The sequence below is a fragment of the Schistocerca americana genome, chromosome 6 (genome assembly GCF_021461395.2).
Source record: "Schistocerca americana isolate TAMUIC-IGC-003095 chromosome 6, iqSchAmer2.1, whole genome shotgun sequence".
Classification (NCBI taxonomy): domain Eukaryota; kingdom Metazoa; phylum Arthropoda; class Insecta; order Orthoptera; family Acrididae; genus Schistocerca; species Schistocerca americana.
The window spans coordinates 121,898,827-123,052,259 of NC_060124.1; the positions used below are offsets into that span (position 1 = coordinate 121,898,827).

Below are 1,153,433 nucleotides of genomic sequence, written 5' to 3' on the forward strand. Positions count from 1 at the left end.
CAACAAGAGCAGATCATTAACTTTCGAGACACGGGTGGAAGCATTTCCCAAAAGTTTAATGGTGAAATGGTTACATACACCATGCGTGGCTATCCAAAACCAGCGTCACAGTTGTGTGGTGCTCTCCGGGACTTAGATGACAGCAGTGAACGCTGGTTGCGGAAACGTGTACGGGTGAATAATTGTGCAATTACTGAGCAACTGGCCGCCCGGATGAACCAAGGGGCTGCCAAGCGTGTCTCCTCAACGACAGCTCAGCACACTTCGCTGTGTGTGGCCCTCCACAGTAGGTGCCTGATTCATGCATCCGTGCTGACTGCTGTTCATCGGCGACATAGATTCGAATTTGCACGCCAGTCTGGACGCCAAATGAGTGGCGACAGGTCGTCTTCTCGCATGAATCACGTTTTATTCTCCATCGGACAGATGGCTGCTGGCGTGTACTGCGTGAACCGACTCCGAGCAAGAGGGAGCGTTATAGTCTAATCTACATCTACATCCATACTCCGCTAGCCACCTGACTGTGTGTGGCGGAGGGTGCCTTGAGTACCTCTAACGGTTCTCCCTTCTATTCCAGTCACGTATTGTTCGTGGAAAGAAGGATTTTTGGTATGCCTCTGTGTGGGCTCTAATCTCTCTGATTTTATCCTCATGGTATCTTCGCGAGATATACGTAGGAGGCAGCAATATACTGCTTGAATTCTCGGTGAAGGTATGTTCTCGAAACTTCAACAAAATCCCGTACCCAGATACTGAGCGTCCCTCCTGCAGAGTCTTCCACTGGAGTTTATCTATCATCTCCGTAACGCTTTCGCGATTACTAAATAATTACTAAATGATCCGTTGGATCTTGTCTGTCTCCTCCATCAACCCTATCTCGTACGGATCCCACAGTGGTCAGCAGTATTCAAGCAGAGGGCGAACAAGTGTACTGTAACCTACTTCCTTTGTTTTCGGATTGCATTTCCTTAGGATTCTTCCAATGAATCTCAGTCTGGCATCTGCTGTACCGACGATCAACTCTATATGATCATTCCATTTTAAATCACTCCTAACGCGTACTCCCAGATAATTTATGGAATTAACTGCTTCCAGTTGTTGACCTGCTATATTGTAGCTACATGATAAGGGATCTTTCTTTCTGTGTATTCGCAGGACATTACACTTGCCTACATTGAGATTCAATTGACATTCCCTGCACAATGCGTCAATTCGCTGCAGATCCTCCTGCATTTCAGTACAATTTTCCACTGCTACAACATCTCGATATACCACAACATCATCCGCAAAAAGCCTCAGTGAACTCCCGATGTTATCCACAAGGTCATTTATGTATATTGTGAATAGCAACGGTCCTACGACACTCCCCTGCGGCACACCTGAAATCACTCTTACTTCGGAAGACTTCTCTCCATCGAGAATGACATGCTGCGTTCTGTTATCTAGGAACTCTTCAATCCAATCACACAATTGGTCTGAAAGTCCATATGCTCTTACTTTGTTCATTAAACGACTGTGGGGAACTGTATCGAACGCCTTACGGAAGACAAGAAACACGGCATCTACCTGGAAACCCGTGTCTATGGCCGTCTGTGTCTCGTGGACGAATATCGCGAGCTGGGTTTCACACGATCGTCTTTTTCGAAACCCATGCGGATTCCTACAAAGTAGATTTCTAGTCTCCAGAAAAGTCATTATACTGGAACATAATACGTGTTCCAAAATTCTACAACTGATCGACGTTAGAGATATAGATCTATAGTTTTGCACATCTGTTCGACATCCCTTATCGAAAACGGGGGTGACCTGTGCCCTTTTCAAATCCTTTGGTACGCTACGCTCTTCTAGAGATCTACGGTACACGGCTGCAAGAAGGGGGGCACGTCCCCTCGCGTACTCTGTGTAAAATCGAACTGGTATCCCATCAGGTCCAGCGGTCTTTCGTGACATTTACTGGAGGATTTCGTAATTATAGTACGCACGAAGTCAATGAAGTTAAGGAATTCTGCTACCTAGGCAGTAAAATAACCAATGACGGACGGAGCAAGGAGGACATCAAAGGCAGACTCGCTATGGCAAAAAAGGCATTTCTGGCCAGGAGAAGTCTACTAATATCAAACACCGGCCTTAATTTGAGGAAGAAATTTCTGGGGATGTACGTCTGGAGTACAGCATTGTATGGTAGTGAAACATGGACTGTGGGAAAACCGGAACAGAAGAGAATCGAAGCATTTGAGATGTGTTGCTATAGACGAATGTTGAAAATTAGGTGGACTGATAAGGTAAGGAATGAGGAGGTTCTACGCAGAATCGGAGAGGAAAGGAATATGTTGAAAACACTGATAAGGAGAAGGGACAGGATGATAGGACATCTGCTAAGACATGAGGGAATGACTTCCATGGTACTAGAGGGAGCTGTAGAGGGCAAAAACTGTAGAGGAAGACAGAGATTGGAATACGTCAAGCAAATAATTGAGGACGTAGGTTGCAAGTGCTACTCTGAGAAGAAGAGGTTAGCACAGGAAAGGAATTCGTGGCGGGCCGCATCAAACCAGTCAGTAGACTGATGACCAAAACAAACAACAAGTACGCACAATGTAACAACACAAGTATGCTTCCATCCTTGGGAACGATGTCCACCTCTACACGCAGTTTGTTTTTCCTCACCACGAAGGCATCTGCCAGCAGGACTATGAACATATCACACAACTTGCAGTGTGCCGGCCGCTGTGGCCGAGAGGTTCCAGGCGCTTCCGTCCGGAACCGCGCTGCTACTACGGTCGCAGGTTCGAATCCTACCTCGGGCATGGACGTGTGTGTTGTCTTTAGGTTAGTTAGGTTTTAGTAGTTCTAAGTCTAGGGGACTGATGACCTCATATGTTAAATCCCATAGTGCTTAGAGCCATTTGAGCCATTTTTTTGAACTCGCAGTGTACGTGGTTGTTCGAAGAGCGACATTATGGGTTTACCGTACACTCCTGGCCACCAACCTCCCGGATTTATACCTATTCCAGAATCTGTGGCACCACCTCCATCAGACCGTTTGCACAATGGCTCCTCAACCGAGAAACCGAGCGCATTTGGGCACGGTACTGTAGTTGCCATGGTTCCACATCCCTGTCGGTATCATCCACAATCTCACTGAGACTCTTCCTGCACGTCTCGCGCTCCAGAAGGTGTTGTATTGGGGCTTTTGACAGGTGTTCACACCAGTATGTTTAAGGGATAGCCAAAGTGAAAAAGAGACAAACGAAAAATAACTACGTACACTCCTTATTATTTCAAAAGTGTTCAACGTAGCTGTTAATACATTTATCCCACGGTGAGATGAGAAGGTCGATGCCATCATGGAAAAATGCTTGCAGTCGTCTAGTAAACTACTACAGTAGACGTGCACCTCTCGTCGAAAGCGAATCGACGGCCACGACCGTCTTTTCCTAGGGCTCCAAAAATATGGAAATCGTATGGTAAGAAATGAGTGCTGTTAGGAGGATGTGTAGTGACTTTCCAGTAACACTTTTCAGAACAACTGCTGTAGAACACGTGTTCGAAAAGGACTGAGTCCTGTACAATGCAGCCACATATGTAGTAAATATTTTTGCCTTTATTGACCGCGGTATGCATTAAAACCAGCTCCTTGCTGACATGATAGCACCAGTGATTACAACTATTAGTCATATTAACTTCAAATAGCGCAAATTCTTTTCTCCGTCGAACCCCAACCAGTTCGCATTTTCCACTGTCACGGAAAAACTACACGTTTCGCAGGGAAACTTCTGCAAAGTTTGGAAGGTCGGAGACGAGCTACTAGCGGAAGTAATGCTGTGAGGACGGATCGTGAGTCTTGTTTCGGTAGGTCAGTCGATAGAGCACTTGCTGGAGAGAGGCAAAGGTGCCGAGATGAAACTCGGTACATCACACAGTTTAATGTACCAGGCAGTTTCAACATTATACAGCTTTATTCTTCACGTCCACAAATGTATACCCTACATCGTCACCCTGAAGACTAACTCTTTGCTCTCAGTGAAAGACTAGTTTGTTAATACCGTCACTGCAAAATGTTTGACTTTGTTGTTGGAGACACACGTCAAACTGAAGCCCTCGAAGGTGTTATTTAACATATAAAAACCGGATGGGGCCAAGACGTTCGATGACAACTAAACCACGGTGTCGGATACTTTCAGATGTCGTCGAGCTCATCTGTTGTCTGGGATCATCATGATGCAGGAGAGGGTTCTGCATGTGTAGACGAACTCGGCATCGATATCAAAAATGTCGCACTTATAAAGAAGTAATACATTCTAAGTGCATACCGCGAGGCTTATCATCAACCGCAATTGAATCTGAAATTTAGAAAAGCACATTTTTTACTGGAATGTGACTCCTGAAAAAGGATGCTAGTCTAGCATGGTATGCAATGGGCCGTGAAATTCACTGTTCTACGTTATTCATGTCCTGACACGGCAAACAATTTTAAACTGGAAGATAAGTCCAATACTGAATTACCCATCCGTGCTTTCACTAATTGGCACATTGACAATGAACATCACTACGAAACAGGTTTTGACTTAAAGTGAAATGAACTTTAGAATTCAGCTATGTTGGCCCATCTTCTGTGATCTTCTTCCTCTCGTAAGGTGTATTGGAAATTATAGGCTTCACTGGAGATAAAACCCGGATGTTTGGATTTGCAGCTCGGATCTACTTAGTATGTCATCTAGATTCAGGAAGATGGTAATATTCTTATATGATTACTCAGGTCTGCTATACAAGTTTGATGAAAGGTAGCAGTCAATTTATGACCTCAAAAGGGAGAAAATGGTCTTTCGCTGTTTGCTGAGGGCGTTACTGCGTCGCTGCAAAGGGAGTACGATCGCGATCGAAGGAGATGACCGTGCAGTTCACTAAATGTTTGTCGTCAGTGGCGGATGAAGCGAAAGTTTGCGTCATAAGAAAGCAGAAGGAAAGATAAAGTACACAAGAAAAAGAGGCGGGGTAGTGATTTCCCCAGAGGAGCGAGCAATTCGGGTCGGCCGCCTCGGTAAGAACGCTGATTGCCCTCCGTCCAGAAATGATGGCTGTCCATTAGGGGCGCGCGGCCACCTGCCGTTCTGCGCCGTACCACCCGCCGTCATTGTTGCCGCTGCCTCCGCCAGTCCTTGTCCGTGAAATATAGGGCCTCATTGTTCATAACTACTGTAGCTCTGCAGCAGGGCGGCCGAGACGACTCGATAAGAAACCCGCTGCGCCTGCGGAGGGCCCCGTCGTCAGATTGAAAATTACTTGTTTTGTGGGAAAAAAGTGCGCGTAGCAGGAGTACCCTTGCAGTTACAGCCGTGAGGACATTTGGTAGGATTTGTAAATGAGAATTTTTCGAGAGAAAATGTTTGGGGAATGCGATTCTCTTCAGACACGACGTTGCGCTGTGGCGAATGCAATGTGCTAGGTTTTTGCTAAAGCAACTGGTCTTCGGTTTTATCGTTTTTTCCCACGCCAGTTTAAGTGTTAAAAACACTCAAAATAACCAGCTTCAGAAATAACTGATTTTCGATTTTTATCCCAATTACTTCGTGAACAAACATAGAAATAGAAATAAGTCTGAAAACTTTTCACTCTTTCAGTTCCAACACACATAAAATCAAGATATTAAATTAACTGAATCTAATTTCTTCAAACTATGCTCAAAAATATTGTTGTAATCGGGGATCTATTTGGGCATTATCAACAGTCAGTGCCAAAGAGTGAAAACTGAAGTTGAATAAAATCATAATTATATACTAATACTTTCAGCTGCTGATGAGGGTTGATATACATTAACGGGGACAGGTGAAAATGTGTGTCCCGAGCGGGACTCGAACCCGGGATCTCCTGTTTACATGGCAGACGCTCTATGCATCCGAGCCACCGAGGACACAGAGGATAGTGCGACTGCGGGGATTATCTCACGCACGCCTCCCGCGAGACCCACTTTCTCACCTTATATGTCCACACACTGTAATCATAGTGTCCCTACCCAGCACACTCATTACTCGTGGATTACATTCTTACCGAGTCCCGTAAGAGTTCGGGTAGTATGTGTGCAGAAGAAGGTCATGGCCGGTATTGCCAGAACTGTGTAATTGTAATGAAGTGGTGTCTGTTCCGAAAGAACAGACACCATATCCATATAAGCAGTTGAATAAACCTGTTTTTCTCGTTACTTGTCCGTTTTCAAGGGCTACAAGCTGAGAAAGGCATAATATTATGTAGACATAGGCAGCAGATCAGTTACCTTCTATTTCCAATTTATACCATGAAAGAACTGCTGTTAAGTTTTTGTTAATGGTATCATAATTTCTTTCCTGTTTTATTACTTCATAGGAATGACAGGCAAATGTTTAATCTTTTAAACCAAATGAAGCATTGTACTTCGTAAAAGTATATCCCGACTAGGGTTGATATCATTCTGCAAGACAGTGTATAACCTGCAACGACAGCGAGAAACTACCCATAGACCAGGTGGGTGCGAGTTTTGCACACTGCACGTAGACGCGTACCTTAAGCCACGATACACGCGTTGTCACGGTCCGTGCGGCTCCCTCCCGTCGGATGTTCGAGTCGTTCCTCGGGCATGGGCGTGTATGTGTTGTCCAGAGCGTAAGTTAGTTTACGTTAGATTATATAGTGTGTAGGCTTGGGGGCCGATGACGTCAGCAGTTTGGTGCCACAAGACCTTACCACAAATTTCCAACTTCCCTGTTTTTCCGTATAGTTTACCTAATATTTTTCAGAATTTGGAACATCTTATAACAATTTACATTGGCGAATGCCTTTACCAAGTGGACAAATCCTATGAATGTGTCTCAGTTTCTCTTCAATCTTACTTCCGTTGCCAACCGCAGCCTCAGAACTGCCTCTCTGGCGCCATTAGCTTTCCTAACGGCAAACTGGTCGTCATCTAACACATCCTCAGTTTTCTTTTCCATTCCTGTATGTACTATTTTTGTCAGCATCTCGGATGGATGAGTTGCTAAGCTGATTTTGCCATAATTCTCGCATTTGTCATCTCTTTCAGTCTTCGGAATTGTGTGGATTATACTTTTCCGTTAGTCAGATGGTATATCGTCAGATTCATACATTCTACTAACTAATGTGATTATGCGTTTTGTTGCCACATCGCCCAGTGATTTTAAAAATTCCGATGCAACACTCTCTACCCCTTCTGCCTTATTTGATCTTATGTCTTCCAAATCTCTTTCAAAGTCTGATTCTAATACGGGAACCCCTATGTCTTCCTTGTCGTCTCCTGTTGCTTGTTCTATCACGTCATCAGACATGCCTTCCCCGTCAGGAAGGCTTTCAGGCTTTCAGTCTTACAGTATAGTCTTTCCGCCTATCCACTCTCTCCTTAGAATTTGGCAGTGGCATTCCCAGCGATCTCTTAATGTTACGGTTTTTGATTTAATTTTACGGTAGGTTACTTAGACTTTCTTATATGCTGAATCAATCCATCCGACAATCATTTCTTTTTCGATTTCTTCATGTATGTAACGCAGAAATTTTGCATTGTCTTCCCAGCACTTCCTATTTATTTCCTTCCTAAGTGACTTCTATGGCTCTATTCCTGTATTGCCCTGAACATTTTTGTACTTCCTTCTTTGGTCGGTCAGCTGAAGTATTTCATGTGGTATCCATGGTTTCTTTGCAGTTTCCTTCTACGTAGCTGTGTTTTCCTTTCCAAATTCCGTGATCGCCCTATTTAGAGATGTCAGTTCTTCTTCAGATCTACTGTCCACTGAGCTATTCATTACCGCGGTGCCTATAACCTCAGAGAACTTCAAACGTATTTTTTAATTTCATAGTACCTCCGTATCCCACTTCTCTTAAAGTTCAGGCAAGTTCATCATTACCAAACTGTGATCTGAGTCTACATCTGCTCCTGGGTACGCCCTACAATCCAATATATGATTTCGGAATCTCTACCTAATCATGATGTAATCTAACTGAAATCCTTTAGTATCTCTAAACTAATTCCAGGTGTAATTTGTGATTCCTGAACACAGTATTCACTATTAATAACTGATATTTATTGCAAAAATCAACTAGCCTTTAGCTTCTCTCGTTTGTACCACCAAGCCTTCATTCTTCCCTGACCCTTTCTTTTACTCTCTCCCCAGAACCGCATCACAGTCCCTTTATGTAGAAGAACTACCCGTTTAATATCCTCATAACTTCCTCTATCTGTTCATTTCTCTGTTTGCGACTTTGGCATGTATATTTTTGTCGGTGTTGGTTTGCTGTCGATTTGGATGAGAATAGCCCTGTCACTGAACTGTTCCCACTAAATCATTCTCTGTCCCACTTTTCCATTCATAACAAATGCTACTTGCGTTATACCATTTCCTGCTGTTGTTGATATTATCCTATAACCATCTGACCAAAAGTCCTTGTGGTCTTTCCATTTCACTTCACTGACTACAGTTATGTCTAGATTGAGCATTAGCATTTCCTTTTTCAGACCTTCTAGCTTTCCTACCACTTTGAAACTTCTGAAATTCTACGCCCCCCTTGGTCGATCCGAATGGGGGACTCGTTCATGAACTTTTGCCATTGGAGAGATCATCGTGACACTTTTTCAGATACAAATTACATGATCTGTGGGTGCACATAGGGTCTTTAATTGCAGTGGCTTCCATCAGCTTCTACATTTTCATGTCGTTCATCATTGCTGACTCTTTCGCCTTCAGGGACAGTTTCCCACCTTCTTTGACAATGCGGTTGGCTGAATGAGGATGAGTTCTTACGTACTTCTGTGGTTCCTGATTTCATAGCTCTGTGCCAAAGAGAGCAGATGCAATCTCCTCACTGAATTCCAAGGAAGAAATGAGTAATTACAATGAAAACCTGTATTTACTATTGCAGATAGGCCTACACGTTGTGTAACTGTTGAACCATAACTGGAGTAACTCTACGGTGTTAACCGTTAAGGGTTAAGTAAATTTAAAGTTATTAAACCTTCTGATTGGAATTAAATTTTATGCATGTCTTGTATATACATCAGTAGTTAACCCAACTCATATCGTTGTAGAAAGGATTTTCGAATCAAGAAGTGTTGGGAACCACTGGGGTAAACACCATATTGGGCGCCCGTTCTGTTTCTGACTTTCCTCAAACAATTTTATAATATATTGTTCTACTTATTTCAGGTATTCAAACTCATACTTAATTCGGATTGGGTATTTCAACATTTTGTACCAAAATCATTCAAGTGAGTTTTCCTAGTGGCGGCGTCTTAACTTTCAATTTCTATTATTGCATTTTTTAAATAAACAAGGAGACGAATTTCAAAGTAAGAGATCATAACAAGATCAATGCTTTTCAGTTGTTTGTTATATAATGTCCAGATCGTTCAGCTCGCATTTTAAAACGTTTAAGTAAGTTTAATTACATAATATGGCTGCGCAGAACTTTTCTCTGTGTGATATAATTTACATACATTATCATTATAAATTTCTCACAGTACTCAATAGTCCGTTCGGTATTGTATCTATGCTTGCTGTGATTTGTGCAATGTATTAATTTTTTATAGTTATTTTTGATATGTTTGTGTATACTGTCTCAGTTGTTTATGAATGATGGGTATGTAACTATAAAAAAATTAAAAATCTAGTATAGAATTAAACAAAATAAGAAATTAACGTGTAGAACAAAATAATAAATACAAAAAATATCAGAAAAATAAAAAATAAAAATTGAAACAATAAACCTCCTGTGCGCATGTGGCCTTGACTAGGTGGTGAGGGCGGCGTGTGCTGAGGACACAGTAGTCTATAATGGACAGGTTCAACCAAACCTGGCAGGTAACTGTAGAGGAGCCGTACTAACGGTGACCAGCTCAAACATGGTGGTTCGAAAGGTAACAAGAAAACGTATACCGGATCTTTCGTCGGCCTAATCAGTAAATGACCATATCTGTTTCCAAGCTCTGGCAGCCTAATGTCAGAATTATGCTAGAGTAAATGTTGGGAATCAGAACGAATGATGCTCCTATCATAGCACAAAAAGGTGCATGTATCTTCGACAGACTTAGTTATGGAAAGAACTATTTTTCGACCTACCTGGCAGCTTTAAAGATACGAGAGATATGTCAGCCTCCTAATAAGTTTCGTTATGGATCAGATACTTGAATGGATAGAAAGCAAGACTCGCTGAAATTACACGACGGATTTTCGCCCGAATTTTCATAGCCGAACAGAGAGTGGGAAATGGTCAAACGGGGTATTACATTGAGCAGGGTGAGTTTTAGATTTGCGAAGGACATTTTAACTGACTGGAAGTAATCAGGGTAAATTAAAAAGTGACTAGTGGATTAAGAGAAAGGATTTTCTGAATTTTCATAGCCAAACGAAGAATGGGAACTAGACAAATGAGGTATGAAATTGACAAGTGCAAAGCCTAGTTTTGGAAAAAAAAAAAAAGATTTAAGTGCCTGAAAGTAACAAGGACAATCAAGAAAAACTCAGTTAGTGGTTTCAGGGAGAATAGAAATGTTTCACGAATTGCTGTTGCTACCTCAACAAGGCATAGTGTGTACAAAACTTTTGTGTACGTGTAACATTTGCTTTCTAAAATTGCTTCCTTGCTATCAAGGACGTTTGTAGAACCGGACTTCGGAACCACTACAACTATTATAAAACTATTGTTTGACAGTGAGCATGCAGGTCAACCATATCAAGATCTGAAAGAGTTTTCAGAATTCTACTTATCTACGATGTTGAAACAATAAAGTAAACATCAAATCACAGCTTGAACTTCCCGGCTTTCTCTTGATTTATATACGCTTAGTAATAACAAAATACCGCTCGTCATTTAAATATATTATACTTTATGCTTTCTGGAAAAACATGTAAAACAAGTAAAAAAGGATGAAATGTTTTGTGGAATGATTTATCTGAATGTTAGGAATAAAATAAATTGGAGAAACTTTTAAGGCGCCTTTGATGATGCTCGACATCATGTACGGCTAATGAGGTACTACTGGAAAACCGGCAGGGGTCGCCGAGCGGTTCTAGGCGCTACAATCTGGAACCGCGCGAACACTGCGGTCGCAGGTTCGAATCCTGCCTCGGGCATGGGTGTGTGTGATGTCCTTAGGTTAGTTAAGTCTAAGTAGTTCTAAGTTCTAGGGGACTGATGACCTCAGAAGTTAAGTCCCATAGTGCTCAGAGCCATTTGAACCATTTTACTACTGAAAATTTAAACTCTAATTTTTAACTTAGAATCATAAAAAGAGTGAAGAGTCCTAGAGTATATTTTAAAATAGAAGATATACTGCCAAGAGTCGGCAAAGACATTGCCGCAGTGTATACATCGGTTCCCGTAAGATCATCGAAGTTAAGCGCTATCAGGCTTGGCCGGCACTTGAATGGGTGACCATCCTGGCTGCCATGCACTGTTGCCATTTTTCGGGGTGCATTCGGCCTCGTGATGCCAGTTGAGGAGCTACTCGACCGAATAGTAGCGGCTTCGGTCAAGAGTATCATCGTAACGACCGGGAGAGTGCTGTGCTGCCCACACGCCCCGCCTCTCCACATCCTCATGTGAGGATGACATGGCAGTCGGATAGTCCCGGTAGGCCACTTGTGGCCTGAAGACGAAGTTCTTTTTTCTAATATTGCCAAGAGTGATGCCGCACCTGCATTAATTTTTAAAATAACTGCTACGACTAAATGCAACAGAGATGGGTACAAGAAATATTTTAAAAATAAAAGATATTTGACTGATGGATTACGTAGACCATCCTGTTTCCTGCTGTGGTCTTGATATATTTCAACTCATCTGTGGCAGAATGTGTGAAAGTATTGCGGTAGGTTCTCAGTTTAAATATTTTTTCAATAGAGAATCCTTGAAATATCGGAAAAGAGAACGCGTTTCGCCAAAAAAGTAATTTCTCTCTTGCGAGTGCTGTCGCCATCACTGTTTTTGCTCTGTAACCTCGCTAACGTACGAGCGTCCCACCTCCTACGGTTCTTTGTTTACAATTTTATATATTTAAATACTTGACTCTGTACAGAAATGTCATCCACATTTTCACTTCGTCGGACAGGGTGGCCGAGCGGTTCTATGCGCTACAGTCTGGAACCGCGCGAACACTGCGGTCGCAGGTTCGAATCCTGCCTCGGGCATGGATGTGTGTGATGTCCTTAGGTTAGTTAGGTTTAAGAAGTTCTAAGTTCTAGGGGAGTGATGACTTCAGAAGTTAAGTTCCATAGTGCTCAGAGCCATTTGAACCATTTCCTTTTTTAACTCCTATGTTTTACGTGAAATTTTCGGGGTACAGGGGTATAGGGACATATTTGTGAGGCTATGACGTATTCCTTTGACCTGCAGCAACAGCTCAACAGTACCCTAGTCTGAAAACTATTCACCAGTGAACCGTATAAATACAAGAAAAAGGCTTGCGTGTGGTTGTGGAAGAGGTAGTACGTCTTTTGTCATTGCTGTTGACAACATTGTTCTTATGAGCAGAAAAGATTATTCGGAAAATGGAATATAACTGGAATCTTCGATCACACAGCGGTTGGAAACGGTATCGAATTTTACTCAGTTTTGCCCTTACGTCATCTAAGTATGTGGATCTCAGATGTCACGGTTAATCATTTGCATAGCAACGGTAGCTTTGCCGGTAAAATATTTAAACGCTTGACTCCGTGCAGCAACAGTATCTCCAGACAAATATCTTCTTCTACTCTATAAAATTCTAAGCTGAACATTGAAGCCGGCCGCTGGTGGCCGAGCGGTTCTGGCGCTACAGTCTGGAACCGAACGACCGCTACGGTCGCAGGTTCGAATCCTGCCTCGGGCATGGATGTGTGTGTTGTCCTTAGGTTAGTTAGGTTTAAGTAGTTCTAAGTTCAAGGGGAGTTATGACCTCAGCAGTTGAGCCCCATAGTGCTCAGAGCCATTTTTTTGAACATTGAACTTTAAATTATCAATCAGCACCTCATATGCTATAAGTGATTTCGAGCATCATTCAAAGGCGCGTCGAATGTTTGTCTAACCTGGTTTCACAAAACATTTAACCATTTCTTTGAAATTATTATAGTGTACTTAAGATTAATGTACAGACATTTAATGTCTTTTGTTGAATAAAAACAGACGAGTCCTACGTCTTCGACATGTGGATGCGATGTCCTGTATACATATATGTAGTATATACACATATATAGAGCGCATGTATACACACATGCTGTGAAAGAAGAGACCTAGAGGTATCAGGTCTGTCGCCAGCTTTCAACAGCCTAGCAGTTGGTGTACCGAAGCTGCAAGAATGAACGCTACAATCTATACAGGTTGATTCCGTGATGATGTTACATTCAGGGATGGTGGACAAGGGTACATGTATCAATTTGAGGTAAGGCACCCTCGTCCGTAAATGAAAGAGTCGAAAGCTATAAGCGAAATATGTTTTGATATCTCTGATAGTGGAATATACGTATCGATTTATCAGATATATACTATCCACGTTCCTCGAACACATACCACTTGTATTCATCGACGGATGTGGTCATAAGAAGTTGGATTACCATCTCACAATGGAATGAGGTTTCGTAAACACCTGCATCAGAAATTCCATGAAATATGGGTTGAAGATCAGGTCCTTGTTCACGGCCAGCACATTTACCTGAAATAACCCCGTTGATTTCTTCTTGTGGAAGTGGAACCATGTGGAAAGTCTTGTTCACGAGAGGCCAGCAGAGACAGAATAGGATCTCCTGGCATGAATTCTCACTACATGCGACACTGTTCAAGCGATTATAGATTTATCAGAACGCGTATGACCAAACATTGTCTGACGATGCTATGCCTGTATTGACGCTGGAGGACACCATTCTGAACAATTCGTAGCAGTTTGTAAAACTTGTGTGGGTCAATAGAATTCATTATTACCATACTATAGACTTACGACCTTTATATGAATGCTTGGTTTCCGTTCTTCAGAACACGTCCAAAACAACAGACAGACTCTGAATCTATAGCTATGATACATACTATCCAAGGTGCAGGTGAAGAGGGGAGAAAGGAATGGAAAGGAACTGATGATATCTGCTGCATCATATGTAGAATCGGTGGTGATGGTTGAAATTGTGAGAGGGACCAGTACTTGAACCTGGGATCTCCTGTTCTACATCTACATCTACATCTACATTTATACTCCGCAAGCCACCCAACGGTGTGTGGCGGAGGGCACTTTACGTGCCACTGTCATTACCTCCCTTTCCTGTTCCAGTCGCGTATGGTTCGCGGGAAGAACGACTGTCTGAAAGCCTCCGTGCGCGCTCTAATCTCTCTAATTTTACATTCGTGATCTCCTCGGGAGGTATAAGTAGGGGGAAGCAATATATTCGATACCTCATCCAGAAACGCACCCACTCGAAACCTGGCGAGCAAGCTACACCGCGATGCAGAGCGCCTCTCTTGCAGAGTCTGCCACTTGAGTTTGTTAAACAACTCCGCAACGCTATCACGGTTACCAAATAACCCTGTGACGAAACGCGCCGCTCTTCTTTGGATCTTCTCTATCTCCTCCGTCAACCCGATCTGGTACGGATCCCACACTGATGAGCAATACTCAGGTATAGGTCGAACGAGTGTTTTGTAAGCCACCTCCTTTGTTGATGGACTACATTTTCTAAGCACTCTCCCAATGAATCTCAACATGGTACCCGCCTTACCAACAATTAATTTTATATGATCATTCCACTTCAAATCGTTCCGCACGCATACTCCCAGATTTACAGAAGTAACTGCTACCAGTGTTTGTTCGGCTATCATATAATCATACAATAAAGGATCCTTCTTTCTATGTATTCGCAATACATTACATTTGTCTATGTTAAGGGTCAGTTGCCACTCCCTGCACCAAGTACCTATCCGCTGCAGATCTTCCTGCATTTCGCTACAATTTTCTAATGCTGCAACTTCTCTGTATACTACAGTATCATCCGCGAAAAGCCGCATGGAACTTCCGACACGATCTACTAGGTCATTTATATATATTGTGAAAAGCAATGGTCCCATAACACTCCCCTGTGGCACGCCAGAGGTTACTTTAACGTCTGTAGACGTCTCTCCATTGATAACAACATGCTGTGTTCTGTTTGCTAAAGAATCTTCAATCCAGACACACAGCTGGTCTGATATTCCGTAGGCTCTTACTTTGTTTATCAGGCGACAGTGCGGAACTGTATCGAACGCCTTCCGGAAGTCAAGAAAAATGGCATCTACCTGGGAGCCTGTATCTAATATTTTCTGGGTCTCATGAACAAATAAAGCGAGTTGGGTCTCACACGATCGCTGTTTCAGGAATCCATGTTGATTCCTACATAGTAGATTCTGGGTTTCCAAAAACGACATGATATTCGAGCAAAAAACATGTTCTAAAATTCTACAACAGATCGACGTCAGAGATATAGGTCTATAGTTTTGCGCAACTGCTCGACGATCCTTCTTGAAGACTGGGACTACCTGTGCTTTTTTCCAATCATTTGGAACCCTCCGTTCCTCTAGAGACTTGCGGTACACGGCTGTTAGAAGAGGGGCAAGTTCTTTCGCGTACTCTGTGTAGAATCGAATTGGTATCCCGTAAGGTCCAGTGGACTTTCCTCTATTGAGTGATTCCAGTTCGCTGGTCAGTGCGTCACCAGGAGACACTGTTCATGGCAAATGCGCGGACTATCTCGTCATGCTTCTCAACAAACTGACACTCCCACATATCGCTGCCGATTATCCACAGTTCTCATCCGTGTCCTCCATGATTGTTAATTTTAGATTCCTGCTGGATGTCGGACCAAAATGTTTGTCTACACTTACGGCTGTGTATGTACAGCTCATCGACATATATCGGTTATATTAACGCGTGGTGTCTGTTCTTTTGGACAAACATCAGTGGGGCTACAAATTTACGTTCGACCTGCAGCGGGAATCTAAAATTAGCGATAACAGAGATTATGAATGGAGACTGATGGAAAGTGGTTGCGCTAGATGGGATTGCCGAGATAATCCGCGCATCTACTATTGACACTATGTCCAGGTGGGACTATGGTTAAGGAAACTTCCTAATAAGCAGGACGTCCCGCGTTCGAGACCCTGCTCGCCACACATTTTCAGTCATCGACGCTGATTCTGTGTTGAGTCTTGACGCACCTACCGATATCATCAGTTCTTTCCCTTTCTGTTCCTTCCACCTTCAGTTTATATAACATGTACCACAGCTGCAGATACCACATCGTGTCTGTTATTTTGGACATGTCCGCAAGAACAGATACCACAGATTCATGTACTTGGTACATTTCGATGGGCTACGAATCCCCAACCACCATAGGGGATACACACTAACGGTAGACCTCCAGTGGTACTCTAAAAGTAGCGAACTCTGAGGATATAGGTATGGACTGTGGATAAGTATGGAACTATGTGCGAGTGGAACTGGCCGCTCGTCGAGACAGTCCGCACCTTTGAGTTTAACTTCGTGTCCGGGTGGCGCACTGCCTAGTAAGCCAGAGATCACGGATTCGAGTCCCAGCCCGGCACAAATGTCTGTTGTGATTGTACATAAAGCCCCGATGCACTTGATGTTATGTTACTTCCTTTCCTTCTCCTTCCATTCCCTTTTCCTTCTCACCTTCACTTCACATAACATTAAGATGTTTAGTCTCTCTGACATCAAATTACGTGAGCCGTCACTAGTGCATCAACAGAGGAAGTTAGCTTACTGGGGTATTCAGCGGCACTTCTGTACATCAGGTTGCGTTTCATTGGCAGGACAATTAGAAGATGCAACAAGTCCACTAAAGAGACAGCTTACACTACGCTCGTTCGTCCTCTGTTAGAATATTGCTGCGCGGTGTGGGATCCTTACAAGGTGGGATTGACGGAGGACATCGAAAGGGTGCAAAAAAGGGCAGCTCGTTTTGTATTATCACGTAATAGGGGAGAGAGTGTGGCAGATATGATACGCGAATTGGGATGGAAGTCATTAAAGCAAAGACGTTGCTCGTCGCGGCGAGATCTATTCACGAAATTTCAGTCACCAACTTTCTCTTCCGAATGTGAAAATATTTTGTTGAGCCCAACCTACATTGGTAGGAATGATCATAAAAATAAAATAAGAGAAATTAGAGCTCGAACAGAAAGGTTTAGGTGTTCGTTTTTCCCGCGCGCTGTTCGGGAGTGGAATGGTAGAGAGATAGTATGATTGTGGTTCGATGAACCCTCTGCCAAGCACTTAAATGTGAATTGCAGAGTAATCATGAAGATGTAGATTAACGGGGGTTGGATATTGGTTCAAATGGTTCAAATGGCTCTAAGCACTATGGGACTTAACATCTGAGATCATTAGTCCCCTAGACTTGGAAATATATAAACCTAACTAACCCAAGGACATCACACACAAAGTAATTGTTTTTGAAGAATTTGAATGATCCAGGTGGCGTCAATATGCATCTGTTTTGAAGCGTATTGACGAAGGTCGACCAGTAACTGCAAACGTTAAGAATAAGCCTGGCATGGTTATTACACATCGTGGCTTGGATACATTTGTATCGAATTAATTTAGTATTGGAGACGAAGCTCTCATATCCAGACTTGAAGTCGCACATGCAGATTGTCACATTGTCCATTGTCGTTCATTTAAGGATGAGGTGGATGCGTCGGACGCGTCGGATATGGAAGCCCCGGAAGAGGTTGTCTGTATATCGTCGGATGAGGATGTACCGGAAGTTTCGTGCTGCACGCTCGAGGCAGGATTCGAACCTGCGGCCGCAGCAGCCGCGTGGTTCCGGACTGAAGCGCCTAGAACCGCTCGGCCATCGGATGTTGGGAGCCTTAGTTTGAGTGCTGGGCGAGCCGAAGGCGCTTTTGCCTTTCGACTTAGATGTTTCCCGACTGGGGTCCCTTACCTCAAGCTGATACATTTACACTCCTCCATCACCCCAGAAAGTTTGTGACATCATCGCAGAATCACCCTAGGTTCTGCGCAACAGATGTGTTGGCTGAGAACCGTATAAAAATTCTTGGGAGACGTGCGAAGCATCCACGCCAAGACTGCTCTGTCAGGACCGTTCTTTCACTGTGCTCGCTGCAGTATCTACATCTACATCCATACTCCACAAGCCACCTGACGATGTGTGGCGGAGGGTACTTTGAGTACCTCTATCGGTTCTCCCTTTTATCCCAGTCTCGTATTGTTCGTGGAAAGAAGGATTGTCGGTATGCCTCTGTGTGGGCTCTGATCTATCTGATTTTATCCCCATGGTCTCTTCGCGAGATATACGTACGAGAGAGCAATATACTGCTTGACTCCTCGGTGAAGGTATGTTCTCGAAACTTCAAGAAAAGCCCGTACCGAGCTACTGAGCTCTCTCCTGCAGAGTCTTCCACTGGAGTTTATCTATCATCTCCATAACACTTTCGCGATTACTAATGATCCTGTAACGAAGCGCGCCGCTCTCCGTTGGATCTTCTCTACTATCAACCCTATCTGCTACGGATCCCACACTGTTGAGCAGTATTCAAGCAGTGGGCGAATAAGCGTACTGCAACCTACTTCCTTTGTTTTCGGATTGCATTTCCTTAGGATTCTTCCAATGAATCTCAGTCTGGCATCTGCTTTACCAACAATCAGCTTTATATGATCATTCCCTTTTAAATTACTCCTAATGCGTACTCCCAGATAATTTATGGAATTAATTGCTTCCAGTTGTTGACCTGCTATATTGTAGCTAAATGATAAGGGATCTATCCGCACATTACACTTGTCTATATTGAGAATCAATTGCCATTCCCTGCACCATGCGTCAATTCGCTGCAGATTCTTCTGCATTTCAGTACAATTTTCCAATGTTACAACCTCTCGATATACCACAGCATCATCCGCGAAAAGCCTCAGTGAACTTCCGATGTCATCCACAAGGTCATATTAAGATGTTTAGTCTCTCTGACATCAAATTACGTGCGCCGTCACTAGTGCATCAACCGAGGAAATTATCTGAGCTTACTGGGGTATTCAGCGGCACTTCTGTACAACATTTACAGGAGTCGGATATTGGTTCAAATGGTTCAAATGGCTCTAAGCACTATGGGACTTAACATCTGAGATCATCAGTCCCCTACACTTAGAACTATTTAAACCTTACTAACCTAAGGACATCACGCACATCCATGCCCGAGGAAGGATTCGAACCTGCGACCGCAGCAGCCGCGTGGTTCCGGACTGAAGCGCCTAGAACCGTTCGGCCATGGGATGTTGGGAGCCTTAGTTTCAGTGCTAGGTGAGCCCGAAGGCGCTTTTGCCTTTCGACTTATATGTTTCCCGACTGGGGTCCCTTACCTCAAACTGATACATTTACCCTCCTCCATCGTCCCTTAAAGTTTGTGACATCATCACGGAATCACCCTAGGTGTTAACAGAGAACCGTATAAAAATTCGTAGGAGATGAGCGAAGCATCCACGTCGGGACCGTTCTTTCACTGCGCGCGCTAACAGTACAGGGAGAGTGCAGCCGGCCGGCTGGTGGTGCCTACTGCCTACCCGTGGCGGAGGACTCGCGCGTGCCCAGGACGGAGGCGAGCCGCGGCCGCTCCTCGTCGATGACGCGCAGCGCCTGCTGGCGGTAGAGGCCGAACAGCGCGCCGCGGCACGCCAGCCGCAGCTTGCCGCCGCGGAACGCGTCGCTGCCCACGTCCATCTCCAGGCCGATCACCGTCACGTAGCGCGTCTGCTGCTGCGGCGGCTGCTGCTGCTGCTGCTGCTGCTGGGGGGCGCCACCCGCCACGGACGCGGGCTGCAGGCCGCCCCCACCGCCGCCGGGTGCAGAGCCGGGGGCCGCCGCGGCGGAAGTCCGCACCTCGTGCCGCTCCAGGAACGTCTCGTTTATCTGCCGACACACAGACACCAACAGTCATCAGCGAGCGACCTCTCTCTACAGAATGTAGTACAGTTGCGCACTTCCGCTGTTGTCGCGCATTCGCCGCACAGATATACACTACTGGCCATTAAAATTGCTACACCAAGAAGATATGCAGATGATAAACAGGTATTCATTGGACAAATATATTATATTAGGGTTGACATGCGATTTCATTTTCACGCAATTTGCGTGCATAGATCCTGAGAAATCAGTACCCAGAACAACCACCTCTGGCCGTAATAACGGCCTTGATACGCGTGGGCATTGAGTCAGACAGAGCTTGGACGGTGTGTACAGGTACAGCTGCCCATGCAGATCAACACGATACCACAGTTCGTCAAGAGTAGTGACTGGCGTCTTGTGACGAGCCAGTTGCTCGGCCACCATTCACCAGACGTTTTCAATGGTGATATATCTGGAAAATGTGCTGGCCAGGGCAACAGTCGAACATTTTCTGTATCCAGAAAGGCCCGTACAGGACTTGCAACATGCGGTCGTGCATTATCCTGCTGAAGTGTAGGGTTTCGCAGGGATCGAATGACGGGTAGAGTCACGGGTCGTAACAAATCTAAATGTAACGTCCACTGTTCAAAGCGCCGTAATGCGAACAAAAGGTGACGGAGACGTGTAACCAATGACCCCATACCATCACGCCAGGTGATACGCCAGTATCTTGATGACGAATACACGCTTCCAACGTGCGTTCAGCGCGATGTCGCCAAACACGGATGCGACCATCATGACGCTGTAAACAGAACCTGATGCATCCGAAAAAATGACATTCGTGCACCCAGGTTCGTCGTTGAGTACACCATCGCAGGCGCTCCTGTCTGCGATGCAGCGTCAAGGGTAACCGCAGCCGTGGTCTCCGAGCTGATAATACATGCTGCTGCAAACGTCGTCGAACTGTTCGTGCAGATGGTTGTTGTCTTGTAGACGTCCCCATCTGCTGACTCAGGGATAGACGTGGCTGGACGATCCGTTACAGCCATGCGGATAAGATGCCTGTCATCTCGACTTCTAGTGATGCGAGGCCGTTGGGATCCAGCACGGTGTTCAGTATTAACCTCCTGAACCCACCGATTCCATATTTGCTAACAGTCATTGGATCTCGACCAACGCGAGCAGCAATGTCGCGATACGATAAACCGCAATCGCGATAGGCTACAATCCGACTTATATCAAAGTCGGATACGTGATGGTACGCACTTCTCCTCCTTACACGAGGCATCACAACAACGTTTCACCAGGCAACGCCCGTCAACTGCTGTTTGTGTATGAGGAATCGGATGGAAACTTTCCTCATGTCTGCACGTTGTAGGTGTCTCCACCGGCGCCAACCTTGTGTCAATGCTCTGAAAAGCTAATCATTTTCATATCACAGCATCTTCTTCCTGTCGGTTAAATTTCGCGTCTGTAGCACGTCATTTTCGGGGTGTAGCAATTTTAATAACCAGTAGTGTACGAGGTAGATTCAGATACGCTGATGTGCAGAACTTAGGAACCAAAACAACTTTCGTATGACATGTAATTCCAAGTAAAATAGCTCGATCAAACCTGGACCATCCATAGAAAGAACTGCTACAGTATAACAAAAAACATGACTGTAGAAATAAGGTGCGATAGGAGCTGAAATGATAGTTTCATGGCGATTCATAACGGTCCCCTGGACATTACAAAAAAGGGGTCTTGGTTCTTAAGGACTGGGTGATCACCACAGACGACACTGCACGCTTTGCGACACAGTCCCACGCAAGCCACGAGGTTAGTAAAGGAATCTCCTGGGAGGGCATTTCATTCCCCCTCATGTTAGGTTGGCAACTGATGAATGCTCGTTGGTGCATGTGGACATCCTGTAGTACGTCTCCCCGATGCAACGCACACATGCTAGGGGACAGTAATTACACTCAGCTCATGGGGATTCATGATTGACATTGAACGTTCCCAAATCTGGGATTCTTAGCAGAGTATTTGAACGCGGCGGAGGGGGAATGAATGCTCTGCAACGTGTTCCCTTTTTCGCCACAAACTTGGTAATTAGTTCTTATGTAGAGCGTTTCATTCCCCAACCAGCGTGGTTGAAAATGCTGGTCGTTTGTGCAATAAGTCTCCCCAACGCGTGTCAAACGTGTTCCATGGGGTAAGGTCGGAGGGAACTGGCAGGTCAACCCAATTGTCGACACCTACGCGGTTTGATGCGATCGCCCATTGTCCTACGCACACATGAGGTTATGGCGGAATCTACCCCCAAAGAGACCGACATGGGGAAGGACTATAGTGTCACAATCTACATCTACATCCATACTCCACAAGCCACCTGACGGTGTATGGCGGAGGGTACCCTGAGTGCATCTATCGGTTCTCCCTTCTACTCCAGTCTCGTACTGTTCGTGGAAAGAAGGATTGTCGGTATGCTTCTGTGTGGGCTCTAATCTCTCTGATTTTATCCTCATGGTCTCTTCGCGAGATATACGTAGGAGGGAGCAATATACTGCTTGACACTTCGGTGAAGGTATGTTCTCTAAACTTTAACAAAAGCCCGTACCGAGCTACTGAGCGTCTCTCCTGCAGAGTCTTCCACTGGAGTTTATCTATCATCTCCGTAACGCTTTTGCGATTACTAAATGATCCTGTAACGAAGCGCGCTGCTCTCCGTTGGATCTTCTCTATCTCTTCTTTCAACCCTATCTGGTACGGATCCCACACTGTTGAGCAGTATTCAAGCAGTGGGCAAACAAGCGTACTGCAACCTAATTCCTTTGTTTTCGGATTGCATTTCCTTAGGATTCTTCCAATGAATCTCAGTCTGGCATCTGCTTTACCGACGATCAGCTTTATATGATCATTCCATTTTAAATCACTCCTAATGCGTACTCCCAGATAATTTATGGAATTAACTGCTTCCAGTTGCTGACCTGCTATTTTGTAGCTAAATGATAAGGGAACTATCTTTCTAGGTATTCGTAGCACATTACACTTGTCTACATTGAGATTCAATTGCCATTCCCTGCACAATGCGTCAATTCGCTGCAGATCCTCCTGCATTTCAGTACAATTTTCCATTGTTACAACCTCTCGATACACCACAGTATCATCTGAAAAAAGCCTCAGTGAACTTCCGATTTCATCCACAAGGTCATTTACGTATATTGTGAATAGCAACGGTCCTATGACACTCCCCTGCGGCACACCTGAAATCGCTCTTACTTAGGAAGACTTCTCTCCATTGAGAATGACATGCTGCGTTCTGTTATCTAGGAACTCCTCAATCCAATCACACAATTGGTCTGATACTCCGTATGCTCTTACTTTGTTCATTAAACGACTGTATCGAACGCCTTGCGGAAGTCAAGAAACACGGCATCTACCTGTGAACCCGTGTCTATGGCTCTCTGAGTCTCGTGGACGAATAGCGCGATTTGGGTTTCACACAACCGTCTTTTTCGAAACCCATAACAATAACGTTGACTGGTGAATGCACAGTGTTCGAAGATCTGGAGGTCAGTCACCCATGCAGCCATACGTCACCCCCGCCCCCCCCCCCCCACCCCGCAATACCATAAAACCTGAACCACCAAACGACCATGTTCAACAAAGTCCTTTGGTGCTTTAATTACCATCATGTCGTGAGAGCTGTCGGAACACGTAATACACCCAGGAACATTGTCGCACATGATCGTTTTGGTGGACAAGGTGTTATAGTGCGGGAGGGCATAATGTTTCATGGGCGTAGTGACCTCTAAATCCTTAATTATAGTACACTCAAGTCACTAAGCAGACGCAAATGCAGTTAGCGATAATTGTCACAGCATGTTCCCTATAACTTTAGTTGCTGCATGTACTTTCACCTTTATAATTTACTGCTATAATTTTTTTACTGTTTTACATTCTCATCATTTTTTTTAAACTTCACAATATTATATTAGACTTCATGCAGTTCTAGGCCTTCCGCTTCTGTAATCTTAGGATCTTAACCTCTTTCACTATTCATACATCCACATTTTTGTACTTTTTTTATCCACTTTTACAGTTTTCACCCATCGATTCTGGCATTTTAATATAAGACATTTTACATAACTGACTTTTTGCAATTTTAGTATCAGATCTTCTGTCGTTAAACGCAAAACATCCCTGCCAATATCCTTCCTTCCCCCCCCCCCCCCTCCCCCTTTTTCTTGCCTTTTTTGCCCGCTCTCAATCCCTTCTCGCTCCATTTTACAATATCACTATGTTATGCCTTTTACATTTTACATATCCATTGTTCCACATTACTAGTATTTAACGAGAATTTTTGATAATTACACGTTGTAAAATTTTAGCAGTGCCGCCCTCGTTGAACTCACGATATCCCCACCACCCTCTCCCTGTATCTTTTCCCCTCCCTCATCAGCCTCACTATATTACCTCTTTACCTCCCCCCTACCCCCAACATATACCTATTGGACTCAGATGCATATAATAGTACTCTGGTACATGATCCTCAGTAGAAATGAAAGGTTTGTGATGGAGCTACGTAGGCAAGTTCTACATTTACGTACAACTCTTTTCTTTTCTATTTATTTTAAAATACTGGTAGGTACGTATATAGTGTTATTTTGTTTTACAACTCAAGATGATACTGAGTAATCGAGACATGTAATCTAATTAAAGATATGCAACTATAAGAAAAATAAATGAGAGTTATCTTAATTATCCTTATAGCTGCTGATTCTCACAAGACGAACATGTCGAATAAAGTGGCAGCAGAAAAAGTCTAAATTAGTCGTGTATTAGTATTCAACATCCGGCACATTTTGAACAGAATTAAGGTCGTCACCCGCTGGGTTTCTCGACTGCTGACAGCCACTCAAAAGGCTCGCCGAACCGAAGGGCCACCGGGAGTGTTGGTGTTGTGTCAAGCCAGTCAAGACAACCGCCTTAGCAGCCTAATCTCCTTGGACGAATGATAAAGATATCGCAACGAACCTGACAAAAACGAACCGAGCAAATAATGGAAACACATTGTTTCCGTTATTGTCAAAGCTATAGTTTGTATTATACAACAAAGATATTGGTTGAGTTTGTAAAACCAATAAATATATAGATAAATCTCACCAAAAATCATTAGTTCATAAAAATTAGACATTAAACAGTTGCATGTCTGAGTGGCCCACATCCGATAAGAATATCTAGGAATGAAAATGCTTTGTATGCACTAATCAAATACAACTACGGTTAAAATTCCAGCATAAGTACTCACTAAATTAAATAAAAATTTGTCTAAGAAAATATGTATAGCCTATTTTCACGTTGTTATTCCACCTTACTTTTACACACACAGCTCAGTACTCAATAGTGGCTGAAATCACATAAAATCGTTTTGGAAACCACAGTTCTTCCATACTAATAGACCCATCGCTAAAGTTCTAAAGTTGTAAATGAGTTTATTCGTTCGGAAGAACCTCTGGCTTAGCGATAAGCATCCACGAAAAGGAAGCGATGAAATTCGTCGTCTATGGCGATGATGTCATGTCGAACGTCTTCCCACGATGGGTGCCCGCCGTCTGTGGTATGTTGTGATCGCTGGCTGTCATTCAGAGCAGAGTAAGCTACATCATTTTTCAGTACTCAGATGGTAATTACTGCCTCAATTTGTCTGAATTAATTATTTTCGGTTGTCAGAAAGAATGAGAAGGTGCATAAGGCATGTAAGTGAAGCTCAGTCTCTAGATGTGCTGTAATTTAAGGAGCCGTGACAAACATGTTTTGTAACCCAGCTGCGACTCAAATGCATGGCATTGTGTGTGTGACATACAGTTTCCATTGTGAGGATAGTAGAAGCAAAACTTTTGTTTCAGTCCTTATGACAAGTACAGATCAGATTATTTTCCGATTTCCTTTCGGGAAATACTCATTTTTGTAATATATTTAGTCAAATTAGTAATTGAGACCATAAATAAGGAAATTACCGTTCTGTCTTCGAGGAACTGTGAAGAAGATTAGCTACAATATATTTTCCCCAATCAGAGAGAGAAGAGAAGAGAAGAGAAGAGAAGAGAAGAGAAGAGAAGAGAAGAGAAGAGAAAATACAAGCGCGTTCTAAAGGAAGGAGAAATACGCACGCGTCTGTATTGGGGAGTCGTCTCGAATTGTACTTCTAAAGATGGTGCACATTACTTTTATTAACAAGAAGAGTAGATCAGATTATAATAAGAATAAGAACCAACAGTCATCTTGGCAGATTAAAACGCTGTGCCGGACTGGGACCTTTGCCTTTCTTGGGTATGTGCGGTATTAAATGAGCTGTACAAACTCTAAGTTTCAGTCGAGACCCATTCTTACGGCAATGCTGCCTCCTATATATCTCTTACCTTCCATTTACAGAGGGTCCCCTGCTAACTTGTGGGACTACCGCTCCTGGAAGATAGGATACTAATCTTTTCCAGAAAGGTTAAGTCACATGTTCGATTTCCAGTCCAGCACACAGTTTCAACCTACCAGGAAGTTCCTTATTAGTGCACACCTCGTTGCGAGTGAAAATTCATTCTTAAAAATTCCCCCAATCTGTGGATAAGCCTTGTGTCGCAGCAACTTTTTTTCCGGGAGTGCTAATCCCGCAATGTATGCAGGAGAACTTCTGAGCGTAGGGTACAGGCTCTGGGGAAGTGAAACTGTCAGGGTGCGTCCCGAGTTGTTCTTAGATAGCTTAGTCAGTAGAACACTTGCCCGTGAAAGGCAAAGCTCTCAGGTTCGATTCCTGTCCATCACACAGTCTTCCACTCCGCTACAGAGTGTAAATTCTGTCTGGAAGAGTAACTTTCCTGGAATTTTTAAGAATTTTGTGACTTTTCTGCTATGAACTAAACAAAATTACACATAGCATGCCATACAGTTGTAATTCTCAACTTCAGAACCGTGAATATAAATAAACTGTGCAACTATGAGAGACCATAGAAAAACTGATAACATCACCGAACGTGCAAAACTTTTATTGGTTCTTAAAATAAGGGGGCCTTCAGATAGCAGGTAGCGAGGACTATACGTATGTCGACTAATATTCTGAGGCTGTGTTATCTGCGTGAACGTGATAATTGAGAATGTGAGAAAACTGTGTTTTAGGAAGGTCTTTCCAATGGTTTATATATTATTAAAGCTAGAATATACACTGAAGCACCAACGGAACTGGTATAGGCCTGCGTATCACATACAGTGGCTCAAATGGCTCTGAGCACTATGGGACTCAACATCTTAGGTCATAAGTCCCCTAGAATTTAGAACTACTTAAACCTAACTAACCTAAGGACATCACACACATCCATGCCCGAGGCACGATTCGAACCTGCGACCGTAGCGATCACGCGGTTCCAGACTGAAGCGCCTTTAACCGCACGGCCAATGCAGCTGTGGTAGTAAAGAAACTCAAGGAAGTTAGCGAGTAAATTCCAAAAGACGGACATAGCTTTTGTCATCGCAGGCTGATATAGAGTGCATTCCTTGAATAAAAGCTAGGACAAAAGTTTTCAAATTACGCATGTCAGTTTGGTCTTGGAGCATTCGTTTACGAGCTTTAACGGAAGCTACAATTTTGTTTCTTACATGCATGTCTGAAGGGACGGACACTAATGACGATCCACAGGTGTACAAAATACTTCGAAACTAATTCGGTGACTGCGAATTGCTTCACGCCAGCTGTATTAGTTATAGGTCCACTACTGAGCAGTGACATATGAAAATCTGGCTGGACCTGCGGTCGAATCCGGATTACCAGCTTACCACTACTGGTGCCTTCATCACTACTGGTATTCGTGCACACTCCCTGGATTTCTATATGTCACACTGTCTCCATCGATATATCGTAGTCCATTAAATTCATCATATAGTGTTCATGGAATACGATAAAAGGTTGTAGGCAGTGTGACATACAGAAGTTTGCGTCAGTCTGGTGGTCTGCACGGACAACTCAAGTTGTTAAAGCGACCGATCGTGATAAGCTGAAGCAGTAAATTTGTGTGTTATAAAGCTGATATCTAGCAGTCAACGAATTAATTTCTAAAGCTAAATTAATGTAAAAAAAACAAAAAACTTTCACTCCTGACGATATGTAGCACGTCTCTGCACGTTTCGCGTCAGCGAAAAATAAGAGCCAACGTATTAAGATGAGGTATACGGAAAAATCACCTCAGTTGCTATGAAGAAATGCTTTAAATTTCCTCTACGAGAATGCGCAGTGCATTGGTGGACCTCGAAACAGTATCAATACCATATAGTTTGCTACGCCTCATTATGGAATGCTAACAACTACTAAAGCACTCTACAAGGTATGGGTATGTCTTCTCTGGGGACGTTCAATTAAAATTAGCTATAGTGGGAATTAAGGTATTTCTCTAGAGGACCCGAGTTGGTGTTTTTACATCTAAATGAGCGTGTACATGCGCATCCATACTTCGTAAACTACTGTGAACTGCTTGTCGGACTTTTCATTGCGACAGTTGATAAGACTTTTACCTTCCTGGCAGATTAAAACTGTGTGCCCGACCGAGACTCGAACTCGGGACCTTTGCCTTCGCGGGCAAGTGCTCTACCAACTGAGCTACCGAAGCACGACTCACGCCCGGTACTCACAGCTTTACTTCTGCCAGCACCTCGTCTCCTACCTTGGTAGAGCACTTGCCCGCGAAAGGCAAAGGTCCCGAGTTCGAGTCTCGGTCGGGCACACAGTTTTAATCTGCCAGGAAGTTTCATATCAGCGCACACTCCGCTGCAGAGTGAAAATCTCATTCTGGAAACATCCCCCAGGCTGTGGCTAAGCCATGTCTCCGCAATATCCTTTCTTTCAGGAGTGCTAGTTCTGCAAGTTTCGCAGGAGAGCTTCTGTAAAGTTTGGAAGGTAGGAGACGAGGTACTGGCAGAAGTAAAGCTGTGAGTACCGGGCGTGAGTCGTGCTTCGGTAGCTCAGTTGGTTGCCGGCACGGTAGCTCAGCGTGTTCGGTCAGAGGGTTTAGCTACCCTCTGTAACAAAAAAACTGAGTGAACGAATCAACGATCAACCTGAACAGGTGTCATCGGACGTCCGCCACGAACAAATTCAATGAACAATCTAGAACAAAATGAGATCAACCAAAAAAAAAAAGTTGGTAGAGCACTTGCCCGCGAAAGGCAAAGGTCCCGAGTTCGAGTCTCGGTCGGGCACACAGTTTTAATCTGCCAGGAAGTTTCATATCAGCGCACACTCCGCTGCAGAGTGAAAATCTCATTCTGGAAGACTTTTACCGTTCCATCTACGTACGAACCATCGGGAGAATATCTACCTAAACACGTCTGTGCGCGTTGTAGTTCGTCTAATCTTACTTCCGCTGTCCCTACAGGAGTAATACGTAGAGTGGTGTAGTATATTCCTAGATTCAACACTTAAGGTCGGATCTTGATACTTACAAGGTAGGCTTTCAGTGAACAGTCTGTCTTCAAGCGTTCTGTACGGATTTCTCACACTTAAGCAGTATTTTACAATGAACCGTACCAGAGTTTTGCGCGTATTCTGCTTTGTATACTGACTGCATGTCCATGGTCTTCTTCTACATCTTCTTTTTCTTCTTCTTCTTGTTCTTCACTTCACGTATTAGGCAAACTGCCTGTTATGGTACTGCATCTCTTATATTGTTATCCTAGATTTCGTCTTACATTGCCTTTATCAGGAATCTCTTTCTGCCCATATGGTCTGTATGTTCCTTCGATTTTCTTCTGGTTTCCTTTATTTTTTTCATTTAGGTTATATATTTCTAAATGATTCCCTATACGAGGGCTATTCGGAAAGTAAGGTCCGATCGGTTGTGAAATGGAAACAACTATGAAAATCATAACTGTTTTATTTAAAATATTTAGGTACACCTTTCAGCTATTTCTCTACACAGTCGCTGCTCTGAATTAGACATTCATCGTACCCCTGTACCCTCGATTATAGAAGGCGGCCGGCTGTGCTTTCCGTCAAAACTCTCCGTGTTCTACAGCTCGTTGTCTGTGTTTTCATGGCCAGTGGTTTGTGTGGGCAGAGATGATTGTCAAGGGAAGCCTATTACGGGCTGTAGTGAGTGTGATCAAACACTTTCCTAGGAAAACGCCGCATGAGCATCCTCATTGCCCCTCAAAGTGCGGCCGAGAATCGTCATGAAGAAGGAAACGCATAGCAGCTATGTTATGTGGGCTGCATGACATCAGGCGAAATATCTCACCAGGTCCTCAAATTTGCTGGGATGCTCTACTATTCTAGTCGTCTTTACGTGCTCACTGTGCGTCAGAACTGAAAAGAGCGACGTGACCTGATCGACGGGAATACTACAGGCAGTGTCCTACACATCTGTGCAAAGCTTCATCGGATTTTCATTGTGGTTTACATGTCGCGGCCGATCGGACCTTACTTTCCAAATATCCCTCGTATCTTCATTAGTTTTACGATCTTATGTCCATAGTAATGTACCAAGTAACGTGTCTGCCACCTACTTTAACTGCGATTGAAGAATGCTTTAAACATAGTTCTGCCTTTGCTCAACATATAATCTAAGGTAAGTCGTAGGGTCAATATTGCCACACATGTTCCTACACTTCTCCAAAATCCAAACTAATCTTCCCTGAGGTCGGCTTCTACCAGTGCTTCCATTCTTCTGTAAAGAATTCATATTAGTATTTTGTAACCATTACTTATTACACTGATAATTCGGTAACTTCCACACCTGTCAATCCCCTTAAACACAAAGATAAAAATAAAATACTCAGAAGGATAAAATTATGCAAGATTAAAAGTCGGGAAGGAGAGGTTAATTAAACTGTTCGGCCTTCATTTGCAGCCATGGGCAAATTGAATGTAGACGAAGGACTAACAGTGTTACCAAACTTATAAGGCTTTAATCTTCGTTTAAGAAATTGATCAAAAACTAGTAAAAACTGAGAATAAACATGTAGTCCCAAAAGGTTAATTATCAGCCTAATTGACGTTGGATTATGTGAAAACGTACATTGGGGGCGTCTCGTGTCCTTGTCTATGTGGTACTAAAGCAAGTAGTTTTATTTGAAATTACCTTTTTCGGCTGTCCTCAATCAACTTTTTTAATATAGGTTACACGCATGCCTACTTTACTATTCCGAACAACATGAAGATGCTGTTAGAGAATGAAATTTTCATTCTAGAAACATGCCCCAGGCTGTGACTAAGCCATGTCTCCACAATATACTTTCTTCCAGGAGTGCTAGTTCTGCAAGGTTCGCAGGAGAGCTTATGTGAAGTTTGGAAGGTAGAAGACGAGGTACTGGCGGAATGAAGCCTGTGAGGACGGGGCGTGAGTCGTGTTTGGGTAGCTCAGTTGGCAGGCCACTTCCCTGCGAAAGGCAAAGGTCCCGAGTTCGAGTCTCGGTCCGGCACACAGTTTTAATCTGCCACGAAGTTTCGTGAAGATGCTGCTTCAATGCAGCGAAATCGGTTGTTAGTAAATCATCACATTGCAGCTGTTTGCGTTTTATTCAAGTTCACTTTACCATGAACATGAACGGCCATGGCTACACACATTATAGAGTCTCACGTGGTGTGTGTTACAGCTTGGAAGGTATTTGTTTAGAAGGGCGAAGTAGCAAGTTACTGTCTCTCAGAAGTGTGTCATGAAATGACCGCGAGTTGGGAGCAGGGAGAATCCTTAAATGGTGGTGGTACACGTCGTACCTACCACTGGAAACCGTAAGTTGATTTGCGAGGTGTAACCGCTGTTATTTAGTCTATCATGGAGTCTGTCCCGGTCTGGCATAAATTCCATCCGAGTCTGGGACTCTCTGCTCGTGTTTGTAGAGAACAGCGCGCCGCCGTGTTCGCAGGAAGCAGTGGAGAGGTCACAACGGAGCAAACACGCACGCATCCGCACCGCGGCACTGATCACACGACCCGCCCACCCAGCGGCAGGTGCTCGCGCGCGGATCAGCGCTAATTAATCTTGTACCGGTTTAATTATTGGTTGTTTCAAAAGCACTTATCCGCCTTGTCCGGCCAGAACAAACAGTGGGCCGCGGGAATTACTGGCCGAGTCTTGTTTAACAGGAACAAACGGTTGCCTCATTGACAAGAAACAGTGCTGCTTTTGTTTAATTAAACGGTAATGAAACGGGCTATGGTCAGAGCCAGAGCGAGGCGGGGGCGAGGAGAGTGGTGATGGCTGGGGATAGGGCTTTGCGAAGGTGGGGAGGGGTGGAGAGGGGTAGTGTGGGGGCGGGGGTAGCGTGCGAGGGCGATGGGCGCGCAGCACCAATCGCGACTGTGCTCCTTCATCACGCCGTGTGCCACGGGTAGCGGCCCGCGAGGCGCAATTATGCCGCCTGCCCGCCACGCCGGCATCGTCGCGCGCTCGCGCACATTGATGAAGAGATGCGCGTCGCATTTAGCGCGCGCGGCCGCGCATTCAGCCGTTTCAATGCGCCTAATGAAATGAGCGCCGCCAGCCATTAACGCCGCGTCCGCTCGCGACGGCCTTTTTCCGCCACCGCTGCTGTCGACTGTCACCAGACACCACCCCGCGTTCCACCTCCCCCCCTCCTCCCCACCCAAATCCTCCCATACACACACGTCCCTTCACCTAAAAGCGCACACACGCGCAAATACATTTCCTCTCTCCCCAGACGCATACACCAGTACGCTTACCCTGGATTCACCGCGAGCCGCACAGAGCGTTTTCGCGGACAATGCCTGTATACGGCGCCGTCCGGTGTTTTCGATCCGAATGGTTTTTGGCCGCCCCATTCTCGGCAGCAGACCAGAAGAATTAGGGGACTTGTTGACTGATATTTACTGCTCGGGGGCACCGTTCCATTATGTGCAGATCTTTATGGGAGCGTGACACCAAACATGAGCTGGTGGTGACGTCTGCTTTGACGGTCACGGTCCGACAGCGCGGTTGCTCGTCAGTTCAGTATTACAACACTCGTTTCCTGGGGTCAACCAACGTGGGGGCAAAGTTTCGCATTTGGTAGCTGTAGGTCAACATGTACTCAACAGAAATCACGTTCTCCACGTGTTGCTAACTCTGGTATTATTGATGTGCTGACACGTTAGGAGTGTGGGTGGGGAGTGGCACGTGCTGGCGATCTTACTTGACATAAATTTCACATCATCCTTTACTGGTGGACAGACAATCAGCATCAGCATGTTACATAATGGTTGATCATAATACAATTTAAAAGCTGTCTGTATTTCGTTGTGTTTGCAAATGTAACAGAAAATCTTTCTCTTGCAAGTCACAAAAATAAATTAATTCTTGACTTCTTTTAAAATCACTCCTAGAGACACAACTCTGAAAACAAAAATAACCAAAATATATACAGGATGTTAGCAAACTTCCGTTACAAACGTCTAGTAGTTGTAGAGGTGAGTGAGTACTAGCTAAAACTATTTGAAAGCATGTTCGTAACGAAATGACTTTTACTGGTAATAATTAAATGTGACACAGTATATTACTTGTCATACAATTCCGCTCATTAATAACCAGATAAACTGCTCGTGTAGTAGTTGACAGGTTCTCTTCCATTTAGCCTTCGTTATCTCCTTGGAGCAGCACAGTCACAACTGCTGACGGGTAAGGTATCTCTTTCTCGAAGCCGTTACGGAGATATGGCGGAAACGGCATGCGATGGATTCATACCTTGTGGATAACGATACTGATAAATTCTTTTTTATTTCTAACTTTATCTAACTTCAGTACAGTAGTCAAGCCATAGACGCAGTAAATTACAGAAAGTGCAAAAAACTTTACATTTGGTCGCCATGCCTAATTACAAAAAAAGATCTTGATAAAGGTGACGAGTAGCTCTTCCATTACTGTGAGAATGATCATGTCTGTGTATCCTGCAAATGCGCACACAACCATGATGCTGCAACACTCACAGACACGTAAATGCGGCTCGAACCAGGTCAGAGAGGTAGGACTGACGTCAACAGACTTCCGCCAATCCAACGTCGGCAGCCCCCATCATGACTAACTAACTAGAAAACCTGTTTTCAAATGGCTGTGGCCCGGAAGCAGTACGTTTCCGGACACTTCATTCCTAATGAAAATGTGGTCTACTCAGTCCACTCTTAGAAGATTGGCCGGCTTGGGGGGCCCAGCGGTTCGAGGCGCTACAGTCTGGAACCGCGCGACCGCTACGGTCGCAGGTTCGAATCCTGCCTCGGGCATGGATGTGTGTAATGTCCTTAGGTTGGTTAGGCTTAAGTAGTTCTAAGCTCTAGGGGACTGATGACCTCAGATGTTAAGTCCCATAGTGCTCAGAGCCATTTCAACAATTTTTTTTTGCTATGGGACATAACTGCTGAGGTCATCATTCCCCTAGAACTTAGAGCTACTTAAACCTAACTAACCTAAGGACGTCACACACATCCATGCCCAAGGCAGCATTCGAATCGGCGACCGTAGCGGTCGTGCAGTTTTGCTCTGTCTTGCTGAACGTTGACTATAGTACAGCAAACATTTATGGTCCACAGGTATCCTGATTTCAGTAGCAAGATAGAATTGTTATTTTGATGTTTGCCAGCCTGTCTGCATTATCGACTTCCGTCTGTCAGCTTTTCACCTTTGTTGTTTACGTCTTGGCGAAACAAGTGTAATGCTTTTGTGATAAGTTATAACAGATTGGGCAGAATAAGGAAGTTTAGACATAAGCCCAAGTTTCACGGGAATACACATGTAAAAATAAACTACGAAATTGCTAGTTATAAACAGAGGGGAGAAAATAAGATTGAAAGTATAGTCAGTGCGAGAGTCAATACTTCAGGAAAACGATTTCTAGCTGCTACACATTTTTCAAGTACTACTCTAATATGTGACAAAGAAATACATGTATGAAAAGTGTGTCTGCTTCTGCTGACATAAAAATTCTAATTTACACGAAGATTGCTACTTGAATTTACCGAGAAACGCACTTTTACAAGCTGTGACGGAAGCGCCACATTGCACGAAGATGAGGGAAAACCAAGGAAATTGTTTGTAATTTAGTTTTAAAATGTTTAGCATGTAAAAATACTGCCAATACAATGACATCTAAAAGAGCCGGAAGTAGACTTTATCAAAACAGTGCAAGATTAGTGTATGCAGTTAGATCTACCGGCAAAGGACGAAGTTCAGGGCCAGTTGTTTGTTCAGGGATGAACGTTCCCTCGCCTCACAGATAGTCTGTTATTTACAACAAGACTATTTGTACAGTAGTAGCTGGGATGAGTGGATATAATACTGAAAGCAGCAAAAGAAGTAGTTAAATGATACTATATCTCACTGATGGCATAGTGCTGCTGATTTTGATGGCACCTGGCAGAAATGTAGGCAAACATCCTAAATGTCATTGCGTCAGTCACTGCTTTTGATACGGAAAAGGTTCTGGTTACTGTAATAATTAGTGAGTTTTGTGACATCTATAGCAAAAATTCCACCACACGTGTCCGAAAGGGACTAGGGTGGTTATAATGGAGTCACGGAAGTGGCTCGTGTTACTAACATCAAACATTTTCAAAAGGTCTTTGCAGACAAGAGGTGTCCTGGACAAGGACTATCTTGGGGACAGGGACAGTAAGGCTTATTAGAAAGTGGTAGAAGGAAAACGTGATGGGCCTATATTCGAAATTAATGAACTGGAATGTATTGGCCATGTACAGAAAAGAATGGCATCTCGACTTCTGAAGAAATGTAAGGAAAAACAGTCTAGTTGTAAAGGTGGCCTGCCAAGTGCTGAAATAGACACAGTCCAGAACTCTAATGGTATGGCAATTAGAAATAACTGCAACAATATGAAAACAATGAGAAGAGCTATCTGGGCCATATTCTTTCACAAAATTTCAACATGTGAGGAACATCGACCTTGCCCACAGGGGCCTGACAGCTGATGCAAATTCAATAGTCCGGCTACGGTAGCTTCCAATGAGCATAAACATTCAATTCCAAAAAGTATCCATCTTGCTTTGAAACCCATTTTCAGATACCTTAGTCCACAAAATCTCTTAAAAAATTCTCTTCGCTGAAAAATTAAGAATCCGTGTCAAAATTCGAATTGTGTCATTTGGATAAGACTACCAAAACAGTTTTTGTTAGAAAAGAAACGCTAAAATTTTGTTTTCATACTGGGATGATGTGCTTCAGTGCTGGTGTGTCTAAGAAGACTGATGTGTTACGACACTTGGGAACACGGGATGGCATCAGTACTGCAAAGAGATAGAAAAGCCTCGAGGTTCACCGTATCTGTTACGCTGAATCTTCTGCAAGAAATGCTACCAAGTAAGACAGGACAGCCATAAAATCGAAGACAAAAAGATAAAGAGGACGAAGCTGAGCCACAGTGTAGTCATGCAATGTCTTAATAGTGTTCCTGTATGGTAAGGTACATTAGTCTATTCTATATGAAACTTTAACACAGTTTTCTCAGAACTACACTTTCTGATCTTCTGGTATGCTTTCCTCAAAAACTAAGGCTGATAAAGACATCGGACATTCAGTACCTCTTGTTAATAAAACGATGATTAATCAGATAAAAAATACGAACTGTAGTAATAAAAAGAACAAATCTAAAAGCTGGGTGTTTGTAAAAGTTACAACTTTTGTCCCTTAGAACAAAAAATCGTTACTCACAACATTTATAAACTACAGTAATAAATATTTATGTGGTTTTCGGATGTTGTTTCATCTGTATACTGTAAAAGTATCAGGTATTTATCCCCTTATTTTTCTCAGAAAGTGAAAACTGTCCCTTTTTCCGTTGATTCCTTATGGGAGTTCCTTTGCGACTGTGTCCCCTTAAGTCTACAACCTTGGTTGATACAGCAATGCTGCAGTAATACGTAGCACTGGGTTCATCAGCAGTAGGTTTCCCGAATTGAAATACGTTGCAAAGAGAACATCGTCTATACACTGAGGTGGGCGACAGAAGTCATGGGATAGCGATATGCACATATTCAGATGATGGTACTATCGCTTACACAACGAACGAAAGGGCAGTGCATTGGCGGAGCTATCGTTTTTACTCAGGTGATTTATGTGAAACTGATTCCGACGTGATTATGGCTGCACGGATGGAATTAACAGACTGAGTGAGGAATTATAGACCTAGGTGCATGGGACATTCCATTTCGGAAATCGCTAGGTAATCCAATATTCCGAGTACCACACTGTAAAGAATGTGACGAGAATATCAAATTTCTGGCATAACGCAGTGGCCGACGGCCTTCGCTTCACCGAGAGCAGTAGCGTTTCCATAGAGTTGTCATTACTGGCGGACAAGGAACACTACTCGAAATAATCGCAGAAACGAATGTGAGACATACAACGGACATACGTGTTAGCGGCGAAATTTGGCGCTAATGGATTATGGCAGCAGGCTACCGACGCGATTGCTTTTGCTAGTAGCGTGATGTCGGCTGCAGTGCCTCACCTGGGTTCGTGATCACATCTGTTGGACCCTACAAGACTGAAAGACAGTGGCCTGGTCAGATGAGTCACGATTTCGGTTGGTAAGAACTGACTGTAGAGTTCTACTGTGGCGCAGACCCTAAGAAGCCGTGGAGTCAAGTTGTCAATAAAGCACTGTGCAAGCTGGTGGTGGCTCCATTATGGTGTGGGCTATGTTTACGTGGAATGGATTGTTTCCTCTAGTCTAAGTGAAACCATCATTGACTGAAAATATGTTCGGCAACTTCGGGACTATTTTCAGCCATTCAAGGACTTCATGTTCCCAAACAACAATGGAATTTTTATGGAAGAGAATGCGCCATGTCATCGAGGCAGAATTATTCGCGACTGGTTTGAAGAACATTCCAAACAACTCTAGCGATTGATTTGGCCACCCAGACCGCCCGACATGAATCCGAACGACCATGTTACGGGACATAATCTAGCGGTCAAGTGGCTCTAAGCAGTATGGGACTAAACATCCGAGGTCATCAGTCCCGTAGACTTAGAACTACGCAAATCTAACTAACCTAAGGACATCACACACATCCATGCCCGAGGCACGATTCGAACCTAAGACCGTAACAGCCGCATGGTTCCGGACTGAAGCGCCTAGAGCCGCTCTGCCACAGCGGCCGGCTAATCGAGAGGTCAGTTCGAGAGCAAAAACCTGCACCAGCAACACTTTCGCAGCTACTGTCTTCTATAGAGGCAGCATGGTTCAGTATTTCTGCAGGGGATTTCCAACAATTTTTTGTGTCCATGCAACTTCGGGTGACGTTTGTCGCCTTGGTGCATAACAAAACTCGTGAACACACATGTCAGAAATACACTGCTAGAATAAGCGTAGTAGAAGTAGTAGTAGAGGGGTTTTGTGGGCGCACGACAACAAGGTCTTCAGCGCCCGTTCAGTATCATAGTGAGACGGGTGTAAAAAAAAAAAAAAAAAAAAGAGCTCAGAATATTTACATAAAACGGAACATAAAACACGGGAAACAATCATCGGAAAAGATGTGCTCACCCACACCGAAGCGTGGGATGAAGCAGGGCGTCAGCAGTAAAACATGGACAACACAGGAAGAAAACGAGAGAGGGGGCTAAAACAATGTAGCAGATGGAAGGGGCCGGCTGACCGCAAGGAAAAAAAGGGAGGTGTCAGCCACTCTGCAATACACTAAAACCTCCAGCCTAAAAGTTTAGGCCAGAGTCCAGACACATCACAAAACTTAAAAACCCTAGACACACACGTGTCATCATTAGCTAAAACACAGGGCAGATCACCATCAACTTGTGCTTCTGCCCTTGCATCACGGTATAAAATGCAGTCTGTTAAAATGTGGTGGACAGAGACGTGCACACCACAAGCATCACAAAACGGAGGATCCTCCCGCCGTAATAAATAGCTATGCGTCAGAGGACAGTGCCCGATCCGAAGACGTGTGAGGGCCACCTCTTCCCGTCTGAGCAACCGACAGGAGGAACTCCACGGCCGAGTGGTTGACTTTACCGACCGCAGTTTAGTGGCCGTCACCGCCAGCCATTCGTCCTCCCACAACTCCATGCACTTCCTGTGGAGTGCAGCGATGACTGACTGCAAGGGGATAGGACACTGGACCACATCCTGCTCTCTGCAGGCCTCCTTGGCAGCCCGATCAGCCTGTTCATTGCCCCAGATGCCGACATGACCAGGCACCCAGCAGAAGGATACCTCTTGACCCCGCTGTTGGAGCAAGTACAGTTGGCTATGTATCAGCTCTAGCGGGTTGGTATACAATGAACCTTACAGCACGTAACGATGAGCTTCAATGGTTAACAGTAAGTGGCTCGTTTCCATTTGACCACAGGATTTATACAGCGCAGGTAGTAGCTGTCGTGACCGCGTGACATGCTTGCGTCCCACGCTTGCGGCTCTGTCTCAGGGCCGAAGGAGTGTTGCATTAGTTCCATAGCAGGTTTGTATCCCTCTCGTGCCTCAGAAATAGACGTCTTTAGAAAGTTGCTCATCTCTTCTCCATCCAAAGTACTTTTATTTTAACAAAATCGACATAGTCTCATTGCAACATTATGTAGGTCTCTATATCGTGCCACTAGTTCAAATACCATAGTGATCAATTGTGGATTATTAGTCGACTTAAGAAATGAGGTCCTCCCTTATTCTTCACAATTGTGTATTGAATTTGGGTCAGCGTCTTAATGACTATCGTCTTATGTTTTGTATATGTTCTATTGCAAGTTTCCACTCTATGTACGCGTCGCAATGGATAATTCATTCTGTCTACACCCTAATAAAAACTCAGAAGGAAATAGTATTTTTTTAAAACTAATCACAGCGAAAGCCACGTTACACAGCTAAGACATTGCAAGACACTTTCTGAAAAAAAATGGCATACAATAAGCGTAAACATTTTTATTAATAACTGAAGATGAAACTAGAAATTCAAAACCTGTGTATCATCACGGTTGTGTCTCCTTGCTGCATTTGAAAGTTATGTGATCAAAATTTTTCTTATCCTGCTCATTGCATGTTTGTATGACTACTTCTCCAGTAGATATTCAGTTGCCTTCAAATTGTGAGCAAAGATTCCAACACTCCAAGCACTGAAAATTCTTACCTTTAGCGAAATAATTGTGCCTTATACACGTTAACTTGCGTTGCTGACAACATGAAGTCAGATATGAGGGAAGTATATCCCACTATCAGTGCTGATGTTTATAGTGAAGAAACCACAAAGCCATTACAAGAAGCAAGAGCAGAAGGGTACAGCAAATACGATTCGTTTCAAACTTCCTGGCAGATTAAAAAGGTGTGTCGGACCGAGACTCGAACTCGGGACCTTTGCCGTTCTGCAAGGTTCGCAGGAGAGCTTCTGTAAAGTTTGGAATGTAGGAGACGAGATACTGGCAGAAGTAAAGCTGTGAGGACGGGGCGTGAGTCGTGCTTGGGTAGCTTAGTTGGTAGAGCACTTGCACGCGAAAGACGATGGTCCCGAGATCGAGTCTCGGTCCGGTACACTGTTTTAATCTGCCAGGAAGTTTCATATCAGCTCACACTCCGCTGCAGAGTGAAAATCTCATTCTGGGAACGATTCGTTTGTTTACCGTGCATGAGCAAAGACGGCATGCGGGAAATTCTTTAGAGGCCTGGCACAAAGCTAATCTATTGTAGCAGACCCAGTGTCAATAAAACGTTGTTTATTTATGAGACACCGTACCCAGTCTAGATTAGTTTACACCGGAGAGACGAATCAACCAATTAGCACAAGGCTAAGACAGCATGAGGGTCACGTATTACACAGACAACGTAATTATTCGGAGATGGCGGATTACTAAAATGAAAGCGGTAAGCAAGCAGAATCGGAGAACTCTTCTTCGTTTCGCAGAAGGTACGCGAAGAGATGATAATAATTAGGGGAGGTGATGTTTACGGGCTTTCTTAGCCTTGACTACCAGAAGTAGCTAATTTTCCAACCGGGATCTTTGTTGAGGCTGCTTCGTCGTCAGCACGGACTCTACACATTATCCCAAGACGGCATAGAAAACATTTATCCATCGTCATCATCATCGTGGCAACTCCTGCACGTCACGAAAGCGCTTTACCCCCCCGTCTGACATGGTCACTGGGTAATGTAAAAAATATTACGATCAATAAAGGACCTCCGAACACATGATGGGTTTCATGACGCCCTTGTCAATGCACGATAGAATCGAGAGGTAAGTTTATTAGGCCTGAAGTGGCATTGATCCAGTACTGTATACCGTATCCGTTGAAATTGAAACGTTGGTTTGGTTTGCAAGATGACGCGTTCACCATATCTGACTCAACCGTGGACACTAACACACATAGGTGTACACAATAGGTGAGTCATAGACCAAATCAATACAACAATCTCTAAGTAAAACTATAAATAGGACACAGGTGACTTTTTCGCTCTTTATCGGATTTCGTCCTTTCTTAAGGGCCACTGTTAGAATTTTTGTGGGTACGGAAGGGTTTATTACATGTCACAACGTTCAGATTTCTGGAACAATGTACGAATGGCCAAGGTGACCGATACTTCTTACCGATATCAGACACAGTCGGTTCCACTTGTTTTTTTTCTGCACTAAAAGAAAAATCTATTATATAATTTTGTACTGTGATCATGTGCCAGAAATCTTAGCTGATGCTGACATGTGCTCGTTCATAGCTTTTGGGCGTTGGTGTCACGGTGTTTCCACCTAATCATCAGAGCTGCTTTATGGTTTGGCTGGGCGTGGCAGTGAAACGGGAGATTTTGAAACCTCCACCAGCGATACTAATTTATTCAATGCAATATAAGAGAAATACAACATGAATTTAAAATGCTTGCAATTTAAAGTGCTGATCACTTGAAAATTACATGACGTAGGTAGCCGCCATTTTCAAATCTTTTGCGGAAGTTAGACATCGCATGCATGACTGACACTGGAATTCGCTGACGTCCTCCCGAATTTGATCTTTCAATTCCTGTATGGTGCTTGGTTGGTCTCACCAGAAGATCTGAGATTGCAAATCATCCCAAAGGAAGAAATCACACGCTGAATGGTTAGCGGATCTTGAAGGGCAGGAAATGTCCCCTTTATTGGGGATGAGATAACAGGAAAGATAGTCTGTAGTGCGTTAATGGAATGCTAAGAGGTGTTGCAAGAGGTTCCGTCTTCTTCGAAGAAATTGTTTGAATTTAGATGAATATCAGCAAGCTGTCGCACTAGAATATGTTTCAACATTTGAACATAACTTTATGTATTCACATTAACACCATTGTCGTGATCGTCTCAAAAATTTAAGGTCCTGTTATTCCAAATGATGATACACGGCACCACACTACCATTTTATAACTGTGAAGTGACGTTTCATGAAGCATTTTAGAATTTTCACGTGACCAATGATTAAGGGTTTGCCTATTAACAAAGCCTGATGCATAAAAGTTTGTCTCATCGCTCAAGATCAGACCGTCACACGTACTAGCGTAACAAGCTACTTTCAAGGTTGATCAGTAGCCCGTTTCAATATTTATATGTTCCAAATATAACTTTTGTGATTTTTGAGGGATGTATCCGGTGCAGGAAGAGGAAGAAGTATTTAAGATTGAATTACACGTCAAAAATGTAATTTTCTCTTATAACAACACATTGATCACTGTAGCTTTTCTTCTATGGGAGCGAGCGATGTAGCGCCGTTTACAGTAATGCGTTTACCTTACTTTGATGACCTTTGCCAGTCGCTACGCCAGTGTAGACAATTTGAAAGGTGTTTTGTTGAACCAGTGTCTGCGGCGAGCACCTGGATTATATGGCGGTGCTTCATGTAACATGGCTGCCAAGTATAAAGAATATAATGTAATGGACAACTTTGCATCAGACCACTGGTAAGAGACAACACTGCAACTGAACAATCCGTAGACTACTTATTTGTTCTTGTGGACCAACACAGACAACAATAGTTCAGCTCTACACGACGACGTCGCAAGCAGAGGAAACTATATGAGGATACTGAACGGGGAAGGGAGATGAAAATTTAATAATCGTGGGGGACTGGAATGCGGCTGGAGGGGAGGGAGTAGAAGAAAGGGCTAAGGGAGAATACGGTAGTAGGAACGAGAGAGAAGGAGGACTAATTGAGGTCTGCAATAAGTATCATTATTACTGAATACTCTGTTAGAGAATCACAAGAGGAGGAGGTATATTTGCGAAACGGCGGGTAATATCGGAAGATTTCAGTTAGATTACATCATGGTCAGACAGAAATTCCGAAATGGGACGCCGGACTGTAAGTCATACCCAAGAGTAAATATAGCCTCAGATCACAATTTAGTTAAGATGAAGAGTAGGGTGACGTTGAAGGAATAGTCAGAAAGAATCAATGCACAAAGGAAACGTATACAAAAGTACTAAAAAATGAAGGGTACGCTTTAAGATCACTAAGGATATAGATACTGCGATAGGGAATTGCTCAATAGGCAATTGATTGGAAGAGGAATGGACATTTGTAAAAAGCGGAATGAGAGAAGCTGGACATAAAATCGTAGGCACAAGAAAGGTAGCTACAAAGAAACCATGGACAACAGGAGAAATACTTCAGCTGATCGACGAGAGAAGGAAGTGCAATAACATGCGGACTAAAAAAAAATACTAAAATAAAAGAATAATGTATGAACCTGTCTAAATGCGCGAATCAGCCTGCCCGAAACACCTCTGAACATTCTGGGTCTGTTTAACACGCTGGGTGGGACTACCTATACGGAAAACAGAAAAAAGATAAAGCGTGAGTTCCCAAAAAAGTATCTTCTTAACTCGTGTCGCCGGATTGACCAAGGTTACCTCAATATTTCACACAGTAGGGCAGCATGTGAGCAACGCAGCAATGATTATTGATTACATTACACCAGAAAGAAATTCTCTTCAGTATTTCAAAGTAATTACTTAAATAATTACTCCATTAATAAATTTAAATGCGTCATGAATATGTAAGCACCCAATTTCCATTTACATGATGCATTATCTATGCGAGGGCCTGCAGCTAACACGGCGTGGCTGCGTGTTGGCTACTCAGCTAGTTTCAAATATCACTGTTGACCGGCAACGTAGCAGCCGTCATTCTTGATGATAATGATCATTATTATGAATTTGATACGGTAATCGTGGTTATGAGCTCAGGTACAGGTAAACATCTTACCTACCGACTAACTATTGTATTGAGTCGCGACATTGAAATGCTCGCTTTCTTTCTAGTATACGTGACGTGGTAGTGGATTACCAGTATTCATCGCCCTTCTGGAACGGCAAAGTAGGTCTGTATATAGTAGAACAATAATTTCTGGGAAAGCTTTTCTTTTACAAATAACGCAGGCAGATGTAGTTGAAAATTAATAAACACAACGTTGAACATTATTCACACACTTTCTTTAAATGCTGACAAACAGACGAAGAAGTCGAATATCGATCTCACGAACATAATTAAGTTCCTGTGTTATAACTTTTCTGACACAAGGTCGTATAGAGGAGGGACAATTGTTTCTTGACATAATTATCGCACCACCACTGAAGGATTAGTTAACTGAGGGTGTTTAACAGTTCATGTTATACACTTCTGGAGGTTGCAGAGGGGAATTAGCAAACCAAGTCTTACCAACGAAGCTACGAAGCATCAAAGTTACAGGCGCCGATACAGGATGATTACGGGCTGATGCTGCAAAGTTTAAAGACGGATGAATGTATGTACCGGAAACGAATGAATCGAAATTAGCAAGCCAAACCGGTCTGATACCTCTGACAGTGGAATAATTGTACAGGTACTGTTATTGCGAAGACTGCAACTGTCAGAGGGGCAATACTGACTAAATCAATGACAAAATGTATAGTAAACATGAGCTCCGAATTGCATACCTGAGGAGCTATGAGTGGTTCATCTTCCCTACTGTGAAATATAGCCGACCGTGGTGGCCGAGCGGTTCTAGTCGCTTCAGTCTGGAACAACGCGACCGCTACGGTCGCTGGTTTGAATCCTGCCTCGGGCATGGATGTGTGTGATGTCCTTAGGTTCGTTAGGTTTAAGTAGTTCTAAGTTCTAGGGGACTGATGACCCCGGATGTTAAGTCGCATAGTGCTCAGAGCCATTTGAAACATTTTTTGTGAAATACATCTTCTCTAGTGAACAAATGCCCATAACTATTAAGATATACATTTTACTGCCCATGTTTACTAGACTTGGTTCAAATGGCTCTGAGCACTATGGGACTCAACATCTTAGGACATAAGTCCCCTAGAACTTAGAACTACTTAAACCTAACTAACCTAAGGACATCACACACACCCATGCCCGAGGCAGGATTCGAACCTGCGACCGTAGCAGTCCCGCGGTTCCGAACTGCAGCGCCAGAACCGCAAGACCACCGCGGCCGGCTTTACTAGACTATTTCTTTGTTTTGGTCCACACTACCACCTCTGAAAGTTGCCTACCTTACAGTCTAAGCAACAACAATATCAGTCAGTACACGTATTCCATTGTCAGAAGTATCAGAACGGTTTACAGTTATAACATTCGACTTATTGGCTTCCGGTACAGGGACCCTTACCTCAAACTGATACATTTATCCTTCTCAATTAGCCTACGAAGTTTGTAACAACGTCACAGAATCACCCTGAATTTACATGCATTTACAGGTACCGACGCCTGTAACTTTGACGCTCTGTGGCGTCGTTGGATGTGGACAGACACACTTGTAGGGATGTTGCAGTGCAGGGTGTACTGAGACATAAGTCTTAAGAAAGAAATTCGATACGTTGCGCCGTTTCCGAGTTATTTAGCATTGAAATTAGCCAACCAGAGCGTCACGCACTCACATTCCGGCCGCCTGCAAGGAGTGGTGTTGCCCAGCGAGTCTTTCTTTGGTTAGCTGAAACTTGAATTTGCGCGTGCGGTGACCTGATTGGCTAACTTCAACGATAAATGACTCAGAAACGGCACAACGTATCGAAATTATATGTCAGTACGACCTGTCCTGCACCATCCCTGCGTAAGGAAGGTACACACGAAACGAAATAACGAAAACACCAGCCATTGTGGTATAAGTTTATATGACAACTAGATCCCCAGAAGATGAAGACATTGAAGAAAGTGTGATGAAATAAACTATTCAAATGGTTAAGGGAGAGGAGTATTCAATAACGATAGAGGACCATAATTCTACAGAAGGAAGAAATAAAATAGTAGTAGAATATGGACTGGGGAGGGGGGAGTGGGGCCATGAATCAAAGAGGAATCCGACTGACTGAATATTGCTGACAGCAAAATCTAATCATCAGTAACCCTTGGTTTCCGAATCGTGGAAGAAGGTTGTAGTTTTTAAACTCTAATACGCTTCGAGGGGCAGATCTGGTTCGAGGGGCATACCTGTGTTTTGACCATAATTTATTTATTATCAAATGTAGATTAAATATGAGGTAATTACAAAAACGTAGGAAATGAAGGAGATGGGATCGGGATAAACTGAAAGAACCGGAGGTTGCTGACAGTTTCAAAAACAGCATTAGGCAACGAATAACTGTAACAGGAAGAAGGAATAGACGAATGGATAGCTTTGAGAGACGAAATAGTTAAGGCAGCAGACGATGAGATAGGTAGAAAGGTATGGCTTAGTAGAAGATCTTGGATACCACACAAGATCGATAAATGGAGAAAACATAATAATGAAGTAAATGAAGCAGATGAAATGGAATACAGGTGTCTAAAATATAAGACCGTCTGAAAGTGCAAAAAGGCTAAACAGAAATGGGTTAAGGACAAATGTAAGACTATGACTACAGGAACGATAGATACCACCTATGTGAAAATGAAAGAGGCCTTTCGAGAAAAAGAGAAGCGGTTGTATACATATGAAGAGCTTTTGACAGTGTTGAGTGGCATACACGCTTTGAAATTGTGAAAGGTACCAAGGGTAAAATACAAAGACCGAAGGGTTAATTACAACTTGTACAGATACCAGCGTAGAAGTATATGAATGGGAAGAAGTCTTCCTAGTGTGATTGAATCTGTACTACGAGAAAGGACCAAAGACAAACAAAGAAAAATTTGGCGATGGAATTAAACATATGGAGAAAAAATAAGCACGCTGAGGTTCCCTGGTGAAGTAACTCTCAATAAAGGACTTGGAAGAGAAGTTGAACAGAATTGACAGTGTCTTGAAAGGAAGAGATGATATGAACGTCAACAAAAGCAAACCATGGGTCATTTCATATAATCGAATTAAATCATCCTTTACAGAGGGAATTATATTAGGGAATGAGACGCTGAAAAGTAAAGGGATTTTGCTATTTGTGTATTAAGATAACTGGTGATTGCCGAAAGAGAAAGGATATAGATAGCAGACTGCAATGGCAAAGAAAAGAAACGTTCCTAGAAAAGAGGAATTTGTTAAAATCTAACCTCAGTTTAATTGGTAGCCTATTGTTTTTTTGGGATGTATTTTTCTGAACTGTAGCCTTGTACGGAAGTGAAACGTGAGTGATGAGCAGTTCAGAAAAGAACAGAAAAGAAGTTTTAGAAATGTGTTGCTGCGAAAGAATGCTGAAGGTTAGGAGTATACTGGAGGAAAGATATTTGTGGCATAAAGTAACTGAAAGAAGGAATCACCAATTTTGTATTGGAGGGAAGTTTGTGTGTGTGTGTGTGTGTGTGTGTGTGTGTGTGTGTATGAGGGGGTGGGGGGTGGGGGGGGGGGCAGGGGGCGTGCAAAATTTGAAATATTGTACAGGGACACCAAAACACGAATAATACAGTAGGCAGTTTCAAAAGGTTGTAGGCTGCGGTAGTTTTTCGGAGATGAAGGGGATTACACAGTACAGAGCAGCGTAGAGAGCTGCGTCAAATCAGACTTCGGACAGAAAACAGCAACAGTAACAACAACACCAACAACAAAATGTAGTATGACGTTCCAATCTCACAACTTTTCTGCAACGGAATGGTAACGCCTTTCTGTTTTTATTCTTTATAAAAATAAAAAGCGCTTTCTGCTGTTGGATTGCATAATTTGAGGCGGTTTCTTTGAAAGTGTCTCCATTCATCTAATTTAACTAAAACGTGCACTAGAAACCCTGTGGTGGACACACGTGGACAACAAACACGCTACTCTAATCAAAACTCTACTGCTCTCCCGGAATGTCACGTGATTGAAGCACTGCCAGACATTCGACAGCTTTTGGGTTTGGTTTCAGTATTTGCCTCCAGTAAACATATTTAAGGGAAAAAGCTTCTCAACATTCGTATATGTTTTCATTATCAGTAACAACCCAAGATTCATCTTTTCCCTTAATCATGCTTCACTGAATGTCCACTGGGGCAGGCGATCTGTTACGTTGATCAAGCACCATTATGTTGTTTGAGGCATACTGAAGCAATCAGAAGCCTATCTTTAAGGAACGACGGAAGTCAATATTCATTTGTCGAAGAGAACCGAAAAATAGATAGACACCTCATAGGCGAGCTGTAGAGTTTGTACCTAGAGAGTTACAAATAAAAGACTGTAGATTGTAAATCACAAGAAATTGAAATGAAGCATGATACATTTCATCTCAGCATATGTCTCAATAAGGTTCTAAGGGGGTAATTCCGATTTGTTTTATAATGTACTGGTATTAAGAACAGGAAAAACTTATGAGGCGGATAGAGATAACTGTCGCATAGGAACGTATCCAAACGAGGAGAAATGTCTCACTCCATTGACCACTAAACACAGGGAAGGGCCGTCAATATCCTCTGAGCTGGATGAGACTAAGCATTTGAGAGCAAGAAATGATCGCCGGCCGCTGTGGACGAGCGGTTCTAGGCGCTTCGGTCCGGAACTGCTACGGTCGCAGGTTCGAATCCTGCTTCGGGCATGGATGTGTGTGATGTCGTTAGGTTAGTTAGGTTAAGTAGTCCTAAGGTCTAGGGGACTGATGACCTCAGATGTTAAGTCCCATACTGCTCAGAGCCATCTGACCCATTTGAACCAAGGGAAGATAGAAGAATTTATGCCTAAATGGGTTACTTCGTATTAGCGTGTTCGAAAGGTAGTTGATATAGGGTGCCTGGAGTTTGCACTTTTCATTAGAGATATTTTGCATGACTTACATGTAACCACTTCTATTGGTACTGATGGTGTAACGTGACTTCGTACACCGTCTACAGGACTCGCATTCGAAAGAGCGACAGATATAACCCGCTTCCGGCCACCCAGATTTAGGTTTTCCGTGTTTTCCCTAAATCACTACCGGCAAATTTCGGGATGGTTCCTTTGAATGGGCACGGACGACTTCCTACCCCATCCTTGACACAATCAGACCTTGTACTCCGTCTCTAATGACACCGATGTCGATGGGACGTTAAAGCTGATCTTCCTACCTTCCGCCGATGTGAAAATGATAAGAGTTGCAATTCTCTGTGACAGAGTGTCCATCGGACTACATTAGTGTTGATCGCGTTTAGTGTTGTTACCAGGCCTGGTAGGTTATAGAAAGGTCGAGAACAGAAGCGGAGGTCAAAGGATCATTGTGAAGGATATGGTGATGGAGAGTACTCCTGTACGACAGAGTTTTCAGCGACTGGCAAAGGTTCGAAAGGGGCCTCATTGTGGGTCTCCATTTGGCCGGCTCTTCGAATCGTTCACTATCCGGATTTGTGAGGCAAACAGATGTGACCGAGGTCCGATGTTGGATAGCATGAGAATGGGTTCAATATGGTACAAATGGCTCTAAGCACTACGGTACTTAACACGTGAGCTCATCAGTTCCCTAGACACAGAACTACTTAAACCTAAGTAACCTAAGGACACACATCCATGCCAGAGACATGATTGCAACCTGCGACCGTAGAAGCAGCGCGGTTCCGGAATGAAGCGCCAAGAACCGCTCGTTCACAGAGGCCGGCTTGAGAATGGGAGAACAGGTATACTCGTCGTCGAGTTTCCGATCCAACTAACAGCATCTCCAACTAACGTCAGTCGGTCTATGGAATTACAGTCCCATGCCTGTAGGCTAGCGTTAACGCAGCAACACAAACGGCTGTGTTTTGGCGTGGTGTCGTGTTCGGGAAGCATGGACTGCTGATGAATGGCGTCGTGTTGTGTTCGGCCCCGAATCACGTTGATCCACTACTACACATGACTGTCCTGAGGAGTATAGTGGAGACGTGGGCAAGGTTCCGTCCCTTCAGTGTTTTAATGAGGCATAGCGGTGTTACACCTGTCGCCGTTGGGTTTTGCTAGAGGTGAAGGTTGACAGTGATTGAGAGAAGTCTGATGGTACATGTCAGGAACATCCTGCGTCATCATGTGGTACCTCATATGTGACAGTATCGTGGTGGCATTTTTCAACAGGGAATTGCTCGTCCATGCGTGGCGGGTTTCTATGAAGTGTCTGCGTAGTTCTGAAGTACTACTGTGGCAAGCAAGATCTCTAAATACTTCCTCGAGAGAACGTATGTGTGACCAGCTTGGACGTCAACTCCATCCTTGTTCGAAAGAACAGATATCATCTTCATATAGATAAGGCTTACCGGCCAATGATCTTCTCCAGTGTGGATGCACTCACATTGCTCAAACTCTTGAGGGAATCGGTAGGTTGAGTGCAGTGAGTAATGAGTACAGTGGGCAGAGGCACTACAAATGTAGTGTGTGGACAGTAAGTTGAAAATGTATCACGGGGAGTGTGCCGGGTATCAGTCCCTGCAATCGAAATATCCTCTGTGTCCTCGATGACAGCAGCTCTTGGTCCAGTGACTAGCGTTGCAGTTCCACTTCGAGAGTCGAGCGGGAAGGTTCTTTTTTATTTCACTTGCCGCAGCGTCGCTTGTGTGGAGTTTTCCTCGTTAATGTTGTTCTGTCCGCCGAAAGAGACGTAGCGCCTTTACTGTCTGTCTGTGTTCGTCTGCTTGCAGAGGCGTCGGCCGCTCCGCTATGGCTACCATGGTTTCCACGTGTGTTCCACGAAAAGCTACTGTGAGCTTTACTTTCGGTAAAACAACGCGACACGTGCAGCCCAGATCTCTAGAAATCCACGATTGGCTTGTCGATAAAATTCATGTAAACTCTGATCAGGTCCACACAGCCTATTTTGATGCAGACGAGTACGTCAAATTTATGGATCCATTTCACGATGAAAGATTACTGTTGCGACATGGTTCTCAAGTCCCGCTCAAGTATCACGAATATTCCGTTAGTATGGTGTCCCTCGCAGATGCTGAAATCGAATATACCAATGTTCGAGTGTTCAACCTCCCGCCAGAAGTTGATGACATCCCTCTGAAGGATATATTGACGTCATATAGTAACGTAAGAAACGTCCGTCGTGAACGCCGGTCTACTCAATACAGATTACGCCGGCCGGAGTGGCCGAGTGGTTCTAGGCGCTACAGTCTGGAACCGCGCGACCGCTACGGTCGCAGGTTCGAATCCTGCCTCGGGCATGGATGTGTGTGATGTCCTTAGGTTAGTTAAGTTTAAGTAGTTCTAAGTTCTAGGGGACTGATGACCTCAGAAGTGAAGTCCCATAGTGCTCAGAGCCATTTGAAATCATTACAGATTACAGTGTTATAGTGGAATTGGTTCCATGGAAATGCATGTCAAACGCAATATTCCATCACAGTTACAAGTGTGTGGTTACTGCGTGCGTGTCATGTACACTGGTCAAGAAGGAACCCGCTTCCTATGTAATGAAAGTGGACACGTTCGGTCTAATTGCCCGCGGAGGGTTTTTGTATTAATACCATCATTAGTGCAGCGTCGAAATTCACGGTTGCTGATCTTGTTCCTTCCACACCCGCCGTCGGGCCTACTTCTGCTTCTGATTATAATGAACAAACAGTCAGTTCTGATCATCGTGTCACTGAATTTCCGCCTCTACCTCCGCGTCAGGATCACAATCCTGTTGGCCCCAGGATAGAACCTATAACGGCGACCAACAAGCGACGTCGCACTCAGGATGGTGATGGTGAGGATTTGGCTGTGCCTCCTGCGTCAAGCTCCTCCGCATCGATCGTGTCCCGCGCTCCTCTTGATGCTACGGTACCTCCCGTCCGTGGTATGGTTAGTGGCGAAGAAGTTATCTCCAGCATCCCTCCTGCTGGCGTACTGGCTCCTTCTGAGCTGCCCGTGTATGGAGAGGGAGCGGAGTCCCTCCCCCCCCCCCCTCTTCGTCTTTGTGTCCTCCGTTACAGTCTGAGACGATGCAATGTCCTCCTGCTCCTTCGTCTATAGCCTCCTACGGTTTTTTGCATTTGCCGACTACAGGAGAATAAAATTAACGACCAAGCATCACCTTTTGCGTTGGCAGTTCCACAAAATCCTTCCGCCGACTGGAACTGCATTATATGATCCTGGTTCTGATGGGCAGGCCTATGACCCCTCCCACACGTCCGTCTGCAGAGGCCGCCATCCCACGTAGCCGACAGAAACAGCGCATGCAACCTGACCTTGCGGTAGCACGTAAGAAATGTAAGAAAAAGGGTTGCAATGACGGGGGTTCTGGATCTCCGATGTCTGATTCCTCTGTGGATTCCGCAATTGACCCTGAGTCCCAGCAGTCTACTAATTCTAACTGGAGGTTTCGTACATGTCCAGCTGTGATCAGTGACCCAAATCTTCACGTTTCTTTCCTTAAACGTTAATCGTGTGGGATCAGAATTGCGATTGGCTTCGCTACGTCAGTTCATTTATGATTCACGTGCGGACATAGTCCTCTTACAGGAGTTGTTAGTTTGTAATTTCTCATTACCTGGTTTTCGTACCTGGTTTTCGTATCACCTTTAATGTAGCACTCGAATATTCTACGGGGACCGCCTTATTCTTTCGCGAAGGCATTCCTATTACTGAGGTGGAAATGTCGGATTCTGGCAGGGGCATAGGTTGTCAACTTTTTAATCTTACCTTGGTTCTTTTATATGCCTCTTCTGGCACTGGTCGCGCAGTGGATGGTTCGCGTTTTTATAAGGAGGATATTGTTTATCGGTTGCGTAAGAGTCCTCCGGGTATTCTGTTTGGTGGTGATTTTAACTCTGTACTGCGTCCTGCAGATCAATCTCCTAATTTTAATTTCTGTCAAATAAATGAATTGGTCCGTTCCTTACGCCTAAAAGATATCTGGATATGTAAATACCCAACATTAGTTAAATTTACCCACTGTACAGCGACTTCTAGTAGCAGGTTAGATAGGTCTCACTTAGCAGACAGCCTGAGCGATAGTATTCTTAATGTTGAAGTCAGCCGCACGGGGTAGCGTCTTGCCACGGTCCGCGTGGCTTCCCCCGTCGCAGGTTCGAGCTCCCCCTCGGGCATGGGTATGTGTGTCATCGTTAGCGTGAGTTAGTTTAAGTTAGATTAAGTTCAAATGGTTCAAATGGCTCTGAGCATTATGGGACTTAACTTCTGAGATCATCAGTCCCCTAGAACTTAGCACTACTTAAACCTAACTAACCTAAGGACATCACACACATCGATGCCCGAGGCAGGATTCGAACCTGCGACCGTAGCGGTCGCTCGGTTCCAGACTGTAGCGCCTATAACTGCTCGGCCACAACGGCCGGCCTAGATTAAGTAGTGTGTAAGCTTAGGAACCGATGGCCTCAGCAGTTTGGCCCCATAAGACCATACCATAAATTTCAATATCGAAGTCATCCCATGCTGTGGCCACAACTCTCAATCTTGAATGACAACTAGTCAAATTGTTTCGTCCCCCGTGGATGTTAACCTTCGCTCATCTCGATGACCCCTCTGTCGATGACGTGATGCGAGTCGTGTGGGAGCGTACTCTACGGTCCACTGGGAAATGTTCTTCCACCCTTGACTGGTGGACACAGCTACCAAATCCGAGGCTCAGGCAAACTGTGCTGCCAAAGCGCGAAACTTTCGGAGAACTTAGGAATATTACTATTCCATCCAGAGTGAACTTTATGCTGCTTAGGATCACGCCCCTCTGCGAATTGCGGATGTTAGGCGTGTAAGACTAAAACTGTTGACCTTGAAGAGAATACAAATGGAAGGTTTGAAAATCCGATCGAAGCCGCATTCATTGGTGACGTAATAACTGTCCTTATATCATTTGCTTCGGCATCAGACCCGCCACCGACGTGCTTGTATTCATTGTCTCACGACAAATGATGGAAGTACCGTAATGGCGCAAGCTGATACAGTGCGTATCCTACACCAGTACTACGTAGAAATCTATGACGTCGTTCAGTCCAATGAAACCTTTCACGGCCCACTTGTCAGTATCTTGGATACGAATATTACACCTGAACATAATACAACGCTCTTAGCTGCCTTTCAGCCTTAGGAAGTTTACGAACGTGTTGTGGGATCGCCTTCTCAAAAGTCCCCGGGTCTGGATGGACTTCCCAAGGAATTTTAGGTGCGCTCTTGGCCGTTGTTGGGTGCTACCTTTACCTCTCTTTTGAATGAAGTGTTACAGGGTAGAGTAGTGCCGACCTCGTTCAAAGTGGGAAAATTTGTTTTAATCCCGAAACGCACAGGACCGGCTGCCCCTGACAGCTTTAGCCCACTTACTTTGTAAAAATTTGATTATAAGACTGGCGAGGGCAGTTAACAGTAGGATGTCGGAGCCGATGGAAAGCTGCGTACCTAGTCGTACCATTCTTGCTCACAGATGAGTGTCGTGGCGTGGTTTCCATTGCTGCTGTAAGGTCCGTTCCTTGTGCCCTTGATTTTCTAGACTTCTATAAGGCATTTGATCGTGTTCATCACGACTTTCTGCTTCGGATTCTGGGGGCAGTTGGATTCACTGTTGACACACAGCGAGTGCTCTCAAATCTGTTTACGGGTTCGGTGGTTGTCAATGGCCAACTGATGCCCCCAATAAATATCCGCAGGGTAGTGCCTCAGGGAAGCCCGCTGTCAATGACTTTGTGTTGTCTTTGGAGCCCCTACTTCGGATACTAGAATCCCAGCTGACTCGTTGGACGCTTTCCGGCGGGACTACAGCTGTAAGCTTCTTCCCTTGCAAGGTTTTCATGAGGCGGTTGTTCCATGGCTACTGCGATGCACCGGCATACGTCTCTCGCTATCATCATTGATCGTTGTCCACTCAAAATAGGGACGCTCAAGTGGAAATCCGTTATGGACAAAATTCAGGGAACGATACTAGAGCATGAAAAGCGTTCTCTTATTATGCTCCAGAAAGTCCGAATACTGGATACATGCATCTTATGCAAAGCTTATTACGTGGCCCAAGTTTATCCGCTTCCCTCAATGATGGCGAAGAAACTACAACAATTGTCTGGTCGTTTCTTGTGGAAGAAACATATATTTCGCTTACTGTATGAGGTGATAACAAAGCCTTATTCCTTTGGGGAGTTAGGCCTGACAGATATACAGAGGAAGACGCAGATGCTATGTGGGCGTCGTACTGTATTCACGATGAATCAATAAACTCCCACATTCACGTCTCATTTTTTCTCTGTCTCCGTCCTGCTAGTCTTGAACCCCCTATTGATGTCGGCCGCATAAATTATAAGTTAAAACACATTCGTGACTTCTATCTTTCGGTGAACTACTTAGGCGCTGACAGCTTGTGGAGACCTGTCCTCATCATGAAATTCTTTAAGACTCGATGGGAAGCAGTCCTTTGCCCGAACCCCGTTGAAAGAGAATCGGCGCATACAACCTGGACGACAGTTTGGTTCAGTATCAGTCTTCCGATTTTACCGATGCGCGTAGCGTCCTCGTGGTGTAAGGTAGTAAATAACTTGATTCCAACGAACGAGCGACTTTTTCGTATTGGTCTTATGGACACGGATTTATGTAGTCGTTGTAAGTCTCCAGATACGATACGACATCGCTTTACTTGTGGGGGTCATATGGCAAACTGGTCTTGGATCGGGACACAACTGGCCTTCCTTAATCGATCTTCTGAGACTGCACACACTACGGACATCATATTGCACCCAGATTCTTCTTTCTTTCCAGGGTCGAAAACCCATAACGTTATGTGGTAGCTGGGACACTTCGTACATCATGTTGTACAAGGCGAGGGGGAAGATGACATGAAATTCATGCAGTGCATTATCACTGGCTTTGGAACTCTAAAATAGTAGAGGGCGCATTATGGTTTTTGCTTGCAAAATTGTCTCATGTACAGTCCTGAAATCTTGCTCAAAGTTCTTTCACGATCTTTTGTCACCGCTTCCATTGGTTTGAGGGCGCAGCGTGGAATCGATCAACGAACATTTGCTGAATTTAGATGTATAAATACAACTTTCGTTTTATGTATAGTATTCTTTTCAAATTGGTAAAGTATAAAGCAGTACATACAATATTACAGCATGTCAACATGTGTGGTGTCGATAGCTACGATGCCACGGCACAGGTGCTAGTTCTTGAGTTGGCACTACGACAGACACCGACGACAGCAACCTCTAGCCTGTGCTGGGGAGCTCTCAGATTCAGCCCATTTGATCAAGAACAGACGTCCTGGAAACATCACTTCAACTTCTCAGGGTGTTGGCTTCCTATTGAGACTTTGTACTACTTACGACGGGAATATGGTTTCGCACCTACTTGCTCCTCAATAAGTTATGTATTCTTCTTGCTAGAGTAAAGGTGATTTAAGTTTATACTACAGTACCGACGTGTTTTACCTCACCTGCTCCTACTCGCTTCCTTCATTCGGCCAAACTTTCAGTTTTCAGGAGCAGACCCAAGCGCCGCCTTCCAGGTGGAATAAAAAAATATGTATTCCTAGCTACTGCAGCAAAGCTGAGAAACGGTGATGCAACTTGCCAAATATGTATTACTTATGCACTTTAAATATACGATTAAGGTTTACAATTGACAGAAATGTGAGCTGTAAACAGTTTTTGCTGCTTTGACACAAAAAAGTTCGTAGTCGGTGTTAAGTCCTGCACAATATCTGTCTATTTGGAGGAATGGATTGAATATTTGATCAAAATTTTCAGCCAAGAATATTAGTAAAGTATAGGTGACCATAATTATGTCGCCATCATCGAAGCCTTGAGACTGAGTTATTACTTCTGTACAAATTTTATGTGTAAACTGTAAAATTCTTGACGAATGGAAAGGTACTGGTTTAGTGGTTGAAACACATTCGTAAAATCGGTTGCAGCGAGCAGTATTACTACTTCTTGCTGGGTTGCAGTTAGAAACACAGGTCATTGTTTACAATCACTAGTAATAACTAAAGCTCAATCCAACGAATAAAACAAAACTTCAGCGTTATTTCCGATGGACTCCTATATAATTCCGCAGCTGTGTTTTTTCCAGTTATAGCAGCCATATTGTAGATGTTCAAAGCGAAATTTCTTTAGAACCGAACTGATATGTTCATCATTACCATCGCTTTCCAGGTACAGACCGTGCAACCACAGTGTACATATTTCTTGAATATTCGTCTGACATTTTTACTATATTATCAGTTATAAACTATTTAGTTTTATCGGCAGTCCGTAGCAGATATCCTTGGCAAGCTAAGCTGAAAAACAGTGCCATTGTGGGAAGATGTAAATACAGATGACACACTTTTGAATTTTAGCCGGAAGTAGTCTAACATATGTCAGAAATTTAAAAAAAATGAATGGTAGCAAGCAAAAATGTTCACTTTTGTTAGTAATATTATTTTACAATAGCAATTTCTCCCCCCGTATGCCAGTTATACTGAACTAAATCCTAACTAGCAACATTCAGGGACATCGGCTTCTTGGTTACAAAATCCAAGCCGATTACAACTTTCTACTATTGGTAGCGAAAATTTGGCATGTAGGTTCTCTGTGATAACTACAAGAGGACAGAAAAATTCCTATACGTTTTGACGCGGAAAATAGGACCATTTCCTTGTCAGACGTACGGACATGAAACTAGCGGAAGTTCATAATAACACTGATTCTTACTTGAGGCGGACCGATGTCCCACGAGTATTTTTCATTGTTTCACCCCGAATAAGATACTCATGAAAGCATGTTAGACAACAATAGGCTTTCCACACAGTGTGTAGTTCCATGATGATGATACTTCAGTCATTGCTGTCAGTGTTGCCTGCGTGACTGTACTACTTCCGCAAAATAAAAACAAATCGTATTCTTATTTCAATGCATGGCACATTTCGAGCTCGGGAGGCTTATCATCAGGTACTATATCAGTGGAAATCATTTTTCAATATTAGGTTAATACTGGCCCTATTAAGATTCCGTAATATAGGCTAATTACGAAATGGCACCTGGTGGATACAAGATTTTACAAACAAAGATGTCGAAAAATGGCCAACTGTTTCAAGTTATGATCACAAACGTTTGAAGTACTTATATTTATGAACACAGACACACCTTTTCTCTGATATTATGTTTGGGAACGCAATTCAAAAAGTCAGAGAATACCAACACGTAAAGATGCTACTTTTCTACTTAAACGTTTTGAATTGCGTTCACAAATGTACTGTAGTACGTACCGTGTATATATTACTCCTACTGTACTTCATAAGAATGAAACATGTGACCACTACTGGAAACAGTAACTGAGTTTACGATATCTCTCTTTAGTGAACACTTCTGCCGACAAGATGTCATTTAATAATTATAATTACGTAATCTTAACAAGACAAGTATTAACTTGAATTAGAAAAATTATGTAGACAGATCTTGCACCTAAAGATGGGCTTGAAATGCAGCTCGCATTGAGATAAGAATCACGATTTTATACTGAAGGCGGTTTGTTTTTATTGTGCGGGGCAAGTTCCATTGAATTCTGATTCGATAGAATCAAGCTTTTGGTCTATTCTATGAGTCTAACTATACATCATCTTTCGGAAAGGAAGGAAACTTAAACTTCAAAGCAAAGAAGACGTAAGAATCTATGCACCAACTCTTCATCATGATTCATGACGAATGAAAGAAAAAAAAAAAAAATCCGCCTTCACGGATTAAAACTACCAATGGGAACAAAGAACGCAGTTACGCTAACAAACGGTATCGCTGTGTCAGAGAGTCTCGTATTCGGCGTGTCCTGTTGTTGATACTCTGATAATTACATAATTATAACGAGTGAGTGAGATGGCGTCAGCTGATTCAGTGAAAGTGTAGTGTGGGAAACAATTGAAAACAATAAGAGCGTAAGAAAAACCCTAATTTTGCTGAAGGTTTCTGACACTCAATGACGATAGTGAATAATGCAGAACTGAACCAGGAGTTCAGTAAGGTTATGAGAACTTATCAATAATACTGTAACGTAAATTCCTTGGCAAGCAAGAAAGAAGAATAAATTAACGGGTCGTATCTAATTTACTTCCATTTTATTCAGGTCAGTGTACTGCCTGACTCTGGTGCATTTGAACTGATAAAGGGAACGGATCAACTCACTTGTGCAAAATAAGCCGAGAAATCAATTACAATAAGATATAAAAAAATGTACAATAAGACACGAAAACCGGGACTGTACTATCTGACAATTAAGTCATTGAATTAGTTGATGAATTTTTGTTTGTGGTTGTTGAAGATAACTACTGGACTAACAACAAAAGAGATGTAAAACGTCTTGGGGTGCATTAAGCAAACTAGAGTTTTCGGAACTAAGCCTGCAATATGTCTGAAAGGGAAAGAATACACTGAGTCACTACTAGCAGTTTAGACATACCACCGAGTGACTTTAATAAAGAAATCATTTAATAACTAAGAGTTTAACAGCATCAGTGTAATGGAGCATTCCGGCTATTACTAAGAAAGACGTGAAAAAATATAGTTCGGGGTACGGGCCACAGCGGAATATGCAGTTTCGTCGGTAACGAGAATAATATGTACAGGCATACATCCATGCAAATGGACGGGAGTTCTATGCTGGATTTAAAGGGATAAGAAAAGATCGTGAAGACAATCTACTAGCATATCGGTAGATGATACTGCAGTATATACGGAATGGATTTCAGTGAAGACTTTGGGGAGAAACAGACCTTTATTCAAAATTGAATGATGTAACTGGTAATGTCATAGTGGAATCAGTTTCTGAGCAATGTTCCCTGTAAGGGTGGTGAAATATAATGATTCATAAGCCTATCTGTAGGATCTGTGGATACACTTTATACAGTCTTGTGCAAAATGTAGCAGCTTTAATTGCTTAGCAGTTTTCATGATTGACCAATAAATCCGATCAAATAGCTACCATTAAAATTAAAATCAGCCTCTATTTTCCTTCGTTTGCCGCTTGAAGTTTCAGCTTACAGAGGAACAGCAAGGTGTTGTTAGCTTTGAGTATCATTGTAAATAAGAATTATCGACACTGAAACTACGATATAATCACATCAACAACGTTTGTAGTGTTGTTGGATGATCTGGTAATCCTTAATACCCAGCCGCTGATCCTAACAGCTTTTAGCAAGCTGATGTTATGTTTAAACTAGTACAGAAATATTGAATACATTGATGGGTCTATATCCTCGCATGAAGCGTTAGGATTCATATTGATTTCTTTTTCATTACGCAACTGTCTTCTTCCTATCTTTGAAACCAGCTGGGAGAGAATGTCATATTTATCCCATCACGAAATTCTGTTAACCAATTCCTTCGCAACACACCATTCGCCAAAGGTCTCATCATGAAATTGTAATAGCACATTTTTACCACAATGCAGCAGCGTGCAACTCGAACTCGAAATTCAGTTAGTAAACTGTTTTTCACACGTCCACCACCACCAGTTCTACTTTCGGATTTTTTTACCTCTAGTACAGTGATAAAGTGAATAAAACGATCCCACGTACGCACTTTAGTTTCTATGGACATTAATACTGCGCCCATAACGTTATACACTAATGCTAAGCTCGAAACGAACCAAACAGGAGTGCGAATTTACCTTCACCAGCAGCGATATTGCTCTCATGAGAAAGCAAGAAACAAAGGCACTTACTAATGCTACATTAGTAACAATCGAGAAAGACATGAAATGTTTTTGAACAACGGAGCAACAGCACTTACATGAAAGCACACTGACGAAGCGACAGTACAGTTCTGTTTTGCATGGTTATACGCAAGAGAGCACGGAAACAAGAATAACAGGAAAATATTAGGCTGCGTATAGTCGATTCTCATATAAATAACGGAACATTCGCTGAAGGTTGGAGTTTTTGGGAGGAGGTATAGAATATACAAAGTGACTATGGAAATAAATATCCTGTAAAAGCACAAGCACCATTACAAACTCATATTGACCTATAAATAGATTAAAGAATAAGATAAGGTACAAAAAATATTCCAAAAATAAGCACGATTATACAATATTACGGAAGAATTGTTGCAAGGTATCATAAATTTCGACGTAACACTGTTTCTACGCCCATTGTTTCCTTAACTACATCTAGGGGAAAAAATAGTCGGGGAGCGCAGATTCTCAAATAACCAATACTCAACACAGCTTAGGTTTCTCTCACTTAGTACCACTTTTATATGTGCGAGGTAACCTCCATTCAAGCGAAGTTATTGATAGAAAACGTTATTTATGGTAACAGGCAAACAAAGCACATCCTACAAAACACTAATCCCTTTTTCTAACGTCAGCTAAAAGATCTTCTACTATAGTTTTTCATTTGAAAAAGGTGCATATAACATGGATAACAAGTTACGCCGATTACAGACAGACAGTTTCTGAAAACTTGTTGTCGTGTGCTAGAAGAATAAATTGCTGCAGTAATATTGTCAAGCGAAAGCTCCATTCTGAAGACCTGCAGTGAGAATGAGGATACTGCTGAAATGTCAACAAAGATTTGTTGAGCAGCTGTGATATTCAGTACTGCAGTCCACATTGTTCTACGAGTCTTTGTGATCCAGCCTTTGAACACTGTTGAGCATTCATCTGCAGCGAAGTTTTCGCTACGTAACCATTGTCTTCGGCGTTTCATGCGAAACACATGAAAATTACCCCTCCTCTCATAACAAAAGCACTCTTTTTTCCGGAGGAAAGCAAAGCAATATAATTTGTCTACGGCAGCGAGTGCGTGTTACAAAACGCCAAAAACAGTAAACTTTTTAGTTCTCCAACGTGGTCTAAAAATAATTAGGAAGCGAATTATTAAAACCACGGAATTATTCAAAAATAACGAGGAAATTTATTGCTTTAGTTATGATCACAAGTTAAGACGAATAAGAATAGCTCTGGGAAAGTATCGCAGAGACTTCGGTGTGCTGTAAACTCCTAGTACTTCATGTTTTCTCCGTATGCATCAAAATGAAGATGCACTTCATGAAATACATAGAAAACGGATGTTAATTCTATAGAGGTTCCTAATCATGACTCTCGGAGAGACATCGCCGCATCCTTAGAAAAACAGCATGCCTTCCCATCTTCTGGCACCACAGTACTGCGAAATGGCAACATTAAAAAAAAATGAGTGACGTTGTAATGTTACGAAGTAGTGATCCACATTCTGGGCATTGCCTATCAGCTAGTACAGAAAAAAGAAATGGTCAGAAAAATAATATGGTCGTCTGGTTGCAATTTGGAGGATATAGTAACTAGTGATAACGTAGAGGAAGTGGCAGTACGAGTACATTAAAGACATGTAGTAGGAGCTGCGGTAGCAACAATTAACGACTGTGCAGTCAAATGTATATACAACAATGAGGGAATCATGGCACGTTCTGTCGCATCCATGTATCGCTGGCTTAAGGTCGTACTGGTTACGCCACACACATAAATTAAACTTATCAATTCATCAACCTCACCCAAGAGGGAGTAAGGATATTTATATTGCCCCAGAAATTAAAGTAGAAATCCGTTATAATTGACCACACTGAGGTGAAAACCTTAATATGGTGTCGGACCTCCTTTTGCCAGTCACAGTACAGCAACGCGACGTGGCATGGACTAACAAGTCCACTGCAGAAATAATGAGCCATGCTAACAAGGTGCTCTAACTTAATTTATTTTTTCTCGACGAGTTACGCCTTTTTCTTGCTCTGAGGCATCATCAGTGAGATCTATGACGATACACTTTTGTTATTTTTAGATCATCAAACAGTTCTCGTCGCGTTTTTTTATGTAAATAAGTAATTAATTACGGTTTGCTGTGATCTTAATTTTCTCTCATTTGGTCTGTAGGTCATAGTACCACTTTGTTACAGACACATCGTGCTAGTACGACCTCCAAACCAGACGAGAGGAAACGCAGATCACAGCAAACCATAAGTAATTACTTATTTACATAAAAAATCACGACGTGAAATGTTTTGATAGTCTAAACTGACAAAACTGTGTCGTTATAAATCCCACTGATGATGCCTTACAGCAATAAAAATGCTTAACGCGTCTGGGAAAATTAAATTAAGTTCCAGCCAGAAAAGGCGGTTTTATTTACAAAACAAATATTTCTGAGCCACTCTGCCTCTATAGCCATCCATAAATGCGAAAGTGTTACCTGTCCAGGATTCTGAATAGGACTGACATCTCAGTTATGTCGCATAAATGTCTGATTAGATTCATGTCAGTCGGTATGGGTGGCCACACAATCCTCTCGAATCTTCCAGAATTTTCTTCAAACTAACCGAGAGCTATTGTGGTCCGGTGACATGGAGCGTTGTCATCAATAAAAATGCCATCGCTGGTTGGGAACGGAGTCCTAGAACAGCTGCAGATGGTAGCCGAACATAACTATTTCCAGTATGATCGGTTCATTCTTGCCAGATAGCCCGCTACGTTCCACGTGAACACAGCCCGCACATTATGAAGGCACCACCAGATCGAACAGTGCGTTGTTGGCAACTTGAGTCCATGGCTTCGTGGAGTCTGTGCCACTATTAAATCCTACAATCAGCTCTTACTGAAATCGAGACTCATTTGACCACGCCACGATTTTCCAGTCGTCTAGGGTCCAACTGATATGGTCACTAGGCCAGGAAAAGCACTGCAGGCGATAACGTGCAGCAAGCAAATACACTTGCGTCAGTCATCTACCGGCATAGCCCACTAACGCCAGATTTCACCGCACTATATTAACGGATACGTTCGTCGTACGACCCACAATGACGTCTGCTGTTATTCCGCGCAGTGTTGCTTGTCTGCTAACACTGACAACTTCAAGAGAACGCCGCTACTCTCGGTCGTTAAGTGAAGGAAGTCGGCCACTGCGTTGTCCGTGGTGAGAGGTAACGCCTGAATTTTGGTATTCTCTGCACATCTTTGACACTGAGCTTCCCGGAATATTGAATTCCCTAACGAAATACGAAGTGAACTGTCCCTTGCGTCTAGCTCCAACCACCGATGCGCGTCCGAAGTCTGTTATTTGCGGTCGTGCGGCCACTGTCACGTCAGAACCCCACGTGAGTCATCTAAATGGAAGTGAGCGTATGGCCTCGTTGGCCCGGAGGCCCCATCAGGGGAAGTGCAAGTCGACGCCACATTGGGCGACTTGCGCGCCGGTGATGAGCATGAAATGATGGTGAGGACAATACAACACCCAGCCCCCGACGGGGAATCGAACCTGGGCCCGCTTGCATTGGAGGCGAGCACGTCACTACCGAGCTGAGCAGGCGGACACGTGTATCATCTGAATCCTTGTGACAGATCCGCCAATACACTGTCCTTTTATTCACAGACTTTTGTCACCTCAGCGCACTACGAGACATGAACGAAGTTGCAGAACGGAGAAATGTATATGAATGACAGAACTGATTCACTGATGCTTGATAAAACTTTAGACTCAGTTTGAAAAACGATCTGTGTAACTATTCTTCGTGCTACCGGTAGACGTTTTGAGATCCCTGAACTTTAACTATTCTGGGTTCGCATATAATAAATTTCCTTGAGACAGAAAAGCTTCCTTCCACGAATCAGCTCGTGCGAAGTTCAGCTAGACCTTTCCTCTCGCGATGTCTGACAAGCAATGGATTGACGGAAACAGACAGATTCCGTGTCCGTAGATATCCGAAAAGCATTTGAAATTTTGCCCAATTGCTAACTGTTGACATAGTGGCGAGCATACGGTTTAGGTTATCAGTGGCTATTAGACTTCTTTATGTAACAGATTCCAGTAGGCCGTCCTCGACGGCGAGTGTTCATCAGAGGCAAGGGTATCGTCAGGAGTGCTCCGGGCAAGTGGGATAGGACCGCTTTTATTCTTTACACACAAAAATGACCTGGTGAACAGGATGAGCAGCAATTTACGGCTATTTGCTGATGACACTGAGGTGTACGGGAAGGTGTCGTCGTTCAGTAATTGCAGTAGTGTTAAAGATAACTTAGATGAAATTCGTTGTTGGTGTGACGAATGGCACCTTGCTCTAAATGTAGAAAAATATAAGTTAGTGCGGATGAGTCGGAAAAACAATTCTGTAAAGATAGAATGCAGCATTTGCAGGATGCAGCTTAACACAGTGACTTCGATTTAGTTCCTAGGCCTATCGATATGAAACGGAATGAACATATCAAGCTGGGAGTAGGGAAGATGAATGCTCGACACAAAAGCGACGCCGTATAGAACGCAAGGGCGACCCATTGTGCTGCTCAGGAAGGACAAAAGAAAGACATTGAATCAATTCAGAGGCGTACTGGTAGATTTGTTTCCCGTAAGTTCGACCAGCAAACCGGAATTGTGGAGATTGTAGAAATTTTCGAGAATAGGCATTTGAGGCCGACAGCAGAACGATTCTACTGCTGCCAACGCACATATCGCGTGACAGCAATGAAGTTAAGATGCTAGAAATTAGGGCTCTTACGGAAGCTTTTAAACAGTCTGTTTGAGAATGGAATAGGAAAGGAAATGACTAGTAGTGGTACAAGATGCCCTTCGCCAGCCACTGCACGGTGGTTAGTGGAGTATGGATGCAGATTTAGCAAAACGGCGAAAGATAACTCGTTAAAGGAATATCCTTATACCGACTTTGTTTTTCTGGTCATATTGTACTCTTTGCCTTCAATACAGTATAACTCGGACAAAGTATTTAAGGCCTTGACACAAGGGTAAGGGTGACACCACGTTTCCTTTTCGTACATGAACTGTCACTGATCCAGCTCGGCCCGGCGGTGTGGCCAAGCGGTTCTAGGCGCTTCAGTCTAGAAGCGCACGACCGCTACGGTCGCAGATTCGACTCCTGCCTGGACATGGATGTGTGTGATGTCCTTGGGTTAGTTAGGTTTACGTAGTTCTAAGTCCTAGGGGACTGATGACCTAAGATGTCAAGTCCCATAGTGCTCAGAGGCATTTGAACCATTTTGATCCAGCTCAATAAGTTTGTGGGCAGCGACATTATGCCCTCTCCGGCAGAAGGTGTGATATCTGATGGTACTGAGAAGAGGAAGAGGAAAGTGAACAGCGATCCAGTCTGGTTCTGTGGAGGACAGCCGACTGTAGCAGCGTTTGCAGCTTGTTGAGGGTGGAATATGCTCGACCGCAGCAGAGTTACCGCACGGATTACACTCTGGTGGGGGGAGGGGGGGGGTCGAACTATTAGAACGTATAACTTGCCAAAGTAGGATTATAGCTGGAGCTTCGTTTTGGTAGCTTTACAATATGGTACGTTCAAGTGCAAGAATATGGTTAGTTGTGCTAATAAAGATGGACTGTAAGCTAACATTTTGCGAACAGTCACAGTAACTTTGTGATCCGTAACTGAATGCATTAATGTGAACGGAAGCAGTGAGTAATTAATTGAGTTTTGGTTGTAGACTTGATAACGGACCGAGATAATGTGACTGGCCAAAGAGAAAGATTAGTAAAATGACTAATCGTAGAGCATTATTCGCTATATTTATGTTATTAATGTAAATAAATGGTTACTGTGTTTTGTACCTAATATTGCCTGCTTCAGATAATTTATTGCATTGCTAATTTTCATGTACACTGAATGTGCGAATGTGCAGAGGTCGACAAATTGTCATCTGTGAAAGTGGATGTGCTCCTTTTAAAAAGGAAGCTATTGTTCAGAATTTTTATTTGTAAATCTTAAACTGCGTATCTTCAGTATTTAATGAAATTTTGAAATTTGAATTTTAACTTTCCTGTACGATTAGTCAGTGCATTTAACTGTGCTCTACTGCGCTGCTGATTTTATATATGGTATTTTAAGTGCTGTTAACTGATTTTTTAATTCATCTTCAACTGTTACGAATTTTGTGGCCAAGAAGCCGGTGATATATAAAACTTGGTTTGTGCAAGTTTTTCTAATTTGGGAGCTCTTTAAGTCATCTGTTTGAAAGCTCTTTCTTTTCTTGTGTTGCTTATCACAGAAACTGTTCTGTTAACTCAAACCTAATCAATCGATACCGTCCTTTACCCCTACTGGCAGGACAACGTTAACAGCCAAAACTTGAAAGTAGGTTTCAAAATTTGTTTCAGTAAGAGTAAAATACTGCGCAACCATCATATCGAAAAGAAAATAACACAGACGATGAATGAGCTACAGACGTAGTGGATGAGATTTGAATTTAGGCAGATGATTACTTTCTTGTGAACTCTTATTCTTCTTATTTTATTCCAATGGTCATTCTCTCTACGTAAGTGGAAGCGAATAAAATAATTTCTCATTCGGAGAAGAAAGTTGGTGATTGAAATTTAGTGAACAGATGTCACCACAGTGAGAAATATCTTTGTTATATTGGTTACTACCTTAACTCGATTATAATAACTGTGACTCTCTCACCTACTTCACGATAATTTTTTCAATGTCCTCCGTCAGTTCTGTCTCGTATGCATCCCATACTGCGTAGCTTTACTCCAGAAGAGAATGAACAGCCGGCCGAGCGGTTCTAGGCGCTACAGTCTGGAACCACGCGACCGCTACAGTCGCAGGTTCAAATCCTACCTCGGGCATGGATGTGTGTGATGTCTTTAGGTTAGTTAGGTTTAAGTAGTTCTAAGTTCTAGGGGACTGATGACCTCAGAAGTTAAGTCCCATAGTGCTCAGAGCCATTTGAACCATTTTTGAGAATGAAGAATAATAGTGAAGTCAGTCTCTGTAGTACATTCGTTAGATGTTTTAAGTTTTTTGCCATTAAAACGCAGTATTTGACTCCCCTTCTCCACAGCATTTCTGTGTGATGTTTCCTGTTTAAGTTATTGTTTATTTTAATCCATACGTGTTCAGTTCAATGGGTAAAGTTTAAATTTTGTGTTACCTATCCTGTAATGGAAATACAGATTACTAATTAACACTTTAATAACTTTAAAACTATACTACCTATTAACAAATGGCTTCCAACATGTGACAAGATAGCTATAAAGTGTTTTTTACTTTCCAGGTAATGCAATTTTAACGCAAAATTGAACTTGAAAACCTAATATAATGTGTACGGCACAGGAGAAATCTCAATATGCGTCTGCCACGATGCCCTGATCTGACACCACTAGAACTCTTCTTGTGTGATTTTGTACACGGTCTGGTGTACCGAACCGAGGCCAGAGAACCACAGCATTTGAAGGCATGCATTACGAACGCATTTGAAAATGTCATCATGGAGATCTTGAATTGTACATATAGAGAAATGGAATTCCGACTGGACGTTAAGCATGCCACTACATGGGTACACTTTGATGTACGAATGAGGAAACAAAACTGTATGAGTTACTTTAGTACATCTTGAAAACCATTTGTTAAAGCTTGTATATTTTTAAAAGCATTAAATTCTTCAGTTGTAAAGAAAGTTTAAGGGCATCTTGTACAACGGAATTTTTTAATACTCATCTAGAGAACTTCACAATTTTCATTCATTGGGGTCCACTACAGTTACATATAGCTCAGTCATTTTGAATTTGAATTTCATCTTCTGATGAGTTTATTAGACGGTGAACGACATCATCGTACGTAAACAATATGAGAGTTGCTCAAATTGTCTCCTAATCATGTCAGAGATCCTATAATACTTTTGTTTCACGAGATGATTTTCTATCAGTTGCTATGAACTGTAAATTCACTGACAGATAACCACAAATTAAGTAGTATAGCTTAACGGTAATCCATTGACACGCAATATAATAGGAAACCGCTCCAGTAGAACGGTGTGAAAACCGTTCTGGAAATCTAGAAATATGGAATCAGTTTGTGATCATCTATCGATAGCTTTCGGCAGTTCGTTTGCAGCCAGTGATTTCACAACAACGATATATTATTCGTGTATTTCATAATATCCCAAAACCTCTCATTTGGTCTGGAGGTCATAGTACCACTTTGTTACGGACACAACGTGGTAGTACGACCTCCAAACCAGATGAGAGGAAACGCAGATCACAGCAAACCGCAAGTAATTACTTATTTACATTAAATATACAGGGTGTTACAAAAAGATACGGCCAAACTTTCATTCCTCACACACAAAGAAAGAAAATATGTTATGTGAACATGTCCATCGATCACCGAATCTGTTGTTGAGAAGCGTACGAACACGTCGACTGAAATGTGCAGGAGCTCCATCGTGCATGAACCACATGTTGTGTCGTACTTGTAAAGGCACATGTTCTAGCAGCACAGGTAGAGTATCCCGTATGAAATCATGATAACGTGCTCCATTGAGAGTAGGTGGAAGAACATGGGGCCCAATCAAGACATCACCAACAATGCCTGCCCAAATGTTCACAGAAAATCTGTGTTGATGGCGTGATTGCACAATTGCGTGCGGATTCTCGTCAGCCCACACATGTTGATTGTGAAAATTTACAATTTGATCACATACTGACGAAACTAAAATGAGCCCTAACGTGGAAATTAAGCGTTTCCGGACACATGTCCACATAACATCTTTTCTTTATTTGTGTGTGAGGAATTTTTCTGAAAGTTTGGCCATACCTTTTTGTAACACCCTGTATAGGTCTCCTGTGTCAACCTATTCATCTCAGAGTAGCACCCGCAACCTACATCTTCAATTATTTGCTGGATGTATTCCAATCTCTGTCTTCGTCTACAGTTTTTGCCCTCTACCGCTCCCTCTTGCACCGTGGAAGTCTTTATTGATCTCTTAACAGTTGTCCTATCATCCCGTCGCTTTACCTTGTCACCGTTTTCCATATATTCCTTTCCTCTCTGATTCTGCGCAGAACCTCCTCATTCCTTACCTTAACACTCCACCTAATTTTCAACATCACTCTTGCACCACATCTCAAATGATCTGATTCTTGTTCCGGTTTACCATCAGTCCATGTTTCACTATCATAAAATTCTGTGCCCCAGACGTACATTCTTGAAAATTTCTTCCTCAAATTGTAGCCTATGTTTGATGCTAGTAGACTTCTCTTGGCCAGGAATGCCCTTTTGCATGTACTATTCTGCTTTTTATGCCCTCCTTCGTCCGTCCGTTATTGGTTATTCTGCTAACTAGACAGGAGAATCCCTTAACTTCATCTTCTTGGTGTCCATCAATCCTGATGTTAAGTTTGACGCTGTTCTCTTTTCTGCTACTGCTAATTAATTTCGTCTTTCTGCGATTTACTCTCAATCCATATCCTGTACTCATTAGACTGTTCATTTCATTCAAAGCATAATGTAATTCTACTTCACTTCTACTCAGGATAGCCATGTCATCAGCGAATCGCATCATTCATACCATATCACATTGAATTTTAATTCCAATCCTCAATCTTTCTTTTATTTCCATCATTCCTTCTTCGATGTACAGATTGAATAGTTGGGGCGAAAGACTAAATCCGTGTTTTACGCCCTTTTTAATCCGAGCACTTCGTTCTTGCTCGTTCACTCTTATAATTCCAACTTAGCTTTTGTACATATTGTATATTATCCGTCTCTCCCTATAGCTTAACCTATTTTTCTCAGAATTTCGAAGATCTGACACCATTTTACATTATCGAACGCTTTTCCGAGGTCAAAAAATCCTATGAACGTGTCTTCATTTTTCTTTAGTCTTGCTTCAATTATCAACCACAACGCCAGAATTGCCTGTCTGGTGCCTTTACCTTTCCAAAAGCCAAACTGATCGTCATTTAACACATGCTCAATTTCTTTTCCATTCTTCTGAATATTATTTCTATAAGAAACTTAGATGCATGAACAGTTAAGGTGATTCTCACATTTGTCAGCTCCTGCAATCTACTGAATCGTGTGGATGACATTTTTTCCAAAAGTCAGATGGTATGTCGCCAGACTCATAATTCTACACGCCAAAGTGAATAGTCATTTTGTTGCCACTTGCCCCAGTGGTTTTAGAAGTTATTATGGAATGTTATCTATCCCTTCTGCCTCATTTGATCTTAAATTTTCCATATCTCTCTTCAATTCTGATTCTAGTGATGGATCCTCTATCTCTTCTAAATTGCCACCTTTTACTTCTTGTATCACATCGGACAAATCTTCCCCGTCATAGAGGCTTTCAATGTACTCTTTCCATCCACCCGTTCTCCCCTCCACATTTAACAGTGAAATTGCCGTTGCACTCTTTAATGTTACCACTCTTGCTTTTAATTACGATGACGGTTTTTTTTTTTTTTTGACATTCCTATAAGCCGAGCCAGTCTTTCCAACAATCACTTCTTTTCCGATTTCATTACATTTTTCATGCAGCCATCTCGTTTTAGCGTTCCTGTACGTCATATTTAATTCGTTCCTCAGCGACTTGTATTTATGTATTCCTAAATGACATTGAACATTTTTGAACTGCCTTCTCTCATCGATCAGCTGAAGTATTTCTCTTGTTAACCATGGTTTTCTTCGCAGTTACCTTGTATGTACCAAAGTTTTTCTTCCCAAATTCTGTGACTGCCCTTTTCACAGATGTTCGTTTCTCTTCAACTGTGCTGCCTACTACGCTGTTCCTTATTGAAGTATCTATAGAGGTGGAGAACTTCAGGCGTATCTCCTCATTCTCTAGTACTCCTGTATTCCACTTCTTTGTGTATTGATCTTCCTGACTTATCTCTTAATCTTCAGCCTACTCTTAATCACTACTGCAGTGTGATCTGGGTATAGATCTGCTCCTGAGTACGCCTTACAATCCAGTATCTGATTACAGAATTTCTGTCTGAACATGATGAAATCTAACTGAAATATTCCCGTAACACCCGGCCTTTTCCAAGTACACCTCCTCCTCTTGTGATTCTTCAACAGAATATTCGCTATTACCAGTTGGAACTTATTACAGAACTCAGTTAGTCTTTCCCCCCTGACATTCCTTGTCCCAAGCCAATTTTCCACAGAAACCCCTTTTTCCCCTCCTTTCCCTACAACTGCATTCCAGTCCCACATGAGTATTAGATATTCATTTCCCTTGAAGGTATTATATTACCCTTTTGATATCCTCGTCTACTTGCTCTGTCTCTTCATCTTCAGCTTGCGACGTCGGCATGTATACCTGAACTATCGTTTTCTATGTTCGTTCGCTGTCTGTTCTGATAAAAACAACGCTGTCACTGTACTAATCTCAGTAACATGTCCTACCTTCCCATTCATAACGAATTCTACTCCCGCTACACCATTTTCTGCGGCAGCTGGTACTACCGTAGACTGATGTGAACATAAATGGCTGGCTCTGAGCACTATGGGACTTAACATCTGAAGTCATCAGTCCCGTAGAACTTAGAACTACTTAAACCTAACCAACCTAAGTACATCACACACATCCATGCCCGAGGGTGGATTCGAACCTGCGACCGTAGCGGTCGCGCGGTTCCAGACTGAAACGCCTAGAACCGCTCAGCCACACCGGCCGGCGATCTGAACATAAATCCTTGTCTTGTTTCCATTCTACTTCACTGACCCCTTCTGTACCTAGATTGTGGCTTTGCATTTTCCTTTTCAAATTTTCTAGCGTCCCTACCACGTTCAAACTTCTGACATCCCACTCCCCGACTCGTGGAACGTTATAATTTCGTTGATTATACAATCTTTTTCTCATGGTCTTCTCCACCGCGGCAGTCTTTCCTGAGATCCGAATGGGAGGCTACTCTGGAATCTTTTGCTGATGGAGAGATCATTTGACACTTTCTATTCCAGTGGTTTCCATTGCCTTCTGCATCATCATGCCGTTAACCATTGCTGATTCTTCCGCCTTTAGGGACAGTTTCCCACCCCTAGGACAAGAGAGTGCCCTGAACCTCTGTCCGCTCCTCCGCCCTCATTTCAGTGCTGATCTTATAGCCGGCTTTAAGCAGCTTTCAGTGCCTATAACGATTTGAGCATCAGTGCTTTATATTAGCGTTCGGAGCCATTGATATCCTTTCACTTTGAATTTTAATTCCACTCTTGAACCTTTATTTTATTTCCAACATTGCTTCCTGTAAGTACAGATTGAACTGTAGGGGCGAAGGGCTACATACTTCTCTTACACCCTTTTTAATACGAGCACTTCGTTCTTGGTGGTCCACTCTTATTATTCCCTCTTGACTGTTGTACATATTGTATATGAATCGTCTCTCCCTATAGCTTACCCGTACTTTTCTCAGAATTTCGAAGATCTTGCACCATTTTACATTTTCGAACGCGTTTTCCAGTTCGACCAATCCTATGAATGTGTCTTGACTTATTTAGTCTTGCTTCCGTTGTTAACTGCAACATCAGAATTGCCTCTCTGGTGCCTTTACGTTTCTAAAGTCAACCTGATCGTCAGCTAGCGCATCCTCAGTTTCTTTTCCATTCTTCTGTATATAATTCTTGTAAGCAACTTGGATGCATGAGCTGTTAAGCTGATTGTAGGGCAATTCTCGCACTTGTCAGCTCTTTCTGTCTTCGGAATTGTGTGGATGAGGCTTCCCCGAAAGTCAAATGGAATGTCGTCAGACTCATTCATTCTCTACACCAACGTGAATAGTCGTTTTGTTGCCACTTCCCCCAAAGATTTTAGAAATTCTGATGGAATGCCTTATTTGATCTTAAGTCCTCCAAAGTTCTTTTAAACGGTATTCCGAAAGGACAGGTTAAACACTGTTGGTGGTGGCATGTTTGTTGCTATTAGAAGTAGTTTAACTTGTCGCGAAATTGAAGTAGATACTTCCTGTGAGTTAGTATGGGCAGAGGTCATTGTTGGCAACCGCAATAAAATAATAATAGGATCCTTTTACCGACCTCCCAATTAAGATGATACAGTTGCTGAAAGGTTCAAACAAAACTTGAGTTTGATTTCAAACACGTACCCGGCTCATACGATAATAGTTGGTGGTGACTTTATTTTACCCTCGATAAGTTGGCGAAAATACATGTTTATTTCCGGATGTACGCATAAAATATCATCCGAAATTGTGCTAAATGCATTCTCTGAAAATTATTTTGAGTAGTTAGGTCATGAGCCCACGCGAATAGTAAAAGTTTGTGAAAACACACTCAACCTGTTAGCAACAAATAATCCTGAGTTAATAACGAGCATCAAAACTGATACAGGGATTAGTGAACACAGGGCTGTCGTAGCGAGATTGAATTTTGTAGTCCCCAAATCTCCCAAATAAAGCGAAAAGTATACCTACTCCAAAAAGATAAACATTCACTTGACGCCTTGCTGAGAGACAATCTCCACTCATTCCAAATTGATAATACAGGTATAGACCAAATGCGGATTGAATACAGAGAAATACGTAGTATCGGCATCAACTGAGAGATTTATGCCAAATAAATTAACAAACGACGGAGCTGATCCTCCTTGGTACACGAAACGGGTTGCAACACTGTTGCAGAAACAACGAAACAAACATGCCAAATTTAAACACACGCAAAATCCCCAAGATTGGAGATCTTTTACAGAAGCTCGAAATTTAGCGCGGACCCCAATGCGAGATGCCTGTAACAGTTTCCACAACGAAACTTTGTCTCGATACCTGTCAGAAAATCCAAGGTGATTCTGGTCATATGTGAAGTATGTTAGCGGCAAGAAACAATCAGTGGCTTTTCTGCGCGATAGCAATGGTGATACTATCGAAGACAGTGTTCCCAAAGCTGGGTTACTAAACACAGCCTTCAGAAATGCTTTCAAAAAAGAAGAGGAAATAAATATAGCAGAATTCGAATCGAGAACATCTGCGAACATGAGTAACGTAGAAGTAAATACCCTCTTAGTAGTGAAGCAATTTAAATCACTTAATAAAAGCAAGTCTTCTGGTCCAGACTGTATACCAGTTAGGTTCGTTTCGGAGTGTGCTGATGCATTAGCTCCTTACTTAGCAATCATTACAACCGTTCATTCGACGAAAGATTCGCACCCAAAGACTGGAAAGTTGCACAGGTCACACCAATATTCAAGAAAGGTAGTAGGAGTAATCCACTAAATTACAGGTCCATATCGTTAACGTCGATATGCAGCAAGATTTTGGAACATATATTGTTTTCAAACATTATGAATAATGTCGAAGAAAACTGTCTATGGAACCACTGTCAACTTGGGTGTAGAAAAAGTCGTCCCTATGAAACACAACTATCTCTATATTCACATGAAGTGTTGAGTGCTATTGACAATGGATTTCAGATCGATTCCGTATTTCTGGATTTTCGGAAGGCTTTTGGCACTGTATCACACAAGCGGCTTGTAGTGAAATTGCGTGCTTATGGAATATCGTCTCAGTAATGTGCCTGGATTTGTGATTTCCTGTCAGAGAGGTCACAGTTCGTAGTAACTGACGGAAAGTCATCGAGTAAAACAGAAGTGATTTCTGCCGTTCCCCAATGTAGTGTTATAGGCCCTTTGCTGTTCTTTATCCACATAAATGATTTGGGAGCCAATATGAGCAGCCGTCTTAGGTGGTTTGTAGATGACGCTGCCGTTTATCGACTAATAAAGTCATCAGAACATCAGAAGAAACTGCAAAACGATTTATAAAAGATATCTGAATGGAGCGAAAATTGGCAGTTGACCCTAAATAACGAAAAGTGTCAGGTCATCCACATGAGTGCTAAAATGAATTCGTTAAACTTCGGTTACACGATATCGGTCTAATCTAAAGGCCGTAAATTCAACTAAATACCCAGGTATTACAATTACGATGAACTTAAATTGGAAGGAACACGTAGAAAATGTTGTGGGGAAGGCTAACCAAAGACAGCGTTTTGTTGGTAGGACACTTGTAAAATGTAACAGATCCACTAAGTAGACTGCCTACATTACGCTTGTCCGTCCTATTTTAGAATACTGCTGCGCGGTGTAGGATCCTTACCAGATAGGACTGTCGGAGTACATCGAGAAAGTTGAAGGAAGGGCAGCAAGATTTGTATTATCGCGAAATATGGAAGAGTGTCACAGAAATGATATAGGATTTGGGCTGGACATCATTAAAAGAAAGGCGTTTTTCGTTGCGACTGGATCTTCTCACGAAATTCCAATCACCAGCTTTCTCCTCCGAATGCGATTTTTTTTTTTTTGACACCGGCCTACATAGGGAGAAACGATCACCACGATAAAATAAGGGAAATCAGAGCTCGCACGGAAAGATATAGGTGTTCGTTCTTTCCGCGTCCTATACGAGATTGGAATAATAGAGAATTGTGAATGTGGTTCGATGAACCCTCTGCCAGACACTTAAATGTGATTTCAGAGTATTCATATAGGTGTAGATGTAGATATGATTCGCTGATGACATTGCTATGCTGAGTGAAAGTGAAGAAAAATTATATGATCTGCTGAACGGAATGAAGAGTCTAATGAGTACAGAGTATGGATTGAGAGTAAATCGAAGAAAGATGAAGATAATGAGAAGTGGTGGAAATGAGAACAGCGAGAAACTAAACATCAGGATTGATGGTCACAAACCAGATGAAGTTAAGGAATTCTGCTGCCTAGGCAGTAAAGTAACCAATGACGGACGGAGTAAGGAGGACATCAAAAGAGCAGAGTAGCAATGGCAAAAAGGGCATTCCTGGCCCAGAGAAGTCTACTAATATAAAATATCGGTCTGGAGTACAGAATTGTATGGTAGTTAGACGTGGACTGTAGGAAAATCGGAACAGAAGAGACTCGAAGCATTTTAGATGCGGTGCTACAGACAAATATTGAAAATTAGGTGGACTGATAAGGTAAGGAATGAGGAGGTTATGCGCAGAATCGGAGAGGAAATGAACATGTGGAGAACACTGATGAGACTTGAGGGAATGACTTGCATGGTAAGCTGTAGGGGGCAAGGCTTTAGAGGAAGATAGAGATTGGAATACATCTAGCAAGTAATTCAGGACGTAGATTGCAGGTGCTACTCTAAAGATGAGTACTGTGATATAAATCTTTTTAATCCTGACAGTCAAAAGTTTTCGCCAATCAGTCAGAAAAACGGTATAATGAAACTGAGTGCCACGGCGACCTGGATCCGCTAACATGGTAGAAACATATCTTAACAGAAATCACTCTACATATGTTTCATTTACGGAAGAACAAAGACGCAACAGGCTAAAACATAAGTGGAACTATTACCTTTAAAACTCAAAGACTACCCCCCATCCTCGACAAACAGGATTTTTCTTTTTCAAGGAAAATTTTAATTTACATTTACCAAGTAAATGTTCGGATCTCTTTTAATTAATGAAAGAAACAGCAAAAGAGTGATATTTAATTTAATAACCATAAATTACGTCAATTTCCTTTTAATACCATTGGAAACATCTCTAAAATATTGATAACATGAAATTCCCTCTAAATTGTATATAAAGGCACAGAGTGATCAAAGATGTTCACCACCCTTTCTCGCCGAAGACAACAGCTCTGCAACGGAGGAATTGGGTCCGCAGTTTGAGAAAATAGAAATAATGGGGCTAATTATCTTAACCTCCAATTAGGAAAACTCTTTGTTGTATCAGCTGTAAGCTTAAGAGACGACGCAGCAATTGCTTTGTTAAAACGAGTTGTAGCACCTCTTGAATGGAGTGCGGGTAAAATTGTTTTCCATTAGACAAGACTAACTTTTTTGAGATGTACTCATACCTTTTTTTTTAATACTACGCACACGACAGTATGTATAGCCAAACACAAATTGACACTGGACAGGAATTTTAGCACACCTGGGTATGCAGTATAATTTTAGTTGTGTTTCATCCTTCAATTTTTTATTGCTTTTTGTCTGTTCTCTCTCTCTCTCTCTCTTCCTCTCTCCCCTCTCTCTCTCCCTCTCTCTCCGAGCGCGCGCACACACCCACAAACACACACACACACACACACACACACACACACACACACACAGAGAGAGAGAGAGAGAGAGAGAGAGAAACACGGAAACCAATTTTTTTTTGTATTCACCCTAAGTCTTCCTGATCGGTGGAGATAGTTGTGTGGCGTCTGGATTTTTTCATCAATCTTATTATGAATCACGTATCAAACCTTTTCAGAATGCTCCATTAAATCTCATGTGTGCAGCCGCATAAATTCCGTTTCATCTTCTTCTAATATTTTGGCTGTATATCGCCCAGTCATTTAAGCATGAGCCGAAAGACACGCTTCAGCAGTCGCTCCGTCCTTTTGCGCATGCAGCCACAGATACACAAGCGCCAATTACCTTCATTGGCGGTGAAGAAGTACAATATGCATGAATTATATCTTTCGCTGTTCGGTCATCGCACGTTGGGATGTCGGTGTACCAACGCAAGCTGAACTGTGGCGATGTCTTTGTACGATATGTGTGTTACCGCAAGCGCCCTATTCCTTGCCTAATCCAAGCTGAAACCTCCAGCTCTGTTAATTAAATTCGTCACCAAATGAATTTCATTTACCTGTTTCAGCAATGAGTCTCAAAAGGATGAAATAAATATAAATGCAAAAGTTTCGACGTTTTCGTACAATGTAGAGTGACCAGTATCAACAAAATGTTCTGTTACAGCCGTTGTTGGCTGTCAGAGCCGGTTGTACATAGGGTGTTCCGTACACCTTTCATGGACAACAAGAGTAGTCTCTCCGATGTAAGACCACATTCACAGGGGATCTTGGTAACCACAGCCTCCGGTAGAGTCAAATCATCTTTGACGCAACCAAAGAGTGCTGTTGTCTTTGGTGGAGGACGAAAAGTTCCTTTTATTTGTGACTGCTTTTAGGAGTGTTCTGAAGCAAAAATCAACTAACTTTCTAATTGCTGCAACTTCATGAAATATGTGGGGGAGTGATCCGAAGCAAATAAAAGCAGAGTGGAAAATATAAACGATCATCTCTTCAACATGAAGCCCACATGAACATTTGACTATTCCTAAGGACTGTTGAGGCTTCCAAGAGGTACCTAGCACCCAGATTTAACCTGTCCAAAAGAAACCAAATATAAAACATACTTGTCACAGAGGGTTACAGGAGATTGTTATTTGTAGACAAGGCACATATTTTTCGTCTCTCGATTAATCGTTTTACTATTGCACGCTGATCGGTTTCGAGCAGTTCCGCCCATCTTCAGTCTTAACGGAACCAGTAGTTAGTTACGTTTGGTCAATCTGTAACTACGACAAAGAATAAGAAGATGTCGACATCGCACGAATCCGTTTAAGCTGAAATAAAACAGCGATCGACACACGGAAAATATGTCTATTTCATGAACAATGAAAGTGTAAAAAAGCATCAGGAAACAATATGCTGGTCAAACTGCGACTATTCTCATTGCTTAGGAAGAGCGGTGGTGTCAGTGGCAAAGACTGAAGCACAAAGAAATTTTCGTGACTAATAATAGGTGACCTAAGATATTTATGTCTAAGTTACAAGCTCCGGAAAAGACGACTTTATATCTCCGTGCAGTTGGGGATAAACACCATTAATGACTATCTCATGGTGAATGATCGTACCTTAGGCGTCCTTCAGGCGTTGAGAACATAGTTCCATTGTGTTACATACAATAGTTAAATAATCGACTCGACTTCCAACCCAAGTGATAAGTATTGTACAGTTATTCACATGAAAACTCAGAAAAGTAGCGTTTAAAATGCTCAATAATCCTAGATCCGGCTTATTTTCAATACACATCCGCAAATTATAAATGTGAGAAGTCGATTTAATACAACTGGATATGCTTTTATGTACACTTTCGCTTAAAATACAGATTTTGGATTTGGTTAACATGAACCTACACTTAGATAGTACAGCGGCTCAGTCATCAAGAAATCTGTGGAACTAAGAGTGCCAGTGGTGTAAATAAGAGTGCCAGTGAACAATTTTCATAAGTATTTTGTCTCTGGACTTAACAGTGACTGGGTGTTGGCACCTGTAACCGAAAAACTGCACTTATTTAGGTCGTGATGGAACAAGATCCGACAAGTGACATTTCACAGTTGGCGACAAATGTAACCACCCATTGCAGTGAGCCTTCACTAGATAACTTATATCCGTGGAATAACTCCACTTCTGCAACAGTAAGCTAATTAACTGACGACGACAATGGGTGACATTGTTGAAAGCTCGCATTTTCTTCCACAATTAACACATTAACATTTAATAAGACAAATACTCTCAAATACCTTCGTCTTGAAACGGGGTTCTTCTGTGATGATGTTACAAGCTTTCAGGGATGATGGAGAACGGAAATGTATCAATTAGACTAAAGGGATCCTGGTCTGGAAAGAACGGAGTGGAAACATAAGAAACAATCTTTCTGATGTACAGCACCAGCACTAGAAATGTTGTTGCTAAGATTTTAGAATAGCTGTTACGTGGCAGTTTATTTTCGTATTGAATCTAAGCTCTTCTGGGTGGTTATGCCGAGTCATGTTGTTGTCGTTTTCAGTCCAGAGACTGGTTTGATGCAGCTCTCCATTCTACTCTATCCTGTGCAAGCTTCTTCACCTCCCAGTACCTACTGCAACCTACATCCTTCTGAATCTCTTTAGTGTATTCATCTCTTGGTCTCCCTCTACGATTTTTATCCTCCACGCTGCCCTCCAGTACTAAATTGGTGATCCCTTGATGCCTCAGAACATGTCCTACCAACCGGTCCCTTCTTCTTGTCAAGTTGTGCCGCAAACTTCTCCTCTCCCCAATTCTATTCAATACCTCCTCATTAGTTATGTGATCTACCCACCTAATCTTCAGCATTCTTCTGTAGCACTACATTTCGAAAGCTTCTATTCTCTTCTTGTCCAAACTATTTATCGTCCATGTTTCACTTCCATACATGGCTACACTCCATACATATACTTTCAGAAACGACTTCCAGACACTTAAATCAATACTCGATGTTAACAAATTTCTCTTCTTCAGAAACGCTTTCCTTTTCAATGCCAGTCTACATTTTATATCCTCTCTACTTCGACCATCCTCAGTTATTTTGCTACCCAGATAGCAAAACTCTTTTACTACTCTAAGCGTCTCACCCCTGGTCTAGGGGTAGCGTCTTTGATTCATAATCAAAACGTCTTCGGTCCCGGGTTCGATCCCAGCCACTGTCTAAATGTTGATAAATAATCAGCATTGGTGGCCGAAGACTTCCTGCATAAGAAGTCAGCCTCATTCTGCCAACGGCCTTGTCAAAGAGGACGGAGGAGCGGATAGAGGTTCAGGGCACTCTCTTGTCCTAGGGGTGGGAAATTGCCTAAAGGCGGAAGAATCAGCAATGATCTACCACATGAGGATGCAGAAGGCAATGGAAACCACTGGATTAAAGACACGTAACGTGTATCCACAGGACATGTGGCCTGTAATTGAAGAAGTGTCATGATGATCTCTCCATTGGCAAAAGATTCCGGAATAGTCCCCCATTCGGATCTCCGGGAGGGGACTGCCAAGGGGGTGGTTACCATGAGAAAAAGATTGAATACTCAACGAAAGGATAACGTTCTACGAATTGGGGCGTGGAATGTCAGAAGCTTGAACGTGGTAGGGAAACTAGAAAAACTGAAAGGGGAAATGCAAAGGCTCAATCTAGATACAGTAGGGGTCAGTGAAGTGAAGTGGAAGGAAGACAAGGATTTCTGGTAAGATGAGTATCGGGTAATATCAACAGCAGCAGAAAATAGTATAACAGGTGTAGGATTCGTTATGAACAGGAAGGTAGGGCAGAGGGTGTGTTACTGTGAACAGTTGAGTGGCCGGGTGACGGGGTTGTTCTAATCAGAATCGACAGCAGACCAGCACCGAGAACGATAGTTCAGGTATACGTGCCGACGTCGCAAGCTGCAGATCAACAGATAGAGAAAGCGTATGAGGATATTGAAAGGGTAATGCAGTATGCAAAGGGGGACGAAAATCTAATAGTCATGGGCGACTGGAATGCAGTTGTAGGGGAAGGAGTAGAAGAAAAGGTTACAGGAGAATATGGGCTTGGGACAAGGAATGAAAGAGGAGAAAGACTAATTGAGTTCTGTAACAAGTTCCAGCTAGTAATAGCGAATACCCTGTTCAAGAATCACAAGAGGAGGAGGTATACTTGGAAAAGGCCGGGAGATACGGGAAGATTTCAATTAGATTACATCATGGTCAGACAGAGGTTCCGAAATCAGATACTGGATCGTAAGGCTTACCCAGGAGCAGATATAGACTCAGATCACAATATAGTAGTGATGAAGAGTAGGCTGAAGTTCAAGACATTAGTCAGGAAGAATCAATACGCAAAGAAGTGGGATACGGAAGTACTAAGGAATTACGAGATACGTTTGAAGTTCTCCAACGCTATAGTTACGGCAATAAGGAATAGCGCAGTAGGCAGTACAGTTGAAGCGGAATGGACATCTCTAGAAAGGGCCATCACAGAAGTTGGGAAGGAAAACATAGGTGCAAAGAAGGTAGCTGCGAAGAAACCATGGGTAACAGAAGAAATACTTCAGTTGATTGATGAAAGGAGGAAGTACAAACATGTTCCAGGAAAATCAGGAATACAGAAATACAAGTCACTGAGGAATGAAATAAATAGGAAGTGCAGGGAAGCAAAGACGAAATGGCTGCAGGAAAAATGTGAAGGCATCGAAAAAGATATGATTGTCGGAAGGACAGACTCAGCATACAGGAAAGTCAAAACAATCTTTGGTGACATTAAAAGCAATGATGGTAACATTAAGAGTGCAACGGGAATTCCACTGTTAAATGAAGAGGAGAGAGCAGAGAGGCGGAAAGAATACATTGAAAGCCTCTATGAGGTTGAAGATTTGGCGGATGTGATAGAAGAAGAAACAGGAGTCGATTTAGAAGAGATAGGGAATCAGTATTGGAATCGGAATTTAAAAGAGCTTTGGAGGACTTACGGTCAAATAAGGCAGAAGGGATAGATAACATTCCATCAGAATTCCTAAAATCATTGGGGGAAGTGGCAACAAAACGACTATTCACGTTGGTGTGTAGAATATATGGGTCTGGGGACATACCATCTGACTTTCGGAAAAGCATCATCCGCACAATTCCGAAGACGGCAAGAGCTGACAAGTGCGAGAATTATCGCACAATCAGCTTAGCAGCTCATGCATCAAAGCTGCTTACAAGAATAATATACAGAAGAATGGAAAAGAAAATTGAGAATGCGCTAGGTGACGATCAGTTTGGCTTTAGGAAAAGTAAAGGGACGAGAGAGGCAATTCTGACATTACGGCTAATAATGGAAGCAAGGCTAAAGAATAATGAAGACACTTTCATAGGATATGTCGACCTGGAAAAAGCGTTCGACAATATAAAATGGTGCAAGCTGTTCGACATTCTGAAAAAAGTAGGGCTAAGCTATAGGGAGACACGGGTCATATACAATATGTACAACAACCAAGAGGGAATAATAAGAGTGGACGATCAAGAACGAAGTGCTCGTATTAAGAAGGGTGTCAGACAAGGCTGTAGCCTTTCGCCCCTACTCTTCAATCTGTAAATCGAGAAAGCAATGATGGAAGTAAAAGAAATTTTCAGGAGTGGAATAAAAATACAAGGTGAAAGGATATCAATGATACGATTCGCTGATGACATTGCTATCCTGAGTGAAAGTGAAGAAGAATTAAATGATCTGCTGAACGGAATGAACAGTCTAATGAGTACACAGTATGGTTTGAGAGTAAATCGGAGAAAGACGAAGGTAATGAGAAGTAGTAGAAATGAGAACAGCGAGAAACTTAACATCAGGATTGATGGTCACGAAGACAATGAAGTTAAGGAATTCTGCTACCTAGGCAGTAAAATAACCAATGACGGACGGAGCAAGGAGGACATCAAAAGCAGACTCGCTATGGAAAAAAAGGCATTTCTGGCCAAGAGAAGTCTACTAATATCAAATACCGGCCTTAATTTGAGGAAGAAATTTCTGAGGATGTACGTCTGGAGTACAGCATTGTATGGTAGTGAAACATGGACTGTGGGAAAACCGGAACAGAAGAGAATCGAGGCATTTCAGTTGTGGTGCTTTAGACGAATGTTGAAAATTAGGTGGACTGATAAGGTAAGGAATGAGGAGGTTCTACGCAGAATCGGAGAGGAAAGGAATATGCGGAAAACACTGATAAGGAGAAGGGACAGGATGATAGGACATCTGCTAAGACATGAGGGAATGACTTCCATGGTACTAGAGGGAGCTGTAGAGGGCAAAAACTGTAGAGGAAGACAGAGATTGGAATACGTCATGCAAATATTGAGGACGTAGGTTGCAAGTGCTACTCTGAGATGAAGAGGTTAGCACAGGAAAGGAATTCGTGGGGGGCCGCATCAAACCAGTCAGTAGAGTGATGACCAAAAGAAAAAAGCGTCTCATTTCCTAATCTAATTTCCGCAGCATCACCCGATTTAATTAGACCACATTCCATGATCCTCGTTTTGCTTTTATTGATGTTCATCTTATATCCTCCTTTCAAGACACTGTCCATTCCGTTCAGCTGCACTTCCCGGTCCTTTGCTGTCTCTGACAGAATTACAATGTCATCGGCGAACCTCAAAGTTTTTATCTCCGTGGATTTTAATTCCTACTCCGAAATTTTCTTTTGTTCCTTCACTGCTTGCTCAATATACAGATTGAATAACATCGGGGAGAGGCTACAACCCTGTCTCACTCCCTTCCTAGCCACTGCTTCCCTTTGAAGCCCCTCGACTCTTCTAACTGCAGTCTGGTTTCTGTAAAAATTGTAAATAGCCTTTCGCTCCCTGTATTTTACCCCTGCCACCTTCAGAATTTGAAAGAGAGTATTCCATTCAACATTGTCAAAAGCTTTCTCTAAGTCTACAAATGCTAGAAACGTAGGTTTGCCTTTCCTTAATCTTCCTTCTAAGATAAGTCGTAGGGTCAGTATTGCCTCACGTGTTCCAACATTTCTACGGAATCCAACTGATATTCCCCGAGGTGCCGAGTCATATTTCTTCCAAAAATCGACGTTTCTACCCTTATGTTAGGATTTTCTTCAGGATCTTGAGGAGTCCACTATAGAGTGCACAATCTACAGCGGATACCACAAGACACTGAAGAAGATCCCAGCAGAGGGGCTGAAACGCAGGTTATTTGAAGAAATATAATGCGGCTTGACAACTCAGAAGATGTTACCTTCAGTGACAACGGCCACGATAACCTGTAGGCTTATTTGCATAGTTATGTAACCTGTTTTAGTTTAATACGCAGATCGCAGTCAAGTCACATCACTAATCCTTCATGAGAACCACTGCCAATGATTCGTGGGTGCCGCAGGTGACACTCGTTGCAGAACTTGAGGCAGTACGCTGGATCTTACAGCTTCAGAGCGAGATGTCTTTGATTAGGGCGGACTATAGGGGCCGAGATCGGCTTTCACTTTTCAACTACCCCAGCACCCATTGTCTACCCTCGAGCATATTTCACGTGTCAGAGTAGGCAGAGTACTGTATGATGAATATTACAAGAAATTCAGTTATACCCCTACCTTCCACAGAAAGTACATTGTTCGACTCCTGCTGAATTCGGGCCTCTTGTTGTGTTCATCCAACGGTTCTTGGAGCGCCTTGCTTCCAATCATCATCTTCCTGCATATCTACTTTTCATAAACGAAGCCTGGTTTACCAGAGAGGATGTGCTAAACGGCGCAATTGTCGTGTTTGGGGATTTTGAGAATCCCCACACTGCAGTTGTGAAGAGGTATCAACACAGCTTATCAGTCAATATGCGTGCAGACGTACTCAGTGTTTACGTACTAGGCCTGTTTCTTCTTCCTCTCCACTTAAATACAGAAGGGTACATAGTGTTTATCAGAGTTTTACTGCCCACGTTCCTGGAACATATCCCACTTGTTACTCATCAACATTATAGAGCCCCATCTGGTATCGGACAGGGTTCATGAACACCTCGGTCAGACATTCCCTAAAAAGTGGACAGGCACAGGAGGTCCTGTTTCTTGCCAGCACGTTCACCTGACCTCACCCCAACGGATTTTTTCTTGTGGGACATCGTGAAAAGTCTTGTGTACAAGACATCTGACGAAACTGAACTGGGTCCCCCGGCAGTAATTATCACTCCTGTGACACTGTTGATACGACAGCGGGGATACTAGAACGGGTACAACAGAACATTGTTCGACGATACCAAGTCTGTACAGACGCTAGGGAACACCGTTTTGAACACCTGTTGTAAAATCAGCAGCTTGTGAAACTTTTGCAAGTAAATGGAATTCGTTGTTACTTTACCACAGAATTAAGATTTTTTATCGCTCTGACATTGATTTACGTGCCCCGTTACTAGTCCATCAGCATGGGAAATCATCTTCGGGTATTGTGGAGTATTCAGCGGAAATTCTGTACATCATTTACAGGGCTGGAGTGCTGCACCAGGCTACAGCGGAACTGGAGTCGACTTTCACTTATACTTTTAGACTCGATCCTTTCCGGACTAGTTTCAGTTACCTCAAGCTCATACATTTAGCCTCCTCCATCGACCTGAAAGTAAGTATAATCATCACGGAATCACCCTGCATAACAACGTAATCCACCTGTGTGCCTGAGTGCCAGAGAATGAGGAAGAAGTCAGTAGAGAGAAGGTAAAATTCCATTTGAGCTACTATGTATTTATATGATTGCGTGGTGTCTTGTTCTTTCAGACATGTCAGAAAGAAGAGAGACTCCGCAGTCCTATTATTGATTCGTCTCGATGGGCAACGATTACACCACTTTCAGCGCGAACGCACAATTACATTGAACCTCCTGCGTGTCTCAAAGCACCTAGCATGGATGACGTGGACAGGGGACTGCGGGTAGGTGGCGCTGGATGAGGATGTGGGTCGAGTTGGAAGCCTTCCGAGATAGACCGCGCAAGAGCGAAGAAGCCGGTATACGGATAGCGCAGTGGGTAACGGAATTGACTCAAAAGCAGAACAACTCGGGTTCGAATCTCGGTGTGACAGACAATTTCAATCATGATTTCACCAGAAGTGCGGATGCAGCATACATCAAAAGCCCTTACCATTCCCTTCCCTTCCTCCCTCCCTCCCTCCACCCCGCCCCCTCCACCCACGCCAACCTCAAGTTACATGGAACTACGTATTTCATATTTGTGAAAGTCATGTGAAGATCAGATGTCACGGAGAAACAGTAATTGTCGAGAACTACATGGAAATAAACTAAAAAGAAAGATAAGCTCGCAGAATGAATCCATGTACGTGATGTAATATTAGGATTTTGCCTCTATACCAACACCCTTTTTCCCACAAAAGATGACATTTTTAACTAACGAGAACGACGTACAAACGTTGTATATATAAAAGGTGTTTCCAGGTTAATTTTCTGTGGATGAACTCCTTTCATTCGATATATTTGACAGTAAATCTCTATTCAAATTTTTTTCGCAATAAACTATTTTTTGTGTGTCTAGTACCACCATCAGCCTGTCAAGAGGAATCGATTAACAGTTTCTAAACATGGCTTCCTTAAAGCAGCGGTATTATGTGAAGGTCTCCCTTTTATATAATAAATTACTGATTTACACAGTAATTGCCCTTTAACCTAAATTAACACAGAATACGTGGCATTACATGTTTCAGCAATTACGCCCTCTCTGTCATATAGAGCTTGCTTTTCGATGTATCAAAACAGTAACGCAACGAGATACAAGTTATGAGATGCTGTATCAGCTGTCGGGGTGTAGCGGGGAGGGAAATCGGCCGTGCCCCTTCAAAGGAACCATTCGGGCCTTTGCGTGAAGCGGCTTACGGAAATCACGGAAAACGTAATTCAGGATGTCCAGGTGCGAGCTTTAACACTCGTTCTCCCGAATGCGACTTTACATTTTAGAAGAGGAAGTTTGACCAGGAGAGTAAGGGGAAGTGTCTGGCCATTACAGTTACAGACATGATCTGTGGCTCATATATTAATTGATAGTGTGTATGGTAACTTTTATTATTGTCTTGGAAATATTGATTTCGGCAATGGTTAATTTTCAGCTAACGTCACTATTAACGTCTAATGTTATTGGAAACGATAAATGGGCAACCATATTACAGAAATTTTATCGTTTAATTTATTTGGCAGTATACTAATAAAAAATAATTTTTAAAGCCTGAAATTCTGACCCCACACCTTTAGGTCTGAAACGAAGCGACATTGTTAGAGGTATGTCTGTTATCCACGGAACTGTGCATTAATCATTCAAAAGAAGTACATTGATTTAATCCCGAAAACTTCCTTATAGACGATTAACCTTAAGCGATTTTGACAAAACTCACTCGGATACAAAGGTAAGAAAGACAGACACACCTATCACCTTGATTGATTAATTATTATTCGTGTATAATTAGCACTATAACCCCGTATTTGCTTGCCTACATGCTGGATTCAGATATATTCTGGGAACAGTTTCAGTCGGTACTCTTCAGGTTACAATTATGATTTGTCTTACCAATACACGACGACCTGAAATTACGTATACCAGCCTTTACAGAGTTTCTCCTCTGTTATATGTAAGCACGCACGCACATGCACACGCACACACACACACACACACACACACACACACACACACACAAACACACAAACTGAGTGAGCTGCACCAGAGCCGCTGACTACGGGAGGTTTGAGCGGGGATGCATGTGGCTAATTCCCGCTAAGGAGGGGATCCCACAGAGCTTACTCGGGCAGTCTGCCGCTAACACCGTAGAACTGTTACATTCATATAATATAACTTTACTATATTTGAACAGTGCAATGGACCTAGAGATTAATTAGGGAAATAATAATACTTCTCCTGAGAATACAGTACAGCCCGTTGCGGAAAAAACTAAAGCGCATCAACAACGAAATACAGTTTGATTATAGGAGTGACTCTCTAGAAAGAACTCCTTATTTTTTATCCCAGTACCAGGTCAAAAAAAGTCCCCACTCGTAAATTTCTGTCTGTGCCTTGTTTGTGTAATGACGAAAGCTACGACCGAGCGAGGTGGCGCAGTGGTTAGCACACTGGACTCGCATTCGGGAGGACGACGGTTCAATCCCGTCTCCGGCCATCCTGATTTAGGTTTTCCGTGATTTCCCTAAATCGTTTTAGGCAAATGCCGGGATGGTTCCTTTGAAAGGACACGGCCGAATCCTTCCCTAACCCGAGCTTGCGCTCCGTCTCTAATGACCTCGTTGTCGACGGGACGTTAAACTCTAACCACCACCACCACCACCACCACGAAAGCTACGCCATGAGTACCTTAACGGAACAGTACCAAACTGATACATCAGAATTTCCAAGCCTGTTGGACATGTTGATTAAAATTTCATTCTTATTACAGCTTATTTCCAGTATTGTTAGTACAGAAGTAAGCCATTCCTACTGCTTGAAAATGGTACGAATGTATTACTGCTGTTGGGTATGTTGAAAGCTATTGGAAAGATTCAGATGGAGATCTCAACGCATCCTGCGTATAGGACGTACATATGCAGCTCTGACGAGTAAACGGTTGACAAGAAGTGAAATCCACGCTGATGTTACAGGCAGATGGTCACCACGAACCGGCAGAAACTGATTACTGGAAGCTGGATTGAGAGCTCAAGATGCCTTTTGGTGGTCGTATGGCAGGCGCTTCCGTAATCAAGGTAGCCGAAATGTTTGGTGTTACAACAGATACCCTATTGAAGATTTGTAACACATACAAGAAAAGTGGAAGACTGTTTGCACTGGGTCACAACACTGACGAAAGCATATGTTGAGTGATCGTAACAGACAGTCATTGAAAAGGATTGTGAGGAAAAATAAGAACACGAAAGCTGCGGAAGTACCGTAGAACGGAATATCGCGCTCACGAACCTGGTCTGCATCAAAACAACACGAAGGAAGCTTCATAAGCCGGCAATTGCAGGTGAGCTGGAACTCCAAAACGACACATCAGTGATGCAAATGCCCGTAGACGGAGAACCTGATGCCGAAGCCATTAAATCTGGACTATGGAGAATGAGAGAGGTCATTCTGACCGAAGGTATTGTTGTATACTGTTTCCAACTTCCGCATGAATTTATATCCTAAGAATGAAACATGATAGGCCTCCGGTGACGATTTGGGGCAGCTATATGGTGGTATTCCATGTGTCCCACTATTACTCTGCAGGGTCGCTTTACTGTGAAGAATTATGTGACCACTTTGACTAGTTCATCCCATGGTACAGAAATTTTTCCCAAAAGGCGATACTGTGCTACAAGAGGACAGGGCCCCTGTTCACACAACTCCCATCGTCTAGGACTGAGCACGAGGATCACATCTCCCCTGTCCGCAGTAGTCAACGGATATCAGTATTATTGTTACATGAACTTGACACTATTTTTCAGAAAGAATCGTGTAAGATGAAAACCATAGAAGGCCTGTATTTATTAATTTCGAGACGATTGGAAGCTATATTCAGTACCAACAGGTTTCCCTACACCGTTTCAGGCATGGTGATGTGTTTTTGCTGTTTCCACATTTCTGTCCACCCCCTGTATATCACAAATAAGATAGGCTTACATGCTATAGAGCCAGAGTCAACAGGGACATTAAGTGGCATTTCATGGTGTACAGCGCTGTTTCGCGTTTATTTGTTGCGATCAGATAAACGCCAATGTGGCCGTAGGTGACAGAGTGAAAGATAAGAGGAAAAAGAGATTTCGAGTACCGGTCTGCTTCCTGGAGACAAGGCATGAATACTGTAAAAGGGTTCGGAAAGACGTAGGTTGTGGTAAGCACGCAGAGATAAGAGCCTTGCACAGGATAGAATAGTACGGAGACCTGCATCAAACTAGGTATCACACTGATGACGACAGCAACAACAACAACAACAATATAGGGCTAATCTATATTGATGAAATGAAGCTGAATTCCCTCCAGTATGCGCGAACAATGCTAACAGCCTTTTGTTATACACTTCATGACCAGTGTACCAAATGGGATATTTTAGTGGGATATTATAATATGTCACATTGCCTTTCACACAGGAATGTACGTAGCCGCGCGGGATTAGCCGAGCGGTCTAGGGCGCTGCAGTCAGGGACCGTGCGGTTGGTCCCGGTGGAGGTTCGAGTCCTCCTCCGGGCATGGGTGTGTATGTTTGTCCTTAGGATAATTTAGGTTCAGTAGTGTGTAAGCTTAGGGACTGATGACCTTAGCAGTTAAGTCCCACAGGATTTCACACACATTTGAACAGGAATGTACGTGTCCATGACTGTCTTACCCGCAACACTGATTTGTCCTTGATTTGATACAGCTTGCAAGGCCGGAAACATCTCAGGAAGCCATTAGTCGGATTTACTGGCGGGTGAGGAGGGGGCGGGGGGGGGGGGGGGTAGATGATAGTTTAAGCATTTAATACCTGTTGTATGAAGAATTACACACAAAATGAGATACATATTGGACCGGTGGTTTATGCTGTAACACAGTCCATATTTGACATTGTGAATTACGAAAAGCCACTTGATGATGTAAACACTTCGTTCTTGTTGATCAGTCAAGACGCAGACGGCTAGGCAGCAAGAACGTCAACATAATTAACTGACTGTGGTGAAATCAAACGGCCACATCAGCATGGGACCGTGTTACAGACAACTTGATAACACAAAATGTGTCAGATATGCAAGTAGGTCATCTCTGACAACCCAGAAGTTTCAAATTTATTTTTAAAAGCAATGGACAGCATAACGAAGATTGCGCTGTGATCCTCGCTGCTTAGTTACAAGACCTTTAGCTTCTTCTAAACAGAATTACAATAGTTATGATTCTCGCTGTTTAGGTAGAAGACTTTCAGCTTCTTCTAAACAGAATTACAATATTAATTATTAATGACAGCCACCTAATCTGTACGATTACAAATTTATTATGTTACGACCAGTTACAGTTCTTAGAACATCTTAAAGTTTCCGAATTGTGCTGAAATCATGTCATAAATGGTCTGGTTGTCGTATGTGATGTCAGTGTCTAAATCCGTGAACACTGACTGTAAACGTTTTACCAACCGCTTGGCCGAAGTACTGTGTACAGTAAACAGCCTAGTGTTCAGATAAACGAAACCAAACAATAAATGCGTAATCATACACCTGAAGTGGTTTTCATTAAACGTAAACTTTAATTTCAGATGTGGGATGAATATGATCTAGATTATTTCAAGAATTATAATAACTAATGAGGAGAAATAATATGAATATCGAAAGAATAAAAATTATGGACATTAGTAACTTCATACGAACATACCTGTGAGAGGAAAGTCAATACTAAGAATGCAGTCTACCCGAAAAACGGGATCTTTATGAAGACGTAAAAAGCAAGTTTGATATTGCACATTCATAATTTCAAAAACAAATCTGTCATGTAATGTAAATCTTAGAAACTACAGCTGATTGACGAAGTGAAGTACTATGAGCTAGTGGCACTACTACATGCAGTAGAATCTTGAACAGTAAAATCCTCGTCAATGTACAGGTTAAAGGCATCTGAACTGTGTACCCCGAAAGCCATGCTAAGGATTTCGTAAGCAGATTATGTGACAAATGATAAGGCAGTTTGCCTTGCTGCTAATAGTTTTGAGGTCATACTCACAGGCAATAAATGGAAAGTATCGAAGTTTGGATATATATACCGGCTGTCTGAAAATTTTCTACACTGATTTTATTTATGACTTACAAGCGTCATCATCGCAGTTACTACGGTGGCAACTTGAACTAACAACTACAAACAGTAGATGTGCCTTCGACCAGTTAGTTGTGAGCAGGCAGGTTTAAGTAGTGGACACTCGGCGATAGACTATCAACGTTAGTGCCTCACAAAAGAAAATGGAGCAACATCTCTAAATCAAGAGTTCAAGAATTTTATAGAAGAGAAAGGTGTGCACAAGGTTCGGCCTGGACACCTTGAACACCTAGCAAAAACAGCGACACATGGATCAATGCTGCGACTTGTTTCAACTGAAAGGCATGGACAGTTACTTACTGTAAAAAATCATAAGGGGTGCCGATAATTCGTATTGTAAATCCGAACCTACCACAAAACGACGAAGTGCAGAAATTCAAGTGAGGGGTCAACGGTTTGACGAAATAACCGACATGCTAACGGATGTGACGCGCAAGTTTAAGAACATCCCAAAATTAGGAATCCGAATGACATTCCTGACCGTTTCACATCGTTAAATCAGTATCGAAACAGTTTGGATTGACGAGGTATTACGAAACGAGTACACTTTCACGCGGATTTATCATTGAAATAAAGATGAAAGGAAACGCGGAGGACATTGCCGCATTAGAACATTTGAGAACAGAAAAGTACATCATGACGGTCGCCAAGAGTCTGTAAGAGGAGAGACAGGCCATGGTGATGTAAGATGCCGGTTAAGAAAGGCATTAAGCATTTCAAGTGTTCCTTGCGGACTGTAATTTCTATTGATAGGGGGCACTTAAGCTCATGAATCTTATAAAAACAGAAAAAAATATCTTGTCTTTGGCAGTGGCTTTGAGTTCAGTGAGTATGCAGAAAACTGTCACACTCTGTCAATCGTACAAAATATATAGCAGAAACTGCGATAAATCGAAGCAATACTTCAGCTGTTACTGTAAATAAAATTCATATTTTCGAAAATAGAGTTGCTTTCAATTGCATACAGTTTACGTGGAAAACATCCGACCCACTGTTGTTTATCGACAGCAGTCAAGCGAAAATGTGTGGGTGCAGTATAAAATGCTGAGCGTCTGTGTGATTGTGCACGAATCGTATCACATAAATCCAGGTCAGAGTGCTGCGAATGGACACATAGAACAGTTTGAGCATTAAACAATATTTCATGCTCCTGTCAGGTACTGTAGAGAGAATGTTGGAAATAAACGTGTGAAATTGTTTACAAACGATTGTCACATTTTTATTGCTCTACTCACAATAACGGTCATTTATCTTTCGGTTTATGTTTTTATCCTTTTATTGATCACATGGGACACACATTAACAAAAGAACTGTACGCTACACGTATCGAAAATTCATGAGCGGCATGCAGAGAACACAGGTGTGCTTCACAAAACATCGATCGACGCACACTCCAATGGGTGTAGAACCTCTTCATCTCAGAGAAACATCTAGACTCAATGTCCTCAACTATCTGTTGCATGTACTCCAATTTACGTCCTCCAATACAGTTTTTGCCTTCTGTGGCTCCCTCTACTCCGAAGGTCGGCATCTACCATGCTCTCCCTTCTTCTAGCCAGCGCAGCGCTTTCCACACATTTCGTTCCTTGACGATGCCACTTCTTATGTCCACATTGACTTCAGTATCCTTCTGTAACACAACATTTCAGACGACTCCATTGTTATCCTTCCTGGTTTTTCCACTGTCCATGAGCCACCTTCACTTAATGCAGCGTATTTCCAGAAACTTTTTCTCGAATTAACCTCCAAGCACGGTATTAATCAGCTTTTATACTTCAATCTCTCTTTTGTTTAATGTAAGTCCATATGCTGAGGTCAGCACGTAATTCTTTTCAACAGGTCCTGTAATTCGTCTTCACGTCCACTTGGAACAGTAATGTCAACATCGAAAGTTATATCTTTTCATCATGAATTTCAGTCATACTTCGAAGCGTCTGTATTATTTTCTTCGTTGCTTCTTCAACGGGAAGACAGCCTCTATGGCATGAGCATATATCTCGTAGTTCTCCATTTTTCCTCCTTCTTGTACACACTATATACTAAACGTCCTTCCCTCTAGCACGTACTTGTTTTCCTAAGATGTATTCCTTCTTGTAAACACTGTATACTAAGCGTGTTTTCCTATAGCGCCCAGCTGTTTTAGATTTTCAAACAACCTACACTACATTACGCTGTTGAATATCCTGAATACCTTTCCAGGTTGACATATCACATCAAATTACCTTAAATCTTGCTTTAGTCCTAAAAACTGCACATCCGGTAATTTCATATTTTCTGAAGTAAAACTAATATACATCTAACAGATTTACTTTCCCGCTCGTCTGTGGATTATTCTTGTCATCAATGTGACTGCATGAACTGTATAGTTGATTGCGTGATGGAGCTCGCATTTATCTACTCTTGCTGTTTTCGGGATTATATGTATCTTTTCTTCCGAAAGTCTTCTGACGTATATTTGATCTCATATTTTTACACACATACTTGAATAATCGTTTAGTTCCCATTCCCTCAAAGATTTTATAGATCTTCGGGATTCTTTTCTTTTCGTAGAGTCTTCTTTGATTTTAAGTTATGTCTCTGTGATTCTGTCACTGGATCCAAAATTCCCACCAAATCGTTATGAATTTCTTCTTCTACCAAGTTTTCTGAAAGTTCTTCCTTTCGTAGATCCTCATTATATACCCTTCCCGCCAGTTCGCTCTGTTCTGACGCTTTAAATTTCAACGAAGGATTTTCTTAAAAATGTTCTATAAGCCGAATCTATCCTTTCTATGAACATTTCCTACTGGATTTTTTCGCACTTCACTCTTTACGTTGGTTGCAATCCAACCGAATTTATTTCTAGGTGATTTATATAGCTGAAACCTTTCTTTTCCTGAACAATTTTCATGTTAATTTGTTGGAAATTAACCACACCAGAGTGCTAAAAGCTTTGTGTTTATGACAATGCAATTACTATCGACCTAGTGACCATCAAAATTTTTCGTGCGAATACCATACCTCTCTAATTTAAAAAAAGTCATCAATGGTTACTTACCACTAGGCGTTTGTGTGACCCTTTCGTATGGGATGATATCGTGAAACTTAACTACGTCCCTGTCTTACATCTTTCTAATACGGGAACTTCTCTTTCTTCTATACTTATTTTGGCTCTTGCTAGTAGTACATATTGTATATTTCTCTACACCTTTCATCTATCTGTCTAAGAATACGATTTTTCTAGCCCCAAAAATCATATGAACATCTCTCGATTTTCTGATGTCTTGCTTTCATTGTCCACCTTAACGTGGGAACTGCCTCTCTGCTGCCTTTAGCTTTCCTAAAGCTAAACTGATTGTCATCTAAATGTCCTCAGATTTCTATTCCATTGTTCGCGTATTATTCTTGCAAAAAGCTTTGAGACAGTTCTAGAACTTATGTTCTATTGTACCTATGGGGTTGTGTGTATGATATTTTAACCAAAGTATGATGATAGATTTTACCAACGAATGAAACAAGTTTACTATTACCAATCACTATCGGTAACCTTGTTGTTCAATTCGATGTTAACAACAGTCACGACAGAGCCTAACCTAAAATGTTCGCACGCAAGGATTTTATCAACTCTGAGAGTCCCTTGATTAACTCATCCACCAATGGTTTAAAAATTCTGAAGGATTGTTATCTACACCTGCCGCTTTATTTTTTCATAAGACTTCCGAAGTTATTTTAAACTCTGGCTTTAATACTTTATTCCCTATGTGTTCCCTATAGACTTGCATTTTCAATATCTTATTTCGGAATTTCTGATCGTGAGATAATCCAGCTGCAATCATCTTTTCCTCTCTCTTCCTTACTACCGAGTCCGTATTCTCCGCTGTGTCTTCCGTTCCTTTCACTAATATAGCCATCAAATCAGCCATGACTATTACATTTTCGTTTCCCTTTACATACTCAATTACATGTTCAATGTCATTATATACTTTATCTATCCCTTATTCTTTTGGTTGTGACTTAGATCCATATGCCCGCCAGCTGTCCTACCTTCATGTTCATAACTAATCCTATCCGTGTTACACCATTTCTGCTGATGTTGATATTACCCGATATTCGTCTAATATCTTCTTTCCAGTTCACTTCACTGAGCCCCAACATATATAGATTGAACTTTTGCATTTCCCTTTCCAGATTTTCTAACATTCATATCACGTTCTAACTTCTGAGATTCCACGCTCTGAGTCGTAGTGCGTTCACCTTTAGTTTTTGATATCGCTGAAGGTACAGGTGTCAAATATGGTAATGGATCTTGAACAATGCTGTTAACAGCAACTGTAAGTTTTCAAAGAATGAAGTACATAGCCAGTCAGTTGCCAAATTTTATTCATCCATAGACCTGACTCAGCTTTTGATAGCGCTAAGGGTAGCATCTTCAGAAAAACAAGTAGTTACATATTTTCTCTTATTTAACAACCAGAAATGATATCTTGCTCCCTGTTGTGAACATAAAATGGAAAATAAGAACTATTACTTACTAGGTCAACATTACGTAAAACAAGTCAGTTCATCATGAGCTGAGTGCTCAAGTCACATAAAGACAATATGATTAAAATATATTAAATCTGTAAGTTTAAAACAGTTACTGCTAATGAAGAGACAAACGTCAAACTAACTATTGCAGCGCTTAGGTAGACTAGCATAGAAAGCACCATATGTTGTAGGCTGATGCCGCAATTTAGGTTCAATATGTAACGGTGTGCCGTTGAAACATACCAAATGCTAATTTAAATTGCGATCAAAATACGAGGGATATCCGGAAAGTAAGTTCCGATCAGTCAAGAAATGGACACCACTGTGAAAATCTAATAAAGCTTTACACATAGGTGTTCAACAGTGTCTCTAGTATACCTGTCGGTTACATCACTTCGCTCTTTTCAGTTCTGAGCGCATGGTGATCACATAAAGATGTGTAGAAAATTGTGTCTCCTGCTAAGTATGAGGTCCAGTTGAGAGATTTTGCCTGATGCTATGCAGCCCACATCACAGAACTGTCGTACGGTCCCCACATTGTGACAATTTGGGGTCGCAATCAGCAGGGGCACTGAAAATGCTCATGCAGAGTTTTCGATGGGAAGTGTTTGATCACCCACACTACAGCCCATAATTGGTTCCCTGTGTTTCATCTCTCCTCACATTAACTATCGGCTATGAAGACAATATTTTCGCACAGACAACGAGCTATAGATGAGCGTAAAGAACTGACGGGAAGCACAGCCCTCTATGACGAGGCTATTGGAAAGTTGGTACAATTCTACGACAAACGTCTAAGTCAGAGTGGTGACTATGTAGAGCAGTGGCTGGAAGCTGTAGCTCACTGTTGCAGATAAAATATTTCTGATTTTTAAAGTAGTTTCCATTTCGCGATCAATTGGAACTTACTTTCCGAATAGCGATAGTAAAACTGTGTAAGATCAGTGGAGTGGAATCAGATAGAATTAAAAGGAGTATGAAGTACTTCGGAAACTGTAACTGGACAATGTCTCACATTTAATCACATTATTATGCAATAAGGGAAAAAATTGGGTTAACATAAAGGCATAACTATCCGTTCCTCTAGAGAAAAATGTTGAAAAATACAAAATTATGAATCATTGAAAACGACATTACAATAAATAGTAATCAAACAGACAGTGCCACATCGTGAAGATAAAGAAAGGTATTACGAGACGTATGTGAGGAAAATAGCCCTGCTAAAGAGGAAGTGATCTTGATAAAACGAGCTATTACATGATAGCGAGCCAAAACCGTTAAAGACTCCTTGACTGCAACTGTTCCTTTAAGAGGAGGCCATATTTTCTTATCACATGTCTAAAAGTCTCTAGTTCCTCCAATATACCCAACCTCTATCCTTTCTTCTCTTTATACAGAATCTCGATTTCCTCCACATTTCGAATTATGACCTCATTTTGATGTTTTCCAACGTAGAAATGTGGATGATGGTACCGTTTTTACCCCAAAGTTATTATATTTATCTAATACTGGATGCAATCCCTACGCAGTGCACGTAATTTTGTAGGCACATGAATTGCGTAATGAGTCATTTGTGGTTTTCATACTATGGCTTAAATTTCCTGCAGTAAGTTGACAGCAGAGGCTGCTACTCTGCAGCCATATTTATTATGTAGCACACGTCTAATCCTGTATGAGATCTGGCTTATGAAAGGTATTTAAATTTGCTTTTCACTTTCATTTTTCCCGTTTTTAAGGCCATGGCAGGTAATATTTTCCTAGTTTTCTCCTCAATTTTTTTCCGTGGATGGATCGTATCCGTTATCACAAGCTACAGTTTTGGTTATATTCATCTCTTTTTCTGTTGGTTATTAGACATAAAGGGTTTACTATTGCGCGATTTATGGCTGAGTGAAAAATGCTCATGCGGGACTGCGGTTGCGTTTAGTAAGATGGTTTAATTTGATCCCGCATTAGTTGGATTGTGGAAAATATTGAAACTTATCCTGTCACCTGTATCTGCGAGCTTGAGATTAAAAAATGTAGTCAGTACGGTTGAGAGAGGGAGAGGGGGGGGGGGGGCAGGGGAGAGATAGGCAGAGGGCTGAGTGGGGAAATGTTAGTGTTGGAATACGCGGCGTCCGCCAGCGAGACAGCTGCGGACTGACGCACGCCAGTGGCAGTGATAATATTGACGCGTGCCGCGCCGCCTGGCGCTGCGTGGCGCTGCGGTCGCGGGGCGCGCCTGAAGAGCGGCCGCAAACAGCGCGGCGCTGCGCCGCGGGCAGCCGAGCAGCCAGGCGCGACCTCATTACCGGCCCGGCCGTGGCGGGCGCGCGTAACCTCGTTACCGTCGGCGGGATCAGCCAACACTCTCCTCACAGGGGCTCATCATCACCGCCATTATCATCACCGGCGCACGCCTCCGGGGTCCAAAATGCCCCATCTGCTTCTCTCCTTTCATCTGCTTCCCCTGTTCATTATTAAACATATCTTGTCCTATATGTGTTATGACATGCTTTATCTGTTCCTTGCCAGGTACTCATTTCGGTCCTCCCGTCTATTTACCTCTCTTCTTCATTTCCGTTCATTGTCATCTTTAATGTGTCTATTACACGGCGTAATTGCTTCAAATCTCATTACTCGCGCTTCATTTCACACGACCGACAGGATGTGTTGTTATGTGGCCTGACGGATGGAAGGTATCTGCAGCACATGTAAGGAAATAGGTAACTGTGGCAGCAGATTTATTGTGTGGTGAATTAGCCATAACTATGGCGAAATACGTTCCACAAATTAGAATCACAATATACTATCTTTAATTTTATTCAGTAATTAACTTTTGGTAAAAATATGTCAGCTGCATGATGCTCATCAACGCCTTATCGATTTTGAAGGTTAACACATGAAATAAATTTGGAAATCACGTATATCCCTGTGGAGAAGAGTAATGAATCGCTACAACTATGGTTTTGTTGAGCAGTCATGCCTTATATGCTGTCTTACTCAGATAGTAGAAATTCCGATCTCTGCCGCATTCGGGCAATCGATGAATTCATTGGCGGAGAACGAAATTTTGTACAAAGGCCGAGTTTCAGACGTGGGGCTCTGGCTTACTAGGTCAATTTGTTAACCATCTATGTCACCCTGGCACAGTGCTTAGACACAGTTGCATGGACTACCGAAGCACACCTCCCCCCTCAATCCAAATTCCCTTCTGCACGCCACCAATATGGCGTTTCCTAGCCCTTTTTCTTCTTTTTGTACGTAAAATTACGTGATGTTCCGCACAACGTCGGGTGAAGACTGCTCTGAAGCCGGCCTGTGTGGCCGAGTGGTTCTAGGCGCTACAGTCTGGAACCGCACGACCGCTACGGTCGCAGGTTCGAATGCTGCCTTGGGTACGGATGTGTGTGATGTCCTTAGGTTAGTTAGGTTTCAGTAGTTCTAAGTTGTAGGGAACTGATGACCTCAGAAGTTAAGTCCCATAGTGCTCAGAGCCATTTGAATCATTTTGAAGTGCTTTGTACTCAATGATCATATTAGCGTTCAAGACGCTTATATATTTCGATGTGAGTGTTCTTACGGACATGTGTAAAAGAACAGACACCACTGACACAGATATTTGTTCTCTTATTAACTGACAGGATAAATCAGCTCTCTTTCGCAAATATTAAGGTATGGTTGCAACATTGCTAATAGTCTTCCAATATGACTGCGTAAGATTTCCACACAGAAGTTCTACATTGTACCCATTGTTCATATCTAAGTACAAAAGGCAATGCCATGAGTGACTCACTCTCTCACTGACTCGTCATCGCCTAGACCAAATCATATAGGGTATAAACATGAAATTTGTGGAGGATGTTGACCGCATGCTGTAGGCGTCGTTTAAGAAGGGATTTTTCGATGTTACATCCCTAAAGCGATGCAATATGGGATGAAAGGCTTGTGAAAATTTGTCGCTATTAAAGCAATTTTGAAAGTAGAACCACGAAAACTGGTATTTGGTTTATGAAACAGAAAAAATAAATACGTGTTTCACCACTTTTGAAAATTTAACCCCGAAGGGCTTCAGTAGCGCTTAGAAACTTTTGTACATATATCATTATAAACGAATTACTAAAGTATTTTTAAAACTACATCTATGAAAATTGGGATTTGTTCTCTCGGTTGCAAATAGAGAATACGTGTTCCAGGGCTTTATATCTTATGAAAATATTTCATTGTGAAAGCATTTTAAAACCTAAATCTGTGAAATTTTGAATAAGAAATTCAACCCCTAAGGGATAAAATAGGACCTGAATGATTCACTGCCTTATTATCGCCCACCCCAAGCCGCTAAGGGTAGAAACTTGAAATTCAGAGAGGGTGTTAATCATGTACTGTAGGCATCGTGTAGTAAAGAATTGTTAGAAATTTCATCCCTAGGGCGGTGAAGTAGGGCATGAAAAATTTTTTGAAAACATGGCGCCATTAAAGAATTTTGAAGCTAGAACTACGAAAATAGGTATATTTTCCTTTGTCAGTAAAAACTAAACACATGCTTCAGCATTTTTGGAAACTGAACTACTAAAATGGTTTTGAAAATAAATCACCATTATTGTACTACTAAAGCGTACACAGTGTGATCAGAAACCGCGTGAAAGACTCATAATAGTGTTGCAGGGGAGGTTGTGCTAAGAAATATTTGTCAAGAATAAAATTCGATACGTTGGGCCGTTTCCGAGATATTTAACATTGAAGTTAGTCAGTCAGATCGTCGCACGAGAGATTTTAAGCACTTACACGTGCTAATACGCTGTAATTTAGAGCTATCTGTGGATCAGTGAGTTAGCGTTCTTTCAGGTGATCGTTACCAGTTAAAACGTGCCTTTTCGTAGGATGAATTTAAGCTAGGTGAGCAAAAGCTACGAAGAACACACTTGGTGATAATTTCTCTAGGAGACTGCTTGAATTTGAATATGCAACGACTTGATTGGCTAACTTCAGACCTACATAATTCGGAAACGGCACAGCGTATTGACGTTTCTCTTAACACTTATTTCCCAGCAGAACCTCCCCTGCAACACACATACAAGTTCATTCAGATGTTTCTGACCACCCCGTATACCACTGAACTAAAGCATTACTATTGCCAACACGAGACTGAAGTCTGCTGGCGTTGCAGATAAGTGACGTGGTAAGTAAAGTATACGAACTGTGCAGGGGCGAATGAGGAAGCAGTCTAGTGACGATACGGCTTCAAAGTGGGGAAATCGACTGGCATAAGCAATTTTGACCAGCGATTCATTGTTATGGCTGGGCGCCTGGAAATGAGCACATTAGGCATAGGAGGGCAGTGCATTGGCGGAGCTGTCATTTGTGCTCAAGTGATTCATGTAAAAAGCTTCCGAAGTGATTAGGGCCACGCGACGGGAATTACCAGACTTGGAACGAGGAATGGTAGTTGGAGCTAGACGCATGGACATTCCATTTCGCAATCGTTAGGGACTCCAGGTTTCCGAGATCTACGGTATCAAGAGTAGTGCCGAGAATTCCACATTTCAGGCATTAAATCTCAGCACGGAAAAAGCAGTGCCCGACGGCCCACACTTAAGCTGCGAGACTAGCTGCGTCTGCGTAGAGCTGTCAGTGCTAACAGACAAGCAGCACTGAATAATCGATCTGGGACGTGCGACAAACGCCTCCGCTAGGGTAGCGTGGCGAAATTTGGTGTTATTGGGTCATGGCAGCAAACGACCGACGCGTCTGCCTTTGCTAACAGCACGACATCACCTGCAACGCCTCTCTTGGGTTCACGACAATATGTATTGGAACGTAGACGACTGAAAAATCATGGACTGGTCAGGTGAGTCCCGATTTCAGTTAGTAAGAGCTGGTGGCAGCGTTAGAGGGTGGCGGAAACCCCACTAAGTTATGAACAAAGCACTGTACAAGCTGATGATGGCTCCATAATGGTGTGGACTGTGTTTACATGGAATGGACAGCGTCATCTGAATGTTGGGCTACTTGGGGCCCATTCGCATCCATTCATGATCCCAAACAACGATGGAATGTTTATGGATGACAATGCGCCATGTCACCAGGTTTGAAGAGCATTCTGAACTGAATTACTTGTCCATACAGTCATCCGATATGAATCCCATAACGCGACTGATGACCTCAGCAGTTAAGTCGCATAGTGCTCAGAGCTATATGAATCCCATATAATATTTATGGGATATAATCGGGAGATCGGTTCGTGCACAAATTCGCAATTTTGGACTGCTGTAGAAGCAGAATGGTTCAGTATATCTGAACTACACCTGGCAAAAGGAGGTCCGACGTCATATTAGGAGATACCCCATGATTTGTGTTTCCTCAGTGTACACCTCAATTCACTGTCTCGATATAAGTCTGCGCGGGGGATCCCGTGACAGCCTGGTACCAGATGCAGACCGTATGCAGCGATCCAAAGCGACCATTGTGCCCTCTTATAATGTCCGTTGAGTTTATTGTGAAGCGCTTTGTAACTTATCAGCTGTGCACTGCCATCATTTAAACACTACTGGCCATTAAAATTGCTGCACCAAGAAGAAATGCAGATGATAAACGGGTATTCCTTGGAAAAATATATTATATTAGAACTGACATGTGATTCCATTTTCACGCAAATTGGGTGCATAGATCCTGAGAAATCAGTACCCAGAACAACCACCTCTGGCCGTAATAACGGCCTTGATACGCCTGGGCATTCAGTCAAACAGAGCTTGGATGGCGTGTACAGGTACAGCTGCCCATGCAGCTTCAACACCATACCACAGATCATCAAGAGTAGTGACCGGCGTATTGTGACGAGCCAGTTGGTCAGCCACCATTGACCAGACGTTTTCAATTGGTGAGAGATCTGGAGAATGTGTTGGCCAGGGCAGCAGTCGAACATTTTCTGTATCCAGAAAGGCCCGTACAGGACCTGCAACATGCGGTCGTGCATTATCCTGCTGAAATGTAGGGTTTCACAGGAATCGAATGAAGGGTAGAGCCACGGGTCATAACACATCTGAAATGTAACGTCCACTGTTCAAAGTGCCGTCCTTGCGAACAAGAGGTGACCGAGACGTGTAACAAATGGCACCCCATACCACACGACGGGTGATACGCCAGTATGGCGATGACGAATACTCGCTTCCAATGTGCGTTCAGCGCGATGTCGCCAAACGCGGATGCGACCATTATAATTCTGTAAACATAACTTGGATTCATCCGAAAAAATGACGTTTTACCACCCAAGTTCGTCGTTCACTACACCATCGCAGGCGCTCCTGTCTGTGATGCAGCGTCAAGGGTAACCGCAGCCATGGTCTCCGAGCTGATAGTCCATGCTGCTGCAAACGTCGTCGAACTGTTCGTGCAGATGGTTGTTGTCTTTCAAACGTCCCTATCTGTTGACTCAGCTATCGAGACGTGGCTGCCCGATCCGTTACAGCCATGCGAATAAGATGCCTGTCATCTCCACTGCTAGTGACACGACGCCGTTGAGATCCAGCACGGCTTTCCGTATTACCATCCTGAACCCACTGATTCCATATTTTGCTAACAGTCTTTGGATCACGACCAACGCGAGCAGCAATGTCGCGATACGGTAAACCGCAATCGCGCGAGGCTACGATCCGACCTTTATCAAAGTCGGAAACGTGATGGTACGCATTTCTCCTCCTTACACGAGGCATCACAACAACGTTTCACCAGGCAAAGCCGATCAACTGCTGTTTGTGTATCAGAAATCGGTTGGAAACTTTCCTCATGCCAGCACGTTGTAGGTGTCGCCACCGGCGCCAACTTTGTGTCAATGCTCTGAAAAGCTAATCATTTGCATATCACATCATCTTCTCCCTGTCGGTTAAATTTCGCGGTTGTAACATGTTACCTTCGTGGTGTAGCAATTTTAATGGCCAGTACTGTAGGAGAGAAAAAAGAGTCGCTTCATTAAAGCTGAGGACTAATGCATGGTACGACAATGAACTTTTTTCAAAATTTTCTGGGTACTCACTCCAAGCACGCTGTGTAAACTTCTAGGATTACAAAGTTCTGTGCAATATCAGACGGCGCACACCTGGTAAATGATTTAAGAATTGCCTCTGCTGTACTTGCGTTAGAGTGTACAGTGAACGTCTGCCTGTACGTCGCTTTTCTTTTGATTTTACCGCAAGCAGTTTCCTTTTAAAGAGTGGATTGGCGTATAATAATGAAACACAATGAGCATCTGAGACACACAGAACGAAGCAGCTGTCTCACGTGAACGCTCGTTCCAAAAATATACTATTACGAATGTAATAGTAATGTTAAGGTAAGCATTAAACGACCTCCGATTACCCGTGGCTAACATGTCCCACTGTTATCCTTAGTTAACTTCTCTAATCTTGTGATAAACCGCATTCGCGACTCTACATCAGGGAACCTTCGAGATCCATGAAAACATCGCAATATCGTAACGCAGCATGTGCCAAACTATGGAAACATATGGTAAACGTGGCACACCCTTAAGGAACCAAAACAAAAGTTCAAATGTGTGTGAAATCTTATGAGACCAGCCGCACAGTCCATGACGGCAGCGCCCTAGAACACTCGGCTAATCCCGCGCGGCCGTAAGGAACCGCTTAGCATATCCACAACAGTCCGATGATATTTTTAGCCGTACAAAAGTTACGTGGTTTGAGGTGCATTGCTGTGTAATTTGAGCTAGTTTCCTACGCGACTACTATACCTACGGGGGTACAACAATGTGAAAACGTCGCAAACACAACACGTTGTCGTGCCTAATACGAGGAAGGGAAACTACAGGCATTCAAAACAGATTCCAGTCATCTCAGAGTTGATAAACAAAAGTTCTGTAGTTTCTAAGGAAGCCTTATGCCATTGTTGCTGCAAAATGGGAGCAAGCTCAGGTAGTGATGATGGAGGTGGATAGCGATCACGCTCTCTTCTCTACGAAGTAGAAGACCTCGCAGGCTCAATAATGTTGAGATCAGGTGATGGTGCTGGCAGAGGAGATATGGAAAAACCAGTTCTCGATTATGTGAGTTGTGTCAACAGTGGCCCTGTTGTCTTGGAACACAGCATCACCATTGCAAAACAAACATTGTAAGCCTGACATGGGGTGATCCTGATAAGCCAGAAAGGCTACATAACCCTTGGCCACAAACAAACGTTGCAGACTACTGATGAGGACCATTGGATACCGCGATCTGGCAGCCAAAAGAATCATCGAAACCCCCACCACCATCAACAAGGATTTTCTCTCTCTCTGGACGTGATACTGTCCGGAAGTTGCGAGCAGCGTGAAACAAGACTCATCCTATCAAATTCCTTCATTACCTCTTAGTCAGTTTTCATAGCTTCTACACCATGGATTCCTGTTACAGGCGTCTGCATCACTGAGGAGTCGTTTTGGAATACCAGCTCGCGATGCCGTCCCCATCGTATTTTGGCGCAGACAGGGTACGTGAGCGCAACGTTCAGTTCCGCAGTGACTTTTGCAGTTGTCGTCCTCGTAGTTTTCGTTTCATTCTACTTCAGTGGCCGTCCATCACGATCACTCAGTGCTGACTTTCACCCACGTTGAGACATGGCGGATAATGTTCTTTCCGGTTTCCCTCTATTCAGTATAAATCGTCCTCTTGAAACAAAAACACTTTGGCTACATTCGTTACGGAAGCACGCAGCATACGAGCACCAGCAATTGGGCCAGGTTCGAATTCACTGTACTCCGACATAACGCAGTCACAACCAGACAGTAGACTGTTATGACCAGGACTGACGCCTGAATTGAGGACGTTGTGGAACTGCAGTTCGTGGCCAAATGCTACAGCGTAACCTGCAGGATTGGTTAGCATCTGAATTTACGTTTAAGCATGTATTTCTCTTGTTGTTTCTATATTTTCGTCCACCCGATTTCTCGATAAGTTGTAGGCTCCAAAAAGCACTTGAAAGCACTCGCGCGATGAAACCAGCTGCTAGTGTTAAATGAATTAAGGAATAAAACTGTATTAATGTTCCCAGAATGAGATTTTCACTCTGCAGCAGAGTGTGCGCTGATATGAAACTTCCTAGCAGAAAGGATATTGCGGAGACTTTCTTTCAGGAGTGCTAGTTCTGCAAGGTTCGCAGGAGGGCTTTTGTAAAGTTTGGAAGGTAGGACACGAGGTACTGGCAGAAGTAAAGCTGTGAGGACAGGGCGTGAGTCGTGCTTGGGTAGCTCAGTCGGTAGAGCACTTGCCCGCGAAAGGCAAAGGTCCCGAGTTCGAGTCTCGGTCCGACACACAGTTTTAATCTGTCAGGAAGTTTCACATCAGTGCACACTCCGTTGCAGAGTGAAAATCTCATTCTGGAAACATCCCCCAGGCTGTGGCTAAGCCATGTCTCCGTAATATCCTTTCTTTCAGGAGTGCTAGTTCTGCAAGGTTCGCAGGAGAGCTTCTGTTAAGTTTGGAAGGTAGGAGACGAGGTACTGCAGAAGTAAGGCTGTGAGGACGGGGAGTGGGTCGTACTTGGGTAGCCCAGTCGGTAGAGCACTTGCCCGCGAAAGGCAAAGGTCCCGAGTTCGAGTCTCGGTCCGGCACACAGTTTTAATCTGTATTAATGTTATTATTTATACACAGGAGCGGTTACTATATTCTGGGTTCATTATTACGTGAAACAATAAGGCAGGATAGGATAAGTTGAAATTTAGTGTTTCTGTACACTTTCACATTTAGCATATGTAGAGTACGGAAAATTTTATCGCAGATGTTCTGGGGAATGACAGTGTTCTCCAAGATGAGGCGAGAATTATGGTACGAGAGCAGGAGGCGGAAGTGGTACCATCCACATATGGCGTAACTGCTAACCCAAGCGCACGTTAAACAAATACACCAAACACAAACACGAGCAACGTAATTTCGTACCGCTGTGTGCGCCAGTACCAGATTCCAATTAATGTGCGCAATGCATTTGTTGCTGCCGCCGCCTGTTTGCCCTACAAATTCAGTTCTCTACTCACAGGCCGCGGGTCGTGGTAAACCAGACCACGGGGAGTGCGGCTGGCATCACAGTCCCTGTTCGCAGTAGCAGGCGACGAAACGGCGTCTGGGCTCATACGTACCAAAGAGGGTGTCGATGAATGCAGTATCATGGCTGGGAGGCATTACGTATTATTTGCTTTACCGTCTTAGTCACCTTTATATCAGCCGTATTCCTTAATTCCACAGGGACTTCCAGGTATATGGAATGAAATGAAGAATGCATTTTTTTCTTTAACCATTTAGCCCCTATTGACCTTGTCGGAGGACAGTAGGTTTTAGCATTATTATTGCAATGTATGCTATTTCAAATCAACAATAGAATTTTTATGTGGCAATGTAGGGTCCGCTAAAGCTGTCCGGTTCAAGACAGTTAGGAACAGTTGAGTGTTTTTTCAGAGTCTGCTGGTTATTTCTATTTTTATTAGTATAGTTGCGTCTGAGGTAAGACCACTGTCATTTTCTGGCTGCCGTGTAATGTAACGTTGTAAGTGTTTGGTATTAGTGAAGACCAAAATACGTTATCGCATTTTGTGTTCAAGTGCATGAAAACTTGGTGTGCTCATTCGAAGACATTGGGCACTTCCATATTAAATATTAAGATTTTCAGTCTTTTCGTATTTCTTTGTCAAGGGTCGAAAAATTTTAAAAACTGTTGAAGAGAATATCTATTTTCTGAAGGAACAGAGGCAGATATTATAGCTTTCCCTCCAGTTGTAGATGAATAGGAAGGTGAGGAAAATACTGAAGATCACTTGTCAGAAATATCCATGTAAGCGATACTGCAGTTACGACTGAATTTTACATGAAAGAGACAACTAAGACATTATTCGTCATGTTTCTTTTAAAAGAGCTCGTAAAGAGGAAATTAAATGGTGCGATCTTGTTTCGATATTTCCGTTTTCTGAGCAGTGAATAAAGGTTCTTGTCTGTCAGATAAACTAAAAGAAAGTTATATGGTCTCACCCCACACATGTTTTTGAAGAACTATTTTCAGAAGACATTGTATACATGAGTGTAGAGGAAACTGAAAGATACGCTAGGAAGCTGCAAAAATAAAAACAGTTTTCACGTGCACATTATGAATTCCTTGTTTTTGTTGGGTTCTTGATCTTTACTGGTTATCATAAACTGTCCAGTGAAAGACATTATTGGTCTTAGAATAAGGATCTTGGTGTTAAAATATCGAAAAATGTAATGAGTCGTAACAGATACCTTCAACTGAAATCTGTATTACATGTCAATGAACACAAAATGACCACTGAAAACAAAGTGACAAACCTTTCAAAATAAAACTTAGCAGATGCTGTGGCACGAAGTTATCAAAGATGATGAGTCTTTTAGGAAAATCTAGCAGTTGAAGAAATGGCTATGAGATGTATTCATCGGTGTATGTTAAATTGCAGAACGAGAGACTTTGGAGTTTTGAAAATAATCATACGTTACATCAGTAGCCTCCATGTCATTTGAAAATAAGGGTTGGCACGAATTTAACATAACACGAACTACTGGACCGATATTCTGATATGCAAACATCTTTCCTTTTTTAAAAAAATAAAAGTAAAAGAGCTAAGAACTAATGGAAAGACCTATTGCTATTTCATTCTCAATAATACCAGAGAATACTACATCAAAACTTCTAAGTCATTATTACAAGGTCTTTTGTATTATTATCCTGATCCTCCGCTCTGACGTGTTAATTGGCGAAACGATTTTCTAACTCCTCTAATGCGCCTGGAATAGATACCGCAGCTGAGTGAGTCCGAGGAACCGGTCGACGTGTATGCAGCGTCGCTTTGGAATCTTTAAAATCTTTTTTTTTTTCGGACACTGAAGCATCATTTTCCATTTTTTCAGTAATGGAACGATATACTTTTCTTAAAAACGCTAGAAACGTCTTGGAAAGACGAGAGCAGTGGTGTGGCGTTTGTTAAGGCTTGTACTGAAATGACCGCATAATAGCTGTGAAACTTTCTTAAAGCACGTACCAAGGCGGGCGGAAACACCCTTCCGTCATCCACAATACATCGTTTCCCTCAGCGATCTGAAGCCTGTCGTACGATGTTTACGCTTTCAGTGCGACTGCATAAAATAAAGCATTTCCGTAGCTCATTACTGAACAGTATTCTGCAGAATAAACTATTTTATTTGTTTATGAAGTACCTATCACGTCCATTCAAAATTTAGCTGATCTATGGTGTTTCAATAATTCCTGTGTGTAGATTTCCCAGTTAAGGTTGGACTCTACCTGCAATGCCAAAACGTAACGCTATCTATTTCTGGTATTTCTTTGTTTGTGTAGGCTATTTTTGTAGCTTGTGGAGGCCTGTGAAAAGCAGTAAGTTTTGTTTTGTCATTGTCTATCTGTGTACAAATATTCTTTATGACGATTTAACGGTGTGTATTTTTGAAAAGGTGTACTGCTTGCAACATAACAGCTCTCTTGCTGAAATTGACGAACTTATAATTCGTTTCCTTACAGGAGTAAGGACACCAGTCATGAAGAAATCTCATGAAATACTGAACAATTACGTTCTCAAATAATGCATAGCGCTTACTATCCTCCGACGCACTTATCTAGCGCATTTGCTTTCAGTTCCTCATTAAAGTGCGTACGGCAATTAACACTAATGAGAACGACGTGCACGCAATAAAATGACGTGAAACAACGAGAGTGAAGCAGTGATGACCACATTCGTGCCATCAGTGTTTCATTCATATTGCTTGGCGTCTTGTTTTATTGCGTGCACACCGTTGTAATTAATGTTGAACACTAGACTGTGCGTCAGCCCTTAATTCGATAACACACCAGTGTCGCTCGAGGTACGCAGCTCATTTGGTTGAGCTATAGTGTGTAACGTTGTTGATTATGATGAATGTCTTACGTTAATACCATGTTAGACTGACGGTAGAACGAGCAACTGCGTGGTGTAATACATCCCCATACAGTGCAATTCCGAATGCTGCTTGTGAAACGTAGCAAAATGTGTAATTCAACATGTTTGGCAAAGAGCCTCTTACTGCGTCATGAGAAATGTGTGTCAAGTCTTATTTAAATCCCAGAATGACGAACTGGACAAATGCGAAAGATAAAGCTCCGGTTTCGAATTCTGGTGTGACGCATAGTTTTAAACTGTACAGAAGTTTCTTACTTATACTTTTTTTCCATTCCGCCTTAGCTCTCATGCAGAATAATTCACTGGGTGATTGATTAATGAACCTACACGGTGTTTCAAAAAGTTTTGTCCAGTCTCACAAGGCTATTCATTCGAAAGGAATGTAGATAAAAATCTTGAAAATAGTAACTTGCGCATCGAACCTGAAAGATTAACTCGGCGCCATTTTTAAGATGCCTGTTCACGCAACCGCCAGTAGGGCACTGGTGATGCAACTGTTTCCCTCGCTCCCTCGTTCGTTATGCGATATGCGTCTATTCGAGATTGGGTTAACGCAGCAACTAAAGGTGTTCTGCGTTCTCCGTTTCACTAGGTACGGTTAAAGCTACAACTTTGCGGCATGTGAACTTCGACGAGAACATTGCTGTGCACCTCCTATAGTGTGGGGGGATACGGATCTCGCATTTCTCCATCCGCCTTCTACGTCGCCTGATGTCACCATGTGTGACTTTAATTTTACTACGGTTTTGTGGAAGACACCGAGACACTGTGTACCTCCCCTTCTGTCAACTTTGGATGAATTACATCGACGAATAACAACAGATGAGAATGCAGCAATTTTAGACATCATTTGGAGCTTTGCAGTGCATCTAGTGGAGTACACATCGAACATTTGCCTAACGTAAATGAAAACTTTGATCTTAAGCGCAATCGTAAAAAAAACCAAGGTTTTTTGGTACAAGATATAAGCTTGAAAAATAGAATGGTTTTTGAAAATGATCTCTTTCTTGTTTTATGCGTAAGTTAAATTCATCTTCAATTTTTTTTCTTCGTTCATTTAGAAGATAGAGTCTTGTGTAACGAATGCATCTTTTGAAACATCCTGTACTCACTTCAGCTTTTCTATACAGTCTGCATTGTGCTTGTATTATCTACGAGGATTAACCTATGTAATCGATTTGATTCTGTTGCTAGGGATTTACACATTATATCTTCTCAAGCATTTAAATTCCTCCATTCTTTACAGTATTTTTTATCTGTTGAGACAGTTTCGCAACTAGCAGTGCTCTACAGGTAATAAAATATGTAGTGGTATAGCGATAACTATTTTGATCGCTCCGTGACCTTGTGAAATATTCGCTACAACAATTTCAGGTCCAGTCAGCCCAAATCCGAACAAAGGGGCATCGAAACGCGAACGACACAATAATGCATGTGAGCGAACGTTTCCATATAGTACCATCAGAATGGGTGGTTCCTCAGCCAGCTGCTTAAAACAAACTATATCACGTGTTGCATGTTGTGACGGACTCAGCAGTAAACCTGTATTGTGTTTGACGTTATAGCAGGATTCATGTGCAAATTATTAAGTTCCGTCTAACATAATGTGCAGTTGTATCTAGGCAACTATACATTACTGCCCAATTACGAATTGTACAAATGTGTAATTCATAAGAGCGTTGTTTTTAAGGTTGTATCAACTTTGATGGGTAGCAGTAGCCATAAAGTGTACTATACCATACACGTCAGTTTTGTTAGGATATAAATTTGTCCCATTCATTATCGTTCTATCCCGTTATATTCACAGAAGAAGCATGGACGGAACGCGTGCTTCTAGGCCTCCGAGCGAGCAGTTATTTGCCTCATTTTACGTGCAAGCTGTCTACAGGTCAGATACGAAAGGGTCTCAAAAACTTACCTAGTTTCTGCCCTAAAAGATGGGTCCTAAGTTGATTGCGCAGTTTCTCTGGAGGGTAGACGGTGTATTTTTTCACGTTTATGCTGGTCAAGACTTTTCGAGATTTCTGTAGTTCTTTTACACGCTCTCGCCAGTTCAACAAGCCTACTACCATTCGTATCACACTTCTATATGTATATTCGATATCCCCTGTCAGTCCCATATGACAGAGGTTCCTCCCATTTTATCAGTTTTCAAATACGTATCATTCAAGTGTTTTTATGTTGAACCTCTTTTGTTGATAAAATACAATTTCCAGTATCGTATAAATGAACCATACCCTGCCAGCTGCTTTTCCTGTAACTGAGCCTATGTTGTCCTTTCCCTTCTAATCCCTACACACTGTCAGTATTCATTTATCCATTCTACTGGTTGTTGGATTCCGTGAATGAGGATTATATTACTTTCACAAAAACAGCAAGCAGCCACTTTTTTAAATTTATACTGGTAAACATTTGGGGCTTTCATTCATCTTCCGTTGATGACATACAAATTCAAATATTCAATTAGCAAATCGTTAAAAACATCGACAGTACATGAACTGTCAAAAACAACAATCCTGTTCATGTACCACACTTTGGGAGTTGTAAATTTACGCTTCATCATTGTTTAAAAGCTTATTCTTGCTCCGGAAAAAGGGAGCAACAAGAAGCACAAATTTTTGGAAACTTGTGGTAAGGTACTATGGGACCAAATTGCTGAGGTCATCGATCCCTAGGCCTACACACTACTTAATCAAACTTGAAGTAACCTTCGCTAAGGACAACACACATACTACCATGATCGAGGGAGGACACGAACCTACGTTCGGGGGAGCCGTGTGAAACGTGACAAGACCCCCTCAGACTGTGAGGGTACCCCGCGCAGCAACAGCAAGCACAACAGAAAGTAAACTGATGCAACAAATAATGCGTTGTAAATGTCCAACTGATGATATGTGGCACGTAAACAAAATAATTTTTTTTTGTACAAGGCAGCTGAAGCATTCAAATAACGGTCGCTGTTTCTAACAATATGCTGGCTGAAGATTTGAAAATATATTACAGCAAGTAAAGATGGGCGAAAGTGAGAAATGCATATTGAAATAAGTAAAAATACACAAAAAAACCGGCTAGCTTCCGAATTTCTACACAATGTTATTTTGAAATACTTGTTTCACATGATACAGTGTAGTTACGACTCATTGGACACAGTAAAGAGAAATGACATTTAAATTTCGTGAAGTGCACATATTTACATTTCTCTACATCAGTATCTAGTTGCCGATCTTAGCACCAGACCGAAATGTAATTGTATATTACTGTAGCTTTTGCTGAATGTCATTTCCTCATAGATAATTGTCTGGGATTTCATCTAACGCTGTTCGCTAGATCCATAGGTTTCGGGTTTGATCCCCGGTCAGTCTTAGGATTGTTATGTGACACTTAGACTTTCCAAATGATCAAGTGTGTGTGAATTTCTAAGTGACTAAACTGCTCAGCTCATCGGTCCCTGGACTTGCACACTACTTAGACTTAAACTAACTTATGCTAAGAACAACACAGACACACGCTTGCCCGAGGGAGGACTCGAACCTCCGGCGACACGGCCCACGCAGTCCGCGACATGGCGCCTTAAACCGCGCGGCCACTCCGCGTGGCAGCACTTTCCAGAATGAATATTTCACTGTGCAGCGGAGTGTACTCTGATATGAAACTTCCCGGCAGATTAATACTGTGTGTCTGCTTGATACCAGGAGTTGGGGTCTTTTCCTTTCACGGACAAGTGTTGTACCGATTTAACTACCCAATCACAACTCACGTCTCTTCCTCACAGCTTTACTTCCGTTAGTACCTGGTCTCCTACCTTCCAAACTTCACAGAAGCTCTCCCGTGAATCTTGCAAGACCACTACTCCTGGAAGAAAGGATACTACGGAGACATGCCTTAGCCCGCAGCCTGAAGGGTGATTCCATACTGAAATTTTCACTCTGCAGCGGAGTGTGCACATTATCTGATAGATGGTACTTCTTTCACCTCTGAGAATGTAGGTGGAGTAATTGTGATTTCCCGTGAAACTCTAGTTCTCCTGCCAGTGGCCCGGTAAACAATTTCGGTGGTCGCGGAGGCGTGACAGCGTACCACGTCTAACTGAACCACGGATTGTAAAGCACTGTTATCAAAGAATACCATGCTATTACGATTCACGAACCTCACCGCCGCGAACTACAGGCCTATTAGTTTACTGCCGGCCGTCTCCAAGGTATTTGAACGGATGTACGTCAGGCGACTGCAGCGCCTCCTGCCCGAAGAGCAGTTCGGATTTCTCCGGGGCCACTCCGCAGTTCACCAAATCTATCGGCTGGTGGAAGATGCAGCAGCGCGAGTTCTTCGGCGCGGTGTTTCTGGATGTGTCGCGTGCTTTCGACAGTGTGTGGCACCGTGGCCTCTTAGTCAAGCTTTTTTATCTTGGGGTACCGGCGTCGCACGTCCATCTCATCCGTTCCTATGTTGAAGATCGGACCTTCCATGTGCGGGCCGCGCACGGATTGTCCACCGTCCGCCGCATCAACGCCGGTGATCCACAGGGCTCGGTCTTGGGGCCACTCCTGTACTCGCTGTACACTTCTGATGCGCCCTGTACGCGGATGACACGGCTCTATATACGAGGAGCCTCAATGCTGCCGTCATGCGCCGCCGTCTGCAGCTCGCCGTTGACACCCTGGCAGCCTGGGCCGTCAAGTGGCGTCTACAATTCAATGGGGCCAAGACGCAGTTCCTGATAGTCACCAGGCGACTAGTTCCTGCGGGCCTGCAACCGCTCACCGTTGGTGGAAGCCCTGTCCCGTGGCATCCAACGGCGCAATAACTCGGCATCACCATCGACCGCCGACTCACGTGGCGTCCACACATCCATGAAGTGAAGAACAAAGTACGGAACAGGCTCCGCAGACTCTACCCGGTGCTGAACCCCGTTTCCCAACTACCACCGCAACTGGGCATCACTCTGTCCAAGGCGCTGCTCCGCCCTGTACTACAATACGCCGCCGTTGTCTGGGGGAACGCCGCCGACACCAACCTGAAGAAGCTGGAGAAACTGCAGAATGCCATACTTCGTCTGGCCTTACACCTGCCTTACGACTTCCCAAGCGCTCATCTTCACGACATCGCGGAAGTACCTATGCTCCGTGACCTCTTCAAGACGACCGGCCGCACCTTTTACGTACGTGCTGGCCTGTCAGACAACAACCAAATCCGATCGCTGGACCGCCAACTGCCGCGCAGCGTCACCACCCGATGGCCACACCTGCTAGCTGCCTAGCTAGCACTGCAGGGCTGTGCTGAGGAAACACCCCTGAAGACATGGGAGGCAAAGCAATAACTGCTGCGAACTCCATCACACATCGGAGGACAAGTTATCTCCGTGAAGATACACGCGAGGCTGGAGACAGTACTACCAAAATCTGAGACGTGGCCTACTCTTTAGTTCCGCAACATCTAAACAATATTCCAAGTCTCGTGTTTAGTAAATGCTGTACGGAAGGTTCCAAATGATTGGAAAAGAGCACAGGTAGTCCCAGTTTTCACGAAGGGTCGTCGATCAGATGCGCAAAACTGTAAACCTAAATCTCTGACGTCGATCTGTTGTAGAATTTTAGAACATGTTTTTTGCTCGCGTATCATGTCGTTTTTGGAAATCCAGAATCTACTCTGTAGGAATCAACATGGATTCCGGAAACAGCGATCGTGTGAGACCCAACTCGCTTTATTTGTTCATGAGACCCAGAAAATGTTAGATACAGGCTCCCAGGTAAATGCTATTTTCCTTGACTTCCGGAAGGCGTTCGATACAGTTCCGCACTGTCGGCTGATAAACAAAGTAAGAGCCTACGGAATATCAGACCAGCTGTGTGGCTGGATTGAACAGTTTTTAGCAAACAGAACACAGCATGTTGTTCTCAATGGAGAGACGTCTACAGACGTTAAAGTAACCTCTGGCGTACCACATGGGAGTGTTATGGGACCATTGCTTTTCACAATATATATAAATGACCTAGTAGATAGTGTCGGAAGTTCCATGCGCCTTTTCGTGGAAGATGCTTTAGTATACAGAGAAACTGCAGCATTAGAAAATTGTAGCGAATTGCAGGAAGATCTGCAGCCGATAGGCACTTGGTGCATGGAGTGGCAACTGACCCTTAACACAGACAAATATAATGTATTGCGAATACATAGAAAGAAGGATCCTTTATTGGATGATTATATGATAGCGGAACAAACACTGGTAGCAGTTACTCCTGTAAAATGTCTGGGAGTATGCGTGCGGAACGATTTGAAGTGGAATGATCATATAAAATTAATTGTTGGTAAGGCGGGTACCAGGTTGAGATTCATTGGGAGAGTCCTTAGAAAATGTAGTCCATCAACAAAGGAGGTGGCTTACAAAACACTCGTTCGACCTATACTTGAGTATTGCTCATCAGTGTGGGATCCATACTAGATCGGGTTGACGGAGGAGATAGAGAAGATCCAAAGAAGAGCGGCGCGTTTCGTCACAGGGTTATTTGGTAAGCGTGATAGCGTTACGGAGATGTTTAGCAAACTCAAGTGGCAGACTCTGCAAGAGAGGGGCTCTGCATCGCGGTGTAGCTTGCTCGCCAGGTTTCGAGAGGGTGCCTTTCTGGATGAGGTATCGAATATATTGCTTTCCCCTACTTATACCTCCCGAGGAGATCACGGATGTAAAATTAGAGAGATTCGAGCGCGCACGGAGGCTTTCAGACAGTCGTTCTTCCCACAAACCATACGCGACTGGAACAGAAAAGGGAAGTAATGACAGTGGCACGTAAAGTGCCCTCCGCCACACACCGTTGGGTGGCTTGGGGAGTATAAATGTAGATCTAGATGTAGATGTAGAATCTAGATGTAGAAAATTAGGGTTATGATATGCCGCTTACAAACTTTCGACAGAGAACGGAGCCCTGTGTGGAAAGAGGACAGTGCCAATCTACGAACTAGAGAACATCGTAAATTAATGATGTGGCACAGCAAGAGAGCATTTATTTCAACGTGTAGTATCGCTGTTGCAAGTTGGAGTGTGCTGCGGCGTTACAGCACGGCAGCTTTCGCGACAGCGAAGTGACTAGTGCCCGGTCGTGACGAAGAGCGCCACGCAATAGACGAGTCGAGTGCTGTAATAGGAAACCATATCACACACACACACACACACACACACACACACACACACACACACTCACACACATAGTCACACACACACGCACCACGTACGAGAATCCGCTGCAGTAATTCTCAGCACAGCGCTGTAACCGGCACCCCGTTATGTATATGTGTATGCGCGTGTGTGTGTGGGTGGCTGTGTGCGTATGTGCGTGCGTCGCAGTACTCGCGCAACAGTTTCCATAACTCGCATCAAGCGCGGGCGGCCGGCGCGGCGCCCGGCTTTAGCGAAATGATATATATTAGGCAGAGATTAAGCGGGGCGCTGTGCTTCATTCCGGCCGGCCGTGTCGGCCGCGGGCCGATATTGTCCGCGCTGAATGGGATCAAAGTTGTCCAGCCAGGGATAGCGCGGGCGCGCTCCAGCGGCGCTGTCATTGTTCGCTACTGGTTACCTTATGGACTGCACACAATGCCGACATGCTGGCTCGCTTCGCTTTTGCCTTTTTTTCCCCCTGTAGGTTCGGTGGACAAGCAGTGAAGCTGCGGGGGTCAATGCAGACAGCCACGTAGACACCGGAGCACTGTGCGCCGCGGGGGAATCCAGTCAGCTCTCCTGCTTGTAGAACCGCCTTTGTTCACAATGTGGCCAAATCGCGTGTATGCGTGTGTGTGTATCAAATGTAAGCTCTGTTTTCACTGCGAAGAAATTACTTCTCGGAACTGAAACGCGACGTGTACCACTGTTGAAATCGATAAACACTGTACTATTACCTTTTGTCCTGTCAGTATTTACACGTATGAACTGTTTAAATAATAACCATGAAATCGATCCACCTGCTCAGTTCCTCTGATTTCACTCACTTATTTTGCTGCAACGATCGTTAAAATCTCACTTCTAGAAGATAAATGTAAACGCTGGACTAATTTCGTTCGTCCGCTATTTTTGATGTTTCGAATAACCTTGTTAGAAACGTCTTTCATGTATTATCTTGGTAAGATACCGGAACCATTTTGTACGCTCTTTTAAAAATTCCCATGAATATCTTTTGTAAGTTTTCTTATTATAATAAATGTAAAAATTGTTCTGTCTTTCGGTTATATTTTAAACCTCTTCATTTCTCTGTATTTCCTTTTTTCTAAATTTGTGTGATATGTTCTCAGAGAGGCGCCACTGGAACAGAGGATTGACAGCACATCGTCAGTGGACGCTAATGACCAAACGCTCATTGTGAGAGGTTCCATACCCTCTTTTGCACGTCTCCTCTCATTGTTATCAATTTTATTAATGTTCTATGTCATTGCACGGTAGTAACAGACCGAATAAGGTTTTGTAATGAGTGTTTGTACTGAGAAGACCCGCCAGGGTAGCCGAGAGCGCTAACGCGCTGCTTCCTGGACTCGGGTAGACGAACCGGCCCCGGATCGAATCCGTCCGGCTGATTAACGACGAAGGCCGATGTGCCGGCCAGCTTGGATGTGTTTTTAGGCGGTTTTCCACATCCCGCTAGGTGAATACCGGGCTGGTCCCCATGTTCCGCCTCAGTTACACGGTTTGCAGACATCTGAACACTTTCGCACTATTCTATGGATTACACTCGATGCAGACAGTTGGGGTACACTAATGCCGTCCCGGAGGGGTATGGGGTTTGCGGCAGGAAGGGCATCCGGCCACCCCTTCAACATTAACATGCGAAATCCGATTAACGATGGCTGACCCTGCGTAACTGAAGGACAAGACTCAAGCGATGGAATAGTATTTGTACTGAGAGCTCCAAAAAATACTTTTCATTTGATCCCCATGCATGTTGGTTTAGTTCCATGTGTGGCCTGTGCGAGGAAAGCATCGGAGGACGCAGCACATGGCATTTCCGGTTGGGGGCTGCACTTCCCTGAATTCTGTGGGGTTCATACTATAGGCTTAAGTGCCTGGCGGAACGACTGACGTTGGTCGAGTTTCGCCTATTGTATGCAGGGCGAAACGACTTGCGAAACGTCTGAGTGTCGCCGCAGTTTGTGTGTTTACCATTCCGGCGCGTCGGGAATGAAGATTCCTGGCACCGACTGACTGCATTGTCCTCTTGATTCGGAGAAAACTTGTGGACTGTACCCTGCTGAGTGCGACTAGTTGGCACCGGATGGCCGGTGGTTTAGGCAGGTTGTTTTCGTAGCCGGTCAAAAAGCAAGTTGATTGCCCTCAGCTGAATAGCAGAGGCACGATTGGTCAACTTACACTGAGGCTAGTTGACGTCATAAAGCCCTGTTGGAAATTGGAGGGAATGGTCGCTATTGGCGCGAATGATGCTGGCTTCGTTCCTGCATCGCATCACAAAGGAGATTCGGGATCTGGTCTTCGTCGGAGTCGGACGGTCTTGCGACTTGGTCGCTCGTTTTCGGAAGAACTTAGAATTCTCGGCCAGCCTTCGCGGCCAGGGGTTGACACAGAGTTGCAGAACGGCTCAAGTCGGCGCCTACATCATCAGGACCTTGCCTACCGACGACTTGCTGAAGATTTTAGTACTGGTACAGTATTTTGCGGCTCCGGCATTGTAGGACCTTATCAATTTTATACTGAATCCCTCAGCAGCATGTGCGCGAGCCTTGCTACAAACCCACCTTGCTTGTTTCTCCATGGGATCCCATTTGAGCTCTCACTACTAATTGCGATACTGCTATATAGTCGGGAGACTAATATTTGATTCATTAGGACCTCCAGTCATTATCGTCAATCTATTGCATCACAGAGAGTAGGAGCCCCTTGTTCTCGAGCCAACTCTTATTCTCATGAGAATGAGATTTTTCACTCTGTAGGGGAGTGTGCGATGATATGAAACTTCCTGGCAGATTAAAACTGTGTGCCAGACCGAGACTCGAACATGGGACCTTTGCCTTTCACGAGCAAGTGCTCCACCATCTGAGCTACCCAAGCACGACTCCACGCCCCGTCCTCACAGCTTCACTTATGCCAGTACCTCGTCTCCTACCTTCCAAACTTTACACAAGCTCTCCTGCGAGTTCGAGTGTTGGTCCGGCACATAGTTTTAATCTGCCAGGAAGTTTCTTAATCTCATATTATTTCAGCGTACCCTATCCTGTAACCTACTGTGTGTGTCGACAGTCATGTGCATTTATGTTCTAATATCTAATAAATCTCATTGTGATATTCAATCCGCATATCATTTCGTAGATATAGGCAGAATCCCATATCCTGTTGTTTATTATGATAAAGTTCCCTTGTTGTGAGTAGATTACGATTTTTATTAAATTATTGAGAGTGTGCACTCATTATTTTACCAACTACCAGGGTCCACCATCATTTCCTTCCGTTACCGTTGTGCACATAATTAATTATCTGGTAGATAAGGAGGGCGTCGAGTGCATGTCTCCTTCTCATGCAAGATTCGTCAGAATGAAAGAGGTACAAACATTCTTCTCCACCGCAGCACCTCGCAGTCGTGTTCCGTCAGTGCTGAGCAATACGTCGCTGAGGTATCAGTAAATTATCTTCTGGAATTTTTGTTACAAGCCATGCATTCGGCGATTTGGTCATTCGTCCTCTAACAATGGTTTGTCGTACTGCTTACACTAGTCGGACAGAGGCCCTCACGATTGACTGAATTTGATGATGGTTTTTATTATGGACTGCGCTTCTCGCTGAACTCGGCAAGAAGTGCTGATTAATTTCTTTTTTCATTTTTTCGTTGTGGTCGACAATAGGAGCGCAACCACGATCTGGTGACATCAAACCCGGTTTCAAATAATTTTTCAATTTGTATCAAACCTCAGAGATTCCAGTTTCAAGATCTATTTACTGGCTAGTAACGTGTCAATATGACCATCCACAGTCGGAAGGGCTGTTCATTAATTTGGAGATTTACCACGCAGATCATTCCTTCAACAACAGGTATTTCCCATGAGACCTTGCGTCTTGAACTGGTGAAGTAATCGCACTTGCACAGTGTGAGAAATTGCTTCATTGTTGTCTCATGACGAAATTTTTTGATTATCGTTCCACTAATATCGCTTTAAACGCAAGTGTAAAGCATTCAGCATACTCTTCACTCAAACATCCATTAAGCAAATGAGACTGTGATGATGGAGCCCTCGTTCCAATATACCTATTGGTAATAAAAATCTGAGACCCAAAATTTAGAGAGTTGACTCAATTTTATTCACAAAATATGAATCTTTCACTGCCTCCGGTGGGTCGTGAAATTATTACCGATTCGTTACGATACTTACACTAATGAGCTCTCTCTATGTACAATACTCAAAATGGTTCTGAGGCCATCAGTCCCCTAGAACTTAGAACTACTTAAACCTAACTAACCTAAGGACATCACACATATCCATGCCCCAGGCAGGATTCGAACCTGCGACCGTAGCGGTTGCGCACTTCCGGACTGAAGCGCCTAGAACCGCTCGGCCACACCGGCCGGCTTTACAATACTATTTCTTTATATACTTTCTACCAGAGTTGGGCTGAAGCATTAGGCTGATGCATAAATTAGTTACGTTTTTATTTTGCATGTTGGTATTCCGTTTGTTATATATTTATTTATCGATTGTCATTTTCTTTATTTAGAATTCGCTGTTGCTATTTGTGTCTACATATTGTTATTTTTTCTTTTGGAATTAGTGAGTGGAGCTTTAGAACTTGAAAATGGAGTGTCAAGTGGAGAACTCGCAACATTTCAGACGTAATCACCTGTTTCAGTTAAACAGAGGAGTGACAGCAGCAGAGACAGCCAGAAACCTTTGCACCCTGTATCGGGATAACGCCTTTGGACAGAGCACGGGAAGAAAATGGTTTTCTAGTTTTAAGGAGGATCGATTTTCCACTAGTGACTCCTAAGATTCAGGAAGACCTTCGGAGTTTGACTAAGATCGTTTAAACGCCTTGGTCCACATGCTCCAAGCTAAAGTTACAAAGATCAACTGGTAGGCATATGTGCATCTCTGCTTGGTCGTCATCACGTTCAAAATGTTCAAATGTGTGTGAAATCTTATGGGACTTAACTGCTAAGGTCATCAGTCCCTAAGTTTACACACTACTTAACCTAAATTATCCTAAAGACAAACACACACACCCATGCCCGAGGGAGGACTCGAACCTCCGTCGGGACCAGCCGCATAGTCCATGCTGCAGCGCCCGAGACCGCTCGGCTAATCCCGCGCGGCGTCGTCATCAAGTGCCTGGCGAGAAACACCGACTATTCCTATACTGGTGACAGTAAATGGTGTCTTTATGATAACATAAAGAAAATAAATGAATAGTTGAGGCCCAAAAAAAAAAAAAGTAGCAACTCCCCATAGAAAGAGTTGCGCCGATCCACCAAAGATGATGATGATGATGTTTGGTTTGTGGGGAGCTCAACTGCGCGGTTATCAGCGCCCGTATAAATTCCCAAACTTTGATTGGTCCAAACTCGCCACTTTCAGGAATGATGATGAAATGATGAGGACAACATTTCGAGGCAGGTGAAAATCTCTGACCCCGTCGGGAATCCAACCCAAGGCCCCGCGCTCGGGAAGCGAGAACGCGAGACCACGAGCTTACCTTTTTATACAAAAAATAATTTTCCCATAATTTTGTACTTATGCCATAGGCCAGTTTGATTGTTTAATTTCTGATGAAGGCACTCATAGAAGTGCTGAAACCACGTCAAAAGGCTTAATTTTTGCTTTACCTTTAATTCCAACAGTGTATTAAACCCAGCTGTGCGCGGCCAGCTGAAACGAGGGAGATAGGACACGTCTGTGCGGCCTTGTTGCGATGATGACTGAGACCTAGCATAACGACTCAGCGTGCTTTTAATCACTGACGGCTCTCAGAAGACATGCAGCAAGCGCCTTTGAATATCTGCAATGCTCTGGTTTTCCGCCAAATGAACCTCAATGACAGCTCTCTGCTTGGAACGTTACAGACGCCATTTTGAAGCCACCATATATGTATTCATGAAATTATAGAGGCTGAAGCGAGAATATTCCGCGATATCCCGCAACCTATTCCACAGTTTTTCAACGTAAACTGGCCCATAGTAAGCGTATTGCATTATTTACTGAACGCCCCTTGCATACTCCGAGAGTCATCACAGAAAGCCGGAGCTTCAAATTTGGTAAGTAGGCTTTCTCGGGATAACTTGCTTCATCTTCGTGTATCTACCTATTCAGTTCTTTCAGTATCTCTGTGGCACTCTTTCGTGAGTTAAACAGACCTGTGACCAATTGTGTTGCCATTCTCAGTATCAGATTTCATGTTAGTTCAGTTTGGGAGGGGTACCACACACTTCGGCAATGCTCTATGGTCGGCCGGGGTGGCCGAGCTGTTTTAGGCGCAACAGTCTGGAACCGCGCGACCGCTACGGTCGCAGGTTCGAATCCTGCCTCGGGCATGGATGTGTGTAATGTCCTTAGGTTAGTTAGGTTTAAGTAGTTCTAAGTTCTAGGGGACTGATGACCTCAGAAGTTAAGCCCCATAGTGCTCAGAGCCATTTGAACCAATGCTTTAGGATGGATTGCACGAGTGGTTTCTAAGCATTCTTCCTTGTAGAGTTACTGCAATTACCTAGTATCCCACCAATAAACTGATTTTTGTCGCGTGCCTTACCAATGGCTAAGCTAATGTGATGGTTCCATTTCATATATAGAAAGTGTTGCACCTACGTATTTGTGTGACTTCACAGACTGAGAGGTTGCATGCCCTCTTTTGCATGTCACCGCTCATTTTCATCAAATTTATTAATTTTTTATGTCATTGCACGGGGGTAACAGGCCGAATGAGGTTACTGTGATGAGATTATTTATACTGGGAGATCAAAATACTTGTCACTTGATCCCTATACTTGTTGGGTTACTTCCCTGGGTGGCCTGTGCGAGGAAAGCATCAGAAGACGCGGCACACTGCCTTTCCGGTTATCAGCTGCTCTTCTGCGTATATTCAGAGAATGGGCTTTGGCGCCTGGCGGAATGACTGAAATCGGTCGAGTTTCGCCTATTGTATGCAGGGCGAAACGATCTGTGAGACGTCTGAGTTTCGCCGCAGTTTATGTGTTTACTGTTCCGGCGCATCCGGAACGAAGACTGCTGGCACCGACTGACTGCATTGTCCTCGTGATTCTCAGAATACTTGTGGACCGTGCCCTGCTAGGCGCTGCTGTCTGGCGCCGGATGGCCGGTGGTCTAGGCATGTTGTTTCCATAGCCAGTTAAAGGGCAGGTTCGGCACTCTCACCTGAATAGCAGAGGCATGACTGGTCAACTTAAACTGAGGCTAGTTGACATCATAAAACCCTGCTCGAAATTGGAGGGAATGGTTGCTATTGGCACTAATGATGTTCTGAGACACTGAATGCTGATTCGCGGTTTTCGTGGATGGTAGGGAGTTGAGCAATGTTGGATTCGCTCTAGCGTTGCGCGGGCGCAGGGCATTCGGGGTATGATCTTCGTCGGAGTCGGATGGTCTTGTGACTTAGTCGCACTATTTCGGCAGAACTTAGAATTCTCGTACAGCCTTCGAGGCCAGGCGTTGAAATAGAATTGTTGCAAAGCAGAAGTCGGCGCCTACATGATCAGGACACTGCATGCCGACGACGTACTGCAGATTTCAGGTCTGGTACTGTATTTTGCAGCTTCGGCATTATAGGACCTATCATTTTTGTACTGAATCCCTCAGCAGCACGCGCGCTCGCTTTGCTACAAGTCCACCTTTCTTGTTTCTGCATGTGATCCCATTTGAGCTCTCACTACTAATCGCGATACTGCAATATAATCGGGAGAGTAATATTAGATTCATTAGGACCTCCAGTCATTATCGTCAATCTATTGCATCACAGCCGCGCGGGATTAGCTGAGCGGTCTAGGGTGCTGCAGTCCTGGACTGTGCGACTGGTTCCGGCAGAGGTTCGAGTCCTCCCTCGGGCATGGGTGTATGTGTTTGTCCTTAGGATAATTTAGGTTAAGTAGTGTGTGAGCTTAGGGAGTGATGACCTTAGCAGTTAAGTCCCATAAGATTTCACACATATTTGAAAATTTTTTTATTGCATCACAAAGAGTAGGAGCCCCTTGTTCTCGAGCCAACTCTTGTTCTCATAATAGTTCAGTATCCCTACCCTTTAAGCTACTGTTTGTGTTGATAATCATGTGCCTTTATGTTCTGACGTATAATAAATCTCATTGTAATATTTAATCCGCATATCATTTCGTAGATATGTGCAGACTCCCATTTCCTCTTGTTTATTATGATAACATTCTCTTTTTTTTTTTCTCTGAGTAGATTATGATTTTTATTTAATTATTGTGAGTGTGCACTCCTTATTTTACCAATTAGCAGGGTTCACCATCATTTCCTTGTTGTGCGCATAATTAGTTAGGTGTTGGGTAAGGAGGGGTTGAGTGCATCTCTCGTTTTCATGCAAAATTCGTCAGAACTAAAGAGCTACAAACTCTTCTCCACCGTGGCACCTCGCAAGGTTCGAGCTGTGACTCATTGATACCGTGGGCACGTGATACTACTTTCTTTTTCGTTTAGTGAGGTGCACAATTCTACGTTTTGGAACAGTGAGAGGAAATTGCCAATCTTTGCTGCACTTTTAAATGTTATCATGATCTGACTGAATACTTCTACAGCTTTTTTCAGAGACTGCTTTACTTTAGATGACTGCAGTCTCTGCGAAATGTATGACATTACTATTAATATTTTTGTGTGCACCTTACATAAAAAGTATGTTGTTGTTGTTGTGGTCTTCAGTCCTGAGACTGGTTTGATGCAGCTCTCCATGCTGCTCTATCCTGTGCAAGCTCCTTCATCTCCCAGTACCTACTGCAACCTACATCCTTCTGAATCTGCTTAGTGTATTCATCTCTTGGTCTCCATCTACGATTTTTACCTTCCACGGTGCCATCCAATGCTAAATTTGTGATCCCTTGATGCCTCAAAACATGTCCTACCAACCGATCCCTTCTTCTAGTCAAGTTGTGCCACAAACTTCTCTTCTCCCCAATTCTATTCAATACCTCCCCATTAGTTACGTGATCTACCCACCTTATCTTCAGCATTCTTCTGTAGCACCACATTTCGAAAGCTTCTATTCTCTTTTTGTCCAAACTAGTTATCGTCCATGTTTCACTTCCATACATGGCTACACTCCATACAAATACTTTCAGAAACGACTTCCTGACGCTTAAATCTATGCTCGACGTTAACAAATTTCTCTTCTTCAGAAACGCTTTCCTTCCCATTGCCAGTCTACATTTTATATCCTCTCTACTTCGACCATCATCAGTTATTTTGCTCCCTAAATAGCTAAACTCCTTTACTACTTTAAGTGTCTCATTTCCTAATCTAATTCCCTCAGTATCACCTGATTTAATATGACTACATTCCATTATCCTCGTTTTGCTTTTGTTGATGTTCATCTTATATCCTCCTTTCAAGACACTGTCCATTCCCTTCAACTGCTCTTCCAAGTCCTTTGCTGTCTCTGACAGAATTACAATGTCATCGGCGAACCTCAAAGTTTTTACTTCTTCTCCATGAATTTTAATACCTACTCCGAATTTTTCTTTTGTTTCCTTTACCGCTTGCTCAATATACAGATTGAATAACATCGGGGAGCGGCTACAACCCTGTCTTACTCCCTTCCCAACCACTGCTTCCCTTTCATGTCCCTCGACTCTTATAACTGCCATCTGGTTTCTGTACAAATTGTAAATAGCCTTTCGCTCCCTGTATTTTACCCCTGCCACCTTCAGAATTTGAAAGAGAGTATTCCAGTTAACATTGTCAAAAGCTTTCTATACGTCTACAAATGCTAGAAACGTAGGTTTGCCTTTTCTTAATCTTTCTTCTAAGATAAGTCTTAAGGTTAGTATTGCCTCACGTGTTCCAACATTTCTACGGAATCCAAACTGATCTTCCCCGAGGTCCGCTTCTACCAGATTTTCCATTCGTCTGTAAAGAATTCGCGTTAGTATTTTGCAGCTGTGACTTATTAAACTGATAGTTCGGTAATTTTCACATCTGTCAACACCTGCTTTCTTTGGGATTGGAATTATTATATTCTTCTTGAAGTCTGAGGGTATTTCGCCTGTCTCATACATCTTGCTCACCAGATGGTAGAGTTTTGTCATGACTGGCTCTCCCAAGGCTATCAGTAGTTCTAATGGAATGTTGTCTACTCCCGGGGCCTTGTTTCGACTCAGGTCTTTCAGTGCTCTGTCAAACTCTTCACGCAGTATCTTATCTCCCATTTCGTCTTCATCTACATCCTCTTCCATTTCCATAATACTGTCCTCAAGTACTTCGCCCTTGTATAAACCCTCTATATACTCCTTCCACCTTTCTGCTTTCCCTTCTTTGCTTAGAACTGCCCATTCTTCTTCTACTTTATTTCTTTCCCCCATTCCTGTCAATTGTTCCCTTATGCTCTCCCTGAAACTCTCTACAACCTCTGGTTCTTTCAGTTTATCCAGGTCCCATCTCCTTAAATTCCCACCTTTTTGCAGTTTCTTCAGTTTCAATCTGCAGTTCATAACCAATAGATTGTGGTCAGAATCCACATCTGCCCCTGGAAATGTCTTACAGTTTAAAACCTGGTTCCTAAATCTCTGTCTTACCATTATATGATCTATCTGATACCTTTTAGTATCTCCAGGATTCTTCCAGGAATACAACCTTCTTTTATGATTCTTGAACCAAGTGTTAGCTATGATTATGTTTTGCTCTATGCAAAATTCTACAGGGCGGCTTCCTCTTTCATTTCTTCCCCCCTATCCATATTCACCTACTATGTTTCCCTCTCTCCCTTTTCCTACTGACGAATTCCAGTCACCCATGACTATTAAATTTTCGTCTCCCTTCACTACCTGAATAATTTCTTTTATCTCATCATACATTTCATCTATTTCTTCATCATCTGCAGAGCTAGTTGGCATATAAACTTGTACTACTGTAGTAGGCATGGGCTTTGTGTCTATCTTGGCCACAATAATGCGTTCACTATGCTGTTTGTAGTAGCTAACCCGCACTCCTATTTTTTATTCATTATTAAACCTACTCCTGCATTACCCCTATTTGATTTTGTATTTATAACCCTGTAATCACCTGACCAAAAGTCTTGTTCCTCCTGCCACCGAACTTCACTAATTCCCACTATATCTAACTTTAACCTATCCATTTCCTTTTTAAATTTTCTAACCTACCTGCCCGATTAAGGGATCTGACATTCCACGCTCCGATCCGTAGAACGCCAGTTTTCTTTCTCCTGATAACGACGTCCTCTTGAGTAGTCCCCGCCCGGAGATCCGAATGGGGGACTATTTTACCTCCGGAATATTTTACCCAAGAGGACGCCATCATCATTTAACCATACAGTTAAGCTGCATGCCCTCGGGAAAAATTACGGCTGTAGTTTCCCCTTGCTTTCAGCCGTTCGCAGTACCAGAACAGCAAGGCCGTTTTGGTTATTGTTACACGGCCGGATCAGTCAATCATCTAGACTGTTGCCCCTGCAACTACTGAAAAGGCTGCTGCCCCTCTTCAGGAACCACATGTTTGTCTGGCCTCTCAACAGATACCCCTCCGTTGTGGTTGCACCTACGGTACGGTCATCTCTATCGCTGAGTGGCAGTGGCACTGTGCAAACAACTGCAGATTGTGGCTCGACTTAGCACAAAAGATCCTTGTCGTGTGAGCTCCGAGGTCATACTTCTATCATTCCATTGACAGAGAAGGCTGAGAAGACCAATAAAAAGTATAGGGTTTTTTTAAAGTGGCCCTGGACTAGCAACGAAAATCCAGGTGGAAAGTTGGTAGTGTAACCGTAAAAGACGTGACGATCCTCACTTTCGCTGGAGGCATACAGCTATGCTTTGATAGGGCCACACTTACATTCTTGACATAAATATGAGTATTCAAATTGTGACCGTACGTGCGCACGCTATGTGGGACTGGAGGCAGGACGCTGCCAACGCAATGGACGGGAGCTCCGTTAGATGGCGTTTACATGTTTGAAAGTACGTTTAAACGGCGCCTAGTCAAGCTGTGCGCCCACTGCGTTGGCAGCGGTCCTGCCTGCCAGTCTCACGTGACATGCGGTCATTTGTTCACGGCCACTACATTTTGTATACCAATCTTTGTGTCAAGTCTGGAAATGTGGCCCTAAGCATAGCTGCATGCCTTCGCCGAAGATAAGGATCATCGCCTATCTCGCGATTCCACTTCCAACTTGCAGGTTGGCTTTTCTTTGCTAGTCTAGGGCAAGGTTTTGCAAAACTCTTTTACTTTTCCATTTTAGCTCCACACCAAAATCTTGACTGCTTAAAACTAAAGTGTTACCCGCATTTCTTATACGTAAGTCCCCCCCCCCCCCCCTATCTTACATATTTTATAGAACTTTAAAATCGGTTTTACCGCATTCTCATGCTAGGTAAGACTATACCCCCAACCTACTTGTATGTATTCTGCGATGTAGGAATTCTGAAGATGCCTCAAAAAGGCGAAACGCATCGATAAAACTTATGCTCTTTTTTGCAACCTAGAGTGATTCTGCGTACTGAAGACACAAAATCGTTACTATGCCAATTAAATGCCGGGTGATTAAAGCCTCCTCCAATGATGACAATAATACTAGCGTACTTACATCATAGTGAACTTAGGTTTTCTCTAAGGTTTTCCGCTACATCTGGAGCCTTGTGGCAGAAAGACGGATCAGATTGTAAGTTTATGTCCATTCTTCATACTGAGCCTTGCCAAACAGTCTCGAACGCAGTTTCAATCTGTCTCGGTAAATCTGAGTTTCTTGTCTACTGCGACAAATACTCCACCATCGTTTGCCATTAGCCTGTCCTTTCGATACACGCTTAAATTTTCCGCAAACATGTCGCTACTATCAGTTTCTGGTTTCAACAGTATTGTGTGCCTAGAGTGAACTCCTGTGAGCTCCACACACTTAGTCAGCTACTTGGATAGCAGCCTCTTATGTGCAGTTCACACCTGACTCATCAAAGTTAAACTCGCAGTTCTCAAAACTATGGCGCAACCTTCGAAGTTTCTCCTTCAGTGCTTCCACTCGCATCAGAATCGGAGCTACATTCAATTCTGGGTACAATCTCGCAAAATGTGAGCTTCGTCGAAACTCCGTCCGAATGGCTGGTCTTCTCAGCCTTCTCTGTCAATGGAATGATAGAAATATGACCTCGGAGCTCACACGACAAGGATCTTTTGTGCTAAGGCGAGCCACAATCTGCAGTTGTTTGCACAGTGGCACTGCCTGGATAGGCTCTTCAACATGTTGAATGAGACTTCAGGCATACGACTCTCGACACCTCTCCCAGCACACCCATTTGCACCAGCTCCAATCATCCGACAATATCCAAGGCTATTTCCAGCTGATTACGAACATCAGGTAATTCATCCCGTGCTCGAGAACAGCATCCGCACTGAGCTTCATTGGAGCTTGTGCAGTGTATTACAGAACAGAAAAGGGGACTTCAACGTAAGGCTACTGCTTCTCTTTCAATCTGTTACGCTGAAATTCCCTGGTAAAACACAACAGTGAATGTGTAAAATGATATTTCTGTTAAGCAAACAGGAAAATCTTAGGTGAAATTACAAGTTTCCTGAAATATTTCTGAGCTGACAGTCGCAAACAAAAGAACATTTCGGAAAATTTGTCGGAATTTACGTTTGTTCTGTGCACAAACTCTTTCGTAGTTAATCGGCGTTTGCGATTTAGTTAGTGTAGCACATATTACAACTAACGAATAGTTTTACATCTAGTTTTCCCTTTCAACAGCGCCGTGTATACATCCTGCACTTGATGCAAATTATGGTAGTTTCTCATTTTGATATACACTGAAATTCTGGACGAACTACTCATTGACAGTAACTACGAACCAAAAAACGCTGACTTGCTACGAATTGAGGTAACCGAAACGTTTCTAACTTTCGGAAATTCTGGAAAGTTGATGTTTAAAAGCGCCCGAAAATTCGTAAAAATGTACCAATTATAACGTAATTATAAAATAAAATTAAGGAATGATTTTTTTCGAACGAGTATACTGTTATCAAAAGTTCCTACAAAATTCAATTTAACCTTTAATCCAATACTAGACCACTAATACTGTTTTTTTGGTACTCGAAAATGTTCGAAACTGCGCAATACATCATGATACAGATTAGTACCTGCATCATCAATGAAAGACGACGCGCGGTAACGAGGCGAACAGTGAACTATTATAATCTAGAATTTTGAAATCGGAACACTAATATGGCAAACGTGGTCTCACACAAAGGAAAATCCCGAACTTGGCTTATATACGCACATAAAAAATGATTTTCTACTTAGTTGAATCTGTGACATCTTCTACACAGGCGTGAGAAATATCACTGCAGTGTAACTTTACTACAGTCAGAACTGCGAAAATTTTAAATCATCTACTAAGCACTTCTTTTGCTTGGGGCAGCTAACAATGAATCGTGCACGAATTCCTATAGCACTTTAGAGTCTAACTTTTTGTCATGCATCGTACCGCCTCATATGCGTTTCCTGCTTCTTCTTAAAATGTATTGGTCATCGTTCTGTATTTCTAAATTTTGGGATAAGCTTTCAGCGAATTGTGCGGCGACTCGTTCCACAGGCAAAGTGAAATTGATTCACAATGTGACACAAAAAAAAGATGAAATAATCTGAATTTCGGGGTGGATGAAGCTGTACGGGCTCTTACCACCAACTCGCATCCTTTCTTGAGAAGCTGTTGCTAGCTGTTGGGTGAACGTGGGATACAACGTATTATGCGATGCATTTCATTTACCTAATCGTAGTAACAGTAAATGTAATCAGCTCATTCTAGTGAGTAGTTCATAAGTACTGATCCTTACTAGGAAAGTTCTATAAGTTCGATCAGAGAAACGGTCACCCTTCCACAGCTTTGTGCGTCTGCAGTAATTACGGAATTATCTTAAAAACTTCTCGGAAAGTTTCGCTGATCACCACAGAACTCTTTTCCGAGCAAATCACTTAATTACATTAACCCCTTTTCCATTAGCGGGGATTCAGACGACAAGTCGGAGGAGGAAGGAGAGTCCTCAGCTAAGTTCCGACATAACTCTTCGGAATGGTTTAGGTAACAGCATCTTGACAGCTACGGCTGTAATTCATTCGAAAGCTACTAAACGTTCCTGCTAGCGAACGATAGTGATATTTCTTGTTTTTTACGACTTCACTGACGTTTGCCATATACCATAACTGAAATTATTAATTTGAACGTCACCACGTCAGTTATGATGCTCGTATCTCAGTCTTACAGATATTATTTCCTTTTGAGTTTTAGTTTTCATCCTTTTCTTCTGCATCCCTGTTTGTATCCTCTTAAAGGACGAAAAAGCGGTAGAACGTATAAAACATTTCCCTGTGTGGCCTACAACTTCAAGATAGCCATATAGTTAACTGCATTTGACCCGCTAGCATGTGAGGTTTCCGTCACCGGGTTTGTGTAGGTAACTATGATTATGCAGTGTGCAGTGTAGTGTAGCTCTGTCACTGTTGTTGATGACAATGATAGTAGGAAATGGGTGAAGCCCGCAACTACTGCTATCGAATACCACAAAGAGAGTCACCCAAGCTGGTTGCACCCACATGACAGGAGTGTCACATGGCCTCTCTCCCTGAAACACTGCAGGGAAGTTTAGAAATTAGTCGAGTACTCTGGCGTGAATTTCAGTAATCACGAATTTTTTGCTTTGGGTCCTCTGTTGTTTAAGGGCTACATACACAGGTGCGCAAAACAAAGTACCTTCAGCTTGATGTATCACTCCAAACTACGAGGGTTGGAACTTTAATGGTGGTTAACTGTTTATTTGCAGCTCGTACTAAATAGATACGTGTTTCAAACTTTTACTGACAGTTCAAAGTAGTCACCAGCATTATGTATAACCTGTTACCAGCGATGTGGAAGTCGTAGGATACTCTTGGCAGTGCCAGTTGTGTTAACAGTTGGAGCGACGTGGTCTATTCCCCGACGAATTTGTAGCAGTTCTGAAGCGAATGCCATGAAGTGTTTCTTTCAGTTTATAAATCGAGTTGAACTCACGAGGGCTTAAGTCAGGGTAGTGCTGTAGGTGGTATAGCACTTAGAAGCTCCATCAGTCAAACAAATCAGTAACAGTTTGCAATGTACGTGCTTGAGCATTGTGCTGCAAAATGATGGTCAGGTCCTGCAGAAAGTGTCATCACTCCTGTCTCTAAAGTGGCTGGCACCAATTTATATCTTCCAAAGGAGTCGTGAGAATAAGCGATTAGGTCACTTACACAGGGTTACAGGCACGTATTTTTCTCCCGCTAAATATGGCAATTGAGTAAGACAGAAATTCGATAATTCCCTCCGCCAAGAGCAGGTATCGTGGCTCGCGGAGTATATAGGGTGGCGCAGATGTAATGGTGCCATATGGTACCTGCCTCGTGGGCTGATGGATTGATAGGCCCGAAGACCGGTGAAAGCATATTGTTGTTGAAAGATGCCTGTTTATTCGGCGCTTTGATTTCTTCCCATTTTGCGTTTAGTAGATCGCAACATTTATCTTTGTAATACTTTACACGTATGCGCCACAACCTTTCTAGATTAATCGATGTAAGCACTGTCAGCAATCTCTCTGCATGGCCGCTGCAGCGGTTTCGCAACTTTGGGGAGACAGTATATTTCCCAATCAATAGGTTCAAATGGTTCAAATGGCTCTGAGCACTATGGGACTCAACTGCTGAGGTCATTAGTCCCCTAGAACTTAGAACTAGTTAAACCTAACTAACCTAAGGACATCACAAACATCCATGCCCGAGGCAGGATTCGAACCTGCGACCGTAGCGGTCTTGCGGTTCCAGACTGCAGCGCCTTTAACCGCACGGCCACTTCGGCCGGCCCCAATCAATAGGAAGGTTACGACTATAGGAAAGTCATGTAGCCGTGCTTGCATGAAAGAACATTGGCTGTTCTGCTCTATTCTAAGATCTAATGTGAAGGAGTCTCATCCGGTGGTCCGATTCGGAAACGTGCGAGGCGCAGCAGTGGTCATCACACTGAACTCGCGTTCATGAGGATGATGGTTCAGATCCCCGTCCGGCCATCCGCAATTAGGTTTCCCGTGATTTTCCCATCAATCCAGGCAAATGTCTAGATGGTTTCCTTCAAAAGGGAACGTCCGATTTCTTTCGCGCTTCTTTCGTAATCGGAGGTTCTGCTCCGTCTATAAAGACCTTGCTGTCAACGGGATGTTAAACTCTAATCTTCCTTCCTTCCAACCTCTGAGGAAGACAGCTTGTATCTGGTGACGTTCTGCATTGATGTAGTGATGCTACAATCTTGAAAGAATTAGGTGAGACCATTGCAATTACTAGCCGTCGTGAATATTATGAAAATGGTTAGGTTATTCTCGCATTGCCTACTCACAGTTACTGCGTGATCACGAATGTGGTACTGCGGTTGTGCATGGTAAAATGGAAACTGATAGGATACCCATACTTGACTGAAAACAAGCTCATTATAGCGTCGTGTGTTATGTTTTCATTTTGTCGTAATATAAACTAAAAGTCGTCACCTTCTTCTGAACTATGGAAAAGTTATTGCTTTGTTCGGAGTCGTGGACTGGGCACGTTATGTTCTGATTTTATATAGTCAAATTGTGCCTGTTGTTTTGAGGATTCATATGGACTTGCGAATTTCCTACTTATTTAGCAACAAAATATATAAGCTTATTAAATGTTTGTAGGCTGAAGCTGCGAGTGAAAATCTGTACCAAGATCGGGAATCTCTCCTGATTACTAGACAGGTGTGTTAGCCACTAAGCTACCATGACACAGCGTTCACACAACCGCATGGATTAGCGAGGCATGCCTCTCTCCTCGATCCAAATGCTCACTGCGGGCCCGGTCTAATTTAAGTTCCCCCTTATACACGTACAGAAGTGCCGAGGCTCTCCATGTTCTGGAAAAGCACCTAGGCATTGAACGTAAATGGGGGATGTAACCTGATTGGTTGGTTTGAGGGATAAAGGGACCAAATTACAGGGTCATCAGTCCCTTGTTCGAGACGCAAACAGGGTAAAACAACTCACTTAGTACTTTTGGGAAAGGAAAAGGGGGAAAATGAATGCGGAACCACACCTAAAAAGAAAACCAATGGTACAAACAAAAAATGGAGAAAACATAAGGAAAAGTAGAAGGTTGTATTAAAACCATAGAGCAGATGGTCTGGGCTGGCTGATCACAAGAATAAAAGAGGATGAGCCAGCCACTCTGCAACACATTAATGTGTCCACCCCAAAACGACAAGGCGAGATGAACGCATGTAGGGAAAAGAGGAACACCAAGACAAACAAATCCAAAGAAAGGATGACAGAGTTAAAATGGAGGGAAGGTGGAGGCCCCAGAGAGAAGGCCAAACGCCCACCCTTAGATGGTACAATAAAAACACCCTTCACGAATAAAACGTAAAATTAAATCTGCCATTGAGGCATCGTCGCCCAACACAGAAGGTAGGGTGCTGGGAAGGTTAAAAGTCCGCCGCAGAGCAGCTAAAATTGGGCAGTCAAGCAAGATGTGCATGACAATCTGAAGGGAGGCACAGCGACACTGAGGTGGGTCCTCACGACGGGTCCAGTTAGCCACGTATGGCCAATACGGAGCCAGCAAAGGACAACAGATTCCCTGCGAGTGGCTCGCATGGATGACCTCCACACATTCATCGTCTTCTTGATAGCACGGAGTTTATTTGGTGTACTCAGAGTGCGCCATTCAGTATCCCAGATCGCGAAAACTTTGCGGCGGAATACTGCTCGCAAATCGGTCTCCGCTAGGTCAGTCTCCAGAGATGGTTAACTGTTGACCTGTTAGGCCTGGTGGTCAACAAGCTCACTGTCTGGTTTCCCGACATGGCCTGGATTCCAAATGATGACCACTGAGCGTCCACTGGTGCAGAGGGCATAAAGAGGTTTCTGGATTAACAGTACCAAAGGAGGCCTAGGGAAGCACTGGTCGAGAGCCTGTAGGCTGCTTAAGGAGTCACAACAAATCTCGAAGGACTCACTAGAGCAGGAGCGGATGAGATCAAGAGCGCGATAGATGGCAACTAACTCTGCATTGAATATAATGCAGCCATTCAGCAAGGAGCGTTGTACAGCATGGCCAATGCGAGCAAAAGCGTAGCCAACAAGACCGTCAGCCAGTGATCCATCAGTGTAGATTATTTCTGAGCCCTCAATCTGGTGAAGAAGATAGATAAAATGCCGACAGAGGGCTTCAGGTGGAACTGAGCCAAAGCTGTGGCAGAAGTATGTTCCATGGAGGTTGCCTGTAGGAAAGGTGGTAATGGGGAAGTTCCGAGTTCATGAAGAAGTGACCATATATGGACGGCGAAGGGAAGCCCAGTTCTAGTCCGCCGTTGCAGGATATGGACCAGCATGTTGGGTAAAAGAAGACAGGTGGGCGTCGAAGAAAGCAACAAGTCTCCACTACATCTAGAAGTTGGTTATCGAGGTAAAGTTCTGGATGGGCGTGGACGGTACAACGACGACAAAAGTGCATCACGCAAGTTTCACTGAAAGCCATGAGCGAGGGCCCACGATTGCGCCTTCCATATAGTTACCTGCAGACGGAGTTCAGCCGCAACACTAGAAGAGGAGCAGAACGAAACACGAAAATCGTCACCGTATAGGAGAGCAGATACTGGCGATCCTACTGCTATTGCGAGGCCATTGATGGCAATTAAAAAGAGTGGGACACCCAGGACACATCTTGTCAGACCCCATTCTCTTGTATATGGTGTGCACTATGGGAAGCACCGACGCGAACTCTGAAAGTGTCGTGTGATAAATAGTACTGGAGAACCCACTCGTGAAGAGTAGCGAAAAAATCGTGTCGCCAAGTGGCATTATAAGCCTTTGTGAGCTCGAGCATTTCTTTGATACTGTCAGTTTGAGGATCAGACAAGGGACGTCGGTCAGTGATGTTTCGAAGAATACTGCTTGCTTAATATGACAGCAAGTGACATCGCACATTAGCATGCTATTACGAAAAAAATACACTCCTGGAAATGGAAAAAAGAACACATTGACACCAGTGTGTCAGACCCACCATACTTGCTCCGGACACTGCGAGAGGGCTGTACAAGCAATGATCACACGCACGGCACAGCGGACACACCAGGAACCGCGGTGTTGGCCGTCGAATGGCGCTAGCTGCGCAGCATTTGTGCACCGCCGCCGTCAGTGTCAGCCAGTTTGCCGTGGCATACGGAGCTCCATCGCAGTCTTGAACACTGGTAGCATGCCGCGACAGCGTGGACGTGAACCGTATGTGCAGTTGATGGACATTGAGCGAGGGCGTATAGTGGGCATGCGAGAGGCCAGGTGGACGTACCGCCGAATTGCTCAACACGTGGGGCGTGAGGTCTCCACAGTACATCGATGTTGTCGCCAGTGGTCGGCGGAAGGTGCACGTGCCCGTCGACCTGGGACCGGACCGCAGCGACGCACGGATGCACGCCAAGACCGTAGGATCCTACGCAGTGCCGTAGGGGACCGCACCGCCACTTCCCAGCAAATTAGGGACACTGTTGCTCCTGGGATATCGGCGAGGACCATTCGCAACCGTCTCCATGAAGCTGGGCTACGGTCCCGCACACCGTTAGGCCGTCTTCCGCTCACGCCCCAACATCGTGCAGCCCACCTCCAGTGGTGTCGCGACAGGCGTGAATGGAGGGACGAATGGAGACGTGTCGTCTTCAGCGATGAGAGTCGCTTCTGCCTTGGTGCCAATGAAGGTCTTATGCGTGTTTGGCGCCGTGCAGGTGAGCGCCACAATGAGGACTGCATACGACCGAGGCACACAGGGCCAACACCCGGCATCATGGTGTGGGGAGCGATCTCCTACACTGGCCGTACACCACTGGTGATCGTCGAGGGGACACTGAATAGTGCACGGTACATCCAAACCGTCATCGAACCCATCGTTCTACCATTCCTAGACCGGCAAGGGAACTTGCTGTTCCAACAGGACAATGCACGTCCGCATGTATCCCGTGCCACCCAACGTGCTCTAGAAGGTGTAAGTCAACTACCCTGGCCAGCAAGATCTCCGGATCTGTACCCCATTGAACATGTTTGGGACTGGATGAAGCGTCGTCTCACGCGGTCTGCACGTCCAGCACGAACGCTGGTCCAACTGAGGCGCCAGGTGGAAATGGCATGGCAAGCCGTTCCACAGGACTACATCCAGCATCTCTACGATCGTCTCCATGGGAGAATAGCAGCCTGCATTGCTGCGAAAGGTGGATATACAGTGTACTAGTGCCGACATTGTGCATGCTCTGTTGCCTGTGTCTATGTGCCTGTGGTTCTGTCAGTGTGATCATGTGGTGTATCTGACCCCAGGAATGTGTCAATAAAGTTTCCCTTTCCTGGGACAATGAATTCACGGTGTTCTTATTTCAATTTCCAGGAGTGTTTATTATCGAATTATGATCCGTTTGGAGCTTCCTATGAACTCGAGAGGGTGGTAAAATACGAGTAGGTAAGCAGCTACGTCATTTGCATCCTGTGAGGGCGGCGCCACCGCTCTCTATCGTTTACGACCGGTAACTGCAGGGCGGATATCCAAGGACAAGTCGTGTCAGTCACGTGGCGCAGGGCTGATGTGAGCACTTACCGAAACTGCGTGTGACTCTCTATTCCACCCACTTACATGCCCCAGAAGCATGTCGCTCCAATTCTTTGGAAGACGGCCTTTGGGCTTTTTCTGCAATTTGCGACTACAGAATTCATGGGAAGTATGGGAGAGCCATAGTCATCGACACTTGTTGGACTTGTTTCATGAGCACATTGTTGAGTAGACTGTATCAATAGTAATTCGAAGCTATCCTCCATGTCCTAATGTTCTTTAAACTACTGTTGAATTGTTTTATGTTTGATTTCACTCCGATTACCTAAATTACATTGCTAAAACTGGTGGTTTTCCTGTTACTCTTGGTGGGTTGTCTCGTTCAAGTCTGTCGGTTATAGCACTGTGGATAGTTTATGAATGTTATTCGTGCAGTTTATGTGTAATTTATTTGGTACTTAGGATTTATGTACGCTTAATTTTACTACCTGCTGTTTTAGTTAGACGATGTTGGCGTTGTTGTTTAAATTTTATTTTCACATTCTTTGGTAGAACTAGCACGAACTATCGCAACTTGAAATCAAACTACATGCTCTCTTGGGTGAGATTTGCATTGTGCAGCACCTAATTCCACGTTTGGCTATTTGTTCCTAATCTTAGGTTCTTTAAGGAGGCAAACGCTACTTGCTTGTGAGAGTTCAAATAGCCTTCCGCTAATTTATGTAAAAATTATATTTCACACTTTTTTGTTGCTGTTCACTTCCTGTTGTGAAATGGTGCGTTTGCAGGTGTTAACTGAGGCCTTAAAAATGCTTATTCAAGCCTGATGTATTGTTCTGGAATGTTTGTTAATTGACTTGCTTTCGAGCCCGTTCTAGTAGTGATTTCATACTGTGCTTTATTAATTTATTTTGGGGCCGGACCATCTGGGTGGGGACTACGCAAGGTTATGTTTGAAGTCTCGATTTAGTATTCATCGAATATGAAATTCTAAAGGTTTATTGTCATTTTGCCTGTATTGTTATAAATAACTTCAATCATTCAAGTTTGTCGAATTCCACGTTTTAGAAGAAATTAATAACGGTCTGTTGAAATTTGTTAAATAAAATTAATGTCCCTTTTCTTCTTCACGTGTTATATTTTTTGTGGCTTGGCACCTGATCACTCCCAAGCCCTCGCTTGGCAACATTTTCAAATTACGTGTTCCCGCGCTGGATTAGCCGAGCGGTCTAAGGCGCTGCAGTCATGGACTGTGCGGCTGGTCCCGGCGGAGGTTCGAGTCCTGCCTCGGGCATGGGTGTGTGTGTTTGTCCTTAGGATAATTTAGGTTAAGTAGTGTGCAAGCTCAGGGACTGATGACCTTGGCAGTTAAGTCCCATAAGATTTCAGACACATTTGAACATTTGAACAAATTACGTGTTGATTCTGATGGTTTAACTATTACTTGTACTTAAAATCAGTGATTAGAAATGTGAAGAATCATCCTCAGTTGCATTGCTGGATGTTATGAGCAGAAAGCTAACACTTGTTTAGTTTTCGATTACTGTCTTGATAAATCAATACAAGCATGTACGAAGAAACATTGCATCGTATTTATCCGCCTAGGCCCGGCAAACAGCTTTCAGTCAAAGTGTCTCCCGTGTATGGAAAAATATGTAACGAATGTACGGGTGCAGGTTGTAGACACAAGGGTGACGACATTTGGATATTTGAGTCTGGCCGCAAATCGTGCTTGAATAACTTAATGGTGAGGCGGCCGTTCGCGAGAAGCGGGAAATTCGCGGGGGCTGCCAGACCGACACCAATTTTCATTGTCGTCGTTATTCTGTTACACAGCTAATGGTTGTACATATTCGCAACTGCGAATAAAGTTCACGTAACACATTTATGTGCCTTGCAAAGGGCTCTTCGAGCCACCATAGGATTATTTCTCTACCGTTCCACTTGAACAGCTCACCGAAAAACGAAGACTTAACATCTTTCCGTGCCAGCTCTGATTTCTCTAATTTCTTTACGTTAATCATTGTCAACAAAACATTTTCGCATTCTGGAGATGAAGTTGGGGATTTAAATTTCGTGAAAAGCTCGCACCGCAACGAAAAACGTCTTTCTTTTAATGATTGTCACACCAACGCGCGTAACATTTCCGTGACACGCTGTCTCCTATTTCGCGATAACGCAAAACGAGCTGCCTTTCTTAAAACTTTTTCGATATCCTCTGTCAATCCTATATGGTACGGATCCCATATCGAGTACCAGTACTCCAGAAAAAGACGAAGAATAGTAATACATTCTCATGGTTGGGATTCACAGTCATATAGTATTTCTTAAACGACATCATAGTCGCCGTTGACTGTATGAAATATTTATTATTACGATTACAATATCGGCCTTAGGCCCATTTTCAAGTAACACTGGAAAAGTTACATTCTGTCAGAATATTTATTTTTGCGCCAACAGACTTATCTCCACATGTTGTCAGTGCACCTGAGCTTTTATTTGTGATAGATTATTAGAGCGATGGTAACATTGGCAATACAGCACATATTTAACAACATATTAGTATGTAATAAGTGTCGTACTCATCGGATCTTGTGGGACTCTCGCAGTCAAAAGGCTAAATTTTGACGACGACGTGTACTCATGTCAAATAGTCTTATATTCTGACAGAATGTAACTTTTGCAGTGTTACTTGAAAATGGCCCTAAGGCCGAAATTGCAATCGTAATAATAAATATTTCATACAGTCAACGGTGACTATGATCTCTTTTAAGAAATAGTAATACAGACAATCTCTTTAGTAGATTCGTTGAATCTCCTAAGCTTTCTGTCAGTGAAACGCAGAGTTTCGTTCACCTCCCCCACAACATTCTGTGTATGATGATTCCAGTGCAACTTGCTCGTAACTGTAATCCATAGGTTGACAGCCTTAACATTTTTGTGATTTATCGTGTGAACGAAGTTTGACGGATTACTTCAAGTGCTCATTTGGATGACTGCACACTTTTTATTATTGAGCGTCAGTTTCCAATTTTCTCTGTATACAGACGTCTGATTCGTTTCCGCACTTGGTTTTGATCTTCTGATGAGTTTAGTATAGACAGTAAAAGAGAGCTTCATCTACAGACAATCTGAGAAGTCTACTCAGATTGTCTCCTAAACAGTTTATATAAACTAGAAAGAGGGCCTAAAACACTTCCGTATCGACGTCAGATATAAATTCTATTGCACTCGATGATTTCCCGCCAAGTACTATGAACTGTTACCTTTCTGAGAAGAACTCAATCCAATCGCACAACTGATACGACACTCCCTTGGCACGTAATTTGAATAGAAAGAGCTTGTGAGAATCGGCGCCAAAAGCTTTCTGGAAATCTAGAAATGTGGAATCTATCTGAGATCTACTGTCGATAGTCCTAATTGCTTTGTGTGAATGAAAAGCTAGTTGTGTTTCGCAAAAATCATATTTTTAGAATCCGTGCTGGCTCTTTGTCAATAGATATTTGAAGCCATTTGATCTTAGCGGTAATTCATAATGTCTGAATACAGCGTATGTTCAAACTCCTATTGAAAATCGACGTAAGTGATATGGATATATAGACATGTTGAACAGTCTGCGTTGATAACTAATAATCGGGCAACGTCATTAAGGTGTGGTCAACGATACGTCCAAACACTCCTAACCGTTCTTCGTGTCATTGTGCCACAGCTCCATGACGACCCATCTTACCGTGCTTATTCCGTCTAGCTAGAGCTTCGGTTCGCATGACCTAGGCCACATTCGGTTTGCATCAGCTATACACTATCTACATCTCCATAAAGCGGCTGGTGGCCTCTTTTAAGGATTGTCTCTAAGGTTGTTCAATAAGTAATACAACACATTCTTTTGTCTCGGCCAGTTTCGGTTATCTGTCCGATGTCTGGAATGTTGGAACATGCGGATACTCCCATTCGAGGTGACCGACAGATCACAATCAACATCTTCGTTGCTAGACTGGGCGTCTGTGTTGGTAGTGCTGATATACACGTCTACAGCTGGGAAAATCAAAAGTGTGCGCCATGTGGGTTCCTCGCCCCCTAACCGAAGACCATAAAGAGCAACGAAGGACCATCTGCGCAGAATTGTTTGCGCGTTATGAGGCTGATCGCGACAATTTTTGTCGAATATCATCACAGGCAATGAAACGTTGGTTCATCACTCCGAACCAGCACGAAACGGCAGTCCATGGAGTGGAGCCACACGATCTCCCCTCCAAAGAAATAGTTCAGAGCCATACCCTCAGCAACATTCATGGTGACGGACTACTCTGAACGTGTTATTGTCATTGATGTCCTTCCTCACAGTACTACGATCATCTCTGATGTGCATTGAACTAAGCTCGGGAAATGAAAGAAACGACTTCAGCGTGTTCGTTGCCACAAAAATGTAACTAAGTTCTCTTTCTCCTTGACAACGGAAGCCTCACACAAGTCTGCACCGCCGGGAGGAGCTCAAAAAACTTCATTGGGATATTCTTTACATTTAGTGGATGACGGGGAGGTTATTGCTGCAGCAGATCGTTGGGTCCGACGTGGATCAGCGTAGTGGCACCATGAGGGCATAGCCCACCCCCGCTCCCCGTAATTCCGTCAAAATGATTGGAGATCAGTTGTATCCAAAACAGTGGGGAATGGTATATTTATTGCATTACTTACTAAATATCCCTCGTATGAGTCGTACGTTGGGCTATTTGATGAAGTACTGTAATGCCACTGCACAGTAGAATTGTATGTGGCGAACAGAAAACGTTCGTAAGAATCGTAAGTATGAAATATGAAAAAGGTGGGTGATCATTTTAGTTAAGCACATAAGAAGTTCGTCGTCTCGGTGAGAATGATTTTTTTTATTACTTTTATATGAAGCGCTTGGACTAAGCACAAATCGTCAGGTAACTGCTGAAAGGAACAGAATTCCCTCCAGCAAAATTCCTCTCTGAGCTCCGGATCCTGATTTTCAGTGTAGTTTGTTGCCTGATCAAAACGCGTCACAAGGAAGTAATAAGAATACAGTAATAAAAGCTTTATAACTCTTGTGTGCTTCGAAAACATGTTGCGTATACCTCAGATAACGTGTCAATGAGATACTTACTTTAAGAACCAAGGAAACAAACAGCACACAGTTAATTTTACAGTCCTGCTCTTTTTGCTGTTGTGGTTACGTCATAAACAAGAAAGATGCGTGAACTCGGATCTTTAGTGCGCTAAAAAGATCCTTTGTGAATGATGAAAATGGTGGCTTTCAAATTTCATCTACGGAATTAAACATGGAAACATACTTAGATCAACGTAATGCTAGATATGTGTCACATCCATACGCTTTGTTTACTTGTAAGGATATTTGTAGACCACTTCCTTTTATTTCAGCAGAGAAATAGCTCATCTATGCTGATATAATTCAAGCCAATCTGTTGTAAGTGTGCTAATTTCCTTCAGTACAGCTTGAAGCGATAGAGCGCTTGAAGACTTGATATAAAACTCTTCCATCCTTTAATTAACAGCTGAAGCAATTCAGAAGTTCAATTCGGTCACAACGAATGCTTCACGCATACATATCACAGGGAACTACAATAGTTGAAATACGGAGAATGGATGAAATTATGGAAACACCGCACGAAGTGAATGCTTGAACTTAAATGTAAATGCTAGACAATCTCGCAACTGGTGCTTTGTATTTGACCACGAACGGCATTTACGTAATGTCCTCAGTACGTCGCATGTCAGTCGTAGTCAGAACAGTGTTCTATGTAGTTGTGAGTGCGTTATGTGGGAGCTAAGTGAAATGAAACGTGGGAAAATAGATGGAGCTCGCGTGGTGGGTGCGTCTGTAATCAAGGGAGCTGTTTCGAGGACGTATCGAGTATTTATAACGCATACAGGGAAAGAGGAAAAACATCATTCACTGGGTCACAATGCAGACGAAAGAGTGTGTCAACTGAGAGTGACAGACTGTCTTTGATGAGGATTTGACAAAAAGAGGAGGGCAACAGCTGCACAAGTCACTGCCGAGCTGAATCTAGCGTTCGTGAATCATGTGAGTGGTCAGCGCGACAGACTGTCAATCCTAAGGGCCCGGGTTCGATTCCCGGCTGGGTCGGAGATTTTCTCCGCTCAGAGATTGGGTGTTGTGTTGTCCTAATCACCATCATTTCATCCCCATCGACGCGCAGGTCGCCGAAGTGGCGTCAAATCGAAAGACTTGCACCAGGCGAGCGGTCTACCCGCGGGAGGCCCTCGTCACACGACATTCCATTTCACCAAAACAGCACAAAGGAAGTTTCACAAGCAGAGAATTCCAAAACCACGCGGGGATGAAGCCAGACACCATGGACCAATGGAGAAATGTAAGGATGTCAGCTGTTGGGATGAGTCTTGATTCACGCTGTTCCTAACGTATGGTCCAGTTTGCTTCTGGCGTACGCCATCAAAAGCCCACGATGCAGCCTGCTTTCTGCCAAGAGTGAAATATGGTGCGGCTTCAGTGATGATCTGGGCAACCATAAAGTGGTATTCCATGGGCCCCATGGTTACTCTGCAAAGCTGCTTTACTGCCTAATATTCTGTGACTATTTTCGCTTCTTAGGCTCATCAAATAGCACTATGTTTATTTCCCAATGGTGATGCTGTGGTCCAAGACGACACGGCATCTGTTCATATTGCTCATATTGACAGGAATTTGTTTTGTGAACACGAGTTGCCACAGCTGCCACAGTCACCAGATCTCAAGACTACGGAGCTTTTGTGGTCTGTTTAGGAGAGAAGGGTACATGATCGCCAGTCAATTTCATCAAGATATAAGACACCTTTGAAAACCATTATTTATACAGTCCGAGATAACTGCAAGCTGTTTTGAATGCTAACTGCATTCCACGCATGGTAATATATTGTATTTTTGATGTTACAATATTTTTGTCCACTCCCTGTACAGAGAAACATCTTGGTCGTACAGAACGAAACAGATTGCTTTATTTTTTAGTAAGATTTTAATTTATAGATGAGATCTTTCGCTGTAGATGTGGCTGCATATTGTCAGAGTTGTGCAGAGATGTGTAAGGACTCCATATTCCACAATACTGCTACTGTATACTTTTATATTTCGGTTCTGTATGGAAGTAGCAGTACTTAATTTTCCGTGCAATAAATTCATATTTAAAATTTTGTTGTTCATACACAACTAGCGTAACTGATTTTCTGTGCCATTGTACCGAGGGTTGTAACGTTGCACGTATTTAGGTGAGCTACTCGGCCATCTAGGATTGGTATTGAGGAGAGGCGCATTTGCTTGCTTATCTGGATGCAACTCGATGGAGCGAGGATGCTGTGCGGCTATCCAGGCGAGCTCACGTATCCAGGCAGTCAGCCCTTGGCTGGAAATGGATAATCGCAGAGTAGTTGCTGGCAAGGCTACAGTGGGAAGATGCACCAGTAAAAGTGGCATTTAAAGCACTCTAAAATATGGCTACATACGGCACTTAGAAATTCAACAATAAACCACAGTTCCATAGTAGAGCAAATCTGAATACATCCGCAGCCTCAAAAACATAACTCGTAACAGATGACACTATAACATTTTCAATATCTCGAAAACTTCACAAGTTGATAATCTATAGTGATAATGGCATTCAGAACCGGCAGCTTCTTAACGCTTCATGCGACTGCAAAGAATAACTTCTGAGATGATAACATTGCACTACAAACATCAGCCCTAAAGGCTACACATCTGCATCCATATTATTCATTGACTTGTTGCGCTTTTGATGCAGTTTTTATTACGTGGATGTTTATCAACCTACACGTGACAAGTGGTGGAAGAGAGAAAATGTAAAAGTCCTACAGCATTTGTACATACAACCAGCGCAGTAACAATAAACACATAAGTGAATCCGCATTTGGAAGAAGGTAAAGCACCATGATACATACCCAGGATTGATAGTACAATATTATAATACACACAAATAGGACGAAAATAAAGTGGCCTACAACATGACTCAGCCGGCCGGTGTGGCCGAGCGGTTCTAGGCGCTTCACTCTGCAACCGCGCGACCGCTACGGTCGCAGGTTCGAATCCTGCCTCGGGCATGGCTGTATGTGATGTCTTTGGTTTGCTAGGTTTAAGTAGTACTAAGTTCTAGGAGACTGATGACCTCAGATGTTAAGTCCCATAGTGCTCAGAGCTATTTGAACCATTTTGAACAACATGGCTCGAACCACACAACTGACTGCTGATCACCTAATGGTACGTAAATAACTGTGAGTAAGACATTATAATGCCCTGCCGACACATGTAACTGAGTGTAGTGTCAATGCAACGACTGTGCTAATATCCACAACCACACTTTGCGCAGCCCTTCCTATGAACACGTGTTTATGTTATAAAGTATGCCTTTCCAGACCCATGTTTTTTGGACTAATTTTTCTTGTTTCGATGAGTACTACCACCGCTCAAAGTATTAGACATATTTTTGAACACCCTGTACAACTGACAGGTGTGTTGTACATACTCTGGGTTGGTTCACATTCGCTGTAAAAACGTTAAGTCGAAGGGCAGAGTTAAGAGTACTGTACTGATCTGACTGCAGCACTGAATGGTACTGTCTGATTGTTGGTACAGAACTGAGCATGTATCCACTGTTTGTCGTGTTTTGGTGCCTGTCAGTGGAAGGATGTGCAGTCCACCATTATTTCGGTATCACATATCAGTATCACCCAAACAGGCATTCCACAGTTGGTAACAGAATGGCAAGCTTCCGTCTGACGCCGGCAGCATTCTCAAGGAATCTGGCTGACCCAATGAAGCAAGCCCGGTGAGCCAAACCTTCAGTGGTTTTGCACCATGAGTGCCCTCTGCCGCCACAACATAGGTCAGCCGGCAGCAGTTGCTCAGTCCACTTAGAGCCACTATGCTATCACACCTCCGTTCATGTTTCATCCTTGTTGACATTGAGATAGCTGGGCAGTGTTTCTTGCTGCATTATGTGTAATGAGTCTTCGTACGCTTGGAGCAATACAAGTGAAGTAAATCTTCTGTTATTTGTCTTACCTTTGTGCGCCCGTCCAGATTTCCTACTGTAGTATCATTGCCACAGATACTACTACAACGCCGCGCCAACACAAGGTTAGCAGCTCGTCGTCCGCCGAGCACAGCGCACTCTAGCGGGCTGTGCAGCTCGATGGAACTGGAGTGTGCCTCGTTCACTTCTTAGCTAGATTTCAACCTAGGCAGACGCACTTTCATAATCGGCCCTCAGCCCTGTTATGTTTGCATTGATTCTCTGAGGAGGGCCCATCAGGCTTAGTCCCTCAGAATATGTTGTATTAGTTCACGGTATTCCATGTTACGAGATTGTCAGTTCATAGTCGCAGCTGCAGTCCTACAAACTACTGAAGATAAGTAATTTCATTGTACTATGTGTTTCTTGAATAATAATCCTTCTCTCTAACAGTGTGCCGTCCTGCATGTTATTGCAACCTGGACTCCTTCAGCTCCAACCAACTCGACCTCCTACTTATTTTCATTTAGTGGTGGTGGTGGTTAGTGTTTAACGTCCCGTCGATAACGAGGCCATTAGAGACGGAGCGCAAGCTCAGGTTAGGGAAGGAGTGGGAAGGAAATCGGCCGTGCCCTTTCAAAGGAGCCATCCCGGCATTTGCCTGAAACGATTTAGGGAAATCACGGAAAACCTAAATCAGGATGGTTGGAGACGGATTGAACCGTCGTCCTCCCGAATGCGAGTCCAGTGCGCTATTTGCATTTAGTAACGAGCTGAAAACACCCACGCATTTTGTGCCTCTAAACGGTGAGACACAATACCTACGACGAAAATTTCTGCACCACCCTGTAACCCACCTCTCCTTGCGTGTGCGGAACTGTACACAACTAATACCGGGCAGAAACGATGTAGTCGGTGGCTGACATCGCTCCTGGTGGCTGTCCACGTCATTGGCAGACATACATGACGGGCTGGAGCAAGTGGCGCCAAACCAAGAAGTCAATGTTTGTGAGCGCCATCTGGAGACTGGTGCATGGAGGTGAGAGCCAGCAGGCAAACGGTTGTGTCTATGTGGCAGTGGCCTCTCATAGTATTTGTTACGTTTCTCTTTGATGGTACACATCACTACATCATGCACGTCCCTGTTCATGTCTGATGTTTCTTACACGTGGTACACTTCTTATGCCTTGCTTCAGCAATACATCAACTTGCTGCTTACCGACGGAAGTCGAACGGAACCCCTGTGAGGAAAGTGACCCTTACTGCGATAGTACCGAGCGAGGTGGAATAGTGGTTAGCACACTGGACTCGCATTCGGGAGGACGACGGTTCAATCCCGCGTCCGGCTATCCTGATTTAAGTTTTCAGTGATTTCCGTAAATCGCTCCAGGCTAATGCCAGGATGGTTCCTTTGAAAGGGCACGGCCGACTTCCTTCCCCGTCCTTCCCTAATCCGATGAGACCGATTACCTCGCAGTTTGGTCTCTTCCCCCAAACAACCCAACCCAACTGCGGTAGTCGACGCAAACCACTTCTGCTGCAGAAAATCGTGTCAATCGCTGGGGTCCTAGCGATTAGAGATGATTCGGTTAGCGTTGACAAAGCACGGCTCTGCGATCGATTTGCCCGCATCTCGTGGTCGTGCGGTAGCGTTCTCGCTTCCCACGCCCGGGTTCCCGGGTTCGATTCCCGGCGGGGTCAGGGATTTTCTCTGCCTCGTGATGGCTGGGTGTTGTGTGCTGTCCTTAGGTTAGTTAGGTTTAAGTAGTTCTAAGTTCTAGGGGACTTATGACCACAGCAGTTGAGTCCCATAGTGCTCAGAGCCATTTGAACCATTTTTTGCGGTCGATTTGCTTGCCCTTATGCAACAACACCTGGTCCTCGGTGTGCATACTCGTGCTCTCGACGACCGAAATGCGCCTGGAAAACTATCCGACCGCAGCGGCACGGGGATCGGCTACGGCTGCCGTGGCGCATGCACAGTAGGAACGCTGGAATGCGGCAATGAGCGGAGCGCGCTCATAATTCACCGCTCCGCGGCGAAGTGCCGTTGTTGGGGCCCGACCGCGCCTCCGGCTGCGCAGAACGAGCGAGTGCTCGCAAATCACGCGTAATAGACACGGGGATATTTGTCAGGCGCGGCGGGGGCGGCGCGGGACGTGTCGCAATTGTTTGAGTGCATTATGCGGCCGTCGCGAGCGGCTGCGGGGGCGGGCGTGTTGCTAATGAGCTCGTTTCGCGCGATTTAGGCGCGTTTTGACGCTACTGTTATGGATGTTTCCTGCCAGCCGAGAGTCAATGATTCACTCCTGCACGGTCGCCGACTTTCAAGAGGGCCGAAATACTCGCAAAGTGGTGCATGTTAATGAGGCAGTTCTCCACTTGCGACTTGCTAGGTTACCTGACCCGCCTCAAGACACGGCCGTATGAACAATCAGAAGTCCTAAGAGAAATGTCTCGCCGTTCTTCGCAATGGCTCTCTAGTGCGTCCTAACAGGTTTCGGAATGCCCAACGGAGGCGACTGATAGCAGCGTCATCGTCAGCCGACAGGTGACTGCATGGGGACACAGAGGGGCGTGTGGTCTGCACACCGCTCTCCCGGCTGTTTTCAGATTTCCTGACTAAAGCTGCGGTGTCTCCATCAAGTAGCCTCTCAATTGGCCTGATAAGCGCTGCGTGCACCTCACTTGCCAACAGCGCTCGGAATACGAGGAGAGTCTCGCATCCAAGTGCAAGAAAACCATGACAGCGCCTAGTTTCGCTAATCTGGCGGGAAACGGTGCTATCATTGCGGCAAGTCAGTTGGCAAAATTACTCTATACTCTTGTATAACTAGTCAAGTATAGGGTTATCTTCCGAGATGGGTCGTAATAGAACAGGCAGTATTCGTGAGGCCAGTGACATCGATATATGGTACGTAAAAATAGTGAATATTTTAGCTAGTATGTTTTGTTGTTATATGATGTATTATATACTAGTGAAATACGAACGATGTTTCTCTTTTTTCGTCAGTAATCCAGAAAGAAGTGACAGTCAGTGGACACGTTCCCCTCATGCTCGACGGCCGCATGGGCAAAGAAGATAGCCGGGAGCATGAAATTCTGGCTGTACTGAAGTTTGAGAAGTACAAAAAAAAAAAAAAAAAAAAAAGAAAAAAAAAACAGAAAAAAACAAAAAAAAAATGAAATGATGAACTGTAAATTTGCTTGGGATAGAATCAGTCTGGATGAGACTATGCCGAACTGGAACAGAATGCAGTATTCATAAGCCATACAATATTACGTTTAAGGTACGTAATAGTCGTTTGTACCAGAAGATGCATGTAAAATGCTTTAAAATTTGGAACATCCTGGCAAATTAAAACTGTGTGCCGGACCGAGACTCGAACTCGGGACCTTTGCCTTTCGCGGGCAAGTGTTCTACCAACTTTCTTTTTTTTTTTTTTTTTAATAGACCGCTTTTTCCATTTTTTTTAAAAAAAGAACACCTACAACATGAGCAAAAGTTGCGGGTAAGGAGGAAACAAATAAAAACTGCTTGTTTCTGAAAATAAAAGACGACCTTCTCCATAAAATAACACAATATCCTTTGAAAACGTAAAACATGAAAGGTTTCCGCAACAGCTTTTTTTTATACATAAATGAGTATACAGTCTCATTATCAGCAGCAACCCAATTTTTTTTTATGTTATGTTGTTGGGGGAGTACAAGCGAAAGAAAACAAATAGGCTGCAGATAGAGAGCTATGCGTTTAAAGGATAAACATGTGTAAGGAAGAAAAAAAAAAAGTTGGTAGAGTACTTGCCCGCGAAAGGCAAAAGTCCCGAGTTCGAGTCTCAGTCCGGTACACAGTTTTAATCTGCCAGGAAGTTTCATATCAGCGTACACTGCGCTGCAGAGTGAAAATTTCATTCTGGCTTTAAAATTTATTTGAAGATTGCAAGTTTTTTTCAGAATTGTGTGGTAGTATACCTATCAGAATTTTCCATAAGAGTGTAGTTAACTAATTAACCTCAAACTGTGATATTTGAAGGAAGATTCAAGTGTGATCTCGAGTAGTTGGTAAAAAAATTTACCCTAGTCTAATTTCACGCAAGTTTCCAACGCAAGCCCTCTCTGGTTCCAGAAACTTCCATAAGGGAGACTAAATTTTTCAGAATTAACTTGGACAAGTAAGAAATGCCTACGCTTTAAATACTGTGGTAAACTAAGCTGGAATTGTGCACTTATTGAAGTATCTTGAGGTGAATAATTAAATTTTGGAACAAATTTTTATATATTGTATGAGGTCCTACATTCTGACTCAGAGATGCAACCATACTGAATTTCTTACAAACTGTAGGACCTCCGGTGGATTCCTGTTACGTGCACTTACTCGCAGTCCGAAGTTAAATTATGTATCTCAGAGTACAAACTCACATTAGTATCCAGAAGTTAAAAGAGGGAGTGAACTATTTCTTCGGTTGCATCTAGAGATAAAATGACGTTCATTCAAGATACAAAAAGGAATTAAGTTTTGTCGCGAATGCGGCATGCTAAGATACGGATGCTAAAAAGATTACAACAAGGATTAATAGTATTACTACGACAGCGAACTGGTTTGAAACTGAAGAATGATTTACCTTTCTGGTCGCAATATACTATTGTCTGCCGAAAGTTCATGTGCGGAAGCACCAGGAACCTCAATACGCTGATGAATAATTTTGGTTGCAGGTGGCATAGGATCTACGTAGGTTTATCGAACGTATATTACTATAAATAGTCACGCTCTATGAATCCCTGCCAATGACATCACAATACAGTTAACCTACGGTGTGAGATTGCAGCACTACAAGGCAGTGGAGATTTGTGTGGTTTTTGAATTAATCTCCACGCTTGTTTACATACCCTGTTGTTAATTAGAACCTACAAAGACCGAATTTCTCGACCAGTTCCACGAAGAAACTTTGATAAATCGAAAAATCCCAATGTGTTTTGGCCCACTCGATAGATTGAAGTAATGGTCATTACATACCATCCACAAACACCCAACAATTCTAATTTAGCGGCTGTCTATCATTGGATAATTCGAATGTTTCGTCAGTTGTCTTGGTGATTATTTAGACATTCCAATCTTGACAACAGTCGTTTGTTTGCTCAACACTAAATAACGTTCAACGCTATGTAAATCAGTGGTAAAAATAACTTCAAAGACCCACATGTTTGAATCTCGCAGGGTCTTCTTCTTGATTTTGGAGAAAAATATTTATTTCCGACACATAAGCACAACTTATGTGTCGGAAATGACGTGGTAGTGCGACCTCCAGGCCAGATGAGAGGAAACGTAGGTCACAACAAACTGTAAGTAATTATTTATTTACTCAAATAAACGCGACGGGAACTGTTTGATAATCTAAAAATAACAAAACTGTATCGTTTTAGATCTCACTGAAGCCACCTTACAACAAGAAAAAGGCGGAACGCTTCTGGAAAAAATAAATTAAGCTGCAGCAACAAAAGTGGTTTTCCTTTTCTTATATAAAACAAGTATTTTTCTACCTGCTGCGGAGGATGGCCACACAGACAAACTTGTTTGGGATAAAATATTTGCAAAATTTTCTGTAGAACGCCCTGTGCTGTTGAGGAAGAAATGTCATCCCCCTCAACAGGTCTTTCGGTTTCGCAACTGATAAATGCGGTTGGTTTTCCAGTTGAAGAACGGCTTGCCACACATCAGCCATGGTCTGTCCGCTTTACACTACACTGAAATTTTTTCTTCCTTCTGTTTGAAAGTAAAAAGTTTTAATAGTCATTTGAGACCGGTAAATAAGAGACACTTTGAACTGCCAACTATGTTTCAGCAGCTTCTTTAAAATCAACGAAGTAGTTGCCTGCATTGGAAGTATAAGGGTCTGTCAGATGAAAACCGAACACTCGTCACAACGGACCATTGAATGGTTCCATTCAAAAGTAATCACCACACGCGTTAAGACATTTATCCCTCTGGAAGACGAGATGATCTACTCCCGTTTCCCAGAAAGCGCTAGGCCGCTGACGGATCCGTAACCACGCCCACTCATCCACTTCTTTGTCAGACGTAAGCCGTCGTCCACGCATGTCTTTCCTTAGCGCCAAAGACGTGAAAATCTCCCAGTGAAAGAGCCGGGCTGGACAGCGGATGTTGCAGTGTTTCCCAACCAAATCGCTGAAGCTTATAGCCTTCGTCGGAATGGCAGTGCGTGGTCGCAAAAATATCGTGTAACACTTTTGTTACGTCTGAAATCATTCCGACAACCAGAGGGCAAACGGCAAAGCCAACAATGGAAACATCCCACATCTCTCCCGCCAAAGAAATCCGAAGCTGTTCATGCAAGTTTCGGGAAGCAAATACTGATCTTCTTCGACTGCACAGGCCTCTGGCCGTCGAGTTTCTCGAGCACCGAACCTCAATGTATGCGCAGCATTATGAAGACACTTTGCAGAAACTGAGTTGCGATAGAAAATCAAAAAGCTCGAGAATGCTGTCACATGGAGTCATTATTTTTTTCCAGTTTCAACAATTGTTAACACTGGACCAGCAACCACTCTAATATTTCATGAAGCGTTTATTAACAAATCTGTCACTGTGGAAGTAGATATCCTTCGAGAATAGTTTCAAACCAACTGGTTTTTTCTCAAGCATAACCTACTGAGGCTCTACCGGAAGTGCCTATTCACAATAACAAGATGGGGCAGTTTTAGTGTAGCGTTAGTAGGTCACGCTTGAGAACGAACGAGCTGCTTCGGAACTGATGTGCAAATATATATATCGCAACTGCGAAAGACTTGTTAACAAACGCTCCAACAAATAATCTGGTTGCATGACAATGGCCGCTGCCACACTCCCAGTCGGATGGAGGCTGTGCTTCAGCAATTTGGTAGGGAATCACCGCAACATCGTACGTACAGCTCGGATCCTTCACCGTAGGATTTTCTCATCTTTGGCGACTGGAAACAGATATGTCTCGACGTTGGGTTCGCAGCTCGTTGTCTAGTTGCTAGCGTTGCTACCTCTGGATCATGGGGTCCCGGGTTCGATTCCCGGCCGGGTTGGGGATTTTCTCTAACCGGGGACTGGGTGTTTGTGTTGTCCTCATCATTTCATCATGATCCTCATCATTCGTGACAGTGGCTAGAATGGACTGGGAAAAAAATCGGACTGTGAAGAAAACTGGGACTTAGTACGGGCGCTGATGACCGAGAAATTGAAGCGCCCAAAAAAACAAACATCATTATCATCAGCTGGACGTCGGTGTCAGTCGGACGAGGAACTGCAGGCATGGGTGCAGTTGTGGATCCGTCAGCGGCCGACGGCGTTCTACGAAGCCGGAAGTGATTGTCTTGTCTTCCAATGGGAAATTTCTTTTGATTGGAATCATTCAATGATATCTTTGTGGCGAGTGTTCGCTTTTAATTTAGCTGCGCCTCATACATGGATGGGTTGCAGATTCAGCTGACGCAAAAACCTTCTGGAAATCTTCTTCACTTGTCACAATTTTTCTTTTTTTTTCTTTACAAATTCAAATTATCTTCTGCCATAACAAAGAGGTCTCTTGATAAACAAAAAACGCTTACTTGTGTTCTGCTTGTAACACATACGAGGGGTGATTGAAATTTCCGTGCAAAAATAAAAACTATTTAAGTATTTGGGGTACACCTTTTTTATTTTTCGATATAGTCTCCTTTTAGACTTATACACTTCGTCCAACGCTGTTTTAATTTGTTGATCCCTTGCGAACAGTAGGAATTGTCCAAGTCTGCAAAATGGCTATTAGTTGCTGCAATCACCTCCTCGTTTGAATAAAATCTATGTCCCGCCAGCCATTTCTGCAAACTGGGGAACAAATAATAGTCAGAGGATGTGAAACGAGTTGGAATCCTATTTCCATTAAATTTGCGACCACAACTGCTGAGGTGTGTGCTGATGCATTGTGGTGATGGAAAAGGACTTCTTTGCTGTCCAATCGCGGGCGTTTTTGTTGCAGCTCGGTTTTCAAACGGTCCAAGACAGTCGCCATAACCTTTCCGGGCGAGTGATGACTGGGTGTTGTGTGATGTCCTTAGGTTAGTTAGGTTTAAGTAGTTCTAAGTTCTAGGGGCTGATGACCGTAGCTGTTAATTCCCATAGTGCTCAGAGCCATTTGAACCATTTTTTTCTGGGCGAAGGAATGGTCATCGCCTTTTTTGATGCAGATTCCCCCTTGGTAATCCATCGTTTATATTGTTGTTTGGTCTCAGGAGTATGGTGATGAAACTACGCTTAAACTCCTGCGAATTCTTCATGAACAGCTGCAAATCATCCTTGCAACACTTCACACGATTCCGTTTTTGGTCAAGCGTGACCAATCGTGGAACCCATCTTGCGGATAGCTTTCTCATGTACAAATGTTTGTGCAAAATATTATGTGCCTTCCATTCGAGATGTCCACAGCACTAGGAATCCTCACGCACCTTAACTCTTCTGTCATCCATCAACATATCATGGATTTTCTCAATGATTTATGGAGTCGTAACCTCTACAGGGCGTCCAGAAAGTACAGCTTTACTTGTGCCCACCGAAAATTTTGAAAGCACTTATAAAATGTTCTAATTGAAGGTGCGAAGTCACCGTATTGATTATCAAGCTTCTCTTTAGTCTCCTGAGACGTTCCAAGCGAGAGGAAAGATTCGAACCTGCGACCGCAGCGGTCGCTCGGCTCCAGACAGTAGCGCCTAGAACCGCTCGGCCACAACGGCCGGCTCCTGAGGCGCTTTGGCTTTCATAAAGGAATGTTTAATCACCATACGAAATTCTTTTTCGTCCATTTTTTGACAATCACTCGACTCACTTGATTCACATGAATGCCAAACACAAACAAATAGACCAATATGGCTGAAACTTGGTGTGAGTTCTTTCCAAAGACGCTACAACTAAACACGACCTCGATACGCACCGGTGGTGCCGTTACTCGGACTTCGCACGGGCTTTTCAAAGGCCCCTCGTACTGTGCATCAACTAACGGTAGATTTTGACGCACGCAACCTCGAATTCCAGAGGGAAACGTCGCTAGATACAAAGACCATGCTTCACACAGTAATTAATTTTTAAAAGGTTTTGTATACGATCTGTCACTTGGAGAAACGCTAGGCACGTGTAACAGATACCACAACAAAATAGCACAGTAACGTTTCGTGAAATCGTGGCACTTAGGACGTCTGACATGATCTTTCGTGTTAGGCTGATAGACTTCTTCCAGTTGACAACGGCCAGAGACTCGACAGGTACCTCTGCATTGTCGCGGCGTATCAGCCGGCGTGTGTACACGGGGCGCGCCTGCCGCACTGTGCCGGCCTCTCCCGGGCGTGTCGTTGACGGCCGTAATTAATTGACCCGCGGCCAGCGGCCGCTCGATCGACCCAGGCGGCTATCGAAAGACGGCGAGGTGGGCGGCGGAGGGCGGCGGAGCGCAGAGGTGGGCGGCGGTGGGCGGCGCGCGGCGTCTGCTCCTCGGCGATAACACGGCGGCCGCTGGCCGCCACGCGCCGCCCCGCATATAATCTGGGCGCGCGCCACGCATTATGCAAACGGCGCTGTCCATCGCGCGGGCAGTCAGGTACACGCCACGCCACGCCGCCCCACGCCTTGCTACTGTGTGCTGCCTCCTCTGGGAGAGCGCGCCACGTCCGACAGTCTGTAATACCCGCGATAGTGGACTTAATGTTCAGGTAAACCGCCACACGTCTTACACCAAGTCTAAACATCTCGCACTCATACTCATGTACCGGGTGATCAAAAAGTCAGTATAAATCTGAAAACTTAATAAACCACGGAATAATGTAGATAGTGAGGTATAAATTGACACACATGCTTGGAATGACATGGGGTTCTATTAGAACAAAAAAAAAAAAAAAAAAAAGTTCACAAAATGTCCGACAGATGGCGCTGGACAGCAAAACGTCAGTGACTGTGCATGACAATCGTGTATAAAAGGACCTGAAATTAGAGAGAGAATAAGATGCGCCACCAGTCGCCGCATGTTGACGTTACCTGAAAAGGCGCTTTTATTGAGGCTCTATTATTAGAATGGGGAATGTGCTAGTTCAGCGTTACGATCCTATCACCATAGAAAGGGGATTCGAACGGGTAAAGGTCCGTTGACAAATGTAGCTGTGGTGAGAATGATGTCGAAGTTCGAAGCCACGGGTTGTTTAGACGATAGACCCCATAGTGGCCGACCGAGCACAAGGAGTAATGTTGCTGAGACAGTTCAGGAAGAAATGGAGACTGTAGCGGGTTCGTCTATGCACGGGAAAGTCAGCGCTCGTGCAGTCGCACGTCGCACCGGCATTCCATACATTACTGTTTGGTTGGCTCTGAGGCGTACCCTCCGATGCTATCCGTACAAAATCTATCGGCATCATGAACTGTTACCTGGCGATTTAGTGAAGCGGAGGGCATGTGCGGTGTGGGCGTTTCAAAAGATGGCGGAAGATGACGACTGGTTGAGTAACGTGTTGTGGACCGATGAAGCTCATTTCACGCTCCGAGGGTCTGTCAACGCCCACAACTGCAGAATTTGGGCTACCGAAAATCCTAGAGCTGTCGTGGAAGCTCCATTGCACGACGAGAAAGTCACGGTATGGGTTGGATTTACTACATCTACCATTACCGGACCTTTTTTCTTCGAGGAAATGCGTGATTCTGGTTTTGTAACTGCTACCGTGACGGGTGAGAGGTACGCCGATATGTTACAGAATCGCATCATCCCCAGCCTGGCTGATAAACACCTGCTGGAAAGTACGATGTTTATGTAGGATGGCACTCCACCCCATACCGCTAGACGCGTGAAAGATCTCTTGCGCGCGTCGTTTGGTGATGATCGTGTGCTCAGCCGCCACATTCGTCATGCTTGGTCTTCCATGTCCCCAGACCTCAGTCCGTGCGATTATTGGCTTTGGGGTTACCTGAAGTCGCAAGTGTGTCGTGATCGACCGACATCTTTAGGGATGCTGAATGACAACATCCGACGCCAATGCCTCACCATAACTCCGGATATGCTTTACAGTGCTGTTCACAACATTATTCCTCGACTACAGATATTGCTGAGGAATTATGGTGGAAATATTGATCATTTTCTGCAAAGAATATCATCTTTGCTCTGTCTTACTTTGTTATGCTAATTATTGCTATTCTGATCAGATGAAGAGCCATCTGTCGGAAATTTTTTGAACTTTTGTATTTTTTTTGGGTTCCAATAGAACCCCATGTTATTCCAAGCATGAGTGTCAATTTGTACCTGTCTATCTACATTATTCCGTGATTTATTCAGTTTTCAAATTTATACTGACGTTTTGATCACTCGGTATATTATTAAACGGCTAACCTTGACCTCAGACCCAGTTGAACGATGCGTATCTGACAGTTTCCAAGAGCCACAGAAATTTGATTAAAAAGTTTAGAATACTGTCCTAATCTACTCACTACGTTTAAAACAGTAGGTCAAGTTTTACGGTTAGAAACTGCACTTGTCTTGAGGTAATGTAGTGCGTGTGCAGAAAGACATGGCTAGTAGATGGGCAGTCAGCAGTGCAAGTGTGGGGACACTACCTGTGATCGGGGTTTCGGGCAGGTGCTGTAGGGGAAATATGGGCGCTGGAGGGGAAATGCTGTTCTAAACTGAGCCGGCCGAAGTGGCCGTGCGGTTAAAGGCGCTGCAGTCTGGAACCGCAAGACCGCTACGGTCGCAGGTTCGAATCCTGCCTCGGGCATGGATGTTTGTGATGTCCTTAGGTTAGTTAGGTTTAACTAGTTCTAAGTTCTAGGGGACTAATGACCTCAGCAGTTGAGTCCCATAGTGCTCAGAGCCATTTTTTTTCTAAACTGAAGCCTATACAAATTTTTTAAAAATATTAAATGAAGCCCCTCCACGCCCACACTTGCATGATAACCATTCAAAAAGATCTCTGCTTTGGTTACCATCTAACAAGAAATCCGCTGAAAATGCTGCAAAGCAGCGATTTATTTTAGCCTGCCTTTCTGACCGTATGTAACATTCAGAGAAACGTCATGAGTCGCGAACTTTGAGTAAAGCCTACATTTCTCTTTCTACCATGTTAAAATTCGCTTCTTTTGGTGAAACACAGAGGCGTTTACACAATATCACCTTACAACGTGTTGCACAGATGCAATTGCGAGAGAATTCTGAAACAGAAAAGTAAGGTGAACAGCTAATGAAAATGCACAACCTCGGTACGAAAATATACGTGCAATGTTTTCACTTACGCTATTCCATAACACATAGCATTTCTCGTTTCACCAGCTATCGATGACCCACAAAAATTACATTCTTTCACGAAACGGCCTCTAGTTACTGGAATTCCATGGTAAATAAAGAAATTTATACATGGTATATGTCTGGTTCAAATGGCTCTGAGCACTATGGGACTCAACTGCTGAGGTCATTAGTCCCCTAGAACTTAGAACTAGTTAAACCTAACTAACCTAAGGACATCACAAACATCCATGCCCGAGGCAGGATTCGAACCTGCGACCGTAGCGGTCTTGCGGTTCCAGACTGCAGCGCCTTTAACCGCACGGCCACTTCGGCCGGCCATGGTATATATATATATGGTATATGGCTTATACCATATGGTATATTATGAAATATGACTGTGGTGGTATATAATGAAATTTCCCATTTTTTCCACTTCTCTAATTTTTGCCATATGGCAAAATACTCTCCTCTTTCTTTGCTATCGGTTGCCAAAAACTCTTATCCATATCTCGAACCGGTTATAAAATTTGGTGAGAGCTGCGGACAGTTCTTTCTGGCTTTAACCCTGAGGCGCACGATCGCAAATGAGTTTGCTACATTACATCAATTTTCTTGCGTTTGATGGCTGATGGAGACCTCTACTCAAGCCTAATTCACGATACTGCCGCTAGCAGACTAGTAAGCAGCAATGGCTGACAATGGAAGACTGACGACGCAGCAACGATCGGCAATTGTGTTACTTTTTCATAAAACGTAAAGCCTTGTTGTGACTCAGAGGCGTTTTCGGCAACAGTTTAACACACGATGGGTCCCTTGCAAGAAGACCATCCACAGGTTCTACGATAAATTTGTACAGGAAGGGACAGTATTGGAAGCGAAGTGACCTCGGCCTAAGCCTGTTTGTTCGCCGGAGAATATTGAAGCGGTACGAGTTGCTGTACAGAGAAGCCCCGGGATATCGTGTAGACAGGCAGCAGTTCAACTTGGAATATACAGACGCTCCGTTCAACGCATTCTTAAAAGTGACCTCCATATGTACCCATACAAGATGACCTGTGCACAGAAGCTCACTGAAGAAAACAAGCAGCAGAGACTACTGTTCGCTCAATGGGCGAAGGATAGGGTAAGAAACTCTCAACAACGTTTGGTTTGCAGACGAGGCGCATTTTCATTTAGACGGCGTGGTTAACAAACAAAATGTACGCTTTTGGGCCACTGAAAACCTACAAGTGCTTTATGAACGACAACATTATGCTCCGAGGATTACAGCGTGGGTAGTAATTTCCATTCACGGACATATTGGACCCTTTTTCTCTGAAGCGTTATCTGAGCATGCTTCGCAATAGCTTTATTCCACAGCTTCTTGCTGCTGCCTTGCCCTTCAAAACGCAGTGGTTCATGCAAGATGGAGCAAGGCCACATACTGCAAACACTGTTTTGGAGTTTTTGCACGAGCATTTCGACATGCGGATCATTTCCCTCAGGTTTCCAGGCCGCTTCAATGACGGACAAAACTGGCTCCCCAATACCCCAGACCTAAATCCGTGTGACTTCTTTCTTTGGGGGTACCTAAAGGAAAAAGTTTTCCTTAAACGTCCACGTGAGTGAATGGAGCTCAGAAGACTTATTCTTCAAGCTTGCAGTGAAATTACGGAAGACATGTGCCGTAGGGTAATCACTAACTTCAGTGTTCGTTTGAAGGACGTTAGGAAACGAAATGGTGGACATATTGAGCATGTGCTGAGTTAGAACAAATCTCCATGGACGGCTCTTCATTGTAGTACATTTTCCTTTCACATTGTATTGACAATAAAGTTTATATTCAAATACAAAATGGTAACACATTTAGTGCGCCACCCTGTAATTACCGTGAAATAATGACATTTCGGGAATACATTTGTCTAGGTAAGATATTGAAATGATTAACGCTGCCAGATCCGAGGTTAATGTAAGCGCGAAATAAGTGACTGCAAATGCGAAATGCTGGTATATTTATAACCGCTGTAATCGCCAGACCTGCAAACGTACATGAATTGTGTTATAGACGTGCCGGATGTCAGTTTGTGGAATGGAAGTCCATGCCTGTTCCGCTTGTTCGGCTAATACAAGAACAGTTGAAACTGGTTGTGAATGACGCTGGAGTTGTCGTCCACCGGCCGCTGTGTCCGAGCGGTCGTAGGCGCTTCAGTCCGCAACCGCACTGCTGCTACGGTCGCAGGTTCGAAAACAGCTTCGGGCATGGATGTGTGCGATGTCCTTAGGTTAGTTAGGTTTAAGTAGTTTTATGTCTAGGGGACTTACGACCCTTTGAACCATCTGAGTTGTCGTCTGATGTCCAAAACGTGGTCGATTGGACACAGATCTGGTGATCGGACAGGTGAAGGTAACAAGTCGACATCCCATGGAATGCTTTTCGTGAATGGCAGTACTACCGGTCGAATCACCAAACTGACGTACAGTCAGGGTGCGAGGGATAGCCATCTGAGTGCTCCAGTTGTCATAGGAAATCGCACCCCAGACCATCACCAGCAGTGGGTCAGTGTTCAAGCACCCATACAGGTTGGTAGCAGTCCCTCAACTGGCCATCTGCTGAGCAGTAGAATATAATTTCATTCAACAGATGCCAGGCCGATGCTTCACGGTAGACGTCAGCGGCTGCTTGCTGCAGGAACGTATTGGTAAGCGACAGGTAAAACTCTGGCGCTAAGAGCAACCCACGTACATTTCCTGAGAGTATAGCCAAATTTGACGTGTTAATAGAAAAGAAGTAAAAGCCTGATACTTCTGACCAGGATCCTCAGTATATTCCTAATGACTCAGAGGCATGGAAATTTGAAAATATGTTGCACTTAGTATGTTTCACAAACATAATGATAAGTACATATAAATAGAACTATGTTCCTGAAATCCATGAATTGTAATGTAGCTATTGAACGGCTGCTGTTGAAGACTTACTGGCTTGTATATGCATATTTCTCCATTTATATTCGTACAAGTAACAGCAGTAATGACATGATAATAGTAACGATGTTTGTTGCTATTCGAAGGATTTCAAACAGGCTTTAATACCTAGCAGTCTGTCACTGTCTCTGATACCTGCCATGAAGGGGTACAAGAGACGAGGAAATATTCTCGGAAATGGATGAGGGGTGCCTCACAACGGACACTATGCAAAAGAGTTGTAATAATGGCGAAGAATACCTCTGGAAAAACTGCCCATAAAAAGGGATGTAGGACCTGACTGCCATTGTACTCTTAACCGATTTGAGAAAACCGGTGAAAGCTAAGTGAGGCAAAAGTTCAAAACATTCTGGGAGATTGGTAACTTTGATGTCTAGAATGCATCTGGCTGTCAAGCTAAGGATTGTACGCGTGTGACAGGTGACTTCTGAGTACCAATTATCATTATTCATTTGTGAGGCATTATATCATGACATCTGGCGCAAAGCAAGTTTCAGGAAACGATCGAGGCGAAACCCAAGTCGTCGAATACAATTCTACGAACCCTGTCTCACTGAAAAGAAGAAAATTGCTGACGTTCTGTCCATCTAAGATTACATCCCTCCTGTTCTTCATGGATCTTTCTTGTCACTGGAATGAAGAAGACCTTTGGACAACGGACACATCTGTGATGAGAGTGACAACTGATTAAATACTTTCAAGCAACGAAATACACAGTTCAGTCTTCAACTCAGTGTAACTGCTCTCATAGGATTAGCTGTCATTATGTTTTGTTCTTAGCGTATGTGTTTTGCATAACATAATGGTACCCCTTGTTTGTATTTCTTATTATTGTTATGCCTGCACGGAAGAATGTAGATGTTAGAAGTCTTCCAGGACAAAATGGATGTTAGAAAAAAATTATTTAAATTTGTGGATCAACTGCAAAGACTAACCCTCTGTTTCTCCAAACTCCCATTATGGCTGCTGCCATTCTGTTCCCTCGAGCAGCGCAGCTGTAAGCTACCTAAAATGTCCAAACAACTTACGGGAATGCAGCCGGGTGACGTCTGCGACAACCATCGATCATCCAACAAGAGATCACTCCACGAATCGGATGGATGATAAAAATATTTAGGTGCAACCTAAGTCTACGGCCTTCTAGCATTCCGCAGTTAGCATTTTCAATAGAAATGGTCGTATTCAACACAAACACTAGGCTAAGTGTGTTTCTCGACCAGAACAGGCCCCTTTTTGGAGTTTGCGAAGGATGGCCTCGGTTCGTGTAACGCGTGTGTTTGCTAGACACCATTTAGTCGGAACGTGGCATCCAGGACCAAGGAGGAACGCTGAATACAGCATAAGCGTCACACAGAAACAAAACAGTCAAGCAAAACCGATACTGTAGACCATTGCCTTGATATCAGTCGTCCTATGGATAATAACAGCAGACGCGTTCCGATTTGCACTTTCACATATTGTCGTTATGATGGTTATTCGGGAAGCAGGTGAGATTAAATTTGAACTTATAACTCTCCCTCTCTCTACACCCCTCCGGTCAAACAAACGACAGATACAGCTAGCCCGTCTGCCCCAATCACAACATTCAGTAATGATTTTATTTCCGGTGGCTTAATCTGTACCCGAGCAGTGGACTAGGAAAGCATCCCTGCCTTTGACACGCTCAGTAGGAGTCTGTGAGGAACCCGTCTGGCGTGGCGACTACTACGAAACAGTCAGAAGGGAACACACATCGTGGTTTACTGGGAACCCTCAGCTTGAATACATACCGAGAATTCTAACTGGATGATTTCGATGGACATTGGTTGATGAAATAAGACGCTGCTTTAGTTGTGCACGATATTATGTAGAACTAAAGTCAGTTTCTGTTATTGATTCCCATATCACGTCATTTAAAAAAAAATGGTTCAAATGGCTCTGAGCACTATGGGACTTAACATCTATGGTCATCAGTCCCCTAGAACTTTGAAACCTAACTAACCTAAGGACATCACACAACACCCAGCCATCACGAGGCACAGAAAATCCCTGACCCCGCCGGGAATCGAACCCGGGAACCCGGGCGTGGGAAGCGAGAACGCTACCGCACGACCACGAGATGCGGGCGTCCTTTACATATTTGCCTATTTTCTGTTTCGTATTGTAAGGATATTGTGGTGATATTTACAGCATTTCCCAAACTTTAACGAACAGTTGACGTCGTTGAGGTGACACGTACGTTGTTTAGTGAGATAGATAATTTTCGAAGCACGGTACGGAATCACGTTTACATTGGTCCATCTGCATATTACGGCAGTGAAATGAATCGCATTCTAGCTTAGTAGGCTTTATCAGTGCTTAGTTAGGCGTATCGAATTTTTTTTAATATTTCACTTATTCCTCTTATATTTCTTGTATCTTATGTCCCGCATCGCCGCAGTGTCGGCATGGCTATTAACTGATCCGCGCGGTCATGGGCGCCTTGCCACGTTTCGCGCGGCTTACCCCGTCGGGCATGGGTGTGTGTTTTGTCCTTAGCATAAGTCAGTTTAATGTAGATAACATAGTGTGTAAGCCTAGAGACTGATGACCTCAACAGTTTGATCCCATAGGAACTTATCACAAATCTCAAAAATTTTCTATTAACTGAACTGGCACGGTTACTTGAAGAGGTCCCCGGAAGCCCTTCCTTTCTCCAACCCTCTTAAGCCAGCTTTACGTGGACCAATTCGCTCAAGTTTTATTGTTGCAAAAATGCACATGAAATGATTATATTTATAGATCATTTGCACGTGCTGACACACCTGACACACGCTATTAGTAGGTGATGTAGCCTCCACGGGCGGAAATTCAGGCACTGACTCCAGTCTATTGTGCAGATAGCGAATCTGTCCTGTGATATGTTATCCGACGCCTGCTCGAATTCTTCACGCACTTTAAGAGTTGTTGGTTGACGAGAACTCAACTGGAGATAAGTCCGGAGATCGTACTGGCCAGGGAAGTTGCTCCAGGTTATGCACAATACGTTGAGATTCAAGCGCAGTGTGTGGACGAGCGTTATCCTGTTGGAACAACTCATCACCTTCACAACCTTTCTAACAACATTCCCGTATGTACCGAGCACTGTTTAACCCCTCCCCCCCATACACAAACAGAGAGAGACCGGAGTTGAACAGTTGTTGTAGTTTATCGCATGCACCCCAGACCATAAGGTCTTGGCTGGAGCCAGTGTGTCTTGGACGAAAGCACTCTACGAGACAGTGCTCATCAGGCGTACGTCATTCGAGCAAAGGACCATCAGTTGCGTGCATGCCGACGCTGCTTTCATCACTAAAGACCACGGCGCGCCGTCCCATGTTCCAAGTGATCCTCCGACGGCAACAGTTGACTCGTGAACGTCGATGTTGCGGCGTTAGTTGTTCCATCTGCCACTGCTGCCCGTTCAATACGGCGATCCTGACAGGCGTCTATTGTGTAGAAATCCAGAACCTCTTCTACAGCTGTACGAATGTTCACGCGACCACTGATACCAGCGTTGTTGCATATCCGGCGCATTGCGTCCAACAAGTGTTGCATTTCTCCGAAATAACCGTCCCGCCCTTTCATACTCGCTCAGTTGGCCGCAGGAAGCACGAGTGCGTCTGCGTGGCATGGTTGCCTGCTTGCTTCGCACCACACTGAGCCTTCTGTGCTGGCAGGGTAGAAACAGATGGCGCTCTGGTAGCTGTACCACTACGCTATCTGTTGGTGAACGACCTTCAAACCGCTGTCCGTCGATCTACTGTCCCTCAGTTGGCATGCGCTACCACCAGATCAAAAACGAAATTCAAATGGTTCTAATGGCTCTGAGCACTATGGCACGTAACAGCTGAGGTCATCAGTCTCCTAGAACTTAGGACTACTTGAACCTAACCAACCTAAGGACATCATACACATCCATGCCCGTGGCAGGTTTCGAACCCGCGACTGTAGCGGTCGCGCGGTTCCAGACTGAAGTGCCTAGAACCTCTAAGCCATACCGGCCGGCAAATCAACAACGACATCCTTCCAGATGCGCTAATTTTTTCCGGCAGTGTGAAGTATTTGAACGATGTTGGTGGCGACATGTAAAAGAATTTTTATTACAAAAGTAAAGTCACGCTTTCTGGCGTTAGCGTTTGTCCGAATTGCAGGCTTCACCTGATGGCAAAGTATCACTGTAACGTTGACCGTTAACTGTTTCCCCATTTTCAATTTAATGTTCCAAATCTAGGCCCGTGTGCTCTCCAAAGAATTGTGAGACCATCTATCCTGGGGACGATTTCTTCTTGACTGGAGATCCTGAGATGCTTCCATTCCACAGCAAGCGTTTACTCACCGGTTGAAAGCCATGAACCCATGCTCTGCAGCGACGATTCATTTGAAAATTTTTTCGCAATAGTTATTACGATGATCCAGTGGTTATTGACAGAGTCTCACACTATTGCACTTGTGCTCTCGATGCAGTTGTTTTGGGATCCATCTAGCTCAGACTTCATGAAAGTGGAACTTGTTATGGTTAACACCATATGCAGAACTGTAACAAACGTTGATTTAGCTTGCCGTTTAATCAATAGCCACTAATCGGTTATCCAAAATCAAATCATGGGCTTCGCTAGTCTTAGCATCAGCTGTCAATGTCAGTGCACGTCCTGCTATTTGCTTGTTCCTCACGCTTGTTGAGCCGCTTTCAATTCGTGAGTCCACCCGGAATCACTTTGGCGAGGTAAAACATTGACTCCGTATTGCGTGGAAAGTCTTCTATGCATTCCAACTCCTGGCAATCTTCAGAGCACAAGAACCAGCTTACAAGATATTCTTCCCAGTTGGTGCTGACGATGAGTTTACTTTGTAAGAGTGCAAAGCGAACAAATGTAACAACGCTCAAACCTGCAACATGCAAAGAGAACGGTGCCATCTAGTGGTTGGTGAGTGCACTAAGTCGTATTGGCTAGTGTATTGCACATGTCTGCTGAGCAAAACTGGTAACGAACCAAGTAATAGACGATATGTACTCTTTTTATCTTCATATTAACGCCAACGTCACTGTGCGCCCTGCAGGTGAAACCTGTGTTACCTACGATATTGGATTTGGGCCGGAGAACTACGGAATGGCGAAAATATGTTGGCGATCAGGCGCTCTATTTCCTGTACTGGCATTCAGGAGCACGCATATACCGTCTGAAAATCTGTAGATGCGAAAACATAAATCAGTCTCTTTGAGCAGATAAGCACCAGAGAAAGTTTAAGAATGTGTGGCTATAAAACTGCATGTGTTACCAACATAAAAAAACCCAAAATTCTTACGTTACAGATCCTGACAAAAGAAAAGTTAGAAAGACCAAGTATACACGAGAGATAACTCTTGAAAATAGGTCCGAAAAATCTTCAATAGATGAGAAAACACATAAACAGAACGAGCATACAGAATAACTGAGATTACATACAAAGCACTGTGCAGTTCAGTATGTTCAAATGCTAAGAATTACGAGACGGTAGTTCAGTGTAAGTCCCTCCGCATATGCTAGACCCTAGCACTGATTATAAATTAGACAAATGAATAGTATTTAGAGAATGATTACTAGGAAGATTTAACTTCCAACAATGAAAAACATGACAACTGAGAAAAATAGGAAATTAATCAAAATAACAGTCTTGAAAACAGATCTTGAAATATCTCTATGGTGATAAACTAGCTACAAGTTGGGCACGAGGAAAGCAAAACGGAAATCACACAACATGTGGTAAAGAGAATCGACAGAAAGAAGTATGAATGTTTTGCGATGAAAAGACGTTAAAAATAAAAAATGAAATAAAATACTGTAAGAAATCAAAATTGGCTTTGTTTCTTACTGGTTGTAACGGAAAAAAGTGGAAATCAACAGAAGGAGTGTGAGGAATTTCCATTTTCTTCAAGGAGCACAATATTCATTCTTAACACAGTTCTGAAATTTGAGAACACGGAATTCACGACACTGTCTTTCCTCATAATTTGTTGTAAAATAGAATTTCTCGACATTCAGTTGTGACAGGCATTAATTTACGGCCATACGGTGTAACTAATAATGATTGTGTGTCAACGACCAATAAGAAAATCATCAAATCAGATATTATCTGTTTCATGTTCTTGATAGCAAAACTAGCGCCAAATTTGAGAATTCGTCGTCAACATGCATATCTTATTTTTGTATGATTTTAAGTATTGGTCAAAGATTCGGTTACGGAAAGAATGTACCGGTATAGCGATGTGCATCACAAGAAGGTAACAATTGTAATTATTTGCCAAACTCGACTACGATTCGTCCCATCATTATCTTAGTCACATAGAAAAAGGATATCCATTATATATTTACTTCGCATCTTTCCGATAGTGTGTGGATAGTACAATTAATAAAAAGGGATTGAATTTTTCTTTACTTCCTGCGTGCTTTGAAACTGCTACGTGTGGGGTCGTACCATCAGCTATTCAAATATCGTCCGGCTAAATATTCTTTTGTTTGGTTCCTAATAACTTTTCGAATTATTTTGACATGGATATATTACATTTACGATTCATTTGCTTAGACAGTTATCCAGCAAGAGTTTTTGTGGATTTGTGGATTTAGTGGAAAGTGTGTTTGCGAATTTCCCCAAACTGCTACTGTCAAATTTATTTATTCCTCGAGTGACTCTATTTGCGACTCATAAATCGCATAGTCGAAGGATACCGTACTTTTACGTTAAGTGACGTGAACAACTGTGCTTTTCTCCACATTAAAAGCTGATAGCCAAATTTAATTCAGGCTGGTATTTTGTTGAGGTCTAAATGGATATTCCAGCAGTTATCACTAGACAGAATTCGCTCATAGGTGATTTTGGTCCTTAGGGAAGACGAGAGCTGCCACAATGGCAAGGACTCTATGTAACCATGGAGAATATTTTGCGTAACTGTATAGAACGGAAAGTTTTTTGTGATGATCCAGAGCAGTCAGATGTGCTCCGTCCACGCAAGTATGTTCTTTTTATTTCCACTTTATTATGGAAAGCAGCGCATATTGCAAGGAATAAATCAGCACCAAGCACTCGCATTTCAGTTCCGTCAGTCGGATGTCTGGTGTCATGTGAGAACATAGGAAGATCTGCACATAACTTAAAAAATTCGAGTAAAGACTAACTTGAAATATGCCTCTACAAACAAAGTACCACGTTGCAATGCTTGCAACAGCCAATTAATTTTTCAGTTAATTTGCTCTTGTTGGCCCTATTCCATATCCCTACCGCAGCCCCAGTTCCTAGTATTCTTTATCTACTGTTATATTTGTTGGCCGTTTAATGTCTGGTTGTGTGGGTACCGGTTTGATTTCCAACCACAGTTATTACTGTTTTGGTCCTGTTTGGCTTTAGATTATGTCATTAGTATCTTTTATGGTGTCTTCTTGGCAGATTTCTTTCTGGTATTCATTATTGTATATATTTCAATTATCGACCCAGTGGCTCATTCAGAATTGTAAGCAGTTTTGTCGATATTTACAATTTTGATGCTTCTGTCCTGTACCCTTACTCTCACAATTGCTTTTGTGCTGTTATTGTATCAGTTTTATATTTGAATACCACAGCTTCTTGCATAGTGCGCTGGTTTGACAGTAGATTGATATGCGTAAGTCTTTGTGTTTGGTGATTTTATTGACTTTACCTCAGGTTTATTTACACCTTTCTGTAAAGGTTCTAGCGAGTGGAACGGCCAGGTTGAAGTGGGTGTGAAATATTCTTTTGAAACCATCCGTGCTGACTACGTGGGTACGCCGGGGCTTGAAAATCAATTTTTTTTGGTTTGATAAAAAGAAAATAAGATAAATATTTTCACTTACCTTTATCAAAAGTAATGAACTTTTAAAACAGGACGTCTTGTGCAAACGCAGCCAAGTAATACACTCTCGCGCTCCTTGCCTTCCTCTGGACAAGTCAAAGGCACTCCCCAGAATAAGAGTCGCACTATTCTGTGAATGGAATCCCATATTTTCAGCTCGCTTTGTTTCCTTACAAGTGACGTGCTACAATACGCTACACCATTCGTCAACAATTGTTCTAAAATATATGCTTGTCAATACTGAGCAATAATAAAGAATAATCCGAGATACGAGGAAGCCGATTATTACAGACTACCTTAATAGCCATTTTTTAAACATAACAGCGATGCGGCTTAGGGTTTCAGTGAAATTGTTTCACGTATTCTGGATAGTCATCGTTTTGTTTGTTTTGACAATGGTTGTAAAGGCTGCGGGAATTTTCATTGTAGACTGAAGGGGTATTACCGCATTAATAGCTAGTACAAAGTACATGTCTACTGATAGGATGCGTGGAACAAAAGCTCTTCGCCGGGCAAAAATGTTCGCAGTTTTCAAACGTTGCTCGATTACTGGACGCGTGTGGAAAGCTGAAACACACTGAGTATAGTTTTTATACATATCTCTTGTTTTAAATTACATAGGATTTTACAACACCTTCCCCTAAATTTCCATTTCCATCTGCTGTAATGAAAGTTATGTTAGTTAATGATATACACTTTTTTTTTCATTCTTGCAGGCGGTCCCGGGTTGCGCGCCTCACGTCTCCGAGTCTGTGAGTTCTTCCAAGTAGTATTTTGACTAAAGTTCAGTCTTGATCACATCATGGATGTTTTAATAATATAGGTAACCGGTTTCGGTTCTTTCTACAAAACCATCATCAGACCCATGGCTCCCTTAGGATGGTAGGCGGAGCTCTCCTCGCTGCTACGCAGTCAACTGATGTAGATTTGAACCCGAGCTTGATCTCATTTCAGTTGCTTTTAAGTCAACTGTGATACCGACTGATCTAGGGCAGTCTCAACGTATGGTTATAATGCCGGTATATTGTACTTTATCACAGCACAGATCTTTACGACACAGGCAGTGTTTATAAATGCTTGTAAATGAAAGGTAATCATTTTAAAAAATATCGAGACTCCCCAGAAAAAATATATTACATTCCACAATTGATATGAACCAACAGAAATTCTGGAAAGTCGGCGCTCTTGTTCGGAACACATAATTGCACTTCCAACATCCAACAGACACTTATTTAAAAATTAATACAACCCCGCCCGCAACACTTTCTTTACTACAAGATTTCGAATCGAAAAAATTAACAGTAATAAAAAACTACACTAATAGCTTCCCATACAGTTATAATAAAACAGAATACAACTGACTTCCCAATTACACTACTGGCCATTAAGATTGCTACAACACGAAGATGACGTGTTACAGAAGCGAAATTTAATCGCCAGGAAGAAGATGCTGTGGTATGCAAATGATTAGCTTTTCAGAGCATTCACACAACGTTGGTGCTGGTTGCGACACCTACAGCGTGCTGACATGAGGGAAGTTTCCAACCGATTTCTCACACACAAACAGCAGTTCACCGGCATTGCCTGGTGAAACGTTGTTGCGATGCCCCGTGTAAGGTGGAGAAATGTGTACCATCACGTTTCCGACTTTGATAAAGGTAGGATTGTAGCCTATCGTTTGCTGCCCGCGTTGGTCGATATCCAATGACTGTTAGCAGAATGTGGAATCTCTGGGTTCGGGAGGGTAATACAGAACGCCGTGCTGGATCCCAACGGCCTCGTATCACTAGCAGTCGATATGACAGGCATCTTATCCCTGAGTCAACAGATGGAGACGTTTGCAAGACGACAACCATCCGCACGAACAGTTCGACGACGTTTGCAGCAGCATGGACTATCAGCTCGGAGAACATGGCTGTGGTTACCTTTGACGCTGCATCACAGACAGGATCGCCTGCGATGGTGTACTCAACGACGAACCTGGGTGCACGAATGGCTAAACGTCATTTTTTCGGATGAATCCAAGTTCTGTTTACAGTATCATGATGGTCGCATCCGTGTTTGGCGACATCGCGGTGAACGCACATTGGAAGCGTGTATTCGTTATCGCCATACTAGCGTATCACCCGGCGTGATGGTATGGGGTGCCGTTGGTTACGCGTCTCGGTCAGCTCTTGTTCGCACTGACGGCACTTTGAACAGTGGACGTTACATTTCAGATGTGTTACGACCCGTGGCTCTACCCTTCATTCTATCCTTGCGAAGCCCTACATTTCAGCAGGATAATGCACGACCGCATGTTGCAGGTCCTGTACGAGCTTTTCTGGGTATAGAAAATGTTCGACTGCTGCTTCTCCAGATCTCTCACCAACTGAAAACGTCTGGTCAATGGTGGCCGAGCAACTGGCTGGTCACAGTACACCAGTCACTACTCTTGATGAACTATGGTATCGTGTTGAAACCGCATAGGCAGCTGTACCTGTACACGGCATCCAAGTTCTGATTGACTCAATGCCCAGGCGTATCAAGGCCGTTATTACGGCCAGAGGTGGTTGTTCTGGGTACTGGTTTCTCAGGATATATGCACCCAAATTGCGTGAAAATGTAATCACATGTCAGTTCTAGTATACTATATTTGTCCAATGAATATCCGTTTCTCAATTGCATTTCTTCTTGGTGCACCAATTCTAATGGCCAGTAGTGTACAATAAAACCAACGCAAATTTCTTAATTGCTATTAACAATCGCCAGTAATTTGATGACTTTCATCAAGGTAGAACTAACATCAGAAATCACAGAAATTCGCCCCTTTCAACCATTAAAGTTTTTGACTGAACTGTTTGTTGCAATATACTTAAACAACGAAAAACATGGTCTTACGTATGTCCATCAACTAGTTCAAATAGCTACACAGATCATTGCTTCTCTGTACAATGTAACTCAGCACTGTTCTAATTCTTCGAAATGGCTCACTGGAGATAAAACTCAGGCAATTACAATCCTGCCAATGCAGCTTGCACAATGATACCATGAACCGATATTCACGTGCAGTAGCCTGTCACAGCAGCCACACGAAAACGTCAGCAACCCATGCATTGAAGCCCACCAAAGTGGAAGTCCAGCGTGCATGCTTTCTCCATTATCGGATTCAAATAATACAGAAAATAACATTAATGTTCAACGGCAATTGCCGCTGTCGCCGATACAGACCATGTAACCAGTCTACAGCGTCCTGCATGGGAGTGAGCCCACTTGTTGGTACTTCCAGGCCGAAGGCTGAACGCAGAGGCACCACAGTCGCGTCGCAGCGAGAGGCAGGGGCGGGAATTGAAGTCGGCGCAGCTCGTGACGACTTGAGGTCACTTTTTCTCGTTAGGTTGAATTGTGTCCACTACGTTTTATTATGGGACGTTCCTCTCTCGTTCACGTGCCGAGACATTCAGCTGCTTAGTAAACAGTTTCGTCGCTTTGAACGTAATCTTCGCTTCTCTTTCGATCAAATGAGGCGCTTCTCACACCGTGTTTACTCACTCCCCGATCCTCTGGTTCACGGTTGACACCACCGTTCTCTGCAAGTAGTTTAAATGTGGCAGGCCTTTCGGTAGCGTCCTTCTTCTGTCATTTAGCTGCTTAGTTACGGATACTTAAACAGTGTTTATTTTGTCACAGTTATGGCAATTTGCACACCGCCTGTTAATGACAGCGCTGTGCAAATTTGGCTTGGGTCGTCCTTCCGAAAAAGCAGCTATTTGTGGCTTACTTTCAGCCGTACTTTACCGCTCATGACCTTTCGTATAGTCTCCGATATAGCACTATCTGGGTTTATTTAGACCCTAGGCACTTGCCAGCGATTGCAACATACGGTTGACTTACATAAGGCGCGTGGTCTCTATTCCGTACTCCCTCTGATGCTATGTACAGCAGACGTGCTGCAATTAACTTATCTTGGACATGTACACCTTTTACTGACTTGAGATATGTCCATTGTTGTCTATAAATTATTTTTCTTTGTTTGCTTTTGTACAACTGGTAGCCTTTCATGGGTCGCAATATTCTGAAATACGGCTTCATTTTTAATTTACAGTTGCACCTCAAAATGCTCGAAACCGCATTGTGTAAGGCTTCAGTAATGAAAATTTAGTATAACTGTAGCGGAAGTTTCAGTTAAGAACAGTATCTCGTATGCACTAATTGTACTCTAATAGCAGACGCTGCAAGGGAGGCACTGCATGTCACCCGAAGTTTACTGTTAAAATTCCCAGAGTAGCTATCCAAGACGACTCAAAAAAATATGGCTCAAATGGCTTTGGGAGTTGACATCTGAGGTCATCAGTCCCCTAGAACTTAGAACTACTTAAACCTAACTAACCTAAGGACATCACACACATCCATGCCCGAGGCAGGATTCGAACCTGCGACTGTAGCGGTCGCGCGGTTCCAGACTGAAGTGCCTAGAGCCGCTCGGTCACAACGGCCGGCAAGATGACTCAGATAATATATTATTTCCTCACACGTGGAATGATTATGCTGACAAAATCAGCGAAATTCAAGCTCATAGGAGATTTGTCGGCGACAGTAGTCCTCGCAGAACCTCATTCGTGACTGGTACACGTAAGTGGGTAAATCATATCGACGGCTTACACTATATTCCGAAAAGTTGCTATCGATGTGTTGACAACAGCCCACACCTAGCTCATCATGCTCACTCCGACTTGGAGGCCTGTGATCCAGATTAAAGAAGTAACGGTGTGTAAACTAAGAACAGTTGTTCTCTTCGATAGGCAAACGCTGACGATGACCATAAAACGAATACAGTGGCGTGAAGAAATCAGGAACCGATTAAAAGGAATATGACTTTGGTCTAGACGATGTTCTCGCCACTCAGTGACCGCACACTGCACAATCCGACGTAAAGAAATTACCTTTCATTGCAGGTTGTTAAGTATTCATTTTGTCAGGTTCTTTCGTACTATATGAGCCAATGTGATTGCTTTATGGAGTGAGAGTACAGAAATTTGGTTTTAAATTTTGTGAATCACCATTTGTAGTTACTGAATTGTTTTTCGGAATGAAAACATGGAGATTTTAATTTTTTCATCCAGGAACTTTTGGTTTAAATGGAAGAATGTGCACCCACAACATTATGAGGTGCTTGATGTCATGCACCTTCGATAACTCACCAGCCACCCATTGATGCTATAGTACAGGTCTACTTGTAAACGACAGGATGCAATCACAGCTAATCTGACTGATTCATTGCACAGTGGTTATCTTGTCGTGCTGCGATTGGTCTATCTAAGTGCATAATTTTTTTTAAAATAATAGTGGTCTGCCATTAAGGGAGATATCTCTACACTTGCAGAACTCGCTGATAAGCGTTTGAGTTAGAAACGTGAGCACAACGACCCCAGTGACCCTTGCTTTCTAAGCGGAAAGATGCACAAGGAGATGAGTTCCTGGCAAAACAACAATCATCACTGTTAATCATTGACAGAAACTTCCTCTGGTAACAGACATCATCCAGAGGGGAAAGAACACGGAATTCCGAATTTGAAAATATTTGTTACATGTAACAAATGGTTCAAATGGCTCTGAGCACTATGGGACTCAACTGCTGAGGTTATTAGTCCCCTAGAACTTAGAACTAGTTAAACCTAACTAACCTAAGGACATCACAAACATCCATGCCCGAGGCAGGATTCGAACCTGCGACCGTAGCGGTCTTGCGGTTCCAGACTGCAGCGCCTTTAACCGCACGGCCACTTCAGCCGGCTGTTACATGTAACAGCTAACATAAGATCGGGAGTATGTGCAGTTCCCCATGCAGTGAATATCAGTGTTTGGCAAGCAACGTACAGTCCATTCTCTACCATTTGAAGCTTTGAGATACGCTGATTTAGAACCAGGTTGACATTTCTCATTGTACTTGCTTCATCGATGTGATGCTGTACACACTTTTAAATAACTCTTGATATTCACTGATGAGTAATATCTCATAAGTGTGGGTGGAGCTTTTGGAGACCATCTTATTGGACCACACATCTTTCTAGATTGTTTCGATGGAGTACGATGTCTTAGCTTCGTTGATATTGTCCTGCTTAAATCTCTGGAGGAAATTCGCTTCCAAATGCGGATTAGCATACAACAGCGGTTCTTCAGCGCTCTTTAGTCACCTGCGCCGCGTATATCTCACAGATGTCTTTGTGCAGATAGTATTTGCGACGGGGTGCCTACTCTTGGTCTGTGCGGTCCCCTGACCTCAACGCTCCCGACTTTTTCCTATGGAAGTACGTGAAGGACTTTGTGCACTCAAGACTGGTAGGAGCAAATCAGCTCGTCCAGCGCTTCTCTACAGCGTACGGTGTCATAATTGGGAACCCTCTTCCCTCTGATTTGCAGAGTATCCATGTAGATGTAGATGTAGAAAGAAATTTCACAGGAAATAAGACAAACACTGTTCGACCTTGAACGCTCCGCGAATTTCAAATTGTTCAAATAGCTCTGAGCACTATGGGACTTAACATCTATGGTCATCAGTAGCCTAGAACTTAGAACTACTTAAACCTAACTAACCTAGGGACAACACACAACACCCAGTCATCACGAGGCAGAGAAAATCCCTGACCCCGCCGGGAATCGAAGCCGGGAACCCGGGCGTGGGAAGCGAGAATGCTACCGCACGACCACCGCGAATTTCTCCCTAAAATACAGGGTGGAAGTGAATCCTACTGACAGAATTTGCGTGGCTATTTACTGGCGTTTTCTGAGTATTTTGGAATAATGGACACGTGGACCCCCGTGGATCGCTATAAATAGTAAGCTTATTATAATCAGCTTTGTTTCTGTGAAGATATGTTCACAACAGTGGAAAACACTGTAACATTAATACGCAAACCTAAAAGGACAAAACAGATAATGAGACAAGCCTGAGATGCAAAAGCACTGCTGTGTGGTATCCGTCGCTTCAGGACAAGCTCGGCATAGCGTAGTTGTGCTGTGCTTCCGTTGCATCCAAAGAACCCATACCCGAGATGCGTATCAGCCAGCTCTTCCATCAGTAAACCTATTCGCTTTGTTAGTCATGCCTATTAACCAACATACTTGACCAAAGAAAATTAACGTGAGACAGAGCCGAGTAATCCGGTATTAAGGCTTGGGGGTGAAAGATGAAGTGGGCACTGTGATTCTCAACATCAAGTACCATGAGTGAATAGAATAAATTCGTTTCCAAACAATGCATAAAGCACAAACTGTCGATCTGTTGCACTGCAAATACAAAGATAAACAGGGATAAGGAAACAAAACAAAAAAATGTTTCAAATGGCTCTGTGCACTATGGGACTTAACATCTGTGGTCATCAGTGCCCTAGAACTTAGAACTACTTAAACCTAACCAACCTAAGGACATCACACACATCCATGCTCGAGGCAGGATTCGAACCTGCGACCGTAGCAGCCGCGCGGTTCCGGACTGCGCGCCTAGAACCGCTAGACCACCGCGGCCGGCGATAAGGAAACTAATGAGGCTGTTAGTAACAACCGAGTGTAAGAGACGAAATCGAATATTTAGAAATATTGGTACCAAATTGAAGTGGAAGAACCTTTGTACTTAATGGTGAAGAAATATAAGTGAATGAGGTAATTTCAACTGCTTTCTGGCGGTTGTTTGAAGAACTACTCAGCAAAGTGTGTTTTCCTCTTTAAATGCAAAGGGAGAAAGTATACACACATCTATTTATTTCATGTTGTGATCAGGTGATTTGGTGCATTAGAATTGGCCATATTATAAATTATGAACGGCAGAAGAAGATGGACGTTTTAAGAAGAATGGAAAAAATTTTCAAATGTGTGTGAATTCCTAAGGGACCAAACTGCCGAAGTCATCAGTCCCTATACTTACACACTACTTAAACTAACTCATGCCAAGAACAACACACACACACACACACACACACACACACACACACACACACACACACACATACCCATGCCCGAGAAAGGACTCGAACCTCCGGGTGGGGTCGCGCAATCCGTGACATGGAGCCTCTCTAATCGCGCGGCCCCTCCGAGTGGCAAGAGGAATGTAGACAATGCACAGACAGACAGTGAAAATGCTTACGGTGATGGTAAGATAATATCAATCTTCGACTGAAACAAAACCTTAGCCATGTGTGCGTAGTTACTTTTCCAGTTCCAACACGAAGTTCATGTATTACATTGTATTCATGTATTACTTTGTTCTGGTCCGCTACAAATGTGATATTAATGCCTGTAAAAGGAGTATGTAGCATTCTTGGAAGCAGCGGGAAGTAAGTGCTAGCTAGATTATGGGTAAAAACATTACTGTTTACATCGTTGTGGATTTAATTCGCTTACATTCTGCGTATAGTTTCATTAATAACTACTGCACATGACGGATATTGTAGATAATGTAATAAATGAGGATAGACTTTAAATTCGTAATAAACTTTGAAGCTTCTGTTCCTAGAAACATAATTTGGTACTTAGACCCCCTCGCTTTTAACAGCCTCAAATGAAATGCTTTTTTATGTGACGGTCACCGGAAAATACGGGTCACTTACACAAAAGTATTCAGAAATATTTCACTGAGAGTCCCCTGAAATTTTATTGGTGGAATTCGGGTTCATTCTGTTTGTCAGGTCGTTATGGGAAGTTAACTTGTTTCACATCCCTGAAAACATTCCTCCATGATTAGATATATATGGACTACGGTACGTGAGTCGCTGAATGAATTATCACTCATGTATTCCATTTCATTACTTAAAGTAAATAAAGAGTCGGAGGAAAATTTATATGAAGTGACTAGTGCGATTCACAGTACTTCATTTTCAGACGTGTCATTTCTCCTTTAGACCTACGGACTTTAGGTTACACACTGTATGATGTCTCTGAGTAGTTTCGGACATCAAGTTTCTTCTGTGACAAGTAGCAAGCAGTCCGTCTACAAAGCCTGTGATAATTTACGCGGAGCTGTGAGCATTGCTGCTACTGAAGACAGAACATGAAATGCACCGCTGTGTTCCACTACAAAAAGTGAGTTAAAAGAGGCAGAGCGACACTTGAACGCATTCTGCAGCTCCTTCCACGCCAGAGAGAACGAAGCGAAAAATCTTTTCAGCCGGGTCCTCACAACGGCCACGTCAAGAGCTGCACGAAAAGGAAGCTCCGCGCCGAGCAGTGCGAGTTTATGAATATTCAAGTGCGTCAGATGGCGCACGTTCTTAATAACAGCCTGCGTGTTTGTGTGTGTGTTTGTGTGCGTGTGTGTGTGTGTGAGTGAGTGCGAACGCATTGCGACGCTCTGTCGCAGTATCTCTAGCCGCTTCTTACTCGCGGTAGCTGCAAAATCCTTCGGACATTATTCTTGAAACATCGCTAATATTTTACCACAAATTTTTTCCTTGTTATTCCTAGATACGAATACTTAATTTTAGTGATAGTTTAAGTACAGGCTAAAGTTTTTGAATAGATGCCCGCCGCCGTTTTGTCGCAAAGTTAAGCGACCTCAAAATATCGTGGGACAGCCTGGTTGTCATACGCTGACAAGTGGACCATGCCTAGTCGTCGTCACCGATTTTGTCCAGATTCGTTGTATACGCAGGGCTTGGCCGGAAATGAAAAAGACGGAAGTGGGAGTTCTAGAGAGCCATGTGCTTAGAAAAAAATAACATTTCTGGCATCGGTCGAGGAGATATGAGCCTATTATGTTAGAATAGCTCCTAGGCATCCGTTGGCATATCGCAAAGAATACGAAATTCTTATATTCTTTTTATTTTTAGTTTTTACGTGACTTAAACAGAATGTAAGCCAAAATGAAGCTCAGCGTATTGTATTTACTTGCCGAGAGCACGGTGTATCCCTGTTATATATTTATTCCAATCTCCCATTAGCTCACTTTCCTCTTTCCCTTTCTCCGTCCATTTCCTCATCCAAACCTTCTCTCTGCATTTCCTCCATCCGCTTTCTCTGTCATATCTTCCACCTTTCTCTGTCATGTCTTCCACTCCCTTCCTCTGACCGTCTTCTCCTGCCCCCCTCTGTCTATCTCTTTCCCCAACCAATCTCTGTCGATCTGCTACTCTCCCTTTGTCCATATGCTCCTTACTCCTCTGTTCATCTCCTTATTCTCCTACTATTCCCCTTCCTCCTCCCTCCTTTCTTTGTCCATCTGCTCCTAGCCCTTCCTCTATCCATCTCTTCCTCCCCCTCTTTCTGTCCATATCCTCCTCACCCATCCCTGTTCATCTCCTGCTGTTTCCTTTCTTTGTCCGTCTCCTCCTAACCTCTCTCTCTGCCCATTGCCCTCCCCCCTTCAGCCGCGCGGGGTAGCCGCGAGGTTTGAGGAACCTTGTCACGGTCAGTGTGGATCCCCCCGTCGGAGGTTGAAGTCCTCCCTTGGATATGGGTGTGTGTGTGTGTGTTGTCCATAGCGTAAATTAGTTAGATTGAATAGTGTGTTGACTTAGGGACCGATGACGTCAGCAGTTTGGTCCCATAAGACCTTACCACAAATATCCGATTCCTCCCTCCCTCGTCTCTTCATCCTTTCTGCCCATCTCTTCCTTTCGTCTTGCTTTTTGCCCAATGCCTCCCCCCCCCCCTTCTCTCTTCTCACCCAACGTTATCACGCCCACTCCAACAGGAAGCTGATTAGATAAAGCAGCTAATATACCAGCACTGTAAGACTTTACATTTCGATAATAAATAACTAAACAATACGAAACCAACCCCAAACCATCTCAACCTGTTGTTACCCCCACACTACTTATTTCCAAATTTTAACTAATATGTGTACCAAATTTGGTTGAAATCGCTCTAGGGTGTTGGATGATTTGCCCGTTCACAGATATTTGTACACATATTTCAACTGTATGTCTAGCGAATTTCATTTTCATTTTCACACAGCTAAACTTCATGATCATCAAAATACATTTCGTGTCAATATTTGATGAAATGGTGCTTTTTACATGGTTTTCTGCTACACTGTGTGGTGAGATAGAACCTTTCACGAATGTAAACCAAATTCATTCTTCTACAGAAACTTAAAAGCCACCACGTAGCTGAAAATAGGAGCTTTTATAATGTGTGCAAGATGAAAAGCGATTTACTGCTTCCGCTATTTTTACAAAGCAGAACGTGTAAATTACCATGTGTTAAATAATGGTACATCTAATTTTACATATATATTTTCAGTTGCACCTACATAATCACTCTGCACTTGCCAATTAAGTACCTGGCAGAGGGTTCATCGAACCACCGTAAAGCTGTAGTCTCTACAGTTCCACTCTCAAACGGCACGCGAGAAAAACGAACACCTAAATCTTTCCCTGTGAGTTACTATTTCTCTTATTTTATGACGATTTTCATTCCTCCATACACCAACAAATTATTTTCACACTCTAGGGAGAAAGCTGATGTTCGAAATTTCATGAGAAGGTCCAGCTGCAACGAAAAATACCTTCCTTTTAATGACTGCTACTTCAGACCGTGTATCATATTCGTGGCACTCTCTTCCGTATTTCGCGATAGTACAAAACGATGTCCTCCGTCGATCCTATTTGATGCGGATTCCGCACCACATAGAAATATTCCGAAGAACGTAGATAATCGTAGCCTAAACCACTCCTTAGTAGCTCTGTTGCATTTTCTAAGCATTTGGCTAATAAATCGCAGTTGTTAGTTTGCTTTATCGACAATATTATTTATATGATCTTTCCAACTGAAGTTATTCGTAAGTGTAGTTCCGAACTATTTAATTGAATTTACAGTCTTTAGATTGTGTAACCGAATATGTTGATGCCTTTTAGTACCAATGTGGGTGCCGTCACACCTTTCACTATTTGGAGTCATTTGTCGCTATTTCGCACCATATCGATATCTCACCTAAATCGTCTTGCGTTTTTTTGCCATCTGGTGAATTATAAGTCGTCTTATAAGACCTTAAATTACAGCGTCATCTGCAAACAGTGCAACAAGGCTACTCAGATTGTCTCCTTAATCATTATGTTGACCGGGAATAGCAGAATGCGTTTAACACTTCGTTGGTTAATACCAAATTATACTTCCGTTTTACAATACACGATGTCCTTGCGTACGCTTTACAGTCCCTTTCCGTAAATTTATTCGCAATCCAGAATTTTCGTTAAAATTTCCTTGCTTTTTATAAAAATATTAATAAATACGATATATTGAGCATCATATTGAGCCGATGTGGTTAAGCAACCGTTAGTGGGAAGCGGAGAATCGAGGTTCGAGTCCCAGACTGGTCACAAATTTTCAAGTGTCGCTCTTGAATTATTTCAACACCCTAAGCAGCTAGGGCATACAACTTTCCTTTTAGCTACGAACAATAAATTGTTTGGCGTTTGCAGACGATGCCACAGTAGTAGATGGAACCTTAGCAAATGCAAAGAAAAGACCAAAACTTCTGGGGAGAACAGACACGAATGTAGGCCGAGAAATATCGGTTGGGAAGACAGAATATATGACCAAAGAAAGTAATTGAACTAGAATTAACAAAAAAAAAAACAAAAAAAAAAGAAAACAAATATGACAACATCACAACTAAAAGTGAAAAAGACGCAGTTAAAATAAGGACTGAAATATGGGAAGAGCGTACATGAAAATGAGAAATCTGTACAATAATTTTTTTTAATATGGTAAAGCAAGTTGTAATACCAGAAGTCATCTATGCGTCGGAAAGACAACTATTATCTGGATACAAAAGAACTTTACAAGATCTGGTAAAGACAGAAACAAGGATCCAACGAAAAACATTAGGTCCAATCAAGACCAAAGATGGGAGTTCGAGTTTGAGAAAAGGTAAGGAAATATTCTGCCCTAAAATAACAGGACGAGATAAGTAAGAGAGGTGCTACGCTCTGCAGACGTCTGGAACCGCACGACCGCTACGGTCGCAGGTTCGAATCCTGCCTCGGGCATGGATGTGTGTGATGTCCTTAGGTTAGTTAGGTTTAAGTAGTTCTAAGTTCTAGGGGGCTTATGACCACAGCAGTTGAGTCCCAGAGTGCTCAGAGCCATTTTTAGCTCTGCAGGCATCTAGAGAGAACGAAGGAAGACAAATTAAAAAAGAAGATCCACACATTCTTTCAAAATAGGAAAATGGGTATAGCAAATAAGCGGGGAGGCTAGATAGAAAAGGACCTGTAAGAAATGCACTTTGCACAGAACACCTCACTCAACAGAGACAAATTCAGACTAGAAGTCAATAAATTAAATGCAGAAGCTAAGACAAACAGAGAAACAACTGGTGACGAATGGTCAGGTGAGAGGACAAGAACACTCCCAGTCACCCTATAACGACACACAAAAAATCGAATTTTCAGTTTTGTTGGAGCAATTTTCCCACGGACGTAGAGTTTGCTGGAAGTCTTGCTCTTGTAACACATAATGATACGATTAACGTCAAGGTTCAAAGCTTTTGTGGGTCTTAAAATATTACTGCAACACAGCTCGAATAAGAGACGTTTGGCAGCCATTTAGTCGTATGTGTGACAGTTTACACATATCGTCGCCGCTATTTCTGTAGGTGTGTCTTCTACATCTACATGTACATACATACTCCGCAATCCACCAAACGGTGCGTGGCGGAGGGTACCTCGTACCATAACTAGCATCTTCTCTCCCTGTTCCACTCCCAAAGAGAACGAGGGGAAAATGACTGCCTATATGCCTCTGTACGAGCCCTAATCTCTCTTATCTTATCTTTGTGGACTTTCCGCGAAACGTAAGTTGGCGTCAGTAAAACTGTACTGCAGTCAGCCTCAAATGCTCGTTCTCTAAATTTCCTCAGTAGCGATTCACGAAAAGAACGCCTCCTTTCCTCTAGAGACTCTCAACCGAGTTCCTGAAGCATTTCCGTAACACTCGCGTGATGATCAAACCTACCAGTAGATAATCTAGCAGCCCGCCTCTGAATTGCTTCTATGTTCTCCCTCAATCCGACCTGATAGGGATCCCAAACGTTTGAGCGGTACTCAAGAATAGGTCGCACCAGCATTCTATAAGCGGTCTCCTTTACAGATGAACCACATCTTCCCAAAATTCTACCAATGAACCGAAGACGACTATCCGCCTTCCCCACAACTGCCATTACATGCTTGTCCCACTTCATATCGCTCTCCAATGTTACGCCCAAATATTTAATCGACGTGACTGTGTCCAGCGCTACACTACTAATGGAGTATTCAAACATTACAGGATCCTTTTTCCTATTCATCTGCATTAATTTACATTTATCTATATTTAGAGATAGCTGCCATTCTTGACACCAATCACAATTCCTGTCCAAGTCGTTTTGTATCCTCCTACAGTCACTCAACGACGGCACCTTCCCTTACACCACGGCATCATCAGCAAACAGCCGCACATTGCTATCCACCCTATCCAAAAGATCATTTATGTAGATAGAAAACAACAGCGGACCTACCACACTTTCCTGGGGCACTCCAGATGGTAACCTCACCCTCACCACCGATAACAACGCCGGGACTCGATTATGATTCAAATCGTTTTGTAGAACAATGCGTGTGAGAAAAATTGTTTGGAGTCCCGTGGGTATAGCTTCTGGAATGAGGAAGATGGACTCGGTCCACTGGGGAATCTGTGAAGTTGTCGAATAATGGAATCAGTGTCGGAAATGTGATCTGTATTTCTTGTCTTCTATTGAGAAGCCGTTGGGGAACACAGATCCTGTAGAGAGTGGTCCTAAGTCTAAATCGTATTTTCCTTGCAGCTCCCGCAGCCCCGCAGTACTTTCTGGGAGCAGGCGACTTGCTGCGGTGGAGCACTCGGCGACTGCCACGGCCGGTGAAGTATTTATCAAGCGCCGGAGTGCCGGCGGGCCGGTGACGTCGAAGGCGGGCGTAATCGCGTTGCGGTATCGACAAGTGGCGGTGCAGAACAGCGGAGGGCTATTTTGCGCGCAGAAGGGGCTGAGGACGGCGTGTCGCCGCTGCCGGAAGGCTGGGGCGCGGGAGGGGCGGAATTCTGGCGGATAGGGCGGCGGTTTCGTGGAAAGCGTCCAGAGTCGCGGGGGCGGACGGCCGAGCCGTGGGAGGCTGTTGACAGCGGAGGAGCCCCATGAATAGGTAATGGCGTCTCTTTGAGTGCGGGGCGCTGTAAAAGCACGTAGCGGTTTCATCTACACGCTGGGAAAAAGGGGTGAGCGCGGCAGGGGGAGTCTTTCAGCGCGCGGCCTCCCCCGCGATAACGCTCAAGAACCGCGTGCGTGCCCCTGCGCCCCTCCCCTACACGCACCGACGACGCACCAGTGTGTCTCTGCTGGCACCGAACACGTGGGCACCAACACAGAAATTCCCGAACCGAAGCAATGCCGCTATATCTGCTTCGGAGTTGTCTCTATTACTGAATGGCTAAACTAGATCACAGTTGTAGGTTGCCTCTCTAAAGGTTTCCATAGGGAAACAGATATTTGATTCTTAATACGTCACACAGTTATCGAGAGGACGTAAAAATCTAAAACGCTCTCATAATCTACGCATTACGAGCTAGCCACTAAAATTGCTGCACCACGAAGATGACGTGCTACAGAAGCGACATTTAACCGACAGGAAGAAGATGCTGTGATATGCTAAAGAGAAGCTTTTCAGAGCATTCACACAAGGTTGGCGCCGGAGGCGACACCTACATCGTGCTGACACGAGGAAAGTTTCCATCCGATTTCACATACACAAACAGCAGTTGACCGGCTTTGCCTGGTGAAACGTTGTTCAACAAATGGCTCTGAGCACTATGGGACTCAACTGCTGAGGTCATCCGTCCCCTAGAACTTAGAACTACGTAAACCTAACTAACCTAAGGACATCACACACATCCATGCCCGAGGCAGGACTTGAACCTGCGACCGTAGCGGTCGCACAGCTCCTGACTGTAGCGCTTAGAACCGCTCGGCCACTCTGGCCGGCAAACGTTGTTGTGATGCGTCGTGTAAGGAGGAGAATTGCGTACCATCACGTTTCCGACTTTGATAAAGGGCGGATTGTAGAATATCGCGATTGCGGTTTATACTATCGCGACATTGCTACTCAAGTTGGTCGAGATCCAATGACTGTTAGCAGAATATGGAATCGATGGATTCAGGAGGGTAATACGGAACGCCGTGCTGGATTCCAGCGGCCTCGTATCACTAGCACTCGAGATAACAGGCATCTTATCCGCATGGATGTAACGGATAGTGCAGCCACGTCTCGATCCCTGAGTCAACAGATGTGGACGTTTGCAAGACAACAACCATCTGCACGAACAGTTCTACGACTTTTGCAGCAGCATGAGCTATCAGCCCGGAGATCATGGATGCGGTTACCCTTGACGTTGCATCACAGACAGGAGCGCCTGCAATGGTGTGGTGTGCTCAACGACGAACCTGGGTGCACGAATGGCAAAACGTCATTTTTTCCGATGAATCCAGGTTCTGTTTACAGCATCATGATGTTCACATCCGTGTTTGGCGACATCGCGGTGAATGCACATTGGAAGCGTGTATTCGTCATCGCCATACTGTCGTGTCACCCGGTGTGATGGTATGGGGTGCCATTTGTTACACGTCTCGGTCACCTCTTGTTCGCATTGACGGCACTTTGAACAGTGGACGTTACATTTCAGATGTCTTACGACCCGTGGCTCTACCCTTCATTCGATCTCTGCGAAACCCGACATTTCAGCAGGACAATGCACGACCGCATGCTGCAGGTTCTGTACGGGCCTTTCTGGATACGGAAAATGTTCAACTGCTACCCTGGCCAGCACATTCTCCAGATCTCTCACCAACTGAAAACGTCTGGTCAATGGTGGCCGAGCAACTGTCTCGCCACAGCATGCCAGTCACTATTCTTCATGAACTGTGGTATGGTGTTGAAGCTGGATGGGCAGCTGTACCTGTACACGCCATCCAAGCTCTGTTAGACTCAATGCCGAGTTGTATCAACGCCGTTATGACGGCCAGAGGTGGTTGTTCTGGGTACTGATTTCTCAGGATATATGCACCCAAATTGCGTGAAAATGTAATCACATGTCAGTTCTAGTATAATATATTTTTACAATGAATACCCGTTTATCATCTGCATTTCTTGTTGGTGTAGCAATTTTAGTGGCCAGTAGTGTATAATCTCAGAAGTTTAACACAATAACTCAGGCATTGCAGTTCCAACTATGTATAAGTCTTGAGGCATCGCAATTCATTTATCGCGTGCAGATTACCCGGACTTCATTCATCGAGTATTTGAGAATGAGAGCACAGAGATTTCCAGAAAATTGCACACTTAATTTTGTTAAAGTTTTTGTCGCTGACGGCTTTCACAAAATAATGAAAGGAAAACAGTTTATCGCTTACTACATTTTAGCAGTTCATGTAGTAAAACTGCAGCATCAGGCATGACGTTTTAATTTACAACTTCCTCACTATTGACTCTGTTCCCTACACGGTTTTCGTATATACCACTGACTCTACCTACAAAATTATATCATTACCCGATACATTTTGTACACGGAATTTGTATTTTGTAAAGAACAGGGGTGAGAATTTACGAGGGGCAGTCAAATGTAAACCGATGTAAATAGATCAGCCACCACAACGGTACTATGAAATGGTTCCATTCAAAAGTAATCACCACACATATTACGACATTTATCAGATTTGTAGGCGAGAAAATCAATTGTTGTATCGTAGAACACGGTCGGCCACAACAGTTCCACAATCGCTTCCACTCTTGCTCTTCCTCGCCCGACTGAAACCCACTTCCACGCGTGTCTTACATTATCGCACCGAAGATGTGAAAATGACAGTGAACGATACGCGCTGCACTGAGGATGTAGCAATGTTTCTCAACCAAACTGCTGAAGGTAGGCTCCGTCCTATTGGCAGTGTCAGTATTCCTAGCGTTCTCAGTTTTTTCAAGGAGTGCTCACGTTGATGCACGTTGATTGTGGTTCCACGGTCGATGAACTCGAAGAGGGCCCCTGCTGTCAAACAAAATTGTAATTAGACTGTACCAGAACTAATGCGAGGAGCCCGGGTGATGTGGCATGCTTCCATTGTTGGCTACGCGGTTTGTCATCAGGTTCGAAATGGTTGTAACGTTTGTAGCACGCATGTTCATTATGACCATCTTGTTTGACTGCATGGGATCTCTGCTTGTCGGGTACTTCAAGTGTGGAGCCACAATCAGTGCGTAGTAGTCTGAAGATACTTTCTAGAAACCCTGAAGCGCCATAAAGTCAAAACGCCTATGAATCCTGCTGCACGATAACGGGCTCCCCCCCACCCCCCCCCCCACACCTACCCACACCACTGCACTGACAATCGGGTGAAGGCTACGGTTCAGTGATTTGGTTGGGAAGCACTGCAAAATCCCGGATCGTTCACCGAGTGATTTTCACATCTTTGGCAACCTGAAGAGAGACATACGTGACGTTGGTTTGAGTTGAATGAGGCAATGCAGTTGTCGGTGCGGTTTGGGGTAAATGTCTTAACATGTTTGGTGATTACTTTTGAACTGAATGATGCCATGGTCTCCTTGCGGCAAGTGTTCTGTTTTTATTTTACTAGTACTTTCCCGATTAACAGATAGTTACGATTACTATACACTGCTGTCCTGTTACACCAAGATGGACAGCAGTTAACGAAAATTTATTGGCTTTGCGTATACATTGTAGTAGGAAGAATACATGATTAAATTTTTAGGTGGCTTATGGATGTAATGGGTGGGAAATTTCGCACACAGATCTGTCTGGTATTGGCAATAGCTTTCACAGTGCTAGGTGCCGACTGGAACTTAACTACAATGACGGATACGGCTACGTCATCCCGTGCTGCTCCAACTCGATGCCTGCGTACATCAGTGGATGGCGAGTGTGGGTTGGCACCCTCTCAGCACGCCAAGAGCAGATGTCTTAAATGGGTGCGATATCTGGTGAACTTGGGGCTCGAAGTGAGGGAGTAATTTAAAACCTTCTACTTTTGTGAGCTCCGAGCCGAGGGGTTGACGGGATACGCCCCCCCCCCCCCTTCCCCGCCAAGGGCACTGGCATAAGGGGGCGCTAAAACTGATTGGAAAAACAGAAAAGAAAGTCCATTTCAACCTACGAGAAGAAACTTTCTCTCCATCCGCGACTGTAAACCAACGCTGTTGCCACAGTGTCATTTCTGAACTCATTTCGTCTAAGTAGCGTCACAAAAGAGGACGACTACGGAACAGACGTCTATCGCTAACATGGTTAGTGAGTCAGCAGTACGCTTGGTTCATAGAGCTAGGACCTACAAAAGTCGCACGTGTCTAACGCTGTTCGTGCTGCTTCTTCGCTACAGCGTTTTCGGACCTCAAACGGTGGGTAGCGAGCCCAGAAGCAAATAAGCTAGTTTGCGTCGTTCGAAGCAAGGAAATTTAAAGTGAAATTGCAATGAAAACACAATGAGATATTTTCTCTACTCTTAACTCAGCCCTTTCTTTTCTCAATTCTCATTAATAGTTTACACTTACGAGACTACACTGGACACGAGTTTGAAAGGCTACAGGCGACTATGAGTTTAAGCACTGACAATAACTACTTTAACTCGTGATCCTTCCACTTGACTACCTGATCCATGCGACTGCTAAACTGATTTTGCCCTTTCACAGTGTTTGTAATTGTTAGCCTGCATTAGAGATTATCACATTTATCAGAATTTAAATGAACTTCAATGCTGAGATAATTTAATGAAATGGTGGCCCTGTCATTATTGTAGTCAACTGTCGATGGATGATTAACATCAATAAGGGCCTGCTCTTTTTAAAAAAATTATGGCAAAAGTTTATTGATCATAAAGTAGGGAAAACAATACAAGTAAGCGTGATGACAAATAAATAATTATTCGTTGACAACACAAATATAAGCAATAAATAGTTAACACCACAATGGGTGGTGATTGGTTAGCAAAGCCTAGGGTTTTTCTGATTAAACTATTTACTACGACTCAAAATATGGATAACGTAATCTGAAATTAGCTAATGCTGAAAAGACTTTGATGGATTTATTCAACACAGAAGCTATAGTAGGTTGTTGCAGCAGAGGACAAGCGGTGAGACTGTGACTTTGCCCCAACAAGCCGAGGATCAGTACTATATCCCTTACTCGATGTGTGACGTTGTTTGAAGTGACGGTCGTGGTTTAAGCGTTTCCAGAGCAGCGATGTGCGGCAACTGTAATTCGTTATCACAGTCACGAAATACGCAAAGTCACGCCTGAAGATCTGTTAGACGTATAGCAATTACTCTCTAGTAGAGCGCTGAAGTCTCGTCAGATCCCAGCTTGTGACGCTCCCGTTCGCTGCTCACACCATCGACCAAAATCTGTTTTGTGCTACACATCATACTAAAGCGAGTGCATAGTTGCTGCCTTCAACAACAAGATATAGATTTTGTTTTACTTTCAATGCTTGAGAAAGTTTATAAATTGGTATTTTATGTATTGCTATGACGCTACATTGAGTGAAATGTTTTTCATCAGTATAATAATGTAAGTAATGTTATTCAATTATGCCTCGCTTCACTTACAAAATTATCCAATTTGCTAAACCTGCACAGAAAAAATTTCAGTTAGGAAGTCTCCGTGGTATGTATGGGGCAATTGGTTGGTTGTTTGGTTGGTTGGTTTGGGGAAGGAGACCAGACAGCGTGGTCATCGGTCTCATCGGATTATGGAAGGATTGGGAAGGAAGTCGGCCGTGCCCTTTCAGAGGAACCATCCCGGATTTGCCTGGAGTGATATAGGGCAATTCTTTGCTAGTTTAGCCACGAATACATGAGTACCTGGGTACGGTCGTGGTGTCCACTGTTCATTATGTGTGCGTATGTGTGTTGGGTTGATGTGCGCCGTGTATATACTACGATGGCCTAGAAAGTAACACACAATATATTTCTCATTAACTACTACCTATTCGCTATACTGAAAATCATGCACTTGAAAGACTGCTTTTTTATCCATACACTATATTTTCCACGTAATCTCTTTCTAATTATATGACCTTCCTCCAACGAAACACAAGGACACGCATGCCCTGTCAATGCGAGTCCCTGGTTTGGTCACGGAGCCATCATCCAGAAAAAGTCTTCCATGATCGCTGTTCTTCAATGACCCAAATAACTGAAAGTCCAAGGAAGCTAAGTCAGAGCAGCAGCCTCGAAGGGGTAACACTTTCCAACCACGTTTCGTGATTGCACTCATAAGCTCTCAAACCCCATGACATCGAGCATTATCATGCTGAATCAGAATATCAAATGGTTCAAATGGCTCTGAGCACTATGCGACTTAACTTCTGAGGTCATCAGTCGCCTAGAACTTAGAACTAATTAAACCTAACTAACCTAAGGACATCACACACGTCCATGCCCGAGCCAGGATTCGAACCTGCGACCGTAGTGGTCGGTCGGCTCCAGACTGGAGCGCCTAGAACCGCACGGACACTCCGGCCGGCTCAAAACATCACTTGGGTTGTTATGGAGCTGAAGTCATAACCCACAGATCCTCATGAATGAGAACATTAACACGCTACAGCATGTCACGTGTGACAGCTATGGATATTAACTTCCCACAGACATTTATGAGTGTTCCTCACACTTTCTTTGTGCGCAGTGACAAATTTAGTCACTACACGATGCTCATCACTTCCGGAAGACATTTTAAACATAGCTACTGCTGTCAGAGGAAACGGAAATTCTGAGAACGCACTCCGGAAACGTCAAAAAATTCTTGCCTAAAGAATCGCCTTAGAAACAATGTCATCTGGAAAATAATAGTAGAATCAAAATTTATGGTAGTGTGTGCAACATAGTAGCCTTAACTTTATATTAGGTAGCCGACTGTGCTCACAGAAGGATGTAGACTGTCGTATATTCTCGTCTGAATGAGAAAGTTCTGATCATATCTGTATGCTCACATTCATGTGGAAATATTAAAACATTACCACACAAAGTTTCGCAAAACGAAATGCCATATAACTGGGTTGTTGTTGTTGTGGTCTTCAGTCATGAGACTGGTTTGATGCAGCTCTCCATGCTATTCCATCCTGTGCAAGCTTCTTCGTCTCCCAGTACCTACTGCAATCTACATCCTTCTGAATCTGCTTAGTGTATTCATCTCTTGGTCTCCCTCTACGATTTTTACCCTCCACGCTGAACTCCAATACTAAATTGATGATCCCTTGATGCCTCAGAACATGTCCTACCAACCGATCCCGTCTTCTGGTCAAGTTGTGCCACAAACTTCTCTTCTCCCCAATCCTATTCAATACTTCCTCATTAGTTATGTGATCTACCCATCTAATCTTCAGCATTCTTCTGTAGCACCACATTTCGAATGCTTCTATTCTCTTCTTGTCCAAACTATTTATCGTCCATGTTTCACTTCCATACATGGCTACACTCCATACAAATACATTCAGAAATGACATCCTGACACTTAAATCTATACTCGATGTTAACAAATTTCTCTTCTTCAGTAACGCTTTCCTTGCCATTGCCAGTCTACATTTTATATCCTCTCTACTTCGACCATCATCAGATATTTTGCTCCACAAATAGCAAAACTCTGTCACTACTTTAAGTGTCTCATTTCATAATCTAATTCCCTCAACATCACCCGACGTAATTCGACTACATTCCTTTATCCTCGTTTTGCTTTTGTTTAAGTTCATCTTATAACCTCCTTTCATGACACTGTCTATTTCGTTCAACTGCTCTTCCAAGTCCTTTGCTGTCTCTGACAGAATTACAATGTCATCGGCGAACCTCAAAGTTTTTATTTCTTCTCCATGGATTTTAATGCCTACTCCGAACTTTTCTTTTGTTTCATTTACTGCTTGCTCAAGATACAGATTGAATAGCATCGGGGAGAGGCTACAACCCTGTCTCACTCCCTTCCCAACCACTGCTTCCCTTTCATGTCCCTCGACTCTTATAACTGCCATCTGTTTTCTATACAAATTGTAAATAGCCTTTCGCCCCCTTTATTTTAGCCCTGCCACCTTCAGAATTTGAAAGAGAGTATTCCAGTCAACATTGTCAAAAGCTTTCTCTAAGTCTACAAATGCTAGAAACGTAGGTTTGCCTTTTCTTCATATTTCTTCTAAGATAAGTCGTAGGGTCAGTATGCCTCACGTGTTCCAACATTTCTACGAAATCCAAACTGATCTTCCCAGAGGTCGGCTTCTACCAGTTTTTCCATTCGTCTGTAAAGAATCTGCTTTAGTATTTTGCAGCTGTGGCTTATTAATCTGATAGTTCGGTAATTTTCACATCTGTCAACACCTTCTTTCTTTGGGATTGGAGTTATTATATTCTTCTTGATGCCTGAGGGAATTTCTCCTGTCTCATACATCTTGCTCACCTGATGGTAGAGTATTGTCAGGAATGGCTCTCCCAAGGCCGTCAGTAGTTCTAATGGAATGTTGTCTTTTCCCGGGGTCTGGTTTCGACTCAGGTCTGGTTTCTCCCATTTCATCTTCATCTACATCCTCTTCCATTTCCATTATATTGTCCTCAAGTATATCGCCCTCGTATGCACCCTCTATATACTCCTTCCACCTTTCTGCTTTCCCCTCTTTGCTTAGAACTGGGTTTCCATCTGAGCTCTTGATATTCATGCAAGTGGTTCTCTTTTCTCCAAATGTCTCTTTAATTTTCCTGTAGGCAGTATCTATCTTACCCCTCGTGAGATAAGCCTCTACATCCTTAAATTTGTCCTCTAGCCATCCCTGCTTAGCCATTTTGCACTTCCTGTCGATCTCATTTTTGAGACGTTTGTATTCCTTTTTGCCTGCTTCGTTTACTGCATTTTTGTATTTTCTCCTTTCATCAATTAAATTCAGTATCTCTTCTGTTACCCAAGGATTTCTAGTAGCCCTCGTCTTTTTACCTACTTGATCCTCTGCTGCCATCACTATTTCATCCCTCAAAGCTACCCATTCTTCTTCTACCGTATTTCTTTCCCCCATTCCTGTCAATTGTTCCCTTACGCTCTCTCTGAAACTCTGTACAACCTCTGGTTTAGTCAGTTTATCCAGGTCCCATCTCCTTAAATTCCCACCTTTTTGCAGTTTCTTCAGTTTTAATCTACAGTTCATAACCAATAGATTGTGGTCAGAGTCCACATCTGCCCCTGGAAATGTCTTGCAATTTAATACCTGGTTCCTAAAATTCTGTCTTACCATTATACAATCTATCTGAAACCTTTTAGTGTCTCCAGGGTTCTTCCATGTATACAACCTTCTTTCATGATTCTTGAACAACTGGGTAAGTTGCGTAATGCTCTGTTAATCGACTTTGTTCTATGAGTATTTACTGTTGAAATAAGTATGTTTGACCCTCTTAATCAGTAGCGTCCGGTCACACACGTCTGGTGCGTGTCGCAGTATCGGCCGTCAGCCGGAAGACGTAGTACACCATTTAAATAAATGCGGAGCTCAAGACGTGACCGGGCCATGCTCGAGGAACGCCGGTGAGCCGAAAGCGTGCCGGGTGGAATGTGTTCTCTTTAACTTTTCACGTGATGGGCGACGCGACGGTATAATTGTTTTGTAGGCTGTGCAACAGTGCGAGACATCTTTGTGTACAAAAAGTGGATGTCCAAAGACTAATAGAAGAAGTTCGGAAGTTACCTGGGCTTTAAGACCAGACAAACGAAAACTACCGGAATGCTGAGTACGAAGATAGAGTCTGGAAGAAAACTGCAACAGATTTGGAAGCCAGAAGTGAAATAAAAAATATGAAAATTTTAATACCAGAAAAATATTTAATCACTTTTTATTTTTGAAACAAATTAAATTTTTTGATTTATGTCATAGCTGTATAGCCAATGCGACGTTTTCTTGACATTCCTCACTGACTTGTGGAGTATTAGGAGGTTTTTTAGTTGGTCTCGTACGGAAAATGCAGCGTCTGCTGATCTCTTACGAGTTCGAGGTAGGTTTCGATGGTTTGATGATCTTTCTGATCCTTCAGCATTTTCCTTTAGATTCGTTCTTCTATTTTTCGAACAAAGTTGTACAACACACACAGCGCTCTCAGAATCATTGTTAGGTTTTTAGGATCTCCATGACGCATTATTATAAATATCTGAAACATTTCTTGCAAGATACCGAAAGCGTTTTGGATATCCTTCTTACCGACTGAAACGAAACAAACGTTGACAGAGAATGTGCTGCGTCATCTTAAATTTTCGTAAAGTGTTGTCTCAAAATCCATGGGATGAGGAAACAGTGTTCGAAATTATCACTCTACTGGTCTTGTTTTACAGGCACTGTGGATCCACAAATTCCTTTTTTTGTCTTGCTTCTTTTCCTTTGTTTGTCTGAAGATGTGCTGTAAGTCCTAATTCACTATTACCAAAGTAACGAACATACTTACAACTTTCAGAAACAGAAACACGGACACCCACTTCAGCGTCAGTACAAGGAACGACAGAACTGAGGAAGGTCCTCGGTTATATGTGGTTCCTAGAAGAATGGGCTGAGGCTCGGGCGTCATTCGTCCGACTCTCGGTCCTGAAACGGCTCCGACAAGTCTACCTTTGAGGTAGGGTCACACATGCCTAGGTCGAGTCAGGATCGGGTGTCGGACGAGTGACGCCCGTGCTCCAGCCAGTTCCTATAAGAACCATGCATAATCAAGGCTCGTCCGCATTTCTGTTGTTCCTTGTAGTGGCTCGGAAGTGGGGGTCTGTTTTTCTCTTGTCAAAGTTGCAAATATGTTCGTTAGTTTACGTAATAGTGAATTAGGACTTACAGCACTTGCTTCACAGGAAGAAAAAAAAGAAGGAGTGCAAACAATGAAGAAATATGTGGATCCGCAGTGTCTGGGAGGGTTTCGAACATAACTTACTCATCTCTGGGATTAGGAGACAAACTTTTACAAACATTTTAACATGACGCACAGCACATTCTGTCGCCTTTTAAACAAACTAGAACCAAAACTGAGAAAAAGCGATACTTTCTGGAGACTGTCAATTTCACCCAAATAATGCCTGGCCGTTTTGTAAATTTTTAAAGTGGATTAAAAAAAGGGTAAACAGATGGTAAACAAAAACAAAGTTACGAAAAACCTCTTCTTTCCAAACCCATTTGTTGCACACAAATCAGACTTGCACAGCTGCACAATTCTATCGTCGCGTGGCCCATCACGTAAACAATTGAAGAGCACCTGGCAGGATCTCGGCTCATTGACCTTCCTCGAGCATGGCCCTGTCTTGTCTGGACCGTTACATTTATTTTAAAGGTGTATTTCGTTCCACGCGTTTCAGCCGATACTCGGACGTGTCACAGCAAGAGCATAGCCCGGACTTATGTGATCGGACCGTCATACAGAAATGAAATTTTATGCATTTTGACTATATATGTATGTACCTTGCGATCACGCAAATGCTTTTGCATCTCCCTGTACAATGATGTGCGTCGGCAACAGTGCTCCTTCGGCAATGAGCAATGAAAACACTTCCGTCGTACCGCCTCTCCTAATCCATCTGTCGAGAAATGTTGATGGAGAAACGAGCGGATTATGCTTATAAAGTGGGAGGGGGGGGGAGGAGGAGGTCGTGTTCTTGAAGAACTGTGGCCTGTGGTGACTGTGATGGGAGCAACTCTCAAACATATTCATGTCCGTAGCCTGAATACTCACGGTGGAAAAGTGAAGAGGAAATGTGTACGGCAACTGCCCACTGCCCACTGAAGACTGGAATAAATCGCCCACACTTTTTCCATGAAACTCATGTAACCACGACCACGCACCTGGCTAGGCTAGAGAGTTATTGCGGTCAACAATCGTCAACGGGCACCTTTTCCAAGGGGACAGCTCCGTCACCATCGTGTCAATATCATGACCGCCTTCCTCGATAAGACTTTTCCAGACAGCTGAAACGGTGGAGGCGGAACAACGCTATAGCCACCTTGGTCGAATTCTTTCTGTTTGGGATTATGAAAACGCAAGCATACGGCACTCGTATGGCTGATGTAAGATCCCCTTACAGAATATTACCGTCCCCGATCCCAAAAAGCACCATTGCAAGCATAATTTAATATCTTAGAATTCCGGTCCTCGACTTGACAACCGCCTGGATTCGGATTGGAACTGAATCCACAGGGTTGCGCAGGCATGTCGCATATGACACTCACCGAGGATTTGATTGCGCAGTTCTAGCAAACTGCATTTTACCGGCTAGTCCAACAGGTCTCACAGATTTCCTATGGGATTCAGTCGATTTTGCAGGCCAATCGAGATGTAAAAGGGTGGGGGAGTGTTCAGAAGATCAGTCACACATTCTTCCAACCTGATGAATGGCGCTGTTGACGTCTGGAATTATAGGGATATGAATAGCATGCGCGTCACGTAGATGTTGACGGAAAGGCAACACCTTAAGGGCCAAACTGCTGAGAGGTACATGCTGGTGAATGTTAGCGGTCACCTCAGTGACTGTGCCCAATTCATGATACGAAAAGCACCCCCAAAAGAGACTCACCTCCGACTAGAAACTGACGTTGCACACATTCAGGATGAATCGCTTACTTTGGCCTTTGGTGCTCTCGATGAGGTGCGTCATTTGAATACAGGCAAAAATGTGACTCATCAGACTATTTACGTTCTGCCAGTCGGATACTGTCCACGTTAGATGATTTCTAGACCATTGGAGACGCGCAGCTATATATGCCTCTTGCGAGAGATGACCAACTCAAACGTTCCTTGCACGCATTTCCTGTCACAATGTTCTATCGCTGAAAGGTAGGGCCGGACCTTCGGTTACCTACTGCAGCAATTGCTGTCGGATATGGAAACGATTTTGGTTCACGATCCGAGAACCCCGGTACCTTTCAGTCAGCATATTTTTCCTACCGTGATTGTGAAGTGGTGTTTCGTGGCCACTGATTGTAGACACGTGGAACAGTGCACCGCGAAACTACCAATAAATTCAGCAACTTCGCGCACCATATTGCCGTGGGCAAGGCCAAACACGACTGACCCTTTGGCCACTCTGACACGTTGTTGCATTCACCCATGTGAAACATAAGTGTCTCATTGATCACTACTGCCTTATGCTCGTTTGAGGCGGTGCACTCGTGGTTGAGCAAGTGTCTCGATCGCTGCGCCATCTGTGAAGACTTAACAGTTCATCTGTGCGTGCGCTTTCTGTCCAGTGAGCTTAGATCTGCGCTGACTGACCACAGCAAATGGTCACACCAGCTATACTTGAGACGTGCAGAAGGGAAAGAGCGTTGCCTAGATATTATCCAAGGCAACCAATGTCGCTCACTTCGAGAGCTACTAATACTCTGTCAGCTGTGTTTGCAAGATATGCATCTTTTGTCAAATCTTTCCTGGTCACCTCGGCTTCTCGCCGAAAAATTAACTATCGTATAAACAGAACTAAGCAGAACAGACCTTGCTTAAACAGTGCAGACCTTGCTTGAACGGCCAGACTGTGTGTGACGTACACATGAAGATTAAATTTCTATGTTATCACAGTAGATCATCTCCCTCCTCCATCGAATAGTAGTGCGTGATAACAGGAACGCTTCCGGAATAGGGAGATAGGCCGCCCCGGATCGAAAACGTCCGGATGATTAACGATGAAGGGTCGGCGAGCCGGCCCTCCTGGATGAGATTTTTTTCCTCGGTTTCCCAAATCTCACTTGGTGAATACCGGGTTCGTTCTCGTATTCTGCCTCAGATACAAGCTACGCAAACATCTAGAACATTTCCTTACATTGCACATAGAATATACTGTGTACGCAAACAAATTGTGCACACCTCTCCTGTCCTAGGGGATGAGTTGGAGACTGATGATCGTAGCTGTTAAGTCTCCTTAAAAACTTGCTCAACGTCAGCATCATGCGATAACCTGTAAATTGTACGTATTGGTAGTCGTACTGGCAGCCGCTAGTGACTTGCTTGACACGAAGACGATTCTGAAGTATTGCAGTTGACGCACAGATATGAGCTGCTATGTTGACCAGCAAGATATATACAATGTAAATTTAAGAGGTAACATAAGGAAGCGGCTAATGAAAATTGAGAATATTAGCTCTGTTTCACGGTAATGAATATCACTGAGTCTCTACCAAATTCGTTATCACACTCAAAAGACGTCGTACCTGTTTCTTCTGAGTATTGTTTACGAACCCTTGAAGAAAACCGGGCTAGAAAACTGTATTATCCATTTGTCAACTCAAAACACAATTGTACATATACTTTAATTTGTTCATCATTAAGAAAGAGCATCAAACAGACAGTGTGTAGGTCTTTCAGTTGTTGTTGTTGTTGTTGTTGTGGTCTTCAGTCCTGAGACTGGTTTGATGCAGCTCTCCATGCTACTCTATCCTGTGCTAGCTTCTTCATCTCCCAGTACCTACTGCAACCTACATCCTTCTGAATCTGCTTAGTGTATTCATCTCTTGGTCTCCCTCTACGATTTTTACACTCCACGCTGCCCTCCAGTGCTAAATTTGTGATCCCATGATGCTTCAGAACATGCCCTACCAACCGGACCCTTCTTCTTGTCAAGTTGTGCCACAAATTCCTCTTCTCCCCAATTCTATTCAATACTTCCTCATTAGTTACGTGATCTACCCATCTAATCTTCAGCATTCTTCTGTAGCACCACATTTCGAAAGCTTCTATTCTCTTCTTGTCTAAACTATTTATCGCCCATGTTTCACTTCCAAACATGGCTACACTCCATACAAATACTTTCAGAAACGACTTCCTGACACTTAAATCAATACTCGATGTTAACAAATTTCTCTTCTTCAGTAACGCTATCCTTGCCATTGCCAGTTTACATTTTATGTCCTCTCTACTTCGACCATCATCATTTATTTTGCTTCCCAAATAGCAAAACTCCTTCACTACTTTAAGTGTCTCATTTCATAATCTAATTCCCTCAACATCACTCGACATAATTCGACTACATTCCGTTAATTACAATGTCATCGGCGAACCTCAAAGTTTTTATTTCTTCTCCATGGATTTTAATGCCTATTCCGAACTTTTCTTTTGTTTCATTTACTGCTTGCTCAGTATACAGGTTGAATAGCATCGGGGAAAGGCTACAACCCTGTCTCACTCCCTTCCCAACCACTACTTCCCTTTCATGTCCCTCGACTCTTATAACTGCCATCTGGTTTCTGTACAAATTGTAAATAGGCTATCGCTCCCTGTATTTTACCCCTGCCACGTTCAGAATTTGAAAGAGACACTCCAGTCAACATTGTCAAAAGCTTTCTCTAAGTCTACAAATGCTAGAAACGTAGGTTTGCCTTTCCTTCATCTTTCTTCTAAGATAACTCGTAGGGTCAGTATTGCCTCACGTGTTCCAACATTTCTACGGAATCCAAACTGATCTTCCCAGAGGTCGGCTTCTACCAGTTTTTCCATTCGTCTGTAAAGAACCCGCGTTAGTATTTTGCAGCTGTGACTTATTAATCTGATAGTTCGGTAATTTTCACATCTGTCAACACCTGCTTTCTTTGGGATTGGAATTATTATATTCTTCTTGATGTCTGAGGGAATTTCGCCTGTCCCATACATCTTGCTCACCTGATGGTATTGTCAGGAATGGCTCTCTCAAGGCCGTCAGTACTTCTAATGGAATGGAATGGAATGTTGATGGAGAAACGAGCGCATTATGCTTATAAAGTGGTATGGCGGGGGGGGGGGGGGGGATAGGTAGTGTTCTTGAAGAACTGTGGCCTGTGGTGACTGTGATGGGAGCAACTCTCAAACATATTCATGTCCGTAGCCTGAATCCTCACGGTGGAAAAGTGAAGAGGAAATGTGTACGGCAACTGCTCACTGCCCACTGAAGACTGGAATAAATCGCCCACACTTTTTCCATGAAACACATGTAACCACGACCACGCACCTAACTAGGCTAGACAGTTATTGCGGTCAACAATCGTCAACGGGCACCTTTTCCAAGGGGACAGCTCCGTCACCATCGTGTCAATATCATGACCGCCTTCCTCGATAAGACTTTTCCAGACAGCTGAAACGGTGGAGGCGGAACAACGCTATAGCCACCTTGGTCGAATTCTTTTTGTTTGGGATAATGAAAGCGCGAGCGTACGGCACTCGTATGGCTGATGTAAGATCCCCCTACAAAATATTATCGTCCCCGCTCCCCAAAAGCATCATTGCAAGCATAATTTAATATCTTAGAATTCCGGTCCTCGACTTGACAACCGCCTGGATTCGGATTGGAATTGAATCCACAAGGTTGCGCAAGCATGTCGCATGTGACACTCACCGAGGATTTGATTGCGCAGTTCTACCAAACTGCATTTTACCGGCTAGTCCAACAGGTCTCACAGATTTCCTAGGATTCAGTCAATTTTGCAGGCCAATCGAGATGTAAAAGGGTAGGGGAGTGTTCAGAAGACCAGTCACATATTCTTCCAACCTGATGGACGGCGCTGTTGACGTCTGGAATAATAGGGATATGAATAGCATGCTCGTCACGTAGATGTTGACGGAAAGGCAACACCTTAAGTGCCAGATTGCTGAGAGGTACATGCTGGTGAATGTTAGCGGTCACCTCAGTGAGTGTGCCCAATTCGTGATACGAAAAGCAACCCCAAAAGAGACTCACCTCCGACTAGAAACTGACGTTGCACACATTCAGGATGAATCGCTGCCTTTGGCCTTTGGTGCTCTCGATGAGGTGCGTCATTTGAATACAGGCAAAAATGTGACTCATCAGACCATTTACGTTCTGCCAGTCGGATACTGTCCACGTTAGTTGATTTCTAGACCATTGGAGACGCGCAGCTATATATGCCTCTTGCGAAAGATGACCAACTCAAACGTTCCTTGCACGCATTTCCTGTCACAATGTTCTATCGCTGAAAGGTAGGACCGGACCTTCGGTTACCTACTGCAGCAATTGCTGTCGGATATGGAAACGATTTTGGTTCACGATCCGAGAACCCCGGTACCTTTCAGTCAGCATATTTTTCCTACCGTGATTGTGAAGTGGTGTTTCGTGGCCACTGATTGTAGGCACGTGGAACAGTGCACCGCGAAACTACCAATAAATTCAGCAACTTCGCGCACCATATTGCCGTGGGCAAGGCCAAACACGACTGCCCCTTTGGCCACTCTGACACGTTGTTTCATTCACCCATGTGAAACATAAGTGTCTCATTGATCACTACTGCCTCATGCTCGTTTGAGAAGGTGCACTCGTGTTTGAGTAAGTGTCTCGAACACTGCGCCATCTGTGAAGACTTAACAGTTCATCTGTGCGCGCGCATCTGTCCGGTGAGCTTGGATCTGCGCTGACTGACCACAGCGAATGGTCACACCAGCTATACTTGAGACGTGCAGAAGTGAAAGAGCATTGCCTCGACATTATCCAGGCAACCAATGTCGCTCACTTCGAGAGCTACTAAAAATCTGACAGCTGTGATTGCAAGATAGCCATCTTTTGTCAAATGTTTCCTGGTCACCTCGGCTTCTCGCCGAAAAATTAACTATCGTATAAACAGAACTAAACAGAACAGACCTTGCTTAAACAGTGCAGACCTTGCTTGAACGGCCAGACTGTGTGTGACGTACACATGAAGATTAATTTTCTATGTTATCACAGTAGATCATCTCCCTCCTCCATCGAATAGCAGCGCGTGATAACAGGAACGCTTCCGGAATAGGGAGATAGGCCGCCCCGGATCGAAAACGTCCGGATGATTAACGATGAAGGGTCGGCGAGCCGGCCCTCCTGGATGAGATTTTTTTCCTCGGTTTCCCAAATCTCACTTGGTGAATACCGGGTTCGTTCTCGTATTCTGCCTCAGATACAAGCTACGCAAACATCTAGAACATTTCCTTACATTGCACATAGAATATACTGTGTACGCAAACAAATTGTGCACACCTCTCCTGTCCTAGGGGATGAGTTGGAGACTGATGATCGTAGCTGTTAAGTCTCCTTAAAAACTTGCTCAACGTCAGCATCATGCGATAACCTGTAAAGTGTACGTATTGGTAGTCGTACTGGCAGCCGCTAGTGACTTGCTTGACACGAAGACGATTCTGAAGTATTGCAGTTGACGCACAGATATGAGCTGCTATATTGACCAGCAAGATATATACAATGTAAATTTAAGAGGTAACATAAGGAAGCGGCTACTGAAAATTGAGAATATTAGCTCTGTTTCACGGTAATGAATATCACAGAGTCTCTACCAAATTCGTTACCACACTCAAAAGACGTCGTACATGTTTCTTCTGAGTATTGTTTACGAAGCCTTGAAGAAAACCGGGCTAGAAAACTGTATTATCCATTTGTCAACTCAAAACACATTTGTACATATACTTTAATTTGTTCATCTTTAAGAAAGAGCATCAAACAGCCAATGTGTGGATCTTTCAGTTACATCTGGTAATTCTCTCTGGATTGGAGGACAAATTATAGACAAAGAATCTTAAGGCTTCAGGTTCATTAATCTTCAGCAACAGGGGTTTTTACGCCTCTTATTGCTTGTTTACCACTCTTAATGATTCGTGTACGTGAAAAATGGCCGTCCAGGGTGACCGAGCGGGTCTAGGCGCTACAGTCTGGAACCGCGCGACCGCTACGGTCGCAGGTTCGAGTCCTGCCTCGGGCATGGATGTGTGTGATGTCCTTGGGTTAGTTAGGTTTAAGTCGTTCTAAATTCTAGGGGACTAATGACCTCAGAAGTTAAGTCCCATTGTGCTGAGAGCCATTTGAACAATTTTTTTGTGAAAAATGTCAAGCTTTACAGTGATTCGGTGTCCACGTTAAACTGTCGGACCCTGAAATCTGGGGTTCGAACCTATCTTCAATTCAAGGCAGCCTTACCTAAGTTGTCCTTTGTTAGAATATGACCTTGAATTTACTGTAAGGCGGAGCAAGCACTTCTTAAAGTTTGTTAACCCTGCAAACCACAAGTTGTCTCTTCGAGCGAACGTCGTCATTTCCTGCTGTCATCGCGACTAACAGAGCTGCGTTAACAGCTCAGTAATCTTCAGATTCGCGTTTGGAAAGGAAACTCTCGTTTTGCAGTGAAGTTCAAACTCTGGAAAACTCTTGCGTTAGATAAAAAGTTAATTCTGTTCTTGGTTTCAGTGCAGAGAGCAGAGCTCGAGAATAGCCGAGGCAACCAGTTTTTTTCGGATAGGTTCGGTGTCCGGCAAATATTATAGGAATACTTCCGTAGCATTTTTCTACGCAATTAATCTCTGGGAAATGATATCTGAAATTTATTTGACTGTAACCTAGTACACATCTTCATTTAAACGTCATTTGTTCCCTACCAACACAGTGAGCCTTGAAAGCAATATTCTCGAGTTGACCGCGTACTTGAAATGAACGTAATTTTCCGCTCCTCAAAAGGTGTTAAAGATACAAATTAACTTTTTCTTTCTTGAACCTGAAGTTTCTTGGTATATAAAGATAAATGTGGCACTAGACTAAGGTGATGTCGCGAAAGGTCTCCACCACCTCATATTTGTAATGTTTACAGCAAATATGATAATTAGCATGGTACATTACACTAAACAAATAAAAATAACGTAAACATGCACTAAGCAAAGTAGTTACCGGCAACTGAGTGGCTGTGGAGTTTTTGTCCTTTTTACAACAGTTGCTGAATCAGCAGTATCTCTATTTACCATTATCCATTTTTGGAAGCCGTGTATTTACTTGTCTAGATGTCTTAAGTTCTACAGTTACTGTTACCTGACTTTGTTATAGTGTATGCCACCACAAGAGATTTGTTTCGTCTGCGTATTGACACGAGTGAACTTTGAATATCACATTTTAACACTACGCTGAAATTCATTGTAATTTGTGTTAGGTGTGATAATAAAGTGGACGTAACAAATTTTTCTTTTCTTGCTTTAAGCAGAACACTTTCATATCAATAAGAACAAATGGTGTTCATTCTTGGTGTAATCTGACATATACATAAACCTTGGTAACTGCAACGCCAGTGAGGATGGCAGATAACCTAATTTTCGAATTTTTATTAAGGCAACGGAAAACAGCATGAATGGTACTAGAGAGAGGTATTGACGGTAACAATTGAAGGGGAAGACAGAATTTTAAAAGTAAATCTATCCTGATAAATAAAGCTTCTCTTGTAACGTGTCTGTCACAGGATGTTGATGAAACTGACCGTAACACTCTCACGGTTATTGTACAAACCCTTGGGATAAGTTCCGCTCTTCTATGGATCTTTTTTCTCTGTCCTGTATTAACCTTATTTGATCAGAGTCCGGAGTGACGAGTATTAGGATGGACAGGTTTTCCAAACCACTTTTTCCGCAGATTTATTACATTTCTGTACAAGAGTTACGGTTTATCTCAGTTTGGGATCTACTTTTGTTAAAAATATGTTTATATCGACTTCCCACTTGATCTTATCACTGATGGATACTCCTAGACATTATAAGCTTGTTCATCAGCTTGTAACCTATTAGAATGGCAGACTTAATGATTCTTTCGGCTGTTTATACGCAATATATTATTTAGTTTCACCAGAACCTCCTTCTGCAGTTCACCTAAGTTTTCTGGCTTTGCTCATTTATACCGCCTTGACGACTTTCAGTGATGTGGTATTAGCGACATGATCACGAGGGCTTTGACTTCGGGGAAAAAAAAATGGTTCAAATGGCTCTGAGCACTATGAGACTTAACATCTGAGGTCATCAGGCCCCTAGAACTTAAAACTACTTCAACTAATTAACCTAAGGACAGCACACACATTAGAACCACTCTGACTTCGAAACTTCGGCGTTGCGTAAATTGATGGATATTTTGTAGTGTGATTGAACGCTACAAAAGTAACACCATCAACACGAAGCAAAATATGGTCTCTGCCTGAGGCTGACCAGCTGATTTTACTTCGAAAATGATTCGACATATATCAGACTACATCGATGACGGCTGTTGCTATCCTTTTATTCGGGTTGCTGCTTCCCGTTATTTACACTGACGCTATAATTGACTCATAAGATTGCTATTAAGGTATTTTTATGATTTTTCTATGTCTATTTCGCGACATTCACATGCTTGTTACACTGTAACTTTCTCGCTACTGTTGCTGTTTCCTTCCTTTTCATTCCACCTCATAACCAGAACAATGTTACTTAACGGATCAGAGTTTAGATTCCAGCCTTGCAAAGACTTAGATCTGACTGCTATAAGCGGAACTGATTTGATTCCAACCTACACGCACGCACACCCACCCATCCACACACACACACACACACACACACACACTACTAGTACTACTACTACTACTACTATTTCCTATGTCCTAATAGCAGTAACATGTATCAAAGAGCCACGTTGATAAAATGTACTTCCCGTATCTGCCAAACACCTGCATTCACACACAACAGGTGTTGTCGCAGAAATAACCTGATCGGATTCCAATCCTCGGTTTCTGTGTAGTTTCGCTTTGCCTGTACAACAGATGCCAAAACTCTTAATACGCTTCCAAAAATTAACATTTATATAAACCCCCCACCCCACAACCTATGCCCCACCTGCAGAGAGTTGGGATGTTTTTTAAAGGATCTGACCACTGTAATGGGCATAATTTCTAACGTGCCACCTTTTCCCAGTTTCGTAGCAGTAATCCAGCGTGGCATGGATTCTTCAAGTCCTTGGTACGACTCCGGAGGTGTGTACCACTAGGCGTTTACGCACAGGTCACGAAATTACCATAAATCAGGCATTAGAAGTATGTAGGCGCAGACCTGTCGCCCGATAGCGTCACAGTTGTGGTCTATTTGTGATCATGTGAATGTGATGGCGAAGTTTGCAACGTAAATTCAGTAGCATGCTCTTGAACCCACTGTTGCTTCGTTCTGTCATTTTGATACGGACACTTATCTTGCTGCAAGTATTGTTGGTGGGGAACATATCAAGTGCGAACTAATGCAGGTGGTCGCCAATAATGTTCACGTAGTCGACAGCTGTCACTGTGCTTTGCGTGACTAGCCCAGATGCCACGGAGGTCCAAGTGTGTGTCTCCCATAGGATAATACACTACTGGAAATTAAAACTGATACACAGCTGAGATGACGTGCTACAGACGCGAAATTTAACCGACAGGAAGAAGATGCTGTGATATGCAAATGATTAGCATTTCAGAGCATTCACACAAGGTTGGCGCCGGTGGCGACACCTACAACGTGCTGACATGAGGAAAGTTTCCAACCGATTTCTCATACACAAACAGCAGTTGACCGGCATTGCCTGGTGAAACGCTGTTGTGATGCCTCGTGTAAGGAGGAGAAATGCGTACCACCACGTTTCCGACTTTGATAAAGGTCGGATTGTAGCCTATCGTGATTGCGGTTTATTGTACCGCGACATGGCTGCTCGCGCTGGTCGAGATCTAATGCCTGTTACCAGAATATGGAACCGGTGAGTTCAGGAGGGTAATAGGGAGCGCCGTGCTGGATCCCAACGACCTCGTATCACTTGCAGTCGAGATGATAGGCAACTTATCCGCATGGCCGTAACGGATCATGAGCCATGTCTCGATCCCTAAGTCAACAGATGGGGACGTTTGCAAGGCAACAACCATTTGCACAAACAGTTCGACGACGTTTGTAGCAGCATGGACCATCCGCTCGGAGACCATGGCTGCGGCTACCCTTGACGCTGCATCACAGACAGGAGTGCCTGCGATGGTGTACTCAACGACGAACTTGGGTGCACGAATGGCAGTACATCATTTTTATCGGATGAATCCAGTTTCTGTTTACAGCATCATGATAGTCGCATCCGTGTTTGGCGACATCGCAGTGAACGCACGTTGGAAGCGTGTATTCGTCATCGCCATACTGGCGTATCACCCGGTGTGATGGTATCGGGTGCCATTGGTTTCACGTCTCGGTCACCTCTTGTTTGCATTGACGGCACTTTGAATAGTGGACGTTACATTTCAGATGTGTTAGACCCGTGGCTCTACCCTTCATTCGATCCCTGCGAAACCCTACATTTCAGCGGTATAATGCACGACCGCATGTTGTAGATCCTGTACGGGCCTTTCTGGCTACAGAAAATGTTCGACTGCTGCCCTGGCCAGCACATTCTCCTGATCTCTCACCAATTGAAAACGTCTGGTCAATGGCGACCGAGCAACTGGCTCGTCACAATACGTCAGTGACTACTCTTGATGAACTGTAGCATCGTGGTGAATCCGCATAGGCAGCTGTACCTGTACACGCCATCCAAGCTCTGTTTGACTCAATGCCCAGGCGTATCGAGGCCGTTATTACGGCGAGAGGTGGTTGTTCTGGGTACTGATTTCTCAGGATCTATGCACCCAAATTGCGTGAAAATGTAATCACATGTCAGTTCTAGTATAACATATTTGTCCAATGAATACCCGTTTACCATCTACACTTCTTCTTGGTGTAGCAATTTTAATGGCCAGTAGTGTACTAAACCCAGCATCGTGCGTCTGTGGTGCGTTGCATGCCTGCAGTACCTTTCGCCTTGAGGGCTGCGTACCTGGACACGAGCAACAACCTTATATAACGAGAAACGTGATTCATCCGACCAGGTGACACGCTTCCTCTGATCCATACAGTAATCTCTGTTAACGTGTACTCACTGCATTTGTAAATGACGATGTCGTTGCATCAACATGGGACATACATACAAGGTGAACATTAATATTACCGGCGAACGGCTGGAACGGATTCATGATCAGAAATAGAGGAGAAAAGGTGCTATGGAAATATCTCCGTAAATGGATGGTGTGCATGTAGCGACAAATAATCGTCCCGGAACACAGTGATTGTGTGTAAAACAAATAATCATGAGTAGTTTATAACACTGTCGCATTTCATCATTAACCTCTGAAATGAACATTCACTATACGATAATCTTACAGTCAAAATAATAGCAGATAAACTGAAAAAAATCGAGAATGACTGAGCAGGTGACTTTAAGTTATTACTGTTGTCACACGCAAACCATTGTGCTGCAAGTAAGTTTTGTCGCTTGTTTCGCTCCCTGCTCCTGATAGAACAATTGCAGAATAAATTTTCTTCTTTCCAGCCAAGTATCACAGCGGGGTCTCTGTTTTTGTTTGGGAATATTTGAGAGGGAGTTTCTAGTTAGGGCTTTCTTCTGATGTCATCTTTACAATCTGATAACTGTGTGAGTACGACTGTTACCGCAATTGATGCTGCGAGAGTAAGGACAAATAGGTAGTACAGATAAGTTCGTCGTACGGTGCCGACGTCGCTACGTTACCAGATGGACTGCTATGTATTAAGAAGCTGGAGCTAGGGCAAATTCTGCCAGAAGTGGCAACATGATGAAAGATGTTCGACCTTATGCTGTTCAAAGATTGGGACAATAATCTCTACCTACTTTTTGGCCAACATAACGTTCAGCTAAACGTGGTCAACCGCTATGATGCGTGTGGTTGGCAAATCTTTGCAGGAAAGAATAACCGCGGAACAACGTCGCATTTGCTTTCTGCCCTTTCGGTGTGGTGGCAACACTGAGTAATGGGCGCACTTATAAAACGTCACACCAACGGAAGACTGATCTGAGTCACAATTCCGCTTGTAAAATAACAGCGGTCATGTTTTTGATTGGAAAGAAGCTGGAAGCTGATGTAACCTATAAAACAACGGCTAAACGAATACCCTCAGTTCCTGTACAGAGCCTGGTATATTTTCAGATAAGTGCGTGGATCATTTCCTCCTTCCAGGTGGACAGTAAATGTGCAAGTCTAAAACGACATGCTTTAGTCTTCAGTACACCCTTACGTTTGTGTGCGAGGGCAGCCTCAAGCCCAGTCGAGGCTGGTAGAGTATCTCAGCCACAATTCCGTTCCAGGAGGGCGCCCAGATGCTATTGTCCGACAGGACGGAGCAGATGGGCACGCAGCGCGAGTTTCAGTACAATAGAAACGATCGAAGGGACCTGACTGTATGTAGGAGACTAGAGGATGCGGAGTTTAGCAGATTTTGGCAAACTGACCATTACTTGAGATTTCGAAAGTCTGCTATAACAGAGAATTTAGCATGGGAAAGGGGATCACTGAGTAATATCAATAAAAGTAGTTAAATAATTCGACTGCTGGGAGAAAGAACCTCACCTGGCCAACACGAAATTTTGCTTTTTGGATGACTATTACTTGTCTGGTGGCTCTTGCCAATGGAATTTAGGCTATACTGTACTTCACGTAACGGGTTCTGTTAACGCATGGACTTGACGCTGTCCCCTTCTTCTTTCGCATTTGCGTCATGTGTACTATTAGCATGACCAAAAATGTAGCTTTTTATAAACTGGAGCTGTTTGGATCCAAGTTCCTCCTTGCCGCATCACAACAAAGATTTGCGAATTAACTATTCTGCTTCGCATCGAAGATGGTTAAGCACGATGCTGTTTAAATAGTATTATGAAGAATCAGTACTGAAATATATTTAGCGCACCATTAGACACAAAGATTTTTCTCAGTAAATGCACTAATACTTAACAGTGACAGACGTCAGATGGCAGAGGTGTTCCGACGTGGCTGATATTCTCTCTCGACATCCTCCTTACCGTGCTACATCTCCAGCATTTTGAATGGTCTTGGCTCCATCGGACCATTTGAGCATCGGATACCTAATGACATTGTTCTAATCAGTGTCACACTCCATCCACCTGCATCTGTTGTACGAGTGATGAGGTTTGTTTTCATTTTGAAGAAAGGAGAGATTGTAATATTCTGCGCCCTTTCCCATCCGGTGACAATTCCCCAACAGCAAAATACACTCATGCAGGTCCGAAGGGACTTTGCATCGAACGCTACAGATATTGTCAAATACACACTTTGCACTAATGTACGGCAGTTATCAAGTGACTCGAAATTGTAAGAGAGCAGACAATTTATTGAGATTCTTTTTATTAACACATTTCTTAATAACTTATGCATTATCATGTAATTCAGACAAAGCATTTCATGGACCGTCGATACGCCAACAGTGTGAGCCTAGGATAGGGTTTCAGGTTGACTGTCATCAGAGTTTTCAGCTCACAGCTACATCGGCTGACAGTTCGGTGTAGCCATGCCACTTGTATTATACTTTAGTTATTCCCCGAATTTGTAAATATTAATGTACCATGACCCTGTATGCAAAGCGGAGCAGAATTTGTAAATGTTAACCATCTGAACTCTATTGCGTGTGACATTGTAGTCGAGCATTTATTGCAGCATTTGATAGCAATTTGTCACTCTATCTGCTATGTCATTTCGCTTATTAAAAAGTCACTGCGATCACAGAATTTGATTTGGACTTTTCATTCTACAGTTAGAGAGCCTTATTCCACTCACTAATAACTTTCATTACAGCTTCACATGACAGCCGATCTCCATGACCTAAGAGCTACATCTGCGCAAGTACATCAGTGGAAGATACCAGGGTGGTGGACAGTTACACCTTTGTGCTCCATCTTGAGAGAGTACAGCTATGGCCTCTCGCATACTCTGCATTCACAGTACAAATGTGAAAAAACAGGTGTAATCTATAGCAGTACACAGGAGGGAATACACAGGATGCCAGAACGATAGTTGCATTGAACATTGACACTTGTTTAAATCTGACTGCAAACGTTAGTTAGGTCTTAAATAAATAGTGTTTCCAATATAGCACCGCCTATCATATTGATTCCGTCGGTTAAGGAAAAATATTAAGTATTTTTCTGAATAAATGAGGCTGTGAACAGCGAGTGAGGACGTTGTGGGGCAGATCTGTCAGATCCCTCTGTACACCTTTTCACTTTTTTAAACTGTTCACTGGCTTTTGCCACTTGCTAAATGGCAATCAACATCTCAGAAAGAGGTGTTCCATTGTATCCTTTAGATCTGCATGTTCGAGAAGTGATAACACTGGTCCCCACTCCTAACTCCTTTCCTAATTCAACTACTAGGCAACGCCAATGTGACGATGTACGAAAAGGAGGTAGATTAATGTAGATTAATGAAAAGATCATGAAAAATTGCTCGTGTGTGTCTCACAGCTTGTACTTTGATTGATACATCGGCTTGCTGTTATTAAAAGTTGGTTCGGTTGATTTCCACCAGTAATTTGCGTGTGAGCATAAGCAAAGAAGAAGAATAGAATCTTGATAGGTAATTCGACACTCCCCTGAACAGGACAAGGAATAAGCAAATCAAATTTTCTTAATTTTTTTTATCTGATCTAATATCTTCACCTAAAGTAGTTCTAACTCCAGTTACATGCCTCTAAGGGCAGAGTGGCCATTTGTACCCCTCAGACAAAGCAGACCATCACATAACAGCTTCTCCATAGACGATCACTTATCAAACTCACCAGATATCCGTAACACCGTGATGTTAGAGGAATACACTGTACTGGACAGCTTTGTGATTAACGGTGGAGATACGCCTTCTGCAGACACGATGACTCCAGCAGCAAGGAAACAGCTCAGAAACTGACGATTTTTTTATGCCCACAAGTAACATGCTGGCGCCAGCCGGGGGTTGACAATCTGTTGAATAAGTAGGAAGTTACGGCCTTGCCAGACTCAGTGACGCCGAAGGTGTTTGCAAGAAACGTGAGAACTTTGATGGATCAATTAGATGCTTTCAGAAACAGTCTAAATGGTAGTGGAAGTACGAGCATTCTGAAGTGTAAAATGTGGGAGGACGAGAGTCACGTGGAAAATTCTCTCTGTCTCAACATGTCTACAGATATGGAAGAGCCCTAGTTGGCTCTGACAAGAGACTTTGGTGGAACTATTTTTAGTGAGACGCCCTTTTCGGAGAGCGGCTGAGAGAGCATTCGGCCGCGCGGGGTAGCCGCGCGGTCTAAGGCGTCTTGTCACGGTCCGAGCGGTTCCCTCCGTCGTTCGAGTCCTTCCTCGGACATGGGTGTGTGTGTTGTCCTTAGCGTAAGTTAGTTTAGCGTTAGATTAAGTAGTGTGTAAGCTTAGGGACCGATGACATGAGCAGTTTGGTCCCATTTAAGACCTTATCACAAATAAGAGCATTCCGTGGCAGACCAGTGGAGAAAGCACTGTGTTGATGAGAGTGATGTCTGCTTTCTGGTTCTGAGGTCGACAGAGAGCAGTTGGTGTTCGTCCAACATCCGAGGCGGCAGCAGGCATGATGTGTGTTCTCACTGTGATGTTCGGGTTTAACTAAGATTAGCATTGTGTAAAGATTAGGAACTTTATGATCAAGTTACTCGTTTCACAGTAGTAGCCATGAGCCTATTCTTCCACGATTTGGGACTCAAAGTTTTCTACAGTAAATCTCTCGTTAATACTATCGGTAATGCATCTATTTATGCCACATCAATTGATTCATGATTCAGTCGCTATCTCTGGAAGCAACGCCTCTTTTATACTCTCTTCCCCACTGCCTTGTGGACCCACCCTACGTAAATTACTTGTAACTGAGACTGTTCAATAGTTTATACATCTCTAGTTATTGAGAACGATGGGTTTCGTCACAATTACTTTTTCCATGTGTGCTGATCTTTGTGAAATAAATGTATAATAATGGAATTCCTCTTGATGTCATTGTAGTTAGTTATTCCCATGTGACATGAATATAAATTAACCGAGACCAGCCGGCCGCGGTGGTCTAGCGGTTCAGGCGCTAAGTCCGGAACCGCGCGACTGCTACGGTCGCAGGTTCGAATCCTGCCTCGGGAATGGATGTGTGTGATGTCCTTAGGTTAGTTAGGTTTAAGTAGTTCTAAGTTCCATAGTGCTCAGAGCCATTTGAACCATTTGAACCATAACCGAGACCGTCAGCCACACTTAGATATGAGGGACATTGTTTCTTATGACAATTCCGTGGTGGGAAAATTTTTCAAACAACAGATAGCTTCCAGCAAGTCTAAGGACCGTACGATATATTCCTTTATTTTGTATTAAGCATTGACGCTCAGGCATCTGGCGACCCTTGTGTGGAATCGACAGTAGAATCAAACGGCAGCATGCACAATCCCTGTACAGTAATATTTACGTTTTGTTTAACTCACCTTGTGACGATATTTTTGACCTGTAACACACTACTTTAATTTAGCTCATCCTGCTAGGACGCTTAGTTCCTCCTCAAAGTAATGGAAATATTTTGTTTAGCTCAACCAGCCGGCATGCTCTTTATTATTAATAGACTACTGTCAACTGAACTAGTAGTTGGTGATCAGCACGGCTGACTACCCTCCAGGGAGCCCGGGTTCATTCCCGGCCAGATCAGAGATTTTACCCAGTCGGGGACTGGGTGTTTTGTTGTCCTCATCGTCGTTTCATCATCGTCGACGCGCATGTCCAATAAAGAGATCTGCAGCGGGCGAACGAACAACTCGAGATGGGGTCTCTCGTCCAATAACGCCGTAATGTACCTTTACTTCAACTGAATGTTTGAAATGAATTTGATCTGTGTAGGATGTTTTATCGTGCCGTATTTGAACTGTGCAACAAGCGATTGTTTGTTACGACATGGCGATGGTTGAGCGTGAGGCTAATGGCTCAGTTTAGATCAGATGCTACTGAAGTGTGTTAAATTAACGTTCGTGTGTGTGACAAGTGGATTACGTAACTGGTTTCATTATGAAGACTCCATCACGTAACGGTTCTCATCAATGCAGAAGGAAATAACGGCGAACAGGCTGCAGCGAACAAGACACATTGCCTTGCCTTCAGTGTGTGTAAATAGTTACACCAATAGTATCTGACATCACGCCGCTGGCACACATTTAACCGACTCATTTGACTGCGACAGCGCGCAAATAACTGGATAGCAAAGTGACGATTAAGCTTTGCATAGCGCAGTTTAAAGCATGCCGTAGCCGGCAAAAGGAATTGACTGAACTAAGTTTTAATAGCGTATGGTGCGGTTAACAACTGTATTTAGAAAGTTGTTTTTAATTTGTTAATTATTTTTTAATTACCTTGTGAAGGTGAAAGAAGTTATTTTTATATAAGTAGGGAAGTAGTGTACACTAACTTTGGTAGCAACAATACTTCAAATATGCTAAAAGTCACAAATAATAAAGTCGTACATAATGAATACGAAAGTGTAAAGTCTGTTATAAATGACGTAGTAGATTTCAGATGAGACGACAGAAGCATGGAATCTGACGTCGACATTTGAAATGAACTGACAGAAGGATAGCATAGGTTAAGCTATGATAATGAGTCAACTGACATTTGCCAAAAGAGATGAATAATGAGCAAAATAATGTTGTAATGTTGTAATGGATCAAAATAAACATAAGGATCAAGCAGCGATGTCAATGATGAAATCGTCATTTAACAGGATTATATTAAGTGTAGGAAAAAATCAGAACAAAAAGAAACATAAAAAAATTGATGCAGCCAACGTGAGATTGATAGTAATTTCAAAGCGTTAGATCAAAGCATCACTGAATTTGAAGCTAAAACAAAAAACGTTACCATGAAGATACGTGAAGAAACGAAAGATGTAACGAAAGTTTAAATAAGCGTAAAGATAAAATCAATGGATTGTTTGACACAAATGATGAAAAATGTAGTTCAAATGTCACTGAATGATTAGAATCTAAGAACAGTCAACTGTTGAGGTCAGTGAACTTTGTAACACAAGTACACAGCATCAGAGCGTGAGTATCGTGTCAGTGCCAAGGGGAGAACACAAACTACGCAGTGAGATACTTAATGTGGAGTCACTTGGCGACAGACAGACACTTGTAACTGAAATTGACATCAGAATGTTTGACACAAAAATGACTGAAATTGTCAACAAAAAAAGTGACATGCGTAGTACAAATTGCGCACAGCAATATACGCACATTGATCCAGTACCTGAAGAAATATGAAAAATTAGTAGTAATATTTGGAACGCAGAATCCGTTTGTAAAGACAACGGAAATTTGAGTCAGATTAATTTCAGAGGAATAATGGAAAAAGCAGTTCAATCTGCCGACGAAGTGATCAAAACTGTGACCATTAGAGTCACTAAAATATCGAATAAAGTTATAAGTAAAGTAAAATTGCGTGGTGGACGGGAAAAGGGAGACAGTAGAATTATCGTACGTGCCGCAGTACGTAGCGTCGATGCTTACAAATTTCGCGCTCTTTTACCAGAACGACCCGTGCGGTCCTTGACCACAGTGCATCAGTTGGAAGTCAACAATCCAGTCACGTGGACACAACCAAGAACCATTCCAGTATGTAGTGTGTACAGCCAGTGTAGGACAGATGGCCATGGTGGTTGCCAAAAATAATCAGTGCTTCTGGTGTACGTGTGGGAGACGCAGTTACCAAAAGTGTATACGACGTATTTGCATAGCAGCGGATAAATTGAGAATAACTACTTCTGGAGGCAGTAAGTCTTTGTTATGCCAGGTAACTGAAGATTAATTATTGATACTGCTTAATTTTCTTTTCACATCGCCAATTATTTCCTTTTCTGCCATTCAGAACTTCTCTACCGGAGATGAGACAGCGAGAAACGAACATCGAGATAACATTAAAAGAAATGAACAAGATGAGTTGAAATGTGTAAAGTGTGAGATGTATTGATCTATTTTCACATTATGTGGCATTATGTTAATACGAAATTATCAACATATGACCATGTTAAACGAATACGTGGCACATTGAATAGACGGAATGAATACGAACTTTTAAAACAACGTGTTTATGTCTAGATAAAATACTACTAAAAATCTCTGTCTAAAGAATTGTAGCTAAACAAAATATATTTATCCTTCATTTGTAGCAAACACATGTGTTAGCTGACTAACGTAAGTTTGAAATATTGGTAACTCAAACCATACATCGGAAAATGTTTTTCGTGATAATCAGGTATACAGATTCTTCAGTAGAAAACGCCATGTTGAGGAACACAGTTCGTGAACGAACACATTTTCTTTAATGTTAGAACAGTGGTGCAAAAACAAGTGACAAAGAATACACGCAGTATGCACTGTACTACTTAGGTTTGCAGCAGAGAACAAGGTAGTAGACCATGATCTGGTAACGAAGCAACGAAGTAAGAGTAGTTTACAGAAGTGTTAACAAAGAGAATTACTGCTAGTGTCTACTAGCACACATAGTCACATACAGCGAACGTTTATTCAGTACGAACAATGGTATGCTGTTACGGTGAGAGATTGTTCGGCGACGTGCGTTTTACCCATGTGAGATGTGTTAATGTTAACAGGCAAGGGATGTTCCTGTGAATCATGTTATTGTGGTGTATTAGGGAGATTTTCAAGGGGACTGGTAAGTCAGCCACATACAGAAAGAAGTTGTGATCGAGAACCTTTCTTCAGGCGTCGTGTCAGTCAGCCAGTTAATTAACTGAGGCTTACATAGACTGAACTATAAGAAGATGATGCTTCCGCCAGAAATTATAAAGTAGTAGGGAGGAGATGTACAGTTTGATGGCTATGGTTGGTCCGGCGAATCGCGTTATTGTGGTGTATTAGAGGGATTTATAAGGCAACGGGTAAGTCGGCCACACACAGAGAGAAAATGTGATTGTGGATATTCTTTTCGAGGTGTCGTTACAGTAGGCCATGTAATTAATTGAGACTGAGATAGATTGAAGCATAAGGAATAATGCTGCTTCCAAAGATCAGTAAAGTATAAGGGAGCACGTATACAGTTTGTAAGAAAGACATACAGCATTAGCAGCATGAAGGCCGCAAATAAGACACTAAATAGTACGGAAAAATTTCAACAGTGTCACGACAACATTTTTATCACAAGAACTGTCAGCGCCAAAAAATTTTACGTCATAGAAAACATTATATAAATGACTAAATATTTACCTAGCATCAAGAAATGTACTGCACTTTACATACGAACATATTTCATTACAACTAAAACAACATATCATATACGGATGTGTTACATATTTATTTATGTTTATACACACACACATGGGTCATCATAAATACTGTTCCACGCTTCTTGAAGGAAGATATGATAATGATCACTTTATAGGTTCATGAAAAGTTATACATAACCGGTATACTACAACGAGAAGGACTGACTGTTGAGTGAAGGCAACGTCGTATATTGACTAAATTTTGTTTTTTTATGATATAAACATGTTGTCAGAAATTACTTGGCTTACAGACATACGTGTTCTTTCAAACGCTATGTATAACATTTCTATGTCTACGTAATTCGTAAGATCACCTGCTAATATCAAAGCAAAATGTTTACTGACTAGGTATTAGAATTCCTGTGAAACTCTGTGAAATACCCACGATTATCAAGACATAGTAAGAAATAATGCACTTGTCTTTGGAAACAACGGCAAGCTCTTAATATGTCTATTTTTTATGATACACAGTCACGGTTAAGATATACTATGAAAAGTAACTTACTGACAAGCAATGAAAACACTTATGGTTTACTTCAGTTCTTGATACTGTAAACTGCGTTGGTTATTACTGCTACCTTTATGTATATTCATGTCAGTATGTACCTGTCTGCTTACGACGGAGAGGTGGAGCAGGATTTACTCCTGTCGCATATTCCTATAGGGAAGTTAGACGAGACACCATGCAGTGTCACACAACTGACGGCTGACTCTCATCCAGACGTTACTGATTCATATTCGCCACATCCGAGTCGACTGTCAAGGGAACCCTTTGTATTAATGTTCAAGCAAAGCTTTTTGTGTCGTATTGCGTCTTACGAGACAGAAAGTCAGTGTGACATTTGAAAGGCGTAATTAAATTGCTTAAGTGCAGTATTTAATGGAAATAAAACGTCAATCGAGGACTGTAATTGTCCACAAAACTAAATAGTCTAAGTGTAGTGCTACGAAAGAAAGGACGTGAAAGCGATTAATTTTATAGGTCAATGTGTGATGAATGGCTCTGCGCAGATGATTAAGTTTAGAAATGATGTTTATGTAAGTTTTAATATCTTCACTATGATTTCAGGGCTGCTGTGGCACTATTTTATAGCGTCTGTCAACTGGTTCATGTAGCGCTCTCCACAACTAAGTTTTTATTTAGTTAATGATTCAGTTCCATTACGACATTAAAATCTTCATGATGTTTAATTAGGTGAAATTAAGAAATTGAGTTTTAAAGTCAGCCATGATACTCTTTCACTGAAAGAATTGCTTCAACTTTGAATATGTTTCAAAATAAAACAACAACCCCAGTTTAAAGAAACCCTGTCTTTACCTATAACGCGTTTATAATTGTTTAATTAATTATGGTTAGCAATTTTTGTTTCTACATGATATTTTACATGTTTTATTGAAATTTTCAGCAATTTTGCTTTGGTTTTGTATACTGATTTACTAATTTCATTGATGTTTTCTGACGACAGTTATTTTTTTTTTTTTCAAAGATTCACGAGGTTAATTTTCTGCGGCAGTTGTTGCTTTCATAGTTTCTTACTATGATAACAGGGCTATTCAGGGTCCTTATATTTTAATTTTTGGTTCATATTTCTTTCGGCATACTTTATTATCAATATATTGTTTCTTGTCTACGAGAACATTCCAGATTTGTGTACCTCGCAAATCAGTAAGAGCATGATCTTCTTCGGTATTCTCGTAATCTAATTCCCTGAAATTCTCTTGGGTTTCAGCAGCATATCAATACACCATTAAAGCAATAGAAGTAATACGCTTTCTATCAGGAAGCGCAAAGAATACACAACAATAACAGAAATACGATCTCAGAGAGATATGGCCGTCTTAACTCCACGTTCAGTATTTTATCCATCCTCAGGAACTGTAGTTGTATGTAACAAAATAATAAGCAAACAGTTGTATAATAGAAATTTAATTTCTTTAGTAGTTTTGGACTCTTAGTGACCTTCATTAGAAAGTTATCGCATTACTTGCAAGTGTCAAGTGTCTATACGCCTACAGCAAAATGCCGTGGTCGTGTGGTTTATTGTCATTGTACACGTTTGCAATTCTTCGATAGTGTACAGTGTAATAGCTAATATAGAGAGATAGAGAAGCACCGCTTACACGAGGATTCGATTAGAGGTCTGAACTTAACTAAATAAGGCTTCTGTTGATGCTGAGGTCTGTGAGGGCGAACTTCTGTTAGGCTCAGGAAGGAAAAATAGAAAAAGAATCCATGAGCGAGTTAAAAGTAATAAGTGAGAGGAAAACTCAGAAATGGTTTTAATTACATTGTGTAATAAACCTCTGTGGACCTTTTGAATTGTGTCTGATTGTGGATGGGAAATCAAATGAAAATAATTTCTAAACATTGAATGAAAACCCAATGTGGCGTGTTACAACTCGTTTCGTTAGACATTTGAAAGGCCGCAGGACGAGAATCCATTATACGACCACTGCATCACGTACTTCACAATGCAAGCAGCAAACCTCAAAAATGAGAGTTATACTTGCATTTATAGACAAACAAAATAAGAGCTATAATTACATTTTCATCTCGTCTCTAATGATCGCGCTGTCGACGGTACATTAAACTCTAATGTCCCTTACTTTCAGCCCTTAATGAACTGTATCTTTTCACTGTTACTGAAAATACTTTTCTGTAAGAGGAAACCGATTTTGGGAATCATTTCCCTCAATATACTGTATTAGAGGAGTGAATCACTTCCTTAGCTTTTGATCTGTCCGTCAAAGACGGTCCTTATTTTGAACCTAGTTTTTACTCCATTAAAAATAAGTACCCTCCTTTCCCATGAGATATATTTTATTTAGCAAAGTCCACAGTTATCGTAGTAAACGCCTGTTCTCTCTTCTAGATCCTGCTATATCATAATATCTGACTTCTGTACACTGACTACTATATTAACATTCTTCTAAAGTAACTGTTTCTATTGTTATTATTATAATTGTTATCATTCGTGACACTGTAAACCATTTCTGATAATCTACGATGCAATTTTGTGTGTGTAAAAACGTCGTCGGAAGTATGTTGGAGCCTGAAAGTCGTAATACGGTTAGCTTAAATAAGTAATTGAAACAAAATGGCTTCATGAGAGCAGTACAATAACTAACATAAGGGTCTGTTGCAAGCCCAGCAACATACTAGTTGCGCTGTGCAAACAAATTTTTCACCTCTTTTTTTCTTTTCTTTTATCTCATTGGGGAGTTTTTCAGCTACATTTAGCATAAATAATATTTTTTCTTTATTTTAACGTTTTTTCAGTTGTTTCGCTTGTGTGCCAACCAAAGAATCAACGATCTTCAGCAACTGTATTTGTGCTTATTGAAATAATCAACAACCAGTTGCACAAAAGAAATTTTACTTCCTTGACCGGTATCACGTACATAGTGCCGTTCTTCAGAAGGTTATAGCTATTGCATTATGTGCGAGTGTCAGAAATAAGATACATGCAGTACGTTGATGCTGTCATGTGGAAAAGCACTCTGAACCACAAGCTGGCAGGTGCCGTCCAACGGAGATAATAACATGTTTCCTGCGGAGGGGGGCGGGAGGGGGAGTCACGCCACCTATTGAGATGACCATCACTCTTGCATCATCCATGCCTTGCTGCCTGTCAACCAGTTCTAACACTCATTTAAGTTGTCCCAATGTTCATTCTTCGTTTTTTTTTATTTTATTAATTACATCAGTGTGTGCTCTTCCTTGTGTACGTTCACAAAGAATAAACAGGGTAAACTGGGGTTAATTTGGACCAATGTTATCAGTTTGATACTACCCCCACAGTTGATCATTAGTGATTTTGTTAGAACCGACGCCCAGAACTCAACTGTTGATTTCTTTTCTCATTATGCGATCCACTGGGGACAAATTCAATTACTTCGATAACGATAGAAGCTGACGTAATAAAGTAAAATTGGTGGCAAGGCTGGGACTTGAACCCGGGTCCCACTTTAGAGCAATTTTTAATTCGTTACTTCAGCTTCTATCCTTGTCAAAGATAAAGTTGAAACTCAAAACGTCTCCAGGTAAATGTAATTCCATCGAATCACATTTAATTATTATATGATCTAATGGGAAGCAATTTGTCTCTCAGTCGGTGAATCCGAAATAGATCACAAAAATGACCGAAAGGTTTATTAGGCCACCTCGGCGTCTTGCAAAGGTAGCAAATTAGCTGCACCAGGGAGACACCTAGTAACAACCGGCAACTTACAGCTGGCACCCTGATAGTATCTAGTTTTGATGCCTCATTTAATATTCACCCAAAGCTTCTATCTTCAGTCTTGTAGAAGGAAGTGTCAAGTGAAATCAGCTGAATCATTTTGAAACGGCCTTTAATGTACAGTTGTGTGTTCCAGATCAAATCAGTTTTTGTCAGACAAATAAAAAAAAAAGCAGCATAACTTACTTGTTACAGTTCACATAAATATTCAGTTCAGAGAAGGAATACGTTACAGTAACCAGTGCATATTACCATGAAAATTGTTTGAAGATCGGACAAGTCTTGCGAAGATCACGTTTTGTTTCACCGGGTTCTAGCTACGAATGGTGTATTGATACCATACAATTCGGTGCCGCAGGTCGGCCATACATTAGTACAACATCCTCCGTTACTGAGTCCAAAATAGCACACTAGTCCAGTGGTAGCCAGTTCCAAACCCGGTGGTTGTATACAGATGCTGATCACTAGACAATGGGCCAGGGTCCAGAATTAAATTTCTAACCTCTTCGCATTTTCTGCTTTAGGAGGGGTACGTGACATTATTCATAGCGATGCACCAACGGAAGTTACGATCGGTGGTATATTCAATAAAATTAAACTATGACCTGGCATTAATTGCACAACCATCATCGTCACTATAAACACACTAATTACAGTCACATATGTGACAGCTGTCCTTCTCCATAGATGAAAGGTCACCATGGTTGACCGCCATGCAAAGGACCTGGGTTTGATTCCTGGTCCTGCCAGGGACTTCTCCGTATTGGGAAGAACGGTAGGGGGTACACTCATCTCCATGAGACCAGTCAAGCACCTACTTGACCGAGCACTCACAGTTCCAAATTACGAAACCGACAACGGCTGAGAGATCGGTGTTGTGTCTCCTCTCCCATCCATACCACAGCCAATGACGCCACTGGCAAAGGAAGCCATGGTGGTCGGTAGGTACGGATTGATCCTTCGGGGCCTGAGGAATGGAGATTAGTCTAGATGATTTTACGCGAGAGCGTTTTACTTTAATTACGAAGTATAAAAACAGTGTAAAGTTCCTGAAAAATATGCTCTGGTTTCTTGTGAATTTCTGTATTGTTTCCTGTCACGACGCGTTTCGGGATCGTGCCATCATCTGATGACCTGACAAATAAACGAAATGTCTTTTTCTGTATGGTAGATGTTACAAAAGTCTTATACTGATCATTACAACAGAACTATAGTCAAGAGCAATAGAATGACTTGGACGGTATGTACAGAACTGTCACACTTCGCAATGGAACAAAGTCATTACAGTGGGGCCGCAGAACCAACTAGTAGACCACTCCATGTCATAGGACTCTTAATTTCTGTTTTTGTTCGAAGGACTTATCTCATTTCACAAGACGTTGGCTATAAGGTACGCCGAAGGAGTTCATTGGCCGCTACCGGCGGTACTTCAGGCCATTAAAGAAGGCTTTTTGAATCGCTCGCTTGATCCCCCGCCCGAGGACATGGGGACAAACACACGGCCGCAGTCGGTGGCTGAATACAAACTGCGCGGTTTAATTACGGGCGCGCCGCCGCTAACTGCATTAGATCAAAGCCGCGCGTCCCCAACTAAGACAATTATCCCGAGTAGCGCCACGCCGCGCCCTTATTCCGTCCCTGTGATAATTAATTACGTTCGCGACGCGTAGCGCTGCGTAGCGCCTGTGCGTGGCAGCGCGGCTCCCCAGCAAGGTGCCCCCGGGTACCGCCAGCCTGCGTTACGCATCGGACAACTTCCGCTGCGGCGTCACAGCGCGCAGAGCTCTCCGCGATTTACGAGCGACTCGCGAACCCGCAACTGTCTCAGCATAATGACAGATTGCACCACCGGCAGAAGTCGGGCAGTAGTCCCTGTTCTAAGCGGCGAAACTGTCAGTAAAATTCGAAAAGTGTATTCAGAAACGCGAAAGACTGCCAGCCACCCTCTTTCTTCATAGTCACACAGGATTCGGTATTAATTCCTATACTCTTGTCATTGTGTGTTTTGATGTGTCATCAATTTTCTCCTACTGCAAATACCAAGCGCACGGTGATGGCCTCCAGTTGTACCTAACGACAAAACCAATAAAACTGAAGAAAGCTATCGAGAATCACAATACCGATCTGTGTTCACTATCAAAATGGGCGCAGCATATAGGATTAAAAGTCAAAGCATCTAAACCATAAGCGGTACCGGTTAGTCATTCTAGGCTCATTAGCCCGAAACATCGGGACAAATATGAACCGATATAATTGTGTGGTGTCTGTTGTTTCGGAAATTTCCGAAGAATGGACGCGTCATTTATAATTAAGGCGAGGATGGCCAATTTGTCAGTGCGCATACACAGGACCTCGACCTCTTATGGTAATTGCCGAAACGCTACGACTGATGCAGGTCCCGTGATCTAGCGGGCCGTCACGGTAGCTCAGCGTGTTCGGTGAGAGAGGCACTGGCCCTCTGTAATAAGAAAACAAAAACTGAGTAAAGGAACTTGAACGGGTCCTATGACGTCCGCCCAGACGAAACGCAACGAACAGCATCAGGGACCGAAGCGTCGGTAGTTTTATATTTACTGACAATGCGGTCACAGACTCAGAAAAATTTTATTGAACAGCGAGATTGATGGTCACGAAGTAGATGAAGTTAAGGAATTCTGCTACCTACGCAGTAAAATAACCAATGACGGACGGAGTAAGGAGGACATCAACAGCAGACTAGCAATGGCAAAAAGGGCGCTAATATCAAAGATTGGCCTTAATTTGAGGAAGAAATTTCTGAGAATGTACGTCTAGAGTACAGCATTGCATGGTAATGAAACATGGACTGTCGGAAAACCGGAACAGAAGAGAATCGAAGCAATTGAGATGTGGTGCTATAGACGAATGTTGAAAATTTGGTGGGCTGATAAGATAAGGAATGACGAGGTTCTGTGCAGAATCGAAAGGAATATGTGGAAAAAAGTGGTAAGGAGAAGTAACAAAAGAAATGGTTCAAATGGTTCTGAGCACTATGGGACTTAACTTCGGGTCATCAGTCCCCTAGAACTTAGAACTACTTAAACCTAACTAACATAAGGACATCACACACATCCACGCCCGAGGCAGGATTCGAACCTGCGACCATAGCGGTCGCGCGGTTCCAGACTGTAGCGCCTAGAACCGACGGCGAGCAGGAACAGGATGATAGGACTTTTGTTAAGACGTGAGGGAATGACTTCCATGGTGCTAGATGGAGCTGTAGTGGGCAAAAGCTGTCGAGGAAAACAGAGACTGGAATACATCCAGCAAATAATTGATGACGTAGGTTGCAAGTCGTACTCTGAGATGAAGAGGTTAGCACAGGAGAGGAATTCGTGGGAGGACGCATCAAACCAGTCAGAAGACTGATGACAAAAAAAGTGAGGATAATCGTAAGGGCCACTATATCGGTAGCTGGAGGATAAGTTGAGTCTGACGGGAGGCGTGCTTGGATAGTCGGTGCAGCTGCGACAACCACTGTGTCCAGGTGGTTCAGTAGTCAGTGAATTTGCCTAGAAAGGAAGAGACCAGCTTCGAATCCTAGTTCGGCACAAATTTTCAGCTTTCCCTATTGATTTTAGTCAATGTTCACTGGAAGCTAATGTTATTAATTTCTTTGTGTCTTGAAATATGAACTTCTCTCTCAGAAAAGAACCTAGGAGTAATAATAGACGAAAATCTAAACTAGACTGAGGACATAACTACAGTGTGCAAGAAGGCATCAGAATCTCTCCATGTCCTAAAAAATATTAAACGCTCTTGCCTCTTCAAAAAAGTCTTGTACAAACACTTATACTTCCAAATATTGATCACAGAGGCGTTATTCTGTAACGTCTCTCTCAGGACTCGGTGATTATATTTCATTATCGTACGCACACCTATCCCGGTTGCGAGTACACAAGCGCAGAGATTTACATACACTCTGTCTTATCTGTTGTCTTTCCGAAGTACATGTCCCTTGTGTCTCTTCACGACTTTGACGCTCTTTCCTAAACAACACAGGCAAAACATCCGTTACCGTCAGAGCAAAGCCCATTCTTTCGCACTTCATCTTTCAGCCAATTTCTCGAAGTCCTTCTTAACAGTAAGACTCCGACTCTGTAATAAACTCTCGTAATTTTTAAGATAACTGAGTAACATCTGCAGCTTCAGAAGACAGTTAATGACATATCTACTAGAGCAATACTATTGATTAACATTGTCCTTGTACACATTTGTAATCCCTGTACAGCCTTTTTCCAAACAGAAGTTCCTCATTTCCTAGTATTCTTAGCTGGAGCAGTCTCCTTAAATTCCCATTCCTAGAACTCGCTATATCAGCGAACATCTATTTTGTACACCTATAAATTGTTTTTGTATCTATCATTATCATTCTTATTACTGTTATTATTATTTTTATTACTAAGCTATGTTGTCGATAACTCACGTTTCGAGACCGTCCCTTTGTACAAAATACAGGTTGCATCTTGCAGAGAAGATAACAGCATACATGTAACGGTATCACCGGCCACCTTAAACGGCTGTCGATGCTCACGTTACACCTCTGCGAGGAATTTTTTGAAAAGTTGATCGTGAGATAACCTAATGGAACCAGAACAATCAAACGGGGACTCTTTTCCAAAACACTCCAGCAGAGTGTAACTAACAATAAACCAGTGGGTTAGGGAAAAGACGTTTTCCCAGCACAAAATTAAGTTGTAACATTACATATTAAAACCGGTCGACAGCCTAATTAGGCATTCTTGTGTCAAGCAAAATAATAAAGCAGAACGCCGGGCTAAGGCTAACCTAACCTTCCTTGGCACACACTAAACTCTTTCCTTATAACTGTTCATACTACAATTCAGTAACCTAACTTTGCAGATAAATGTGCTACTAACAAACAAATGGCCAATATGATAGTAAACAGTAACTTATGCCTTTCAAAAACACACATCTTAAATTAACTAAGTGCAACACTATATAAAACCAAGTAGCGACACACGCGAAACTAGTAGCAATACTGAACGGGGAAAAGCTTGAAATGATTCAAAAGTTAAAGCAGGGGCTCTGCTAATGATCATACTCTGTTCTTTCATTGCTTAATACAGGGTCTCTATGCCAGTGCATTAACCAACTTGCGTTAGAATAGATAACACAGTAAATCTTTACAATGAAATGAATACCCCTAGCTGCATATAGGTATTGATAAAAGACAACGAGGGCAGTTGAAAATGTGTGCCCCGACCGAAACTCGAACCAGGGATCTCCTGCTTACATGGCAGACGATCTGAGCCATCGAGGACACAGAGGATAGTGCGACTGCAGGGACTTATCTCTAGCACGCCTCCCGTGAGACCCACACTCCCAACTTATTGTCTCGCACTATATTCATAGTGCCCCTGCCCATTATACTCATTACTCACGGCTTTTTGTCGATTCCCGTAAGAATTCGGGCACTGTTTGTGCATCCGCACAGAAGAAGATTGTCAAATGGACGGTGAGCCTTAACTATATATGTATATGAAGATGGTATCTGCTCTTTCGGACATGTCCGATGGAACAGATACCATCTTCATATACATATATAGTTAAGGCTCACCGGCCATCTCGAGACGTGCAATAGCGGAGCGTTTCATTTACATCAAGCGCCGACTTCGCTTTGCAATTTCTCGCATATAATTAACGTATTGTGATGCAAACAACGGTATTATTTTTTTGATCTTTCATATTACTGATTGCGTGAGAAATAATATGAGGTGTCCATTTACGTTCTAGAACGTGTCATAATATTTACTGTCGTGATCTCTTGCCTTACAGTCATACCCGTGAAAGTGGTATTTCAATATCTTTGTTGTTCGGGAGACATTTGCGCTGAAACATTTAAGTGAACCACTCTGTATATGATTTACACATTATCTTGTTTCTTTGATCAAATCACTGATGGGCAAATGCTCACGTCACATGTGTAACTCAGCTGACTCCATCAAAAGACTGGGGCCTGTCCATCAAAGCAGTTCGAATCGTCTGGTTAGCTTTGATGTGGTATCCCTTTTTACAAAGGACGCTCTCGAAATTTCTTTGACACTAATTGGTAATAAGTTTCAGGTGGATATCACTGCTCTGTTTCGGCATTGTCTTTCCGCAACCAATATTGTACTCAACCAACGATATTTTGATCAGACTGAAGGTGTCTTGGACAGCCCTGCGTCTCACTTGGTGGCCATCACTTTTATGGAGGATGATGAGGAAAGAGTGTATGAATCAGCTGTCCTTAAACCAACTGTATTTTGGAGGCGCGTGGACGATATTTTCATTAACTGACCTCATGGGGAAGATAAATGAATACAGTTTCTACACCATCTCAACTGCGTTCATAACAACATGCGAACTTCATGGATGTAAAGAAACACGAATGTCTGCCTTTCTTGGATGTCTTGATTAGACGGAAGAATGGTGGCTCTCTTGGTCATTCAATTATCATACGCCTACTCATACTGCTTTGTATTTACAGTCGTCGAGTCGTCATCAGGCGTCGCAAACTATGAGCGCACTTAAGATGCTTGTACGTAGAACTGACATAGTCTCAGATCCCGATAGTTTGCCTGAAGAGATGTTCAGGATAAACGAATATTCTACCCTGCAGTTCAATGGGAAACGGTTAGTAAAAACATAGAAACAGGAAGTGGATAAAGAGATGAACACGCCGGCAAAATCTTTATCTTTTATTCCTTTTGTGAGGAACATTTGGTGTTTAAAGTAGCCAGAATCCTCCGTAAATTTCAGTTGAAAGTGGTTTTTCGCTCACCATCTAAAATTGCAAACCTTCTAGGGTCAGTGAAGAAAGACTGTTATTACGGAAGGCCGGAATTTACAAAATACCTTGCCAATGTCGTAAGGCGTACATAGGACAGAACACATGCAACGTGAAAGAACGCTGTACTGAACATTAACGACGCACTAGCTTTCTATAGCAAACCAACTCCGCTGTTGCCAAATATTGTAGTTCCACTGCACATACAATGGAGTATGATATAATAATGATTCTGTCCACAGTGACATCTTTCTTGGATTCTGTTATAAAGAAACAGTGGAAACACACCTAGGAAAAAAATTGGGTGAACAGTGACAGCGTCTGCCAGTCGTACAGTGTGTGGACAGTGGAGAAGTTCTCTTCAAAGATGACAGAATGCTCCGACGGCCGCGGCGACCGGTAATGCACAGGACGGTTTCGCGGTTCCAAAACGGAGAGCGGTGACGCCGGGTAGTGTGGTCCATCCATTCAGTTTGGTTTTCACGCATGCGAAGAAAAGTTAAAACGTGTTACTACTCAACCACGATATTACAGCACTTTGTCGCTTCGGAAACATGTTATGATGTTACGGTAAACAAGCACAGTGGTGACTAAGGGAAATACATCTCAGTATCAATTCTTTCAGGTCAGTTTGCACATACTATCAAACCCGATTACGTGCTGTCTCACGTTAAGCTGACTGAAGAGTCCTGACTACCAGGTACAATAATACTGTGGTGGACTAATATCTTTTGTGGAACGGAGGACATCTTTGTCAATCTTCGATGGCTTACCTAGTGACAGCTGGTAGGTGTCTAGATGAAATACCGAGGGATGTTTCCAATGGTGACCTGCTACAGGCCTGAAATTTGTTTCAAATTTCAGCGTTGGTCAGTCATTTGTTAGAGCCGCTTGGACAAAACCGACAAAATTCTCATGGTGTAGTTTTTCTGGAAGAGCCCGTGGCTTCGTTTCACACCCGTTGTCCAGAGGCCATCTCGTCATCATTCGTTCTGCGTTCATTGTACTACAGTACTCTGCACACTGTCAGTATGATGCTGCCATGGCCTTCACGCCCTTCCAGAGTCTGAAAGAACCACAAGTACCTATCCTATGGGCATACTGAGTTGCGATCTCCGCTTGCAAATTTTCAATTGCCACCACGTATCCACATCATTATTTATCTACCTCCCTGCTCATAACGAATACTACTCCTGTCACACCATTTTTTACTGCTATTGATATTACCGTAAAATAGAGTGAATAGAAACAGTTGGTCAAAAGAAACGAAACTTTTAAAAAACGTTCTGTGCTATCGAGTCAGAAACAAATGGAAATATCATTCGAAGGTTTGCTTGTCTAAAGTCAGTGAATCAATCGAAAATGGAAGTTACGAATTTCAATGTTGGCGGCGTTGTAAGTTGATATTTTGGTCACTCAGTGATAGAAATGGATGTGGTGCTGAATTTTCTTTCTTTGAACTTTATTTGTAAATACCAATTTAAATTGCGTCTTTCTAGTTTTAGAACGTGGTAATCAAATTTGCAATCCCGTTTCATTAACCAAAGTTGAGTTCCAAAGTATTCTTAAATCTGAATTTATTTCGGCTAATTGAAAATGTACGATCGTGTTTTCGAAATTTGTGGCTAAACAGAGTTTCCTCAGAAGAGAAACGGGAATTTTACGGAAATGAAGAACCACCTGTCACTTTTCTCAGCTCGGAAGATTAAGCTGATTAAATCATGTGGAAAAAGTTCTCAGTCATTTCTTTATTTAGAAGGCAAAGGTTTAGTTTTTTTGTTTAAACACGAGTCATTTTTAGAGAAGCAGATGTTGCTCGAAAGCTCCTCCTTATGACTCGGGGCACGACTTGTATGCACATGACGTCAATGATTTAGTGTATAATCAAACAAACCAAGTTCGCGATTTTAAGGTCATAATAAATTAATTGGATCAATAACAATTTTTATTTGGAAATCAGATTAAAGAACCATAGTTCATGCAGTACTTTTAGTTTTTGTATTGAGTAACCATGTAGCTTTTGTTTCTTATTCTCCCTACATCAGAAACAGATTTCGACACGAAGACCAATGACCAGAAAAATGAAGGGTTAACGCTGCCTTTTTATTAGCCATTATTATTTTTCATAATATAAAAGCATGAGCTAGGTCCCAAATCCAATTTCATGCTTAAAAATAGGCACTAGACATGTAATCATAATAAGTTTCATTTTCCTATGTTTTAAATAATTATTTTTTCCTTTTAAAGGTGAAAACCATTTCTCTTCACCCTATTTTACGGTTCGCTTCGTTATTCTAACCATTAGTTCTTTTTTTCTTTACATTTCACTTCGACGAACCCGCCCCTATCCCCCTACATCTGGAATTATAATTTGCCTTTCTTTTTTAAACTTTCTGGATTCTCTAACGCGTTCAAATCTCTGAAATAACACGCCCCGTCTTGTAGCATCTTACCCATCCCTTGGTTTCTTCTCATGTTTACCTCCCCCTTGGCAGGGGGAGGTAAACATGCATCTACATCTACATGACTACTCTGCAATTCACATTTAAATGCTTGGCAGAGGGTTCGTCGAACCACAATCATACTATCTCTCTACCATTCCACTCCCGAACAGCGCTCGGGAAAAACGAACACCTAAACCTTTCTGTTCGAGCTCTGATTTCTCTTATTTTATTTTGATGATCATTCCTACCTATGTAGGTTGGGCTCAACAAAATATTTTCGCATTCGGAAGAGAAATTTGGTGACTGAAATTTCGTAAGTAGATCTCGCCGCGACGAAAAACGTCTTTGCTTTAATGACTGCCATCCCAATTCGCGTATCATATCTGCCACACTCTCTCCCCTACTACGTGATAATACAAAACGAGCTGCCCTTTTTTGCACCCTTTCGATGTCCTCCGTCAATCCCACCTGGTAAGGATCCCACACCGCGCAGCAATATTCTAACAGAGGACGAACGAGTGTAGTTAAGCTGTCTCTTTAGTGGTCTTGTTGCATCTTCTAAGTGTCCTGCCAATGAAACGCAACCTTTGGCTCGCCTTCCCCACAATAATATCTATGTGGTCTTTCCAACTGAAGTTGTTCGTAATTTTTACACCCAGGTACTTAGCTGAATTGACAGCCTTGAGAATTGTACTATTTATCGAGTAATCGAATTCCAACGGATTTCTTTTGGAACTCATGTGGACTGATGACCGACAGTTGTAGACAGTTGAAGACAGATGAAGAGAGAGGAAGACAGATGAAGACAGAGGAAGACAGATGAAGACGGGAACGGAGACGAAGACGAGAGACGAAGGAAGAAAAGAAGAGTAGCAGTAGTTTTCAGTCAGTTTCGGTGCTGAAGACCGTCATGCAAGAAGAGACTGCTTCATGCACAGACGCACCAAGTCCGCCGCTGTAATGGAATAGCAAGCAGCAGCCGCGGCGCCAGAAGACAGAAGTTAAAAGGTATTGGAAGTCTGGTTTTTACATACCCGGGTGACTCGTGAGGACGGGAAGGAGACGGCCTCACATCAGTAGTTACCTGTGAGCTGGGATGAAGACCTGACAGCCGAAGACTGGCAAGCGGGAGTCCGTGGTTCGAGTTCGGGACACTGGCCTTCCCCCGCCGCGCCGCTCCGCTGGTCGACGCACAACACACGCGGCCGCTTAGAGAAGAGAAACACTGGGACGTCACATTCAAGGTATCACCATCCGATGCACGACGTCGCTCGCAATAATTAAACGGGCCACCTCGCGCTGCGCGTCTCCGGTCAGCTGGGCGAGACGGCGACACGAGATACACACCGCTACGCGTAATCAGACGCCGCCGCCGCCGCCGCCGCCGCCGCTGTCGCAGCACAAGGCTACGCAAACGACACGGCTGCCGCTCTCCGAACCAGAACATCCAGTAAGATACAGTTGTACGAAACTTTCAATAAAAGTTATCTTATGTAAAAATGATGTTTCATTCGACCTCATACCCGAGCCAAGGGAGAACCCACCCTGCCCACATGCTGTAAGAGAGAAAAGTTAATTTATTTAATATTTGCACCCTGACAGAATGCTTTAGAATGCTCATCCTGACAATTGACAGCATCCAAAGAGAAAATCCAGTTACATTGAGTGACAGAAGTGTCACATTTAGTAACACAACTATTACATTTGATGTCAGAAGCCGTTTCAGTTGTTACATTTGGTGTCAGAGAAAAAACCCTTGGCTCAATATGAGGTGTGAATGACAGTCACTAAAGGTCCACAGTTAGTATTTTTTAATGTGTGAAGGGATAGAGGTTTGCATAGCAGTCGTAATATTTTCTTTATTTAGAAGTGTATTTTCTCTCTCATAATTTTAAGAGTTTGTCGAAAATATTGAAACATCCTTTTCATTCAGTGTGGTAAGATTGTGTAACTAACAGTTTGTAAAATGATGACACGAAATCGTACGAAGTCAGAGTCAGCACCACAAGCGGTTTCTACTGATGAAGCTATTCAGATCTTAGTTAATCAGATAGAACAGGTTAAAAGTGATAATAATGCATTATTTAAACAGTTGTGTGAGGTTAGGCAAACCAGTTCAATCCCTCCCACCCTAGAATCCTCAGCAGCAGCCTTAGTAACTCCTTTTTCAGGTAAACCTGGCGAGGACATAACAGCCTTTTTTGATGATTTAGTAGCAGCTGCAAAGTTAGGATCATGGTCAGATGAACAGCTCTTACAAATGACAAAGTTAAGATTGACATGAGAGGCTAAAGCACACGTATCATACCATGAAGAATTACGGCATGCTCCAACATTTCAGGAATTGAAGAAAGGATTGCTTAAACGTTTTCAAAAACAGAACAGCTGTAGATTTTATAGGGAACAGTTAAACACTATCACTCAGAGGCAAAACGAGTCGTTAGAAAGCTTTGTAGATAGGATTAGAAAAGTTAATATTAACACCTATCAGTTGACAACTAGTGATGAAGCAAATAAAGTTATTTTACAAGAGGCAGAAAATAGAGCTCTGGATACGTTTTTACGAGGGTTACCTCCTGAAACGTCCCATCGTGTCAGGGCAGAGTTTCCTAAAAATTTAGCAGAAGCTGTATCTGTGGCGACAGCTTTTGAAGAAATTGACATTGCCACCAGATACAAGGAGAAGCGAAATATATTTTCAGCAGGAGTACGATGCTTTATGTGCGATCGACACGGACATATAGCAAAAAACTGCAGGCAACCTCAATGCACTAATTGTCAAAGAATAGGTCACACATTCAAGGAATGCAGGTCTAAGAAAGTTTTTGGAAATAGAAATCAGTTAAACTCAAACGGGAATGTCGGAGCCGCCGCCAGGCGTTCCCAATAAAATTTCATGCCATTAAGGCGAATGTGAAGGCGGAATACTGGTTATCTGCTACCATACAGGATAAAGAGTCAAGGATACTGGTGGATACAGGCGCAAACGCATCAATAGTAAGTAATGAATGTATTGGAGAAAAGAAATATGACCCTCCAAGGTATAGATTGAATGGAGTAGGAGGAGGTACAGTGAAGTCATTAGGATGTACATCATTCATTTTCTATATTCACGGTGTACAATTTCAAGAAGATGTAGAAGTGGTAACAAAGGTAACTGACGGGTACGACGCGATCCTAGGGTTGGATTTCCTGAATAAACATCACGCTAAAATCGACCTCAGACAGCAAGTCGTAATACGGTTAGCTTAAATAAGTAATTGAAACAAAATGGCTTCATGAGAGCAGTACAATAACTAACATAAGGGTCTGTTGCAAGCCCAGCAACATACTAGTTGCGCTGTGCAAACAAATTTTTCACCTCTTTTTTTCTTTTCTTTTATCTCATTGGGGAGTTTTTCAGCTACATTTAGCATAAATAATATTTTTTCTTTATTTTAACGTTTTTTCAGTTGTTTCGCTTGTGTGCCAACCAAAGAATCAACGATCTTCAGCAACTGTATTTGTGCTTATTGAAATAATCAACAACCAGTTGCACAAAAGAAATTTTACTTCCTTGACCGGTATCACGTACATAGTGCCGTTCTTCAGAAGGTTATAGCTATTGCATTATGTGCGAGTGTCAGAAATAAGATACATGCAGTACGTTGATGCTGTCATGTGGAAAAGCACTCTGAACCACAAGCTGGCAGGTGCCGTCCAACGGAGATAATAACATGTTTCCTGCGGAGGGGGGCGGGAGGGGGAGTCACGCCACCTATTGAGATGACCATCACTCTTGCATCATCCATGCCTTGCTGCCTGTCAACCAGTTCTAACACTCATTTAAGTTGTCCCAATGTTCATTCTTCGTTTTTTTTTATTTTATTAATTACATCAGTGTGTGCTCTTCCTTGTGTACGTTCACAAAGAATAAACAGGGTAAACTGGGGTTAATTTGGACCAATGTTATCAGTTTGATACTACCCCCACAGTTGATCATTAGTGATTTTGTTAGAACCGACGCCCAGAACTCAACTGTTGATTTCTTTTCTCATTATGCGATCCACTGGGGACAAATTCAATTACTTCGATAACGATAGAAGCTGACGTAATAAAGTAAAATTGGTGGCAAGGCTGGGACTTGAACCCGGGTCCCACTTTAGAGCAATTTTTAATTCGTTACTTCAGCTTCTATCCTTGTCAAAGATAAAGTTGAAACTCAAAACGTCTCCAGGTAAATGTAATTCCATCGAATCACATTTAATTATTATATGATCTAATGGGAAGCAATTTGTCTCTCAGTCGGTGAATCCGAAATAGATCACAAAAATGACCGAAAGGTTTATTAGGCCACCTCGGCGTCTTGCAAAGGTAGCAAATTAGCTGCACCAGGGAGACACCTAGTAACAACCGGCAACTTACAGCTGGCACCCTGATAGTATCTAGTTTTGATGCCTCATTTAATATTCACCCAAAGCTTCTATCTTCAGTCTTGTAGAAGGAAGTGTCAAGTGAAATCAGCTGAATCATTTTGAAACGGCCTTTAATGTACAGTTGTGTGTTCCAGATCAAATCAGTTTTTGTCAGACAAATAAAAAAAAAAGCAGCATAACTTACTTGTTACAGTTCACATAAATATTCAGTTCAGAGAAGGAATACGTTACAGTAACCAGTGCATATTACCATGAAAATTGTTTGAAGATCGGACAAGTCTTGCGAAGATCACGTTTTGTTTCACCGGGTTCTAGCTACGAATGGTGTATTGATACCATACAATTCGGTGCCGCAGGTCGGCCATACATTAGTACAACATCCTCCGTTACTGAGTCCAAAATAGCACACTAGTCCAGTGGTAGCCAGTTCCAAACCCGGTGGTTGTATACAGATGCTGATCACTAGACAATGGGCCAGGGTCCAGAATTAAATTTCTAACCTCTTCGCATTTTCTGCTTTAGGAGGGGTACGTGACATTACTCATAGCGATGCACCAACGGAAGTTACGATCGGTGGTATATTCAATAAAATTAAACTATGACCTGGCATTAATTGCACAACCATCATCGTCACTATAAACACACTAATTACAGTCACATATGTGACAGCTGTCCTTCTCCATAGATGAAAGGTCACCATGGTTGACCGCCATGCAAAGGACCTGGGTTTGATTCCTGGTCCTGCCAGGGACTTCTCCGTATTGGGAAGAACGGTAGGGGGTACACTCATCTCCATGAGACCAGTCAAGCACCTACTTGACCGAGCACTCACAGTTCCAAATTACGAAACCGACAACGGCTGAGAGATCGGTGTTGTGTCTCCTCTCCCATCCATACCACAGCCAATGACGCCACTGGCAAAGGAAGCCACGGTGGTCGGTAGGTACGGATTGATCCTTCGGGGCCTGAGGAATGGAGATTAGTCTAGATGATTTTACGCGAGAGCGTTTTACTTTAATTACGAAGTATAAAAACAGTGTAAAGTTCCTGAAAAATATGCTCTGGTTTCTTGTGAATTTCTGTATTGTTTCCTGTCACGACGCGTTTCGGGATCGTGCCATCATCTGATGACCTGACAAATAAACGAAATGTCTTTTTCTGTATGGTAGATGTTACAAAAGTCTTATACTGATCATTACAACAGAACTATAGTCAAGAGCAATAGAATGACTTGGACGGTATGTACAGAACTGTCACACTTCGCAATGGAACAAAGTCATTACAGTGGGGCCGCAGAACCAACTAGTAGACCACTCCATGTCATAGGACTCTTAATTTCTGTTTTTGTTCGAAGGACTTATCTCATTTCACAAGACGTTGGCTATAAGGTACGCCGAAGGAGTTCATTGGCCGCTACCGGCGGTACTTCAGGCCATTAAAGAAGGCTTTTTGAATCGCTCGCTTGATCCCCCGCCCGAGGACACTGGGACAAACACACGGCCGCAGTCGGTGGCTGAATACAAACTGCGCGGTTTAATTACGGGCGCGCCGCCGCTAACTGCATTAGATCAAAGCCGCGCGTCCCCAACTAAGACAATTATCCCGAGTAGCGCCACGCCGCGCCCTTATTCCGTCCCCGTGATAATTAATTACGTTCGCGACGCGTAGCGCTGCGTAGCGCCTGTGCGTGGCAGCGCGGCTCCCCAGCAAGGTGCCCCCGGGTACCGCCAGCCTGCGTTACGCATCGGACAACTTCCGCTGCGGCGTCACAGCGCGCAGAGCTCTCCGCGATTTACGAGCGACTCGCGAACCCGCAACTGTCTCAGCATAATGACAGATTGCACCACCGGCAGAAGTCGGGCAGTAGTCCCTGTTCTAAGCGGCGAAACTGTCAGTAAAATTCGAAAAGTGTATTCAGAAACGCGAAAGACTGCCAGCCACCCTCTTTCTTCATAGTCACACAGGATTCGGTATTAATTCCTATACTCTTGTCATTGTGTGTTTTGATGTGTCATCAATTTTCTCCTACTGCAAATACCAAGCGCACGGTGATGGCCTCCAGTTGTACCTAACGACAAAACCAATAAAACTGAAGAAAGCTATCGAGAATCACAATACCGATCTGTGTTCACTATCAAAATGGGCGCAGCATATAGGATTAAAAGTCAAAGCATCTAAACCATAAGCGGTACCGGTTAGTCATTCTAGGCTCATTAGCCCGAAACATCGGGACAAATATGAACCGATATAATTGTGTGGTGTCTGTTGTTTCGGAAATTTCCGAAGAATGGACGCGTCATTTATAATTAAGGCGAGGATGGCCAATTTGTCAGTGCGCATACACAGGACCTCGACCTCTTATGGTAATTGCCGAAACGCTACGACTGATGCAGGTCCCGTGATCTAGCGGGCCGTCACGGTAGCTCAGCGTGTTCGGTGAGAGAGGCACTGGCCCTCTGTAATAAGAAAACAAAAACTGAGTAAAGGAACTTGAACGGGTCCTATGACGTCCGCCCAGACGAAACGCAACGAACAGCATCAGGGACCGAAGCGTCGGTAGTTTTATATTTACTGACAATGCGGTCACAGACTCAGAAAAATTTTATTGAACAGCGAGATTGATGGTCACGAAGTAGATGAAGTTAAGGAATTCTGCTACCTACGCAGTAAAATAACCAATGACGGACGGAGTAAGGAGGACATCAACAGCAGACTAGCAATGGCAAAAAGGGCGCTAATATCAAAGATTGGCCTTAATTTGAGGAAGAAATTTCTGAGAATGTACGTCTAGAGTACAGCATTGCATGGTAATGAAACATGGACTGTCGGAAAACCGGAACAGAAGAGAATCGAAGCAATTGAGATGTGGTGCTATAGACGAATGTTGAAAATTTGGTGGGCTGATAAGATAAGGAATGACGAGGTTCTGTGCAGAATCGAAAGGAATATGTGGAAAAAAGTGGTAAGGAGAAGTAACAAAAGAAATGGTTCAAATGGTTCTGAGCACTATGGGACTTAACTTCGGGTCATCAGTCCCCTAGAACTTAGAACTACTTAAACCTAACTAACATAAGGACATCACACACATCCACGCCCGAGGCAGGATTCGAACCTGCGACCATAGCGGTCGCGCGGTTCCAGACTGTAGCGCCTAGAACCGACGGCGAGCAGGAACAGGATGATAGGACTTTTGTTAAGACGTGAGGGAATGACTTCCATGGTGCTAGATGGAGCTGTAGTGGGCAAAAGCTGTCGAGGAAAACAGAGACTGGAATACATCCAGCAAATAATTGATGACGTAGGTTGCAAGTCGTACTCTGAGATGAAGAGGTTAGCACAGGAGAGGAATTCGTGGGAGGACGCATCAAACCAGTCAGAAGACTGATGACAAAAAAAGTGAGGATAATCGTAAGGGCCACTATATCGGTAGCTGGAGGATAAGTTGAGTCTGACGGGAGGCGTGCTTGGATAGTCGGTGCAGCTGCGACAACCACTGTGTCCAGGTGGTTCAGTAGTCAGTGAATTTGCCTAGAAAGGAAGAGACCAGCTTCGAATCCTAGTTCGGCACAAATTTTCAGCTTTCCCTATTGATTTTAGTCAATGTTCACTGGAAGCTAATGTTATTAATTTCTTTGTGTCTTGAAATATGAACTTCTCTCTCAGAAAAGAACCTAGGAGTAATAATAGACGAAAATCTAAACTAGACTGAGGACATAACTACAGTGTGCAAGAAGGCATCAGAATCTCTCCATGTCCTAAAAAATATTAAACGCTCTTGCCTCTTCAAAAAAGTCTTGTACAAACACTTATACTTCCAAATATTGATCACAGAGGCGTTATTCTGTAACGTCTCTCTCAGGACTCGGTGATTATATTTCATTATCGTACGCACACCTATCCCGGTTGCGAGTACACAAGCGCAGAGATTTACATACACTCTGTCTTATCTGTTGTCTTTCCGAAGTACATGTCCCTTGTGTCTCTTCACGACTTTGACGCTCTTTCCTAAACAACACAGGCAAAACATCCGTTACCGTCAGAGCAAAGCCCATTCTTTCGCACTTCATCTTTCAGCCAATTTCTCGAAGTCCTTCTTAACAGTAAGACTCCGACTCTGTAATAAACTCTCGTAATTTTTAAGATAACTGAGTAACATCTGCAGCTTCAGAAGACAGTTAATGACATATCTACTAGAGCAATACTATTGATTAACATTGTCCTTGTACACATTTGTAATCCCTGTACAGCCTTTTTCCAAACAGAAGTTCCTCATTTCCTAGCATTCTTAGCTGGAGCAGTCTCCTTAAATTCCCATTCCTAGAACTCGCTATATCAGCGAACATCTATTTTGTACACCTATAAATTGTTTTTGTATCTATCATTATCATTCTTATTACTGTTATTATTATTTTTATTACTAAGCTATGTTGTCGATAACTCACGTTTCGAGACCGTCCCTTTGTACAAAATACAGGTTGCATCTTGCAGAGAAGATAACAGCATACATGTAACGGTATCACCGGCCACCTTAAACGGCTGTCGATGCTCACGTTACACCTCTGCGAGGAATTTTTTGAAAAGTTGATCGTGAGATAACCTAATGGAACCAGAACAATCAAACGGGGACTCTTTTCCAAAACACTCCAGCAGAGTGTAACTAACAATAAACCAGTGGGTTAGGGAAAAGACGTTTTCCCAGCACAAAATTAAGTTGTAACATTACATATTAAAACCGGTCGACAGCCTAATTAGGCATTCTTGTGTCAAGCAAAATAATAAAGCAGAACGCCGGGCTAAGGCTAACCTAACCTTCCTTGGCACACACTAAACTCTTTCCTTATAACTGTTCATACTACCTAACTTTGCAGATAAATGTGCTACTAACAAACAAATGGCCAATATGATAGTAAACAGTAACTTATGCCTTTCAAAAACACACATCTTAAATTAACTAAGTGCAACACTATATAAAACCAAGTAGCGACACAGACGAAACTAGTAGCAATACTGAACGGGGAAAAGCTTGAAATGATTCAAAAGTTAAAGCAGGGGCTCTGCTAATGATCATACTCTGTTCTTTCATTGCTTAATACAGGGTCTCTATGCCAGTGCATTAACCAACTTGCGTTAGAATAGATAACACAGTAAATCTTTACAATGAAATGAATACCCCTAGCTGCATATAGGTATTGATAAAAGACAACGAGGGCAGTTGAAAATGTGTGCCCCGACCGAAACTCGAACCAGGGATCTCCTGCTTACATGGCAGACGATCTGAGCCATCGAGGACACAGAGGATAGTGCGACTGCAGGGACTTATCTCTAGCACGCCTCCCGTGAGACCCACACTCCCAACTTATTGTCTCGCACTATATTCATAGTGCCCCTGCCCATTATACTCATTACTCACGGCTTTTTGTCGATTCCCGTAAGAATTCGGGCACTGTTTGTGCATCCGCACAGAAGAAGATTGTCAAATGGACGGTGAGCCTTAACTATATATGTATATGAAGATGGTATCTGCTCTTTCGGACATGTCCGATGGAACAGATACCATCTTCATATACATATATAGTTAAGGCTCACCGGCCATCTCGAGACGTGCAATAGCGGAGCGTTTCATTTACATCAAGCGCCGACTTCGCTTTGCAATTTCTCGCATATAATTAACGTATTGTGATGCAAACAACGGTATTATTTTTTTGATCTTTCATATTACTGATTGCGTGAGAAATAATATGAGGTGTCCATTTACGTTCTAGAACGTGTCATAATATTTACTGTCGTGATCTCTTGCCTTACAGTCATACCCGTGAAAGTGGTATTTCAATATCTTTGTTGTTCGGGAGACATTTGCGCTGAAACATTTAAGTGAACCACTCTGTATATGATTTACACATTATCTTGTTTCTTTGATCAAATCACTGATGGGCAAATGCTCACGTCACATGTGTAACTCAGCTGACTCCATCAAAAGACTGGGGCCTGTCCATCAAAGCAGTTCGAATCGTCTGGTTAGCTTTGATGTGGTATCCCTTTTTACAAAGGACGCTCTCGAAATTTCTTTGACACTAATTGGTAATAAGTTTCAGGTGGATATCACTGCTCTGTTTCGGCATTGTCTTTCCGCAACCAATATTGTACTCAACCAACGATATTTTGATCAGACTGAAGGTGTCTTGGACAGCCCTGCGTCTCACTTGGTGGCCATCACTTTTATGGAGGATGATGAGGAAAGAGTGTATGAATCAGCTGTCCTTAAACCAACTGTATTTTGGAGGCGCGTGGACGATATTTTCATTAACTGACCTCATGGGGAAGATAAATGAATACAGTTTCTACACCATCTCAACTGCGTTCATAACAACATGCGAACTTCATGGATGTAAAGAAACACGAATGTCTGCCTTTCTTGGATGTCTTGATTAGACGGAAGAATGGTGGCTCTCTTGGTCATTCAATTATCATACGCCTACTCATACTGCTTTGTATTTACAGTCGTCGAGTCGTCATCAGGCGTCGCAAACTATGAGCGCACTTAAGATGCTTGTACGTAGAACTGACATAGTCTCAGATCCCGATAGTTTGCCTGAAGAGATGTTCAGGATAAACGAATATTCTACCCTGCAGTTCAATGGGAAACGGTTAGTAAAAACATAGAAACAGGAAGTGGATAAAGAGATGAACACGCCGGCAAAATCTTTATCTTTTATTCCTTTTGTGAGGAACATTTGGTGTTTAAAGTAGCCAGAATCCTCCGTAAATTTCAGTTGAAAGTGGTTTTTCGCTCACCATCTAAAATTGCAAACCTTCTAGGGTCAGTGAAGAAAGACTGTTATTACGGAAGGCCGGAATTTACAAAATACCTTGCCAATGTCGTAAGGCGTACATAGGACAGAACACATGCAACGTGAAAGAACGCTGTACTGAACATTAACGACGCACTAGCTTTCTATAGCAAACCAACTCCGCTGTTGCCAAATATTGTAGTTCCACTGCACATACAATGGAGTATGATATAATAATGATTCTGTCCACAGTGACATCTTTCTTGGATTCTGTTATAAAGAAACAGTGGAAACACACCTAGGAAAAAAATTGGGTGAACAGTGACAGCGTCTGCCAGTCGTACAGTGTGTGGACAGTGGAGAAGTTCTCTTCAAAGATGACAGAATGCTCCGACGGCCGCGGCGACTGGTAATGCACAGGACGGTTTCGCGGTTCCAAAACGGAGAGCGGTGACGCCGGGTAGTGTGGTCCATCCATTCAGTTTGGTTTTCACGCATGCGAAGAAAAGTTAAAACGTGTTACTACTCAACCACGATATTACAGCACTTTGTCGCTTCGGAAACATGTTATGATGTTACGGTAAACAAGCACAGTGGTGACTAAGGGAAATACATCTCAGTATCAATTCTTTCAGGTCAGTTTGCACATACTATCAAACCCGATTACGTGCTGTCTCACGTTAAGCTGACTGAAGAGTCCTGACTACCAGGTACAATAATACTGTGGTGTACTAATATCTTTTGTGGAACGGAGGACATCTTTGTCAATCTTCGATGGCTTACCTAGTGACAGCTGGTAGGTGTCTAGATGAAATACCGAGGGATGTTTCCAATGGTGACCTGCTACAGGCCTGAAATTTGTTTCAAATTTCAGCGTTGGTCAGTCATTTGTTAGAGCCGCTTGGACAAAACCGACAAAATTCTCATGGTGTAGTTTTTCTGGAAGAGCCCGTGGCTTCGTTTCACACCCGTTGTCCAGAGGCCATCTCGTCATCATTCGTTCTGCGTTCATTGTACTACAGTACTCTGCACACTGTCAGTATGATGCTGCCATGGCCTTCACGCCCTTCCAGAGTCTGAAAGAACCACAAGTACCTATCCTATGGGCATACTGAGTTGCGATCTCCGCTTGCAAATTTTCAATTGCCACCACGTATCCACATCATTATTTATCTACCTCCCTGCTCATAACGAATACTACTCCTGTCACACCATTTTTTACTGCTATTGATATTACCGTAAAATAGAGTGAATAGAAACAGTTGGTTAAAAGAAACGAAACTTTTAAAAAACGTTCTGTGCTATCGAGTCAGAAACAAATGGAAATATCATTCGAAGGTTTGCTTGTCTAAAGTCAGTGAATCAATCGAAAATGGAAGTTACGAATTTCAAGGTTGGCGGCGTTGTAAGTTGATATTTTGGTCACTCAGTGATAGAAATGGATGTGGTGCTGAATTTTCTTTCTTTGAACTTTATTTGTAAATACCAATTTAAATTGCGTCTTTCTAGTTTTAGAACGTGGTAAGCAAATTTGCAATCTCGTTTCATTAACCAAAGTTGAGTTCCAAAGTATTCTTAAATCTGAATTTATTTCGGCTAATTGAAAATGTACGATCGTGTTTTCGAAATTTGTGGCTAAATAGAGTTTCCTCAGAAGAGAAACGGGAATTTTACGGAAATGAAGAACCACCTGTCACTTTTCTCAGATCGGAAGATTAAGCTGATTAAATCATGTGGAAAAAGTTCGCAGTCATTTCTTTATTTAGAAGGCAAAGGTTTTGTTTTTTTGTTTAAACACGAGTCATTTTTAGAGAAGCAGATGTTGCTCGAAAGCTCCTCCTTATGTCTCGGGGCACGACTTGTATGCACATGACGTCAATGATTTAGTGTATTATCAAACAAACCAAGTTCGCGATTTTAAGGTCATAATAAATTAATTGGATCAATAACAATTTTTATTTGGAAATCAGATTAAAGAACCATAGTTCATGCAGTACTTTTAGTTTTTGTATTGAGTAACCAGGTAGCTTTTGTTTCTTATTCTCCCTACATCAGAAACAGATTTCGACACGAAGACCAATGACCAGAAAAATGAAGGGTTAACGCTGCCTTTTTATTAGCCATTATTATTTTTCATAATATAAAAGCATGAGCTAGGTCCCAAATCCCATTTCATGCTTAAAAATAGGCACTAGACATGTAATCATAATAAGTTTCATTTTCCTATGTTTTAAATAATTATTTTTTCCTTTTAAAGGTGAAAACCATTTCTCTTCACCCTATTTTACGGTTCGCTTCGTTATTCTAACCATTAGTTCTTTTTTTCTTTACATTTCACTTCGACGAACCCGCCCCTATCCCCCTACATCTGGAATTATAATTTGCCTTTCTTTTTTAAACTTTCTGGATTCTCTAACGCGTTCAAATCTCTGAAATAACACGCCCCGTCTTGTAGCATCTTACCCATCCCTTGGTTTCTACTCATGTTTACCTCCCCCTTGGCAGGGGGAGGTAAACATGCATCTACATCTACATGACTACTCTGCAATTCACATTTAAATGCTTGGCAGAGGGTTCGTCGAACCACAATCATACTATCTCTCTACCATTCCACTCCCGAACAGCGCTCGGGAAAAACGAACACCTAAACCTTTCTGTTCGAGCTCTGATTTCTCTTATTTTATTTTGATGATCATTCCTACCTATGTAGGTTGGGCTCAACAAAATATTTTCGCATTCGGAAGAGAAATTTGGTGACTGAAATTTCGTAAGTAGATCTCGCCGCGACGAAAAACGTCTTTGCTTTAATGACTTCCATCCCAATTCGCGTATCATATCTGCCACACTCTCTCCCCTACTACGTGATAATACAAAACGAGCTGCTCTTTTTTGCACCCTTTCGATGTCCTCCGTCAATCCCACCTCGTAAGGATCCCACACCGCGCAGCAATATTCTAACAGAGGACGAACGAGTGTAGTTAAGCTGTCTCTTTAGTGGTCTTGTTGCATCTTCTAAGTGTCCTGCCAATGAAACGCAACCTTTGGCTCGCCTTCCCCACAATAATATCTATGTGGTCTTTCCAACTGAAGTTGTTTCGTTATTTAGCGTCAACTGCCACCTGCCACACCATACTGCAATCTTTTCTAAATCGCTTTGCAACTGATACTGGTCTTCGGATGACCTTACTAGGCGGTAAATTACAGCATCATCTGCGAACAACCTAAGAGAACTGCTCAGATTGTCACTCAGGTCATTTATATAGATCAGGAACAGCAGAGGTCCCAGGACGCTTCCCTGGGGAACACCTGATATGACTTCAGTTTTAATCGATGATTTGCCGTCTATTACTACGAACTGCGATCTTCCTGACAGGAAATCACGAATCCAGTCGCACAACTGAGACGATACCCCAGCTTGATTAGAAGTCGCTTGTGAGGAACGGTGTCAAAAGCTTTCCGGAAATCTAGAAATACGGAATCAACTTGAGATCCCCTGTCGATAACGGCCATTACTTCGTGCGAATAAAGACTAGCTGCGTTGCACAAGAACGATGTTTTCTGAAACCAAGCTGATTACGTATCAATAGAACGTTCCCTTCGAGGTGATTCATAATGTTTGAATACAGTATATGCTCCAAAACCCTACTGCAAACCGACGTCAATGATATAGGTCTGCAGTTAGATGGATTACTCCTACTACCCTTCTTAAACACTGGTGCGACCTGCGCAATTTCCCAATCTGTAGGTACAGATCTATCGGTGAGCGAGCGGTTGTATATGAGTGCTAAGTAGGGAGCTATTGTATCAGCGTAATCTGAAAGGAACCTAATCGGTATACAATCTGGACCTGAAGACTTGCCCGTATCAAGCGATTTGAATTGCTTCGCTACCCCTAAGGTATCTACTTCTAAGAAACTCATGCTAGCAGTTGTTCGTGTTTCGAATTCTGGAATATTCCATTCCTCTTCCGTGGTGAAGGAATTTCGGAAAACTGCGTTCAATAACTCCGCTTTAGCGACACAGTCGTCCGTAACAGTACCATCGGCACTGCGCAGCGAAGGTATTGACTGCGTCTAGCCGCTTGTGTACTTTACATACGACCAGAATTTCTTCGGATTTTCTACCAAATTTTGAGACAATGTTTCGTTGTGGAACCTATTAAAGGCGTCTCGCATTGAAGTCCGTGCCAAATTTCGCGCGTCTGTAAATTTTAGCCAATCTTCGGGATTTCGCGTTCTTCTGAACTTTGCATGCTTTTTCCGTTGCGTCTGCAACAGCGTTCGGACTTGTTTTGTGTACCATGGGGGATTCGAATAGGAGCTGATCCGGAATCATTTTCCAGTGGAGGGACCATCATAGAACTTTTTTTAATTAGTGGCCACATACCCTATGGATAGGCTACCTGTATGTTTAAAGCAGTGGTTTCCATTGACTTCTGCAATCTCATTTCGTTGATCAGAGCTGATTTTCCGTCTAAATGCAGTTTCCCTTTCTAAGAGCAAAAGGCTGCGGTCTGCCCATCCGTCCTCTTTGACAAGGCCGTTAGCAAACGAGGGTGAACGAGAGTCTTCGACCGCTACTGCTGATAGTTTATACTCAAAATTTAAATACTGGATGTGTTGGAATATGGGACGAGAACGTTTTGGTTGTCACTCAAAAACACTATCCCTAGACCACGACTTGCTAAGCTAAAGATGTACGTCTATAATTCTGCGGGTTCATTCAGTCATTCTTCCTATATAAGACACCAGCGCTTTTTTCCAGTCACTTGGGACATTCTACTGGGCGTGAGATTCGTGATAACTGCAACCTAAGCAAGGGGAAATTTCTGCTTAATACCCATCTGTAAAACAGAATTAGAATTCCATCTGGACCTGGTAACTTAGTTTTTTATAACTCTTTCAGGTGCCTTTCCACCCCAGGGAAGGCTACTTCTAAATCCTCCATACGGGAGTCTAGGCGTTGGTCGATATGATCCTCCTTTGTGAACGATTTTTAAAAGCGACAATTAAAAATTCAAAAGTTCTTTTCCTGTCTTCTATTGTCACACCAGACTGGTTGACGACTGAATAAAAGGCTTTCACGTACTTACTGAATTTACAGATCCCTAGAATCTTCTAGGATTCCTGGCAAGATGCTTCGCTAACGTAAGATAGTTCATGTTCTGCTCCTCGCGCATCGATCTTCTTGTAGATCCTTGTAGTCTTGGAATCGAGAATGTAACAGTCTCTGTTTTCTCAGCATATTCCAAACTCTGTTATTGAACTACAATGAATCTCTCCCGGTTTTAATCAACTTGCAGGGCATATACTCTTCCAGAGCACGATTGTTAACTGTCGGTTCAAAATCTGCTTGTAATTCCTCTACGTCCATCATATTAGAGCAAAATTACATCAAATCATGTTCTAAGTAGGATGCTAACAACTGTTTTTCGGCTCTTTCTATCGCAAAAAGTATTCTATCCATCTTGATGGGTTTATCAACTTCAGTAAATATCACCGCTATGTTGACGTCACTAATCCCTGTCACTACACTGACAGTGCCAATACTGTTGTAGGTACCTTACTGATCTCTTAGAGAGAAACCCAAATGGCATAGCATTAGATATAAATAAAAAGTGATCGGAAAAGTGGGGCTGAAATATCCCGTGGCCTAGTCTTTCAGCAGAAAACAACGATGTCACTGAATTGTTTAGTCACAAGATGTACAGCTAGACGAGCCGCGTGGAGTAAGCATTGAATTGTCTGGATATTAGTTTTCACTGGTTTTCTAAATCAACTGAGGAGGTGTCTGTCTTTTTCCTTCATTGAGGATCTCAAATCTGTGCAGCTTAGTAATAACACTCAATCACTATTTCTCTGATGTTGATGACAAGGTTAGTTTAGGTTATTGCTGGCTGTTACTTTTCTTGTGAGGACAGGAAGAAGATAAAAAGATGAAGAAAGATATGAAGAAAAGAGCTGCGGAGTTTTAGTTTCATACGACGAAGTTTTATTTCTCAAAGATAAAATTTGCATGGTAGCACTGAATATAGTGAGGTAAAACGTTGGGTAAGCAGTAAACAATATACGGGTTGGAACGGGTGTAAGTTCAGATATTTTAATGTGTGGTACCCTAATATGTACACGCATTAATGTTTTGATTGTTTTTTCTCTGTGTCAACATTCTTCCCGCAAACAAGACACAAGCTTAAAGACGTTCTCTGCACGGTCGTAACTGCATCACTAAGCAGACTACGCCTGTCATTATGGACTAACAACTGTGCGTCCACGTGTCCACACTTCAACAAATGACCTTCTGCCAGGGGAAAATAAGAGTTAAAGGCTTGCTCTTACTACTCATAATAGCTGCAGTTATTAGTTCGCAAACGAAGTAAATACTGATGGAATGTTGCTCGGTACACTGTTCTCAGTCACTAACAGAAATATCTGCACTTAATATCCGTTTCACTCTTTATATTGTAAGATGAAACATTTAAGGACATGAGCGTGTGTTGAACTACAGTTTGCGAGCTGGGCTTTCGGGGTGGATCGTGGACTTGAGGGCTGGCGCAGCTCCCGCGCCCCTCAGCTGTCAGATCGTTCTGTGCCGGTCTCCTTGAAGTGGACGGGAACCCTGCGGTTGACAATATGCCGGCCGCCCTGCAAAGTGTACACGAGACCGCGAACATACAGCCCGCATCTGTCGCGGTCTCCAGACCAGCTTTGTCGTAGCTGGCGAGGCAGAGGGGCGGCCTTCATCTACTGCCGCAGCGCTCCAACACTCTTGCCGTACACCCTGTCACTGTGCCAGCTACAATTCTGCCGCTGGATATGCTTTGTTAGTTTGATGAGAAACATTCTACAGCTCCGTGTTTCAGCTCACATGTCAAAAGTAACTCGAAAAATTAAACCCACCCTTCTTCCAAGAGGCATGTCGGATCGCTATGTATTGAAATTTGAAAAGACATCTTTGCTAAATAGCAAGGCATTTTGGATCTTTCTGGCCAGCGTTATTCTACATATCATAAGAGTATGACATATTTCATCCTATTCTGAACGTTCGCAGAGGGTTCGCAATGTGTATACAGGGTGGTCCATTGATAGTGACCGGGCCAAATATGTCACGAAATAAGCATCAAACGAAAAAACTACAAAGAACGAAACTCGTCTAGCTTGAAGGGGGAAACCAGATTGCGATATGGTTGTCCCGCTAGATGGCGCTGCCATAGGTCAAACGGATATCAACAACGTTTTTTTTTTAATAGGACCCCGATTTTTTATTACATATTCGTGTAGAACGTAATGAAATATGAATGTTTTAGTTGGACCAATTTTTTCGCTTTGTGATAGAGGGCGCTGTAATAGTCACAAACGTATAAGTACGTGGTATCGCTTAACATTCCGCCAGTGTGGACGGTATTTGCTTCGTGATACAATGCCCGTGTTAAAATGAACCGTTTACCAATTGCGGAAAAGGTCGATATCGTATTGATGTATGGTTACTGTGATCAAAATGCCCGACGGACGTGTGCTATGTATGCTGCTCGGTATCCTGGACGACATCATCCAAGTGTCCGGAACGTTCGCTGGATAGTTACGTTATTTAAGTAAACAGGAAGTGTTCAGCCACATACGAAACGTCAACCACGACCAGAAACAAATGATGAAGCCCACGTAGGTGTTTTACCTGCCGTCGCGGCTAATCCGCACATCAGTAGCAGACAAATTGCGTGAGAATCGGGAATCTCAAAAACGTCGGTGTTGAGAATGCTACAGCTATTGCACCCGTACCATATATCTATGCACCAGGAATTGCATGGCGACGACTTTGAAAGTCGTGTACAGTTCTGCCACAGGGCACAAGAGAAATTACGGGACGATGGCAGATTTTTTGCACGCGTTCTATTTAGCGACGAAGCGTCATTCACCAACAGCGGTAATGTAAAACGGCATAATGTGCACTATTGGGCAACGAAAAATCCACGATGGCTCCGACAAGTGGAACATCAGCGACCTTGGCGGGTTAATGTATGGTGCGGCATTATGGGAGGAAGGATAATTGGCCCCATTTTATCGATGTTCTAAATGGTGCAATGTATGCTGATTTCCTTCGTAATGTTCTACCGATGTTACTACAAGATGTTTCACTGCATGACAGAATGGCGATGTACTTCCAATATGATGTATGTCCTGCACATAGCTCGCGTGCGGTTCAAATGGTTCAAATGGCTCTGAGCACTATGGGACTTAACATCTATGGTCATCAGTCCCCTAGAACTTAGAACTACTTAAACCTAACTAGCCTAAGGACATCACACAACACGCAGCCATCACGAGGCAGAGAAAATCCCTGACCCCGCCGGGAATCGAACCCGGGAACCCGGGCTTGGGAAGCGAGAACGCTACCGCACGACCACGAGATGCGGGGCGCGTGCGGTTGAAGCGGTATTGAATAGCATATTTCATGACAGGTGGATTGGTCGTCGAAGTACCATACCATGGCTCGCACGTTCACCGTATCTGACGTCCCCGGATTTCTTTCTGTGGGGAAATTTGAAGGGTATTTGCTATCGTGATCCACCGACAACTCCTGACAACATGCGTCATCGCACTTTCATTGCATGTGCGAACATTACGGAAGGCGAACTACTCGCTGCTGAGAGGAATGTCGTTACACGTATTGCCAAATGTATTGAGGTTGACAAACATTATTTTGAGCATTTATTACATTAATGTGGTATTTACAAGTAATCACGCTGTAACAGCATCCGTTCTCAGAAATGAGAAGTTCACAAAGGTACATGTATCACATTGGAACAACCGAAATAAGATGTTCAAACCTACCAACATTTTGTATTTTAATTTAAAAAACCTACCTGTTACCAACTGTTCGCCTAAAATTGTGAGCCATATGTTTGCGGGTATTACAGCGCCATCTATCACAAAGCGAAAAAAGTGGTCCAACTAAAACATTCATATTTCTTTACGTACTACACGAATATGTAATGAAAAATGGGGGTTCCTATTGAAAAAAACGCAGTTAATTTCCGTTTGACCTATGGCAGAGCCATCTTGCGGGCCAACCATAGCGCTATCTGGTTTCGCCCTTCAAGCTAGACAAGTTTCGTTCCTTGTAGTTTTTCCGTTTGACGCTTGAGATATTTGGCCAGGTAACGATCAATGGACCACCCCGTATACAACGGTATGACGTCAAAAATTGATGTGGACACCAAGGTACACGAAATGCGATATTGGGAGATCGTAGAGATTGTGATCGTTGCATTTATACAAAAAGTGGAGGATGGTATTTGAAGTGGCTATGCAGGAGATGATAAATAAATGACTGAGGTATCTGCCGGAAGATAAAGGAAAATTTAAATAAGGAAGTTAAACTAGGTGCGAGTGCCTTGACTTACCGAATTTAAGGTTTCGTGGGTGTTCCTCAAACAATGTGTAATTCGGCAGTATCCTGCTAACATCCTGAAACGTGGCGGTGGTGGTAATGTCTTAGTCTGGATGCATGACAGCAAGGCTTGTATTGCCTATAGTAAAATTTTATGAGATGAATGTGAATAAACGTGGTAGAATAATAAGATAAAAGTTAGATTATAAACATGCCCTACACACACAAACACGTGACACAGCGATTAAGGTACTCAGGGCAACCGGCCTGGGACCTTGTGTCGGCGTCAGTGTGGTCTTCTGCTGATGGACGAGGAACATTATTATGACGTGTACCGAATCAATTATGTGAGTGCTTCACGTCTGTTCTGACACACATTTTCACACGTCACCGCTGATTCCGCATGAAGTCCGATGTAGCTGGTCTCATTAGTTTAGCCGTTTCCTTTCCCTTCTCCCCCTAGACACATACGGTTGCTGTCAACAGGTATGGGCCTGAAGGCCGGCAGGTAGGTGGTTCAAATGGCTCTGAGCAGTATGGGACTTAACTTATGAGGTCATCGGTCTCCTAGAACTTAGAACTACTTAAACCTAACTAACCTAAGGACATCACACACATCCATACTCGAGGCAGGATTTGAACCTGCGACCCTAGCGGTCACGTGGTTCCAGACTGTAGCGCCTAGAAACGCTTGGCCATGTCGGCCGGCTGTAGCAGAAGAAAGGGCCTCTCCAGCTTATGTTCAATACTGCACAAACATTTCTTATTTATTGACGTGAAAAAAGCGGTTTCTAATTGTAACGTGTTTCATGTTACCTCTTAGTCTATCTTTACACACATAAGCATTTGTAAAATCTTTTTCATTAGCGTTATCTCTTGCTTATTTCAGTAACATTAGACCTCATGATAGACATTTCTTAGCCACAATACAAGTCTTATACGGCTGAAGCGGTTCATCTTCGTATTTACTATTATGCGCATGTGTTCTATGTGTCATCTTGTTCAGTTAGGTGCCAAACAGAAACACACACACACAAAAAACACACAAACACACACACACACAAATGCGATCAGAACCACTGCACAGTGAACAGAAAACGGGCTGGTTCAGACACATACACCTGCGTCCTAGTTGTGTGGCCTGTTGACGCTGTAGGTTATTCCGCAAAATATTGTCATGCTGTGACATGAGAAACATGCGAAGCAAGCCGTGAAAAGCTGTATTGTCAGAAAGCAAAGATTATCATAAGGTCAAAATTTGCTATAGAATGTAGAACAGAATGTCGAAATGACAGGCAGACCACAGACGGAATTGGTCAGTATTAAGGTTTACAAATTTTAATACTCAACGAGTAGTCTCATTGTTTTAACTTTGAGATACTTTAAATCGTGTAACGATAGCTTAATTATAAATTACAGAATAAATGTAATTACCGCGCTTGCTTTGCTGATTGGTGGTTTTATCCGTCAGCAGTTCCTATCTTCTCCAGACCTGTCATCGAACTAAATGACAAGGTGCTAGGAGCTTAATCTATGGGGCATCGTTGCAAATCAGTTAGGAACAATTTCGATTTGCTCGTTTTCTACGAACATATGCATACTTACGTGTTGTTTCAACTCTATTTTTATTCAAACTGGGAAAGTCTTATAGTGTGATGGGTGTACAGATTGTTAAGATGAAACGCTTTCTTTATTATCGAACACTGTGGTTGATCGATAATTTATTTCTACAGGAAAGTAGATCTCGGTGAAAAGTCACACTACAGATTGTGGTACCAAGACGTATAAAGTCGTTCATTTTAAATTCGATGCAGGTGTACGTCATGCTGAAAAATTTCGCTAACAGAAGAATGTATGGGAAATTTTTCCTTTGGTTGAATGCTAGATCATTACTCGGGAACAAGGTCGATGGCGAAAGTATGCTGCTCCGTATCTGAAAATAGTATTCGTTCAGTATCTGCATTTTTGAGTTATTAATCTGGAACGAACATGTTCATCTTCAGTATGTTCAAAAAAATATTCGTCTCGACGATTCACTTTCCTGACATCGTTCCTACAATCATTAAATTCTTGTCAGCTATTTCTGCTAGTAAGTCATCTTTTTACATTAAACACTAGCTTTTGATGCATGGAAATGAAGCTCATTAGAGACAACATAATTAGGTATTTTATTTGATACTAATGATGAAGCACTTACAGTAATTCGGTAGGAAAAATATGGTTGATTAGGTCAATAACCAATGCCCAAACATCGACAGTGAAAGACCAATCGAAACCTCTATAATTTGTACTTTTCTTGTTAAAAATAGTGAGACTGCCGAAAGAATTTTCTCATGGAAGTGAAATCTTGTGCCAGTGACAGTGACGGTTTGGTCTGTGGAACCTATGGATACCTTTAGAGTATCATATTGACGCCATACGTATTAAATAGATGTCAAGCTGCATCAGTAACATTGTTTCCAGACTATAAATAAAAAAAATGATGCTGAAAGCAGCTTAGCAAATAGAATCTCTACAGTCTGCTCACCCATATACTGGACACTATCATCTATTTATTCTCTGTAGATGGTATGAAATTAATAGTAGTAACAACCGTCTCAGAGATGAACATGGACCTTACAATCTACCTTTTAGGGGCAGTAGAACTCGTTATGAATTGTGAACAGTTCAGTCATGGGATTGTTCTTGCCAGAATCGACGGGAAACCATCACCGACAACGACACCTCCGGTATACATGCCGACGTCCCAAGCTGAAGGCGAAGAAATAGATAAAGTATATGAGGATATTGAAAGCTAATACAGAACGTAAAGGGATATGAAAATCTAATAGTCATGGGGGACTGGAATGCAGTTGTAAGAATAGAAGAAAAGGTTACTGGAAAATATGGGCTTGTGACAAGAAATGAGAGATGAGAGAGACTAACTCAGTTCCATAGTAAATTTCAGGAGTAATAGAGACTACTCTGTTCAAAAATAACAGGAGGAGAAGGTATACGTCGGAAAGGCCGAGTGATACAGGAAGATTTCAATTAGATTACATCATGGTCAGTCAGAGATTCCGAAATCAGACACTGGTTTTAAGACGTACGCAGATATAGACTCAGATCACAATGTAGTCATGATGAAGAGTAGGCTGAAGTTTATGAAATTAGTCAGAAAGAATCAATACGCAAAGAAGTGGGATTAAGTTCTCTAATGCTATAGATACAGCAATAAAGAATAGCCCAGTAGGCAGCACAGTTGAAATAGGAATGGGCCTGTCTAAATACGGCAATCACATAAGTTGGAAAGAAAAACATAGGTACAGAGAAGGTAACTGCTAAGAGACGATGGGTAACAGAAGAAATTCCACAGTTCACAGATGAAACAACAAAGTCCAAAAATGTTCAGGAAAATTCAGACATAAAGAAATACAGTCGCTGAGGAACGAAATAAATAGGAAGTGAGGGAAGCTATAATGAAATGACTTCACGAAAAATGTGAAGAAATCGTAAAATAAATGGTTGTCGGAAGGACTGACTTAGCATATAGGAAAGACAAAACATCCTTCGGTGAACAGGAGTTGATATAGAACAGATGGGGGATCTAGTATTAGAATCAGAATTTAAAAGAGCTGTGGAAGACTTAAGATCAAATAAGGCAGAAGATAAAGTTAATATTCCGTCAGAATTTCTAAAATCGTTGAGAGAAGTGGCAACAAAACGAGTATTCACATTGTTGTGTAGAATGTATGAGTCTGGCGACATTCCATCTGACTTTCGGAAAAATATCATCCATATGATTCCTAAGAATGCAAGAGCCGACAAGTGCGAGAAATATCGCACAATATGATTAACAACTCATGCATCCAAGTTGCTTACAAGAATAATACACAGAAGAATGAAGAAGAAAATTGAGGCTGTGTTAGATAATGATCATTTTCGTTTTAGGAAAGATAAAGGCACCAGAGATTCAGTTTTGACGTGTTGGTTGATAATGTAAGCAAGACTAAAGAAAAATCAAGACACATTAGTAGGATTTGTTGACCCGGAAAAAGCGTTCGACAATGTACAGTGGTGCAAAATGTTCCCAGTTCTGAAAAAATTGATGTAAGCTATAGGGAGCGCTGGGTAATATGCAATATATACACTATCTTCACGCTAGTTCACAAGCTAAGTACTGATAATATACCGTGTTCATATCGACCATCTCTTCATAATTATGCTGTACAGATGGAGGTGATACTTTAACTACTTACGCACGACGCCTTTGGCACGATTGTTTTATGTATCTCCACTGAAATATGTGATTTTGGTAAGTGACCAAAAGTTTTTGTGCTTGTATTACTTTGGTAATTTTTATGGTTACTTAAAGCTATAAATGTTAGTTTTTTCTTCTATCTCAGTTATGGCGCTCAGTTTTTTGCTATTGAAGGTGTCTTCCTGTCCAGGTGTATTTTTACTTCTGATGAAGGTATATTTAGGTATACCGAAACCGTCGTCAAGGATTTCAGTAAATCTTTATCCTGCAACAGTTTTGCTGTTATCATTTACCGTGAAGATTTTCAACAGTTGCTGCTTCAGCCATGTTTAAAATTTTGAAAAATGCACAAGAGTCCAGAGGGAATAATAAGAGTGGACGACCAAGGACAAAGCGCTCGGATTAAAAAGGGTGTAAGACATGGATGTTTGCTTTTGCCCTGATGTTCAATATGTAGATCGAAGAATCAATGATAGAAATAAAAGGAAGATTCAGCACTGTGATTAAAATTCAAGGTGAAAGGATGTCAATGACACGATCCGCTGATGACATTGCTATCCTGAGTGAAAGTGAAGAAGAAATACATGTTCTATTGAAAGGAATGAACAGTCTAACGGGTACACACTATGGACTGAGAGTAAAACGAAGAATGACGGAATTAATGAGAAGTAGCGGGAATGAGAACAGCGAGAAACTCAACATCAGGTTTAATGGTCACGAAGTAGATGAAGCAATTCAGCTACCTAGGCAGCAAACTAACCAATGACGGACGGAGTAAGGATATCAAAGGCAGGCTAGCACTCGCGAAGAGGGTACTCCTGGCCAGGAGAAATCTACTAGTATTAAAGATACGCCTTAATATGAGGAAGAAATTTCTGGGAATGTACGTTTGGAGCACTGCATTGTATGGTAGTGAAACATGGACTGTGAGGAAATCTGAACAGAAGAAAATCGAAACATTTGACATGTGGTGCTGTAGACAAACGTTGAAAATTAGGTGGACTGATAAGGTGAGGAATGAGAAGGTTCTGCACAGAATTGGAGAGGAAAGGAATATGTGGAAAACAAGGAGAAGGGGGCAGGATTTTAGAAGACATCAAGGAAAGACTTCCATGGTACTAGAGATAAAGATTAAGGACAAAAACTGTAGAGGAAGGTAGAGATTGGAATCCATCGATCAAATAACTGAAGATGTAGGTTGCAGGTGCTACTCTAGAATGAAGAGGTTGGCACTGGAGAGAAATTCGTGGGGGGCCACATCGGAGGATTGATAACTGAAAAAAAGAAATCTAGGCACACTACCCTTCCTCTTCCGCTGCCTGGGAGTTTCCCTCTGTCAGCGATCATATGGTATGAGCACCCTAGAGTGGTAAGAAATTTGTGTATTTTTGTTCAGACCGCAATCCACCACACACTTTGATCAGATAAACATTTATATTTGTGGACTGTTTCGACCACTGAGTTATTACCAACAGTGTGACAATGAAAAATATTTACAAGAGTAATGAATCAATGATATTTTATTAACTATGCTCATGGATAAATGGTTTGGAAGCTAACTTACAAATCACATACTATTTACTCGTTCATTACATTCTGTTGTTACACCTAAACTGTGTGGCATACCTCTCGCAAGCACAGCCGGTGTAAATGAAATGAAACTTGCCGCAGTTTCCGGACGAGAAAATATTAATAGGCCGTCATGGTTTAGGCTTATTTTCGACCCAGTATCAGATCATGGGAGACATCGACTAGGTCTATCAGCTCGCGATCTTGAAGTTAGCATTCCTAACTCTCGATTATGGGGGTTGTGTTCGATTCCCGGCCGGATCAGGGACTTTCTCTGCTCTTGACTGACTTTGTTCTCCTCATCATAGTTTCATTATCATCGATGCGCAAGTCGCCAGAGTGGAGTCAAATAAAAAGGCTACCTCTAGGCGGCCTAAATTTCCAGGCTGGCACACCCCGCCAAAAATGCCATAAGGGCATATCAGTCAATAAGTCTCTACTAATAGGGGGCCTCTCAATTATTTTGTTATTGGAGAAGGGTAACAGAGATAAAAAAATAACAATAAAAGATTTAATAAACATAAAAGGAGAAATGAATTCCGCAATCAGAATAGGATAGTGTTCAATGGGAGGCAATCTTCACTGAAAACCACAATCACTAAAACGACGCGGAGAATGGGCATTGATCTATAGTTACACATACATAACAGGAAATACGTAGAAATGGCATGCTAAACCATGAAAACCAGATTTTATGCAACAGAAGGGAAGGAGATTTCGATGAACCTTATCGCGATGCAGGCGGTGCTGCTCGGCCGTTATATCACGGAATGAGCGCGATCGCCAAGCGAACAGAAGCGATCGGAATCGAGGGACACTACTAACCTCTGTTCAAAGTAGTGAACAGTCAAACTGCAGCATGGCGGTGAAAAGAAAGACGCTGTCGGAGGAGGTATCGAGTCGGCAGCTACTAGTCGATCCAAGAAGTTCTCGCAGAACAGGGAATAAGGTGAGGCAGCTACACCTTTTAAAGACCGACAAGTGTCAGACGCTAGTATTTCTACGACTTCAAGAAATTGGTCTGATGTGAACCTGCTGGGCGTGCAAGCGGCTGGTTCCCGCAAGCCTGGGTACAGAAACAGTCTACTTCCGTTTTGTCCCAGACATTACCTGCCCCGGCGCCGCCACAGTTGTCGGAGCGGAGGTCTTTTCTGCTTTCCTTCGCGTCTTAAGAAGACGCTCCTTTTAGTCTTTATCGTTTTAACGGTTGCTGTCATCTTAACGAATCAGCAGTCCGTCTCGAAATGACGGCTGCCGAAATCTGCTTACTGATTCAGTTTCCTCTGTATGTCAGGAATTATTATTACAAGGTTGTTTTCCTCTCTGAAATTTCTGTAATGCTTCAATTCATGGCAGAATTCTTAGATAGCTCGAAATATATTTGGTTTGCAAATTGTGAATATGCCAGCCGGTTGTCCATCAAGAATGGTTCCCGAAGCTGTCACCTCATTTGTTACTTATTCGTTTGTAGTTGACTTGTCCTTCCTTTATTGTCTCCTATAACCACCCACGCAAACTTCACAGCATCTAGCTTTCTTGATGGCTGATGTTACAATATGATGTAAAAGACATGTTCTCCTTTGTTCTTCGTTTAGGCCTGTGTTCAACACTATTTGCAAAAATCGTCCTCCTTGTCACACCAAGTCCTCCAAGGTACCATGCTCCAATTTCAGATCTTCATCTGTTGTTCTTTCCTTTTCATCTCCGTATTCCTTCACTGTTTCACTATATTTCCTTGTAGTGTCTTTACTTTCCCCTCCTGCCTTGAAATCTCTCCAGTATAACTCCATTTTTCTTAAAGATCTCCCGTTTCAATGCTTCTGCTTCTCTTATTTCATCCCTCCACAAGTCTTTCCTAACCTCATTAATGCAGATCTTCTCCCTAAGATATCTGAAGATACGCTTGGTGAGTCAGTGTCGCAAATATGTCCAAAAAATATTAATCTCATATTCCTATTTCTGACATGTTTACTACGTTCTATTAAATTTCGTAGTAACTTTGGCGTTTCAGTAATGCTGCATTTTTCTGAAGACCTAACATTTTCGTATAATTGATCTTTCTAATATGAAGCTTGTAGTTTAGTGCAATACTTTCGCAAGCGTACAGGCATTCTTATTTCACTACAATGTTACGGTGCTTTCAACATAAAAGGTTTCTGGGTATGGTACCGCGTCATAATGTATAAAACAACTGCTGCTGAAGAAACACGAACGTTTCGGCCACGGTTGAAGCGCCCTTCTTCTGGATCTACTGGTGCGTTCTGGCTATGCGGTGTCCCATACATTTTGTTGGTCTTTCTTCAGCAGCAGTAGTTTTATACATTATGACGCAGTACCATACCAAGGAAACTTTTATGTCGACTGATTCTGGCCATAGAAGACTACGTAATTATATTATGGTGCTTTATTTTAAAACTGCCTTAGGTTAACCTGTTATAGGTGCAATTATGCCACTAAAACGCAAACGGAGTTTTTATTGATTATCTGAGGAACCCGGTGTTGCCTGGGTATTTATGTATGCCGACCTTCTATGCGTCCACTCTTCCTGCCCCCTCCGTCCAGCCCTCTTAACCCGTCTCTCTGTCTGTCTCCTTCCGCTCCTCTATGTGTCCATCTCCTTCTCCTCATCCCTCTCTCTGTAAATCTCCTCCCTTCCTCTCAGTCTATCGAAATCCTACAAATCCTAGTCCCCATCTCTCCGTCCATGTCCTACTCTCCCCCCCCCCCTTCTCTGTCCTCCACTCCACGATAATGGTAGGTTGGTGGTTTCTAACCCCACAGTATTTCTCTCCACACACTACGTGTGTAATACGTGTACCAAGTTTGATTGAAATCGTTACGCGGGCTTAGGAGATGCTGAACATATTCGTATGTGACACGTCACATTTTGAAAACACTGACAAGAGGAAGAGTGAGGTGTTAGGAGACAAGGCACCAGGGAATAATTGCAGGTCACTAGAGGGAGCTTAGCGGGAAATGCTGAAGGAAAATACAGAGACTAAAATACATGCAACAAATAACTGAAGATGTAGGAACAAAGTGTTACTCTGACTTGAAGAGTTTAACACAGGAGAGAAAGATGTACCATGAAGAGTTTAACACAGAAGAGAAAGATGTGCCATTGAGAAGACTGATGAGCCCCTTACCCCCTCCGCGCCTTCAGAGAGAAGGTAGGCGCACGTAAATTCAGGAAACTGCAAGTGTACCGCGCACGCACACACTTAGCTACGGGGCAGCGTGTTTTATTTTGGCTGTTAAATCGCTCTGAGCTGCCACACGGCTTGCACGAATCTTGATATTGTGGTGGTGCAGAAAGACAGTGATGGTTTGGCGAGGGAGGCATGTAAGCGCGTTGGATATAATTGAAATTCTCATCGAGGTGAACGCCTTGTAATAGTGGCGAAGTGATATTTTTCATTTTCTACGCCAAGGAGCAGAGCAGATTGTTTAAGATGCAACACATTTCAGAGTCGCGGTTCTTTTCAGCCAAATGTCTCTGCAAACTGGGAGTGGAGTGAGAAGGAATCCAAACTGCGAATATTTGAAAGAGAACTTCCAGAGCCAGGAATAGTGTAGAGCTGTAGAGTGGTTGTTGAGCAGGTTTAAGATGCTAAAATGTTTTTGGACTGCGTGGGATTTATTCAGGATACTGAACTCATGTTAACTAATTTCACGAAATAATTAGCATAGTTCACTGACAGTGAAGTTACCCAGATAGAAAGACAGGACTGTGACTTGTGAAATGAATATGAGTGAGTTTGTGGTGACAGGTGTTATCAAATGATGTTTTGAAAAGTAAAGCGCACCCGTCCGAACTCTTGTGAGAACTAAAGCACACTTTCCGTACGAGAAAGTGCTCTGGCCCCGGGTCGAGAAAGCCTGCTGGGTTAACGACGAGAGCTGGTGTGCCGGGTAGCCTGGATGTGGATTTTAGGCTGTTTCCCACAACCATGTCATTGCCAGGTAAGCACCCACATCCTGCCTCACACGATTAGCAAAAATTTCGAAAACGTTCTCGCACTTTCAGATGGATAACGCTATGTGCAGATAGATAAGGTACAAACATTCCATTCAGGAAGGACGACAGGAATAGCATCGATCCACCCTACTACCACTGCAAAAACCAGAATCGCTTGCCGACCCCCTCTTATACGGGATAAGGTCAGGAAAAAGAAGGAGAAGAATATTTTCAAAGTAAAGCCATGAATACTGTACTTGTTCTTCTTTTAAGTTGTCCTCCCACTGAGGGCAAGCGGTCACTAATAGCAACAAATGTGATCTGTGCGCGATTGCGCCACTGCTAATCACTTAATGCAGTGCCTAAATTTTGTCGATACAATTTCCTCCTTCGATTACCTAAAGTGGAATAAAATATTCATGAACCTAATAACTTTGTGGTAAAAGTACAGAAACTAACAAATATTCTGCATCATCCACAAAAGCGAAGTGGGAGTAAGTAATTTCAGAATCAAGAAACACACGTTCATGTTAAAACGGACATGGTTGCGGTTCTTCACCTCTGGTGTTTAACTTGTTTGTAGAGAAAGCAGTGCTGCATGTGAAAGAACATATTGGAATAAAAGAATACAAATGCTAGAGGGACGGACACCAACGCTAAGGTTCACAGACGATATTGCCCTTATGCGAGGATATCAGGGATGATATAGAAGGCCTCCTGAAAGGATTAGACATTATATTTGTCACGGAACATGGCCAAAGTAAAGGAAAAGAGCGGAGTTGATTAAGGGTAGGAAAAAGGGGAATAACGACAAGGCTGGGAAAGACAAGACCATAGTGAGAGATTTTACGATGAAAAAGAAAGTTACACAAAATTCATGAAGTAAGAAACCCACATTTTAAATTAAAGAATTCTAGTAGTATCAGATTTGAGTAAGAGGTACCTGGAAGCATTTGAAATACTCCAGAGAATATTAAAATTGGGTAGGCAGATAAGTACGAAATGAAGAAATACAACAGAAAATAGACAAGGGAAGAAGTCTATGGAGAACCTTTTCCAAAAGAATGCGCTCCTCGTGGGACATCAGGTACAGCATCCAGGAAACATTATGAATGAAACAAGTAGAGGGGCAGAGAAAGACCAGATTATAGAGCATGTTGAGCGTAGTGGAGTTTTGGTGAAGAGGTTAACACAAGAAATCAAAAAATGGGGAACAGCAACAAATTGACCAACAGAATGATACTGTGAGTTACACAGGGAAATGATCCTATTGCTATGAGGCTAGAGTTAAGCGGTTCAATGTCTGCAGACATGCTGAGGACATGTTAACTTGACGTTACTTTTATCATTAATTGTGATTTCACTTATGTGAAAAAAAAACGAATAATTGCATTTTGAATACTTAACATCAGGAACATTTCAGGGAAAGGGTTCAAAAATGGTTCAAATGTTTCTGAGCGCTATGGGACTTAACTTCTAAGGTCATCAGTCCCCTAGAACTTAGAACTACTTAAACCTAACTAACCTAAGGATATCACAAACTTCCATGCCCGAGGCAGCATTCGAACCTGCGACCGTAGCGGTCGCGTGGTTCCAGACTGTAGCGTCTAGAACCGCTCTGCCACCCCGGCCGTACTTTTGGGTAAGTGATATTCAGATGCCTTCCAAAGCCGTCAGATGTCAGCCTAAGACCATTTACACTAGAAGGAAGTTTCAAATGGTTCAAATGGCTCTGAGCACTATGGGACTTAACATCTGAGGTCACCAGTCCCCTAGAACTTAGAACTATTTAAACCTAACTAACCTAAGGACATCACACACATCCTTGCCCGAGGCAGGTCCCAGACTGAAGCGCCTAGAACCGCTCGGCCACATCGGCCGGCAAGGAAGTTTCCGAGCCGAATTTTTGTACCTACAAAATGTTCCGCTAACGATTATACGGTTACCAGAGAAATATGAACGACGTTCGTTATTGTTGGTTTTCAATTATAAGAATGCTCAAATTGTAGTGTTTTCAAAAAACATTGCTATGGGATTTAACCGTATGCAATATTCAAGTAATTAAAATTGGAACAGTAGGCTGATACCTCCTGGATAAATTACGACATGTCTATTATTATGATGTGTGAATTATGTTACTAAATAGACATGGATCAGTTGCTTCATCAAAGCGAAGTTCCCCGTCTAGCCGGCAATTACAGAATTCTGAAAAATGTGTTCATTAAGTTAACGTGTGACCTACATTTGTGTTACAAAGTATTTCGAAAAGCATTTGTGTAACTGCAACAGAGGGGTTTGTATCTTTCTTTCCTATATCTCTCTGTCCTAATTGTCACCATAATTAATAACAGTGCCTGGCGAAATGGCTGTATTTTGCAGAAAAAAGACCTGATTGACCATCTGCACGCCAAACGAATTACTGATTATGCGACAATATTTACTACCCGTCCGCACACAGCTAATTAATCAGAATTCGTTAAAACTTCAGACAAAATCTCATTAGCAGTTTCCTCTAAATAATTTTCAAAACACGTTTTTTCAAATACGTGGAACGGAGTAAGTAACATGAATTCATATACCGACATGTATCTCCCATATTCCAACTAATTGTGTGTGTCGGTAAAAGTGCGTATTTTCCTTCTAGCTTATCGATTTCGCAGCAACACTGTTTACAATGCCTGGAAGAAGATCGATGAATAGTTCAAAATTTTCATACAGAACATGTTTGTTGTGACATGTGCGGAATTATGAGCAATCGAATCTTCTGAAACTATACCTCACAGATCTCTTTGGCCTACTAAATTTTTAACCTAACATTACAACCAAACAGATTTCAGGAGGGGTTTACAGTATTCGTTGCAATCCAACAGTTCAACTGCGAACGGATAGGAGTGATGGTGCAACGTTTAAGGCAATGCATTTGTATTTCAAAGAAACCAGGTACAAATAGCCAGTTAACGACCCTAATTTTTACGTAAATTTGCTTATATGTTTCACAAGAATAATTGAACAGGTATTTATTGTTTCGAACAAAGTTGTAGGATTTGTAATGGTACAAAGTCTCTATCTCCATTCTGAAACTAACATTTGCAAATCTTCTTACTCGTCACGAAAAGACGTGTTTCATACGTAGTGTTCTTTAATGTGTTTACATAATTAAGCATTTCACGTCACGTAAAATATTTTCGACCGGGCCAGTAAATATGTTAGAAAATTTTTCAAGAACTGACCGAAATGTAATACATTTTTACAAGTCTGGTGCAGTTTGTTTGTACCAGGAAGTAGTACGAGCCCTTGATCCGTTTACTGACTCTCTTACTTCTCAAACTCGTTCAGTGAGAGGCACTTATTCCGAGAAATGCAGGACCCATTAAATATTGTGCAGTGCAATTTTCTGTTGCCGCTCACGTTAATGTACCAAAATATCACTATCATAACGAAAACAGAGATGTTCAAATGCGTGTGAATTCCTGAGGGACCAAACCGCTGATGTCATCGGTCCCTAGACTTAGACACTACTTAAATTAACTTAAACGAACTTTTGCTAAGAACAACACACATACCTATTCCTGAGGGAGGATTGGAACCTACGGTGGGGGGGCCGCGCAGTCCGTAACATGGCGCCTCAAACCGCCCGGCTACTCCACGCGGCCAAACTGAGATAAATCAATGACATTTTATCAACATGCACAGTAATTTCACTGACAAGTAAACGATGTTCCCTAGTCGACACCTTTGTTGGTGAAGTAGCTGTTATAAGGGATTCCTAAAAGCAATATCGCATTAAAGTTTCATTGCATTCCTGATGAATTTAATTCTAGACCGTAAGCGATCCGAGCAATTCAGCGTTACTGGCTACTGAACGGAAAGTTGCGAGTCACTACCCGCCATGCGATTGGGTGATGAAAAGTAATGCTTCCGAATTTTTTATGTGAAAGCACTTACTGTTTTTTAAATAAAACCAGCAATATTAACATTCTAAATCTTTATTTTTAATGTCTACATATTTATTTTTCAGCATAGTCACGAACACATTTCTCCGCCGAGAGGCCGGTTTATCGATACCGTCACTCTACAATGTTTGAATCTGTTGACGGGGCCACAACCTCACCTCTGGTTGCACCGCTTTTTCACAATCAAACGGAAATCCTCGAAGATGTTCTTTAAATTTTGTAAACGGATAAAAATCAGATGGATGCAAGTCGCATCCATATGTAGAATGATCGTTGACAGTGAAACTAAGGCGTCGGTTTGTTGCAGACGTCACAGCACTCGTGTAAGGGCTGGCGCTGCCAAGCTGAAGGACAGGGTGCTTCAAGTGAGGATGAATTCTTCAAATTCGCGGTTTCAGTTTTTGAGGGCCTCGCTGTACATCGACTTAGTTTCGTTATACAATGCCATGTGAAATGCTACAATTTGGAACCCTTTAGAGACAGATGGTTGCAACTTGCGTCAATCGAGTAATATGCATAAGATGTAACACTACATCCGGTGTTGAGATTAGAGTAAAAAATTCGGAGGCATTACTTTTCAGCACGCCCTCATACACCATACCGGACATGTTCAGTGGGTGACACGACAAATGAATGCGCAGGAAGTCAGTATCAATCAGAATGAGATACTGGCTACACCTAGTAACTTGTGTGCTAGAAGCATAGAATTGAAATTCAGCTGTGTTGAAGGAAAATACGCTTAAATTTAGCTATTTATACTCTCCTGATTCGGCGATCCTAGCGACATTGGTTCCTTTTCGTAACATCTGGGACCGCTCCTGGTACTCAACGGTAACCAGATCATCAGGCTATGTGCTCGGCCGGCTCCAAAATGACTAATTAAATTAGAAAGTTGGCGATCACTCTTACTTTGTCTCACTAGCATTATACTTTAATATTGCCCACATCATACGCGAATAATCGAAAAATACGATCTTTTACCACTCATTACTCTGTTGTTTGTTATAAAAAGCCATTGGCGACTGATGGCTTACATGACTTGATATCCGGTGCTGTCTACGGCACGCCTCGTTGGAAACTCCTTAATGCATTCTATGATCGCTGCATTTCCCCATTGTCAGTCTACATTTTCCGTAGTTTCGAATAATATGTCAGCATATCTGCCTTGGATTACTGAGCAACCCTATGTTCAAAGTACCACACTCAAAGACGCTTTTAAAATGTATCCTAATTGTTTAATGAACTTACAAATAAAATAAAAGAAGAAAGTCGCTGAACAGATACGATACGACCGCCCACGCTATCCAGCTGGAGTTACCGCCAGAAGACGTAGCTTGTTGATGCTACTCACATTATTTGAAGGACTCTACATGTCAAAACCGAGCAACTACCAACCTGACTGCTATAATCGTTATTCCAGGTAGCAGAACTAACCTGATCGCAGCATCTTCTAAAAATATGTGGCCCACTAAAAGGGATCTAATAAAGTATATTTCAAAGATCCAGACACGTACTACAGGATCTATCCTTGTCCAATATGAAGTTGTACGCCATTTCTAATGGCTTCGTGGTTCAATAAATGTTAAATCCTGTTTCTCCTTCTTACCAGCTTGTCAAGTTCTAGTATTAAATTTAATGATTCACTAAAGGCTTACGGCACATACATTTTTCTTCCTCTCACCACAACAGCAAGCGAAAGAGTGTGGCCGGCCTCGGTGGTCTCGCGGTTCTAGGCGCTCAGTCCGGAGCCGCGCGACCGCTACGGTCGCAGGTTCGAATCCTGCCTCGGGCAAGGATGTGTGTGATGTCCTTAGGTTAGTTAGGTTTAAGTAGTTAGTTCTAGGGGACTGATGACCAAAGATGTTAAGTCACATAGTGCTCAGAGCCATTTGAACCATTTTTTTTGAAAGAGTGTGATGCCGTTACAGAACTGTAACGTTTTCCAGCAAAAGCCCCCAGCAGTCAGAAAGTGCGCCAATTCGATTTTCAACCCTTATTAACCTAATTGATAGCAAAGGGAAACCTTACGAGTGATTTGACAGGAGCTTAATATTGTAAAGTATCACCACAGCTTTATTAAAGTATATTTAGTATGACACGACCGGTTTAGTTGAATGAACGTCACACGATGTATCTAGAAAACTAATTGTCTTGTCATGAGATCAACACTCTTCTGTGAAGATTTGTTACGTATCGTGTTAACAGTGTCGTTTGATATTCATTGAACGAAACCAGTAGTGACACAATAAATGTACCTCAGTACAGATGTGGTGATTCTAGTTAGTGTTCGCATGAATCAACTGTGGATCTGCCGGCCGCGATGTCCGTGCTGTTCTGGAGCTGCAGTCCGGAACCGCGGGACTGCTACGGTCGCAGGTTCGAATCCTGCCTCGGGCATGGGTGTGTGTGATGTCCTTAGTTAGCTTTAAGTAGTTCTAAGTTCTAGGGGACTTATGACCTAAGATGTTGAGTCCCATAGTGCTCAGAGCCATTTTTTGAACTGTGGATCTCAAGCTGACCAGGAATGTATGATCAGAGGTGGTGAAAAAAGCAAAAACAAAATATTTACTGGCATAGAAGGTATCTCTTTATGCCCATAAAAGGGCAATACCCAACACATTTTCGACATAAACTTGAATGGTCTTCTGATGTGCGTTGAGAAAACCACAGGATTTACTTGTGTCTTCAACTACCATATTTTTCACTGAGAGGTTCCATCTTCTGCTTCTCTGTCGATCGTTTTGCCTTATCTACTATGTGTTACTCGTGAGGTCGGCTCCTTGTTTGTACGAATAGGTCTGAAAGATAAATAAGTGGAACTGCACGTGTATGGCTATATAGCCAAAATTTCCCTTTCACAGCGACCAAGGCAGATATTACGATAATGTTTATTGATTGGCGACTCCATGTTGTCTTGTGCACTACGACCAGATAACAGGTATACTTGAAAAAAGAGACAGCATTGGTCGTATATTTTTTACTATTGCAAAATCGATTTTCTGTCATTGAGTGACCATCTTCAGTGCTATATTGTATAACCTAAATTGGGATGCACTGTTGTCACTAAGCTTACGGCAATCACATAGACTGACAACAGTGCATCCCAATTTAGGTTATACAATATAGCACTGAAGATGGTCACTCAGTGACAGAAAATCGATTTTGCAATAGTAAAAAATATACGACCAATGCTGTCTCTTTTTTCAAGGATAATGTTAATGCTACAGTTTCGGTCATAAATGCTGCATCGTCCCCACTTTATGTTCGAACAAAGAAGTTCAAAAAAGAAGATATTTTTAATAACTCAACATCTGCCAGTAGAAAAATATCGTCATGGATAATCAACATTTTTAGTAGGGTAATAAACTAACTACCTCAGAAGGAGAAATATCTGAAAGCTCTAGAAGAAAATTGTGATCACTTGAAATTCGTCATTATCTTACTAGCTGGCAGCTGCTGACTGGGAGACATACACGATTAAAAAGTATACCAGGGGCAATGATTTCTTTGCTACTTAGGTTAGCGCCTTACCCGAAATTTATTTTCAACAGGACCGACGAATGTTGTTAAGTCTTTAGAACATATTATAATGCATCATTTCTGTTGCTTTATTTACTATTGGTTCCTGAAACATTCTAAATAGTCTTTTGTTGAAGAACTGACGTGTATACTGACGCGTCTGCCAGTTTGGAGTCTTCAAAATTTCCGTGACTCCCTCTCGTGATTCAAACAAAACTGCTACCATCCTTGGCGCCTGTAGTTATATACATTAAATACCCCTGTTAGTCCTATTTCTTAATCGTCGCATATACAGTAGGAATATTGTAAGATGGGAGAATTGGTGATCTGTGAACAGTCCCCATAGGAGAACTGTCACAGATATCGGATTTCATTAATGTAAGGAGGGCCATGCGTACCAAATTTTACTAACGTAACAAGAGTCATGGCTTTAAATTGCTAGCAATGTAAGAAGACCAGTAATGCGTGTGGCATACGGCCAGCGGAAAGTGCAGTGAGCCTGTCAACACGCAAAAATGGAAGTGGTGCATTACATCCCTGAAACTGCTCGAGCGATGTGCCTGCATAGAACAACAGTAGCAACAGACAGATAACAGAGACATACGCAGAAATGCTAGCAAGGCAGCTGTGTTTGAGAATTAAGAGAACCATCAGTAGCATCAGGGGAAATCTACGGTGCTAGAGAAAAAGAAGTCCCTGAAAAACCAGTATACAAGCGAGTATCGCACAGCATCAAGTCAGACGCAGTCGGAGCTGCTACCATGAAGAAAAGGGGTTACCAGGAAGCAGCTAGTACCACGGCCGAGTCGTTGGGAACAGTTTGTACACTCCAGGGAGGACAACTGAATTTCCGATAAGTATCCAACAACAGTAATCATGTAAATCTGCAGGCTTTCGTGGCCGTTTTCACTAAAGTTAAAATCATCTGGGTTGTTAGGCCGCGTCATATTTCCTATAAAATAATCGACGTTTCGACCCCTCCGTTGGGATCATCTTGAGGATCTCCCGGTGTCCACTATTGCTAGAACACTGTCAGAGACTAGTGCCGCGTTCTGTTATAAAGGGCAGTTTTCCCGCGTTTGTGCTGGAGAAGTGGGAGTAACGGTTAAAATTCTTGTGGCGATCGTTTGTGGGCCATAGTCAAAGACTACTATTCCTGCACTTATGCAGAAGAAAGGTCCTTATTGGCTAATATCTTGTACATACTACTGGTGGCCCATTGTCATTGAATAGGAAGCCACCATTCCACACGTACGCTGGAGAAGGGTTATTGGTTGAAATTCCTCCTACTGTTATTGCTTGGCCGTCATCATTGGCTATTTTAGAAGCGGACAGGGCTAAAGAGGGGAAATGTTTACCTAAAATACACTCCTGGCCATTAAAATTGCTACACCACAAAGACGACGTGCTACCGACGCGAAATTTAACCGACAGGAAGAAGATGCTGTGATATGCAAATGATTAGCTTTTCAAGGCATTCACACAAGGTTGGTGCCGGTGGAGACACCTACAACGTGCTGACATGAGGAAAGTTTCCAACAGATTTCTCATACACAAACAGCACTTGACCGGCGTTGCCTGGTGAAACGTTGTTGTGATGCTTCGTGTAAGGACTCCAACTTTGATAAAGGTCGGATTGTAGACTATCGCGATTGCGGTTTATCGTATCGCAATATTGCTGCTCGACTTGGTCGAGATCCAATGCCTGTTAGCAGATTATGGAATCGGTGAGTTCAGGCGCATAATACGGAACGCCGTGCTGGATCCCAACGGCCTCGTATCACTAGTAGTCGAGATGACAGGTATCTTATCCGCATGGCTATAACGGATCGTGCAGCCAGGTCTCGATCCATGAGTCAACAGATGGGGACGTTTGCAAGATAACAACCATCTGCACCAACAGTTCGACGACGTTTGCAGCAGCATGGGCTATCAGCTCGGAGATCATGGCTGCGGTTACCCTTGACGCTGCATCACAGACAGGAGTGCCTGCGATGGTGTACTCAACAACGAACCTGGGTGCATGAATGGCAAAACGTAATTTTTTCGGATGAATCCAGGTTCTGTTTACAGCGTCATGATGGTCGCATCCGTGTATGGCGACATCGCGGAGAACGCACATTGGAAGCGTGTATTCGTCGTCGCCATACTGGCGTATCACCCGGCGTGATGGTTTGGGGTGCATATTGGTTACACGTCTCGGTCGTCTTTTGTTCGCATTGACGGCGCTTTGAACAGTGGACGTTACATTTCAGATGTGTTACGACCCCTGGCTCTACTCTTCATTCGATCCCTGCGAAACCCTACATTTCAGCAGGATAATGCACGACCGCATGTTGCATGTCCTGTACGGGCCTTTCTGGATTCAGAAAATGTTGGACCGTTGCCCTGGCCAGCACATTCTCCAGATACCTCACCAACTGAAAACGTCTGGTCAATGGTGGCCGAGCAACTGGCTCGTCACAGTACGCCAGTCACTACTCTTGATGAACTGTGGTATCGTGTTGAAGCTGCATGGGCAGCTTTACCTGTACACGCAATCCAAGCTCTGTTTGACTCAATGCCCAGGCGTATCAAGGCCGTTATTACGGGTAGAAGTGGTTGTTCTGGCTTATGATTTCTGAGGATCTATGCACCCAAATTGCGTAAAAATGTAATCACATGTCAGTTCTAGTATAATATATTTGTCCAGTGAATATCCGTTTATCATCTGCATTTCTTCGTGGTGTAGCAGTTTTAAGGGCCAGTAGTGTATTTTTGTCCGCCGAGTTGACCTGCCGGGCATGTTTATGTCACTCGCACGCCGCGGCGGCATCTTCACTTCCTTGATGGTGGGGATCTACGATGCCGGGAGCCTATAGCCATTCTCTCTACTCAAATTATATGCATTCTTGAAAATTTCAACTGCTTCTCGGATCTTTCTTCTATAAAAGTTTCTTTCCTTGGTCAGCATGGTGTTCCACTACTGGTCCATTTTACAGTTTGTTTTAGCCGCATGTGCCGTTCGTGTTCCTTAATGTTTTCTATAAATGATCTTCCCGTTTCGCCTATATACACTTTGCCGCAGCCACTTAGACACCTGCACTGCCGGCCGCGGTGGCGCTTCAGTCCAGGGCCGCGAGACTGCTACGGTCGCAGGTTCGAATCCTGCCTCGGGCATGGATGTGTGTCATGTTCTTAGGTTAGTTAGGTTTAAGTAGTTCTCAGTTCTAGGGGACTGATGACCTCAGATGTTAAGTCCCATAGTGCTCCGAGCCATTTGAACTATTTGGACACCTGCACTGTGGAGGGAATCAAGTGCATTCATTTTCCGTCGGAAAATATCTTTTATTTCGTTTTTATTAAAGAAAGATTTTGGATACCCTTTTTCTTTGTTCTGCTTATGTGCTCCGTGACCCCAGGAAAGAACGGTAACCTGATGGAGTGAGAAGACGGCTTCTCGTCATTCTTATTAGCGTGATTAATATTTCGCTTAAAAGCCCTGTCGCTTCAAAAACCATCATAGCAATTTTCCTTTTATGTCCTCTTTAAAAACTTCAACTCAAAATTGTCGTCATCGCTGATACGGAAGCCACGTGAAGACAGTGTGTTGAGCACTGCTTGCTTCTAGACCGGGTGGTGGTGCGAAGTGGCATATGCATACCTGTTTGTGTTAGTCGGCTTTTTATACACTCTGTGACCTATAGTGTTATCAGATCTTCTGTAGACCAACACATCTAGGATAGGGAGACCAACCCCACTCTCAACCTCCAAGGCAAATTTGATTTTGGGGTGAATTCCATTTAAGAAATTTACCAACGAATAAAACATTTATAGAAGAAAGGTCCGAGAAGCTGTTGAAATTTCCAAGAATGCATGTAATTTCAATAGAGAGGACGGCAATAGGCTTCCAGCCGGTCGGGGTGGCCGAGCGGTTCTAGCCGCTACGGTCGCAGGTTCGAATCCTGCCTTGGGCATGGATGTGTGTCATGTCCTTAGGTTAGTTAGGTTTAAGTAGTTATAAGTTCTAGGGGACTGATGACCTTAGAAGTTAAGTCCCATAGTGCTCAGAGCCATTTGAACCAATAGGCTTCCGGCACCGTGGCTCCCCGCCATCAAGGAAGTGAACACGCGGCCGAGGCGTGCGAGCGACATAAACAAACGCGCTGCAAGTCAACTCGGCGGACGAAAACATTCCATCTCTCCAGCCTTGTCCGTTTCTAATATAGCCAATGATGACGGCCAAGCAACAGCAGTGGTAGCAATTTCAACCTATAACCCTTCTCCAGCGTAAGTGTGGAATAGTGCCTTTCTGTCCAATGACGATGGGCCACCAGTAGTATCCGCAAGAGATTGGCCAATAACCCCGCTTCTTCTGCTTAAGTGCAGGTATACTAGCCTATGACGATGGCCCACCAATGATCGCCACAAGAATTTTAACCAGTACTCAGACCTCTCCAGCACTAACGCGGGAAAACTGCCCTTTATAAGAGAGCGCGGCACTAGTCTCTGACAATAGAGGACACCCGAAGATCCTGAAGAAATTTCCAGCAGAGGGGTCCAAACGTCGATTATTTTAGAGGAAATACGACGCTGCCTAACAACCCAGAAGATTTTAACTTTAGTAACAGTGATCATGTTGCATTTTGTGCCTGTCAGTAAGGAACAAGCTCTGTAGAGTTCGTCTTAGTATTAGCAACAAAGAACAGTATATTTTCTGTGTGTAAAGTAGGTAAAGTATTGTGAGAACGAGATGCAAACAGAGTGGTCGGTACTGGCAGCGAAAGATAGAACTGGAAAACCGTAAATTTTTGGAAACGACTAACATACAGTGTGTTGGGGAGTAATCGTTGTTGTGTAAAGATAAGTAATGCAATACGTTTTTTCCCTTCTCCAATTTCAGCTGAAAAAATGTGGAATTTGTTGTGGTTTATGGCTGAATATTCCCACTTCATTCCTAATCGACCCACGAAGTTATGATAGGCGGCAGCGATATACGTAGCCTTCAAAATAGCGTCTGTAACGGAGCTGTGTTCCAAGCAGAGAGATGTCACTGAGTGCCTTTTGGTCGTAAACGAGAGCATCGCAGATATTCAAAGGCACTGCAGAATGTCTACGGTGAGCTCGCTGTTAACAAAGGACGGTGAGTCGTTGGGCTAGGCGTCTGCCATTATCGCAACAAAGTCGTGCAAGACAGTCCGATTCCCCGCATGCCGACCGGCCAGGCACAGCAGTGACTCTTGCAATTTTGGAACGTGCGGGAACTCTCATTCGAGTTCAGCGACGGATCACAGTCAATCAGTTTGTTGGACCACTAGGACGTCTCTGTTGGTAGTGCTGCCAAATTGATCCAGTAGTTGGGGTATTCAAAGATATGCCCTACAGCGCGGATCTGTTTAGCCACTGAAGGATGCACTCTGCGTAACGTGAGTGATGGTGGGTTATTGATGCAGCGAAGCTTTGACTACGACGTCGGCTAGTAGAGTGACACGATGCGGGCAGGCAGGCCCTCCCTCTAAGGTGGCGTAATGGGATCACACTGAACGGATATTATGTTAAAAATAGCGTTATGTAGCCAAAAGTATGTGCAATAATGTGCTATGTTGGAATCGTGAACAAAACCTTTTTTTTTTTTTTTAGTGTGTTGCATTACTTACTAAACGTCCCTCGTAAAAAGCCACTGTAAGACGCCTCTTAGACTAATTGTTCTTAAATATTATCTTTAAGTGTTCGCATCCTTTCTCACTTCCTATAATGCCAACAAGTTTCCCTCTCTGTCCCAAAATCGCCTGTGCTAAGTATACTAGGAGACTTCCCCCCTCTCCTTTAAAGCTAACTTATCAGACTAAGCTACATTATCGCCAACGTCCTGACTGCACATCGCAAGCCAGACCTTCGCCTAAAGCTAATGATAGGACCTGGGCCCCGTTGAAATAGAACGACTGCATTTTGATAGTATCCTGTCAATGACCCAAAGTCTCTCTCTCACTTGCGTTACCTACGGCTGAGCCTATATGATATTCCATTTCGTATCCCACAGATTGTTAGATTCTGCTTATCGTAGGATTGGTTGATACCAGATGCGTCTCTCTGGTACTATAATCATACAGCAACGCCTTTGTGCGTTTTGTGAAATGCACAATTTTACATATTGAACACTGGGCTACTGTGAAACCGCATCGAAATTAGGCTGTATACCGGCGCCGTTCTTCAGTCGTACTTTTTTTTCTGTTAGTACTTCAGTATAGATCACTGCGTCGTATGCTAAAAGTTTGAGGGGGCAACTAGTGTTGTCTGCATTTACGAGTCTGCTTGATACAAGGAATGGCGCGGGTATTATGTAAGGTATTCGTGAGAGTGAAGCTCCTGCCGGCGGCAGCAGCCTGCGTGTCTGGCCTACCTTGCGGTCGTTGAGGAACCAGGTGAGGTTGACGGCCGGGCTGGAGGCGGGCGCCGAGCAGTTGGCGCGAAGCGTGTCGCCGACGGCGTAGCGCGGCTTCTCCACGAACATCCGAGGCTCTCCCTCCGGCTGGTCTGCAACACAAAACACAGTACGTTATCTCAGCACACTCACTCACGAGAGCCACACACACCATCTGGTTCCGTGCCAGCACACAACATCACAGCCAGAGTAAAAAGGGCCCGAGGCACTAGACACCAGTGATTCACAGTCCTTACACCAGTACCACAATCATCATAGACCCTGCAAAGTAGTTACCATCAGAGACAGACATGAAAAACACGGAGCTATGCAAGCATGCACTATGTATTCTGTAGGAATTATTGTAATAATCTGTTCGTAGTACACTAACGGAACGAAATCGCAACATCAAAAAAATAATTAATGGGTCTAGGTAAAATATGGAAGTGATTAACATTGTAAGATCACGAGTTAATGTAAGCGCGTGATAAGCCATTGAAAATGTGAAATGCTGATACATTAAGAACCGGTGTAAACACCAGCATGTTTAATGCAAACATGTAAGCGTGTATCTGTTGTGTTATACAGATTGGAACGTCCCCTTTGAAAAACTATGAATGACTGTGCCGGTAAACTTCTACGTTATTTGATAACGTATCTGACAGCTGAGAAAAACTGAACGTACTCAGACAGTTCTCTCTTTACTTATTGTAATCATCACTAAACTGACACACAATATTTTTTTAGCTCAACACAATCTGAATTTCAATAATCCCTACAAAAGAATGGCTCTGACTAACAATAACCTATACCTTTCATGAATCACTTACCTCACAAAAATCTTTGTTACTCGAACTATTGCTATACAGCAAGCGCCAATACTGCCAGCTACATAAAAGATTCTAACTACTGATAGGCATAGTTAGCAAATGAAATATTTTGATAGAGAACAAACAATGTATTTACCTTAATAGCGTTCAAAAGTCATTATATAATTATGCGACATCCAATTAAACAAATTTCCTTTTTCTGACGGACACACGTCCAGATCGTCCGCTCAAAACTCTGGCATGTCTCTCTCCACATCCACCACTGCTGGCGGCTCATCTCCAACTGCACAACGCTACGTGCTGTTCACATCCAACAGCCCAACAGTACACAAGCGAATATTCCAACAATGAGTCCAACCAGCCACAGAATGCACACAGCACAGTCAGTGATTTTCATACAGAGCGCTGCGTGGCGTTACCAACATAAAATTCTAAACAGCCTACTAACAAGATGCCGGATGTCAATTTGTGTGATGGAGTTGATAAATGTTCCACTTGGTCGTTCAGTACAGAGACGGTTAATGCTGGTTGGGGATGACGTTGGAGGCAATATGTCGACGCTCTGTAGAGCACGTTGTGTTACAACAGATTCATGCTGGCAAGCGTCTTCCTGTTTACCGGATTCGCTTACCAATTTGTTACCAGGGTGCGTGAGATAACCACGAGAGTGCTCCTGGTGTTATACGAAATCGGACCCCAGACCATAACTCCAGATGAAGCCCCAGCGTGTCTCGCATGCAAACAGGTTGGTTTCAGGTCCTCAACTGGCCTTATGACCATCACTGGAGCCGATGCAGAACCAGCGTTCACCAGAAAACACGACAGACCACCACGCAGCCTCCAGTAAGCTCTCAAAAAAAAAAGGACAAACACACACACATCCATGCCCGAGGGATTTCTCGAACCTGCGCCGGGACCAGCCGCACAGTCCCTGACTGCAGCGCCTAGACCGCTCGGCTAATCCCGCAGTAAGATCTCGCTTGACACCAAATGGAGGTGGTTCGGGGTCAGTGGAACGGATCCCACAGGGCGTCTGGCTCGGAGCTGTCCTTGAAGTAACCGATTTTTTACGGTTCGATGTGTCACTGTGGTGCCCACTGGTGATGAAATTGCTGCTGCAGGTGCAGCACGACAAGTCAGAGCCATATGTCAAACACGACGCTCTCGGTGGTGCCACATCGCTCTCTTGAGTCCGGTCTTCTTGAGACCATACATTCTCGTGATCGCCGCTGCCGGCATTCAGGGAGAGTGATTACATTCTGGCAAAGTCTTTCTGCAGTAATGCAGAAGGAGCGTCCAGCTCCACGTAGACGTATTACACGAATTCGTTGAAACTCACTGTGGTGTTGGTAATGGATGCTTTGTCTCCTCAAAGGCATTCGTGACTGACATCAACTCACCGCATCCCTTCTCAAATAAACTAATGCTCACGACAGTTACAACATGCTTCTAAAGCAAACCTAATTTATATGCTCATAGTAGCACTTCTAGCGCTACTTTTAGTACGTTGTGAGGTGTCACGGTGGAGAGGTGAGATGTTCACCTGATTTCATGTAACTCTGTATCTGAAAGGCAAATACATTCATCCCCTCCCTATTGAGCTGTCATGTAACGAACAATAATTAGCACTGGAAGAAATTATTTGGACCCAGTTCAAGAGTTGACGCCTTTGTCGTAGTTTATTTTGGTGATAATTTGATCAATAAATATACCACAAAAATCTATGCCACAGAACAGGATATTAAACTTCCTACCATAACTACAGGAATAATAATCATATTGGGTACCACTATGAGATTTATTATCTTAGTACACACAGCAAATTCAATACACAACTTAATAATTCTGTAATATTATAACCAAAAATAGGTAGCTGAGAAAGTACGGTCTCCTACTATCTGTTGTGAGCAGTATGAAATTTGAAATACACTAAAAGTCGACTACGTTGTGGAACAGCGATCGAGTAAGATTATTCATCTACACTCCTGGAAATGGAAAAAAGAACACATTGACACCGGTGTGTCAGACCCACCATACTTGCTCCGAGAGGGCTGTACAAGCAATGATCACACGCACAGCACAGCGGACACACCAGGAACCGCGGTGTTGGCCGTCGAATGGCGCTAGCTGCGCAGCATTTGTGCACCGCCGCCGTCAGTGTCAGCCAGTTTGCCGTGGCATACGGAGCTCCATCGCAGTCTTTAACACTGGTAGCATGCCGCGACAGCGTGGACGTGAACCGTATGTGCAGTTGACGGACTTTGAGCGAGGGCGTATAGTGGGCATGCGGGAGGCCGGGTGGACGTACCGCCGAATTGCTCAACACGTGGGGCGTGAGGTCTCCACAGTACATCGATGTTGTCGCCAGTGGTCGGCGGAAGGTGTACGTGCCCGTCGACCTGGGACCGGACCGCAGCGACGCACGGATGCACGCCAAGACCGTAGGATCCTACGCAGTGCCGTAGGGGACCGCACCGCCACTTCCCAGCAAATTAGGGACACTGTTGCTCCTAGGGTATCGGCGAGGACCATTCGCAACCGTCTCTATGAAGCTGGGCTACGGTCCCGCACACCGTTAGGCCGTCTTCCGCTCACGCCCCAACATCGTGCAGCCCGCCTCCAGTGGTGTCGCGACAGGCGTGAATGGAGGGACGAATGGAGACGTGTCGTCTTCAGCGATGAGAGTCGCTTCTGCCTTGGTGCCAATGATGGTCGTATGCGTGTTTGGCGCCGTGCAGGTGAGCGCCACAATCAGGACTGCATACGACCGAGGCACACAGGGCCAACACCCGGCATCATGGTGTGGGGAGCGATCTCCTACACTGGCCGTACACCACTGGTGATCGTCGAGGGGACACTGAATAGTGCACGGTACATCCAAACCGTCATCGAACCCATCGTTCTACCATTCCTAGACCGGCAAGGGAACTTGCTGTTCCAACAGGACAATGCACGTCCGCATGTATCCCGTGCCACCCAACGTGCTCTAGAAGGTGTAAGTCAACTACCCTGGCCAGCAAGATCTCCGGATCTGTCCCCCATTGAGCATGTTTGGGACTGGATGAAGCGTCGTCTCACGCGGTCTGCACGTCCAGCACGAACGCTGGTCCAACTGAGGCGCCAGGTGGAAATGGCATGGCAAGCCGTTCCACAAGACTACATCCAGCATCTCTACGATCGTCTCCATGGGAGAATAGCAGCCTGCATTGCTGCGAAAGGTGGATATACACTGTACTAGTGCCGACATTGTGCATGCTCTGTTGCCTGTGTCTATGTGCCTGTGGTTCTGTCAGTGTGATCATGTGATGTATCTGACCCCAGGAATGTGTCAATAAAGTTTCCCCTTCTTGGGACAATGAATTCACGGTGTTCCTATTTCAATTTCCCGGAGTGTATAATTTCACAAATGCAAAAATGCAAGGTGTGGCTACAGTTTGATGGTGAGCATATCTGAGAGCGTCAGCGGTGCTGCGAAAACTTTTGGAGTTGGGTCGGGGATAGACGAGACTGTTGTCAGCAAAGGGTTGCTCCATAGACTGCGAACAGCACCCCTTTGGCACGTCATAGTGGCACAGATCAAGTTCTGAGAATGCCCCCTCACAATGCACATGCCTGGCGCCGAGATGGCGACCAGTACGCCGTAATCAGCAGAAAACTATTTTGCGAGGTGTCAGCCAGTCGCACCAAACTTCTGCCGGGCCTCTGGTCTCTGATACAAAGGCGGGCCGCCGACCGTTCCCCAGGGGTCGCCTCTGTCGGCGCCCCGCTATTGTCACCGACCGGCCGCTTTCTGGGAACTCTCTGGCCCGACCACACGCGGCTCAAGCGCACTGCTCCTCGCAGAGAGACCACAGTCACTGATTCAGAACAAAAACACAGAAAGAAGGCCAGAGCTAACAGCCAATTTAATTAGAGAAAATGAATGTAGAGCTCCCAGTACCCGGTCACACGTTATTCCATAACCTAACTGGCCTGCTCCCACTGATGACCTTCCGAGTGAGAAAAATGAAAAAAAAAAAAGTAATAGGACAAGCCAATAAGGGCTTGGCATCTTTCGAAGTCTTCTTTCCACTTTCGTTTATGTCACACAACTCTTTGTCGCTGTTGTAATTTTTTTTTATTTCTATGTATATCGAGTGTGTTTATGACTACATAAATGATTTAACATAAAATCCGCGAAGATACTTAAGTGCTAAGATCCGTTATATAGATGACGAGGGATCTTGTTATACAGGGTTTATCAATCCTAGCATGTACGTCAATCTCCATTACAACACATTATAGCCTTCTAATTGTACCCACACTCTTCATCCCTACTGAACACGGACTTTTCTGAGCTGTGTCGGCTTTCTTGCAATGTTTTGATATCACTATTCTTATGATCTTTGTCTAACACGTTGCCGTTGGAGCACAGCGCCATCCAGTGTGGCGGCTCCGGGCGTGGCGGCCGGTTTGGTGGGCAGTATGAGCCGAGGAACGAAGCTGTAGCGAGCTTTCAGTGGATGCTCTTCACCGTGGTTTTCGCTGTTGGCGGGTGAAGCATATTGTGACCATGTTACCCCGTGTAAGTTATCGAGTATGGACAGGGTTTGTACTGTGATTTATCAGAAGGGCGCAAAGCTGTCGGGGCAGTGTCATTTTGGTCTATCTTTCATCTGTTTGTTGGATACGGATGTCCGTGTCTCCATGGAAATCTAAAGGCAATGTGACTGCAAGATCTGGTAGACATTTTAGACTGATTCCTTGGCTGATATTATAATACGTTTCATGTGTTAACTTCATGCATTCGTGATGCTTGAGAACTTTTCGCCAGTGTAAACTAATCTATTCCTGCAGAAAGCTTATTTTGAAACTTGGTGGTGTGCATTAGTACATGCATTACCTGTTCTTGTCTGCCTCCCCTTAATTCTTCTCATTTTTAAAGTAAATGATTGCTCATGTAATTTTCAATTGGAGGAGCAGTGAAATGTCTAATATTACCTTTTACCACTCATTATTAACTGTTTATGACCGAATGTGTGTATTTTACTATTTGATTGCCCAATTCATAATTTGCGTTCGTTGTTCTGCTTTCTTTGAAGTTAATGCTACAGTTTTCTGTTGTCTAATGAATTATATAGTGCGTCTGATCTATTTAAGTGCCTCAGAAAAAATTTTCTGTTCCAGGACACATTTGTTCTCTCCGAATCCTATGGACTAATGTGTGTACTGATGAGCTCTGATTATCGTTCCAGTGACTGTTTTAATAGTTCGCTACAAAGGAGAATTTTTCATGTTACTATCTTATTGCTGAAATTATTTCTTATAAATATTTGTAGCTAGTTTCTTACATCTTTTGGTTAACTTACTAAAAGTAGTTAAGTTTTCACGGTTTTTGGACATAAAGTTCATTTGTGCTCCAGGAAACTGCCATTAGTAATCTCTCGCACTTCACAGCTGGTACATTTTACCCAGGGTCGGGTCCCACTTACGCCCCATCGGCTTGCTTACCCGGCTCTTTGTCACTATAGTGGACTGCACGAAAAGTGCTACAAGATAATCTCGCTGTCTTACAGCACTGCCAGGTTTTTTACAGAAATAATTTCTAATGTTCTTAAAAATTTAAAAAAAATATTGAGCGACTCTATTTTTAGTCTATAATATGATGGAGTACTTTCCAAAAGAAAATTCTCACTCGCTGCTAGGGGAATAAATGAAAACTAACGTTCCAAGAAATTTTGGAGGAAAATAATTTTTTACTTCAACCTGTGGTAGTAACAGAATCACTAATGCAACTGGACTGAAAAAAGTATATGAACATCCTCAAAGTTTACAGATGCATATGCTGCGTCTTTTATTTCGTAAATATAAAAATATTCTGAGATAAAAAATAAACAGGTGTGAAATTGGGCCGACTGCGTAGCGAGAAATTTAGTCGCTGATGAATTTTCGTTCTGTAGGACTGCGAAGGAACTTCCATCGAGAACGTTGTCAAGAAAACTACAAAATCATTTTTTGGTAGCATTTCAGATGTCGTTATTGTATCGTATCACGTACAGAGGCCAATTACATCCGCGATATTGCGCATATTCTCTAGCCATCGGATACTATCCTCTGCCATACTAAAGTAATACAATTCTACGTTCTAACTTTTTGTAAATGTCGTCAAAATATCATAGGTTTGTATGTTTTCTCGGAGAATCAGAATAGGTGCTGGGACCGTTCTGACGTTGCTGCTCCGTTTATATATGCAGTCGATACAGAAGCACGACAACGTTTTGTCATTTTATGAACTGCATTACCCTTACCACGAAACAGCTAGTATATCCTTCTATGAAAAAAAAGGAGTTAGATTTCGAATGTACAAGTAAACCGAATGGAGTAAGGCTATATCCGAATGTAAAGACATCCGATAGAGGTTTTTAGGAAAACTGTTGTTAATTAATGCAGAATTGACAATCGTATTTTAATTGACAGTTACTGCCGAGAAAACTAATCGCCACCACTTCGTCTACTGTAAGGGAAAAACATTCGCAGCATGTCGTCTATAACTGAAATGAATAGACAGACATTTAAATCGCGTCAGCTTTTTAAATAGGTGGCACTTATCTAAACTGAAGGATCTTCAGGCTCCGTATCTTCAGATTCACTGTCGCTTGTTTCAGCCAGGTGTATCATCACAGATTCCACTATGGTGTCTCTTAAACCCTGGTCCAAGAAATCAGATTCTTGCAATGCTTCTGCGTGTTTTACGCACCTCTCCCAGTCCTGCTGAGTACCATTGTCAAGAGCTTCGTGTGTTAGCTTCTCGACATCAGCAAGTTTGAAAGTAGTATTTCTTTTCACTACTTCTCGCTTTACTTTGGCTCATATCAATTCAGTGGAACTATACTGCTGTCCCATTTCGTTTGCCCGTTGATCTGATTCGTAAGTCCTTTTGGCACCTACGATTTCTTCCTTAGATAGGAGTTCAGCCTTCGTTTTATCGACTGAAAATGAAACATTATTTCTCCTTAACTACATCATTATATCTGCCTTGCGCCAATTTGAAAGTGGCAGCATTTCTATCTGAATGGTATGGTAACTGGCCTTATCCATCACGATAATTGAACCTTCTTCCAGCGCAGACAACAGTCGAATAAGCCAAATCTTGAAAACTTCTCCATTCATTCCTGAATGATAGTCGGATTGGGAAGAACTTTTCCCACCACGAAAAACAAATTTGGCCTCTGGTATGAAGCCTGTGGTTAATAAACCAGCGTGGGCGATAATTAATCGGCTACCTCTACCAGTAGGCACTTTCAAACCGCCGTTTCCTTTGGAGTCGTGAGATTTATCCTTATTGGTGTGGTTCTGTGAAACCCAAGTTTCATCCTCGCACGCTACAGGCCCGATGTCTTCAACACTCAAGAAATGCATTGTACGCAAAAATTTCGCTCTTGATGCTGCAACATCTCTGTATTCCATTAAGAATTTCCGTCTTACACGTCTTGAATCGGAATCCAAGGGAGCGGATAAGACGAAGAACGGAGGTCCCTGAGTCCGAGTGATTAATTTTTTCACGGAGGTGAGCCTGTAATTTTTTAGCCGTAGGATACTATCCTCTGTTGTAATATCCAAGTACAGCTCTACGCACGAGCTCTTTGTTAACATCGTCAAAATTGGTTAATTTACGTTCACGTTAGTATCCCTTTCTTGGAGAATCGAAACACTCATTCAAGACTGGAGACTCTGCCAATAACACAGATTTGCTAATAAGGCCTACAGTTGATTTGGAGACACCACACGCTTTAGCAGTAAGTTTATGAACTTGTGCAAAATTTAAGTTATTCCTCGCTTCTTCATTGTCGACCAGATCAGTAAAAACCTTGAGTACATTCGATATGATAATTTTCTATTGTTTACGAATGTCTTTCCGCCCTTTACGCACACCGGCCGGAGGAGTACTAAAAGTAGGCCGTTGCTCCTGCATTGTTGTTCACCACCGAACGCACGTCAGGGCACCTTTATAAAGTCAGCAGTACACTGATCTCAGACGTGAACACTCGATACAGCACAGTAGCACTGAGCTTCCATCTGCTCTGACATACCGCACCGCTAACGGTACCTACATGGCAACAAAGCCGAGAGGCGGGTGAATTACAGCCCACAAAAATTGCATCGTTGTTTGGGCTTATGATCATGAATGGCTGAAGATGGTCTCCAAATAGCCGAATATCACGATTTGCAGGCGAAGATCGGTTAAGCTGGACCAGAGGACCTAGCCCATTACTCTGTAAACACGGCCCACACCGTTATGGAACCACCACCACCCTGCACAGCGTGTTATTGACATGGCTTCATGGGATCTGCACCATAATCGAGCCCTGCCATCAGCTTTGACAAACTGAAATCGGGACTCATCTGACCAGACGCCTAGGGTCCAACCGATGTTGTTACGAGCCCTTGAGAGGCGCTGCAGACGGTGTCATGCTGTTGGTAAAGGCACTCACATCGGTCGTCTGCTTCCACAGCCCTTTACTGGCAAATTTCGCCGCACTGTCCTAACGGACACTTTCGTCGTACGTCCCACGTTTATTTCTGCGGGTATTTCAGCAGTGTGCTTGTCTGTTAGCACCGACAACTGCGTGGAAACGCCGCTGCTCTCGGGCGTTAAGTGAAGGTCGTTGGCCACTTCGTTGTCCTTGGCGAGAGGTAATGCTTAAAATTGGGTACACTCGGCACGCTCTTGATGCTGTCGATCTGGAGATACTGAATTCCCAAAATGAATTTTCCATTCCAGGTCCAAAGCCTGTTAATTCCCGTAGTGCAGCTATGATAACGCCTTAAATCTTTTGACATGAGTCACCTGAGAACAAATGACAACTGCACTTTTGTACCCTGTGTACGCGATACTGCCGTGCTTATAGCCATCCCTCGTCTCCTCAGTGCATAGATACGTCCAGTTCTATAATACGTATGGATACGGCGGCAAGTTACTGGTTTGACGTCCCATGCTGCTGTCTCCGAGGCGGGCACTTGCCGCCTGTCCCAGGAGCTCGTGGGACGAGCCGGACTATGGCCCATCACGAGCGACGCAGTGCCCATCAGCCAGCCATAAAGGGAAGCGCGAGATGCGCGCTACACGCTCCCGAGAGGGCAGCGTGCTCTACGCCGCCCTGACGGCGGGCCCTTTAGGGCCACGTAAATTGCTAACGCTGTGGCTGACGCCACAACGCCGCAGATTTGCCTCCTCCTGCGTGCCACTTACACGTCGACGGCGACACCGCTCCCGCCCTGGTGAAGTACCAGCAACGGAGTGTCGGCAAGGTGAGTGACGCAGCAGAATTCCCGGGGAACGCGGAGAGAAGCGAGAATGTTTACAGTTACGCACCGATCAAGAAATGATTTATGTTGCATTCACTGGTAGCGTCTGCCCAAAAGCATAGTTCGCTCGGCCAGTCTAGCGCCATTCCCGCAAATGGAATGAGACTCTTGAACGCTTTTCATTCTTAGCCTCTTAGTCTGGAACATTTGGAATTCTTACCGTCCTAAATCGTAAGTGGGACAAACTACCCAGCATCTTGTTGTGGAAGTACCACGTTAAATTGTGATCAAGCAATGCAGTTCAAGGAATGGGTTACGTTCAACACTTTCGGGCTTTTTCTAGACGCTAAAATCAGACCAACGCCTATGTTCGACATCAACGTGAATAACCACCCACAAATTGCGGTGGAGGGTACATTAATCATGTAAGGGGGGAGGGGGATCGTGTAAGACAGGGCAGTAGTTTTTGAAATTCGAAAACGGAGGAATATATCTTCTGTCCAGAAATGCATGATTATTGGCTTTCGGGCCGAGCATGGAAGCACTCCCGAAACGGCTGAATCTTTATACTTTCTGCGTGCCGCCGTGGTTAACCTATACTATGCATGGCAAAATGGTGCTATCCAAACACCGATGCAAACTGTGATGCAACGTGAGCTGCAAATGGAAATTCTGAACGATGTCTGTGGATAGGTGTACGAGAGAATAGACGCGCAACAGTTGAGCAACTGACTGCCCAGTTGAAACAATGGGCTACCAACAGCGCCTTATCAACTACCGTTGAGCGAACGTTGGTGCTTATTGGCCTCCTCAGTGGGCGTACAATTCACGCACTCCTGCTCGCTGCCGTACATCGGCGACGAAGGCTGGAATTTATACGTCGGTACGGCATCTAGACATCCATTGAATGGCGACAGGTGATATTTTCAGATGTCACGTTTTGCGCTCTATTGGACAGATGGCAGTTAGATCATCGGAAGGGTTCAGGATGGACGAAGGAGCGTTATGATCTTGGGAATACTCGTAGCATTTCCTGAGTGATCTCCTCTGTACAAGGCCAATAGATCAACGCCAGTATTCATCTGTCCTTGGGGACCATGTCCATCCCCACATGTCATTTATTTTTCATCGGCGCAATGGCATGTGTCACATAACCTGCACATGCGTAGTTCTAAGAGCTCCAAGATGAGTTTACCTTACTCTCCTGGTCACCAAATTTCCAGGGTCGAAATCCACTCGAGAATCTTTGGTGGTACCTCGATTGGGTTGCTCGTGTCTTTGATCCTCAACTGAGTGCTCTAGAGAACTTGTTCACGGGACTGAGCTGGCACGGCTCCACATCCCTGTCCGTGCCTTCCGCACGTGTCGCAGTGGTCCATGCTGCAAACGGTTGTTATTCAGTGCTTTGACAGGTGATCACATTAATGTCAAAGAACACTTTATTTCTGATCACGGGAAATACAGGGAAATGGCAGGACGATAAACATACTGTATACCATAGGCAACGACTTATTAGTTTATAAACTTTCCTTCTCGATGTACTTATTGCTTACCAAAAATAAAACAGACGTATTGATATGGTTCCTTAAGAGGCGGGTGGCTGCCTAACAAATATTAACATTTTTCAGTCAGCAAGGTATCTTAATACAGAGACGATAGGACACTGCCAAGAAATAGGCTCTGAAGCAACATCCAAACGTACTAGGTAACAAGAAGCTCAGGAGGAGGGTACATGGGATTCGTACACCAGCAAGCAGTGTCATCACTGATAGAGCAGAAGAAAACTATAATCATTGTACCACCATTTTGGATAAAACGCTAATAATACCAAGAACTTACAATCTGTCCACAAGTTTCCTAGCTTGCAACTATTCGTCCTGCCCACGAAACTAAGTAGGTTACAATGAAACATCATTGTTGAGAGTGGACGATAACTTCTAATTGAGTCCACCAAAAATCGTGGTAATATCGATAAAGATCTACACACTCGAATCCGGATATAGTCTTCGTATTCGTCTTAGGAAAAGAGCATACATTGATTTTTAGGATGAGAGCTTGATCTGCAGACGTACTCATCAATTGCAAACAGGACTACAACGAGCCCCAGTAAATAATCATTGCAAACGATTCCAAATAGCATTAATCCTCATTGTTATTGAATATAAGTAACTCAATGATCACCTACATTGAAAAACGAAATAACTAACCGATCTCATCCAAAAATGAATTATACTATGGTACGACCACAAGAATACGTGCTACTCGCCACGCCTACACACGAAGGATGCGTCTCTCCGAAATTTTAGGAACATCCTTAGACGCCATTATTTGGAGTGGCGTTTCATTATGTGGGGAGTGCTGTGGACGGCAGTTGCCAAGAACCCAAAAGAGGCGACTATCGTATCGATTCTAAAAGCCTTGGAGTTCGTTGTTCTAGGTTGACATCAATGTGTAGAAGAAGTTTTTGCATAGGGTTCAGTGGAAATTTTCACAAATTCCCTCCTTTTAGAAACATCCAGTTATACGCCTCATGCGGATTAGGAAAACTACGGAAACCACTAAAAATCTATGACTCAATGCTCGGACGGGGATTTGAATTGCCGTTCTCCCGAATGAGAGATCTTTACGGTAGGCAATACCAGAGAACTGGGGTGCCTATATAAGTGGAGTTTGTGAGCTCCTACGTCTTTACTAATTTACATGAGACTGCACCTGTACTACCGGATCTTAATATACCACAAACAACTTTCTCGTCGTGACTGTCTGCTATATTTGGCACGCAAAACTATTGAATTATCCTTTCGAATGACCGATTATACATATAATGTGGGAGGACTGAGAGTCAAGAATCCGTGAAGTTTACGTCGGGAAACAGCCATCAAACTTTCATCCGAAATCCTTCCCGATAATAATCAAGCTATCACAATTAATCCCCTGTTCGTTATTATCGAGTCTCATGAGACAAGATTAAAACCACCAATATCGTCTCAATAGACCGTGTTCTTGGATTTCTCTAATGGATCCACTTAACAGTCGAAGTACGAGGCTAAGTGTGTCGAATTAATGACTCTGTAATATGTAACTCTCGCCGACTTAGTTGAAATCTGTGATCAAGGACTGAAACTCCCGATGTCGAACATCTGGTCTCGAAACGTAATGAGTGAGGGGCTAGAGACAAAGCCGCCAGTGACACCATTTCCACAACGAAACGCATGTATAAAACTTAGCCTACGACCGACTCTGTTCTTGTTACAGGCGTTAACTCAGTTGCCTTCATCGCGAAAATCATCTGCCAAGACCATCGGAGAGTGTGGAACTCTAGACGGAAGAAACTAGCGCTTCAAGTCATAAATACTGTTGTAACCTAAGTCGCTTTTGCACCAGTCGGGGAAAAAGCACTGTTTGTACAACGATGTTTGTCAGTCAATGTTTATACCATTATTACACAACCCTCTGACTTAAGGGGGGACGTACACGAAACTGCAGTAATTTTAAAAGTATTTTATAAAACTCTAATTTTTTAAGATAATCAATCCAAATTTGGTACAGTTATTAAGAAATGTTATGCGCATATGAACCTAAATTTTCATTTTTATTGACCTTTTACATCTTTAATTATTAACAATTAATTTTTTTTCAACAATGTAATTACAAATGTTCCTTTTTTGAGAAAACTGTGAGAGCAATGTTAATGAATTTTTGTACACACTTTCATACCAAATAATTACAAAACTCTGTGGAGCAGAATTTTTATATCTTCTTTTGTTCAGTTTTTACGGGTCTCCCAATTTCCCTGAAAAATAATATATCAAATTTAAGGAATATTTTCTACCATAAATACCTTACTATTTTATTAAATGAAAATTCCTTCCACAGAATTTTTCACTATAGTACTGACTAGTCATATACCAAATTTCACTTCTCTACCTTTTGTGGTTTTTGAGAAAAAGGTACATAAAGTTATAAAAATGTAAGTTACGGGAAAACTGAATCAATGATTTGATAGTGTTTGTATTAGGTCTTACCGTCTCTGTGTGAACTAGTGCAAGCCATATGCATACTCCTCTTCATCTGCAAGCAGTCTCTTCTTTGCTTGTCTTCTTTGGTTAACCTGCTGTTCAATTTTATTGGCTGTAATATCAGCCGCAGCAACTCTTTTGTCATCGATGTCCTTCAATATTGAATAGGTGAAAGCTCCTGGATGAAATCCTAGCCTCTGTAGAGTTTTTATTCTTCCAAGATTACCATTGTTAAAAACTAAACAAGCATCATATGCAGCAATTTCAACAATAATTGTTGAAACAAATGTTGTTTTTGGGCAACGTTTCCAAATCAGTGAGTTGTAACTTTCATTAGGGTTTTGTGTCTTTCCATGCACACACTTTCGTAGGAGGTCTGGCTCTGCTAAACACCTAAATGTTGGTTTTATAGCACTTAAAACAGCCACAGGTAAACTGTGCTTGTGTGAATAGTTCATGCCATCACGCTCAGCCTGCTTGAATTTGCACCACGATATGTCACACAAATTATGTACAGGTTTGTCATCTGTGGATAGTTTATGAAAATAAATAGACCACACAGCCTTCTGCATGTTATTCAAATTTCCACTGTTGTCCCTTATTGCCTTGCCATAGTACACTTGTAAAGAATGAATTTCTTTGTCTGTGAGTCTGTTGGGACCACCTAAAAGTTTTCCATCCTCAAGTTTCCTGCCCTTCAATTCACGTTTCAATTTTAAAAGTCTGCCTCCCATTCGTTTTTGCACATGTCCAACACATTCCAACTTTTCTATAGCACAATGGGGACCATAAGGTTCACTTTCCAAAACAGTTTTGAAGGAGCTGGAGTCACCATCACCAAGGTATTTTGTGTATCTAACACCGTACTTTTCCACACTTCGATGGAACATAAGTTTCATAGCTGCAGGTTCCATTCCACCACTAGAACCAGAATAATTTCTACAGCACACTTTCTTGTGTTCAACCTGCCACTTATTTTCTTCCACTTCACCAGCTCTCTTTCCGAGTACACAGCTATAGCAATATTTGCTCATTACCTGAACGTCAAGAATTTTTCCAGTATCAACACTAATGACAGATGATACTCCATACAGTGATGTATGTCCACGCTTCATCCACGTTCCATCACATGACACACACAAATCGGTGTCTGGCGTGTTATCTGCTTCTGTCTTTAGTTCACTATTCATCTTCACAGCTTCCTTTGCAGAGGACTTCAAGTTTTCTTCCACTTCCTCTTGAAGAGCACTTAGCAGTGTTTTATTTCCAGTGGTGTACCTAGCACTTGGTTGTGGCATGTTCATGATCCCACAAAACAGTCTGGTACCTTCCCTGCCTATGCCCAAACATCTCATGCCATATATTAAACGCATATTTGCTTCATATATCCGGTTACTTGATGCCGAAGTTCTAAAAGCAGTGTCTGAATGACAGCTTTCACAAGTAAGATGCAACATACACACTATTCCAATTCTGTTTTCTTCGTCATATAATCTCAAACTTTTTGCACCACAGTCAGCACATACACAAGCAGATGATATAATATCAGATAGTATTTTCAAATCAATAAGCCTAAAACCACTAGTAGCTTGAGTGTCTGAGCCACAATCATCAAGTGATTGACAGCTGTCAATTTTCCTTCTCGAAGCACTCGCTTTCTTGGTTGAAGTATCGTTTCCATTTGTTATTATGGGGCTGGTTTTCAAGTTGTCTTTACTACATCGAGAAGCTTGACACTTTCTAACCTTTTTAAACACCTTACTAGAACGCGGCATGCTGCAAAATATAATAACAAGTCTACTTACAACTTTCGTAAAAATGTATTCCAAACAAACACTCGTAAACAAACGCTATAAATCAAAGAATATAAAACCAGCGGCAGAGATATTATTCCACAGCCTTCTTGATGTAGTACACAAACGTTCCCTGCATTGTGACTGCACAAAACTGGAAAAAAACGCAGTATAAATAGATATACGAGAGGATGAAGACCAAGATGGGGGGGCGTCGCCCTGTGCAAGCTATTACAAATTATTATTTTTTTCCCCCTTAGAAGCGGAATTGGAACGTAATATTTGGTAATTGAAATTTCAATACCATGTAGTAAATGAAGAGCCAATAAAATTTTTTTCACAAATTTGGTCATTTTCATGTACGTCCCCCCTTAAATGAGTAGCTACTGTGCCTCGGAGAGAACTATTGTCACCATAGAATATTTACGACTGTAACTGCAGGAAGAGTTTCCAGAACTACTTAAATATGTTGTTACCATTTGAATCTCCTGTGTTGTAGTAAACAGATAATGACTCCGATAAGTAATGATAAGCCCTGAAACTTTAAGCTATGGAAAAAGTGCAATTCTTATCGTGCAGAGAACAGTTTGGAAACTTTACCTTACTCGTAAACTATTAATAGAAGTAGTCACACACACAGATACACAGTCACACACACGAAAACAACCATCCACCCGCCCACACACACACACACACACAGACACACACACCACACACACACACACACACACACACACACACACACACACACACACACAAAAACACGCACGTGCACTTTCATAATCTAGCAAACTCAAGCAAAAGGCTTGAAAGGCTATTATTTGAACTCCACATAGCGAGTAATGATTCATCAATTCAATGATCCAAAACTGAACAAGTGTTAGCTTCCAGATGTGTAGTAGTTTCCTCAGATTTACAGTCAATGATATTAGATACACAAAATATTTGAACTACCAGGCCCAAAATATACTTCGCAATCTCATGGTTACGTGGTGCATCACTCAGTATGATGCATGATGTTTATCAAGCACCAATCGTAGAAACAACACATGTCGACCTGCATTATTTACATATTCGTAGAAGTAATATGAACCTAAATTATGCTAATTGTCGTTTCTTTATTTCCTCAGTCCCCTATCTTTAGCATCATAAATCATATCATAGCTCAGAAAGCTCTCATATTTAATTTTTGAACAAAAAGTTTAACACGTGCTTTGCAACGGAAGTCCGTCACACTGAGAAAACGAATACAAAACGATAGACTTTTTATTTTATTTTAGAGGCTCGCCTAACCAGCATTTATTATAGGGCAATAGTTCGTCACTGAGTATTGGTTAAAAAGAGACTTGGTTGCAATTTTAGTTTTTATTTTTATTTTTCAACGACACGTTTCGCCTTATTTAGGCGTCTTCAAGTTATCTTTTCAAGATGGACGCGAGAGGCACCAAGATCTGCATAACGCGTTCCCGTTCACAGGAGCGTGTAACGAAATAAAATGGGGAATCAGGCAGTATGCTTACTACCTGAGCCCACATATTGAATATAAGTAACTCAATGATCACCCACATTGAAAAACGAAGTAACTAACCGATTTCATCCAAAAATTAATTATACCACGGTGCGACCATAAGAATACGTCCTACTCGCCACGCCTGCACACGAAGAATGCGTGTGTCCGAAATTCTTGAAACATCCTTAGACGCCGTTATTTGGAGCGGAATTTCAATGTGTGTGTGTTTGGGGGGGGGGGGGGGGAGGGAGGGAAGCTGGGAGGGCTGTAGGTGGCCAATCACCAAGACCCCAAAAGAGGCGACGGTCATTTTCCCCATCGTATTGATGCTAAAAGCCCGAGAGTTCGTTGTTCTAGACTGACACCAATTTAGAGAACAACTTTTTGCATAGAGTTCAGTGGAAAGTTTCACAAATTTCCTCCTTTTAGAAACATCCCGTTACATGCCTCATACGGACTAGGGAACCTACGGAAACCACTAAAAATCTGTGACTCAATGCTCGGACGGGGATTTGAATTACCATTTTCCCGAATGAGAGATCTTTAGGGTAGGTAATACCAGAGAATTGGTGTGCCTAAATAAAATGGAGTTTGTGAGCTCCTCCGTCTTTACTGGTTTACTCGAGACTGCAGCTGTACTACGAGATCTTAATACACCACAAACAACAATTTCACCGTGACTCTCTGCTATATTTGGCAGGCAAAACTATTGAAATTATCCTTTCGAATGACCGGTTAATCATATAATGCGGGAGGACTGAGAGTCAAGATACCGTGAACTTTAGGTCAGGAAATAGCCATCAAACTTCTATCCGTAATCCTTCCTGATAATAATCAAGCTATCGCAATTAAGCGCCTGTTCGTTATTATCGAGTCTCATGACAAGATTAAAATCACCAATCTCGCCTCAGTACACCGTGTTCTTGGATTTTCTCTAATGGATCTACATAACAGAAGTACGAGGCGAAGTGTGTCGAATTAATGACTCTGTAATATGTAACTCTCGCCGACTTAGCTGAAATCTGTGATCAAGGACTGAAACTCCCGATGTCGAACATCTGGTCTCGAAACGTAATGAGTGAGGGGCTAGAGACAAAGCCGCCAGTGACACCATTTCCACAACGAAACGAATGTATAAAACTCAGCCTACGGCCGACTCTGTCCTTGTTACAGGCGTTAACTCAGTTGCCTTCATGGCGAAAATCATCTGCCAAGATTCAAATGGCTCTGAGCACTATGGGATTTAACATCTATGGTCATCAGTTCCCTAGAACTTAGAACTACTTAAACCTAACTAACCTAAGGACAACACACAACACTCAGTCATCACGAGGCAGAGAAAATGCCTGACCCCGCCGGGAATCGAACCCGGGAACCCGGGCGTGGGAAGCGAAAACGCCACCGCACGACCACGAGCTGTGGACCATCTACCAAGACCATCGGAGAGTGTGGAACTCTAGACGGAAGGAACTAGCGCTTCAAGTCATAAATATTGTTGTAACCTAACTGGCTTTTACATCAGTCGGGGAAAAAACACTGTGCGTACAACAATCTTGTTCGTCAGTCAATTTTTATACCATTATTACACAACCGTCTGACTTAAATGAGTAGCTAATGTACCTCGGAGAGAACTATTATCACCGTAGTTATTTACGACTGTAATTGCTGGAAGAGTTGTTACCATTCGAATGGCCTGTGTTGTAATAAACAGGTAACGACTCCGATAAGCAGTGATAAGCCCTGAAACTTCAAACTATGGATAAAGTGAAATTCTTATCGTGCAGGGAACAATTTGGAAACGTTATCTGACTCGTAAATGTTTAATAGAAGTAGTCACACACACAGACATAAACGTACATACACACACACTCGCGCACACAGATGCATACATATAAGCCCCCGCGCGCACATACACACAAACAAACACGCACTTGCACTTTCATGATCTAGGGCAACTCAAACAATAGGCTTGCAAGGCTATTGTTTGAACTCCATGTAGCGAGAAGTGATTCATCAATACAATGATCTAAAACTGAACAAGTTTTAGGTTTCTGCTTATAGCGTCCGGATGTGCAGCAGAGGATGTTTCCTCAGATCTACAATCGCTGAGATTAGATACATAAATAATTAAACTACCAGACCCAACATATACTTCGAAATCTCATTGTTATTTGCTGCATCACTCAGTATGATGCATGATATTTAGCAATCACCAAGTCGGCTTGCGTTGTTTACACGTTCTGAGACTTAATATAAATCTTAATTATACTAATTATCTTTTCTTTATTCCCTCAGTCCCCTACCTTTAGCATCATAAATCACATCACAGCTCAAAAGGCTCTCATATTTAATTTATGAACAAAAGGTTTGGCATGTGCGTTTGCAATGGAACACCTTACAGTGAGGAAAAGAATTTGAAATGCTGGTCTTAAATTTGCTTTTAGAGGCTCGACTAACCAGAATTAATTGTAGGGCAATAGTTTAGCACTGAGATTCAAGTAGTCTGAATTTAGTGAGGCATTTATTCACTTTAAACCTCGAAGTATACCACAGTAAAATGACTAAGTGAACAAAGACGAAGTTGTCTAAAATATTGATACACAAATCTTTCTACAACCTTAACATAATCATGAATGTCCCGCTAACACTGCGGGAGGTACATCACATACATGGCAAAGTACTTCGGAAACGCTACAATCTTTCCTAATTTGTGCAGCTCGCTAATGCCAAGTAAACCAGTCCAAGACCCACTACACGGTATAACACAGCCGGCCGTTGAGACCGAGTGGTTCTAGACGCTTCAGTCCGGAACCGCGCGACCGCTACGGTCGCAGGTTCGAATCCTGCCTCGGACATGGATGTGTGTGATGTCCTTAGGTTAGTTAGGTTTAAGTAGTTCTAAATTCTAGGCGACTGATGATCTCAGAAGTTAAGTTGCATAGTGCTCAGAGCCACTTAATTTGGTATAACACATCAGACAAAAACAGTTGTGTAGCAAATCTCACAAACTACTCAAGGAGCGGACTGCGCTAATGCAGACTGCGACACTCACTCAAAGATCGAGAAATGTTTGCCAGAATTCACCAGTCATTACCGGATAAAGACAGCCGAGATGGCGGTAGGAGAAGTCTGGCCCCGACTAACTCTGGACAACAAATCCCCTAGACGGCCTTCCCACGACAAATGTCCGAATTTCTCCTCCAGACTAGCTCCTGATTTTATGAATAATTCCACGTGGAGGGGAGGACTCACATCCACTACTACAGTGACCAGCGAGAATTTCGCTATATTTAAATGAATGTAGGGGACCTCTGCACAAATTTCCCATTCTTGGCTTAATGGATGCATTTCAACATGTACCAGGACGCTATCAGCTGCTAGCCGTCTTCCACTCACTGTTCGATCCAATCGCTTCTGAATACGGTGGCGGGAAGACTGAGTTGGGTGGATGCAAGATTTAGGTGGAAAAAATGAATTTTCTTGCAGTGGCTCAATTATAATCTAGGGACTTGCAATGGCGTAGCAGCAGCAACCTTAAAAGTGTTTGCCACTAAAGCGAGGGGCGGGGCTTGTAGCACTCACTTCCACGGACTGCTGTGCCCTGGGAAACCACTTCCCTTCTCTAGAGCCCCTGTGACTGACAACCTGCGGCCAAGGCAGAGCACGGGACGAACACCTGGGCCCTCTCCTAACGATAATTTGAAGTCCTTCCCCAGTCTTAGCGCGCCTAGTTCTCTCTTCAAAAATAGCCAGGAAATGAGATTAAAACTAAATATCGCTCAACTATACGTGGCAGATACGCCACAGCTACTTGTTACTAACGTTTTTGGATTGCAACTCAATATGTGGTTTTTGATATGCCAGGAATTCACTGATATTGAGGCGAATCCAAGATGTACAATAAGGTGGCGACCACGCAGTGTGGCACTCACTGGCAAAAAGGGCAAGAGAAGTCCACTAGTATTAAACATAGGCCTTAATTTGAGGAAGAATTTTCTGAGAATGTACCGTGTTGAGCACAGCATTGTATGGTTGTCAAACGTGGACTGTGGGAAAACCGGAACAGAAGAGAATCGAAGCAATTGAGATGTGCTGCTACAGGCGAATATTGAAAATTAGAAATGAAGAGGTTTTGCGCAGAATAGGACAGGAAAGGAATATGTGGAAAACACTGACAAGGAGAGGGGACAGGATGATAGGACATCGGTTAAGACATCGGGGAATGACTTCCATGGTACTAGAGGGAACGGTAGAGGCCAAAACTGTAGAGGAAGACAGATTGGAATGCGGCTTGCAAATAATTGAGGACGTAGGTCGCAAGTGCCACTCTGAGATGAAGAGGTTGGCACAAGAGACGAATTCGTGGCGGGCCGCATCAAACCAGTCAGAAGACTGATGACCGATAAAAAAAAGGCCGGAGCAGCGAGAGACAATTCTTACCAAGTCTTGAAGTCGAACCCGGGTCTCCTACTTACTAGGCAGGAGTGTTAGCCATTAAGCCACCAACTTCACGGACTACCCTGGCGCACCTTTCTCGCCGACACAAATTCTCGCTGCCACCCCAATTTCCTTTAAATTCAACCTTACAAACGAACAGACTTGCTGAGGCTCCCCATGTTTTCGAATAGGAACTCTGCATCTAAACTAAATGGGGGATCCAGCCTGAAGCCCAAATCCAGTCACTTATAGAAATGAAATGACACAATTTCTGCCACTTTACTGGTCTCATACAAATATGAAAGGGGAATTTAAAGTAGACTGGGGCCGCAATGAGAACTTGGATCAAGTGTAATCCGTGCAGCTGTGTGAATCGCTGTGGCAGGTGGATTAGTGGCTAAGGCACCTACCTAGTAGGCAACAGAGACGGGCTAGACTTCCCGCCTTGTTACAGATTTTCACTCGTCGCTTCAGTCTATAACATAAAACCATATTTGTATGAGATTAGTAAAGTCTCTGAAATTGTGTCATTTCATTGGGAATGATGCAGTTTGGATAAAAATAAGTCTGGAATAAGTACGTTGAATAGCGGGCATTATCACTAAACACTGGCTCTATGGGACTGAACATCTAAGGTCATCAGTCCCACAGAACTTAGAACGACTTAAACCTAACTAACCTAAGGACAACACACACATCCATGCCCAAGGCAGGATTCGTACCTGCGACCGTAGCGGTCGCGCGGTTCCAGACAGAAGCGCCTAGAACCGCTCGGCCACAGCAGCCGGCTAGTAAGCACTGGTAAACGATTTACAATCTCACATGGGATCTTAAAGGAACTGATACAAAATCAGATTCACGACCGGTAATCAGAGAATCACGTTCACGGTAAGCGACTTTGAGCAAAGCAATAACTCATTCATAATACAGGAGAAGACAGCAACTGTGCATTCACACCTAGACAAACTTGAGAGATAATATACGACGCTATAATCATCTTCCATTTAACCTATGAATATCTGTTTTACTGTGCAAAGCGCACTTCCGCATTTCTAAGTGCGAAGTAATCGCCACCGAGTTATGCCGAAATAACATAGCCACTTTACCTGAGCTTACCATGGCTGATATCTGAATTGGTCTCACCCAGTCCTTTCATCACTGTAGAGAAACCACACCATCACAGAGCGCCACCATGCAAAGACAGACTTCGTCCCAAGCCCGAACACAGATGAGACATGGCACCATGAACTAGAACTAGCCCTGGAGTGTTTCGCAACACCCCATTGCTCACAGTGGTTACATTAATAAATAAACCGATTATAGCCGTACCTGTAAAGTATTGGAAAGATAAATGTCTCGGTTTACTAAAAGCGAAATATAAGGGGTGATCATAAAGTTTCAGTTTGATGGCTGTATGGTCCAATATCGCTACGTGTCAGGCAAAACCCCCTTGAGCACTGAGGCAACCATATCACTGGGGCACTAAGTTGAAGATACCAGTTTAGTACAATATCTTGTCCTGCTGCTTGAACAAGTCAGTAACTGCCTATTGCTCATCCTCGTCCGACAGGAATCTTCAACAGTCCAAGGCCTTTTTTAAGGAATCGAAGGCGTGATAACAGCTTGGGAAGAGACCAGGACTATAGGGTTTTTTTTCTGGTGTTTCCATTTTGAGTTCATATAACTTCTGCGTTAAAATAATTATCAACATGGAGACGTGCGTTACCATGAGGCTTCAGCACCTCTCGGCGCGCCATTTCACAACGATGGCTTTCGACAGACATGCTGCTACATACAAATTCTGAATTCTTCGGCGGATGCCTACCTGTGTTTGTCCTTCGACAGTCAAGATTTTCGGGGCATTCATCCCAGCTTCCGATGGCTAACGTTTCCAATTACATAGCTGTTAGCGGCAGCAGCATCAGTAGACGGGCGTGAGTGCCCAAAACCGGTTAGGGCTCTGGTATAAAAGGTTTTTAAAAGTAATTCTGGCTCGTTACTTTATTCACCAACAATTAAATACGGATGGTTAGATGAGGGCTTAAGCACGTTCCAAAGTCCAGAGTGTTTCCACTGCGTCACCTCGCTTGGTTGCTCTCGAGTACACAGCAGTTCAAATTATCGACCAGTCATCCGGATTTATATTATCCGTGAGTACCCTAGACTTTTAACACTTAGGGCAGGAATTGATATTTTGAAATATTACATACTACAGGAGTTTTCACTGTTGTGAAGGTATTTTCACAGAAAAAAAGGCAATAGGGATACATAACCGAATAAATAATATTTATAAGAAGTGATCATAAAAGTATGTCACGTCAAAAACTAAAATTACTTAATTAATTTTACGTCTACAGATACATCGCTACAGCCCTGGTGGTATACACTGAAATTCCTATGTTAGTACCGTAGCACACGATGGGAGAAGCTAAAAGATAAGGCAGAGTCCATTGATAAAATGGGATATTGTTCGGTAATTCGTTTTTGGCGACAGCGGAAATGTTGCAGTTGCGTCAGGCCAATTGAGACAGTAAAAGAAGTCAGCTGGATTGGCCTGACACAGATTCGACATTTCCGCTGGTGCAGAAAATGAATTACTGCGCGGTACACCACTTTATCACGGGGCTTGCGCCACTTTGTTTCGGCTCCTCTAATGGCTTATAACGGTAACGTTCCGCGTAGATTTGTGTGTAGCAGGACTACACTCATGTGCCTAAAAATGAACAAAATTTAATGATGCAACTTTTTATTTTCGGTTTAGAAGAGCATAACAACAAGAGATAGAGAAATTTATCTATAAGGGAAGCAAAAGTGGCCAAAAGCAGGAATGAAATTGTAAGCAGAATACAGAAGATCAAAATTGCATTTAATCTGATAAAAAGAACTTAATCACCAGCAAGAGCGTCAGTCTGGAAATAAGGAAACGCACCATGAAGGCATTTGTTTGCAGTGTTGCCCTATACGGATGTAAAACTTGGACAACATGATAACAAGAGACAAGATGAACAGAGTCTTGGAGGTTTGCTGCTACAGAAGGATTATGAAGATCATAATTCATTTAGTGAACACTGTTGTGGTCGCTTATAAATTGTTACTTTTTATTTGTGGATGACCGGTTTCGATCTACTACAGAGATCATTATCAGATCTACATCCCTTGGTGATAGTAAGAATCCCTGGCGTGGACTAGGCCCGTCCGCGCTGGCGTTGATAACACTGTGCACTGTATACACGGTAATGAAGAAGACTGCAGCCAGAAGAGTGGCATGGCATACTGCTACAAACCAACCTCGGGGCTGAACATCAAACAGACAGATTTTTTTCAAGGTGATAGTTAAGTTCTCTTTACTACTCACTTCGGAAAATCTGAAGGGAGCAGGGGTAAGATACAGGTAGCGAAATGGTATTTGGACTTGTACATAAACTAGACGGCAGTTATAAGAGACGAGGGGCGTGAAGGGGAAGCTACGGTTGAGAAGGGAGTGAGAGACGGTCGTAGCTTATCCACAATGTCATTCAATCTGTACATTGAGCAAGCAGTAAAGGAAACCAAAGTAAAATTCGGAGTAAAAATAGAAGTTCAGGGAGAAGAAAGAAAAACTTTGAGCTTTGCTGATGATACAATTCCTTCAGAGACAGCAAAGGAGTTGGACATGGAAGTCCAGTTGAAGGGAATGGACATCATCTTGGAAAAAAAAGATGTAAAATAAACATCAACAAAAGCAGATAAGAATAGTGGAACGTAGTCCATTTAAATCAGGCGATGCTGACGGTACTCGATTGGAAAACGAGACACAGAAAGTAATAACTGAGATTGCTATTTGAGCAGCAAAATAACTGACGATGGCCGAAGTAAAGAGGATATAAAATGTAGACTGCAATGTCAGGAAGAGTTTTTCTGAATAAGAGAAAGTAACGTTGAATACAGCGTGAAGTATTAGCAAGCCTTTTCTGAAGGTATTTGTCTAGAGACTATATGGACGAGAAACAATTTAGACAAGAAGAGAACACAAGCTTTAAAAACGTGGTGCTACGGAAGAATGCTGAATATTAAATGGATATAATGCATTACTAACGAGTAGGTACTGAACACAAATGGGGAGACAACAAACTTGTGGAATTTGTGGCACAGTCAGCCTAAAGAAGGGAAGCGTAGACAGGACACAGTCTGAAATACCAAGGGAAGAGCAGTTTAGCTGTAGTAGAAAGTGGCTGGAGGGGGACGGAAGCGGGTACAAATTGTAGACCAAGACATGAATACAATAAGCAAATTCAGAAGGATGTTGATTGCATAACTACTCAGTAACGAAGAGGCTTAAACGGAACAGATTAACATGGAGAGCTGCATCAAACCAGTCTCCGGACTTAAGACCACAGCGACAACGACAACAACAATCACCCACACATTACTTTTCTGCAATAAGCCACCGGCTACAATGGCCCCTTGTAGCAAAATACTAAAACATATTCCGGAACAACTTCCGAAATATCGTGATGCTTGAAGTTTTCCTGTCGTATTGAATAATCGAAGTTTCGCCAGTGCAGTTAGCCTTCATTTACTTCCACGTACGGCATATCATATAAGAACTTGGCAGACATCTCCAGATGAGTTGTTGGTACAGAATTAGCACTGCTTGCTGGCAGTGTGGTTAGCCATGCAATTCTGATCAAGAAACACGTGCAAATCCCGTACTGTGCACTAATAAATGGTGCGACGTGGGTAGCCGATGTCTGTTTTAGACGGCCCATCCGCAATCGTGTCAGGCATTCAGATGGAACATCGTGATCGTGCATGGTAGCAAACGACAGTCGGTTGCAATCCCAGAATATCATCGAGAACCCCGAAATTTTTATCTTGTTGTTGTTGTTGTTGTTGTTGTTGTTGTGGTCTTCAGTCCTGACACTGGTTTGATGCAGCTCTCCATGCTACTCTATCCTGTGCAAGCTTCTTCATTTCACAGTACCTACTGCAACCTACATCCTTCTGAATCTGCTTAGTACATTCATCTCTTGGTCTCCGTCTACGATTCTTACCCTCCACGCTGCCCTCCAGTACTAAATTGGTGATCCCTTGATGCCTCAGAACATGTCCGACCAACCGATCCCTTCTTCTAGTCAAGTTGTGCTACAAACTTCTCTTCTCCCCAATCCTATTCAATACCTCCTCATCAGTTATATGATCTACCCATCTAATCTTCAGCATTCTTCTGTAGCACCACTTTTATCTGTGGACCTTTAATTCAGCCTGTATGCACCTTGAGAGTCCAATAAAGTCTCCGGGCTTGAATAATAAAAAATAGAGAAACTAGATGATTTTTTTAATGGTTCAGGTCTTATGCATACACTCTCCCTCCCTCTTCCCCGAGCATTTGAATGCAATGCACAGATGTTGCAAATGGTTCAAATGGCTCTGAGCACTATGGGACCTAACTTCTGAGGTCATCAGTCCCCTAGAACTTGGATCTACTTAAACCTAACTAACCTAAGGACATCACACACATCCATGCCCGAGGCAGGATTCGAACCTGCGACCGAAGCGGTCGCGCGGTTCCAGACTGAAGCGCCTAGAACCGCTCGGCCTCACCGGCCGGCCAACAACGCACAGAATGTCCATACAAATATGTGGAACTGTTAGAAAAGTCCTTCTCTGGGATGTTGTTCAATCCGCACGTCACATTCACACCTTCCTCAGTGATGGCGAACCATCAATGATGCTTTCTGCACTTTTGTGCTAGGTTTGCTCTGCTAACGCCATTACCCGTCACGTCTGATGAATTTTTCCAGACAAGAATTATACGAGTTTTCCATATCAATCAGTCTGCGTCAAGCGTCCACGCAACACTGTTTTTGGCGAGACAATTTTTGCACTGACTTTCCTCCTCTTCAGTACATTCTGGGTAATGTATGGCACATATTCAGAGATGTTGCTCCGTTTGGGTTTGTGGCACAAATATGCTGACACACTGCTGCCGCACATCCACTACCGAACAATGTGTTCTGACGACTGAGTCGTCAAACTACACATTTGTTGTTGACTGTGTTCTGTTTAAGCTGCCACGGTAATTACCGCACTGACGTCGTTTATAAGTCAGGAATGACATCAATATCAAAACGTCGAGTGTGTAGCACAATATACGGCGCTGTTCTGACTCCCTCTACGTCATATCACAGGCGGAAGCACAAGCGGCCAAAGACACTGCTAGCTAGTGCATAGCCACCTATGGTAAACTAACACACGCAAACAAGCGACAAACGTCGGCAAGCCCCTGCATATCAGCAGCACTGACTGGTAACTACCAGCTGCTATTAGCGCCGACCAACAGGCCACAGCAGGGACACCGACGAACTCGCCCACAGACGCACAAACAATCCGCCAACAATCCCTCACACTGTGCTCCCAGTATATGACCTATCGGACACAAGAACGATAGTTAAACTAACTGTTGCAGGTTACTGACGCTGAACGAGAACTCTGCACCAGCACCCAGCGCCAGCCTCCGAGCAGCACAACCGCACAACGTCAAGGTGTCGACATGCATGATACCCACTACTAGCAAAGCCTTTCCTTGCACGACCTATCGCAAGCAGCAAGACAACCGTTACTTCTCTTACCACCCGACCTAACTATCGCAGAGGTTTTCTTCCCTTGGCTCTTGCCTTGGCACTTTTTTTACTCTGCCCTTCAAACCGCTACCCTTCGTTCGATTTCGACCCAATCTATCTCCAGACGAGAGCGTATTAATGGTTAACCTTAACCAGACGTACGCAAACGTCGCAGTACCCACATCCTGCGACACCTCACTTTAGTGAATACTAACCCTTATGCAGAGATGGCAGTAGTCCTATTGTGTTGGCCATCATGCCGGTGTGGGCGTGGAGGGGCTCCACCTCTATCAAAAAAAATCCCTCTACGTCAAGCACAAGCAGTATCAACGGCTTACTTCCTGCGTGGAACGAAGATGGCGACGGCAGAGTTGCATTGTGTGTGGAAGCCTTCGGCACGGCGCGGGCCAGGCGCCACGCTAGATTCGAGGCTCATACCGTGGCGGGGCACTAAAACATATGTTAATTAGGCAGCGAGTGAAACACGGGGCGCTAAGTGCCATCCATTATGCGGGAACAGCGCGTCTCCGGCCGCTGACACGGACGCCAGACGCGCCGCCGCACCGCCGAGCGCGCCGAGTGCTGATGACGCATCGCTGTCGCCCTCGACGCACTACTCACACACACACACACACACACACACACAAACACACTCATACACACACAGCGCACCCACGCTTTCCGGCGGGGATGCTCCCCGTGTCGAACAAAACGCTGTTCCCTTCCGAGCGTCGCCGGACGACAACGCCCCTTTCCATTGGGGCCGCTTGTAACCGAACGAGACGCCCACTGCGCTGCCCCTCTCACAGCTCCGACGTCATCGGCGGGGTTCTTCCACAACTGCACTCAACGGATGACCCACCGGTATCCGCCTTTCCCCGTCTGCGCGGCGTGGGCGCCGGGCGTCGCTTTGATGGATTGGCTACAGTATTACACGGGACAGATACACATTTCCGCAGAGAGCGTCGGCGCTGAGGTCCACTCACTGGGCGTTCCTTACCCCTCCCCCTTTCTCCTACCCTCGCCCAACGCCGTCACAGGAGCATCACTACTCTACTGCCAACCCTAGAGTCCGGTGACTCCTAATGCTACATTTCATCACTATGTTCTGGTCGGCCAAGGAAAGGGTAACCACCGCTTGGAAACTGTGGCGGAACGAAAATGAATCTGGGCGCTCTTTCTTCTCCCCGGAGCCCCTATACGGGCCGCTGCGGCCGTGTTTCCTCTCTCTCCTTTTTTTTGCGGGCCGCTGCCAGCGCTCGCAGAATAATGGGGAACCGCCCCGGCTCCGCCGCTAATGCAAGTAAGCCGGTGTTTACACGGGACCGCTTTCCATGATGAAACAGTCGGAGGGGCGGGGTCCGGACACAGTGGCGTCCCCGCTCCGCAAATACTGGCTCACTGCCGGCTGTACAGGACATCTGCTTATCCCGGGACAATCCTTACTCACAACATGTTCCTGCATAATACAAAACATTTAACAGGTGTTCCGCTTTGTTACCCTGTGGAGAAAACACAATACCCCAGTTGGCCTCGTTAAAACAACTTTAAGATTGTTTGTACAAACGTGCTGGTTCGTTACCAGTTATAAGGCGCGCCTGACAGACTGCATTTCGTTTTCATTCAGCCGGATGTAGCCGAAAGGAACAATAAATTATCTTATACGGCAAGGATCTACATTTACATCTCATCTATACCGCCCCCCTCCCCAAACCATAGTACGGCGGTTAGTGGAGGGTACTTTGTGTACCATATCACTTCCTCCTTTCATTCACGTCGGTGGACGACAGGAACCACTGCTGGTAATTCTCAATGTGGCTCTAACCTTCCCTAATCGCACCTTTATAATCTGTCAGCGATAAATACGTGCCGGCCGCGGTGGCGAAGCGGTTCTAGGCGCTTCAGTCCGGAACCGCGTGGCTGCTATGGTCGCAGGTTCGAATCCTGCCTCGGGCATGGATGTGTGCGATGTTCTTAGGTTAGTTGGGTTTAAGTAGTTCTAAGTTCTAGGGGACTGATGACCTCAGATGTTAATTCCCATAGTGCTCAGAGCCATTTGAACCATTTTTTGATAAATACGTGGAATAAAGCAAACTGTTGATATTTTCGTTGACTCTTGTACACTGTCGATATTTTAATAGTAAAAAAACTCCGTGAAGCACAACGCCTCTCTTGCAACATCTGCCATTGGAGTTGGTTGAGCGTCTTAGTGGCAATTTGGCTCTTCAGCTCTATTTGCTCTATTAATCCTTTTTCCTAACGAACAACATTCAAGTATCGGTCGCACGGTGGCTTAGTAAGCTAATTCCGTCGTAGGTGGATTACACTCTCTGAGGATTGCTCCAGTAACTTTCACTCTGGTACCTGCCTTTCTGCAATTAATTTAATTTGGTCGTTCCACTTTGAATCTTCAGAGATCTTTAATGAATGTGATTGCTTCCTCGGATTATTCTGTTAACGTGTAACCAACCGTACAACAACGCGTGATTTGGCGCATTTACAGTCAGTACGTTACATTTGTTTACGTCAAAGGCCTACTTATTTATTATTATATCATTAACAGTACAGAGTAACCCACCGCCTTGAAATTTAATGTGGATCGGATGCTTCTAAATCTAAAAGCAGAGACTTTATTATTTCAATCTTATAGGTATACATTTGGTAAAGCTTGTTTTGAAAAAATACACTTATGGAAATTGAAATAAGAACACCGTGAATTCATTGTCCCAGGAAGGGGAAACTTTATTGACACATTCCTGGGGTCAGATACATCACATGATCACACTGACAGAACCGCAGGCACATAGACACAGGCAACAGAGCATGCACAATGTCGGCACTAGTACAGTGTATATCCACCTTTCGCAGCAATGCAGGCTGCTATTCTCCCATGGAGACGATCGTAGAGATGCTGGATGTAGTCCTGTGGAACGGCTTGCCATGCCATTTCCACCTGGCGCCTCAGTTGGACCAGCGTTCGTGCTGGACGTGCAGACCGCGTGAGACGACGCTTCATCCAGTCCCAAACATGCTCAATGGGGGACAGATCCGGAGATCTTGCTGGCCAGGATAGTTGACTTACACCTTCTGGAGCACGATGGGTGGCACGGGATACATGCGGACGTGCATTGTCCTGTTGGAACAGCAAGTTCCCGTGCGGTCAAGGAATGGTAGAACGATGGGTTCGATGACGGTTTGGATGTACCGTGCACTATTCAGTGTCCCCTCGACCATCACCAGTGGTGTACGGCCAGTGTAGGAGATCGCTCCCCACACCATGATGCCGGGTGTGGGCCCTGTGTGGCTCGGTCGTATGCAGTCCTGATTGTGGCGCTCACCTGCACGGCGCCAAACACGCATACGACCATCATTGGCACCAAGGCAGAAGCGACTCTCATCGCTGAAGACGACACGTCTCCATTCGTCCCTCCATTCACGCCTGTCGCGACACCACTGGAGGCGGGCTGCACGATGTTGGGGCGTGAGCGGAAGACGGCCTAACGGTGTGCGGGACTGTAGCCCAGCTTCATGGAGACGGTTGCGAATGGTCCTCGCCGATACCCCAGGAGCAACAGTGTCCCTAATTTGCTGGGAAGTGGTGGTGCGGTCCCCTACGGCACTGCGTAGGATCCTACGGTCTTGGCGTGCATCCGTGCGTCGCTGCGGTCCGGTCCCAGGTCGACGGGCACGTGCACCTTCCGCCGACCACTGGCGACAACATCGATGTACTGTGGAGACCTCACGCCCCACGTGTTGAGCAATTCGGCGGTACGTCCACCCGGCCTCCCGCATGCCCACTATACGCCCTCGCTCAAAGTCCGTCAACTGCACATACGGTTCACGTCCACGCTGTCGCGGCATGCTACCAATGTTAAAGATTGCGATGGAGCTCCGTATGCCACGGCAAACTGGCTGACACTGACGGCGGCGGTGCACAAATGCTGCGCAGCTAGCGCCATTCGACGGCCAACACCGCGGTTCCTGGTTTGTCCGTTGTGCCGTGCATGTGATCATTGCTTGTACAGCCCTCTCGCAGTGTCCGGAGAAAGTATGGTGGGTCTGACACACCGGTGTCAATGTGTTCTTTTTTCCATTTCCAGGAGTGTAATATCAAGAACATAATAGGCTATATAAAAATTTCTCTAAAATTACATACAATCGAATGTTTAACAATTGTTAAAGCGGTTCTATACAATTTGTTTCTACCTAGTTGACGTGGATATAACTGTGGTGAAAATAAGTTGCAATATGTAGATTGAACTGATATACTATATTTGGATGTGTAATATAGACTAAGTAGCTTGTTTTTGATAATAGCCTATTTCTATGCATTTGAGGTGAGAAGGTCTGAGAAGGTCTTGGTAGAACCTCGAGCTATTCTCATCTGAAATGGTTTGTGTTTACGTATGTTTATTGTGTTGGTGTGTATTGATATATTACTTGCAGTGTTACATATCAGGACACTACATGATATTCAGTAGTTGTTTGTCTTATTTTTGGTGGGTGTCATGTATTCTACGTGATACGTTAGATACATACACCTGGTATTACACAGATTGTATGTAGCATACAAATCGTAAGACGAATAATGCATTACTGCTTGTGTGCAGTATACTTTAAACAATATGCAATGTGTCATTGGGGAAGAGTAGCCTCGAAATAAAAGTCCTTCGAGGCTTCTCCTCCAAAGCAACTGTGCCTTATTACGAGAGTCTTAGTATGTGGTGTCGGTGTGTGTGTGTTTTTTTTTCAGAATTGTTGCTGCCTGTTGTGTTGTTTGTGACTGAGTTATGGCATGCACCGTCAGGTGTTGTTGGTTGGGGCCACTCACCCTTTGATCATTTCTGTGTCATGTATACTTAGTGAGTTTGTTCCTTTCTCGGTTTCGGTATCTGTTGTCGTGCTCGTGTCCTCCCATGTGGTTTGTTGTGTTGTTTGTGTTCTCTCCTTCCTCCTTCCAAGTGGGTTTTGCTGCTTATATTCTTCATGCAGTCTGATCGACACAAATGGAAAAAAATTCAAAGGTATCGTTCAGTATGCCCTAGACAAGTATGTCCCGAGCAAGGTTTTAAGGGATGGGAAAGATCCACCATGGTTTGATAGAAGTGTTAGAAGAGTGCTGCGTACACAAAGAACATTTCATCTCAGATTCAAGAGAAGTAAAGCTTAGCTGACAAACAATAGCTGAACGAAGCGAAAATGAGAGTAAGGAGAGCAATGAGAGAAGCGTTCAATCATTTTTATAGTAAGTCGTTGTCAACCGACCTGTGTAAAAACCCAAAGAGATTTTGGTCTTATGTACAATCAGAAAGTGACTCAAAATCATCTATACATTCTCTCAGTGACCACACCGGCACCGAAACGGAAGATAACAGAAAGAAGATCGAAATACAGAATTCGGTCTTCCGAAGTTGTTTCAGGTGGAATAATTAACACTGTCCCTCCTTTCAACCGTTGTACGAACAACCAAATGGCAGATACTGAGATGATAGATCGCGGAATTGAAAAGCAGCTACAATCGTTTAGTAGTGGAAAGGCGTCAGGACCAGATGAGATGCCTATAAGATTCTATAAAGGTGATGCGAAAGAACTTCCTCCACTTCTAGCAGTAATGTATCGTAGATCGCTTGAGCAAAGAAAAGTACCTCGGAAAAAGTGCAGGTCATTCCCGTCTTTAAGAAAGGCCAAAAGAGAGATCTGCACAATTATAGACCTATATCGTTAAGATGTTAAGTCCCATAGTGCTTAGAGCCATTTGAACCATTTATTTTCGCTCAGGTTGATGTCGTGTTCCTTGATTTCAGCAAGGCTTTTGTCACCATCCCGCACTGCCGTTCACTAAACAAAATATGAGCTTACGGAGTATCGGAGCAGACTTGTGATTGGATTCAACAGATTTCTTGCAGATACAACTCAACTCGTCCCTCGTAACGAAACAGAATCGACGGATGTTAAGATAATATAAAATATATATAAATAATCTAGTAGAAAGCGTCGGATGCTTTTTAAGGCTATTCGCAGATGATGGAGTTGATTATACCAAAATAGCAACGCCAGAAGATAGCAAGAATTTGCAGAACGACCTGCAGGCTCTGGCAGTTGACCTTGAACGTAAATAAATGTAACATATTGCGCATACATAGAAAAAGGAATGGAACGCTGTACAGCTACACTACTGATGACAAACAGCTGGAGACAGCGTCTGCCGTAAAGTATCTAGGTGTAACTGTGCAGTGCGACCTTAAGTGGAATGACCACATAAAACAGATAGCGGGAAAAGCTGAGATCAGACTCAGATTCATCGGTAGAATCTTAAGGAACTGTAACTCATCCACGAAAGAAGTGGCTTATAAGACACCTTTTCGCCCAATTCTATTGTTCTTCTATCTGTAATCCCTATTATGTAGGACTGCTAGAGGAGATAGATAAGATCCAACGAAGAGCAGCGCGTTTCGTGACGGGAGCGTTTAGCTGGCGAGAGAGCGTTACGCAGATGCTAAACAAACTCCACTGGCAGACGCTACAAGAGAGGAGTTGTACATCACGGAGAGTTTTACTATTGACATTTTGGGACAGAACTTTCAGGAGGAGTCTGACAAAATGTCACTTCCCCCCACATACATCTCGCGTATTGACAGCGAGGAGAAAATTCGAGAAATTAGAGCCAATACAGAGATTTACCGACAACCATTCTTCCCATGCACTATTCGTGAGTGGAGCAGGGTTGGAGGGATTAGATAGTGGTACCGAATGTCCCCTCCGCCACACACCATTAGGTGGTTTGCAGAGTATGTAGTAGATGTGGAAGTAGATATCGGCTACGCTATTTATTCTATTCCAATCATGGAGTTACGTATTATTCTGGTGCTGTCGCTGTCGTTCTGTATAAGTCTCACGCATGCTAGCGTGTTGAACAGCAGTGTGACATGTTCTGGTGTCCCAGTTTCTCCGAAAATGCATATTTCATCGTTAGGTAGTCCCATGCAGTTCAAATGTACCGGGTACGGCCCGTAGCCTGTCAGGAAATGGACCATCCCCCGGCTTGGGTCGACATGTTTCAGTTGTAATCTTTCTCGTACATCAGGAAAGGAGGAGTGCACTTGGCGACTCTTGTCAGATGCGTCTCGCTCTCTCTCCTACCTTTCAAAGCGCCATTGTTGCATTTTTTGTTTTTAATGTTGGTTTCCGTAATTTCGGTGACTTTACAGAGCCTGTCCCTCATAAGTCAGTAAGGTGCAGCTCTATAACGTACCCATCACAACGCAGAGAGCCTCTAGTGACGTGATGTTGAAGGCTCCGCTCATTCTCAGTAGTAGACTACGTTGACGTCGTCTTGCATTTGTCTTGTTAGTCCGTATTTTCAGTCTGTGAGCCCAAGCACTTGCGGCGAAGCATACGATGGATTCAAATATCGCCATATGATCCTTATCGTTTTGACAGGTATGTCGTACTGAGATGTGTTGAGTCTTGCTAGTTTGTGCATAATTTTGGAGGCTTTGTCATATATCAAGTTTGATGTGATAGTTGAAAGTCTGTTTTGTCAAGGTGCAGTTCTAGATAACATGTGGTTTGCTTCATTTGTATGCTAGTATTGTCTAATTTTAGAATTGGGACATCAGCAAAATATTAAACTGCTTTCCACTGAAGTGGATTGTATAAAGCGAACCTGAAGCTGTGCTAGGAGGGATACACGGGCCATATGTTGCTGTTTCTACTTCGCTGCAGGAACTTCGCTAGGAAGTCCTTACAGATCCTCCATACCGTCCCGATCTCTCCCCATGTGATTTCTATATTTGCGAAGCCCTGAAGAAAGTAAATCATCGCCGTCGATTTGCTACGCACGAAGAAGTGCACGTCTGGGTACAATGATTGTTCCGTAGGCAACCGCAAATTTTTTATCATGAAGGCACTAACCTCCTTGCGTCGCAGCGGGATAAATTTATTAACGGTTATGACGATTACTTCCAGAATATGCTTTTGTAACATAGAGCCAGAGGAATGTGGTATAGATGGCAAATAAATTAAAGTTATGTATACTGTCTGGTTTGATGCGGTCCGCCATGAATTCTTCTCCTGAGCCAACTTAATATCTCAGAATATCACTTACACCCAACTTCTTCAATTACTTGTTGAATATATTCCATTCTCTGTCTACCTCTCCAGTTCATACTATCTACATGTCCATCTAGCACCATTGGAGGTAAGTTTGATATCTTAATACGTGTGATCTTATCCCGTTCTTTTTGTCAGTGTTCCCGTTATGTTCCTTTCCAAGACGATTCTGTGTAGAATCTCCCATTTTCTGGTTATCAGTGCACCTAATTTTCAAGTTCCTACTGTAGCACGACTTCTCAGACGCTTCGATTCTATTCCTTTCCGGTTCTTCCACAGGTTCGTGACTCACTTCCACACAATGCTGTTCTCCAACTATATATTCTCAAAAATTTCGCCATCAAATTAAGGCGTATGTTTCATTCTACTATATTTCTTTATCTACTCCGCTTTCTCTGTTCTTGCTTCATCCATATTGTGTTGTTTTAAAACTGCCTTTCAGAATAAAATTGTGCACTGGAGTGGGACGTGAACCTGGCATCGCTACCTTTCTGAAACTCGAATTCTACCAACTGAGCGGTCCAAGCACGATTTACAACTTCCTCTCACAGATTCACTTCCCCCAGTACCTCACCTCCGGTGTTATTTTGCTTCCATGGTAACAGAAGTCTTTCACTTCATGGTCAGCAATCTTGATGTTAATTTTGTCGTAAATCTCAATTTTGCTGCAAATAATTACATGTTAGTTTCATCAGTTTACTCTCGATCCATATTTGATATTTTCATTCCATCAAACAGGTTTTGTAATTCTTCACGACTTCCACTGCGGACAACAATGACACCAGCGAATCTTATAAATCGTATCATTTGACCCCGAATTTGCACCCCTCTACTGGATTTTATAACGATTGAAATTGCGACTTAGGCGAATGTGTGAAAAAATAGGGCGATTCAATTTTCTGTGGAAAATACTGGTGCTCTCACCTACGGTGGGTGGAAAATAAACATATGCAAATAAAGTCTGTTTGATTGACTTGGTTGGAGGGGATCAAACAGCGAGGTCATCGGTCCCATCGGATTATAGAAGGATGGGGAAGTAAGTCAGCCGTGCCATTTGAAAGAACCCTTCCAGTATTTGCCTGAAGCGATTTAGGAAAATCACGGTTTTGAACTGTCGTCCTCCCAAATTCGAGTCCAGTGTGCTACCACTGCGCCACCTCGTTCAGTCATGCAAATAAAAAATCCAAATGTTAGGACATGTAATCTTCGGGAAAGTAACTCTACGGATCTGTGCAAGCATACAGCAACATTTAATGATATATCAAGAATAAATTTTTAATATGGCCTGCTTTAATGTAGCCCACTATATTTTTTGTTGTTTTGCCATTTGTTCTATACGAAAATACCAGATATGAACAAACTGATACATGTATTTTAATTTCACATTTTCAGTCTCTTACAAGGAAATTAATCAAAATGCAAAGCCAAGTGTTCATAAGAACTTGAGGAGAATTTAATGAGCAAATAACTACATACTAATGACCAAAAAGAAGCAAATTTATCCTTCCGTCCAGTCTATGGACATGTCAGAAAAACTGTGACACATTCCGTAACTGTTGGTCTGAAAATAAAAATTTCGGCACTGATGTCGTCAATTACTAGACTTCAGCTATTAGATTCTATTTCTCAATAATGGAAAATAAAGTCTGACAATTACAGCGAAACGGCAATGAAAAAAGACTAGCAAAAAAAAAAAAGAATAAAAAGAAAAAATAAAGAGACTGAAATAACCGTTCGTTGACACACATGGAAACATAAATCAAACTTCATTTGAATTAATGAACAGGTAATACAACGTACTGCACTTTATAGTCTAATTCATCAATGCAGTCCGCAGCTCGTGGTCGTGCGGTAGCGTTCTCGCTTCCCACGCCCGGGTTCCCGGGTTCGATTCCCGGCGGGGTAAGGGATTTTCTCTGCCTCGTGATGACTGGGTGTTGTGTGCCGTCCTTAGGTTAGTTAGGTTTAAGTAGTTCTAAGTTCTAGGGGACTGATGACCATAGATGTTAAGTCCCATAGTGCTCAGAGCCATTTTTTCACCAATGCAAACTTTATTGTTAGTGATAAAATTATTCAGCAATGGTGTTCTTCTGTTTTCTTAGAATCGCTGATAGTGGTGCGTTATCTCAGGAACGAATAAGTAGCACTGATTTGCTTAAGGATCTTTTTATTGAGTCACTTTTGGAGCAGGTGAACTCCCGTCTTATCTACTTCTCTTTCGGTCTCCTGTGGCTCTTGCCAGCAGGAACATCTACGGAACTCCTACCTCACTCCGTCTTATCGAGATTTCCCCCGTTTGATTTATAGAACCTAAGTAGGTGGGTTTCTCTTGAATTCTCTCCCGCATGTTTCCCTACAGCGTTAGCGATATTCTCCTCGTCCTTAAGCCAGCAGACACCTTGGGTATCAGTGCTGCACACACTGTCTTACATATTTACTGTCACTTACTGGCAGGCGTTATGGTCGAATTTGTATTCCAAAAGATTCCCAAAGATCGTTGTCAACAATAGTCCAGCTCTACGCTACAACTGGAGGAATCCCTCTGTTCACGCCTAACCTCTATTGTTATGAGGGTTCTAGGCCATGATCATACAAATAAAGGACTTCAGAACAACCGCGCAGTCGATTAGGCATTAGGTTTTCGATCTGTAGGAGAAGGGATAGAATACCCGTCTCTCCGTCGAGATTAAAGTTTTCCAAGGGTTCTCGTTCAACGCGATCAGCAATATCCCCGAAGACTCGACAGAGCACGATACTGACACATTAGGATTGTGGCACTTGCTGGAAGACATTTCTCCCTCTTAAACGAGCGATAAAGTGATCATCTCACACAGAGCCAACATTCAAACGCTATATATGTGTAAGAACACTACTGCGTAATTTACATACATTGCTTTGTATATTCCAAAAACAAAATGGGTGTTTGTTCACAATGTTACACAAAATTTCAAACTAACTATGAATTTTTTTGTCTTATGTAACACATGTCCACTTCTCCCGTGTATCAGGCTTACATGGCCAGATACTCAAAGGATAGAAGGGCAGCTGACAAATACTTTAAAAACGAAGAGGAAATCTTGTTGAAGGAGTATTCAATAATCGTAATACATTTTTATTGAACCACTTATTAGACGTAAGTTTTGTAGAGGTGATTGTAGGAAATAGCAAAAGTCTTTCTTCACTGAGTATACCCAAACAGAAACCTGGACCAGCTGCAGTTTTCGAATCACCTCAGCTTTATATTTTTCGCTCTACAATTTATAGAACTTTTTCTGACTGAATTTTTTTACTTCACTAATAGCATTTCGAAGTCTTCTCTCCATTTGCCTTTAGTAGAACTGATCTTGGGAACGTACTTATTTGTAACCCGTAAAAAAGTATGAACTCCCTTTAGAACCATAAAATAAACAAATTTTTACGAGGTGGGTAACTATCCCAAACATGCGCTTGCGGTTAGCCGTGCGGCCTAACGCACTGCTTTCTGGGTCGGAAGGCGTGCCGGTACCCGGCACGAATCTGCCGGCGGATTTGTGTCGAGGTCCGGTGTGCCGGCCAGTCTGTGGATGGTTTTTAAGGCCATTTACCATCTGCCTCGGTGAATGGTGGCTGATTCCCCTCATTCTGCCTCAGTTACATTACGTCGGCGATTGCTGCGCAATCGCTTTCATCGCGTAGTCGTACTCCTTAATTACTCTACCACGCAAACATACGAGTTACACTCGTCTGGTGTGAGACGTTCCCGGGGGGATCAGCTGGGGGCCGAACCGCACAATAACCCTGGGTTCTGCGTGGGGCGGCGATGGGGTGAGTGCTGCTGTAGCCTGGTTCAAATGGTTCAAATGGCTCTTAGCACTATGGAACTTAACATCTGAGATCATCAGTCCCCTAGAACTTAGAACAACTTAAACCTAACTAACCTAAGGACATCACACACATTCATGCCCGAGGCAGGATTCGAACCTGCGACCGTAGCGGTCGCGCGGTTCCAGACTGTAGTGCCTAGAACCGCTCGGCCACTCCGGCCGGCTGCTGTAGCCTGTTGTGGGGTTGTTTACCATTGAGGGCTATGGCGGGGACGGAACCTCTCCGTCGTTTCTAGGTCCCCAGTTCCATGCGATACAATACAGTACAATCGCAAACATGGTACAGCCAACTTCCCCATTCAGCAGATAGATGGCCACAGCGCGTCATCAAACGTGGTGCATCAGAACGAATGGCAAGCAACATGACGATATGTAGAAAGACCTATAAGGCCATGAAATGTAAGTTTCCGTAACTACTCACAGCCTAACTTAGGCAAAAACAGAAAATTACTGATTTGCTAGATTTGCTACATAATATTAAGATGTATTAAATACTAAACTTATAAGAAATTCTTGGTTTTCGTTGAAATAAGTGAGTCAAGGGAAGCATCACCTCGTCATTCGGGACAAAGACTAAATATCTATCGAGCGGGAACTCTGTAAAGCGTGCAGCAGGAGAACGAGAACCGTTGACCATCTCCTCCGTATGGCTGTCCATCCCTGGTTTACTCTAAGTGTAGAAAACTGTTGACGCTACTCCGGTTTAATATGTGGAGTTGTAGTGAAATGATAATCATTAGCATATCAAAGCATTTAATAAACTTCGTCTCAATTTAAGGTCTGTCGAACTCCGCCTTCACAGCGCTGCAGTTTTAATGGCCAGCAAGGTACTCTGTCGAGATTTTTCTCTTTAATCGTCATTTAGGTCTGCAGCAGCCGTGGTTGCAGGTTAAGGCACGGGAATTCAGGTTTTCCTTGAACTGTTCCTTTTAATATCCACACGCGATACTTTTTTTGGCTTCTGTGTCATGAAGAAATATTTTGCGTTATTAAGGATGATGTTCAAGTTAATTGTAGCTCCAGTTCCTTGAAGATGTTGCTTATTTTGTGAACTGTTTTGTTAGTGTAAGTGAGTATGTGCTACTTAGTTGTTTTTTATTCTGGATTCGTGTTCTGGTTATGAATTGTCATTTTGAGTCTGTGTGTGTGTGTATGTGTGTGTGTGTGTGTGTGTGTGTGTGTGTGTGTGTGTGTGCGTGTGTGCGAGCTTTGGGTTCTTCTGTGTTTCTGTGTGGCGTCTCGTGTGCACGAAATGCAGAAATTTTAAAACAAGATATTCAGAATACCTTATAGTCCTTAAAAGTATTCGTTCGTATAACGTTCTTGTGCACTACTTAATAGCCCACAACCAACAACCAGCTGAACTAGAAAGAGATTTAAAAATTGGAAAATACGGTCTTGGCCTCCGTCAAAAACTTATCATAGAATGAAGTTTCTACGTTTACAGAAGAATGTCAGAAAAATATTAAACACACTATATAATGGTACACCATCTATCACATTGAAAGAACTACACAAAAAAGATAACACATGGCGACAAAAAATTAAAAACAGTGAAAAAGTAAAAGAAAGCTGTACCAACAAACACAAACACACACACACACACACACACACACACACACACACACACACACACACATACGTGCACGTGCGTGAAGATCAAATTATGCACAACGACGAATATGAAACCTGGGGGAACATCAACTGGGATCTAACACACAACAGGAACATAAGCACCTTGTTTCGTGAAGGTCAAAGGAGTGTATCTTGCAAGGGTAGTTCCTCACAAAATGTTATTGTATTTGTGCGTAAATTTCCACAACGGTTCGTGACATACCATTTCCATGTTCGTATCGGTTGGCCCCTTTTCGCTATTGTAGTCGTCTCGGCTAGCTTTCGCTTACATGGGAGGGGTTTTTGTTCGGCTGAATATTATCTGCTGGGAATTCCTAATCTTCCTAAAGGTGTAGTTGGGCTGTTTGGGGGAAGAGACCACACAGCGAGGTCATCGGTCTCATCGGATTAGGGAAGGACGGGGAAGGAAGTCGGCAGCGCCCTTTCAAAGGAACCATCCCGGCATTCGCCTGGAGCGATTTAGGGAAATCACGGGAAACCTAAATCAGGATGGCCGGACGCTAAACGGGTAGTGGACGAGGACGGTTAGTACCAACCCAAAGGCTCGTATTTACCGGGGCAATCTTTGGTTTCCAACACTCGCAGATGGACTTCTATACATCCTCTCAGGGAGCTGCTCCTTACCGAAGCGCTATAATTGAGAACGGGAAGCGGCCAATGAAAATGCTTGCGGTCTAACTGACCGAAATAATTTTTTGGGGCGGTATGGAGCTCGTGAAATCAAGGATTTGGCCAGTGGCCGCTGTGGAGGTATGGACGCACGTCGTGGTCCCTCTGCGTCTGACAAGGAGCCTGTTGAGTGCGAGGCTGCAGAAGGCCACTGATGTTTACGGTGTTCAATCCCACTGCCGTTTAACCACAATATTGGTTGCTAATGGCAACAGAGGGTGGGCCTGGACATATCCAATGTGTGCACAGCATGAGACTAAGGAACGTAGTAGAATAACGTAGTCGATGAGTAACTCGCAACGGTGCTCTTCAAAGAAGAGCAATGGCAACAATAAACAAAAGGAAAATTGTGTTATATTTATAACAAAAGTTGCCTATATTGACATTTCGTCACCAAAGAACTCAGGAAATTTCGCAAAATGAGAATGAAATGGTAAATGAAACATTAGCGTTTCCGTAAGATGAGTCAAAAAAATGGCTCTGAGCACTATGGGACTTAACATCTATGGTCATTAGTCCCCTAGAACTTAGAACTACTTAAACCTAACTAACCTAAGGACATCACACAACACCCAGTCATCAAAAGGCAGAGAAAATCCCTGACCCCGCCGGGAATCGAACTCGGGAACCCGGGTGTGGGAAGTGAGAACGCTACCGCACGACCACGAGCTGCGGACTAAGATGAGTCAGTGGAATCTGTAGTCTCGTATATGATAGACGATTCGGACAATGTACATGGGTTGTATAGTGATGACGATACGTGCGTAACAAAAGAAAATGGTAATGAAACACATGTCGGGCCATGTAGTTCATCATCCTAGTCGGACGGGGAGCCACAAATCCCATCTCTAATTAAACGTCGTAATGGACAATTGTTCGTCAAGTAGCTAGTAGTAAACATAATTAAGTACACGGGAAATCATCTGTAGCTTAGTAAAAAACATTTATGAGACAGATTTCGAATAAGCCCGCAGTAGTATGGCAATTTAGGGCACAAGAAAAGCAACGAATGTCAAGGAAGGATAAGGAGCACTTCTTACAAAAACTAGAGTTTGCGTGTTTCAAGGATGCTCGATACAACTTACGGGATGTGCATGGTAGTAACCTACTGCATTAAGCTTATCACGTTGCAAGTGACATAAATTACAGTGATTTCAAGGGAAGCTGTGAATGGTTGCATAACTTCCAACAGCGGTACAAAATTGGAAAGCAATTTCAAACAAATCGCCAACTTGATGCACAGCAAACTGCGGAATGGGCCCGAAAATTCTTAGATGAGATAAATTAACTTACCACATCAATCAGTGGTGTTAATTTCCTATGGGACCAATCTCCTGAGGTCTTCCGTCCCTAGGCTTACACACTACTTAATCTTGCTTAAACTAAGTAATGATAAAGCAAACACACACACCCGTGCCCGAGCGAGGAGTCGAACCCCCGACGAGGGAAGAAGCGCGAACCATGGCAAAGGCATCCTTGACCACGCGGCTACCGCACTCGGCCCCATCGTTCGACGATTCGGGATTTGAAGAGGAAATGCATGAAATGAATCTTGGAAATCATAGATCCCAAAAGACTTGCATGACGATCAGCTAACATTACTGGCTTAATGTGTTGGCATAACATTATGCCGAATGTTGTAATAGATGGTAAATTGGCTGGAAAGTTATTTATTGTACTGTGAGAAGCTGCAGGTGTCTACCCCCTACGTGTCTTTCTCGTCTTCATGATACTGCAAGGGCAGAAGGGAATATTTACGTCACAGCTAGCCAGAGTGGGAAAATGGGCTTAAGAGAACTATAACTATGGCATGAGCAGTGCTTTCGGACAATAGCTGGTCAGAATAACTTCGTTTTGTTTGGTTCCTGGTCTCCGTATAGAAATCGTACTCCTTTAGAGTGAACTTCAAAATGGTTCAAATGGCTCTGACAAGGGAACCTCCCCATCGCACCCCCCTCGGATTTAGTTATAAGTTGGCACAGTGGATAGGCCTTGAAAAACTGAACACAGATCAATCGAGAAAATAGGAAGAAGTTGTGTGGAACTATGAAAAAATTAATAAAATATACAAACTGAGTAGTCCATGCGCGACATAGGCAACACTAAGGAAAATTAAGCGTGGAAGCGCCGTGGTACCGTGGTTAGCGTGAGTAGTTGCGGAACCAGAGGTCCTGGGTTCGAGTCTTCCTTCGGCTGAAAATTTTACTTTCTTTATTTTCGCAAAGTTATGATCTGTCCGTTCGTTCATTGACGTCTCTGTTCACTGTAATAAGTTTGGTGTCTGTGTTTTGCGACCGCACCGCAAAACCGTGCGATTAGTAGACGAAAGGGCGTGCCTCTCCAATGGGAACCGAGAACATTTGATTGCAAGGTCATAGGTCAACCGATTCCTCCACAGGAAAACACGTCTGATATATTCTATACGACACTGGTGACGGCATGTGCGTCACATGTCAGGAATATGTTGTCGACCCACCTAACTTGTACACTTAGCGAATGGGTAAAAATATTCTTCTACCTTGCCCGATTTAGGTTTCCTTGTGGATGTGATAATCACTCCCAAAAAAGTGATGAAACCATAAGAGTTTGTCACATAAACTGAAAATAAAATATTAAACTTTTCACTCGAGAGAAGACTTGAACCTAGGACCTCTCGTTCCGTAGCTGCTCTCGCTAACCACGGGACCACCGCCCTCCTTGACTCCCACTGTCCTTGATGTTGCCTATCTTCGCATGGAATACACAGTTTGTATATTTTACTAATTTTTTCATAGTTCCATACAACTTCTTCCTGTTTTCTCGATTGATCTGTGTTCAGTTTTTCAAGGCCTATCCACTGTGCCAACTTATAACTAAACCTGAGGGGGGTGCGATAGGGAGGTTCCCTTGTGAGCACTATGGGACTTAACATCTACGGTCATCAGTCTCCTAGAACTTAGAACTACTTAAACCTAACTAACCTAAGGACAGCACACAACAACCAGTCATCCAGAGTGAACTATCCCCTCTGAAAGTATGTGAGCTTGCAATTCATACCCCATGGAACCACTAGACAAATTCAGCTGCTGGATGTTCGTTCTTTCTGTGCCCATAAAATATATTATCGTGCCATTTGCAGCTACGCCTTAAAGGATAGCCAGTTTCACCGTAAGCCCTGCAACAGACTGTCGCATTCGGTTGCATGCTATCACATTCCATTAAGCTATAATCACCCCATTACGTCAACATTTTTATATATGCATCTTTTAAGTGCGAATATCTAGTTGAACGTCCTGCATGGTTACTAACGTCCAAGGAATTCGCCTTCGATGTTGATGCTGCGAACCTTTGTGATCACTGTGGTGCGCCATTTTTCTTTCGGCATTCATGGTGGAAGTCAATTGTTTGTTTTGAACATTTCTTAAATGTCGACGATGTCCCTTACGGGAAGTGTAATACATACATCCCATAGAAGGTCGATCTCGGCAGCTCCCGGACACTCATTTTCTATCGCCCTCCTGATGCACATGGTCAATCACTAGCAGCTAATATTTATCCTGTCATAATTGTTAGCCGGCCTGTGTGGCCGAGCGGTTCTAGGCGCTTCAGTCTGGAACCGCGTGACCGGTACGGTCGCAGGTTGGAATCCTTGCTCGGGCATGGATGTGTGTGATGTCCTTAGGTTAGTTAGGTTTAAGTAGTTCTAAGTTCTAGGTGCCTGAAGACCTCAGATGTTAAGTCCCATAGTGCTCAGAGCCATTTGAATCATAATTGTTAACAAAACACCTTCAACTAAGTCTTACTAAAAACTAAACTTGTGACCTAGCACCCAAGGTGTTCCTTCTGAGTTTGTGTTTTACAATGGTTATCATTTTGGAAGTCTTCTGTTTGTGATTATCCGTAATCAACTAGGTTAAGTCTACGGTACGGAAAGTCTAGAAAGCACTCTAAAGTTCGTCCTCGTGCGCGGGTGTGGAATTCGTCTTAGGGATTTCGCTACAGTTATCTGTGTGTGGCAGATTAGTCAGCCTTTGCTGGTCTATTAGAAACGGGCCTCGGAGCAAAGCGGGGAGCTATTAACTAGCTGAAGGCGATGATGCTTAAACGGGGTAGACATGGTCACTTGGATAGCTGTTAATAAGTAAATTTCATTTTTTACTGTAAGTTTGAGAGTGATGTTTTTGACCGAGCTCTTCCATGTTTGCTTTGGCAAGTGTTCCTGTTTCCTGGTAGGGTAACTATGAACGGCGAACTGCGATCAATCTATTCCAGTACAGCGATCGGAGTTCGGAATCTTTCTTTAAGGCAGTCAGACAGGTAAGGAGCTTTCATTATTGACTTTTGATTTCTAAAGTTTAATTCTATCTTTGCGTGTCAAAGCGAGGCACGTAATACGAGGCCGCCCGTATCCGTTGTCAATTACTTTCGCCGAGAAATGTGTCTCTCAATCCGTTTCACGCGCCGCACATCGCTAAGAGTATGTGGGTTCTGGCCAAGGGCACGACTGTGATTTCACATGACACCGAAGACTGGACGAAAGGAACGTTTCAAGTCGAGCATCAGATGAGGAAGATACCACGAAAACAAATGTAAATAGTCATACAGTACAGTTGCGAAATATGTGCGTGCAGCAAAATTACGTTTATACACACATCGAAAAGAGTTTTGCATCATCCCGTTTCCCAGATCTCCTGAAGACAGACTTTGACTGTGGCTATTGTATCACAGACACAGTCCCTTTGACTGTTCAGAGATGTCACTGAACCTGCCCAAAGATGTAAACAACCGTGTATGAGCAGCGCCTATTAGACGGATGGGGTCCGACAGCCGATCAGTTCCAGTCTTTCACCGGGAAGGAGGCACACGGCTCGTGTTGTCTGTAGTTCAACCATGCCTAGATGGTCAATACCGCTGTTCCATCGCGTCCGCACTGCTACTTTCTGCAGGAACGTCTCTCAACAAGGGAAGTGTCCAGCCGTCTCGGAGTGAAACAAAACTATGTTGTTCGGACAAGGAGGATATACAGAGAAACAGGAACTGTCGATGACATGCCTCGCTCAGGCCGCCCAAGGGCTACTACAGCAGTGGATGACCGCTATCTACTGATTATGGCTCGAAGGAACACTGACAGCTAAGCCACCAAATTGAATAATGCTTTTCGTGCAGACATAGGAGGTCGTGTTACGACTCAAACTGTGCGTAAAAGGCTGCATGATGCGCAACTTCACTCCCGACGCCCGTGGTGATGTTCATCTTTGCAAACACGACACCATGCAGCGCGGTACAGATGGGCCCAACAACAAGCCGAATGGACAGCTTAGGTTTGGCATCACGTTCTCTTCACCGATGAGTGTCGCGTATGCCTTCAACCAGACGATCGTCGTAGACGTTTGGAGGCAACCCGGTCAGGCTGAAGGCCTTACAAACACTGTCCACCAAGTGCAGCAAGGTGGAGGTTCTCTGCTGTTTTTGGGTGGCATTTTGTGGGGCGGACGTACGCCGCTGGTGGTCATGGAAGGTGCCGTAACGCCTGTACGATACATGAATGCCATCCTCCGACCAATAGTGCAACCATATCGGCATATTGACGAGGCGCTCGTTTTCAAGGACGATAATTCGCGCCCCCATCGTGCTCATCTTGTGAATGACTTCCTTCAGGAAGAGTGAACGCATGTTCTCCAGACATGAAACCGATCGAACATGCCTGGTATAGATTGAAAAGGGCTGTCTATGGACGACGTGACTCACCAAAGATGGATCTACGCCAAATCGCCATTATGGAGTGGGACACTGCTTTGATAAACCTGTGGATAGTACGTTACGACGAATACAGTCATGTATCAATGCAAGATGTGCTTCTGGGTATTAGAGAAACTGGTGTGTAGAGCAATCTGGACCGCCACCTCTTATGGTCTCGCTGTATAGTGGTACAATATACAATGTGCGGTTTTCATGAGCAATAAAAAGGGCGGAAATGATGTTTACGTTGATCTCTATTCCAATTTTCTCTACATGTTCTGGAACTCTCGAAACCGAGGTGATTCAAAACTTCTTTTGATGTGTGTATATGAATTGAGAGTGCAGCCCATAAACCTTCTAAGTGATAAATAGGAGGTGTGTTAAAACTGTGTCACCAGAGTTTTCGTTTTAAATCGTAATGTGAAATATAGCATACATTTAACAGAAGGAAAACTGTACATAGGTGGTTGTATTTAATTAATGATACGGCATGTCACATAAGTGTAATGAACTTTTGAAGTCAAAAATACTAAACGCTGCTAAGTGTCTAACAACTTCGACCCAAAAAAAAGAAAGGAAAAAAGATCAAGGCAGAGTCAGTACCAGTACACTATTTGAAAGAAACTCAACGTACGAATCAGTCACCATTAGTAGGACATAAGTTTAAAAAAAATTGTCAGTATTTTCATCCAAATATGGTATCTTTGTATGTAGTCTCTTTTTTCCTTGCTAATTACACTTTGCCCTTCAATTCCGTTGAATACTACGTATCTGATGTCAGAAAACTCCACTCCATATTAACCCTTTGGTTCAAAATGGCTCTGAGCACTATGGGACTCAACTGCTGTGGTCATAAGTCCCCTAGAACTTAGAACTACTTAAACCTAACTAACCTAAGGACATCACACACATCCATGCCCGAGGCAGGATTCGAACCTGCGACCGTAGCGGTCGTGCGGCTCCAGACTGTAGCGCCTTCAACCGCTCGGCCACTCCGGCCGGCTATTAACCATTTTCCAACTTTCCAATTCTCTGAAAGTATATTTTACTTTCTATGATTTCGCCGGCCGCGGTGGTCTCGCGGTTCTAGGCGCGCAGTCCGGAACCGTGCGACTGCTACGGTCGCAGGTTCGAATCCTGCCTCGGGCATGGATGTGTGTGATGTCCTTAGGTTAGTTAGGTTTAAGTAGTTCTAAGTTCTAGGGGACTGATGACCACAGCTGTTAAGTCCCATAGTGCTCAGAGCCATTTGAACCATTTTTCTATGATTTCGGGTTCCTTGCTTATAAGCGTACCATCGCTACCTTCGAGATCTGCAGCTTCTTTGTTTTTACCCAGTTATTAGCAGTCAACTGAATAAGGTGAACTTTTTTCAGTTAAGTCAGCGACTTAACATTTGTTAGAATATGTAGCAGGTCTTAGAGTATCATGCAGATCTTCAGATACAAATGCCTTGCACTCCTCCCCCCCCCCCCCTTCTCGAAGCATCTATCGAATGACAAGTAGCTGTGACAGATAATAACAAATTTTTTCAGTGATGTCAGAGAATCCATGTAACACAAGATAAAAAAAAGAAAGATCATAATTCTGTTTAAATAGAAATCATCAATTGGTATTTAGCACACTTCTGGGTAAACACGTGAGAAACATATCAAAATTCCTATCTTGAGATGAATAGAAGAACTAAATTAATCGCAGTGGCACATAGCCATGTATTGGGTGTACTGGTAATGTTATATAGATAGGTTGAAATGCAAAAACTAATTTATTTAAAAATGATACATAGCAGATTTTTGGATTACACTCTTCATTTGATTCGTTATTCGCCAACAAAACTCATAAAATATTTCAATATAGATGACAAATTATACAATATCTACTACTCCAGAGATTAAGACAGTAATCAAAACAGACATCATATTATTCAGTTTCTAATTTCATCACTATACTTATCACTCAAGACATGTTCATTTTACAAAATAAAAAAATACCCGCTGATGATGATACAGGGTGCTGTGACATTCTGGCGGGGTCATGGATTTTCTGTGCCTCGTGATGACTGCTTGGTGTGTGCTCTTCTTAGGTTAGTTAGGTTTAAGTAGTTCTAAGTTCTAGGGGACTGATGACCTCAGATGTTAAGTCCCATAGTGCTCAGAGCCATTTGAACCATTTTTGCTGTGACATTAAAACGCAACAGCTGTCTGCATTATAGGTGGTCTTGTACTCCCGCAAATTTCGTCTTTTTTACAGGCATTACCTCGCATTTGTGCACATTTATTCCTTTCACTGCTGAGGGCGCCTTAACAGTGCGTAAATCCGTGTGCGGCCGCTCCACGCGGCAATTATTACAGCCGTGCTGGCACAATATGGCGCTGATCTCCGCAGCGCCTGCTGCACTGAATCGTTGTCATCGCAGGGTCTCCTGTATTTATTCTCATCAATAAATTTATTTGAATATTCCTTATTGTTCGAAGTTCCTAGAACTTGATAATGCTACAAAGAAGCACATACATTTCGACAGAAGGCGCAACACACACTCCCACTGTTTGCAGCAGTAACGCGAATCCTTTCGTTTTTTGTTTTTGTTGCGTATGATGTATCTCCTTACTGTTCCGTGTTGGTATATCGATGATTCAAAGATGCTCGAAAAGTGCCTTTCCCGAAGCTGCAATGGATTTTCCTCGTCTGATCGACGACGTCCTGACGCTTTCCTTTCTGGGTCTTATCTCTGTAATATCTCGAATAACGCTGACATGAAATTCTGTGACTGACGTATTCTTTTCGGTATCTACCTTGTGAATAACGTGAGAATTTAGCACGCACATGTCTAAGGAACAGAAGAATTTTCAGTGTTTTGTGAACAAATTCTGTTGAATTAAGTAGTCTGTCTTACTTTTTCACTGCAACTACATGCTCAGTGTAAGCCAACACAGATTTTGGTACAAACTTTCCGATATCAGTTGGCAGTAAATTTTCACATCTGATATAACTGGAGATATGTGGCATGCCGAAAACATACATAGTCTACGTTTCTTTTGTTATGCTACTACAATACCATCAGAGTATCTGTGTGACCCAAATTCCATCTCACTTTTTGCAGTTTGTTTACAAGTTTTGGCGTACCTTTTCTGCACAAGCAATCTGTACCTACTGCATTTGTTCTTCTCTAGTTTAAGTAACTGTTGGGATATGGACCTGTGTGCCATATTTTCCACATACACCGGGGTTTTATAGCGTGTATTTACTAAGGAAACCTTGAAACATTTACGAGTAAGTCCGACGTAAGCACTTCTGCCATGCTCAGCTCCTGTCCAGGGTGATTCTCTGGTCGCGTTAAAAATATTCAGCAATGATGGAGAAGGGTGAATGTGTAATTTGAGATAAGAGATCTTGATCCGAAAACGACGGAGTCGAAAGTTATAAGCGAAAATAGTTGTGGAATCTCTGACAATGGACTTCTTCAGTTGCAAGCTCTTTGTTTTCCATATTTTGGGAGGGGGGGGGGGGGGGGTATGGACCAAAACGAAAGAGTCCAGTAAAAATGGCCTCTAAATTACATACTATGAGCTGTAGGTATTTGTTCATTTATACTATATAAGACATAGACACATAAGATAGAAATACACACATGTATTGAACATGTGCTCATAGCTCGTAAGGTAAGCATTTTGGAGCCCGTGTTTAGAGAACTGATTTCAATCTTCTGTTCCATACTACCCTCTCCCAAAATAAGCAAGGCAAAGAGCTTGCAGTAGAAGAGGTCCGCTATAAGAGGAATCAGAATGATTTCCGCTTAAATCTTTAAATTCGGTTCTTTCCGAACCAGAGTCCTTTACCTCTAATTAATATATTTACTCTTCTCCATCTGTCTTCAAAGTTAGTAACGACATCAGGGACTACGCTGCATACGTCTTTAGCATTGGAGGTCCGACGACTGTGCAGGGATATACATGGTAACTCAGATACCCTTATCGAAGTCGTTTTATGCAATCCACAATTCATTACCTGGCCATCAAAAACCACGCACGAGGTTTTCATATTCTGTCGCTCGCTACAAGTGAACTATTAGTCCTACAGAAAAAATGAAAAGGAAAATTTTGTAGGAAATTTAATGTAATTAAGTTTTATAAAGGGAAAAGTTTTCGGTAGAGGCCCTAGTTTTCGATTTATTCAAGAGAAACGTAGTTTTCGAGTCATTCAAGGAAAACATACAAAAGTGATCTTCAAACCCACGAACATTCCCTCACTCTGCTCCCACGTCGGTCGGGATTTCTAGTATTTTGTTCACGACCCTCCCTCCTACCACGCTACAAAAATTTGCGACTGCACGAATTATTTCCCACATTCGGACTTTTTTGTTCTTTATTGACTTGGCCTTATTACGTTCTCTGCTTTCGTCAGGTCTTCCGACTACGAAACTATTGTGCTCGTAAGGAACTGAATCTGGATCGAAGTGTCAACGTAGTTAGTTTTCGTGGTTACAAAAGTCGTTTTCCTTTCATTAGCCTCAAGACACAGTTAAATTAATAATGTTAACAAAGTAGCCGACTATGCTGTTGATCCAATCCTTAGAGACAAACAAAATGCCGAATATCGGGAGTAGTTAGTGAGACCGTGTATTTTTGTACAGTGGTAGAATGGAGTGACGCAACAACCTACTAGAAATCCTACTTGGTGATGGGTCAGTTTGGTGATGGCGGTGCATTTGAAGGTCCTGTTCAGTTTTTCTTTAGGACTAATCTTTGCGAGAAGTGACCGAGAGAATATGAAAATCTCGCGCATGGTTTTTGAAGACTTGCTATATAATTGCGGGATGCGTGAAAAGGCTTAGTTATTGACAGCTGAATCACTATACATCACTAGAAGTTAACACGTTCACAGAGGTGCTTAGAATTGTGTTTCTCTCTATGAGGCCGTCACGCGTATTCATGCAATTCCTATTTTTCGCTGAGGGGTGGCAGTCGTATTCATATGTTCTTCGCTACTATTTCAACATACAACCCTTTTATTTTAAAGACCAATATTTTAAAAAAATGTCAGATCATGAACAATAATTTTACAGTAAGTTAATGACGGATCATGTGATATCTCATTTGTTCAGAAACCTCTCTCGTTGAAAGATTACACTACATTCTATTCACAGCTTATCGTTGGGAGTGGCTAACCGGTATTTTTTTTTTCTGAGCCGTCGGTCTTCTGACTGGTTTGATGCGGCCCGCCACGAATTACTCTAATGAACCAACCTTGCGACCTACATTCTCAGTTATTGGCTAGATACATTCGAATCTCTGTCTTCCTCTATACTTTTATCCTACACAGCTTCATCTAGTACTACGGAAGTAATTCCTTGATATCTTATCTCCTGTCATCGAGTCCTTTCTTCTTGTCAGTATTTTCCATATTTTCCTTTCCTCGCCGGTTCTGCTGAGAACTTCCTCATTTCGTGTTTTATGAGTACACCTAATTTTCAACATTCTTCTATAGCACCACGTCTCAGATGCTTCGAATCTCTTCTGTTCCGATTTTTCCGCAGTTCATGTTTCACTATCAGACAACGCTGTGCGCCAAAAGTACAATCTTTGAAATTTCTTCCTCAAATTAAAAGCTATGTTTGATTCTAGTGAGATTCTATTGGCTACGAATGCGCTTTTAGCCAGTGCTAGTTTGCTTTTTATGTCCTCCTTGCTCCGTCCATCATGCCTAGGTAGCAGAATTCCTTTAATTCATATGCTTCGTGATAACAAATCCAGATGATAAGTTTCTCGCAATTCTCATTTCTGCTTCTCCTCATTACTTTGACCTTTCTTCCACCTAGTCCCCATCCATATTCTGTACATCATTAGACTGTTCATTGGCTTCAGCACATCCTCTAACGCTTCTTCACTTTCACTGAGGATAGCAATGTCATCAGCGAATCTGATCATTGATATTCTTCCACCCTGAATTTTAATACCGGTCTTCAACCTTTCTTTCATGTCCGTCATTGCTTCTTAGATATATGTACAATAGAGGCGAGAGACTACATCGCTATCTTCAACCCTGTTTAATCCGTATACAACATACCCTAGTGTATCGCTGCTAACATCTGTGGAACACCCCAGCGTGAACGTGTTACAGGGTGAAAGAGTGCTGCTATCCGCTTGAAATTTACATGGGAATTTGGCCAAAATCTTCCTGCGTTTCCTTACGATCGTCCAGCGACGATACCTTCAAGTGGACAATAGCAATGCTAGCGAAACATCTGGTAGTGCAGCTTATCCGATATGACTCTTCGTTCTCGAGACGATCCTCATTGCATGTCACTGTGTGATTGCTCGAGGAGTTGCCTATGGAAAGTGATATCACTCGCATGTTTTTCTCGAGTGATCTTGTAGTAGTGCGCTGCTAATACGGAAGGCACGCCCCATGCTGCGTACCTGACGCTAGGACTGCCGGCGTGCTATGCGGGTAGCCTGCGGTAGGCCTGCAGGAGCCGGCTGGGCGGTTATCGGAGGAGTTCGATCGCATCTGGCGGAGCAGCACCAACGGCGGCTACGGCTGCCAAGCGGCCAGCGGCCACCGGCGGGCTGCAAGCTGCAGGCTCTTCCCCCGGGAGCTCATTAGAGCGGCGGCTGCTGCCCAGCTTCCCTAAGAGGCCACGTCGGCACACGTGCGGCGCCGGGCACGTACTTGCTTCAGTAGCACTAATGCTCCAACGGCGCATCCCCAGTACTCAGCTTTGAAGCAAGCGTGTAGGTACATCGGCTGCTACTCATAAGCTGCAGGAAGGTACTGAGGAGAGCGCAACTAAATATAACATTCCTGTCTCGCCAGGGCTTTCAAGGCTACGGCAGCTGGCAGTTTTTGCGGAGTTTACGCAGCCTCCACAGCTGTGAGGTACAGGAGGTGGACACGAATATGGAAATCCATACAAACAACACATTATTATTCCTAATACGATGTGAGAAACCTGCTAGTCTTCAAAACAGCTTCCAGTTGACTATGCTTTTCAAGGGAATGTTATACAAATCTAGCTAATGTTCTTGCCGCACTGGTAGCATCAGTTACCGTGAGATCATCGAAGATAAGCGCTGACAGATTTGGTTAGCACCTGGAAGTGTGGCCGTCCACGTCTGTCGAGTGCTGCTGGCAAACGGGCTGCACTCAGCCATTATGAGATCAACTGAGAGTCCACTTGATAAGAAGTAGCGACTCTGCTCACCAAAACTGACAAAGGCCGGGAAAGCGGTGTGCTGACCACATGCTCCTCCATATTCGCATCCTGTGACACGTGTCGGCTCAGGTTGACACAGAGGTCATTCGTTACCCGTCGGTCTTCCAAGGCCTCTTCGGATGTAGAGTTATATCATTTATCCCGTAGAATTGTACCAAGTTCAAATAACAATGATGGAAGTGGATATCGAGCATGCACCCATCTATCCAAAGTAGACCACAAAGGCACAATAATAACGAAATCTGATAACTGTGGTGATTAGAGGGGATGCGACAGTTTATTCTTGTGCTCACAAAAGGAGTCTAAGACGATGCAAACTGGGTCAACAGCGGCTCTCTCGTCTTGCAGCACAGCATCAAATGTAGGGAACAAACATTGTACCATGGGATAGAACTCATTTGCCAGAAAAGTCACACAATTCTTGGCAGTACTGCAACCTTACGCAGTATCATGAGGTCCATGGAATCTCACAATCCTGCCCAAATCATTACAGAAATCCTGCCTCTATTCATTCTTTGGACGTAAGTTCCACCAGAAGATGAAAACTGTCTGAAGCACGATACATCCGACTGAATGATTTCCGTTCATTGCTCCATTACTTATGTTTTATTTATTTGGCATCACGTTTTATTTTACTGGCCTTTCCATCACCGATGAATTCTTTTTGTAATCTAGCTCGCTCTGAAATTCTCTGGTAACGGACTCCATTCGTGTTGTTTTGGTGTTAACAAATGGTTCAAATGGCTCTGAGCACTATGGGACTTAACATCTGTGGTTATCAGTCGCCTAGAACTTAGAACTAATTAAACCTAACTAACCTAAGGACAGCACACACATCCATGTCCGTCAGGATTCGAACCTGCGACCCTAGCGGTCGCTCGGCTCCAGACTGTAGCGCCTAGAACCACACGGCCACTCCGGCCAGCTGGTGTTAACAGAACTCGCTTGCACTACATGTAGTTCTGCAGTTACTTTTGTATTTTTTCGTCACAGTCTTCTTCAGTGACCGTCTGTCATGACTATTCAACAAGAGATTTCGTTAGTGTTATGACTTAGAGGGTAATGTTTTACGACTTGCCAGTACGTGCTATAAATCTTCGATATGGTACCTCTTGAAACACCATATACTTTGGCTACCCGTCTTACGAAGGCACCCACCATACAAGTTCCAAAATTTTTTCCCACATTCGAATGCTCTGAGCTCCAAAATAGTGCATCTCAACTACACAGATCACTTTTCTTGTACCACTGAGACCTGCAGCGCATTCAGGACATTTTGCAGGTACCATTCGTACTTGAATACAAGTAAAAGCTCGCATGGAGTTGATGGCATCTCCAACAAAGTAATGAAAGCTTGTTCCCAACAGATAACTCTAAGACACATACGTGACAGCTCACCGTAACAGAGCTTTCTTCCTAAAAGATTGCAATATCCCATTGTTAAACCAGTGGATCAATGGGAGGATAGTCTGATGGCAACAATTATCGTCCAGTCTCACTTCTAACAGTATTATCCAAATTTCTTGAAAAGTAATGTATTCAAGATTAGCATCGTATATCTACAAAATAAATTACTGACAAAACGCCTTATTTTCAGAAAGGCTTTCCAAGGTACATTAACGACCTGCCACTTCATATTCACGAAGATGTGAAGCTGGTTTTTAGCTGATGGTGCAAGTATTTAATCACACCCAACAAACATGAATTAGCCGAGGAAATTGTAAATAATGTTTTCCAGGAAATTATTAAATGGTCCTCTGCAAATGGACTCTCATTAACAATTGACTAGACACCGAATATACAGTTCTGTACAATAAATGACTAAACACCGTTATTAAATACAGAGTCCGGCCAGAAGTTTGTAGAAAAGGCAGAATATTCCAAATATTTTTGGAGTGTGCACTGATGAGAGATTGAATTGAAATAAAGACATTGATAATCTGCTGAAACATTTGAGTTCAGCTGCTTTGCTATGAGGCCCTTGCAAAGTCTGGCGCTAAACACATAAGTAAATTAGCTTACTGTGCCTATTTCATTCACTTCTTTCGTATGGCATCATATTTTGGGGCAATTCATCATTAAGGAAGAAAATATTGAATGCAAAAAAGCGTGTAATCAGAATAATGGTTGGAGTCCAGCCAAGATCCTCTTGTAGACATTTGAGGAACTGGGCATAATCACAGTAGCTTCGCAATAGATATTCACTTACGAAATTTCTCATTAATAACCCATTCGAATTCAAAAGTAACAGCAACCTATACAGCTACAAAACTGGGAGAAAGGCTGATCTTCACTACTTTGTGTTACATCTAACTTTAAAACATAAAGGGATGAATTACACTGCTACAAAAATCTTCGGTCACTTACCAAACAGCATCAAAAGTGTGATAGACAGCCAACCAACATTTAAAAGCAAATTAAACGAATTTCTCAATGACAAATCTTACTCCATAGATGAATTCGTAGATGTAAATTAGTAATCTTATATTTAAGAGAAAAGAAAACTTGAATTATGGCATTTAAAGGAACCATTTGTAAGACTGGAATGTTCCACGTCATTACAATGTGTCGTACTCATGACCTATGGAACCAGTACTGACCTAATCACTGATCATTGTTCCCCGAACAAAGTGCAGCCTTCCAACACCTTGCTATGGCATTGCACCGCACAGTATTACCGGCACAGCACTCTTGTCAGCTCTTGTAAGGCAGTCAGGATCCATCCTTTCATTGGGTTCACACCTGACGAGCTGTGGGCTGTCACTCATCATGGAAAATCGGCTTTCACGTAAAAATACCACAATTCCCCACTTCTCTTTAGACCGGTTTACGTGCACTGTGACCAATGACATTCTCGTTTTGCTCACTACAGCAGTTATAAATGGCTTCTTCTTAGTAACCATAGCCTTTATTCCCAATGCAAAAAGTGTTTCCCTAACAACTGATGAGCTGAAATCAGCTCTCGTTGTCTCTTTCCAGGCTTTTTCCAGTTCAGCTGAAGTAGTACTCCAGTTTTTTCCGGCTTAGTCGATGAAGTATTCTGCTCTCCCGGTGCGAAGAAATGGGTGGCCGCCCTCCTCGTGGTAAATATTCTGTATTTGCTTTGGCCATCAGCTTCTGCAGATTTCTACTCACACCTGACCTGGGAGACTTTAACTTCTTCGCAATTTTAAGTGTTGTTTAGGTCTTCGTTGTGTAAAACCTCGATGTACTTTTTGCTTCTAGTCCTTAATTTACGCGTCTTTACCATGATGGTAAATGTACGCACGCACTGTAGGAAGAAAAAAAATTCTGCAATACTTTTAGACCAGAACCAAGGAACGCCAAACCTCAGCTAAGACAGAGCACTTTCTGAGGCAATAAGCGGCACTATGAGATCACATTTTCTCTATGTCTTGTCGCAAGGCACACAACCCCTCCCCATCACCCCCTCCCATACACACACCCCAAGAAAAATACATTCACATTTCTCCTTGAAGATGTGTAACTAACAAAAGCACATCACTGAGTTAATGTACATGCACTGCTCTAGAAAAGTAGTACACGTCTTTGACTTCTGTCATAATACCAGATAGCTTTCTCCACAGGGTTCATTGCATATTAATGATGTAAAGTAGAGCTTACATAACTTGGTACTGGTTGTGGTGCATGTACACGCTAATGGGAAGAAAATTATATCCATGGGAGGAAGTAGACATCAGTCAGCTGAGGCAAGTTAGACATGGTGGACTACACTCTTCTGATTCTTTGCACGACAGCAGTTCCAGTCCAGAGGGAGAACATAATTCACTTGCGTTGCAGCAACACGAGTGCTTATTGGATTGTTCAGTTTATCAGAATCGGCGTTCGTCGCGAAAGGTCCCATAAATACTGGCAAGGTAAGCACGGAGCCGACACAAATCAGCGGTCTCTAGGTGTGCTCACTTCGCCAGCCACGCGGAGCCGGGATGCTGCGCAGCTGAAATACTGCGCTACTGCGCCGGAGGACTTGTTTGTGCAAAGAGAGAGTGGCGCCGGAGGTTGGGGTGCGGAGGCGGAAGGAAGGCAGGGCTCCGCTCCGTTTTCCGGTCCAGGTTTACGGACTAAACAGGGCGCGCAGCTCTCGCGGCTGCACACATATTTGGCCGGCTGCGTTTGCCGCGGAGACTGGCGGTGTTAATGGCGCGCGCCACAATCAACAGCTCGCCATATGCCGTCACGGCGGACATATACTCGCGGGGAAATGAGCTTCTGTCGGCCCGAACAGTTTACGCTGAAGCTTTGCAGCACACAGTACAAACAGGCGTTGTCTCTGCGCAACGAATACTTTGACGAACTAATAGAGCGTGTTAAAACGTGGCCGCTGCTCGTTTCGTACTGTTTTCGCCCAATACTGTCTACCGGCAATTTCGTTGTATGGGTACCAATAGTATATTTTATTATCTAATTTTATGATGTGATTTTATCCACAAACTGTGATTTTTGTTTCAGTTCTCTTACTATACTTCACTAATACGCTGTGTATGTTTTCCTCTACAGTTCATGAAGGTGAAGCTTTCTCGCGTAGAAACTTGTAGCATGTTTTGAATAAACAATACCGCTGATGGTTTCAATTTTCATTATTAGATACATAATGTCCGGCTTCTTTCCCACCATCCTCGATGAATTACCAGTGACTTAACACTTATTATGGCTTAACCATAGTTTCCACTATATTTTGGTGAACCAGTGCACCCACTTTGTCTTCAACGGTAACGCTACAATCTGAATAACACAGCAGGAATACTCTTTCTCAACAAAGCAATACCGCCTCTAAGCCGTTACATCACACAGTCATCTTCTCATCATTTTTGGTAATAGGAAACCGACATTACAACGATCTTTCTCGTTAATCAGAGAAATTAACTCAGTTCATCTTCAAGAGACAATAGTTCCCCTATTACAGTAGCAACCTCTTCCACATACTGTTTTCTTTTCTTTCATTCCCCCCCCCACACACACACACACCAAGGGGCTCGCCAGTCTTTGGCGGGTTCGTGCTTGACTCCCACGGGGCCCCAGTCTTTGCAGCATTTTTTCCCTTCCGTGATGAATGTCTGTCCTCTTGCTCTTCTTTTTCCTCTCTGTTGGAAACATGTCCAGGGTATTATTGGAATGTTCTGAATTCTGTTGCTGACGTGCGAACAGGTACACCTTTGTTTTTCGCTCCGTTTTCCTTTCTTCGTTTCCTCTCTCCTCTCGTTACTCCGCTTCGGCGTTTAAGGATCCTTTTTTTTTTATTCTTCCTCCCTGTGTGCTCCTAAAGGCCGATCCACGAATCTGATGCGTAACAGGTGACTGGGTAGCGCGTAATTCCCAGGCCCAGGTGGACAGGTAGGGTTCACACGTACCCCCTGGTAGAGGCCAGGCCCAGGAAGTGGTGACAGCCTGAGATGGCCATAACATCAGCACTTGATAATGGCCTAAGGTCGAAATTGCAATAGCGTAATAAAAACTTACAACAGTCACTGGCGTAAAGATGATGTCCCTCCGTCAGGTGTTCGGGAGATGTGACCTGAGGTGTGAACAACCACCTAAGGCGGATGCGCCCCCTTGTGAAGGGGGCCCCCGGTTGGAAGGAGCGCGCCAACAGAGATGCTGGCAACCATGGGGGATTTCCACGCTATAAGTCAATCATCTTCACACTCAACGTCTACAAAACGTAAACGTAATGACGCTATTGATTCGAAGACCCTTCCCGCTGTCCCACGGTTCCTTGCAATCTAACGTGCTAAAGTCGATCTTACTCGGCGTATTCCAAAGATGAATTCTTCTCGGGTTGTCAGCCGAGTTGTGGCGTCGTCTTGTCGCAACGTTTCCATGAGTTTCGTACCCTATATCTTCTGGCGCCAGAACATGATGGGTACGAAACTCATCGAAACGTTGCGACAAGACGACGCCAACACTCAGCTGATAACCCGAGAAGAATTCAACATTCAGAAAGGTGTTGAATGCAGTTGCTGGCCCTGTGAAATCCCGCTATCGTTTACGAATGGCACTTTCAGTTTGGAGACGGCTTCTGATTCTCAAACACAGCAACTGCTTGCAGCCTCGCTTTTCCACGGCTACCGTGTTCGTGTCGAGGCCCACAGAACTTACACCAGGCTGCTTGACTATCTAGCCTAGGCCGAAATACAATCTTATTTCACTGATCAGAGTGTCATTTCCGTCCATCGTGTAAAAAAAAAAAAAAAGTGGATTCCTCCTTAGTACCCACCCACACTCTTTTCCTTACCTTTGATAGGGTGGTGCTGCAGTTCAAGCACTTTGGTGCTGCAGTTCAAGCAGTTTGGCCGTAAATTACAAACCCAATATGCTGCTACCAGTGTCATCGTTTTAACCACACTAGAACATCTTGTCAACACGCAGCCAAATATGTAACCTGTGACAGGGGTGCACACGAGGGCGATTGTCCGCCACCTTCTCCCCGCTGTATCATGTGCTATGGCGGCCATTCTGCTTCCTCCCTGTATTGTCCCGTGTGTGTACTATCCAGACAGATGAGCGGGCTGTCCAACAGATTCGGGTAAAGGAAGCTACTGGCTAGTCGCAAACCCTGTTTTCTGCCGTCTGGTACCAAAAGTTCTGTTGTTGCTATCTCTCGCTGCACGAAGGACATGGCCACGCAGACATGCGACCCCATACTCGGCTCTGAGGTTGTGAAATCGCCCAGTGTCAAGGTAGCATCGCCATCCTCCCGTTGCGCTGTGCAACAAACAGTAAAACGCTCGCCTCAAGGGGCGATGTCACTGACTACACAACCAGTAGGCAGAAAAGGACAGAAGGAGTACTCCCGTGAAGACTTCCTCCGTCCCTCCAGCCAAACAACATCCGAGCCTTCCTCTAACCGGAAAGACCCGAAGTCCGCTAAGGGCAAACGATCTTCACCTTCGCCAACTCGGAGATCGTGTTCGACGTTCTCGCCACTTGGTACCTTGACCCGGCTGGCCTGTCTCGCCGGTGCACACTACAAACCACTTTTCAGCGTTGGACTCCACACACCGACTACACAAGGAAGCCGATGCTTGTGTGGACGCCATGGAGCAGGATCGTCCTGCTCCTGTGCCCTATAGTAGCGACTCTACACCGGCTGTCACTTGGCGGCCGCCGAGTTGGCATCCCTCCATCTCTTCCTCTTTATGACTGTCCTCCAATGGAACTTTCGCGGTCTTTGGTCCCACAAAGTGGATTTACGGCTGCTTTTAGCATCGCAGCATCCCTCTGTACTCTGCCTACAGGAAACGAAATTGCGCCCCTAAGACCGCTTTGAGCTTTCACATTACTTACCAATTCGTTTTGACTTTCCCCATGAGGTCGGCATTCCATCTCATGGGGGCGTCATGCTGCTCATATAAGATGACCATCATAGTCAACCCACCTCCCTGGCTACCCATCTTCTAGCTGTTGCAGTTCGTCTGTTCCTTCCCTGCCTGACTTTCTCCCTCTGTGCCATTTATGTACCTCCGTCAATCTATGTCACCAGGACAGACTTCCTTCAGATTATTTTGCAGCTACCTCCCCCATTTTTGCTACTCGGTGACTAATGCGCATCATCCACTTTGGGGTTCTCCCAGGACCTATCAGAGAGGTGCCTTCTTGGCTGACCTTCTTAATCAACTTAACCTCTTCTGCCTCAACACTGCAGCACCCACTTTCCTTTCCGAATCTTCGCACACCTATTCTCATTTGGATCTATCCTTTTGCACTGCCCAGCTTGCACATCGTCTTGAGTGGTCCGTTCTTTCTGGCATCTACTCGAGCGACCATTTCCCGCGTACTCTATGTTTGCTGACAACTACCCCACCCGCACGCACGCCCAAATGTCAGCATACTAAGGCTTACTGACAGCTTTACTCCTCCCTGGCGACCTACGCAGAACAAGATTTCCTCAGTTGTGATGACCAGGTGGGCTATCTCACCAAGGTTATCCTTATTACAGCAGAACGCTCCATTCTTCGCACTTCCTCTTTACAATGTCGTGTTCCAGTCCCTTCGTGGACTGAGGAATGCCGCAATGCAATTCGCTCACGGAGACGTGCTCTCCGCGTTTTTAACCATCATCCTACGATGACAAACTACATTCATTGTAAACAGAAGCGTGCAAAGTGTCGTCGCGTCCGTCGAGACAGCAAACGAGCTAGCTATCCTTCATTCACTAGCTCTTTTAACAGCTCCACGCCATGCTGTCGTGTGGGCCAACCTCCGATGGCCCTCTGGGACCAAGATCCAGTCACCAATTTCCGGCTTGACAGTAGCAGACGATGTTATCATGGACCCTTTTGCTATCTCCAACACCTTGGGCCACCATTTTACGGGAATTTTGAGCGCTTCCCACTATCACCCTGCCTTTCTCCGTCGGAAACGAGTGGAGGAGGCTCAGGCGATGCCCTTCTCTTCTCCGAATCATGAGTGCTACAATGTCGCATTTACTATGAGGGAGCACGATCACGATCTCAGCTGATCCCGACCCTCCGTACAAGGGCCAGATGTCATCAACATTCTGATGTGGCAGCACCTTTCTCTTGCGGGCAAGCACTTTCTGCTTAAAACTGACAACTGCATCTGAGCAGAGGGTACATTTCCCAGACGCTCGCGTGAAGCCACCGTCGTCCCCATACCTAAGCCCGACAAGGACAAAAACCTTCCTTCTAGCTAATGCCCCATCTCTCTTACCAGTTGCGTTTGTAAGGTGATGGAACGTATGATTCATGCCCAGCTGGTATGGTGGCCCGAGTCATCATCGAAATACACTAAACGTGGTTGTATAATTCAGGAGTCACAGCTCTCGTTTTTATGTTGTGAGGCCTCCATTCTATAACCAGATTCGATTTATTTTGACGATGACTTCGTTTAAAGTAGTCTGATTACACACAGCACTGTGGTACTTCAAAATTGCCAAAGACCGAAATTATGATTGTACATTAAAATAAACTAGCTATACAGTCAAATGGCAGAACTTCCATTACAAAATAATAATAATAATAATAAACTGGTGATAAGACGTTCAAACATGTGTAAAGAACTAACGTCTTGATCGTCAGTATAACAGGAAGAGTAGGTATCAGAAGAGAATTGACGAAAAACATTTTCCCGATAGGAGAAATACGATGATTCAAAGACTGACATTAAACTGAATAATTTCCTTGAATTGCGCATTTGAAATAGATTATATGATAAAGAAAATATTGACTATGCAAAAATCGATCTATATCCACATCGACGTAGCTTGGCATGCGTCAGAGTTATAGTTTCAATCTCCAAGTACATTTTCTCTGCCATTTTATGTATTTATTGCTGTTTCATGTAGAAATATGAAAGTAACCCTTTTTAGCGCGTCTTTTAATATACAAGCGGGATGGCATTATGTCACAATCTCTTATTATCCTACTACAATCACTAAATCATTTGTTACTAAGAAAATGTTTAATCGAAAACGTTTGTGGCATAAAATGTAATGAAATAGGTTCTAGTGACCATCAGCCAATGAAAGGGAACTAAATCCCGTCTTCGTGGTAGAATTTCCATACTTCGCTTTCCTATGTCATATCATATTAGCATAATACATCAATACAACGTACAACGCTCCTGGAGCTGTAAACGTGGCGCGGCTGATCTGTTGGAACTGCTGCGTGGCTTGCGCGGTTGGAACACTCTCCAATCAGCTGACCGCCCCTGTTAACTAGTACCGAAGGACTAATATGTTCCAACCCCAAGTTTCACTCTGTCCAGACGAACCTATTAATGATTTACCGCTGCGACACGGAACGACTGTGATAAAACGTTGCCAGGTAACAGAGAAGTTGCAAGCATGTAACAACCAACCCAGGCAGTCCTTTTAATGAGTCACGGTTGCTGTGCGTATCGCGGGAGTTGTGATGATACAGTGTTTGGAGAGGTGTACCATCGATTTGTTCCCGCCAGGTGAAACATGGAATGTAAGTAGCTGTAGTTTGTTACACTGTTTAGATATGGTAAAATGAATTTTATATTTCGTTGTTACAACTGTAATACTGGAAGAAATATATACGTTTATTTCTGTTTCCTGATACGAACGGGGGTGTGGGAGAGCGGAAGAAAATGTCTTCCCGCCGCACCATAGAGTTACCGGCCATGAGAAACGTGACAACGTTCCAAAGAAGACGTCCCGAAGAGACTCGCCAACCTTGCCGTAATACTGAAAAAAAAAGAAGAACGTTACAAACTGAAAAAAGATTTTGTATGGAATAGATACTGCAAAGATCGAGGGAGTTCATGTTCAGCTTTAGTCAAGGATGAGTGCAAACTTACTCATCCACGTTGTTAATGTTTGATACGTGGCTATTTATAACTGTATGATTTCACTGTGTACAAGTGGGTAAAAAGCAATTAATTTTGAAGTTTTCTGTCGAAAAATTTATATGAAGATAATTGTTACGAACTGACTCTATGTGAGTGGAAGTCGATTTTTTAAAGATGAAGTGAGCTTAATGAAACGGAAGATTAAATTATACGGGATACTGCTATCTTTGAAATATTGAATGCACGGACGTGATATTTTATGTACTATACCTCACGGTGATTAGGATGCTGAGATTTTTTTTGCAGGCATACAATAGGTAAATCTAAATTCATAACATTGGAGAAACGAAGGTTTGTCAAATTACGGGCGAAATAAGTTTTCAAGTGACAGTTGTGAATCAACAGATGGAGATCATCTTTGTGCCTGAAGCGCTGCTGCGGCGGACCACTATACTTAAGTCGCTGGATATTTTAATTTACGTTAAATGCAATTTGAAAATGGAATGTTATGCTAATTGTGGAAAAGTGTCAGTTGGAAATAGTCTACATCTACATCTACATACATACTCCGCAATCCACCATACGGTGCGTGGCGGAGGGTACCTCGTACCACAACTAGCATCTTGTCTCCCTGTTCCACTCCCAAACAGAACGAGGGAAAAATGACTGCCTATATGCCTCTGTACGGGCCCTAATCTCTGTTATATTACCTTTGTGGTCTTTCCGTGAAATGTAAGTTGGCGGCAGTAAAATTGTACTGCAGTCAGCCTCAAATGCTGGTACTCTAAAGTTCCTCAGTAGTGATTCACGAAAAGAACGCCTCCTTTCCTCTAGAGACTCCCACCCGAGTTCCTGAAGCATTTCCGTAACACTCGCGTGATGATCAAACCCACCAGTAACAAATCTAGCAGCCCGACTCTGAATTGCTTCTATGTCCTCCCTCAATCCGACCTCATAGGGATCCCAAACGCTCGAGCAGTACTCAAGAATAGGTCGTATTAGTGCTTTATAAGTGGTCTTCTTTACAGATGAACCACATCTTCCCAAAATTCTACCAATGAACCAAAGACGACTATCAGCCTTCCCCACAACTGCCATTACATGAGTGTCCCACTTCATATCGCTCTGCAATGTTACGCCCAAATAGTTAATAGACGTGACTGTCAAGCGCTACACTACTAATAGAGTATTCAAACATTACGGGATTCTTTTTCCTATTCATCTGCATTAATTTACGTTCATCTATATTTAGAGTTAGTTGCCATTCCTTACACCAATCGCAAATCCTGTCCAAGTCATCTTGTATTCTCCTACAGTCACTCAACGACGACACCTTCCCGTACACCACAGCATCATCAGCAAACAGCCGCACATTACTATCCACCCTATCCAAAAGATCATTTATGTAGATAGAAAATAACAGCGGACCTACCACACTTCCCTGGGGCACTCCAGATGATACCCTCACCTCCGATGAACACTCACCATCGAGGACAACGTACTGGGCTCTATTACTTCAGAAGTCTTCGAGCCACTCACATATTTGGGAACCAATCCTACATTCTCGTACCTTAGTTAGGAGTCTGCAGTGGAGCACCGAGTCAAACGCTTTCCGGAAGTCAAGGAATATGGCATCCGTCTGATACCCTTCATCCATGGTTCGCAAGATATCATGTGAAAAAAGGGCGAGTTGCGTCTCGCTGGAGCGATGCTTTCTAAAGCCGTGCTGATGCCTGGACAACAACCCTTCTCTGTCTCAAGGAAATTCATTATATTCGAACTGAGAATATGTTCGAGTATCCTGCAACAAACCGATGTTAAGGATATTGGTCTGTAATTTTGAGGATCCGTCCTTCTACCCTTCTTATTTACAGGCGTCACCTGCGCTTTTTCCAGTCGCTCGGGACTTTACGTTGGGCAAGAGATTCGTGATAAATGCAAGCTAAGTAAGGAGCCAATGCAGTAGAGTACTCTCTGTAAACTCGAATTGGAATCCCATCAGGACCTGACGATTTATTTATTTTCAACCCATTCAGCTGCTTCACAATCCCAGGGATGTCTATCGCTATGTCCTCCATACGGGAATCTGTACGAGACTCAAACGGCGGAAAGATTTCTCAAATGCTAAATTTAAAATTTCAGCTTTCGTTTTGCTGTCTTCCGTTGCCAGGCCAGACTGATCAGTGAGTGACTGGATGGAAGCCTTCGATCCGCTTACCGATTTTACGTAAGACCAGAATTTCCTTGGGTTTTCAGCAAGATCTTTTGCTAAGGTATGACGGTGGTAGTGGTTGAATGCTTCGCGCATCTCTCGTTTTACAGCAGCACGAATCTCTACTAACTTTTGCCTGTCGTCATTCTCCCGATCTTTCTTGTACCGCGAGTACAACTGCCTTTGCTTCCTGAGCACTCTCCGAATTGCGCTGTTAAACCACGGTGGGTCTTTTCCGTCCGTAACTCACTTTTTCGGCACATACTAGTCCAATGCGTGATTTACAACGTGTTTAAAATTTGCCCATAATTCTTCTACGTCCATCGTACTGGAAGAAAATGAAGTCGATTCATTTACTAAGTGGGATGCTAACAACTGCTTATCTGCTCTTTCTAGTAAGAATACTCTCCTAGCCTTCTTGACCGACTTTTTAACTTTCGTAACCATAGTCGTAATGATGACAACATCATGATCACTAATCCCTGTCTCAACACTGACACCGTGCCGGCCGTAGTGGCCGAGCGGTCCTAGACGCTACAGTTTGGAACCGCGCGATCGCTACGGTCGCAGGTTCGAATCCTGCCTAGGGCATGGATGTGTGTGATGTCCTTAGGTTAATTAGGTTTAAGTAGTTCTAAGTTCTAGGGGACTGATGACCTTAGAAGTTAAGTCCCATAGTGCTCAGAGCCATCTGAACCATTTTGAACTGACACCGTCGATGAGGTGTGGTCTGCCAGATCTAAAATATTTCCATTACGCTTTGGCTGTCGATTTATCTGCTCAAGACAGTTTTCGGATAATGTGTTCAAATGTAATTCACACGACGGCTTGTCTGTACCACCTGTAATGAATCCATAGACATCCCAGTCTATAATAGGTAGGTTGAAGTCGCCTCCGACTAATATAGCATGATCCGGGTACTTCTGCGATACAGAATGTAGACTGCCTTTGAATGATTCTAGAACTGTCACGGTGGAACCTGGTGGCCAGTAATAACACCCCACAATTAACTTTATTTCCCCTAGCCCTGTTAAACGTGTCCAGATAACTTCACAACCACATTCTACTTCGACCTCAGTAGACACAATATTTTTGTCAACTGCAATGAAGACACCACCTCCTATGGTGACTAATCTGTCTTTCCGATACATGTTCCAACCCTCACTAAATATTTCAGAACTTCCTATCTCAGGGCTCAGCCAGGTCTCAGTCCCGAGAATAATTTGCGCGCCACACACTTCCTGGAGGGCAGTAAAATCAGGACCTTTATTCCGAATCCTCTGAAAATTTTCTGCTAATATCTTGATAGCTGAAGTGTCTTTAGACTGAGGGAGTCCTGATTCCCCTGCCTGCACGTCGACTGGTGAGCGTTCATGAAGACACCTCGCACTACTGCCTAGCATAAGAAACCCCCATGTGCACGCCACAAGTACTCTGCTACCCGAGTAGCCGCTTCCTTCGTGTAATGCACCCCTGACCTATCTAGTGGCGTCCTGCAATTCCCCACCCAATAGCGCAAGTCTAGAAATCTGCAGCCAAGACCGTCACAGAGTCGATGAAGCCTCTGGTTGAGAACCTTCACTCGGCTTCAAACCAAAAGACCCCGATCCACTCTGGGAATGATGCTGCAAATAAGTAAAGCTCTGCATGCACCCCGCGTGCGAGGCCAGCGGTCTTCACCAAATCCGCCAGCCGCCTGTACGAACGGTGGATCGCCTCAGAACCCAAGCGACAGAACCCGAATCACCAGATCCCGGTCATGATTCACTCTTTGGACATAAACTCGACCATAATTTGGGAAGTTGGAAACAGTGTGAAACCAGATACATTTGACTACATGACTTTCAACCATTGCTCCATATCCATATGTTACAGCTTCGGTACCACGGTTTTCTGTATCGAGCATTTGCCTCAATGGTATGTGGTTTTGAAAATCAAGCTCGCCCTGAAATTCCCATCTTATGAAGGTCCCATCTGACAGGATTCGTAGATGCGACGTTCTGTTCAGAAGTAACTTTTGCACTTGTCGTTCTCTTATTTTTCTTCAAATGGTTCAAATGGCTCTGAGCACTGTGGGACTTAACATCTACGGTCATCAGTCCCCTAGAACTTAGAACTACTTAAACCTAACTAACCTAAGGACAGCACACAACACCCAGCCATCACGAGGCAGAGAAAATCCCTGACCCCGCCGGGAATCGAACCCGGGAACCCGGGCATGGGAAGCGAGAACGCTACCGCACGACCACGAGATGCGGGCTCTTATTTTTCTTCACAGTAGTCTTCAATGACCATCTGTTACGACCGTTCAACACGCATTCTTGTCCGCGTTGTGACTTAGCGGGTGATGTTTTGTAGCTTTCCCTTTACGGGGAATAAATCTAGAGACACCAGACACTTTGAATCCCTTGGTTACGGATGCACCCACAATACAAACGCCAACAATTTGCACACACTGTAATTCACTAAACTCCGACGTAATGCACGCACAGTTACACAGAACACTGTTGTGACAACCACCTATACGTGCAACGTATTGAGGACATCGCTCAGGTGCCGTTGGTTGTCACATACAACAGAGCAACCAGCATCTACATTTATATTCAAGTACGCTTTTCTCGTGGTGTTTCTATATTTTTATGAAACACCTGTACGGAAAGAAGAATAAAAGATAGACAAAAGAGAGCTTACATGCGTGTCGTGAAGCAACACCATATTATTATAATAATAAGAGTCGAGTTCATCAAAAAGTGATATGCACAGTATTATCATAGGAAAAATCAGTATATCATTATTATAAAAATTGCACATTTTCATTCATTAAAATATTGGAATGGTTTTAAAAATGTTAAGTTTTAAGTGTCCGAAATTTTAAACTTTGCTTTACGAGTGAAAAACTATAGGTAACTGTTTAGTTTTAACAAAATACTAAAGTAGTAGTAGCGGATGGCTGCGACCAGACCAACGTCATGCAGCGTGAGCGGGTAAAAGTTATAAATCAGAGAACTGTAGCGGCCATTAGCGTTTCCTGGCGGCAACGTGGACTGCTTACAAGGTAAGAGCACGTTTACAGACGTGCGGAGTACTTTTAAAGGAAGCTGTCAATAAGAGTGTGGAATATATGCAGGAAACTGGGTTGTTCTATGTTCGCTGCAGATACAGTTCTTTCGTTGTATTTTTCCGGACAGGGTTGTCGCCATACTTGTCCATGAAATATCACTTGTTAATTGTTCTAAGAATTACAAGACTGTTTTCGACTTATGGCAGAATGAGGATTCCTTTCCTATGTGAATTTTATCCATATTGGATACTGTTGAACTCCGTGACTGTTCCTTTACAGGGTCCAGAATTATTTCCGTTACCAGTCACAATAAAAGATTTTTTATTCGTCATACGACCGGTTTCGGGCTTGTGCCAATCCTCAGGTGTTTATACATTCATGTACATGTAGTGGCGACATTTATTCTAGACTCCAAAAAATTATAGACGTCGTCAACTACCTTGCAGTGACAGCTGTTTTCCTGGGCTATATTTCTTAATCCGTTAACTTCCTTTTTTGCGTCATCTCCATGTAGTTGTAGTGTAAGGAGTCTGTTCATGACATATCGAAAGAGGGCTTTTTCATACTTAGCAGGGTTACATTATGATACATGAATGGTGCCGTCGGGGTCATTTTCTATCAGGGAATAAAATTGTACAATAGAATAGCAAAAAAAAAAAAAATGAAAAGTTATATTATAGTAAATAAAAAGAATTACTAGCGATCTTGGCAAACTTGATTCTTCACGAATAATACAATCTTACAAATTTCAGATCTCCACCAACGGTTGGCGCAGCGTGAATCATATGAGAAAAGAAAAAAGATTACTAAAGTATATCTGTTTAAAAAAGTCAGCTAAATCATTCTTCGTAAGTAATGCATACTAAACAGTTAAAGATGACTTAGAGGACTCGGATCCATGGATATTAATGAAAGAGGATAGCTAAGACACCTCGCCGCATTTTGTTACGGATTACTGCTTTCACAAGGCAATCAAAAGTCGTGATGTGAATAGCAATGTCACAAGCCTGAGTTAAACATCTCACTAATCGTGAGGGGACACTGACTCGTTATGCAGGAAACTGTGGAGCATACCTGAATGTGTGTGCGACTTAACCTGCTTTCTGAACGGTCTGAAGTTGGTGTAAGAGGCCCACCAGCATCTTCACAGTCCAGGAGTCTCTGGCGGGTGTACTTTTCGTGTTCGCCAAATAAAGCACGAACTGTGTTTTATACACTGAAGAGCCAAAGAAACTGATAAACCTGCCTAATGTCGTGTAGGGACCCTGTCAGCACGCAGAAGTGCCGCAAAACGATTTGGCATGGATTCAACTCTTGTCTAAAGTATTGTTGCATGGAACTGAAACCACGAATCCTGCAGGGCTCACCAGAAACTCGTAAGAGTACGAGGAGATGGAGATCTCTTCCGAACAGCATGTTACAAGGCACCTCAGATATGCCCCATAATGTTCATGCATGGGGAATTTGGTGGCCAGTGGAAGTGTTTAAACACAGAAGAGTGCTCCTAGAGCCACTCTGTAACAATTCTGTACGTGTAGAGTGTTGCGTTCTTCTGTTGGAATTGCCAAAGTCCGTCGGAATAAACAATGGAAATGAATGGATGCAGTGATCAGATAGGGCGCTCACGTACGTGTCAGATATCAGAGACATATCTAGACGTATCAGGGGTCCCTTCTGCACACGCCCCACACTATTACAGAGCCTCCACCAGCTTGAGCAGTTCCCTCCTGACATGCAGGGTCCATGTATTCATGAGGTTGTCTCCATACCCGTACATGTCCCTCTGCTCGATACAATTTGAAACGAGATTCGTCCGACCAGCCAGCATGTTTCGAGTCATCATCTATCCAATGTCGGTGTTGACGAGTCCAGGCGAGGCGTAAAGCTTTGTGTTACGCAGTCATAAACAACACGACTGGCCCTTCGTCTCCGAAAGCCCATATCGATGTTGTTTCGTTGAATGGTTTTCACCCTGACAGTTGCTGATGGCCCAGCGACAAAATATGCAGCAGTTTGCGGACGGGTTGCACTACCGTCACGTTGAACGATTCAAAAATGGTTAAATGGCTCTGAGCACTATGGGACTTAACTTATGAGGTCATCAGTCCACTAGAACTTAGAACTACTTAAACCTAGCTAACCTAAAGACATCACATACATCCATGCCCGAGGCAGGATTCGAACCTGCGACCGTAGCGGTCGCACGGTTCCAGACTGTAGTGCCTACAACCGCTCGGCCACCTCGGCCGCCCGCATCTCGTGGTCGTGCGGTAGCGTTCTCGCTTCCCACGCCCGGGTTCCCGGGTTCGATTCCCGGCTGGGTCAGGGATTTTCTCTGCCTCGTGATGGCTGGGTGTTGTGTGCTGTCCTTAGGTTAGTTAGGTTTAAGTAGTTCTAAGTTCTAGGGGCCTTATGACCACAGCAGTTGAGTCCCATAGTGCTCAGAGCCATTTGAACCATTTTGAACCACCTCGGCCGGCTTGAACGATTCACTGCAGCCATCATTGGTTCATTTCTTACAGGATCTTTTTCCAGCCGTAGCAATATCGGAGATTTGATGTTTTACCGGATTCCTGATATTCACGGTACACTCGTGAAATGGTCGTAGGGGAAAATCCCTTCATCGCTACCTCGGAGATGCTGTGTCCCATCGCTCCTGCGTCGGTTATAATACCATTTTTTTTACTTTATTGTTATTTTGACACCTGAACAAGCAGGTAGGCTGGCAGCAGCACAATACGCCGCTCTTCAGCCGAAGAGAGTACAAAGAAATACACAGAGAAGAGACATCACTTAGAAAAACGGCGGGAAAAAAACAGTAGACACATGAACATAAAAACACAAGAAGCCGTTCACACTCGATGACAATCCACACTACGAACTGTTGACACGACGCACAAACACTGAAGAAGACGATGGCACTGGTGAACAATGGAGTGTGACGGCGAAACTGAACACTAAACATGATGGCACACACGATACACTGATGGCGGTGATCTCCGGCGCGCGAATGTCCACTGAGCGTGTTCGAGTCGGTTATAATACCACTTTCAAACTCGGTTAAATGCTGATAACCCCCCATAGTAGCAGCGGTAACCTATCTAACAACAGAGCTAGACGCTTGTTGACGATGGCTTCTCGGGTCTCCAGCGGGGTGGTAGCGTTGATATCGCGCGTCGTTTTGGGCAGTGTCATACTACCAATCTTCTGGCGAAGTGCCTACAGTCACATATATTAGACGCTACTTGTTTTGTAAAGACGATGCAGATCGCAGTGCCGTATTATGCCTGTTTACATATCTCTGTATTTGAATATACATGCCAGTTTCTATGGCGTTCCCAGTGTATTACGAGTTACCACAGACAAATTATGTGTACATCAAGGAACACTGAACAATAGGGACCAACAGAATAGCGCAGTGCAGCTGTTAAGACACTCAACCAATTTTCTCGAAGATGGAGTTGCTTTGACTAGCCATCATGATTTATGTTTTCTGTGGTGTTCCTACAGCACTAGGGAAAATGCTCGGATGGTTCTTTAACGGAGGCTGCGGCGCAGTACCTGTTCTTTTCTCATCAGCCACCTGTGTTATACTCATAACGCATGTTATGTAGCGTGTGTGTTTACATTATTATTATTAACAGTAATAGAGTCCACATACACGCTGTGGCGCGTGTCCCCGGACTCCAACCGCATGCTGATGTAGTCGACGCCATGGAGCTGCTACTGCCACAGCTCTCGCGGCAGAGAGAATAACGGGAGAGAAAACCTGAAAATCTTCCGAAAAGGCGTTCCTTGCGTTGTCGTTGTATTTCAATTAGAAGTCCGAAGCGTTTCCGCTTGGGCGAACTCGTATAATTGATGCTTTTTATTATTAAGATTGTATTGTTAATTGCCCGGATTTGCAGTAGCTATTAATTCTTCCCTCGTTCGCCTAGCACACACTACTGATTGCGAGTAAATATTTTAGTCAACAGTTTTTTCTTTCGCTGTTGTCTCGTTGCTATGGAATTGTTGTGCTGGTATGCAACGAGATCCAGAGATACTCTTTGATTCAGTCTTTGTAGGATTGCGTCGTAATACGAAAATATTTTAAAGTTCACTTCTCAACTAATGACGTGAATATTTGCACTTGAATGAAATAGCCTTTCATTAGTAGTCGTTGATTTAGTCATTTATCAAACTATTTAATGATGTGGTCCACTCCGGGTATTTAACTGGTAACGAACAGTTTATTGTTATTTTGTCACTAAATACTTATAACTCCCGCACCACACGCACACGGAATAGTTTAGTTAAGTCAATCCGATTGAGTTATAGTTTCTTGGCAATTACCACAACTCAACACGTTATCGTAATTGTTTTATCTTCATGATGTCGTGTACTTAGGTCCTACTCAAGACTAATTGCGTGTATTCTTTCATAGAATGTTCACTTCTCCTTAAGGTCCAACTAATTTAAAGTCAAGTCCAATGTTCACTAATTCCGTTATTAGATTTCAATTAACGCGTAGTGCACGGTTAAATGAGTCTATCTGTTCCTGTCTCAGTTCATGAAATCAGTTTCTTAAGCCGTGAATCCCGTCACGCAACAAACACTTCTAAACTCGAAAACAATCTCGTCACTATTCGCAATCTCAATAATTCAGATCAGAACTGCTCTTGTACGTCTGCACTGGATGAGTTCTAGCAAGCGACTTCTTCTGTGGAAGAGCATTGTAGGCGCATTGAATTTCTTCGTTGCGCTTACAACTCTCTTCCACATAAAAGTTATCTCTGATGACATTACTTTGGACTTTTGAGGTGTTTATCTCACATTTGTCACATGGATATTTGTCCATTGCTGAAATACGATGTTTCTTCTTTCTCTTTCGCTAACAAATATGCTCAGTGATGTACAATGTAGTTGTTGACAAAACTCTTTCGTGTTAGCTCATCGGCAAAGATGTCGTAACTGCCAAGGTAACTTCATGTTCTTTCTAAATTGACTTTAAGGTGCTTGTTGGGGAGTTACAACGCCTATGACAGTTTAGTAGTTATATTAAGTAACACCTATCCCTAGCAACAGCCCAGTGGATTGTCTCCACAAGAGGACTGGAAAATTTTCAGCGGTAGGTTTGCCGGGCAACGTACCGACGCTGGCTGGTGGTGGCGGCAGCTGAGCTGAGCCGGGCCGGGCCGGGAATTGGGCTGCTCATATCTCGGCCTGGGCTGGGCTGGGCCGGGCCGAGGCGCTGGCTGCGAGTCGAGCCGTCCTGAGATATGAACTGTGGCTGCGCGCTGCGGTGGGGGCTTCATTAAAGTTTGCCGCGGCCGCGATTGTGCGGGCAAGTTGTGCCGGAACTCCGGCGAACGGCGCCACGCCGCCGGCCGACACTTGTTCATTACTCGCGGCACAAACAGCGCAGCCCCTGTGTCAACGGCGGGACCAACGCTGCGCCGAGGACAGTTTCACGCCGTGGCCGACCCAAAGACGGAGACATGTCCACACTTCCAGACGATCCCAGCTTGTGATTACACATTTCATTTCATCACTTTCACTGAAAAACTACCGTAGGGTACCATAGTTTATGTTAAGTAAGTACAGAGTGCGGTACATTTCCTAGTAGCATTGGTCAGCTAGGATCGTTAGCGCGTTACTTGTATGTTAGAAGTGTTGCATACCTAGCAGGCGTTACTTGATTCCGATAGCTTTATTTGCATAAGCGACCAGCCTCTTACTAGATTCCCCTAGAAACCACAAGAGATGAACCACCTAGAAACTGAGTGAGGACATATAAAGAGCTGTGTAACATACTGAACATTACAGTACTACAAATTTATACTCCTGTTTGTTAGTAAAAACAAACAATATTTAGAGCAAAATCGTAATTGTTAATGTTTAATTAAGGCTTTGTTAAAAAATAGTTGATCTATAACGTGAAAAAGGGGGATGTTGTAGTATAAATAATAAAAACAGCAGACATTTACCATACAATCCTAAAAAACGCAATTTTCTAAAAAGAAAAAAAAGGCAAAATTTAAAAGCTGCAAACCGAAAACATATCAAACTTCGCTTCGATACATCATTGAGCTTATGTAAAACGTGTTTCTATTATTTGTAAACACATTTCGAACTTTTTAATAACTACAAGAAACCCTCGCCTTTGATCGTGTTGAACAATGTCCTGTTGAGTACAAAATAACAACAATAACTGCACAGATTTTTGTTGTTTGCGCCTGTAGATTGCACTTGCATCAAAAGTAATATTGCTTTGCCTACAAAAAGCTCCAAAGTTAAGTGATCAACTAAACAGCAGCTTATGTTTTGTAAGTATATAAAATACACAATGAACTGACAGAGAACACTGTGCCTTCCTAATTATGTGCAAAACAAGTAAATGAGAAAACAGAAACCGGAAAGAAGTCGTCGGTTCCCAGTTTATCTCTCCTACATTCATTCGTGTTTCTTTCTGTAACGAAGCCACCAATACTATCGAAAATCCTTCTATTTACTATGTCAATTCTGCACTGTGTCAACACTACCGAACCGCAGTTTAGGTAGAGAGTGACTGTCACAACTTAAGCGATTCCTGAGCATTTTTATTTTTATTTTTTGCGATAGATTTGCAACATCTCTAAATTACTACGAGAAACGTGATGATGTGGTCTGGTTGTAACAACCATACATTTCTCGCGTGCGTTGTAGGTGGACATGTATACTTGAGTAACACGTCGTGATTTCCCATTCCTACCACTTAGTGTCTCCTAAGACACTACCCCTTACGCAGAAAATATCGCATGGTCTTAGGTCTCTTGACAGCACTCACCTTCTCAGCAATAACGTGACTAAGAGGTGGCTTAGCTATTGTCAATGAGTATTCAAACATTTTTGGGGATTAATTCATCAAGAAAACTATCTTTATATCGTAAGATTTTGTTTACAGACCATCTACAGCTGAGTTGCTTAGTGAGACTGAAAATAACGGCATGAGTTGTGACTGTGGGTGATAATTCATTTACAAGTACAACATATCCTTAATATTTTAGAGAAAATAGATATTTTGAGAAGTTGACATCAGAGCCCGTTATGCGCTCTCAACGAACAAAGCAATCCAAAGCACTGGGTTCTGTTGAATACATACAACTTCCTTATATAACATTATTGCGTCACCATATTTGTCACGGATCTCCTGTTTGGAATCTTGCATCTTACTTACTGCAAATTAGGCTCCTTACCCCTTCTTAACCCATCTATGACATCCCCATTCATTTAGGCATTTCTCTTATATATAACCAACATTATTTTTGTTTTCGGTCCCCTTTTATCCTTGTTGTTAAACATTTTAGTTTAAATTTCTACTTTACATTGTTATAAACACCAAACTAGTAATAGTAGTGTGCTGTTTAGCCTCCATCCCTACCCCTCCATCTACATCCCTCTCTCCTCCCCTTTCCATTTTATTTTCATTTTATTCTCTTGACTGCTTATCCTTTCCAGTCAATTTTACAGATGACTTTTATAATTCTCTTTTACGAATATTATTTTATGCACCAAGAATCACCACTCTTATATGTACACTGCATTAGTAAAACTAATTTTCACGTAACATTCCCTCACGCCGTTTTATGTCCGTTTTTGTGAACATTATTTTTCCATCAAGCGTTATTACATATATATTCATACGGCCTTAGAACTCTTAATTTATTGCCAATTTAGTGCTATTAATACTTTTTGTGCCACAAGTCCCTTCATTATGGCACTATATATTTACAATTTTTGGTATATTTTATGTTTTTATCTTAATTTAAGTTTTAGTTTTTATTTTAACTACTTGCGAGGGGTCGGGCAAGTCAGCTGTCGTAGTTTTTCATTTACTTCTCCCGTCACATGATAGCTTTCCTTCTGAGCACTTATACCAGTCACTAGTTTAGCTTTTACCTCTCGTTGTCCGCTTGGAGCAGTCTGTGCCACAATGTCAAGTCCACCAGTTCCCCAGCTCAATCTGGTGTCCTTGGCATGCGACCAGCTTGCAGCTGACTATGTGAGTTCCTCTTTCAATTGTTTAACTTTAGTGCTTACAGGTCCCTGTTTCTTTTGTTAGACTTTAGTACTTTCTGCTTTTGCTCGGCTTTTTTACTCACATAATTGGTGACCCACAGGCATTTCATTTCCCTTTCTAGGTTCCCTCTTTTCTAAACTGATTAACCTGATCGTACTTCTCAGTTATGCTTGTAAGTGAATTACCATGGTTAGTTACTTTTTTACAATTCCATGTACGCTACACGCACTTCATCCCACGTCTCAGTCAATTTGTAGACCTGAAGATGGGAATATAATTTTTCCTAAACGATTCGTGTTTATAATAAAACAAAGTCGCAACTGAAGCGAAAATGTTCAGTCTCATTATGCTTGTCGAATATGTACCACTCGCAAGCACATTCATTATGTATAAGAAACAGACACAAATCATGTAAAACACAATTAAACTCTGTACTGAAACTTCCTGGCAGATTAAAACTGTGCGCCGGACTGAGACTCGAACTCGGGACCTTTGCCTCTCGCGGGCAAGTGCTCTACCAACTGAGCTACCCAAGCACGACTCACGCCCCGTCCTCACAGCTTTACTTCTGCCAGTACCTCGCCTCCTACCTTCCAAACTTTACAGAAGCTCTCCTGCGAAACTTGAAGAACTAGCACTCCTGAAAGAAAGGATATTGCGGAGACATGGCTTAGCCACAGCCTGGAGGATGTTTCCACAATGAGATTTTCACTCTGCAGCGGAGTGTGCGCTGATATGAAACTTCCTGGCAGATTAAAACTGTATTCCGGACCGAGACTCGAACTCGGGACCTTTGCCTTTCGCGGGCAAGCGCTCTACCAACTGAGCTACACAAGCACGACTCACGTCCCGTCCTCACACCTTTAATTCCGCCAGTACCTCGGGGTGTGAGTCGTGCCTGGGTAGCTCAGTTGGTAGAGCACTTGCCCGCGAAAAGCAAAGGCCCCGAGTTCGAGTCCCGGTCTGGGACACCGTTTTAATCTGCCAGGAAGTTTCATATCAGCGCACACTCCGCTGTAGAGTGAAAATTTCATTCTAGAATCATGTTTCAGATTGGGCAATTTCAATGTAGGGCCTATTAGCGAAAAATATTACAACGTGAAGTGTGCTAAAAAAAGACAATTAAATACTCTATGTCATTTAGTATCGTGATGTGAACTGGTCGTGTATGAAATTGGAGGAGTGTTTATCATGTTCTGGCTTCGGGCAATTTATTAAAGAGGGGTTTCTTGTTACGCAATTGCGCTATATAACATACTTCCTATTTTCTAAAAAGTAAACTAAAATTTTCTGTCATTCACAGAGCACCGCACGATCCTTTCTGACCATCATGTCATCCTCCAGCAAATGACTTCATTCGCATGTGGAATGCAGTGGCATGGAGCAGTGCTAGTTAGATGACAAGGGCTTACAGGTCAGATATGAAGTCACATGCGCAAGGTTCAGCCACTAGCGAAAACACAGCCTTAAATGAAGTCAGTGTACGTGCATCACTTTGGACAATGGTTGAAATCTGTCGCTGAATTTTGCATTAATGAGCAGTCTTCTAGAAACGAAGTTACTTAGAATTACATTTTTAATTGTTAAATAAAAGGGAAGCATGTAAGTTTATTTATATTTTTGTTAGTCGTAAAATAACTCGTAGTGAGTTACATTGTACCTACATTTCATTTCATTATAAGATGAGACTGTAAGAATCAACAAAAGAAACCTTATCTCCGTGTTTACAACGCAATTTTTATGTGCTGTACATGCTGCTGAAAGGCATAAAGCAAACAAATACCAATAAATTAAATGGGTTAAAATTATGAAAAGAACCAAACAATCCACAAACATCAGTGAATTCTATGCGTGCATTGCCTATTATGAAAAAATAACTGAAGCATTACTTCAGTATTATGCTTTTTAAAACAGTAAGAAGCAAAATTTATAAACTACGTAAATTCTCAAATGGAGATCATTTCACTCAATAATTACTCATCTCAGAGACACTGAATACTGCCAGAATCTCTTAAGCTCCAATCCACAGATCAACAACAATTATCTGTAAAGTGCTGAATTTATATTTTTGTCTAATTACATTCATTTCACAAAATGCCTCTTAAATATATACAGTGGAACGTTCGTTTATACAGATCAGTACAGTCCAATACACAGAATGATCAGAATGATGTTGGTCTTCATTGATAGTCAACGTTTACCTGAATCGAGAAGCTCATGAAATTTAAAGTCACATTGAAGCCAAAAAAGATAAAGTTCAATTGCAAAAAATGAAGACTAATACAAAAGAATATTGGATCATAATGTCGAGAAAATTAAGTACAGCGACTTCTTACCATTTCAACACCTACCATATACCACAAGGCCAACCATACACTAACATTTCTCGTACAAAATTACAAAACGAGGGAAAGCAAACAAGGTTAATCTCCTTCTGGCACATGAAATAGACTCAGACCACCCCCATAAACACCACTAACAGACTGCCATAAACAGAAAATTTTAAATATCAGCATACAGAAGTGACTTCATGAAAAACCACTTCACACTGCACAGATATGTCAAATTATACAGACAGTCGACAAACAACACTAACAGTTGAAATCGCCAACACTGAATATGGTAAAGAAACAATTGTTTTGAATTCTAAATGGACAGAACACGCTAGGACTCTATTTCCCAGTGCAAAGAGAAAAAGAAAAGATAAGTGACGTATGAATTTATCAGATGCAATGCTAATAATTAAAACTGTATTGAAAGAATAAATATTAAAACAATAATAATAAAACGATTTATATTTTTTTCACCAGACATATATAACTATGCCTACATACTCCCAGCACACAAAGCCAGAAGCTATAACAATAACCAATAACAATAAAACTAAAAACAAATACATTTCACTATATAGAAACTCCACACAAAGTAGGCTATTTAATAAGTACACGAGATATTGACATAGTTTAAAATTCAGATTCTCAGTATCTACCAGTTAAGCTATCAGATCTGTAAAACGTTGTGACGAACAAAATTGTTGGCATAACAAATAAAAAAGAAAACTATCGATTTGACACTAGTGAAACTGTTAAACCAAATAAATCATTCACCAAGAAGAAGCATGTATGGAATAATCAAAGCTGGCAAACTACTAATCATAACAGCTACAGCATAAGGACAAACATGTTAAACACAGTAAGTCACATAAACATTGCAGCACAAATCATCATCCTCCACCTCTCCATCTCCACACAAACAAACTTACAGCAAATTATGATTGATGTATGATTACGTTTGATGTAAACTAATGTAGAAATGTGACCTCATAAAAGCATGAACATCTCGTTGAAAGCACAAGACTCTGCTACAATTATATAAAGCCATTTAACAGTTTTCTATTAGGTCACTTCATTGTCTGATTGTTTTTTGCATTTGATTTTAAGCCAACTCCCTAACGAGGCAGGCACTTGATATATTAAACGTAACTCAGAACCAGAAGACAATGCAATATTAACATGCTCTGTTGTTGGCTGTTTAGGAAGGGCTGAATGAAACATTTTATAGTAACGCCTGACTTCTCATCTGTCCTGGAGGGCCAGCATGTTATGTGGGTAGTAATGGTATGCATTCCAGTCATTATATAGGTGTACAGGCACAGCTCCGCAGAGAGGGGGAAGAATTCGAGATGGACAGATTGGGGGGGGGGGGGGGGAGAGGTCTGCAATATGTCTGACACACACATACAAGAGTAAAGCTACAGGTGAAAAGCTAGTATAATATATTTATATAATTATTTCAATAAAAAACTGTCTTCAAAATTTTCGAATCCATTGAGAAATGTTACACGCAGAAGACTAAAAAGGAGAAAGTAGCTATGAAAGTAAATTTTTAAACTAACACACTTTTAAATCGGATAAAAAGTATAAAATAATATCTGCTGGTTCTATACAGATGCATAACCTCATCCAGATAGCTCTGAAAATTTGTGCTTGAGAATTCTTAACAGCTATGAGAATACTTCTAAGATTCCCAAAAAAGACGTGAGGTGCATGTAATAGGTAACAGTTAGCAGATAAGCTATTAATACATCAGCCATGTATATCACACACCCTATGTTTTTCGTTACAAATCATAAAGGTGATGTCATAGTTATTAAAAATTCACGAGAAGCAATTTTCAGTAAGGTACATGTACTAAATGAGGCCCAGTTCCTAAAAACGCCAACTCTCATTTTCTAGCATATAAAGTTAGAAAATAGCGCTAAATTTCTTCGGTACTAATAGCTAGTGACATCTAGTGGCCAAGGCAACAGCTATATCCGCACCTGCTCTCGTGCCGGCCATTTTGCTTTCAGTTGTGCTACGGCTCTCAACGAAGTAGGGCTGCTTCGTATTTTCACGGTACGTTTCATAGAATGCAATCGTTTCGGTTATGAAGCACTTTTACAGGTAAATATGTATTCATGAACAGAAAATTGTGCTCTATTAAGATAGTGGCATTATCTTCCGACTAAGAAGTTTCTTTTTAAACAATAAATGCACACGCGTTTTAAACTGATTTATCCCAATCAGGCAAAACCATAGCGCTCCGAACAAGTCCCAGGCGGACCTTCTTAAACACCCTGTTGTATAGAGCTGTGCATAACGACAATGCATATTTAATTTTAGCGTATCCTGGGAAATCTTATGTAACACGTATTTACTATCTCTAAACTAAATCTAAATTATTTTATACATTGTTACTGAGCTATTAGTTGGTCGATGCAAGAAATGTCAAAAGAAAACATTTTGGATTCCCTCTAGGTAATCTTTGTGACAGGGTGCTCTGTATTTAGATCAATAATTTTTAGTAGCTATAATCTAAGTATGGTACTTTAAAAAATAGATAATCACAGTTTTACAGCTCTAATTCAGGAACGTCAGGCTTACTGGAAATCTTTGTTTTTAGATGTGGCCACAGAAAAAAGAGCAACATGGGATACAGATAATTTAAAACGAGCTATGGAAGCTGTTTCTGAAGGGATGCCCGTCAGAGCCGCTTCAAAAACATACAGGATTCGTCGACGTACGCTGCGGAACCACCTAAGTTCTGGACAAACAAGCAGAAGTTTGGAACGAAAATCTAGTCTGAACGAAGCTCACGAAACAGAACTTCGCCAAATAATTTTTCGACTCGCTGAAGTTGGGTATCCAATTACAGCAAAAGTGCTCAGAAAATGTGTATATGTATATTGTGAAAAGAATACTGTGCAGGATCCTTTTAATGAGACGAAGAGATTGGCTAGACGCAAGTGGCTCAAGCTCTTCCTACAAAGTCACCCAGACATTGCAAGAACGAGTGCACAACTCATGAATCCAGGAAGAGCTGCAAAGCTAAACAAGGTTATTGTAAATAATCATTTTCAGAAACTGAAAACGGTCTTTCCAGAATCTGAGTTATTTGACAAACTCCACTTTATCTACAATATGGACGAAAAGGGATATCACCTCTCACGGCACAAGTCTCCTGAAATTTTAACGAAGAAAGGTGAGAAACGCTGGCACTTTGTTGCCCCAGAACATGGGGAAAATGTTACCATTGTCTCATGTTTGAATTCAGTTGGACAGGTTAATCCTCCTATGATGCTTTTCAAAGGAAAGCCAGAATGGGAAGACTATCTGCCACCTGGGACAGCAGTAGAAATGACAGATAAGGGTTCAGTGAATACTGCGACATTCATCAAATGGCTGCATCATTTTGTCAAATGCAAGCCTGTAAAAGATGTTATTTTGATATTTAATGGAGCATCGTCACATTTGTACCCTGAAATTTGCGCCGTTGATGCAGAGCACAGTATCAGATTTTACTGCTTGCCCAGCAACACAACACATGAGCTGCACCCCATGGATAAATCAGTATTCAAGCCATTTGAGTCTTGCTGGGATGACGAACTTCGGCTGTACTGGTCTACACATGAAAGGGAAGAAAACAGAGCAATTACTAGACATGTGTTTGGAAAAATCTTCAGCAAGGTGTGTTCAAAAGCAGTATCTCCAGCAAATATGTTTGGATTCCGTGCAACAGGGATTTATCCTTTTGACCCAGAAGCTATTCCAAGCACATTTGTTCCCTCTGGTTTATCTCGTCTATCAGAGCATCCTGACTCAGAAGAGGACATGACAATTGCCCCTGAAACAGGAAAACTGCCGCAGACTCAATCAGTCCAAAGGCTTCCCGAAAAAGGAGACGCCAGTACATTGATTCTAGTTCATCAGAAAGCGAGGCATATTCAGTAAAGGACAGCTAAAATGACTTCATTCTTGAAGATAGTGACGCAGCTGAAGATCTCGATTACTCTTTCAAGGAAGTTTTGCAAACCCCAAAGCTGAAGGAAAAATACCAAACACTACTGTATAAGGCATGAAATTACAAGGCACAAGTTGCATGTAAGGCATTGTTCACGCAGAAAGAAAAGAAAAATGATATCAACGAAAACACTTGGTCTAAGGAAGATAAACGTCGCAAAAAAATTTCAGTGCCAGCAAAAAATGTTCAAAAGAAAAAATGAAGAAAAAATTACTCCGCTGAAGCAAGCAGCAGCTCTACCTCTACGAAAGTGTTGGAAAAGGATGGCCGGTTTTGTCACATGTGCTGTGAAGACAGGATATTCGACATGCATGAAATATGTGCATGAAGACTGTGTAGGGTTGACACTCAAAGACGAAGTGCGAAATTTCCTGTGCCCCACTTGTAAAAAATGATTTAAATACACCAAACCATTTTCACGAATCATTATTCATGTGTTCACTGTAACTGTAATTATCAGAATTATTGTTCCTATTACGACAAGGAAACTTATTCCTCTGAGAACAATGTTAACTGCTGATTAAATTTAATAATCTGAAGAGTTGATAAGCAGTAAGTACCAACAGTTCTGTATGAAGCGTTCGTAAAAACAAGTAATTATAAAAGTCTATGTATCATCTCATGCCACCTATTTCTGAAATAAAATTACATTACGACTCTTGCAGTGTATTCAAACAGTTTTCCTGCAATTTACATGCCCCGGAATGTTAATATGAACAACATGTGGTTACGTGCCACATTAGGAACGGGGTCTCCCAACAAGGCCCACTTGCAAGAGTTAAACATTTTCTTTAAATTGATGCTATTAATTAAATAAACTTTCAGAGTTCATTTATTATTGAACTTAATATAATTGTAGGATGTTGCACGTACGATCTCGGAAACTTACCACTTACACGTACTGAATATGAAATACCTAAGCATTAAGTGGGCCTTATTTGATACACATACCTTACTATCTGTAAGGGGTTAGAAATCTGCATAACCTACAAAAATTATTTTATGCTTTTTAGTTCGAGCAAAAAACGTGTTACACAAAAAATTACTTTTTCAAGTAAATAAATATTTTAGTTCTTCTGTTTAAGGTACACTTTTATGAATGGGCTAGTTTTAGGTCTTTTGTTAGTGATCTTTTTAGCTTAGTGATTTTCGGTTCTGCAGTAATTATGAAGATAAAGGTAGACACTCGGAGACATAATGGATATTATAATACTCATCAACCCAACAATGAAATCAATAATGAATTCATTTGCAGCATTGCTTTAGGAAGATTCGAAATGAATTAAGAAACTTTGCAGAATGCAGCAGTTTTCCGAAATTGTGGCTTGTCTATAGGTGCAGTTATTAAAGGTGTTTTTAGTTTTTTTTATAATCTGTTACAATTGTTTTCAGTTGTTTTCGTATATTCAGAAATAAACACAAATGGCGAACCTATGTCATCAAGGAAAATCCATTTACTCTCAGTGTTGAAACATATAATTTAAACTACTTTATAAATCAATTAATTCATAAAAAGGAAACTATTTACCATACAATACTTTTAGTAAAGAAATGGGGTACATGAAAGGAGCCTCCACGAAGACTGCAATGGTTTCTGTCCAAGATAAGACTTGCAATTGGGCATACCCTGGGCATCGTATTTTTCTGACAGCTGATCCTATCACACCAGAAACATCAACTTGGTCATTTCCAGGACCACAGCTGACCACCATATGGTGAATATAGAAGGTACGAGGGCAGTTCAATAAGTAATGCAACACTTTTTTTTTTCTCGGCCAATTTTGGTTGAAAAAACCGGAAATTTGTTGTGGAATATTTTCAAACATTCCCACTTCGTCTCGTATAGTTTCATTCACTTCCGACAGGTGGCAGCGCTGTACGGAGCTGTTAAAATGGCGTCTGTAACGGATGTGCGTTGCAAACAACGGGCAGTGATCGAGTTTATTTTGGCGGAAAACCAGGGCATCTCATTCATAGGCGCTTGCAGAATGTCTACGGTGATCTGGCAGTGGACAAAAGCACGGTGAGTCGTTGGGCAAAGCGTGTGGCATCATCGCCGCAAGGTCAAGCAAGACTGTCTGATCTCCCGCGTGCGGGCCGGCCGTGCACAGCTGTGACTCCTGCAATGGCGGAGCGTGCGAACACACTCGTTCGAGATGATCGACAGATCACCATCAAACAACTCAGTGCTCAACTTGACATCTCTGTTGGTAGTGCTGTCACAATTGTTCACCAGTTGGGATATTCAAAGGTTTGTTCCCGCTGGGTCCCTCGTTGTCTAACCGAACACCATAAAGAGCAAAGGAGAACCATCTGTGCGGAATTGTTGTCTTGTGACAGCCAGAGCGAGAGAACCAGCAGCAGCGAGTACTGTTTGTATAAAGCGTTTATTTTGCATTTTGTTTACGACCTTCCACTAAGGAAGGGATTCTTTTTGTGTTTATCTGCTCTGCATAGTAACTAACAGTTCTTGATAAAACTTTACGTAGTTTTCGTGTTAGATTTCTTAGTGTTTTCTTGATCGTTTAGAACAGAAAGCGCCCTAAAACCGTCTTTTGTTTGTTTCGCGGCCGTTAGCCACTAGTCACTTGAATCAGCAGTTGTCTTGTGACAGCCAGCGCGAGAGAACCAGCAGCAGCGAGTACTGTTTGTATAAAGCGTTTATTTTGCATTTTGTTTACGACCTTCCACTAAGGAAGGGATTCTATTTGTGTTTATCTGCTCTGCATAGTAACTAACAGTTCTTGATAAAACTTTACGTAGTTTTCGTGTTAGATTTCTTAGTGTTTTCTTGATCGTTTAGAACAGAAAGCGCCCTAAAACCGTCTTTTGTTTGTTTCGCGGCCGTTAGCCACTATTCACTTGAATCAGCAGTTGTCTTGTGACAGCCAGAGCGAGAGCACCAGCAGCAGCGAGTACTGTTTGTATAAAGCGTTTTTGTACTTATTTGCTGCGCTTAGCTTTTAAATAGTTTTTCTGGGAAAACCTAGCGTAGTTTTCGCGTCTCGTATTTCAGTGAGTGTTTCTTGATTATCAGAGTAGCTCATCAGAAGATTATCTTGGGAATTTGTCACCGTATAGAGTAGGGTAAACATAGTCATGTGTAGGGACTGTGGTTGTTGTGAGCGGACGCATGGAGAATTGGCCACTCTTCGGGGGCAGGTGGAGGCTTTGTCTGTTAGGCTCATCGAGCTCGAGGCGCAGGCGTCGGCTCGTAGTGGCGTTGGGGCAACTGTGGTGAGACCTATGCCTACTTCGGTGGCCTTGGAATCACATGGAACCCCTGATGTCGCTGCGTCTTCCGGCAGTGAGCATCTTACCGGTCAGCCATCACTCCAGGGTGAATGGCGGACAGTGGTGGGCTCGCGCGTGCCTGGCCGAAAGGCGAAGGTGGGATCTGGCCGCGTGGCAGCTGCCTTACCCCTTTCCAACAGGTACGGGGTGCATCCTAGTGGTGATGACATCGTTTCCGAGCCACCACAGGATGCCTCGCCTGTTGGGCCAGTGGCCGATTCTCCGGCAAGGTCCCGACAGTCACAGAGGGCGGGCCTATTAGTTATAGGGAGCTCCAACGTTAGGCGGGTTATGGAGCCCCTCAGGAAAATAGCGGGTAGGTCGGGGAAGAATGCCAGTGTGCACTCGGTGTGCTTGCCGGGGGGTCTCGTCCGTAATGTGGAGGAGGCCCTTCCGGCAGCTATTGAACGCGCTGGGTGTGACCGGCTGCAGATAGTAGCACATGTCGGAACGAATGACGCCTGCCGCTTGGGTTCTGAGGCCATCCTTGGTTCCTTCCGGCGGCTGGCTGATTTGGTGAAGACAACCAGCATCGCACGCGGAGTGCAAGCTGAGCTTAATATCTGCAGCATAGTGCCCAGAGTCGATCGCGGTCCTCTGGTTTGGAGCCGTGTGGAGGGTCTAAACCAGAGGCTCAGACGACTCTGCGACTATAATGGTTGCAAATTCATCGACCTCCGTTATTGGGTGGAGAACTGTAGGGCCCCCCTAGACAGGTCAGGCGTGCACTACACACCGGAAGCAGCTACTAGGGTAGCAGAGTACGTGTGGCGTGCACACGGGGGTTTTTTAGGTTAGAGGGACCCCCCCTTGGGCGAAACGATAAAATACCTGACGGCTTACCAGAGAGGACATTATCATCGTTGATAAAGAACGTCCGTTTCAGAGACCAAAAACAGGAAAAGTTAACGTAATATTGGTAAACTGCAGGAGTATCCAGGGCAAGGTTCCTGAATTAGTATCTCTTATTGAAGGAAATAGTGCGCATATAGTATTAGGAACGGAAAGTTGGTTAAAACCGGAAGTGAACAGTAACGAAATCCTAGACACAGAATGGAATATATACCGCAAGGATAGGATAAACGCCAATGGTGGAGGAGTATTTATAGCAGTAAAGAATTCAATAATATCCAGTGAAGTTATTAGCGAATGCGAATGTGAAATAATCTGGGTTAAGTTAAGTATCAAAGGTGGGTCAGATATGATAGTCGGATGCTTCTATAGACCACCTGCATCAGCAACCGTAGTAGTTGAGCGCCTCAGAGAGAACCTGCAGAACGTCGTGAAGAAGTTTCGTGATCATACTATTGTAATAGGGGGAGACTTCAATCTACCAGGTATAGAATGGGATAGTCACACAATCAGAACTGGAGCCAGGGACAGAGACTCTTGTGACATTATCCTGACTGCCTTGTCCGAGAGTTACTTCGAGCAGATAGTTAGAGAACCAACTCGTGAAGCTAACGTTTTAGACCTCATAGCAACAAATAGACCGGAACTTTTAGACTCCGTGAATGTAGAAGAGGGTATCAGTGATCATAAGTCAGTGGTTGCATCAATGACTACAAGTGTAATAAGAAATGCCAAGAAAGGAAGGAAAATATATTTGCTTAACAAGAGTGATAGGGCACAAATCGCAGAATATCTGAGTGACCACCATCAAACGTTCATTTCTGAGGAAGAGGATGTGGAACAAAAATGGAAAAAATTCAGAAACATCGTCCAGTACGCCTTAGATAAGTTCGTACCGACTAAGGTCCAAAGCGAGGGGAAAGATCCACCGTGGTATAACAATCATGTACGAAAGGTACTACGGAAACAAAGAAAGCTTCATCATAGGTTTAAGAGTAGTCGAATCATAGCTGATAAGGAAAAGCTGAACGAAGCGAAAAAGAGCGTAAAGAGAGCAATGAGAGAAGCATTCAACGAATTCGAACATAAAACATTGGCAAACAATCTAAACAAGAACCCTAAAAAGTTTTGGTCATATGTAAAATCGGTAAGCGGATCTAAATCCCCTATTCAGTCACTCGTTGACCACGATGGCACCGAAACAGAGGACGACCGAAGAAAGGCAGAAATACTGAATTCAGTGTTCCGAAACTGTTTCACTGCGGAAAATCGTAACACGGTCCCTGACTTCAGCCGTCGCACGGACGCCAAAATGGAAAATATTGAAATAAACGATATCGGAATTGAAAAACAACTGCTATCACTTAGTAGCGGAAAAGCATCCGGACCAGACGAGATACCCTTAAGATTCTACAGTGATTATGCTAAAGAACTTGCCCCCTTTCTATCAGCAATTTATCGTAGATCGCTGGAAGAACGTAAAGTACCTAGCGACTGGAAGAAAGCGCAGGTCGTTCCCATTTTCAAGAAGGGTCATAAATCAGATGCGAATAATTATAGGCCTATTTCGCTTACGTCAATCTGTTGTAGAATAATGGAACATGTTTTGTGTTCTCGTATTATGACGTTCTTAGATAATACAAATCTCCTTCATCATAACCAACATGGATTCCGCAAACAGAGATCATGTGAAACTCAGCTCGCCCTATTTGCCCAAGAAATTCACAGTCCCGTAGACACTGGCGAGCAGATTGATGCCGTATTCCTGGACTTCAGGAAGGCATTTGATATGGTTCCGCACTTACGTTTAGTGAAAAAAAATAAGAGCTTACGGAATATCGGACCAGGTTTGTGATTGGATTCAGGATTTCCTAGAAGAAAGAACACAACATGTCATTCTTAACGGTTCAAAATCTGCAGATGTAGAGGTAATTTCGGGAGTACCGCAGGGAAGCGTGATAGGACCTTTATTGTTTACAATATACATAAATGACTTAGTTGACAACATCGGTAGCTCCGTGAGGCTATTTGCAGATGACACGGTTGTCTACAAGAAAGTAGCAACATCAGAAGACTCGTACGTACTCCAGGAGGACCTGCAGAGGATTAATGCATGGTGCGACAGCTGGCAGCTTTCCCTAAACGTAGATAAATGTAATATAATGCGCATACATAGGGGCAGAAATCCATTCCAGTACGATTATGCCATAGATGGTAAATCATTGGAAGCGGTAACGACCGTAAAATACTTAGGAGTTACTATCCGGAGCGATCTGAAGTGGAATGATCACATAAAACAAATAGTGGGAAAAGCAGGCGCCAGGTTGAGATTCATAGGAAGAATTCTAAGAAAATGTGACTCATCGACGAAAGAAGTAGCTTACAAAACGCTTGTTCGTCCGATTCTTGAGTATTGCTCATCAGTATGGGACCCTTACCAGGTTGGATTAATAGAAGAGATAGACATGATCCAGCGAAAAGCAGCGCGATTCGTCATGGGGACACTTAGTCAGCGCGAGAGCGTTACGGAGATGCTGAACAAGCTCCAGTGGCGGACACTTCAAGAAAGGCGTTACGCAATACGGAGAGGTTTATTATCGAAATTACGAGAGAGCACATTCCGGGAAGAGATGGGCAACATATTACTACCGCCCACATATATCTCGCGTAATGATCACGACGAAAAGATCCGAGAAATTAGAGCAACTACGGAGACTTACAAGCAGTCGTTCTTCCCACGCACAATTCGTGAATGGAACAGGGAAGGGGGGATCAGATAGTGGTACAATAAGTACCCTCCGCCACACACCGTAAGGTGGCTCGCGGAGTATAGATGTAGATGTAGATGTAGATGTAGAATTGCTTGCTCGTCATGTGGCTGAGGGTGACAATTTCTTGTCAAAGATTGTTACAGGCGATGAAACATGGGTTCATCACTTTGAACCTGAAACAAAACGGCAATCAATGGAGTGGCGCCACACCCACTCCCCTACCAAGAAAAAGTTTAAAGCCATACCCTCAGCCGGTAAAGTCATGGTTACAGTCTTCTGGGACGCTGAAGGGGTTATTCTGTTCGATGTCCTTCCCCATGGTCAAACGATCAACTGTGAAGTGTATTGTGCTACTCTTCAGAAATTGAAGAAGCGACTTCAGCGTGTTCGTAGGCACAAAAATCTGAACGAACTTCTCCTTCTTCATGACAACGCAAGACCTCACACAAGTCTTCGCACCCGAGAGGAGCTCACTAAACTTCAGTGGACTGTTCTTCCTCATGCACCCTAAGCCCCGATCTCGCACCGTCGGATTTCCATATGCTTGGCCCAATGAAGGACGCAATCCGTGGGAGGCACTACGCGGATGATGAAGAAGTTATTGATGCAGTACGGCGTTGGCTCTGACATCGACCAGTGGAATGGTACCGTGCAGGCATACAGGCCCTCATTTCAAGGTGGCCTAAGGCCGTAGCATTTAATGGAGATTACGTTGAAAAATAGTGTTGTGTAGCTAAAAGATTGAGGAATAACCTGGTGTATTTCAATGCTGAAAAAAACAACCCCTATTTCAGAAAAAAAATGTGTTGCATTACTTATTGAACTGCCCTCGTATATCATCAACAAAAGAAGAATTGCTTGAAGATCTGTGCAGACAAACCAAGTGCAATGTACTCTAAATACAGGAGGCCCACAGAAGCTGTGAAATATGCAGACCAAAAATAAATGGAATTCCACTGGCTATGGAAAGACTCCACCCAAAATATGGAAGTGCTGTGTTTGTCAAGCCAGATATACAAGTAATATCAACAGTCTTTACTGAAGCAAATGATCTTGAAGTCTTAACTTAGGAAATCAAAGGCTGTACAATCACTTCCGTATACAGCCCACCGGATTTTGATCTCAGAGTCAATGTATCTGATAGCTTTTATAGTCGACACACACAAATAGTGACTGGTGGCTTCAACTGTCACAGCACCACTTGGGGCTGTGGGCATGATGATAAGAATGGTGTAGTTTTACAAGAATTGGCGGAAGCCAAACATCTGAGCCTTATACATGACCCTAAGCAACCTGCATCTTTCAACAGTGGCAGATGGAAACGCGGATACAACACCGATCTGATATTTTGCAGCAGTGAGAATAACTCACAACAGTGAATAAAAACTGTTTCCAACCATATTCCAAATCCAAAGCACAGACCTATCATGTGCGAAATTTACGCAGCATTTCGACCACAGGCACTGCCGTTTAGATGGAGGTTTAACTTCGGGAAAGCCAATCGACCGAAGTTTACAGAAACGCTTGACGCTACAGTTCCCAATATTGAACATTCACCTGACTCGTATGACACTGTTGTGGAGACTGTAAAAAGATGTTCCAGAATTGCAGCTCCTCAGACTTGTCGAACATCATACATTCCTGGTCTATCTTCAGAACTCAGTGCTCAATTACAGAGTACAAGGTACTGTTCGAAGAAGACCCATTCGGTGAGACAACGCTGGAGGCTGGGATTAAATTTATTACATCTCTGAAAGAATGTAAAAGGAATTCTTGGGTTAGAACTACAGAAAATCTTGATCTAATCAGAAACAGCTATAAAGCGTGAATACTATGGAGACGCCTCAATAACGACCCATCCAGATCCAGAGCATACTGCAACATCACTGCAGATCGGATAGCACACCAGTTTCTTGTGATTTGGAAAGGAAGCCATAGAATCAAAGTGCCAAAAACACACGAAGAGGCTCAAGAATAAACGAGGGAGCTGACTCCCCCATTCGAGATATCCGAATTAAATAAGGCTACTAACGAGAGCAAAACTGGTAAAGCATCCGGCTGAAACGACATCCGTATGGAGCAAATTAAGAATTTCTGGGCAGCAACAAGAAAATGGATCCTGCAACTTTCCAACAACTGCATGAACCAGTGCCATATACCGAAGATCTGGTGAAAGAATAGAGTGATAACTCTTCTGAAACCTAAGAAGGAAGCAAATCATCCAAAGAATTTCAGGCCAGTTAGTCCTTTGAGTCAACTTTATAAACTTTTCGAACGTATGATTCTGAATAGAATCCTACCAGTAATAGATCCTCATCTCATACCCGAACAAGCAGATTTCGAGCAAACAGAAGCTGCACAGGGCAACGTTTGACTCTCAGTTAGTTTATAGAGGATGGCTTTGAAAGCCGCAGCGTATGATACTGTCGATCATCGGTATCTCCATTCGAAATTATACAATTTGATCAAGAACGCCCACCTAGTTAGACTAATCAGCACCCTCCTCCAAAACAGAAGGTTTATCGTTGAATTTCAAGGACAACACAGTCGCCGGAGAGCACAGAAAAAGGGTCTGCCTCAGGGAAGCGTCTTGGCTCCACTCCTTTTCAATATTTATACCAACGGCCAGCCTTTGACACCAAGTACGAGGAGATTCTTATAAGCAGATGACCTAGTCATTGCAACGCGGAGTTCATGCTTTAAAACAGTGGAAAGAAACCTGACAACTGCCCTTAGAAGCTACTACAATCGGAAGCAACTCAGACCAAACCCTTCGAAGACCCAAGTGTGTGCCTTTCATCTAAGCAACAGGAAAGCTAGCCGTGAGCTACATGTTGAATGGTCAGGCATCCAATTGCTGCATCATCACACCCATATATACTTGGGAGTCACTCTCGATAGAACTCTGACATTGAAAACCCTCTGCAAGAACAGTAAAATGAAAATTTCCTCTAATTCGCAAACTAGCATGCACACAGTGGGGCTCACATCCATAAACTATTCGCTCTTCTGCAATGGCACTGTGCTTTTCTACTGCCGAATACGCTTCCCCAGTCTGGTACAGGTCATCTCATGCCAGACAAGTAGACATTGTTCTCAAAGAAACCTGCAGGTTGATCACAGGATGCTTAAGACCTACCCCAACCGATAAGCTCTACTACCTGGCTGGAATAATGCCACCATGGGTACGCAGAGCAGTGGCTGCCAACAAGGGGAGACTGAAAGTGGAACAGAACAGTGCCCATCCACTGCACAGACATAATCCGCCACAAAATGGCTGAGCTCGCTAAAGAGCTTCATGAGAGCATCCGAGAAGCTCACCGTTTCACCAGCGAAGACAAAGCTCGAATTACGGATAAAGTCCACGCCTCACCTGCGCGGATGGATGCCAGAAGCTGAATAGCTACCGTATGGACACAATAAAAGCTGGCTGGTATGGAAATCTTTTAACAGATTACGATCGGGGGTTGGACGATCCAGAGACAACCTTAAAAGTTGGGGCTTCATAACAGAAGACACGTCCTGCAATTGTGGACAAGGACAAATCACAAGCCACATGCTTCAGTGCCCATTGTGCCCTACATTCTGCACGAAGAATGACCTGCAAGCCACTCCAAGCGCCTTGGAGGCTGTAAAGTACTGGGCACGTATTGACTTTAGCTGATCGAGTGGGACGGCATAATTCTTTGTACAACTTGCGGTTGGTCTTTTGCCAACGGAAAACGGACACCATCAATATTATGGCAGATTTCTATGTGCAAAAGTTTTTTGCCAACGGAAAACGGACACCATCAATATTATGGCAGATTTCTATGTGAAAAAGTTTTTCCATGACGGTGACCAACTGTGATGCCCTTCCTCTTGCTGTACGTTGGTACTTTGGTTTCGAGAACATAAATGTGGGGCGATGTTTCGCTCTTGCAGTTAGCTACTATTCTAGCCAAAAAGACCTTTTCGCCAGGAAAATTAGCCAAAACACCTTTGGATATGTTAACTTCGGCCTGCTTCTTTTCATTCGAAACATTTCGATACTCATTTCAATTCCTTAAGTGTAGGATGCTGTTAATAATGTAACTAACGCGTTTTTCGCAGAGGCCAGTGTTTCAGTTATCATTTTGGTGGATATTCGCCAGTCCTCAAGCGTCAGCATTGGGACTCCATCGTTTTTTGCCAGATCTGTTGATATTGTGGATCGTTCAATTTCTAATTAGTACGTAACGACCCCACACATCTGACGTGAACATGTGTACTGTGAGGACTAGGTAGTGAAATAGGAGCATTTGTTGGTTATTTAAAATGCTCTTTTCTTTTTCCCTTCATAGTAGCCTCTGAGGCATACTATATTTAACAGTTTAGTGTTAATATTTAGAATGGTGAACAATTGTTCCTGTATATACCGACAAATGAAGGTACATGTACTAAGTTTGCATTCTCGATCAAGGGTGTGGGGAGGGGGGCAATTTCTTTACTTTTTATTCTCAAGTCAGAAACACACAAATTTACAGTAGTCATACACATCGGCTGTCAGTAGCTCGACTTACGTCTTCTAATGCCCTGCCAGATTTTTCACGCAGTATCACATCTACGTCCTCTTCCATTTCCATAATAATGCCTTCAAGTACATCTGCCATGTATAGACCCTTTGTCTGTTTTCCCTTCTTTGGTAAGAACTGTTTTCCCAGCTGAGCTCTTGATATCCAAGCACGTGGCTCTCTTTTCTCCAAAGGGTCTTTCATTTCCCTGTAGCTGGCATCTATCTTTGCCCTAGTGATGTATGTTTTTAAATCCTTACATCTGTTCTCTAGCCATTCCTCCTTACCCATTTTCCATTTCCTGTCAATCACATTTCTTAGACGTTTGTCTTGCCTGTTTCATTTACTGTATTTTTATATTTTCTCCTTTTATCAGTTAAATTTGATGTCTCTTGTGTTATACATGGATTTCTACTATCTCTGGTTTTGTTACCTACTTGATTCTCTGCTGTCTTCTCTATTTCATCTCTCAAAACTACCCATTCTTCTTCTACTGTGTTTCTTTCTCCTGGTTCTTGTCAGTCGTTCCCTAATGCTCCTTCTGAAATTTTCTGAAATCTCCGATTCTCGCAGTTTATCCAGCTCTCATCTACACAAATTACCCCCTTTTTGCAGTTTCTTCAGTTCTCATCCACAATCAACTGTGGTTGGAGTCCACATCCGCCCATGGAAATGTCTCACAATTTGAAATCTGGTTCTGAAATCCTTGTCTTACCATTATATTACCAATCTGAAACCTTCCGGTGTCTCCAGGTTCCACGTATACAAACTTCTTTCAACATTCTGAAACCATGTGTTACCGATGATTAAATTATGCTCTGTGAAAAATTCTAGGTAGCTTCCTCTTTCATTCCTTCCATCCAGTCTATATTCACCTACCATTTTTTCCTTCTCTTCCGTTCAGTACAATCGAATTCTAGTTTCCTATGACTATTAAATTTTCGTTTCCCTTAACTCTCTGAATAATTTCTTTTATCTCACCATACATTTCCTCAATCTTTTCATCATCTGCGGAACTAGTTTTCATATAAACTTGTGTCACTGTGATGCGGGTGGGCTTCGTGTGTATCTTGGCTACAATAATTCGTTCATTCTACTGTTCGTAGTAGCTTATCCGAGTTTCTATTTTTTTAATTCATTATTAACCCTACTCCTGGACTACCCCTATTTCATTTTGTATTTATAACTCAATATTCCCTTGACCAGAGCCCTGTACCTCCTGCCACTGAACTTCACTAACTCCGACTATACATAACTTTAATCTATCCATTTCCCTTTTTTAAATTTTCTAATCTGCCTGCCCAATTAAGGGATTTGATATTCCACGCTGCGAACTGTAGAACGCGTTTTCTTTCTCCTGATAACGGCATTCTCCGGAATAGTCCCCGCCCGGAGATCTGAATGGGGGCCTACTTTACCTCAAGAATATTTTATCGAAGAAGATTCCATAATCATTTAACCGTACAGTAGAGCTGCATGCCCTCGCGAAAAGTTACGGCTGTAGTTTCCCCTTACTTTCAGCTATTCGCAGTACCAGCCCAGAAAATCCGTCTTGATTGATGTTACAAGACCAGATTAGTCAATCACCCAGAGTGCTGCCACTGCAACTACTGAAAAAGCTGCTGCCCCTCTTCAGGAACCAGACGTTTGTCTGGCCTCTCAACAGATACCCCTCCATTGTGGTTTCACCTACGGAACGGCTATTTGTATCGCTGAGGCACGGGAGTCACTGTACAGGCGGCAGTGTCCACTGCACAGAAGGGAAAGAAGAGAGGCGGGCGGCGACAGTTATTGGAACAAAAAAGTTTCTGATTCTAATACTGGTTCGCCTAAGTCCCCCCTGTCGACTGCTGTTTCTTCTTCCGTCACGTCAATATACCAGCCTCCGGCCCCCTCTGCCCCTCTCGTAGAGACTTTCAATATACCCTTTTGATCTATCGGCTCCCTCCTCTGCATGTAAAGCTGGAATACCCACTGCACTATTAATGTTACCACCCTTGCTTTTAACTGCCACAGATGTTGTCTTTTCTGTACACTGAGTCAGTCTTTCCGATAGTCATTTCATTTTCGGTTTCTTCACATTTTTCAAGCAGCCCTTTCGTCCTAGCTTCTCTGCATTTTCTCTTTGTTACTGTTACTTATTACACTCGTAACGAGCTAATGTCGAAGCAGTTCCAAGTGTTAATAACCATTGTTGTTCTGGAGAAAAAGGATCAGACCGTGAATGGAAAATGAGGCTCCTCTTGTGCTCCATTTATATCCCTCGTTTTTTGTGCGTTTCACCACATTATTTGGTTGGGTACTTGTAACGACCTCTCCTTCAATAGGAGTTAGGCGAGGAGATGGTAGACTACCAAAAATATTCTCAGCAGTTATAGAGAGCTTATAGGTGATTGCCTCTCACTGCTAGCGATTATCCAGTCGTATGGGCTTCTCTGTTTTCATGGTTTCACAAATATATTTTCTGTATTACTTATTTGGCCATTTATCCTTCTTTTCGCCAGTCAACCCAATATAAGCGCGTAAATTGTTGTGTGTGTTATCGCAAATAAACTGTTTTCGTACAGTATTTTCTGCGGTGAGTTTCGGGACTACGCCAGATTTGCCTAAAAGGGCGTGTAAAACTGCCTGGAAACCACAGGCAGGCCGCCCGTTTGTTAATCCACCGCGCAGATCCGATCTGGCTCACCTACCAGTCTCACTAGGTAGCGCGTTACGTGTTAAGCTACATGAGCTGCTATGTTTGCAGATAACTAAACAAGCAAAACAATGACATAAAATGTGTTAATGGAATACACGTGAAACAAAATAGTTGTGATACTGACATCGTGCTGTTTGCCTCCGGTGTGGATATAATTCAAAACTCGTGAGAGAAGATTGAATATGAACTGTACTGCTTTTGGTAGACTAAACAATTTTATCGAAAATATACTTCCCTCTAGAGGATGTATGACGCTAAAAATACAAAGAATGTGTCTATTCAGTATCTTTCCTCAATGTAGAAATTGTAATTCTTCTACGGAGAATCCTTGGTTACTGTTCTCTCTCTATCTCTATCTACCTATCTATCTATCCAGCTATCTATCTACCCCCCCCCCCCCCCCTTATCCGTCTTTCGCCAGTTTTTGTCATGGTTTCATGGGCGAGGTTTTGAGGCGGCTAGTCATGAATTCCTCTCTCGCTTCAACCTCTTCACCTCAGAGCAGTACTTGCACCATAAATCAATTATCTGTTGGATGGCTTCCGATGTTGGATTTCTTGTATAGTTTTTACCCTCTGTAGCTCCATGTAGCCCGTAGAAGCTATTTATTGATACGTTAACACCTGTCCTGTCGTACTATCAGTTCTTCTTCCTGTTTTCGCCGATTCTGTGGAGAACCTCCTCATTCTCTTTCTTATCCATCCATCTAATTTTCAACATCCTTCTGTAGCACCACATCCCACACGCTTCGTTCCAGTTTTCCCACTGTCCTTGATTCACTATCATACAATGCTATGCTCCAAAAGCACATTCTCAGGATTGTTTCCTGAGATTAGGGCGTACGTTTGACCGCAGTAGACTTGTTTTGGCCATAAATGGCCTCTTTGTCTGTGTTGTACTTTCCTCCTTGCTTCGATTGCCATATGTTATTTACGTTCCTAGGTAGCAGAGTTCCTTAACTTCCTCTACTTCGGTCATCAATCTTGATGTTAAATTTGTGGCGTTTCTCGTATGAGGAGGTGAACAGGAAAGCACTCTTGAAGTTATTAATGTCTTTGGCTCGGGTAAGAGATCTAATATTAAGACCCAATACACACCCAACGGACATTCAATTGTGTGTTCATCTGACTGCGTTTTAAAATCGCCATCTTCCCTACGCGAAATCTAAATATAAATTTCCCTAAGAGTATTTATAACCTCCAAAGAATGATTATTAGTTTCAGTTATGTAAATATTTTCAAATAAAACGAAGGTTGTACTGTAAATTCATCATGAATCAAATATCACAATCCTTACTTTCACACAACCGACTTCATCCTACGAATAAGGACGCAGCTAAACTACATCCTACGAATAAGGGCGCAGCTAACTGCTTCACTGCATTTAACATACATTCTACTAGTAAAAGTTATGCGCCTCATTTTAAATACCTATTGTTTAAGTATTCCTATTTAATTCAAATTCAACATTAAACGTAATATAAGCTTGTAGTGGCGCAACAGAAAAGCATTACGTTCGTTACAAGCTTATCTCTAATCTCAATTCTGCTAGCTCCTCATTTTCTTCTTTTGCTCTGTTACAATTATTGTGTTATTTGACCTAAGAGAGAATGTACCGATTCTCTCGTCCTACGTTACGCTTGAAAGACGTTGACATAATAATGTAAGAGATAAATATAGTGACCAATAAACTGGTTTACGTATATAAACTTTCCTTAAATACGCAACTTCAAAATCAAATGCATTTCATTCTGTCGAAAATGAAAGAATAGCAGCGTGGGTATGCTGTATGGAAAGAATTCCGTAGTTTCAGACGTAACTCGTAGGGGTCGTTATAATAAAATCAGATTTATTTTAAATGAGGGCGATTTGAGATTCAGAGATTCAATATTCACGTAAATATTCCACGAATCTTAGGATAGGTGAATATATGGCAATCGCACACGAGCACATTCCGCTGAAACAGTGGTGAATATTTCACAGAGTAAAAGAAAAAAAAATAAGAAAGGGAAAATGATAGTAAGCTCCTGTGAGGAATGAATTCAGCACACGTTGGACGGCTGAGTAAAACGTGTTTTTGGGCAATGTCAGAAACTTCCCCGTGATTTCGGATTCTGGGAGGGAGTTTTGACAGTTCAAATGCACGGAAAGAACGCTCACCATTACATTGACCGTCAGTTTTGATACATTGCGAGTAGAGGAAACGGAGCAGAGCTGAAGAAGGAAGCGGACAAGGTCCAGACTCACGCAAATATGGAACATTTGCGGCAGGATAGGAGGGGAGAGAAACCAGGTCAGTGGTTTCCAGGTGGCGATTAAACGACATATATTAAATTTTTCTGATGAGATATCGCCACCCGCGTGTGAATGCGTAAGGGCGGGTTCGCGAGGAGGGCCTCGGAGCGCGCTCCACAACCGACACTCCAGCCGGTCGGCCATGTATTATTCTGGTCACGTCTCCCCGTTAAAATTGAAAACGTCACACACACGCGCACACACTTTTAGAGAGCGGCAGGGGTGGAAGGGGTGGAGGAGGAGTGGGGGCATCTGACAAATGCCGGCGCAGCGCGCGCCATTACGCCCTCGGTGGCTTCCCCAGCCTTTGGCACCTCCGGCTGCGCCCTGATGGCAGGGAAGCCTGGACAATGGCCACTCACAGTGGCTGGTGGAAGTGGCCTCGTCTGGCCTGAAATTGAAACCGTTCTCTGAGAAGTTGCAGAGGGCGCTAACCCGAGACCCTCCATCTTAGATGAGGGAACACACTTAAACCGATGAGGGGCGTTCAGTAAGTAATGCAACACTTTTTATCTGGAAGCAAGTTGGTTCTATTCAGGATTCCAATACACCGTATTATTTAATCCCCACTCCTTTGGCTACAAAACATAATCTTCATTGAATGCGACGGCCTTACGCCAAGTTAATGGGAAGACTTGTATGCTCCCACAGTACAACTCTACAAATCGGAATAGGGGCCCAGTGTCTCGCTGCATCAATAACCTCCGCATCATCCACGTATTGCTTCCCACGGAGAGCATCCTTCATTGCGCCATACAGATGGGAGTTGGAAGATGAAAGCTCCGGGCTGTAGGGGGATCGTGCATGTTTGTGCGAGCTTGTTGCGACGACGACAGACGACTCGTTCTACGACTCACCGTGCTTTTGTTCGCTTACAGGTCTCTGACGAAATTCTGCACGCGCCTTCGAAGCTCTGGTTTTCCGCACAAGGAAATTCAATGACAGTTCTGTGCTTGGAATGCACGTACATTGCAGACGCAATTTCAAATGCTAAGTGTAGCATCACCCCCTATCGGAACTTCATGAAGTTATAGGGTCTTGTGCTTGGAGCACAGCATTGTATGGTAATGAAACGTGGACTACGGGAAAATCGGAACAGATGAGAATTGAAGCATTTGAAATGTGGTGCTACAGACGAATATTGAAAATTAGGTAGACTGATACGGTAAGGAATGTGGAGGTTCTGTGCACACTCGGAGAGGAAAGAAATATGTGGGAAACACTGACTAGGAGAAGGGACAGGATGCTAGGACTGTTAAGACATTGGTAAATGACTTCGAGTACTATAGGGAGTTGCAGGGGACAAAAACTGAAATGTGTCTTGCATCACTTACGGGAATTACTTGGGAATGGTATTGTTAATAAGGGATTGGACCCCTATTTGCCCGCAATACAGCTGCGATTCTTTTTGGGTTACTGGCGTATAATGGCTGCATAGTCTTCAGTGCAACGTTATGCCAGTCTTCAATCAGAACTTCTATCCCCTTAGTGACGAGAGAGGTGGAAATCTGCTCGGGAGTCTGCGCCCCAGTACCGCCCACAACTGACTGTGCTGTCCAGGTAAGACGCTGCAGTTCAGTTGCATGCTCCTCATACAACGATTGTACTGTCCTGGCTGTGTGAATGGCTGCGTTATCGTCCTGGAATATGGCGTCATGTTGGGGAACAATATTTTAATTATAGGGTGCACATGGACACCTAAAATATTAACATAATCGTTGCCTTTGAGAGTAACGATGTCAGCAGAGTACCATGATATGGCTTCCCACACCATCACACTTCCATTCCCATGCTTAGCCGTTGGAATCAAGCAATCAGGGTTGTAGGCTTCTTTTGGCGTTCTCCAGACTTACACCCAATCCGATGTTGGAAATAACGAAAAAGTTGACTCGCCGGACCATATGACGTGTTTCCACTGATCAGCCGTCCAGGATTTATGCTACTGACGCCATTTTTTACGCTTCTTTGCGGTAGTTGTCATAGATAATGGTTTACAGTGTAGCAGCACGTCCATGAATGTTCGCTGTACAGAGTTCTCGGCGGATAATGTCGATAGATACGGCATCTCGAAAATGGCTGTTGAGCTCTGCAGTAACTTTGCCGCCGTAGTTCTGTGTTGTTATGACACACATCTTGTTAGCGTTCGACGATCTCTATCATTTAGATTTCATTTGCGCCCTTTATTACATCTACACGATAATGTATTTGCATGTTTTGTGTAGGCTGTCATGGCTGTTGGAACAGGCGCTCTTGAAACATTCAATAAATTGGCTGTCTTGTTTACTCACGCTGCGGGTAATCGGGCCGCCACAATCTGCCCTCTTTGGAAATCTGTTAGGTCGTTCATTGCACGTCGACCTCGGTCTCTGAATGCAAATACGGAATGTGCACTACTTGTAAACAACTCACACTGATGCCGACTCCGTACTTGACATGCACAGCCCAGTGTGATACATGCCTTACCCGCACTGTTGACCGTCAAACACAACCATCCCATTACTAACAATGTTCACGTTACTTTGGCTGTTCCCTGTACATACAACTCAGCAAGCAGCCATACGTTGCATAGCGGCTGGTCGCTTCTGCCAGTACCAACAATTGTACGACTATATGCTTTCGTACTACATGCTTTCATAAGAGCTCTCATTTCTTTTATATCGTCTTCTCTCTCTTTTCGCGACACTTACGTATGTTGGTGACGAATGGGTCGTTCTGGAGGCTTTCGCAAATGCCGTTTCTCTAAAATATCTCAACAGCGTTTCGTAAAAAGGACATCTTCTTCCATAAACGGATTGCTGGTTGAGTTCGCGGGGTATTTCCGTAAGACTCACATGTTGATATAACCTACCGGTAACAAATGTAGCCGCACGTGTCTTAATTGCTCCCTTGTCTTCCTTAACCCAACCTATCGGAGATCCCGTACACGCGACCAGTACCGAAGAATGGATCACACAAGCATTCTTTGTAGATGAGCTATGCTTTCTTATCATTCTCCTAATAAACCGAAGTCGACCATTGGCCTTCTCTACAAACGACCTTACGTGGTCGTTCCATCTCATGTGCCCTTGCAACGTTACGCCTACATATTTAACCGACGCGATTGCGTCAAGCAGCACACCGTTACTTTCTAATGAGCGGTGATCAGAAAGTTTCGCATTGAGTGCTTTGCTGCAGTGTATATGCAACGTAGTGCAACTCAGATGCGGGCACATAAGCACCGAAATGCAGACAAGGGATTATCGTGGCATCCGGGTCTTCCACGTGTGCGCGGTAAATCTGAAAACGTAAACTACGGCGACGGTGTTACCAAATGCGTACAAACAGGACAAACATGCTGCTATTCATTTATTGGTTCCCGGGAACCAAACACTGGTAGACATCCATCGAAGAATGAAGAATTTGTGGGAGCAGCATGTCTTTCGAAAGAGATGATGATGCTTCATACTGACACACATCCCCATATCGCAAATGTCATTAACTGAAGTAGCAGGTACTCGAGCATCCGACCCGTAGTCCTGATCTCTCTCTCCATGCGATTATCACGCTTTCGAACCTTAAAAATGGCCTTGGAAGGTCGACGATTCGTGTCGGACGAGAATGTGCAGTAGGTAGTTTCGGACTTCTTCACGAAGCAGGACATGGTGTTTTAGCAAAGGAAAGCTTTCAACTTAGTGCATCGATGTCATGACTGTCTCAATCTCATGGCGATTTTGTCTGTCTGATGTACCGATTTTCGTCTGCACGGCCTTCGAACTGAAACGTTCTCATCGCCCCTTATAGATTATTAACCGTTTCGATCACAATTTCAGAATCGGCACTGGGAGGATAAGAAAATTTTTCATTGAAATCTCAACTGGCATGAAATTTAAAGATTTTAATGTAGACTGTTCCACAACATGTATTTATGGCCGAAACCGTTAATAAACGTGTTATGTAATTGTGTAAAAAGAGTATTGTTGTGCCGCGGCTTGGTAAAATGAAGGAATCGTCGTTTGGTGCCGCAAGATCCCAGGGAAGTGGGTCATGGCAATCGATCATGCTTAGTCAGCGGGAATTGTTCCTCTGGGACTGATGTGGTTACTTGGCGATGTCACCAAGCCGAACGACCAGATGCGCAGAAGTACCGTCACAAAAAGATGGCGCGGACGACATGATTGCCTCAAGCTCAGGCTGAGGCTTTATGATCTGAGTAGAAGAAACTAGTGCTATAGCAAAACAAGCACTGGCAGTCTCGTGTATATTCCTCATTTTCAGCTAGAGGTATCTCAGTCTACCGGAATCCAGTTACAGAGAGGGACCTACGACACTGCGTAGGCTGTAGAGGCGATGCAATGCTTAGAGTCCAGCGGCCGGGACTTGTTGCTCTACGACCGGAGGGCTTCTTGGCGGCCTCTGGTTCCTGACAGGGGGCTTGCAGATCCTCGTCTGCTCCCAGTTGTCTACTTGCTGTCTGCACTGTTTGCGTGGGCAGAATCCACCGCTGCGGGGTGCCCCTTCTGCATGCAGTCTACATCGGAGTCGTGATCGCCCTGGTCGCCTTCTCCCGAGACTGCTAGTGGCACTGGGTGTGTGTGTGTGTGTGTGTGTGGCACAGTGAGGCGATTCTGTGCGATCAGTGGCCTTGAAGCGTAGCCTGTGCTGGCGCCCCCGCTTTCTTGGCCACCCGCCTGTGGCTGCAAGTGGCTGGCCAGTTCCTGCCCTAGCAGGCGTGAGGTGCTGACGTGCTGTGAGCGCTGTCTGCCAGACGCGGTGTCATTGTGATGTATTCTTAACTACAGCACTGTTTCACTGGGGCCTTATTGGTCACCTGACAGGGACCCACTGACTACACCATCGCCTACCCACTTCCTGACCTCGATCTGCCAATCAGTACCACCACCATAATGGCCACTGAACTCCATCGTTGCAGTATGTAGACATCCTTCATCCTTTCACCCACTGTCACAGTTCCATCATAGTATGTTTACTTGAGACATGTAATACGTGTACATCACCCGGAATATTTTTTTTTCTTAATTTGGTCTATGAGCGAGATGTCCAAAGGTTCATGGATAGAAAAAAATCGTCCTAGGTTAATTTGCAGGTTTACGTGGCCGTTTCCATTGAAGAAAAAATCTTCTAGGTTGTTAGGCCGCATCATGTTCGTCTTCAGTTCATTCTACATGACCGATGTTTTGACCCCTGTGCTGGCATATCTTCAAGATCTACTAATGTTCACAGTCAGCTAACTGTGAACACTGGAAGATCCCGAAGAAGATACCAGCTGAGGTGTTGAAACGTCAGTCTTGTGGAAGTTACTGAACATGACGTGGCCTAAGAACCTAGAAGATTTTACCTTCGATATTTCGTCCGTTTGAAGAGAGATTAGTGCTCTTGGTGGCGCAAGTGGTCTTCCCAAGTCACATGAACACCTAAGAAAGGAAATAGGAGTAATCCGCTGAATTATAGATTCATATTACCGACGTCGATATGCAGTAGAATTCTAGAATACATGCTGTGTTCGGCGTTATGAATATTCTCGATGGAAAGTATTTATTGACAAATAGACAGCAGGAAATGGGTTGTTGTGAAACACGACTACCCCCTCTTCTCACGAAGTAATGAGCGCTATAGACAGGCGATTTCAAAGTGAGTCCATATTTTTAGATTTCCACAAGTATTTTGCCACCGTTCGTCACAAGAGACTTCTAATCAAACTGAGTGCCTGTAGAGTACTGTCTAAATTGTGCGACTGGATTCGTGATTTCCTGTCAGAAATGTCACAATTCGTACTAATGGACGGAAAGTCGTCCAGTAAAACAGAAGTAAGGCCGGCCGCGGTGGCAGAGCTGTTCTAGGAGTTTCAATCCGGAACCGCGCGACTGCTACGGTCGCAGTTTCGAATCCTGCCTCGGGCATGGATGTGTGTAATGTCCTTAGGTTAGTTAGGTTTAAGTAGTCTAAGTTCTAGGGGACTGATGACCTCAGATGTTAAGTCCCATAGTGCTCAGAGTCATTTGAACCATTTTTTAAAACAGAAGTAATATCTGGGGTCCGCCAAGGAACTGTTATATAGAGGTCTGCTCTTGATCTTCATAAACGATATAGGAAACAATATGAACACTGCTCTTACATTACTTGCAGATAATGCTCTCATTTACAGCCTTGTAAAGTCATCAGATGGTCAAAACCAACTTCCAAATTATTTAGACCAAATATCTATTTGATGCTAAAAATGGCAATTGGCTGTAAATAAGTGAGTAGCCGTCCACATGAGCACTAAAAATAATTTACAAAATTTCAGTTACACGATAATTCACACACATCATAAGGTTGTAAACTCAAATGAATACTTATGGATCAGAATCATGAATGACTTAACATGGAACGGTCACATATGTAATGATGTGGGAAAAGCAAATGAAAGACAGCGATCAACTGGCAGAACACTTAGAATATGCTTCAGTTCTGCTAGAGAAACTGCTTACCCCAAACCTTGTCCACCCGCTTCTGGAGCATTTCTGTGCGCAGTGAGATCCGCATCATATAGGATTCATAGTCGGGCAGCTCATTTTTGTATTACCGCGAAATAGGGCGGAGCACCACGGACATGATACCTGTATTTGGGTGGAATTTCATTTTTTGTCGTTTTTCGTTGCTGTAACTTCTTGTCGTGAAATTTCCATCAGTAACTTCCTCCTCCGATTGCGAAAACACTCTTTTGGCGTCCACCTACGTAATGAGAAATAATCATCACAAAAGAAATCACTTCTTACTCAGAGAGATTTAATTGAGTGCCGTTAAGGAGTGGAACGGTAGGGAAATAGCTTAAAGGCGGTTGAATGACCCCTCTGCCTGGCACTTAATGGTGAACTGCAGAGTAGTCATACAGATTCCCCTCTGGCAGTGATGGTGATATATGTCGAGTCTTTTCATTTCCTATGTTAGTGTAGACTAGTGTGGAAAGTTGGAAAGTTTGTGGTAACCAGTTCCCATTTAGGTTCGAAAATTAATTTTGTGATCCTTTTCCAGCTTAGAGAATTTTAACGCCCAACTATGTAAGATGCACATTTAATACCTTGGAGAAAACAAACAGGATCCACAATACAGAGTGAACATTAGTAAAGCTGACAAACTGCAGGGACAGAATCCTGACTCTAAATGTTGGAAAAAAGGTCTTATTAACATGTGTCAGGAAATGCAGCGTTTGCACGGTAGATGGTACTGATGAATGAAAGTTCCTCTGACTATGTGTCGTGTGTTCCTTGTGTATTGCATGCTGTGTGATTGACGAAGCGTACCGTAAGCAGCATGATGGTCTGGTATTCATGTTGGGAACAAACTGAGATATCGTTTGTGAACGGCTAAGCAGATGAAAACTGTCGATGGGCAGCACAGCTATATTAAAACGAGAACCTTCACTAACTATAGCCACATCACATGACATTTCCAGTCATTATTAGGCGTTGGTGTAATCATGGGTCCTTTCAGACAGACGAACGTGCGGACACCAGATTTCGAGCACTGGGTTCTACAGGATATTGAAGGGAACACCAGTACAAGCCCCATACAAGTGTCCCATCAACATGGTGTAATCCAAAATACGATTATGTGTATCCTGCTTGACAACTGCTAGTATCCCTGTCATCTGCCATCCCATGGAGGACACTCTGAACATCTGTTGTGACGTGGATGCCAAGCAGCTCTGTATTATGTTTGGTCCGTACTGTTTGTTGCCACTCTACACACGTCGTCCATTTCCGGACACAAGTTCATAGAACTGTTTTTCCTCCATTCCTCGGCAGGAATCCATCCCTGTGGCTAGTCGGTTTTGATAATGTTTATCCCGTATATGGCAACACTTGCGTATTCTTATATCCTTACATAAACTTGGCTACCGAAATAGTGTATTGTAAACACAGTTTGCTTGCCTCTTACACGAAATGCTGCAGCAAATTAAGTCTTAACGTCAGTTTATATCTGTGTACACAACGGGTCCCTAGCGTGTAGAAAGAGAAAAAGCCATGGTTTCAGATGGCACTCTTCATAGGTGTGAACGCTGATTGCAACATTCGAAGCTAACCTTAGTGAAGACCAAGAATGCAATAAAGTCACATACTTCAGTTGTCTGTCTTACTACTGGTTTACTAATAAACCATTACACTTGGGTCATTTTTGCAAACATTTTAGCAACATATTTTTATCAACAACAAGTTTTTCGTAACTTTCATATATCACGTAACTTCTTGTTGTTTAATTACACAGGCTTACGAAATTTTTTATACTTCTTTTACTTTGACAACTGATCTTTATAGATAATTATGAGCTGAATCCAAATCTAGCCTCAGTTCTTTTGTATCACTCATAGTTTTCGAGCAATATACTTTTTATTATATAGTATAAAATCCAATGCTAAACGGGGAAATTAATGAAACGCTTTGTTACAACATAAGTATGGTTTGTATTTTCAGTAAGCAACTTAAAACAATGATATGTGTGACAGAGGTTTCACTTGCCAGCCGGAATCGGTTTGTATTTTCTTTCTATTTTTTCTTTGAAGCTTCTTGTGTAGCTTTTTCTACGATGAGTCGCTTGCTGAACTTCTCAGCGAAGTGATACAGTAGTCCTCCATCATGTTGGTGTTCCAGCGGCCTTGGTAGCGTTCTTCCATCACTTTAAAGTCCTGGTGAAAACGCTCTCCTTGCTTTTCAGTAACATCTCCCATATTTTCCGGAAAGTAATCAAGGTGACTGTTCAAAGAGTGAACTTTCAGGCTCATTAAACATCCTAAAGTTTTAAACTTCTGTAACATTATAGCTATAATAGAAACATATTCTCGGCCTTTTTCATGTCTTAAGAACTTTGTAACGACTTCCTAGAATGATATCCATGCTTCTTTTCATTCAAGGTCACTGTGGACTCAAAGATAACATCAAATATTTCAGGTCCGACAAAGACGCCTTGTTTCAGTTTATCTTCTGAAAGGTGTGGAAACTTTTGGCAGAGATACTTATAATATGTTTACTGTTAAAAATAGTCTTGATCACGATTTATTTATCTAGGTGACCGGTTTCGACCACTAGTGTGATTCTCCAACAGAAAGAGGTTCCTACTCAATGGTCTGAAGATGACCACAGTAGTGGCCGAACCGGTTACCTTGATAAATAAATCGTAATCAAGACTGTTTTTAATAGTAAATATTTGTAACACATTGGTCACTGCCACTCCCATAATGTATTCAAAAGTAATTGCTTATAATATGGTCCACCTTTAGGCAAAGCCTTTACAAACTCATTAGGTCTAACTTTATACGTATAGGTGGTAGGAGTACGTTTTTTGGATCTACTAGGTTTTTGCGTAGAATGTTCTTTTCCCCAGATTTTAAAGACTCCCTCACAGGCCAGTTCTTTCTGCACCAGTGTTGATCCATAGCCCTACTGTCCCATTCACACAAGAAACATGGAAATTTCGTAAAGCCACCTTCCTGACCAAGGAGCATGCATGTTACTTTTGGATCGCCACATATCAACCAACCATGAGCAGAATAGCATATTTTATTTAGCACTATTTCTAGGTTTTCATAGCTTTCTTTCATATGTACAGAACGTCCAACAGGTATAGATGCATACAATGTCACCATTGTGTAATAAAACAGCCATTAAACTAGTTTTGGATGAATAAATATACAACCTCCAGTCTTTCTTTTTGTATTCAAAACCAAACAAATTCATCAGACTGGGAATGTCTGAACAGTACACTAAATCACCTTCTTGTTGAAAAAACTTGGAAAATTGCTACTCTCTGTTTCTATACATGTATATGCTGGTTCCAACTGCCAATAAGTTCCTTTCTTTTAATCTGGAGCCAAGCAATTCAGCTTTTTCTTTCATTTAGCCCAGATCCCTAACCAAATCGTTAAGCTCGGTCTGAGTAAAGAATTTGGGCTCTAGACTTTCAGCATTACAATGGAATTCATCATCATCGGGTTCATCTAAATCTCATTGTACATCAGAAAATAGTTCTGTTGGAATATAATTTAAATCATCAGGTGGTTCAGAAACCGGCAAATCTACACCATGCCCTACTGGTCGGATGGCGGACGGAAGGTTAGGGTAGCTTATTACCCTTTTGTTTCTCGAAATTTGACCAGTAATATCAACACAGCAAAAGTAGCAATCATCGGAATGATTTCTTGGCTCCCTTCATATCATAGGAACAGCAAATCTAAAGGCTTCTTTCTCCTTTTTGGGCCATTTTGTCAGATCTGCAACACACACAGAATATACCTTATTCGGCGCCCAGGATTTATCTTGATCACCAAGTTTAAATCCAAAGTATGATATATAAACCTTTTTCACGAAGTCTCTTATGTTTCTTTGGCGTTTTTTAATCACAATTTCACCAGAAATATAACAAAAACTGTCAGCTGAGGTTTTAGAGCCACGATTAGATACTGTATTGAGCACATGTATAGGAAATGGAGAAGTGATGTTAGGTTGACAGTAAGCAAAACACCACATGTTAACACAAAAACAGAATCGACCTTTTTGGCAGCAAATGTTTTTCAGCAGTGCTGAAAACGTCATCTACGTTCATTACACCTCCTTTTTAAATTGTTTTAACTATATAAAAGCTGTTAAATTCTTGAAGAAATCTCTTAATTTCATAAATTTAACTGAAAAATGTGAAGAAATGGTGAGTGGTACAGTTTTTTAAGTATCATATTTGGATTCCCCACACTAAAAAAACATAATAATAAGGTATTTTCAGCAAAAAAGTTTTTCCATCGTTGACCTGTGTTACTGGTCTTTCAAATGATCTACTACCAGGATATGTTTCTTAGTGATGTGTTGCTGTCTTCAATGCGTGGTCTAGTCTGACGCACTGGTTATACGCGTATATCTTAATCTCCCTCTAAAATGTGTAATCCCATAGTAAGACAGCAGAACATGAAACATTCTACACGTATTCGGAGTAGAGTCTACAAAATGTGACTCAGTTCCTCCACAGGCCTTAACTTTAAAAAGTGGATTTATCTTTCATGATCTTTAAAGACTTATGTACGTATTCATCCTCTTCGACAAGGCAAATGATAAAAGTATTTTACAATGTAGTCTGTGTAACATATCCAGGAAGCAAGAACGAAATCTCTAAATTTAAATCCTAGTTGCCCATTATTCTTTTTCGCCTAATCTGGAGTCTGTTGGAGAACTGGTATATGATTTTTATCGGTAACATGTTTGAGCATGTCCCACTAACTGCACACAATTCTTTAATATCGCAGAAGTACGCCGGCAGTCTAAAGCTGTGAACATGGTTTGTTACATTGTAAGGAAATTCGTTGTTCACGGGCTTCTAGCGACCGAGGGACAGAATTGTAACCTGGGATGAAAGAGAGAGCAGGGAAGAGACTTCTGCCAAGCGAGACGTATGCGATTTAATCAAGACGGTGTTGCGCGAATGCTTTCGGCTTCCAGAAGAAAGGCAAAGTATGAGGAGCGACGGTGTGGCTGGGAGATTGGAGGACCCTTACTGACGGAAGAGGAAGAAACATAAAAAAGGGAAAGAAAGAGAAGAAACGTGCCAGAAGAAAGGAGCCTCCGTCAGGGATGCATATCCCCCTTGTGGCGGGAGGCCGGCGACATTTAGCGGCAACTCCTACAATGGCAGCCAATTGGCTAGAGTGGTAGCGGAGCTGTATTAGGTCGCGCTTCATCTATGGGGGTGAAGGGGGACTAAAGCAAAACGCCTCTCTCGGCCGGGTTTCTGGTCTCAAAGCAACGGTTCGAGTGTACAGCTGACTCCACACTTTCCCAGAAAAGTTGGTGTCTATGCCGGATACGGTACAGTCCATCGTTACTCTCACCTGTTAACTTAAAAAATAAAGGCGGTGAGCGATGTACAAGCGATCTGATCTTGGAAAAATAAAGTCAAAAAATTTGCGATTTATAACAATCAACATGTAATCGTTCACTCTAAGAAGAGATGGAATGTGAGTATTGACATAGTTGATTCGCAATAAAATGCATCACTCACAGTTGCTGGGCCCGATTTCATTGTCATTATCTTCTCACACAAAATCTCGGTGACCTGCACCGATCCAAAAACTAGGACTCTTGGAAAAAATGGAGCTTATTGCAAATATGCCATCAGGGTCACAAAAGTTGGGCAGAATTGGTTTGACGACTTCTTTGCAGGTGTAGAACTTAAAAGTGTGCGTTTAGTCCTAATACAACGGTTGAAACTTATTCCGCATACTCGCAGGTAAAGAAATGTCCTCCATGCTCGCTTAAATATGTGAAAAGGAAGTTGATGTCACAAAGTTTCGAACAAGAAAAATGGCTGTCAGCTGTAGAAAATCCTACCTGAACAGTGCAACGGGGTGAAAAAATTGGCGATTAACGTCATAGATTTTTCTCATTCATCCATTTTCTATAGTACGAGGATTCTGACGCCCTTCGCAGAAAGATGCGGAATTTTGTAAGCTGAGAGAAGTATCAGTGAGTACAGTATTTTAAATTTTATATATTTTACGTTTTATATGGAACATATATTTAAATGTTATGTTTCAATTTAAATTTCAGCTGAACTAGAGCTGTTAAACAAAGTGGGTCGTGGCGACATAAAGTGTCTCCAGCTTTAATCTTTTAGGTTCAATTTTATGTAGATGGTAGGGGATCGAAAGTACTCCGAGTTCCGTAACTAATGACTGGACAATACTATACTACACTATTGACGTATTGACGAACAGTAAGCATCGACTGCAAAGACTTAAGCTGATGGCGACTGTTCAAAAAGGGCACCGTAACTCGCAATACGTATATTCCAACACAATCATTTCAAAGTAATTTGGATTCAAGTTCATTTGGCAATGTTGACTGCACACGTTGGTTACGACAGATGGGTTATTATACTTCCGTAAGTATCCTCCAAATTGTCTTCTTCAAAGTATGCAATTCAAGGGCAAGTGAACCTTCTCTCAGATGATCTACATCTACATCCACATGTACGTGATTGATTTGCAATTCATAATTAATCGCGAGGCAGATGGTTCATCGAATCAACTTAAAGCTATTTCTCCACCGTTCCATTCTCCAACGCGTGTGGGGAAAAACGAGCACTTAAATCTTTCTGCGCGACCTCTGATTTCTCTTATTTTATCATGATGATCAATTCTCCCAATGTAGGTAGCCGCCGACAGAATATTTTCGCAATAGTAGGAGAATGTTGGTGATAGCAAATTTCACGAGAAGATCCTGCCGCAACGAATAACGCCTTGTTTTATGACTGTCACCCCAATCCACATATCATACCCGTAGCACTCACTCTCCTCTTTAGCGATAGTACAAAGCCAGCTGACTTTCGTCGAACTTTTTCGACGTCCTCCTTCAATCGCATCCGATAGAGATCCCACACCGGACAGGAATACTCCAAAAGGGGCCTGACATCCTTGGTGAACGCACTGTTTAGTATGTTGCACATTCTAAGTCTCCTGCCAATAAAACGCAGTCTTTGTTTTGCTTTCCCCACAATACTATCTACGTGATCGTTCCAATTTAAGTGTTTCCTAATCAAAAAATATCTTAAAATTCTGCTGAGCCGTGGTGAGCTGGTGCCAGTCTTATTTTGTTAATGTATCGTTGAGATGAATTGTGGTTGAGGTAAGCTATATTTGCTTTTCGGGTATCTTATCTTTCGGCCTGGCAGGCGATGCTAGTTGGTTGTTAGCCTTCGACAGGTAACCCTCGAGATCTCGTGACTTTCGCTGGGAGACGAGTGTCAACGGCTGCCGAACGAGCGTGATGACCGTTACACGATGTGGTGAGAAATTGGTTGGACGTTCTCCCGACATGGGCAGCTGGGAGATACAAGTTCTGTGACTTCGCTGGGAACAAAATTTTAAGGAAAGCGGTGAAGCAGTGGAACCCACTCCCTCGTATTGTGTACCTGATATGGAGTAAGTCGTCATAATTGTTTGTTCACCGACGCACACAGAGATTTTAAACTTTATTAATATGGTGGGACATTCACAGTCGAACCTTAAGACGATGTGGAAGAGTTCAGTTGGCCTAGTTAAATGGTGGCCGTTAATTGAAAATTTTTACTAGTGCTTGGCGTCTCTTGCAATCAAATGATTTCATGTTGCTGTTTTTAAAGCCTGCGCTCTATTAATACAAGTGTCCATGTGTAGGTGAGTCAAAGGTTCTGCCGAGTGTTTCTATGTTTCAGAGTTATTGGAATCTCTTTGTGATTCGGGCAGAAACTTTTCATTGTGCCAGCGACTTGGCGGGGAGTGGACTGTCATCCGAGGTCTAGGCCTGGCAGTGTTTAAGAATCTGGCCACTACCAGAGTTGTTCACATATCGCCTTCTCAAGTTTAGTATTTACCTTCCTTCCCTCAAGACGGGTTAGGCTGGTAGATATATATATTGCATGTAACTTTTTTGTATATGAACTTGTTTTCTTAAACATTAGGGACTGGCAACTGGCTAAACCTTAAATTGCATAGCATCTGCTGAGTTCCTTGTGCAGTTTCTTCTAACCAAGTTTTATTAACACGCCTGAGAACGTGAACATTTATTTCTTGACGATCATGTTTCTGTTGTAGTTTATTTAATTTAGGTGGTTCTTTGATGTTATGTAATGGTATCTTAGCTTGGCACTAGTGTTCAAGCGTTATTAAGTCACCCTTTACCTGTAAATGTTTTCATTATATCTACTTTGAGGGAAGTCCTATATAAGAGTTTGAAGTTCTCAAGTTGTCTGTAATCCTGTTTTCTTAATTTGGAGTTGTTTGTTAGAGTACTGAGTACGTTGGGTTTCTAACTGTATTTGTGAAGTTTTATCTAGTGTCTCGTCCATAATTTATTATTCTCAAATTGTTATTTTTTTAAGGCGTATTGCCAATAAACTGTTTCAATTATAAAGTGTGTCTACCAACCATGATTCCATCGCGCTTCCTCTTTTATGGTACTTGAGATATGGTGTGCAACCGTGTTACGACTAAGGAATCACGTATCATCTACTCTCCGGAGAGTTTCTTACACAGAACCTTGACAAGCTTGCTGTAGCTTGAACGACTCAGGATGTTATATCTTTCCATCAATGGTGATAAAGTATAGGGTCTGCACATTTAACTTCTGTGATTTCCTAACGCAATTTAAAAGTCTATGAGACGCAAATACGTATATAAATACTTATGGTTTGCGGTATCATGTAAAACAGATCAAAAAATTTTGTTATGTTTCCTAAACGATTCGTTTTACACATGAAGTATATTCGCAGTTGCGAAAACGAACTGCTGTATAAGGGAATGATGAGAATGAAAATATCGTTCGGATCGGAACTCGAATCTGGTTTTCCTGTTTCAAGTGAGCGGTCGCCTTAAGTCCTCTGTCTATCCATGCACGACTCACTGCCCGACCCAAACTTCCAGGTTGTGTCGTTCCTACATCATCAACTGTACTCGTACGTATATTATGTACTTCCCGTACAGGAAAGGACAGTTCCTTTTTTTTTCGTTGAAAGTCACTGTCTAGTCCAACGGACGATTCCATCGTTCTTCTTAACAACAAAGACACTGCAGTATTGTATTGATTCCTTTTGTTTTTTCAGGTGCTAAATAATTATCAAAAACTTCTACACCTCAAGAGAGAGAGGCCAATTGTAAGTGCAGTCTGCAGGAACGAAATCTCCCACTTCTGTCCAACGATATTTCCGAGGTGAATTTATAATAGTGCCACATGAAGTTCAGCTTATTTATGGTTTGGTTTGACAGGATCCTAGGCATTGGGAATGTAAATTGTATCTCTGCTTTTGGCATAAAACGCACATCTAATGAAATGCTAGATTAGATGAAAGTGACCTACTAAAGAAGCCCATCAGAGTCAATTTGCCGAGCATCAGGAGAGCTAAACATTCCTCGCTCAACGGTTCGCAAGGAACTGTATAAACTGCTTCGCTTGCACTCTTCCAATGTTCTAATTCTGCAAGCACTGAAGCGAAACATATTACACCTTAGACACCAATTTCCTAATAAAGTTGTTGTACAGGATCCACCAAAGTCCCAGGTAGTTAGAAATGTCGTTTTCTCTGATGAAGCAACCAACAAATGTCGAAATGTTAGCATTTGGGATGCGTAAAAATCTACACAGTTTCCAGGAAGTAGCCAGAGTCAACGAGAAGATGGCAGCATACATGGCCCTTTTTTCCATCGAGGAAACAGGAACCGTTTTCTGGACAGGTTTGAATAATATGCTGCCCCTCAGCTTCCTACCTTTGAGCAATATGTGATTCTCCAGCAGGATGGTGCACCACCACACTGCTGTTCACTTGTTTGTGTCTTCCTTGACGGACCATTTCCTAGTCGATAGGACATGATGGATCAACCAAGTGGCCACTGTAGTCTCGGGGCACATTCCCTTTTTTTGTTGGCTTACATGAACGATACTGTCTGTACCGTGCCCATACGTGAACTTGGCGATCCCGACGGGATTGTCAATGGCCACCATCACCCCAGATATGTTCGCCATTCTAGGAGCTACAAAGGAGTCAATGTAGTATTCTTTTTTTTTTTTTTTTTTTTGCACTCTAAAAAGATTTTTTTACTTTAGAAGATACCGCATACCACAAGGATCTAGGTCTCATAGTTGTTTTAATTGCATTTGTAAATCAGGGAGGTTTGATGTTGACATCCTGTACATCCAGTTAGCATGGTACCTGTTGAGCAATTTATTTTCTGTAAGTTCATTCAGCTTCCCGGACTCTGCGTCCTCCTGGACAACACACTACACGCATCCGAATTTCTGTAATGAGTAATGACCAGTGTTCGGAAACCTGCTTATGAATCGCAAACAATGGTAAACATTACCGTGAACAGCATATTACCATTTTACCCAGACACAACAGGAAGTTGTTAATTATAAAACATAAACACATCACGAGCTTCACAGCCTATGATAATCCAAGAACTCGTCGACGTGAAATGTTCGCACGATATCTACATTGTGGGACAACTGCCTACCAGATTAGGTCTCTGTATGTCCATCTTTTTAGACATGATGGAACTCGGCTGTTCGATAGAGGGTGTCAGATTAAACACCTTTCAAATAGTAGGCAGACCTACAATCACCCAAAAAAAAGGAAATAATAAATAAAAACTGAAAACTATTCCGATGAAATTTTACTGAAAAATGTCCCAGCAAATAGAAAAGTGTTTGAGTAAATCTAAGGTTAGATGTGGTTTTGAAAATAACAACACTCTGAAACTCCGTTTAAAACATAATTTGTGTAATAAAACTGATAAATTTGATAGTTTTGGGGTTTACAAGATGATTTACAGCAGTTGTGACAAATTTTATATTGGTCAAGCTGGCCGTTCTTTTAATATAAGATCCGGGGCCATTTGCAGGCACATAACAAACTGCATTTGGAATGCATTTACCCGGCTGGTGTGGCCGAGCGGTTCTAGGCGCTTCAGTCTGGAAGCGCGCGACCGCTACGATCGCAGGTTCGAATCCTGCCTAGGGCATGGATGTGTGTGATGTCCTTAGGTTAGTTAGGTTTAAGTTGTTCTAAGTTCTAGGGGGCTGATGACCTCAGATGTTCCGTCCCATAGCGCTCAGAGACATTTGAACCATTTTGGAATGCATTTAGCAGAAACTGGCCACACTATGGACAACATTGGGAGTTGCATGCGTATTCTGCATAAAGTAGAGGAGGGTTGCGCTTTCGACTTGTTAGAGGAGTTGGAGATTTATAAAGCCAAAAAGCATGAGTCCACAAGTGTATCCAATGGACAGAGCGATTTTGTGCCCAACGCCTACTTTGCTGTGTGTGATAACCACCTAATGCCTCGCTTATTTATACCTAGCCTTCATGCTGATTTATGTTGAGAAAAATACGCATTTGCCTTACTTCCATACATTTGTCGCTCTAATCCTGTAACTTATTATATCCTAGCTATTCATAAACTGTATAGCCAGACTATATCATTTTATTTATTGACTGTTAATATGTTGTATAAACTTTTCTGTGGGAGATATATCACGATGTAAGAAAATCCCTCTAGTGGTTAAGTTCTTACGATCGCTACGCGCCTACGTAACATCTTGGCAGCCGAGCCAACAGGGGGCGCTGATCATTGATCTGCCCTTTCGTCAATTATTTTGTCATATAGACATTTTATCTTCCATAGGTAATTTATAGTTTGCTATAGGCAATGTATTACGTATATTTTATTTTTGACCGTAAATTCACCATAAGAGTGCAGACCTATTATCTTTATATGTCTCCTTTTAAAAATTCTATATGATTAACTGTATTCGTCTTTTATTTGATCACAATTGCTTTCTATAATAGTTATCAAAATTTAAATGTCTGCTACATGTATTTTACATAATGTGTTTTTATCAGATTGTGCTTCTTACGTAAATGAAGAATACATTGAATCCCACAGTAGCGACATGTATGAAGGATATATTGAAACAGATTTTGGTAGCTACTGCATTTTAATAGGTTTCGTGCAGTAACGCCAATTGCAAAATGACTGTGTGTACGTTGTGGCATATTTTACACCATATTTTAGATCTATATGACGATGCTATGCTGTGTGCTTATATGTTTTAACGATGCCATTACCGCTTTATCACATTAGGACATGGTGTAGAACAGGTACGCTTTACCTTGTTTTATGTGTACGTTTCCCGGTTTGTATGACAGTATATTGTGATACGAAATGCTGCATTGTGTTGAAGGTAGACTGCCCAGTAGGTGTGTATAAATCTGAAGATGGTCATTACTGATGACTGAAACCGGTCATCATCAGAGGAATTTATATTGTGAGCAAAGACTGGAATTTGACAGCACTGAATTACTGTTCAAATTCGAGACTGTGTTGCAGCTGGTAAACATCTTTCCGCCGTCAGTGTTCAAACTTATTTTAATTGGCGACCGTGGATGGTAGAAGTGATCACTGTAGCAAATATCTACTAATACCAGTATTGATGGCCCCAGTTTTGATCACAAGCGAGATAGCTTCTTCCTACACGACGGTCGGGGGCCTGAAGATGGCGTAGTAAAACATTGAAACTGCTTACCAATAAGGTTGACATCCTGCCTCCAAATTAGGCTTGGCCTTCTTCAGTATGCACAGTAATTCACCACTGAACTTAAAATATGATCAGATGTGTTATACATCATAACTGCCTTCCATCAAATTCAACGAACATAATATTCTCATGAGTGAGACGAGTGTTCAAAAAATATTGTTTAACTAAATTTCATTCTTATCTTTCACTGCTTTTCACTGCCGAAACATTTCGTTGGCTCCTATTTCTGACTCATTTTTCTTCCTCTTCTTGAACTGTATTCAATATTTACACAAAATTATGTTTCATTGAAACAAGGTCACATTTTTCAACATAACAGGAGGTCACATCCATAAAAACACTTTAATACACCAAAACGATGTGAGAAGAATGAAACTGAACAAACAAATAATGGGCTAAGGGACCTTTGCTGTAAAATGTGAATTGGAAACAGTTTTCTGGAGCACTTTTTACAGGTATCTATAATTTATAATTGTGCGCCAGAACTTTCGAAGAAACACTAACGTCGTTTTAATTATTTTTGCTCTCTCTAGTTTCTACTTGACTATCACTTTAACCTTTAATTCGTAACATCGACCTCTCATAACATGGAGCTCTATATTTCTGTGATATGCCTACACTGATTATGTCGCGATCTTGAACACAAAGCTGTGTCACAAAACATTTGTCTTTGATGTGAAAATGTGGCTTTGTAATTGTTGGTACTCACTGTTGCAAATTTATCAGAAAGGCTGCGTCGACTAGTATTACTCAAAACTCAATTACACTTTGCGTACCTCCAATCTCTTATTTTACAGAAGGTCGTTGATTTCTAGTATTACAAGTAATAGTTCACTCTCTCAGTAAGCAATCACTGTTAACTACCATTTCAATGTTTTTATTTCAGTCCTAATGAAATTATCGAAAGAGACCCTGAATGTAAAGGTGTTATGCCGTTGTCACCTGAAGGTCTAGTTAGCTTTACAACAAGCAGATGCTACTGATTACGTCTATTGTTTAAGTGACTACTTTGATAATGAGAACGATGAATTGTCAGGTTCCATTCATTATATAGAATCTGAAATTGATGACAATGAAAGTGAAACTAGTGGATGCCATGACATTCGGTTTCCGGTGCAACAGAAGAAAAAAACAGTCAGTTTTCCTCTGGGAAAAATAAGTGTTTCACATGGAAATCACAGGAACAATACAATGACGATAAAGTAAGGGAGAGAATGTTATAAAAAAAGTCTGACGTCACTAAAAAGGTAGTTACTTGAGTCTGAATAGGAATTCTATGCGCGATGAAGTGTGGCGATTATTTTTCAGTCATGGGATAAGTACCGAAATTGTTAGGCACACAGAAACACAGCTTTGGTTATTTAGAAGGAAACCAAAAGTTTTTGAAAACCCATCTTAAAAAGGCATAGATTATAATGAAACTGAATTTCTAATAGGGTTGATGATGCTATGTGCCATCTTCAAATCTGGACGAAAGGATCTCCAGGCACTGTTCTTTGCGGACATCTTCGGGCGTGATGTTTTTCGAGGGGTCATGTTCTTGAGAAGATGTCAGGGCATCTACTCAGGAAGGAAGAAGAAAAGAATATCCAGCTGCAGCAGCCTCTTTTGTTTTCAACAAATTAATATCAAACTGTCAAAAACTATACGATTTTCGAGCACATGTTTGTGTAGATGAAGCACTAACTCTATTCAGACGCATGCGTCGGTTCCGAATGGTCATGCCGAATAAACTAACCAAAGATGGACTAAAGCTCATGTGTCTTACTGATGCTCATAATGCACAGCATCTAAATTCATATTTATACTTGGGCAAGGACAGTGATGGAAGGACATTGTCAATTGAAGAGAAATGGTTAAGCAAACCAACACAACCTGTAATGCAACTTGCTTCACCAATAGTGGGAACTAGTCGCAACATAACGTCAAGCAACTGGTCTTCATCGATTGATCTGGTGCCTGAATTGGGAAAGAGGAAACTTACTTGCACTCGAACACTAGAGAGATCCCCAAAGAATTGGTTCCTAATAAAATTAGAGCAGTTGGCCCTTCAATGAATGACTCTACTAGTAATGGTACACTGTTGTCGTAGATACATAAAAAATCTAAAGCTGTGATACTTGTGTCATCGATGTATCGCTCAAATTAAACATATGTGACAAACAGCAAACCTGAGATCATTTCCTTCTATAATGGCACCAGATCTGGTGTTGACGCAATGGATCCAAAGTGCACAAACTAATCAACCAATCTGCGAACCAGGAGACGGTCTCTAGCTGCTCCCTATTTCATTATATCATTTATCTGTGCAAATACAGAAATAATATTCACAGGCTTCTGTCTCGGGTTCTTGGGCCGACGTTCATCTAATGATTTTTCTGACGTTTCGCCAGCACGCGTGGCTGGCATTGTCAAAGCTTCGCCCTCCATTGTCGGTGGTGAACTGGAGCCGCGCTCGCTGGCGCAGACTATATGTACCTGGCGCGCCAACGTCCGAGGGCTTCTCCGCGGTCATTTCCAGTGCGATTCTCCTCTTGCTACCTGCGACGGTCGTTCGCTGCAGTACGGGAAGCCAGGATCCGTTGACGTTAAGGCTTTCCTCTTTCTTGTTCAAGCTGTTCGCGTGTTTTTGTATTTCCACAGCTTCTCTGAACAAGCGCGTGTGATAATGCTGATTGATCTTTTGTATTTTTTTCGATTGTAATGAAACCCCATGTTATTCCAAGCGTGTGTATCAATTTGTGCCTCTCTATCTACATTATTCCATGATTTATTCAGTTTTCAAATATATACTGACTTTTTGATCACCCGGTATTATATATATAATATATAATATCTCAAAATTACTTTAATTAAAGGAACTCTTCCCTAATGTGAGCTACAGGTTCTTTACAATTTGGAGAGGAACCAGCAATTATAAGAGTTGAAGGAGGTATAATGGTTAAAATGGCTCTAAGCACTATGGGACTTAACATCTGAGTCCCCTAGAACTTAGAACTACGTAAACCTAACTAACCTAAAGACATCACACACATTCATGACCGAGGCATAACTCGAACCTGCCACCGTAGCGGTCGCTCGGTTCCAGACGGAAGCGCCTAGAACCGCTCTTCCACAACGGCCGGCTGAAGGACATGGAATGGAAGCCGTGGTTGAGAAAGAAATTAGACATGTTTGTGGCCTAACCGTTATTCAATCAGTACAATGAGCAAGCAATAAACGAAACCGAGGGGAAATTTGAAAAAGGAGCTACAGTTCACGCTGAAGGTGTCAAAGCTATGAGGTTTGCCAGTGACTTCTAATTGTGTCAAGTGTCACAAAAAACGTAGAACAGCATTTGGATGTAATGGATAGTGTCTTGAAAGGAGGTTAACCGATGAACAACAAGAAAAATATATACAGGGAATGTAGTGCAATTAAATCAGGTTATGTTAAACGAATTAGATTAGGAAAAGTAGCGGAGGAGTGTTTCTATACGGGCAGCAAAAAAATTGGCTTTGGCCGAGGTCGGGAGGATATAAAATGTGGACTGGTTATAGCACTGCGAGAGAGAGAGAGAGAGGAAAGAGAGAGAGAAACTGACAGGGGAGAGAGAATAGAGACCTTCATGGAAGTAGGGCCACGACTGAGGAGTTAGCGGTCCAGATAGCAGGAGAACGGGCAGTCCTCCGAAGCGCTCCGTCTAATTACGAAGACGGCGGCGGCAGTTGAGAGCGGACAGGGAAGGACGGGGTGACTCGCCAGTCCGCCACGGCCAAGTTTGGTTTGGCGTCCTGTGGCGGCGGCGGCAGCGGCAGCAGATGAGCTACGCTCCGCACCGGCCACTGGGATGCCTTCCGCAACCAGCGAAGCGGGTGGTCTACCCTGCCCCTGCCGCCGCCAATTATCCGCGAGTAATGAATGCTGGCTTGCGCGGGATGACTTTCGCAGCCCCCTCTTCTCTTAGCCGATGCTTAGTGGGACGGTGTCTCCGGCCATCCTGAGCGTTGCACGGAAATCCTTGCCGGGTCCTACCAGAGATATTAACTGTTTCGCTGCTACGGATGTGCTCACTGCATTCCGTGCTGAGGGCGGCTTCCGTTACGGCTGCACTGCTCACCAAATGCTGGTGTCTGGGCCGAGGGACGGCATTCCGAACCATACGATATACTTATCATTGCATTTTTCGAAAACAATTGGGTGATAAAAACTTCATTTTTGCACATCTTCACTCGATAAAGAACTGAATCCATTTTCAAGATTCGTCATACTTACATACATACATACATACTTACATACATAAAGTAAAACTTTGCCGTCAATTTTAAAGATCTTGGACAGGTTCAAATTTTGCATATGGTTGATTTTAGCTTGTACTTTCCAGGTAATGAGCTCTTGATATGATACCTAAATTTCACTTATAACTGAAAGCAGGACGACATCTCATTTCTTTCTCGAGTTCCTGAGTTTTGTATCCGACCGACGGTCTCGAGTGAGTCACCCGCTTCTGCCCATGCGGACTTACCGTCTGCTATTAAAAACACACATAAGAATTTTTACATCAACCCGATTCCGAGAACTCCTGAAGATAGATGTTGACTGTGGATATTGTCACAGACACAGTCCCTTTGACTGTTCAGATATGTCACTAAATCCACCCAAAGATGTAAACAACCATGCATGAGCAGCGCCTGTTAGACGGAGGCGACGGACAGATGATCAGTTCCAGTCATTCCACCAGGAAGGAGGTACACGGCTCTTGTTGTCTATAGTTTAACCATGCCTAGACGGTCAATACCACGATTCGATCGCATCCGCATTGTTACTTTGTGCCAGGAAGGGCTCTCAACATGGGAAGTGTCCAGGTGTCTCCGAGTGAACCAAAGCGATTTTATTCGGACATGCAGAAGATACAGAGAGACAGGATCTGTCGATGACATGCCTTACTCAGGCCGCCAAGGGCTACTACTGCAGTGAACGACCGCTACCTATGGATTATGGCTCTGAGGAACCCTGACAGCAACGCCACCATGTCGAATAATGCTTTTCGTGCAGCCACAAGACGTCGTGTTACGACTCAAACTGTGCGCAGTAGGCTGCAAGATGGGTAACTTCGCTCCTGACATCCATGGCGAGGTCCATCTTTGCAACCATGACACCACGCGGCGCGGAACAGATAGGCTCAACAAAATGTCGAATGGATCGCTCAGGATTGACATCACGTTCTCTTCTCCGATGAGTATCGCATATGCCTTCAACCACACAATCGTCGGAGACGTGCTTGGAGGCAGCCCGGTCAGGCTGAACGCCGTAGACACATTGTCCATCGAGTGCAGCAAGGTGGAGGTTACCTGCTGTTTTGTGATGGCATTATGTGCGGCCGACGTACGCTGGGGGTGGTCGTGGAAGGAGCCGTAACGGCTCTAGACACGTGAATGCCATCCTCCGACCCATAGTGCAACCATATCGGCATATTGGTGAGGCATTCGTCTTCATGGACGACAATTCGCGCCGCCATCGTGCACATCTTGTGAATGACTTCCATCAGGAGAACGACATCGCTCAACTAGAGTGGTCAGCATGTTCTCCAGACATGAACCCTGTGGAACACGACTGGTATAGATTGAAAAGAGCTGTTTATGGACGACGTGAACGACCAACTACTTTGAGGGATCTACGCTGAATCGTCGTTGAGGAGTGGGACATTCTGGACCAACAGCGCCTTGATGAACTTGTGGACAGCATGCCACGACGAACAGAGGCATGTATCAATGCAAGAGGACGTGCTACTGGGTATTAGAGGTCTCTGAAGGTCTCGCTGTGTGGTGGTACAATGGTGGTGCAATGCGTGATGATCATGAGCAATAAAAAGGGCAGCAATGATGTTTCTGTTGATTCCTATTCCAATTTTCTGTACAGGTTCCGGAACTCTCTGAACCAAGATGAAACTTTTTTTGATGTGTGTACCTATTATCCGGTTACAAGAAAAACATTAGTGAAAAATTTTTGTTTTTGCATCTCTTATAGTCTCATATCTTCGCTCGATAAAGTACTGGATTTTTTTTCGTTATATATCGTAGTTACTACGCTCTATCAAATTAAGTAAAACATTGCACGAAATTGTTAAGGTATTGCAGAAATAAATAGGCATTGCGTAAATTTTTGCGTACGGCTGATTTTGATTCATACACTACAGAAAATGAAATGGAGATAAGATATCGAAATGTCATTTAAAATCGTGGGCAGAACGACATTTCGTTTCGCTCTCAAGGTATTGTGTTTCATATCCGACGGACTGTCGCACGTGCCGCATCTATTCACGTCGTCACTCACAGCGAATCATGTGGTCACACCAATCGTCATATCTCGTAAACGATTCAAGATACCTAAACGACGATTTTTGTAATTGATAGCATGCAATGAGGCACACATGTTACGTGATAAATACACGAAACTGATTTATTTACTGAGACATGGAAGTAACTCGTCTGCAGCAGTGAGAGATCGGCGACCCACGACTCATACAGACGTCCATAGCACTGCAAGAAAACACGTGGCACGCATGTACCTTTCCACAGCACTTGTGGAAATGCCATAGCAGGACGTGTATAGGCACCTACATCATCGAAAGTGTTAATGTTCACCAAAGGTCCGAAAGAGCGCTTTAAGCCTTCAGCCCGTATCAGACTTTAATCACCCCGTGTCATCAGTTGTTCAATTTCCCACAAAACGTGATAATATGGTGTTCAGCAAACAGGCAAACACATTCTACGCCGTTCATTCCGAAAATCGTGCCTTTTATTTTTCACTATTGTGGTCCAATGATCGAATGGCGTGCCAACATGGCTCTTTTTGAATTATACAACTGGTTTCTGTATGAACTTTCATCACCAGCCGAAGAGTGGAGAATGACAAATGGGTTCTCAAACTGACCATCGTGTGATCTAGTTTTGCAAAAAACATATTTCAGTTTTCGAGAGTAGACACGGTAATTAAGAAAAACTTTATTAGTGATTTGAGGTAAGACTGAAACATTTCTCGAATTGCTACTGTGACCGATAGCTGTCATAAAGGCCTCCTTTGAGTCAAATGCTAAATTTAGAACATTTTGAGAACAGAAAAAGGTAGGAAAGTAAAGCAACTGTCAAAAAGTTAATTTATTCAAGGTGTAGCTATTTTGGGTAACAAACCTGTACTGGTGGGCTATATGATGTTTAAAAGGTTTCCATCACATCATGTATTAAATTTAGAACATTTTGAGGGCAGCAGACATTAAGAAGAGAAACCAGGTATCAAAACGTTTATCTTTCGAAGTCGTGCAAGTTTGCGTATAAAAAGTTACATTAGTGTGAAATTTAACTGCCAAATGGTTTTCTTAGAGTAGCAAAATGACATTTCTAGAATGAAAGACGCTTTTGAAGCAGATGTCAATGGGATCATGGTTTCTGAACAAAACTTTACAATAAATAAGACATTGAGGACAAATAGGTCAAATGTTTTCTGAAATGATTAGTCTAAAAATAAGAAAAAATGTAAAAAGAAATATGATACGCCTTTGCATGACTCTCATGTTCAGTGAATGAGGTGCACCTAAAATTTTTTATTGATGATTTCTCCTTTCATTTTCACTGAATCTGTAATCTTCAATTGCGACCCCAGCCAACAGACGAAAGCAGTCCAGGAGACCATGCGATAACTCCACTCGACATTACTGCCGTAAACATGATGAAGTGATGTAACATATATACACTTCTGATACACATCGCGAAATTACCTTTCGCTAAACTTGCCTCTTCCATAGATTTGTACCTTACGAAATACCTATCACTAACCTTGCCTTTTCCATAGATGTGTACCTTAAAAATGTTCAAATGTGTGTGAAATCTTATGGGACATAGCTGCTAAGGTCACTAGTCCCTAAACTTGCACATTACTTAACCTAAATTATCCTAAGGACAAACACACACACCCATGCCCGAGGGAGGATTCGAACCTCCGCCGGGACCAGCCGCACAGTCCATGACTGCAGCGCCCCAGACCGCTCGGCTAATCCCGCGTGGCGATGTGTACCTTACACACAGTCGTTGGTTCGTTGGTATCGATCATCTTGATTGCAATGAGGATCGCTACAAATGATTAGCAGGCTGCTCAGCTGTTGCCAGTGAGCATTAAAACATTTTTAAAGAGAGCAATCATTGTGGAATGTGTATAATTCGTATTCGCAATGGCTTTGAATAATTATCACATACAATTAAGTTCAAGCATAATTAATATCTGTACTATTTACAGCACCTGCCTGAACTATCTCAGAAAATACTCGCTGTGCGATTGTCACCAACCCTTTGTGTCTGGAGTCTCTGATCTCGAATGCTAGACAATCAGAGGCCGTAAAACGCACGCTTTCTCACGAGGGCGTGTTTTGTACAACCAATAACAGGTGGGAAAGAATTCCTCACTCGTTTCTCATGTTCAGTCATGCACTCAGTGCGTGATCGGGAAGAAATGCGTGATGCCAAGTTGGATTTATCCCATATTGCACGGCATTTTGTTTCCATACACCCTACTATTTGGCTGGACTGACTATATCTCATTAAATGATCATCATGTTTCACATTTGGCAGGTCTCACCACAGTGTCTACTACCTAAACATATTACAACCAACCTGTAGTAATATTGGGTTTCCCTTCAGTGACGAACGAAATCAAAGATTTCACTATCATTACGACTCAAGAATATGTTTTCATCTTTTATACACCAAACGAAACTTGTTTTGATTAAATATGACGTAATCCCACTATAATTTACTTATCTGTTTACAATATGATGATTTTACATCTGGAATGTCGTGAGGAGCATATATTTTGTCTATCTATGGCAAGTTTTGAGCTTGATGTCCTGCAATATATCTTAACGACATAAATTCAATTATTTGAAAATGCTATAAAATGCCGTAACCTGGGTCGTAATTAAATAAAATACAGTCAAATGGCAGCGTGTTCATTTAAAACTTATAATCTACTGAATAAGATAGAAGATCAAGCAGAACACACACTTGGTGAGTACCAAACAGGGTCCAGGAAAACAGATCGCGCCCAAAGCAAATGTTTAACTTGAAAATTATCCTCAGGATCACTAAAATGCTGAACCTTAGCACAGTGGTTGCATTCATTGATTTGGAAATGGTTGAAATGGCTCTGAGCTCTATGGGACTTAACTTCTGAGGTCATCAGTCCCCTAGAACTTAGAACTACTTAAACCTAACCAACCGAAGAACATCACACACATCCATGACCGAGGCAGGATTCAAACCTGCGACTGTAGCAGTCACACGGTTCCAGACTGTGGCGCCTAGAACCGCTCGGCCACTCCGGCCGGCATTGATTTCAAAAACCCTACGAGTCTATAGACAGACAGAGATTATTGCTAATACTGGAAGAAGCAGGTATCGACAAACCCATCACACAATTTTCGAGCAGGCACTCACAGACACAACTGCAAAATTTAAATTTCTGGGAGAAGTTTCTGAATCCTTCGGAACTAACCCGCGTGCTCGGCAGAGCAGTGGACTCTCACCTATGTTCTTCAATCTGGTCTTGGACATGGTTATGAAAGAGTGGGATAAGGAACGGCAAGAGAAAAACATCGATGGATTCCTTCTATAAACAGGAAGAGGGAGATCTGAGGTGAGATATCTCACTTTTGCTGACGATATTGCAGTAATTTTTAAGGACAAAACAGATGCAAATGTAATGATAGAAACACTTCACGAAATTTCACCGATTACTAATATCACATGAGAAACCGGAGTACATTCAACTCAAACAGAAAACAGAAAATTATATGCAAACACAACACGGAAATATTGAAAGAGTTGTTTAGTTTGAATATTTGGGAGAACACATGCAATCAGTTGGGTTGTATTACACCACAATTAAGGAAAGATTGAAGAAAATGGGAATAACGTACAAACTCACCCAAAACGAATATAATAAAATATAAAAAACGCAAGCAAAAAGTGAACAGTACGCAACAGTAATTAACCCGGAAGCACTTTACGGATCTGAACGCCTAACATTGAATAAATCAAGAGAACAAAAGAAACTGGGAAAGAAAGAAAGGAAAATACTCAGAAAAATTTTAGAACCACAAAAGAACAAAAATAACAACCGCACGAAGAGGTGAAATGAAGACCTATACTGAAACATTGGCAATCAAAGTAAGGACGAGGGAATTACAGTTTACGGTCATATTCACAGAATAAATGACTACAGGTTAACGAAGGAAATTTTTCATTTCCAGTTTTAAAAAAAAACACAGAATGGCTGGAAGAGAAAAAAAAAGGACTTGAGAAAACTTAACGTCGCAGAAGACACCATAAGGAAGAAGGGTAGTTTCATGCTACTGACCAATACTGGAAAATATACTGACCAATAATGAAGTTCACAACGCACGAGGGTGATGTGAAATGCATAGAGCAGGTCATCAGTCAACGAATAAGTTATCTCTGAGAAGATGAAAAGAAAAAGAGTGTACCTTTGTCTTAGGTTCTAAGCCGTTTGTAATTGACCGAATCACGTAAAGGAGAAAAATACGCAGAAGTTATCCTATACCTTTCCCCTTGAAATTTTTTTCCAAATATTTCTTCCTTCGGCGCAAAACTCCTCGTTCCTTGTCAGTCCATTTATATTCAACATTCTTCTATAGCTCCATTCTGACACTTCCATTCTCGAGACGTAAATACAGTGCAAATGTTTTGGAGCTGTGAAAGTCTCTATTATTGGAAAATTGTGAATATGGAACAAAGAACTCCGATCTACTTGAACAACTAGACACTGCGGCAAAGATGAAGGCTAGAAGCAACACGTTGTTTCTCCATGTAATGGGGTCGCCAGAAGACCGATTTATAAAGGTTGCAGTAGAAGAATTTCCAGAAGGGGAAGATTTTCTTACATATTGTGTAAAAATTCTAAAAATTGTTAACTGAAGAGATTGCGTGAGAGTTGTTGCTCTTTATAACAATGGTGATAATAATGACAGTACTAATATTACCTAACTCTTGCTCTAACAGCTAGTGTCAGGTATAGGTACAAACAATGAGAATAAGCGCTATCCACTCATGTAGTATCAAGTAATCGTAGGTAATTCAGGGAAGGGACAAAGGAAGATGGCAATGGGATGGAAAGACAACTTGGTATGTAACATGGGATATGAGTTATCAACTCACGGATCGATCCACAACCGCTCCCATTCTCAAACTTCACCGCATTCTTGGGCGTTATGACTTTATGGCGCGTCGCAGTCTCTGCTAAGTCTCTTCATTGTGCTGCCCATTGATCGTGGTTCCGCCATCAAGAAACTCGACGACCAGAAAGCCCTTCCAGTGGAAGAAGAAGGTCGTTTCCCATGGGGCTGTGGGAATGCTGTTGGACAGAACCATCCTTTTGCATGATAAAACACACTTCCACACTGTCAAGGCTGCAGTTCAGCGATATGGTTTGAAAACACTTCAGCATCCTCTGTAGAGCCCGGATCTATCCCCATGCGATTTTCACATTTTTGGCGACGTCAATAAAGACAGGGTTTCAGTCAGACAGGAAAGTGCAAGGGTAGACGCTGTCGCAGATCCCTCAGCGGTCAACCGCATTCCACGAAACACCAGTTGATCGTCTCGTCTCCCAGCGCGATAAATGTCGTAACGCGTACGGTGATTACTTCCAAAAGGAGCCATTCCTTGGTCCCGTTGGGGCCGGTGTTCAGTTTTCATTTGTTTTCCTCTTATATATACTGCTGACTACAGAACTTAGTTTGGTGACGCTACTACTGTTCATCAACTCAAGGCCATCGCACAGCTCTCACAAGTTTGGCTTACAGCCACGATCCCGTTCTCTATCGGTTTCTTTTGCAGTATCCAGTTAATTAACTTCAGAGTGAGCAATTCACAACACCCTCTTTCTCCGTAACCATTCTTCGTGTAGTTCTCGAATAAAAGCAGTAAAAATTTTGCGAATATACTATTATTATGTTACACTGTCATTTACTTTTTCTATTTCCGTAGCCCAAACAGCACTCGGTAGCTAACTAATTACATCCCAATTGAATAACGAGGTTGCAAGCAGATAAATCAGTTTCCCGTACTATTCTACCCTAGCAATAGTTTTCTCTTCATTTGTTAAGTATTTCAGGAACAAGCTAACGTTTCATTGAGAAAAGTCAACAGTGGTTTTGCTGATTACGTCCTGTGCTGATGTCTTCATCAGAGCGTGGTGCTGATTACATTGCCGTAGCTGTTATGACAACCTGACCTGTGTAAGTGTACACAAATACTGGTTTGGCGTGAACCATGTTAAATCTGTTAACAGATACAATTAGTGTAGGTTGTTGTCAAAGCGTAGGTGATAGCGCACAAGAATGCTCAGCGTTTAGCTTCAGTGCGATCCTTACTTACGTCATATGTTCAACTTTTGTATCGACACGTTTGGTGACAACGTCTCTGGTGGACAGCTTGCATTTGCGCGCGCAAGGGCCTGATTAGCTTATTTCGATATTAACTAGCTCGAAAAAGGCGAGACGTATTAAATTATTTTATTAACATTTCTCTGCACAAACTACCCTGGAACGTCATATCACGCTTTTCAGACGGATTATGACCGCTCTGTATAATTGCTACCTTACAAGGGCACCGCGCCTACTCGTCATCAGCGATTTCGTCCAAATTTATGGTTTATGGAGGGCTTCGCCAGAAATGAAAGTGACGCAAGTGGGAGCTCCAGACGACCAAGCGTTTAGAAAAAGTAGTACTTATGGCGTAGGTTGCGCGAGGCGCCAGTCTTTTACGTTAGCATTGTTTCTAGGCAGCGGCTGGCGCTGCTGTAAGAGTACAGAGGAAAGAGTACAGAACGCTAATCGAAGGGTCGTGGGGATGGGCCCCTATGTGGAACCTTTTTTTCTTTTTTCCATTTCTACGTTACTTATATTGCAAACAAACCTAAATAATTCCCAGTATATCGCATTTATAAATATTTTCCGAAAAGAAAAGGTAAAGGGAAATGTAGGATTGCAAATAAATTTCCATGGAGGGGTTGAAAGGTGCACAAGAAAACTTCATATGTAGAATTACGTACATTTATTGTATTAGAGTTGATTTACAGGTTGGAGCGTTGCCCTTAAAGGCCAATGGACCTGGTTAACTTGCATTGGTGAACTATTGTTTGCGCACAGCTGCAAAGGATTGCTCCAAGGTGAAAATAAAACTGACACTTCACGGAGTCCTGTACGCTTTAATTAGAATACCTGCTTCGTGGACGCTGTAAGTACAGTCCATTTCTGGAAATTTATTTGCTATCCCAAATTTTCCTTTGCATTTCTCTCTTTATTCTTTTAATCAAAATGTTATTGAATACGAAATACTGAGCACTGCTTTGGTTTCTTTGCAGTGTAAGTAACATTTGAACTGAAAATAAAAGAAGTTTACGATTAGAGACTCGATCCTAAGACATCTAGAATAGCGTTCTGTACTCCTTGCGCTGCGCCATCCGCTCCATAGAACCTACACTCCTACACTAACACGAATGGCCCATGCCTCGTCCAAGCTGAGCCACAAGTGGAATTTTTTCTCTAAACATCTGGCCTTCAGGACACCCCGCTCCTGTCAAATTCATTTCTGGTCAGACCCTGCATATACTATAAATATGGGCAATATCGGTGATGAAGAGTAGGCATGGACCCCTTGTTAGTCTGGCCATACCTCTCCCTGGTCCCCTGCAGAGCAGCAGACATGAAGACTCCGTAGAGAGCGATTTCTGGCTGCTCGAAGACATTGTGTTCAAATAGTTCAAATGGTTCCGAGCACTATGGGACTTAACAACTGAGGTCATCAGTCCCCTAGAACTTAGAACTATTTAAACCTAACTAACCTAAGGACATCACACACATCCATGCCCGATGCAGGATTCGAACCTGCGACCGTAGCAGTCGAGCGGTTCTGGACTAAAGCGCCTAGAACCGCTCGGCCACCTCGGCCGGCAGACATTGCGTAATAGATACCGCACTTCCCAGTAATATTACCTGATATGGCTCTGGGAGATAAGAAAAGAAAGAAGAAGAGAGAGCACTTAATCATACTATCGTACTGCAAGTAACTACACCCGCCTTAACCAACTACTAGATGACTCGATGATGAAATGAACTTCTTTCGCACCCTTGTAAAGTTTCTTGAGTAATTTCAGTCTCTGAAGAGCGGAAATGTCAAACTGTCGTTAAACGATTTAAGTGCTATGTTTTCAAAAAATACACTTCCAGTGCTATTGAGTTCTCTGTATTCTGTTACATCTCCCTAGACTTATTCCAAGTGTCAAATCACGGAGAAAATGTTTCAGATACCAGATGATGCACGGTCTTTGTGCCAGGTAGTGCTTTCCTCTGGAGCTGCAAGTGCCATGAGTCACAATCTTTGTTCTGCCGGATTTACACAAGATTGTTCAGTCAGTTAAGGCAATGCAGCCATTCCAAGCAACTACAATGCAGAAAACTCACTCCTTTGGTTTTTAAAGGCGATGCTGGAACATTGTTGTCACTGCAGGCATGTAATATCTCCAAGTGCTGTAAGACATAAGTGTCTCTTACTCATCTATCTCAAATAGCCACTGTTACATCGAAACAAAACAATGGAAAATGTCATTGATTCAAAAGAAGAAAGACCATGGCTAATGTAAGCTGGGGCATACTTTATATCATAGACCAGCCATGTTCATAAGCTATAAAATAGAAAGACCTATTGATGAATTGGTCACTAAGGTAAACACTGCAACACTTCATCTCAAAAAAGAGTTGTATAAGAAACAGAATGCAACACTGAGGTTTTTTTAAATTTAATTTTGTTATTCTTCTGTAAAAAAATTCACAGATATAAGAAAAAGTTATTGATTACTACAATTCAAATTGTTAAAAAATTACAACTGTGTTGTTTTAGTTGTACTGTCCACTTAAAACATAGTACTTCAGTAGTAACGGCACAAAAACTCTTTTAATGGCACATAATCTTGGTGAGTTCCCTAGTAAGGCACGTAGAACGTTCTTAATAAATTATTTATTTTCTAATTAATCCGGTTATTTCTTGGAGTGATGACGTGAACATCGTAACACTGTGATATCAGAAAATCTTCTCAATATTTTTGGCACTGAGAACTTTTGACAGCAGATGCGTAAATCAATATTATATCCCTTCCTTCACATGCCTTTCACACCCATTAGCTGGCAGAGATTTCATTTCACTAGGCACCTGAATCATTTCGTTTTTTCTTTCGGTGCCGAATACTACACCATCAGTAAATATCTGCCTGTGGCAAACAGTTTCAACGTGGAGAGTGTCCACTTTTCTCATTGGTTTTTCGATACAGAAATTAAATATCAGTGACAAAAACGAGAAAAAGACGCACGTTTGCTATTTTGGCCTTTGTCTCTGTTCACTACTCCTCTCTGTTTCAGATAAAGAGAACGGATTATTTTCCTCTTTTTATAATTCATACATTAGCACATAAGAAAGGAAAATAATTTACTTCGTTCGACGTTACCAAAAGTCTCCTGCGAATGTTTCCTTGATTTACTTTCTAAATCTGTCCTTATTAACCACACTGGCAGATTTACTTTCCAAGTATCCCTGCTTTGCTAAAGCTGAACAGGTCCACCCCTGATTGGCTTTCCACCTGCCGTTCCATTCCACGGTAATGTACATTTTTAAGTATGTTGTAACGAAGTGACTGCATGGTAATTATCACATCTATCTGCAAATTCTTTCTTCGTGAGTACACTAATTAGACTGTTTGCAGTAAATCATACAACAACAGAAGTAATGAATTTTTCGCTAACTTATGTAGTCCTTACTCATACAATTGGCCTGATGCCAAAGAGAGTTGCGCTAGTTTTTCAAGAAAACATGGCTGTTTGCTTTTTAATTTAGTTGTAAGGACAGAAATTTCCTTATCATCTTTTTCCATGGTATGTTCAGATTCTGTTGCCGAAATGTTGTATAGACACTTACTACGCAATATTCGTATTTAGCAGAGTGTGTTTCTTGTCGCATGTTGATTCTACAGTCTACCGCTTTACTACGCCGATACGCTATACGTAACACTTATTTTCTTTTGCAGGCCATTTTTTACGTCATATGTAAGTGGAATACCTTCACAGTTTGAATTGTTGGTTCTCCCTCCACATATTGTCAGAAAAGATTCGTGTCACAAATGTATTCCTCCGTGCTGTGCATGTAAACCTGCAGTTATGCCTTGACGTTTTCATCATGAAAATAAGGCAAAGCAGTTCGTAAAATTATTAAAATCGAATAATACAAGAAATGAAGTTCAGACACACTTTCTTTACACTATCCTACATCTACGTCATTACTCTTCATACTCCGTAGTTCAGAATTAAGTGTCTGGCAGAGGACTCATCGAACCACTTTCAAGCCATTTCTCTGCCTTTCCATTCTCGAACCCCACTCGGGAATAGCGAACAATTAACAGATTCCACACTAGCTCTGATATCCCTCGCCGGCCGCGGTGGTCTCGCGATTCTAGGCGCGCAGTCCGGAACCGCGCGACTGCTACGGTTGCAGGTTGGAATCCTGCCTCGGGGATGGATGTGTGTGATGTCCTTAGGTTAGTTAGGTTTAAGTAGTTCTAAGTTCTAGGGGACTGATGACCACAGCTGTTAAGTCCCATAGTGCTCACAGCAATTTTAACCATTTGATATCCCTCAATCTATCGCAAAGAAGACATCTCCCTATGCAACCTAGCTGTAACAAAATATTTTAGTCAATCGGCTAGTGACAGAGACCTCTTGCCAGGTTCATGACATTCTCCACTCTATTTCGCGATAATGTAAAACGACCTGTCCTTCTTTCACGTTTTTGACGTCCTGTGTCATTAAATATGATATGTGACATACCGCACAGCAGAGCCCTAGAAGAGGACGGACAGGTGTATTGTATCCACACTGCTTAGTAGCCATGTTGCATGTTCTAAGTGTTCTGTCAATAAAATTTAGTCCTTGGTTCGCTTTCTCCACAACATTATCTATGTTATCGTTCCAGTTTAAGTTATTCGTAATTCTAATTCTTTGGTTGAATTCACAGCCTTTAGATTTCTGTGATTTATCGTGTAATCGAAATTTAGCAGATTCCTTTTAGTATTCGCACTTCTGCAGCAACCTCCTCCGAATGGAAAAAATATATTACGTTGGCGTCCATCTACGTTGGAAGAAACGATCAACGCGATGAACTAAGGAAAATCATAGCTCGCACGGAAATATTTAAATGTTCGTTTTCTCCGCGACCTGTTAGAGAAACGAACTGTGAGGGATGATTTTAATAAATATTTTAATAAATGCAGCAACCAGGAACTTCATAAAATAAAATACATATTCACTACAAAGTGGCTGGTTGCTACATTTATTAAAATAATACACTCTACTACCACTGAGCTCAAAAGCCAGTAAAATGGCTAAATTATCGTTGAACGTATGGAGTACTTCACGGCTCTTATTATTTAGAATCAACTGCCACTTTTTGCATTATATAGTTGTGTTATCCGATTTTGCAGTGGGTTTTCGATCGTGCGATGACTTTACAAGATGATAAATGACAGCATCATCTACATGAGGCTGTAAGACAACTCTATAGATTGTATCCAAAACGTTTATTTATAGTTGGAACAACGGAGAGCCTGTAACACTTCCTTTGCGAATGCCAGATGTTACCTACATTGCTCGATATATGCCGTCATTTACTTTGTGACAGCGAATCACGAATTTAGTGCCGCCCGTTGTGACCGAACGGTTCTAGGCGCTTCAGTCTGGAACAGTGCGACCGCTACGGTCGCAGGTTCGAATCCTGCCTTGGGCATGGATGTGTGTGATGTCCTTAGGTTAATTAGGCTTAAGAAATTCTAAGTTCTAGGGGACTGATGACCTGAGATGTTAAGTCCCATAGTGGTCAGAGCCATTTGAACCAGTTTGAACGAACTCAGTCGCACAACTGAGAGACGCTCCATAAGGACGCAATGCGATTAGCAGTCGCTTGTGAAGAACGGTATCAAATTCTTCTGGAAATATAGAAAAATGGAATCAGTTTGAAATCCCTTGTCGAAATCGTTTCCTTCGATGTAATATTCAAACACGGTATATGTTCCCAAACGCTATTGCAAATCGAAGTTAGTGTTATGGGTCTATAATTCATCCGAATACTCCTATATACTTTGTTGAGTATTGGTGCAGCCTGGCAACTTCCCAGTCTTTGGGTACAGATCTTCCGTCGAGCAAGCGGTTGTATAGGATAGCTAAATTCGGAACTATTTTATTAGTATGATCTGAAAGGAACTTAATCAGTTTACAGTGTGGAATTGCCTTTAAAGAATAGTATTTCCTTCGTGGCGGACTACAGTCGCCATTTGACTGTTATTAATTTATTTACGCAATTATGATATCGGCATTACAGCCATTCTCAAGTGCATGTTAGAATATTAAAATATTAATAACAGACATATTATATACTTTCGATATGTACTCATTACCTTGTAGTACAACAACTGGTTACGAGACTAGAAATAAGTGTTTTGGGCGGTGACATGTCACACACAGGTCGCACATATTGTAATATTTCGTCATGCACTTGAGTATCGCTATAAAGCCGAAATCATGATTGTGTAAAATAAATTAAAAATTGGTAATCAAATGGCGGAAATTCCTTAAAAAATTTCTTTGGTGACTTTAGCTGTTTCGCTGTACCGAGGATATCTACATCTAAGTACAAATGTAAGCAGCTGTTCTTGATTCGAATGTTTAACAACTCCGCTTTAGTGGCACTGTCATGGGCTGCATCACCATTGCTATCACGAAGTGAATACGTGCCATACTGTGAAATGGTGGAAACGTATAACGGGTAGAGAAATAAATATTGTAGCTAAAGGACAAGAGGTGGTTTCCTTTTGTAATTTATTATTACGTCAGGAAGTGCTGGAATTTCACTCTCACCACAAAAAAGAATAATAGGCCTCTCCGCCATACGTGACACCAGTCGATGAAAACAATGCGCGGAAGAGGGAAAACAAGGATTAATGTTTAGGGTTAGTAGGTCGACATTTTAGCTGGTAATTGCGCCGCTGGCCGCGATCCAGACACACCCGCGTGGGAACGCGCCCAAGTACGGAGGGAGAGTACAGAGCAAAGTTTTGAGTTACGGCCGCGATCCGCCTGGCAAGCTACCCGCGTTGCTAAAAGTAGCAGCCGAAAAAACCTCGCATTAATAAAATTACGAAGAAATATTAATGGCATCCGGAACGTAATAACGGCCGGCGCTGCCAACTCGGCAAGACGACGGGGCGGCTTCTTGCGAAAGCTCTGCTGGGACCATCAGCCGCGGACGCAGGGCTCCGTCTACTCGTGAACTCCTCAGCGACTTTCACTTCATTCAAATCCTGATTAACTATCCACATGTAGACCCTACAAATGAATGTAAAATGCAAAACAAAAATTTTTGTTGCACCATGTTTTCTTATCATAATTAATTTTTACACTAAACTGTTTACGAATAATCTACAAACCTTTGGAAATGGGAGAACCAGAAGTTTCGTTTGCTGCCGCTAGAGCACTGATTGTTGCTTAAACGACCACTAAGGTGTTCGTTGTTGTTGTTGTGTTCTTCAGTCCAGAGGCTGCTTTGATGCAGCTCTCCATGCTACTCTATCCTGTGCAAGCTTCTTCATCTCCCAGTACCTACTGCAACCTACAGCCTTCTGAATCTGCTTAGCGTATTCATCTTTTGGTCTCCCTCTACGATTTTTACCCTCCACACTACCCTCCGATACTAAATTGGTGATCCCTTGATGCTTCAGAATATGACCTACTAACCGGTCCCTTCTTCTAGTCAAGTTGTGCCACAAATTGCTCTTCTCTCCAAAATCTATTCAATACCTCCTCATTAGTTACGTGATCTACCATCTAATCTTCAGCATTCTTCTGTAGCACCACATTTCGAAAGCTTCTATTCTCTTCTTGTCTAAACTATTTATCATCCATGTTTCACTTCCATACATGGCTATACTCCATACATACACTTTCAGAAACGTCTTCCTGACACTTAAATCTATACTCGATGTTAACAAATTTCTCATCTTCAGAAACGCTTTCCTAGCCATTGCCAGTCCACATTTTATATCCTCTCTACTTAGACCATCATCAGTTATTTTGCTCCCCAAAAAGCAAAACTCATTTACTACTTTAAGCGTCTCATTTCCTAATCTAATTCCCGCAGCATCACCCGATTTAATTTGAATAGATTCCATTTTTTTTCGTTTTCCTATTGTTGATGTTCATCTCATATCCTCATTTCAAGACACGGTCCATTCCGTTCACTTGCTCTTCCAGGTCCTTTGCTGTCTCTGACAGAATTACAATGTCATCGCCGAACCTCAAAGTTTTTATTTCTTCTCCATGGATTTTAATTCCAACTCCGAATTTTTGTTTTGTTTCCTTTACTGCTTGCTCAATATAGAGATTGAATAACATCGGGGATAGGCTACAACCCTGTCTCACTCCCTTCCCAACCACTGCTTCCCTTTCGTGCCCATCGACTCTTATAACTGCCATATGGTTCTGTACAAATTGTAAATAGCCTTTCGCTCCCTGTATTTTACCCCTGCCACCTTCAGAGTTTGAAAGAGAGTATTCGAGTCAACATTGTCAAAACCTTTCTCTAAGTCTACAAATGCTAGAAACGTAGGTTTGCCTGTCCTTAATCTAAGTCGTAGGGTCAGTATTGTGTCACGTGTTCCAACATTTCTACGGAATCCAAACTGATCTTCCCCGAGGTCGACTTCAACCAGTTTTTCCATTCGTCTGTAAAGAATTCGTGATAGTATTTTGCAGCTGTGACTTATTAAAGTGATAGTTCGGTAATTTTAACATGTGTCAAAACCTGCCTTCTCTGGGGTTGGAATTATTATATTCTTCTTGAAGTCTGAGGGTATTTCGCCTGTCTCATACATCTTGCTCACTAGATGGTAGAGTATTGTTAGGCCTGGCTCTCCCAAGGCTACCAACAGAAAAACAGTCAGAGTCGGTTGTGAGTTGAAATCGGAAGGAGCGAGTTGACGATTTCAGCACAGAGGGCGATTCTTTTCAAACTGAGCGTTAATCTGCCGACTAAGAAAAGCATAAGCTGTTGGTTTAAGCATTCCGAACAAATTGGATGTCTGTACGCAAAGCAGACGACCGTGTGTTCTTTAGAGAATGCTTGTCCTTGCAAATCTGATATAACGAAGGTTAATAATGTGTTAGTAAACTGCAGGAGCATCCAACGTAAGGTTCTAGAACTAGTATCGCTTGTTGAAGGTTATGATACTCAGATGGTACTAGCTGATTGAAAACGGAAGTAAACAGGATCGAAATCCAAAGTTCAGACAGGAACGTTTGCTGTAGGGAGGTGTTAATCGCCAATGGCGGCGGGGAATTTATTGCAGCACAGAATTCAATAATTCCCCGAATGTGAAATACTCTGGGTCAAGTTAAACATCAAAGGTCTGTTGAAGATGGTAATCGGATGGTTTTATGGACCACCTGGGTCAGAAGCTCCACTGGTAGAGCAACTCAGACAGATCATACGGGATATCGTTAGTAATTTTCCTCATCATGCTGTTATAACTGCTTTGACTAAAACTTGCCATGTATAGATTCACAGAGTCATGCTGTCAAAACTGGTCCGAGAGACAAGTATTCATGTGACATTATTATGAATGTCTGTTCCTAAAATTACATTGTAGAGATAGTTAGAGACCCCACAAATAAAGGAAACGTCTTGGACCTCCTTGCAACAAACCGACGTGAATTATAAGTGATAGAGCGCAGCAATCACTAGTCCTTTCTTTTGCAGGTTTTATTACGCAAATCCAGATTTCGGCTAGTGCCTAGCCATTATCAATGCACTATTTCATAATCTCGATGCATGTTTGTTCCCTGTTGTTCGGGCGTCAGTCACAGTTCTTTGAATACTTGAGTATTCAACAGTTAACTACATTGCATCGAAATTTCAAAATAGTGCATTGATAATGGCTAGACATTAGCCGAAATCTGGATTTGCGTAATAAAACCTGCAACAACAAAAAAGGACGACTGATTTCTGTGCTCTATAATATATAAATCACATAACAGTTGCTGAGTGCACCCACTTTCCAAATGGAAGATATCCTGAAAGATAAGTGAACTTGTAGGAAGGTATAAGTGGTCAGAAGACTGTGACAGCAACTATTACTAGGGGTTTTACAAGGAATATTAAGAAAGGTAGGAAGATTGTAGTCAGCGGCCAATGTTCAGTAGTGAGGACGAAGATATAGAGTAGAAATGGCAAAAAATTCAAAAGTGTCATTCAATATGTCTTAGGTATATTCCGTGCAAGATCTTAAGTGATGAGAAAGGCCCACCCAGGTACGTAAACAAAGAGAACTTCATCTCAGATTCAAAGGGTCAAAACCCAGCTAACAAACTAGAACTACGCGTAGTGAAAATGAGCGTAAGAAGAGCAATGAGAAAAAGGTTCAGTGTCTTTGAAAGTAAAATATTGTCAAGCGATCTGACTAAAGGCCCAAGAGGTTTTGGTCTTACGTAAAGTTAGTAAGCTCTTCGAAATTACATATTCATTCTTTCAGAGACCATACTGGCACCTAAACAGAAAATAACAAAGAGAATGGCGAAAGAACGACCTCCTTCTTTCGAAACTGTTTCTCCGTGGAACATCGTAACACAACCCGTCTTTCCTATGATTGTACGGCAGATATTGAGATGACCGATCGAGGAATAGAAAAACAACTACCATCATTTAGTAGGGAAAGGCATCAGTACCAGATCAAAATCATGCGAAAGAACTTACTCCAATTCTAGCAGCAGTTTAGATCTCTGAAACAGCGGAGGGTGCCTGGTGTCTAGACAGAAAGCGCAAGTCATTCCCGTTTCCGAGAAGGGCCGCAGGACAGATGCACACAGTTATAGGTCTATAGCGATGACGTCACTCTGTTGCAGAATTATGGAACATCTCTTATGCTCAAAACTTATGAAGGTTTTGGAGAAATTAACATGGGTTTCACATCCTGAGGCTTTTCGGAGCTCAGCTCGCTCTGTTCCTCCATGAGATCCACAGCACTATAGACAACGCCGCTCTGATTCACGCTGTGTTACTCGACTTCAGGAAGGCATTTGACACCCTCCCGCACTGCCGTTTAGTGGAAAAAGTACAAGCTTATCGAGTATCGGGCTAGATTTGCGACTGGATTCAAGACTTCCTTGCAGATGGGCCTCAACATGTCGCTATTATCGGGACAAAATCGACAGACAAAAAGGCAATTTTTCAGAGTACCGCAAGGAACTGTGATAGGACCGTTATTGTTAACAATGCATATAAATGATCTAGTAGAAAGAGTAGGATGCTCTTTAAAACTGTTCGCAGATGATGCGGTTGTCTATATCATAGCAGCAACTCCAGCCGACACTATTGTAGAATGGCCTGCAGAGGATTGATTAATGGTGCTGACTCTGACAGTTGACCCAGAAGTGAATAAATGTAACATACTGCTCATATACACGAAAAATAAGCCACCACTGAAGAACCACACATTGATGGAAAATTACTGTGGAGCAGTATCTATCGTAAAACATCTAAGCGTAGCACTCCAGACTAACTTTAAGTGGAATGATTGCGTAAAACAAATAGTAGGATAATCACAGGCCAGACTGAGATTCGTAGGAAGCATCTTAAGTAACTGTAGCTCATCCGTGATGGAAGGGGCTTGTAGGGAGCTTTTCTGACCGATTCTTGAGTACTGTTTACCAATATGAGATCCTTTCCAGGTAGCACAGATTGAAGACACACACACAAGATCCAATGAAGAGCGGCACGTGAGCGTTACCGAAATGCTCACCAAACTCCCCTGGCAGTCGTTACGACACAAGTGTTGTGGGTCATGGAGAAGTTTATTATCGAATTTCGAGAGAGCACTTCCAAGGAAGAGCCGGACAACATATTACTTCTTCCCATATGCGTCTCACTTGATGACAGTCAAGGGAAAATTCGACAAATATGAGCCAGTACAGAGGCTTCTTAGGGAGTCACTTCCAGTGATACGTGGCTGGCGACCACGGGGCCCCGAGCTGAGTCCTGGCAATGCTTCCACTTACTTATGCCAGGCTCCTCACTTTTATCTTTCCTATCTGGCCACCCTCGGCTAGCTCTTGTTCTTTTCCGACCCTGACGCTAATAAGTTTCGAGGGCTAGGGGTCTTAACCTATACTTCTCATGCAGCGTCTGACCCGGAGCGGCAGGCTACAAAAGGCGTCTGTATCCCATGTCACGGGCGGCCTCTAGAACTGCGGAAGGCAACGGAATACCACCGCAGATTACCTTCCCTGCATAATGCAGTCTCCATTTTATGCACAAAAATGGCTTCCTCTCATGTTAAGTCAGTGTCCGGAGGTAAAATAGTCCCCCATTCGGATCTCCGGGGGGGGGGGGGGCGGGGACAACTTGAAAGGAGGCAAAGAATCAAAACTAGAATTGGTACCTGCATTGTTAGAACTCTGCTACAAGCAGGAAAACTAGAAAACCTTAAAAGAGCGATGGAAACGAATCATATGGACCTCGTAGGAGTTGCTGAGGTAAGATGGAATGGACATGGATAGTTGCAGTCAGATGAACATGTATCGTACTACACAGGAGGAGAAGTAAAATGAATGAATGGAGTAGGAACGATTATGACAAAGGAATTGGCAAAATGTGTGGAATATGTAGACTATGCAAATGACCGGGTTATTGGTGTAAGGCTGAAAGGAGCACAAAAAGATTTACTGATTGTCCAGGTGTATACGCCAACTTCAGAACATGATGACCAAATTGTAGAGGAAACGTACAATGTAATAGAATAATGGACGAAAATAAAAAAAATGCTGCAAAATAGTAATGGGAGACTGGAACGCCATTGTGGGGGAGGGGAAAGAGGGAAAAATAGTAGGCAGATGGTCTTGGAAAGAGAAATGACAGAGGTGAATTGTTAATTGACTTCTGCAGGGAAAGGCAGCTGATAGCGGCAAACACATGGTTCAAGAACCACAAGAGGAGGCTTGCAAATCACCAAGGGTAAATACAGAAACCAAATCGATTTCATACTGGTAGAAGAAGGATACAGGAATGGAATCAAGAAGGTGCATACATTACCAGGTGCAGATATTAATAGCGACGACAACTTACTTACGGCAGAAATAGAAATAAGAATGAAAAAACTGAAGAAGGCGACCATGGTGAAGAAGTGGGATTTAGAGAAGATAAGATCCAACAAAGAACAAATGACAGAAATGCTGTCTCGGGAGTTTCCAAACACAATACGAGACAAAGAACCACGTGATAATGCCAACGAGTACTGGAATATGCTGAAAGAAGGAATCATTAAAGCAGGACAGCAAAATGTAGGATATGTAAAAGGGAAAAGATAAAAAAAACCATGGGTGACACAAGAAATGATTTCCAAGATGAAGGAGAGAAGAATATTGAAAAACAAGAACACTGAAGTTGCAAGAAAGATATACCGAACGTTAAATAATGAACTGCGAAGAGAAACAGAGCAGGCTAGGAAAAAATGGCTAAAAGAGGAATGTGATAAAATTGAAGAACTGGACAGGAAGGGAAGATACGACTTATTATACAACAGAGTAAAGACTATGACATGGGAACAAAACAGAGCAGGAAGTGCTACTATGGAAATTTTGAGTAAAGACGAAGAGGTAGTGTACAAAGATCGTGACGATGTCCTCCAGAGATGGGAAGAATATCTAAAAGAGCTATAAGACACAAATAGCAAACCAGAAACTCTGGAACTTGAATTACACAACAGTGTAAGTGATGATGAGAAAGGACCAACCATCATAATGGAAGAAGTAAAGTCTGCCATAGCTTCAATGAAAAATGGCAAAGCGGTAGGTACGGATACAATACTGGGAGAAATACTACAATGCTTGAACCAAGATGGAATAAGAGAAATATTGAGGTTATGTAATAAAATATATGAATGGCCTGAGGAATTTCTGACAACAGTAATGATACCATTACCGAAAAAACAAAGAACCAAGAAATGCAGTGAGCACAGGACAATCAGCCTCATTTCACATGCAGCCAAAGTGATGTTAAGAATAATTAATAAAAGACTTGAAAAAGTAATGGAGGAGAATCTTGGCGAGGAGCAGTTTGGCTTTAGACGGAATACGGGCACCAGAGATGCAATAGGGCTCCTACGAATCTTGGGAGAAAGGTTTATTGAAAAAGGAAAAGACCTATATATGTGCTTCATCGACCTAGAAAAGGCATTTGACAATGTGGTTTGCGACAAGCTGGCGACAATATTGAGGGAAAAGAGAGTGGACTGGAAAACCAGAAGACTTATAGACTCATTATATCTTAATCAAAAAGTTTCAGTTAAAGTGAGAGGAGAAAGTACAAACTGGATCAGACTAGGAAAAGGAGTAAGACAAGGATGTTGTCTACCACCTACTCTTTTCAACCTCTACTTGGAAAAGATGATTGACCAATGCTCATTAGATGACAAAGGAGTAGAAATTGGAGGAAGAAGAGTAGGGTGTTTGAGGATTGCTGATGACATGGTCCTTTTAGTCACAGGGGAAAAAGAATTACAGGATTTGGTGGACACTATTGCAGCTAACGAAAAAATATATGGAACGAAAACTAACACAATTAAAACAAAAGTATTGGCACTAGGAGGAAATAAGGAAATAAAAATTATGCTGAATGGAGAAATACTAGAGAAGGTGGAAAATTTTAAGTATCTTGGAAGCAGGATAGACACCGACTGGGAGTGCACAACAGAAATTAAAACAAGTATAGCAACGGCAAAAGAGGCGTTTTATAAGAAAAGGAGAATTTTCTGCAGCGGCCTGGACGGAGAACTCAGAAAGAGACTCATAAAATGTCTTGTATGGAGTGTTCTTCTATATGGCGCTGAAACATGGACTATGAGGAAAAAAGACAGAGGAAGGCTGGAGGCTATTGAGATCTGGACATAGCGGAGGACGGAAAGAATAAGTTGGATGGACAGAGTAAAAAATGAAGAGGTACTGAGAAGAGTGGGAGAGAAAAGACAGTTACTAGATGTAATAAAGAGAAGAAAAAGAAATTGGATTGGGCATATATTAAGAAAGAATGACGGACTGATAAAAACAGTTTTAGAAGGTTATGTAGAAGGGAAAAGGAAGCGAGGGAGGAAGAGATTCCAGATACTGGATGACATGATGGACGGTGCAACATACATCAGCCTTAAGAAGGAAGCAATGGATCGCAGATAATGGAGAGGCAAAGGACCTGCTAATATAGAAAATAACTGATGATGATGATGATGACAGAGGCTTAGTGACAATCATTCTTCCCACGCGCCATTCGCGAATCGAGCAGGATAGGGGGCTCAGCTAGTGCACCAGAAGTAACCTCTGCCTGACATCATCAGGTGGTTTATAGAATAAGATGTAGATGTGTCAGATATGGACCTCATTCGAACTAAAGACCTGTGCGTAGTCTACGTAAGTCAACCAGTTTACCAGTACAAACCTAGGAATACCTCAGCTGACTGTATGGAGAGTTTGGAGAACTCGTATGCTATATGAATAGTATTTCTTATTATTTGTGCAGGTTCTCGTTAAAATGGCTAAAAAAGGTATTGAATTCGATGGTGATATGTTAATAATGGCGGAGAATGAAACGTTTCTCCAACACTTAATTTTTAGCGATGAAGAGACGTTTCCTCTAAGTGGAAGGGAGAATAAAATCCTGCCAAATGGCGAAGATAAACTTACTCCATGGCTTATTGCAAAACAGAGTTAATGAGCTACTCTTTTTGCAGAAGGAAGTGTTAATCGAATAACATACCTCGACGTGTTGGTGCAATGACGTTTTCCTCAAATCCTCAACCTAAAGACATTTAATGGATCTCGTCCTAACTGGTACATTATTGATTAGGTGTTCCTGAATAAGTCCCTTCCACAACAATGGAAACCTCGCACGGAAAAGATCTGGCCCTTACATTCTGATAGCTGAGATCTCGGGATCTCAAGATATTTAACATTTATTTTGGAGTTTAGTCAAACAAGCAGTTTACGTTTCACGTCGATGGACACCGCGGAACGGCATAATGGATGCAGTGATCTCAGCAGCACGTATCGAAAGAGTCCAGTTGCCAGTGAGATGTCGGCCGAGCAGCAAGAGGCAGATACACTGAATGCTTACAACCCGTGTTTGTGACCTCTGAGGGTTTCAGCTTTCATCTGTATACATTTCATTCACATCCAATATAATTTCACTAAACAAAAACTAAGAAAACTGGATCGTCTTTTTGAAAAATCCTGTATACTAAGGTGTATTTCCATTCCATTTATGGATGGAACACGGAAAAAATGACTGCTACATGCCTCAGTGTGAGCTGTTATTTGCTTACTTTCATCTGTTTTGACATATGACACAATACTATAAGTGTAGTATTCCAAATTATTTCATTAGACCAGATTTTACGAAATCTTATGTGATCAGTAATTTTACTATGATGTCTCCAAGTATTCGGAGGCAATCTGTTGATAGGCTTTTTTGACGGTGTTTTCGGGTTTCATGGGTAAATCATTTTACAGTATTCGGGGCAGGGCCTTTCGCTATCACATAAGCTTCTTCTTCTACAGCCTCAAGGACAAGAAGTAAAATTTATCAGGAAGCAACGGCAAGTTGGAATCAGTGGGAATGAGTTAACTGTGACTGTGCGGGACGTGCTGTAACAAGTTGTGTTATTCCACAGCACGCTATTACCTCAGATCTCATGTGCCAATGAGAGAACGAGTGGCTGGTGGCGTAAATCAACAAATATGTCACATGAAGCCTGCTAAAACGTCATGGCAGTCGTCATTTCAGACTCCCAGGTGGAAAGAAACAACCCCAAACAAGACAGAACTGGACGGCGCCCTATGACACTCAGCTATCGCCTACGCGGGAAGATGATCCGTATAATAGTGCTTGTGTTGTACCAGATACAGTGTGCTGCAACCTGAATGGCTACACTCTGTGTTCCTTCGTAATGGAACAATGGAGCACAGAATTCAAATTTTAGGATAGTCGAAAAACATCCGTAACAGCTCTACTTTCTCAGACTTTCTCATCGTGGTCATTTTGGAAAATGAGAGGAAACCATCTCTGTGATGCACAGGCTCCTATTTTAGCGACAGCGACTCATAGTTGAGCGTCTGTACACAGGAGTCGGTTCATATCAACAGCAGTTTGGGCTATGCCCACTGTATGCTGAGACCACTTAGCGGGACACGGGCGGCCCATTCAGCACAGGATTGCGGTGGTTCGAATGCCTCTAAGCACTATGGGACTTAGCATCTGAGGTCATCAGTCCCCTAGACTTAGAACTACCTAAACCTAACTAAACTAAGGACGTCACACAATCCATGCCCGAGGCAGGATTCGAACCTGCGACCGTAGCAGCAGCGCGGTTCCGGACTGAAGCGTCTAGATGCGCTCGGTCACAGCGGACGGCTGATTCAGTGCCTCCTGCAATTAAGTTATTGTTGTTGTTGAGTGAATGAACATGGGAACACGTAGATCTCGTTCCAGATTCAGCGTGCGGTGAATGGTGTGCACTGTTAACACCTGTGCCTCAAGCAGTATTTTATTCTGTCATCAGATCTGCCACAGAGCGCCCCTTATAATGCTTTACAGAGCGGCCAACCCTCCCACATCCACGTTCTGCGGTTCACTTTCTGTAGATGGCCACGAAAATAGAACGGGAACATCAGAACAAGTTTGCTGTTTCCGAGGTGCTCATTCAAGGCTCTGGTCCACAGCAATCTGCCCTTTGTAAAAGTTGGTGCGGTAGTAAATTTCCCGCATTTGTGGCCTGTGTCGTCACTAGATAATTCTCCACTCGCCTCACCTTCGCTTACACTGGACAATTGGACAGTACTGAGGGTTGTGACAGGGGCAATAAGTCGAAGCAAAAAACTCTAGCAAGCATGGGTGTCTCAAACGGGTATCTGAAGATATATCAGCATTTATTCTTTAATACTGAGAAACAGGTCTCTTCTAGTAGAAGCTCTTTGGTTTCCATATTTCGAGAGCAAGTACTATGGACAGAAACAAGAAATAATTGTCCAGTAAACATGTGTTCTAAGATTCATACGCCGGCCGGGGTGGCCGATCGGTTCTAGGCGTTATAGTCTGGAACCACGAGACCACTACGGTCGCAGGTTCGAATCCTGCTTCGGGCATGGATGTGTGTGATGCCCTTAGGTTAGTTAGGATTAAGTAGTTGTAAGTTCTAGGGGACTGATGACCTCAGAAGTTATGTCCCATAGTGCTCAGAGCCATTTTATAAGATTCATACCTTAAGAGCTAAGAGCCCTTGTTCAGTTGAAGAGCTGTGTCTGACACAAGCGCAGATGAGTAAGTGCTCTTAAGGTGTGCGCTCTAGAGCCCCTATTTACTGGAGGTCTTTTATTTTCTTGTTGTGGTCCCTACTACCGCCTCTCAGAATATGGAAAGCAAAGAGCCTGCAGCACAAGAGCTTCGTGCTGTGCTTATCGATGATGAAGAAGTGCTCATAGCCCTTAAGGTATGCATTTTAAAGCCCGTCTTTACTAGACTCTTTTGCCTCCTGTCATATCCGTGAATACTGACTGTTCCTCCTGGTTCAACCTTTATACTTTGCTTACCGCATCACATTCTCATCACATTCCCGTTACACAATCAGGTGGGTAGTAGCCATAATGTTTCGCTTCGTTGGTGCATTAAGCTTTTCGTTTTAGTGATTGCATTGTTTGCTCCGTTCACTTTGCTAGTATATTTCTATTTCTCTCTCCTAGTTATTCTAGACTATTCTCGCAAGGATGCAACGTCTTTGCTGTTCTCTCATTTATTCGGAATAGAAGAGTCATATTTTGATATCCTCACGCTTTCTGAGAAAGTACCACGTGGTGAAAGTAGTAGCAGCTTAGCTGCACGGCTCCACGTCGTGAGCCAGAATAGTATATTGTACTCATCTATGCATACAGCTTTTTTTGAATACATTATCCGTTACTCGCCCACAAGTGTCGTATATTATCAAAGTTTCTTAGTAGTTGTAGGACAGGACTGTCAAATTGTTTTGCTTCGCCAGTTATTGAAGTTATCACAGTCAATAAAAATAAATAAATAAAAATATAAAGAACCTCACTTGTCTGTATTCACAGGGCTGCGGAGCTTGAGCAGGAAAGACCATCGAGTACCAGTGTATAATATTTGAAAACCAATCATTATATCCATGACATTCCAGAAACGGCAAGTATTCTTCTAGCCCATTATTGAATTTATTGCGTCAGATACCTGGTCTTTTAGCAATACATCTAAAGACGGAAACATGAAAATAATTCAGAGGTGGAAACAACTTTCCTTGCAACATCATGTAACTACTTTGGTACGATCGCTCTTGTAAAACGGTAGATATTTGAGTGCATTCGGGAGAACAACCACTCTGACTTTGGTCTATCTTACATGCTTAAAATTTTCTTTTACCTTTGTATCATATCGAGCCACATCATTTGTCATTTTGAGATAATTCACTCTGTAGTGACATAAAACTGGTTTGCGTTGAGAATAACCATCTAGATTAATTTTTTCTATAAAGCACTTGAGTGGAGTGCCAAGAGTGAATAGTTAACAAGGAGCACCGGGCAATTTCCTGTTTTCTCCACCGGTATTTTCCAACTCAACCAGAGTGCCGTCTTAAATGTCTCCACCATCAGAGGTGATTAATTTCCTTTTTTAGGGTCCAACATTGCTGACTATAGGCTGGTAATGTCCTGCGAATAGTTCTCCCAAACTTTGCGAGGAGGATCTTACGAAACGGAATTTAGATCAAAGAAACAGCTAACCTAGGAAATTTGATTCGGGCTGATATAGTTAAAGCACCAGCTCACAAAGCTTCAGGGAGTCGGAAACAACTTTATTGCAGTTTGATGTTTATTGCGCTGTCTACAGACGACGTAACAAGAAAAACTGATCACTGCCCCTTCCCTGTTATGTTTTAAAACTTTGGGCATGGGTTACTCCTTGTTGCTTCTCAAAACCATTTTCTTTTTTGTCAAATGTATCTAATACTCACTTTAGCTTCCAGAACAATTGTTTGTGATTTCTGCCGCAAAATTCTCTAGAGTGAAGTTTATTCAAAATGAGAAAACATGTATACATATGCCATTCTGCTTCGTTTTTCTTCCTGCTGATGGATTTTTCTTTCTTTCTCGCCCTATTCCATATTTCTACAAGTATACAAACCTACTGTATACACGGCTTCTAGCAATAGCGACACAAAGCTATACAAAATTAAAATATTTTATTTCTGTGGGCGTCCAGAGCCTCAATGTGTTTGAGAAAGAAAACATGCTCCAATTGGGCTGAATTATTTTCATTGTCGTGGTGCCAACGTCAGCTATTGGTCATTTTCAAAAAAATGGATCCGACAACTATGGGACTTAACAACTGAGGTCATCAGTCCCCTATTACTTATAACTACATCTGAGGTCATCATTCCCCTAGAACTTAGAACTAATTAACCTAACTAACCTAAGGACATCACACACATCCGTGCCCGAGGCAAGATTCGAACTTGCGACCGTAGCAGTCGAGCGGTTCCGGACTGAAGCGCCTAGAACCGCTCGGTCACAAAGCGTATTTTAAGCTTCCAATTTCATTTCCATTTCCAATACTCGTGTAACTGTCCACATGTACCAGAGATGTATTAGAATGTGAAATTAACCTGAAAGTGCCTGAAAGTTACCAAGAGCTCAATTGAGCAATTGCAACTGTAATAAAAAGATTACAGCCTATTTTAACCCGTTTTCATTCTCAATACCACATTATGTTGATAGTTTATTATGTTACTCTGTTAACATTAAAATTTACGTTAAGAAGTCTGTACTCTATGAACAGCCGCTTTCCCGTTATATCGGAACTTGAGGTTCTGTGTGAGTGAGTGTGTGTGTGTGTGTGTGTGTGTGTGTGTATGTTTTGCGGAGAGAGAGTGAGAGAGACAAAGACAAAGTAAGACATTACTGCATCAAAAATCGCCGTTACGCTACAACAGAATTGCTCGTCTGGAAGATGTTTCCCTTCTTCTGGAGTTTTCTGGATGAATCTGAACGTTAGATGCTGAAAAAACTTCACGTCAGCATTTAAGCTCGAAAGATTATGTAACCAGTAAATGATGTTTCCCATCACTTGTAGGGTTGTGACGTAACGAGACGACACTTCGATAGGTACGAGCAATATGACAGCAGACTGACAGGTATCAATCACATAGTGGTTTTTTTAATGAGCAGACGGTCGACAGGTGTGTCACACGTCACCCCAGGACATTGTCCGTCGTTGTCTTGGGGACGGTAAATGGCGACGTTTGCACACAGTGTAAAATGTAGCAGTGGCATTTTATCAGGTTCGAATCAATCGTAGTATTCATGCAGGAGTAAAGATATCCAAATGGCAAAATCAGCACAATAAGTTGAGATGGAATTACTGGTTACGAGATGTTACTGGTGCGATCTTCGGTTCCAGAGATACACGTACGCTAAAAATATATTTTACTACCCCTCTTTGAAGTTAGTTTGTTAGCGGAACGAGGTTCAGCACGGTATCAGCAGGCATATCTTGGTTAAAGCTGTGTTTAAGTATCTTAACTGGCATCAAGCACATGTCTGCTTATCTGGTGGAAAGCCGTCATTAATTAACACAATTAGTTAATCACGTATGTCAAGTTATATGGTTAACCGAACGTTGCAGGCAACAGCGTGCATTAGTAGAAGAGACAAGCTATGAGAAGGAATAAAAGGGTCTGTGCTTCTATGTAAATGAGGGTCAAAATTAGATGAAGTTTCTTTCGTATCATTAAAATCGTCACTGGAACAGAACGAGAATTTCAATGTGAGAAAGATTTTTCCACAGGAAAAACTCCCTATTTACTTGTCAACATAAAATTAAGATACATTTCAAGAGTTTGTCGATTGGTACTTTATGCAACTACCACAAATGAAGGTACCTCATATTTAAGTTAGACCCATAGTGCTTATCGTAAATTTGTCCATAAAATAACAGTGTAGGTCACGGGACATTTATTTTGCAAAGATCATATATTTTTCTAAGGATACGAACTTTTCGACTTTGGTAAATAAGTTCGTCAGGGTTGGAGACCCTACGGGACGTAAAGAATATAAATTCCTAGACATCATTGTGGGGAGAGGGCTGTCAGGTTTGATGCGGCAAGCGACGAATTCCTCCACTGTGCCAAATTTTTAATCTCAGAGCAGCACTTGAAACGTCCCCTTAGAAAAATTAGTGAATTACTGTGCTGGTAAGCCCCTACGTTATATCGTTTTCAAACAACTGAGCAGAACTGAACGTACTCAGACATTACTTTCTTTACTTATTCTGATCAACACTAAACTGACATACAATATTTTTAGCGCAACGCAATCTGACTTTCAATAATCCCAACAAAAGAATGGCCCTGACTAACATTAACCTATACCTTTCACAAATCACTTACCTCACAAAAATCTTCGTTACTCGAACTACTGCAATACAACGAGCGCCACTACTGCCAGCTAAATAAAAGATTCAAACTACTGAAGGCACTATCTACTGTAAGCATAGTTAGCAAATGAAAGATTTTGATAGAGAACAAACAATTTATTTACCTCACTAGTGCTCAAAAGTCATAATATACATATACATGACATCCATTCTTATAAATGTACTGTTTCTGATGGACACACGTCCAGATCATCCGCTCTCAAAAATCCGCCATCTCACTTCCCCACATCCACCACTGCTGGCGGCTCACCTCCAACTGCGCAACGCTACGCGCTGTTAACATCCAGTTGCCCAACACTACAATGGCAAACAACAATGCAAACTAGCCACAGACTGCACACAGCCAGCCAGTGATTTTCATACAGAGCACTACGTAGCGTTACCAATAAGAAAACCTATACAGCCTACTTACACATTTGCAACCTATGTTCTCAATTATTGGTGAACTTAACTTACTCTCTGTCTTTCACTCCAGTTTCTACCCTCTGCAGCTCTATTACCATGGAAGTTATTCTCTGATGTCTTACCAGATGTCCTATCATTCTGCCGGTTTTCTTAGTAGTGTTTTCCATACATTTGTTTCTTCGCAGATGTCGCGGAGAACTTCCTCATTTCTTACCTAATTTTCAACATTATTCCGTAGCACCATATCTCAGTGCTTGGATTTTCTTCTTTTCCGGTTTTCCCACAGTCAGTGTTTCACTACCATACAATGCAGTACTCCAAACGTACGGTCTCAGAAATTTATTCCGCTGATTGAGGCCTACTAGGAGACTTCTCTTGGCGAAGAATTCCGTCTTTGTCGAAGCTAGTCTGTTTTTTATGGCCTCCTTGCTCCGTCCATTATATCATATTTGTCTGCCTAGGTAGCAGAATACTTTCCGATCAGAATCCGGCGGGGTACGTCCTAGTCGCGCGCGTGTTTACGTTCACTTGCTTCTCTCTACGAGTTGTTTTCCTTTATTGCGTCTTTCACTCGCCTACCAGCGAACTTCCTTACTCGACCGATTCTTCATCACCTGCTTACTATCATCATCATCACTGCTATTGGCTAGGTAGTCTGGGCTAGCTTCCTTCAAGGGAATGGCTAGCTCCATCTACCCGAGGGTAGGTGGTAAGCCCTCATTTCCCGCGTCCGGCCAAGAGTACTAGGAGGAAACCATCTACTGAGACTAAATGCAGGATATTCAGCCACTAAAGGTTGCGATCCACTAACCATTTAATAGAGAGGTGCCAGAAACAGAAACAAATATTACGACTGTTTGCTAAGAAAGTTACTGAATTTGTCAGGTCATGGGAGTTTCTACTGGAGAAGAGGAATGCCAGACCACGACTGTCCACCAATGTTTACCTGCAGCTCAACATACCACGTCACAAAACACAAACTCCCATGTAACAGACGTAAGCCTCCATAACTAACGTCGATGGCAGTCCTGACTATGATGACGAACGTGCATTGATTGAGACCATGGAACAAGAAAATGTTGATATCACGACTCACAGGTCGGAGCAGCAATCCTCCGAAGGTGAAGGTTTTTCGACGGTGCAGTCTGAACCTAACCGCAACTCTGGTTCACCGCCAAGTGACTCCAATCCTCGTAAAAGGTGTTTCCAACTCCTTACGCCACTACAAACTCACGACGACGACTCGCTGGTCCCTCAACGGAAACCCTCTCGGCGTCCCAGGAACCTGCGGCGGCCACTGTTCCACATGAACAGAAGAAATGGCCGCCAGTTACCAGTCATTCTACCAGAAACTACTCTGAATTAAACGCGGTGATGAAAGCACGGTTGACTTCCCCTTCAAGGCTGCCTATCAATGCAACAGGCTCAAGTATCATTTTACTACTAACCATCGCTTTCTGTCAACACCATCAACTTGATATCTACACCCTCAAGCCCACAGAACAACAGCGAGTAAGGTTTTCTTAAAGGGTCTTCCGGCACAAGTTCCGGTCGATGTCTTGAAGAGAGAAATTTGAGTAACTACTGAATACCCATGTAAGAAGAGGGAGGACCCGTCAAAGAACTCACGACCTTTTCCCATCTACGTTATTATCTTGTTGCCAGAGGAAACCAATGACCGAGTTCACAGTCTGCAATATGTACTTGATACCAGAATTTTGGTCGAGGGCTATATACCGAAGCAGGGCCCCTCTCAATATAAAAAATTGCCAGCTCTGTGAGTATACAGCGAACTACTGCCACCTCCCACAACGGTGTGTGCGGTGTGCCGGTTACCATCATTCTCGGAACTGCTCTCTGCCAAGGACGTAGAATAAGAACTGCCACAATCGTGAATCCTGCTTCATCTAGAGGGTTTCTGATCTACCAAGAATTACGTCATGACTATCAACGACGTCGATGCCGGCAGGTCACGGCCTTCTCGGCGCACCACTCTCATCAGGCTATTTTCCCAGGATGTCCACCAATTCTCCGACGTCCGTTCACGGTCACTCCATTCAACACTGCAGCGTCCGAAACGACAACCACAGCCTTAACCACACCAGCCGCTACCATGATTTACCCCTCAGCGTCGACGGCTGACGTATTCACAAGAAGGTAAGACGAAACGTCATTAACAGCCTCAATTTTCCGACGCTTTTACCTCTTTTACGCTCTTGCTGATATCAGGAAATTTTGGAAACTTGTGGTAAGGTCTTATGGGATCAAACTGCTGAGGTCATCGCTCCCTAAGCTTACACACTACTTCATCTAACTTACATTTACACTAAGGACAATACGCACACCCATGCCCGAGGGAGGACACGAACCTCCGACGTAGGGAGCTGCAGGAACTGTGACAGGACGCCTGAGACCGCTCGGGTATCCCGCGCGGCACTGATATTAGGAATCTGCTGTACACGCTCCACAAAAAACTTAGTAATGTACTGACCATTGTTGAAGGTCTTCTCCGGGAGCACCACTTACCTTACTTTTCTTTCATAATGTGTCCCTTGTAATGTCGATGTTCTGTTAATTTACGTTTAAACATCCAGGAGTGCTAAGGACCCATGAAGTGCCCTGCCTCCTCTGAAAGTGCTGCAATAAAGAGAAAATTTTCTTCTACTTCATACCGTAGAATCTGAGACTGCTTACTACTGTAGGACTTCAGTCCCACTATATCTCATCACTTTCGTCTTCCTTGGATTTACTCTAAGCCATTCTACAGTCATTAGCCCGCTCGCGCCATTTAACGGATCCTCTAACCGTTCTCCACTTTCACTCGGGATAGCAAAGTCATCTGAGAATCTCATTACTGATGATCTTTCAGCTTGCATTGTAATCCCACTCTTGAAACTTTCTTTTATTTCCATCCATGCTTCTTCGATGTATAGATTGAACAGCAGAGGCGAAAGACTACTCCTCTGTGTTACACCTTTTTTAATTCGACGACTTCGTTCTTGGTCGTCCAGTCTTCTTGTTCCTTCTTGGTTCTTGTTTGTAATGTAGGTATCCTCTGATTTTCTCATAATATTTTCTCGAACATCTTGCACGACTTTAAAAATCTGAGGGCTTTTTCCAGGTCGACAGATTCTTTGAACACACACACATATATATATATATATATATATATATATATATATATATATATATATATATATATATATATATGTTTTTCAGTTCTGTTCATCAGCAGCCGAAACATACTAACTGCCTCCCTGGTGCTTTACCTTTTCTAAAGCCAAACGGTCGTCTAAAAGATCCTCAGTTTCCTTTCTCTTTCTTCTGTACATTATTACTGTCAACAACATTGATTCATGAGCTGTTAAGTTGATTTTGCAATCATTCTCACACTTCTCGGCTCCAACTGTCTTCGTAATTGTGTGGATGATGTTTTCTCTCAAGTCTGATGGTACACAGACATACTCACACATTCTATACACCAACGTGAATAGTTGTTTGTTACCACTTCCACCAGTGATTTCAGAATTTCCGATGGAACGGTACGTAACCCTTCTGTCTTGTTAGATCTTAAATCGTCTAGAGCTCTTTCAAATTCGGACTCTTATGCTGAATCTCCTATCTCTTCCCGTCGACTCTCGTTTCTTCTTTTATCATGTCATCACACAGCTCTTTCCCCTCATAGAGACCTTCCGTGTACTGTCTGCACCAATCCGTTCTCTCCTCTCTATTTAATAGTAGAATTCCCATTGAACTCTTAACGTCATTGCGCATACTTTTAATTTCACCCATGGATGCTTTGACTTTTCTGTATGCTAAGTCGGTCCTTCCGACAGTAACTTCTTTTTCGATTTCTTCACATTTTTCACGTAGCCAGTTCACCTTAATTTCTCTGTCTTATTATTCATTTCATTCTTTAGTGAATTCTGGTTCTGTATTCTCGAATTTCCCTGAAAATGTTTGTACTGAATGAAGCATTTCTACTGTTGTTTGAGATGTACATTCCTCTTCAACGGTACGGTCTATTGATCTATTCATTGTCGCAGTATCTACACCCTCGGATAATTACAGGCGTGTCTCATCATTTCTTAGTTTATCCGTATCCAATTTCTTTGCGCATTGATTCTTGCCGTCTGATCTCCCGGACTTCAACACACTCTTCATCATTATCATCATTACTTGATTGTGATCTTATTTTGTATTTGCTCCTGGTTACGCCTTACAATCCAATACCTCATTTCGAAATCTTCGCCTGACCATGATGTAATCTCAGTGGAATTTTCTTATATCTACCAGCCTTTTCCAAGTGTACCTTAACCTCCTTTCATTCTTTAACAGAGTATCAGTTACTACTCGCTCAAATTTATTGTATAACACAGTTAGTCTTTCTCCACTCTCATTGCTACTACCAAACTCATATTCTGTTTTAACCCCTTCTTCTACTTCCTCCCCTAAAACAGCATTTAATTCCCCCAGGACCACTCGATTTTCATCTCTCTATAGATACTGAATTACCCTTTCGATATCTTCATGTACTTTCTCTATATCTTCATCTTTTGCTTGCCACGTGGCTTTTATATCTGAACTAAAGTTGTCTGCAATGGTTTGTTGTCGATTCTGATGAGAAAAAGCTATTCACAGTAACTCATTCTTTGCAGTATTGTACTGATCATAACAAATCCCACTCCTCTTATATCATTTTTGGCCGCTGTTAACGTTATCCTATATTCGTCTGACCAGAAATTTGTCACTTGAAGTGCTAAATTGACGACTTGAACTTTCAGAAAGAATGCTACACTCCGTTAAACGTTAGTGGACCAGAAAAAATAGGTGGTATTTCAGTTTCATTAATTGGACTTCAGACACTTCAGTGAGTCAGTCAAGCCCTATTGTTCTTACGAGTCACCACTCTCTGCACCTGTCTATGAGGATAATAAACATTAATTCAGGTTTCCCACGTGTACTGAATACCGTTATTGGAAATTTGCCGTACGTCCTTATTGTATAGGAATATTACAGGTGTTCTCAATGAACAGTGTTGCGACGGAGCACTGAAACATATCCTCGGTGTCGCAAAGAAGCTTAAATCACTTAATAAAAGCAAGGCTTCCGGTCCAGATGGTATACCAGTCAGGTTGTTCTCTGAGTATACTGATACAATAGCTCCATATTTAGCAATTATATACATCCACTCGCTCACAGAAAGACCCATAGCTAAAGACTGGAAAATTGCTCAAGTCACACCAGTACACAAAAGGAAAGCAGGAGTAATCCGTTGAATTACAGGCCCATATCACTAACGTCGATTTGCAGTAGGGTTTTGAAACATATGCTGTATTCGAACATTATGAAGTACCTCTAAGAGAACGATTTATTGACACGTAGTCAGCACGGATTCAGAAAATATCGTTCTTGTGAAACACAACTAGCTCTTTATACTCATGAAGTAATGAGTACTATCGACAGGGGATGTCAAATTGATTCCAAATTTTTAGATTGCCAGAAGGCTTTCGACACCATTCCACACAAGCTTCTTCCAACCAAACTGCTTTCCTATGGAATATCGCCTCAATTGTGCTACTGGATTCATCATTTCCTATCAGAAACATCACAGTTGGTAGTAATAGACGGAAATTCATCGAGTAAAACAGATATTATATCCGGCGATCCCCAAGGAAGTGTTGTAGGCCCTCTATTGCTCCTGAACTATATTAACGACTTGGGGGACAATCTGAGTAGCCGTCTTAGATTGTTTGTAGATGATGCTGTCATTTACCGCCGTGTAAAGTCATCGGATGACAAAAACGAATTGCAGAATGATTTAGATAAGGTATCTGTACGGCGTGAAAAGTGGCAATTGATCCTGAATAAAGAAAAGCGTCGAGTTATTCACATGAGTACTAAAAGAAATCTGCTGAATTTTACGCGATAAGTCACACAAATCTGAAGGCTGTAAATTCAACTAAATACTTAGGGATTACAATTACAGATACCCTAAATTGGAACGATCACATAGACAATGTTGTGGGTAGTGCCATCCCAAAGACTCTAATTCATTGGCAGAACACTTAGAAGGTGCAACAGGTCTACTAAAGAGACATTTTACACCACGCTTGTCCGCCCTATTCTGGAGTATGGCTGCGTGGTGTGGGATTCACATCAGATGGGACTGACGGATGACATCGCAAATGTACAAAGAAAGGCATCTCGTTTTGTATTATCGCGAAATAGGGGATGTGGTGTCACAGACATGATACGTGAATTGGAGTGGCAATCATTAAAACAAAGGCGTTTTCGTTGCGAAGGGATATTCTCATGATATTTCAATCACCATTTTAATCCTCCGATAGCGAAAACATTCTATCGTCGACTTCAATAAACATTATTTAATTTTTTTAATTCTACGTGGGAATAGAAACGTCACACTGTTGCTGTATATACCGGAATGATCTTTCATCGCTCTGTTCCTGCTTCAGTGGACTAAAATATCTATTACAAGAAAATATCAGTCGAAAGTATTTGGACCTCAGCCTTGTGTGCGCTACTTTGTCTTCTTCGGTGAGTTTGGTCAGAGAATGTGATCTCAGGTTGCGTGATGGAAGCGTGAGTGAAGTGTGGAACAACCAACACCTGGCTGATGACCAGCAGAGAGAGAGATGTCCTGTTCATGGGCAATAGATGGACTGCGAGCTGTGTACCTGGTAAAAGAAATTCTGCACTATTCGTTACGTATGTAGCGAATTGCCTCCAGCGAGCTTCTCGTTCAACAAGAGGAAGCAAATTGGACATTTTTCGTCGAAATAGTGCATTTTTTTCTCGCAGACGAGCAAGCAATGATTTCTTATTCTAGCCGCTTCACGGCAAGCTCGTGGCAGGATATTACAGAACAAAGAAATACACTCCTGGAAATGGAAAAAAGAACACATTGACACCGGTGTGTCAGACCCACCATACTTGCTCCGGACACTGCGAGAGGGCTGTACAAGCAATGATCACACGCACGGCACAGCGGACACACCAGGAACCGCGGTGGTGGCCGTCGTATGGCGCTAGCTGCGCAGCATTTGTGCACCGCCGCCGTCAGTGTCAGCCAGTTTGCCGTGGCATACGGAGCTCCATCGCAGTCTTTAACACTGGTAGCATGCCGCGACAGCGTGGACGTGAACCGTATGTGCAGTTGACGGACTTTGAGCGAGGGCGTATAGTGGGCATGCGGGAGGCCGGGTGGACGTACCGCCGAATAGCTCAACACGTGGGGCGTGAGGTCTCCCCAGTACATCGATGTTGTCGCCAGTGGTCGGCGGAAGGTGCACGTGCCCGTCGACCTGGGACCGGACCGCAGCGACGCACGGATGCACTCCAAGACCGTAGGATCCTACGCAGTTCCGTAGGGGACCGCACCGCCACTTCCCAGCAAATTAGCGACACTGTTGCTCCTGGGGTATCGGCGAGGACCATTCGCAACCGTCTCCATGAAGCTGGGCTACGGTCCCGCACACCGTTAGGCCGTCTTCCGCTCACGCCCCAACATCGTGCAGCCCGCCTCCAGTGGTGTCGCGACAGGCGTGAATGGAGGGACGAATGGAGACGTGTCGTCTTCAGCGATGAGAGTCGCTTCTGCCTTGGTGCGTGTTTGGCGCCGTGCAGGTGAGCGCCACAATCAGGACTGCATACGACCGAGGCACACAGGGCCAACACCCGGCATCATGGTGTGGGGAGCGATCTCCTACACTGGCCGTACACCACTGGTGATCGTCGAGGGGACACTGAATAGTGCACGGTACATCCAAACCGTCATCGAACCCATCGTTCTACCATTCCTAGACCGGCAAGGGAACTTGCTGTTCCAACAGAACACTGCACGTCCGCATGTATCCCGTGCCACCCAACGTGCTCTAGAAGGTGTAAGTCAACTACCCTGGCCAGTAAGATCTCCGGATCTGTCCCCCATTGAGCATGTTTGGGACTGTATGAAGCGTCGTCTCACGCGGTCTGCGCGTCCAGCACGAACGCTGGTCCAACTGAGGCGCCAGGTGGAAATGGCATGGCAAGCCGTTCCACAGGACTACATCCAGCATCTCTACCATCGTCTCCATGGGAGAATAGCACCCTGCATTGCTGCGAAAGGTGGATATACACTGTACTAGTGCCGACATTGTGTATGCTCTGTTGCCTATGTCTATGCGCCTGTGGTTCTGTCAGTGTGATCATGTGATGTATCTGACCCCAGGAATGTGTCAATAAAGTTTCCACTTCCTGGGACAATGAATTCACGGTGTTCTTATTTCAATTTCCAGGAGTGTATTTCGTGGGTTCCCTATCTTTTGTAACCATCCTTGTTCTTTGAATTAATTATCGTTAAAAAATGAATGCAACGATTTTTTCCGCATTGTGGTTACGGAACTGCAATTAGTTGACGTGAATGTGTACTGCAATTGAACCATAACTGGTTTGGCTTCCAAATTGTTATTCAGAGGCATTCAGACCCCTGTGGATATCCTCACTTTTAATGAGCTTTCTTTATAACATCTTGCAGAAATCTTAGATGGCATCAGAGGAAGCCGTCTCTATTGACTAACAAACTACTATGTCAGGGATCATTGCCGCTCAAGTACAATGCTGCTCACTAGCCAAAAAGTTGAGCTAGAGAAAGGAAGAGTATGAGTTCCTTCATTAATTTTTCTTGCTCTATTTCATTATGCATTATTGATCTGCGCTTGCTAGCTGGTTTTCTCAGTAGATGATAACTTTTTCTGTATGTCTGTATTATTTGTCATTTGATTCTAAATCCTGACATCCTTTGTGCTCACATTCTTGCAGGCCGTGGAAGCAAACCTCTGTACAAGCAATTCGGATATTCCCGTTACAAACTTCTAGGATTTGTAGACGGGAATGGGTACACAATATCTGAATAGGAATCCATGTCCGCAAACTTACCGTTTCCGGGCCACAGCCGTTTGAAAACATGTTTGCTAAGTATGGATGCAACAGGATAGTGATGGTGGGAGGGGGTTGGTCAAGTCGGATCGGCTGATGCCATTTGACGTGTATCCAACCTCCCTGACCTGGTTCGAGCCTCAATCAATTGTCTGTGAGCGTTAGAGCAACATAGCTGAGTACACTATTGCAGAATGCATCGACGTGATGCTTCTGAATGGCGAATTTCACGGTAATGGGAGAGCTGCTCGTCGCCTTTACCAAGATCCTTGTCCACAACGTACCTTCACCATCAGCAGGCGTCACTGTGGTGCTTCAAGGAGACGCTACACTCCCGTATTGGAAGAGGCCATACTGCATCGCGTAGAAGACAGCTGTCAACGAGTACACGAGCAAATTCCCTGGCTGTTAATGAGTGGAGGTGTAAAACAAGTAAAGTACTGGGTCAGGCCTAATCAATTACTAGTAAAAGGAATCTCCTTACCAACATGTTTTCAAATGGTTGTAGCACGGACAAGGTACGTTTCCAGACATGGATTCCAAATCGAAATATTATCTGCTCAATACACTTCACAAAGTCTAGAAGTTCGTAAACGGGATTTCCGAGCACCCTCTAATGTTCACATTGCCTGCTTAGAGTCACGTTCGGGATGAACCTGGATTTTGATTTAATGCGTAAGAGTGGTGTACACGTCACTAAAGTGATGGTAAAGTTAATTTCAGCTTAACACAGACAGACTTCAGAAACAAAACATTGTCTGCGTACTTTTGCGAAGGGTGAAGCTGTCGGTATTGAGTAAACAACCCATACCATTAGGGCATTTTCGCAGTATGGTCAGTGCCACACACCTGGTGTAGCATTCTATGGAGTATAAGTGAAAATCTGAGGGCGTCTCTCAATTTAAGATTCCATCTACGGCAAGACTGTTACAAAAGCAGCACGGTCAGAGATCGAATGAAAAAGAGATCTAGAATGAGCCGAGCACTTTCCAGAACTTTCAGTCATTCGCCTTACACGAGATAGACAAACCGTGGGAAACTGATCCGCTTCCGTAGCTGAATCGTAAGCGTGGGTGACTGACATGCAGAGGACCTGGGTTCGACTGCCAAAATTGCCAGGGTGCGAGGAATGCAATGAGGTGCACACAGCCTCGTGATGCCAGTTGAGGAGCTACTTGACCGAGTAGTGGTCTGCTAATCCGACAACGGCCACGAATGCTGTATGAAGACCCCCAGCTCAGCAAACCGTATTCAAGACGCCATTGCCTGATGAATGAGACGGCGACCTGTCCAGTCATAATCGTCCGTCTATGGCCGCAACAGCAGTGCTTATCCTTATCGCGGGAAAACCGAAATCCATTGGCCGGTCGGGAAATAGAACCTAGGTGCTCTTGAATCCTGAGTAGTTCAGTACTGGCGAATCAGTGCAACAAACAACAAATAGCAATAATGTGATGTTGCAAAGTTGTACCTCGGATGGTACTTTTGCCGTACAAATTTGGTAAATAGTCTCCAGCATTTATAGATGAAACATAGTACGACACCAGAGCCGTCTAACTTATTATAAGAAGGCCAATGCTATAAACATCAAGATAAGTGCTATTAATTAAATGTTTAACATAAATTTATTCACGAAATCTGGAATTCAAAGCAAAATAAATAATAACAGCTTGCAAAACGAGAAATTAGAAATAAATAATGTAAATTTCTCCAATTTGGAAGCCTTGTTATATTGATATAAAGAAACTTAGTTAACTGTGAAAAATGCAGACACTCTTAAAAATACTTATAACCAAGAACCCTGTGCTAATAATAAATCTGTAAAACCTTCGTGTCTGTCTGTTTGTCTTTTTGATCACGCTTATCTCCAGGAGCACTACACGAATTTTCATGGGTTTCTATGGCTTACTTGAGCGTAGCTTGGAGAAATAATAGGCTTCTTTTCATCAAATCGGTTCGTGGAAGAAAAGATGACGTTATATACAGTTTTATCCATACTATAACACAAATACGGTGATGAAATAGCGAAATGAAAATAAGCAGTGAAAAGTGATGTGCACTGCTGATCATTAAGCCTTTTTGTCGCTTAAACGGTGGTCTTCAAGGCTTATGATCAGTGCCTACTAGATAATACCGAAAACTGGTCTGCAGACCCCCGCTTCCACTCGTTATACCGGCCGGCACTGAAATTCACCATTTTGATTACACGACGATAATACTAACGCTATTTAATTGAAGTCCCTAACACTGTTCTGCATTTGCGCCCAGTATCTTGACTGATTGTCTGGAGTTGTTTTAGCTCACTTGGCGTCTTCTGTATAGATGTCTCGTGGATGCCGTCTGTAGATTTTGATGTCCCCATTGTATTCTTTCCCTCAGCAGGCCCTGAGTTCGTTGCTCCTATACTGAATGGCGAGAAATAAAAATCCGAATTATGGCTTGGCCAAAATTAAGGAATAGACACTGGCTTAGGATGTCACAAACGCATCTCCAAATTTATCCAAATTTAGCTGTGAGCTGGATGGAGACGCACAGAGGCAGTAAAAGTAAGTTTTGAAATTTGAAATACACTCCTGGAAATTGAAATAAGAACACCGTGAATTCATTGTCCCAGGAAGGGGAAACTTTGTTGACACATTCCTGGGGTCAGATACATCACATGATCACACTGACAGAACCACAGGCACATAGACACAGGCAACAGAGCATGCACAACGTCGGCGCTAGTACAGTGTATATCCACCTTTCGCAGCAATGCAGGCTGCTATTCTCCCATGGAGACGATCGTAGAGATGCTGGATGTAGTCCTGTGGAACGGCTTGCCATGCCATTTCCACCTGGCGCCTCAGTTGGACCAGCGTTCGTGCTGGACGTGCAGACCGCGTGAGACGGCGCTTCATCCAGTCCCAAACATGCTCAATGGGGGACAGATCCGGAGATCTTGCTGGCCAGGGTAGTTGACTTACACCTTCTAGAGCACGTTGGGTGGCACGGGATACATGCGGATGTGCATTGTCCTGTTGGAAAAGCAAGTTCCCTTGCCGGTCTAGGAATGGTAGAACGATGGGTTCGATGACGGTTTGGATGTACCGTGCACTATTCAGTGTCCTCTCGAGGATCACCAGTGGTGTACGGCCAGTGTAGGAGATCGCTCCCCACACCATGATGCCGGGTGTTGGCCCTGTGTGCCTCGGTCGTATGCAGTCCTGATTGTGGCGCTCACCTGCACGGCGCCAAACACGCATACGACCATCACTGGCACCAAGGCAGAAGCGACTCTCATCGCTGAAGACGACACGTCTCCATTCGTCCCTCCATTCACGCCTGTCGCGACACCACAGGAGGCGGGCTGCACGATGTTGGGGCGTGAGCGGAAGACGGCCTAACGATGTGCGGGACCGTAGCCCAGCTTCATGGAGACGGTTGCGAATGGTCCTCGCCGATACCCCAGGAGCAACAGTGTCCCTAATTTGCTGGGAAGTGGCGGTGCGGTCCCCTACGGCACTGCGTAGGATCCTACGGTCTTGGCGTGCATCCGTGCGTCGCTACGGTCCGGTCCCAGGTCGACGGGCACGTGCACCTTCCGCCGACCACTGGCGACAACATCGATGTACTGTGGAGACCTCACGCCCCACGTGTTGAGCAATTCGGCGGTACGTCCACCCGGCCTCCCGCATGCCCACTATACGCCCTCGCTCAAAGTCCGTCAACTGCACATACGGTTCACGTCCACGCTGTCGCGGCATGCTACCAGTGTTAAAGACTGCGATGGAGCTCCGTATGCCACGGCAAACTGGCTGACACTGACGGCGGCGGTGCACAAATGCTGCGCAGCTAGCGCCATTCGACGGCCAACACCGCGGGTCCTGGTGTGTCCGCTGTGCCGTGCGTGTGATCATTGCTTGTACAGCCCTCTCGCAGTGTCCGGAGCAAGTATGGTGGGTCTGTGACACCGGTGTCAATGTGTTCTTTTTTCCATTTCCAGGAGTGTATTTCCTGAATACCGTGAATAACAGTCTCATTGTACGCAATGTTTAGTTTATATATCTTTCGCTAATATCACGCGAAACATTTCAGTGTCACTCAGTGCCATATCACGTACAATACATGTCTTTAAACCTTTCAGTCCCGATCGCAACTCCTGCAGACACCATTTCGCGCCTGTCTCCTCCTGCTCCATCTCCTATTAAAAGTTCACCTTCATTAAAGCATCTAAATTTTCTCATAAAAATTGTTGAAGTTGGAATTATTAAATAAACAAGCAAGGCCACCAGTATTGTTGGAAACTAAAATGTAATAGTAATCTGCAAAAGCAAATTGTGAGTCATATGCGGCTTGGCGTCCCGTCCGACGGTTACTCCCCACTGCTCCAGCACAGGAAGCCACTCGAACATTCCGTATTCTCACTCTGCATGACCATCTGGCGCCGCGTTGTGTGCACCTTCGCTCTATACACTGGAGCCTATAATGTAATGTAGGAGTAAAAGTGGGGCGCAATGTGGCATAAATGCCACAATACTAATATTTTAAATGGGCAAGTCTGTTGTTATGTTTGACGACCAAACCGCTGAACCGCTTTGGATGAACTTCGGAATAGAGATCTCTCAAACCCTGAGGATGAACACAGGCTACTTCAGAAAATAACAAGAAAATCGACCCCTAAAAGCGTGAAATACGAAAGAGAACTTTCGTTTCACATCAATGGACTTGAACTATGATTCAAAATTATTGAATTTGTTGCATAATGTATAAGTCGTGTAATTTATTGCTACCTTCAATAGCTCAATACATGCATGCGCACTCCCGCCCATGCCCCTCTGTATGCACTGATCGGTAGCGACGCTACTCCATCGCGCTACTGCATCGTGCTTGGGCACATTCTGGGAACGGAGAGGGCAAGGCACACCTCCCGACTTGTGCTTATCCGAACAGGCAGATACGTAAGATACGTAATGGCAATTCACGTTATTGCACGCGCAGTAGCTCACACACCAACAGTCATCAAAACAAAACGACTGATATGCGAGTGCAAATGTGGGTAGCATCAGGTACCAAAAAATCATCTATACAATACGTGCTGTGATATATATGTGCTTGCATAAAAAGTCTTTTTGTTGTTCGTACCACCTTATCAACTAAAGCAGCAGTTAAGCATCTGTTAAACGCAACCAACTGAAAATATTCAGTGGTGCTGTCGTATTTATTATACTGATGAGTGTGCAGGACAATACAGATCGAGCTGTGCCGGTTTGCATCGATCATTCGAACGCTAGATCACAGTAGCGGGGCACGATCTTTGGTGGTTCTCCATGCGATGAGCTTTTACTGGCGTGGTAGTTGACAGAATTTGCGTGTCGAATTGGAAGGAGTACTTGTGGGGCGTGTCGCTGGTTTACCTCCGCTGTCTGAAGCCGATAGTAAACGGCTTCTGCAGAGGTCAGAGCCCCAGAGTTACGATGCGACTCTGTAAATTTGTCTATGCCGAGCGTGTGGAGATTTTGAGTGCCACTTTGCTACCGATCATTAAAAATTTTGGTGAGACTCTTTCTGTGGCTTCTGCACCTTGTTTCGTTAAAGTCCTGCTATAGTTTCCTCTTCCAGGAAGGTCTGCTGTGTTTACTGTTGAGGACGGTTCATTCTGAAAAAACTGAAGTTTACCGTGTTGGAAGCAACTCTGTTTTATTGCAGACGTTACTCGCCACTTTTTGTGAAATGTGTGGATTAAAGGGCTGGTGGAGTTACGTTAATCGGAACTGCCTGTTTAAATTGCTCATATTGTGAGTGGCTTACCGTGGACCATGTTAAGGGCTGAACTGTGTGTGGTTCTTCCGTTTAAGCACAGTGAAGTCTGATTTAATCAGAGTGCCTTTACACTGTGATCATTTTAGTTAAGCATTTGCAAGACGTTTTAGTGGAGTTAGTCTAATTAAACCACAAAGCCTTTACACTATAATCAATTTAATTAAGTAATAGTAAAACATTTTGGTGGGGTTGTTAGTTTACCATCCCTGAGATTTTTCTAAGCTAATTTCTGCTAAAATAAGAATGTACTTTCCCTCAGTAGTTGATACTGGCAGCCTGGTAAACCATGTTTGACATGTGAGATTCGCTTGCTTAGCTAATGTCTTACTTCATTTAAAAAAGAGTGTTTAATTATAGTTTCTGCTGCATAATTAGTACTAGTAACTGTTTGATAATTAGTTTTGGGTGCACTTCACCTTTATAGGTTTTCTCACTTCTGTAATCATGGTGCTTTGATTCTTCTCACCATATTCGCTGATTGGGTAGACGTTTATTTATGTTTGGCTCTTAATTGGTACTGTAATAAAATGTGTGCCGCTCTCTGTTAAGCAGTGCATTGTTACTAGTTTTCTAAGGTTAATCTGTTGTAGTTCACGCTGTACAGGACCTGCCCCATCCACCAGCGCACCCGTGGGTGTCGAGTACACATCGCTCTCTCTGTCCGTCGCATTATCCCGCCTGCCGGGGGGGGGGGGCTCAATTGTACCTATATAACTTCTTGTTCTGAACTAACGTCACCAAAGGACGCGACGCATTGCGTATATTATTACTGTTACCAAATCTACTGCAATCATTTAGGGTATACTGAAGTCAATTGAAAAGTTTTGTAAATATATTTTGATTATTAATATGCAGCTTGACTGACTTCAGATACCTGTTAATTGCTTAGTTTTTTAATTGTTTAAAACCTCTTTTGTTGACATCAATCGCTGATCTCATTTTCTCGATAACAATCGACAAGTTTTTTAGTGTCTAACTTTATATTAAAAGCTATTTTACTGGCATCATAAGTTGTTGACTTTTATTTAAATAAAAGGTTAGCACATTTTCAACCAGGAACTACAACAGCCTCCTGGCCCAGCCCTATCGTTCAACAACGTATTAAACCGCTTTAGGTTACGTACACCCAGTTCAGAAATCACTGAGATGATTCAGGAAAGGGATGAAATAAATCAGTCTTTCTTTATTCGAGCAAATTTCGGCACATAATCTAGCACACACAGAAATAGACCTCACACTCAAAAGGATCTATGATCACAAATTAACGTATCTGTAAAGCACCTGATTTGGCGGCAATAAATTAATGAAATAGAAACGTTATTTCGTGAAACGTGAGTTGTTTATCTGATAGGAGCTACGTTAGATACCATAAGCTTTAAGCGAGGGCTTTAGCAGACAAGACGGAATGCCCTATCGCCTTAGCTCGCACGAAATCGTGCTCGTAGATTTCGACATGGTGGCGATGATAGAACGGGTTGCATGCAGTGCGCTGCAACTTCTCTCCAGCCCAGCGGCAGATACAGATATGAGGAGAGGAGGCAGAGAGAGAAGAGAGAAACAGAGCTCGCACCGCTGGTAGCAGCTTCACCAATCATTGCGTGCCTCTGGGTCAGCGACGCTATCTGAGGATGAAATAGTCGCGCGATTCCTCTGGCGAATAAATCGCCAGTTGCCGGGAAACAAACAACGACCGGGGACGCTAGCGACCGCGAGGGGCGGTAAATCTGGCGGTGGGAAGGGGTCTGGGGGCGGGAGAACAGTGACGCGGACGCAAATGAAATCTGGGGGCGGCGCGGCACAGCAATTATCCGTGAGGCGCGTACGGCACACCAGCATCGGCCACCGCCTCCTCTCTCTGAGTAGCAAACTTGCCAAGTATTCCTCATTAGGGCTGGTGGAAGTGTTTAAAGTAATTAATTACCTGCACTAAGGTAAATTCTTTCTAAAAATTCATTCGTTACTTTCATTTGAAACGAAGCAATCCTTGCTAGTGGGCTACAGTGTTCATTGCTTTTACGAATCATTTCCTTCATCAAAACAAAAGAAATTGGAAAATTGGTACGAACTTCTGGAAAAATGAAACATGTTGAATAATAGCAGCGGTGATGAAAACCAGAAGTTTCACAATATGTGTCTAGAGAGTTTTAATACTTCACAACTGGAAGAATCTTGCTAATATTTCATTTACTTTATTTGTATCCAGCAAGAAACTTACTTTGTTGAACCACTGTCCATATTTTTGTCTCGAGCGCAGATCAAATTTCAGTTTTTCCCGAGCTATTACCCGTGCCACAGCGTTGTAACTAAGTATTAATTCTTCAATAAAATTCTTCAGGGTATCAGACCGCATCGTCATAATTTAAAATTGTCCACATCAGAAAATTTTTAAAAGTACATGCAAAGTTTGTTCCCGCAAGAAACTTTCTTAACATTACTGACCTCGACATTGTACTGAGTAATTTGTTTGCTGATGGAGGAGAACCTAATTTCTACACAGCATCATTTATACACCAACACAAAAAAATCGCAATACCAAAAAATCATTAACGTAGAGTAATGAAATTTTGGGAATACATTTATGTAGGTAAAAAAATATGCGTGAAATTCTAAAGGACTTAATTGCTAAGGTCATCATTCCCTAGTATTGTACTGAATGTTAACCGGGGATCTAGAAACGACGGAGAGGCTCGTCCCCGCGGCAGCCGCTGTGGTCCACATCCCCACGACGACTACCGCAGTCCACTTCACCCCTCCCCGCCCCACACCGAACACACCAGGATTATTGTGCGGTTCGGCCCCTCGGTGGACCCCCCAGGGAACGTCTCACACCAGACGAGTGTAACCCCTATGTTTGCGTGGTAGAGTGATGGTGGTGTAAGCGTACGTGGAGAACTTGTTTGCCCAGCAATCGCCGACATAGTGTAATTGCGGCGGAATAGGGGGAACCAGCCCGCATTCGTCGAGGCAGATGGAAAACCGCCTAAAAACCAATCTCAGACTGGCCGGATCACCGGACCTCGACACAAAGTACCGGAGACCAGGCGCTGCTTCCCGCCAGGAAAGCCGTGCGTTAGACCGCACGGCCAACCGGGCGGGCCAGTCCCTAGTAGGTGACATATTTAATTGATTAACATAGCAAATGATAAGTTAACGTAAGCGTGAGACAAGCCATTGCAAATGTGAAGTGCTGTTACACTAATACCAGTTCTAACCGCTATAATACTCTATACAAGCGTGCAAATGTGAATGCATTTTGTTCTAGAGGTGCCACATGTGAGTTTATGGGGCGAAGTTCCGTGCTTGTTGCACTTGGTCGGTCAATATATGGACGGTTAATGCTATCTGTGGATAACGTTGGTGTTCTCGATCTGATTTTGTCTCATATGTTCTCGATTAGCGAGAGACCTGGTGATCGTGCTGGCCTGGTGACATTTCTACGCTCGGTAGAGCGTGTTGAGTTACAACACCGTTATATGAGGGACCGTTATCCTGTTAGAAAACAACCCCTGGAACGCTGTTCGCCACTGGCTGCACCACAGGTCGAATCATCAGACTGATGCACAAATTTTCAATCATCACGTGTAGGATCGGAGGAAATCCTCTCTGGTTTCCGGCTGCTATCTGATTTGGTGAAGACTGCCAGTCTCGCTAGCGGGATGAAAGCAGAGCTCACCATCTGCAGCATCGTCGACAGGACTGACTGCGGACCTTTGGTACAGAGCCGAGTGGAGGGTCTGAATCAGAGGCTGAGACGGTTCTGCGACCGTGTGGGCTGCAGATTCCTCGACTTGTGCCATAGGGTGGTGGGGTTTCGGGTTCCGCTGGATAGGTCAGGAGTCCACTACAAGCAACAATCGGTTACACGGGTAGCAGGGGTTGTGTGGCGTGGGCTGGGAGGTTTTTTAGGTTAGATGGCCTTGGGCAAGTACAGAAGTGGCAACAGCCTCAACGGGTGCGTGGCAAAGTCAGGACACGCGGGGACCAAGCAGCAATCGGTACTGTAATTGTAAACTGTCGAAGCTGCGTTGGTAAAGTACCGGAACTTCAAGCGCTGATAGAAAGCACCGAAGCTGATATCGTTATAGGTACAGAAAGCTGGCTGAAGCCAGAGATAAATTCTGCCGAAATTTTTACAAAGGTACAGACGGTGTTTAGAAAGGATAGATTGCATGCAACCGGTGGTGGAGTGTTCGTCGCTGTTAGTAGTAGTTTATCCTGTAGTGAAGTAGAAGTGGATAGTTCCTGTGAATTATTATGGGTGGAGGTTACACTCAACAACCGAGCTAGGTTAATAATTGGCTCCTTTTACCGACCTCGCGACTCAGCAGCATTAGTGGCACAACAACTGAGAGAAAATTTGGAATACATTTCACATAAATTTTCTCGGCATGTTATAGTCTTAGGTGGAGATTTCAATTTACCAGATATAGACTGGGACACTCAGATGTTTAGGACGGGTGGTAGGGACAGAGCATCGAGTGACACTATACTGAGTGCACTATCCGAAAATTACCTCGAGCAATTAAACAGAGAACCGACTCGTGGAGATAACATCTTGGATCTACTGATAACAAACAGACCCGAACTTTTCGACTCTGTATGTGCAGAACAGGGAATCAGTGATCATAAGGCCGTTGCAGCATCCCTGAATATGGAAGGTAATAGGAATATAAAAAAAGGGAGGAAGGTTTATCTGTTTAGCAAGAGTAATATAAGGCAGATTTCAGACTACCTAACAGATCAAAACGAAAATTTGTGTTCCGACACTGACAATGTTGAGTGTTTATGGAAAAAGTTCAAGGCAATCGTAAAATGCGTTTTAGACAGGTACGTGCCGAGTAAAACTGTGAGGGACGGGAGAAACCCACCGTGGTTCAACAACAAAGTCAGAAAACTACTGCGAAAGCAAAGAGAGCTTCACTCCAAGTTTAAACGCAGCCAAAACCTCACAGACAAACAGAAGCTAAACGATGTCAAAGTTAGCGTAAGGAGGGCTATGCGTGAAGCGTTCAGTGAATTCGAAAATGAAATTCTATGTACCGACTTGACAGAAAATCCTCGGAAGTTCTGGTCTTACGTTAAATCAGTAAGTGGCTCGAAACAGCATGTCCAGACACTCCGGGATGATGATGGCATTGAAACAGAGGATGACACGCGTACAGCTGAAATACTAAACACCTTTTTCCAAAGCTGTTTCACAGAGGAAGACCGCACTGCAGTTCCTTCTCTAAATCCTCGCACAAACGAAAAAATGGCTGACATCGAAATAAGTGTCCAAGGAATAGAAAAGCAACTGGAATCACTCAACAGAGGAAAGTCCACTGGACCTGACGGGATACCAATTCGATTCTACACAGAGTACGCGAACGGACTTGCCCCCCTTCTAACAGCCGTGTACCGCAAGTCTCTAGAGGAACGGAAGGTTCCAAATGATTGTAAAAGAGCACAGGTAGTCCCAGTCTTCAAGAAGGGTCGTCGAGCAGATGTGCAAAACTATAGACCTATATCTCTAACGTCGATCTGTTGTAGAATTTTAGAACATGTTTTTTGCTCGAGTATCATGTCGTTTTTGGAAACCCAGAATCTACTATGTAGGAATCAACATGGATTCCGGAAACAGCGATCGTGTGAGACCCAACTCGCTTTATTTGTTCATGAGACCCACAAAATATTAGATACAGGCTCCCAGGTAGATGCTATTTTTCTTGACTTCCGGAAGGCGTTCGATACAGTTCCGCACTGCCGCCTGATAAACAAAGTAAGAGCCTACGGCATATCAGACCAGCTGTGTGGCTGGATTGAAGAGTTTTTAGCAAACAGCACACAGCATGTTGTTATCAATGGAGAGACGTCTACAGACGTTAAAGTAACCTCTGGCGTGCCACAGGGGAGTGTTATGGGACCATTGCTTTTCACAATATATATAAATGGCCTAGTAGATAGTGTCGGAAGACCCATGCGGCTTTTCGCGGATGATGCTGTAGTATACAGAGAAGTTGCAGCATTAGAAAATTGTAGCGAAATGCAGGAAGATCTGCAGCGGATAGGCACTTGGTGCAGGGAGTGGCAACTGACCCTTAACATAGACAAATGTAATGTATTGCGAATACATAGAAAGAAGGATCCTTTATTGTATGATTATATGATAGTGGAACAAACACTGGTAGCAGTTACTTCTGTAAAATATCTGGGAGTATGCGTGCGGAACGATTTGAAGTAGAATGATCATATAAAATTAATTGTTGGTAAGGCGGGTACCAGGTTGAGATTCATTGGGAGAGTCCTTAGAAAATGTAGTTCATCAACAAAGGAGGTGGCTTACAAAACACTCGTTCGTCCTATACTTGAGTATTGCTCATCAGCGTGGGATCCGTACCAGATCGGGTTGACGGAGGAGATAGAGAAGATCCAAAGAAGAGCGGCGCGTTTCGTCACAGGGTTATTTGGTAACCGTGATAGCGTTACGGAGATGTTTAACAAACTCAAGTGGCAGACTCTGCAAGAGAGGAGCTCTGCATCGCGGTGTAGCTTGCTCGCCAGGTTTCGTGAGGGTGCGTTTCTGGATGGGGTATCGAATGTATTGCTTCCCCCTACTTATACCTCCCGAGGAGATCAAGAATGTAAAATTAGAGAGATTAGAGCGCTCACGGAGGCTTTCAGACAGTCGTTCTTCCCGCGAACCATACGCGACTGGAACAGGAAAGGGAGGTAATGACAGTGGCACGCAAAGTGCCTTCCGCCACACACCGTTGGGTGGCTTGCGGAGTATAAATGTAGATGTAGAATTTAGATGTAGATGTAGGGTAATCATGAGAGTGCGCCTGCTGTTATAAGAAATCGCACCCTTGTCCATAACTCGAGGTGTAGGTCGAATGTGTCTATCTCGCAATCAGACCGACTGCACGCCGTCTCCTGGCATCCTTCCGACCAATACACGGCGATCACAGTTTTCATCACAAACACAACAGACCTCCACCGTGTCGTTCAACGTGTTCTCGCTTGACACCACTGAAGTCCCTAATGGCGGTCGTTAGGGATCATTGTAAAACATGCTACAGGTAGCTGTGCTCGGATCTGTCCTTGAAGTAGTAGACATGTAACAGTTAGTTCTGCTACTGTGGTGCCAACTGCTGCTCATACAGCTGCAGCAGATGTAGGGCTTCGCCCCAGAGGCGTCCGCCGAGCACGGTGGTCTTCCCTCTCGGCAGTGCCACGTGGCGTTTTCAGCCCGGTCTTGATGCGACCATACATTCTCGTGACCACCGCTGTCAGCAGTCATGTACAGTGGCTGCGCTCCTGCGAAGTCTTTCCGTATGGTCGCAAAAGAAGCTTCTCGTACCACTGTTACACGATCTCCTTTAAACTCAGTGAAGTGTTGATAATGGCGTCTTCATCGTCTTAAAGACGTTCTTGACTGACATCAGCTCACTATGTCTAATCTCAAAAGTAACGAGCGATCACGACCGTTACAGCGAGTATTGAAAGAAAACATGTTTTGCATCGTTATAATGTAACGCGAAATTTCTGACGTGTAAATGGTTCCAATGGCTCTGAGCACTATGGGACTTAACTTCTGAGGTCAACAGTCGCCTAGAACTTAGAACTACTTACACCTAAATAACCTAAGGACATCACACATATCCATGCCCGAGGCAGGATTCGAACCTGTGACTGTAGCGGTCGCGCGATTCCAGACTGTAGCGCCTAGAACCGCTCGGCCACTCCAGCCGGCCTTCTGATGTATAAACACGACTATCAACTATCGTGTATGACGCATAGGTCCTTCTTGGACCTGCATTTCTTCCGTGTGTGATTATAGCACCGTTTGGGGATCTGTTTATATGCTGATGGTTTTGTGCTGCTATCCATCTCGCGAAACTAATTTACTTTTATATATAGTTATAAGATCCGCCAGGGTAGCCGAGCGCGCTAACGCGCTGCTTCCTGGACTCGGGCAGGCGCACCGACCCCGGATCGAATCCGCCCGGAGGATTGACGACGAGGGCCAGTGTACCGGCCAGCCTGAACGTGGTTTTTAGGCTGTTTTACACATCCCGCTAGGTGAATACCGGGCTGGTCCCCACATTCCGCCTCAGTTACACGCGTCGCAGACATCTGAGACACGTTCGTACTATTTCACGATTTACACTAGATGCAGACATTTGGGGTACACTGATTCCCTGGGAGTACGGGGTGGCGGCAGGAAGGGCATCCGGCCACCCCTCAGACTATCCTTGCCAAATCCGTTCTAACCACGCCGACCCTGCGATCGCTGCGGGACTATGGCGTAAGCGAAAGAAAGAAAGTATATGTAGTTATAAACAATACTCTTATTGTGACTTTGGCAATAAAAATAAGCAAACACTGTGCAGAAAACATAGGAATTTAATTGAAATATATAACAATTGCCCATTTTTTGCATAAAATCTACGTAATTTCGACCCCATATAAATTGCTGCTGGTTATTTAATAACTTAGTATTTAATTTCTTAATAACATAACGGGAGACGTTTTACTCCATTTTTCTAATGATATCAGTATCTTTTGCCTGGGTATGAATTATTTTGAGACAAAATGAACTTTATAAGTGGACATCAACAACAGCGCTTTAGTGAATTTCATTTCCAGGGACTGTATGACTAATGGCATCAAACAACGTCAGACGGTAGGCAGGAAATATTTTGGATGCAGCAAACTGTCTCGCGGTAACTATATCTCCGTTTGCTCTCCCTACGGTCGTTATCCAAAAGTTGCGCTGTCATTTGATTTTGAGGATGCCTGCCCGGAACATCTCTGCTCGACTAGGTGATATTTAGTTTCAGGTCTGCCCATGTATCGGTACACTACAATTTGACTTCACCCGTGATAGATGCGAGATCGCGATTGTTAAACTCAATGCTAAATGCAGGCTCAACCAACTTCCACAATGCAAAACCTCTAGAACCGACGGTCGATCTTATTCACCAGTAACTCAAGAAATTTAGAAAAACTTAAGTATTTTCTTCACCGAAAAGTCATAATGACTTTCTGTCCCCAGATTTTATTGTCGGTCTGGATTGCTTTCGTTCCTAACGTGGACATCCACGTTGTCGTTCCCATGATTTCACAATATTTCGATGATTCAAATGGTTCAAATGGCTCTGAGCACTATGGGACTTAACATCTTAGGTCATCAGTCCTCTAGAACTACTTAAACCTAACTAACCTAAGGACATCACACACATCCATGCCCGAGGCAGGATTCGAACATGCGACCGTAGCAGTCCCGCGGTTCCGGACTGCAGTACCTAGAACCGCACGGCCACCGCGGCCGGCGTTTTCGATGATTGAACCAATCATAGTTTTCAGGTGCTTCGCGTTTTGCTTTTATGTGTACCCTGTGTCTAGACTGTCTAGACATCAAGCAACAAAACGGTGGTCACCGAAATATTGTGCAAAAATGAAAACGACAACTCGGCTTCATATCTGAAAGCATACTACCAATACAAAGTTGCGGATCCACGTGAAACATCCTCATACCTTATTTTATCAGCTACAGGAGTAATCCGTTCCACTTATCAGTAAATTTGATGTGCTGCATTACAGGGAGATTCATCCTGTGGCAACATATGTACATTTTGCTTTTAATTCGAGCGGATGGATGTTATAACACATAAAACCAGATATGAGGATGGTTAATGCGGAACTAATACTGTTACATTATAAAAACGAAAGTAATCTAGATGGACAAATCTGTTGACTGAAGATAGTTTTGCTGCAGTATAGATATCACTGGAGGAAGATCGATTTTTTGTGGCTGCAGTACACACCATGCTTGGTAGGTCGCACTGAAGAATCGAAGTTCGTAGATGGCACACTCAGCGATAACGGGAAACATGACTCACTGTACCCAAAGGAACAACTTAATGCAAAAAATTAAATGATTCACCAAAACAAAAAGTAGTACATCTCTCTAAGTAGGTTCTGGAGTCTGGTTAATCGATATTCCTACTAAGACACATGCCACTGAGTCAATAGTGTTCACTCAGAGACATATATACATAGTCTAAAGATCTACGTCTGCGTTTGCATCTACATACACACTCCGGAAGATACCGCGCTGTGTGTAGCGGAGGTTACAGTGTACTACTATTACTCATTTGCTTTCCTGCCCACTCGCAAACAGAGAGAGGGATAACGACTGTATACGTGCCTCGCATGAGCTGTAATTTCACATACCTTCATGGTTTTTAAGCAAAATGTATGTTGGTGGCAGTGAATCATTAAGCAGTCGGCATCAAATCCCAGTTTTCTAAATTTTCTCAACAGCGTTTCTCGAAAAGAAATCACCTTCCTCCCAGAATTCCCATTTGAATTCACGAACCATCTCCGTAACACTTGCATGTTGTTTGAACCTGCCGGTAGAGAATTTAGCAGCCACTCTCAGAATTGTTTCGATCTATTCCTTTAACCCGACCTGGGGCACTTGAGCAGTACTCAGGAATAGGGACATCTTGCGTCCTCTTTGTGGCCTTCTTAACAGAAGAACCACATTTTTCTAAAATTCTCCCAATAAACAGAAGTCAACAATTCGCCTTCTCTATCACAATCCTCACACGCAGTACCATTTTCATATCTAATAAACCTAAACATGATCTTTAGTAGGCTCCAATGCGGTTTTCATTTAATAGTGCGGTGAACTAGACTACACGTCATTGTCAAGCACATTTGTAACATTTCGTATCTCTTTGCAACGTTACGTCCACATATTTAAACGACCCGAGTGTCAAGCAGGACACTTTTAATGCTTTATTCTCACTAACTTCATTCATAATACGAACTATAAATTTAGTTTAAGTCATCTTGTATCCTGCTAGAATCACTGAAATTCGACACCCTCCTGCATACTACAGCACATCAGCAAACAACCGCCTATTGACGCCCACCCTGTCCACCAGATAAAGGAAATAATAGCGGTCGTCTCGTATACTTCCCTGGGGCACTCCTGACAACACCCTTGTCTCTGATGAACACTCTCCATAGAGGACAACATACTGGGTTCTATTACTTAAGACGTCTTCGAGCCACTAGCTTACCTAGGAACCTATTCAATACACTCCTAGCTTCGTTCACAGTCTGCAATGAGACACCGTGTCAAATAATTTCCGGAAATCTAAATACATGCACTCTACCTGGTTCCCTTCATCCGTAGATTGTAGTACATCATGTGAGAAGGGCAAGCTGAGTTTCAGAAGAGCGATGCTTCCATGACAGTGACGTAATCTTGTCGGCCCCAAGAAAATTTAATGTACTCGAACGGAGAATATGTTCATGCATTCTGCAGCAAACCGTTGTTTGGCATAATGATCTGTAAAGCGATGGGTTCGTTTTTTCACTCTCCTTATTGAGCCGTGGCTGACTCGTGTTATGCTTTGCATTACCACTTGGTTGCTATTCTGTGATAAGTCTCCCACAGTTATGGCGATTATGCTGTTATCCGCTCTCTCCGCGAGTGGCAGCAGCAGCGTGTATCGATATTCGCACCCTTATACTATCTTTGGTCTCGCGCTTATAGTTTCCGGCTGTGCCATGTGCGAGCAGTTGGTCGGTTGGCGTGGAGCAGCGAGGAAGTCTCTCTGGCGACTGTCTGGCCGGGGTTGCTGGCGGCATCCACGTGAGGTCGGAGTGTGAGGGGCTGTTCCCATTGCTACGAGGTCCATGGCTCACCGATCCCGGGCACGGAAGTTGAGTCTTTACTTAATCTCCCAGCCAGTTCCAACTGATCACATTATCTCGTTTGAATTTCGTTATGGGCTGTTGGGACATTCCCGCGAGCAACAACGTGCGTTTACAAGTTGCCGAAATTCTAGCCGTCCTCCTGTCGAGTTTAACTTCATTTGCTTATTTTGAATTGAAGTGTACCAGCGAAATCTTCTGCCTTGTGGCCCTTAACGTTTCGGTTACCTGCCCTGGCCGTTGACGTAAATTCAGACAGTGTATTTTCCTCGTCGTGTTGTGGCTGTCCAGCACAGCGTGTAGTTTGACAGCGGAATGTGTAATTCGTTGTGGGCGGCGATACCTTCTGCATTGTTCCATTGAACTCCCTGTTGTGTACTGGTCGGGTGGAGCGGAAGTTATCCTGTCGCTTGGTCCGTTGACTGTCTGTCGGTTGGGTTGCGTCGGATGGAGAATTGTTGGGCCGCCTGCTTGTCTCACCTAACCGAGCGTTAGTTTTTGAATTCCAGGCCGACCTTGGAAACTTCTGAGCACCGCTTGATATGCTGCCTTTCTTATTTGTCCTTGTTGTTTGTTAATGTACGGCTTAGAGCCGATTTTAAATTAAAGTTGTTTTGCCCTTAAGGTGTGGGATTGTTTGGGCATTCAAACTAATTTAGAGAAATGTCTTAAGATGAGACCTTCTGCCTTTTAAAATTCAAATTTTTGTTTTGGGTCTTAAGTGATTGGCCTTCGGCAGGTTTTAAATTAAAGTTCTTTAGCCCTTGAGGCCTGAGATTGAATGGCGCATTTAGCAGGGAATTAAGTTCTAAAATTAATGTTTGGATTGCTCTGTCGTTAATGTTTTCTTTACTCCTGTAATGTTTGTCAAATGAATCAAGTAGTATGTTCGAGTGCAAATGACTGCCACTCATCGCTTGTGACTTTACGCTTGCCGAGAGATTCGAGATAAACGCATGCCAATTAAGGGACCAATACTGTAATCTTTGTAAAACCGAACTGGAATTTCACCTGGACCTGAGACATACCTATATTTACACTCTTTCAGTTGCTTCTCAGCGCCAGGGATGCTTACGCAACAGCCTCTGTTTCCTCACCATTTTCCGAATTTCGTTGCTAAGCCATGGTTGATTTTTCCATCCTTCAGTCTAATACAGGGTACGTAGGTCTCCTAACCATGGTTTAAAATCTGCTGAAACTTTGCCCATCATTCCCCTACGTCCATCTTGCTGGGCGTAAGTGAAGTCAGTTCACTGTCTGAATGGGGACTCTGAAACTGCTTATCTGTCCTTTCCAGCAGAAACACTCTCCTAGCCTTGCTAACTGATTTTGCAGCGCGGGGTAACCCCGTGGATTCAGGCGCCCTGCAACAGTTCGCGCGGCTACCGCCGTCGGAGGTTCGAGTCCTCCCTCTGGAGTTGGTGTGTGTGTGTGTGTGTGTGTTGTCCTTAGCGTAAGTTAGTTTAAGTTAGGTTATGTAGTGTGTAAGCCAAGGGACCGAGGACCTCAGCAGTTTGGTCCCATAGGAACTTACCACAAATTTCCAAAATTTCCTAATTGATTTAATAACTTTCGTAAACTTAGTTGCCATAATGAAAGAGCCGTGCAGCGGCTCGCGTTGGTGCTATTGTAGGCTTCTGCCCTCTGCAGGAGGCCAGACGGTATCGTTTAGTTGGCATGGTTGCGGTTGTTTGTCTTCTTCTCGTTTTGACTGGCACCATTCGGTTTTGCAAGCGTTGCTTGTCCGCTAGTGGCAGCAGCGGCAGTTATCGATATGTAGTAACTGTTGCCCTATCTTCAGAGCGACGTCGTCGTTCTTTTCCGGGTCGTGTGAGTGAGCAGTTCGGTTGGGGACTCAGGAGGAGCCACATCTGCGCGCGGTGGCCGAGCGGTTCTAGGCGCTTTAGTCCGGAACCGCACTGATGCTACAGTCGCAGGTTCGAATCCTTCCTCGGCCATGGATGTGTGTGATGTCCTTAGGTTAGTTAGGTTTAAGTAGTTCTAAGTATAGGGGACTGTTGACCTCAAATGTTAACTCCCATTGTGCTTAGAGCCATTTGAGCCATTTGAACCGCTGGCGGCATGCATGGGCTGCCGCATAGAATGGCTGTGGTCACGAGGGTGCACGACCTCATCGTAAACCGGATCCAGCAAGCTTTAAGATGACTGCATTTCAATCCAAGTAGAGAAACGTCCACCATTGTGATATCTCACGATTCTCCAGTGACTTGTGTTTGTGTTGCTGGTCGTAGTGTCGCCGAGGCGAAGAGCAGCGAGTGGAGTGCTTGGGGAAGGCGGATATGATTAGCTTTCCTCGACTTCTTATTACTATTTACTGCGTTTAACACGTTACAATTTGTTAAGTTCAACCAGCGGTAAATTTTCCTGCCTGGTGGCCGCTAACGCCCAGTTACCTGCCCCGGTGGTTAGTGTATGTAACGGCAGTGTACGTTTCCTCGCCTTGCCGCTGCTGTCCGGTAAGGCGTGTAGTTTTCACAGATATCTTGATTGCAGGCCGGGTGGTGATTCTTCTATTCTGGTGGTAGTGATTCCTTCCTCGTTCTGGGCGCTCTTAACACAGTGTTCTGGAGACGTAATGCAGACCGTCGGTTCTGACTTTGATGTATTGTTCCATCCTTGCATTTGGTTTATCGGACATCAAGTAGCTTCAGAAAGATTATCATTAGTCATTCGTTAGACTGCTACTAGTCTGAGTTACTATCTCGTGAAGTGAATGCAACTCTTGGCTATCTCACTGCTCAGGAAAGTGTTTGTTGCCGCACCTTCTCAGAGATCGATTCCTGGAGCACAGTCTGTTGCCTCTTCATTCTTGTAAGACATGTGTGTTCTAAAAGGAGGTCTGATGGCCAGCAGTTCGTGAAAAGCTTCTTCAGTCCACGCCTTCTGCGGCCATAATCAGCCTCAGTACCCTTTAAGGGACTTAGGTACTGATCCTTGGTTTCATTATTGTATTATTTATTGCCTTTTAGTGCCTCATAATAGGTTATATATGTCTAGTTAATAGTTATGGTCGCCTTCTGGAATAAATCTAGCAGTGCAGTGTTCAGTGGATGTTAAGGGTTGTGTTACAAAGTTTACCATCATCTTATTTAACCCGTTGGTGATCAGTTGTTTGTTTCTTTTTAATTAACCCTTGCTATTGTATTTGCTGTTTTACAGCAGGTTTCTAAATTTTTTATATTATTGCCGTCTTGGCTTGTAAGGCCTTGAGCCGTGATTGTGGTCATTTGCCTTAAAATTCTAATTTGATGTTTGTATTTACGTAGTATGCCTTTAAAACCTTATTTACTGCCATTCCTGGCGTCTGATGCCTTATGCTGTGTTTGTGGCGACTTGCCTTTAATATTTCAGTACCTATAATTTGTAAGTTGCAGCGAGTTTTATACGATTCTTAATTTATTGCCATTCTTGGAGTGTAAGGCCTTCTACCAGGATCACGTGGCTTGCTTTTTAAAACATTATCTGCTGTATCTGTATTTAATGGTGATTTGCTAAATTGTAACTCACTGAAAACACTGTTATTTACACAGTTGTTTATTCCTTCGTTGATAACGTGTGGTACTTTTATTTATTGTTGAGCTGGAACTACTGGTTTGAAATACGAGTAAATTGTGTGTAACTCTACTGGCTGAAAATAAATTGTGTGTAACTGTAAAAGGTAACCAACAGTAACTGATTAGGCCTCGTCCACAATCGTAACCGAATCCTGCCTTCTCTTACCTACCAGGTTTCAGACATCAAGATCACCAACCGCGCTGTCGATAAGGTCCGGCCTGTTTGAATCTACAAGGTCTAACATATTTCCATTGCACGTGGGCTGCTGAACTAGCGGCTCAGGACATTTCAGAAAACGTGTTCAGGAATACTTCGCACGACTGTCTGCCTGAGACACTCCTCCCCTCCCCCCCCCCCCCTCCTCAACAATGAATCCGATGACGCACCAGTCCACACATGGTATGATAAAGTAGCCTCCTACAATTATTGCATAATCTAGTCACATTAACGCTATTTACCGCAGACTTTCGTTGAATAACCCTACAAGCATCACAGCGGAATCAACTGACTGGCAAAAACAGCCAACAATTAACTTGGTTTGACCTACACCTGTGATAGGCGACCAGATAACGTCACTGTCACCCTCAGCTTCGGCATCAATAGAGACAATACTTTTATCAGCTGCAATGTATACTCCCCCGCCTATGAAGTATAAGCTGTCTTTCCGATATACGTTCGATGACTTGCTAAATATTTCTGTGCTTTCTACTACATACATTAAATGTATTCGCAGTTACGAATATGGACCACCATCAGCCGTAGAATGGAATGACAACAATGAAAATTCGTGCTGAGTAGCCAAACAGCCAAACAGTAAGGCGACCACTCGCTGTGAGGGGGAAATCCGGGTTCGAGTCCCGAGCCAGCACAAATTTTCATTGTCGTCGTCCCATTCTACTGATGATGTTTATCCATATCCGCAATTGCGAATATATTTAACGTATTCATAACGGCTGTAGTACCGCAGTGCCTGTTCCTTTGCATGCTCGAAGGAACTTTGCATCGTAGTTCAGAATAACACAGGCCATGCTATTTCGTACTTCGTACTTCAGGTTTTAGCCAGTGCTTGGCCCCAAGAGTAATTAGTGCGAGAGCATTCCTGGAGGCCAGTAAATTCGGAAACTTTGTCACGAATACTTCGACAATTTATTGAGAAAATATTTGTCTGAACGCGCTCTGACTCCCCTTTCTGCATATCGACTATCGAGCGTTCATCAGAGTACTTCGTGTGCACTCCACAACTACCCTACTATCGGAGTAGCTGCTTTCTTGTGCTGTGCACACCTGGCCTATCAAATGGAGTCCTACAAATCCACACCCGATTACGCACGTCTAGAAATTCGCAGAAATGACTGTCACAGAGTCAACGAAGCTTTTCATCGGAACGTCCACTCGGCTTCAAAGCGATTGAACCCGATGAACTGTGGGCACAAAGCTGCAACTTAAGAGGTTCACGACCACACAGCGCACGGGACCAGCAGTCTTCACCGCCTCAGCCAACCGTCTTTAGGGACTGAGGATGGCCACAGAACACATGTGACAGGCGCAATTGGTACCGACGTGAGCCAAACTTGCAGACAACTGCACACTGTAAGCTCGATAGCCGCAGGCAGGGCCGCCTCCACATCTCGGATGAGGCCCCCAGCAGACAGACTGAGTGAAGACCGACTTTATTTCCAGCCCTGTACTCTATCTTGCTAAAGGACTCCGTAACACGCCAAACGTTGGAATCCCCAGTCTTTTTTAATATGAGAAGGGAAAGTAAATTAATAATTACTTTTACTTTAGCAGCATGTTGGGATGTGGGTGCGCGATTCGAGAGGCAGTACAGTGACGCAGTGCTTAAGGCGTTGGACTCGCATTAGCGAGGACTGCAGCTCCACTTATTATCCATCAATTTGTAATTTTTTGTGGCTTTGGTAAATCGTGTAAGACATATACCGCAACGACCTCCTTGAAAATCACAGGGCTGACTCACTTCCATATCGTACCGCAACTCGTGCTTGAACTTCACCCTTAAGGGTTTCGTCCTTGGAGGGACGTTAAATTCTTCATACGGTAGTGACTTATATTGTTGTATTCTTGTCCTACCTTGGATATGTTTTTACTTCCTTCATTCGTCGATTAGTTGACGTGTTTCTCCTGATGCCCAAAGATTCTTCACAGTAACCCTCCCTGTGCCTATGTCTCTCTAACTTCTGTGATTGCCCATTCTTCTTCCTCTGAACCATCTATTGTGGTATTCATTAAGCAGTATCTACATCCTTAAGGAACATCAAACGCAATACACCATTCTCTATACTTCTGTAGCACACTTCTAAGCACAATGGCTTTTCCGGACTTGAACTTCAGCCCAGCCTTTCGTAAGGGCGGGAGGAAAGACCGTCTTCTAAAGTGGAGGTATGTGAATGGGATCTGTTACCTAACGTGAATTAATTAGCAACCCTCAAAAATAATGAATTCGGACTTCAATGGCAACTAAAGAAACAAGAAATACAATTAATTCGGTTTATTCCGTTAGACTGACGCGTAAAACATTTCACAAGCAAAACCTTGGAACATGTGATAAAAGGTTCTAGGGTAAGATTCAGGTAATAGCGTAAATGAAACGACTGCAGCCGCGAAGTTGTCCTGTGATTGCCACGACGCTAGTTTAAAAAACAGGTAATAGTACAGAAGGGAGTGCGTTGTATCTGTGGCCGGAACTGAAAACAAACTGGCCACCTGAATCTGAGTGCAGGTCTTCAAAGTGAAGCTTGAAGCTATAGACGGCTTCAGAGTCAGGCTTTGGGGACACACCAGCGACCCTCGCCAGCAGCTAGGCCATATCAACCCGAAATCAGAATTTGGCAACTATTCCCTCTGCCGATCATGTGTAGACTTCCACCACGGTACCTTTTAACCCATCAGTTGGAAGATTAAGTAGTCAGGAGCACTTGTGAGATTAGATTAGATTAGATTAGTTTACTTATTCATTCCATAGACCCTCAAAAGAGGGAATCCTCCTGGTTGTGGAACATGTCAGATAAACACTTTACAAAAATGTAATTAGAAAAACCTGAGTTTCATTAATTTTAATGAGCCTCAGTCAATAAACAGTAAAATTATGTACATGAATTAAATTTAAACTTATAGTATTTACAGGTTTAATACTTACATCTACTTTCATTAAATCCACCTTTCAGACATTTGCTACTTTCTTGGCTATTACAACCAAGTACTGTCAAAAATTAATGTAAATTATTCATTTCAGTGATCCTCGATTAAGAACAGTCAGATTATGTACAAGATTTATAATTAAACTACTACAATTTACAGACTTAAGACTTACATCTGCTTTCTATACATCCATCATTCACACAGTAGGTAGTTACTTGGCTGTTACAACCAAGTATTGTCAAAAGTTAAAGTATAATAAATTTTCATTAAAATGGTCTACTGCACTCATGGATGGAATAGAAGCAGTTGGCCACCAAAAATTCTTTTAAATTATGTTTAAATTGTGCCTTGTCCGAAACTAAACACTTAATGTTTGCTTAACTTAATGAAAATATGCGTTGCTGAATACTGGACTCCTTTCTGGGCAAGAGTAAGTGATTTTAAACCTTTATGTATATTATTCTTATTCCTAGTACTGATACTGTGTACTAAGCAGCTAGTTGGAAAGAAGAGATGTATTATTTACAACAAACTTCATTAAGGAATAAATATACTGAGAAGCTATGGTTAATATGCCGAATTGTTTGAATAGGTTTCGACATGATTTTCCTGGATTTACACTACTCATTACTCTTATTGTAAGCTTCTGTACCCTAAAAATGTTTTCTCTGTTTGTGGAATTGCCCCAAAATATGATACTATATGACATAATGGAGTGAAAATAAGCAAAATATGCCAGTTCTTTATATTTAAATCTCCTGTTTCTGACATCATTCGCATTGCAAACACAGTCTTGTTTATGCGCTTTAGCAGTTCGTTAGTATGCCCTGAACGAAGCGTCATGGCCCACGTACAACTCGGAAGACAAACGATCCTGATAAGTCGAAAAATTAATGACCTTTTTCAAAAGAAGAAGAAATACAGAAAAACGAGTGTCATGAGCACTAAAAATGAGGCACTTCTGGACGCGTGGACAACGAATGTCTTCACGAGACAAAAAAAAAGTACAGAATAGGAGTTCTATAAAAGGAAAACACACTCATTTCGACGCAGTAGAAGAAACGTCTCTGTATGGAGGTGTCGGCAGCGTGTCCGAGCCTAGCGCAGGTATTACGAGGGCGTCGGTGGCGTCGGCCGCGGCGGGGCGTGGCGAGCGCTGATTGGCGACCGCCTCGTTATTACGGCTGGCGGCGCCGATTGCTCCGGAACCGTGTCCCCTGTCGCCTCCGCCGCCCCCACCGCCCCTTCCCCCGCCCCTTATCGGCCGGGAGGCAGTCAGCGGTGCGGGTCCGCCCGCCTTTGAGTTGCAGACTTTGCTCATTAAACAGACATCAGGGGACGCCTGTGATCTTTCGCCCGGGCGCCGGCGCGACTGGCAAGTACAGTTCCTCTAAACGTCCCTGTATTTACGGCCGGCCCGAAAGGCGCGCAACTGGGGCGCGTAAATTTCTTCCAGCGACCGGCTTCTGTGAAATAGCGCGACTTTACGCCGATTGAACACGGTTCTGCTTTCTGTTTCCTCAGAGCCTGGGACGTCTCAAAGAGTATTCACAGCGAGACTCTGCCGACATCCATGCCGACTACTCCTGTAGTCATCTCTCGCCTTCGACCTCGTCCGCACATTCAGACACTCCACTAACACCAACACGACCGCCATTGCAGCACTCGACACCACCACAATCAAACCCCTAACTCTACTGTTCTCATACCACTTTCAAACGATTTTTCCTACATTACGTTCCAAATGCGACTGGGAAACGACAGAATTTCAGCGAAGATCTGACAAAATAATACATCGAAGTTTCCTCACTGTGATGTTTAACGGTAATGCACAACGAACGATGAAAAATGTTGAACGTTTCATTAATAATTATCGGTATTGATCTTGTGTTATGACTGTCATGCACATTATCTTTCTTATTTCACGTAGCGCTGATACTCGTATCAGAATATTACATTTCTTTCCTGTAGACTTCTCTTTCAGCCGTTAGGAACTGTTATTGCTACATAGTATTCCTCTATTTTTGATTAAAAAGATATGATGGGACAAAGGCAAAACCAATAATATTGTGAATTCTTTAGCAAAGGTCCAAGTACGATCGCTGACACTTATATAGCCCATATATCTTCCACTGATTCATTTTAAAGTCCCGTAGGTTATCAATGAAAGAGCGTAAGTTCGAATAGGGTGGAAGGATGAGGAACGAAATATACCGTACCCTTTTCAGAGTAGCCGGCCGCGGTGGCCGAGCGATTCTAGACGCTTCAGTCAGGAACCGCGCGACTGCTACGGTCGCAGGTTCGAATCCTGCTTCGGGCTTGGATGCGTGTGATGTCCTTAGGTTAGTTAGGTTTAAGTAGTTTTAACTTCTAGAGGACTGATGACCTCAGCTGTTAAGTGCCATAGTGCTCAGACCCATTTGAACCATTTTGAACATTTTCAGAGCAACTACTGTGCTACTTGCTTAAGCGATTTCCTGAAATTGTTGAAAACCTAAATTAGTCTATTCTGGCAGCGGTTAGTGCAGCCAACCCCAGGAATGACGGTCCACTGCCGCAAATCGCTCTGTGCATGACACAAATTAACTGTCTGACACACACTCTAAGACAAAAAAAGCACAACTCAGGAATTAAAGGAATTACGAATGGGGCAGTAATCTATAGATGTACATGTTTACACAAACAAATGATTAAATTTCAAAGAAATTATACTGTTGAATGATTTACACAGGAGAAAGAGATTCACAAATCGAGCAAGGTAATAACACGTTGGTCCACCTCTGGTCTTTACGCAGGCAACTCACATGGGTTGACAGAATCGTTTCATGTCCTCGTGAGAGCTACCACACCAAATTCTGTCGGATTGGCGCGTTAGATCGTCAAAATCCCAAGCTTGCCCGAGGGCCCTGCTCATAATGCTCCAAGCGCTGGGGAGAAATCCGGCGACCTTGCTGGACAAAGTAGGATTTAAGAGTCACGAAGAAAAGTAGTAGAAACTCTCACCGTGAGCGAGCGCAGAAACTCTCATCGTGAGCCAGCGGACATTACCTTGCGGAATGTGTGAGCCCAGTGCACAGGAAACTGTCGACGTTCAGCGGTGCTGTAAGGGTTTTCGCATGGAAACCAAAGGGGTCCTGCTCTGAAAAGAAATGGCAGCGCACGTCATAAATTCTTTGTTGGGCTGTATTTCGGGCGATTTTCAGGTTTATATGTCACCGATCACGGGGGCGCATCCAGACGCGTCTTCTGCAACGACCAGCGAAGACGTGTCTGGGGTCTCCACAATGTATACGTTGTCATCCGACCATGTCTTCTGCGTGTTTTACTTTTGACAACACGCAGTGTTTCCTCAATGTGCCTTTTTGGGCTACATTATCACCAATAATGATTTATTATCGCAGCAAATACATTAAACATAATATCAAGAAATGTTATCATCATTGGTCTCTTTGTCTACCAGTTATGTATACATTACATTCCTTCAGGAAGTAAATAGCTTAGAATACGTTTTGATGCCATCTGTCTATCTACAGCGATGGTTTATATTCAAGGAGTAATGGTTATGAAAGAATAAGTATGCTCATGCCAAAATATCTGCAGTTCAGTATTGTTCAGTACCGTGTCGATGTACCTGATGCACAGTATCTAGCATGTATCCTACTTGCTATGGGGTCCTCAAGATGGTAGGTAGGTTGATTCAAATGGTTCAAATGGCTCTGAGCACTATGCGACTTAACGTCTGAGGTCATCAGTCGCCTAGAACTTAGAACTAATTAAACCTAACTAACGTAAGGACATCACACACATCCATGCCCGAGGCAGGATTCGAACCTGCGACCGCAGCGGTCGCTCGGCTCCAGACTGTAGCGCCTAGAACCGCACGGCCACTTCGGCGGCGGTAGGTTGGTGCTCAAGCCGGGTCCACCTTTCGGCAGTGACCCGTCATCCCTCTCCTCTGGTGGCGGAAGGTGGTAAATTCCTATGGGACCAAACTGCTAAGGTCATCGGTCCCTAGGCTTACACGCTAGTTAATCTAACGCAAAATAATCTACGCGGACAACTCACACGCTCATACTCGGGGGAGGACTCGAACCTCCGACGGGGGGAGCCGCGCGAATCGTGGCAAGGTGCCCAAGGCCACGCAGCTCCCATTCTTCAACGGCATACATCTTGCTGTCATCCAACATATGATGAAGGTGGGGGGGGGGAGGGGTTCTTACGATAACTGTAAGTTCCAACTATTCCCATGAATGCTCAATAAGGTTCATGTCAACAAGCCCTTCCATTCTGTTGATTCCTGTTTCCGGGAGGAAGGTATTCACGAGTTGGGCGCAGTACGTTCGTGAATTTTCCTCTTGAAAGTCGGATAAATGGCCTAAACCTCAACTGTTGGTTTGAAGAATAGTTTGGAGGATCCTGTTCCCACACTGCACTGTCCACAATTTATATCTGGATGCTATGTTAGGTGACAGGCATTCATACTTTCGTGGGAACTGGGTTCCATTTCTGGTAATCCCCAGGACTGGAACATGGTACACTCAGCCTCGCAATACCAATTAAGGAGCTCCTTGTCATAAAAACTGACAACGCCCGGCAGAACGGTATCCTGACCCAACGCCTCTCTGTGCCGTATCCAATGGTGCCATTGGCAGAGGATGGCGGACCCGTCAGGGTCTCTGAACGGAGTTTAAGTTTTAGACATTCTTGGTTAACCAGTGAGTTGCACGCCTGAGACTTGCACTGGTACGCCACAAGGCCCCCTACCATCTGGCGCCCGAAAAATATAGCCGTCGTCGAAGAAGAAAGATTTCACTGAGCCAGGTTCCATTCTACGACGTTTCCTCCCCCACCTCGATCACCGTGGTGAAGAGGATTTTTATGTCGTTCTTCGCAAGTGAATCTAGGGACCTAAACAACGGTGTGCAGACTGTTGCGACAGGGATTTTCTGCCTTCCTTGTGCCTTGCAATCTTCTCGGTGATAACTACTAGAAATCAGAAATACAGGGAGTAAGAGTTTATTGTTGATAGACGCATATACTGGAAGTCAAGGCGCTGTTTTTACGTCAGTGCTATACTGACTTCCACACTTTCCACTGTAGTTCCTCGAGTGCGAGGGGCCTGATAGCAGAACTGCTACTAGGTGACACACTACCTTCTACTGAAGTATGCGGGATCGTAAGGCTATTCGGGCTTAGTATAGACGTAGAGTGCATGATCTTGCTGTTGTGAAGTAGCATTGACAGGCTGAAAGCCACTCAGATGACCACTAACGAAGAAACAGTGAAAGGTGTAAGACGATAGCTAAAAAATGCAATGTGCACTAGTAGAAATATGCCTCGTAAGAGGAAGAGCGATGTCTAGTAAAAATTTCTATGCTATAGTCCATGCTTCAGATGAAAAGCACACAAACTTATTCCAGTGGGATACACATTCTAAACACCTCGCCCCCTCCTCTCGCTGTCGTCTTCTCATCCCTCCTCTCTTTATCCAGCTCCTCCTTCTTTTCTTCTTGTGCATCACCTCCTCCTCCTCCTCCTCTCTGCCCATCATTTTTCCCCATCGCGCTGTCCCTCTCCTACGCCGCCGGTCACTGTCTTCTTATTGTCGCACTGACCTTAAGTCGTGTTTATCACAAGCCAAATCTGCACTGGGAATAGAAGTCGCTTAAAATGAATAGGTAAGTCGGTAGAGATCCTTGGCATGTATGGTATGAGAGAGTCCTCTCCAAATGCTGGATCTGTGAGGATGATTGAGTTTCGCATAGTTTTAATTAGCGAATGGGCAGGATTACAAAATTTCAGACGATGCAGATTCTGTAGTAGTATTCTGATCATGAGTCGATAAGTCATAAATACGGTTTACATGCTTTCTGTGAAACCGACGGTGAGAAAGTAAATAAAACACTACAATGTTTGAAATTATACATAAGGAGAAAGAATACGAGTATATAAGTGAGAAACAATTTATCTAATGGTTTACGTACCCTGCTATCACAATAAAACTGACTATGATAAATAAAACGAAACTACACGTTTTCATGGCACAGAACTTTCTTTTTACTGTCAGTTTTAATAGAAAACATGTACATTGGTACCTGATAGAATATATAGCTTTATGTCCGTGTGAATATTTATTAGAGTATCGTGTGAAAATTTCAAGTAAATCGCTGCAGAACATTTTGAGATTTTCGCTAACACCTTCTTCCCTTTCTATATTAAATACACGTTATTACACTATAAATGTTTAAAACATATACAGACAATGTCCGTCTGAATTTTCATTAATCGCGTAAAAATTTGAAGTAAATCGGCCAAGTATTTTCGAGATTGTCGGTAACAACGTTCATCAACGACTTTTCTTCCTAATGGTTCAAATGTCTCTGAGCACTATGGGACTTAACATCTAAGGTCATCAGTCCCCTAGAACTTAGAACTACTTAAACCTAACTGACCTAAGGACATCACACACATCCATGCCCGAGGCAGAATTCGAACCTGCGACCGTAGCCGTCTCGCGGTTCCGGACTGAAGCGTCTAGAACCGCTCAGCCACCGCGGCCGGCTGGACTTTTCTCTATTCAGTAGTATAGATATATTAAACTGAAGCCCGACATCGTCAGGGGGGAGTCCGCGCTCTTAATGTGGTTTATTAAATAATTCTTTTAAAAGTGAAAACTTTAAATGTGTAGACCGCAATTTTCCTATCACAATTAAGCAACCATATTCAGATCTGTAAATCGTTTAGGAAACACAGCCTGAGAAAATTATATACAGTCAAACACTGTAGAAAAGTTAAGTGAAAATATGTGGAGCCAATTATAGAAGTAAAACTGAACCTTTAACAAAACTATTTTTCAGTGTAGTAAAAACTATGTTAATGCTTATCATATAATATACCGTTAAATATATGAAAAGACGGCGAATAAGATTGGGAAAGCATCATTAGCTGTGGTCAAGCAACAACATGTATTCGTAAGTTCCAAAACAATTACAGTACACGGTTGAAAATGTCACCGATACCAAGACAGGTTGTAGAGCTGTCGAAAGAATTGTAGACCGGAAATCTCAAAATGCTAACTCTACGTCCATACGGTTCTTAAGATATGAAGGTAATACTGTCATCAATTTAAAATTACTAGGAAGAGGTCTGTACTAAGTCCTGAACTGGTAACATGCCGTTTACAGCAAGCAGACCCGACGTAAGTGGCATTAATTCATGAATAAAATCCAAAAAGCTTGTGCCTAAGTCCGGCTAATTATAAAACCATAAAAGTCACAGGAGAATGAAGAAGTACAGGCCGGGGAAGCTGCCTTATATAACTGTCAGTGTGCCATATGTAAAAGATAGCTCACATGTGAGAGTCAGTTGATAACATCAAAGAGAAGAGTTTCGCTAACAAATGTAAATTACAGAATAAAAGACAGATCATACGTCAGAGTCAAATGATAAAAACACCGAAGTACACAGAGTCGCGATAACAATTTGAGTAAAATACGGTAATGTTGCATACTGACGATCATATAGGAAATTGTCCAGCTTCATGAGTAGAAGTTGGATCGAAAGCTCATTACTTGCAATAGTATAACAGGTATTGTCTTTAGAACACTATGTGCATCAGGTGCAACAACTGTCAGCTGTGCCGTAGCTGTAAACATACAAGGCATACAGTTCATAGTAATTTCGTAATAAGGCTACGTCATCAACAGTCTTAATATGAGAGGGAAAAACCATACCCAGGCTTACACCATATGGTCCTAAGAGATCATCTTTATGAAATATGTATAAATTGAAGAATACTACGAGGACACTGCACGTCCACCATTCTGACAAGACACGTCAAAACGAACTGAATTATGCAAGAGTCCTACAGTCCAACCAAAGGTGATAGATAGCGCAGGAGCGCTTGCATTTACAAAGATTGACACGACTGCGTTGTACGCGAACTGCAAGGGAACAGAGTAAAGACGACTAAAGAATTCTGCAATTCTCTCGACATGTCTACAACGTGTCTTGCTCGCATTTTCAACTACGTACTGTTACTGTTTTGGTACTTACGAATGTATGTTGTTGCACGACGACAGCTAATGACGCCTTCCAATGCTTATTCACCGCCTTTTCATATTTTGAACGTTATGTTAAGCATTGACATAGTTTGTATTACACTGTTAAATGGCTTTGTCAAATGTTACTTCTAGAATTGGCTCTCCATTACCTTTGCTCAGTTCTCGTATAGTGCTTTCGTATTCTGCTTGATTGTACGTAACTTTCTTTGAGTGTGTTTCCTACATTTGGTAATGATCTGATGATGATTGCAGATAGCAACCGAAACTAGTTATCGAACTTTAATTCTGATAGGAAAATTGCGGTCTAGGCATTAAAAGTTTTTATTTTAAAAAATTTATTTCAAGAATAGACATATGTGTTCGTGTAAAAATTTGAAGTAAATTGGTCAAGAAATCTTCGAGATTTTTGGTAACAAGTTTCCCCTTTATACACCAAATATTTATATATATGTTATAAATATTAAATAAATATGTAGCCTACGTCCACCCAAATGTAAGACCACAGGTTAATGTGAGATCAGCCACTGCAAATGGGAAATGCTGGTACATTAATAACGTTGAATGCAAGCATGAAAACGTGTTTGTATTGTGTTGTATAGGTCCGGTATATCAGTTTTGGGATGGAGTTCCATTTCTATTGCACTTGGTCGGTCAATAAAGGGACGGTTTATGCTGGTTGTGGATGATGCTGGAGTTGTCGTCCTATGTTATCCCATTCCAGCTCGATTGGAGGCAGATATGGTGATCGAGCAGGCCAAGGCAACGTGCCGACACACTGTACAGCCAGTTGGGTTGCAACGTTACAGCAGCGGTATGTGGGCGAGTGTTATCGTGTTGAATAACACCCCAAGAATGCTGTTGATGAAAGGCAGCACAACAGGTCGCATCATCAGATTGACGAACAAATTTGAAGCTACGAAGGTGGACATAGCTACGAGAGTGCTCCTGCTGTGATAAGAAGTCACACCCCAGACCATAAATCTAGGTGTAGATACAGTATGTCTAGCACACAGACAGTTTGGTTGCTGGCACCCAGCTGGCCTCTTTCTGACCAACACACGGCCATCACAGGCACCGAGACAGAAACAGCTTTCGTCATAAAACAGAGCAGACCTCCAATCTATTCTACAATGAACACTCCCTTGACACCACTGAAGTCGCAAATAGCAATGGTCTTAGCGATAGGTGCGAAATTTGAAGGGTCATCATTTTTCAGATCCAAAAAGACGCCTACCAGCTTTCAATTAGGTCGCACAACTCCTTCTTCTTGTTGTGATTCTTTTCCAAAAAGATTGTTCAGATGGCTCTGAGCACTATGGGACTTAACATCTGTGGTCATCAGTCCCGTAGGACTTATAATTACTTAAACATAACTAACCTAAGGACATCACAAACATCCATGCCCGAGTCAGGATTCGAACCTGCGACCGTAGCGGTCACGCGGTTACAAACTGAAGCGCCTAGAACCACTCGGCCACACCGGCCTTCGATTCTTTTCCTTCAGAGTACCTATGCATATACAAATACTGATACATCCATATTAATTTATGTATAAATAGAAAATAATTCACTGCTTACTCCTTAGTGAATGTACTGGTATTTAATACTCGACATGCCCAACGGTTTCGTATGTAGCGGCAGTGTTTCGAGTCCTCTGCTATACTTGCGAACTACTGGCAGATTGAACGGTAAACAGAAGCTGTAATGTCCTATTCTCAACGTTCTCTACTAGGCATATCATAAGGACGATGCAAAACAACCGGCCGGAGTGGCCGAGCGGTTCTAGGCGCTACAGTCTGGAACCGCGCGACTGCTACGGTCGCAGGTTCGAATCCTGCCTCGGGCATGGATGTGTGTGATGTCCTTAGGTTAGTTAGGTTTAAGTAGTTCTAAGTTCTAGGGGACTGATGACCACAGCAGTTAAGTCCCATAGTGCTCCCAGCCATTTGAACCATTTTTTGATGCAAAACATTTCTGAAAAATTTATAGTGCAAAGTAGTTAATTGATGGACTATTTGCAAGCCGAACTGCCGCCCTCAGTAAAGGTAAAAGATTAAGAGTCGAGGAAAACAATGACCCCTGCACTGAGAATTTGCTCGACGTGTGTACTTTCTAAATGACAAAATGATCGATTGCAGGCGTTCATAGTGTAGGCTGCAGTTAAATGCCTTAACAAGACTCTCTCACAGACACTGTCCCTCTCTTCAGAATTTTTATCACGCTATCTCTCATGCCTTTAAAATGTGCCCCGGGCAATACGACAGGGCCTATTAGTCACCCCACGCACAACTGCAGGCGCAGATGGACCGAAACGAATTACGTACATAATTAAGGCCTTTTGATTTCACATATAGTTATGCCAATCACAAAACTGTAACACAATTTCTTGCGCAAACCGGAAAATGACTCTTCGGAAACCTTCGGCTGTTTGGTATTAATTATTCCGATGAAACGGAGCGTGGTGGACTGATACAATTAATTTTATTTTCCGCCCGGCGAGTTCCGAAAAGAGTGCGTGCACGTTTCCCTTTCGGTGCAAGAGAATTAAAAATAATTTTAACTGGCAGAAAAAATTCTTTTAATTGAAATATATCAGATTTAGTTTATTTCTGTGTCTGTCGTTATCGTACCTGAGGTAATTATACGATTCCTTGTGGCCCACTTTACGTTCTCAACAAGCTTTTGCGGTTCGTTCACTCATTTATTTCAGTTCTGAGTCTTCTCAAGCAGGCCGTCAAATGTTTATCGACATGAAAGATGAATTGCAGCTTTTAAAATAATTTAATTACGTCATTTTTGGCTACGCAGGTGTGCTGTGTCATGAATTTCTTTTGACGTTATCAGACCAGTGAATAATAGTAGAGATGTAATTCATTCTGGAGGATTGGATGCAATAAAAGATCCGCAGAGGTTCACAAACATCGAACGCTGGGTAATCTACACGTGCCGTAGGTACTTACGTGATCAGGAGTTGAAAACGAAATGTTGCTAACTGGCCACTGTCATCCTCTGCCTTCGGCCTCAGCGGTTGCAGTTCGAAGGGGCATGCGGTCAGCGCACGGCACCCAAGGCAGTTGTCCCCTTTCCCAATCTTACAGACACAAATTCTCTTCCAAGTACCTTCTCAACTGACATCACGAGACCGTGTACACCCTGTTCAAATTATGCCACCACGGAAACATCCCTAGAAGCAACGGGCATTCAGCCTACATACAGGGTGACAATTATTGAACTACGTGAAATAAAATCATCATAACCTCTGAACGGTTTGCGTTAGGGCGTTATGACGTTCACGGTTAGCTGCGTGGCGTGATGCGAATTTTGATGTGAATATGGTCTGGTTTAGCGACGAAGCCCATTTTGATTTGGAAGGGTTTGTTAATAAGAAGGGGGGGGGGACGGAGAATCTGCATTTCTCGATCGAGAAGTCTCTTAACGCTCAACGGGTAACTGTATGGTGTGCAGTGTCCAATCACGGAATGATCTTTGCGATATTATTCAACTAAATAAAAAAGTATTAGTTACGAACTACGGCGTGCACACACTTTATTCGACATGTAAACGTCACTACAGACATTCGGATTTAGGTGATGACATATTATGTCTGCCATCACTGGCGATGATGTGGTGCATACGATAGCGAAATGACCCGCTGAAATGTCGGAGCATCGGTGCTGTAGATGACCTCCTGAATAGCTGTTTCCAGCTCAACGATGGTTTTGGGGTTATTCATGTGCAACTTGTCTTTAACATAGACAGATGCGAAGAATATGACGATATGGCGGCCTATCGAGACCCATGCCGTAGCCTCACTGTACAGAATGCGATCCTAACATTAGGGTTAATTTTATTGTCTGGGAGGGCGACACAGTGGAACTCGCATTCTAACAATATTTAGATTTAGGGTAGATTTATAGTCTGTGGAACGTATTGATACTGGCTCGCCAACATGCTACGATTCTACACTACTGGTCATTAAAATTGCTACACCAAGAAGAAATGCAGATGATAAGCGGGTATTCGCTGGACAAGTATATTATACTAGAAATGACATGTGATTACATTTTCACGCAATTTGGGTGCTTAGATCCTGAGAAATCAGTACCCACAACAACCACCTCTGGCCGTAATAACGACATTTATACGCCTGGGCATTGAGTCAAACAGAGCTTGGATGGCGTGTACAGGTACAGCTGCCCATGCAGCTTCAACACGATACCACAGTTCATCAAGAGTAGTGACTCGCGTATTGTGACGAGCCAGTTGCTCGGCCACCAATGACCAGACGTTTCCAATTGGTGAGAGATCTGGAGAGTGTGATGGTCAGGGCAGCAGACGAACATTTTCTGTATGGACAAAGGCCCGCACAGGACTAGCAACATGCAGTCGTGCATTATCATGCTGAAATGTAAGATTTAGCAGGGATCGAATGAAGGGTAGAGCCACGGGTCGTAACACATCTGAAATGTAACGTCCACTGTTCAAAGTGCCGTCAATGCGAACAAGAGGTGACCGAGACGTGATACTAATTGCACCCCATACCATCACGCCGGGTGATACGCCAGTATGGCGATGACGAATAGACGCTTCCAAAATGCGTTCACCGCGATGTTGCCAAACACGGATGTGACCAACATGATGCTGTAAACAGAACCTGACGTTGAGTACACCATTGCAGGTGCTCCTGTCTGTGATGCAGCGTCAAGGGTAACCGCAGCCATGGTCTCCGAGCTGATAGTCCATGCTGCTGCAAACGTCGTCGAACTGTTCGTGCAGATGGTTGTTGTCTTGCAAACGTCCCCATTTGTTGACTCAGGGATCGAGAGGTGGCTGCACGATCCCTTACGGCCATACGGATAAGATGCATGTCATCTCGACTGCTAGTAATACGAGGCCGTTGGGATCCAGCACGGCGTTCCGTATTACGCTCCTGAACCCACCGATTCCATATTCTGCTAACAATCATTGGATCTCGACCAACGCGAGCATCAATGTCACTATACGATAAACCGCAATCGCGATAGTCTGCAATCCGACCTTTATCAAAGTCGGAAACGTGATGGTACGCATTTCTCCTCCTTACGCGAGGCATCTCAAACGACGCTTCATCAAGCAACGCCGGTCAACTGCTGTTTGTGTATGAGAAATCTGTTGGAAACTTTCCTTATGTCAGGACGTTGTAGGTGTCGCCATCGGCGTCAAACTTGTGTGAATGCTCTGAAAAGCTAATGATTTGCGTATCACAGCATCTTCTTCCTGTGGGTTAAATTTCGCGTCTGTAGCACGTAATCTTCGTGGTGTAGCAATTTTAATGGCCAGTTGTGTATGACTGGTAACTAACGAGTCGTGTGATAGACTTGCAGTACTGTGAATCGACAGCTTTTTAAGAGTTACGTACAGCCAGCCCTCTTTCCTCTGAGCGGAGTAGCAGTGCAGCGGCCAAATTGCCATTCTTCAGCCCCTGTTCAAAAAGCTACAATTAAAGACAATGAGTATTTAAATAACCCATATAAGGCATAAAAATGTGATGTACATTTCATTATTATGAAATGGAGCCGCCGGGTTACGTGGGTAGAGAATGGGATGTGGAAAGCATTAATGAGGATACGATGTGCAAAAGAATGTAGACTCCAGAATGAAATTTTACCCCGCAACGTGTGTGCGCCGATGTGAAACTTCCTGGCAGATTAATATAGTGTGACTTTTGACTTTCGGAAACTTCTTGCCATATTAAAACAGTGTGCTGGATCGAAAATCGAGGTTGGTAGTTTTGCTTTCGCGGGCAAGTGCTCTGCCAACTTTTTCCCCGCTCTGTTCGTCATTGTTCTCGGCATTTTGTCTGTGAGGACGTCACATAAAACCACTTCAAATTCATCAATGAACATTTCTCTCTGTCGCCATCCCTCTGACCGAACACATTTAGTTACCATACCGGCGGCTTAACTGCCAAAGCTCATCGCCATGAGGTACTGGCGGAAGTAAAGCTGTGCGAGGGGTCGTGAATAATGCCTGGGCAGTTCAGTCAGTGGAGACTTGCTCGCGAAAGGAAGAAGTCTCGAGTTCCGGAGCACAGTTTTATTCTACCAGAAAGATTCAGGAAGAAGTGTGACTATGTTGGAAGGCGTAATGGGTGGGGTATAGATGTTAGATGAGTGGGTTGTCAAGTGGAGCAAGAAAATCTGATTACGAGTCTTCTTTTGTGATTATGGCACACGTACGTGATAAAGGCAGCCAGGAGAGAGATGATCACGGTGCAATAACTTAATAGTCTGCAGTTTGCTGAACTAGTCACAGATGAAGGAATTATAATGGACAGAAAATTAGAATCTAGTATTCCTTCATTTATTAGTCCCTTTTTACTTGTTTCGTTTTTGGCTGTCATCAGAATCCTGGTTCAGATAAAAACCAAAGGATTACGTAGCTACATGTTTAACTTGTAACGAACGTGAGCAGGATGTAATTGAATAGAGTAGGTAATATTTGCAAGGATGGATAGGTTCTAGAGAAGAGTTTGTTGTCTTGAAGGGGCCTGGGACTGAAATACGCAAACGCTTCTTCTTTTCGGTCATTCGTGACACTCCCCCCCCACCCCCCCCCCCCCCCCTCCCCAATAAGAGTTATTATAATTTTAAGTTTTCATCACTAACTTTATTTTATTCGTCAGTGACTATAGGGCCCAGTAATTGCCTAAATTACATCTGTGAGGTACATCTGCTTTCTTGACATAGGCCCACAACGGCGTATTTTAGTCGGAAAGTGTACAGTTCTTGACTTAACACAGTTCAGTCCCTTTTTTCGCAGTTGATTCACGCACATGGGGTTGGTCCCCATCTATTTTTCATCTAAATTACTATTTCGCTACTGTTAATTAAGGATCAGATCTGATTTGTAATTCTATTCTTTCGTTTTACACACGACATTCATCATTTACGATGATCTTCTTATTACCTGACGACGATTTTTATCTATCGAGAAGTGCTGAAATCTTTATATAGACTCGCCAGTTGTTACTCTGCGGCATTCTGTAACCTATGACATAGCATTTGTAAGTTACTTCTATTGGTATGAACTTACAAATTGTATTTATTAATTACATGTAAGACCGCTTTTGTGAGGTAATATTTTCTTCCATCTTTAAGCTTAGGCATTCAATGTTTTCAGATATCTCAGACAATTTAAAAAAAATTTCGAGTCATTAATTTTAAAAAAAAACTATTTTGTACAGATATTTGCGCCAGAAGATGCAATTTAAGAGTTGTGTAACCGTTTGTGTGGGTTTAAAAGTGACCTGAAAAAAAAACCAGCTACAACGGACCATTGAACATTTCATTCAGTTTCATTTTAATAGTTTTAACACGAGTATTTTTAAAATTTGTTCACTGTATGAACTGTCAAGCAATCATGTGTCCCTGGGAATGGTCATGGAGTGTTTGGTAATGAACACCTTAACAGAGGTTCCAATGGGTACAGACATATTTTGAGTTAGGACGGAGGGATGAGGTGTGCGGAGAATAGTGGATGTACTGAGCAAGATATAGTGCATGGTTTCCAGGGATACAGAAAGGAAATAGCGTGAGAGGAGTGCGGTCGTCGCCTACAGAGTTTCTTTGAAGTGAAGCCAGCGGCCACTCAGCGCATCTGGCTGTGAAACCGTGAATTTGCCCGCCACTCTTGGCGGAGCCATGAAACAGATGCGACCGAGCGATTCCGTAGTCAGTGTGTCGACGTTGACACTTTGCCGTCCGCAAGTCTAGTACAAATGTAATCGCTAGGCGCCAGCAACGCTAATTAGGATTACTTGGCTAGTCGCCGGCCGTTCTTGATACAATCGGGAGATTATAAATTGTTAAATTTTACTAATCTCATCGTTAGTTCTCATTAGCTCACAACCCTGTTCCCCTACTTTCATAAAGTTTCGAAGAAATACGAATATAATTACAAAATTTGATTGTTTCATATATTTGTTTATTTGCATTGTCTTTGGTACTCTTTCGTATGATATGCAGCAAAGCAGTCTCCAAGATATAACGCAACTGCACAAGACTTGCACATTAAGTTTCTTGTTCTCCTTTTTTGGTTTTTGGAACATACATGGCATTTCCTTCGTTTTCGTTTATTCGTTTCGGAAATAGGTATTAGCTGGTGTTGTTTCATGTGACAGGAAAGTCTGCCAACCGGATCATGATGAGACGTACGCGATATAGTGGCAACCCAAAGTTTTGTTCAGAAACAGGTACATGGTCTTTTGCCACGAATCACGCACTTTCAATAAAAAAATCGTGAAATCGGAGACTCTGGTGGTCTTTATTGAAATATTGCCATGCATGTAACGCATTAAATTATGCGCAATTAAAGAGGTATATGCACATCTTTTTTATAGTTTTTCTGTATATAGGGTAATAACTCAAATATTAGTCTCCCCTATGTACTGCTTTCTTGTATTTGTTGTAGTCTAATATAGTCTAATACACTTGCAGGTTTATTTATTGTGTAACCTGTTAATCTACATTTTCTTTGAGTGTCAGTCAAAGTGGCATTATGTATTCTAGAGATCCTTCGTATCGTTTTAGTTTACGAAGCTCTCCATACCTGTGCGAGTACTTCACCTTTCGTCGACGACAAGCTTCAACACATTGACATAGCGTGCTTTAATTTTTCCGGAAAACCTCAGTTTTGCCATATCGCTCCACAAACACGAATTTTGTTTTCAAGTAACTTCTCTGCAAGTTCTACACTGTTATAATAATTATCGCTCCACAAACACGAATTTTCTTTTCAAGTAACTTCTCTGCAAGTTCTACACTGTTATAATAATTATCCACGTAGAGGTGATGCCACTTTCCATAAGGAGGTGTCAATAGTTCCATCACTGTTTTTGCTAAAGGCTGTCCAGCACCGGAATATATCTTGAATATCCCGTACTCGAATCACACAGCATCCGAATGAGTATGCCATATTTCGTAATTTTCGACGGATTGTAAACTTTAAAATTTAACATTCCACGCCACGGTCATCAAAATGGTTCAAATGGCTCTGAGCACTATGGGACTCAACTGCTGTGGTCATAAGTCCCCTAGAACTTAGAACTACTTAAACCTAACTAACCTAAGGACAGCACACAACACCCAGCCATCACGAGGCAGAGAAAATCCCTGACCCCGCCGGGAATCGAACCCGGGAACCCGGGCGTGGGAAGCGAGAACGCTACCGCACGACCACGAGATGCGGGCACACGGTCATCAATAGAGACGTTTTGACTTGAATTAAAGGTTCCTTCAAACTTCTGAGAAAAATAATCATTTACGAATTGCGCTTGAAAAAGCCGGTCGACATTATCCAGATTGTTGTTGTTGTCGAAAAAATGGAAAAATGATAATATTTGTCTGAATGGGTTGCGGGACATCGTTTTGCGAAATATCGGTGTGCCCATCAACGGAATCGTTGACCAATAATCATAGACCCGTGTTTTTTTTACAATTCCCGTAAGGATAGCAAGCCCAAACCATTTTCTAAGTTCCGGCCCCGTAACATCGACAAATTTGGCATTTTTTTAACCAGTTTTCTCCTGTTGTAATTTTGACTGTAGTACTTACTGGTTTCGTTGCTAATATATTCGAATAGATTGTTCTCAATATATAATTGAACGATATCCTCGAATCTCCGAGCATCTCTGGGAAATATGTTTGGACCCGGAGATCCTTCTGATTTATTCTTGGTCCTCGGTAAATCAAAGTCTGACCACTGTGCACTGTCTTGTTCTTCTGATTCATCGGAATCAGTTGGCAACCGTAGCGTTTGCCGAATGCTTCTTGGACGTATTTCACTTTCTTCCCGCGATTCTGCTTCACTTTCATTTTATATATATATATATATATATATATATATATATATATATATATTCAACGTCTTCTTCCCAATCGTCAGACTAGACGTACGCGCATTCATCGTAAATAATTGTGTAGTCTCTTTCGTCTGCCATCATGAAAGGGCTCAAGTACTTTTAAAAACAAAATACTTGGTGAGGCGTGTAACTTATTGTTACCTAAACAAAACACAAACAGAATGCAAAAGGTACTGAAGTGCAGTCGCCGGCCACTGCGTGCTACTATGCTCACGACACCACTGTGTTGTCGCCGGCCACTGAGCGATACTACGCACACGACACCACTGTGTTGTCGCCGGCCACTGAGCGATACTATGCACACGACACCACTGTGTTGTCGCCGGCCGTTGACCGCTATTTCGCGCATGACACCACTATGGTGTCGCCGGACGGCATAGTGTTAACATAGATTGTATTGTATGTTAACCGGGGCCTAGAAACGACGGAGAGGCTCCGTCCCCGCCGCAGTCGCTGTGGTCCACAACCCCACGACGACTACCGCAGTCCACTTCACCCCTCCGCCGCCACAAACCGGACCCAGGGTTATCGTGCTGTTCGCTCCCCGGTGGACCCACCGGGAACGTCTCACACCGGACGAGTGTAACCCCTATGTTTGCGTGGTAGAGTAATGGCGGTGTACACGTACGTGGAGAACTTGTTTGCGCAGCAATCGTCGACATAGTGTAACTGAGGCGGAATAAGGGGAACCAGCCCGCATTCGCCGAGGCAGATGGAAAACTGCCTAAAAACCATCCACAGACTGGCCGGTTCACCGGACCTTGACACAGATCCGCGGGGCGGATTCGTCTCGGGGACCAGGCACTTCTTCCCGCCCGCAAAGCCGTGCGTTAGAGTTAACATGGATAGAGGCAGGCAGTCAGAGCAGCGGTACTTACAGACGACGTGCATGTGGCTAGCGACGACCTGCGTGTGGAAGGAGGGCGCGTCGGCCGACACTTCGCAGCGGTACTTGCCCGCCAGCTCCAACTGCACGTCCCGCAGCACCACCTGGTGGGCGTTCGACTGCCCGATCTGCAACAAGGCGGAAAATGTATGTAGCGTCACAATCCACGGCGGATTTCAGTGTGCGTACTAATAATTACAGGCACTAGGCTGCTCGGTGGCTGGATGGAGCATCAGAATTAACAAAAATCGCAAGACAGTTTCTATCGATATTCGTGTCATGCGGGTCGTTATAAATCCTAGCCATGTATGCGCAGACAGTGAGTACTGGCACTGTTGTCGACATTCTCTGTTCTCGTCCCTATGTTGGGCTTTGTTTCGTGTGTAGCTAACACAACGAATTGCTTCTGCTTCAATATTCTAAAATCCGAAACAGCGCAAGTATTATTCGCACTCTGAGGGATCCGCACAAGCTTAATTACACTACTGGCCATTAAAATTGCTACACCAAGAAGAAATGCAGATGATAAACGGGTATTCATTGGACAAATATATTATACTAGAACTGACATGTGATTACATTTTCACGCAATTTGGGTGCATAGATCCTGCGAAATCAGTACCCAGAACACCAACCTCTGGCCATAATAACGGCCTTGATGCGCCTGGGCATTGAGTCACACAGAGCTTGCATGGCGTGTACAGGCTCAGCTGCCCATGCAGCTTCAACATGATACCACAGTCCATCAAGACTAGTGACAGGCGTATTGTGACGAACCAGTAGCTCGGCCACCATTGACCAGACGTTTTCAATTGGTGAGAGATCTGGAGAATGTGCTGGTCAGGGCAGCAATCGAAAATTTTCTGTATTTAGAAAGGCCCGTACAGCACCTACAACATTCGGTCGTGCATTATCCTGCTGAAATTAGGGTTTCACAGGGATAGAATGAAGGGTAGAGCCACGGGTCGTAACACATCTGAAATGTAACGTCCACTGTTCAAAGTGCCGTCAATGCGAACAAGAGGTGACAGAGACGTGTAACCATTTGCCCCCCATACCATCACGCCGAGTGATATGCCAGTATGGCTATGACGGATACACGCTTCCAAAGTGCGTTCACCGCGATGTCGCCAAACACGAATGCGACCATCATGATGCTGTAAACAGAACCTGGATTCATCCGAATAAATGACGTTTTGCCATTCGTGCACCCAGGTTCGTCGTTGAGTACACCATCGTAGGCGCTCCTGTCTGTGGTAGAGCGTCAAGGGTAACCGCAGCCATGGTCTCCGGGGTGATAGTCCATGCTGCTGCAAACGTCGTCGAACTGTTTGAGTAGATCGTTGTTGTCTTGCAAACGTCCCCATCCGTTGACTCAGGGATTGAGACGTGTCAGCACGATCCGTTATAGCCATGCGGATAAGATGCCTGTCATCTCGACAGTTAGTGATACGAGGCCGTGGGATCCAGCACGGCGTTCCGTTTTACCCTCCTGAACCCACCGATTCCATATTCTGCTAACAGTCATTGGATCTTGACCAACGCGAGCAGCAATGTTGCGATATGATAAACCGAAATCGCGATAGGCTACAGTCCGACCTATATCAAAGTCGGAAACGTGATGGTACGCATTTCTCCTCCTTACACGAGGCATCACAACAACGTTCACCAGGCAACGCCGATCAGCTGCTGTTTGTGTATGAGAAATCGGTTGGAAACTTTCCTCATGTCAGCACGTCGTAGGTGTCGCCACCGGGGCCAAACTTGTGTGAATGCTCTGAAAAGCTAATCATTTGCATATCACAGAATCTTCTTCCGGTCGGTTAAATTTCGCGTCTGTAGCACGTCATCTTCGTGCTGTAGCAATTTTAATGACCAGTAGTGTATGTATACAGTGTGTTCGGAGATTCCCGTTACAACCTCGTAGCAATTATAGAGGGGAATGAGTTGATGATACTTTGAATTAGATCCTGTGTCCGGAAACGTACCGTTTTCATGGTACAAACATTTGAAATCACGTTGGTTTAAAAGTAATTTCTGAGGGTTCGCCTAGTGCTTCACTGGTTTCGCAGTTCGATTCCTTAATAGCCAAAGTAACTGCACGTGTATTCGTCGACAGGTTCTCTTCAAACTGATGCAGTACGGTCTCTTCCTACACGGGTCTGCGGCGTGTCCTTGGAGCACCACACTTACGCCTGCAGCTATGGAGGTACTCCTTCTAAAGGCCCTTGAGTAATTATGGAGGCAAGGATATGCCTTAGGGTCGGCCGCTGTGGAGAAAGATCTTAAAGGCTACGAGCAGCTTTTCCGTTACCATCAGCTTCGTCATTCAGAAGGATCACGTCGGTGCATTCTGGAAATGGGCACTCAGCCATGATACTCTAACACGCACAGACTCGTGAATGAGGCTCGGACCATGTCACAGAGGTAGGATACACATCAAAGGACATGAGTCTATTCGACGTAAGCAACTCTCGCCATGACCACCGTGTTGCATACCTACTTAGCAAAAATGTTTTCAAACGGCTCCAGCACTGAAACAGTACGTTTCCGGACATGGGTTCCTTTTCAAGGTATTATGTATCACTCCACTTTACAAGTCCTAGAGTTTTGTATCGAGAACTTCCGAACATTCTGCACACGCAGTTCATCTGTAGGTTCTGATGACAAAGTTTGCGGGTGTCGAAACATGTGGTATAAATGGCGATAGCTTTTGATTTCACTTCCTTAGACGCTTAAATTTCATACACCACCAAGGGACCGTAAACGAAGTATTTCACATAAATGTCAACTTATACCACTACGAGTTCCTGAATGAGTCTTAACTGAAGGACAAACAAACGGTAAACAAAGCGATCCTATAACGGTTCCGTTTTTGCCGAGTGATGTACGAAACCCTGAAATCCAGACCAATCGCCATATTGAGTGTTGCCTGTTAAAAAAGCTGGGCCATCTCGGCAGCAACGGAAATCTGGTCGAGGACCTTCAATTTTTATCGGCATAGCTAGCCGGTCATCAGCCACCGTGCCGAGTGTCTTCAAGGCGAGCGTCGATAACACAGGCAATACAGTGTTACACTGTCATCTCTTCTGCAAAATATATTACTGCGTTTTGAGGTATATGGTATTAAAAAAAGTATCTCATATTCCAATACTAGATAGTGCTGACCAAAGCTAGATTTGTATTTTGGAAATAGTAGTTTTGTTGCTAAACTTATTGCTTTTATTTTATTTACATCATCACTCACTGCGACTATTTTCGGGACTGCAACCCATCTCTCACGAGCGTTTTCTTATAACCACCCAAGCTCTCAAGCTGGAACCAAGCCACAGATCGACAATGGTACCAAAATTTCCTTTTACTGTTGGTCACAAAGAACCAAAAATAGCTGTTGTACTCTCAACTGTTTACTTAGTAAGTAACATACACTAACGGGCCGAAACATTGGAAACACCAGCTTCAAGGATGGGGAATCGTTCTAGCGATAGTACAGGCGACAAATAGTGAAATCCACTGACATAACGTACTGCGACAAAGTCCTGGCGCCTGTGAACGAGTATCTCGGTTGCGACGAAGCTGGTCGGATTCCTGCGTGCTGTTGTCATGCGCTTACATGAAAACTGCTTGAATAGCTGTAAACCTCAAAGGGCGGAAAAGTTTTTGCAGAACATGCCATTCCGTTTAAAGAGATCAGTGACTGACTTATCACTATTGCTTGTCACACACTTCGCATAGTGCAATCATAACCTGCTTCGGGCCACAATGGCCGTCTTTTTCTGCAGAACGTGCCATTACGTTTAAGGAGATTAGTGACTGACTTATCAGTATTGCATATCATTTCTCACACACTTTCCATAGTGCAATCATTACCTGTTTCGGACCACAATGGCCGTCTTCAGATGTTGTGGGTGAGGGCGGCATTTTGTGAACATGCCCATGACCCACAGCTACTAACGATGGCCGTTTTGAGCGGAAACCGGTTGTGACTGAATCATTAAACGTGATTGTGTAAAAAATAAACTAGATGTTCATAGGCAACGTCGTGGTGGAGCGAATGGATGCTCAAAATATCCACTACGCCACAGACAACGGGCTGAGGGGTCAATTTTGTGTTACATGAAACATTTATTTGTCGGAATTCCGTGACTTATGTGCGGACACCTGATATCAGATACCTCCAAAAACCGTTACTGTAATGGTGACTCTTCACGTTAAGAAGTGCGTCTCTCATATTCCTCTTGAAGTCATCCGCAGGAATCCGCGTAATTCGTCTTCTAATAATGCTGACATCGAGTGCTACCATTTCCCATTGTTGTCCAGATCTTTGCCGAGCGCTTGCACTGAAGTTTCGTCAGTTGTTAAACGAGTGAGTTATACACTCTTATTTCTGTGAAGTTACAAGAGTACCACATTTTCAAAACACCGTAAGTTAAAAAATGGTTCAAATTGGCTCTGAGCAGTATGGGACTTAACTTCTGAGGTCATCGGTCCCCTAGAACTTGAACTACTTACACCTAACGAACCTAAGGACATCACACACATCCATGCCCAAGGCAGGATTCGAACCTGCGACCGTAGCGGTCGTGCGGTTCCAGACTGTAGCGCCTTGAACCGCTCGGCCACCACGGCCGGCAGCGTAAGTTACATTATTGTGTATATAACTTCCAGTAAGTGTGAATAGGTGTGTCTGTAATGGTTTCAGAAGATGTTTACTGATCATTTATTTCAAAGATCTATTCCATTTCTGTATGACACCTGTCTGACCTTTGATCCCCGTTTGGAGCTCATGGCAGTTTTCATGTAAAACTTTATTTGGCTTTTATTTGCTCCTTAGACGATGAGTTGCTATGAAGCACTTTCTATGAGGAAAATGGGACAAATTGTAAATGACCCGAACCTCATGGCTTCTTTTGGTGATGATGTGAATGAGAGCACTGACATGGTCGAGCTCTCTCCAGATCGTGTAGATCAGATGTCTGAGTGCGAAGATATCGATGAAAATATATTTGAAAATACAGTTCTATATGATGTGCTTGGAAATTCATGCCAATGGAGAAAAGGAAAATGAGGAGCATGCAGGCCAAAGAAAGAAAAAAGTGAAAGTTATTATCACTTCTAATTGAACAACAGAAGATGCGACTTACACTAAAACCATAGTAATTGAACAGCGAAAATCCAATTTGGTAGCAGTAGTAAAAGGAAAATCTGTTGTTGAGTGCTTTGAAGAATTTGTTGATGAACAGGTATTAAACTAGATTGTGAGTGAAAGTGTCCGATATGCTGCACAGAACAATAATTACAGCTATGAGTTATCCAATGAATGCATAAAAAACTTCACAGGTATACAGCTCTTCACTGGATACCATGCTCTTCCACAGGAAAAGCTGTACCGGTGCTGCAATGAAGACATTAACTTTGATATAAAATGTGTACACAGTGTATCAGTCGCAACAGATATCTGGAAATAAAGTGCCACCTTCATTTCAATGATGACACAAATCTGAACAGAATCCCACCTTACGAAAGCGATAAACTTTTCAAAATTCGTGCGTTGCTGAATTTACTGAATAACAATTTCGTAAAATTTCTAGTGTTTCCGACAGCCAGAGCAGTGATGAGTAAATAGTACGATATCATGGACACCATTACCTAAAATATTTCATTCGTGGGAAACCAGTGAGATTTGGATTCAAACAGTGGGCCATATGCTATTCTCAAAGCTGTTTCTGTTCCCATATGTCAGTCTATGTAGGACAATTGAAGGATATAAGTGTTTTATCAGTTCTGGGACTTGGCGGATCAGGTGTGTTGAATATGATTTATTTTCTACAGACTCCTGAACTTCACAAAATATTTTTGATAACCTTTTCACGAGCTTCTGTTAGATGAAAGAGCTCTCAGAAATGAGAGTAAGGGCAACTGGAGCTGTCCGTATGAACCGAATGAACAACTGTCCAACTGAATCTGAGAACAGCATGAAAAATAAACGACGAGGAACATATGACTATTGATTTAACAAAAGTATGGAGATAACGGCAGGAACGTGGAAGGGTAACAATTGTGTAAATCTCTTGTCAAACCATGAGACAGTGCATCCAGTAAGTCAACTAAAGAGATGAAGCAAAGCTGAGAACAAAGAAGTGCAAGTTCCACTGCCAAGAATTATTGGTTCAAAATGGTTGAAATGGCTCTGAGCACTATGGGACTTAACTTCTAAGGTCATCATTCCCCTAGAACTTAGAACTACTTAAACCTAACTAACCTAAGGACTTCACACACATCCATGCCCGAGGCAGGATTCGAACCTGCGACCGCAGCAGTCGCGCGGTTCCAGATAGTAGCGCGTAGTACCGCTCGGCCACCCTGGCCGGCTCAAGAATTATTTCAGAATATAACAATCATATGGGAGGTGCGGAAAAACTGGGCTGGAATGTGTAGCAGTATCGTGTGAGAGTTCGAGGTAGGAAATGGTACTTCCCATTTATCGCCAATGTGTTAGATGTAGCGTTGGTCAAAGAGCATCTACTGCCTCTCGAATGAAAACATTCCACTGCTTCAATTGCGGAGGATGGTGGCAAGGGCATATCGTGTTCAGTCATCTGCTGCTACTGATTCGAAAAGGGCAGGACGGCCATCATACCAAAAATCATCCCTTTCACGTATTCATGTTGAACTCAGGACTTCGGAAACGGACATATGATTGAACGCAGAAGACAATCGAAACAAAGAAAATGTGCAATTTGCAAGAAAAATGTGAGCAAACAGTGTTCTGTGTGCAATGTGGGACCCAATATTGATTGTTTTGTTGCCGGGCACAAAAACTTAAATATAAAAAGAAAGTGACATGTGCCATGACTCCATTTGGGGATCGATTAAAATAAATCATTTATTTCAAGGTTACTGCATATTTTCATTTTATATGCCTTTTCCCAGTCTCTCTGTCAATCACGAAACACAGAAATAAATGTAGATCGAAGAAAAGAAATAGTGCTTAATGAGTGAAGTTCTAAGAGTGCCTGCTACTTTTTCGCCCTCACAACTCATATTTCTAAACAAATAACATAGCAGCACGCTATTAAGTTCGTGGATGTAATATTTTGGCTCGTCAGTATATTATATGCTCTTGACATAATGAATTACGTTTCATTTCCAGATGGAAGTAGCATAAATATTCAGTAGTGGAAAGCGTAATTAGTAAATAATTTCTCTCAGCCCAGTAGTTTGAGACACATTCACAAACACCTACACGTCTTAGTTTCATTTTGTGTAAGTGTTTTGTGTGCCCACCGACAAGAAATATTTCTGCACAGCTTGAAAGATATACTACGGAGAGCTACGACAGCAAAATTTGATGATGATTTATCTGTCGAGTTCCTTCTATCATTCCATCTGTAAAATCCACGTTATCTAGTGTTCTCATAATATCAGACTACTACACATCAAAGAGCTAACTATCCCCGTTTAAACTTCTGTGCCACTCAGTCACTGAGAAATGTATCTCACAAGTCGTCAGTTGTACCTTACAAATATCTATGAAGGATGTATTTCCCAGCAACATCACTCGCGCCTGATATTCTCTTATCGCATCGCACATCGAGAATTTTGTTAAAGGGACAACAAAAGTGAATTTTTGGTGGTGCACCAAACAGTAAGTCGACCACAGCTCCAGTTCCCCGCCGTTCTTGCTAAGACATGAAAGCTGTTTTTGTCCGTGCGCCGAAAGAACATATGGACTGAAAAAAAAAATTGTAGTGATTAGCAACCCTCCAATCAGATGTGAATAATTACGTCATTTTACAACCACCCAAATCAGTTACCTGTTTGGTCGAGAATGAGATGCTTGTACTTTTTGTGGTCATTTACGACACTCAGACTCAAAGCACACAGTGTTCTCTAGTTCATTCTTAGTGGTGTCGGACCTATAAATTTTATGCTACCATTTCAACTTTTGCTGCTAATTAATTCAGAATTATTTCTTTTCCAGCACATATTTCACTATGGTGTCTTGAAGGAATAGTCCCTGTCATGCATTGTGACAGTAACTGCTAGGCAATCTACATAGCAAGCGGCAGCATCATAAGTGGTGGGAACGCGAAACTAAAGTGTCCTGCCGGTCGCTGTGACCGCAGGCGTATATTGGCGCGTTGCTCGATGGCAATGTGGAAATAATGGAAGTATATGCGTTACACAACCGGCAGTCATTGTTCCTGTTTATCCTGCTTTGTGCCATCCGTTCTCCGACTAGTCCTGAACAATGGAATACCAGAATTGATTATCAGTAGTCAAAATTATTGTTCCGTCCCACTGCACGCGCGGTCGATAGGGAAAGTCAGGCTTAGTTGGTCCTGAAGAGTGAGTAGAGAATTTTTGTAACCCATTTCAACGGTTCGTGTGCTCTAATATATATGAGTCACACCACATTCATGAAATATTTCCTATAATACATCCTTCTGCAACATTTTTCCTAACAGTACCAATAATACACCAGCATTCACCACTCCAGGAATGTCTTCATAGATAGTGGATGGCAAACCATTTCCTGGAGGATTCTGCCTATCTTTAATGAGCCATTACTAACGGAGGGAAAGTGTGGATTTTGCTGGCATACTACCATTCTCGTGGACATGCTGCTGTTTTTTGTTTCCTAAGTGGTTGTGCCCCATTGATCTGCCGGGCGAGGTTTCGATTTCCCATGAAAACTGCTCGCAGATAGGTGAGCCCCTTAGGCAACATCTCATAATGGTAAATTGAGTGTTCCTTATGAGCAAGTGTCTCAAGGACACTCAGGTGACAAATCCGTGTGGAATAATCTTGTACATTTTAATCTCCACAGCTGACACTAGCACTGAAGAACGCAAACAAACATCTTACCCAATACATTCCTACTGGTGATGCAAACAAACAGACTATGCTTCCGACTTACAAACAGTTTAATAGAGCCACTGCTATGTACGAGGCATATCGATGACCTAGTGGACATCTGTAGCATGAGGCTGTTGGAAGACGACACTGTTATCCTCAGGTGTGGTATTGCTGGGGTTTTACAAATGCCGAGAGACTTGCAGGTGACACGCGCCTTGAGAAAAGGTTAGCAGCTGACTCTGAGGTTAAATAAATACATGTAATGCGCGTAAATATACGAAAAGGTCTGATGTCATTTGATTTCGCGACCGGCGAGCAGTTACTAGTTTCAACATTCTTATATCCAAGCGTGTCTGTCCGGAGCGATTTGTGGTTGAACGAACACATGCAGCATGATTAACAAAGCGTATACAGAAGGATATCAGTTTTATAGCATATGCTGTAAGTTAACGGGTTAATGTAAGCTAACGGGTTTATGGTGACGTCAGTATTTATATTTATAACGAAAACAGACAATTAAAATCGAGGCTTCCGGGTGGATACGAAATACTGTGGCGTCCATATTGCTTAAGTCAGTACCCTAGATCACATAAGGAAAATAAATATGGAATTGCTGTTAGAAGATAAGCCTGAAAAAGCTCAAAAACTGGTTTCTGGGAATTAATCAATACTTTAAAAATGAATTGTCACAGTTTTCTGTATTTGTGTTTCTATACACAGCCATGTGTTTTAGACTATCCATTATGGGTAAGCTGAATGAAAGTATCTCATATTCATCACGGAGATAATATACGACGACCACCTGTGCTTCGTTGCTGACTCTAATGACGGTTCAAAAATCTCACTTCTCCATTTGACGAATCCCCTTCAAAATTTTACAGCTTTTACCCACTTTCATGTTTTGCAGATATATGTAACTGTTCGACGGTATTCAGCACCATGAACTAATGTAACTGACTATTGGAGTCACTGCTTGCAGAAGGAAGTCTAGCATAATTATATGATAGTGAACAGTGGTTTTATTTTCCATAAATAATGCAAACCAAATCGATGAGCCGCCAGTGTAGCAGCAGTTTCTCATTTGAATAAGCATTAATTCATGAGATCAGGACTTCAAACAAAGCCACTAAAAACGTTTCATACATATGGAAAATAGATAGGCTGAAATTTTCTCGCATAACAATGTGAAGCAGCGGGGAGATCAACGTTCTCTTTATGGCTCGCATAAAAGCTGGTGATGTGCGCATAATTTTACAGCTTATTTCCCCTAAACTAAACAGCAAATGTTTCTCGGACTGGTGTGCCTTTGACATTCCACTACCATGAATCTTTTTTACGGGTAGCGCGTCTGAAAATACGACTGAATGTAGTTCTCCAACAGGTTTCTGCGTGGAGATCACAGGGCTATAAAGCTCCACAAGCTGACGTCGTCTGAAGTGTGTTACCTATCGCTAATCATGGCCATCACACAAGTTTTTCTTTAGCAAACGGTACTCTTTGACAGCCGTAGGGGAAGTGCCTCCTATTGTGAGTAGAAACACTAGTGAGGGCTGGAGCAGTTGCAGTCAGTTAGTCCACAGGTGATTACTGAAAACAATGTTACGTGGTTTTGGGTCATTTCCCTCAGATGTGTCTAAGCATATTCCAATATTTTTTAATTGTTGCGTTGGTTATCTTCTCTCTCTGACGTATTTACCCTGATGTTTGTATTTAAGGTAATGATAAACTGATGCTATCATACTCTCAAATCTGTCAGCCTTTGTCGGTCCGTTCTGCATCTATGACAGCCTTTTACTGCGTTTTGATTTTATGATACTGTCGTCAAAGTCCTGAATTAGGCACTTAAATCTTCCTGCGTTTAGGATGCTGATTGTTTGATCAGTATATGCATTATGAAGTATTGCCACGAGAAAATTGTGTCGAAGAAAATAGTAATGTACTGCTGTTATTCGCGTTAGACATAAAACAAACTGCGTGATATGGTTTATCATGCCACTACACTAGACCTGTTGTTCATCGCTGCAATAATCGTTCAGAACTATTTATTGAAAGGCTGCACTTGTCGTCATCTACTGTATATCCTTCAGTTACATGAGATCACAAGAGAAATAGGGTTATCTTCTTAAATACATTTAAAGGTATTACTTTATAGTAAATTTAGGAGGAAATGATACCTGCAAATGCAAATAGTTGTACATGGTAGAAAGGCGATTCCTATGTAAAATGTAGTTTAATCAGAAACGACCCTGTGGTATCGATAGCTACGATGGCACGGCTAGGTGCAAGTTCTTAGGTTGGTACTAAGAGATCGACACGGACGACAGCGCCCTCTAGCCGGTGCTGTGCAGCTCTACGAGCGCCGCTCCGGATTCAGCCCATTTGATTCCGAGTAGACGACCAAGCAAGATTGTTTCTATTTCATAGTGGGCGAGCCACTACAGAATTTGCCATTGTAACTTGAAGTTCAACTTGCACATACGTGCTCGTCTCAGCAAAAGTTAAGTACATAGTAATACCACTTTTAATTGCAGTACCGACTGTTCTACCTCACCTGTTCCTCCTAGCTTCCTACATTCAGCCTACCCTTCAGTTTTCAGGAGCAGACCCAAGCGCTGCCTTCCAGGAGGGATACAAAAGGCCCGAGTAAATTTCTTTGTGATATCAAATGGAAGCCAAGTACTCTGAAAGCAGCTTCCTAGTTCATATACCTGGTGGAAGTTTTCTAGCTATAATGAAAGTCCGAGCCGCTTGTTTAGAGGATGAACGTTCTATAAAGTGTATGTTGTCTTTTACTAATTACCGGCAGTCTGCAACTGCATGTCACACCGAGTTCCACAAGAACTGTAGTGGGTAATTGGTCATCCTTGCATAGGGAAGAAATTTTGCTTAAGGAATCTATTTGCCCCACATTGGATGCTGATTATATGGCTCTATACTCTTCATACTCTCCAGGATGAAAAACTCATTTACATTAATTACATTTATTAGTCATATACAATTCACTGCTTGAGTTAAGATTTTTCAGCAGATAAAAATAAACGATTTAGGTACACCATCTGTAGAAGCATTGTAAAATAGATAATAATTATTTTCACTTCTACGAAATATACCTGAGTATAAACCACAGTTAAACCAATTGCGGTTGCCCTTTACAAAGTCGATTACTAACTTTTGCTGACAGACTTCGATGCAATGTACCCCTGATACGTTGGCCTCGAGAGACTGTTACACACGTGAGATAGCAGCTTTTCGGGTAGGCGGTTACAGCTTGTGTGAAGCAGAGGTTCCATTTCTCCCTGATGTTATGCATCAGTTACCAGCTGATGCCCATCACCTGCGCTCCAGAGCAAATTGGAAACTTGCACAAAATTCTGAAGCGTCTCACATTAGATATAGTAGCAAAGTGACCCACAGACGCACTGTATCTCTCTTGCTCTTACATCTCTACCACGAAGTTCTTCAAAATTCGTCCTGAACATGGCCTTCACGTTTTTTCATCTCGGAAATCGAATTTTTGGTTAGCAGCATTCCTTGGTCTGGCGAGTGTCCTGTTTAATGATGTTGGAAACCATACTTGCCGAAAATGATCCTTCCGTAATGTTCTACCTCCTGATGTCTCAAACACTGTGTGTTGAGTGCTATATTTTGTATGTTCTGCCCATAGTGTGAAATTATCGCAGTAAGGAGAAAACGGCTCTAGGGGCCACCCATAATAACAAAAATCTCAGAAAACGATTATACATGGAAATAATAAACAATTATAAAAACATTATATAGTAATCGTAACTCCAAATAATAAGAGAGAGCTACGTTATAGTCTTTAATCCGAAAACTGGTTTGGTACAGCAATTCCCGCTGCTCTAACCTGTCCAACCCTCTATATCCCTGTTTCACTGATGTAACCTAAATTCTTCTGAACTTGGAACCAATTCTCCATTTACAGTTTTCCTTCTCCACTTTTCTTTGCGGGGCGAAAATAACCATTCTTTGCTGACTCAGGTTGTGTCCTATCAACCGATCAAGTTTACTCTGCAAATCTATTCAGTACGTCCTAACAGTACAGCATCCTAACAGTACAGCACACTACCGCCAATCAACGGAGTATTACGCGTGAAGCCCTTGGGCCGTTCTGGCGTAAACAATTCTCAATCTGAGTTCACTGCTGCTCGCTGCTGGACGTCTCCCAGTGACAATATTAGAAACGGACGCCAGGAGATTAACCGTTAGATTCGGTTTCCCTTGAGGGGTAGAGTGTCCCCGTATCGATGGTACTGAGACCTGGGTAGTCGAAACTATCTACAATTCTGAAGCGTGTGGTCTTCAGTACGACCACCTTGCTAAAGATATGTACGATAAAGTAATTAAAGATGACGTGGGTGCACAAGTTGCCGGCAGCTTTGATGGTACCGTTGTTTTTTCTACTTCCAAGGACCGAGCGAGGTGGAGCAGTGGTTAACACACTGGACTCGTAGTCGGGAGGAAGACGGTTCAAACCCGCATCCGGCCAACCTGATTTAGGATTTTCGTGATATCACTGTATCGCTCCAGGCAAATGCCGGGATGATCTCTTTGAAAGGACACGCCCGATTTCATTCTCCATTCTTGACATAACCAGAGCTTGTGCGACGTCTGTAATGACCTTGATGTCGACGTTAAACCAAATCTTCCTTCCTTCCTTCTACTTCCTAGAAAGAGAGCTACATTGTAACTGTGTCATTAGCTGTCAAAGGGCTGTGCATAAAGAAGGTGTACATCTTGCACATGACGCAACAAGACAGGCTGTATTACCTTTCCGGACTGTTCTGCAAACATTGTAATGTATATAGTAGTAAGCTAACTGTGAGAATGTATCTCGAGGAAGCTGTGAGCATATATGTCGAGAAAGATTTTGAGTATGACTATGATTCAGCAACTGCGCATGCAAGAGCTTCAATCGAATGGATGTAATAGCCAACCAGTCGCAAAATACAGTTATATTAAACCTTGACCATAGCTTCGACAGTTTTAGAACTGTTTTAATCAGAAGGTATAATACGTAGACTCACATATTCGCTGTATGAAATATGAGTGTCGTTGACACCGCCTAATACCTTTGACAATGGATGCAACAACGTGCAGTTTCAAGTGGAACACAACACAATATTGGATCCATTTCGAATGTGTGGTATTTTAAAATGATCTAAGACAGACCTGTACAACAAAGAGCTACTGCTCTTAAATAATATAGTTAAAATGATGGTTAAATGGATGGCCCGCACGTGTACTAGACAGAGTCAATGACTCCCGCGTTGGTTATAAACTGAAAAGCCAAAGAAACTCAAACACCTGCCTAATATCGTGTAGAGCCCTGGCGAGCACGCAGAAGTATGGCAACGCGACGTGGCATGTAGTCCACTAATATCTCAAGTAGTGCTGGAGAGAAATGACACCTTGAAACCTGCAGGGCTGTCCATAAATCCGTAAGAGTACGAGAGGGTGGCGGTCCCTTCTGAATACCAAGTTGCAAGCCATCCCAGATATGCTCAATTAAGTTCATGTCCGGGGAGTCTGGTAGCAAGCCGAAGTGGTTAAACTGAGAAGTGCGCCCCTGCAGTCTCTCTGTAGAAATTCTGGAAGTATGGGGTGTAGCATTGTCCTGCTGGAATTGCCGACGTCCGTCGGATTAAACAATGGACATGAATAGATGCAACTGATCAGACAGTATACTTACGTAAGAGTCAACTGGCACAGTCGTATCTAGACTTGTCTGGGGACCATATCACTCCAACTGCACACGGCCCACACCATTACAGAGCCTCTACCAACTTGAACAGTCCCCTGCCGACAAGCCGCGTCCATGGATTCACGACGTACACGTCCATCCGCTCGATACAATTTGAAACCTAACGTGTCCGATCAGGCAGCATATTTCCAATCATCAACAGTCCAATGTCGGTGTTGACGAGCCCAGACGAGGCATGAAACTTTGTGTCGTGCAGTCATCAAGTGTACACGAGTGGGCTTTCGGAACCGAAAGCCCATTCGATGATGTTTCGCTGAAGGGTTCGTACACTGATTTTTGTTGATGTCCGAACATTGAAATCTGCAGCAATTTGCGGAAGGGTTGCCCTTCTGTCGCCTTGAACGGTTACCGTAACTCGTGGTTGGTCTCGTTCTTGCAGGATCTGTTTAAGGCCGCAGCGACGTCGGAGATCTGATGTTTTATGGGGTCCCTTTACTCCCCCCAAACCAACCAACCATTCCTGATATTCACGGCACACTCGTGAAATTGTCGTACGGGAAAAACCCCACATCGCTAGCACCGTACCCCATCGCTCCTGTGTCCACTATAACACCACGTTCCAACTCACTAAAGTCTTGATATTCTGCCATTGTAGCAGACACTTGTTGTCTTATATAGGCGTTGTCGATCGCAGCGCCACGTTCTACCTATATATATATATATATATATATATTTGAGTACGTATTCCTATACCAGTTACTTTGGCCCTTCAGTGTAGATAATATGAAATTCTACGTACAGTACCTTGTGATAAAGACAATTTTAAAGTTGTCAAAACCATGGTCGAGGTATAATAAATCTGCATTTTGCAAGTGACTGGCTGTTATACCCAATCCATTGAATATCTGATGAGCCCAATACTTGCTCTTAAATTGTTGCAACGGTCAGCCCCGTACCCTTGTGGCTTGCCATGGTTTTGACCACATTTGAGCAAAGTGCTCGGCTGCCATTGCAACCAGACTAGCGCTCAGCTCTGACGAGAACCTATAACTAAATCAAAACCGTATAAGGAGCAGTCAGATGAAACGAGACAGACTATATTTTGAGCATCGCGCGAACATTGGTGATGCTCGTGGATATGGGTACAGAAGTGTCCTCTATTGGGAATGAGGAAGGAACAAAGCGGACGTTCACGGCTTGCGCCATAGTCTGTTAGACGTTCTTCACGTGAGGTCAGCGAGTCGTGTGTGCGTGCGACTTTGCTTGTAATAGACAATTTATACAACGTCGGGTGTCACAAAAAGACATCAGTCGGCCAGAACAAATTCATTGTGATATTAACCCTACTGCCATTGCTGTGGTAGATGCTGTCGGCACAAATGACACACAGAAGACATTCAGCTCATGTTGGGCATCAGTCACGAAAGCACTCACATCGTCATGACAGAGCATCTGAAGTTCCGGATAAATCTGCGAGCAACTTGACGGAGGAGCAGACTTTGAACAGAACATCTACATGTCTGCGGTACCAGGAACAGAGTCGCGATGAGGAATATCTTTTCCCGTACCGTAATGTTGCGGAAGATGTAATGTGGTGTCATCATTTTGAGATGGAGAGCAAGAGTCAAAGCTAACAATATAACCACATGGATTCACCCTCACAGAAGAAATTCAAATCCGTGAACGCCAGCTCCGGGAAAGTCATAATGACCTATTTCTTTGACTGAAATGGCCCGCTGCTCATCGACATTCTAGCACACGACGCCAAAGTTAACTCATCGCGCAACATTGACAGTTTGCAAAAACTGAAGCGTGCCACCGTGTCCAAATGGTCAGGAATTTTGACGGATGTAATGATTCTGCTGCAGGATAATTCCCGTCCTCACTTTGCCAAAATAGTTTCGACAAAGCTGCAGACGTTTCGCACGGAAGCCCTTATACATCCTTCATACAGTCTCGTTCTCTCTGCATTCAATTTCCATATTTCTGGTTCAAATGGCTCTGAGCACTATGGGATTTAACATCTGAGGTCATCAGTCCCCAAGAAATTAGAACTACTAAAACCTAACTAACTTAAGGATATCACACACACCCATGTCCGAGGCAGGATTCGAACCTGCGACCGTAGCGGTCGCACGGTTCCAGACTGAAGCGCCTAGAATCCATGAAGAAATTCACTGCCGTCAAAGTGCGTCTGGGTACGAACATAGTTGCCTTGGCAACCGTATACAGGGTGTTACAAAAAAGTACGGCCAAACTTTCAAGAAACATTCCTCACACACAAATAAAGAAAAGATGTTATGTGGACGTGTGTCCGGAATCGCTTAATTTCCATGTTAGAGCTCATTTTAGTTTCGTCAGTATGTACTGTACTTCCTCGATTCACCGTCAGTTGGCCCAATTGAAGGAAGGCAATATTGACTTCGGTGCTCTACAGTACCAGCATCAAGCACATCAGTACGTAGCATCAACAGGTTAGTGTTCATCACGAACGTGGTTTTGCAGTCAGTGAAATGTTTACAAATGCGGAGTTGGCAGATACCCATTTGATGTATGGATTAGCACGGGGCAATAGCCGTGGCGCGGTACGTTTGTATCGAGACAGGTTTCCAGAACGAAGGTGTCCCGACAGGAAGACGTTCGAAGCAATTGATCGCCGTCTTAGGGAGCACGGAACATTCCAGCTTATGACTCGCAACTGGGGAAGACCTAGAACGACGAGGATACCTGCAATGGACGAGGCAATTCTTCGTGCAGTTGACAATAACCCTAATGTCAGCGTCAGAGAAGTTGCTGCTGTACAAGGTAACGATGACCACGTCACTGTATGGAGAGTGCTACGGGAGAACCAGTTGTTTCGTACCATGTACAGCGTGTGCAGGCACTATCAGCAGCTGATTGGCCTCCACGGATACACTTCTGCGAATGGTTCATCCAACGATGTGTCAATCCTCATTTCAGTGCAAATGTTCTCTTTACGGATGAGGCTTCATTGTATGGTATTGTAAATTTTCACAATCAACATGTGTGGGCTGACGACAATCCGCACGCAATTGAGCAATCACGACATCAACACAGATTTTCTGTGAACGTTTGGGCAGGCATTGTTGGTAATGTCTTGATTGGGCCCCATGTTCTTCCACCTACGCTCAATGGAGCACGTTATCATGATTTGATGCGGGATACTCTACACGTGCTGCTAGAACATGTGCCTCTACAAGTACGACACAACATGTGGTTCATGCACGATGGAGCTCCTGCACATTTCAGTCGAAGTGTTCGTACGCTTCTCAACAACAGCTGCAGTGACCGATGAATTGGTAGAGGCGGACGAATTCCATGGCCTCCACGCTCTCCTGACCTCAACCCTCTTGACTTTCATTTATGGGGGCATTTGAAAGCTCTTGTCTACGCAACCCCGGTACCAAATATAGAGACTCTTCGTGCACGTATTGTAGACGGCTGTGATACAATACGGCATTCTCCAGGGCTGCATCAGCGCATCAGGGATTCCATGCGACGGAGGGTGGATGCATGTATCCTCGCTAACGGAGGACATTTTGAACATTTCCTGTAACAAAGTGTTTGAAGTCACGCTTTTACGTCCTGTTGCTGTGTGTTTCCATTCCATGATTAATGTGATTTGAAGAGAAGTAATAAAATGAGCTCTAACATGGAAAGTAAGCGTTTCCGGACACATGTCCACATGACATATTTTCTTTATTTGTGTATGAGGAATGTTTCCTGAAAGTTTGACCGTACCTTTTTGTAACATCCTGTATATTTTTTCCATGAACGTATTGACCGTCTTGTCTCAAAGTGGGTGAACGGATTATCAGTCAATACGATTCCTTCTGAAACAAACAGTTGATTTACTTTTACTCTATCTGCGTCGATTTTATTTGACTGCCCCTTATGTTTTCCACAAAAAGGTAACTGAAGGTATCTTTAATGTAACAGGCAAATGCCTCTGTAAGACAGATTGGTATTACACTGTAGAAAGGAGAAATCGCTTTCAGGTTAAAAAACGAATATTTATATACTTGCAGTGAAAGATGAGACCGAATTCTAGAACAGGTATTTATCGTGTTCACGAGTTAAAACATCGGAATCAGTTCGCTTGCTTATGACTAAAACCTCAATTTACGTTTTTCATGCTAATTTTATTTCGTTTGGGAAACTGTTGCCGCAAATACTTCGAGACTACAGGGGCTGGGACGATTTTTAAAATGTGACTGCAGTTCGTGCGGACAGCAATGTCGCAAGACAATACTGCAAGCTGTATTGTGGCCAATATGCCATTTCAGTGGTCTGCGGGAACGTACTGTTAGCTATAGCACTGCAGTAAGAGCGTTAGCGATGGAGCCAGCCCCTAGACTAGACAACATGCCGTTTCAGGCAATCGCCATGCTGCTACCGCGGTTTGCAGTGCTATACAAGGCCATCGTGTCTCTGCGCCGCGGTTTATCCTGCAGCGATCCTTCTTTTTTATTACTCCTCCTTGGCGGCCAACTTATTTGTCTTCATTTTTTTGCCTTTCTGGGTGCCGCCCCTTAAATCCGCAACGCAATAAGTGGCCGGCGCCAGGGGCGGCGGGACTCTAGCTTTTATTAAAACGTGCGCGCTGGCCGCTCTCCGCGCTGCTATTTACGCCCTAAGGCGTCCCGCTGTATTTGCCCGTTCTCTGAAGGCTACACATTTGCGATGAGAGCAGATGAGAATATACGAAACACACGAAGGCGCATCTCGCCGTCTTCGTGAAATTCGAAACAATTTTAACTTGTCCCAGTGAGCAACATAACTAAGAGCACAGTAGTCATTGAAGCGGTATTCTCTCCTAGAGTTGTTAGTTTATTTTTTAATTGAGAGAAAATGACCTTTTTGTGCAAGATTACCAGTTTTGAAAAGCGTGGTTGCCATCTTTATAAATTGCTCTGAGCACTATGGGACTTAATATCTGAGGTCATCACTCCCCTAGAACTTAGAACTACGTAAATCTAACGAACCTAAGGACATCACGCACACCTCTGCTCGAGGCAGGATTCGAACCTGCGACCGTAGCGGTCGTGCGGTTTCAGACTGAAGCGCCTAGAACAGCTCGGTCACAACAGTCAGCGCCATCTTTGTACCTCGATCGAAGGTTGTAATATGTCTCCCATAATAAGCTTCTATTATCGAGATCTGGAGATGGTAACCATGCTTGCTGAAACCGATAATCGACAATAAAGATTGTTTACAAGCGATCTTGGCTAATAAGTTCAACTTCTGTCAAGTATATAAATGAGATCTCTTTGGTTCGGATCCCCCACTCGGCTCAAACTCTTACGGGAGTCGGGGAGGTGCCGCGAGTAATGAGGATACTGGGCAAGGGGGAATTTCGGTCTGACGGGAGGCGTGCTAAGATAGTCCGTGCAGCTGTAATGATCGCTGTGTCTGGATGGTTTAGTGGTCACAGCGTCTTCCCAGTAAGCGGGAGATACAGATAAGAATGTCGATCTGGCACAATTTTTCAACTTTCCCCATTGATTTAAATCAATGCCCACTCGCAGCGAATGTATCTAATTTCTTTGTGGCTCAAGTAATTATTATAGAGCGCCCCTTACCACACTAAATGAGTTTACTTTTTATTTAAAACTCAAATGTAATTGCCATATGACATTATTAGCTGCGAAGTCTTTAGACGTTTTGCAGCCTGAACTATGAAATCTATGAACTCTTCCTTTTCCTAAACTTTTCCTTTCCTGAGAGTGAGTTTGCTGCCTCATTTTCATAATTTCTTGTTCCACAGATAGTTCGGACGATTTTTAACAGAAAATGATGTGCATCGCATCACTTTACAGACAATACATACATTACTAGTTATTATTCGAACATTTACATCATCATCATCATCATCACATCACGTGTCAAGTCACACCTTCCCCCCCCCCCCCCATCCATCCCTTTCCCCTCTCCTTCCTCCTCTTGGGTCAATCTCGGTGTACTATTAAAATGAGATGGTCAAACATAGCGTATTGTTTTAGTGAGTAGTAAAATGAAGCACCCAATCAGAATGTAGGTTTGAAGATCCGTACGTTTCATTTGAACTGAGTACAAACGCCGCCATGTTCAAAGATAATTGCATAAAATGGCGTTATGTTCGAAGACATTTGCTTCTGACCGCAAAAAGTAAATTGTTCTACAGGCATTCCAGTACGATTTGCTCGTAAATCCGGTATGAGTACCTACAATATCATTGAGTTCAATGGCAAGTGCTGTTATGTGAAGGGTGTCAATGACGAAAGAATGCAAGAGGACGGTGAGTTCCGCTACCCATATCAATCGGACTCCGCGGTCAAGGGTGTCTAGTCACGGTCCGCGCGGCTCCCCCCGTCGCAGGTTCGAGTCCTCCCTCGGGAATGAGTGTGTGTGTGTCATCCTTGGCGTAAATTAGTTTAAATTAGGTTAAGTAGTGTGTAAGCTTAGGGACCGATGACCTCAGCAGTTGGGTCCCATAAGCCCACACCACAAATTTCCAATTTTTTGAGGAATTCCATGAGCGAATAAATGTACTGTGAAGATGCAGAAAAGCTCCCACTGAAGAAGACTGGCCGTGAACACCACACATACTTCTTGCTTTTATGCAATCAATACTTTCCCTGTAAGTGATAGGTTACCCTGAATATTGTTCTCCAAAACGTTTCTGAGTGTAAATATTTAGAAAAAATATCTAAATGGTGGGAAAAGTGGCAGTTGACCCTAAATAACGAAAGGTGTGAGGTCATCCACATGAGTGCTAAAAGGAACTCAAACTTCGCTTACACGATAAATCAGTGCCGGCCGGAGTGGCCGAGCGGTTCTAGGCGCTACAGTCTGGAACCGCACGACCGCTACGGTCGCTGGTTCGAATCCTGCCTCGGGAATGGATGTGTGTGAGGTCCTTAGGTCAGTTAGGTTTTAGTAGTTCTAAGTTCTAGGGGACTGATGACCTCAGACGTTAAGTCCCATAGTGCTGAGAGCCATTTGAACCATTTGATAAATCAGTCTAATCTAAAAGCCATAAATGCAACTAAATATCTAGGTATTACAATTACAAACAACTTAAATTGGAAGGAACACATAGAAATTGTTGTGGGGAAAGACTGCGTTTTATTGGCAGGACACTCAGAAAATGTAACAGACCTACTAAGGAGACTGACTACACTTCGCTTGTCCGTCCTCTTTTAGAATACTGCTGCGCGGTGTGTGATCCTTACCAGATAGGACTGACGGAGTATATCGAAACAGATCAAAGAAGGGCAGCACGTTTTATATTATCGCGAAGTATGGGTGAGAGTGTCACAGAAATGATACAGGGTTTGGGCTGGAAATCGTTAAAAGAAATGCGTTTTTCGTTGCGACGGAATCTTCTCACTAAATTCCAATCACCAACTTTCTCCTCCGAATGCTAAAATATTTTTTTGACACCGACCTACATAGGGAGGAACGATCACCACGATAAATTAAGGGAAATAAGAGCTCGTACGGAAAGATAAAGGGGTTCATTCTTTCCGCGTGCTATACGAGATTGGAATAAAAGAGAATTGTGAAGGTGGTTCGCTGAACCTTCTGCCAGGCACTTAAATGTGATTTGCAGAGTATCGATGTAGATGTAGATGCAAAACATGTTACGTGCACAATTCCTTTGTTTTTAAGACTAGAAATTATACGAAGAGCAAAACTAACTGAATTTAATGCAGGAACTCACTAATATGCATCTTTCATTTCAATTTTCATCAATATGTACACCTAAAAATTTGGGGCAATCTATGCTGCATAAACTGTTTGCGTATCTGTACTTGCTGTACAGAACTAAATATAGTGTGTTTACTAAAAAAATCAAGGGAGAATTTATTTTCAGAGAAACACTGAACTGATTTTTTAAAACAGCAGTGACACTTTCTTCTACTTCTTTCTCTCTAATGGAATTTATTACAATAATATCGTATACAAAAAGTGTCAATTCTGCTTGATAAATGTTAAGTGGAAGTCAACTCGCATGAACAAGATATAGAAGCAGACCCAAAATTGAATCTTATGCGACTCCCTCCGTTATTTCCCTCCGAGTTGCTGAAATTTTTTTCCTTCCAACATTTTGTAATTATTCAACACCACTTATTTCAATTATTTTTATTATGTTTGATTCAAACCAGTTCTGATAAAACTATAAAATCAATTAAACTTACGTTTTTCTGAGAGAGTAACATTATCTATGGAAGCAAAGGCCTTGTAAATATCACAAAAAATAGCAACGGAAATATTTAACCATTTAGGGCTTAGTTGTTATTTAAGACTCGAGTAAACTAGTTAGTTTAATTCATAGTTGTAAGTAGTGAAATGTGGGTGTATCTTCCGCAATCTTTTGGTTTCAGTACACGTAAATTGGTTATGTGCCGTTTACATGTAGCAGAGGACACAGATGGTAATTTAGACGTATTCATTGTTTCTCTGCTTTGCTGTATTCGACTATCGCTGCACATACACTGATAAGGCAATAAATTATGACCACTGCCCACTGCGACGTTGGATGCCACCTAGTGGCTTTGAGGGCACTTGACGAGGTAACAACAGAAGTATGTGAGCGGAGCAGACACGGATGGGGGATCACCCTAGCGAAGATATGGGCTTCAGATGAGGAAATACATCGAGATTTACGACTTCGACAAAGACCAGGTTTTTACTACTCAAAGCCTGTGGAGGAGTATTTCGAAAGCGGCGAAGCTGGTCGAAAGTTGTGCTATTATCGTGAGCATCTACGAAAAATGGTAGAAGGACAGCGAAGCTACCACTACCAATGGACGTTCACGACTTTTCACAGAACGTGGGGTTCACATACTTGTGTGCTCTGTAAAGTAGGATAGGTGGTGATGTGTGGCACCTCTTTTAGGAGAGCACAAAGCTAGTGCCCGCACAAGTGTTTTGGGCACAGCTTCATCGTACATTGTTGAACATGGAGTCGCGCAGCAGACCACCCCTAAGTATTCACATGCCGACCCAACGATCTCGTCACTTACGACTGCAGTGGGCGCGGGACCATCGGGATTCGACTGTCGATCAATAGAAACGTGTCAGGTCTTCGGGCGAATCACATTTTTGCTACACTAGGTCGATGGTTGTCTTCAAACACTCAGTTATCGAGGTGAGCGGAGGTTCGAAACGTGCAGCATGCCAAGGACATAGGCATTTGGGAGCAGTGTTATGATATGGAAGCCCTTCTCTTGCACTTCCATGGGACCTGTGGTAGTAATCGAATACACGCTGACACCTGCGAATTACCTTTCATTCCTTCATGCTTGACATCTTTACCGACGGCGATGTCATTTTTCAGCAGTATAATTAACCTTATTTCAGAGCCAGAACCGTGATACAATGGTTTGAGGAGTATTATAGCGAACTCACGTTGATGTCGTGGCGACCAAATTCACCTGTTGTAAATCCTATGGAACTCTTCTGAGGGGCTATCAGGCGCCATCAGCACTTACGCATATCATCGGCCCGTATTTTAGCGAATCACATGATCTGTGCAGAGAGAACAAATAAGGAATAATAAGAGTGGACGACCAAGAACGAAGTGCTCGGATTATAAAGGGTGTATGGAAGAGATGTAGTCTTTCACCCTGCTGCTCAATCTGTACATCGAAGAAGCAATGATGGAAATAAAAGAGAGGTGCAGGAGGGAAATTAAAATTCAAGGTGAAGGGATGTTAACAATATGATTCGATGGTGATACTACTATTCTGAGTGAAAGTGAGGAAGAATTACAGGATCTGCTAAACAGTCTAATGAGTTCAGAATATGGATTGAGTGTAAAGTGAGGAAAGACGAAAGTCATGACGAGTAGCAGCAACGAGAACGGGGAGAAACTTAACATCAGGATTGTTGTTGTTATAGTCTTCAGTCCTGAGACTGGTTTGATGCAGCTCTCCATGCTACTCTATCCTGTGCAATCTTTTTCATCTCCCAGTACCTACTGCAACCTACATCCTTCTGAATCTGCTTAGTGTATTCATCTCTTGGTCTATCTCTACGATTTTTACCCTCCACTCTGCCCTCCAATACTAAATTGGTGATCCCTTGATGCCTCAGAACATGTCCTACCAACCGATCCCTTCTTCTGGTCAAGTTGTGCCACAAACTTCTCTTCTCCCCAATCCTATTCAATACTTCTTCATTAGTTATGTGATCTACCCATCTAATCTTCAGCATTCTTCTGTAGCACCACATTTCGAAAGCTTCTATTCTCTTCTTGTCCAAACTATTTATTGTCCATGTTTCACTTCCATACATGGCTACACTCCATACGAATACTTTCAGAAATGACTTCCTGACACTCAAGTCAATACTGGATGTTAACAAATTTCTCTTCTTCAGAAATGCTTTCCTTGCCATTGGCAGCCTACATCTTATATCCTCTCTACTTCGACCATCATCAGTTATTTTGCTCCCCAAATACCAAAACTCCTTTACTACTTTAAGTGCCTCATTTCCTAATCTAATTCCCTCAGCATCACCCGACTTAATTAGACTACATTCCACTATCCTTGTCTTGCTTTTGTTGATGTTCATCTTATATCCTCCTTTCAAGACACTGTCCATTCCATTCAACTGCTCTTCCAAGTCCTTTGCTGTCTCTGACAGAATTACAGTGTCATCGGCGAACCTGAAAGTTTTTATTTCTTCTCCATGAATTTTAATACCTACTCCGAATTTTTCTTTTGTTTCCTTTACTGCTTGCTCAATATACAGATTGAACAACATCGAGGAGAGGCTACAACCCTGTCTTACTCCCTTCCCAACCACTGCTTCCCTTTCATGTCCATCGACTCTTGTAACTGCCATCTGGTTTCTGTACAAATTGCAAATAGCCTTTCGCTTCCTGTATTTTACCCCTGCCACCTTTAGAATTTGAAAGAGAGTATTCCAGTCAACATTGTCAAAAGCTTTCTCTAAGTCTACAAATGCTAGAAACAGTAGGTTTGCCTTTCCTTAATCTTTCTTCTAAGATAAGTCGTAAGGTCAGTATTGCCTCACGTGTTCCAGTGTTTCTACGGAATCCAAACTGATCTTCCCCGAGGTCGGTTTCTACTAGTTTTTCCATTCGTCTGTAAAGAATTCGTGTTAGTATTTTGCAGCTGTGACTTATTAAACTGATAGTTCGGTAATTTTCACATCTGTCAACACCTGCTTTCTTTGGGATTGGAATTATTATATAAGTCTGAGGGTATTTCGCCTGTTTCATACATCTTGCTCACCAGATGGTAGAGTTTTGTCAGGACTGGCTCTCCCAAGGCCGTCAGTAGTTCCAATGGAATGTTGTCTACCCCGGGGGCCTTGTTTCGACTCAGGTCTTTCAGTGCTCTGTCAAACTCTTCACGCAGTATCATATCTCCCATTTCATCTTCATCTACATCCTCTTCCATTTCCATAATACTGTCCTCAAGTACATCGCCCTTGTATACACCCTCTATATACTCCTTCCACCTTTCAGCTTTCCCTTCTTTGCTTAGAACTGGGTTTCCATCTGAGCTCTTGATATTCATACAAGTCGTTCTCTTATCTCTAAAGGTCTCTTTAATTTTCCTGTTGGCAGTATCTATCTTACCCCTAGTGAGATAGGCCTCTACATCCTTACCTTTGTCCTCTAGCCATCCTTGCATAGGCATTTTGCACTTCCTGTCGATCTCATTTTTGAGACCATCAGGCTTGATGGTCACGAAATAGACGTTAAGGAATTCTGGTACCTAGGCAGCAAAACAACAAGTGACGGACGGAGCAAGGCTTGACATCAAAAGGAGACTAGCACTGGCAAAAAGGGAATACCTGGCCAAGAGAAATCTACTAGTATGAAACAAAGGTCTTGATTTGAGGAAGAAATTTATGAGAATGTATTTGGAGCACAGAATTGTATTGATGTGAAACATGAACTGTTGGAAAACCAAACCAGAAGAGAATCGAAGCATTTGAAATGTAGTGTTACAGACGAGTGTTGGAAATCAGGTGAACTGATAAGGTAAGGAATGAGGAGATTCTGCGCAGAATCGGAGAGGAATGGAATATGTGGAAAACACTGCCAAGGAGAAGGGACGGGATGATAGGACATCTGTTAAGACACCAGGGAATGACTTCCACGGTACTAGAGGGAGCTGTAGAGGGCAAAAACAGAGATGGGAATACATCCTGAAAGTAACTGAGGACGTAGGTTTGCATATGCTACTCTGAGACGTGGAGGTTGGCATAGAGAAGAAACATCAAACGAGTCGGAAGACTGGGCGAAAAAAGAGATATGACCTGTGTGTAAACCTCTACTGCCATATACCTCCACAAACCGACCAACAAACTGTAGGATCCCAGATACGCAGGTTGAATTATGTACTTTGTTCAAAAGATGGACAAACATGGTATTAAACAGGTGCTCATAATGTTTTTTCTCATTAGTGTATGTGCATACATCACTGCTATGGTTGTCCTGAGTGCTACCTTTGCGAAGCTTGGTGCATTCTTCGTCGGAGCGACGGGAAGGATGGTAACTTAAATCACTTGAAATGCTTGTTTTGAAATTTTTTACTATGGTAAGGGTCAGAAGACGAGACATCAGAGAACTTCCGTCCCGGCAAAATGGATGAGAAAAACACTCTGGATCAACATTATGGAGCGGATTGCCTACTGGCCATACAGTAGGTTGCAGCTTACAGTTTCCGCCATGTCGCCACAAGATTTGTAATCGTCTTTAACCACACAGAACTACGTAATTTTGTAATAGAGTTCAACTCTGCTCATTACGTCACACGGAATTCGTTAGCCAAAATTTGACTATAATTTACTTTTTTTAAATTCTTGCCACTTCATGGTGAGTGCAGCTAAATTTTATAGAAGGATGTTATTTCCATGCGTTGGCTCCTCTTTTAGTTTAATGTTTTTCGTTGTTTAGCTAATTTTTGCCCCGTTGTTTATTATCAAACTGCAGCATAATAAGAAAACTCTATACTAAAAGTTGTAGTCTTTACTTCATCGTGAGGGGAAAAGCAGTCTGTGTTGCGGGCCTAACACGACTCAACAACTTTACTAGGTTGGGGCACAGCCATCCCAGATGCGAAGTCCATATTTAAAATAGTATAGGTGCAACATTATGCAAGTATCTTGAATCGCTTTTTAATTTTACGTATGATCTTCACAGACGGGATAGTTTCCTAAAATTAGCTACACGGATAAATCACTGTTTTTGTTTTCCAGAGATGACAAAGTTGCAAGTCCATGAATATTAAAAAATTCTAAAAACTAGTTCTAGTAAAGCCATCATAACTGAGTCATGAGGCATATTTCCGATTGGTTCCAACGGTGCGGTAATTTTCTGATATCTTGGAACACAACACACAACACATATTATGTTTCAGAATACAACACAGAATCTGATACCAAAGTCTCGTTCATATAGTTATTTACAGAAAGAAGTTCAACTGACAGAATTAGAAGAGGATATGGAATGAAATTCGAGTCTTCGAGAGGCTATACGATTTTTAGAGTCATCAGTGTTCTAAACGGTTTAATGTAGCCCGCTACGAATTCTTCTCCTGCGCCAACCTCTTCATCTCAAAGTAGCACTTGCTCCTATCATTCTCTTCCAATCTCTATCTACTTCAAAGTTTTTCATCTCTACTTTCCCTCCAGTAAGTGGAAGTTACTCCGCAATGTCTTAAGAGATGTCCTCCCATTAAGCCTCCGTTTCTTCTTGTCAATATTTTCATATATTTCTTTCGTCACACCTTCTGCGGAGGACCTCCTCATTCCTTACCAGTCCACCTAATTTTCAACATTCTTCTGTAGCATCCTATCCCAAATTCTTCGATTCTCTTCTGTTCCGGTTTTCCCACAGCCCATGTTTCACTCACATACAATACTTTGCTCTAAATGCATACTATCGGAAATTTATAACCCAAATTAAGGCCTATGTTTGATACTAGCAGACTTCTCTTGGCCATAAATACCCTTTCTTTGGCAGTGCTAGTCTGCTTTTGAAATCCTCCTTCCTCCGAGAGCCATGGGATTTTTGCTGCCTAGGTAGCAGAATTCCTTAACTTCTTCTGCTTCGTGACCAATGATACAGTTGTTAAGTTTCTCGCTGCTCTCATTTTTCCTACTTCTTATTACTTTCGTCTTCCTTCGATTCACTCTCAATCCATGCTCTGTGCTCATTGGAATGTTCTGCCATTCAGCAGGTTCTGTAATTCTTCTTCACTTTTAACTGAGGATAGCAATGTTATAAACGAATATTATCATTGACATTTTTATTTCTACCCTTCAGTCTTGCTTCTTCGATGTATAGATTGAAGAATAGGGGCGAAACGCTACATCCCACTTATAATCCGAGCACTTCGTTCTTCGTCTCCCACTCTTATTTTCCCACTTGGTTCTTGTACATATTATCCCCTCTCCCTACAGCTTACCCCTATTTTTCACAGAATTTCCGACATCTTGCACCATTTTACATTGACTAGCGCCTTTCCAAGTCGACAAATGCTACGAAAGTGCCTTGATTTTCTTCAGTCTTGCATCCATTATTAACCGCATCATGAGAATTGCCTCTCTGGTGGCTTTACCTTTCCTACAGCCAAACTTATCGCCATCTAACAGATCCTCAATTTTCTTTTCTGTTCTTCTGTATATTATTCTTGGCATTAGCTTGGGTGCATGAGCTGTTAAGGTAATTTTGCGATAATTGTCGCACTTGTCGGCACTTCCAATCTTCGCAATTGCAAGGACGATGTTTTCCCGCAAGTTAGGGGTGTATCGCCATACTCATGTATTCTACGTGAGTCGTCGCTCTGTTGCTACTTCCCCCAATGAGTTTAGAAGTTCTAACTTATTCGAACTTAAGTCTTCCGAATCTCTTTTAAATTCTGATTCTAGCACTGGGTCGTCTACCTCTTCTTTATCTTCTCCTTGTTTCTTCTCCTATCACGTCATCAGACTAGTCGTCCCTCTCACAGAGGCCTTCAATGTTCTCTTTCACCTATCTGCTGTCCTCTCTGTATCTTACAGTGGAATTCCCAATGCTGTCTTAGTTAACCACCCTTGATTTTAATTTCACCGGAGGTTGTTTTGATGTTCTTACACGTTGAGCCTGTCCTTCCGACAGTCATTTCGTTTTCGTATTCTTCATCTTTTTCCTGCAGCCATTTCGCCTTAGCTTCCCTCCACTTTCTATTTATTTCATTCCTAAGTGACTTACATGTCTGTATTGCTGAACTTCCCTGAACAATTTTGTACCTTCTTCTTTCATTGTTCATCTGGAGTATTTCTTCGTTATTCATGGTTTCTTCGCACTTGTCTTCTTTCTACCTACGTTTATCCTTCCAGCTTCTGTGACTGACATCTTCTGAGACGTTATTCCTTTTCAACTGAACTGCCTTTAGGGCTATTCTCTATTGAACATAAAACGTTTTGCTTCATTCCTTAGTACTTCTGTATACCATTTCTTTGGGCACACTTTTTCCTGGCTAGTATCTTAAACTTCAGCTGGTTCTTCATCACTGCTAAACTGTGGTCTAAGTCTTAACTGCTCTAGGCTACGCCTTGCAATCCAGTATCAGATTTCGGAACCTCTTCCCGACCACGACGTAATCTAATCGAAATGTTCCCGTATTTCCTCGCCTTTCCCAAGTATACCTCCTCCTCAACATATTATTGAACAGAGTCTTCGCTGTTACTGGCAGGAAATTATTTTAGAACTCGATTAGTCGTTCTCCTCTCTCATATCTGCTACGAAGTCCATATTCTCCAGTCACAATTTCTTCTGCCCCTTCCCCTACACCCGCTTTCCAATTCCCCATGACTTTTAGATTGTTATCACCCTTTATGTACTGAATTATCCGGTCATTGCCTTCATACACATTCTCTAGCTATTCATCTCCGGCTTCGGACGTCATGTATACCTGAATTATGGTGGTCGGTTTTCATTGGTGTCGATTCTGATGAGAACAGCCCTATCACTTAACTGTTCATAGTAGCTCACTCTCTGTTCGCCCATCTTATTAATAACGAATCGTACACCTATTATGCCATCTCATCTGACCAGAAATCGTTGTCTTCTTTCCATTTCACTCCACTGACCCATACTGTATCTAGGTTGTGCTTTGCATTTCCCTTTTCAGATTTTCTAGCTTTCCTACAACGCTCAAACTTCTGATGTTCCATGCCCCGACCGATAGAACGTTGTCCTTTAGTTATTTATTTTTCTTTTCTCATGGTCACCTCCACATTGTGAGTACCCTCGCGCCCATCTGAATGGACGACTATTCCTGAATCTTCTGCCAAAGGACAGGTCACCATGACACTTTTTCAGTTACAGGCCACATGTCCTGTAGATACACACTGTGTGTCTTTAATGCAGTGGTTTCCTTTGCCTTCTGTGTCCTCTTACTTTTGATCGTTGACGATTCCTCCTCCTTTAATAGTAGTTTCCAACCCCAAGGGCAAGAGAGTGCCCTGAACCGTTATCCGCACCTCCGCCGTTAGCTGAGTGAAGATTACTTCTTATGTCGGAAGTCTTCGGCCTCAACTGCTGATGATTTTTATTCAGAATTTAAGCAGGTGTGGAGACTAAAGTCGGGACCTTGTTGTTTTGATTAGCAATCAAGGACGCTACCCTTAGACGACGGGTACACAACGGAACGCCATTGCCAGTACGAACACACAGCTGGTGTCTTGTCAGCTAGACACTCCACGCTCTCTGGAAGTGGATAAATGCTCAGGAATGATTGGAATAGATGTCACGCAGCCACTGTATCCTCTGCTGCGGAGGTACATCGCTCCAACTGCATTGCACGTCGATAGTAGGCGAGAGAATCAGCAATAATCAACGGCGTTAGGATGTAGAAAGCAATGGAAACCACGGCATTAACAACACACAACGTGTATTCACAGGACGTGTAGCCTGTAACTGAAAAAGTGTCATGGTGATCTCTCCATTGGCAATAGATTCCGAAATAGCCCACATTCGGACTTCTGGGAGGGAACTGCCAAAGGGGAAGTGACCATGAGAAATGGACTAAACAATGAACGAAAGGATGATGTTCTAAGAGTCAAGACGTAGAATGTCAAAAGCTTAAACGAGATAGAGAAGCTAAAAATTCTGTAAAGGGAGTGCAGAGGTTCCAATTTGGATATAGTAGGGGTCAGCGGGGTAAAATGGGAGGAAGACAAGGATTCCTAATTACGTGAGTATAGAGTAATATCAACAACACCGGAAAATGGTATAACTGGTGTAGGTTTCGTTATGTATAGGAACGTAGGGAAGAGAATGTGTTATTGTGAACAGCTCAGCGATAGGTTTGTTCTTATTAGTATCGACAGCAAACTAACGCCGACAACGATAGCTCAAGTATACATGCCGACGTAGCAAGCTAAAGATTAAGTAGATAAAGTACATGACGATACTGAAAGGGTAACAGAGTACGTAAAGGGAGATGAAAGTCTAATAGTCATGGTGGACTGGAATGCAGTTTAGGGAAGGCGCAGAACAAAAGGTTACAGGATAATATGGGCTTACAACAAGGAATGAGAGAGGAGAAAGGCTACTTGGGTTCTGTAATAAATTTCAGCTAGTAATAGCGAATACTCTGTTCAAGAATCAAAAGAGGAGCAGATATATTTGGAAAAGGCAGGGTTATACGGGAAGATTTCTGTTAGATTACATAATGGTCAGACAGAGATTCCGAAATCAGGTACTGAATTGTAAGGCGTACCCAGGGGCAGATATAGATTCACATCACTATGTAGTAGTGATGAAGAGTAGACTGAAGTTTAAGAGAATAGTCAGGAAGAATCAACACGCAAAAACGTGGATATGGAAACACTAAGGAATGACGAGATACACTTGAAGTTTTCTAAGGCTATAGACACAGAAATAAGGAACAGCTCAGTAGGCAGTACAATTAAAGAGAAATGGACATCTCTAAAAAGGGCAATTACAGTAGTTAGAAAGAAATACGAAGGTACATAGAACGTAACTGCGAAGAGACAATGGGTGCAAGGAGAAATACTTCAGTTGGTCGATGAAAGGGAGAAGTACAAAAATGAGCAAGGAAATTCACGAATATAGAAATACAAGTAGCTGAGGAATAAAATAAATTGGAAGTGCAGGGAAGCTAAGAAGAAATGGCTCCATGAAAAATTGGAAGAAATCGTTAAACAAGGGTGTAGGGAGGACTGACTCAGCGTATAGCAAAGTCAAAACAGCCTTCGGTGAAATTAAAAGGGTGATAACATTAACAGTGCACCGGAAATTCCTCTGTCAAAAGCAGAGGAGAGAGCAGATAAGAGGAAAGAGTACATTGAGGGTCTCTATTAGGGCGAGACTTGTCTGATTTGGTAGAAGAAGTAACCGGAGTCGATTTAGAAGATATGAGGGATCCAGTGTTAGAATCAGAATTTAAGAGAGCTTAGGAGCACTTAAGAGCAAATACGGCAGAAGGGATAGACAACGTTCCATCAGAATTTCTAAAATAATTGGGAGAAGTAGCAACAAAACAACTATTCACGTCGGTCTGTAGAATATATGTGTGTCGCGACATACGATCTGGCATTCGGAAAAATATCACCCAAACAATTCCGAAGTCTGCGAGAGGTAACAAGTGCGAAAATTATCAGATAATCAGCTTAACAGCTCAGGCATCCAAATTGCTGACAGGAATAATATACAGAAGATATAAAGTAGATTGAGGATATGCAAGATGACGATAAGTTTGGCTTTAGGAAAGGTAAAGGCAAGACAGAGGCAACGCTGACGATGCGGTTGATAATAGAAGCAAGACTTAAGGAAAATTTAGACATAGGTTCATAGGATTTATCGAGTTGAAAAATGCGTTCGAAAATGTAAAATGGTGCAAGATGCTCGAAATTCTGAGATAAATATAGGTAGAAACGGGTAATACACAACAAATTCAAGAATAAAGAGGGAATAATAAGAGTGGACGACCAAGAACGAAGTGCTCGGATTAAAAAGGGTGCAAGACAGGGATGTATTGTTTCGCCCTTATTGTTCAATCTGTACATCGAAGAAGCAATGATAGAAACAAAAGAAAGGTTCGCGAGTGGAATTAAAATTCAAGGTAAAGGGACATCAATGATACGATTCGCTGATGACATTGCTACCCTGAGTGAATGTGAAGAAGAATTACATGATCTGCTGAATGGAATCAACAATGTAATGTGATTCGTCAGCGCACCTGACGATGGCGACATGTATGATCGTCGAAATATTGTGCCCATTGGACACTATGAACCGGCAGTACACCCGTGGATTGTTAGAGCAACAATGTAATGAGCACAGAACATGGGTTGAGGGTAAACCGAAGAAAGACGAAAGTAATGAGAAGTAGCAGTAATGCGAACAACGAGGAACTTAACATGGTCACGAAGTAGTTGAAGTTAAGGAATTCTGCTACCTATGCAGCAAAATAATCAGTGACGGACGGAGCAAGGGGCACATCAAAAGCAGACTAGTACTGGCAGAAAGGGCATTCCTGGCCAATAGAAGTCTGCTAGTATGAAAAAAAGCCTTAATTTAAGGAAGAAATATTTGAGAATGTACGTTTGGGGCTCAGAATTGTACCGTATGGCAGTGGAATATGGACTGTGGGAAAACCGCAACAAAAGATTATCGATGCATTTGAGTCATGGTGCTACAGACGAATGTAGAAAATTAGTGGTGAGGTAAGGAATGAGGAAGTACTGCGCAGAATCGGAGAGGAAAGGAATATGAAGATATCACTGACAAGGAGAAGGTTCAGGATGTTAGGACACCTGTTAAGACACCAGGGAATGACTTCCATGGTACTAGAGGGAGCTGTAGAAGGCAAAAACTGTAGATGAAGACAGAGATTGGAATACATTCAGCAAGTAATTGAAGACGTGGGTTGCAAGTGCTATTCTTGGATGAAGAGGTTGGCACAGGAGAGGAATTCGTGGCGGGCCGCATCAAACCAGTCAGAAGACTGATGACTAAAAAAAAGTACGGATACTGGCAACGTGTGAGAGTTATCGTCCAAGGTGGACCTACAAATTCGACGACTTACACCACAGATCGTTTTGTCAATTTCTTGACTACGAACATTGTCAACCCAATGAGCAGCCCGAAATTATGATTTATAGAGTATAATAGACTGAAAGTATGCGGAAATAAACAATTTTGGGAACCTCTGTATAAGAGACAGTGGTAACAGATCGAGCAAGGAGAGAGAGAGATCTAGATCCAGCATATGCTTTTCTCTCAATAGAGTTTTCCCTCCAAGTCACTAGATATTAATAAGTTCGACTTCACTGATTATTTGATTACGATGCTAAAATAAAAATTCTCTTCGATAAAAGACCCTTGTCAGGAAACGTATTCACTGTATTTTTTTCAGTTAATCCTCAAACTATTAACTGTAAGCCGCATTATGAAGTTGTTCGACTCCTTATCTGAACGGTCGGCGCGGCTGACTGCTAAGCAGGGGAGATCCGAGTTTGATTCCTTGTACTGCCAGGGATTTTTTCACGAGAGGGACTAGTACGGTGTGCCCCAGCCTCTTGAGGCCAATTAAGGAGCCACTTTAACGACTTGTAACAGTTTCAAGCTCACAGTTTTGTTACTAACGGACGAACGGTTTGCTGACCACGAGCCTCATCTCACCGCATCCATTGATGCCAGTGGCAGAGGGTGATACGGCGGTCGTTCAGTCCCGATTGGCGCCTCGAGGACCAGAACACGTGAACTTTACCTGCCTTACATCACAGGCTACCTTTTTATAAATAATGAGTTAAAAGCTTGTCTTTACGTAAAGAATAGGTCGAAATGCAATCAAGGTTACTACTGTTTTACAATGTTAATTTCAAAAGCCAAACTAGTTACGAAGCTGCATATATACTTCACAAAAAATAGAATACAGGGTGAGTCACCTAACATTACCGCTGGATATATTTCGTAAACCACATCAAATACTGACGAATCGATTCCACAGACCGAACGTGAGGAGAGGGGCTAGTGTAATTGGTTAATACAAACCATAAAAAATGCACGGAAGTATGTTTTTTAACACAAACCTACGTTTTTTTAAATGGAACCCCGTTAGTTTTGTTAGCACATCTGAACATATAAACAAATAATCAGTGCCGTTTGTTGCATTGTAAAATGTTAATTACATCCGGAGATATTGTAACCTAAAGTTGACGCTTGAGTACCACTCCTCCGCTGTTCGATCGTGTGTATCGGAGAGCACCGAATTACGTAGGGAGCCAAAGGGAACGGTAATGGACCTTAGGTACAGAAGAGACTGGAACAGCACATTACTTCCACATGCTAACACCTTTTTATTGGTCTTTTTCACTGACGCACGTGTACATTACCATGAGGGGTGAGGTACACGTACACATGTGGTTTCCGTTTTCAATTACGGAGTGGAATAGAGTGTGTCCTGACATGTCAGGCCAATAGATGTTCAATGTGGTGGCCATCATTTGCTGCACACAATTGAAATCTCTGGCGTAATGAATGTCGTACACGCCGCAGTACATCTGGTGTAATGTCGCCGCAGGCTGCCACAATACGTTGTTTCATATCCTCTGGGGTTGTCGGCACATCACGGTACACATTTTCCTTTAACGTACCCCACAGAAAGAAGTCCAGAGGTGTAAGATCAGGAGAACGGGCTGGCCAATTTATGCGTCCTCCACGTCCTATGAAACGCACGTCGAACATCCTGTCAAGGGTCAGCCTAGTGTTAATTGCGAAACCTGCAGGTACACCATCATGCTGATACCACATACGTCGACGCGTTTCCAGTGGGACATTTTTGAACAACGTTGGCAGATCATTCTGTAGAAACGCGATGTATGTTGCAGCTGCTTGGGCCCCTGCAATGAAGTGAGGACCAATGAGGTGGTCGCCAATGATTTCGCCCCATACATTTACAGTCCACGGTCGCTGTCGCTCTACCTATCTGAGCCAGCGAGGATTGTCCACGGACCAGTAACGCATGTTCCGTAGATTCACTGCCCCGTGGTTTGTGAAACCCGCTTCATCGGTAAACAGGTAGAACTGCAACGCATTCTCTGTTAATGCCCATTGACAGAATTGCACTCGATGATTAAAGTCATCACCATGTAATTGCTGATGTAGCGACACATGAAACGGGTGAAAGCGGTGACGATGCAGTATGCGCATGACACTACTTTGACTCAGTCCATAGGCTCTCGCAATGTCCCGTGTACTCATGTGTGGGTTCATGGCAACAGCAGCTAACACACCAACTGCACCCCCTTCTCCTGTGACGGGCCTGTTACGGACCCGTTTGCGTGCTGCGACCATACCTGTTGCATACAGTTGGCGGTAGATGGTTTGCAATGTGCGGCACGTTGGATGCTCTCTGTCTGGGTACCGTTCTGCATACACCCTACAGGCTTCAGCTGCATTTCGTCGACACTCGCCATAGATGAGTATCATCTCTCCCTTTTCAGAGTTCGAATACACTATGGTCACAGTTCCTACAACACTACACTATCACAGACGTCTGGTAACACGGTGTACTACAGTTGGTCTGCGTGCGGAGACGAATGCAGAATAACAATAGCAGCTAGCGCTACATGCGGACACTGCGACAGCTAGACCAAACCACAACAGTGCATTACAGCCACACTCGTAAACACGGTCGTCATCGTAAACATGTCCCTGCAGATGCTGCTCGCCGACCGTGGCCCGTGTTTGTTACAACACGCAACTGAACGTCGGAGGTTTCGAGCGACAATTTTAGGTTACAATATCTCCGGATGTAATTAACATTTTACAATACAACAAACGGCACTGATTATTTGTTTATATGTTCAGATGTGCTAACAAAACTAACGGGGTTCCATTTAAAAAACGTAGGTTTGTGTTAAAAAACATACTTCCGTGCATTTTTGTATGGTTTGTATAAAACAATTACGCTAGCCCCTCTCCTCACGTTCGGTCTGTGGAATCGGTTCGTCAGTATTTGATGTGGTTTACGAAATAAATTCAGCGGTAACATTAGGTGACTCACCCTGTATACCTAATACAACAATAATGTCGATCCGCACAGTGAGCTAGTTGTGATGGAAACCAAGGAGTAGTTTGGAAACTGAATTGAAGTTCAGGGAGAAGAAATCAAAACATTGAGATCTGCCGATGAAATTGTAATTCTGTTAGAGTCGGTAATGGATTAAGAAGTACATCTGAATAGAATAGACTCCCGAAAAGAGATTGCAACGTATCAACAAGTAATAAAAGGATAGAAGTACATATGGAATTAGATAAGGAAATGAGACACTAGAAACAGTATATGATTTTCGAAATAACTTATGACGGTCGAAGTAGAGAGGACATAAAATGAAGGACTAGTAATAGCTAGAAAAGAGAAAGCTGCTAACATAGTATACAATTTCAAATGTTTTGCATTATTCCATAAATATATCAGTGTGAAGCGTAGTCTTCTATGGAAGTGAAATATGGACGATAAACCAGATAAGAACAGTACAGAAGGTTTTGAAATGTACTGCTATAGAAGAATGATGATCATTACATGGGTAGATCGTATTGGGGGGAAAGACACTTATGGCTCTACTTGAGAAGAAGAAGGGAACACCGATTGAACACATTACGAGGTTTCAAGAGTTCGTCAGTCTCATAGTGGAAGGGATTGTCGGTGGTAGGCAGGACCATACCTTGTGAGTAAGCAGCTTCGAAATGATGTAGGTTGCAGTAGTTTTCCAAGAATGATGTTCCCATTTTGACAGACGAGCATGGTCAGTTGAATCAAACCAGTCTTCGGACTGTAGTCGTCGACGATAAGATATCAATTTTGAGGGCCGATCTTGGGGACGATACAGAGTGTGTCTCGTTAGTGTTCACTCTTCTTGAAGAATATTTCCGAATTCCTATCTTCAGAATGAAGGAGCGATGGACTTCCCAATAAAGATACAGAGCAAGCCTGCAGAGCTTTCTCTTCGATCTCTGACCCACAGAAGTCGTTTACAATTTCATATTAGGCGACCTACAGTTATTGCTTTTATCGAATTCCTCGTAATTTATGATATTGTAGCACCTGTGTTGTTAAGATGTACGGTGCGGACGAGACACTGTGGCGGCTACAGCTGTCATGGGCAACCATCAACTGTATAACGGAAACACACCGGTATTGGAACACGAATTTCCTGAATTAAGCGAGTGATCTTCTTATTCGCTTTCTCTATCCGTGCGGTACTCACGGCCAGATCCAGGCTTCCACATGTCATCGTTCATGGGTCACAGCATGCACTCGTACACATTATGTAATTCCTGTACAGGGGAGGGATATTTATTAAAAGTTGTCGCCCGGTATCGGCGGATAAATACGATATTTACACTCCTGGAAATGGAAAAAAGAACACATTGACACCGGTGTGTCAGACCCACCATACTTGCTCCGGACACTGCGAGAGGGCTGTACAAGCAATGATCACACGCACGGCACAGCGGACACACCAGGAACCGCGGTGTTGGCCGTCGAATGGCGCTAGCTGCGCAGCATTTGTGCACCGCCGCCGTCAGTGTCAGCCAGTTTGCCGTGGCATACGGAGCTCCATCGCAGTCTTTAACACTGGTAGCATGCCGCGACAGCGTGGACGTGAACCGTATGTGCAGTTGACGGACTTTGAGCGAGGGCGTATAGTGGGCATGCGGGAGGCCGGGTGGGCGTATCGCCGAATTGCTCAACACGTGGGGCGTGAGGTCTCCACAGTACATCGATGTTGTCGCCAGTGGTCGGCGGAAGGTGCACGTGCCCGTCGACCTGGGACCGGACCGCAGCGACGCACGGATGCACGCCAAGACCGTAGGATCCTACGCAGTGCCATAGGGGACTGCACCGCCACTTCCCAGCAAATTAGGGACACTGTTGCTCCTGGGGTATCGGCGAGGACCATTCGCAACCGTCTCCATGAAGCTGGGATACGGTCCCGCACACCGTTAGGCCGTCCGTTTTCCGCTCCCGCCCCAACATCGTGCAGCCCGCCTCCAGTGGTGTCGCGACAGGCGTGAATGGAGGGACGAATGGAGACGTGTCGTCTTCAGCGATGAGAGTCGCTTCTGCCTTGGTGCCAATGATGGTCGTATGCGTGTTTGGCGCCGTGCAGGTGAGCGCCACAATCAGGACTGCATACGACCGAGGCACACAGGGCCAACACCCGGCATCATGGTGTGGGGAGCGATCTCCTACACTGGCCGTACACCACTGGTGATCGTCGAGGGGACACTGAATAGTGCACGGTACATCCAAACCGTCATCGAACCCATCGTTCTACCATTCCTAGACCGGCAAGGGAACTTGCTGTTCCAACAGGACAATGCACGTCCGCATGTATCCCGTGCCACCTAACGTGCTCTAGAAGGTGTAAGTCAACTACCCTGGCCAGCAAGATCTCCGGATCTGTCCCCCATTGAGCATGTTTGGGACAGGATGAAGCGTCGTCTCACGCGGTCTGCACGTCCAGCACGAATGCTGGTCCAACTGAGGCGCCAGTTGGAAATGGCATGGCAAGCCGTTCCACAGGACTACATCCAGCATCTCTACGATCGTCTCCATGGGAGAATAGCAGCCTGCATTGCTGCGAAAGGTGGATATACACTGTACTAGTGCCGACATTGTGCATGCTCTGTTGCCTGTGTCTATGTGCCTGTGGTTCTGTCAGTGTGATCATGTATCTGACCCCAGGAATGTGTCAAAAAAGTTTCCCCTTCCTGGGACAATGAATTTACGGTGTTCTTATTTCAATTTCCAGGAGTGTATATTAAATTTGTATTAAAAATGAAGAAATCCCTCCAGCTGTATTTAAGGTGTCGATTTTATCTTAGCAACTAGTTTCAACGTTGTAACAACGTCATCTTCAGGCCCATACACTAGTTGACGTCAACTGCGTGAGGCATTGTTGTTAAGAAGTACGATGCAATGTACCTTTGTACACATTCATGCGTGCATGCGGATAAGGTGACCATTAAAATAAAGCGGGAAATCCGGGTTCAAGTTCCTGTCCGGAACAAATTTTGATTGTTGTCATTCCTTTATAGAGCTGATGGTTGTCCATGTTCGCAGCCGCGAATAGATTTCCAGTGTTCTCGTAATTTCTGCGACGACATCACTGAGACTTACAGACCAATAAATGTAGCTCACGGCATCTCTAACGAGAGGCCTACACGACAGAGGAAATGCCGAAGGTCTGAGCGCCGACACATCGGGTCCGGTGATTTCCTCACGATGGTCGACACGTGATGAATGAGCAGTAGCGCTCCGATGAATGGCCTTTCCGCGAAGTGGAAGAAGGGCCTCCGGCAGCGCGAATCAATATGGCGTCGCTGGCCCGCTGTTTGTCTCCCGTTGAATTCATTTGAGGGAGGCAGCGATGGAGGGGGGTGGGGGTGGGTGAGGAGGGAAAGAGGAGGAGAGAGGCCCCGCTAAGTGGCTGCCGCGATCGCGCAGAAATTGAAAAGGGAAGACGGTGCGGCGCCTCTTCATTCTGCAACTTAATACCGCCCCTCCATTAAAATACTCGACGGCTGCGCCAATATAAACCTAGCGTTTCATTCCGCCGAGGTGCCTACACTTAAAGAGCGCACCGTTTCCAGGTACCGGCGAGGCACACCAGTCGTGAATATTACGCCTCGCAGATTGTTTTCAGAACCCAGAAAACGTTCGTTTCAATCAGAAAGCTCAGTTTTTCACAGGAGAAACGTAAAGAAAACTTCTCAGAAATCGAGAATGCGGCATTGATTCACCGAAGTCCTCCAGTTTTTTAAATATTTTTTGCAATTCTCTACGGTTTATTTCATTGCTTCTGAGTTCAATATTCTAAAAACTGTTCTAAGCCCTCACGCTGTAAATTTGACCCTTGAGCGTATTTTATTTAAATTTATTACAAAGAATGCAGAGTACAACGTTTATTTTCAGGTATGTAAAGGGTGATTCACCTGACATCCCTTTAAAAGTGGAACCGCACTGTTTAGACTATTTCCAGCATATGTAAACTGTTGTGCTACTGTGTAACGTGTTTTTATGATGCAACAAGTAACTGTGATCAATATGTACATGGACATGTACATATTGCCTGTTGCAAAAGGTGCTTTATTTTATTAAGATATTTTAGCGATAACAAACATTTTGGAATGTGCTATTTTTATCCGCTTGACATCTTGTGCATGAGGCCATAAAATGAACACGATTTACAAGAAAAGATTTTAACATCTGAAGATGACGGCATAGTCTGTTGAAACAGATTGTCTTGAAAAGACAAACTATTTTATGCGAACTTGGCTGGTGTATGATTTTTAAATGTTCAAAGCTCCTGTATACCCTACCATGTCTGGCAACAACACCAGACACGAACAACGCTGTTGTGGTAGCTGTTCTGCCTGTCTCAGAGGACTGCAACTCTAATTACTTACACTTCCTCCAATGATGTGATTGAAGTCGTACCTACTTGACCACTCGTCCTACTCAAATTATATAATAATTTTAATAATTTGAAATTCTGCACATTACTCCACCAGTTACGACATAAGTTTGGAAAACTTTGAAGACACATACATTCCTGTGATCCCAAAGGGCTTAATGCACAGGTGCAACTGTGGAAGGTATACGGCATTCGATGCTGGAAGAAGTTTGCGAGAAGATTTTCAGATGTAGCACTGCTGAACGATTATTATGTATTCACCACTTGAAAAACAATTCAATCAAGCTGCAGTCACTAACACACAATCAATTCTCTTCGCCAAGGCCTTCTAATGAGCTGAAATATGCCTATGCAAATCAGGATATTTGACAGTTTGAGATCGCGCTAAATTTCTTTTTTATATTGTCTTCCCGGGATTGTTTAATGCATTCCGTAAAGAAATTTCGGTTTTGTGTGTATGGTGTACAAAATCGTTACGTTTTAAGCGTTTTCTTACATATTATCATTGTATTAATTATTTTCTATCTTAATAATAAGTTATTTATTATTTTCAAATACAAAATATATGTACGCGAAAGGTAACCACAAAATAAAAAAAAACATGAATGTAAAAAGTTAAATAACAATTTAAAAATAATACAAGTGTAAGTAAAATAATTATTTAAAATAGTGATGACTATTTATATATTTTAATTACATTTGTTTTAAACACACCGACAGCATACTGTGTACAGCTTATTTTCCAAAACCTTTGCTTCAGAAACCGCTTTATTTACAAATGGATGTATGTGTCTTGAAAGGTTCTTTAATTGATGTTATAACTTAAGTTTTCATTTCTCTAAATCAATTAATGGTAGAGGGGTATTTTGCAAAATTTTAAATTATTACAAAAATTGACTATGCAGTTTCCAAGAACATTACTTACGTATCAACTTTCGTATAGAAAACATTTTTTATCTATCATCGTTTCGAAGATATTGCCTCTAAACCTGGAATTACAATTTACCTTCCGGGGTGAGTAGTACACCTTAAAAGTGAAACTGGCCACAAACGTTTGTTGACGCTTAGGAATGTTCCGTTGTCCGTTCTGCATAAACAAACGCATGCAAGAAATAGTAAATTTCACAACCATGTAACTGGTCAAAGCGTTGCTACATTTTTCAGTGAGAAAGTATACTACAGCTGTAAAACTGATTATTTCTTCACCATTGAAGGGAGGCTGAATTGTGTCCCGTGGAATATGCAAGTAACTGATCTGAATTAACATTTACGACGTTACATCAAATGGAAACAAAATGTGGTTGTTACATTTTTTTTAACGTGTCGAGGAATACAAAAGAGCATACGTGAAGTCGGAGAGAAGATGAAAAGCAGCCAAGGAGCCTTTATGGGGTGGAGTTATGCAGACGGACTGCACCCGAGAAGAAGGTGCGCGCATGGGGAGCTAGACGGTCTGTGCGTTTGCGTTTAGCGCCGCGGGCGAGGAGCGCGCGCGGAGAAATATGTTACTATGGCGCGGGACATTCTGAAAGAATCTCGGCTCCTTTGTATCTGAGAAACTGCCGCGCATATCAGCTTAAAAACCTCCTCTGCAGCCTTTTATGAGGCCATAACGCTGAGCGGGGAATTCAATGCATATACAACTAGGCGGCGGCAAGTCCCGGCGGGCGTAACTCAAGCGCGGCCGGCCCTAAATTTGCGCCGACGTTGAATAATCCGCCATAATGACGGCGATTCTTTCCACCCTCCGCCGGCGGGCCGCCGCAGTCGTACATGTGCTCCGCCGCCGTGATTAAGCGCGGAGCACCGCAGGTTCACAGCAGACGGCTCACTCGAGGGAGGCGAAAGAAGAGACTGGCTCCGGCGTCGGAAAAGTGACTCTCTCCCACTCGCTCTTCAAACCGTCGAGGGCATTTACTGCACCACATTCTGCAAAAAAATTATTTCTATGACAAAAGTAACGTTTTGAACTTTTAATTTTTAACAAAGTAATTTGTCGGGCAAATTGAGAAGTTGTTTTACTTTCGCTACCAGTTTCGGCATAATAAAAAGAATATACCTGAAAGTGTACTACAGTACACAGAAAGCGACGGGTAATAAGAAAAACACTTAAAAACTACACAGCGAAAGTAGCAACGTTAAGACAAATCCCCGTGTACATGCAGCACCACAAAATAGAATACGTGTACATACTGGTTAGTACTGAACTATTTCAATTCCATAGTGTTATAAGAGAACCTGCAAAAACTAAAAAGGCGAAAAGTAGACAGTATACAACCAGAAGCTCAACCAAATTAGGCTTGTCATATTTTTAAATATAAAAAAGCCTATCTAGTTCTTATAGATGATAAGGACCTACCAGTATTCAAAGTAAAATGTTGCACTATAATCTATGAAGGACACAATAATGTGCGTATCTACAGCCTAAATACTATCACTGCTGGTGATATATCATAATTAGTGGTCACTGTATCAAAAACCTGACGCAAAATCCAAATGCAGACAACATATTAAATCAAAACGGAATGCAAAGGATGGACGAAGACTGTCAAACACACCTTAAAAGCTTACGTTATGTACCAAAATAAAGCAAAAAGATGACTTGGTGTCCCTTAAATCACTTGACATGCGTGCAATACAAGAGTGGAGCCAAGAAGGATCTCAAATCCACATTAGCTAAGGGGAGTCCTCCAAACCTTCACCGAAGAGTCAAGCAGTATATTGCTCCCTCCTACGTATACCTCGCGAAGAGACCATGAGGATAAAATCAGAGAGATTAGAGCCCACGCAGAGGCATACCGACAATCCTTCTTTCCACGAATAATACGAGACTGGAATAGAAGGGAGAACCGATAGAGGTACTCAAGGTACCCTCCGCCACACACCGTCAGGTGGCTTGCGGAAAAAAAAAAAGACTCTCAGCTGACAACGTCATACAATGTCGTTAGAAGCGTACAGTATCACACTAACGACCTATCTATAAAATGACGAATCCATCCAAATAGGAACTGAGACATAGCAAGTTGTATCGCGATAGGCAGCGCAGGGATGGACAAAGCCAAATGACAGGTAAGTATGCGAAGACCAAGAAAACAGCAAACTATAAGTCCACCAGTTAAGTAACATACTTGCGCACAAAAGGGGGAAAATATTGTGAGCTAAAAACGAGTTACTAAATGACATCATGTTATAAACTAACCATGGTGCGGAATACTACTACTAAAAACACTACAAGTGACAGTGAAATTCAAGGAGACAAAGAAACATGTTGGTACAATTCTAAACATCCCAGGAGTCTCAAGCCCTTGTGGCGTAATACTTTAGCCCAAAAAATTATTGTGAGATCGAAATCAAACAGTAATCCTTAAACAGCATACAACTCATATCTGCTAAGAACATCATAGCATTCCCCATAAGCTGTATGGTGAAGTAGAGGACAAATTGAAACAATGAAAAACTAAATGAGATGCAGTCAAGAAGTAGCGAATATCCCTCACATGAACTGTAGAATGTGTCAGTTTGGGTCTAGAAATGTAATCGGCTAAACAGTGGTATGCAGACGAATATAAGGAAACAATAAAATCCTCACCGTCCTAAGTATAAAGTACAACTCATGAAGAAAACCCATTCACGGAAGCGTAAAAGCTTAAAAACAACAAAAACAGAAACATGACGTATAATAAAATACGTGCTGTATACTAAACGATTTTAGTGTTACAAAGCGAGAAACAAATAATCGCAAAAAAAGCCATAGATCCTTGTTTTTTCTGCAACTCGTTTGTAATGTTATAGTCTTTTGGTATGTAGTACGTTTTTATTATTGATCATGCTCTAGTTTTTTGTTGTTTTTAAGCTTTCGCGCTAACCCAATACTCATAATAAGGGGACCTACTATACCTCACAGCCAAACGAACAATGCGTAACTGTAAATGTAAAAATTTAATTGCTTGCTAAGAGTAGTGGACACAAGATTACGGGTAGAGAAAAGTGTAGATTGTCAGAAACATAATGGTCAAAAACATAAAAACTGGACTTAAAAAGGAGGTACACAAATATCGGTAAACCCAGGTAACACGTATGAGCTGAAAAAGACAGCGAAGTAACAATAAGAAAGTTACTAAAATAAAACTCAAATATGGCATTTCATTTCCCGACGCTAATGTGATAAATTCTTCATTTGTTATTCTATCAAAATGAAATCGGTAGTATAGATTTAAGGTCAGAGAACGCCCTAAGGGAATACATAATATAATAAGAAGCTCTTAAACTGCATACCTCGCTAACAAACAGACTATACCACGGCATATCTGCTACAAAGCGTAGTATCAGCAAAGAAACGATGGAAGCCTAGTCACTGACAGCAAACCACGTATTCCCAATCAAAACCGTAAAACCGCCGCGCCCTGTGAAAACACAAGTCAGTCTCCTCATTATGTTACATGGCAAGCACATACATGAAACAAAGTACTAGTACACTAATGATAGGAACTTCCACCTAGAGGACTATCATGGGAAAGACAAATCATTCTCTACTATACGATTCCGTCATATGTTCACCGCTAAATGTAAAAAAGCCAAGCGACAACCTACGAAAAGATCAGATCAAGAGCTCTTCAAAATAGGCTGTCCAATATTTCTAACCCAACCATAATCTATAGGTCCAAGCACGCAATAACAAAAACGCAATAGTACTCCACCATTACTAAAACCGAATCTTCAAAAATAAATGACCCTCTAACCATGGCTAAACCTAGTCGTATCTTTTACTTTGATTTGGTATACGACGTTTGTTCTCAGAGTATGTTTTGAATATCGTTCGCTTATCCTTTGCATTCTGTTTTCATTTAATATGATGTCCGCTATTAGGTTTTGCGTCAGGTTCAATACCTGATGCAGTGATAACTAATTCAGATATATCACCAGCAGTGATAGTACTTAGGCTGTAGATATGCACACTATTGTGTGCTTCATAGATTATATTGCGATATTTTATTTTTAATGAGGATAAGTCCTCATATAAACTAGGGTTTTCTCATTTGTAAGAATTATGTAGGCTTTTTCATATTTTTAAAAATGACAAGCCTTGTTCGGTTGAGCTTCTGGTTGCATCCTGTCTTTCTTTTGGTCTTCTTAATTTTTGCATGTTCTCTTCTAACTCTGTGATATTAAAATAGAGTCTGTGCTAGCCAGTAAGTACATAGATTCCATTTTGTGGTGCTTTATGTACATAGGGATTTGTCTTCATGTAGCTACTTGCATCATATAGTTCTTAAGAATTTTTATTATTACTCGGGCCTTTCTGTAAGTTTGTTGCGGTAAACCTTGATATACACTACATGTGCACTTTTTTGCAGGGCAAAATAAAACAAAATAAATTATTAATTTGCAAGACTGTTTCACGAATTTCTTTGTTAAATATTTGAGAAGCCGTGTTCCGCTTCCACAATAGATCAACAGAGAACGTTCTGATGTTTGGGATATTAATATCGGTTACTTAAAGAATTAGAAAAAATATATTTAAAAATATTTACTATGAAAATTTGTTCATGTGAAAGTACGTCAGTTATTTAGATTTTGACAAACTTTGACCAAATTAGCCAACCTTACCCCACAGATATTAATATGCTACTTTTTACCGAATTTTATCCAATCCCATCTCTGCTGGACATAGGAGCACAGGTGACACGGATCCGCTCCGTCACCTAAGGAGTCGGGTGGGCTTGTGGCGCCTGAAGAAAACCACTAAGGCCGTTAGCCTGAAGATTCGTTTCATGGTGCTAACAAGTACGAATCGGGACTAGGAAACAATAGTGTGACTAAAACCACCAAGTATTTACACTGAACGGCCAAAGAAACTGGTGCACCTGCATATTATCTTTAGGGGCCTCGAGAGCACGCAGAAGTTCCGCAGTACGACGTGGCATGTACTCGAGTAACGTCAAAAGTTGTGCTGTAGGGATCTGAGTGCTGGAAGGAAGAGACACCATGAATCCAGCAAGGCTGTCCAATAATCCTCAAGAGTACGAGGGCTCAAATGGTTCAAATGGCTCTGAACACTATGGGACTTAACATCTGTGGTCATCAGTCCCCTAGAACTACTTAAACCTAACTAACCTAAGGACATCACACACATCCATTCCCGATGCAGGATTCGAACCTGCGACCGTAGCAGTCGCGCGGTTCCGTACTGAAGTACGAGGGGTGGAGAGCTCCTCTGCACAGCACTTTGCAAGGCATAGCAGATATGTTCAATTATGTTCATGTCTGTGGAGTTTGGCGGCCAGAGGAAGTGTTACAACTCAGGAGAGTGGAGGAGGAGGAGGATATTAGTGTTTAACGTCCCGTCGACAACGAGGTCATTAGAGACGGAGCACAAGCTCGGGTGAGGGAAGGATGGGGAAGGAGATCGGCCGTGCCCTTTCAAAGGAACCATCCCGGCATTTGCCTGAAGCGATTTAGGGAAATCACGGAAAACCTAAATCAGGATGGCCGGAGACGGGATTGAAACGTCGTCCTCCCGAATGCGAGTCCAGTGTGCTAACCACTGCGCCACCTCGCTCGGTCTCAGGAGAGTGTTCTTGGAGCCACTCCGTAGCAATTCTGAACGTGTGGGTTGTCGTATTGTCCTGCTGTAATTGTCGAAGTCCGTCGGGTGATCAGACAGGATGCTTACGTACGTGTCACGAGTCAGAGTCGTATCTAGATGTACAAGGGGTCCCATATTATGCCATCTCCACGCCATTACAGAGCCTCGATCACCTTTAACAGTCCTCTCCTGACATGCAGTGAGTGTCCATGGGTTCATGAGGCTGTCTCCATACCCGTACACGTGCATTCGCTCGAAACAATTCGAAACGAGACTCGTCCGAATAGGCAACATGTTTACGGTCATTAACAGTCCAATGTCGGTGTTGAAGGACCCAGGCGAGGCGTAAAGCTTATGTCGTGCGGTCATCAAGGGTACACTAGTGAGCCTTCGGCTTCGAAAGCCCGTATCGATGATGTTTCGTTGAATGGTTCGCACGCTGACTCTTGTTGAGGGCCCAGCATTGAAATCTCCAGCAATTTGCGGAAGGGGTGCACTTCTGTCACGTTGAACGATTCCCTCCAGTATTCGTTGGTCTCTTTCCTGCGTGATCTTTTTCCGGCGGCAGCGTGTCGGAGATATGGGGTGTTTTTCCGGATTCCTGATTTTCACGGTACACTCGTGAAATGGTCGTACGAGAAAATTCCCACTTCATCGCTACCTCGGAGATGCTGTGTCCCATCGCTCGTGCGCCAACTGTAACACTACGGTCAAACTCACTTAAAACTTGATAACCTGCCATTGTAGCAGCAGTAACCGATCAAACAACTTCGTCAGAGACTTGTTATCTTACATAGGTATTGCGAACCGCAGCATCGTATTCTGCCTGTTTACATATCTCTGCATTTGAAAACGCATGCCTATAGCAGTTTCTCTCGCGCTTCAGTGTATTTTGTTTTTATTGTTGTGCAATACTGAACAGTACATCTTTCTTTAAGGTGACCGGACCGAATCAAGAAAGGTAATCTCTAACATCGCGAATATATGTGAATACGGTGCGAGCGCATGGACCCTGAGTAGAATTTACATCATTGTAGGGAAATTTTCATGAACTTATGGCAAATTAAACCCAGTGATAATCTCAAACTGACTCATTTCCAGATGTCATTTCATCAAGTGTGTTTACTGAGTCAGTTGGCGACTGGCAGCTGTAGACTGAGAAGACACGTGCCACATAGGCACACGGTTATGTAAGTGAACAGTGATATGTGTACCTGGGTGATAATTGTAAATATTCCGATGCCGATGAATACTATAGCAAACAACAACTCAAAATCCTACTGAACAAATGAACAGTTCGTAAAATCGTCAAAGGAGCGTGCAACCTCCAGGTTGGTATTGAAGTTTCGGGTGTACAGATTATTTAGCGTCCATAGTGATATTGAAAAGCACTGCAACTGTTCAGAAAGGCATGCTTTCCTGGCGAAGTGCATAAAGTCAAGATCCATGTTTAAGAGAAACCCTAATAGCACTGTCAGTGGGCTAGCTAGTGCAACTGCCCGGGGAAAACTTCGGATTTTCGCTCCCCTTCTCTCTTCCCCAGTTCCAACGTTTCCTCATTTGTTGTTTGGTCCTCATAGTAACGTGTCTGAGTTTTGAGATGGACATAACTATAAAATGAAATAAAAAGTAATTTTAATAACTCCTTCTGTACGATAAGCCAACCGAAGTTAATGTCGGGCTGGATTAGCACGGGGATGGGTGACTAACAAGTCTGCCGAGCGCTGTTGGCAAAGCGGGGTGTACTCAGCACTTGATTGAGAGGTAGCGGCTCCGGTCTCGGACACTGACATACGGCCAGGAGAGCGGTATGCTGACCACATGCACCTCCGTATCCGCATACAGTGCCATCTATGGGATGAGAATGACAACGGCCGGTCGGTCAGTCACGTCTTCATGGCCTGTTCGGGAGGAGTTTAGTTTTTAGTTTTCTGTAAGATAAAATTCGAAACGTGGAATAACAGACAGTCATAAGTCGCATCCCTTGCAAAAGTAACGCTGTTCCTTTTTCCATTTTGTCACTGCTGTTCAGTGTAAACCAATAACAGAGCTGGCCGGGGAGGCCGAGAGGTTCTAGGCGCTACAGTCTGGAACCGCGCGACCGCTACGGTCGCAGGTTCGAATCCTGCCTCGGGCATGGATGTGTGTGATGTCCTTAGGTTAGTTAGGTTTAAGTAGTTCTAAGTTCTAGGGGACTGATGACCTCAGATGTTAAGTCCCATAGTGCTAAGAGCCATTTGTAACATTTGAGCCAATAACAGACAGACCAGCAAACACACAACATGATCTTTACAGTTTCGTGTAGTTGACTCACTTAGCACAACGAGAATTGCTCATTTTTAACACCCGAAACAAGAAACAAGTGTCTCTGCAGCAGGAAAAATGACATTTTATGAATCTGCCGCTCGACACAATTCAGCCCTAATCTCCACAAGATGTCTCCGCTCCCTTCCCATTTTAGTGCACTCAAATCCATTCCCGTCTTCTTCTTTTTCTTCTTCTTCTTCCTCCTCCTTCTCCTCCTTCTCTGCTCCTACTTAACCCTTAACCCTCTGTATTCCTCTATTCATTTCGCCCTTCCGCATTTCTTATATTGTTTTCTAATAAGGTGAGGTGCTTCATTCAGAATGTCTTTCTGATAAGAGATGCAGTACTTTTACATACACTGTCATTCACGGTGTGTGATTTCATAGTCCTGGATCTCCGGTATTTACAGGGTAGTCTTGAAGACAATGTATCCGCCTGTTCCAAAATATGAGCTGCAGTATCAGAATTGCTGTCATGTATTACGTGTAATAATGCGTAAACGTAATTTTGCAGATTTTTAGACGACAATGAGGCCTCTTCTTTGTGAGTATATCGTTAGTCGAAATACAGCTTCTTAATCTGAACGACTGTATGCTGTGTTCGATTAATTCGGATGATCGTTGGCCACTTCATTAACAGAATTTAACTTAATGTCGATGACGTGAACCACTATACAATGACACCAGAAAACATATTTTTTTTTAAATTGGTTAGTCAAAATTTTTCTTGAGTTTCGAAATTAATTATGAATATAATGGATTACCACGTAATATTCTTTTCGTATGTTGTCATTGTTTTCACAAATATGTGAGATAGCGATGTTCATGGATGCTGCTTGAACGGTTAATTTTCTTGTTCTGTAGCTTTCAGTCTCAAAAATAATAATTACTAGTTTTCATTTACTGATAGATGACTTCCTTACATAGACCTCAAGCATACAAGTAATTTATAAACACATGTATTGTCCTTTATCCTCAAAAATTAGTGCCATGTGGCGTAAATACACTAATGGAGTTATGCTAGACAAGTTTCATCTATGTTCATCAGTGTTTAAGCAATAAACTGTTACTCATCGTAATGCATTTACGCTCTGTAGTTCGTTGGACCATTCAATGATTTATACTCAGTTCATCTTCACAGAAACGTTCGGTAAATATCAAGATACATTACAACATTTACAGACGAGGACTACAAACTGCCGGCCACTGTGCCGGAGCGGTTCTAGGGGCAGGTTCGAATCCTGCCTCGGGCATTGATGTGTGTGACTTCCTTAGGTTAGTTAGGTTTAAGTAGTTCTAAGTTCTAGGGGACTGATGACCTTAGATGTTAAGTCCCATAGTACTCAGAGCCATTTGAACTATTTGATTATAAACTAACTCCTGAGAACCAATATTTTAAATTATCTTTAACTTGTAGATAGCGACAAAAAGAGAAACGCATGACAGAAGTTGTACTGTACATTTTCATATTGAAATTAGTCTTGGTGTTTGTATTTTAATCAGTGGAACATCCGTGATCTACAGTAGAGGCATTTACTTCTCAAACAGACATAAATGTTAGAATGTACATTTATTATACGTTACGCTGAGCGTTTGCGTCGATATTAGATGCTGCGTCATCGATTTATTCAACATACTCAGAAACCATTATATTGTACTCACACCTATTCCTTCTATTTTTGTTTCGGAAACAATAATGAATAGTTCAAGGACTCTCATTATCCCTGCCTATGCATAACTATTAACGTACCCTTAATCTGATCGTACTCATTCATACTGAACACACAGCTGTGTGGATAGTTCTGTCCTTGTGGCCTGCTTACGGGTCATTACTTTCGTAAATTACTTCTTTTCTGACTATTATCACCTTTATACTGTTCATCTACATTCTGCAGCAAACTTGCGTTAGTGCTCATTACCGCCTCTGAGAAATAAGTGTAACAACACGTTTGAAAATATTACAAAATTAGTAAAGGTAGAGCGATAAATTTCATTTCGTTGTCTTCATTTTGATTCCACCTATTATACATCGCAATTTACAGCCAGTCGTGCGTCCATGACGAATAATGATTAAAAAAATAGAACGTTTAGGACTTTATTGTTCCGTCGATTCTGGAGTTGCCACGAGTGGAGAACTTGAACAGCTGGGAAAGGATGGAGAAGAAATTACCAGGATTAGCCTGAAGCGATTCCAGAAAATCAAGGGGAACCTGAAGCAAGTTCGTTGAATGATGATCATCAAATTGTTCCTTACAGAAATGTCCCACAAACTACGGAAAGTCAACGCTATGGACGAGACATTGAAAAATTAGTAGTGGATTCTATGGTGTCTATGTGGAGAGGGTGAAAATAATTCAAATACTAACACACAAGACCACATGAGTACCAAATGTTGGTCACAAGTACTACTTGTCTACACAACATTTCTTTCTTGTTTCCCACGAGAAGTTGGTGGTAACAATTACATACATCAAAGGACGGCAGAAAATACTTACTCAATCAAGAATAATTAAAGACTAATAGGATTTTTATACCCCAAGAAATCTTTATCTCATATGGATGTACAGTTTCCAACAGATTGAAACTGTATACCGTATCGGGAGATAATCGTGAGCTCTTGCATTTCGCTTTTGGCGGTTCTAAAGCATCCGAACATGCTTCAAATCTGCCGCGAAGAAATTAAAACGTCACCAGGCGTGATTGAACAAGTGACTATTCCTTATAGCTACATACGGCACGTTGAATTTCCTTGGCGCAACTTTTAATTGCTTAAGGGGTAGAACGTCCCTGGCCACCCAATTACCTACTCCAATATATAGACTTGCGTGAATTGTTTATTCTTCACACACAATACCATACGAGAATCATATTTGGTATCTTGACTAACCGTAAATTTACTCCCACTATGTATAACTCAGTGACAGTTGCTGACATGTTCACACTCGTCCTGTACAATACCTTCACTTTGTTTTCGGAAAATCCTCGAAGTAACATCATCTTTGCAAAACAGAAATGGACTGCTTATCAAAGTTAAGACAACGTCTATCTCGGCTGATTGAGAAGCCACTTTGCTATAGACCATGTTTTACCAGAAGAAGGAACATAACGTAAAGTCTTAAAGTTCTTTCATGGCGAAGTAATTAGCAACACAAAAGCCCAGATGGATAAGCGTGAGACAGCTTATCACTAACAACGATTTTTAAATTATACATTTAGTAGCTAACGCCAGCTGCTTCACTTGCGTGTACTGTGTGGCCTGCACAGATTTTTTTTCTTTTCATAGAATTTTTATTTTGTTCCCAAATCGCAACATCTTCTAAACTTCGCACGCTAAGTAATGCCAAAGTAGCACGGACTTTTTTGAGTGTGCTTCTGACCAAAATGCGATTTTGCTTGCTAGAGTCTGAGGTCTTTGTTTATCCTGCCGTTTGAGTTCTTGTCCTGACATTTCTATAAAAATTTTCATACTTGTTTCTTTAGAACTCAAACATATTTTCATGGATTTAGCTTTAACAATATCTTAATATAATGAAATATTTTCGTAACAATTTTCATCTTATATTTCACCCCCTTACAAGTTCACTTTTCCAACAAACTCTGCAGTACATATTTTTTCATTCCTAACCGAGAATCCAAATACAAATTTTTTGAGATAGAATTTCAAAATATTCTTTTGTAATGAAATATTTCCATAAAAACTTATCCCATATCTTATGCTCTTTCGGCTTCAATTCTCAAAACATTAAAACAAGGATTTTCTATTGTAAACGAAAAGTTAAATACCAGCTGTCATAATTTTACCTTTAAACATACTTTGTTAGTACTTAACTAATGGACTAAATTAAAAAACTTTCCCCGCTGTTTTATCCCCGTAAGATTTGTCTCCAAATATATTTAAATATGTTTATGTTTGCTTCTGACCAAGAAATCAAATACCAATTTTCGTAGTTCTAGCTTCATCATTTAGTTTATAGCGAAATATTTTCATAAAACATTTCATGTCCTATTTCACCCTCTTAGGGGTGGAATTTTGAAAATTTCTTTCTTAATCGAAGCCCACAGTAGGAGATCAACACAATCTAGAGCTTTCAAGTTTCTATCGTGAGTGGTTTGGTCTGGACTGTTATGAGTCACTGAATGAGTCAGTCAGTGTTTCACCGCCTTAAGGTTGAATTTCGAAAAACATAGGCCCTATTTCACCCCCTTAGGGGAATGAATTTTGAAAACACTGAAACTCGCAATATTTTTTTATTTCTGAGAAGCCAAAGACGAAATTTTATCAATTTATCTTCGAAAATGCTGTCATAATGAAATATTTTCATAAATACTTATATCCCCTATTTCACCGCCATAGGGGTCGAATTGCCAAAAACAATGAAACAGGTTTTTTTTTTATTTCCAGCTGAGAAGCAGAATACGACTTTTCGTAGATGTAGCTTTAAAAGGCCTCAGTTCGTAAATAATGATTTGGTTTCAACAAAGATTTCAGGCACTGTTTTGCGGTATTAATGGCTGAATTTCCAAAAATTCTGAAACACGTATCTCTGCGTTTCTAACCGAGAAACCAAGTACTAATTTTCCTAGATCTAGCTTCAGAAATGCTTGTAGAATGAGACATTTCCATAAAAACGTTCAATCTCGGGACTAAATTTCCAAAAACAGTGAAACACTTACTTGTTATTTGTAACTGAAAAGCCAAATTCAGGTTTCCATAGACTTAGGTTTAAAAGTGCTTTCATAATGAAATATTTCATAAATTTGATCCCCTATTTTATCCCCTTAGGACTAGAATTTCCCAGAACAGTGAAGCACTTTTTTCTTTATTTGCAAACCTACATGTCAAATCTCAATTTTCGCAGATGTAGTTTCAGAATTACTTTAGCAGTTCTTTAATAATGATTTATTTAAAAAAATCACCTATTTCATCCCTATAGGGGTTAAATTAGCAAAAAACTACTTAAACACGGATTACTTTATCTCTGATCGAGAAACCAAATATCAATTTTCGTAGGTGTAGCTTCAAAATTGCTTTAAGAACGAAATATTTTCAAAAATCTTTCATTCCCTAATTCAAACGCTTAGGGGTGGAATTTCGAAAAATCCAGTCTTAAACGATGCCAATAGTATCAGGCCATCACTCTCCCCAAATTCCAAGGTTCTATCCTTTACGGTTTGGCCTGGGCAAAGATGAGGCAGTCAGACAGGAAATTTTCTTTGATACATATTGATTAAACTTCTCATGAGAATCGGGAGATGTCAGTGCAAGACCAGATTACTTGTTTCCAAAATGAAGTATATTTTTAATAATGATTCTGATGAGATTTTTTGTTACATCAATCTTACCTGTCAAAAGGGGTGTTATTTTTCATGTTGTTGATGTAAATAACATTTCGTGTAAGAGTGTTGTTGCAATTGGTAAAACTGTTTAAACGAAAGCGTAGGCGAACGATCAATCTCTGGGAGGCTGACATCAGTTTACACATAGTCTCTTCATATTAAGGAATTTTAGACTTCATGCTTGTGTTTACTGATTCTCCTTGAATCTATACACAGACTTAATCCAAGAATTAACACTTATTGCATTATTTATTTTAGTAACTATCATTTATGCAATTTATCCTTTTGGTTCATATTTTCATTGGTGCTCTGAGTTGTTGTATGTGAGTATGTGCGATTATTGTCATTAGGATAACGTGAGACACTGCAGTAAGTGAACAGTTTTGGTCGTTAGTGCACGTGGTTATCAGCTGAACAGACGTAAGAAGAGTAATAACGAGTTCTGTGTGTGTGTGTGTTTATGTGTCTGACAAGCACGCAACTTGGTATCCGATTCCGAGATATATTGCCAAGTGACAGTGAGGAGTGGTTCAAATGGCTCTAAGCACTATGGAACTTAACATCTGAGCTCATCAGTCCCCTAGACTTCGAACTACTTAAACCTAACTAACCTAAGGGCATCACACACATCCATTCCCGAGGCAGGATTCGAACCTGCGACCGTAGCAGCAGAGCGGTTCCGGACTTAAGTGCCCAGAACCGCTCGGCCACAGGGACCGGCTAGAGGAGAATGATCCGTTAGTTTTTGTTTATTTGATAAGACAGTAGCAAGAAGTAGAGAGAAAAACTTACGAGTTACTTATAGGAAGTTTAGCACTGTTTTAATCCCTGGCAAATGACAGCGCTGATTCCAGCACTGTAAGGTGAAAGCAAACGGCTATTTGTGAAAATAATAGTCCGCTACAGAGCTGTGATAATATTTAGGCGTTGCCATAGAGGCGGGTCCGCAGTTCGTGGTCCAGCGGTAGCGTTTTCGCTTCACGAACACGGGTGAGGCAGAGTCAGGAATTTTCACCTGCGCCGAGATGACTGGGTGTTTTTGTGTCGTCTTCATCATCATCATTCATCCCCATTGCGGTCGGAGGAAGGGAACGGCAAACCATCTCCATTAGCACCTTGCCTAGTGCGGCGAAGCGTGTCCCCCGAATCGTTCCCCTACGCTCTGTCAAGAAGCATGGGACTTCATTCCCATTTCCACGGAGGCGTAAACAAAATCATGAATGGTCGTGTTAGACTCGCAGAGCACAGACTCTACTGTACAACTCATTACGGGTGTTACCTGATGGGAAAATAGAAGTAGCAGCGCTCTTCCACTCGCGCACCAAATGCAAACGATGATAGGTTAAATGACCAGGCGTCGGTTAATTTTCATACATCTATTGCTCTATCCTGTGTCGGTAAGCGGGCATAGCCCTTCTGCTGCTACCAGCTGAAGCGCAATATTTTGTGATAACCTGGTAGTAGGTTACCCACATATAAAATCTGCTTTGCCGCAAATGGTGACGAACACACCCAGAAAGGAAGTGAGTGGTTGTGGCGTTGGTAAGGTGTATCTTGTTTTCAGCAGAAAGAGCGAAGAGGTGTTTTCTAAATATCACTTCCTCATTGTCTTTCCTACCTATTCTCTGTTGGCTTCACTTTGTATCTCTTTGCTTCAGTTTCTAATTATACCCCCTCACTTCCTTGTTCAACTCTTTCTCTCACATTCCTTCTGTCATCTTTTGGTACCAACCGCATACTTTGCTCTTCACAACAATTCTGTTACAGCAGTCACTTTCATAGTTCGCTTCTCCGATCACTTTCAATTATTTTCTTTTCATTTTTCTAATTTTATTCTAGTTTTTTGAGAAAAGTCGAGCATGGAACGCCCGCGAGCATTGTTGGCTGGCTCAATGTTTTAAGATGTAAGCTATATACTTTCCTCTTGCAGACCTCTTGATTGACCATTCATTCAAAAGACGGATTTGGAGACAAAATTTCGTAGCTGTGTAACAATGTCTTTATACTATACTACAGTTACTGAACGCTGCCATACCCATGTTCGAAATCGTTTCAGCCTTCGGCCAAGCGAGTCACGTCACAAGCTAAGTCCGTAGAAGAAATCCGAGAAAACATGTGCTGCAAAACTTGATTGATTGGTTGACTTGGGGGCAGAGACCAAAGAGCGAGGTCATCGGTCCCGTCGGATTACGGAAGGATGCGAAGGGAGTCGGCCGTGCCCTTGCAAAGGAACCATACCGGCATTTGCCTGAAGTGATAAGGAAATCACGGAAAACCTAAATCAGGATGGCCGGCCGCGGGATTGAACCGTCGTCGTCCCGATTGCGAGTGTGTTAACCACTGAGCCACCTCGCTCGGTGAAACACTTGGAAGACAGTTTATCTCCACTACAAACTTCCATGCTGGAGGATGTAAGTAGGCTGTTTAGGTTCTTATATTGGTAATGCCACGTAGCGCTCTGTATGAAAATCACTGGCTGTGCTGTGTGCAGTCTGTGGCATTGTTGTAATATTCGCTATTGTAGTGTTGGGCTGTTGGCTGTTAACAGCGCGTAGCGTTGCGCAGCTGGAGGTGAGCCGCCAGCAGTGGTGGATGTGGGGAGTGAGATGGCGGAGTTTTGGACAGAGACAGTAAATTTGTAAGACTGGATGCCATGAACTGCTAAATATATTATGACTTTTGAACACTGGTAAAGTAAATACATTGTTTGTTCTCCATCAAAACCTTTCATTTGCTAACTATGCCTGTCAGTAGTTAGTGCCTTCAGTAGTTTGAATCTTTCATTTAGCTGGCAGTAGGGGCGCTCGCAGTATTGCAGTAGGTCGAGTTACGAAGATTTTTGTGAGGTAAGTGATTTGTGAAACGTATAGGTTAATGTTAGTCAAGGCCATTCTATTGTAGGATTTTTGAAAGTCAGATTGCATTGCGCTAAAAATATTGTGTGTCAATTTAAGCAGGGTGATTCATTAATTTTTCTAAGGGGACGTTTCATATGTCGACCCTTAGCCGAGGATACCTTGAAACGAGTAAAACAAACCCTGTCCTTTCCTTTTGTGTTATCCCACTATGTGTTTGTGTTCCCTTGTGTATTTCTGTTTTTCCTGTCTTTATGTGTTTAGCTAATAAGAGTTATGTTGTAGAATTTTTCAAATACTATGTTATTTTCTTCGTAAAGATGTTTATAGATATTATTAATTCTGTTCTGTTTCTATGCTAAAGTGTGAAATTAATGTTTCGAAAACTATTCTCTAGTTTTTATATAATTACTTATGTCATAATTCCTGTAACACTGATGTATATGTTATTTCTACTCTTTTGTAAAGCCTGTATTACTACAAATGTTATCTGTATTGTTATGTTCTTTAATGATGTGTTTTGTACCTTTGTAATTGTATTCTTATGTTATAAAATTGTAATTGACACCAGTTCATCAAATTAAGTAACTTGTAAGTTCCATTTCACTGCACACGTTTCTGTTGGTCGTAGTATATGGAAAATATGTGAGAAGTAGGGACTGTTAGTGTTTGCACATGTGTTAAAAATTCAGCAAGGGACTGGATAACAGCATTGCTGGTTCTAAGGACAATTCCAAAAACTTTGTGAGTGCACAAGTGGTGGTTATGGACTTGCTATATTGTCTGCAAGACTCTTCGATGGTGATTGTGCACCTGCACAGTCGCAGCAGATGGCTGCTGGCCATCTCTACAATGACTACAGTGGTCTGTTCTGTGATAACCTACCTACCAGTATTCTTCAAAACTTCGACTGACTCTACTGTGGGTTTGCTCTGTTGTGGCCCATTACCTGTCTGCATGTCAAGAGTCAGCACTGTCTTTCCATTGGAAGGACAACACTACTTCTTCAAGACTGCATGGAAATCCACTATATCTGTGTGCATTTGCTTTTACTGCTCAGACTTTGAGAAAAACACTGCAATTTTACTGTGACAAATGATGAGGACTGTCTTTATGGACTGTGAGAAAATTTTAGCTTTTGACCAACATTGTATCAATAAGTGTGTGCAATTGATATCTTTGTTATTGTAATTATGAAAAATTTTTTCAAATCATTATTGGCCACTGGGCAAAACAATTTGTAAAATTTTTTGTGGGGAGCATGGGGGCTATGTAAGTAGGCTGTTTAGGTTTTCTTATTGGTAACGCCACGTAGCGCTCTGTGTGAGAATCACTGGCTGTGCTGTGTGCAGTCTGTGTCTAGTTTGCATTGTTGTCTGCCATTGTAGTGTTGGGCAGCGGCAGCTGGATGTGAACAGTGCGTAGCGTTGCGCAGTTGGAGGGGAGCCGCCAGCAGTGGTGGATGTGGGGAGAGAGATGGCGGAGTTTTGTAATTTGTCATGAACTGCTATATATATTATGACTATTAAGGTAAATACATTGTTTGTTCTCTATTAAAATCTTTCATTTGCTAACTATGCCTATCAGTAGTTAGTGCCTTCAGTGGTTTGAATCTTTTATTTAGCTGGCAGTAGTGGCGCTCGCTGTATTGCAGTAGCTTGAGTAGCGAAGATTTTTGTCAGGTAAGTGATTTGTGAAAGTTATAGTTTAATGTTAGTCGCAGCCATTCTTTTGTAGGGATTATTGAAAGTCAGATTGCGTTGCGCTAACAAAATATTGTGTGTCAGTTTAAGGACACTCGTGTATAATTGTTCTAAGGGGACGTTTCATATGGCGACCCTGTATGTATGTATGTATAATTCTTGTAACACAGATGTCTATGTTTATTTCTATTCTTTTGTAAAGCCCCTATTACTACAAATGTTATCTGTTTCTTTATGTTCTTTAATAATGAATTTTGTACCTTTGTAATTGTATTCTTATGTTGTAAATTAATAATTGTATAGACATCCGTTCTTCAAATTAAGTATCATTTCACTGCACACGTTTCTGTTGGTCATAATGTATGCACAGTATGTGAGCAGTTGAGACAATTAGTGTTTGGACGTGTGTTAATAATTCAGCAAGGGACTGGTTAACAGCATTGGTGGTTCTAAGGACAATTAGAAAAAAAAACTTTGTGAGTGCACAAGTGGTGGTTAATGGACTTGCTATATTCTCCACAAGACTCTTCGATGGTGATTGTGCACCTGCAGAGTCGCAACGGATGGCTGCTAGCCATCTCTACAAGGACTACAGTGGGGCTACATCTTTGATGGCCCACCAATACCATTATTTCTACAGGGACTATAGTGGGTCTGCACCTCTGGTGGCCCACCAATACCGTAATCTCTACCAGGACTACAGTGGGTCTGCTCTGTGACGACCTACTTATCAATATTCTTCCAAACTTCGAATGAGTCTGCTGTGGGTTTGCTCTGTTGTGGCCCATTACCTGTCTGCATGTCAAGAGTCAGCACTGTCTTTCCGTTGGAAGGACAACACTACTTCTTCAAGACTGCATGGAAATCCACTACTTCCATGTGCATTTTCTTTTACTGCTCAGACTTTGAGAGAAACACTGCTATTTTACTGTGATGAACGATCAGGACTGTCTTTATAGACTGTGAGAAAATTTTAGCTTTTGACCAAGATTGTATCAATAAGTGTGTGCCTTTGATTTCTTTGTTATTGTAATTATGAAAAACTTTTTCGAATCTGTATTGGCCACTGCCCAAAACAATTTGTAAAATTTTTTGTGGAGAGCATTGTGGCTATGTAAGTAGGCTGTTTAGGTTCTTATATTGGAAACGCCACTTAGCGCTCTGTAGGAAAATCACTGGCTGTGCTGTGTGCAGTCTGTGGCATTGTTGTAATATTCGCTATTGTAGTGTTGGGCTGTTGGCTGTTAACAGCACGTAGCGTTGCGCAGTTGGAGGTGAGTTTGGACAGAGACAGTAAATTTGTAAGACTGGATGCCATGAACTGATATATATATTATGACTTTTGAACACTGTTAAGGTAAATACATTGTATGTTCTCTATCAAAATCATTCATTTGCTAACTATGCCTATCAGTAGTTAGTGCCTTCATTAGTTTGAATCTTTTATTTAGCTTGCAGTAGGGGCGCTCGCAGTATTGCAGTAGGTCGAGTAACGAAGATTTTTGTGAGTTAAGTGATTTGTGAAACGTATAGGTTAATGTTAATCAGGGCCATTCTCTTGTAGGGATTGTTGAAAGTCAGATTGCGTTGCGCTAAAAATATTGTGTGTCAGTTTAAGCAGAGTCATTCAATAATTTTTCGAAGAGGACGTTTCAAGGTCGTCTGAATGGAAAAATATGAGAGATTTAACTAAACCGATAGTATGTGGAGAGGGAACATTTCAGGTGAATTCTGTTTGGTGTCGATAAGATCGCTGTATACAACACAGGAAATAGCGCGAGGTGACACGCTATTCGTTTACATCGTTATAAATAATCATTGCATCTCAAAACTTTTATCCATTATGAAAGTGGTACCTTGCGATTGTGATGAATAAAGGTTTCCAGAAGTTACTACAAAAACGTCGCCTTCAAGCGACTGGTTGCAGCAATTTCTAGAAACAATTATTGCATTACGGAAATTGCATTGGGAAAATCCGTTCATAGAAAATATTTTATATAAGGTTTTTTGCAAAGTACATTATGTCCAGACTATAAAACAAGTGATTGACGGAATAGCTCTTGAGAAACTAGCTGCAATTGTAGACCAACTGTAGGAAGATTCATAGTTCTAAGTGCTACTGAAGGTAGCTAGACAGCAACTCGTTGATAACCCTGTGACCGCTTTTAATAGTAAAGTATAACAATATTTCCGTAGCGGTGAGCGTCTAGGTGCAAAAACACGTTCGAGAGTAATTAAGTGGCAATAAAGGCCATAATCGTCACTGTAATAGCAGTACTGATTCGTTTACGAATAAACGCGCTACATCTACGTTCTGTAAATCCACTAAGCAAGAAGACTTAAATAATTCGCAATCCAATACGCCAACAGAGAAATAGTTATTAACACCAAATTGAAAGGGGTAAGGTTACTGCTCGCCCATTATAACGTCAAGTTGTTTCCTAGGTGCGACTTGCACACAACAGGCCTAATGAATCTTTCACCCAACAACGCACGGTTTTACAGAGAGGGTAGTCAATTTTTTAGACAGTATACGTTACTGAATGACTTTTGATATCAGTGAGATATGGTACTAAGACACCGCACATCGATACAGTGCATATGTATCATAACCTACATAGGCAGACTAATGCGACAAATGGAAATTCGTACCAAGGCTGTATCCGAACCTAGGTGTCATGCTCACGAGGCAAATGCGTAGACCTCTTCACGAAACGGGCACAGCGGCTCTGCATAACTGCTAGGAGAACCCTAGCACGCCTCTCTCTTCGGATTGAGGAGGGAGTTGTGCAAGGGTAGTCCATACAGGAGTAGAAAGCCACTGCACCAGGGTGCAGTACTGGTTAGCGCATTTTCCTTGAGGGCAGAAGGCCGGCGTTCGAATCCCACCTTGGTAAAAAAATTCCAGTTGTCACATTAGTCTGCATGCACAGATCATAGATGTTTTGAGAGTAGAGAATGTCTCTGGACCCATACAGTTTCATTTTAGTATATATGTCAGGTACATCTGGAGATGGGGCCATTTCATTGCTCTATTAGGAAATTTCATTTTTTACCGTTGCTTGGAGACTTGAGATCTGGTGAGCGTTGCCGTCTCCTTATAGTTGTACGATTCGTGAAGGGTTCGTCCACAAAAGTTTTCTTGCACAAGAGATGTTTTAAACTATCAAATCAAAAAATGCATGAGTGCTTAGACTGTCACTTTCCTTATCTGTTGTTTATTCTTTTCTCAATGTACTCCCTATTCACAATGTTTCTCCAGTTCTAAATGGTGAAATGGTAACCAAATGTCAAGAATGGCTCCAGAAATACGAAAGTCGTTTGGCCCGGTGCCACTGACGAGGCGGAAAGAAATACCAGGAGACAAATGTGATTTCAGGATCTCAGCTGTCATCGTAAGTAACGCCCAAGTTCTGAGATGTGTGTCGTTTTCCCGGCTGCCTGCGCGTCGTCGTTAGATAACGCAAACTTTTTCAATACGGCCTCAATAAATTCGGGAGCGCGCAGAAGTTGGTGCCCGGATGAACTGCGGCGCGGGGCGTCGCGTCGCATTGTGGAGTTGGGAGGCGCAGCTGGAGTGCTGTTGCGGTTAGCGCGACGACAAACTTGGGTGGGGCCGCAGGGCGGGCCCCGCCGGCCGGCTTCTGGCACCAGCCCGGACCGCTCCTGGCCGGGTCGCCATCCACTTGTCGCCGGAGCCGCCGCAGCCGCTGCAGACTCAGCCCGAACTGGGTCACCCCGCAGAAGACTCGCATCTGCATTCAGCGTGCATCGCGTCTCGCAACTCGCAGTTGTCTCGTAAAGAGCGCCTGCAGCGCTGCTATCAAGACCTGTTTACTACGTCTCGACGTGTTTTCGCACACTGTTCGTCCTCACACTTGGCCATCTGCTCTTACAACGGAAGCATACACTCATACACGCAACGCTTTTGCTCATCACTCACGCGATTCTAGTACACAGATGAACCGAATGCTGTCCTAGTGCAATTTTCGAGAAACTGAAGTTCGAAACTTTCTGGCAGATCAAAACTTTGTGCCGGACCGAGACTCGAACTCGGGACCTAACTTTCCCACGCCAAGTGCTCTACCAACTGAGCAACCCAAGCATGACTCACAAATCGTCCTCACCGTTTTAAGTCCACCAATATCTCGCCTCCTACCTTCCAAACTTCACAGGAGCTCTTCTGCGAACCTTGCAGAACTAGCACTCCGGGAAGAAACAATATTACGGAGCCTTGGGCCCGCTGAAGGGTGAAAATTTCATTCTGGAAATTAAAATTCGCTCTTAAACTAGCCTGTTAGATACTATTCAAGTGAAGCTGGCTCCCAGACTTGGATTCGAACAAGGAACCTGCCTTTCGCGGGCGACGGACTTGACGACGGAGCTGTCTAGGCACATCTCACGAAACGCCCTGTAATCTCCCCCCTCGTTGCTAATTCCAGCTATTGTCCACAATAAGCGAAGTTTTTTATGAAAAATTTGAGAGAAGCGAAGATCACAATAAACTTTATAGTTTCCGAGCTTTGTCATGTTGAGTTGGCTCCAGTTCTTCTCGTCTAGTGGTCTGATTCTTGAAGCTGAAATTCTTATATTTTAGGTCCGCACTGTTCAATTGAACTAAATAAAATTGAAGGTTGTTGTTGCAGAATTTTAGTTTTTACGTAAATATAAATTGTCATGATTTAACATTTCATATAGTCTTTTGATTTTTCACATTAAAAACAAAAAGCACTCAGTCTTCAGGCCACGTGTGGCCTACCGGGACCATCCGACCGCCGAGTCATCCTCAGGGGAGGATGCGGATAGGAGGGGCGTGGGGTCAGCTCACCGCTCTCCCGGTCGTTATGATGGCATTCTTGACCGAGGCCGCTACTATACGGTCGAGTAGCTCCTCAATTGGCCTCACGAGGCTGAGTGCACCCCGAAAAATGGCAAAACAAAGCCGAAATTACATCGTTCGCACTAAATACAAAAATACGTCTGAACACATCAGAGACATGCTTACGACTCTCACATTCTGCCGAAATAACCATATTCCGGAGGGTTTAAGATTTTTCTTAACACATGAATTTCTACTAGTTTCTGTTACATTAACGCTTTCGATTATTATTTCAAAAATGAATCGAGAAATAAACATGGAAACCAATACAGTACTGCGTAGTTAATAACAGATATTTTAAATGTGTCAGTAGTTCGTCAATTCAAATGTTTCTAACAAAAATAATTTTAACTCTACTTTCATAATGTAACGTTCCCTGGCAGCACACACACTATTAATGAAATGAAATGACATTTAATTGTACTATATACGCCGCTATGAAGCAATTCGTATGTACTGTAATTGTTTGACAAAAAATATTATTTAATTTTGTATAAAGGACATTCGTTATTACTGTAATATTTTCTGTAATAATATTCTCGATGTATTTATGATTGTAATATTTTTATACTCATAATGTAATTACGAAATATGTTAATATCTGCGATAAAAGAAATGTAAAATACAGCCACAGAGGAAAATAATGTTGTAAGATTACAAAGAGACATTAACAATCAGCAACAGTATAAAAAGGAATACATAATGTGCATTCTTTGTCGTCTTCCTCGAGAGCTGAGAGAGGGAGGAACGTGTGACGTAGCATTTTATGAATGAGTAGACTTCTTTTGTCTGTATCTATCTTTAGCTGCCATTAGAGGAGAAATTACAAAGTAATGTAAGTTTAATTATTGTTGTGGTCTAAATACATTACAATTTATCAAAATTGTGTATTACTAATGTAAATTAGCTTGCCCATGTCATCTATAATATTTCTTTAAAGAATTTTCAGCAATTTTAGCGATTATCATTGGTGTTGCTGGGCTATGCCGCGACCGGACGATTTGCAGCGGCGGCACATTTAAAAAATTGTTCGGCTAAAAAAATTAACCAAACCTGTAAATCGGGAGCAGATAAAATTAGCAGTGAATTACGAAATATTTTTCTTTTACATCGATCCTGAGGCTGACGGAATTTATTACTGGTTTTACATTTGTGCATTCATAGGCGAATAATTAACGTTGAAGTTGTTAATCTGTTGGTTCTTTCAATTTCTAAAGCAAATAACTTAAACGTATGGTGAAGTGTGTTTTGTCAATTATAATTAAACGTTCAGTTCGGCTTGGCAATATTTAACCATTTTATGCTAACAGAGACAGTCTTGTGTTCCATAGCTAACGTCGGGAAAGAATTCAGTAAATATTTTTAAAAAAAACCACTGCATTTAGAAAATGTGTGCCAAGGCCGAAATACGTAAAAAAAATAATTTATACCTTTTTCAACTAAATGTTCTTAATCAGTTAATATGAATTTATCAGCATGAGAGGGTTGTTAAGGTTCACGTAATTTTAAATGTGCTAAATTCTGTGTAAATGAATTTTTATTACCACACGTAAATAAGGGGTTCTACAACAAAGTTCGTACTGAAAGAGCAAATAACAAAAATATTTAAAGCAACATTCCTCCCCACATTTTCAAATCCATTTTCATCCATTCATTTTTTTTACATAATATATATATATATATATATATATATATATATTTCTTATTTCATCAAAATAACTAGTACTCATCGGTTATAAAATAGCCTTTTATAAGGTAAATAACTGCCGTAAATTTTAGCTGGAAAAATAACATACTGCGTGCAAATAATACGAAAGTTTTCAGAAAAACAACTGAGATAATACTGACCTTTCCAAAATTCGAGAAATAATACTTGTAGCGACGACTGTTGAGGAAAAGTAATGCTAGAGGAAATTTGGTCTTATCGGACCAAACTGCTCAGATCATCGGTCCCTAAGCTTACACACTATTTAATCTAACTTAAACTAACTTACGCTAAAGACGACACACACACCCACGCCCGATGGAAGATTCGAACCTCCGGCGGAGGGAACCGCGAGGACCGCGCAAGGTGCCCGAGAACACGCGGCTACCCCCGCGTGGCGCTAGAGGAGGATGCCCCGTGACAGCCCTCACAGCTTTACTTTCGCCGACATCTTTGTCCTGTCTTCAAAACATCACGGAATTTCTTCTGCATACCTAGAGGAACTATCTCTGAGATTCTCTGGTAATACATCAAGGACAGTGAGACAACAACTGGACAGCAAGTGCCGGCCGCGGTGGCCGTGCGGTTCTAGGCGCTTCAGTCCGGAACCATGGGACTGGTACGGTCGCAGGTTCGAATCCTGCCTCGGGCATGGATGTGTGTGATGTCCTTAGGTTAGTTAGGTTTAAGTAGTTCTAAGTTCTAGGGGACTGATGACCTAAAATCTGAAGTCCCATAGGGCTCAGAGCTTTTTTTTTTTTTTTTTTTTTTTTTTTTTTTTTTTTTTTTTTTTTACAGCAAGTACGCAATAATGAACATTGAAACCAACAGTTGAAACCTAATTCAAGGGTCGTTTATTCAAAAGTTGCTACCAGTTTCGACGACAGAACGGGTCATCTCCTGGATCCAAGCGTGATCTGCCAGCAACGTACGAACCACATGACAAACTGAATCTTCAAACCGTCACAGTACAAATTATCAAGCTTTTTATGCCAGCACATGCAACCAACAAAACAGAGTGCAGTGGAGCCAACATCAACCGGATTCCGTAACTTCCACTAACAACCCATCAATGGTCAGACAACAAGGCTGAGTTGTAGATAATCATTTGTAGCCTTGTTACTGGAAGTTACGGAATCCAGCCGATTTTAGCCCCGGTGGTGGTTGCACATGCTGTTATAACTGCTTAATAAGTTGTACTGTGTCAGTTACTAGACTCCTTTGATATTTGTGATTGTGGTTCTTAAGTTGATGGCAGATGACGCTTGGGATCTAAAGATGACGCCTTTTCCCGTCGAAAATAGAGCAAGAATTGAATGAAGGACATCTGAATTGCCGTAAAGTTGTTGGTTTCAATTTTCATTATTCAGCTATATCTCAGTTGGTTTGGGATTCTTGTATGGATACCACAAGGTGACCGCGCCTATTCGTCATCACCGATCTCGTACATCTTTATGGCACATGCAGGGTCAGGAATGAAAGTGACAGAAGTGGGATTTCCAGATGGCCAAGCGTTTATAAAACAGTAGCATTTATGTATGCTTTGCTTTAAAGCAACGCTTGCCTTTGCGGAAAGAGTGCAGAACGGTAGTTCGAGGCCCGTTGGGTCGAGTTCCTAAAGGGAATGTTTTTATGGTTTCAGTTTCTACGTTACTTACACTGCAAATAATCTGAAATAATTTTGAATATATGGTATTTACGAATATTATCATACAAGGCATGAAGCGGAAAGAAAAAGGAAGATTCGGTACTGCAAATAAATTAAGGTTTCACGAGGACGTATATAAATATAAATTGTTTCATTATTATATATCTTCTGCGTAAGCATCGTATGGATGGCTAAGTTCTTATGCGAAGTTCGTATTTTTATGGATGGAACGAAGGGAGAGGGAGAAATCCGCTGCCGCGACATAGGCTAATCCTCTCGAATTGCACCGAGGTGGCCACAGAGTTTAACGTCCCCATCCGACAGGATGATCAAGGTGGACAACTTCACACGCCCTCACTTCATGAGATATTGCGGGAGGCTTGGAATTTAATCCAGCGCGTTGAAGCACAAACTGGTGATCAGGAATTTTATGCTGCTACCTCACCTCCCCTTGTCGGCCAAATACTGGCAGTGATAATTTTCTATCACTAAGATTAGAAACGATTTACGATATACAAACATGACACCTCATGGCAGGTCGCAGGAAGGCGAAGCCACACCGCTTTCTCTAAAGTGGCTTTGCAAGATTGCTGCCTCTACTCCCCTACGCTCATTCCCTGACTACTTTGACTTTTAATTTGAGGAAAATAAAGTATTTTAACCGGCAGCATTAATAGTATGCACTATTCAAGAAGTTGTTACGTGTGCCAGTAGGAGACCAAAGTTTTACCTTCGTCGTAAATGTTTACAAAATATCCAGACAAAAGGAGCTAAATTCTACGCAGTGCCGGTAAGATGTACATTGTAGAAGGATGGCGATTCGCGATTTCTTGTCGACTCCAATCGCCAGGCGAGCGCGGCGTTCGCAGAGAAACTAGAGTACAGTGCAGAGATATGATTCAGGATCGGGCAGGCACGGCGCTCGCAGGCCGGGGAGGGGGTGAGAAGCGGGCTGGTACGGGGGTGCAGTCCGTTTCATAACGCGAGCTTCCCCTCAGGCCAGGGCGCCTAGGCGAGGCGCGGCGCTATTGGATTAAATCGGGCATACGTCACGCCGCGATTTACTGCGCGCCATCGCCGCCGACCGAGACAATAAATTCCGCAGCCGACACATGTAGGGCATCCGCGAGTCCCTCCTCCCTACTGCACCGAAGAATGGAGAGTCAAAGAAACGGCCGTTCGCGTTCGACAGTCTGCGAAGAGGGCGAGCTGCAACACTGTGTAGTATTTGCACTGTTGTCACTACGGAGAAGAGTTGTGGAGAATGATTTTCCAGTTATAAAACATAAAAATAGAGATGTTGGTTATTAGAGGTAGAGCAAAAGGTGTGGACAAAGAAATAAGCGTTAGATGGAATTGGTTTAGGAAAATCAATGGGTGGTTGTACCGAGATTAGAATGCTATTGCTCCCGAATGCTAGTCCAATGTGTTTACTATTGCGGTTCTTGACTCTGTTGGAGACTACGGTTGGACGGAGAAACTTCAAGAAACATTCATGTATCTTATGTGGCTGTTCTGACTTAAACCTGCCTTTCTTATTTTTGTGTGATAATAGATACTATTCTAGGCGCTACAGTCTGGAACCGCGCGACCGCTACGGTCGCAGGTTCGAATCCTGCCTCGGGCATGGATGTGTGTGATGTCCTTAGGTTAGTTAGGTTTAAGTAGTTCTAAGTTCTAGGGGACTGATGACCATTGCAGTTAAGTCCCATAGTGCTCAGAGCCATTTGATAGATACTATATTCAAGCGCTATGCGCTTCACCGCTCGCCGTTCCGGCTCACTGTCTCTTTCTGTCTGCCTCTCTCTCTCTCTCTCTCTCTCTCTCTCTCTCTCTCCCTCTCTCTTAAAACAAATAGTGGAACACCTGCTTGCGAAGCAATTGTGGCGAATGTGTGCCAGGGAACAGCCTGAGTAAGTTTCTGTGTATCGACACCAGTAGCCAGTAGGCAAAAATCCAGGTTGCAGACACAATTATGCACTTTTCAGTAGTGTGTTGGTCGTCGTTGCAAAGGCAATGTGCCGGGAATACGTAAATTGTGTTACGATTTCCTTTGGTGGGAAAAACGACATATTGTCTACGGAGTGCGTGATTGATTCTTTTGTAAAATCTTTTTGTTTATTTGTAGACGCAATCACATGTTTATGACACAGTGATAACCGGTTTCGGCCATACAATGGTCATCTTCAGATTCTAAAGGCGGCATACCCTGAACACAGGTTCATGCGGTTGGTGTTTGAAGTTAATTTCATTAACTATTATGTTTTTCATATCTCTGGGTAAGAAGTCAAATAAGTTTTGTAACTGAGCACCTCACTCGCTTCTGTGCCACAACGATGATTAGTTATAGACCACTGTTGGCCATTTCTCCTCGTATTACAAGGATGTTCGGAATTTTATTGGAAAACACTTTCTGCAGATGTGATTGTGATATTCTTCCCACCTTCGCATTTATTCTAGTTTTTGAGCCACAAAGCGTTTGTGGGCGACTGGATATACACACTTTTTACTGCTCCCCATAAAAAAATGGTCCGGAGAGCGAGGGGGCCGTAAGTTTTTTGAGATAACACGTTCCCAAAAAAACTCTTCCAGAAGACGAAGTGTTGGCAGCTGTGTGCGTAGTAACGCCATCTTCTTGGAACCATGAGTGGCTCAATCCATGTTCCTTTAGCTGGCTAATGAAGTTGTGGGTCATTAAACAATAACGGTCACTGTTCACGTTATCTTCAAATAATGTGCCATCTGGATATTGTTATCTACACTTCGATTTACTTATTATGCAAGGGCGTTTCAGCCACAGCACGAAGATTCTCTGCTGACCTAAATTATATGTTTTGTGTGTTATCATGATCAGAGAGGTGGAACCAGGCGCCGTCAGTATATAATGTAACATCAACAACATCAGTGGTATTCCACTCAGTAAAATATATAGGCCTACATCATTTGAAGTAACTGATTCGCTTTTAACTACGTGCATATTTCAGTTCTAGGACCTCTTATCCCTTCAGATGTAAACAGTCGACACAGAAATTATACAACAACGTAATAAGTATAATATGCCCCGACGAGAAAAACGACGATCACATCGAAAGTCCCTCTCTGGCGGGAATCACACTGCATATGTGTGAGCATTAGGAGACGTGAACAGTTGGGTCGGTCCTGGAGGAGTGGTCGGACATCCGAAGAGGTCAGCAGAGGAGTGGCGTGGATGTGTTGTTCATGTCCCATCCGTAGAGTCATGTGTGTGCACAGTTGTTTACTACTCCGTCTCTGCTAGTTTCGAGTCCATCACAGTCAACATATCATTGCTCATAAATATAGACAAACCACCAAAGATCACTTTGCAACCCGATCATGCTTAACCGCGGCCTTCTGAAGTTGTTGTTGTTGTGGTCTTCAGTCCTGAGACTGGTTTGATGCAGCTTTCCATGCTAATCAATCCTGTGCAAGGTCCTTCATCTCCCAGTACCTACTGCAACCTACATCCTTCTGATTAAGCTTAGTGTATTCATCTCTTGGTCTCCCTCTACGATTTTTACCCTCCACGCTGCCCTCCAATGCTAAATTTGTGATCCCTTGATGCCTCAGGACATGTACTACCAACCGATCCCTTCTTCTAGTCAAGTTGTGCCACAAACTTCTCTTCTCCCCAATCCTATTCAATACCTCCTCATTACTTACGTGATCTACCCACCTACTCTTATAGTAAAGCTGCATGCCCTCGGGAAAAATTACGGCTGTAGTTTCCCCTTGCTTTCAGCCGTTCGCAGTACCACAACAGCAAGGCCGTTTTGGTTAATGTTACAAGGCCAGATTATCCAGAGGGTTGCCCCTGCAACTACTGAAAAGGCTGCTGCCTCTCTTCAGGAACCACACGTTTGTCTGGCCTCTCAACAGGTACCCCTCCGTTGTGGTTGCACCTACGGTACGGCTATCTGTATCGTTGAGGCACGCAAGCCTCCCCACCAACGGCAAGGTCCATGGTTCATGGGGGGAAACCTAGAACGTTATATATGTGATGAAGCTAAAGTCGATACTCAGGACATAACCGGTATTCACCTATCTATTACGACCAGTGTCGTCTACATCATTGTTAGTCAGTGACGATGTCTACAACAAAATCGTGCGCGCTGATGCGAACAATCTTAAATTCAAACACTCCGATGGCCGTATTGCGGCAGTCCCTGTCGGTCACGTGGGGCTCGATATGTGTACACTACGAATCTTCGAACAAACGTCATAAGTACCACCGAACATCATCACCACCGGTTTTCAACTTCATGGCAGAGTGTTCAGCCACGTGACCGAAAATGGACCACTTTTACAGTATATCTGGTCTTACGAGGTAACAAGGGTTTTGGAAAGTCCTATTACCTATCTCCACCTGCTTTTAGTTTATATACTCTTACTAAACGTAAAGTAAACTCTGATGAAAGTGTTCATGTTTGTGTTAAAGGTGTTTGTGAATAAGTAAACATGGCTGATGATTGTACTGTATATTATCGTAAATAAATCTTTGTATCAAAAAAATAAAAATAAGGAAGACACATTGTCAAAGCCGAGAAGCAATCTTCTTGGTATTTTAGCTCCCCAGGGCACTCTGGGATGCCCCTGGGACCCTCTGGGATGCTCTGTATGGGCAGATTAAAATCTAATTGACGAAATGCATGCCATCCTATCTCACCATCGGCGGCTGTAAGGCAGTTATTATGTGCAACGAACAGCTACGTACTCGCTCCAATTGCAGCCAAGAAAATTCACGTCAGGTTGGCGTGTATAGAACGAATACATGCTCAAACCCCGACAGGTTAATTTGTGACGCCTCCTACAATCATAGCCCTCCGTCTCAATTATGCAGTGGCTCAATGGATGGATGCCCCATCCGACGTCGATCACACTTGTCAGATAGGCGCTTGCAGCAGGACGAACATAATGGAGTCAGAAGTACTGCATCCATCCACTACGACAGTGTCCCTTTCAGAAGACAACCACCGACCTTGCATGGAGATACAGATAAGAAGATGGTCATTGGTGCGAGAGTGATACCGACGGCAGCCTTTTTTCCAGAACAGATCAGTCGAAGAGATCCACCCCCATTGAGATACTGAAACACGCGCCCGCATTATTGATCGCCATGAGGACACAAGATACGACTACGACGTGCTCCATAGGAGGACTTCCTACTACGAACATCTGGAAAGGACTGTGGACAATCTGACGGTGATGACGGCGATAAAGAGGTCGCAGTAGCATCACCCCCCGCAGATCGAACTGATGACGGCTTCAGTCATTCCGACCCCTCTATAAGGAAGGACTACACGGACTACCCTATCCCCCCCCCCCCCCCCCCACGGCGACACCCTCCCCGCACGGGGGTACCTTAAATCGCGTCCTGGCACCCAAAGACAATCCGTGCGTGGAACTCGGGACGTTAATCCAGGACCTGCAGCAGATGGTGGACACTTGAGAGCGTATTCTCAGCCATTGACCTGGGTTCGCACATTCCCCGAATCACTCTTCTGCTCGCATTGACCGGATATTTATGTACCACGTACTCTCGCTGCTGAGACACAGGTTGTGGAACAGTGGCCTGCGCTCTTCTCGGACCACTCAGCTTACATACGTGCCATCGTCCTTCGTCGAGAACTAGTGCGTGCGACACCACATAGTCTGGAGAAGTTAAACGTTGCTTGTTTCGGACTGCCACTAAGCAATTTGAACAGCTGGCGTCCGTGTGAAATCAGGCTACATGCATATGTTACGATGATCCGCTGGTGGTTGGATTGCGCCAAACTGCCCCTAAGACGGAGGCTGATAAAGTATGGTCCAGATCACGCTGCTTGACGCAGACGTACGCTTGATTTCTACATCCAGGTACTGCAGGACTGCGATACCATGGCGCCATCTCCGGAACGACACATGGGAACACCTTTCTCAGGCTCAGATACGACACCCCCCAGACTCCGAAGATTGTCGATACACTCAATCAACACGAGGGATGGTCGTCACCCCTTCACTCAACACTACATAGGCACCGCGTTCATGACCGTTACTCCAAACTTTATTCACCTCAGACTCCTGATCAGACGACGTTGGCAGATGTTCCTCAGATGATTTGCGGCACCATAGAGGCGGCTTGCTGGAAGCAATTTCGGAAGTGATTGACAGCGTTGGTAAAAGGGAGTCAAATAAGTCACCAGGTCCTGACGGCCTCCCCGTAGAATTTTACCGGGCTTTTCAATATGTGCCAGCTACCCGACGGATGTTTATCTGTCGCGCACTACCATCTACAGACATGGCGCCCCCGCGACGTTTCTGGAAGGGATGGTTATACCAATTCACAAACCGTCCCGTGGCTCACGGATACAGGATTACCGTTTCACTTACGAATTGCGACGTTAAGACCGATTCTATGTTGCTGGAAGCACGTATACGCCAGACCTTAGACTAAGTTATCTCACCCGATGAAACGTCACTAGATGACAATAACATTCAAACAGCGATCAGTAAATACTGTGGCTTAGTCGCACGGCCGTCGGCATTTCGTGTGAAGGGTGCGCTGACGTCAATTGATTTCAGTCAAGTCGTCGATTGCGAGGATCGTGACTACTGGGAAGCAGACCTCCGACATATGCGATATCTCTGCCCATTTATCACTGCAGCGATGCGGCGCCACCCCCTCCTTATTGGATGCTATTACTTACACAGACCGTACCAGTAGACGTCGTATCTAAGGTACGTATAATACTATTCATTTTAACGTTAATATAACATCACGTTGCTGTTCTCCGTAGACTTTGTCGTCAAAATTTATGTACGTACAATAACTCAGCTTGACCGATTCACACTTCTTTTCCGGAGGGGTCACTACGATGAATTTGAATTACTTCAACGAATTTCAGAAGTAAAGCGAGGCAAAAATGCAATCATTCTCTAAGATCACTTTAATGGAGTTCCAAGTTGACACTTTGGATATTATGACTGTCTCTTGCCTTTAAATAAAGATAAATGATTAACTTCCAAATGCAGTAATTGTATTAATTTCGGCAAAACTGAATCACGAAAAAAGAAATCAATTTTTTTCTAATAAAACCACCAGATTCAAAAGCAAGTAATTATCTTCCACATGTTCATATGAGTCTTCTTGACAGATAAATAAAATCACTTCTCAATTTCAACGATGTGTTTTATTTGAAGATGTTCTTTGCAATAACGTCGCTGTTGATCATAGTTGGTCAAAACTAAACTAATTAGTATTACATTTTTTTACAACCGTGATCGCTCATTTGTTTTGTTTGTTACTTATAATCTATTACATTATTTTTATTTGAATCAGAGGGCGATAACGCACTCGGACAGGATCTTCTACCGCATGAAGCCCTTCGCTTGGTGGACAATAGCGGCCAGCTCGCTGCTTAGCAGCTGCGACGAAGATTCTCCCATCGTCGTGTTACTGGCCTCCTCCACAACACGAAAAAAATACTACAAACCATTTAAGTATACAGTTTCTGTTTTAAATCACACAAATAACACTGACAATAACTTTACTAAATATTTAACGTTGCACTCGTAGAATACATCCAACATATGATTACCTGTAAACTGAGCAGTAAGAGACGGTGCAACTGTCTTGATACTTGGTTACATTACAGCCACGTTTCTGCAGTGCGAACTTCTAGATGATATCCAAAGGAAGACCTACGCTGTCCCTCATGGTTTCACGGTAGGTACGGCAAGGATGTCCTCTGCCTATATATTGCCCTATGCTGTGACCCCTGAACCACTATACACCGCCTGCGCCAACGACTAACGGATATGACGCTAAGAGGTCACACACATCCGGGGTAAGGCGTATGCTGACGATATGCTGACTATATCCGCACCGGTAACGACACGGGCATCGCACTGGAATGGATCGATACATATGTCATAACCTCGGATAGTATCATCGTCACCAAATCAGTGTCACAATGAATGTCGAGGTCGGGCTGCCTGCTGACTGTGTCTCTCCTCCTTCTCCTCCCCCCCCCCCTCCCTTCTGGCCTTAAGCTCAAGAGATACCATGAAATGCCCCAGCATTGCTTTCACTGACATTATGGGACGCACCAATGCTCACAAGAACCAAAGACTTTTACAAAAGTTCCGGATAGGGATTTCCTGCAGTCAGCTACTGGACTTGGTAACCTCCATAAGAATCAGTTCGTCAACACACATTTGGCACCTCGAGTCCTGCATCCCTCAGATACTACCTATAACGATGATGTTTGCACGCCGTGTACTAGGTCAAATATGAAACTCTCGTGCTTGGCTTTGTCCATGTTCATGACGGGGCGGTTGCTCCCTTTGTAAGGGTACCTCCGTCCGGACAGTCTGACGCGATTGCTATTAGAAGAACTGCCACCGCTCTCGCCGCCTGCGACGATGCACCCTGACCCCCGTCGCTCTTCTACATCGTTCTACTTTACCTAGACCTGGATTACATCTGACTCGCCTTACTAGAGATTCCACTGTTGACAGCACGGGCGGTGTCATGCAGCGCGGACGACCATATAAAGTGGTGGAGATGAAGCACTGGAATGTTTGTTGGAACATAGTGTGGCGGACAGTTCACCTTGTTAGGCTGCAATCCGCCGTCACTGATATGGTTTATTACGGTTCACGGCAAGCAGGTAATCAGATCGAGGCTACACTTGAAATGTATGTTGGTTTACCACTGTACACGGGATGTGCAATCTAACGATTAACACCGCTTAGCTGCAGTGTGGCTCTTGGTAAAGCAAATGTCGGCGTATTTTCTTTGGGTGACACCAAACATATCCTGGATGAGACATATTACCCGCGTGCCAGAACTAATGCTGTGACGTGGCTTTGCGGGCACGCCGTGCATTATTTGTTTCAAGACGCCAAAAGGACGCTTTGGGGTTCTGGAACCATTTGCAGGAACAGAACTGCGAGATCCTCCAAAATCCAAAATACAGACACTGTTGCTCTAATTATTTACGGAGAGCGCTGCACTACGCTCAGAGCAGCTTGATGATCGCGAATAGGGGAAGCTTGAATTGTGCGCGCGACTGCCTGATTATCTAACGCCAATGCAGATTAACTCGGAAACGGCGGAACGTATAGAATTTTTTTCTTAACAACTACTAACAGGTTTGAAGACTGTTTCTGACCGCAATGTATATAATATTTTCCATAAGTTTGTACCGTGTTGTAGCCACCCAGTCGCCTCCGACGATGCAACGAACTGCAAAACACGTAGCTGAGGTGGGTGAAAACTGATAGTAGAAGAAGTGCTTAAGTGGAACGTGTAACACAGCTAGCGGTGCAAGTGGAAAATAAAATATCTGCATACATTAAATGTAATCGGAATTGCAAATATGGACAACAGTCAGCTGTAGAATGGAATGACCACCATGGAAATTTGTGCCGGACCGAGACTCGAACCGGGATGACCCGCTTGTCACGAGCGGTCGCCTTACCATTTGGATATCCCTGCACGACCCACAGTCACGCGTCTACAGCCCGTACTCGTACCTCCTTCATGTGTATTCCCGTACAGGTGAGACATTTTACTTGAAAGTCAATTGCCCAATATCCGCGTATAAATACGATATTGCAGTGCCTGTGGTATTCTGAATTACGATTCAAAGTTGTTTTGATCATGCATTCATGTCCAAAGGGACTTTGTATCGTAATTCGGACACAGGCACTGCAATGTCGTAAAATATCTGAACGTTTTCATAACTAACTTAAAAATCTCTATTGTGTATATGTTATAACTTACAGACGAAACTACAAGGACATAGTTTTGCTGCTGCTTTCTGAGGATGCGTATCAATACATACTACGCCTGCGTTGTCCACGATGCCTGCACTAACACTGGGTGATGGCTCGTGTCACTCATTCATTCGCCTGGTAGTACGTTTATGAATATTATTGTTGTAGTGGTTCACGTACGTGAACTACATCATGCTTCTCAGAATCCTCATTAGTAAGATGCGTGTGAAATTACTGGCAGCGACTACTCAAAGTAAATGCGCGAGAGCCGGCCGGTGTGGCCGTGCGGTTAAAGGCGCTTCAGTCTGGAACCGCGTGACCGCTACGGTCGCCGGTTCGAATCCTGCCTCGGGCATGGATGTGTGTGATGTCCTTAGCTTAGTTAGGTTTAAGTATTTCTAAGTTCTAGGGGACTGATGACCACAGATGTTAAGTCCCATTGTGATCAGAGCCATTTGAACCATTTTTGAAATGCGCGAGCTGTTGATGATTAGAGAGTGAGAAACTTATGCGTCTTCCTGCAAGCAGGAGTTATATCATTTTGTAGAGCAGCTTTCGTTTATGTATGGCATAATTTTTATATATATCTTGCCTGAATACATAGAATGTACGTACACTGAAGATATGCAAATGATAAGATAAACGTAATGTAATCAGAAGAAACAGATGCAACTCACTTTTATTTAACTGTATATATGATAAGGTGTACAATACCAAGTACTTTAAGAGGTGGCGGGGATAACCAAATGCACCGGACGGACTTGTGGTTATACTGCGTCCAAATCACACACTTCAAGAAAATATACTTCGCACACTTGCTTCCTGCAAAGAAAATGGTCGCGGTTCAGCATAAATAATATTTCTACGACAGAATCATGCCCAAGGGAGAACTGTTGAGTGTTGTGGTAAACAAACCTAAGAGTGTACATAACTTATGCATCCCACTACGTTCAAGCCCGGGAGCTAAGGGTTTGTTTGCCTATCTGAGTTAGCGCTTCTGGCGGCCTCTGCTGCAGCGCAACGCCATGACTATGCCCCGCTCGCAATCGAGGTAGCTAATCGATTCAACCTCGATTTCGCTGCAGGCCGTAATACCCTCGTCGCTACTCGCCTGGGTACAACATGGATAAGGGTAACTGGTTTTACGCGATTACCACCCATCCACTGCAACCCAAGTCCACTGGAAGTAATTTGGAACATTATTTAACTACGAGCATCAAACTAAATATCATCTTCGCTTTGTTGTAAAATTCAGAGGGACTGTCACAGAGCTAAACGCAAAAGATAGCTCTGAAAGACTGCGAAAAGCCTGCTCATACTGAAAAGAAACAAAGAAAACATGATGATTTTTTGAACAAGGCTGCGTTGTTACCGACCGTTTACAAAGTAAAATGAAAGCAATAACAGCCCTCGATCGCAAAAAAGAACTCTTTTGATCTAGGTTTCGGCAGTACTGTGAGTTCCTTCATCAGAAGTAAAACACTAAAACTGGCCTGTACTTAGCTGTTTCTTCTTTAAATATATTTAGAGGCTGTTTTGGATGCTTGAGCAAGCAAAAATCTTAAACTTTTGAACATAGCCGAAATCTAGAACAAAACACTTCTTTTTTGCCAACGATGGCTGTTCTTGCTTTAATTTTATTTTTTACTTTGCAACATAATGCTTTAATGGAGCGGAAACATGTATACGATGCAGCACAAGTTGCACTTGAAGTGATAATGAAGAGAGTGAGGAGGATATGGAGCGTGCCTCATTCAGCTATTTGGGAGGCATTTCTATCGACACGACAACTGAGTACTTTGATATAGCTTATGGAACCTCAGTTAAAAATTCGTATCACGCAATTTACTACTGTGTGTTTCTAGCAACTAATGCGTTGAATGCGTAGAGCACTTGCCCGCGAAAGGCAAAGGTCCCGAGTTCGAATCTCGGTCTGGCACACAGTTTTAATCCGCCAGAAAGTTTCATATCAGCGCACACTCCCCTGCAGAGTGAAAACCTCATTCTGGAAACATCCTCCAGGCTGTGACTAAGCCATGTCTCCGCAATATCCTTTCTTTCAGGAGTGCTAGTTCTGCAAGTTTAGCAGGAGAGCTTCTGTAAAGTTTGAAAAGTAGGAGACGAGGTACTGGCAGAAGTAAAGCTGTGAGGACGGGACATGAGTCGTGCTTGGGTAGCTCAGATGGTATGTCATCTGCCCGCGAAAGGCAAAGGTGCCAAGTTCGAGTCTTGGTCAGGCACACAGTTTTAATCTTCCAGGAAGTTTCATATCAGCGCACACTCCGCTGCAGAGTGAAAATCTCATTCTGGGAACTAATGCGTTTCTTTTTTACCGCTTACCATCATGCAACACCCGCATTTACATTTCGGAAATGTCAGTTGTGATTGGAATGGAGGATGATTAGGATTTCATGTCCCATCGATATCCAAGTCACTGGAGACGGTGCACGTTGCACGGTTCACACGCTCGGCGTGTTTCAAGGATGGGGAATGAAATCGGCCGTGCACTTTCGAAGGAACCATCCCGACATTTGCCTGGGCCGATGTCTGGAAGGACGACATAGATTTGAACCGCTATCCACCATAATTTGAGTCCTCTTTCCTAACTACTGGACTGCTGTGCTCGGTAATACTGATCTGAGACCGTGTGCACCTGCATTTACTCGTCCCTCAACGTTGGCGCGTTTCCTGTGTCAACGACCACTAATAACTCTCACTGCCCTGCGGTAAGGTTATGGCAGGAAACCAATACGCCGAAAAGGCATTGTATTGCATTATGATTGGATTTTGGAGCCGAAATTGCAGAATAGTGCTATTGGGTTAACTCTGTAGTCACAGATATAGCGACAGCGTCTTACTGATTGCTCTATTCAACTCAGTAAGTGTGACAGCTAGTGTAGGTATCGGTAATAAACCAGTGACTGGAATAAAAGGTAAAATTGATACGACAGTGGCTGTCAACCACATTTCTTCTTCGGTGCATTGTGAAACGAAGTCAGCAAAACAGCTACAGCTCTGCATAATTTTCAAAGTCACAGATTCCATCCACTTCACGTCTCTGTCCATAAAAAGACATGAATATAATTTTGAGATCAGGAGATTTTTCTCCGGGAGGCTTAAATGTTTTTTTTCGGACCAGCGGCCTACCACCACACACGAAATTTTAGATCACTAAAAGCAAACGTGTTTGCTTACGTCATAACATAGTTTCTTCCACCTATTTTAGGGGATATCTATAGAAGAGAAGGTTTGTCTGCAACCAGTATGACGGCTGACGAGCTCGTAATACAATATAACTTAACTCTTACCCCGATCAATCATTTGACATCTTGAAAGTATATCTCAAGGCTTCGGAAACAAGGTATCGGTTCCGAAGTAATAAAAAAAATCGACGTAGGGAGCTTATACAACGTATAGCCGAAATCATAGTACTCTTTCACCCAAAGATATGTATAAAATGTTGAACCAGTGTGGTGCTGTCTCGAGTGCTGTAGAGAGATTATGACTACCTGCGCATGACGTCATCGTGTGCCCACGTGCGTTGAAACTTCCGCCTAAGTAGCGTGGCTGTGGTGCTGTGATGACATTATGATTCAGTGTTGTTGGGGGGCGATGGGATCTCTCTGTTTTGACCGGCATTCCGTCAGATACGAGGATTATTCGGAAAGTAAGAAACGATCGGTCGCGAAATGGAAACAACACCTGAAAAACAGATAAAGTTTAGCACAGGTGTAGTTCTGGGCACACAGGGAGCACATAAAGATACCTATAACAATAGTGTCTCCTGCAAAGTACGAGGGCCTGGTGAGAAATTTCGCCTGAAGCTATGCAGCCAACATTACGTAATTGTCGTGCGTTTTCTTCCTAAAGACAATTTTCAGACGCATTCTGCAGGGGCAATGAAGATGCTCCTGCATCGTTTTGAATTGGGAATGTTTGATTACCCCCAATATAGCCCGTAATTGTCTCCCTCTGAGTTTCATCTCTGCTCACCTGAACCGCTCGCTATGAAACAACATTTTGGCACAGACAGCGTAGAGAATTGGCGGAAAGTACTGGCGGCTGCGGGTATTTGAAAGTTGGTACAACGCTACGACAATGGTCTAAGTCGGATCGGCGACTATGGAGATAAGAAGCTGGAAGTTATAGCTAAATGTTGCAAATAAAACAGTTTTGATTTTCGCTGTGGTTTCCATTTCGCGACCTATCGTTGTTTACTTTCCGAACAGCACTCGTACTTAAGTCCCAGAGACTTCAGACTGATGTTCTGAGTGTCAGCGTGTGCTCAGCGATGTCGCAGTTACATTTCACGGATGGAACTTGCGCAGTGGCGATTTTGATTTGAAATGCCACAAGACTGTCAGATGTGGTGACCAAGTTTTGCAGATCTCTACTTTCAGAGGGTTAATCTGTTCTAAACACGGCATCGTAGTACAGTGTCGAATTCGACGTAATTTGATTATTTATATGATGCGACTGAGGTGTGGTGGAGCGAGGAAATTTCCGGTGACTGCTGGATGTACCCGGTTCTGTGCACAGCGCAGCGGTTTGACGCCATTTACAATCTGCATCAATGCAGCATGTTGGCCGTTGATGACCAGAACAGGTTTTGAAATCAATTTTAAACATGTTGGAGAACTCACACGGTTGAAATCGTAAACTTGTGTTATCTAACTGTAATTTGAACAATTGTACACATGAGTGGAGGCAAATGCCAATCTAGTTTCCGAACAGCTATTAGAAAAAACTTTCATAATAGTTTAATTCAGTATTAAAGTTTTCCAAACAGCTTGGAGAAGTTCGTTCAACATGTGTAAACGATTAAAGTTTAATGATCGGTACCATTACTTCTGAAGGTTATGACATTTAAAATTGAAATAAAAGTTGGTGCATTTTTTTTTAAATTAAAGGTGTCTGTGGGCTGGTACCTTCCGCTTACCCAAAACCTCGCTAGGAGTTTCAAAATTTAATGAATTTAATTATTAGAGCAAACAACTAATACGTTGAAAGTGGTATCAAGAGCTGTAAAATGGTTTATTAGAGAATCTGAATAAGTTAGTAGTACGGTCGATAATCCATTACGAGCAGCTGTACTGTTTTAACAAATTAAATGTAATATAGGGACCTGCGCACGACTGCGTAATAGTAGACAGCATGGAATGGCACAACACGCCCTGCCTGTACCAAAATTCAAAGTGTATAATAAAGAAAACACCTCAACCAAAAATTTAAAAAAAGAGCGTGCTGCAAGAACTTAATGATAGTTTCTGAAATACATAACAGTTAATTCAAATACTAGTCTACTCTACAAACAGTAAAGACCGAAAAATAGTACGTAGCTTTGTTTCTGGAGTGGCAGCAACAGTTGCAAACAGCTGATTCGAATCTAAAAATACATACAGATAGAAAAGATTTATAAATCTATCACTCTTCAGTTGAACGATTACGCAGCAGATGAGGAGCCTTGGTCACTAAGAAGCCTGTAAACGTTATTCAACTGGTAGACACACAAAATGTGCTCAGCCCATGGATATTCGAACTTAATTACACCCACCGCTGTAACTCGGGAAAGAGGTTTATTGCATCTCATTGGCAGCGACTTAATCGCGCCCTCGTACCCCGGTGGCGGCTGTACGAAAAGCGGCTGCTTAACTGTCGGCGCGCGTATTTGAAAGTATGGCCGGCCGGACTGCGGGCGATACAACAGTAAATGCTACATGTGATTCATTGTACCTGTACGAAAATGGTATGAGGAAGTCCAACAAAAATGGTTCAAATGGCTCTGAGCACTATGGGATTTAACTGCTGAGGTCATCAGTCCCCTAGAACTTAGAACTACTTACACCTAACTAACTTAAGGACATCACACACATCCATGCCCGAGGCAGGATTCGAACCTGCGACCGTAGCGGTCGCGCGGTTCCCGACTAAAGCGCCTAGAACCGTTTGGCCACAACAGCCGGTGGAAGTCTAACAACAATTGCAGACATCATGTCGGAACTGGAGCTTGTTGACATGCATATCTTAAATTTGGTCTCAGAATGGAGACAAAAGTACGCGAAAATAATACGAAATATAACCTTACAAAATTATACTTTTCGTGAGGCATAAACGAGAATATAGTTGTCCTTAAGTAGAATAATACGTAAAATATAAAAAACCTAATGATAAATAAGTTAATACCAAAGGCAAGAGGCGCTAAAGATGGGAAATTTGGGAACTAAGCTCCAGACAGCTGTAGCGAGGTGAGTAGCATGCTAGCAGGGAACCTATCAGCAAAAACGAAGTGCGAAGCGCTTGATGGGGCTAGGAACCGCAACTGGAGACAATTTTCAATTATTGCAAAATATTAAGTGTCGTGTAGTGGCTATAGAGGAGAGTAAACTTGGGCATAGATGTATACTTCCATTACAGTGAAACAAATGGTATTGGAATATATTCTGGTGGAAAGTACAATTCATGAAAGTAATGTAACTAGCGACATCACGCAGTTATACAGTGCTGTAAATTTAAAATACTTCGCTGAACTGGTGTAGTGATGTCAATTGAGTTGTAGCAGGAAATACGGATGCGTAAGCAGCACGCGAAATGCACCAAGAGGGGAAAAGCAATAACTGGAAAAAAATGGAGAAGTAGTTCCTAGTCATTGGTCAAAATTGACCGTAGGTGAAAGAAACTGTGGGCATCGTTGTATACTTTTGTTACAGTCAGTAAGTGATTCGAAAATGTATACAAAGTCCTAAATACGCTCCATGACGTAAGCACACTGCCCGAAATAGCTCGCAAATCCAAGGAAGAGTAGTGCGAGACAAACCAAAGTTGGTAGATGTCTATTGACATTTCGCACCGTCGCATAAGACTCGCACTGCTAGTGCCGTTATGAGAATCATATCAGGTTTGCTTCAAACTCACGCTGTAAGGTTTGTTAACGTTAGTTACCTTTGAGGTTGGTAACGGTGAGTTAATGTTAGTCAACACCTCACTGAGTTTCAACGAGTTCGTGTAACATGGCTACCACAAGCTGGATTTTCTCTCTGTGATACTGCATAAGGACCTGGCAGGAATGTAGCCACTCTACGTGATTACTGGCATCGGTGGTCGCGATAATGTACGGTCGAAAGAAGACCGGCCTCGGGAGGGGTATGTAGGAATACCGAGAGGAAACATTATCATATTCGACATATGGCTCAGGCGCATCATACAGTATCTGCAGCAATTCGTACCACAATGATACAGCGAACTGTTGCAAGTAGGCTACTTCAAGGACAGCTCCGAGCAAGTGGCTCTGTCGTGTGCTTTCCACTGAACTTAAACCACCGCCATTTGTAAATCAGAGTTTGTCAAATTAAAACATCTTGCAGCTGTCAATTTTCAACCTTATTTTATTAGGCAACAAGTTTCAGCGTTTTACTACGCCATCTTCATGCCCCTGACCGACCCGTAGGAATAATGTACCTCTCTTGTGACCGCAACAGGGACCAGCAACACTGGCATTAGCCGATATTTGTTATCACCACCTGCCAACCTGGTTGGTCACTGTAGCAAATATCTGCTAGTACCAGTATTACTGACCCCTGTTTCGAGCACAAGTGAGATAGATTATCCCTACACGTCGATCAGCGGCCTGAAGATGGCGCAGCAAAATGCTAAAACTTGTGGCCTAATAAGGTAAGGTTGAAAACTGACTGCTGAAAGGTGTTTAGTTTGACATCCTCTATTGAACAGCCGATCCGGCAACCATCGCTAAAAAGATGAACATACAGAAATTTGTAGCTTAAGTGGAGTAAAGCCAGAGCCCAATGGAGGGCAGGTTGCACGTCTGTGAATTTCATGAAGAAAACTTTTTATTTTCCGGTGCCAGTGATGGCGGTGTGTTGGTGACTTATAGGAAAGTTGAGGGCCGGCGACCAACCTGTCTGAGTGCTAAACATACTGGACCTACACCTGGAGTGATGGTCTGGAGTGCGATATCTCGTTACAGTAGGATACCGTCGTGGTTACCCTACGCACCATGCTTGCAAAATTGTACGTTTATCTGATGACAAGACCTGTTGTGCTGCCGTTCATAAACAGCATTCAGGGAGTTTTCCAATACGATACCAATAGCTCATATACCGCTCTTGTATCCCAACGCCCTAGGGATGTCGACTAGTTGCCTTGGCACGTTAGATCACCAGAACTGTCTCCAATCGATCACATTATCGGACGACAGCATTAACCATCCATGTATTGACAGACCAAGTGCAACAGGCGTGGAACTCCATCCCAGAAACTCATAACCGGCGCCTGTATGCTCTTTTGCCCACATACATTCAATATTCTGGTGGTTACACTGGTTATTAATGTACCGCATTCCCATTTACAATGGTGTATGCCGCGCTTACATTAATCTGTGACCTTGCAACGTTAATAAGTATATTCAGGGAACATCATTACCTTACACTGATTACTTTTTGGTGTTGCGGTTTTATTTTCCGTCGGTGTATAGCTAGCGACAGTCACATACGTTATATGACCGTAAATGACTTGAAGCGCTTGTTAACCCTAAACATGACTTTTAACTATGAAGCGGAACATAGAATAGCATGTCTATAAGTCATTGCTTACACATAGCTAACCACCTGCACGAAAAATGAATGTAGTATATGGCTTAGTACCTGCAACAATAAACGGTTAACTGCCTGATAATGTAAGACGACCACCACTTAGGACTGAAAATGCTCCACTTCTTTTAATTAAAGACGCATAATAACTTGTAACTATAGATGATCAACTTACTAAAAATGCTGTGTAAAAAAAAAAGAAACTAACTATATGTAAAAAATATACCAAAAAGATAAAGGCTCACTAAATGTAGCTACGAATTTAAATTTAAGTGGATATTCCTAATTAACAGAAGCTAAACGCAACAGAGTATGGCCAAGCTATAGTGTGTAGAATACTACCAACGACTTAGTGGTTGTAAATAGCAATTTTCTGACCGTCTAAGTACAGCCATTTACTACAAATTATTGAAGCTGGCATGCAAATTGGAACCTAAGGACTGCAACTTGCTGAATACAACTGCAAACAAGTTGTCGTAGTAGCGACTGTAACCTACCAAACTGCAATGTTCTAATTATGAAGACTGATAGAGTCATATCATTAGCCATCCACACCAAGGGAATCCAATTACGTATCAGAGGCTGGCTTTACAGTTCTGTAATCGTAATAGACCAATAATAATAAAAATGTGAGGTGCTTGGAAATGGGGGAGGGTTGAAGTGTTGGAGGGGGTAGGGAGGAAGGTGGGTGGATTGATTTCAAATACACGTAAAGAGAGAAAGAGAGCGAGAAGGTAAACTATACACACAAAACAGGGTTGAGCAACACACAGCTTGCAGCTTGGAGCTTGGGGAGATGGGAAGGGAGAGGTGTGATAAGGTGGGAAACAGGGTGGAAAGGCTTTTATGGGGGTGGGATGGTGGGGTTGGTAGGTAGAGATAAGGGAGATGTGATAAACAGGAACTGAACTGGTTTATAACAGCTAAATTCTTAAATCTGTTAAGGTGTAGCAATCGAGAAAATTAGTTGTTTCATGATTATAACAACTTCCCAAAAAATATTGAAAATAGCTATTTAACTGTGACTTATGGAGTGTAACCTGCTGATTATAAGCTTTTGTAACTAGGCCAAACACTGTTGCGTTTAGTTGCTGTTAGTTAACTATAGACAGGTACAGTTAGACAGCTGCTCACAGCTACAGTGTCCACCTTCCACTGTCTGGTACATTTGTTACATACAGTTAACTTTTTTCTCTTTTCTACACATATTTTTAGTGATTTGTTTATCTAGTGTTACAGGATGTGTAAGCCCCCCTCTATGGTGTTTCTGTATGAAATTTAGCCCACACTCAGCTTTCACTCTATATATTTTTACGTATTAACAAAACTACGCACAGCAAAACTGTTATCCAACTAAAACTCGTGTGATAACCTTTAGCTAAACAGAACATAATTTGAATGTAACTGCAACTGATCTGAATACAACGTGTCTTTATATTAAAGCACAACTGAAGTAAAACAATTATTTGGCTTAAATCAAAATTTCCACTAAGCTCGCGTCTTGACAACATTGTTGCAGATTTCCTGTAAGCAAAAAGCAAACAGCAAGCAGACAGCAGCTAAGCTAGATTTCTATTTTTAAATAAAATTTCCAAACAATATTCAAATTGTTGCATACCATATGGTTCAATCTAGTAATGCGTAATGATGAACCTTTCTCAAACAGTAGGGTGTGGAGAGTACTATTCCTACGAAATGATATGCCAAAGACAACGATTTTAGAATAATGAAATATGTATTCAAAGGGACAGAGTAATATTTCGCATGACCTTCAGAAGTAAAAGTTCTGAACAACACTATGGTTAACAAAGTGGATAATGATTTGAAAAGTGTGCAATATTAGCAGAGAATTTCTATAAAAGCTAAACAGCTTAACCAGATCATATCTTGCAGTCTTACCTCAGACTTCCTCTCTTCGAAAATATTAACGTTATTCTTTTCACTTTCAAATATATATTCATATTTATCCTTGCTGTCTTTTGCAGTAAATCGGTTTTCATGTAACAGGTATAATCACTAGTCAACACACCATTACTAAATAAGTCCATCACCTACCACACTTAAGCTGAGAATGTATCAGACTGAGCAGAGGCAAAGTCTGCCACAGCAAGACCAAACATTCTTTAACAGTAACGTAACTTTCCCTCCCTCTTACGTGCACTTCGATAACTTTTTTTTTTTCTCATCAGTCTACTGACTGGTTTGATGCGGCCCGCCACGAATTCCTTTCCTGTGCTAACCTCTTCATTTCAGAGTAGCACTTGCAACCTACGTCCTCAATTATTTGCTTGACGTCTTCCAATCTCGGTCTTCCTCTACAGTTTTTGCCCTCTACAGCTCCCTCTAGTACCATGGAAGTCATTCCCTCATGTCTTAGCAGATGTCGTATCATCCTGTCCCTTCTCCTTATCAGTGTTTTCCACATATTCCTTTCCTCTCCGATTCTGCGTAGAACCTCCTCATTCCTTAACTTATCAGTCCACCTAATATTCAACATTCGTCTATAGCACCACATCTCAAATGCTTCGATTCTCTTTTGTTCCGGCTTTCCCACAGTCCAGGTTTCACTACCATACAATGCTGTACTCCAGACGTACATCCCCAGAAATTTCGTCCTCAAATTAAGGCCGGTATTTGATATTAGTAGACTTCTCTTGGCCAGAAATGCCTTTTTTGCCATAGCGAGTCTGTTTTTGATGTCCTCCTTGCTCCGTCCGTCATTGGTTATTTTACTGCCTAGGCAGCAGAATTCCTTAACTTCATTGACTTCGTGACCATCAATCCTGATGTTAAGTTTCTCGCTGTTCCCATTTCTATTACTTCTCATTACCTTCGTCTTTCTCCGATTTACTCTCAAACTATACTGTTTACTCATTAGACTGTTCATTCCGTTCAGCAGATCATCTAATTCTTCTTCACTTTCACTCTGGATAGCAATGTCATCAGCGAATCGTATCATTGATATCCTTTCACCTTGTATTTTAATTCCACTCCTGAACCTTTCTTTTATTTCCATCATTGCTTCCTCGATGTACAGATTGAAGAGTAGGGGCATCCCGATACTCCCCTCCCTTGTGTTACACCCTTCTTAATACGAGCACTTTGTTCTTGATCCTCCACTCTTATTATTCCCTCTTGGTTGTTGTACATATTGTATATGACCCGTCTCTCCCTATAGCTTATCGCTGTTTTTTCAGAATCTCGAACAGCTTGCACCATTTTATATTGTCGAACGCTTTTCCCAGGTCGACAAATCCTATGAAAGTGTCCTGATTTTTCTTTAGTCTTGCTTCCATTATTAGCCGTAACGTCAGAATTGCCTCTCTCGGCCCTTTACTTTTCTTTAAGCCAAACTGATCGTCACCTAGCGCATTCTCAATTTCCTTTTCCATTCTTCTGTATATTATTCTTGTAAGCAGCTTCGATGCATGAGCTGTTAAGCTGATTGTGCGATAATTCTCGCACTTGTCAGGTCTTGCCGCCTTCGGAATTGTGTGGATGATGCTTTTCCGAAAGTCAGATGGTATATATCCAGACTCATATATTCTGCACACCAACGTGAATAGTCGTTTCGTTGCCACTTCCCCCAATGATTTTAGAAATTCTAATGGAATGTTATCTATCCCTTCTGCCTTATTTGACCGTAAGTCCTTCAAAGCTCGTTTAAATTCCGATTCTAATACTGGATCCCCTATCTCTTCTAAATCGACTCCTGTTTCTTCTTCTATCACATCAGACAAATCTTCACCCTCATAGAGGCTTTCAATGTATTCTTTCCACCTATCTGCTCTCTCCTCTGCATTTAACAGTGGAATTCCCGTTGCACTCTTAATGTTACCACCGTCACTTTTAATGTCACCAAAGGTTGTTTTGACTTTCCTGTATGCTGAGTCTGTCCTTCCGACAATCATATCTTTTTCGATGTCTTCACATTTTTCCTGCAGCCATTTCGTCTTAGCTTCCCTGCACTTCCTATTTATTTCATTCCTCAGCAACTTGTATTTCTGTATTCCTGATTTTCCCGGAACATGTTTGTACTTCCTCCTTTCATCAATCAACTGAAGTATTTCTTCTGTTACCCATGGTTTCTTCGCAGCAACCTTCTTTGTACCTATGTTTTCCTTCCCAACTTCTGTGATGGCCCTATTTAGAGATGTCCATTCCTCTTCATCTGTACTGCCTACTGCGCTATTCCTTATTGCTGTATCTATAGCGTTAGAGAACTTCAAACGTATCTCGTCATTCCTTAGTACTTCCGTATCCAAGTTCTTTGCGTATTGATTCTTCCTGACTAATGTCTTGAACTTCAGCCTACTCTTTATCACTACTATATTGTGATCTGAGTCTATATCTGCTCCTGGGTACGCCTTACTATCCAGTATCTGATTTCGGAATCTCTGTCTGACCATGATGTAATCTAATTGAAATCTTCCCGTATCTCCCGGCCTTTTCCTAGTATACCTCCTCCTCTTGTGATTCTTGAACAGGGTATTCGCTATTACTAGCTGAAACTTGTTACAGAACTCAATTAGTCTTTCTCCTCTTTCATTCCTTGTCCCAAGCCCATATCTTCCTGTAACCTTTTCTTCTACTCCTTCCCCTACAACTGCATTCCAGTCGCCCATGACTATTAGATTTTCGTCCCCCTTTACATACTGCATTACCCTTTCAATATCCTCATACACTTTCTCTATCTGTTCATCTTCAGTTTGCGACGTCGGCATGTATACCTGAACTATCGTTGTAGGTGTTGGTCTGCTGTCGATTCTGATTAGAACAACCCGGTCACTGAACTGTTCACAGTAACACACCCTCTGCCCTACCTTCCTATTCATAATGAATCCTACACCTGTTATACCATTTTCTGCTGCTGTTGATATTACCCGATACTCATCTGATCAGTAATCCTTGTCTTCCTTCCACTTCACTTCACTGACCCCTACTATATCTAGATTGAGCCTTTGCATTTCCCTTTTCAGATTTTCTAGTTTCCCTACAACGTTCAAGCTTCTGACATTCCACGCCCCGACTCGTAGAACGTTATCCTTTCGTTGATTATTCAATCTTTTTCACATGGTAACCTCCCCCTTGGCAGTCCCCTCCCGGAGATCCGAATGGGGGACTATTCCGGAATCTTTTGCCAATGGAGAGATCATCATGACACTTTTTCAATTACAGGCCACATGTCCTGTGAATATACGTAACGTGTCTTTAATGCAGTGGTTTCCATTGCCTTCTGCATCCTCATGTCGTTGATCATTGCTGATTCTTCCGCCTTTAGGGGCAATTTCCCACCCCTAGGACAAGAGAGTGCCCTGAACCTCTAACCGCTCCTCCGCCCTCTTTGACAAGGCCGTTGGCAGAATGAGGCTGACTTCTTATGCCGGAAGTCTTCGGCCGCCAATGTTGATGATTTATCAAAATTTAGGCAATGGCGGGGATCGAACCCGGGACCGAAGACGTTTTTTGATTATGAATCAAAGACGCTACCCCTAGACCACGGGTCTAATCTTTCGATAACTTACAAAAATCAAAATAAAAAAAATGGTTCAAATGGTTCTGAGCACTATGGTCATCAGTCCCCTAGAACTTAGAACTACTTAAACCTAACTAACCTAAGGACATCACACACATCCATGCCTGAGGCAGGATTCGAACCTGCGACCGTAGCGGCCGCGCGGTTCCAGACTGAGGCGCCTAGAACCGCTCGGTCACACAGGCCGGCACCAAGTAGTTAACCATTTATTATTGTAGATACTAAGCCATCTACAGCCTACAGGTGGTGATTTACAAGGTGTGTGAGCGATATAGCAACACTGTGTTGCTCTGCTTCTGTATCCCGGTGTGTTCATCCCTTCCAGATGCTCAGTCCGGGTTTCAGGTCCGTATAGGCATCATGTTTTTTTTGAGAACGCCATTGGTGAAAGTGTCTACCAACCTTTTTAAATTTTTTTCATTGTTCCCTTCAATGTATCTCCCTTGGCAGCTATACACTGGTGGAGTCGTTGCTATCACTCTTGGCAGCAGCGCTGAAAGCCTTCAGCTGGTAGGTCATTTAACATGTCGATAGCAGTTTTTGATTGTTCTTCAGAATCCCAAAATGATGTAATTTTAAAACACTTTTCAATTTATGGAAAAGTCACAAGGACTCAGATGGTGAATTTGTGGGCTGTACAACATCAGGTGCGCATTCTGAGGTCAAACATTCCGCGATGTAAGTGGACGTGTGCAGGGGGTGTTGCCATGATGCAGCATCCACTTGTCTGCAATCTCTGGTCTCAATCGATGCACCCTTTTCCTGAGTCTTTGTAGGTTGTGAAACTCTTGGTTAAAAATTTATTCCAAAGGAACAATCTCGCAGGAGAACGTACACGTTCAACCTTTTCGTCGGTTTATGAAGCTATGAAGCTGAAGGTCTCTCTGAGCGAGGTTGTCTGCATACCAAAAATGATTTGTGCCAGCAAAAATTTTGTGCTCTTGATAGAAAAAGGTCCCCCATAGGCCTGTATCAGCTTTTCAGAGGTCGTCTTGGTTCCCCAAGCTTAACACAGAACTTGATGACACAATGTTGCTCTAAATTCCCCTCTTCCGTTTTCGTAACACACAACAAATCACAGATTCACCGATGGCGTTCTCAAAAAGCACTTGATACCTATACGGAGTTGAAACTCGGACTGGGAATCTGGAAGGGATGAACACAATGGTCTACAAAAGCGGAACAACACAGAGCCGGTTTCAGGCTCTGTCTCAGGCTGATACTGATCTTCGGCCTGACATGGCTGCTTGTCCTGTTCCAGAGGTTGCCCCTCAGTCTGCAAGATCCGGGCAGTCGCAGAGGGTGGGCTTACTGGTAGTTGGAAGCTCCAACGTCAGGCGCGTAATGGGGCCCCTTAGGGAAATGGCAGCAAGAGAGGGGAAGAAAACCAATGTGCACTCCGTGTGCATACCGGGGGGAGTCATTCCAGATGTGGAAAGGGTCCTTCCGGATGCCATGAAGGGTACAGGGTGCACCCATCTGCAGGTGGTCGCTCATGTCGGCACCAATGATGTGTGTCGCTATGGATCGGAGGAAATCCTCTCTGGCTTCCGGCGGCTATCTGATTTGGTGAAGACTGCCAGTCTCGCTAGCGGGATGAAAGCAGAGCTCACCATCTGCAGCATCGTCGACAGGACTGACTGCGGACCTTTGGTACAGAGCCGAGTGGAGGGTCTGAATCAGAGGCTGAGACGGTTCTGCGACCGTGTGGGCTGCAGATTCCTCGACTTGCGCCATAGGGTGGTGGGGTTTCGGGTTCCGCTGGATAGGTCAGGAGTCCACTACACGCAACAAGCGGCTACACGGGTAGCAGGGGTTGTGTGGCGTGGGCTGGGCGGTTTTCTAGGTTAGATGGCCTTGGGCAAGTACAGAAAGGGCAACAGCCTCAACGGGTGCGGGGCAAAGTCAGGACATGCGGGGACCAAGCAGCTATCGGTATTGTAATTGTCAACTGTCGAAGCTGCGTTGGTAAAGTACCGGAACCTCAAGCGCTGATAGAAAGCACCGAAGCTGAAATCGTTATAGGTACAGAAAGCTGGCTTAAGCCAGAGATAAATTCTGCCGAAATTTTTACAAAGGTACAGACGGTGTTTAGAAAGGATAGATTGCAGGCAACCGGTGGTGGAGTGTTCATCGCTGTTAGTAGTAGTTTATCCTGTAGTGAAGTAGAAGTGGATAGTTCCTGTGAATTATTATGGGTGGAGGTTACACTAAACAACCGAACTAGGTTAATAATTGGCTCCTTTTACCGACCTCCCGACTCAGCAGCATTAGTGGCAGAACAACTGAGAGAAAATTTGGAATACATTTCACATAAATTTTCTCAGCATGTTATAGTCTTAGGTGGAGATTTCAATTTACCAGATATAGACTGGGACACTCAGATGTTTAGGACGGGTGGTAGGGACAGAGCATCGAGTGACATTATACTGAGTGCACTATCCGAAAATTACCTCGAGCAATTAAACAGAGAACCGACTCGTGGAGATAACATATTGGACCTACTGATAACAAACAGACCCGAACTTTTCGACTCTGTATGTACAGAACAGGGAATCAGTGATCATAAGGCCGTTGCAGCATCCCTGAATATGGAAGTTAATAGGAATATAAAAAAAGGGAGGAAGGTTTATCTGTTTAGCAAGAGTAATAGAAGGCAGATTTCAGACTACCTAACAGATCAAAACGAAAATTTCTGTTCCGACACTGACAATGTTGAGTGTCTATGGAAAAAGTTCAAGGCAATCGTAAAACGCGTTTTAGACAGGTACGTGCCGAGTAAAACTGTGAGGGACGGGAAAAACCCACCGTGGTACAACAACAAAGTTAGGAAACTACTGCGAAAGCAAAGAGAGCTCCACTCCAAGTTTAAACGCAGCCAAAACCTCTCAGACAAACAGAAGCTAAACGATGTCAAAGTTAGCGTAAGGAGGGCTATGCGTGAAGCGTTCATTGAATTCGAAAGTAAAATTCTATGTACCGACTTGACAGAAAATCCTAGGAAGTTCTGGTCTTACGTTAAATCAGTAAGTGGCTCGAAACAGCATATCCAGACACTACGGGATGATGATGGCATTGAAACAGAGGATGACACGCGTAAAGCTGAAATACTAAACACCTTTTTCCAAAGCTGTTTCACAGAGGAAGACCACACTGCAGTTCCTTCTCTAAATCCTCGCACAAACGAAAAAATGGCTGACATCGAAATAAGTGTCCAAGGAATAGAAAAGCAACTGGAATCACTCAATAGAGGAAAGTCCACTGGACCTGACGGGATACCAATTCGATTCTACACAGAGTACGCGAAAGAACTTGCCCCCCCTCTAACAGCCGTGTACCGCAAGTCTCTAGAGGAACGGAGGGTTCCAGATGATTGGAAAAGAGCACAGATAGTCCCAGTCTTCAAGAAGGGTCGTCGAGCAGATGCGCAAAACTATAGACCTATATCTCTTACGTCGATCTCTTGTAGAATTTTAGAACATGTTTTTTGCTCGCGTATCATGTCATTTCTGGAAACCCAGAATCTACTATGTAGGAATCAACATGGATTCCGGAAACAGCGATCGTGTGAGACCCAACTCGCCTTATTTGTTCATGAGACCCAGAAAATATTAGATACAGGCTCCCAGGTAGATGCTATTTTTCTTGACTTCCGGAAGGCGTTCGATACAGTTCCGCACTGTCGCCTGATAAACAAAGTAAGAGCCTACGGAATATCAGACCAGCTGTGTGGCTGGATTGAAGAGTTCTTAGCAAACAGAACACAGCATGTTGTTATCAATGGAGAGACGTCTACAGACGTTAAAGTAACCTCTGGCGTGCCACAGGGGAGTGTTATGGGACCATTGCTTTTCACAATATATATAAATGACCTAGTAGATAGTATCGGAAGTTCCATGCAGCTTTTAGCGGATGATGCTGTAGTATACAGAGAAGTTGCTGCATTAGAAAATTGTAGCGAAATACAGGAAGATCTGCAGCGGATAGGCACTTGGTGCAGGGAGTGGCAACTGACCCTTAACATAGACAAATGTAATGTATTGCGAATACATAGAAAGAAGGATCCTTTATTGTATGATTATATGATAGCGGAACAAACACTGGTAGCAGTTACTTCTGTAAAATATCTGGGAGTATGCGTACGGAACGATTTGAAGTGGAATGATCATATAAAATTAATTGTTGGTAAGGCGGGTACCAGGTTGAGATTCATTGGGAGAGTGCTTAGAAAATGTAGTCCATCAACAAAGGAGGTGGCTTACAAAACACTCGTTCGACCTATACTTGAGTATTGCTCATCAGTGTGGGATCCGTACCAGGTCGGGTTGACGGAGGAGATAGAGAAGATCCAAAGAAGAGCGGCGCGTTTCGTCACCGGGTTATTTGGTAACCGTGATAGCGTTACGGAGATGTTTAATAAACTCAAGTGGCAGACTCTGCAAGAGAGGCGCTCTGCATCGCGGTGTAGCTTGCTCGCCAGGTTTCGAGAGGGTGCGTTTCTGGATGAGGTATCGAATATATTGCTTCCCCCTACTTATACTTCCCGAGGAGATCACGAATGTAAAATTAGAGAGATTAGAGCGCGCACGGAGGCTTTCAGACAGTCGTTCTTCCCGCGAACCATACGCGATTGGAACAGGAAAGGGAGGTAATGACAGTGGCACGTAAAGTGCCCTCCGCCACACACCGTTGGGTGGCTTGCGGAGTATCAATGTAGATGTAGATGTAGATGTAGTGTTGTAAGTCTTACTGCATCTCTATCAGACCTCGTGGTTGTTTTTGTTTTTGTTTTGGTGGTCAGTCCGAAGATTGGTTTGATGCAGCTCTACGTGCCACTCTATCCTGTGCAAGCCTCTTCATCTCTGAATATCTACTGAAACATACTTTTTTTTCTAAATCTGCTTACTTTATCATTTCTTGGTCTCATTCTACGATTTTTACCCCACACACTTCCCTCCAATACGAAACTGGCGATCCTTTGATGTCTCAGAATGTGTCCTATCAGCCTATCCCTTCTTTTGGTCAAATTTCGTAACAAATTTCTTGTCTCCACAGCTCTGTTCAGTACTCCCTCATAAGTAACGTGATCGACCTATCTAATCTTCAACACAATTCTGAAGCGCCAAATTTCGAAAGTTTAGTCCCTTTTTATCTAAACTGTTTGTCGTTCATGTTTCACAGCTGTACTTGCCTTCAGAAAAGACTTCCTCTCACCTGAACCTATATTCGATGTTAACAAATTTCTTCAGTAATGCTTTTATTGTCATTGCCAGTCTACATTTTATATCAACTCTACTTGGTCAGCAATCATTTTGCTGCCCAAATAACAAAACTCATCTAGTACTTTAAATTTTTTGTTTCCTAATCTGGTACCCTTGGCATCACCTGATTTAATTCGACTACATTCTACTTCCTTGTTTTGCTTTGATTGATGTTCATCTTATGATTCCCGTTCAAAGCACTGCCCATTCCGTTTGACTGCTATTCCAAGTCCTTTTTTGTCTATGACAGAATTAGTGTGCCATCGGCATATCTCTAATTTTTTTATTTCTTCTCTCTGACCTTTAATTCATACTCCAAATTTTCCTTTAGTTCCCTTTACTACTTGTTCTATGTACGCATTGAATAACATTGGGGACAGGCTACAACTCGGTCTCACTCCCTTCTCAACTACTGCGTCTCTTCCCTGCCCTCCACTCTTATTAGGGCCATCTGGTTTCTGTACAAGTGGTAAATAACCTCTGGCTTCGTATATCTTACTCCTGACAACTTCAGAACGTCGGTGAGGGTATTACAGGAAACATTTTTAACAGCTGTCTCTAAGTCTACAAATGCTATGCTGTGAACTATTAAACTGATCGTTAGTTTTCATACCTGTCAGCAACTGCTTTCTTGAGAACTGGGATCATCACTTTCTTCTTTGAAGGTGTTTCGCTTGTGTCACACATCTTGCACACCAGATGGAAGAGTTTTGTCATGGCTGGCTATACCAAGGCTGTCAATAGTTTTGACGAAATTTCTTCTACTCCCGCGGCTTTGTTTCGAATTATATCCTTCAGAGATTTGTCAAATTCTTCACGCAGTATCATTTCTCTAGTCTCATCTTCGTATACGTCCACTTCCCTTTCCATAATGTTTCTTTCAGCTTTCCTTTATTTGGTTAGGACTGGTTTACGATCGGAGCTCTTGATATTCACACGGCTGTTTCTCTTTTCCTCAAAGGTCTCTTTAATTTACCTGTCGGTGGTATCTATCTTACCCCTAGTGAAATACGCTTCTGAATCCTTACATTTGTCCTGTAGCCATTCCTGCTTAGCAATTTTGCACTTTTTGTCAATCTCATTTTTTGAACTTTGGGTTGCCTTTCACCTGATTGACTTTCTGTATTTTTAAATTTTCACCTTTCATCAATTATATTTAATATCTCTTGTGTTATCTAAGGATTCCTACAACGCTTTGTCCTTTTACCTATCTGATCTTCTGCTGCCTCCACTATTTGATCTCTTAAAGCTACCCATTCGTCTTCTACACTGCTTCTTTCCCCTGTTCTAGTCAACCGTTGCTTCTCTGAAACTCTCAACAACCTCTGGTTCTTTTAACTTATCCGGGTCCCTATGCTTAATTTCCTACCTTTTACCAATTTCTTCAGTTTGAATCTACATTTCATAACCAATAAATTGTGGTCAGAGTCCACATCTACACCTGGAAACGTCTTACAATTTCAAATCGGGTTCCAAAATCTCTGTCTAACCATTATACAATCAATATGAAACATTCCGATGAATCCAGGTCTCTTCCACGTAGTCAACCTTCTTTTATGGTTCTTAAACCAAGTATAAGCGATGATTAAATTATTCTCTGTGCAAAACTCTACGCGAAGGCTTCCTCTTTCATTCCATTCCTCTAGTCCATATTCACCTACTATTTTCCCTTCTCTTTCTTTTCCTATTATCGAATCCTAGTTCACCATTACAATTAAATTTTCGTTTCCTTAACTGCTTGAATAATTTATTTTATCTCATCGTACATTTCTTCAGTGTCTTCGTAATCTGGAAAGTTAGATGGCAAATAAACTTATACCACTTTCGTAGGCGTGTACATTGTATCTATCTTGGCTACCTAGAGACTTCTGCACTTTCTAGTTACAAATAGTATTTACAATGGAAAGGATTTTGAGTCATTCACAGTCGTGTAATCAGACCTATTGTATCTATTTCATAAACTTGTATCAATGTCGCTGGTTACATTTACTTCGCGGTTACTACAGTATCGATATCAGTAATGGGAAATGTTAGGTTGTTCGTGATCCTAATGTAAAAATGGTGGTGCCAACCTCAACGCGAGGACGACCGCGTACAGCAAACGACGAGACACATCGGAATCAGGTTGATGACCTTTCAAGAGAAAACCGTCGGATAACGCAGCCACAGCTCAGAGGTAAGCATGGTATATCACGAAAGGGTGTACAGGTCACCAATGCAGAAATGCGGTACGCCTCGGTGGGTGACTCGGGTGCTCAGTTCTGAAATGAAATAGAGGAAATTGGACATATATCAACAATTAATTCCGCGTTTGGTACGTTTGGTTACTGGGTTCCTTAACAACGTTGTAGTAGGTGAGGAAACCTGTGGTCGCCATTTTTACTCCGAAAACTCACTGGAGTTCGGCCACAAGGTATCACTAACGCCGAAAACGTTCAAGAAAATGTCATCAGCATGCAGTGTCATGCTCACGCTTTCCTGTGATGTTCAAGGTGTGGTGCATTTGTAATTCATGCCTGAAGGTAACACCATAAGCTTTTCGAGGTGCTGAGAGAAAGTAGGAAACTGAAACTACGAACTCGAAGAGTTCGTTCACAAAGATCTGACGCCTAGGTTTCACTGTCATAGATCACCCGCCACACAATCTCGGCATGGCCCCATCCGATTTTCACAAGTGTACAAAACTTAAACAACACATTTGAGGACCACTTTGATAGTAATGAAGTGGTACAAGCAGAGGTGAGGCTCTGGCTCCGTCAACATAGTCAGACATTCTACAGTGAAGGTATCAACTTACTGGTCTCTCGTTGGCAGAAACGTATTCGTCACCAGGACGACTATGGTAAACGTAAACGTACTGAAAGGAAGAATAAATGTATAGAACGTTAATAAAAATAATATTTATTTAAGAATACTTATGAGTCTTCACGAAAAAATTCGGAGGCATTAGTTTATAGCACGCTCTGTTTATTGGTTTGAGACTGTACAACACAGCTTTGCATTGCTGGACGTCCTACAGTCTGTACGACAGTACTGGTGCTTTATTAGGCATGGTCCTGTAAGAAGTAGTATGTACTAGTTTCACGTCTATCATAGCAACTGACTCTGAATCGGAAATTAGCTACGTGCCAGGAATTTAATAGAGATCTAACTAAGCTCCGACCGTAGAAGGCAATCTCCGTTCTTAGTCGCCGGGAATCTCAGTTAATTACAAGACTGAGGAAATAGGACAGCTGATGCAAGTGTAATTAAAACAGAGTTTAACAATGGAATATAATGAACTACAAATCACAGACTTGTAGCTGAGATAGGTCTTTATTGACAAGGTAAATTACATACAGAATCATCACTTAACGAATGAAGTACTCAACAAACGTATTTACTAATAGCTTACACATCCCCTAGCGAAAGGCTGAATTCATGTGAGCAGTATCCTAAATTATTAAAGAAGGAACTGGACACACGACGTAGTGATCGTGGTGACAAAAGGGGGCGTTGCGATGACTGTTTAGAACTCGATGGAGGGTGTTGTTTCACTGTAACAGTGCGACGTAGTCGTGTTCGCCGATTTTAGACGATGTTGCCTATGTACGATCGACATCCCTACATTTCACTCAAGATAATGAGGAGGCAACTTCTATGTTATCCAAGGCGTTAAGTGCCGATTGTTTACCCCATGTGCGTCGGTGTGGACTTGCTACAACCGTTGCTCCGAAGATAAACTGGTGAAGGGAAGGAGGGGGGGGGGGGGGGCTAGATGTGTAGACGGATAGCGACCTGAGGATTCATAACTCCGGAACACTCTGAAACCGGTAAAACCCCGACATAAAAAAAAGACCTGATAAGACATCCAAATCAGACGTTTTTTGTCCATAGACGTTTTCCTCTTGCCTTGACTCCAACCGTCGTAATACAATCGTTTTTGTAGCAATGCGTCTCCTCTAGCAGAAAGACGAGCCGTTTGAATTTCTTTCCGAATGTAACGGTTGTCGCCATCTTCATCAAATAATCAAAACCTAGCAAGATGATCACGTCTGACATTAAATTCCGGCATACTCAGTATGTTAAGAATCGATCTGTTTCAGTCTGTCTCCTCCCTGATTTTTTAATCAGCAGCTAAGTATTTAATGCTGGGGGAACTTTGAAATGTTTTTTTCTTTATTAACGGCCTCTCGCGAATGCACACAAGCGCATTTCGAAACGCGACCAGTCTCGCTAAGATAATGGGGTCACACTCCGACAGCTCAGCCGACATACCAGCCTACTGTAGTAGGATAGGCCTACACAGTGGAGAGGATTTTCTCCGTACGCAAAATACCGATTGTTTATTTTTTTCTATCAGAAAACTGTTTGAAGAGAAGAAAGCCTGCATTTAAATCTTTTGAAGATGTGGAGAAAGATTTGGCGATGTCGACTGTAATACATTCTTTCCAATTCTGACGGTATCTGGGATAAAGGACTAGAAGCCAAAGGCGATCTGCAGCTTGTACAGGAATTAGATTGCAGTTAAAAGAGACGGACATACAAAGGAAGTGTCAGAGCCCCGATGTTATTCAATCTTTACATTCAACAGGCAGCTAATGAACCAAAATTTGGAAAGGTAATAAAAGTTTGGGAAAAAGAAACAATAATTTTGAAGTTTGCCGTTCAACGGACTGAATCATGTCTCGAAAAGACTTTATGAAATGAACTAATTGTAGTGTCACCGCCAGACACCACACTTGCTAGGTGGTAGATTAAATCGGCCGCGGTCCATTTAATACATGTCGGACCCGCGTGTCGCCACTGTGTGATCGCAGACCTAGCGCCACCACAAGGCAGGTCTCGTGATACGAACAAGCACTCGTCCCAGTTGTACGGACGACCTAGCTAGCGACTAGATGTACGAAGCCTTTCACTCTCATTAGCCGAGAGACAGAATAGCCTTCAGCTAAGTTAATGGCTACGAACTAGCAAGGCGCCATTAGCCTTACAGTGATTGTAATTAAAGTCTCCTGTGTATAGTCAAGAGCGATGTACCACAATGATTGATTAAAGATAAGTATTAATCCAGCTACGTACTTTTCTTCATAGCATTAATTACGTAGCCTGTTCCAGTACTTGACGCCCGTCGGCGTGTGTGTGTACGCGTGCCTTTCTTTCGGCTACCCGTCACTGTGGACTGGCTGCCTTGTCAGTCCACTTCACTAATTACCTACGATAATGATGTAAGGCGTTAGACAGTGTCAAATGATGCAAGATGTTCGAAATTATAAGTAAAATTGGGGTAAACTATAGGAAGAGACGGGTAATATACAACATGTAGAAGATACAAGAGCTAATAATAAGAGTTGAAAGCCAAGAACGAAGTGCTTGAATTAAAAACCGTGCAAGACAGGGATGTAGTCTTTCGCCCCTACTGTTCAATCTACATATCGATGAAGCAATGACGAATATAAAGAGAAAGGTTCAAGAGTGGAGTTAAAATTCAAGTTCAAAGGCGTAAGATTTGCTGACGACATTCCTATCATCAGTGGAAGTGAAGCAGAATTACAGTGCATTCAGTGGAATGAAAAGTATAATGAATGCAGAATATGGACAGAGAGCAATTTGAAGGAAGACGATAGTTATGAGTAGTAGCAAAATGAGAACAGCGAGAAACTTATCATCAGGATTGATACTCACTAAGTAGATGAAATTAGGGGATTGTACTACTTAGGCTGCAAAATAATCAATGACGGAAGGAGCAAGGAGGACATCAAAAGCAGACTAACACTGCAAAAAGGGCATTCCTGTATGTTAAGGTCACATAACGCTGTCGCTTATTTAGTGCTGGTAGTTTTAATGTAGCATCTACTTTCTACAGTCTCTCATCTATTAACAAAAATGCGTTTCCTACTTTTTTTCATTTCAGTTGAAAGTAGCAATCCTACATGTTATCATGATTTTAGTACGTTACCTTGAGCTTTCTTGTGTTTTTGTTATGTTTGTCGTTGTATTCGGCGCATTAAAACATTTAGTTTCTTTAATTTCGCTGTTTTCACTATATCATACCCATCGCTACCATTTCATCACAGAAACACAAAGTTTCTGCTACCTGCTCGTATGTTATCGTAGCTACATGATCTTTCACTTGATTCAATGCGTGTTTGAGGATGGTAGATTGTGTAGCCTGTGTATTTGTGTATGTGTGTGTGTGTGTGTGTGTGTGTGTGTGTGTGTGTGTGTGTGTGTGTGTGTGAAGGCGTAGTGAGGGTACAGTGCGGTTAGTGAAAATTTGGATATACAGGATAATCATACGAGTAGGGGAAGTTCAATTACAGGGAGAGTTGATGTACTGGGTGGTTATAATAAAAAACTTTCAAAACGCTGTAGAAATAACACCGCTGGTCAGAATGACTTCAAATTGCAACGTAATATTATCGGAGAAGGGGGAAAACGTACGGTAGAAGAAAAAACATTGTCAAAACTGATCAATCGATGGCACTATATGTGTCAGATTACGTAAATGAAAACACCTGCCATGCGCACGACCCATTGAAGTTCGCGAAACAAGCCGGGTACACGGCTTTTCCTCCTTTAGCGTCTGCAACGTCGCAATGCAGGATCGCGCTCTGCTTGTAAAACTGTGTTACAAGAGTGATGACAGTCCCACACGGATCGCTCTGCAGAAATTCCGGACAATGAAGGGTTTGAGGAAAGGCGTTGGTCCAATGACTGCCGTGGGTCCGTAGAAAATGATTCGGAAATTCGAATAGGCGGGTTCTTTTGGTGTGCAGTCTGGTACAGGGAGGAAACGAATTGATTCGACGTCATGTGAAGCAGTGGCCACAGCAACGCAAGGAACAGACGAAACCTACTTCCATCTGAAAGGATATGTCAATACACTGAATTGTCGAGTATGGGCAACAGAAAATCAACACGCAAATCAGCCAGTACCACTTCATCCTGAAAATGTCACTGTGTGGTTCAGGTTTACGGCATCATTCATCATAGGGCCGTAGGTGCTTCCAGTCCTGTTGCCTGTAACATCAGTGGTAACGCAATGAGTGTCTTTAGCGCAACCATGTCATTCCAGCTCTCCAACAGCATATATGTGTGGATGGGGGTCATTTTTATGCAAGATGGCGCACCTCCGCACATTACAAATCCAGATAAGCAGCTGCTGAAGCGCCATTTCGGAAATTCTAGAATTATCAGCCACCATTTCCCTACAGCCTGGCCATCCGGACCACCTCAGCTTAATCCGTGTGAATTCTGGCTGTGGGGGTATGTGAAAGATGTTGTGTTGAGAGTTCCGATTGCAAACTTTACTACATTGAAGCACGCACTGCGCAACACATTCTGAACGTGACCCCGGAAACACTTGGGTCAGTTGTGGAACATGCTGTTTCTCGAGTTCAACTTGTTGCAGAAAACGGTGGACAGCATATTGAAGATGTTTTGCGCCAGTCACACGGAAATTAATAATCCAATTAATCCGATTTGATTTAGATTCATGGATTTTAGGCGGTTTTAGGCCTCAGGGCAATTAAAAACCGATGTGATTGATGTTTTGCTGTTTTTGGCCTCAGAACAATTGGAAAACGATGTTATTAAATCTTTTTTATGAGGTTTTTGACCTAGGACAATTAAAAACCCATGTTATTGATGCTTTTTATGTGTGCTTTAGCCTCAGGATAAATAAAAACCGATTTTTCCCATCCGATGTGATACGACCTTGCTGTGGTGGATGGGCTTACGTAACTTACAGTATCGCACCTGTACACCCATGCACACACAGAAGTACAGTTTCTTTAACGTCAAACGTACACCTTAGGCATTGTTGTATGACTCATTTGTGATTTGTAGTCGACCACTAATAAATTATGACACTTACAGCGCCATCTATAGCTAAATTTTGTAACTATTTATTTTTCTTCTGCCATACGTTTTCCCCCTTCTCCGATAATATTCCACTGCAGTATGAAGTCATTCTTACCAGTGGTGTTATTTCTACAGCGGTTTGAAAGTTTAGCTTTAATTATAATCATTCTGTGTTTCCTTTGTTTTTGGTACTAGTTTATTTGTACAGTACTTCCTTTGTGGCAAACGGTGTTTTATAGGGGAGTGATGAACATCTGAGTTATTGATTTTTTTTAGGATAATTCTCTTTTATTGTTAATAATACAGATTTATAATATTCCATAGCGTAACTGTGTAATTTGTGTCACAATTTTTAGCTATTTGTGTATAACGTAAATTAACGTTCAACTATCATTTCCTTTTGTGCAGAAATAGCTATTCGTCAAATTTCGTGTGAACCTCTGTGAAATATTATTACTTATAACAGGTTTCCAATCATAATAATAAACAAAAATCTTCTGAAGTTAGCATATAAAATGGTTGAGACATATGTAGGTGAAAGAAAATGAAGTAAACTGCGTCTCCTCCAACATTTATTAGATCTCACGGAATACAATAAAAGCTAGAATATCAAAAAGAAGACTACAACCTACATTTTAGTGTAGGTTTAGAAACAAGGAGCCACTTCACCTTTTTAGAGTGTGCATAAATTTACTAATGGTAAAAGATGTAATAAGAGACCCAAATCCCTGCGCTAGCCGAAGGTTAAGCCTCTTTCAATTTACAGCTGTGACATGAGGTCTTGGAATCCTTCATCCTTATGACTTACAAGTGATTCACCGCATGGAACACAAATGATGGTTTTCTTTTTGATTATAATGGGAGTTTTCAGTTCTCTTCGAAATACATTATGAGATATAGTAAATCGAAACCGGTCATGATAAGCAAAATACATCACAATCAAAAAAAATTCATTCTGATGCAGATGGCGAAAACCTCTTTACAAAGCTTCAACCTTGGACTTTTAGATATGCCGTAATACGTCTACCCACAGGGACACTAGCGGGTACAGATTCCGTGATTTCAGAATTTGTGCATCAGTAAGCCCATTACTGTGTTACTAAAGGCATAATGATGCAGGATTTGTGTACATAAAGCTACTGCCTACTACCTAAACTTTATTCTAGTAAACACATAAAACGCGAAATACATTAAGACAGAAGACTTGTATGTTCACCGTAACTGACAGAACACGTAGTATTATTCTCGAGCAGAGAAAAGATTTTAAATGAGAATATTCAGATGTGACGCAGCACTCGTAAAATAACAGACCAGGGTGCGATAGAGGCGCGAGGAAACTCTAGACAGTCGCAGCTGCGAAACCTATGGGCGCAGATATGAAAAGAAATACGGAAATAAGAATCGTGAAGGAGATTGCAGAAGAAAGAAAATATAGTCATAATTTTCGCCGCATCGCAATAAAAGAAAAATGAGGTAAAGGACAGAGGTGTCTTGAGTATAGGAATCGATTTTTGTTAGACTAAGATCAGAAGGCCTTACTCGCACAGGAAATATCACTCAAGTATAATGGCTTGATGCAAGTCACATCGAATGGAGTACACAAAGCGTTCTGAAGATTCAAAACCATTAACGTTTCCTAAAGCGTAGTAAATGAAGATAGGTATTATCAGACGACGTCTTTACTCAGCAACAAACTAAATCACATTAGAATCTTATCTCCAGCAGAGTGGGACGCTTTTGATCGGTCATCCAATTCTGTTTGTTGTTTTACAGTCCCTACGACAATACGAGTACAGATTTCGCGAGTAAAATGTTGTTGATTGTTTTGACTCATAATTATTCCTCTCGTTGCCAATTCAGAGCACGTATGCACCGTGGAATCTACTTCCATGGAAGCTTATAAGTCGGAACAAGGCCGATCGCTATAGAGTACAGAAAACGTCCCGCACGTGGAGCCAAAATTAAACAGATGGTGAAGGATCCTAACATTAATACATCGAGGTGAGGACTTAAAGGTCGGAGATGATTTCTCTACATTCTTGTCTTTTTAATTCATTTGAGAGCATAGGGAACCGCGCAATTGGTCATTAACAAACAGAAACTATCACGTGACTTACATACATATATATCTATATATACATACACTACTGGCAATTAAAATTGCTACACCAAGAAGAAATGCAGAAGATAAACGGGTGTTCACTGGACAAATATATTACACTAGAACTGTCATTTGATTACATTTTCACGCAATTTGGCTGCATAAATCCTGAGAAATCAGTACCCAGAACTACCAACTCTGGCCTTAATAACGGCCTTGATTCGCCTAGACATTGAGTCAAACAGAGTTTGGATGGCATGCACAGGTACAGCTGCCAATGCAGCTTCAACACGATACCACAGTTCATCACGAGTAGTGACTGGCGTATTATGACGAGACAGTTGCTCGGCCACCATTGACCAGACGTTTTCAATTGTTGAGAGATATGGAGAATGTGGTGGCCAGGGCAGCAGTCGAAGAGTTTCTGGATCCAGAAGGGACCGTACAGGACCTGCGACATGCGGTCGTGCATTAACCTGCTGAAATGTAGGGTTTCGCAGGGATCGAATAAAGGGTAGAGCCGCGGGTCGTAACACATCTGAAATGTAACGTCCACTGTTCAAAGCGCCGTCAGTGCGAACAAGAGGTGACCGAGACGTGTAACCAATGGCACCCCATACCGTCACGCTGGGTGATACGCCAGTATGGCAATGACGAATACACGCTTCCAATGTGCGTTCACCTCGATGTCGCCAAACACGGATGCGACCATCATGATGCTGTAAACAGAACCTGGATTCAACCGAAAAAATGACGCTTTGCCATTCGTGCACCCAGGTTCGTCGTTGAGTACACCATCGCTGGCTCTCCTGTCTGTGATGCAGCGTCAAGGATAACCGCAGCCGTGGTCTCCGAGCTGATAGTCCATGCTGCTGCAAACGTCGTCGGACTGTTCGTGCAGATGGTTGTTGTCTTGCAAACGTCCCCATCTGTTGACTCAGGGATCGAGACGTGGCTGCACGATCCGTTACAGCCATGCGGATAAGATACCTTTGATCTCGACTACTAGTGATACTAGGCCGTTGGGATCCAGCACTGCGTTCCGTATTACCCTCCTGAACCCACCGATTTCATATTCTGCTAACAGTCATTGGATCTCGACCAACACGAACAGCAATGTCGTGATACGATAAACCGCAATAGTTATAGGCTACAATCCGACTTGTATCAAAGTCGGAAACGTGATGGAACGCATTTCTCCTCCTTACACGAGGCATCACAACAACGTTTCATCAGGTAATGCCGGTCAACTGCTGTTTGTGTATGAGAAATCGGTTGGAAACTTTCCTCCTGTCAGCACGTTGTAGGTGTCGCCACCAGCGCCAACCTTGTGTGAATGATCTGAAAAGCTAATCATTTGCATATCGCAGCATCTTCTTCCTGTCGGTTAAATTTCGCGTTTGTAGCACGTCATCTTCGGGGTGCAGCAATTTTAATGGCCAGTAGTGTATTACGTTATAAAACCAAGTTTCAGGTACCCAGCCAACCCTGAACTTCTGAAAAATGGGTACATAAAAAAAAACTAATTTCAGAGCGACTATGACCTTAAACAAAAATCTGTTCCACGTGTGTTAGTAGCGACCTACGCGAATGCAAACTGTGAAATTCCAGTTAAATTGCTTAAATTGTTTACGATAAAAGATACACTGTAGACACAATGATAACAAAAAATTCAAATCCTTATAAAATATATTTCGATGGGCATCTTTAAACATAAATTGCACAGAATATCACTCATTATATTGTACATAATCATAACAAGTTTTACTATTTTAGCTGTAATATCTTTGAAGATAGCATTTTCTCAGCAATTTTCGATTGTCCTTGAAGCTATCTCTGACCCGACATCAAAGTTTGGCCTACGAGATTTTAATGTCGGCGTTTCTAAACGATACAAAACTGGACGTACACGGAAAGGAATAGTTGTATTTCTATCTTACATATCAACGAATGAAGGAATGTACGAGTCATTAAGATTCGTTAATAAAGAGAGCGCTTCTGTAGGTGGCCACTGCGGTTGTTGCTAGTACTAGAAATGCATTTTAGTTTAGTTGAGGTCACTTCCTTTCCTTGTGGATGGCTGAAATACCGTTCCACCATCGAGCCTAACACAATTCACGAAAGTTTCCCGTAAATATAACTTTGTTTCTCATCCCTAGGGCTTCAAAAACTGGATTAGTATGACACTTAAAAACAATAGCCTAGACATAGTGATATTCAACATGAAGAGGGAAGTAGTAACCTAATTGGTAAATGTTAGATGCTGTAGATAATAAGGACAGACTTCATGACGATATTATCACTCATATGAGCATCAAAGAAATTTTCAACGTCAAGAGTCAAGGAAACCTTACAGGCAATAATTGTCTCGACATCAGAAATGGAAACATTTCCCCCGGCTTCGCTTCCTTTTGCATTTGAACAGATCCTTCAGTCTAATGACGCTTCACGCGCAAAAGTCAATCGAACGAATGATGTGGCGTGCAAAACAAAATGTAAATCGTACGAAAGACAAGTGAAGATAAGTAAATCAGTAAAGTTTAACTTTTTATGAAATAATTTTTAGTGTCTCAATGGCTTTTTACGAATATTTATTAGCACACCGCATTCCGCCAGTATGCAGTCACCACCAGATGCATTGTGGTTTCACTTATATTACATTAATCTGAAAATTGATGAGGATTACTTTCTTGCTGTTCCGGTGATGTTACGTACGTAGATTTATCCTTTTTCGCTGAAAATTATTTGTTTGACACACATAACATAGAAATAAATAAATCATAATCACATAATACTTTCAGATCTGAATGTCAAAAATTAAGTAGTGCTGTGATTACTTCCATGCTTAGTGCGTCAGACAAATTTCCATAAAAAGTGGTTAAATGTCTCTACATTACTTCTTCGACACACCCAGTGAATAATGTTAATCACACGTCAATTAATGTAATAAGAAAGCTCGATGTCCTGTCCCAGTCGTGCCGGTTGGCACCGACCGATCCACTGTGAATGGCGTCATTTGTAAGCTGCATAGGCGAGCGTGGGATCAACACACCGCTCTCGCTATCCCTGTCAACTCTCGTGACCAATCAAGTAGGTACTCAATTGGCTTCACGAGGCTTAGTGGACCCCTTTCCAGTCCTCTTACCAAGGAAAATATTCTGGCAGTAATCAGAATCGAACCCCGTGCGTCCACATAATAGGTAGACAAACTGTGCACTGCGCTACGTACGTGGTGAGGTTAATGCAATGTGCATGTAACTGTGAAGCAGCTGATAATGGCAGCGTGTTGAAACGCATTGTGTTACAAAATATTAGTAAAATGTTACTGAAAGAGTAGAAATTATTTCGTAAATTTGCAATACAATTGCAGATAAGTAGTAGTTAAATATAACATAGGTAAAAGTAATAAACCATTAATGTTTATTTTAACGATTGCCGTCTGGATTGCAGTATATGAGGTGGGTAATTCTAACTGTAGTTTTAAATGCCAATAAGTTCTGTGATCTTTGATATGTATTAAAGAACATTGTTGTGTTTTGTTACAGAATCCCTGAGAATACCTTGACCGTCCAAAGAAACTTCTTTTAGTGAACGACGAGATGGCAGTAAAGTTGACAGTACAAGAGCGTGCCGAAATCGTTTCGCGGTTTGAAGAATGGCGGTCTGTAGCCTTTGGTCAGGAAGGGTGGCGTTTGTTCAGGGCCCTCATGTCTCACTTTATGTTAAAAGCTTTAGGCGTTACCGCACCAAGCTAAACACAACGGGGGCAGTTGTGAATAAACCACGGGAAGGACGGACTTCGGTGGCACAATCTCAATAAAATGCAGTTGCACTGAGGGGCATCTTTACTTGCAGTCCTGGTAAATCAACATGTCAGGCAGCTCACGAGAGAGGAATCAGTATGCCCTCGCTGCGTGTTGTATTAAAGGAAGACCTGATCTGGAAACCCTGTAGATCCCATGATGTTCAGGAGTTACCGTTGGAGGATTGTGACAGGTGGGTGGAATAAGGCGAAATCATGCTATCATGGCATAACGATTGGCCGGATTTGTTCGAGGGCATTATTTGGAGCGATGAGGCGGTCTTTCACATTGGGAGAGTCGTCAGTCGACGCAGCTGACTTAAATGGAACGAAATACATTCATGAATGACAACTGAAAGAAGAGTGGACAAAAACTGACAGCATAGTGCGGTATGTCCACGGATAGCCTGATTGGTCCATTCAGATTACGAGACACCGTGAACAGCGATTGGTATCACCAGATGCAGAATGAATTTATGTGGTCACTGATATCATTACGGAACAATGGTACGGATATTCTTTCCGAGCAAAACGGGGCACCATCTCATATTACCTGCATCGTTAGTGGCTGGCTTGACCAACTCTTTCCAGGACGCTGGCTGTGACAGGGAGGACCTCAGGAATTGGCCTCCAAGTAGTCCCGAAATGGCTCTGAGCATTATGGGACTTAACATCTGAGGTTATCAGTCAAATGGCTCAAATGGCTCTGAGCACTATGAACTCAACTTCTCAGGTCATCAGTCCCCTAGAACGTAGAACTACTTAAACCTAACTAAACTAAGGACATCACACACATCCATGCCCGAGGCAGGATTCGAACCTGCGACCGTAGCGGTCGCGTGGTTCCAGACTGTAGCGCCTAGAACCGCTTGGCCACTCCGGCCGGCGGTCATCAGTCCCCTAGAACTTAGAACTACTTAAACCTAACTAACCTAAGGACATCACACACATCCATGCCCGAGACAGGATTCGAACCTGCGACCGTAGCGGTCGCGAGGTTCCAGACTGAAGCGCCTAGAACCGCTCGGCCACACAAGTAGTCCCGACTTCACCCCTTGTGTCTTCATTTTGTCGGGTTGAGCGAAAGAAGGGATCTACCGATCAAACCCACTAACTCCGGATTAATTAGAGGGGATGATCACAGTTGTCCTTAGAAATGTACCGGTGACTCTCCTGCAGAAATCAGTGGATCACATTTTTACAGGTTTACGTCGTTTGGTCGACAACGCATGGAGTGTATGTGGAATTGTAGTGTAGCACACGAATTCCCAGGCTCCTGAGAACCGGGTACAACTTATGTATTAATGATCGTTAATAAAATGTTTGTGGACATTTACCACTGGGGAGCGACTTCGGAACCACAGTGTGTATGTGTTTACCTAAAAAGATAAAGTGCTAGAAATGTTTTTTGAATGAACATAGTTCCATTTACAACCAACACCATCGCTATAAAAATTTTCAAGCAAATGGAGCTTGGAGAATTTTAATCGGGGACAGAACGTATTTTTCGCAGCTCACTGAGTGGACGTAGCGGAGAAAGAGACAAAGAGGAACAACGGCGTGACGTGCAGCCGGCGCAAAAGGACCCGGGTTTCGCACCGGTTGCTGCAGGCGGCTGCGCAGCGGAGTGAGTGCGTCACGGCGAGAGGCTGACGCAGCAGGGCGCGGGCGGAGCTGCGTGCGGCAGCTCGCCTTCTCTTGTTTTCTTTTTCCTTCTGCCGGGCACTGATGAGGCAGACTCAGCAGCTACAGCGGTAAGCTCCGTGCGTAGCAGCTACAGCTTCTGTCTGCCCGTCTCTCGCCATTTATAATTACTGCTGCGGTTTGCGTTCGTTAACGCGCAGTCTTATCACACTTCTAGCTTGTTTGAGAAGATGAGGAAGTGATTCAGTATGCATTTATGGAAGGGACGAGGGACATCGGTATTCTGAGCGAGTTGATGCCACTAGCAGGATTCCTCCTCCTCACGTCAAAGGACATACGCCCAATATCCTCAATTACTTGTTGCAAGAAGTGAATACAAAAAATATTCGGGAAACTACAAGATTATAGCATTTGGACGCGAAATAAACGGAAAGTGATTTATAGCGACTCGGCTGCAGAAAATTCACTGGCTGTCAAAAAAAAGAAAAGCGAAGCACCAAGAAGGTCAGGAGGAAACTACGTGATCTTTTGCGGTATGCCGGTCGGTGTGGCCGTGCGGCTCTAGGCGCTTCAGTCTGGAACCGCGTAACCGCTACGGTCGCAGGTTCGAGTCCTGCCTCGGGCATGGACGTGTGTGATGTCCTTAGGTTAGTTAGGTTTAAGTAGTTCTAAGTTCTAGGGGACTGATGACCTTAGAAGTTAAGTCCTATAGTGCTCAGAGCCTTTGCGGTTTGAGGTTGCACGAAGTATGATCAAAAGGTACCAGGAATTTTGTTCAGATGGCTATGACCACTATGGGACTTAACATCTGAGGTCATCAGTCCCCTATAACTACTTAAACCTATCTAACCTAAGGACATCACAGACATCCATGCCCGAAGCCGGATTCGAACCTGCAACCGTAGCGGTCGCGCGCTTCCACACTGAAACGCCTAGAACCGCTCGGCCAGGCAATTTTGTAATTTCGTGGGTTGTATTAGTCCGATGTGTGACGGTAGACGTGCCTGAAACAGATCTGTATACTGTTGGCCATATTGGGCTTTTAGACGGTCGTCAATTGTCAAGTACGTACTATGTGTTTCCTTAGAAATGGGGAGTATTGATTTCTTTTAAAAATGGATCATGGAATTTGTATTAAATTTTCCTACAAAAATGGAATAAAACGCAACAAAGTTTTAGAAATGTAAAATATTGCTTTTGGTGAATATGCTATGACCAAAACAAGGGTTTGCGAGTCGTATAAGCGTTTTCGAGATGGACGTGAATACGCTGAAGTACATGAGCGTTCTAGATGCCCCAGCGCATCAACAACCGATCAAAACGTGGAAAAAGTGAATTAAATGATTGTGAACGAGCGCCAGATCAAAATAAGAGAAGTTGATGATGAGGTTTTTCATACCAAAGTGCTCCTGCCATGTAGTATTTTCAGATATTTTGGCCATCAAAAGTGCAACAGCAAACTTTCGAACAAAAACAGCGGCGAATGTAAGTCGCTCAGGAGACGCTAAATGCAGTAAACAACTTTTCAGAACTGCTGAAACCTATTCTAATACGTTGGTGTACGGGTATGACGCCGAAATGAAGGCCCAGTCGTCCTATTGTAGGCATTCTCGATCACCAGTGCCAAAAATATGCTCAGTAAGTGCAGTCGAATGCGAAGGTTCTGATCGCTGTTTTCTTCAGTTTTAACGGCGTAGTGCATCACGAGTTTTTGGCAAAAGGTAAGACGGTCATTTGGTAGTACTACCTACATGTTCAACATCTTTTCCGAGAAGCAATCCGAAAAAAGAACGGATTTCTGGCGAAACAGTTCATGGCTTTTGCATCACTGTAATGGATCTGCTGACACTTCACTGGTTCCTCGTAAACTTTTGGGGAAAAACAAATACGATCTCCAGGTCAGATATTCTACAGGTATGAGACTTTTTTCTGTTTCAAAAAATAAAGAAAACCGTGAAGGGCCGTCGTTTTGTAAGCGTAGGTGAGATTAAAAGCGGATCGCTGAAACTGCTAAACGCTATCCCAAAGATCGAATTCCAAAACTGTTTCGGGGACTGGTAGAAGAGCAAGCATAAGTGTATAACATGCATTGCGTATTACTTTGACGAGACAATATTAACCCAGACGAATACAAAGACGATAACAAACAAACACCGTCCTAAGAGGCCTTGAAGGCCCAATGGTAGCGTCCGGCCACATTGACATCCCCATTTCGCACATAGGTGTCATCGGATGCGGATACCGAGGGACATGTGCTCAGCACACCGCTTTCCCGGCCGTTGTCAGCTTTCGTGCCCGGTGCTGCTACTTCTAAGTCACGTAGCTCCTCAGTTGGCCTCACTAGGGCTGAGTGCACCTTGATTGCCAACAGCACTGGCAGACCAGGACGGACTGAGAATTGTAGGGTAGTGACGTAGGTGTAGAACAAAAGCTATTTCACGAAACTGATAGTGTTATTGGTGCTACACGTAAGTAAATCATACGGTGTCGCATTACCCACCAAGGAAGAGTATACGGAAATAACTGATGACGTTGGGTGCAAGTTCTATTCTGAGACGAAGAGGCTGGCACGCGAGAGATATTCGTGGAGGGTCGCATTAAAGCGGTACTGACAAAATAGTGGGGAGTGGTAAAACATTCACTTATGGTATTCTTAGTTACACGCGGCTAGGCACAATGCAATTTCTTCATCAACAGCTGATGTCTTAAATTACACTCCTGGAAATGGAAAAAAGAACACATTGACACCGGTGTGTCAGACCCACCATACTTGCTCCGGACACTGCGAGAGGGCTGTACAAGCAATGATCACACGCACGGCACAGCGGACACACCAGGAACCGCGGTGTTGGCCGTCGAATGGCGCTAGCTGCGCAGCATTTGTGCACCGCCGCCGTCAGTGTCAGCCAGTTTGCCGTGGCATACGGAGCTCCATCGCAGTCTTTAACACTGGTAGCATGCCGCGACAGCGTGGACGTGAACCGTATGTGCAGTTGACGGACTTTGAGCGAGGGCGTATAGTGGGCATGCGGGAGGCCGGGTGGACGTACCGCCGAATTGCTCAACACGTGGGGCGTGAGATCTCCACAGTACATCGATGTTGTCGCCAGTGGTCGGCGGAAGGTGGACGTGCCCGTCGACCTGGGACCGGACCGCAGAGACGCACGGATGCACGCCAAGACTATAGGATCCTACGCAGTGCCGTAGGGGACCGCACCGCCACTTCCCAGCATATTAGGGACACTGTTGCTCCTGGGGTATCGGCGAGGACCATTCGCAACCGTCTCCATGAAGCTGGGCTACGGTCCCGCACACCGTTAGGCCGTCTTCCGCTCACGCCCCAACATCGTGCAGCCCGCCTCCAGTGGTGTCGCGACAGGCGTGAATGGAGGGACGAATGGAGACGTGTCGTCTTCAGCGATGAGAGTCGCTTCTGCCTTGGTGCCAATGATGGTCGTATGCGTGTTTGGCGCCGTGCAGGTGAGCGCCACAATCAGGACTGCATACGACCGAGGCACACAGGGCCAACACCCGGCATCATGGTGTGGGGAGCGATCTCCTACACTGGCCGTACACCACTGGTGATCGTCGAGGGGACACTGAATAGTGCACGGTACATCCAAACCGTCATCGAACCCATCGTTCTACCATTCCTAGACCGGCAAGGGAACTTGCTGTTCCAACAGGACAATGCACGTCCGCATGTATCCCGTTCCACCCAACGTGCTCTAGAAGGTGTAAGTCAACTACCCTGGCCAGCAAGATCTCCGGATCTGTCCCCCATTGAGCATGTTTGGGACTGGATGAAGCGTCGTCTCACGCGGTCTGCACGTCCAGCACGAACGCTGGTCCGACTGAGGCGCCAGGTGGAAATGGCATGGCAAGCCGTTCCACTGGACTACATCCAGCATCTCTACGATCGTCTCCATGGGAGAATAGCAGCCTGCATTGCTGCGAAAGGTGGATATACACTGTACTATTGCCGACATTGTGCATGCTCTGTTGCCTGTGTCTATGTGCCTGTGGTTCTGTCAGTGTGATCATGTGATGTATCTGACCCCAGGAATGTGTCAATAAAGTTTCCCTTCCTGGGACAATGAATTCACGGTGTTCTTATTTCAATTTCCAGGAGTGTATTTTCTGCAGATATTCCAATTTCCACTTGCCTGAATAAGATGTGCCACCTGCAGCTTACCCGTTATTGGTGGAAGAAAATAATCCACGGGAAATTTATGAAACAAATTTATGCTTAACTGAAATTCACTTGTGGTACTAATTTGATAGCCGAAGAACTGCTAAGCTTTGTCACTGATGTAAATTTGTTATGCGTGACTATTTGTACTGTTGGGTCTGAAAAGAAATTTGTTACCATCTAACAAAAATTTCGTACAAATTAGACGTCTCTCAAGCTACATGAAATGTAGACTTGTATGAAACTGAAACATGTATGATAACTTGACCGACAAGAAAATAATGGAAATCTTAGAAATGTGTTAAAAATAGATTTATCAGTTGGCCGTATAAATAAAGAAGGGATATGAACTGGTAAGAAAACAGTGTTGAGATCTAACTTAACCAAACATAGGGAGATCAAGTAATAATGTGGAAATCGACGGAGCAAAAAGGACATAATAAGCAGGCTAGCACTGGCAAAAAGTGCATTTCTGACCAAGAGAAGTCTACTAGTATCAATCATATATCTTAATTCGAGGAAGAAATTTCTGAGAATTTACGTTTGGATCACAGCATTGTGTGGTAGTAAAACATGGACTGTGGGAAAACCGGAACAGTAGAGAATCGAAGCATCTAAGATGTGGTGCTACAGAATGTGGAAAATTATGCGAACTGATAAGGTAAAAAGTTCTGCGTAGAATCGGCAAGGAAAGGAATAAATGGAAAATACTTATAAGAATAACGGACAGAATGATAAGGCATCTGTTAAGACATCAGGGAATAAGTTCCATGGTATTAGAGAGAGCTGTAGAGGGAGAAACTGTAGAGGAAGACAAAGATTGGAGTACATCCGGCAAATAATTCAGGACGTAGGTTGGCGTAGGTGAAGCATTCAGTTAGAAGACTGATGACTTAAAATACTGAGCTAAATGTGGTGGGGAAGCACTATTAAATGGAAGTACGTAGTAGTAATTACGCGAAGTCGAAGAGTCACGGATAGGACAGAGTGGCGTAATAGATGCACGAAATGGCTCTATGGAATAAGGACTACAATAATTGTTTCCTTGTATTTATTTTAAATGTCTCCTGTTACATACCCTTCCTGGTTTCGTAACCGGTCTGCACTGTTTTAGATTGACTGTTGCTTTAGAATACGTTTAGTTGGTGGTATGCCTGGTGTTCTTTTCAGATCCAACCACGAATCTTTCTGATGAATCACCTATGTGTTTAAGTTTCGTAATACAAATGATGCTACGATTATCAGTTTTCATTCACCCAGTAATAGCTGTCTAGCTGCACGAGGAACTCAGTGGTGCAGAGTACTGCAGTATTCAAGCCACTGGACAGAGCTCGGTGGAGAGTCCCTGACGATTTTGCCCTGCTCCATTCGTGTGTTAGGTAAGGGAAAAATGACGCTTCACACTACTTTTCTTCTCTCATCTCCTTACATAAGACGTTGGCAGCATAGTTCCGGCACAATATTCAGAGAGCACCAGTACCCTAAATTTAGAGAGGAAAACCCTCTCCGTTTCTTCATACATTCAGGTTGAACTTACCTGCCCTCTCATACACTTTTATAACCACTGCAGTGGCCTGTTACGAGCCAAGCAGCGCGTCTCTGATTGAATCTAGATCACCTAATAAGTAGATGAGAACAAAGGGCAAGTTCACCAAGATTAGAAGAACATAATGACCAATTGAGACTACTACAAAATTTTCTAACTGGTCGCACTATACCATTAAATTTGATGTCCATTACAGATGCACTATTATTCTCCAGAACCCTCCCATCAACGTGAAGTATGTTACGCATCTTTCATGTCAATGAATTTACCTATTCCCGCCACTTCACACCATATTTAGTAATACCGCTAAAGACGCACTCGATGCGATAAGCTTCAGAAGCTTATCACTATTCCCGTATTCACATACCACATTGTGACTCACAAAAACGTTTAAAAACTGACATGACACACTGGGCACACAAAAATCAGTAATCGCATAGGAACCAGGGCTCCGCTAAGGCCATCCGTGTCTACTGCATGACGATCCTGTTATTTAGTCACGTGCTACAAATGGACGCCCACTGCAGGAGCGGATCAAAGTTTTGTCCAGATGAATAGAGAGACGTCTGACATCCACGCATCATCGCGAAGTTATCTGGTGTATCTCGAAGACATCCACCTGCCGCAACAACAGGAAAGTAGTCACGAAGTCAATGAAGTTAAGGAATTCTGCTACCTAGGCGGTAAAATAACCAATGACGGAGGGAGCAAGGAGGACATCAAAAGCAGACTCGCTATGGCAAAAAAGGCATTTCTGGCCAAGAGAAGTCTACTAATATCAAATACCGGCCATAATTTGAGGAAGAAATTTCTAAGGATGTACGTCTGGAGTACAGCATTGTATGGTAGTGAAACATGGACTGTGGGAAAACCGGAACAGAAGAGAATCGAAGCATTTGAGATGTGGTGCCATAGACGAATGTTGAGAATTAGGTGGACTGATAAGGTAAGGAACGAGGAGGTTCTACGCAGAATCGGAGAGGAAAGGAATATGTGGAAAACACTGATAAGGAGAAGGGACAGGATGATAGGACATCTGCTAAGACATGAGGGAATGACTTCCATGGTACTAGACGGAGCTGTAGAGGGCAAAAACTGTAGAGGAAAACAGAGATTGGAATACGTCAAGCAAATAATTGAGGACGTAGGCTGCAAGTGCTACTCTGAGATGAAGAGGTTAGCACAGGAAAGGAACTCGTGGCGGGCCGCATCAAACCAGTCAGCAGACTGATGACCAAAAAAAAAAAAAAAAAAAAAAAAAAGTCTTCAGGCTGTGTAACACACAAGGTTCTTCAGATACCGCCAAAGGAAAAGAAAAATCGATTGGGGACAGGTCGGTTGATCCTGTCCTACTGTGACCACTCCAGCGGCCTGGAAAGGTTGCCCCTGTTGATGTGCCCTCACCTGTCAGGTAAAATGAGAGAGCTCTCCGTAGTGCTGAAATCGAATGCGGCGACGAATAGGCACGGAACATCGTTTAGCATTTGCGGTAGAAACTCTAGCAGTAAAACGAGATACGTTCGACCATCAAGTCGGTCCGGGAGAAAGTACGACTCAGTTAAACACTTCGACTATGCCATCCCAACCGTTAACGGTAAATTTATGTTGTAAGGCTTGCGTACTTGTAGCACCTGCAGTATGCAGGGTGTGAATGTTCATCATACCCTCGTATGAGAACGCAGCCTGATCAGAGGACACTCGCCGTGAAACTTCGGTCTGCAGCTGATTCCTGCATAAACCATCGGGTCAATCCAGTGAGCTTGCTGTAGTTCCCCAGGTTGCAATGCCTGGGCACGTTGGAAATGAAATAGATGCAGTCCTTCGTCGTGTCCAATGCATCAGACGGAGGATTGGGCGGGAGACATCTCGTGTACTTGTTGACGGCGTAGGCTGCAGCCTTTCGAGAACGCTTTCTTCCGCCACAACTGTCGTGTAGTTCGTTCACTCCCAGCATCCGGTTTGAGCCGAGCTGGCCCCGGCTTATGCGCTGGTTTAAACCTTGACTGTGTTTGGTTTCCCGCGGTTATTGCGGTTATTCAGTGGTTCTTCCTCTTTCTACGTGTGCAGCACCTTGTACTATCTTTGGTCTGGCGCTTATAGTTTCCGGCTAGCCGATGTGCGGAAGTCGGTCGGTTGGTGTACAGCAGACAGAAAATCTCCATGGGGCGCAGTGGGCCGGGTCCGCTGGCGGTCTCTACTTAGTATCGGAGTGTGTGGGAGCTGTTCTGATTGCTACGGGGTTCGTGGCTCGCCGACCCAAGACATCAAAGTTGAGTGGTGATTTAATTACCGAAGCCAGTCTGTTCACATTGTGCCGTTGGTTTTCATGGTTGGCTGTTGGGGGTATTCCCGTGAGAAACCGCGAGTGTTCAGGTTGGCGAAAGTTTGGCCACCATCCAGTGGAGTTTAACTGTATTTTGGTTATTTGAAGTCCAAGTGCCCCAGCGGAATTTTCTGTCTTGTGGCCGTTAGCGTATCGGTTACCTGCCCTGGCCGCTTACGTAAAATTCAGGCAGTTTCCTTTCCTCACCGTGTTGTCGCTGTCCAACACGTGTGTGTAATTTTGGACAGCTTATGCATACTTGGTTGTGGGCGGTTGCGCCTTTTACGTTTTAGCTTTGGAGTTCCTTGTGTACTGGTCGGGTGGAAAGCAAGTCGTCTTGTCGGTGGGTCCGTTGACTGTCTCTTGGTTGAGTTGCCGGCGGATCGGATATAGTTGGGCCGAATGCCTGTGTCCCCTAAGCGAACGTTAATATTTCAAGTGCAGAACGACCCCCAGAAACTTCTGAACGCCGCTGCCTGTAATATCTTTTCTTATTGGTATTTGATTGTGTATTTTAATGGCTCATAGCCAATGGTTTGAATTTGTATGCTTTTAGTTGGGTTTTACATAATGGACCTTCAGCCGTTTTAAAATTAAAAGTTCCTTACTTGTCAAGTCCTGCATTGTTTGGGCTTTCATATACTCATTTTTCCTCCAATTCGATTCAGTACCCAATCATCAGTTATTCAATCTAACCATCTTACCTTCAATATTCATATGTAGCAACACATTTCAGAAACTTGTGTTCTTTTCTTCTCTAAGTAGTTTACCGTTCACTATGCACTTCCGTACTCGGCCATGCTCCAAACACTTTCTGAAAAAACTTTCTAATATTTTAATTTATATACAATGTTAACAAATATCTTTTTTTTCCAGAAATAAATTTTCAGATATTGCCGTTTTGCGTTTAATATCTTAGCTACTTCGGCCATCTTCAGTTCTTTTGCTGCCCAAATAACAAAACTCATCTACCACATTTAATATCCCATTAGCTAGCACAATTATCTGGGCACTGTAGTATTTAATTCGTCTACATTTCATCGCCGTCGCTTTTCTCTGTTTAATATTCATCTCTTCGTTGCGGATGCTATTTGGCATACATCCACATAGAGAATTCGATTACAGCTAGTTTGCAAGAGTCTCCGTGGGTCTGCTGAACGCGTGGTGGACACCGAGCCATTAGATTGCTTCCGATCGTCAGCGCTTGCTCTCGCGCGGCTACATACGACGTGCTGCCCGCCGCACGCCCTGGTTTAATTCGCCAGCTGGCGAACAGCTACCAGCCGCACGATACGTCATGCAATTTCGCTGTAATGCCGCTGCACAACAATGTTATGACGTGGAACGGACAGATGTAGAAATGGCCCGACCACAATTGCGGAAGTTGCTGACATTTCAGTTGCATTATCCTGTTAAAACATCCCAATTTCCGACAACAGGACTGCGCGCGAAATCTCATCTAAATTGCCATCGCTTAGAATGACATCAACACGGTATTCTGCAGACAGAATGTGACAAGTGGATTTCTGGCGAACTTGGAAACGTTGCAACTCGTCCATGATGAAATACTTCCTCTTAGAGCAAACTGAGTTTCCTATATACCACTCTGCGTAACATCAAACATTTATTACACCAGTATCTTCATCCTGCTAACAAAATGAACACCATAGGAGATTTTACTTGGATGATGAAAGATTGAACCTGTTATCGTTATTATGAACTGTTCAGAATTGAACAGAGAACAATATCAAAGTAACTATGGAAGAAAGGGGAATTGTGTATGTATTTAAAAGGAACGTCAGCTATCAGACTGGACTGGAAGAAGTGTTGGTACAAATGGTTCTGAGCACTGTGGGACGTAACTTCTGAGGTCATCAGTCCCCTAGAACTTACAACTGCTTAAACCTAACTAACCTAAGGACATCACATACATCAATGCCCGAGGCAGGATTCGAACCTGCGACTATAGCGGTCGCGTGTTTCCAGACTGTAGCGCCTAGAACTGCTCGGCCACCTTGGCCGGCGAATGAGTGTAAACGGTTAAATACTGTGCTACATTCAAACACTCAAGACGTCACCGTCTTTGATCGAAGAATACAAGACGCATGTGAATTCTCTGCAATGATGCTCTATGGGAAATGAAATCATATATGCTGTATCAATAACTTACCCATTATGAGTGGCGATACATGTGATACTACTCCATCACTTGACAAAAGTAGACAATTTTAATTGATCACTTCGTCTTAACAATGAATATCAATGAAATATAAATGTTACGAAAGTACCAAAACTGCTTTTTGAAAGTAGCAGCGTTCGCATACAATAAAGTAGGGTTATGTAAATTTTGAAACTTATGTTTTAATAAACACCATTCTCCCCTTCTTTTCGCCTTATCCTCTTAGCACTTACAACCGATAACTCCCTTCTTCATCACATAAACCAACATACCTAAACGTAAACCCCGTTACACATAACATTAATTAGCAATCTGAAATCTGATTGGAGATTATTCTTGGGGTTATGCTATGATTTTATTAGTTTCAACACTGGATAATTAAATTTTTAGAAGTCTAGAATTATACTTAAAAATTCTCTACTGTACTTTTTGTAAATTTTTTGTTCACTCTCGGTATTTTCTAAAGCTGTTGTGTAAATCCTCAACCGAAAAGGCTATAGAACCAAAGCAACGATGTCGCTAAAGAATCATTTCGTCAGTTTCCTTCCTTGCTTCAGAGAATTACTGGTAACACCTGAGCGGGAGAGTGGGTTTATAACTTCTGCCCTCTCAAATGTGAGAGTAGAGTCTCAATCAATTAGATTCATTGGATAAACGAGAACGTTCGCGAGTAAAGCAAGTAACCATTTTCGTTCTTTATTTACAACTGCTGGTTGTTGTGGTCTTCAGTCCGAAGCCTGATTTGACTCAGTTCTCCATGCTACCATATCCCGTGCAAGCCTATTTAGCTCCTAGTATAACCTACATCCTTGTGAATCTGCTTACCGTATTCATCTCTTGGACTCCCTCTACGATTTTTGACCCCCTTCTCCCCCCTTCCCCCACACTTTCCTCCAGTACTAAAGTGAAGATCCTTTGGTGTACCAGAATTTGTCATGTGCTTGTCCATGGCAGCACTCCAGACAAATATCATCAGGAAAGACTTCCCAACAATTAAGTCCATACCGATGTTAACAAATTTCTCCTCATCCTATTCCTAATTGCCAGTCTACATTTGATATCCTCTCGACTTCGGCCATCATCATTTACTTTGGGGCTGAAATAGCAAAGCTTGTCTACTACTTTAAGTGTCTCGTTCACTAACCTGATCCGCCCACTATCACCTGATTTAATTCCATTACGTTCCACTATATCTGTTTTGCTTTTGTTGATTATCATCTTACGTCCTCCTTTCAAGAAAATATACATTCCGTTCAAATACTCATCTAAGACCTTTATGTCTGCTCTTCTTTTCTTGAAAGGCCTCTTTGATTTTCCTGTAAGCGGCATATACATTTTCCCTAGTGAAATATGCTTTTAAATCCTTACACCTGTCGTCTAGCCATTCCTGCTTAGCCACCTTGTACTTCTGGTCTCATTTTTAGACGTTTGTATTCGCTTTCGCATTTGTGGCATTTTTATGTTTTCTCCATTCACCAGTTAAACTCAGTATCTCATGTGTTACACAAGGATTTCTGCTGAGTCTTGTCCTTTAACCTATTTGTTAATCTGCTGCGTTAACTATTTCATATCTTAAAGCTGCCTAATCGTCTTCTATTGTATTGCTTCTCTCTGTTCTAGTCAACGGTTGCCTAACACTCACCCTGAAACTCTCAGCCACCTGTCGTTCTTTCAACTGTCCAGGTCAAGTCTCATTGATTTTCTATCCTTTTGCAATGTCTTTATTTTCAATGTATAGTTCATAATCATTAAATTGTGGTCAGAGTCCACATTTTCTCCTGAAAATGACTTGCAATTTTAAATCTGGTTCCGAAATCTTTGTCTTGCAATTATATAATCAATCTGAAACCTTCAGATGTCGCCTGGTCTCCTCCACGTACACAACCTTCTATCATGACCTTTACATTATGCTCTGCGCAAAATTCTAACAGTGATATTTCATTCTTTTCCCTCAGTCAGTTACTGCAAAATCTCTGTCGCCGTTGGCAAAGCTATGCGCTCGGAGATAAAACTTGAGTTTTCCTCTTTTCTTTCTCTTCCTTATCCTACAATCGAATTCCTATCTCCCAATACACTTAAATTTTTGTGAATAATTTCTTGTATCTCCTTATATAATTCTTCAATCTCTTCATCATCTGCGTAGCTAAGTGGTACATAAATATGTACTACTGTGGTAGGTGTTGGTTTCGTGTCTATCTTGGCTACAGTTATGCATTCACCATGATACTGATAGTACCTTATCTTCATTCCTATTTTCTTAGACATTATTAAACCCACTCCTGCATTACTCCTATTTGACTTTGTATCTATAACCCTATACTCACTTGATCAGATGTCCTGTTGCTCTTATCATCGAACTTCACTGTTTCCGCCTATATCTATCTATCCATTTCCTTTTTCAAATTTTCTCGACTACTTGGCCGATCCATAGAATGCCAGTTTTGTTTATAATGGTGACGACATCCCCCTTAGTGGTCCCTGCCCGGAGATCCGAAAGGAGGACTATTTTACGTACAAAATATTTTCCCCAAGAGGACGTAATCATCATTTAACCATACGGTAGAGTTGTATGCCCTCAGGAAATGTTGTGGCTTTATTTTTCCCTTTCTTCGCAATATTAGCGCAGGAAGACCTCTCTGGGTGATGTTACAAGGTCAGATCAGTGTCACCCAGACTGTTGCCCCGCAACTACAGAAAAGGCTGTTACCCCTCTTCAGGAACTACATCTTTGTCTGGCATCTCAACAGATACCCCTCCATCGTGGTTGCACCCGAGGTGTAGCGCTGAGGCACGCTAGCCACAGCGGGAGGGACTGTTGTTTGCTATAGGATTTTTTAAAAAAAATCTTTCATTGGTCAAGACTGGAATTTGGATAAGAAAAAAGTTTCTGTGTGCAATCAAAATTTGTAGGACACAGTGTAATAGATCTTCTGCAGGCTGCATAGCTGAATCTTTTTATTCAATTCGATGAAATATTAAAGTAAAATCACCCAAGACTAAGAGGGTTGGGTTGGTTTGTTTGGGGGAGGAGACCATTCAGCGTAGTCATCGGTCTCATAGGATTAGAGAAAGACGGGGAAGGAAGTCGGCCGTGTCCTTTCAAAGGAATCATCCCGGCATTTGCCTGGAGCTATTTAGGGAAATCATGGAAAACCTAAATCAGGATGGCCGGACGCGGGATTGAACCATCGTCCTCCCGAATGCGAGCCCAGTGTGCTAGCCACTGCGCCACCTCGCTCGGTACAAAACTAAGAGATCGTCGCATCCACTGTGTAATAATATTACTTCTGATAATCTCCTCATTTGCTAAGTGGTTTGATAACCAACACACTACGTTGTTCTAGAGACTATTTTCATTCTAGTCTCGAATGGTGCAAGACGAAGCTATCCGTGACGTGAAATCGGTGGTCTTGATGTTGGACGCGGCTCCAGATAGTTCGCTGTCGCTTCTCTATAGCACTGTGTTGTGTACATAGTTCCGCATAGTCAGCACGTACACAACTTTCCCACTAGAGCGCGCCCCGCTAAGCACAACAGCGCAGGCGCAGCGCTCGTCCGTCTCCGCACAACGAGATGGTGCTGCCATAGAGACGGACCAGATTCTACTTCCGCCGATCCGCGTATTAATATGTAACGCAGCCAATGAGATTGCTGAACGAGATGGTGCTGCCATAGAGACGGACCAGATTCTACTTCCGCCGATCCGCGTATTAATATGTAACGCAGCCAATGAGATTGTTGCTAACGTAGAACCTTTTCTCCTCGCGGATCACACTCGCGCAGTGATACATAAACGCTCGAGGCATTATAACAACAGACCTCCGATTAGTCAGTCTGCATTTGTCTGCACAAGTCTGTACCAGTCTGCATTTGTCTGCAACAGTCTGTACGAGTTCTACATTTGTCTGTACCAGTCTATAGTCAAGTTTCAGTCTGCGCCTAATAAGATTACCATATTCCTGTACATAGCCATGAAGATAAATGTATAGACTCCTTTGTTAAGTATCAAAGATGTATGTGAGAATAAGATTAACGTACCAATCCCGAAGGAACTTCAGATTGTCAATTGTAAATAGCATGCAGAACCAAGTTAATTAATTTTTATGCTTGTTATTATTTTAATAAATGTGTGTGAAAATTAATCAAGTTCTCCTTAAAGTAGGTCACCGTCAACCTGCTACTCTAAGCGTGCAAGTGGCATTTCCTTCATCTGACCTAGCGGCAGAAGATAAACATGCCACGATAAGACCACGAGACATATTGCTGACACTCGCCTATTTCGTTAGAGCGACAAGTCAAATAATCTGATGGCGTGTGTACTGAAGGTACGCACACCACACACTGAGAACTCGGTTGTCGGATTTGCAACCAGCGTTCGGCTGCCTGATGACAGGAAGACCTCGAAAATAAGATGTCGGATGAAATACCTGGTATCCTCTTCTTATGACGTGTTTTTTCCTCTTCGTGGTTTTATCATTGCTAGCACCTAATCCAAATACCTGAGGAAGTTGTGTTCTGAACTTCTTTTAATTAAGCTATAACTTTGGTGTCAGCAGTAGCTAGGACCTTTGTGTTTACATATAGCATAACGTGTTGAGTATTAAAGTCTAATTTCAATCAAATTAAGATCAAATACAAAACAAAATCTAAGTGATCGATATTAGCATACAATAATGATAGCAGTAATACTGCACAAGTCGCTACACAGCTCATGTAGGGAGTATTTACTGTGCTTTGTAAACGCTGATCCTCCTACAGTTGGTCTGTTTTGTAGTATCAAGTAGAAGATCAAGCAAGGCTACGAAAAGTTTGCAGAATGAGCTGCAGGTATTTCCACATGTCTTTGTACTTAACTTTTTTCTTGTATCTCGTCCACCAACGTCGAATCTTCTCGTTTCTAAAGCTACCCCTATGTAGTAAATTTCAATTTCGACTGCACACGGCGTCATTGCAGTAAAACTGTGGAGTCATAACATTATGCCTTCCGAATCAGTATCCGACTGTATTGCGGCGTGATTCCATCTTCGGTCCTTGTTCCTTTTCTGTCCAGGATAAAGGTGCCGCTGAAAGACTGTCGCTTCGCTCATGCGGACTCGTGTTTCTGCCCTACAATTAACGGCCTGTGGTGGTGTCGTGACTGCCCACAGAACTAGCGGGTTCCTCGCCGAAACAGCAAGACTTTTAACGACACCATTAGCCGTAGCACCTGAGACCGTCAGTCTTGTAACTGGCACGATGTGGTCCGCCACGTATTTCTCTCCTGTGCCAACCTATTCAACTCAAAGTATCAGTTCCAAAGAACGTCCACAATTATACGTTGGGCGTAATCCAATCTTGTCTTCACTCAAGTACCATACAGACATATTGGCTGATGAAGATGTGTACGGTATGTAAGTAATCTTACGTTTCCACTTCACACAAAATATTTTTGTGTTATCGATATCGACATGAATATTTTTGTTTGTTTATCCTCTCTATAATATGCCACTGATGATGGGCTACATGCGAGAATATCGGTCGGGAAAAGAAATACTTTTTAAGTGCAGCACATGATGTACAACAAGGTGTCGTTTATCAAATTAAGAGAGGAGCGTAATTTTTCACAAAATGCGTTTTCGATGCTATTGTGTTCTCCGTACTCTGTGGGATGTCCCTAGACGTTTTCAAAGTGTTAAATCATGAAGAAAATGCATCAAACAATCACTACTAGGTGGGCCGGGCCTTGTGCCAACCAAAGCTTTTCTCCAGAGTTCCAAGTGCCATGCGTCAAGGCCTCAACTGTTTAATTTTTAATTAAGTTTCCGTTAAGCCTGAGACTGTCTGAAAGAGGAACACTCAAGTTTTATGTCCGAGCGCATTGCTTTGCGAACGGCGACAGAGATTTTGCAGTAACTGACTGACTGGCGTGTTAACCCCTTCTCCTCCAAGACTGTAAGGCTGTTGTGTACAATCCACGAGAAACAAAATCACATGCCGTCGCAGGCCTTGTTAGAAATGTGAGCTGTTTCTGTGTACAAATGTTCAAAAACAAATTCCTGTTCGAGCCGAGGGAGGTTCCGTGTTTGAGCCAGTCAGTTACTTGCTATGGCACGTAGAACAATGTCGATAAACATGTTTAATTTCTAATTTGTCTCACTGCTTTTTGCAGGATGAGGTAAGCAGCAAAATTAAGTGATATGAGAATAGCCTTCTCATTTTTCGAACACAAATAAGCTGCTTACATGAAGAGGTACAATGTAAGGCTTTGCATTTAGAACATTAGACATTTCCACTCTTAAATTACTTATGTTGCTTTTTATTGAGGTTACAACCAAAGCCATAACAGAAATTTCTTGTAAATTGTGTAGATTTTTCCCGTAGAAAAATATAATGAAACTTTTTTTGGTAAACTTTTATTAATTTCTTATGAACTTACGCAGTTAATTCGAAAGAATAAATGAGGAATGATCTGACGGTTCATGAAGTTCGTTGTGGCTATATGTTACTGGGAAGTTGACTCCGCGTAGAGGGATGCTTCGTTCGTGCAATTGCTCCTCCGTCTTCATGTTGACAGGGTTGTTCTTGACTGCCACCATTCGTCAAGTTTTTAAAAGATTTTGTCTAATGCAATAATTAAAAAAGTGTTAAAAATTTCATGTAATTGTAGTTAATTCCTTGCTGTCTCGTGTTGGTCCCTTAGAAAAGTTAGAAACTTCATTTCTCAGTGTGTCACAAGTGACAGATCGAGTACGTCGCGTCGCCGAATATCCACGTTCTGGCAGATCTCTTGCAGGCAGTTAATGGCTTAAAGTCTGATGCCGTGATTTTTACTGCCGCGATATATTTAGGTTAGTTTCTTTCCAAACGTCTGACGACTCTCGACACAGACTCCTGTCCTCCATAGTGTCTGGTTCGCCGGAAGGGCTTCAGGCGTCTGTCCTGATCAGATGTGCGCTTGCTAGTTTCTCACTGGTTGATATTATCTTGTTAACAATCTTGTATCACGCGGCTATGGACGTCTGATGGTAAACAACGCGGTGGGTCATTGTTCCACACTATGTTTCAGCAGTATTTCGGAAATTTTGACTCACGTAGAGACAACATGGCAAATCGGATTTTTAAATTTTTTTTTATGTCTAAGACACATGAAGTTTAGAACTGAAATATAAATCGCCGAAAGCAGTTACGCATATAGCTCAAACATCCTCAAGGATAACTACATTGAAGTATTCCGAGTGTCTTTAATAATTTAAAATAAGGTCGATTTTTCAACAAGCAGAGTGGCAGTACGGCAGAGTGGTTACTTGCCACGAAAGAGGCCAGGGTTCGATTTCTGTCTGATGCAAACTTTTAAACAAAGGTACATGATCTACGAGCGTTCCAATGAAGCATGAAATGCATAAGGATGAAAAGACAACCACTATCCCGCGTGACTGGTAATCGATGCTTCGACTCCCGTATCAATTATTCGTTTCCTTCGTTTTTTCCCTTTAGTTGAATAGCTACGTTACTGATATGAGGTGCATTCAAGTTCTAAGGCCTCCGATTTTTTTTTCTAATTAACTACTCACCCGAAATCGATGAAACTGGCGTTACTTCTCGACGTAATCGCCCTGCAGACGTACACATTTTTGACAACGCTGACGCCATGATTCCATGGCAGCGGCGAAGGCTTCTTTAGGAGTCTGTTTTGACCACTAGAAAATCGCTGGGGCAATAGCAGCACGGCTGGTGAATGTGCGGCCACGGAGAGTGTCTTTCATTGTTGGAAAAAGCCAAAAGTCACTAGGAGCCAGGTCAGGTGAGTAGGGAGCATGAGGAATCACATCAAAGCTGTTATCACGAAGAAACTGTTGCGTAACGTTAGCTCGATGTGCGGGTGCGTTGTCTCGGTGAAACAGCACACTCGCAGCCCTTCCTGGACGTTTTTGTTGCAGTGCAGGAAGGAATTTGTTCTTCAAAACATTTTCGTAGCATGCACCTGTTACCGTAGTGCCCTTTGGAACGCAATGGGTAAGGATTACGCCCTCGCTGTCCCAGAACATGGACACCATCATTTTTTCAGCAGCATGTTTTCACCCGAAATTTTTTTGGTGGCGGTGAATCTGTGTGCTTCCATTGAGCTGACTGGCACTTTGTTTCTGGATTGAAAAATGGCATCCACGAAAAAAATGGCTCCGAGCACTATGGGACTCAACATCTTAGGGCATAAGTTCCCTAGAACTTAGAACGACTTAAACCTAACTAACCTAAGGACATCACACACACCCATGCCTGAGGCAGGATTCGAACCTGCGACCGTAGCAGTCCCGCGGTTTCGGACTGCAGCGCCAGAACCGCCAGACCACCGCGGCCGGCTGGCATCCACGTCTCATCCATTGTCACAACCGACGAAAAGAATGTCCCATTCCTGCTGCTGTTGCTCGTCAACATTGCTTGGCAACATGCCACACGGGCAGCCGTGTGGTCGTCCATCAGCATTCGTGGCACCCACCTAGATGACACTTTTCTCATTTTCAGGTCGTCATGCAGGATTGTGTGCACAGAACCCACAGAAATGCCAACTCTGGAGGCGATCTGTTGAACAGTCATTCGGCGATCCCCCAAAACAATTCTCTCCACTTTCTCGATCATGTCGTCAGACCGGCTTGTGCGAACCCGAGGTTGTTTCGGTTTGTTGTCACACGATGTTCTACCTTCATTAAACTGTTGCACCCACGAACGCACTTTCGATACATCCATAACTCCATCACCACATGTCTCCTTCAACTGTCGATAAATTTCAATTGGTTTCACACCACGCAAATTCAGAAAACGAATGATTGCACGATGTTCAAGTAAGGAAAAGTCGCCATTTTAAGTATTTAAAACAGTTCTCATTCTCGCCGCTGGCGGTAAAATTCCATCTTCCGTACGGTGCTGCCATCTCTGGGACGTATTGACAATGAACGCGGCCTCATTTTAAAACAATGCGCATGTTTCTATCTCTTTCCAGTCCGGAGAAAAAAAAATCGGAGGCCTTAGAACTTGAGTGCACCTCGAATATGCACTATGTGATAAAAAGTGCCCGGACACACCCAGAAGCATACGTTTTTAATATTAGCCGCATTGTGCTGCCACCTACTGCCAGGTGCTCTATATCAATGACCTCAGTATTCATTAGACATCGTGAGACAGTAGAATGGGGCGCTCCACGGTACACACGGACTTCGAACGTGGTCACTTGTTTCATATGTCTGTACGCGACATTTCGACACTCCTAAATATCCCTAGGTCCACTGTTTCCGATGTGATAGGGAAGTGGAAACGTGAAGGGACACGTACAGCACAGAACGTACAGGCCGACCTCGTCTGTTGACTGACAGAGACCGTCGACAGTTGAAGCAGCCGTAATGTGTAATAGCCTGACAACTACCCAGACCATCACACAGGAATTCCAAACTGCACCAGGATCCACTACAAGTACTATGACAGTTAGGCGGGAGGTGAGAAAACTTCAATTTCATGGTCAAGCGGATGCTCATAAGCCACACATCACGCCGGTAAATGCCAAACGACACCTCGCTTGGTGTAAGGAGGGTATATTGATTGACTGATTGGTTTGGAAAGGGGGGAAGGAGACCAGACTGCTTGGTCATCGGTCCCGGAGAGTTAACATTGGACGATTGAACAGTGGAAAAACGTTGTGTGGAGTGACGAATCACGGTAAACAATGTGGTGATTTGATGTTAGGGAGTGGGTATGGCGAATGCCGGGGGAACTTCATCTGCTAGCGTGGGTAGTGCCAACACCAAAATTCGGAGGCGTTGGTGTCATGGTGTGGCCGTGTTTTTCATGGATGGGGCATCCACCCCTTGTTGTTTTGCATGGCACTATCACTCCACAGGCCTGCATTGATGTTTTAAGTACCTTCTTGCTTCCAACTGTTGAAGAGCAATTCGGGGATGGCGATTGCATCTTTCAACAAGATCGAACACCTGTTCATAATGCACGGCCTATGGCGGAGTGGTTACATGGCAATAACATCCCTGTAATGTATTGGCCAGCATGGAGTCTTCACCTGAATCCTTTACAACACATTTGAGATGTTTTGGAACGCCGACTTCGTGCCAGGCCTCATCGACTGACATCGATATCTCTCCTCAGAGAAGCACTTCGTGAAAAAACCTTCCAGCACCTGACTGAACGTATGCCTACGAGAGGGGAAGCTGTCATCAAGCCTAAGGTTGGGCCAACACCATACTGAATTTCAGCATTACCGATGGAGGGCGCCACGAACTTGAAAGTCATTTTCAGCTGGGTGTCAGGATACTTTTGGTCACACATTGTGAAGTCCGTCACACATATGCCAGTTAACAAGTAGTACTTATTTGTAATTTTTAAGAAAAATGCACGTCTTCTTATTCCTAATTACGTATTCCTCATAGAACAATTTTCATTGTAAATATAAATTCTTATTCCATACGTATTATCAAAATGGATTTGTGTGTGTGTGTGTGTGTGTGTGTGTGTGTGTGTGTGTGTGTGTGTGTGTGTGTGTGTGTGAGTTCCACATCTCCTTCTAAACCACTGGAATGATTTCAAGCAAACTTGGTACACCCGTCCCCTGCTGTCAAGCAGCAATCGCTGTGGGGTAAGAACCACCTACCCAGGATATATGACGGTATTAACACTGAGATGTGTGAAAACTGCAGCATTGTGCATGACGTTTAAATTTATAACTTTTTTCCTCCTACTTCTATTCGCAACACATTTTGCTTACAGTATCCACATATGCCACCCAACGTACCTACAAAATTATATCATTGCGTGACCCGTAGATCAGTAGATATGTCTTCATAAACACTCATATGAGTGAAAACTGTTGCATCATGAATGACGTTTAAATTTATTACTTATTTGGTACTAACTCCATTCGCAGCGTATTTCCCTGGCCGTATCCACATATCCCGCTGAATGTACCTACACAAATATGGCAATGTAGGACACGCAGTTCAAGAGATATGACGTCATAAACACTGAGATACATAAGAAGTGTTTCAACAGATTTATTCTTTATTACCAAGATCCCGTACAGTCGAGTCAACTTAAGGAAATCTCTGCCAAAGGGCACCGCTTCTGACAGCTTTCAACTGCGAAGCGCAAATACTTGTAGGCGAAAGCGATAGCCGTCTACGGAGCTATGAAGAGGCCTTGCCATAGAGACGTTTACAAAATCGCGTTGCAGACACCGAAGCAGCTGCTGTCCGGGATCATGTTTCTTAAATTGGATACTGTACATATACACTTGTACATTATACTGGGTGATCAAAAAGTCAGTATGAATTTGAAAACAGAATAAATCACGGAATAATGTAGATAGAGAGGTACAAATTGACACACATGCTTGGAACGACATGGGTTTTTATTAGAACCAAAAAAATACAAACGTTCAAAAAATGTCCAACAGATGGCGCTTCATCTGATCAGAATAGCAATAATTAGCAAAGCAAAGTAAGACAAAGCAAAGATGATGTTCTTTACAGGAAATGCTCAATATGTCCACCATCATTCCTCAAAAATAGCTGTAGTCGAGGAATAATGTTGCGAACGGCACTGTAAAGCATGTCCTGAGTTATGGTGAGGCATTGGCGTCGGATGTTGTCTTTCAGTATCCCTAGAGATGTCGGTCGATCACGATACACTTGCGACTTCAGGTAACCCCAAAGCCATTAATCGCACGGACAGATTTTTTTTTTTTTTTTTTGTTCTAATAAAACCCCATGTCATTCCAAGCATGTGTGTCAATTTTTACTTCTCTATCTACATTATTCCGTGGTTTATTAAGTTTTCAAATTTATACTGACTTTTTGATCACCCAGTACATATTTCTTTGTACGACTGTTTCATAATTTCAACGGTTTTTTATGAATACATAGAAATTAAATTTTTTCGAAGCTTCAGTACAAACGCAGTTCACTTTTTGTTTTTGTTTCTAATAAAAAACTGGCAAGTCCGGGTCTGTCAGCTAGTTATCGACATTTTACGAAGACTGTTAAGAAAGATTGTTTAAATTAAAAAAATACAGATTAAGCTTTTTTTCATCTTTATGCATTTTACGCTTCAATGAAATGTTTGTAGAACATGCATCTTTTTAAAAAGATACCATGACAGAAAATCCAACGTGCGTCGCACACCCTGCGCGCGAGAATTCTATCACAGAGCCACGCATAATGTTTAAATCCCTTTTTTATTTTAGGTTATTAAAACCTCTCGGAAACCTTCCAAGGTGATTTTCTCGATAAATTTTGAGAACTGCATTGAACTGCTTCGAGTGACTAATATTTACGTTCTGAACTTCACACACCATAAATATAACAAATTACAAAATCCCGGTTGCCATGTGGTCTCCTTGTATGTAGTTTTCTTGAGTGGCTTCTCTCTGAGAGTGTCAAATATTTTCTTTGCCGTGTTGTCTCTAGGTTTGAGGGTATATGTACTCTTCGGCATGTAGTACTGTTGCATGTGGCTGGTGTAAATGGAATCTTTGTTGTCGATTCCAGCGCGCAGCCTGAAGGTATTCGGCGGAGCGACGACGGACTTGGCTACACATGTACCGGACTGGCCGGTCCCGAGAGGTGCGCAGTTTTGGCGGTCTGTTATTGTCGCCACGGGAGTGCGGTGCGGGGAGAGAGCCGAAACAGCCGGCCTCAAAGTGGGCGGCAATTTCTTCCTTCGCTGCCCCTGGAGTAGCGGCGCCCTCGTCTGGAAAAATGTCCCCCCAACAGGTAGGGAGAGGGCCAGAGAGAGACTCGCCTCGCAGCAACTCGTCCCCAGCCACGCATTGTGTGTGTGTGTGTGTGTGTGTGTGTGTGTGTGTATTCGTGTGCGTGGTGAGTGGACACTATGTCTCGGGTACGACCTCCATCCGTCTGCACGTCCTCGGTCCCATTTTTGCCTTCCGCCTTGCTGGCTTATTACTCGAGGCGGCGAAGCTTAGGGAAGATATTTCATACACCGCTTCCACAGATGCTGGAGATTTGCTCCACTCTGCTTCCTGCGCTCGTTGTCAGAGAGTCGCAGGAGTGCCTTAAAGAGGAGAGAGATACGCATCCACATCCGAGATGCTAAAGCTCGTCAGAGGGTCTGAAAGGATTTCCCTTTGAAAGAATGTCTCCGGTTTACGGTTCGGCACTCTTCTGGTTTCAAATCACGTTCAATAGTAGGAAACAAACAGCATAAAACATCTTAACATAAAGTAAATTAAACGTGGAAAGTGTAGTAATAGCGCGGCTAAGGAACGCACATTCTAACTTGTACTTCCAGCATTTACTTCCATTTATAAAAAAGTTGAGAAGTCGTAAATCTGAAGACTGTTTTTAACACCACAGTGCTTTATTAGACGTGGTCCTGTAGGTGCTGGTAAGACCTTGGCTTCCTCGGACCATTACACTGACTCACCCATTCAGTTATGGAGGGGGACACAATTTAACTTGGATTCGGAACCACGGTGCAACTCGGCATTTTTCAAATCAACAAATGCTGGCACAGATGAAAGATTCGACAAATGACATAAAAATCCAAGTACTCGGTCGGGAACGAACCCGAGACCTATCGATTTGTCATCTGGAATCTTACTACATTTTCCTTTCTTATCTATCTGCTTTTTCGTCATCTTTCATTAGGAGTTCAATGTGAGTGTCGCGGGACACCTCTATCATTTTATCTATGGGAACTTGAATCAGTTTTTTTTTCTGTTACAGAAACTAGCCCGTCGCCTGAAGAATGAACTGAGATATCGTCTTGGGACCGCGGAACCACTGAGCCACGTGTTGTAAACGTGGTAGAAAAATTAATTTGGTACTAAAACTCTTTTTGTCTGTAAGATACATAAACGTAGAGTGAGAAGGGGGGACTTAGTTGTTGGGGGAGGGGGGTGTCGGGCGAGGTGATGGAGAGAGACAGGACATTTACATACGATACGTACGTCATTAAGCATGCACATAGATCTCTTACGTTTGCATATGACTACCGGAAGCACTGGAAAGAAGGCTCGTCTGGATCGCTATGTTTACTTATATAACTCCAGTGTCCAGTCACATTAATGTTGTATGCAGGCTGTTTAGGTTTTTATGTTGGTAATGCCACGTAGTGCTTTGTATGAAAATCACTGACTGTGCTGTGTGCAGTCTGTGGCTGATCTGCACTGTTGGAATATTTGTTATTGTAGTGTTGGGCAGCTGGATGTGAACAGCGCGTAGCGTTGCGCAGTTGGAAGTGAGCCGCCAGCAGTGGTGGATGTGGGGAGAGAGATGGCGGAGTTTTGAGAGCGGACGATCTGGACGTGTGTCCATCAGAAACAGTACATTTGTAAGAATAGATGTCATGAACTGCTATATATATTATGACTTTTGAACACTATTAAGGTAAATACATTGTTTGTTCTCTATCAAAATCTTTCATTTGCTAACTATGCCTATCAGTAGTTAGTGCCTTCAGTAGTTTGAACCTATTATTTAGCTGGCAGTAGTGGCGCTCGCTGTATTGCAGTAGTTCGAGTAACGAAGATTTTTGTGAGGTAAGTGATTTGTTCAAATGGTTCAAATGGCTCCCCTAGAACTTAGAACTACTTAAACCTAATTAACCTAAGGACATCATACAACACCCAGTCATCACGAGGCAGAGAAAATCCCTGACCCCGCCGGGAATCGAACTCGGGAACCCGGGCGTGGGAAGCGAGAACGCTACCGCACGACCAAGTGCTGCGGACTAAGTGATTTGTGAAAGGTATAGGTTAATGTTAGTCAGGGCCATTCTTTTTTAGGATTATTGAAAGTCAGATTGCGTTGCGCTAAAAAATATTGTGTGTCAGTTTTGTGTTGATCAGAATAGGTATTTAAGAGCGAAATGTCTGAGTACGTTCAGTTTTCCTCAGCTGTTTGAAAATCAAATAATGTAAGAGATTTATCAGCACAGTTATTCAATAATTTTTCTAAGGGGACGTTTCAACACTGATTTGGGGACCATTGTAGTAAAGTCACGTTGCTGTTTCGCCGACCAAATTCATCTGATGTGAATCCAATTGAACTCAACTGGAGCCGGCCGAAGTGGCCGCCCGGTTCTGGCGCTGCAGTCTGGAACCGCGAGACCGCTACGGTCGCAGGTTCGAATCCTGCCTCGGGCATGGATGTGTGTGATATCCTTAGGTTAGTTAGGTTTAACTAGTTCTAAGATCTAGGGGACTAATGACCTCAACAGTTGAGTCCCATAGTGCTCAGAGCCATTTGAACCATTTTTTTGAACCCATCTGGGTCGCTATCGGGTGCCATCATCATGTATCCAAATCAGCGGCCCGTTATTTACGCGAATTAAATAACCTGCGCGTAGACGTCTGTGTACCACATAGCGTCACTAAATGTAGAGCCCCTAAAACACAGAAACAAAGATGTACTTCGTTCCAAAAACGGACAAACAAGCTATTAGGCAGGTTGTTGTAATGTTTTGACTCATAAATGTATGAACATGACAAACTTTATATACCCCCTACTGCTAGTGCTGTCAGCTTCCGTCTGTAAGTGGTTATGGCACGTTGACGCAGAACGTAAGTGTTGATTACTTTAATGTGACTGGACTGTGTATATGACTACTTTCAGCCTCATGGACAGATCATTCACGGATATAGAAACAGGGAAAAGGGAAGGAAAGGGTGGCATTGTATAATATTATTGTAGGAATACGACATTAAAAACGTGAAGCCATTGTCACTATCAAGTGAAGCTACCCACCACATCCCCCTCAGATTTAATGGTAAGGGGACCAAGTGGATAGCCCGTCAAAACCTGAACACAGATCAAGCTTTAAAACAGGAAGAAGGTGATGAATTCTTCTCGGGTTATCAGCCGAGTGGTAGCGTCGTCTTCTCGCAACGTTTCATTGAGGTTCATACCCATTATCTTCTGGCGAAGTGTCAGGATGCTTTGTTCTGCATATCTATATAGCTGGTTGGCCTTCGTCCCCTACTGTAACCTGACCAATCACGTTCCTCCGAAAGGGGGTACCGCGTCGGTGGCGGTGGTGGGGGGGGGGGGGGGGGGGGGGGCAGCCGTGGCGCGGCCTGACGTCGAGACCTGGTGGATATCCAATCTGTATCCGGAAGCCGCTGCCTTCAGATGGGAGAGTTATTGACGTTTTTTGTCAATTCTGCGATTCAACGCTGCAGTGAGCTGAAAACCGCTATCCCTGTTTACTAAATTGTTGTGCAGGCGTGTCTGTGCTGCCTCTTTAAAGATCGAGTCCCAGAAACCGTTGGCGCTGCACAGCTTCTTCGTTTTTTCGAATTCGAGGTTGTGTCCCTCGATAATGCTATGTTCTGCTACCGCGGACTTGTTTGTCTGTCCTAGTCGTACGTTCCTTATGTGTTCAGTACAGTGCTGCGAGATACATCGTGGTCTCTGCCCGATATATTCCATCCCACAATCGCACTCAATACTGTAAATGCCTGGCGTCTGCAACCCCAGCTGGTCTTTGGTTAAGCCAAGTATATCTTTGACTTTTTTCAGTGCTCGAAACATGGTCGTTATTTCGTGCTTCTTTAATATTCTTGCGATGTTGACTGTTGGCGGTCCAGCAAACGGCAGAAACGCCACACGTTTTGCTTCGTCTTCTTCTGGTTTCTCCTCCCGCCTCCTATCTGTACGCCGAGACACAAATAACACACGCCCTGCTACAAGAGATAGCCAAAGCCTTCGACTCTGTATGGCATAGATTGCTAATCTACAAGTTGTACGCGCAAGGGTACCCCGGGAGCATAGTTAAGCAGATCAAAAGCAATCTCACACATAGAACCTTCTCTGTCAAAGTAGGAACTTCCACCTAAACCAAAAGGCGCATTCGTGCTGGGGTGCCACAGGGATCGGTCCTGGGGCCAGTTTTGTACAGTCTGTACACTGCGGACAAACCAATGGCCCCACTGGATCACACCACACAGTACACAGATGACACACCCTTCTACATTCGAAATGCGAACAAGGACCTGGTCATCCGTAGACTACAAAGGGCTTTAGATGACACAGAAGCTTGGGCCAGTCGCTGGCGCATCACCATCAACTCTGAAAGGACGCAGGCTATGCTGCTCACCAGTAGGCTCGGAAGGCGCGGACCTCCTCAACGCCCCCCCCCCCCCCTCCCTCCACCACCACCTTCACCTAAACGGAAACCAACTCCCCTAGCGCAGTACCACCAAGTATTTTGGCTTAACCCTGGACTCTCGTCTTACGTTGAAACCCCACATAGACGAGGTCCACAGGAAGGTCTGTGCCAGAATGTCCATCCTATACCCAGTCCTCAACACATCCAGCTCCCTTCCCTGCTCTGTAGGGGCGAACGTTTATCAGGCCCTCATACGGCCAGTAATGGAGTATGCATGCGAAGCAGCACCTGGAGAAACTCCAGAGACTGCAGAACCACGCCCTCAGGAGGGCACTGCATCTACCCATGGGATTCCACACCGACGATTTGCAAGCCGCTGCCGAAATCCCACTCATCAAAGAAAGATTCCAAGATCTGGCAAGGGCTTACTACGAGAGCTCTTCCAGATCTGGAAATAACCTCATCCCCTCCTTAGGTCGGTGTAACACGTCCCGCGATAAGCACAAACGCCCAATGACGATCTTCGACGACTAAGTCGAAGAGAACATCCCTATATCCAATTCTTAATCCTCCTTCCTCCCCCAAAATACCAATCATCTCGCCAACCTAAGGCAAGTACCGGACACACAGAGAACATTCATCACATCACGCAGACACCCAAAAACTATTGAAATAACCATGCACACAAGTACACAGTGGAGTAAAAGCCGTAAGGCTACAAACTCCCACACAAACTTCCCCAAAGAGGGGAAAGTATTAGATGAGAGTAAGCAGCATCCCGACACTTCGCCAGAAGATAATGGGTATGAAACTTATTGAAACGTTGCGACAAGACGACGCCACCACCCTGCTGATGGTTCAAATGGCTCTGAGCACTACGGGACTCAACTTCTGAGGTCATTAGTCCCCTAGAACTTAGAACTAGTTAAACCTAACTAACCTAAGGACATCACACACATCCATGCCCGAGGCAGGATTCGAACCTGCGACCGTAGCGGTCTCGCGGTTCCAGACTGCAGCGCCTAGAACCTCACGGCCACTTCGGCCGGCGCCCTGCTGATATCCCGAGAAGAATTCATCAGCGGAATACGCCGAGATAGACTGAAATCGCAAGAGGAAGGTGTACCGAACAGTGAACTAAGAAGCAAAATAGAAACGGTGAAAGGGCCAATCTCAAGATGTGCTACATCGAGCGAATTTGAACAGCCATGGCGTCGTGGTTTTGCGGTTACGATGTTAGACTGCTAAAGGGGGATCCCTGTACAGATCTTGCTGGTGCCCAAATTTTTTTCTCAGATTATGAACCCAGTACGTTGTCGTCGATTGTGAGTGTTCATCGGAGGTGAGGATATCATCTTGAGTGCCCCAGGGAAGTGTGGTAGGTCCGCTGTTATTTTCTATCTACATAAATGATCTTTTGGATAGTGTGGATAGCAATGTGCGGCTGTTTGCTGATGATGCTATGGTGTACGGGAAGGTGTCGTCGTTGAGTGACTGTAGGAGGATACAAGATGACTTGGACAGGATTTGTGATTGATGTAAAGAATGGCAGCTAACTCTAAATATAGATAAATGTAGATTAATGCAGATGAATAGGAAAAAGAATCCCGTAATGTTTGAATACTCCGTTAGTAGTGTAGCGCTTGACACTCTCACGTCTATTAAATATTTGGATGTAACATAGCAGAGAGATATGAAGTGGGACAAGCTTGTAATGGCAGTTGTGGGGAAGGTGGATAGGCGGAAATTCGAAGAATTTTGGGAAGATGTGGTTCATCTGTAAAGGAGACCGCTTATAAAACACTAATACGACCTATTCTTGAGTACTGCTCAAGCGTTTGGAATCCCTATCAGGTCGGATTGAGGGAGGACATAGAAGCAATTCAGAGGCGGGCTGCTATATTTGTTACTGGTAGGTTTGATCATCACGCGAGTGTTACGGAAATGCTTCAGGAACTCGGGTGGGAGTCTCTGGAGGAGAGGAGGCGTTCTTTTCGTGAAGCGCTACTGCGGAAATTTAGAGAACCAGCATTTGAGGCTGACTGCAGTACAATTTTACTGCCGCCAACTTATATTTCGCGGAAAGGCCACAAAGATAGGAGAGATTAGGGCTCGTACATAGGCACTCATTTTTCCCTCGTTTAGTTTGGGTGTGGAACAGGGAGAGAAGATGCTAGTTGTGGTACGAGGTACCCTCCACCACGCACCGTATGGTGGATTGCGGAGTATGTATGTAGATGTGGATGTAGATGTGCGTCCAGTCATTGAAGTGTCTGGTCGCTCTATTCAAATTTGTGTCTGTATCGCGGTGTACGTCGATCTGCTGCAGCGAGGAGTTAGGAAGGAGCCTCCAGACGTACGTATCTCCTACTTGGTCCACACAGGTACCACAAGTTATGATTCTTTCATTTCCTTTTCGAAGTTTTGACTCTTCAATTTCCTTGTTGCAACATAGCTGACATCCGTCTATTTGTTTTTATCTCGCCCTGCCCTCACTATTCATCAGTTTTACTTGCGACGTAAATATTATCACATTACTCATATTCCGCAACCAGTTAATTGTATGAATTTTGCCAAGACTACAGAAGGAGAACTAACACGTCAATAACCGGACGGAAAGTTCATAATATTGTGAAAAAGAAGGGGACGTGAGGGAGATTTGAACACGGATCTCCTGTTGTGCAGTCCAATAGCGTAACCACACAACCATGACGCCGTGATTCTCAATTCACTCTATGTTGCACGTCTTGAGCTTCGACCGTTCGTTGGTTCTATTTCGTTTCTTTCCCACAGTTCAGTACACCCTTCTCCTGTTTTCATGCTTTATCTGTGTTCAGTTTTTGACGGGCTGTCCACTGGGTGATTTTATCACTAAATCTGAGGTGAGTGCGATGGGGAGTTTCCCTTGTGATAGTGAATTAAAGATTACGATCATCGTCATATCTAGTGCTGCAGGACGCAGTCTGTCCAGAATGGTTTCAAGATTGACGATGAAACATTAATCGCGTAACACGAGATGCTAAGATGAAAATTGTATGACACCTTTCGCATAAGCTGACGCCTTAAAAAATACATTTATCATTAACAGAACAGAAATTTATAGACTAAATATGTGAAATTTGTTAGCAGGTACCCTTCTTCTGCTTAGTCAGTAATAGGACCTGGACCTTCATTTCTCTCTGATGAATAGTGTCGCATTACTTTTTACAATACACTTGAAATTAAATGTAGCAGTACTTATTGAACTGAGCGACTCATCCCCTTGTCAAGATGGCAGGAAAACCATTTTGTTTCGTAATATGTCACTTACTACTTCCTAACAGGTGAGAGTTAAACAAAACTTAACAGTAATCAGTAAATAAATATAGCCCACCAGTTGCGACGCTGAATTATACCTCTAGTCGAACGTAATCGGTGGCGTCGAAAACGAGGGGTGAGAACTGTCAAAAACTAAGCAGAGTGATTTCTCTCGCCATTGGCTGCGAGAGGATACCGGCGTGTGTAACGTCACGTATTACAAACGAAGTATTACAAAAGAAGACTAACTGAAAGTACTGTTATTTACATAAACGTGCAAGGGTTTTGTAAACAAACACATGAGATACAAACACATGTAGAAACTACTTCTACCTGTGTTTACCTAAAGCAGTGAAAGAAAACATAGTTCAAGAGGCAGAAAAATTAAGAGAGCTCGTAACACGATTGCATTCGATCACGTATATGCCAAGGATGTCGTATACGTAATAACGTCTTCCTACACTGTACATCGTGTGTTGTAATGTCTTGTTTTCTTTCTCTTTCGTGTGTGTTATCTGATATATCGTTCATTATGTGAAGCCCAAAACGAGTCTCCTTGAAAAAGATATCGTGTCGCCAACGAACAGCCGTGCAGCGATGAATCTGTGGCGGAAATTCCTTTTCCGACTCTACACTGTTGGTCCAGAAATTACAAACCCATCATACAAGGGTGGCACCATTCTGTTTGGCCCATATATGAATTCGAGACAGCTCTTTCAGTGTAGCATGACTGTTGGCCATTAGGTGCTAGCATAGTCCAAGTTCTCCTCAGAGGTGAGTGACACGTGAGTCTGCACAGTTTCAGGTCCGTTATTTAGAGTGGTGCTTTGTCCCTTTCCAGCGTGTTTACTTCACAATTGCACATGAACTGATCACACACATAGCTGGTTCAGAAACTGTGTCTACTTTCGCCTAAAAGCCTCTGATAATCGTTATCTTACAGCAAGATTAATCGCTTTCTCTACTCATGACAGCAGTGAAGTGTATGTAATTCGACAAGCTGTCTTTCCCTTTAAAAATCTCCGACGCCCATGCTAACCGCCTCTTATCGTTAATGAGCTGCGCTCCGAAACGCCACATACAGGGTGTCGTAGCGTCGCCATTATGTTGAGGGAAGAGCACTTTAATCTGAATGCTTTTAGATAAGGAGGCACAGATCAGCAGTGAATCATAGTTATTTTGTCGTCGTCAACACAGTAAACCTTAGAGCAACAACTAATTAATGCGTTGGAACAAAATCAAGTGACAGAAATGAACTCAGTTCAGCAGTACTTGCCACATTGCTTCCGGCAAGTGATCATTTTGCAGGAAAGTTTGCACGCTCCAATAACTTACGAAAAAAGGATCCTGGGGCATATTAGTACGTGGCACCGGAATATGATTTTATAGACGATGCATGTCTTTGATAGGCTTTGTAACGCTGACTGTGTAGGATCAAAAATGGTTCAAATGGCTCCGAGCACTATGCGACTTAACTTCTGAGGTCATCAGTTCCCTACAACTTAGAACTACTTAAACCTAACTAACCTAAGGACATCACACACATCAGTGCCCGAGGCAGGATTCGAACCTGCGACCGTAGCGGTCGGCCTGCCGGCCTGCTGTGTAAGATCGCAGACCCAGAGATACTGTTTTTGGACTGAGATCACTATAGTGTTGGAGTAAGAGAGCGCATGGCGCCCAGCTGTAGGTAGCTGTCTATGAACAAAAGACGATGGAGTAGGCAATATTTGTGGTGTTCTGTGAGAGGCCGCCAAGTGTTAGATTAATTTAGGTATGTTATTACTGTTGAACATGGAAGCAAAGTAAAGATGTCATATAATTATGATTTTGGTTTTTGCTAGCTCGTTAGAGTAGATGAGTTGGCTGATAATTGGTAATTGTTGTGTAACCCCAGAATGTACGTAAACTGTTTTGACAAAAAGGCTAGTTAGATATTTCACTTTTGTAATGCTTCTAAGATTTTTTAACAGAGCTACATGTAACTTGAGATCTGCACTTATACTGGTTTAATGAGGTTAGATAATACTTGCTGTTTAAATCTCAGTGTTTGTGAAACAATTTTGAGTAATGTAACTTCAATTATCAGATGTTTCTGAAAAGTCAAACTTCACTTGCAATATAATTTTGCAAACAAACTCAGTGTTAGTAACTCACCATAATCATTATGGCCTCCCTGTCCAGTTAATATAATTTTGGTAAAGAAGTTGGATTTTCTTAAATGTTATCGTTTATCAGTCAAAAGAATTTCATGTGCATTTCAAATATTATGGACAGCATTGCACACTGCTGATCCTACAGCTAGCATATTTTTGTTTTCCACAAGAGACCAGAATATATCGCATTACTCCATTACTGCTTTAGACATACATACATACATCCATACATACGTATTTGTTCCATAGATCATTAATACATTTCATAATCATGTGGAACGTGTCACTTTAACGTAAGTTTTCTGTACACAGAATAATTGATTAATTAATTTTCTTTTTTTTACAGTTACTACTTCATATCTAAGAATTCATGTACAGAGTAGTAGGAGTGGTCATTCAGAAATACTTTTAATTTGCTTTTAAATGTTGGTTGGCTTTCTGTCAGACTTCGAATACTATTTGGCAAACGACTAAAGATTTTTGTGGCAGCATAATTCACCACTTCCTGTGCCAAAGTGAGAGTTAAATCAAAATAGTGAAGAGAATCCTTTATTCTAGGGTTGTAGCTATGCACTTTGCTGTTAATTTTGAATTGGGGTGGATTATTAATGACAAATTTCATAAGTGAATATATGTATTGCGAAGGTACTGTGAATATTCTGAATTGCTTAAATAAATGTCTGCAAGGTTATCTTGGGTGGGCTCCAGCTATTATCGAGATTACATACTTTCTCTCATAATGACGAGTTGCCCCAAAAAATGATGCCATTTGAAACAGTGAATGAAAATAGGCATAGTAAGCTAATTTACTAATATGTTTATCACCAAAATTTGCAATAACCATAATTGCATAAGTAGCTGAACCTAACCGTTTCAGCAGATCATCAATGTGTTTCTTCCAGTTCAATTTCTCATCAATGCATAAACCTAGAAATTTTGAGTATTCTGCCTTTGCAACAGTTTTCTGTTAGTAGTCTAAATTTGTCCATAGTGCTATGCCATTTACTGTATGGAATTGTATAAACTGTGTTTTCTCAAAATTTAGTGAGAGTCCATTTACAGAGAACCACTTAATAATTTTCTGAAAAACATTATTTGCTATCTCCTCAGCTGATTCTTGCTTGTTGAGTGTGATTACTATACTTGTATCATCAGCAAAAAGAACTAGCTTTGCATCTTCATGACTATGGAGTTGGAAGACTGAGACGGTTCGGTGACTGTGTGGAATGCAGACTCCTCGACTTGCGCCATAGGGTGGTGGGGTTTCGGGTTCCGCTGGATGGGTCAAAAAATGGCTCTGAGCACTATGGGACTTAACTGCTGTGGTCATCAGTCCCCTTGAACTTAGAACTACTTAAACCTAAGGACACCACACACATCCATGCCCTTAGCAGAATTCGAACCTGCGACCGTAGCGGTCACGCGGTTCCAGACTGTAGCGCCTAGAACCGCACGGCCACTCCGGCAGGCTGGATAGGTCAGGAGACCACTACACACAGAAGGCGGCTACACGGATAGCAGTGGTTGTGTGGCGTGGACTGGGCGGTTTTTTAGGTTAGATGGCCTCGGGCAAGTACAGAAAGGGCAACAGCCTCAAAGGGTGCGGGGAAAATTCAGAACATGCGGGGACCAAGCAGCAATCGGTATTGTAATTGTAAACTGTCGAAGCTGCGTTGGTAAACTACCGGAACTTCAAGCGCTGATAGAAAGCACCGAAGCTGAAATCGATATAGGTACGGAAAACTGGCTGAAGCCAAAGATAAATTCTGCCGAAATTTTTATAAAGGCACAGACTGTGTTTAGAAAGGATAGACTGCATGCAACCGGTGGTGGCGTGTTTGTCGCTGTTAGTAGTAGTTTATCCTGTAGTGAAATTGAAATGGATAGTTCCTGTGAATTATTATGGCTGGAGGTTACACTCAACAACCGAGCTAGGTTAATAATTGGCTCCTTTTACCGACCTCCAGACTCAGCAGCATTAGTGGCAGAACAACTGAGAGCAAATCTGGAATACATTTCACATAAATTTCCTCAGCATGTTATAGTCTTAGGTGGAGATTTCAATTTACCAGATATAGACTGGGACACTCAGATGTTTAGGACGGGTGATAGGGACAGAGCATCGAGTAACATTGTACTGCGTGCACTATCCGAAAATTACCTCGAGCAATTTAACAGAGAACCGACTCGTGGAGACAACACCTTGGACCTACTAATAACAAACAGACCCGAACTTTACGACTCTGTATGCGCAGAACGGGGAATCAGTGATCATAAGGTCGTTGCAGCATCCCTGAATATGGAAGGAAATAGGAATATAAAAAAAAGGAAGGAAGGTTTATCTGTTTAGAAAGAGTAATAGGAGGCAGATTTCAGACTACCTAATAGATCAAAACGAAAATTTCCGTTCCGACACAAAATTTTCGGCTTCGATTTCATTCATTTTCTCAATGCTCAACAAAATAAAGTAATAGATTAGTACGAAAATATCTCCTGGTCACGACAGAAACGCACCATCTGCTGAATGGCACACGGGCACATTTATTTTTCTTGCCGTACGCCAGTGCACTTCTGTCTGCATCTAGTGATCTTTTCCACGAATACTACATTAACGCGTGTCGACGGGTATTCATTTAATCGATTGTACGTTGGATGTTAGATTTCAAAACGCGCGATTTGAAAACGCGCATCAGATGGTTCTTTTTTCGTTGGCCAGCCTACTTCAGCAGCCGGTTCTTAGGCGGACTTTGTAAGAATAATAGAAAATAATCTCTTTCCACGATGTACTGTTATAAATTCTTATAAATTGATGGTAGATCACAGTGGAACAGGACGTGTAAATAAAATTCCTCTGCCAATCTATAATATGTATCATAAGGTTAAATGAAATAAAGTGTACAGTATAAGACAACATAAAATATAAAAAATGTGAAGATATATAATATTATAGAAAAACGGATACAACAACAGCAGAAACAACATCCTCGAAGGATGAAAGAAGTGTGGGCGTAGAGGAAACTGCAGCTGAAAACCAAGAAAACCCAGAATCAGTAACAGTGTGGTTGGCAAGTAATGTTCTCTAGGCTTTCCCCAAACCCAAGCCTATCCATCGGATTGCCACGGGTATAGCGTAACTCATAACTCACTTTCAGTAATCCCCTATCCAGCCGTGTTCTTACCACTAACTACAGAAAAACGTAGCTTATGAGGAGCTGCGCGACTGTTGTACGCCGCACTTTCAACTCCCTACTTCCAGTCATTCTGCTAGCTGGACGGTGGGTATCACTTGGGAACTCGTGAATGACTCATGCCGCTGACTGTGCAGCACAATCCGCAATGCTTGACGGTTCCTGCCTCGTCCGTCAATGCATGAGGTCTACATGGTCTTGGTAGAGCTACGGTTGTCACTTTGCGTTTCCACTTCTGTCACGTCAACGAGAGTCTACTTCGGCAGCTTTAAAAAGGCTGAAATGTCACTGACAAATTTATAACTTATTTCAATACACTCAATTGCGATCGCTTTTAAGTAGCTTATTTCCATTTATAAATGACCGATTTCGATCTTCTAAGAAGACATCTTGGAACCTTAGATTCTTACATGAACGTGGGAATCGTTGCAGCGCAGCAGATCCATCTTCGCGGGCGTGGAGAACACTAGTGTGTTGGTCCGCACCGACGGTTCCTACGGTCATCAAGGAATGTAAGATCCCAAAATATGATTCATTATAAGGCCGAAACTGGTCAACACAAAACAAAAATAAGCTACTTAAATGCTATCATGACTGTGTGTATTGAAATGAGATAATATTAATAGATCGCTAATTTCCTGGAACAATGTTCCAAGCCGCGCGGGATAGCCGTGCGGAGTAGGGCGCCTTGCCGCGGTTGGCGCGGATAACCCCGTAGGAGGTTCGAGTCCTCCCTCGGTCATCGGTGTGTGTGTTGTCCTTAGCGTAAGTTAGTTTAAGTTAGGTTAAGTAGTGTGTAAATCTAGGGACCGATGTCCTTAGCAGTTTGGTAGCACAGGAACTTACCACAAATTTCCAATAATTTTTCCAATCTTCCAAACAATTTTACTGTAACCCGATTTGTCACAAACATCGATGAATGGAAGAGGGCTAAAGTAAGCGTGCACGTGTCTCGGCTTATATGTCGATACGTTATCGTTTCAGACGTAACGACGGTCAAAGGTTTCGAGTTTAAGCGACCAAATAGCATAACCGAAGCGGCGACACTGTGGCTAGCATCGCGGATCCACATTTTTGTGCCCAGTTTTCGAATCCCGATTTTAGTTTTTATTTAATTTCCACTTAATTACCTACCCATGTTCGTAGAAGATGACTACGGAATATTTGCCAGTGTTTATTGAAATAAGGTTGTCATTACTTGTCTACCAAATGTATATCTGGTGAACGAATTTTAAAAATATGAAAACTAAAAATAAATGAATAGGAGCATTATTTGAAGTTATTGTCGGTGGTGTTCTTGTAGTGTACCCTGAGTCTTATCAACTGCAAGGTTCAGTTTTCGGTAAGTGATCTGGTACTAGTGGTTTGCCCCCAAATAATTTACAATGCGTCAAATCTTCAGCAGTGTTAACGACATTTCTTTCCCGAATGACATTCATGAGGAGAAATCTCACTTTCGCGAACCTGCCATCGCCCAATGCTCCTGGTGTTCGTAATTTCTATAATATGAATATTTCTGAGGCCTCTATCATGCAAGGGAAAGTATCAAATCTCCCTGAAGAATGAAAACGACAATAATATACAAGAATATAAGAACTGAAATACAAATGTGAGATTTTAAAAATGGTTGAAATTCCTGACAATACTGTTCACACATACACTAAAGCGACAAAAAAACTGGTACAGGCACGCGTATTCACATACAGAAATACGTAAATAGGTAGAATATAGCGCTGCGGTCTGCAACAACTACTTGAGACAACAAGTGTCAGGCGCAGTTGCTAGATAGGTGACTGCTGCTGCGATGGCAGGTTATCAAGATTGAAGTGAGTTTGAACGTTCTGTTATAGTCGGCGCACGAACGATGGAACACAGACTCTCCGGGATAGCGATGAAATGAGAATTTCCGCCTACGACCATTCCACGAGTGAGTTTTTAATATCAAGAATCCGGTAAAACATCAAAATTCCCTCTTCACTGCAACCGGGAAAAGACCCTGCAAGCACGGTCCAACGACGACTGAAGAGGATCTTTCAGCCTGACAGAAGTGCAACCCTCCCGCATATTGCTACAGAATCCAATGTTGGGCCATCAATAAGTGTCAGCGTGCGAAACGTTCAACGAAACATCATCAATAAGGGTTTTCGGAGCCGAAGGCCCACTTGTGTACCCTTGATGCCTGCACGACACAAAGCTTTACCCCTCGCCTGGGCCCGTCAACACCGACATTGGACTGTTGATGACAGGAAACATGTTCAATGGTCAGACGAGTCTTGTTTCAAATTGTATCGATCACATGGACGTATATGGGTATGGAGACAACTTCTTGAATCCAAGGACCCTTCATGTCAGCAGGGGACTGTTCAAGCTGTTGGAGGATCTGTAATGGTATGGGGCGTATGCAGTTGGAGTGATACGGGACCCCTGGTACGCCTAGAGACGACTATGACAGGTCACACGTACGTAAGCATGCTGTCTGATCATTTGCATGCAGCCGTCCGCAGTGGCCGAGCAGTTTTAGGCGCTTGAGTCTGGAACCGCGCGACCGCTACGATCACCGGTTTGAATCCTGCCTCGGGCATGGATGTGTGTGATGTCCTTAGTTTAGTTAGGTTTACGTAGTTCTAAGTTCTAGGGGACTGACGACCTCAGATGTTAAGTTCCATAGTGCTCAGAGCCATTTGAACCATTTTTGAACTTGCATGCATTCATGTCCATTGCGCATAACGACGGCCTTGGGCAATTCCAGCAGGACAATGCGACACCTCGCACGTCCAGAACTGCTGCAAAGTGACTCCAGGAACTCTCTTCTGAGTTTTAACACTTCCACTGGCCACCTAACTCCCCAGACATGAACATTATTGACCATATCTGGGATGCCTTGCAACGTGGTGTTCAGAAGTTCAGAAGAGATCTCCACCCCCTCGTACTCGTATAGGTTTATGGATAGTCCTGCAGGACTCATGGTATCAATTCCCTCCAGCACTACTTCAGACATTTGTCCACTCCACGTCTTGTATATCTGGGATGCCTTGCGACATGATGTTCAGAAGAGATCTCCACCCCCTCGTACTCTTACGGATTTATGGATAGCCCTGCAGGATTCATGGCATCAATTCCCACCAGCACTACTTCAGACGTTTGTCGAATCCACTCCACGTCGTGTTGCGGCACTTACTTCTTGGTGCTCGCTGGGGCTCTACACGATATTAAGCTGGCGTACCAGTTTCTTTGGCTCTGCAGTGCATATCGTGCAATAAACGCAAGGTATCGTGAAACCCAGTTGTAATTTCACAATTGCCCTTGTATTCACAAAAGTGGTGATATAGATTTGTGTAGTAATCTTCTACAGGCATGGGTAGAGAAATGAGAAAAATGATAAAATAGAATAAGGAAAACAATAATCGGGTTAGGAACACGGAGCGCAATAGTGAAGTACTGTGTCGGGCTGCTAGCCACTGCGCCAGCAATTCAGCTGAGACCAGTGCACGCTTAAGGGCATCTGAAATACGTCGAAAACTTTGACGGTCATTTTATCAGAAACGTACGAGTGTCAACCGTTGAGCCGAAACACGTGTTCGGTTATTTTGATTCCTCTTCCACTAGGCAAAGCTACATGTAAATCGGCTTATTGCACTGAGCTGTGGCGGGTGGTGCTAGGGTGTTCTACTTGCATCTCTGATATCGATATTCGATTGTCTTGCTATCTTTGACTGTTCCCCCCGACAGTTTTCCGGGTGAAGGTGTCACGAGAGAGTCTCTGGTTTGCGTTCAGCGAGCCAACTTGTGTTGAAAACAACCCGGTGTCCCTAACCGTGGTGCATGGGCCTCATCGCACTCGCCGCCCTTGTCTTTTGTCGCGCCGGATGTACGGTGTCGATCATTGGGCGCCTTAACGTGCAAAATTGTAGTGGGTTCGTCGTCTCACGCTGAACAGCTTCCCAACTCGTAATTGCAAGCTCTAAGTTACGTATGACTTTTATTCTGTGTTTAACTAAGGAGATTGTTGAAACTAATTGTGGCATGCCTAGCTGCCGGAGATAGTTCTGAACTTGGCTCCACAGTGGATTTTTAAGGAGGCAGATGTTTCTTATTTCGTTTCTCATTATCTGTGGAGTGCGTGTTTTAAGTGGTTTTCATGCCAATTTAAACTTGTTGTAGGACATATTGACCGGTTTTGGAACTGGTTGCTCTTTTGTACGCGCCTGGTAGCCGTAGAGTTAATGGATTAATCATTTGTCATAGTAGGATTTGGTATGTTTATTTAATGTTGAAAGTGCCTTAAAGTGTGATCTATGTTTCCTGCTAATTTTCTGGGAGATGGGTAACGTCAGAGTATTGCTCCATAAGAATCTGACGTCATGCTTATTACATATTCCAGTGTGGCTGTGATTTGACATTGTTTTCATTGCAATCTATTTGTGCTGCAGGCTATTTGGTAAGTCTGCTCTTTTCCTGGCAACGGTGCTGTTATGGATTCTGGTCAGGACTGCTCGTTGTGAGGCCGGTCGGACTGTATATAAATACACTCCTGGAAATTGAAATAAGAACACCGTGAATTCATTGTCCCAGGAAGGGGAAACTTTATTGACACATTCCTGGGGTCAGATACATCACATGATCACACTGACAGAACCACAGCCACATAGACACAGGCAACAGAGCATGCACAATGTCGGCACTAGTACAGTGTATATCCACCTTTCGCAGCAATGCAGGCTGCTATTCTCCCATGGAGACGATCGTAGAGATGCTGGATGTAGTCCTGTGGAAAGGCTTGCCATGCCATTTCCACCTGGCGCCTCAGTTGGACCAGCGTTCGTGCTGGACGTGCAGACCGCGTGAGACGACGCTCCATCCAGTCCCAAAAATGCTCAATGGGGGACAGATCCGGAGATCTTGCTGGCCAGGGTAGTTGACTTACACCTTCTAGAGCACGTTGGGTGGCACGGGATACATGCGGACGTGCATTGTCCTGTTGGAACAGCAAGTTCCCTTGCCGGTCTAGGAATGGTAGAACGATGGGTTCGATGACGGTTTGGATGTACCGTGCACTATTCAGTGTCCCCTCGACGATCACCAGTGGTGTATGGCCAGTGTAGGAGATCGCTCCCCACACCATGATGCCGGGTGTTGGCCCTGTGTGCCTCGGTCGTATGCAGTCCTGATTGTGGCGCTCACCTGCACGGCGGCAAACACGCATACGACCATCATTGGCACCAAGGCAGAAGCGACTCTCATCGCTGAAGACGACACGTCTCCATTCGTCCCTCCATTCACGCCTGTCGCGACACCACTGGAGGCGGGCTGCACGATGTTGGGGCGTGAGCGGAAGACGGCCTAACGGTGTGCGGGACCGTAGCCCAGCTTCATGGAGACGGTTGCGAATGGTCCTCGCCGATACCCCAGGAGCAACAGTGTCCCTAATTTGCTGGGAAGTGGCGGTGTGGTCCCCTACGGCACTGCGTAGGATCCTACGGTCTTGGCGTGCATCCGTGCGTCGCTGCGGTCCGGTCCCAGGTCGACGGGCACGTGCACCTTCCGCCGACCACTGGCGACAACATCGATGTACTGTGGAGACCTCACGCCCCACGTGTTGAGCAATTCGGCGGTACGTCCACCCGGCCTCCCGCATGCCCACTATACGCCCTCGCTCAAAGTCCGTCAACTGCACATACGGTTCACGTCCACGCTGTCGCGGCATGCTACCAGCGTTAAAGACTGCGATGGAGCTCCGTATGCCACGGCAAACTGGCTGACACTGACGGCGGCGGTGCACAAATACTGCGCAGCTAGCGCCATTCAACGGCCAACACCGCGGTTCCTGGTGTGTCCGCTGTGCCGTGCGTGTGATCATTGCTTGTACAGCCCTCTCGCAGTGTCCGGAGCAAGTATGGTGGGTCTGACACACCGGTGTCAATGTGTTCTTTTTTCCATTTCCAGGAGTGTATAAATATATACCGCCTGCTAGTGAGCCTGTGCACAAGCCGTGGGGAGTGAACGCTCGTATTGCCTGCCTGCTGTAGCATTATTGCTTCCAAACACTGCTGTGGGCCTTAACGCTGTTCTCTAAAGTTAAGTGCAATTTGGGAACCATTCTGAGTCATTATGTCCGTTAGTTAAGTGAGGTCACTTTGTTAATATCAGCGAATCTGCAAGTCATTTTACTTTTTGAGTTATTACTAGCCATTCTTATTTAACACTTATGTTAATCATTTGTGCATCTTTAATGAACTTGCAGCTTGTTATTTTTCCTGTGTGCCAGTTTTTCGACCTTGGTTGGCCCACTTTGCATTTTTAGTATAAGCATGTTTCACTGTGGACCTTGAAACGCGTACAGCGATGGCGAGGCATGACAGAATCTCTGACCAGAGAGTTATTTATCGTTGCTAGCGTGCGCTTGGCCGCGCGAGAGTTGAGTTGCATGTAGGGAGTCGGTAGTGGCAGTTGCGAGGCAGTAGTTGCTGGTTGCACTCTGTCAGTGCTAGTAGCGCGCGAGAGTCTGTCGGAGTTGTGTGTGAGGAGTCGGCGGGCGTCGACATGCGACTCTGGTCAAGATTCAGGACGAGGTACATTTTTAAATAAGGTAATGAAGCAGCATTGCGCTCATCTGATAATGTAATGCATCTTAAGTGTAATTAATTTGTTCAAGAATCGCCCCAATAATAATTTTGTTTTCAAACCAAGCATTTTAACAAAACAAACATTTTTATTGAAAGAAAGTTTCCCATGCATTTCCTTAAAGAAAAATTTCACTTAAATTCAAAGAATATTTGCGATGCATTTCCTCCAAGCTATTGCGAAAAATAAGAGCAGATGCAGTTTTACTGAGGTAAGAATTTGAGTTTAATCAGTGAACAGGGCTTAAGATCGACATTTCGGTCTATTTGCGTTTTCATTGTCACTGAGATTTCATTTTTTATTGAATTGACTTTCATTTTTTGTGGGGAGCTTACACATGGGTCAGATTGCTAGTTCTCACATTTATTGTCATTAAATTCCATTGCTGGGAGTTACACTTAGCTCTATGTCCATTAGCATTCGAGTAAGAATACTTTAATACAATGTCACTGCGGAGGTTACAACCTTTATGTTGGGAGTCCAGTTTTATTAATCTTTAAGATCTTTGTCTTTTTACTGAAGCTGTGTATAGCGCTACTACTATTTTGAGATATGGTTAAACAAGAACGATCGTTTATGATTGATTATTCACCTTGTCTACTATCTATGATTTTGGTTGTGAACGCAAATGTTCAAATGTGTGTGAAATGCCCGCATCTCCTGGTCGTGCGGTAGCGCTCTCGCTTCCCACGCCCGGGTTCCCGGGTTCGATTCCCGGCGGGGTCAGGGATTTTCTCTGCCTCGTGATGGCTGGGTGTTGTGTGATGTCCTTAGGTTAGTTAGGTTTAAGTAGTTCTAAGTTCTAGGGGGCTGATGACCATAGATGTTAAGTCCCATAGTGCTCAGAGCCATTTGAACCATTTTTTTGTGTGAAATCTTATGGGACTTAACTGCTAAGGTCATCAGTCCCTAAGCTTACACACTACTTAATCTAAATTATCCTAAGGACAAACACACACACCCATGCCGGAGGGAGGACCCGAACCTCCGCCGCGACTAGCCGCACAGTCCATGACTGCAGCGCCCAAGACCGCTCGGCTAATCCCGCGCGGCTTGCGGACGCAAAATATTATTCTTATTCGTGTTTATGTGATTAAATTAAAGTGAAGATTTGTATATTGCATCAGTACGAGGGCAAATGTCCGAACTGAAGTTTGTAATAAAGTCTGTTTTGAGTCAAATTAAAATTGTAAAACAATCACAAGCTTGTCCATCACCAGTGATCCCGGGCTTCCTATTTCCTTTAAAGAACTGTGGTGAGATTTTAATTTTAGATTTTCTTAAGAATTGAGTAGTACCACGGTTCGGGCACTTGCCCTGTTCCCCTTGTCAGGTCGTGTGCCTACGGCCTCCCGTCGGGTAGACCGCTCGCCTGGTGCAAGTCTTTCGATTTGACGCCACTTTCGCGACTTGCTCGTCGATGGGTATGAAATTATGATGATTAAGACAACACCCAGCCCTTGACCGGAGAAAATCTCCGACGCTGCCGGGAATCGAACCCGGGCACCTAGGATTGACATTCTGTGGCGCTGACCACTCAGCTACCGGGGGCGGACCCCTTGTCAGATGACATCGAATGCCTGGTCCACGTTTGAAATCACTGAGCTCTCCTGACAGACCAGTTCTGCCGTTGCCGCTTCTGCACTGACAATACTCCCCGATTCGTTTTGTGCAGGACGGTTCGCTTCCCGTGACACTTGGTTGTCAATTCCACGTTCCGGGTACTTTTGATCAGAGAGTGAGACGTTTTCCACTTTAACGGTACTGTAGTGATTCAAATTGGATGTGGAGAAGTGCGCCCTGAGGTGGCTGACAGACGTGGTGTGTGTGTGTGTGTGTCCGCGCGTGTTGCGCGCGCAATGCTGTTCTGCACAGGACAGGGGCGACCAGCCAAGGACGTCGCCTTCCGGCAGAGCGGCCATGAGGCACGCGGGTGGGTGGGCGGTCGGTCGCTGTCGCGCTCCCAACTGAACTGGCAGCTATTGATCAGACCGCGTAGCGGACCGTGAATAATACACGGGACCTCGGTCCGCGCCGATTGGAGCCGTTATTGCGCCCACTGTGCTCTGCTGGGGGGTGGGGAAACAGGCACACACAGTCACATACACACGCGCGCCCTGCTGCCACAGCCCGTCACTGCCGCTGTTTAGTCAAGGGTCTTTGACTCGCGCCAGGTCATCTAGGGAGCGGTGCCGTACTTGTTTCCAGGTCCCAGCAACGTTTTATTTATCGGAATACGGAAATACCGCGTGGTTGTAATTAAATTTCAGCTACTCACCGACATCTACATTTACATGGTTCCTCTGCAGTTCGCAAGTGCCTGGCAGAGGGTTCATCGAACCATTTACATACTACTTCTCTACCACTCCATTCTCGAATGGCGAGTGGGAAAAAAGAAAACCTAAATCCTTCCGTTCGAGCTCTGATTTATTTTATTATGATGATCATTTCTCCCTACGTAGGTGGGCGTCAACAAAATATAGGGTGATCAAAAAGTCAGTGTAAATTTGAAAACTTAATAAACCACGGAATAATGTAGATAGACAGGTAAAAATTGACACACATGCTTGGAACGACATGGGGCTTTATTAGAACAAAAAAAAAAAGTTCACAAAATGTCCGCGTGAAAGATATCTTGCGCGCGTCGTTTGGTGATGATCGTGTGCTCAGCCGTCAGTTTCGTCATGCTTGGTCCCCAGACATCAGTCCGTGCTATTATTGGCTTTGGGGTTACCTGAAGTCGCAAGTGTATCGTGATCGACCGACATCTCTAGAGATGCTGAAAGGCAACATCCGACGTCAATGCCTCACCATAGCTCCGGACATGCTTTACAGTGGTGTTCACGACATTATTCCTCGACTACAGCTATTGTTCAGGAATGATGGTGGAAATATGGAGCATTTCCTGCAAAGAACATCATCTTTGCTTTGTCTTACTTTGTTATGCTAATTATTGCTATTCTGATCAGATGAAGCGCCATCTGTTGGACATTTTTTGAACTTTTGTAATTTTTTTTTTTGTTCTAATGAAACCCCATGTCATTCTAAGCATGCGTCAATTTGTACCTCTCTCTCTACATTTTTCCGTGATTTATTCTGTTTTCTAATTTATACTAACTTTTTGTTCACCCGGTACTTTCGCATTCGGAAGAGAAAGTTGGTGATTGAAATTTCGTAAATAGATCTTCCAGCAAAGAAAACCGCCTCTGTTTCAGTGACTGGCATCCCAACTCGCGTATCGTATCAGTGACACTCTCACACCTATTGCGCGAAACGAGCTGCCCTTCTTTCCGCTTTTTCGATATCCTCCTTCAATCGTATCTGGTAAGGATCCCATACCGCGCAGCAATATTTCAGCAGAGGACGGACAAGTGTAATATAGGCTGTCCCTTTAGTGGGTTTTGTCCCATCTAAGTGTTCTGCCAACAAAGTGCAGTCTTTGTTTCTCCTTTCCCAAAATATTATCTATGTGGTCTTCCCAATTTAAGTTGTCCGTAATTGTAATTCCTAGGTATTTAGCCGAATTGACAGCCCTTAGATTTGTGCGATTTATCATATACGCAAAATTTATCGGATTTCTTCTAGTACCCCCGCGGATGACCTCGCACTGTTCTTTGTTTAGGTTGTAACTATCGTATGGCAGAGAAACTTGGTAGATATGCTAATGCGTTAGTGCGGAACCGATCTACGCTCGAAAAAATTAGTTCCATTTTTCGGCATCATATGCTTATCTGGCGCTGTACAGGATCTCGCGGATGTTTCCCGTGCTGATACTGAACAGATTGTGTAAGCGGTGGTTAGTAATAAAATCTACAACTACATCTACTTGGATAATCTGGAAATCAGACTCGCAAAGGGTTCATCGAACCACATTAACAATAATTCTCTATCACTCCAATCTCGTGCAGCGCTCAGAAGAAACGAACAGCTATAACCTTCGTGTGAGCTCAGATTTCCCTTATTTTATTATGATGATCGCTTCTCTCGATGTAGGTAGGCATCAACCAAATATTTTCTCATTCGGAGGAGAAAGTTGGTGATTGAAATTTCGTGAGAAGATCCCGCCGCAATGAAGAACACCTCAGTTTTAATGGTGGTCACCAATATCCTGTATTTAAGTGACACTCTCTCGCCTATTTCGCGATAGTGAAACCTCCCCTTAGAAAAATGTATGAATGATTGTGCTGATAAACCCCTTACATTATTTGATTTTCAAACGACAGAGCAGAACTGAACGTACTCAGACATTTCGCTCTTTACTTATTCTGATCAACACTAAACTGACACACAATATTTTTAGCTCAACGCAATCTGACTTTCAATAATCATAAGAATGGCCCTGATTAACAATAATCTATACCTTTGATGAATCACTTATCTCACAAAAACCTTCGTTACTCGAACTACTGCAATACAGCGAGCGCCAATACTGCCAGCTAAATATAAGATTCTAACTACTGAAGGCACTAACTACTGATAGGCATAGTTAGCAAATGAAAGATTTTGATAGAGAGCAAACAATGTATTTACCTTAATAGTGTTCAAAAGTGCCTTTCGCACAACATTTTCTCTGTGTTCCTTCCAATTTAAGTTGGCTATGTAACTCTGGGTTGGAAGTGTATAGTGTTCCGGTGTATCGACAAAGGCCGGCACGAAGATGAAGAATGCAAGAGCGTGAAGGCTGTGAGACGGAGTCAGCCAATAGCCCGCTGACTAGGACAGCAGCAGCGTCTATGCGAAGAGAATATAAGCGCAGCTCCTGCCAGCCTCAGGCGGAGAGTAGTAACGACGCCTTAGCAGAGGGGCCTAGATGAGCAGTGATATTAACGATAACAGTGAGAGTGTGAATGCTTACACGGACATTGTATACAGTGAAGGACGTAAATGTTTCATGCCACCCATTGCTAGCGACAACTCGTTGTAAATCCGAAGTATTTACAATCTTCTTTATTGTAATAAAAACTCTTAATATGATTTGCATGAATTGTTATATAACTATCCGAGAAGGCAACATCCATTAGCCACCCTGTAAGAGACGAGTGGGCAGGACCCTACAATAGGTATTTAGTTGAATTTACAGCCTTTAAATTCGACTGATTTATCGTGTAACCGAAGTTTAACGGATTCCTTTTAGCACTCATGTGAATGACCACACACTTTTCGTTATTTAGGATCAATTGCTAATTTTTGCACCATACACATACATTTTCTAAATTGTTTTGCAATTTTTTTTTATCTTATGATGACTTTACTAGTCGATAAATGATTGCGTCAGTTGCAAACAACCTGCGACGACTGCTCAGATTGTCTCCTAAATCGATTGTATAGATAAGGAACAGCAAAAAGCCTATAACACTACCTTCGGGAACGCCAGAAATCACGTCTGTTCCACTCGATGATTTTCCGTTCGTTACTACGAACTGTGACCTCTCTGACAGGAAATCACGAATCCAGTCACATAACTGCGCTGATATTTCATAAGCACAAGTTGGTTGTGATGTACAGTATCAAAAATTTTTTGAAAATCGAAAAATACAAAATACGGAATCAACTTTAAATCCCTTGTCAATAGCACTCAACACCTCGTGTTGTGTTTCAGAAGAACGGTATTTTCTAAATCCATGTTGACTGTGTGTCAATAGACTTTTCTTTTTTTTTCTTTTTTTTTTTTTTTTGAAGTAATTCATAATGTTAGAACACAATATACGTTCTAAAATCCCGCTACGTATCGACGTTAATGATATGTGCATGTAATTTATTGGGTCATTCCTACTTCCTTTCTTAAATATTGGTGTGACCTGTGCAACTTTCCAGTCTTTGGGTACGGATCTTTCGTCGAGCGAAAAATTACCGAGCTATCAGTTTAATAAGTCACGGTGGCAGAACACTAACACTAATTCTATACAGACGAATAGGAAAACTGGTAGAAGCCGATCTCGGGGACGATCAGTTTGGATTCCGGATTCCGTAGAAATGTTGTAACACGCGAGGTAATACTAACCCTGAGACTTATCTTAGAAGATAGGTTATGGAAAAGCGGACCTACGTTTGTAGCATTTGCAGACTTATAGAAAGCTTTTGACAATATTGACTGGAATACTCTCTTTCAAATTCTGAAGGCGGCAGGGGTAAAATACAGGGAGCGAAAGGCTATTTACAATTTGTATAGAAACCATATAGTAGTTATAAGAGTCCAGAGGAACGAAAAGGAAGCAGTCTCCGATGTTATTCAATCTGTATACTGAGGAAGCAGTAAAGGAAACTAAAGACAGATTTGGAGTCGGTGTTAAAATCTGTTGTTGTTGTGGTCTTCAGTCCTGAGACTGGTTTGATGCAGCTCTCCATGCTACTCTATCCTGTGCAAGCTTTTTCATCTCCCAGTACCTACTGCAACCTACATCCTTCTGAATCTGCTTAGTGTATTCATCTCTTGGTCTCCCCCTACGATTTTTACCCTCCACGCTGCCCTCCAATGCTAAATTTGTGATCCCTTGATGCCTCAGGACATGTCCTACCAACCGATCCCTTCTTCTAGTCAAGTTGTGCCACAAACTTCTCTTCTCCCCAATCCTATTCAGTACCTCCTCATTAGTTACGTGATCTACCCACCTTATCTTCAGCATTCTTCTGTAGCACCACATTTCGAAAGCTTCTATTCTCTTCTTGTCCAAACTATTTATCGTCCATGTTTCACTTCCATACATGGCTACACTCCATACAAATACTTTCAGAAATGACTTCCTGACACTTAAATCTATACTCGATGTTAACAAATTTCTCTTCTTCAGAAACGATTTCCTTGCCATTGCCAGCCTACATTTTATATCCTCTCTACTTCGACCATCATCAGTTATTTTGCTCCCCAAATAGCAAAACTCCTTTACTACTTTAAGTGTCTCATTTCCTAATCTAATTCCCTCAGCATCACCCGACTTAATTAGACTACATTCCATTATCCTTGTTTTGCTTTTGTTGATGATCATCTTATATCCTCCTTTCAAGACACTGTCCATTCCATTCAACTGCTCTTCCAAGTCCTTTGCTGTCTCTGACAGAATTACAATGTCATCGGCGAACCTCAAAGTTTTTATTTCTTCTCCATGAATTTTAATACCTACTCCGAATTTTTCTTTTGTTTCCTTTACTGCTTGCTCAATATACAGATTGAACAACATCGGGGAGAGGCTACAACCCTGTCTTACTCCCTTCCCAACCAATGCTTCCCTTTCATCTCCCTCGACTCTTATAACTGCCATCTGCTTTCTGTACAAATTGTAAATAGCCTTTCGCTCCCTGTATTTTACCCCTGCCACCTTTAGAATTTGAAAGAGAGTATTCCAGTCAACATTGTCAAAAGCTTTCTCTAAGTCTACAAATGCTAGAAACGTAGGTTTGCCTTTCCTTAATCTTTCTTCTAAGATAAGTCGTAAGGTCAGTATTGCCTCACGTGTTCCAGTGTTTCTACGGAATCCAAACTGATCTTCCCCGAGGTTGGCTTCTACTAGTTTTTCCATTCGTCTGTAAAGAATTCGTGTTAGTATTTTGCAGCTGTGACTTATTAAACTGATAGTTCGGTAATGTTCACATCTGTCAACACCTGCTTTCTTTGGGATTGGAATTATTATATTCTTCTTGAAGTCTGAGGGTATTTCGCCTGTTTCATACATCTTGCTCACCAGATGGTAGAGTTTTGTCAGGACTGGCTCTCCCACGGCCGTCAGTAGTTCCAATGGAATATTGTCTACTCCGGGGGCCTTGTTTCGACTCAGGTCTTTCAGTGCTCTGTCAAACTCTTCACGCAGTATCGTATCTCCCATTTCATCTTCATCTACATCCTCTTCCATTTCCATAATATTGTCCTCAAGTGCATCGCCCTTGTATAGACCCTCTATATACTCCTTCCACCTTTCTGCTTTCCCTTCTTTGCTTAGAACTGGGTTTCCATCTGAGCTCTTGATATTCATACAAGTCGTTCTCTTATCTCCAAAGGTCTCTTTAATTTTCCTGTAGGCGGTATCTATCTTACCCCTAGTGAGATAGGCCTCTACATCCTTACATTTGTCCTCTAGCCATCCCTGCTTAGCCATTTTGCACTTCCTGTCGATCTCGTTTTTGAGACGTTTGTATTCCTTTTTGCCTGTTTCACTTACTGCATTTTTATATTTTCTCCTTTCATCAATTAAATTCAATATTTCTTCTGTTACCCAAGGATTTCTACTAGCCCTCGTCTTTTTACCTACTTGATCCTCTGCTGCCTTCACTACTTCATCCCTCAAAGCTACCCATTCTTCTTCTACTGTATTTATTTCCCCCATTCCTGTCAATTGCTCCCTTATGCTCTCCCTGAATCTCTGTACAACCTCTGGTTCTTTTAGTTTATCCAGGTCCCATCTCCTTAAATTCCCACCTTTTTGCAGTTTCTTCAGTTTTAATCTACAGGTCATAAAATCTATGGAAAATAAATAAAATCTTTGTTGTTAGCCAACGACATTGTAATTCTGTCAGAGACAACAAAGCATCTGGTAGATCAGCAGTACGGAATGGACAGTGTCTAGAAAGGAGGATATAACATGAATATCAACAAAAGAAAGACGAGGGTAATGGAATGTAGTCGATTTAAATCCGGTGATGCTGAGCGTATTAGATTAGGAACTGAGACACATAATGTAGCAAATGAGTTTTGTTATTTGGGAAGCCAAATAACTGATGACAGTAGAAGTATGGAGGATATAAAATGTAGACTGCCTATGGCAAGGGAAGCGTTTCTGAAGAAAAGGAATTTGTTAACATCGAATATAGATTTAAGTGTTAGGGTATGGATTGCAGCCACGTATGGAAGTGAAACATGGACGATAACTAGTTTAGACAAGGAAGGAATAGAATCTTTCAAAATGTTTTACTACAGAAGAATGCTGAAGATTAGATGGCTAGAGCACGCAACTGATGAGGAGGTAATAGAATTAGGGAGAAAAGGAATTTGTGGCACAAATTGACTAGAAGAAAGGATCGGTTGGTAGGATACGTTTTGAGGCATTAAAGTAACATCAATTTAGTATTGGAGGGAAGTTTGGAGGGTAAAAATCGTAGAGGGAGGCCCAGAGGCTAATACACTAAGCAAATTCAGAAGGATGTAGGTTGCAATAGTTATTCAGAGATGAAGAGGCTTCCACAAGATAGAAAAGCATGGATAACTGCATCAAACCAGTCTCTGGACTGAAGTCCGCAATAACAACACTTCCGTTCATAACATAAGGTCTGCATTTTCAAGTCTACCTTCATTAACAAAACTGTTGATAAATTTAGCCCGGACGTTATCGGCTATCCTCAGTTGTGACATTTCCTTCTGCGTGTTTAAAACGAACTCTCATTGCAACATAATTGTGAAGTGCTACAATCTGTTTTACAATGTGTTCGCCACAAGCTACACTGACATCTAATGATTTTGTGTGGTATTGTTCACTTATTATTCGCTGCACGAAAAGTATGCTCAATATATCTAGGAGTTGAAGTCAGCCGAGAAGTAAATATCTATTTTTTTCCCATAAGGCATCTTCTTTTCGCCGTAGGGCATCATTAAATTTTCCATCAGCCCAAATGTTTCGTTAAATATTTTTAGGTCAGCACGTAGCTGCTCTGAAACTGAAAGAAACGTTACAAAGGAACGCGCGCACCATTTTACGTTGTTGAACTCTTTTTCTAGATCGACAGATCCTATGAACATGTCTCAATTTTTCTATATTCTGGGTTCCTTTATCAACCACAACGGCAGAATTGCGTCTCTAGTGCCTTTAGCTTTCCTGAAGCCAAACTGATCGTCATCTAAAACATCCGCAAATTTATTTTGCGTTCTTCTGTATATTATCCTGTCAGCAACTTGGATGCAAGAGCTGTTAAGCTGATGGTACAATAATTCTCGCACATGTGGACTCTTGCTATCTTCTGAATTGTGTGGATGATATTTTTCCGAAAGTGAGATGGTACGTCGCCAGACTCATACACTCCACACACCAAAGTAAATAGTCGTTTTGCTGTCACTTCCCCCAATGATTTTAGAAATTTTGATGGAATGTTATCTATCCCTTCTGTATTATTTGGTAGTCAGTTTTTCAAAGCTCTGTTAAATCCTGATTCTAAAACTGGATCCCATCTCTTCTAAATCAACTCCTGTTTCTTCTTCCATCACATCAGACTAATATTCCCCGTCGTAGAGAATTTCAGTTTACTCATTCCACCTATCAGATCTCTCCTGTGCATTTAACAGTGGAGTTCCCATTGCACTCTTAGTGTTATCACCCTTGCTTTTAATTTCAGCAAACGTTATTTTGATTTTCCTACATGCTGAGGCAGTCCTCCCGCCAGTAATTTCTTTTTCAATTTCTTCTCATTTTTCAAGCAGCCATTTCGTCTTAGCTTCCCTGCTTTTCCTGTTTATTTTATTCCTCAGCAATTTGTATTTCTATATTCTTGAGGTTCCCTGAACATTTTTGTACTTTCTCCTTTCATCGATCAACTGAACTATTTATTCTGTTACCCATGGTTTCTTCGCAGTTATCTACTTTGTACCTACGTTTTCCTTTCCCAATTCTGTGACTGCCTTTTTTAGAGATGTCTATTCCTCTTCAACCGTACTGCCTCCTGTGCTGTTCCTTATTGCTTTATCTATGACCTTGGGCAACTTTAAGCGTACCCCATCATAGCTTAGTACTTTCGTATCCCACATCTTTGTGTACTGATGCTTTGTGAGTAGTCTCTTAAATTTCAGTCTGCTCTTCATCACTGCTACAACGTGATCTGTGTCTATATCTGCTCCTGGATACGTCTTACAATCCAGTATCTGATTTCTGAATCTCTGTCTGACCATGATGTAATCTAACTGAAATCTTCCCGTATCACTCAGACTTTATTGTTGGTTACATTACCTAAATTAGCTAAACACATAATAAAGTATAGGTAAAAAATACACGTGTGAGTAAAAAAAAAAAAAAAACTCGTAAATGGCATGAGTGAAAAAGATCTCACGTCCCAATTTCGTTTTCGTCCCGGAAAATATTTGCGTAAAAATCAAATGGTTCAAATGGCTCTAAGCACTATGGGACTTAACATCTGAGGTCATCAGTTCCATAGACTTATAACTACTTAAACCTAACTAACCTAAGGACATCACACACATCCATACCCGAGGCAGGATTCGAACCTGTGACCACAGCAGGAGCGTGGTTCCGGACTGAGGCGCCTAGAACCGCTCGGCCACAGTGGCCGGCCATTTGCGTGAAATTGGGGATAGAACGTCTACTAATAAAAGCATGAAATGTACCATAAATTAAAAGTTAAAGGAAGGACACAAAAATCCTGTAAAAAAAACGTATGCCTGTGTAAGTTTAGTATAAGTAGTAAGTATCTTGATCCAAGCGTCGTAGCGTCGAGGGACCGCTATGTAAATGAAATAAAGACAGAATACATCTAAAAATGGTGAAGTATGAAATTTAAATACAAGCAGGCTACTTAGGCAACGTAGCTGAACATCAAAACAACAATATCAAATCGTAGAGTAGTTGAACCGAAAAATTCGCAACACAGACACAACCGTCATCACGCCTGTTCTCACATGACTGCCCGTTCGCATCGCCGCTCTTGGTCAAGCAAAATGTCCAAATGTGCGTGAATTCCTAAGGGAACAAATTGCTGAGGTCATCGGTCCCAATACGTACACACTACTTAAACTAACTCATTCTAAGAACGACACACACACACGCACACACACACACACACACACACACACACACACACACACACACACATGCCCCAGGGAGGACTCGAACCTGCGGTGGGAGGTCCCGCTCGCTCCGTGACATGACTCCTCAAATCACGCGACCGCTCCCACACTCCCACACTTGGTCAAGCCCCGCACGCTGCGTACACCGCACCGCGTGACTCGCGCTCGCGATTTTATTAAGCGTGACTTAGCACGCTGTCTTCAAACCAGTTTGTGACTTAGGCCTCGTAAGATAGACTAATGCTTGAAACTAAGTTCTTAAGTAATTGCGTAAAAATGCGATACAAATTAAATAGGTAACTCTCATTATTTAACAATGTTAAACTAATTAAAGAGGGACTGGTTTTCATATTTTACATAACAAATAATTATAAATTCACTACCTATTTTGAAGTGTGGATGCGGGACGCGTAGGACTGGAAGAGATGATGCCAAACAGAAGAGGTTAATAACCGGCAATAATGTAAGTCTGCTGTTCCAGTGTTTTAGAGAGGATAGCTGTTGTTAACTTCTTCCTTTTTTTAAATTATTTACTTAGCGGTCCATCGACGTGACGACGCTTGCATTAAAATATTACTATTTATTTAAACATAAAGAGGAAATATATACTTTTCTTTGCCACGCGGGATTAGCCGAGGGGTCTGGGGCTCTGCAGTCATGGACTGTGCGGCAGGTCCCGGCGGAGGTTCGAGTCCTCCCTCGGGCATGGGTGTGTGTGTTTGTCCTTAGGATAATTTAGGTTAAGTAGTGTGTAAGCTTAGGGACTGATGACCTTAGCAGTTAAGTCCCATAAGATTTCACACACATTTGAACATTTATACTTTTCTTTACTACGTACAGGTTTTTTGTGTGTTTTTTTTAATTTTTGATTTAAGTCTTATTAGGGATGCTTATGCAGCTGCAAAGGTGAATATTATGAACACTGAATGCTGTATTGACCATGTGTACAGTGCATAGTGTCACACACATCTCATTGAAATCTAAGTGAATGTCCGTCAACTTTACGGTATATTGATAATTTTTACTCTTTGGACCGTCTGACTACTACTCGAATGAAACGCAATTTTCGTGCCATACACGATTTACCTTTATTCTCTAAGGCATCCTCAGTGGCCAGGATTATGTACATATTTTTACTATTTAGTTTACGTTTTGGGGCAATGTACCAATGGTTATAAACAGTTCTGGTGGTTCGTTTTTCCTACGGTGTAGTACTGTTTTAAATTTTACTTACAGGTTGCTTAGACGATTTTCTACATATTATGTGAACTAAATAGTAATAATATGTACATATTCGAGGCCACTGAAGATGCCTTGAGGAGCATAAAGGTGACACGCATATGGACGAAAATTGTGTTTCATTCAGTTGTAGTCATACGGTCCAAAAAGTAAAAATTATCAGTATACCGTATTACTCGCAACTGAGGAAGACATGACTACAACAGTTGAAGAACCGTTAGCTTCTCTGAACTTGTTCACAAATGCGATGGAATGCCTTCATGTCTACCCATTACTATCAGAATAAAGCATAACTTTTGCTTGAAAATAAACCCGTATGCAAAACAATCGCTGTACAAATTCTATTACAAGTAGCAACGTTCGCTTCTCCGGTGGATGAATTTACAGATGGCTTAATTTAAAGGTGTTAATGTTGCATGAAATTTGTTGCGTGCCCCGAGCAATCAACTTCGATTTTAATTAGGGGGTAAAGCTGGGACTAAGTTTGATGGAGATTCCCAGCGCGGTTTCTCAGTGCTTTGGCCGAAACAATGGAGCCGCTTCACAGAACATCGAAACTTTCCCAACTGCTGCGATAGCCGCACATTGTTTCGGAAGTGGTTGGAGAGTCCGCGAGAAGAATGCAGTCCCACAGGTACCGCGACCGCGGCAGTACGGTTCTTCTCGGAGAAAAGTGAAGGATACGCGCTGCAGTTCTTCGAGCGGGCAAGACAAAGCACTCGCATATCTCAATTAACGTTGGCGGCGTTTTTCTTGAGACGGATACCACAGCTCCACCAAGACGCCAACAAAGGAAAAGCAGGAAAGAGTGCTAACTTACTGACACGCAAGTCCTGTTTTCGAGAGACGCGCACAAATAAAAATAAGCTTTCTAGAGGTTTATTTCGAATACACTGAAGAAGCATTTAATTTCAGTTAGGCAAAGGAACATGCAGGCTTTATGAGCGGATGCAGTACAATGGACTACGTGCAGATAGAGAATGAATTTATGGTACGAAAGAATGAAACTTTATCCGTGAATCATTGTGTGCCATCTATTAGGTTACCTACTGCTTTGAGTTTGTAATTCAATCATATCCTGTGCTGAGCTATTCATCTCTAGGTATGTACTATAGCCAAATTTTACTATAAACTGTTTAACACAGATACTTGTACGTTTCTACTATTTTCCCCCTCTTTCAGCGTCGAATAGACTACTCCATGATGGTATAGGAAAAATTCCACTAACATGTCTGTTAAGGGCTCATTATTAACATCTTTCCCCGCCTCTTATATTAGTTTCATTCGGTATTTTATCTGCTTACTTCACTTTTAGCCTTTCTTCACCACATTTTACATGAAATATCGTTGTCCAGATCACGAAGAGATTAAAAGAAAGTATTACGTGAAAAAAAATTCAGATTGTCAAGGAAGAGGATAATTGTGTAGAGAACTGAAAAGTAGGAAAAGGAGAGGACACGAGGTACTGGCAGAAGTAAAGGTGGGGCGTGAGTCGTGCTTGGGTAGCTCAGGTGTTAGAGCACTTGCCCTCGAAAGGCAAAGGTCCCGAGTTCGAGTCTCGGTCCAGCACACAGTTTTAATCTGCCAGGAAGTTTCATATCAGCGCACACTCCGCTACAGAATGATAATCTCATTCTGTAATCTTTTGTCTATTTTAGAGTTGTGACTAAAAGAAAATGTTTTGTATAGAAACTCTTAATTCTTTTCTTTCAAAAGACAGCAAAGTAAATTATGTTACACCTAGCGTCAGGGACTATTGTGAAAATTTTGCGCTTGAATTTAAGTTCCTCTTATGCTGACGAACCTAATGACATAAAACGGTAAGCATAGACAGCAGAATTAGTGTTAGAGTTAATTATTCGTGAATTGAATAGCCGCAAATTCAAACCTTTAATCATTTTGCTGGCACGTTAATTTTATTAAACAATTAATTCTTTTAAATTTTTATGCTTAGTCGTAAGTTTTTACTTTCACTGCCGTCAGTTATGACGACGTTAAATCTACAAATGTAAGCCTTCTTCGTTTGCCATTATGCTGGCATAAGATTTTTGTTAAACAATATATTTTAAGATGCCTATGTATTTAGTTCTAAAGTTTTTATTATAAAAACACCTATGTCTTTTTTCACAACGTAGTTTCATTGGTACTTACACTGGCATGTCACTTCGTTAAACTTATTGTGTAATGTCAAAGAGGACTGGTGTATGAAAGGTAACTATTTTCTCATATCCTTTAAATTTTATGCAAATGATTCGAATGGCTCTGAGCACTATGGGACTTAACATCTGAGGTCATCAGTCCCCTAGAACTTAGAACTACTTAAACCTAACTAACCTAAGGACATCACACGCATCCATGTCCGAGGTGGGATTCGAACCTGCGACCGTAGCGGTCGCGTAGTACCAGACTGAAGCGCCTAGAACCACTCGGCCACACCGGCCGGCTTTGTCCAAATATTGTACGTCTGAAAAAATCTTGTTAACATACACGTAAGAAAATATGCTTCCCTTATAGTCTGTAGAATAATTTCAAGAAATCTATGCTGCCCCATCGACAATGTTATTACGTGAAATGACCGGTAGAGACTGCTTCACCATTCTCTGTCACTCATATCAGCTGCATATATTTTTAAAACCAAAGTGAGCAGTACTGACTGTCAGATTGTGGCTGCAGTCATGGACTGTGCGGCTGGTCCCGGCGGAGGTTCGAGTCCTCCCTCGAGCATGGGTGTGTGTGTTTGTCCTTAGGATAATTTAGGTTAAGTAGTGTGTAAAGCTTGGGGACTGATGACCTTAACAGTTAAGTCCCATAAGATTTCAAGCACATTTGAACATTTTTTAATCCTGTGTATTACTTGCCCTACTATGTGCTGTATATTTTACGTCAGCGAATAGCAAAAGACGACAAAACTCTGTACCAGCCATAGAAATTCTAAGTATTTGTACGCCATTTCAGGACAACTTTTGTTCTATTCCTTTCTACTGTTATGCTTCGAGGCTTACTTTCGTCACATTGCCCACGAACTTGATGCCGCCGCTCCGAAGACATATTATTTAGGCTAAGATAAGGGGATAAGGGAATTTGGTATTCTTGTCCTTCGCTTCCTGGCTGCTGTCTCATACTGACTGTGAAGTCTGAAGGTTTAAATGTGACTTTGGCTACAGCATGAGGCGTTAGTTTCATATCTCAGAGTGCCTGCTCTGAGCAGTTCCCATTTATCTCGTTATCTGTGCACCTTGGACGCGAATTTCAGTGAGTTATATCTCATGTTTGTTCGAAAATCCGAGTTGTGCAGATGAGGGCCTGTGATCTGTTCTTCTTTCAATCTTCCTTCCTAACGACGTCAGTCGAAGCCCCAAATACTTAACTTTCGTAATTCGCGTCTACGTCCAGTGTTTTCGTTTTTTTAAAGAACACATTGCGGTTAGATTCCATGTAGGTTTTGCATTTGAATAAGTTGCTAGTATTGTGATAAACGTTACCATTTATGACTCCTACTTCCCATAACTTCTCCCGTGATCAGGTGACCCTTGTTCAAGAAATATATCAGGAATGCATTACTGTACACTGTTATTTTAATGAGATGGCGTCTGTCCTCTGCGCAGAGACCAAATTTTAATGGAATGTTGCGTAACATGCAAAGTTCTTATTTTTGCCACGAGCAGTGTTCGCAGGTTTCTGTTTCGGAGCTCAAACCGTTACTAATGTCGATTAATTTAAATTGATGACTATGTCATTATGCAAAGTTAATGATTTAAAAAGCAAGCTAATTATTTAAAGAGCGGGTAACAAAACACGTCTAAATCTAATGTGATGATGGTTTGTGCGTCTTTAACTTATTATTGTACCGTTTTTACACAAATAATCTATCACAAACAGACGACATGTAATCAGGTCACTTTCACTTTTAAAATAAGATTATGGGGAAACCGAAAAAATACGTTAAATTATATTTTATCCTGAGGTATGTATATCTGAATTGTTTGTAAATTTAATTTGCTCCTCAGTTGCTCGTGGCGAAGGCTGCACCTACGTCTTAGGGAAAACGCTTTGCTGCTTGGTGGTTTTGACCAGCCACTGCTCTGTCTGCTCTTTCCGGTAAGTACTTTTTGCCACACTAAATTTTATACCACATTACTTTCGCTACAACAGCACACCTTTTAGGTGCTTACTTACTCGAAAAACTTACGTCCCAGGTAGAAATTATGACGTCCCTGTCTCTAGTCTTTCTTTGTGGATCCACCAAATTAGCTTTCTAATACCGGGTTGTTACAATTAAAGTGCAGCCACTAACGCAGGTCCAGTATGGGCTGGAATTATCGTATGGCAGCGAAACTTGATAGATGTGCTAATCCGTTAATGCAAAACGAATTTACGCTGGAAAATAATTAGTTCCAATTTTGGCCACCGGTTCAAATCTAGCACTGTGAATCCAAGAGAGATGTATAGGAATGTTACCATACGTGATGGATTAGGAACGAGATGTGAGCAGAGAAGTTCAGACAGATGAAGAAGGTATAATGTTGATTTTATCACTAATCGCCGCTTTCACAATTTGTTCAGTAGGAGCACCGAAAGCGTCGACGAGATATTGCATCCGTAAAATGTCGTGATCAGTAGTTGCTCGCAGTAGTTCCGGTGATATCTGAGCAATGTGTTCCAGTATCCTGGCTTTCAGATCACGTACGGACCGAACGTGTACCTGCTAAATGCATTCTTGTACATATACCCATACACAAAAGCCACATGGTTTCATGTCAAGTGATTATTCAGGCCGTGCATCTGGAAGGCTCCTGGAAATTATACGAGTACGCTCGTGGAAAGCAGCATTAAGCAGATTTTTCACTCAGAAAATGAGGTGATACCCCAACACGTACGGCGAATGCAGTGTCTCTTCGTATTGTACATGCCGTTTAACAGTACCAAAATTCGGCAGTTCAGTGTATTCACTACACCTTGTATAAAAAGTGTTGTGTCATTCCGTATGAAATGTCCAGTCACATTTTATCACTTGCGTTTCGGGCCAGAAGCCGAAGAGCAGATTCAGAACTTTGCTGCGGATCGTGAGATTGCAGTTGCTGCATCGTATAGAATTTGTACGGGTACCAGAGTAAACCAGACAGCAAAACTTTCTGTACTGTTGACCATGAGACAGACAATTCCCGCGACACTGCAGAAGCAATAACACAACGCGGGCACGTGCTGCAGCAGCAACCTCTTCAATAACTTTCACCGGGATAAGACGCCTTCATCTTACAGGTGCCACACTAATTTCATTAACATCTTTAAACTGTTTTACGACGTCAGGCCTCTCCTCAGTCAGCGATAATCTCTCAACGCAGCACGGCAATTGCTGCCGTTCGCGTAAGACAGTTCCACTAACAGAGCACTGTTTCTTTTCTCAATAGTCAGATTGTGCATTCAGGGTCTGGCTTGTCAAATGACAAAGTGAATGTCATACCATAAACAAATAGTGTACAGTGCAAGATTTGCACCTGGTGGCTTAAACTGGATTTAACTTTTTTCCAGCGTAAATCACTTCTGCTTTAACACAGTAGCGTATCTACCAAGTTTAGCTATCATCCGTTAAATACAGCTCGCACCTGATGTCCGTGGACCACCTGGTACCATCATTGGTTCAAGGCGTGAGGTAGCTTCGCCATGTGCTTTCTGTTCAGTTTCCTCATTGCAGTGCCAGACGTTACTCAAACCACAAACACAGGAGTTCCCCAGTAAACTTTACACAAATAGGAAACAGGAGGAAGTCACTGGGTTTCATGGCAGTATCATGTATCTACACCCATAACTGGTCCAAGGTTATTAGAAAGCTGAAAATTCATCTGGATGTCCTGAAACAACTGCTGTATATCCGTCGATGCCCCAGTTCACCGAAGATTTAGAATGATTGGGAGGCGGCGAACTTCGTGCAAAATATTGAAACTTTATTCATTACTTTTATTCTTTCACCTATCACCAATTTTGTGATAAACCTTTCTCCAACCACCAGAGCCTCCACCTCTTAACAGTTCCCGACTCTTCTCAGAGAAATTGGCTATCACTTCGTTTTCCGTCATTCAGACTCGTTTGATCACACTGGATGCGTCTGCGCCACCTAAGAACCACTGTGTCGTATGCAACAGTGAAACGGCGAACGAAACTTTACACAAAGACCAGGATTCGAAGGCGTGTATAATGCTCACTAGGCATTTCCGCTAACCACTGCGCCACCCTAGCAAAGTCGCTTTACACATCTGCACAACCTACACTAGCCTGCCTCCCTTCTCTATCCAAATTCCCATTCACTCCCAAGCTTACTTGGGGTAATACCAAGTGGGCTGAGGCGTGAATTGGAATGTCGACTGAGGAATCAGGCATGTTAGGATAATTTGTGCAACTGTGCAAAACCACTGCGCCAGGATGGCGTAGTGGTTAATGCAACTGTCTTGCGAGCAGTTGATCTCGGTTCGATTCCTAGCCTTGGCACAAATTTTCATTCATCGTTTCAGTCTGCATATGTACATCATAGATGTTTGAGAGCTGACAAGTCTTTGGAAGCATACAGTTCCATGAGCTACCGCACTTTATTCTCACATTGCACCCGTTGAAATGAAGAAAAGAAATTAGCAGACACGAACCCGTAGCAAAAACTTAATGATGTAACTTTTGGAGTTGATAATAATTATTAGTTTAATTATTAAAGTTTTATGACCACCCCACTTAGACCGTAGAAGTTAGGTAGGTAGTAAAGGAGACTACAAATATATCTCCCGCACGTTCGTGCCAACTCGATAGTTTTCGTATGACTCCAATTTCTTATAAGTCGCTAGTGACAAAGGATATCGAATAGATTTTGTGTCACTCGACTTGTTTTCTTTTTCACATACAATTCGTACCCTATTCGGGCAGACTCAGCAGTATTCATGATCCCACAGTTCTTTCATTTCACACATTACGGTTTCTGTTGTAAGGAAAATCGCCGGCAAATCGGTAGCCCATGACATTAAACGGAGCTGTTCACAGTGTACGGTAAGTATTCGGCATACAGTTACTGCCGTCCGGCGGAAATAAGTCTCCGTGTCTTGTCACAGCCTTACGACTGAACCGCCGTGTCTGCTTGTAGCAGTTCACACAAGACAGTGGCTACTCGGTCATTTGGAAACATGTTCATGCGAGGAGTTCAACTTCCGCTGTTACCAGTAACCTATTAGTTTCCAGCGTTATATTAATGCTACATACGATGCGACTTCCACAGATTTTCTGGTCAAATATGAAACTTGTTCTGCTTATTTAGGGATTGTTGAGTGTCTCGTCTTTGATTCCTGTGTTAGTAGTTGTGAAAGGCAGTCCACGTCTGCGAACAATTGGCAACTGAATTTCAACGTTTTTATACATCCTGAATTTCTTTTTCGCATAGATTTATAGTAAGCATAACAATTAAAATTTTGTATCATCTGGTTTAAAAAGTGTGAACGGTTCCCTAACACGTTGACAATCGCATGCCATTTATTTAATTTTAAGCAGTATTACTCCTATGTCAGGAGTACCCGCTGCATTTTCATAAAAGTGCCGTTAACCACTAGGGAGAACACCTTAACAATTTTCGCGTGTTATTGTATCATGCCTATCGCTGTTGTAATTTTGTATTGTTTTGGGGTACTGGGACTCTGAGAGAAAATCACATCAATCAAAAATTCCCTCCTTCCAAAGAATAAGGAAATAGGGAAGAATGAGGTATCTGTAACAGGAAATTCTACTACGCTCTTCTCAGGTGGTTACTGGAGGTCACTGTACACAAATTCTATCGCAAAAATGGAGAAACAGTGTCTCATGAAAGTTTTCTAAGAGAAATTATGCATCTGTAGTTGAAGATGTACTGTATGCGACGCCTCCGAAACGGCCTGGAAGAACCCCAAACAGGTGTACGGTAGCAGATGAGCTCGGGTCTGGTATAATGAACCATGTCGTTGTGTAAATACCGGATCTCAAACAAGGTGATGTGTTGGAATAAACTGTATGGCATCAGTACGTATCCGGCGAAGAAATGTAATGTGGGACTGCAAACTGAATGTGTAGCCGCTCATCATACCAAGTAAATAGTGGTTTTTGTTTTTAATTTGAAATTTGTACATATGTTTAATTCGTTTGGTTCAGTACAAACACGTTTTATCTTCTCATACCACTTTGTGCTTTGTTCCCAATAGTACAGAGCGTTACATATTTAGTTTGGCTGTATTATGTTAAATCTACTAATAGCATTTTCAATTTAAATTCTTATTTTCCGAAGAAAGAAACAAGGTGAAATTAATCTTTTTAAAGAAGTCAAAGAAAAACAAATCAGTAACGTGTTTGTAACTATTAATCGATATGTAGAAAAGAATACACCAACATGAAACAGTCAATTTGCTTGGCTAGCAAAAGAAAGTACTAACGTGTTTTTGTTAGAATAGTAAAACAGATCCGCAATAAAAGCTGGTACTACTTCATGTTACAGAAAACTATTACTGGTGAAACCAGTGTTTCGACCTTGGTTACAATGGCCTTCTTCTGCATCTACTGGTCACAACTACACCACTGTAACTGTATCCGAAACGTTTGTTTCAACACCATCAGTTTTTTTATAATATGACCCAAGGCAATACCTGTGACACTTCCACGCAAACTGTCTCTGATCGCGGAAGGCTACGCAATATAAGAGTAATGGATACTTTAGGAAGGATATTTGGTCAAAACGCATACTTATGGTACCGTATTGATTCGTACCCATGTTTAATTTCACCTGTAAGGAACAGTCAAACTAAAACGAGGCGTATGGAAAAAAAGTGCTTAATCTATTTATTTTTCGAAACGTAATCACCATGACTGTTAATACATTTATCTCACTGTGAGATAAGACGATCAGTGCAGTGAACAACAGGTTTGCCAGGTCATGCAAGGACCCTCGGGCATGGGTGTGTGTTGTTCTTATCATAAGTTACTTTAAGCAGTGTGTAAGTCTAGAGACCGAGGACCTCAGTAGTTTGGTCGCTTAAGAATTCACACACATTTGAACATTTTTTGATTGCAAGGGTACGCTGCTCGTCGACGTTCTTGGACAATAAGCCAAAACTAACGCACAGTGCTGATTGGATATTGTGCAAAATTTGAAGCAGACCGTCAAGTCCAAGCATCCTGGAATGTTGACGGATGGCATCATTCTGCTTCAGGATAATGGCCTGCCCACATGTTCCCAAGAAAGTTTCAACTGGCCTACAGAGATTTTGCTGGGAAGTCCTTGCACAGCCTTCATACTGTCCTGATACGATTTCCATATTTTTGATGCTCCGAAGGACGACATTCGTGGCTTTAGATTTGATACACACGAAGAGGTTACATAAGCAACCGCAAACATGCTTCCGTGAATCCACTGACGGTTTCGCCTCAAAGCGCGGTAAATGCATTACAAGTTATGGCGACTGAATAAAATCTTCCCGGTCTTCAAGCCATATCTATTTGAACAGGATGTCCAAAGGAAGCGAGACGGGAGTGGCAGTTTCAAACATGGCGCCGGCTATCGCGCAACCAGACGTCACTCGGACACGCGGTGGTTCAGATGGCTCTGAACACAATGGGACTTAACTCCTGAGGTCATCAGTCCCCAAGAACATAGAACTACTTAAACCTAACTAACCTAAGGACATCACACACATCCATGCCCGAGGCAGGATTCGAACCTGCGACCGTAGCGGCCGCGCGGTTCCAGACTGTAGCGCCTAGAACCGCTCGTCTACTCCGGCCGTCTCCGCGGCGGGCCGGAGCTGCTATGAGCTGCCCAATCCCATTCGGCGCACGAGTGGTGATTGGTGTCAGAGGCCACAATCGTCGCTATATACGAGGAAAATCGTACGAACTCCGGCAGTTAGTGGTTCTTCTGGCGACGACAAAAGCGGAGATGGCCATCGAAAGCTCGAGAATTTTATTCAAACAGACGCGGCTTAACAACCGAGAAGATTTTACTTATATCGCCGCAAGTGACTCTGAGTGCTGTTATGGCGATTACTTTAGAAATAGTGAACATACTTTTATTCTTTAGTTTCGTTTTCGTCTGGCTGTCCCTTAGAGTCAAAGGTCTAAGCACTTAGCGCACAGGGTGCAGCGGAGTTTTCACTGCCAGTTTGCAGGGACGCAGTCCTGGCGCCAGCAGGCGAGCTGCGCCGGCGCCGTCCAGAAGCAGCTGGCGCATCCGCCTCGCCGTAGCCACACGCGTCGGGACGCGGATGACGTCAGCAGCTGGTCTGTTGCACATCGACACCGACGCTACAAGCAGGCGGGCCGGCGCGCAGCGGCGCCGAAATTGCATTCCAACGAGCTTCCTGACCCCCAGCAGCGCTCCGCACAGGGAGTGCGATCCGCTGGAATACGGGAACAGAAGAGCGTAACACTCATTTAACAACACTTCGTACAAACGTGCCGCGTAAGTTTGACAAGACTCACAGTAACGACCTGCTATCGCCATTCCATCTTAGGGTTTGATGTGGGCTCCTCTCGCAAACAGCTCACACGTGTTGTTGGCAGCACAAATACACTATACGATCAAAAGTACCTGGACATCCCAAAAACATACGTTTTTCATATTAGGTGCATTGTGCTGCCTTCTACTGCCAGGTACTCCATATCAGCGACCTCAGCAGTCATTAGACATCGTGAGGGAGCGGAATGTGGCGCTCGGAAGGACCTCACGGACTTCGAACGTGGTCAGGTGACTGGGTGTCACTTGTGTCATACGTCTGTACGCGGGATTTCAACACTCCTAAACATCGCTAGGTCCACTGTTTCCGATGTGATAGTGAAGGGGAAAGTGAAGGGACACGTACAGCACAAAAGTGATCAGGCCGACCGAGTCTGTTGACTGACAGAGACTGCTGACAGTTGAAGAGGGTCGTAATATATAGGCAAACATCTATCCAGACCATCACACAGGAATTCCAAACTGCATCAGGATCCATTGCAAGTTCTATGACAGTTAGGAGGGAGGTGAGAAAATGGATTTCATGGTCGAGCGGCTGTCATACACCACACATCACGCTGGTAAATGCCAAACGACGCCTCGCTTGGTGTAAGGAGCGTAAACATTGGACGATTGATCAGTAGAAAAACGTTGGGTGGAGTGACAAATCACGGTACACAATGTGGCGATCCGATGTCAGGGTGTGGGTATGGCGAATGCGCGGTGAACGTCGTCTGCCAGCGTGTTTAGTGCCAAAAGTAAAATTCGGAGTCGGTGCTGTTATGGTGTGGTCGTATTTTTCATTGAGGGGGTTTGCACCCCTTGTTGTTTTTCACAGGCCTACATTAATGTTTTAATCACCTTCTTGCTTCCCACTGTTGAAGAGCAATTCGGGGATGGCGACTGCATCGTACAACATGATCGGGAACCTGTTCATAATGCACGGCCTGTGGCGGAGTGGTAACACGACAATAACCTCCCTGTAATGGACTGGCGTGCACTGAGTCCCGACCTGAATCCTACAGAACACCTTTGGGCTGTTTTGGAACGCCGACTTCTTATCAGGCCTCCCTGTAATAATCTGGCGTGCACTGAGTCCTGACCAGAATCCTACAGAACACCTTTGGGCTGTTTTGAAATGCCGTCTTCATATCAGGCCTCACCGACATCGATACCTCTTCTCCCCAGTGCAGAATTCTGTGGAGAATGGGCTGCCATGATAATGGGCTGCCATTCCCCAAGAAAGCCTCCAGCACCTCACTAATCGTATGCCTGCGAGAGTGGAAGCTGTCGTCAAGGCTAAGGGTGGGCCAACACCTTACTGAATTCCAGCATTACCGATGGAGGATGCCATGAACTTGTAAGTCATTTTGAGCCCGGTGTCTCGATCTTTTGTTAACATACTACTAATTCGAAGTGCCACTGGTTTTCAGAAAAGCTTGTGAAATGTGTGGTACCTGCGAGATCGTGGTTACTAGGAAGAATTTGAATGCCATTGCTCCCTGATTGATTTGCAACAATTTAAGCTGTCCTCCTAGGTTTCTGCTCAACCGCACATTCGAAAATCGCCACATAGTCGGAAGGAAATAAACAGCGAAATATTTGTTTCATACTTCGTTCTCTTATCAGACGGAAATAGTGAATATTGCAGAACATACTTGTATTACATTCATAAGAAAGTCCCAGCATGTGTTACAACGCTAATATGAAAAAAATATTAGGATATAGAAGGATGCAAACCTACAATCCTCCACTCAGTGAACAATTACATTATCCTCTACACTAGGACTTCAGAATGTTGAACATGGCTGTACTACAGCAACGGCTACAGAAAATGGAGGTTTTCAAACAACCTTCCCCACGATTTCAACGGATATATAAACCTTTCTTCTATCTAAACCCGTTTCCTTCAGGAGGACAGGCAACTTCACATTAGCAATCCACTCACATATATGCCTCCACATGACATACATTGGCAACGGTCTGTACGTTCATATGTGATAATGAAGCCCCCTAGAATTAAGGGCTTGTCACATCAGTAAAAAAATCACTTAGAATAACAGACAATGTTAATAGCCACTGTTTAATTAATGTGAAATAATGCAATAGAGTGTTGTGAATTTAATATTTTGTTGCTTATGAGTTACGTTCCTACCACTCCCGAGCCTGAACATAGTTCAAATGGCTCTGAGCACTATGCGACTTAACTTCTGAGGTCATCAGTCGCCTAGAACTTAGAACTAATTAAACCTAACTAACCTAAAGACATCACACACATCCATGCCCGAGGCAGGATTCGAACCTGCGACCGTAGCGGTCACGCGGTTCCAGACTGAAGCGCCTTTAACCGCACGGCCACACCGGCCGGCTCCTGAACATAGTATTGTTCTTTCTCTTGTGTTTATGATTGCTATTGGGCAGTATTTTACTAGCTTGAAATTCAATGGTAAATTAGTAGATACACACAGATATGTAGCTAGGATATCTTACATTTTAATGCTCTACTTTGCTTACAAAAAGTGGGCTCAGTTCACCTACATGACTTTTTTTATTATCAATAAATATATTTCGCCATAACAGATTAAATACTCACCCTCTCTACTGTAATAAATGAAAAAGAAATAAAATCTCAGAGCACAGCTAATGATCCACAGGATAGCAAGTAAATTCAGATTGCTGTGCGATGCAAGCGGGAAGTACTGTAGTGAAGATGAATAATTGGCACCCGTGGGTGGCTGCTGATGCTACAGATCTGGTAGATTTGGCTGAAATCGTGGAGTGTCTTTCTCATGCGCCCACGCCACTAACTCCTCCGTAGTAGTTAGTATTAGACTGGGTTACTATATTCGTTATCAGAGTTCCATATTTTCTAAAATATTACGTTTACAAGAATGGTTGATGCTCGAATATAACTGCATTGTGCCCACCAGATAACGTTACGAGGCATAGCAACAAAAGAGCTGGAATATGCGCGATGTTTATCCGTTAAATTAGTCCACTGTGAATTCAGAAGGCAGTATGAAAATAAGATGTTCAAATGGTTCAAATGGCTCTAAGCACTATGGGACTAAACATCTGAGGTCATCAGTCCCCTAGACTTAGAACTACTTAAACCTAACTAACCTAAGGACATCACACACATCCATGACCGTGGCAGGATTCGAACCTGCGGCCGTAGCAGCAACGCGGTTCCGGACTGAAGCGCCTAGAACCGTTCGGCCATAGCGGCCGGGTGAAAAAGAATCGCGTTGTGAACAAAAACGTTTAGGGACTCAGGTTGTCTCTATAAACAGAAAAGTACCGGTCGAACCAGAGAGACAGATGCAACCGTAGAGAGGGTGAGGGTATGGTTCCTACGCAGTCCAAAAATCTCATCGGCATACGCAAGCCACGAATTTGGAGTACCCCAGTAAACGGCGTGGAAGATATTGCGACGGCGGTTACATTTCAAACCATAGCGTCTGCAGCACGTGCAACGATTACACCGAATAATTATGGCCGGCGCCTTCAGTTTTATATCACAGTGCAGGGAACACTTGGGGATGAACATCTCGCCTTCAAGCTGACACCCAGCGTCAAAGCTACCTTCCATTTATCTCGAAACGTTAATTACCACAATGTGATAATGTGGGACATTGAACATTCTCTTGAAATTGTGGCGTATGAACGAGATTTACAGACGATTAACGTTTTCTGTGCAATACTACAGGTGTAGCTGTGTGGGCCGTTTCTATTTTGTGATGTATTGCAGTTGTGATTGTTTCCACAACTGACTGCTGACTCCTACATTTTCCCCTCTTTGGACCATCGATGTTCGTTGCTAGACTAAACGACGAACTTCAGCATCGGTGGGCTGGACGTCGCAGTGAAGATGATGAGGCTCCGTTATCTTGCTCCGCCCCTGCAGGTCGCCTGATCTTACGCCTCGTGGCTGTATCCTTTGGGGTACATTAAGTACCCTGCTTATCTATCCCCTCAGCCAAGAACACTGGGGCAGCTCAGTGAGAGCATCAGTGCTGCTGTGTGATAACAACTGACATGATGTTGCTACGTAAGGTATGGAACAAACTTGACTACCACTTGGTCGTCTGTCGTGCGACCAAATAGGCGAGCATCCAACATCTGTAGAGTGAAAAATATGAACTTGAAGAGTTTACGGTTTTGTTCATTCATTATTCACATTCGTATGTGCCACGATTTGGAAAATATTGTGCTTTGAAAACGGATGACTCTTTTGTTATAGTATTGCAGTAGCATTCTTTCCTCCTTATCCCCTTCCCCCCCTCCCCCCTTCGCTCCCGCACCCACTACCCCGCAGTTCCTGTGGAGGAAGAGGGACTAGGTACGATTCACAGGTTGTGGGGGAGGCGTAAGGAATAGAATTTTTTTGGAAAAAGTTTATATTTTTACAAAGAAAATGAATAACCTACAGCTGTCTTTAGGCTTTACTCAACCAGCACCGCCTTCAGATACGAGGGATATTCGGAAAGTAAGTTCCGACGGTCAAGAAATTGTAACCACTCTGAAAATGTAATAAATCTTGCGACATATGTGTTCGACAGTGTCTCTAGTATGCCTGTCGGTTGCATCACTTCGCTCTTTTCAGTTCAGTTTCACCACTGTGAAAATCTAATAAAGCTTTGCTCATATGTGTTCGACAGTGTCTGTAGTATGCCTGTCGGTTGTATCAATTCGCTCTTTTCAGTTCTGAGCGCATGGTGAGCGCATAAAGATGCGTAGAAAATATTGTCTCCCGCCAAGTGTGAGGTCCTAAAATATTTTATGTACGTTATTGTTCTTATTAAAATCGCGCATATCGGGGGTCGTTAAAAGTCTGATGGTTTTTATTTTTGCGTTGACCGGGGGGGGGGGGGGGGGGGAGGGGGCAGCGAAGCAGGATTAGACGTAATGAAGTCCGACCTCTCTCCTCCCCTTTCCCCCCCTGAGGGCCGAAAATTTGATATGCTCCTCTGAAAGACTACTGATACCACTCTTTATTGAGCTTAAATTCTGCAATTTTAGCATCGTGATTGTTATTTGAAAAGTATGTTGTAGGAAGCAGAATCTGTTTTTCTTTAACCTAATGATCGGGGGCGCTCTGAATTTGTGAGTGATTCTCTCAGTTATGCAGAACACTTTTCTTACATTTTCCACTACAACTTGTTGATAATTACCTGTCAACACTCATATGCTGACAAAAAAATCCATATTGAACTGCTTTGTTCTTCTTTGAGTCTTTGACCTTTCTACTATTAGTTCAGTTTAGTAATCCATGAAACTGAGGAACCAAATTGAAGAACACATCGAACAAATGTTTTATTAGCAAATTGTTTCGTGCGTACGATATACTGAGAATTGAAATGGGCTATACGATGAAAAGCATCAGGACAATCATACGTAATGCTGAATTCACCAGTAGATGACACGAGAGGCTGATCAGCCAGTATAAAAGGAGGATGGGGGCATTACGTTGTACGGTCGCAGGTTCGAATCCTGCTTCGGGCATGGATGTGTGTGATGTCCTTAGGTTAGTTAGGTTTAAGTAGTTCGAAGTTCTAGAGGACTGATGACCTTAGAAGTTAAGTCCCGCAGTACTCAGAGCCATTTGAACCATTAGCCATTACGTTGTCGGTCCAGAAGCAGTAACAGCAAAATGGGTGGAGCAGGAGAGCTCCGTGATTGGAAAAAACTCATTGGATGTCACCAGAAGTGGACACTGGTTTCTGCAACTCTCTCTTAATTGGTTACACGTTTCTAACGATGCCACTTTCTAACGACGCCACCTACCTTTACGCAAAACACTTGTCAAGAAAGGTCGACAGACACCGACTTTCTCATGTGGTGTTTACCTCAATTGAAACTTCCAGGCAGAACGGCCGTTATCGATGCGTGAAATTATTCCCTGAAGTGTGTGATTGAGGAAGTGTCCCGCAATCGGAGACGAAATGGCCATGATTAATTTTATACACCGATGAACCAAACTATTATGACTACATGTTTAATAGCGTCTTGGTCCACCTTTCAAACACAGTACAGCAGCGATTCTGCTTGGCATGTTTTCTACAAGTCGTCGATAGGTTTCCAGAAGTATGTGGTACCAGATGCCTACTAACCGCAAACTAAATTCCCGCAAATCACATGACAGTGATAATATTCTTCTCGGGTGTGTAGCCGGATCATAACGTCATCTTGACACAATATTTCCGCGGTCCAATTGGCCGTGATCTTCAGGTGACAGTGCTGGTACACGATCTCGCCGGAACTCACTTCTCAGCGCAAGCGGCGGCCCCTATATAGGCCGCAGAAGGCCCACAACGCGTGAGCGAGAAGGTGCCGTAACTGCCTTCTAGCGCAAGTAAACATACCGCGCCGCCAGTGTTGGAAACAGGCGAAATCGAGATATCGCTATCAAAAATTAAAAATTATTCCGACGATCGAAACACAGACCGTTGTTTTTTAATATCTGATAACACCGGGTTCCACGTCTTACTTAAAAGATAACCCTTGTCTCTATTAATAAGATTATCAGATAAACGAACCTCTAGGGATTCTTTGAAAAATATATGACGGTAGTATCTGTTCCCGAAAGAACAGTTACCGTAGATGACGTTGCAGCTTTGCTACAATGAAATGATAATTAAATGGACACCCTAGCTGCAACCAGGCGTTGATATACTTCATTGGGGACATGTTTAAAATGAGTGCTCCGACCTGGACTCGAACCCGGGATCCCCTGCGTGATGTGTTGAGCACCAGCGGCACACACTGTTGCTTCAACCTGAGAAATATGCAGCAGTGGAGCACTGTCTCACGGAGGGTCATAGAACGCTGTATGACGAGACACAAATGGTTGCCCCTGCATCTCGCTAATGAGACTGTTTTTAAAAGAATCCATAGAGATTCATTTATCTGATAATCTTATTAATAGAGACAAGGGTTATCTTTTAAGTAATATTTGGAACCCGGTGTTATCAGACATTAAAAAACAACGGTCTGTGTTTCGATCGTCGGAATAATTTTTAATTTTTGACAGCGATATCCAGATTTCGCCTGTCCCACCACTTCCGGCGCCGTATGTTTACTTGCGTTAGAGGGCAGTTAGGGCACCTTCTCGCGCACGCGTTGTGGGCCTTCTGCGGCCTACATAGGGACCGCCGCTTGAGCTTGAAGTGAGTTCCGGCGAGATCGTGTACCAGCACTCTCATCTGAAAATGGCGGACAGTTGGATAGCGGAAATATTGTGACAAGATGACGTTATGATCGGGCTGCAGACTCGAGAAGAATATTATCAATTATTATACCGGGAAAGCCTTCGTAATCACACATGACAGTAGTTTGTGGGTACGCACCTCGCACGCGATATGTGTTCAAATGGGTGCAGATCATGGGAATTTTCCGGCTAAGACATCAGTGTAACTATCAAGCTCCTCAAGCTCCTGCAGCACGATTCTGACTCTGTGTAAGAGAGGGTTATCCTATTGGAAGATGTCATCGCCATCAAAGGAGACTTCAACCACGAAACGACACAAGGGGCGCACTATAATATTCACGTTGCTGTCATGGTGTCTCCGAGTACTACGATAAATCCCATAGTAGCCCAAATAAAGGGGTACCCCATAGCATAGCGGTGCACATTTCAAGCAGCTATTCGCCTGGATAATGGCATTTAAGGCCCAAACCATCGGACTGGTGTAACAAGAAATGCGATTCATTCGACAGGTGACTCGTTTCTATTGACCTGCGGAGTAAACTCAGTGATGCTGTCTCCACTGCAATAGTCACTAACGATGTCGCTGGGTCAACATAGGTAAACGTAGGGGTCATGTGATGTGGAGATCCATGTTCAACAATGGCCTTTGAACGTTGAGCTCCGAAACACTTATGTCTGAACCAGCAGTGTACTACGTCGTCAGATCTGCAACACGTCCCGGCCTATCCTCGATTAAGCAGTGGAAGATCGTGCGATCTCTACGTTTTGTGATGAATGGTGACCGTCCAGTAGCATACGGCCTACGCGTTATTTCACTATCCTTCAACGAATCCCACAGGTGCTCACGACAATAGTAGGCAAACAGACGACTACCTTCGCCATTTCAGAGATTCTCGTTTCCAGTCCCAGCGCGATAACAATGTACCCTTTGTCAGAACCTCTTATATCAATGGATTTACGCATTTGCGGCCCGTATCTTCGTTATAATGACTGCCAATTCGTCGCTGTTCCGCTTACATTCATTCCTTGCTGTGTGACGTGCCCGCAACACCACTAGGATTCATTCAATCTCGCGTGGGCTGTGTTCATAAATTTTTGGCTCATCGCTTTATATCGAACACTGTCACTCTGCCCATTACTTTTAACTGTAGGTCACCAAATAGCTGGCGACCATGTGTTCTAGAACTATGGACCAAGAACTAATATATTACCACTCGTTGGGGGCCACAGATGTCAACACGGCTTTTTACATGGGTACCCTTCCTGCTGTTCATCCTTAAGTTTCGTAAGGAGAGAGATTGTGATACCCAAGGAGCTTCCGTGTTCCTCGACATCCAAAAGTCAGTTTGTACAGTTCCACACAGATGCCTTGTGAACTACATACGAGTTTGTCGATAGTGAGTCCATCTTTTTGATTCCGTGTAAGGCTTGCTTTCTGATAAAAGTTAGTAACTCTTTCTAACGGTCAGAAATCATCAAATCTGAAGTAGCTCCAAGTGAGTGTTGTAGGTCATTAATGATCAAGATTAAACAGGAAAATAGCTCTGTGCAAATAATTACACACACACACACACACACACACACGGGTGCGCTTGCGCGCAAGCACGCTTACACGCAAATACTAGGCGTCTGGTGTGTGTGTGTGTGTGTGTGTGTGTGTGTGTGTGTGTGTGTGTGTGTGTGCGCGTATATGTGCGTGTCTGTGTAACGAAATTGAAGACTACCAGCGTAGGACAGATTGATAGTTGAGCCTCAAGATAATTATTACGCATAAATGAGCGAAAGAGCCACTGCAGTCGATGACATGATTGGCCGTCAAACAGCTATAATAGCAGCAATCGTAAAATATGTAAGAAAGCGCTGCTATTAACTGAAGATGATGTCCACTCGTAAAATGAAAAGCTTGGAAAACGCTTGTTCGGGCGATACTCGAGTATTTCTGGGCAGTCTCTGGGACCTTTAACAGCACTCGTGAATAAGCAAAAGGAAATTTCCAATAAAAGAGCAGTGGATTTACCCACGGGTTCCTATAGTATGCTGATCCCAATCGAGGCGGAGACGCTGCAAGATATGATCACCACGGAAGTAACGAAGATAATCTACCTTAGGCGGAGGCTTGTAATTCAGAGAAAGCGAACAAGCAGTTTTACTGAATGGTTAATGTCCTGAAGACGGACTACCAGATCTATATGAAAAATAAAGCAAAAGAAGCGATGCTCCGGGAATTAGATTAGGAAGTGAAAGCCGAAAATTAGTGGAAGAACTTTGATATGTAGGCATCAGTATAACAAATGATGGCCGAAGTGGGGGATCTAAAATGCAAACTCATAAAAGCGAGGAAAGCATTACTAAAAACAAAAATTTGTTAACACAGAATTTAAACTTAACTTACGAAGATTTTTCAGGAGGGTGTTTTTGTCTGGGTTGGTTGGTTGGTTTGGGGAAGGAGACCAGACAGCGCGGTCATCGGTCTCATCGGATTAGGGAAGGACGGGGAAGGAAGTCGGCCGTGCCCTTTGAAAGGAACCGTCCCGGCATTTGCCTGGAGCGATTTAGGGAAATCACGGAAAACCTAAATCAGTATGGCCGGACACGGGATTGAACCGTCGTCCTCCCGAATGCGAGTCCAGTGTCTAACCACTGCGCCACCTCGCTCGGTTTTTGTCTGGGATGTAACCTAGTACAGAAGTGAAACGTGAATGATAAACGGCTCAGACGAGACGAGAATACAAGCTTTTGAAATGTGGTGCTACAAAAAAATTTTGAAAATAGTATTGGTACAGCGAATAACTAAAGAATAGCTTTGCTTTGTTCTCATGATTCATTATGTAATCAACGACATCTGGTGACATGACGATCTTCCATGCAGTACTGGACGTTGTTTTGGTCCTCACTTTTTCCGGGAGCATTCCAGTGCTTTCGTTGTTGTCCTCTACCTTCTATTGGTTTTCCTTTACGTCTTTAGCCATTAGTTCTCCCGAGATTACAACTTCTTCAGTTGTCCTCTGCTCTCATGAATAGTGTACTGTACCTCAATTTCATCCGTGTCATTATGACCACGTAAATATTTTTCTTTTCATTACTGTTTCATTTTTTACTTTTTCGCTTCTTCAAATTCTCAGGGTCCTTCTACAAATCCACGTTTCAAAATATTCCATTATATTACAGTCTAGCTTTTTCATTGTATATGTCTTGGACCTCTAATAAATTTTGTGAAACATCAAAGTTTTAGCCATTTTTACATTGGTCAGAAGTGACTTTCCTTTAGCAATCTGATTATCTTAATTGTATCTTCTTCTACAGTTGCAAAGGTCAGTTACTCCATTAGCGAAACGGGATAATAGAAATATATATTTATGTAGTTCCTTAATGATACCCTTGTCAAAGGGGAGGTACCGAATCGAATAGGGGAAAAAGAAATTTATAGCACAACCTAAGAGAGATTTGAATCGTCGATTTGGTAATGCAGGAAAGTGTAAAGGATAAAGATTGGAGGGGAGACCCATAGTCGATTACCGTAAACACCTTGAAAGCAACATATGTTGCAGTATCTCCGCAAAGGTAAAGAGGTTTGGATCAGAGAGACCAGCACCGAGAGCTCAAACAAACCAGCCTTTGGACTGTAAACAACAAACAGAACAACGCATGGTTTCCCTCACTGGCTCTTCCTATTACACTAATGGCCATTACATTTACTACACCACGAAGAAATGCACATGATAAACGGGTATTCCTTGGACAAATATATTATACTAGAACTGACATGTGATTGCATTTTCACGCAATTTGGGTGCATAGATCCTGAGAAATTAGTACCCATAACAACCACCTCTGGCCGTAATAACGGCCTTGATACACCTGGGCATTGAGTCCAAACTGAGCTTGGATGGGGTGTACAGGTACAGCTGACCATGCAGCTTCAACACGATACCACAGTTCATCAAGAGTAGTGACTGGCATATTGTGACGACCCAGTTGCTCGACCACCATTGACCAGACGTTTTCAATTGGTGAGAGATCTGGAGAATGTGCTGGCCAGGGCAGCAGTCGAACATTTTCTGTATCCAGAAAGGCCCGTACAGGACCTGCAACATGTGGTCGTGCATTATCCTTCTGAAATGTAGGGTTTTGCAGGGATCGAATGAAGGCTAGAGACACGAGTCGTAACACATCTGAAATGTAACGTCCACTGTTCAAAGTGTCATCAATGCGAACAAGAGGTGACCGAGACGTGTAACTAATGGCACCCCATACCATCACGCCGGGTGATACGCCAGTATGGTGATGACGAATACACGCTTCTAAAGTGCGTTCACCGCGATGTCGCCAAACACGGATGCGACCATCATGATGCTGTAAACAGAACCTGGATTCATCCGAAAAAATGAAGTTTTGCCATTCGTGCACCCAGGTTCGCCGTTGAGTATACTATCGCAGGCGGCCCTCTCTGTGATGCAGCGTCAAGGGTAACCGCAGCCCATGCTGCTGCAAACGTCGTCGAACTGTTCGTGCAGATGGTTGTTGTCTTGCAAACGTCCCCATCTGTTGATTTATGGATCGAGACGTGGCTGCACGATCCGTTACAGCCATGTGGATAAGATGCCTGTCATCTCGACTGCTAGTAATACGAGGCCGTTGGGATCCAGCACGGCGTTCCGTATTACCCTCCTGAACCCACCGATTCTATATTCTGCTAACAGTCATTCGATCTCGATCAATGCGAGCAGCAATGTTGCGATACGATAAACCGCAATCGCGATAGGCTACTATCTGACCTTTATCAAAGTCGGAAACGTGATGGTACGCATTTCTCCTCCTTACACGAGGCATCACAACAACGTATCACCAGGCAACGCTTGTCACCTGCTGTTTGTGTATGAGAAATCGGTTGGAAACTTTCCTCATGTCAGCACGTTGTGTGAATGTTCTGAAAAGCTAATCATTTGCGTATCCCAGCATCTTCTTCCTGTCGGTTAAATTTCGCGTCTGTAGCACGGCATCTTCGTGGTGTAGCAATTTTAATAGCCAGTAGTGTACTATCTGTGATGCAACAGAAAGGTCTAAATGATGCTGGTGCGTTAAGTACCCACTAGCACACACTTTAAGGTGGTATGCACAGAGTAGTTGTGGGTGTGCCTATAAAATGTGAAAGAGACGGTTGCCTTTACGATCTTTAGTGCAGTTGTGTGTGTGTGTGTGTGTGTGTGTGTGTGTGTGTGTGTGTGTGTGTGTGTGTATGTGGGTATGTGTGAGTAAGTGAGTGAGTGAGTGACTATGAAATGATTAATCGCGAAGTGACTCGCTACTTGAAGTGCAGCTTACTGCAAGACATTTCATTTTTACGCAATCTGCCTCCCATAAAGAATGATCATGTGCCGTGCAGGTGCGGTATCTGAACGCACCCTCTACGGCGCCCGCTTGCATTAATGCAGAGACCGGAAGGTACGCAGACGTAATCCTGGAAGCCATCACCGCCCGGCCTCGAAATGTAATGGAGCCAGTTACCCGGCAGACGATCCGATTTCTGGCCTTTTATGCTTCTGGGCGCTGCGGGCGGATAGTGGGTCGTTCTCCGGTACTGGAATCTGGAGGCCGGAGACCGAACGCCCTCGATGTGCGGCTACGACCGCCTCGCTTCTGTGCATTGGCTCTACGTCGAATTTCGCGCTGGAGGGCGAAACGTTCACATGCGAGGAGTTTATCCCTTTTAGTACTGATAGTGTTGCGGGACAAATAATTCTTCGATTTTCCTTTAGCAGCAAAGCAAAGTCCCTCAATAACTGTGGTGTCGCTAATCAAGAAATAATGCAATGTTTAAAGAGCAAACATGTTACCTTTTACTAGCCGCAATGTTGTGTTCATTTGTAGCCATGTTCTCCCAGGTGCTCTTTATTGTAGAAAATTCAAATACTAACACCTGATCCATAGTATCTGGCCATTATGTAGTTCTTACATAAGTCTGTATTGTTCTCACTTAAGTTGTGAGTGCAAACTACCTTTCATTTGTCGGCAAAAATACGTACTCAAACCCGCTGGCAAGCATCAACATTGTCAGAAATCGTACTAAATGCCTCTCCGAAAATTACTTTGAACAATAAGTACAGAAGCCCACTCTAAGTGTAAATGGTTGCGAAAACATTCTTGATGTCTTAGCAAAAAATAATAATGAATAAATAGAATAATGACGGATATAGGGTTTAGTTTAAATATATGTGCAGAGTCTCACCATCGCTACAACCAAATTTAATAAAATTAAACGTAAACTATATTTTAAAAAGCAGATAGAAATCCGCTATACGATTTTCTAAGAGACAGCTTCCACTACTTGCACACTACCTAAGTGTAGACGAGATGTGGCTTGTATTCAAAAAATTAGTGTCTGAAGAAACAGAGATTTATACCAAATCAATTAATAAAATTTGTGATAACCCCCGTGGTGCACAAAACAGGTCAGAAAACTGTTGCAGAAGCATCGAGAAAAGCATGTCAAAGTTCAAAGTACACTAAATCTCCAAGGTTGGCGATATTTTACTGAAGGTCGAAACTTTGCCCGGACTCTTTCAATAACTGTCTCCAAATCTGACAGAAAATCCAAAGAAAATATGTTTGTATACAAAGTACACCACTGGCAACATACAATGAAAACCTTCACTGTATGATACGAATGGTAATTTAACCGATGACAGTGCCACTAAAATGGTGTTATTAATCAAAGTTCTCCGCAATTCCTTCAAGAAAAAGACGAATATTCCAGAATTAGAATCTAGAGCAGCTGACTATATGAGCAACTTAGGAGTCGATGTCTTCAGTGTAGCGAAGCGGCTTAGAGCACTTAATGATGGCAAGTCTTGTGGTCCAGATAGCGTACCAATAAGGCTCTTTTCAGAGGTTGCTGACACAATAGCTCGATATTCAGTATGAATTAACTCTAAGGGAATGATCCATTGGAACACATCACGGATTCAGAAAACATCGTTTCTATGTAATACAACTAGCTCTTTATTCGCACGAAGTAATGAGTGCTATCGGCAGGAAATCTCAAGTTGATTCCATATGCATAGATTTCCAGAAGGCTTTTGACACCGTTCCTCACAAGAGACTTCTAATCAAATTGCTTGCCTATGGAGTGTCGCTTCAAGTACGCGACTGAATCCGTGATTTCTCTAAAAGAACGTAGCAATCGACTGAAAATTACAGAGTAGAACGAACTGGTGTACGGCGTTTGCAAGGAAATGTTACAGGCCTTTTGCTGTCCCTACTCTACATAAACGATTTAGGAGACAATCTGAGCAGCCCTCTCGGATAGTTTGCACAAGATAAAGTCATTTTCCGTTCAACAAAGTCATCATAATATCAAAACCAATTGCAAAACGACTTAGATACGAATGGTGCGAAAATTGGCAGCTTTGTCTCGACAAAGTATGAGGTCGTCCACATGAATACAAAAAGAAATCGGTTGAACTTAGACTACTCCATAAATCACACAAATTTAAAGTCTGTCCGTTCAACTTAATGCCTATGTATTGCAATTACTTTCAACTTACATTTGAACGACCATGTCGGTAATGTTGCGAGCAACGTACACCAAAGACTACGTTTAATTATCAGAACATCCAGTAGATGCAACAGGTCTGCTAAAGAGGCAACCTACACTACGCTTGTTCGTCCTCTGCTAGACTATTACTGTGCTGTATGGGACCGTTACCAGATACGATTGATGGAGGACACCGAAAAATTTCAAAGAATGGGAAGCTCGTTTAGCATATATCGCGAAATAGGGGTGACAGTGCCAGGGATATGACAAGCGACTTTGGGTGGCAATCATTAAAACAGAGGTATTTATCGTTTTCGTGAGATCTTTTCATGAAATGTCAATCACCAACGTTCTCTTCCGTATGTAGTAACCTACATAGCAAAAAATGATTTCCATAGAAAAGTAAGAGACATCAGAACTCGTACGAAAAGATTTAAGTATTCATTGTTCCCACGAGATGTTAGAGAGAGAAGCGGTGGAGAAAGAGGCTGAACGTGGTCCGAAGAACCCTCTGCCATACGCTTAAGTGTGATCTGAAGATAGTCGTGTAGATGTATATATATATAAATGTTGCCGCTTACAGTTTGTAGTGGACAATTATTAGGTCGTAAATTTGGGACCTGTATTACTTGTGGAGAGCTGCATCAAACCAGTCTCAGGACTGAAGACCACAACAACAACAGCAACATTACTTGTCAGTTTATTCTGACCAAAATGTGGGATCTTTCCCTTCTTAATCACCATTTATACGTGATGGCGGTAGCCCCCTACCATCTGGTTGCCGTCGGGGTGGTGGGCGGAGCGGTGAGGTGGGAGAAGACGAAGGCTGCATTCCAATCTCTGTGTGGAAATACCTGATCCGCCTCGCTTGTAAATATAGGCACATTCGCAATATCTCGATTAGTCGACAGAAAGTAATAAGTAAAATGTTGGTCTAAACGCAGTGGTAACTCAACACTGCCGCCTGATTGGAGACTGAGAGCTTTTCATCGGTTTATTAGCTGCTGCATTTCATTAGGCCACTTTGATCTTCCCATTTGCATAGTGATGGATTGCTACTTGTGGATTGTTAATTACATTTGTTATTTATAAATGTGAACATACAAGCAACGAACTGCAATCAAGCCGACTATTTGAAGTACTGCGTTTGAGGGCAGTGCTTATAATTAATTAAACTGATGATTAAGTGAGGCAGGTGCAGGAATGCAACTTAAGTACATCGTAATGCGTTTTATTCGCACTCTGAACTACGGCTAAATTGATGGTTATTCTTTGAAAACGTACTTAACGCCATAATATGAAATCTACAAACGAAAACTGGTAACTAAATAGCAACGAATTTCCCATCGTATTCTCAGATTTAAAAGGAACAATAAATTTATTCAGTTGAGGGAAGTAGGCATAATTTTTTTTAAGTTTTCCGATTTTCATCCTGTTATAAAATGTCAAATTTCCCTAGTAAAATAATGTATAACAATTACAAACAAACATGGGAAACTTTCTTTATAAATATTGTATAGACATGTAAATGTTAAAAATTCTATTTGCGTTATTTCAAGATAAAATAAAAACGGTAACATTTGTATAGAAGGTTGTGGATGCCAGCATTACAAAGGTTAAATTACATTTTTCTATTGGCAGCACTGTCGAAAACAGTATCGTGGCTTCTCATAAAATCTTAAAGGTGATGATCAAATTGTCGGCACTATATGACTACTGCTGGTCGCGTCAAAGCATTGAGTCCATACATGGCCAGATTTTCACGGCCAATTTGTGTGCACTGTCCTGCGCCCTTCATCTTCGAAGTACGTTTCCAGTTGCTCTGCTATTTCAGTCGCACACTGTGGTGCATCTATTATTAGCACCGCAGCAGAACTGTCTCTGCAGGAAACCCGGAACATGTACTTTCTTCTGACAATGCATCACTCCTGTTGCGGTATGGTCTTACCGTAGGACTTACTTACTTTCCGGTGCCTCTACGTATATCAGTGAAGATCGCCAAAACGTAGTTAATTTCAGCCAAGGCTTCAATTCGCATAAAATAATTTTGGGTGATAGGCTGCGCCATTATGAAGGACTAAAACAACTATAAAAGAAGTATATCGAATGTCATTGCAGCCAGTCATATGGTAGCATTTGAATCACTAGCATAAAAAGAAATTAAATAGATGAATAGAAAATTTGATGAAAGGTGGAACAGCACAGTAAAGGAACAAGAATAAAATAAGGAAAATCTTAAAATAAAATATTAAACTCAAATAAATAATAATTAATTGAAACCCTCAGCTGCAGCCAGGTGTTGTTGATATACCTCGATGGGGACAGCATAAAATGCGGGTCCCGACCGGGACTCGAATCCGGGATCTCCTGCTTACATGGCAGACGCTCTATCCATCTCAGCCCCCGAGGACACAGATGAATAGCACAACTACAGGGACTTATCCCTTGCACGCTTCCTGTGAGACTCACATTCCCAACTCTCCACAATCTACATACGTAATGTTCCTAATAGATATTTGCCCATTCACTCATTACTTGCGCACACTAAGGTGACGATTCCCGTAAGAGTTCGGGAAACCTGTTTGCATTCGCACACACGAAGGTCAATGGACGGGTAGCCAATTACTATATGAGGATAGTAACTGTTCTAGAGAGAACAGATACCATTGATGACCGTGCAGCTTCTCTAGAATAAATGATAATTAATTGAATCCCTCAGCTGCAGACAGGTGTTGTTGATATACCTCGATAGGGGCAGTCGAAAATGTGTTAAATGGCTACCCGGCCATTGACCTTCGACTGTGCGAATGCGCACAGGTTGCCCGATCTCTTAGGGGAGTCGTCACCTTAGTGTGCGCGAGTAATGAGTGGATGGGCAAATATCTATTAGGAACGTTACGTATGTAGATCGTGGACAGCTGGGAATGTGGGTCTCACGGGAAGCGTGCAAGGCATAAATCCTTGCAGTTGCGCTATTCATCTGTGTCCTCAGTGGCTCGGATGGATAGAGCGTCTGCCATGTAAACAGGAGATCCGGGTTGGAGTCCCGGTCGGGGCACGCATTTTCGGATGTCCCCATCGAGGTATATCAACGACACCTGTCGGCAGTTGAGGATTTCAATTGACGGGCTTCTTTCAATAGTGGTGCAAGTCCATTACCACCACTTTTCTGTCTATAATGCTTCTGACATTAATGATCCAAACAAACAGAAAGAAAGGTTCATCTCTAACAAGAATCCATATGCTTGAATATTTCTGCTATCTCATCTGCAGATTTTTCAGCGCTCATTTAACTTTAGGACTCTGTATCTGAGAATGAACAAAAGTGGAGTTGAAATAAGCTCTTCAATTAATTATCATTTATTCTAGAGAAGCTGCACGGTCATCAATGGTATCTGTTCCTTCTTCATATACATTATTTTTAAAAATCGACCAATCGTAGCGATAGTACAGAGAGAGTAGAAAGGATACACATGAAAAGAAATTGAGGCTAAGAACGAATCTTAGTAGCAAACTGACGAAGATACAGAAAAGAGCATTGGCAGCGCACGAACAAATTAAGTTTGGAAGATATCCACTACATTAAGAACACGGAATAAAAGTCAAGTGGACATAGGTGACAGAACTCATGGAACAGCGGTATACGCCTATACAGATGCTGTAGTATCGTGTACACAAAGTAAAATAGGGCCGTACAATGGCGGAGCTGTCATTTGTAGTCAGATGATTCATGTTCAACTGTCTCCAACGTGATAATGGCCGCGCTACCAGCAACAAGATTCTGAACGCGGAATGGTAGAGGTAGACGCGTGGGACATTCCATTTCGGAAATCGTTAGAGAATTCAGTATTCCGAGATTCACAGAGCCAAAAGTGCGCCAAGAATATCAGGCATTACCTCTCAGCAGAGACAAGACACTGGATCACGACCTTCACTTAACAATCGAGAGCAGCAGCGTCTACGTAGAGATGTCAGTACTATCATAAATCATTACTATTATACAAGCAACACTGCCTAAAATAACCGCAGAAACAAATATGGGACGTACGACGAACGTATCCGTTTTGACAGTATGGCGATATTTTGTGTTTTTTGGCTATTGCAGCAGATGACCGACGCAGGTGACTTTGATAAACGTACAACGTCCCCAGCAGCGCCTCTCATTTTCTCGTGACCGTATCTGGTGGACACTAGATGACTCGAAAACTGTGGCCTCTTCAGATGAGTCCAGATTTCAGCTGGTATGAGTGTGGTGCAGACCCCATGAAGGTCTGGACCCAAATTGTGAATAAGGCACTGTGCAAGCTGGTGGTGGCTGAGCTTACATGGAAAGGGCTGAGTTCTCTGGACCAACCTAACCGATCATTGACATGAAATGGTTACGTTCGGCTGGTTCGAGACCACTTCCAGCCATTCATCATGTTCCTAAACCAAGATGAAATTTTTGTAGACGATAGTGCTCCATGTCCATAGGCCAAAATTGTTGGTGGATGGTTTCAAGAACATTCTGGAAAATTCTAACTAATGATTTGGCAACAATGATCGTCCGACTTGGGTCGCATAGAACATTTACGAGACTTTGTCGAGATGTCAGTCCGTGCACAAAAATGTGACATCGGCAACACTTTAGCAATTATGGATGTCTATTGAGGCAGCACGGTTCATTATTTCTACAGCATACTCCTAACGACTTGTTGAGTCCATACCAGTCGAGTTGCTGAACTACGCCGGGCAAAAGGAACTCCGACACGATATTAGGAGGTATCCCATGACTTACGTCACCCCAGTATAGGCGTCAATAGTATCCGAAGATGGATACAGCACTGTCAAGTACTGTCTTCTGAGAACTGAGCGGCATTCACTGATAACCCACTTTAACCTGAAATTAATAATAATAATATCCAACTTATAACCGTTAAGGATTTCACATACAATTGGTACCATCAAAAACGAAAGGGTAGTGATTCGTCCAGAGGTAATTTATATGTTATGGGGACTGGAAAATGTCATTTTTATTCATTAAATTTAAACCGGTAAATTATTAACATATTTTTATTTTTACCCAATGATGTACTAACCCTCGTAATCAACACCATTTGCCCATCTTGTGTGCAAATTATCAATGTCAAGTCGATAAAAATCGATTTGGTTTTGAGAAAAATATACGTAGATGGCATTTTGGAATTTATATAAAGTTTCAAATATTTAGCAATCAGAATAAATGGAAATCCAGCAGTGCAATATCGGGCGAGTATGGTGGGGAAGGAATTCCCCCTAGCCCAATTTATTAATTTTTTGTCCATTGTTCGTCTTGTGCAGTGAGGTCTTGCATTGTCGTGTTGCAGACAAGACGTTTCTCGATCCAGCCGTTTACAGTAAAGCTCTGCAGTCACAGTTCGTCCACATTTCAGCAGTGCAAAACAAACGGCCCCGCGAATACTCCATCGGACGCAAAACGGCGCCTGTTTGGGGTATAGACCTGCCTCATCTATAATTCGTGGCGGTTTATTTGGATGGAGCTACTGCCTTTTGCGTTTTGGATTGTTATAAAAGACCCATTTGACATCTCCACTAATCAAGCGGTGGAAAAACGCTACTGTATCGTGCCACTGAATTCACAAGTTGCATCTGGTGGATCGGTTTGCTATGTTTGTCTTAATCAATCTGCTACAAGTGTTCTTGAATGGTCGACCAAGGATGGTTAAGAGTGTTTGACCGTTACTCGATTGCCTGACACGAATTTTCTTTCACTTCCAATCTTGGTATGTCACTGTCTAAAGTCGTGCGTCGTCCTCAACAGTAGGCGTCGGAAAGCTTAAAATTAGCGGATTTGAAATTAGATAACCACCTTTGGAGTTTAAAAATGTCTAATGCACTTGGATAAACATCAGAAATACTTTTGGTAGCAACTGTTGCATTACTATCCTTGTGAAACTCAGAAAACTTACAATGTCGGAAATGTACCACAACCGGCATTTCGTTAGCTTTCCACCGTAAATTGCAAAATGGTAATAATATAGGAATAATAATAACATTAAATTATTTAGTAATAAACATGTCACTCTAACCTTGTAATGTGCTTGGCTCAACTTTGGATGAGAAACAAATATCGATACGCGTGAAAACGACGTTCCTTTCCGGTTCCCTCGACTTACATTTTATTCAATGACCACCAATGACGGTGTTCAAATGGGTAGTCCCTTATCACCCATTGTAGCCAGTCTTTTTATGGACGATTTCAAAGACAGAGAACTCCAGTCAGCGGAGCTGAAACCTACGTCCTTTTGGCGATATGTAGATAACACCTTTGTCATCTGACCTTACGACACTGCGTCTATGGATTCATTTTTGCGACACCTAGATTCTCTTCACTCAAACATCAAGTTCACGATACAGATGGAGAAACCGGCAAACTACAGTTGCTGGACGTTTTGGTGCGGAGAAAAAGGATGGCAGCTTGGGTCACACTCTGTATCGTGAACCTACATACACGGACTTATACTTACAGCTAACAAGCTGTCACCATCCTGCACAATGATTAGGTAGGTAGGTAGTTAGTGTTTAACGTCCCGTCGACAACGAGGTCATTAGAGACGGAGCGCAAGCTCGGGTTAGGGAAGGATTGGGAAGGAAATCGGCCGTGCCCTTTCAAAGGAACCATCCCAGCATTTGCCTGAAACGATTTAGGGAAATCACGGAAAACCTAAATCAGGATGGTTGGAGACGGGATTGAACCGTCGTCCTCCCGAATGCGAGTCCAGTGTGCTAACCACTGCGCCACCTCGCTCGGTCCTGCACAATGAAGTGGCGCGCTTAGGACTTGGTGTTCAGAGCACGAGCTTGTCTGATGAACTACGCCACCTTCGTGCCGTATTTTTAGAGAATGGATATTCTGAACGGGAGATTCGCCCTGCCTACTTCCGGCGCGTGCTGGAGAAAGTGAGGAGCTCGAAGAAAGTGATAAACAAATAGGAAGCGTCGTTTTGCCATAAGTCAGCGGTGTTTCTTCGAAAGCAGGAAGATTGTTGGAGAAACATGAAGTTACACGCGTCTTTCGTCCGCCAACGAAACTTTAAGATTCCCTGTAGCCGAAAAATGTCATACATAGGACAAGTTTGTTGCTTCGTAGAGGACAGATGCGTCGAACATCGATGATATGCACGTCTGGACTACCCGCAGAAATCTACGGTAGTCTAGGACATTGTATGGAATATAAAAACACTGAAATTCTGTATTCGATGTCTTCGTATTGGGACAGCATTAGTAAAGAAGTTGTGGAAATTCGCAGCTCCACTAATGTGCTTAACAGGAACATAGGATACCAGCTGACCAGGACATGGTCTCCAGCGCTGACCAGGTAAAAATCACAGCGAACTGTTGGTCGTACGAGAGATGACGCTGCGGTGACGACATAGATATTTAACTTTTCATTCCTGGGACTCACAGTCATGTGAAACTTTACGAAAGACATCATATTTACTCCAGTGACTGCAACACTTTCTTTATTTCACGATTGCAATTTCGGCTTAAAGCCACAAAAATCTGCACTTGATAATGGCCTAAGGCCGAAACTGCAATAGTGAAATAAAGAAAGTGTTACGGTCACTGGCGTAAATATGATGTCTTTTACACAGATATTTGGCTGAAAATGGTGAGGACAGCCACAAGCCGGCGCGGAAACGTTTTCTGACAGGAGGCTCCCGACAGAGGGAGCTGGAACGGCCGATGGCAGTGCACAGTACGACCGACACGCCTCTGCGTGTGCGTTCTTCGTCCAACGGGCGGCTTAGTTGTCTCCCTCGCTACCGATATGTAAATTTGCACTATCGGTCACCAAAATTTTGCGCGTTTGCGCCTGCGAAATTTTGTCATAAATAGGACGCTTCGGTCACATCCTGAGCATCATCAAGTACGTGATGTACAAGTGAGTCGATCGGAGCGAGAGCGGGGCCGAGGCAGCTGCTCCGACCGCGCAGGGATCGGCCGATCGCCGTCTGGCGGCGCTTGTGCCGACAGCAGCCTTATCGGCAGCCCCTTCTACGATGACCATGGCCACGCAGAAAGGACCACGACAATGGGTACGGACACGGCAACTTCTGGGATGGTGCGAACGGCAACAACGGAAGGCGTCGGCCCTTGCCGCGGCAGGTAAGCTTGCGACCTCCACATCAACGGTAGAGGTTTGGAATCCGCCACGGCCTTACGGTAACGACCGTCATACACACGCTATCACCTATCCACATTCCACCGGCTGAAGACCGTCGAGGACAGAGAATAACAGACGACACTGAAGAAGGCAAGAGAAACTGGCGCGTGATATGGCCGATAGACACGGTGAAATCACGCCTAGATACCACGGCCATGACTCTTCCGATTCTGTCCGCTATCCAATACCAGCCACCGAATTTGATTCGAAGCTTACCCATCCGTCAGGCAACGATGAAGACGCAGATTCTCACTTTGTCCGAAACCAACTTGGCGTAAGAAGAATAACTCACAAGACGTCGCGTGATGCCACTAAGCGAAAAATTTCACAACCAACCAATTCAACCCCTTGCAAGTGAAAGGTTAGGTAGTGGAAGTGACGCGTATGAATGGAAGACGCACAGCAACCTCCCACCTCTGGCTCCAGACAGTCACCTAAACCTCGGGCGACGAAAATTCGTTCCGCAACTTCTTCCGGGCGAAATTACAGAGACGCAAGTTGAGACTGAGTTAGATGCCACTGGTTTTACACAAACTGTGACGCGCCAGTTCAACACGAGGGACACCAAGACGGATATATTAATAGTCCAGTGAATCTACTGTGTCACTCCCTGCTGGCCCAAAGAATGAGTCGATTTACGACGTCCTTCATATCATGGACACAAAGATGGAAACTTACAAACCTAAGGAGGGTCCTCCACAGTGTCAAAGCTGCCAGTCTTATATCTGTACTGCAAATTACTGTTCACTTCCCGCCAGGTGTGTCAGGCGCAAAAGTCACGAAATCTACAACTGAAAAACCAACTTATGCAAATTGCTTCGAACAATACCCGGCCGCTCGGAGAGGTTCCAGCACCTTTCAACACTCTCTGCGCTCCTACACTACCCAGGGCCGTGCCGCACACTTACAGGCATCAGCGAAACCCGCCACCAACTCTATAACAGTACAAACGATTTTACAGGACTTCTGAATCGACAGGCTCCGTCGTACCCCTCGACGACCACCAATGGCAGCTCCACAAGAACATTTCACCTTCTGAAGACTTTCTGAAGCTTTTCTCTCTACGTTGCAACAACGGAACATTTTTGGCATAATTACAATTACGTTGAAGGATTTCAAGGAGGCACAAATCATCACCTAGGGACCCTGTTCGAAGATGCCATGGCACTGTTGGCACCCAGCTATGGCCCACAAACCCACCATGCTAATCGATCTTTCACTTTGCACATTTAATGACACTGGAGTTTTAAATAAGGACAAAGGAAATCCTACAAGCTGAAAATGCGCCGGGAAAACATCAGCTCGAATTTCGATTGATTATGAGGTATGGTAATAGTAATGGTGATATACGTGATATAATTTTCCTCAGCTACGTCGCTCACTCTTAATGATAGGGTTACATATCATTGTAACGAATTTTTATGTTCTGTCGTGGAGGAGTCATTTGGCTGCAGTTCGCAGCGTAGTGCCAGAGGACACAGAGCGACACGAAAGCAGGCGTGCACAGCAAGTGTCGCATAAGACTGGCCGCCCCTCAGCACCCCGGCCTACAAAAGAGTGCGCGCAGGGGCACAATGCGGCGCTTGAATGCCGCTAAAATATCGCCCGAGTAATGCGTCCGCCATTGTTCCGGCTGATTTTTGCTGAGCCACGGCGGCCGCGCCGCGGACACGATCAAAGGCCGCCGCCTCTGCCAGCCATTGTTCGCGGGCCGCCTGTCCTCATAACGAAAGCACGCTCGCACCTCACTTGTGCACTGACGTAAAACTTCACCAGTAGAAAAAAAGAGGGAAGGAAAAAATGGCGCCCATGCAGCTTGCACTAGCGCACGCCACAACTATTTGTTTAGGATAGATTATCCTCAGAGCTCGTTCTCAGTTAATGACAACTAGACGTGAGTTTACCTGGTAGTTTTAAGTATACGTTTTTAGCGCTGATGAGGAGAACACGGCAAATGCCATCAACCTATTACTCAGGAATTTCGCTCACTGGGAGAGGACTCAAAATAAGCGAGCACGTGTCTCAGCGTAGCCGTAGGTATTCGCCGTTACTGAAAAAAGGAAGGCTGAAGTTTTGTAGATAATTTCCAGATACTTTACGTGCCTCTTATTGCTCGATTTTCTCGAATAAAATGGTGGCACAGTGGTGAGCGTCGTGGCTTCTTGATTATGCGCTCCGTGTTCGAAACCCGATTATTACCTCCTCTTATGTTTTCAATTTATACACTAATGTCTACAAAAGTTTACTACACTAATGTTTTTCAGTCTATACTAATATACCGTTGTCCTTGTTCATCTACTAATTGTATGTCAGAAGACTGAATTAAAAAAAAAAAGGATGAGAAAATTATTAGACATTCTTCACAGTGAAATTCTTTGTAGTGCATTTTTATTTACAATCAATTGCAAAATCAGTTTCGGAAAAGGGATCCGCTATGCATGGTTTGCCGCTTAATTATTGCTAACACGTCAAATCTTCAGCAATTTAACGATATTGCTTTCCCAAGTGAGACTGATACGAAGAAATTCACTGTGGCAAATCTGCCTTCGCGAGATGCTCGCGGTGTTCAGAACATCTGTATTTCGAAAGTTTCTACGATCGGTATCATCCAAGGAAAGCACCAAATCTACTTGAATAATGAACATACGAATAAAACATAAAAATTAATATAAGAATTGACTTGAGAATGGAATATCAGAATATAAGAATTTCAATATTGTAACCCCTCTACATATCATCCACACATATATTACGTATTAAATGTGTGAGAGTTACTGTGAAATTCAGTTGTAATAATACAGCCAATATAATGCCCTTGTACCCCAGTCTCATAAGAAACATTCGTGTAATAACGTTCTAGGAACGTGAGTAGATAAATGAAAACAATAAACACACGGAATAAAACAAATGAAACAATAATGGAGTTTCTGACGCGAGGCGCAAACTCAATGAGCCGTGACGCTAACCACTGTCACGGTATTGTCTGAGGATACGGTGCCGTAAAACGCACATAAAGTGCTGTGTTCTGCCCACTCGTCTAATATAGGCAACAATTCAAGCAAATCGTATTAATGGTATTTATTAAAAAAGGAATTGTGAGATACAGATGTGTTGCAAGCAAGGGGCGACAGACAAACATAGCTACGCACGTAATTCGCAATACGAGTGAACCAATAAAGTTTCTAAATGACTGAGGTAGCGTTCATAGGATAAGATATTTGTGTGAACCAATAGTACACTGAAACGTAATCAGCGCTTATATTCTCTTGGCCTAGATGCCGCTCCAGTCTCGGTGTCGTCCTGGAGAGGGGTCTGTCTGCGTACTCTGTGCTGACTTCTTCTCACAGTCATCTCTGGTCTTCCGTGCTTGATCGTCGTGCCGGTCTACATCTACATCTACAAACATACTCCGCAATCCACCATACGGTGTGTGACGGAGGGTACCTCGTACCACAACTAACATCTTCTCTCCCTCTTCCACTCCCAAACAAAACGAGGGAAAAATATCTGCCTATATACCTCTGTACGAGCCCTAATCTCTCTTATCTTTGTGGTCTTTCCGCGAAACATAAGTTGGTGGCAGTAAAACTGTACTGCAGTCAGTCTCAAACGCTGGTCCTCTAAATTTCCTCAGTAGCGATTCACGAAAAGAACGCCTCGTTTCCTCCAGAGACTCCCACCCGAGTTCCTGAAGCATTTCCGTAACACTCGCGTGATGATCGAACCTACCAGTAACAAACCTAGCAGCCCGCCTCTCAATCGCTTCTATGTCCTTCCTCAATCCGACCTGATAGGGATCCCAAACGCTCGAGCAGTACTCAAGAACAGGTCGTATTAGTGTTTTATATGCGGTCTCCTTTACAGATGAGCCACATCTTCCCAAAATTCTACCAATGAACCGAAGTCGACGATCCGACTGAGAATATGTTCGAGATTCCTGCAGCAAAGTGATGTTAAGGATGTTGGTCTGTAATTTTGAGGAGCCGTCCTACCCTTCTTATACACAGGCGTCACCTGCGCTTTTTTCCGGTCGCTCGGGACTTTCCGTTGGGCAAGAGACTGGCGATAAATGCAAGCTGAGTAAGGAGCCATTGCAGTAGAGTACTCCCTGTAAAACCGAATTGGAATCCCATCAGGACCTGGCGATTTATTTATTTTCAACCCATTCAGCTACCGGTGCTTGACATTACGCCGGAACATAAAGTACCTGGAAAATACCTCGAAGACTTTGACCGTCGATGTTTCATAAATGGTCGAGTACGGAGAAGTCGTGACACGTGCTCGCTTATTTTGTTTCCTTTCCCACTGAGCAAAGTTCGTCGGAAATCGGGTGATGGCACTGCACTAATGTATATGACGAATCACTGCCGTTGAGGAGTGGAAGCACCGGTGAGGCTGAGACGTTAAGGCTATGGCCACACCATCGCGTTTTTCACGCCATTTTGTGGGAGAATTAACGCAAAACGCGTGGCACTTAGCTTTTCTCATGCAGCATTAAGTCAGGGAAATCACATCAGTAGACTGTCGATGCACTTTAGTGATAATCACGAGTGGTATTTTATTAAATAAGAATACATTCCTTGCATTACACCTGATATGACAGAAGACATGTGGTACCTCCTAATACCGTGTCGGACCTCCTTTTGCCCGGTGCAGTTCAGCAACTCGACGTGGCATGTACTCAATAAGTCATTGGATGTCCCCTGCAGAAATATTGAGCCATACTTCCTCTACAGCTGTCCATAACTGCGAAAGTGTTGTCGGTGCAGGATCTTCTGCACGAACTGACCTCTCCACTACGTCCAATAAATGTTGTATGGGATTCATGTCGAGCGGCCTGGTTGACGAATCATTCGCTCGAATTGTCCATAATGTTCTCCAAACCAATCGCGACCAGTTGTGGCCCGAAAGACATGGCGTATCATTGCTTGGGAGCATGAAGTCCATGAATGCCTGCAAACGGTCTCCAAGTAGCCAAACGTAACCATTTCCTGTGAATGATCGGTTCAGTCAGACAAGAGGACCCAATCCATTCCATATAAACACAACCCACGCCATTATGGGGCCACCGCCACCAGCTTGCATAGTGCCTTCTTGACAACTTCGGTCCATGGCTCCGTGGGGTCAGCTCAACACTCGAACCATACCATCAATTATTCCCAACCAAAATCGGGACTTAGTGGACCAGGCTACGGTTATCCAGTCGTCTAGGGCCCAACAGATACGGTCACGAACTCAGCACGGATGCTGCAGGTGATGTCGTGCTTAGGAAAGGCACTAGTGTCGGAAGTCTGCTGCCATAGCCCGTTAACGCCAAATTTCGCCAGATTGTCCTAACGGATACGTTCGTCGTACGCCCCACATTTATTTCTGCGTTTATTTCACGCAGTGTTGCTTGTGTGATAGTACTGACATCAGTACGCAAACGCTGCTGCTCTCGACTGTTAAGTGAAGGTCGTGGGCCACTGTGTGGCCCCTGGGGAGAGGAAATGCCTGGAATTTGGTAAACTTGAGACAGTCTTGACACTGTGGATCTCGGGATACGGAATTCCCGAGCGATTTACGAAATGGAATGTGCCCAGCGTTCAACACCAAATATAATTCCGTGTAGAAAGTCTGTTAACTCCTGTCGTGCAGCCATAATAATGTTGGAAACCATGTACACTCCTGGAAATGGAAAAAGAACACATTGACACCGGTGTGTCAGACCCACCATACTTGCTCCGGACACTGCGAGAGGGCTGTACAAGCAATGATCACACGCACGGCACAGCGGACACACCAGGAACCGCGTTGTTGGCCGTCGAATGGCGCTAGCTGCGCAGCATTTGTGCACCGCCGCCGTCAGTGTCAGCCAGTTTGCCGTGGCATACGGAGCTCCATCGCAGTCTTTAACACTGGTAGCATGCCGCGACAGCGTGGACGTGAACCGTATGTGCAGTTGACGGACTTTGAGCGAGGGCGTATAGTGGGCATGCGGGAGGCCGGGTGGACGTACCGCCGAATTGCTCAACACGTAGGGCGTGAGGTCTCCACAGTACATCGATGTTGTCGCCAGTGGTCGGCGGAAGGTGCACGTGCCCGTCGACCTGGGACCGGATCGCAGCGACGCACGGATGCACGCCAAGACCGTAGGATCCTACGCAGTGCCGTAGGGGACCGCACCGCCACTTCCCAGCAAATTAGGGACACTGTTGCTCCTGGGGTATCGGCGAGGACCATTCGCAACAGTCTCCATGAAGCTGGGCTACGGTCCCGCACACCGTTAGGCCGTCTTCCGCTCACGCCCCAACATCGTGCAGCCCGCCTCCAGTGGTGTCGCGACAGGCGTGAATGGAGGGACGAATGGAGACGTGTCGTCTTCAGCGATGAGAGTCGCTTCTGCCTTGGTGCCAATGATGGTCGTATGCGTGTTTGGCGCCGTGCAGGTGAGCGCCACAATCAGGACTGCATACGACCGAGGCACACAGGGCCAACACCCGGCATCATGGTGTGGGGAGCGATCTCCTACACTGGCCGTACACCACTGATGATCGTCGAGGGGACACTGAATAGTGCACGGTACATCCAAACCGTCATCGAACCCATCGTTCTACCATTCCTAGACCGGCAAGGGAACTTGCTGTTCCAACAGGACAATGCACGTCCGCATGAATCCCGTGCCACCCAACGTGCTCTAGAAGGTGTAAGTCAACTACCCTGGCCAGCAAGATCTCCGGATCTGTCCCCCATTGAGCATGTTTGGGACTGGATGAAGCGTCGTCTCACGCGGTCTGCACGTCCAGCACGAACGCTGGTCCAACTGAGGCGCCAGGTGGAAATGGCATGGCAAGCCGTTCCACAGGACTACATCCAGCATCTCTACGATCGTCTCCATGGGAGAATAGCAGCCTGCATTGCTGCGAAAGGTGGATATACACTGTACTAGTGCCGACATTGTGCATGCTCTGTTGCCTGTGTCTATGTGCCTGTGGTTCTGTCAGTGTGATCATGTGATGTATCTGACCCCAGGAATGTGTCAATAAAGTTTCCCCTTCCTGGGACAATGAATTCACGGTGTTCTTATTTCAATTTCCAGGAGTGTAGATTGAAACACCTGAAAAAATGGTTCAAATGGCTCTGAGCACTATGGGACTCAACATCTTAGGTCATAAGTCCCCTAGAACTTAGAACTACTTCAACCTAACTAACCTAAGGACATCACACACACACATGCCCGAGGCAGGATTCGAACCTGCGACCGTTGCAGTCCCGCGGTTCCGGACTGCAGCGCCAGAACCGCACGGCCACCGCGGCCGGCGAAACACCTGAACACAAATGACAGCTCCACCAGTCTACTGCCCTATTGTATTCTGTGTGTGTGATACTACCACTATCAGTATACGCGCTAATCTCTATCGAGTAACTTTTGACAGCTCAGTGCGTGCGCTGCGTTAGTTGACCACAGGTGTACGAAAATGTGCACAAAGATGAACAACTTTTACTTAATGTTGTTTCGTATTTAAAATCGATAATTAACTAAAATTTGCATGTGAGAAATAAAAAATTACAATTTTGTTCATGCACTGACATGTGCAGTTGAAATTTTTCTTGCACATGAGATAAAAAGATCTAATAGCAGCAGATCATAGATCATCTTGCTGACTACTTCTGTCCGCTCAAGGGGCTGTACCACAGCGACGTGAAGACAGGTGTTTTTAGTTTAAAAATTGGCTCATTGACATTTTACTCATGATTACGTTTCAGTGGACTGTTGGTTCTCATGAATATCTTATTTTTTTCTTGTCAACCATCACATTCCACTTTTTTCCCTAATAGGCTGATGTAACTTATCGCCACGATTTTCTCCTTCTGTCTCTGTTTTTCTACTCTTTGGCTCTTGTGTCTTGCAGCCATGGCTGTGTCTGGACTTCTGTAATAATTACTTCACTGTCCAGATACTCAATTACGACACTTTAAAAGGTAGAACAAGATGGCTGCATCGACAATAATGCGAGGGTGGTATAGTCTGTCTGCACACTGAACAGCAAGCTTCCAAGTCCGTATTTCCTCTACACAGCTGTGTCTAAGTAATACCTACATTTCCGTAGTGCGCTTTTCAAATAAATAGCAACACACTGCGCAGTCGCATCTGGAGAGTGTTAAATTTTTGACTAAACGCTTTACACTATATGAAATACAGTAGTTAGTAAATAATGCAAATAAACACACTTTAATGACAGAGTTAAGCAAAGACTGTAACACTCATTTAAATACACTCACTTTTAGAAAATTAAGACACGGCATAAAGTTTATTCTTACATTTGAAAAATTTCAGTACGTAGCGGAATATTATTTATTTAAAATTAGGCACTAATATTCTGTGAATGCGACGAGTAATGCTATCTGTTAGAAGCGTAAAGAACTATTTGCACATATTTTGTCATTTTCCTGTATGAAGAGACTCGTAAATGGTGATGATATTATTTCCGTGAATAATTATTTCAAAAGATTAATAATGTAGGAACCATTAAATATGTAGTGAACGCAATTTGGAGTGAATGCAGCACGTATAAAAAATTAACATGGCAAGAGAGCTCGGCTCGTTAGGCAAAGACTTTCTTTTTGTAGTAGATTTGAGTATAGTTATAGTTGTCGTGTGATGTGCTCGGAATACAGCAACAGCGTACTTTTTTAATGATAAAGGAATGCAAAATGGAATTATACCTGTAACGTGTCAGTATACGGGAATATTAGAAGAGGAGGATTGATGCTATGGAATCACTGATGTGACATTGCCATAAAATTAACAGTGAAGGACAAGAAGTTTATCTGCCGCTAAAGCATTACCACAAATATAAATCTTTTCATAATTAATGTAGGTACTATCTTTAATTAAAATCAATAAAATGGGTCCGACTGTTTATAAAACATTTGGCAGTAAATCAAACGGAACGTACGGATTTGCCAGTGCAGTAAACTGATATACTAAAAAAACTGCACAGTGTTCCTTGTACAAATATTTATCCTGTTCAGTTCATAACTAATAATTTAGTTGTATGTCTGGCAGTGTGAGTGATTATTATGGGCACTATGACTAAGTTACTCTGTAATCGGAAGCGACATAATCACTTACGAGCATTTGGATACTTTCGCCAACACTTCAGTGCTGTCGAAATTTTGTTTATTACTGATTTCATAATTGTCAGTACATATGCAAGAAACATTATTTTTCCGTGTAACTGAAATATAGCACGGCACTGGGTGGCCATGGTCAAATTTTTGCATAAATCGGTGCTACTAAATTACAAAATCGCGGAAGCTGTGTTAACGAACTGTATTTAGATAGCTCACCGTTCGCTGCACTGAGCTGATATATGGGGAACATATTCTTAGTCATTCTGTACCACCGTTTCCGCACCGTTTTCCGCACTCGTGGCGAGCGCCCAGTGAGAAAAAAACACGAAGACCGAATGCACCCCAGGGCGTTAGCGTCACATAAACGCGCGTGCGTAGCTTGCGAAAACGCTTCGTGTGGCTAGCTCCGTTCAACAAACAGTGGTCTACTCATATAATGTCAGCGTTAATTCCCTCACAAACGAGCGTGACCGTAGCCTAAAGAGTGCGATGTCGAGGCAAATAGTACACCAGCATGACAGTAGTGTACCACGGGTTGCCTACTCACAACAGTGCAGGGGCTACAACGAGGCAAGCAAATCTACATGTCAGTACGCCAATAACTACGATTAACAAGTCATGTTACGGAAAACGACTACACTGCTGCGACTTCGTCAGCTCGCCTCGCCTCTTAGGAGGCGCAAATAGCATACAACTATTTGCTTCGGCTACGTCACACGGCCGCAAGTAGTTCGTTAGCAACTCATCCACCCGCCGGTATTTAAGCTACAGCTCGTATCTGGATTTGCAGTCGGGTAACCAAGGATCGTCGCCTTCCGGAGCTACATAGAGCCATCAACAAATCCTCGTCCTGGCAACGCAGGGACTTGACTTCTTGATACTCAGCACGTCCAGCACTTTGGTATCTTCGCTCGAATTGTTACTGTGTTAGAGTAGTGATTGTCAAACAAATCTGCTGAAGAGCCGATAGTGATACTGTGAGCCGGCATCTCTGCCCGTATATGTACTGATGTTGTTATTAACTGGTAATCTATGAAAATCAGGGGTCAATTCTAGTGTCTGATTCCACTCGTCGGCTTTGAGCAAAGACGTCGTACCTAGGGCAGAGACGTTACGTAGAGTCAGAGATTGATAGCAACTTATCATATTCGTAAACAAACGAATGTAGCAGACAATAAAATTACAAACACAGTTACCGTGATTAATTACTTAGCGCCGGCCGGTGTGGCCGAGCGGTTCTAGGCGCTTCAGTCTGGAACCGCACGACCGCTACGCTCGCAGGTTCGAATCCTGTTTCGGGCATGGATGTGTGTGATGTCCTTAGGTTAGTTACGTTAAAGTAGTTCGAAGTTCTAGGGGACTGATGACCTCAGAAGTTAAGTCCCATAGTGCTCAGAGCCATTTCAACCATTTGACCCCACAGTGGCTCTGATCCTGACATAAGCGACAAACTTTACTCAGCCTGCGGCCGAATTCACCACGTCAATTAAAATGAAGTACGTCTTAAAATATTACAGTCTCTGTAAGTCTTTTTGTGTGTTACTGAACAGGAGAACTACACGCTTGAGGATCTGTTAATGTTAATGGATGTTTTAGTCATCGTCTGTTAGTTGCTAGATGTGAATTATAATTATTATAAAATACGGCTTAGAACCGCGGGCCGCACGAATACTCGATTAGGGCCGCGTGTGGCGAGCAGTTCACAGTTTGACGACCACAGTGTTGGAAACAGTCGTCTCACCGCGTTGTCCTTAAGACCATAATATCGTTTGGGACTTAGCCTTTCTCAGCGAACAGTTAAATTTTGTCTTGAATTATCAGCAGCGTTAGAGAATGAACAGACGAGCAACGACTAACTACATTTTTGTGTTCTTGCGAATTTTTGTTCCAAGGTGGAGAAAACTGAATTTTTATTACTTGCAATGAACCTATTTTTCACTGAACCTGTTGTTGCACTGAATACTGTGCAGGCTACTCCAAAGGATACCAGGTCCCGAGGCATTTGAATTTCTTACAAATGGCGTCATTTACAGCAATCGACGTGAAAAATTTGCTATGCGATTAGTTTATCAAATACTTCTATCTGGAAGTAAGAACATCTTCGTTACTTTTTTTTGCTTTACGTGATTAGGTTCAGAAGACTGTGCGCAGCTATATGGCACCTCTCCCATGGAAATCCTGATTCCTGCTCTCTACCGGCAGTCACCCTCTACCCCGACCTGCAGCCAATCATCATGAATTCCACCACTCACCGTTTTATTTGCTCTTCTTATTGGTCTGCTTCTACGGGGACTAAAATACTCGAATTTCAAACGCCATGCAGTCGAGCGACGTGACCTGCCCACGAAAGCCCGTTGATTCTCAACAGACATGCAATATTTGAGTTATTGTACAACGGCAACTAAAACGTTGCAACGTACATGCAACGCAGCGCCCCCCCGATGTGACTGTACAAGCACCGACATGTAGGCAAGAGATAAGTGTCGCGTTGTTGTCTCTCCGACGTGCATATGGTAAATGCGGAAACATGAACTATTGCGACATTATTACCAAATGCCTACAAAGAGGACCAACGTGCTGCTATTCTTTTCGTGGCTGCCAAAGGAAAACTGGCACTGGTGAATGGGGAATGTGTATGGGGCAGCATTTCTTACGAAAACCACCGTTGAAGAACGCTACAACAAGGGAAGCTGCTGCTTCATGATAATGTTCGTCCCCATATCGCAAATGTCGTAACGCAAAGTTACGAGAACTCAACTGGGAGGCGCTCGAGCACCCGCCCTGTTGTCCTCATCTTTTCCCGTTCGATTATCAAGCCTTTGATTCCTTAAAAAAGACTTCGAAGGATCCTGTCGGACGCGCTTGTGCGGCAGGGAGTTACGGACTTCTTCACGCAGCAGTAGACGGTGTTTTCAACTTGATGCGTCGCTGAGATAATTGCCTCAAAGTTCACAGCTATTTGGCCTCTCGAAGAGCATCTTTTTGATCTCAGTACACACTTACTTTGGATTTTCCTTCATTTCACAGTGATTCATCCTATTCCTGACAACAAATTTTCATTAAGACTGAAATTTCCTAGGGTTTTAAATATTGACAACGTAAAGACACACTCATACGACATCTTAAAATACACAGAATTTATCGCACAAGGCTAATTTTCGCTATGTTTAAGGTTTTTATTTCCTTCCTTTTTTTAATTTTGCTCTTTGTAAAAGGTTTAAGAATGACTTTCAAGAATAAATATGTTGATTTTTGGCCGTGTTGCAATAGAAATTTGTAAATTATTTTGACACTTACTGAACAGCTCTATTGGGTGCTGGTTGCGAGGGCTGGGATTATCCCGTTACCGAGAACGCATAGCCAGATATTCTTATTCCCGAAGTTTTCTGTTGGCCGCGATAGAAACACGTGCGTCTGGTGACTTGCGTAAATCAACGAAACTGATAACCGCGGGAGCACGAAGTGTTAGATCAGGGCGTAGTCCTGCAAAGTAGAGTTAATGAAATTTATTCGTAACTACGAATTACGAATAATTACGAATTTATGACATTAGTAGCATTAGGCATGAAGACATTAGCTATTGGTGACACACGAAATTTTACGACGAACAGGGACTCGAACCCGAATTTTCCACTTGTCACGAGCAGAGAGATAAGCAACTTCGGCTATCCGAGCATGCTTCCAGGATCGACTCAATCTTCTATATGACCCGGTTCAGATTTGCATGTGTCAGCAGCTGGTTATCTTCGTACCTAACGGAGCTAATGTCAGAAAGATTTCGCAGGTGCGGATTAATTTCATAGGTTTAGCACAGCTGCAAGATCATCGCCAATGTCTGTTTCTTCAGACACAGTTAAAAGTAAGAAAGTGGAGTTTCAATGTAGATCGGCAGGGTAACATAAAACGTGAAACAAGTCAAAGTCTCTGCGAAGTATGTCCATAGTGGCAGGAGAAAATTCAGTAAGCGTAGGAGAAGAGAATAATATGTCGTTGTACTAGAACTGGAATGGTGCGTTATTGAAGGCTTCACATACAGACAGCATATGACGGCTTGTCGAGCCGTTGGACAGGGTCCCTACGTCACAACCCTATGCTTGCCAGAGAGCCTGCCAAGGTTACCCACCATGTGCGCCTTGGATGGGGGTGATCCGAAGATCCCGACTCAAGCACCGCTAAGGTGTGTACCTCAGAATCGATACTGTCATCATAGGATAATAAAGGAGTAGTCCGAAGAGAAGCTTATTATAGCTTGAAGTGCTCATGTAATAGTGGAGGGCTGGTCACAAGATAATTCACGGGGAAGTTTGACGTGAAAAATGTTCGACAGAGAGTTCCGCCCGCGCCTGTTGACTGTCGCGTCATCTGTTTCCCTTGAATTGAGGTACTCAGGATACACCCGCGACGAGAAGGCATAGAAGTGCCTGGTACATTTCCGAAGTCATTTACATGTTTTCATGCTCCTTTTTCTCCCTTTGCAGATTCAGCTGTGTTTTTCTTCGCATTGATAAAAGTGCATGTTCGATTTTAAATCTATCGAAAACACGTTGTAGCACATATTTACTATGCCAGTGGCGTCATTCAGGCCACGTTCAACGAGGAATCATTTTTACAGCTTGTCGAAAGAAAAAAACATTAATGTGACCACCGTCTATGTTCGACATCAAAGTGATGATAAATGGCAAGTGCCAGCACTAGCAATGGAGAGTATATAAAGTGTCACGGGAGCATGCGCAAGCAATACAGCCGACATCTTAATGTGGAGACGGAGAGAGTTATCTGACGTCCAAACGGTCTCGATCATTGGCTTTCGCACCAAGAGCGGAAGACATTTCCCAAACGGCTAAGTCTGTAAACTTTTACGTGCCGCCGTGGTTAAAGCACACCGTGCTTGGCAGAATGGCGCTCTCCAAAACCGGCTACGAGGCAACTGTGATGCTCCACTGGCCATAGATTACAGCGGTAAACGAGCGAATAGACGTGCAACTCTTTAGCAACTGACCGCCCACATGAACCAAGGGGCTACCAATAGTGTCTCCTCAACGATCCTCCAGGGAATGTTGCTGCGTTTGGGCTTCGGCAACAGGCGCCTGGTTCTTGCACCCATTCTGACTGATGGTCATCGGCGAGGAAGGCTGCAATCTGCACTCAAGTACTGTGAATGGGCGATCACTGAGTGGCGACAGGTGGCATTTTCACATGAAACACGTTTTATGCTCCATTGCATGTGTGGTCACTGGCCTGTACGCCGAGAAACGTCTGAAACTAGACACCCAAAACAATCTTCGGAAGGGTCCAGGCCAGAAGATGGAGCAATATATTGTGGGGGATGTTCCCGGAGCACAATGGATCAATACAAGAATGGTCTATCCTTAGGGACCATGTTCACCTCTACATGCAGTTTATTTTTCCTCGGCACGACGGTATCTACCAGCAGGGCAATGTAACATGCATAGCCCACAGTTTACGTCTTTGGTTCAAAGAGCAACAGGGTGAGTTTACCGTACTACCCTGGCCGTCAAACTCCCCGAATTTAATCCTCGTGACCAGCTCGACCAGCTTGTTTGCATCAATGCTCGTCAAACGAGAAACTTAGCGCAGCTGGCCACTAGAGTCATTCCGGTCGGTACCTTCCAGAACCTCATCAAACGTCTTCTTGCACGGCACGCAGCGGTCTGCGCTGCGGAAGATAGTCATTCAGGCTTTTCGCAGGTAGTCACACTAATTCGAATGGGCAACACAGAATTGTATATTATCATTGGAGATACCCTAGAATTAGCTGAACTGTCTAATCGAAAAGAACGTTCTTATTCAGCACACAACGCCTCCTTTCCATGAGGTGTATGAGAGCTCTGTCTTAATTGTACCCGTTGAGCGTCGATGACAGCAATGGGTGTGGTTTCTTGCTTGTGCGGCAGGTTGATGGCAGTTACCGGCACATGCCCTACTCCTCTATAGTTTGCACCCTGATCAGCATGTTGCCGAAGGCGTATCGAAGCTGGACTGCTGGGACTGATTCAGTTTTTCGGAAAATTTCTGCTGCAGTTCTTGAAGACTATGAGCGCTGTTGCGATACAGCTTACACTTGAGGGCTCCACACAGACTGTCAAATCAGGTGAACTGAGTTTCTAGCTAAGCCCGCGATCAGACTAACATCTGCTAAAAAATGTGTCAGGCATGAACATTGTGTACATATGCTTCAAGGTTCGGTGGGTTGCATGAGCAGTTGGTCGATCCTCTTGGAAGTATCTGTAGGTCTTTTTTCCCTCCGATAATGTTGCCAAAAACGTTGGCAATGTAGCTCGCCGAAGTTGCTGTGGGATAAAAGAAGATGGGTAATAATACTGGAGGTACTGCATACCAAACCCCAACCTTCTGATTGTGCAGTGGTGCTTCGTGGAAGTTACGCTGATTCTCCGTTGCCCAGAACCTGTGTTTCTGTGAACTGACGTAACCACTCAGGTGAAACCATGCTTCATCAGACATAAAGAACAGATCCAAGTCCAAGCCATTCACTGTTACCTCAGTGAAGACCTACTCACAAAATTTGAGGCACCGAGGAGCAGCTGCTTGTTTTGATGCATGAACAACAGACACTCGGTAGGGATGGCAGTGCAGCCCCAGGTGAACATTCGTCTGCGTGATCGACGTGATATGCCGGTCTCTTGCGACAGGCGTCAGGTTGATTTGCAAGGACTCTGAAGCATTTTCTGGTGAACTGCAGCCACATATTCTGGTGTGCAGGCACTTTTTGGAACGGTATTTGACTTGTTCAAAACAGATCCTGTCTCAAGCTATTTTCGGGCTAAGCGTTGCATGGCACTCGTCGCAGTCTTCGCTGTGAGTACCATCGTTCCCTTTGCACTGCTCCACTCACACTGACACAGCCCGCACTATGTTCTGAACCGGTGTGGATCACGCGGTGGACGTGCAAGTGGTGTGCGTGTCACAGGGTGCGGTTATATGCATACATTCACTTCCATTCGTAACCACGGGCCCTGTACAAAATGCATACACAACGACCACACCGCGTGGCAAAAGAGAAAAATGTTACCAGGAGTGCAGGAAAAGGGACGCTTTAGATGTAGAGTGCGTTTGAGGAGTAGTAGTAGAAAAAGAAGTAAAAAGAAAGTAGTAGTGAAAAGAGACTAATACACATAACAAGCGTCCAAATTTTAATGTTTACCAAGCTGTAGGTTTTAGAACATAACCCCAACAAACACTCGCAGAAGTTGTTAAGAAAAGGCAAATGATTAACATAAAAGTTCATTTTTATAAATTACAATCAGGGCTTCAGTGTACTATCGAATTTTCTTACTAGACAACGTGTAGCTATTCGTAGATCGCCTTGATGTTCTTTTACAGGAGAGGACTACTCGTAATCCTATCAGTTCTTGTGTTAATTTTTTCTTTGTACACTTAGCGTTTCGGTCATCTCCACTGGCAGAAATCTAAAGCGCTAAAGGTCCGAAGAAGTTGGTGACGAAGAATCGTGATCATTGCTGTCGATCCATCTTGGAGGGGGATGCTATGTTTGGATTGTGTGTCACGTAAGGATTGGAATTTATAGGGGTGCCGTCATGCATAAGAAGATACTCATCTTTGCACCCAAGGGAACCTCTCTGAGTAATACTGGAAACTGTATATAAAGAGGCTCTATAAGACGATGCAGTAACACAGCAGACCCAATCAACCGATTGTCTACTACATGGAATATACCGACTGCAAGAATCTGACGTTCCGTGCAACGAACGAATCTCTGCCTTTTACCGAATCAAAGATTTTGTGTTAGGGCTCTTTGGGAAGAAAATAGGTCAGACGTGTGAGAGGAGGAGGGAGGTTGTATTGTTGTGAGACGCCATTATGGTATACAGTAAATGTTCAAACAGCTTTTGCACAAAATAAAATCCAATAACTAACATCACGTATTCAGGTGTGTATATCTCCATACCAAAATTAGTTAATTATCACGGTACAGATATTACGAGATCGCTCGGAGGTGAAGTGTGGAACAACAGCGCTTGCTAATTTGTTGGACCTATCACCCGGACTCAACAAACACCATAGCACACACTTGTGCCGTACGATCTGCGTAGCGAGTAAAGGTTTCAGAGATTTCAGATGGAGCAGATACCGACGAGGAATTTCCACGAGATCGTTGCTGTGGAATTCACCTCTTGCTCTCCTGTGGTATTTAAAACGAAATAGTTATATTTTCCAGGTTTTCAGGACAGTAAAGATAAAAGAAAATAAGGAACTAAGCTAAACCAACTAAAACCAGTAACTAAACCAATATTTAAAATAAAAGCGCTGGCCAGGGTGACCGAGCGGTTCTAGGCGCTTCAGTCAGGAACCGCGTGATCGCTACAGTCGCAGGTTCGAATCCTGCCTCGGGCATGGATGTGTGTGATGTCCTTAGGTTAGTTAGGTTTAAGTCGTTATAAGTTCTAGGGGACTGATGACGTCAGATGTTAAGTCCCATAGTGCTCAGAGCCATTTGAACCATTTAAAATAAAAGCACGTATAAAGAATATTTATTTATAGTAATGAATAAATAAAGAATAATTTTCATTAACTAACTAATAATAGTAATATACTAAAGTGCTTTGGGAATCGTCTATTGCATTCCTAACAAGCAGCAACAGTGTTTTAATGACAAAACCCGAACAAAAACCCCTTTGAGAAATAATCAGCATTTATAAATATGTACCACATTCTTAAATAACACAGTAGAACTGACCAACGAATCACAGTCACAGCTGAAAAATTCAGTTATGTAAATTCGAACACAATATCACAGCTTGAACTTTGTGCTGTGTACTGCACGATGATTTAGCTGACACTAGCCGATCAAGGTTGACCAACTGCCCTGCCTTTGTATGTAAAACTCCTCTGAGGACAATTATCTGTGGAATGTATAGGCTTCGAGAAGGGATAGGTCGCTGGCGGTGAAGGGAGAAGACAGACGCAGAAGACAGACGCACGGGACACGGCAGCAACCTGTCCGCGTGAGAAAAGCGCGGCTCCGAGCGAGTGCGCCGCTTCGTGCACGGCGGAAATAAGAGGCACGGTGACTCAAAGCAGACAGTGGTGCGTGTAACGGGTCTCAAGTGGCCAGGTGATTGAAATGTTAATGCAGCCGCTGTGTTAATGCAAAGTTTGCAAAAGATACTTTCATTCGTCAATATTATAGGCTCATCATCTTTATCCAACATTAAATTGTAGTGCCTCGGTATCACACTGCTCAACCTTTTGCTTAAAGCCCTGTTTTCTTCGGGTTGTGTAGCATTTGATTTTTAGACTAAATGGTTGTCTGAGTGCGCGTGCTAAAGAAATTTATAAAGTGGAGGTTGTCACTATTTACGGAATTAGACGATGCTCATTTTCGTCTAGTTGTTTATTAAGCAAGTTGCTAAAAGTCGCTTATTCAAAGCTGTTTGTCTTTTAAAAATTATTGTTATGTGTGGCCCTCTGATACTTAACTGATTCAGATATAGAAGCTGACACTGTCTTGTAATTGTGTGGACAGATCTAGACGGTTGGAGCACATCGTAAAGAAAGGCGTGCGATGGAACACCCGGAGTGACACAACAATACGTTACTAAAAGGGAGGTAATGTTGTATATCTAACTGTATCAAAGATATTGATAGTGAATATCAAGAAAACTTTGTTACTACTGAGTCTTCTATAATTCCAAAACAAATTATGTATATTCACTTGTATATTCCCGTGCATGTGTACATAATTTTAAAGATATGGTTATGCTTAGTCTGCATTGTGAATAAGAGTGGAAACCATGCAGCTGATTACTGGTTTGAGTAAGATTAAGGTAATTGCAGTTTCTAAGGAAAAACAATAATTTAAAGATTTAAGATGTAAAACTTTAAATGTTACTATCAATATTTGTATGGTTGTAGCTCCTTTCTTTTTCTTATAATATTGGTTCCCTTAGTTCTTTCATTTGAATCGTTTGATGTGTTTTGGATAATTTTATTGAGTATTGTTGTTGGGTTACCAATGAACAAGTTCGGTGTGACTTTGTAATTACAATACAAATGCTTAAAGTGTTAATATTGCCTCAATCCAGTCAATTGCTCCACCCGTTTCCACTGTAGGCCAGCTTTCTGCAACAACCTCAAAAAAAAAAAAAAAAATCGGTAAGTAACCCCACAGTAATTGGGGTACCAACAAATGAAATAAAAACTTATCTCTGTACCCAAAAGTATATATGTACTCAATAAAATCTGGACACATTTTGTGAATGAAGGAATGTTTTATTCGAATTAGTCTCTACTACCATCTCCTAAAATACAGTATTTATCATTCTTGAAACGCCTTCTGTATCTACATATATTGATAAGCAACGACCCTCACTAGAAGCTGATGGTCTATTATACCATACCACATATTTACAGAAAAGCATTCTTGAAAAGGCGTCCCATACGACAATATATACGAACCGACACATCCCAATTCCAGGTAGCTTACCGTTCAGGCACTTGATGGAGGTATTCCAGATTTGCATTTTACATACGAAGACATTGTGTTCCTGACAAGCTAACACCAAGAGAACCTACACTTTGCACACTTCTTGCGAACTGTATCTTCGTCAGGACAATGTACCGTTACATCACTGAAACATTGTCAGAAGGTTTTATAGACCCCCAAGTGAGGTGAGGTCGCTTGTGTTCTAAGTGATTCAAATGCATGTTGCTCGCTTTTCATAATTTTACTAGTGTTTCAAAATCAAAGATACATCTAACCAATCAATCTTACAAATAACTGACTAATATCAACTTCTCCCCTTCAGGAAAGAGTCTAGGAGTAATAACAGATGGAAATCTAAACTGGACTTAACACGTAACTCCGATGTGCTAGAAGACAACAGTATCACGCCGTGCCCTGCAAAAATGTAAAATCTCTACCCTCTTTGCCTGAAAAAGAAAATTTTACGAACACTTATGCTTGATTACAACAAATTTATACTGAAAACTCACGGTGCGTGGAACTGATTATGAACACCAGTGTTCATTACATCTATGATGTTCGAATTTTTTATTATATTTCACCATAATACGCACGGATATCCCAACTGCGTGCAGACAAGCGCAGATATTTCCATACCCTTTGTCTTCTCCACTTCATTATCAGCTTACACTTATCAATGTACACTACCCCCAATATTTGTTCTCAACCTCAATGTTATTGTCTGAACAACGTGGCATAAACATCTGTACCATTCAGAGCAAAATACTTTATGTCCCACTCCATCGTTCAACCACTCCTCTAGGTCATTCTTTGCAGTAGAATCCTGACTCTCGGAATATCTCCCGCATTACATCAGAGGACTGAATAACATCTCCAGAAGACGGTTAATGCCATATATACTACAGCAACAGTAATAAATGCCATTGTTCGTGCACGCACTCGGTACCCTTCTACATCCTTCTTTCCAACCAGGTCTTCGTAATATCCCTGTACACATAGCTGATGCAGTCTCTTTAAAGTTCCTTTCCGCAGAACTTGCTATATCAGAAACCAAATTCTTTTTATGCCTTATACTGTCATTATTGTTATTATTGTCATTATTATTATTATTATTATTATTATTATTATTAGTCGCAAAACTCCTAGAGTGGGAGACGCTAAGTAAAAATGGTTCATTTTTCGTTCTGCTTGTTCTTCTGTTTCTTTTTATTTTCCCACCAGTTTCGCTCCATTTTGTCCCGCTTCTTCGGGGATTTGTCTCTGGTTTAACATCCAATTTTTCTACTTTTATTCTATTTTTTTTTCTCTTTATGCCTTCTACTGTCATATTATTATTATTATTAGTCGCAAAACTCCTAGAGTGGAGGACGCTAAGTAAAGATGGTTCAGTTTCCGTTCTTTTTCTTCTTCTGTTTCTTTTTATTTTCCCACCAGTTTCGCTCGATTTTGTTCCGGTTCTTCGCGGATTTTTCTCTGGTTTAACCTCCAATTTTTCTACTTTTATTCTAAAATTGTTCTGCTTCTCCTTTGGTGATTTTGGCTAATTCCAAGATTTTTTTAGCCTTTTGGATCCACTCTCCTCCATTAGCGAGAGAATCTACGCATTTTATTATTCTTTTTGTTAGTCTCATTATGTGGCCATAGAAGCTGAGGCGTCTTTTCCCTATGTCTGTCTCTATGTTAGAATATTCCTAAATTTTGGTCGTTTTCTGGAGTATACAGGGTGTTACAAAAAGGTACGGCCAAACTTTAGGAAACATTCCTCACACACAAATAAAGAAAAGATGTTAAGTGGACATGTGTCCGGAAACTCTTAATTTCCATGTTAGAGCTCATTTTCGTTTCGTCAGTATGTTCTTCCACCTACGCTCAATAGAGCACGTTATCATGATTTCATACGGGATACTCTACGTGTGCTGCTAGAACATGTGCCATTACAAGTACGACACAACATGTGGTTCATGCACGATGGAGCTCGTGCACATTTCAGTCGAAGTGTTCGTACGCTTCTCAACAACAGATTCGGTGACCGATGGATTGGTAGAGGCGGACCAATTCCATGGCCTCCACGCTCTCGTGACCTCAACCCTCTTGACTTTCATTTATGGGGGCATTTGAAAGCTATTGTCTACGCAACGCCGGTACCAAATGTAGAGACTCTTCGTGCTCGTATTGTGGACGGCTGTGATACAATACGCCATTCTCCAGGGCTGCATCAGCGCATCAGGGATTCCATGCGACGGAGGGTGGATGCATGTACCTTCGCTAACGGAGGACATTTTGAACAGGAAATTTCCTGTAACAAAGTGTTTGAAGTAACGCTGGTACATTCTGTTGCTGTGTGTTTCCATTCCATGATTAATGTGATTTGAAGAGAAGTAATAAAATGAGCTCTAACATGGAAAGTAAGCGTTTCCGGACACATGTCCACATAACATACTTTCTTTCTTTGTGTGTGAGGAATGTTTCCTGAAAGTTTGGCCGTACCTTTTTGTAACACCCTGTATATCCATTTTCGGTCCATCTTGGTCCCAAAATTTTCCTAATTATTTTTGTTATTCTTTCTTTATATTTTCTATATCAGTTTTCCTGTTAAGTGCCAAGGTTTCGCTGGCATATATCAATCATGGTTTAATTACTCTTTTGTAATGTCGAATTTTGGCATTAAGTATAGTATTTTTATTATAGAGGTTTTGCACTAATCCTAAAAGTTTACGAATGTTTTGTATTCTTTCTTGTTGTGCATATTTTTCAGAGATAATTTCTCATACATATTTAAAGTGTGATACTCTGTTAATTTCTCCATATTTGATTTGTAATTTGAAAATTTCTAAATTTGTTGTTGTAAACACTGTCTTTTCAAACGATATGTGCAGGCCGACTTTCTCTGTGCATTCTTTCAGAGTTTCTGTCTGTTTCAAAGCCATCTCAGAAGAATCTGCCATTATTGTGAGGTCGTCTGCAAATGCTAGGTAGGGAATTCGTAGGTTGTTGTTTTTGGTTCCTAATGAATTTACTTTCAGGCAATTTTCTTCTTCAAGTTTCTTTTCCCATTCTTCCATGACTGTATCTAGAACCACATTGAACAACAAAGGCGATAACCCATCACCTTGTCTAACCTCAGTTTTATCTCGACTGGTTTTGAAAGTTTTCCCATAAATTTCATTTGGGATGTCGTATTATTATTATCACTATTAGTGACAGTAGCAGCAACAGTACGAGTAATGACAGTATTAACTTGATTATTACATAGAAAATATTTTTTTACTCACCGTGTCAATACAGACACTCTAATTATTTAACACTATTTGTCATATTAAAATGGTTATTTCTTAGTAGGTATGATGTAAAAAAAGGTACTGTATTTGAGAAATCCTGGTCTGATGTAAGAGACGGCCTGATGACCCTAATCAGATCACCGTACATCCATATTTAAATTGGATGAAGGTGGTACACAGCTGGTATAATTTTTGTTAAAAATGAATCTCCTCCAGCTGTACTCAAGATTTTATATTTATTTGGCTACAAGTTTCGACGTTGCGTCAACGCCATCTTCGGTCCCGTACACTTTGATGAAATCAATTGTGTGTGGCTAAGTACTAGAAATCCGCGGTGATATCAACACGTGCTCCACATCACACGTGTTGGTCTCACAGCGGACTTCTTGTACTGAGCCACACACAATGGATTTCATCAAGGTGTACGAGACCGAAGATGGCGTTGACGCAACGTCGAAACTAGTAGCCAAATGAATATAAAACCTTAAGTACCGCTGAAGGAGTTTTATTTGTAACAAAAACACTAATCAGATTAGGTCACACAAATAAATATTAAGCACAGCGTGGAAGTTATCGAATGATATATGTATGATTTGGACCCAGCTCCGACCAGTTCAGAAGTATCTCCTTACGCGGTAGGAAACTGAAGGACCTGTACATTGAGAACCTGTACAGCCTACAATCAGTTGGTACGGAAATGGACGAGGCTCTGAATGAGCCACACGTGTTAGGAGCGACATGGTGAAGACTGCTCCGTCGCGTCAGCACCCCATCACACCTGCAAGAGAATAGGAGCGAGGCGGAACGCGCTACTCACATCGACGTTGACGCCGGGCAGCGGGAAGACGCGGGTGTGCGGCAGCTCCTTTGGCACGTATCGGAAGAACTCCTGGCGGCCCTTGTACCACTTGACGGTGTACAGGGGGTCGCCCTCCAGATCGTACAGGCAGGTGAGCTTGACCGTGTCCCCGGGAGCCACCGCCAGCGGGATGTTCACCGACACGTCACGCAGCCCGCCCACGCCTGCAAACAGGAGCAACGTCTCGTCTCAGCGCCACGTCATTTAGCGTCGCACAGTCAACCTCAGGGTTGAACACTAAAACAAGAAGAAGCGTAGTCTTTATTACTCTATTCTGACACTTTTCGTCTCGGAGCGAGAAGAATGGGATGACTGTGGAACGAGACTCCTCTCTGTGGCCAGAAGGATCCTTCTATGACCACAAAAATTGTTAGGTCATTAGGCTACCGGTTTCGGTCAACGGTCACCATCTTCAGGCATGCAGGAAAAAGTTGGATAAAAACACAAGCTACTGGTCCACACCTTAAACCAACAAATAGGCCACAACGGAAAGACAATAATGACAGAATTCTGGAAAACACGCGCTTAAAATGTGATGAAACGTAACTATTTTAAAACATGTCCTAATGTAATGAAGCCATAGAGACCGTCAAAAGATACACACGAAATCAGCTTAGCATCGTAGCACATATTTATGTTACATAGTAGGCCAGTGTAGGCGGAGTCATCCTGTTAACGGCGCTACTCTTCATAACAAACTGCAATGCAGCAACCACAAAATGTTTGGTCGCAATCTCGTTAGATGGCATTGCTGTAAGCCTCCACGTATTTATAAAATGTATAATTGTAAAAAAATTGCTAGATAAAAACTATCGTAAGGCTACTACGTGTATAAGGGTAAGGTATTCCAAACATAACAAATTGCAGTACGGTAGCCACAAAATATTGGTGTAGTAAGCTAGTTAGATGTTGCTAGTGTAAACTTCTCCCGCACCGGCCATGAAGGCCCAAAGGTACCGACCGGCCGTCGTGACATCCTCAGCACACAGGCGTCACTGGATTCCGATGTGGAGGGGCATGTGGTCAACACACCGCTCTCCGGGCCTTATTTGAGTTTCCGAGACCGGAGCCGCTACTTCTCAATCAAGTTGTTACTATTGTAACGCTACAACAATTCATCAATCGCATAATTGTAGAGAAAATGCAGTAAGAAGAAGAATGCAATAGGTAAAGTCTACAGAGGGATTACCAAGTGTATAAGTTATTACAGTGAAAGTGCAATAAATAGAAAGCACAACTAAGTTAAATTTAGGTCGTTGGAAAGTAAAAGCTTAACTGACGAAATTAATTCTGAGAAGCACCTGTGGCAACTTTAGATAAAAAGAGAATCGAATACATAAGAACGAGCTTACGGAGGTAACAGAATATTATAAAAACAACAATATAAATATGGAAGTAACCACATGGAGTCAACAACAGACTGTAGCAAGTAATTAGCTCCCTCTGGTGGCGTGGCCACTGGAATGCCGTATAGGCGAGAATTGGTCAAAGGAACTGACCAGCCAGGGGTCTGTGAGAAGCAGATCAAACGAAAGAATGGTAAAACTCCATACCAGTCGATTAATAAGATTATCTGTTTATTGAAATATATAAACAGAGAAGACATAAGTAAACACCAGAGTAATACCCAAATGAAGCAAATATCTAACACACTGCACACTGTGTAAAGGGAAAGGAAAGAAACTTCAGAAACGGTTTAAAAGGTACAATCAATAAATTTGAAAGAATAAATTATATACACATAAACAGATGACAATATTGACAGGAATACTCTCTCAAATTCTGAAAGTGGCAGATGTAAAATACAGGAAGCGAAAGGCTTCTTACAATTTGTACAGAAACCAGAGGACGGTCATAAGAGTCGAGGGGCATGAAAGGGAAGCATTGGTTGCTGAGAGACTGAGACAGGTTAGTAGCCTGTCCCTGATATTATTCAAGTGTAAGTAGTAAGAAGTAAAATCCATGGAGAAGAAATAGAAAATTTAGTACTTGGAAATTTCTGGAACGTATGAGACGAGGTACTGGCAGAAGTAAAGCTGTGAGGACGGGGCGACAGTCGTGCTTGGGTAGCTCAGTTGGGAGAGCACTTGCCCGCGAAAGGCAAAGGTCCCGAGTACGAGTCTCGGTCCGGAAGACAGTTTTAACCTGCCAGAAGGTCTCATATCAGTGCACACTCCGCTGCAGAATGAAAATCTCATTCTAGAAACTTTTATGTTTGCCAATAGGACCTAGAAGAGCAGTTGAACGGAATGGACAGTGTCTTGAAAGGAGGATATAAGATGAACATCAACAAAAGCAAGTCGACTTAATTCGGGTGATGCTGAGGGAATTAGATTAGGAAATGAGACGCTAAAAGTAATAAATGAGTTTTGCTATTGTGGGAGCAAAGTAACTGATGATGGTCGAAGTACAGAAGATATAAAATGTAGACGGGCAATGGCAAGGAAAGCATTTCTGAAGAAGAGAAATTTGTTAACATCGAGTATAGATTTAAGTGTCAGGAAGTCGCTTCTGAAAGTATTTGTATGGAGTGCAGCCATGTATGGATGTGAAACGTGGACTATTAATAGTTTAGACAAGAAGAGAATAGAAGCTTTCGAAATGTGGTGCTACGGAAGAATGCTGAAGATTAGATGGAGGTATTGAATAGAATTGGGGAGAAGAGAAATTTGTGGCACAACTTGACTAGAAGAAGGGGTCAGTTGGTAGGACATGTTCTGAGACATCAAGGGATAACCAATTTAGTATTGGACGGCAGCGTGTACTGTAAAAATCGTAGATGGAGACCAAGAGGTGAACACACAAAGCGGATTCATAAGGATGCATGTTGCAGTAGTTACTTGGAGATAGAGAAGCTTGCACAGGAAAATGTTGTCTATTGTCTGGTATTAAAAAGCAGTGGGTTGCAAGTAGATAAAAACAAACGCTGTACTGTGTTACACATTACCATCATGGACGACGTCCACGAGAAATTCACACCAGTCGCGAACACTCTACTCCGTGCATGGTCCACAGGAAATCAGTACGTCAATGAAAACGTATCCACTGAAGGTCTCAGACTTGTCGTGTGCTATCGAGATCATGCATGCGTTTAAACGCACAGTTAAGAATTATCAAACTCGATTGAAGTAGTTACTCGCTCCCCTCAGGTAATGGCTGCTGTTACTCGTAAGACCTGCAGTGTCACGTGATGTACGCGCCGCGGCATTTAGGAGTAGTTCTGGGGAGAGGGCATGTAGATTGGTCCTCTGAGGTACTCAAAAGGTCTGTGGAGCTGCTTGGTTCAGGTAGGTTCTATTGTTTGTGTTGTGTTGGCTGAAGAGCCAACACCGTTTTATGAGGGGAGGCCGAAATGCACGCGTTTTAGCTCACGCAGGCTGGCGTGAGGAGGGAAGAACTATACTGACGTGAGGTCTGGAACTTGACAAGGAAGGAGAATTCAGAAAGCGGATGTAACTAGTTTGATACTTAACTTTAATCCATTAAAGATGAACGTCGCTCTTGGCGGTACATGATTCACAATACTAACTGTTAGTAACTGAATATGGCGCCTTGCTAGGTCGTGGCAAATGGCGTAGCTGAAGGCTATGCTAAACATTCGTCTCTGCATATGAGAGCGTATGTAGACACTGAAAAATCGCTAGCAAAGTCGGCTGTACAACTGGGGCAAGTGCTAGGGAGTCTCTCTAGACTAGACTTGCCGTGTGGCGGCGCTCGCTCTGCAATCACTGATAGTGGCGACACGCAGGTCCGACGTATACTAACGGACCGCGGCCGATTTAAATGCTACCACCTAGCAAGTGTGGTGTCTGACGGTGACACTACAGTTTGTAGTAAAAATGGGATTCAGGGTACATATACGTAGAAAGTGCGCCAGGCACAAGTCAAGATAAGGAGAGGGAAAGATAGGAAAGAAAGGAGCCCTGCGGTCTAGAAGGGTTAGGGAACAGGGGGTTAAATCTGATAGGAGGGGGAGATTTCATGGTGGATTTCGTTTTCAGGGAAGTGAATCCCTTTAAAATTACGCTGGAGGAGAACATGTGCAACTGTATAGTGTATGGGATGTATTAATATACACACAGCAGCACACCAGGATTTGTGCTCGGAGTTACTGAAACCGAGCTTACAGGGAGCATAAGGTGTTCAATGCGGGCGAGCCAGTTATGAATTACATTGTGGATTCAAGTAGTTAACGTTATCGACGTCTAAAGGCAATGAACAAAGAAAGAAATAAAAAGCGCTTTCCATCTGTCGTTAAGGTAGCATGGCCATATGCGACTACACGCAAAAAAAAAAAAAAAATCCCATTACAACTGATACGCTTGAAGCCATAGAAGATGAGTGCAATTTCCACATATACAGTCTTGAGTGCACTTCAAGAGTTTCTGCTGTTTGTCTCCAAGCATACCTAATGCTACCTTGGCTGTCTTGCGATCACCGGATGTCTCCCGAGTTGAGAATGTTTGGAGCACTACGGGTTGATTGGTTGAAATGGCTCTAGGCACTATGTGACTTAACATCTGTGGTCAATAGTCGCCTAGACTTAGAACTACTTAAACCTAACTAACCTAAGGACATCACACACATCCATCCCGAGGTAGGATTCGAACCTGCGGCCGTAGCAGCAGCGCGGTTCCAGACTGAAGCCCGTAGAACCGCTCGGCTACAACGGCCGGCCAGCACTACGGGCAGGAATTTCCAACCATCTGGGGTTTTTGACGATCTAGCACGCCAATTGGACAGAATATTGTGCATTATCCCTCGGGAGGACATCCAACAACTCTATGAACCAATGTCGAGCCGGATAACTGCTTGCGTAAGGGCCAGAGGTGGACCAACGCTTTATTCACTGGGTCAGTTCTTGAATCTGTTTGTCTTGATTGAATCATCAAATTTTTCTGAAATGTTCCTTTTGTTTCGTCTGTCCATTTACCGATTTACACCCGTTTAGAATAAGTCTAGGGGACTGTTGACCTCAGATGTTAAGTCCCATAGTGCTAAGAGCCATTTGAACCATTTTTGAACTTTCCAACGCTAACGCACTTTCCATTCTTGTACACTGAGTGTGCTGAAAAAATAAGGGCGTTGTTCAGGTTCACGAAAAACTGATTTCAGATAGACACTTTGGAACACCACTTCCGCTCCATCAGACACACCGTGCCACCTTCAACAACGTGGGCTCTCGGTCCACTCCTTGATTTCTTGAAGAAAATATTTAACCTTTAGGGTTTTCAGCCCTTCAGAATGACGCCCGGTATCTAGGCGTCCTATTCCCAATTATAGCGCACACAAGTGGGTACTTATTTCCCGCTCGCGACTTGGGAAATGGAGACGCCTCTCTCTCCTCTGGCTCCAGAGCCAGTACATCTTGCTTCGTATGCTTGCAGGGGTTTGCTTATTGAAAATATCTTTCATGTGCGCGCCGCTTTTAGATAAAACGTCATGGTAAAATCAGTTGTTCCTGCACCAGCCTCGGATGCCAGACTACTACCAATTTAGGACGATTAGGCAAAGGCTGACTCATTATCTCCAGACTGGACACAATCTCTTTTCCTGGCGCACACGATCACCACAGAAACGAGAAGCAGGTGAGTATGATGTAGTTCCTCAATTCAAAACATTCGGTTTTGGATCATTTATCTCCTGTACAATCTGACAATAAGTGTTTGGGATCCTGCATGCTTATTCTTGTAGAACTGAAACGCTTAATCTTCGTACATGGACTCTGCCTCCGGCCGTAAGGCAGCCTGTAGAATATACAGAAATTGAAGATGTAGATCGTTATTTACTCTGCACACAGCATGCTTCCTTGAGCCTGAAAGGGGATCTATATTCACAACATATAATTCGAGGTCCTACTTCTGACTTTTGTATTTATAAGGCTGTAAATTATATTCACACTTAACTGATGGTTGCGCTGTCTGTTCTGAAAAGCCACAAGTCTTCGAACCATCGGAAAATGACGTCACCAAATTTGTTTCCACAATTTAAAGGCCTTTTCAGTTACCTTGGCAACATAACAGTGAATGAAAGCAAGTTTTGTTGGATTCTATGCGTTTCTGAGAAGAACTGTTTGAAATGTGACACTGTGTGTGTGTGTGTGTGTGTGTGTGTGTGTGTGTGTGTGTGTGTGTGTGTGTATGAGGAAGAAAACAATACCAAATAGAATCTTATCACAGCAGGAGTAAAGTATCTGTTTATTAAGGATAGGATGATACCAGAGTGAGTGGCAGTAATGTAATACCTTAACACTCAAATGGCTAGGAGATTTAAGTTAGTGGAAGTCATAGGTGCCGAAGTGCAGTATGTTCTAAACGTGATAAGAGTCTATTTTCAGGCTGCGTTGTCTATCCACGTGGAAATACGGTTGAGATAAATGCAAAAAAAATTATTTCTGACTGTACAGCAATTGTGAATCACTCGTTCCAGTTACTGGATTTTGATGCGAAACCTCCACACAGAGCATTAACGTATTTCGCTGAATTTGGGGCGCTGTGAACGTAATTTTTGTAAAGGGTCGATGAGCGTATATTATTGTTTGCTATCGAGAATCCACTAGGGAACAATTTATTCATTGAGAACGTAACATTACCTGTCATTTTTCCAGTGCAATAATTTTACGAATTTAGCACCAAAGGAACACGCATCTCATAATAATGTATCATGTCACAACATATTACGCACGTAATGAAATTTGGTCCGTGAACAATAGGTGTTTCCACACCGCTTGCCACGAGCGGCCGCCATTGTTGTTGGTTTGTACGGTCTGCTTCACCTATTCGTGACTGTTCGAGAGACCCTCTTCCAGTTATTACACAGTCGGTGTTCTCTGTTGAGCATGAAATGAACGAAAATGATTTAGAATGCGCTCAGCAAGGTACGAGGGCATTGTGGAAAACCTAATGTTCTTAGACGCTCGAACGCATGCAGGACGAAGGTAGGGTAGCATTTGTGGGAAGTTACATGCCCTGGTATCAAGGTAAAAAATTTCATAGCTAACTGTTTAAAGTGAGCTCCGCGCAGATTGCTGTCTCAGTACCAGAATCGACGAGATTCCTAAAGTTCGCAGCTTCGGAAAATTCATCGGCTACAAATATTAGATCGTTTACAGTCACGGAACCTCGTTAGCGGTTAATTTAGTCAAGTGTGTACATACTGTAGACAATATTCAGATTCCCACACATATTCTCAATAGTGCAGACTTGCTCTCAGATCCTTGAACTACAAAGTTACATAGTGAGCGAACCAAGAAACTGCACAGTAAGTAGGATGACTTTGTATCAACTTTGCTCCAGAAAGCAATTTTAGTAAGGAATAATTTATAAAATCTCTTCACGTTAAACAAATTATTTGATTTCCCACAGTGAGCTGGGCAGTGCCCTCAAAAGCAACATGCAAGCCAATTGCGATGTTACGTAATGAAACAGAATACTTAAGCTCTTTAGATGACACCGCAATATATTTCATCTACTTTACTTTACTGACAGTTTTACCATAGCTGTACCTTCTTCACTCTCGATCTTTAGTATTTTGGCTGAAATCAAGACACAGTTTCCTCTTCGTATTCTTTCCTATTACGAGGCAGTACGAACCCTCTGACAGTGGTATTCATTCATTTCAATGAACATGCCTAAGGTGCATCTATATGCTGCGCCAGCACAGGTTCGCTAACATATTTTTTTTTTCCTAGGTTTTCTCCAGGCTCGTCAACCTTTTATGGCTACAGTGTTGATGTAGGCATTATCTGTTATTAATTAGATATTGTGCATAGATATATTGTTGGAGAAACACACCAACTGGAATGTAAATGAAGTAATATTTACCAGTTAACGACGGTAGCATTTCTGCTCTTGTTTCTGCCACAGCCTTGAGAGAGATGAACACGGCAAAAATTGAATAGATTTGTAAAATTGAGAACTGAGGTGTAAAGACATCAGGAACAGAAAGGATATAACAAAAGAATGTGGTCAACCGTGGTCGGGCTAGTACTGGCGGAGGACATACGGTGCCATATGTAATTTTACGTATGTTCGAAACAGGCTTATGTCTGTTGAAGTTATTTTATTGGTCTTGACGCAGCCGCTGGGATCAGACTTTTTTCATTTATTAGTGAGCATGACTTCTGAAGAAGGCTATATTATTATAGCAGAAACCATGGTCAAGGTTTTAAATAAAGATAATTTAGTGCAATTGTGGGCTTTTATTCGAGACAAGATCTTAGGATCTCTTAATGGTGATATTATTTCCTCCTTTTAGTTCTTTAACATATAAATTACAACATAAACATAAATGAATGATTAAGGGAACTTGCAACTATAAAATGATAAATGCTGTTTCTGTTTATACATTTATTGTTAATTAAAACCCCTTTATATATTACAAATGTTTATATAGTAATGTCCAGTGGACATAAAGAGACACAAATGAATTTCATATCTAATATTAGTGATCAACTGCGCAAATCTGCCCCTTTTTATGGATACGCGATCTAATACAAATAACGTGAAATGACTGACATCATCTACGTACGAAACACTAGAAGACACTACTTTCAAAGATGATCTACAGTGGTGTGCAACCTCAGTGGAAATTAAATTTACGTCATCACAGCTGTTTAGCTTTATAGCCCTAATAATCCAAAGAAATTAGCAATATCACCGTATGTATTGCGTCCGGTACGCCAGAGTGATGGTTCTCGTACACGTCTGCGACGATGGAAGAACTTCAGCCACACAATAAAAAACTCTTTACGAGACTAGGACGGCAGAAGACGGTCCTCTGAATAATATGATCTAATACTGCCGATCCTCTCCACGGAAAGGAGAAGACAGTATTAGATCATACTAGTTAGAGGACTGCCTTCTGCCGTCTACAGACAAGAAACGCGAGCTCCCAGCCACAAGGACGGAATTCAGATAACGTCTCTACGTGAGTATAGACAGAGGAAGTGCTCTCAATCACTGAACGCTGCATATTCAACGACTCCCTACCCGGAGGCGAAGTCCATAATCGTACAAGTTCGCAACAGTACAGGGCCTAACCGTTCTAACTATAAAATCTCTTGAGAGCAAAGACAGCAAGTCTGTACCAACAAAGTTGATACAAAACGACCGTCAAACATGGGCGCTCAAAACGGAAGACCTCAAACTCTCCACTGCTGGCTTCCCAGCAAAGCTCGGCTTCCCTTCCTCGTAACTGCAGAAGGCGAATCATATTCTCGAAACCACGGAATATTCTCCCTCTCTACAGATTCTTCCGAACGCCGACCAACCATATTTTAGTCTTTTGTCGTCCAGCGCGGAAAGTTTGTAAGGAAACACCTATTCCCATTAATTAGGAATTCATAAAAAGGTACGCTTCTCAGAGCAAAAATCCTCGGAAGTAACCCAGCCTGCGTGATTTCTGAGGTAACGCTTCCTTGTTCCTCTCAGTTGCGTCCGAGATTTTCAGAGATTCCGGTTATCCTTCCGGCCTAGCTACAACACCGGCCAGCCGCCTCTCTATTGTGCTTCAGCGATCAGGTGTCCCGACTGTCCGTCTTGGGTGAGGTGTTAAGCAGGACCAAAACAGCTGGCGGGCTTTTCCACCCAGGGTCTGAGTTACGCCTGCCGTTTCATTTCCACTGGCGTTCCAACCTCTACCAGTATAGGCAATCATTCATTACGCCGTTTTTATACTACAGACATTCCATCACCGTTCATGCAATAAGCGTTAACAATTATTTACAAGGTGTACGTGACACTGTCAGCCTTCTTTAAATATCTATGTATACGATGTTCAGCCAAACAAAGATACCTAATTCCGGTTGTAAATCACGGCAAAGAACGTAGATGAGTGCTTGTAAGGTGCGAAATTATGGTCACCTTACAAGGGATGTTGATTCATTTCCTCAGATTAGCTAAAGGGAGGTCGCGATACACAAAATTGAAACCAGACATCGTCTCTATGGGTGGACATAATCGTGTAGTACGCGTAGTTCTACATTATGAAAGAATTTGAGTGCAGTGATTGCAGTGTGCGCAGTGAATGGGAATAGCAAATAGATGAACAGTTCAGTTCTAGCGTTTTACATTATTAAATAATTTCTTTGTGAAATAGTATTCTACACTAGGAATTAATGGAATGATTTAGCACTGCTTTCGAGAGACCGGCTTTGTATTTTGGGAGTGGAAGCTCCAGTCTTTATATGGCCATCCCTTTAGGTTTTCTGTGCTTTCGCGAAACTACTTCAGGAAAATTCCGAAATGTTTCCTACTATGTTATCTATCTACACTATTCATATTTGTCCCCAATAATCATTTTATTAAATCACACTGTTTAAAAGCTCCGAATTAGTTACTGAAGATATTGGTGCTACATAAAATGGGTGTCGGCTGCAAAAGTTCTCCTTCATAATAGCATTGTGAAGTACTAATTGTATTTCCTCACACTATCTGTGTGTCAAACGGATTAACTAAGTTTATGACTGATTTCCACGGCTCGTTTGCCTTATACATTATGTGATCAAAAGTATCCGAACACGTGGCTGAAAATGATTTACAAGTTCGTGGCGCTCTCCATCGGTAATTCTGGAATTCAATATGGTGTTAGCCCAACCATAGCGTTCATAACAGCTTTCACTCTCGCATGCATATGTTCAGTCAGGTGATGGAAGGTTTCCTTGAGAATGGCAGACAATTCTTCACGGAGTGCTGCACTGAGAACAGGTATCGGTGTCGGTCGGTGAGGCCTGGCACGAAGTCGGCGTTCCAAAATAATCCCAAAGGTGTTCTATAGGATTCAGGTCAGGACTCTGTCCAGGCCTGTCCATTACAGGGATGTTATTGTCATGTAACCAATCCGCCATAGGCCGTGCATTATTAACAAGTGCTCGATCGTGTTGAAAAATGCAATAGCCATCTCCGATTTGCTCTTTAGTAGTGGGAAGTATGAAGGTGCTCATAACATCAATGTAGGCCTGTGCAGTGATAGTTGCACGCAAAACAGCAAGGGACGCAAGCCCCTTCCATGAAAAACACGACCACACCATAACACCACCGACTCCGAATTTTACTGTTGGCACTACATACGCTGGCAGATGACGTTCACCGGGAATTCGCCATACACACACCCTGCCATCGGAGCGGCACATTGTGCATCGTGATTCGTCACTCCACACAACGTTTTTCCACTATTCTAAAGTCCAATGTTTACGCTTCTTACACCAAGCGAGGCGTCGTTTGTTGTTTACCATCGCCAATACGAGATCCTTTTACGAACCATTCATCCTTTTACCTTCATACTGCCTCCCAGTTTATTGGATTTCTCCTTCCGTCCCCACCAGCGCATTAGAAATCACCAGTCCATATAAAAGTAAGTAGTTTTATCCACCTGCCATGTGTTATTTTTCTTCTCGCCCAGCAACATGCACTGCGTACTCTCACCTCAGGCTGGAAAACACTGAAGTCGGTGTTTGGCAGAGCAAACAATGGACTTATCTTTTCGTTTACGGGTCGACTTTATCAGCCCTATAGTTTCAGATTACCTGAACTAAAAGCAGCTGTGGTGGGCAGTATTATACCGAAGTAACCACGATTTACGATGGTCCCATGGACATCACAACAGCTGGGACATGGTTCTTAATAGGACGACAGTGCATACTCTGCAATAAGCTCCGATGTTGGCTACAAGGTTGGTTAGGTATTCTTCTGTGGAGCGAACCATTCCTCCACCGGCGCTGCTGACAGCTTCGGGACAATCTTTAGTGCATTTGGGCGCGCCAACAAATCCACCACATGCTCGATGGGATTTTAGTTGGAGGAACGGGCAGGCCAGGCAATTCCCGAATATCCTTTCGTTCCAAGAGCTCCTCCACGTGCTCCGTTCTATTCGGACGCCTGCTTTCATCAATATGAATGAAGTCAGAGACGAATGTACCCCTGAAGAAATGCCCACAGGGGAAGGACTACAATGTCACATTAATGCTGAACTGTACGTGAACCGTGTTCAAAGATTCGGAGGACAGCAAGCCCATGCCTCTACACACCGTAACACCATCATCACCAAAATACGAGGGGCGTTCAGAAAGTAAGCTCCGATCGGTCGCGAAATGGAAACGACTATGAAAATCCAATAAAGCTTTGCACAGATGTGTTGTGTAGTGTCTCTAGTATAACCCCAGTTAGCATCACGTCGCTCTTCTCATTTCTGAGCTCGCAGTGAGTGCGTAAAGATGTCTAGAAAATAGTGTCTGCCGCCACGTACGAGGGCCTGGTGAGAAATTTCGCCTGAAGCTATGCAGCTAACATTACATAACTGTCGTGCTGTTTCTTCTTCAAGACAATTCTCAGCCGCATTCTGCAGGGGCAATGAAGATGCTCCTGCATCGTTTTCAAATGGAAATGTGAGATTACCCACAATACAGTCCGCAATTGTCTCCCCCTGAGTTTCATCTCTGGTCACATGAACCGCTGTCTTTGAAGACAACATTTTGACACAGACAACGAGGTGTAGGCCAGCGTGGAGAATTGGCGGAAAGCACTGGCGGCTGCCTTCTATGATGAGGCTATTGAAAAGTTGGTACAACGCTATGACAAAAGTCTAAGTCAGAACGGCGACTACGTAGAGAAGTAGCTGAAAGGTGTAGCTAATTGTTACAAGTAAAACATTTCTGATGTTCACTGTGGTTTCAATTTGGCAATCAATCGGAGTTTACTTTCTGAACAGGCCTCGTATCTTGTTCGACACTGTGCATCACATGTTACCTCCTCTCTCCATCAAGCACGCATCAGCGCCCATACAAATTCCCAACCTTTGCTCAGTCCAATTTAGCCACGTGCACGAAAGATGATGAAATGATGAGGACATCACAAACATCCAGTCATCTCGAGGCAGGTAAAAATCCATGATCCCGCCGGGAATCGAACATGGGACCCCGTGCTCGGGAACCGAGAACGCTACCGCGCGGCGCCGAGCTGTTCAAGCTATGTTACCTAGCAGCAACACATAATGTGAATGATAATTTCGTCCTTTAGTCTTGCACACCAGTCTAGATATCTAAGTATCACAGTCTTTGTGAACCACAGGTGCAGGAAACTTCTTCATAATCCACTGTTGGTCATTATATAGAATAACATTAAATTTTTATTAGGAAAGGCAACTGAAGAATCAAAGTACTGTGAGAAAGTTGTAGAACCTGTTAGCTTTTCCAAATTCACAATAAAGAGAAAATAGAAGGAGGCGAAAAGCATAGCGGAAAGGGCTTCCCGAGGTTCCGCTACTTCGTCAAGGTGCAGAAGAAGAAAATTTTATTTTTGGGTTATTGTAGAGAAAATATAGTCAGGAAACTGACACATAATTTTCACACGACACAAGTCCTACGATTTATATTGTTAGTTTTACAATCAGTACAATGCAGTACATTTAACCCCCTCTTTCTTTTATGAAATTTTCTTTTTTCAACACATGGTCGATTTTCTTATCCAATTACAAACTTCTCGGCAGTCTAGAAAGAAAATATTAGCTCTCTGCTGCTACATCTCTCGCCGGTCGAGGTGACCGAGCAGTTCTAGGCGCTTCAGTCCGGAACCGCGTGGCTGCTACGGTCGCAGTTCGAATCCTGCCTCGGGCATGGATGTGTGTGATGTTCTTAGGTTAGTTAGGTTTAATTAGTTCTAAGTTCTAGGGGACTGATGACCTCAGAAGTTAAGTCCCATAGTGCTCAGAGCCATTTGGACCAATTTTTTCTGTGAGTAGACTTTAGGTGCGCCTCCCATACTTTTGAGTGGTCGTTCACAACATTGCCTCATGAATACAGTTGTCCCATGTCCTACCGAGAAGTACGCTGTATATTTTGTGCACATTCTACAATGACTATAATGTTATGTATATTGAAGAAGGAGGGCAATAAACGAAAGGAATGGGAAGGAACCTAAGATATCAGACGCATTGGGAATTTTTGCAGAATCAGTGACAACGAGTGAAAATGTGTACTGGACCGGGGCTCGAAACCAGAATCGCTAGGCAGTAGCGTTAACCACTGCGCCAGCCGGACACAACGGTTATCGCAATGCGAGGACTATGAACAGACATCTCACATTGGTATGAACGACTGAAATGTTGTTATAAAAGTAACCTTATCTTGTTCGTCAGCCCAACGTGGCTACTCGGTGTAGGATTCTGTACGACAGACGATACACGTGCGGTGTCCCGTGCATGTTAGGAGTGTGACGGCTTCCTCCCTCCTGCAGCCAATCCCGGGTCCCATCCGTCTGGCGTCGCTCGCAGCCAAGGAGAGCTCACGTTTCCACCTGCTCCGCCGCAGACCGCGCCGGGCCGTTTGTCAGCAGCGCTAACAGGGCCGGCGCGGCACGGTAACACGGCAGCCCGGCCCGTCTAAGTGCCGCGTAAATCAGCAGCAGTCGGCAGAGGGAGGCAACAGCCGCACCCAGCCTGCACACGGCGCCGGAGGTGACGCCGGATTAGTCGCATCGCTCAGCCTGCCGGCGCTGGCTTCCTAAGCTCTCCTCCCTCTCAAAATACAACCACCAAATGTGTCAGAGAGCAGGCGACTTTACAATAATCGATCCAACCAAACTGTGTGCAAATATGAATTCGTACCCTCTTTGTTCAGCCTGTACATATCATAGTATGTCCTCACTGCTGTTGCTACTATTCTACATGCAGGTATCATTTGCGAGTTCTTACATAATCTTGGCTAGCACCACCATTTCTATTCCTGACTTTTCTAGAGCGCGTTAAAATGGTAGAGCACTTGCCCGCGAAACGCAAAGGTCCAGAGTTCGTGTCTCGGTCCGGCACACAGTTTTAATCTACCAAGAAGTTTCATATCAGCGCACACTCCGCTGCAGAGCGAAAAGTTTCATTCTGGAAACATCCCCCAGGCTGTGGCAAAGCCATGTAGCCGCAATATTCTTTCTTCCTGGATTGTTAGTTCTGGAAGGTACGCGGGAGAGCTTCTGTTAAGTTTGGAAGATAGGAGACGAGGTACTGGCGGAATTAAAGCTGTGAGGATGGGACATGAGTCGTGCTTGGGTGGCTCAGGTTGTAGAGCACTTGCCTGGAGAGGCAAAGGCCCCGACGTCGAGTCTCGGTCCGGCACACAATCTGCCAGGAAGTTTCATATCAGCACGCACTCCGCTGCAGAGTGAAAATTTCATTCTGGAGACGTTAAAAATATACCCGCATAGTAACAACCTTTATTTAGTTCCTAGAGCGTTGTGGGCAGGCAACCACTTCGACACTCTACAGTTGAGTGGCACAATACGGCTGGTCTAACGCCTGCTTGCGGGCATGCTGAATCTTAGAGTGTCGAAGGGGTTGCCTGGCCACAGGAGTCTAGGATACGATCATGTGTTTTCTCTGCACAGGTACATTATTAACGTGCTTAATAAAAGTGCACGCGGTTGGCACTGAGAGTGTTGCCGCAATATCGAGCCTTAGGGGAACCCTTCGCTGTTTTATTCATTCACATGTCCACGTCGCTCCCCTCTCCATCCCCCCCCCCCCTCCCACCCCCACCACCCCATAGAAGATCGCGAAACAGGAAGACTGAAAAAGCAAGAACACCTGCTGCTTTGGGTCAAATTCAAATTTAGTCCAATGATTTTGAATGGTCCCTAGTAATTCCACCCTGTGTAGCGTTGAAATAATTGCGGTAACGATACACTGCAAAGGGGTCACATTAAATTCAACATAGTTGCAGTCCCATGATGTCCTTAAAGAAGGTAGTTAAGAACGTCATTCTGTTGCGTACCACACTGAAAAATGTGTGTAAATGAACACTCCAAGGGGAGGGGTGGTAGCATTGACTCCCTTTATGCCACTCCCTTAGACCGTTTCGTGACGGTTCAGACCGGCGGTGTGACTGAAATGTTTTCTTTAGTGATCCACAAGAAGATTTGGCGAAATCAACGTTGGGCATCGCCCTGCTGACCTCCATCGCAGAGGTTTCAAATAATGAGTGAAGTGGAGGTAATGGGGGAGACTGACGACTTTTCCATCGTGTGATATGTCCATGGTGGCGTTGGGCAGAATTGTGGTGAAATTTGATGCCAATAAGAGACCCTTCACGCACCTTAGACCACACATGATTTCCTGAGCTCTAGCCTTTTTTTAGGAGAAAACGACATGTTTTCAAAAAAGTGACCCTTTAATTCTTTTGTGCTGTGTACATCGGCAGTACATGAAAATTCTTTTTTTTTATTTCTTCCTTCGAAGTAACATGACTTGCGCGGAGTTCGAAAAACATATGGTGAACAAAATAATTAAAGCTGAAATCGTGCGATAGTCCTTGTACTAGTTTGTTTGAAAATTGTTCTAGTAAGTTATGGGACACCACGCAGTAATTTGACTCGCAGGGAACGTAATACCTATTATAGGCAGCGTGTGCGGTGATTACAAAGCGAAGATCAGTGCACGACAAAGGAGACCTGAAGGCCGTAGGAGTTCAAAGGAGAATTTTATTTAAATTATGTACACATCAGTCTTTGAATTGTTTCCATGTCAGACAAACGAAATTATATGTGTTGCCCAAGATATATCATTTCATGGAATTTTTATTAACTGCACCTGAGTTAAAGGAAGACGTCTAGTGAATTACTAAGCGTATTCCTTGTACAGACGGCTTTATTGAACATACGCTGAAGTTGTGTTACTCCAGTAATTCCTCGTTTCTCTTGACATATTGAGAATGTGTGAGTGACAATGAGATCTTTTAGTTTATATCATATGCTTGCTGATATGCATGGAATTTATGAAAAAATATTTACTCAGTAAGTCTGCCATACATCATAGTAGATGCCTCCACTGATGGAACGACAGTTACGAGACTTACGGTATTCGACTCATGAACGAAGTGAAGATAAGTTCTATACACATGAGATACAGATCAAATTTTTGTTAGTCTTCTCACTGATTTGATGCGGCCCGCTACAAATTCCTCCCGTGTGCCAACCTCTTTATCTCAGAGTAGCACTTTCAACATACGTCCTCAAGTATTTGCTGGATGCATTCCAGTCTCTGTCTTCCTCAACAGTTTTTGCCCTCTACATCTCCCTCTTGTCTTCTGGAAGTCATTCCATGATGTCTTAACAAGTGTCCTATCACCCTGCCCCTTTTCCTTGTTAGTGTTTCCCACATATTCCTTTCCTCTCCGATTCTGCGCAGAACCTCCGCATTCCCTACATTATCAGTCCATCAAATTTTCAACATTCGTCTGTAGCATCACATCTCAGATACTTCGATTATCTTCTGTTCATTTTTTCCCCAGTCCATGTTCCACTATCATACAATGCTATACTCCAGACGTACATTCTCAGAAATTTCTTCCTCGGATTAAAGGCTATGTTTAATACTAGCAGTATTCTCTTCGCCACGAATGCCCTTTTTGCCACTGCTTGTCCGCTTTTGATGTCCTCCTCGTTCCGTCCGTCATTGGTTATTTTTCTGCATAGGTAGCAGAATTCCTTAATTTCATCTACTTCGTGACCATCAATCCTGATGTTGAGCTTCTCGCTTTTCTCATTTCTGATAGCTACTTCTCATTTTTTCGTATTTCTTCAATTTACTCTCTGTCCGTATTCTGTACTCATTAGATTGTTCATTCCATACAGCAGATCATGTCATTCTTCATCACTTTCACTTAGGATAGAAATGTCATCAGCGAATCATATCATTGGTATTCTTCCATCTTGAATTTTAATTCCACTCCTGAGCCTCTCTTTTATTCCCATCATTGCTTCTGCGATCTACAGACTGAACAGTACGGGCGAAAGACTACATCTCTGTCTTACAGCCTTTTCAATCCGAGCACTTCGTTCTTGGTCGTCCACTCTTATTATCCCCTCTTGGTTGTTGTACATACTGTGTATTACCCGTCTCTCCCTATGTTGTACCCCTATTTTTCTCAGAATTTCGATCATCTTGCACCATTTTACATTGTCCAACGCCATTTCCAGGTCGACAAATCCTGTGCACGTGTTTTGATTTTACTTTAGTCTTGCTCCCATTATGAGTCGCAACATCAGACTGGCTCTCTCGTGCCTATACCTATTCTAAAGCCAGACTGATCGTCATCTAACACATCCTCAATTTTCTTTTCCGTTATTTTGTATATTATTCCTGCCTGCAACTTGGATGCGTGAGCTATAGAGCTGACTGTGCTACAATTCTCGCATTTGTCAGCTTTTGCAGTCTTCGCAATTGTGTGGATGATATTTCTCCGTAAGTCATATGGTACGTTCAGACTTATACATTCAACACACCAACGAGAATAGCAGTTTTGTTGCCACTTCCCGCAACGGTTTTAGAAATTTTGATGGAATATTATCTATCCCTTCTGCCTTATTTGATCCTAAGCCCGCTAGAGCTCTTTTAAATTCTGATTCTAACACTCGATCCCCTAGCTCTTCAAAATCGACTCCTGTTTCTTCTTCAATAACACCAGACATTAGGCAGATCAATACCAAATGAAAAATACGTCTCAAGGATGTATTGGGATAAATAAACAACAGCTAAAATTCCAACGTATATTTAGTACGTAAATACAAAATTAAATTGTCTCAGGTATTTCCCGAACCAGTTAAGACATCATAATTCTCTTTTCACCCAAATGAGCTGTGAAAATATCCACACAAAATGACGTGCAGTATCTTTTCACAGCTACAATAATAAAAGAGATATTGGTGTCAACATAGTTTTTTCAAGCAGCACTACTGTGCTGCTAGTATGAAGGAGGCAAATTTGACGGGGTTAATACTTCAAAACCCGAATAGTAGCCTTGGAGGAATGTCAGTACCTTAGGATTTGTCTGTTTTGGGCACGAAACGAATTGGTGTTCACGACTGACTTTCACTTTTTCCTCTTTTGCCTATATTCTGATACACAGGTTGTCGAGCGCCAGGGCCCACACATCTCTTCCGATTCTCCTTTCTTCACCGTGAGATGGTCTGCCAATTCCTTCCTCATCATTTAGGCTTATTTGACCACATGGAACTGTCTACCTCTCCTAAACACTGTGTCATTCGACGGTGAATTGTTACTGCACACTTCCATCAAGTCATCATGGATTTTTAAGGCGTTGTTCCCTTCCACTGAATTATCGCGCAATACCATACTTCGTTATGGGCTGCACCCTTTATTTTTTGACTCCTCTACCGTAGTGCTACAGTACCAAGGAGTAGCTAACATGAACCAGGACGGCAGACATGCACCTGAAAATGCTTAAAAATTTATTACTAACTTTGCTATTTAGAGGTAATAATTAAAACTCCGAATTTCCCTCGTACTAAGCTGGAATTTAATAACTAGGTGCCATTCCAGAGATGTATTCACCTTAAATGCAATTTTTAAAAATTATTAATTATTTCAATGATATTCTATATTTTGTGGTTTTTCATTTGCTTAACTGCAATCAGAGCACCAGGTACCAGTATTATTAATGGCGCCTACTCATTTTCTTAACAGATTTCAAACCAGGTTATCTAAGAAGGCTCTACATGTTTTAAGATTAAAAAGTAAAAACTCTGGGTACAGGAATTACATGATGGTTAACTCAGGATACCTAGTTCGTCAAATCGAAGTGATTTTTATATTACATTTTGTTTGCCTTTGCATATTTGCAAGTACACCACTGAAAGTCTCAATTGTGATGCGTATTGTTTCGAAAAAGGCTGGTTTTAATTTACAGTTACATCTCAATATAAACAAATTTTAGTTGTTATTATGTTCCATTCATGTAAATGTGCGTGAGGATGCAACTATTAACTACTACAGAAGACGGAAAGTCTAGAAAGATGTCAATGATCATGTTGTAGTTATGCAATGAATGACTTGTCCGTATCGGACATTGTTTAACTGTCATCGCCGGCCGAAGTGGCCAAGCATTCCTAGGCGCTACAGTCTGGAACCGCGCCACCGCTACGGTCGCAGGTTCGAATTCTGCCTCGGGCATGTGTGTGTGTGTGTGTGTGTGTGTGGGATTCCTTACGTTAGCTAGTTTAATTAGTTCTAAGTTCTAGGGGACTGATGACCTCAGATGTTAAGTCCCATACTGCTCAGAGCCATTTGAAACATTTTTTAACTGTCATCATTAGATTCTATTGTAAATGGAAGACCAAATATAATCAAAGCAGAGTGCGCCTCTCGTGTTGCAGGAATTAGTCTTGCCTACTGAATGTCACGTTCAAATTGGAAGTTGACCCTCCTACATGATACGATTCAGCGTAAAAAAATTCTCTGACGATTTCCTGATGATTAATCCTTTCCTCTCTAAACGTACTGTTCCTTTATTATCTGATAGTTTGTGATAAAGTGATATCCGTGTCGTGAGAACAGTATTCCCTATTGTTAATTTTCTATGCATATTTTTATGTGACAAAATCCGTTGATGACTGCCTACCAAAACGTGTAATTTAAGCTGATTTGGATGAATACGAGTAAAACGATTTGGTATATAGCCAGTTTTGCATGAAACTTTTTGTACTCAGTTCCACTTTTCACCGAGTAAATCTAAATTTTATCGCTGAACTTTATCTTCTCGTGCTGTAAATTATATATAATCGTTGAGATCGCTTTGAGCTAATTTCATTAAACTTCCTGGCAGATATATTCAAACGTTTAAATCAGGGCCCAAAGGAAAATGTCCGACACTCATTTACTGTTAACTGGGTACCCTAATTTACGTAGTTAGAACCATCAGGTTAAATGGTAGTGTTCAAAATAGCAGAATGGAAAGGACTTTGGAATACTGCAAGTGAGTTGGCAATGAAGGAAAAAAGGGGATGGGTAAGCATGTTTTATAATCTTTATGCTTAGGCATATAGTTACAAACGTGATGATATGGAGATCCTGATGACTGAAATTGTAGTATATACAGCTCTATTTAAGCGCAGGAATTGTTTAATTTCATTTACTTACGAATACACAAAATGAATGTTTACATATTCTGACGTCATGACCATTATCGAATATGTCTACTTGTAACTAATAACAGATTTGTATGTATCTGTCGTGGTACATATTCCCATACACAGAACTGTGGTTAGTTACAAATAGAAATAGGTATGTGCACTAGTAGGTCCATACGTTTGAAGATAGCTTCATAATGGTCACGGATCCGAAATAAGCCTATACCGTCAAAAAATAATATCTTAATGAAACGTCTTTGGCTTACTAAACATATAATGTCCTTACAAGACATCTATAGCTCTGCAGACCCAGAAAAATTCCAAAATGTAATGTACATGAACATATTGGCAACATGTCATGATCAAAATTCGAAACAGTTTCTCTCGTCACTGTTCCTATTGAAACGTAAGTATAAACTGGAAGATATAAGGGAAACAGGCATCCATACTCACAGGGCAGTGTAAAGAGAAGTATGAAAAAGACTGTTACGTAGCTATCATCATCAACTACAGTTTCAGACATACAACAAAACAGATTGATTTACACATTTCGTCTATTTTATCAGTACAATTGATACATGGAAACAGAGTCTCATATCAAAAATTTGGGTACCAGACCACGAAAACATTAATTAGAACTTAATATCGAGTTAAAGTATGGCTTGTATGAACTCGTAATGGTTAAGTTAACTACATAATTATTTTTCTCATACCTCAGTCCTGTTTACACTGCCTTGTGATGATGACCTACGGCCACTTCCATTATATCTTCCCGTTTTATTACCGGTGGTAACGAGGTGCATTGCATCGAATATTGATCAAGCCATTCTTCTATTTACAGTTCTTTTGGAGGTGGTGAGCGGACGAAAGTCATATGAAGATTAATAAAATTTTTGTGGGGCAGACTAACATATAACTTAATCGTTATAATTTAATTGTCATTTTTGGATCTAATTATGCGTTCATGCAGTATATTTACATATTTTGTAATACCAACAACAGTAACAGCAGCCATATTAATTGTCTCGTTATATCCTCAATGCTTTCGTGTTAATGCCAAACAAATCGTCTCAAAACAAATTTGTTTGAAGTCGATTTTAAAATGTTGATCGCGTTTTGCTGAGAGACGCGGTTCACTGAGGCGGGAGAGGCCGATTCAGCTAAACTTGTGAGGTAAGGGCGACATTCTTGGCTCCGGTGCGCCCTTAAAGGCAGACCCGCGGGTTACCCGTGCTCGTAATTGGCGAGGCGTCCCTACAGCCGTGTCGAACAGGCGGCGGCCGTGCAGTGGCGAGGTCCGTGGCGCTTCTCGCGCCACCGCCTTCAGCACCCCCCCTCCCCCATCCCATCACCCCCCTCACACCCACCCATACCCTCTTTGCTTGCTTCTTCCTCCTCTCCTGCGCCGCAAACGAGAAAACTTTCCTCGTCGCCCACGCAGACGCATCGAAATGAAATACGGCTTCAAGTTTGCATTCTTCTGCACCGCTGACGGCGAGTTTTAAATCAGCGGTTCCATCGCTGTTCTTTCCTTTCTGCTGCTTTTTTTCCCCCTTCCTTTTTCCTTGCTGCCTTCCTCCTTTATTAAGTTGGACTCGTTTAAATCCGCTGTCGTTACCCGCCGACGATGTGTTTACTGGTGTTCATGTCAGGCGTGCTCCACGGCAAACGGCCGCTGCCCCCCAGCCTAATCCACGAATGTTCTCGTAATTATGGCCTCCGTCCTCCGTGGGCCGCGGGGTACGCTGCTTCTCGGATGTAATTAAGGGCACCGGGACGTAATAGAGTGTGCTTAAGACGGAGCTGCAGTTAATTCCTCATTCATTGCTCCCTACTGAAGGGTGGCGCAAAGCTATATTAAGCACATATCTAGCCGCTATGAATTTCAAGTCCCTTGTAAAGACTTTTTCAGACTGGAAATGTGCACTTAGTCTTAGTATCTACTGACATTCAGAAAACTGGTGCCAAAAAAGGAAAGTGTCATGCACTGTTTCGTCAGAATTTTGACTATACAATCTGACAGCTTCTTGCGATATACTGCTAATTAACACTGGAGAGTAATGAAACGTTGTAGTAACATAAACCTTTATAATCTTTTCTACTTTTTCCAGATGTAATCGTGTACTAATATAGAGGCTGTAAGTTTTAAGTTGACAAACCAGAATAACTCGAAAAATAAGCTTCACACGAAATTACATATGTGTAGAATCCAGATTATTTACGAGGGGGACATATGCTGGTGCTAAAATTAGCCACCCACCCCAGCCCCCTGGGGGTGACGCAAGAGGCAACTTTAAAATTTCAAATGAGAACCCCAATTTTTTTATTGCAGAATCATATTCTACATAAAAACTACGTACATTTTGTCTTAAGCATTTGCTTTGATTCTTGGTAGTCGGAGCTGTAATTCAAGAAAATCCATGTTCTCATTTTTGCGTGGAAAATACTTATTTACTTCGTAAATTTTGATTCGCTAAAACTACAACTCTCCCTCTCTCCCCATAGGGCCGGCCGGAGTGGCCGAGCGGTTCTAGGCGCTACAGTCTGGAACCGCGCGAACGCTACGGTCGCAGGTTCGAATCCTGCCTCGCGCATGGATGTGTGTAATGTCCTTAGGTTAGTTAGGTTTTAGTAGTTCTAAGTTCTAGGGGACTGATGACCTTAGAAGTTAAGTCCCATAGTGCTCAGAGCCATTTGAACCATCTCCCCATAGGATGTGGTCTGAGAGAGAGCAATAAGAGTTTTATAAATGTTGACCCAAATATTAATTTTTTCTGTGGATTCGGATAAGTCTTGTTTGTTTCGTGGTTATGATGCCACACAACTTTTAACTATCAAAAAATCATCTGACTAGCTAACGAACTAACCAAACATCCTACTTATTAACGAATGAACTCATTAACTCACACAGTAAATAAAGTAAAATACTAACTGAGGAAAAGACTAACCCACTCGCTAACTAAAGATGAACGTATTCCACTTTTAGATTTGGTGGTCCTAAAAAGGAACAATTGGTTTCGTTTATTGTTGATTATTTTTTCGTTTCAGCGAATCAAAATTTACGAAGTAAATAAGTATTTTTTATTTATCCGCAACCATTTTCCAGGAAAAAATGGGAACATGGATTTTCTTGAATTACAGCGCCAACTACCAAGAATCAAAACAAATGTTTAAGACCAAATGTACGTACATTTTTATGTAGCATCTGATTCTGCAATAAAAAATGGGGGTTCCCATTTGAAATTTTAAAGTTGCCTCCAGTCCCACCCAAAGTGGGTGGTGGGCTAATTTTAGCACCAGTAGATGTCCCGCTCGAAAGTAATCAACTTTGGATTCTGAACGTTTTTTCATATGAAGTTTATTTTTCGAGTTATTCTGGTTTGTCAACTTAAAATTTATACCCTGTATATTTCTTGATCCTAATTAAGATAGCGATATGTTTGTTCAACCATTCAGGGACACGAGTGGAATTGAGTGGATTCGAGTGAGCTGTTTAAGAAACACCTAAGGCGTTATAAAACTCTGGTGACCTACAGGGAAGGGAAGATCTCTACACGCGAACCACTCCCCAAGCCACCGTACGGTGCGTGATGGAATGTACACTGTGCCAGTACTGGTCATTTCCTATCCTGCTGTACTCGCAAACAGAGCGAGGGAAGAATGCTTATCCATATGCCACCGTATGAGCTCTAATTTCTCGTATCTTCGTGGTCCTTACGCGCAATCTATGTTGGCGACAATAGAATCGTTCAGCAATCAGCCTCAAGACCCAGTCCTCTCAATTTACTGAATAGTGTTTCTCGAAAAGAACGTCACCTTCTCTCAAAGGACTCCCATTTGAGTTCCCGGAGCATCTCCGTAACACTTAACGTGTCGTTCGAACCTACCAGTAGCGGCCGCCTCTGAATTGCTTCGGTGTCTTCCTTCAATTCGACCTCGTAAATATCTCAAACAATCGAGAAGTAGTCAAGAACAGGTCGCACCAACGTCCTATAGGCAGTCTTCTTTACAGGTGAATCAGTCTTTCCTAAAATTCTCCCAGTAAACCAATGTCAACCATTCACCATCCCTACCATAGTTCTCACATGCCTGTTGCATCTCTTATTTCTTTGCAACCTTCAGCCCAGATATTTAAACTAATTGACTGTGTCAAGCAGGACACTAGTAATACTGTATCCGAATATTACAGGTTTGATCTTCATACTCATCCGCACCAACTTACGTTTTTTCACATTTAGGGCTAGCTGCGAGCTAACGCAAATTTAAGAGAAACAATGTCATACAACAGATTAGTATTTATTGATGGAAAACAAAGGGGTGTGGCCCAGTAAAAACATGAAATTGTGAGTACCAGAACTCACATGGATATATTAATGAAGGGGCTCATCTAATTAGAAAAGGAAACTAGTGGTCACAGGAAAAATTTGATTTATTACCATTAGACGTTGAACAAATAATTTACCCATTGAATTAAGGATGTACACGTTCTACAAGCAAACGAAATACTGTAATTGTGAAATGTAACGTTGGCTCTGAGCACTATGGGACTTAACATCTGAGGTCATCAGTCCTCTAGAACTTAGAACTACTTAAACCTAACTAACCTAAGGACATCACACACATCCATGGCCGAGGCAGGATTCGAACCTGCGACCGTAGCAGTCGCGCGGTTCTGTAATGAAGCGCCTAGAACTGCTCGGCCACATCGGCCGGCAAATGTAACGTTGGCACAGGTGGGTGGACACATGAAATCATAACGTCAAACTGTAACTCGGCATGACCAGTAACTGCAAAACCTGTTAGTGATTCAAGGAAGGAACACCAGAAAGCGAAGTACGAACTCTAATAGAACCGCCAAAGTGGATGATGGCAGTAACTAGCTGGCTGCGAACCGTGAAAGTGCGCAAATGTATCCTGATGAAAATGAACTAGCAACACATTCACTTTGGCTCCATGATTGCATCAATGGTCTGTGCTGATCACTAACAAATGGTTTCTGAGTGGAATAAGATGGTAGTAGCAGCTGGAAATTCTGAATCCAGCTCAACCTCTATACCATAAGAAGGAGAGTTCTGTATCTGCAGCTGCCTAAAGTGGAGCGCGTTCTTGGTGGAGTTCCTGAAGCAGGTCTCCTCTGCTCTCGATGACCCGGTACCCAGAGTCCACTGGCCGTAGTCACCAAAACTTAGCTGGTTCTTTCGGCAAAGGAATCTCGTTGGCCAACCGCAGCAGACGATGTGATTTCAGACCAATAACATTTTTATACAAACAAGTTTAACGAATTCTAGTCTCGTAGATTTTGTGATGGCTAACCAATAGTGTTGTGGCCCGAGAAGGAAGGCCAAAAATCTGTCCCACTACCTGACCGGTTTATAACTCCGGGCAGCTAAAAGCCTTCAATGTAGATAAATGTTGAAAAGTTGAATTGTACGGAAATAATTATTATGAGTCTTTGTTACTTGGATTCAAACGAACGTTCCTTCTTGGCATGACCACTCGTACAGAATCAAGTTCTGAGTGCTGCACTTGGGTTTCCAGCTTTTTATCTTTCTTTTTTTTCAGAATGCAGTCCGCCACCAGCATCCCTTTTCTGTGGAGATAGGACACAGTAAATTTCCTACCTTGTAACTGCTCGGGAGCCACTTTCAGCGCTGAACAAGTTTGTGACGCCCCACCCCTTCTAAATTAACTTCTACGTTGCGAGGCAGCTTAGAAAGTTCCCAGAGCTGCAGAAAATAATATGCCTCCCTCACCGCAATAAAAGGAAAGGAGACGAAGAAGAATTAGCTACGTGATCAGTGACAGTAGTCTAAAAGATTTCCAGCTATCATACAGCGTAAAAGAATGGACTATTCTGTCTACACTATACCACATAACAGACTCCCAAGTAATATTCCAGAAGACGGTTCAAAACATCGAGCACGAAGATGCTTGAAGAGTAATAATGCTGCGTAATTACTCAGAGAAATTTTTCGTCTTTATAAGAAATGTTCTTTTATTTACTGAAAGTAGAGTGCGCCCACACGTTTTTTCAGAAGTTTCTCAATGCTTTGAATCTTTATGCTGACTGGAATCTATTTTGTGCGTAAATCGCTTGACTTTACAACGGTAACATCAGAAAGAACATTGCATAAGGAACTTTTATTCGTACTCAGCAAAGCAGAATAAACTCATGATTAGATTTGTAGGTGTTTTGGAGATATAAAGGGTGAAAACTTTAGTATACTTAGCTTCCACCTCTTGCAGCGACAGTGGCTCTTGCTCGACTGGGCACTGAGCCGAGATGAGCTTGTATGCCGGATACACACACGTCAAAATGGTTCAAATGGTTGTTCAAACGGCTCTGAGCATTATAGGACTTAATATCTGAGGTCATCAGTCCCCTAGAACTACTTAAACCTAACTAACCTAAGGACATCACACACATCCATGCCCGAGGCAGGTTCTAACATGCGACCATAGTGGTCGCGCGGTTCTACATCTGCATCTACATCTACATTGATACTCCGCAAGCCACCCAACGGTGTGTGGCGGAGGGCACTTTACGTGCCACTGTCATTACCTCCCTTTCCTGTTCCAGTCGCGTATGGTTCGCGGGAAGAACGACTGTCTGAAAGCCTCCGTGCGCGCTCTAATCTCTCTAATTTTACATTCGTGATCTCCTCGGGAGGTATAAGTAGGGGGAAGCAATATATTCGATACCTCATCCAGAAACGCACCCTCTCGAAACCTGGCGAGCAAGCTACACCGCGATGCACAGCGCCTCTCTTGCAGAGTCTGCCACTTGACTTTATTAAACATCTCCGTAACGCTATCACGGTTACCAAATAACCCGGTGACGAAACGCGCCGCTCTTCTTTGGATCTTCTCTATCTCCTCCGTCAACCCGACCTGGTACGGATCCCACACTGATGAGCAATACTCAAGTATCGGTCGAACGAGTGTTTTGTAAGCCACCTCCTTTGTTGATGGACTACATTTTCTAAGCACTCTCCCAATGAATCTCAACCTGGTACCCGCCTTACCAACAATTAATTTTATATGATCATTCCACTTCAAATCGTTCCGCACGCATACTCCCAGATATTTTACAGACGTAACTGCTACCAGTGTTTGTTCCGCTATAATATAATCATACAATAAAGGATCCTTCTTTCTATGTATTCGCAATACATTACATTTGTCTATGTTAAGGGTCAGTTGCCACTCCCTGCACCAAGTGCCTATCCGCTGCAGATCTTCCTGCATTTCGCTACAATTTTCTAATGATGCAACTTCTCTGTATACTACAGCATCATCCGCGAAAAGCCGCATGGAACTTCCCACACTATCTACTAAGTCATTTATATATATTGTGAAAATCAATGGTCCCATAACACTCCCCTGTGGCACGCCAGAGGTTACTTTAACGTCTGTAGACGTCTCTCCATTGATGACAACATGCTGTGTTCTGTTTGCTAAAAACTCTTCAATCCAGCCACACAGCTGGTCTGATATTCCGTAGGCTCTTACTTTGTTTATCAGGCGACAGTGCGGAACTGTATCGAACGCCTTCCGGAAGTCAAGAAAAATAGCATCTACCTGGGAGCCTGTATCTAATATTTTCTGGGTCTCATGAACAAATAAGGCGAGTTGGGTCTCACACGATCGCTGTTTCCGGAATCCATGTTGATTCCTACATAGTAGATTCTGGGTTTCCAGAAATGACATGATACGCGAGCAAAAAACATGTTCTAAAATTCTACAAGAGATCGACGTAAGAGATATAGGTCTATAGTTTTGCGCATCTGCTCGACGACCCTTCTTGAAGACTGGGACTATCTGTGCTCTTTTCCAATCATTTGGAACCCTCCGTTCCTCTAGAGACTTGCGGTACACGGCTATTAGAAGGGGGGCTGAAGCGCCTAGAACTGCTCGGCCACAGCGGCCGCCACACGTCATTCTATGCTAATCAACTCTCTTCCGAAATTAGTCAATCGTAGTGCCAGGCGGTTACCCACGACCAGATTTTCCAATGAAAGAGAAATTTGGAGATTATGTTGACCAGAAGAAAAGTGGAACACAATCTAAATAGAGGGAGCAGAGAAATGAAAGGACACCATGCAGTTTTGCGTTATTTTGCTTAAAGATGGCAGCACGGAGAACTTGAAGATCAGCCACCAAACTTATCATATCGAAAATGTAACGAGTGCCATTCAAATTTCCGGCTATATGAAAAACGCCTCTTGCAGTGTATCCACTTGCGTCATGTATCGTGGTGCTGTACGCAGCACCAGAACTTGACTGAAAAGAGGCTGCAGTGCCACTTCTCTATCCAGTGCCGTCGCGAGCCTAACACTGTTGGCGCGCCTCAGACGCAGTGGTTGCCGTTCTCACGATCCATGGTATTCTAGACGCTCATCGCACTGCCCATGTGGATAGCCGTCTTCATCCAAACAAACCCGTATCCTAAATCAACATACCAGAAGCTCCTGTGCTATTCCGCAAAGCCGAGCGAAAATTGTGTCTGTCCTCTGGAGTGCTAGTCAGTTGGGGATAAATTAGTTTCCGCATAGTGTACAGGATGACCCACCTGAACCCATCGATTCTATATTCACACGAAAATAGTAGGATTAACGCAAACAGCAAATTTCAGGAACATAAAATTTCTGCCTTGGTACATGGCGAACCTGTGGCTTTGGAATTCTGATATTTGCTGCTAGTTGCTTCTCTTTTTAACACCTCGAAGCATATCGTCCTATCACAAACAATCAACATTAAAATACTATTTCTAAATGAAGAACCGGCTGCATTATCTTCCCATATATGTGGATTATAGTTGTTGTTGTTGTGGTCTTCAGTCCTGAGACTGGATTGATGCAGCTCTCCATGCTACTCTATCCTGTGCAAGCTTCTTTATCTCCCAGTACTTACTGCAACCTACATCCTTCTAAATCTGCTTAGTGTATTCATCTCTTGGTCTCCCTCTACGATTTTTACCCTCCACGCTGCCCTCCAATACTAAATTGGTGATCCCTTGATGCCTCAGAATGTGTCCTACCAACCGATCCCTTCTTCTTGTCAAGTTGTGCCACAAACTCCTCTTCTCCCCAATCCTATTCAATACTTCCTCATTAGTTATTTGATCTACCCATCTAATCTTCAGCATTCTTCTGTAGCACCACATTTCGAAAGCTTCTATTCTCTTCTTGTCCAAACTATTCATCGTCCATGTTTCACTTCCATACATGGCTACGCTCCATACAAATACTTTCAGAAACGACTTCCTTACACTTAAATCTATACTCGATGTTAACAAATTCCTCTTCCTAAGAAAGGCTTTCCTTGCCATTGCCAGTCTACATTTTATATCCTCTCTACTTCGACCATCATCAGTTATTTTGCTCCCCAAATAGCAAAACTCCTTTAATACTTTGTCTCATTTCCTAATGTAATTCCCTCAGCATCACCCGACTTACTTCGACTACATTCCATGATCCTCGTTTTGATTTTGTTGATGTTCATCTTATATCCGGATTATAGTTAGCGTTTTAAATATTGCGCCATCTCTAATGACCGTACTGTCAACAGAACTTTAGGCTCTAACTTTCGTTCCTTCTTCTGCTACCGTGTTTGGCTATGCAGAAATGCTAATTATTTGCATATCCAATGCACTACATGCTAATGGGACGTTTTCAGCATGTTGCCTTGACATGCTGCAATTTAATGATTAGTAGTGTATTTATATAAGGATGCACAAATTTCGATTTTGAAACTAGCTGCTACAAAAAAATACAGTGAGTGTTGCTGAGGAAGCCATACGTATCTTGTACTACATGACCCCATGCTGATGTTACTAAAGTGCAGCACAACTATAGTGCTCGTCCTGGAAGTAGCCTGCTCGTATCTTGGTGATGAAAGAACTTTTCTACAACTAAGTCTATACCCAGTGAATCATTGCGAACAGCATAGTAGCGGGAACTCTGTAGTGTGCGATATATTAACATTTCTTGAAGTTCTATCGCCTCTGACAGAGCTGTTATGCGCCTAATTTTATGAATAAGTACCTAAAGGAAAAATACTAGGGAGCTAAAGAATATAACGTTTCTCCCGTGAAAAGTTGTGGCTAACGATTTCTGAGCAAAGTCTAATGAGATATACGGTGTCTTTCAAAGAGTATCTGCAACTTGCGGTACTAAACATTCCTATTACGTTCTCTTTGTAATCAAAAAAGCCTGTGACTTCTTCACCCTTCTTCGTATGGTTTCATCTGCACGGAAGATATTCTAGGCTGCTGAAGTCTCTTCTGATTAAGTTCGTTGAGCCTACATAGTGAATGAATGTAAATGGTGAGTGTTACGAACGTCTTCGCAACAAACGTCATAAAACTATCATAAGAAAAGTTGTGAATAGCGAGATACACATATTTCATCCGATTAATGCACACAGACCTGCATTCTCAACGGTCTACGCAAACTGGACACACTCTGGTCTCTTGCCCCATCTAGAGAAATTTTTGTTTGGAAAATGTGAGTCCATTTGAAGTCCATTAAACAGGTTGCCCTAACCTCGACTATTCCTCCGAGGGATTCCAGAATCTCACTTTCGAACCGGTGTATATACTGAGGAGAAACACTGAGGAAAGGGCATTGACATAACAATGAATTACGTTACAAGCGAAAATTTTAGGTTACGCTCAACCGTGACGTTGACAACAACTGAAAGTACAAATTTATTCTATTTCCACTAACAATCATCACGTTGATTCACGTCATTCTATAGGAAATGTACATGTCGTGAGTATGAATTATGAACTGTCTTCAGTGCCTAAAGGCCTCTTTTTATGATGTAAATACGACAGAAAACGCAGCCTGTGACCACTGGAGACAGTCGTACTCATAATACTCACAATTCTCATCGACATGTAGCAACTTATTTTGAAGCTCTGAAACTTTTAGTGCAAATAAAGAAACTTGTAACTCGTTGCAGTAAACTTGTTGTTTTAATTAATGGGGTTAAGTCAAAGGAAAAATGTATTTGTGGTCGGCAAATATTACTGTCTTCGAAGTAGAACACGTGAAAAAGGAAGAATGACCTACTAGGAAGGACTGCAGAAGAGAAAGCAATGTTCTAGTAAAATTAAATGATAAAAATGGAATATAAAATAAAAGCAGTTGTTACATCCAAAAATATCAACCGTGAGGTCAGAAAAGTATTCATGAAAAGTCATGTTCAGAGCAGAATTCTGTTTGTTAAAGATCAATAAAACAGTCTCGTTCGCGTTTTCAGATTTTTTTTATTTGAGCGATATCCGCCTGCCACCACAAGCAGCGATAATGGCAGAGTAAATCTGAAAATGATCCGAGGAAAGGGACGAAACCGCTTGCCAACAAACAAAAAATTTAAAAACGCGGTCGAGACTTTTGTTATATTGATCTTTAACATTTTATAACTATCGCTATGCTCCAGTCAAGCACGCTTTCTAAAATTTTAGAATTCAGTTTTGGATGCGAATCAAGGAGAAAATCAAGGTAGAAATAAGGTGATCAGAAACATTTAAAATGTGTTAAAGGGGACTGTTAATGAGAAGATAGATCGATCGAACAGTGAATAAAGTCGACCTAAATTGTGTCAACGAGAGGACGTGCTGGATACAATGCATAATGAACCTGCGAAACAGGGTGGCTAACCACATATTATCAGACGCGATGTTTGTGGAAACAGTGGTTAATTGGCTGTCGGAAGGAAAGAGTCACAGATGTGGTCTAGATATGAATACATCTGTCAGGCTGTGGGTAATGCAGAGTGCAATTTTTGCTTAAATGAAGCGGATAACTGGGAAGCGTCGTAAATTAAAAGATAAAAATTTCAACCTTAAGGGTGTTGACAGACATGACAACTGTTGTTCACTGTCTGGGAGAGTACTTTTCACTTTGTCATTAAACATAGAATAGAATGTGGAAGAAAAACGATGGATAAGAACGAGAAAAAAATCAAGTAAACTGAAGAATGACGAACAGTTTGTCTTTAGAAAGGAAAGGTACCCAAGAGACAGTTCTTGCATTATGCTTGGGAAGCAAGACTTAAGAAAAATCAAGACACTTTCATAGCACCTAAAAAGCAGTCACAATATAATGTCGTGCAATATGTTTGAAGTACTTCTTGAGACAGATGTAATGTAGGCTGCAATGTGTACTATCTACAAGAACTAAAATAGAACCATAAGAATGGAAGAGCAAGACAGAAGAACTGTTCAGAAAGGGCTACAGTCATTCTTTTCTGCCGTTCGATCTGTACATGGAGAAAGTGTGACCGCTCAACGTCATTCAGTACGATCCCGACGACAACCCTCGATCGACGTTAGCACTAATGGTGTTACTCGCCTTCATACATGGCAGTGGACGTTTGAAAATTCGTGGCGTTAGCTCAATGGTCGTGAATTGATTTAAATATTATTCGCGGCTGACTCTTAATTCAATTACTGCCACGGGGGTGAGGAGAAAGAACACATCCTGGTGATAACAGCATTATGCGTATTTAGATGTTCGATTAATCTGAATGGTTTGCAATGTTCCAGCGATTCTATTCGAACTCTACGCTTCTGTACTGACAAGGACCATTTTCGCAGATAAACATGCAAGTACGTAATGGATGTTCATTTTCTCAATATAGTTAGTCGCACTCGCACATTATACATCCGCTGTAAGAACAATTTCATGGGGTTACATTTCTGGTGTCCCACAATATTGGTTGGCTAAATATTATGACGATGCGTTGTATATAACTTCCACAGATATTGTTTATCATGTAGTCAAGACTACGTAGTGAAGCCAAAATCGTGGATAAAATTGAAATGTAATTTGTTTATTAACACTTTCTATTCGTTAACTAAATATGAAATATAATCGGGATTGGAGGTGATGATCCTATCCTTTTTTTCAGTATTCAATTTAACGGTGTAGGCACTGTTTTTAGTATTTTAGGTCCCCGTTCATTAATATCTGGCAGTTAATAAGCGAACTATTTTTATGCTGGCGGCCGGCCGAAGTGGCCGTGCGGTTAAAGGCGCTGCAGTCTGGAACCGCAAGACCGCTACGGTCGCAGGTTCGAATCCTGCCTCGGGCATGGATGTTTGTGATGTCCTTAGGTTAGTTAGGTTTAACTAGTTCTAAGTTCTAGGGGACTAATGACCTCAGCAGTTGAGTCCCATAGTGCTCAGAGCCATTTGAACCATTTATGCTGGCGCGTTGTTTGTATCAGTTACCCTCGTAACCGTCCAAGGATAAGATTCTCTTAATGTTCCACGCACACGCGTTTCACAATTTTAAAAAATGCAGAATTACGTAAAACTATAGCTTTCCGTTGCGTACAACTTTCACCCGTGTTCCACAACCATAATAGTTTCCCAAGAGTATTTTTATCAGCTAACACAAAGCTCGAATTATGTTGTCGGAATCATTTTCACTTCACCCGACAACAAACGCCTCTGATCACTTCGTCACACGTAATGTATTTTAAACGTGCTTGAAGAGTCTTTAAATAATCTCCTTAACGAATTTCGCAGTCGCGTACAACTTTTTCATCGACTAGCCCGATCGCGATAACTGAAGGTAGAGAGCTCAATAATGTGTCACATGTTCTTATATATATATTAAAAAACAAACGCGCCCCGATATCTTTCCGTCCCGCTTGATCTTTGCTACTTTGCTTTTTATTACTTTTCATTGTATTGCTTCTTAGTAATACTGTGCAGTTATTAAAGTTTCGTATTACTTTCCCCTTTTTAACTCTTTCCCGATTTTAATTAATATGATGGTAACTGACACGCCTACCCGCAAAGTACCGTTATAAAAGGTAGGAAATAAAGCGCCAGAAGTGTGATGAAAGTTTAGAGCGAAAATAGTGACCCATCCCTGATTTGCACAGATAGCACGTAATACGGGAATGGCGAAGAATTTGAAAAATGTGCAGCGCTCTTGCACAATTGCATAGCTCTCTTGCCTGGCTGCACACTTCCCTCACCGCCACGCCAAGCTATCTGAGCAGGAGGATCGGGAAGAGGGGAAACTAAGGATGTGTCACATTAGGAGTGCATGCCTTTCGGTAAGGCCTCCGAATTTTGAATGTGAAAATTCTTGAGGCTTTTTGAATAAAACATCTTTATTCTTCAAATCTACACAATTGCCGGCCTCTGTGGCCGAGCCGTTCTAGGCAGCGGGAACCGCGCTGCTTCTACGGTCGCAGGTTCGAATCCTCCCTCGGGCATGGATGTGTGTGATGTCCTTAGGTTATTTAAATTTAAGTAGCTCTAAGTCTAGAGGACTGATGACCTCGGATGTTAAGTCCCATAGTGCTTAGAGCCATTTGAACCATCTACACAATTATTTCCCAACATAGTTTGTCTGGTGATGAACACTTTCTCCCAACAAGAGACCAGTTTATTGACACCATCACTCTAGAATGTCTGACACTTTTGACAGAGCCATAACCTCACCTCTCCTTGCACCGCTTTATCACTATCAAAGTAAAGTCCTCGATTACGTTATTCAAGCTTAGGAAACAGATGAAGTCCGGTGGGGACAGGTCGGTTCAGTGTGGAGGATCATCGATCATAGTGAACGCAAGACATCGGATTGTTACAAATGTTGCAGCGCTTGTGTGTGGTCTGGGACTGTAATGCTGGTGAAGAGGGTGTTCCATGTGCGGACGAAATCTTCTGCGGTTACAAACACGATTGCAGCTCGTGGTTTCCCGCGCAGGGACATACAAACGTTAAAAACCGCCATTTTACGTGCTACAATTCGGAGCCCTCTAGTGGCTCACGGTTGCAATTTGCGTCAGCGAAGGAGGACGTGAATACCACAACCGATATAGACAACAGAAGAAAAATTGTGAAGCATTACGTTGCTACACACCCTTGTAGAAGGCAATGCCGTCACACTGCATAGGAATTGGTGTCATCTTTCAAGTTTCTGAACAACTTAGATCACAAACAAAACAGATTTTCACTATTATTGAATCAATTTGGCGTGCTTCAGGCATAGTATAATTTATGTATGGTACAAACTGTCGGCATATGGACAGACGCAGAATCTTTCACAGATTTTCGCACTCAGGTTGCCACGTAATTGTAACATACTTAGTTTCATCATCGAATAAAACGTTTGGCACCGGAAGGGGATCCGTGATGGGCCGCGTCAACCAGTCATAAGACTGAAGATTTACTTGGTAGATCCATCATTTCCATCTGCACATGATGCACAGGGGTGGTTTCGATTTCAATTGAAAAGACGAACTGTCCCTAGAATGGATCGAAAGCGTATATAAGATTGGCAGTGTCTACAAAACGTTTAGAAAAATATCCTTTTAGTTCTTTCTAGACCATAATAAATTCTTAAACTCACCTTTTCTTTAAGGCCAGTGAGATTAGGGAAACGGCCGGTGTTTTCTGTAAGAATTAGTCCTTTTCACAATGCGATTACCTTTTTAAACAAATCCCCATCAAATCAAAAATCAGTTGTTTCATATATATGCATGTATGTGCTCTAGCAGTAGTGGACACCGGAAGATCCCAGTAGAGGTGTCGAAACGTCGATTACTTTAGAGAAAATATGATGCGTCCTAATAACCCATCAGATTATAACTTCAACTTGTTTCTTACCTTACAGTGTATTACTGTGTCCAGTCAAGTCTACATAAATGCTCTGTCTGCACTCCATTCCGGATGTTCTGATTCTGGTTTCCTTTTTCCTCCATAAATTCAACAGCGGGTTTTATGTCATTTCTGGCATGCACCTTGACTTAGCCAACATAGTCTGCAGTACTACATAAAGTCCCCACACTCTTCGCTCACTCCACTCGAAAACGGTTACAACTGACACTGCAGCTATGAACGCGAATTCACAAAATGTACTATTCGGTACATCCAATTTTATAATGTACTATATACATTCAAATTTTGCGCGAAGTGCTTCTTGGTATACAAAACAACGAATCTTGGCAATTCGACCATTGTAACGTTTTTCTCTTTCAAAACCAACTAAGCCTTCACCTTCTTTCAGCATTATGTTGCAATGTCGTTCGATAGCAAATTTACGGTACACATCGATTATGCGACAGCGAACTAGACATTAAGTATTATCATCCTTCTGTCATTCCCATTCACTTTTAACAGCTTGTGACGATAGATCGCTGGATTTTTTCTTCCTGTGCACACAGGGAATGGACCTGTGAACTTTCTTTTAAACATTTATAGATCATACCATTTACAAGATCTGCTACTATCATTGCTACTCTATGTAAAAGAGGAAGAATTGTAGGACTTGTTGAATGAAATGTTCTAATCATCACAGAATGTGGGTGAGAGTGACCCTTAGAGAGACGGAAATGTTATGGACCAGAAGACAAACAATACTTTTGTTCACGTAATGTATGGAGTGAAGGAACTGTACTGCTGTCAAAGCAAAAAGAACAAATGAGGCAGATGAGTGCAAGAAAAGAGCATTCCTTCTCCAAGTAAGTATGCTACTGGTCTCATTTGTACACGTCAAATGAAGGAATAAATCTCATTAAATGGACCATAATATTTTGTGAACGTGATTCGTGGGGATAAAATTTCAGACGAAGAGAATCGAAGCACTGAAGCTGTCGTCTTACAGGCAGAATGCTGGAATCGAAATGGAGGATTAGAAATGAAAAAATAGTTTGCAATAAGCAATGAAAGTATTGAGTTGAAGTCGCCAATCAGAAGAGCAGAATAGGGAATGACACGTGTTAAGAGATTTGTTTTGTTTTGAAGCAAACTTCCTTTCGTTTAGTAAGCCAGTCAATTAGACACCAGCTTTCGGCTAATGTACGTCTACTGAGAGGCAAGTTGTTTATCTTCTGTGTGGTTTCCTCGTAGCATATTTGTTAAATTTCGTGGGACTTTTTATGTTGAAGAGGTTTACTCTCGCGTTTTTGTAAGCAGATTAGATTAGATTAGTACTTGTTCCACAGATCATGAATACGACACTTCGTAATGATGTGGAACGTGTCAAGTTAATAAAAGGTGTCTATACAAGATAGTACATTAGACAAAATATTACATGACACTCAATTTTTTTTTTGTGGAGTTTGGGAAATTACCCACTTACTATATCCAAAACTTCATCTAATGAGTAGAAGGAGTTGCCATTAAGAAATTCTTTTAATTTCCTTTTAAATGATATATGGCTATTTGTCAGACTTTTGATCCTATTAGGTAAGTGACCAAAGACTTTTGTGGCAGCATAATTTACCCCCTTCTGAGCCAAAGTCAGATTTAACCTTGAGTAGTGAAGATCATCCTTTCTCCTAGTGTTGTAGCCATGTACACTGCTATTATGAGGCCACGGTGAAGATTTCTAGCTCTTTAAATAAGTGTGTGCAGGATGATCTTGGATGAGATCCAGCAATTATTCTGATTGCGCGCTTTTGTGCAATGAACACTCTTTTACTCAGTGATGAGTTACCCCAGAATTTGACGCCATACGAAAGCAGAGAATGAAAATAGGTGTGGTAAGCTAATTTACTCAGATGTATATCGCCAAAATTTGCAATGACCCTAATAGCATAAGCAGCTGAACTCAAACGTTTCAGCAGATCCTCAGTGTGCTTTTTCCATTTCAACCCCTCATCAATGCATACACCTAGAAATTTTGAATATTCTACCTTTGCTACCGATTTATGATCGAAGTCTATATTTATTAATGGTGTCATACCATTTACTGTGTGGAACTGTACATGTTGCGTTTTGTCAAAGTTTAATGAGAGCCCATTTGCAGAGAACCACTTAACGATTTTCTGAAATACATCGTTTACAGTGTCACCAGTTAAATCTTGTCTGTCGGGTGTGTTATCCATACTTGTATCATCGGCAAAAAGTACCAGCTTTGCAACTTCGTGAATATAGAATGGCAAGTCATTAATATATATTAAGAACAGCAGAGGACCAAAGACCGAACCTTGCGGCACCCCATTCTTGATTGTTCCCCAGTTCGAGAAATCATCGGTTTTTTGCGTATTATGTGAACTGCTTATTTCAACTTTCTGCACTCTTTCAATTAGGTGTGATATAAACCATTTGAGCACTGTCCCATTCATACCACAGTACTTGAGCTTATCTAGAAGTATTCCATGATTTACACAATCAAAAAAGCCATTGATAGATCACAAAAAATCCCAACGGGTGACTCCCGGTTACTCAGAGCATTTAATATTTCATTAGTGAAAGTATATATAGCATTTTCCGTTGAAACGCCCTTGTGGAAACCAAACTGATATTTTGTTAAAACTTTATTTTTACAAAGGTGTGAAGCTACTCTACAATACATTACTTTTTCAAGAATTTTGGATAAGGCAGTCAGAAGAGAGATTGGGTGGTAGTTGTTGAGATCAGACGTATCCCCTTTTTTATGCAGTGGTATAAAAATGGCATACTTCCGTCTATCTGGGAAAATACCCTGCTTCAGAGAGCTGTTACATATGTGGCTAAGAATCCAACTTATTTCTTGGGAACAAGCTTTTATTATCCTGCTGGAAATGCCATCAATCCCATGTGAGCTTTTATTCTTGAGAGAGTTTATTATCTTCCTAATTTCAGAAGGAGAGGTGGGTGGAATTTCAACTGTATCAAATGGTGTGGGTAAGGCCTCTTCCATTAACTGCCTTGCTTCTTCTAATGAACATTTAGATCCTATTTTCTCTAAAACATTTAAAAAATGATTATTCAAAATGTTTTGGACTTCTAGCTTGTTGTTTATCAAGTTTCCATTCGCTTTGATGGTGATGCCGTCATCCTGTACTCTCGGTTGTCCTGCATCCCTTGTAATAATATTCCAAATTGTTTTGATTTTGTTATCAGAAGTATTAATCACAGACATGATGCACGTGCTTCTGCACTTTTTAATAACCTTTCTTAATGTAGCACAGTAGTTTTTATAATATTTGGCTGTTTCTGGGTCAATACTCTTTCTTGTTGTTAGATGCAGTTCCCTTTTATGGTTACAAGATTTTTTATTCCTTTAGTAAGCCAAGGTTTTTTGCATAGTTTCTTATAATTAGATTTAACTACTTTCTTGGGGAAACAGTTTTCAAATTCTCTTACAAGTGTATCATGAAATATGTCATATTTTAAATTAGCATAGGGTTCCTTGTACACCTCATCCCAGTCTACCTGCTGAAGATTTTCTCTGAAATTTCTGACTGTTGAGTCATTAATTAAACGCACAACTTTGGATGGTAGTTTTGAATTACTGAATAGAGCTATGTCATATACTGAAACTAACTGGGCATCATGATCGGAAAGCCCATTCTCAACAGGACAAGAATTTATGTTTATAAACCTATCTTGGTCTATAAAAGTGTTATCTATCAATGTGCTGCTGTCCTTTACTACCCAAATAGGAAAATTGACGACAGATGTCAAATCTAAAGAACCGAGCAAGGCTTCCAGGTCATTCTTCCTATTACTCTCTTTCAATGAATAAACATTGAAGTCCCTACAAATAAATATTTGCTTCCCTCTATCTGAAAGATAGCACAACAAGGCATCCAAGTTTTCCAGGAATAAATGAAAGTTTCCTGAAGGGGACCTATATACTGCTACAATTATAAAAGAGCCCTCCTCCAGTTTAAGTTGACAGGCACATGCTTCTATATGTTGCTCTAGACGAAACTTTTTGACATATGTGGCAACTCCTCCTCCCACCTTATTCTCTCTACTCCTATGTGCAGCTAGTTTATAACCACTGATATTTACCTTTTCCATATCAGACACAATGTGATGCTCAAACAGGCATAGTATATCTATTACATTATTAGATTCAATGCCATCTAAACAAACCAGGAGCTCATCTACTTTATTCTTCAATCCCAGAATATTTTGGTGAGAAATGGTAACATTATATTTTACTTTACTTTTCTGAGAAACTACTTTTTTCTTTAATCCACCAATATTTTGGTTAAATATGGTAAAACTATTATTTACTTTCCTGGTGTGAGAATTTTGTTTTTGACTTTAGCACCTGCCTGCCTGAACTTCTCATTGGACACTGATGTTAGCCTAAATAAGATGTACATCCATGAGTACTAGTGGCCCCCCTTATAGATTTCGCTAACAACCCAGCCAGTTTACCCTTCCCTTTCCTATTGAGATGTAGGCCATGCCTTGTGAAATCCCCCCTATCAATAGCCTCGACGGGAACCAATCCAATGTCTCAGAGAGCGGCCGCCCTACGCAACTGATTCAGCTCCATATTTACCCTCCTGACAGGGCGGTTCAACTGGGGCTGACTATGCCACACGAAAGCAGGCACCAGCCCAACATTGGTATGGGTCGTTTCTGAGGCTATTTTCACCATGTCACACTCAATGCTGTAGCCCTGATCCCTATCAATACTGTTTCTCACTCCACCCACTACCATCACATGATCCTGCTTTGTGAATCCCTTGCAGAAGGAACCTATATCCTCTACCACCTGGCTAAGACTTGCACTTGGCTTGTGACCTGGTACCTGTCACCTAATTTTTCCTGCAAAATCCGGCCCACACCTCTTCCGTGGCTGCTACCTAGCAACAGAACTTTCCTCTTACTTTCTACTTTTTTTGAAACAGTTGGTTTCCTAGTGAAATTCTGTTGCATCGTAACTACATCTACTTCTACTGGAGCCTCTTCCTTACTTAACTGTGGTAGCATAGCAAATCTATTGGTTGTGCCAATTGGGAAACTGTCAGACACTGTCCTCTTTCTGTGGCCCCTGTTCCCAGCTACCACTTCCCACCGCTGTTTGCCCTTCTCCCCCCTTAACCTCTTCAGTTCCTCCCTCGCTCTGTCCATATCAGCCTGAAGGGCTCTAATTTTCTCCTCCTGTTCAGCTATAACCCTATCTCTTGAGCAAACCCTGCAAGAGACTGGAAGAGTCTCGTTTGCTTCCCCAATTCCCACGCCGCTACAATTTCCTCAATGAAACCACCTGTCACAACAGCTGCACAAAACCCCTGAACTAACTTTCCTACTGCAGCTCACACACTGAGTATCCATGGTAGTTTGAAAATTAGTTAAAGAGATTTACTGAGTGATAACGATAATACATTAAATACAGAAGCAAAAGGACACTAAATATGTTTTGGAATCTAATATGTAAGTAAGCTATTACCAAATGCACTTAAATTTGTGGTATAACACTAAATATGCACGATCAAAAATTAGGCCTAAACAGCCGAATGTAACCAAAACGAACTTTTTGCGATAAGTGGAAGAATACGTAAATAAAAGAAAAACCTTCAATGGCAAGATTGAAGAGCACACTAATGAATGTATTTATTTAGTTAATCTATACCAAATGCACTTAAGATTGCGGTATAACGCTAAGTATGCACACTCGGAAAGTAAGGCAAAGCCGCGAAATATAAACAAAACGAACTTTTCGCGATTACTGGAACAATACGCAAATAAAAGAAAAACCTTTAATGGTGAGCTTGAAAGGCATCCTAATGAACGTATTTAATCAGTTAAACTACAGCAAATGCACTTCCAGTTGCGGTATAACGCTAAATATGTACACTCGAAAAATTATGCCTAAGTAGCAGTAAGTAAACAAACGAACTTTTCAAGATTACTAGAACACTACGCAAATAAGAGAAAAACTTTTAATGGTGAGCTTGAAGAGTAAACTAAATAACGTATTTAATTAGTTAAAAGTGTTCAACTACTATTAATTACTACCTCAATAACTTATCTTTCACGAGAGCTCTGTCACCGTACGTGCGGCCTTGTGCAGGGCTACCAACCAACGAACCGTGCAAAGTAATTCAGCCTGTAGCGGAAGAGTTGCCAACTGAACAGCCAGCTACATAGCTCATTAGCTCATGAGCATCCACTAGTGACAAATCAGGAAGGGTAGCAAAGTTGCATATGTAGGATTCTGTCTGTTTTTACAGTTTACTTCTTCAGTTAGTCTTGCTAGGACGATTAGGACGTTTGCATGCTGTGTGAGGGTGTAGGAGAAGCTGGCCGTAGTTGGCGAAAAGCTGAATAAGCTTTTGGCTACGGTGAGTCCTCTTTAGGCTGCTGCCTCGAGGTGTAGCGGTGGCGGAGAGTCTGGCGCGTTGCCTGAGATACCTAAGGTTCTGCTTGTTTTTCTGAAGGACTCTGCTTCCGAGACCCCTACGAGTGCATGTGACGTGGTGGATCCGAACCCACGGCAGGATGAGTGGCGGGTGGTAACGCGTTCGAGTTGCTAGAGGCGGAGGAGCTATGAGGAGAAAGGCCGGCTGACGTCACTCATTCACCCTGTGAGTGGACAGGTGGCCGCTCCTTCAGCAAGGTACAAACAAGTACACGGGAGGAGGGGTTTACTAGTAGTTGGAAGCTTCAATGTTAGGCGCTTTATGGAGCACCTTACGGAGATAGTGTTCAGGGGTGGAAAGAAAGCCAATGTGCACTCGATGTGTCTGCCGGAGGGCCCTATCTGAGATATGGAGGGGGCCCTGCCTGCGTGTATCGAGCGTGCAGGGTGCAGTCGTCTGGAAGTTGTGGCTGACGTCGACACTAGCGACGCCTGTCGCATGGGTTCTGAAGCGATCCTCAGTTCGTACGGGCGTCTGGTGGAGGCAGTGGAGGCCGCTGGTCTTGCACCCAGGGCACGCACATCTCGCAATTTCCATCATTCTTCCCAGAGCTGATCGGGGTCCTTTGGTTCGGAGTCGAGCGGAAGGTCTCGGCCAAAAGCTTCGTCTATTCTCTGACGGTCTTGGCTGTTGACTACTACACCTGCGTCATCGTGTTGAGATCTGTAGCACTCCAGTTCGGTATATCAGGGGTGCACTACACAAAAGAAGCAGCTAGTCGGCTAGCAGAGTACTTGTGGAGTGCACATGAGAGGTTTTTTAGGCTAGGCGATAGTTTGAGGTGCTCTGATGAATCAGAATAAAAACACTTCGACTCCCATAATTTTACTCGTAAATTGTCGAATTATTCGTAACAAAGGTCGCGAATTTGCTGTCCTTCAGGAGAGTTATTGCGTTCAAATTATTCTTGGGAGCGGGGGCTGGCTGAAAGCCGAAATTGGAAGTTCTATGATACTGAGTGAGTCGTGGAACTTGTGTCGGAAACATAGATTATCGGCCGCAGAAGCCGGACTGTTCATTGCAGTAGAGAAAAATATTGTCTCTACTGAGGTCGATGTTGAGTGTGGCAGAGAAGCTGTCTGGTAGCGTATGAGAGGTGTACATGAAAGCAAAGTAATTGTTTGATGTTTTTAGCTGCCACTGGATTCCACTGTCACAGTTCTAGAGTCATTCCAGAAGAGTTTACGGGCAATATCCATAACATGCTGTCCTAGTTGGAGGCGGCTTTAACCTATTGAGTATGAATTGGGATGTCTAGGGATTCATGGCGGGTAGTACAGAGAGATAGGCATGCGAAATACTTTTGAACAAGTTTTCTGAAAACTGCCTTGAGCAGCTAGCTTGTCTGCCTACACGCAATGGAAATATCTTAGACCTTATCGACAATGTCAGTATAGAAACGGGGATTGGCGATCATAATATCATTATAACAGTTGTGATTACGGACGTTAATAAATCAGTCAAGAAGAGTAGGAGAGTGTTTATGCTAGATAAAGCAGAGAAGAAGTTGTTAGCATCTCACTTAGGGAATGAACTGAGATCACTTCGTACCAGTAAGATGGATGTGGAGGGATTATGGACGAAGTTCAAGCATATTGTTAATCTTGGTCTGGAGAATTATCTGCCTAGTAAGTGGACAAAGGATGGAAAACACCTTCCATGGTTCAATAACAAAATTCGGAGGATGCTGAGGAAGCAGAGGCTGTTGCACTCTCGATTCAAAAGGTAACGCACAAACAACGATAACGGAAGGTTAGCAGACATTCGTATGTCTGTGAAAAGTCCTATGCGGGAAACATACAACTACCACCGCCACACATTAGCAAAAGGTCTGGCAGAGACCTCGAGAAAATTCTGGTCTTATGTACAATCGCTAAGCGGATCTAAGGCTTCCACTCAGTCCCTTTTGACCTGTCTGGTGTGGCAGTTTAAGATAGCAAAACGGAAGCCGAAGTATAAAATTTCACATTCAATAAATCGTTCACACAGGAGAAAAGTACCAACATACCGTCATTTGACCATCGGGCACAGTCCCGTATGGACGACATAGTAACAAGCATACCCGGCGTAGAGAAAAAAACTAAAAGATTTGAAAGTAAATCAGTCATCAGGTCCGTATGGAATCCCAATTCGATTTTACAAAGTGTACTCTATGGCATTGGCCGCTTATTTAGCCTGCATTTACCGAGAATCTCTCGCCCAGGCGACTAGAAAAAAGTGCACGTGACTATAGTATACAACAAGGGGAAAAGAACGGTTCGGCTAAATTACTGACCAATATCCCAAACTTCGGTTTGCTGCAGAATCGTTGAACATATTCTCAGTTCGCATATAATAAACTTACTAGAGAATGAGAGGCTTATGTCCATGAATAAGCATCGTTTAAGAGAACAACGTTCGTGCAAAACTCAGCTTGCCCCTTTCTCACATGACATGCTGCGAACAATCGGTGAAGAGCCACAGGCAGGTTCCATATTTCTAGATTTTCAGAAAGCATTTGACATGGTGCCCCATTGCAGGCTGTTAACGAAGGTACCTGCATATGAATAAATTCTCAGATGGGTGAGTGGCTCGATGTCTTCTTGGGTCAAAAAGCCCAGTACGTTGTCGTTGAGAGCGAATGTTCATCAGAGACAAGGGTATCGTCAGGAGTGCCCGTGGGAAGCGTGATACGACCGCTGTTGTTCTCTGTATACATAAATGACTTGTTGGACAGGGTAGGCCGCACACTGCAGTTGTTTTCTCATGATGCTCTGATGTACGGTAAGGCGTCGAAATTACGTGACTGCAGGAAGATACAAGATGACTTAGACAAATTTACAAATGGTGTGATGAATTACAGCTAGCCCTAAATGTGAGAAAAAGTAAGTTAGTTCGGATGACTAGGCAAAACAAACCTGTAATTTTCGGATACAGTATAACTAATGTCCTGCTTGACACGGTCATGTCGTTTAAATATCTGGGCGTGACATTGGTAGGCGATGTGAAATGGAACGAGCGTGTGAGAACTGTTGTAGCGAAGGCGAATGTTCGACTTTGGTTTATTGGGAGAATTTTAGGAAAGAGTGTTTACTCCGTAAATGAGACTGCGACCTGTTCTTGAATACTGTTCGAGTGTTTGGGATCCGTACCAGGTCGGACTGAAAGAGGACATCGAAGCAATTGAAAGGCACGCTGCTAGATTTGTTACCGATAAGTTTGAATACCACTTTGGGAGCGCAAATGGGAATCGCTGGAGACAAAGCCACGTTGCTTTCAAGAAACACTATTGAGAAAATTTAGACAACTGGAGCCTGAAGCTGACTGATAAACCATGCTACTGCTGCCAACAGACATTGCGCGTAAGGGCCACGATGATAAGATTCGAGAAATTAGGGTTCATACGGAGACCTATAGACAGTCGTTTCTCTTCCACTCTTTTTGCGAGTGGAACGAAAGAAAATGATTATCAATGGTACAGGGTTTCCTGAGCCACGAGCCGTATGGTGGCTTGCGCGTTATCTACGTAGAGATAGATGTAGAATAACTCTTATGCTACTAGAGGGCGCGACAGAGAGCAAAATTTTTTAAGAATGACGGAGGTAGGAAGATATCTAACAAATAGTGGATGACTATATTTGTTTCAGACGCATTTATAATCAATGACACAATTAAAGCCGGTTTCCGCCAGTGGCCGTCTTCAGATGTAGGCCGACAGGTGTTGTGTCTTGTGAATACAGACGTCTATATTTCATCATTTTTTAGACCGTTTCAGTTACTGCCATTATATCAGAAACTTAGAACTTTCAAACCAAAGTTTAATGTTAGTATTAAAAACGTGTGCCTAATAGGGACGCCCCGGTCAGGCATAGTTTTTTAATACTGACAGTGAAACTGTTTTCTAGTACTATGGAGACCGAAAAGTAATGTGGTTTTTTTTTGCAGTAAATTGAAACAGGTAAATTAGCAAGTTTTTGTTTTTAAGCAAAGACATAATCATATTCGTTATCAACTACCATTTTCCATCTAGAGTGGTCGCATCGATAAAAAGTAATCGGTTTTTGAGCAAAACATCTGGAGATAGCAATGTGGATACCATAAAGTTTTACATTTTTGCTACGTAGAAGAGGTTTGTAGCGATAGGTAAGTGGAAATCCGATAGCGCAGTATTGCGGCGGCTCCCGCCCCTATTCATTAATTTTATCCACGTTTCGTCTTGCACAATGCAGTCTTGCAACATCATCTTGCAGAATAACGCCTTCTTCTGTTGACAATCGCTGTAATATTTTCAACAAATATTCATTCTCTCTATCCAGTTGTTCACAATAAATCTCTGCATTCACAGTTTGTCCAGGATTCGGCTCTCCAAAACAAAAGATCGCGCGAAAACTCAAAGAAATACACAAAAGCGCCTTTTTTTTAGGTGTAAACCTGGCGCAGCTTTACTTCGTGATTATTCATACGGAGAGAGCTGCTTTTTGCGTTAGTTATTATTGCTGTGGACCGATTTTTCATCTGCATTGTTAAAGTATCGTGCCGCTGAAGCAACAAGTTGCATCTGGTGGATGTGTTCGTTTTCTTAGTCTTTACCAGGTTCCTGCAAATGTTCTTGTGGTGTCACCGCCAGACACCACACTTGCTAGGTGGTAGCTTAAATCGGCCGCGGTCCATTTAGTACATGTCGAATCCGCGTGTCGCCACTGTGTGATCGCAGACCGAGCGCCACCACAAGGCAGGTCTCGAGATACGGAAGAGCACTCGCCCAAGTTGTACAACGACTTTGCTAGCGACTACACTGACGAAGCCTTTCTCTCATTTGCCGAGAGACAGTTAGAATAGCCTTCAGCTAAGTCCATGGCTACGACCTAGCAAGGCGCCATTAGCCTTACATAGTTTGATAGTTATCGTATGAAATGTCTCATAAAGAATGCTGTATTCACAACAAGGATATATAAAAGTTAAGTATAATAGCAGCTACGTATTATTCTTGCTACCATTCACTACTTATCCTGTTCCAGAATTCACGCCCGTCTTCGTTAGATAGCGTGCATTTCGGCCTCCTCTATCTACAAGGTGTTGGAACATTTGCCAACACATCAGTTCTTGAACAGTCGATCCTGGTTAGTTAAGAGTGTTTGACAGTCGTTCGATTGTCTGACACGGATTTCCTTCCACGGTGAAGATGTCATTGTCTAAAGTTATTGGTCTTCTTGATCGATTCGAAGTTCAGAGTTATCAGTTTGAATACCGCCTTTGGCGTTTACGACCTTCTAATACACTTTTTGGTAGCAACTGTTTCATTACTAGTCTTTCGAAACTAAAAAAGTCATAGGATGCAAGATATGTACCTCTCTTTGTATTTGGATTCCCATACGTCCATAAATCGCCAAGAAAGATATTTAAGATTCAATTATTTTCGAGTGCACACGTCACTTTAACCTTAAAGCATCTCTGGCACGACTTTGTAGTTCACGAGGAGCTTATAAATGACAAGCGAATATCGGCATGTGCAAAAACGACGTTACCTTCTGGTACCTCTAAGATTAGGTGTCCTTACTCCGTCAGTGAGATTTCGTACCCCTAGGAATTTCCAGTTTCCACAGTTGATAACGAATGTTAAGCTGCGTGCGAATGACTGATCTTAGTCTGTTCTCTTGTTGAGAAAGTCTGTTGTGTGAGCTTAGCATTCGTGTACGAGGGAAGTCAATTCTTACGCTGATGAGAGCTATTGCGTTAGTGGAATTAACAGCCTGTTATTCTCAGTGTCAGTACCGACTTCCGTTCAAATATTTGGCTGTATGTATGTCGTGTGATGTAATTTCTGGTGTTAATCGCTATAGGAAAGGGTATGGCGTATCTTACTGCAGCAGCCATTATAATAAACAATTTCGTCGACCTTGTAGTTTCAATTTACGTCCCGGGGACCAAATTTGGAACTGTTATCAAAATTTGAATTTTTTTGCTATTTACTTTTTTCAAATGGGAAAAAACATCGTTTTTCGAAATGCTTGGTTCGATGTCACGGAACGTGCTCTTCTTCTACACAAACATTAAATTCATACGTGACAAATGTTTAGAAGGCATAACAACGTTGGCTGGCCGGAGTGTCTGAGCTGTTCTAGGCGCTACAGTCTGGAACCGCGCGACCGCTGAAGGCGCAGGTTCGAATCCTGCCTCCTCGGGCATGGATGTGTGTGATGTCCTTAGGTTAGTTAGGCTTAAGTAGTTCTAAGTTCTAGGGGACTGATGACCTCAGAATATAAGTCCCATAGTGCTCAGGGCCATTAGAACCAATTTTTGAATCATAACAACGTTGTTCCTTCATGGTTTTCAAGTGATTTATAACAGTGAAAGTGTTTGGCAGAGTTAGAATGGAAAATATATTTAAATGAGCTATACTTGTGAGAATTTTAATGGGGATGAAATAATGAACCATTTCTTTTGTATTTCTTTTTCTTTTGCTTTGTTAATTACGTTCATTGCTATCTATAGCATGTTTTAACAATTTAACAACAAATTCTTGCAAGTAGACAAAAAATTCAGGAACATCCTTTCTGATTTTTAGCCTTTTCCGTAACTTTTCGGACTTCATGTTGGTCCCCTGGCTAACTAAGCTCTGCTATCTAATGATGGCAGAGCAGAAACGGCGTAGTAAATAAAGAAATGTATTAAGCTGTCGGGACAGTTATATTCACAAAATATCCAAAATGATAGCGAACGCATACAGGAACTTTAATTCCTGCATGAGTAAGAAACCGGTCATGATTGTGTCATGAAATGTGACTGTGGGTAACGTTGACTGAAGTTCGTCATAAGTCTATTACCGTTTCTCATCGACGCTCTTTTTCTTTCCAGTAATTGATGACGGATGTTGTGAGTTCCACTCAGAAATAAAATGGCCGGTGGAGGCGAAGAAACCGTGGTGGGCCACATCACACCATTTAGGAAGTTGATCACCTAAAGAGAGAAAAAAGGCTTTTCTAACGCTTCATTCAGGTTTTCACCCGTCGATTGTGGAGCCGTGGAGCACAGATGGAATCGGCGAAGCGACAGTTCTCCGCTGATAGCGCGTGGCGGCCGGGCGACTAATGGAGACCGTGTCGAGTCGCGCAGCGGCTGAGGCGGTCTCCCCGCCACAACCCCACACCCTCATTCCTTCCCCGCAACAGCCACGCCACAGTCGCGCGACGTCGCTTGTCGCTGTCGGCGGCAGAGGGCGCCGCGGCGGGGCGTGTAAGGCATTTTTAATTTAAACATCGCAGCTGCCGGCGCGCAGCGACTAAATATTCACCGCGCCCTGCGCCAGATGCGCCGCCTTGTCCGCCGTTTGCCGCCGTATTTTCGGGTCGCGTGTGGGCCCTCATGTCGGCCTGTTTCCTGTCCATTTCCTCGTGCGCGTTAACTCCCCCACGCGCCTGCCTGCGTCTTCCTTTTACATCGTGCCGCAGCTACACTAGCGCCTTTCGCTGTCTGCGGATTACCGCTACTGCGTGAGGCGTGTAACTGTTTCTTCTCAAATATTTTTCGCCCATCCTACACTGCTGTCCATTAAAATTGCTACACCAAGGAGAAATGCAGATGATAAACGGGTATTCATTGGACAAATATATTATACTACATCTGACACGTGATTACATTTTCACTCATTTTGGGTGCATAGTCCTGAGAAATCAGTACCCAGAACAACCACCTCCGGCCGTAATAACGGCCTTGATACGCCTGGGCATTGAGTCAGACAGAGCTTGGATGGCGTGTACAGGTACTGCTGCCCATGCAGCTTCAACATGATACCACAGTAGTAGTCACTGGTGTATTGTGATGAGCCAGTTGCTCGGCCACCATTGACCAGACGTTTTCAATTGGTGAGAGATCTGGAGAATGTGCTGGCCAGGACAGCAGTCGAACATTTTCTGTATTCAGAAAGGCCCATACAGGAACTGCAACATGTGGTGGTGCATTATCCTGATGAAATGTAGGGTTTCGCAGGGATCGAATGGAGGGTAGAGCCACGGGTCGTAACACATCTGAAATGTAACGTCCACTGTTAAAAGTGCCGTCAATGCGAAGAAGATGTACCGACACGTGTAACCAATGGTACCCCATACCATCTCGCCGGGTGATATGCCAGTATGGCGATGACGAATACACGCTTCCAATGTGAGTCCATCGCGATGTCGTCAAACACGGATGCGACCATCATGATACTGTAAATATAAGCTGGATTCATCCGAAAAAACGACGTTTGCCATTCGTGCACCCAGGTTCGTCGTTGAGTACACCATCGCAGGCACTCCTGTCTGTGATGCAGCGTCAAGGGTAACCGCAGCCATGGTCTCTGAGCTGATAGTCCATGCTGCTGCAAAAGTCGTCAAACTGTTCGTGCAGATGGTTGATGTCTTGCAAACGTCCCCATCTGTTGACTTAGGGATGGAGATGTGGCTGCACGATCCGTTACAGCCATGCTGGTACGATGCCTGTTATCTCGACTGCTAGTGATACGAGGCCGTTGGGATCCGGCACGGCGATCCGTATTACCCTCCTGAACCCACCGATTCCATATACTGCTAACAGTCATTGGATCTCGACCAACGCGAGCAACAATGTAGCGATACGATAAACCACATTCGCGATAGGCTACAATCCGACCTTTATCAAAGTCCGAAACCTGATGGTACGCATTTCTCCTCCTTACACGAGGCATCACAACAACGTTTTAGCAGGCAATGCCGGTCAACTGCTGTTTGTCTACGAGAAATCGGCTTGAGACTTTCCTCATATCAGCACGTTGTAAGTGTCGCCACCGGCGCCAACCTTGTGGGAATGCTCTGAAAAGCCTAATCATTTGCATATCATAGCATCTTCTTCCTGTCTGTTAAATTTCGCGTCTGTAGTACGTCATCTTCGTGGTGTAGCAATTTTAATGGCCAGTAGTGTAATTAATATCAAGAATATAAGTATCAACTTCCTCTTAAGGGTTTCGTATTTCTTTGTACGGCCACTTTGTTGTCTGTCGGTCTGTGTGTCCAACTGTTAAGATCCTTTTTTTCTCAGGAATGAGTAGAAGTGTCATGTTGAAACTTATGTCAAATACAAAGGTGTACGATTCCTTGTCGGCGTAAATAACTTGAAATTCTAAGTCAATGCAATCAAATGATGGAGCCATACTTTTGATACAAACTCACTCTGCTAAACCTTTAGGTGAACTACTGCTGTACATGTTGTGTCCTGTGGTCCTTCGTTAAAGTGCGTGCCTGTAAAGCCAGAGGTCTGTGATCGAATCTCCCAAAGACCACTATCTTTTAGTCTCCGAAATAACCCAGCCCACACCACGTAAGAATGTAAGGAATGGCTAGAAACAACATATGGTTCAGATACTGCGTTACGTTGTTCCCCCCTTTGCTAAGGTGGATAACTGAGGTAGACTACGGACAAGAAAGTGGTCGAAATGTCACGCAGTAGGAAAACTTATCTTCATAAAACGCGTACGATAAACGTTCACTTTGAAGAATTTATTCAAAGTGCCTACCTTGCATTTGCAAGCACTTTGCCACTCGATGTGTTGCTTGAGGCTTTCCCGATGGATATGTTGTATATATGGTTCTCGGGCGAGACGTCGGATGTCATAGTGAAATCTTCACAATATTTCATCAGTGCAACTGGCCGACATCTTCAGGTGCGACGAACACACTGCTAAGGCAAGACTAGAGCCCTCTATTTATGCGCCGGTTCGAATCCTGCCTCGGGCTTGGGTGTGTGTGATGTCCTTAGGTTAGTTAGGTTTAAGTAGTTCTGTGTTCTAGGGGACTGATGACCTCAGATGTTAAGTCCCATAGTGCTCAGAGCCATTTGAACCAACCCTATTTATGCCAGTCTTAGGCAGGAAGTGCGCATGCGTGGAAGGCGCCAAATTCGATGGCCAATAGTGACGATACCAACCGATAGCTGGAAGGACAGCAAAGCCACCTACAAGATGAAGAACCAAAGACTTCGGCGCACGCGCGGAGGCTGCCGCTGCTGCTCTGCGCTGTCATCGGCCGCCACAGCGACCTTTGTCGGAAGCCGCAATGCGCGTCCGTGTAGGCGCAATGACTATCCTCCCATTGTCAACAGAATATTTATGTTGCTGGCGAATCATCATCCGTCGTATGACCAATAGTACTCCTCTCTGCTCGATGCGACTTCATATGGCCACTGCTGGATCCCAAGCTGTACTGACCTGAAATCCCGTGTCTCTGTTTACGAGATTCGTCGAGTTACATATTTCCACTGCTTTGCCACTCGTTTGATCACACTTTGCTAAACCCTATGCAATACATCTCTATCCGCCATTGCAGAAGCGGAATGCATGCCAGCTATTAGGTCGTATACATCCTGGGAAAGAGTTCTACAGATTTGTTCCTTGACGTGAACCCACTTACAAAAATCAAATGCATTAAGGTCCAGGGAATGTGGAAGCCAGAATATTGAACCTCAACCAACGCATTTCCCTGGAAACGCTTCATTTAAATAGTTACTCCCATTTATTCCGAAGTGTGACTGTGGATGTCGGTGCTGAAACCATATCTGTCACCGAACACGAAGTGGAACGTTTTCTAATACGTCAGATAGCGTGTTGCAAAGAAACACGATACAGGGGCGAATTCAACTCGTCTGGCAACAGGTAAGGGCGCAAAGGCACTCCCATGATCGCAGCCCTCAGGTTTATGCCAAACCGTGCCTTAGGTCCACGTTCACGGTTAACAAGTGGGTTGTGTTCCGACCAATAATGTCTATTGCGTAGGTTGATGATACCTTCATGAGTGAGGCTAGATTAGTCAGTATATATCAAGTCACTTACAAAAGGTTCGTTACCTTAGACTTGGTGCGAAGCTCATTCACAAAACTGTACTTGTCGAATGCGGTCTTCTGGCCGCTGGTGTTGAGATAACGTGTAATGATGTGGGTGAAGTTTTTCAACACTCAGTATCTGAGATATCTGAAACTACCTTGCATTATCACGGGTACTTCGCCGAGATGATTGGTAAGCGGTTCAAGACTAGCGCCCTCTGTGGAGTAGGTCTAGTCTTTGGACGAACTCTGTGCATTACTTGCGGATGATCACTATCGGTTTCCCGAAGGCTTTGCTCCAGACGATGGAAAACATTCTCATCGGGATGGCGCCTTTCAGGGTACCGTGCAGCACGCGCACGAGCAACGGTAGTAGATTGGTTATCTATGGACTTCCTGAGGGAGAAGTCAGGGATTTGTCGACGAAGCTGGAAAAGGGGGAAGGAACGAAGGAAAGCTTTTAACTACTCTATTGTGAGAGTGACACCCTCATCCTTACAACATAAGTTCGTAGTATATAAGAAGTAATCACAAATTATAAAATTAATTGAATATTAGACACCTACGAAAGTATACTACTGAAGCAATATATTCAAACATGATGTTCTTTGGATAGTGAAGCTCAAGTAATGTCCTTTGAATTTATTTAAATGGGTTAATATTACCGAATAGTATCAGGACATTTATTACTTTATAAATTAATATTTGGCTCAGAGAAATAGGCAGCTGCAGTTCAATAAATTGTCTCCTTATTTCCCACGTGTTTTGTGTTGATCCTGTTGTTCTTTCGTGTAATTTATAGCAGAATAACGTGGCTGAGATCGATTAACTGACAAGATTATACAGAGTAGTACAGATCATTCCTAAGTTTTAGCGTATGGAGATGGATCAGAACAGAGGTCTGTCGTAGGCTTATCCTATGAGGTGTGTAGAGTGCTGTCTGTTGTGATCAAACTCACAAACAATGTCTTTCATTTGGCTGAACGTAGGCATAAAATTTTCTTCTGTCCGCCTGTGCTGTCAAAACCCAGTACGTCAATTGTTGCCCTTGGACAAGTTTCTTGAATATAGGAGAAGAGTAACTATAAGGCAGAGCAGTGTCCTAGAAACAGCTTGCCGCAATACTATAGACCTAGTGCTCAGGAGCAGTGGTAGTCCAATATTTGAGGAAGAACTTCAGAACGTTATGTACATATTCCGTAGTCGTGTTGTAGCTTATGTGGAGATCTCGAATTGCCAAGTGATTAGGACAGGTTTTAGGGGCAAGAAATCATATGAAATTGTTCTAAATGCCATGGCCTAAAATTACCTTTACCATTTAATCAAAGATCTGTGTTGTGATGGTACCATCTAAGATTTTATGGTTACGTACACGCCAAAAGTCGTCGACTCAGTTAACGTAACACAGGCAGTCAGTGCTTACCGGAGCGTTATAGCACCACTGAACTCGGCTGAAAATACGAATGCACAGAAAATTCTGAAGACATGAGTATTTATGTTTAGCATGAACGATAAAGATTTCAGAATACCTTAGCTGCCAATATATTACATCTCTGAGACTGAAAATGTGGAGTATAAATGGACAAAGGCCAAAATCATTGTACAATACACATGTATGTGCCAGTCAAATTGCTGAAGAACATTCTTGGTTGTTCAAGATTGTTAGAATGCTGCTCTGTAAGTAAAGAGAGCTTCATCGCAGATTTAAATGCAGCCAAAGCCTCAAAGAAAAACTGAACTGTGTCGAAATTCCAGTATCTCAGCTGCATAGGGGTCCACGGTCATGATAAATTTGTTGAATGATATTACTTTGCGTCACTACCTGTTATCTGTGATTACGTAATTTTTCCAGTGTAATAAATATTGATACCGTCGAAACATCGAGTCGTCCAGACGATAAAATATGACTCCATAATGGTGAAGAGCATAAACTACCTTTTACTGTTTGAATTAAACCACCCTTTTATTTTACATTGTTCACAATTGCGTAGTTTCGGCAGCGTTGAAAGTATAGCAAAAGTGTGTGCATTTAACGGTTATACTTCACACTGGAAAATGGTTACACAGCTGTGTAGGAAAGAATAATTAAAACAGAAAAGCACTACGGCAAACTTATACCATCCAAGAAGCCAAAATTAGCGTGAAGAGAGCCATACGTAAAGAGTTCAACGAATTCGAAAGAAGCATTATGTCTACCGCTCTGTCACAATAGTCTTGCAATCATCTTGAGGATGAAGCTCTTTCGTCTATGTATGTTTTAACAATTTATGTGTTTTTTGTTTGGGGTCCGCCTTTAGCAAAACACAGTTTTGTTTCTTATCCAAAACATGTTTCACTGCTGTTACAGCGTCATCATAGGTTTTTTTTTTTTAATTTTATGGCTCTTAGACATAAAAAATGTTCTTTACTGCTTATATACATGCAGATATTAGTTTAAAAATCGTATTTACAGACTTTTGAAGAGCAAATAAAATTATCTGTTCATACCTTTTTACCACATGACGTGGTTTTCCTGCTGCATTATGTTTTTACAGACATCCATCCGAGAAACATAGGCATAGTCTTGGGATGCGTTAAATCATTAAACGTATCAAAGCCAGCAATCTACATACACCTTTGGCCATAGTGAAATCGATACGAAGAATTACAGAGGGAAGGGCGAAATTTTAAAATTCTGTTTCCAAAATTACTTACAGGAGGTTTCTCATTTACATCGTTGCTCGAACACTGTAATGGTAGATGTTGAAACTAGTTAATGAAGCATAGAAAATCAAATGAAATATCTCAACTGACGAAAAGCAACTAGACCTGATAGGATACCAATACAATCTTACACAGAGTATGCGAAAGAACTTGAGCCTCTTCTAGCAGCAGAATACTGTATGTAGTTGTAAGATCGATGCGTTTTTGTAATTAGAAAATCCGCAGGCCATTCCCGTATTCAAAAGAGGTCACAGAATAGGTGTATAAAACTATAGGTCAATTTCGCTGACATCAGACTGTTGTAGAATTTTAGATCGCATTCTATGCTAGTGTATTTTTTTGTTTTCATGAAGAGTGAAAGTATCGTCTGTAGGAATCTAAAATTGATAATGGAACCATCGATTGCATGAATCGTGGTTTGCTCTGGTTGTTCATGACTTCTAGAAGACGGTAAATAACGATAATGTAGTCGATACTATTACTCTTAAGTTTCAGGTGGAATTCGATACAGTTTCACCCTTTCGCCCAACGAACGTACGGAATATCAAATAATCTTTAAGGTCAGATTGAAGAGTTCCTTGGAGTTGAACATGGAGTGTCATTCTTAACGCAGAGAAATATTCAGTCTCAAAAATAAATTTTAGGCGTTACGCTACAAAGTGCTATCGGCCATTACTTTTGAAAACATGCATCAACAACGTCGGTATTTCTACGCGACTACTTGTATATGACACAATTTTAAATACAGGGATCGAAACGCTAGAAAACTGCAGCGAATTGGAGGAAGAACTGTAGAGGTTTGCGCCTTGGAGTAGGAATTGACAGTCGACCCTTAACACAAGGAAATTGCACATAAATAAAGGGAAGGGCCCGTTCTGGTGTGAATACCTGATTGATGAACAATCACAGGAAGCAGACACATCCACAAAATTTTTGTAACTATGCGTACGAAATGATCGGAAGTGGAGTGACCACACAGAAATATTTGTAGAAACGTAGTAACAGACAGATTAATTAGAAGAATCATTACAAAACCTCGTTCGGTGGACGCTTGTGTATTGCTGGACTGGGGCAGATAAATGAAATAGCTATGAAACATAAAAGAACAGCGCATTTCGTAACATATTTGTGTAGTAAATGTGAAAGCCTCCCCCATGAAAGCTCTCACTCGACTACAACGCTCGGCGCTGTTAAAATTCCGTAGGCGTATGTTTATTTCACGAAAATGGTATGAAAACGAGATTAGATAGATGCGAGTTCGCACCGAAGCTTCCACGCAATCGTTCTCCCCAAGTACCATTCGCAACGGGAGCAGGAAAGAGCGACAATGGTACATTACGTACATTTCCTCACACCATTGGCTGGCTTGCGAAGTATGGATGTAGATAAGGGTCTTTAAGTCATTCATCGGTTTGCTATGACTGGTCCCATCAGGAGCCTCAATTCATATTAAACTGACTTCTTATTACTTACTGTTGGAAACCTGTCTTTTATTGAGAATATGACTTAGACTTTCGTTATATTAGTTACAATTCAATTTTTGTACCACACTTTTACAGCCAGTCAGCTTGGAAAGGGTTCCTTCCTGTCTCTGTTTAGAGAATGGTGATTTAAAACTACATTTATGCACCCTACATATGTTATCAATATATATGTGTTGATCTGACAATATTGCTCCAGAAGTTGGACCATTACGGAATAAGGGGAGTAGCTCAAAATTGGTTCACCTCTTACTTTAGCAACAGGCACGGCTGTGATGTGGGATCTGAGTTGTGTACTGTCAGGTGGGGGTGCCCCAGGGATCAGTGTTGGGGCCACTCCTGTTCCTTATTTATATAAATGATATGCCCTCTAGTATTATGGGTAACTCTAAAATATTTCTGTTTGCTGATGACACTAGCTTGGTAGTAAAGGATGTTGTGTGCAACATTGATTCGGTTTCAAGTAGTACAGTACATGACCTCAGTTTCTAACACACAATTCAACAAAACCTGACGTTTTAATCTCACAGAACGGGCATATGATTAGTGAAACTGAACAGTTCAAATTCCTAGGTGTTCCGATAGATAGTAAGCTGTCGTGGAAAGCCCAAGTTCAGGATCTTGTTCAAAGACTTAATACTGCCATTGTCATTATTCGAACGGTATCGAAAGTGAGTGATACTTCGACACGTAAATCAGTCTACTTTGCTTATTTTCATTCACTTATGTCGTATGGTATTATGTTTTGGGGTAACTCTTCCCATTCTAGAAGGATATTTTTGGCTCAGAAACGGGCGGTTCGGGCAATAAGTGGTGTGAGTTAACGAACCTCTTGTTGACCTCTGTTCTGTGTATTTTGACATTGGCCTCTCAATATGTATATTCCTTATTGTCGTTTCTTGTTACCAATATTAGTTTATTTCCAACAATAAGGAGCTTTCACTCAGTTAATAAGAGGCAGAAATCAAACGTACATTTGGATCGGACTTCCTTAACTCTTGTGCAAAAAGGTGTGCAGTATACTGCTGCATCCATTTTCAATAAGCTGCCACTCGAATTCAAAAATCTTATCACTAATCCGCGCGCTTTCAAATCGAAACTGAAGAGTTTCCTCATGGGTCCCTCCTTCTATTCTGTCGAGGAGTTCCTTGAAAAATTAAGCTGATTCTCATTGTATTGCTGATAGCGTTTGCTTAAACTTATGGACTGATTTTCTTTCACGTTCATGAACGTTTATTTTTATCTGTTATTACTTTTATGTTGTAAGTTCATGTAATGACACGTTCCATAACCTTGGCGATTTGCTCCTCAATTTGGTCCTACGGAACTTGACATGTAAATAAATAAATAAATATGTAATACATTCGATTTCATTATGAGTGAAAGTACCTCTATTTCAGTATTACATAATATTACAGTTAGCCTTTTCTGCAAGCTATAGCTAGCTTCTCGTTGTTCCACGGTTTATGTGAGGTCCACAAGTGTTTTCTAAAGCATGAAATAAGATAAACCCTACTTTCAGGCTCCGAACAATTTATTCCAGTTGAATCAAGTCGAACATATGTCACATACTCAATAAAATTCTTCTGGATTTGAGGCCACATTGTCATCTGTAAAATACCGACGCTTCAGAGACTGTTGCAACGCGCCATCCTCAGGGTGTGTTGATAACTGCTGTAACATACCCTGAGGAAGGGTGCTGCGACACCGTTAGCAACACACTCTGAGGCACGCGCCATTCAACAGTCGCCGAAACGTCGGTATTTTAGAGATGACAATGTGGCCTCAAACCCAGAAGCATTTTATTGACTGTGACAACGACCGCGGAAGCCTACGTTTACATATGTCAAATAATTCCCCCATTTTGTGTATGTCTCTTTCACATACATCAATCATAACCTTTACACGGACTCCACTTTTTGACAAATGAGCATCTCGTGATTAGCATATATCAGCTGTGACAATGTGTAGACAATACTGAAATGAATACAATTGGTCAGTCGAGAACTGTAGGTAGTGCTATTTACAGACTCTCCATGGATTCTAATACAAACAGACATTCTACAGTCCACAGATAATTAAAATAGCAGTGTGATTTTTATCATTGCGGTCACATTTTAAATTAAATACCTTGTTGCGAATTAACCTAGTTTAACATAGCTTATTTAAGTTGTAAAACTTATGTAGGTTGCAAAAATGACATTCGAAGCAGACTGCTCTTATGATTTATGAGTTTTGTTTACATTTTGCTCAATATCGGATTTACATAATACTGCATCGTTTTGAGGGCAAATTTCGGTGATTTTATGAATACGCGACAAAAGTGATACGGTGAATAATCTGAGTTGATCTGTAACACGAATGCAAAATTAAAATTCCAGCAACATTCGGAATTATCTTTGGAAACACATTAATTTCACGGTTTAACGTTTCTGCCCAGAAAAATTATTTACAACTATCGGCTCTTATAAAAATACTGAACACTTAAATTTCTCGCTATTTCACGTTTCTGTCCACATGATTTATGCGCAATTAATCGGATTTGTTGACTTTCATTGTGGTTATGGTTCCTTCGTTCAGATATTCGTTATGTTCATGGAACACACAATAACATCCCACATTCTTGGGACTAGAGCTTAATAATTATTTCACGTTTCTGTCGACACAATCATGCACGATTCATCGGAATTTCTAAAAATGACTATAAGCTTTTTTTCACTTTCGTTATGTTCATGAAATACCAAATAACATCCCAAATTCTTTGGATTACATCTTAATAATTAATTATTTCGCGTTCCTGTCCACACGATTTATGGACGATTCATCGGATTTAAAAGAAATTGGGTGCAAGCGTTTCTTTTTTTTTTTTTCTTCGTTATGGTTCCCTCGTTCAGACATTCATTATGTTCAAGAAACACCCAGTAACATCCAAAATTGTTGGTATTCCATCTTAATAACTAATTCAACTGGGCTCAACGTACCACACAACTGGTGTAACTTCGTTTCTACACATGTATTTTCATTTAGCTTTCACGTTACAGTGCAACCTATGTGGTACAACTGCAAAAAGATCGATATACGTACTCATGAAGTCAATTTAGGTTTATTTACATCACAATGACGTAGCGTTACGTCAGTATGACGTAGGGCTCTCCTCACCTAGCGTGAGATGAATGCTACCCCCGAGTCGCGTACACGTAATGAACAATTAAACATTTCGGCAAACACACGGAAAGATATCACCTCGCAGAGAGGATTATGTTTTTGTCAGTTGATTGGCTGGTTTGTACGTTTCGTGTTGAAAACCTCATTTGCACAATTTCTATCTAAATGATGTGGAACGAGTCAGCTTGCAGGTTGCATACACATATGATTAATTTGTGTATTTGGCGAATTCATACCATTTGCCACTGACAAACAGCATAATGAAGCCCAGTTAAATTCAGTGGGAGAAAACGAACATACTATTCTTCTACGTTGCACATGCTGCTAATGAAAAAGACTTAAATTTTAAAAACTAAAGGAAACGAGCTCTTACACACTATGGAAATTCATATTTTAATTGGAACGATTGAATTTATTCACAGGAGGGTTTATTTCATTTTAAAATGTTTTGCGCTGCCAGTCAGACATTTCATGTAATTGGATAAATGATAGAGAGAATGTGTGCTCGCGGGATACATCGCACTTTGTGACACACAGAGGTTTAACAAAAACGAAGACTTTTCCTTACATTATTGTGTTGTCGAAATAACTATCCCTAACACGGTGTGAAGAGTAATCAAAACACACTACAAAATTTATGCGCTACAGAAGTTACACAGTAACTGTGGCTTTCATAACATGAATAAAGAAATATCTCCTTAAAACATTATGCCGTAAGCTGTAAACTCGCGGAAACTTGTCAAAGACATCCACATATTAATCAACACATCTAGCAAGTATTCCGTAATAAAAATAATTTAAAAAGCTAATCACCTCTGTTTTAAGATTATCAAGCGCGAATTTTTATTTGTGCGGGATAAATAACTCTTTTATTGAATCCAGTATATTTGCTCCCATAAGTGTGTGAAACACAGGGAAGTTAAAGCAACGATGGTATAATCAGTCTTATCGCTTTCAGAAATTACATTTTACCCATGTAGTTAAAATCTTTAAGATCAACAAACATTCAGCTTCAAAAATCGGTCGTATTTCAGTATAACAAAAACTAAGCAAAGTAAAATAATACTTGGCTGTGTTTATCTATAACCTGGCGTTATACCAATTGACGTGTGCGAACATCTCAAATAAATTACCCACAAACTTTCTTGAGAATAAATATTGGTCTCTCCTTAGATAATGGCAGAAGAATTAATTTACCCTCGGAGTTTGTGCCCCACGGGCTAACTTGGTTAAATTCCCCTTCTGTTTTCTAGCCGAAAACAATATTGGAGGATAGTAAGTTCTTCACCAAACTGGAGTAATACATTGGTGCGTCAAACGTGAGGACGAATATAAGTTTCACATGATGTTTCACAGCCAAGTAACACAGATCTTTCAAACTTGGATCACACGTAGAAAGTACAGCTACAGGAGAGTGCAGAAGATTATTGAAAGAAGTACGCAATGAGACAAACAGAAGTAATGCTTTTATTCAAAGTCAATAACTACTATGAATTTTACATGGTTCACTGGATGTTCCAAATGACGGACATGGATCTTAATAAGATGTGTGGTCACCAAAAACTGACTTGGATGCTTTGGAACGTATTCTCATGCTATCAAAAAAAAAATGGTTCAAATGGCTCTGAGCACTATGGGACTTAACTGCTGTGGTCATCAGTTCCCTAGAACTTAGAACTACTTAAACCTAACTAACCTAAGGACATCGCACACATCCATGCCCGAGGCAGGATTCGAGCCTTCGACCGTAGCGGTCGCGCGGTTCCAGACTGTAGTGCCTAGAACCGCTCGGCCACTCCGGCCGGCTCATGCTAGCCATTAGATTGGCAAGGACTTGTGGCAGGGCGTTCCACTCTCACCACCAAAGTGGTTGACAACTGCTGCAACGTTTTTCTTCATATGAACGCGCTGTAATATCTCTCTCTAACGCATCCCACATGTAACGGGTCGATACTGAAGTCGTGGGAACCGGCAGGCCATCCATTCGCCGAATATTCTCTCGCTCCAAGAGCTCCTCCAATTGTTCTATTCGAAGTGGTAGCCCAGTGCTGTGCATAAAAATATGATCGCGGCCGAGTGCATCCCTGAAAATATGTACATGAGAAAGGAGTAGACTGTAACAATAGCGTTGGCCAGTGAGGTCACCATGCTCAAAGATTTAGAGATCAGTCCGCCCGTGCGACGTTATGGTTCCCCACATCACAACACCCCGACAACCAAACCGATCATTTCGACAGTCTTCCTGGCTACATTATTTATTCCCATCCCTCGTAGCGTGATCGTTTTCGTGGTCCGGGTGTTGTGATGTGTGGAAGAATAATGTTACCCTTTTGTACTGACTTCTAAATCCTTGACAGTAGACCCACCTGTTATTGTGACGATGTACTCCTACACAATGTGGGTCTTTCAGTCGGTACGGTCGACCCTGACTTCACCCTCAAACTGACGAAGCGACACAGAAATTGCAACAAGATCGAGTACTACAGGCTCCATGCGGACGTCTCTACAAGAGACTAACGCGGCTACTATGAGGGCTCGGAACCTCTCCTGGGAGTCCAGTAGCATGTATCCGATGCACCACTGCCTGTTCACTGTAACGCTCACATTGACGATGTCACAGAAATTGCATCGCCATTGAAAACTAAAGGCTCAATGATCACTTCTCTCCAAGAGACTAACACGGCTACGGTCACCGCATGGAACCAATCCTGGGAATCCAGTAGCTTGAATCTGATGCACCACTGCCCATTCACTACAACCCTCGCAACCTCACATTGACGATGCGACACGACACAGGACTTCTTGGAACGAGATTATATTCAGCGATCGGACTTGTCTACCAGTTCCCCTGCCTTAAATAATATCGAACTTATTTTGGATGCGTTGGGCAGACGTATTGCAGCACTTCGACGGGCACCATCCACCACCCAGTTGCTGTCAACCGTCCTGGCTGAGAAATGGAACACCCTAGCACAAAACCCTTTATCAACTCCGTGGTCAGGATGGGAGCACTTTGGAGACCATGTATTGCCGTCCTTGGTGATCACACACCTGTTACGAAACACGTCCCTCCAGTTGTAATATCAAGGGCGCCACTATGAATCAAAATGACTCCATTTTAATTCTTCTCTTAGAATGAAAGGGTGTTTTCCGTTCGTCTCACTGCGTATTCCTTTCAGTTACCTCCTGTACTACACTGCAGCAGTTCTTTCTATGCATGGTTCAAATACATGTATGGTTCACGTGAATGTTCGTTTCTTCCTTAAGGTTCACACACCGTTGTATTTGTGGCACTATTCAATTTATTTAAATTACTTTAGAAGGTACCGCAAGATACAGATATGCAAATGCGTGACATTGTGAAATGTGTGTGTTGCATTGACTATCCATTCATCCTTGATACGTGATTCTTTAATCGTACCACACTTACACACCATATCATAAATACCATAAAAGAGGAAGAGGGATGGAATCATTGTTGGTAATCACAATATATAATTAAGACAGTGTATTGACATTACCCCTTTAAAAAATTGACAATTACAAATTGTGGCCGAGCAACCGGATAAAACTTCACTAATACAGTTAGAAACCCAACGTACTCTAACAAACAATTCCAAATTAAGAAAACAGGGTTACTGACAAACTTGAAAACTTCAAACTCCCACATAGGACTACCCTCGATATAGATATAATGAAACAGTTACAGGTAAATGGTGACTTAATAACACTCGAAGACTAGTACCAAGCTAAGATTTCATTACACGACATGATAGAATCACTTAAATAAAAGAATTTCAACAGAGACACTGACCATTAAAAAATAAATGTTTACGTGCTCAGACGTGTTAATAAAAAATTACTAGAAAAAGCTGCACAAGTAACTCATCAGATGCTATGCAGTTTAAGGTTTAGCCAGTTTGCAGTCCCTAGTATTTAAGAAAACAAGTTCATATACAAACAGGTTACATACAATATATATGTCTACCAACGTAACCTGCCTTGACGAAAGGAAGATAAATACTAACTTTGGAAGGGGTATGTGAACATTTCCGGTAGTGGCCAGGTTCTTAAACACTGCCAGACCTAGACCTCGGATGACAATTCGCTCCAGTCCTGGGCGCTGGCACAATTAAAAGTTTCTGCCCGAATCACAAAGACATTCCAATAACTCTGAAACATAGAAACACTCTGTAGAAACTTTGACTCACTTACGCGTGGACGCCTATATTAATAGAATGCAGGCTTTAAAAACAGCAACATAAAATCATTTGATTGCAAGAGACACAAAGCACTAGTAAAACTTCAGAGAAAATTTTCAAATGACGGCCAACATTTAACTAGGCCAACTGAACTCTTCCACACCGTCTTAAGGGTCGACTATGAAAGTCTCACCATAATAATAAAGTTTAAAATCTCTCAGTGCGTCGGCAAACAAACAATTGCGACGACTTACTCCATATCAGGTACACAATAGGAGGGAATTGGCTCCACAGCTTCACAGCTTCCCTTCAAATTTGTTCCCAGCGAAGTCACAGAACTTGTATCTCTAAGCCGGCCATGTCAGCAAAACGGCCAACCAATTTCTCACCACAACGTGTAACGGTCATCACCCTCCTTCGGCAGCCGTTGACACTCGTCTACAAGCAAATGTCACGAGATCTCGAGGGTTACTCGTCGAAGGCTAACAACCAACTCGCTTCGCCTGCCAAGCCGCAACGTAAGACACTCGAAAAGCAAAGCTAGCTTACCTCAACCGAAATCGATCTCAACGACACGTGAACAAAATAAGACTGACACCAGCTCGCCACGGTTCAACCCTCATTGATACGCAAGTCGCCGAAAAGACGTCAACTAAAAAGACTTGCAACAGGCGGCTGGGCTCTTCACAGGTGGTGCTTCTGTCATTGCCACAAGCAATATCGTTACTGAATAAAGTATATGCAGTAACTGTCTCAATTGCATTCACGTTAGGCTCATTACTGACTAATAATCGCCTTGTATCGAAGTCCTAATAGCGTTAGTTTACAGTTTGCAAGAGCCCCAGAAGTGGACCCACTGACTCCTCACTTGAAATCCAGTTGAGCTTCTACTTCGCTCTACCAACGTCAAGTTGGGCAACCTCTAAATACTCGACGGGCGGAAGGACACTGGTCAAAGTACTAAATCTGGTCATGTGAGAGGTGCAGCAAATATAGTGTAGCAAAGCCGGCGCCAGCTGTACATCACATCAGAACTACGGAGTCGTCTGGCTGTATATCCACGCTGTTGAGGCAATGCCTTCAGTCTCTGACTACTGCCTGGAGCCTCTCTGCCTCACGCACACAACAGTTTGAATAAAAATGTCACACGACTTCACTGAAATGATAAATGCTATTTTTCCGTCATTTTTTTATGTTTTCCTTCGTACTTTGGTTGCTTCTGTATTTTTGCCGATATTGCCTATATATGAAACTAATTTATAATCTGTTACATCACATATGAATTTCGCTTCTTTCCATGTATGAAACATCTTCTATTGCCTGTAATATATTGGTTATGTATACAATAATTTAATGATATGTTACTGTATTACAGTTTTTTGATTTTTTTTTTTAATAACACGAAAACGAGCTTAGTGTGAAGTCAAGAAAATGTATAGAATGCGTAGGCAATATATAGAATGTCAAGAATTTTTTGACATGGTATTTAATTCAGGTTTAACACTTCTCCCATGTTGTTGTTGTTGTTGTTGTTGTTGTTGTGGTCTTCAGTCCTGAGACTGATTTGATGTAGCTCTCTATGCTACTCTATTCTGTGTAAGCTTCTTCATCTCCAAGTACCTACTGCAACCTACATCCTTCGGAATCTGCTTAGTGTATTCACCTCTTGGTCCCCGTCTACGATTTTTATCCTCCACGCTGCCCTCCAATACTAAATCGGTGATCCCTTGATGCCTCAGAACATGTCCTACCAACCGATCCCTTCTTCTAGTCAAGTTGTGCCACAAACCCCTCTTCTCCCCAATTCTATTCAATACCTCCTCATTATTTATGTGATCTACCAATTTAATCTTCAGCATTCTTCGGTAGCACCACATTTCGAAAGCTTCTATTCTCTTCTTGTCCAAACTATTTATCGTCTATGTTTCACTTCATACATGGCTACACTCCATACAAATACTTTCAGTAACGACTTCCTGACACTTAAAATCTATACACGATGTTAACACATTTCTCTTCTTCAGAAACGCTTTCCTTGCCATTGCCAGAGTACATTTTACATCCTCTCTACTTCGACCACCATCAGTTAATTTGCTCCCCAAATAGCAAAACTCCTTTACTACTTTAAGTGTATCATTTCCTAACCTAATTCACTCAGCATCACCCAACTTAATTCGCTTACATTCAATTATCCTCGTTTTGCTTTTGTTGATGTTCATCTTACATCGTCCTTTCAAGACACTGTCCATTGCGTTCAACTGCTCTTCCAAGTCCTTTGCTTCTCCGATGAAATGCACAAAACGTCTAGCGATTTTATAAATAATACACGAAATGGACACAGATAAAATATAAAATTACGATAAAATACCCGGTTCAAACAAGAAATCCATATATTCAATGAAAAAAATGCTTGCATATATTAGTCAAGTGATACGCTATTTCCTCAGCTGCCTTTAGTTTAAAGGCTTTAAGTGAAACAAACTTCGTCAAGTGATCTTAAAGCACAAGAGTGAACTTATATTCACGATCTGAATGAGTCTGGAAATCAGTTGCGCCATCCTGGTATCGATAATTAAATTCAGAAAAAATCTTTGATTTACTACATTTTTTCTAACGTCTTTGCTTCTGCTGACAGGGTTCAAAGATTTGTAAGAAATGTTAACATGACGCGTTACATTAACGAATCTATCATGTCTCGCCCACAATGGCCAATCGAAGAATGGATCTCATAGAATATGTTAAACAACTCAGTATCTGGTGCTCAAAAGAGTATTGCACCACGTATTTAAATTAGTTGTACTATCAGTTTCTGTTTTCCACGGATCTTTATTACACTATAGTTCATCATGACCCACTTAGGACGAGCCTGCTTCTTTTCCAGAATCTTAGCCTATTCGTCCCCATTATTTCCTTATAGGTTCATCTGTTAGGAAGACACCCTTTCTTGAAGAAATACTCCTCATTATCTGTAATTCCCAATAAAATATTTGTTTCAATGTGTTGGCACAATCATCATCCACGATGTTTTCACTTTCATCACGCGCTGCCTCCATTGTAGAGAAAATGTCGCTCTGACACAAATTAATTCCAACCTATCTGCACTGAAACTGTTACAACAATGATGTCCAGAGCTGAAGTAACTGTAAAAATATTTAAATAATCTTACTCTCATACTTGGCCTTAAACGTAACCGACATTCTATTAAACGCCTAACCGAAGTATTAAGTAAGTTGCAGTTCATAACCCTGCCTAATGATTTTTTGGAATCCATATATATTGCCAAGAAATTCCATAAAGTGCCGGATTTTACAGTTTTCCAAGACATGTACCTAAACAAAACACCGCAGATGACTAAAAAAGGAGAGAAATAAGTGTACCACATTTGCACAGATGGACCATATCACCAAGAATAAACGTAATTTTTCCCCTTTTATAAATTACCACGCCTGTTTTACCTCTGAAAAAAAAAAGGCTGACGTTACGAGGTTTTGCTATACGCTCAGCAACTTGCAAAGGTGTGCAGAATTCCTCTTTTAATTTAAACAAGAAGTGTGGGGGTCGGCAGTTTCTCGCCTGGCAGCACCCCCGGTGTTACAAGCCGTAATTACGGCCAGACCTTCGCCTGTCAGGAATGGTGCAAGACAGGCAACTGGGGTGTCGTCGTCCGCAAAACTCACAATTTCGTGGCACTGATTTTCTTTGCAGCATGTCGAAATCGGGATACACTTGAGAAACATTAAACTGATTTACTGAAGAATGGAAAATTGTTGCACAGTGCTAAAAATGGAAATGTGTCCTAAGATCCGATGATGGCGGCTTTAGTTTCGCCGAAAACGGTAATCATGGAATAAAAAGAATTCCTGAGATCTTGGCTACCAGTTTATTGTTTTACAACCATCTAGGTCTCTCGCACATGAGCACAAGGTGCTCCCTACAAAAATGGAAGGGTCTGTCATTTAAGATAGATTCTATTGGGTAGACTTGAAGTCGTCCAATGTTTCAGAAATATGTCCACACTTTTCCATCAATAAGTGACAAGAAACTTGAAGTGGCGTGAAACAGAACCGAAGAAAAAAAACATCAAGAGATTATGTTGACTGTGATTCAGTATCTAGGAGATGTCCTTACGCTGGAACTGTTCTTGGAGTGTACTACTAATGTATTTGTCCCTAGAGATTTTTCGTCGTTTTACTTATCCTGTTTGTGTCTAGTAATTATCGAAATAATTTTCCTGTAGAGCAGAGAATGTGGTGTGACATAGAAACAGCACCGGTGAAATGTAATTGATGTTACATTCATTAAAAAGGGTAGTGACGTAATGGAAAAAACATCCAAAATGTCGCATTTTTGTCAGTCGGCAGAAAAAAATGAAATACTGTATAACCTATCAAGAATGATTCTGTATGAGTATTGGATACAGTAGTAAATTCTGTGGTAAACCTTAACTGTTCAGGTTATGGTTTTATCAGCTGTGTCAGCAGATACCGTTACCTTATCTACATAACTTCTTTCTGGTTAGATATTTTAACGGCCGTTCCTGGTAACGCTGTATGTCATTTTCAGGTCTAATTGGTATTACAACTTGTTCTGTTCCTCACTCATTCAACCATCACGACGCCTACATTCCTTTTCAGTATTCATAATGGAAGAGCACACTTTAGTCCAGACGGCTACAGTTGGTTCTACTCAGTTTGTATCAGTCCGATAAACGTTTCAACGAATGACTGATGGTAAACTGTGCCTTTATTTTTGTTTTATTTTGATCCATACCAGTTTGACTGGATAAATATCGCAGTGGTAGTTCTTATTTCTGTATAAAAACAAATCTTACTGCGATTTTGAACAAAATCAGTTTTTAATTACAAAACATTTATTGCTACACATCGGATTTAAGATATTGTGGGTATATTCTAGGTAAGGGGGGTGGGAGAGAAAACAACTTTATTCAGTTCTTACAATAATTTATTACTTTTGTACCTGTCACAAAAATAATGATAAATTAAATTTTCTTCTATCTTCTTCTATCGACTGAAAACCTATTTCGTTATAGAGTTGCACGTTCATCTACTGCGATTATGAGGATGAGACATAGCTGAACATGACCTGTAGCATACAGCGATTTCTGTTAAATTTTTGTTTATGGTTGGCTCTGTCTTAATTCTCTCTTGACTTTGTCTTAAGTAAAATATTGACGGGAGTGCAGTTTTACTTAGTAAAACGAAGGTTTCTGTATACTTAACGAAAGGTTGTCACTGTGGAAATTACAGTTTCTTATCTAAAATATTATTTCAAACGAAACATCCTTGCTGCCAAAATATATTCTGCAGTTTATTCTTTTCCTCAGATAGGATTCAGCAACAAATACTTGATTAGACTAGGTTTTCCTATTATTATTTCATTAATTCTTTCATTTAACTAAATATATTTTATCAGAAACTGTAGTCTAATTCGCGTATGCTGGGGGATTGATAACACCGAACTAAACTCACCAATAGTCACACATCAAGACAATGCTAGTCCCTGAAAAAATTTTCTAATATTAAACGCTCCTACTGGACAACTTCTTATAGTTATTTTTGGAAGTTTGCAGCATTTTATTGTAATACTATTTTCATTGTACAAGAAACACTTTTATGCATAGATACAGTTTTTCAATTTTTTTACAAATTTACGAATTCCTAGTTTTACATACATATGTTGTTACATCTTTATGGCTGCTGTTTCTACTATAAGTAAAGAATTTCAAAATTGTCTTATGTATTGTTAAATTCGGTAATTTAGTTATACAAAATGAAAGTCAATAAAAAATGCGAAAATAAGTATTTCTTTCTTGTTGTTGTTGTTGTGGTCTTCAGTCCAGAGACTGGTTTGCTGTAGCTCTCCATGCTACTCTATCCTGTGCAAGCTTCTTCATCTCTCAGTACCTACTCCAACCTACATCCTTCTGAATCTGCTTGGTGTATTCATCTCTTTGTCTCCCTCTACGATTTTTACCCTCCACGGTGCCCTCCAATACTTAATTGGTGATCCCTTGATGCCTCAGAATAAGTCCTACCAACCGATCCCTTCTTCTAGTCAAGTTGTGCCACAAACTTCTCTTCTCCCCAATCCTATTCAATACCTCCTCATTAGTTATATGATCTACACATCTAATCTTCAGCATTCTTCTGTAGCACCACATTTCGAAAGCTTCTATTCTCTTCTTGTCCAAACTATTTATCGTCCATGTTTCACTTCCATACATGGCTACACTCCATACAAATACTTTCAGAAATGACTTCCTGACATTTAAATCGATACCCGATGTTAACAAATTCCTCTTCTTCAGAAACGCTTTCCTTGCCATTGCCAGTCTACATTTTACATCCTCTCGACTTCGACCATCATCAGTTATTTTGCTCCCCAAATAGCAAAACTCCTTTACTACTTTAAGTGTCTCATTTCCTAATATAATTCCATCAGCATCACCCGACTTAATTCGACTACATTCCATTATCCTCGTTTTGCTTTTGTTGATGTTCATCTTATATCCTCGTTTCAAGACAGTTTCCATTCCGTTCAACTGCCGTTCCAAGTCCTTTGCTGTCTCTGACAGAATTACAATGTAATCGGCGAACCTCAAAGTTTTTATTTCTGCTCCATGGATTTTAATACCTACTCCGAATTTTTCTCTTGTTTCCTTCACTGCTTGCTCAATATACAGATTGAATAACATCGGGAAGAGGCTACAACCCTGTCTAACTCCCTTCCCAACCACTGCTTCCCTTTCCTGCTCCCCGACTCTTATAACTGCCATCTGGTTTCTGTACAAACTGTAAATAGCCTTTCGCTCCCTGTATTTTACCCCTGCCACCTTCAGAATTTGAAAGAGAGTATTCCAGTCAACATTTTCTAAAGCTTTCTCTAAGTCTACAAATGCTAGAAACGTAGGTTTGCCTTTCTTTAATCTAGCTTCTAAGATAAGTCGTAAGGTCAGTATTGCCTCACGTGTTCCAATATTTGTACGGAATCCAAACTGATCTTTCCCGAGGTCGGCTTCTACCAGTTTCTCCATTCATCTGTAAAGAATTAGCGTTAGTATTTTGCAACAGTGACTTATTAAACTGATAGTTCGGTAATTTTCACATCAGTCAACATCTGCTTACTTTGGGATTGGAATTATTATATTCTTCTTGAAGTCTGAGGGTATTTCGCCTGTCTCATACATCTTGCTCACCAGACAGTAGAGTTTTGTCAGGACTGGCTCTCCAAAGGCTGTCAGTAATTCTAATGGAACGTTGTCTACTCCGGGAGCCTTGTTTCGACTCAGGTCTTTCAGTGCTCTGTCAAACTCTTCACGCAGTATCATATCTCCCATTTCATCTTAATCCACATCCTCTTCTATTTCCATAATATTGTCCTAAAGTACATCGCCCTTGTATAGACCCTCTATATACTCCTTCCACCTCTCTGCTTTCCCTTCTTTGCTTATAACTAGGCTTTTATCTGAGCTCTTGATATTCATACAAGTGGTTCTCTTTTCTCCAAAGGTCTCTTTAATTTTCCTGTAGGCAGTATCTATCTTACCCCTAGTGAGATAGGACTCTACATCCTTACATTTGTCGTCTAGCCATCCCTGCTTAGCCATTTTGCACTTCCTATCGATCTCATTTTTGAGACGCTTGTATACCTTTCTTCCTGCTTCTTTTACTGCATTTTTAAATTTTCTCCTTTCATCAATTAAATTCAATATTTCTTCTGTTACCCAAGGATTTCTACTAGCCCTCGTCTTTTTATCTACTAGATCCTCTGCTGTCTTCACTACTTCATCTTTCAAAGCTACCCATTCTTCTTCTACTGTATTTCTTTCCTCCATTCCTGTCAATGGTTCCCTTATGCTCTCCCTGAATCTCTGTACAACCTCTGGTTCTGTCAGTTTATTTAGGTCCCATCTCCTTAAATTCCCACCTTTTTGCAGTTTTTTCTGTTTAATCTACAGCTCATAACCAATAGATTGTGGTCAGAGTCCACATCTGCCCCTGGAAATGTCTTACAATTTAAAACCTGGTTCCTAAATCTCTGTCTTACCATTATATAATCTATCCGAAACCTGTCAGTATCTCCAGGCTTCTTCCACGTATTCGACCTTCTTTTATTATTCTGGAACCAAGTGTTAGCTATGATTAAGTTGTGCTCTGTGTAAAATTCTATCAGGCGGCTTCCTCTTTCATTTCTTACCCCCAATCCATATTCACCTACTACGTTTCCTTCTCTCCCTTTTCCTACTACCGAATTCCAGTCACCAATGACTATTAAATTTTCGTCTCCCTTCACTATCTGAATAATTTCTTTTATTTCATCATACATTTCTTCAATTTCTTCGTCATCTGCAGGGCTAGTTGGCATATAAACTTGTACTACTGTAGTAGGCATGGGCTTCGTGCCTATCTTGGCCACAATAATGTGTTCACTATGCTGTTTGTAGTAGCTTACCCACACTCCTATTTTTTTTATTCATTATTACACGGACTCCTGAATTACCCCTATTTTATTTTGTATTTATAATCCTGTATTCGCCTGACCAAAAGTCTTGTTCCTCCTGCCAGCGAACTTCACTGATTCCTACTATATCTAACTTTAACCTATCCATTTCCCTTTTTAAATTTTCTAACGTACCTGCTCGATTAAGGGATCTGACATTCCACGCTCCGATCCGTAGATCGCCAGTTTTCTTTCTCCTGATAACGACGTCCTCCTGATTAGTTCCCGCCCGGAGATCCGAATGGGGGACCATTTTACCTCTGGAATACTTTACCCAAGAGGACGCCATCACCATTTAACCATACAGTAAAGCTGCATGCCCTCGGGAAAAATTACGGCTGTAGTTTCCCCTTGCTTTCAGCCGTTCGCAGTACCAGCACAGCAAGGCCGTTTTGGTTAATGTTACAAGGCCAGATCAGTCAATCATCCAGACTGTTGCCCCTGCAACTACTGAAAAGGCTGTTGCCCCTCTTCAGGAACCACACGTTTGTCTGGCCTCTCAACAGATACCCCTCCGTTGGGGTTGCACCTACGGTTCAGCTATCTGTATCGCTGAGGCACGCAAGCCTCCCCAGCAACGGGAAGATCCATGGTTCATAGGGGGGGGGGGGGGGTAGGAGGGGGAGGATTTTTTTCTTAAATTTCTCAATTTAAATATGAATAAAACTCTAATTTCCTACAAATCTATTTTGTAACAACTCTTCACTTTAATTAGATTGATAACGTGGTGTTGCTATTATGCGCCAGGAAATCTATTAGACATTTTAAAAGTCATCTCATCTACATTCAGAATATAAGTTAGTGAAGCTGATGGAATGTTTAATTACTACAAGGGTTTTTAGTGAAATCAGCGATTGAGTATACGTTACATTGAACATACAACAGCAGTCAATTTAATTATATGAATTAGTACACTTACCTCTCTCACCTAAAAGAAAACATGACACTGATGTTCAAACTAACAAACCGCTGCAAAGTTTAGAATTTACTATTGATTCTGTGTATTTTATTGTGTAAACTATTTAACTCCTTTCATCTGTTCTTCCAAAATATTTCTGTAAAATAGTCAAAATATATGTACCTATTATTTAAATTTTTCGATTTACTGTACCACCAGTTGCTTTTAAGAGAAGATTTCCAGTTCTTCTGAAACATTAATCTCCTTCTCCATATTCCGGTGTGCAAATTTTAAGGTTCCCGTTCATGTTGTATTCTTTACGTCCACAAATTTATGATTATTTATGAAAGCGTGACATATTGTAAAGAAATGGAGCCGCATGACGTGTAAATTATTATGAAGGGGTTGAAAAATCAGATAACCAGTTGCAACTAAAGGTTTATTAGCCCTTCACCTGGGTTTCGATATTTGTAAAAAAATCTTCTTCAGAAGAAGTGAACTCTAAAAATAAATATAATCAGTTACAAAATTAATTTTATAATCATAACAAAATATTAACAGAAAAATGTTTGTGAGGCAACCGTACTCACTTGCTACATCCCATGATGGTACATTAGATTAGATAAGGCCGAGCGGCTTTTGTCATAAACAAAATTGACAATTCAAGAATTATCGCAAACCATAGCAGCCAAATGAAATATATCATACTTCAGTACTCACCAGTATATGTCTACGGGTAGAGGCTCTTGTCGATAAAAAGTTGTAATAGGAGTCACAGGATAAAGTATTTGCATAAGTTACGTGTACATCATGCCAGAGACTAAGGCCAACTGCAACAAATATACTGGCTCAAGTGACCTGGAAAAATTATGCTGCAGAGGGCGCTAAATACATGCACTTATGAACTCAGTCTTGGTTGTGTTGAACAACAACATTCTATATTAACGTGTGTTCCACGGATTATCCGTCTTCTTACTAGAAAATACGGTTGTAAAGTTACTTTCTCTACGAACAGTAGCTTGAAGAAAAATTTAGTATATACATTAAAAACTGAACAAGATCCTTTTACAAAAACAGGCTTCTACAAAATCGTCTTTAAAGACTGTCCAGGGGTATTATGTTGGGCAGACCGGTAGAGCTATTGAAGCCAAATATAAGGAGCACCTACTGGGGTAAGAAAGGGGGAAATGTGCTTAATTATTCATTTTCTGAACATTTAATTGATTCAAAGAATTAGAACAAACCGTAGTTTTACGTAAGGAAATAAAAGGCGGGAAATAGGATTTATTAGAAGAACATGAAACTATAAACATCGTGGTGAGGGAGACGGTAACATTTTGAAGGATCAGTTGCAACTCGCGAGTAAGCACTTCCTTGATGGATTTAAATCGCTGCTTACAGTCACATAATACATGTATAACGGTCTCCGCTAATGTCGGTGAATGTGCCGTTTCCCTCAAAATATTTTTTTCTCCACTGTTGAGCTCCTGACATTTCATATAACTGGGTTTCATTTTTCGTGGCCTTATCAATACATTTTCCGACAGTTGATATTCCAAAAATGATGTTGGTACCGTTTGACTCTTTTTATGTTATGATATAACTTTATCCATTTATTATGCCCTTCACCTTTTTGGTAACAGAAGTAAGTTTTGTAACAGCTATCTTCTGCACACTCAAGCTACGTCAATATTACTTTTCTACATAAATGTATTACAGGCTATTTATTTAATCCACACCTCTAATATTGTCGCATTTGTTACTGACTTTCTATAACATATTCTCATATTGCTTTAATGTAAAATTATTCTACTTAACACCAGAAAGACGCAATGCTTACGCGCATGTATATAGGGCCCACTACTTTTACATTTTTCTTATCGCTTGACCTCCGTAGTTTTAAGCGGAAGATTTTTTTTTAGTGACATTGTTTTAACACATTCAACACTGCCCTCTTTACACCCAGCACTTGGCTGTGGACTGGCATATTTAATGGATGTTTGAAATTAGATTGCAAAGAACAGAAAAATGATAGGAATATGATTCTTGCATCATTTATAAGGGAAAACTAAGAACTTTACATGAATTTGAGTTTATTTTAGAATATAAAATACAAATGGGTGTTATAATTAAAAAAACACAAAAATATCGTGGATAAAAAAGTTTTACATGGTCTCTCTCTTGACTAATGCCATTATTACTGTATCTATATTTAAAACAAAATATCGCTGGACTGTCTAACTGCAGGTACCTGTAAACTAGAGTATTTTAATAGTTCAGATGCAGTTAGCCTTTGTGTGAAAATCCTGGAAACACTGTGGGACGCAAAGGCCAACGCCACAGTCCTTGCACCACCATCTACTTTCCTTCCTGATGCTCTTACCCGTCTCTTTCTTCCCCCTGTCTGAACATACTTTGCAATAACTAGTAGTATTCACCTTGTTTGCAGTGGACGGGACCTTCTCTGGAAAGTGCCTTGCAAATGTCCTCTCAATTCGCGAGGATGATGCGGCTTGTTGCTGAAAAATATTTCCGCCTTTCTCAGCCAATTTCTTCCCCTCTCTGTGAATAAAGTCTACTAGGGATACATTCTTCCTAGTGTTCTCTTTATTTAAATTAAAACTGTTGACAGTTGACACGATAAACAAGTGGAAAAAAAGCTTTTACCGCCACTTCAAAGTTTTTCGGGCAAACGGATAATAGCTTGAGAACTGATCTGCTCTGCCAACCCCAGCTTTATTCTTATTGTAATCAATAATAACGTCTGGCTTTACAATTTCTGCTACCCACCTTTGGCCCTCACTTGAATACTAATGCTGGTAGACTTATCCTTTGTGGAAAGACAATAAACATCTCGTTTTGACTTCCACTTCACTGCCAAGAGATGGTGTTTCCTTTGAAAAACTATCTTTTCCTTTTTTTAGTTTTAGCGTTCTGAATATTCGTCGCAAAACTTTCCAATTTTTCATTACAGTTCCCACTCCAAGAGCTTTATTTTCCCACAACATGTACAAAAGAGATGGACTGGTGTAGTACCTATCCATATAAATGCAATGTCCTTTGTCAAAGTACTGTGAACACAACCTTTCTACAAGGCCCTGGATACTATTGTCATCACTGCTTGCAGAACCTGTATATACTTCACAGTTTAGCAAATAATCAGTTGATCAATCGCAGAGAGCATACAAGTTTATTCAATACTTATTGGGTTTGTTTTTCATGTATACTCTGAAGCTTGTTCTACCACGAAAGAGACACATGGCCTCGTCTGTTATCAGATTCATGCCTAGACGAAAACTAATTTTGCTTTTATTCACAAAGATGTCAAACAAAGGCCTCCCTCTGTGAAGTGGGTCGTGCTTTTCTTCGCCTCTGCTAATGAACGTAGCATTGTCATTCACGTGTAATATCGACAATGTAGAGCAAAATCGATTGCGACTCAACAACTTACTCGCAAATCCTGTCTGCGGAAACGGGTCTGTTAACCAATAATCACTGATTTTCGGCTATTTGACGACCAACATATACAAAATAACACTGAGAGACCAGTACATCTCTTGCAATTTTTCTGCAGACCACTTATGCCAAACAGAGTTTATTTTCAGGCTACCTTTGCGTTTCATTGTCGTAATAACGTTACCAGCGTACAGATTCGTTTCACTTTTGATGAGCCGAATAAGGTCGTCATCAAAGAAATAACTAAAATACCGAAGTTCCTCAGTGGCATATGAAAAATGCGATGCTACGCCGACTATTTCCTGGAAATCCAACAGTGCTGGCTGATCGTCAAGTTCCGACCAATCTTGCTCTTTGTGCTCAGTGAGCCACACACGACCAGGTACCACAAATGGTGACTGATGGTCTGTACCATTGTCTGCACAGAAAAAATATAATGCAAAGATTGGTACTAAGAGGTACTAAATGCAAGTGAAGTAATGAACATTACTCACAATACAAAATGCGGTAATGAACTCTTCAATTTTTGAACAATTGAGACATATACACACCTGAATCATCAGTTGTGCTTTCGTCTGGAGAGTACGAACCCTCTTTGTCAGAATCGTCAATTTCAGATCCTGCATCTCCATAACGAATATCTAAGATCTCTGCCTCCGTCAACTCGCTCCGCGATATTTTCACGATCGTAAACACCTTTGAATGAACTGCAGGTAACTTCGTCTTTGCATTGCTGACAGCCGCTCCCAGGATGAGATAGCCGATAAGTGCTTGCCTCTTGCGGAAGCAGAATGAAATACGTCCACATTAGTTGACGCAACTGCTTCGGAGACCCGCTAAACGCGCTTAGGGAGCCAAATAAAGGCTCGCCCGTACGGTAAACGGGCGCCGTCGCCAACGTCAGGGCGGCCGCGCCCGTATGGCGTACGGGCACCGTGCTGTAAGTGTTAAGTTGTATTTCCTCTTCTTTTCCCGTGCATTTGTAGCAGTGATCTTTTGTAAGCAGAAATCTACCTTCTGCACGCGTAATTTATGTACTGTATTACTCTGATAGCAAATGTATTGGTAATTTTGTACATAATGTATACCTGTAAATCTATTATATTATTAACACTCTTATAGAGGAAATTTCATGCTTACTTTAATATACAATGCTGGTTTTCAACAAAACCAAGACGCAGTTCTTACGCGCATTTACGAGGGTTGCCCAGAAAGTAATGCACCGCATTTTCTTCTTAGCCGGAAACAATGCTGTAAATGTGAAACGTTACGTATGTATTATTTGAAGTCTCCTGAATGAGTACGCAAAGTTTCCGTTACTTACGACAGATAGTGTATCTGCAGTACAGTTTCAAAATGGCGTCTATAAATGATGTACGTTATAAGCAACGTGGTGTCATTGAATTTCTCACTGCAGAGAAAGAAACTGTGAGTAATATTCACAAACGCTGGTGCCAAGTCTGTGGATCATCTACTGTCGACAGATGTACAGTTAGTCGCTGGGCACGAAAGGTGAGGTCATCAGAAGGCGATTCTGCGGGGCTCCACGATTTCAAGCTGTGGTGGAGGCCATCCACAACTGTCACACTTGACATAGCCCCCTCGGAGTTTGGGCCATGAAAGGATGCTCGTGGAACACATTTTGAGGACGATGAAGAGGTGATTCACACAGTGAGGTACTGGTTCCGCCAACAGGGCAAGGTTTGGTACCGACAGGGCATACAAGCCCTTGTTTCGGGTTGGAGGAAGGCCATAGAACGGGATGGAGATTATGTGGGAAAATGGGATGTATAGAAACACCATTCTTTCAAGTGTGTAATTCCCATTACGTTCAAGAAAGAACTGCAGAAGGAAAAAATGCAGTGCATTATTTCTAAGCAATCCTCGTATTTAGCGTCCTCTGTAGCCCAATTTTTCCTGGTCGCTTGAACCTGTATATCTGTAGCATTTTGCATAAGGTACATGTAAATTACGCTAATATTTTATTCTGAGACGCCTATTACAATTTTATGTTGACGATAGCCTCTGCCTGTGGCTATTAACTAGTGAGCACTGAAGTATGATATATGCAATTTGGTTGTTATATAAAGCCATGGCTTGCGGTAAATTTTGTTTTTTCAATTTTGTTTATGACTAGAGCTGCATTGCTTCGTGTAATCTAATGTACCATCACGTAATATAACAAGTGAGTACGATTAACCCACAAACATTTTTCTATTAATATTTTATTATGTTTTTAAAAATAATTTTGTAACTAGTTGTATACACTTTTAGGGCCCACTACCTCCGAAAACGATGTTTTTACAAACACCGAAACCTACGTGAAGGATTAATATACCTTTATTTGCAACTCTTTTGCTGATTTCCAACCTCTTCAGATTTACACAGTTGCTGTTTAGCAGGCATGTTTAAGATCCTGTAAATTAATATATTTGTCACAGGCTGCAGTAGCTAAAGTCCATGATGATAATCGACTAAGTTCATTTTAAAAACTCTACGTATCAATAGTAACTGCAGAGTAACCAGTCAGAGATGCTCTTCACAGCATCCATTAGTCGCCAACGTGACCTTCAATGAAGGAAATTTCTGTATATAGAATTCAGAAAGAAACATAGATCTAATCAGGGTAGGGACGTCAGAGAGACCAAAATAACAGAATGGTCGTAAAGAAACCTGTATGAAGCATACCAACTAAATGACAATCAGAATAGAGCGTTCGAAAGTTTTCATGATTGCAATGGGTCGGGAATTTTATAGAGTCTATAGTACCTTGGAGGCTGTCAAACTTGCTGCGACCTTGGATGCAGAAACTTTGAAAATATCTTTGAAAATTATATTAGAGAAAACACGAATCTTGAAACGTTAATCTGTGTCTTCTTTCTCGTCAGTATCTAAGTTTATAGTTACTGATCTCCTAGGCAGTAAAAAAATAATGGGTGCTGTCTGTTTATTATAAAATTTAAACATGATGCCTTTGGATTCCAGTATTAAAAATATAAACATTTCATCTTACAATGGTATATGTCGGCTTACTGCTGCGCTGTTCCCGTAGTTAAGCGTATTATCTTAATAGACTTATGGCACTACGGTAATCTCAGTATACATTTAAGAATCCAGCTTCATCTAGTAAACATTACAGACAAATTCACTGCTGAATAATATTTTCAGCTTTGGCTATCATTGTACTTTCAGCTCCAATAATTAGATTGAAGTACTTAAAACGTGAACTCCAAACTTCAGCCTAACAGTTGCTAGGTTTAATGCAAACCTTTCACGCGCTCTTCACTGAATGGGTGCCTTTTTATTGTCAGTCATGCATATCGGACCTACTGATGTGTGAGAAATGTTGTTTGAATTATATCTGTAGTCAGCATCTTGTAGATTTCTGTCTGTGATTGCGAATGGTGTAGGCTCATATGCCTGAAACTTATATTTCTTTTTCACTATGTTCCTGGTCCGCCTCCGGTAGCAGAGTGGTCAGCGTGACAGAACGTTAATTCTAAGAGAACAGGTTCGATTCCCAGCTGGGTCGGAGATTTTCTCCGCTCGGGGACTGCGTTTTGTGTTGTTCTAACCATCTTCATTTAGTCCCCATAGACACGCAAGGCGCTGAAGTAGCGTCAAATCGAAAGACTTGCACCCGCCGAACAGTCTACCCGACGGGAGGCACTAGTCACACGACATTCACATTTTACTACGTTCCTACGACAGGTCGGTGTAGCCAAAAAACATAATCTGTGTAGTAACCTGTTTAGGGTGCAGCCGAAGTAGTCAAGAAATTATTTTATTGAAAAATATAATAATTTATCTAACATACCTACAGATCATCACTTCTCCCTCTTTTTGCGTCCTTAGTCTTCTGATTAGTTTGATGCACGCCGACACCAAATCTGCTCCTATTCTAAGCTCTTCATGTCAGAGTAGCACTTGCGACCTACGCCCACAATTATCAGTTCTATGTCGAATCTCTGTCCACCCTACAGTTGTTATCCTCTACAATCTTCTTTTACTCCCATGAAAATTATATCAACCTGCACCTTCCTTTTGTTAGTGTATTCCCTATGTTCCATTATTCTGTGGACAGCTTCCCTATTTCATATCAGTTCTCCTGATTTCCAACATGCTTTTATAGTGTCCTTCTACAGCACCACATCTCAAACACTGCGATTCTCATCTGTTCCGGTTTTCCCATTGTACACGATTCACAGTCATACACAGCTGACCGAGCGAGGTGGCGCAGTGGTTAGCACGATGGTTCAATCCCGCGTCCGGCCATCCTCATTTAGGTTTTCCGTGATTTCCCTAAAATCGCTCCAGGTAAATGCCGGGATGGTTCCTTTGAAAGGGCACGGCCGACTTCCTTCCCCGTCCTTCCCTAAACCTATGAGACCGATGACCTCGCAGTTTGGTCTCTTTCCTCAAAACAGCCCAGCCCATACACAGCTGTAATCCAAACGCACATTCTCATTCTCAGGGTATTTTATACCACTCGTATTACACTTCTTTCCGACCGGAATTCTCTCCTTGCCATGAAAGTCTGCTTTCATGTCTTCCCTGCTTCGGCCATTATCCATAATCTGGCATCCAACGTAGTATAATCTCTTAACGTCACTTACTTCATGCTCATGTATTTCTATGTTAAGATTATCATTAGTCTCATTTCTGTTCCCCTCATTAGTTTCGTTTCCCTTCGGTTTACTCTCATCCATATTTTACATTCAATAGACTTTTCATCCCATTCAACAGATGCTACAATTTCTCTCAATTTCTCTTAAATTTCGCTGAGGAGAGCAACGTCATCTGCGAATGTTATCACGTATTTCTTTCGCCCAGAAGTTTAATACCACTCTTTAAGTTTCATTTCATTTCTGTTATTGCTTGTTGGATATATAGGCTGAACAATAAATGGGGTAAGTATCCAACCGTGTCTTACTTCATGTTCCCATAATCATTGTATTTTCCAGAGGAGGGCCTCCAATGACTCTGCATACACGGACTTTACCGAGGCGTTATCGAACTGCTTCGTCAACCCCTTTGGCCAAAACGAGCACTAGAACTGTCTTCTCTGCTGACATTTGTGGGAGACTGAGCGTGCTCTGGGACGTGGTCTTGATCCAGTCACTGACGCCTTCACCACTTGCGACAGGAAATACGCGTAAATGAAGACAAGGAACCAACAGGACTGTATTATCAAACAAATTCATTTCGAACTACTAGATTCGGCGCAACATTTACGCCATCTTAAGGTTCACTATAAACAAGAAAAGTGCTTTCATTCCTTGGCCCACGTATCGTAGTACCCAAATAAACTAGTTGTCACGGATTTCATACATCAGGAGAGCATACTCCACATGTTTTCACCACTGTCTGGTATACACTTTATAGTGTGTATACTCATGATGTATGCAACTCACGACAACTAGTATTACACGGTTTCTATGGCACGTGGGCGGAGAAATCAAAGTAAATTTCTGGTATATAGTAGACCTGAATATAAGTGTGGCGCCGAATCTAGCAGTTTGAAATAAATTTTCTTTATGATACGGCTATGAATTCTTTAGTTACATCAGCAACAGCAGTCCCAGGTCCGCGAGAATGACGGATTTCCGGGAATTAAATACGTGTGGACATAGTGTACTAAGAGAAAAAGCGCTAGTTTATTTATCCACAAATCATGGCCACCTTGATGTTAAGTTATAAAACGTTAATTGAAAGATAACTGATTTATCTACTTACAATTACGGTTCCTCATAGACTTAATTGTATGTACGTATTGTCAGATTTTCTCGTTTATGGACCACAGATGTTTAGCCTACCAGATACGCATGCTAGGTGTGAAGTTTATATAGTAAGCTGCGTCGTACTATGGGTGTTCATTGTAGGATGAAATATGTTATTTCATTGATTTATATTGTTCTGCTACTTACTCAATTGAGATATATAATCAAACCTTCATCGCAGACTTAATGTTTGCCGCATGCTGTAACTGCTTTTCCAATAAGTTGGATTCTTACATCTGTTTTAGGGCAATTTTATTTCGTGGTATGAATCAAATGTTTCCATTTATTAACTTTCTTTACTTTTTTTAATATAAGAAAATATTTTATTTCATTGCATGATCAGGGATAGTTCAGTGAATGTGAAAATTAATATTATTCTTCTTAAGGTTCCGGCAAATAAAACTGTATATGAAACATAAAAAAATTGAGAAAAGTGGTTCCTATGACAACGAACAAGCATTTTGTTAGACACACTACTGTTTCACATGTATTTGATCTTGCATAGGTATCGATACGTCGTCACCAATTCGTGCGAAGATAAATAATCATGACAGTCATTCAGTATTATGATAGAATTCTGTGGAGCTCATCGACTGAATTTCCCGCGAGGCAAATTTATTGCAAAGCATAGTTGTAGGTATTACCCATTAAAATTTATTGCAAAGCACAGTTGTAGGTATCACCCACTAAAAAGTAAGAAGATTATGGAACTCTAGCACTCTCACTGACATATGACTTCCGAAACAATAAATTTGAAAATTATATTGTAGCTTGTGGGCATAGAATTCTACGGGACACGTACGCACAATTTTACTGAAAACTCGAGAGCTGAATTCCCACACACAACAGCTGCTCAAACAACAATTTGTACTCGTTCGTATTAATCACCTTCTAGGGAATACGCGTGGGAAGTATTACTAATACATGACTTACGGAATGACAGATTTCTATGAATTTTTCTTCCGTTCATTACATCTTAAGTAACACATTCAGGCTAGCACAGTCAATAGTCACAGATTTTGAAATTTCGGAGCCAAGCAATAAATTAAAAGATCATTAAGCAACATATGGAGCATTATTCAATAATGTTCATAACGATTGCAGTGTCTTAGCAGGTATTTTATTTCTTGTATTTAATAAAGTATGAAGTAGGAAATGAGAATATCACAGACTGAACGCTGAAAGGCATAATCAGTCTTAAATGATGATGACGATGATGATGATGACAGATAAAACAAAACTGATGGGATTTTAAGTCTTAGAGGCCATTAGAACGAAAATTGTTAGAAAAGGACAAAATAATTTGTCAAGTAACAGAGTTCAAACATTAGGAGTGCAATTTTAAATTTTCCATGCCATATGATACGAAGCTAAAATTGAACAGAATGGCACAATTCTATGGAACCACACGACATACATTGTAACATAAATTACGGAAAGAAACATTAACGAAACATCACAAAGCAACGGCCTTGCCTTTACCTGTGTGTGTAGCGGATATTGGACTCTGACATCAGATCAGTTACGACAGATCGAATCATCAGAGATGAAATTTCTCCGCATTGTAGCGGATCACTCAGTTTTGGACCATGAACGTGGATAAATCATAATGTCGAACCAATTACAACTATAACTGAAAAAATAAAGACTGTACAGGAATTACCTTGTCCAATGCAGGACAGCTATAACTGTAGTGCTATATAATCCAATAGCAAGGAGAAACATAGGCGCCCTTTAAATGGAGTGGAGAATTCTCAGGCGGAACAGACAAGAAAGCCTATTCCTTGAAGCCGATGATAATGATAATGGATTAAAATTACTGAGGCCTAGTTTGACGGCAAGTATTAAAAGTATTCAATCGAACAATTTACGTCTAGTCATTGAATACCGTTAAATTTCAAAAAATAAAATTAAACCGAATAAGTGCAAAATAATCTGTTGAAAGAAGTGTATATTTCTATTGTCTATTGTCAAACCACAATTTATGAAAGATGTTTATATTTTGTTAGTAGGATTGAGTATGAATAATTAATATTTGTCATTAATGAGATTTTCACTCTGCAGCGGAGTGTGCGCTGATAAAGTTTGGAAGGTAGGAGACGAGATACTGGCTGAAGTAAAGCTGTGGGTACCGGGCGTGAGTCGTGCTTCGGTGGCTCAGTTGGTGGAGCACTTGCCCGCGAAAGGCAAAGGTCCCGAGTTCGAGTCTCGGTCGGGCACACAGTTTTAATCTGCCAGGAAGTTTAATATTTGTCATGTTGGAAATGATTGTGGTAGCAGGGAATGTCTGCACTGAAGTGTTGTTGGCAGAAGAGACCGCACACTGATATAATTTTAAAAAGGTCGAGAGAGACCGCGTATGGATACATTTTGTAATAGTAGCAGTGATTGTCTGCACCAGAAAGCATTGTTGGCGGGAGGGACCGCACTTTAGCGTTCGTAGGAAGTCAGTAGTAAGCGAGATGTGAAGCGAGTCGGTAGCAGGTCTTAAGCGAGAGGTTGAGAGGAGCGGTGTGCCTGCCAGCCACCAGCTATGATTTACAAGAGATTATAAACGGATGTACAGAGGCATCAGCTAACTATTATCGTAAGAGGAACTAGTATTATTGAATTACTTTTTTTGAGAAACTCAAGGCTACTGAAGGTATGTTTGCGCAATGCTAGTTGTAAGATTGTTGTAAAAAGTAAGTCCCATTAGAACGTTTGTGAAATCATTATATTCAGAATATAATTAATTTTTGCCAGCAATATTGCATTACTTATTATAATCCATCCCAAAAATCATCAACGTAAAACCTTGCAAAATTTTATTGTTGTCAAGAAAAAGTTCAACAATGAATTACGTAACTTCAGTCAAATTAATTAAAGAATACAATCAGTTTTTCTATAAAAGAATGTCAGCTTTGGTAATAAATACAGCCACTTATTATGACAGCCTACGAGCACCTAATAGAACTTAGTAAAACAGAGTAAGTATATTCATGTCGCAGTTCGAAGTAGCAGTCAGATGGCGATCCAGTAACAGTAAAAAAAGGTAAAGAACAGTTCTGGGTTACTGCCCGTAACGACTGAGGGACACGACGACGACACATTCTACGTTTCTTCGCAATAATCAGAAAATCACTTTTAATAAGCAGCATTTAAATTTGTATGCGAAGATTGAGAAAGAGAATTAATTTCAAAGGGAACGTTTCATTTGTTGTTATTATTAAGTAATGAAACGTCCCCTTTGAACAATTATACACGACTGTCCTTAAACTGATACACAATGTTTTTTTTTTTTTTTTTTTTTTTTTTTTTAGCGCAACGCAATCTGACTTTCAAAAATCCCTACAAAATAAAATGGCCTTGAATAACATTAAACTATACCTTTCACAAATCACTTACCTCACAAAAATCTTCGCTGCTCAAGCTACTGCAATACAGCGAGCGCCACTACTGCCAGCTAAATAAAAGATTCAAACTACTGAAGGCACTAACTACTGATAGGGATAGTTAGCAAATGAAAGATATTAATAGAGAACAAACAATGTATTTACTTTGATATCATCATGTATAAATATAGCAGTTCATGACAAATTACAAATCTCCGCCATCTCTCTCCCCACATCCACCACTGCTGGCGGCTCACCTCCAACTGCGCAACGCTACGCGCTGTTCACAGCTAGCTGCCTAACACTACAATGGCGAGTATTACAACAATGCAAAGCAGCCACAGACTGCACACAGCACAGCCAGTGATTTTCATACAGAGGTGGCGTTACCATAAAAAAACCTAAACAGCCTACTTACATAGAGAAAACATAAACAGCCTACTTACATAGAGAAAACATAAACAGCCTGCTTACAGTAAGAGATAGAAATCCTAAGGGAAGGTTTCATAGGATATTGTAGAAGGGAAGGTTGCGTAACAAAACAGATATAGAGGAGACGGGAAAGTTTTTCAGGTGACTACGGTAATTATGAAACACTCCAGTAAAATATCGGAAGGTAATATCTCAGAGCGATAAAAATATGGCAACGATCGTTTCTTGTTGCACTAAAAAAGAAGCACAAATGACGTGCTGGGACGAGCCTGTCGAATGGGGAACAGCTGGCAGAGTGCCGGTGTCCCGCGCTGAGCCACTCGAGGCCATGAGGCTCATCAAACACTTGCCGTAATCTGCCGCATGCCCTGCACAAGCACCGCATCCGGTCACGTGCTGGGCCTCACACAAACGAAAGCCCACTCTCCACTCATCTGGCTACGCGTGCCGAAATTGAACGCCCTGAGGCTAGGTCCCGGCGTCTCCTTGAGACTAAGATCATTACAGACAATGGGTTTTCTCAGGCGTAGAACTACGGAACTAGACTGGAGCGACGAGGAAAAAGTTACAGGCATACGTATTCAAATACAGAGATACGAAAATAGGAAGAATACGGCGTTGCGGTAGGCAATGCCTTTGTAAGACAAACAAGTGTCTGGCGCAGTTGTTAGATCGAGCCGGTCGAAGTGGCCGTGCGGTTAAAGGCGCTGCAGTCTGCAACCGCAAGACCGCTACGGTCGCAGGTTCGAATCCTGCCTCGGGCATGGATGTTTGTGGTGTCCTTAGGTTAGTTAGGTTTAACTAGTTCTAAGTTCTAGGGGACTAATGATCTCAGCAGTTGAGTCCCATAGTGCTCAGAGCCATTTGAACCATTTTTTTGTTAGATCGGTTTCTGCTGCTACATAACAGATTATCTAGATTTAAGTAAGTTTGAACGTGGTGTTATAGCCGGCGCACGAGCCATGGGACAAAGCATCTCCGAGGTATCGATGAAGTGGAGATTTTCCCGCACGACCATTTCAAGAGTGTACAGTGAATATCAGGAATCCGGTGAAACATCAAATCTCCGACATCACTGAGACAGGGATAAGATCTTGTTTTAACGGGATCAACGACGGCTGAAGAGAATCGTTCAGCGTGACAGAAATGCAGCACCAGCAAATTCCTGCAGATTTCAATGCTGGGTCGTCAGTAAGTGTAAGCGTGCAAACCATTCAGCGAAACATTATCGATATGGGCTTTCGGAGCCGAAGGCCCACTCGTGTACCCTTGATAACTTTACGACACAAAGCATCAAGCCTCGCTTAGGCCAGTCAACACCGCCATTGGACTGTTCGTGAGTGGAAACAAGTTGCATTGTATCGAGCGGATGGAGGTGACCTGGTATGGAGACAACCTCGTGAATCCATGGACCCTGCATGTCAGCAGGGTCCATGGCCGGCCGCTGGTGGCAGAGCGGTTCTGGCGCTACAGTCTGGAACCGCGCGACCGCTACGGTCGCAGTTTCGAGTCCTGCCTCGGGTATGGATGTGTGTGTTGTCCTTAGGTTAGTTAGGTTTAAGTAGTTCTAAGTTCTAGGGGACTTATGACCTCAGCAGTTGAGTCCCATAGTGCTCAGAGCCATTTGAACCATTTGATACCACTCTGGCGGGTGAAACATATGTTAACATCCTGAAAGAGATTTTCAGTCTGCAGCGGAGTGTGCGCTGATACGAAACTTCCTGGCAGATTAAAACTTTGTTCCGGACCGAGACTCGAATTCGGGACCTTTGCCTAGGTAAAGGTCCCGAGTTCGAGTCTCGGTCCGGCATAGAGTTTTAATCTGCCAGGAAGTTTCATGTAAACATCCTGCCTGGTCACATACATCCATTCAACCCCATTGGGCATTCCGACGGACATCGGCAATTGCAGCAGGCTAATGCGACACCCCACATGTCCATAATTGCTACCGAGTGGCTCCAGGAACACTCTTCTCAGTTTGAACTCTTCCGCTGCCCAACCCCCATACATTAGCATTATTGAGTACATCTAGGATGCTTTGCAACGTGCTGTCCAGAAGAGATCTCAGTCCCTTCCTACTTTTACGGATGTATGGACAGTATTGCAGGATTCATGGTGTCAATTCCCTCCAGCACTACTTCAGACATTAGTCGAGTCCATGCCACGTCGTGTTGTGTTACTTCAGCATTCTCGCGGGGGTCCTACACTGCGTTAGGTGGATGTATACCTTTCTTTGGCTCTTCAGTGTACAAACTGTGATGTTAACTATTTACATAACGAATCAACAGAAAAAGTGGATCATAATAATGTATTCGAACATTATGAATTACCTGTAAAGATAACGATTTACTGACAGTCAGCACGGATTGAGGGAACGTCGTTCTATTGAAATCCGACTTGTTCTTTACCCTCGCGAAATAATGACTGCTATCTGAGCCGTGGCGCAGCTCTCGGGCCCAAGACGCCATAGATTACTTCTCTGGTTGAGGTTGGTACTGTGTGCGATCGCGAGCGCCTCCTGTCGAAGCGGGTCCTAACGAGGGAGTGAGTGTGTGTACGCGAGTCTGGAGCGGACAGCAGGAGAGAACGGACATTGCGGCAGCACTCTGAGGCGACAAGAGAAGAGTTGTTGTGCACGGCCGAGAAGGGATCGTTGAGCAAGGCGGCAGTCAGCATCGCTTTCCGGGGGACAGAGAGTTGCGGCAGTCCAGCGAGCTGACACCAGCTCCGGGAGCAGTGCTCCGGTTTGTGGACATGACGTGGGTCGTATTTTGGCGCAGTATAGTTTGCTTGGTACGCATCTGCTGCCCCCTTTATGCCCACGTGTGTTATTCTGTCCGTATGTGCATTGTAAAGGTTAAGCTCCAGCTGGAACAGTAGCTGGTGCTTTACGTTCATGCACCCTGAGTCATTTGTTTTGCTGCAGGCAGCTGTAATTTCAGAGATTTCTTTTTTCGTCGCGATTGTCTTAGCCCGGTGGTGCCTAGTATCCGAGAACAAGACAGCTAACGTGTGACCTGTTGTTTTGGGTTTTGGAGTCCTGTTTGGGCAACCTAGTTATCACGCACACAAATGCATTGCTGCCGAGTGAGGTTAATCCTAATCTTGTGGAACTGAGCTTTCAGTGACTGGATCGTCTGCAAATTAATTAATTTAATCTTTGTGGTGTGTGTTTTTTTTTTTTTTTTCTTCTTTCAATGCTGAATTTCTTGTCATTCATTTGTGTGTGTTTCGCCGTTAATGATAGCTGTAAGATAGCAAGGTCTTGAAGGACTTGCGTATCGTGACTGTATTTTTGGCAACTGTTTAATTTCATTTCTTGTTTATCGGTCTCGTGAAAACTTATGCCAAGTTTACAAATTTCCGCCTGTGGTCCGGAAGTTGGTTTGAAGGTAAATCTGTTGGTAAATCTTTACTGGACCTAACTGTTAACTGATCTTGCGTTGAACTAATGCCATTATTAAATCGTTTCTTGTGTGCTATAAATTGTATTACCATAGACAAGGAGACAGGGCACATTCTGTGGTCGAGGGGTAGGCACGGTTGCTGCTTTGCCCGTGGCGTCTTGTCGCTCGCTATCATTTCCTGCATTAGTACGGGCGGCGTGAGATTTGTTTGCTCGCGGTTGTATGGCCGCTAGTCAGCTGTGCCTGCTCCCGCTTCAGGGTGTGCCGTGTTTCGTAAGGCGTACGCCGACTTTCAGTCACAGTTACTCCTGTGTTGCTGTCGGTCGCTTACCGAAACGTTAATCTGTTTTAGCACGTTGGCCACTGGGCCGTGACGATGTCGGTTGATGACCAGCGTTGGGGCGGTCGTCCGCTCTGAGTGGCTTCGGTCGCTTGGACTTGGCAGTTACCTTCTGGCTAAACAGATCAAACTTGTTTATTTGCTGTAAATTCCTAAGTAGTTTGTGAGAAAAGTTGTAACTCAGCTTTCCATGATTTTACACAATTCAAGCATTTTGGTAAGGCATTTTCCTATCTGTTTTATTTAAATGAGAATTCTTTATTGGGGTTATTCACCTGTTGAAGCTTAACACAAAATTTGTAATTTAGCTTTCATGATTCTACATAATTTAAGCATTCTTGTAAAGCAGTCCTTTATCTACGTTTTATTGATTGGTAATTCTTTATTAGGGTTATTCACTGGTTGAAGGTTAACATATGTTTGTAACCAAGTTTATGTCCTTGCTTAATTGAGATTTGTTAAGAACCTTTATTGCTGGAAGATCATTAAAGCTTGGGTGCTTGTAATTGTGAATACTGTTATCTGTCTATGTTGTGGGCTACCCTTCCACTTCCACAGCCAGGCTGTCCTATCTACCAGTACACTATCAACAGGGGAAGCAAATTCTATATTTTAGATTTCCAGAAGGCTTTTGACGCCGTTACTCACCAGAGACTTCTAACCAAATTGCCTGCCTACAGTGTATCGACTCAGAAAACAGAAGTAATAACTAGCTTTCCCTATGGAAGTGTTATAGGCTCTCTGCTCTTCCTGATGTATATAAACAAAGTAGGAGACAATCTGGGCAGCCCTCTCATATTGTTTGCAGGTGATCCTGCAATTTATCGTCTAGTATAGCCATCATAAGATCGAAACCGATTGCAAAATGGTTTACGCACAATATCTGTATAGTGCAGAAAGTGGCAGTAGTCTCTGAATAAGGGAAAGTGTGTGGTCATACGCATGTATACGGAAAGAAATACGTTAAATTTCCACATGACATTTCCGTTCCCTAACCTCTCGGGGATGGTTTCCTGCAGTTTGTCCTCATTTAGCAAACTCACTATGTGTGGTATTCATTCTGACATCTGGAGACGCCACACAGGATATGACTTTAATTCGTTTTTATTTTTGAGATTTCTGTAGTTTCATCTTTCTAGTTGATATGCAAGGTAAAGAAAAACACAAATATAGATATCTCAGCCGCAACATATAGTACGCAATGCTGTTGCGTTACAGGTAGAACAACGACTACTCTAAGAAAGTGGCCGGATATGTGCCATCTCCTGAGCATAGTTAATCCCACTGTGGCGTTCGCTGTGTTATTCAGTGATTTGGTATTTAACTAATTTGTAAATGGATAAGTGTCACTAAATCACAGTTCATACAACAGATTCTATACAACTATTGATTAAGATGGAAGCAGTTATCTTCAGTAAAATGATCGTTAAAACCACCGAATATCAGCCGCGCACAACACTGACATATGTTATCTGAAACAATATTCTTCGCAACTCGTGCGTAATTAATTTCGGCTCCATACATCAGCTAGAAAAGTTTCTTATAAGTATCGTGCTATGAGCACTGTTTTTAAAGAACCAATCTGATTCGAATCATTTTCATTAAAATGAGTTCGGGACCACCGGTGCACATTTATTTTTACACATTTGTATTACGTTCAGCATTTATGTCTGCAGAGTTGCGTAATTTGAATTTGCCACTGTGATAATTGTTAAGATGGCGGCAGACAATTGATAGAGGCTTTCTATTGTTAGAGCAAATAAGTATTTTAAATGCTTATTGAACTTTACAGAAACTCTACTTTCGTATTGTGCACTATTTAGACTTCATCAAGCAAACATATGATTTGTTTCTAAGGAAAACACGGACAAAAACGCGATACAAATCGCTATCATCAACGGCAGCTCTCGTTGCAGCGGAAATAAATAATTAACACAGATAATGCTTACTGAGAGAGGGATTAAGGTTACAAATAATTATTCACTCATATTTATAATAATAATTAACTCTATTTTCAAGTAATAATTAACAAATTATTAAAATTTCTTAACAGACCTCAGTTTGATATGCGTCCGCAGTCTACAAAAGCCAACCAACAAAAGGTAAAAACAAAAGAAGGCAATCGCAGATCATAAAAGGAATTTACAATTATCATTGTCTTTGTATGATACAGATCGATATGTCTAATTATATCATAGAACATTATATAAATAATTAATTCATTATAAGTTTTCATTGTTTTTTCATACATCGAATACATAATGTTTGTAACTGTTAGAGGCATAATTTCCTCTCGTCGCACTGTGGCCAAAAATTTATCTCGTGGATGTTACACCACGACTACAATATATCAGAAATAAATATATCGTAATGATGATGTCCAGCACGCCACAGTTGAGAGCATCGACTGCTTTGATGCAGTCATGTGAAATGAATTGAGAACGAAAGAATACAAAACTGTATTGCAATTTAATAAGGAAAGACGCTACAACAGCTGAGTGCTAAGGCTCAGACAGAATATGCGACAGTGTCTTGCAGGAAGGCGTTTGATATAGCAGACAACTGTCGTGTTATAGCTGTAATAAGCGAGAAATCCGTAGGATCCCTATTTCTATTTCAATCCTTTAAAACCTTCAGTCGAAGGACTGTCCTGATGGTGTCCATTATCTGTTCCTATCTTGTGCTAATCTATTCGTCTCTGAAGAACTACTACATTCAATGTTCACCATATTGCGATTTGCGTACATTGCTTCTTGCCTATTCCTGTCATTTTTCTCATCTAGCGCTCCTTCCAGCTTCCTGGATATCGTAGCAAATATTCCACTAAAGTTTCCCGTCTTGTCTTGCAGCTTTCCTACGACCATTCTTTTTGATACTTCTAAATTTCGTACTTTATCTGCCAACTTATTGTTAGACATTAATAAATAAAACCACTAAGTCATTATCATTACTTCTATTGTTACTAAAAATAAACTTTAGTTCAAATGTGCGTTCCGTGCAGATGCTACAACGGCCTGGATGAATGTTGAAAGGTGGTAAAACTATTTATAGCCTGGCAGGGCTATTTCATAGTAGGAGTTGCCAATAAACGATGACATGAATGTGGTAGACGTGTGGAAAATTTCTAAATTTGTACCATATCTCTTTACGTGTAGACGGCCCCTTAGGCTGGGTACTCAGCAGCAGGAATTCGTAATAAAATGAAAACATCTTTAAATATAACGTCTTGTAGCGCCATGCAGGCAAGAACTACAATGTTCTGTTTCGTTCTCTGGTCCTTGGTTTCATAATAATGCAATGATATAGGAGTTTTGCAGGTAACAGGTGAGTATAAGCTATTCATGCATGTGCATGCTGAACAGGAAAATGGGAAATGTAATTACGTTTGCAGAATCAAATTAAACACTATCCAGGCACATTGCACTTACATCATCCAAAATTACAATTATTTATTTCTGTATTTGTCTTTAATTATTAAACAGTTGGCAGAATTCTTCTAAGAGTAATTAACCTTCTGATCATCGTACATACAGTCAGTGGATAAATTATGAGAGTGTGCAGAAGAAGACAGAACTGAGTTAATTGAGAATAGTTCTATAGTCATGCGGATAGTTAAAATATGTGAAGCAAAGACCAGATCTTGCAGTAGTCAGAATTTGTTAGGGAGGCTGTAAAATCTGACACGAGAACGGCAAGACTCGGGATAGATATGGTGACGACTGATGAAATGAAATGGAAGGAAGATGAGCCTCTGGTCAGATGAGTTAAGGTTCACATCAACAGCGACCGTAAAAGAGGTAACTGGAGCAGAAAGTATCATGAATAAGATGATACGGTGGAGACAGGAGTCTTCTCGTTTGAATCGACAGCAAACCAACACCGACAATACTTCAGGTATACATGGCTGCATCAGAAGCGACAGATGAAGAGACAGAAAAATATATGAGAACACTGAACATGTGATTCAGTAAGAAAAGAGAGATCGTAATCTAGTAATCACGGCTGACTGAAACCCGAAGTAGGGGAAGGAAAAGAATATATAGTTGCATGAGAATATTAGGTTGGTAGTAGGACGGAAAGAGAAGAAACACGAATTAAGTTCATCAACAAATATCAGCTAGTGTAAGCACAAGAAGAAGTAGTATACTTGAAGATACGGTAAGATTTCAGCTGGATTACTTCATGATCATAAACACGTACTAAAATCAGCTATTAGATTGTTAGGCGTACCCAGTAGCTGATATAGACTCAGATCACTATATGGTAATGATACAGTCTATGCTGAAGTTTAAGACAATTCTCTTGAAGAATCAATGTGGAAAGAAGTAGGATAATGTATTACTGAGGAATCACGAGTTCTCTACGGCTGTAAATACTTCGATAATGAATACCGCAAGAGGCAATTCACTTTATGAAAAATCGACATCACTAAAAAGGCAATCGCGGAAAGTGGACAGACTAATACAGATACAATGAAAGGAACTTCTAAAACACCTTGAGTAACGGAAAAAATATATCAACTGTCCGACGAAAGAAGAAATACCAGAAATGCTCTAAATAAAGGACGATATACAACAATCCAAATCAGTTCTGAATGAAGAACTTAGGAATTGCAGGGATGCCACAACGAAATGGCTGCAGTAAAAATGTGAAAGAAACGGAAACCAAATCGCCGTTGGAAGGACTGATTTAGAATAGTCCAAAAAACTTTATTAAAAATAAAAGTAGAGGCCTCAACATCAGGAGAGAGAGAGAGAGTACTGAGGCAAATTTTAGGCGCTGATGAATGAGCAGAGAGATGGAACTGCTCTCTTTTAAGCTCTAAACGAACAGGAGAAAATGTCTGATGTCGTTATAGAAAAAATTTTAGTTGCTCTCAAAGACACAGGAGATGCAACAGTGGAGTTGTAGGTTAAGAGGGCTTTGGAACACTTGCAATCAAATAAAACTGAAGGTGCAGATAACATTCTTCCGAATTTCTAAAATCATTATGGAAAGTGGCTACCAAACAACTGTTCAAGTTGGTTTCTAGAAACTTTGAGATATACCATCGGACTTTCGGAAAAATATCTTCCACAAGAACCGTCGTATAATTTAACTTAACAGGTCATGCATCCAAGTAGCTGATAAGAATATTGTAAAGACGAATGGAAGAGAAAATTGAGGATATGTTAGATGACGATCAGTTTAAATTCAGGAAAGGCCACCAGGTGGCAGTTCTGACATTGCGCCTGCTACTGGAAGGGAAGATAAGACGTTAAGGAATAACTTCCACAATAATATAGAGAGCTGTACAGCGTAATAGCTGTGGAGGAAGGCAGAGATTGGTATACATCAATCAAATAACGAAGAAACCAAGTGCTACTCTGAAGTTGGCGCAGGAAAGGAATTTGTGGTGTCCTGCATTAAAGGAGTCAGAAGTCTGATGCCAAAAAAATTAAAAAAAAATTCTGAATATCCTTGCCACATGACCATAACATAACAAACACGGAAAGGTAATCCGCAGTTTTCTCCGTCATTTAGCTTGTTGTCAGATTTTTAAAGCTTGATTATGGGGGGCAATGCTCCTTTCTTAACATCTCGAGCGTCAGAAAATCTAATTAAGCTCGCTACAGACGTTTTATTAAGCACAGACTCTGCTGCAAGTGACGACGTAAGTTTCTGCGTGACGCCTTTAATGGTGCCACAAAATTAACGCCACAGGCTTTCAATTTTGCTGGAAGCAGGCGGCAGTGTGGGAACAAGGCGTCGACGCCTTTGAAGCACTCAGTGCCTTTAACCACAATACTGCGCGGAGAGGCTGCCTTCAAAGAGAGCACGAAGCGTCTACAGCTGCGGCTGTGAGTACTGACGTGCACGTGCTCGAGGGCATTGACACAGGGGCGATCCGAAAACAGCGGGCGCTACGAAACTTAATGCCGCGGGCGCACAGGGGTCACTAGTCGGTCAGCCACTCCACAATGCTGCAATCTCACCAACAGTTGTTTTCCTCCAAGGCCCCCAGCCTTAGCCCCGTTCTTCCACCTTCCCTCCCCCTCCTATAACTTCGGCTTGAAAACTCGTACCTTGCTCTCAGTGGAAACGAACGTGAAAGCACCATTACGTGCTGTAACAGCGTCACTAATGCTGACACCATTGTGTGATGGCGTGAACAGTAATGCGTCACTTTTACCGGCCAGGGCAGCCACATCTACCCCACGATGGAATGTGCAGCATCTGTTTTTGGGGGCCTTCCAACAGTGCAGAGAGTGATGGGTCATTCAGTATCAACAGTCTTTATACATCACGGTAGAGTATGCATTTCTCTCTTTGCTAGTCCTATGTGTACCCTTATTCACAGTTAACTCGTATTACTCACGTACGTCGCTGGCCACAGAAATTCCAACACCATAGAGGCATCATGCAAAAGGTATCAAACTAGCCTGAAGTGTCCTACATATTTGGATATGCGAAGTGTTACCTTTTAAGCACTACCTCCGAGAGTACATAGCAGGAATACTAACAAAATTGTGTGTTCAGGGCAAGATTACGCTGCCAGTTTCTCTTTCAGAAATTGTATCTGAATGTTCGGCGTTTGTGAGAAGACCGTGTTGTATGCCATCTAAAAGGAGGAGCGTCAACTAGCACGTGCGACCGAGTCGAAACGATATAATGGTATAGGGTGTCATTGCGACGATCATCTCTGGTTCGCATAGCCGGTAATTTGGACAGCATGGTTTACATTTATGATGTGGCAAGGCTGCTGGCTGTACGCTGTCCTCTAAGACTCCATGACCTATACTTCAACAAAATAACGCAAGTCAGCGTGCTACTCCTGGTGTCTATACTTACCGTGACACTGACGGTGTTCGACTGTTGCCTTAGCCAGCAATTTTTCTGTATCTCTTACACACAGGATGCATCTGGTCCTGCATTGCCGAGACACTTGCAATAATAAATTTCCTGATATGGGCTGCATTCGCACCAGCACGTCTTTTCCTCTGATTGGGAATCTCAGACGTCCCCTCAATAATTGTATTCTCTGATCCAGCAGGTAGCATTTGATGGTGGAATCTCTAATTCAGAAATCGATAAAGATCTAAATTGGATTAATTAATGTAATGTAGCTGTCGGGCGAATTTATTCCTTTAAAACTAATGTTCTTGTTGACACATGAAATAAAACGACCACTACAGAACATCAAATTTACCAGCTTGAAAAGAAAGGTGATAGCATGTGTAGTTGTTAATGAAAATATAACATAAACAGGGATTCTCGCAAAATAGGTAAGTGCGGTATAGAAATACGGTATTAATCTGAATCGTGGCAGTAGGCCATAGGTTGTTAAACACTTGTTGCAAATGACTTAACCAGATGTATCCCGTGCTTATACTTTGCAGTCCACCAAAATGTGCGTTTCAGAGCGTACCATGTACCACATCTTGTTATTCCCTTTCCTAATCTACCTGCTAATGAAGCTAAGGAAAAATGTGTGCGTGTATTCTTCCGCGCGAGCCTTGAATTGTCTTAGTACCGTCTTCGCATGGCCCTTACGTGAGATTTACGTTGGTGACAATACATCGTTATGGTCCCAATGTATTTCACAAACAGAACATCTCACCTCACATTCCCATTAGAATTCACGCAGAATTACCTCACTATGTGCTGATCGAACCTACCGGTAATAAATCTAGTAGCACACCTCAAAATTGCGTCGGTTCCGGACTACGTGCCTAGAACCGCGAGACCACCGCGGCCGGCATCCGACGTGGGTAGCCGCAAGGACCGTGCACGGCGCCTCAGACCGCAAAGCTACCCCGCGCGTCCCACTTCAGGAGATGGGATTCAGTATAATCTTGTGGAACATCAATTTTCTTTCTACATAAAAGTTTTCTGGCTATGGTACCTTGTCATAATGTATAAAACTACTGCTGCTGGTGAAAAAACAACGTTTCGGCCACGGTTGCAGCGGCCTTCTTCTGGGTCTTCACCAGTAGACCCAGAAGAAGACCGCTGCAACCGTGCCCAAAACGTTGGTTTTTCACCAGCAGCAGTAGTTTTATACATTATGACGCGGTACCACACCCAGAAAAACTTTATGTCGACAGATTCTGGCTGCGGAAGCCTACATAATTATAAGTTGCTTTCTGTACGGGAAAAATCGCATGCACATGTTCGACAACAGGTTGCTGTATTGGTGCCGGCCGGTGTGCCCAAGCGGTTCTAGGCGCTTCAGTCTGGAACCGCGCGACCGCTACGGTCGCAGGCTCGAATCCTGCCTCGGGCATGGATGTGTATGATGTCCTTAGGTTAGTTAGGTTTAAGTAGTTCTAAGTTCTAGGGGATTGATGACCTCAGATGTTAAGTCCCATAGTGCTCAGAGCCATTTTTTGCTATATTGGTCTCGGGCTACTCTATTTGGAGGGCGTAACATGCATCTTATTTCACCCTGTGTGAACGATGCGTCACCAAGTGCCTGAACGGTGTCATAATTTGTGAAACTTGTCCAGTTTTCAACATTTCTTAACCCGATCCCCTGGCAGTTTATACCATTTCTGGTGGAGTACCACTATTCAAAGTACTCGCGATATACACTTGACACAGAATCGACTGAGAAACACAGCGGTTAAAAATGCGGGGTTGTTAGTGTGTACCATACGACGGTCAACAACGATTTTTCCACAATTAACTGAGGTAATGAGACATTTATTGACAGATTTAAACTGTTTGGTGAAGCTAAGCCTTCGCTGCGTACTCAGACTTGGAACAATCCTTTCCTGGGATGTTTACTAGAAGTTCTAATCCAGCATACTATACAGGAAGGCTTCTGTTGAATTTGGAACGCACAAGAGGGTACTAGCAGAAGTGAAACTGTGAGACTGGGGTTCGAGTCAGACCTGGATATCTCTGTCGGCCTGTGAATGGCAAGTGCTCGATTCTCGACCTGGCACACTGTTGTAATCCGAGAGGCAGTTAGTTAATAAACACGTATAAGGCACTCACAAACATTTAATGAAGTTCCAATGATCTTATAAGAATAGTTCACTATTTTTATAAGTCAGACAGTCATCATTTCGTTTGTAACATTACAAAAATAAACAGATAACAAAAATGATGCCGTATATTATTTTCGATACACTGAAATACAAAACTACCATCTTTCACATTACCTGCTGCTTTGCTGTCGATTTCGCATTGTTCTCTTATACATCCTCTGAAGGTTAAGAGATGTCTCCGCAGGATCGGCGAGGAAAGGAATGTATGGAAATCACTGACAGGAAGAAGTGGCAGTGTGGTACTGCACCTCTTATGATATCAGGGAATAACTTCACTGGCACTAGAGGGTAAAAACGCTAGGGGAAGACGGAGATTGCAATACATCCAGCAAATTATCGAGGAGTACTACACTTAGTACCTGGATTCGATTCTTGATACTTCCCAGGATTTTTCATTGGTGGAAGACTCGCAGCCCCGTGATGTCAACTGAAGAGATATTTCAATGAAAAGTAGCAGCTTCAAGGTCCAGAAAGTCGACAACGGCCGGGAGTGTGGTGCGCCGAACCTATACCCCTCCATACCGCATCCAAATGCATCCAGAAGTCACGGCGATCGGTCTGTCACGATTCGCCAATCGGAGCCAGAACGCGAAGCTTCACTTTGCATGTCTTCTGATGTACTAGCGGTACTATGAAAAAAATTGGAAATTTGTGGTAAGGACTATGGGACCAAACTGCTGGGGTCATCGGTCCCTAGGCTTACACACTACTTAATCTAACTAAGGCTAAGGACAGCACACACACCCATGCCCGAGGGAGGACTCGAACCTCCAACGGGGGGAGCTGCGCGAACCGTGACAAGACGCCTCGGACCGCACGGATACCCCGCGCTGTTGGTACTATGAAGGGCTCCTTTTTCCACGGCTATAAGTGATTTGGAACTCTGATACTGAGTTGGTTTTTTATGACGTTTCTATCTGTACTATTTGGCACTGATTTGATTTTACCTTACCTGTACTAGTGTAGTTTTCTCTTTAATATGTTTTCAGCCATGTATCTCACTTTCCTCAGGCTTTGAGTCTTGCAAAAGTGACTCTAGTCTGAGTCACGTGACGATGAAAGAATAGTCCTCCACAGGCACATACGATGCGTTGGATTTGCTTAGAAGTTCCATCCGAACACCGCCTCGTATCATCTTGTTTTTTGCCTTTGTCCGGTATTTACACGGGCTCGGCATTGTTACGATGGAATTTGGTATGGTTAATTTAAGAAGTGGCCGATTGCCCCTCTTGTCGTGATCCAGTTACCATTTGTGGAGGAGTACGTGTACCCCCAAACTTTCTGCGTGTAGTGTTATCCAAGTAAAAGTGGGCGAACGTGTTCTAAGTACTTGCAACTCGTGTAAATAAGGGCAGATTTGTGTACCAGCACAGTACTACGCAGTCTAACATGGATAACCGCCTTTAAAATACATCCACCCTGGTCGACACACCGACCCCCGTCATTAACCCACGGGGATAAATCGATCCCGGGGCCGAATCGCGGAAGCGGTGTCTTAACATACAGGGCTATCCGGGCAGCTCGGTCAATTGCTGATAGGATGGAAAAATGTATCTATAACCGTTACTTTCTCTTTGTCTGTGTCGCAAGGGGACACGTACTGGAGGATACAATGTTGAAAATCCTTAGAAAGTACAAGACAGACGAATGAAATCCAAACATCTACAAAAACCTAAGGTCAAGAAGGAAGATCATGTGACATGGTCGCAGTTTTCCACCACTCTCGTTGTAGTTGTGCGTCACTGAAGGAAGGCGAAGGAAAAAATTAGTTATTAACCATGTGCTGTTTATTATAAACCTATAAGTCTATCGGTTTCGGCCATACACCTCATCACAGAATGTTTGTCATCATAGAAACTGAATATATGTAATGTACATGAAAATAATATAACATGACATAAAATATTGGTGTACCGTACACAAATGTACTTACAAGGAAAAACAGATCAGGTGAAGCCGTAACTGATGTTCCTCATAACTCATAAAACATCAAAGTTATCATAATGAAATTCCACAATCGCCGGCGGCTGTGAGCGAGCGTTTCTAGGCGCTTCGCAGGTTCGAATCCGGCCTCGGGCATGGATGTGTGTGATGTCCTTAGGTTGGTTAGGTTTAAGTAATTCTAAGTCTAGGGGACTGATGACTTCAGATGTTAAGTCCCTTAGTGATCAGAGCTAGTTCTGAGTCCACACTCAATAGTCAAGTCCAGCATTTACAATGGGAACTCAGGATGAGAGTGATTAACACCACAGTGTCGGAAATCATAGAGGAACATATATATGAAACAAGCAAAGATACTATCACAAATGGTGATGCCTTTGATACATTCACTGGCGGTAATAAAGTAACTTGATGAAAGAGAAATATTGCATCTGCTGCAAAGGATTAAGTGGTATCTCTGTATTGAACATCTTTAGTAAAAATACATCGAGAGCTATTTACAGTGAGCCTTATCACTGTTGACATAACAAGGAAACAAGAAGTCATCACAAGAGCGAAATGTATACATAAATCATGTACAGTGTGCTAAGCAAAGCAACAATGATATTCATGCTATAAATACGTCGTATTGTTATTAGAGGCTGAATGACCACAAAGCCTAATTTTATAGAATACGTAACGCCAGTTTGTACGGGATTAATTAAAAAACCGTATAGCTCTTTGAAGCCAGTGCAGAATTGTTAAATAACTTAGACCATATATCCCGTGCTTGTGGGCAACATGTTATCAACATATGAAAGTATTTGGACAGAGCAGTCAACCTAAAAATAAGTAAAAAGTAAAAGGAGTAGGTGCAAGAGATACGAAAAATAAACCGAAAGTTCAATCGAGTTTAGATAACACGCTAGCATAGGGAACAGATATTAGTTGATCATGAGAAGAATCATTTGAGTATACATGTAGAACTCGGGATTCACAACATCCTTTACTGAATGGAAATGTGCAACTGTTACTCACACAGGGGACAGATGAGTGTTACAATAACATGAGGTAGTAACACACGAAAATATAATCCTTAATGAAGTACGGTTGCATTCCCATTATGTCTGTAGACCTCTGGTTACACATCATTCTTATTGAATATATAGGCCTACAACTGCCAAGAAGTAGTATATCTAACATTATCATACTAGTGACATAGATATGAAGAAATATTAAAAATGCAGAAGGAGGAGGTTTCTGAAGAGAAACGGATTTGCGAAAGGAAGAGGTTGTAACTTGGAGGTTCTACGACAACATAGCTCTTCAAACTCTTCAAACCTAATGTAAGGAAGTCTTCGGACTCATATTCAAGGAAACAGATGTCGTATTTGATACAGAATGTGGTTTAAGGAAAAGACGACAAGGACAGTGATGATGTAGAGTAGTAGAATGGAGAATAATAATTTCCTTAACATCAGATAAATTACAGGGAGCGAAAGGTTGTATGTGGCTTGTGCAGAAACTAGACTGCAGTTAGATGAGTCGAAAAACTTGAAACGGTTGTTGCGTATCCCTGATGTTAATCTGTACATTGAGAACGCAGTAAAGGAGACCAAATAAAAATTTGTTTGAACAATGGCTGCATTTGAATCCAGCGTCGTTTATTCTTTTTAAAACACTCTACCAGTTTCGACAACAAACGATGTCACCTTCAGGCCCCACGCGTAACCTGCTATCCATAACCGTTTTCATGTGCAATGAACATAATCGTATGCAGCAGGCTAAAACTAACTGGGTTACTTACTTTCCGTGGCAATAACAAGCCAATCACGGTCAGACTATGTGGGTTGGGACAATCAGAAGTCTGGAAATGGATTGGAAGCATTTGATATATGGTGCTTTCGAAAAATTTTAGATAGTAAGAAAAAGTGTGAAGTAAGGGAGGACTAAAAATAAACAATTTATGGCAGACTTATCAGAAAAAGGGACACGGTACTTGAATGTCTGCTACGACGTGTAGGAACGCCTTTCATAGGAAAGAGCATTAGAATGAAAAAGTAGCTCTGGCAAGCACCAAAACGGAAAACAGGTGCAGGTGAAAAATTGCCGCCGTATAAGAAAAGATGAAGGAAGCATCAGATCAATTGGAAGACGCAACTGGAAATAACAAAAACCTTCTTTTTTGTGATTTAATTTTGAGATAACTTTCACAATTTTTTCAATGCATCACTTGGAGATCTTCGTGTGCTGCGACTGGGCTCCCTCTCCAGCGAGACGAAGCTGCGGGGATCGGACAGACATGAACCAGGGAGGGGTGTGGGGCCAGCCGCGATCAATTTGCGCGGGCGTTGGGCATACCGGCGGGTGATGTATCCCGGCTGGCGAGTCCGGGCTGACGTGTAGCGGGCTGCGGCGTGGCGGCTGGCAGGCGCGCGCCCCGGCCACAATGTCGCCGACATTAGCCGCCGCGTGCCGGTGTCGGCAGGCGCGCCCGGCATCCACGCGCGATGGACGCCGGGGCGCTGGAACACGGCGCCGGCGGCCAACTACGGCCGTCTACTGGCTGCACACCCAACCACTCGTACACAGCTCTATCCTCTCTGCCACACAGCACCTTGGTCGTTTAGTACATGTGCGCATAATTTAAAGGATCACGTGCTATTGCGCTTATTGTGAAATGTTCGGGTTATGACACTGCAATGGTCTAGCCGAATTGAGTTGCAGACTGAAAGGTGATTGTCGAGTCGGCAGCTAGGGGGGCAGGGGAGGAAATTAGACATACAGGCAAAACATAGACCTAAATTATGCGATACACGTCATCACACGCAAGTAAGAATATAATTCACAATGTGTTGCATTTAATAAAGCATTTCCATTGGTCTATAGTCGAGTACAATACGTATGTCTAGCATACAGGGTGGTCGGAAATTGCCGTTACAAACGTCTAGGACTTGTAGAGGGTAGTGAGTACAGAACACGTTGAATAGGAACCCATGTCCGGAATCGTATCGTTTCCGTTCTACGACAGTTTCATTTCAGATGTGTACCTCGTCAACGTCTGCTTAGGGCAAGAGACGTCTCAGAGTTCCCTGTCCTGGTATGCAACAGGGTAGACACGCGTACTACGTCAAACGATCCCCAGATGTCACTTACTGCCCGCTTTGTCGTGAGATAGAGTCAATACCTGTGCATCACCGATAGAGGAAGACGATGCAGTACACGTTTGCGGAATACACAGACATGCTCTTTGTGTATGGCGAAGCTGGAGGTAACGGAAGAGCTGCTGGTCAGCTGTATCACGAACGTTTTCCACACCGTCACACTCCATCGCACGAACTGTTTGCCCAAGTTACACAACGGCTACGAGAAACGGGATCCTTCACCGTGAGGAGGCAGGACTGTGGTGCTCCACGGCGACGCCACACTCCCGAATTTGGAGAAGGTGTACTGCGTCGCATTGAAGAGAGCCCGTCAACGAGTTCGCGAACAATTGCGTGTGCAATGGCTGCTAGTCACAGTACCGTCTTGGACGTCCTACATAAGCAACTATTACATCCGTACTACTTAAAAAGGGTACACGCTATGGGTCCAGCAGACTTTCCACAACGCGTCGCCTTCTGCACATGGTTCCTGCACCGTTGCATCGACGCACCCTTGCTTCCACGTCGAGTTCTCTTCACAGATGAATGTAGGTTCACAAGGGATTAGGTCCTGAATGCTCGAAATAACCATGTGTGCGGACGAAAACCCTCGTGCCACGCATGTTCAGGGATTTCAAGACAGGTATGATGAAGGATGGATAGGCCACGGTGGTCCAACCGCGTAGCCGCCACGATCGCCGGATTTAACCAATATGGACTACTTCTTGTGGGGTCGTATGAAGAGCCTAATTTATGAGACACCTGTAGAGACAGAGGAAGATCTGCTGGCACGAGTTCTGGCCGCTGCACAAGACATTGAAGAGACACCAGGAGGGACGAAGACAGTGTACCAGAACATGCTACGGAGGTACAATGTGTGCAACAACGTTGGTGGTCACCACATCGAGCCGCTGTTGTAATGCATCGGTACGTTCCGGATGCTGCCGTAGATGCTGCGTTCTTGCTGTTGTCGACTAATGTAAACCATAAGATGAAAGTTGTAATACAAATGCATATGTAAAATGGATTGCCCCAATTGTACTGGGTCACGCCTAAGCACATTCCACGTAGGTGTGGATGAGATAATCATCGCCGTCCGGAGTGGCCGAGCGGTTAAAGGCGCTTCAGTCTAGAACCGCACGACCGCTACGGTCGCAGGTTCGAATCCTGCCTCGGGCATGGATGTGTGTGATGTCCTTAGGTGAGTTAGGTTTAAGTAGTTCTAAGTTCTAGGGGACTTATGACCACAGCAGTTGAGTCCCATAGTGTTCAGAGCCATTTGAACCATTTGATAATCATCTGCATTGAAATTATCGTAGAACGGAAACGATACTTTTACGCACATGGGTTCCTATTCAAAATGTTGTTTACTCACTACTCTCTAAAAGACCTAGACGTTTTTCGCGGGAATTTCTGACCACCCTCTATAGCACTAAACTTTCGTCGTCACACAGTTTATTTTAAAACAAATAAACGAATTAGAAACAAAACGAAGAAGTAACATGATTGTCTCCAGGAAGGATCGCGCTCTGCTGGTAAATCTCTTTTACAAGACGGTGACTGCACCAGTTGTCCTACAGTAGCTCTGAACACTCAAGGGTATGAAAAGGCGTTGATCCGATGTCCACTAAAGCTCTGGAGGAAATGATTACGAAATTCGGAAAGACAGGTTCTTTTGATGAGCAGTGTGGCACAGGGTTTGAAAGCAGTTGATCTGATGTCTCGCCGGCTAGTGTGACCGAGCGGTTCTAGGCGCTTCAGTCCGGATCCGCGCTGCTGCTACGATCGCAGGTTCGAATCCTTCCTCGGACATGGAGGTGTATGATGTCCTTAGGTTAGTTAGGTTTAATTAGTTCTAAGTCTAGGGACTGATAACCTCAGATGTTAAGGCCCATAGTGCTTAGAGCCATTTGAACCATTTGAATCTGATGTCTGTCGAAGATCACTACTTTGCAGGAGGGGTCGGTCGTGATGTGCAGCCATGCAGTGCACAGGGAATTGTCCGAACTCCGGACACGCCTCCGAGCACTGGGCATAAAATCCTACTAAACATCCTGAATTGTTACCTATACCAACCCCCAGCCCCCCGTAAGTTCAGGAGTTGCTTTCTACTGACCTGCCAGCAGAACAGACATTCGCTCTAAAATTTCTTAGTCGCATGGAAGAGGACTATGAATGGCCATGGAACATTTTGTGAACAGGCGAAGCCCGTTTCCAAATACAATACAATACGCATAACGGAAAATTCATACGCACATCAACCGGAACCTCTTCATTCTGCAAATATGACTGTGTTGTGTGTGTTCACGGCATCGTTTACGATTGGACCATATTTTTTCAAGTAGATGAGTCTTATGGGTTCTACTGTCTGTACCGTCACTGGTGGATGCTATGAGAGTCTTTGGAGCATCAACGTCTTTTCAAACCTTCAACAGCGTGGATGTGTGGGTAGGATCAGTTTTATGCTAGATCGCGCTGCTCCGTACGTTGCACAACGAGTGAAGCGGCTGCTACAGAGGCGTGTCGGAAATGCCAGAATTATCAACTGTTAATTCTCTACCGCCTGGTGGTCTAGATTTCCTGATCTTAATTAATATGATTACTGGCTATAGCGTTTTCTGAAAGATGTTGTGTTCAGTCACTCAGTTGCGAATGTAGCTGAACTGAAGGCACGCTTTGCACAGCGCGCTCTGAACGTTAGCTTCGGAACATTGCCATCTGTTGTGGAATATGCTGTTTCTTGAATTTCAACATGTGGCAGAAAACGATGGGCGGTGTATTGAACGTCTTGCGCCGGATACCGTTGGCATTTTATTTTTAGGTCAGCTAGATTGTTGCCATCTCCCCTGCCGTGGTCGACGTGCTTACTTAACCAACGGTCCCACAACTGTTGACTGATATCCAACGTCTTGGGATTCATCATTTACGTAAAGATTCTCGCAGTACCATCTATTGCCAGACTTAACGGATTTCTTCCACCACTTTTCCCCTTGTATTAATAATATGCTGTTCATATTTGACGTCATTCTGAGCAGTGGTTCTCTATCTACTTCGCGTAGACATCCTGTACATATTAGACTTCATCCAAATCGGTCAAGAAAAGACGTCGACAAAGACACTATCATGTTTATAATATTAGTATGAACTGACATACAGGTGCCTAAACGGAACTCTGCTGTTCTCCACTTTTGAAAAAACGATTTGCTTTTCCCAGAAATATTTTGTTCGGAATATTATTATAGATAAAAAGTTTCGCATTCTGTACTCCGATTAAAATTATCCTGTGTCTCTCGTTTCAGCGATCCACCATTCAATCTTATTTCTTTCTCGAGCTCCACGTGCTCGCTGCGAAACCTGTCTTATAGGTAACTACGGCGCCTTGTGAAGCGTGGCTAGCTGCACGCCGACAACGGTGCAGGCAGCAATTGCAATCTGCCAGTCACAGAGGAGTTTTAATGGTAGTGTAGAAAGTAGGTCTCGTACTTAAAGCCGCAACCTTGTTATAACTTGATTTTACGTATATGCATAATTTAATACTGTGAAATTACGAAGTGTCTTACTCACCAGCTGGCGTCCCATTTGTAAATGATAACAAAAATAATGAAAATTAAAATTCAAAAAATGTACCATCGACTCCAGTGTTGCACAAGGGGCATGGATAAACTTTGAGCCCAATGACATGAGAGATTAATCAGAAAGACTGAATTACAAACACTCATTGCTCCTAACTACCACAATATTTCATGCAGCATCAGAAGCGGTTCATAACCACACTTTCGGTAAGTGAACCCCTCTAGTGGAACAGTTTTCCTTTGTTATCGAATCCTTTCATTCAAGTCAATTTTCGCTATTAATTATGGACATTCCGTAATATATTTTCTCATTTTAAATTATCACCTTTTCCGACCAATAAATCGCACATCCCTTGGATACCTTTCGTCATACATGTGAGTCGCTCAGAATGTAATGCCCAACATTTTTCTTCTTCTCAGCTGACAACAATGTTGTGAAATTGAAATTTTTTGTATGAATTCTTTTGTACTTTCGCGAGTGCGTGCGCAAAATTTGCTCTTCCTCCAACATCTAGAGTAGCTGCTACAATGTTTCAAAATGGCGTCTATAAGTGGTACGTGTTACAAGTAGGGTGTCGCCATTGAACTTCTCGCTGCAGCGAATGAAACATTTTGGGAATATTCACAAACGTTTCTTTGAAGTATGGAGTACCTGCAATCGACTGTATAGTTGTTCGTTGGGTGCAGATAATCGGACCACAAGAGGGCAGCTCGCCAGCTCCATGATTTGCAGCACCTGACATGTTGCAGTGTGGTGACGTTCTCACTCGACAAATTACGATTCAGCAGTTTGGGCTACTGTTGTCAACCAACAGAGGACGTGGGGGTGTAGTTATCCCCGTTCTTGGGTACTTAAAAATGTGTGGCAGATGGGTTCCGTGCCTTGTTACGTTTGAACACAAGTCTGAACATTCGTTTTCAGTTGCAACGTTTTGAAGCTGAGAGGACGCCCTCTCGTCTCGATTAGCGATAGGTAATGAAACACAGGTTTATCAGTTTGAGTCCGAAAGAAAAAGACAGTTTACTGAAATGACGTTCTCCAGAGGCATATGAGTCTCACCTTTTTCTTCGATAAGGATAAAAGCTGAAGCAATGAATCAACATTTTTGCTACATCTGGAAACTCTAACATGAAATTCAATTCAAACTTTAAGTCCATTTTTTTCCTCTTCTAAAATCGTCAGAATGTTGTCCGGTGTAGGAAGTACTGTTTATCTGAGAAGCGGAAAAATGGGCTGAAGGTGTGATTTGAAATTTGTGTTAAGGAGGGCATTGGCAGGTGTGGTCGCCACACTGCTCCTTGCTGAGCAGGAGGTTTGGTTCAAGTCCCAGTTGTAGCACAAATTTTTAATTCATTGTTTCAGCATCTACCCTTATTGTGGTCTGGAAAAGGTCATTTCATGAGATATATGTGTCACCTACGTCTGAGGTACAGACAGGAATTGCTCATTGCATACAAAAGCTGGAGTGTTTACCCTAATGCCGGAGAACCTCAATAATACTGATGATACGAGAAGGAGAAAAAATTGGCTAAAGATGTGAATTGAAGTTTTTGCTAGGGAGGGCACTGGACTTACATAACCCGTGCAGATCCTGTGAGTGTGAGAGTCTCAGCGACTTGATGCCAGGAGGCAGTGACATTAATTCGGAGACATACGTGAACACATTAACCGCACTCACGAAGTGTTTACAGCGATTTTGGCTCCATACTGTCTCAGATGATATTTAGACTCTACCCGATAACGCATGGCCTCACACAAGTTTGGGCACATATCAACACACAAGGAAACAGGGATGGACACTATTACTCCATCCCCCCCTTCCCCTCCCGCAGCACTTCCATAGCTTCCTTGGACTGCACTTGTTTAGGAGAGTAAAGCGTAGCATTCGTGAAAGAAGTTTCGAGGCTTGTTCCGGCGTAAAAGTGAAGCGCGGGCACGCCGGTCGGGAAGGTTAGAGCAGAGAGGGCTGTGGAGAAGACGTCAGCCAATTGCACGCTGACCGACCACTCTCCAGGACGACAATGAGTCAGCTGCGGCCTCTAGGCTAAGAGAACATAAGCGCCTCGCCGCCTGGCCTCTGTCCAGTTGAAGTCCATCCAGTTCGCCGAGTTCTACAGCAGAGAGTTCAAGAATAACATCAACGCTAGTCATTTCTCTTCTGCTATGTAGCACTGTTTGTACTGAACAGATTTCTTATTTTGTCTGTAGCCCTTTTCTTGTGACATATCTGTCCAACACGAAGTTAAATATTGTAATCATTCCCTTTTGTAATAAACTTCATTAACACGATTTGCTTGAATTTTTGTCTAGCGATCCGAGAAAGCAGGCTTACAAGGCGTCCCTTACTCGACGAGTAGGCAGGATACAATAAGGATGATGACGTATTTCGCGCATTAAAGAGATGGCTTAGTGACCAGAACGAAGAATGGCAGAGTACGTGGAAAAATAGGATGTGTAGTTAAAACATTCTAGTTTAATTTTAATTGTCTCGAGTTAATAACCGTTGACGAAAACAAAGTCGAGGAAGACAGTCGTATTTGCACGTAAAAATCGTTTATAGAATGTCGAATCAAAACACCTTTCAGACTTCAAAATTTCCAGTTGTTATTTTATTTGAACAAACAGTTCCGACGCTACATTACACCGTCTTCAGGCCCCCTGACTGACGTGTAGGAAGATTCCCATTTCTGGTCCAGTCGAAATGGGTGACAGTATGCAGTAACTGGTATCCGTAGATTTTTGACACAGCAGTGCACTCGATCATCACTTGCTGACTGTAGCTCAGGAACAGTTTACTCAAATAAATTAAAAATTGAAAATTTAGAGATCTGAAGCGTGCTGTGACTCGAAATTCTACACACACCAAAAGACGTTTTGCAAAACCCCGGTTCCCAGAACTCCCGAAGATAGCTGTTGACTGTGGATACTGTATCACAGACACAGTTCCTTTGACTGCTCAGAGATGTCACTAAACCCGCCCAAAGATGTAAACAACCATGCGTGAGCATGGAGGGGGTCCGACAGCCGAACAGTTACAGTCATCCATCAGGAATGAGATACACGGCTCGTGTTGTCAGTAGTTCAACAATGTCTAAACAGTCAATTCCGCGGTTCAATCGCGTCCGCATTGTTACCTTGTACTAGGAAGGGCTCTCTTAAAAAGGGAAGTGTCCAGGCGTCTCGGAGTGAACCAAAGCGATGTTGCTCGGACATGGAGGAGATATACAGAGCCACGAATCGTCGATGACATGCCTCGCTCAGGCCGCCCAAGCGCTACTACTGCAGTGGATGAGCGCTACCTACGGATTGTGGCTCGGAGGAACCCTGACAGCTCAAAAAAACAAAAACAAAAAACAAAAAAAGGTTCAAATGGCTCTCAGCAATATGGGACCTAACACCTGAGGTCATCAGTTCCCTAGACTTAGAGCTACTTAAACCTAACCAAACTAGGACATCACACACATCCATGCCCGAGGCAGGATTCGAACCAGCGACCGTAGCAGCAGCGCGGATCCGGACTGAAGCGCCTAGAACCGCTCGACCACAACGGCCCACAACCCTGACAGCCACGCCACCATGTTGAATATTGCTTTTCGTGCAGCCACAGGACGAAGTGTTATGACTCAAACTGTACGCAATAGGCCGCATGATGCTCAACTTCCCTCCCGACGTCCATGGCGAGGCCCATCCTTGCAACCACGACACCAGGCACGGCGGTATAGTTGGGCCCAATCACATGCTGAATGGACAGCTCAGGTTTGGCATTATGTTCTCTTCACCGATGAGTGTCGCTTACGCCTTCAACAAGACAATCGTCAAACACGTGTTTGGAAGCAACCCGGTCAGGCTGAACGCCTTAGACACACTGTCCAGCGAGTGTAGTAAGGTGGAGGTCACCTGCTGTTTTTGTGTGGCATTATGTGGCGCCGACGTACGCCGCTGGTGGTCATGAAAGGCGCTGTAACGACTGTGCGATACATGAATGCCATCTTCCGACCGATAGTGCAACCATATCGGCAGCATATTGGCGAGGCATTCATCATCATGGACGACAATTCACGCCCCCACCGTGTACATCTTGTGAATGACTTCCGTAAGGGTAACGACATCGTTCGACCAGAATGGCCAGAATGTTCTCCAGATATGGACCCTATCGAACATGCCTGGGATAGATTGAAAAGGGCGACGTGACCCACCAACCACTCTGAGAGAGTTACGCCGAATCGCCGTTGAGGAGTGGGACAATCTGGACCAACAGTGCCTTGATGACATGTGGATACATGCATGTATCAAGGCAAGAGGACGTGCTACTGGGTATTACAGGTACCAGTGTGTACAGCAATCTGGACCACCACCTCTGAAGATCTCGCTGTATGGTGGTACAACATGCAATGTGTGTTTTTCATGAGTAATAAAAAGGACGGAAATGATGTTTACTTTGATCTCTATTCCAATTTTCTGTACTGGTTCCAGCACTCTCGGAACCGAGGTGATGGAAATTTTTTTTTTTTTTTTTTTTGATGTGTGTATATTAAATCGCCGAGGTCTCGCAGGTTATCTGTTTAAAGATGGACTTACAGATACTTGAAAATCATTTGTCTACTCACTATGTATACGTGCTATCCGCAAGACTTTGACAGTGTCTGTGAGAAGCACGAATGTAATAGGTCGCGCAGAGAAAGGGGGGGGGGGGCAGGGGTCAGTTGCGGCGCTGGTTGCAGGAGCGGCGGAGGGGGGGGGGGGAGGAGAGGTGGCATTAGGCCTCGACTAGGAGGCTCCGGAAAAAGTCTAATTCACTTGTAAATGAGGAGGGTAAGGTGCGTGGCGTATGACAGCCGCGGACGCTTTATTAGGGCGGAGTTGGCTGTGGAGGCGCGGAAGAGGGGCGGGGAGGGCAGAGCTAACGCGATTCCAGCCGTCACTGGGGGCTGCCCGGCCTAACCGCTTTAGCGCGGCGCCACTAATTAAAACCTCCGGCGCTGATGGAGCGCCCGCCAGACGCCGAAATCCGAAGCCGGCGCTGCCCCACGGTCGCCGATTCAATTACAATTTGCCCCGCTGCGATTAATTTAAAGACCGCTGCCCTCCGCAAACAGCGGTGCCTTTGGTGTTATGTAACGGTCACCCCCCTCCACGGCCCCCTTTTTCGCCGAAACAGGACGGTTTTGATGTTGTGCACACAGCTCACAGACGATAATATTTGGTGCGGGCTCCTTGTGTTTAAAAGGATTCTGTGACGCCGAACCAGTTGCTGTTTTCACCCGTATAATGAACGTACGAACACAGCTGTCGTATAATGAATCAGTAAGAGACGAAAGAAAAATTTATTACGTCGCCTACAGATTTTTATCTTTCAGTATCTACGACCTGCATTAGACTTGCACTATTTGTTTCGTGGTTAAATCAGTGAAAAGTAATCGCTTTCAATATACGCAAGAAAACAGAGTGTGGACAAAAATAAGGAAACTCCAAAAACACAAGACATTACTATGCTTAATATGATGTAAGAAGACCGCTGGCACTGAAAATGTTTTCCAAAAATTTTGGAATGTATAAATACAGGTCGTGTATGGTTCTCCAGAGCATATTACACAATTCTTCCTATTTCCTGCAAAATAGTGGCAAGTTCAAGTAACGATGACAGTCCATCATTACCCTACCATGTAAACATTTACGGTTACCCACATCTGGTATGAGACGTTCCCGAAGGTGGGGGGGGGGGGGGGGGGAGGTTCACTGGGAGGCCGAACCGCTCAATAACCCTGGGTTCGGTGTGGGGCGTCGGTGGGGCGGGTGGACTGCTGTGAACTGTTGTGGGGTTGCGAATCACTGAGGGCTACGGCAGGACGAAGCCTCTCCGTTGTTTCCAGGTCCCCGGTTCAATACACAATACAACGATGACAGCGATCAAGCCCCCTTCTCTTCAAAGCAGACTACAAAGGTTCAACAGTATTGAGGTGTGGTGACTTTGGTGGTCAGGACGGATGCAACCGTTTATCCTTTGGCTCGCAAAACCTGTCCTGCTCGATTAGAACTGAGTGAACAGCATCATATTTGGGAATAAGCATTGTACCATAGCATGGACCTGATCACTCAAAATCGTCATACAATCCTTCGTATTAACGCGACTATTGGGAGTAACGATGAGACACATGGAATACAAAGATACAGTTGCCCAGGTCACCAACGAAGCCCCACTATGTTTCATTCATGGGACGTAAATTCGAAGAGTGTGAAATATGTCAGAGCCAACCAAATTACTTCCTTCCATTGCTCTACAGTCCAGGATTTAGGGTTTCGCGACCAGATTTTCCTGTTACTGGCACTTGCATCACTGATGAGTGGTTTTGCAATTCAAATTCCGTGCAATTCTCTGCGCATAGAACTCTCTTCGTGTCATTTTGGTGTTGATAGCGTTTGCCAAAAAATGCTTCAAATTGCTCTGAGCGCTATGGGACTTAACAGCTGAGGTCATCAGTCCCCTAGACTTAGAACTACTTATACCTAACTAACCTAAGTACATCACACACACCCATGCCCGAGGCAGGATTCGAACCTGCGACCGTAGCAGCAGCGCGGTTCCGGAATGAAGCGCCTAGAACCGCTCGGAGGGTTCGCATGTCCACCATTCAGCTCCGCTGTGACTTTTGCCGGTATCGCCTTATTTTTTTTTCACAATCATCTTCGTTCACCGTCTGTCACGATCACTCAACAAGCACTTTCGTCCGCGGTTTTTCGGTTTCCCTGCATGCGGTTTAACTCTTCGAGCGCGTGATTAGCCGAGCGCTCTAAGGCGCTGCAGTCATGGACTGTGCGGCTAGTCCCGGCGGAGGTTCGAGTCCTCCCTCGGGCATGGGTGTGCGTGTTTGTCCTTAGGATAATTTAGGTTAAGTAGTGTGTAACCTTAGCAGTTTAGTCCCACAAGATTTAAAACACATTTGAACATTTTTAACTCTCCGATACGATGCCTCTTGAACAAATGGCTCTGAGCACTATGCGACTTAACTTCTGAGGTCATCAGTCTCCTAGAAATTAGAACTAATTAAACCTAACTAACCTAAGGACATCACACACATCCATGCCCGAGGCAGGATTCGAACCTGCGACCGTAGCTGTCACTCGGCTCCAGACTGCAGCACCTAGAACCGCACGGTCACTCCGGCGGGCCCTCTTGAACACCAAAGAATTCGGCTCCTAGGTTTTAAAAGAGTACAAACAATCTGCTCACGTTCGAATTCACGTTGCTCCGCGTTGATGCACTCAGACTACACAGCACAAGCCGGCTGGTGTGGCCGTGCGGTTCTAGGCGCTTCAGTCTGGAACCGCGCTACCGCTACGGTCGCAGTTTCGAATCCTGCCTCGGGCACGGATGTGTGTGCTGTCCTTTGGTTAGTTAAGTTTAAGTAGTTCTAAGTTCTAGATGACAGATCACCTCAGATGTTAAGATCCATAGTTCTCAGAGGCATTTGAACCATTTTACACAGAACACAATTCTGACCACAACTGCCACTTACAACGTGTTGATGGAATTACACAGGTGGTATTTGTGGTCAAATGCAACAGCGCCACCTGGAGGCTCGGTTAGCATCTCCGTTTTGCTCAAGCATGCAGTTCTCGTGATGCCTCCATGTTATTCTCCAACCCGTGAGCCTCGGATGAGCACCAGAAGGTGACGCTGGATATTATCGTCGGAGGCTTTTCCGCTACGTGAAACAGAATACTAGACGATTTGCAGCAAATTTGACAACAGAGTTAAGAACGCTGTTGCAGGCACAAGTCTGTGAATCATACAACTTGGCGCACATTGTTACACGTAAAACTATGCTGTAGGTGACCGCTATATGTTGCCATGTTGACCAAACGAATTCGTCAGCCGGCAGGTGTGGCCGTGCGGTTCTAGGCGCTGCAGTCTGGAACCGCGTGACCGCTACGGTCGCAGGTTCGAATCCTGCCTCGGGCATGGATGTGTGTGATGTCCTTAGGTTAGTTATGTTTAAGTAGTTCTAAGTTCTAGGGGACTGATGACCGCAGATGTTAAGTCCCATAGTGCTCAGAGCCATTTGAACCATTTTTTTGAATTCGTCAGTTGTGATTGCAGTGGGCACGTAGATAAAAGGACAGATTTCCTGTTGCACCTGGTCTACAGTCGTCTCTGGTTACGCCGTCATTCAGGCGACCGGATGTTCGAAACACGCTAACATGTAAACAAATATTTTGTCACCCTGTATTTAGAAGAGCCAACTGCACTCACGATCGATCTTAATGGATGGTCATTCTTGACCATTTTGGCCATAGAAAATCAGGCCTCTGTGGCAGTCTTGCGTGGAATTTGAGGTTAGAGTTCGTTAATATCTCTACTGTCTACCTGTTCAGTGGTGACATAGGATTTCGGTAAAAAATCTGTTAAAAGTGCTTTCTTCCAAGTACAGACATACTTTATTAAGATAATCTGTTGCATTGAGGTTAATTGTATTGAGGATAACCCTACCATTACCCTTGTCAGTGATACGATAATTCGTCTTCCTCCGAGAATCTCAGCCCTTTTCTGTCCTCTCCGCTAATACGGGACTAAGGTGGCTTGTATATCGCTAAAATCAGGCTAGAAACAAGCCCTCCAGCTTGATCCACTCCAGTGATAATGACGGCAACTGGTAGAATTCGCGGAGCTGGAGAGAAATTCAGGCCTTTAACCCGACAGAGATATGGTGGCTTCAAGTTTCTTGTTGCGGAAGTTGACGACAATGCGGTGAACGGCACTTAACACAGAAGTTTCAAGGATAAGGCGCTCACAGTTACAAGGCTCTTTCATGTACGGTCAAGTCATGTCCATCCATTTACAGTCCACCGGAGGGACAGAATGAGAGAGAGAGAGAGAGAGAGAGAGAGAGAGAGAGAGAGAGAGACAGAAAGACAGACAGATAGACGGAGAGAGAGTGAGAGAGAGATAGCTGTCGACAGAAACAAAATATGTTTGAACATACGAGAATACTGACAGCAACTATGCCGGCTGCTGTGGCCGAGCGGTTCTAAGCGCTTCAGTCCGGAACCACGCGACTGCTAGGTCGTAGATTCGAATCCTGCCTCGGGCATGGATGTGTGTGATGTCCTTAGGTTAGTTAGGTTTAAGTAGTTCTAAGTCTGGGGGACTGATGACCTCAGACGTTAAGTCATATAGTGCTTGGAGCCATTTGAACGGCAACTGTGACACAGACACGGGTTATGCACTTAGCAGTGCATGGAAGCATGCTCTTGACGAAGAAAGTGCACAGGGAAGAGTTCTTGTAGCTTATCGTGAAAGATGGCGCCGCTAGCGACATTGGATAGAGTGCTCAAACATAATCTACGGGCAAATAGGGCGCCATCTCAGTACGCAGTACTTCCGTGCAGTTGCGTAAGCTAGCCAATGAGATGTCGTCGCTTAGGCATAAAATTGAGTGTGTCGCCATTTTCATGACACTCAAACATAGCCCGTGACGACGTGCTAGGAATTTTATCCGGATTTGGCACGTGGCACGTTAAATTGAGCAACAATTTCTTATCCCTATGTCTATATGGTCTATATGCATTAGCTACAGGGCAGACTGACAGACTGCGACGCTGGCAAAATTAGTCACAGACTAGTGCTTCTTATATACACTATGTGATCAAAAGTATACGGACACCTGGCTGAAGACGACATACAAGTTTGTGGCGCCCTCCATCGGTAATGCAGGAATTCAGTATGGTGTTAGCCCACCCTTAGCCTTGATGACAGTTCCCATTGACGCAGGAAAACGTTCAATCAGGTTCTGGAAGGTTTCTTGGGGAATGGCAGCCCATTCTTCACGGAGTGATGCACTCGGGAGAGGTATTGACGTCGGTCGATGAGACCTGGCACAAAGTCGGCGTTCCTAAAAATTCCCAAAGGTGTTCTGTAGGATTCACGTCAGGACTCTGTGCAAGCCAGCCCATTACAGGGATGTTATTGTCGTGTAACCACTCCACCACAGGCCGTGCATTATGAACAGATGCTCGATCGTGTTGAATTGCTCTTCATCAGTGGGAAGCATGAAGGTTCTTTAAACATCCATGTAGGCCTGTGCTGTGACAGTGCCACGCGAAACAGGACGGGGTGCAAGCACCCTCCATGAAAAACACTAGCACACCGTAACACCACCGCCTCCGAATTTTACTGTTGGCACTGCACTCGCTGACAGATGACGTCCACCGCGCATTCGTCATACCCACACCCAGTCGTCGGATCGCCACATTGTGTATCGTGATTCGTCACCACATACAACGTTTTCTCACTGTTCAATCGTCCAATGTTCACGATTCTTCTACCAAGCGAGATGTCATTTGGCATTTAGTGGCGTGATTTGGGGCTTATGAGCAGCCGCTCGACCATGAAATCCAAGTTGCTCACCTCCAGCCTAATTGTAGTAGTATTTGCAGTGGATCCTGATGTTTGGAATTTCTGTGTGATGGTCTGGATAGATGTCTGCCTATTACACATTACGATCCTCTCGAGCTGTCGGCGGTCACTGTCAGTCAACAGACGAGGTCGGTCGGTGCACATTTGTGCTGTACGTGCCCCTTCATGTTTCCACTTCACCAGCACATTGGAAACAGTGGACCTAGGGATGTTTGAGAGTGTGGAAACCGGGCGAAGAGACGAATGACACAAGTGACACCCAATCACCTGACCACGTTCCAATTTCGTTAGTTCCGCGAAGCTCCCCATTCTGCTCTCTCACGATGTCTAGTGACTACTGAGGTTGCTGATATGAAATACCTAGCAGTAGGTGGCAGAACGATGCACCTAATATGAAAAACGTGTGTTTTTTAGGGTGTTCGGATACTTTTGATCACTTAGTGTAGAATCAATGGGAAAAGTATAATCTAATCGCAATTCTAATATTACACAGTCATAGACATAACAGGCTGATACGTGACAGTTTTTTCTTTGTATCTCTTCCTCGTAGTGGAGGAACTGAAAGGAAACTCAGTGAAAACTCATCGGACAGATGCTGGAACCGCGCTGTGCGCCCTTCCGCAGGCTACACAGTGCTGCTGGAAACGTGTCAGTGCAGGCAGAGTTTCCCGCAGGCGCTCGGCGCGGATCACAGTACGGCGCTTAACTGGCGCCGCTGCACACCACAAGAGACCGTTCTGCGCTGCAGGACATCGGGGTCAAGCACCCCCGTCGTGTGGTGGCAGCGGCAAGAAGTGGCGCGCGCCGTTCTTGCTGCTCCCCTCGGTGCTCGCCCGCGCCCGGGGCCTACTTGGCCCTGCTTCCCTTCCTCCACCTACCACCGACCACCGTAACAGGCACACACCAGTGTCTGAGCGCAATCCCTGCACCAGCACCCACGTACCGCACCGTCGAGGTTGTAGCGGCTGCTCTACGCCTGTAGGCGGAATGAATGAGGCAGGGAATTACAACGGTATCATCAAATCGCAGGTAGACGTTATTCGTTGGTTTTCTCTTATTTCTACGCACGTGCCGTGATTTAAACCTTATATTTTGAGACAGTGTGTCTTTTTTCCTTATTTTTCTCTCAATTAATGATGAAAGAAATACCACGTTTTCCTACAGTCTTGTGTCTAAGTTTGTACATGTCATTGTAGACTTTTTTTAATAACATTTTTTTCAGTCACGGGGCGAAAATGATAACGCACTTTACTCTAAGTGAAATATAGACTTTTCGCCTTTTCTGCAATGTTTTCGTTGTTCCCGGCATGCAATTTCTTCATAATATAGAACAGTTCCAGAGATTAAATACAGTCATTGAGGATGAAACAATTGCAGGAAAAGGTGTATGAGGGCCGCTGTTTCAGTGGACAGGGAAATATTCAAGATAATCGCGAAAATTTTTACAATGTTTTAATAGTTACATTTCATATCATAGGACATACGATCAGAAAATTCAGGTCTATTGGGTGCCTCTCCTTTATGAACAAACTGTTCAGGAACAGAAAAGTCTTTTCAATCTGGCTGGGCAGAGATGCATCACATAACCGTTGCATGTAGCAAGGGGAGAGCCATAGCTGTAACGACCAGGGAAGGCCAGGGAAACGACCAGACGCTGGTGTGACAGGTACATATAAACTCCGGGTACGGACTCGATTCCAATCCGCAACCAACAATGGAGGGCGGACCTTTGAAAACGCCAGCAACTCGTGCTAGCGAAACATCAGGAAAAATTTTAAACATACGTCGACCGAAGATACCGAGACTGAAGCCAACAGACAATCGGTCGAAAAAATGATGATCAATTAGCAAAAACGGAGAAGGTCGCAGAATCGCTCATTTATTAAAACGACCGGCACGCTTAATCGGCCATCTTCAGAATTAAGAGCCCTATAAAGACATGAAAGTGCGTGTTAATTATGGAAACCAGTCCTTACATAATACATACAAAAGATCAGAACTGCTGTAGCGTGATATTTGCCGTGATCTTTCTTTCTCTTACTCTCATACAATTCTGACTTCAACGTTCTTTCAAGAATTCCACTGCTTATACCTTAACAGCTATGAGCACCTGTTCATCTTCGGTACTTTGGAACACAACTCATCTAGTAAACAAGTGCTCATTACTTGTAAGGTTTGCATTTTAGAGCACATGTTTTATGGACATTTTTTTCTTGTATTGGTCCAAACTACCACTTCTCAAAATATGGAAAGCAAAGAGCTTGCCGTAGAAGATATTTGTTTCACAATATTGAAAATCAAGAAAATCTCATAGCTCTTAAAACATGCGTTTCAGAGCCCATGTAGACTTGTTATTGGTGCTTCTACTATAGTGTACTTTCAGCCGCCTAAGTTTGCGCCATCCTTTTTGATACACCCTATAGTTATAACGCCTTTAGTGTAAGATTTATTTGCTAAAGGTGACGTAATGCAGAAAATGCGCTTGCTTTCGTACAGTATTTAACAGAATAGATACTAGCAGTAGCCGGCCGCTGTGGCCGAGCAGTTCTACGCGCCTCACTCAGGAACCGCGCTGCTGCTACGGCCGCAGGTTCGAATCCTGCCTCGGGCATGGATGTGTGTGATGTCCTTAGGTTAGTTAGGTTTAAGTAGTTCTAAGTCTAGGGGACTGATGACCTCAGGTGTTAAGCCCCGTAATGCTTCGAGCCATTTGAACTAGCAGTAGTTACCGTCGTGACCACACAGAACTGTTCACTACCCTGCTAGCTCCAGTTAAATGGTTAAACACCACGCTATAGTATTTCTGATCCTTTGTATACGTTATGTAAAACGCCAGCCAAATATCACGCTGCAGTATTGCCGATCTTTTACATATGTTATATAAAGGCTGATTTCCCTAATTAAGAAGCACTTTCACATCTTTACAGAGCTCATAGTCTGAAGATTGCCGATTAAACATGCCGAAATCGTTGATTTTAATAAATGAGATATTCTGAGATCTTGGTTGTTTTTACTAATTAATCATGAAGAACAGATCGCTGATACCTTCTTAACAGTTACGTTATAATTAAAAAGTTTATTAGTGAGAGGTAATCCAATTGCTAAGCACTTTATTCACTGTTACATTAAAAAATACTGGTCAGACTAGCGAATGTCTTCTTGGTCCCACGATCGATGTGACGGAATTCTTGATGTTCACCTACCCGTGATAGGGGAGGGGCAAAATTTGTGACAATAAATGGTTAATGAACAATGGCATAGAAAGAACAATTGCCAAAGGCCATTTGGATGGGCGTATGAATCGGTCGGAGACCTAACGCACCCCGTAGCCGTTTGGAGGGTAGATTCCTCATAAAGGCAGAAGATCTCTTCACGAGTCAACGGCGAAGGACGTCGAAGGCAAGAGGAAACCACCACATCAAAGATACGCAGGATATACCAAGGAACAGCAGTTCCGTTTCATTTGAGTATTGAATATGAAGCGTACTTTTGTACAGGATTCCAGGATAGTCCTCGATTCGGATCTCCGGGAGACAATGGGAAACAAGAGAGAAAACGAATCACAGTATGGAATGTCCTAGCCGTCGGAGGTGTGGCAAGCTGGAGAACCTCAATTTCGAAATGATAAGAATGAGAACTGACAGAGTGGAAGGGATTAGGTGGTCAGATAATGGAGATTTCTGAAATGGGAATCGTAGAGTGCTACTTAGAGGAGCGTCCGGACGAAAATGTGGTAGGTGTTGTCTCTTGAAAAGAGCTCGGATGTGGGTTGGATGGTTACCAACAAATAAACTGAACAATACTGCTTCCACGTTTGGAAACAAAACTCAAGAAAGTGAAATCTCAAGTGTGCATGCCGACATCGAAATGTGATGGAAGGGTGAGAAGAATGTACAGTGAGATAAAAGATAAGTAAAGGATAAGATAACCTTATCGTTATGGGACAATAGAATGAATTAGTTCGAAAAGGAAGTGTGACGTTTTGGACTTGGAGGAATAACTGAACGGGAGATATATTAGTAGAATTCTGTATAGAACTTATGTGATTGTAACGCACGATTCCAATACCACACTCGGCGAAGGTATTCATGGAAGCCCCTGAACGTAGGGAGAGATACGATATCGACTTCATACTAGTTAGACACTTGTTCTGGAAACAAATAAGAGAATGCAGAAGCTATTCCCCCTCAGATGCCTATCGTGACCATGACATAATGATAGAGGAATTTGATCTTAAATTCAAAAAACTGACGACAAGAACCGATGAGAAAGAGGATCTGAATAAAGCAAAGAATGGTATGGTTAAATCGACATGCAAGGAACAGACATAGATTGCTATAGTTAAGAACAGTAACTGAAATTTTCAATATAGATTGGAGACCATGACAAGTAATAGCCTACGAACAGGAAGTAAAGTGTATTGCACTTTTGGTGCTCTGCAGTTTGTGTAAATCATAAATATGCCATCATCTTAATTAATTGTTCGACAAAAGCTGTTTCTTGGTATAACATTATTTCACCGAAGTAGTTTCTAGAGTTTCCCAGCATCAGCAATGTCTGTATTAACAGAACACACATATTTCTTATAATAAGTTATTTACATTGTACCTAGTAGAGTATTGTGTGTGTGTGTGTGATTTTTCACTTCATGTTAATTCGGCTTACCTTACATAGAATGTACTCTAGCGTATCCTAGTGACTATGATTAAACGAACAGACTGACAAAATAATGCCCGCATCTCGTGGTCGTCCGGTAGCGTTCTCGCTTCCCACGCCCGGGTTCCCGGGTTCGATTCCCGGCGGGGTCAGGGATTTTCTCTGCCTCGTGATGGCTGGGTGTTGTGTGCTGTCCTTAGGTTAGTTAGGTTTAAGTAGTTCTAAGTTCTAGGGGACTGATGACCGTAGCAGTTAAGTCCCATAGTGCTCAGAGCCATTTTTTGACAAATTAAATCGAAAATTTCGTTAATATACTTTAATGAACACCTATTTCATTGTTCCGCTAACAGAGATAATACCAATTACAACTAGCGCTATTTATACACTACTGGAAATGGAAAAAAGAACACATTGACACCGGTGTGTCAGACCCACCATACTTGCTCCGGACACTGCGAGAGGGCTGTACAAGCAATGATCACACGCACGGCACAGCGGACACACCAGGAACCGCGGTGTTGGCCGTCGAATGGCGCTAGCTGCGCAGCATTTGTGCACCGCCGCCGTCAGTGTCAGCCAGTTTGCCGTGGCATACGGAGCTCCATCGCAGTCTTTAACACTGGTAGCATGCCGCGACAGCGTGGACGTGAACCGTATGTGCAGTTGACGGACTTTGAGCGAGGGCGTACAGTGGGCATGCGGGAGGCCGGGTGGACGTACCGCCGAATTGCTCAACACGTAGGGCGTGAGGTCTCCACAGTACATCGATGTTGTCACCAGTGGTCGGCGGAAGGTGCACGTGCCCGTCGACCTGGGACCGGACCGCAGCGACGCACGGATGCACGCCAAGACCGTAGGATCCTACGCAGTGCCGTAGGGGACCGCACCGCCACTTCCCAGCAAATTAGGGACACTGTTGCTCCTGGGGTATCGGCGAGGACCATTCGCAACCGTCTCCATGAAGCTGGGCTACGGTCCCGCACACCGTTAGGCCGTCTTCCGCTCACGCCCCAACATCGTGCAGCCCGCCACCAGTGGTGTCGCGACAGGCGTGAATGGAGGGACGAATGGAGACGTGTCGTCTTCAGCGATGAGAGTCGCTTCTGCCTTGGTGCCAATGATGGTCGTATGCATGTTTGGCGCCGTGCAGGTGAGCGCCACAATCAGGACTGCATACGACCGAGGCACACAGGGCCAACACCCGGCATCATGGTGTGGGGAGCGATCTCCTACACTGGCCGTACACCACTGGTGATCGTCGAGGGGACACTGAATAGTGCACGGTACATCCAAACCGTCATCGAACCCATCGTTCTACCATTCCTAGACCGGCAAGGGAACTTGCTGTTCCAAAAGGACAATGAACGTCCGCATGTATCCCGTGCCACCCAACGTGCTCTAGAAGGTGTAAATCAACTACCCTGGCCAGCAAGATCTCCGGATCTGTTCCCCATTGAGCATGTTTGGGACTGGATGAAGCGTCGTCTCACGCGGTCTGCACGTCCAGCACGAACGCTGGTCCAACTGAGGCGCCAGGTGGAAATGGCATGGCAAGCCGTTCCACAGGACTACATCCAGCATCTCTACGATCGTCTCCATGGGAGAATAGCAGCCTGCATTGCTGCGAAAGGTGGATATACACTGTACTAGTGCCGACATTGTGCATGCTCTGTTGCCTGTGTCTATGTGCCTGTGGTTCTGTCAGTGTGATCATGTGATGTATCTGACCCCAGGAATGTGTCAATAAAGTTTCCCCTTCCTGGGACAATGAATTCCCGGTGTTCTTATTTCAATTTCCAGGAGTGTATGATGTATATGATGTATATCAAAAATCATACCTGCGTATACAGCAATTGCCAATAACAACTGCGTATACTTCGTAAGGAATTCCTTATAATGACGACATTGATGTGTATATGAATCATGTAATCGTCTTATTACATAAACTTTACGAAATATGTCACTGGGACTCGCTAGATAACATTATGTATAGGGTAAGTCGAAGTACAATGAACTGAAAAAACACAGACACGTAAAACACTACAACATACACCGCAAGTAACTTATAATAAGAAATATGTCTCTTTTGCGTAATACAAATAGTGCTGATAGTGGACAACGCTCGGAACTGCTCCATTAAAGTAAAATACTATCGCAAAGCACATTTTGCCGAAGAATATTATGACATATTTAGAAAGGGAAGTAATCGAGAGGCAGAAGATAAAACGTAAAAAAGAATAGATTACAGAAAGCGCAACAACAAAATAAATGTAGGACATATGCTGAAACAAGCCAACTTTGAGAAATGGCAAGGGCTATATAGAGAGTAAAGGAATGAAAGCGTCCAACATTCAAATAATGCTCAACAACGATTGTGAAGGACCGATATAAAGGGGCGAATGAAATGGTCAAGGTAGGGAAACTAAAATGTGCCAATAAATCAACTAGACAGTTCTTTGGCACTAAATGAGTAAAATGCTGTGGAGTCCAAAATGAAGATGGAAAGATATGATATAAGCAGAAAGACGTGACAGTTCGGTATCAGTCTCACGTTTCATATAATTCGAACATCTATAACATAAATTCTAAGATCTTAGTGGCGATCAGAGAAAGCACTGTTTCTTAAAACTCAAAAATGGTTCAAATGGCTCTAAGCACTATGGGACTTAACATCTTAGGTCATAAATCCCCTAGAACGTAGAACTACTTAAACCTAACTAACCTAAGGCCATCACACACATCCATGCCCGAGGCAGGATTCGAACCTGCGACCGTAGCAGTCACGCGGTTCCGGACTGAAGTCCCTAGAACCGCACGGCCACCGAGGCCGCCTTTAAATCTCACTTACCAATGAGCGACTGGAAACTGTCAAACACTTCGCCTACCTAATGGGTAAAACTTTATGTGATAGCTCAAAGTAGGGTACTGTACGCCGAATCTCCCAGGTTAAGGCTGGTTTTAAAAAAAAGAAGAGACCTTTCCACATCTAGTGTGCCAACTGTAAAAATTGTTAGTTCTCCTATACTGGTCATTGTAAAGGATTTAACTATGCTTCATCTTATTTTAGTAAATTGTCGAAGTGTCTGTAGCAAGATCCCCGAGTTACTCCCCGAAATAAACAGTAGCAATGCCAATATTGTATTAGGTACCGACATCTGGTTGAAACCAGACATGAAAAGCAGTGAAATTTTGAACTCGGAATGGACAACGTTTAGGAAGAATAGGACTGATGCCATGGGAGGTGGTGTGTTAATTGCAGTTAAAAGCTGTTTAAACGCAGTTGAGATCGATTGTGAAACAGACTGGATAAAATTGTCAATCAGACAAGGATTGACCATCGTATTAGGATGCTTTTATAGACCACCAGCATCCGCAACAAACGTCACAGAATGTTTCAGGGATAGTTGAGTACATAGAAAATAAATATCCAAATTATCCGTTAGTTATAGGTGGACACTTTGATCTGGCATCCATTGACTGGGAAAATTAAACGTTTGGAGCAGGGGACAGAAGCAAAGATTCGTGTGAAGTTATGCTAGGAGCGCTCTCAACATACGACCTTGAGTAATTGGTTAGAAAACCAACTCGAGATGGGAACATATTAGATATCTTGGAGACAAACAGACACGACCTTTTTGAGGAAGTTAATCTAGAAGAAGGTATTAGCGACCATAATGTCGTTGTGGCTTCTATGACAGTGGAAGTTGCAAAAAAACCAAAGAAACAGCGTAGAGTTTTCTTGTTTGGGAAAGCAAATAAAAGTGTCATTAATGAATATCTTCATAATCAGCTCCAAACATTCACCGCGGAGCACAAAGATATTGAGCATCTTTGGTCGGAATTTAAAGGTATCGTCCACCATGAGCTAGAGAAGTACGTGCCTAGCAAAAATATAGGGAAGGGAAGGGATCCGTCTTGGTCCAAAAAAACATATTAGGAAGTTGCTGAGAAAGCAGAGAACTTTGCACAGTCGTTTTAAACGTAGTCACTGCCCCGCTCACAAACAGAAATTATGCGAAACGAAAGCAGCTGTCAGAAGGACAATGAAAGATTGTTTTAACGAATCTTAAAGCAATATTTTATCTGCAGATTCTAAAAATAACCCAAAAAATTTTGGTTGTACGTAAAAACTATGAACGCTACAAATAATTCAATACCTTCTCTTGCTGACAGTACGGGTAATGTAACAGATGACGATAAATAGAAAGCCGAAATTCTAAACCTAGCTTTCAAAAACTCGTTTACGGTAGAGGACTGCAGCGCCATTCCACCTTTCAATTATCGAACAAGCGCAAGGATGGCTGATATAGTGTTTAATGTATGTGGGATTGTAAAACAGTTAATATCCTTAGAGCCCAGGAAGGCATCTGGCCCAGACGGTATCCCCGTGAGATTATATGTTGACTACGCTACAAATACAGCACCATTCTTATCCATCACATCAGAGATCATTGGAACAGCGGAAAGTTCCACGGGACTGGAAGAAGGCCCAGGTCATAGCAATCTATAAAAAGGGTAGAATATCGGATGCACATAATTACCGGCCAATTTCACTGACATCGATTTGTTGTAGAATCATGGAACGTATTTTGTTTTGAGACTTAATGACCTTTCTAGACTCCGAGAAGCTCATCTGCAGAAACCAGCACGGTTTTAGGAAACAGCGGTCATGCGAGACACAGCTGCCCTCTTTGTGCATGATATACAACAGGCTCTAGATACCGTCTCCCAGGTTGATGCCATATTTCTCGAGTTTCGAAAGGCGTTTTACTCAGTTCCGCAATGTCGCTTGCTCCAAAAAGTGCTTGCTTACGGTCTATCCGATGACATATGCGATTGGATAGAAAGTTTTCTAACAGACAGGGAGCAGTATGTCGTCCTGAACGGGCTGACTTCAATAGAAACAAGTGTAACTTCAGGTGTGCTCCAGGGCAGCGTAATAGGTCCGCTGCTTTTTACGATTTACATAAACGATCTGGTTGATGGTGTTGACAGCGGCATTAGACTGTTTGCCGATGATGCTGCAGTCTACAGGAAAATAGTATCACACGAAAGTTGTGAAAAAACCATTGATGATTTGCAGAAAATTAATGCGTGGTGTAATGACTGGCAGTTATCTCTCAGTATTAGTAAGTGTAACCTACTGCGTATAACAACGCGAAAATAGTCATTAATGTACGAGTACAAAATAAATGCTCGGTCTTTGGAAGCGGTAACATCCGTCAAGTATCTGAATGTGACTATTCGCAATGATCTCAAATGGTATGAACAGATTACACAAGTAACGGGCAAGATGAACTCTAAATTGTGGTTTATTGGTAGAATCCTGAAGCGATGCAGTCCTTCGCGAAAAGAAATAGCTTACAATACGTTAGTTCGTCCAGTCTTCGAGTATTATTCGTCTGTATGGGACCCTTACCAGTTGGGTCTGATTTAAGAGATTGAGAAGGTCCAAAGATGAGCGGCAAGATTCGTGACTGGTACATTTAGCCATCGCGAGAGCGTTACAGATCTCAAAGAAAGTTTGAAGTGGGACACACTTGCAGATAGACGGCGAGCTAATCGGAAGGAGCTGCTCACGAAATTCCGACATCCGATCTACACCGAGGATGTAGAGAATATATTATTATCACCAACTTTCAAATCGCGCAATGATCACCATTCAAAGATAAGTGAAATTAGGGCTAGTACTGAGGTGTTCCGACAGTCGTTTTTCCCTCGCGCGATCCGCTAGTGGAACAGAGGTGGGGAAATATGACTTTGGCGCGAATTGTGCCCTCCGCCACACACCGCTTGCTGGCTAGCGGAGTATACATGTAGATGTAGTTGTAGTATGTAAGCGAAGATCTCAGGAAAGGCGTCACAAAGACGTTTGTTTAGAGTGTGCTGATGTTTGGAAGTGAAACACAGACACTCGGAGATGCATCAAAACACAAAATAACAGCCTTCGAGATGGGATGCTACTGCAGAATGCTAAAGAATGCGGAATTAAATAAAGCATCAAATGAAGAACTCTTCTAAAGAGTGGAGAAAGAGAAACCTTGTCTCTTGAAGCGTACCCAACACAAAAGTAAAAATGGGTTGATCACCGGCTGCGATACGGTGGTGTCACTGATAGTCTCACTAAAACGACGGCAGTGGGGAAGAAGATGTAAATCGAGACTGGAATACAGCAACCATATTATGATACGAGCTGCACCGTCTATTCGGCTTTCAAGAGGAAAGCCGATGAGAGACAAGCACAGCACGGTACTGCTATACAACCTGATGGTTGAAGACGAAAGAAGAAGTTTAATAAAACTGAATTTTGACTGTATGCAGTACATTCAGATCGAGGTACTTTGCTCTGGTGGCGAAATAACGTGATTTACAATACAGGGTGAACAAGAACTCCACCAATCAAATTTCGGATTTTGTTCAGCGATAATTATTTTATTATTTTTCTATGTAGGTCTCGTGGCCTCCGGTGCCTCGTTACAGGGAAATGTAATTATCCCAATTACTTTTGTTTCTGTCAAAAAAAAAAAAAAAAAATCTTTGAAAACAATGGAAAAGCATGTAAAATGCAGTCAGTAAAAAGTACAACGCGTTTCCTCGTATATGCACACGTACAGCTGCAGAAGCATTGTGTTGCGGTTTCCGTCGCAACGGTAACAAGTCGCAATTAAGACGTTGTGCGTTCTTCTAATGAATTCAGCGAACCTGTACACGAGGTGCACACAAAACCGAGCAGCAGTACATGCAGGACTAGGTTCCAAGAGCGAAGTGGGCACTACTGTTGTTCACAGCAGAGTGAATGGAACAAGTTTGTTTCCAAACGAGACAGACAATACATTCAGTTGCATCTGCACTGTTAAGGCATATATACACAACACTATACAGTTAAGCGTATAAAATCAAACGAAATGCGGACATTCTTTTAGGAGCCATCGGAAACCACAAATCTCTTGTATGAAATTACTCAAGAAACATCTCTGAATGACCTCTGTAATTTTCTTGAGGATATTTTTGCTCTGTCGTAGCAACTACAGAAATGAGTGTTTTCATTTTTTTTTTTCACTAGACGCGTTTCGCTTTATTAAGTTAAAGCGTCATGATTGGTCTGTAATTAAGTTATTCACATTTTGATTTGCTTTAAGATCGAAAAACTGTTCGTTAACAATATTTTGGTTTGTCACTACGCGAATTTCGCTTCATTTCTCGCTTCCATCGGGAAATGCCTTCTGCTAACATCGTTTATGTTTTCTTCTTTAGACACTAGTACTTGTGGTCTAACTTTTAGTTGTTCTGAACCACTATGAATTTCTTATGTTTTCCATATTACAGTTTTTTTTTCGCACACCACTGTTTTCTGTTTGTTTTCCTACTTCTCAGTATGTGTCGTGGTTTGTGTTTTGTACTGTTGCCAACATAATCTTGCCACTAGTTTGTCTTTGACCTACGATCTTCTTTTTTTATTTTTATTGGATTATTATAAGTGTATTATTCTATTTAACTATGTTGCTGTGTATTTACATACCGTGTAAGAATATGGAAGGAATAGTGATGAAATTCTTTTTTTTTTTTCCCTGGAGTAGGGAGAAACCATGACGAGTGGACATAAGTTTATAGTAGTGTGATGGGGTGTGAGTTGGAGAAGAAGATGAGGAGCAAGAAATGAAACGAAAGAGGATTGGGTGGGAGAGAGGGAGGGAGTTAAGGATGGAAAAGGCTCTTTCCTTTTTCATGTGATTTCATGAATTACGAGGGCAGTTCAATAAGTAATGCAACACATTTTTTTTCTGAAACAGGGGTTGTTTTATTCAGCATTTAAATACACCAGGTTATTCCCCAATCTTTTAGCTACACAACACAATTTTTCAATGTAATCTCCATTCAATGCTACGGCCTTATGCCACCTTGAAATGAGGGCCTGTATGCCTGCACGGTACCATTCCACTGGTCGATGTCGGAGCCAACGTCGTACTGCATCAATAACTTCTTTATCATCCGCGTAGTGCCTCCCACGGATTGCGTATTTCATTGGGCCAAACATATGGAAATCCGACGGTGCGAGATCGGGGCTGTAGGGTGCATGAAGAAGAACAGTCCACTGAAGTTTTGTGAGCTCCTCTCGGGTGTGAAGACTTGTGTGAGGTCTTGCGTTGTCATGAAGAAGCAGAAGTTCGTTCAGATTTTTGTGCCTACGAACACGCTGAAGTCGTTTCTTCAATTTCTGAAGAGTAGCACAATACACTTCAGAGTTGATCGTTTGACCATGGGGAAGGACATCGAACAGAATAACCCCTTCAGCGTCCCAGAAGACTGTAACCATGACTTTACCGGCTGAGGGTATGGCTTTAAACTTTTTCTTGGTAGGGGAGTGGGTGTGGCGCCACTCCATTGATTGCCGCTTTGTTTCAGGTTCGAAGTGATGAACCCATGTTTCATCGCCTGTAACAATCTTTGACAAGAAATTGTCACCCTCAGCCACATGACGAGCAAGCAATTCCGCACAGATGGTTCTCCTTTGCTCTTTATGGTGTTCGGTTAGACAACGAGGGAGCCAGCGGGAACAAACCTTTGAATATCCCAACTGGTGAACAATTGTGACAGCACTGCCAACAGAGATGTCAAGTTGAGCACTGAGTTGTTTGATGGTGATCCGTCGATCATCTCGAACGAGTGTGTTCGCACACTCCGCCATTGCAGGAGTCACAGCTGTGCACGGCCGGCCCGCACGCGGGAGATCAGACAGTCTTGCTTGACCTTGCGGCGATGATGACACACGCTTTGCCAAACGACTCACCGTGCTTTTGTCCACTGCCAGATCACCGTAGACATTCTGCAAGCGCCTATGAATATCTGAGATGCCCTGGTTTTCCGCCAAAAGAAACTCGATCACTGCCCGTTGTTTGCAACGCACATCCGTTACAGACGCCATTTTAACAGCTCCGTACAGCGCTGCCACCTGTCGGAAGTCAATGAAACTATACGAGACGAAGCGGGAATGTTTGAAAATATTCCACAAGAAATTTCCGGTTTTTGCAACCAAAATTGGCCGAGAAAAAAAATGTGTTGCATTACTTATTGAACTGCCCTCGTATTTTACTTGGGTCTTGCTTTCCAATATTTATTTGGTGACTGAGCCACTGTTTATTTTATGTTAACGTTTTCTGTATGTGGAAATTTTCTTGGAAAGTAATGTGGTGTCTGTCTTTACTGATTCTTACGATATTCAGACCTTTTTCAATATTGCTTGGTCTATGGTGTTCGTGTTTTAGATGTCTGTAAATGTTGAACGCTTTGTACCGTATTTAAATGCTCTGACATGTTCTTCATATCTTGTGCTGAATGTCCTGCCATCCACTGCAATCTATATCTTTTCACAATCTTTGCAACTGAGGTGATAGATGTGCTTTTGTACTGAATTGTTTGTTTCGTGAGCGATGTTTATGACAATTTTTTTTGAGTATGTTATGTGTTTGTTGCGGTGCGTCATTATATGCCATTTTTTGTAGTGTGCCGATTGTGTTTGGTGTGGTTTGGTTAGTTTTTTTTATTATTTGTCTCTGTAATTTGCTGTTTAGTTTGACTACCATTGTTTCTTTGCGTCCACTATTTAATGTTATTTGTGTTATAGTGGCGAGCTCTTTCTGGTAATCAGAAGTGTTTAGGGGGATCCTGTTGAGTCTGTTTAACATGTATCAGATTCCTGCCTTGCGATTGTTTTTCGGTTGCGTTTACGATAATGTCTCTTGTCGCGGTCTCTCTGTATATGTCAAATGTGTGTCAGTTATTGTCTTATCTTATAGCTATGACTAGAGCTTAGTGAGTTTTCTTGTTCTTCTTCTATTATGAACTTTATGTTTTTGTGTACAGTATTTACGTCTTTTTGTAGTTGCTGCATTCTGTTTTTAGATTCGTAATTTTGTCTATGGAGTTCGGGTTCAGCTATGTACTCTGAGACAGAAATTCACATATCTTATTTTCCGGGCTGGTGTAAGAGATATCAGCGCCGTTTTATGGATGCTGTGAGATGTATTACAAAGCACCTGTGCGTTGCTCTGATTGTTGACTGTGTTTCAGTTTTCTTTCTGTTTCATCGCTGCTAGTACAGTAGCTGCACACTGCCCGTGCAAGAGGGAATCTACTTGACTGGATCTAGTGCTGAGGCAGCGATGGGACAACAGGATAAATTATGGGCCCTCCGTGACGGGGCTAATTACGAGAGATGCCTGATATGGATCAGAGGAGACGCGGCAGCTTCCCTACTCAGTGAATTACAGGCCAGCCAAACAGGTCAACGTGTTTAGCCGTGGCTGGCGAACTGCATTTGCAGCGTTAAATACACCACTGAGAGCTTTCAAGATTGCATTCGGGCTAACAATTACGTTCCTTTTATTTATGATATCTACCGATGGCAGTGAAACCATCTGTGTTGAGGAAGTACAAAATCAGGAAACATCTTATGTGATAGTAAATTGATTGCAGGAGCTAAGAGGTAGACATAAGAACGATATGTTTCAGTTTTTCACAAAGAAAGTATACGTAAGGAAATGGGACTCCAATGATCAAAAATATCTAGTGAAACTGATTACGTCAGTTCTATTACCATATTCCAGAAAAACAGCGTGTTTCAACAATATTTATCTTACTTCACAATATGATACTTTCTCTATGAATGAAGGTAGGAATGCCAGCGTAAATCGCCTTGGGATTTTTTTCAGAGCGATAGATATTAGCCGATAAACTGAGAGAAAGGAACGGACTCCAAACGCGAGCAACAGTTCCCATCACTGTCAGAGTAGCATGTTACTTCTGATCACTGCAACGAAACGGACGTTAACTGGGCCCGATAATGTACAGAAGAGAGCAGACTGAAACGTTCAAAAGGACTGCACAAACAAAACGTGAGAGGATTATTGTATCTCTTGTCACTCATAGCTGATTGGCGCACCCAGCTTTGATGACTACTTCTATCATAGTCAACCTATAAAAATTAATTAGCTGACTTGCTGGCTCGCTCTGGAGACACACAGCTCATCGTGGTGGTAATCGGTGGTTGTCCACTGTGTAGTAGCTCTACCCAGAGAGTTGAGGGGAATAATGAAACACACCTGTGGTCGCTTTGGAGAAGAAATATTAAATTTTTAATGAAACTGTCCAACGAAATTTGTAATGTATCATCGAGTTCGATTCTGGGACACGCACAGAAAACTTTATGCAAAATTACTCTTCCACCAAGGCCAGCGTACTTGAGACGCACTGAGCAATTTTCTTATTTCCTTCATTAATTAAAAATACAAATTAATAGTGCATTTTTGTTTTAATGTATTTGGTTCCTCATTATCAATTTGTTAATTCATCTGATCTGTTCCCAGCCCTAATAATAGGACTATCTTTACATAACTGGCTCCTAGCTTGGGACCATCGGGGAAACCACTACCTAATATGATACTCAACGCGGAGTTTGTTGAATTAATCTTAATAAATGGGAAATCGCTCACACAACCCTGTTAGTTTCCCCTAATAAAAACCCACACTGACGTCTTTATATTGAAAGTTTAAGAACCTCGCACTAAGGCCTCTGTTAAGGATTTCAGTGACGGAGCTCCGCTTTATCCTGGTTTGTCAGTCAACTGCGAGGAAGTTCTCTGTCGCATTACCCGCAACTTCGGTCTTCCGGTAAATAAAGTGCCACAGTCCTGCATTTCTGAGTTGTTAATTTCTATGCAGTGTGCTGCCTTTCTTTGTCATTCTATGACTCTAATGATAGCAGTGGATAGGACAAATAGATCCTAGGAGTGGTTCATCAGCTGATCTTTTTAAAACTCTGTCTTACATCGAGATTAAGGTATGCTACATTATTCCTTTCTCTGTTTTTAACTTATTGTGTTGTTCATTTGTGAAGTTTTCTTTTAGATTACGGATACACGTTCTTATTATAAATGCCATTCACGCCTGCCTTAAAATTCTTGCTGTTACCGAGCGAGGTGGTGCAGTGGTTAGCACACTGGACTCGCATCCGGGAGGTTCAATCCCTCGTCCGGCCATCCTGATTTAGGTTTTCCGTGATTTCCCTATATCACTTCAGCCAAATGCCGGCATGGTTCCTTTGAAAGGACATAGCCGATTTCCTACCCCAATTCAAGCCTGTGCTCCGTCTCTAATGACCTCGTCGTCGACGGGAAATAAAACACTAATCTCCTCTTGCTGTTACGTTTTCCTACTAGTTGAACATTTTCTACATTAGAGCAAGATATGTCATCCTCAGCCCACAGGCGTCACCGGATGCGGATATGGAGAGGAGTGTGGTCAGCACACCGCTCTCCAGGCCGTATGTCAGTTTCCGAGACCGCAGCCGCTACTTCTCAATCAAGTAGCTCCTCAGTTCGCCTCACAAGGGCTGAGTGTACCCTGCTGGCCATCAGCGCTCGGCAGACCGGATGGTCACCCATCTAAGTGCTAACTCAGCCCAACAGCGCTTAACTACGGTGATCTGCCGGGAACCTGTGTTACCATAGCGCCAAGGCCGTTGGCCTAAAGTGCGTTGAGCTACCATGATTTCCTTGCTTCGAGTAACCACTTAAGAGGCAAGTAGCGTTTAAATTAATCTAGTATAACTCCCTATTCTGAAACAAATACTCAACAAGAAAATTTCTCGTATACTGTCGATCGAATGTGATTTTTTTCCTCCAGCTCTATATCTATTTTTACACCACATCCATATCCATAATCTGCTAACCACGGCGAAGTAAATGGTGTAGAGTACTTGTAACATTTTTTCCTGGTAACATAAGGGTGTTTAATCACTTGCAAATCGAAGTGGCTGCACAATGTCTATGTTGTTTTCAAATACAAGACAAATTTATAACTGGTTCCATTTAGTCCTTGGCACGTCCATTTCATATTTGCCTTATTCTGTATAAAACTAACCGTAAGTAAGGCAGGTCCTACACTGAGGTTCGTTAAAATAATCGTCAGGGTGTGCAGTCCCCCACGTAGTAGGTAGCTTATAGAAGCTTCATTCGACCAGTACCTGAATACTGCTCTTCAGTCTACGATCCGTATCAATCAGGATTGGTCAAGGAAATAGAGAAGATCCAAAGAAAATCAGCGCGTTCCATTACAGGTTAATTTTATTGTTGTTGTTGTTGTGGTCTTCAGTCCTGAGACTGGTTTGATGCAGCTCTCCATGCTACTCTATCCTGTGCAAGCTTCTTCATCTCCCAGTACCTACTGCAACGTACATCCTTCTGAATCTGCTTAGTGTATTCGTCTCTTGGTCTCCCTCTACGATTTTTACCCTCCATGTTGCCCTCCAATGCTAAATTGGTGATCCCTTGATGCCTCAGATCATGTCCTACCAACCGATCCCTTCTTCTGGTCAAGTTGTGCCACAAACTTCTCTTCTCCCCAATCCTATTAGTTATTTGATCTACCCATCTAATCTTCAGCATTCTTCTGTAGCACCACATTTCGAAAGCTTCTATTCTCTTCTTGTCCCAGCTATTTATCGTCCATGTTTCACATCCATACATGGCTACACTCCATACAAATACTTTCAGAAATGACTTCCTGACACTTAAATCTATACTCGATGTTAACAAATTTCTCTTATTCAGAAACGCTTTCCTTGCCATTGCCAGTCTACATTTTATATCCTCTCTACTTCGACCATCATCAGTTATTTTGCTCCCCAAATAGCAAAACTCCTTTACTACTTTCAGTGTCTCATTTCATAATCCAATTCCCTCAGCATCACCCGACTTAATTCGACTACATTCCATTATCCTTGTCTTGCTTTTGTTGATGTTCATCTTATATCCTCCTTTCAAGACGCTATCCATTCCGTTCAACTGCTCTTCCAAGTCCTTTGCTGTCTCTGGCACAATTACAATGTCATCGGCGAACCTAAAAGTTTTTTCCTTCTTCTCCATGGATTTTAATACCTACTCCGAATTTTCTTTTGTTTCCTTTACTGCTTGCTCAATATACAGATTGAATAACATCGGGGAGAGGCTACAACCCTGTCTTACTCCCTTCCCAACAACTGCTTCCCTCTCATGTCCCACGACTCTTATAACTGCCATCTGGTTTCTGTACAAATTGTAAATAGCCTTTCGCTCCCTGTATTTTACCCCTGCCACCTTCAGAATTTGAAAGAGAGTATTCCAGTCAACTATGTCAAAAGCTTCCTCTAAGTCTACAAATGCTAGAAACGTAGGTTTACCTTTCCTTAATCTTTCTTCTAAGATAAGTCGTAAGGTCAGTATTGCCTCACGTGTTCCAGTATTTCTACGGAATCCAAACTGATCTTCCCCGAGGTCGGCTTCTACTAGTTTTTCCATTCGTCTGTAAAGAGTTCGTGTTAGTATTTTGCAGCTGTGGCTTATTAAACTGGCTGTTCGGTAATTTTCACATCTGTCACACTTGCTTTCTTTGGGATTGGAATTATTATATTCTTCTTGAAGTCTGAGGGTATTTCGCCTGTTTCATACATCTTGCTCACCAGATGGTAGAGTTTTGTCAGGACTGGCTCTCCCACGGCCGTCACTAGTTCCAATGGAATGTTGTCTACTCCGGGGGCCTTGTTTCGACTCAGGTCTTTCAGTGCTCTGTCAAACTCTTCACGCAGTATCGTATCTCCCATTTCATCTTCATCTACATCCTCTTCCATTTCCATAATATTGTCCTCAAGTACATCGCCCTTGTATAGGCCCTCCATATAATCCTTCCACCATTCTCCTTTTCCTTCTTTGCTTAGAACTGGGTGTCCATCTGAGCTCTTGATGTTCATACAAGTGGTTCTCATATCTCCAAAGGTCTCTTTAATTTTCCTGTAGGCAGTATCTATCTTACCCCTAGTGAGACAAGCCTCTACATCCTTACATTTGTCCTCTAGCCATCCCTGCTTAGCCATTTTGCACTTCCTGTCGATCTCATTTTTGAGACGTTTGAATTCCTTTTTGCCTGCTTCATTTACTGCATTTTTATATTTTCTCCTTTCATCAATTAAATTCAATATTTCTTCCGTTACCCAGGGATTTCTATTAGCCCTCGTCTTTTTACCTACTTGATCCTCAGCTGCCTTTACTACTTCATCCCTCAGAGCTATCGATTCTTCTTCTATTGTATTTCTGTATTCCTGTCAATTGCTCCCTTATGCTCTCCCTGAAACTCTGTACAACCTCTGGTTTAGTCAGCTTATCCAGGTCCCATCTCCTTAAATTCGCACCCTCTTGCAATTTCTTCAGTTTTAGTCTACAGTTCATAACCAATAGATTGTGGTCAGAGTCCACATCTGCCCCTGGAAATGTCTTACATTTGAAAACCTGGTTCCTAAATCTCTGTCTTACCATTATATAATCTATCTGACACCTTTTAGTGTCTCCAGGGTTCTTCCATGTATACAACGTTCTTTCATGATTCTTAAACCAAGTGTTAGCTATAACCACGAAAGCGTTACAGAGGCGCTCAACCAACTCCAGTGGCTCGCATTTCAAGATAGACGTTCTGCAATACGATTTGGTTTAACTGTTAAAATTCCAAAAGCTTACGTTCCTAGATGGGTGGACAATATACTGCTTCCTCTTGCCTATATCTCACAAGGAGACAGAGAAAGAAAAATTATACTGGAGTTCACTTTGATGCTCTTGTCAACAATCGCTCTCCCGAACGCCATTCGCAGAAGGAACAGGTGGGGGGTAAGTAACAGTGGAAGAAAAGTACCCTCCGCGACCCACTTTAAGGTGACTTACGGAATATAGCCTTAGATACAGAAGTATGTACGCAAACTACTATTAGGTATTGCATATCAACTCTTTCCGTACACAAGGAAAACCCATAGTTACATAGTAATAAGCTACGAGTATAAATAAATTTGACACTACATGGAAAAGAGACAGACCGCGCCCGTAAGCTATGGATCACTCACCAATGTCGCTACAGCATATTTAAACAGGGAAGCCACTTTCTCGTTCAAAAATAATACTCCACAGAAGAATGTTTCATAACAGATGAACTTTGAAACACTTTCCCAATAGTTCCTGACAGCCTGCCACATCCCACATGCGTCGGCTGCTCCACGGCCACTTCGACAGAGTTTTAGCTTAAGCTCAGATTCGCTGGCGAGGATATCCGAGCACTGGGAGGCTGGCTGTAAACACAGCTGATACGTGAGCCTTGCTTCCGGGCGGTGAATATTAATGCCAACTGCGCGGCTGAGCTCGGCACAACACAACACAGCACAGAACAGAACAGAACAGAACAGTATTAAAGTCGAACGCCGGGGCTCCGTCTGAGCTAATCCACGACGGCCGAGATTACGGGGATGCCAGGCCGCGTTCATTTCCGTACACTGGCCTGAATAACACATAAGAGCACGGAGGCGAGCCAACTGACTATTTAACGAATGCTCACTGATTAAGGTGCGAATTATGAGCACAAGCGATCCATAACTTACTGTTTGTATGAGTACTACTTCTAACGGACTGACAACTATTACTTCACGTACCTCACTCAGATATGACTTACTCATAATTACTAGAGGAAGGAGTTTAAGGTGAAAATTATGGGTAGAAGATGGAGGAAAAGTTTCGGAAAATACATACAAAAAGGTGCTGATGAACTTACTTTATTTTTGCTTAAACCAGAGACATTAACTTCCTTTGCTCCATGTACAGGGTTCTGTTACACTGGATTACTCTCATCATTCCAATGTTTTTGATACTAAGTCACTGGCACCTTTAGGTCAATAGCTTCCTTTATAGGGACATACTCCTCTTGACATCTACAAAACCAGTGGAGAATATCTTGTCAGCACCCGTAACGAAGTTCAGTCAAACTTGCAAAGTTTTCCACACCTGGACTTCTCTTCAAATTTAATTCGAATTTGTCTTTAGCTAACCCATCGATGGTGTCCGTAACATTCATAACCTACTTCTACTGTTGCTCCTCCTCCTCCATACCTTCTTCTCCCAAACTCTGAATCGCATCAGGCAAATACTTTCAGCCCTACACTACAAAAAGTTTCAACTCGAAGTCTTTGTTGTTGGCTAAATGTTGGTCCTGCTTTGAGGCTGCTGCGTCCATTGATTCTAGGGCATGTATGAAGTGTTTGCTTCTTTTTTTGTTTTCGGAGAAGAAAACTGCGCATCCAAAGTACACTACATTCTGATGACAGGAAACTGTGGAAGGTGGAGCACTATAATTTTTTTTTTTTTTTTTTTGACACAAAACTGGACTACTGGGAGACTTTATCAGAATCTTCTTCAGATCAGAAATCAAGTCATTTAACCTGCAGTAATTCTGCCAAATACTTTCGCAAACATGGTGCAGACGATGTGTAATACGTGTCACATGGTTGACGTAGGGGGACATGCCCTTCAATTATTGGAAAACCGAAAACATGAAGTGCTCGATAAGTCAATACAAGCTGCTTCTTCGAGTCATGCTCCCACGGAGTGGTAGGTCTGCTATTTTTCAGTACTGAGGAAATTGGACATTTTTTTCCGTCCCGTTGCATTGATATAACATTCATTTGTAGTGGTTACCGATTGCCAGGTGACACGCCATTTCTCAAATCACACACCTAAAAATTAGAAAGTCCATGACCTACAATAATGTGTACAAACAGTATGTATGTCCATACCCTTAAGGACATGCTCGCTATTACCCGTAATTATTCATACAACATTGTGCCAAAAGGTAGGAGCAGTTTAATAGGAGCAGTTTCTGTACGCCAAAGAATAGTGGGCAACAAGTGCCCTCATTCATCTAAGCCAATGTGTGCGCTACAACTGATGGACACAACCAAACTGACAAATGTTACCTACAGTTGTCAACAGTACACCATTGTGGGTGTCTCCCTCTTCTTACACACGCGCATGTGGTTGCCTGTTAGTTTTCTATGGTGCAGAAGCAACCACTGTCATTTACTGATAAGATTTTTAAAAATTAAGATATTAAAACGTCCCCTTGGAAAAAATTTATGAATGACTGTCCTGGTAAACCCCTTACGTTATTTGCTTTTCAAACAGCTGAGCAAAACTCAACGTTCTCAGACATTTCTCTCTTTACTTATTCTGATCATCACTAAACTGTCACACAATATTTCTAGCGCAACGCAATGTGGCTTTCAAAAATCCCTACAAAAGAATGGCCCAGACTAACAATAACCTATACCTTTCATGAATCACGTTACTCACAAAAATCTTCGTTACTCGAACTACGGTAATACAGCGAGCGCCAATACTGTTAGCTAAATAAAAGATTGTAACTGCTGAAAGCACTAACTACTGATAGGCATAGTTAGCAAATGAAAGATTTTGATAGAGAACAAACAATGTATTTACCTTAATAGTGTTCAAAAGTCATTATAAATATATATTTATCAGTTCATGACATCCAGTCTTACAAATTTACTGTCTCTGATGGACACACGTCCAGATCATCAGCTGTCAAAACTCCGCCATCTCTCTCCGCACATCCACCACTGCTGGCGGCTCACCTCCAACTGTGCAACGCTACGTGCTGTTAACAGCCAACCGCCCAACACTACAATAGTGAATATTACAACAATGTCAACCAGCTACAGACTGCACACGGCACAGTCAGTGATTTTCATATAGAGCGCTACGTTGCGTTACCAACATAAAAACCTAAACAGCCTACTTACAATATGTCAATTTTTCAGTGTAGAAAATGGTGACAATTTTGTTTTACAAAATAACGTGGCACTCAAAGAGTATCAGTATTACGTTACAGGAAATGCTAACAATTTTTTTATAAAATAAAGTAGCCTCCAAATGGAAGATTCAAAATCCACGAGGCGAAGAGATGGTGAGTCCTCCTGTATACAACAGTGTGGGTTTGTAGGAGGGTATAGCACGAAGGTTTACTACCTCGTATACAGGAAGTTATTACTGAAACTGAACGTATGCTGTTCATTATTGTATGTTAGCCACAAACCGTCTAAAAATAAAGCGAAATACATAAAACAGTTACTGATTTACATATTACATCATTAATGTATCATTTGGTACCAAAACAACATTAATGCGTTAAATAAACGTTACACGACACCATACTGTGCAGCATCCGACGCAATGTCTATTAATGGTGCGAATGGAGCATTCAAAACCAAACCTTATTTGTGCAATGTTCTATATACAAACAAAGGCTTTGTTTCCAGTGCGTCAGCCACGCGACCTAATAAACAGTTACCCATTCCGAGACCGTCAGATTTCTGATACACATTCTCGTCAGACTCGAAATAATTATAATGTAAACTAAATTTTAGCACGTCCATAAACTCAGTTACTTCCTACACATTAATCCTCGCTTAGCGGACCGGAGTAACTCTTATTACGCATAGTATATCATTAACAGGAACATTAGTGTATAAATTCACGATGCCGTGTAATGCCGTTAACATAAAGTCTGTAATTTGTAGCCCCTTCGCCTTATTCGCAAGGGATATACTACTATCAAAGCTGTAATCCGTTTCGTACTTAGAGATTTCCTATAATTTCCTAAAGAGGAATTTATTCCAACTCGCTAAGGGTGCACATCTACCATCAGGTGTTACCCTTATACTCTTATCGTCCTTAGGTTGTGTTATTTGTGTCCTTGTTAACAAGCTTCATGTCTCTGTCCCCCTCGTCTGCTCCGTGATCGCATGTCACTTCCTAATTCAGTAATCTATGAGCCCTAACTGCTAGTTTTGCCTCCAATACCTCAGTGAACTTACCTCAAACATAAATTGACATTATTTCCGCAATAACCTCCATAATATCACCCTCAGAGACGTTAACAGTAGGAACAAACAGCAGTCAGTCATGAAACGTTCATATTCTGTTCATGACAACTTCTAAGACATTAGAGATTTTGTTTTAATAAGAAAATTTTTAACGCTTGATGATAAAGGTAGTAAGGGGCTCGATTCCACAGTCCAGGAATTGTATGATATAGTACGCATTGGTCACACAAAAATATGCTGTGCTGGACGTGTCAGCGGCACTTATTGTTATTCCCTTTCTGAGGGAAAAGCATATGTTGCTATTTTAGTAGCGCGCTTAGAGTGCCCGCTTGCATGGTAGTTTGATGCACTTGTCCAAATGTATATGACCAAACCTGTTCACCTCGTGAGGGTGCATATCATTTCTTTTATTTAGCTCTATGTAATAATGTATTCCCGGTATTTTACATAATACTTCTACCTACGATTATGATGTATATAGAACATGTTCCTTTACTCGCCGATTCTACGAAGAACCTCATTTCTTACCTCATCAGTTCACCTGATTTACGACACTCCCCAATACTATTAGGTGGGGGCAATGGCCTTGCCACAGTGGATACACCGGTTCCCGTCAGATCTCCGAAGTTAAGCGCTGTTGGGCGTGGCCGGCACTGTATGGGTGATCATCCAGGCCGCCAGGCGCTGTTGCCATTTTTCGGGGTTCACTCAGCCTCGTGATGCCAATTGAGGAACTACTCGACCGAACAGTAGCGGCTCCGTCAAAGAAAACCATCATTACGACCGGGAGAACTGTGTGCTGATCCCACGCCCCTCCTATTCGTATCCTCAGCCAAGGATGACATGTGGCCTGAAGGCGGAGTGCCCAGTACTAGGCGCAATAATACTGTTGGTGACTAATACATTACTCACCAGTAACCTCTATGTCTACATCTACACACAAATTCCGCAAGAAACCGGATAATGTATGGCGGAGGGTACACAGTGAAACGTTTAGCCCCTTTGTTAACGAAAGCGACTAGTAGTAATGCAAGACAAGCGAGTGCAATGCTCGTTGTTGTCACAAAATAATAAGTAAATTTTCATTGTAGTTATCCAGAATGCACAAGGGTAATACCGAGCGCCTAACGAGGTCAAGCTGCACGAAGTATTGAAGCGATGTTTGATATACCTTTGAGTTTTCTTTTTTTTTTCCACGATTCTGCTGAGGAAACTGCATTTTCTAGCCCTCTTAGATCAGTTTGTTACAAAATGAGCCCACTGTTTCACGTTACAAACCAACGATTTTCGAAAAAGTCCTGAATAACAGATTGATAACTTCACTTTGGTTACAAATACTTTTATTCTTAAGTAACAGATAGGAGGATAACTATGTATAGCAAAAATGTACCGTAGGTTACCTCGCCCTTTATATATCCTCGTTCAGTTTCTAGATGGTTCACCGCTTCCAGTTTCTGGGGGATACTAGTACGACACTAATGGCAAATGTAAACAAGCGATCGTTATGTGCCACGCCCGACAGGTATGCAACTTGGGTGCATGGTTACGACCTTCAGTGACCAAAGCTACTAGGATAGCTACCGTTGTCTAAATGGTTCATATGGCTCTGAGCACTATGGGACTTAACTTCTGAGGTCATCAGTCCCCTACGACTTAGAACTACTTAAACCTAATTAACCTAAGGACATCACACACATCCCTGCCCGAGGCAGGATTCGAACCTGCGACCGTAGCGGTCACGCGGTTCCAAACTGAAGCGCCTAGAGCCGCACGGCCACACCGGCTGGCTGCCGTAGTCTACCCTTACTTAATGTAGTCTGGGCTAGCCTAGGGTAGTTTCAGAACTCTAGGCAGTGTGCGTTGATCAGTACCAGACAGCGCCAAGATATGACCCCCACTCTGGGATGGCCTGGTGCGGAATTCCCTGAATGTTAAGTGTCCTCAACTCCCTACTTTCAAAAACTTTAGGTACACAGGAGGACTCCATACTGGTCGCCAGTGTGACAGGCGAGTACTGTTGCTAAGTTCAAGGAAAAGAGGGGAAATGCACACATAATTTCCCTCCTTTTGCGCACACACATTTTTAAAAACGAATTTTGAACCGGGACGAAGCATTGTCTTCATAAATGGTCAATCTTACGCACCGAGAACACTGACCAGATTGACGAAATACTATTGGGTGAATCAAATTTTTAGAGCAAATGCAACTGACCCTCACACACTGGTCGGACGGTACCGCGGCATCCGGTTCTTTTCAGCAGACGCAGGAAGAAGTGCTCAGTAATTCTCTGAGGTCTGTCGGGCAGCCACATCGTTCACTGACCACAGGGAGCGCACGAGCCTGCCTGGCATTCAACGGACAAGAAGAGGGTCACTTCTCGACTTCTGAAAAATTGACCATTTTCTCAGAGGGGTCTTCTTTACCTAAGGACACAGGCTGCCTTCTGCCGGCAAAAGGTGACACAGTGGCGTTTTTGGTGTCACACCACACCAATGTGGAGAGCTAGCAAGGTTGCTTTTTTAAACAACCCCCTCCAGCGTCCTCACTAAAATCACTAAACTAATCGGTATAGCGGTATAAAATAAATTAAAATCGCACACGGATATGTGACATTAAAGTTACATCATGAGAGTAACACCATAGTAGCATCTATTTGTCGATCTTATTGATGACGCTCACGCATTGAGGGAGAGAATAATGACTGTATTCTTCTCTATATGCTCCAATGTCTATCTTATTCTCCTGACCTCATCTCGACATATACGGTGGTGTTAACATAGTCACACTTCTTCGAAAACAGGTTCTCTAAAATTCTACAAGAGGGTTTCGCGAGAACTATGTCAACATTCTTCCAGGGATTTCCACTGCCCTAGCACTTCCTTTACATAGTTATATTGACTAAACGTCCTGTTACTTTGCTAGCAGCATGTTCCTGAATTTATTCGATGTTTGTTGTGATGTTTATTTTGTATTCACTATAAATACTGGAACAACACTCTACTGCACGTTCGGAAATTCCTGTTAGAAACTTCTAGGACCTGAAGAGGGGACTGAGTAGATAATATTGTGAATAGGAGTACATGTTCGGAAACGTGCTACGACGATTTAAATCCGGATGTTTAACACATCCACTTCTGTTTGAGCAATTGAATTAAGCGTGATGCAGAATAATTATTATTTAACAATTCGGAAGGGAACTTAACGAAATATCAATTTATCACTTAAGAAAATTAGTTTGTATTAATACTTAGACACTGCGTGTTTACCTCATTCCATTTCATGTCATAGCAGGACCCCTCTGATTGTCATCGTCCACGACATTCTCCACCCTGTTTTGTTGTCCTTTACGGCGCTCTGTCCTCGGCTTACATTGTAGCAAGCTAACGCCCGCCCACAACGGCGAGAGTTGCTATTCCTTGTGTTCGTGCTTGCCAAACTCTACCTTGGCGAGCAAGGGAGCATTATGGACAGGGCCCCCCAACCAACTTGGAATTTCGATGATCTAACTCTCCATTTGGACAGTAACTCAGTAGGACAACCCGAGACTCTATCAACAAACATCAAGCTGAGTATCTGCTTGCATAAGGGCAAGAGGAGGCCAAATGCGTTATAGACTAGCTTAATTTGTGAAACTCTTTCTCTTGAATATTTGATTCTATTAATCTGAAATTTTACTCACTTGTTCCTCTGTACATAGGCCTACATCACATCTACCGATTTGCGTCTCATTCGGATAGTTCCTTCGTGGTGCGTCGTTTTAATTTTTCTTATAGTATATTTACGCGATGTAATGTGTTTAAGATTTTCACCACTAATCCTGTAATCAAATACAATTGCGTTCTTCTTCCTTGTTACACATTTACCGTTTCAAAAAGGTGCTGCTTCACACAACACGAAGTTCAACATTTCTCACGGTTTTCTGCATTTCCTTACGATCATCGAAACAACGACGTTTCGCTGTAGACAAAACGAACAGTCTGACCAACATTGCTGATTCCGTGTGACGTATCGTTTATGTATACTGAGAAGATAAGAAGTCCTCTTGCGCTTATTTTTCGTATACCTGACATTAATTTCGTTTCCGACGAACATTGACCATCTAGTGTAACGTACTGGATTATGTGACTCAAACATTCCTGGACCCAGTCACATATTTGAGAAGATTGTATGATTGTATCTTGGTTAGTAATAGATGATGTCGCACAGTATTTAACAATTTTTGTAAATTTAAAAAGACAGAATCCACGTTTTCAGCTGGATCTATTGTTTGGAAGAAGTCGTACATGAATAAACCTAATTGTTTTTCACACGAATGGTATCTCCTGTAGCCGTACTGATTGAGAGAAGTTTGCTGTCCTCCGGGAATGGTTTCTCACAAATGGTATCTCTTGTATCCATACTATTTGTTTGAGAGAAGCTTGTTTTTCTCCGGGAACGGCAAAAAATCTAGATCTAGAAGAGAGCCTCTGTCACTTTTAGTTTCTTGCTGCCCTCTCTCGTTGGAATGGTGTGCAGTAAGCGTCATCCGTGAAGACTGATTTCATGTTAAGCGACATGAGACTGCTAATATACTTGAGCTGTTGTGATAATAAATATCGTCGGCCAAATTTGTAGACATCAGGAGTAGGCGGTAGTTTTTTTATCTAGTAATGTACAGTGAAGGCTATAAGGGTATTCTGAAGCCATTACTCTCTTATTACGTTCTTTCAAGCAACGTCTCAATTTCATTTTGCAATATAACATACAGCATGAGCTTATAAATTATTTAGGGGTACGATCCTGTAATTTGTGTTGCATTTTGCATTTTCATCAGTGACACATGCGCAGTTTTATAAAATTCACTTCTGTTTAAAGAACATAGAAAGCTGTATGACATAACACATCCATCACACATCAAGGAGATTCTGGACTTGATAGAAGGAGGTATTTCCGATACTGATGTTGATATATCAGGTGGTGAAGATAATGTTGAAAGCATTGCAGCTGCTGTTTGCACAGGTACAAAGACAGGATGTAAAAATATGACCTCAAAAAAGGCTGTGCTAGTAACATAGGATGTGCTAGTGACATTGAAGGAATTCACAGGAACTGCGGTGGAGGAAGCTTCATTTCATGATGCTGAAGATGAAGAAAAATGAAATTAGCTACCTGTACATACAAGGACTTTAAATAATAACGAATCTAGTATGATTACCTTAGTGGGAAAAAAGAAATTAAATATAGACCCTCCCTTTGGTCTCCTCACCCTTCTACCCATTTCGAGGAACAGTGCTGTGATCATCACGCTTTTCTAAAATATCTTGTCAGTAGCTTTAGGCAGTACATCACTGAACAAGAATGGGAACTATTTTCGAGCTACACAAATACATATGTGGTGCAACCTAGTAATGCAAATTTCAAAACAAATCATCCTGATAAAGTAAAAACACTCTTTAGCCTGCGTATGGTGATACGCACTCTACAATGTCCTCGAGTTGGATTGTATTGGGACAAGGTCATTAGAAGAGGTTTGTTCTCAGATACAGTGCCCAGAAGTAGATTTTTCCAGCTGGGCAATACTGCAGGCTCAAGATACATGTAATATGAACTTCATCCTTTGCACAATGCCATCAGAAGAAGACATTTTGAATTCTCTCTTTAAGAATCATTAAGTATTGATGAACAGATGGTTTCACTGAAAAGTCAATTTTCAAGCAAGCAGGTGTGAAAGGCAATCCTTGTCCTTGGGGACTGAAAATATTGGTTCTGGCTGATGATTTCCTAATCTATCAGTACGACTGAGCATATTGAACAGAACAAAAAAGTATTTAGTTTAGGTGCTTGTGTTGTTCACTATTTGTGTGACAGAATGAGATGTGAAAAACACATCGATATTATGACAATTATTTCTCCTCTTACCATCTTTAAGTACTAAAACAGAAAAGTTTGTGCTGCTCTCATAGTTCGTGTGAACAAAGTTTTTTCTTCTTGTTTGATAAATGGTACTGAAGTCAGAAAGAAAGTTAGAGGCTTCAGATTAGGTTGTCAGTTGGGATAATGATGTGCTGAGGTAGTGGGTTGGTACCAGAACTACGGTACTGGGCTCAGATGTTGTCGGAGTAGGTGAAGAAGACACTATTGAGCTATGAAGTGAATCATCAAAATCATACATAAGAATCAGGCACCCAGAAGTTGTTAAGCTGTACAAACAAGCATTAGGTAGAATGGATTTGTTTGATCAGCTTATTGGAATCTATAGATTCTTTATTAGACCTAGAAAATGCACTGAGAATGCTGATACATGTTACTGGATTTGCTTTAGTTAACAGCTGGTAGAAATACTGAAAATACTGTTCAGCAAACGTAATTAAAAATAACAAAGTACTCGACCTTACTGCATTTTCAAGTGAGTGTAGCTGAAAATCTTGTGAGGGAAGGGACAAATGTAAGAAAAAGAGATATGTCTAGCAGTGAATATACTGAAAAAATCGTTGAACAGAGAAGCTTCAGAGCAGAAAGACGACCTCCATCAAGTATAATACTATGGTATAAACCATCACCCAATGGTTCATCAACGCAAAAATGTAGGTGGGTAAAAACAGTCCCTGTCAAGGGAAATTAAAAATAATGTGTTCAAAATGTGGTGTTAATCTTTGTCTAAAAAAGGATGCAAATTGCTATTTTACAAAATTTATGTAAATAAACTTCTTTTTCTGTATATGTTCAACTCATTTATTGTCCTTGTTCAACATATTTATTGTCCTGTATACGATAATATTATAAGTCGAAATTGCTAATTTTATGTATTGGTTATTGCATTTTGTAAAAATTCCACTTTAGGATAGATTTTTCACAATAAATAACGCTGTAAATGTTTAATCGTTAACTCCTTATTTCACATCCTGAACTGCCTTCTAGATCCGATGTCCAGTTTACTACACATTTTTTAAATATTTTACACCAAGTATCACAAATGTTAATTTTGTTCAAATGTACAATAAATAGGTCCAAATAGACACGAAAGACTCGAAGAATTTCTTTCTATTTTTAAAATAACTCAGACCTGAAGGGGTTAGGTTCCTGTAACAGGCAGACATCAGCGTTATTGGTCTGTAGTTCTGTACATTTTCGTATGGAGGTGTGACCTACGTTTTTTTCCAGCACATGCAACTGTTCGCAGTGAAAGAGTTTCTCAATGAGAGTTAGATAGGAAAGACGCTAATTCCGCATAGTGTTCAGTGTAAAATTAACTGTAATTCCATCTAGCCTGCAGTGGTTTAGACGCGATCCCACCTCCTGGAAATGAACGATCAGATGGCCGTAGAGGTCGATAAACAGCTCAGCCTGTATTCGGGGCGGCAGTATGGGCGGGACACACGCTGGATGGGCGCCTAGCAGTGTGAGCCGGCCTGGCGGCGGAGTCTGGGCGGCTGCCAGACGGTGGGTACTGGGGCCGGTGTTTGTGCAGGTGCGGCGCGGCCGCAGGTACCGCTGCGGTGCAGCGGGGTGGGGTCAACACGGGGAAGCAGCAGCAGCAGCGCCGAGCAGCGTCCGTGCCTCCTGCGCTTATGCTGGCGTGAGTACCAGCCGGCACGGCCAGTGTCTACCAGATATTATGCACGTTCCACGGTTTGGACTCTGAGCTGCTTCCTTCCGTTAGTGGTTCAAAAGATAAACACTTTAATCTCCTAGTACCTACTACATCGGTATACTGACTGTATTACAGTGAACTAATAATCAGATACGTTACAGTTGTTTGATGTAACAGTAATGATTTTATTTCCATAATTATAACGTTCAAGAAAGCAAAAGAAGTTTAGACTGGGGTGATATTGACGCCACAGTTACTGAATGCAGAAAACACTGAATAAATTTCAATACGTTGTAGAGATAAAACTGAATAAAACATCATTGAATAAAACTGACTCGGAGGTTGAGTAAGGCATGTATTTTGAAAAAAATAGCTTTGAAACCAAGTGAAATATGATTTTCTAATGCGCTCATGGCGTTATAGTTTCCACAGTGGCACTAGAAACGATACAGCAACAACTGATGCAGGAAATCCTACCAATGGGTACAAAAAGAGGCAGAAAATAGTATTTTCATTGTTTAATGGTCTCGTATAGAAGCTGTTCAACATAATTTTCAAATTTCTACTTTTATAAATTTTACATTCAACAAAGGAACAAACAACTTTTGCGATCATTTTGCCCCAGTGGTATTCAAAGCAATACCATGAATAAATTTTAACAGGTTGTGACATACTCTTCCTTCACGTGCAGTATGTACGCTTCAGTGGTGCTCTTTCCATATTATAATCTTATTTGTTTCACGAAGCCTAAGTAGCTAATGATTTTGACTGCAATATCACATGTAACAGCTGATATGAGTAACGTAATATGTTTTTACTCAGGTCTGAAGATGGTCATTACAGGCCGAAATTAATAAACTGATTAATAAACCTTGTGCTCCAAGACTGGAATTATAGTAAATCATATAAACTGTAATGTTTTGTAGATATAAAAATGAAGGAGAATCATTGGATACAATTCACAAAGAGGGAAGAAGTCTTATATTTTGAAAATAATAGTTTTGAAAACAAGGGAGATGCATATTTCCAACGTTCTTATGATGTCACATTGATCCAGTAGCACTAAGAGAATTAAATAACGAAAACAACATAAATATCTGAAAATTTAAGTACTTTTAGAGTTCTGTAGCTCAATAGGTAAAAACTGAATCTTTATAGGATCACTTTGTAGTTCCTCTGTCTGCCAGTCTCTTAAGGGTACAAGATATCTTGAAAACGAAAATATGGAATTTCTTCTTACTGATGATTATGACCACCTTAAGTATGCTTTGTGCGAAAATAAAAATATTTTCGTCGAAACCCTTATTTGAAGTTCCTAAATGTCAGTAACGTCAGTTTAAATGACAATTTGCGAAGTGAGAGACACCCATTTGTTGCTCTGTCACTTCTCTTCTTTGAGTTCATAGGCCTAAGTAGACTTTTTCCACTTCTTTAAGATTCATGCTATCAGCTACAGTGTTTGTTGTCTTGAATTCAGTTGTTTCCTACAGTAATAACGTCATCCGCACATGCCTAAATATTGAGCTCGTGGAGGTAAGTAGTTAATTCTATAATAACTCTCACTTATATTAATATTATTCAGTAAGGAAGGTAATTAGAGTGTTTCATACTGTCTATTGAAGGTAATGAAGGAATCACTCGTTTTAAAGTATTTCTAGAAAAAAAAAAAGAAAAACATAACCTACATTCAGGTTTCTGGGTACTTTAGACATAGGTTTACATACAAATTTAAGACATTTGCTTAAGTATTAAGTGAAGAGTTTAGATTCTTCACATTACACATATATTTAGTAGTGCTGTATCTACTCGGGGAATTAAAGGTTTTAAATTCTATCTTTTATATCCCTTCAAAACGCGCAAAGTACATAACTACATATTGCACATACGCGATATTAAGGCCTAATTTTTGTGGTACACAAGTTTTTATTTTTAACGTTATTTTAAGTGCACTACGCTATTATATTAATAGGAAACACGTATATTAGTGTTCCACATACCTTTAGTGACTCTTGTGATTTGTAGTTAATAGAATATTACTGTTATTTCCTAGATAAATTTTGTTAAAATACTGTAAGCAACCACGAGCAAGAAGTGTTTGGGCTTCCATAGGAAAGTTAGTTCTCGCGTCTTGTGCAGCTGTTGTGACAGATGGTTGACTGATGACCATAGGTGTTAAGTCCCATAGTGCTCAGAGCCATTTGAACAGATGGTTACATTCAGGGAATGTAGAGGCACAGGAATTGTGGAAGTAAATGGGTCTCTTGTGTGATATTGCAATATTCAAGGGATAGGAAATAGCTGAACAGGAAGGGAATATTAGAGCGCTTCTGGCTGAACTGGATAGTTCTGCCATATTTATTAAAATCTGTCACAGTGTGAAAGATTAGGAAACTGAAACATTCTGTGCTGAGCAACATATAGAAGCATGTGCATGTAAGCTTAAATTAACTCATGGTACTTCTATAACTGTAGCTATGTATAGGTCCCCATTTTGCAATTTTCAGCTACCTTTGACAATCTTGGATTCTTTGTTGTGCTATCTGTCAGACAGAGAGAAGCAAATTATTGTTTGTTGGTATTTTAATGTAGATTTTCTGAAGAGACCGATAGAAAGCTTGATCTTGAAGTATTACTTGGTTCTTTCAATTTTATGTTAGTTATTGATACTCCTACTCGAGTGGTCCAGGAAAGCAGCACAACAATAGATAAAGTTTTTATAGACCAAGATTAAATTTAATCAAATAAAATCTTCTCCTGTTAACAATAGTCTGTCTGATTATAATGCACTGCTAGTTACACTTCATGACTAGTTCCATACAGGAATATGAAACAGTCCTCTAAAATAGTGTTTTCAATTAATGACTTAACAATTGAAAATTTTAGGGAAAGCTTGCAGCAGCTAGACTGGGATGAAGGGTACAGCGAACCTGATGCTATTTTATTAGATTAACCTTTGTGAGCAGATTTTAAAACAGTTTTCCTAAGAAAACAGTGAAGTATAACTTTACAAAACCACATAAAAGACCATTGCTTACTAATGTAAAAAATATCTTACAAACAGGAAAGGGAAATGTATCTTACAGCTAGGAGGAGAAATGATCCAGAATCAGTGAAACATAAAAACTACTGCACTGTATTAAGAAAAGTTATTAAAAGTTCCAGAAGTATGTGGATTACTTTTAAAATTACATATAAAATTAAAACAACTTGGGATATTGTCAAAAGGGAAACAGGGCAACTGAGAGCACAGGAAGACTGTATTTCAATCAGATTAAACTGAAAGTTTATTAACAAGAAGTCAGAAGTAGGAAATACTTTTAATAATAATTTTTATGTGTTGTAGATAAAATTGGATCCAGCTATTTATTACAAAACACAATGCAGTATATTGTAGAGGCAATACCTATGCAATTCGATAAAACTGAACTTCTAACCATCTCTCCTTCTGGAATTTCCAACAGAGCACTAAAAGCCTGTTCCCAAAAGATAAGAAGGATTCTGAGCCACATATGTAGCAGCTCACTGAAGCAGGCATTTGTCCAGATAGACTGAAATATGCTATTCTTAAACAACTACATTAAAAAGGGAATAGGTCTGATGCTAACAACTACTTTCCAGTCCCACTTCTGACAGATTTATCCAAAGTACTTGAAAAAGTAGTGCATTCAAGAGTAGCATCACATATTTGTAAGAATGAAGTACTAACAAAACATCAGTTTGGTTTTCAGAAAGGCTTTTCAACAGAAAAAGTTATGTATGCTTTCACTGAATGAATTTTAAATGCATTGAATATCCAAACCTCAGTAATTGACTTATTTTGTGATTTCTCAAAGGCTTTTATGTATGTGGGTATGAGTAGGGCAGTGCAAAAGTGGTTTAATTCATATTTCGCTGGAAGAATGCAGAGAGAGCTGAAATTAACAGTAGTGATGCTCTGCAGATATCAGCAGAAACCTCTAACTGGGGAGGTATCGAGAAAGGTGTCCTACAGGGTTCAGTTCTGGGTCCCTTATTGTTCTTAATATGTATTAATGACTTTCGACTCTATATTCATGAAGAAGCAAAGCTAGTTCTTTTTGCTGGTGATACAAGTTTGGTAATCACACCCAACAAATAAGAATCAGTTGAGGAAATTGTAAATAATGTCTTTCAGAAAATGATTAAGTGGTTCTCTGCAAATGGACTCTCACTAAATTTTGAGAAAATATAGTATGTACAATTCTGTATAATAAAACGCATAACACCAATGATAAATATAGACTATGAACAGAAGCCTTTTGTTATAGCAGAATATTCCAAATTTCTTGGCCTGTGCAATGATGAGAAATTTAATTGGAAGAAACACATCGATGATATGCTAAAACAGTTATGTTCAGCTACGTACGCTATTGGGGTTATTGTAAATTTTGCTGACAAACATATCAGTAAAACAGCCTACTATGACTGTTTTCTATCACTGCTTTCATATGGCATCATATTTTGGGGTAATTCATCATTAAAAGAAATAGTATTCATTGCACAAAAGTGTGTAATCAAAATAACAGCTGGAACCCACCCAAGATCACCTTGCACACATTTATTTAATGAACTCAGGATACTCACAGTACCTTCGTAACACATGTATTCATTTAGGAAATCTGCTATTAATAACACATCCCAATTCAGAAATAATAGTGAAGTGCATAGCTACGAGTACAACACTAGAAGGAAGGATGATCTTCACTTTTCTGGGTTAAATCTGACTTTGGCACAGATAGGTGTGAATTATGCTGCTACAAAACTCTTTGGACATTTGTCACATAGCATTAAATATCTGACAGACAGAAATCCCATATTTAAAAACAAATTGAAAGAACTCTTTCTACTCAACAAATCAATCTTTAGACATGAAGTAGTAATTGTAAATAAAAATTATTTGCTGTAAAGAAAACGTCTATTAAAGTGACACGCTCCGCATCATTTCGAAATTTCGTATCCATGACCTATGGAATAAGTATTAATGTATGTATATACGTATCTATGTTTTTTTATTCAGTTGTTTCCTTCAGTAACGACATCATCTGTTGATATGTGATCAGAGGCTTTCCCAGCATATGTGTTGTTTCCAGGGCTCTCAGGTGTCGAGCCGGATGTGAAGTCCCTTCAACGATCGCATCCAGCTGGACACCTGAGGGCCCTGGAAACAACGCATATGCCGGGAAAGCCTCCGATCACATATTGTTTTCTGCTGCCATGTCAAGAACACGATTTTTTTCTATACTGAAATTCTTGCGATTTGGCAACAGAGAAACCAGAGCACAGAGAATTGAAGAAAACAAGAACAAGCTACAAGCCATCAGGGTAGTGTTCGACAAATTTCAATCTAACTTGTGCAATATGAACTTGTGCACTTATGAATAAGTGACTGTAGATGAAGGATTAGCAACGTACCGAGGAAACTGAGTATTGCTCATCAGTGTGGGATCCGCACCAGATCGGTCTGACGGAGGAGATAGAGAAGATCCAAAGAAGAGCGGCGCGTTTCGTCACAGGGTTATTTGGTAACCGTGATAGCGTTACGGAGATGTTTAATAAACTCAAGTGGCAGACTCTGCAAGAGAGGCGCTCTGCATCGCGGTGTAGCTTGCTCGCCAGGTTTCGAGAGGGTACGTTTCTGGATGAGGTATCGAGTATATTGCTTCCCCCTACTTATACCTCCCGAGGATATCACGAATGTAAAATTAGAGAGATTAGAGCGCGCACGGAGGCTTTCAGGCAGTCGTTCTTCCCGCGAACCATACGCGACTGGAACAGGAAAGGGAGGTAATGACAGTGGCACGTAAAGTGCCCTCCGCCACACACCGTTGGGTGGGTTGCGGAGTATCAATGTAGATGTAGATGAACTGCCATTTTAGGCTTTATATGAAGAGCAAGCTTGGCAAGTATGGCATTAAAATTTGTTCAAAAAATGGTTCAAATGGCTCTGAGCACTATGGGACTCAACTGCTGAGGTCATAAGTCCCCTAGAACTTAGAACTACTTAAACCTAACTAACCTAAGGACAACACACACAGCCATGCCCGGGGCAGGATTGGAACCTGCGACCGTAGCGGTCGCGCGGTTCCAGACTGTAGCGCCAGAACCGCTCGGCCACCAGCGGCCGGCATTAAAATTTGTGTTTGTGCTGATTCGAAGACATCTTATTTATTACGGATCCAAATTTGCACAGGAGCGGTGGACAATACTCGGGAAGTAAATCAAGGACAGAGAGTTGTTTTGGACCTGATGGAACCATTTCTGAATATCGGTCATGGTGTAACAACTGATAACTTTTTCACCAGTTTTCCATTGGCTGCTGAACTACTAAAACGAAACACGACATTGGTTAGTACCTCGCGTTCCAATAACAAAGAGACTCCGAAAGAATTCTTGCCAAACGGAAAGAGAAACGTTTACTCTTCAATATTTGGTTTCACAAATGACTTGACCCTAGTTTCCTATGTTCCAAAGAAGGGAAAGGCAGTAATACTACTCTCTACTCAGCATAATGAGAGACAAGTGAGTGGTAGTGAAAGTGAATGCAAATCCGAAATCATACTGCACTACAACAAAACCAAAGGTGCTGCAGATAATGGGGACAAAATGACAAGAGAATACAGTTGTGTTAGGGGAACGAGGAGGTGGCCACTAACAGTCTTCATGGAAATTATAGAAATTGCAGCACTGAATGGATATATTCTGTACACTCAAAGATTTCCTGAATGGCAGAAGAATAACCGAGGCCGACGTAAACTCTTCACGACTGAACTGGCATTTGGACTCAGCAAAGGCAACGTGGAAGAAAGAGCCAAAAATATCTACGGTCTTCATAAAGTTGTACAAGATGCATTGAAAGCTTGTGGTATTGCAATTCCTACAGCAGTGATCCAGACCCAGTGTTTCAAGTTACCAACGCCACAACGATGTCAAGATTGCAAGAGAAACGAAGATCGGAAAACAAGATTCTGTTGGGTAACGTGCAAGGAACCTGTTTGTAATTTACACAGAGAAGAAACTGTTACTGTGAAGTGCATGCAGTGCAAAAATATAGTTGACTGAAAAGTAGAAAATAGTCTTGTGTTATTTTACTGTAGCGACTGTTGATTTATATAGATTATTAATTTTCTGTTCGTTTAGTACTGAATTTAGTGAAAGATATAAAACAAATTTTGTACTTTGTATCTGTGATGTGATTAAATACTTCTAATAACCTGAAAAGCTGTTTTTCAATGCTAAAGAAACCAGTCAATGGAAATGCCGAAATGAGAGAACAAATATTACAATAAAACACAAAACTCTTTTGGGGTAGTCCAAATACCCCGCTTGGTAAAATAGAGGTGTGGAAAAGCTTGGTAAGTGGAGGGTTAAGAGCAGGGAATATTTATGTGCTATTATTAATTTATTAAGCTCGCCTACAAAATTTAATAAATATAATTCCTTATTGTATGCTGCTACCAACAGTGGCATAGGAATCTAATACTGATGCATTCAAAGAAACTGTGTATTTGAATGATGAATGCATAGCAGAACATTACGTCGAAAATGTAAAATGGTGCAAGATGCTAGAAATGCTGAGAAATTTGGGGGTGAGCTATAGAGAAAAACCAGTAATACACTGCACGTAGGAACACTAAGACTGGAAGACCAATAATGAAGCTGTCATATTCAAAAGGACATAAGATAAGAATATTGTTTTCGCCCCTACTGCTCCATCTATACATAGAAGAAGTAATGACGGAAGTAAAAGAAAGTTTCGAGAGTGGGATTAGAATTCAAGGTGAAAGGATATCAAACATACGATTTGCTGATCACATTGCTGTCCTCAGTGAAAGTGAAACAGAATTAAAGGAATGGATTGGACAGTCTAATGAGTAGCTAGAAAATGTTGGATGAGAGCAAATTGAAGAAAGACGAAAGTAATGAGAAGTAGCAGAAATTTGAACAGCGAGAAACTTAACATGAGGATTGGGGAGCACGAAATAGATGAATTTGAGGACTTCTGCTACCCAAGCAGCAAATAACCCATTAGGAGCAGAGTAAGGAGGACGTAAACAGCAGACTAGAATTGGCAAAACGGACATTCTTGACCAAGAGAAGTTCGCCGACATCAGACATAGTACTTAAGCCCAAGAAGAAATTTCTGACAATGTACATTTGGAGCACAACACTGTACAGTAACGAAACATGGAATGTGTGAATACTGAAACACTAGAGAATCGAAGAATTAGTGATGTGGTGGTACAGAAGGATGTTTAAAATTAGTTGAAGTAGAAAGGTAAGGAATGAGGTCTCTGGAGAATCGGCCAAGAAAGGAACATATGGTGAACACTGACAAGAGAAAAGGACATAACGATAAGGCATAAAAGGCCCCAGAGAATGCCGAAAGCATAGATTGGAATGTATTCAGTGATTAACTGAGAATGTAGTGTGCAAGTGCTACTCTAAGATGAAGAGGCTGATGCAAGAGATGAATTCTGGGCGAGCTACATCGAACCAGTGAGTAGACTGATGGGAAAAAAAGAAGCCACACTGTGCAAGCTGTGTAGGAAATTAAGAAGTAATTTGTAAATTTCAGGAAGAAATAAAATCTTTCAGGTTTGCCAATGACATTCCAGTTCTTTCAGAGACGGCATGTGACTTGGAAGAGCAGTTTACTGGAATGGATAGTGTCTTGAAATGAGAGTATCAGATGAGCAGCAATGGTAGTAAAACTAATGTAATGGAATGTAGCCCATTAAATCAGACGATTCTTAGGGAATTATATTAGGAAATGTACACAAAAACTAGTAGATGACTTTTGCTACTTGAGCAGCGTTATAGTTGGTGATAGTCGAAATACAGAGAATATAAAATTCAGTCTGACAATAGCAAAGTAAAATATTTCTGAAACAGAGGAATTTGGTAGTAGAAAGGTCTTTCGTAAGTTACTGGCCTGGAGCATATGAAATCTACACAAATGTTCAGCCAACAAGCTCTGAAAGTAAAATATCTATTTATGCTGATGGCTACACGTTTGAGAAGGTGAACGTAAAGGTGACAAGAGCTCTGGAACATCCTGTGAAGCCAAAACCTGGAATAACTTAAGATATTGTATATGACATAAGAAATGGGGAATGTAAAAGAAAACTCAATATCATTTTGAGACGAGAAAAAACTATTCCCCTGTTACACCCTATATCTTGGAGTAAAGACGGTCCGTTCCCTTACATTCAATGCCTACTACGAATAAATAAGGGTAAAGTATTTGCACGGAACAACATCATCCGTAAACGTACAGGAACCATCTCGAATGCTCAACCAATATCACTTCTAACATGTGTCCTGGCACTCTGTTTCTCTGCAGAAGAATATTCTGCACCAGCCTGAAAAAACCGGTTGACATAGCTTCGAACAAGAGTGGACGCATTGTGACATGCGATCTAAGACAGCTCCTCTCAGTAAACTGTACTACATTACGGGTATACCTCCGCAAGGTATTGGCAGGAAAGCAGTATTAAAAGTGCAGAAGAAGAAATGGGTATCTGAGCCCAGAGATTTCTTGTATCGGCACGAGACGCAATGACCAAGACTCAGATCGCGAAAGAGCGTCATGCAGACAAGTACAGCAATCCCTTCGTCTCTCAGTCCTCGGCGACTGGAACTTTGGTGAGGTTATTTCCTGAGGCACACTGAACGAATTTCAAAAAGAGGAATCAGCTGGAAGCTCACACATGACTTACGTGCCACGGAAGACGCTGAAAAGACTGAGATCTGCAATGACACGATGCAAAGTCAACCTCATGAAATTGGGTTTCAACAGTAATGATGAAATTTGTCAATGTAGTTATGTGCAGGACTAACAACATGAGCCAGTCTGCAAGAACCTGACAGATGGATGTACTACCAGTTATCTTCCTGCAGTTAACGAAATAGCAGTCAAAACCGACGAATACTGGGCTCTCCACAGGGTATAAAGAGAAACATATTGCTGCGTTTTTTTAGTTTGGTATCTGAATTGTATAAATCCTTGTTGTGCATATTAATCATTGTATTTTTATTGTTATTACTTTCTGTCTACGTTTTGTTAAATTTTCTCTGAAATTGATATTTTCGTTTATAATTAATCTCTGTGTTATTAATGTGCTGCTAGCATTATTTTAATTTCGGTTCTTGGAGTCATAAAGAAATAAATAGCCTTGTATGGAAGTGAAATGTAGATAATAAGAAGTTGAGATGACAATAGATTAAGACTTTTGAAATATGGCACTGTAAAAGAATGCTGAAGATTAAGATGGCGAAGAAAATCATAATGGAAGTCCGGCAGGGTTCAATTTTGGGTCCACTCCTATTCCTTATGTATGCAAATGACATTCCACATAACATTGAAGAAGAAAAATTGGTTCTTTTTGCGGGTGATACCAGCGTTAAAATAAATATCATTAGAGATGAAGTAACAGAAGAGATGGTAAATGATTTTTCCCAAATAATTATTTACCAGTTCTCTGAAAATGGACTTTCCCAACATTTTGAAGAACCAAACATATTATATTCAGGTCCATACAAGAAATAGAGTCATACGAACAAGTGATCTAGAATATGAGCTGAGGTAAGTAGGGTAGAACACTACAAATTTTTGGGCATATATGTTGATGAAATCTTCAACTGGAAGAAGCATATTACTCAGGTTCACAAACAATTAAGCTCAGCTACTTTTGCTCTTCATATAATTGCTAATCGCGAAAACAAACGTATCAGTCTCCTGACGTATACTGCACACTTTCATTCAGTAAGGTCGTGAGGAATAATTTTCTGAGGTAACTCACCATTTAGTATGAAAGTATTAATTGCATAAAGGCAAGTAGTAACAATAATATGCAGTGTTCACCTATGGACGCCATGTAGGTACCTCTTCAAGGAGCTAGTCACAATACACATAATCGCTAAAGAACGTCGTCATTAACGATGCATCACCGTTTGGGAAGACCTACAGTACTAGAGGTAAAGCGGTTCACAGAGGAGTTAACTATGCAGCATCAAAAGATTTGATCATTTGCCCAGTAACATCAAATGCCTGATAGGTAGCGAGTAAGATTTTAATCTAATTTAAACTTATTTTTCCTGGACTACTACTTTTATTCCAGGGACAAATTTCTACTTAAAAACTGGGGCCACAAAAGAAATTAAGTGTTGTTGCACGATTAGGATTACAAATAATAATGTGTTCATCAATGTTAACACTAATGATGTATACATATTCTGTAAACTGATGCGTTACACATCATTTCGATAAAAGAATCGTTCAAATCATCTACAGAATGTGTACTTAACTAACTAATTATTTTCGTCTTCGTGCTAAATACCAAAGAAACAGCAACACAACATTCTTTGTTAGAATGTATTCTTGAATAATAATCACATATATATATATATATATATATATATATATATATATATATATATATATATTATTTTCAATATCGAGCTGTCTCCAGATCTTGTGCCACCTGATGTCACTTTGTATACTTTTAAGTACATATCACAATGTTTGTTTTTCATCCTCATGGAAAAATGAACACGACAATTGAAAATAAAATTCATTGCCCGGTAATGGCTTTAACAGTGATGTCTATCTGCTAGTCCGCTGTACTCCACGAATGATCTTTCGTTGCACGGGCTCTCATAAATTACAGATCGGGTATCGACCGATACAGCACGACTGTGTTGCACATGGCATAAATACATAAACCAACACTGTGGAGGTACCTTTGCAGTTAGGCACAGTGGCGCTCGTTGCGAGCCTTTAAATAAACCAGCAGCCGAGAGATCTCACGCAGACACGACATTGGTTTCAGCTTAACACGTGCTGCGGCGTGAGGCAGCTGCTGCTGTGTTTCGAAGCAATCAGGAGAACACCACGCCCTGTCTTTTAAATTATAACTGCCCTTTGTCCACACGTACTGCAGCTTAGTCTCTAGCGTCACGACAGGGTACATAGCCGTACATTTAACAGCTTAGTTCACGAAACTTGACTGCTGATCACTTATTGCACAATTAATCGAAAATGTAAGTGCAATCGTGATTTTATGTCAGTATAAATGACCGTCTTAGCCGCTATTTATATTTTTATTTCCAAAAAATATATGTGGTTCAACGAAAAAAAATGTTGAAAATTAGATGGTCTAATAAAGTAAAGAGTGAAGAGGTACTGCGCTGAATGGGCGAAGAAAGGGACAATGGGAAAGCATTAACAAGAACAACGGATGGATGACAGGACATCTACTTGAAGACATCAGGGATCAATGATTGAGAACGTAGATGAAGGGGTTGACGCAAAGAGGAATTAGTGGCAGCCTCATCAAACAAGTATAAAACAAAATGCGTTTCGGTCACAACCATAATCAGAGTTTGAGTAAAAATCTCTCGGTGTACATGCCGCGTCAAACCAGGATAAATCTCCAAGCTTTCGACCACTACCTCCATGGTCGTTGTCAGGGCTAAAACTGACTGTCGTGAACTAGCGAGGTTCCCACTTTTATATGCAAAGGACGGCTACTGATTGGCTGGAATACGTCAGCGATATGGCGCGTAGCGAAGTGGTGCCCTCTACTTCCATAGATGTAGTTGCTATCACGCGTTGCTTGTAGCGCCATCCCTTGAATCAGGAGGTAAAGTGCGAGAAGTTTTTCTCTGCGATTTTTCTTTATCCAGTGCACTCTTATTATCCAGTGCACTCTTATTATCCAGTGCACTCTTATTATCGCTAAGTCTAATTTCGACTGCTTCCCGGATCACAGAGTCCCAGTAATTCGATGTGTGGGCTATTACTCTGGTTTCTTCAAATAAAATCTTATGCTTGCTAAGCAGGCTATGTTCAGCCACCGCTGATTTTTCCAAATACCTGTATTTCAGGTGGCGTTGGTGCTCGATGCAGCGGTCGGCAATGGTTCTTACAGACTGGCCCACGTAATTCTTGCCGCATTCGCAAGGAATAGTATAAATTCCCGGCACTCTTAAGCCGAGACTATCTTTGACTGGTCTCAACATTTCCTTAATTTTCCTAGGTGGTCGGAAAACTGGTTTTATTCCTTGGCTCTTCAGGACTCTGGCTATCTTGCTCGTTGTAGCACCGCAAAAAGGAAGCCGCGCTATGTGTTGGTCCTCTTCTTGTATGTGGCCGGCATCGTGTCTTACTTTCTTGAACAATACTGATTTAATTTCACCGGCAGAATAACCATTCCTCTTGAAAACAGTCGTCAAATGGTTAATCTCGGGACCGAGGTGGTCCTTGTCGGAAATAGTCCTGGCTCTGTGTACTAAAGTATTCAGCATAGCTCTCTTCCGAGACGGATGATGGAAGCTATGGCTATGCAGATATAAGTCTGTATGGGTTGGCTTCCTGTACACAGAATGGCCCAGTCGTCCATCCGGCTTTCGCTCTACCAACACATCTAAAAAAGGTAACTTCCCTTCCTTCTCTACCTCCAATGTAAATTTTATGTTTGGATGTACACCATTCAGATGTTCGACGAACTGCTGCAGCGTGTCGCTGCCGTGTGGCCAGATTAAAAATGTATCGTCGACGTATCTGTATAAGCATGATGGGCGGAGATGAGCACTGCTCAGGGCTCGTTCTTCGAGGTCCTCCATGAAAAAATTCGCTATTGCTGGTGACAGTGGCGAACCCATGGCTGTTCCATCCGTCATTTCATAATAATTTCCACTGTATAAAAAATAAGTGGTCGTCAAGGAACGCCGGAACAACTTCAAAATTTCTGAGGAGAAATGAGCAGCCAACAGTTGTAATGTGTCATCCACAGGTACTTTGGTGAACAGAGAAACCACGTCGAGGCTGACCATGATATCACTTGGGCCTATCTTCATCTGTTTTATGATATCAACAAACATTTTTGAATTGTTAATATTATGTGGGCAGTGACCAACTATAGGCGCCAACAATTTAGTTAAGTGCTTTGCAAGATTGTACGTAGAAGAGCCAATAGCGCTAACAATCGGTCTCAACGGGACATTCTCCTTATGAACCTTTGGCAAACCGTACAGTCTTGGTGGCCTAGGTGCTCTCGGCAGTAAGTTCTTCACCAGTTCGTCGGAGAGGCCAGAGTTTTTTAGTAGCTCCCTTGTCTTCCTACTGAGCGCCGATGTGGGATCCCGTCTGAGAACCCGGTATGTGCTGTCCTCCAGTAATAATCCAACTTTCTTATGGTAATCTGTAGCATTGAGGATTACCGTGGCGTTCCCCTTGTCAGCAGGTAAAACAACTAGATCTTCATCCTTCTGCAACAATTTCAGTCCTTGTCTCTCCTCTCTGCTGATGTTTGACTTAGGCGGCTTGGATGTCGCTATAATCCGGCTAGTAGCAAGCCTTACGTCATCCGCTGCTTCTTGAGGAAGATGACGAACTGCTTGTTCCACTCCACTAATGATCTCAACCACCGGTAACTTACGTGGAGCTGGGGCAAAGTTCAATCCTTTACTGAGAGCCGAGATGGTAGCTTCATCAAGTTCCTTGTCAGAGAAGTTGATTAAGAGATTAAGAGATTAACCATTTGACGACTGTTTTCAAGAGGAATGGTTATTCTGCCGGTGAAATTAAATCAGTATTGTCCAAGAAAGTAAGACACGATGCCGGCCACATACAAGAAGAGGACCAACACATAGCGCGGCTTCCTTTTTGCGGTGCTACAACGAGCAAGATAGCCAGAGTCCTGAAGAGCCAAGGAATAAAACCAGTTTTCCGACCACCTAGGAAAATTAAGGAAATGTTGAGACCAGTCAAAGACAGTCTCGGCTTAAGAGTGCCGGGAATTTATACTATTCCTTGCGAATGCGGCAAGAATTACGTGGGCCAGTCTGTAAGAACCGTTGCCGACCGCTGCATCGCGCACCAACGCCACCTGAAATACAGGTATTTGGAAAAATCAGCGGTGGCTGAACATAGCCTGCTTAGCAAGCATAAGATTTTATTTGAAGAAACCAGAGTAATAGCCCACACATCGAATTACTGGGACTCTGTGATCCGGGAAGCAGTCGAAATTAGACTTAGCGATAATAACTTTAATAGAGACAACGGCTATGCACTTAGCAACACTTGGAAGAGTGCACTGGATGAAGAAAAATCGCAGAGAAAAACTTCTCGCACTTTACCTCCTGATTCAAGGGATGGCGCTGCAAGCAACGCGGGATAGCAAGTACATCTATGGAAGTAGAGGGCACCACTTCGCCACGCGCCATATCGCTGACGTATTCCAGCCAATCAGTAGCCGTCCTTTGCATATAAAAGTGGGAACCTCGCTAGTTCACGACAGTCAGTTTTAGCCCTGACGACGACAATGGAGGTAGTGGTCGAAAGCTTGGAGATTTATCCTGTTTTGACGCGGCATGTACACCGAGATATTTTTACTCAAGAAATACGTCGCGAAAGACTTCGTAGCCCTAATCAGAGTTTGTCAGAAAAAAGGAACAAATGAAAAAGTATTATTTCTACCAGGAATTATACAGAACACAACGTAGACGTAACAAACATAAAATCTCGATAGATAATATCTCGTCAATTTACACTTGTGCCATGTATTGTTTAGCGTGACAGCCTGCCTTAAAAAATAATCTGATTGCGTCAGATTGCTTTACATGCAATTTTACTTGTTACCTGATTTTCAAATGAGCATCTAAAATTGCAGACATTTCAGAAAATGTAAGAATAATGTTCTGGAATTGTCACGCTCATTTTGAATGTAACTAGTACAAACTAATCGTAGTAATTTCATGAAAAACAGCGTGCCGTCATTTCATAAAGAAAACTCTATCAAAATAAAAGGGACGTTTGCGTCGTTCATAAGACTTTAACGTAAGTCTTTAATATTATCCAAGGAAGAGCTTGATGCAGCTTCATCTCTACTGTAAGTTGTGGAAAGCTGTATTGCAACCTCATTTGCCTTTCGTGAAGTGAAACTATAAAACATAATGTATTTACTATTAAAATATGCAGAAAGTGTATTAACATGTTGACGCAAGCAGAGCTCTAGACTTCGGTACTGTCGGTCTCTCCCCGCGGTTATACTTACTTGTGTTGTTGAGATGCTAATTTATAGACGTTTATCTGAATTTTAGTTGACGAGGGCAATTCGCTATAACGCCACCTAACAGCCCGGGATTCTTATTTAAGGTCGGCTGCCTCCTTAAACAGCACAAGTCGTGGTTCGAGTGTGCATTTGAACTGACGGGGTCTTGTGTATCAAGATTTTAAATATGGTATGTCTACGGCCTTATCTATACATTGTATTATTGTATTTCTGGTAGAAGCATTTTTTCTCATTTAAGTTATTTCCCTTATAGATCCTGATGCTGGCTCTGGCCGAAACACTTTGAGGTGTATATTTTTTTAAAAATATAAATGTAAATAGCTATCAAGACGGACAGTTACGAGTATATTGGCAACACCCATTCAGTGCAAAAAGTTTCGAGACTCCTTTAATAAAATGTAGAGAACTGTTAAGACAGTGTTTTCAATGATTCAGCTGTTCTGCACAGTCTCCCCCTCCTTCCTGCGTGAATACAGCGCTCAAAGCTTTCATCTTTGGGATGTCATTCGATCTGCGCGTCACTTTCGCGTGAAGGTCGTTTATGTCGTAAAAGCGTTGAGCACTCATGTGAACGTCTGTACTTCGTCGTTTTGCGGCAGGTCCACATTGATAACACGAAGTCTCGTCACTCTTCATGATTTTTTTTTTTCTGGAAAATAATTGCCGCGTTTTTCGTTTCAGTCCCGTCGCGGCAAGCGTCAACGTGTCGTTCGTTTTATCCACGAGTCAAGGACTCCGTGCAAACTACGTTCATACTTCCTCTTCTTCAAACGTTGTGGAGAACGTCTTGAACACTTGATTTAGAAATGTTGCACCACTGCGATTTGTGACACATTAACACTTACACACTATGGCCGTACGTTCACCACTTAACACAACCCGCTCACTGCTGACTGGTCGAAAGCACATTGTTGTTTACAGTTGCTAGTTCAAGTTACAGTCGCCGGCCGCGGTGGTCTCGCGGTTCTAGGCGCGCAGTCAGGAACCGTGGGACTGCTACGGTCGCAGGTTCGAATCCTGCCTCTGGCATGGATGTGTGTGATGTCCTTAGGTTAGTTAGGTTTAAGTAGTTCTAAGTTCTAGGGGACTGATGACCACAGCAGTTGAGTCCCATAGTGCTCAGAGCAATTTTTTCAAGTTACAGTCGTTGTCATCACGCTGACGTCTCTTATACGCCAGGAATTAAATCAGTCTCGCAACTTTTAAGACAGGTGGTACATTTTTTGCTTGTGTTATTGGAAAAAAGGCACTGAAAGTAATTGTCTGTGAAATTGCCCAAGTAGTAACAAACTAAGAACACCACAACCCATGGTCCGGCCTCTGCAATGATTATTCCACAAACGCCTTTTCAATGCGATGAAACACGGAAGGCAGGTACGCGTCGTACGTTAATTATTAAGTGTTCATTATCTACACAAGCCTGTAAGGTTACCAGGTGTTACGTTTTTAACATATGACGTGAGCACATACTTGCTTTAATTTATTTTACTATATATGAAAAGGGCAGCCTATTTTTGCCGATACCCTAATCGTGGCATCCAAAACCCACTTACCAGCACTGTACTAGTCAAGCTGTAGATGCCGTGAATTAGACGAAACGGACATCATTAAAACGTAATGTAATGAAATCAGTTCTGCAACGAAGACTGTTCTTTTCACACATTCTGCATACTGAGCGCTGTACATTCGCCATGAAGTGGAAATCCTTTTCGTTTATTATCACGTTTCAAAGCGTTATCCTCGAGCATTGATTCTTTCTATAAAGCGGATCCGGGCGGACAGTGTTGGTTGAATTTCACGTGGGGACCAATTGTACTAGCGTTACAAGTTCGCTTAAATTTTTTGGGGATGCTATAACCTCACGCGTTAATTTCTTGCCGTGGATGCAAGTATCGCCGGCCGTTGTGGCCAAGCGGTTCTAGGCGCTTCAGTCTGGAATTGCGTGACCGCTACGGTCGCAGGTTCGAATCCTGCCTCAGGCATGGATGTGTGTGATGTCCTTAGGTTAGTTAGGTTTAACTAGTTCTAAGTTCTAGGGGACTGATGACCTCAGATGTTAAGTCCCATAGTGCTCAGAGCCATTTGAACCATGCAACTATCAGTAAACGTGCAGCATGGCTGGTGGTAGTACGTTATCACAGCCTGCGACAGTGCTTCGTGTTTATCGTTACTGTTTGAAATGCGAACGCATTGACATGAGTATCGAGACAAATTATACAGATAATGACCGACTCACACGGAATGTCCAGTATTACATTAATTTCCTGTGTCAGAAAGCTTGGACAGCTTGAACTTTCACTATAAAAAACATGTTTAAATTAGCGGGAGACAGGTGTCATACGGAAATTATTTAATTCACTTGTTGGTCGTCAGTAACAGACTACTATCAATAACATCTGCATTCTAACCCGATTCTTATTAAAGCCATTCCATTATGAAAACCGAACACGAAGGAGACTGAAAATACGGTTTGAGAAACCAATAAGTTGGAACGGAAGAAGAGTGAAACGCGACGGCCATTTCCACAGTGGGAGTGTCACAATTTGGTGCAGTATGACAGAAGGCAGTGTGAGTTCCTGGCGGCGGGACAATGGATTACGTCACCGTTAACTTGTTAGTGTTTGATCGAGTACCACACACGTAATAATGCTATGATATAGAAGAAAAATCAGATGTTCCATTTAAAAAAGTCTTTCAATTCGGGATCTATAATCGTTAAAAATTACTTGTGTGCGTCAAAAAATTCACCACGTTATGCACGGTAGCTCAGAGAAAAAATACAATCATACTCACAAATTAAGGATAACAGCAGAGTGTGGTGCCACACAACGTGGCGCTACACAAAACTTAAGCTAATAGCATAGGCACGTAGGGAACACACACGACACAGATCTGTAAGTCCACGGTATGGGTGATAAGTTGAGAAAACTGTCCCGAAACACATGTGCTACAAACGTCATTGTTTCCTGCGAATGTACCCCGATATCAATATGGATATAATCACCATGCATACGTACATAGGCCGCACAATGGGTTGGCATACTCTGAATCAGGTGGCCGAGCAGCTGCTGGGGTATAGCCTCCCATTCCTGCACCAGTGCCTGTCGGAGCTCCTGAAGTGTCCTAGGGGTTTGAAGACGTGGAGCAACACGTCGCCGAGAGCATCCAAGACGTGCTCAATGGGGTTTAGAACTGGAGAACAGGCAGTCCACTCCATTCGCCTGGTATCTTCTCAAGGTACTCCACCATGATGGCTGCTCGGTGGAGCCGTGCGTTATCATTCATCAAGAGAAAGGTGGGACCCACTGCACCACTGAAAAGGCGGACATACTGGTGCAAAATGACGTCTCGATACACCTGACCTGTTGCAATTCCTCTGTCAAAGACTTGCAGGTGTGTGCGTGCATCAATCATAATCCCAACAAACACCATTAAACCATGACCTTCATACAGGTCCCTCTCAAGGAAATTAAGGGGTTGGTATCTCGTTCCTGGTAAACGCCAGATGAAAACCCGGCGAGAATCACTGTTCAGACTCTACCTGGACTCGTCCGTGAACATAACCTGGGACCACTGTTGCAATGACCATGTACTGTGTTCTTGACACCAGGATTTACGGGCTCTCCTGTGACCAGGGCTCAGTGGAATGCATCTTTCAGGTTTCCGGGCGAATAAACCATGTCTGTTCAGTCGTCTGTAGACTGTGTGTCTGGAGACAGGTGTTCCAGTGGCTGCGGTAAGATCCCGAGCAAGGCTACCTGCAGTACTCCGTGGCCGTCTGCGGGCACTGATGGTGAGATATCGGTCTTCTTGTGGTGTTTTACACTGTGGACGTCCCGTACTGTAGCGCCTGAACACATTTCCTGTCTGCTGGGATCGTTGCCATAATCTTGAGATCACACTTTGTGGCAACGGAGGGCCCGTGATACGACGTGCTGTCTTTGACCAGCCTATAGTCGCCCTTAGTGCTCTACCCCTCATAACGTCATCAATATGTGTTCTTTGAGCCATTTTAAACACACAGTCACCATCAGCACGTCTCAAAACGTCTGCACACTTACTCGCTGCACCGTACTGTGAATGCACTAACACACCTCTGCGTATGTGGACTGGTGCCAGCGCCACCGTGCGACGACAGCAGGTCAAATGCAACTCATGGTCATACTCCGAGGTGATTTAAATCCACAAACAGCCCAAGCGTTGTTTGACCATGTATCAGCATTATCCTTAATTTATGAGCATGAGTGTGTAACCTGGTAAACCTGCTATATCTGTATATGCCAGGGTAGACTGTCGTATCTGGCCCAAATTTTGTACAAAATCGGTATTACACAGGGGTTGGACGAAAATATGGAAACCCACCCAGAATTGTTTGTTTCAACATAAATGCAGGTGCTAACCAAGCCTGCAGATTGCGCTGTTGTATTAGGCCATGAACGTTAACTTTGCCGTGTCCCAAATGCCTTGCAAGTGTCAGTGCGGTTCTCTGTGTAGTTGTGAGTGTATTATGTCGGAACTAAGTGAATTCGAACGTGAGCAAACTATTGGTGCTCGTGTGGTGAGTGCACAAGTAATCAAGGCATCCAAAGTTTCCAGTGTTCCAGGATACACCGTATCGAAGATTTGTACCGCACACAAGAAAAGCGGAAAAACAACATCTGCTAAGTCACAATGGGGACGAAAGTGAGGACCGTGACGTCAACAGCTGCAAAAGTCACTACAGAAAGGGAAGTCAGCTCGCGAACCCAGTCAGCACTAAAACAACACGGGGAAACCTCCAACATCTAGGAACGGCAGAGGGCGCTGAATTCCAAATGTACTGAACAGTGATGCGAAAGAACGTTTCATAACGTATCCAGCTAGTAGGCGAATTTTCGTCCCAAGCGTGAACCGTAGCGGGGATTCGGCGATAATTTGGCAGCTATATAATGGTATGCCGTGGGCTCCATGGTTACTCTGCAAGGTATCACTATTTCCAAGGATTATGTGACCATTCTGACGGACGATGTCCATCCTATGGTACAGTGTTTGTTCCCCAATGTGATGCGGTGTTCTAAGACGAAGGGCCCCTGTTACCATAGTTCACGATGCCATGAATTAGTTTTGTGAGCACGAGGGTGAATTTTCACATCATACCGGCCACCAAAGTCATCAGATCTCAATATTATTAAGCCTTTGTGGTATAACTTGGAGGATAAGTGTACACTACGCACCTCCATCACAGTTAAAGTTATTTTGCAAGAAGAATGGTATAAGATTCCCTCGAAAACCGTACAGGACCTGTGTTTGTCCATTCCGAGACCACTAGAAGCTTTTTTGCGTGACAATGCTTTTCCTACACCGTATTAGAGATGGCAATGTGTTACGTTTTTGATGTTTCCATATTTAGGCCCATCACATGTATCTTTCTGTTCCTTAAAACTGGCACACAGTTTAAATTTGAAATCAAATTCAATAAAAAACGAGCGTAATACGTTTCCAGTTCTGTCAGCCCATTTACGGAGAGTAATAGGCTACATCTCACCAGAAGGTAAAAGAACGTTACAGAAATGTATTTTCGCTTTAAAGAAGTTTTCGGGCGAAATTTTTAAAAGAGTCCAGGAATATAAGGCACCGTTGTTTATTTATGTAGGACTAACATAAACTTGTTTCTTACAAAAAAATGTCAGAGAGCCACCGTTAAGAATCTGTGGTAGGAGGTAACGTCTTTCACAATAACAAGATTGTTGTTTCAGTAAAGTTCAGTATATTTCATACATCTCTGGCTGGTTGCTGTCAAAGAAAGCAACCGCTAAAGCGGCGTTGTTTACGCAGTTAAAACTCTCGTGGCAATTTTTAAATTGCGGCAGCGGCGTGCGTCAGGTGGCATTTATTTATATTTAATTTCCCTCCCGTGGCTGCCTGCGTTGTGTTGTGTGGCCTACACAGCGGTGCCTGCCGCGTGGGCGAAACACAGGAGAAACTGCGGACCGCACTTGTTGCTTCAGGGGGTTGGCGATTACACTTGACTTTACGCAAACATTTCGGTGCTACAGGCGGGGTGTACTTTGCTGATGGGTAAATTTTGTTCTTTGTTTTTCACATCCCTGTAAAACACTGTACACGAAATAAAGGGCACCAGAATTTTCGCTTCCTGTTGCTCATATCTGATGGATGAATGTCAACGCAGTATGGTATATAACGCCATGTTTGTAGAAATTTGGTTCTCTTCGCGTGACATTTATTACGTATGAATGCACACTGGTATGCCCTCTGAGCAAAGTAACCGTTATCTGCTATTGTAGTTGCTCGTGGTCGACCAGCTCCCCTCCCATGGGTAACACTATCAATGGTTCATAAGGCTCCCCATACAAGTAAAACGATGCTGCCAGCAAAACAAAACTGTGGGCGGCAGTCGTCACACTTCGTCCTTCTTGTAGTTTCCCAATGATTTTCCCTTGTATTCCGTCTTTTAAATGTTGACACAGGGCCATGTTCTACCACGACGCACCGTAACTGCTCGCTCTTTGAATAATACTGTCCTTTCCCGTTCCTTCAACAACCATGTGTTGCGGGCGGCGGTATAGTCACTAGAAAGATGGGCCGCGGCGCGTATGCAAAGCACATGACAATGCAGGTCTTACCAGTGTCAGTGGCCGTCTTTGGAGGGGAGCGAGAAACTATTTCAGAGGCGTTTAGCTATTCTTAATCGCTCATTTAAATACATGTAGGCTCTCGATAGCATACTACAAACCTAAAACCGTATGTGGGTACCTTTTCTTCGACACATTGATCTCTTATGGGGCCTGGATGGAGCCGAGAGTTTGCGAAGTAATATGCACAAGGCGACTAGTGTGAGAGGAATTATGTTGTTGTTGTTGTGGTCTTCAGTCTTGAGACTGGTTTGATGCAGCTCTCCATGCTACTCTATCCTGTGCAAGCTTCTTCATCTCCCAGTACCTACTGCAACGTACATCCTTCTGAATCTGCTTAGTGTATTCATCTCTTGGTCTCCCTCCACGATTTTTACCCTCCATGCTGCTCTCCAATGCTAAATTTGTGATCCCTTGATGCCTCAAAACATGTCCTACCAACCGATCCCTTCTTCTAGTCAAGTTGTGCCACAAACTTCTCTTCTCCCCAATCCTATTCAATACCTCCTCATTAGTTACGTGATCTACCCACCTTATTTTCAATATTCTTCTGTAGCACCACATTTCGAAAGCTTCTATTCTCTTCTTGTTGGTTCAAATGGCTCTGAGCACTATGGGACTCAACTGCTGAGGTCATTAGTCCCCTAGAACTTAGAACTAGTTAAACCTAACTAACGTAAGGACATCACAAACATCCATGCCCGAGGCAGGATTCGGACCTGCGACCGTAGCGGTCTTACGGTACCAGACTGCAGCGCCTTTAACCGCACGGCCACTTCGGCCGGCTCTCTTCTTGTCCAAACTAGTTATCGTCCATGTTTCACTTCCATACATGGCTACACTCCATACTAATACTTTCAGAAACGACTTCTTCCCGGGTTCGATTCCCGGCGGGGTCAGGGATTTTCTCTGCCTCGTGATGGATGGGTGTTGTGTGCTGTCCTTAGGTTAGTTAGGTTTAAGTAGTTCTAAGTTATAGGGGACTTATGACCACAGCAGTTGAGTCCCATAGTGCTCAGAGCCATTTGATCCATTTAAAAAAAGAAACGACTTCCTGACACTTAAATCTATACTCGATGTTAACAAATTTCTCTTCTTCAGAAACGATTTCCTTGCCATTGCCAGTCTACGTTTTATATCCTCGCTACTTCGACCATCATCAGTTATTTTACTCCCTAAATAGCAAAACTCCTTTACTCCTTTAAGTGTCTCATTTCCTAATCTAATTCCCTCAGCATCACCCGATTTAATTCGACTACATTCCATTATCCTCGTTTTGCTTTTGTTGGTGTACATCTTATATCCTCCTTTCAAGACACTGTCCATTCCGTTCAACTGCTCTTCCAAGTGTTTTGCTGCCTCTGACAGAATTACAATGTCATCGGCGAACCTCAAAGTTTATACTTCTTCTCCATGAATTTTAATACCTACTCCGAATTTTTCTTTTGTTTCCTTTACTGCTTGCTCAGTATACAAATTGATTAACATTGGGGAGAGGCTACAACCCTGTCTCACTCCTTTCCGAACCACTGCTTCCCTTTCATGCCCCTCGACTCTTATAACTGCCATCTGATTTCTGTACAAATTGTAAATAGCCTTTCGCTCCCTGTATTTTATACCTGCCACCTTCAGAATTTGAAAGAGAGTATTCCAGTTAACATTGTCAAAAGTTTTCTCTAAGTCTACAAATGCTAGAAACGTAGGTTTGCCTTTTCTTAATCTTTCTTCTAAGATAAGTCGTAAGGTTAACATTGCCTCACGTGTTCCATCATTTCTACGGAATCCAAACTGATCTGCCCCGAGGTCCGCTTCTACCAGTTTTTTCCATTCGTCTGTAAAGAATTCGCGTTAGTATTTAGCAGCTGTGACTTATTAAACCGATAGTTCGGTAATTTTCACATCTGTCAACACCTGCTTTCTTTGGGATTGGAATTATTAAATTCTTCTTGAAGTCTGAGGGTATTTCGCCTGTCTCATACATCTTGCTCACCAGATGGTAGAGTGTCGTCAGGACTGGCTCTCCCAAGGCCATCAGTAGTTCTAATGGAATGTTGACTACTCCAGGGGCCTTGTTTCGACTCAGGTCTTTCAGTGCTCTGTCAAACTCTTCACGCAGTATCTTATCTCCCATTTCGTCTTCATCTACATCCTCTTCCATTTCCATAATTTTGTCCTCAAGTACATCGCCCTTGTATAAACCCTCTATATACTCCTTCCACCTTTCTGACTTCCCTTCTTTGCTTAGAACTGGGTTGCCATCTAAGCTCTTGATATTCATACAAGTGGTTCTCTTTTCTCCAAAGGTCTCTTTAATTTTCCTGTAGGCAGTATCTATCTCACCCCTAGTGAGACAAGCCTCTACATCCTTACATTTGTCCTCTAGGCATCCCTGCTTAGCCATTTTGCACTTCCTGTCGATCTCATTTTTGAGACGTTTGTATTCCTTTTTGCCTGCTTCATTTACTGCATTTTTATATTTTCTCCTTTCATCAATTAAATTCAATATTTCTTCTGTTACCCAAGGATTTCCATTAGCCCTCGCCTTTTTACGTACTTGGTCGTCTGCTGCCTTCACTACTTCATCTCTCAGAGCTACCCATTCTTCTTCTACTGTATTTCTTTCCCCCATTCCTGTCAATTGTTCCCTTATGCTCTCCCTGAAACTCTCTACAACTCTGGTTCTTTTAGTTTATCCAGGTCCCATCTCCTTAGATTCCCATCTTTTTGCAGTTTCTTCAGTTTCAATCTGCAGTTCATAACCAATAGATTGTGGTCAGAATCCACATCTGCCCCTGGAAATGTCTTACAATTTAAAACCTGTCTTACCATTATATAATCTATCTGATACCTTGTAGTATCTCCAGGATTCTTCCAGGTATACAACCTTCTTTTATGATTCTTGAACCAAGTGTTAGCTATGATTAAGTTATGCTCTGTGCAAAATTCTACAAGGCGGCTCCCTCTTTCATTTCTTCCCCCCAATCCATATTCACCTACTATGTTTCCTTCTCTGCCTTTTCCTACTGACGAATTCCAGTCACCCATGACTGTTAAATTTTCGTCTCCCTTCACTACCTGAATAATTTCTTTTATCTCGTCATACATTTCATCTATTTCTTCATCATCTGCAGAGCTAGTTGGCATATAAACTTGTACTACTGTAGTAGGCATGGGCTTTGTGACTATCTTGGCCACAATAATGCGTTCACTATGCTGTTTGTAGTAGCTAACCGCACTCCTATTTTTTTATTCATTATTAAACCTACTCCTGCATTACCCCTATTTGATTTTGTATTTACAACCCTGTAATCACCTGACCAAAAGTCTTGTTCCTCCTGCCACCGAACTTCACTAATTCCCACTATATCTAACTTTAACCTATCCATTTCCCTTTTTAAATTTTCTAACCTACATGCCCGATTAAGGGATCTGACATTCCACGCTACGATCCGTAGAACTCCAGTTTTCTTTCTCCTGATAATGACGTCCTCTTGAGTAGTCCCCGCCCGGAGATCCGAATGGGGGACTATTTTACCTCCGGAATATTTTACCCAAGAGGACGCCATCATTATTTAATCGTACAGTAAAGCTGCATGTCCTCGGGAAAAATTACGGCTGTAGTTTCCCCTTGCTTTCAGCCGTTCGCAGTACCAGCACAGCAAGGCCGTTTTGGTTAATGTTACAAGGCCAGATCAATCAATCATCCAGACTGTTGCCCCTGCAACTACTGAAAAGGCTGCTGCCCCTCTTCAGGAATCACGTTTTTGTCTGGCCTCTCAACAGATACCCCTCCGTTATGGTTGCACCTACGGTACGGCCATCCGTATCGCTGAGGCACGCAAGCCTCCCCACCAACGGCAAGGTCCATGGTTCATGGGGGGGAGAGGAATTATGGAGGTCCCGTATTTCTTGTGGGCCCCGCCTCACGGCATATGAAGGCCAACTTCCTGTGCATGAGTGCCCCTACACTTTCATTCACTTTCACTGGGTAGTTGATACACAAAGAAGAGCCAACAACACTAGCCTAATATTGTGTAGCACCCCCGTGAGCACGCAGAAGCGCTGCGACACGACGTGGCATGGACTCGACTAATGTCTGAAGTAGTACTGGAGGGAACAGACACCATGAACCTGCAGGGTTGTCCATAAATCCGCAAGAGTACGAGGTGTTGGAGATCTCTTCTGAACAGCACGTTGCAAGGCATTCCAGATAAGCTCAATAACGTTCATTTCTGGGTCGTTTGGTGGCTAGTGGAAGTGTTTAAAGTCAAAAGAGTGTTTCTGGAGCCGCTGTGCAGCAAATCTGGAGGTGCGAGGTGTCTCTCTGGCCTGCTGGAATTGCCCAAGTCCATTGGAATACACAATGGACATGAATGGATGCAGGTGATCAGACAGGATGCTTACGCACGTGTCACAAGTAAGAGTCGCATCTAGGTGTATCAGGCTTCCCATATCACTCCAACTGTACGCTACCCACACCATCACAGAGCATCCACCAGCTTGAACAGTCACCGGCTGACAAGCAGGGTCCATGGATTCATGAGGTTGTCTCCATTTCCGTACAAGTGTATCCGTTCGATGCAATTTAAACGAGACTCGTCCAACCAGGCATATGTTTCCAGTCTTCAACAGTCCAATGTCGATGTTCACGGACTTAGGCGAGGCATAAGGATTTGTGCCGTGCAGTCATCAAGGGTACACGAGTGGGCCTTCGGCTCCGAAATCCCATATCGATTATGTTTCGTTGAAAGTTTAATACGCTGACACTTGTGGATGGCCCAGCATTGAAATCTGCTGCAATCGGTGGGAGGGTTGCACTTCTATCAAGCTGAACGAGTCTTTTCAGCTGTCGTTGGTCCCGTTCTTGCAGGATCTCTCTCCGGCCGCAGCGATGTCGGCGATTTAATGTTTTACACAATTACTGCTATTCACAGTACACTCGTGAAATGGTCGTAGGAGAAAATCCTCACTTTATCGCCACCTCGGTGATGCTGTGTTCCATCGCTCGTGCATCGACTGTAACACCACGTTCAAACTCACGAAAATCTTGACAACCTGCCATTGTAGCAGCAGTAACCGATCTAACAACTACGCCAGACAGTTGTTGTCTATTACAGGAACTGCCGACCGCAGCGACGTATTCTGCCAATTAACAAATCTGTGCGTTTGGATACGATTGCCTATACCAGTTTCTTTGGTGCTTCAATTTATAAAAATACTCTGTATGGTTTATTCTTAAGTTTTGCTGAGCAGCGTGGTATTGAAATTTATTCCTGAAATTCAACGTAACAGTAGCAGGTAAGGACATACTGCCTAAAGTGAAATACCAGAAATTGTGTCTAACCGTCATTTGAATTTGGATTTCCTGCTTACGCAAGCACTCGCCTTACCACTTGTACTACCCGAGCCCAGTGCCCACACAAACTGAGACTTCCATATGTCACACATATCTGTGATAAGAAATAGACAGGTCTGTGACATAAGGAGGTGTGGGTGGGTCCAGGGAGCGTGCTCGGATAGCCAAAACAGGAAGGCGAGTGCACGCGATAAGCAGGAAATTCGCGTTCGAGTCCTAGTCCCACACAAATTTTCTTATGTCACTTTATGTAGTAGATCTATACCTAATACAGTTAAATTAATCTTCAGGAACCCATTTTAATATTTCAGACTGCAGTTCACCACTAAATATAAGTGTATTACTCGTTTCATCGAAAATTAATTAGCGTCACAGAATAAACGCCAAAGGACCTCTGTTTCAGCTACGTTGAGTTAATAGTTATGGCTCTGAGCACTATGGAACTCAACATCTGAGGTCATCAGTCCCCTAGAACTTAGAACTACTTAAACCTAACTAAGCTAAGGACATCACGCACAACCATGCGCGAGGCAGGATTCGAACCTGCGGCCGTAGCGGTCGCACGGTTCCAGACTGAAGCGCATAGAACCGCTCGGCCACACCGGCCGGCAGTTATAGTATTTTTTTCCAATTTTTCATTCAGTTTTACCTAACCACACCCTAGAGGTGTTAAAATGCTAGCTACAGTCATTTCTAATTGTGTGAAGTCCTTTTTTATTGATCTCAGCTCAGATGTTTCGTGTAATGGACTACGTGCGACGCCTGAATCACTGGGGCGAAATCCTGGGGCACAACCGTTGAATCGTCTCCCTCATCCCAGGTTCTAGGGCGCGAGTATCTCGCTCAATGGCGTCCAATATGCGCTCAGTTTTTTCAACTTATATAACCTTTGAAAAGATGTCTTTGGGAACTACGCAAGCAACCACATGTCAGTGTGGTGCTCTTCAAACTCTTCTGACAGAGTGTTATTTTATGCACGCCGGATCATGTTGAACTCGATGGCTGTTATTCAGTTAATGGTTATTGACAGAGAATCCAAGAAATTGTTTATTTTTTATTACTATTACCGTTTTGGTCCTATCAAGCCCTCCTCATGAGACTATACTTCTTTTGATACAGATATTATACACTGCTGTCGAACATAATGCCGCATTAAAAGAAGTGTATTCATTTTAAGATAGGCTTGATAGCCATCAGTCTTTAACGGCAATAAAATCAAGCTCCTTGAGTTCACCGCCACCAGTCCGTCACTGTGACGCATTTGGAGAAGGACAATGCATTGCACTGACTTGCAGAATCTAACCGTCCCCTGCTAATTCCCGTAAGTATACTTGTTTCCTTTCTTTTTCTTAAGGTGTGGCTCCATCCAAATAAGGGGAATTCGCTTAACGATTTGACATTTCCATTTCCGTTGGAAAGATAACGGGAAACGGGAAGAGGGTAATTTTTGCTGTTCAGTTCCGACATAGCAGAGCTTGTGAGAATACACTGGCTGAATATTGTATCTTGACACCTACTAATGGACATTTAAATGGAGTGTGTCTACCCTTCGCTTAATGACGGCTCGAACTTTGCTGGGGACACTGTCGATGAGGTCTCTGAATGTCTGTGGAAGAAAGGCAGACCTTTCTTCCTCAAGAGCCGAAACCAGCTAGTGATAACCGTTTTTGTATGTTGTAGCCAATTTTCGATAGTGAGGTTGGTCGTTGAGATCTGGAGCGAAATAGACTTTCTAATTCTTCCCAGAGGCTTCACTTCAGTCCGTTTCAATAAAGTTCGTGTCTACAAACCACAACCTTGCAGCCTTATGACAGGCTGCGTTGTGACCCTCATACAATGACCGTTTCCAAACTGCTCATTTACTGTGATAATAAAAAATGTTGTGACTGCTGCACCCCGCAACGCTGGATGCCGCCTGGTGGAGTTGGAGGCACATGACACGGTAACAGAAGTACGTTAGCTGATCAGATACGGACAGCTGCTCACCCCAGCGAAGATATGGGCTACGGATCGGGAAATCGACTGAGGTTATCGACTCAGACAAGGCGCAGGTTATTATTAGGCAGACCCTTAAACAAGTATCTCGGAAACGGCCAAGCTGGTCGAATGTTTACCTGCTACTATTGTGAGCATCAACGGAAAGACGTAGAAGGACAGTTAAACTGACACTAGGCGCTAAATGATTTGATGTCTACGACACTTCACAGAACTTAACGTTCAGAGGCTTGTGTTCTCTGTAAAATAGGACAGATTGTGATCTGTGGCATCCCCGCCGAAAAAGCTGGTTCGCACACAAGTGTTCGGGGCACACAGTGCACCGTTCATTGTTGTACATGGAGCTCCGCAGCAGACCACATCTACTTGTTCAAAAGTTGCCCAACGACATCGACACTTATGATTGCAGTGGGCACGAGACCACAGGGTTTTGACCGCCGATCAATAGAAACGTGTCGGCTCTTCGGGTGAATCGCATTTTTCCTACACAAGGCCGATTGATGTCTCCACAAACGCCGTCAGCGAAGTAATGAGCAGCTCGAAAAATGAAACGCGCCACAGACACAGGCTGGCCGAAGCAGTATTATGCCATGGGAGACATTCTTCTGCGCCTGCTTGGGACCTATGGTAGTAATCGAAGGCACCCTGACTGCTGAGAATCCCCTGCATCCCTTCACGTTTTATGTCTTGACCGACGGCGATGTCATCTTTCAGCAGTATAGCCGTCCGTGTCTCAGTGCCAGAACCGTGCTACAGTGGTTTGAGGAGCATTATAGCGAACTAACGTTGATGTCCCGAAGACTAAATTCGTCTGCTGTGAATCCTATGCAACCCATCTGTGTCGCTATTGGGCGCTATCACCGCGTGCGAAAAACAGCGGCCCGTTATTTAAGCGAGTTATGTGACCTGTGCGTAGACATATAAAGCCACTTACCTCCACAAACCTACCGAGAAACTGTCGGACCCGTGATACGCAGAATCAGTGATGTGTTTCGTAACAAAGACGGACAAACAAGCTATTAAGCAGGTGGTCATAATGTTTTGGCTCATCAGTGTAGTTTAAAGTGCCTTCATATTATTCCGCCCTTAGTGCTTACTTAAGCACAATAAGAGGATCATACCCTAACCACGAAACACACCCGATACCGAAACGGCACCTCCTCCATACCTGACTGCTGGCAGCACACGTAGTGGCAGACAATGTTTACCAGGCATTCGCCAAACCCCTTTCACATCTTCGATAGGGTTTTCACCGGATATAGCGTGATTAATCACGCCAGATCACTCGTTACCTTTAATGACCTATCCAGTGGCGTCGCTTTATACGACACTTCACACGCCACTTAGGACTGAATACGGAAATGTTTGGCTAATGAGGAGATGCTCGACCGCTGTACACCACAGTTTTGACTTCCTACTCAAAGTAATTGTGTTAGCTGGACTGCTAGTAATATTTTGGAACTAACAAGTGATTGCTTCTATTGTTATCAAGCCTTGTCTGCAACCACCTTCCGCTTTATTTGACTGTTCCTGTCTGTCAGTATTTGTAGGTTACCTTGTTTTAGATTAGCTGTGGTTGTTACAAGGCGTTTCCACTTCACAATCACATAAGCAACAGATGCCTTTGGCAGCATGTGAACCGTTGAAATGCCCCTGAGGATTTTGTTGGTGACATCCAGTGACCATTCCAAGTTTGAAGTCAGTCATCTCTCCAGACTGACTCTACAGTTACTTCTTCTCAACTGACAACACGATAATCCCTGTCTCTAGGGCCAGGTCCGCCTCTTGTGGCATCAGTTCATCACTTTGCATTACGTAGGCGTCTGGATATTTCCTTTCAGACAGTGCATATTGATTTCCTTGTATAGACAAACCGCTGCGGCAGCGAAACTGAGCTGTCGTGGAAAGGTAAGTCCAGGATAATTCTAAGAAAACAAACAAAAATGCCAGCCCGGTTTGGCATGAGAATGCTATAATTAGAGATTATCCACTCATCTCGTCTTCTGTAAAGGGACATCAGTACTAGGTATTGCACTTATCGCTCCACATGAGGCTGCAAAAAGGGCTTTAAGGCGATATCTTGCCTTAATATCACCATGTTGGCGTTGTTCACTCCGTCAGCTCTGCCATACGGGGAACGAAAGTTGAAAGACCATCAATTAATACACGCGTATTCAATGGTCAAAATTCGCAGCAAAATTGATCTCTTCAGGAGAATACCATCTAATATCGATAGATCTAGTATTTCAGCAATTTTGTTTGAAGTTGATTAAAAAAGAGAGTTAAATGGCAACTCCATTCATACTTTACCTAATTTACCATCTATGAGCGTATGAGAATACGGTCTCCCTTTCTGTGCGTCTGTCTGGAGAAGGAAATGTTAACTCCTCGTGCTGGGGGAATAGTGTGTGCCTTCCGCCATATCTTTAAATGTGGCTGTATTCTCCACAACTTTCCACCAACCCGTTTGTCTTTCAGCAGACAATTGTTTGCTGGTCAGCTGAATGTTTAGATGTATCTTTCTCATCCCTCTGCCCGCTGAAATCGACTCTCATGGGTGAACGTATTCGCAAGGCTCAAAGCACACAGAGGTCGGCAGATGCTTTGCTCGTGAGACATGAACTCACCGGAATTTCTGTCCCGAAGGAAGACTGTAGAGTAGAACATGCTAGCAGGCGCTTTGTACTGAGATATAAGTCGGACGATATAATTTAGCTTCAGCTGGTGCTTTATACAGGTAATGCACATGCCTCTGTTTCAAATATCATTAAATCGACAAAGGGGGCTTAATGCATTAATACTCCATACTCAGGCAATCTAACAGTGACTACATACGATTTATTTTTGTTTCCTTTTAAACTGATGCTTTATGGTACAAGGGTACACTTTCTAGTCATTTTGATAAAGTGCTGTTCCCCCTGAAAATTGTCTTGCTGATAATTAACTAAGTAATTTTCTGCCGCATTGGATCTTTATTTGATACCTTCAGATATTAATTACTTTAGCCCTCAGCTCATGTGATCGGCCACTTGCTGTGAGTATTGTGTCATAATACACTCCTGGAAATGGAAAAAAGAACACATTGACACCGGTGTGTCAGACCCACCATACTTGCTCCGGACACTGCGAGAGGGCTGTACAAGCAATGATCACACGCACGGCACAGCGGACACACCAGGAACCGCGGTGTTGGCCGTCGAATGGCGCTAGCTGCGCAGCATTTGTGCACCGCCGCCGTCAGTGTCAGCCAGTTTGCCGTGGCATACGGAGCTCCATCGCAGTCTTTAACACTGGTAGCATGCCGCGACAGCGTGGACGTGAACCGTATGTGCAGTTGACGGACTTTGAGCGAGGGCGTATAGTGGGCATGCGGGAGGCCGGGTGGACGTACCGCAGAATTGCTCAACACGTGGGGCGTGAGGTCTCCACAGTACATCGATGTTGTCGCCAGTGGTCGGCGGAAGGTGCACGTGCCCGTCGACCTGGGACCGGACCGCAGCGACGCACGGATGCACGCCAAGACCGTAGGATCCTACGCAGTGCCGTAGGGGACCGCACCGCCACTTCCCAGCAAATTAGGGACACTGTTGCTCCTGGGGTATCGGCGAGGACCATTCGCAACCGTCTCCATGAAGCTGGGCTACGGCCCCGCACACCGTTAGGCCGTCTTCCGCTCACGCCCCAACATCGTGCAGCCCGCCTCCAGTGGTGTCGCGACAGGCGTGAATGGAGGGACGAATGGAGACGTGTCGTCTTCAGCGATGAGAGTCGCTTCTGCCTTGGTGCCAATGATGGTCGTATGCGTGTTTGGCGCCGTGCAGGTGAGCGCCACAATCAGGACTACATACGACCGAGGCACACAGGGCCAACACCCGGCATCATGGTGTGGGGAGCGATCTCCTACACTGGCCGTACACCACTGGTGATCGTCGAGGGGACACTGAATAGTGCACGGTACATCCAAACCGTCATCGAACCCATCGTTCTACCATTCCTAGACCGGCAAGGGAACTTGCTGTTCCAACAGGACAATGCACGTCCGCATGTATCCCGTGCCACCCAACGTGCTCTAGAAGGTGTAAGTCAACTACCCTGGCCAGCAAGATCTCCGGATCTGTCCCCCATTGAGCATGTTTGGGACTGGATGAAGCGTCGTCTCACGCGGTCTGCACGTCCAGCACTAACGCTGGTCCATCTGAGGCGCCAGGTGGAAATGGCATGGCAAGCCGTTCCACAGGACTACATCCAGCATCTCTACGATCGTCTCCATGGGAGAATAGCAGCCTGCATTGCTGCGAAAGGTGGATATACACTGTACTAGTGCCGACATTGTGCATGCTCTGTTGCCTGTGTCTATGTGCCTGTGGTTCTGTCAGTGTGATCATGTGATGTATCTGACCCCAGGAATGTGTCAATAAAGTTTCCCCTTCCTGGGACAATGAATTCACGGTGTTCTTATTTCAATTTCCAGGAGTGTAGTTACTAACTGTTCGTTTCCGTAACTACTTCATGCCTGTTCGACAAAATACACCTATAACTGGGAATGAGAATTTAGTTTGATGCTACCTTGGCCGCAGAATGCCAAGTAGCCAGATTAGTGTTTACTCTCTTTTTTATCGTTGACAATACGGACGTGCTCTTTTTTATGGACAGTTGAGTACGCAAGTTTCAGCATGGAGAGGCATCATTGCAGTGCTGAGGTGTCGAAACTACTGCGCAAACTATTGAACCATGTACATTTCGTCTTATTCTAGGTAGTATTAGTCTCACCCGCAGTCATGATGACGATGCTTATTGCAACTGAAAGATTTCTTATAGAGTAACTCAGATTTGAGGAACAGTTTCAGGCTGCGGAATTTGGCAGATGAACGTGGTTACTAACATTCGCCAGATTTACTAACCCAATGTTTTACGAAATGAGAGCATATTGACCTGTGTAGGATACCTATGACTTTTGTAATGGATTATGTAATAACATTTAAGGAATTGGTCACTTTATTAGTGTTAATTGATTACCGGTTCTGACTTTGCAGCCATCATCAGATTTAAAAACTACAGTACAGAGTCCCAGGCACGTAGTCAATACATTGATCAACACATTGACTTATACATTGTGATTCAAAGAAGTGGAAAAGTGAAGAAATTAGATATTGTTATGAAATATGATTTATATTTATTTGTGTGATTCAATAGCATAAAACGTAAAATTTATTTCTCGAAAATATCTTCAAAGTGAGATTCATTTATGTACAAACATCCCTGCCGTCTTAGATATATTGCTCATGGTTCGAAGTAGCTACTTCTTGGATCTCAGCTTTCGGTTCCTCCGTTGTAGCATGTCGATTACGATACACATTGATTTTAAGGTGAACCCACAAGACGCTGACAGATCAGGGGATCTGTTATGCTACACAATATCACCTAGTCTACAACTTTTATGATTGCCTACCAGTTGTCTTTTCAGTCTTTGCGATTAATTTTGCTGTTGGAATATCAGACTCAATTACGAGAGCTTTGCGTAGATATCATGCTTCGTTGTTAAACAAACCCGACTATGTGCTTCATATGAATCTGTATATCTTTTACTCATTTAAATATGCTTAATATTTCTATGAAATAATAATATCAAATTAGTATATAGGTGTGATAAGCAGACAGTAAACATACATAGAAAACAATATTCATCACATAACTAGATTAAATAGCTATAAAAATATCAAAATACATACGGAACATACTAACCAAAATGCCATGTATCACTGCTGCTCAATATACTCATATGATTTTCCAATAAATTTACGCTGGTTGTATGGATAGAAGAAACAACCAAAAACAAAACACAAGAATATTTACTACCTACTTCTATAATCCAAATCAATGACTATTACTATACTTTGCTCCAACTGTAGGTACAGATGCAAAACTGAAAATATTTATATCTCAGTAGCAAACAATACGCCATCAATATGTTTATTGTGAATAATATTCAAGAATATTAGTCAGCGTAACATCACGAATTAAACAAAAATTTATGTTTGTGTGAGTAATGTAAAACAGGCAGAAAAATGCGATGTTTGCAGTAGCAAACCCTCATTAAATACAGTTAAAATGGTTTTGAGGCCATTTTCATGAAACAATACATTAACAAACACTCTTGTATTTGGCGTTTTATTTTACCACACAACACCTTCAGCAACGTACACACTCACTGATAGTTGGACGTAGCAAGTGACTGATGACGCCAGGCAGGTACAGCGAACCTTAATTGTTACACAGTCGCTGGCAGCGCAGCTCAGAGTCACAATTTCTCACTTCATGGCACAACGGTTTGGTCACTGGCAGCGCAGGTGCCTGGACGGTGGCTGGTCACTGTGAGGGCCGGCAACGTGTTGGCTTCAGTTGTGTGAACGAAGGTCAGTGGCTTCCGGCTGTTTGGACGAGAAGTGTCAGAGCCACTTTGCAGCGCCTCTGCACGGCATTGGCTCGGTGAAGGTAGCAGAAGTAAGAAGAACCACAGCGAGCGTGAACCTGGTTCGCATGAAACCTCGTCTTGTAGGCTTTGGACGAGACAACGCACGGTCGTATGATGACTGCATCACCGGAAGCCCCACTCAGCGACGTCGGACACGGAAACAGTCATGCAGCCCGGTATCCGTACACGCAACTAGAATTCAAAAACGGCGTAGCTCGTAACATTCACGTTGCAAGCGAAAAATGCTAAAGAAAACAAATTTTACCACAGGAACAGTCTATATTGCTGCTAGGCCAGAACACATACAGTATTCGAACACAATAATGAGCAATTACTAAATTATGGGTGTTCATAAACATTCGACAGCTCTTTTTATTTGTGAGTGCTACTAAGGCTTCTTGCGGCCATACAACAGAACAGCTCATTGCTGCCTATGTGTTCTCCCTCTTCGCTTCTTACACTGCATAATACACTGACGAAAAAAATGGCAACACCAACATGGGGTTATGCGACATAAACGAAAGTTGTTCCTAAAACTAAAAGATGATATATAATTTTTTTTTAATTTCGTGCCAGTCGCATAAGACCGTTGCTACTAGTGCCACTATTAGGACGCAAATCAGGATTTCTTTAAATTCACGCTGTAACGGTCGTGAGTCTTTGTTACCTATGAGACTGGACGTGGTGGGCTGATATTACTCAGCAATATCTTTAAGGAGCCAAAGACGGCATTATCAATACCTCACTTACTCTGAACGAGGCGAAATATGGTTACGAAAAAAAAAAAAAAAAAAAAAGAACTGTGTGAAATCTTATGGGACTAAACTGCAAATGTCATCAGTCCCTAAGCTTACACACTACTTAAGCTAAATTATCCTAAGGAGAAACACACACACCCATGCCCGACAGAGGACTCGAACCTCCGCCGGGGTCAGCCGCACAGTCCATGACTGCAGCGCCTCAGACCGCTCGGCTAATCACGCGTGGCTATGGTTACGAGAAGCTGGATGTACTTTCTGCGATATTGCAGAAAAACGTCGCAGCAACGTAGCCACTGTACATGATCGCTGTCAGCGGTGAAAGACCGGGTTCCGTACGACAGCATGGCTTTACTGGGAGGGAATACCATCGTGTTGGGCATATGGCTCTATGACCTCCTACTGCATCTGCAGTCCTAAACTAAAGTTTGGCACCACAGTGACGCATCGAACAGTTACAAGTCTGTTACTACAAGGACAGCTCCAAGCCAGACGCTCTGTAACGTCCATTCCATTGACCCCAAGCCATCGCCATTCGCGACTTCAATGGTCTCAAGCGAGAGCTTACTGAAGGGCAGGTTGGATGTCTGTAATGCTTTCTGATGCAAGTTGTTTCCACCTCGGTATCAGTAATGCCCGTATGTTGGTTAGAAGGAGAACAGCTGAGGGCGTGCAGCCAACCTGTCGGCATGCTATTCACACTGCTCCTACACCTGGAGTTTTGGTCTGTGATAAGCGCTCTCGCGGTTATTCCACGCACGGTGACTACTAATTTGTATGTACGTCAGTCTGATGATTCGACTCATTGTCCCACCATTCATGAATAGCTTATCAGTGGGTGTATTTGAACGGGACAAAGCTCACTCACATACTACTGTTGTAACCCAATACGTTTAACAGAGTGTCGACACGTTGCATTGGCCTGCTCGATCACCAGATCTATCTCCACTCGCGTATTTGTGGGGCACCATCGGACGACAGTTCCAGCGTCATCCACGAACAGCACTAACTGTTCCTGTACTGAGTGACCAAGTGCAACAGGCATGGAATTCCGTCCCACAATCTGAAACCGGCAACCGCACAACACAATGGAGGCACGTTTGCATGCTTACATTCAACATTCTCGCGGTTGCACCGACTATTAATGTACCAGCATTTTATATTTGCAGTGTTTTATCTCGCATTTAGATCAACCCAACATGATGCAATGTTAATCATTAAATACGTTACATAGACGCATACCAGAAATTTCATTACTCCACATTAATTATTATTTGGTGTTGCAACTTCTTTTCCATCGGTGTATTTACGTCCTCGTAAACGATCAACGGACGACATTATCAACTGCTTATTCTGCTCTGCAGTAGGCTTTCGCGTTTGATCATGCCCGATAGCACTTCTGTCATTCCACCTCTTGCTGCGTTACTTTCTGTGAGTCAGCGGGTTGTAGCAGTCTAGCGCCTATTGAGACCGGTAATCGCGTCTTCTCTTGTTTATTTTGCTTGCATTTCCTTTTCCTTACTGTCTGTTCTGCTTGGTGAGGATTTTCGTCGCATCTGTGCCTCGAGTTTTAGTTTCCGTAGAAAGAAAAAGAAACATACGAGCGCCATTAAAAGAAAAACATAGCTTTGTGTTTATTTACATTTATGGGTTGTGTATATCAGTCCATTACATGAGCCCCTGACGTAGGTGCATCACTGGACAATTGCATTTTTCATACCGTTTCATTTCGGAAATATATGAGGTGGCACTGTTAGTTGGGAGTACAATACACTGACGTGGCAAAAGCCCCAGGATAGCATATCCACATATACTGTCAAATATACTCAGTTGATGCACGTGGAAAAGTTTCCGACGTGGCTATGGCCGAACGACAAGAATTAATAGACTTTGAACGCAGAATACTAGCTAGAGTTAGACACACAGGATATTCCATTTCGAAAATCGTTTGGGAATTTAATATTATGGGATCCACAGCTTAAAGAGTGTGCCGAGAAAACGAAAATTAAGGCGTTACCTCCCACCACGGACAACGCAGTGGCCGATGGCCCTCCCTTAATGACAGAGAGCAGTGGCGTTTACATAGACTTGTCAGTGCTAAATGACAAGCAACACGGGGTGAAATATAGGCCGAAATCAACGTGTGACGTACGACTAATGCATCCGTTAGAACAGTGCGGCGAAATGTGGCGTTACTGGGCTATGACAGCAGACGACGGACGCGGGTGTCCAAGAACAGTACGCCACCGCATATCGGACTGACAGAAGTGTGGAAAGTTGTGGCCTGGTAAGCTGAGTCCCAAATTCTGTTGGTAAGAGTTTGTGGTAGGATTCGAGAGTGGCGCAGACCCTACGTATACATGGGCCCAGGCTGTCCACAAGGCCATGTGCAAGCTGGCGGTGATTCCATAACAGTGTGGGCTGTCTTCACAAGGAATGGACTGGGGCATCTGGTTCAACCGAAACTATGGATGACTGGAAATGGTTATGTTCGGCTAGTTGTGTCCATTAGCAGCCATTCGACTTCATGTTCCAAACCAACGGATCATGTCACCGGAGAACAGTTGTTCACAATTGCTTTGAAGGACATTCTGAAGAATTTGAGAGGCCGTGCCGGGTAGCCGTGCAGTCTCAGGCGTCTTGTCGCCGTTAGCGTGGCTCTCCCCGTGCGAGGTTCGAGTCCTCCCTCGGCCATGGGTGTGTGTTTAAGTTAGATTAAGTAGTGCGTAAGCCTAAGGATCGATGACTTCAGCAGTTTGGTCACACAGTCCTTATCACAAATTTCCAAAATTTGTAAATAGGCTGTTTAGGTTTTTATGTTGGGCTCATTGTTGGAATATTCGCTACTGTAGTGCTGGGCAGCTGTATGTGAACAGCGCGTAGCGTTGTGCAGTTGGAGGTGATTCAAATGGTTCTAATGGCTCTGAGCACTATAGGACTTAACATCAGAGGTCATCGGCCCCTAGAACTAAGAAGTACTTAAACCTAGCTAACCTAAGGACATTACACACATCCATGCCCGAGGCAGAATTCGAAACTGCGACCGTAGCGGTCGTGCAGTTCCAGATTGAAGCGCTTAGAACTGCTCGGCCACAACGGCCGGCAGTTGGAGGTGAGTCGCCAGCAGTGGTGGATGTGGAGAGAGAGATGCCAGAGTTTTGAGAGGTTGCTATAAGCGGACGATCCGGACGAGTGTACGCCAGAAAAAGGAATTTTGTAAAGATGGAGGTCATTAATTGAGATATATATATTTATATATATGATGACTTTTGAAGATTATTAAGGGCCGGCCGCGGTGGTCTAGCGGTTCTAGGCGCTCAGTCCGGAGCCGCGCTACTGCTACGATCGCAGGTTCGAATCCTGCCTCGGGCATGGATGTGTGTGATGTCCTTAGGTTAGTTAGGTTTAAATAGTTCTAAGTTCTAGGGGACTGATGACCATAGATGGTAAGTCCCATAGTGCTCAGAGTCATTATTAAGGCAAATACGTTGTTTGTTCTTTATCAAAATCTTTCATTTGCTAAGTATGCCTATCAGTAGTTAGTGCCTTCAGTAGTTAGAATCTTTGGCGCTCACTGTATTGCAGTAGTTCGAGTAACGAAGAGTTTTGTAAGTGATTCATGAAAGCTGTAGGTTATTGTTAGTCAGGGCCATTCTTTTGTGGGGATTATTGAAAGCCAGATTGCGATGCGCTAAAAATGTTGTGTGTCAGTTTAGTGATGATGAGGATAAGTAAAGAGAGAAATGTCTGAGTACGTTCAGTTTTGGTCAGCTGTTTGAAAATCGAATAACGTCGAAGTTTCCCATCACAGTCATTCATAATTATTCACAGGGGACGTTACAAATTGAACAATTTGAGCGAATAATTTGGCCACCCAGATCGCCCGACATGAGTCCCGTTGAACATTTCTGGGTCATAACAGAGAGGCCAGTTCGCGTACAAAGTTATGCACAAGCAATATATCAGTGGTTGTGGACGGCTACAGAGGCAGCATGTGTCATTATTTCGTCAGGGGACGACCAAGGACTTGTTGAGTGCGTGCCACGTCGAATTGCTGCTCTTCGTCTGCCAAAAGGATGTCCGACACCACATTAGGAAGTACCCCATGACTTTTGTCACCTCAGTAATTTTTTACGATCGCCCGTGACTACCGACAAAAATTTCGTCTTATTCCGTTTCTCTCAATCAGCATGAATATTTGATGCCGGATTTCATATACGGATACCTTCGAGGATCCCGTGAAAAAGACTAACCGTTCAAAATCAAGTAACCTTGACTCTTCAGTAAAGAGGAGGTGCAACTGCGAAGCGTCACCCGTTGTGTGGTGGCGCCCGACAGGAGCGGCAGTAGAGGAGCTGGATGCCTGCAGTCCGCGGGCTGGCCGTTGGTAATTAGGACCTCCTGTCGCAGCCAAATCCCGACCGCGGTGAGCCCTAATGACACTCGTAAACTGGAGACGTATAACGCCATTAAACTTGCCCAGAATTCAATCTTGTCTTGTTGTCGTTCTGGCGTAGTTTGGCGCACATAATGGATCCCGCGCCAAGTTGGGAATCCGCGCTGGTGCGGCGCGGCGCGACGCGACGCTCGCGGCAACTTGTTCCGGCGGCGGTGGCGGTGGTGGCTGCGGCCCGCTGTTCGGCCTTTAGCCAGGCAGCCACTGTTGCGCGCTCGTAATGCGAAAATCGCCGTCCCCCCCCCCCCCCCCCCCCCCCTCCCACACCGGCGGCACTACGTGCCTAGCCCCGCCCTCCGCGCGGCGCCCTCAGGAAATTCCGCTCACGCAGACGAAAGTAAGCTCGTTACTGCCGCGGCTCCAATTGTCGGTCTGCGTGGATGCTACGGCTGCAACTCGGCGCAAGTTGAGCGTCTGCGGCGCTCATAACGGGGAGCCCGGCAACCTGCACCGCAGTTCCGAAACGTTACGTCCCGCGAAATTACGGCCCTTTATCGCACCGAGAAACTGTGACATACAGGCTGTTTCAATCAGAATATTATGTGCCGGACGTTTCAAAGAAAACATCGGCACTCCTATATAAGATTAATATCTGCCACCTCTGTCGATCCTTCTGACATTCATTACGGTATAAGCCATTTCACTTTTGCTATAATGCCGGCCGGTGTGGCCGTGCGGTTCTAAGCTCTTCAGTTTGGAACCGCGTGACCGCTACGGTCGCAGGTTCGAATCCTGCCTCGGGCATGGATGTGTGTGATGTCCTTAGGTTAGTTAGGTTTAAGTAGTTCTAAGTTCTAGGGGACTGATGACCTCAGAAGTTAAGTCCCATAGTGCTCAGAGCCATTTGAACCATTTTTTTTTTTTTTTTTTTGCTACAATGCCGCCCCCCCCCCCCCCACCCAACCCCCGGCTAGAAGTAATTGTCTGTTTTACTACTGTTTTACACCTGCGACGGGTTCAGACACAAGGATTTTGCCTCTGGCTACAGACGAACCCTGCCATGAGAAGTGGTAGCGGAGCGGGTGGCGTCTGCTCTGTAACCTGCAAACTAGTCCAACCCCTAAACTTTAATACCTTTTTTTTCTCACGTGGGGTACCATAGTTTTGTATTTGTTGATTCCACGTCGTCTGCTAGTGGCACTTCGCTAGTCACGGCCGCTTCGAGGATATGCGATTTACGATTTGCCTCCCCTCTCTTCCCCACTTTTTCATCGTACACTTCCACTAGTGTCACTTTCCGTTATTACATACGATACCGTTCTCAGTTTTGTGCCCCAAGCAGCTGCTACTACACTACTGGCCATTAAAATTGCTACACCAAGAAGAAGACGTACTACAGACGCGAAATTTAACCGACAGGAAGAAAATGCTGCGATATGCCAATGATTAGCTTTTCAGAGCATTCACACAAGGTTGGCGCCGGTGGCGACACCTACAACGTGCTGACATGAGGAAATTTTCCAACCGAGATCTCATACACAAACAGCAGTTGACCGGCGTTACCTGGTGAAACGTTGTTGTGATACCTCGTGTAAGTAGGAGAAATGCGTACCATCACGTTTCGGACTTTGATAAAGGTCGGATTGTAGCCTATCGCGATTGCGGTTTATCGTATCGCGACATTGTTGCCCGCGTTGGTCGAGATCCAATGACTGTTAGCAGAATATGGAATCGGTGGGTTCGGGAAGGTATTACGGAACGCCGTGCTGGGTCCCAACGGCCTCGTGTAACTACCAGTCGAGATGACATTCATCTTATACGCATGGCTGTAACGGATCGTGCAGCCACGTCTAGATCCCTGAGTCAACAGATGGGGACGGTTGCAAGACAACAACCATCTGCACGAACAGTTCGACGACGTTTGCAGCAGCATGGACTATTAGCTCGGAGACCATGGCTGCGGTTACCCTTGACGCTGCATCACAGACAGGAGCGCCTGCGATGGTGTACTCAACGGCGAACCTGGGTGCACGATTGGCAAAACGTCATTTTTTAGGATGAATCCAGGTACTGGCCGCATCCGTGTTTGGCGACAACGCGGTGAACGCACATTGGAAGCGTGTATTCGTCATCGCCATACTGGCGTATCACCCGGCGTGATGGTATGGGGTGCCATTGATTGCACGTTTCGGTCACCTCTTGTTTGCATTTATGGCACTTTGAACAGTGGACGTTACATTTCAGATGTGTTACGACCCGTGGCTCTACCCTTCATTCGAACCCTGCGAAACCCTACATTTCAGCAGGATAATGCATGACCGAATGTTGCAGGTCCTGTACGGGCCTTTCTGGATACAGGAAATTTTCGACTGCTGCCCTGGCCAGCACATTCTCCAGATCTCTCACCAACTGAAAATGTCTGGTCAATGGTGGCCGAGCAACTGGCTCGTCACAATACGCCACCCACTACTCTTGATGAACTGTCGTATCGTGTTGAAGCTGCACGGGCAGTTGTACCTGTACACGCCATCCAAGCTCTGTTTGAGTCAATGCCCAGGCGTATGAAGGCCGTTATTACGGCCAGAGGTTGTTGCTCTGGGTACTGATTTCTCAGGATCTATGCACCCAAATTGCGTGAAAATGTAATCACATGTCAGTTCTAGTATAATATATTTGTCCAACGAATACACGTTTATCATCTGCATTTCTTCTTGTTGTAGCAATTTTAATGGCCAGTAGTGTATTTGTGATACATTGTGCGCAGATATCTTACAGTTTTTGCTAGGACTGTTGATATTTTTTATATTATCACTATCGCGCCTCGATATATCGATGGAAACAACGATATATCGACGAAAATTATATCGATATACTGGCTTATAAAGATGTCTGCAGCACATTGTAAATATACTACCCTTTATCAAGCTGTATATTCAAGTATTGATTTATTATTAGATATTCTGTACATCCCGCTTAAAGCCAGAAGTGAAAGGAAAAGGATAAAATTCGCGCTTGGCGATAGCCACTTTGCTAACAACAGAAACTGCGTGTAAGTGGCACAATAGAAGACATCCGATGCATCAGTCGTTAGGTTTTGTCATATATCGGATTTTTCCGGAACACTTGATGTCGACTGACCTGTTTATCATTTATGCAAACGCCACGAACTAGCAGCTTTAGTGTCAATATGCGTGGTGAAGTTAGACGCTGCAGTTTCTGTTGGTGGCGCCGACCACGTATCTGCCTCCAGCAAAGACAAATCTTGCAATCTTGTAAGTTAGATTTTTGATCATCTTTTTCAGCAACTGCTTTTAAAGAAACCAAATGTGAAGAGACAACACACTAGATGCGTTACAATTGTTTTTCAAGCCAGCTGGTGTGCTATCTCTTCACATCGGAACACAATGGTTCCTGGTTGTACCCTAATGAAAACCCGGCGAGAATCACTGTTCAGACTATAGCAATTGTTATTCCAATTACACAGCTCCCCCCCCCCCCCCCCTCCTCTAGTGAAATTCTACTTCTGTTTGCACCACCTATTCTTGCTTCACACAGTCAGAGAGAATGCCTGGACCTGAAGAAAACTCAAAAAGTAGTTAGTCCTTCACACAGTGAAAGTAAAATTGTTATACTACAATTTCAAATATTTACTGAAAATTGCGAAAAAATATGATATAGGATAAAGATATCGGAGGGCTATTTCGACATTTCCATATCGATATATCGAGTTGCAAACGAAGATTGTCCGATACATGCCGATACGTTTTCTAACATGTATCGGTATGTCGACAATCGACATACTGCCAACAGCCCTAGTTGTTGGGCCTCTGGTGTCCTCCTCACTTTGGCGCCCAATGCGGCGGCTTGTATCGCTTAGGCCTTACACTCTCCCTGTATCTACACTCATGCTCATAAATTAAGGATAATTGCAGATCGTGGTGCCACACAACGTGGCACTATACAAAACTGGCGCTAATAGTATAGGCACATAGGGAACACATACGACACAGATCTGCAAGTTCACAGGATTGGTAATAAGTAGAAAAAACCGTCCCGAAACACATGTGCTACAAAACGCCAGTTTCCTGCGCATGTACCCCGACATCAATACAGGACAGGATCACCATGCACACGTACACAGGCCGCACAACGGGTTGGCATACTCTGGATCGGGTGGTCGAGCAGCTGCTGGGGTATAGCCTCCCATTCTTGCACCAGTGCCTAACGGAGCTCCTGACGTGTCCTAGGGGTTTGAAGACGTGTACCGATGCGTCGACCGACAGCATCCCAGATGTGCACGATGGGGTTTAGGTCTGGAGAACAGGCAGGCCACTCCAATCGCCTGATATCTCCTGTTTCAAGGTACTCCTCCAAGAAGGCACCTCGGTGGGGCCGTGCGTTAACATCCGTCAGGAGGAAGGTGGGACCCACTTCAACCCAGGAAAGTAGGGCATACTGATGCAAAATGACGTCCCGATACACCTAACCTGTTACAGTTCCTCTGTAAAAGACATGCAGGGGTGTATGTGCTCCAATCGTAATCCCACCCCACACCATCAAACCACGACCTCCATACAGGTCCCTTTCTAGGACATTAAGGGGTTGTAATCTGGTTCCTGGTTCACCCCAGATGAAAACCCGGCGAGAATCACTGTTCAGACTATACCTGGACTCGTTCGTGAACACAACCTGGGACCACTGTTCCAATGACCATGTACTGTGTTCTTGACACAAGGCTTTACGGGCTCTCCTGTGACCAGGGGTCAGTGGAATGCCATTTGCACGTCTCCGGGCGAATAAACTATGACTGTTCAGTCGTCTGTAGACTGTGTCTCTGGAGACAACTGTTCCAGTGTCTGCGGTATGGTCCCGAGCAAGGCTACCTGCAGTACTCCGTGGCCGACTGCGGGCACTGGTGGTGAGATATCGGTCTTCTCGTGGTTTTGCACACTGTGGACGTCCTGTACTGTAGCGCCTGGACACGTTTCCTGCCTGCTGGAATCGTTGCCATAATCTTGAGATCACACTTCGTGGCACACGGAGGGCCCGTGCTACGACGTGCTGTGTTTGACCAGCCACCAGTCGCCCTAGTATTCTACCCCTCTTAACGTCACCAATATGTGTTCTTTGAGCCATTTTCAACACTCAGTCACCATTAGCATGTCTGAAAACGTCTGCACACTTACACGCTGCATCGTACTCTGACATGCACCAACACACGTCTGCGTATGTGGACTGCTGCCAGCGCCACCGTGCGACGACCGTAGGTCAAATGCACCGCATGGTCATACCCCGAGGTGATTGAAACCCACATACCACCCACCAAAGTGTTGTTTCACCATGTATCAGCAGTATCCTTAATTAATGAGAATGAGTGTACTTTATATCTTTATACAGCGTGTTGCAAAACGATATCAACGAACTTCGAGGGTTTGCAGAGGGTGTCGTGAGAAAGACATTGACGATAGCAAACCGTGTGCAGAAACATCATCCAACGACACTACAGAGCGTCGATGTTACAGATGACGGCGCCTGCCACTACGCCCCCTCTTCGGTACCAAACATGACATATTGCGCTGACTCGCCGCATTCAATCGTAGCGACTGACGTCCACAAATCACCAGTAGACGGAACTAGCTGCTGCGAAGATACGGTTTGTCTCTTATGAATGCGATGCTCTGTTGCCTCAGCGGATGACGGTTTCGGACACGGGTTTCATTCTGTAGTTTCTTTTTTTTGTGTGTACACCGAAAAACATTGACGATGATAGAGAAAATTGTTCAAATTGCTCCTAACACTATGGGACTTAACATCTAAGGTCATCAGTCCCCTAGACTTAGAACTACTTAAACTAACCTAAGGACGTCACACACAACCATGCCCGAGGCAGGATTCGAACCTGAGAGCTGCGTGGCTCCCGACTGAAGCGCCTAGAACCACTCGGCCACTACGGCCGGCCGATTATAGAGGGTTCCAAGAGAAAAATAAGCTGTGGATGGAAATTCATACCCGAAGCCATCATCCACCCGAGTACCCCATTCATGGGAGAGGCGGCACCTAGTCCATCATCTCCACTGGCGAATGTGTCAATCTGTCGCGATCATTGAAAAATAGGTAATATCACGAGACGGTCCGCCAACTTACAGAATCACGCGTGCTGTGAAAGGTGTGCCCTAGCGACAAACGCCGGTGCCTTTAACTTCATTGGCTGACTTTTCCAGGCACAGGTTCCTGTTCTCAATTTGTTCTTTAAGACATCTTCTACAGCCCCTCGAAGTTTGTCGGCATCATTTTCTAACACGCTGTATGTAAGTTCCCGCAGCGTATATGCAACGTAGCGCGACTCAGATGCAGTTATGTAAGCACCGACGTGAAGGCAGGGGTTAGTGTGTCGTTCATATCTTCCAGATGTGAGTAAATCCGGAAACTCGAAATATGGCCACGTTATTACCAAATGCGCCTCAACAGAATCTACGTGCTCATACCCCTTTCTTGGTTTCCTAAGGACCGGTAGACATTTAACGGAGAATGGTGTATAGTGCAACGTGGCTGTCGAAAAGCACATTTGTGGGATGGAGCGCCAAGGGGTGACAACGCACATCACCAAATCACCAAGTTACGCCCACTCAAGAGGGAGACACTCTAACAATCGCTTTATAGTCCTTATGTCTCACAACTCGCCTTCGGTTCCCTAAAAATGGCATGGACGGGTCGACGATTCCAGTCGAACGAGGATGTGCGGCAGGCAGTTACGAACTTCTCAGTGCAATAGGATACGTTGTTTTACGAAACGGGTGCCTTCAACTTGGTGCCTCAATAATCAAGGCGATTTTGCCTACATCTACATCTACATTCTACATCTACATTGATACTCCGCAAGCCACCCAACGGTGTGTGGCGGAGGGCACTTTACGTGCCACTGTCATTACCTCCCTTTCCTGTTCCAGTCGCGTATGGTTCGCGGGAAGAACGACTGTCTGAAAGCCTCCGTGCGCGCTCTAATCTCTCTAATTTTACATTCGTGATCTCCTCGGGAAGTATAAGTAGGGGGAAGCAATATATTCGATACCTCATCCAGAAACGCACCCTCTCGAAACCTGGCGAGCAAGCTACACCGCGATGCAGAGCGCCTCTCTTGCAGAGTCTGCCACTTGAGTTTATTAAACATCTCCGTAACGCTATCACGGTTACCAAATAACCCAGTGACGAAACGCGCCGCTCTTCTTTGGATCTTCTCTATCTCCTCCGTCAACCCGACCTGGTACGGATCCCACACTGATGAGCAATACTCAAGTATAGGTCGAATGAGTGTTTTGTAGGCCACCTCCTTTGTTGATGGACTACATTTTCTAAGCACTCTCCCAATGAATCTCAACCTGGTACCCGCCTTACCAACAATTACACTCCTGGAAATTGAAATAAGAACACCGTGAATTCATTGTCCCAGGAAGGGGAAACTTTATTGACACATTCCTGGGGTCAGATACATCACATGATCACACTGACAGAACCACAGGCACATAGACACAGGCAACAGAGCATGCACAATGTCGGCACTAGTACAGTGTATATCCACCTTTCGCAGCAATGCAGGCTGCTATTCTCCCATGGAGACGATCGTAGAGATGCTGGATGTAGTCCTGTGGAACGGCTTGCCATGCCATTTCCACCTGGCGCCTCAGTTGGACCAGCGTTCGTGCTGGACGTGCAGACCGCGTGAGACGACGCTTCATCCAGTCCCAAACATGCTCAATGGGGGACAGATCCGGAGATCTTGCTGGCCAGGGTAGTTGACTTACACCTTCTAGAGCACGTTGGGTGGCACGGGATACATGCGGACGTGCATTGTCCTTTTGGAACAGCAAGTTCCCTTGCCGGTCTAGGAATGGTAGAACGATGGGTTCGATGACGGTTTGGATGTACCGTGCACTATTCAGTGTCCCCTCGACGATCACCAGTGGTGTACGACCAGTGTAGGAGATCGCTCCCCACACCATGATGCCGGGTGTTGGCCCTGTGTGCCTCGGTCGTATGCAGTCCTGATTGTGGCGCTCACCTGCACGGCGCCAAACACGCATACGACCATCATTGGCACCAAGGCAGAAGCGACTCTCATCGCTGAAGACGACACGTCTCCATTCGTCCCTCCGTTCACGCCTGTCGCGACACCACTGGAGGCGGGCTGCACGATGTTGGGGCGTGAGCGGAAGATGGCCTAACGGTGTGCGGGACCGCAGCCCAGCTTCATGGAGACAGTTGCGAATGGTCCTCGCCGATACCCCAGGAGCAACAGTGTCCCTAATTTGCTGGGAAGTGGCGGTGCGGTCCCCTACGGCACTGCGTTGGATCCTACGGTCTTGGCGTGCATCCGTGCGTCGCTGCGGTCCGGTCCCAGGTCGACGGGCACGTGCACCTTCCGCCGACCACTGGCGACAACATCGATGTACTGTGGAGACCTCACGCCCCACGTGTTGAGCAATTCGGCGGTACGTCCACCCGGCCTCCCGCATGCCCACTATACGCCCTCGCTCAAAGTCCGTCAACTGCACATACGGTTCACGTCCACGCTGTCGCGGCACGCTACCAGTGTTAAAGACTGCGATGGAGCTCCGTATGCCACGGCAAACTGGCTGACACTGACGGCGGCGGTGCACAAATGCTGCGCAGCTAGCGCCATTCGACGGCCAACACCGCGGTTCCTGGTGTGTCCGCTGTGCAGATATTTTACAGAAGTAACTGCTACCAGTGTTTGTTCCGCTATCATATAATCATACAATAAAGGATCCTTCTTTCTATGTATTCGCAATACATTACATTTGTCTATGTTAAGGGTCAGTTGCCACTCCCTGCACCAAGTGCCTATCCGCTGCAGATCTTCCTGTATTTCGCTACAATCTTCTAATGCAGCAACTTCTTTGTATACTACAGCATCATCCGCGAAAAGCCGCATGGAACTTCCGACACTATCTACTAAGTCATTTATATATATTGTGAAAAGCAATGGTCCCATAACACTCCCCTGTGGCACGCCAGAGGTTACTTTAACGTCTGTAGACGTCTCTCCATTGATAACAACATGCTGTGTTCTGTTTGCTAAAAACTCTTCAATCCAGCCACACAGCTGGTCTGATATTCCGTAGGCTCTTACTTTGTTTATCAGGCGACAGTGCGGAACTGTATCGAACGCCTTCCGGAAGTCAAGAAAAATAGCATCTACCTGGGAGCCTGTATCTAATATTTTCTGGGTCTCATGAACAAATAAGGCGAGTTGGGTCTCACACGATCGCTGTTTCCGAAATCCATGTTGATTCCTACATAGTAGATTCTGGGTTTCCAGAAATGACATGATACGCGAGCAAAAAACATGTTCTAAAAGCCTGATTGGCTTTACACGATTCTGGACTGTGCGACCTTCGAATGGAAACTTTTTAACCGCCCCTTGCAGCTACGAACGACTGGCCAGTTTCGGTATTACAGACGATTCTAAACGGCTATAGCTGCCACCATATCTTTCTATACAAATGTCAGCTGGTAAATGTCCGCCCCGGGCAGCTGAGTGGTCAGTGCGACGGAATGTCATACCTAACGGCCCTGGTTCGATTTCTGGCTTGGTCGGAGATTTTCTCCGCTCAGGGACTGGGTGTTGTGTTGTCCATATCATCACCATTTCATCCGCATCTACACGCAAGTCGCCGACGTGACGTCAACTCGAAAGACTTGCACCAGGCGAGCGGTCTACTTGCCGGGAGGCCCTCGCCACATGGCATTTAAATTTAGCTGGTAAATACGCTGATATATTACGTGTTGGTACCTATAGCAGTTGAGAATGGCCGAAAATAGCCAATCGGGCGAAACTAAACAAACACGGTAAACAATAGCCGAGGTCTGGCAATTACGAAGTCCTTAAACTTTAATCTCTCATTAAGCTATGTGCCGCCTCTGGGAACAATATCGCTTTCAGCGCCTCGATATTCCTACATACTGTCTCAGTTCCGTCAGGTCACTGGCTAATGTCATTAACTCCAAGTGGACTGATGATCTCACTGTTTAGTCCCTTAATTCTCCAATTGACTAACCTACCGTATAAATAATACGTGAATTCTATAAGCAACTCACGTTAGTTTTGCAAGTGTTGATCAAGAACACTTTGTCACACGCCGCACACACAGTCGATAAGCGAATTCTTCGCTAATCGTGGTCCTCATGTCTGGCGCAGTTGGCCAAACAGGTGTTTCACTTCTGCTTTCAAGTAGACTGCTGTAGGCGATAGGTAACACAATTATTTGACAGATATACCTACTTGGTGGAGACAAATAAACGGACAAGATAAGAATGAGACAGGAGAGGTCTAATAGAGCAAAATTCTCTGCGTTACTAAAGTTTGGAAACGCACCGTTGTAGGATTACGGTTCGACTATGGTGGCATATGAAAAAACTTTCCAGTATTTTATTTACTATTTTGTCTTCCTGTTTTTCTGCGATATTAAAATATCTCCAGTTTCTCCAATACATCCATTATGTGTCCTACATTTATTCGTGAAGTACTTTGACCTTTTGCTGCATACTTCCAAATGTGTGATTGTACTATTTAAATGTGTGGCGATTGCTGATGTTGTGTGTGTTATGTGCATAGACTCTAATGTGTTGTGTATCTGTTTGTTCTAGTAGGACCTACAACATTTTTGACATGTTATTTCGTACATTTTTTCTGAATTCTCCATTAACTCTACACAAAAATCAATCACTAATTAAAACATTACGATTATTTATGTAGTACAATGCAGCACCTCACAGTTTAGTTTCATTTAACATCGCTGATGAATGGCATCATAGAATAAAAATTCACATGGGAGTTGGAATTATATCCCAAAATGTATCGAGCAACAAATAAACAAGAAGATAATCTTGACTGGTGGCACAAAAGAAAAAGACTCTTTGTGTTTACAATCGCAGTCTTTCACCAATCATTTCCGATGAATAAAATTTTTAAAAAATATAAGAAGTAATGTAAAATTTGTTTTTGGTAGCTATCAGACATTTGTAACTGGATAGTTACACCTGTGTGCAAGGCAATGATAACATTAGTAAGGAGTAATTTACGCTTTAGTGTTTTAGCTGTAGATACTACTATTTTTCGCAAATTGCACTAGATTACTTACTACGAATTCCATCAAAGAATAAATAGTGAAGGTGCCAATAGGGTCACTAGTTCATTAAAGCTGTGCCTGTAAGGTGATTATGGGTGAGTAATTCTGGATGAATATATAAAGGCACATTTGCATGCCGAGCGTGAGTTTCCTCAGAAACGCGAAATATTAATTAAATAAATAATCAGTGACAAATAAATAAAGCCTATGGCACACAACTGCAGCGCTGTGTCGCTGATAAAACAAAAGCACAATTACGTTACTCTTATGTTTGATTAAGAAAGGGAGAGCTCTGGTTGAAGTGGTGCGAGAAGCACGTATTTTATTTTATTGTCTGGCACACCGCCATATTTCATGTTATAGAAGAATACTGCGAGTTGCAACCACACTAGGGACTCGATTCTGTAAAGAATTTATATTTATAAAAGTAAGTAGGATTATGAACTGTAGGCTTATTCATTGAATATATCTGATTTAACTAACTGTGTAACTTTTTTGTGTTTAGTAGACAATCACCTCTGTACGACGTATTGGCATGGCTGGCAAATTATTGTAATATTGAGATTTAGATTATGAGTCCGCACCTACCGCAGCAGTCTTTGGAAACGAATTAATTACGAAGTCCGATTATTCAGTTTTATTTCACGGTCAACTACGAGTAACATTGCCTTTACAAAAAAGCCATTGTCAAGCGTCTGATATCGAATAATTAAACGTCCACGTTCCAGATAAGCAAATACAATTGCAATCACAATCACCATCATACAGATAGAATAATCAATATCTAAATAACAATATATTTTTAATTTATTTATTTTATTTATTTTATATTGGCGACTGCGTGTCGGACTTGTTATTTTGTCATTTGTTACATTGTTCTCTTTGTTTCATGTAAAAAATCAACTTTCTGGACCTGGACGTCAATGTATGAGAGATAACAAAATCTGAAGATATTTTCCAATTCTGAAATTTTGCGGGAAGACGCAATGAAACTTCCAGCAAAATAAGGTAAGACGCAGCATCTTTGCATTGGTAGGCTTGACCAGACGTATAATTCAGAGTATTAGCTTTTCAGTAAATTCTGTAGTGTTTCTTTTCTGCATAACAGTTTCAGTGATAAATTTCATTCTCAGTACTTTTCCCTAAACAATAACGTATGCAACAATACCAATACACGAGTGTACAATATGGCCGACTTCTGTACGATATCATGTAACATGGCCAGCAGCCATTACCAATAATCTCAAAATCAGTTTATATTTTTAAATTAACAGATAGCCATTGTTGCTACGAGCGATTCATGCTCAACTACATTTTACTTTAAAATCAGTGTCAAAAATTTTCTTGAAACATATATCACGTGTGGCATGGTAATAACTAGAAAACAATACGCAAAAATGGAACAGCAAGGACGTACTATTCAGACGCAATCCGACACGGACGTGAGACAAGTGTTAGAAAATGACTTTACGACAGCAACCGGTAGTGACGATTCATCAAACATTGACGCAAGTGTTGACGAAAATTTTGACAATAGGCCGTCCACTACAAAAATTTCAAAATCTCAATCAGAGCCCATGTTAATGCATGACGTCACGTCTAATGACGCAGCGGGGGCAGAGACCTTGCAAACGGTAAACATTGCCGACATGTTACAAATGCTAATGAAACAAAACGCAGAAAAGATGGCAACCTTAAAGGCACAATTAGAGACACAAAATGAACAGTTAAAAACACAAAATGACGAAATCAAATCTGATCTCATAGCAATCAAGATAGGTAATGACACTTTGTGTAAACGTGTGGAACTTATAGACGCCACACTGACCAAACAGATGACCGAACTCAGTACTAAATTTTCCCAGCTCAATACGAGACAAGAAAAGACTACAACTGACCTAGCACTTTTACAGACACAAGTAAAAAACCTTAATGTCACGTGTGAAGTTCTTACTGAACAAATTCAAACATATCCTTCAGTACATGACAACCTTGAAAAACGAATTACTGACGTACAGAATAAATTTGACAATGTTGAACAACACCTGACTGACATCTTACAATCTGATGCCACAACTCATTTTCAAAATATTAATAAAGAATTTCATGATTGGGTTGAGAACAAAGACAAACATTTTGATAGATGCTTACGTGAAAATTTACCAACAATTGTGCACGACTCCGTAGCGCAATACATTACTAATAACAAACAGCTGATCAGTGACGCAGTACAATCCGTCACTGCACCCATGAGACAATTCACCGATCAACTACAGTCTGAATGTAACGAAAATATCAGTCAAAATGTACAGTTCGGAAACCAATATACATTAGAGTATGATACACACATTCCGCACACGACAAATACACAAGAACAAAACACACCACGACTACAACACATACCACGATGTGGAAACACAAACACAAGCTATTATCATGGTAAACCACAGCAACATTATCGTAATTACTCGCCAGCTGAACATACCAGTAATTACAGTGGAATAAATCCATATCACAATGCGAAGGAAGATGAAAGCTTAATGAAACACAGGCAATTTCAGATTTTTATCCCAGAAAAACGAACCATTCATCCGGTGATTTTTCTTAAATCTTTTAGTAACGCATTTCCACGCACTTGGAGTGACCGGAAAAAGATTTCATATATTGTCGGTTACATCCAAGGCGATGCAGCTGTCTGGGCATACAGTCAAGCTGACGTATGTACCACGTACAGTGAGTTTGAGCGTGCTTTTCTGAACAAATTCTGGTCGCAATCCGTCCAGGAGCGACTCAGAAGACAAATTTTAGAACCTGAAACTTTTAACAGTAAAATTGGTAACTTACGCAGATATTTTGAAAAATACTTGAACATGGGACATTTTTTAGACGAACCAGTCGCAACGCGTGATATACTCCGAGCGTTGAAGGCCAAATTGCCTTTCAACATTAAGGAAAAACTTCTACATATCCCGGATGACGATTCAGATTATTTTTTAACAGCTTTAGATTCGGTTGACATGTTACTTGAAGATCAGCTCTTCGCGCGGCAAAACAGCAGCCACAATGTTTACACTAGTGGTATGCAAAACATGCAGGCTTGCCAACACAATTCTGGCGCGCCCACAGTTGGATACGCGGTACAACAAAAACAGCAAACTCACATGCCGTCTCAGTACGGAAATCAAAATCAACACGCGTATTCCAATGCAAACAATAGTTACAACAGTAATAACATTTCATGCGGCAATCCATACAAAAGGCACCGCGGTAATAACTACAACGGTAACAACGGATACAAAGGTAATAACAAAAACACAAACAGAAATAGAAATAATAGTAACTACGAGCCAAGACAGCATCAAGGTTGGACTCGTAACGATCAGTACTTCCATTCAAACTCTGCTTTACCACAGCAGCCACCAGGTCAAAATTGGAGCATACCTTACGACCGACAGGTAAGTTATAATGCGCAACAGCAACAACAACCGCAAATGTTTGGAGATCATAATAGGCAATATCCGAATGTGAATATAATAGAAATGACACCTGATGCACAACCTCAATCTGTGTCAGTACCTAGTACAAATGATAATCCAACAAACTAGAAACAGTCACTACTTTGCCCCAGGTCGTGGCTGAAGAATTCTTGGGGGGCGACTTCAATGTTAATCAGTTATTTGACACCACACTTGAACAACAGAATAATGATATGCCGAGTAATTCTAAACAAAAACTACCTGTTTTATTTATAAGATACAACCACAATAACAATATATCAGATGAACTTTTACAAGACAGTACACAATGTCGTTTAAACACAAATGAAATTGTTTTAGCATCTACTACTGGTGTAGTAGGTGGGATTCCAACTACTATTATCCTAGATACAGGTGCAGCTGTAAGCGTTTTGTCTTTTAATTTCTATAAAAAGATGTGTGAATTGGAACCTGTGCCTGAGTTTCCTGCCCAAAACTGTAAAATAACTACTGCACTAGGTAATAAGTCATGTAGGGTTACGAAGCAAGTTTTTGTAAACGTTAAAATAGGTAATGGAACCGTACAATGGCCATTCCTGGTTGTACTAAACCTTGTGACAAATTGCATATTAGGAATAGATATTATGAGCGAGAAGGACTGCATTATAGACTTCTCCAAAGGTAAATGTATTTTAAATGATAAAATCAGTGTAATTATTATTGATTTGGACAGGAGAACTCTAAAGCATGACAAACACTGTACAGGGTACAAGGTTCAGTTAGTACTTGACAATGACATTCAAGACATGCAAACACACTCATCTGACACAGAGCTAATGGACTTGAAAACATTGCTTGATCATAAGATAAGTGAAGCTACAGCTCTCAGTGTACATGAACGTATAAAACTACAGGAAGTGTTATCCAAATATTTACAAGTTTTTACCAAACGATTAGGTGTTATCAACACGTATGTGTACAAGATTGAAGTTAAGCCTCACAAGATCTTCTACCATAAGACATATAACGTACCGTTATCTCAACGACCTGCTGTGTGGCAAGAATTAAAACAAATGTTAGACTGGAAGGTCATTGAACCATCCACCTCACCTTATTGTAGTCCTCTACTTGTTGTCAAAAAATCAAATGGAAGCATTAGGTTAGTGTTAGACGCACGAGCTATTAATGAAATAATTTTACCGGTTCACACAAAACCTGAAAATTTAGAAGAGCAATTACAGAAATTTCTAGATGCAAAATATTTTTCCACAATAGATCTCGCTAATTCGTTTTGGCAGGTGGGTATCACTCCTGATTCTCGGAAATATACTGCATTAATGTTCGGGGGGCGAACCTATCAGTTTTGTGTTCTACCCTTCGGACTGAATGTCAGCTCTGGGGTATTCATTACAGCCCTGGATACCGTGCTTGGCGACGATTTAGTTGAGACAGTCACACACTATGTAGATGATATACTGATAGCTACACAATCTTGGAATGAACACGTTGACACTCTTCAAAGAATTTTAGAAAAATTTGCACAAGCTGGAGTCACAGCCAACCTAAGAAAATCAAAATTTGGTTGCAGTGAGATAAAGTGTTTAGGACATATCATTAATTCACAGGGCATACGTCCGGATTCCAGTAAATTAGATGCTATCAGAAACTTTCCTAGCCCTCGAACTAAAAAGCAGTTAAAATCATTCCTTGGGCTATGTTCATTTTTCAGACGTTTTTTGCCACAACCACTTTTGAACAGTAAACATCTGCTAAATCTACTCAGAAAGAATCAAGTTTGGATCTGGTCGGAACAGTGCCAGAATGACTTTAATACAATTAAACATGCTTTAGTGAATGCTAACATATTGAGCCATCCAGATTTCAATTTAGATTTTTGTATGACTTGTGACGCTTCACGTACTGGCTTGGGCTGTTGCTTATTTCAAGTTGTAAAGAATAAAGAGGAGGAACAGATAAGAATTATTGGGTTTGCGAGTCGCACTCTAACTGAATGTGAGCGTACATACTCCACTACTGAGTTAGAAACACTTTCCATAGTATGGGCATTCAAGAAATTCAATTATTATTTATTTGGAAGACATACAGTAATTTACACCGATCACCAGGCCCTGACATTTTTGTTAACTTGTAAACTTGTACATCCTAGACTATCACGATGGGCAGTTACACTTCAGAACTACTCTTTTGAAATTAAGTACATAAGAGGTAAGGACAACACCATTGCAGACACTTTGTCTAGACTTCCACAAGGTATGAATGATACCAACAGTGACTTAGAAAATATAAATGACTACAGGATTCTCTTAATGCAAGACAAGCAGTATCACCAATATTATATTGATATGTGCAGAAACATGGCTGAATTACAAAAATCTGATCCTCACTGGTATAAGATAATAACATTACTGGTAGAAAAACACAATCATCCTTTGACTAAGTATTACAAGTTACACAATGATATGTTATTTTACCGCCGACATCCAAATGCTACTAACTGGTGTGTATGCATTCCCAAAGAGTCTGAACGTAATTTAATTTGGCACACACACTTAGTTTGGGGTCATTATGGGACAAAAAAGTGTTTAGCGAAGCTCAGCACATACTGTTATTTTAGCAATATGAGAAGAAAAATTTACAGGGAACTGAAAACATGTGTCATATGTCAAAAATCAAAACCTCAGAATTTATCCACAAAAACAGATTTACATTCTATTTTACCTAGTAAACCCCTGGAAATTCTGTGTACTGACATCAGTGGACCGCATCCAGCAAGCTCTGGAGGCGTCAAATATATCTTAGCTTTTTACGATATATTTTCTAAACATGTAAAACTTTATGCTTTAAAATCCGCCACTGCAAATGCTATAATACGAAGATTCTCAAGTGATTACCTGACGCACGTGGGAAAACCTAAAGCAATTCTATCAGATAATGCAGCATACTACTCTGGGTACAAATGGAGAAATTTCTTGAAGGACAATAACAATTAAAAGTATATTTATTTCGAGGTTTAGTCCACAATGTAACGCGACTGAGAGACTTTTCCGAGAATTAAACCGTTTCATGAGGACCTATATTTCATCAAAACATACTAATTGGGTGTCCTACCTAAGTCTTTTCGAAGACGTACACAATAACTTAAATATTTACGATACAAATTACACACCTAACGAGATCATGTTCAATTGCAAACAGAACGATCAGTGGATAGAACCATTACCTAAGTTGTCAGACAAGGAAATCACACCTGAACAGAAAATAAAAGAAGTATTGACTACATTGACACATCACGCACAAATACGAAACAAACATCACAGAAACATAATAAAAAGAAAACAAAAATTCGAGGTAGGAATGCTTGTACTACTTCGTACTCATCATAAATCTGTAGCACTCAAACGACGCAACGCTAAGTGGCGTCTGCAATATGAAGGACCTTATATAATTGTTAACATACCGCATCCTGGTGCGTATCTGTTACAACATCCTAGAACTAACAAAATTATTGGGCTATACGCACACCGAGATCTTAGAGCATTTCATGCTGAATAATGTCAAAGTCATACCCATCAAATTATTGCTAAGCAACTCGAAAAACTCTGTTGTTACAACACAGATAATAAGTAGTATAGAAATTTTCATTTCAGCGGTTCCAGTGACGCAGTTGAAGACAGAAGAACTCTTCTTTCAGCGCGCGCCTCCACCTGAAAGACGGAATATTAAAGTAAAATTTATGATTACGTAGCAGTGGATGACATATTAATTTTTCACGGAACATTTGTTACTGAAGGTACCACTGACTTGGTGTGACACCTGACGAACTGACAGACGTCATCTGTGAAGCGATCTTTTACTTTGAGAAATAGATTAGACGCACATCTCTCAACACGAAAAGCATCTACCAGTAGTCAAGGCCACACAGACACTCTACACACACGCACAAAACGCGAGGAATCGAACATTTTCTCTCTCTTACTATTTTGAATATTTATTGAGTAGTGAAAACGCCTGGTCTTGCCTACTGATGTAATGAATGTTGTGTCTAACCTATCTTAATTTCAGATGACATCACAAAAAACATCGATAATATCCCAGCAAAACCGCTAAAGAGGATGTAAATATCTGCAATTCATGTAATCAAATGTGACACAATGTAATAACCTACAGCGATGTGATGATGATGTAAACATGTTTATGTGCAACTATATTATGTTTATGCTAAGAAAATATGTGACGTGTGTATGTATAATTACTTATTTTTGTAACTGATGTATAGTATAACTGTTACTATGTAAAAATTTGAACAAAACGAGTGCCAAAAAGACATTGCATAGTGAACCACTGTTCACGGACATTAACGAACATTACTAACTCTGCAACTATGCGGAAACCTATGTGAAAGAAACTGTTAATGCCATTCATTATGCAGCGTATCTATGTGAACGCGATGAACGATTTCCTTGATTAATAACTACGAACATTTAGGTGAGCTATATTCAGCAAAAAACTGAAAATGTGAAGTGCATAATTCGTGCATCGTCTAGTGATATTACTACAGTACCCAACTTCAAGATGTTAACTGGATTAAATGGACACAAAGTGCCTGTCCAGAAAACAACACGACGGGTGGAAGAATTTTGGTTGGAACTTCAGGGAATGAAATGTTCTCGAAATGTGACGGACACTCTTACCTGGACTGTCCAAGGATCGACGCCAGCTATGTGCCGTCCGAGGTTCTGCAGCCAAGCTTCCACGGAATGTAAAAAACGAACTGCACGTGGACCAATCACTCGACGGGTCACGTCTGATCTGTAATAAGCAATGCTTTTAGTCACAACGAACTGCATCACTACGACTATAATGGAAATGAGAAATGGACACGCTTATGTATTAATCACGTTGTTATACAACGATGTTACTGTGATCAAAAAACTTTACCACGACGATACTAACCTGTAAAAAAAAAAAATTATTGTGCAGCGGATGAATATGAACTGTAATAACGACACGATGTGTATAGGTCAACGCACCTGGAAAATACGGACATTTTTCTTTGAAGTATTTCAAAACAATACTATGTAACTAAGAACATTCAACAATCTAAGTTGTATTGTGTTATAACAAATATTGTAAATTTAAAACTAAGTTACCTGTCATAGAATGTAGTCTTCATATGTAATCTTGGTTGAATATTTTCTTTGTGCAACGACTGAAAAACGCGCGCACACGAACAATATGATCTGCAATACTGTGCCGCGTGATCTAACTGTACGATATAACGGCAGTGCCGCAGTTACACAGACGCTTCTGCGCATGCGTGCACTCTATCTGCCAACATTAGAACTTTTACGGCGCACCCGCGTCATTCAAATTTTGTATATAATGTGTATAATGTGTAATGTAAGTCATGTAAATAGTTGTAGATAACTTAGATTTTCTTGTGCCTTTAGGTGAATTGCTCGCCTGCAGGTGTGTCCTTTCGCCTCGCAATTCAGGGGGCAATATAAAGGCACATTTGCATGCCGAGCGTGAGTTTCCTCGGAAACGCGAAATATTAATTAAATAAATAATCAGTGACAAATAAATAAAGCCTATGGCACACAACTGCAGCGCTGTGTCGCTGATAAAACAAAAGCACAATTACGTTACTCTTATGTTTGATTAAGAAAGGGAGAGCTCTGGTTGAAGTGGTGCGAGAAGCACGTATTTTATTTTATTGTCTGGCACACCGCCATATTTCATGTTATAGAAGAATACTGCGAGTTGCAACCACACTAGGGACTCGATTCTGTAAAGAATTTATATTTATAAAAGTAAGTAGGATTATGAACTGTAGGCTTATTCATTGAATATATCTGATTTAACTAACTGTGTAACTTTTTTGTGTTTAGTAGACAATCACCTCTGTACGACGTATTGGCATGGCTGGCAAATTATTGTAATATTGAGATTTAGATTATGAGTCCGCACCTACCGCAGCAGTCTTTGGAAACGAATTAATTACGAAGTCCGATTATTCAGTTTTATTTCACGGTCAACTACGAGTAACATTGCCTTTACGAAAAAGCCATTGTCAAGCGTCTGATATCGAATAATTAAACGTCCACGTTCCAGATAAGCAAATACAATTGCAATCACAATCACCATCATACAGATAGAATAATCAATATCTAAATAACAATATATTTTTAATTTATTTGTTTTATTTATTTTATAAATACCAGACATTATTCTCGCTGCTCTCTGTTGTTCAGTCATGTATTTGAACTTCAAGTTCCATCGAATGTGTGCTCTGCTGACTTCACCATTCCAGACTTTTTCATTATATACTATTGTGCACTTAATGCCTGTTTGATATGGGGGCATCTTTAGAGAGCTTTCGGTCGTGAAAAGTATCTAGGATTCTCGAAGCTATTCAGAAATAGAGCTGTGATTTTTTGGAAATACTCTGTCATATTTTTTTAGCCTAGAAAATTCGTAGAAAATTAATCTCCAACATGGGAAATTAAACATCGTTTTCACAGCGCTTTATTTCATATTTCCAGTGATATAGTTTTTATATAACAGTTTCCAAAATATCACTGTCCCCGCCCGCAACAGCCGAAAATTTGAAGAATTCGTTCAACAAGCCTTGTACGTTGCCTAATACGCATTTCCTTGAAAACACCAAAAAGTGTCAGCTAACGCAGTGGGTAAACAATCCGTTCTTCGCCCAATGTTTTTTGGTTGAAAAGCGTTCATTCTCAGTTACTGAAACCGGATATGAGCGATTTATGGGTCGATGTACGAAGCGCAGGCTAGAATTAGATCACGCGATGTTGTGGTGAATCTCTAGCGCTTGTGGAGCATTTGCACATGAAACATTAAGGTTAAAACGTTCTATTGATGTGAGTAGAATGGCGGATTACACACATTATTCAGGCTACGGCTCAGCGGTTCACATTCAGACTACGGGCAAAGAGATTAAGAGGTACTTCTCTGAAAACAGAATTCAACAAAGCGCGCAGTATAACAGCATCAGAGGTGAGTGTTCGTAGAAAATGGACAGTCACTGCGTTTTCGTCACTGCGTTTATACTGTAGAAAGTTAATGGACACAAAGCGATTCGGCTGTCTCGGCAGCGTTAAACATGCTTTATACTGTGTAGAATAGCATTCTACGACGAATTACCTTTTTCTGCCTTATCAAATGGGTGTACGCTGGTGTGCCATATGAGAAGTACTGGCAGAAAAGTCGTAAAAATGAGACCATGTGGTGGTAGTTTAAATGTGCGGAACTCCAGTTTTCTGAACTCCTTTGAGGCTTTCTCCTCATCGCTGAGATGAATAATTTTTCAGGTCATAAATATGCACACGAGCAACTTTCCTTGTATGCGGTTGTTAACACCTGTTAAAAAGTTCGAATTATTTCGTGGAAATTTACGGCAGTGTTTGCACCACCTCTTTAATTCGATTCAGGGAAACTGAATGTGTGGCTTCAGGATAGCGTTATGAATTCTTCTGCCTGATGCGCATTCTGACAGGCTAGGCAAATATTCCATGACAAACTACAGGTTCTTAACTTCATTCACAAATAATCATAAAACTATTTGTTCGAGTATTTCGATATGATTTACTTGCTAGATGGTATCAAGAAGTCAGTCTATCTGAAAATGCAGAGTTCAAGGGGAAGTTGTATATCCTAGACCACCAGTTTTAAATTATCAAACCTGAGCACCCGTTATCTTGGAAACTTTTTGAGACCCTAACTTCCAGTTTTCCGTAAGTGAATGTATTAGGGTTGATACGCTGAACTAGAACTTTTCAAAAACGTATTAAAGACGTATTATGATATTTTTCGCAATCGTTTAACTTTTACTGCAGAATTTTGGAAATAAAAGAACGTAAAAACTAAATAACATAGCAAAAATAGTTCTGGGGTAAAATGATTCATAATTTTTTGTTTCCTAGTTAACAAGCTTTCATACAGGCTTTCAGTTATGTTTCTTCCACGTACTAGAATTTTCCTGGTCCATTTTCTGCGTCCTCTTCTGTGTCACAATCGTCCAATGCTTCCATTCTTCTTTACTTGCTTTCTTCTTTTGTCGTTTGATGAGCGACGTACTGTGCTTGGGGTATGTGAAGCACATATAGCTCTCGCAGGCTTCTAGATGTGCTCTACCCAAATCTCTGCCCTAACTTCTCCATGTTAACCGAAAGGCCCCGGATTCGATTCACAGCTGGACAGAGATTTTCTCCGTTCGAGGACTGAGTGTTGTGTTGTCCTTAAGTGCGTATCGTCAAATAACTGACATTCCTCTACTAAGGAGGCTGAATGAGCACCTCCTGAAGCCAATAAACTGTAAAAAAAAAAAAAAAAAAAAAAAAAAAAAACAGAAAAATACGTCTCCTACCATTCATTATTTTATAGTTACCACCGTTGGATGTTATTACAGTATCAGACATTGCTATCTTTAGAATTATGAGGACCACAGAAACGTTTTTAAGTACACGGCAACAAATAACATTATTGGAGGAAATGTGTAATGCAAACGTTTCTTTAGTAGCTCTAGTTTTGTAGAATCTTTGAATAAAGGTTTTATTGCCTCCATTACGGTCAAAGGAAGAGAATATTTGTGTGTAAATTCGTCGAGGTTACCAGAAAAATCGGGTTGCTTATACTTACACCAAACACTACAGGGCACGCTCACTGTATTCTGGTTATTTGCAATTTCTTCGCTGTCTCCAAGAGTGTTTTCTGGAAATTCAGGAGCAAATTTACATATCACATTTCTTTTATCCGTAAATTCCCACTTCTTTTAGACTTAGTCATTTTACGTACTTATAAAAGAACAATATTAGGACTACACTACAGAATTCGCTGGATTGCAGATCATTTCCAAAAAAACTGACGCCAGAAACAAAGGACTGATTTGTTTATTGGTAATGATAACTTCTGAGATGTAACAATGGCATCAGAACAATAGAATTCGCAATCTTCTAGACTGTATGCTTTCTAAGATACGAGGGTTAAAATTGTCACTAGCATGTCAAATTTAAAAATATCATATGAAGGTCTTAAAATTGTATTTTCTAGCGCATAATACGCCGAAATTATCAGGAGAGTCTAAAGAACTTTAAGTAATAGAAAACAGAAAATATCAAATTTCTTTGAATTTGATATGCAATCTAACGTTAATAAAAATTTGTGCCAGACCAGGATTCAAACGAGGTTTCCCAGGGCATCGTGTGCAGCCGTCGTAATGATACAGCCATTCTTTGCCAGAGAATCGATTCTCTTTGTTTCCTACAATCTCATACGTAAAGTAGTTTCTCCTCATCTGTATTCGCATCGAAATGTGTTTAAACTGTACCGAACTAAAAGAAGTAGCGTCTAGACTGAGCAGCTCCCTCAAGCAAAGACCATTAATTTCGTATTAATATGTGAAATATAATCTTTTCATTATTAATTTTGGTTTTGTCTCGGATAATTATGAATATGGATGAAATAAGATATCACGATGAGTGAACCAATGTAATTTGGATAAGGATAGAGAACTTGGTTATACTTTAAATACGGTCGCAGTAATTGTTGAAATCTGAGTAACACTGAAGAAATTCTGGGGTTGTTGTAATTGGAGGTTGTAGTGGAGTCACATGCCAGGAGCGTTGCGCGAGAAAGTCACCATAGATATCTATGTGTGAAACAACCAATACGGCGACGTGTACGAGGAGGTGGCGCGACATTTGACGGAAATAGTACGGGATGACTTCTGCTGCGCTAGTAACTGTGTTACAATGGCCTCTAACAATAAAATATTGTGCTTTGAACCTGATTTCAAATTTCTTTTTATTGATAAATAATAATTCAGTCAAATGTGTGTGTTGAGACATTCTAGATCTGTTCTCAGTCTCTTTCAACCGTATTCCTTTCTTAAGAATCAATATAATTATTCAGGTTACTACTTACTCAATAGTTAGAGGTTTTCGCGTTTGACAGCAAGGAATCGTAGGAGAATACACTAATGAGTCGCCTTATTTCATATTTTATTTTGTCTTTCTTGCATGCTTCATCGTTGTGTGGTTAGTGGTTTGTAAGTAAGAAAGTCATGTGTAAATAAAATTTCAATGCTATCCATCATGTTTTCCATCAGTGAATTTATAGTTTATTAGGTTAGTAGTTTTCAGAGTTATAATCTTTGCTATCATTGCTCTGTCTGCCACTTTCTGTTCTCGTGGATGTAGAACCGAGCATGATACTGAGTGAATCGTATTTACACTTTGTTGTTTGACTGCCAGGTCACACAAAATCGTATAGGGCCACTAAAGCAGTGGGATTCTTAAACGGACTTATCTTCACGAATCTCATTTCAGATGGAGCCTGCATTGTGTGATTGTGGACAGCACAGAGTGGACTACGTTTATTACGTCGCGATCATGATCTTGCAATTTAACACTTTCGCAAAGCCGGGTTAATTAAGCCCCATTATGTATCTGAGCAACTCTCCAGTCCTGACTTAAATATTTAATGTTTCTGAAGTTCCCTCTTACGGTTCTCTAACGCTACAACCAGAAGCTCTGCCATCGGGTGCGGAAATAGTATCACGAATCTGGTTTAGACACTGTCGTACTGTGCTTTATAACGTACAGGGCGTGGCAACTGAGAAGCGGCATCCACAATACATCCAGAACGAGCAAATATATTTAGTTGCGGTTTTTCTAGGCTATACTGGAAAGTGTGGTAAATTTTATGACCTGTGTACGAAAATTTCAATGACTATAGCAGCCAACAGAAGAAGAACTGAAAAAGATGAAATGTAATTAAGATTTTAATAGAAGTAACGCACTATCAATAAGACTGGACACAAGTCCTGTCCACGCCGCATAAATATACACCTGAAGGGAACATGTAGAAATCGGGATCGGCCGCTCGAGGAACACACAACAACCTTTACTCTCACGAGACTCACAGCTCAGGGCTAATATGTGTAGCGGACTTTAGAAAAAGAGGTCTACGAAGAAACGGTGAGGACTCCCGAAGGCATCAGATCTCTTACAGTACGGGCCTGTGCTGTGGTAAGTGCACATCAGTCGGTTTAATGCGTGATCTACTGCCAGGGAATCAACACTGTGAACACCAGATCTGCTTTTAGACATATCCCGCCATCAAACATATGTTACATTGTGGTAATGGAGACATGTGTGTTGTAAAAGATATTTAATGAGAGGAGGAAAAGAATCAGTACTTACAGCACTTGGCTGCGAAAGGAAGAGGTCCCTTGTTCGAGTCCCGGATCGGCACACAGCTTTAATCCACCAGGAAGTTTCATATTAGCGCACACTCGGCTCCAGGGTGAAAGTTCATTCCGGACGTATTAGTTCAGCTAATTCTGAAGTGAATTCTAGAAAAGTTGTGAATTTTGTACAGCTCTCGAGAGGGCCCTAGATCTAAGATGCAAAGCTCACGTGTCGCCATGCTTTCTGATTTAGTTCTAATGGGTGACCGTCTTCCCCTAACAAGAACATTCTCATGCTCACGTGAGCTACACCATTCTTCGTGCTTACTCCAACATTACTCGTTAACTTGCTTGTTGGCGAACTTTATTTTCCAGCACTAATCACTATCCATCACCTTGTTGCTCATTTTCTCAGTTCCAAAGATGGCTGGCGACTGTACTGTGCAGTGCCTCGTGAATTACGCGAGTCTAATACTCAAATTGTGGTGTACTTTTGCAATGATAGCAGACTAAAGACAGTGTATCAGACCAAGTTTTCACATATGTGGCGCACGATTTAGAGGCAAACGATTTCACTGACTCGGATTTACGTCGTATTTCTTGACGTATTTTGAAGACAAATGTCATGTACAGTAGCCAACAGCAACCAACAACAGATAGCTCTAACATTACTGCAACAGTTGTGTTCCCGCTCAGTTGCCGACTCCGGATATTGTTATGTTTCATGGTGTAGGAGAGAAAGAAAACGCAGGACGGAAATGGAGAGCTGGCACTTAAAGGAAACGTTAACGGCAGACGCACGATGCTTCGTCCACCGTTTAAAATGGTGCACGCCGGCGCCTCCAGATTAGGGAGGCTGAGAGAGAGCTTAGAGCGGTCCACTAGAGGAGAGCGATGCTGCTCTCTCAACAGGCCGAAGCTGTAAAGCACCGGCCAGCCCGTCGATACATCGGCACACCACCTCGCCGGCTCCGACTGCGGCAACCACTTCTGCAAGATCTCTGTAAACGACCGCATCTGGAAAGTCGATACGCTCACAGAGAAGAGTGAATGCGGCTTGCCTCTGTTTCCCATTCTACGAATACGTGCTAAACTTGGGGCTTGGCCACATTTATTTTCACAAAGGAGGCAAGATATTTTCGGTTCATTCAAGAAAGCATATCGTGTGCTGTAAACATGAGGAATCTGAAGCGTATCGATTAGGCAGCTTCTCGAAGTTGAAAGCACTGGGCATGAGAGGATATCCACTACTATCCATTCAACACGGACCGTTCAGCCTATGCAACGTTGAGATATGTCAATAAGGTTTTTGTAATAAGTATATACAGGGTGGTCCATTGATCGTGACCGCGCCAAAGTCTCACTGTCTCACGAAATAAGCGTCAAACGAAAAACCTACAAAGAACGAAACTTGTCTAGCTTGAAGGGGGAAACCAGATGGCGCTATGGTTGGCCCGCTAGATGGCGCTGCCATGCATCAAACGGATATGAACTACGTTTTTTTTAAATGGGAATCCCCATTTTTATTACATATACGTGTAATACGTAAATAAATACGAATGTTTTAGTTGGAACACTTTTTTCGCTTTGTGATAGATGGCGCTGTAATAGTCACAAACATGTGTCTCACAATTTTAGACGAACAGTTGGTAACAGGTAGGTTTTTTAAATTAAAATACAGAACTTAGGCACGTTTGAACATTTTATTTCGGTTGTTCCAATGTGATACATGTACCTCCGTGAACTTATCATTTCTGAGAATGCATGCTGTTACAGCGTGATTACCTGTAAATACCACATTAATCCAATAAATGCCTAAAATGATGTCCGTCAACCTCAATGCATTTGGAAATATGTGTAACGACATTCCTGTCAACAGCGAGTAGTTCGCCTTCCCTAACGTTCGCATATGCATTGATAATGCGCTGACGCATGTTGTCAGGCGTTGTCGGTGGATCACGGTAGCAAAAATCATTCAACATTCCCCACAGAAAGAAATCCGGGGGCGTCAGATCCGGTGAACGTGCTTCGACAACCAAACCACCTGTCATGAAATATGTTATTCAATACCAATTCAACCGCACGCGAGCTATATGCCGGACATCCATCATCTTGGAAGTACATCGCCATTCTTTCATGCGGAGGAACATGTTGTAGTAACAGCGGTAGAACATGATGTAGGAAATCAGCATACATTGCACCATTTAGATTGCCATCGATAAAATGAGAGCCAATTATCCTTCCTCCCATAATGCTGCACCATACATTAACCCCCCAAGGTCGCTGATGTTCCACTTGTTGCAGGCATCGTGGATTTTCCGTTGCCCAATAGTGCATATTATGCCGGTTTACGTTACCGCTGTTGGTGAATGACGCTTCGTCGCTAAATAGAACGCGTGCAAAAAATCGGTCGTCGTCCCGTAATTTCTCTTGTGCCCAGCGGCAGAACTGAACACGACGTCCACAGTAGTCGCCATGCAATTTCTGGTGCATAGAAATATCGTACGGGTGCAGTCGATGTTGATTTTTGAGATTCCCGATTCTCGCGCAATTAGTCTGCTATTGATGTGCGGATTAGCCGCGACAGCAGCTAAAACACCTACTTGGGCATTATCATTTGTTGCAAGTCGTGGTTGACGTTTCACATGTGGCTGAACACTTCCTGTTTCCTTAAATAACGTAACTATCCGACGAATGGTCCGGACACTAGGATGATGACGCCCAGGATACCGAGCAGCATACATAGCACACGCCCGTTGGGCATTTTGATCGCAATAGCCATACATCAACACGATATCGACCTTTTCCGCAATTGGTAAACGGTCCATTTTAACACGGGTAATGTATCACGAAGCAAATACCGTCCGCATTGGCGGAATGTTACGGGATACCAAGTACTTATACGTTTGCGACTTTTACAGCGCCATCCATCACAAACCGAAAAAGTGGTCCAACTAAAACATTCATATTTCTTTACGTACTACACGAATATGTAATAAAAAATGGGGTTCCTATTTTAAAAAACGCAGTTAATATCCGTTTGACCTATGGCAGCGCCATCTAGCGGGCCAACCATAGCGCCATCTGGTTTCCCCCCTTCAAGCTAGACAAGTTTCGTTCTTGGTAGTTTTTTCGTTTGATGCTTATACCGTGAGATATTTGGCCCGGTCACTATCAATGGACCATCCTGTATATTTCCCCTGACAATTGAATATAACAAATACGAACGTAATTTTTTGAAAGTTTGAGGACCCTCTGATGAACTGGGAATAGCGATGTAATCAGTTCCGCCCTCTTTGACGAGCTGGGACCAGCGAGATAACCAGTTCCTTCGTTACCAACCTCAGCAATCTACGCTTACGTCCGAAATTTCGTATTCACTTTGGTGGTCACTGTGAGGTCCCGGATCGTCTTTCGAACAGTAGCTTGCAAACTCGCAATTCCTGCCACCGGCGAGACGACCAAACGTAAACAACGGAAACTGCTGCTTAAGTAGGTAACACTGTTACATTGCGCTGGTAAATTTCTGGCCTCGTTTACGCGAGCAGAGGTTCGACAAAAATATGGAAAAATATGGAAACACAGCCAGAAATGCACGCTTGAACATAAATGCAGATGCTAGCCATGCATGCAGGTTGCGCTGATGTATATGACCACGAATGGAAGCCGTGCAATGTCCTCAAAGTTGAGAGAGTCAGTCGTTGTCAGAACAGTTTTGTGTGTACTTGTTAGTGCATTATGTCGGAGCTAATTGATATCAAATGCAGGCAAACTGTTGGCGGCCATATGAGGAGTCAGTCATTGTCAGAACAGTTTTGTGTGTACTTGTTAGTGCATTATGTCGGAGCTAATTGATATCAAATGCAGGCAAACTGTTGGCGCCCATATGGTGGGTGCTTCTGTAACCAAGTTAGCCGATTTGTAGGGATGTTCTAGACGCCAGGTATCGGAAATTTATACCGTATACGGGGAAAGCATCATCAGCTAAATCACAAAAGGGACGAAAGTGCATATTGTGTGATGATGATGGACGATCACTGAAGTGGATTGTGACAGAAAATAAAACGTTAGCTGCGAAATTCACCGAATTACTGAATGTCGCATTACTGCAACCTGTTAGCACCAAAACAACACGAACAGACCTCCACAAGCAGAGAGTTGCAGCGCGAGCTGGAATTTCGTCATCAGTGCTGCAGATGTCCGTAACAGGAAAACGTGGCGCTGAAGTTATGAAACTATGGAGCACTGGAACAATATCATTTGTTGGGATGAGTCGCGTTTCACACTATTTCCAGCTTTTGGCCGAGTTTACATTCAAAAGTAAGACTTGGCGGCGTTCGGTGATGATTTTGGCAGCTACATTGTTGCATTCCACGGGCCCTATGGTTACTCTGCATGGTCCCAGTACTGCATTGGTTGATCAGGTCCAGCCCATGGCACACTTGTGTGTTCCAAGGCGACAATACCCCTGTTCACACAGACCCCATTGTCCATGACGGTTTTGTGATCACAGGGGTGAACTGCTGCATTTTCTCTGGCAAGCACACTCACCAGACTTCAATATCAGTAGGTCTTTGTGCTCTAGTTTGGAGAGAAGGGTGTGTGAACGCTACCCACCTTCAACATTGTTGTCTGACCTGTGCACTATTATGCAGTATGAGTGCTTTAGTTTGAAAATCATGCAGTACCTGTATTTATCCGTTTCGAGACTACTGAAAGCTGTCTTATTACATGGTATTTGGCGTGGTAATGTGTCACATTTTTTTGTGTTTCCATGGTTTTATGTAATCTCTTTTCGCGGTATTTCAGTTGCTATAGAATGTCGCGGCTGCAAGATTTGATTCATTGACATTAATTTGGCGTTATATTGAGGGTGTAAAGAGGTTGAAATATCACAAGTCCCAACTACACTCACTTTGAAATGAAATAAGCCAATTACAGTTATGCCACACTTATTTTGCTCTACATATTTTCCCAATTTTTCCCAACTTTGTGTTACCTGGAATATGACATCTAAGACCCCTCGTTGTCATTATTCCATTTGTTTCAACGGGGATACCTACTCTTTAGTCACGTTATCATACACTGAGAGTGTTTGATAGATTCTCTGAATGAGAGATTTATAATGAATTCGTTTGATGAACTTGTTTCAATAAAGTCGAGCAAATGAATGTATAAGCTCAAAACAGTTACTAAATCTTCTGCGTAACCCGTAAATAATACCCTACTTCCTTTGTGAGGTGGCGAACCCATTGGTATCCATGTACTTTAAGAAGAGGTTTGAGTTTGCAACTTGGTATAATTGCCTGATTAAATCTATGTCAATGGTTATGCAAGTTGCTTCATGATAAGGTAACCATTGATACGATTCAAACAACAGTTCACCATATCCGTTGTCGTAGTGCATATGGAACAAATATGGGCGATTAAATAGTCAGATGGCGCAAATAATTTAAATAGCAGTATAAATGGTCAGATCACGTATGTTAATGGACTTTAGTATTACATAAATACATTGCGTTAAATGTATTAATGACGGTACGTACAAGTTACAACGTGTCTTTCAGTCCTTCAACAGGAAATCACTTTTACATTCCTTCACCAGAGCTAAACCCTCCTGAAACTGGTAGTTAATAGGTGTCTAAGTACCTACTGCAAATTGGCAGCTCGATCTAGTTATACTTCGGAATTTAACTACATTATGAGCCACTTTGCTTCAGTAGTTCAAGTCAACTTGGTGCCCTGGTTCCCCGGTGAAGGGAGGGGGAAGGACAGGGATGAGGTGCTATTCAGACTTCGTACTCCCTGTGCATAGTGAGACGGACTCCGCACTTAGCTATCTTTCCGAAGTTACTTGCATTACCTCTATATATTCGCTTATCTCATTTCCAATGTAATTATTCTTCCCGTTGACCTTTTTCTCTTAATGTTTAAATACTAAGTCACTTGTAAGGAAATTAGGGGTTTTAAGATTGGCCAGAATGTTCTTTTAACATGGGAAACATCTTAATAGGTAAAGATTAAAGGAGGTAATACCCAATAACAATGAATTAGTTAAAGAGTTACATCTTCCACCACACAGATGGGATGTATTTAGAAAAGTGCGTTGCTGTCGATCCACTGGTCGCTACAGGTGAATTTCCTCTAACCTCCTTAACTAAAATTTTTTTCTTCTTCTTCCTATGCATTACCATATACAAACATTACTGGAGAGATATTGAATTGAATTTTTGAGCTTTCTTTTGTTTCCTCTCTTCATTCCAATTGTGGCATGTTGTGTTGCTTGAAGCCGATCCTCTCAGCTACAGTCGAAACGTACTGATAGCCCACCCCCTTTATGTCAGGGCAGGGATACCCTCGTCTGTCTTTATGCCTAATACAGTAACGTTTTAATCAAAGCAAATGGTCATAACATGTAGGCTTTCTCGGGTCTTGTCTTCATTAGTTAAAACTTCCGCGCTGAGACGCCGTGGTCGATCTGTGAAATTTCTTCTTCTGACGATTCGTTGCCAACTGCGGGCATCTACCTCTGGTTTCACAGATCGACCACGGCCCCTCATTCCGGAAGTTTTAACTAATAAAGCAAATGGTGTTAGAAATGACACCAAAGACGAACAATACTAAACTACTCTATTCTCTTTCTATTCTTTAACAGTACATTGGATTCACCAGCTATCAGAACGTATGCAACATAACCTGGAAACCGATAAAACAACGAATAATTTATGTTAAAGACAGTAAATTCTAAAAAAACCTTCCAGGCCACTGAATGTCTCTATTCATTACGAAGTTTCGGCATCTGACATCTTCATACGCAAAAAAGAAAAAAAAATGAATTTGTGAAATAAGTTTCAGTGTGGATAATAAAATCTATATCTAATTGTGGCGTCAACCAAAAGATAACACTTCGGTAAAAATATTTAGAATTTACGTTATTCACTGAAGTACTTATAAAATGTTTGACTATGCGAGTGTATTTTCAGCTGAATCTGCAAGCGCGTGGTAAGGAAACACGTTGTTCGTCAAAGGTCCTCCCTGCTTCTATTTACAACTGAATGATATTGCAGATGAATTCGATGAAATTTACACAGCTTTCCCGCACTTCCAGTAACTGAATGGAACTTCTGCAGTAGACTAATACTAACGAGCACAGACATAACGGAAAGCTACGAAGGGAACCGAAAATAGATGAACTAAAATTTCCTGGGTAGAATGAGCTTTAAGGACAAGTATTTAATATAAAAGGAATTTCCTCTCGTAACTACCGTTTTATTTACCATCACTTATGTAACCCTTCAGACCCGATGCACAGTTAATATGCCGGAGATATTGTTTCCATCCCATTTCCACAACGTGAACCGAGCGTGGCTAGAGGGGAAAAAGCGTACTACACGCCCAGAGGCTTCACAGGGAGTAGCGGAAGGCCTTGAAAGGACGGACGGCACAATTTAAACTCGTCACAGAGCTTTTACGTTGAAATTAAAACTTCTTCTCCGCTTCCCAGCATGGAACTTCTCTCGAGACATTAAGCGATCAAAGAGGCGCTTTGGTGCCAGTTAACGCTGCATTATACGGAGCGTTTGCCTTCATTCTGAACGGAAGAAGGAGTAATCTTCTGCGCCCCTTTCTTGTCTAAAGACTGACGTCATTTCAGAATTGACTAGGTTTCACTGAAGTGCGATTTACTGATTTAGTCGCAATGTATACAAATACAGCTGCGCTGCCACTTATTTGGTAACCTACAAATTAATGAATACTCCTGTAGTAACGGCAGATAGGTGCTTTCTATTCTTCTATGTCAAAAAAAAAAAAAAAATTAGACTGTGTAAAAATACGACTGGGTTAAAATTGGGACATTGTACGGGCGCTGATGACCGAGCAGTTGAGCTCCCCAAAAACCGAATATCATCATCTGCGTCAAAAATTACTTTTTTACCTGTCTGCGAACACATTTTGCATGTAGTCAACGACACTCAAATGGCACACGAGTGCCTGAGGACCCTCTAATTTTAAGCCTCTTAATGATTTAAGCAATTTCCAGTTCTGTTGTTAGCTTTTATTATTTGTTTTCCAGTTTACTGCTGTGGATGCGTTTTCCAGTTAATGAGGAGGAAGAGGAGATTACTGTTTAACGTCCCGTCGATAACGAAGTCATTAGAGACGGAGCACAAAAACTCGGATTAGGGGAGAATGGGAAAGGAAATCGCCCGTGCCCATCCAAAGGAACCATCCCGGCATTTGCCTGAAACGATTTAGGGAAATCACGGAAAACCTAAATCAGCATGGAACGACGCCGGTTTGAAACGTCGTACACGCGAATGCGAGTCCACGCCGATCAGTTTTTTTCAATTAGTGCCAATCAACAGTAGTAAATACCTCTAGTTCGAAAACGTACAACGAAACTCATCCCTCAGGTCTTTTAGCCGAATTTGTTGAGTTTAATACACAGTCTGAGTAAACTTTTCGCCGGCCGAAGTGGCCGAGCGGTTCTAGGCGCTACAGTCTGGAACCGTGCGACCGCTACGGTCGTAGGTTCGAATCCTGCCTCGGGCATGGATGTGTGTGATGTCCTTAGGTTAGTTACGTTTAAGTAGTTCTAAGTTCTAGGGGACTGATGACCTCAGAAGTCAAGTCCCATAGTGCTCAGAGCCATTTGAACCATAAACTTTTCGAAAACGTTTCTTACGTAGCACAGAAGGCTGAATGGAAACACTTCTTCATGAAGTCAGCATTGCTGCCGGAAACCTGTGAAGCATCAGTGACACAACTAAAATATTATTAGATTTCCGTATTTTATTTTCACAATTCATCATTTTTCCACACGAGCATTGACTATTGCTCATTTAGGTGCATGATGGATTCTAGCTGCCGTCTGAGGTTCACTGACGGAGAGGTTGCCGATATGTATCACGTGTATGGGGTCACTGAATGCAATGGAACAGCGGTACAACGATGTTATACTGAGAGGTCCTCCCATCGACGATCAGCCCATTACAATACTTTTGCATCTGCTTGAGGGCTGATGCATTACTCTGTCTTTTGTGTTGTCATATTACAGTTATTATCACTGTTAAGGTATCTCCCCATGAAGAAGGTAAGTGGAGAAGACACACTGCATAACTCTTAACAGGAACCAAGGGAGACCGCAAATCACCACGAATAGGTATCCTTAAAACATCTAGAAGTGTTCAGAATGTCCACTGATTTACTACATTATACACGAAAAGGAAGTTTTATGCTATCACTTCAAATTAGAGTTCAGACAGATTAGGATCTGTGCAGAAAAAGTCCCATGGTCTAAGTGAGAGCTGTCTCCCCGTAACAACGGATTTTTAAATACGTACTTCAAATGATTCATACATGAAATATACAGAGTATTTCCTAGGTCCAACAGATTCTTACTAATGTGCAACAGGAAATACGTAGACGGCTCTCAATATCATCGGCTTTTTTGCACCAATCAAAATTCTTCTGAACTGTAATTTCAAAAGATAGCATAAAAGTTGGTTTTTAGTATATGTTGGAATGAATGTTTAGGTAAGAGATGATTGTGACAGACATTTCTCTTGTGTAATTAAAATGTATCAAGTCGAAGTGCTACAGTTCTTGTTAATTATCTTCGCTTTCGACATTATACTATCATTTTACGTTTCATAAGTGACTGTAATTAAAACAAGATTAAAAACGCAAATATTAGTTTTCTGAAATTTTATTTGCAAACGTAATCTGTTATGCGTTTATGTAACATAAATGTAAATTGTTGTGATTTATGTAAATGAAGTGCTATGTCCGTTACGACAAAATTTATATCTATGTCATTAAATGAAGAAATCAGTTGAAAGAGGAAAGATAGTGAGAGACGTGAAAGAACTTTAAGGGAGTATTGGTTCATGTACGAGGAGTGAAGGAGCAGTTTGAGACAAGGTTTCGCTGTGATGCGTGAAGAAGAGGGAAGAAGATTTACTGTTATGAGAAGATAGTAAAGTGAACCCGATTTGGGGGAGTTTCAGGTGTAAAAAAGAGTGTTGTTAGCGCCTGAATAATGATCCCTTGGTAGAACATGTAGTTGAGGTAGTAACCAAACATTAAGTAGGTAAAGTATTCAAAGACGATGAAGGCGACCGAAAGAAAGAAAAAAAGAAAAGGCACATATATTGACGAATGATGAAGCTGAATTAACTTCCGATGAAGATTTGAAGACAAGAAGAAAAGAAAAATTTAAGAATGCATTACTGGCAGGCAGCAGGTTTGGCTCTATTGAAAAATTAACAGGTAAATGGACTCTGACTTAAAATTGATTAAAAGTAGATGAATCCACTTTGTGTCACGGAGCATGTAATTAGATGAACGTATTGTTCAGAAATGTGAGGGGCATACGTAGATAAATTGTTGAAATCTTATGGACTGTGGTCATTGGTATCTGTGAAAGTTATACAGATTTTTGTTACCAACAATCTATTCATAGCTGGCTTTAAGTAACTGGTAGGGCATAGTATGGGTGTATAGAGTTTTATATAAAAGTGCACTTCCTCATCAAATACATCTGTCGTGTGAGCGCATCGTTGCTACAAACAGTTTGTGCTTTTCCCATATACCACATCTTTCTCCTATCCAGAGGTTTTTCCTGCAGGGACTGCAACAGTTGTCACTGAGTGGAATTTTGGAGGTACAGTTTTAGTGGAGGTATTCTTTAGTGAATATAATGTAATTTATCTCGCCGACATTTGACAGACAGCTTCCGTGTATATATAGTTAGTTCAGTTACGATCATTTCCGAAGAATAATAACAGATTAAGCATTGTAGCTTCATCTTGTGATAGCCATATAGTAACATAGATTTTTTTAGGTCTACTTAAGCTTAAACACGGACACTGTCCAGTACTTAACACATAGTACATCATTTACTTAAGTAATTATCATTCTTATAACGTAACCTTCTGTATTTATGTTTTTGTTCTATGACATGTTTCGGTGTATGTGAGAAGGCATGCATGTTGTCAACGGAGACACGTGAGTCAGTGCACTAATTGAAAAATCTTGTATATCAGTGGATGTCGCTACCCATTAAACAGTAGTAAGGAGACCAATAACGAGTTTTGTGATGCATCAGACGAGGAAACAAGAAGTGTTTGGTATCCAATTCAGCATAATTTTGCTGAGGTGCAGAATAGAGTGGGTAGTTCTTTTGTATTTAATTCGTAAGGCAGCAGTAAACACTTTTAGCCTCGTGGTGAATAAACTACGGAGTCCCATTGTCATTCGCTTCAATATCTTTAACAGATCTGAACATAGCTGACAGCACGCCATACTGGTAAGCTTTAATTAATAAAGGCGACCTACAGACTAAAATATGTAGCGTTTTTACGTAAATAAGAATGACGGAATAGTTCTTAGAAACAGGTCTGTCCAGAACGAAATTTCCTCTCTGCAGCGGAGTGTGAACTCGGGACCGGAGCTCGTGCCTCGGTCCAGCACTTTCAAGTATGTCCAGTTTCTTATTAGCAAGACGTAGTCGATTTACTTTTTGGTGCTATTTGGTCACTGCCAGACTGAGCCGTTTTCAATTGTATTTCTTGTGGAACAACATGTTAAAGTAGACGTGCTGGTAACTGTGAAAACAAGTGTTATTTGTTCAATCAGATCTGGAATTTACCATTGGAAAAATGTTCCCCACATTTTGTCCTACTTCTTCATCACAAGTGTCAGTATCATTTTTACGTGAGATTTGCTACATATCGTCATTTTTTACTATTTGTAGGAGTATTACGCATCATAAGTGTATGCTCATGTAGCTACATAGAAGTGAACGATTTCTATGGAAAATCTTTCATTTGGAAAACAATTTTTGCTATAATGCCTCATATTACTTGAGTATCGATAATTCTGAAACTCTACGGCAGACTGAACGTGTCTGCCAGACTGGGACTAGAATCCGGGACTTTAGCTTTTTCCCCTGCGTTATCAAGGCATGACACACATCGCAGACTCACAACTTGACTTCCGCCAAGTAGACGGAAATTTGCTCACTCTTCTGGAGAGAATTCATTCTCGAATCAGTAGTTGTTAGGAAAACGTCATGTGACGAGAAGCAGTTTTAGAAGTAGATAATTGTGCTCCAAGATTTGAAACGATTGCCTCAGTGTGTTGGTTCACCAAGCCCGGTGTTCTACCTCTCAGGAATTCTCACGTGGTAGAAGTGCTTCCGCTTGCGCCCTAGCCAGCGAGAGTAAGAATAGTTCGGCGAAACGTTTCAACAGCGCGCCATTTCACACTGCAACTCAGTCAAGGCAAGTGAGCTAAACTGTGCGTCAGAATAAGAAGACCCCCGACAGTTTGTTGCCAGCTTGCAGCTGCACAGTGCTAATTTGTGCATGTGATGGCAGTAAGACGTTGACACAGTAATGCTTACGAAATCCACTTACACGCTTAGTTGAAGCAGTTGCACGAAGTCAATGTGCCTAGTACACTACAACATTCAGGGATCTTAGGCTGATTCAGCTATAGGATCAACACCACAAGTTCGCTTGCTATGTAAGTGCCAGAAGGGGTATAAAGCCAACATTATCACTCATCAGTCTTGTAATCTTTGGTGTCGATAAAACGGCAGATTTTGACTCATCACTGCTCACAGCTTACGTTCGTGACCAGCCCTCATACATTTGTTTCTCATAAAGCAGTCCATCTAGATGGTTTCCTTAGTTCACATCTGGTTGCAAAAACTGGAATCGTTTTTCTTTGATTCCCTAGAACCACACTAAGAAGTAACAAAGCCCCATGCCTAATGCTTTCTCTAATTCTTGTGAGTCTCCTTTGTGTTTTATCAGTTTAAGGCAAGAAAACCAACATTGAAGAAAGATGTTTACCAAAACGTAATATTGTTTATTAAAAGTTTAGTAATAGCCCTCATAGAAACTGCTGCAGCAGCAGACGGATATGGAATCGAACCTGTGGCCCATTGACGAATCCTAGTGTGTTCCTGGTAAATGTAAGTAGACAACTGACTCGATGAATATGTCAATCGAGGAAAGAAATATTGAAATTAGGTTAAGAGTACGCCAAGCAATGACCGCTAATTGTCGGCATTAATGGTTCAAATGGCTCTAAGCACTATGGAACTTAACATCTGAGGTCATTAGTCCCCTAGAACTTAGAACTACTTAAACGTATCGAACCTAAGGACATCACACACATCCATGCCCGAGGCAGGATTCGAACCTGTGACCGTAGCGGTCGCGCGGTTCCAGACTAAAGCGCCTAGAACCGCTCGGCGTCTCCGGATGGCTGTCGGCATTAATACGTGGCTGTTTGATACAGGAGGACTAAGAGAATCATATTTGCGGGTTCCAACTATTTTTATATCCAGGGCCGTATCTGTAAAATTACACAGTGACAAGACCTGTTCAATTAAAAATAAAAATTAAAAATTATAATAAATCTTTAATGAGCTTTCGTAACGAGTAATGAGGAAATTGCAAAGGTGTACGTATATCTTGTGGGTAAGTAGAAGCGATCAGTTCAAGTTCGGAAAGGTCTCTGTAAAACATCTAATGACTAAATTTTCTAGGTTCTGTCAATGTGTCAACGGTGCACATGAACCACCAGCAGAGGTTGAAACATTTTATGTAACTGTTCGGTACTGAAAATGGTGCCTCCGTGCGGATGATCTACATAACGAAGCAGATACCGTTTTACATTAACCCACATGACACCCATACCTTTCTGATCTATTATGGGCATGCCAAAACGTGTGTGGGACAGACGGGCGATGCCCGTTAGCAGCGCAGCAAAGCATGGTACTAGCGGAGCGATTTACCGTGGTTGAAGGCAAAACAATAGTAACGTCGGATCTTACATATAAAGTGGCGAGTCTGACAGATTTGCTGAAAGATCTTTATAGTAGACACAGACATATACACGATGAACACAAGAGTAAACGTTCCTACATTTCCAATCAACTATTCAATGACCAGCCACTACCAGAGATATTTACAAGAAGTTTTACGATTTTGAACTTCAAACAGCCAAGCTCTAGTGACGTATGATATTAGCGCCCAATCACATAAGTAATTGTAGGCTATAAAAATTCCACATAGTTGCTAAATGAAAGGCTACATATTGTGACATCACAAACAGGCAACATGAATCAAAGAACTCCGATACGAGGCTGGTCTCTGATGCATATATAACATCGTCCTATACCGACCTGGTATAGATAACCGGGTGAAAGTTGGTAACAATGGCCACAGCGTTCGTAAATCTCTGGGTACAGAAATCGGGACTGACTGATTTGAGGAGCTACAGTTAAGACAAAATAATAAGACATGGACAAATTGCAACTCGCAAATTTCATCAAAGTCTTTGTATTGTGCTCCTTCGAGGGGGGGGGGGGGGGGGGACTGAAGAAATATTCCAGTCATCTCTAGCTGTTGTGTGCCACTACTTAGTTAAACTGTTAATGGCGCTTTTCGTTACCAATACCCATATGTAGGACATTTAGGGCAGTTGAGAAAACTGGAAGAAGTATATTACGTCAAGAAGGAAGCAACTTATTCTAAAAGCTAAGGAGACAGAGTAGAGTACTGATATTCATTTCTCCTCTGAATATTTAATAATTTTTCATATAGAAATTAACCCATTTCTGCCGAGTTTGTTGACATCTAAGTCTGATACTGAATAAAATTCAAAATATAGTAAAAGTAAATACACTTTTTATGTATAAATGGCTAATATTGTGTTTTAACTTCAGATTGTGTTTTCCCTTAACGGTAGCACGTGTTTTGAAACCTAATGTAGATATAAACTGTTTTCAGTTAGTATGTTTTGATCAGAATAATCGGAAAAATTACTGCATGCTCTATAATGTTGCAATAATTTTGTGAGCTTGGCTCAAAATGGCTCTGAGCACTATGGGACTCAACTTCTGAGGTGATCAGTCCCCCTAGAACTTAGAACTACTTAAACCTAACTAACCTAAGGACAGCACACACATGCATGCCCGAGGCGGGATTCGAACCTGCGACCGTAGCGGTCGCGCGGTTCCAGACTGTAGCGCCTAGAACCGCTCGGCCACCGCGGCCGGCTTGTGAGCTTGTTCGTGATGTAAACATAGAGCTTTACTTTGTATATGGCTTAACCTGGTTCCTACATTATATGTTATTATGTACCAGACTGCTACCACCCGGTGGTATTCGTGGTATTAAATAGGTGTTTTGACAACTTCCCGGGAGTACTTGGCCCGTTATCAAAATACACATGACTGATACCATTGGATGTGCTGTCTCTGACGTATTTGACACCACTGTGCCTTGCTTATACAGTTATGGCGTTTATTTTATTGTAACTAGTGTTTGACAGGAGTCCGCCCCGATAGCTGAGTTGTGAGCGAGGCGGTCTGTCACGCCAAGTGGCACGGGTTCGATTCCCGGCATGGTCGGACATTTTCTCTGCTCAGGGACTGGGTGCTGTGTTGTCGTTATCATTTCATCATCATCATTAGAAGGCAAGGGGAATCCACCACTGGAATCACTTCCCTAGACACTCATGCGGTGGATCTCTATGATAGAAAGTGCATTTTTTTATAGGAGTGTCTGTTCTATGAGGTAAAAACTATTTTAATGTATGGTGACAGAGGCACCATAAACTTTTTAGGGCTTTCTTTCACCTAATATTTTTAATTTCACATTTTATGTACATGTTTTCAATTACCTGCTGGTTATGCCCTACATGTAGGGGCTTTATAATTCACGTATCCAGTGATATCTAAAACCCTAGTTACCTTTTTTTCTTACATTGTAACATATGTGTAACAATTACAGATCTGATAATGGCAATGTAACTTTCTGAAACTAGTAATCAGAATATGATCAACTGCGATCTGGGCAGCAAAACCTGTAATCTGGAAGTATTTTTAAACTGATACAGAGATCGCTCTTCTTCCGAGAATATCAGGGAACTGGAAACGAAATAGCTGTTTCAATGAATAGATTACTTAGCACGGAATATGACTTTAGGTTGAGCAGTGAAAAGACGAATGTGATGAAGGGCAGTAGACACTGCTTTATACTTTAAATGGGAATGTGAGGAACGTGACATAGCGCTATAGTTAAATGTCCGTTTGAAACACCTGTTTCCCCAATAAAGGGAATAGTAAGCCAGTTCACAGGCTGCTCTCAGTAATTTCGTGAGGCAGCGAGCATATCTTGCTCGGGGACATCTTATCAGACGCAGCCCCATCATCCCTCGGCCGTCTCCATCTGCAGATAGCGCGGACTCCGCCAGCAACGGTCGGGGGACGCAGAAGACCGGCTGCGGCTGGCTGCCGGCCAGCGGCGTGTATCGCGCCAGAGAACACTTGTTGAGACAGCGCTGGCCGCCGGGCCGCAGCAGCGCACACCGCCTAATTGAATCAGCCGCTTCCGCTTCCGGCTCGCGCCGCCCGCCCCAGATTAACTCGGCCGCCGCACGCGACGCCAGCCGCACGGTTCGCTGGCAGGGCGGGCACTGAGCTCGTCCAGCGATCGCCGCTTTGAAAACGTAACCCCCATTGCGGAAGAGATACCAGTCCACACGGAAAAGCTGACAGCGTGTTTCGACAAGTTTGGACAAGGTAAATCGAAGCTGGGACTGGAAAGAAGACTGTAGCACACATGTGACCGATGGTGTAGTTACTTTACCACGCTTTTTTTCATCCCTTTTTTCACATTATATCTTGCGAACCATGGATGAAGGGTATCAGACGGATGCCATATTCCATGACTTCCGGAGAGCGTTTGACTCAGTGCCCCATTGCAGACTCCTAACTAAGGTACGAGCATATGGGATTGGTTCCCATGTATGTGAGTGGCTCGAAGACTTCGAGTACGTTGTCCTCGATGGTGAGTATTCATCGGAGGTGAGGGTATCATCTGGAGTGTCCCAGGGAAGTGTGGTAGTTCCGCTGTTGTTTTCTATCTACATAAATGATCTTGTGGATAGGGTGGGTAGCAATGTGAGGCTGTTTGCTGAAGATGCTTTGGTGTACGGGAAAGTGTCGTCGTTGAGTGACTGTAGGAGGATACAAGATGGCTTGGACAGGATTTGTGATTGGTTTACAGAATGGCAGCTAACTCTAAGTATAGATAAATGTAAATCAATGCAGATAAATAGGAAAAAGAATCCTGTAATGTTTGAATACTCCATTAGTAGTGTAGCGCTAGACACAGTCACGTCGATTAAATATTTGGGCGTAACGTTGCAGAGCGATGTGAAGTGGTACAAGCATACAATGGCAGTTGTGAGGAAGGCGGATAGTCGTCTTCGGTTCATTGGTAGAATTTTGGGAAGATGTGGTTCATCTGTAAAAGAGACCGCTTATAAAACACTAATACGACCTATTCTTGAGTACTGCTCGAGCGTTTGGGATCCCTATCAGGTTGGATTGAGGGAGGACATAGAAGCAGTTCAGAGGCGGGCTGCTAGATTTGTAACTGGTAGGTTTGATCATCACGCGAGCGTTACGGAAATGCTTCAGGAACTCGGGTGGGAGTCTCTAGAGGAAAGGAGGCCTTCTTTTCGCGAATCGCTACTGAGGAAATTTATAGAACCAGCATTTGAGGCTGATTGCAGTACAATTTTACTGCCGCCAACTTACATTTCGTGGAAAGACCACAAAGATAAGAGAGATTAGGGCTCGTACAGAGGCATATAGGCAGTCATTTTTCCCTCGTTCTGTTTGGGAGTGAAACAGGGAGAGAAGATGAGCTAGCTGTGGTAGGAGGTGCCCTCCGCCACGCACCGTATGGTGGATTGTGAAGTATGTATGTAGACGCAGATGTAGATCTGTTTGCAGCATTAAACCTTAAACGCCGGCCGCTGTGGCCGTGCGGTTCTAGGCGTTGCAGTCCGGAACCGCGGGACTGCTACGGTCGCAGGTTCGAATCCTGCCTCGGGCATGGATGTGTGTGATGTCCTTAGGTTAGTTAGGTTTAAGTAGTTCTAAGTTCTAGGGGACTGATGACCTAAGATCTTAAGTCTCATAGTGCTCAGAGCCAAACCTTAAACAGGAATATATGTCGACTGCAAATAACAGGAAAATTCCTGTCTGGGAAACCTGAAATTTTCTCCGTCATATTGATATGTTCCTCATTTTCAATAATTTGTATGTTTTCGATAATATTGAGCCGTGCGTGGCTCGTGTTCCCGCCACCATCTACTTTACACCCTGTTTTTAACGTACTTCCACATCACTACGTTAATTTAAATTACTACTGTCACTGAGATGCTGCTTTGCCTGACGACGAGCGGCGCTAGCAGCGCGTATCGATATATCCCCTCTCGTAGTACCTTTGCACGACTGCTTTTACTTCCCGCTCGTTCTCGAGTTCGGATGGCGAGTTCGGGTCTGCCAGTCAGTTTTAAAGCGTCTGGAGCGCAGTCCGGACCTCACAGTCGGGAGTTGCAATGAGGCACTAGTGCAGTCGGGCTGGAGCAGCAGTGAGGTCTGCGTCGACTTGGCTCGCCCAACCATTGTCGCCACGCATCACTTGAGCCGAGCCACGGTCTCGATGGATCGTCGGTCGGTCGTCCTACTGGACGACGCGTTTTGGTTCGCCGATCGATCATGGGTCGGCTGTGTGCGTGTGCATCGACTCCCGATTTGTCTTCGTGCGTGCTTAGTTACTGTTGCGTATTATTCAGGTCTTCGTGCAAGTGTTTGACAGGTTGTGTGTGTGTACTTGGCGTTATTTCCACTGACGACAATTTTAGATGTTGGCACAAGGATCCAGTGCATTCTGAGGCAAGTCGGTCGGTTGCTTCGGACCAGCGGAATTTTCTGCCTTGAGGTCGTTAGTGTTCTGGTTACCTGCCCTTGTCAATGACGTAAATTCAGGCAATGTACTTTTGGGTGAAGTTAACTAGGTTATCGTATTTAAAATTCAAGTGTACCTGAAGAATTTTCTGTCTTGCCGGCCGAAGTGGCCGTGCGGTTCTAGGCGCTGCAGTCTGGAACCGCAAGACCGCTACGGTAGCAGGCTCGAATCCTGCCTCGGGCATGGATGTGTGTGATGTCCTTAGGTTAGTTAGGTTTAACTAGTTCTAAGTTCTAGGGGACTAATGACCTCAGAAGTTGAGTCCCATAGTGCTCAGAGCCATTTGAACCATTTGAATTTTCTGCCTTGTGGCCGTTAGTGTTCCGGTTACTTGCCCTGGCCACTAACGTAATTTCAGGCAGCGTCCTTTCCTCACCTGTTGTCGCTGTCCTACATGGTGTGTAATTTTGACAGCTAATACATACATCATTCTGGATTATCGCTTTCGTAACCTTTTGTGTTTGAGTTCTCATGTACTGACTGAAGATAAGCAAGTCGTTGTGTCGGTCGGTCCGTGGCTGTCCTCTGGTTGGGTTCCCACGGATCAAGTGTAGTTGGGCTCACCGCCTGTCTCGCCTAAGTGGACGTGGGCAGACTGACTTCCCTGAAGGCTTTCAGTGCCGTTGTCTTTATTGTCTTTCGCACCGCTGTTTAATTATCTATTTTCAGCTACTTAAAATTTAAGGCTTATGTTTTTTTCTTAAAAAAACTTGCAAAATTAATTGTGGTCTTTCAGTATTGCAACCTTATTCTTAAAATTATCCTTTAATCTGATACATTGCGGCCTTCAGCCTTTAAAAGTCAATGGTAATATATTCTAAAATTTTGAAACTTAATTGTGGCCTTCAGCCATTTGTATGCACCTTGCACCGGCTTCTTCTACCTACTTTACTCTAATGCTTTCCACCTAGCTGTGACAGATGTTTTTTATTGCTATTTTAATTAGATTTTCATCTTGTTGATTTGTTACGATTTCTTGTTTGGAGGCCATCACCCGTGAAAGAGCTGCATTTTGTAAAGGTTCGGCTATGTGCCGCTTCGGTTGTAAATATGTTATTAATTTACAATAAATTACAATTAGAAGGTGAAACTGACCCCCCCCCCCCCCCCTTTATTTGACCCTTTCCACATTCCAAATTACCTGTTCTGCCCAGCGGATTTAGAGGGGGTCTCAAATATTATTGTTTTTTGTATCAAACATCAAATTGGGTATTATTTAAGTTTTATTTATTCAGTATTAACTGCGATTAATAGACAAATGTTGGGCAGTTTTGGTGAAGACTATTGTTGTAGTTGTTTATGAGAACGAGCGTGTATTCATTTCTGATGGAGCGTATGGTGAACACTTTCCTACTACACACCAAACATACAGCCTAGATGAATACTATACACTTGTCTTCCGATCTTTGAAAGATTGACACTTGCAGCAGGTGTCCCACTTCTCAAGCTTATCGCTTGGAACTTGACCACCTCCTCCAGCAACAGATACCATTTCATGGATTTGTTGCCGTATGAGGTCCTTGATATCACGAGGCAGATTGGAAATGGTGGACCGTCGTCTAGTGTGTGGTTCTGTCTGAGAGGAGGTCGATGTTTTGATCAAAGTCTTCCTTTCTAAAACACGCTTTTGCCGATAGCGAAAGTAGTGTATGAAACTGTTCAAACAACTGGTATTTATAAGTGAATAAAATAGAGATAAAGGCCATTTCTTAGATCTCCTATTGGAAGAGTAAATAAAAATAAATTACATGTAAGACGAAACATCTCGTCCAAAAGACCTAGCCAATCCATACCTTGTACGAAACACTCGGTCCGATAGCCTTGCATGTTTTAATGAAATTAATATGTACCTCGTAAAGAGAAGCCACAAACTGAACTGCAATGCTTTTATTATTAAATGACTTGCCAATGAGAAGCTACTGTGGAGAGGAAAGCGACAAACAGAAGTGTCGTCATACGACACATTTTAAAAACCCTCTCTGTGACTGGTTTCGCTATAGAGGTTAAATCACATTTATTCTTGTTGGGGATCAGCTATCAATTTTTCTGCGTAGTCTGAAGTCTTACCTGCGTTTCTGAGCAGTATTTCTGAAGTAACTTCAATGTACAAGACTTTTAGTCACAGTGTAGTCTCAGTCACAATCGTGGTTTTCCAGATCATATACCTGCCCGATTTACGAATCACATCAGTGACTCACTCTACAGTCCACGTTTTCGACTGCTACATGAGTCATATCTTTGGCTGAGTAGTGAAAAAAAAAAAAAAAAAAAATTAAATTCAAGCGCAGAGCACTGCAAATTAATCACGTTGCTTCGAGTTGTATTTCAAGTTCTCTTCTCTTGGCCACCGCTTGAAGATGTTTTAAAGTTCAGATATTTGGTCTTGTTTATCGGTGTGGTTGTTTCTAAGCTGCGACATTCAGAATTCAATTTTCGTGTCTACTTCTTGAATAACTGAAGTTGATTTAAAATGTCTCAGGAATGGTTTTTCCTTCGATGAAATTTTTGGATCATATAAACTTTCGATATTCATTTGCACATGTGGTCATTTGCCCTTTCTACACACTAGCAGCGAGTGCGAGCTCAACAATTTAAAATAAACTGCCTTTAGCGGAATTAATATTCCGATTATCGGAATTCTACAGACACAGTATTTTCCTGTTTTATGTGTAGTTCACAGCTACATAACGTAAGTGTGAGTTCAGAGGACTGCAACACGTGTTGCAGCAATGAACGTTTCGAGGCAACGAGTTTCAGTGAACCACTTTCTTGTTGAAAGAGAAATTTTTACATCTCTGCCGCATACGAGCGTTCAGTTAGATAGGACAGCGACATGTCAAAATCTGAGACGGATCAAGACTCGAGACCGGTTGCCCCCCCTTCTATAGAACGTTTCACTTCTCCGTCTTGCCCGTAAGAGCACGCATCCTGTGCCACCAAAATCCCCACATGCGGCACACTACGGAAGTATACTCCGTCCATTATCCCCCATTGCTTCCAGATTGTGAGCTGAGTCCCACACAGAAGATATCGTTTCGCCGTTAAACACCCCACTTACAAACACTTTCATATATAGAGAGTACTGACACAGATATGCGGCAGACCTTCCTCACACGTAGACGAAGAAAATATATTATATGAACACGGGTCGGGAGAGTTTCCATGTTACAACTATTTTTCTCTGACTGATTAATCATGGGAAACACACAAGAACAGTACCCGCCAGCAACATGCTACTCTTATTCACAGGAGGTTTGATACGCCCTCTGTGGGCATTGATACATGCATCATCTCGTTTTCGTAGTGAATCTCGGATGCGCTAACGTACCCCTGGAGAATTGTGTATGGTTTCATAGCCTTCCATAACCCGGGCACGGAGACTCAGAACACTTTGTACTGGGTTTCCAAGCAGAAGAGCTTTCAAATTCTCCCATAAATAAAAGAAGTCCAATGGGTTTAGGCCCGGAGAGGGTGTAGGCCAGGCAGTTGGTCCATCTTTGTCTTTCCATTTGTCATCGAACCTGTTAACACTAAAAAGAGGAAGTGCTCCATCGTGCGTAAAGTACATGATTTGTCGCACAGTTAAAGGCGCATCTGCTAACAGATGAGGTAAAACGTTGTCTGAGATATTTTGTCCGTTGAGCCTGAGTGGAAGAAACTGAGGCCCAGTCATCAACAATGCCGGCTCAAACACTGACAGAAAATCTTTGTTGATGACATGCTTCAACAGTTGCGTGAGGACAGCGCTCATACGTGCCGATTGTGAAAATTTACAATCCGATCTTGTTGAAATTCGTTGGATAAAATGAGTTGTAAGATGGAAATAACGCATTTGGAGACCCAAGTTCACATACCATAATTTTTTCACCTACGTGTGAGGAATGTGCCCTGCAATTTGTGCTGTATATTTTTGTACACCCTATGTATATATATCGAACAGACAGACACCAGATACACAAGGACGTAAAAAAAAAAGACTAGCAAGATCACAGAATTATTACTCTAGAGTAATGAACTTTCCGGAATACGTGTTTCTAAGTAACATAAGTAATTGATTAATACTGCAAGTCCGAGATAGGCCATTGCAAATGTGAACTGCTGCTCATTAATAAACGGTGCAACCACCACAATGTCGAATACAAGCTTGCAGACGTGCACGTATTGTGTGTGGGATGGAGTTCCGTAATTGTTGCACTTGGTCAGTCAATACAGGGACAGTTAATGTTGTTTGTAAAAGACATTGGAGACGGAGCTGGTGACAGAGCAGGTCAAGGCAACGTGTCGACACACTCTACAGCAAGTTGGGTTAGAACAGCCGTAGGTTGACGAGCGTTGTCCTGCTGGAAAGCACTCCCTGGCATGCTGTTCATGAATAGCAGCACAACAGGTCGAATCGTTAGATTATCGTACAAATTTACAATCAGGATCCGTGGGATAAGCACGATAGTGCACTTGCCGTCACACGACATCGCATCTCAGACTACAACTCCGTGTGTAGGTCCATTTTGTCTTGCACGCAGACAAGTTGGTTGCCGGACCTCAACTGGCCTCCTAACCAACACAAGGCCATCACTGCCTCCAAGGCAGATCCATATTTCATCACAAAACACAAAAGACCTCCGTCCTGCCCTAAAATGACCTCTCCCTTGACACCACTCAAGTCGTAAATGACTGTGGTTGGGATCAGTGTAATGCACGATACAAGGCAGCTTGCTCGAAGCTGTCCTTCAAGTAACCCCTCAAAGTGTATCATTCACGTAAACCTGTCACAAAGGAGCATTGACATCACAAAATTTACTTCGACCCATAATAACTTAACACGTCCACTTTCTGGAATCAGTCTGGAAGGTGGGATCTACACAGGGTATCACTACCTGTCTGTAGATTTCCTATGCCTGAGAACCATTATGCTGTCTTTCAGTCACAATAAAAGTATTGGTGATATAGATTTAATTAGGACTACCTCCACTGTACACGACACGCCGTTTAAAAGTACTATAGTGTTGTACTACGTGTGCCTGTATAGTAAATAATAAAACACTACTGTTTTACTAGCTTGTGTTCGTCATAAATGAGTAGCGTTTCTACCTTCTCTACGTTGGTGTAGCATGCAATGTACTCACATAACACTGAAAGAACTACTTGTGTGTATTTTCTTCGCGTTTTCGGATGTTTATCATCAACCACAGCATGTGGACGAGTTACTTTAGGCTGGGCACCTCTACGGACTGATAGTACAGGAGAGTCATGTCAATTTCATATTACGTTTTTAATAATATCATTTTTACTTGACTGGTACAAGGCGATACGTTTTTAAACATGTCTTGAGAAAAGGATGTGGGTTACCGAATGAAAAGAATACGATGCTACACAAAAAGGACGTACAGATTTACGTATCTTCGTAACTAACAACGTTACATGAAAGGCAGCCATGTTGTTTTCAGCCCCCTGGTGGCTAACAAACATTTTCTTCCTACTTTTTTCTAGACAAAAAAGTATTTGCTCAAGATAAACAGGACACCTTATTTATTCAGCGTGTATCATAATTAGACTAATAAGGGAAGCTAACACAGCTGAAAGTATACGATAACAAAAACAGAAACGGTCTAGTATATCTGATCGGACAAACGAGCTTTTTGAGAAATAATAGCGCATCTGTGACTAATGGCCGCCATTGAGTACAGTACGTTATACTGTACTGGTTAATAAAAAGGTAATTGGAATGTCAACATTTTCATTAAGTTCTCATGCAGCTGAGATCAAATTTCACCCAGGCCTAACATAGTCAGAACACGTCTTGGAAGGCCCAACGTTACCGACCGACCATCATGTCACCCTCATCCCAAAGACGTTATCGGATGCCGATGTGCCTGGGGTCAGCACACCTCTCGTCCGACCCTCGTCAGTTTCCGTGACCCGAAATTGGTAATTGTTAGTCAAGTAACTTCTCAGTTGGCCACACAAGGACTGAGTGCACCACGGATACAAATAGCGCACTTTAGCCCCTGACTGTCACGCATCCAAGTGCTGGCCACGCGCAAGTGTGTCTGACTTCAGCGATCTGGCAGGAACCAATGTATCCACCACGGCAAGGCCGTTGGTACCCATGGCCCACCTTGACCAGAAATTCAATGATGTGTGAACACACTACATGTAACAATTTACTGTATAGTCGTACCTGTTTAATGGAGGTATTCCATGTGTCATCCTCACATTATGGATTCTTCCAAACGTCCCCGGGTCGCCACATAAATATGAAAAAAATCGTACAATTCATTGGCCGAGTTCTTCGATCTTATCAATGGCAATGATATACGCCACTTTAGAGATGAACGCAGACAGAGAAATATAGTCAGCTGATCTTGGAGAACAAGGTACAGGCTCTGACTGATCTGTTCTTCTTGGACCTTTTTGGGGTGTTAGATCTAGTCTTCGTCAACAGCAAAATGATTCGGTCACCCTTCATGCGTCTCCCATATTCCGCAGCCACTGGCCACGGGTGAGGCTGAAGCCCAATTAAATGGTGACTTAAACGAAAATACCTGTATAAGAACGGTTAAGAATCGTCCGTTCAAAGGCCATACGACAATCAGTATGCCAATCAGGCACCATCGCCGAGAGCATTGAGGCAGTCATCCCACCGTCGCGCCAAATTGACCTCTTTGGGAAAACAGCATATACTGTTATATGAAGAAGTCCGTAGCTATTTGCTGCACATCCTCGCCTGACAGGAATCGTCTTCCATTCAAGGCCCTTTTTAAGGGGTTATCACATGGGGAGAGATCAGGGCTCTAGGGAGGGTGCTCGAGTGTCTTCCACTTGTCCTTAATGGATGAGGCTGGTCTCCCAGATCGACTAGTGTCTTGTGTCGAACCGCCACCAGCAAGGAACTTGGTACACCATTCCACAACTGTTCTTTTCAACAGATATGAGCCCCACGAATGTCACACTAAACCCTTGCCTACATGACGCAGGGTGTCTCCGTGAGAGAGTGCAACAATTTAACAGGACGTAGAAGATGCTCCACTGGTCAATTTGAGGAGGGAACCTGGGGTCGGAGAAGCCAGCTTAAGGAAATATTAGGAATAAAATCACACTACTGTCTATTTTTTATTTACATTACTTACAGTTAACTGTAAATACCATCATTTACACAATGAACGTACCATTTGTATTGTATCTCACAAAATGTGCTGAAACTGACACCCATCTACCTCAATGCAAGCATGATATTGGCGAACAAGATACTGACACACCTAGACAAATATCGCTGGTGTGTTTCGAATCACATCAGAGGCAGCTACAATTCTGGCAACCAGTTCCATCGCCGTATCCACAGGGGTCTCGTACACGAGCGACTTCAGATATCCCCGTAGGAAACTGTCATGGGGATTCATGTCTGATGGCCTCGCAGGCCATGGAGTAGTACCTCCCCTTCCAGTCCACTCAGCAGGGAATACAGCACTGAGATGGTTGCAGACATCCACACCGAAGTGAGGCGACGCACCGTCGTGTTGTATCCTCATCCTCTCACGAACAGCCAACGCTACGTTCTGCAACGATTCAGGTAGAGCTCTTTGCACGAACCTCAGTTACAGGTCGCCATTCAGTCTGCGAGGTAGAACATATGGCTCAATGAGACAGTCGCCTAAGGTGCCGGCCCAGATATTCACAATAAAATGTACTTCATGATGTGACTCTACTACAGAGGAAGGGTTTTCCTCGTCCCACACATCGTTATTCCTGTTGTTTGAGATACCGTCACGATCAAATGAGGCCTTTTCAGTGAACAGCACGACGGGAGGAAATCTGGTGGGTCAGTTCATTCTTGGATCAAACAAGGACACAATGCGACCCTTGGTGCAAAACATTGCCATGACTTGATGTAGGTGATATGGGTGTAGTTGTTGTTCGTGGGTTACTCGCCACACGCTTGTATGTGCAGCGCCAATTTCACGTGCAATATGAGTACTTACAGTGGGGTCCGCTGCAACACGTTCCAGCAACTCCTCCTCAAAATCGGGTGTGGAACGGTCCCTCATTTCTTCTTTCCAATGAACCAGTCTCCTGCATTCATCGATTGAGAGAAATAAACACTCGTCGTGACGGATGATGCCTGTTACGAAATCTTTACCTCTAGAGCCTTTAAACAGCGACAGCATTGCAACGTATGAGCCGGCCGCAGTGGTCGAGCGGTTCTAGGCGCTACAGTCCGGAACCGTGCGATTGCTACGGTCGCAGGTTCGAATCCTACCTCGGGCATGGATGTGCATGATGTCCTTAGGTTAGTTAGCTTTAAGTAGTTCTAAGTTCTAGGGGACTGATGACCTCAGATGTTAAGTCCCATAGTGCTCAGAGCCATTTGAACCATTTTGCAACGTACGTCCCCTACACAAAATGCATGTCCGCAATTTCTGCGAAACTGCACCGGTACTACTCCATCTTACTGTACTTTACGTCTCTGAATAGCTCTGAGTAATGAATGAGTCTGTTGTTGATAAATAGTAGTTTCAGTCGTGGGACAACGTAAATACGATACAAGCCACAATATGGACAAGTAAGGAAAACAAAACCTGAATCTTGACTTGCTGTTAATCGGGCTCGACCTTCTTGTGTCCTTGCAGGAAATAAAGAATGTACATGTAAATAGACAGCACAGTACGTGTGAACTTGCACGTAACTTAGTTGTAAATAAGCTGGAAAACATTACTGCTAGAAAATGTGGTAGACAAGTTTACTTCCATAATTTACTTCCATAGATCCTTAAGTTGGCTTTCATTACCTCAGGTTCATTACCTGAAATTGTTGAGTGGAGCATTCTCTATGTCCTGTTACTTTTTGCACGCTCTTGCGGAAACGCACTGTGCACTCGGATCGCAGTCGTGGTACGTTGCATTTACGGTTTAGCAACGACCTGAAACGAAAATTTTTTGATAGCCCCTCATATATTAAATACGAAACTATTTCATGTGAATTACAGATTGCAGCAATAAGTCGTACTTTTTAAATTTTATTGTGCAGATCTAGATATCGGCTAGAAGCTAGCCATTCTCAATGCACTTATTTTCGCTCAACGCATGTAATTCCCTGTTGGTCGGGCGTCATCCACAGTTCATTGAATGAGTATTCAATGAACTGTGGATGAAGCCCGACCAACAGGGAATTACATGCGTTGAGCGAAAATAAGTGCATTGAGAATGGCTTGCTTCTAGCCGATATCTAGATCTGCACAATAAAAAGAAAATTAGAAAGGGCGGCTGATAGCTGCAATCTGTAATTTACAAATCATTATTACAGTCGCTAAGTCCAACAGCTTTCTGAATGGAAGGGAACCTGATGAAATTATTTCACGCTGAGTTCAGTAGCGGCCCATAACTGCGCTGTTACAATCACCTCCCAAACGGTACCATTATGCATCACAATGCCATCAAATTTCTCGGTGTACAATGGACGCCATTTTCAGGTATGACGATATGTTTACACTAAGTATGCAACAGCTCTCCTCTTTGTAACAGCGCAAATTCGTGGAGGCACGTGCGTGCCACAATCCACACATTCCAGGTAACCGAGACCCATGCTACATATTTGCAGCAGTGTCGGCAAAGGGAATGTTAACTGGTGGACGCAAATAAACACTCTACACAGTTATGTTGCCGAAATACTGTTTGGTAAAATTAATCAGCCTTCCTGTAACTAGCGATACAGTCCAAATAGTCTCAAGTGTCCAGCAGCAGGCAGATTCAACACCGATAAGTTTCAAGATCGGTTCACTGAATTCCTATCGCTAACATTAGTATCTGATAAATTATTGGAAATATCAGTACACAGTATAAACGTGATAACCCATGTGTGACGTTAATTTCTCCTACTTCCATTACATTTGGAACACGTCTGCTTTTTTTCTCGATTTTTTCGTTAATACACTAACATAACGTGCCGTTATTTACATATACGTTGCAAGAGGTACTGCGGCTCTGATTTTTTTCCAAGATATATTTTGTCTTTCTCGAAATGTCCTTGTTGTCAGGGTGTCGCCGCGACTGCAATAGCCGTTCTGGGAGGCAAGCTAAAACGGGAGGAGGAGGGGGAAATTAGTGTTTAACATCCCGTCGGCAACGAGGTCATTAGAGACGGAGCACAAGCTCGGATTAGGGAAGGATAGGGAAGGAAGTCGGCCCCGCTCTATCGAAGGAACCATCCCGGCATTTGCCTGAAGCGATTTTGGGAAATCACGGAAAACCTAAATCAGGGTGGCCGGACGCGGGTTTGAACCGTCGGCCTCTCGAATGCAAGTCTAGTGTGCTTACCACTGCCCCACCTCGCTCGGTGTAAGCTAAAACAGCAGCTCATACCTTTAGCTGATGCATCCATTGCAATTTTGCAGACTACTGCTGTATTTTGAAAGTGAGATCCTGAGAATTTTTTACTCGTTATTTACATACCATTATGTATTACGAGAAGTACGTAATAATGGTAAACACAGAAACATTCCTGTAGCACTGTCAGAATATATTTCATTGCATATAGGCTTCAATTTAGGAAGTTCTTGCTTGAAAAACAGGTATCCGAAAATAACTAGCTCGTAAGTGTTCTTTTTTATTTTACAGACAGCTGGGACTAATTCAGCTTTTAATTCTTTTTCACATAAAAATTTGTAAAGTTGTGGTAAGTACCTATGGGCCCAAACTGCTAAGGTCATTGGTCCCTAGGCTTACACTGTGCTTAAGCTAACTTAAACTAACTTACGCTGTGGACAACACCTACACCCATGCGTATTGGAGGACTCCAACCTCCTACTGGGAGAGCCGCGCGTACCGTGGCCAGGCCCCGCTAGACCGCGTGGCTACACCGCGAAGTCTTTACACATATGTCAGAAACTTTGTTTTAGCAGCTAGTCAACGTATCTTGAATATTTATTCCCGTTTCCGTGTTTCATGCTTAATTTGTAAATAATTCACGATGGCAACTCACACCTGATAGGGCGCTCTTAGAAGAACATAAAATCAAGTATTACACAACATACTCCTATTAAATTAACAAGGTAAGTTCCAGAATCTTTTACAAACGTGAAAGAGAATAATAAAATTTTTGTAGTTTTTAATTTCGTAACACCACTTCTATACCCACTAGATATTGTGACTGTCCTGTGTCATGGATAATATTGTGCCGTTCGTTGTGTTATTCAGTGGTTTAGTATTTAATTAATTTGTAAATGAAAATGATAATCTTATTTTATTACATTGAGTAACTACTAAATAATTTTTCTCCCGGCTAAAGATTTGATCAAATTGCTAAAGAACTCCAAGTTAGCGTCGTGTTAAAGTGTTGTCTGTAAGTTGTGTGTCACTAAATCACAGTTCATACAACAGATTCTATACAACTATTGATTAAGATGGAAGCAGTTATCTTCAGCAAAATGAACGTTAAAACCACCGAATATCAGCCGCGCACAAGACTGGCGTATGTTACCTGAAACAATATTCTTCGCAACTCGTGCGTAATTAATTTCGGCTCCATACATCAGCTAGAAAAGTTTGTTATAACGATCGTTCTATGAGCACTGTATTTAAAGAACCAATCTGGTTCGAATTATTTTCATTAAAATGAGTTCGGGACCACCGGTGCACATTTATTTTTACACATTTGTATTACGTTCAGCATTTATGTCTGCAGAGTCGCGTAATTTGGATTTGCCGCTGTGATAATTGTGAAGATGGCGGCAGACAATTGATAGAGACTTTCTATTGTTAGACCAAATAAGTAAGTATTTGAAATGATTATTAAATACTATAAACTATACTTTCATATTGTGCACTACTTAGACCTCATCAAGCAAACATTTGATTTGTTTCTAAGGAAAACACAGACAAAAACGCGATACAAATCGCTATCATCAATGGCTGCGCTCGTTGCAGCGGAAAGAAATAATTAATACAGATAATGCTTACTGAGAGAGGAATTTAAGTTACAAATAATTATTCACTCATATTTATAATAATAATGAACTCTATTTTCAAGTAATAATTAACAAATAATTACAGTTTCTTCACAGACCTCAGTTTGATACGCGTCCGCAATCTACAAAAGCCAACCAACAAAAGGTAAAAAAAAACAAAAAAAGACAAACGCAGATCATAAAAGGAATTTACAGTTATCATTCTCTTTGTATAATACACATCGATATGTCCAAGTACTTCATAGAATATTGTATAAATAATTAATATTTATAAGTTTTTTCATACGTCGAATACATAATGTTTATAACTGTTAGAGGCATAATTTCCTCTCCTCGCACTGTAGCCAAAAATTTATAACGTGGATGTTACAATATGTAAGTTATAAACCTCAATAAATCATTAACTGACTTAATAGTTGAAAACTGTGCCCACACAGATATATTTCCAAGTGAACGTCAGTGAGCTGATTTTTCGAAACAGAACTTATTCATAGGACGTAAGTTACGATACCAAGCACACCAAATACGAGCTTGACGATATGCAACATGGTGTCTTCCAGGTTTGGTATCGATGGAGACCTGTCTTGTGCAGCTCTTTGGGCTCGTACGCACCTGTACGCATGACACGTCTCACGAGACGCTCTTTGGCTGTGGCGTCCAATTACACTTGCCGTGAGTAGCAGTGGAACTTCGGCGCGAAGTAGTCCCAGATTCTCGTGTGCCTTTCTTTCTTGAGATCGATACATGCTTTTGGCATAAGGAAGACATTGCAAATGCAATCAGCTGCCTTCATGTAGAATTAGTAGCAGATCGAAGCGTCCACGTCAAAGTTACCTTCCAAGGCACCAAAACAACACATCTGCCGTACAAGGTTCATCAGACTGAATACCGAGATGTGACCACAGAACAAGCACCTTTCACCTGTAACTGACGTAAGTCACCATTATCCCGACAGTGCCAGTGAGAACACAGGGAGTGAAAAGGCCAACCAGTTGAATGTTTATGTAGCGCTGTCACTGGAACTCAGCACGCAGGGAGTCAACTTTAATATTGACGCTTCGACTACTCACACCCAATTAAGAAGCCAGCCGAAAAATTCAGGAACTCAGATTTGGCAGCTGTATCAGACCAATTTAAACATCATTAGATGCCTGAGCAGTATGGCAACATCAATGTGATCTCAAGACAAAAAAAAAAAAAAAAAAAAAGCAGGTAGTGGAAACATGTCGACTCACAATCACCGGAAAAGACGAAGACCTAACAATCACAGAGCAAGGTGACGCTGAATGGTTTTGGCGACTCCCATGGTGTGGTGTTGATACATTAAGCTTTCCAGCATACTGCCGAAATGTCTGAGGACGTTACTTGTCGCTATCGAGATGAAGCGTCACATAAAGCTGTCCAAGAGCGTATTTTTGCTCCAAATAACATCGCAGCTGACTCTCCGCAGGACACAGTCACAGTCGCTGCTTCTTTGGGGTAACAGATGTTGCCTCAGTTCCCGAACTCTTGAAACATGACACCTAGTGACTTCATTCTCTTTCCTTGGCTGAAGAAACCATCCATGGCAGTGATTTCCAGAATGAAAACGGCGTAATTTGTAACGATGAAAGTCTCCTGAGCAGCCAGAACGTAAACTCCTACAACCAAGATCTCCAACAATTCATCTTACTTTGGAAAAGATGAGTTTCATTAAAGACTGAATACCCAAGGAACGACCAACACCACCACCATTTCATGGTCACAGCTTTATTTATTTCGAGATGATAATTACAGCAATACCTCTTGTCTCACCTTATATCACTTCTGTTATTCATTTACGGTGGAGTGCACAAACCTCGGTCAAAACCAAGGTACAGTGATCGGGGTGAAAAGTAAACCCAGTTAATAATGTCCCTACTATACGCCAACGTTAATCGCCGGTTACCAAACTGTCGCCTGTCAACCGAACATTTCACGGGCCTTAAATCCATGTGTTGCAATGCAAAGCACCCTGGAGAGATAAAGGTGTTAGTAGAGATATGAATCTGCACACAGCCGCCTATATACATTAGTTTACTAGACAAAATGGTTCAAATGGCTCTGAGCACTATGGGATTCAACTGCTGAGGTCATTAGTCCCCTAGAACTTAGAACTAGTTAAACCTAACGAACCTAAGGACATCACACACATCCATGCCCGAGGCAGGATTCGAACCTGCGACCGTAGCGGTCTCGCGGTTCCAGACCGCAGCGCCTAGAACCGCACGGCCACTTCTGCCGGCAGTTTATTAGACAATCATTGGTGAATGACGTCAGTGTTACAGGCTTTCACTTTGGTCAACAGGCTGAAGTGAGTCTACAGCTGGCCCCTAGCCCGTTCGTTTATGTTTGGCGAAATGGAAGACAAATGAACAAATTTTACCGTGTACGAGATAGATATACTTATTGAATTAGCCCAGGTGAATGCATCACTTCTTGAAAATAAAGGAACTTACACATACAGTGTAAAAGAAGAAATGTACAGTATCTCGTTTCGGTCATAATTTTTTTCGTTTTTATTTTTAGTTCAGGTCGAATACATAATCCATGTAAAATATGCTAATTAACGCATCTAACAGACACTTTCGGTGCAAAATGCACGTATTCTTATTGTTGACTACATACTCCACATAAAAATCCAGTTTTCAAAAAAATATTTCAAGTGGCTCTGAGCACTATGGGACTTAACTTCTGAGGTCATCAGTCTCCTAGAATTTAGAACTACTTAAGCCTAACTAACCTAAGGATATCACACATACCCATGCCCGAGGCAGGATTCGAACCTGCGACCGTAGCGGTCTCGCCGTTCCAGACTGTAGCGCCTAAAACCGCTCGGCCACCCCAGCCAGTAAAATCCAGTGTTCATTGCAAACCAAAATTACTGATCAGCGTGCGAGCTTGTGTATAAAGTTCGCCAATAAGAAATAACGTTGTTTTGCACCATTCCATTTTTGGCTTAAAATTGTGAGCCCGTACCTAACCCTTCATTATTACTTCGGTTAATACAGTAATTAAGTTGTCATACGCCCAAGTGAGCAGTAGTAATATAAACAGCTAGTTAGGTGAGAAAAAATGTCCGATTCGTGCTAGAAAATTACCCAGATTCCGAGCTGGCAGGAATAACCACAGTGAGGGAGTTATCTACGAGGTAATTTGTAATCAAATAAGCGATTGGCAGGTATCTTACACAACTGCACTGTTTACTGTTTCGGTTGGGTCATTACCGTGAGGTAGCACTCGGGTGATTCAATGCAAGGTTTATTTTAATACTGTTTAATTAAACAGTGATTTAGCTCATATGATGTTAGTTTATTTTATCGTTATTTTGTTATCCTAAGATTAACTGTAATTTTGTTCATACATGTTTACCTTGGTAACTTAAAGGCGACACGTATACAAAGTGCGCCGCGCCCCCGTCCGGTTATGAAAAATGGCGCGCCCGGTCGAGGGTTCAAAAAACTAAATGCCAATTTTTTAATATTTTAGTGTTTTACGCTTCACTTAAATACTCATAGAACATGCATCCTTGTGTGCTGGAATTCAACATAAGCGCCCCCTACCAACCACATACATACAGCAAGCACGCTACCATAGGGCAACACTGCTTATCAAAAGAAGCTACGCTATTGCAGCATAATAAACACGAACGGAAAATTAAGAGTTTTTGACAGTTGCATCGAAGTGCGTAGGAAGAGTTATATTTTAATTTGGAACTTTACGTACTACAGAAAAAAATTACAAAAATCCGATTGTTATGTGGCCCCTTCGTTAGATAAAAACAGCCAATGTGGTCACGTGTGGAGGCACAACTCTGTTCTACTTCTGGTAAGTTTGATTAATAAATTTATAAACTCTCTGGTTTCATCTCAATGACAGAGTACAGTATACGATGTCGTGAGTCTGTTGCCATCTCAATAACGTACGCGTACACTGCTGGAAATCAGTATAAAAAGCAGGGTTCCTATGAAAGCAGTATTTGAAGAATACAAGTATCTAATTTGTTATGAAAGTAGTAGATACACATGAAACATAAATAATCACGACGAAAGTGCATAGTTCCTTCCATAACACGAATTCCTGGATAGAAATTGGTATAAAGGCACTCACTGTCCTCTCCGACCTTCCTAAAAACCTCAAAAATTCTCTTCGTAGTTGATTGTTAGAGTTTGTAGTTCTTGCCATGAAATTGTCGTCAACTCTTGTTGTATTGTTCTTTTCAGCTTCCATTGCGATAACACACACCATGCAAGCTTCCTCCAAAGGTTTGCTGCGGGGTTGAAACCCGGGATACATAATAGCCAAGGTTAGACATCGATATTTTTATCTTCTAACCAGTTTCTGGTTGTAACAGAAACATTTGGCTCTCATCCCCTATGTTCTCACATATTCTAATCAATTCTAAATTCTCAGTGTACATGTTAGTTCCTTCTAGTGTTCAGCCAAGCAATGCGTGATTAACCTTCAGGGTTGAAAGCTGCCCACACCCTAACACTTCCGTCACAAAATTTCTACTCATTCTTATCTGTTGGTCTATCCACAGATCATGTCAGTGATACTGAAATTCACCGAATCCATCTAGGTTAAACTGTTTATCATCAATGAACATCACTTTATCCCACTGCGACATGGTTGACGTTTTTCAACAACCTCAAATCTAGAGTGCTTATATTTGGGTGTTAGCAGTTTTCTGCAGTTGTTTCTCGAAAGTAAGATGTTTTTCATGTGACAAAATTTGTCGTACGCGTCTGTCAGTTACTGACAACTGTAAATTTTCTGCTTTTCCCATATTTTCCGTTCTGTCCATATCGTGCAAACAATTAACGTACTTAAACGGCTTAGCTTCTTACCGTTTTGACGGATTACTCCTGTTTCCTTGTATGGACCGATTTTTGCTTTTTCATCACATGGCAACTGTTTTCCGCGTGGCGTTGTCGCAGTCATGGTTAATGTTCGCGACACTCTCTGGTACTAATGGTGTCTGTTTCCTGTCTGCAGTAAAGGCACACACCAACACCGCACAGATACAACGGTCTTTATACCGACTGCCTACTCTACCACCGGAATCATTGATGTCTTGTTATAAACTGATACTACTGACGTCAAATGCGACATCACTGGAGTGCTTTTGTTGGTATACTGGATCTCAGACTATAGCATATACACTGTACAAAATTATGCCAACTGGCAATGTTACAATATGCATACCTTTAGCCGGCCACTGTGGCCGAGCGGTTCTAGGCGCTTCAGTTAGGAACCGCGCTGCTGCTACGGTCGCAAGTTCGTATCCTGCCTCGGGTATGGATGTTTGTGGTGTCCTTAGGTTTAAGTAGTTCTATGTCTAGGGGACTGATGACCTCAGATGTTAAGTTCCATAGTGCTTAGAGCCATTTTTTGAACCATACCTTTACACTCATTTTCACTGCTGTATGGAGACCTGATCATCTCGAGAAAACTGTGCTTGAGACAGGATCAAATTTAACAGTGATCAACTCACTCGTTTAACTTTGATACAGGTCGGTGCACCAGAATTTTGCGTTGAACAGGGTTAAATACCGACTTTACCGTGCTTAACTTTTAATCTAGGTTGGTGTTCAAATGGCTCTGAGCACTATAGGACTCAACATCTGAGGTCGTCAGTCCCCTATAACTTAGAACTACTTAAACCTAATTAACCTAAGGACATCAAGCACATCCATGTCCGAGACAAGATTCGAACCTGCGACCGTAGCAGTTGCGCGGTTCCGGACTGAAGCGCCTAGAACCGCTCGGCCACCTCGGCCGGCCTAGGTTGGTGAACTCGGCCGTTAGAATCTTCAAGCATTACAAGGTAAGTAACTAGTTTCATGGTCTCATCTTTTTGCCTTGAGCCTGGCGTTTCGAACGAAACACGCACAGATATTAGGAACCCCGAAAAATACGGAATCACACGAGGCAGAATTCCGGAGCAAGTCGACCGAGTACGGCCGACAGCAGATCAGCGAGCGAAACCTGGCCCCGACGCCTGAAATGAAAGAATAGAGAAAGTGGAACCCTCACTGACAGGTCGCTGCTTTCCTTTATGACGGCCGCCGCCCGCAAACAGGCCAGCGCGAGGGGTTGGGGGCGGTATAAATGGATCGGCCAGCGCGTACCACCCGCGCACAGTATTTCATCGCCGGCGCCGAATTCGCGATCAGCGCGCTGCCGCAAAGTGCCCGCCGGCGCTGTTTGAAGTACTTTATGGCGCACGCGGGTCACTTCGGTCTGAAAGCAGGCCGTAACAAATCAGCGCCAACGGGACGGGCAGAGATGGCGCGGCGCGCGTGGGTGGCGCCGGCAGCGCACTCACGCACAGCCTCCCACGCAAAGGCCACTGCCGGGCTGCCGGCGGACGGCGGTACCTTTCATCTATAGCCATGCAATAACGTCCATTCGTGAATATCAAAACAATAACAATACGTAGCATAAAGACTTCACCGTGAGCTGCTGGCTTTCTCAAGGTGATGTTTTTATACTACGTGCTGTTACTGTTTTGGTACTTACGAAAGCATGTTATTACATGATTGCAGCTAATGATGCTTTCCAACGCGTATTCACCTCTTTTTCAGATTTTGAACGATCGAAAATAGTTGCAGATAGCAACCGAAACTAGTTATCGTACTTCAATCGTGGTAGGAAAAATGCAGTCTACGCATAAAAGACTTTTGTAATTAAAAAAGTTTTATTTTTGTAAATGCACAAGGAGTCTCGATGTCCGGTGGTTGCCTGTACTAAATAGATTGAATGGCTTCTTGTACCCAACGAGGTAAATAACCTGACACAGTCGGACACCAGAACACACGAAACAATTGCTATGATTTTGTCCCGACGTTTTCACGAAAAATCTACGGCACTCACCCGAACAGCACACACAGAGTTTTTATTTTTTGTTTATACTTTTACGATGTGTAGCCATTCTCTACATCTACATTTACATACATACTCCGACATCCACCATAAAGTGCGCGGCGGAGGGTACCTCGTACCATAACTACCATCTTCTCTCCCTCTTCCACTCCCAAACAAAACGAGAGAAAAATGACTGCCTATATGTCTCTGTACGAGCCCTAATCTCTCTTATCTTATATTTGTGGTCTTTCCGCGAAATGTAAGATGGCGGCAGAAAAATTGTACTGCAGTTTGCCTCAAATGCTGGTTCTCTAAATTTCCTCAGTAGCGATTCACGAAAATAACGCCTCTTTTCCTCTAGAGACTCCCACCCGAGCGCCTGAAGCATTTCCGTAACATTCGCGTGATGATCAAACCTACGAGTGACAAATCATGCAGCCCGCCTCTGAATTGCGGTCTCCTTTACAGATGAACCACATCTTCCCAAAATTCTACCAATGAACCGAAGACGACTATCCGCCTTCCCCACAACTGCCATTACATGCTTGTCCCACTTCATACCGCTCTGCACTGTTACGCCCAAATACTTAATCGACGTGACTGTGTCAAGCGCTGCACTACTAATGGAGTGTCCAAACATTACAGGACTCTTTTTCCTATTTATCTGCATTGATTTATAAAAATGGTTCAAATGGCTCTGAGCACTATGGAACATAACATCTGTGGTCATCAGTCCCCTAGAACTTAGAACTACTTAAACCTAACTAACCTAAGGACATCACACACATCCATGCCCGAGGCAGGACTCGAACCTGCGACCGTAGCAGTCGCGCGGTTCCGGACTGAGCGCCTAGAACCGATAGACCACCGCGGCCGGCATTGATTTACATTTATCTATATTTAGAATTAGCTGCCATTCTTTAAACCAATCATAAATCCTGTGCAAATCATCTTGGATCATCCTACAGTCACTCAACGACACCTTCCCGTACACCACAGCATCATCAGCAAACAGCCGCACATTGCTATCCACCCTATCCAAAGGATCATTTATGTAGATAGAAAACAACAAGTGTAAAGCATCACCCATTCACCGTACGTACTTGGGTTACGGTCGAAGTTATTGTCTGCGACACGCTTACAAGGGAACATCCCCATCGCACCCCCCTCAGATTTAGTTATAAGTTGGCACAGTGGATAGGCCTTGAAAAACTGAACACCGATCAATCGAGAAAACAGGAAGAAGTTGTGTGGAACTATGAAAAAATAAGTAAAATATACAAACTGGGTCGTCCATGCGTAAGATAGGCAATATTAAGGGCAATGTGAAGCGAGGAGCGCCGTGGTCCCGTGGTTAGCGTGAACAGCTGCGGAACGAGAGGTCCTTGGTTCAAATCTGCCCTCGACTGAAAATTTTGCGTTCTTTATTTTCGCAAAGTTATGATCTGTCTGTTCGTTCATTGACGTCTCTGTTCACTGTAATAAGTTTAGTGTCTGTGTTTTGCGACCGCACCGCAAAACTGTGTGATTAGTTGACGAAAGGACGTGCCTCTCCAATGGGAACCGAAAACATTTGATCGCAAGGTCATAGGTCAACCGATTCCTCCACAGGGAAACACGTCTGATATTTTGTATACGACACTGGTGACAGCATCTGCGTCACATGACAGGAAAATGTTGTCGACCCACCTAACTGGTACACTTGGCGAATGGGTGAAAATATTCTTCTATCTTGCCCGATTTAGGTTTTCTTGTGGATGTAATAATCACTCCAAAAAAAGTGATGAAAACATAAGAGTTTTTCACATAAACTTAAAATAAAAAGTTAAAGTTTTCGGTCGAGGGAAGATTTGAACTGAAGACCTCTCGTTCTGCAGCTGTTCACACTAACCACGGGTCCACGGCGCTCCTCATCTCATATTGTCCTTGATATTGCCTATATTACGCATGGACGACCCAGTTTGTATATTTTGCTTATTTTTTCATAGTTCCACACAACTTCTTCTTGTTTTCTCGATCGATCTGTGTTCAGTTTTTCAAGGCCTATCCACTGTGCCAACTTATAACTAAATCTGAGGGGGGTGCGATGGGGATGTTCCCTTGTTAGAAGCAGAGCGCATTTGGCCTTATTTGAAGAACTACTCAGCTGAAACTATGTAGTTACAAAGTATATAGATGTTGGTTTATTTCTGACAGGTCAAGCTGAAGAGCTGTCCCAGGAGACGAAGAGTCAAATTAAGAACAAATCCAATGGTTTTAACAAACAGTTTCGTAGGATTAACAATAAAATGGATCAGAAGGAGAGTGCTTTGGATTTTCTGACTTATCAGTTGGGAGGGTATATGTGTCAAATATTCTCTGTATATGGAAGGCAATATACATGTTTCACAGTTTTACGAAATTAAACCCCTAAGCGGGTGAAGTAGGGTGAAACTGACTGACTCATAATCGCCCAGCCCAAACCGCTAAGGACAGAAATTTGACGTTTGAAGAGGGTGTGGATCTTCTACTGTACGAATCGTTCAAGAAGGGATTGTCTGAAATTTCGCTCCTATGGTGGTGAAATAGAGGGTGAACGGCTTTTTTGAAAGTATATCGTTACTAAGGGAATTTTGTAGCTAGAACCTCGAGAACTGATATTTGATTTCTCAGTCATAAAACAAAAAATGACAAAAAATAAGTATATCAGCATTTTAGGAAATTCAACCACTAAGGGAGTAAAATAGTGAATGAAACATTCTGAAAATAAATAATTGTTAAAGAACAACTAAAAGATTTTTTACGACTACATCTATGAGTATTGGTATTTGACTTCTCGGTTAGAAAAAAGGAATGTGTTCCTGGAAACTCAATCCCTAACGGAATGCAAGAGGGAATGAAAATTTTAAGCAAATATTTCGTTACATTAAAAAAAATTGTAAGCTAAATTGGTGAAAATTGGTATTTCACTTCTCAGATGGAAAGAAATATTTCTAAGGAGATGAAAGTTACTACGGAAATATCTTCACAAGAATGCAAAAGCCATGATTAACAAAGACTTTAGACTCCAACTACCAGTAACGGTTTTTGCTCAGAGGTACATTCGGAGAAGACCATGCTTACGTGGCCTTAATTAGAGTATAATGCTTAGAAGGCGATGCAATTTGTGAACAACATAAAAATTCTATTAAGTAAACACAAAAAAATCTTTGCAGGTCATACAGTCTACGCAAGGAAGCGACGTGCTCTAAGCTAGATTCTGAATAAGGAGTAAAGTAGAAGTCATTCGAAACTGAGAGCGCTCGTCTGACCAGTAATGTCGTCGGGCAACCCGCATTACAAAAAGTACACAGCGTTTCATCAGCAGTTAGGACTGTTGGATGTTAAGAGACCAGAGCGTCCTTAGAGATGTGAGGCTCACACTCGGCGCTAAGCCGATTGGGCAGTTTGCAACGTGAGGCGGCCACAGTAACCACCATAGGTTAGTCCCATGCTAAGTCCTTATAAAGCAGCGTCGTTCTATAGGACAGGACAGCTGTTACGGTAACGGATGCTGGTTTCCAGGCCACGCAGCTGCGAGCTTACTTTCATCTTGTCACACTTTCTTTTTCTTTTTTCTGTTTCTTTTTACTACGTTCCGTCTGTATCGCGCTTATTATTTTGTATTGGAGTCGACAGCTGACTACTTTCATCCGTTATCCATTATCAGATCATCTCGACATACACAGTCACATCATCTCGACATACACCATCTCATAACGTTACACCTATACAATCCGGAAAAATCAACGGATATACATACAAGTGCTCTTCTTAAATTGTAATTTTTGTCCTTCACGTAATTTGCATGTGCCAGGGCTTCTGGAAAAGAGAAAAATTCAATTTATTTGATTTCTGGTGCGATGTACAACCAACGCTACCTGTAATCAATTACGTTGGATGCCAATGTTGGACAGTTCTTGGAAGCAAACGATGTTTGGATAAAATTACCCTATCATAAAATTCCAGAAACCCTTAGCATGTAGGCGGAACAGCTAGCAATCGCATTGAAATGTGTTGTAAATGTGCAGTGACTGAAAACACATGTGTGTTGTGGAATGACTCAACCCATACAATACAGAGGCGTTATTTGCTACAAATGTGGAAAGGAATTCCAATAGTCCTTGGTGAGCTGCCTCCTGGCAAGTGAAAGAGGTGAGCTGTAGTTTACTAGCTAATATTTCGTTACGACAGTAAAGCGCCTTGTCTTTGGGTAGAATTGATACCTGCAGGGAGAATAATGCTGTAAAATCACACATTCCTTGTTAGCTTACGTTACCCGGCTTAGGAGTACAATAAGAAGCGGGATTTGGAAACTGGCTGTAAACTTAATTACTACGAACATTAAAAATTTTAAAGAAAATATTTTTTCTCACCGATGATTCACGCAGGTTAAGAACAAAATGGTCAACGACATTCCCAGCTGGAAGAGCATCGTTCCTCTCATACTGACCTCTTCGTTCCATGAACGACTGTAGTCAGTATACATCTTACCTCCTTCAAACTACTTACTTAGTAACTTGCGGGTCAAATAATGTTTATAGTATAATATGAGATCGATAGTGGAAAATTGTCCAAAGAAAAAAAAAAAGTCCTGTTATTTCGGAAGCAAGTCTCAATTTCTAATAAGCGCAAAATTTAATTCCAGTTTTGAAGAAAGACATATCCGCAGTATTATGTTTGAATTGACAATTAAATGAAGAGTAAACACTATCTTCTTGTTCAAAAAAATTTAAATTCAAGTGCATACATGAAATGACCACTTGAATAAAAAATTGATGACGTGAATTTTTGTGAATAGTACCGCTGCAAATGTCCACAATACAACCGCCACCAGAAACGCAGAATTCAAAAACCCTGTGTGTGACACAAGTGGACCATTACACCCGAGAGCAGTCGAAAACAAACGTTGAGCCATTGTTTACGGCGGGAAGGGAAGCCGGATTGTTTGCCATGCGGAACATCGCAGCGCCTGTCCGACGGGATGGGGTTAATGGATTAACGGCGTTCTCGCACATTTGGCGCGGACACCGATACATTAACGATTAAAGCAAATGGGCGCGAGCCGCCAGGTTATTATGCGACACAAGTGCAGGCGCCTCTTTCGCTGACGGATGGAATCTGGCAATGAACCACTGAGGAATCTCCGAACAGTGATACAGTGCCAAGTGGTGGGCGTAACGCTGTGACATACTAACAGTGGGCATTAGAGGTGATAAAAATCATGCGATGGTGACAGTATCGCTAAATAAGTTGTAAAAACGCAGTGCGCCTGCGGAGTTGTCATTTGTATTCAGGTGATTTACATGAAGAAGTTTCCGATGACATTAGGGCCGCACGACGAAAATTAACAGACTTTGAATCGGAACGGTAATTGGAGCTACACGCATAGGACATTCAGTTTCGGAAATCGTTAAGGAATTCAGTATTCCTAGATCCACAGTGTCAAGAGTGTGCCGAGAAGATGAGTTCCAGGCATTACCTCTCACTACGAACATAGCAGTGGCCGACGGCCTTCACGTAACGACCGAGAGCAGCGGTGTTTGCATAGAGTTGTTAGTGGCAACAGAGAAGAAACATTGCCGCAGAAATTAATATTTCTTTTAGGACACTGCGGCGAAATTTGGCGTTAAATACCTGTGGTAGAAAACAAGCGACCCAAGTTCTTTTGCTAACAGCACGACATCCCTTGCAGCCCCTCTTCTGGGCTCGCGATCATATCAGTAGAACCCTAGACGACTGAGAAACCGTGTCCCAGTCAGATGAGTCTCGATTTAGGTTGGTAAGAGCTGATGGTAGGGTTCGAGTGCGGCACAGGCCACATGAAGCCATAGACGTCAGTTGTCAACAAGATACTGTGCTGGTTGGTGGTGGCTCCATAATGATGTGGACAGCGTTTACAAGGAATTGACTGGGTCCTCTAGTCCAGCTTAACCATTACTTGACCTGAAATGGCTACGTTCCGCTACTTGAAGACCATTTTCCGCCACTCATGAACTTAATTTTCCCAAACAATGATGGCATGTCACAGGTCCACAATTGTGCATGATTGGTTTGAAGCACATTCTGCGCAATTCGAGCGTATGATTCGGCCGCCAGATCGCCCGGCATGAATCGCACCGAACATTTATGGGACATAATCGAGAGGTCAATCGTAGACAACATCCACCACCAGCAACTATGGACGCCTGTAGAGGCAGCACGGCTCACTATTTCTGCACAAGACTTCCATTGGCTTGTTGAGTCCATGCCACTTCGACTTGCTGCCCTACGTGGGGCCATAGTAGCTCCGACACGATATTAGGAAGTAGCCCATGGCTTAGGTCACCCCGATGTAATTATTGTAATATCAGTATTTGGAATAAGGAGATAGTCACCATCTAAGAAAGATCCTCCAATACCATGCAACAGTGCCTGTGTCCTTGATAAAGGTCCAAATTCAGCGCGGAAGAGATTCCACAAGTTTCTTCAGCTATGCTATGTCTACCTGATGCCGTTTATTGATAATGAGACCCGGTGGAGCTACCCAATTCTGGTGCTATAGTTTGTTGCGTTTCATCTGCTACTGTAGGTAGTCACAGGCACTTTCTACTCTATCCAGACCGCGTGTGATAGGGGGTCAGCAGAGGTGCGACGAAGTGACTGAGCATTCGTGAAACCAGAAACGTGTGGTTGCAGACGCGTGGAAACGACTGTCGACTCCTTGGAAGAGAGGAGCGTTCACATTCATCATGAAGATTTAGACGAAATGGTAACTCCTGGCCACAGCGATCGAAATAATGTACTTGGATCTTGGCTACAGCAGCCTGAACGGGATCGCTCAGGACATTGTACGATGACCTTCCCCAAAACATCGCAGAAGTACATGGTCTAGTCACGTTAACGTGACCGCCGTCTACGCTCTACGTCAACGTGCAATGCCAAGCCACAGACGGAAGGTGGTATCACTACCAGTGGAGGGCCTACATTGATGAGCCAGATCATTACGACCACCTGCTTAATAGCTTTTCTGCCCGTCTTTGCAACGAAATACGTCACTGGTTCTGTGTATCACGAAACCGTCAGTTTCTTGGTAGGTTTATGGAGGTATGTAGTACAACATGTCTATGCACAGGTCATGTAACTCGCGTAAATAACGGGTCGCAGGTTTGTGTAACGAGATGGTGCCCGATAATGACCCAGTTGGTTCCATAGGATTTACATTAGCCGAATTTGGTGACCGAAACATGAACGTGAGTTCACTATAATGCTCCTCAAACCACTTTAGCACGGTTCTGGTTCCTAGACATGGACAGGTACACTGCTAAATATGACATCGCCGTCAGAGAATTCATCAAGCATAAAGGGATGCGGCTGATTCACCGCTGTCAGCTGAGCTCATATTCTTGAGTGAATATCGCACTTTTTTGCCGATCAGCACTACCTTCCTTAGAGAACGGTGTTCGATATGTGACGTTATGGTAAGGATACTATAATATATGAAGTAGCATGTACTTAACAGTTTCGTGGTTAATATTAAAAAATGTAATACGTTACAAGTATGTCAAAGACGTACTGTGTGTAGTGTTTTTTGTGTTCTTACGTTCCATTTGTTCGGGACGCTTAAAGAACGACGGCGTACTGGCAGCAGGACGGTAACGGCAGCTTCGGAAGTTGGTCGCTGTAAGCGCCGAGACGACAGCCGTGACACGTCAGAGGACGACGTCATTGGGCCAGCAGATTCGACCCGCCATAAATTATAATGTTGATAATACGAAAAAGAACTTGTTAATATTGTAATTTTGTTCAGTTAATTTCCATATTCCACTAAGGTCAGTGGTTGGATGGAAATGTATACCATACTATGTGTATCGCGAAGAACTATCAATAAACCAACGGAGGAGATACTTATTGTGAAAAGAAAAACCTGTTGTCAAGAAAAATTGGAAATTCGTGGTAAGATCTTATGGGACCAGACTGCTGAGGTCATCGGTCCCTAAGCTGAACCACCACTTAGTCTAACTTAAATTAATTTACGCTAAGGACAATACATACACCCATGCCCGAGGGAGGACTCGAATCTCGGACGGGGGAGCCGCTTGAACCGTGACCAGACGCCCTAGAACGCGCTCCTACACCGCGCAGCTGTGCTGCTGTCAAGACTAGTATTTTGTCAGTTGGTTATCAAAACTGAATCAAGATCCTAATCAGCAAAAATGCAGAGATAAAGGGTTTTTTCCGAAAGACGTTATTAATTTTTAGACAAACACAGTGGGATTAGTTAAAGTTAATTTGAAAATTCCTGGCAGCTTTTAAAGTTTATCGAAAGTTTAATAGTGAAAAGTGAAATATTTTGACAGTTACGCTACGCAAATCAAAGACATGCTTAAGCGCTGTTGCGCATTTGACTGTTTAGTCATATGCGCGAGCGTCTCTGGTTGTCTTGACAACAGAAACTAACAGCAGAATATCCGAATACGAAAAGCAGCATGAAACTGATATTTCTAACCTGAATCTTTATGGGAGTAATAGCTATTAGTACTCGTTAGTCCTTTTTTACTAATTACTTTCTGAGTAATTCTTTGGAAGAGACAATGTTAAATATCGGTCCGTTCAGTTTAACTGAGAGCACGGTCGGCTGACCTGTGTAAACATTTCTGTTGATAGGGCGCGTGCAGACGTCCGCACGTCGTACAGTGTCTTCGACATCTACCACAGGGCCCAAGCAAGTGATGGATAATATCTACCCTAGTATAATGCTGATTCCACCAACCTGCGTCCGTGGCGCGCTGCACGTTTCGAGCCGCCGTTCACCTTGTGAAGACGATTATCGATCTAGGGTAGCAAAAACGTGATCCACCCGAAGAGTCCCCACGTTTCCATCGATCGAAGGTCAAGTCCCGATGGACCCCTGCAAAACTCCGTGTTCAACTATGTACACTGAACGGTGCGCTCCGAAACACTTGAGCGCGTACCAGCATTGTGCCCTTTCGGCAGAGATGCCACAGAGCACAATCTATGCACTACTACTTTACAGAGCAGACAAGCCACCGAGCCCCATTCTGTGAAGAGTCTTGGACGTCCTACTATTGGTCATCTAGTGGTAGTTTCACTATCCTATATCTTTCCGCAGATGCTCACGACAGTAGCATCCGAACATTCGATCGGCATCACTGTTTCCAAGATATTCGTGCACAGGTTTAGTGTAATGGTAACTGCTGTGCACCAGAGACGAAGGCTGCAATCTGCACGCCAGTATCGCCACTGAACGTACACTGAGTAGAAAAAGGTGGCCTTTTCATATGAATCACGTTGTATATTTCATCGGACGGGTGACCGTTGGCATGTACATTTTGAAAATCAAAGCAGACAGCGTGAAAACATCGCTGGAAGGGTACTGGACGGAGGAGGGAACGTTATGTACTTGGAAATGTTTTCGTGGAATTCCCTAGATGATCTCGTCATTCACAATGGATGAACACAGGCATGCAACTATCCTTGTTAACAATATAAACCCCTACATGCAGTTTGTTTTTCGTCAGCATGGTGGCATCGACTAGTAGGACGATGCAAAGTGTAATACAGATCGTAGTGTACATGCGTGTGTCGAAGAGCGCTAGCATGAATTTACGGTACTACCATGGCCGCCACCAGACTCTCCGAATTTAAACCCAATCGATAGGGCTGATAACGCCATGAGTTCGTAAGCAAGAAACCACGCCCAGTTGGCCAAGGCAAAATCGTGCCACGGATCACACTACTCTGTCCAACTCAGATATACACTATGTGATCAGAAGTATCCCGACACCCTTAAAAACATACGTTTCTCATATTAGCTGAATTGTGCTGCCACCTGTTGCCAGGTACTCCATATCAGTGACCTCAGTAGTCATTAGATATCATAATAGAGCAGAATGGAGCGCTGCGCGAACTCATAGACTTCGAACGTGCCATGTGACTGGCTGTCACTTGTGTCACACGTCTCTATGCGAGATTTCCACAGTCCTAAACATCCATAGGTCCACTGCTTCATAGTGAAGTGGTGTAAGTAGGCTGTCTAGGTTTTTATATTGGTAACGCCACGTAGCGCTCTGTATGAAAATCACTGGCTGTGCTGTGTGCAGTCTGTGGCTGGGTGGCATTGTTGTAATATTCACTATTGTAGTGTTGGGCTGTTGGCTGTTAACAGTGCGTAGCGTTGCGCAGTTGGAGGTGAGCCGCCAGCAGTGGTGGATATAGGGAGTGAGATGGCGGAGTTTTGGACAGAGACAGTAAATTTGTAAGACTGGATGCCATAAACTGATAATATATATATATATATATATATATATATATATATATATATTATGACTTTTGAACACTATTGAGCTATACATTGTTTCTTCTCTATCAAAATCTTTCATTTGCTAACTATACCTATCAGTAGTTAAAGCCTTCAGTAGTTAGAATCTTTTATTTAGCTGGCAGTAGTGGCGCTCGCTGTATTGCAGTAGTTCGAGTAACGAAGATTTTTGTGAGGTAAGTGATTTGTGAAATGTTAAAGTTAGGTTAATGTTAGTCAGGGTCATTCTTTTGTAGGGATTTTTGAAAGTCAGATTGCGTTGCACCAAAAAATATTGTGTGTCAGTTTAAGCACAGTCATGTATAATTGTTCTGAGGGGACGTTTTATATGTCGACTCTTAGATGAGGATACCTCACTGGAATTTTCTGATTTTTTCTTGTAGTTTGTGTAATTAGTGTAAATTTTGTTTATTGCTAGCGCGTAATTGTAGAGAGAATCTCCTTTGTAGTTGCAGTCTTTCATTGTTGTACAGAAAAAAATGTGGCATGCATGTAGATTTGCACCAAGTATTTCGCAGCTGCGCTTGCAATTAACTAGATATTATTTTCAGTGCTATGTTAACGTGTTCTCTTATTTTTGCTCTTCAAATTGTGTTTTTCTGTGTTGTCGTGTGAAATATTGTGACAATAATGGCGTGTGAAAAACGTAATACTAGGCTCCAAAGAAAACTGAGAAATGACAGTGAAGACGAAAGCAGTGTGTTAGCCCCACCATGTAATGAATTAATTTATGTTCAAAGTAGTAATTTGGTAATTGTGCACAGGGAAATGGAGCGGGCTGCAAATAATGGTGTAGGCAGTGAAACAATTAGTGAACAGGAAAGCATTATCGATCGATCGGTCGGCAACAGCTCGCCTCAGGATTCCGAAATGACAGGACATAATCTTGCAAATACTGTAGATTCAGGTTTTGCGTCCTCACAGTTTTCTCAAATAAATCGAGACACATTTTCTGCTTTTCAAAATGCGAATATGGCCGGTTCAAATGCACTGCCGAATAGCACTGAGGAACTTGTTTCAGACACCAGTGCACTGTTATTACAGTTAATGCAACAAATGGGGCAAAGGCTACAAAAGTTATACACAACGCTTGAACAAAATCAGAAACAAATGGGACAAAATCTTCAAAAATTAGCAATGGAACAAAATCTTCAAAAGTTAAACACAATGGAACAAAATCTCCAAAAGTTAGACACAATGGAACAACACCAGAGACAATCACAGCAACAGTTAGCCGCACTGGAACAAAATCTTCAAAAGTTAGGCACCACACGTGGCGATTTAACTACTGACTTACATAAAATCGAATCGAAATGCAAAAATTCTGTAATGACGTAAAAACACAAATTTGTGAGCATTTCCAACCTATTTTTTCGCGTCATGAAAATGCATTACAGAATCACGAAGCAGCCATAAAAGAACTGCAGACTATTGTTCATGAAAATCACACCTTGCAAGCTAAAATTGACTCAGTTGCATCTACCGATTCGGTTACGCAACTTGCAAAAACTCAGGAAAACTTAAAGGACACAGTAGATACGATTTCAACACAAATGGACACTCTGAAACTTGGTTCAGAGAAACACACAGAGGAAATAATTTCACTATCGGATAAAGTAGCCGAACTTTCAGATCAGTTCACTAATTTATCTACAAAGGTAGATGATGATCTGAATGACACAAGACCTGTAGCCTTCACGGACACTGAAGGGTATGAACGAATTAGGAAATTCAAACAAAATCAGAATCAAATTAAGACGCAACACCAAAGAGAAATCCGGGAAGTACAAGATCGGTTGACACAGGTAATACAGGAATTACATATTTTAGAGGACACTCACGCTCCAATACGGGAAGAGGGACATAGAAATACGGAACAGCCACAAAATAATAACACAGGGCACTTCGGAAATTATGAAAGAAATTGGCAAGGTGCACCGAATTTTGAAATGGAACCGCCGAAACGACGTAACAATGACCGATATGCGACTCGCCAACATGGTGATTTTGACTATAAACTGTTCATTACTACACGTAAATTTAAAACATTTAAGAATTCTGGCTACGACATTCATCCACAAGCATGGCTCCATCAATTCTCTCATTGTTTTCCTCCTAACTGGTCATTAGAGCACAGATTAGAATTAATGTGTGGCGATTTAGAGAATGAACCAGCTGTAAGAATGCGATCGGCCATTCACGATTGCCACAGTGAAGGAGAATTTTATCATGCCTTCCTCTCAGTATATTGGTCTCAAGCTACACAAGACCGAGTAAAACATAGCATCATGATGATGGAACACTTTGAACAATCTGAGTTTTCCAGTCTTGTGAAGTATTTTGAAGACATGTTGCACAAGAATCAGTACCTGTCATACCCATACAGCCCCTCAGAACTCATCCGCATTTGCTTAATCAAATTACCTGAACAATTACGATATATTATTTTGGCAGGACGTTGCAAAGGCGACATTGAAGCTTTTCAAGGACTCTTACAAGAATTAGAAATCGACACTGACAATCGTGGAAAGCGAAAACAGGAGCACAACAATTACAGGTCACATCCGTCACAATTCTGCGATGAAAGAAATAATAACTGGACACGACAACGCTATTCTCACAACACAAATCGTGACCAAAACACACACCACCCGTATGACAACCGTTGGCAGAGTAGTAATAATTACAGGGAAAGATCACCTCTCCGCGGTAGTGACTATCACAGGGACAATCAGAGAAACAGACAAAATGGGAACCAAAATAAATATTATCAAGGGAGACAGAATAACTTTAGACGCAACGGTCCAGCGCGCAGTTACGATTCAGGGAGAAATTCTCCACCACGTGACCGGCAAGAAAGAAACCATGGAATCTACCGACATGACGACAGACGATATAATCGTAACGACAGACCTGAATTTCATCAGAACTGGCGTTATTCAAACAGGGCAGGGCCTTCTCGTCAAGGTGAATTTGTAGAAGTTAGGTCTCCTAATCCCAATAACGACGCGCGCCAACAAAGAGACAGACAATGATTCGCACCGCAGGCAGCCACGTGCGCCGGCTGGCTCAGGAAAAAATAACATAGACGCTAACCTTGAGAAAAATTCCAGTATTCCTTACTGACATATACAACATAATTGTTTTGAAGTTGAAACTCTGTGCACTAGAAAGGGTAAAGGATTGCACCACATTTCACACGTAAAACCGTTCATTGAAAGATAATCTGCTTTTTAACTTTGTCATTGCCAAAAAACTTTTCACTTCACATTTCTAGTATGCTTTGTCAGACTTAAGAAACTGTTACCATGCAACAGTGTTTGAAGTTCAATATCCAGTCAAGAACCTGGGCAACTTATTTAGAAAGTAATTACGAATGCATTGTTGTAGTGAACAGACGACACAGTGTTGTACATTCGTGCAACAAGTTGCACGATTACGTAACGACTATTAGGCTTACATACTTAGAACTTACACTGCTAATGAGATTTTAATGCAACATTTTGGTTTACTTGAAAAGATACTCTTTATTTGAAGTACATTCGGTGAGATTAAAGATGACTTAGCATTTGGTTTCTTTGATAGCTACACGATTATATCATGACGCTATTAATATGTGACACTATTTACATTGTTGCTTTTGCGATGTATCTGTTTTATATCTGCACAGTTTTTCTGTATTATTCTGGAAAGTAAAACATGTTTTAGTAGTAACTTTTGTGGTATAGCTACAAGGAGACAGCCTTTTCCGCAGCACAACAATACGTTACAACACAGTACTTTCTTCATCACGGCAGTAAGCGTAATAACTAAGAAATCTATACGCAACGCATTTCACTTTTGTTTATCATGAGGTAAGTACATTGACTTCTGCAGAACTTAGCTTTTGGAGGACGATAACTACGACACTTCCACAGAGATTATCTTACAACAAGATGCACAGTTTAGCGCTACAGTACACGAATTTGAGTGATTAATTTTGTACTTAAAACATTTATTTTTTAACATATTTGAAGTACAATGATACAAAGGTTTTCCGTGATACATTTCATTCCATTGCTGTAATCTGTAACACCTGAGGGTATAATTACATTAATCCTCAGGGGGGTACACGCTTACTTTGTGTACCATGTGTTTGGCAAGCACAAGGAGCCCTAGTTAATATGGTATTTGCTTATACAACTTTACACATCGGTACCATATTTCTGTAACACAGAATTACACAGCTATCTGATCATTTAACTGAGAGAAACAAAAATTTTTTTTACTACGTCAGTGATAGATGTTTACGTAATTACACAGTTGGATAACTTCACACTTATGAAACTGTATTTTGTCTGTACTTTGTGAACTGTTCAAATTTTTTTTCGGAACCATTGTGATACTATGAGAGCTTTGAATGTTACATTTGGTATGGGATCACGATTTTTAAAGTACGTTTGAGGTAGATGACACTATTGAAATGAGCAGAGAATTTTTTTTAGGTTTTGAAATTATTGCAGAAAGATACGACGTTTTTGAGATTTGACTGAGGTGTTATGATGTTATTATTATTATGACAATGTGTATTATGCTGTTGAGGTATGTTTATGATCAATAAGCTGATGCTTATTACAATTTGTACAGAAACCAGATGGCAGTTATAAGAGTCGAGGGACATGAAAGGGAAGCAGTGGTTGGGAAGGGAGTAAGACAGGGTTGTAGCCTCTCCCCGATGTAGTTCAATCTGTATATTGAGCAAGCAGTAAAGGAAACAAAAGAAAAATTCGGAGTAGGTATTAAAATTCATGGAGAAGAAATAAAAACTTTGAGGTTCGCCGATGACTTTGTAATTCTGTCAGAGACAGCAAAGGAATTGGAAGAGCAGTTGAATGGAATGGACAGTGTCTTGAAAGGAGGATATAAGATGAACATCAACAAAAGCAAAACAAGGAGAATGGAATGTAGTCAAATTAAGTCGGGTGATGCTGAGGGAATTAGATTAGGAAATGAGGCACTTAAAGTAGTAAAGGAGTTTTGCTGTTTGGGGAGCAAAATAACTGATGATGGTCGAAGTAGAGAGGATATAAAATGTAGGCTGGCAATGGCAAGGAAAGCGTTTCTGAAGAAGAGGAATTTGTTAACATCCAGTATTGATTTAAGTGTCAGGAAGTCATTTCTGAAAGTATTCGTATGGAGTGTAGCCATGTATGGAAGTGAAACATGGCCGATAAATAGTTTGGACAAGAAGAGAATAGAAGCTTTCGAAATGTGGTGCTACAGAAGAATGCTGAAGATTAGATGGGTAGATCACATAACTAATGAGGAAGTATTGAATAGGATTGGGGAGCAGAGAAGTTTGTGGCACAACTTGACCAGAAGAAGGGATCGGTTGGTAGGACATGTTCTGAGGCATCAAGGGATCACAAATTTAGCATTGGAGGGCCGCGTGGAGGGTAAAAATCGTAGAGGGAGACCAAGAGATGAATACACTAAGCAGATTCAGAAGGATGTAGGTTGCAGTAGGTACTGGGAGATGAAAAAGCTTGCACAGGATAGAGTAGCATGGAGAGCTGCATCAAACCAGTCTCAGGACTGAAGACCACAGCAACAACACAAGCTGATGCTATATGAGGAATTTGGTTATGCTATGTATTTGTTATGATGAAATATTGAAGAAGTGTCGACGAATATGTATATGTGCAATAAGGTAAGGAATAATGAGTAGTGGTTAGGGTCTCTCACTTGTGAAAATGGATGTTGGAAACCGAGAATCGTACTTTAAGAATTATGAAATGTGTGTACATGCGTGAATGTATTACAATGCTGTCGAAAATTTTTTGGACACTGTTATATTTATAGGATTTTGTTTCTACAGATTTGCAACGCAAATTCTCGAACTGTGAAATTTTTATGTGAGACTGCCACTGTAGTGCAAACTAGTGTCGTAAATATTTCGGTAAGAAAGTTAAGTGACCACCTTCATGTAATGAATGTGTCGTGGGCACCCAGCTGCGCGACAGTCCCCTGGAAAAAAATGTGATGGCATTTCGCCACCTTACTGGGAGTGTCTTTCAGCCCTCGTCGTACCACTTCACTGGTCAACAACGGATCCAACGTCTTGCTGCATCAATAAGCCCCCCCCCCCCTCACACACACACACACACACACATCCATCCACATACTGCTTCCCGCATCTTCATTGGGTCAGACAGGTGGAAGTCGGAAGGTGCGAGATCCGGGCTGTAGGGTGGATGAGAAAGGACAATCAAGTGGAGTTTTGAGAGCTATTCTCGGTTGGGCAGACTTGTGTGAGGCCTTGAGTTCTCACGGAAAAGAAAAAGTTCGTTTGCATTTTTGTGGCGATTTCCCGAGCGTATCACATTTTGGAGTTGATTATTGCACCATGAGGGACGACGTCGAACAGAGTAACCCCTTCAGAGCCCCTGAAGACCGTCGCAATAATTTTAGCGGCTGAGGGTGCGGCTTTAAACTATTCCTTTGGAGGAGGGAGGGGATGCTCTGACTCCATGGATTGCTTTTTTTTTTCGGGTTCGAAGCCGGCCGCTGTGGCCGAGTGGTTCTAGGCGCGCGAACGCTACTGTCGCAGTTTCGAATCCTGCCTCGGGCATGAATGTGTGCGATGTCCTTAGGTTTAAGTAGTTCTAAGTTCTAGGGGACTGATGACCTCATATGTTAAGTCCCACAGTGCTCAGAGCCATTTGAACCATTTTTTCAGGTTCAAAGTGATGAAACAATGTTTCAACGCCTGTGACGATGTTAGACGTTAAATAGTCACGATCAGCCTCGTAACACGCAGGTAACTCCAAACAGTTGCTCTTTAATTGCTCTTTATAGTGTTCCATTAGGCGGCGAGGAAACCAGCGGGCACACACCTTAGAGTACGTAGAGTATTCTTTCCACCTATCTGCTCGCTTCTCTGCATTTAACAGTGGAATTCCCGTTGCACTCTTAATGTTACCACCGTTGCTTTTAATGTCACCAAAGGTTGTTTTGACTTTCCTGTATGCTGAGTCTGTCCTTCCGACAATCATACCTTTTTCGATGTCTTCACATTTTTCCTGCAGCCATTTCGTCTTAGCTTCCCTGCACTTCCTATTTATTTCATTCCTCAGCGACTTGTATTTCTGTATTCCTGATTTTCCCGGAACATGTTTGTACTTCCTCCTTTCATCAATCAACTGAAGTATTTCTTCTGTTACCCATGGTTTCTTCGCAGCTACCTTCTTTGTACCTATGTTTTCCTTCCCAACTTCTGTGATGGCCTTTTTTAGAGATGTCCATTCCTCTTCAACTGTACTGCCTACTGCGCTATTCCTTATTGCTGTATCTATAGCTTTAGAGAACTTCGAACGTATCTCGTCATTCCTTAGTACTTCCGTATCCCACTTCTTTGCCTATTGATTCTTCCTGACTAATGTCCTGAACTTCAGCCTACTCTTCATCACAGCAAAGAATAATCAACAATAAATCAATTAATCAATCAATCTCCGCTTACAGCAGTCAACGAAGATGGCCGGTTTACTGATATATCAACGCGTACTCTGAAACACAACAAGGTGGGGTACACTGCTAGCAACCATGCTATACAGCGTAGGAAAATTGGTTGTAAAAAGATACTAACCAAAACGGACCAGAGACAAGTTCATGCATTGTCAGTGGCAATCAGTTTCGAAACCGTCAAGAACTGCTGCTGTCTGTGAATGTTGACATATCTCGATCCGTTTCCGAAGAAATAATGCGAATGGCACTGCATGCAGTGAACACTTACAGCTGTTGCCAGCCAACAGCCCAACGCTACAATAGTGAATATTACAACAATGCCACCCAGCCACAGACTGCACACAGCACAGTCAGTGATTTTCATACAGAGCGCTACTTGGCGTTACCAATATAAAAACCTAGACAACCTACTTACATAGCCCCCATGCTCCCAACAAAAAATTTTACAAATTGTTTTGGGCAGTGGCCAATACAGATTTGAAGAAATTTTTCATAATTACAATAACAAAGATATCAAATGCACACACTTATTGATACAATGTTGGTCAAAAGCTAAAATTTTCTCACAGTCCATAAAGACAGTCCTGATCGTTCATCACAGTAAAATGGCAGTGTTTTTCTCAATGTCTGAGCAGTAAAAGAAAATGCACACGGAAATAGTGGATTTCCATGCAGTCTTGAAGTAGTGTTGTCCTTCCAACGGAGAGACAGTGCTGACTCTTGACATGCAGACAGGTAAATGGCCACAACAGAGCAAACCCACAGCAGAGTCAGTCGAAGTTTAGAAGAATATTGGTAGGTAGGTCATCACAGAGCAGACCCACTGTAGTCCTGGTAGAGATTATGGTATTGGTGGGCCACCAGAGGTGCAGACCCACTGCAGTCCTTGTAGAAATAATGGTACTAGTGGGCCATCAAAGATTCAGACCCTCTGTAGTCCTTGTAGAGATGGCCAGCAGCCATCAGTTACGACTGTGCAGGTGCATAATCACCATCGAAGAGTGTTGCGGACAATATAGCAAGTCCATGAACCACCACTTGTGCACTCACAAAAAAATTTTTTTTTGAAATGTCCTTAGAACCAGCAATGCTGTTAATCAGTCCCTTGCTGATTTATGAACCCACGTCCAAACACTAACAGTCCCTACTTCTCACATATTGTCCATAAACTATGACCAACAGAAACATGTGCAGTGAAATGTAGCCAGAAGAGTGGGGAATTCGAATCCTGGATAAAACCGAACTGATTTTTGAAAAAAAAGTGTTGCATTACTTACTGATCGTACCTCGTAAATCAACCGTAAATTAACCTATTCCAACGTACAACTGGACTCGCTCCTGTTTCTCACTAGAGAACCCACACGCCTGAGATGAGTGAATCTGATCAGCCGCCCGGACACGTATATTGATCTGCCTTCCATGAACGTGCTGACATTACTACCCAGCACTGTAGACGGTGTTACACATATATTCCACTCTAGTGCCCTTGCAGGGTAGATTAGGGGATGCGGAAGAGCGATTACACTACAGTGTCTATAATGTTGAACGAGACAATCCACGGATAATCTAGCGAGAGAAAATTTTAGCCATCTCCGTAAAAGAACACACCAGTCGTTTTGAAAAACTGTAGAACGTGTAAACTAGCAACAGGCAGTCATGTGACCTTCCGCTGCTGCGTAAGATATGATAGTTAAGTCATATACAGAGTGGTCCATTGATAGTGACCGGGCCAAATATCTCACGAAACAAGCATCAAACGAATAAACTACAAAGAACGAAACTCGTCTAGTTTGAACGGGGAAACCAGATGGCGCTATGGTTGGCCCGCTAGATGGCGCAGCCATAGGTCAAACGGATATCAACTGCGTTTTTTTTTAAAATAGGAACTCCATTTTTTATTACATATTCGTGTAGTAGTTAAAGAAATATGAATGTTTTAGTTGGACCACTATTTTCGCTTTGTGATAGATGGCGCTGCAATAGTCACGAACGTATAAGTACATGGTGTCACGTAACATTCCGTCAGTGCGGACGGTATTTGCTTCGTGATACATTACCAGTGTTTAAATAGACCGTTTACCAATTGCGGAAAAGATCAATATTGTGTTGATGTCTGGCTATTATGATCAAAATGCCCTACGGGCATGTGCTGTGTATGCTGCTCGGTATCCTGGACGACATCATCTAAGTGTCCGGACCGTTCGCCAGATAGTTACGTTATTTAAGGAAACAAGAAGTGTTCAGCCACATGTGAAAAGTCAACTACGACCTGCAACAAATGATGATGCCCAAGAAGGTGTTTTAGCTGCTGTCGCCGCTATTCCGCACATCAGTAGCAGACAAACTGCGCGAGAATTGGGAACCTCAAAAACGTCGGTGTTCAGAATGCTACATCATCATCGATTGCACCACACCATATTTCTATGCACCAGGAATTGCATGGCGACGACTTTGAACGTCGTGTACAGTTCTGCCACTGGGCACAAGAGAAATTGCGGGACGATCACAGATTTTTTGCACGCGTTCTACTTAGTGACGAAACCTCATTCACCAACAGCGGTGATGTGAACCGGCATAATATGCACTATTGGGCAAGGGAAAATCCACGATTGCTGCGACAAGTGGAACATCTGTGACCTTGGCGGTTTTATGTATGGTGCGGCACTATGGGAGGAAAGATAATTGGCCCCCATTTTATCGATGGTAATCTAAATGGTGCAATGTATGCTGATTTCTTACGTAATATTCTACCGATGCTACTAAAAGATGTTTCACTGCACGAGAGAATGGCGATGTACTTCCAACATGATGGATGTCCGGCACATAGCTCGCGTGCGGTTGAAGCGGCTTTGAATAGCATATTTCATGATAGGTGGATTGGTCGTCGAAGCACCATACCATGGCCCGCACGTTCACCGGATCTGACGACCCCGGATTTCTTTCTGTGGGGAAAGTTGAAGGATATTTGCTGTCGTGATCCACCGACAACGCCTGACAACATGCGTCAGTGCATTGTCAATGCATGTGCGAATATTACGGAAGGCGAACTACTCGCTGTTGACAGGAATGTCGTTACACGTATTATCAAATGCATTGAGGTTGACGGACATCATTTTGAGGATTTATTGCATTAATGTGGTATTTACAGGTAATCACTCTGTAACAGAGTGCGTTCTCAGAAATGATAAGTTCACAAAGGTACATGTATTACATTGGAACAACCGAAATAAAATGTTCAAACGTACCTATTTTCTGTATGTTAATTAAAAAAACCTGCGTGTTACCATCTGTTCGTCTAAATTTGTGAGTTATATGTTTGTGACTATTACAGCGTCATCTACCACAAAGCGAATAAAGTGGTCAAACTAAAACATTCATATTTCTTTACGTACTACACGAATATGTAATAAAAATGGGGGTTCCTATTTTTAAAAACGCAGTATATATCCGTTTGACCTAAGGCAGCGCCATCTAGCGGGCCAACCATAGCGCCATCTGGTTTCCCTCTTCAAGCTAGACAAGTTTCATTCTTTGTAGTTTTTTCGTTTGACTCATATTTCGTGAGATATTCGGCCCGGTCACGATCAATGAACCACCCTGTATATGCGCCAATAGGTTGCACGGAAAATTGCGCTGTAAGATAGGTCGATGTTGAGCGCGGAAGAATGGCGGAAGACAGCTATAGAATTTGTGTATTCCCTTGACCACAATGAGAATGAAAGTGCCGGATTTATCGGTGTATCAACAAGAACTTTCCAGTGTACCTACAACTAATGGTGAAGAGCTCGAAATTGAGTAACAGAGGTACCAAAGACAAGTGTCACACCATCTCAGTGGCAAACGGTTTGAAACCAGACGTAAATTGCTGTCAGTGAACGCAGATCAGTCTCAACCAATTGCCAAGCGAACAGTGTGAATGGAACTGAAGACAATGGATATTTGGGGTCGGGTGTCTTGCAAAAGGCCATTGCTCACAGCGGTACAGTAAGCTGCTCGTCTACAATGACCCAAATAATGAAACTAAAACTGTCTAGAAGCGTGCAGTGTGGTCCAGCGATTCGCAGTTTGGTCTGTTTTCAAGACTAAGCAAGGGTGCCGAGGCAAAATCATGTGTAGAAGGTGGGGTACATAATTTATTCTGTGGTACTGGCCACTCATTGAGGGTGTCCTGAACATGAGCAACATGTTTCTTCAGCATAAACGGTAACAGCTTCCATCCTTTTGATGCGTATGTTTTGGACGCTCCCAACCTCCAATATTGGAACGTTCGTCTTCAAGGGTTTGCAAGTGTACGTTCCTAGTCTGACGGACACTCAGATACAGAATCGCATCTCGACTTGCCCTCCACAAATGTATCGGACGATTGGGACCAGCTATTGAAACGCAGAAATCAGCATCTGAAAAAGTTGGGTGGTTTGCGTGGGATAATCACATACAGTGACTTCAGCTGGATATAACATGCCTGAAGGAATTAGTGGATCTTTTTCCTCGCAGAACTGCCGTCGTTATCAAAGCTAGAGACGCTGTCACGCCGTGTCAGCGGGCTGCCATCTAGTTGGATAACTGTTTTACAGCACTGTGTGCATAGGTTCAATTTGAATGTGACGAGCGCTCTTGCTGTGAGTAGTGCTGACAGAAACTACCAGCTGCGACTCCGGGAAAGCGCGAGTGCGCGCCTCGCCGTCCAACTTGCGTGGCCGGCGGCGCCGCGCGGGATTCAATTACTGGGCGCAAACTGAGCCGCCGCGACTGGCGCCCCCCGGCATCGTGTCCGGCCACACACCCAGCAGGCTCTGCGCTGCCCCAGGGCCGCCACCGGCCGCCGCCAGGTGTGCCAACCCAGCAGTGACACACCTCAGCCCGAGGCAGACGCACATAAATTTCCCACCACATGTCTTCTTTTCAAAACCTGTGCTACACTCGAGACATCATACCCTTCTTTATACTCGCCTTTCCTGATAGAGATACATAACTTGAAACAATGGCACAGTTATATGTGACTTCGCCTGAAGATCATGGAGACGCATTCCATCGAAACGTCGCTACGAGACGACGACCCTACTCGGCTGACAACCCGTGAAGACTTCATGTATAACTGCACAGTTCTTCAGCAGTTACTGTCTTTATCTGCGTCTGAAGGATGAAACAGAACTCCAACGACCAAGTTTCTGAAATAAATTCAAATTGCAATGTCTAAAAATTTTTATATATTTAAACAGTATCGAGTGAAAGTCGACCGAGTAAAATGATCTAACTTATACAATAGATTAGTGTTAAGGAAACCTCTATAGTTATGGCAATAACCACAAGCGTAATGTCTGTAGTAAATGTATGTTCGAAGAAGAGAGTACTTTGTGAAAAAGTAATAACTTCATGAAAAATAAAATACGGAAATGAATCCATCGCTTGCGCCTTAGTCCCGATTGGTGCGCGGGGTTGGCGTGGTTAAATCGGATTTGGCATTTTGAAGGGGTGGCCGGATGCCCTTCGCGCTGCCACCCCGGAATCAGAGTACCCCAACTGTCTGCGTGCGGAAAGTGCGGATGTGTGTCAAATGCCTGTGAGTCGTGTAACTGAGGCGGGACGTGGGGACCAGCCCGGTATTCACCTAGAGGGATACGGAAAACCGCCTAAAAACCACATCTAGGCTGGCCGGCGGGAGGATTCGATCCGGAGCTGGCGTTCCTACCCGAGTCCAGGAAGCAGCGCATTAGCGCTCTCGGCTAACCTGGCGCGTCAAAATCTAGAAATGGATGTAAGTTGTAAATGTAGTGACTGTAGCATTCTAAGGGTATTAGAACGAGTAGTTAATTTAAACAAAACGAAATCATAAAAGTAGAGAATCAACTGAGTGGGTTTTGGTCCGCAAAGGAGCAAAAAAGGGAAAACCAGAGCAGTTGTAGTCAACCCTTGACAGTGTACATATCGTGACATGCTATGCCTAGCGACATGATCCTTCAGCAATAACAATTCTGAGTAAAAGTGCTTAATATTTGGTGTGGCAGTGGCTCGTGGTTCCTAAAGTCGTCTCAAGTTTAATTTGTGTTGGAAACAAGAATATCTGACTGGTTTTATGTGATGGAATATGGAGCCGATGACACAGCTAGTTAATACTGCTAATGCAAGTGGGTGGTAGATCTAAATTAATTCCATTACTAGAGACGTGAAGAGCGTATCCAAATTTTCATACAAGAAGTACCAACTTCAACACCGATACGACTGCAACGAACAAGACATTTTCGTATTAACAGTCCTTAACAGTGTTTCAGAATGTTACAGTCAACCACATGGTTTGACGAAGCGCTATTATAGTTTTGTTAAAAGTATTTGTTAGAATACTTGTCCCAAAGTCATCTAGCAATCAAAACTTCCCTGCCCATTTTCTTAAGGGTAAATTTTGTGTCACTCTGCACACTCCAAAGACTTTGTTAATTTTGATGATAGGACAACCTTGCAGTACAGTAAATTCCAAGAATAATTGTTTACTTTCGATTTGAAGAAACGAGAAGTTTGGTCGCTTTGATATGTCATTACATTAATTGAGATGTCAGAAAGCTAAATTTAATGACATGTCTTATCTTTACTTTTGGTTTATCACATTATTAGCATTATATAATTATCTAAAGTAAGGCTGGTAGCCATTAGGCCATGTACGAATATCTTAGTCTGCCTGCATCTTGTTTCCAAGTAATATTGTTGCCAAAAATGTCATTAAAGTAAGTTTACTTCTGGCGTATTTAAAGAAATATAAACAGAAATAAAGTACTGAAATTGCTCCTTCAGAACTGGCGACCACAAAAATCTTCGTAGATATAGTTTTGCTACATGCTACGTGGTTGCAAAAAAACCAAATCCACGTAGACCGTATGAAGTGTTGTGTGTGAAATAACTCGTGTGTACTAATCCTGAAAATCGAGCGCTCTTATCCATACTTCGCTTTGGAGAGTAGTTTATCACACGTGTCAAAATGTGTGTTAAAGATTGTTGTTAATGTTAGTGAAAACAGTGTGGTGTGGTGCAGTTTCAATGAAAACGTTCTACTGGGCTAAAATCCTCGAAGATTTCTTTTATTTCTGTCACTCTTTCGGCTTATAGACTGAACAGTACAGCCCAAAGATCACATCCCTGTTTTATTTTGTTTTATTTCTCTAATCCGGGCACTTAGATCTTGCACTTCCATTCTTACATCTCAGTCTCTAGATTTTGGTACTCCTAAATTTTTGTCGAATATAAGTGACTCTAGTTGTGACTCATTAACCCTAAAGTGAATGGACACCATGCGTTTACGGTTCGTGAACTACACAATTTCACATTTCTCAAGTTGAATACCTAGCTGCCAGTCGTTTCACCAGGCTGGTATATTTTGGAGATTGCTGTGTTTTTTCGGATACAACTTCATCGTATACAATTGCATCATTTACAGAAAACCTGAGGTGAAAACTAACGCTTCCAACAAGATTGTTATCGTGTAACAGTTCCTGAGGGCACAATAGGTACACTTGAATGTGTCCAGAATAGCGTACTGGCTCCTGTCTGTTATGAAATGTTCGATCCAACCACGAACGCCCTTAGAGAACTCTCATGAGCGTGGATTTGATAGTCAATGAAAACCAATCTGAAACTGTATAATACTGGAATGAGTTTGTTTACACCATGTATGGCACCAAAGATGTCTTGAGCTAACGAAAAACGTTGAGTTTCGCAAATTTTTGTTATTCATACTGATTGGTTTACTTTGTGTGTTTGTCTTCATAAAATGTTTCATTTAATGTTACTTATTATCGGTAAATATAACATTAGTTGATATGTAACGTGTATTCCGTTGAGTTTTACGGACTTCGGGAACAGTGCAAGCATTGTGTACTAAAATGAGTGGATAAAATATAGCCAGCTGTTGTGGCCGAGCGGTTCTAAGCTCCTCAGTCCGGAACCGCGCGCCTGCTACGGTCGCAGGTTCGAATCCTGCCTGGGGCATGGATATGTGTGATGTCCTTAGGTTAGGTTTAAGCAGCTCTAAGGGACTGATGACCGCAGATGTTAAGTCCCATAGTGCTCAGAGCCATATGAATCATTTTTTGATAAAACATAACTTCTGTAGCATTGTTAGCATTATGCTTATCATGTTAATAAATGGTCAAATATGTCTCCATAAACACAAAGAAAGACGCAGACACCGATAACTCATATTTTTTACTCCAGTTGTAACGAAATATTAGCAACAATCAAAACACATAAAGAAGTGTGCACGAGATGTGGCTTAAATAACAACAGACGGCAGCTGAGAGATTTGTAACAAAAAAGAAAACACTGTGGCAGAAGTAAGAAAAATAGGCATGCTAAATTTGAAACCTTCAAGACTGGTGATGTTTTAAAGAAGCTCGAAATTTAGCTCTGATTACAACGCGATATGCTTTTATAGTTTCCACGAGGAAACTCTGACTCAAAATCTGGCAGAAAATCTGGTAGTACGTAATGCACACCAGCGGTAAAACACAAAAATGCCTTCACTGCATGACAGCAATGGTAATTTTACTGGCGACAGTGCCAATAAAGCGGAGTTACTGAGCCCGTTTTCCGAAATATCTCCACCAAATAACACGAAGTAAATGTTCCAGAACTGGAATCAAGAACAGCTGCGAACATGAGTAACTCGCTAATAGATATCCTCGGTCTAGGGAAGCAACTTAAATCATTTAAAAGAGGCATATCATCCGGTTTACAATGCACATCAATTAGGACCCTTTCGTAGTATGCTGACGTAATAGCTACATACTTAGCAGTTACACAGAACTGCTCGTACGACGAAAGGTCCATACCTAAAGACTGGAAAGTTGCATAGTGCACGCCCACAGTCAAGAAAGGAAATAGGAATAACTTGCTGAATTATAGATCCATGGCACTAAAGTAGTGCTATGTAGGATTTTTGGACGTATACTACGTCCGAATATAATTAGTTACCTCCAAGAAAACGATCTATTGACACACAGTCACGGATTCATAAAATGTAGTTCTTTTGAAATGCAACTAGCGCTTTGTTCACAGGCAGCAATGAGGGTTATCGACAAGGGATCTCAAACTGATTACTTTTTGGGTGTTGACTTCCAGAAAGCTTTTGACACTACTTCTCACAATCTGTTAGAAATCAAACTGCGTGCCTATGGTATCAGAAAGATGACAGTTCATAGTAGCTGAGAGAAAGTCATCGAGTAAGACAGAAGCGATATAAGGCGTTCCTCAAGAAAGTGTTACAATTCCTCTGCTGTTCCTCATACACATAATCGGTTTAGGAAACATATTGGGCAGACTTCTATGAGTGTTTACTGATGGTTCTGTCATATACCGTTTAGTAAAGTAATCAGAACATGAAAACCAATTGCAAAATTATATAAGCGATATATCTGTATGGTGCGAATAAAGGTAACTGACACTAAATAATGAAAAATGTGGGCTGATCTACAGGGTTATTGACAGAGATCACTAATTTTCGGTTACACGCTATATCAAAGAAAATTAAAGGTTGCCAATACTTACATATTACAGATAGGAACAATTTGAAGTGGAACGATCACAAAGATAATGCTGTGGGGAAAGGGAAGCAAAGACAGCGTTTTATTGGCAGAACACTCACAAGAAACAAACACATCCACTAAAATGCCGGCAAGGAAACAAAGACCAAAAATCATTACACAAGTTTATTTTACCGAGTTGATGGTTAGCACTTTATGACATCCCTTTTAAGCGATATGAACCTGATGCCTTTAACTCTTCATTAAGTACTCGAATTCACAGCTCTGGAATGACATCCCACGTGGTAATTTCTGTGGTGGTGTCTCCTTTATTGTCTACAACTATTTATTTTATAACAAAATACCGTAGGTAATATAACTCTTCACTTCCAAAACAGATGCGAATGAGCAACTACCACGCTCTGTTTTAAAAGTTGTGACTTAGGTATCAAAATTAATCGGTCTAATATGAGGGAGTGCTGAAGCGGAGTGCCTCCGAAATTGTTATGCGAAAGCTCTTAAGGCTTTGTAAACAAAACAAGCTTTATTAACGTTCTGCATCTTTATTCTTCACGCCTGCATATTTATTTCCAAAACATTGTCACCCTGACGATAAAAACATTTCTCCTAACAAGAGACCAGTTTGTTCGTACTGTCACTGTAGGATGTCTGATTTTGCTAACGGAGCCACAACCTTACCTCTGCCTGGACCGCTTCATCCCTATCAAAGAGAAGTCCTCGAAGACGTTCTTTAAGGTTTGGGAAGAGATGAAAATAGGATTGGGCCAAGTCGGGGCAGTATGGGGGATGATCGATGACAGTGAGCACAAGGTCTCGGATTGTTGCGGATGTCGCAGTGCTCGTGTGGGGTCTGGCTCTGTCTTACTCGCCTGTGGAGGAACTCTTCAAATTCGAACCAGTATTACGCACCGATGTACGTACATCACACGCCAACATGTTACACACTACAATTCGGAGCCCTCTGGCGGTAGGCCGGCCGTTGTGGCCGAGCGGTTCTAGGCGCTAAAGTCCGGAACCGCGCTGCTGCTACGGTCGCAGGTTCGAATCCTGCCTCGGGCATGGAAGCGTGTGATGTCCTTAGGTTAGTTAGGTTTACCTAGTTCTAAGTCCAGGGGACTGATAACTTCAGATGTTAAGTACTATAGTGCTCAGAGCCGTTTTGAACCTCTGGCGGTAGACGGCTGCAAATAAGCAGCCACAAAGAATAGAGAGGTAAAATTTTAATAACATCAGTTCATTTAAAAAAGCTTTAACAGTTTTCACATTACAAAATTCGGAGGCATTACTTTTCAGCATGCCCTCGTAAATGTATTTAATGATGATGACGATGATGATGATGATGTGTAGTCTGTGGGGCGCTCAACTACGGGCTCATCAGCGCCCGTACAAAGGCCCAATTTTCACACAGTCCAATGTGTATCCATTCCAATCGAGCCACTGTCACGAATGATGATGATGAAATAATGAGGACAACGTAAACACCCAGTCCCCGGCAGAGAAAATCCCCAACCACCCCGGAAATGGAACCCAGTCCCCGGCAGAGAAAATCCCCAACCACCCCGGAAATCGAACCCAGACCTGGTGATCAAGAGGCAGCAACGTTAGCCACTAGACCACGAGCTGTAGACAAAATGTATTTGTTGCATTTCGCCAGAGCAACTAGTCACCCACTACACCCTCCACCACTATAGCAGCATGAAATGCGACATTAGTAGCGCATTTATTCGAGTAAACGATAGTGTTACACATAAGAGCGGGACAGTTGTCTCGGAAACCTAGGCCGGTATGAAATGCGCCAATCCGCGAACACTATACTTCACCGCTGACTTCGGCACTTTTTGCCCGCATTTCGCCAACTGCCTGGGATCCTTCCCACTGTTCTAGACCAGGGATGAGTTGTTGGCGTTCCTTTCATGTCACCTCCTCTTGTGTTGATACTGGGACAACTGGGTTTGCGTGTGGGAAGGGGGGGGGGGGGGGGGGGAGGAGAGCGGGTTGCTTGCTCAACGGAAAAATCGTAAAGACGAATTTATAAAATAAACAGCATCCCGGTGTTGTGCCTCATGTGTTCATTCTTTTGCGTGTGTGGGTGGGTCGCTGGGTGTGCAAATGTGCGCTCCTTGTGTCCTGTTTCATTCAGGTCCGCGACACTTTGCCCACAGCTGGGAGTTAACGTCCAAACGTTGATCATGGTTCTGGTAGTCCAACGACGTACTCTTGGCTAAACACAGTAATAGAATCTGATATTTGTTTTTCAATGAAAAATTAGGTTGATTATTGTGTTCAGTAATGGCGACAGCGTTGAGTTATGCCTTGGAAAGTATGCAGGTAGAAGAAGAAAATCGCATTGCTTTTGCAAGGGATAAGATATTTAATCGAAGTAGTTGCGTGTGACTTGTTCTTATTTGCACGATGTCTTTACCAGTTACTACCAACACCCAGTCGATTCCTCCTTCTCCTACCATCCTAGCTCTACTGCATTACACTTCATGAATCGCTCGCAGAGCGGCAAGTGATTGCCCCATTCGCAATCCATTACTACTCTGTTTAAGAAAATTATATTTAAAAATTAAGTCTCTCGCGTCACATGAGACGTACAAGAGATAGTCGTAAACTTCAAGGACGATGGTCTTCATTTTAGAACACTTATGGAGAGTACAAGTACAATAGAGATCAAACCTGTAAAGGAAAAAATTTATAAACCAGTCTTAGAAGGAAGATAGTGATGACATTAAAAAAGGTATCGCGAAGTCGGTCGGAGCCGGGGAAGGTGCTGCGTGGGCAGCACCAGCATGGTGACGACAGACGACGCTTGCCGCTGATGCGTGACGCAACTCGCAGGAGAATTGCAAACCAGCTGCAACAGACGGAAGGTCACCGACATGTTCCAGACGGTTCGACGCGGCACACTAACCACGGTAAATAACAGAAATCAGCACAGACAAACAGTATTTAAAGATATTTGTCGAGCAGCTGGGTTGTGATGTGGCGTCTAGTCTGTGCCGCTCCGCGCTGCGCCGAAGAAGCATTCACTTCTGCCACACCTGAGACCCAAATAGCTGCCTGCCACCTAAGCCACTAGACGCCAGGTACAGCTCCGTGCTCTGCCGCCTTCCCGAGAGTTCCACACCAGGGTCCACCCATCTCTGCCCCAACGGGGCAACAACCGACGACCGCTATGCTCTAAGCTGTATGGGACGCCGGCCGGGGTGGCCGTGCGGTTCTAGGCGCTACAGCCTGGAACCGCGCGACCGCTACGGTCGCAGGTTCGAATCCTGCCTCGGGCATGGATGTGTGAGATGTCCTTAGGTTAGTTAGGTTTAAGTAGTTCTAAGTTCTAGGGGACTGATGACCTCAGAAGTTAAGTCCCATAGTGTTCAGAGCCATTTGAACCATTTTTTGAATACGTCTTCATCTACATCCACACAGGTACTCCGCAAGCCACCGCAAGGTGCGCTGCGGGGGTACCTTGTTGTCCTTGCCATTTCCCCTCCTGTTCCACTCGCAAATAGAGCGAAGGAGTAACAACTGTCTGTACGCCTCCGTATGAGCTCTAATTTCTCGTATCTTATCTTCGTGGACCCTAAGCGCGACGTATGTTGGCAGCAGTGGAACCCTTCGGCAGTCAGCTTCAAATGCCGTTTCTCTAAATTTTTACAGGCGGAGTTGTTTTAGTCCGGGAGTCAAGGCATGCACGACAAACTTTGCACACACTTTTCTGTTCTTGTCCCGCTGAAGAATTTCAACATCTGATTTAAGCATTTAGTCCAATTTGTAACACAACAACGTGACATACTGCAGTCGGACGTCCGCTACTTAACATTGCCTGCTCAGGATCGACTGGTCGTCCGCCTACTTCGCTGGATGACACAGTGCTTGCCTCCCATGGAGCGGGCCCGGGTTTGATTCCCGGCCGGATTGGAAAATTTCTCCGCTCGTGGACTGGGTGTTGTCATCATCATGCCATCCTCATCACCGGCACGCAAGTCGCCCATTGTGGCGTCGACTAAAATAAGACTTGGACTCGGCGGCCGAACTTCCCCGGTTGGGGCCTCCCGGCCAACAATGCCATATGTTCAATTCATTACATCGACTGTTCGAGTACGCATCTCTTGTTTAGAGCAGCCACCGCACTGTCGTTGCTTATACGCCAGGAATAAAATCAGCCTCGAATCTCTTTGGATGGGGGGCTTATTTATCGCCTGACATAAGTAAGTGCCACGTGGTACAGCGTGCGAACGTCAGTGCCGTTAGGTCTGTTTTCCAGTTAGGATGTTGCAGTGGCGACAGTGACGGACGACGAGGCTGCACAGGACTGGAAGTTGGCTCGGCTGCCGGTAGTATCGCGGCCATTTTTACATAAAGGCTTCCTCCAGCTCCAGCAACCGTGGAAATTGGGCAGTAGCCGCGGCCGGCGCTGGCCCTTTGATCTCTCCATTGTGTGTATCCCAGGCCTGGGCCCGCGAAATCAGTTCTCTCAAAGGGGGCGGCGACATTCTCAAATTAAACAAGGGCCGGCCCATCCCCTCCTCCCACTCCGTCTTTTCGCTCCCTCCCTTGCCGGTCTCTTCTGCCTTTGCCCTCCCCCTCTCCCACCCCCGCCCACCCCCTTTCCCCGTGGGCAGATAAATGCTCAGCTCCACAGCTTCTCAGTCGAGTCGGTTTCTAGTTCTTACACGTCCCTATCGTTCTTTTAAAAAATGTTTTAATTAAAGTTTATCTCGTGTAATTATAACTTTGTGGATGCAAAAAAGGGAAAAAAAACGAGAGGTGGAACTTCAGTCTGCAAGAATTTAATCTAATCTGAGGCGCCAAATTATCTCCGCAATTCTAACCGATGCAGATTCTCGACTTATAGACTTTCGTTACACAGTGACTTACTCTCCGCATATTTACTTCATTGCGAATAATTCTCGTTCAAAATCCAAAAGCATCTACTGGAAAGTTATTCGTGCAGGAGGAGTTGTCAAATCTCTCCTTACAGTATCCTTAACAAGTACTGTTTATTACTCTTATCAGCTAGCTCTTCAGAAAGCTAATTCTTATTCCTGTTGAAAATTTCATTTCAATACCTAATAAGACAAAATGGGTTTTACAGCGGTGTTATTTCCACGCTCCCTACGGCCGATTTTACTGTGACGTAGAGGCTATCAAAATGCTGTGCCCGTTCACATTAATTAAATTAATATCAGCGTAATCTAGTTTCTCTCACAGTTAAAACACCACCAAACAACAAGGTGTCATTTGCAAACAGTCACTGAATCGGAATTACTGACGAATTGAGTTAGACACCTAGTGTAGAAGTTCTAAGGATCTCTTCTCATATATTTATGCGTTCTTGAGGAACGATAGATTGAGGCTGGTAAATGGAGGGTATATTTGACAAATGCACTGTACTACGAAGATATTCAACAACATACAGGCGCGGTTCTACTATAGACATGAAAGAGGAATATATCTAAGCACCGGAAACTCAGAGGTGCAGAACACGTTACAGGTATTTTTTATAATAATATTCGTTCTAGGTTTACGCTATGACGACCTGAAGCGTATGAAAATTCATGCTTACACAATGTATTTAAAGAGGCCGTGTTTCTGTGGGTTTAATTGAAATTTTTCTACCAACCATCAGCAGCAAAAAAATGGTTCAAATGGCTCTGAGAACTATGGGACTTAACATCTGTGGTCATCAGTCCCCTAGAACTTAGACCTACTTAAACCTAACTAACCTAAGGACATCACACATCCATGCCCGAGGCAGGATTCGAACCTGCGACCGTAGCAGTCGCGCGGTTCCGGACTAAGCGCCTAGAACCGCGAGACCACCGCGGCCGGCCCATCAGCAGCAGACAACGTCTCGTCTGTTTTAACATGTTCGGTGTTCTATATGCTACGCATTACTACAGCAACAATACATGAGTAGGGAGAACTTAGTGTCTTTCTGAGCCAGTGTTTCCACAAATTATCACATAGATTAAGTAAACAACGAGGGTTAACTCTAAGGTGGTTCAAATGGCTCTGAGCACTATGCGACTTGACTTCTGAGGTCATCAATCGCCTAGAACTTAGAACTAATGAAACCTAACTAACCTAAGTACATCACACACATCCATACCCGAGGCAGGATTCGAACCTGCGACCGTAGCGGCAGCTCGGCTCCAGACTGTAGCGCCTAGAACCGCACGGCCACTCCGGCCGGCTCTAAGGTGGCATTTCTCATTTATTGGGACATTGGCTTCTTACTGTTGACAGCAGTTGCTAAGAAAGCTTAAATCATAAGGTTGAAGCAAATTTTAAAGAGAAGCACTTAGTAAGAACTGAACTAGTGTCACGTAATATACTTTGCATTCACGCAGAATCACAATATTGAAACAATTGCAAAGAAATTAGCTTTTGCTGGTCCTAAACATTTCATTGCCCTTTTTTGTGCGTATGAAACCAGAGTTTGCATTTTCCCTGCTTTCAGTTATAGATTATCATAACCGATTCTTTTTATTTGAAATGCAGCAGATCTGAGAAGGTGTTGGTAAATGCGACCATGTACAAGTGGTTTTGGTGATACGTTAAGTCACAAACAAAACCATTCTCCAAAGAAATATAGGTGAAGTATAGCTTTTAAGTATTTCCCTGTATCCCTGGACAAATCCTGCTAATGAAAATAATTACTAATGGTCATTTAAAAGAAGTACGAAATGAAAGATTGAATTAAATTGTCACAGGAACTGTAAAGTAAATTTTATAAAGTGCTCAGTATATCTTGGCTGCACAAGATAACATTACTTGTTCCCAAACTGAAAATAACTGCAATATTCCGAATAATTACCTACAACGAAACACCATCAACCGGACCTCGTATTTTAAGCGGAAATCAGCACATTTGCAAGGAATCATTACATGAAAATGTGGGCCCCAGTTGTTACAGTTATGACGTCCTGAATGCACAGCTTCTAAAATTTCTCGGGCGCGGGGTGTTTGTCACTCGCTCCACCACACTGCAAACGCCTGATACCCGAACGCTAAGTAGAGGGTCGTTATAACTAACCTTCCGCTCCTTGAAGCAGTGTAGACGGAAAACTATTTACAGTAAGGGTGCATATCTTTGCAGGAATGTTTAGACTGAACACTGCAGTCTTTGCATTTTTAGTAATGGCTCGCCGTTAGGTGCCGTTACCGGTACGGCGTAGTGGGGATGAAACATTAGCATCAGTGTGCACTACAGTTACAGACAGTTCACATGGGTCTAAACAAGGTAAGCAGGGATTTACTGATGAAGCTCTTTTATCAAAACAACAGCAATAGCGCTGCTGCTCTTTGCAACTATCGACGCATTAAAGGAGTACGTGGAAGTCCTCTTTCCGTACCGGGTATGAAAAACTTGATTCGTAAGTTCGAATGAATTGACGATTTAGGAATTGCTCCTAGGAAAGACCGACGCCAATTGCGCAGCAAAATGTTGAAGAAGTTACTGCTGCCATGGCTGAAAATGCTAGAAGCGGTGTATGATACTCATGCAGTGCACCAGTTGTGTCACCAAAGCTGAAAATTCCATGGTCCACCGTTCGAAAAGTGCTGCGAACACCTCTGTAATGGTATCCGTACAAAGTTACAGGCTGTCTTGAATGATTATGGTCGTCACATTGAGAAACGTTTGTAAGTTGACACGTAATCGTGTTGCGCATTTAATATGTTACCCTCTCAAGTCCAGATTAAAATATATTTCCTTCAATGGTTTATTCGTTATTCGCTACGGTCGCAGGTTCAAATCCTGCCTCGGCCATGGATGTGTGTGTGATGTGCTTAGGTTAGTTAGGTTTAAGTAGTTCTAAGTTCTAGGGGACTGATGACCTCAGATGTTTAGTCCCACAGTGCTCAGAGCCATTTATTCGTTATTTCTCATTCGCATGTCCTTAGAAATGAATCCACAAAGTTTTATTGTCCTTCGATCACTCGCTTTTCATGGGAGCTCTCTCAAGTACCGAAAGTTTAATTATAGCCAGTCTGTACTATTCTAACGTGGAGTAAGTGAGAGGTTGCTGAACTACTATCTTAAAATTAGTAACATGCTTTGTTCATTACCATAAAGTGAATGCTAAAAGACATCACTCTGATTTGAATATTTTTATATTACGATTGCGACGGGGCGGTAAATATAAAGAAGTAGTGCGGTTGAAGCGTTCACACGCGAATGTGCATATACAAATGTGGCTTAAAAAATGTTAATGCAAATTTTTGACTCTCACGTAAGTCTCAGGGGATGATTCACACACTTGGTGCATTAGTACACATCTCCACACCCGCGCATTTGTTATAGTTTTTGAAATAATTATTCACTCAGCCATAAGTACAGTTTATGCTAGGGAACAAGAATTAGGCAATTATTATACTAAAATCAGTTTTTCACGACACAGTTCAATCACTGCTTATTGGCGTTGTTCTTTTCTTTCACACAATGAAATCAGCACTGGTGAGACGGTTTACAGTTTCACTTTAATAATATTTTGATTCTGAGCCCCCCCCCCCCCCCCCAATAGCAGTAATGTAGGCTGCTATAAACGAAAATTATTCAAATAATTCGAACAGAACCACAAGTCCCCTTGTCCTCTTTGTTCTAACAGTTTTGGCGCGAAGTCAAAGTTCGCCACATGTTCACTTACGATTATGTATACCTCGTAAATCGTATTCACACAAATAATCGTAGCACTTCCAGTTCACCAGATATATGCCTGTTCACTTGCACAATTATACAATACTTTTTGTCGAAATAAATCGGCGGGAAAAAGAATTCTCAAACGATCACATGGGCCACCCTCAAGTGGGGCATGCTCGCCACCCACCCTCCAAACCGACTGACCAACGACTGACCCCTGGCCAAGATGGCCGCTCGCTCATATAGGCTCGGACGTCAACCCCCTGGTCATGCAAGTACCAATCTCACCAGTTAAGGTTACAAATTTTGATACACACATCCCTCGACAGAAGTAAGTACACCATCGGAACCGCGCTAAGAAGTACATCTTACTTACTATTTTAGTTTCTAGGATTATTCTATCGCCCGTAAACCAAGTTTTAGTTTTTGCAAAATTTCGTCACTTAGTGCAAATTTGTTTGTTGACATCTGTGCTGCAAAGTTTTAACATAAAACTGCATATAGCACCGTTTATAGACGTAATCTATAGCGATCTACACATTGCGCTTCTCAAAATCTTCATATCTATAACAATTAATTAATTATGGGCGATAAATGTTAATAATAATATGCAAACAATGAAAACTACTGCACGTTAAGTGTATAGTATAACTTACCTAGTCTAAAATACGTGGGATTCTACCCAAAATATTGCATAGTGCCGTTCTTTACGTCATGAATTTTCTATTGAATTATATAAAAAATTTGGCCTCAAACTTTGTTTATTGCTCTTTACGGGCTTAATTATATATGAACCTTAACATATGACTACAGTACTCGATCCGCTATGACGAAACGTTTTTAATGAGTGCTCACTCATCCCTGTAAGTTGGTGTTTACTATTTTTATTAATCTTTCAGTATTCGTGATATTAACCGATATTGAGGTCACTATAACTTTTGCGTCTCGTGACTTGAAATAAAGATCGATCTTTCTGAAGGTGCATATTGCTGACCGCAATCCACTGCCGTATCGCTCTTTACCGTAAGTTTCATAGTTTTCGCGTAATGCGCGAAAAACCAAACAATGCCCCAAACTGCAGGCGACGTGGCCGCCCGGCGGCGGAGACCATCCCACCGACCGTTGCAAATATCGCGCGGGCGCGCCACGCGCTTCCACGAATCGCGCCATGTAGCGCGCTCGCTCTCCACAAAGCAATCCTCGCATACTAGAAATACCCATCTAGTAACGGGGCTTTGTACCGTCACACGATTTAGAAATGCAGTGTAAATGAATGAAACGAATTACTGCGTCATTCGAGAAGCCGTTTAGCTATTAATGTCGCTGTTGTGTGGTATTTTCTTTGTATTGTGATGCTAGCATCGTTAAAGTGAAGTACATTTGCTGGATATGTGCAGTTCTTCAACATAATTGGAACGTTAAAACTGTAAATCGAAAGCCATTAGATTTATTTCATAGCAGCAGTTCGGTCGCAACGTTGGTTAATTTTGATTTCGAGGCATGTGTGTAGCTGCAGAATACAAATACGAGAATAACAAGATTTCCAAACACGTTGTGCTGATGAATCCACCGCCCTCTTCCTATTACCTCACCTTCAGCGACCCTCGAATCGGAAAATCAACTGTTTTCTGGAAATTGTCTTAAATGATTATGTCATTTTATTCTCCTAGCAGGCTTTTTTCCGCTTGAATTTCAGTATTCTTTTATAAAACGGAAATGAAGTTGTAAGAATTTGAAAGCCCGATAAAAGGCTCCAATCGAGTCACATGACGCCTGTGATGTCACTGGCTAGCTCGCTTCTCCTACTGTCGTAATGCTGTCTTATTTTGGAACTTACGTATGGGAAAATGTGTTACAAATGGTGTGTAGCATCATTCTTTACAAACACATCAATAAAAACTCTTTAAAAGTTGTTTTTGAGTGTTCCAGAGAATGAGAAGATTGTGACTGCACTGAACCAGCAAATTGCCACCACGTCGAACCACAAGTTTATTAACATCATTAAAAATGTGGTTCTCTGTGAAGTTAATATTAACTTACCTTCGATATATATTCTCCCATAGTTTCAACGAATGATATCGTCATTCAACGAAAATAAACTGGTAGTAAAAATTGTCGTTTTACCTAGAGGCACCAGAATTATTCGGTGGCTCACGTGTTAACAATGGTAGACCGTCGAACTTTATAAGATGATGTTCACAGATCGCTGGTTCGAGTCTAATCCGAAAGAACATTTTAACTTACTTGTAAAATGACTCGACAGTCCCCGTGCGGTTAAAGGCGCTGCAGTCTGGAACCGCAAGACCGCTACGGTCGCAGGTTCGAATCCTGCCTCGGGCATGGGTGTTTGTGATGTCCTTAGGTTAGTTAGGTTTAACTAGTTCTAAGTTCTAGGGGACTAATGACCTCAGAAGTTGAGTCCCATAGTGCTCAGAGCCATTTGAACCATTTTTGAACTCGACAGTCCTGTCATATGAAAATCAAATCACAATTACAAAACTTCACCAGACCGATCAGAAACCGAGTGTTACTACTTTCCTTTCTGTTTACATGCCCTTACATTTGCAATTGCTGTTCACACGAGTCACGTTCAAAAAGATATTTTATAGTTAGTGTGACCACAACTTTTTATTTTATTAGAAACACTGTTTTTATCTTCATACTATCCAGATAGGAACCTTATTGATTAAACATTAGCTGTTTCATCGTCATACATAAAGATGAATTAAGTCTGCTTCAGACGCTAACTTTAGTTTACACTCACAAAGAACCCTTACTTTTGCGCCACCTGTATTTTTTATACGCTCTCTCCGTATAACCTCATCGTCCCACAACTCGTTGTACTGTGGGCGTATCATGATAACTTGTAATAATGCTTTCGAATAGAGGGAATTGTTTGTTCCCAAAGTAAATCTATTTATCCTCTCCTGCTCATTTATCAGACTAAGAATAATGTGATACTATATGTAATACATCCCACAATCGAAACAACTGCTAAAATAAGTTGTTGCTAACGCTATTTTCTTACTTCGCGTAAAACTTAAAAATATATTGATAGTACCAGGATTCGAACATTTGACCACTTAACCTACAGTCGGATCCGCTAACCGTGCGCTACCGAACGCGAGCTGGATGGAATAACTCTGCTGAGTGTTTCCTAGAAATGAAATCAGCACTACGTTTTGCCGAGAAAAATTTTGTTGTATATAGGGTCGCACGACATGACTGATAGTCGACAATCTAGTTATAATATACGGAGTTATTTGTGAAAGATCTACAGTTCCTCACTTTTGAGTGAGTTTAATGATGGCGCAGCGATCAGGGAAAAGAATATCCGTCGTTGCACTTATCGCCGCTCTAAATGGGTGGAGCGTAAACACACCGAGTTTCGAAAGGCTCCCACTATCAACGTTCACAAAATTCGTTTCAATTTATACTTAAAGTTGTAACTGCGTCTTCCATCACTAAATAGCTAAATTATTTGCGGAAAACGCTCCTACAACACCCTTACAGCTTCGCCTTACTCCTAGACTGTGACGTCACCAGAGCATCAGCCACTAAAAGAGCGTTTTCGATCACGTGAACAGGTCATCATATTTAATGTTTTTTAAGCTTTAATTACGTAAATCTAACATATTTTGTGAGAATAATGACCATAAGTGCTACTTAAAATATTACAATTAATGAGAACATTAACAACTGGAACCTTATTTTTAACATAGGAAAATGTCCTATTAGAAGGCTCTGACAGTCACTGCACTATACAGTATTTCGCGATCGGGCACTGTGGTTGCACTGGAGTGGGGCGAATGACAAACAACTGGTGCACGGGACAATCTAAAAGCTTTACTTTAAAAAGGTTAAAACTGCGTGCTACCAGAATTATGGTTCAAATGGGTCTTAGCACTATACGACTTAACACATCATGTCATCAGTTCCCTAGAACATAGAACTACTTAAACCTAACTAACCTAAGGACATCACACTCATCCATGCCTGAGGTAGGATTCGAACCTGCGACCGTAGCGGTCGCGCGGTTCCAGACTGAAGCGCCTACAACCGCTCGGCCATCCCAGCCGGCTCAGACTTATGGCCCAAACTTCCGCTTGGGGACGATTGCTGGAGCTGATATCATGCAAGTGTCCTTTTCTTCCGATTAGGGTATAAGGTCGAGTTGAAGATTATTGTCAGTCGAATGAGGGAAATGCTTCTATCCCACCTGGGACACTATTAAAGCGAACAGATATGTTGTGTTCAGTAGCGTTACATGATAACTTGCATAAAATAGCAAACTCTTATTAGTAGGATACAGATTTAATCGATTTTGACTTTCGAATTGCGTATTCGAACTCGGCACTTTTGCGCGCGTTGGCAGTTTTGTGTAGCTCAGCTCTGGGAATTATCTCCGCTTGTCCCAGATGTTTGGTTTCGCAAGTAACAGCGATATCGCCCACGTAACAGAATTCTCTTCTGCTAGTGTTGGGGAGATCGGAGATACTTGGGTTGAATAACAGGGGACAAAGACGTAGCTATGTGGTAGACCATTATATAATTGCCTTTCCTTGCTTACTTCTGCCAAGTAAACACGGAAATACCTATTATCTACCATGGTGTTGAGAGTTACAGTTTTTCGGCATACGATTGTTTTTTAATAATTTGTATATCATCCCTTCTCTCCAGAGTGTGTCGTATGCCACGGTTATGTCTACGGACGTGACAGATATTTTAACGTTTTCTTGGAAACCAGCCTCTATGAAAGTTGTTAGGCCAGCACCTGGTCGAAGGAACTTGTCTGTGGTCTCCAAACTGCTTGTGCAACTGGGATACATTGCAGAACGAAGCTGCTAATTCTGTTTGTAAGTACAGCCCATAAGCGAAATTCGTCTAAAACATTTGGGTACTAAGCTGGTTTACCAGGTTTCAAATTTGCCACTATTTTTGTTCTCTTTAGCTCACTGGACAGTGATCCATTATGTAGGATGTTAGAGGAGAAACGCACTAGCCATTTTTTCCGCTGTTGCCTATGTTTATCAGAAATTCCGGGTGCCTATTATCCAAACGAGGTACTTTGCCACGCTTAGTCTGATTCAAGACCTGATCCAATTTAGTCATTGTAAATGGTGAAGAGCATTTGGATTCATTTGGCACTGATCTTTTAGAGAGGTGCGTTCTCTTTTTATTTTGAAAGAATGTTTGTCACTGCATGTGAGCCATACGAATAAATAATTATAAAAAGAACACGGATTCCATTATGGTGAATCAGAGAAACCGAAATCAAATATTGGATAGTAAGGCGTACTCAGGACGAGATATAGACTCTGCTCGTAATTTAGTGATGATGAGTAATTTTAAGCGAGTCCTCAAGAAAAAGGAAGTACTGAGGAGTGATGAAGTCCGTTTGAAGCTCTCTAATGCTGATGATAGTAGGATAATGAATACAAGACTACGTGTATCATTGAAAGAATAATGGATATTTCTAAAATGGGCAGTCTCAAAATTTGGACTGACAAATGTAAATATAAGGAATGTAGCTGCAAAGAAACCTTGGATAAAAGGAAGAAATATTTCAGGTGCAAGAATTCTCGGGAATAGATGATAATGCAGAAGTATAATTTACTTACGACTGGAAGAAACAGAAGACAGAGGAAATCTAAGGGGAAATGGCTGTAAGAAAAATTTTAAGAAATCCAAAGAGAAATGATAGTCGGTAAGACATGGAGGAAATTGAAGCCAAACGACTACCCAGTTTGATGTGTAGAATCCAAGAGGCTCGACATATACCATCGGACAGGCAGAGAGGGCATTCTTGATCAAAAGAACTACACTAGTATCAAATAATGGTCTAAATCTGAGGAAGAAGTTTCTGAGACTCTACGTGTGGAGCACAGCACGACGTGACTGGCACACATGCGCGTTGGTGACGCTTAGATTCGTTGAGACATGGGTAATAATTGACCAGTGACATATCCAAAGGACTTTGTTTTCAGTCTCTGTTTGGTGACGCTCTCAACGACTTTCCATCCGTAAAGGCTGAGTGCGGCTGGTAATGAAGTAGCGTAAAAATAAGTGACCGAGTAACGCCAGGTAATCAGCTAATCTTACAGATTGTTGTAATCAGCTAATCTTACAGACTGTGCGGTGTGACATCTGTATCGATGTATTGGGAGGCTAGTATTGATACAGCACTCGGCGAATGCCCGGCCGCGAGAGGTCAAAACAGTTGGCGGAGGAAGGTTCAAATGGCTCTGAGCACTATGGGACTTAACATCTATGGTCATCAGTCCCCTAGAACTTAGAACTACTTAAACCTAACTGACCTAAGGACATCACACAACACCCAGTCATCACGAGGCAGGGAAAATCCCTGACCCCGCCGGGAATCGAACCCGGGAAGCCGGGCGCGGGAAATGAGAACGCTACCGCACGACCACGAGCTGCGGACACACGGAGGAAGGAGTTTGAATTTGGCTGTGAGCGCCCAGTGAGAGCTGTAGGAGCGGAGTTACGCTATGGGTGTACACTGCTGAGGTGGAGAGTGAGCACGATTCTATGATCGTGGCAGTGGATGTTTATACCTTCGTTTGAGCAATGACAATGGCGGCAGCCGAGACTGGAAACTGCGTGGTCTGTTGTGGCTCTCAAGTTCGTATTAAGGTTCGCTGAACGGACACACCACGAATTCGTTCGCAACTGCACTATATGGAAAATGACAGACCTGTGGATTCTGTCGTTCTTTAGAGATTCGTTAGACAATGATTCAGCATTCTCTTTGCCAGGTGTCATTATTGAGTACAATGAACACAGAAGAGGGGTAGAAAATAGTGGCGTTTCAATATTTATGTAACTTTTGAATACATTGTGGGAGTGAACAGTGATCAATGTTGTTACAAATATTTACTATCAAAAATAGTCTTGGTCACAAATTCTTTATTCCATTGACCGGTTTCGACCGCAACTGTGGGCATCTTCAGACCAATGAGTAAGAACCTCCTTCTGGTGGTAAATCACTAAGAGTGTTAGTAGTGATTTACCACCTGAAGGAGGTTCTTACTCATTGGTCTGAAGATGACCAGAGTTGCGGTCGAAACCGGTCAATGGAATAAATAATTTGTGATCAAGACTTTTTCTGATAGTAAATATTTGTAACAACATTCTTACTCATTGGTCTGAAGATGACCACAGTTGTGGTCGAAACCGGTCACCGGAATAAATAATTTGTGATCAAGACTTGTTTTTTATAGTAAAAATTTATGTAACTGTTTTGTTGTTATAGTATGATCGTAAGCGCGGCCAGTGGTTATATTGTGTGTCTAGATGTGTGACGATTATACCGATCAGGACTCAGGACATTCAATTTCCGGTAGTTCTGTGTTGATTCTTTCGTGTGTGTAGTTTCTGTCATGAGCTTCAGGCAGCCACGACGTTATGTTTCTGAACCATGAATGCCTCTACTGGCCACAGTACTTAGACCACTCAATGGAAAATTTTCTGTGGAGATCTTAAAAGAGTGGCCCAGAAGACTGCACGTTTGCTGCTGTTTATCTGTTACGACTGCCGGTATCTCAAAATGTAATGGTTTTTGTACGATTGGCACTATTTACTCTTGTGTGTTTAGGGTAGTCGTTATGTATGTTTTAAGGCAAATCACTAGCAGATTTACGTAAACAGAACGTGTGTCACTCAGGAGCTGTGTCTTCACGTGCAGGCACCGTACCATTATTATTATTATTATTATTATTATTGTTATTAAATGTGTTTGCTGTCGACACCATTACTTGCATGTATTGAGACATTTTTTCCTCCACGTGGCTTGCTGGCACGCTATTGTCCCCCTATCGTTTCAGATGTTGTGGACTGTAAATAACGCCTCAAACTTGGCGCAGTTTTCTACCGAAATCTTACTTACCACGTCATTGGCAGTAATGTATTACTTTATAACTGTAACCAAACCTGTTATTACTTACGGTATAGGTCACTTACTTTTCTCAAACTTAAAAGTGGCAATTTCTCATTACTGTGAATGAGCGTTTACTTCCTTTGATCCTCGTTAGTTGGTGCCTCCAAAAATTAAAATTCTGTACTGTTCCCCATAAATAGGGTAAACGGACAAAGCTTACTCGTCGATTGTATAGCTTCTTATATAAATGGGAGTTAGGCCATATTGTAAATAATTATTATTTTCTGTTACTCTTCTGTTGCACTGATTGTTTGAAGTGTCCGCCCCGATAACTAAATGATAGCTGGCACGGTAGCTCTGCGTGTTCGGTCAAAGGGTGAGCAGCCCTCTGTAATAAAAACCTGAGTTAATCGATCAACAACGAACTTAAAACGGATTTCATACGACGTCCGCCCTGAGCAGATGCATCGAACGAAAGGGAACAAAATGAGATTTTAAAAAATTGTCACCGTGACGGACTGCCGTCCTTAGGGGGCCGGGTTCGATTCCCGTCTGGGTTGGGAATTTTCTCCGCTCAGAGACTGGGTGTTGTGTTATCTTCATCATCGTTTCATCCCCATCCGGCGCGCAGGTCGCCCAATTTGGCTTCGAAGGTAATAAGACGCGCGCGAAGGCGGCCGGACCTTTCCTGTAAGGGGCCTCCCGGCCAATGTCGCCAAACGCTCATTTCCATTTTCAATTGCTTGAAGTGGCTTGTGTCACGTTTAAACCTCAGTACTTTTTTTTACATTAGGTGCGTAAATTCAAGATCTGTCGTAAAGATGGTTACCTGCCCTGGAAGTTTTTAATTGTACGTCTGATATGGTTCGTCTGCCGTTGTAAGAGGTAACCGTTACTTGTAAGAGTAGTCTAGAACTTGATTTTTTCTTGATTTCATTGCTTAATTTTTTATTTTTTTTTAATGTGCTACTGTATATGCGGGGGGGTGGGGTAGGAAGAGCACTGGTGCAGCTGCGATATGCCGACATGATTTTTGGCACTGGTTTGCATCTGAATATGATTGTCATGGTGTCGTATTTAAAACTTCTTAAAGATCAGTCAGTCTAAAGACAGAGTTAAATGATCTTGGGTTTTGGAGAAAGAGTGTTTCTTGAATTTGTACCTTTCAACTTAAAAGTATCTTTTGGTAATGAGATATATTATGATTGCTGCCAAGACTTCGCTATTGATACAGATTGTTTCGTAAGTGTTTTAAATTTTCCACCTCGGTTAATCAATTATTATTTTGGGTGAAGTTTACTTTAATTAATGTTTTAATAAAGGTTGTCGATTTACGATTTTTGGATTTAGTGTGCACAGCACCTCGCCACTCATCTCACTGATTACAGGTATTACCCTGTGTATTTTTTTCGAGGGCTGATTTCCGGTGGGATAGCATGCAGTACGAAAATGAAACACTTGTAGACGTAGAGCGACCAGATCTGGTTGTCAACAGGGCGACAGCATGCTTTTCTGGATGAGGTATCGAATATATTGCTTCCCACTACTTATACCTCCCGGAGAGATCACGAATGTAAAATTAGAGAAATTCGAGCGTGCACGGAAGCTGTCCGGCATTCGTTCTTCCCGCGAACCATACGCGACTGGAACGGGAAAGGGAGGTAATGACAGTGGCACGTAGAGTGCCCTCCGCTACACACCGTTGGCTTCTTATATACAAGCTGTACGTAAACTGAACAAGCTGTAAACAAAAGACACTGCAGACAGTAAATTTCCAATATGTTTTGTGGCAAGGTACATTTTTAAATATCTCTATGAAACAAAGTAAGAAATACGCTCTTCAATTTATTAATTAATGTATCTTCACCCTTTTGTTTCGCGAAGTGGTAGCGTGCGGACGTATGCTTGGATCCGTCGTACCAGCACTGTTAAAAATGTGTATTTTAACCATTCATTAAAACTATTAGAAAAAGTTATTAGAAAAGGAATATTTATTGGCACGCTTATAGGTTCAACCCGCATCTGTTCATCATTTCACTCGCCGCCGAGATCCTGCATCAAGAGTTTCGGTGCAGACAAGAATAATTAACGCCGTATCAGGAGGGGCGTTCCTGCATCCACATTGTCACACTGAAGACTAAACAAAGTGGATTTAATGTGAAGGCAATGACTCAGACTTGCTAGGCACTTATTGAACTTGGTTGACTTATACTAAAAATTGCCGGCCAGGGTGGCTGAGCGGTTCTAGGCGCTACAGTCTGGAATCGTGCGGCGGTCGCAGGTTCGAATCCTGCCTCGGGCATGGATGTGTGTGATGTCCTTAGGTTAGTTCGGTTTAAGTAGTTCTACGTTCTAGGGGACTGATGACCTCAGAAGTTAAGTCCCATAGTGCTCAGAGCCATTTTTATACTAAAAACATTGTGCTTCGTGTGTTAATGAACTTAGAGAGAGATCGACAATTTCAATAGTTGAGGTAATTTTTTGAAACCGCATACTACTGGAAGCACGTAATGCAAATTACGTTTAGTGATCGTAAATGTAATGTTATACCAGGTTCTGTTGATACTGGTTAAGTTAAAGTTCATCCACTATTGTGCACAGATTCATAAATTACGTTCAAAATTTTCTCAACTATTATTTCCAAGTAATTTTTCCTATTAGTCAGGCAATTATTAATCTATATCCGTTTTCACATACCTATTTAATGGCGACCGTTTAAAGGACGGCAACCAAGCGAAATATGAACAGACTTTTCAATCGGTGAGAAAAAGATGTTTGGGATAAATGATTATTGTTACAAGGAACTAATGAAACTTATTGTATTTGTTAAATGTTCACGTGTTTGGAAATGATAAAACCATTGATTGAGAAAATTAAAATTAAATGCTTCATGCAGATGAGACGATCCGGGAACGCTGATTTCAGCGGTAAAGGCTGGAAGCTGCTAACCTGTATGCTTATATGGCCGCGCTTGGTGCCGTCTCTTCGACAGTAGATAATCTCATTTCCTTCCAATTAACGTCCTTAATGGAAAGTGCATTTCTACAGAAAAGAAGAAAATTTGTACAAAGTCGTCATTAAAGCGCAAGATATGTCATTTAAATTCTATAAGACTGTGTTAGATAACAACCAGGTTCATTACTGAATGCACAGCTAAACCTGCTTTAATTGAAAAGTCTCGATGAAGACAAAATTTCATTTCTGAAAAATTTTATTCGTAATTTTGTTAAAAACTATTCACAATGGAGTCAAAGGAAATGGCCATTGTTGAAAATTTATTACAAAATACAGTATGCCAAGATGTTGGAAACCCGAGTAATGACACAATTTCTCAGTTCTCACCGGGAAACATTTTTCCAAAAAGTTAAACTGAAGGGCGCGACAGCTAAAATTCCCTTCATTACTTGCTGACAACGTCGCGGGCGCAAGAACCGGAAATTGTACACTACAGTTTCAAACATAATGACATTCATAATAAGATCACAGTCATTACAGGTTTCTGCTATAGAGTGGTCATTTTCAACTTATATAGGTCGTGGATGACTTCGTTCATCTCATGACAGCAGTGGTCTTTAGATCTTGAAGATGACTGTAATGTCTGTCACTGAAGTGTGCACAGATATTCTACTCGCGACATACTTCATTGTGAAATATACGATCAGTTCTGAAAAGATGTTACTTAGTGTTCAACAAACACTTCAGAAATCGATTAATAGCTTTTGTGAGGAGATCGCAGTCGTTTCGATGGTCTTTTACAAATTAACACCTGTCATCTACAAATAGGATTAAATACGACCTCAAAGTTATTTTGACTTCAGAAAGAAGATATATTTTATTAATGTGTTGCAGCTTATGTATTATAGTTGTCCATTACACCTCTTTCCCTTGTAAATGTGAGAACTGGTAGATCTACTGGCACATGAATAAAGAAATTCCAGACACAGAAACAGAGAAAACAAAAGGACCACACAATCGACAGTACAAAAAAGAAGCCATTCTAAAATACTGGGTGCTTCGGACAAGTGTTCAAATTTATTCATTTTTCGAGTCCTGGACATTAAATAACTCCAAAAAGTAATAAGTATTGAGTCACATAACAAATTTGCAAAATTAAATATGTACAGTAGTATTTATTACACAGATTCAGTAATATATGCAAACAAGCAGTAGATAAACAAGCAAAAAGATGATTATATTTTTTGACGGGCCCAGTATTCGGCAGTTATCACCGCAGTTTCGCTGGCTGCAGCAGGACCACAGATATCGCATGCAGCCGGTAGGTTCCTGCAGAATAGCAGATGATGTTCGTCCTGTACGTCACCACACTGACGAGTTTCCTCCTCACTACTGAAGTCCCACTTCCTGAGGTTAGCTTTGCACCTTAATACCCCAACTCGCAGTCTGTTCAAAGTCTTCCACGTCACGTATGACAGGTGTGAACCTTCGTCTATATCCTCCTTGACCGTTATGGGATTGTCTTCAGCTAAGGAATCTCCCCAAAGCTCCTCCCTGCGAGTTCTGGGAGATGAACGAATTGCCATAGTTTTCTGTAGGAAGCTTTTTTCTTGACCTCAGTCTTGGCTGTTGAGGATCATGTCCGAACAAAGGATGTCTAGTGTCGATTTCTTGTTTTTTCTTCTCCACTTCTGTTGCAGCTTGTCTTCGAATGCGTGGCGGTGCTATACCCATAGTTTGGTACAGCTTATTGACAGGAGTAGGTCGTAAGCAGCCTGTAACAATGCGTCCTGTCTCGTGCAGGGCTGTGTGTAAATGTTTAGCATGTGCAGAGTTTTGCCAGACGGGTGCTGCGTATTCTGCGACGGAGAAACATAGTGCAAAGGCAGATGTTCTAAGAACTTTTGGCTGGGCACCCCGGGTGCTTCCTGTAAGTTTGCGGATTATGTTGTTCCGCGCTTTTAGTTTGAGGCTCGTTCCTTCACAGTGGGCTTTGAATATGAGGGAACGGTCCATCTTCACCCCAAGGTATTTAGGAGTTTCGCAGTGGAGTAGTTGTTCTCCTCTCCAAGTCGCGTTCAGTTTCCTTTTGGCTTCCCTATTTCTAAGATGGAATGCACAGAACAGGGTTCGGTTTCAGATGGTTTTCATCGTAACACTTGGCCAAAGTTTCAAGAGCTGTTGTCAGTTTCACCTCTACTTCCCCAAAGGTCTCACCTTGGGCAGCGAATGCTGTATCATCAGCGTATATGAATGCCCTAGTTAAAGAGTTAATTGGCTGGTCATTTGTGTAGATATTATATAACAGCGGAGACAGCACACTTCAGTGAGGGAGACCATTTTTCTGCATTCTCCATCGACTCTTCTTGTCTTGGAGAGGACGAAGTATCTCCTGTTTTGCAGCATACAGTGAAGGATCTGAGTTAGTCGGTAACCCTTTGTAGCTAAGTATACTTTTCTAAGCAACTTTTTGTGGTTAACAGTATCATAAGCTGCCGTGAGGTCTATGAAAGCCACACCTGTTATTTCGCCTCTCTCATACCCATCCTCATATGAGTGTTCAAATCAATATTGATGCTCTTGATCGCTCTATGGGGTCAAAGTGCAAAGTGTGTAACTAAAAGAACATTTTTGACTCGTGGAATTTTGTTCAAAACTATGTATGTAAACCGTTCCCTTCTTAAACCCGTGCACGCTCCTATCGGGGGTCTAGAGGGCGCGCGCGGAGAGCAGACGATGGTGCAAGCAGACAGTGTTCGGACTGGCCAGGGGCAGTTGAGGGGTGACGGCTCGGCCAGGTACCAGGAAGCGAGCAGTAATACGGAGTACAGGCATGGCGAGCCGGGGCCAGTCGCTCTGACATGGCTGTGGGAGTGTATTTTAGATGGTTGGCCGTCTGGGATCGTATATCGACTCACCTGCATGGTTACCGAAATGTACCGAGCTGCCCTGGTCGGGGAAACTCGTTGCTCTGGATTTCATGCACTTAATTGCCTGTAACGAGAATGTATATGACTGAACCCTTCCGGCAGTTTGTCGAGACTATAAGTGATTTGGTGAGCATTTCTGTTGTCTCGGTAATGTGGCACTGCAGTTTTTATGTGATTTAATGGCGTGTGACTTAATTTTAGAGTGACTGCAAAACCTGCAGTAACAGCTTATTCTATTGCATTACAGGGAAAACCAAAAATTTAAAGCGTATTCGATCCATACTAATTTTTGTTCTCACGGTAATTGTTAGTTCGGGTGAATGCAGCACAAGTCATATGCATGGTAGGCTTTGCGTATGTGCTATTTCGTAAGTGATGTAATGTTTGTAAGTGAACTGAGACCAAGCTGTTTAGCAAACTTTGTTAGTGCTTGTGTTCAGGTTTCATTGTGCTCAATAAGAGCAGTTAAAATATATTCTCTTATACCCTTTTTACAATCTTTTAGTCCTTGCTTCCAGAATTATAATTATTCCCCATATTGAGCAAACTGATCAGAACACTTTCTTATCCTAGAGAAGTTTATTTATATCATAAGTTGTAAAGATGCCGCGGAGTCTGAATAAGATTTTGGATCCACTATACTGCACTGTGCAGTGGATTTAATGCCTGTTTGATTAAGTAGTTTAACTCAGAAATGGCAGTTGCGGCTAAAGGGCTGTTATATGGCATTTTAACTGCGGTTAACCAATTGAGTAAAAGCTTGAGTCACAGCTGGCCATTGCCGTCCTGTATTTATCACTATTATTTAACCTCAAGCAAGTGTTTGTTCTTAAGTTAACTATTTCTGTTATTTGTAATACATTTATTATGATGAATGCCATTTGAACTGAAGGCCATCCGGAAGCAAATTGGAATTTTACTGAAGATACTGAATTAAAAAACAATTCCAAGGTTTAAATTATTTGTGGCCGCTCATATCAAGCCAAGATCAGTGTCCATAACTTTTTTATACAAACAAAACTTTTCCACTGTGTCATGGTTTAAAATTTTTATGCGTTATAGCTTTCTGTTTTTTCTGTGGGCTCTGTTTATGCCGAAATGTAATATCAGTTTTTAGTCTGTTAAATATATTTGATTGTAATTGTCCTCTTACTAGTGTCTGTGGGTCCTGTTCAGTGATCTTATATGGCGACTGGACCTGCAGGGTTGTGACTGTCTGAAGTTGTCTATTTAAATATTGTTGTTCAAAATTTGAATTTATGTCCTTTTGGTAAAAGATTAAAATCAAGATATATATAATTTGTATCCAAATAATGCGCAAAGTAAACTTCTATACATATAATAAAATTGTAATTGTCCGATGTCTGTGCATCGGAGATATTCAAGAAAACATAATATGAGGAGTCCTCATAACAGCAATAGAAGCAAAAACCATTATTTTTAGGTTTTTGTTCGTTTAACTGTTCGTCTTTCCGTATGTCTGTGTTGGTATCGTGTAAAAATTGGACGCGGCTTTCATAGTTGTATTGTTAGAGGTCTGACTTAAAATGTGGTGCATGATGCTTCATCTTTATATGCTGCACATAAGTCGAGTTATCTATACATACAGACTGTTACCTTTAATTAGCTTAGTACACGGGAGTCGGAATCTATAGGACATTCAGGAAAACTGTCTTAGAAACCTATAGATCCTTTTCTTGTGGAAAAAATTTTGTCAGAATCAAACTCTTGGTGTTACGTGAGTTGACCATGAAAACGAGTAAAATTGCCATTTTTTTGTGCGGATTGGCTCAGTTTCTTGTAAGTATGATTTCATTGTACTGCAGGAAAAAAGTCGGGACAGCAGAAGTTTTATAAATCCAAACTAAGTAAACCAGTATGGAAATGACAGAATCCGTAAAAATAAATATTTTTTGGAACACAACCCAATGTTAATGGTTTAATCTTGTTATCCATAAACATTCCTGAATTCATTCTCGAATCGGTGTAACTATTATTGTTGATAAGTGTCGAGTTGAGGCCACAACTGTCGTTGATAACTTTGTCAAGTTGATACTACAAATGGATTATCGATTACATTTTATCGGGCTGAAACTAAAAATCCCTTTCGTTAATTTCTTCAGAGGTTTTAATAGTATCCTATCGACATAAGTGAAGTGATACAATTGTTTTGATTTGGCATTAGTGTCTTCCTTCGTTTAACTTATTTCATTCTTGAATTCATTCTTCAATTGCTGTAACTGTTATCGTTGATCAGTTTGCCCATTAGTTCTAATGCCTTCCCGGAAACGATAATCTCGGTTTGGTCTCTAGTCTAGCCAATCGAGCACGGTTGGGAAGATCAACAGAAAGTGAACGAGAGCGTGAAGTTCGTTTAACGTCGCAGGGTTCGCGCATCACTAGCTCAGATAATTTGTTTATAATTACTCCTATGGGCAAAATATGAAATGTTGTGTGTACAGAATTTCTTTAATTTTCGTAATTTCGTTAAATACAAGACTAGGCTGTTCCCCTATCCAGATCTACTGGTATTTGATATTTCAGGTGTCTGTATCTGTGCTTGCAAATACATCAATTCCTTTACCGTTGCCCCCTTGTGACGCTTCACTTTCAGCTTTTAACATCGGCTTTTCTCACCTTTGATGAGCTTCAGGATTTTTAAAAATTCATGCGGGTTCGCCACTAAAGCGAACGAAGTCTCGGAAGAAGCTGGTTTAAAATAAACAATACCGGACTTCGTTATTTAATTATGAACGATGTTTGAAATATTATTTCCATATAATTGTTGTGGCCTAGCCCATCCGTCCAACATTTAATCAAGCTAACGTCAAAGTGGCGCACCATTTCAGATTGCACTTTATTAAAACTACTGCTACGGAAAACGATAAATGAGACACATCTGTCCCAGTGAGACTACTTCCTAGTCAGATATAAGTCCTGCAGGTTACGAAATTAAGAATGTCACTATGTGTGTGTGACACTCCCTTGTCACGCTTTAGAACAACAGGTACGGGACTGGTCGTGGCAGAGGCGGGCACGTGATATGTGTTGTACACGCGGGGCGCTGCTGACTATGGTATCGCCCCACTGAGGGCGTTATGTAGTGCATTGATTACAGATAATTTGCTACGCGTAATGCAGCCGGCCGCTTTGCCTTGCAGATTAGTCTCGCGACATAGCGCCCTGAGGGACACCTCGGTGCAGATTACGCGCCTCGCGAAATCTGAGACGTCTTCGCTGAGGTTCCGGGTAGATACGGACAAAGTATTTGAAACTTGTTTGCCGTTCTGAGTTTGTGTGTGCGCAGGTATCTGTTACATGGACGCCATTTCTACTATCGTCACAGAAATTCAAGGCCTTACGTTTGTTATTTTTACACTCATTGAGGGAAGTAAGAGAAATTTTATATGGTCTCCCAAAACTCAGATATTGAAGTTGTGCGCAGGATGAAGGATCGATACCGTAAGACCAGTAAGTCATAAATAAAGAGCTACCACGTCTTGAGTGACCAGTGTGCATGACACATTAAAACTTACATAATATAAATCAGTCCCCACCGTTACTTTCTGTTATAAATGCAAAATGTCCGCTACTACTACATCTACTGAATCTTTACCCTTCGCTAAAACCACTGCGAACCCCTGTCTAGAAATCTATGGTATCGTTTAATCTGTTCCATTAGTAAGCTCCATTTTAAACAGCGTGGACTATGTACAGTCATACCCTCATTCATTCACACACGCAACACGAGCGTGGAAAAACTTATTTTAGAATTTAATCATGCGGTAATTTAGATATACACAAAAGGAGAGTCAAAACGGCTGCGTCTGGAATTTATATTACGTGAAGGTTTCTAATAATCGTTGGATTTGTTTATTATTCTGTTTTACTAGACCACCACCTGTGCGGCCACATTTAAACAGCAACGAATCCTTTAATACTAACTGTCAGCTATCATTACTCCAACACACGCCCTGATAATTGTGGCGAATAATATGCGCATGATGGTACCAGACTTAATTTTCACAATTCCCTTATCTAACAAGTATAAACTGAACTATATTACTACAGCATTTCAACAAAGTTTCTCTCGCTTTCTGTCCAGTACCACACTAAACGTTTTGGCTGAGTAAAGTTACAACACTTTTCTCTGTTATAAATTCTCTTTATAATCTCACATATTAGTTTAAAATTTCCTAGAGCAAAGCTTGGCTTTCAATCTCTGATACCTGTAGTTTTTGTAAGTTCTGCAACAGATCGCTCTTCACACGTGATGAATTCGTTATTATTTTGCTGCCGTGGCCAGTGACGTATATCTTCCCTTGTTGACGTCACCTTGGATTGGCGGCTGGTAGCTGCATGATCTCTGTTCTTCTCCCTTAGTTAGTTAATATAGGTAACTGCTACAAATGGTGGCTTTCTGCAACCATTATGCATAAATGTCACTGTGAACATCTTGCTCCTAAGCAGCATGAGAGACAGAATGATATTTCTAAATAATCCAACAAAGCCCCCTGGATTGGATTTAATGAGATATTCCAGGAAAAACAAAAGGTTTTCGCGACAAAGCGTACACGCCTCATTGAAATGATTTGTTTGCGCAAGTGTATATTTATAAGTAAAGTCACTTCATGTAATGAATTTTATCCATAGTGGAAGCTGCCGAACTCCGTGACTGTTCCTTTATGGGGTTGTAGAAAAATATCCGCTGCCAGTCACATTAAAAGGTTGTTTATTCGTCACACGACCGGTTTCGGGCTTGAGCCCATCTTCAGGTGTTTATACATTCGTTTACATGTTTGTACTGTAATTGTAAGTGGTAAGGCAGCATTTGACGAAAATATATCTGTACTTACAAAACGATGAAGCACCATTATTACAGTTATGCTGTGATGATAGTTTTGCCACTTAGTTATACACTTATGGTCATTTTCACGTCCATATATCAGGTATAGCTCCATATTACACTATTATGATGTGCACTACACTATGTTTACATACAAACACGTGGGCTGTGGTCAAAGTCACATCACTTAAGGTTATACTCTCACAAATTTGATGGTTCTAATTAAGTTGTCAGTTTGACTGTTCACTAGTAAATAATGAACTATATACGCAGTGAATCAGTAGCCACCGTCTGCTCATATGTTCAGCTCCTTTAACAAGCTAATTAGCGTTTTATGTTAAGTTTCTTCGCATTTCTCTCACTCATCCATCTTACTGCAATGTCCATCAGCTACGAAATTATTAGAATTTCATGTAGATACTATTCGTCATTAAATTCTTCCGAATAATTTCAATTCTTCTTTCTGGGCTGAGTATCTTCGTCAGGTAACTACTTCTGTCCACTCATCAGATTTCTTTCCGCTAGTATGGATTTTCTTTAATATGTACACTATACTCATATGATAAAAAACCGAGGGCTTCATGTAGCGTTCATCATACAGGTCTACAGTCCTGTCATTGTTTTCTGATAGCATGACTATTGAAAATACCCGATAGTTCCAATTAATATATCTATATATACTTCTCTTCATACTCCTTTCACCGACACAGCCTGAATTAATGTTCCTCCACGTTTTCACTACTGACTTTAGTAAAAAATTGCAAAGTCTAGCTTACTTCCAACAAGTAGCTCCCATCTTAGCTGCCTTCGCCTTCCTATTTCAGTTCAACATAAATTATATCTAATTCTAACTGAACATGGAATGTGAATCGATTGACAGTAACTTACTACATGGAATAAACTTTCATAGTAAGAACATTTTATAAACAACTAAATACCCATAAATTAATCACGCCCGAACAGAAATAAGCAATAAATAAGGTATATTATTTATAAATAAAACAAAAAGTTTATCAATAACATCGACTAATTAGAACAGATAATCACCTATTAATAAAATATCCGTCTCATCATGTGTTTGTGAACTGCTCACGTTACATTAAAACTACTGCCTGCCACTTAGACGTTGGCGGTGCTGACTCAATTCATCTATGATAAGCTCACGATGGAGTAAATTACTGATCTCAGAGCAGGTCTGGTTCACGAGAATGAAACAATACTCGTTACATTAACCTAGAGACGCAGCTCTAACAATGGAAAAGCAGGGTCTAGTATCTGGACAGCCGAAATAATGTGCAATGAAAACATGATTTATCCTAAGATTGATCGACTTGGACAGAAACTATGGAGACGCCACAGAGAGGTGAACAAGAATGTCGGCAAAGAATGACCGAGCGAGGTGGCGCAGTGGTTAGCACACTGGACTCGCATTCGGGAGGACGACGGTTCAATCCCGCGTCCGGCCATCCTGATTTAGGTTTTCCGTGATTTCCCTAAATCACTTCAGGCAAATGCCGGGATGTTTCTTTTCAAAGTGCACGGCCGACTTCCTTCCCTAATCTGACGAGACCGATGACCTCGTTGTTTGGTCTCCTCCACCAAATCAATCCAATCCAAATCGGCAAAGAATGGTTCGGTAACAGAATTTGCGGAGACGGTACTGCGTAGTGAGGGAAGAGGTACGTCATTAACCACACAACAGCTTGGCCATGAAATCCACAGTTCCATTCGTACGTTGTGGGACAATAGAGGAAACAACATTATATTCCTGTCATAAAAAGTGTGTTGATGCAAAGAAACCAAGCGTTTTATGACGTTGAGTACATTTCTGTATACCGATTGTGTTGTAATTTTGAACTGAACTGTTATTCAATCCTTTGAACATCTGATGTGAAAGTAAGTTGTTGCTATAAGATGTAATCTCATGTGGGCTGGAATCACAGCTTTCAATAATTATTACACGTTGTCCCGGAAAGCTGTCAAAAATTATCCTACGAACGGAAATGACTTACATTAAAAATAAATGTCAATTTCTGCCAATTAGTTCATTAACTCAAACTACTATCTGAATAATTTTGCTACAGAGTCAGAGACGTCGAACATATGTTGCGTGGAGTTAAGGCCATAGAAGTCCGCTTTTGGCGTAATTCCTGAGGGAATTCCCATCACCGGCATTTTAATTGAAATGGAAAGGTTCTTTGATGTTTCTATTTGTATAGCGAAAAAAAGTTTGGACTTCCCTTTTGTACACACGCAATCCATTCGTCCCGTAAGAGACATACCAGCACAAATAAAAGAAAAAGTAGGTCAACTGTTAGCAAGATACACGCTGCATCGTATCTGTTCACAGATCTAAATTCAAAACATAGCATGCACGTGTGTATTATATGGCTCACACTTCAGCCGCGAGAAACATCTTCTCTAACTGTGATGTTTTGTTTCATTTAAGGCTCTGTATGCCGTAAGACATGTAAGTTTACCACGGAGCACACAGGTTGATCAGATAACTGGCGCTAAGTTTTTCGCAGATCCATTAAGAACACGCTATAATCACATTAAATTATAGAGATTTTCGAGACTATAATGTCGCCCTAGCACGGACTGACCCAGACCAGTCACGAGATTGTTTAATGAATTTAACAGCTTTCGCTGAAACCCGTAGACACCTCTGAAAGGATTAAAGTTTGCATAACTATAGAATTCACGTGTGACGAGCATGGAGTTATTTAAAGTCACATTTGTAATTCCAGATAGTAAAATAAGATTTTTGGTAGTGTTATCGGTTATTCCATTATGTTTCAGATACTGTGTTTTCTTTACGGCAATTATGCAGCCTTTGCAATGAAACTATAGAATTGTGATACTGAGGCGTACAACAACATCTTAGTGTTTGGAATGAAACAAACCTCAATATAATGGAATAAGGCAATAACGCTAAGAGTAGAGAAAACCTCAGTTACTATAATATCCCACCGCTGCCTGGGGCGAATCCAGACACGTCTCCACTGGTCATTGGGGCTCAGTTCTAAGCGGGACTCATCACTGAAGACAATTCTATTCCAGTCAGTGAGATTCCAGGCCGAAGACTTGTCTGGAGGCGCTAGAGACAGCGGTGGGATTCCAACCTGACTGTGGTCCCCCTTACTGTCCGACAACCAGAAGTGATCGTCTCGGGGGCTGTTTCATCTCATGGCAAGATCCCTTTAGTCGTCATCCACGGTGCCCTTGCAGCACAGTAGTATGTGGACGATATTCTACGCCTCGTTTGCTGGCCTTCATGGCAAGCCATCCTGGGCATACAGTTCAGAGAGGTATTCTCCTCGAACAAAATGCGAGAGTTTTTACAACCTTTCTTCGTGCTTGCCAAACCCTACCTTGGCCTTCCAAGGTTTTTGGAATCTTCCCTAATTGAGAACGCTTGTAGCATTGCTACCTCGAGATTTTGACGACGTAGCCCGCCAGTTGCACAGAATTTAGCACGATATCCCTCAGAAGTATATACAGCAACTCTACCATTCAATGGGTAGCCGAATAAGTACTAGCCTAGGGTGAACCAGCGCGTTATTGACTTGGTCAGTTTGTGGAGCTCTTTCTGTTAAATGACTTAGTCAATTTTTTAAAGTTGTATTCATTTGTTTGTCGGTACGTGTACATCACATTTACATATTTCCGTCCCATTCTGATAATTCTTTTTTCGTGGCGCATCTTTCTCTGTCTCTCTCTCTCTCTCTTTCTCTCTCTCTCTCTCTCTCTCTCTCCCTCTCTCTCTCTTTCTCTCTCTCCCTCTCTCTCCTCTCAATGTACACATCTATGTCCTCTGTCTGTTTCTGGTAGCTTAGGCCCAGTTAGGTATATTTTATTTGTATAACAAAAAATTGTCTGCGGGGCAGAGAAAGTTGGAGACTCGAGTGTGTTCAGGTTGTCGGGTGGAAGCGCGGGATAAACTTGCGAAAAAAATCAGTTACTTTGTGGGAAGGGGGACATTGTCAGTAGTCGTGCAAGGAGGAGCAGTTTAGAAGATATCAAGATAGTATTGTCAGACGAAGAACCTCGTTATTTTACAAGGAAACGCGATTAGAAAATGGAACATTCTGGATGACGACTGCAATGATGGATGGTTGTGGCAGCTCAAATTTTTTGTAGGAAAAAGTAGTTGCATCTCGTAGTGAGAAGCTTTTATTTTTAGTAATGAACACCAGGTAATGTTTGGCGAAAGAGAACGAGCACTTTACACTGTAGTAGTAAAGCAGCACGAGGAACATTCTGGTAGGCGATTGATGAACTGTTGTTCTAATCATTATTACTTCAGAAAGACGATTTTATTCTGAAAGTGGATACTTAATAGTAAACATACAGAATAGTAACCACAAGTGGTGAACTAGGAAAAGTCAACAACACCAAGAAAAAAATTTATTTTAATGTCATCACAGAAAACGTCAGTTGAAAGAATGATTTAAATGGCTCTAAGTACTATGGGACTTAACACTTGAGGTCATCGGTCCCCTAGACTTAGAACTGCTTAAACCTGACTAACCTGAGGACATCACACACATCCAAGCCCGAGGCAGGATTCGATCCTGTGACCGTAGCAGCAGCCCGGTTCCGGACTGAAGCGCCTAGAACCGCTCGGTCACAGCGGCCGGCCGGGAGAAAAAGCGAAGATCCATAACACTTTTAAGAACCAGCAACTATCACACTGAGAGACCATACGTAACACCTTAATATATTCCAAGAGCAAAAGCGAATTGTTTCCCATGATATTCCACAAAAAACAAAAACCGTTCATTTTAGTGCCTTGCAGACTGATTCAGAGTGGAAACTGGTTGATATTGTTCTGTGCTTCAAACTGTGAATTGCCTTCAAAAGTTAGCCTAAACAGAGCGAGGGTCTAAACTTTCGACTATTTAATTTCGAGCGAAGTAATAAAAGGACCTCTGCCATCTATGCATGTAGTTAGGCAGACGCATTGTTGAGAGCGTAAAACTTGTATCTGCATCATTTACGCTGAAGTGCCAAAGAAACTGATATAGGCATGAGTACCGAAATACAGAGATATGTACAGAGACAGAATACGTGCTGCTGTCGGCAATGCCTGTATAAGACAACAAGTGTCTGGCCCAGTTGTTAGATAGATTACTGCTGCTATAATGACAGACTATCAGTATTTAAGTGATTTAAAATGAGCTGTTGTAGTCGGCGCAAGAGAGATGGGGCACAGCATCTCCAACGTAGCGATGAATTGGGGATTTTCGCGTACGAACATTTCACAAGTGTACAGTGAATATCAGGAATACGGTAAAACATCAAATCTCCGACATCAATGCGGCCGGAGAAAGATCCTGCAAGAACGGGACCAACGACGACTGAAGAGAAGCGTTCGACGTGACAGAAGTGCAACCGTTCCGCAAATTGCTGCAGATGGGCCATCAAAAAGTGTATGGGCGCGAGTCATTCAACGAAACATCATCAATTAATCTGGGCTTTGGGAGTAAAGGCCCACCAGTGTATCCCCGATGACTGCCCGACACCAAGCTTTACGTCTTGCCTGGGCCAGTCAACACAGACATTGGACTACGACTGGAAACATGTTGTTCGGTCGGATGAGTCTCGTTCCAAATTGTATGGAGCGGATGGACGTGTATGGGTATGGAGACAACCTCACGAACCCATGGACCCTGCATGTGAGCAGGGGACAGTTTTCGCTGGTGGAGGCTCTGTAATGGTGTGGGGCATGTGCAGTTGTAGTGATTTCTGACCCCTGATACGTCTAGATACGACTCTGACAGGTGACACGTACGTAAGCATCCTGTCTGGTCACCTGCATCCATTCATGTCCACTGTGCATTCAGACGGCCTTGGGCAACTCCAGCAGGACAGTGCGACAACCCACACGACTAGTATCGCTGCAGAGTGGCTCGAGGAACACTCTTCTGAGTTTAAGCACTTTCGGTGGCCACCAAACGCTTCAGACATGAACGTTATTGAGGATACTTGGAACGCCTTGCAACGTGCTGTTCGGAGGACATCTCCACCGCCTCCTACTCTTACGGTTTTCCGGACAGCCTTGCAGGATCCATGGTGTCAGTTCCCTCCAGCACTACTTCAGACATTAGTCGAGTCCATGCCACGTCGTGTTGCGTGCGGCACGTCTGCGTGCTCGCGAAGGCACTACACGATATTACGCAGGTGTGTAGGCTACTTCGGCTCTTCATTTTTTGTATGAGAAATAACTCACGAAGTGTGATAGCTAAACAAAATTTTTATTTTGTACAGGGCAGCTGCAGCATCCAGTTTGTTGTCAATGTTGTAATTATGTACTGTCTGAAGACTCAAATATGTATTATGGTAATTGAATTTGAGTGAAAGCTCGAAAAGCGTAACAGGATAGAGGAAAATACATAACAAAGCGGCTGGGTGCTTAATTTACTAAAATAACTAAATCACTTAGTTTCGAAACTGCGAAAGATGTAAAAACCGCAAGACGTCCAACCCGGAAGTGTGCATGATGATGATGACGATTATGATTGGCAGGTCTAACACGTATTGCCAGTCACTTGGTCAGAACAGAGAACAAGAAACTCCTCTCTTTCCCCTACACTTGTCGGGTCGGTGAACTCCATATACTGAGAGTAACGGTCTCCGCCAAACTAGCAAGGGAGCTGCGGCATAGCGGACAACCCCTGGCCGGAGACCAGCCAGTTAGCAAAGGGTCCGCCGGTGCTAATGCAGCCGTAAATAAGCCAGGGGTGAGGGGCGGCGCCGGTGTCGCCTTGTGTGACTTCGTTACGGACGGCGGGCAACTTCCTCGACAGGCCGGGTCGAGAGGCGGCCCGTTTCCGGGAAGGTGCGGTCGCGGTAACTGCGTCAGCGCCGACACGAGTCTGTTGGCCTCCTGGCGGGGAACGGTATTGCTGTCGCCGTGACGACAACCAGATCTGGTGGCTTACGTCCGCAAGTGTTTCATTTTCGTACTGTATGCTGCCCACCGGAAATCAGCCCTCGAAAAAAAAGAATGAAATAATATTCGGCAAACCTCCGGCACTACCGCACGCTTCTTAGGTGCCCAGGCGAAAAGTATAAAATTCTTTCTTTCTCACCTGACATAGTATTGTAATTCTAAACAAGAGTAGTGAAAATACCTAACTTACACACAGGCAAATTTTTCTGAACGAGCTATGTGTGATGCAAAAGCCTACTGCAGGGATTTCACCGTACAGTTGAATACTGAAGCCAATGTAAGTACAGTGTTAAATACAGTCAGTCGTCTGTTCATCTCTTAGCTCCTTCCTTGTCCAGATTTCCATTTCAGTTCTGGAACTGAAGTCACCCTGGCGCCCGTCTCCTTTTACGACGGGCCGTTCTATATCCCGCCAGCGTTCAGCAGCGACATGTGAGAAAGCTGCGTGAGTTAGTTCCAGTACGTATGGCAGCTTAACAAGTCTTGTTATTTCTCGGGCTGAATCCCGTAACTGGGTTCCAGATCTGTTCTGTTGGGTTCATATTGTAATGGTATAGATGGAAATGTAAAAATGCAGCTTTTTTATGGTGTGCTCTATATTGTGTAAACCAGTGGTTCCCAACAGGTGGTCCGCGGACCCCCAGGGCTCCGCGAGCTATGCCAGAGGGGACCGCAAGGTTCTATTAGAATAAAAAATATGTTAAATATATTTCGTGTGATAACAGATTTTTTGTTTTGGCCGTTCAATATCTTTTCAATAACGAGTATGTCAATGGTTTTTCTAAGTACCAAAAATAGAAAACGTATAAAAAGACTCTTAATTTGGATTTTTTAGGTACTTGATACTGTGATATGACAAGGTACCAATCATGCTAGATGAGGGGGTCCTCGAGAAAATTTTGTTGGCAACCCCTTGACTGTAAACGATTGTTTTTCGTGTTTCTACGATATTTATCACCTTGGTTCTTGTGAGACTACATCTGTGGTGTAAAACAGTTGACGTACTTAAGAGTATTTCGTTTCTCATTTGTTCCCTAAAAAATTAAATTGTTATGTTTTCTTAATATAAGCAACATTTATTAATAATCTTTCATAAAGTATCGATAGTTAACAATTTACATTTGAAATGAAAACAGAAATTTTTGTAAAATATGTAATTAGAAGCTACATGACTTTCATTATTCGTAAGAAATGATGATGAATTTTACAATTACGAGATGTAGGTACTTCAAATTGAACTAAAGAAGAAGATGACGAAGGCGAATCCTGAATCGCGATCCATGAACTGCATTAGACTAGCAGTCTACTACGCTACAGATTCCGCTATACATTCAGTGTGTATTTGTATCTTAGCTGTATCAAACACACTCCTTCGGAAAATTTCAAAGCCGATTCTTTCCATAAAACATTAAGAACAACCTATTCCTCGGCTCTCGGCACTTTTTAACCGTGTTTCACACGCGTATTTCACAAGGGAACGGTAAGAAGACTCAGACATTTTCATACTACGTATTAACAACGTGACAATCAGGGCACAACAGTACAGAGATTATGACTGTAAATGTTTTTGAAATAAAACCACGTAGCTAAAGCGTGATTAATAAAAACGTTGATGGCTGTTAATACATTAGAATTACTTAAGGTTTCATTTAATGTGACTTAATAATAAAGTATCTAATATATAGGTAAGAGCAAGTTCCAAGAGCGTAACAACACCAGTGTACAAGTGCTACTGCTTCCGACCAATCGTCGCGTCTTTGTTAGTTTGCTTCGGGTTAATTCTTACGATGAACAAAGTATAGTGCAATTGAAGGTTGCAAAATAAAATCACAGGAGGTCGGAAAATCCTAAGTATCTGTTTGTTGACTAAATCCAGTGTCACAAACTAAGAGTCGGATGTGTATCCGAGAGAAAAGTGCCTTACAACCGGTGTGTGACAGATTTAGAATTAGGACAATGAATCGTCAACTTTTAATGGGAAAACGATTCAAAAATTGAGTTTCTCGTTGAGAGATTGGTAACTTTATTTTGGGATTGAATTTAACACACAGTAAAACGCGCAACTAAAGCAGGGTAGGGAGTGAACTGAAAGATATAATTACGACCGTTGTGGGAAACGGAACTGAGGTGTGTGGTACTATGTAGTGAGGACATGGCATAACAGGTGGTCAAACGAAATTCTTTGTATCTGAAACAGACGTTGTACAGCTGCATAGTATTCTTATTTTTTCGTTTACCTTCAATTAGTTTCGTGATTGTAGCCTCATTCACAAGCAAGGGTACGTGTTCTACGTGCATTTCTATGAAACATAACACACTTAAAGATGGAAAATAATTTAATTTGTTATGTTAAAAATGTTACAAATATCCCCAGGAAATTAGAGAGGTGATGGAGAGCTTATAAGGAGGTACAAAAATAAGAATAAAGAGAAACCATGCTGTACCAGAATAATACCTACAAACCACGGCTTCCGACAACGGTGTAGCTTATCACCCACACTTTGTAAGACATACATTCACGATGTGACTGATACACAGAAACAAGAAATTTATCCGGAGTTGTGATCATGACATAACATATTTTTAATATAATGGTTTTGCCGACAGTAAGAAGGCTTTGATCATTCTAAAGTAAAAATTACAAAAATTCATGAGGCTAGTAATATCAAACAATCATTATCTTTACATAAAACCACTAGTTAAAAACGCAAATAAAACAAACACTGCTACAACCCCAGTATGCAGATAAGGCTACCAAACCAATGGTAACGTAAGAAACCTAGCTGCTTAGTCTAGCAGGGAGCTATAACAATTTAATAAATTACAATTCAAAACACCAACAAGTGTAACAACACGGGTGAGTCGAAACGCTTGACAGTTTAAAGAACAGTGAGATGATGTCCACAAGTCACGGTGGTAAGCGAAAATTCTTCTTCGCCGTTTCATTTTTTGTGCATTGAACGAAGCATTGTACTGGCAGGTACCAACAGTCTGCGACTAGCACGAGACTTCAGACATGTTCGGGCTGAGATCTCCGTAGTTGTAGTGTCCTCAGGGGGTCTCCCGCAATGGTACGGAAAAGTGACAGAAGACAAAATAAAATATCAGTCATCGCTTCCAAACACAAGGCAAATACTAATCTGTGTCAGTGGCACCAGCTGAATCACGGCGAATAGTTACAGTCCGTGCTCCTCCAAGGAACGCAGTGTGAGACACAAGATAGAGGACGCAGACCTCGTAACTCCCTCTAGCATTACGTCGCAGTACTCCTTACTCGGAAAGAAGGTTCAAAAATAGAATAAAATAGAATAAATGACTCAATTACCTTTGATCACAGCCAGACCAAAAATGCAATTTTACATAAATTCTTCAAAGTTTTTGCTGCTTTTTATTGACGCTTTATTAATTTGTTACACGCCCTTCACTACGAGCTCGTTTCGGAATTTTTACCACTTTCAACAGATCCTGTAGCGATTGTACAATTTTTCGCAAAAATGTACGGTAAAATAATATAACACGGAGTTATATGGCTTACGTATACGTTAGCACTTATTTTCGTGTAAATGATATGAGGTATATTACATATTGCATCCCGCAACGTCCTTTTCACTCTGTCTCAATGGTACTGATCATGTTTATATAACATTATGTATGCTTGACAGTTTTCTCCACTGATGGTTATATGTTGACGCTGGACTTTATTTGACGAAAATCAGCGCTAATAAATACACTAGAAAGGTGGTATGACTATAACTTTCGTATCTAGATAACAATGTTGAATATTGCGCTCTCTTTTACTTGTTGCACAATTTTGGAAATGTATCCTTTTCTATGATTTTTTATGCTTGAGTCCTGCTTGTTTATTTAGAATTCCGTTTGATAACCGCCTGAATGGGCGTACATTTCCAGTTCTTGAAGGGTATTCGTTGTACGATCTGTGGGTATCCAATCTAGAATTTACATTGACTTTTTTATTTTTCCTGCTCTATGTGTCTGGTTTCGTAGGGTCGTGTAAAATGTAGACATTTCTCTCACAGTCCCGGAAGTGTGTTCCTTGTACCTTATTCTGGAATCTCCCCCTGTTTCTGCACTGCAATTTTTGTAGCAAATTTTACGACATATCCCACCATCATTACAGCATCACTTAAAAACGGTTTAAAATGCCGAAACGAGGTCGTAGTGAGAGACATGTAAGGAATTCATAAAGTGCCAATTAGTAAGAATCAAAAACTTGGAAGAATTTAGGTAATACGTCGTTCTTCGACCCCGTGTGCGCTGCGGGCAGATCAGAAAGGAAATATTTGGAAATAACTGCGATTTTAATTTGGCTGTGACCTGTCAAGAGTAAATGTCAAAAAACGGTGATTGCGCAAGAATCAGAATTATGACTAGAGTAATTCTTTAGTATGATTACGCGAGCAGTTGGTTCAGTACGAAATGCGTTCGCACCTTGTAGTCTCCCGGCGCCTAAGAACTCTCTCTTTATGAGCAACGTTTTTCCGGTGCTGTAGGCGGCAGTACAATCCCGACATTCGCCCACGGATTTGTATCTGGCAGAAGAGGCGAGGGGTGAGAGAGAAAGACCGAGACGTCAGCAAAAAGTACTTGACAGTCGAGGGGGGCATCTCTGGCCTGCTGGAGCGATTTTCCAGGCAGGCGTAGCGGCGGGTGGAGACCGCGGAAGGAAATCTGTGTAGCGGAGGAGCGGGCCCCGCTCCGAGACCCGGCTGGCGCTCTGCATTTACCAAATCCTCTCGACGTGGCGTGCCCGTGGGGGCTGTCCGACGGCCGCAGGAAAATCTGTCCTGACAGCTGGGCGGAGCGGCGAGACACATGGTCACCTGAGCAGTCCCACGTCGCCTGCTGTCGCTGAACGTTGGCCCTGGGTGGATAACGAGAGGGGAGACAGGGCGTGTGCCACCACAATAGAGGGGAGCAATGGATTCCCAGTACTGTAACGTTTCCCGGCATAAGCGTCGTGAAAGAAGTATTACTGCTAGCAAGTGGGGGAGAAAAATGTTTCAGCCAAGCAGACTAGCTTACGATGAGAAGAAAAACCAAATGTCATCATACTGGAATTTTTTTTTTAATCGTAGCCTTCTGACTAGTTTGATGCAACACTCCAAGAATTCCTCTCCAACGCCAACATTTTCATCTCAGAGTAGCAGTTGCAAACTACCTAGTTAATGATGATGGATGTGTTCCTCCACATTTGTAAGTCCATCCTGTAAGAAGGCCAAGATTAAAGAATTTGTTGTTAGCGCACTCGAGCAGATGTAATTTCGATGGATTGCTCACGCGCTGCCTGCGATATGTTAGCTATAAGAGAATCTCAGACCAGAGAGCAGTGTTGACTGCAGTAAGAGCTGTATCTGTAGCAGTAGGAGCAGTAGTAGCTAGCTGTCTGGTGTATCGTGTTGCCTGGGCCGGTCGTGTGGAGCGATGTTTAAATTCACAGTCAATTATTGAAAGGTTATAAGTGAGCCACAATTTTATTGAGTGATCACTCAAATTTTTATTATTGGTAGGTTACGGAATTTACTTATTGGGAGGTAACGCAAGGTGTCAATGTTATAATTACATTTTTTACTGTTGGGAGGTTATTGTAAATATTATATATCTGTGGGGAGGTTACAATCTTTCTGACTGAAGGTTTATGGGACTTCGGCCTTTCACTTACTCAATAAAATGAAACGGCTGCAGCCGTCCTTTCAATGTTATCTGTTATATAGCAACCACTTTCCTTGACTCAATACACCATCTTCAGGCCTTAACTGACGATGAGAGGGTTAACTCCAATCATACATACGATCCTATCAGTGACCAACATCAGTGAATAGGCTCCCGTGAAATACTGTAACAGCGATGTTCTGTCTGCAACTGATAAACAAAGTAAGAGCCTACGGAATATCAGACCAGTTGTGTGGCTGGATTGAAGAGTTTTTAGCAAACAGAACACAGCATGTTGTTCTCAATCGAGAGACGTCTACAGACGTTAAAGTAACCTCCGGCGTGCCACAGGGGAGTGTTATGGGACCATTGCTTTTCGCAATATATATACAAATAACATAGTAGATAGTGTCGGAAGTTCCATGGAGCTGTTCGCAGATGATGCTGTAGTATACAAGAAGTTGCAGCATTACAAAATTGCAGCGAAATGCAGGAAGATCTGCAGCGGATAGGCACTTGGTACAGCGAGTGGCAACCTACCCTTAACATAGAACAATGTTGTGGTGTCACCGCCAGACACCACACTTACTAGGTGGTAGCTTTAAATCGGCCGCGGTCCATTAGTACATGTCGGACCCGCGTGTCGCCACTGCGTGAGCGCAGACCGAGCGCCAGCCACCACAAGGCAGGTCTCGAGATACGGACTAGCACTCGCCCCAGTTGTACGGACGACGTAGCTAGCGACTACACTGACGAAGCCTCGCTCCTTTGCCGAGCAGATAGTTAGAATAGCCTTCAGCTAAGTCAATGGCTACGACCTAGCAAGGCGCCATTAGTAACATTGCATGTATCTAAAGAGTCTCACTTGTATCGCCACAATCTCCAGATGTACCAAAAGGATGGATTAAAGTTAAGTATTCCAGAATACGTACTTTTCTTTATAGCATTCATTACGTATCCTGTTTCAGACCTCACGCCATCCTGCTTTAGCTTAGCGCGTGCCTTTCGGCTTCCTCTCATTGTGTCTAGGCTGTCTTGTCTAGACACAACAAATGTAACGTATTGCGAATACACAGACAGAAGGATCCTCTAATGTATGATTATATGATAGCAGAACAAACACTGGGAGTATGCGTACGGAACGATTTGAAATGGAATGATCATATAAAATTAATTGTTGGTAAGACGGGTGCCAGGTTGAGATTCATTGTGAGAGTCCTTAGAAAAAGAAGTCTATCAACAAAGGATGTGGCTTACAAACCACTCGTTCGACCTATACTTGAGTATTGCTCATCAGTGTGGGATCCGTACCAGGTCGGATTGACAGAGAAGATAGAGAAGGTCCAAAGAAGAACGTTGCGTTTCGTCACAGGGTTATTTGGTAAGCATGATAGCGTTACGGAGACGATTTGAAGTGGAATGATCATATAAAATTAATTGTCGGTAAGGCCAGTGCCAGATTGAGATTCATTGGGAAAGTCCTTAGAAAACGTAGTCCACCAACAAAGGAGGTGGCTTACAAACCACTCGTTCGACCTATACTTGAGTATTGCTCATCAGTGTGTGATCCGTACCACGTTGGATTAACGAAGTAGATAGAGTAGGTCCAAAGAAGAGCCGTGTGTTTCGTCACAGGGTTATTTGGTAAGCGTGATAGCGTTACGGAGATGTTTAGCAAACTCAAGTGGCAGACTCTGGAAGAGAGGCGCTCTGCATCGCGGTGTAGCTTGCTCGCCAGGTTTCGAGAGGGTGCGTTTCTGGATGAGGTATCTGGATGAGGTATCCCCCTACTTATACCTCCCGAGGAGATCACGAATGTAAAATTAGAGAGATTCGAGCGTCCACGGAGGCTTTCCGGCAGTCGTTCTTCCCGCGAATCATACGCGACTGGAACCGGAAAGGGAGGTAATGACAGTGGCACGTAAAGTGCCCTCCCCCACACACCGTTGGGTTGCTTGCGGGGTATAAATGTAGATGTAGTATGGACTGAGGCGACCCGGAAAGTATTCTCGATATAAGCGTTGTGCAGCTATACCTTTAGTATGTGAATGCGAGATTTGAAAATAATCAGATATTTAAACTTATTTTACAGTTATTTTACTTTACAACTAAAGGCACCACGAAGAAAGAATGGGAATGGGTTGGAAGTCGGTAGATGTGATCTGCTTGTACATACAATCAATTGAATGCAGTTTCAGAAAAATTGTATGAATTACGCAAGAGAAGGGACTCCACAAACTCAGCAAGTCAAAAACGCGTTGGTCCACCTCTGGTCCTTACACAAGCAGTATTCGGCTTGGCAGTACTTATTGGTAGGGTTGTTGGATGACCTCCTGAGGCATGATGCCTCGAAACTGATAGGAACAATTTAGGATGATTTTATTTAGATGGCGAGATGAAATCTAATTAATTATGGACGCAGACTTCAGATCAAGGAGCTATTTGATTGAGAAGTGGCGGCTCTGGTCTCGTAAACTCAGAACGGCTGGGAAAGTGGTGTGCTGACCACATGCCCCTCCATGCTCACATCCAGTGACTATGAGCCAAGGATGACAAGGCGCCCGATCGGTACCAGGGCATACAACGCCTGTTCGGATGGCTATCGGCTTGGGTGCAGAAACGAGTCATCAACAAATTTATACGACATTGGACGTAACATGGTCATATTTGCTATGTTGTTGTCGCAGATCATTAGTGAGAGCGTTACGTCTAATAGTTCAAACACCCTTGGAAGGCCTTTGATTTGCTATGCTGATTTCGACTGTCTAGTCATCATCAGTAGCAAATAAATACTCGTAAATTTTGGGGCTACGGCTGCGTCATAAAACACTAAGAGCTAATTACAGAAGTTGCTTAAGTACTTAACTGAAACAAACTTTATGTTTAAAGCAGTAATGTTTTCCATCGTTATTGGAAAAAAAAATTATTATTTCCGACCACTGACACAAAACAGTCAAAACTGATTTTGCAGAGGTTACAGAAGACAGAAGATTAAATAAGGAGAAAAGTTATCTTGCGAACTATCTAATGGCGTCATTCACTGGGAGATCTGATGGCAACGCTGCCCGCTTTATGAGGCCCCCGTTGTGGACAACGTGTTTAACCAAATGTACCATGTGTGCTCACCTGAGTCCAGCACAGCCAACGAGGTGCTCTTTCGCATCTCACTAGGTTCTACAAATCACTCAGCTGCCACACAAGTATTTGTGATGTTTGCATTGATGCAACTTCATTAAGGAGTCCACAAGAATTTACGTACAGTAAGTCTTCCACCCATGTCAAGCACTCTGAGATGGACCAGGCAGCTTTTTAGTTCCTACTCCCACTGAGAAAACCAATTAGTAATGCATTCGTTTGTTTTAAAGTATATGATTATTATTATCCACTTCTCATTTGCATTATATGTTCCGTACACTACAAATCTAGGCGTTATTAGCTTGTCTTCAGCCCGTTATTGCCATATGCTTATTTCTTTTGCTGCCTGTCTTATCTTTAGCTTCTTTCTAGACTAAAGCCTGTTTCCTTTAGTACCCTGAGGCCGTCACTCGATCCTTCCCTTGGACGGCCTATTTCTCTTTTACCAGCTGGTGATTATATTCTTACGATTTCCACAATCTTTCACTCGTCCATCCTGTCTATGTCATGCTTTCTCTTATGCCCCCACCCATTACTGGAGTGAACTTTACATCTTTTCCTAATACTTTCACTTCTCTCCACATCTCTGTGCCAGCACTGCAATGCTCCGCGGAATTTCATTTTCCACGGTTTTCAAATGTCTTCTAGTTGGTTGCTAATTCAGACATTGTCTCATCTGCGCATGTCATAATTGGTAACACTATTGTTATCAACCTTTTCCTATGTGCTTTTTAACCAGATTGTATCATTTAAACAACCTGTCACTTTGTTTGCTGTTACTACTTGTTCTCTAAACTCCTTTTGGACATTTCTGCTGCTGAACAGTACGATACCAATTTATTTAAATGTCTTTACCTACTGAATAATTTTCCATCTACGTCCAGTTTGCATACAATGCTTCCATAGATATGGTCATACATTTGTTTTTATGAGCGGGTATGATCATATTTTGATTTCTTGCTGTCACGTTAAATATACACACATCAAAAAGTGTATCACAGAAACAGTCCATTTGACTGTTCAGAGATGTCAGTAAACCTGCCCAAAGATGTAAATAGCCTTGAATGATCAGCACCTATTAGACGGAGGGGATCCGACAGCTGATCAGTTCCAGTCATTCCACCAGGAAGGAGGTACACGCCTTGTCCTTAGTTCAAAAATGAATAGACGGTCAATATGGCGGTTCGATCGCGTCCGCATTGTTATTTTGTGCCAGAAAGTGCTCTCAACAAGGCCAGTGTCAAGGCGTCACGGAGTGACATGGAGGAGGTACAGAGAGACAGGAACATGGAGGAGATACAGAGAGAGAGGAACTGTCGATGAGATGCTTCGCTCAGGCCGCCCAGGGGCTACTACTGCAGTGGATGACAGGCTCGGACGAATTCTGACAGCAACGCCACCATGTTGAATAATGCTTTTCGTGCAGCCACAGGACGTCGTGTTACAACTCAAACTGTTCGCAATAGGCTGCATGATGCGCAACTACTCTCCCGACGTCCATGGCGAGGCTCATCTTTGCAACCACGACACCATGCAGCGCGATACAGATGGGCCCAACAACATGCCGAGTGGACTACTCAAGATTGGCATCACGTTCCCTTCACTGATGAGTGTCGCATATGCCTTCAAGCAGACAATCGTCGGTAAAGTGTTTGGAGGCAACCCGATTAGGTTGAACGCCCTAGACACACTGTCCAGCGAGTGCAGCAAGGTGGAGATTACCTGATGTTTTGGGGTAGCATAATGTGGGGCCGACGTACGCCGCTGGTGGTCGTGGAAGGCGTCGTAACGGCTGTACGATACGTGAATGCCATCCTCCGACCGATAGTGCGACCATATCGGCAGCATACCGGCGAGGCATCCTTCCTCATGGACGACAATTCGCGCCCCCATCGTGCACATCTTATGGTTCAAATGGCTCTGAGCACTATGGGACTTAACTTCTGAGGTCATCAGTCCCCTAGAACTTAGAACTACTTAAACCTAACTAACCTAAGAACATCACACACATCCATGCCCGAGGCAGGATTCGAACCTGCGACCGTAGCGGTCGCGTGGTTCCAGACTGTAGCGCCTAGAACCGTTCGGCCATTCCGGCCGGCGCACATCTTATGAATGACTTCGTTCAGGGTAACGACATCACTCGACTATATAGGCTAGCATGTTCTCCAGACATGTACCCTATCGGACATTCCTGGGGTAGATATATAATGGCTGTTTATGAACGACGTGACCCACCAACCACTCTGAGGGTTCTACGCCAATTCGCCGTTGAGGAGCGGGACAATCTGGACCAACAGTGTCTTGATGAAGCTGTGGATAGTATGCCACGAAGAATACAGACATGCATCAATGTAAGAGGGCATGCTACAGGTTATTAGAGGTAACGGTGTGAACAGCAATCTGGACCACCACCACTGAATATCCCGCTGTGTGGTGGTACAATTTGCAATGTGTGGCTTTCATGAACAATAAAAATGGCGGAAATGATGTTTATGTTGATCTCTATCCCAATTTTCTATACAGATTACGGAACTTTCGGAACCGAGGTGATGCAAAACGTTTTTGATGTGTAGATAAATGTTTCTGCACGTAATATTCACTGTTTGCTGGCAAAACTGCATCGTCAGCACAAGAACTAATTTCTATTTCCTCGTCCCCCTCTCTATAATGACCATGAACTGACACCTTTCTTGTCACCTGAAAGATTTACCTTGTGTAATAGTGCTACTCGTATTAAATAGTCTATGTTTAGTTAACCTGGAACAAATTTTCTCTCGGAAGTAGTAGTTGGAAAAAATGTCATCAAGCGTCTTTGTCACGGTGAAAGGAATGCCTCGTCCCTAGAGAGAGTTTACTACATCTGTTCAGTGAATCCTATTATTTGTCATCTTGAGGTAAATAATGCAATATGGCTAATGGGGTAGGACCACAAGGCAATAGGAGCCCAGTGAACGAAAAGCAAAGCAGATTATTATAGTGAATGGAAAGGAACGCAGCGATTTACCGTGACAGCTTATACATAGTTGACATTATTTCGTATAACAATAGTAACAGTTAGCGCGTTATTAACTCGTACACAATACATGTAAAATACAATTTACAGAACTTTACGTGAGGTTGGCTGAGGGGTCAATGGTACATTGAAAGGTACTCAATATACCATTAAGCACTGCAGGTGTCACAATGATATGCTACTTGATGCCCAAACCACATTTGGGGCCATTTAGTGGCTGAGAAGGAATAGCTACCTCGACGATGTATCAGTATCCGTTATTTATTTCGCTTTCTTTATCTGACAGCTGCAATACTCTCTCGAAATAATTGCTTTTCGTTAATCCCAAACTTTTGTTTCATTCTCTCTGTCCTCCTGCAAAGTACCGAAGCGAAACCTGGCAGGCGTATCGCAGAGGCACGAGCTGAGAAAATTCCGCAGGCTGATGCGCAGCGGGGCTTCCCTTTTTATGACGCTGGTTTTGGCTGCGGCCGGACGGGGCAACGATGCGGGGACGGAGACAAAACGAAAAGAAGCCGCGGTGGAAAAAAAAGAGGAAGAAGACGGAGAAAAAAAAACAGAATATACATTGTGACTCGTAGCGGACGTGTCCGCACACAGCCATGCGCACAGACACACACGCAGGGAGTGGGCGGTGGGCCGTGGAGTTGACAGGGCCGGCGAGGGTTGCGCGGTGGTAACGACTCGGAACTAACTGCGGCCGCCTGCCGGGCCCGCACTGGAGCTGGACTCGCGCTGGGGACGGCAGGCGGCCTCCAGCAGCGGCCAGCTGGACTCCAGTGGAATCCGCGCTGATCTAATTAGCGCAGCTAATGTGTGCTAAGCGACGCCGCAGGTAATTAGGGCGCCGGCACAGGGGCCGCCATTGTCCCTTCCGCAAGAACCTCGCACTCGAGCCCAGCAGATGCTTTGCTCCGCTCGGCCCTTCCGGGCGCCGGGGGTCGTTGTCACAGCCCACTGACGTTGCCGCTGTAAGGACGAGACACACACAAGCACACACACAAATACCCACACATACACACAACTGACCCCCACAACTGGACAAGCAGGCAAAAAACTATCTGCGCCATGCTTGAAAGCTGAAGTCTGCTCCAAACTCGCGATCGGCTAACAGTTAAACCTGCACCACCACGAAAGATACCAAATAACGTAATTTAAACTTTAAAATATATGCTTAATTGCCCTTTACAATGCAAATGCTCAAGAACTGACGACTTAGCGGCATGCTTTCCTTTTGTGACTTGGCTTCCAACACCGCGAACTAAAATATTTACCGAAAGGTGTATTAGAATGAAGTTTTGGTAAGTGTCCCAGATTAGTGTTCGGAGCGGTTTTGCTGAGAATGTAGACCGATGGAAGTATAGAAGCCACGAGGGATTAGCCGAGCTGTCTAAGGCGCTGCAGTCATGGACTGTGCGGCTGGTCCCGGCGGAGGTTCGAGTCCTCCATCGGGCATGGTTGTGTGTGTTTGTCCTTTGGATAATTTAGGATAAGTAGTGTGTAAGCTTAGGAACTGATGACCTTAGCAGTTAAGTCCCATAAGATTTCACACACATTTGAAAATTTTGAAGTTTAGAAAATGCAAATGGCATACTGCGATTTGGTAACCGCTCTATGCTGTATGACTGATTAAGGTTATTGGGTTTTTTTCTCTGAATGACTGCAGGCTCTGGCCGTACGACAAGCAAAAATGAAGATTGCGAGTTAGTAACAATATCTCGCCATTAGAGGATCGGTGCCACATCAAGTGTTCCGTTTCCCACGCGAGAAAAGCTGAAAATAGAACTTGCAACCAATAAATATTGGTATAAACAAGTTAACTGGTGGGTAAATAAAGGTAAAACACGTTGTTAAACTCAGTCTGAATATTAGAACTGTTAACAACTACATCACTCTGACACCTGGAAGGGAAAAGACAAATGCGAATGACCAGGCTTCCCGTAACTATTTACTCTCAGGAAAAACTGAACGCTACTCTTTCCTGTATTTGTAAAGATAACACAAATACATTGAAGCGCCAAAGAAACTGATATAGGCAATCGTATTCAAATACAGAGACATGTAAACAGACAGAAAACGGCGCTGCAGTCGGCAACGCCTATATAAGACAACAAGTGTCTGGCGCACTTCTTAGATCGGTTACTGCCGTTGCAACGGCAGATTATCAAGATTTATGTGAGTTTGAACGTGGTGTTATATTCAACGCACGAGTGATGGGACACAGCATCTTCGAGGTAGCGATGGAGATTTTCCAGTATGACGATTTACAAATGTACCGTGAATATCAGGAATTCGGTAAAACATCAAATCTCCGAAATCACTGCAGCCGGAAAAAGATCTGCAAGAACGGGACTAACGACGACTGAAGCGAATCGCTCAACGTGACTGAAGTGCAACCCATCCGCAAATTCCTGCAGATTTCAGTGGTGGGATGTCAACAAGTTCAGCACGCGAACCACTCAACGAAACATTGTCGATTTTGGCTTTCGGCTCCTAAGGCCCACCCGGTTACCCTTGATGACTGCATGACACGAAGCTTTACGCCACGCCTGGGTGCGTCAGCACGGACATTGGACTGTTGACGACGAGAAACATGCTGTCCGGTGGGACGAGTCTCGTTCAAATTGTATCGAGCGGATTGATGAGAACGGTATGGAGACAATCTCTTGAATCTATGAACCCTACATGTCAGCAGGTTCAAGATGGTGGAGGTTCTGCAGTGGTGTGAGGCGTGTGCAGCAGTTGGAATGGTATGGGACCCCTGATACGTCTACATACGACTCTGACAGGTGACACGTACGTAAGCATCCTGTCTGATCGCCTGCATCCATTCATGTCAACTGTGCATTCTGTCGGACTTGGGCAATAACAGAAGAACAGTGCAACACCCCACACGTCCACAATTGCTACAGAGTGGCCCCTGGAACACTCTTCTGAGTTTAAACACCCACTGGCCACCAAATTCCCCAGACATGAACATTATTGAGCATAGCTGGGATGCCTCACAAAGTGCTGTTCAGAAGAGGTCTCTACCCCCCCCCCCCCCTCTACTCTTATGGATTTATGGACATCCCTGCAGGATTCGTGATGTCAGTTGCCACCAGCACGACTGCAGACATTGGTCGAATCCACTCCACGTCACGTTGCGGCACATCTGCGTGCTCGCAGGGGCCCCTACACGATGTTAGGCACGTGTACCAGTTTCTTTGGATCTTCACTATAGGAACGCCAACACCTTTGTCACAAATCTTTGGCAAAATTTGACATAAAACTGAATTTTTTAGAATTTAGAAACAGGTATTACACTTTGTCTGCTCCCGATATTAATGCTTAATCCGTAAAAGAATCAGAAGTAGTTGTGGGCGAGATACTTATTAGAAGGCGACAGTGAGAGCGAGAAAGTCATTGTCCAAGGGAGGGTCGTAATAGCAGCCAGGCACGACAGGTGTAACTCTGTGTACTGAATTAGCCGTTGCCTGCTCGGCCTCATGGTCACAGAAGCGGCTAGGGCGACGTGACGTGCTGTGTACGCATCTGGCAGCGACTGTCGAAAATAAGGCGCAACGCCTCTGAGCTGCGATCAATGGCCTCGGTTGACTGGATACTGAAGTTTCATCACAATAGTTACTGTACAAGAATAATAATAATGAGGCCACGGTGACTGAGCAGTTCTAGGCGCTTCAGTCCGGAACCGCGCGACTGCTACGGTCGCAGGTTCGAATCCTGCCTCGGGCATGGATGTGTGTGATGTCCTTAGGTTAGTTAAGCTTAAGTAGTTCTAAGTTCTAGGGGACTGATGACCTCAGATGTTAAGTCCCATAGTGCTCAGAGCCATTTGAATAAAAAAAGAACGAAAATAAAAGTATTAAAAATTGTAGGTCACTTTCCTTGCAACCACGTCTCCCTAAAATGTGCTTCAACAACATTCGTCCAATCAGTAAAATAAATTTCAAATAAATCGGTGAATGCCGTTCGTGAATGTAGGCAGTATCGCAGCAACAGCTATTCATAAGTACGGTGCGTATTCCTCCAGGATATACATAAATATCCGTTTTCGTGACATTTCGTACATACATAAACCACGTACGTCATTTTGTTTTAATTTTACCGGCAGCACAGACTATGCTGAAAACATTTTAGGGAATCGCGATTATAAGGTACTTCTTTTAAAAATGGTAATCACGAGGTTTGTGATATTTCCGTCGCAATGATAAATTGGTGCTCCGCATACAAAGCAATAGCTATATTCTTCCTGAGATAATGAGATGAAACACTTCGCACTCATAAGCAATATTAATAGAGGTTGTGATTAGCAGATATAGAAGGTAAATTTTCGCTGGTAAATTACAACACGAAAGGAACTCATTGCATCACGCGAATACCACTAATTTATCACTTTTGAATGGTAAACTATCCATAATAACGCCCAATATTAATTAGAGGCATGTAATCATTCTGCAATGATAAGTATTCTAATCCGTCAATGCGCATTTTTGGAGAACCATTTTCATGTAACTTCTCCTGCATGAAAGAAATATATTCTAAAGTGCATGCTTTTATTTAAGCTGATACGTTTCACAGATATATGTGGTAATAGTAACATTAATATTACTGGAGGCCTGAAATAACTGTAGGACAAATTTTACGTTCCATTAGAAGATGCAGGGTTACACGTAATATGAAAACTGCACTGGTTTTTGCGGTATCAGTAAGAGAAGAATAAACGTAGAGGACACATTATACAGAAAACAAAGCCGCTAATAGCGTAACGATGAGAGAGTTGGAAAAATGCAAATACACTGCTGACCATTAAAATTACAACAGAATGGAGACCACTTGTACTATGTCTTTGGGTATGCATATTATTAGCAGTTCAGTCCATCGGAGAAACGCCAGCTACATTTTTTAAGTAAGGAAAGATTACGCAGTGTGTTTGCCATCCAGAAATCGCATTTGACTTTTTTAGTGAGAGAAATTGTCTAAAAGTAAATCTAGGAATTCGACAGCATCAGGACCGTGGCTATCAAGACTGCTGTTTATTGTTCTGTACCTAGTTCGGGATTCCCCAATTTTTATTCGAGTATGGAATTCACGATTTCTATAGCGATTTACTCAGTACCATGCAGGATCTCAATGGCCCCACACGACTAGCCCCCGATGGAACAGACACATTATTCGCTTGGCTAAACAGGATCATATACATACAATATTAGGATTGACATTTTATGCGGAAGCTCCTGGAAGAACAAACATCGCCAGATTGTATTCATCATTGTCATACTGGCCCAGCACCTGGTATGGTGGTACCAGGTGCCACTCAGTACGCATTGTCGGTCATTTGGACAACAGTCATTACTTTTCTGAGGTATTAAGGTTCCTGTTACACCTTGTAACCTACTGACATATTGTGGACAGACACAGGAAGCTGCGATCCACCCAGGCTGCCCTTGCCACTACCACAAACCAAACAAGACAGTGAAATAAAGGTAATCCAGAAAATCTTATTACAGATACGCGATGCTGACGAGATGACAGGTTGTTGGTAACAAGATTTAACCTATCAACTAAGTAATTAAAACGTTCCCCAATTAATAAATTTGAGTATCAAAATTAATTTTCTCAGGCCAACTGAAGGCATTGTTGTAATGCATGCATGGTGGGCAATCAGGTGGAAAGGGATCTACACACATTTCCAGCTCACAATTCATTTAACATTAAAAACGCTCAGAATGGTGAGCTTTCTTAAAGTTGGGGTGGTTACTTTCAAACATGACCAGAGAGCACGTCTAAATGAAGTGAACAAATTGTCCCCCCTTTAGAAGAATTGGCATCCAAACAGGCCCTGTAACGTAAAATTTAAATGGCTAAGCGGCACCATCGCTCTAAGGTCACAGATACTTTTAGCGCCTCCTCCCCCGAATGTGTTGGCTACGTACAGCTCTTCGCCTCCGGCCTAAGCGTAAGGAGCGTGGCGACTGAGGTAACGAAACCACGGAGGGCTGATCCCCGGGCCTCACGGGTTCCTTAGAAGACATCACGAGCAATGTGGGTACTTCACACATGTAACATGATTTGTTGTTACACACATTCCTCAAGGTGTCTTCTAAGGAACCCGGGCGCAAATATAGATTCCTTGTTATATACGAGTACGACTGAATACTTTTTGTCGTGATGTCTCTATTGCGTAGTCGGAATTGGTAGCCTAACTAAGATACTATGAAAATAACAGCTGATGAAATATTATTTTTAGAACTCTTCGACCAACTGCAGACCCGCGGCCCATAACTGCAAGATGGAGTTACGTGTTCAGTTGTATGCAGTCGCTCGTGTCGTTTTGTCAGTAGCTCCTGTCTTAAACATGGTATCAACAGCGTGTTTGGAGCAGATGAAAGTCGAGTAACATGATAGGTAGTCGTGCAGTCACACGGAATGCTTCGCTCGCATTGAGCACCTCGAGTTTGTCATTAGTAACGCTGTAAACTTGAACGTGCCACCCTTTCTGACCGTAGCCTTTATTTGTCATTTTAGACGGTCACCTCCCGCATAGGTTCTCATTCCCTTTCTAGGCACTGGTTTCCGATTTGATTGCCTTTATTGAACTTACTCATGTGCTTGTGACATGTAATACCTGGCCTACGGCAGAAAGGCAGCTCGTTTGTAACAATAAGTGCAGAAATGTAATTGAGCGACAGGGCTGTATCAATTTATGTTCTTTCTGGTTTACAAACTAGTTTCATGTTTAATTTCACTGAAGGCCTTTCAGTTACCGTACGTTCCTCCTGTCCCTTTTTCATTAATTACATCATTGACTTGGCAGCGAGCACCAGCAAGGAGATGAAGAAGTACTTCGCATTTCAGAGACATAAGATCAGCAAGTGAGTGATACATTCACTCTCTGATAGGTAGACGGTGTTAGCTCATCCTTCATTTCTTAGTCTCTGTCGCCACTGACTTGACGACAGCCACAGAGCTATAGCTGCTACCACAGCTGGAATCTCTGTGAACTAAATTTAGCACTACCCCAAAATCAACTACCAGTTATTTTTTATCCTTCGGGGTGTTGCCGTTGGGTGAGCAATGAATATGATCCCGATAGCGTGATATTGATAACAGTGGCACGTATGATATATCGGGGTGCATATAAACAATTTTCACGTGCGAAAGGAAAAAGCTGATAACTTTTAAAAGAAATATGAAAACGAAAGTTATATGGGATTGTAAGTATCGAGCCTAACTTAAAATTATACTGAAACGTAGCTCATATATATATAAAGACAGTAACTTGGTGTTTTTTTTCACGCCATAGAATAGGATGAACAGCAACAGCAGTGTTAATCTTATTATAATTTATATTTATTGATCTTTGGGCTGAATACAGACATGGCAGTTCTCTCTCTGTCAGAACTGAACTTGGAAGGCCCAACGGTACCGACCGACAGCCGTGTCATCGTCAGACCTTACGCGCCACTGGGCGCGGCATGTGATCAGCATGCCGCACTTCCGGTCGTTGTTAGCTTTCTCGACTGGAACTCCTACTACACAATCAAGTAGCTCCTCAATTTGCCTCCCAAGGGCTGATTGTACACCCCACTTGCCAACAGCGCTCGGCAGACCGGATGGTCACCCATCCAAGTGCTAGCCAAGTCGGAAAGCGAGTAACTTCAGTGATCTGACGGGAACCGGTGTTATCAATGCGGGATGACCGTTGGTTCTTTAGATCAAGCATACGAGAAATAAAAATATTGCATGTGTGTTTTTTCCGTTTTCCAAACGATTCTTGTAATATTCCTCATTACTATATCGTAACATTAAGCTTATGAACGTGGTATGCTTATTAACATGTTAAGTCACTGATATCATGTTTAAAAATGATGTCTTTGAATCTACAAGTCGTACCGTCAGAAGGAACAAAGAGCTTTCGAGGAACATTTCCTTGACTAAAAAATGACACCTTTTCATGTGTAATAAACCTCAACAATTGGCTTTTTTTTTTTTTCAAGAATTATCAACATAACCTTTGCCTTCTAAATAACGGATTTTGCATGCATACAGTCTAAACAACACTTTACTTTTTTCATATACTTTATTCGCAGCGTAATCTCCGGGCTTGATGACTGTGCCTGAGGATTCTTCCTTTCCGTCAAACTGAAGTATACTTCCAATTTAAGCTTTTGGGTAACGAAACGAGACTGCAAATTTGCTTACCACGTACATAAATTAAAGCAACACAACTTAAATCGATACTTACAAATGAAGTCCGATGTTATGAAATACAGCACGACATCCGATGTTTGTGTCGAGTAAACGGAACGTCAAATGAAGTGCCGCCAACTCTGAAATTCATAGTTTCCGTGTTGGAGTAATTCGCTACCAACCTAGACAAATCAATCTTTAAACGATATACTGCACGCCTCTGGACGGATTGTTATACCTAACGGCCAGGGTTCGATTCCCGGCGAGGTCGGAGATTTTCTCCGCTCAGGGACTGGGTGTTGTGTTGTCCTTATTACCATCATTTCATCCCCACCGACACCCAAGTTGCCGAAGTGGAGTCAACTCGGAAGACTTGCACAAGGCGAACGGTCTATCCGGCGGGAGGCCCTAGCCACACGGAATTTCCAACTATACACTCGGTTATATTGCGACAGGATAGCATAGAACCGTTTTGGAACTCTGGTTTCTATTCAGCCCAATGTTTCTCATCACCACATTTTATGATACAACAGTTGACATTCTGTGCAAAATGTTACATTTTTAAAGCTTCAGCGTGAATGATATAATTTTTGAGATGTGAATCTACCTAAAAGGAAAGAGAGAGTACTGAATCTGTTTCGTAGAAACAGTGAAACTGAGGGTTGAAAAATAAAAAAGACGGAAAAATTTAAGTTTGGCCTAACAGCCTGAGGAATTCCTTGAAAATGATTACGGCCTTAACTCAAAGCTGCTCCCCGGTGGTGTATCTGTTGGGACAAGTCGCTGCGGGACGCCGTGTTTTGTCGGGAAGCTTATCTGGCGGTAATCCCGGCGGCTGCAGCCTGAGTCAACATTCCGCGCCTGCGTATTGCGCCCTGAATCAGCGCCGGCTGCACTCGGCGGGCCCTACCGCCTGTCGCGACTCCGATACGTCGCAGAGGAGGAGGAGGAGGAGGGGAAGGAGGTGGAAGGTGAAAGCTGGAAGGCCTGCATCATTCACGGCGGGCAGAGAGTGTCTACCAGGTAGCAAATTCTCCAAGGAATTCGCGGCACATAAATTTTTCACCGTTTCCCTGCGACACTCCATTACACAGCACACAGGGCTGCCTAACGAAAGAAAGGCCAAAAAGGGACGACGGGAAAACGAAATTACTGTCGCCGACGATGAATAATGTGCGCCTTGTTACACTTCCAGAAGGTTTCTACTTTTAGTTTAGTAATTTTTTAGCACACCACTCTTTGATGAGATGTTCGCTACAGCAGAATGTGGCTAACATTTTACTTTACGCTGCTGTTATTAATGGGGCTGCACGTATTTTATACATCAGAGATCCCTCCGCAGGCTACTACAACCCAACAGATAACACAAAGGGACGGTGCTCTTTTAGTCTGTTATAATAAAAGTGTAGCTCACTGTCGTGACCATGCAAATATTTTGCATGTTTCACAACAGTTTTTCTGTGTACGCTAACAGTCAAGGCAGAGGCTATATACTTTTTTTTTTTTAGGATCTCTAAACAAATGTCGTTATACCATATGTTTAAGATATAATAACTTTCTATAATTCACCTCTATTTCTCAGAGGTGACAATTTCTCTTGTTGTAAAGTCATTAAGAAAAAGCCACTGGAGCAGAGAGTCATCTAATTATTTCATACAACACATCCATATTGCAGTCTATATAAACATCGCATTCTTCGTCTATCGACTGCTTGATAGTTGAACTACACGAAATTCGCGGCTTGCAAGATGTCTTTCTTATTTTTAAGAGAATCAGCTTGTGGCTTATTCATGTGATGTGCTTTCAAAATAGCTATTTTTCATTTAAGAATTCACAACGCATTTGAGAATGAGAGGTGCATTCCCCACATTACTTCTATTTTAAAATAAGGCAACGTCAGAGCCGATTTGAAATAAAAAAAAGACCTTAGTTTTCCAAATTAATCAGTACTATGACACGATTCAAAATTGATTATAGTAATTTGGGCTTTATTAGATTTTTTGTTCAAATATGTTCCGACACGTCGGTGAATTATCTTACTGAAATCGTTATTATTGTCTAGTTACTTAGGCTTAATCAGTACTATGACACGATTCAAAATTGATTATAGTAATTTGGGCTTTATTAGATTTTTTGTTCAAATATGTTCCGACACGTCGGTGAATTATCTTACTGAAATCGTTATTATTGTCTAGTTACTTAGGCTTTCCAGGACCTTTATTAACTTCTTGGATAGACTGAAATTATTGTTTTAGGCTTATTTGTATCTATGCAGATGTTTCGCCCAGGAAGATGGTGGTGTAATTACAGTGCACATTCTATTTTTAGTAACAGCACTCACTATTTTAATGAGCACTAGCTTCACACAAAATGTTTATTCTTGCGCATTATGTTTGCAATTTGTTCTTAAAAACTTTGGAACCCCTAAGAAGAACATCTTCAGGTCTATATGCGTCCATTATAACGGAAAGTATTAACGCCGATCCATGTTTGTGAGAAAAAACTGGCGTCATAGGAATTATAGTTTTGAAAAAACAGGAGCAGCTCAGAGCCGTAACTGTAGACTGGAAGTGGAATTGGAAAAAGTTCAAAGTGCCAAATCTCACATTTGTCAGGAGAATTAAACAAACGTATTTTTTTGTGCATTACGTACTTGTAACCATAAAATGAGAATGTATTCTGATGCCACAGATTGTTCGGCCCCCTTCATTACAGCGCCCTACCAGGAAACTGACTGGTTCTAAATGCCAATAAGGAAGTTTTTGTATCAAGTGTCACCTACAAAAAAAAAATGGTTCAAATGGCTCTGAGCACTATGGGACTTAACTTCTAAGGGCATCAGTCCCCTAGAACGTAGAACTAATTGAACCGAACTAACCTAAGGACATCACACACATCCATGCCCGAGGCAGGATTCGAACCTGCGACCGTAGCGGTCGCTCGGTTCCAGACTGTAGCGCCTAGAACCGCTCGGCCTGTGACTTACACATAGGCAATAAGTTTTATTTGAGATAATACAAGTATAGAAACACGGCAGTAATATTTTAACTACTAAATCAGAAGTCGAGAAAAAACATTTCTCTTTCCTGCTAAGGTTTTACAAGTTAATAATGAATTTAATACAAAAAGAAAATCTCGCAGTACTGACTTCTGTTTCTTACACAATGCCATTCTTGGGACCAGAGGTTTCGAAGTTTGTTGTAAAACTCTCTGTACTGTACAGGGATAAACGGCAATATCGTCAACAGGTCTTTGTGTTTTTAAGCCTGTAAGCACTGCTGGTCTCTCAGCTGAAGTACGGCATAACAGTCATCTGCCAAGGTCTTTCCTCTTTTGAATACAATGATATGTTACGTTCTTCCGTTTCAAAGTGAGAAGTTCTAACAGCTATTATGAGTCGGATGATTATGGGGAACTTCGCTCTTACTGCATTTAGATATCTCACACGCCTCCATTGACGTGAATGTTTTAGCAGCATCTTTAAAACTAAAAAAGTCAGTTGTGTGCAGTGCAATTACATGCAGTGGGTTGGAAGCCTTAGCCGACTCAACACTCTTGTGTAAATGTTATGGAGCAGAGGCCTTACATACATTTCTTCGTTTCTCTATAACTGCAAAAGCCCTGTCGTCGCTCAAACAGTCGTTCCCCACTCACCAAGAATCTATTTGTTACCGCTTCAAACCACCCAGGGTTGAATGGAGACTTTGGCGCACAAAACTTGGATTCCAGAGGCAGCTCTGCTTCGCGCAAAACCACGCGCCATCTAGTAATGAATGTTTCAAACATTTTCTCCACTATTTGACACTTGTAACATGATTAGGGACATGCAACAGCGGAGAAAACGCGTTTGTGGAATTTCAGTTTCACTCTTGAGTTATAAAATGCCAACATTTTACACACAAGAGGTATGAATAACAGCGCTACCGATCACAAAAAATTTCGTGTTCTATTAAATCATGCGATGCCATTCGGACCCTATTCGTCCGTCAACAGGTTCAAATCGTTTAACACATTGTTTACGTCTGCTTTTGAGTGACCTGGTGCGAAATGTACGATCCTGTTAGTTGTTGTGTAATGGCTGCTTTTGGAAACGGGTTCGTATCCTCTACCTTTCCGACATAGTACGGAAAACAACTGGTACATGATATATGCAACGATTTAGTATTGATACACAATGAACTCAATGGCGAGGTCCTAGATCTGTTCGAGCAAATGGAAATATATGAATATTTCACCCATAAACGACGCCATCGTGAGAGCTAAGACTGTTGGTAAATGCGCATCAGCATATTACACAAGTAACGGTATGCAGCATCCTTTCGACTCTACTTCCGCTGAAAGTACACTCTTAACTACAATTTTTTTAACTGTAACAACTCTTTTTCTGAAGAACCAATTTTATCACCAGCGAAGGACGAAATAAAACCTGCGTTCCACTTGATGTGCTGCTCTGAAAAGGTGTGTGTGTTCTTCACTAGCACCAGAAATGTAACTACACAATTCACTACCTGAAGATGACGTTATGAAAAGAAACGATGGACAGATGCTGTAAACTGTTTTATTTGTACATGAAAATAAACCTCGATAAAATCAGGAAGACTTAATCCGTGGTAAAGCAGACTTCGTTAGCCGCAGATAGTTTTAGTGATTTTGAAGATTTATTTTACAATCAGTAAGTTTCATATGTCAAGTTATGTTACAAATCTGTTATCTGACACTACGTAATAAGTTTCATTTTCGGTTGTCTCATATACTGTATATGATGAATGTTTTGAAGCGCTGAAAAAAGTGCATGCCTCGAGTGACGTGATGTGCCTTACAGAGTGATTGTGGAGAGCATAAATCAAAGTTTGCTGACATTACAACATTAAAAATAATTTTATGGATCTTTTAGGGTAGTTGGTCTTATTTTACGTTCTTTTATTCGCGAATTTCGAAATTTAACATCTAACCTTCTCACAACAAAAAAAAGTTCAAATGTGCGTGAAATCTTATGGGACTTAACTGCTAAGGTCATCAGTCCCTAAGCTTACACACTACTTAACCTAAATTATCCTAAGGACAAACACACACACCTATGCCCGAGGGAGGACTCGAACCTCCGCCGGGACCAGCCGCACAGTCCATAACTGCAGCTCCCCTAGACCGCTCGGCTAATCCCGCGCGGCCTTCTCACAACAAAAACGTACATTAAACATTACCTCGCTCAATAGCATAGTACGCAATGCACAAGAATGATTTGCAACTGTTGATGGCCCCACAGAATCCTAAATATATGGGGCGATTGGATAAAACACGATTTTTTGTGTATGAATCAGTTACTAGTCATACTTTATGCTTACTGAGCACAGTCACGTTCACATCTGCAAAATTTTAATGAAACTAAGTTAAAATTTTTATGGCAGGAAATGTCACACTTATTAAAATATTATGAACTAATACACGGTGATCAAATGCCTCTCTGGAGAAACCCAATGATTTGTCCCCTTTAGCCGGGTATCGCGAAGTGGCTTGCGGCTTCTATGAAGTTCCAATTCACACCCTCATCCGCTACTGACATGGGAACCGTCAGATGTTAATCATTATTGTCGATAAGCCTTAGGTGTGTAGTAAAGAGATCTGTCCTGAATACAAGTCTAGCAGCTTTTCTTTGGATGGCCTCCAGATCTCGAGAAAATCGATGTGGAATTTTTATGCGTGTCACCTATACCCGTAATGCTAGCCACGACTCGGCCAAGTAAGCGCACTCCGGCAGTCACACAAGTCGTACGGTTTCAAATCGTACCTGTGGTTTTTTTTTAAGTTTCATCGTACAGAATATATTAAAACAGTGTATGTCAAGCTAAATTATTGAAAAATAGTCATTTTTGCCGTTCTAAGTTCGTTAATAAATCAGTCATTACAGAAAACCATCTTCAAACGTGTATTCCGTTTGTTACAGAATAGAATATTGAATTGTCTTACTCGCTGTCGCTTCCATTGCTTTCTGTGCTAGAACCGAATTTCGGATGATATACATCATAGGATCAACCGAAACACAAATTCATTGAGCAGCACGCGCATTTACTGAAAGCTACTGCATTGTAAGTAGTTCAAATGGCTCTGAACGCTATGGAACTTAACTTCTGAGGTCATCAGTCCCCTATAACTTAGAGCTACTTAAACATAACTAACCTAAGGACATCACAAACATTCACGCCCGAGGCAGGACTCGAACCTGGTACCGTAGCGGTCGCGTGGTTCCAGACTGTAGCACCTAGAACCGCTCGGCCACTACGGCCGGCCCTTGTAAGTGAACGAGTTTTTCAGAACAGATACCGGAAAACACATTTCATTTAAATTGAGGAAAATTGTTCTCTCTTCGATCAGTTTCGACGTGAACCACACATATCTGATCATTCCTGTGAAAGTAGGTGCACTAAACTGATACAGCATTAAAGAAAGTATTTTTGAGAATTCTGCTCTCTGGGCGATTTATCTATTTGTCTTTAGCAAGTCGACAGGATTCTGAATTTTTCTCGTGAAACATTTAATCTGCCTGTAAAAATAACCACCACAGGTCTGGCGAAGTGGAGTACATTTAGGGGGGATAATTTTACGGCGTCGGTGCACGTTTTTCTTATCTACATCTTATCGCAACGTGTCCCGTCTGTCGTCCTCACGAACATACAACGTAAAGGAAAGTAAACAGGCAGCATTTGAACCCGTAGCGTCTGCGTGGTACTCGTCAACTTTTGCCGCTGCCTTACATTCACCGGTCGAATCGTGACAAACTTTACGGGCACAGAAGTATTTATGAAACTTCAACATCGATTTTTTCGGGAACTAGGGGTCTTTACTTCAAAAGCCGCTATCCCCGTTCTCCGGACGAGTCCGTCTACGACCTGCCTAAGGCTCATCGACAGCAGTAATTTCAAAAATGGCTCTGAGCACTAAGAGACATAACTTCTAAGGTCATAAGTAACCTAAGGACATTACACACGTCCATGCCCGAAGCAGGATTCGAGCCTACGACCGTAGCGCCTAGAACCGCTCGGCCACCACGGCCGATAGCCGTAATTAGCAGATCAGTAAAAGTGCTCGTATTCAAAGTTGTGGCGTTCCGGTATCTCCTCCGTCGCAACACAAGCGTTATTCGGAAAGTAAGGAACGATCGGTGGCAAAACGGAAACCACAGTAAATATCTGATGAAGCTTTGCACAGGTGTGTTGGGCAGTATCTCTAGTATGCTGGTCGATCGCGTTAAGTCGTTCTTTTTACTTCTGAGCACACAGGAAGCACATAAAGATAACTACAACAATAGTGCCTCCCGCCAAGTACGAGAGCCTAGGGATAAATTTCGCCTGAAGCTAAGCAACCAAATTACATAACTGTCGTGCGATTTCTTCTACAAGACAATTCTGAGCCGTATGCTGCAGGGGCAATGGAGATACTCTGCATGACATACAATTGGAAATGTTTGATTACCCACAATACAGCCCGTAATTGTCTCCCTCTGAGTTTCATCTCTGCTCACATGAACCGCTGGCTTTGAAGGACAACATTTTGGCACAGACAACGAGCTGTAGGCTAGCGCAGAGAACTGGCGGAAAACACTGGCGACTGCCTTCTATGACGAGGGTATCGGAAAGTTGGTACAACGCTACGACAAACGTCTAAGTCGGATCGGCGACTATGGAGATAAGTAGCAGGAAGTTGTAGCTAACTGTTGCAAATAAAACAGTTTTGATTTTCACTGTGGTTTCCATTTCGTGACCTATCGGTCCTTACTTTCCGAATAGCCCCCGTACTATCGCCTCAACGTGGAGGTCTGTTACTCGTCATCTACAGCATCATATTATAGATGCTACTCAGTTAGAAACTCATCTCATTCAGATTAAGAATAGTGACGTGCTGAGTACTGTGTAACGATAAGTGTGTGAATATGAGTTCAGAACTATTATAACCACTTTGAAGAAGTCATCCACGTATGAGGTGGGAACATTGGGTCTCTCCAAGGAAATCACTCGACAGTCACTTAATAAACTGTAATCTATGTTTCTAGTCCACTGTCCAGCAGCCCAACACCACTTGCAAATTGCGTATTTCACGACGTCCAGGAGTAACAACGATTTGTTGTAAAATTATTTGCGTAACTATTGACCGAATTTAAAAATTTAAAATAATTCGTTAATCTACGCCTTAAGGGGCTTCATCTTATGTAAAAGTTTAACACACTAAGACACGTATTGCAGCCAGAAACCGTGTTTCGTCTTGAGGCAGCGAAAATGTGACGCGCAAATGCCCGGACTATATCCATAAAGTATTTGAGAATAAGAGCACTTAGCTATTTTCAGCAAATTTTACACATAATTTCAAACCTTTGCGAAACTACTTCTTGCTGACCGACACCCTGGCCGAGCGGTTCTAGGCGCTAAAGTCTGGAACCGCGCGACCGCTACGGTCGCAGGTTGGAATCCTGCCTCGGGCATGGATGTGTGTGATGTCCTTAGGTTAGTTAGGTATAAGTAGTTCTAAGTTCTAGGGGACTGATGACCTCAGAAATTAAGTCCCATAGTGCTCAGAGGCATTTGAACCCTTTGAACCGACACCCCTCCCCTCCCCCAAAGAAAGAAAAAAATTATACTTTACTTAATTCTCGCTACTTATTTACTACTAACTCTACTTACAACACGGTTAGCTGACAGTCTCCACATTTACCACTGAATGTACCAGCAACATTTTACATACATCAACAAAGTTTTGCATCACCATGGTTCTCAGAACTCTTGAAGATAGACGTTGACTGTGGATATTGTATCACAGACACAGTCCGTTTGACTGTTCAGAGACGTCACCAACCAACCCCACCCGACCTCCCCCCCACCCCCCCACCCCCAAAGATGTAAACACCCATGCATGAGTAGCGCCTAGTAGACGGAAGGGGTATGACAACCTATCAGTTCCAGTCATTCAACCAGGAATGTCTGCAGTTCAACCATGCCTAAAAGGTCAGTACCGCGGTTTGGTCGCGCCCGCATTGATACTTTGAGCCAGAAAGTGCTCTCAACAAAGGAAGTATCCAGGCGTCTCGGAGTGAACCAAAGCTATGTGGTTCGGACATGGAGGGGAGACAGAGAGACAGGAACTGTCGATGACATGCTTCGCTCTGGCCGCCCAAGGGCTCCTACTGCAGTGGATGACTGCTACCTATGGATTATGGGTCGGAGGAACCCTGACAGCAACGTGACCATGTTGAGTAATGCTTTTCGTGCAGCCACAGAACATCTTGTTACGACTCAAACTGCGCGCAATAGGCTACATGATGCGCAACTTCTGTCCCGACCTCCACGGCGAAATCCATGTTTGCAACCACGACACCATACAGAACGATACAGATGGACCCAACAACATGCCGAATGGACCGCTGAGAATTGGCATCACGTTCTCTTCACCGATGAGTGTCAGATATGCCTTCGACCAGACAATCGTCAGACACGTGTCTGGAGGCAACCCGGTCAGGCTGAAAGCCTTTGGCACACTGGCTGTTGATATACTTTCCGGGATGTGAGGTCGTGGTCCAAGAACTTTTCTGCTCCTTACGTTTCGTCCAGAACTGCGCTGGACGAAACGTAAGGAGCAGAAAAGTTCTTGGACCACGACCTCACATCCCGGAAAGTATATCAACAGCCATGTCACCCGGTCGTGAAAGCCTTCATTCTTTGACACACTGTCCAGCGAGTGTAGCAAGGTGGACGTCCCTGATATTTTGGGGTGGCATAATGTGGGGCCGACGTTCGCCGCTGGTGGTTACGGAAGGAGCCGTAACGGCTGTGCGATACGTGAATGCCAACCTCCGACCGATAGAGCAATCATATCGGCAGCTTATTGGCGAGGCATTCGTCTCCATGGACGACAATTCGCGCCCCCATCGTGCACATCTTGTTAATGACTTTTTCAGGATGATGACATCGTTCGACTAGAGTGGCCACATGTTCTCCAGACATGAACCAAATCAAACATGCCTGGGATGGATTTAAAAGTGCTGTTTATGGACGACGTGATCCAAAAACAACTCAGAGAGATCTTCACCGAATCACCTTTGAGGAGTGGGACAACCTGGACCAACAGTGCTTTGACGAACCTTTTGATAGTACGCCACGATCAATACAGGCATGCATCAATGCAAGAGGACGTGCTACGGGGTATTAGAAGTAACGGTGTGTACAGCATTCTGGACCACCTCCTCTGAAGGTCTCGCTGTATGGTGGTGCAACATGTAATGTGTTGTTTCCATGAGCAATAAAAAGACGGAAATGATGTTTATGTTGATCCCTATTCCAATTTTCTGTACAGGTTCCTGAACTCTTGGAACCGAGGTGATGCAAAAGTTTTCTTGATGTGTGTGTTATTGTACTAGACAAAGTTCACAAGACATGGCGTCATAAACTTTAAGGTGCGTGAAAAACTAGCTACTGCTTAAAATGGAGCGCTGATAGACCAGATCAAATACTTCCAATGTTTCACAATGACAGCACTCAGTGACATCCAATAAACTTTGAGCATAATTCCAACTTTTCTCAAATTTCTTCTCGCTTACAAGCTTAAATTCAAACGTTTAACGCGGCAACTCATTTGTAAAGTAACGAGACTTTTTAAGCAGCTTCGTCCATAGACATTCGATTCTTTAAAGACACGGGATTTTGCTGATGTTAAATAAGGGTGAATCCTGTGGTTTGTCTTGCATTCATGACTGCTGTCAGAGCATCGAAAACCAAAATGCACAGTGCAACGATTCGCTTCAAAATCTACACATAATTGAAAAATTGAATTCCCACTTAACTATGTTGTTTTTAGGTTCTTTGGGTCGCTAATTAGGAATCCGGTCTTGGAATTACAGAACTCACAATGGCGGATACAATTTGTCGGACCAAAAACTAAAAATTTTGCAGATTAGAGTAATACTTCGAGTATAAAGTACTGTGTAGTCCATAATAACGGATTACAATTCGAAATTGCAGTGTTCAAATGTTTCATTCGATATTTTATATTTTTCAGTCGAAATAATAGTCACATTGGTTGCATACGTCATTATTTCTTTCGGAACAGTCGGTGGCGGGTTGTCCCCTAGGACACGGTTCAAAAAGCAGATCTTTCTCCTCAGGTGGCATCTGTTTATCTTCTTCAGTTGTCATTTTCTGGGCTCTCGACATGGATGGATCCGAAGATGGCGGAGCCTATGTAATATGATATGCACTCTTACCTCAAAGGAATATTTGCGTATAAAATATTTCCGGCAACACCTGTTCCCCTTTTTCCGAGCTTCCTGCGCGCCTTCAGATAGCCGATCAATCTGCAAAGGAGCAGCTTCGATAATGCCATACCATTCCATCAAAACTATGTGGATTGGTGTTGGCATCAGGTTTATTGCAGAGTATTGTGAGTCAGGTAAGTTGTTACCCGCCGTCGAGAAATATATACCCTTTTTTCATATAAATAGAATCCTCTGTACAAAATGTAAATAGTTGCGCAACGTCATGATTCGGGGAAATTTTTATGCTGTAAAAAGTATTGGCAAAGTTGGAAGAAAAATATGATCGCAATTCCAAATAGCTTTCTAAGAATTCTATAAAAAACCCTAACGACGTTTTTTGTGCATACAATGATTTATGAGATAACTGGCATAATAGAGACCTATTTTTACCGTGTGACACTGCCGCAGGGCAGAAAAATGACCGTCCACTACATAGGTGCAAAAACGTGCATTCAAATATATTTGAACTCGTTAAGTGTACTATTAAGGTAGCGGGAGACCAATTTCCAAAGTTGGAACCACACAGAGGAAATTTAGTACCATATATTTTGGATAATATTCGTAAAAGTTTAGCCGTTTCGCTTTTGTGGCCGTGTAAAAAAGTCCTGCTACGCCGTTCCCGAGGTGTTATGGACGTATATACACGCGCCGCTTGAATTTTCCTACAGTGCTATGGACGTTGGAATGCGTCCTGATACGACGAATTCTCACTGATGCTGACAAGTTACTTGCATATCTCTCGAATGAAAAAGATTCGAGTATTTATCACGTAATATACGTGCCCCATTACGTGCTGTCTTGTGCAAGAAACCTCATTTAGATATCTTGAATCGTTTACGAGATATGGCGATCGTTGTGACCACATGATTCGCGAGACGTAAAGACATGAATGGGCGCGATCCGCCTTAGGATATAAAACCCAGTACCCCGAGCACTAAATGAGATATCCTTTTGCTCTCAATTTTAAATAACATTCCGATGTCTTATTTAAATTTTATTCACTGCAATGTATCATCTAAAATCAACCGTACTCAATCAAAGTTTACGCAGTACATTTTTAACTCTGCAAAATTATTAAAATTTCGCAGTGTTTTACTTAATTTGATGCAGCACAGAAATTATGGCATATAATGAAAATTAATTCAGTCCTTTATCAAGCGAGGAGACTAGATTGTAATACGTGCTAAAATCGTGTAATTTCACCAAATAGCTTTCAAGAAAACGGATGCTAAGAATTTCATAGGAAGCGGCAGTTTCGCATGATAGGAATTGGGCGCGTCACGCCCGACCGTCCGTCGGGTATAAAACACAGAACGCGACAGTGAAGTGAGATATCGCGCTGCTCTTAATGTAAAATAAAATTTCGCTATCTCATCGACACTTCATTCACTACAATGTAAGAGCCAAAATTAACAGTACGCAAAAGTGACGCAATGTGTTTTTATCTCTAAGAACACTTTAAAATTTCGTTCAATGCTTTACTTATTTTGAGGCAGCACAGTATGACGAATAACGAAAAGAAATTCAGTTCTTTATCGAGAGATGGTATCAGACTGTAGGATGTGCAGAAATTAAATTTTTTCACCTAATCGTTTTCGAAAAATCGGATATCAGTAACATCGACCGGAATGCTACCTCCGAGCACAGATACCAGCAGTACAGTCATAACAAAAGCTGCCTCAGCACAAAATGCAAAGAGTACGTCTGTAGAAGTGAAAGCATTGGCTGTAAGTCTACACGGGTTGCCCAGAAAATATTGCACCCCTTTTTTTTCTTCAACATTTCTTCACTTAACATAATGAGAATTACACACACGAAAGAATGGAGCTTTATTACACAAATGTTTCCATGTAATCTCCATCCCATTCTATGGCCTTGCTCGAGCGTGAAGCAAGAGCGTGTATGTCCTGTCGGTAGCAATCCTTGTCCTGGTGGCAGAGCCAGTGCTTTACAGTATGAACTACCTCCTCATCGTCCTCAAAATGTCTTGCACGAATGGCAACCTTTAATGGTCCAAACATGTGGAAGTTCGAGGGGCTAGGTCAGGTGTGACAGCCGTGAATGGTCTCCCCGACCACTGCAAATTGTTGACCTCCGCCGAACCGCCTTCTAATGACCTCACCCTCCATGCCCAGCAACTAACTGTTCTCCTGTAGAGAACAGATGCTCCATAGAATTTGCACAAGCGTTTGTGAATATTGACCACACTTTCTTTGTCTCCAGAGAGAAATTCAATGACGGCATGTTGAATGTGACGAACATTACCTACAGGCGCCATTTTAAAACAGTTCTGCAGCTACACTATCTGTCGGAAGTGACGGAAACTCAGAGCGGTAACTCAGGTTCAGAAACAAAAATCGCTCTGAGCACTATGGGACTTAACTTCTGAGGTCATCAGTCCCCTATAACTTAGAACTACTTAAACATAACTAACCTAAGGACATCACACACGTCCATGTCCGAGGCAGGATTCGAACCTGGGACCGTAGCGGTCGCGCGGTTCCAGACTGTAACGCCTAGAACCGCTCGGCCACTCCGGCCGGCGCGCTAACTCGGGAGTATTCAAACAATACACACGAAACATTTCACATCCTTAGCATTGTTTTCGGTGCACTGCTTTCTGGGCAACCCTCATATATACGTCAGTATACTGGTTCAAAATGTTATAGACTCACATTCTGGAGTGCCACCCATCTTATCTTATCCTGACAACTCGACAAGATCTCTGTCATGTATTAAGTAGAACGTACAACAATATCTAAAAAGGTGTCGTTGTCCGACTCACTGTTTACCGTCAATTGTCACCACGGCACGTATCAGATCCATTAGAGACTGGACTGACCCTGCGACATTAGGCAACTATGCACCGGGGCAATCTACATAACGTTTCATGAGACTGAAAGCGGAAAAGGCATCTTTTATTTTACCATTCCGTCCCGTTCTGGAGCATGTTGGGCCGCTGTGGGGCGCGAGGTCTATAGTGTGTAGCGCGGGTTGCGGTAGAACAGGGTCAGTGCAGGGAGGGCGCTGCAGTGGGCGTCAGGTGGCGTCTGTTTGTGCTGCCGCTGCCGGAGATTAATGCTCGCCCGCGATAACACAGCGCGGCCCATCACTCTGTCCGCGCCGCATGCCGCATGCCGGCTGCCCGGCAAGTGGTGCGACCTCAACGGTTCACGCTGCCAGCACGATATTCCTCAACCACCCAAGCCGGAATGGTGTCCTTCTCGTGGCATTGCTTCCATTCAGCACCTAAGCTAGTGTGCAACGAGTTTCAAAACTACTTTCCAACTATTATCACATACGGTGGTGCATAAGTTCTTAGCACTTTTCTTTTGCATGTTGCCGTTCCGGTTGCTTAGGTTTATTTGTCGATTGACAATTTTATTTGTGGTTCACTGTTGCTGTTTGAATTTCCGTATTGTCATTTTGTCGTTTAGAGATAGCGAGTGGAGCTGTGGACGTTAGATAATGGAATGCTAAGTGGAGAAATCGGACCATTTTCGACATATTATTCTTTTTGAGTTCAGTAGAGGGCTGTCAGCAGACGAGGCAGCCACAAACTCTCGTGCCGTTAATGGGGATAATGTCATCGGACAGAGCACGGCAAAAATATTGTTTTCTCGTTTTGAGGAGGATCCATTTGACATTAGTGACACCACATTCAAGAGGACCTTCGGGTTTTGATGAAGATCGTTTAAACGCCTTAATTGAGAACTGGATTATGTGATGAACTGTAATCATTCCACCATCGTGCGACATTTACATGCGTTGACGAATGTAATGAAATCCGAATGTATGGGTCAACAGGACAAAAATCAGTGGGTGGCGTTACATGCACCTCTCCTTGTTCGTCATCAACTCGCTCGTGCTCAACACCGACTATACCGATCTTGTATACTTACTAGTGACGAGAAACAGTTCCTTTATGCTATCATAACGATAGGAAAGGAATGGTTGATCCCAAACAAAGCAGCAACTCGCCGTACGAAGACCACGAAAGAAAGTGTTACGCATCTGTTGAAATAGCGACGGTGTGGCGTACTAGGAATTGCTTCTCAAATAAAAAAAAAATGTTTGTTCAAATGTGTGTGAAACCTTATGGGACTTAACTGATAAGGTCATCAGTCCCTAAGCTTACTCACTACTTAACCTAAGTTACCCTAACGACAAACACACACACCCATGACCGAGGGAGGACTTGAATCTCCGCCGGGACAATTGCTTCGTGGTGTAACCATCAAGCTGGCGTTTATCGTCAACAACTCACATTTATCGGCAACAACTGAAACGTCTTCCAAACGCAGTCCGAGAACAACGCCCAGGAAGACTGCGTGAAGTGATGCTATTCCACCGTAAGGCCCGCCCTTGTTCTGCTTGACTGTTAAAAAACACTATACAGGAGTTGTGTTGGGAAGTCATTCCTCTCACCCTTTATTCGCCTCATCCTGCGTCCTCAGATTTTCACCATTTCCTCTCTCTATAGAACAACCTTGAAGAAAACAGTTTTTGATGTTGCTGAGCTACAGTCAAACAATAATTTTAAATGAACACACAGCCGTTTGACTATACTGCTTGTAGTGGTCTATTTCTGACAATCGATCCCTACAAGTGTACAGCGCTTCATAAACATTCCGTGAAGTGTTAATTTACATGCAGTGATATAGTTATTCTTTGACTTAGCTTTTGTTAGTTATTCCGTGCTGTTCATGTCTACACAATTCATTCATGTGTGCAGTCTTAAGTTATTGCTAAATATATGTGGAAATAAAGGAAGTGTTTTCTCCAACACCCACATCTGGTAAACCCCGACGAACTACTCGTACTTTAACATCGGCGTCGGCTTCAGCGTTTAACGAAGTTCCGCAACGCTCACGTTTGTGACTTCCGCGCCAGCCGCGTCGCGCTCGTTTCAGCACGATAATGACCGATTCGCCAGTCTCAATTCAACCTGAAGCCGGCAGTGCAATTAACAGGGTGACGATAAAACCTCCACCATTCTGGTTACATAATCCTCTTTGTGGTTTGCCCAGTTAGAAAGCCAGTTCGTCCTCGCACAAATATCGGCGGACGAAACTAAGTACAGCTATGTGGTTGCAGCACTTCCAGAAGATCTAGCAGCAGAAGTACAAGATATCCCAGCCGCACCACCGGATACTGATCGTTATGCATCCATTAAAAACGCATTAATAACGCGTTTGTCACAATCAGAGGCAAAACGGCTAGAGAAGCTACTGCGCACTGAAGAACTCGGAGATCACACTCCATCACAACTCTTACCACGTTTGCGCACACTGGCAAGTAACACTGTAACAGATGATGAGCTATGAAATATATGGTTGTCTCGGTTGCCGTCATATACTCAAAAATTCTCACGGTATGTGCAGGCGATTTAAACGCACTGGCACAAACGACCGACAGGTTAATTGAAATGCATCCCACATGAAGTGTCTCAACATTAACGCCACAACAAGAAAATTCGCCCACAGTGACGCTAGTCTCCCTACAATAACAACTGGCAGAGTTGACCGCACTGGTAGCTGCATTACAAACACCGCACAACCGCCAATGGCCACGCCGCCGACGGTCACGAAGTCGCAATCAATCACCATCACTACAGAGCTTATGTTGGTACCACAAGACATTTGGTAATGATGCACGAAAGTGTACGGCACCTTGCAAGTGGAAACATGAGGCAGACACCGTAGCAGCGATAACTTCCAGTGCAAACACTCACCGACTTTTTGTGACAGACCGCGAAACAAAACTACAGTTCCTCGTCGATACAGGCGCAGAAGTGTCCGTATATCCAGCAAACCGCCTATCACGCCGGAGCTGCGACGACTCTTATCTATTCGCCGCCAATGACTCCAAAATTAGAACATACGGTCGAGTAACATTATTCCTTAACATGGGGCCACACCGTGTGTTTGAATGGGAATTTACAGCGGCAGATATATCACAGCCTATTATCGGAGCAGCTTTTTTGGCCTTCTACGACTTACTGCCAGATCTGCGACGTCGGCGACTTATAGATTTGACTACTAGTCTGCATACAACAGGAAAAGTCCGTTGTTTCACACCACTAGAGGTACGCACAGCACAGACGACAGACCATATATACGATTACTGAAAGGATACCCCGAGATCACACACCAATCGCCTACACTCCCACCAGTCAAGCACACAACCGTCCACCACATTTTGACCACGTTAGGGCCGCCAACTCACGCTCGGCCTAGATGTTTAACGGCCGAAAAGCTAAAAGTGGTAAAGCAGGAATTTCCCAGCATGCTGTCACAAGGTATCTGCAGAGTTTCTAGTAGCAGTTGGGCATCCCCAATTCACATCGTTCCTAAAAAGAAGAGTGGATGGCGCCCCTGCGGTGACTATCGCCAACTCAATGCAAGGACCATTCCAGACCGGTACCCAGTTCCACATATAGAAGACCTTTCTGCAAATGATCACGGTAAGACTATATTTTCTACCATTGATCTAGTTCGCCGGCCGGTGTGGCCGTGCGGCTAAAGGCGCTTCAGTCTGAAACCGCGTGACCGCTACGGTCGCAGGTTCGAATCCTGCCTCGGGCATGGATGTGTGTGATGTCCTTAGGTTAGTTAGGTTTAATTAGTTCTAAGTTCTAGGCGACTGATGACCTGAGAAGTTAAGTCGCATAGTGCTCAGAGCCATTTGAACCATTTTTTTTTTTTATCTAGTTCGAACTTACTATCAGATCCCTATAGCTGCAGAAGACATTCCTAAAACAGCGGTGACAACACCATTCGGTCTATTTGAATTCACCCGAATGCCATTCGGACTGTGTAATGCCGCCCAGACCTTCCAACGTTTTATGGATGAGGTTAAAAGAGATTTAGATTTTTGCTATGTGTATATAGATGATTTATTGGTGATGTCTGCATCGGAAGAGGAGCACTTACAGCATTTGGCACAAGTGTTCTACCGCCTACGCACACATGTAATAGTAATTAATCCTGCCAAGGGGGTTTTTGGTGAGAAAGAGGTCCAATTTCTAGGATATTTGGTGAATGCACAGGGTATTCGACCGCCACACAGTAAAGTAGAGGCCATAAACAAATATCCCCACCCTGTCACAGTCAGAGAATTACGACGATTCATTGGAGTAGTGAATTCCTACCAACGCTTCATTCGCAATCATGCACTGATATCTGCACCATTGAATGAACTACTTAAAGGCGCACCTAAACCTACCCACAGTGTGCATTTTACTATCGAGGCGGACACCGCGTTTCACGCTATAAAAAAGCTATAGCAGAGGCCGCACAATTAGCACACCCGGTCGCGCATGCTCCACTCGCTCTCATGATTGATGCTCCGTCCACTGCCATTGGTGCCGTACTTCAGTAACAAATAGATCAGTTATGGAAACCCATTGCACTGTATAGTCAAAGTTGTCACCATCTCAACAACGTTGGGCAACATAAGACCGTGAGCTGTACGCCGGCAGTAAAAAATTCAGACACGCATTAGAAGGGTGGCAGTTCACGATTTGCACAGATCATAAACCGCTTACCTATGCCTTTAAGGTAAAGCCAGAGAAAGCTACGCCCAGGCAGCTGCGACACCTAATCAGCCAGTTCACGACCAGCATTGTGTATGTGGAAGGGAAGCTAAATGTTCCAGCTGAGGCACTTTCTCGCATAGAAGCAGTGTCCACAGTAGCAGATGACATCGCACAGGTGGAAGCAGTGACAAAGGCCATTGATTACGACGCCCTCGCGCATGCGCAACAATGTGATAGTGAGTTGTGTGATCTATTGCAACAAGAGAAATGATTGAAGCTACAGCTCGTGACGTTTCCTGAAGCAAGCATTGAGTTGTACTGTGACGTAGCAAGAGGACAGATACGTCCATTTGTGCCACAGGAATTCAGAACACAGGCAATTGCATCAATGCACAATCTGTCACACCCAGGAGTAAGAGCCACACTCAGATTGATCGAAGGAAAATTTGTATGGCCGTGTATGCACACAGACTGTAAAACATTTGTGAAGCAATGCTTGGCGTGCCAGAGGAATAAAGTCACACTGCACATCAGGGCACCATTAGGTACATTTCATCCACCAAATCAGCGTTTTGACCATGTGCATGTTGACATCGGCCCACTCTCGCCATCGGAATGCTACAGTTATTGCCTCACGGTGATTGACAGATTTACTAGGTGGCCTGAGGCATTTCCAATGAAGGACATCACTGCAGAATCTGCAGCTCAAACATTTTGGATTGCTCGGTTTGGAGTTCCACTGAGAATTACAACTGATCAAGGTCGACAATTTGAAGCCTACGTTTTCAAAGCATTGGCTACGTTATTAGATACGAAACGCATACGCACCACGGCATACCACCCCACATCAAATGGCATGGTTGAGCGTCTTCATCGACAGTTAAAGGCAGCACTGAGATGTCACGCAACACCGAATTGGACAGAGACACTACCTATCGTACTTTTGGGTCTACGAACGTCATTCAAAAGTGATCTGAAAGCAACAGCAGCAGAACTGGTGTATGGACAAACGTTACGCCTACCTGGAGAATTTCTGCACGGCATGGCAGATGATACAATCACAGCCTCAGAATTCGCCACAAGATTCAGAAAGCATATACGCCAATTGAGACCAACAATGCATAGAAACCAGCTTGGAAGACACTCGTTCGTTTTTGCGGAGCTAGACAAGTGCACGCATGTATTCTTACGCAATGATACTGTGCGTAAACCACTGCAGCCGCCATATGACGGACCATATCTGGTAGTCAGTAGGGATACCAATACTTTCTGCATAATGATTAACGGGACACCCACCACAGTTGCAGTGGACCGTATCAAGCCTGCATTTCTGGGCGCAACAGACACCAGAGCTACCACTGAACACAAACCAGAGAAGACAGGAGAAGCTACAAGATGTGTTCCTGTACCCCATGAACACCTCAACGCTCAACGAACACCAGTCACTGCGACACCAAGACCGACGTCGAGGACTACTACACCACTCCCTGACACAACCACTGACACACGTGACGCATCGACCGGTTTCAAGAAAGCAGTGGTTACAAGAGCTGGACGGCGTGTGAAATTTAATCTGCGGTATCGTTAGCATTAAAGGGGGGAGTCATGTAGTGACCTATTTCTGACAAGCGATCCCTACAAGTTTACAGTGCTTCATAAACATTCCGTGAAGTGTTAATTTACGTGCAGTGATATAGTTATTCTTTGACTTAGCTTTTGTTAGTTATTCCGTGCTGTTCATGTCAACACAATTCATTCATGTGTGTAGTGTTAAGTTATTGCTAAATATATGTGGGAATAAAGGAACTGTTTTCTCCAACACATGCTGTTCATTTAATTACGACCCAGCCTTTTATGCCGTTTTCAGTTGATTGAGTGTATGTCATTAACATATATTGCAGGACGTCAAGCTCAAAATTGGCCATAAACTAAGAAAAATGTTGGCTACCCACGAAATGTCAGATTTACAATCACCATCTTGCAAAACTATAGTGGGAGCACGTCATATTTAGTAAACATGAACATTGTTCGACGAGTTTTTCGCCTCAAAACCACATCATTTCTACAGCTGCGGAATCGTAAAGCTAGCCCAGCGTTGGAAGACGTTTATATATAGTGAAAGAGAATATATTATCACTACTAAAGTCTCTGTGATGTGTACCTGTTCTGTTTATTAAACTTACGGAAAACGCTACGAACTTATTCACTAACCTTGAAAGGGTACAGTACCGCCCGACATTGAAAATAGGTACAACATACTTCATTATTTTTGTCAAAACAACACATTTTTTTTGTAAAATAACTCAATTTCAATTAATACAGCGAAGCTGGATACCAGTGTGGGAAAGAATTACAATTTATTTATTTAATTGATCACATGTGCACTCCCACAAAGTAAATCCCTACATCCAGTTTGGTGAGATCTGTGAAATGAGTGAATGTATGGTCGTCTGCTAACCGCAGATAGTGAATGTGAATATATGATCATCTTTGAGTCGATCCTTTGGCCACCTTTGGTGGGACCAAAGAGATGAAATTTAAGAGAGCTTTGAGCGCCTGAAATGTGGCTGACCAATACGATAGCAAGGAGCTTCCCCCACCTCGACACAGGTGCGAGAGGACCTAGAGAACGGCCACGTTTCAGCACTCTGCCGCTGGATCTTGTGCTGTTAAGACCTGTTTTAGTTGTGCTCCGTAATGACGAAAGAGTGGAGACATGGTATGCATGTGGAATATTTAAGAGTAGTTTGAAATATTAATTTCTCTATTTCAGGAACTTTTGTGGGGAGAATTAAATGTCAGGCAGGTAATATTAATGGGATTGTAGTAATCTTCGGAAGTGACCAACGGTCACAATGAAACCACGTGTAGCAATAAGTTGAAATACTTCCGTGTGCTTAAGTTAAGCTGAATTACTAGCGTGTGTACAATAAGTTGAAATATTTAAGAAATAGCGTGTGTACCATAAGTTGAAATATTTAAGAAATGGCGTGTGCAGGACTTGAAATTAGAGACGAGTACTTCCACGTGGTGAGTACTGTGTGAGTCTCAAACTGTGTATGAGACAAAAGATAAAGAGAAGTACTCGTCCATGGTATCAGTTGAGGACTCGCGTGTGTGATGAGTATGTTCTTAATGTTACTTTGCGTGATATAATTCCGTGTGACGCTAGATTTAAACTCTGAGAGAGAATCAAGGTGAGTCGGCCGTCTATCCAGCAACGCCACTTGGCTTGCATTTCACAGGAAGACGTGCATATATCTCCAGAGTTCATAGTAGGAAAGTAGAATTACGAAGTGGGGCAGTGTCGTGTGAAACTGGGATAAGTATTAATTGAAGTGGGAAAGCTGAAAGTGATAATGTTGTGACCATTCTCTGTGTAGTATTTCCTATTGTAGTGTGGTGTATGTCATGCAATTTCGGTATGTGTGGTTTGCATGGGAGAGTAGCGAGGTAGTTTCAAAAGATTAGTGGGTTATGCTTGTTCCTTCGGTACCGCTCAGTCTGGAGGAAAGTTTAGTGATGATGATTGTGAGAGTCGAAGTGTGAGGTATAATAAAAGATCCACCATCCTATCCAGAAAGTGCACTGTAGCGTTAAAAATAATTACGAGACCATAATATAGAGATTCACTATTGTAAAGCCATGCCCACTCGGCGGAATTTCTCATGTGTTATTGTTGTAGGTTGTAGAATTTGTGTGTTTAGGTTAGAGAATTTATCGGAATAAATAAGATAGTGAAAAGAAAAAGATTGGTGGACTTTTCCTTCGAACTGTATGTTGTCATAATGTCCCGAATTTATAATGCGTGCGCGCCATTCATATTCAGTGCGGTGGCCACGTGGTGACAAAAGCCGTTAAATAAAAGACAAAAAGAAAATGTGGTATTGCCAGTGCGTAGTGTAGTCAGAGTTCTGTAAATTACTGATAGTCAGATGCGTGTTTCCGTTGCGTATTATTCATACAGGAGGATAATTTGTAACTTAATTGTGAGTACGAGAGTTCATGTTACTTGATAAATAAGAATGAATCCACTCGCTTGGCAGACCACTCATCTTGCAGGCCTGGCTGCTTGATGCCACAGTATGAGCAAGGCATGTGGGTGCCTCTCAACTTAATATTTCAGAAGTAAGGTAGGTAGAAAAGTGAAGTTTGTGGCAAAGTGTACTGACAATCCTAAAGCTTTGTCCGTTCTCCAGGTTAGTGATTGAAGAAAATGTCCACCCCACTCCTGCACCCGTCACCTCCCTCGCCTATAGGTAACAGAATGTGTGAAATGGTTGATAGAAATTTTATATGACACCCACCGGAGCTCCAGGTCACATAAAAGGAGCACACCACCATCGCGCCGGACTGTCAAACAGCGGTACAAGAGATTCAAGAAATCCGATAGTGTCACAAATAGGGCGAGCTGTGGGCACCCGAGCACGAGTGATAGCTATGGAAAGGATGAAACAGGCATTTGTCCGGAGTCCAGAAAAATCAATCTGTGAAGTGTCTCGATAGTTGCCACTATCACCAACCACAGTCCACAACGTGCTTCACAAGAGACTGAAGCTTCATGCGTACACAGTGCTCCTGCTGAATGTGCTTCAACCTAACGACAGGCCAAAGCACAAAACATCTGCAACTGAGGTTCTGTATTGCATTAACGATGACCTAGACCGTCTGAGTAAGTTATGAACGAAGCTTGCTTTCATGTGTCCAGGAAGGTAAATCGACGTACTGTGAGATTCTGTGTTTCAGAGAACTCCCTTTCTTTGTGACGAATTGGAATATCGCTTGGATGTCCCGTGCGCAACAGATGGCGGACTCATTGAACACTGCTAAACGGCTGTTAAAACATCGAGTACGTGTGAAAATTATGCTGCAAACAACACATTTGCACATATCCACGTTTCTGAAACGCACAAGGTCGAAGTTGCAAAGATCATTTTATAAGACCCTTTTGAAAGGGATCCGCTAGATCTCTTTCATGCAATTCGCCTCGTTTTCGAGTTGTTCTATGGCCTATGGGTACCTTTTCGCGCTGTAGCTAACCCAAGGGAAAGAAAAAAGATTTTATTTTTACCCCCTGATACAGAGTACCAGCATTATTACCGTATCCTAATCCTCTATGTGTAACTATATGCACGGTAAATGTGAGTGTAATGTGTTTCCTGCGTGTGTCGGATGTTACTTGTCTGCTAGGCCAGGTTCGCCAAACTTTGGGATGTAGCGAATGTGCAGGGAAGTTTAACTGTGCCATTAAGGTAGGTTGCTTTGGTCAAGCTGTCCAGTTACACTTGCGAGGGCGCATAGAGTTTCTCTAAAGTGCCCCCCCCCCTCACCCCCACCCCCCACCTCTTCCATAATCTTCATCTACATCTACATCTAAATTTATACTCCGCAAGCCACCCAACGGTGTGTGGAAGAGGGCACTTTACGTGCCACTGTCATTACCTCCCTTTTCTGTTCCAGTCGCGTATGGTTCGCGGGAAGAACGACTGTCTGAAAGCCTCCGTGCGCGCTCGAATCTCTCTAATTTTACATTCGTGATCTCCTCGGGAGGTATAAGTAGGGGGAAGCAATATATTCGATACCTCATCCAGAAACGCACCCTCTCGAAACCTGGCGAGCAAGCTACACCGCGATGCAGAGCGCCTCTCTTGCAGAGTCTGCCACTTGAGTTTGCTAAACATCTCCGTAACGCTATCACGGTTACCAAATAACCCTGTGACGAAACGCGCCGCTCTTCTTTGGATCTTCTCTATCTCCTCCGTCAACCCGATCTGGTACGGATCCCACACTGATGACCAATACTCAAGTATAGGTCGAACGAGTGTTTTGTAAGCCACCTCCATTGTTGATGGACTACATTTTCTAAGGACTCTCCCAATGAATCTCAACCTGGTACCCGCCGTACCAACAATTAATTTTATATGCTCATTCCACTTCAAATCGTTCCGCACGCATACTCCCAGATATTTTACAGAAGTAACTGCTGCCAGTGTTTGTTCCGCTATCATATAATCATACAATAAAGGATCCTTCTTTCTATGTATTCGCAATATATTACATTTGTCTATGTTAACGGTCAGTTGCCACTCCCTGCACCAAGTGCCTATCCGCTGCAGATCTTCCTGCATTTCGCTACAATTTTCTAATGCTGCAACTTCTCCGTATTCTACAGCATCATCCGCGAAAAGACGCATGGAACTTCTGACACTATCTACTAGGTCATTTATATATATTGTGAAAAGCAATGGTCCCATAACACTCCCATGCGGCACGCCAGAGGTTACTTTAACGTCAGTAGACGTCTCTCCATTGATAACAACATGCTGTGTTCTGTCTGAAAAACTCTTCAATCCAGTCACACAGCTGGTCTGATATTCTGATATAATCTTCAAACGGCGACGGCTAAAGAAGGCAGGCCGTGTTGGCCCGGACCGGTTTTCTTCATGTTGTGAGGTAAGGTAGGAGTACCCGGAATTCGTCCTGCAATGGTATGGAGAAGATAGTGGAATGTTAGTTGCGTGAGTTAATATTCTGATTAACAATTTATTTCCAACGTTAGCCGGCTGTAGTGGCCGAGCGGTTCTAGGCACTATAGTCTGGAACCACGCGACCACAACAGTCGCAGGTTCGAATTCTGCTTCGGGCATGGATTTGTGTGATGTCCTCAGGTTTAAGTAGTTCTAAGTTCTAGAGGACTGATGACCTCAGAAGTCAAGTCCCATAGTGATCAGAGTCATTTGAACCATTTCCAAAGTTAGGATGGTAGCATAGACTTTAGTAGTCGTTGAGTACTTGGGTCTGTGTGGAGACCAATTACCATAATTTCTGCGGGAGATACTTTGCGTGTATATATATTTTACAACCACATGTCCTTGTACTAAAGAGGAACCATGTATTAGCTGAAATATTTTCAAACTAATTTCACTGTCATTGCACTGAGGATCCTGAAGAAAAGCAACTGCGGTTTTTTCAACTTACCGCTACGTGTTTCAGAGGGTACTGGCTAGCCGAGGCCAAAGGAGGACTACCCCTTGTGTACATGAGGTCAGTGTATAGTTCGTTATGCGTTGCATCCTTTAGATTATTAAACAAAATTCATTAGGTGAACCAGGGTGTCCTATTACGATACTAACATTTGCGCTACTATAATCAACTTACTTTAAGGAAACCATCCATCCCAGGAGATCTCTATCATAAGAGACCAAAAATAGTCAATCAGAAATACCGGTTAGGTTTTATTAGTCAAAAAAATAGGATAGCTCTTTTCAAACGATTTCTCTAGTAACTGTTACCTTTTATTTAGCTAAACCGTTACAATATTTCGTACAAAGTAGCAGTCTTTTACTGAGCACCTTCCTTCCTTTTCATTACGCCGAGAGTTATCCATAGCAACATTCTTACTCTGTCTGTGTCCGCAGACTGAATAAATTATTAAAATATGTAATTTTTTTTTTTTTTTTTTTTTTTTTTTTTGCTTATGGCTGTAAAAGTCTTTATTCTCCTACTACAATTTCAGCTTACTCCACTGTCGGGCACCAATATGCGACATCATGTCGCGGTCTGACATATGTTAAAGGTAACGTTCTCTTGACATCTTCATCTGCTTTCAGCTTTCTCTTATCTTGTCTTCACAACTTGGTCGGCATTGTTAATGAGCTGAGGCAGTGATGGTGCTTAAAGGTGGGTGAATGCCCTTTTCTGACGCCACCACTCGACTGGGATAAAATTTGTGTAAGTCCATGTTAGTCTAGAGGAAATCTCATGATCAAACGTGAGGACGTCTTCTAAATGTTTGCATAGTGTGTAACTCACAGGAAAAGTGGATCCCAGCCAGGTATCTACATAGATGGATATGGGAAACCGCCTAGAAGCCACATCCAGGCCGATCAGCTCTCCAGGCCTCGTCGTCGCGAGGCGGATTGGATCAGGTAAAGGCTCGTCTCCCAGTATCCCGGGGGCGGATAGTCAACGTACTCCGCTTTCCGGGTGGATAAAGTAAAAGACGATCCTGAGCTCAACATTCATTTAAGGGGTTCCGCGGAGTAACACCCATCTATTTGCAATCCCAACAGTGCTGAATCCGGCAACAATAACGCTCAATATAAAAGAGTGGGTAAATACTGCAGGTGAAACGTGAGTGACAAGTACGGTAATAGGAATTTGTTTAATTAATTTGTGGACAAGAAATATGGAACCAAACAGAAATACGGGAAGGAGATTTCCTGTAAAAAAATTTCTGTAGGTCCATGAACCATGGACCTTGCCGTTGGTGGGGAGGCTTGCGTGCCTCAGCGATACAGATAGCCGTACCGTAGGTGCAACCACAACGGAGGGGTATCTGTTGAGAGGCCAGACAAACGTGTGGTTCCTGAAGAGGGGCAGCAGCCTTTTCAGTAGTTGCAGGGGCAACAGTCTGGATGATTGACTGATCTGGCCTTGTAACAATAACCAAAACGGCCTTGCTGTGCTGGTACTGCGAACGGCTGAAAGCAAGGGGAAACTACAGCCGTAATTTTTCCCGAGGGCATGCAGCTTTACTGTATGATTAAATGATGATGGCGTCCTCTTGGGTAAAATATTCCGGAGGTAAAATAGTCCCCCATTCGGATCTCCGGGCGGGGACTACTCAAGAGGATGTCGTTATCAGGAGAAAGAAAACTGGCATTCTACGGATCGGAGCGTGGAATGTCAGATCCCTTAATCGGGCAGGTAGGTTAGAAAATTTAAAAAGGGAAATGGATAGGTTGAAGTTAGATATAGTGGGAATTAGTGAAGTTCGGTGGCAGGAGGAACAAGACTTCTGGTCAGGTGACTACAGGGTTATAAACACAAAATCAAATAGGGGTAATGCAGGAGTAGGTTTAATAATGAATAGGAAAATAGGAATGCGGGTAAGCTACTACAAACAGCATAGTGAACGCATTATTGTGGCCAAGATAGATACGAAGCCCACACCTACTACAGTAGTACAAGTTTATATGCCAACTAGCTCTGCAGATGACGAAGAAATTGAAGAAATGTATGATGAAATAAAAGAAATTATCCAGATTGTGAAGGGAGACGAAAATTTAATAGTCATGGGTGACTGGAATTCGAGTGTAGGAAAAGGGAGAGAAGGAAACATAGTAGGTGAATATGGATTGGGGGACAGAAATGAAAGAGGAAGCTGCCTGGTAGAATTTTGCACAGAGCACAACATAATCATAACTAACACTTGGTTTAAGAATCATGAAAGAAGGTTGTATACCTGGAAGAACCCTGGAGATACTAAAAGGTATCAGATAGATTATATAATGGTAAGACAGAGATTTAGGAACCAGGTTTTAAATTGTAAGACATTTCCAGGGGCAGATGTGGACTCTGACCACAATCTATTGGTTATGACCTGTAGATTAAAACTGAAGAAACTGCAAAAAGGTGGGAATTTAAGGAGATGGGACCTGGATAAACTAAAAGAACCAGAGGTTGTACAGAGATTCAGGGAGAGCATAAGGGAGCAATTGACAGGAATGGGGGAAATAAATACAGTAGAAGAAGAATGGGTAGCTTTGAGGGATGAAGTAGTGAAGGCAGCAGAGGATCAAGTAGGTAAAAAGACGAGGGCTAGTAGAAATCCTTGGGTAACAGAAGAAATATTGAATTTAATTGATGAAAGGAGAAAATATAAAAATGCAGTAAGTGAAACAGGCAAAAAGGAATACAAACGTCTCAAAAATGAGATCGACAGGAAGTGCAAAATGGCTAAGCGGGGATGGCTAGAGGACAAATGTAAGGATGTAGAGGCCTATCTCACTAGGGGTAAGATAGATACCGCCTACAGGAAAATTAAAGAGACCTTTGGAGATAAGAGAACGACTTGTATGAATATCAAGAGCTCAGATGGAAACCCAGTTCTAAGCAAAGAAGGGAAAGCAGAAAGGTGGAAGGAGTATATAGAGGGTTTATACAAGGGCGATGTACTTGAGGACAATATTATGGAAATGGAAGAGGATGTAGATGAAGATGAAATGGGAGATACGATACTGCGTGAAGAGTCTGACAGAGCACTGAAAGACCTGAGTCGAAACAAGGCCCCCGGAGTAGACAATATTCCCTTGGAACTTCTGACGGCCGTGGGAGAGCCAGTCCTGACAAAACTCTACCATCTTGTGAGCAAGATGTATGAAACAGGCGAAATACCCTCAGACTTCAAGAAGAATATAATAATTCCAATCCCAAAGAAAGCAGGTGTTGACAGATGTGAAAATTACCGAACTATCAGCTTAATAAGTCACAGCTGCAAAATACTAACACGAATTCTATACAGACGAATGGAAAAACTAGTAGAAGCCAACCTCGGGGAAGATCAGTTTGGATTCCGTAGAAACACTGGAACACGTGAGGCAATACTGACCTTACGACTTATCTTAGAAGAAAGATTAAGGAAAGGCAAACCTACGTTTCTAGCATTTGTAGACTTAGAGAAAGCTTTTGACAATGTTGACTGGAATACTCTCTTTCAAATTCTAAAGGTGGCAGGGGTAAAATACAGGGAGCGAAAGGCTATTTACAATTTGTACAGAAACCAGATGGCAGTTATAAGAGTCGAGGGACATGAAAGGGAAGCAGTGGTTGGGAAGGGAGTAAGACAGGGTTGTAGCCTCTCCCCGATGTTGTTCAATTTGTATATTGAGCAAGCAGTAAAGGAAACAAAAGAAAAATTCGGAATAGGTATTAAAATTCATGGAGAAGAAATAAAAACTTTGAGGTTCGCCGACGACATTGTAATTCTGTCAGAGACAGCAAAGGACTTGGAAGAGCAGTTGAATGGAATGGACAGTGTCTTGAAAGGAGGATATAAGATGAACATCAACAAAAGCAAAACAAGGATAATGGAATGTAGTCTAATTAAGTCGGGTGATGCTGAGGGAATTAAATTAGGAAATGAGGCACTTAAAGTAGTAAAGGAGTTCTGCTATTTGGGGAGCAAAATAACTGATGATGGTCGAAGTAGAGAGGATATAAAATGTAGGCTGGCAATGGCAAGGAAAGCGTTTCTGAAGAAGAGAAATTTGTTAACATCCAGTATTGATTTAAGTGTCAGGAAGTCATTTCTGAAAGTATTCGTATGGAGTGTAGCCATGTATGGAAGTGAAACATGGACGATAAATAGTTTGGACAAGAAGAGAATAGAAGCTTTTGAAATGTGGTGCTACAGAAGAATGCTGAAGATTAGATGGGTAGATCACATAACTAATGAGGAAGTACTGAATAGGATTGGGGAGAAGAGAAGTTTGTGGCACAACTTGACCAGAAGAAGGTATCGGTTGGTAGGACATGTTCTGAGGCATCAAGGGATCACCAATTTAGTATTGGAGGGCAGCGTGGAGGGTAAAAATCGTAGAGGGAGACCAAGAGATGAATACACTAAGCAGATTCAGAAGGATGTAGGTTGCAGTAGGTACTGGGAGATGAAAAAGCTTGCACAGGATAGAGTAGCATGGAGAGCTGCATCAAACCAGTCACAGGACTGAAGACCACAACAACAACAACAGGTTTTTTATACTGATTTGCTGTATGTAACTTAATATGAGGTGTTTCGGTACATACAGCTTTGTACATGGTTGTGTGGCTGTCGGGCGGTTTTGTGCGCGACAGTCGGGTTGGTATCCTCTCACCGTCCGGGGCGCCTCCGGACGCCTGGGATCTCACTGGAGTATTATTGTCTTCACTGATGAGCCAAAACAATTTCTTTTAATTGCAGGACCCCTTTGATTGTCATCCGCGGCACCCTTCAACACCGGCCACGTCGACGATATTCTACGCCCCATTTTGTTGCCCTTCATGGTAAGACATTCTGGGCACCATTTGAGTAAGATAATAACCGCCTGTACACGGCAAGAGTTTCTGCTGCTTGTTTTCCTGCTTCTCGAACCCTAACTTTGCCATCAAGATCGCCGGATCTCTCTCCAAGTGAGAACGCCAGGAGCAATATTGGCATGGCCCTCTAACCATCGCAGAATTTTGACAGTCCAACCCGCCAGTTGGATAGAACTTGGCACGTTCTTCTTGAGGAGGATATCAAAACACTCTGTCAATCAGTGCCGAGCCGAATAACTGTTTGTGCTTGCATAAGAGCCAGATGTGGACCAACGCGTTATTAATTCCCTTAATTTGTGAAGCTCTTTATCCTGATTATATCATCGAGTTTTTCTGAAATTGTAATTTATTTGTCCGCACATGTACAGCGCTTCTACTGATTGCCGTCCGATTCAGATAAATCCTCTCTGGTGCGTCCTTTTTTGTTTTAAGAGTGCATAAGGTGCAACCAAATAAAAACATGACAGGTGGAAAAAATGTAGGTAAACTGTTTATTGTTTCAAAAGTGATCGCCATATGTGTTAATAGATTTATTTCACTGTGCAACAAGATAGTCAGTCCCTTCACGCAACCATGAATTTACTCACCCTGTAGGCGTATTGTCATATCGCTGGCTTAGTTGTGGAGTATCTTTGCGGGCAGCCGTGTCTGTAGAGTCGAGCGTGGGACACGGAACTGCTATGTTGTGTTGTGGGTAGCTCTGCATGTAAGAGGCATTGTTAGTATGGAAGCTGAAGTGTTGCTACAAGTGCTATTACTGTTAAGTGATGGAATATGGAAGTGCCTCTGAGGAAAGTGCATAATGTTGTAATTAAAAGTGAGCAGTGCCGCGATTAACGTATTTGTGTATCCTCTGGTTGCGTGTCGCACCGTTCATCAATCATCTGCACCGTGTTCGGTCTCCCAGAATGAACTAATCCGAAGCAGTAACACTATTTACCAAAAAAAGAGAGCATTTAAGTGCCAGTGTCTTGTGCCGAGAATGAGAACGTGCGTTCGGTCATCACGCTCCGCATCACCAACAATCAACCGCGCCGCGACGGTTACGCGCACGCTCGTACAATTGAAAATTGTGAACTGTAAATTTAACATTGTGAATAGTGCTAAAATTTATTACTAGTGTCAAGGAGGACTAGTACCAAATACCTGTGTTTGAGTGACGAGCGTAACAACTTAAGTGCGATCATTCGGCTTCCGCATCATCACCATTCACACGCGTCGTGTCGGTTACGCGTATGCTCGTCTGAATGATATTGTGGACTGGTAATCATCCATTAATTGGGATAAAAACTTATGAACTGGAATGTGGACAGTGCAATCTGCGACTTTCTTTTATCGTCTCAGAATATACACTCCTGGAAATTGAAATAAGAACACCGTGAATTCATTGTCCCAGGAAGGGGAAACTTTATTGACACATTCCTGGGGTCAGATACATCACATGATCACACTGACAGAACCACAGGCACATAGAAACAGGCAACAGAGCATGCACAATGTCGGCACTAGTACAGTGTATATCCACCTTTCGCAGCAATGCAGGCTGCTATTCTCCCATGGAGACGATCGTAGAGATGCTGGATGTAGTCCTGTGGAACGGCTTGCCATGCCATTTCCACCTGGCGCCTCAATTGGACCAGCGTTCGTGCTGGACGTGCAGACCGCGTGAGACGACGCTTCATCCAGTCCCAAACATGCTCAATAGGGGACAGATCCGGAGATCTTGCTGGCCAGGGTAGTTGACTTACACCTTCTAGAGCACGTTGGGTGGCACGGGATACATGCGGACGTGCATTGTCCTGTTGGAACAGCAAGTTCCCTTGCCGGTCTAGGAATGGTAGAACGATGAGTACGATGACGGTTTGGATGTACCGTGCACTATTCAGTGTCCCCTCGACGATCACCAGTGGTGTACGGCCAGTGTAGGAGATCGCTCCCCACACCATGATGCCGGGTGTTGGCCCTGTGTGCCTCGGTCGTATGCAGTCCTGATTGTGGCGCTCACCTGCACGGCGCCAAACACGCATACGACCATCATTGGCACCAAGGCAGAAGCGACTCTCATCGCTGAAGACGACACGTCTCCATTCGTCCCTCCATTCACGCCTGTCGCGACACCACTGGAGGCGGGCTGCACGATGTTGTGGCGTGAGCGGAAGACGGCCTAACGGTGTGCGGGACCGTAGCCCAGCTTCATGGAGACGGTTGCGAATGGTCCTCGCCGATACCCCAGGAGCAACAGTGTCCCTAATTTGCTGGGAAGTGGCGGTGCGGTCCCCTACGGCACTGCGTAGGATCCTACGGTCTTGGCGTGCATCCGTGCGTCGCTGCGGTCCGGTCCCAGGTCGACGGGCACGTGCACCTTCCGCCGACCACTGGCGACAACATCGATGTACTGTGGAGACCTCACGCCCCACATGTTGAGCAATTCGGCGGTACGTCAACCCGGCCTCCCGCATGCCCACTATACGCCCTCGCTCAAAGTCCGTCAACTGCACATACGGTTCACGTCCACGCTGTCGCGGCATGCTACCAGTGTTAAAGACTGCGATGGAGCTCCGTATGCCACGGCAAACTGGCTGACACTGACGGCGGCGGTGCACAAATGCCGCGCAGCTAGCGCCATTCGACGGCCAACACCGCGGTTCCTGGTGTGTCCGCTGTGCCGTGCGTGTGATCATTGCTTGTACAGCCCTCTCGCAGTGTCCGGAGCAAGTATGGTGGGTCTGACACACCGGTGTCAATGTGTTCTTTTTTCCATTTCCAGGAGTGTAGTTGTTCTTACCAGACGTAGAACAGTGTTGTGTTTTGAAGTTGAGTGGCTCCTCTAACTCGCTTGCGTATTTCGATAGATAATTTCAGGCAAGCCAGCAGCACTGTGGAGCAGAACAGTACGACCGCCGCGGGATTATCAGGTACGTGGTGTGGACAGGGCGCACGGTCTAGAAAAGCAGAAGTGAAATCAGTTTAAGGGCCCCCCACCCATTTGTACTCCCGGGCGTGTTACAAGCCGTGCACCTGTCCAAAGTAGAGAAGGCCACCAATGTCTTTCTGCAGGTATCAAAAATATATAAAAATCGCATGGAGAGAGATAGGGACTTTACGGAGTATGTGTGAGCGCTTCTGCAGCGTGCTCAAAACAACCTTCGTAGTATGAGGGCGGGCCCTAGTTTCGCCTGCAAGCCCTTACACATCACCCGTACAGTCCCGATCTCTTCCCATGCGACTTCCATGTTTCTGAAGCCCTGAAGGAAGACATTTCTCACTGTTGATTTACTTCGGACGAAGACTTGCGCGTCATGGTACAATGAAATTTCCTTAGACAACCGTAAACATTTTGCCTCACAGTAGGATAAATGTATTAACAGTTATGACGGTTACTTTTGAAACAATAAACAATTTACATGAGCCTTGTTGTCATTTGACTGCTCGTTATAGGTCGCCGTTGACTTCTTGGGTTTTGTGAGTTCGCAATAGGGTGGTCTGCATTGTGAGGCACACACGACTTGGAATATAAACCGAATGAATCAGTATAAAGTTATGTAATACACAAATAGCTAACATTATCACAGCGGTCTTATTCAGGTCGCAGTTCATCGAAAATTCCAACACCTGGATCGTCGACATTGAAACAACTAAAGAACGTTCTAGACATGTTCTTACCCTAGGTGATCTTTAATGAAATATGCACCTGTCGAAAGTTGTCTACGAGGATATGGTCAGAGTATGTGTTTTGTGAGAGGGAAAGCTAAATAATAAAGAAATTTGCAGTTCTCTTGCCGCAGAGGTGACAGGTTCCGGAAGCATCGATGAGAGACCTTCCTTTTCATAGTTCACCATCACTGTGACAACCGTATTCCCGAATGTATAATGGTAAAAACGATCCATCTGCATCTGAACAGCTAACAAGACTCTGTAGAAAACACCCTTATAATTATAAAATGCTTAGATGTAGCACGAAGTTTAATTCTGACGCACTTTCTGTCTAAGCTACCAAAGTATCCATTAACTATTAGCAGTGTCTTCCAAATTTCTTGAGTTGTTACTGGTAAATATTTAGGCTGTTGCCTTGAAAGTTTCAGACACAAGTCTTCCGCAGGATGTGTGCCCTCAGAAAATAATTAAGTAGGATACACATTCGACTCTTTAAGTGTCGTACCTTACAAGAACCACGTCCGTTCACATAGGTATTCCGGTAAGATTCTATCCAACAATGCCTTTTAATATGGGTGACTTCTATAGAACAATCCTTGTGCTACTTACGCAGAGATTGAGATACACCAACGCCGAAACTGCAATAACAGAACAAAAATTTCTACAATCAAAAGCGAACAATGACGCCCTTGTGGAGATACAGTTGTCGCGACACGATAGTGCGAGTACTTGCCTAGGAACAGTAATGAGAGTTTCCTCCACCCGATCTCCGTACCATTGATACGTGCTGCATAGTTAGCGATGAGGTATGTACATAAATTACTATCAGCGTGCTACTTGCAAGACAGGAAGGTAAGACATTTCTTGAAAGGAGAGTACTGGGGCACACTTATATGTGGCACCCGAATATTGTAATGATACTAATGTAAACTAACGTGAAACTATTATATTGTAAAGATGTCTGTGTCTGATGGTCTCTATAAAGCGGATCGCTGACTGCACGACCGCAGTACCAAAGATACTGCTTCTGGTCTGAGATTGTAGTGTTGGAGTAAGAGAGCACTTGGTGGATAGTAGTGACTATGTAACTCTCTGTGCGCGAAAGAGGATGCAGAAGGCAGTTTTTTGTGCTGCGCTTTGTAAAACCACGAAGTATTAGATTATAGTGTAGGAATTTTCTCATACCAATATTTTGTGTAACATCGCACGTAAGATAGGTAGTTAAAATGATGAGTGATTTTATAATGTAATGTAAAGTTAAATGTTGAGCTGTAAATTTAATTGTGACAAGGAAGGCTTACTGGACTGATATTACAAAGAAGCATTACAAGTACACGTATTATTGGAAATATAAATGTGGAAGCAGAAGTCTTCTCGAGTTAAGGTAAAGAAATTAATTTTTTTATTACTTTCCTTTCGCCAGCACTATAGTGTAAATGAGTTGGCTGTTCATTGGTAACAGTGAGTTCTATGTTGAGTAACCCCAGAATATACGTAAACAGATTTGATGTATAGGATTGTTCGATATTTCCTTTTTGTAATGTTTCTAAGATTTGCTAACACAAGTATATGTAATATGATGACTTGTCTTTCAGATTTTTAGTGATGTAAGATAATACTTGCAGTACAAATCTCTTTGTTTGTGGCTGCGTCAGCAAAGGTAGGTTTTCATTTAGTAAAAACTATGTAATTTTTCTCAGTAATGTAATTTCAATTGTCAAAAGTTTTGAAAAGCCAAACTTAACTTTGAATACACTTTCACTATTGTAAAAGTCAGTGTTAGTAATTCACTCAAAGCACTACCGCCTCCCCGTCTGGGTCATATGTTTCTTTAAAGACATTAAATTTTTCTTAAATCTTTTCATTTATCAGCCAAAAGAATTTCATGTATATTTCAAAGTATTGAACACCGCTGAGCCTGTAGGAAGTCTACTTTATTCTTCTTCATGAAAGAGCAGAATATAACGCGATCCACCGCTTCTGCTTTGGAGATAAGACAATTTTATTTAGTGGTTATGCGCACAGGGACCAAAGTTATCAATTTTGAACAAGGCCAGAGGAGCTAAATGTATTTTGCAGTGATTGTATTTTTAATGGTACTGGGAGTTGCATAGCCCGATCAGGTCATATAAAGTTTTGCTAACAGTAACACAGAGTAAGCACACTAGTTGCAGTTATAACACGCTACACGATAACTCCAGTTTTGTACGAATTTTCAGTTCACGCAATCATTTAAGCTTTTCAATAATTTTCAAAGAACGTAACAATCCGATTAATGTCATCGGCAATATGGGTACCATTACAGCCATAAAATTGGTTGTAACTATTTGACCGTTATACCTATTTCATGTCCTTTATCATGCCTTTTTTTATTTCTGCCGTTATACTTACAGTGTGTGGTTGCGAATCATTACAGCAAGTACTCTGCTGGTAACGGAGGTCACAGGTGCACTGCATGTTAGGATGCTGCAAGGTACAATCGTGAACCTCGAGCCATCTCCCCGTTTCTTTCCCGTTGCGCAATGAAGGCATCTGCTACTCTTATCATTGTTTTCAATTAAACAGTGGTCACCGTGGACAGATATAGTTAGTACATGTTCCTGTGTCAAAATTATCTGTAAAAGAATCACATTATACTGAAGTGCTATATTCCATGCGCTCATTTTACTTAAAGAAAATGTAGGGGAGGGTTTAAAGCTGCATCAAGCAAACATTAATCGCTTAGTGGCTACTTCAAACAACTGATTACACCATGTGTTACCAAGGAACAGTTAATCTGGTGCCACAAGCATGTAAAGTGGATGAAATACCGATACGAAAATGTTGTTCGGCGTGGATCGTCATTAATATAGTGCATGACAAACGGACATGTTTAAGATTGGGTAACACTACGTGTCGTTTACACCACATTGAAGGCCGTGGTTTGTAGTACGTATAGAATTATATTCGCTGCCGTAGCTACGCTAGCGACTACAGAAGCAGGTTATCCGTTCGACAAATGACAGATGACCAAGACACGTGGACACGGAGTGTGGGAAAGCTCTGACAGTAGGGTACATCGTCCTTGAGCGACGGCAAATCGGTGGAACTGCCATATCAGAATTGGCAGCGCAAGCATAAGGTCCAATAATAATATTAAATGTCTGGCTTATTATAAAAAATCTAACAGTGCCGTAATATTTACCCAAGACGACGCCCTATGAGTAAAATTTTGTTTATACATTAACTTCAAAAAGGTAACTGAAATTTCGTTTATTAAAAATTAATAAAGATAAGAAATGAATTACACATCTGTGACGAATATCGGCGGAGATGGCAAGACTATCACGAAAGGTAGAAAGGAATTAGCTAATCTCTTTCTGCAAGGGATCATAAATCAGCCGCTATGATATGAACACTTAAAACACCTATCCGCAGGACTCGATGATGTGAACACGTATCGCTCATGATCAAATGGGCTGGTTATTTTTATGTAAATGAAGGTGATACAAATGGTATCCTTGCCTGGAGAAACGTTAATTTGATCTTAAAAGAATCGAACATAAAGAATGTGAAGCTATGTTTAATATTTGTGGTGCTCCATGCAGTATCATTAGACCTTGTGATTACTGTACTGATTTATGAATTTCAGCAGCCTCCTACGTAGGGTTTATTATGTTGTATTGGCAAACAGAGATGATTCGTTATTGCGCTTAGACTAATAAATGAAGTGATACCCCTTTCTCTTAAAGTGAAGACTACGAACATTACGTTGTGACTGTAATGACAGTCCCAAAAGCCACACCGAATTTCACTGTTTAAAATAGTAATGTTTGACGTCACGACCAACAAAGAAGAATTGCAAAAGGGGACAGTGAGATAGTTTTAGAAGGCTCTTCTAGAACAATCAGTGAAACACTGTGTGCAGACTAATAGGACTTCCCCTCTTAGTTTATGCTCTGCATATTCTACGCCACGGAAGAGGCAACGTGGGGTTTTGGTGTATTTAGGTGCAGTAACATATCGCAGCACGGAAATTGACCACGTCTGTTTTCGTCAGTAGAAGAGGCCGGAACAGAGTAAGCTATAGCCAAGAGAAGCCGGGCATTGTTGACTATATTCATCCTTCGGCGAGAATTGTAGGGGTTTAGAGGGAAGAGTATCGGGGAAAATAGTGTGGACAAACCAAATACTAGTATATGAAAAACAGTTTAACGAGGATGTTGAGTGTCGAAGTTACGTAGAGTTTAGTAAAACAAAGGGACGTACGCATAACAGTATCAACCCAGGCGAAGAGGTGACGGTAATATAATTTCTGACAAGCGATATTCGATATCCTCGAAGATGAATTTTATAACCTAGCTCCTGTGTGGTTAAATTACATTACGAGTCTTCTAATGAATCGATTTCATGTTGTCTCAAAAATGCCCCGGACACTTATTCCTTGATATTTCATGGTTGCGATTATTTTTTTGATGGATCGTCAATGGTACGTATTGGGTCCTATTTGCTTGCAGTAAGAGCTAACGTCCATTAATGTGACATGGTGCCGATGTGACCATGCGAGTATTTTCGTCTTGACGGCAGCATGTTATAAGCTCGTACATCACCGCAAGTGATTTCGAGACAAGCGCTAGGTATTTAAATACTGTAACTGCATGTGTGCCCTTTTCGTAGGTCTATGGGCTTAGTTCCGTCCGATGTTACTGGAAGGGAAATAAACAGGGCACCATACAAGCTTTCGAAACGAAATCTGTCGCGTTCTCTTCGGGATTCAACTGCAAATCTAAATCCGGTTACGTGGATGGGGATTTGAAAGCAAGGTCGCCAAAGGTATGTATAGGAAGATGACCGCAAATCAGTAAGCAGATTATCACGCACTATCTATTCAGATGTGTTATTCACTTAGTTTAAAAACTGAATATGTTTCTGGAACACATGATCCGAAGAAAAATAATGTCGTTGCTATGCACTGCCAAGATTACTCAAAAACAAAAAAAGTTAAAATAGTTTTCTGGACGGATAACAAACAGTTTAGGTTAGTTTAGGTGAAAACTGGTTATGAAAAATAAAATATGTCAGACAGACAGGGCGAAACTGAGACCATAATAACTAAGAGAATATTTCATCAACGGAAGAAAAACACCTTCAGAATGAGAAGCACTACTTTGTCAGCATGGCGGACACCTTGAATATATTGGATTTACAAGAAATGGCTCTGAGCACTATGGGACCTAACTACTACGGCCATCAGTCCCCTATAACTAAGAACTACTTAAACCTAACTAACCTAAGGACATCACACACATCCATGCCCGAGGCAGGATTCGAACCTGCGACCATAGCGGTCGCGTGGTTCCTGACTGTAGCGCCTAGAACCGCTCGGCCACCCTGGACAGCGCATTTACAAGAAAATGGTTGCTTGCTACCAAATTTGTAGGTCTACGATATATTTTGCACTTTCTTAGATGAAAGAGTATTTACTAATATTACTAGACGGTAAACAAGAGCATCGTCTGCAAGTTTATATCCATATTCTCCAGGATCTGGACAGGTAACATAAGCCTTCTGGAGCATAGGGGCCACATTGTGTACTGAGGCCGGCGGGGACTAGAGAAAATTTTCTTTCAGTGAATGAATTATCATCTTTAAGGAAAAGACTATGGTTATAGATGTATTTATTGTAGATGACGTTAATGTAATTGGTCACTACGGATTACGTTCCAAATAAACATTCTCTTGACATTTAGATGAGGATTGTTATTCGGAATTACATGTCGATTTCCAGAGTACATCCCGAAGGCCTCTTTCCATTCTCATACTAATTTAGGTACAAATAACAGTTTTCCCGTAATTATCTCATCGCAGCAGACGTCGGACGGATTCGTACGATCCTACCCACGAACTCTTAATAAATTATTTTTGTATCACTGGAATTGCAACTCGCAGCGTATCAGACAACTTTGGTACCAATACTTCATGTCGAGTAAGTTGTTCCGTATTAGTGCTGTGAAGGCCCGCGGTTCTTCACGGTGTGTGAAATACAAACTGGAAATATCCATTGCCCTTAAAGTGAGCGACGAAAAGGAAGTTAAATTTACTTGGGATTTCGATACCGCGCCATTCTGTCCAGAATGTTCGGCTATCTTGTTGATGAAGCCTTCCTCTGGAAACGCTGCAGACTGAAGAGTACTGTAAGACTGTCGCAAACTTTAGTAGAGTATCTTCGGCGTTTATTTCGCAATTGGTTGTTCAAGGACATTTCCGTGATCGGAGGAAACATTTACATGTTTTCTACCGGCTAGAGAGGGGGCGTGAATGACGTCTTCTTTTCGTTTAAGTTTATGTGTGCATAAGCCTGTGGCGTCCCCGTAGCACTAATAGACGGCAATCAATCCGTGATTACGATTCGAGCATCTGAAAATCTCAACTACCCCTGTGACTTTTCATTCGCGTCGATGCTATTCTGTTGCTAAAACGCGAATATAAGTAAATTCTGTAACTTGATGCCAAGTTTGTTCCACTGACGTGCTGGTTTGCTTGAAGCGTGCAGTGCCATCGCGCTCATTCAGCTGTTCTTTAACTGGACGACCTGTCTCCCTGTCTCCCCTACGAATACATTATCATACTTGCTCCTAATTTCGTATACTCCATCAGTCTGCAGCGGGTCTGGTTAAACATACGTCGATCTTAAAATATCTTTCTTTTATGGCTACTTCCAAAAATTAGCTTTGAACTTTACGCAGAATTCATTGTCTGTCAGTGATCAGCACGTAAATACGCCTGCTTTTCAGTCGTTACTAACTTCAAAGAGGTACCATCGACAGAAAAATAAATAAGCATATATGATGTATATTCCATCATTTCCAAAGCTTTGTTTAACATATCTTACCATCACAGGTTTTGAGAGTACATTTCTTGCACTCCATATCATTCTTCATGAGGAACTGCGTTTTATTTCGTATGTTTTGAGAAATTTGTTCGCAGAAATGCAAAGTGTAATGAAGCGCTTACTCATTCCTGCATATCTCTTGTCAGAAAATTACATTTTCGTTAGAGCGAACTTATTTCGCTCTGATTACATTACGTAAGCTGAATTTCTGGCGGCAGCCCTGTTTGTAGTTTTCATGCGGCTCTGTAATGGAAGTTTTATTGGTAACATGACGCCCTTATACAAGTGTATTATTTCATATGCATTGAAAACTTTATTCTCAAATCATATTTCACAGAAATGTAACCTGTAATGGATAACATGCACAGAGGAATGCTGTATTTCACGTGTGGCAAAGTTCTTCAGAGGAATCTAATTTCTGCTGAATATCTTCATATGCTAGCGGAGGCATGTTCCATGCAGCGTAGTGATAGATATTTTATCGATAGCAGAGCACCTTTCTAAGGTTGCTAACCACCTGAGTCCGAAGTGAACAACAGCTGTCCATTGGGACTGACATAATTTTTACGCCCAACAATTGTTGCAGTCTCATTTTTCCCAGTGGAAATATTTTATACCGCTATAATACTGGTAATAGATGCTCGTTACTTTAACTAACACAGTGATAGTTGCTAACGAATCCTCTATTTATTTACGTTATAAAATTATTTTTTAACTGCAGCAGTATTTCATTTCGGGGCATTGGACGCAGTGCAGCAAGATTCTATATGGAAGTAGGCTTGAAATTTCTGGTATCGCCATACACAAAATTGAAATCAAACATTTCCCAATTGTTTGCTTGTACAATAGAAGCAATTACTGTAGGTCATGCTCAATTATACGCCAGATGGGCAGCGCTGAACGGAATGCCGCTAGCAATCTGCTGCCCGATCGATGGGATACCCGTATTGGGCGCTCCATCTGTCATCCGTAAAATGATGGTGGCAGTGTCATTCGCAGGCCCTCATTGATTAAAATTTTTCTTTCTTTTCAGACAGATACGTTGTTGTATCTTTTAACACATAGACATATTTCACTCGTGCCTTGAGGAGTTCAATCACATTATAATTTGTTAGCATTCAGTGCTCTAGGCAATTACAGCGGTAGCCCGCCCGAATTCTAATCCATTCGCCTTTCTTCCTTCCTTTTTTTACTGTGGCTTTTAGTTTTAGCAAACGGCCAAAAGCTATCAATGTTTCGTTAATTTCAATGTTGGACTACATCCAGCTTGAGAAGAATCTACCACGCACACTACTACCTTTATTGTCCAAGATGCTCCATAAAATTTAATTTCAGTATTACTAACAACATAAATAAACTTCTGAAGATATTCAGATATTTAGTACTGCTGTCAAGACATATACATTTAAGTAGCTTATCGACTAACAGTAATGATTTGACACCTGTTTAACTGCAACAAAATTCTGATTAGTACAGTGACTAATATTGGATAATTTTGTTCCAGGCAGTCTTACGACCCTCCACAGCTGTAAGCCATGGAAGTAAAGTGGTGTCTATGCGGCATAGCATAGCAGAACACACTGGGTCGCCGTGGAGAAGTGACACGATGACACGGAAGAGCTATTGTGTCTGGGCGTGCCCATGACCTGTGAATGAAGATGCACTGTTGATTACGCACTACTTGAGGCCATGAAATATGGCTAACTAAAGTAGTCGCAAAAGTTCAAAATGGTTCAAACGGCTCTGAGCACTATGGGACTTAACATCTCAGGTCATCAGTCCCCTAGAACTTAGAACTACTTAAACTTAACTAACCTAAGGACATCACACATCCACGCCCGAGGCAGGATTCGAACCTGCGACCGTAGCGAGTCGCGAAAGTGCCCTAACAGGAATCTGAGATAAGGGTTACGCCCTGTTAACGACAGTTGATTGCAGTTGCATTAGTGTATCCAATGTTAGTAACTGTACTAATCAGAATTTTGCTACAGTTAAACCTAGCTCCACCCCAACCATCTTTTCGCTGATCACTGTGAAGGTGAATGGTATTGGGTAGCTTGCATGTCCATTGCTCACAGTGGCGCATAAAGATGCTCTGTTAACTTAAGTAAACCTCACAGAAACTGGAAAGTAGCTGACTGGAGGCGTCCAAGGTAGTGCCATGAGTCGTGATTATGCAACGTATTACGTGCACCGACATCCTACGAGACTTTTAATTTGCTGAGTATGGAGGCTTCTGTGATGTTTTATGCGTGCCCTCCGGCCAATGACTGGGCCTATTCATTCAGGTCACCGTCAACGTAAACCAATATCTTTATTTCAAAATCCTCGGTGACCTGATGCCCTGTCTTGTACATCTTGATGTTGACTATGCGGTTGACTCTCTCATCTCCAGAAAATTACAACAGACGTGTTCACAGAACCACACTTATACGTTTCTAGTTCGACTAATTGCCTGGCACCTAGACTTGCCCGCTAAACAGTCCGATCTCTGGGTGAATAATTGTAACAGTGCTGTTAGAGTACATCTCTCTTCGCTGCTGTATCGGTGGGATAGTTTCGGATGAGGATTACCAGTCTTGCTTTAGCCCGCAATGGAAAGTTACAGCGCGACATCTTTGGCACATCTGCTCACTGGTTCAACAACAGTTCCATTGGATTCGATCACTGTATTCGACCACTGGAATAGAAACCTATAGTACGAACAAAATCGGTGTAATCATTAGGTGTCTCTTTGTGACGTCCACGATGCTCAAAACAAAGGAACCTGAAAGTTTTCATGCAAACATTAAAAGAAGTAATTAGAACATCTCACTGCAGATTAAACTGAAGCTAACAGTTCACTCGCATTTCTACCTAAATCCATTTCTTTTGCTAGCCGACGACAAACTGTTGTATCCATGATTTCATACGTAACAGGTTACGACGACTAAGAACGCCTGTCGCTTTAAGGGTCACAGTATTTAGTAAAGTATTAGTACGGTTAAGATACCGCCGCAATATCACGCACACTTTCATAAGAAGACAAATTTTGTCTCTGAAACTCAGAACTACTGATACTATTCAACATACAGGAGCCCCAGTGTGCTGGCAACTACCGAAGTTTATTAGCCGGCCGCGGTGGCCGTGCGGTTCTGGCGCTGCAGTCCGGAACCGCGGGACTGCTACGGTCGCAGGTTCGAATCCTGCCTCGGGCATGGGTGTGTGTGATGTCCTTAGGTTGGTTAGGTTTAAGTAGTTCTAAGTTCTAGGGGACTTATGACCTAAGATGTTGAGTTCCATAGTGCTCAGAGCCATTTGAACCATTTTTGAAGTTTATTAATAATACAAGCTTCTTCGGCAGTTAGTGCTGCGCCTGCGGATTGCTCGACTAAGTGCTCTCTGTTTGGATAAACCCTCCCTACAGCTAATAACAGCAACACCCTTACAACCACATTTTTCAAAGTAATGTCCACTGATTTGTGTGTAGAACGAGACATATCGTCCAACTTTGGAAAGATTGTAATCCATTCTATCCCGAAGATACTAAAGATAAATACATTCGATATCGTAGAATCAGGCCATAACTCCTGCATCCTCGCTTCTGCCAATGCTGATGCACTGAAAAGAATATTGAGGATTATTCAGACGATTAGAGAAGTAGAAGCATCAGAAAGAGTCCGTTTTGACGTTAACGCTAAATAATGGAGGCAACTTAAGACACCCTCAGACAACTGAATGCTTTAGTCCTTACTGGCACAATGTTTACAGATCTGTAATCACTTAGAAAAGAGTTTGATAACAGTTTTATTGTGCCCATTTGATTTTTTAAAAAAGTCCACCCGGGGAGCTCAGAGCAGACAAAGTCAACAAGGTGTACCGCTAACGCAACAGACCTCAGAGCGAGGCAGGCAGAAATACAAGCATTTCCATGCTGTATAACAAAGCACTGTGAGGTAACGCTACGTAACTTCATCATACGAGCGCCACTGCAAAATCAAACGCAGGCAGAGAGAACCGAGCTCGGCGACCCAGAATAAATATTGGGTTACTACAGCGAGGCCATGACTGCTGACGGTCTCAGAAACGAAGCAAAATGCTCTCATACACCCAGAGCCTCATTGTCAAAGGCGTGAACTCGACCCTTTAAATAATGTGTATTTCAGAGCCCGTATACATATTAATATATGCTGCCTTTCTGTCTGTGTTGCTAGAACCAGAGAGAATGACAGTGTCTTCAGCTTTAGTGACTCCACAACAAGCTGATAGATGCTGGCCAGCCTGCTAGCTGACTTCATCTACGAGATGCAGCCAACCTGATGCATACCGCAGTTTTCTCCTGGGTCATCGTGAAATACAAGACTGGTGTGCTGCCATGCCGCCTAGACTATTGGTCATTGAGGGTATCTGTAAGCTGCCATCTCCACGCCGACCAGGTGTGATGCGCCTGTGTAGGCATCTACTCTGGTCTTGGTCGATCCATGGTGGATGACTGGACTGAGTCTTCAGAACAACCGACAATTTGGATCGCAGTCGGCAATGTTCAGCTGAGCGCCTGACGAGCTGCCTTCGAGAGCATCGAGATGAGAGCCGCACTGTGGCACGGCCGTTCAGTGGTGACGATCCCCTCGCCTCTCTGGTTCCGTTAACACAGCATGTGGCTAGTGGCACACGTCTGCGGTGCGATGTTACGGCTCGCTGACATGAAATCAGCACTTCTTCACGGCCCGTACTTCTATACCCATTCACCGACTTCTACTCGGAAGACATTTACAACCCCGTACACTTTTTACGATAAATGTCTGGTCACTGACACCTCTGGACGTGAACTGGATTACTCACCCACGCTCAATTATGGGACTCCTGTTCACAACGCGACCTCATCTCTCCAGGTCGCAATACTGTATTTGAAATTCTCGGAAAATACGTGTAAACCATACGGAAAGACAGATAGCTAAAATATTTACCAAAACAGAAAGGGAAGAGTACGAATGCTTGGGTTAACATAGGCGTAGAAGGGGAAGGTAGCCTTTTACACCTACTGTTTAATCTGTGAAGAAGCAATGGTGGAAATAAAAGAAAGCTTGAGGACTGGGATTAACATCCAGTATGGAAAGGTACCAAGATTCGCACGTGATTGCTAATTTGAGTGAGGAAGAACTAAGGTCCTGTTGAATGAAAGGAAGCCTAATGGGTACAAAAGTAAAAACAGAAGTAATACAAAGAAAACGGAATGTAATGAGGAATAGAAGAAAGAAGATAAACTGAATATCAGAGTTGAGAAAGACTTGGTAGGTGAAATGAAGGAAATCTGCTACCTAGGGGAGAAAATAACGCATGAGAGATAAGCAAAGAGGATACAATAAGTAGGAAACAAAGTTAACTGGGCGTCTCTCACTAAGAGAAGTCTGTTAATACCAAACACAGGCCTTAATTTGAGGAATATATTTCTGAGAATGTACTTGTGTGTTCGACTTTCTATGGAAACGAATCACGGAGAGCAGAAAATCGGGAAAAGTACAGAGAATCGAAGCGTTTGAGATGTAATGCGGTATGAAGATTCTGTAATTCAAGTGGACTGATAAAAAATAATGACGTTCTTCACAGAATCGACGAGAACAGGAATGTATGAAAAATATTGGAAACAAAAAGGGACAGTCAGATAGGGCATGTCATCAAGGAGTAAATTCCCATAGTACTTGATAGAGCTGTAGAGTGTAAAAACTGTAGAGCAAGTGAAATACTGGAATATATACTACTAATATAAAGGATCTGGAGTGCAAGTACTGCTCTGAGATGAAGAAGTCAGCACACGAGTTAGAAGAATGACCATACGCAACCAGTCTTCGAGATCATAATTTTAAATCATGACTACTTGGACGACCAGGTGCGTAACTGGTCTTACATTACACATGCGAATACTTGCTTTTCTTAATGCGATCGAAAATGCAGTTATCCCGATAGATACAACAGAACTATAGGTTAACTGATAATACAGTCCATCTTGTTGACGAAGGAGAAATAGAAAGTGGCTAGTAGTCTGTTAAGTAGAACACTTCCAAATGAAACTAAAACAGAGTGCCACGTAGGCTAAGAAGTAAAAGTGAGGAAAAATGTAACGAAGAAGCGAATTAGACCGTTTGAACTCTGGTGTTGCAAGAGGAGGCAGAAAATTAAATACTGAAGTATTGGCGGTTGGAGGTGTGGGACCCTAGTAATTGTGTCTATAATAATTTATTACGTCACAACCGCTTAGATATATAGAAAATATTCACAACACTGACTTCAGCAAGTATTTGCCTTCTTATGATGTGTTTCATCGACTAATAAGCTTAGTACAGATAAATAAACAGATACTGATAGGCGAATTGAACATCGTGAAATCCTTTAACACGCCAATGAATATATAGCATATGGTCATACGATAAAAATTTCCTATCATGTGGCGATAGACGATATGATGTACATTCATTGAGATTGGAGTATATCCAACAAGTAATCGATGACAGTGTGTTGAAAAGCTACTGTATGTTCAGAACAAGGAGTCTGGACACTCACGTCAAACCCTTGCGAAACTATTTTCTTTAACAACCAGCTGTTGTCGAAAATCGATAAATTTGATAAATTATAATCAGTAAGTCGACTTTATCGCGAAAAGTGCGGAATACGTTGCGGCATCGCTAATCGACAGTGTTCTACAGAGGACTTTAGAAGTAGTATTTGAAGAAGAAAGCTGAAAAGAGGAATGTAACGAGGCCTGATCACCGTCATCGGCAAAACTGCTCAAGCTTGAAAGAGTTGAGTTTACATGTTGTTGTGAAGTGTGCGCGCCGGTCACGCGACTGGATGTAGCAAGCAGCTTCTGGAGCAGCAACTGCAGAACCCGCCGGCCCGGGGAGCACCACATAACGGCGCGTAGCAGGTGGCGCGACCGCGCTCGATACAGATCGCTTTCCGATCGGCGCCGCCTTTAACCGGCTGTCGATAGCGCTTCCGTCACGCGCCTTGCGCTCCCCACTACCTGCGCCTGATCTACAGGCACGCCCAGGTGATTTGCGTGTCAGCAGAGCCGGCCGCTAAACGCCAGGGGCAGTTACCGGCTAATGGCGAGCTCCCATTTGCTTGATAACGCTTCGGTGCTAATTTCGGTAACGTGTAGCCACACATCGTGTCCCTTAAAGATACCGCATTACATCTTCATTACATCAATCACTGAAGACTAAACTGAGGGACCAGTACTCAGGAGTACAGTCCGGGACATCAACCTGCCACCCCTATTAAACAATTTACAATAAATACGGGATATTCCTAAGTATGGTACTCTGGAGATTCAGAGGCCGAATGCGGGGAAGCTGCAAGATATACAGAAAACTGACAGATATCAGCTTTCTAAGTTTCAATTCGCTATACACAACAGGAAGGGGGAGGGGGGGGGGCGAGATGCGTCAGTCCACTTACATAAATCATCCGCTCTGTACTGTCTCACTGAATTGGTTTAGCCGGCAGGTAGAGAATAAATTCAACAGATTAGCATAGGGCTGTTTTTGTGCTTTCCCAGGCAGTAGCATCACCAGTAGCAATGATTTCAATGAATTGGATGTGCCATAAAGGCCACCTGTAATGTGAGTTAAATACTCAATCCACTGGCTTGTAGTTTTCGCGAAGTTGTCTTCTGAAATCCTGAAAGCACTTTTGAATAAATCTGCATTACTACCACGTTTTTGTTTGGTCACTATCTTGTCTATCTACCTGCTACAAATTTTGCACCTGATTTTAAACATACTTCCCAATGAGCTAGAGACTTCAAATTTTAAACATACCTTACAAATGGATAAATTCCAAAATTAATTCGCTTTCTTGTAGTTTTGAGCCGGCCGCGGTGGCCGTGCGGTTCTAAGCGCTTCCGTCCGGATCCGCGTGACTGCTACGGTCGAAGGTTCGAATCCTGCCTCGGGCATGGGTGTATGTGATGTCCTTATCTTAGCTGGGTTTAAGTAGTTCTAAGTTCTAGGGGACTGATGACCACAGATGTTAAGTCTCATAGTTCTCAGAGCCATTGTGCAGTTGATTTCAAAGAAACTTCTTGATGAGCTCGAGACCTCAAATATGGAACATAGCTTGGAAATAGATAACAATGTAATGTTAACATTCTTTATTGTTTATTGTGTGGCAGAGGGTACTTTGTTTAACACACTCAGTTCCTGATAGGCTAGAGACTTGAAACTTTTAACGTAATTCCAAACTGCATGGCAATGCGATATTAACTCTCTTAATTGTCAGGTGTGTAGTGGAGGGTACTTGGTGTACAGCTTCCATTTCTCTGTTTTCCTGGTCCAGCGATAAATGGTTCACAGGAAGAACGATTTCTGGTAAACCACCTAGTCAGCTTGAATCTGTCTGACTTCTACCTTCATGGCCTTTTCATTCATGAAAACAGGTAGCAATGTATCAGTTGAGTTAGATGAAGAGAAACTGAAATAAACCTGAAACTTATGACATACCTCTGTTCTAAAGTCACCTAAATGTGTAAAATTGAGACAAAATTTCGTGTACACAAGACCAAAAAGGGGAAATGTAGCGTATGTAGGCCTGTCACCTGCATATACCAGCCACGAAGTTTACATATATGATTTACAGGCCATGTATGGCCATGCCTCACACGTTCTATATCCTCATATATTTTCTCTCTCTCTCTCTCTCTCTCTCTCTTTATCTTCAGCTTGTGACGCCAGCGTGTATGCCTGAAACATCGTTGTCGGTCTTGTATTGCTGTTGATTCTGATGAGAACAACCCTACCACAGTTCATGGTAACACACTCTCTGCCTTACCTTCCTATTCGTAACGAATGCTACTCCCCTTATACCTTTCTCTCCTGCTGTTGATATTACCCTATATTAATTTGACCAGAAACCATTGTCTTCCTTCCATTTCAATTCACTGACCACCACACTATAACTAGCTTGAGCTTAGGCATTGACAATTTCATATTTTCTACCTTCGCTACCACTTTTAAACTTCTGACTTCCCGCGTCCAGGCAATTAGAACGTTATCCTTTCGTTGGTTATCCAATCTTCTTCTCATGATGACTTCTCCCTTAGCAATCCGCTCCAGGAACTCCGAATGAGGGACTATTCCGAAATTTTCCAGGAAAGGAGAGATCATCGTGACACTTTTTCAACTACAGGCAAGAAGTCCTTAATTATTACAGATGACTGCGCGGGACTGCATTGAAACACGTAGGTAGAACAGCTCGACAGGAAATTAGGTGAATGCATTGGCCTGTCCGTTCCCCCCTATTTAAATGCCATCGAGCACGGGGGGGGGGGGGGGGGGGGGGATGCATTCGGGAGACGCATTTCAGCACGTCCACATGCCATCCAGCAGTTGTCAACCGCGCTGTAGGAGGAATCTAACGTCCTACCACAAGAACTCCTTACCAACCTTGTGTCCGGCAAGGGAGCACGTTGCGAGGCATGCATTTCCGTCCATGGTGATCACACACACCCATTAAGAAGAACGTCCTCCTTTTTGTAATGTCAGGTAACCATCATAAACCCGGTGACTTCATTGTAATTACTGTCTTTAAATAAAAGTGTCGATTCTGTTCGTCTCATCTCACATTTTTTCAGTTACCTTCTGTACTACACCACAGCATATTTTTCAATGTATGGGTCACGTCTCATCGACCTATCTTATTTGGCATTGACATGTCATCCGACAGCTGTAATCGTCCTTAAGTTCTGCACACCATTGTAGTTTGCACTGCTGTTCTGACGTTTCTCTCCATGTACAGCAGTTTTTACCTCGGAACGCCGACTGCGGCGATTTTCTCGGCCAGGATCTCCAGAGTCTCCTGGCTGCAGGGTTACGCGCCCGCTGACACGCCGCTATTCCAGACCAGTGGCCGATTATGCAAACAGCCCCCGCGAGGCCCGGGGCCGGCTGAAGTGGCCAGTGCTACGTCGCGGAGCCGGGCTGAGGTGAGCAGAGGTCGCCATTCGATTAGCCTTCGGGCCGGCAAAAAGCGGCCTGCGCTGGCGAGCTGCCCGGTGCGCGCGGCGGGCGAGTCTGCTTCCAGGAGCTGCCGGCTGCTGCGGCAACTCGTAACGCTGCGGGCGTGCCCAGCACAACAAGCACAGCGACGGCAGCACTGGCGCCAGCGAACACGTCGTGTGTGGCGCTTTGGCAATGTAAAAGCTGATGCTCCGCTGTAGCGAGTGCGTCAGGAAACACCACGTAACGGTGACCACTAGCTAGAATTCGTAATCGTAAAGTTCCGAGTAAATGCAAGGACATTGACATATAGGGAAGAGGGGTGGAGCCAAAAATGAACCCTGTACTACTTCGTATGTGGTTTCGGAGCATATGCACTATACGTTACCTGACGTTGTATGGTGGAGGATCCTTCTGCTACAATTATCAATTCCTCGCGAAAGTGAGAAAAGTAGGCGAGGCACGTTGAATGGGATTATCAGTCTCCTAAGCGCAGGATATGGATTGAGCGTAATCCAAAGGAAGTCTCCTGATGAGCAGCAGGATAGTGGTCTGTTGCAGATTTTGTAACATTTTATGCTCGCATCATCCATGTTAAGTGCTTCCGGGCTGGGCTGGCACTTGGATGAGTGACCATCCGGTCAGCCCTTGTGAGCCAAACTCAGGAGCTACTTGCTTGAGAAGTAGCGGCTCCTCCGGTCTCGTAAACTGACATAGCACTGGGAAAGCGGTGTGCTGACCACGTGCCCCTGCATATCCGCATCCAGTGACACCTGTGTGTTGAAAAAAATGGTTCAAATGGCTCTGAGCATTATGCGACTTCACTTCTGAGGTCATCAGTCCCCTATAACTTAGAACTAATTAAACCTAACTAACCTAAGGACATCACACACATCCATGCGCAAGGCAGGAGTCGAACCTGCGACCGTAGCGGTCGCTCGGCTCCAGACTGTAGCGCCTAGAACCGCACGGCCACTCCGGCCGGCCTGTGTGTTGAGGATGACACGGCGGCCAGCCAGAGATTTTTAGTATAATGACGTTTCTGGAAACCGAAAAGTTCTTCTGTAGAAACCAAGGTGGGTTCTGAAAGCAACGATGTATGAAGCCCAGCTCACTCTATTCATTCATGAAACACAGAAAACAGTAGATACAGGTACCTAGATAGACACCATGTTCCCTGACTTCTGCAAGGTGTTCAGTATAATTCCGGAATGCTGCATAATGAACATAATATGAGAGTACAGAATATCACGCCACATGCGTCTCTAGACTGTAGAGTTTTTAACCAACAAAACCTCCATGTCATTATGAGAGGAGAGAAGTATTGGGACGTAAAAGTAAATTCGGGTGTGCCCCAAAGGGGTGTTATAGAACCGACACTTCTGACTATGAAGAATGATTCTGTTTTACACAGAAACGTTGCAACGCTAGAAAATTATAGCGAAATGGAGGAAGACCCGCAAACGATCGACGCTTAGTGCAGGGAGTGTTCAGTTGACCTCAACATTAGCAAATTATACCTTATTGCAAACATACAGACAAATAGCGCTTTCATTTTATGATTCGACGATTACAGAACAAATAATGAAAGCAGTTACTTCTGTAAGATTTCTAAGAGTAGGTGTGCGGAGCAGACACATAAAATTAATCGCGGGTAAAGTAGGTAAAAGACTGAGATTCATTGGAAGAATCCTCAGGAAATTTATACCGTCAACAAAGGAAGTATCTCACAAAACACTCGTTTGTCCAATGCTTGAGAACTGCTCAGCTGTCTGGGGTCTGCACCGCACGAGATTGTCAGAGGAAATAAAGAAGCCCCAAAGAAGAGCATCACATATCATTACAAGTTCATTTAGTAAGCGCGAAAGTGTCACGGAGATTCTCGGTCAACTTCACCGACAGACGCTGCAAGAGAGGCGTTTTGCATCACAGTGTGGTCTATTGCTCAATTTCCGAGAGCGTACGTTTCTTGCAGAACCAACAAATATATGGCTTTCTCCTACGTGTATGTCGCTAAATGACTATCAAGATAATATTCGACTTCACTTGCAGGCTCCCGTAAAAAGTACGCCGCTGGAACAGGAAAACGGGGCAGTGATTGTGGTACGCTAAGCGCCCTCCACCACACACTGTAAGGTGGTTACAGATAATTGATGTAGATGAAATAAGACTGATAAACAGTATTTTTCGACCTCATTTTTCTTGGTATTTTGGATTTATATTGAAATGACTCCTAAGGCTTTTTAGTTTTTTTATATTGTGGTAACATGATATACTTTCTGTCATGAATTACGTTGTGCCAACTGCTGGCACACGTCAGACATTACGAGAATTTTTGTTGCAACGGTGACGTCATCGGCAGGACGTGCTTGGGGAGCCGTGAATCTGGAGCCCGTCGGTTGCCAGTGCTGTACTCGGCCGGTATATGGCCTGGTGATTCGGCCACAGAACTATGTTGTATTGCAATATGCGTTGCGGTTACTACTGACGTCCGTGGAAACGACGACGGTAGTGGATCCTGTCACAGCTTAACTTTCTGCAGTAGAATAATATTCGTCTATGGCCTACGGTGGTACCAGGAACTGTGAAATTAGCGGTACGTTTCTTCCAAACCTACAGTGCTGGGCGAGCTGTTATACTTCAGTGCTGTGCGCCCGAGTTTATGGGTAATAACTATTAAAGAGCTTGTTTAATACGGGTGGCTGCTGGTTCTTGAAACTATCAAACCTTAACTGCTCACAGGAGTTAAGTAATACATATTATAATTCACGACAAGTAAACGAACTTTACTTCTGTAATCTAAAACGGCTGTCTTTTCCTGTTACCTACTGCCGTACGTTGTGACTCTTTTAGGACAAACATAATAAACCCTGTCCAGATTGAACTTAAAATCATTTATTAAATAGTGGTGTACTGTTTTTGCTTAAACTGTAAATCAATGACTTTCCGTTTCTTGTAATTTAAATTTAAGCTATATTTCAAATTGCTGAACTGAGAATATGTAGTTCAAAGCCGAAAAATATGGTCATTCTACATATTTTACATTATACATCAAATGATAACTATTTTATGTGTTGCATCTAATATATAAGACCACCTCATAAATTACGGTGGTGGTATGTTGGAAGGAGTCTGCGAAACTGAAAGATGTCAGTAGTTGTAATCGGTGGCCAGACTTTAGTGCGAATGAGGGAGGGAGATTAACGACCCGTCGACAACAACGACGCCAGAGATGGAGAACGAGCTCGGACTACGAATGGACGGAGAAGTAAATTTGCTTTGCCGTATTGAAAGGAACAACCCCAACATCTGCCCGGAGCGATTTATGGAACTCACGGTAAAACCTACATTAAAATTACCTTGGGCAATCTTCACGAATGCGAGTCTAGTCTGCCAACCAGTGCACCAGATCACTCGGTCGCTAGAGATATTCCTGCTTCTTGAGTCAATGTCAAGAAATTGTTACGGTAGGCAGCGTGACGTGCTCCTGTAAACTCGTAACAGTTCGCTAGTGCCGAACGATAGAGATCACAATTTGCGAAAGGGATGTGACGTAATTCTCGGGAAATTCTATTGGAAAAAATTAGAGAACCTTTATTCTAGCAAGGCTTCTAAATTAGAGTAACAATGCTAGATTGCGGAAAAAGGAATACTGACAGTTTTCCTTCAATTAGTATATGAATGTTATAATTGTTAATGTTCATACCAAGTACATCCACCATCCACTGCTTGTAGAGTATGTACACTGTAAAGCAAAAGAAAGTGGTACACCTGCCTAGTATCGTGTAGTATCCCCGCGAGCACGCAGAAGTGCCGCAGTACGACGCGGCATGGACTCGCCTAATGTCTGATGTAGTTCGGGAGGGAACTGACACCATGAATCGTGCAGGGCTATCCTGAAATCCGTAAGAGTGCGAGGGGATGGAAATCTATACCGAACAGCACGTTGCAAGGCGTCCCGAATGTGCTCAATAACGTTCATGTTTGGGGATTGTGGCGCCCAGCGGAAGTGTTTAAAGTCAGAAGAGTGTTTATGGAGCTATTCTGTAGCAATTCTGGAGGTGTGCGGTGTCTCCTGCTGGAATTGTCCAAGTCCATAGGAATGCCCAATGGACATGAATGGATGCAGGCGATCAAACGGGATGCTTACGCACATGTCACTGTCAGAGTCGTATCTAGACGTATCTGGGATCCCATATCACTCCAGCTGCACACGATCCACACCATTACAGAGCCTCCATCAGCTTGAACGGTCCTCTGCTGACATGAAGGTCCCATAGATTCATGAGGTTGTCTCCACGCCCGTACACGTCCACCCGATCAATGCAATTTGAAACGAGACTCGTCCGATCATACAACATGTCTCCAGTCATCAACAGTCGAATGTTGGTGTTGACAGATCCAGGCGAAACGTAAAGCTTTGTGACGAGCCCCCATCAGGGGTTCACTATTGGGGCTTAGTCTCATAAAGCCTATATCGATGATGTTTCGTTGAAAGGTTCGCGCGCTGACACTTGTTGGTGGCGCAGCATTGAAATCTGCAGCTATCTGCGGAACGGTGCATGTCCGTCACGTTGAACGATTCTCTTCAGTCATCTTTGGTCTCGTTCTTGCAGGATCTTTCTCCGGCCCAAGCGATGTCGGAGAATTGACGTTTTGCGCCGGCTGTAACACCACATTCAAGCTGACTTAAATCTTGATATTTGCCATTGCAGCATCAGTAACCGATCTAACAACTGCGCCATACACTTCTGGTCTCATAAGCGTTGGCGACCGCATCGCCGTATTCTACCAGTTTCTATGTCTCTGCATTTGAATATGCATTCCTACACCAGTTTCTTTGGCGCTTCAGTGCATGTTGGCGTAAGTATTGGCGTCAGATAACAGTGTCAAATGGTTCAAATGGCTCTAAGTACTATGGGACTTGATATCTGAGGTCGTAACGCCCCTGGACTTAGAACTACTTAAACCTAACTAACCTAAGGACATCACACACATCCATGCCCGAGGCAGGATTCTAACCTGCAACCGTAGCAGCAGCGCGGTTCCGGAATGGAGCGCCTATAACCGCTCGGCCACAGCGGCCGGCTAATAGTGACACTTCCACTTCTGTAGCTCAGTCCTTAGGCGCATGCCAGACGCGGAACGCGACCGCAGTTAAGGAGAGTCCAGGAATGGTGGAAGAGAAGAGTAGCTGCCCCTTAATGTGGATCTGAATTCCCTCAGAGGCTGCCGAGCTGCGAGGAAACATCACTTTGGTTGGACTACACGAGCGGAACTGGTTGGGCGGTGGGAAGGGGAAGGAGGAGACGTGGAGAGGGGCGGTCGTGGAGGAGGCAGTTGGCAGCATGTGGGAGCTCGCGGTTTACGGGAGGGAGTCCAGCAGTCCGGCGCTCAGGCCTCGTTTGCTGTGCACATACAGCCCTCTCGTGGGCAAATAACTTATAACATTAAAGGCTTTGCCGCTGCCTGCAGGAAGGAACAGACGGAAATAAAACCGACTGGCCGGCGCCTTGTGGGGAGTGTATCAGAGGAGAGGGCCGTGTTTCCCTTGCGGAGAACACGCTCCACTTGCTCTGACGAGCGGGGGTGGCGGCTGCGGCGGCGGCGCTGACGGCGCAGCGGCCTTGCCGGCTCGCCTGGGAGGAGGCCGATATTTCTGGAAGCTGGATTCTGCCCGCTCGCTCGCCGCCGGAGAGGAGATCCTCAGGTAATTGCTCCTGAGGCTGCGGGTTAATGCACGCGGACAAACTTCAATATTTGCTCAGGTCCGCGCAAGCCTTCCACGGAGCAGTGGAATTCTACTTGGTGGCCACACATCGGTGGAAATGTAATGGCTCTGATCGATTGCGCAACCTTTCGTCAGAGATACAGTTGTGTAAGTTATCTTTAAAAAAAATGGTTCAAATGGCTCTGAGCACTATGGGACTTAACATCTGAGGTCATCGCATTCGGGAGGACGACGGTTCGATCCTGTCTCCGGCCATCCTGATTTAGGTTTTCCGTGATTTCCCTAAAAAAAACTAACCACCACCTCTGAGGTCATCAGTCCCCTAGAACTTAGAACTACTTAAACCTAACTAGCCTAAGGACATCACACACATCCATGCCCGAGGCAGGATTCGAACCTGCGACCGTAGCGGTTGCGCGGTTTCAGACTGTAGCGCCTAGAACCGCTCGGCCACCCCGGCCGGCGTAAGTTATCTTTAAGATTTCGAAGGACTCATACTGCTCCTAAACATTAAAATGTTGGTGTTCCTATACAAATGGCGTACCATAATTCTTTCTCTTCTGATCCTTCGTGTCTTAGGCAAATTTCCTGTTACGGTACGTCATTTCTTCTGTGGCCTTTCTACATTTCTTCTTCCAATACGGTTATAATAGAGAGCCTTTGCGGGAGTCTTTCTCCATACATACAATCCACATATTATTCCCATTTTCCCCCATTTTTTCTTTTTATTTTGTTTAGTTTATTTATAACTCTGTATTTTCTTATAACATCGTTTCTTTTACGATCTTCTCTTGCATATTCTTCCCCTCTTCTTAGAAACCATCAGCTTTGATGCTTGTTTGTCACCCATGCTTCGCTTCCATATGAAAGGATTTGTAGTGAAAACTGACACAGACGATAATAGAAGCAGAAACTTTCGAGTAAACATTGGTCCGTTAACGAGCTCCTTGTGAGATAATATGGGGTTACGACCCGCCATTGGGTTCAGTATGAAATATTGTTCCAGTTAGTACAAATGTAGTTCAAATACAATATTTTCGATGAACTACCCACACAATTTAACCCAATTATCACACAAGGCCTGCCTCAACAACAAGTACGACTCTCTGCGACGGACAGGCACACACGCTAATGAGATCGTGGTGCCCAAGAGGACGCCGACCGCATGAGTTACTGCTGCACACTGCGGCACCCTGCGTCCAACATTTTGCGGCAGTGCTTAGTACTTACTGAACAGCAACTACCTGCCAAGGTGAAGGCGCTATTTGCAACGAATAATGTGTTCACACATAAAAATGTAACGAACTTTTAATTTAAATATACATATTACGCTTAAACTAACTTAAGACTTTTTAAATCTGATCTAACAATTCGATACCCGCCAGGTTAGCGGAGAGCGCGAATGCGCTGCTTGCTGGACTTGGGTAAGCGCCCCGGCCCCGGATCGAATCCGCCGGGAGAAAAAGGACGAGTGCCGGCTTGCTGGCCAGCCTGGATGTTGTTTTTAGGCAGTTTTCCACATCCCACTAGGTGAATACCGGGCTGGTCTCCATGTCCCGCCTCAGTTACACGATTCGCAGACATTTGAAAACGTTCACACTATTTCATGTCCTACACTAGATGCAGACAGCTGGGGTGCACTACTTCCATCCTGGGGGGTACAGGGTGGCGACAGGAAGGGCATCCGGCCGCCCACTGGCACTAACATTGACAAATCCATAGTAACAGGCCGATCCTGCGTTGAAGTAGGACAAAGGCCCAAGAAAATGATGATATAACAATTCTATCTCGTGACTGGAATGTAAGTGAATGAGTCTTGGACAGGTGGGTGGGTGTGGGAGAGAGTGATTTATATTTTGTTAATGTACTAAAGTAAGTGCTAACCACTATAATACATAGGAAGCATATCTCAGACGCTGGGTGAGTGTATAAAGTCGGAATACCACTAAAAAGAAATACGGTACTGCTGAAAGAGTTGTTCCAAGCGCTGTGATCTCATTTAGATGCTATGCAGCACTCGCCTCTGACGTGAGTTCTAGATTCTTTCAAACAGCCTTGGTTCATCCACCAATTTCTGACTTGTTCATTGCTGCAATTCTTCAACCGCATCATCGTGCTTGCTGAACAGTCGACCTATCCATCTTTGACCGCACTGATGTGTTAGATGTCCAGATGTCCCGTCATGCATCTGAGGCATCCAGAAGGAAAAGGCAGTGAGTCAATCAGACCTTCCTTTTTTATCAGGAAAAGTAAAGATCTTCTTACTTCCTTCGTATGGCAGATATTCGAAATTCCTTTTCCTTATAGATTTATGTTTCCCTAAGTGTATTTTTCTGACAATCAAATGCTTCAAATGGCTCTGAGCACTATGGGAGTAGACATGAGGTCATCAGTCCCCTAGAACTTGGAACTACTTAATCCTAACTAATCTATGCACATCACACATATCCATGCCCGAGGCAGGATTCGAACTGCGACCGTAGCGGTCGCGTGGTTCCAGACTGTAGCGCCTAGAACCGCTTGACCACCCCGGCCGGCTTTCTGACAATCGCTGAAACATTCTGCCTTACTTTTTCTAACTATATCCTAAAATAATTTAGGTTCACCGAGTTTTGCATCTGTTCACAAGGTTCTATATCGGTTTGCTTCTGTAGAGATGGACGTACGTATATCATCACAACATAACAGTAAAAAAGACACGTTAATACTGTACAAAGGAGAAAGTAAAGCAATTTAATGATTACAGATGACTGTGATCACGAAGTATATGACATCAAACAAAAGTTGGAAACTAGTTGAAACGTGACAATCTTACACGTTTGGTCCCGTACCGTCCAAATCACACAAGCCACTCATGATCCTCTGGATGAATTTCGGAATCTAAGTCCTCCTCTGCTTGTTCACCGCACAGATTATATTATTGTAGAAAGCAAGATTTTCGTTTTCTTCCTAAGTCTGCCAGAAACACTTCTTGAGTATGAGATCAATAACTCTCCCTTTTGCTTCCTTTAAGGCTCTCCAATTTCAGACATTTGGTTCCATTGACGAGTAGGATTTGCCTTGCCTGCATATCTCCCTTCCTTCAGCAGCGTCCATTCTGTAGGCCACGCCACGTCTTACTAGTGTGTCTCCATGTTTAGAACTGGCGGTCACAACCAGTTTTACAGAGGCAAGTCTGAAGTGCCATCCGATGTGTGGCTAAATGACATTAGCAACTGTAACCTTCCAACACCGACTGTCGACATCTATTCCTAACAGGAAAACTGTTCCGTGATGTTTAAACACTTAATTGTACTCACTCAGTGAGATAATTGTGACTTTAACATGAGAAACTTTCTGGCCACATAAGCGACCACTGTCGCCCCAGTCAGCGATTGATATCAGCCACCGGCGGCGGAACAGAGGAAGACCATGCTGACGGCAGAAAACTAACCTACAGAGGGCGTGGCCAACTCCTGCTTGGCATTCACTGCTGGGCGGTTGGAGCAGGGGTTACAAAGATGGTCGGCTGCGCAGATGGCCAAGAACCAACCGAATGCTGACCGGACTCTCTGGCGGCTGATCTGAGCACGGCTTTCACGCATAATCATGAAGGTTAAGGACTACAAAGGATTCCTGCAGCGTCTCAATCATTGTGAGGCGCTGCAGGAATCTTCCCTGAGAGGGCTGCAGCATTGTGCCAGTCTAACTCTCAGATGTTGAAGACATCAGGAAGGTCACAAGCGAGGCAACAGAGCTCTCGTTTCCATTCTACAACTAAGCTGTTGCCTCACTCTCACCAAGGAGATCTTCAAGGGTTTTCCCGAGCATGCCGACCCTGACCCCCTAAGAGAAGCCCTAGAAGATACCGGAATCGGTGTGCGGGCAGTGTGATGTGCATCAAATCCACCCAGACGCAGGTAAGTTTCAATCCTGGTAATGCCAACAACAACCAGGAGGATAAGAATCTCTTTTCAGTGAAGAGAGCGGCCGACACTCGAGTCACCGCCGAATGTCTACGGAAGGAGAAATGCTAGCCCCAGTGCTTCCGTTGGGACACGTGGCACCCCACTGTACTTTCCCCGAGGCATGCGTGAAGTGCGCTGGCGAGCACGTCAACGCAAGATACCCGCTACGCAAGACGCAACTTCCCAAGTGCAAGAACTGTGGCGGCCCTACGTCGCGAGCTACCGTGGCCGTAAGGTGTTCGAGACCACGGTAGCCCTCCAACACGGAGTCTCCTTCAAGAAGGAGCCTAACTGTTCCGTCCGAAGTCAGCGCCCAGCCCAGCCAGGCAGACCAACTCTTTGAGAATTTAACATATCGCAGCGTAAATTACTGATTAGAGATATACTGATAACGAAGTTCTTATTATTTCCATGCAGAGAAACAGTACAAATTACTAGAGTTGACGTTCATGATCATGGGGCAAAAAATAAAGTACTCATAATATTTTATCCAATAAAAATACCATAAACGGTCTCCATGGATTCACAAACAAGCATTGCAAAAAAAAAAAAAAAAAAAAAAAGAAAAAGAAAAAAAAAATACACCAATATGGGTAGGTAACAGACGCCATGGTATTATATTTTGGTTTCACGGTCATGTTCAGCCGGGACAATGTGATGACACGGCCTACATAGGCTCAAAACAAGATCTTGAGGTAATAAGTTGGCTAAGCAGCATTTTCATAAGTAACACATAAGGTGTACAAAACGTGTTTTGTAGCTTCAAACCTACTTAGATAGTGACACTTGCTAAGGATGAAGTTCTGTTTTTTCATCATGTTCTGTATTTCATCATGCAATGGACTGACTCAGTTTTGTTTTGCAACCAGAAGTGGATAAACCTACTTTTTCAGCTGTAGGGTGTTTTGCATGTTTGTATTACAGCAGGCATCAGCTGTTTTTCTCATGTTTTACGCGCGTAATCGATAGACGGCAGCATGGAGAACAAAATGGCGGCGACAACTCATTTTCGACGAAAGTGGTTTTGTTTCAGTTTGCTTCTGGACGCTAGATTGTAGTCATCAACCACCTGCCATAGGTGATAAAAGTTTACATTTTCAAATACATTTTTACTTGGTAGAATCATATTTCATGCTTAAGTCACCCGCTCGCAGCCACGCATTTTCGTATCTCATAAAGCCTCCCTTTCGTACGCGTGATTAATGGAACGTTTGTGTTTTTGTTATCTTTTAGTTTCATCCGTGTCAGTTTTAGCTAATATTTATGATATATCCTGTATACGTGGGCGTGTTTAAATTATTCACTGCATACACAAACATTTCACGTTAGCCTATCGACGAGAAATTTTTGTCATACCTCAACACTGTTTAGTTTAATTACAAAGAGAATTTAGCGCAGCAAGCAGCAGCAAAACAACATCCCAGAGTAGACTCCAAGCCACGACGTAATTTGAAGTGTTTCACTTTACCATATGATTAAGAGAGATGAAAGGAGAGGGAGAAAACAAAAATACGTCTGACTGAGGATTGAATACCGACCTGCGGATTTGTAGTCATCCATTCCAACTTACCTTACCGAGTCATACATCTTCGGGAAGAGTCTTGAAAGTTTCATCTAGATTTTCCGTGATTTTTATTACATTATTTCGGACGAATAGAGGGAAAGTGTCTTCGGTAAAAGTGCTCTACTCTCTTTCCTTGTCAAACTGGGATATTGTTCAATATGTAGTTAACTACTGTAAGTTAACCTTGAACATTCTTTCCTTCCTAAACTCCTCATTAAACACAATATTGAAGACATTGGTTTTCCTACGATGACATTTCAGCATCTCTCTCTTTTAAGTCAGGTTGTGCCACAAATCTATTTTCTCTTCAGTTCTGCTCAGTATCTCCTCATTACTTACCCGATCTGCCCACCTAATCTTCAACACTCTTCTGTAGCATCACATTTCGAAAGATTCTATTCTTTTCTTAACTGTTTACGTCCACGTTTCACTTCCATGCATGCTACACTCCAGACAAATATCTTCACAAAAGACTTCCTAGCACTGAAGTCTATATTCGATATCAAAAGATCTCTTCTTCAGAAATGCAGTTTTTGCAATTTCAGTTTACATGTTATATCAGCTCTACTTCGGCCATCATCAGTTAACTTGCTGCCCAAATAGAAGAACCTATTTACTACCTCAAATGTATCGTTTCCTAGCCTAAGCGATGCATTCTGTTTTCCTAAGCTATGCTTTTTATTTCTTTGCCCTGAACTTTACTTACTACTTACATTTTTCTTTGGTTTCTTTGACTTACTCGATGTACTGATTGAATAACACCGGGTATAGGCTACAACAACGTTTCCGTCAGTTCTCAACCACTGCTTCCCTTTCACGCTCCTCAGCTCTTATAACTGCCATCTGGTTTCAGTATTTTACCCCTCCTACCTTTGGAATTTCAAAGAGAATATTTCAGTCAACATTGCGAAAAGTTTTCTCTAAGTCGACAAATGATATAAACACAGGTTTCCCTTTCCATTACGTATCTTTAAAGATAAGTCGTAAGGACAGTACTGCGTGGCGTGTTTTTTTTCCGAAATTCAAACTGATCTTCCCCGAGGTGAGCTTCTATCAGTTTATCTTCACTCTTCTGTAAAGCATTCGTCTTGGTGTTTCACGTATTAAACTAATGGTTCGGTAATTTTCACACGTATTAGCAACCCCTTTCTTTGGGCGATGTATATGGTTGGAAATGAAGAACACAATTCGTTCGCTGAGATCGCAGTGCCGACACTTTTATTGCCTCACAATGACTGGCTTCAACAGTCTTTTGCTGCTATCATCTGGTATCATGGAACAAGTGTTCAAGAGCCCACCGGCAGCGTAGTACTGTTCGGCAAGCTGGGGAGAGGCACGTCCGCGGTCAGTGGCATGGATGGTGGGAGGATTTTACCAAGAATGTGCATTTTATCAACAGAGTGAATTTTATCAACTAGGTTTTTATCAAGACTAGTATACGTGTGGAGTGCCTTTTCTGCTTTGACTTCATATAATGTAACATGGCAGTTTTATAAAAAGTTCAAAGGATCAGATGATGGCAGGATACGAGTTTTGAAACCGGTTATCACGCAGCAATACGTGTCTACACTGAGATTGTAGCGTACGAAATAAGTCCATCATTTCCAAATATATTATAGTTGTTTTACTTGGTATTTCTGACGCACTAGCTTAATTTCGTATTTTTTATTTGAAAATTTCACGTGCAAATATATTGTAATTAATAAAAATGTTAATTATATTCAATACTAAGCGTAAATTTTATTTGTAAATTGTCTGATTGGACATGTGAGGGTAAGGTATCCCATAATGTCAGCAGTTGGGTTTCTTCCAAAATGCTTTGAAGTGATTGCAGCAAGCTTGTTCACTGCCTGCTTGATAGTCCCCTATGTTATTGGCTATGATGGTGAGACAGAGAATGTAGCGCGTATAGGTGGATACAATGATTTAATTTACTGATTTAGGATATTCAGCACCTTGACACTCTGGGAGTGGCTACGAGGACGATATTGCTATGGAAAGTGTAGTGATACAGTATGTATGTATCACCCGTAACCTTTTACGCCACACGATACGTGGTACAGAAAGTAGTGACAAGTATTAAAAGCGTCATTGTCATTATTCATGTATATTCCTATTTATATGTAATACTAGAAATATATGCTTCGATTTGTCTTGCTTATTTCATGTTCATCGCGCAAACTGGCGCATGAGAAGAAACAAATCCTCGTATGAAGCAGCAGATAGCGTCGCTGTATGCCAGTTTTCACGAGTCGACAGTCGTCATTCAAGGAAGGCTGCGCCATGCAACGACACAGCCCCTACGATAACAATGCCGACAAGAGACGAAACATTATCAAAATGAAATAATATATGTTGGAATAATGGTCCTTATTCAGTGCATGTCTAGCCACATTTGGTTACACATCCATGTCAATCAGTTTAACATCTTGGTACGTGGCAGTTACGTGTATAAAGGTAATATGCTATAAATATTTCTTAAGTATTCAATATTTTTCAGTAGATATTTCGATTTATATTGTAGGATATGTTTTCCTAAAGAACTGATATTTAACTACCGAGAGTAGATTTCTGGACACATCAACCAACTGAAATTAAAGTTGAAACCAAAAAATTACGACAAAAGTAACTGTCGCTGCATCTCTGGTTTTGGTAAATTTGCAATGAACGGAGTTTCTGAAGGCTTAACTGATACGTCTTTAGTTAAAAGGATCTGTGAGACAGGCTTTACAAAGACAGGACGTTTTGATATCAGTCTTTGAGCCGTGGAGAAGTATAATTAAAAAAGGAAATATTAATTAATGTGAAAGTAACAATTTACCGAATCAGAGCTCATGACTCGTCGGAATATTATCTGAGGATTGCTGTATCGACGGAGCAACAGCTGCCTATAATCGACCTGAAATACAAGTTTCTTGACTGCTATTAAAATTATATTACACCTCAACGATCCATCAGTAGACAGAACGTGCAATCACAGTACGAATTTATACGTCGGACAACTGTAGCAGTACGCGCCGGGCGCGCAACTCATTAATGAAAAGTATGCGTTACAAAAGGTTCTGACAAACTCCCTCACAGTGATTGGTGGGTCTCGTCGTCCATAAACAGGACTTTTCTGTCTATCCCAGGCATGTTCGATAGGGATCATGTCTGGAGAACGTGCTGGCCACTCTATTCGAGCGTTGTCGTTATCCTGAGGAAGTCATTCATAAGACGTGCATGATGGCAGCGAGAATCGCAGTCCGTGAAGACGAATGTCTCGCCAATATGCTGCCGATATTGTTGCACTATCGTTTGGAGGATGGCATTTACGCATCGTACAGCCGTTACGGCGCCCTCCATGACCACCAGTGGACGTACATCGACCCCACATAATGCCACCCCAAAGCAGCAGGGAACCTCCAACTTGCTGCACTCGCTGGACAGTGTGTCTAAGGCGTTCAGCCTGACCGGGTTGCCTCCAAACACGTCTCGGACATTGTTTGGTTGAAGGCATATGCGGCACTTATCGGTGAAGAGCACGTGATGCCTATCCTGAGCGGTCCATTCGTCGCGTTGTTGGGTCCATCTCTTTGGCGCTGCATTGTGTCGTGGTTGCAATGATGGACCCCGCCATGGACGTCGGGAGTAAAGTTGCGCATCATGCAGCCTATTGCGCTGTATGACTTCCAGCATTTTAACATTACACTACACTATACCACGCGAGCGCGTGCACGGACGCGCGCGCGCGCGCGCACACACACACACACACACACACACACACACACATACAGTACATGTAGCGTTACAAAAAGTGGTTGCAGTGGAGCATGTTCCAAATAAACAAACAAACAAACTGCCAGCATTATTCTTACAACCAAGAGGGACCTCTTCACACATTCGTATTCTGGTGGATGTTGGTAAAGAATTATCTTGTATGTGATAACGAAAACGCCATAGATGTATTTAGCGTTTTTGTTTATATTTCAACGTGAGTGATACACATCGCTTCTAGATTCTTTATCAGTTACATCCATCTCTTCCCTTTGTTTGTCATCAGCGGCACCCTTACAGCACAGCGGTACGTCAATGATATTCTACGTCCCAGTTTGTTTCTATTCATGGCAAGCCATCCTGGACTAACATATCAGCAAGATAATGGCCGCCCACACACTGCGAGAGCTTCTACTATCTGTCCTCGTGCTTGCCAAACCGCAGCTTTGCCAGCGAGAATCTCTCACTAGTTGGTTACGTTTGAGGCATAACGGGCAGGGCCCTGCAACCAGCATGGTATTTGGACAATGTAACTAACCAGTTGGACAGAATATGGCATAGATCTCTCAGGAACATATTTGACAAGTCTATTAATCAGTGCCAAACCAAATAACTACTTACGTAAGGACCAGAGTTGGTCCAATGGTTATTTACTTGCTCAGATTGTGAAGCTCTTTTCTTGAATACAACAGCAAATTTTTTTCTGAAATTGTAATCACTTGTTTGTCCGTAGATGTACTTCACATCTACCAAATTTCGTCCATTCACATAATTCCTTTGCGGTGCGTATTTTTTTCTTCCTTAGAGTGTTTAATGGTTTGTCCATTACGCCATAAAGCCTTCGTTTTATTGCGGAGGCTTCACTGCTACCTATCTACTGCTTCGTGCCGTCAATATGAAAGCACGATAATCAGTAACTTCTAATAGGAATTTCTATATAGTTCTTTTATGAGCTACGAGATTATTTAAAATAAAAGTAACATTCGCTTTCAATTGCAAATTTACAAACTATTTTTATTCAAATGTACGCTTGTCAAAACCACATTATCTTGCATTGGAATGAAGTTTAACATGATGCAATACACTTCTTAATTCTCTAACCTATACAAAAATTGTATAACGTGGTACGCAGGATAAAGTCAACAACCAAGGATCTTATAGCTGACATGCTTCTAGAGTGAAAGGACAGAACATACTCGGACAAAGGAAACAAAATAATGGCAACAATTTTTTTTTAGGTGTGGAAATGTAATTTTTTTGAGATGACTGTCGTATTCTGATTCACCAGCACAGAATTCACTTAATTCTAAAAAACAATGGTATCTTTAGTGAAAGAAGTGTCTTCATTGGTATCAACCTATAGAGAGTCTGCTGAAGCTGTATACATAGACCGAAGTTTTGTATGTAAAGTTAAATTTGGTTGAAGGTTTAGGCAAAGAATCACAAACATTGCACGTTTGAAATGATTTTCTACAGAAGTATGTTATATATTAAAGAGAAGGAAAGAATGTGCTCCGAAAAAGTGGTATGCTGGAGAGGAAGTGTGACAAAGGAGTAAATGGAAAACTTTCAGCAGCTGGTGGGACAAACTATACTGGCATTGCCTTGTTGTTGTTGTTGTTGTTTGATGCAGCTCTCCATGATACCCTATCCTGTGCAGATTCTTCATCTCCCAGTATCTACTGCAACATACATTCTTCTGAATCTGCTTAGTGTATTCATCTCTTGGTCTCCCTCTACGATTTTTACCCTCCACGCTGCCCTCCAATGCTAAATTTGTGATCCCTTGATGCCTCAGAACATGTCCTACCAACCGGTCCCTTCTTCTCGTCAAGTTGTGCCACAAACTCCTCTTCTCCCCAATGCTATTGAATACCTCCTCATTAGTTATGTGACCTACCCATCTAATCTTGAGCATTCGTCTGCAGCACCACATTTCGAAAGCATCTATTGCCTTCTTGTCCAAACTATTTACCGTCCATGTTTCACTTTCATACATGGCAACACTCCATACAAATACTTTCAGAAACGACTTCCTGACACTTAAATCTGTTCTCGATGTTAACAAATTCTTCAGAAACGCTTTCCTTGCCATTGCCAGCCTAGATTTTATATCCTCTCTACTTCGACCATCATCAGTTATTTTGCTCCCCAAATAGCAAAACTCCTTTACTACTTTAAGTGTCTCATTTCCTAATCTAATTCCCTCAGCATCGCCTGACTTAATTCGTCTACATTCCGTTATCCTCGTTTTGCTTTTGTTGATGTTCATCTTATATCCTCCTTTCAAGACACTGTCCATTCCGTTCAACTGCTCTTCCAAGTCCTTTGCTGTCTCTGACAAAATTACAATGTCATCGGCGAACCTCAAAGTTTTTATTTCTTCTCCATGGATTTTAATACCTACTCTGAGTTTTTCTTTTGTTTCCTTTACTGCTTGTTCAATATACAGATTGAATAACATTGGGGAGAGGCTACAACCCTGTCTCACTCCCTTCCCAACCACTGCTTCCCTTTCATGCCCCTCGACTCTTATAACTGCCATCTGGTTTCTGTACGAATTGTAAATAGCCTTTCGCTCCCTGTATATTACCCCTGCCACCTTTAGAATTTGAAAGAGAGTATTCCAGTCAACATTGTCAAAAGCTCTCTCTAAGTCCACAAACGCTAGAAACCTAGGTTTGCCTTTCCTTAATCCTTCTTCTAAGATAAGTCTTAAGGTCAGTATTGCCTCACGTGTTCCAGTATTTCTACGGAATCAGTCACCATTAAATGGTCAACTGGACACTCAAAGGTCTGAGAGGAGATAAAATAGGATTGCTATGGAATGAATGAGCACAACTTCTTGTCACATGTAAGATGATTATATTAAAAAGTTAAACAAATCTAACAATTTATTCCTGTCTTAGATATAAAGCTTGAACCGACACGCCAAATCACTGGAAGATATACCAGCTGTATAAAAGACATTCTGCCTTTATAGTCACTATAGAAGCAGAATTAAAAGAGCTTTGGAGAACTTAACATCAAATAATTCAGAAGGCATAGATAACAGTCCAGCAAAATTTCTAAAATCATTGGGGGAAGTGGCAACAAAACTACTATTCACGTTGGTGTGTTGAATGTATGAGCCTGGTGACATACCATCTGACTTTCACAAAAATATCCTCCACATAAGACTGCAAGAGCTGACAAGTGCAAGAATTATCGCACAATCAGCTTCAGAGCTGATGCATCCAAGTTGCTGCCAAAAATAATGTATGGAAGAATGGAAAAGAAAACTGAGGATGTATTATATGACGATCAGTTTGGCTTTAGGAAAGGTAAAGCCACCGGATAGGTAATTCTGACGTTGCGGTTGTTAATGGAAACAAGTTAAAGAAAAATCAACACACGTTCATAGGATCTGTCGACCTGGGAAAAGCGTCCGAAAAATATAATGGTGCAAGATCTTCGAAATTCTGAGATAAACAGGGTTATGCTATAGGGAGAGACGAGAAATATACAATATGTACAAGAGCCAAGAGGGAGAAATAAGAGTGAACGACCAAGAAGCAGTGTTCAGATTAAAAAGGTTGTAGGACAGGAATGTAGTCTTTCGCCCCTTCTGTTCAGTCTGTACATCGAAGAAGCAGTGATGGAAGTAAAAGAAAGGTTTAGGAGTGGAATTAAAATTCAGGGTGAAAGGACATCAGTGATAAGATTGGCTGATGACATTGTTTTTCTAACTGAAACTGAAGAAGAACTATATGGTCCGTTGAATGGAATGGACAGTCTAATGGGTATAGAAAATGGACTGAGAGTAAATCGAAGGAAGACGAAAGTAATGAGGTGTAGCAGAAATGAGAACAGCGAGAAACTTAATATCAGTATTGATGGTCACGAAGTAGATGAATTTAAGAAATTCAGCTGTCTAGGCACTAAAATAATCAATGACAGCCGGAGAAATGAGAACATTAAAAGCAGATTAGCACTGGCAAAATTGGCATTCCTGGTCAAGAGAAGTCTACTAGTATCAAACACAGGCTTTCATTTAAGGAAGAAATTTCTGAGAATGTACGTTTAGAGCACAGCATTGTATGAAAGTGAAACATGGACTGTGGGAAAACCGGAACAGAAGAGAATCGAAGCATTTGAGACGTGGTTCTACAGACGAATGTAGAAACTTATGTGGGCTGATAAGGTTCTGCGCCGAATTGTCGAGGAAAGGAATATGTGGAAAACACTGAGGAGGAGAAAGGACATCGGTTAAGACATCAGGGAATGACTTCCATGTTCCTAGAGGGAACTGTAGAGGAAATAAACTGTAAAGGAAGACAGAGATTGTATACCTCCAGCACGTAACTGAGGACGTAGGATACAAGTACTACTCTGAGACTGAGAAGTTGACAGAGGAGAGGGATTCGTGGCGGGCCGCATCAAACCAGTCAAAAACAAGGGAAAGTCATTTTCAGCTGCGATGAAGAACTGTAGCTGTGTACTCTAACCGAATGGAGTAAATAAGTTTGCACTGCGTTATTATGATTCTCCAACAAACTGCTGTGCGGATTCAAACCTAATGTAATGTGGGAGCGTGTACATCGTTAAAAGACATAATTTCGTAATCATGTGTCACGTTCCAGCTCAGAGACTGCCAGACGCAGTGGATGAGTGCTGCACAAGTGTTTCGCCAAAGTTAAATACGGAGGTGTTTGCAAAGTCTGGCATAGAAATTCGGTCCCTTGGTGCAGGCCTGCAAATTAGTACAGTGGGAAAAGCAATTAACGGAATGTTTGTGGAGCGGACTGTGAACTGTGGCGTGTAAACACAGTCATCTGGAAACAAAAGAAAGCTGTCGCTTGCGGCCGGGGTTTGGCCCGGAGCTGACAATGACGGCTGCGGCACACAAAGCCAACCGGCCCGACTCAAGCGTGTGAAAATTTCAACTTGTCATTTGTAGCGGGCTAAGCTCCCAATTATATCTCATTTGTCGCACAGTGTCCGTTCGTTTGCACACGTCAGCCATCTTGCACAGTATAAGGAACTGTCGGAGCCCGGCACGGACTCTGAGGACGCCTCTGCATATTTACCCTATGCATAAGGCGACTGCTATCCATTATATTTTGGCTCGACCGAGTGTTCCTCCACGCTGTTTCGACGCATACACTGTGTGTCTTTGAAGGTGCTTGAGGCTACACGGGCACAATCCTCGTTTATAAAAGGAAAATGTGCCGAAATATAGCTTTCTCTGCCTACCAGATTACTGACAATGAAGTTACATTTAATTTCACTGCATTTATTGCTTATTTGAAGACCTGTTGTCAGATATTTTAAAAAGCAGGTTGTACATTTTACAGTTTTACATTTAAGAGTGCATTTTTCCATATTACTTACAAAATTTGTTGTGAGTAATAAAAATAAAACAATTAACATTGTTTTACAAATGAAATTAGTTGTAGGAAACGGAACGTTAAAGTAATAAATGTTAGTAATTTATAAAAAAGCTAATAGAAAGATAGGAAAGGGATATCTGCATATTTTTTCCTTACTGATAAAATAAAATGTAGCACAAATTACGGTTTGTGTTGTTGCTATTCTAAGTGGAATGGCTACAGTATTTGTGTTGGTATATCTATGCTAAATTGTATGTGTGCTGTTGTGTTTTATGTTTGTGTACATGATGCTTTTTTCCTTAGTGAATGTCATTGGTGGGTGCTTCGTAACATAAACTTCGAGCCTCGCCTCCGTACGTTGTGTATTCCTTAGATGCAATGCTTGTCTCATTGTTTACATAAATAATTTTCTTTTGCATTATTTAATTATCATATTTAAACTGCATTTTAGATACTTGGATCAAACATGTACTGTGCTGCTATTCTTACAATTTGTTATTTATCTGATTTATGTGTTATACTCCTCGTGCTTCATGTTTGTGATCTTATTTTTGTGTCTGGGTCATTTTGTGTGCCTACATGTACAACAGTGTATGTTTCTTTGCCCGTGTATGTGTCCTACGATGTATCCTGTTGTCGTGCTTGTTGCGCGTCTGCTCGAGATCTGCCACATGGGTTTTCTTCTCTATGCACTTGATGCAGTGTTCATGAAATCGTACCAGGATATCATCTGTCTGGGTCTCGCAATATGTCTTTGATGTCATTGTATTATGTTGCATGTCTTACGTGTTTGAGGGTGTTGCAATGTAGTGCCATGTTTTCAGGAGACCCATATGCCCATTATGTGCCTGTAGATCCCTGGCTAAGGCGCACGAGGTTAAAATGTGGTGGGTACAGGCCGTGACTGGTAAAAATGTGAACCATGTCACGACTTGGATTCGTATGCTTTAGCTTCAGTCGTCCCCTTATAGTGGGGAAGAAGCAGAAAACGCGGCAGTCTTTGCTGGTAGTCTCCCACTTCAGTTGCCATGTCTCAGGGTGCCAACTGGTTAACTGACTGTTGACTTTGTCATGTGTTGTCCCTCTTTACCCAGGAAGGTACATCAGCTGTAACGGCTGAACTTGAATAACAATGGTTTTAAAATACGGATATGTGCTTATCGAGGGTCTCACCAAGAACATTTAAAACTGAGAAACTCTGTATATCTTTACACACGAAGTTTAAAGTTTAGTGAATTTAAAGGTTACAGAGGCACAAGTCGTAGAAGCAACGGTACCTTGTAACAGCAAACACTACCATGTAACACTACCATGAAACAGACAATTTTTCCCACTTTCCACCATTTTGTATTACTGTAATCTATTGTGGACACACATAAGATCATTCATAAGAGAAAATAGTGACCATGGTCAGTGATACACTGGTCTATGCATTGGATGAAAGAATTCATCGTTGCTTCCATTACTGCCTACTGAAAGGAGTTAATGCAAGCACGATACGTTCCTCTTATTAGAATATGATGATAGAGAACGTCTTTTGTCAGTCCAGACGAGTTAAGGCAGATGACAGTTCAGGAAAACCCACTGTTCCTCCATGTGCACGTAAAGCATTATGTCTATTGTGTTGGTACCACACAAGAGTTCTAGTTCTTAGCATCCAGATGGAGTAATAATTCGCGTGGTAAAGTTTGCATGCGCCCTGCCGATTAGATTACCTTCGAAGAAATAACAGCCAATAACAGAAGTACAATGCATGCCTAACCAGACATTTACTCTCTACTGACGCTAATGTTCTGCCTGTCTAAGACATTGTGGGTTTTCGCTGGAAGTATTATCCACGTTCTTTGTATTTCCCTGTCCTTTGTTTGACAAGGAATGTTCAAAGGTAAAAAAACAAAAAAAGAAAACATCGGCGAATTAATTCTAGTTGGCGAATACTTCCTGCTGCGCCCACTGGACAGAACTGTAGATGATTCTGGAAATCATTCCCATTGATGTAAGTCTACATGAGACACATATAGCTTAAATGATATGTGGTTTTTCTTTTTTTTTTTGTTTACTGTAATACAGCTGGACCGCAATCCTTTATTAACATTTGGTACCTTGCGGATTTTGCCGTTTTCAAAGGATCCCATGAACTAATGCATCATGAAAGTAATTTCGACGAGATAGTTTGTATGAATTTGTATTGGATCCTTTGATAATGGCGTAACTGGCCGGGAAGCCTACGGTTTTGTAAAAGTTAATAAATAATTGCGGTCAAGACTGAAGTCTTACTATAGTAAGAGACAAAGATGGAACTACTGACGTGTTGGAATGCAATGTACATTGGTTTTAGGCATGTCAAACTTCTGTTCAAGCTACTGTGTGCTTACGTGGGTGGGAGTTTTACTGCAATTGCATTGCCCTTGGCTGGAAGCGTCAAAATAAGACAAGAAAACATCCGCCGGGAAGACGGGTTCTTGTTAGGAGATCGCTCTCTTTAAAGTTCCTCTGCCCGAGTAGCATTACACCTATTTCCAAGCACGATAAAGAAAACTATTGTTGACACAATTTTTAATCAAGAACGTATCGTTTGAAAGCACTACAATACTGTACTACATATACCTGTACGCAAATGCATCATATTCCGCAAGTCAACTTATGGTGTGTGACGGAGGGTACCTCTGATACCAGTAACTGATCCCTCCCACCATATTCCATTCGCGAAAGACGCACGAGAAGAATGATTTTCGGTAAGACTCTGTATTGGCTCTAACTGCTCGAATTTTTTCTTTGTAGTTATTATGCAAAATGTCTGTGGCAGGAAGTAATATGTTGTCCGACTCTACCTGGAAAGAGCTCCCTCGTATTTAAATAGCAACCCTCTCGCGTTGCACATCGCCTCTCTTGTAACGAATGCCACCGAAGTTTATCGCGTATCTTGATAACGCTCTCGCGCTGTATAAACGATCGCGTGACGAAATGCGCCGCTCCTCGTTGGATCTTGTCTAATTATTCTAGCAGTCCTACCTGGTAGAGATCCACTATTGATGAACAATAGAATCAGTCGGACAAACGGCTTATAAGCCACTTCCATCGCGTACGAGTTACATTTCCTCAGCATTCTACCCGTGAATCTAAGACAGGGCCCGCCGCTGTGGCCGAGCGGTTCTAGGCGCTTCTGTCCGGAACCGCGCTGCTGCTACGGTCGCAGGTTCGCATCCTGCCTCGGGCATGGATGTGTGTAATGTCCTTAGATTAGTTAGGTTTAAGTAGTTCTAAGTCTGGGGATCTGATGACCTCAGATGTTAAGTCCCATTTGAACCATTGTTCTAAGACAGGCATGTGCTTTTCTTAGTATTTGCTTCATGTGGTCATTCCACTGAAGGTCACTCTGGACAGTTACTCCCATATATTTTACGGTAGATACAGTTTGTAGCAATTTCTTATCAATTGTAGTTATACGGTAGTGTCTTTCTTTGCCGATTTACGCGAAATATGCTACATTTATTTACGTCAGGGTCAAGTGCCATAGAATTTGAAGAAAACAACCGTATAGATTACTTAGATTTAACACTAATAAAGAAAGATGGGAAGCATGAATTTAGCATATTCAGAAAACCTACGTGTACAGATCTAGTTATCAATGAGCGCTCTTGTCACCCACCGCGATACAAATGGGCATATTTTACTTCGATGGTATACAGGCTACTAAGATTGCCACTAAACCAACAGGAAGTAGAAAAGGAGTTAAGTATTTTGAAACAAGTGGCCGTAGCGAACGGATATACGTGTAAGCAGGTGATGAATATGTATAGGAAGATAACGAAGAGGCAAATGGAACAAATAGAAGGAAGTCAAGTAGCAGTTAAGAGGAACAACAAGAAAAAATATATGTAGCTCTCACTTACAATGGAAGAATTACAGACAAAAATGAAAGATGCTTTCGTAAATCCGACGTTAATATGGGGTTCCGAACAAATAACACGTTAAAATTGAAGCTCCGGCATAGAATATGTAATAGTAGGAATAAATTTCAGGATACAGGCGTATATAAGATGAAATGTAATGACTGCTGTAAACAATATATAGGGCAGACTGGTGGGAACTTTGAAACCAGATTCAGGGAGCACACCTACTCTCAAAACAAAACAGCTTTTGGGGCGCATATGGCTGCGACAGAGCACTCAGCCACGAACATTGAACACAATTTATACATCCTGCATACAGCTCATAAGGGACGGTTTCTTAACATTTTGGAAGAGATTGAAATATACACCCACAAAAATAAACAACCGGATTTAATCCACAACGAGCAAAGCGAATTCAATCATAACGCCTATTTTAGCATTTATGACGACCTACTAAGATGACAACTGTTGCGTGTGGAGATCCAGGCCGAGGGATGAGAGATGGTGCGCAGTGGAGAAGCCGGAAGACGCGTGCAGCGCCTGGCGTTGTTGACGGGGCCCTCCTGTGCGGCCGTCTTGGCCGCGGCGATGGATGTCAGACGACTGAGCGGACCGCGGCACAACACCGAAATGGCGGGAACCACGGAAGCAGACCGTAGAGGAAAACAAGTTCACACCAGCACCATAGATATATAAATCGCCCCATGTTTTTTAGATCGTATAAAAATGATAATTTTACTGTTTTTTAATTTTGGCAAGTACAGATTTTAACCTTGACATCTACATATTTTAATTAAGTATTTTTAATATAAAAAAAGATCTACTGAATACAGTATGTGCAAATGGAATGTAACAAATGTACCAGACGCCACCTGTCGGTTGTAGTGTTATAATTAATATAAATGACGTGCACTCTGCCAACCAATTTTATGTGACGTAGCATGTGAAATTTGCTGGATTTGGACGGGTTACTCCTGTAACTGAAATATCAGGTACGTTCTGGTACATTTGATTTTGATTAGATAGGATGAAAAAGATTTGCTTCCGTGAAATAGTAAATTAGTATCATTATTTTTACAGATCTGAAGATGGTTCTGAATGAACCGAAACCGGTCATATGAATAAAAAAAATTTGCAATCAAGACGGATTTTAAGTAACATTATAAAATCATCGATTGCTGTTATCCCATAAGACATTATGTCTATTTTTGCAGAGTCTACATCACTCATCTTTCCACTGCAGGTCATTCCGTAAGTCGATACAGTCTTCTGTCGTTGCTACTTTGTTATGGACAATCTGTTCATCTGAACCTTAAAGAGGATCCGACGCTTTCTAGTACATTATTTGTATACACTGTAAATAATAACGGTCCTATCACACTTTCTTGAGGTACTCTGGAAATTATCGCAATTAGTGTTCTCATAAGTTACATTCTACATAGCATTACTGCCTTCTTTTCATCGATGTACAATGTGCTCGTAGAACCCTTCAGCTGAAGACAGTTGACTGAATCACCGTGTGCTTTTTCCGTGTGTTTTCAGTGTTTTAACTGGCATCTCCGGCACATGGATAAGTTACTTTAACCAAGGTAGCTGCGCTGTGCCCTACTGCAGTAGTCCAAGTAAATTCGTTTTACATTTTTAACAACGTCGATTTTACGTGGAGAGTACACAGTGAATCGTTTGCGGATAGGTTTTTGAGGAGAGGATGTGGACTGCCAAAAAAAAAAGTACAGCATACTATGTGAAAAACGTACAGCTATTCATATCATCGCAATGGACGAAGTTACAAGAAAGGCAATATTTCCAATTAACGTCCCCTTGGTAGGTATATAACATTTTCCTCAATAACTTTTTTTAAATTTTGCTTCGGGACGATAATTTATCCGCAGAGCTCAAAGTAAATGAGACATCATATATGGCAGACAAAAAGTTCCGATTGGTGTGGTCACGCGGGATTAGCCGAGCGATCTAGGCGCTGCAGTCAAGGACTGTGCGGCTGGTCCCGGCGGAGGTTGGAGTCCTCCCTCGGGCATGGGTGTGTGTGTTTGTCCTTAACATAATTTAGGTTAAGTAGTGTGTGGTGGAACAGATCAACTGTCACCCTGCGTCAAATTTTGGAAAAGAAATGGGAATACAATAAACCAGTTCATAATCTTTACATAGATTTTATAAAACATATGATTCAGTATTGCAATCAAAATTGTACAGGATTCTTTTGGAACTTTGAATACCAAAGAAGTATGTTAGACTCATAGAAGCGAGTTTTAAAAACACAAAAGGTAGAGTACGCGTGGGGAAATTGGAGTCAGAAGAATTTGTAATAAAGAACGGACTTAAACAGGTAGATGCCCTGTCTCCGCTACTTTTTAATTTAGTCCTAGAATATATTGTACGAATGGCAGCAAATAATTCAGAGGGTGTGGAGTTAAATGGAAATATTAAGATATTAGGGTATGCAGATGATCTAAACATCAGGAAAGTACCTGTAACAGGCTAATGAAGAAGTAGGTCTAAGGATGAGTGAAGACAAAACTAAATACCTGGTTACTACTACAATGCCAACAGCAGTAGATCAGGAAATGTTAAGAGTTGGAGACATGCAGTTTGAAAAAGTGAACACATTTAAGTATCTAGGCGTGGACATCACTTCGAGAAATGAGATTGAATCCGAACTGAAGAAGAGATTACGGGCGGGAAATGCGTGCTACTTCTCACTGAATAAATTACTTTCATCACGGATATACAAAACTATTGTTCTACCAGTTATGCGGTATGGGTGTGAGACTTGGTCTCTCACTGTGCAAAATGAAAAGCCGTTTCCAGTATTTGAAAACAAAATTTTGAGGAAAATTTTCGGGGCAAAAAGGGATGACATTAGCGGAGAGTGGTGAAAACTGCATAACGAAGAGGTTCACGAACTCTTTTCAAGCCCTGACAATATCAATATTATTAAATCACGTAGGCTGCGATAGGCGGGTCACGTAGCTCGAATGGATGAGGGCAGGGCAGCGCGCAGAGTACTGGTAGGGCACTTAGAGGGAAAACGTCCTGTGGGGAGACCAGGGCGTAGATGGGAGGACAATGTGAAGGCTGATTTGAGGAGCTTAGATATTGAAGGTGAATGGAAGGAAATAGCCCAAGACAGGGACAGATGGCGAAAATACGTCGCTGCGGTAATGGACTCTCGAGTCCAGTATGACCAGTGAGTGTGTGTGAACGTGTGTGTAAGCTTAGGTTCAAATGCTTCAAAGGGCTCTGAGCATTATGGGACTTAACTTCTGAGGTCATTAGCCCCCTAAAAATTAGAATTACTTGAACCTAACTAACCTAAAGGCAGCCGGCCGGTGTGGCCGTGCGTTTCTAGGCGCTTCAGTTTGGAACCGCGTGACCGCCTCGGTCGCAGGTTCGAATTCTGCCTCGGGCATGGATGTGTCTGCTGTCCTTAGGTTAGTTAGGTTTAAGTAGTTCTAAGTTCTAGGGGACTGATGACCTCAGATGTTGAGTCCCATAGTGCTCAGAGCCATTTGAACCATTTTTTAACCTAAGGGCATCACACATTTTCATGCCCGAGGCAGACTGTAGCGCCTAGAACCGCTCGGCCACTCCGGCCGGCTGCAAGCTTAGGGACTGATGTCCTTAGCAGTTAAGTCCAATAAGATTTCACGCACATTTGAAAATTTTTTTCGATTGGTGTGGAGTAGTGATGAGTGACTACGGCAGCTTCTGCCTATGTTCGAGTGCGGTCACTTTCCAATGTGGTCTGAGGTGCCAGGTGGCAATGAGGTGGCGGCACGGCCATAGGGCGCAGCCGCCGGCGCTGCTCGTGATGGTCCACAGCCGCCCGCGCATCTCCAGCGCAATCTCACGGCGGCGGCTGCGAAGCGCTGCAGAAGGAATTGGAAAGCAGCCAGCCGCATAAAGCAGTAGCAGCCTGTGCTCTGGGCCAGCAGCCCGGGGTGTGGGAGCCGCGGCCACCGGGTAATGTAGCACCACCTCTAACGTGCTATGCGCGTCCCGAGCTCCCTTTATTCTGCGAATAGATTTTCTTTGTCACACAGTCTTCCTGGCGTCGTTACTATAGATCTTGCTAGCACGATGCACCTCGTTCTATCGAAGTCATGCATTGCAGCTGTTCTGTATGGTGATTTGTTTCTATGTACCCTGAACAGGATTCATACAGCCATCACCATGCGTTTTTGCATGCGAATTAATACTGAAAAATAGTTCACCTTTCTACTGCAACTATACACCGTGATTCAGCTGCCCCTACCGATGTCATTTTATACAACCCGCAGTCTTATAAGTGCCCTTCATAAACCACACACGAGTTTTCACATTCTCTCGCTCACTACTCACGAACTGTTAATCCTAAAGAAAAAATAAACAGGAACTTCTTTGCAGAAAATATAATGTATCTGAATTTTAACGGGATACGTTTCCACTAGAGACAGTAGTTTTCAAGTTATTAAAGAAAAATGTACAAAAGTGACCTTCAAACGTACCTCCACTCCCATACACGGCCCCCACCGGTCTGGAAATCTGGTTCATTGCTAATGGCACTCCCTCCACCCTCTGTACAAAAGCTCTCGACTCGGCCAGCTCTTTCCCCACATTCATCGTTTGAGCCGTGCGTGGCTAGTGTTCCCGCTATCATGTATTTTACACCCTGTTTGTAACGTACTACGTTAATTTAAATTACTACTGTCACTGAGTTGCTCCTTTCCCTGACCGTGAGTGGAATTAGCAGCGCGTATCGATATATGTCGGGTCCTGCGCTGTGTCATAGCGTGTGTGGAGCTTTCCGATCTCTACGAGCTTGTGGTTCACCGACCCAGGACGTCAATTCGTGTTGTGGTGCTTCGCTTCGGTGGTTTGCTGTTGGGGAGGTTTTCCGGAGAGCAACACCGAGTGCTTCTACTGCTGAGATTTAGCCACCATGCGGTGCAGTTAACTATTGTGGTCGACTACGATTTGAGTGCACCAGTGTAATTTTCTGTCTTGTGGCCGTTAGTGTTCCGGTGACCTGCCCTGGCCACTAACGTAATTTTGACAGCTAATAAATACTCCATTGTGTATTATCACGTTTGTAACGTTGCAGCTTTGAGTTCTCATGTACTGATTGACGGGAAGCAAGTCGCGTCGGTCGGTCCGTGGCTGTCCCCTAGTTGTGTTCAGACGGATCAAGTACAGTTGGGCTCACCACTTGTCTCACTTAAGTGAACGAGGGCAAACTGACCTCCCTGGAGGCTTTCTGAGTGCCCCCGGTGTTTAATTATTTCAATATGGTTCAAATGGCTCTGAGTACAATGGGACTTAACATCTGTGGTCATCAGTCCCCTAGAACTTAGAACTACTTAAACCTAACTAACCTAAGGACATCTACACATCCATGCCCGAGGCAGGATTCGAACCTGCGACCGTAGCGGTCACGCGGATCCAGACTGAAGCGCCTAGAACCGCACGGCCACATCGGGCGGCATTTAATTATCTGTTGTCAGCTACTTTAAATTTTAAGCTTATGGTTATTTGTTTTGCTTTCTTAAAACTTTGCAAAATTAATTTGTAAATTTATCTTTCAACCTTAAACACTCCGGCCTTCTGCCTTTAAAGATTATGGTAATATATTTTAAAAATTTTGAAGTTTAATTGTGGCCTTCAGGCATTGGTATTGCACCTTGCGTATATTGTTTTTACAATTATTTTATTGTTATCTTAATTGGATTTTTATCTTGTTAAGATTTCTTTATGGAGGCCTTCAGCTGTGAATTAATTGCATTCGGTAAAGTTTCGGCTATGTGCCGCTTTAGTTGCAAGACTTATTAAATTGCAATAAATAACAATTAGAAGCAGAAACTGACCTCAACCCTTAGTCCTCTTCCAAAATCCTGTTACCTATTCCGCCCACCGGGTTTAGCGGGAGTTACATGGTTTTTAGGTCATCAGCGTAGTCAAACACTTGGCAATGGTAAAACTGCCGTTTGTGTAAATTTTGCATATTAATTATGTGAATTTTAACTGCATGAAATGGAAAAAAATGACATCACTACATTCGTGAGGCCTTCTGAATAGGAAGCTACCGTGTTTGTATGGTTAAGTTTGGATTAAATTATCAACGTAATTAGTTTTAGCCTGACGTTCACAAATGTTATTTTTCGTTCATTACTCCCACGGGCACATTTGATTTAATAATGTTAATGGAATAGCTGCCTATGCTGGGGGCGTAGTAGCCCAATCAGTAGAGACAAAAAAGATCAGGTATCGGAAATAGTTCATGTACGTGGAATTTTTTGTACGGTTGAAGGAGGGAGTGCCACGAACAATATTCTGACTGGTGAGAGAAGAGAGTGGGAGTGCAGGTGCGGCTGAAGTCACTTTTGTACGATTTTCTTAACTCTAAATTAACTACATTAAAGGTTCGTTTTCCTTTTGATATAGGACTACTAGTTTGCACGTAGCGAGCGAGAGTGTGAAAATATCGCGTGTGGTTGGTGTAGGCCAGGTATACCATTTTGCGTTGCATAAAATCTATATGTAACAGGGGTACTTTTTTCGTTTTTTTTTTTTTTTTTTCAAGGTCCGATCGTTCGCGAAATTAGGGCTACCTTTTATTATATGGTCCAATCGGTAGCGAGATTAAAACCACGATGAAAATCCGAAGATGCAGGTGTGTTGTACAGTTTCTCTTGTGTACCCGCCGATAGTGTCAGGGCGTATTTTTCTCTTCCGACTGAACTGGATGGCTAGGACATTTTAGCAGAATCTCCTACCGAAAGTGAAGTGCCCGCTGTTATTCGATTTCTTGATGCTGTGGGGTCGCGCCTGATTTCCAAGCATTCCACCTAACGTAACTGTCATGTGTGACAGCAAAGTGCGGGCTATGGTGCCGGGATGTAGAAGTAAGACGTATAGAGGTTCATGATGCAAGTGGTGGGGGGGGGGGGGGGGGGTCAGGCAATACCCGGAAATCTTTAGCGAACGGCAATTCAGAACAAGTAAAGAGGAATATTGTCATCAGCCATTGTCCGTCTTCCTGTCAATCCTTGGCCGCACACTGCAGCTGCAACACAGTGTTTTCGATGTGAAGTGTTTGATCGGCCAGCATACCACCCGGACTTCGCTCCGTCCGATAGAAATCCCTTGGCTCACTTGAAACGCTGGTTATGAGAAGATCATTTTGATATAGACAACGAGCTAAAGACCAGCATAGAGAATGGCAGAAGCACAGGCGGTCATCTTCTGTGACAAGGCTATTGAAAAGTTGCTATCATGCTACGTCAGATGTTTAAGTCGGAGTGACGACTACGTAGAGAAGTAGATGGAAGGTGTGGCTAAATGTTCCAAACCAGAAATTTTCTATTTTCGCAGTTGTCTCCATCTGGCGGCCGATCGACCCTTCAAAACAAATAGCTCTCGTAGATGCCCAATGACAATTTTTGAGCTGTTTATGAGACTTGCTACAATACCGTCAGTTAAACAGCAACAAACGCTTATAATCTATGATCATTCCAAATGATATTTTCTAAAGAATTCTGATACTAATAATTATCTGTGAACCTTACTTGTATCCTAGAATTTGATTCCAGTAATTAACTTTCCAACATGGATTGATAAGAGCATTGGGATCTTAATTGATAATGTTTACTTTGTTGAAGCTCAAAGCCAGAAAGTGACTGTATACTCAGTATAAACGCCTTCTCCGATTATGATGCACAACTGGAATAAGAAAGATAATACCTTGTAGTGCAGAATAATTAATGCTGACGTAATAATTAATGATCCCAGGACAAACATTTCCAAGAACACTTAAAAAGAAGTGACCTGAGTTGAAATTTATAATGAACCAAATGCTGACATACAATTTAACATACTGCATGATAAATTCATATGGTTGTTTAAAAATAACTTCCCACAATAACTTCCCACATAAGCCAATCAGAAATGACACTGAACAGCTATGTAAAATACCATACATCACTAGAGGAACTGAAGTACTCGGAAAAGAAAATGTTATCCGTAGCTGTTGGCAAGAACAAGTGAAGACCATGCAGAAATTGCACTGTACAAAAATTGCTCAGCGTTGCTAAAAAAATGTTACTAAACAAACTTCAAGAAACGTGCACACTATGTCAGAAATCAGTAATTTCGATAGCAGACTTAAAGGCTACGTGGAATGTAGTGAAAAGACAAGAAGTCACAGAACCGAAGTACAGCACTATTAACGTAAATGCAAGGGCTGTAAAAATGTTCAGTCATAAGTAATAGAAATGTTTAATAATAACATCTTAATTGTAGTAGAAAATATAGAGACGAACCGTTCAAGAGAATAATGAAAAGAATTTGCTGCATAAGCAGCTTAAATAAAATTCAGTCATCCATTTCTTAGTTACGAAATGAATATGATATATTCTCTACAAACTAGAAGTTCATTTGAATTTGATAGCGTTTCCATCACACTACTAAATACTTTTTTCCCATATAACAAGTAGCATCTTTTATCAGATATGTAATGCATTACTAACTCATAGCATTTTTCCAGAGAGAATGAAATATGCCATAATTAAACCCCGCTATAAGAGATGTCAATAACTAAGGATCCACTTCACTAATGAAACAGTTTTCCTAAATTTTTGCAAAGGTTCTGTATTATAGAACAGTATCCCACCTGAGCAACAACAATAATCTCAGTAAATCACAGTTTGGATTTTAGAAGAGTTCATCAGCTGAGGATCTTATTTACGGATCCATTCACCGAATATTACTAGCACTGCATACGAAAATTGCACCAGTTGTTATTTTCTGGGACCTGTCTAAGACATTTGAATACGTAAATGACAATACCCTCTTGGATAAACTGAGATTTTGTGAAACTGATAGTATAGCCAATCAATAGATAATACCAAATCCAATCAAAAGAAAGCATAAACGTGTGATTAGGAAGTCACCAAATGTAAGCAACAGAGATTCTTCTGACTGGAGAGAAATCACTTATGGGACTCCAAGCGCCTCAATTTTTACGTCCGGTATGGTTTCCCAGATATGTAAATGACGTTCCATCCGATACACAGCTAGCAGAATTGATCATTTTGCGGGTGACACGAATACTGTAATTAGTCCAAAAACACATACAGCAACAGAAGAAATGGCAAATCATGTTCTTAAACATATTATTGAGTAATTTTCTGCAAATGGTCTCATTGTCAGTTTCAAAAAGACAGAACATATTCAGTTCTGCACGTCTAAAGGTGCTTCATCTATAATAAGTGCACAACATAATGTGGAATAATAACCAGTGTGGCAACTTAAAAATTTTTCAGCTTGTAACTAGTGTATTTGTTCAAATAAGGGGAACAGAAGCTCATTTCCAACAGATTCACACGTCGTTAGTGCTTGGCGAAAGATAGTATATTTGTAAGTGGTTTAGAAATTGAGGTACTATAGGATAAAACCTTATTCAATAAGCAACTGTTCAACTCGTATCTGCAATAGCTCACTTAATCTCAATAATTTTGATGTAAAGCGAGGGTCACGATAGAGCGGTAATTTTCGATAGAGATTTCCAGCAAAATGCGGCTTCGCCGCAGCAAACTTTGAACGATGACATGAATCTTGCTTAGCGCGCAGCATTTCCCCATCCATGGCCGCCAGTGTACGTTGGGAAATTTTGCGCGGTGGAGCAGACGGCGAGGGAAGGTGGGGGGGGGGAGGGGGGGTTGAGGAGTAAAGGGAGCCGCGCGGGAGATCAGAGGGAATGCTCCCGCGGACGCGCCAACGGCCGACCGCAGCTCGTCCCAGTGCCTAATGGAGCGAAATATGTTTGCTCCAACTCCAGCAGTTCCGGCAAAACAGAGTCGCAGTCGTAGGGGCCACCGCTGCCACGAGGTTTTGTTTAGCTGTTGTGCGGCGCTCTGCAAGCCCCGAAGTTTTAGTAACGACGCCTTTGATGAAGGAGTTACTTGGGAGATACCAAATTGCGCGGAACATTAAGGAAGTTATATTGGTTCATGTTGCACGGTACTGAGTGAGGTCTGCGACTGTATTATGAAATTCATAAAATAAATCCTTTTCAGTTTTACTTACGTTTATTTTCTAGATTTTACTAACATGAATGTTTCGGCAACATGCTGCCATCTTCAGGTGCCTTAATTCTACTTATATCTCTATTACCACCATTATTTACGTATCTGTCAATGCTCTCAGTGTCTGTAGATTATCGGAGGCAGTAGCAGAATCAGCCGCGCGGGATTAGCCGAGCGGTCTAAGGCGCTGCAGTCATGGACTGTGTGGCTGGTCCCGGCGGAGTTTCGAGTCCTCCCTCGGGCATGGGTGTGTGTGCGTGTGTGTGTTTGTTCTTAGAATAATTTAGGTTAAGTAGTGAATAAGCTTAGGGACTGATGACTTTAGCAGTTAAGTCCCATAAGATTTCACACACATTTGAACATTTTGAGCAGAATCACCACTGTCTTCGAATTCCTTGAGATGCTTTCGCTGTGTTCATTCCAGCCAAGTATATTATTTACGATCTTTCTGTATGGCTACGCTTCTCAGTACTCCAATGAATGTGTTGGAATTGTTGAAAGTAGCTTTCTCTGTCACATGTTGGCAAGCGTTTGTCTGGAAAATTCAGGCTAGCTGGATTACTTAAAGTTCCATCGTGGTTTTGGATAGGTGTGGCTGACAGGGATGCACAATCCTATCTGGGAAATTATTAGACTTTTGGGAAATCTTGTTACGACCGCGCAGCGCACCACACTAGGCATGTTTGAGGAGTACGTGATAATGCATACATATGGTATGTAGCCCTTGTTCGATCGGCCGGAAAAGAAGGGTGCCTTGTATTTTCATCGTATATAAGTTTCAGTTTATCTGTTTCTATCCAGTCGACAACTTTCTGTCTACTTACATCACATCCTTGATATCTCCAAAGATATCTTCGGCGATCATACTTGGGTGATATGGTGAGAGCAGAGGTGGAGAAGGTCAACTGCGTCCTGCTGGTTTGTACAGGTAGGCTGTCATCAAGTTTCCTACCAACTGTACCTGTAAAATCGTTATTTCTGACGTTGTTGGTAAGATATCGTAGGTACTGACGTTATTTCTTACATAAGTTGCTAATTCTTATTTAGATTGAATGTTACCAGTTACCAGATTAAAGCATGGAATCCTTCCTCTGCTACGAAGTTGTACATCTCCTTCTACATGGGTTTCTTGCAGTACGATGACGTCAGTTTGTTGTTCTTTCAGGGTTTTGGCTAACCATTCATTCTTTCCTCTGCTAATGTTTCTATATTCAGTTAGGAAACTGATACTGAATGTCCACTCTTACAAAAATGAGGACCCTGAAAGGTCAGTCTTCGGATACGTTTAATGTGAAGTGTTAAGTGTATTTGCTGTGTGTCGGTGAGATTACGATCGGAAATATTGTTGCACCGGCCAAAAGAGAGTCATTTATTTTAGTGTGAACCGATCTGTGTATGGTACATTTAAATACACTCAAGGACACCTCTACATGCTTATTGTGGGAATACGGTGTTCTTTCAAAAGCACTGTACAACTTTGAAAATGAAAATAGATCTGTTCATATGATTTACAGTCTGCTTCTGATGTCATGTTTTAGCAAAATATATCATGTGTTTTATCTAGTAGCTAAATAAGTTGAATGTGTCTTCCATTGGCTGTACACAAAGTCCATATCGTTGCAGCACCTATCTGTTTCACTGTCATACTCAGCACCTATCTGTTTCACTGTCATACTAAGAACACTTGTTAACTGCGACACTCAGAAACAGATCTCTTCGATGACAATGACTTTACTTTCGTTATTTTGGCTGGAGGTAGTAAGGAACAATTCACGAAAAATGTCCAGTAAAGAGGGGGCCTAAAATTTTTACGTTAAGACCTATGAACACCTATTCATCTTCGCTAGTGTGAAATACCACTACTGAACAATAGTTCATAGCTTTCAAAGTATGCATTTTATAACCCATGTTTACTAGCCTTTTTTTTTTAGTTTTGGTCTTCCCAAAATATGGAAAGGCAAGAGCTTGAAGTAGAAGAGATGTATTTCATAATATCGAAGATTAACAAACGCTCATAGCTTTTAAGGTGGGCATTTTAGAGCCCATGCTAACGAGATATTGTTTTCTTGTTTTGGTGTAAGGAAGCTGCCCCTAAAGCTTTTCGATGCTTTTCTTTTCTCTTTGTCCTCAATTTCGGCGTACTTTTTTGCTCTGAGCTGCGTTCGGGAAGCCGATAATGATGTTACAAACAAGATATCCTCGATGAGTCTCATAAGACAAATATCAAGATGTGCCAGGTTCGCTGAAGACAGGGGCCATGCAATGGATTTAACTCTATAATTCAAAGTAGTTATTGAGAAAATCACGTAAGCCAGCGAGGTAAGTGCGGAAGTTTGATGCCACAATGTGTCTCTAGATCATATGAATTTCGAAGCTGTAAACTCCTTTTGTAAACAGCCTGTTTATATTTATCTGCCACGTAGAACTCAAGAACAGACGCAGCATCACGACTTCACACTTCCTCAAACGGATGTTTCATCATGGAGTTGCAAGAGCATGCCAAAGATTCTTCATTTGCTAAGAGAGTATGTAATTCACCTACTAAAATAATACATACGTTAAGGCTAAAATCATTTTTATACAAGCACATTTACCTGTAGCCACATATTATATAGAGCGCTTATTGACTATGTTTAGTAACTTATGCAGTGTTATCAGACCTCGACGTACATGTCGATAAGGAGTGATCTAATATTCTTATACGTAGAAAGTATTCCTATTTTCATTCTATCGATCGTTCCTTTATTATCTCAAAATATCCGTTTTCTAGCAGTGACGCTCGCCTAAGAGTGATATCCAGTAGTTACAGAGTATAGGTAACACTATCTGTTTTATAGTCATACTATAAGCACTTGTTCAACGGCGACTCTATGAAACTGATCTTTTCAATTGCAAGGAGTCTGCTTTCCATCTTTTGGCAGGAGGTACTATGGGACATATCAAGAAAATGGGGCCCAAATTGCAAACGTTACGAGCTATGAGCATCTGTTCATCTTCGCTAGTGTGAAACACCACTAGCGAACGAGAGATCATAGCTCTCAAGGTATGTATTTTACAGCCCGTGTTTACTAGACTTTTTCTTGCTTTGGTCCATACTGTCTCCTCCAAAGATGCGGAAAGGCAAGAGCCTGAAGTAGATGAGATGTGTTTCATAACATCGGAGATTAACAAACGCTCATAGCTCTTAAGGTATACATTTTAGAGCCCTGTTTACAAGATGTTTTTTCTTGTTTTGGTGTAAGGAACTTGCCCCTAAAGGGCTTTTCGGTGTTTTTCCCCTTTTTTTAACACTATCTGAAATCAATGTAGAAAATGGGAGAGCTGATAGAGTGGGTTATAACAAGCGTATTTCGCGTAGCAGCACACGTCCCCATCCCGTAGCATGCGGTGCTAAGCGTCGTTGTACAGCGCCAAGAGGGTAAGCACACAGCATGAAGCCTCAGCCGCCATGGTAGTAGGTCTGCAGGGCAACAATTTCCATGTATTTACGACATCAAGGTAAAGGATACGCTGGATTGAACTTTTAAGACCATTATTTGCAATCGCTGTAGTCGACCTAGTCGCGGATATTCCAGGCGGGACAACGCTATGAGCTATCCGCCTCTTACTAGGATGTGAACGCATTGCTTTTGGCTGTGCAAATGCCTGTTTGATAGGTGTTGCGTACAGGACGGCAGCTCTGCACACTGCAGACTCTGGTTCACCCAGCGCCAGTTTGGCATGAAACGTGGATATTCGTGTGTTACTGTGTGGAGCGGACAGGAATTGGAGCGCTATTCTGGGTACGAAAGGGCACAGATGCACTGTGCCTACGGTACTGAGGGTGAAAATGGTCACACTGTCCAACGTTTCAATGTTCGGCGGTTTCCGAATTGTCGAGTTCCAGATCCGTGCACATTTACTGTCATCCCCAGGTCCCTACGAGGGAGAGCTTCATTTAAGGTACGTTTTCCACAGGCACGTTCCCGTAATGGCAAATGAGCATTTAAGGCCTACTTCGAAACCTGGTGTGTTCATTTTGTGTTACAGATGCAAAAGCATGACGGTCGTGGTCGTCAACACAGTGCGTACGCCAGGGCTTGAAGAGGAGGCGTGAGCACAGCTGGAAAACACACCCCAATAAGGCCGTGGCGTGTTGCACGGGAAATGTGTGTAAGCCACTACACAATTCGGTGTGTGTGGCATGGTTATTTGCATCCGTTCCTCCTTCAAAAGGTTCACGTCCGACGATTTCCACATCGGACTGAATTCTGCCAGAGGTTTTTGCAAAGGTGCGCCGTTCAACCGGTCTTTTCTGAACCATGCAGATTTTGCGGACTGGGCAGCCTTAACACGAAAGGGTATTTTCAGCTACCACAATCATCACATTTGGGCATGGAAAAATCCGCACGTTGCCTATGTTCGTGGTCAATATTTGGGCCGGCTTGAAAGGCGATAATCAGGTGGATCGATACCGGCAAACCGAAAGAGATGGCGCAGTGGCTAGCACACTGGACTCGCATTCGGAGGGACGACGGTTCAATCCCGCGTCCGGCCTTCCTGATTTAGGTGTTCCGTGATTTCCCTAAATCGCTCCAGGCAAATGCCGGGATGGTTCCTTTGAAAGGGCACGGCCGACTTCCTTCGCCGTTCTTCCCTAATCCGATGAGACCGATGACCTCGCTCTCTGGTCTCCTCCCCCAAACAAGCCCCCCCCCCCCCCTTCATACCGGAAAGTGAACGCAAGATGATACTTAACCTTATTACTAGATAGGCAACTGCGCACTTCGCAGTGCGAATGTGTTTGGATGAATCCTTTACTGAGTACTGGGTGGGCCCGTTGAATGGTCTGCACTTTGCCTCAACTTGACGCCCATTGAATTTCTTTTTCTGCGGCCACCTGGAATATGCTGTCCATCAAACACCCATTGAGAGTGATGAAGAGCGGACAGGGCTCATTGTGGCAGCCTCCAGTGCAAATTCGACTTTGCCAGCAGTGTCTGAAAGAGTGCGACAGTCATTCCAGCGTCGTCGTACGGCGTGCAATCACGCAGGAGGGTGAAATCTAGAGCAACTTTTGTATGTGTTTTTGAATAAAAGTTATAAAACTTCACCCGGACTTCTCATTTATCTTGATGCCACAAATACACTCAAAACATAGTCTTGCAGACCTGAAAGCATGAAAGCTCGGATGGCATTTTGTGAGCCTGCCTTCTTTGCGGTGCGTGAAGCTGTTGAACGACGCTTAGTGCCGTATACTTAGGCATGCGGCAATGAGTTGCTACGTGAAATATGCTTGTTATGATCGACACTAGCAGCCCTCTCATTTTCTATATTCATTTCACATACGCCCTACGTTATATACACTGAAGAACTAAAGAAATTGGAACTCCTGCCTAATATCGTATAGGGCCCCCGCGAGCACGTACAAGTGCCGCAACAAGACGTTGCATGGACTCCAGTAATGTCTGAAGTAGTGCTGAAAGGAAATGACACTATTAATCCTGCAGGGGCGTCAATAAATCGGTAAGAGCGCGACGGGGTGTAGATCTCTTCTGAACAGCAAGTTGCAAGCCATCCCAGATGTGGTCAACAATGTTCATGTCTGGGTGGCCAGCGGAAGTATTTAAACTCAGAAGAGTGTTCCTGAAGTCACTCTGTTGCAATTCTGGACGCTTAGGGTGTCGCATTGTCCTGCTGGCATTGCCCAAGTCCATCGGAACGAACAATGTATATTAATGGATGCATGTGACCAGACAGGATGCTTACGTACGTGTCACTGTCAGAGTCGTATCTAGACGTATCAGGGGTCACGTATCACTCCAATTTCACACTCCACACACCTTTACAGAGCCCTACCGCTTGAGCAGCCCCCAGCCGACATACCGGACCCATGGATTCATGAGGTTGTCCCCATACCCGTACACATCCATCCAGACGATACAATTTGAAACCAGCCAACATGTTTGCAGTCGTCAACAGTCCACTTTCGGTTTTGACGAGCTCAAGCCAAGCGTAAAGTTTTGTGTCGTGCAGTCATCAAGGGTAGACGAGTGGGTCGCCGGCTTCGAAAGCCCATACCGATGATGGTTTGTTGAATGGTTCCCACGCTGACACTTATTGATGCCCCATCATTGAAATCTGCAGCAATTTGCGGAGGGGCTGCGCCTCTGTCAAGTTGAGCGATTTTCTTCAGTCGTCGTTGGTCCTGTCCGCATTGGTGTAGGAGATTTGATATTTTCCCGGAGTCCTGACATTCACGGTACACTCATGAAGTGGTCGTACAGGAAAATGCACACTTCATCGCTACCTGAAAGCTGATGTGCCCCATCGCTAAAACTCACTTAAATCTTGATAACTTGCCATTGCAGCAGCAGTAACCGATCTAACAACTGCGTCAGACACTTGTTGTCTTACATAGGCGTTGCCGACCGCAGCGCTCTATTCTGCCTGTTTATATATCTCTGTATTTCAATACGCTTGCGTCTTCCAGTTTCAAAATGGTTCAAATGGCTCTGAGCGCTGTGCGACTTAACTTATGAGGTCATCAGTCGCCTAGAACGTAGAACTAATTAAACCTAACTAACCTAAGTACATCACACACATCCATGCCCGAGGCAGGATTCGAACCTGCGACCGTATCTTCCAGTTTCCTTGGCGCTTCAGTGTATATTGTAGAAGTCACAGTGTTGCCGTTAGGATTGATTGCACTGTAACAAAGAGAAATTATTTGATAATCGTGATGTTTGGTTTGTGGGGCGTTCAACTGCGCGGTCGTCAGCGCCCGTACAAATTCCAATTTTTACACAGTCTAACTTTTCACGCAATCCAATCGAGCCAATGTCACGAATGACGATGATGAAGTGATGAGGACAACACCAACACCCAGGCCTCGGGCAGAGAAAATAACCAACGTGGCCAGGAATCGAACTTGGGACCCCGTGATCCAGAGGCAGTAACAGTAGCCGCTAGACCACGAGCTTCGGGCGAAATTATTTTATGATGCGCTAAATATTGTACCTGACGGGGATTCAAACCTAGAATTTTCATCTTTTCGCGAATGGTCGGGTTGACCGCCTTGGTCAGCCGGACACGGCTCCTGTCCAATGCAAAATTTCCGACTTACCCAAACACGCCGACGTAATGCCCCTTCCCACTATCCTCCTTGCTCGCAGTGATCCGCTGAGTCCCGTAAGAGTTCGTGCATTTGCACTAAAGGAATCACTGGGGCGTCTCGCCTAGTTATGTATGTATGTGGTGTCTGTTCTTTCGGACAAACACCACAATATATCTTCAAACTGCAGCGCGATGAATACGGTTTCAGGGATGTTGCTGAAAGTGTCGTTACTTTACTTTCGTACGAAACTGGAGTTCACGTGTTGATGATCGTCTTTCACACCCAAAACAACTATGTGTTTCACTAAAATAGCTGGCAGCCGCAGCCAAACGGGCAATCAGCTCTTTCGGAGTGTCTATCGGTGCCTAAATATGACTCGTGCATTTGATTTGTTTATATATATTTGACGATGCTGGTGCTGACTCTGCATTTAACATTTGACGATGCCACTATGGCTGCAGTACATTCGGACTTTGTTTTTATAATACAGATCTGATGATTGTCATTATAGACAGAAACCGGTAATCTTTTAACAAAAAGTTTGTGATCATAGACGTAAATTAAAGGAAACTTATTGTATTTACGGGTCACTGTTCTATTCGCGACAATGTCGCAGCTTGTGAAATTGGTAATCACTGTTTTCTACAACGCGATGTTGGCAAATAAACGTTTCGACGAATAATCTTTAGTATTTAAAAGAATTAATTACGCAACGTTATTTTTTGTGATTGTTAAAACTTTATGATTATCCTCTTATGGGTACCAGCGCTGGCAATCACTTGTATCTTCCTAGAAGGACGGGATGTTTCTGGGATGGGCAAGGAAATAAGACGTGCCCTCTCAAAAGAATCGTCACGGCATTTGCTCGATGCGGTTTAGTGACCATGAAAAACCTAAATCTGGATGTTAAAATTTTACAAAGCATTTTTTCAATTTAAAATGAACAACGATTGGTGAGAAACATTAAAATTCACCAAAACCGTCACGACCGCAACTAATGTTCACTTTGGTTGGCAACCGGTCTTGGTCTATAATTTAGACCATCTTTCGAGAGAAAGCATCTTGATGGCCACTGGGGACTGTGCATGAAACAAGACCCATAAGATCTCGGACGTGAATTGCTGAATTTTAGAATGTTATAATTTCAATATTCTTACGAATCTGGCTTCGTGCAACGCCACCAGCCGCAATCGTGATGCTTGTGGGATGCAGACGCTCTAAGTTATAGACCAAGACCGGCTTCTAAACAAATTAATCATCTGTTGCGATCGAGAATGGTTTCTTGAAACTTAAATCTGAATGGCCGGACGTGGATTTGACCCGTCATCCTTCCAAATGCGAATCCAGCGTGCTTTAACACTGCGCCACCTCCCTTGGGTGGTACAGTTTCTTTTTACTTTCGCACGAAGCAAGAATTAAAGTTAAAATATTTGTAAACATTTATGATGCTTTATGCTGAGTAAATCGAGGAGATATGAAGACGATGAGTAAGCAAATGGCGTGGAACGAACAGTTGTCTGAGCGGTGCGTCCTACAGGGTATTTACAGGTTGACAATTATTGAACAATATGAAAATAACATCAATTAGTTACAAACTACGCGTACACACACTTTATTCGACATGTAAAAGTCAGTACATATATTCGGATTTAGATTATGACTTGTTCGATATGCCTGCGTTCATTGCCGATGATGTCGGGAAGACGAATACCGAAATTCTGCATGACCTGCTGAAGAGTCGGAACATCAATGATGTCGATGACCGACTGAATGACAGTTTTCAGCTCTGCAGTAGTTTTGAGGCTACTGCCGTACTCCTTGTCTTCATTATAGCACCTCAAAAAGGAGTCACATGTGTTCAGTTCCAGAGAATTTGGCGGCCAATCGAGGCCCTTTACCAGAGGCCTGTGGGTACCCCGGAGTCAAAATGCAGTCCCCAGAGTGTCCTTCCAGGACATCAAACATTCTCCTGCTTCGATGCGGTCGAGCTCCGTCTAACAATACCCACATCTTGGCGAAATCAGGGTCACTTTGGATAATGTGGATGAAGTCTTCTCCCAAAACCTTCGCGTGGCATTCGGTAGTCATTGTGCCGTCAACAAATATTGCACCGATTATTCCGTGAATCGACACTGCAAACCACCACTCAGTCACCCGTTGAGGGTGAAGAGACTTAACGATCGCGAAATGCAGATTCTCAGCCCCCAAAAGCCACGGTTTTGCTTACTGACGAACTCATACAAATGAAAGTGGTCTTCGTCGCTGAATCAAGCCATGCAAGGACATACTAATTCCCGGCATGCCCCGCGGCCAACCGTGCAGTTAGAAAGTCTAACTGTCACTCTGTATGTTAGCTTGTATTTCATTCCATAATAGGCGTTCTTCTACACTACTGGCCATTAAAATTGCTACACCAAGAAGAAATGCAGATGATAAACGGGTATTCATTGGACAAATATATTATACTAGAACTGACATGTGATTACATTTTCACGCAATTTGGGTGCATAGAATCTGAGAAATCAGTACCCAGAACAACCAACTCTGGCCGTAATAACGGACTTGAAACGCCTGAGAATTGAGTCAAAGAGAGCTTTGATGGCGTGTACAGGTACAACTGCTCATGCAGCTACAACACGATGCCACAGATCATCAAGAGTAGTGACTGGTTTATTGTGACGAGCCAGTTGCTCGGCCACCATTGACCAGACGTTTTCAATTGGTGAGAGATCTGGAGAATGTGCTGGACAGGGCAGCAGTTGAACATTTTCTGTATCCAGAAAGGCCCGTACAGGACCTGCAACATGCGGCCGTGCATTATCCGGGGATCGAATGAAGGGCAGAGTCACGGATCGTAACGCATCTCAAATGTTACGTCCACTGTTCAAAGTGCCGTCAGTGTGAACAAGAGGTGACCGAGACGTGTAACCAACGGCACCCCATACCACCACGCCAGGTGATACGCCAGTATGGCGACGACGAATACACGCTTCCAATGTGCGTTCACCGCGATGTCGCCAAACACGGATGCGACCATCATGATGCTGTAAACAGAACCTGGATTCATCCGAAATAATGACGTTTTGCCATTCGTGCACCAAGGTTCGTAGTTGAGTACACCATCGCAGGCGCTCCTGTCTGTTACGCAGCGTCGAGGGCAACCGCAGCCATGGTCTCCGAGCTGATAGTCCATGCTGCTGCAAACGTCGTCGAACTGTTCGTGCAGATAGTTGTTGTCTTGCAAACGTCACCATCTATTGACTGAGGGATCGAGACGTGACTGCACGATCCATATTCTGCTAACAGTCATTGGATCTCGACCAACGCCAGCAGCAATGTCGCGATACGATAAACCGCAATCGCGATAGGCTACAGTCCGACCATCATCAAGTCGGAAACGTGATGGTACGCATTTCTCCTCCATACGCGAGGCATCGCAACAACGTTTCACCAGGCAAAGCCGGCCAAGTGCTTTTTGTGTATGAGAAATCGTTTGGAAACTTTCCTTATGTCAGCACGTTGTAGGTGTCGCCACCGGTGCCAGCCTTGTGTGAATGCTCTGAAAAGCTAATCAATTGCATATCACAGCATCTTCTTCCTGTCGGTTAAATTTCGCGTCTGTAGCACGTCATCTTCGTGGTGTAGCAATTTTAATGGCGAGTAGTGTACATGTGAGTAAAACCCTACTTCACATCATACTTTATAACATAATAGAAGCAACCACAGTAACCTTGTATCCAGAAAGTAGGTATATACAGTGGCAGATAACGTCAAAAACATCCTTGTGCAGACGGGGAAGCGCATGCAAGGCGATACCAGTTGCCGTTCTCCTAAATAGATTCGCCGCTTCGACGGGCGGGCTTTTATACATTTTTAACGAACGGCGAAGTGGCGCGGCGGCATCGTCGCTGTGGCATCGCCGGCCGCATCTGTTGCCCCTGAGCAGAGCAGAGCAGCAGAGCACACCTCCGAAATTCGTTTGAGGAATCTCGTTTCGCAGCCGCTTGCCGCGCCGCCGCCCCGGGAATGGGAAATTGATATTCAGATTCATTCCTGCGGCGTTTCCTCAACCCCGACTCCTCCCCGTCGGCTGCTTTTTCGAGATTCGTCCCCCGCGTCCCTGTCGGTATTGGTACGACGTCTGCGGGAGCACGTCATCCCGGTAGAGGCGGGATGTGTTAAAAGGCAAATCCTGCAGATTTCGCATTTTGTGCCAATTGTCACCGTCTATGGTACAGTAGAACCACTGATGATCCGAAATGAATGAAATCATTCTCCATCAGATCAATCTAGTTTTATCCCTGTAAGCACGGGACGTTTTCGGGGATGAAACACTGGAAGTTGTGTAAGAGCACAACTATCAGTACGATTACTAACAATCGAGCTGAGCTATCTACTTCTAAGCCTACTGTATCGTTCGTCTCCTAGAAGAAGGTTCCAAAAGGAACTGCTTCATTCCAATAGGCGGGGAATCACCTTTTTCGCTGGACGCGTCTGGGCAGAGAGGAAGTTTAATGTTGGAAGAGGTGCCGAAAGTGACGTTAGGTCTGCACCTGCAGCGTCGCAGAATATTTGTGTGCCCGAAAAAATATTTGCATTTTTGAGGTACTGAGAGTTGCAACAAACAGGAGAATTGTTTGTGCAAACGAGGAAGAAATTTTGTGAATTTATATGTAAAGCATAGAAAGTTATAAGTGAAAAAGTGAACTGTAGAATTTTACGTGAACAGCAGGAGTCTGCACGTTGTTAAGGTGACAATCGACATAGTACCGGCATAAGTAATATTGCTTATTACGTAAATTAAATGTGGAAGGAACAAAGAGTGAAGGGAAGGGAAGGGAAGGGAAGGAAAGTGAAGAAACTATCGATGTCAGTTGCTTTGGGATTTTAAGAGGAATGAGCGGCGGCGACTAAAAATGCGTGCTGGACTGGGATTCTTACCCAGGGCGTCCTGTTTGCTAGGCAGTTGCGTTAACCATTAACCACTGCATCACCTGGACACAGTGCTTAACGCAATTGTGCGGAGTTTCTCAGTACGCCTTAGTAAGCATTTTAACTCGTCGTCGCACATTTCGCATAAAGTCCCGACGCAGCTATGACATCAACAGTTTCTCCCATTTCCTTACTCCCCCCCCCCTCTCCCCCCCCCCTCACTACTTTCAGTTTACCACATCTGCAGATACGCATTCATATAGTTGATTCGCTTCGATGAGCGATGAATCTACCACATTTACCTTAGACCTCCACCGCAACCCTCAAGTTGGCGAGCATTGAGGACATGGACGAAGACATTAGATAGGTGGCGCTAAGTGGGAATGTTGGTCGGCTGGGGGAGCCTACCGAGATAGGCTGTTCAATTGCCATAAACACTGCGTCCGGGAAGTGCAGTGGTTAACGCAGCTGCCTAGTAAGCAAGAGATCCTTGGTTCGAATCCCGGCCAGAAATGCATTTCCTCTCATCGCCGCTCGTTCCGCACCAAGTCCCGATGCAGATGACATCAGTAACTCCTTCCCTCCTCTTTCCTTTCCTTTCTTCACGCTCCACCTTCAGTTTACATAATATTCGTCAGAGCAGCGGATTCCGCGTGATGTCTGTTCCTTCGGTTAGACAGACAGTCTGAGCTTTTTGAACACAATTTGCAGCATGAATCTTCTCGTTGTGGCTAGACGGAATGGGACTGTGTGAAGCAGACTAGAGAGCAGTTACTTGTCGCAAGTATTGTCACAAGGATTCATAAACTGTATTTTAATTCCGCGAATTTTTATCGTTCAAGTAATATTGTTAAATGTAAATCGCTATAAGCGTAGGAAACATTGTGTAGGCTGGTTCGGAGACATGGTAGAATTCACCACATATCGCCACACCTTCGCATCCCAAAATAAAGCCCATTATTCGAAAATAAACATTAAAATAAACACAGGTGCGTTATAACTAGTGCAGTAGCCAGTTTTTTATCTCCACTACAAGTCGAAACACAGTAGTCCAAAAGCACTTTCCCGTAGTGAAAACTGAATACTTACGCCAAGTTCAAACCCAAAGTCGCCCGCCAGAGTGGCCGAGCGGTTCTAGGCGCTACAGTCTGGACCCGCGCGACCGCTACGGTCTCAGGTTCGAATCCTGCCTCGGGCATGGATGTGTGTGATGTCCTTAGGTTAGTTAGGTTTAAGTAGTTCTAAGTTCTAGGGGGAGTGATGACCTCAGAAGTTAAGTCCCATAGTGCTCAGAGCCATTTGAACCATTTGAACCAAACCCAAAGTCGCAGATAATATTACATCGGCGAGCCCCTGTAATTCGACTAAAATGATTGCCTCCGCCATGTATGCTCACAGCTCCACTATTACAGCCTAATGTTAGGATGTCAGAGGTAAACTCACAAAACGCAAGTAACAGGTAAGTGGGGAGTAAAGTTGAGCATCATGCACCCTATTGCGCACAGTTTGAGTCGTAACACAACGTCCTGTGGCTGCACGAAAAGGGTTGGCTGCACGAAAAGCGTTATTCAGCATGGTGGCGTTGCTGTCAGGGTTCCTCCGAGCATTAATCCTAGGTAGCGTTCATCTACTGCAGTAGTAGCCCTTGGCCTGATCGGCTGTCGGACCCCCTCCGTATACTAGGCGCTGCTCATGCATGGTTGTTTATATTCTTGGGCGCGTTTAGTGAAAGCTCTGAACAGTCAGTGATACAGTATCCACAGCCAACGTCTGTTTTCAGGAGTTCTGGGAATCGGGGTGATGCAAAACTTTTTTTGATGTATTTATTCTTTGACTTCGCGTTGCTTCATGGCGAGCGAAGAAAAGTAAGAAACTCGGGATATGACTGCACTTTGTTACGAGAGAGGATAACGAGAGGACGTGTAGGAAGTGTGTGCAATTAAACACTGATTGTTAGCCGCCATATTGTATAATTTGTGTTTTTTGAGAGTCACAATCGGTATGTAATGTTAATGTGGAGTTTAGTAACGGTCAGAATACAGTCTGTTGCATTTCAAAGGTAATTTCGCATATTTAATTTTGATCAAAGGATTCTGTGATGAACTATTATGAACTACAAGCTTGTATAGGACTTTCAACATTTGGTGGTCGATGAACTTCCTGGCAGATTACAACTTTGTGCCGGACCGAGACTCTAACTGGGGACCTTTGCCTTTCAGCACACTCTCCGCTGCAGAGTGAAAATCTCATTCTGGAAACATCCCCCAGGCTGCGACTAAGCCATGTCTCCGCAATATCCTTTCTTTCAGGAGCGCTAGTTCTGCAAGGTACGCTGGAGAGCTTCTGTAAAGTTTGGAAGGTAGGAGACGAGGTACTGGCAAAGGTACCCAGTTCGAGTCTCTGTCCGGCACAAAGTTTTAATCTGCCAGGAAGTTTCATATCAGCGCACACTCCGCTGCAAAGTGAAAATCTCATTTTGGAGATAAGAGAGCGACCAAATGTAAAACGTGGCCAAATGAGGAAAAGCTTCAAGTGGTACACCTCTTTGCGGCTGGGTGAGCCAGCCTTCCACGAATCCGTCCCTTCTTTAATAACGCTACTGCAATATAACGTAGTTACACCCAAAGCAAATTTCAATTTGTCGTGAAGGAGAGGTCAGGCAATCTGATGATCGAGGTGAGCGCTGGCAATAAGGTTCAAATGGCTCTGAGTACTATGGGACTCAACTGCTGAGGTCATTAGTCCCCTAGAACTTAGAACTAGTTAAACCTAACTAACCTAAGGACATCACAAACATCCATGCCCGAGGCAGGATTCGAACCTGCGACCGTAGCGGTCTTGCGGTTCCAGACTGCAGCGCCTTTAACCGCACGGCCACTTCGGCCGGCTGGCAATAAGGACTTCCTTAGAATCCCAGTCGGGCGCTAGTTCCTTTTGTAACGACCAGCTGATGTGAAACTCTGTTGTTGTCTGGCCCTCTCGGGACTGCCTCGCGTCACAGGCGCACAAGAAGATTCCTGCCCAGTGCTGGGACCGCCGTTCGCTTTCCGAGCCACTTGCTCGGCGCGGTGTAGTGCGGCCGACCTAATCACATTCCGCGGTGCGGTGCGGCGGCCGGCCGGCGGCGCCAGATAAGGCGCTGGCTACTGCGCTGTAGCGCGCCGCGCTGTATTACAGGTTTCGGCCCGCCGCACCGCGCCGCGCCGCGCCGCGCCACGGCCAGCTGCCGGCAAATTTAATTTCACGCATGCGCGAGCATTACAGGCCGACTCGGTCCTGCAGGCGCCGCGGAGAGACCGAGACCGCCGCTTGCCCCCGAGGTAAGAACGGCTGTGGGAGCGGCGCTCTTGCGAGGGTGGCACCCCGGCCTCATCTACATCCTTGCCACACACATCGTCGCGGTCTCAGGGTTTAGCGCTTGCCGCACTCGCAGGCCACTGGGACCACTCAGCGACCACAAGCAGCCCCAACGGCAGCCTCCTAGACGGCACCTGCTAGATTAGAAGACTAACTGTTGTTATTGATTCAGATACACAGCACCTTTATTTCCACCACAGCATTTCTTTAGTGAGACACATCTTTTTACATAACCAGGCATTCAGCTGCAATTATTAATAACATCAGTTTTTCACTATTATTTTCTCATTTAACAAATATACTTCATGTGGGTGTGAGATCGGTACTGTAAGACAGTTCATGAATTTAAATACCTGGGAGCAATGTCGCGGAGCTCATGCGAAGTAGAGATCAGTGCCATGGTTTAGGCAGGAAGCCATCCTTCTATAGCTTAACACAACTGCTTCGGTCCAGCCGTCTCTCGAAACGGTTTAAGTTTCGAAGGATCCTACCAGTGGTATCATGGCTGTGAGACGTGGAGTATCGTAAAGCAGGACTTCTATAAATTTCTAGTATTTGAGAGGAGCGGACTGCGAAAGATCTTCGGTTCAATGCTGGCCTCAAACACCGGCGAATGAAAGATCAGACACAATCATGAGCTAGATGAACCGTATCTACCGAGTGATCAAAAAGTCAGCATAAATTTGAAAACTTAATAAACGACGCAATATGTAGACAGAGAGGCAAAAATTGACACACATGCTAGGAATGACATGGGGTTTTATCAGAACTAGAACAAAAAAAAACAAGTATTCCTAGACGCGTGAAAGATCTCTTTCACGCGTCGTTTGGTGATGATCGTTTGCTCAGCCGCAACTTTCGTCATACTTGGCCTCCCAGGTCCCCAGCACTCAGCCCGTGCGATTATTGGCTTTGGGGGTTACCTGAAGTCGCAAGTGTATCGTGATCGACCGACATCTCTTGGGATGCTAAAAGCCAACATCCGACGCCAATGCCTCACCATAGCTCCGGACATGCTTTACAGTGCTGTCCAAAACATTATTCCTCGACTACAGCTATTGTTGAGGAATGATGGTGAACATATTGAGCATTTCCTGTAAAGAACATGATCTTTGCTTTGTCTTACTTTGTTGTGCTAATTATTACTATTCTGTTCAGATGAAGCGCCATCGGTCGGACATTTTTTGAACTTTTGTATTTTTTTGTTTGTAATAAAACCCCATTTCATTCCAAGCATGGGTGTCAATTTGTACCTCTCCGTGATTTATTCAGTTTTTAAATTTACACTGCCTTTTTGATCACCCGGTACATGAACTGTACCGAGATGCCAAATAGCACGCATCATCAGAACCAAGCTCGGAAAGAAGATGACAGTTGGTCACGGAAGCCCCTGGAGTTCACCTCGAAAGGTAGGAAAGGCCCCTGGAAGGCGAATGGAGAGGTAGAGGGATGGCCTCATGAAGACCTGCAACTGTCAGCGAGAGATGTGGACGGATGGCAGTAGGAAGCTATGAATAAAGGCCATAGAGAAGAAAACTTACAGCAGAAAGCGGTCCATTGGACCTGATCGCGTAGTATTAAAGGTAAGCTTCCATGCTACGTCCTTTCTC

The 1,153,433-nt window shown here is 42.8% G+C and overlaps 2 protein-coding genes across 2 annotated transcripts; both read right to left on the minus strand.

The window, feature by feature from the left end:
* Positions 1-19,676: 19,676 nt before the first annotated feature.
* On the minus strand, positions 19,677-713,049 carry LOC124620005 (the record flags this gene model as incomplete). Its single annotated transcript, XM_047146669.1, has 6 exons — positions 713,023-713,049; positions 712,661-712,733; positions 712,340-712,545; positions 485,914-486,049; positions 277,614-277,747; positions 19,677-19,916 (listed from the first exon to the last, which is right to left on the minus strand). Coding segments are annotated over exons 1-6 (816 nt in total), but the record flags the coding sequence as incomplete, so codon positions are not given.
* Positions 291,480-293,774, minus strand: LOC124619608. Its single transcript, XM_047146111.1, has 2 exons — positions 291,775-293,774; positions 291,480-291,542 (listed from the first exon to the last, which is right to left on the minus strand). Exon 1 carries the CDS (start codon positions 293,541-293,543, stop codon positions 291,789-291,791), a length of 1,755 nt encoding a protein of 584 aa, XP_047002067.1. The 5' UTR covers positions 293,544-293,774; the 3' UTR covers positions 291,480-291,542; positions 291,775-291,788.
* Positions 713,050-1,153,433: the final 440,384 nt, after the last annotated feature.

Bases quoted from the DNA above. Each gene is read 5' to 3' on its own strand.
- LOC124619608 (XM_047146111.1), bottom strand. From the start codon at position 293,543: ATGCCGCGTTCTAGTAAGGTGTTTAAAAAGGTTAGAAAGTGTCAAGCT.